We start from the raw sequence: 1,153,433 nt of genomic DNA, 5'->3' as shown, positions 1-1,153,433 counted from the left end.
AATTACACCTTGATATTCAACTTGATCTAGTATCTCCCTGACCTGTTTTTTCCCTTTTTGTTTTATTGGGTACTGTCTCTATTGAGTCAGAGAAGTTTTTAACTGGGATTGTATGGTGCGGTGACTCAGCATCCCACCCAACATGGTTGCGATATAATGCCGGATCAAGTGCTACCGCCCACTCCTAGGCATATGTGTGTGTTTTAAGTATATTGGAACGAGGTCGGAAAAACCCTGCAAATTTACTGTGTCTCCCTGAGGGCAATGCATAACAATTTCAGGATGCCAAGCTTTTTCATCTAAAAGGATGTCATAGCCATAAGTCAGGTTCTACCAAATGAGATCTTTAATTTTTCTGGGTTTGTCCCCCTCCATTTGGAGTGTTATTTCATGTAACCTATGTGGGACACTTACCCTTGTATCAAGTGTTTCAACCGTGATATGCTAATTCAACTCCACTGTCACCAGAAATTCCATCAGGTTCTGGCGAGCTATAGTTACTTCTGCTGTGCTGTCTAGCATTGTCAGAGCTCATTCCCCATTCAGAAATTGAGTCCTAAGAATTCTGGGCATGTCTAACTTTAAGACCTGCTACTTTCTTCTTTTTTAATTGAGGTTTTGATTTTGTTTTTTTTTCTTTTTTGGAAAGGTAGTCTGAAGCGCGTTGCGTGTCTCTGGACTTTGTACACTTTTCTTGTTTGTGTTCTGACCGTCCTTCCCTCTCTGAGTTTTTTGAAGAACCCCGAAAGGAACAAGAGGGATGTGTATCAGTATCCTGATACCTGTCAGGTTTTTTAATGTTATCACGATTCCTAAGGTTGTACCTCCTTTCAGAGGGCTCCTGTTGAGGAGACCCACCCTCCCTTGGATTGTGATCTTTTCTGTCTATTCTTTTGTTTTTTAGAGTTATTATCCCAATTCTTCTTGGAAGAATCGGGTGTTTGCTTGGTGTTATCCTTTTCAGGACCACCCATGAGTTGAGATTTTGTTGCTCTAGCTCCCAAGCTATCTCTACCTAATTCAGCATAGGTGTCTTCAATCATTTTAGGGAATTCACGTTCCTGTTGTAAAGGAGGGAAATCCCTCAGCCTTTGGTGTAATGCTACTGTTGCTGCCTCCCCTTTTATGTTTGCTAATATAATAGCTGATACCTGGGCAAAATTACCTAGTAATTTCATCCCTGAATTCAGAGAATGTTCTGCTCCATATTCATTCTGTATTTGTCTTAATAGATCTGGTATTACTGCTAATGAAGGGATTACCATGAGTTCTGGTATGTATGGCAGTGAGCACTGTACCCCATGTGGTACAATCCTCTACCTGGGGAGCTATACCCATTGGCAAGCAGATTGTTAGCATTCTGTGTTTTTCTTGAGGACTAGTGTGATAAAAAAAAATATTGCCTCTAGCTGTGTTATTTTCTGAGCTATCCAGAATGGCATTTACTCATGTCTAGTGGGCATTTTTCACATAACTGCGTGTGGCGTTTGTGGTGTTTTTTTAATTGTAGATCCATGAATTTGTCCTGCTTGTGTTGCCCTTGCTAGCTGAAGTGTGAGTGTCCTCATCACGAACTGTGTCAGGTTTCTGTAAAGTTTTATTATTTCTTTATGAAGTGGACTTAAGTCTACTACTAGCATTGTGTCAATGTCTGTATGTGGTGTGTAGGCCGCTAGGACCGGCCAAGTTGCTCCATCTCTTCCAAGTGGACCAAGTCTCACTTTTTCTTTTGTATGTGGTAGGGTGCCTTTAACCCAGTTTATGTGCTCCTGGTAAGTGAGCGAAACCTCAACCTCATAAAGACGATATTCATTTGGTGTTTCATCTTCACTGTAAGAATGAAATGTATTTGATTGTGCATCTGCTTGTAGGAATTTAACCCATGAATAGAATAACTCTGTTCTGTATGATTTGTGTGCCTCAATCACGAATGTTACTGTCCCACCCCTAGCTGTGAATCCATAGTCTGCTAGTTTTAAAGTAAGAGAAGTTCTGACATTTTCTGAAATGTTTATTTCCCCTTCCTGTTCTTCCGCCCTAGCAGCCATTATTTTAAAGAAGCAAAAGGTTTCTAGGAAACTGAGAAGGTTTTATGCACAATAGGAACAGTTTGCCCTTCAAGCTTGATGAAACTACAGCTAATACATAGGAAATGCCTACTCATCTGTGGCAGATAGTTCCCTACCCACTCCAGACGTCTCTGGGGGAATGTGAGTAGGGGTCTCTGAGAATAGCACGACTGAACTACTCATATTTGCCCGTTAAATAAGTACCAAACCAACGTTGGCAGCACCATGTCCTGTAGTTCCTATAAACCTATATAGGATCTGCACGTTTAAACAATATAGACTCTGGGATTGGTGTCCAGACTGATTCCAGACACCCCCACCGAGTGTGTTTGCCTGTATACCAGCTAGCTCACAGTGCCACTAGAAACCCCTCTTACCTAGGAGAGAATAGTTCTTGTCAGCTATCGAACATGACAACTCTGTCATCAGGGATCGTGGAAACAGTGCAATACTTTTCGCTCAGTCACTCGTGCTCACTTTGTCTCAGAGAGATACACAGAGATAAACGGTGGGGACGTTTTCCAATAAGCATTTATTGAACCAGTGTCATTCTAGTGTAAAATAGGTGTGTTGAAACAACCATTAGAAAGAAACAGATATAAATGATTATAAGCACCAACAGAGTAACAGGATAGTAGATTTCTGCCATAGTGCTAAAACGATGAATACAGGCAGGTATAAAAATACATGACAGTAAAATGCGTACTCCTATGACGTGACCCTAAATACATGTACCTAAGTGTACCCAGCATGTATGTAGGTGTAAAGACGAAAATCCCTCTAGGAGAATGTCTACCCCATTACCTGAAGGGAGAGACTGTGGGTCCTCATATTGGTCTCAATATGGAAACACTGCGAGGGATGTCAGAACACTGTGATCGGGAGTGTCTGCGTGCAGGAACCTCAGCGTCTCGTGTCAGTGTGTCAGCATGGAAGTCCTTTTCCTCCTCTGCCTACTCCAGCAAGATATAGTGTTTATAAACCCAAAGTGATACCCTCAGGGGTTTTACCTTGCTGTGTCATGCCAGGCTTAGGATGATGAAAGGAATGACTGTTAGAAATGGGGGTCTCTAGTTGGCAGAAGTAGGTACCTTTTTCCAAATAGGGACCCTTGTTTCTAGTCAGGGTAAGGGGGATACACTCCTAAAATAACCCCTGCTCACCACCTTGGTAGCTTGGCACAAGCAGACAGGCTTATCTCAGAGGCAGTGCATAAAGCATTTGTGAACACATACAGTAATACAGTGAAAACACTACAAATGGACACCACACTAGTTTAGAAAAGTAAGTAATTTTTATCTGAACCGAGAAAAGACAAAATAACAAAAATCCACAATACAGTAATACAAATATGACTTTCAGATGGTAGAAATAGTTCAGTTCAATGTAAGTTGCAGATGCAACACTTTTCACACAAAGTACCTGGGATGCGCCATGCAAACAAACAAAACAGGCTGCAGGGAAGGTGATGCCTCGGTCCCTTACACCTAGGGAAGGTGATGCGTCGGTTCCTTACTCCGGGGGAGGTGATTCGTCGGTTCCTCACTGCTGCGCAGGGGAGGTGATGAGTTGGTTCCTTACCGGAGAGGAGGTGATGCGTCGGTTTCTTATGCGTGGGGAGGTAATGCGTCGGTTTCTTACTGCGTCCCCCATCGATGCGACAAACTTGGCACCTCAATGCAATGCAATGATCCAGGACGATGCGTGGATTGTTCCAGCTCCCAGCGGAAAATAGTTTCTAGAGGTCCAAACCAACGGCAGGTGCCTCTATGCAGGTCAGAACTCCCAGCAAGGAAGTTCTGGGGAGCTGGTGGTGAAGTCTTTGTGTCCCTGATACTTCAGAACAGGAGGCAAGTTCAGTTTCAAGCCCTTGGAGATCTTCCTCAAGCAGGGGACACAGCAAACAGCAAAGTCCTTTTCTCCTTTCCTTGGCAGCAAGAAGCCAATGCAGGCCAACCCCAGACAGCAAACCGCACAGGGGCAGTATTCCTCCTGAACTTTTGCAGCTTTTCTCCTTGGCAAAGGTTCCTCTAGATTTCCCAGAAGTGATCTAAAAGTCTGGGCCCCTCTCTTTATACACCAAAATCCTTTGTTCTCTGAAGGCAGAGAGTGTCTGTGCCCAGCCAAAACCAGCCTGTGGGGCACTTTGCAAGTGCACAACAACCTCCTTTGTCAGTGTGAGCCCTGGCTCCCAACACACCACAGGGGGCGGAGCCGTCATTGTGTAAGGAAGGCACAGCCCTATTCAGTGAAGGTGCTACTCCTCCTACCACTCCAAATGCAGACCAGGCCTATTCAGCCCAGCCCGGACTCATCAAACTTCTGGAGCTGCTGCCCTTCTCCAGCCCTTGTCATCCAAAAGCCAGACATGCAATACACAAACCTAGCAGAGGCACACTGGACGGTTAGGCAAGAAAACTCCTACTTTCTAAAAGTGGTATTTTCAAACACAGAATGTAAAAATCACCCTCACTAAAAGTTGCACCTTAACATTCTGAGTGCAGGCATACTAAACTTTATTTTTCTACCTTGTTCCCAGTGCCAGTTATGTTTATAAGATGTGATAAACAAATTCCCCATTCTGTCCTATGGGAACAGGTCGCCTTGCAAATAGTGAAAAACAAAATTGGCAGTAATTCACTATCATGACATGCCACACACACCAGGGCATGTCCTACCTTTCACATACACCGCACCCTGCCCACAGGGGTACCTTGGGCCTACCTTAGGGGTGACTAATATGTAGAAAAGGGAAGATTTAGGGACTGGCAAGTGTGTGCACTTGCCAAGTCTACATGGCTGTCCCAGACTGCACACAGGCTCTGCAATGGCAGGCCTGAGTCACATTTTACAAGCTGCTTCTGTGGCTGGCACAATCAGTGCTGCAAGCCCACCAGCAGCATTTGTTGTTGTTGTTGTTGTTGTAATTACTTTATTCGATATATAGAAAATATCATAAAAGTATAATACAATTCATATAAAAACAGTTTAAAACCCACTACAGCAAATGGTTTCAGTCCTTGTACAATTAAAAAGGATAAAATGAGCAATACATATATATACATTAACAATTTCACAGACATTCCCTTGGGTAATGCAGAAAACAGTAATGTTTATTAAACCATCAGCATTTGATTTACAGGCCCTGGGAACATATAGTGCACTGTACTAGGGTCTGAAAAGCAAATCAAATAGCCATTCATGGAAAACTAATGCATAATACAATTTACAAAAGAGAGCATATGCACTTTAGCACTGATCAGCAGTGGTAAAGTGGCCAGAATCATAAAACCCAACAACAGGTCAGGAAAAATACAGGAGGAAGACAACAAGTTCTGGGATGATCCTGCAAAAAGGGCCAAGTCCATCAATGACCCTTATACATCGTTATGATGCAGGAGATGGTAGTCCTGCTGAGTTTCCAAGTTTCCAAGAATCCTCATGCATAATGGATGAGGCCAGTTTTCCGGGAAAACCCTACGCCCTGTAAGCAGTACCATAACTAGGTAAAAGGTCTGTCCCAAGAACCGTTATGTAGGTCAATGGTAGGGTAGAATATAGGTGAAAGGTTAGGTGACAACCTAAGCCTATATTGGGGTACCTATATGAAAACCCACATTTGTTGTCAGATAATGTGCAGGTGTATCCTCAGGAGATGCCGCTTCACCTTTCTGTACTGGAATAGTTGCATCGCCTTTCACAAAGTTCTTAATACACTAAGCATTTCATGATCTCAAATTATTGAGTAATGATCAATTATGAAAATTCAGTGCCCAAATGTTTTTGATTCTTTTCCGCAAATGTCAGAATTCTTTTTCTCCCCTCTTTTAGTAACTGGAGACCTACTAACCAATCTCAATGTGTAAACCACACAACAATCGACCTATCCGAGCATGGCACTCTGAGCCGTCATTAACCAATCACAGCACAGCAGCACACGAGCTATCCAACATCAGGGAATCACAATATGACGTAGGATCTCACTCCTTGTAGCAGTTCACCCTCATTTACAATTTCTCATCTACATAATCCACGACAATTCAAATTAAGCAAATAACGCAAATATTCAACAACCTTTGTCTGTTTCTAAAAAACAGAAATACAATTCCCCAATCAGAGTGTTAAAGATTGAACACCCTCCAACTTTTTCATACATAGGTTTATTTCCACGTTCACAATAAAATCTGAACCAGAGGGAAACCACCCTAATTAATAGAACTTCACCTCTGCAGTCTGGTGCCACTACATTCACAAATATTAGTACAATCACAACAATGTTACAAACCCTATTTCAATTGTGTAGTCGATGGTACCTTACGCCATACATCACAAATCTCTAGCAGACAAAACCTAAAGTGTTTTCTACACTTCTCAATATCTATTTCTCTATCCTGGGATCTTAGGCTGTGACAAGCCATTTAGCCTTTTTTAATATTTTCACAATAAACGTGTTAACATCAATACATTTATCTTTCAACACACATCTCAATCAACACCAAGCTAATCAATATTCATGACACATAACCCTATTAATACTCACACATCAAATACAGCAACCGCCTTCAGAAATCACACTTTGTCAGCCTTCAGCTTCTGGAGTTTGGGCAATGGGACATGGGCATTTCTAACTACGAGTTTTTATTTATATTTTATTCTTCTCAATGTAAACCATATCTCTGCTACTCGTATATCTCAGCCGAAGCTGTTGTGTATGTCGGCGATCTTGCGGTGAAAGAACGATGCCAGTGAGTTGCAGAGGTCTTGTGAGGGAGTGATGTCGTTGTTTTCGGCGCTGGGGTTGGAGAGCTCTTTGACGATGTTGAAGAGTTCCTTGCTGTTGCGTGCGTTGTTGTCTAGTCGTTCCTTGAATGCTGTCCTCTTGGTGGTGTGGATCAGCTGGTGGTGTTTGCGGGAGGCGTGCTTGAGGGTGTTCATGTTGTCCGTAGTCGGGTTTTTTTGCCAGGCTTTCTCGAGGGTGCGGCAGTTCTTCTTGGAGTTCTTGAGGTCATCGTTGAACCAGGGGGCTGTCTTGCTTTTGGTCCTGTTGGGATGGTTTTTCAGGGGTGCGAGGTCGTTGGCGCAGTTGGTGATCCACTGTGAGAGGTTGTTGGCTACTTGGTTGGGGTCCGTTGAGCTGGCGGGAGGGTTCTGGCTCGTGCTGTGGAGAGCTGGTCGGAGGTGATCTTGTTCCAGCTCCTGCGGGGAGCCTGTTGCTGGTGGTGGTGAGTCGTGGTTCTTCTGAAGCTGAAGTGGACGCAGCTGTGGTCTGTCCAGTGGAGTCCGGTGGAGTGGCTGAAGGAGATGTGCTTGCTGGAGGAGAAGACTGGGTCAAGCGTGTGTCCGGCGTAATGTGTGGGGGTGTTCACCAGTTGCTTGAGTCCGAGGTTGGCGAGGTTGTCCAGCAGGGTGGTGGTGTTGTTGTCGCTGTTGTTCTCCAGGTGGAAGTTGAGGTCCCCTAGGAGGATGTAGTCAGCGGAGGGGAGGGCGTGTGGGCTGATGAAGTCAGCGATGTCTTCACTGAATTGTGTGCGGGGTCCTGGGGGTCTGTAGATGAGGGTGCCTCTGAGTGTGGTCTTGGGGTCAGTGTGGATCTGGAAGTAAAGATGTTCGGCGGCTGTGAGGGTGTCGTCGGAGTTGGTCGTGATGCGGATGGTGTTCTTGTGGACGATGGCGATGCCTCCTCCAGTCTGGTTGATGCGGTCCCTCCGGGTGATCTTGTATCCGTCCGGGATGGCGATGGCGATGTCGGGCGCTGAGGCGTTCATCCATGTTTCCGTGAGGAAGGCGACGTCTGGAGATGTGGCGTTGAGCAGGTGCCAGAGTTCCACGGCGTGTCTGTGGACGGAGCGGGTGTTGAGCAGGATGCACTTCAGGTGGTTGCTGCTGGTACTTGGCTTGGCGGGTGTAGTGCGGGTCCGGATGCTGGAGAATTTGCAGGACTGGCAGGTGAAGGGTCCGTGGGTGTGTCTTGGGGCGGCGCGGCAGCAGCCGGGGATTCGGCCGGTGTTGAGTGCGATGAGAGTGGCGGCGTTGTAGGTCTGGCGGGTGGGCTGGCATCTGCGGGGGCCAGGGGGTCTGGCGCTGGGCGCGGTCCAGGCGCGGACGGGTGCAGACGGGCATGCCTTAGGCGCGCCTTCGGTGCGCCAGCGGCGCGCCCGCTGCGCGCGCCCGCTGCGCGCGCCCGCTGCGTGGCCTCCATATGAGTGGGAGAGGGAGGGAGGAGCAGCTGGGAGGTGGGAGCGGGCCGGCCAATGGGGTGAGAGTGGGCGGAGCTACGGGACGCGGTGGCGGGAAGCGGGCAGCGAGGGACGGGAACAGAAGAGAAAGGGAGCACCACTGGGCAACAAAATACAAAATACAGAATACACAGGTACAACGAGGGCACAAGGAGGCAAAAGGGAGTCACAAATGAAGGCAGGCACTCACACGGGTACAAAAGAGAAGGGGGGCACTGGCACTCGGCAGGCAGTCAGGTCTTTAAGCAGCGGCAAGCGTCACACAGGGGGCTGCGTGGCAGTGAGGGGAGCGATCTGCCTGGTGAACAGGGTCAAATGTCGCTCTCTCTACCTCTGCGCGGCCTCCATATGAGTGGGAGAGGGAGGGAGGAGCAGCTGGGCGGTGGGAGCGGGGCGGCCAATGGGGTGAGAGTGGGCGGAGCTATGGGACGCGGTGGCGGGAAGCGGGCAGCGAGGGACGGGAACAGAAGAGAAAGGGGGCACCACTGGGCAACGAAATACAAAATACAGAATACACAGGTACAACGAGGGCACAAGGAGGCAAAAGGGAGTCACAAATGAAGGCAGGCACTCACACGGGTACAAAAGAGAAGGGGGGCACTGGCACTCGGCAGGCAGTCAGGTCTTTAAGCAGCAGCAAGCGTCACACAGGGGGCTGCGTGGCGGTGAGGGGAGCGACCTGCCTGGTGAACAGGGTCAAAGGTCGCTCTCTCTACTGCTGCGCGGCCTCCATATGAGTGGGAGAGGGAGGGAGGAGCAGCTGGGAGGTGGGAGCGGGGCGGCCAATGGGGTGAGAGTGGGCGGAGCTACGGGACGCGGTGGCGGGAAGCGGGCAGCGAGGGACGGGAACAGAAGAGAAAGGGAGCACCACTGGGAACAAAATACAGAATACACAGGTACAACGAGGGCACAAGGAGGCAAAAGGGAGTCACAAATGAAGGCAGGCACTCACACGGGTACAAAAGAGAAGGGGGGCACTGGCACTCGGCAGGCAGTCAGGTCTTTAAGCAGCGGCAAGCGTCACACAGGGGGCTGCGTGGCGGTGAGGGGAGCGACCTGCCTGGTGAACAGGGTCAAAGGTCGCTCTCTCTACCGCTGCGCAGCCTCCATATGAGTGGGAGAGGGAGGGAGGAGCAGCTGGGAGGTGGGAGCGGGGCGGGCAATGGGGTGAGAGTGGGCAGAGCTACGGGACGCGGTGGCGGGAAGCAGGCAGCGAGGGACGGGAACAGAAGAGAAAGGGAGCACCACTGGGCAACGAAATACAAAATACAGAATACACAGGTACAACGAGGGCACAAGGAGGCAAAAGGGAGTCACAAATGAAGGCAGGCACTCACACGGGTACAAAAGAGAAGAGGGGCACTGGCACTCGGCAGGCAGTCAGGTCTTTAAGCAGCGGCAAGCGTCACACAGGGGGCTGCGTGGCGGTGAGGGGAGCGACCTGCCTGGTGAACAGGGTCACATGGTGAAAAGTACACATTTTTATTATAGCTTCATCGTACATAAGTTCATTTTTCAAAAAATATTTGTTTCTTTAACAGGGCCTAGTATGTGTAAGTGTGAAAGCTATGTAAATGATAATTTTTAAGCATTTTCTTCTGTTTGTGCTCACATTAATTTCTACACGTTTATTTAAATCTATATTAAAGCATTTTATTCAAACACCCGATAAGCACCAAACAGGTAGCTGGTCGTGCTGGACTGGGTCAAACCCACACTTTCAGGCCGACCTTCATGGAGCGCAGATTGGGTACAGTTGCCAGGTTAGGCTCGCTGAAGTCTATCTTCTCAAAATGTGGGCCAAGAGTCCCATTTGTGGTGGAGGGGGCCGCAAGGAGTAGGGAGAGCGACGTGGGAGGCTGTTGGCATAGACCAAAGGGAAAGCTAGATGTTGTAAACAGGTGTTGTTGGAGATAAGCGTTGGTGGTCCCGGCAAGCAGTTGATGCAGTAGTGTACAGGGTCAAGCTTTGAACTGATTCGCAGAACGAGCGGTGAGATCTCATTGCGAATGGGCCCTGACGTGCTCGCCAAGAGCCCAAAGGCTTGATCTCAGCTCCCTGAACCAAACCAAGGGTCCAGGACTGAGGAGAATCACTTTTTGCATGATATTGGAGAGCCTTTTATGTCTCTGTGGCTCCTATCAGGAGGCCAGCAGACTAGCCCTTGGAGTCACTTTGGTGTCCTGAGTTTAAGGGGGAAGTTGCAGATTCAGTTATCCATTCCCATGTAACAGGGCAGCAGGCAGCAGGTCAGCACAGCAGGGCAGCAGTTCCTTCAGAATACCAATCCGTCAGAGTGCAAGTCCTATTACCAGCACAGTAATTCTTTTTCCTGGCAGAGTATCCACAGGTTCAGGAGTGTACTGAAGTGTTGGTGTTTGAGGTCTTTCTTTAATACACATTTGTGCCTTTAAAGTCGGAAGACGTTTCTCAAGGCAAGCCTTTGAAGTGCATAGGTGCCCTGCTTTCCTGGTTCTGGCTCTAGTGGAGAGATGTGGTGCAGCGCCCAGGGCAGCTGACTTCGGAGCACAGGGTTTATGGTTTGATCCCTGGCTCCGGCAGCAGCTCAGCACCATGTGACTCTGGGCAATAGCTCACTTAATTTCCACGGTGGCCCCCAGCACCTTGAGACCTGTAAGGGTAAGTAGTTTGCGCTTTATAAATACGGATTTTTTTTATATATAGGCTAACTGCAAGGGGTATGCAGCCCTTTGTGTGGAGACAGGACACAGCTTATTCATGTGTCAGTGGGGTTGGGTCCAGCACATCCCTACCATCCTGCCAGTGATAGCTCATCCAGTCACACATAAGCTCCCCATTGTGTGTGCCTGTCTAGGGGAATATAAAAAGCCCAAATGCCAACTACATCCTGTCATATGACCCAGAGATAGGCTGCAGGTACCATATGGCTAAGGCAAGAAAATGACAATTTTCGAAAAGTGGCATGTTGAAAATTCTAACTTAAAATCCAACCTCACCACAAGTAAGGATTTTTCTTTACAATTCCAGAGACACCAAACATGAAGGGGTTGCCTGTTCTCCTTTGGAATTTACACTTATAAAATGTAATAAGGTAATTTCAAAATCATCCGATGGGAAAAGCAGGCCTTGTAGTAGTGAAAAACGAGTTTAAGAGTTTTTCACTACCAGGACATGTAAAACATAAAAGTAAATGTCCAACATATTTAATACATTTTGCTGTCCAGGGCCTACCCTAGGGGTGCCAAACATGCAATAAAAAGGAAGGTTTGGGCCCGGCAAAAGGTTTATTTTGCGAGATAGAAATTGCAATTTAAAACTGCCCACACAATCTTTTCAATGGGAGGCCCGAGACATGTCTAAAGTGCTACTTATGTGCGTGGCACAATCAGTACCGCAGATCCAGCAGTATAATTGAATTTACAGGCCCCGAACACAGGTAGTGCTACTAGACTAGGGACTTACAAGTAAATTAAATATGGCAATTAAGTATTAGTCAATCCAGGGCCGGTTCTAGGGCAGTGCGATCGGTGCCACTGCACCAGGCACAGACTTTGGGTAGGAGCGCCATGTTAACAAGTATATTATCATTTTAAAAGCACCTGCTGCCGGGATCCCTAACCTCCAGAAATATTTAGGCATTAATAAATATGTAAAGATAGCTCTGGTGATTAATGTTCTTCCTGGAGAGAAATCAGAGTTTTATCTAGTGGAAGTTTTGATAAATCTTAAGGTAGCTCGGAGGGTTATTGTGCCTGCTCCAAAGAACGATTACCATGCAGTTTATAAGTTTATAAGTTATAATCCTAAAATGGAACAATGTGCTATTAACTGTCAACAAAGAGCTGCATGCAAACTGCAAGGTATATATTAGTGCTAAATGTCTTTTTGCCCAGTCTTTCATTACCCTAATCTTGCATAAAGAGTTCATTTGGGTAGAAATCAATTCTTATTATTAACCCCTTCGATGCGTGTGAAGGAGCGGTTCCGTCATGCGCGTCGGTCGCGCTGTGCGCATGACGGAACCGCTCCGTCACGGCCCCGCCCGCGCAACGAACCTTCAGCACGGCGCGGTAATCCGCGCCACGCTGAAGGGGTTATAGAGAACCCACAACCATGGTTTTAGGTTTTAAATTCTGAATTTGTTCTTCTCCAGACCAAGGACTCATAAACTATCCTGCCTACCAGTATGAATGACTTGACTCCTACACCTTGTGGTCCTCTGCCGTATGTAACATTTCCTATAGAATGATTTACACACGTATGATTGTCTCAGTGCAATGTGTGTGTGACTTAAAGTACTCTGACACCTTATTCTATATGAGTGGTGCTATAAAACTAAATGAATCTCAGAGAGGGTGATTATGGAGACTTAAGGGGCACTGTTAAAGGTTAGTAGTGAGGCAATCTGGGGCAGGGGTGGTCATTGGGGGGCGTCAACAAACATTGTCGCATAGGGCACCACCCACGCTAAAGCCGGCCCTGAGTCAATCTATCATGTTTTAAGGAGGGAACACAAGCACTATAGAACTGGTTAGCAGTGGTAAAGTGAACAGAGTCCTATGGCAGCAAAAATGAAGTCAACAAGAACAGGAGGTCTGAAGGGGGCAAACCATGCTAAGAATGCCAGGTCTAACATGTCTCTATTTGCAAGCAGCTGGTCACTTTCAAGATATTTGAATTGAATAAACAGCCCTGAGTAGGTGGAGACCAACTCAATTAATGATATGCCTTTATTTTGCAAGAGCGTTTATTGTCATTTTGACCCAGTGTTCTTTATAGGAGTGGGTCAGGCAGTGGGCTGCTTCCTTTGGTGGTCACAAAGGCTGTGGGGAGTGTGCAGCACGGGTAGACTGTGAGGCTGCCTCATTAATCATGGAAATCTCCACCTCCCTTCATAACTACCTGTGCAGGCAGGTAGAGGGAGAAAGAGTCCAGAAAGCCCAGAAAGAACAGAGGTAGAGCAGGGCCTGTGTCAGGAGTTTATAGGTGCATCAACTCCTTATTAGTAATCTGCACTATGTTGACTCATTTCTGCCTTCGTTACAACAGATTCCTTGCTTTCTCCCGGGACCATCAGAAAGGGATCTTGCTGTGGACCCTGGAGGAGGCGTTTCTTTGGACCTCAGTTGGACTCCTTCTGTAGGACCTTAAGGAATCAGGTTGTTGTTCGCAATCACACTACCAGAGGCATTATGCCTGGATAGCTGGGGTTTCAAGGCAAGGAGAGTGGTCTGCCTTAGGGGCCCTGTAGGATGCAGCTAAGATAAATACTAGGCAACAAAATCACCGGGACTGGGCAGAAAGGCAATCCCAGAGTCCAAACAGCTTAGCTGCTGCATTGTGGAGGAGACAACAGCGGCATTAGAGGCTGTAAGCAGGCTAAAACAAACTTTTCAAGAAATAGAAGACAAGGAAGGCTCCTGGCTGATGTTGCAGATGGATAGAGCCACCCCCAAGAGCTGAATGCCATCAACCCTGATAGAAATGGTACAACAGGGACTGAGATATCTTTAGTCATCCTTACTGCTTATGTGTAGCTTTTCAAAACATGCAGCAGGTGCCCTGTAGCTCCCAGCTCCTGAAGCTGATGATGTGATTATGCACGGTTTCTTGCCTTTAAGGTAGGAGGTGACTGACAAATTCCTAGTGACCCAAAAGAGCCAGTCAGAATTGACCCTCAACTGGAGGAGCCCTGGGTATCCCCAAAATGTACTTGCCAGTGGGGGGCAGGGGCACCAAAAGCACCACCTGCTTAGGTGTTCCCTATGCTACAGAGAGAAGAAGCATAGTAAGCTTGGGAACAGATGGCATCCTCACAAAGCTCCAAGAAGAAAGTGCCAGATCACATAACATAAATTACAAACATTTTATTGTAAAGTAATGAATATATACTGCTCACAGTAGCAGAAACAATGTCAGAAATAAAGGCAGACGTCATTTCTCAGAAGGGCCCAACATTACTATTGCACATGGGATAGACATACAGCCAAGAGAGCACAAGCACTGAATATACACTGGAAATCTACTAAATACTATGGTAATGCTTGCAAAGGGAGGGCTACAACTAGACATGATGTCATAATTAATTCCAGGGAGCACAATCACCCCCCCAAATATAACAGAAATAGAAGTAAGAAATGTTTTGCAAGTCTAGCTCCTAGCAACTCACAGAAAAATCTTAGAAAATAAACTCTTAAAATGCGCACCAGAAATCCCCAGTTTAAAGAGATTATTAGCACAAACTAAAAAATCAACAAGAAAAATCCCAGCTGCCCCCCCCCGAAGATATGAGCATATAGACAATCCTGTCTAACCACTGTACACATAAGAACCCTTCCTTCTTTACAACAATAAAAATAATGATTGAAGAAAAATGTATATCCCACAGAAAATAACCTTCTCAAACCCAAATGTGGATGATGGATGAGACTTTAAAAGCTCACCCTTTACCATTCACACAGATATACACCATACGCGGTGAATATGAGACCAGCAATATTCTCCTAATTTATGCTCTGCTTCACAACAAGTAAAGCTGTTTCTACTGCGAACTACTAAGCCAAATTAAAATAAGGACTAACAATTACTATTCACAAAAATCATAATAGACTTCGAGCAAGCAATGCTACAAAAAAAAGTACAAATCTACCACTACATAGCCATACTTCTACTTAGTTGGTGCCAGCAGCGTTTGCTTCTTTCCCACACACCCAAGTTGTACACAACCAAACAAATTTCACCCAGTAACCAATGTCTAAGGAGTTGATCCTAGTACAAAGGCAGATAAAAGAATATTAATAGTTTTAGAAAAAGATCCCAACTATCACGTTATAATCATAGGATTTCATATAGAGTTCTGTTAATGCTGAAAAAACACAATGCATTCTTGAGCTGCAGATACTTAGATAGAACCATGCTAATAATAATTCTGCAGAGTTGATCTTTAGCATGCCATTTTTTTACTGACTGGATGACATACTGAAAGTGAGAACAGTACAATAAATTGTGGCACTGTGGAAAAGGATACTGTATATGTTGCTAGCCGCCTTTGAAAAGTAACTATTATTATCAGTTTTGTCTTATTTAAGACAGTACTGAAACAGCCTGTTTACAGTTAAAAGCCATCGCTGGTCTGTCAAAAGATATGATTTCAGTCAAGATAGCAAGGAGACTGTACTATAGGGGAGGTTTATCCATCGCAGGCTGAAACGCATCTGGATTGAGCAATGTATATAGCCTAGGAGCTAGTGCGTGCTACTGTCGGGTCTTGCAAAACATTTCTTACTTCTACTTCTGTTATATTTGGGGGTTGGGGTGATGGAGCTCCCTGGCATTAATTATGACATCATGTCTAGTTGTAGCCCTCCCTGTGCAAGCATTACATAGCATTTAGTAGATTTCTAATGTATAGTTTCAGAGCTTGTGATCTCCTACCTGTATGTCTATCCCATATACAATAGTAATTTATTACCTTTCTGGGAGATGATATATGCGTTTATTTCTGACATTGTATCTGGCAACGCGAGCTGTGTATATTCATTACTTTACAATGAAAATGATTGTAATTTATAGTTAGCAGTTTTAAATACATTTAACTGTTTAGATGTTATAATTACATGTCTGCAGCCTTGATGACTTTCTGCTGTTTTGGCTACGGTTCGTCAAGATGTGGCTCAGGTAATGTTTTTTACAGTTGAATTCAGAAGATCTGTTTTAGTTTAATGTTTAAAACAATAGGTGCTTGATTTTTAGGGGTGTTTGGGTGTTAGTTTGTTTTTAACGTTTAGGGGTTTTGAGGTATGAAACTTTAAATTAATGGGTTTGTAGGAAATTGGGTTATTAGTTGTGCCGGATGTGAGGTCTGCACAAGTAATTGGTCCACAATTTCATAATACCAAGCAACCCATGTTGATATGTCACTGGACTTTATAGGCCATAGGGAAGAGAAACTGCACTATAAGGCAGTTTTCCCCCTATGTGTATAATGATGTGTCAGTGCAAACAAAACAGTAAACCACACTGACTTTGCCCATGAGTGTACACTTACATTATAAGGCATACCCCAGGACAATATCTAATCCTGCAGATTCCCCTCTGCACCACGCTACTTGTGCACAGTTACTGGGCAGCGCACAACAGAAGTCTCACACGCGCAGCCCTCACACATGTGCACACACACTTGTTCAGGTGTAACCAGCAGAGTGCCCTTTACCCTTGCTGTGTCACAGCGGCCTTATCTTAAAAGGCAGACACTGGTGGTTAACATCCAAATATAGGTGGCCTGATAGGCAAACACTTGGGTTTTCAAAATTGAGAATGTGGCTTACTCACATTTAATATCAAAACCTGCAGCATGAATTTACCACACAAACCCCACTTCACCTCATCCTCAATAGCCCTGCAACATTAATGAGACAATCCTCTTCTGGCTAGATATTGTACCCAGGCATCCTCACTTTACAGCATTTGTATGTGTTTTCCTTACACATAACTGGCTCAGTGTTTCTAAACTGCTAAATTCTGAAATTGCTGTACATCACTTCAGTACTCATTGGTCTGATTCATTGTATACTAAGGATTTAATGAAATAAAATATATGAAATCAATATAATATTCACAGCTCCTGGTTCACTGGGAAGTGTAAGTTTGGATAATGACACAGAAGCAATACCTTAAATACCAGGATTTCTGATTTGATAGTAATGGGCACGATAATCTCTGATGTACCCGCCCAGTTCTTGCCATAGGAATCCAATGAGAAAGTATGGCCTACTTATTTTTAGCATCTTTAAAGAAAAAGAAACATGAGGCTTTAAATAACTTCCTGTGTGGTTGCATACCATTTGCATTTCTCAGTTTACTCAAATGTGAATAAACTATGGAAAATTACATAGTGTAAGAGATATGTAGGGCTTAGCAGAGATTCAGAAAAGAAAACAAAACGTTAAACTTTCATTATAGACACCAACTATCAAGCATTTGTGTTTAGTGCAGACAATCCCTTTGTAAAGGTATATCAAAGCAGGCTCAAAATCTCCAAGGGCCTCATTTATGAGACCATATCGGCACTTTTACGCCCCAGGAACTTTACGTGGCTTTTCATAGCCTTATAAATATGTCCCCTTTTCAACCAGAAAACTGCGTGAAAGGGGCGTTGCTGTGGGTGTTCCCACGCAACATCCATGGAACCTGACACATTCCCAGATTTACAAGGCATCGTATAGCTGGGAATGCGCCAAAACCGTGGCACTAGGGAGACGCAACGAAGAGAAATTAAAACATTTCTCCCCGTGCATTCATTTTTCATTCTGCAGGACACATAGAAAAAGCAAAGCACCTGAATGGATTGATTTTGTACAAAATCATTCATCCCGCTACTCAGGCACCCATGCACCATGGTGCAAAGGTGCCTGCGTTGGCGCACGACAGCGCATTGTGCGCCAGCGCAGGGTGCTCCGGGAAAAGGACAAGAATGCGCCGTATCATTTAGATTCAGTGCACTCCTGCCCTTTCCTTTTGCCATAGGGCAGAGCAGCAGGGAAGCCTGCGGCGCTGCCTTGCGGCCAAAGTCCATAAACAAGGCCCCAAATCTCTTTCATTAGTGGGGAAGGTGTTTCGTCAGCTAAAGAAAATGTATTTAATGAGTCTCAGCAGAGACTTTAAAACCTTTTTCCAATGTCTGAAAATGCAAACAAATAGCATTTCTACAGTACAAGCAAAAATGTTCTTTATTTTACAGTACTCAGTAACTGGCCATCAGTTGTACAAGGCAGATACACGAGATCACAAGTGCTTCAACACAAGGAAGTAGTCATACAAATAAAATGACCCCCATTTGAATATACCTCTATAGCGAGCACACGAAGTGAGGATTCACTTTACCTTTACCCTTACATTCTCCTTCCATCCATGTATTCATCAGTCCTTTCATCCTTCTATCAATCATCCATTCATCTATCAATCCCTTCTCCTTTCCATCCATCGAACGATCCCTCCATTCACACTTTCACACTTACCATCTGTCCATTCATCATCCTTCCATTCATTCACCCTTTCACTCATCCGTTTCCCATCTATGGCTTTTTTTTCACCTTTTCACTCAATCCTTTAATTCCATACTCTCACCCATTCATTCTTTCATCCTCCCGTTCTACTTTTCACCTTTTCTTTATTTCCTTCACTGTTCTTCCTTTCACCCATTCTTTTTCCTTCTGTACTTTCTATCCTTATTTTGTCTTATTCTTTTTATTTCTTATCTTTGTCTCTCGTGCACACTTTTTCTATTTCTGCCTCTTTCGGTTTGTACCCTTTGTGTTCACCATTCTATGATTTTCCTTTCTCGCTCTCCTTTGCCTATGCCCAGACCCCTCTGTCATGGTATTCCCTCACTGTTCTTGATTAGTATTTCGTCTGCAGGCGGAAGTGGTCACAAATGACTCATCAACGTTTCATTGGGACCAAATTCACCTGTGGCAGCCGTCGCTTGAGCTGCTTAAATGGAGGCTTCACAAAGCCCCTGCACTAATATAACCTGGATTTATATTCATGGTAATAGGATGACTACAAATGGGTCAGTGAACAATTGGGAGGATAAAATCTCAATACAGTTACTGATCTAAAAAAGACGTAAAACTAGTTTTATTTAGTCGAAAACATATGTATCGGATTGGCCTATTGTTATCTCAGTTTATTGTAACAAGAAAAACAAACTAAACACTAACCTTAGTTGTGTAAAGCCTTAAATGAGTGACATTCGTCCGGTGTCTGGACAAATGATCACCTTTTTAACATTGTGGCACTAGAATATCGTTGCATCGTTGCAAGAATATTGTTATGTAGAGAATATCATTGCCAGAAAATCGCAGGTATTCATATAGTTTTTAGGGTTCTTTTAAATAAAATTATTATCGACATCGTGGTTAAAAATATCGTTTTATGTAGTATTGTTTTTTTATTTGTTTAATGCTACAAGATTGTTTGTTTTTCTGTTAAAAAGTTTAGTATTTTGTGTTAATAGTTATTTTTACATAGACTTTTATTTGAGAATATTTTGAAAATGTCTTTAAAACAAAAATAATTATGGTAATGTTAATTTAATTTACTTATTTGTGGTAAATAAAATTAACCGATTTGGAGTGTTTGTAGGGGAAAAGGGGGGGCAGATTTTTTAAACTATAGGATATTAAAAATATATATTTACGAAAAAGAAATGTATTTATATCTATATTTAAAAATTGCTTTTCATTTTACAAATCTTAATTAGGAGTGGGTGGAACTCATGGAATTTCACTCCACGGAATTCCACGGAGCTACTGAAAACGGAGAGATTCCATGGAGTAGAAATCGTCACGTCACGCTGCTTGCGCTGATTCCTAGCACTGGGATTTTGTTTCATGCCGCAAAATCCAAGCGACCGGCATAACACGGCACAACAGATGGTTTTGGTTCTTTGCTGCTGTTCAAGTAGGATTTCAACTTAAGTGCCAGCTTTCTCACCACAAAAGGGTGCGACTGCCTGCAACTGCCAATGTTGAGAAAATCACTTCGGGTTCCCTCATAGCACCCAAAAAAAAACCCTTAGGGGATGCCAATTCTCGTTCATGCTTGTCAATTTACCGCTGGTGAGCCGCATGTGAGAAAAAATTCTGCCATTGTTAGTATGTTTATTAATTTGTGAAGATACAGTAAATAATGTTAGTCTTGGGAATAAATTAGTATATATAATTATTATCATTTTAATTTGTATGCTTTAATTTTGTAAAATATTTTAATATCTTGTTACATTTTAAGATGTGTTTTATGTTAATTTTATACATATTTAATTAACAATTAAAGTTATAAATATTCATTTTTATATTTTATAATTTAAGTATATTTAAAAAAGTTATTCACAGTAGGCGCAAATGTTTTTCTAGTACATTTAAATCAGAAAACTACTATTTTTGCACATTGTGCATTTTCTATTGTGTTTATTCTTATATATATTTTATAAGTCGTTAGTTTTTTTTACAATATAATACAAAGCTCAATGCACTGTTGTTTTGTGTTCTTGTAGTATTTGTCACATTTTAATTGTCAAAAAATATATTAAACATTATTTAGTTGGGGGTGCAATGTGATCCCCTTTTTTGCCCAACACCTTCCCCAAACTGGCTTATATTGTAGTGAGCATAGTAAATCAGACCCCTTTAATGTTCAACATCTTCCTCAAAATGGCTTAGGGTGGAGTGGAAATAGTAAATCAGACCCCCTTTAATGCCCAACATTGTCCCCAAAATACCTTACATTGGAGTAGAATAATAATAACACCCCTTTAATGCCCAATACCGTCCCCAAAATGGCTTAGGTTGGAGTGGGATTAGTAAATGTGATCCAATAATGTCCAACACCTTCTCCAAAAAGGCTTACATTGGAGTGAGAATAGTAAATCATACCCCTTTAATGTCCAACACCTTCAACATAATGGCTTAAATTATAGTGAGTATAGTAAACCAGACCCCTACAATATCCAACATTTTCACTGAATTGGCTTAGATACGAGTGGGAATACAAAACAGACCCCTTCTCCAAAACGGCATAAATTGGCGTGGGTATAGTAAATCAGACCCCTTTACTCTCAACACCTTCCCCAAAATGGCTTACATCGGAGTGGGATTGGTAAATGTGACCCCATTAATGTCCAACTCTTCCCCCCATTAGCTTAGATTAGGGTCAGAATAGTACATCAGAACCCTTTAATGTCTAATACTTTCCCCAATATTTCTTAGATTGGAGTGGGAATAGGCTACATGAACCTTTTAATCTCCAACACCTACTCCAAAATGGCAACGATCGATGTGGGAATAGTAAACCAGACCCCTTTAATCTCCAACACCTTCCCCATATTGGCTTAGATGGAAGTAGGTATAGTAAATCAGTCCACTTTATTCTCCAACACCATCCTCAAAATTTCTTAGGTCATATGAGAATAGTAAATAAGACTTCTTTATGTCCAACACCTTCCTCAAAATGGCATAGATCGGAGTGGGAATAGTAAATTAAAAACCCCTTTAATGCCCAACGCCTTCTCCCACATTGCTTAAATTGGAGTGTGAATAGTAAATCAGACCCCTCTTATGTCCCACACCTTTCCCAAATGGGTTAGATTGGAGTGGTGGATAATCTATCAGATCCCTTTAATGGGGAGAGGAGTTGGCCTAATGGCTAGGGTGGTCAACCTCGAATCTGGGGAACTGGGTTTGAGTCTCTGCAATGATGCTGAACATCCTGTGATTCTGGGCAAATCACTTAATCTCCCTGTGCCTTACAAAAAAATGAATGTGTATCCTCATGTAATGTAACTGGTGCTATGTAAAGCTCTCTGATACCCGATTCGGGTCAAGTTCGCGCTATATAAAACTCTGCAACAACTCTGAAACAATGTTCAAGACCTTCCTCAAAATGGCTTACATTGGACTGATTTTTCTTGTGTAGACATATTACTGTAATAGTTTACATTATTTTTTATTTGTTTAATTGGTTTAAATTGTAGTATATTTGTTTTAGTTGTGTTGTGAGTACATATGCTTTTATTAATAATTTTAAATATTTTCAATTTGTTTATATTTTAAGAAACATTATTTTTAACTATTTGTGATTTGTAAATTTGTGGGCTTTTAATGGGAATTATAAACGATTAATTATTACATTTTTAAAATTCATTTAAAATGATATTTTTATAGTTGATATTCTTGTTTTAAATATTTTTGTTATTTTTTATAAAAAAATGGACTGATGATATGTTGTAATTCAATAATTTTGTGCTCGATATTGTTGTAGTGTAGATAGTTTTACAATATTTTGGTTATCAGTGATTGTGTATTACTTACTAAGTAAAACATGACAATATTTTGGTGAACGACATTTGGTTAATGATATTATGGTGATTGAATATTGTGGTAGTCGATATTGTCATATAACTTAGTCCACCACTCTGTAAATTTTGTGTATGAGCTTCTGACATGAATCTAGGGTAAGGAGGGAGAGGGAGAGAGAGAGAAAGAGATTTGATATTTCGTGTTATTGTATCTTGCCTGGTATTAAGTGCAGTTCAATTTACATCAATTATATTATTGGCATAAAGGCCTGAAGGTGGGTCGCCTCCTTTCTGCAGGGGCACTCTTTTCAGGTGTCCCAAAAACCTTTTCTGTCAAAGGTCCTCCCTTTGCATAAGGAGTGCCGCAGGGCTCTTCCTTGAGCCCAACCCTCTTTAGTATTTATGTGAGCCCCTGGCTGAGGTCATCGAAAGCTGTGGTATTTCCATCATCTCATATATGGATGACACTCAGCTCATCATCAGTCTCCTGCAGAAGTCCTCCCATATGGCCTCCTCTCTATACCTATGCCTGGCAGAGGTCACCATGTGGATGGGCTTGAATTGTCTGAAGTTAAATGCTGGGAAGACTGAGGTATTGATCTTAAGCAAACTAATTAACATCTGGTCTACTGCTTGATGGCCTGACAACCTGGATCCACTACATACACTTTCCTGGTCCTGAGGTCAAGAATGTAGATGTTAGAAATGGGGGTCTCTAGTTGGCAGAGGTAGGTACATTTGTCCAAATAGGGACCCTTGTTTCTAGTCAGGGTAAGGGGATACACAGTTTAGATAACCCCTGCTCACCCCCTGGGTAGCTTGGCACGAGCAGACAGACTTATCCCAAAGGCAATGTGTAAAATATTTGAAAGAATGAATGAAACATTTATAGAGCGCACAGCTACTCAAAAAGAGTGTCCCGGTACTAAAATGACACTATCAAACCAGCTGCTACCCCTAGAAGCGGGAGACAAGGTTTTAAACTGCAGCTAGAAAAAAGGAGAGCTAGATTAGTTGTGGAAATGCCAGGTTTTAAGCATTTTCCTAAAAACGGCTGAGTCGGTCACAGTTCTGAGAGTCAGCGGAAGAAGGTTTGGGCTCCATCGAACCTAAAAGAAGGAATGCCTGATCAGCCGTGGCGTATCCTCGGGACAGATCCCAGGCTCAAAGTGGAAGACCTCAAGGTTCTAGGTGGCACATAATGCGTAACTCTCCTTCTTAAATACTCCACACCGCTTCCATGTAGGGCCTTGAAGAATAGCACCAGAGCTTTAAAACTGACCCTCTTTTTTACAGGGAGCCAGTGTAATGCCTTGAGGTGTGGGGAAATATGAGCCCTGGGCTTAAGCAAGAGAACCGCTCTGGTTGCTGCGTTCTGGCCCACCTGTAAGCAGTTGAGCAAATACTCAGGGAGGCCCAGGTACAGGACATTGACATTAACCAGTCTGAAGGTAACCGATGCCTGGACTACGATCTTCCTGTGCTCAAGTGGCTAAAGGGGGAGAAATTTCCTCAGCATCCGCAGAAGCCCAAAACAGGTGCCTGCTACCGACTGGACTTGAGATCTCATTGAGAGAGTACCGTCCATCATGATGCCCAAATTTTAAACAGAGTTTTGCTCAGAGAGAGGTGACATATTAGTGGGCCACCAGTGTTTCCACTCATCAGCGGGCGGGAAACCAAAAAAGATGACTTCAGATTTCTCTGGGTTACATTTTAATTGGTTCCTACTCAACCACGAAAACACCTTCAAGCGGCAGGTACTGATCTTCTCACCCTCAAAGTAAGCTCCCTTGTCGCAGGTGGAAAGGAGCTGTGTGTCGTCCACGTAAGAAATATTTTTGCACTACAAGCCTCTGGCAGTGGTGCCAAGGGGGACATATATAAGTTGAAGAGAGTAGGGCCCATTATAGAGCCCTGAGGAACCCACATTTTCAGACTGGGGATGGGGCCACAAAGGGAGGAGCCCAGACTTCCTGGCTTCTGTCCTCTCGGAAGGAGTAAAAACCATTTCAGAATGGTGCCGCCCATTCCAAAGTCATGTAGCCTGTCCAAGAGTCTAGCATGAAGAACGGTATCAAAGGCTGCAGACAGGTCTAATAAAATCAGAATGGCTTTACCCCTCTGATCCAGCTTCTCCTCATTATGCCTCAAGACCTTTAGCATAGTGGTCTCTGTACTATAGTTGGCTCTGAAACCCAACTGGATAAAGTGCAGGAGATTATTTTTTTCAGCGTAGTCTGAGATCACAGAATTGACATATTTCTTTAGAGCCTTGGAGAAAAACTGCAATAGTGAGATGGGTCTTTAGTTTGCTGACGCTGAGGGGTCAGCAGGGGGCTTCTTAAGCAGCAGGAGAATTTGAGGACGTTTCCAAATAACAGGCACATGGCCAGCAGTTAGGGAAGAATTAAGTACCTTATTTGCCACAGGATTTAATGCTGTGGCCACAGCGGCCAAACGTTTTTCTGGGCAGGGTCAACTGGGGACCCTGACTTCAGACTCTTGATGATATCAAGGAATAGTTCAGGTTGTAGCAGAGAAAACTGCATAAAAGCCGGACTTCCACTTGAGGATGGTTCTGCCTCCGGGGCTAAACGGCCAGCAGGCTCATGGTCCTCAGGAGACACCTTAAAGAAGGAGTCCTGAATAGTCAAGATTTTATCATGAAAGAAAGTTGCTAGTTGATTAGTCCATTCGGGAGAAAAAGGTAAAACCCTAGCAACAGATGACGAGGCGGAAAAGGCTTTCACGATTTTAAGGATCTCAAAACACACAGTAATACAGTGATAACAAAACAAATGGACATCCAACCAGTTTAGAAAAATAAAGTATCTTTATCTAAACTCAACAAGACCAAAATGACAAAAATCCAACATACAAGTATTATTAAAATGAATTAAAAAAGGTTTTAAGCAACTATGTCCATAGAAACCTATGGATGTGTGATTTCTCTAAAAGTACCTGTTGTTGCAACAAAATTCACAAAGCCAAACCGCAGCAGCGGTGGGAGGCATTGAAAAACAAAGAGATGTGCCGTTTCCTGAGACCTTGAGGATGTGATGCGACAGTTTTGCTGCAGGGAGAGCGGTGCGTCGGTTCCAGTCTGTAGGGGGAAAGTGATGCGGCGATTCTGAGGCGACTCTGATACGCAGGTGATGCATTGGGAAAACTTGGCGCACAGGTACGATGCATGGAAATCCGGGATGCGTTGGCAATCGATGCGGCGGTGGCATGCGGCGCTGCGTCAGTTTCATAAGCCGTAATCCCTCGATACATCGGTTCTTGCGACAGGCACTGCATCGATTTCAGCAGCGGCATGGCGATGCATGGAGATTCTTCTCGCATTGTGGTGCTGCGTCTGGAAAACTGCTGCAAGAATAGCGATGACGTTGATTTTCTTGTAGTAGCGTTGCTTTTCCTGCTCTCAACAGCAGGATCAACCTCCAGAGGCCCAAGAGAGTCACAGGCACCTCCTGGCAGGTCAGAACCCCCAGCAAGGAAGTTCAGGGGAGCTGGGAATGAAGTCTCTGTGTCCATGAGACTTCAAAACGAGAGGCAAGCTCGACTCAAGCCCTTGGAGATCTTCTTCAAGAAAGGGACACAGCATATAGCAGTGTCCTTTCCTTTCCCTGGTAGGCACAGCTACTGAAGGCAAAGCCCAGACACGCAGCAAAGGGGCAGTACTTCTCAGTTTCTCCAGTTCTTCTCCTTGGCAAAGGTTCCTCTTCATTCCAGAAGCAGTCTAAACTGCAGGGGTTTTAGGTTTAATACTTATACGCCAAAATATCTTTGTTCTCTTTGTGCAATGATCTCTAACCCTAGTCCAAACCAGTTCTGTCCTCTCTTGTGCAGCTGCCCGGCAGGAAGTGGAGACAGCATTGTGTAAGTCAAAGAGGCCCTATTCAGGTGCAAGGGAAATCTCCTCCCACCACTCTAAATGCCGATCGGGCCTATTCAGCTGCTAGTGAGAACACCTCCCCCTACTCTGAATGCAGCCTAGGTCTATTCAGCCCAGCACTGACTCATTAAGGAAAGGCATGATACACATGTACCCCCCCCCCCACCTCGATGGCTGTCTGAAAGAATGCACCTGTCACTCCAAAATCAGACAGTCAATACACAAACAGGTAAAGGCACACAGAATGGTTAAACAATAAAATGCCTGTTTTCTAAAAGTGAAGTTTTCAAACACACAATTTAAAAAACATCTATACTAAAATATTTGTTATTAAATTCTGAGGTCAGAGAGCCTAAACTTTATTTCTCTAGCTTGTTCCAATGGGAAGTTATATTTATAAGGTGTTATAAATAAACTCACATTCTATCCTATGGGACAAGATAGCCTTTAAATAGTCAAAAACGAAATTGGCAGTATTTCTCTATCAGGACATGTCACACACCTGTACATGTCCTACCTTTCACATATACCGCACACTGGCCAGGGGGGTACATTTGGCCTACCATAGGAGTGCCTTACATGTACGAAAAGGGAAGGTTAGGGCCTGGCAAGTGGGTGCACTTGCCAAGTTGACATGGCAGTTAACAACTCCACACAGACACTGCATTGGCAGGTCTGAGTTACCTTTTCAGAGCTCCTCATGTTTGTGGCAGAATCTGTGCTGCAGGCCCACTAGTAATAGACACACAATTGATGGACCGAATGCAGAACAAATAAAAAAATCCACCCCCAGTCAAGAGATCTGGGTTAAATCCATCTTTCTTTTGTTCACCATGCCACCCCAGTTTGGACCTGGCTATATGCAAATCAGTCTCGACCCTGTGCCTCATGGGAACAGTCCAGCCCGAACTGCGATGCCAGGTCCTCCCTGGACCGGAAACAAGCATCAACGGACCGGTTTCAGGGTTTCACCCCTTATCAGCCAGGATAGCTTGAATCCAGTGGCACAGTGAGCCCGGGACCCATGCCTAGCATACCCGGCGCACTTAAGGCTAGAAAGTAAAAGACACACAATTGATGGACGGAATGCAAAACAAATCAAAACATTCACCCCCAGTCAAGAGATCTGGGTTAAATCCATCATTCTTTTGCTCACCATGCCACCCCATAGTAGCATTTGATGTACAGGCCCTGGCACACGTCGGTGCACTTTACCAGGGGCTTACCAGTAAATCAAATAAGCCAATCAGGAAGAACTAATTGTAACAACAATTTACACAGGGAGATTTTGCACTTTAACACTGATCAGCAGTGGCAAAGTGCCCAAAACATCTAAGCTAGGAAAAACAAAATCCAGTACAGCATCAAAAATACAGGAGCTAGAGGCAAAATGGCAGGGGATGCCACACCAAAGATGCCAAGTCTAACAGAAAACATTTGGTTTGATGAGAAGCTTTCTTTCAATAACCAAATCAAGACACTTGCAGGAAAATGTTTCAGGATGCTAAAGACTGTAAACAATGTCTTCTGCTTCTTGACGGAGTTGGCAAAAAGAACAGTAGTCCAAGCCCTGATTACGTTGATGCTGGACTATTGTAATGTTCTGTACCTCCGGGTATCACGGTACTGTGCAAACAGAGTCCAGGGAGTGCAGAATGCTGCGGCACACCTTCTGTTGAATCCCTCAAAGTGTGCCTTTATCAAAGATCTCCTTTTAAAGCCCGATGCCGGCTCTGGTGGCTTAGTGGAGTAATGTGTCCACTGTATAGGTCTATGTTTGATCTCATGGTCATAGGTTCAAATCCTGGTGGGTTCCCTCAGTCTTTCATCCTCTGAGATCAATATAATGAGTACCATTGAGTTGCGTAACAATATACTTCTGATATTCAGCGCTAATATACCCTTAGGTGAACGTTTGCTTTACAGATACACATGATATGTATGCTACTGCTATAAGTGCCACCACAGGCCCACGTTATATACAATTCTTTATCAAACCCTACATACCATCTAGGAACCTAAAATCTGTAGGCGCCTAGCTGGCTAGCATTCCCAAAGTGAAGAGAGCTTGGTTTGGTGGCTGCACCTTCAGTTATTTAGCACCCAAAATGTGAAACTTTCTTCCCCTTTTAGTCCATCAGGCCCTGTAGGGATTAGTTTTAAAAAATAAAAATAAAACATGGACATTTAGATCTGGCTGACCCTGACCCTGAGATAATTGCAGCATTCTTGGTTTGCTGTAGTTCGGACCTTAGAGTTGGGACACGTCAATTGAAGTAGCAAGGTACTTTACAAGCTCTGTTATTTTTATTATTATTATTACCACTAAACTACTAGGAATAGCAGTGCTTTCCTACTGCTGTATGCATTCAGGAAAACAAGTCTACTGTTACCATGGGAGGGTTCCCATCCAGGAAGAGGCAAACCTGTAACAAATACCTATGTTTTCTGAGTGCTATTTATCACTGAGTACAGATAAAACAATCTGCCAGATTCTTAAGTTATTGCTCTTAGTATCTCTTTCATGTTTAGTCTCTCTTTTGAGGATGGTCACGGCCTTGCAATGACTCATGCAAAAGTTCAGGGTGTTTGTGACCTTGCAATACCTCTTAAAAAAACCTTGATCTGAACTTCATGTTCTTATCACCAGAATAAACAGTGGAGGATGCTCCTTCTCATACTTGGTGTCCAAAGCTTGGAACAACCTGCCCCTGCACGTCATCGATCCAGCATTTCAGGAAAGAACTCAAGTCCCGGCTGTTCAAATGAACCAATGACCACGAAGCATTAAACAACCACCTTGAGCACCTCACGGGTTCTTTGCTACGCTTTATACATTTTTGATTGATTGATTGAATGAATGTAGGCATCCATGATGTATTCATGCATACACCTTATCTCACGTTTGAAAATTGTCTTGAGTATTCACTAACATAACTATGGGCCTGATTTAGAGTTTAATGGTGAGGAGCCCTTGAGTAGAGTGGCACCCTGAGAGCATCACCAACTTGCGTGCCGGGTGCGCAGAAGGGAGCATGAGAAACGGTAGAGCTTCTGACAATTGGGATATAGCATTAACTTGGGGTCATGATAGTGAAGATCATGACAGATTAGTTTGATTGCAACAATTTATACTACAACTATAACTTGTTTAGCCTAAGTGTTCAGCAGAACAAAGAGTGGCAAGTAAACCTAATTAAGTAGATTGTTTGATTCAACTGCAGTACTTGATCACCAATAAAAAGAAGATGAGAAAGGAGGAGGCTGCAAGATTTTAAGCCCTTTAGTTTTTTGCCTGACCAATGTGCATCACCTTCACAAAATTTGAGTATATCGAAAAAAAACTAACCTATGGGGGAATTAGGATTCAACGAAAGTTCGTTGTAATCACCTTACTTTTCTAGAGACCCCTCACCCACCAGGGTTTCCCCTAGGTGGCATGCTTAATCATTGGGGTTCCTCTCAATCCTCTACGGATTGAGGCGTGCTGCAACTTGCGAACTACGTAGGAGCACTTAGTTATGGACTATGTGAGGTGTAGTGATGTGGAGTGGAAGCAAGATAATGGCGATAAAGACGAGTCTGGCTGCGGTGTTCTGTATGGACTGTAGTTTGCAGAACAGAGACTTGTTGATCCCGGCGTAGAGGGCTTTTCCATCGTCCAGTCTGCTGATTTTGAGTGCATGGGTGAGGGTCTTCCTTGATTCGGGGGGGATCCATCTGAAGGTCTTCCGGAGGATGCAGAGGGTGCTGATGCAGGTGGAGGTGACTGCGTTGACCTGTCGGGTAATGGAGAGGGCGGAGTAGAGTACGATGCAGAGGTTCCATGCATGGTCTGTCAGGGTGGAGGGGCTGCCAAGGGCAGTGGGCCACCAGGTGTTCTCCCATGCAGAGTGGAAGGGTCCGAGGATGAGGACCTCTGTCTTCTCCGAATTGAGCTTCAGACAGCTGCTGCTCATCCAGATGCGACATCCTTCATTCCTTCCTGGAAGTTGAGTCTGGTGGTGATGGGGTCCTTGGTGAGGGAGAGGATGAGCTGGGTGTTGTTGGTGTAGGATACTAAGCTGAGTCCATGCTGTCTGATGATGGCAGCAAGGGGGGCCATGTAGATGTTGAAGAGCGTAGGGATGAACGATGATCCCTGGGGTTCTCCGCAGTTGATCTCTGTGGGTTCGGAGAGGAATGGTGGAAGTCTGATTCTTTGGGTTCTGCAGGTGAGGATGGAGCAGAGCCAGTCAAGGCGGTTCCCTGTTTGCCGGCTTTGTGGAATCTGGAGGTGAGTGTGTGGTGGGAGACAGTGTTGAAGGCTGCAGAGAGGTCGAGTAGGAGTAGTGTCCTTGGTCGACGTGGGTGCGAATGTCGTCTGTAGCGGCGAGTTGAGCGGTCTCAGTGCTGAGGTTACTGTGGATTCCGGATTGAGGATGGAGTGTTCTTTGATGAATTTTGTTAGTTGGGGGTTGCCGGTCTTCTCAGTGACTTTGGGGAGAGAAGGGAGATGGGTCAGTAGTTCTTGAGGTCCATTGGATCTGCTGAGGGCTTCTTGAGTAGGGGGCCTGACTTCTGTGCCTTTCCAGTCATCGGGGAAAGTGCCGGTTTCTAAGGTAGAGTTAATGGTGCGTTTTTTTCCGGTGCGATGGCGGCAGCAGCTTTGTGAAAGATGTGCGGGGGCAGGGGTCCATGGTGGCCCCTGAGTGGATGCCTTTCATGGTCACTGCAGTGTCTTCGGCCGTGAATGGGTCCCAGTAGGAGATGGTGGGCTAGCTGGCGTTGCTGGGTGGGGGAGTGGTTTTGGAGTTAGGTGTCTGACTGTTGAAGTTGTCGTACAGGCCCTTGATTTTCTGATGGAATAGGATATAATACTGATATAATACATGATATAAATTCACCCATTATACAGACTCAGATCTATTTTGATGAGCTGGAATTTTATCGTGGACTGGGGCTTTCCCCCTACTATGGGAAGTGGTGGATGTATTTTCCTGATATCTGAGGGCTAACTCATGCGTGGTACTTTTCTGGATATAAAATCCCTTGATGGCTTGAAAGTTGCATTAAAGTGACCACGTTCATGGTCTCCTATACCTTGACTAAGCTTCTGGAGCTCAAGGAACCTCATGTCTGTGATACCCATAGGGCCTCATTACGATGTGAAACCGGCCAGTCATTCCGGCTGTACTTTGATGGGCTCAAGGAGGCCTCATTGTAATCCCTATGGACGGCGTTTCTGCCGTCTGGATTACAATGTTGGTTTCCGACAGGCTTTCAATGTTGAGCTTTCTGACATAGAAAGCCTGATGGAAAGCAACTTTGAGGGCTCCTAGCAGGCCCCCTTCACTCTGCCACCTCCAGTTGGGGGCTGAGAGGGCACCTATGGTGTTCCCCTGTTAATCTCTGCACCTTTACCATAGAGAAATGGAAGTATGCGACCGCACCATGTGTTGTCGCATTGTAATAGCGGTGTCGGGACCGCCGACCATAAGTCGGTCGGTCCCGTGACCGCAACGGTTGACATCATAATAAGGTCCTTAAAGTGTGATTCAGTAACTGACTGTTTAGTGTTCTTATTGTACACATCAAAAATCATTAATTTGCCAGTCTTAAAGGTTAAGATATAAACCTAGTTTCTTAATCCCCCTTGAGTTCTCCCTTTGGGGACCATGCTCACTGGTAAAATAAAAGTCCTACTAGGCATTTATTTGCCCACAAAATGTGAAACATACAAAATAAATGATGATCATCATCTTTGCTCCAATCCAAAGCACCCAGTTTTGAAAAGATGCCTGAAACAACTTTAGTAGTTTTAAATTAGCTGGGGAGGAAAGGTCACCTTCTGTGGACATCTCTGAGCCCATCATGGCCTGGTCCCATCCCTTGCTGGTATACTAGAGTATAGAGAAACTACTCAAGCTTCGATGTATTTTTCACCCACACTTTGAACTGTACTGTGGAGAACTTCATTGCTAGAAACAGTTTCACTTCCAAGTGAGCCTTGGTGGATTCAACATTGTAAGGTTATTCTGGGCCCGATTCACAGAACTAACTTAAGACAAAATCCTAAACTTACTACCATTTTGGCATTCACAGAAGGCACTTACTCATTTTTGTATTCACAGAAGGCACTTGCTCATTTCGGTATTCACAGAAGTTAGGAGTCCTAAGTTTAGGACTCCTAAATGTCTTCTGTGAATACCCAAAGTCTTAAAATTAGGATTTTTCGCAGTTTAGTAGTAATATAGTTAGGACTCCTAACTTTAGGACTCCTAAATGCCTTCTGTGAAAAAGGAAAGTCTTAAAATTAGGATTTTTCTCAATTTAGTAGTAGTAAAGTTAGGACTCCTAACTTTAGGACTTCTAAATGCCTTCTGTGAATACCGAAAGCCTTAAAATTAGGATTTTTCTCAGTTTAGTAGTAGTATAGTTAGGACTCCTAACTTTAGGACTCCTAAATGCCTTCTCTGAATACCGAAAGTCTTAAAATTAGGATTTTTCTCAATTTAGTAGTAGTAAACTTAGGACTCTTAACTTTAGGACTCCTAAATGCCTTCTGTGAATACCGAAAGCCTTAAAATTAGGATTATTCTGAGTTTAGTAGTAGTAAAGTTAGGAGTCCTAACTTTAGGACTCCTAAACTGAGACAAATCCTAATTTTAAGACTTTCGGTATTCACAGAAGGCATTTAGGAGTCCTAAAGTTAGGACTCCTAACTTCTGTGAATACCGAAGTGAGTAAGTGTCTTCTGTGAATACCAAAATGAGTAAGTGCCTTCTGTGAATACGAAAATGGTAGTAAGTTTAGGATTTTGTCTTAAGTTAGTTCTGTGAATCGGGCCCTCTGTGTTTAGTGAGCAGATTTGCCCAATGGTGCAAATTCTGAATATCAACTTCAGAATGTCATCAGTGCTTCATATCAAGTTCAAAATATCACAACTTAAAAAAATATTGAAGTAGGGTCTAATAAGGTTTTGCATAGCAATTTGTCATACAATAGTATTGAAGTTCAAAATATTAATTACAGGTATTTTATATTGTCTTTGAAATAGCATTTAATTAGTTTTTTCAGTTATATTGTTATAAATAGTATAAAATATACTTTATTTTTTGCACATTGTTGGGTAACATTGGGGCATTGGAAGTGTAATGTTCTAGCAAAATCTCTTATTTTATATGTTTGTGCTAGTTTTATTACCTTTGTTAATTAAAATGCATACTCATTATATACTTTTTATATTTAATTATTAAATAATCATTGTAACTTTTTATTTACAGGGTCATGGGTTTTATTGGGCTATTGGCTGGGTAGTGTTTATAATGCAAAATAAAATAATAGTAAGATTTATGCAGATGTTGGTTCCATTGGTAGTGTTTCAAATAAGTAATAAAGTAATAGTAAAATCTAAATTTTATATTTTTATAAGAACATATTTTGAATATATATGATTATATTGAACTGAAAATAATTTAACATATTCAATTATTTTTTATGTATATTTCCAAACATACCGAATTAATAAGTACTACTTAAATAAATTAATAAATATTTCCCATGTTTAGTAATTGTTGTATAATGAAGTTATATGTTATATAAAATTAGTTTCGTTTAAAGTAAGATAGTACATTTTAAACTGCTTAGAAATTATCATTATGTGCAGGATTAGATTTTTTATTTTTAAAGTAACTTTTTAAAGATATAGTGTAAAATAAATAGCATTTTGGATATGTTTTTTATTATTAATTGTATCATCCCCAATTATCTTATTGTTCTTAGACTAGAGTTAGAACAGTAAATGTGCTACCCACCACCAATCATATGCTCTTACCATAATTTTTGTGGAATACCTAAAGTTTTGGTGGTCTGGAGTTAGAACAGTACGTGAGTTAGAATAGTAAATATGCCTCTCCCAGATTATGTGCACATGCCCCAATGTTTGTTGAATTAGAGTAAGGCTAGGTGGCAAACTCCACTCCGCCACCGGAGTTTGCAGAGTTTTTGCCAGTCCGGGCTCCGTTTGGAGCATGGAGTTCATAAAAAAACCTCTGCCAACCGCCAGCGGAGCGGAGTTTTCAGCAGCACGCTCAATGATCGCACACTCACCCCCTTTCAGCACAAGCCATTCACCTGTGCAGCGATCTTTGACAACTGAATAGGCAGGCAGTCCAATCAACACACTACTCTGTTTGCACTTGCGCACTATGGACAAGCGAAATGGTTATGCAATGGGAACTACTCAATGCACATGTTACTTGTGACTGGTGGCACATTGCTTGTGTTACTCCCTTTCCGTTTCTTTTTAGCCCTGTGCAAGGAGGAGCCGTTGTTAAGTTCTGTGTCTAACACAGCTATGCTGACTGTCAGCAGGAAGTGGGACTTCCTGTTTGATAAACTCAGCCAGACACGGTGAGTGCAAGGGGGGATGCCTTTTGTGACACTTTGTCGGTGGCAGCAAGACAGGGCTTCTAGCACAACTGCGCAGGTGGAGTCGTATCATATGAGTGATCCACCATTCCTCACTCACTCCGACACGTGAAGACTCCCGTCCTTCTCAACAGTGTTTTGGGGTGTAATAAAATAGAGTGCTCCCGCCAGCTTCACATAGGGTGTCCTTGTATGTGCGGGCACTGTGTTTTTAGGGGTAGGATGAACCCTCATCTCTTCAAAGTGCAGTCTATGTTTGCTGGGTAGAGAGTGACATAGGCACCGATTGTCAAGCGGCACTCGTATCACTGGGACTACTGAGAATGCTTTCCCAGTCACTTATGTGTAGAATTGTAGATGAGGAGAATTGGTGTACGGTGTTACTGTTTTCTCCTCAGCTTCTGTGCTCACAATCCCCGGAGAGCACACACCTGGTGACAGCAGCATATTCTTCGATAGTGGTCCAGCCTGGGATCCTGCGTAGCCTCCCCACCCTCTTTCTGTTGTTTTGCGGCATGCTGGGGCCTCCTTTTAGGATACCTGCTCGGTGCATGGAGTGCCTGTTTCCAACTAAGTGGTTTACCTTTTGTTGGTTGGGGTGCATAGCAAATTAGAGCTTCACTGGATCTAGCCTAGATGCCTTTAGTTGCGGCACGCGCTGGGTGACATTTCTAAGTGGGCTATGGACTTGCTGCTAGAGGTGCCTGATTCTTATCTTGGCTGAGTGATCAGTGCACAATTTAGTTCTGCATGGTTCCCTTCTGCTGCAGTGTTATCCTGAGGAGTAAAATTTTAGTTAAAACACCAGGTTGTTATTGTTTGCTATGCTTTGAGTACCGTAGCAGATTTATAGTTGCCTACTCCGCCCGCTCGCGGAACTCCACAGAATGTTTCGGAGTTTTCCCGTAACTCCGCAGAATTCCGCAGAGTGAAACTCTGCGAGCTCCGCCCGCGCCTAGTTTAGAGTTAGAGTAGTAAATATGCCCCCCACTATATGCACCTAACATAATGTTTACAGGGCTGGAGCTAGAAAAGTAAATATGCCTCTCCTAGTTATATGTACATACCACAAAGGTAATTAGAACATGTACGCACTTTCTCAATGTTAGCTGGACTTGATTTACAATATTAAATCTGACACTGCAAATATATGCACTTTCCCCAAATTTAGTTAGACTAGACTTCGAATAGTAAATCTTACCCCTAAATATATGTAGTTTCCCCAACGTTAGTTAGAATGGAGTTTGAATAGTAAATCTGACCCCATTATATATTTGCCCTTTCTCCAATATTAGCTGGACTAAAGTTAGAATAGTAAATCTGCCCCCCAAAATATATGCATTTTCTCTTGTACTTGTTGGATTGAAGTTACAAACGTAAGTCTAACCCCCTTCAATAGAGGCATGTTCCCCAATTTCAGTTGGACTGGAGTTAGAATAGTAAATCTGATTACCGTATATATATATGCTATTTCTCTAATATTTGTCATACTGGACTTAGAATAGTACATATAATTTCCACAATTAAAGTTTATTTTTTATGTGTTTCTATACTTTTAGTGACTGATTATGTATAACATAATATTTTATGTTTAATTTAGATCTCTTTGTTGTTCTTTGAGTTTTACATTTAGTTTATTTTGTTTTTATAATCATATATATTAATAAATAAATATTTTATATAATAGCTATTTAACTTTAGTTAATTTAGGGTACGCGTTTATGTTCACGTTAACTTAATAAAACATGAAAAGTAGTAGAAAACGTTTTTTGAATTTTTGTCAACAAAATTTATATATAAAATATTCAAATGTTAAACATATTTGTGCAGATATTTAATTTACATTTTTATTTTTAGATAGCTTTTTGATGTTTGTTTACTTGAGCTATGGTTATTATTTGTACTTTTTTTTAAATGTACATTATTTAAATGTTTTGTAGTTTATATTTTATATTATATCATTTTTACAATTTCTATATTGCATAGTTTACTAATTTTAAATTATATTACACTATATTTATGTTATCAACATTTTTGTACAGTTTGGATATTAATTTTAAACTTCAATCAGTGAAAAAGTGTGGAGATCCTTGAATCACTACTCGGAATCTTGCTGGACCTGCAAAACCAAATTGGTAGTTCAAATTTTGTAGTCTTGGATGGAGTGCTAGGAATCCTTTTCTAGTGTCTACTGTTTCCTTGCTGTAATCCAGAGAGATAAAAATGTTGTTGTTCTTCCATTAGATATGGTTGTTTTTGTGCATAAAGGCCAGGATATTTTCTACATGCTGGTAGCGGAGAGGTTTGCAAACAATTGGCCTTGGTATTTTCTGATTTGACGCAATTCTAGCTGGGACCCGATGGGCCCTGTTGAATTCCAGAGGCTTGCTAAAGGACAAATTAGATGCCTGCATGAACCAGTTTTCCAAGAATGTGACACATGAACCAGAGGGATCCTCCTGTCCTTCTGGTATTCCGAAAATTCTTAGATTCCCTCTTCTATTCATATCTTCGAGCCCTGTCAGGCGTTTCGTTAGAGAGTCCGTTGTGGTCGTCAGGTTTTTGAGGGATTTACATATTTCATCTTCTGTGTACACTAGTTGGCTGATTATGCTCTCCGTCTCAGATAATCTGACGTTAGTGTCTCTAATGTCCTGCCTAATTGCGGAGATTTCTTCCTTCGTTGACTTTGCGAGATCGTGAACCTCTGCCAGTTTGTTCAATATGGTGTCCATTGTTGCGTTAATGTCGCGTTTACCTTTTGTAGGCGAATCGGGTTTTTGAGGTTCAGCTTTGAGTCTCCTGAGGTTTTTGGTTCCTTTGTCGCCCATTTTGGGGTTGATAGTTGTGGCTATGGAGCGCGGCTGGCGCCTGGTTCGTAGTACAAGATTGGCTACGCCGTTTATGTTGATTGTACTGGATGCCCTGATTGCTTAGGCTGGTTTGCGGTCTTGTTTGTAGCTTGTTGCTTATGGCTTGTAGCTTGTGTGATAAAGTCTGTTGGCATGTAGACTGTAGTTTGATGCCTGTAGTCTGTGGACTGGTTCTCCTAACTACTTAGGTCTGTCTGCTTGAAGACTGCTTGCAGATTGTAGCCTGTAGATTGTAGCCTGAAGCCTGTGTCCTTGTAGCTTGTTTTTTGTAGTTTGTAGATTTGTAGATTGTAGAGCGTAGGCTATAGGCTGTTTTATTTTGGCTATAGGCTGTTTTAGTTTCAGTTTTAGTTTGTTTGGGTTTCAGGCCTGTGTCGGCTTTTGGCTGTTGGCTGTTGGGTGAAGGCTGTTGGGTGTAGGCTGTTGGGTGAGCCTAACTACTGTTGCCACTGTTTACTACTGTTGCGTGTAACCGGGGCAACTCAGCAGCAAGCAGTTCAGCAGCAAGGACCATCAAGGTCCAGCAGTACAGGCTTGAAGCAGAACTGGTCTAGAAATGTTAAGAACTGTTCATAGTAGTGGCCATCTTAAAGTCAGGCAAGCTTGATGCTAGGGTTATGCTTCCCTATGGTAGCAGCCATTTTGAAGTCAGTGAACAAGATGCATCACGTGGTTTTCCTAAACTCAATTATTTTACATTTGACAAAAACATTTTGCAGAACATTTGGCTGCGTATTGACTATTAGCTCCTGTTGTATGCAGGTTATTTTTGTTTTTCCTTTAATGCGCCGGTCGCCCCTCGCACTGTACAATTTTATAACAATTTTATAACAATTGTGCCGATTTTGCCATTTCTGCCAATTTTGCCACCCTTTCGTGTGGGCACATAGTGAGCTGGGCAGGCGTTGGGGGGATAGCACTCAGGTGCTCAAACGCTACACTTATTGCCTGTCGTTGTTGAAATTTATAACAATTGTGCCGATTTTGCCACCATTTTGTATGGACACATAGAGATCTGCGTAGGCGCTGTGGGAGATAGTGCTCAGGTGCTCAGATGCGCCCCTTGTCGCTTATCGCTTGTCGCTTATCGTACAGATTTGCTGCTTGTGCCGCATTACCCTTTTTTTAAATCAATTTTTGTTGTTTTATATGATTCATAATATTTTGGAACTCATTGTTTTGACCTCAAAAATGCAAGGGTATAGGTGCTTGTATATTCAAGACTACAACCATATGATTGTACTAACCATGCCCCTTCCAGCTCAATATTTTGCATTTTGTAAAACGCATGGCTCATGAATTTCACCCATAAGTGTCTTTTGAGTTTGGGTCCTCAGCCATGATATTGGTCTCAAAGTATTTTGTAAATGGTAACCTCTACATTCTCTGCACCCCATTGCTGAGTAGGGTTCAGGCCCAAATGGACAAACCTGCTCCAAGGGCCTAAAGATAAAGGGCTGTTTTTCTATGAGCACTTAAAGGATATCTATTCTTAGCCTAGTGTTTTTCTATACATCTCGATTACCCATTGAACCCTGGTTGTTAAATGCCCTCCTCTATTTCAGATAGAAACTTGACAAAAACAATAGCACTTAAATTAGTCTCTCTAAATGTTTGAGGAGCCTTAGTAACGTGCCCCTGGATGTAATAAGACATGCTGTCATTCACAGACCTCTGTAAATATGTGTCCTTAGCCTGGCCTGGTTGAAGGACCTTCAAAATCCTTAAGGGTTGTTCCGGGGTCCTAAATTGTAGAGGAAATCCAATGATTTTTAAATTAGTCCATCAGGGTGAGCCTTCCTAGAAACTTGTCATGGGCGGTGGTGGTGTTTCAAATAGGGACCCTAATATAGGCCCGGGTAACATAATACCCCTTAACCTACATTACCTCCCCTACACTACACTGTAACGAGCCTTTTAGGATTGAACCTTTACCTAGTTCTAGTCCTGGGTGCAGAAAGAGGGTTTCTCCTAAACAATAGAGTACTATAACTCCATCAATAGACTCACACAGTATGAATGAATATTCATAAGGGTTCTTAGAAACCAGGCTGGGGCTACACCACCTTCCTCCCCATATCTACGTGCACGGTTCATCCCATACGTCATCTTCAAATCCAACAATGGCTAATACAAGCAACAAGGGACAAAGGAGCCCTAGATACTTTCTGTATAAATATAGCACCTCTTCCTAGTGTTAGCTAGAGGGATCTGAGACTTCCAGGCCGACACACTGACCAGAGACGTTGAGGCTCCTGCATGCAGGTGCTCCAGCTGACAGTGGTCTGAACATCCCTTACGGGGTGTCCAACTCGAGACCAGGACGGACTCCTACATTTTCACACTTCAGGTAATGGGGTTCGACTAAATCCTAGAGGGATTCTTGGCTTCACACCTACTCATATGTTAGGTACATTTAGATAAGCATCGTAGGAGTTATCCTGCATTTTATATTCCTGTATTTATTCATGCTTATGGCAAGATGGTAGAACTGTACTATCCTTTTATATTCATAGTACTTCTAATCATATATCTCCACTACTGTCTAATGGTTGTTGCAGGTCATATATTCTACACGAGAATAACTGTTCAATAAATCCTTCTTGAAACACCCAGACTGTTTATTCTGTGGATCTCTGAGATAAACTAAGTGAGCATGAGTGACTGAGCGAAAAGTAGCATATTGTTTCTACGATCTTGAGGGATCAGGGTTGTCATGTTCTGAGGTTGCCAGTAACTATTCTTTCCCCGATAAGAGGAGACACTAGTGGCACTGTGAGCTAGCAAAATGCAAACTAGCTAACATTTCTCGGTGGGGGTGCACGGAACCAGTCTGCCACCAATCCCACAGTTTATGCTATCCAAACGTGCGGGTCACGCAGGGGTACTATAGGAATTACACGACAGTGAGGCCTGACGACTGGGAAGATGATTAACTCTCCGTAAGCTCCATCATCAGTCCTCTGTAACCCATATTTTAATCCCTGCAATAGGTCTACAATTTATACTGCAAGGGTGCGAGGGACCAGGTCCTTGAGGATTGGTTCTTGATTTCCTTGGTGGAGGTGATCCTGCTGGAGACACAAATCTACTGTTGCCCCACTGAATTGGGCTGAGGACTTCACAGGCCCCACCATGGCGGCTTTCGTAATAATCTATGCTACCTGAACCCAGAGGCGTCCTAACGGGCTTCCACATTGACCACGTAATTTTGCTGCTCAGATCAGCCTACCCATGGCCCAAAGTCTGCCTTCTGGGACACTACTTCATGTGGCCCAACAACTTCAACAATGAACCTGCCAATGACGTTTGACAAGTGACGCCCACCACTGTAGCATATTGCATTACTCACTGATAGGAGAAGAGAATGGCCGTAGGGGAAAGTTGACCACTGCAATTGGTCCTTCTCATTTCTTTGACAGCAATGCCTGCTATTTTGGATCAGGAAGGTTCCTGATACCTGACGTCACTGGTTCTTCTGGAGGCAGACATCTTCAGTTCTTCAAAGTTCAGCACTCTGCCTCACCTCTACAGTGGAACTTGGATGTCATATAGTGGTAGGAGATTCTAATTAGTACAATCATCATAGCATTGCCTATCAGACACAGTATATTTTCTCCTGCATTTCTAACTCACTGAATGTATGCTGCACCGTAGCCCACACTAAATGTCCAAGCTCAAGACAGTACACAACTATCTTTTTTATAAGCCCTGAAAGAAGACATCAACTGTTAAGCATCTCATCCCCCCTTCCCAGACATGCCTTCAATCAGGTCGGTTTCACTGTTGATTAAACTAAAAAGCATCAAGACATCCGCGGTCATGGCTGAACAATCTACCACAGACATGAGTACAGAATTAAAATAGGTACAGAAGGAAATAGCGACATTCAAAACACAAGTTCACCAGAGACTACTTAATGACCAATAACACTTTGATAATGAAAATCCTTTGATACACAATTGAAACGGGGTTCTTTCAGACCATGCCCCTATCTTCCTATTGCTAGATTTTAAGTTTGTCAGAAAAAATATGGGGACTAAATAACTCCAACTACAAAATCCAGAGAATAAAGAAGAAACTTGCAGAACAAGTTCAAGAATATCTATGATTTAATGAGAACTTGGTGGAATCCTGCAACTACTATGTGCAGCAGGTAAATCTTAAATATGTAGCTTAATGAAAAGAGACACTACAACCAGACACAAAACAAACAGAGAAGAGATTGATACCTTGGAGAAAGAAATTGCCTTAATATACCAATCTTATCAGACGCACCTCTCAGATGCACAATTGAGATTACTGACCCTCAAGAAATTTGAACTAAACACACTCTATTTGCTAGTGGCATAAAAAGCCCTATCTCGCATATAAAACCATTACTTTGAACACAGAAAAAAAGCTGGCATGATGCTAGCAATGCAGCTCAAGCAAAGAGATGCCCAATCTACTATAACAGCTGTATACACAAAAGGTGGCACCCAACTAACCAGCCCCTACGAGATAAATGAGGAATTTGCATCCTTCTACACAACTCTCTATACCATCACAGATGCTTAAACAATAGAGGCAGAATTTCAATGGGACCTGCTATTCCACTGGATTTCCTATGAATTAAGAAACATCTTGGTAGGGGAGATACTACCCGCCGGGAAAGCTCTGAGAGGCAACAACTTACCCATTGAATTATTTAAAATCACTGACCCCCTCCCCCAAGCAATTCTTCTGTTTCAAAAGGTTTATAAGTAAATGTTGAAATCAACACAGCCAGAATTCAGCAAGGCCTTACTAACACTTATACCTAAAACTAGAAAAGACCCAATAGTTTGCTCCAATGATTGACCTATTTTGCTTCTGAATTGTTATATTAAGGATCTAGCAAAGATTCTACCATAAAGATTTCAGAAAGTTAGCCCACATTTGATCCATAAAAATCTTTATGCCCTAAAACCATCTCAGAAGTGAACATTGCTAACCCTACTCTGGCTATTGAAGTTCCGTTTGGGTGAGAAAGTGGCACTCTCCTTCGATGCTGAAAAGGTCTTTGATATATTAGATTGGGTGCATTTCTTCTGCCTGATGGAGCAGGTGGACATTGGCCTAACGTTTCTTACTATGGTAAACTGTCTTGGCTGTAATTCCACTCACCATTCAGAGAGTACAGAGACAAGTCTGACACCTTTCTCCTCTACTCCTCTTCTTACCGCTTGAGCCACTAGCGATTGCAATCAGACAAGCCTCAGCCATAAATGAAATCCCCACCACTGCAGAAGAACTAAAAATTGTGTTATACACCAATAATATTTTATATGCTGTTACAACATGGTAAGCCTCCGATTTAAGAGCATACATCTATTTGACGCCTCCCACCAGGTGTCACAAATTGAGTATTACTTTTCCAAGGATCTTCAGATACCTGACTGATTACCAAAAGAATCAAATATACTAAATGTTACAGCTAGAATACATATCCTTTATAGGTTAACAAGGCAACTAACGGCTATCCTACACAGCGTGATTAATATCTGGCAATGCATCCATAGAAAACAGTGCTTACCTGGCTCTCTCCACTCACTGGCTCTTTTAAGAAACAACTTGGTGCATAACCACAGGTTCCATATAAAATGGTTATCTGCTTAAATGGAGAAGATACAGGAAGCTAATAACAGGTCTCAATGAAATCCTCATATGGGAACTTTCTCTAAAACAACAATGGCAACACTTAAATCTAATTAGGAAAACGTTCTGCAAAACAAATGCAATGATGAAGATTGGGGTTATCTAATGCAAACTCAAGACAAAAGAAATAAATAAGCCAGGAGGAAATTTAGATGGTTTAAAATCCTACACAACAGGCATTTTTCACGCTTAAACCTCACAAAACAAACTTTAGTCTCTCCCAAACTGCTGGAGACGTGGTCAACACGAAGGAGGCATTGTAGGAAGTAGGCTCTAGATATACTATACCAAGATGAGGTATAGTGGAGGACATGGTACGGTATAGACCACTTGCATTTTGGCGGTGGCTGTGGACGACACCGGAACTGTCTATGTATGCCGAGGCCCTCTTGGAAGTAAAAGGGCTACGGGGTTCGTCGGGGATTCCTTGGTTATCAGCAGTAAAAGCTTCCCTGATTGATATGGGGTTAGGGTCCTTATGGGTTGATCCTGTTACTGCTGTTCTCCCCTCAAAGAAGCTTTTTTAAAGAAATCTATTGGTGTAAGATTAAGGAAAAGAGATTAGCAGCTGCTCCCGGTGGCACCATGACAGTATTATTCCTTGTCATCAAGGATGTCCCCACTTATGATGAATATTGGGACATCATAACAAAGTCATCTGATCGCAAATTGTATCATCAGTTAAGAGTTGGCTCCCTCCCTCTTCGTGGGGTAACGAGTTCATGGAATCTATGTGGCAGTGATAAATGTCCCTTTTGTGTGGAGGAGGTAGAAACTGCTGATCACTTCATTTTTTTTCCAATGTACACTCAACCTAGATGTGTATGGCTAAAGCCTGTTTGCCGTTCACTTGGAACAAGATCAGCACAGGTTGCCAGTCGAATCCTAAAATCTGACACCACTAAGTATATTGTCATAGGGGTATCTAAATTTGTTAGTTGGGCTTGGTCAATTCGGACCCGGAATTTGAGTCTATAATTCAGTAGTACAAATAATGTTGCAGGTGGTTTAGCATATTGTTCATTATTATTGTTCATTATATTATGAAATTTGTTCTTATTTTTTATTTTTTTATTTTTTTAGCGGCTATTGATTGTATCAGTTGTGAGTCCTTGTATTGTATTTAATAACTTTTTATTTTGTTTTTAGTATGTATTTATTTATGGATTTTATGGACTATACTAGGACAATTTATTATGGATTGTGTTTTATATGTATAGCATGTCTTTTATGATGTAAATAAAGACCTTTTGACTGACTGACTGGTATAGTGTGCACAGAGTCCAGTGGAACCCCAAAGGTAGGCAGAGGTAAAAGTAGATAGCACATTACTCTATATTTGTGGAAGTGTGGGCGAGCAGTAAGGGTAGTGTTAAGCATTTGTTGTACACACTTAAAGACTGAACTCAGACCAATTTGTTTATATCAAAAGTATTATTAAGTTATTTTATTTTTAGAACCAAGCCAAGCCTGGTTCAGGTACATGAAATAACACGTTGCTAAATCTTATGCAATGTTGTACAGTTGAATGCCGGTCCAAATGCAGTTGATTGAATTACAGGAATTCATTGTTTTGAAATTACTTTTCAGTTACTTTTACAGATTACTCTGTATGTTACTTTCTAGATTACTTATTAAGTTACTTTTTCTACTCAGTGTGATAGCCTAGACATCACTCTGAAACATCTCCTAGAGAAAGAGCAAGTAAATTTGTTTTTGTACATTTGCAGTTTTTCAATGTTTCATACAAACCAACTCCACAATCCTATGGGAGGAAACAGAGTTATCGGTTTACAGGTAAGTAGTTATTTATGGAAGTTGGTATTCTGGGGTTAGAACCAGGGTTCCCCCAGGGTCAAGGATGCACTCTTGAAACACAGTCAGTGGCAGTAGGGTGGCCGGGTTCCAGAGTGCTGAGGCCCAATGTAATCCAAAGGGGGATAGAGGGCCTCCGGTTGGTGGCTGCTTACGAGCAGGCCACAGGGTTGTGGGAGCAAAGCTCCGGGTGTTAGGCTTATGGCAAAGGGGGATCCGAGTTAGCACCCAAAGTACACCCGCAGCAGCGCAGGGGCAGCTGGGCGCAGGGTGCTGTTTTGGCATTGGGTGTCCTGTTGTTTTCAATGGGGATTCTCCGGTTGCAACAAAGACTGCAGTTTCGGGGAAGAAGATCTTCTGGAGGTGACCCCTGGTTGGAGAGGTAAGTTGGGATGCCTGTGAATGCTGGGACACCATTGGTTGAGCCACCAAAAACCTTGAGACGTCAGGTGCAGGGGTGCCTTTCAGCATCTGGTATATTTACCAGCTCCGGTCGCGGTAAGGAGGATCCTCTTAAAAGAGACTGCAGGCGTCATTTGGAGATTTGAGGCAAGTAAGAGATCACCAGATCTCAGGTGAGGATCGCCGGGGAGACTTCCTTGTGGTGTTGGGCCACTCAAACTCGGGCCGTGGCCGTCGGATGCAGAGTGGTGCAGACTCGCGGTTTTGGCCAGAGTCTGTGGGTGAGCAAATCCGGTGCTCACGGGAGTCAAAGTCTTGGGTTTGGAAGGCAGAGCAGGTCCTTTGGGTTCTTGAGGCTGCTGGCTGCAGGACACACCAGGATTTTGCTGGAGCATGTTCAAGGTGCAGACAGGCTGGTAGGGATGGGGCCAAGTCAGTGGGCGTCCTACTCTTCTTAGTTTCAGTACTGCTTCTTCAGTCCTTCTTCTTCTCTTCTACTGACCAGTTCTTGTCTGAAGAGGCATGGTTCAGGGTTGCCCTTAAATATTAGATTTAGGGGCGTTACAGGTAAGTAAAGGTTGGGACCAATGGGTCCCTTCTGTCGGCTTAGTATACCCCCTATTATGCCACCCTCCAGTGGGAGGGGGGCATATGCCTCACTCTGGTTGGCTGGGTCCCCCTATCTGCAAGATGGCAGGGAATGAGAGTTGTGATTTTCACCCGCCTCCCCCACCTGAGGCATGGGGTGGCAAAGGTGGGCATACCTCTCTTCCTCACTCGTTTTCCTGCTGATTCTCATACCCAAAGTGGGGGTCAGAACCGGTGAGGGCCAGTAGCTGGAAGCAGCAAAGGCCGGGGTAGCTCACAAAGGCGGTAAGTCTTTGAAGCTTCCCCTTTGTGGACCCTGCCCATCCTGGGAAAGGAGGCTTGGCACCTTGACCACGGGTGGGCTCTCGACCCAGGGATCCAGAAACATGTCTGAAGGTTGGCAGCTAGCGAGCAGCCACACAGCCTGGACACTAGTGTTAGGTTGATTTTCAGGGGGCATCTCTCAGATGCCCTCTGAGTGTATTTTGCATTAAATCCCACATTGGCATCAGTGTGGCTTTAATGTGCTGAGAAGTTTTATTCCAGACTTCCCAGTTTTCAGTAAAGCCATCATGGTGCTTTGGAGTTTGTAATGACAAACTCCCAGACCCATATACTCTTAATGACACTTAGAATGTCTAAGAATTTGTTTAGACACTGTAGGGGTACAGGGCTCATGCGCCTGTACCCTCACCACTGGTATAGTGCTCCCAGCTAGAGGAGTGGCTGACCAATGCAAGGGCAGTGGATTGTAGGCGTGGCACACAGGGATGTGTGCGATGTCGACCCTTCACTTTGTTCTGCATCAAAACACGCAACCTGCAATGGCAGTGTATGTGTGTAAAGGTACAGGGCCTCTAAGGGTAGCACAATAAGTGCTGCAGCCCTTAGAGGCCTTCCCTGGCCACAGTGCCCTTGGTACCTATGGTACCAGTTACAAGGTGCTGACATGTGGCCAAAGAGTACCAATTGGGTTTTATTTTAATGCAGTTTTAGGGAAAAGACATAGGCCCTGGGTACCTGATTGGCAGGAACCCAGGGCACACTCAGTCAAAGTACATCAACAGTTTGGCAAAATAAATGTGGGCAACCATGCAAAAAGAAGGCTCTTTCTTACAAGCTGGCCACTTATTCCATGGTCCGGCCCATTTATACGTTCTCTGTTTGGGGCATTCTGGCTTAAAATAGTGCTGTATTGATACTTTTGTTGATGGCCTTAGCTTTACTCCACGACTAATAGGACATTGAGATCTTTAATGACCATACGAAACATTGACTTGACACCTCATTAGAGACTGTCAAGTTATGCATTCTACATAAAAGGAAAATGTCACTAGCCCCACAATTGCAGAATGGTATGAGGCAGGGCAACTACTGAGGCTCATGAAACTCTCACATATAAACTAAATGACCCACTGCAGAAATTCAAATACATGTGGGAGCCCTCTCTGCACATGGAGTAATATCTACTGTGATCTTGATCTCAACATGTATGCTGTTGGAAGAAGGCCCTCATGGGATAATTGTCTGGCTCTATGTGTGGCTACCCCATGATACAGTATCAGGTAGGCCATTTCTTTTACCTCTGCGACATACCACTTTTGGTGCTATCACATTACACCTTGATGAATGTTGGTGATGTCTGCAGTGGGGATACAGGATGAGGACTTTCTATGACCAAAAACACAGATACTATTCTCATCAATGAGTTCTATAGTTAGGCGGTTCCTTCTTCAAGGTATTGGACTCTCGAGAACAAAGAGTGAACAGAATGCATCTAGGAGGCCTTTGGCGCATCATCATTCTTCCCTGCATTCTCCTCTTTCTCACCTAGTTCACAGTCTCTTCCTACCCCCACTACTAACTACTCTATTATCTGACCCCTCCAGTTGCATTTTGTTGTTTTCTCTCCGCTTGATATTGTTCCTGTAGCTCTAGCTTTGTGACTTCCCTTATTTTAGGCATTACTTGGAAAAACATCCTTGCGTTCCTCTCTTTTCACTTTGTTAAAACCAATATAAATATTGAACCAAAAATCTTGTTGCATGGATTTGTTCAGAGACCATAGTGAATGTGATAGATGGCATGGTAGAATATATGGATGAAGTTACTTTTTATTTTTTTCTCCTTGAGGGACTAACTTTGGGAGAGATATAATTTGGGGTCATTTCAGAATTAGCAAGGGCAGCATTTTGGGCCTTTGACAGCAAGGCTTCCACTATAGCAATGTTTTTTTGTTTTTTTTAAACATACTTTATTGAAAACTTTATCCGCATAAAAGGATGACCATTTTGATTCATAAAGTATTTTGTTTTTTGTTGTTTCCGACTTATACATAATACATATTTGGCCATGGTATAACTTCTGGTTACAGATGTAGTTCGTCTGACGTCCGCATTTGCGGTAGGAGAGGTATGTTCATATAAGCAGAAAATAATATAACCTTGAAATCAGTAATACCAAGCATGTTTATGTTTAAACTAACTTTAACTTTCTAACTCGTCCCTACCTACCTCCCGCTTCCTCCCTCCCTCCTGGTCTGCAGTTTCCGAGTCATATGGTCGCCTGATAGGGTTATTAACATGGTGAGGTTCCACTATAGCAATAACAGTAATAACAGTACGTATTAGTTTAACAGCTACCCATGATCACGTATGCACAGTGGCAACAAAATATATGCTTTGCAGATCATCAAACATATGTGTTTGGAGAGTGGTGGAATGTGTGCAAAATGTCTAATAAGGACACAGAGACAGAAAAGTGCGGGAATGATATGAAGTCTGGATTGCCAAGGCATTCAAAAATTGGGTATAGTTGGAAGTTAGAAAATGGTAGTCAGAATCAATTCAGTCTAGCACAGTTTAACGTAAAGCAACAGCGATAATGAGGTATCGATTGGCACAGAGACTACATAATCCTGATTTAATATATTGTTAATTGGCGGGAGGCCTAACACCCCAAGTGGCGGATGACTTAATGGGGGGCTGGAGGTATGTCCTTGCAACCCATTGGAGAGTCTACCACTAGCATTGCAGAAACTGTTGAAATGTTATACATGCTTGATGCAGAACGCATAGCTACTTTGAAAATCAAGCTAAGGATGGTATACTATAGTTGCATTGTTTATCTTTGTTGTTGGTGGGGGAGGGATTGGGGTGGCAAAAACATTACTTCACCTTATCTCTTTCACGACTGGGGGGGTATACTACTGCCCAAGGGGATTGGGAAGCTTATTATGGTTGCGGTTTGGTTGGGGTCTATTGTCCCGGCTGTTCAGGGAGTCAATGAGTGCGACTGGGCATGGAGATATCCTGCATGGGATGCACAACGTGGTACTGTATGGCTGCAAAAAAGGGGTGGAGTAGGTATATACCAAACATGGCGGCCCCATGAAAAATTAATAACATGGAATGTCCGTGGAATAGCCGCCTTAGATAAGCGCAAAAGAGTCTTTGAATATTTAAAGCACTACAAAGTGGCTATAGATTGCTTGCAGTAAACACATATATGGGGGGACTCGCTACCTTGTTTGAAAATACATTGAAGGGGGCAAGTATGTGCTACCTAATATTCCGGGTTCACCAGTGGGGTCATCATATGGGTGGCTCCCAGGACCCTGTTCCCGGATGGGAGGTACGTTATTTTATGTGGCAAGCTAGTTGGTAAAGAAGTATGTGTTATTAATGCGTATGCACCAATGAGGATAGTCCATCCTTTTTTCCCTGACCTGATGAGGGCAGCTGCCCCCGACCTGGGAGTGTCTGTACTGTTGGCAGGAGTCGATAACTGTGTCCCGGATGGGAACATGGACTGCTAGCCCCCAAAACTCTGAACTAAGCCAAGGAGGACACAAACGCTATGGGACATTATGGACGGTATGCAGCTGGTGGACATGTGGCACCGAAGGAATCAAACAGCTCGACAATTCTCATGTTATTCACCTTTGGTATTCCCAGACGTGGGACCCGGGCTCACTACGCCACTGGAGTCAAGCTATCCTGGCTGATGACGGCTGATAGCCAGAAACCGGTCCTAGGATGCTTGATTCCGGTCCAGGGAAGACATGGCTTGGCAGTTCGGGCTGGACTGTTCCCATGAGGCACAGGGTCAAGACTGATTTGCATATGGCCATGTCTGAAATGGGGTGGCGTAGTGGGCAAAAAAACGATGGATTTAACCCAGATCTCTTGACTGGGGGAGAATGTCTGCATTGTCAGCATTCCGTCCATCATTTGTTTCTTGTAACGCCATGTTAATGCATGGCACACAGTGAACGTATGACAGTGCAGGCATAGGTGATCATAACGTGCCCCAAGCCACAATGGCCAACATACAAAATTGCATGGGGGCCCTGTTTGGGGCAGCTTTCCATGACTTTCTGCTGAACTTTTTTTTGATGGGGTTCCTGCCATAGAGAAGGACGGCGGAAATGCGGGTCATAAACAGCACAGCAGTGATGGTATCTGCACCGTTGACATAGAGTCCCGCTTTCCCCACTGCCATGGGATCTAAGATCCTGGCGGTTGCAGCTGTGTTATAGCTGTCCAATCGCCCTGCTCATAATTGGGTAGTCAGACTGACCAGGAGGCACCTAATATTATTCAAGCACATTCTATGCCAGGGCTAATACTAAAAATGAAATAGTTGAAAGAGACAGGGAACATAACTATCCCCCAAATATTAACGAAAGAGAGGTTAGCAATATTTTAAAGGACATGAAAGATGCCAGAGCAAGCTCACAAGAGCCAACATGATACTAAAATATGGTATACCAAACATTCCTGAAAAAGGAATAGGTCAACTCCCTGATATATCACACCTAAAAAGATTATTAGCCAATACATTTCTAACAAACCAGAGAAGTACCAGAAGGACCTAAAAGAATATGAAGATGTATAAATACACCAACACTTTCTAATCACACCTAAAAACACTTTTTACTATGTAAAAACCGCAAAAACCATTAAAAAAAATCATTTATGGTACCAAAAACAATTTACTAACCTTAACTCAATTTAGCACATGTATGAGGGATGGCACTTTTAAGCTGCGCTATCCACCATTTAGTCAAATCTACAGAATACATGGTCAATAGCAAAAAATATCCCATAAATGTGTGCACATTTACCTAACAAACAAAGTGAAACTTACAATGAAATGCTAACACATATAAAACGATACCAAAGGGGATGATGGACATATAAAACAACAAACTAACTAACAACTATAACCAACTATAACCCACATGAAAATCATTATAGATTGTATACAGGCAATGATTTTGACTAAGTCTGGGTGGTGAACTCCGTTCCGCTCACGGAGTTTGTGGAGATTTCCACTCTCCGCGTAATGCGGAGCTCGCAGAGTTCCGAAATCTCACCAGGAAGTTGATTTTCCTCGCTCACCTTCGTCAACGTCAAGTTGGCAATCGCAAGCGAGAAATATCCACCTTCGGTGAGATTTTTCCTCGTTCGCGATCGTCAACATCAAGTTGGCAAGCGTGATCGTGGAAAATCAACCTCCCGGCGAGATTTCTCAACGCAGGCGGTCAGATTTCTCATTGCGAGTGGTCGCGTATGCTTGCGACCGATTGCATTGAGAAACTGTCCATTCGCGTTGAAAAAGCTGCTGCTCGAGTAAAAATCTACTCAAGCGGCAGAAAGGAAGCTGCGCCCGCTTGTGCTGTGCATGGTGCCGTTTGCGATGATTGCAAAGTGCAGACAAGCACCTGATATTGAAAATCACCGCGAACAGCATTTATCTAAAGCACTCCGCCACTTGCGGAGCTCCGCGTAGCACGGCAGAGTTTTTTTTGCCCAGGCTTAATTTTGACCATTCTACACAAACACTACAATTCTGAGGCACTACTATAACTTTAACCAGAGCATATGGAGGTATCACCACAAATCACCTGCAAGAAAGTGAATTATTATCATTTATTGTTACATTTTAATTTGGTGTGGAAGGTAGTTTACCACAGGTAATAAAATCATTAACCAGTGAGGTCCAGTCAAAGGTTTCAGTAATTTAAACCTGAGCTCAACCCCTGGTCACTATGTCACAAAGCTGACAGAATATTCTTAAAGCATTTCAAATTACCAAAACAGTTAAAAAGTCAAAATACAACACAATAACAATCTTACTCCAATTTATTAAAATAAATGAAGAAAAATGTAATAGCAAAATGACATAAAATGAACAAAAATACAATAGGGGAACCAGATTTTTGAAGATTTGAGTGGGAGCAATGCCAAGAGGAAAGAAAGCACCTAATGTATGTCAATAGTCGTTGTAGACCGGGAACAAGGTGCAATTTCAGTCTGACTGGATGGGATCCCAGGTTGAGCTATTCAAGTGGATTGTCCTAATGACAGTCTGGAGTAAGAAAAATAATTGGACTTTATCACTTTTCTAGATGAAAATTTCTTCTCACTTTTCAAACACCTCGGTTCCTCTGATCTTGCTTGATGAAATAGAGTGTCCACCTCCAGGCACCACTAAATCTGTATACCATAATGGTGCAGACTACTGGAGTGGCCAGGCAATGGAAATGGTGAGTGGGAAAGGAACAGCAGGAAGGGAGATCTGTAAGAGAAACAGCAAGGATTTGTGACTGATTCCTAAAACTCTCTTGCACTCCCAACCCCTTTGTGACACAATAAATGTGAAACCCAAAATCACCTGTATCAATTGCCAGGGAATCCCGAGCTGCTAAAAAGGTGACAACGTGTAAATATATTTGGCACAGTCTAACCATCACATCATATTGCAGTGTTGCATTGTTATAGTGACCACCATACAATATACCATAACACAGCTCTGTAAATGCTGACCAGTTATCCTTTTATTATGAGGGTCTGCGAAAACAGTTGAGTGGCACCTGTTATATCCATAGTAGCGCATGTACAATTGTTACAGATGATAAATTACCAAACTCATTTCCAAACTCATTTTGGGGCAATTGTATACCCTGTTGTGTAAATCTCTCAGAGCTGGATACACAGTACCCAGCCCTTCCAGTGATGAACGTTATATTGCGTGATGCAGCGTAAAAGCTGACCATGCTTTACACAACTCATAGACCAATTTTGACAAAGAAAACACAAAAGTGCATTTTTCACACGTCTAGAAAAATGACACTGAAACTGAGAAAAGTTGAAGTATCATCACCGTAAAAGTGTGCTTGACTATGTAGAAACAGTAGGATTAATCAAATACTAAATTTGAAATGTTTAGTAGCTGATTATTCTATATTCTTAACATAAATGTCATAAAATTAATGATGACACTTAGCATTTGTATTGACTTCATTGTAGAGTGCCATAACATACTCAACAATGGTGCAATTCATGTATGCAATGTGCTATATGATTGGAACTTTCATCATACAAATGATTTAATCTTATTAATTTTTTTAAATCATTTGCATGTTGTTACTTTTTTAAATGTTGGTAGTAGGCCAGAATGAATGTAGAACATTTCTATGTAACAATCACTGACAAGTTTAAAAAATGCTCTTACATGAAATATTTGATTTATTTTGTTATGCTTGAAATCAATTAGGAGTTTATCTTACTAAATAAGAAATGCTAACTTTAAAAAACATTTGAATTGGTTTTCTCCTTAGGCTGCAATATTTCATATCCTGATGTAATGGATTGTGATACGTTTCCTTAAATGTTGCTTTATTTCTACTTGTCCAAGTGACATTCCTTAAACGACAAGACTTTCTTACAGTATTTCTTTGTATAAAAATGGTAGGAACCTGACATTTGGACTATATCAAATAGGGGGAAAAACTAAATAAGCTCTTTGTCAACTAACCTGTGAGGATGGAATAGAGAGTCAATTAAATATGCTGGAGTATCAACTTGTACCTGGAGAATGGAAGAATGTCACATGATGATCAGACCACTGTAGGGTGACTATTGATGTCACCATGGACAATTGTGAACTATACAAAATTGACATTCCTAGGAGGAGGGTGGCTATCCTTTCACTTTCCTTGCCTCCTGCCTCCAGCCCGCCTGCCGGACTTTCTCTTTCATGCCCCTTGCCTTTTTGCCCTTAATGATGAACTTGCCTGTTGGATGATGTGGAGCAGTTTGGTGAGAGACCAGACTTTAACTTTTCTGGTTTATGCTCCATTCCCCATGGACTTTTCCTGAGTGGACTTTAACTTGATCCCCTTACCCATGCAATAGAACCCTTGTGAAACCATCCTCCTGCCTTTGCTGGTGCTAGTAATCTCTAACGATTGGAACCATCCTCTTATGGATGCCTGTATTAAGTAATAGATTTACTTTGGCTGGATGTATGATTTTATATTTCGAGCTGTAAGACTTGTGGCTGAACTTCTTAAAATGTTACTTATATACAGTGATTTTGGATCTTTAATACAATAACCAAACTACTTACATTTGTCTGAGTCTTTTATTATGTCTTAATTTCCTTTCTACAGAAACTGTACTGCAATCATATGATTTCTAAGTGCACAATAGGGAAGGTCATAGATTATTTTCAGAACATCAGGTTCTTTTACTCTTATTCTGTGTAGCCACAGCAGAGCTATTGGTTTGTATGATTCTTGTCACATTAAACTTCTTTAGGAGGTTAGGACTTCCAATTGCAATACTCTATTTCTATAGTATGGTTCTGAGAGTAATATATTTGAACCTGATCTTCAATTTGCGAGTTGGCTACCAATTCATTGTCCTCATTGGGTGGCTACCAGTGGGACATCCTGCTTACTCACCCCTCACTGCAACAAAGAAAATGCCATCAGAAGGCCATCGCCTCTGACATAAAGTATAAAGTCCGAGAAAAAGTTATACGCATATGGTCTCAGTATGACAGAACCCAGAGATAGAAAAAAAATACTTTTGCTGCAAAAATTGCTAGACCCACCTCACATGTCACATCAATAATATAGTGAAACACAATATCTTAAGTAGCACTAGTGTGCTTCGTTCCTTTTCAATCATTTTTCCCAAAAACTGAACAATTGCACATGCCTCTGTGATGAAGTCAGAGTCTAGCGTGGTAACTGTCTAGTGCAACTGTGCTCTTAACGATAGAGTTTCAACCAATCTTTTATTGTGACTATGGCTCATCTACTGGAATCCATGGCTCAGCATCCCCAAGCATCTCTACCCCTGAAGTTTCTATGAACCAACTTAATTGGAAACCATGCCCCAGGACTCAGCGGCGATCACATCCAGTTGATGTAGAATAGCGAGCATGTGGCCATTGGCGGGCCTCTATTAATATGAGAACTCCTCCCAAGGTGGCCACTGCTCACAGGATGATAGGACATGTAGTCCCAACGATCAGAACACTGATGGGAGTAAAGAAAGGCACACAATAAAAGGCTTCATTGTACTGAACATGCAGTAAACCTACAATACAGGCAGCAACAGTCACACTGGACGAGCTTTTCAGACCATAGTACCCTATTTGTACATTAGGGCAGGACTGCTGGTGGCAATGGAGCCAGAACTTACATCTGATAAAGATACCATGCATCTTGCCACACAGGACCAAATCAGTGGAACGTGGCACAAATGGATCCAGGCCCCTACAACTGACGGCTGCGACCATAGCATCATGTGGTTTGCTGCTGAAACTGCAGTTGTCACTGTACAACCGAAGGCCAGACACCTGAAGCAAGGTGGCCCCACTGGCTCTCTGGAGCCTTAGAGATTTCTTGCTTAACATTTTGTAAGCCCCAAGGCAGGTGTAGTCCTTCTTTTGTTCTTCCGCAGGTCCAAAAAATGTTTTAAGGAGGGTGTGTTTTGTTGTGCCCTTTATGCTTGACACCAGTTGGTTGGTGGGGGTGATTTTGGGCTGTTCTCTAACCAATGTGCTGCAAGTTCCCATGAGAAATATTATCCACTTTTGCGGCAGTCCCTGTTTGCTCTTCTGCAGAGAACAAAAAAGTACACCAATCACACTTAAAAACAATTTAAATTACAAAGATATATAACACACAACTATATTTTTAACAATGATAATACCTTTTTAAAAAACAATTTCCTGCAATATTCTGAGCCACGATATTTTTGACATCACAATATTTAAAACATGATATTTATGCCTCTCAATATTTTTCTGATAATATTTTATTGGACCACCTTAAGAAAGACAAGTCCCGTGTTTGGGCCTAAGTTGTTAATTATTGGTGGAAAAGGAAAAGTTAAGGGAAGAAGTGATTACCAGTAGCTTTTAATACAACTCATGTTACCTTAACTTGCTGCACTTGCTAGAGGCAAAATAGAGTCAGATTAGGAGAAATGCAGGAGGTTTACTGTACATCACTAGCCCTATTTACTAATTTGGGCACCACATGGCTTGAGCCCTCTATTGTTTAACCCCTTGCATACCCGCCCCTTTCCCCGCCCAGTGCCGTGCCTTGCATTAGCGGGCGGAGTTCATGACGAGCTGGACTCGTCATGGGCACAGCGCCACCGCAGCCCATGACGAGTCCAGCTCGTCATGGGCACTGAAGGGGTTAAGGGGGTTGTTGGAAGGGGAAAAGAGAAGAGGAACATTGACCTATTAACTAGGTTCAGTAGGTTATACATACGCAACAAGAAAAAGGCAACATCCAAAAGTAAAAATACGATTAACACAATCCCATATTATATTCACAACATAAGGATGATTCAAGTTTTTTTTTCTTGTTGTTCTTTTATTCAAATTCTTCCTAAAAAGTCAAAGACAATTCAGCACAGCCAACGTGTTTTGAGCAACATTTAGGCTTTATCAGGGCATAATTGACTTAAATTCATTATTGACACAACAGATATTGGGTAAGCATGTTGTTAGAAATGGGATTTCTGGTTGGCTAGGGTTTGCGCCTAAGCCAGGAGGAAACCACGACTCTAGTCAGGGCAAGGGAGTTACACGCTGAAGATAACCCCTGCTCACCCCCTTGGTAGCTTGGCACGAGCAATCAGACTTATCCTAGAGGCAATTTGTAAAGCATTTGCGCAACACACACACACACAGCACCAACATACTAGGCACACTACAACAGAAACTCCACACAAGGTTATATAAGCAAATAGCCTTTGCATTATCATAAACACATTAGATCATAACCACACATATACACTGTGCCAACTGGCACCAAGTAGTAATTTACAGGGGATTATATACATGATAGGGCCAATCGGGCAGCTGTCAGAACCAACAGCGCTGGGATGCCTGGCTTCACCTTGGGGGTGCCCAGGAGTGGACATTTCACAGGGAAAAGCCAGGAAGGGTTCCACAGCGGTATGAGTACAGCGCCAGGACACCCTTGGGTAACAGTGCGCTATACAAGTAAAACACATTTACATTAGAATGCACAAGTAGTAGATATAAAACAACCAGCAACTACTGGTGAAATACTGTACTCAGCATCAGGTCAAGCATAATGTTTGCATCACATTAGGCATACACATCATAGCATGACATTTGCATTAGGCATCACATTAGGCATACGACCTAATACCCAGCAGTGCACCCCAGTAACAATAGGAAGGTGCACACATCATCTGGGGGCCTTACGCCACACCAGGACACCAAATGACCCCAGGCCAACTGGCCTTCCTTGGGGTCTGTCTGGGCTTTCCCTAAAGTCCCAAAAGTCAGGGCTCTCAATTTTAGGGCCTTCCACTGGCCCTCTGGCTGTCAATGCAACCACCACAAATGTGCGCACTGCACTGGGGCACGGGGATGCATCTCACTCCTTCCTCCTTATGACTAGACATGCACCACTGTGCCTCTGAATCCCCACTCCGGGACTTATAAAGCAATGTTCCCTTGTTGCAGCTGCCTGCGCTCCCGCTGTGCAGCTGTGCACAAAAATCAGCCCCACAGTGCCTCCTCAGCCCCCTTACTGGGACTCCTCTTGGGAAAAAGGAAATGAGCACACGGCGGGCACCAACCAGTTGCAGTTTCAGCCCCACTCACCGGGGCTTCTCAGGACTCCTCCGGTCTTCCTCGAGGTTGCGCAGCACGTCCGGAGCCTTCCACGGCCTCTTGGATGGACCTGCATACCTCAGGCTGGCCCCTTTCCCGCATAGATTCCAAATGGCCACCGAAGGACTCCGGCCAGACTCCGCCAACGTCCGGGACCACACGCGGGGCTCACCTGGAGCACACGGGAGCCCCGCTGTCAAACAGGCTGAGGCTGCCTGGCTTCCGGGTCGTCTTCTCCCTCTCTGAGACAGGGGAAGACAGAAATGGAGCCCGCAAGGCTCCGGCTCCGCTGACTCAGCAGGCCCCGCACACAGTCAGGCACGGGCACCTGACTTCCGATTTCACTGATCTCGGCGGCTTCACTCCTGCAAGCACCGAAATGCAGAGTGGGCTCCCGCTTCTCCTGGGAACACCACACAATATGGGGTAGGCTCCTGTTTCTCCTGGGAACACCACACTACGGGGTAGGCTCCCGTTTCTCCTGGGAAAACCACACTGCGGGGTAGGCTCCTGCTTTACCTCCCAGCAGCACGGGGGTCCCCACGCCGGGATTCCCCCTGAATACTTTGCAGCACAGCGCTGCAGGGCACCAGCCCTCCTCTCGTCCTGGAGCCAACAAGGGGTAAGTCCAGAGCCAAAGAAGCAAAGCTGGGCCCAGGCAGGCCAGCTCACAGGGCCCTCCAGCAGAGGGGCAGTCTCTCATGGCGCTTCCTCCTGGGGCCCAGCAGCTCCAAACATCACCCAGGAACAGCACCCCATACATGGGGTCACAGGCAGCCCCAATATTTATACAGGGTTTCTCTTTGTTCTGCTCTGGCACAGGGTTTGAGGAACCAGTATCAACAGGTTCTGGGGCTACTGGAGCACTTTGTTTACCGTGCTTCTACTCCCCTTTGTAAGGTGGGGCCTGGTCATCAGACACACCACAGGGGGATGGAGCCATCATTTACCCAGGCAGGCACAGACCTTTTCAGGGTTCGGGGACTACTCCTCCCAGTACTCCAAATGCAGATCTCCTACTCAGATTAGCGCTGACTCACCTTGCCCTCCCTGGAGCCACACACCTCACCAGCCCCTGTCACTCCAGAGCCAGACATGCGATACACATCAGGCAGAAAGAGACACATAGCACACAGAAATGCCAACTTCTAAATGTGGCATTTCTAAAATAGTGATAATAAATCTGCACACACCATTACGCAGCATTTATAACCACTATTCCAAACATACCAAACTTGACCTGCTTCTCCTTTCATATGAGGAAGTACCACTGAAACATTTATCAGGGGATCCCCCAATGCATTCCTATGAGAGGGCAGCATAACAGCAGTGAGAAACTAAAATGGCTGTTTCTCACTACAAGGACATGTCGCACACTTAAGGTACATGATCTACCTTTTACCTAAAATAAACCCTGGCCATAGGGCTAGCTAGGGTCTACCTTAGGGGTGACTGACATGCAGTAAAAGGGGGGTCACAGACGTGGCACACACTTTAGGTGTCACTTCACAACAGCAGTAACACTGCTCGCACAGGCCCTGCAACGGCAGAGGCCTGAGACAGGTTTGAAAGGCTACTTTGGTGGGTGGCGCAAGCAGCGCTGCAAGCCCATCAGTAGCATTTAATTTACTGGCCCCCAGGTATATGAGATACCACTTTACTGGGGACTGATAGGTAAATTAAATACGCCAAACAGGTGTAGACCAATCTTACCATGTTTACCACAGAGAGCACACACACTTTACACTGGACAGCAGTGCTAAAGTGCCCAGAGTCCTAAAGTCACCAACACCAGGTCAGAAAAAAGACTAGGAGGAAGGCAAAAAGTTCAGGGATGACCCTGCAAAAAAGGCCAAGTCCAACACATGTCTTCTATTTTCTGTAGTGCACGGCTTAAATTAGTAACCATCATCCGGATCTACATCCGTTCTTATGCTAATATAGTGCGATTTCTTTTAGGTTTGCAAACAGATGCATCTCTGTTTAATTTACATGTCTGGGCCAGTGTCTGGCCATAACGCAATGTGTAGAGTCGGCGTTCTCCATAAATGTGAAGAAGCCTAAATGTTGGGCGAAACACGTTAGCTGTGCTGAACTGTCTTTGACTTTTTTGCAAGCATTTGAATGAAAATTACATCAAACAAAAAAAAGATCACTCGAATCATCCTTATGTTTTGAATATAATATGGGACAGTGTTAATCGTGCTTTTTCTTCTGGATGTTGCCTCTCTATTGTTGTGTATATATTAATTATGGACGGCTAATATTTGTGGCTAGCCTTTAGAGGTGGGCAATTTCTGGAAGATCTATAGTAAACAACACATGTAGTGGTGCGGCAACTAGTACCCTTTGCTACCAATACTTGTTCAGTTTTCTATTTTCAGTAGGTTGAAGCCAGGGGTGAATTGTGAGCCTCTGGATATGCAGACTACTTCTGACCCCGCGATGTGGGTGAATAAGTGTTTTTTGCAGATCTCCCATGGCACAAACCTATATTTTCACATTTCTCGCCATAGATTACTCCCTTTCAAACACAGACACTCTCTTAATTTTTTGCCATGGCAGTCTACATGCTGACAGATGAACAGCCTGGTACTTAGCTCTTCTACCACTCCACAGCTTGGTTACTTGAAGACCGATGGTTGGGCCATGGATCAGGCAGTGTGCTGTCAAAATTGTCAATGTAGTTGAGACTAAGGTGCAGTCACCTTGTAGCCAAAGCCTGAAACAACCTCCCCATCCACCCCCGAATGTCTACCTCCCTCGCCGACTTCAGGAGTAGATTAAAAAACTGGCTATTCAATTAGCTCCACCTCAGGCAAAGTGCCTCGATAACCTTTGGGGTGAATAGCGCTCTCTACAAATCTCTGATTGACTAATTGATTAAGTCACTCATTTTGGCATTTGTGCTTGACATCAGGAGGCCAGGTTGGGGGCTTGAATAGTACAGGACAGCTGGGCAGAGATGAGGTAACAATTGTGATTCTGGTGAAAACGAGTATTCTACAGCACATAAGATAATTGTCTCTGTGCATCTTTCACCAGGAAGTACGTCATGAAGCATGCATGAGGCGAAAAGACATGAAGAGGCAAAATATGAGATAAATACATGTGCAAAATCAATAACATATTATATGCCTCATTCTGCATCCATTAATTTGAAATTCTGTGGAGATATTACCCCCAGAAAATAACATTCTGTGTTTTATCAATATTTTTTCGGTGGAGAAATGTGCAGCCTTGAAGTGAGGGAGACATTATGTTATAGTCACCCATGTGTGTGTGCCCCAGTAGTTAAACTATTACACATTACACAGAATAAGTCAACTTCCTTGGTAATAGTGTTTATGCAAAGAAGTTAGTAAAGGTTCTTACTATGTACTCACTCTTCCATCACCGCTTTGTACAACCTGACAGTCCCCAATATTTTACATTGATGATTGTTTGTAGTCTAAATCTCAATTTGTGATTTCCTGATCTGTGGGCAGTTCAAGGCTGGCCTATCTACGTGCAATGGGCATTTAATGAGCACAAACATGTATAAATAAAGTATCAATTTCCCATAAAACCAAAATTGTTGATACACTGGTATGCTCCATTGCTTTGGTGTTAAGTACATCCTAAACTTTTTTCTATGTGCTGAGTGATGTTAGGGGTAAACCTGTGCAGTCTGTAAACGCTTGGGAATAAAAAAAAACACGCCGGAGGTATAAATTCAGCGGAACAGTTGGACATTTTTTTGCCACTTCTGGTTCTAGAGCAAGCGGCCTTCAGATAAGAGGGAGAGAGAATTTGTAGGGTGGTTCAGTGGCAGAATTCAAGGCACATGACATGGAGACAGATAGTGTGGAAGCAAAGCCTGCACTGAAAATGAAGTACAGTGAGTTAGATGCAGTAGCCCTCTGCATTCTAATTGTTGTAAATATTATATAGAGCTCTTTATGACAAGTTGGAGAGTATAATCCCATATAAAAACCTGAACATTATTTTCTCATCAGAAACATGATCTGACATCCGAACGTGTTTGTAGTAGGAATAATGCATCTTTAGTCCAATTATTACTTGCAAGTAGTCGCTTATCACTTGTATTGGGGTGCCTAAGTTTGAGTAGAGCTGTGAGAGGCCAGCCATCGGCCACCTGTGCTTGAGGACCCAGTCACACCTGGTGTTCACATCTTGACGCTTACCTGAAATCTGGTCAGGGTCTCCCGCTTTCTGATGTATGGGTGAGTGTTTCTGGACGCCATGATGTCACTATACACAGGAATATGTAGTAGGCAAGTGCCCTCAAGTCAGAGCCACCTTCTGAGGAAGAAAAAATATAATGATGTTAAAAAGCTCTTTGCTGAAATAAGACTTCAGAGGAGTCAAGAAATCCATGAATCAGGATAGTGGAATTATTCAGGAAAGAGGAGTAGGGATCAGCAAGTAGAAGGCGCAAGTAAACAATTAAAGGAACACAGCTTTGTTGCAACACACTCTCCAATAGGAGTGAGACTTTTAAATAGTAAAAATACAGAAAAAGGAAAAGACACCAAACAACACAAGAGAGGAAACATAATGGATTGGGAAAGTCAGGAAGAAACCAACGGAAGAACAGCCATGATGGAAAGGTAACTAAATAGAATGAAAACCTGAAGTGGACTAGCAACGGGGTCACCTTAAAAGGCAGCTGTAAAACCTCAGGAGGAGACTGCCCTTTTTGAAATTGAAGAGATAAGGAGCAGCAGTCAAGGGCCCGAAACCCAAAAGTAACCAGGTCGAGTGAGAACCTCTCCAGCCTGAAGCTGTGGACTTTGTACGGGAACTTTGGGTCTTCTGAGAACAAGGAACTGCTGGCCCTGTAAGGTACTGCAGTTCTTGGGAACCAAGGCAGCTGAGAAGCCATGAATGCAACATCTGAATTGGAAGATGATAAAGCTTGAGCAGCAGTGTTTGAGATTTTGAAAATGTGTGGATGACAGATCTCATGTAACACCTTACCCTTTAACAGTGACAGTACCCTGAGAGGCCAGACCACTCCGCATTCACCTTCCAATTCCAAAATCTCCTTGTGACACAAATCATTGCTCTTTGCCCACTGCTCTTCTCTTGCTCTTCTCATGGCAGATCTTGCCTTGAATTGACCACAGCACAGGCTCTCATTGGCCCATTCAAAAGGCTCTGATGAACCTATTTGTGGCACCTTTATAGTCCCTACACGCTTCGTCCCTCTCAGGTGGACTTCTTGGTGCCCTTTTGCATCTTCTCCCTGGAGGGGGGAGCATGTGCCAGCAACATGATGTACACAAGATCCATTCGCTCGACACATTTATGTAACGGTTAACCCTCGAGCCTCCAATGCCCTGTACTTGAGCTACAGCTCCACCTTAGTAGCTGCCTGGAGGCATTCAGAGAAGGGGCCAGAGACTGCCCAGACCTCTTACATTTTCCAGGTCTGTACCAAATAGAAAGCTAATCCAGTTTCTTTTTTTCTTTGCATGTTGATACTTAGGGTATGTTTATGAGAGCTTTGTGTCATGCTTGCACCAGTCAACATGGTACATACAAGATGCAAACCTCTGAGTGAGATTTATGAAGCAAAGCAAAGCCACTTTGCTTGGCTTGGATTGGCTTCCAAAATCTGTAGTAAGGCGACGCAGAGCAATTTATTCCTCTTTCGTATGTGTTCTGCCATCTGCAGCACACATAGAAAGAGGAAAAAGCCTATCAGGATTGTTTTTGTGCAGGAAGGAGCTCTTTCCTGCGCAAAAACAATCATGCCCCCAACACAGGCACCCTTGCACAATAGTGCAAGGGTGCCCGCGTTGGCGCTAGTCTGCCAAAAGGGCGCTAGCGCAGGGGAAAAGGACAGGAATGTGCTGTATTGGTTAAATACAGCACATTTCTGCCCTTTCCCTGTGACACAGGGCAGCGCAGCAACAGCGCAGCAATGTGAATTGCTGCGCTGTCCTGCGCCACAAATTTCATATATCAGGCCCTTGGAGTGCTGACTATGGGGCTATGAAATCAGGGCTCCAGATTACATATTCCAAAATAAAATCCTGTGCAGCATTCACCATTCACCGATGGGCTTGTGAAACCTGAAAACATTGCATTTGCACCTTTCACATGGAAATAAAACACCCTCACAAGTATCTGGGACACATCATCGTTTGTGCCCTTATTCGTTGTATCACCCAAAAACTTCAGTTCAAAGTGTCTGTCAAAAGGATATTGCAAAAACGTTTTTTTTCGGTGACCATATAATGGCCCTGAGGCTTTGTGCAGCTTTATGGTCAGGGCACAAACTCAGTGACTTGCAATAACTTTCTTATGTTTGGTTTGGGGGTACTTTATCCCATTTATAGCACAGCCGCGTTTTACTCATTTCAAAAGAAACAGCTGGAAATGACTTCTGTGTTAGCTTGTAGGATACATTTTGTTCTATCCACGGGGATTATCGAATGATATAAGCATGAACTTGAAATGGCCGCCGCACTCACGCTGCTTTCAATTACTTCCATCACTCTAAGACAATCAGTCTGAAACGAGCGCTGGTGGAATCCCTCTGAGGATCTGCCTTTCCAGTCGCGCGCCGTTGTTATTTCGGGATTATGGCTCTGCTGTCAGTTTCACCTTACGGTGATATATTCATGAACTTAGAATGCCTCGATTACGTCCCTGCAGGATAGATACATCAATAATCAGAAGAAAATATTAGGAATTAGCAGAATGGCAGGGCAGCCGGTGCCTGGACCGCGGATGCAGCGGTGCGCGGGCTGCCTTGCCTTTTAACAAGACGGTTTTACAGGAGGCGATGATATTTTAAATTGAGCTTTCTCCAAACGAGTCACGCCCCAATTAAATGCAAAGCAACGTACAGAACGCATGGCACTTTAAACCGAATGCTTGAAAGGATTTTTGCAAAAGCTAAATGTAATTTTTTTTGCGATGTTCATGCATCTAATTTATCTTTAAAATATAATCTGTCACCGGAAATAATCAGCGAAAAGGGGTAATAAGAATTACCTTTTCTGTAGTTGGTCACTTGCAAGCGCTAAATAATATTACCAGTGTAATTGTGAGAACAGCCAAATACTTTGACATATGGTATGGCAGAGATTGTCAAACTTTTTTCCTCTGAAACCCCAAAAGTAAAATGTTTTGAAGTCAGGGCCTCCCTGTATAACTTTATGGCAAGGATTGAGGGAGTTGGAAAGGATGGGCTCGACGCAGAAATTTGAGATAGTTTCAGGAAGCCGTTTTTATGTCTTTTATAATCAACAATTGATTTGACTTATAAAAGAACAAATTCACCAAGTAAAAATAGAAGCTGAGCAAAAAACACAGCTCTCCTTAATAGGTGAAGTGAGCCCCTGGCACGCCTGGCTCCAATGTAGCTGCACTTGTTGCAGTAATGAAAGCAGACACCCTGAGTAGCAGGCTATCTGCTTTGCCCCTTTTACCCCCACCCCACCACGCCTGATCATCACACCAGTCTTGAAACGCTCTCCCTCTTTTTTTAAATTTTATTTTGTTTAGTGTAAACTCAGCCCAAGGGCATTGGAGTGCTTTACAAGAGCACTAGTTACATTACACGAGGTCAGATTATTATTTACTTTAGCCACTCAGAGATTAAGTGATTTGCCACGAATCACATAATGTTGAACCAATGCTGGGACTTGCCCTTAGTTCCCCCGTTCTCAATTTGGCAGCTCTCAATGTTAGGCCACATCTCACATGAGCTCCAGTTTGTTGCGTCCTTTTTACCAAAAGCTCCATTGTTATTAAGGAAATTTGACCCATACCATTTTTGTAAAGAAAGCCAGCCATAATGGTGACACAGTGGGCCCTTCAGACCCATGGGCCCCAGGGCCGCTGCTCCTGCTTCACTCATGAGAGCTACTGCCTACGAAGTGGGCTGTCTCCTCTGCCCCATGTTTAAAATATGGGCCCGCATCTTGCTCACCACTCCTTCTTGCCAGCTCTTTGATGCTCAAACTAAGGTGTCTCTTCTGCATCAATTGTCCCCTCCCCTGGGCCATTGCTCCGAGGCTCAAAGCAAAACTGCCACAGCAAGTGTGCACTGGGCCCTACAGGAAGGATGCCTTGTAAAACAGCTATAATTGGGGTTTAGTTGGCCTCCTCATACCACTTTGCCCTGGTGCCTCTGAACATGCAGTGCCTATGTATACCCTGAGCTTTGCTAAGCAGGTTGTCTGCTTGGCTCACCCCACTGGACCATCACCCCTAGGCCTGAGACATTAAGCATGCTTTCCGCCCCTTTTTGTAAGAAAAGAAGAAGTCAAAAAGCCCCACATCTCGTTACCCCCACCTGATAGCTGATTCTTCTGCCCTGTTCCGTACATAGCAGGCAATATCTGGCATTATTAATAGCAAATTGCCTCGACTCCTCTTTTCCTTCGTATGACAGCCATAACTGAGGTGCAGTGGCCACTCACACTCCTGGCCCCAATGCCACAGTACCTGTTGCACTAATGGCAGTGACGGCCATTTAAGAAAAAGACACCTGTCTATCACCCCCTTCCCTATGGACATAACTCAGAGGAAGCTTCTCTCAGTCCATTTGTAAACAAAAAATGAGCCCCCACCTTTTGGACACTATCCATTGGTCTGACTCCATTCCTCTTTCTCAGCTCAGGGCTCTGCTTCTGAATGCAAGCATGCTGGCCTCCACCCTATTACCCGCTGGACTCACCCTTTTACAAAAACAAAAACAACTATGCCTGAAAGATTAGGGCTGACCTTGAGAGGCCTCTGTCTGAAAGTAAAGGGGGTTGGTTTCTGTGCTGTGAAGCCAAGGGAGGGACAGAAAATTAAACAAGAAACAAGCCTTCTCACCAGGTTGCCAGCTCCATATAAAAATATAAATGTGAGCAAATTGTTATTCACCAAATATAAAGGCTGCTTGGGTAGCCAGTACAGGCTTTAACTGATGTGGGCACTTAGAGTCCAAGGGTGACAAAGATGTATTCTTTTTGAACGATGATGTGAGTGTGTTTCTAGCAGATTTCTGGAGTAAGTCTTTTAATGGACACTTATAAGAATGTTTTTTGGTGTAGTATGCCTTTCTGTCACGGGCTGGGACCTGTCGCACTATAAATACACAAGGCACTATTTCCCACTGCACCAACTGGGATTAAATTCTGTGACTCTCTGGTCACACACAGCCATCTGTGGTGATCGCATTAGCCAATTGAGTTTTCACAATGTAAAAGACTGCACTTCCCACCATCAGTTAAACTTGCATTTATTTTTCATTTAACATGTGTGTGGTATTTTATATGCTGTTCCCCTAAAGTGAAAAAAATAGCAAAATATTTACAGAATATTTTGCTTCTTTTAGTCACATCTTTAGCCGCGCTACCCCACACACTGACCCTGACCCCGACCCCATGGCACCCCACGACACCCAGCACCACTTTTCTAGGCAATTCAACAGCTTCATATTAATGAAGACAGCCTGGAAACGCGCCAAACAAACAAGGTCATAGTTCCAGGCCATCTTGATTTACCAGTGCTTGCAGAGGCATTTCTTCCCCCCTGGAAATACGTCCAAGGACCCCAGGAGGAAGTACCCCACAGTTTGAAGACATCTGTGCTCTGGCTAAGTCCCGTCTATGTCCCAAAAGGGGAACCTCAATGGAAGCAAACCAAAGCTCTCTTTAATGTTTTCTTGTCATTTCCTAAGGCAGCATGGGTCATGTTCAGACTTACTATGAGGAAGTGCTGTGAGTATAAGGATCTATACTTCTAAAAAAAATGCAGTGAAGCATGTATGCGGAAGGAGAAAGCAAAGTTCAAGAAAAGAAAACATGTATTTCTTAGCTACTACAAAATGATTGTGAAAAAGATGAATTTAGCTTTAACCATTTGTAATCAATGTCAACTAGAATACCTATTTAAATACAGGTATATGAAGATTAATACCATTCTTTAAGAAATGATGAAAATTCAGAAAAGATGTCTTCATCCTTATGGTTGTTTTTAAGAGAAGGGCAAAGGATTTAAGTGTTCAGATAGGCCTTGTGGAGTTTTTACGGTTAATGAAATAACCTTTCCATGTGACTGTTTCAATTAAGCCTTTTGCTCTCAGGAGCATTTACCAAGACTGTAGAGGATTTGTGCTTGGGGCTGGACAGTTTCTCATAGTTCCTGGTCAATAAGGTTATACCACCAACGTTTTCAGGTAATCTTCAAATACAGAAATGGCACTCACAGAAGTCACAAGGTCAAGTAATTGTGAACTTTTAATTTGGCAAATAAAGTGGGACTCTGCATGATAGTCACCTCATTGATCTAGCCCGGCTCACTGATTTGCTGATATGCTCCCAAATCTCTTTGGTTCTTTCTACGTAGGCTTTGACCATGGAGGAGCTGTTGTGTGTGGCTCTTATGGCTCCTTCTGTTCTTTGGGACGTCACATCTCCATGAGTTAACATCACTTAAGGTTGCTTGGAATCTAGGGCTCAAATGGCAAACAGCAACAACACCACAGGGAACAGCACATGCTGTCATCTTTGCTGGCATTAGGATAGGACAAGATAGGATATATGTTTTTAAAGCGCTCGAATGCCGTGGCGTCTTGGCACTGGTGAAGCATTAGGAAGCTTGCTTCCCTATCTCTGCTAGGTAGACTCAGTTAAGGGAAGACTAATGGAAGTGGCAAGGACTTCTACATAGTCAGGAACTTACTTTAAAATCTAGTTCTACAAGCCACTGCTTTGCATATTTATTAGGGAACAACATTATTGTGGTATGGCTATTGTTTCCATGGTTTCTGAATGCTCTTATGTCACACACTTGTCACTTGTAGAATGTTTACTATGTCATAGGGAATGTTAGTCATGAACGGGATTATTCAGTTGGACTTCGTGTTAGCAGGACGTGTTTGCTGTCACCAGTGGGCCCATTACTGGCACTTCAAAGAAAAGAAGACTTTCTTACTTTGCCAGACTCTGCCGCTTTATTTCAATGGCGACGAGTTGAAGTGCCGGGCCACTGTGATCTTCATATCTTTTTGTTGCTTTGTTTACTTTGCACCTGTTCCGGAGTAGGACCTTATTCGTGGGGACACATCTGATGCGCTTTGACTGATTATATTAGTAAGTGCCCTTTTGGGCTTAACTCTTCATCGGAGTGCTGTAAATGCTTTTGGGGCCAGCGGTGCCTGTTGGAAATTCCTCGCGCCTCTACCTTGTACCGGTGTGCTCGGCGGTGGCAGTTGGAAGTATCTTGCGCCTCTGTGACAGTTGGATAGTCCTCATGCCTGTGGGCTCATGCTTACCGTCTGCCTGTTGGAGTCTCACACAGCACTTCGTTCTCGAGCTCTTCCTGCATCTTCATTGTTGCATGTAGTTAAATGCTTCCTTGACATTGTTTCTTCAAGGCTGCCTGCTCATGCTCCAATTCCTTTGGAAACCGACGTTCAGCATGTTTTTTTGGCGGCCATCTTGAGTGGGATTTTCTTTGTCTAGTATGCAGTCACCGTCTTAGCTCCGTCTAATACCTACGTTCATCACGTCTTGAGTCTTCCTTTTCAAATCCATTTTCTTTTTTATTGTCGAGTTTGCCTTTACTCTCTTTGTTTGGGCCATGGATGAATGCTCTTAGTTTTCTGTGCGTGTTTTAATTTCAGTGACACACACACTTTTTATGGTTTTGCCTGATGTGTTAAGCGGAAACATTTAGGGCCTCATGTAGGTAAAAAATTTTTACCGGTTCTTAAATACCGAGCCGTACCGAATCGGTAAATTAGAATCGGTAAGTTATATGTAGGTAAAAATTCGGTAACAGTTACCGATTCGGTAACATTCGGTAAATACGAATCGGAATTCACCGATTCGGTAAATACCGAGGTGATAATTACCGATTCGGAAAATACCGAGGTGGAATCTACCAATTCGGACAATACCGAGGTGGTATCTACCGAATCGGAAAATACCGAATCGGTACGTACGGATTCGGTAAATAACATCACATGACTTGACGAAACAGCTAATCCTGTGCAACGACAGCCCACCCAACCAGGAACTGCCCACACCCAGGCAGGTGTACACAATTAGCCGAAGTGGCCACACCCAGGCAGGTGTACATAATTAGCCGACCCTGGAGAGGCTCGGAGTGCAGAGGAGAGGCAGGGAGCAGTTGCATGTGCGAGCGGGAAACGAACAGCATGTCCAGCCAGAGAACACAGAAAGACGGAGGGGAAAGGAGGAGGAAGCTCAAATTCAGCCCCAAGGAACTCCAGGTGCTGGTGGAGGAGGTGGTGAAGCAGCACCAGAAGCTGTTTGGGAGGCAATCCCTGCAAGTGCCTGAGGCCGAAAAGCGCAACATATGGCTGGCCATCCAGGCGCAGGTCAATGCTGTGGGAGTGACCCACAGGGACATTGAGGTCCTCAAAAAGCGCTGGTATGACCTGAGGATTGTGACCAAGAGGAAGATGGGCGACATCCAGAAGGAGGCCAGCCAGACCGGAGGTGGAACCAACAGGGCACCTGCCCTCACCGAACTGGAGGAGCTGGTGGCGGCCACACTCGAGCAAGAGAGCGTCGTGGGTCTTGGGGACGCCGACAGCTCTGCCAGAGCCGCAACACAGCAAGGTAAGACGAAAGCACAGCAATGTGGCCGCCCCTACCCCTATCCCACATCCCCCATTGTGAAACGAGAATCACACTGCAGTCCACACGTGTCAGTGCAGACAGGCAATGCATTCCGGGAGATGTAGTCAGGGCAACACTAACCATGACGTAAATGTCACAGGGCAACAAGGCATGTCACGCACTCGAGGCACAAGGAGACAGAGGACAGATTGGAATGTGAAATGATTTATTGTGACGCTTGCAATGCAGCCCTTCGGGGACACTGAGCCAATGTTGTTTTTCTGTCCACAGATGTGACATCATGCAGTACAGGGCATGCTGCAGGGGAGACGGCACACCGGCCACAAAAATCACCTCTAGCCAGCACGAGTTCAGACCAGGGAGCAGGCCCACTTGCAGCCGCACCACCTACGCAGCCAGCCTCGCCGCACACAGAGCCAGCATCACCTCACCGAGAGCCAGCATCACCACCACCAGAGCCAGCATCGCCACTCATGTTCGATTCACCGGCCACATCTCCGCTTGCAGGTGTGAGAATGAGGAGGCGTCCAGCAGCCAGGCTACGAGCCTTAGACACCTCGTCAGACGACAGCATGGGCCCAGAAGACCGCACCGGGCCCCAGGAAGGGAGCCATCCCACTGTGCCCCACACCTCACAGGCAGCACAGACGGGAGCAAGAGGGCGCCGCAGGTCGCGTGTCCAGAGTCCACCAGCACCCACTGACGGCCATGGTGTCTTCTTGGGGCTCGAGGGCCAAATGTTGAAGCAACAGCGCCTGCAATCAAAGGCAGTAATGTCAGTCCAGAGGCACATGCGGGTGATGAGGACAAGCTTAGTCAACATGGACACAAACATTGGCGGCATGGCTGCGGGCATTCGGGACATGTCCCAGTCAATCCAGCAGTTGTGCAGCAAATTAGATGCTGACATCGAAGCACGGCGCCGGGAACGCCAGAGAAGGGACACTACCAGCAGGGCACTCAACCGTCTGGCAACTGCGACTTCCCTACTTTGCCGGCGCTCTGTGACGATGCAGGAGGGCCTAACACAGTGCTGCAGCGACCTGTCTCGGGGGATGGTGCAGGTGACAAGTGCACTAGGGGTGCTATTGACTAGTCAGGCGTCGACAACTGCTGCAGGGGATGCTGCGGAGAGCATCGACACCAGCAGCAGCATCACACCCCCCGTCCCCGAAGCACGCAGGAGCAGCAGGCGGCTTGGGGTTGGCTCTAGTGAGGATGCACAGGCCGTGCAATCCACCACTGCAGCGCGTATGCGCAAACATTGATGTGGCCCTGCTTATCCACTTGCCATTGGGTGACGTAACCCTGGACATACTCATTGTATAGATGGCATATTGCCAGATTGGCCTGTTCATGTGTTCATGGCGTGGTGCCACATTAAACTACGTCATGACTTCTCACAACTCGCTGTGTCCCCTCACTTACTCAGAAATAGTTGCATGTGATCTCTGCCCGTCTCTCTCTCCCATCGATTGCAGTTGGCACTCTAGCTGCGCTGCCCTCTGGCTGGCCTGACTCATCCTCGTTGTCCTCAAAATATGTTAGTTCCACATCTGTACCTTTTTTCGTGGCAAGGTTGTGCAGCATTGCACAAGTGGCAATTATCTTGCAGCAGGTGATGGGTTTGTACTGGCGTGCGCCTCCGCTCTTGTGGAGGCAGCGGAACCTGCTCTTCAGCAGTCCAAACGTGCGCTCCACCACATTGCGTGTAGATTTGTGGGCCACGTTGTATCGTCTCTCACTCTGGGTTGCTGGGTGTAGGTAGGGAGTGAGGATGAATGAACGGCATGCATATGCACTGTCGCCTGGATGAGTAAAAGGGAACCATCAGTTACATGCCTCTATACACTCTGATTTGCAGGTTTCAAGGGGCGTCACTGTTACTTACCCAGCAGGTATCCCTCTCCGAATTCTCCGGCTCTCAGTCGTGTGTAGATCCCACTATTCTGGAAGATGTAAGAGTCGTGGGTGCTCCCAGGAAACTTTGCAACAATATCTGTGATGATGTTCCCTGCATCACAGATCACCTGCACATTGATGGAGTGGGTGGACTTCCTGTTCCTGTAGATGTGCTCTGTGTCAGCTGGTGGACAGATTGGGATGTGTGTACCATCAATACAGCCGATGACATGGGGGAACTGTGCCATGTGATAAAAGTCTGTTTTTGTTTTCTGCAGTGCAGCCTGTGTGTTTGGGAAGCTTATGTAGTGGTGCATTCTCTGCATCATGGCATCCAGGAACTTCCTGAAGAAACGTGACAGGCAACTCTGGGATACCCCACCCACCGCAGCTATCACCACCTGATAACTGCCGGATGCCAACAGATGTAGGCTGCAGAGCACCTGCACATGTGGGGGTATGGCGTGCGCCCTTCTTATTGGCTGGTCCAGGAGTGGGTGAAGGTCCCTGATTAAGTCCATGATGGTTTCGGGGTGTAGCCTGTACCTCTCATGTATCTCTGCATCAGTCAGCTGTAATAGTGTGATGCGCTGTCTGTAGATTTGTTCCTCCCGTCGCCACACCCTCAGTCCTGCTGCCTGTAGACGTAGGCGCCTTGCAATGACGTACATGGCGGCCATGTTGTCCACGCTGTTGCATTTTGGGATTGCTTATGTGCATTGTTGATGGTTACCACCTGCTTTCCATCCGTGTTAATTACCGACTCTTATTTACCGATTTTCCTGGATTTCTTAATTACCGACTGCTCCTACATGTCATTTTAAATTTTTACCACTTCATATTTACCACTTCATATTTACCGATTCGCTAATAATGTATTCGGTAAATATGAATCGGTATTTTAGAATTCGGTAACTATGAATCGGTATTTACCGCCTCATATTTACCGAAAAGTGGTTTTTGGACTCCTACATCTCACTTGTCTGACTACCGGTCGGTAACGGCATATTTACCGAAAATCGGCCGTTACCGACCGGTATTTGGCTACCTACATGAGGCCCCTACTGAGGTATTTTCTTCAAATATTTTGGCACAGTGTTGGTGATTTTGTTTTGCTTCACAGTGATATGCACACTTATAAGCCTGCATGTCTACAAAGCAGTGCACACAAAAATTCAGCTTGTTTTAAGTCTACTTTGACCTGCACACTAATATTCTACGTTTCAGTATTTATTTATTTATTTATTGTTTTTCTCTTTCTTTCCCTGTTATTATTCTGTGTGGCAGTTCCATATTTTGAAGGGTGTTGTATTTCTAATATTTTACATTATGGCTAATTCACAAGTAGTTAATCCACCTGCTATTTTCTTACAGGTATCTGGTAAGTCACCACTGTTATAAAAAAAAATGTGGTTCAAGACTTTTGAAAATGATTTACACGCTATTGATGGCAGTGATTTTTCAGCGGGTAGAAAGAAGGCCATTTTATTCAGTTTTTTGGGAACAGCAGCTATTGACATTTTTGAAAATCTTCCCCCGATTGTTGCACCCAGTGGTGAAGGTGATGGGTGGGATGTTTTTAATGAAGCTGTTTCCAGACTTGAAAAGCAGTTCGTTGATGAACCAAATGTTATGATTGAAAGACATCGTTTTCATAAGAGGAAGCAATTGTCAGAGAAATCTGTTGAGGAGTATGTAGCAGCTTTAAGAGTGTTAGCTGCCAACTGTGAATTTGGTGCAAATGTTGATAATTGTATAAGAGACCAATTTGTTTTTAATTGTGACTCAAAGAAAATTCAAGAAAGACTTTTAGCATGTCACAATCCTACTGCAGCTGAAGTTTTAGATTTAGCTAAGGGGATTGAGAGATCCATTCAGTCTGCTAAAGTATAAATGGCAGAAGGATCTAGTTCCTCTTCCTCTCCTGTGTGTGATGTTCAGTGTACAAAGAAGGTTGTAAAAATGGAGAGTTTTAAAAATAGTAAATTTAGTTGTTTTAGATGTGGTTCCAAAACACATTTAGCAAATTATGCAGAATGTCCTGCTTTAAAGAGGAAGTGTAACAAATGCAATACGTATGGCCATTTTTAGATTGTTTATAGGGATCTAAGTTTGTTTCTAAACCATCTATTAACCCCTTCCCCGCTCATGACGGAACCGCTCCGTCATGAGCCACGGTTGCCGTGTGCTCATGACGGAGCGGTTCCGTCATGCCACGACCGTTGGCGGCCGCTCCGCCCACGCGGCGCTGTTTCCCCGCCTGTGCGGGGGGACAACGCAACTGGGCGGAGTCATGACGGAACCGCTCCGTCATGAGCACAGCTCAACCGTGGCTCATGACGGAGCGGCTCCGTCATGAGCACAGCGCCACCGCGCTGCCCCCCCGCACCCCCCAGCGCTGCGGCGGAATTCCCGCCGCAGCGAAGGGGTTAATGTAGTGAATGAAGTTTGTGATAATGTGGAGAATTTACTTCTCACTGTGTATGATCCTTAAGTTAACTTTGGGGTCAACAATATTGGTTCTGGATTCAAGGCACCTCTTGGGGAAGTTCACATTGGAAATGTAAGTTTGGAAGTGATGGCAGACTCTGGTTCTCCCAATACCATCATCTCTGATGAGTTCTTTTATTGCAATTGGTCAAATGTCAAATTGGAGGAAACGGACATCAATCCCAAGGCTTTTGGTGATTTTGAAATTGATATGGTGGAATATTTTAACGAAAAGTTGGAGTTCCAAGGACGTGATATTTTGACCAAAATTTATGTGGCCAAGAAGGGTAAGAACATTGTGGGGTGGTATGATTTGGATAAGTTAGGAATCATTCTTTGTCCTGGCACTGACTGTCCCATCAGGTTGAGAGATTTGTCTGTTAGTTCTGTGTGTTTACAGAATTTGGAAGTTGAGAGTATTATTGCCAAACATAATGCAGCTTTTCAAGACAAGGTGGGGGAAGTAAAAGGTTTCACTCATATCATCAAACTTAAAAAGAATGCTGTTCCTGTGCAACATAAAGTTTGCATGGTACCTTTGTGTGTTCACCAAATGTTAAAATCCCATTTAGACACGTTGTGTGCTGATGTCATCATTGAATCCACTGATAGCTCTGAGTGGGCTTCAGCCATTGTTATTACTCTTTAAAAAAATAAAGATTTGAGGTTGTGCATTGATCTTAGGTCCTTAAATAAAAATATTATTTTTATTGATACACAGCCCTTACCAAGAATACATGAATTGCTGGCTGCTGTCAATGGCGCAAAGCTCTTTTCAGTGATTGATCTCAAATCTGCTTATCATGAGGTGGTGTTGGACGAGGAATCCAGAGATCTCACTGCTTTTGTGGCACCTTTTGGTCTTTACAGATTTTTAATAATGCAGTTTGGCTCCGCATCAGTGGCCAGCGTCTTTTAAAAGATGGTTGAAACTTTATTTCAGGGGTTAAAAGGGGTTCAGGTCTTTCAGGACGACATCCTTATTTTTGTTAAAACCAGTGATGAACACAACAATTTATTGGATTCTGTTTTAGGCATTTTGGAAAACAGAGTCATGACAGTTAGTAAGGCAAAGGGTAAGTTTTTGGTGGATGAAATTGACTATTTGGGCCAAAGAATCACCAGTGAAGGTATTTTTCCCAAGGCTGATCTTGTCAGTACGTTCAACAATTCTAGCAAACCGTACAATAAGGATTCTCTTCGGTCTTTTTTAGGTTTAGGAGAAAACTATGCTAGGTTTGTGAGAGGGTATGCCTTAGTTTCTTTTTGTTTGGACGGCAGAGCATGATGAAGCATTTGATCAGGTGAAGAGGTTAGTTATGCAAGCTCCTGGTCTTAACACCTTTGATCCTGAAGGTAATTGTTTTGTAACGGTTGATGCGAGTGCTATTGGCTTGGGTGCTGTTTTCACTCAGTTTGTAGGTGGCAAGGAAAGGGTTATTTCATTTATTTCCAGAGTCTTTAGAGGTGCTGAGGTACACTATAGCACTATAGAGAAAGAAACATTGGCTTGTGTCTGGGTGGTTGAAAAGTTTAAGAATTTTTTGTGGGGCCGACCTTTTGTTTTTGTCACTGACCACAAATCTTTAGTCTACACGATGGAAGGTGTTTGTTCAGGGAATGCTTTTTCTAGACTTATCAGGCTCATAGCCGGGATCCAAGAATTTAATTTTCAGATTAGACACATTTCCTGGTGGCAAAAATCTTACGGCTGATTGCTTATCTCGATTGCCTCCTAAAGAGAATGGCTATGTTTCTCTAACCGATCAGCATGAATGTGTGGTTGCTATGGTCGATGTTCTTAGTTCGTGCAATGCTGTTATCTCAGAGAGTGAGTGGTTAAGCCTGGTGGCTAAAGATGAAGGTCTGCTCAACGTTAAGCAATATGTTGTGAATGGTTGGCCACTTAGCAGAAATATTGATCCGGACTTGCGTAGTTCTGAGCAAGTTTCCAGTGAATTGTCTATTGAGAATGACATTCTGATGAGACAGGATTTATTTGTTCCTCCCATCGGTATCAGAGGTTAGCTTGTTGAGTTTGCACATTCTGGGCATCCTTGTGTGTCCAATCCCAAAAACATTATTAGGCAACATTACTGGTGTGTTATTTCTGATAAGCATTGGAAAGTTTCTGTTGAACCTTTAAGATTGCATGAAGCTCCAGAGGCACCTTGGGAGAAGATTTCTATTTATTTTTTCGGGTCTGTTTGATTGTTTGGGCAGGCTTAACAACTTTTTAATTGTTGTTGTGGACAATTTCTCTAAATGGATTTACTACACTTTTGTGGAGAATCCCAACACGGAAGAAGTTATCAAATTTTTGGATATTTTTTCTGTGGAGGGCCTCCTAGAATTCTGATGTCTGACAATAGTGTGCAATTTGTTTCTTACAAAATGTTGTTATTTTTTAAGATATTTGGTATTGTTTCAGAGAGAGCACCTTTGTATTGCACTAAGGCCAATGGCCAAGTTGAGAGGGCTAACAGATTCTTTAAGGAGGGCATCCAAACTGCACTGGAAAGTAATTTGGACATTTTTAATTTTTTAAGGAAAAGTTGTGGAGTTCCCACATTACTCCACCTTCAATCACAGGAATTCCTTCTTATTTTCTTATGAGGGGAAGACTTGGTTTAACAGCTGTAACACCTGAATTTTGTAATTTCAAAAGTAATGTTTCTCTAGATGTGGCAATTGCTAAAGCTAAAGAGAATAATGTTGAGGCACAAATCGAGGGAAAGTTGTATCATGATTCTTGTCATAGAGTCAAAGCTAAGGTTATCAAAGAGGGAGACTGGGTTTGCATTGTCAAACCAGTTTTACAGTGCAAAGGTTCTTCCAAATTCTCTGATCCTGTTCTTGTGGACAAAGTTTCTAATTCTGCTGTTTTGTTGATGGACAGAGGGTGGTCGAATATAGGCTCAGTTGTGGTTCTCAAATTTGGGCAGGAGGAAATGTTTGAACCAAAAGAGATGGGTTCCGATGTGTGGTTTGGTGATAACAACACAAATTCACTTTCTTTGAAAGCAGGTTCACAAGGCAAAGTCTCTGGTGGTAAGGATATGGAATTTTAAGTTAATTCTTCTCATGAGACGAATGGAGGTTTGAGACCCCTAACAGAAGCTACCACCGAAAAAGATTTCAATTCTTCTCACAAGAGAAATGTGAAGTTACCTAGGAAAACTGAAGATTATGTTTTGGATTAGTTTCTTTCTGTTTTGCTTCTATCTTTACTTCTTTATTGTTTACATATAAAAGGGTCATGTGGTATGGCTATTGTTTCCATGGTTTCTGAATGCTCTTATGTCATACAGTTGTCACTTGTAGAATGTTTACTATGTCATAGGGAATGTTAGTCATGAGGGGGATTATTCAGTTGCACTTCGTGTTAGCAGGATGTGTTTGCTGTCACCAGTGGGCCCGTTACTGGCACTTCAAATAAAATAAGTCTTTCCTACTTTGTAAGACTCTGCCGCTTTATTTAAATGAACCTACATTTCAAGCCTTCAAAAAACTGGTCCTACCCTAAGCTCTCTCTAAACAAGCTTACACCCCCTTGCAAAGTGCAAGATGATTGGACTCATGAGGAATTTGGTTTTGAAACTATCATTCATGCACCACACGTCCTCCCATACCCACTGAGACTTGATTCCGCCACTAACCATTAAGGGATTAGAGTCCTCGGTCCGCTACATAAGAGGCAGAATTAGCTGGGGAATTAGTCTTCTGAAAAGAGCCTCTCTGCTATCAGGACTAATTTGAGCCAGAATGAGTCTTCATCTGCAGGGCACTCCAGCTAAGAGGGCCTGAGGCAGGACAGTATGTTGTGGATGGCCCCGTTCAAGCAAATCAACTATGTATTTAGTGGCAGCTGCAGTAGAGTAAGATTTCTAATCTTTTTAAAAAATTCACTCTTGGATTAAAATCTCGCCAAACTAAATTAAGGCAGTGTGTTTTATATAGAAACGTTTATCATTTCCAAAAATGAATTATATTGATTATTATTAGGGATATAATGCATGGGAGCCTGCAATCCCGGTAAACAATGCTATCTATAATTACCTTATCAGAGGTGACCTGCAACGTTTTTCTGGTTGCCTTTAATAAAGAAATGGCATAGCTGTTCAGTTGTAATAAGGCATTACACTGGAGTTCTGATGTCACAAGGTCTTCTGCCACAGCAACAAGCAGAAGGGAGAGGCAGGACACAGAATAATTAAAGCTGCAGTATAAAACATGAAAATGAAACCTGGCTTTTTTTTCCTTCTTCTGCTCTCTTTTTCTATGTAAAAAGTGATAAGCAAAAGGAAGCTAATTATAGCAAAATGTTTACTTTTTCCAGCTTTGGGTAACTATAGGGAAGGTAGAATGTCTCTCATGTTGGCTTACAGCATTTTTTTTAAAATATGACTTGCTTTAAAAATGTTATATATTTTCGAAATAAATATCTAACTGCTATGTTGTGTGTTTAATTGCGCTCTAGAGCTTCTAATTTTATTATTCATATTTACACTAAAAGTTGGTGTTGAAGTCCGCTCCGCTGGCAGAGTTCACAGAGTTCTGAAAAGAATTTCTATTCACTGCTTGTGGAGCAGAATTCACCAGTGCTGGGTGCCAAATTAATAGTTTTTGATCTGGCTGTTAAACTCGTTTGTGGACACGGCTTGTTTGTATCTCTTTCATATCATTGTCAGCAAGAATCTGTCCGTAGAATACCAGAAGGGGGTGGAACAAACCCTGCCGAGACTTAGAGCAGCCCAGGGATCCGGCAGGAAGCTTGAGCTGCATCTCTTGCAGTCTGTAGCCCATCGGATGGCATTGGGCCACTAGAACAGCGGAATAAGGCAGCAACAGAGGGATGAGAAAGGCGGGAGCCGGGATCGGCCCCGCCGCAGATATGGCGGGGCACCGACCCCCTCCCCCCCTCGCCTGTTCACCCGGCCTGACGCGTTTCACCGCGTCACCATGACGTGGTGGGCGCGCCGCGGCCGGGATTGGCTCGCGACGGCGAACCCTTGGCCCGGAAGCAATTAAGGCGCTTCCGGGTCAAGGGGGGGCAGGGGACAGGCCAGTTAGAACTGGCCTGCCCCCAGTGCAAAGATAAAAGGCCGGGGAGCGCGGGACTCGGTCTCTTTGTCCCGCGCTCTCCCGCATCCGGACGCAGCCTCTGGGAGGCTGCTAACTTTTTGTTTATTTGTTTCTCTGCAGGTTGTTAAGCGGCGGATTTGTCACTAGAGGGCCAGCGGTTGCAGCAGTGACGAGAGACGAGAGACACTCCTTGATTCCCCCCCCCCTTCAACGGCGGTGAGCGAGTGCGGCGAGGACTCCTTGCGGCGTGAGGTGATACGGATCGGAGGTGGAGGAATCCCTGCAGCTGGCGGCATCGGCGGGTGGTAGCGTGAGTCGAGTGTCAGGCTGAGAGGCTCGGGTGGTCTCATTTACGGTGTGCCCACTCGCCGATCAGGTATTAGAGCGGGGAAGGGCCCGGGGAGGCTGGTGCAGCATGGTGAATGCCCTACAGAGCGACGGGGGCCCAATGAATGTTAACAGAGAGTCTGTTGATTAAAGGATACCATTCTCACTGCCTCTGTTCCGGCTACATTAGAGGATTATTCAATAAGTATTTTGGGAGTCGGTGGGGGTATTATTGAGGCACGAAGTTGGTGGTTTTTGAGAGACGGTAATTCATCAGGCTTTTGCTCAGGCACTTATAAGGGCTGCATTACGTGATACAACGATAGCGCGCCTCACCTTGATGGTGTGTTTATATCACCTGTAGGGAAATGTAATATGGTGTTGCAGTTAATGTGCTAAATGAAAGTACACTTCTTTTTTACAGGCCTTTTACACTTGTTATCAAAGGCTAGGATTGGAATTTTTCAATTTTGCGGTGATTCAGTGTAGGTTGACTTTTTATTCACAGGCTTCCAGGTTGTCACCATTTGATTCAGTCTAAAAGGCAAGATTTAAAGTTGTGGGGGTAACACTGAGGTTAATATTACAGCAAGGCCTATGCTAACTTGTTTTTCATCGTAGGAAGACTGCAAGAGGTGCATCACGCTAGACGAAGGGGGTGTGACTGACGGTGTCGCAGCAAGGGTGCACAGGCAGGCCTGCACTTCACTGCTTCTGTGGGCCGCGGGGCTGAGAGTTCGCTCGCCTTACCGCCAGGTTAGCTGGTGTGGTGTGGTCCCAGTTGCGTGGTGCTTGTGGCCAGCTTGTGTACTCCCAACGTCAGGTAAGGGCCCGTTGGGTCTCAGAAAAGGAGCAAGTAGCAGTGGAATTGCAGGATATTTAGTGGTCAGAGTGTTGGGTATCTGATAATTTGGCATGTCTGGTAAACGGGGAGCCAAGCGTTCCCGTATGGAGAATATGCTGGAAGCCATGATGCGTAGGATGGCGACAATGGATAGGAGATGGGGTAAGGTAGAACAAATGGGGCACAGCTTAGCGGAGCTCAGGCAGAAAGTTGAGGACCAGGGCGGGCCGTCTGGCAGGCCCAAGCGGACAATAGTGCCCCCAAAGCCTAGGGGGAATTGGAAGCTATCCCCAAGCGGGTTAGAAACAAGAAAGGGAAGAATCAGCACCCAAAAATAGCGCAATCTTTAGAGACACTGGAGGGGGGAGGTCCTTCTAGGCTTCCTGTAGCGCCAGAGACCCCACAAGGAACTCCTGATGTAGCGCTCAGTGTTCCAGGGATACTCGTTCCAGTATCTGCACCAGTTCCGGTGCCTCCAGCGGCCGTACCGGTAGTAACAAGTGTCATACCTGTTTTGACCCTACCATGCCCAAATGTCCCGGTCTTCAACCCTGTTGCCCCGGTCCCTGTACTACCATCAGCGGGGGGTGGGCAGGTGCCGCTGGAATTAGCTTCTCAAATAGCGGCAGTTCTTCCTTGGTTAGGAAAGTGGGGGATGTTACCATTGTCTGTGGGTGCCAAAGAGGTAGGGGAGGACCCACTGGCGGAGGCACAATGAATGGTGGCAAGGATTATGGCGGCCCGAGCGGGGAGCCGAGCCTGGGCGTGGATAAGGCCAGGCAATCACAACCAGTGCTCCAGGAGAGCGACAGCAGAAAAGGCAAGACAGCGGAGCCAGCGGGAGTTGGGGCAACGGGTAAGGAGCTGGCTTTGCCATTGTTGGGCGCGGGGGTGTTACCTTCCAGGAAGGAATATTTAGCACGGCATGTAGCGCGCGACGTGAAGGAATTGATTTGGTCTGGTGCCTATGTAAACATGTTTTCTTTACTGGTTGACAACAGGGAAATGGAGTATGCTAAGAGGCAGAAAGATTGGATGCTTCCCAGTGAGTGGCGGGTAGAAATGTCAAGATTCAGGGTAGAGGAGACAATGACAAATTGTATAAGCGCGTTTTCAGTATTTATGGCCATAGTAGCTGAACGTTCACCTAATATGCAAGCAGGAATGGCATGTTACCAGAGCAGGGTAGCGATGACCCATGATAAATATGGTGGCGTGGGTTGGAAGGAATATGACATGAATTTCAGGAAGGCCAAAGAGTTTGACCCTTCACTCACATGGGACCGGGTGGATTCTATCTCATGGTTTGACCAGTTTGGCCCAGGGCAGCCAGGCAATGCAGGCCAAAATTGGGGCAAGGGACACACTTCTCAGCCACATCAGCCCTTTCGGCCAGCGCAAACCGGGGGCTCGGCTCCGGGTACTGGGAAGGGGGGAAGGCGAAAAGGAGTATGCTGGGATTTTAACAGAAAGTCATGTACCAGAGCCCGAGGCACCTGTAAATTCAGGCACGCATGCTCCATATGTAACCATCCCTCTCACCCAGAGTCAAAATGTCTTAAAAAAGGGAATGCCTTTTCAGGGAACAGAGGGGGGAAGAAGCAAGAGTAAAGGAAAAGGAGAAAAGGTAACGCATTCACCCATAGACGTATTTGCTATGACTCCCCGGTTAAATAGGTATCCAGATCATGCCACAGCTAGGATGTTGCAACAAGGGTTTTTGTATGGGTTCAGGATACCAGTTGGGAATTATACAGGGACATCTGAGTGCAAAAATCAGTTGTCAGTGAGATCAAACCCAGGGGTGGCAGCGCACAAGATTAATAAGGAATTGGGCCAAACTTTGTCTGCTCCCCCCTGGGGGTGGTCCCAAAAAATGAAGAAGGCGAGTTCAGGTTGATTTATAATCTATCAGCCCCTAGAGGCAAGTCATTGAATGACGCCATCAATGAGGAACTTTGCAGTGTGAAATATGCTTCCTTTGATCAGGCGGTAGAGATGTTGAGGGTTTTGGGACCAGGGGCCTTGCTGGCTAAATCTGATATTGAATCTGCATTTCGACTGCTGCCGGTCCATCCTTTAGATCATCACCTGCTAGGTTTTTCATTTCAAGGGAAATTCTACATGGATAGGTGCATGCCCATGGGTTGTTCGGTTTCCTGTGCTTACTTTGAAAATTTAGTTCATTTTTGGAATGGGTTTTCAGACAGGTGACAGGACACCAATTTTACATGCATTATCTTGATGATTTTCTCTTTCTAGGATCGGCGGGCTCCCAGGAATGTTCTGGGGCAATGGAGGAATTCTGTGTGCTCATGCGTACATTTGGGGTCCCCCTGGCTCCGGGGAAGACAGTAGGGCCAACAACCACAATTGAGTTTTTAGGCATTGAAGTGGATTCAGTACAAGGGTTTTTTAGGTTACCTGAGCAGAAAATTATGAAGTTTCGTGCAGCTTTGCAAAAGTGTTTGTCAAAAGACAAAGTAACCTTACACCAGTTGCAGCAGGCTGTAGGACAGTTGAACTTTGCGCTACGGCTAATACCTATGGCTCGACCATTCTCCCATTCCATCTCACAGGCCATGACAGGCCTGCACGAGAAACACCATCACACACGACTGTCATCTGAGGTTCGCCAGGACATGCGGATTTGGATCGCATTTCTGGAGGGTTTCAATGGCAGAGTAGTGTGGCCCGGTCCCCCCACTACTTCTGCTGAGTTGGGTTTATGGACTGACGCAGCGGGAAGTGTGGGATTTGGTGCCATACTCGGGAAGGAGTGGGTGGCCCAGCGGTGGCTGGCTTGGTGGTTCAAGAGTGGTTTAACAGCCAACATAGGTTTCTTGGAACTATTCCCCATTTGGGTGGCATTGACAGTGTGGCCACATTATCTGCAGAATCAGTCTGTAATCTTTTGGTCAGATAACATGACAGTGGTGGAATCCATCAATCAACAGACGGCAAGGTGTAAGATGATTCTCCGCCTGTTGAAAGAGATAGTGCTGCTATGTATGAAGCTGAACGTACAGTTTAAAGCTAAACATGTCCCGGGGGTGCGGAATAATGCTGCTGACGCACTCTCTCGCTTCAAGATGCAGGTTTTCAGGGAACATCTAACATCAGCACACTTCCCCGAAGTACTTTGGCGGATTGGTGCCCCCAACTACAGAACCTCGTGGCTGCTAGCCTAGCTCCCAGGACCAGGAAAGCTTATGAAGGGGCATTTTGGTCATACTGTACTTTTTTGGGCCAGGACTGGGAGGATAGATGGGATATGTCGAGTGCATTCCTCTTGTTTTTAGACAACCTGCATAGGGAGGGGCGCTCTGTGGCGGAGGCCAGGCGACATGTAGCGGCAGTTTCCTTCTTTGTGCAGATCAGAGCCACAAAAGATCCCACGAACAGTGAGAAAGGCATTGAAGGGGTGGCGACGCGTCCAGGGAGCGGCTCCTGACACCAGGCAGCCGATAGGTTTGGAGCGGCTGAGTGCTTTGCTGACGGCATTAGGCGTTATCTGCAGTTCAATGGGGGAGACATTATTAATCAGAGCTGCCTTTGCATTGGCCTTTTATGGGGCATTCAGGGTAGGTGAATTGGTGGCATGCAACAAGTTGGATAGCCAGGGTGGGCTTCTATTGGAGCACGTTAAGATACAAGGTGACATTCTGCTGTTAACCATCAAAAAATCGAAAACCGATCAAGAAGCTCGGGGAGAGGGGGTGGTACTTCATAGGGCACAAAATAGCCCGTATTGCCCGGTAATGCATTTTGAAACCTACCTCAGACAGAGGGGCAGCGCATCAGGTGGGGCATTGTTTTTACACGCAGACGGTGCCCCACTTACCATATTCCAGTTTAAAAAGGTATTGGCAATGGCAATCAGCAAAGCAGGTCTGAATCCAAAGGTTTTTGGGACGCATTCTTTCAGGATAGGGGCTGCCACATAGGCAACGGCTAGGAGGTTGCATTGTAGTAGTGTACAGAGGATTGGACGATGGGCTTCCAATAGTTATAAGCGTTATGTGCGGCTGCACATGTTGTGAATACACGATACAATTGTGGACTGATGCCTGCCTTGTTTGTCGGTTTTCTTCACAGTTTCTCAAACCTGTCACGCAGGGGGGGAACTGCCATCGCCACAACAGCAAGACTCTCCTCAACGACGGTCGAAACTACAGGGCACAGGAACACGTAATGTGTGGGTTGTGGGTCATTCATATGTACGGCGTATGAAATCTGTTTTCCTTTCAGGTAACTACAGGCAAAGAGCAGAGCAGGGTGGTTTCACAGTATCTTTCCATGGAAAAGGGGGGCTTTGCCTTAGTCAGTTTAGGGGTTTTATGAGTGATCTTTTGAAGAGACACAGTCCCCCTCCCACAATCGTTATTTTGCATCTGGGGCGCAACGACTCGGTGACGTTAGGCAGGAGGGTCTTGTTTGAGGACATAATCTCTGAGATTGGCTGGTTAGCCAAGGCGTGCCAGGGCTGCCACATAGTTTGGTCGCACATGATACTCAGATTGAAATGGAGGGGGGGGAACTCTGTGAGAGCGTTGAATCACTCGGTAAAGAGGGTCAACAATAAAATAGGGAAACTGTTCAGATCTTCTAAATTACAGAGCATTGCACATGGGTGTGTCAGGGGAGAACCGTGCTTCTTAAAAGACAGGGTCCACTTGACTAGGTTAGGTAATGAAATAATGTTAGAGAATGTCATAGCCTGGCTAGACGGTTTAAAAGAGGGGGCATGAGAGGGGGCATGACATTTCTGAGGGACAGGTTGAGGGGGGGCCAGATAGTCGGGCAACTATGCTGGCCTGTGGCGGTAAAATCATGACTAGTGAGCAGTAAATTTAAGGTCCTTAGGGGGTAGCGTCATTCTCGGATGGGGTCGCCCAGGGGGAGGGACAAGGGGTCTCTCCTATAACTCCAGGGGCGGTACATCCGGTTGGCTGGATGGGTGCGGGGAAAGGAGGGAGTCACGCTATCTTTTAGGCTGGTTGGCCACCCCGCACTGGCATGGACGTCACTAAATGGCGCAGAGTGCAAGACCCCCCAAATTTGAATGGAGTTCAGGGAATGTATGGGGGTAACTGGGGGGGAGTACCCTCTCGGTAAGAGGGCCCTCTGCGCATGCGCAACTCCTACGGGAGGGCGTGGTAAATTGATAAGGATCTGACACCAGTTAGTGACCTTGCCGTAGGCCCAAATAGGATACGCAGAAAGTAATTGATGTATGATTATGATCATTATGTTAGTTTCGGATAGGAGAACTACGTATTAGAGATATGTTAAGGTTAGCCATCTGAAATCTGTGCATATGAATTGTAATCAAATGTTGTGTTATGTTTCTGCGTATAATTGTGTAAATATTGTTTATTTCAAAATTTTAATTTTGTTTTCATATTTTAATAAATACGGCCGGGGGTTGAATGACCCCCGCCTCCAAAAGTAATTCCCTTCTCATGTCCCTCATTAGAAATGTGTTTATGCGCAGGGGGAAATTCGGTAGTCCCAGACCATAGAGAAAGGCGGGGGCCGGGATCGATCCCGCCGCAGATATGGTGGGGCACCGACCCCCTACCCCCCCTCGCCTGTTCACCCGGCCCGGCGCGTTTCACCGCGTCACCATGACGCGGTGGGAACGCCGCGGCCGGGATTGTCTCGCGACGGCGAACCCTTGGCCCGGAAGCGATTAAGGCGCTTCCGGGTCAAGGGGGGCAGGGGACAGGCCAGTCAGAACTGGCCTGCCCCCAGTACAAAGATAAAAGGCCGGGGAGCGTGGGACTCGGTCTCTTTGTCCCACGCTCTCCTGCATCCGGACGCAGCCTATGGGAGGCTGCTAACTTTCTGTTACCCACCCTCCATCCCCTGTTGCAATATGGTTATTGGTGATTGAAGTTGACGGTGTGGTTTTCTTCCTTAGACGTTTTTTCCCGTTTACAGGTCATCAATCGTCGTATTTATTGCTATTCCTTGGTCAGGTGGTAAGGTCATGACTAGTGAGCAGTAAATTTAAGGTCCTTAGGGGGTAGCGTCATTCTCGGATGGGGTCGCCCAGGGGGAGGGACAAGGGGTCTCTCCTATAACTCCAGGGGCGGTACATCCGGTTGGCTGGATGGGTGCGGGGAAAGGAGGGAGTCACGCTATCTTTTAGGCTGGTTGGCCACCCCGCACTGGCATGGACGTCACTAAATGGCGCAGAGTGCAAGACCCCGCAAATTTGAATGGAGTTCAGGGAACGTATGGGGGTAACCGGGGGGGGGAAGTACCCTCTTGGTAAGCGGGCCCTCTGCGCATGCGCAACTCCTACGGGAGGGCGTGGTACATTGATAAGGATCTGACACCAGTTAGTGACCTTGCCGTAGGCCCAAATAGGATACGCAGAAAGTAATTAATGTATGATTATGATCATTATGTTAGTTTTGGATAGGAGAACTATGTATTAGAGATATGTTAAGGTTAGCCATCTGAAATCTGTGCATATGAATTGGAATCAAATGTCGTGTTATGTTTCTGTGTATAATTGTGTAAATATTGTTTATTTCAAAATTTTAATTTTGTTTTCATATTTTAATAAATACAGCCAGGGGTTGAACGACCCCCGCCTCCAAAAGTAATTCCCTTCTCATGTCCCTCATTAGAAATATGTTTATGCGCAGGGGTGAGGGGGAAATTCGGTAGTCCCAGACCATACCCATTCCTCCCCCAGACACAGCAGTGAGAGAGGGCGTTACCTGATGCCCTGAGATGCAGTGCGGCTGCCATATCTTCGTGCATCAAAGCGTCTTCTCCGAACAATGCATCGATGTGTGCCCTGGACCGGCTGGTAGTTTTAAGTTGCTCTGCCGCTGTAAATAATCGTTTTCGTGACTGGCGTGATGCGGTAAAAACAGGCAGGCACGGGCTAATGTTAATTGCACAAGCAAAATCCAAGACTGGTAAATGTTGGACTTGCGCAGAAGAAAAGGAAACAATGACGCCGTCAAATGTTATAAAGGTGTGTGGGTGAGTGATGGTGATGATTACTGACCAACATGCCATGCTTTAAACCTTGTCTCCAATCTCTCCTAAATGCAGGTATGCCTATTTGTGAGTGACTTTGTGGTATTTTCCGGCCACCTAGTGGCTAATATAGTTATTACAACTCATGAAGAAAATTATTTTCTATGTCTCTGCAAAGCGGAACGTACTCCACGGAATTGTGTGGAGTTTTTTGGTAACTCTGCGGAATTCTGCAGATAAAACTCCGCAAGCTCCACCCAGCCCTAATTAACATACACCCTCTTGAGTGTACAGTTGTATTCCAACTGTCACCGTCATCAGCAAAACAGAGTGACCAATTTAGAGTTTGGGGGACAGGTTACTCTGTTGCTTTTGCTCTCCAAACCTTTGATTTACCAACTTTATTTAAAGACAGGTGCAACTTAACTTTTCCATTGATCGAGCCCTTATTGGCTACATCAAAGGAAATCTTCCCCTAGCAGCCCGGCAGAGTAGGGGCCATCAAAGGAGGAACATTGTACCACCCTTCCTATTTTGGGAGGATGGCTTACTGTCCTTTTTTTTAACCAGGTGGTGAGGAACAGAAAAAAATACGAATGCCCCCCCCACCCTGTGAGAGTGTAGGTGTCATTGTTTTTTTTGTTTTTCAAAAATAAACCCCTGTTTTGGGAGTTTGCTTCTTAATTAATCAATCAAGTTTATTGTTTCAGCTTTACAAAAAAGCCATACAATAAAATCATACTGTATGAAAACGAATTAAAAAAACAAATTTGTTAAATCGTTCTAATTCATTCCCCCGATGATACAAGAGACTATAAACAAACAACACTCCCAGGCACAGGACATGTGTATAGTAAGGCAGAAATACGGATATCACACGAGGCGACACAAACATAAAAGATCTTAAACTACTACAAAATCAATACCATTGTGTGCATTCATAAGCCAGATAGATAGTATAAAATCCAAATATCAAACTAATGAAATTAATTAAAAATCATTATAACTACATCAAATCAGTATAAAAGAGTAGAGGGCTGTCTTGGGAGACTAAGTGCACAAAACACAATTGAAAGCAACCATATATAAACGACACTTAAAAAAGAAACACAGGATTACAACAATTTATGAAATAAAGTGCTAAGTGCAATTGCCAAAAGACAACTAATGATTATTAGACTGATGAAATTGAGAATACGGGACCCACAAGGTGCGACTAAGCAGGAATAGAAATATTTAAGGACTTATGAGACCTTATGACAGGCAGGAATAAGTTATGTGTGCAATGGAAATGTTGTCTGGATAAAATAGACTGCTAATGAATACTTCATCAATGGATATGAAAACTGAATACCATGCTAAAAAAAGAATATTACTGTGAATTGTGCAAAAAAAGTGCAACAGTGCAAAATACAAAAGTAGTTGATGAAACTTACGTATCTGGACAACAAATTAAATAAAATAGTACATGTGATTACCGAAAGACATTTCCCATCCAGCAAAATGCTAATTGAATTTGAATCAATAGCAGCAATTCATAGGAATTACAATTAATCCCAGTGTCCAACTTGTACTCCAATCGGAAACAGCATAAGGCTATAAAAACTAATGAAAATGTCAGTGTTTCTTGCTCAGGATTTTAAGAGGTAGCGCTCTCTAGTGCCTGTGTTATAGCTGTAAAACTCCCCAAAATTTAAAAAGTTTGGTGAATGATCATAGAAACCGGCAGCAGTTGCCGACCAAACTTCTGATACATTGAAAGGAACTGCTGTGACGGCGGTTCCTTATAATGTACACATATGATTCCTCATCTGTAAATCTGAAAGACAGCAGTCCATCAGGATGGCAGAGGTAATGTCCTCTGCACCCTGATGGATGAAGTACCATCTGTCAAACTCACAATCAGGCCTATGCGATGGGTACCTGTGGACATGCACAATCTTAGCCACTGGAATGTTGTGACAATTGCTTCCTGTTGGACTTGGCACTTTTTGGCTAAAGTTCCCTAAACTTTTTGCTTTCCCCCTAGACCTTTTTTCTGACATGGTGTTAACAACTTAGATGCTTTGGGCACTTTCCCACTTTTGATCAATGTCAAAGTGCAAGTGCTCCCTGTATAAAGTGTAATGGTAATTGGTTGTCCATGATTGGTATGTTTGTCTTACGAGTAAAGTCCCTAGTGGGCCTGCAGCACTAATTGTGCCACCCACACAAGTTGCCTTAAAGAGGGAACTCAAGCCTGCCATTGCAGTGCCTGCGTGCAGTTTGTTAAACTGCCATGTTGTTCTGACAAGTGCACCCACTTGCCAGACTTTACCCTTCCCTTTCTATGCACATATGACACCCCTATGGTAGGCCCAAGGTACCCCTGGGCAGGGTGCAGTGCATGTGAAAGGTAGGACATGCACTAAGGTGTGTACCATGTCCTGACAGTGAATTAATCTCCATTTCCTTTTTCACTGTTGAAAGGCCGTAGGACAGACTGGGGAGGCTGTGTAATATGTTTCCAGCCTATCTTCCCAAAGGCTTTAGATGGAGAGGTAAAGTCTAGTATGCCTGAACTCACAATGAAATAACAAATCTTTTTATGAAGGTGGTTTTTGTATTGTGTGTTTAGAAGCCACTCTTTTAGAAGTGGCCTGGTTTTTGTGCTCTAACATTTCTGTGTGTCTCTGCCTGGTTGTGGATTGACTGTCTGGATTTGAAAGTGATAGGATCTGGGGAATGTCTTGACCCAGGGGAGGAAGTGAGACAGCAACAGGCTGACCTGCATCTGGAGTGTAGGGGGAGGAGTAGCCCCTAGAGATGAAGAGGCCTGGGTTGCTGACATAAAACAATGGTCCCATCTCCTGCTGAGTGATTGAGAATCCAGACCCCTACTAATCAAAGGAAGAAGGTGTCAATGGCAAGAAGGCACCCAGAACTGGTTAGAACAGAGGTCATTGCCCCCCTGAACACAAATACTTCAAAGACATGTAGGGGTATAACTATGAGAGCTGAAGCCCCTGAACTTCGGAGAAATGGATTGATCAAGTTTGAACAAGACTGAAGCTACTTCGTGGTCAAGAGGAACCTTTGCCAAGGAAGAAACAACTGAAGAGACCGAAGGAAAGGACTGACCTTTGCTGTGTGTGCTGGGGCTGGCCTGCAGTTTGCTTTTTTAACCACGGAGAGGCTAAAGGGACTTTGCTGTGTGCTGTGTCCCCCTGCTTGGAATGAGTTTGGTGTGTGCTGTGTCCAGAAGTAACTTATCCCCAATGACCCGGCTCCCTGTTGCGGAAGCTCAGCAACACAAAAGTTTCCAGGAGAGTCTCAGCGACGCTGTGTGCATGTGCTTTTTGCAGCCTGAGACTCTTGTAAGAAGTGCTCTATGATCGTGTGCACCGGAGTCCAAGTGAGTCTAAGTGACGCTGTGTGCGTGTGTTTTGTGCAGCCTGAGACCTTCGGAAGGATTGCCTTGTTAACGTGCACACCTGTAGTCCAAGCGAGTCTCAGCGATGCTGTGTGTGTGTGCTTTGTGCAGCCTGTGACCTTTGTGAGGATTCCCTTGTTAACGTGTACAACCGGAGTCCAAGTGAGTCTCAGCGACGCTGTGTGCGTGTGCTCTGGGCAGCCTGAGACCTTCGTGATGATTGCCTTGTTGTCGTGCACCCGGAGTTCAAGTGAGTCTCAGCGACGCTGTGTGCGTGTGCTTCGTGCAGCCTGAGACCTTCGTGAGAAGTACCTTGTGATCGTGCACCTGAAGCTCAAGTGAGTCTCAGCGGCGCTGTGTGCCTGTGCCCTGTTGCAGCCTGAGATCTTCATAGCATAAGCGGCCCAGACCAGCAACCCCGGAGGAGTTGAGTCGCCGGCTTGAGCCCTCTGTTGCCAGAGCAGGACCTCGAGTCAACCTCGTCGAGGGAGGGCCCGAGTCCCACTGTCCGGAATTCACAAAGATTGCATCAGAAGCCCAAGTCGCTGGAAAAAGAGAGGAGAGCGAGGTCGCAACCCCCAAGGTAACGTGTGTCGACGCCTGGGGCGGGGTGTGGGCTCGGATGGAGACGTTCTCAGCGTCTCCCATTCCTGCAGCGCGAGCCTCTGCTTCGGCTCGTATCGCGGCCGGTACTTGCCAAGGGAGTGGCAGTACCGGGGCTGGAGTGCGGAGCTTCACTTTTTGTTTACACCATACCTGTGTGGGGGCAACTGTTGACAGAGGCTGACTGCGAGTCAGAACGAGTGGTGGAGAGACCGTCTAAGGCACCGTGATCAGTGCTGGAGTGTATTACGCATTGCAATATTTCTGCATAACGAACTATCTGATTGTCACATTACACATTGCATTACTTCTGCATAACGAACTTCCTGATTGTCGTATTACGCATTGCATTATTGCTGCATAGCGAACTATCTGATTGTCGTATTACGCATTGCATTGTTTCTGCATAACGAACTACCTGATTAGTGTATTACGCATTGCATTATTCCTGCATAACGAATAATCTGCATAACGTAGTACCTGATTGTTGCGTTACGCATTGCATTATTTTTACATTGCAAAGTGCCTGATTCTAGCATTACGAACTACATTATTTTTACATTGTAAAGTGCCTGATTCTAGCATTACGAACTGCATAGCATTGCAGTAGGACTGCAGTGGAACGTTTAGAAGTGCTCAATAATATCGCCAGAACTTACAAGGGCTGGCCGGTCTAACAACCGTCCAGAAGGAATATTACAAATACGCATATGTTGGATTTATATTGTGTGGTCTTATTGTATATCTTCTTATATAAATTTATACTCGTTTTTATGAAACTTGTGTGGAGTCCATTTGTGGTGTCATCATTGGGTTGCTGTGAGTGTGTTTGCAAATACTTTACACATTTGCCTTGAAGATAAGCCTGGCTGCTCGTGCTAAGCTACCAAGGAGGTGAGCGTGGGCTATCTGAGAAGGTGTCCGTCCTTTCCCTGACTTGGAATCAAGGGTCCTTATTTGGCCTAAGGTACCTACATCAGCCAACCAGGGATCCTGGGTCTAACCCTCTGTTTCTTTTCCTCTGTGGTCTATTGTGACAATTTGCTTCTTATAAATTTAGAAATGAAATGGTAAGGGTCTTGTCTTTCAGGTTGAGCATTTGCAATTGTTATTGAGTTACATGTAGCAATCATTGACAATCATTATCCTCTATTGATATTTTATCTATAAATCACTTTTACTGTCTGCCTGACATCTATCCAGACAGCAGATAATGTCTCTTTTTTAGAAGAAATCCGCTGAATACATATAGGGAATAAAGAAACCAATATCAAGACTCAAGAGGCAAACCAGGAGGGGGAAATGGGGTGGGGGTATACTATCCAAAAGAGAAAAGAGGAATGCAGACCATATCTTGGACCAACAACAACTACCTACACACTTAAATAATACTACATGTACTGCAGATGACTCAATACGGGCACATGTTGCATATGATTATTAATTAATTTGTCAGATAAAACACTTACAGGATATCTATGACACCGTGACATTTCTCTCAATTACAGACCATGATAATGACTCTAGTCCTCTCAACTCACTCATATTGGACCTTGAGATTATAGGGGATCAGGGCACGGATAGTGAGCTACAACCAAAATCCATATTTACTCCATAAATGACGAGGGGAGGAAGTCATGATTAATATTTTCAAAGCTGTATTGATTGGATTTGAAAAAAGGTCAAGGCGTCGAAAACAAATATATTGTCCGCCAATAGAGAAACAATCTTACTAAATCAGAAAGGATAGCTTTACAACTACTGAAACAAGACACTAATATTAGTATAAGACAGTTAACGAGGTAACGTTGTGATGAGCAAGACTGATTATGACAATGAAATTCTATCCCACCACAATGAACAGGCATGATACATTTGCTTAACAACGACTATATGTATGGAATTTTCAGAGACATTATAACAAAGCTACTGGTTATACAAATATATCTTAAAGGATGAGGAATTTTTGTACTGAAAGGTTGACAAGCCCCGGTTCCTTTACTTGTATACACTTCATAAGATAAATAAGCAAGGACCCTTTACACCAGGGAGGCCTATTTTCTCAGGCATTAATACAGTTATCAAAAACCTTCTGAATATGTTGAAATATTCCACAGGTCTTTTGTTCCTAATTTACCATCATAAATTCTAGATACACCTTTGCACGACCTGACCTGGGAGGAAAGAATGACACTAGTAACACTAGATGTAGTGTCACTCAATATAACATTAGATATAAATGGGGAATGCACACATTGGTATGTCTTCTGAACAAGAGGTCAGCAGACTTCACTGAACACACCAATATGTTATTTGAAATTACCAGAATCATTTTGTACAAAAACACATTTATTTCAACTGGCACTGGTTTCCCCAACTACATTGGATTGTAATGTTTTCTAGATTTGTTCCAGAGTGGTTGCAGGAGTGGAGTTAGAGCCTGCCAGCCTACAAAAGGATTAAGTACATCATTCCCTGCTGGGACTAAACCCTGAAGTTCGTGATTGGGGTGTTGCAATGGCTTTGGGTGATTTTATTCACTATTTCGTGTCCTGTACTACCCCATTTGTGCCCCACCAGGCTTTCTGGGAACTCGTGACACAATTGATTCGCATTCACAAATAGTCAATAGCTTCTAGACTAGAAGACACTGACATAATTGGCAAAGGGCGTATCTATTATGGAGACAAAGGTCATTCTTACGATATAGGCACTGATGAGAACCCCTTCATGTCTAAATACCTCCCAATTCTGTCACTTATTGTGAAATGCCTTACACACTACATTAAATACTAGAACGTACTATCATATTTAGTGTCAAAATATATGTATGTCGCTCTAGTACAGAAATTACAGATATCTCCAAATGAATCTGAAAAGTTGAAAACGGACTGGGTGAGCAAGGTGAGTTTTGTATGTAATACATTGGACACTGACATTTTACTTGCTTATGTGTAAAGCTGGCATCTTTTCTTGAACGTTGACATTTGACACACATTTACTTGTGTGCTTGTATGGATAATGTTCTAGAAAATAGTTTTGCTTACATTAACACATCTTTGTAGACATATTATCAGAGCCTTGAACATTCTGTATGAAAGCTAAAGTTCACTGCACAGAATGTTAATTGTTATTGTTCGCTCTTCGACAGCTTTCTAAGGATAGAATCAATAATTACAGCCTGGCTGGGATTTCGGCATGGCAATGTGGGTGAAGTTTATTATATAAACAACATCACTCCTTTGATTAGTAAAAGAAGCATTTTGCTGAGACTGTTGAGGTCGCCACATGCCGGATTTCAGCACAGCTGAATCCTGTTCCTCCTGAGAAGGATGGTGCCTAAATCTGCACCAAGACAGACTCCCAGATGAAACATGCCCACAGGAAACTGGGGAGTTAGATCACACTACAGGGATTATGGCAGATTCAACCATCCTGGGCACACTAGGATAGGAAGCTCTACATAGGAGCATAACTATCACTGTACTTATATGCAAGCATATGTTATATGTAACAGCGCAATTATGGAATGTTTATTTTTTTACCACTCTCATGAAGCTGATTACTCGTATTTGTTTCCTTCTATTGATTATTGCAACAAACTTATTTTACACAAGATTCTTATTGCTTCAATAAATAGTGAAGTGCCAAGTGGGGCATTATATCTTTGCAAAAGTCCGAATTCAGGGGACAACAGTGATGTCTGATTCTGTATAATCCCTGAAAGATTGCTGGCTGAACTTAGTAAAAGGAAATTGTTTGTGGGTGGGGCTTGAAATAAAAAATAAAGCCAGTGCTGGGCAGACCTGGTAGGTCAGACTTATGACATACCAGTAATAGAGGCACCCTCAAAGTCCTGCACAGTGACCATAAGTTGGTGAAAGCATGGCAACTCCTCCATCTTTTGGATGGCAAATACACTTTTATCATCAGGGCTATTTAAACGTTTCTTCCTAATGATTCTCCATGGAGATAGGGTGAGGTGAAGTAGCACCTGCACACCCTTTCGTATCTGGACATGAAAAAAGCTTCTGTTAGTGATGCGCTCGAAAAACAAGCAACTGTAACCAATTCTGTGTGAGACTGAAATGGCCTTGTAGTGCTAATCATTACACACAGGTAGATTCACAATGGTAACTTTACACATGAGTAAATCTACATGTGTAAACTTACTCCTACACTTTGCAGTAACTGTACTCTATTTCCAAATGTAAAGTTACTGCTAAGTTGAGAATTGCGTTTCTCCACCTCTGAAACATCATCATATACAAGCATTGAGTTACGATTAGTAGTGACATTATGACCATATTTTATGCTCCACACATGGGGTGGAGACCTCGGCAATCAGAGTGGAGATCTCTATATGGTAAAGTATGTTGACATTTATAAGAGTTTATTAAAGTTTACCAAAAATGGTAAAAATATTTTTACAGTAAACATTAATGTAAATTAGTTTATACCTGTATTTTTTACATGTAAAATACATTAAAAAACGCCACAGTAATAAAACTTTCATTTTGAATTCAATAATTAATTAACCTAAGTATATTACATTAAATTGGAAATATGTATTACCAAGAAAAACACCCAAAGTAAAATGTTTCTATTTACTTACTATGTGTTCAAAATTAGTAAAAGTTAAGTATAGTATTATTTTTTTTTTAAGTTACACGTATTTCATTTTATATTACATTAAAAAAGTTAGTAGAAAATTTTATAGTAACTTATTATTTATTTCTAATTTATATGTTATGATTGTAACAGTAAAATACATTTATATGTAAGTGTAAATAAATTAACCTATTTTTCTGTTTTTTGTTACTATAGTAACTATAGAAGTGCAGTTTGTAAATAGCAAGCGATGGGGGTTGCCCCATCACCACTTTTATTTTGGCTTGCAATTAAACCTCTAGCTGCAGCTAAAGGACTGTCTACGGCGTAGAGGACATAATGATCACAGATATGACAATCTAGGACCATATTCACAAGGAGACAACTCCAATTTGTCTCCACCTTAATGCAACAAAAGTGGAGATAGATTTAACACCCCATTCACAAGCAGGTGCAAACTGCAGACAACGCCTGTATTCCCGCGAAAACTGCCCCAAAATGTAACACCACAGCAGACACCACCAACTAACTCTAATGAGATGCAGAGTGGGCGTTCCCGTGCAAAAACACAAGAAAAAACAACAACACCACTTTCACAACGAACTGACAGAACTGTGAAGCGAACCAAAAACAGGCGATAAGCCGCGGTGGCCACAGGTATTTAACACCTGCCTCAAGCAGGTGTAAAGATGAACGACTCCCTGCAGTAGGCAACAGAGCCTCGCACACAGCCACACCCGAAAAACAAACGACGCCATGGAGCTACTCATCATGCAGCTCGGAGCTCCAACAGGAGCACAACACCCACCACCACCACCCCCAGGACCCGGACCCACCCCACCCCGGACCACCACAGAGGCAGCGTAGAGTAAGACAGCAGACCTACCGAAAACGCACTACTCTCGCAGACCTAACGCCAGCGGAAGTCATTGCCCACTACAGGCTCAAAAGGACAACCATTCTCCGCATCATGACCCACATCGCCCACAGGCTGACGATCCCAAAACAGTGGAGAACCACCATCCCACCACAGACAAAGCTGCTGGCTGTGCTGCACCTGTTGGCCTCTGGGACATTCCAACCAACAACTGCCAGAGTCAGAGGAGTCTCACAGCCAGCCCTATCAAAGTTCATCACACCTGTCCTGGATGCCATCCTCAGCTTCATACCTCAGTACCTTCACTTCCCCAACACTGCGCAGGAACAGCTGAAGACAAAGCAGGGCTTCTACGCCCTAGCCGGATTCCCGGCTGTGTTGGGGGCAATTGACTGCACACATGTTCCACTTGTGCCCTCTGCGGATACTGCAAACCACAACCACAACAGAAAGCACATGCATTCCATCAATGTGCAGGCAATAGTGGACCACCGGGGACTCTTCACCAATGTCGTCACCAACTACCCTGGCAGTGTACACGATTCCTTCATCTTCCGACAGTCCATCATCAACCAGCGCTTCCAGGATGGCACATATGGAACGGGACTGCTCGTTGGTAAGTACCAAATCAACACACCACACATACCACAGCGACCAACGCACAAAACACATCTGTGGGGATGGACACGTGCCCAAGCCACATTCGACAAGTCAGACTACACGACCACCTACCAGACATGACTACACCACTCCATAGTCATTCTGGGCTACCCCTGCAACCAATACAGACATTTCATGGCACCACAGCCACACAACGGCTGGACGTGTGGAGATGCGGAATGCAGCCATGACACATGTGAGGCACTCCTCTGCCCCCATGACCCTGCCCCATTCTCCCGCAGGTCAGCGTCCCATGGCGGTGGGCCTGTATCGGCCACTGTGCATCTGGGGCCACTGGCCCTGTGTGACTCGAGTCATCCCCCCTTGTGGTTCTGACATTCCATGTCTGAGTGCCTAATGACTGCTGGTGTTGTTGCCAGCACCAGCTACACCCTGAGGGCTGGCTTACACTCACCCCACACACAGCCAGCACAGGCATCACTGTATCGTTGGGCCTGCCATCACATCATGTCAAAACAAGTATTGACTCTTTTCTCCCTGCACTGTCACAGGTGATGAAGGATATGCACTCTGCCCTTGGATGATGACACCCCTCCGGGACCCGAACACACCCACCCAGAGGCAGTACAATGCGGCCCACATATGCACCAGGGACATCGCTGAACGCATATTTGGCCTGTTGAAGTCGCGTTTCAGGTGCCTGGACAGCACAGGTGAAAAGCTCCTGTACAGCCCGGACATCGTGTGCAAGATGATCGTTGCATGTTATGTGCTGCACAACATCTGTGTTCGCACCAAGGCCCCATGGATCGCAGTTCCAGAGGTACCAGACGATGCTGATGGGACTGATAGCCCTCATCCCACTGCAGCTGCGGCAGGAATGGCCCTTAGGAACTACATCATTGACACTTACTTCTAATGAGCACGTCACATTGCTTCCGTCCGTGGCAATCATGGGACAGTAGTAGATGTCCAATTGCACTGCATGTGTGAATAAAACATATTTGCAGGTTACAGGTTGGAATTATGCATTGTCATGTTACATATCCCTGGGGTTACAGATGTGATTTGCCTGGTTGTGCACATTTGCCGATCCAGTTGTGTCCTGTGTTCAGATGTGGAGGGCTTGCCAATGTTGAGGTGCACTTCTGCTTCTGTGCGTATGCTGCACGGTGGGTGTGTCGCTCCTGCGGCTTTGATTTGTCTGCCACTGGTCTCTTTCATGCGGTGTGCCTGTCGGTTCTGTCCTTCCACGGTGCTTGGATTTTGTGGTGTGCATGTTGTCCTCTGCAGTTGGCCAGGGTGCATCCGTGGTACTCCGCTGTTGCTGTATTTTGTTCAGTGGCATTTTCTGTATGCTGTTCTTGTGCTTGTTCACACATTGTGCATGGGTATTGCTGCCCTCATACTGCTTATCCCTACTTTCCTCATCGCGGAAGGGCTCATCGCAGGTTTTCTGGTGTTGTGGTTTGTGCTTTTATCTCTGTCGGGGTGGTTGTATTGTGGAGATTGTCTGCGTTTTTGGCAGACTGTCGCATGGTATCGCCGTGTTGTGAATTCCACGTTGACACGGAGTTCTTTTCCCGGGATAGGCTGCTATATTGAAAGTTGCATTACGCTACTCCTCCCGTAGTTATCACACGTTCTTGTGAATATATCCCCTAGTGTAATCTGTGATTATTGGATTATAGAGGAAGCTAAACACTGCCCCCAGTACTTTTAGCTTTGGCATTAGCCAGTTTAAAAAAATTAAATAAAAGCATTGACAATCAAAAAAATGAAAGCAAATGCAAAGAAACATAACAGAGGTGGGCAGGCCAAACAAGACTCGGGCTAAATGCCTGGCTTTGCATGACCATTTACCCATAGGAAATGGTGAGCAAAAACAGAGCTAAGTCAAGTATAAAATAAACCATTTTTCCTCTCTATTAGATTCAAAAGACAGTCATTTGTACACAGGATAGCTGAATGCCTGAAATGTAAAATAGTGCTTTACTGACAAGTGTGTTTGCAGCCACGCTGAGCAGCAATTCACATGTGTCTTGCTAAAGACCTGTGGGGAGTTTAAGTCATATATCCCGCTTTGCTGTTTACGCCACGAGAAACTATTTATATTATCATAAAAATAGTCTTCTGCCTCCCATTATGCTTATTGTTTAGAAGGACATTTTTACATTTATTGAGTCTGATTGAATTAATGTGATAATTGTATTTATTTAACTTAAAGTGTTTATGTGACTAACGAAATAATTGAACACACAGAACAGAACAGAGAAGTAGATGTTCATCCTTTGGTTTAATACCACAATGTGTAAACAAAAACAGTAGGTTTAAATCCCAGCTTCCCTTCTTGACCAAGCTGTGTAGTTCTATGCAAATCACTTTACTTCACTAGTCCTTATTTTATTTGAGCACCATATCTGAGACTACCTTGAAGAAAGTCAGTTCAGCAAGTGTGCTGTACAAAAACTTGCCAATATTTCATTTCATTTTGCTTCACTTACAACAGATGTTTTGGGCCATAGACACAAGACAAACTGATATCTCGTGGTTCACTCATGGCACTGTTGTCAGGGCATTGGAGATGAGGAAAGTTCATGTTTAAAAGCTATTGTTTTCAACAGATGTCACTGCTGGTATGTAGTCTAGGGTCAGATGTATAAAGCTTTTCTGAGGTCGCAAACAGCCCGATACACAGACTTTTCATTTGCAACTGAAAAAAGGCATTTTTCAGTGTACAAAAGTGGAATTGTGACCCAATACTGATTCGGAATTTGGAAGGGGCAATGTTTTGGGAGTCCCTTCCAAATTTTGAATCACAGTGGTATGTATTAATGTTTTGTATTCCGGACGCAAAACAGTAATACTTTACCACCACTTCAAAATTGGTGGTGACTCATTCACAAATGGGAGAAGCTCCCAGGCGACCCCTTTCCCTTGGAGAATGTTAAACAAAATGTTTTCTAAGAGCAGGTAGTGTTCCCACGGAATAATAAAACAAACATTTCATTATCTTTTTTGAAACACATCCCGTTTTTCTTTTTTAGGAAAGGGGGCAGCATTTTAAAAAAAAAGTTAGCTTTATTAAAAAGCAATCACAGACATGGTGGTCTGCTGACTCCAGCAGGCCGCCATTGCTGTTACATTGCTGTTATTACTGTGATTCCTAGTAGGTCGCAAATTGTGATTCTACTTCATTAATATTCATGCGGTCGCTTGGTTTGCGATCCACTAGGAACTGTGTTTTATTCTGTAGTCAATGTTAAGTAAGCCTGAGTTATTCTCTTGCTCTTTGTTATGTGTGTGTGATGTCAGCTCATGATGTCACTGTTAGAATGTTATAATTCAATTGGGAGAGTCTGACAGATGCTGAAGTTGGTTGGCAGTTCAAGAGCTGTGTAGTTCTGTTACTTCAATAAATTCACTTTATTTCAACTGGATTCTGAGTGAATTACTACAGAAATTTGGCGACGAGTTGACTACACAGCAGAACCCACGAGAATCTACTATCAAATCTAAAATTTTATCGAATATATCGTTTTTTTCAAGATCTTCCAGTTTTCAAATCTGAAAAATTCAGCTTTACCTGCACGGTGGATTTATATACTTCATCTAATACTGCTGTGACACTGCAGTAATTGTCTCGATTTCCTGCGATCTTGGATTTTCATTCCTGATTTACGATCCGTTATCTCAAGTGAGGGCAAGCTTCTGCTGTCTGCTGTGTCCTCATTTCACTGTGTCCTCATTTCACCATCTCTAAAGGACAAGGACCTGTGAGTATCTATTGAATATTTCATTTGAAGGTGTGCGTGACTCTTTGTTTTATCTCCATACTGGCGCTTGGTTAGAGAGAAGCTGTTTCTGTTCTCTCGCAGCCTCGCGTTGCCAAGTTGGGAGTGTTTTCACCCTTTGAACATGCTCAGTATTTGAAGACATTTTGGGAGCTCTAACGTTTTTTTTTCTGCGTGTGAACTATCTGTGCGTGTCCGGACCGAGCAAGTTGTGTTGGTTTAAATCTGCAGCAGCGTTTGCTTCTCGTGTCGTCCATTCTTCACAACAGCTGTTACGCGCGCATGTGCACGAGGGATTTCTTGAGCTGTTTACACGCGCACCATGTTGTGGCTTTTAACGGAGCATGCGCATAAGGTATCAACGTCATAAAGCACCCTGGAAACATCGTGGTTGTGTTTCCCGGACAACCGTGTCCGTCAATATCCAGCTGACAGCGAACGTCACAGAGCACGTCTTCAAGTATCAACGACATAAAGCACCCTGGAAACATCGTGGTTGTTGTGTTTCCCGGACAACAGTGTCCGTCAATATCCAGCTGACAGTGAACGTCACAGAGCACGTCTTCAAGCCATGGAGCCTTTGTTAGTTCTTTGACTACTGTTTCCTGAATGCATTTGTTTCAACCACGCTCATTTGCCGACCACGCGAACGTCACAGAGCACGTCTTGGAGCCATGGACGCTTGTTTGTTTCCTTGACTACTGCTTTCTGAATGCATTTGTTCCAACCACGCTAACTTGCCAACGACGTGTGAAGTTTGTTTTGTCAATCACACGCGCGAAGGTTTATTTTGCCAATCATTTGACTGAAGCGTACACATGCAAAGTTTTCTAACATGTTTGTATATTTTCTGTTTATGTTGACTGTGAAATAACTTATTTTCCTTCTTTAAACAGGTTTCAAACATAAGAAATTTACTGTTAGTTGTTACATTTAAAATATATTATTTTTTTCGTATATACATATACATGTTTGGTGGTACTCTGCCAATTGTATCTTATCCAGTGTTTTTTTTAAAAGTATTTTCAAGTTTTAATTTTGTATCAAATATTTAACATGTCAAGTATGCAGTCAATCAATGCTCCTCCCGCTTTTTTAGAAACTCCTGGTGAACCTCCTGTCAAATGGGGCGTCTGGTTCGATGCTTTCGAGACTTATTTGGGAGCAATAGGGGCACTACGTTATCGTCCTGAAAGGAAAAAGTATCTACTATTACACTCCTTAGGATTTGAGGGTAGATCAATATTTAAACATCTACCCGAGTTACCTGACAATGGGGAGGAGCTAGACGAATATCTTATTACTGTAGCTAAACTAAAGACTCGCTTTGACAAACAACCCAGTTTGATTTTGTTAAGGCATAAGTTTTACAAGCGTAAGCAGGCTGAAAATGAGGATGTCGATGGGTACATTTCTATTCTTAGGAAATTGGCCTCAGTATGTGTTTTTGAAAATTTCTCAGAACAACTTATTCGCGATCAATTTGTATGTCATGGGAAAGACAAACACATTAGGCAGAAACTACTTTCCATGGACAATCCTACACTTGATGAAACAATCAAGATTGCTAAAAGTATCGAGACTTCCCAGGTCTCACTAAAAGAGCTTGATGATAAACCAGTTGAAAAAGTCAGTTTTGTTGGTGGTGTAAAGAAGGATAAGGGTAAAGCTGGGAAAAATGCTTCTAAGAATATTGCTAATAGCAAATCAGATTCTGTTATACCTAACAATGTTTGTTTACGATGTGGTAATGCATCACACATCAAGGGTGGGAAATGTCCAGCGTTGAATTCAATGTGTAATTATTGTAAAAAAATGGGTCATTTTGCATCTTTTTGCCTCAAGAAGAAATTTCAGAAAAAATCGATAGCATGTGTGGTGGAATCTGCTGATGAGTCAGATGAAGATATTATCTCTGTTGTTCATGATGCATGTTCTGTCGATGAAACACATATACCTTTAACGGGTGATCCTTCATGTTGTGTTGACCCAATAGTTGAAATAGTGGTGGGTGATAAGAAACTTAATCTTCTTGTAGATTCGGGTGCTAGAATCACAATGATTACTCAGAAGCTATTTCATGAAACTTGGGGAGACAGAGATTTGTTCCCTCCTGACAGATCACCAGTCTCGTATGAAGGACGGAAAATTGATTTGCTAGGTTTTATTGAAGATTTCTTAAGTTTTGAGGGAAGGAAGATAAGGGGGAAAATCTATGTGGCAGTTAAGGGTTTGAATATTTTAGGGTGGTTTCACCAAGGTCTTTTTGGCATGATTTTAAGACCAGGAGCTAAGGAGCAGGTGTTGCTTGTCACTTCTGATGGAGTGTGTACTAAGTGGAAAAATGAATTTCCTTCTGTCTTTAGCGACAAACTGGGTAAAATTTCTGGTTTCAAGCATAAAATCATTGTCAAAGATGGGGCTATCCCAGTAAAGCACAAACTTAGAGGGGTTCCTTTTAGTGTTCGAGAGGATCTTAACAAAGAACTTCAGACACTCTGTGAGAAAGGTATTATCGAACCCACGGAGTCCTCTCTTTGGTTGTCTCCTTTGGTTGTGGCTCGTAAAAGGGACGGACAATTGCGTGTGTGTGTGGACCTTAGGTCACTCAACAAAGAGATTTGGGTTGACTCCCACCCTTTGCCAAGAATATCCGATCTTTTCACTTCCATTAAAGGCGCTAGTGTGTTCTCAAAGTTGGACCTGGCTAGTGCCTATCATCAGATAGAGTTGCATCCTGATTCCTGTGCATTAACGGCTTTTGTTTCTCCTATTGATACATTTCGGTACCGGAGAATGCCGTTTGGATTAGCCTCCGCGGCATCTGTTTTTCAGAGGGTCATGCAAAACATGTTAAAAGGTGTGGAGGGTGTCATTGTCTTTCAAGATGATGTCCTCATTTACGCTAAGGATAATGATTCACATGATTCTATTGTCAGACAAGTTCTTGAAATCTTCAAGAAGAGTGGAGTAGTACTCAAAACTGAGAAATGTAAATTTTCTTGTAGCGAGGTTGAATACCTTGGGCATTTATTGACTCACGAGGGTATCAAGCCTAGGCAGGGACTGATTGATGCAATTGTGGAGGCCCCAGTACCGGAAGATAAAAAAGGTGTAAAGTCTCTTTTGGGTCTCCTAGAATACTATTCTAAGTTTATTCAAAACTACGCATCAATAGTCAGGCCCATTAGTGACTTGTTAAAGTTTTCAAGGAAGTTTGAGTGGTGTGTGGAGTGTGACCAGGCATTTAGCAAAGTAAAAGAAATTTTAAAAAATAGTGATGCTCTCACCCCATTTGATCCGGATCTATTGTGTTGTGTAACGGTTGATGCCAGTCAGAAGGGTCTGGGTGCGATACTTACACAACAGAATGGAAATGTTGAGAATACTATTGCATTTGCTTCAAGGGTGCTTAGGAATGCAGAAACGCAGTATTCTGTGATCGAGAGGGAACTGCTTGCTTGCTTATGGGCTATAGAAAAATATAGACCTTACATTTGGGGTAGACGTTTTAAGTTGTTAACGGATCACAAACCGTTGGTTGCCATATTGTCTGCGGGACCCAGTAAGTGTTGCACTCCAAGAATCACAAGAATGCTTAGCAAACTTCTTCAATATCAATTTGATATTCGTCATGGTTCTGGAGGAAAGAATGTCAGGGCGGATTTTTTTGTCTCGTTTTCCTCAGAGCAGTGGACACAGTGAGGGGACCAGTTTTCAAGATCTAAATGATGAGGATAATGAGGATTGTTTGGTAGCTTCAATAGACATTCCGGTTCTTGCTGTTGGCTCAGAGTCTGATTGGAGGACAGCATTGTTGGATGATTGTCTTCTTCAAGAAGTGTGCCAGTTTGTCAAGGATGGGTGGCCGAGCGAGAAATCGTTGTCTGCATTGTTACAGCCGTACTGGAAGGTTGAGTCAGAGATTTCAGTAGAAGACAGTTTGTTGATGAGATGTGACAAGCTCATTCCACCTCATTCCTTGAGGGTCAAAATTATTAAAGAGGCCCATGAGGGACACCTGGGCATCACTCTTACTAAACGTAGAGTCCGTCAGGATTTTTGGTGGCCCAGGATGGATGTTGAGATTTCCACTATAGTTGAAAACTGTCCGGTTTGTCAGACTTCTGAGAAAAGTTTGAAGGTCACAACTCCACCTCTACACCCTATTGAATGTCCTTCGGGACCTTGGGTCAAAGTGGGTATTGATATCATGGGGCCGTATGATATTCTTCCTCTGGGTATGAAATACATTTTTGTGGTAATGGACTATGCGTCCAAGTGGCCTGAGATTAAGGTTGTCAGGGAGGCCAATTCTTCATCTCTTGTCAAATTTCTCAAGGACATATTTTTGAGGGAAGGTTTCCCACAATTCCTGGTTTCTGACAATGGGACACAGTTTTTGAGTGAAGAGTTTGAATCTTTTCTAATGCTCAGTGGCATTAAACATCTCAAAAGCTCACTGTATCACCCACAAACCAATGGCCTCGTTGAGAGAATGAACAGGGTGGTGGGTGAATGTGTCAAGTGGGCAGTTAATGGAAGGCATGATGTGTACAAAGCGCTTGAGAGCATGTTGTGGTTCTATAGAACTACACCTCATTCGTCTACGAAGGTTTCTCCATTTGAGTTATTAAGAGGTAGGAAGGCCAATACGAGTTTCCGTCCAGGCTGGATGGGAAAGTGGGTGGACTCGCTGTGTGATGTTGAGGTACTCATGGGTAAAGTAAAAACAAATTCTGATAATACTCAAGAAAAAGAGAAAACAAGGTTTGACAAAAAAAAAAGTGTAAAGATGGTTTCTCTTTCTGTGGGTGATTTTGTACGTATTAAGAGTCCTGTACACATCAAGAAGGGATGTTCAAAGTTTGGACATCCGGTCAAGGTCATTCGTATTTATAACAATGCTGCCCAGGTTGAGGGTGGTCATTGGTGGAATTTGTCTAGACTTATTAAATCTAGATCTTATTTGTCTCCTAAGAAGTCAGGTGTGTCGAGCAAAGTATTTACCTGTTCTAAGGATACTAGTCTGTCAAGCAAAGCTTATGGATCACAGAATATACTTTCAGGTCAACGTAGGAGAAGTTCCAGAATTCGTGTTATTCCTCATAGACTTTGTGACTAATGTTTTGTTTATTTTTTTTATTGTATAATATGTTTAGGGTTTAGTTTAGTTTGCCAGAAGGAAGGGAGGTATGTTATATTTTGTAGTCAATGTTAAGTAAGCCTGAGTTATTCTCTTGCTCTTTGTTATGTGTGTGTGATGTCAGCTCATGATGTCACTGTTAGAATGTTATAATTCAATTGGGAGAGTCTGACAGATGCTGAAGTTGGTTGGCAGTTCAAGAGCTGTGTAGTTCTGTTACTTCAATAAATTCACTTTATTTCAACTGGATTCTGAGTGAATTACTACAAACTGCTATTTAAAAAATAAAACTGCCCTACATTAGGAATAGTGATTTCAAATGTGAATCACAATTTGGAAATCGCAATTCCAAATGTTGATACACATGTCCCTTAATGTCCTAAAGTGAGACACAAGCTTTCAAGACATGACCGATTTTCAATCTTAAAGAATCATACCATGTGTTTTACAAGTCATTTGCAGTCCCAGTCAAATATCAAATTTATTTATAACTTTGCTCGTGCTTTTGGGGGCTGTTTACGATGGTGGTGAACCTGCCACTGACAGGCTGTCGGTGGCAGGCTGACCACCATTGTGAGGCCATTTCCCGCCCGCTATATTATAATGGCGGGAAGGGTCCATGGTGGTTGGAAAATCCAACCGCCACGCATTCAACAGTCTCCTTGAGCCCTCCGGTGCGGCGGAGGCCTTCCCATCCCCAAAACGGTGGCAATACCTACCAGGCACCGCCATAGAGATTAGGATGTGCCTCCCTGCCAGCCTTTTAATTGCTGTTCACCTGCCATCAAAAGGCTGGTGGGGATGTACACTGGGGGCCGATAGAGGGCCTCCCTTTGCCCCGGGCCCTTATTTTTGGGTGTGGAGGGCACCAACTTTTCCCTACACCATGTGTGCCTGCCACGTAGTGCAGGGATATGTAAACAGTGCCGTTTTTACAATTGCGACGGGTGCTGCAGCCAACAGCACCTGCCGCAATGCAAAGTATGGCAAATGCGACCACCACGGTGGCGGTTGTATCCTAATACCCCCCTGTGGGACTGCCGTCTAGTAGGTGCGCAGTACCACTTTGCATGACGATGGAGGGCAAACTGGAGTCCGTCCGTCATCGTAATCAGACCCTTGGTTCTTAGAGTCAAGCAGAAACCCTGGCTAGGCTATCCCTATGAATTTCCGTGCTTTACCACATCTAAGACAGAGTCAGTTAAACAGTAATAGTACAAATAATGCCAAACGAGAGTACTTCTCTGTAGGCTCAATGGAATCGTTGTGAAAAGAAGGGTTTCATAAACTATAACACTTTCAGTTCTTAGTGAGTTATCTTTCTCTGTCTCTTAGTAGCAAATTCCTCATCTTTGTAGAGAAGGTTGCTAAAATGTGAAAGCCTACATTTACTCCCCAAGGACAAAATGTGTCTTGTCATCATGTCTGTGATATCTTTAGTCGTATTCGGATGTCAAATCCTTTTTTGTCATCGGAAATGTATTTATTTATTTATTTTTTTATTTGAAAAGTTTTATATAGCGCTGGCTAGACCCGGAGGTATCAGAGCGCTTTACATGAGGACGAGCATTGTTTCAGAGCAAAGTTACAAGTTACGTAGTTACAAGTTACACAGTTTCAGGGCATAGTTACAAGTTGCTGGAGCATAGTTACATGTGTTAAAAACATACGTAAGGGAAAAAGCAGGTAAGGTGAGAGATTCAGGGAAGAGGGGATAGGAGCAGGGGAGGTAGACAAAGAATGAAATAGGGAAAGAGATGGGGGAGGGTGAAAGAAACACAACCGGGAGACAAGGAAAAACAGTGTCCAACGTCCGGTGTGCTGTGATCCCAGTGGAAATGGTGTAATTCCCTTACCTCCATTTTGTGTGGCTCCCTTTACACTGTGGAATATCTCAGAGGGGTCTCTGAGACTCCAGAGTATAAATGCTGGATCCCTCCCCAACAAGGGGAGAAAGAGTGCTTTGGAAAAGGGCACATGGTTACAGAAGTTAGAGTTGTAAAAGTCAAATAAGAAAGAAACAAGTCCCCAGGAGAGGAAAGAGGGAAGGGGGGGTAGGGGGCTGGGAAAAACCAGTTGCGTTACATAAGCACTTTGGATTACATGAGTTACATACGAGATACAAACAGAGAAAAAATTGCAAATGTACAAGTTGTAAAGTCACTCAAGGAGGAGATATAAACAAGAAACAATTGCAAATGTACAAGTTGAAAAGTCACTCAAGGAAGAGATACAAACGGAAAACTCTAAAATCACATAGGAATGGTAGTAAGTACAAAGGTCTACTACATATACTAGTGGTTAGAGTTCTATATATACAAATAGTAAGTTCACTCAGGATTACATTTTAACAGCGATTAGGCTTGGACAATTATATATTACATATTTATATATAAATATATATTTATGAATTATAGAAGCCTGGCTCAGGCATAGGGAAAAAAAACAGGCAAGGGGAGAGAAATTCAGGGAAGAGAGGAAAGGAATAAGGGAGGTAGAAAGAGCGAGGGAGGGAGGAGGTAGGAGAGGGGGTGATGATTGATGGGATCTGTTTTGTCCATCCCCTCCCTGACCCACCGCAGTGCAGGGCCCGCTCCTTGAAGCCAACCCGGGCCAGGCCCATAGAGCCACCATCTTGAGTGTGAAAGCCACCATCTTGAGTGTGACCAGCTGCGGGGAAGATCGTTCCAGGGAGCACGCAGTCTAATGTCTCAAAATAGAAGACATTACACAAATGATAAGAGAGAAGCGGTAAAGCACACCTCAGTAGTCTGTTCTGAAAATGCAACACCTTTGGAAAAATAACGACATCTTCCTTCATAAAGTGGTCTTAGTTCAAGATGTTTTGAAGCGAAAACTCCGTCAACAATGGCACAACAAAAATGAAGTGAAAAGTGAAGAAATGAAGTGAAAAGTGTCCGCGTGTTATTGGGACATTCTTCAAATAAATAATAGTCTATTAGAAAAGCACAACATTTCACGAAAGAGCCAAAGGCTGAGATACTAAATTTGGGCATACTTGTTAGAGCCGGCACACTTTTCTTATACTGAGTTGCTGATTTTGTAGAGAAAAGAAAAAATTCAAGATTCCTGGAAAGTGTTCATACCACACAAATGTTTCAATTAGAAGGGTGACAGGGAGCAACTGTATAGTAAAACGAGGGCGTGGGAGCTCGTGCTGGGAAGTGTCGCGAGCATAAATAGGATCTGTTCTGTAGTCCTTGCCCTGACCTCTACATGTGTCTTAGCCATCAAGTGTCTTGTCATCGAGGAATGCCTTCAACTCTTCGTTCAAATGCATCTCCAAGGTCAAGCAGCAGCCACCGAGGCACCAGTCGGGGTTATTTCAGGCACAGCACATAACCCTGAAAAGGGTGCATGCCCCACCATCTGTTCGTTGTGATGGAGTCCTTATACATCTCACAATCATACTCAAAGACTCTCACCTTTATCCCCTACAAGCTTCTTGTGGTTGAAAAGGAAGGCTGGAGGTGACATCTTAAAAGGAGGTTCTTAGCAACTTTGGAGAATTATCACAACTGAAGGAAGTAATACTAACATAGGAAACACATGGGGGAGGTAAAGCTAATTCTATGTAGATCACGTTTGCTGGCTCCAATAGTGTTTCACAGATCCTTCAAACCAGCCTCCTTGTCAAACAACTAGCCATAGCAACCAAACCTGACTCTGTCCTGGGCAGTATGAAGGGCGGGCCTATTCCCCAAGTATGGAAGGGCGAGTCCCTTCCTTCACAATGGTAATTTTGGCCCAGATTGAGTTCGAGAGGAATAATGCACATCACAGTTCTTGAAAACATTTAAAAGCCACTGGACTAGAGGCAGCTCGGAATCTGAACTGATGGTTTTTGCTAACACTGCATGGTCAGCCACAGTCAGCCACAGTAACATGGCACCTGATTTCGCCACACGATTATCCTTACGGATGATTTAACGCCTGATAAAAACACTGGATGAAGAGCAAGCAAGTTTATTTGTGCCAAAAGAGAAGCGCCCATGCCTGAAGACATAATACCAGTTAAAAAATCAAACTACTGTGCGGGACATAAGACCTTTTATTGTTCTCATGCCAGTTTTTCAAATATGCCCGAATATTGCCAAATATATTTAAGGAGTGTGCTTAAATATAACTGTGCTATTACGGTAGTATATTTAATGTGTCAACCTGCTAATGAATTTCCTATTTTGTGGACAGGAGAAAGTGCCCGGAACAAGAAAATAAATGGGAAATTATGTAAGCAATAATATCCAATTGGAAAGATGAAGGTTTGTAATACGATGGTAGGCGTGGCAATTATTGGACCTCACTGTATCAGTACTCCAGGAGTTAGTGGTAGTATTGCCACGTCATTTTTAAATAGGGCTCATAATAAACCCCCTGAGCCTTTGTTCAAGTGTGCCACAGTCCTGCAAAAAGTACGAACCAGTGCTGTTGTTTGATGCTGAAATAAACAAGGACTGCTCCTTGTGCCTGTTGGAGAGGGCCATCTTCTGCGTGGGATCCCCCTGGTTTTGCCTTTCTATGCTCAACCTATTTGCTGGCCCTAGAATTCTTTGCACTTTATCCCTGCCCACCAGGGCTCTCCCTTTTAAACATGTTAAAATTGGCATATACCTATTTGGCAGATTTCATTTAATCATAGGTCCCTAGTAGATGGTACTACATGTACACAGGACCTGTAAATCAAGTCCTACTAGTGGGATGCAGCAGCTGTTGCGCCTCTCACCACTGAATTATTAGTATTACTGAAAAACATATCTCAGGCCTCCCATTGCATTCTGTGTAAAACTGCCAATGGAAACTGACAAAAGAAAACCTTTTGTCAGACATTTTAAATACTCAGAGGATAGGTTACCTGGTATGTTAAATGTAGGACATCTATAATTAACATTTTACTTGTACTGGCCCTCCAGAGTATTTTTCACTGTAGCAAGGCTGACTCTCCGATTGAAAAGCACTGGGTTATGTTATAAAACCGTAAAATGAGAGCCTGGCATCATAGCACCACTCAGCTCCCACCTCATCAACAGAAGGTACAACTCCCAGTGGGCCGAACCAGGTCACATACCTGGCCAGCACTAAATTATGGTTTGCCTGACCATTTGACTTTTTCCCAGTCCAATGTGACCAGGCACCTAAAATTGGCACTTTGCGCCTTTTGGTGCTATTTTTACCTTAAGATCTAAAAACTCATAACTCCAGTTCAACTAATTTAATTGTTGTTTTGGTGTAATTTTATTTCATAAAATATCTTGTGTTTTTCTACATTGGTTGGAAATTGTTCTTGTGTTGTATTACCATGTTATTACTGTTTGAGTACTGCATACATTATTTACATATTTCCTCCAAGTTAACTCTGATTGCTAGTGTGTCAGGCTACCAGAGGGTTCATCACAGCTTTAGTGGCTTTTGTGTTTCACTCTGACATGGCTTCTGATTCCTATTAGAGGTGGCTTCCCCTCCCCTTAAATAATACCCCAATCTCTTTCAGTGGCATAGTTCTGCTCACTGTTCAGGTTTGGAATGCATACTACTGAGCGTGTCGGGGCTGTTGCCCAGGGTGTCATGTCAGGTAAAGGATACTTACTATCATCAGGTTACAGATTTGCAGCTAAATGCCTTAGACACCACACGTGTCCGTCAGTTGACAGATATTGCTATGATGTCCAAGCATGCAAAGCACAAAATGGCATGCCAGTATTAACATTTGCCTCTCCAGAATGCAAAGTACCCATTGCTATGGACAAGTATGTTTCCCATAGCAAATAAAGCACATTACCATGCCAGTTTCAATTCCACATTGCTCAGTATGTAAAGCACACATCACCACCTTTCCATATAGCCCCAGTGTGCAAATCCCAATTTCCTCACCCGAATCAACTTATAAGGTACCACTGTCCTACAACTGTCCACATGTCTCAGAAACGCAAAGCTCTGTACGAATGCCCTAGTATAAAAGTTGCTCTGCCTTACAAATGTATACACTGGAGCTTCAGTTCATAAAGCTCTACAGCGAGGCAGCCATCTCTTTGTGAAGAACCATTGCTGTAACAGTGTTCACATTATGGCTTTAGTATGTAAATCTCCAATGATAAGCCTACACTGCTAAGCACCACTAACACACCATTTTCTTTGCAGGCTTGGTACTTAGAGCTTCATTGCATGCATGGCCTTCTTTTTGTACTCTTCTCTATACTCCTTTCCTTGTTGTATTCTCCGCACCACCTTTGAGCTGCCTGTTACTTTAACTGTGCTGCTGTATGACTAATGGATATTGGAAGTGGAATTGACCTCCAGCTCCAGCACAACTGCAAAACAAACTGCTTATTACTAAATTAAATGCTGATTACTGTAATGCAAAAAAAGGTTTGCTTTAACACAGCCCTCTCTCTTGCTGTCCTAGCAGTCATGGTAATTAAACTTTTATGGTTTTATGTAAGGGACTCAGGTGATGTGCCCTCCACCCTGTACATTTCTATGTATATTTCTTTTCTGTTCTCTCTTTTGGTAGATTAGTCCCTAATTTAAGACCTAAAGTTAACACATGTATATGTTTTAATTATTTGTAGAAAGGTAATTGATGGCAGTGGTTTGCACTAGCCAGCACCTCTGTATTTGTCTGCCTCAAAGTAATATAGTAACCTGGATATTCTCCAGCGTGCTCAATGTCTAGTATTGTGCCATCCACGGTGCTACTCTATATGCAGGATGCCCTCCATATATCACAATAAAACATTAGTTGACAGAGCACAACCCATGGGTTGTGCTCTGTCAACTAATGTTTTATGATGTAATTATTTGTTCACCATGACTGTCTTGCAAAGTCTTCTTTTTTAATTCACATACATGTTCTTCGCATTATCTCTGTTAAGCCTGAAAGAATCCTCCTGGATAGTGGCTGAGAAAGGGAAGAGGATAGAAAATCGATCTATCCCGTGTTTTTCCTGATAGCCTTTGCTTTTGGACTGAGCAGTGGGGATTTGCTGGTACACAGTACCCCACATATGCCCTTAGTTAAAATGCTTTTTTTTGTTCAAAAGCTAATATTGCTAGCTACCTAGGCAAACCATTAAACGTAAGGAAAATATAAATCATAACACAATGGGTATTTATTTACTATGCACCAGACAGGAGAGCACAGCCCATAGCCACAGATGAAGAACAACAGATGCCCCCGAGCAACTGAACATGCAGCACGGACACCCAAGAGGGCCACAACACCACCAACACCACACCCAGGCCCGCAACACCCCCCCCCCCCCGGGCCCACCCCCAACCACGGACAAAGAAACAGCACACCAACACCACAAATCCCAAAACAATTATGTAGACGGATGTTGCACAAGCAGGAAAATCAACATACATGTGTGGCCAGAAAATGGAGATTCAGTCATACAGCAATGCAATCACCAACACAAACACCATTCAATCAAAAACAAAAAAAAACATTTGGATGAGTCCTAGCGGGTCCTCAGTGGACAATCTGTAGGACACAGCCTGGAAGACAAAATCCAAGAGAAGAAGATGTGCCATGTGACCAACAAAGGAAAGAGAGAGGGAGAGAGGGAGAGAGGGAGGGAGAGAGCAAGGAAGAGAGGCGGAGTGAGCAGCGCAAGACCTCGCGGGCACCTGGCTCCACATGCCAACATGTGCGTGTGTATCGCCATCCATACACCATGAGCCCAAGGCCATGTCCCAATCTCAGCGCCAAAACCACATCACATTCCGAAAACGCAAGTAGTAGTCAGACAAACATCAGGGATGAAAGCTCCTTTGTTCAAATGCAGAAGGCGGGAGGACACCTGCACCTCTGACCTTGGTCCAGAACGTGGCTGGAACACCATGAGAGAGATGCCATGGCAGATGGGGACGGCTCCCACACCACATATTGCGCAAATGAACTATCCGACTTATCCACACCCACACATAAAAGCCCCTGCCTGAGGTACCCCCGCATGGAATGCCTTTGACACTCACAGAAACAGCAACCCATTCCCACCAACGTTGCACACACATTCAAATTATTGCTCAGAGCTGCAGCATATCCTACGCACAACTGCCGCAGAACAGAAGAGTGCCGGTTCCACGAGACGCACCAACGCAATGGCAGGCCATCCCGGGCACATGCACAACCCCCGTCATGTGGAACAGTACCATGCACGTATGCTGCATTTACTGGACGCACTGCCACTGCCACTGGCAGTGCTGCAGAACAGTTACCGGCTGAGCTTCCGCCTTGCCTACGTCACCTGCGTCCAGCCCTGGTTCCACTGCCGAACATGCACATTCAAGTGTCCCATGGATGTCTGCCTAGCCAACACAACCGTAGATGAATTGGACTATGACTTGTGTCTGCGCCCCCTGTTGGATGACAAACAGGAGTGTAACTGAGACAGCCGTGCATGGGATGCCTTGACATACTGCGTATGTATTGGCTGTTGTGCATGAGAGATTGCACAATTCCTCGTGTGTAGTGACCACATCGAGGCGCTGCTCTATTGGGCTGTGTCGCGGATTGGTGAAACAGTGTGGGCTGAGCACACCTGCCCGGACCAGTTAATGGATTGGCTCATCCTGGTGTTCCTTGAACACAACAACAACGTACTATTGGAACACATTGCACATGTAGCTGCATGGGCATTCATGGACGAGTAACTACGTACCTGAAGCCACATTGGATTGTCACCCACAGCACAGGTCCCAACACCTTGTTGCATCGTGGGGAATACTCACATATCCCACCTCAACAGAGGACATGTCTGCCTTTGTCAGGACTCTGGATGCATGTGCGTAGAACTACACGTGTGTACACACACCTGAGCAAGGTGATGCAGGTCCATGGTCGGAGCAACACACTGTCATTTGGCAACGTTACCAATTCAGACACACTGCTGGGGGTAGGATACACACATGGCAATGTAGCACGACATGTGAACCTGTTGGAGCCTTTTACCTGATCACTGTCAGCAGAGCAGACTGTCGGCGCACTCCGGTGGCAGAGCACTATGCAGATCCCATGTGCAGTGAGTTGTGCCCCCTCACATGGGGCAATGGGCAGACGCCAAGCAACACATGACTCGTCCAGCACGGCAAGGTGGGCTGAGACCGTTGCCATCCGTGATGAATGTTGTCCATTTTAGCCTCACCATTTTCTGCACCTGGACATGTTCCCATGCTGCGTGTAAGTTTCTTAAGAATGTCCATGCCTGTTGTGGTTGTTGCCTCGTCCGTACTGACATGCACATGCCAATAAAGTCTATGCAACTTCACTGGTGTCTAACTGTGATGAGTGTTGATTAGATTGTCCACTCGTGTGCCACAATGAGCATTGTCTCTACACAGGGAGAAACTGACTGACGCATGTACAATGGGGGTGGCTCACTTTTGCAAGCTCCACCTCTGTGAGCCAGACAATGTTTTGAGATAGGTGCTGGCCGACTTGTGCACTTACGTGACTTCAGCAATGTGAGTATGGTGTCCAACCTTTAACCATGTGGAGCAATGTCATATATCATAACAGAATGTGTCCACACAGTTGTGTGTGAGTAGGTAGGCGATGTGAAGTTCTGTTGTCTCATGTGATATAGGACACCACTCCTGGCCTGCTACCGATTTGGTCATTACTACATACAATCGTATTCAATACATGGACGTGTGCCTACGTTGGGGGGTTGTGAGACTGTTGTTGATGTGCAATGGGGACACAGCTAGTACTCACCTTCACAGTCATCCAATTGGCCATGTGTCTCAGGGATACACATGCGCATAAATGCCAGTTACCAGGGTGTACCTTCATCTGCAATCATTGTCCCTACATCCAGCCATACTTCCATATGTGCGTGAACATAGTCATGACACATCTGTGTGATTTAGAATGTTTTATTCACATTCAGGTGATTGACGGAGCTGGAGCTGTACACGGCCATCCAAGCCCACATTACATGGAAGCCCAGTGGTAGGCCAACCAGAGTCCTTTGGTGATTGAAAAGTGATTAGAAAGAGGGGGAGTGCAGTCCGCAGCAGGATTGTTGTGTAATTGTCCAGCAGTAAAGACATGGCAGTCCGTGTCAGGGTCTGGGTGAATGTCGCAGAGTGTTCCGGGAGTCAGTGGGAGGTATTGTCCCAGGGCATGATGCATGGGTCAGAACCAGGCAGGGACAGGCCATATGGAAGTGATGGATGCTACTGCCTCCTTCCTCACACAGTAATTACCATCCCCATCTTACTCCCCTGATACGGGTTCTGTGTCCGGTGTGTCTGGTGTGTGTGGCGGGGTAATGGCTGCATCACTGTGTGCCACACTGACACATCAGACTGCGAAGGTGATGGGGCAGCATCACTGTGTGCCACTGACACATCAAGGGTCGGAGCTGTGTGTGTCGATGTTCCCGCTGCAGTCATCTGGGACAGGCTCAGTGGCAGCAATGGCAAGATGATGAACTGCAGGGCATTGAAGTTCCCAGCTACCACTCGCTGGTGTCCAGCCGTGGCAGCCATACTTCCAGCCTGCATCTGCTCCATGGTCTCCATTGACCTCCGCATCTGTGCCAACTCTGTGCTTTCATCGCTGGTGCCTCTCTGACTAGACAGATTAATGGCCCCAGCGAGGTCAGCCAAGGTCAGTGGTGGAGCATGGTGCATACAGGGGGTATCTGATTGGGACTGTGTGTGGTCCCTGATGGGACTCAGACACCCATGTTTGGCATCGAGTTTGGCTGCCACGAGCTCAAAACCCACCCGCAGCTGTTCAGCCAACTCCACCTGGCAACCCCACACACGCTGTTGGAACTCCATGTATTGGTCGGGGTAGTTCTGGGAGACAGCCGTGGTGATGTGTATTTCCTGCTGTGTGGTCTGTGCAAGTGGTGGGGTCACCTCGGGGCAGCTGGCCTGCCCTGCTCCTGGGGAGGGGGTGTGGAGGCTGTCCATTATCTGGAGAGTGTCTTAACTTACGTGCAAGTTGTCCTCTTTATCATCAATGATGGGAAGTGTGGTGTGCTCTGCAGGAGGTGTTGTTTTTCCCTCTGCAATGTAAAGGGGAGATGCAGTTAACAGAGTTACACATGTATGTTGAAGATTTGCAGATGTTTACATTCAGACTGCATGCCAATGTACATTGTGACTGTTTTGGTGGAGCTGGCTATTTGATGGCAGTCAGACTACATGACGGATGTGAGGTAGTACCCGTACATTATCATCACACAGTCTCAGGCAATGCCAGATGTGAGTGGACAGTTACAATGCAGGTGCGGAACCTGTTGTGAGCCATGTCCTGTGGTGTTGGTGTTGCACTTTGTACCACATTGCCGTCATTGCTGATGTTCTGTGATTGCTATGTGTGTGTGCTGCATTGTGGGGGAGTTGCCCCTGCAGCTCTGATTTCATATAGCCTTCTCCCTTTGAGGTGGGGTGAGATGAATTGCGTGCTTTTCAGGGGCTGAATTGTTTTTGACCTGGGTCATATGTGCTCTCGGACAGGTTTTGTGGCCTGGTGCATTGTTCGTCTACTTCGTGTATTGTACGACATGGGTTGTGGGTGCACGTGGATATTTCAGAGTGTGACCTGCTCCTTCACGGATGTGATCCGCACTGGGCCACCTCCATGTCGATTCGTGGGCCATGTCATGTTTATTGGCTGCTGACATGCTATTGGGCATGCAGTGTCACTTGCATAGTCAGTGTGGCTCACAGAGCTGCTGTTTTGCTGGATTCAGCACATGTGCATGGGTCGGTTGTGATATTGGTGATAGGGAGGGGGGCCCCTTTGTGCACATTGTGGACGGGGGCCTACTTGGTGTTTCTATGTGTGCTGCAGTGTGCCAAGGCTATCAGGGACATGTTCCACGATCATTGTGGGTGTGCAGTGGCTACACATTATTGTGCATGTGTGCTATTGTGCCCATCTCCCCCCGTCCCCCCAGGCCATGGTCCATGGTCATTACTCACTCTATTGCTGTTGGGTCAGGTCGTATCGAGCTGTGCCCAGGCCCCCAAATCCTGCCACTGTCTCCAATCTGCTGACTGTGGCCACCATTTCCTCCAGCTCATCCAGCTCCTCCTGTGTCGCTGGACTCCCACCTCCAGTCGCTGTTGTTGCCTTCCTGTTGGCGGCGAGTTTCTGTTTGGTTTGGCTGTGCACTTCATGCCAGCGCCTCTTGACCTCCTCCAGTGACCTCCTCGCCACTCCGACTGCATTGACGTTAGTGACGATGGCCAGCCATATTTCCGTTTGGGTTCCCAGTGCCGCAGTGGAGATGCTGAACAGTTGTTGATGGTGTTCTTTCACCTCTGTGACGATGATCCGGCCTTCCTGCAGACTGAACCCCATCTTCCTCTTCCTCTTCTCCTTGCTCTTCCCCGAACACGGGGTTCCTGGTTGGTCCTCCGTGGGGCTTGTGGCGTTCGTCTTGTCCTCTGCACACGGTCCATGTGCATCCATGGTGCTACGCAGTTTGAATTGGTTTTGGTGTTTTTTTTTCTTTCTTTTATAGTGCATTTTCCTGCCAGACACGTGGGATTTGCAGGCCTGTGGCTGGTTTTCGCTGATTTTTGTACCGCGATTGGACTCATCGCATGATTTTCTGCATTCACGTTTCTCAATTTTGCTGTGTGGCGTTGATTTTACACTTACATTTGACGCGTTATCTGGTGACTATCGCATGCTACTGCCGCATTGTGAATACTTGGTTGGGACAGCAACATTTTCCTGCAATAGCCTGCGATGTTGAGAGTTGCGTTAAGCTACTCCTGCGGTAGTTATCACACGTTCTTGTGAATATACCCCTTAGTTGCGTAATCCAAAGAGGAAGATACATGTGACCCTGCCAATTATACACAGAGATATCATAATGCTCACTGTTGATTGCTTCTCGGAATAGGTATTAAAGGGATACACCATATAATTCTGCCTCCTTGCCTTTAATAAAATCTAGAGTTTCTTGTCACAAGCTAGGACAATCCCAATTCTTGCCAGCTAGAGCACTCTCCTTATTTCCGCCTATTTGTAGCCTTGAGGCTAATGCATTACCTTCCGCTGGCCTTTACTCTCTGAACTTAATTTTCTAGTCTTTTATTTAATTCCCCCTGAAAGCAAACTCAGAGTCCTCACTTCGTAAATGAAATACAATTTTTTTTAATGTACTCATATTTTGCTGATTTGATCTAGACTCTGCAAAATAAAGCCCCACATTAATAAATAAATAGCGGGAGACATTGTACAATCATATCAAAATAATTTTTGGCCCTCGGATCACCAATGCTCTTCTGATTTGCCTGGAGCAATTTACTTTAATAGCTCTATTTTGATGTCAGGGTCACTACTCATCCTACCTCCTCAACAACCCCATATTTGTAGACTCTCCCCAAGCCAAATGGAGATGCTTCAGATGAGAAGCATAGCTGCTGCTCCCCTCATGTTTTCTAATGTGTACCATTGGTTATTAGATGTGAACTGACTAGAAGCAGATCCTCAGCAAAACCAAAATAGGATTGCCTTATATGCTACAAGTGAGAGAAGTGACTTGAGTGCGCAACAGCATCAGTGTATGTTCTGGAAAGGCTACACATTAAACTAGAAACTTGGTAAGTAAAGTTTTTTTGTTAATCTCACTCCAGTTCTTTCTACAGCCCGATCCATTTACCCCCCTAGATTTTTTGATTTTGAGCCATCTGATTTTCTGAATTGAGTTTCACTAACTGAGTCTAACTCACAGTAATTGTGGTAAAATAGACTTGAATTCTAATCACCAGTAACCATATTTTAAAATAGGAACTGCTGCCGCGCAGTTGCAGTAAGATTCTCTGGGCTGGTTACATGTAATCATGTGTGCACACTTGTGTGAGCTCATGTGCAGGCTGAGCGAGTGGGGCTAATGTCTAGCTCAGTCAGATATCTGCGCACAGGTAGCTCTTGAAGAGGGGACCGTATATACATTTGTTTATGGCCTGTGCAGGCCTTATGTTCCTATTTATTTCTGAGCATAATGTGAATCGGTAGTGCTTCTCTGAAAGTCTGTAATGCTTTACTGCATTCACACTGTAGGCAAAAGATGTACCAACATAACAACTTTGTGTTAGTTGAACCTAGAGAAAATAATAACACATGCTTTCTGAGGTAAACAATGAACCAGAGTTCAAGTGGAACATTATTTTGGCCATATGTACACTCCTTCATGTAATTTGAGTCAGATCAGGTCAGCCCTTAATTAGATTCAGGTTTTTAACTATCATGTTTGACCAATTCAATTACTCTGCTGGCAAGCAGGTAGATCAAACCCTTGAACAGATTTGGACCATTGAGGTCATTCACTTGGGAGCCACCCATGAGTGTGCATTCCTCCACTGAATGTAGGAGTTCCACAGGGTTCTGTTTAAAGCCCTACCCTGTTTAATATATACATGGCCCCTCTTGCTCCATTAGGTGAACAACATGGGGCAAAAATGATATCGTACGCCGATGACACTCAGTTGTTGTTTACCTGTGAGAAGGATGAGGCGCTCAACGGTAATGATGTCAATGCTTGCCTAACCAAGGTGTTTGCCTGGTTTAGGCAAAATCAATTACTTTGCAAATCCGACAAGTCTAAAATCATTCTCTTTGGACATACTCCAGGTGATGAATGGCGTCAATGGTGGCCACAAAATGTATCCCCTCCCCAGTAAGCCCAGTTTCCACCGTAAAAAACTTAGGGGTGAAACTTGACTCTGACATGTCCATGAAGTCCCAGGTCCAATAGGTAGCTGGCACCTGTTTTGGGCTACTAAAAATGATGAGGAATTTCCTCCCCCTGCTTCCTATCACACATAGGAAAACTGTGCTCCAAGCACTGATCATGTCAAGGCTGTACTACGTAAATGTGTTGTATCTGGGCCTTCCGGACTACTTATTGAACCGTCTCCAAGTAGTTCAAAATGCGTCGGCAAGGGCCGTGCTTATGGTCGGAACCAGGTCACACATGTCTCTTCACCTTAAAACCCTGCAATGGCTTTCAGTAAAAAAAAGGGTCAGTTTCAAAGCCCTGGTGCTGACTTTTAAGGCCCTAAATAACATCGGTTCCCGCACATCAGGAATAAAATTCAGCCCTATAAACCGTCCAGAACCCTGCGGTTATCGACCCAGCAACTGACAATTTTGCCAAAGTTTTGCCGTTCACATTAAGGAGGACGCTCCTTTCAGGTTAGCAGCCACGAAATTATGGAACAGTCTGCCACTATCCCTTAGACAAGAACGTGATCTCCCCAGCTTTAGGCAAATCTTAAAAACCTGGCTCTTCCAACAGTAAATGAGCTGTCTCATTGCTAGGTCTCTCATATGCTCTGTCTTGGGGTCAAGACAGCGCCGGGACACTCCCTGGAGTAGCCGCGCGCTCTACAAATACCCCATAACATAACATGAGAGATGGTGGCAGGCATTCTAACAGCATAGAGGAATGGAAACTTTGTAACCTAAGGACATGGGAAAAATTAGTCAACGCACAACTAACCACCTTCATTGAAGAGAACACCATACTCGACTCCTCCCAATCTGGATTCCCACAGCAACCACAGCACCGAGACCACCCTCCACGCTGCCACCGACGATATCCGCATGCTACTCGACCAGGGACACACGTGGCCCTCATCCTGCTAGACTTCTCCGCTGCTTTCAACACCGTCTCCCACCGCACTCTTGCAACCAGACTCCATGATGTTGGCATACAAGGACTCACCCTCGACTGGATCCACTCCTTCCACACCGGCAGAACCCAATGGATCAGACTCCCACCCTTCCTCTCCGAACCCACAGAGATCAACTGCAGAGTACCCCAAGGATCATCACTCAGCCCCACGCTCTTCAACATCTACATGGAGCCCTCGCCGCCTTTGCCAGACAGCATGGGCCTAGCATAGTATCCTATGCCGACGACACCCAGCTGATCCTCTCCCTCAGGAAGAACCCCGAAGATACCAGATTTACCTTCCAAGAAGGAATGAAAGACGTTGCAGCCTGGATGAGCGACAGCTGCCTAACTCGGAACTCGGAGAAGACAGAAGTCTTCGTCTTTGGAACCTCCCCCTCCATGTGGGACAGCTCCTGGTGGCCCTCGGCCCTCGGAAATCCACCCACCCCGACAAATCATGCACAAAACCTCTGCATCATTCTAGACTCCTCCCTTACCATGACTCGCCAGGTCAACGCAGTCGCCTCCACCTGTTTCAAATTCCTCCGCATCCTCTGCAAGACCTTCAAGTGGATCCCACCCGAAGCCAGAAATACCGTCAACCACGCACTCATCACCAGCAGATTAGACTAAGGAAACACCCTCTACGTGGGAATCAACAAATCCCTGCTACAGAAGCTCGAGACCATCCAAAACACCGCTACCAGAATCGTCCCCGGCACCCCACGACATGAGCACATGACCCAACACCTGCAAGACCTCCACTGACTCTCCGTTGAGAAGAGGGTAACCTTCAATCTACTCACCCATGCCTACAATTCCCTTCACAATATCTGACCCAAATACCTCAACAAAAGAATCTCTTTCCACGCACCCAATAGAAACCTCCGCTCCGCCGACCTTGCCTTAGCAACAACCCCACACATCTGCAGAACCAGAGCCGCCAAAGCCTGGAACAAACTTCCAGTCAACATCAGATGTTTCCCCAACCTGCACACCTTCAGGAAGAGCCACAAGACCTGGCTTTTAGGCTGACCTTGAGCTGCACCTCCCTCCCCCAGTGCCTCGAGACCCTCATGGCTGAGTACCGTGTTTATAAACCCCGGATTGATTGATTGTAGGATTATGACAGGATTGAGACCTGAGATTAGCATGAAGATTCAGCAGCAATTGATTTGCTGGCAGAAATCGGTTGATGAGATCTTGAAATACACTAAGTATTTCAATGATAAGATTGACATGAGGCAGAAGAAATTAATGGAGATGCTCATGATAGCCCAGATGAAAGAAGCTCAGAGGGGAAATCATGGTCCTCCCTTTGTTGGGAATGCACCCCATGTGCAGGGAGTGTTCCAGCAGGGAACTCCTGCAATGCAAGGGGAAGGTGGGTTTAAGTCCCAGGTAGAGGTAGGGATATCCCTATTGATCCAAGTACTGGAACTGATGTAGCCACATTGAAAAGGTCTAACCCATGCCAGTATTTATTAGGTTGGGGCACTGGAAGCAGGAATGTCATCTTAATCCTGTAATCAAGGTCAGAATCCAGGGTTTGCACAGTCACAGAACAATAATCCTATGCAGCCGCAGAATGTAAATAGACTAAGGTCTCAATATTGTAATGTGCCCTAAGCCCCAATGATGCAAGTTCCACAAAACTGATGCCACAGCAAGCTGCCACTGGTCCCAGTTTCATTTTGAATCAAGTTCTGAGTGTGAATCAGAATTCTTACTAGGAAACATTCCTTACCAGCAATATTCCATGTTTGAGACCATTAAGAATTTTGGTTGCGATCAGTTTGCCTGGCAGTGCCTGAGGGGGTTGGAAGAATGCATGCTTTGCACTGTTTTGGAGGTAGACCAGAGCGGCCCATATGTAGATGGTGAGGTAAATGGCCACTCTGTATCATTCTTAGTACTCTCAGGACAAAGTATCCAAGTCATTATAGTTGTTCATCAACAAATGAGGAATCCCATGACTGAGGCTGTCCCTGTAAAAATAGGACATTTTGAGAATAATCACCAATTCGTGGTTTGTGACTCAAGCCCAGTGAGTTTGCTAGAACGCGACTTGTTGTGCAAGCTAAATTGCACAATTTACTGAACACCGAGAGGCGTGGAGTTTCAGATCCACGAGGAGGATGTTGCCTTTAAAATGGTTAATCAAAACCTGGCTGTTGCACTGTACCCTATGATGACAAGTGAAGAATTACCTCTGGATCTTAGATACATTGTGAGGTCTGAGGTTTGAGACTTTTCAGGAAAGGACATTGGACTCCTTAAAGGAGTTGAGACCGAAGCCTAAAACTGTGAAGGCATTGTCATAGGTCATCCTTTAACGTGTACATGCCTCACTCTGTGGAAATACTGTTGACAAGCACTCGCACACAGCATCTGACAAACAGCCTGCTGACCCTGTCTGAACATATCATACAGGTGGCTGAAAACGTAACTCTAAAGAGGTGTTCTGTTTTGAATCCTGCCACTCTACTGCCTCTTTCTGAGACTCATAATGATAAAAATGAAGTGGAGCATGGCTCTCTCTATGTTACTGAACTGTGCAGCAAGCCAAGACCAGATATTCAAGATGAGCCACTGCCTTAATTGTTTGTGGATAGCTTTTGCTTGCGAGACCATGAAGGAAATTTCCAAGCTGCTTATGCAACCAACTACAACCTTTTGTTAACTACAGCTGATACTTGGCAGAAAGTCAAGCGGTAGCAGGAAGACGTGTCAGAGGCTTGCAGCAGAGCTGGGTCAAAGCAGGATGTGTCAAGAGTGATGAGGACGCGATTTGGGCTTCATCAGGGAAGAGACAAGTGTTGCCCAACAGTCTTTTACCCCCAATGGCTAGACATTATCATGATCCTACTCATGTGGGAAGGAAAACTATGGTCAACTTGTTTAGGCACAATTGGTTCAATTCAAAGTTTCGGTTGATGGCTGAGGAATTGTGCCATAGATGTGTCTCAACACTGAGTCATATAGGAAGGTCAGGAGGTCCTTTTAACAGGATGCAGTTGGATTTTATTGAGATGCCTGTGTGCAACGGATTGAGGTACGTGTTGGTTGTTGTGTGTATTTTTTCATGATGGGGTGAGGCATATTCCACACGAAGGAATGATAGTCTCACAGTAGCGAAGCTTTGGTTGAGGAAGTTTATTCCCAGATTTGACTTCCCAACTTCTTTGGATTCTGAACGAGGCACATACATTAATATCAAAATCCTGAGGATGTTGTACGCTGCTTACAAGTTGAACAAAGAGTACACTGCAGCCACAGACCTGTGGGTTAGTGTCTGGTGGAGCAGGTCAATAGGATTTTGAAATCCAGGCTTGCAAATGTGTGTGCTTCTACATTTTTGAAATGGCCTGATGCTTTGCCGCTTATGTTGATGAGTATCTGCAGCATACATGATTGACCCCACTGCCCCATGAGATCATCAAAGGCAGGGCAATGAGGTTGCCAGTTGTGCCTGCAAATGCGCTTGTGAACACTACTGATTATCTGATACTTGATTACTGCAAAGGATTGGCTTATGTTGTGAGTTCTGTGTATCTTCACGTTCAAGCCGCTACTGTCAGGTTTGCAGAACTCCTCAGGATCCGGGCGATGGTAATTAGGTCTACCTCCTGATATCCCCGGACTCCAACCAAAGGTTACAGAGCCCAGAGGCGATCAGGCGAGGGAAAGGATGGGGAAAAGGGTCAGCAGGGACAGGGTTCTGAAAAGACAAAAACAAACGTATAACATACAACAGATAAACACAGTCTACTCTTATTTGGTCTCACTAGTACAAGGGGTTACCATTCCACACTCAGTCGTATCCTAACAAAACAAGATTAGCCATCTAAGCTCGTCGAGCCCCTACTTGCACTAAATCACTATTTCCTTTGGTGCTAGTCCCTCCCCTTTGGACAAGCTGGAGTCTTACGTCAGACCTTCGCTCTTCGAGGGGCTAGCCCCATCCTCATAGTTCGGGCGATGGAATGGCAACAAAAGAAGGCTTCCACGGTGAGTACACCGCCGCCTAAGATCCCTACGATGTAGCACTCCTTCACCCAGTGAATATCAACATGCTAGGTTCCTTTTACGGTCCCCCCTAGCCTCGCTCCACTTAGTAAGTCCCAATGTCTCGCTCCTCTAAGTGCCACTCGAAAATGTCTTGCTCCTACGAGCCTTATCGCGCTCTTCCAGCGCTGCCTGATGAAATTAGCTCCTCCGAGCTAGGATTAGTTGACGCGCTCCTTCAGCGCGGTTCTAAAACGACTCGTCCGATTCGCTGCCTGCTTCTGTGAGAACGACGGGTGTGGGTAGCCGCAGCGGCAGGGAAGGCGAAGGAAATTAAGCTCAGCCGAGCTCTACCAGAATCGCTCACCTGCTCCCTCCGTCACTCCGCTTTGACTCCTCCTTCAATTCCCGCCTGGACGCCAAGCTCCGAAAGACGGGGAATTGGATTCCTCAGATTCAAAATAACGCACGCCTTCTGCCGTGCGCGATGTCCTCATATAGACGCCCACTTCCTGGTTCTAGGGCTGCTGGTACTTGTAGTTCTTTAGACGTTAGGTAGGCGCCTAGGACTTGAATCCTCACAGCTACAGCCCCATCTCACCAGGACCAGTGCCATGACCTCACTCCCAGTGACTGGGTCCTGGTGAAAAAACACTTTTCAAAGAGCTGTTTGGAGCCTCGTTGGCATGGGCCATACCAGGTGATCCTTCTCACCACAACTGCTGTGAAGTGCGGACGTCTCCCCAACTGGGTCCATGCAGATCACACTTGCTGAGTTCCGTGTCCCCTGGATAATATAACAGCACCTCTGCCAGAAGCACCAGTGGTGGTCAAGAGGCCACGGGAGCAGGTTAGTCAAGCTGTTGGAGTCCAGCAAGTATCTGAAACAGCACTTGGAGAGTTGGTTCTTAAATTTAAAAAGGAAGGGGCTAGTACTGTGGTTGTTACTAAGCCAGACTCGGACCCCGACAAAGGGCCTAGTGTTGTGGAACCATGAATGGCTGCAGGAGAATGTTGGCTGAGAAATCAGTAGAGAAGGAATCTGGTCCAGCGGGAGAAGGTGACCTCCCAGTCATTCTGTAGGATACTGATGATTCCGATCTGAGTGACGGAGAAGGAAATGGGTATACAATCAGAAGGGAAAAGTGAGCAAGAGTGCCGTGCCAAAGGTACTCTTTCCTGACTTACTTCCTTGCAAATGACAGAGAGAAAGAGTTCCTGGGAATTCTGGAATCATTGTGAAAATTCAACTGAAACTTCGGGAACTTGATCTTCAGTTTGATCTTAATTTTGAATAGGCCTGGGCGGCAAATTCCGTTCCGCTCGTGGAATTTGCGGAATTTGCGTAATTTCGCGTTCCGCGGAGAACGCGAAATTGCTCAAAAATCTGCTTTCCACGATTTCGCGAAATTTTTGCTTGTTCGCGTTCTCACAATGCATGTTCGCGAGATAATTCTCCTCGAGCACGCAAACAGCAATTGCGAACAGGAAAAAAGCATCGCGAACAAGCAATTCCGCGTGTTCGCGGAATTTCTGCGTGTTCGCGGAGATTTTTTACCGTTTCGCGGAGATTTGCGTAACGCGATTACGCAAATTCCGCCCACCCCTAATTTTGAACTTCTTTTGTAGTGAAATTAAGTGCCTTGAGGCATCTTATTCTGGATGTGTCTGAGTTTCCTTTCTTGTATCCCAATGAGTTCCCTGTGCTAGTTGATAAACAGAAACATCTGATTCTGGAACTGATTGTGAGTAAACTTGAACCACTTACGATTAGAGACACTTAATAGACTTTGTAGTGAAAAAAGAAGAGTCATGAAGACTTTGTACTTAATTCATTTGCACATCACATGAACTTTGGTTTTGCTGCTTGCCCAGGTGCAAACTGACAGCAAGAACTCCGCAGCTGCTATGTTCCACCCCATGGTTTTGATTCTAATGAAGAAATGGAAGCCAATTCTTATACTAATAGGCATAGATACAATATAGCAGGCACACTAATAGTTGCAGTTGTTGTATTAATCATAGTGCGTTTAGGGTTATATCCAGCTATGCATAAGTCAGTAGAAGTTAAGCCTACTGCTCATAGTACACCACATTCTGCTGATAATAGCCTACAGTTGAGGGGATTAAAAAACTGCACACAGGTCCATCATGGGGAGATTATGCTTCAAATGCTTATTTTAGATCGCTTTTGGAATATATTGATGCTATAAATGCAAGAGATTGTCACGTGTGCACTCAGCTGCCTGCGTCTGTTGCAGAGGGACTTTCAGAAGTCCCTATGTTCAAACATTTGAATAAGAATCCTTATTTCAAAGGTGCAGAGATTGCAGGCAAATATTTTACATCTCTTAAATAACTGGACACTGCATACACACATAGACATAATTAGACTTCTTCCATGTCAGATGTGGACAAGAAATTCTTGAATTTGGTGGACAGAAGGAGAGAGTTAGAGTCCAACCTGAAACTGATAAGATCTTTAAAAACACCATAGGTGGAATAGTGAAGAAATTGAACATAAGGCAGAGGGAAATGTACCTGCCTTGACCTTAGAATCTAGATTAGCAAAATAAGGGGAAGCTGTGTATACATGTTGATCAAAGTTCTGTAAACTCGTTATTTTTAGGACAGAGTGATTGTACACATATTTTTGAGGCAAGAGGGAAGAAGGACCTTTTCTTGGAGGGACAAGAGCATGTGATTCCTGGATTGTACTTTCTTTGTGGACAGTATGCCTATTTTAAATTACTTTATAGATGGCATGGTACATGTTATCTTGGTATTGTTTTCTCAAAGATTTATCATGTGGAAACCTTTGATGATACTGTTTGAGAGATGAAATCCAGAGCTAGATGAGGTGTTGGTGCAGCAAAGGTAGTAGGAGAAGATATTTTTAGTGCTATAATCCCATCTGTGGGTGTAATTCTGAAGGATCTGAAAATTAGAAAGCTGTCTACAATAGAGGATAAACTAGCTACTAGTACTGCAAATTCTTTATTGCTTGTAAATACTGAGATGGTTGAGATAAGGTCTCTTGTTTTACAATAGCCACTTGCGTTAGACCTTTTACTCGCAAAGGAGGGGGGAGTCTGCATGATGCTCAAAGTTTAGCAATGCTGTACTTATATCCCAGATGAAAGTCAGGATCTGGAGAAATATATTCAGAATATATCAGGGTTGACAAACGATTTGAAAGAGTTAGAAGCTACAGAAGCTTGGGAAGCCAAAGGGAATGGATTTTCTGTTGTAGGTTAATGGCTTAGAAGGCTAGGAAGAGGAATCTTTGATGCCATCTTCTGACAATTGTTCTTTGTGTAATATTCCTATTTATGATCTTTAAGTGATACAAGTATGTACAAATTATATGGGGAGTGAAGAGTAAGAGAGCAGATGTAGAGTTAATATAATGAGGACGTGAAACATCTGGAGGATTCTAGATGAAATTTTTTAGATGGTCCATCTAATAACATAAGATTGCAATGTGTGATGGCTTGATTTTCCATTAGAAGTGGGACTGGAGCAGCATCATTTTGGCTCCACCCTTTCATGTTTAATTAGGCCACATATATGTGTACGTATGTGGTGTAACATTGTTAACGTAATGTAGTGCACTTAAACAGTTATAGAAAGTGCATCTTCTGTGTAAGCTTGACATTTATATGGGTGTGTATATTAATGTTTTCCTTACAATAACAACAAGTTGCAGTTCTCACATTTATCTCAATTTGTGTGGCTTGAATAATATTGTAATTCTTATATATTCACATAATCAGTTAAATAAGGATCTTCATATATTTTATAACTGAAAATGTATCCATTTGAATAGTGCATTATATCTATATAGTAACCATATATGTATCTGTAATCTGCATTTAAATGTGTATTGAGACGCTTGATGGACTAAGTTGACCAAAGGCGTTAAGCTTTTGGATTTTGCAATGTTTAACTTTTAACGTGAATCCTTGCTTTGGATGCAATCTTTTTCTCTCCTCTACAAGGGCAGTTGCATTAGCTCATGGTTAAAGAAAGGCACAATGTGTGAAAGATATAGTGACACATGAAAGCAGTATCTCTTGGCAAGGATAACAAGATTTATTGAAGGAAGGGAGGACTACTGTTTGTGCGGAATAGGGAGATGGGAGGATGCCAAGGACATTCTAATGTGTGGACCAAAGCAAAGAAATCTGGAGTATAGTTGCCAAGTTCTAGTGTTTGAAGATGGAAAAATAATTGAACATATGACATGGGATTCTTAAAGGTTCTTTCTGTGGGTGTAATTGGACATCATATTTTAGGTTAGTCAGATTTTCTTTAGACTCTGACAGGTACATATATCTTTGAGGCATCTGTGTTGTATGGCTTCATGCTTAATAGAGTTTTCCTGATTTCTAGCGTAGATTAGGGTTTATCAGGTTTTCATAGACAACATCATGTATAGGCAGGAGGATCAAAACTTTCAATCTACTCACCAGACTTTCTCATTCTTTGCATTGCAGCTACAGAATTCCTCATTTGCTTTTTGTTATTGAGGATCACTTGTGTGCGTTGTTTCGGATATCCTTCAGTGATTCTGTATTTTTATACTAAGTTTCTGTGACTGATTTATATCAGCTTGGGTTTGAATTTGTTATAAATCCATACTTAATTCCATCAATCAACTCTGAGCTTTACTGTGTGGCCAAATGGGTTACACCGTAATTGGTAAATTGTAGTTGACCCTAACTCTTTGTATTCCTCAGGCACCTAGAACCTTCCATGACAGGGGGCCAGGAAGAAGGAGTCCAAATTATATGCATTCTCATTGGTTAAAGCTTGTAAAGAGATTTCCTGCATGGTAGTGAGAGGAGGCAGGTAACTACCTCATAGTTTGGCTTGATTAGATCAACCAAAACATATCTCTTGTGTTTGCTTCCAGCAAGAGGTGGTAAAAGTACAATTCTGGTACCTTCAACAGAAAGGACAGGCACAGGCATCTGTAAGATGGCCTGAACTTATTTTTGTCTGTAATTCTCTCCCCCGCTAGATCACCGATTTTTGGAATTCAGCCAAGAGCTTCTGGTGCTGCATTCACTTCATCTGTGGCAGGATGTTTCTGTAGCTCATTGCTTTGCTCATCTTGGAAATATTTTAGTTCCTGTAAGACAGCCAAACAGTCACTGGTATCAAGGGGCATTTCCACTGCCACTGCACTGCGACTGTCAAGGTCTGAAACTCACATCTTAATCCCAAACAGGACCTCGTAAGGAGTCCGACCTCACAAGGATCTTCTTGACAGATTGTTTAAAGCTATCTGTACCTTATACAGGCGATGAACCCAACTGCGACCTGAATCTAATACTATAGCTGTTAAAGACTGCTTTATGTCATGGTTTTTCCTCTCCACAACCACATTTCCCTCAGGATGGTAAGGGGAGGAGTAGAGCACAGTCACACCCAATGTTCCCATGGTATCCTAGTGAGCTTTAGATCCAAACGCTGGGCCCTGGTCTGAATGGAATGACGATACTGCATATGTGCCGATAAAGACTTGCAAGTCCTTTATAACAGTCTGAGTGTCAGCCGATGGCTGTGGCCAAACCCATAGGAATTGAGAGCAGGAATCCACTGCTAACATGATGTATTTATAAGACCCATCAGAATGTAAGGTCCGCAGTGGTCAAAGTATATGCAAGCTAGAGGCTTGCTTGAGATCAATAGAAGTGTCTGGTGGGCAAGCTGCGGTGGGCGGAGTACAACTACGCGGAATTCCACAAAATTGACCGTGCAATTGGACTCTCAATTATTAAAACAGAAACCTCATATACTTTTGGTAAAATAACAAGCATCTCTGTCTTTACATGCTTAAATGCATATAGTCATGTCACAAAATTGAAAATGAAAATTTAGCAAGCAGTGAGAGAGGTGATGATTTTGGGATCCTCTCTAACCTAGGGAGAGAACCAAGCAGATGCCATGAAAACAAAGAGCACATCTTGCTGAACGGTTAGGTGGTGGTCCCATCCTCTTAAGGACCACCCCAAGCACAGTTATGGGCAAAAATAAAATCCCAACCAAAGGCCCTTCAAAGCATTATGGGACGAGATTAGCAGTGGGCAGTGAATAATATAGTATCCAATATCAAAATAATTCGACAAAGAGCTACAGTTCAACTAGTCATTACTAGGTGTCCCTCACGAGTCAAATGCAAAAGCACTGAAACCTTTTCATGCACTTCCTAAATAGTGAATCCTATGAAATTACTATTTAGGGAATGCAAAATGGAATGTACATAAGTAGAGATTTTCTAATGGCGATTCCACCTGAGGAGGAAATCGCTATTTAGGAAATGCTAAACCATTCATTCCAGTGGGCCTAAAGGTCCATAGGTACGAATGGTTTCACATTTCCAAATTAGGAAATGTACAACCAAGGGTGCCTATAGGCCTAAGATCCCCCTTGATGCACTTTCCCAAAAATTGATGCACACAGCAAAAGAAATGCATTTTAGTTGTTTTTTTTTTTTAAATTGCACATGGTAAGCATCGACTTGGATTCGATGGTAATAGCATTTCTTAAATGCCCATTTCACATTTCAACTAGGGGTTGGTGGCAAACTCCACACCGCCAGTGGAGTTTGCAGAGTTTTGCAAACTCTACACTTTGCTTGGAGCATGGAGTTGTGCAAACATTCTGCCAACACTGGTGGAGCGGAGTTTACTGGCACCCACCCCTCTGGACTGGGTAAAGATGTTACTTACGAATACCATATAGCCATTTTGTGGGTTTGCCACTGCTGGTTCATACATAGCCTGCTCTTTTTCATCCAGATCATGTAGTGTAGTTCTCATAATAATTATACAGGATCTGCGTGTTTAGACAACATACACTGTAGGATTGGTGCCAGATTGATTCTGAACACCCCCACCGGGTATGTCGGCCTTTTGTACCAACTAGCTCACAGTGCCACTAGAATCTCCTCTTACCAAGGCGAGAATAGTTCTTGGCAACCATCGAACATGACAACCCTGATCCATCCGGACCGTGGAAACAATATGCTACTTTTCGCTTAGTCTCTCGTGCTTACTTAGTCTGTCCCAGAGATATACACAGAATAAACAGGCTGGGAGGTTTCAATAAGTATTTATTGAACAGTGGTTATTCTGGTGTAAAACAGATGAGCTGCAACAACCGTTAGACAGTATAAGATATAAATGGTTAGCAGTACTAAAAAGGTAAAGGGATGGTATAGCTCTACCATCATACAATGATCATGAATACATACGAGTGTATAAAACACATGATAAAAAGATGCATACTCCTACGATGCTTCCCTAACTAGATGTACCTAAATGTACCTAGCATGTGTAAAGGTGTTAGGCCAAGAATCCCTCTAGGATTTAGTCAACCCCATTACCTGAAGTTAGACACTATGAGACCCCGTCCTGGTCCCGAGCTGGACAACCCGTGAGGGATGTCACACCACTGTTAGCTGGAGTGTCTGCATGCAGGAACCTCAGCATCTCTGCTCAGTATGTCAGCCGGGAAGTATTGGTCTCCTCTGCCCTATCTTAGCAAGATGTGATGTATATATACCCATAAGTCCTCCCAGGAGTCCTACCTCGCTGTATTACTGTGTCGGCCTAAGGATGACGTCGGCCATGAACTTTATACATAGATAGTATACAGCTTCCAAGAATCCTCATGTATAATGTATTAGGTCTAGAACTAGGGAAAACCTGTGTGCTGTACGCAGTGTCGTATCTAGGTAAAAGGTCAGTCCCTGTAAACTGTGACAAGTGTAATGTAGGGAAGAATATAGGTGAAGGATAATGAAGTTACCGGGGCCTATATTATTGTACCTATATGGAATATAACAATCACATAGTAGTGGTGCTTTCTTTAATTCCGAGCTGTACTGCTGCTCAATTGTTTTTATGACCAACTACACCATGCTTTTGGGCATGCTCTATAACGGGGAGTTTACCAGTCCAAGATAAGTATTTCATTTCTGCGCATGCTTATGAATGTGCTGTCTTTGTGAACGCACCGATTAGTAGTGGCTTACAGTTGTGCTTGCTCTGTGGGTCCAGATATTCTGAGCATGCTTTGGTAGTTTGGGGCTCTGAGTCTTGTTTTGAATCCATAGTAACTATCAACTCTTAACTCTGTAATGGGTTTGGTTTTAGGCCCTCAAGATGCTGGTGTGACCGGTGCATTTCAGTAACATGCAAGTTTCAGTGCTGCCAGGTCAATGTCCAGAATTTGCACCATTGTTGCAAGACTGCAAATAAGTAACATGCCCCAACAGAAAATAGTGAAGGTAAAGTCCTGCCCCGAAGATTGCTGATTTGAAGGGCCAATCAAAGCTCATTGTTTGATTTATCATAAAATGTGCCCTTAAATTAATACCAGTGCTGTATGCAACATCTGAGTGCTGCGTTCACACAGTGGATTGTCGTCTGGCAGCCCTGGCTCCTATGGTGGCTCTGTTTAGTTGTTGTATCATGCTATTTTCCTAGTGAATGTGACGGACGGTTCTGCCTTGACCTGGATCTGTCATATAAGCGGTTTAGGCATGCATGGGGCACATGAGGTTGTGATTGGCAGTTCTTGTGTTGCACCTGATATAATCAGCACACTCTTCAATCTTATGTCCCACATTGTGTTAATCCTCAATCGCGTTTCTTGATATGTCATGAGCTGCAGGTAAAGGCTGGAGTTGGTACTGGGAACAGTAAAATCAAGACTTGCGATATATGACGTGTGGTTTTCGGTTTTGCTGCCGTGTCCGGGGGTCTACAGTGTATTTTTTTCACCACCTGAAACTGCAATGCCTGTTTATATTAACATAATTATAATTGTTTGGTGTTTGTGATTTTTATTTGTATCCGTGCATTACACTTTGTATGTTTTCACTTTGTATCTTGTTGTCTGCATCTCTCTGATAGATCTTACTGTGAGGTGCACCAGAGATGGGAGCAGGCTGAGCTGATTTGCCTAATTTATTCATTGACCCATTAACCCATACTGCACTGCTTGAGCTAAGCCCCCCAGGCTGTGTTTCTTTAGCGGTGCCACAGCGCACGCTGCTGGCGATGGCTGGGTTGAGTACATCATCTTTTATCAAGCGATTATACACGGACACCTCCTGAGTAGAAATCGCATTTTGCAACCGGGTCTAGGTCTTTGTACATGTTGACAGGCAGTATTGCATTTCTTAATGGACTGAAATTGTGATTAAGTCTATTGCATTACTTAATGAACTGAAATTGTGATTAAGTCTGTTAAGAAATGCAATTTTCTTTCGTCCATTTGGCCCATAGACTTTTGCCTGTTTTGGTAAGTGGGTGCCATAGCGTGAAGCCACGACAGTCTTCATAATGTCTCCATCTATTTTCATGTGGAACGAGTCACTGCTGCTACAGCAGCGGCCTGTACCATTGCCTTTGCGGCTTTATCAGCCAGTGAATTCCTACAACGTCTTTTCCTAAATGTTGGTGGATTAGTGTGTGAATTACATGAGCTCGCGGCAAACTCACTTTGAGTTTTGTCACTTGTTCCCATAGCATTTTATGCTTAATTGTGTACCCCCATGAAGCTCTGAACCCATTATTGTGTCCATTGTAAGACTGGACACAATAATACGAATCACCTAATGACTTGAAACATAAATACCAAAAAGTGTCCTCACCCTGCACACCAAGTCTGGCAGACAAGAGGGAAGCTTTCGGTGCTGTGTTAAGCCTAACTGTGGAAGTCCTTGGCGGTAAGCAGTTTCGGGCGGTATTTATGTATTAAGAGGCACACCTCATCCTCCATGCTATTTGGGAAGTGGTGTATGGTTACTTTGTATCAAGATATCAAATGTGTTTGAGGGCATCTAGTGACAAGGGGTGCCCTGGTGGTCCAATCGCATGACCACTAGACTTTAGGGTGGCAGCACACCCAGGCTACCGGAGTGCCTTTAAGGATGTATTATATGCATCACAGTTAAAAGGGACAGACATATTTTCTTTGCTTGACATTGAACTGATTACCTCATGTTCTAAAGAACCCACAGTACCAAACAGCCTAGAAAAAGTCTTGTAGACGAAACACATGTCGGCTGCTCTTTAGAGATGTGTTGTATGTGATACGAAGATCTGGAAAAGACTAACGTCAAGGATACTTATAAAAAGGAACTTTGCATACCATTATTATTGTCTTATTGTCTAAAGTTAACTTTTGGGACTGTTTTGTGTGCTTTGCTACCATTTTCTCCTTATCCATCAAGTATATGTCATCAGCATACAGCAGTGCTTGTTCATCAAATTGTTGTAACAGTTCTGTTACACGGGCTGAGAACAGCCCGGGGCTATTTTTGTGGCAATCGACAAAATTGTTTTTGAGAGCCAAGAGTGCAGAATGAAGTCAGATACCTGCTTTCAAGTGCTATATTTTGGCAGGAAACCCCATTTGAGATGTCTAACATGATTTTATATTTTTTGGGCACTATATTCAGTAGTGCAGTGCCATGCGTGTTTTGTACTGCAAATCTGCGTATAGCACTGTTCAATTATCTGCTGTCTAAGATTAAGAGATATGAATGATCTGATTTCATTACTGGAAACATAGGATCATTTATTGGTGATGTGAAACTTTCTATTACACCCTGATATTCAAGTTTTGGGAGTATTTCTCTAACTTGTTGTTTTGCATTTTATTTAATAGGATATTGTGGCTGTGCTAGTGGGCTGGACCTTCTGGGTATAAAGTGGTAAGGGGTTCCTTCATCCCAACCCATGTGGTTGCAATATAGCGCTGGGGCTTTTGATAAGGCCCACTCCTTGGCATATGTGCGTTTTACTGATTCTGGAACGAGGTCAGAAAAAGCTGGTAATATTACTGGTCCTCCAAGTAGGACAATCCTAAGAAACTCAGGTGGCCAATCTTATTCAGCAAAGAGAATATCTCAGCCGAATGACAAGTTCTCTTATAAGAGAACATTAATAGTAAGTGGTATATCCCCCTCTATCTGGCATTGCAATTCATATAACTGACTTGGGGCACTTATTTTCTGGTCCTATGTCTCCACCTGGACATAGTCACGTGTTGCTACTGTAGCCATACACTCAATAAGATTCTGGTAAACTATTGTGACTTCAGCAGCGCTGTCTAGCAGAGTCAGAGCCAACTCCCCATTTAGAAGCAGAGTCCTCAATATTTGTGGAATATTGTACTTTTATTCCAGCCATCTTCTTCTTTTTAAATTGAGGATTTTGCTCTAGAGGTTTTTCGTACTTTTTACCATGCAGTCACAAGAGCGTGAGTCCTTCGGTTGCACGTACTCCTCTGATTTGTGCTTTGATCGCCATCCTCTCTCAGAGTGATTTTTGGATGATTTTAGAAAGGAACGAGAAAAAAAAGTATCAGTATCCTCATAGCGTTCAGGCTGTTTTATTGTATCACGGTTATGCAAGTTATAGCACTTCTCTGTGGACTCCTCTTCAGAAGATTCACCCCGTGGTTTAGTCTTTTCTTTATTTTTCTTATTATCCCAGTGCTTTTCTTTAGAAGACGCTTGTGCCTGTTTCAAATTATCGTTTTCAGAAATACCCTTAAGTTGTGGTTTGATAGGTCTTGCTCCCATATTGTCGTGACCTATTGAGGAATACGTTTCTGAAATATTTCTAGGTAGTTTGCGCTCTTGTTCTACCTTATGGTTCTTGTGGAAAATACGTGTACTGCAATGATGAATAGAAGGACACAGAACAGAATAACCAGCATTATGAGAATGGTAAAGCAGATAAACAATTCAACCATTGTGATGTTACATTGATTATACCCATACATATATAATCATATCTATACTCCTACCTAGCGCTTCCTAACCTAGTGGGCTTTAGGAGTTGCGAATCAGCCAGAATATCATAGGGTGATCTAACTCCCCAGTTACCTGTGGGTATGTTTCATCTAGGAACCTGTTCTTTTGCAGAGCAAGCCATCGTCCTTCCGAGAAGGTAAACAGGATTCAGCTGGGCTGGAATTCTGGCATGGGCGACCTCGACTGTGACAGCAAAATGCTCCTCTGTCTAAGCAAAGATTGGTGTTGTTTATATTTAAACTTCTCCCATGTTGCCAAGTCAAAGTGCTAGTCAGGCCATCATTATTAATTCTACCCTTGCAGGGCTCTCGCTGAGCAGACAACAACAAACATCAACATTTTGCGCTGTGAACTTAAGCCTGGAACACAATGTTTAAGGCCCTGATAATAAGACTATGAAGAAGTGTAAATGTAAGCAAATCCATTTCAGACAATATTATCCTATATGTGCACACATTCAAATGTGTATCAAGAGTCAATGTTTAAGAAAGATGTCAACCTTAAATGTGAACATGTAGAATGGTGGTGTTCCCTGTCCGAGGCCTCTGTAACCACATGAAACTGCGATACATGAGCAGTAATTCCTCTAGATACCAGGGTTATAATTTTGAAAGTGGGTGGGGCAACTGCTCCATAAAATAAATATTTATGTTTTCCCTTCCCTGTGAGGAGACTGATCAGCCCGCAAGGGCGGAGTGATTGGCCTCCCCCAGGGAAGGGAAAATTGGTGGCCATTTAAATGTTTTGTTTTGTGCTGCCCAGGGCATTTCTAGCTTTCCCAGGCAGCACAAAATGTGTAAAGTTGTTGCTATTAAGGGTTGCTAGTAAGGGGAGAGTTTCCCCTTTCCATTGACGCCTTGTTGAAACAGACCGTTGCTTGTGGATTGCGAATGGACTGTGATCCACAAACAGGGATTCTACTAGACTCCGCAAACGTCTTACTTTGTGTAATTCGTCAAACCCCTGGGCATGGTCAAAACTCACCCTATATATTTCTGTTTTCCATTCCCTGGGGGGCCCTGAGGTAAGGGCTGAACGGTCCCCTACAGAGAAAGGAAAACTTGGCAGCTATTTTTTTTAAATGTGCCCAGGGCTTTTCTGGTGCTCCCCAGGCAACGAAAATTGTATGCATGGATCGAACCCCACAGGGGTCAATAAATTATACTTGGTTGTTTTTCCTTCTATAAGGGACTGATTGGGCCCCCAAGGGTGGTGTGATCGACCAGCCAAGGAAGTGAAAATATGCGTGCTTTTTATATTTATATCTTCCCGGAGTTTTTGGCAGCCATTTCTTTTATACTATTGCCTTAGGGGTTTTCAGGTGCTCCTTCTCCGGGCAGCAGTTTAGCCACTGATTCGTCTGACATTCACGTTGTATTTCCACCCAGCAGAGCTTAGGTCATGGGGCAGTGAAGATCCAAAGTCAGTCACTGATCAGCTATTCAGACATTCATTTTGGTATGGCCACAGTATTTAGAAGTCCATTGTGGGTGGGCTGACGAATGCTGCAGTGTGCAGAAGCAAAATGCGTATGGCTATATAAATGAGCAGCGGCTAAAGTGGATTCAGCCAGACCTTGTAGACTTACCATGTGAATGGCACAGTAACTGATAAATAGCTGAAGTGTGCTCTCACATTTCTGCAATGATGGGTAAAACTAAAATGTAAATGACAAAAGAACTGATCAGTGCCTGATGTGGGCTGTGGTAGAAGGCAGCAAAAGGGCACATAGTGCAAATGGTTAATTTAGTTGTGTACTACCCACACTCTGCTCTTTCAGTAGGAGCACGCCTTACAAAGAATTTTCTCCTGGCATCGGGGACAAATGCAGCATAACGTGCATTTGTCTTATTGTTTATGATTCTGGAGAAGTTTGGTAGCTTTGGATCTTTGGAGGAGATTTTGGCAGCGTTCGATCTTTAGAGATGTTCTTTGTGGCAGATAATTGTGAGTTTGATGCTGCTGTAGTACACTTTACTACATTCTCACAGAATTAGATTCTTTCACTTCATAGCACACTCCTTCGTCATCCACACTCAGGCACACAGCAACATTATCTACATGTATCTCTGCTTACAATCTAGGCCAGAAAGTTTTACTTAGAAAACAGAGATGGCATCTCGTTGGATATCTGCTTCTGAGGCTGTAATTGAAATAAAAGAGGACAGTTCTGAAGCAGGCTTTGACATTGAGACAGCATCCTAAGGAGCGGGATATGGAGCACGATCTGGGTGTGATTTTACAGGCAAAGTTCCTTCCAATTATTAATCAGCTTCCAGTGAATCAGTTGAACATGGCAGCTGTGATGTCTATTTGTAAGCACTAATTGTGCAGCATAAAACTAGTGAGAATAAAGGCTAATGAAGAGTGCATGTAGATACGGCATGGAGCACAGACACAGTATTCACTTGGCAGACTCCTAATTTTGTGCAATTTCCCCATTCACTGTAGATGCTGGATGTAAGGTTAATACAGCAAATATTTTGCCTATTGACTATTTCCATCTTTTTCACAATGTAGACTTCCTTGAGGAGATTGTGTAGAAAATAAAGTTGTATTTGTTTGCATTTATTTTTGAGGGTGCATGAAGGCATCTCACTCTAGGGAAACCCTATGGACTCCCCCTTCACTTGGGGAGCTGAAGAATTTCTGGGCCTAACGCTGAAGATGGGAATAGTCCCCAAACCAACTGTACAGTCCTATAGGTATATTTGTGAGGGTTGGGAAACCCCCTGTTTTGCATTAGTCATGAGCTGGGAAAGGGTTTTGATTTTGAAGCGCATGCTGCATTTCAATGACAATTCTGCTGCATTACCCCTGGACCACCTGAGCATGGCAGGGTTTTCAAAACGTGGATTGTCAATGATCATTTGTCTGACATGTAATCAGAGATTTATACTCCAGGAAAGAATGTAGCAGTTGATGAGTCCTTGATAATGTACAAAGGGCGATTGCTGTTCAGACAGTAGATACCTAGTAAAAGAGCTCTTTATGGCATCAAGATGTCCAAGAACTCTACTGGTTATGTATACAACCTGAGAGTATACAAGGGAAGAACTCTGCAATAAATCCTTCAGGTTGTCCTTCCACATTAGGAGTTTGTGAGGAGCTTGCCCAATCTCTCCTTCATAATTGTCATGACCTTTATGTATATAACTTGTATACAGGAGTCCGCATTTTTTGTGAATTTAACAGCCCACTGGAGATGTCCAAGATGCATTTGGAGCAATTTCCTGTCATGGGCAGTAGCCCTACCAACACAAGTGAAATACCCTTTTTATCGGAAAGCATGTGGAAACAGAGAATAGTAGAACATTTGGAATTGCCAAATGCATTTCACTGCATTTGTGCCTTCAAAATGTAAGCCAGTGTGTGAGAAAGAAAACATTTTGAAAAATGTCTTTCTAATCACATGCTTGTATGGGTACCCACAAATTCAGAGATGTAAATATAAGCACGACTCCTAAACTCCATGTCAGGTGTTAATTTCAGAAATACATACGTTTTCTTGATACACATTTTTCACTCTACATATTTCACCATATGAATTGGTCTATACCCGGTACACAATGAAAAACCATTGTAAGGTGCAGCTCGGTTGTTGGCTCTGGGCATCTCAGGTTATTGGACAACCTCAAAACCCTATGTATCTCTGTAGCCAGAAGCGTATAGTGAACGTAATGGTATACTGCTTTTGTAAATGAGACATTGTGACAAAAAGTTATAGATAAAAACTTTGCAGAAATTTCTACCCATTTTCAATATTTCTTTATTTCAGCAGGTAGTTTATTTAAGAAAACCTTCAGGGATCTACACACATAATCTATTGCTGAATTCAAAATGTTGTCTACTTTTCAGACATATATAGCTGTCCATGATCACCTATGGTTCCCCAACCCGTTTTCCACCACAAACTGCAAGTATGTTACCACTTTGAAAAATGCCTGAACTGTGGAGAAAATAGGTTTTTGGATTCAGCTCTTTATGTTCCTGAAAGAAGCAAATATGGTGACTTTACCACAGCAAACCTTTTGTTGATGATAAGCATTTTTTTCTATTTTTCACCCAAAAAATCCCAATGTAGTTATATTTTGCATATATTCTCTGTCTCTTTCAAGGGAATCCACAAACCTAGGGCAGCTGTAGAATCCCCATGATGTTGAAAAAAAAGGTGCACATTTAGGGGTCGAATCCGATCCGGGTCGGACAGCTCTCCGAGAGCTGTTCGTAGCCTTACCTTGCGACCGACACGTTCCGGTAGCCGGTGCGTCCGGGCAAAGAAGTACGATGTGCATAACTGACACAAATCCGACCGACACGTAGGCTGCGATTCAAGCTTCATTTTCTGTACGAGCCGTACCTCCGATCGCCGAACCGAGTCGCCCAGAAGCAGTACTCACAGCAGTTTCCGGCCGGACAAGTACGATGCGCAAATCATATGCGACGGACGGGTCGCCACGTACAGCACGTCACAGCATCCGGGAAAGCAGCATATCAGGTACGATTTGCGCCAGAACACAATCCAAGGCTACGAGATGTACCAGCTAGCAACGGGTACGAGACGGAGCAACAAGCAGCGTGTATGAGACGAACACATCATGAATCCCATCGCGCAGGTCATACCAGTACTGTACATCTATGACCGGATCAGGAACAGACGCGGACGGCGCAGATTGTAAGTCAGACACCCACCACCCAAACAAATGTCACACACCCCCAGAGGATCCTTATCCTGTCCACTAGCAACAGGCCACCAATAGGGGTTGCATGGCCATCACCACTACCAGCCGCACTCATAGGGGACCTGTTGCCCATCACTACTGCCACCCCCCACTCATAGAGGACCTGTTGCCCATCACTCCTGCCACCCCCACCCATAGGGACTATGTTGCCCATCACTCCTGCCACCCCCACCCATAGGGACTATATTGCCCATCACTCCTGCCACCCCGACACATAGGGGTGATGTTGCCCATCACTACTGCCACCCCCACTCATAGGGGTTATGTTGCCCAGCACTCCTGCCACCCCCACACATAGAGGTTATGTTGCCCAACACTCCTGCCACACATCCATCATACACCAACATTAGGTATGTCAGCAAAAATACATCCCCCTAACATCATGACAACAGTGTTTAGTCTGTGACATGCCCACAACAGTGAATATGACTTCGAACATACAATGTAACTACCATCACGAGTGTGGCCTACACAAGGCAAGCATCTCAATAACACTGTGTCAATGTGCACTAACACCCCCTCATTGTGTAGAACAAAATTTAAGTGTGGGGTTCCAAACTGCAGCAAATATTGAGCATTGTGGTGATGGGGTCTAAAACCCCCCTCATCACAGTGACCAAAAGGTAAGTGTCATCATGGTCAAAGCTGCAAATGCCAAACAGCATGTCTGATTCCTGGTCCCAACACATGAAACACTTTTGTGGCAAAGTAGTGGTTGTGTCCCATACCCACAGAAATGTGGTGAGGCTAACAGTGCTGTGAAAATCTAACAGACTCTCGGCCATGTGCAGAGAAGCACCACCCATGGGGACTGACATTGCATACAGTGTACAATGACACAAAAGCAGAAGTGACCATCACAAAGCATACACACATCTCGAAAATAGACAAACAAATCCAAACATCCTGTGTAGACTGTAGGTGTCAGGTCACAAACTCCCATTCCATGGCAGCAATGGGACCTAACAACCAGGATGAATGTGCAGAATGATGTGATATGACTCACAGGGACAGCAGGGAAAATGACAAAAATAACATCCAGACAATGGCCCCCAACAGCAATACCAATGCACTGGTGCAGATGCACAAACACAAACAGGCAACATCACACTGCACATCTGACACAACATGTGTGTGTGTGTCTCAGTATCCCCAGACAACTACACAACACATGAGGGGGGCTGAACCACAGTGACACAGATGTGGACACAGTGCCATACAAAAGTAACCCATCATTGGGCCCCCCTTAGTGGGCAATCAGGCATTGTGAGATGAGAGGGAACACAACAGACATGTGACACAAGCTGGAATGAACAGCAACTAAAACAGCAAGAAACTGACACACAACAGCACTACCCCCAGGGACCATACATTGGGGTGACACAAGCATGCATGATACGTCCACTGTGATGACAAAGGTAGATGTCGCACAAACTGTGAAACCCAGACATGTGTCCTGTGTCACAAACGTACATCACGACTACACAAACACAAATCACTCAGCATGGCCTGTCATCCATGGACAAACGGGAGGTAGGGGCCGATCCATGCAAACATTCACATCTGTCCACCCTCAACACCACACCCCCTGAACTGCACCAATGTGAATCTGTGAAGCCCACATGGACAGGTGACATTGCACATGCACCCATGACAAACAAAGTAATGTTGGGAGGAACTAAGGTGCACAGACTCATCACACAAGGACAGTCTACAACCCTGGTGAATCACAGACATACTGCACAGTATGCGGTACATGGCCATGACGTCAAAGCTCCTGTAACCTTCGGAATCCCTGCCACAGTCCCAGGACAATGCAGAAGCCAAGGAGAACCACAAGGCTCACATGCTGACACCTGCCAACATTGCAGCCCTGAACCTGACAAGTGGGAGCAGTCACACACACATGCACATGTCTCAATCACCGAAAGGTACCACCTAGGGACAACTACATGATATTGCGAAGAAGTGCCTTGGGGAGCCCTGACTGTGTCCCATCTGCATCTGACCACATCATCACCACTCTGAACTGACAAATCCCAATGATGAAACACCAATTAACAGTAGTGTGTCATGCACCCACACATCTGGTAGCCCAGGACAAAGATGTGGGATGAACACAGTACAACTCAGCAAGCATCAACAACAGGAACATATCAAGGGAACACTGCCTGAGTATAAAAAGGATGTGGGCACACACACACATGCTCACACAACACACACCATGGGCCCAGGCAATGTCTCGGAACAACACACTTACTTGAGGGGACTCAACTCCTGTGGAAGCTCAGCTGTGCCAAACATAGTCCCAGCAGGTCTCAGTCATGTCAGCAGAACACTTGGTCAGTCAGCCATCAGTTACCACCCAATGAAGGCTCTGGTCACGACAGCCTGGGTACAGGAGTGTCCCTTAAGTCATCTGCACATACTCAATACATATGTCCAGCAAGTTGCACAGAGGACCCAGTTGCTCCTACACCAATGATGCCCACACCTGCAGGTCCAGAGGAGATGCGCCCACAGTCAGGGAAATAGACAAATTGGACAATGGGAAGCACCTCATATGTGCATGTGTACAAGCCACAGATGTGACCATGCAAATGAAATGTTTACAGAGATGTTCACAAATTGTTAATCATGACACACCCAGGTAGCTGCAAAGGATGACATGGATACCAACCATAATAGGATACATATCTCATGGACCACATGGAGTACATCACATCAACACCTCAGTATTCAACATTGGAATCCAGCATTATAACTGCAAGGTCATGGTAAACATCATCAACATAATGTACAGCTAAATCAGATTCACAAGCATAAATACAAATGCTTTATTCTGAAAAATTAAAATGCAATGCAAAGTCCTTTCAAAACAAAGGCCAATGGCCAGTCCATATCCAAATGTCAAAAATGCGATTTGAGTGACAACTGTCACACGTTGCTTGCCTGCACTGGTAAGGACAGGGGACATCCACTGAGACGGGCAAACACGGGGGCAGGCCAGGCACCGCAGGGACAGGATCAGGGCTCAGCAGAAGGAGGCAGTGAAGGGTTGGTGGATGCAGGAGAGTCACTGGCAACTGCAATGGAGGTGTCTGACATAGTGGGTGTAGTCACAACTGTGGGGCACAAGTCAGATGGGGTGGGAGTAGGCACAGCTGCAGTGAGCAGGTCAGATGGAGTGGACTGGGTCCCCACTGCAGTGACCAAGTCAGACAGGGTGGTCGTGGACTCCACTGCAGTGCCCAACTCCATGGGAGGGGAATGGGGTTCAGGTGAGGTCGGCAGGACAGAGAGGGAGGCAACGGTTCCCACACCAGTGGCGCAAAAAGTCTGACCAGGGGGTGGGGGTGGAAGAGCAAGTGGTAGGGGGGGAGGGCCGGAGCATTTTGGGGATGGTGTATCTGTGGGTGGGGGAACATGGGGCAGGGTGTGGCGGGGGAACCGCTGGAGTGGTGGCCTGGGGAATGGAGAACAGAGACTTTGTCGTGGAGCTGCGGGGCAGGGGTTGGACCTTGCTCTTCCGGCTCCGGGGGGACTTGAGGGTGGGGGCCTCAGTCTGACTGCACCTGGGGGAGGGTGTCCGGGTGTGAGGGGCACTCCCCTCTGTGTGTGGGGACTTCCTCTTCCCCTTGTAAACTGGATCTGCTGGATCGGTGGGAAAGAAGCTAAGGTCACAGAGTGTGTGTTTGCAAACCATCCCCTGTGAGTGTGGTATCAGTTGCCTGAGGTTGCTTGTGTGCACGTCTAGACCTTGGTTTGGGTGTTTGGGTGCTGCCCGTGTCTGTGGGTTTGGGTGAATGTGCTGGTGTGTGTATGCTTGGGACAGGTAGGGTGCTAGGAATCGTGGATGGGGCAGGGGTAGGAGGGGTGAGGGACTGTTGGAGGAGGGACACTGCTGCCGTCAGGGAGGAGGCCAGGGACTGATTGGTCCTCTGTAGGGCAGACATGCCTGATGAAATGCCCTCCATGAATGACACCAGTTGTGTCAACAGGCTGGTGTGTGCATGGAGGACACTCAGCATTGATGTCTGCCCTACATGGATCTGTTGAAACAAGGCAGCAGGGGACACAGGGGCAGGGGCTGCGGTGCCTGGCACAAAGGAGACATGCTCACAAACACGGGAGCCTCCATGGACCTCTGGGATGGGAGCCGATGGGAGGGTGGTGATGGTGGTGGTGGTGGTGGCAGTGGCGGGGACAGCCTCACTAGCTGGGGTTTGGTGGCTGCTGACACCCGCCTCCACCAGGGAGTCATCCTCTGAGCCGCTGTGGCCCTCAGCTGGGGTGGATGGTGCTGAGGACTCCTCGGTGTGGCTCCACTCGCCCTCCGTGCCACTGGGTCCCTTCAACTCCCCGGTTTCTGTCCCAGTCTGGCTCTGTGGCTCCTCCTGGTCCATGGAGCTGTCCCCTCCTGTGGCCGTGGATAGAATTAGAAAAAAAAGAACAACATCAGTCACCTGCACTGACCGCACACACCACAGTGAGTACAGCACATCACAGGGCAAGCCCTGGCATCATCAGCTGAACACTGCTCAAAGTGCTCACACTGTTTTGAATAAGCCAATTGTCAGTCTCACCATCAACCATGGCACTCATATCCCTCCTGGACTTGAACCGATATGTCTGTTGCATGTTGGATGCTAATACCCCAATGTGCAGACATGTACCACCTACACATTTGTTGGACATGCAAGTGAACATGTAGGAGTATGTTACTATACACACATCACATCTCTTGCCACTGACTCAGTACAGGTGTCAGGAAGAAGGGATGGCCAGAGTCTCATTTCACATGCTTGTGATGCATACCAGCAACACACACTATGATGTTCTCATGTCCTGATAGTCAATGCCACAATGGTGTGCATGAAGCACATTTGACCCCAATGCAGGATCACTCATAGCAAGTTAAATGCCATGGCACAGGCATGCCTGGAAAGTCAGTCATCACTATCTCCTGTCACAGGGGCAGGGCATCCAGACAACAACAGTATGCACTGTGTCACAATCATAGGTCATGTGTAAAGAAAACTCTGCAGCTGACAAGTGCACTTGTCCATCCCCTGCAAACAACATATCCCGGACCCAGATGACCCCACATCATACAAAACAGACATATGAGGCTCTGCGACCACAACTTCCTGTACATGAGCACATCACAGTCTGATGTGCATGAAACACAGCTGCCTGAAGTTCACAGTTGCATACACCATTGTGCACTGTCAAGTGATCACACACCTATATGTCACACAGGTCTTGTCTCTTATAGTCACATCTCAGATGTCCTGCTGACCCTCAAACCCATGAACACCCCAGTTGTCCTGAAAAGGAAGCCACACCACAATGACACAGAGGCAGACACCTGAAGGCACATGTCACTAAGCACAACCTGTAAGTTGATACACAGGAGTGGGATTACAGAGTGTTTTTAAATGCCCTTGAGTAGGCACGACTGCCCAGGTCTACGTGAAACAGTGTATAGCCCTGGACAGTAGTCAGGTGGCTGCCCAAGTGTGACAATCTTGATATACATACTTCTGAGGCCCAAAATTTGGAGTCCCCTGCTGCATGGGTGTGTTTGAAATACCCCAGGCACATGTGGCGAGTCAGACCAGCAATTGGAGCACATATCAAGGGCACACACAGATCACATGTCAGATCTCAGGCATTGTGTAAACAATTGACCCACCCATGAAACACACAACAGAGTCACAGTAACATATGCTGTCCAGAACCTGAAGCATAGCTAACTGCAGGGACACAGTGCCCTAGTGACACAAGCCACAGACTGTAGGGTCCACACCTGTGGATCAGATGAGGAGGGTGCATCACACAATTGAGGGACATGAGTCCTGGACTACAAGACCTACGTAATGTGGAAGTGTGACCAGGTCAAAAGACTGCAAAGAGCATGTCAGACATAGTATACAGATTAGGCATGGGCTTACCCCCTCCTTGCTGATGTCTGGCCTTCAGCTGCCCATCCAGGTCCGGGAAGACCACCACTAGAATCCTGAGCATGTGGGGGGTCAGGGTCCGGTGTCCACCCCTCCTGCGAGGAGGCGACAGCTTCAGCTGGACACATGCGATCCTCCTGGTCCAGTCCCGAAGGTCCTGCCACCTCTTCTGGCAGTTGCGGATCCGGCGCTTGTAGACCTCCACTGATTGAACTGTACGGGCGATGGTCAGCCAGATCTCTTGCTTCTGGTGGGCATCAACCTGTGAGAATGACAAAGTTAAAAGTCCTTTAACACACATGCCCCATATTTGTGCTGCACAAAGTTGGATAGACATGTCGTCATCACAAAGGAAAATGAGTTACACAGGTAGTGCACCCATGGAAATGGACAAATGGCCTGCATGTCTGACATGTTAACATTGCCTGGGAAGTTGAAGCTTGCACAAATGCACTTTTGCTGCAGAACACCTGTTCCTTACATGTACCTACACACTTTGGGGGTAGAAAGTACTCAGTGAGTACGCTTGCCACTGGTGTACACACTGCTAGTACTGCTAGTCAGACAACATGCACAATTAGGAAGGCAGTGGACTGCACACTCACCTGCTCCCCTGGTTTCCCATACAGCTTGCAGTGCTATGGAAGGAGCCCGTCCAGCAGGACCTGGTTCTCCTCCTCAGTGAAGGCTGGTGCCCTCTCCAGAGTACGTGCCATAGCAGTAGCCAGAGGATGCAGAGACAGCAGCAGTGGTAGCAGAGATGTGGTCCAGTAGCATGTAGTGCAGGCAAGTGAGCTCCCTGGGGGCCAGCCAGCCTTATATCTGTGCTGCAGAGGCAGAATCAGTGCAATGTGTCCTAAGTGATAGGTCCAACACGGTTGCATTCTATGAATCTGGCCAATCTATGGAATTGAACGACTCGTACACGTCTTCCGCATCGTTCAATTTCCAGCGCACAACTTGTAAAAGTTTTGAATCCGCATCCATCTCCATGATAGTCCAGAGGCAATGGGTGCGCACAGCTCGGTCAACTGTACAATGCGTAGTTTGAAAATCCACACGCACCCGTCTCCATATGATTCAATAGCCAAGGCTTGCGCAGGGCTCGGTCCATGCCTGCACGACGCGTATGCATGATAGTCACCCGCATCGGTTCTCATTGCAGTCAATGGCTAAGCGTACCCACGGCTCGGTCCAGAACTGTGCAATGCATACGCATGATAGTCACCCGCATCGGTTCACAGTGCAGTAATGGCTAAGCGTACGCACGGCTCGGTCCAGAACTGTGCAATGCGTACGCATGATAGTCACCCGCATCGGTTCACAGTGCAGTAATGGCTAAGCATACGCACGGCTCGGTCCATGCTTGCACGATGCATATGCATGATAGTTACCCGCAGCGGTTCTCATTGCAGTCAATGGCTAAGCGTACGCACGGCTCGGTCCTGAACTGTGCAATGCGTCTCTGTAGAAGTCACCCACGTCGGTTGACATTGGTGTGACTTTTTGATGGCTTCCACACACAATTACTTGCCAGGGACTCAGGTGAACACCTACCACACTACAGCATGTGCCACACTGTGTCTCGTGGCATGTAAGGCTGCATTACCTGTGTGTGTAGGGGGGTAAACATTTGGTTTGTTGTGTGGCACTTTGGTGCAGCCACTCCCAGGCTGTGCACGTGTTCATGGGGACAGAATCCTTTGTGTGTTGTGCACATTACCGCTGTGATGTGCAACTGTACAGTTATGGGCATGAGTCATGGACACAGTTGCAGGTTGGATATGTTTAGGACATGTCACAGACACCCCGTGTCCTGAGTGGGATGGTATGTACATCACAGTGAGACCCATAGCCACAATTCTGATGTACACCCAAAGTCTGTGTGCATGTTGTGTCTCAGATGTGTCTGATCAAATGTGCCCAATGGGAGACAGTCTCCACATCCATGTGGTTTGTGCATCAACATTGATGTTGTGTGTGTGTCTACGAGACGTCCATGTAGGGCCTGCAGAGACAACAGTGGCCACTACCTGTGGGACTCATGGTTGTTTTGTGGCGTGCACATGATACGCCATGTCATCCCAGTTTCCATGTGGCAATACAGGGACCCTGGGTATCTGCCTATCAAAGAGCTGTGATGCCTGGGAGACATCAGTCCTCACTTGTCACTGTGGTGTGTGTTTGGAATGTGACAGCAGTACATAGGTGCTGTGACACAGCCCAATGATTGGCCATTGCACCACATGGAACTTATGTAGACATGTGGACTTGAGATGTGAGGTGATGGGCATGTAGGTGACATATGTGTCCATACCCAACAGCACACACCTCAGTACATTGTGTATTGTCATGATGTATCATGTGATATTTTGCTTGGTCATAGCCACATGGGTGGATGAATCGACAATCTTCCTTTGTTCATCTCTGTACTGCAAGGCACCAGCTGTCCATAGACCGTTCCCAGACATTGAAACCATGCAGGAACTCAACTGCATCCGACGGTACCGCTTCACCAGGCCACTGATTGAGGAGTTGGCGGAGCAGTTGGCGCCACATCTGCTACCTGGCTGGACATACCCTACAGCACTGAACCCAGAGGTGAAGGTGATGGCAGCCCTGCACTTCTTTGCTACTGGTACCTCCCAGTACACTGTGGCTACTGCTGGTGGTATGTCGCAAACTATGTTCAGTTGTGTGCTACGCAATGTCTTGGAGAGGCTGCTGCATTTTCTTGTCCTGTACATCAAGTTTCCTAGCCCAGGTCGACTCACTGACATAAAGGATGCTTTTTATACACTGGGGAGGATGCCGAACATCATCGGATCTATTGATGGTACACATGTGGCCCTGGTACCACCACGGGCACATGAGCAGGCATACCGGAACAGGAAACATTTCCACTCCATCAATGCTCTGGTGGTATGTTTTGCAGACATGTGTATCACACATGTTTGTGCACGTTTCCCCAGTTCTGCGCACAATGCCTACATCATGAGGAGTAGTCACATTGCAACGCTGATGTCACAGATGCCAAACCAGCGTGCCTGTCTTGTTGGTGTGTACTGACTGTTTACCATTGTGTGTTTGGCAATGTTGTTTTCCACCCTCTTTCAAAACTCAGCTAATTGTTCAATTGTTTGTATGTAGGTGACTCCGGATACCCCAACATGCCGTGGTTGCTGACACCCCTCAGGAACCCTGTGACACCAGCTGAGATGCGCTACAATGAGGCACATGGTCGGAGCAGGAGGGTGATTGAGCGGACCTTTGGTCTCCTGAAAAGCCGCTTCTGCTGCCTGGACAAGACCGGAGGGGCCCTCCCATATGACCCAGCAAAGGCGTGCAAAATTATCCCTGTATGCTGCATGCTACACAACATGGCAGTGTGGAAGAAGTTGCCTCTCATCCAGGATGATGATGACCTACATCCGCCACCTGTGGAGGATCCAGGCCTGGGCCACGATGCCGGTGATGATGATGATGAGGGTGACGTCTGCACACTGCTCATCAACAACTTCTTCACCTGAATGTGAGTTTACAGGGTTGTTATGTCAATGTATTGAGTTAGCCTGAAATGTGTTGGGGCTGCTCTGTTGCTGTTTGAGTGTGTCTGTGTGCTACTTGACTGGATGCGTGCAGGGATGTGTCCTTTCAGGTGGTCTGTACTCCACAATAGTGTCGAACTTTTAACTTCTTTTGACATGTTTTGTGCATTTCTCTCCTGTTCTGCTGTGCTTTTGACTTTGTCTAATGTCTGTCCTTCCCAGGGTACTTTGCCTGTTGTTTGGTCAACACTGACCCCCAACACCCAGAATCCAAACCCAGGGTGGAAGTTGTCGATTCCCATCAAGTGATGTACCACACACCCCTGGACTTCGAATCTTCGACACCTTGTGACCGTGTGTCCATTGTCATGTAGAATTACCTTGCAACTGTTGTGCAATAAACATGTTGCTGATGTGTAATGAACCTGTGCTACGCTTTGTTATGTACGTTGTCTGTCTTCCCACATCTGACTGACATTTGCTTACCTCACCTGTGGGCTTGTGGATAGGTGTGGTGTCTGTGCAGTCCACTGTATTTCAGGTCAACATCATTGTATGGGATGAGTTACATGGCCATGGTGAGTATGTGTTGTCGTGCCATAGTGGTATGTCTCCCTCACATGTGTCACATCACCATGACTCACATAACGTTGATCACATTGCTGTAGTATTTGGCATGCACTGTGTTCTTTAGCAGATCAACATCTCCATGACACATAACAACTTGGAATCACAACAGAGGCAAGTATAGTGTACTGGTGAGTTTATTTACACACATGTGTGAGGATAGTGCACAGCATGGTGGGTGCTGTACATTGGGTTTTGAATCCAAAGTTCACAGTAGAGTTGGAAGTGTTGGTAGCTGAAATGTTTGGCATGCACTGTGTTCTTCAGCAGATCAACATCTCCATGACACATAACAACTTGGGATCACAACAGAGGCAAGTATAATGTACTGGTGAGTTTATTTACAAACATGTGTGAGGATAGTGCACAGCATGGTGGGTGCTGTACATTGGGTTTTGAATCCAAAGTTCACAGTAGAGTTGGAAGTGTTGGTACCTGAAATATCCAGAGTAAAGCCCACAGTCATCTGCTACATTGGACCAACAAGAACCCTCCAGGTCATGTAGGCGAGTTGTGTTAGATACGACAAGGTGACCGGTTTGCGCACAAAGAACATTTTCCAGAACAGGTTTTGAGGCCCTGGGGGATGTGTATGGCCATCTGCGGCTCACTTGTCCTTCTTCGGATGACCCTTCTTCTTCTTCCGTGGGGGGATCCTCAGGTGCAGGCGTCTGCAGTGCAGAGGACTCTCCGACACAGTCATCCTCCCTCCCTGTGACACTGGCAGATCTTGTGGCAACAAATTTTGTGGCCAGACAGGGAGGTGTGGTTGTTGGTGCTTATCTGTTGGAGGCATCTGAGTATGTTCCTATGCACCGCAGTAAGTGCATCCCACTTTGCCTCCATGCGAGCATGATGGGCAGCCTGCTCCTGTTGAATGTCCTTGAGCATCCCCACTACCTGGCCGAATTCTCCGGTGCTATCCTGGTACGCATCTATGATGCATGCCAGTTGGGGGTCATCATGCAGTCCAGACCACTCTGCAAGCCGCGACCTCTGCCTATCACCCCTCCCACCACCCCTAGCCACATGGGCAGGACCTGCGGCGGCACGTTCAGGTGACACTGGGCCCCCTTGGGTGTTGTTACTGGTGGTGTTGTCCACAGCTTCCTGGGTGGCCTGTGTCCCTGTGCTGTCGGAATTCTGTGTCCTTGGTCTGTCCGTGTTGGCGGGGGTGCTTTGTCTGTTGCCAGATGTTAGTGGCGTGGGTGCAGGGGGTGCAGATGTTTGTACTGCTGGTGCTGCATGATGACTCACACCGGATGTGCCAGGTTGTTCTTTGTCATCAGAAGAGGACAGAGACTGATCCACACCAGAGCTGAGGGACCACCGGAGTCTGGGACAGGGACTCCTCTTCATTTTCTGCTGTGTCCCCAGCACCACCTGTGTTTGGAAGAGACACACATTGTAAGCTATGTTTCTACAGACATCAATGGTTCACATACATGGCATTTGCTACTGTACCCAAGACCGATCGCACAGCTGAAATGCGCCACTTCGGCTGACATTTTAATTTATACCAAGTTTCCTCCGTATTTAATCACGTATTCCAATTTTTTATGCCTCTGTTTTTCATCCACATTATTCTTTAATCCACACTTGGGTAATTGTGCCATTTTCCAATTTTCTATTGTTAAAGCTGTGCCCATCCGGACCTCTTGCTGAAACATGACAAATGCAAGAGTTCGTTTGAAGCAGCGTTTATTTAAAAAGGACCCAATGCATTTCGGGCTACAGGCGCCCTTCGTCAGGGGACGCTAAAAAATGAACAATGAAACACATAATCAGTACCATATTAACCATTTCTACATATCTTGCATCTTAAGTATACAATATTACTGGTTTATCAAAATGACTAATCTAATTGCACCCCGTCCTCATTTCATGTAGTGAGCCCCTTTGTGAACAATAAAAACTACCCTTTAATTTCAATAATAATAATAATAAACCCCTACCCCTTTGGACACATTTTTTTCGTTACACCCCATAGTGCCACTATTCTTCAAACCAACCAACTTCATCCCTGTCTTCATTTGTGAACCCTTTCATTATCTGCCTCCTGCTTTTAAACCCTGTATCAAACAATCTTTGTCTGACTCATGACCCCGTGAACTTTCATCTCTCGCCAACTTTCATCACGCTCACTCCCACACATTAAATTTATCACCCAACCCGGTCAACTCCTTGCATCCCTTCGCTTTCACTCCCGAAACTATTTTAAATGTGCATCTACTAAATCATTCCCGCTTCATATATGCATGCACTCTGCCGCAAAACTCACTTACAAACTGCTATCAATCTCCATGCATCCCTTATGCAAAGCGCTACAATTTGTACACATACCTGCTTCAAACATGCAGTCTAATCCTTCATCATCTTCATACCAGAGAGTGTGTATACACCCCCTGGGTTCCACCCTTATTTAACACGGTGTTCCCTCAATAATCCAACCTAATTGGCCCACTTCTTCACATTTTCCCGCCATGAAAGTCAGTTACGAGATTGCAATTAAAAGAGAGCGAACTACCCTGCCCACAATGCAATACACTTATGTGCTCAAAACATGATAAACTTGGTCCAGGTGTTCCCTTCGTCATTTGCAAACAATTTATGCCATGATATAAGTCATTCACCAGAACTGATTTAAAAAAATAAAATCAGTTGTTTCCAGTTCATTTAAATAATATTCAAAACTGCTTCTATACCGAACCCAGTTCTTTCTCCGTTTGTTAGAATACTTGCGATAATGTTAATTTCTGAATTTTCTCCATTTTCAGTTGACGGGTGCAACCCCAATGCAGGCATCGTTATGAATAAACAATTATAGTAGTGGGATGCACACCAAAGTTTCAATGTACTCCATGCTTGTCCATGCTATTTATCAAGAGTGCGTGCATACCGGTTTAGTGCCATGGTATAAATTAAAATGTCAGCCGAAGTGGCGCATTTCAGCTGTGCGATCGGTCTTGGGGCAAAATGAAATGCCCCAGTTAATTATGTTGCTGTTAATTCTGGTGCCTTTGGGCGTGGCACTAAACCGGTATGCACGCACTCTTGATAAATAGCATGGACAAGCATGGAGTACATTGAAACTTTGGTGTGCATCCCACTCCTATAATTGTTTATTTGCTACTGTACGTCAGGATGCGTGCCTGTACACTGCTTTGTCCAAAGTTGTCACGGACAGAGATTGATATTGTTGTGGCACATTGCCCAGCCAACATGAAGCATTTCAATGTGCATGTCGAAGTGTGTGCATGACCAGCTCATGTATAGATTTGGCTGTACATGGCCATTACTACTCAAGGGCCATCACGTTGCTGACACAGGTGTGTCATCCCTGTACCCATTTGACCTTTAACAAGGACATACATGCAATTCCACTGAGGATATGTTGTAAGATTGGGGCATGTGTGGTAGCAGATTTTGCTAGTCTTTGTGTGTCACATTGGTGTATTGGTACGACATGGTCACAGTCCGGTATGCCTGTGATCTCTTGGGAGACATTTTTGTTTTAGTGTTCCTAGTTCCCATCTCATTTCATACAAGTGATTTTGTCACCATCGTTAATGAGTTTGGTGCTGAGTTTTGTACGTGCATATGTTATTTGACTTGTCAATACTCTCCATGGTGACATGGATTGGGCAAGGAAGCACTCAATGCTCATGACAGTGAGAGCCGGTGTTGTGTGTGTTGCGGTTTGGCTGCTGTGAGTAGCATGTCTCCTCCAATGCAGTCCAAGTTAGACCTTGTGTCTACAGTGTCTATGTCAGTGAGTGGTTGCATATGTTTCAGCACGATGTAGGAGTGGAATGCAGCTCACAACAGCACCGAGTGTGAATGAGACCATGCTATGGTGTCGGCTATATTGGTGTGTCCATTCCATTCACTGTCAGATGTCCCCTGTCAATGATGTATATGTGAGTTCCTGTGTCTTTTGTGCAATGTACTATATATGGATCTCCACACTTGTCATCTGCAAGACACACCTCCACAGCCAGGCCAGGGGGCACCCCTGGACACTGCATCCCCAGTGAGTTTGAACATATGGTTGCAATGGCTGTGTGTGCAAACGTGTTTGGGTTGGCCAGTGCATATGTGTGATTTTCAGCCACATCATTTATCAGGCCCATGTGTCAGACATCTTGACGGGCATTATCTTTGTGAGTGACTGGTACCACGTGTGCAATTTGTTTTAGCATAGAAGGTGTGTATATCGCCAGCATCTGTGTTGTTTTTTATCAAGTCAGGACCACTTTCTCCCCCAGGCCAGTTATCCCATCATGAAGCGTGCCACCATTGCAGTGGGTGCAGGTTAACTTTCAGGATGTCAGTCAGTGCAGTCCTGGTGTTTGTTGGTGCCCAGTTCCCAGCAGAGCCTTGTGCTCCCCACAACAGAGCCCAGTATCAGACATCTTGTAAGTCCATTTCCACTCCCTGTGAGGTGAGCATGGTTCAGTGTGAGCTTGCTGGGCCACGTGGGTGGGTGGGGAATGTCTGTGACTGCAACACTCATCATGCTTTTGGCTAAACACCCCTTCCCAGCATGCCCATACTTCCTTCCTTTTGACTCTGCTTCCCTGTGAGGGAGTGTGACAGCAATGGCAAGATGGCTGACTTTGAAGTCCTGGTGTTTGTTTGGCTACAAGTACAAAGAGAGCCCCTGTGCTTCACACGGCAGAACCCAGTGCGGTGTATCTTTGGGTGATATTTCACTACAATGTGAGTCAATGCATTATACCCGGTGAGTTGTGTGGTGTTTGTGTTGAGGGGTGTGTGTGTCTACACATGCTGGTAAGTATGGTCAGAGCTGTCAGTCTTCTTTCCCACCCGGCCAGATATCCCACCTTGAAACGTGCTTCCATTGGAGGGCGTGCAAGTTGGCTTTCAGAATGTCAGGCAGTGGTGTCCTGCTTCTGATTTGCGCACAACCTCTACCAGGGCCTTGTGCTCCCCACAGCAGGGCCCAGTGTCAGCCATCTTGTCAGTCATTTTCCACTCCCTGTGATGTGGGCATGGTTCAGAAAGGTCTTTAAGGGCCAATTGGGAGGGGGAGCATTATCTGTGACTACAAACCCCATCATGCTTTTGGATACACTGTCTTCACCTGCATACCCACTATTCCTTCCTGTCAGTCAGCTGCACTGTGAGGTAGTGTGTTTGTGGTGGCAAACGGTCTGACAGTGCTTATTTAGCTTTGTGCCACTGCCTTGCTCTATTTGTTGGTAGATTTGTACATGTCATGACACAGTTACAAGTCACTATGAGATGGCAGGTATTGTGTTTGTCTGACTAGCATACACATCTTGGAATGATTATCTATTGGTTACTGTGGCTTTGCTAACGGTGCACGGTTTCACTGTCCCCTTGCCACATAATATTGAGTATATTGGTTGTGTACTCACAAGGCTCTGGTATGTCTGATAGACCATGGATGCTCTCTGGTGGTAGGATGTCCCGCACCTTCTCCTCCCAGGACCTGAAGTATACTGGTTTGGCAGGAGGGCCACCACCAGTGCGCTGACTCAAGACGTGATCCTTCTCAATGAGTTTCTTGACCCTCCTGCGCACGTCATACCACCTGTTCTGGATATCATCCTTTGTGCGCAACATTGGTGCTTGTGCGTTCACCTTGTCCATGATCCTCACCCACATCTTTGTTTTCTGTGACATGGGGGGTCCTTTGGACCAATGTACCAAACAAATGTGGCTCTACTCTGATGATCTCATCTACCAGCACTTCTAACTCACTATCTGTGAACTTTGGATTCTTCTTTGGGGGCATGGTGATGGGTGGTGGTGGTGAGTGATGTGTGTGTGAGGGTGTAAGTGAGGGTGGGTGAGTGTCAGTTTTGCTAGGTGTATGTGCGAGTGCTTTTGGTGAGGTGCTAATGGTATGAAAGTTGTGTGATGGGTGAGTTGTGAGTGTGCCTGGGGTTGCTGTCTGATGGTGTTCTCTGCTGGCTGTTCTCTTAAATTTGCAAAGGATCATGGTAGTATATAGGTGGAGTTGTGGGTGTGTCTTTGTTCCAAGTTTTTTTTAAATATTTATTGACTTTGTCATTGCTTGTTTGGTCCTTTTTTTTTGTATTTTTTCCCTTGGGTTTTCTAGGCATGAAGGAGACGTTCTTCTGACCGAGACGGATGCTGATGTTGGCTCGTGCGGGCTTCTCTGGGTCTTTCACGCTGATTTTCTTCTGTGTTTCATATGCGTCGGTCGCGGAGATCTCTATTGCTTCAGGTCCCTGTTTTCTGTGTGTCTCGGTGATGCGGCTTGGGCTCCGTGCGAGTCGGTCTGGTTTTACACGCATTGCATCGTACTGCACGGATAGGACATCACGGGTACGTGTCGGTGGGTTAATTCCTGGTGCATGTCGGTCGTTGCGAATCGCGTCCGGTTTCCGTGCGAATCACTAGTTTCCCTACAGCTCAGTCGTACGGCTTGTATTCCGTACGTGTCAGTTGTAATTCACACGCGTTGCATCGTACTGCATGGATCGCACGGCGCCGTGTCGGTCGGTCTCTGTTCCCGGTCCGTGTCAGTCGGTACGTTTTGCGGCCGGAATCGGAATCGGCGCCTTTGTGTGGATAGCTTATGTGGATAAAAAATTATGGAGGCTTAAGTGTACACTACTCGAAAATTGATGAACATCAGCTCAGCACTGGGTGTGGAAAAGTCTCAGCAGATAATGGGTTAAACAGAGATTATGTACTCTATTTAATTTAGAAAAATATTTAATCATTACCTTGAAAATAATGTAAATAAGTTTAATTGAAAATATTATGTAATCAATTAAATGTATTTTAACAACAAAATTATTATATATGTTTCTGAGTGTATTGCTTGTGTCCACTGATTTCTATAGGAGCATGTTGTAGTAGTAGTGATTGGCCATATGTGGTGCTTGAATTACTCATAAGTTTGTCTAGGGAACATTTAAGCCTGTTTTGTCTGTAGCACTACTGTAGTTTATTTAAATGTGCATTTTGCGAATTTCAATTGTCTTAGTCCTATGTGAGTGTATGTTCTGTATTAACACATTCCTTTCTAGGCCCCTCATTCAATTTATATTAACGTCACCTGTAAAAACAAATCAAACTCAAATTCATCTTATTCAGCTTTCCAAGAAAAAACATAAAGGTAATCACATACAAAATGAAACACAATAAAAACAATCTTCACAAATAAAAACAGATTTTTCTTTCTTATAATTTCAATTGTTGACAGTCAAGGAGCAGGATACTTTGGTGACCATATAACAATCCTAGATACATGTGCGGGCATTTTATTACTCTAAAAAGAACAGCATCAGAAACAAAGACAGAATGATAAATCAGAAAAATTGCATATAATAAAGCCTCACCTACAACAACCTACTAATAAATAAAACAAATACAGGTATGCAGTAAAGTTCAAAGCATGACTTTTATGAAACACAGCGACACGGGGACAGCCTCCAAAGGAAGCTAACCCAACACACAATAATTCACGAGAGTTTTTATACCTTTTTATACATCTCGTCTACTTAACACAGTCAATGAGACATCACCTGATTTTGAGACATTCTAAACATTCATCCAATCATAAGTCAACAACACATATTTAGCTATATTTGGATTTTGACTTAGGAAATGTTCTGCAACAGAAGTAAAGAAGGCAGTACACTTATAGTCTCATGATTTCCTTTATTTCTAAAGACGCCAAGGTCACTTCAAGTTCAGCACAGGTCATCAGGCTTTGAGACATTATGGAAACTCCTATAAAGTGTCACAAAATGGAACCTGAAATAAAATGAATTCCACACACATAGACCCTTATTTATGACAGGCTTGCGCCTCGGAGCATCACTTTTTCTGATGCTCCGACGGCACAAACCTCTCAACCATATTTATGAGGCCACACAAAGCCACTTTGTGCGGCTTTGAATGGCCGCATAGATATGGAGTAAGACAAAGCAGGGCAATTTGCTGCGTTGTCTTACTATGTGCCATGGAGGCATTCCATGGGCTTGCAGTGGAATTTCCCACGCAACACCCAGTGGCGGCTCCTCCTCAATGGTGGAGGAGCATCGCCCCACTGCCTGGCTCAGAGCCAGAAAATGTCAAATAAAACGATGCTCTTGCAATTTTTTTTATTTCACATTTGCCAGCTCTGCCAGCGTTGTTGGGAGGGGCGGGGCTTAGGAATGGGAGGGGGAGGGCTACGTACACTCCAATCCCAAAGTGCCCATATGTGTTTTGGTAGGTTGTTTCAGGCCAACCAAAACACACATGCGCTCTTAGGTTTTCTCCAGCCCATCTGCATTGAGCAGCCGGGCTGGCGAAACCCCACAGACTCCCTGGTCTGAGCAGGGCGTCTTCCCTGTGCACCACAGGGATTGGATGGGAGTCTGGGTCCCACGGGCTGCTGGGACCCAGGAAAAGAGGAGGTGGTGAACGCAACGCTGGAGGCGGCCGACTGAGGTGGCAAAAGGTACGTTTTATATACATTTTTTCTTGTATTAACCCGACAGCCCCCCACGTGATGCCTCCTGCTCGACACCACCCCCCACCACCCTTTGTTTATGGTGGCTTCCGCTGGCCACACCAATGGATTTTGACGCTACCCCATATGTACTTAATCATGTAAACCTAGGGATGCGCCAAACAAAGAGAAATATTTGTATTTCTCCTTGTTTTTTCCTCTTTCCATGTGTGCTACATTCTTAAGCACACAACACATCGAAAGTGGTAAATGCCTCTGGGCGATTGTTTTTGTGCAGGAAGGTGCCCCTCCCTGCACAAAAACAGTCCTGCATCGAACACAGACACCCTTGCACCATGGTGCATGGGTGTCTGCTTTGGCACTAGGCAACCAATTGTTTGCCAGTGCAGGGGAAAAGGACAGGAATGCACCATGGTGCATTCCTTCTCTTTGAAGTAGGTGTAGGGCAGGGCAGCAAGAAAACTTGTGGTGCTGCCCTATGCCAATTCCCCATAAATGAGCCCTACATTTTGTAGTAATTATTTCCCATTTTTCAACCGGTCACCCTTATCCCTCCCATAATCTAGTAATCTTATGTTTTGAGTGCTCCGCCACAAGGATGCAGATATTGAAAAAATAGAGGCGGTAGAGGCAGCTGCAGAAGTGGAGCTTACCAGTAGGAGGTGTGTGAATTGCAGTTTGAAGTAAATAATGTAGTACTATTTTACATACTCCAAAATAGCTTTTGTGAATAGACCCCTAAATGTTTGACACCTCTTGTTCTATATGGTTCACGTCATGGCGGCCATCTCTCATGTGCCGGTTACACAGGCCTGCTATCTCGAGATTGGAGTTGACTAGAATTTGTCCACTAAACCTCAGCTTTGTGCATTTTCCACCTCCTTCTTAGCTATTAGAACAGCTAGGAAATTCTTGTGTTGCTCCCTCTGACATCTAAGCAGACCTTTATTCAGACCCCTGTATTATGGAGATTAGATTACAGTAATGCAGTTTTAGGCTTTCCCAAATACATAATCCACAAGATGCTAGATATTCAGAAAATGGCTGATCGCTTTGTTCCTAGACTCTATGGTAGGGAATCTATTTCTAACCATGTTAGGGGCTTATACTGAATCTCGCTTCACAAATGCATTGTACTCAAGTTATGTGCATCCGTCACACATCTTTCACTAGTACTATATCTTGCTTTTCAAGCTCGCACTTTCGTCGCTGCTCCCTAGACAAGCCTCTTCTATCAGTTTCTGACAACCTCTTGGCTAATCCTTGGATTTAACAACCCATACAGGCAGGTCATTCTTTTTCTTACCTGATGGCTGATCGTTGCACTTCGGAACTCTTAGAGACCACTCTGGATTAGTAATAAATGTCGATACATTAACCACATCATAGCGTAAGGAGATCTCTGTGAGGTCACAGCTATGTTGTATAAAAATAGTTTCATGAATACATTTTTGGACCAGGCATGTTACCAATATTGTATTGTATATAATATCTGTAAAGCGCTGCTATCCCTCCAAGGAGCATCATGGCGCTATGCGGAATCGTAAATATTGCTCAGAAGGTGCTCCACCCTAGTGGGGAATGATCAGATAAGTGAAAGGCTCAGGGAGTCTGGGGCACCAAAGATCCAGGTTTTCAAGGATTTCCTGAAGCAGAGTTCTGAATGCATGAGTGCATATATCTGTAACCTTTGCCATTAGTTTAAGAAGATGAAACCTCACGTTAAAAAAATAAAGCACAAGTGGCAGTGCTGACTCTGAATTTCATACTTCTCACTTTGTCAATATTAGTACCACTGAGTACTCAAGGTAGAGACAATTCAGTTTAAAGTGGGTGCTATCAAATCTTTTATTATTCATTAGTTAAATATTAGTCGAATACCGGAAACTCCTCAGTTCTTGTCCTATCATTTGAAGTCGCCGTTCACATGAAGATATCGCAAAAGAAAAGGGTGCCTTCCTGCAGACCTTTACATCTATTGTGTGTTCTTTTATTGTGGAGATCAGTCACTGAGTATATTTGCCTATATTGTTCCCTAGACAAAGTCGTGATCAGCAACAAAATCAGTATGAAATGTTGATACATCCGGCCTTTCAATGGCGGAGAGAGCGCAAACACCTACTATCTAACCTTCCCAGACTACAAGGTACAATTCACTACCTTAAGAGAATCGATTCCCAGTCTTGCAAAGCACCCTACTATGCCTAATGTTTTATTAACAAGTACAGAATGAAGGGAAATAAAACCACAGGATAACATGTCAGCGGTCTCCTCTGAAGTAGACAGATCAGTGAAATGTTATCTCGGGTTTTAATTTTCTTTCACTCTGTTCGTGTTAATAAAACATCGAGCTGGGAGATTGAAAAATGAATTAATGCGTTAGCTATGCAAGCAAACAACTTTAAAGATAAACACTGAAGAGCTTAGAAATATATTTCCAGTAATACCTTTTGACTTTAGCCTTTGTGAGATGCTCAGACAGGGTGTCAAAATTCCCCCAACCACCCTCGGGCAAGCAAGAGATAGCCTTGTATTATAAATCATGGATACTTGAAATGTGTCCAGTAATATTCAGATATGGCCATGGAGCAAAATATGACAATAATATTTTCAGACTTCACAATTTGTTGTTTTCATTTGATAACAAAATAATTACTGCACCTTTTAAAGCACATTTTACCAAAATTCAAAGCTGCTTTGCACCACCAACTATTGTACTGCCCATATGGATGTTTTTGCAAAACAGACTGAGACACTCTGGTACTCAGTTAGAGCAGGAAAGGTGCAATGCGTCATTTCAGCCCTTTGCCGGATACAGTTACTTCTTCCTAAAGTCCCAGGCCTGGAGCACCCTCGTCTGTGAGTGGCCAGGCAACCCTCCCTATGTTTATGCGCTTTACGTTAAGTTGGGCGAGCAGACCAGGACTGGAACAATAATTCGAGATGATAAAGTTCACTGGAAATGGGCACCTAATAGAACAGTGACTTCAAAGTCTGTGCTATGTCTAGTGTTCAGAATGGATGTAACAAATATACGGAGCTGTTGAACAATGGCCTCAATTATACAAGGAGGCACACGAAAAAAAGAGCAGCACAAAAAACAAATGAGAATTGCAAAATACCTCTGGTGAGTGTACATTTTGAGAATTTATATCTGTACAATTGTGGTGCAGGCTTACTGCACATTTTAAACATATTCAGATTTTCTAACACTTGCAGAAATACTGCTTCAATACGCAATGTCTTCAAGCCACGTTTGCAGCACCCATAACAAACCAAAAAGAAGTATTTAATGTTAATCGAGTACTAACAGTCCCGCAAGGAGGCTTGCCTTTTTACACCTGTATGAAGATATGTCAGAATTTGTTACAACAATAATCAAGATGATCAAGCTCTGTCCCACTTTCGGTAGTCCTGTAGGTACCCCCGCCCACCACCTATTCATCAGTAATTTATATATATATATATATGTATATACCGGGAGAATACCGCTGCACACCAATCTCCGTTGTTAATCCCACTTTGGGGCATATGTACAAGAACCTACAAAAAATATCACTAACGTTAGTTAGCGGCAACATTTTTATCGCCACGCACCGCAGCAAACTATCGCCACGTTAGCGACGTATGTACAAGCCGACGCTACTTGGCGATAGTTTCTCATCTAAGCGGAAAATGTCAATGTTAAAAACAGCATCACAGGGCTAAAACTCTTGCCGCTTACGTGAAAAAAGAGGCGGCAGGCCAGTTAGTGGCCAGAAACTGCACGTAAATTAGCGTGATGCCACTTTTTTTCACGTTAGGCCGGAAAAGCGACTACAAAACGCCTGCAAAGTATCACAAACTGAGAGAAAAAAACATATGGATGAAGCTGGACCCAGTACTGCAGGAGAAAACAACCCCCCAAACAGCCAGGAGGACCAGCCAGAAAGCCAGGAGAAGGGCAAGAAGAAGAGGAAGAGGAAAACCAGGTTAAGCCAGCAGGAAAACCGGGTCCTGATTGCGGAGGTGACAGAAAAACAACATCAGCTGTTTGTGAGCTCCACTGTGTCATTGGGGACAAAGAATGCAATATGGCAGTCCATTGCAGCCAAGGTGAATGCTGTCGGAGAGGTGAGGAGGACAGTGAACGACTGCAAGAAGCACTGTCATGATGCTAAGTGCAAGACCAAGGAGAAACTGGCGGCCAATCGCAGTGCAGCACTACAGACCGGAGGTGGGAGTCCAGTGCCACAGGAGGAGCTGGATGCCTTGGAGGAACAAGTGTCCACAGTCATCTGCGAGGAGTCTGTGGTTGGAGTCCAGGGACAGGACACTGCTGAACATGACCAGTAACATCAGCAACACAGTGAGTAACAACCAGGGACTAGGGGGACGGGGTGGATGGGCACAATGTCACTCATGCACAATTAAATATCTACCAGTGCACATCCACAATGACTGCAGATCTTGTCACAGATACTCTTGTCCCTGGGTGTAGAGACACATATCACCCTAGTCAACAAATATAATGCAAGACACATATTGGTGGGGTCATACACTTGAAAATATGCACAGAAAAGCAATTCTAAACATAGCCAAAGATCCATATCAGACATCAATATAAGGGCAACAGGAAAGGGCTAAGTGGTACATAGCCTGGAGATGCAGCAGGTTGGCAAACTGTCCCCCTTGCCTCAACACCACGCAAATACAATTGTCTGCACAGGGTTGCATCTCTTTGACGACAAAATGAGGATGCACTGTGAATGCGAAAGATGATGTGCACAAGTGAGCATGCCCCCACCGATGTCAGCACACATGCACCATTGTGAAAGGGTGTCTGAGTTGATTTTCAGATTGTCTATGTGTATGAAGGGGGACCTTACTGCACATACACATTCTTGCACACAACTGAGACAGACGTGCACAGTTTCTGCTGATATCGGTGGGGCATGCTCACTTGTGCACATCATCTGTCGCATTCACAGTGCATCCACATTTTGTCGTCAAAGAGATGCAGCCCTGTGCAGACAATTGTATGTGCGTGGTGTTGAGCCAAGGGGGACATTTTGCCAGCCTGCCGCATCTCCAGGCAATGTGCCCCTTTCCATGTTCATTAGATGCAGCCCTGTGTACACCAAGTGAGAAAGCTTGGAGTGAGTCTGCATACCATGAACACATGCATTGTCACAACATAGTGATCATGCAGCCTACTGTTTAAAAGGTGCATATCCCACAATGCACACATTCAACACAGTTGTCAAAATGTCATGTCATACCATAAGCAGGGGGGTATGCCTTCAACAGTACAGTGCATGGACTACGCATATCAGGAATGTGCCACCATAATGTTTTACTACGTGTCTTGTCTGTGTACCATACTCACAGAAGTAAAAGATTCCCTGTAAAGAAGTATGATGGGTCAAGTTTGACACCAAGCAAGAATAGCAATTTAGCAACCAAAATTCTCTAATAGATAAATGGCACCACCACCCTTAGCTCAAAAAGCACTCCTTTACTCACAAGTGCACACATGTGCCATAACTAAAACTGTACCATACATTGGTCCTGGTGTGACTTGCCCATCACACATTGATAAACAAGTATTTTGGGAAAGTCAAGATTGTCAGTGAACAAATATGCAGTCAGTACTGTTATCATCTGCACACAAACACTGGCAGCAAACATTCTGAAATAGTACAGCCTGTATCATCCATGTCAGCATCTGCGTGCAATATTCACAAACACAAATCACCCTGCCAATCGAACATGATGTGATGTGGGGGCGGGGTGATAGGGCCTGAGCAGTACAAATGAGTATTTCTGAATACACAGCCCTGAAATCCAGGCCCACTTACACACTACATGTGGTGCCAATGCTGTGGGTAATAGGTTTTGTAACTGTATGTTCAGCTGGCAACAACAATAGAAATCACGCTGCAACAGTCTCACAACGGTGAGGCCAACAGGAGGGCAGCAAGCAATGCATGCATGGAAAAACATGCATGATGCCATGCACACATGAGAAATCACAAGACCCAAAGCTATTTGTATGCACATGTGCATTGCATTGAGAAGCATACATGGAAAAAAGCAAAATTGATGCAACATGATGCATTTCTCCTTGGTTTGCCATCCTAAGAACAGTTTATACCTGGTATTCATTTTTACACGGCCTCCTATGTATGCCACCTTTGTACATAGGGGGCAGTGTAAAAATAAATTAGTGTTGCGGTGGAGCGGCCACCGCAACACCCACTTCTGACCCCTTTCATGCTAAGCATAACGTGAAAGGGGGCCTTATCTACAAGGCAAAGTTAAGACACATTAAGTGGCTTAACTCTGCCTTGTACATAAGGCACAGCCCCAATTGCCACCACAACGTCAACATAGGTGACGTTGTTGTGGCAATAGGGCCTTGTACATATGCCCCTATGAATGTACATTGTCATGCTATCCGATTGTACACCAAAACAATGCATACTTACAAACGGCAGTGGTGGAACAATTGGTAGCACATCTATTCCCCTTGTGCATACAATGTCAGCATTTGAGTCTTGGTGCCCCTCGAGGTTATAAGGACTGCACCCCACTGCCTAAGGTGCTAAGACACAGAAGCCCAATTGGACCCGGTGAGAGCATAAAACAGTGTTTCATTTCATAGAAACTTTTTCAAGGCTTCAATCGATATTTAACACGAATGACCACACAGTAGTGTATGTCCGTCCAAGTCTTGTCGTGGGAAGTCGTTTGTCCCTATTGAATTTGTCGAGATAAACTAGGTATGTATTTTTCTCTCTGTAATGCAGTAGACCGCGTCACGTATTCATATGTGTAAAAACGCTTCTTATTTTTTGTACTTATTTGCTTGTTATTCTTTATTTTGTGTAGTCACAGAGTCATGGGCTATGATATGCCCCTTATGTCCTTAAGGCTCCCTCGCGGCGCAGTCGTTCCCGAAATAGATCTACAGCCTGATTGAAGCTTTGAAAATGTTTCAATGAAACTAAACACGTGTCGGCTGCCGGTTCAACGCTTGGAAGGAGGATTGACACACCAAGCTGATCATCCTGATTATATTGCAAATGTTTTTTCAATCTTGTAATTTTGTCACATATTCATATTAAACTGATACGGCAAGAATGACTTTGATGTCCTGCTGGTACTTTGAATTGATAGACTTAAATAACTCTATGAATTGATATATACTTAAATAGGAGTGCCGAGGTTTATTTGTGTTGAATACAATGCATGATCATACTACAAACACACATACAAATGCATCTCCCTTTTACATTGCAGAGGGAGAAACATCACCTCCTGTAGAGTAGCCTGTCCCACTCTTCAATGATGAAGAGGAAGATCTAGCAACCATTGACCAGAACACACTCCAACATCTGCTCGACTCAATTAGCACCCCATCTCCGGAAGCAGGGCCATCCAGCAGTGTTGTAGAAACTACAGCCCCTGCACAAACAACCCAGCAGCAAGCATCGAACACCACAGCCGTCTCCCAGGACCTTGAGGACCCACTTCTGGCATTTCAACGTCATGCAGCAGAGGTCCAGCAGGAGATGGCTGGTCAGGTGCGGGTGAGGTTTGGCAGCCTAGCTGCCAAATTAAATAGGTTACATGGGTGTCTCAGTCCCATTCGGGACCACCTACAGATCAGCACAGACACCCACAGTCCGCTACTTGCTCTCCAGCATTCCATGGCTGACATTGCTGGAGTACTGACTCAGAGACAAGAACAACTGTCCAGTCTGAGTGGCTCCAGCGATGTCAGCGAGAAGTTGCGTCACATGCAAATGAGCATGGAGAACATGGAGCGGATGCAAGCCTCGCTAATGGCAGCCACGGTTGAACACCACAGACACATTACTGGAATCTTTCATGCCCTGTAGCTGCTCGTCACAGCAGTGCTGCATCAAGGTTTGGCACAGATGAATGCTGCTGCTGCTTCAACATCTACATCTCCGCCCCTGATGTGTAAGTGCTTCACAGTGCCACTGACAATCTATCACCACACACATCGGAGGCACATGACATATCAGAGGACGAAGATGTTGATGATTCTGCAATATTGCTAAGAAGAAAGCGGTAGAATTCATCAATGCCAAATGGTCAGTTTTGCCATGGATCTGTGCTTAGCATCATGCCACGGAACATCATCTTCCAATGTCCTCTGCTACACACTGTGACACTCACCTTGGACCTCAATATGGATTACCATAATATGTGTTGTACCCAAAGACACTGCAATCAGCCTGCTGACTGAACTCTGCCGCTTCCTCTGGACATGTTCCACACAAAGGACTCTGTCAGGCCCTCCACTGGGCATCAATGAAATGTGGGGGTTGTTTGACCAAGTACTGTGGCAGTCTTCACCAAAGCCAATGCACATGCTAATTAAAGCCTAAAAGTTACACAGATATGTGTTTATCATGAACATTCAAGTACAGAAGTCTCCAATAATGTTTGAGCAGTGAATCCATCCAAATGTATACCGAGTGACACATGATAAATGTTCATGTTAAACTGTGTCACAGATAGATAGTGAGATGATTGGGCATGTGAGATATAGTCGTGCCCTCATTGATCGATATTGACCTACCAGCAATATCCCAACATTGCCCTCAATACATGATGGCAATAGGCATGTGTGGAAATAGGTCCAAGTCTGTTGCATGCCACAAGTAGTGTCTCCATTTAGCGTTGATAACAAGTCTCATTTGGCAGATCTACTCACACTCTATGGGGTGGACAAAGTTTGTTGTGATGGGGGTTATTACATGTCAAATTCCAAGATAGAGCACACCACATGCACATAGATGACGATTCGTTATGGCACATATCGCCCACCTGCTATTGGAATCACAATGTCTGTTAAGTGAAGCTGTGTTGGCAATAGGGACTTAGCTTTAAGTGCAAGTCCACTGTCAGACGCTTACCGTAGCTTGACAATGCCTTGGAAACAAGGAAACCTCTAATGCTGTGCTCACTGTGAAATGAGACTGCAATCTGTCCAGAGATGTGTAGTGCACTGCACTTAGCACATAATCAGATGCTGTATCACCATTTCATGTGTGGCATCACTATGAGGCAATGACAAAAGTAGCAGCGTGGAAAAGTGGGTATGACACTGGCACTAGCTGTGCTGATGCCCCTGAGCACCGGGGACCACCACCTCCCCGGGGCTACAATAAACATTAAAGAGGGGGTCTATATAGACCTCTGGGGAACACCACCTCCCAGCAGCCAAATGCTTTTAAAAAATGAGTGAGGGGACGCAAGGCCTCCTCCCAGGCCATCTACGGCCCCCAGGGACCATCACAAGAAAGGAGTGAGCCATAGAGCCCCCTTCTTGGAGTCAATTATGGCCCTGGTGATCACCATCCTCCAGTACTAGCACCTGCTATGTAGCAGGACACCCACCCCCGGGACATTGCTCTTTGCTTTTGCTTGGGGCATGCTGACAGCTCCTGCCAAACAAAAGCAAACACTCAACTTCTAGCAAGCGGGAGTGGTCAACCGCTCTCGCTTGCTGGTAGCGGAGTTTCAATCTCTTTCCCTGCCCGCACACATATGGGTAGGAAAAGAGATGAAAGTAATGCTCTTGCACTCAGTGAGCTGCATTTCCAGCAGCTTCCTGCATGCAAGAGTAGTGCCTGCTCCCACAGGAGACCGCGGGGTCTTTAGGCTCCCCCTGTGGTCCAACATGCAGAATGGTGCCCAGATGGGACCGGGGCACCCAGAGAGACGTAGCCGGGCCCAGGGGAATGTTATCAGTGATGCCATCAGTGATGTCACTGACGATGTTATGAGTGATGTAATATGTGAGCTCATAAGCAGTGCATTGTGGGGGCCTAAGTTATAGTTAGCTCAGGTGACTAGAACTGCTGAATTTCACTGGTCTTGTATGAGACAAATTTGAGCCCTCTAACCTTTGTTTTTTTCTGTGAAAATATATATATGTTTGCATATATATATGTATGTGTGTGTGTATATATATATATATACATAAAAATGATCACCCATTCAAAGCAATCCAAGGACACAGCGGGGTACTTGTCGGGAAGCCTTTATTCACAGGTAACAGCTAGGCATAATGCATTTCGGCATATCGCCTTCCTCAGATGCCGCTTGTTTACCTAGGTTCCACCTTCTCCCACTTTTGAATTTGCTGTGGCACTCCCATTGGAGGGAGATCAGCTGACCCTGTTGCTCAGGGCCACTGCAGTCCATGCCACGACTACAGTTCCCAGAATGCATGTTGGTGGTAAGTACAGCAGCAAGATCTCTTTCGCTACAGTGAGCGCTGAATAATGTGGGGCAGTGTAGCAGATGGTATTCCCTTTAAAATACAGTGTTAAGGCGTCCCTTGAGCCCCAACGCCTCAACCTCAATACACGAAACAAGCCGGGCCGTGAAGAGAGTGTTATCCCTCTTCCCCGTGCAGTCACGGGCTGCATTGACAGCGGCCACTTGCCAGGCCCGTTCTTGAGGTGGTCCTGGGGGAATTCAATACCTTGAAACACACAGTCACTTTGCCAGCGAAACCCCAGGACACTTGCAAGGCGGGTCCTTGTATCGTGCTCCTGGCAGGCGCGAAAACATATCTAAAAATGATCACCCATTCAAAGCAATCGAAGGACACAGAGGGTACTTGTCGGGAAGCCTTAATTCACAGGTAACAGCTAGGCATAATGCATTTCGGCATATCGCCTTCCTCAGATGCCGCTCGTTTACCTAGGTTCCACCTTCTCCCACTTTTGAATTTGCTGTGGCACTCCCATTGGAGGGAGATCAGCTGACCCTGTTGCTCAGGGCCACTGCAGTCCATGCCACGACTACAGTTCCCAGAAAGCAGGGCCCAGGGCAATGTTATCAGTGATGCCATCAGTGATGTCACTGACGATGTTATGAGTGATGTAATATGTGAGCTCATAAGCAGTGCATTGTGGGGGCGTAAGTTATAGTTAGCTCAGGTGACTATAACTGCTGAATTTCACTGGTTTTGTTTGAGACAAATTTGAGCCCTCTAACCTTTGTTTTTTTGTGTGAAAATATATATATGTAGGCATATATATATGTATGTGTGTGTGTATATATATATATATACATAAAAATGATCACCCATTCAAAGCAATCCAAGGACACAGCGGGGTACTTGTCGGGAAGCCTTTATTCACAGGTAACAGCTAGGCATAATGCATTTCGGCATATCGCCTTCCTCAGATGCCGCTTGTTTACCTAGGTTCCACCTTCTCCCACTTTTGAATTTGCTGTGGCACTCCCATTGGAGGGAGATCAGCTGACCCTGTTGCTCAGGGCCACTGCAGTCCATGCCACGACTACAGTTCCCAGAAAGCAGGGCCCAGGGCAATGTTATCAGTGATGCCATCAGTGATGTCACTGACGATGTTATGAGTGATGTAATATGTGAGCTCATAAGCAGTGCATTGTGGGGGCGTAAGTTATAGTTAGCTCAGGTGACTATAACTGCTGAATTTCACTGGTTTTGTTTGAGACAAATCTGAGCCCTCTAACCATTGCTTTTTTGTGTGAAAATATATATATGTAGGCATATATATATTCACTGAAAAAACAATAGGTTTCAAGCACGTTATAGTTAGGAATTAGCATTTAAAAAACCTTAAAAATTCACTTAAAAAACCATAGGTTTCAGGGGCGTTATAGTTAGTTAGAACCCCAAATATATTTATAGAATCACCTAGGACATGCTGGACAAACCGTATGTACCTATCACCATGACGATTTGCGTGATATTCATCAAAAGGCGACTATGCATACAATGAATCCACGTGGAATGTATTTACACCGCTAGTGAAGCTCTGACGTGTCTGACGCCCTACCGTGCCTAATCCCGGCGCCCCCGCCGGTGGGTACTCTCCAAGTAGACACCCTTCCTTGTTGTTTATTTATACAAACATGGGTAGCTATTGACGGGCACATTTAATACACACACACACCAAGCCATTCAAAGGGGATTCAACAAAAATTCGACCAAACTATGCAAGAAACCCCCCTCACGGTTAGTAAAACACACATCCACTGCCGAATGTGTAATACTTTTTATGTTACTCTCTGGAAAGGAGACGAACCTCACTTGAGAGTCACAGTGTGCTCCTGGCTGAGCCCAATGCTGTGTTACACCCACCAGTGCCCGCCGAGTGCCACACACCTCTGTGTTGTATTCCACCAGCTAGTGCGTATGCTATGACACTCTCAAGCCCATGTGCACTGTAACACCACCCCGTGAATATGTCATGCCACACTTGCCTTCGCACGGGTTATATTGCCCCATCTAACGTGCCTTCCTCGATGCCTATGTTATAACGCACAGAGCTATGCCATACATATTACAATCTGGAATCCATATCTTTGTCACAGTGCATAAGCAACGTTACACTCCCCAGCACATATTTTATATTACAACTTTAGAGACTAGTTAGGTTACACAACACTGCCCTGTGCATATTACACTCCAAGGGGCATATCGCATAGCACGCGCTAGTGTCTGTGCTATCGCGCACTATCCAATGAATCCGTCATTGCGCACAATGTATTGCATATTACATTTCACGCCCTGGTTCATCTTAAATCACACTTTTTGGTGCATAGTTTATACCATATACTATATCTAGTTTTCCTTTTCAATCGTGCTCTCAGGACTATGTTCTATATAACACTGCAACCACCTACCCTTTTCACGGGCATTACATTTTGCGATGGGGGGTGGAGGGTCAGGGGGTGTTTCTGCCAAGTGAGCCCGGAGTCACAGTCACAAACGTCCTCTTCTTCCTGAATAAAAGTGAGATTATGCTGCATACTTGTTCATATTTTAAGTAGTTCGCACAGACACATTTTAAAAACAATAAAGTTCCTAATACCCACCTTCTCTGAACAGTTAGCTTGCTGCCCCATCCACCTCCTCCCTATCCTCTGTTGTCTGATTCCATGGACTAGCCTCCTCCCTCCTGCCATGCATGGTCTGATGTGCTGCCACTGCCCTCCATTTAGCATGATGTACCAGTCCACTCCTCTTGCCCTACATTGCCCAATTCTATGGCCCATCATTGACCTCCTGCTTAGCTTCTGTGCTTAGCTTGCTGCCCCTATTCTCCTCCCCCCTGCTCTTCGATGTATTTGTGCATGCTCCTGAACCATCCTTTTTGCCCACCATGTTCCATGGACCTGCTACTCCTATCTACTCTTGTAGTGAGGGTACCGATTTGGATGCATGCATTGCTATGTTAGCATGAGCGCGTTAGCTTTTAGAAAGCCATCTTGCCACTTTTGCTGCTTTTGCACACAACACTGCTGAGACATGTTATTGTTTGGGAACTGCGTGCTTGCCTTTTCTGCACATGAGTACTGTCTGTTGTTCACATCCCTTGACGTGCACTGCGACCTTGGTCTGAACATTGTGTGCAAAGCACTCTGAGCAGCCAGACAATGTATGTTTTTGAGTCCAGTTTGATCGGCCCACTCTCTAGTCATAATATGCACACAGCTGCAAATACCTGAATGTCGAGAGCCTTTAATATTACAGTTTGCATGCGTTAGAAACACATTCTGGAGAAGAACGTTTCCAGGCGCAGAGCAAAGCTGATCCTGTGATGTGATTCACCTAAAGCTGATCTTTACGGTATGGGGTTCCCCATTCAAGCCTAGAGAGCTTCTATTAGCCTAATAATATAAGTTTACTAGCGAAAGGAAGGTGGCTGCATTCCACTGTCATTTATACTATGATTACTCCTTTCATTTTCTATGGTCTTGTAACAATGCTGATGGTTTTAATTATAATCATTTGTCTGCTTATGTTAGCCAAAGTACTGCATCTTAGGACACGTAGTTTATAAAATAAACCTTTTAAACTTTACCGTGTCTCTGATTACTCTTGTTGTGGACTGATATGAGAATAATTACGAACAGGTTTTTCTGATTCCCACCATTCCTGAGAATACTCTAAGTCGCTTGTTCTGGGTTGTCTATACATTGGGACCTCCGAGATAATACGGATAACGAATGGGACACTGATGCTGGTCGGATAGGGGTTCTGGGTACTGAGGTGAGTTTTTTGGTACACCACAATTCACTGAGGTCCTGGTTTCCTGCGCATAGTTCTGTGCATGAGTAGAATCCCTGCAACATGGCGCACCTAACGTTTGGTCTTTTGATTTGAAACGCCTTAGTAGTGCTTATATTAGTCCACAACACCCTCACTCTTGTTTCCGGATAGCGGGAGTGACGGATTTCACCTACCTGTTAGTAACCTAATAGGTTCATACAAGCTTATAAATTAAAAAGGTGTTTTATATTTCTGAACCCTTGTGCTACTGTAAAATCCATTTTTGTTCTTCTCTGTGTCCTTATGGTGGTCGAAATTGCAGCACATAGTCGTACGCCTTTGCGGCGTCATTTGACGCAGTATGGGGTACCGGATGATGGGATGGCCGTGATTTTTGTGGTGAGTGCGGGTGCGTCCCACCCTTATGAGTTGTTTTACTCTTGGGTAACGCTGTGGAAGTGAATGCGAATGATAAGACGTTTCACTCGTACACTCACACACGGGTCCCAGCAAATTAATTCATACACCATACAGGACGCTGGAGAATCCCCTTTCAGCCTGGCAGCATAGCATTTGGTTTAATGGTGCCCTTCCCCATGCGGTTGCACCAGCTAGACTAGGCCCTTTGTCGATTCCAGGGGCCACGTGGCCGGTGCTGGCCGGATTTACGCCTCACCCCCGCTATTTGACTATTGCGGTGGATGAATTGCATACACTCCATACTGCCCTAATTACAGTATATAGGGATTTGGTGCAATACATTTCGCGCAATGTGCAGGTGGGGGCACCTGCTGTTGCGGGTCTACCAGCTGGTCACCCTGCAGTTGTTATTAGCCCAGTCATAGTTAATTCGGTGATGGGCAAGCGCCCCCAGTATAAGGACGATTTGCCTTATTGGCTTGCCGAGAAATTTGACCAACTGGAAGCAGTGTTTCCACACTCTACAACAGTGGAGAAACACAGAATCCTCACCATTAGTTTGCCGAAAGACTTAGTCCTAGAAGTGTCCGATTGTGACAACTGGTGTAAGGTTTTTGCCGCGGTCTACTCGAAGTGCTTTGGCACTCTGTCTATGGCTGTGCTTCCCTCCGTCATTAAACGTGTTCAAGATAACCACAGTCCGGAGGCGGATGTAGAGTTGGGAATGCAGCTTGTCAGAGTATTCAACGTAGTTGCCTCTCTCATCATTGGTAATCTCAAGGGCGATGCGGTACAATTCCAAGTGGCTAATGGCTTAGCCCGCGTCGATGAGCTCGATAAGCCCAAAGAGTTGCCTAAAATTATTGCGGAAGCGTATAGAACAATTGGCCGCAATAGTTTAGGAGTTAAACCAACTATAGTCATTCCTGACTTGATACAACAAACTAAGGTGAGCTCGTCTGTTAAAGACGATCGTCCAACTTTTCCAAATCAAAATTGGAGACATAAGAAACAGGAAAAGCAGCAACAGAAACAGGGGTCTCGTCCTGCGTCTCCCGTACAGCCGACTAGTGAACGCACATACGATTTGTGCAATCGCACTAGTATTAAGTCACCTGATAGATTTCAGGTTACTGAACGTTCTCCTCGTTCTTCACAGGAAACATCGGCCTCGCAGTCCGGTGGCGGAGAACGTGGCAAAGGTCGGGGTGGCCAACAAGGACGTTAGCAACCCCGTCAGGCTGACGGTAAAGGAAAGCAAGACGAGTTTGCACGTCAACGTCCCCCGTTTCAGAAGAAGAAGGTTGCTGCACTAACAGCGAGGTATGCCACAGATAGTGCGGATGCAGCTTCGGAACCTGACATGGGCGCTAACGCTGCTTGACAGCGCAGCGGAGGTTACAGTAGTGCGGCAAGCACTACTGATGAATATCGGCCCCAGCTAGGCCAGCAGGACACAGCGGTTCGCTCTCCTGCAAATGGAATCTACAAGGAAGTTGGCACGGAAACTGCAAAGTATAAAAGCAAAGTTTATTAACCCTTAAGGGTGGTCCTACAACCCATACAACACTCTTCAGTATTGCATAGGGTAGCACAAAGAACTTGCGTACACGGTCCCCTTTTATACACAACAGAGGGGCTCATAAGTGGGTGGATACAACATAGAGCAAAATTCATTACCATTTATGGACATTTTCGATACAGGATCAATATGTGGGCGGAGTTAACAATTTCCTGAGCCCGCGAAAACATGGTCAAACAAGGACTAACTGATAACAGATGTGGTCAAGTCTGGGCATGCGCCAGACGGACAAAGGGACTATTTATAGACTGTTACTAGGCAGATTACAAGAGCAACTAACACGAAGATAGGACTCTTCTCGTGCCACGCACGTGGAGGCATGACAATACAAAATGGAGTCCAGACTTTGGTCAACATAACGGGAGAAACTCGGTCATATAAGGGGAATTCATGTCTTTAGTGAATGCTTACTCACATCGTTATTTCAATTTTCAACAGACGACCCTTTCAGCATTTACTGAAGACATCCGGTTAGTTAGGATAATCATCGTATATATCAATCTTCATCATTTCTTCTATTTCTTTAGTCAGATGTTTCTGGTAAGTGACATTGGCAACAGCTTTCTTATCAGGAATGCAGAGCGACACACATAGGGAACAGAGTAAAGGACCACATTGAATACAAATGCAACAAGAAAACAAAACTGCCACAATGATACAGAGACCAGTTAGGACCTTCCACCCCCATGTGGTGATCAACGCCCAAAACCATCCAGAAAAGGTCCAAGTACCATTTTCTGTATGGATTTCAGCTGCAATTTTATGCAGTTTATTGATAGCATTATAAACTGATGGCGTGTGGTCAGGAATAAACACGCAACAACTACTTCCGATAATTTTACAAGCTCCACCTCGGTCAGCTAACATAACATCTAACACCATGCGATTCTGCAATGCAACAATTCTAGTAATTTGTAATTCTTCCGTAAGATTCCCAAGAGCAGCAGCGGTTTGATTTGTCACAGCCTCTACCACTCTTGTTAACCTTCGAACTTTCCTACTATTTAGGGCAGCTCCAACAAAGAAAAACAATCCTAAATTAAAATCAATATACTGCTGCAGACTGGTGTCAGTCTGGTCCACGTCATCAATCGATAGAGTACGTTTATACCTATTTACAGTCACATTATTCAACAACTTCAAATCTTTATGATAAGATGCAGGCGCCAAGAATACAGGGGGTAATAGGAATGCTACATAACATACTCCAGACCAACCGGCTGGCAAACGGTAATAACCTTTATTTCCACATACGAAGTATGTATTATGAGATGCTAAGAAGGTACTGTTATTCAATCCGTCGATATTTAAAATAGTGATGCAATCACTAACACCAACAGGAATATAACCCACACTCTGGACACACAGGTCCGCTTGAGCTTGTGCCACTTGAATCACAAATCGGTCTTTCCCCACAGTGTCTCTGGTGTTTGTGAAAATATAGGGAATCGATTCATTGTCTGGTCGATACTCTTCCCATTCCCAAATTGTCCCATTCGCTTGCGGGTATCCATCTTTATCCTGATGACATTCCCTATTAAGTCTGAAGAGTAATCGTCCCACTGTAGGTTTCCGGGTGGCAAAAAGCAAGGTGTACCATGCTCTACAGGAGCCGTTATGAGAGAAAGGAAGGGGAATGAACGGAGTTCCTCCTTTCTTCTGGTGAGCTGGCATCATACCACATATCCAACAGTTCGTAGCATTGGTGCCAACATGGGTGTGATGCAACATCTGGATGAAAGTGTTATTCAAATAAGACTGACGATGCTTCAACTCTTGATACGGTAGTGTATAGAAGTAGTGCTCCTCAGGCACTGGAGTAGTCAAGACAAGTAACTTTCGAGCAGGAGTCACATCCTCCACAAACCATGTGGTTATCCCAACAATAGCTACTGTAAACATAAAACCTGTTGCACAAAGGATTTTTTTTTTCTCCATGTCAGAATAAAAAAAAAATCATTATCTTCCTGAAACTAAAAGGTTGTCAGAACTCTTCCCCTTAGGCAGCGGTTGATTTCTTCACCAACGGGCCAAGACGGGTGTCGCTACACTAATGCAGGGCTGATCCCCCCCCCTCGCCTCATTGGCTCTCCGTTTCACTAACCCAAGGGCCGTTCTGACAACGTGTCCTGAAACTGAAGAATTCACTTCCTCGGTCTGACATGATATCGCCTTCCTCCAGGAATCACATGGTCCGGAAAGAGCTCCTTAGTGTCGTTCGGTTCCACAGCACGGCCTTTCTCTGCAGTCAGAATTTCTCGATGGTCGGTCAATACAGCAGGCTCCACCAATCCGGGCGGCACTTTGCGACAGTGCAGGGAATGAATCCAATTCTTTCGGTTGGAAACCCGCACAGCCGTCCTCGTTGCAAGTAGGACTTGCTCAGGACCAACCCATCTCGGCTCCAAGCTGTTTGTCCTTTCAAAAATCTTCACCATGACATAGTCTCCAGGTCGGAGACTGTGACCTTCGCCGGTGGACCGATCAGGGAGCGCCTCCCGGACCTGTTGATGAATAGAAACCAAGTTATCCGTTAACTGTGCCAGATAATCATTCATCATTACACAAGGTACATCATACACAGCCTTAGGTCGTGGTGGACCCCAAATATTCATTGGGCGTCCAAAAACAATCTCGTACGGTGTAAGACCAGTTCGAGAGTGTGGTATCGATCTAATTGACAATAATGCCAGCGGTAAAGCATCTGGCCAGGTCAAGGAAGTCGAAGCTTGGATTTAAGCGATCTTGAGCTTCAGTGTACCATTATACTTCTCGACCAGTCCTGCAGACTGAGGGTGAAACACTGCGTGGAACTTCTGAGTGATGCCCAGACCCTTCAGAACATACTTTATAACATCCGCTATAAAGTGGGGTCCGTTATCACTCCACAGCAGTCTACAAACACCATATCGGGGGAAGAACTCCTTCAATAGCATCTTGGCGGTAGTCATTGCAGTATTATCTTTCGTAGGGTATGCCTCGACCCATTTACTAAAGGCACATACCACTACTAGAACATACTTCAAATTGTTACAGCGCTCAAGCTGGATATAATCCATCTGCAAATTCTCAAAGGGTGCAGTAGGTGTCGCAAATCCTCCTGCTGGAGTTCGAGTACCCTTTCCTGGGTTGTACCTCAGGCAAATCATACAGGTCTGCACCACCCTCTTTGCCGTGCTAGCAATCTCTGGATGCTCCCAGACTTGGGTAAGCAATTTTACAATTGCGGAAGCTCCAACATGTGCTAGCCCATGTGCCATCTGAACCATAGGTTGTACAAAAGCTGTGGGTAGCTTCCATCTATCCATCTGCTTATTTCTCCAACAACCCTCATCATCCAATTCTCCATCATTGGACCATTGCTCCCGTTCTTTGTCAGAAGCGATCCTCTGTATTTCCAGCACCTCTCTTTTCGCATCGTACCATCTTTCTACCTGTGACTTTACTACATACATGGCAGTAGCACCGGGCTGCATCGCAGTCTCCCGTGCCACCCGGTCTGCCAAAGCATTTCCTTCTCCGACTTTATCAACCACTTTCTTATGGGCACTACATTTAATGATAGCAATTTTCCTCGGATATGTCAATGCAGTCAAAAGGTTGTGAACTAACTCTCCATGCATTATTTGTACTCCATGCGACGTTAGAAACCCTCTCTCCTTCGAGTAGGCCGAAATCGTGCGCTACTCCGAAAGCATAGCGGCTATCTGTATAAACATTCACACACAATCCTGTACTGAGCTCACATGCTCGTGTTAATGCTATCAGTTCCGCTGCTTGAGCTGATTTCTGTGGTATGCGTGCTGTCTCCACTATTGTTTGCAATGTGGTAATTGCATACGCTGCTGAAGTCGTACCATCTGGTAGCTTCAGGCATGATCCGTCCACCCACAGTTCTCCATCTACATCTAGAAAGGGCGTATCCTGGAGATCAATACGACCCTTTGTTTGTTCCTCAGTCACAAGAATACAATCATGTGCTTTCCGTGCCTCAGACTGAGCTTCCGGGAACGGCAACAATGTAGCCGGGTTTAACGTTGCACACCTCTTTAACGTAATATGAGGAGCCAAAAGCGTCAGCTCATATCCCGTTAAACGGGCACTGGTCAAATGCTGCGTCTTTGTCTGATTAAGCAAGGCATCAACAGCATGGGGGACTAATACCAACAGCTTATGAGATAACACAATTCCCTCGCTTTGGCGTATTGACACAGCTGTCGCCGCCACCGGGCGAAAACAACCAGGCAATGCTCGGGCAACAGGATCAAGTACAGCTGAAAAATACGCACAAGGGCGCTGCTTGTCGCCATGCATCTGCACTAAAACTGATAATGCACATCCATCTTTCTCATGCACATACAGCGAAAAGGGTTTTGTATAATCAGGAGTCCCTAACACTGGTGCTGAACAAAGGGCCTGTCGCAATTTCTGGAAGGCAGTGTCACACTCATTTGACCAAGGAAGCGGAATAGGTGTGTCTTTTGTCAAAAGGGCTAACAATGGCTTGGCTATGTGTGAAAAACCTAGTATCCATTGCCTACAAAAAGAAACAAGACCCAAAACTGCACGCACGTCCTTCTGTGTGGAAGGCACTGGCGTATCCAAAATTACTTGAATACGATCTGGTGTGAGTGCACGCCCCTCCTTAGACAAAAGGTGACCCAGATAAGTCACCTTTGGTCTACAGAACTGCAATTTTTTCCTCGACACTTTGTGATTGTGAGATGCCAGAAAGGAGAGCAAGGATAACGTGCTTTTCTCACACAGCTCCGGAGTGTCAGCTGCCAACAAGATGTCATCGACATATTGAATGAGGGCGACACCCTCCGGCAGAACAAAGGAGTCCAATTGTCTTTTCAAAGCTTGACTGTAAATGCTAGGGCTTTCTGTGTAGCCCTGAGGAACTCTACAAAATCGATAAGACTTATTATTCAGAGTGAAACCAAAAAGGTATCGACTATCGGGATGAATAGGAATCGAAAAGAAAGCATTTTTCAAATCAATGACTGAAAACGTCGTCGCCGTAGGCGGGACCAAAGTAAGCAACGTCGTGATATCAGAAACCACTGGATACTGAGGTATCACGATCTTGTTTACTTCCCTCAAATCAATTATAAACCGATAAACTTTGGCATCCGTATCCTTCTTCAAAATGGGTAGAATCGGACTATTACAGACGTTGTAGGGAACTTCCTCCACTACTCCCACCTTAATCAAATCCTGCACAATCTGTATAAGGGCCTCCTCCCCCTCCTGGGAAATACGATACTGCGGGAGGCGTGGTAACACCGCCCCCTCCTTGACACTAATATGGACAGGCGGAATCACCATCTGTCCTACATCGGTATCCGAAATGGCCCACAAAGTACAGGGGAGAGTTGCTAACACGGTATCCTCGGCAACCACACACATCCGTTCAGACAGAGGGTGATTATCATTTAATATCACACGCACACCAGCGGGGGAACAGCGGATCGTAGCTCTGAAGTGCTTGAGCATATCAAGACCCATAATGTTGTCCGTCGTGTTCGGGGCAAGCAAAAACGGACAGGGTGCAGAAAAAGAATCAACCTGAAATGTGAGGGGTCGAGAAAGAGGGCTTCGGGAGAGCGTACCGTCAAACCCTACCGATGTAACCATTAAGCCAGATGGGAGAGCCCTCGGAACCAATTGTTTAGACAGCGCACTACGAGTCGCTCCTGTATCTACTAGGAACTGATCAGTAGAACCCAAAACCTCCGCTGATACATAAGGACCCTTCTGATCAACCGGCACCTCAACTGATTCTAACCCCCATCCAACGCATTCCTATGCATGCTGCGAATCATGGTACCCAGAACGGTCGGTCCCTGACACTTGGTACTGGTTCTGTCGATCAAAGACATTAGGGCTATTTCGTTGCTGCCCGACAGGTTCAAAGCGAGCGTGATCATTAGAATTCCCTCTAAAATTCGAAAAACCCCCTCTACCTCTCGGTCCACCCTGATTATGCCCCTGACGCGATGCATACAACGACGGGCAATCTCTGGCCCAATGTCCCGATTGTTTACAATACGCACATTGATTCCTATTCAAATCAGATCGACCCAAAGGAGGACCATAAGATCCTCCCCTACCTCTATTGATACCCCGACGAGGCGGACCATACACTTGCGCTAACATCACCTTAGTTTTTAAATCTTTCGACTTCTTCTCCTCCTGCCCCTTCGCTTCCTGCTCCCGACGCTCATAATACTGAGCTATAGTCAGGAGGGCTGTCGGAGACGCGGTGGACCAAGAACTTTCACTCGCTTTTAGGCGGGCTGCTATTGCCGGTAGTAAATTCGCCACATATTTATCAGCAAAGAGGTGTCGACCCGTATCATCCGTAAGTGACTGACCACTAAAATCATGAAATGTCTCCTCAAAGCGTGTAAAGAAATCTGCAACTGATTCATCAACTTTCTGTTTACACGAAGCTAACATATTCCAGTCAATCTTTTTAGGGGGAATGATTGTTTTTAACTTGGTCAAAATAGCAGCGGGGAGATCTAGGATAATCTGAGGTGGTTTCTGCGCGGGCTTCCTCTCCCTATCCTCATCCTCAAGTTCAGACCACCGAGCCTTAAAAGCGGCAACATCGTCCACCTTCCGTACGGATCGCCACATATCCGGTGGTAAAATAAGCCCAAAGAACAGATCTATATCTGCTAAGGTCATAGTACAAGAATTCAAGGCCCCCTCGACTTCTTCGTAAAAGGCCGCTGGATTCTTGCGGGGATCAGGCAACGCATTCTTTAATGCCATAACGTCAGCCCTATGCCAGGGAGTATAAACCCAATTGTGCACAAAATATCCTTTAGCGTCAGCGGAGGTAATATCCGCACTAGTTCCCGCTCCTTTAGGAGGAGCATACAAAGGTGCCGCCTCTCGCATTGGTTTAGCATGCACTAGGTCGCTCTTATCTGAGTGGGAGGTAGATGATTGGTCATCACCGACACGTGAATCCGACTGCTTTTCCTCCTCTGCTTTTAGGCGCGCTCTCTCTTTAAGGTCACTCGCTGCGTCCCGCAATGCAAACCGCCGTCGAGCCACATCAGGCGCCTTAGAGGGAGAAAAAACACCGTTACGCAATGCTTTAGCATCTAATATTACATCATCAGGCTCAAAAACTGCCGAATATTTCCGAAAGACAGTAATCACTTCATCAGAAAAGTGGCCCAAAAAATACAACTTCTCTCTATCCTGCCACGTTTCCCAAGAGTCCAACAATTCAGCGAGGGATAACTTGCCCTTAAGTGCACGATAGGAAACTTGCCGAAGCTCACCCATTCGGTCAACCGATAACATGGACCGCGTGTCTACCTTACCCGACGCCGATCCAGAATCCTGTGGCCTCGGAGCAGACGCGCCAACATAAGGGGGCGGAGAGCGATCTAGTAAATAAAAATCATCGTCAAGATTAGTAAGGACAGGATAAAGTGGCTGGCGGACAGCATATTGACCCGAGACTTGCAGCCTACGCTCTTTCTCTTGTCTCTCCGTCTGTTCTCTTTCCTCCCGACGCTTCGCTTCCTGTGCTCGCACATGATCATTCTTCCGTTGCTCTTTATCAAACAGCACTTTCTCACGTTTCTCTCGCTCACGCACTTCCTTCACCCATAATCGCACACATTCAAACATGTCTTGCCGAGCACGCCGTTTACACATACACTGTTCCACATACTCAATCTTACGCATATCAAATGATCCATACAAAGGCCATCGTAACTCAGGATCCTTCTTGGTGTATTTCCTCCATACTGTGCTGTACATTATAGAGGAAAGACCATGCTTCACATACATATCCCTATTAGGAGTCCCCTCTGGGGGAGCTGGAGCAGATTCCTCGAGGTTTAACCGGTTTCCAAAGCAGCAGCACCACTTACGGAGTGCGCTAAAAGCAGGCATGCTCAAGAATAATGCAAAATGTGCCGTATTATCAAAAAAATGGCACTTAAACGTTGTGCCGTTCAAATTTACACAACTTCGGAGAAATATCTCCACATTACCTGCCTATATGTGTTGCAACGCATATATTCTCACAATAATCAATACAAGATATGACCGGTCATCACAAATCAAACTCAAATAGCCAAACCCGGCTTCAAAAACTCGGAGCAAGTACCGTACAGCGGTTCTTACCAATCAAGAGTGTCCAGGTTCCAACTGCCAAGCTCCAAAATTCGCCAAAACGGCTGTCACGGCAGGACCGACAGAAGAGGTCTCAGTCGAGGACCGGCGCTACCCAGATGGTCAGCTCGGAAGGGGAGGAAGAAAACCTCGGGATGCCAGGACTAAAGTGCCTCTGGCAGTGATCACATCCCCGGCCAAATTCCTCACCTTCGTCACGACCAGTCCTTCGAGCATCCGAGTCGCCGATGAGCCCCACGTGACGGGCGCCAATTGATGAATATCGGCCCCAGCTAGGCCAGCAGGACACAGGGGTTCGCTCTCCTGCAAATGGAATCTACAAGGAAGTTGGTACGGAAACTGCAAAGTATAAAAGCAAAGTTTATTAACCCTTAAGGGTGGTCCTACAACCCATACAACACTCTTCAGTATTGCATAGGGTAGCACAAAGAACTTGCGTACACGGTCCCCTTTTATACACAACAGAGGGGCTCATAAGTGGGTGGATACAACATAGAGCAAAATTCATTACCATTTATGGACATTTTCGATACAGGATCAATATGTGGGCGGAGTTAACAATTTCCTGAGCCCGCGAAAACATGGTCAAACAAGGACTAACTGATAACAGATGTGGTCAAGTCTGGGCATGCGCCAGACGGACAAAGGGACTATTTATAGACTGTTACTAGGCAGATTACAAGAGCAACTAACACGAAGATAGGACTCTTCTCGTGCCACGCACGTGGAGGCATGACAATACAAAATGGAGTCCAGACTTTGGTCAACATAACGGGAGAAACTCGGTCATATAAGGGGAATTCATGTCTTTAGTGAATGCTTACTCACATCGTTATTTCAATTTTCAACACTACGTCCATTTCTGGAGGCGACAGCAACTGACACGTTCATTACTGTAGAAACTGCGGACACTAGAGTGGCTCCCCCTGACAGACTATATGACATAGTACTCTTAATTGAAGGTGACATACAATGCACAATACAAGGGTTTTTTTGGGATAATCTGACCTCTTCCCATGACATTCTCTTGGCAGAGGCAGACTGGCCCCCGACTTTCATTTTAGATGCTCCCAGAGGGGAGGAGGTAATCCTCCCGTCCTTTGCGCATACAGTGCCAAAGGAGCATGCTTAAAGGTTTGCCGAAGAGTGGGCTCAGGTGCTTGCACCGGCTTTGTATCGTACTCAGTTGGGCTGGGATAAATTGTCCCCCAGCCATGAGATTCCCTTACGGTCTATGCCTCAACCACAGCCCCAATATCCCATGTGCCGCGAAGCTAGATCTCACTTCGCGGAAATCCTTGAGCAATTGGAATATCAGGGTGTTATTGAAACATGTGTGTCACCAATGAATAATCCTTTATTCACTGTAACGAAGCCTGATGGGTCGTACCGCCTAGTTTTGGATTACCGTTACCTAAACTCTCATTGCCAGACGTGCGCGGTACAGAATACCCACAGTTCTGCCCTAGTTGATAGTCTGGTGCGTAAAAGGTTTAAAACCACACTTGACATATCCAATGGCTTTTATAGCCATAACCTGTCCTCTATTAGTAGTCAGTGAACAGCGTTTACTTCTGCGGCAAACAAAAACAATTTAAAAGATTGGCCATGGGCTATAAAAACAGCCCTGGCGTCTTTGCCGCACGTGTAGTCTCTCTGTTAGAGAACATTGGCCCAGATGCGTACTCGTATGTTGATGATATCTATCTCACGGACGACGAGTTGTGGCCGCATCTGTGTCGCGTTGATCGCATTATTGTTATGTTTGCAGACTTCGGTTAAAAATTCAAGTTTGCGAAATCTCACATTGCAGAGTATACAGTGTTGTTTTTGGGCTACGAGCTCAACAACGAGGGTCGAGGGTTAGCTCCTCACTTTCTGGAGAAGTGCGCATGTTTGAGTGCTCCAACAACACTGAAAAAATTACAATCTTTACTGGGCTTTCTGAATTTCGATCGTACGTACATTCCCGACTATGCCCAGCGTATCAAGCCGCTTTATGCCTTGGTACAACCAACTTTTTCCAAATCGAGCTGGCTGCCAGAACATTCAGCTATTTTGCAGTCATTGCAGGCTGATCTTCTTGCTTCAAAATACTTACTGACACGTGATAACCACACAAACCTGGTAATAAGAATTGTGCCAGGCGCAGTGGGTTTCACGTACTTAACGTTCAAAGAGGGCGACACCATCCCCATTGCATACAAATCACACCTGTACACTTCGGCTGAACTCCGATTCCTAAAGAACGAGCGCTGTCGCAAGGAAAACGCATGTTGGTTGTCACACCGTATCCTGCCCTAGAGGCAGTGACAAAAGCCAGTGTACCCAATTAAAAAGCTTTGCGTCCACGTTGGATACAATGAGCCACTTCTCTGACATCGCCAGATGTCACTTATATCTTTGATACCTCATTGCAGACGCAGGAGTACTTGCAATATGAATTCGTTCATCCGGCTCCTCTGTCTTTGCGCCAGCTCGAAGATTACCATTGTGTCATTTATACTGACGGTTCGGCGCAACCGGCGACGGGATCGAAGCACGGCTATTCAGCAGCTTGCGCAATTGTGGCAGGTACGTTCGTAAATGGTGAGTTCCAATCTGATGTCGTGCATACGCAGTCATTGGGTGATTGTACCGCACAGTTGGCGGAGCTACGTGCTCTGGTGCTTGCACTGGAGTTTGCTGATCCTTGAGTCACTACTCTTATAGTAAGTGACTCGTTTTACTGTGTTCAGTCCTTCAACGACAATCTATTCTTTTGGTCTCAAAGTGAATATCATGATTCCAAAGGTAGCACAATTAAGCATAAAATGCTTTGGGTTCGAGTGGCAGAACTTAAAGAACATCTGCCCCTCGTGAATGTAATTCACACTCTTGGGCACCAGCGAGTTGGTGTCCACGCTGTCGGTAATAGCTTGGCTGATGAAGCAGCGAAAACAGCAGTAGCGACATATTTAGTAGCAGCAGTTACAAGATCCAAAAGTAAGATCGATGATGACATCTTGGCAGCTATTGCTGCTACAGAGAAGGGAAGTAATTACCCAAGGGGTTTCCCTTCTCGTTACCATTATCACTTAATTCCTGATAAAGTCCCAGTAGTGAGAATTAACGATGTTGGTGACAGATTGATTCCCAACGCGGACTGCAGACCATCGCTGATATCAGCGGCTCACAAGGGTATGGCGTCTGCCCATGCCGGCGTTGCAGCAACTGTTTCCCTGTTACAACAACGTTACTGGTGGCGCGGGTTATATAAATAAGCTCGCATGTATGTTCTTGATTGTGACATTTGCCAGCAGATTAAACCTTCAACTGCTGCTCGTCCACCACAAACTCAGTTGTACATATCCAATAAACTACTTGGTGTGTTTATCTGGATCACTACGGTCCATTCTCTTCTGATACTGCGTACAAGTATATCTTAGTTGCAGTAGATTCGTGCACACGTTTTCTGTGGGTATGGCCACAAAGGAGTGCTGATGCCCGTACTGTCATCAGGAATTTGCGTGTCTTTGTGGGAAGTTTTGCGTGTGGTACCTTTCATTCTGATCAAGGCCCTGCGTTTGCCTCTAAGGCGTACAAAGAAGCCATGAAAAATTTGGGGGTCCAAGTCAAATTTTCGTCTTCATACAGACCTGAGGGTAATAGTGTAGTATAGTGGATGAACCGTGACTTAAAGCAATCCTTGAAAGCTAGGGTTTTAGGCACTGGCCGGAACTGGTTAGCCCATTTGTATAACGCGCACTTAATAATCTCCCTAGAAGGTCTCTGGGTGGGCGGACCCCATACATGATGCTCTTTGGCATAAAAATGTTTGTCCTGGACCTTGATGGTCTAGACATGGCGGCGTCTGCCGCACCCTTTGACTTAGATGATCACTGTGCTGTGTTACAGAGTCTACAAGAGGCTAGAGATAGTCTCGCGAAGGAACACTTGCCCTCCACATCTGATGCTGAACTTCAGATTCCGGTAGTCGGCTGGCTACCTTGAGTTGGTGACCTGGTCCGTGAGAAGGTGGAGAACAAGAAGGAGTTTGGCCCCTCTTATCGTGCCCCGGTTCCAGTGCTTGGCGTGCAGGGTACGAGAACAGTTATTTTACCTCCACTTCCTGGTCGCAAGGATAACAGGTATATCTCCATTGACAATGTCAAACTACAGCGAGTGGCCAATTCTTCTTAGTATGACTCCAGCGGTCTCTTGCCCTGCGATGCTGAGAAATCCTGTTTTGGCTCTGGCTCCTACCACCATGCCTGATGTTGCCATCGAGATGCATACAGTTACTGATCCTTTGTTACTACCACCGGCTGGTGGTCTACCTGAAGATACTGAGTATGCTTATCCTGCAGATGTGACATTACCTCTTTTACAATCAACCGCAGTTACCCAGTCACATTTCTCCTTTGATACTAACTCTACGACTTCCAGGGCGCCATCAAAAGTTTCTATTTTTGCTGTTTGGTTCAAAAGACACTTTTTGATTCCCCCTTGGACTTACATTTGGATTTGTGGTGGTATTTTTTCGTCTTATGAACGGACACTACCTAAAAGAAAGATCTACGATTAGTCTAATTAATGGAACTCTGGCCCCTCACTCCTCATCACACATCATGAAAAGAGACCAGACTTTTGTGAATATTACTGCCTGGCCTGTGTTAGATGGGATTGCGTGGGATGCTGTTAAATTTCAGATTCATGGTCCAACTGAGGTTATCAATGTACCAAATGTATTTCGTGTTTCAATGGGTAATGTGGTTAAACAAAACATCCGCTCTGATGATTGGGACGTTCAGGCCATAGAAGCACTATTTTCTGATTTAAAATATTATGCTGCTTTTGATGCTGAAGATTTATATTTAGACACTGCTAATTATGGAGAGTTGTTTTGCTATCAACATTATGGCAATCATTTCCTACATAAAGCCAATGCGTTTCGTAATTTTGTAAATTATACACAATGGTAACATTGTCCAACGACAATGTTAGGCAGCTCAAGCACATTGCTGAACAAATTTGCCAATTTTACTGATTTTAATGTTTCTAAACCTGCCGCCTTTTATTTTAAAATGGCAGCGGAGTCTGCCTCGAAGGTTAGGCTGACACACACTAAATTATTATATTCCAAATCCTTTATGGATGAATTAGCGGTTAGGGGTTATGATCTGTGGAAAGATACTATTGATCTTAATCTGTCTGGGGTTCCAAGGTACAAGGAACAGAAGCTTTGCATTGTGCCTGCCTCATCCCGAACCACATGCTATTTTTGAATTCGACTATTTTGCAGACCACCGCTTTTGGATTGGCTACTTCTAAAACACTGAATTCCCCCTCTATTCCTGATCTGGGTGCTTATCCAAATTGGGATAATCATACAGATCTGTCCACTGATGCTTTGCAGTCGTACATTACTAATACATCCTTCAATATTTCCAAGTTCCACCCTGAAGGATGGTTGACTTGGCAGACGAGTTCAGATTCCTGTCAACATTGTTTTTTGGGTCTGAAGCCTGGGTATACGCAGGATCATGTAGACCCCCGCTTTGAATCTTCTCATTCTGTTACTACCTTCTCCGTTGGGAAGCTATGCCAGTCTTGGCTGCAACACTCCACCTTGGCATCTGTTAAAGTTCATTTATCTAAATTACACGACAAAATAGATTTGAATGATTTTGTAAAAGGTCCTGTAGGTGGCAGGTCCAAAAGATGGGTGTATGCAATTTATAACGAGGTTTGGAAGTTATCACAAATTGAAGCTGCTTCCAGATTGAGAGCTATTGATCAAGCCAATAGGGAAAAAGTGCTAGCTGTTATAGACAATAGCATTAACACCCTTTCTTCCAGAATTTACACATTAGATAATATTGTTTCATCTGTTGTTGATATTGTGCAGGATGATGTGTCTGTTTTGTATCATAGTCAGACTCAATTGCGTTCTATAATGCAGTTACGGTGGCGCTTAATCAAACCACGATCACGAAGGAGGAGGTTCACGCGCTGTGAAACTTTACATCAGGTACGCTAAGGGGGACGGTAAAGGTGTTTAAACCAGATATGGGGAAGGAATGAAGAGGAAGGGAAGTTTGGTTAATCGGGCACAGAAGGTTCTTAGTTGATGAGGGATTGTTTTTGACGGGCAGTTGATTAAGGGGGTGTGGGTTAAAAAGCACTTGGTTTTCAAGGTTATAATTATGGAGAGAATCTGGGGATACACTCAGTAGGTCACACGCAATGGACTGAAGGTTTTGCTAAAACCGAAGTGCATTGAGTAAAGGAAATGTACCGAATCTGGTGGATATTTGGAAATTCGATATATATTCATGTATAGGCCTGGATGGGCAATACACTGAGTTTAAAAACCAAAAACGCCACGAATGTCATCTTTTGACGTGATGTTTCTACAAAATGGATAAAACATGTTTAAAAGGAAGGAAATAAATATGATAAGAATTGGACTACTATGGTGGAAGAGTATTAATTTGAAAATACCAATGTGCATACGCTGTGCAACCCGCGCGTGACCTGCTAACACAGCGGGCCACTACTTCTTAGAACAATGTTTTGTATCATGGTCAGAATCAATTGCGTTCTATAATGCAGTTTGCATGGACATTGCAGTGTTAAAAGCTGGGAAAGTCCCCTGGGACTACATGAATACTTCATCGTTATTCCTTCCTTTTAATCTAACTGCGAAACAACAATTCATGTCCATGAAAGATGCAACATATTCATACTGCATATTGAAAAGTTAGAACCTTTGCCTTTCTCAGTGGCCGAATTGAATTCAGCTGTGTGGCTTATCCACGGGTTAATCACATGGCCGTTTCCTTTATTTAAATTCAGTTTGTGCCTGAAACATTATGCCCTAGGCAGATACGAACCATTGGGTACTGCTTTCCTGCATGAAGTATGGTCACTCTCATTTACATACAGGTGCATGAGAGAAGGTAAAGAAGTTTATTTGAAGGGTGAGGAATGCTCTTCCACACCTGATCATTCTGTAGTCTGTAGGCACATCCAATTGCATGGCGCGTGCAATGTGCAAGCGCCTAATTTAGCATGCGTCCTGAAAGGGATTCCAGTGCCAGCTTACACCTTCTTTCACGTTGTTAGCTAACGGTAGTTATTTGCTTTTAAATAATGAGGCTTGCTGTGGGATGCAAGTGGGAATTCCTTATATTGTGACTGTATCACAGAGAGTAGTCTGCTGTAAAAATGCCCTTTTCCCACCCCTGCATGGGCAGCTGGATGTATCCATCTGGCCTTCCATTCCAACCTTGAAAGCAGAGTTCAACAAGATGAGCAGAATAAGGGCTCTATTGTCTCAAAAAGAAGTCGCTCTGACTTCGTCCCGTGAAACATTTGTCCTTCACGTAGCTAACACCCGTACCGAGTTGCAGGCACTTTTAAATACTGATCTCCCACTTCATTTTGGTGCCCTGATTCAAACTATATTTAACGCCTCGTCAACATCTGGCTTGGTGCATTTTTTAAAAATTGTAGGCTCCGGCCTCGTGACTTCCTTCCAAACTATTTTTGGAGTGATACCGGCCTTTTTTCATTCTATTTTTTCCAGCTGATCTTTACGGTATGGGGTTCCCCATTCAAGCCTAGAGACCTTCTATTAGCCTAATAATATTAGTTTACTAGCGAAAGGAAGGTGTCTGCATTCCACTGTCATTTATACTATGATTACCCCTTTAATTTTCTATGGTCTTGAAACAATGCTGATGGTTTTAATTATAATCATTTGTCTGCTTATGTTAGCCAAAGTACTGTATCTTAGGACACGTAGTTTATAAAATAAACCTTTTAAACTTTACCGTGTCTCTGATTACTCTTGTTGTGGACTGATATGAGAATAATTACGAACAGGTTTTTCTGATTCCCACCATTCCTGAGAATACTCTAAGTCGCTTGTTCTGGGTTGTCTATACATTGGGACCTCCAAGATAATACGGATAACGAATGGGACACTGATGCTGGTCGGATAGGGGTTCTGGGTACTGAGGTGAGTTTTTTGGTACACCACAATTCACTGAGGTCCCGGTTTCCTGCGCATAGTTCTGAGCATGAGCAGAATCCCTGCAACACTCTGAGTGTTCTGTTGAGCTGCCACTCCCCTCCCACCTGCCTAGCATTGTCAGATGACTGTAACCTGTCCCTGCCACCTCCACCCTGCCTGTCCACATGCCATGCCCCTATCCCCTTCCTCCTGTCCTCCATGGTCCATTTTACTGCCACACCCTTCGGCCCTCGCTGGTCTGTTGTGCTGCAACTGCTCCTCCTGCCTGCCCCGTGCGGTCTGTTGTGAGGCCCCTTTCCCTGAACTCTCTTGTCTGTGCCCAGGTCCTGACCCTCCCTTCTATCCTCCATGGTCCTTTGTGCATGCCCCTGCACCCTCCTTCTTGCCCATCATAGCCATTGTGCTGCCACTAACCCTCCCGCATGCCATGCATGGTCCTCTGTGCTGCCATGGCCCCTCCCACCTTCCCTGTGTGGTCCGCTAGCTGCCCCTGACCCCCTCCCACCTTCCCTCCATGGTCTGTGTGTATGCCATCATAGTCTCACTGTTGCTCTCCATGGTGTGTCTTGTTTCTAGTGCCCATCCTGCCTGACCTCCATGGTCATCTTGCTGCTCCTGCCCTGCCCCCTTGCCCCCAGCCCTCTGTTTCGATGTGCAGACCCCTATTCCCTCCCTCCTGGCGTGTCTGTTGCATTGTAATGCCCCTGATCCGTCCATCCTGCCCTTTATGGTCTGTTATGCTGCAGCTGACCTCTCCTGTCTTTCCATTATGGTCAGCTAGCTACCATTGCCTCTTTCCCCTCTGTTCTCTGTTGTCCATGTGCATGGTCCTGTCCCCTCCCTATTGCTTTCTCTGGATTGTTGTGCTGCACTCCCGTCCCGCATGCCCTGTGTGGTGTATTGTGCTGCTGCAAACCCTGGTGTCTGCCCTGTAGGGTCAGTTTGGTGCACCTCTCCATGTCCCTCCTGTCCTCTGTTATCCAAGTCCATGTCCCTGCCCCAATTCCTCCTGCCTACCATGATCTAATGTACCATACTTGCGAACATTTTGAACTTGGTAAGAGGGAGATTTTGAAAAAAAACTGGGGTATTGATTTTCCCCTTTGAGTTACATTGAAAAAGAGGAGATTGTAGAAAGGAGACAGATCAAATAAAGCCCATTTGAGCTTAAAAACATTGGACGTTTCCTGGCTGAAACGGGTCTGTTGGCATGTATGGTTGTACTAACACTGCCTCTTCCTTCTGCCCACAATGGTCTATTATATTGCCACAGCCTCTCTTGCCAGTCCTGTATTGTTGGTTTGTTGTCCCTGCCCCCTTTCCACTGCCCTCCATAGTCTGTTGTGCTGCCACTGCCCTTCCTACCTGCCCAGTGTGGTCAAATGTTGCCTCTGCACTCTCCTACCTGCCTTCTATTTTCAGAGTCCGTGCCCCTGGTCTCTGCCTCTCAACAGTACCCCAATGAACAACTAGATTGCTAACATTCTATATTTTTCACAAAAGTGTGGAACGCCTGACGTCATCTTGATGTAATCAAAACTGTAATACCTAGAGCATTTCCTTTAGAAATGACATATATGAGAGGGTCTTATTTGCATCAAAATTATGGTTAGTGCTCTAAAAAACTAAAATGAGGCCATATTTTCTGAGTTTTTAAAGAGCAACAAAGAACTTTTAAATTATTTGTAATCTTGAAGTTTTTTTTATCCAGTTGACCACTTGATTAAAAGTTGCACTTAGGGGAGAGGATGTGGTGTTACTTCCAGAGCTGCAGACTTTGCAGCTGGGGAACCAGGTTGGAGTTTCTGCTTCAGCTCAACATTCTGTGATTCTGGTCAAATCACTTAATCTCCCCATGTCTACAACCAAAATGAATTTGATCTAGTGTGATGTAACCAATGCTCATGTAAAGCACTCCAATACCTGACAAGTCTGCACTATATAAAACTGCAAATACACAAAAAATAAGTGTTTTGCACACTTCTGTCATTGGGCTACATGTGGGCTACATCTGGGTGATATTTGTGCTGCATTTGGGCTCTTTTGTCTCTGGTGGCCATCTTGGGAGATTTATTTGTTATGAAGTTTCCTAATTTCCTCATTTACTGCAGTCTCCTCAGTAGGAAATGCTTTCAGTTTTTTACTTTGATTCCATCTAGAAGGTATTCAGATATGTCACACATTTGCCATAAATTCTGAATGTTAGCACTCTAGTTGCTCATTAGATCACTGTAGTAAAGCTACTGCTCACCACGGAAGTCTGCTGCTGGTATTAAAAGTGCATGTTTCAGTCTGCAAATCAGAATTTTTTAATGAAATAGAAGAGGATTTGAGAAGTCACTCAAAATGTGCCCTAATTTTTCTTTCTTCAGCACTAATCATAATTTCTATGGCAAAATGAACCCCCTCATTGTGTTCCTTTTTAAATTAAATGTTTTAAGTGTGAACAGTTTATTCCAATCAAGATGGTTTCAGGTGTGCCATACTTTTGTCATAAGTAAGACAGTAAGCGCTCTAGTTGTTCTTAAGAACACTCTGGGACATTCTGTCATTGGGCTATACTTGGGCTACATCTGGGTGATATTTGGGCTACATTTGGGCTCTTTTGTCTCTGGTGGCCATCTTGGGAGATTTATTTGTTATGAAGTTTCCTAATTTCCTCATTTACTGCAGTCTCCTCAGTAGGAAATACTTTCAGTTCTTTAATTTGGTTCCATCAAGAAGGCATTCAGATGTGTCACACATTTGCCATACATTCTGAATGTTTGCACTCTAGTTGCTCATTAGATCACTGTAGTAAAGCTACTGCTCACCAGGGAAGTCTGCTGCTGGTATTCAAAGTGCATGTTTCAGTCTGCATGTCAGTATTGTTTTATGAAATACAAGAGGATTTGAGAAGTCACAATGTGCCCTAATATTTCTTTCTGCAGCACTAATCATAATTTCTATGGCAAAATGAACCCCCTTATTTTGTTCCTTTGTAAATTAAATGTTTTAAGTGTTACCACTTTATTCCAAACAAGATGGCTTCAGGTGTGCCATACTTTTGTCATAAGTAAGACTGTTAGCGCTCTAGTTGTTTGTTAGAACACTCTGGGACATTCTGCCATTGGGCTATACTTTGGGCTACATCTGGGTGATATTTGTGCTATATTTGGGCTCTTTTGTCTCTGGTGGCCATTTTGGGAGACTTATTTGTTATGAAGTTTCCTAATTTCCTCATTTACTACAGGCTCCTCATTAGGAAATACTTCCAGTTTTTTACTTTGATTCCATCAAGAAGGCATTCAGAAGTGTCACACATTTGCCATAAATTCAGAATATTAGCACTCTAGTTGCTTATTAGCTCACTGTAGCAAAGCTACTGCTCACCAGGGAAGTCTGCTGCTGGTATTGAAAGTGCATGTTTCAGTCTGCATGCCAGAATTTTTTAATGAAATAGAAGAGGATTTGAGAAGTGACTCAAAATGTGCCCTCATTTTTCTTTCTGCAGCACTAATCATACTTTCTATGGAAAAATTAACCCACTCATTTTGTTCCTTTTTAAATTAAATGCTTTAAGAGTTACCACTTTATTCCAATCAAGATGGCTTCAGGTGTGCAATAGCGCTGTAGTTGTTCTTTAGAACACTCTGGGAAGCTGCAGTAGAACACAAAGGAATCAACTGACAGTCTCTGCCCTTGTTGGATGTACATGTTTTACTGAGAATGTCAGATTTCATTCTCACATGACTGAGAAAGATAATGTGAATTTACAGAAAATATGCTCTCAGTTTAGCTTATAGATCACCTTCCAAACCTCTGTGGGAAAAGCATGAAAAAATAGTTTTCTCTCAAACATGATTCATGATATCACAGCAGAAGGCTTTTTCACATGGTAATATCACCTTAGAACACACCACAATTCCTAAAATGAGTATGGTACCATCAACAAATGATTTATAATGTAACTAAAGTCTTAAAACCTTCTATTAACTGCAATGCTTTTTAATGAGGTGCTATCATGTATATTGGTCCCAAGATGGCTGCCAACACTTCTTGGATGAAGTACTGACAGCCAATCAGATCTCACAATGAGATGTGGGGTTAGGCTCCGCCCAGATATATCTATCTTTTTAATTCTAATTTTCTCAGGAACTACTGACCGGATTTACACCATTTAAGCAAAAGGCATGAGTCTGAACTGAGGACTACCTCTTTGCCAAATTTGGTGTAATTCCGTTCAGCCGTTCGGGCTGTAGCTGCGTCAACAGGTCCCATGGGAAAATGCATGGGGAAAACGCGTTTTGGGTCCCCACTTTTTTCTCTGCCCCCGCTTGACGAATCACGTTGAAATTTTCAGGATAGGAGTGGACCGGAGCTGGCCAAAAGTTTGGAAAATTTAGCGAAGATTCGTCAATCGGCGCCAACGTTATTCCAAATAGAATGTTGCGGATTTCCAACGGAAAATAGGTCCTAACTATATCTACCTACTGGCGACTGCCAGTGGGTAATGTATGTGTGTGTATATATATATATATATATATATATATATATATATATATATATATATATATATATATATATATTATCTACTGGCGGTCGCCAGTAGATAGTTATAGTTAGGACCCTGTTTCCATAGGAAATCCGCAACATTCTATTTGGAATAACTTTGGCGCTGGTAGACGAATGCTCGCGAAATTTTCAAAACTAATGGGGCGCTATGCTCCGCTCCTACCCTGAAAGTCTCGGGGGGATTCGTCAAGCGGGGGCTGAGAAAAAAGGGGGGTCCCAAAACGCGTTTTCCCCATGCATTTTTCCATAGGACCTTTAGACACAGCTACAGCCCGAACGGCTGAACGGAATTACTTTAAATTTGGCAGAGAGGTAGTCCTCAGGTCAAGGAAGTGCCTTTTGTAGGTATGGTGTAAATCTGTTCAGTAGTTCCTGAGAAAATAGCATTTAAATCAATATATATATCTGTGGGCGCGCTCCGTGCGCTTACCGTAAGCTTACCGTACGCGCACGGTGCTGTGCGCGAGCGCGATTCTGATTGGTTGTTAGATCTTAGTAAACATTCGAATCGGTCGAAATCAGGAAGTGTCGGCCGCCATTTTGTCTCTCGCAGTCTGAGGGGGTGTAAAACAAAGGTGAATAATGTGAAAAGGGGGCAGGCTGGACAGTTCCTGACCCCCTAGCCTTTGTCAGGGGGTCTTAGAAGGACCCCCAAGGGGAAAAAATTAATTTAATTTTTTTTTTTTTAAATCGCCGAATGCGCGCAGCGTACGCGCACGGCGTAAACGGAGAAATTCCGCGAAATTCGCGTAATTACGCGCACGGTAAAAACATTTTTTCAAAAAGGAAAATTTAAAAAAAAAAATAAAATTGTGAGGTAAGGTTGGCTCTTAAAAGAGCCGTTGGTTTCATAGAGGGATGGAGGAAAGAAAGAATGGGAATATTATGAGCGTCTACAAACGTGCTGGTCTATCTTATTGTTAATAAGGGGAACACTGGTCTCCCCAAAAACAATAAGACCAGAACACGTTATACACCTCATTACAACCCTCCCAAATCGAGGGTTAACGTCCAGAGGAGCAGAAGAAGGTGATGCTCCCACCTCAGAGGAAGGGCTCAGCTGAGCTGCCGATGATGTACTCGGCTGAGCTTCTGAGGCTGGGCTCTGGTGACTTACTGAAGAGTTTTCTCCAGTATGTCGATCAAAGGTCCTGGGATGTTTATCCCTAAGGTGTCTCATCATAGAGTGATTTCCAAAGGAATACTTTTTCCTAGGATTTCCTCTTGATAAAACACGGTCACAAAGTGTGCAAGTGACCAGTGGAGCATTGACCTTTTTCTCCCCCTCTGGAAAAGTAAAATACTCCCATACAAAAGAAGTCTTCTGTTTCCTCCTTCTCTGGATGATGGTGGTGCTGCTAGCCTCACTCTCAGAAGAGGTCTGCTGTTCTGCCATTGTATACCAAAGACAATTCAGCTCCTGCTCCTAGAGAATCACAAGCAGTAATGAGGGGAATGGGTGTGGTGTGGGAAGTTTCTGGAACTGAAAGTAGTTTCAACCAATGAAAAGTGTTCTTTCAAGCAGTAACGAGGGGAATGGGTGTGGTGTGGGAAGTTTCTGGAACTGAAAGTAATTTCAACCAATGAAAAGTGTTCTTTGTTGATCACATGACCTACCGTGCGCACTCCGTAAGCTTATGGTACACGCTCATAAACAAGTACGCATGCGCGAACGTGACGCTTACGGAGCGCTTACGGAGTGCGTACGTAAGATGCACTCGCGCATGCGCATTACACGCCCCTGCGTAACCGCGACGTTGCTTCCGGGCGTACGCGTACGTTACGCACGTAACGCGTAAGCGCGCTGTACTTATGACGTGCGGAGCGCGTAGTGTCAGCTTACCATACGCGTATCCTATTACGTACGCGCACCGTACTTATGACGTACGGAGCGCGTACCGTCAGCTTACCGTACGCGCGCGGAAAAAAATGCATAAAAAACAAAAAAACCTTTCCATAATGCAGGATATAGTACATATATTATTTTATACATAGGTTTACAAAAAATCTCAAAAAAAAATTTGCATTTAAAAAACCGTACAAATTCACTGAAAAAACCATGGGTTTCACACACGTTATAGTTAGGAATTAGCATTTAAAAAACCTTGCAAATTCAGTGAAAAAACCATAGGTTTCACACATGTTATAGTTAGCTGTACATTTCACTCGTAAAAAACCAATGAAATTCCCGCGTTATAGTTAGTGCAGGCAACTATAACTTGCGCGACCGCAATCCACAATGTGTCATTTCAGATGTCATCATTGATGTCATGAGCGATGTCACTGACCATGTCATGAGTGATGTAATATGTGACGTCATCAGCAGTTTATTGTGGGCGCGCAAGTTATAGTTACCTGATCTAACTATAACGTGGAATTTCATTGGTTTTTTACGAGTGAAATGTACAGCTAACTATAACTTGTGTGAAACCTATGGTTTTTTCAGTGAATATATATATATATATATATATTACCTACTGGCGGTCGCCAGTAGGTAGTTATAGTTAGGACCACGTTTCCATAGGAAATCCGCAACATTCTATTTTGAATAACTTTTGCGCCGGTCGACGAATCCTTGCGAATTTTTCAAAATAGGTGGGGCGCTACGCTCCGCTCCTACCCTGAAAGTCTCGGGGGGATTCGTCAAGCGGGGGCTGAGATAAAAGGGGGGTCCCAAAACGCATTTTTCCCATGCATTTTTCCATAGGACCTTTAGACACAGCTACAGCCCGAACGGCTGAACAGAATTACTTGAAATTTGGCAGAGAGGTAGTCCTCAGGTCAAGGAAGTGCCTTTTGTAGGTTTGGTGTAAATCTGTTCAGTAAATTCTGAGAAAATAGCCTTTAAATCAATATATATATCTGAGCCAGCTTACGGTGCGCTTACGGTGCGCTTACCGTACGATTCTGATTGGCCCTTAGATCTTAGTAAACATTCGAATTGGTCGAAACCAGGAAGCGGCGGCCGCCATTTTCTCTCTCGCACTCTGAGGGGGGAGCTGATAAACAAATGCCAAAAACATATAAAGTGGCTGTTTAGACAGCGCCCATGCACATAACCATGTTAGTTGAGTCTTCAAAGATCCCCCAAGGCAAAAAACGGTAATTTTTTATTTTTCGAAAATTTCGCCGATTACGCTTACCGTACGCTTACCGTACGCGTACGGTAAAAATATTTTTTTTTAAAAAAATCCACACTCTCTCCACCCCGTGTGCAAATGGTGGCCGAAGGCCACCATTTGTGCATGGCATATAAGAGCACAGCATTTCCCAAAAAAATTTCAACAGATTACCTATCACAAGGAAGCGCATAATATGTCCTCCATGTGCGCACGGTGCGCGAAGCGCATCGTGCGTACATGGCCCATCTAGCGTAACGTGGGCACACGGTGCGCGTAACTGCGAACTGCGTTAAGTGGGCGCGCACGCCACGAATGGCGTAAAGTAACTTAGCATTTAAAAAACCGTACAAATTCACTGAAAAAACCATAGGTTTCACACACGTTATAGTTAGGAATTAGCATTTAAAAAACCTTGCAAATTCACTGAAAAAACCATAGGTTTCACACATGTTATAGTTAGCGGAAATTTTACTGATAAAAAACCAATGAAATTCCCCCGTTATAGTTAGTGCAGGAAACTATAACTCACGCGACCGCAATCTTCTGCTGATGACATATGTGTCTTTATGAAAAAAAAATATTTGTAATATATGTATAGCTAAAAATTTATGGAAGAAGACATGGGCAAATAAGTGTCTAAATACAGTATTAGCATCAGCAGAGGATTGCGGTCGCGTGAGTTATAGTTTCCTGCACTAACTATAACGGGGGAATTTCATTGGTTTTTTATCAGTAAAATTTCCGCTAACTATAACATGTGTGAAACCTATGGTTTTTTCAGTGAATATATATATATATATATATATATATATATATATATATATATATATATCGAAAGTCACAAATTACTCCTTCTGGGATGCTGGGACCCGAGGAGGGTGGTGTACATACCGGCGGAGCGTGCCGGTTAATTGTATCCAGAACCAAATGTCAATAAAGTACGCTCTCGGGAAGAATAAGCAGAGCACAGTGTAGATGTTCGTGAGTTTTAATCCACACACTGTGGGATTAAAACTTCGGAACATCTACACTGTGCTCTGCCTATTCTTCCTGAGAGCGTACTTTATTGACATTTGGTTCTGGATATATATATATTCAATGAAAAAACCAAAGGTTTCACACATGTTATAGTTAGCTGGACATTTCACTCGTAAAAAACCAATGAAATTCCCCCGTTATAGTTAGTTCAGCTAACTATAACTCGCACGCCCGCAATGCACTACTGATGACGTCACATATTACATCACTCATGACATGGTCAGTGACATCACTCATGACATCACTGATGACATCTCAAATGACATCACTGATGACATTATCCTTGTGACAGAGTGGTAGACCTCCTCTCACCCTAATATAACCTTTGATACAAACATTCAAAAATAGAGACTAAAATTTTCAAAACAATGGACATACCAATAACAGTTACAACAACCTATTCAGTAATTCTAAGATCCACATACACATCCACTCATCCACCAACAATCCTATACAGTCACACATACATGTACTCACACATCATATGTACTCATACACCTAAACATCCTGTAACACAATCCCACTCATCCATAGAGTTACTCACACACATAGTCACTCATGCTAATAAAGAATCAAACATCCATTTACTTGCATATACAGTTATACACACACCAGCACACTTACTTTTACAGAAACTTACACATACTTAGTCTTTTTAACAATCACTTATAGAAACACATACTTATTCATACAGGAACTCTTCCAATCTTTCACTCTCACATATACTCACTTATAAACACCAATAGTCACATATACTAGTTAAAAACATATGTAGTTACTTATGAAGACACTATTGAGACAGTCTTCACTCACTAACACACCCATGCACACACTCATCCACCCATACAGTCCTGCACACATGCTGTCTTCAACACATACAAACAGTGAGTCACTCATTCATGCATCTATGCACTACGTAATACCCCCCACCGCACCATGAAGACACTCAGACACTCATACTGATACTCAAAAAACCAACTATTAACCTATATAGACACTCATGTAGCTACTCACCAACCCATGCAGCCACTTATATACAAAGTGAGAGACTGATACAGGTATTTACACATTTAAACATTACTCACTAAGCCATGTATTCAAAAAGATACACTTAATCAGTCAGTTGTACAATCAATTTTTCAGAAACAAATCATCAATTTAGACACTTATATACTCATTTATTCTTCCATCGACCTTGAGATATACATATATAAAACATATTTAATTTTCAGAAAAACACACATTCACTGGATGATGTCATCAGTGATGTCATTTGAGATGTCATCAGTGATGTCATGAGTGATGTCACTGACCATGTCATGAGTGATGTAATATGTGACGTCATCAGTAGTGCATTGCGGGCGCGCGAGTTATAGTTAGCTGAACTAACTATAACGGGGGAATTTCATTGGTTTTTTACGAGTGAAATGTCCAGCTAACTATAACATGTGTGAAACCTTTGGTTTTTTCATTGAATTTCTAAGGTTTTTTAAATGCTAATTCCTAACTATAACGTGTGTGAAACCCATGGTTTTTTCAGTGAATTTCAAAGGTTTTTTAAATGTTAATTCCTAACTATAACGTGTGTGAAACCCATGGTTTTTTCAGTGAATTTGCAAGGTTTTTTAAATGCTAATTTTTTTTTTTTCTTCTTTTTTTTTTTACATATTTTTATTTTAATTTTCTATCCTTTTTTAAAGACTATGGTTAAATTTTTAAAATTCTACAATATGTTTTTTTAACATATTTTATACAATAAACAGGTAAAATTTATTAGCAATACATTTTTTCCTTTTTTTTTATTTATTTTTTTAGTACGCGTACCGTAAGCTTACGGTAAGCGTACGGTTTACGCAATATCCGTAATTTATCTACGCTGTTTGCGTATAGTTACGCAATTTGCGTAGCCGCGCGTACTCCGCGTGGGGCGCGTACGCGTGTACGCTACACGCGCACGTTACGCGGAAGTGTCGGGGAGTGACTGTTATGCGCATGCGCGCAAGCGCGTGTCTTTTTTACGCGCATGCGTACTTTTGCCGTAAGCGTACCGTAAGCGTACGGTAGGTCATGTGATCATGAAACACAACTTTTGATTGGTTGAAACTACTTTCAGTTCTAGAACTCTCCTACACCACACCCATTCCCCTCATTTCTGCTTGTGATCCCTTAGGAGAAGGAGCTGGGTTGTCTTTGTGATACGATGGCAGAACAGCAGAGCTCTTCTGAGAGTGAGGCTAGCAGCACTACCTTGAGGCAGAGAGCGAGGAAACAAAAGACCTCTTACGTATGGGAGTATTTTACTTTTCCAGAAGGCCAGCAAAAGGTAAATGCACCCTTAGTGACTTGCAAGCTGTGTAAGCGTGTACTTTCAAGAGGTAATCCTGACAGGAAGTATTCCTTTGGGAATCACACCATGATGAGACACCTTAAGGATGTACACAGAAGGACACATGCTCGACTTACTGAAGGTAACCCTTCAGTAAATCAACCAAGCACATCCACAGCAGCTCAGCCTGGACCATCATCTGCAGAGCCGAGTCCTTCTTCTGCAGGTCAGGTGAGCCCTTCATCTGTGGGGGGAGCATCTCTTTTTCTGGTCCTCTGGAAATTAACCCTCGGTTTGCGAGGGTTGAAGTACGGTGCGCCAATTGTCACGATCTAATTACTTATAGGCAGACCAGTATGTCCCTAGTGAACAATAAAATAGATCAGCACACTTGTCGTACCGTCTAATATTCCCATTCTTTCTTTCCTCTGTCCCTGCATGAACACAACGGCTCTTTTAAGAGCCAACCTTACCTTTCATCTATTTTTTATATATGTTTTTAAAAACTTTTTTTTGTTTTTTTTTTACCGTACGCGTACGCGTAATTTTTTTTTTTTTTTTTTAAAAACACTAAAAATCAATTATCACATTACAAGGTCCTTGAGAGACTACAATTAAAAACTGCAAATGTGATTGTAGAGAAGTGGAAAAAAGGGACCATGACATTATTGACTTACCATACCCACTCAAAAAAAGATTTATTCATTTCATTTATTTTTAATTGCTTTTAAAATGGTTCTAGTTTTCGAAAATTTTCTATCTCAATCTGAAAAAAAAGAAAAAAGTATTAATATTTAATAATACAGTACACATATTTACATATTTTTCAAAAAATATTTTTGCCTTTTTTTTGCTGTTTTCAGAAAATATTGCATTTCACTATAAATTGTGAAAGCAATTGCATTCATCATTTAACAGCAGGCAAAAAAAATTAACAATCTCAAAGATTGTTTTTAAAAAAGCCCACGATCTCTTTTTGCATAAACATAACTTTATAGAAATGCATAATATTCTTAAAAAATATCATCTAATATCAATACTTATTTCTTTAAAATACCGTCTGATATTTTTGTTTCAGAAGTATAATCACAATAATATATGTCAAATAACTCCACAATACATCTGGTTCCATTTCCTTTAGGCCAAATAGTAATTTTAAAATTCTTTTTTTGTTTAATTTCCAATGGTAATCCAATAAAAAACAAAAGTTTAAATTGTACAGATGTCACCGATTCTCTGTAACATTTTGGTTTCCGAAAGAATAATTAATAATTAAATAAGTCCACAAAAGAATTGTTTACTTTTCCGCATGGCCAAATAGTAATTTTAAACATCTTTTTTGAAAACATTTCCAATGGCAATCCAATAACATTCCAAAATTTAAATTGTGCAGATGTTACCGATTTTTTCTAAATTTTTGGTTTTACAAAGTTTCCTTAAAAAATGGAAAAATTCCACATTACAATTGGTTACCTTTCCATTAGGCCAAATGATAATTTGTTAAATCTTTTTATTTGTAAATTCCAAATGGTAATCCAATAAAATGGTAAAATTGTTTTCTCCAGATGTTGTCAAATCTCTCTAAAATTTAGGTTTCAGGAAGATTAGATAGGAATTTGCTAAATCAAAAGGCAAACGTTGCTTAAAAATCAATTGGGAATCATTACACAGTGTCCAGGCTTTTTCACATTTAAGATAAACTGTGTAATGACCAGAAGTTACAGTAGGTCCATCATGAAAAATTATTGCAACTGTTACAAAAGTTTTTCCTGAAATTGATAATTGCTGTCCTGTAAACTTCTTTATTAAAGTATCCAATTTTGAACCATCAGCTCTACATCGTTGCATCATTAAAATTACATACTGTCTGTATTCCTTTAAAATTAATGTTGAAAACATGTCAGATTTACACTCACCGCATTGCATGCTATGATTAGCATCTTTAACTAATTTAGCAAAAGTGACTGTTTTACTCTCTGGCAATGTTAAATAAATAAACCTTTCAGAATCAACATTAGAGCCATATATATTATAACAGTTTTCACAACTATGTTCCCGTTTATAAGAGAGACCAAATACATTTTCAATGTTAACCCCTTCTTCTTCCAGTACCTGAAGAAAATAAATCAAGAATTCCTGTGCGTCTTGCTGTACATTTTGAGAAAACTGTGTTCGTCCTGAACATACATCTAAAACTTTTCTAATTTCAGTAGCACTTTCTATTTGAGTTTTATCATTACTCAGCTTTTCAAAAAGGAGACTCAGCACAGTACAGAATCTTTTTCCCTGATTTACTATTATCTGCTCTTGCAAACTTTCCAGATAAAATGCAACATTCAGCACTACATTAGCGTAGCAGTTGACACCAGAGCTATTTTCAAAATAACATCCTACAACCTGTTCTTCATTTTCCTTATTCTTTTTGCTTGCAATTACATCACTCCTCTTTTTTTTCCTCCTCTCTACATCTTCATTACAGATATTCTCATTTCTCCTTTTACGAGAAACTACACGTTTCTCCAACACAGGATACTGACCTAAATGAGGAGCATAGCTTCTTCTTAATCTATTATACTCCTTTACACAATTTGTATCAGCACTAACTTTTGAATCATCAAAGTCTATCATGAATAAACCTGATAATGTTTTCACTCGTGACAAAGCAACATATGCCATACCTTCTTTGAACACAGTTGAACCAATGTTCACAAATGCACAATCTACAGTCAATCCTTGAGACTTGTGAATAGTTACAGCATATGCTAGAGAAAACGGAAACTGCTTCCTACGTACATATAAGTCTTTCACAAGCATGAAACGAACTGTACAACGACAAATATCTTTAACTTCTTCTATCTGATCAAATTTTATTTTTAAACATTCAATTCCATCTTTTTTCTGATAATTAATAAAACCCACAACTCTTCCCATAGCTCCATTAACTAAACCTTTTTCAACATCCAAATTTCTCCTTAAAAATACTCTACAGTTCATGCAAACATATAGATTTTTTTCTAATCCAGCTGTTTTGGAAATCTTCTTCTCTAGTGAATCCAATTTATTTTTCAGTGTGCCTGTTAATGTGACAGTAATTCTTCCATCCTCAATTTTGTCCACTGCTTCCAATTTCCTGATATCTTCCTTTTCCAATTTCAAAAGCTCCTCATTGAATATTGAGCATTCACGTAGAGTTGGCATTAAGCAGATTACACTTTTGTTTTCTGCAATGTTCTTGTATATCTTCTCTGCAACTATTTCTTCCTTTGGAAATAAATTATGTAGCAGCCGAGTCTGTAATGCTTTTTTGCCAGCTTCTGTGAGTAGTCCAATCCTGATATCTTTCAGAATACTTCCATATTCTTCATCGTTTGCTTGCCTCATATTAGTTGTAAGTTCCTTGTACTCAAAGAAGGACCAAATATTTGTATTACCGATGCTTCCCAATGACTTCTTCGTGTCTTCATGTGTCACAGTATTAAACACTGGTTGTCCTTTAACTGGAGTAAGTTGCAAAAGATCTCCAAAAACTATGACGTGTTTTCCTCCAAATAACACGTCATAGTCTGACTTCAGAATTTGCTGCATTCTTAAATGCACAAAGGCAAGCATTAAGTTCGATACCATGCTCACCTCATCAATAATGAGAACTTGCATCTTCTTCAATACTCTTGAAACTTCCAAGCATGCTTCTCCAGTTAGCTTGTTGTATTGTATTTTTTTCTCATGCTCCACTGGTAACATTAGCAAACGATGTAAAGTGATTCCTTTTATGTTATATGCTGCTAACCCAGTTGGAGCAGTAACCACACAAGACAAAGTAGAATCCGTTTTTTGCTGTAGGTAGCTTCTGATGACTTTTATTAGGAAACTTTTTCCAGTTCCAGCTTGTCCGCTTACATACATCCTGATTGGATGAAATGATGTGCATGAGCAATCTTTTTTTTCATGTAGAAATCCGTGATCAATTTTGTTTCTGATCTCTTCATAAATTTGTTGCTGCTCTTCGTTCAGTTGTCTTTCCAAATTTTGTAAGTCTATAAATTCTCCTTGAGCTTGATTCATAGCCGTTTCCACTTCATTCATGGCTATTGATGCTTCATTTTCAACGATTGGTTGTCCTAGGGGATCTTGACTGAGTGTTCCTGAACTTTGGCTGTCCTGAGAACTGTCTCTAGCTATTTCTGCTGCAATTGTAGTTTCCTGTTCAATTTCTTCATTTAACATTTGCAGATAAGTTGTGAATGTACTGCATTGTATGCTGTCTTTGCAAGCATTAAAAGAATCTTCATAGCTTTGAAATTCTCCCAGTAGTTCATCCTCTGTACGCCATGGTTTAAACAGCTGTAAAAGAGCCAAGTAGTAAAATTCCTTTTTGTCAGTAGTGTCGCAACTCAGCTTCCGGTGATTTATCAAACTTCCTTTTGTTTGCTTCACCAAACATCCTTCCTCACCAATGACTTTATATTTTCCATTGTTGATGTCTTCTGCGGCTTTCTGTGAATAAATGTAGTTCTGCAGCACTTCATAGAGACACATGTTCTCCAGATGATGACTTCTCTTTGGGTAATATGTATCCAACATGTTTGATTTCAAAATATCTGTACTTTCTGGGTCATTCTCGGCCAAATATTCAATTTCTCCAACAGATTTCAGTACCCGATTTCTCATTGCTGCAAGGCCTAAACTTGCCCAAATTATTCTTCTTGATTTCGAGTAGAGACTTGCAGAAGATAACCTATCTGAACATTCGTAGGATCCAATTTCTCGATGCGATAACATCTTCAAACTGAAACTGTACAGCTTCTTACTGACAGTTTTCTCGTGAGAAATCTCTTCCCACATTTCCTTCAATTCTGTTTTTTCTGATTTCGTAATGTAAGACGTTACATATCGAGCAACAGCAATGGAATTGTCAGCTACATACTGTATATCCATGTTAGCGTTCCACATGGATAAAATCACTGGGTTGTAGTCATTTATATTTTTTGATTCTTCTTTTCTTTTAAGGTTGTAGGTATTCTTAGGTGATTTTCTTGTGATAGTATGTCTCACAGATGACATAAAACTGTTAACTCTTCCATTTGAAAGAACAGGTCTAGGAAATCCAAATCGACATTTAGTGTAGTATTTATCTTTGCTCTTGTATTTCCGTCGACAGTATTTTCCACACCGATGACTATGGAAACGTAAAACTTGCTCCTTTAACTTTTTCTCTTCTGTGCTTTTTGGTATAGCACATGTTGCATATTCTTCAATGTAAGATAACACTGCTTCATCAGTATCTGTTCCAAACTTTGGGGCATCCTTGATCCACAACAGCATATGAATATGAGGAGCACCTCTTGCCTGGTACTCTTTTCTCCAAAAGAAATCCACTACTTCTCCTAGAGGTGGATTTTTTTTATTGCAGATGAAGGACATCATAGCCTCAAATCTATGATTGAAATATCTGCAAACATTAACCGGATCCAATGAGCACAGTTCTCCTGCTGTCTTGTATTCGATGTTTTTAATGTTTGAATTTGCCTCTCGTAGAAAATCCAGTAAATCATCCCAAGCGTACTCGGCACAGCTTAGGGTAAGGAACCATGTTGGAGTTCCTAAATTCCGTAACATGCATTTTAATTCACCATGGCGTTGGTACCAAAATTCATTTGTCCCACGCTGACAAGCCATCAGATTGATCAGTTGTGTTTCCAAATGATCATCTTGGTGCTGCACTTTCTCCATAAAATCCTTAGCAGACACATTTTGTAAATGTACTCCACTTTTTAAAATGTGATTTACTGCATAAGACAGTGCAGACAAGTCGCTTTCAAATAAAAGATGGAACAAATAAGGAATACTTTGTCGAAATCTGGGATCTTCAGCATATAGTCTTGTAGTCCGATACTCAGAAGCTGGAATCTGTTCCGGACGTTCATCGTATCGTCCTCCTTTTCCTTTAGGAAACAGCTGGGGAAAACATCGAGCTTCCAAGCTCTCCTCCCATACACTCACGGGAGTTCCTTTTGCTTTCTTCATCTGAAATAGATCAATATTGTCTCCCATAACTTCTTTTGAATGAAGAGGATGTATGCTAAAATGTTCATAAATTTCTTCTTCCTTTGACTTGTCCACTTTTTCAATTTGTCCAGTTGGTGTTTCTGTGTCTTCTTGTAAATCTTCTTCTTCTTCTTCTTCTATATAAATTGATTCATACCATTTGTTATTCCTTTTCAAATACAAATTTGCTCTTTGTACTTTCCGTACATCTACCAGCTCCTGCCAAATCTTCTTATTCTTTGTAGGTACACCATTAACCAGAATAATTAATAGTTCAGTTTCCAAAGTATCCGCATCAATAGTTTCCATATTTTTTTCAAATCCAAGGGCAAATACACCACTCTACCTTTTAAACCTCTCAGTAAATCTGAAGGAGGTAATTTACCAGTTTTGGGCTCCATACGTACTATGGTCTGGAACGGATGAACACATTGAATGAGTATAGACTCATATGTATTTAATTCAGAAAGTTCAGCAGGAATAGCATCCAATTCTAAATTATTATGTACAGCTCTGGTCGGCATTCTATTTTCCTCTAACTTGTTGTAACAGTATTTACAAATACGCTGAACTTCACCCAATTCAAAACAATTTTCAAGAAATATATAGGTGGCAAAATCCTTCCACTTATAATTATCTTCATTTTCACTCTTTCTGTAGAGATCAACATACCTGGTTTGTTTTCTATAATGAGTTCTGCGGCAACAAATACAAGTAATATTTGGTCTTTCATTAGAGATTATTGCAAATTTTGTTATGTGATCATTAAATGTCTTACTTACAGAGGGTTCTACATTTTCTTCCACTTCTTCCTCATTTACTGTGTCCTTCTCTGCACTGTTTTGTTCAGGACCAAAGTAACAAAACTGAATTTCATCAACAACCTTCTCTACATCTGATACCATTCCACGAAACAGAGCCCTATTCAATTCATCTAACTTTATTGCTGGACTTTTAGCAAAATACAACCGTCTCACAAACTTTCTCATTTCAGTATGATGAACAGCCAGCATCCTAAAATGATGGAAAACACTATTACACACTTTTCTAGATAGACAAGCCAGAGAATGACCCTGCAAACCAGTATTCTCTCTCACTCTGCATGGATCTAGACTTTGAAGCACCTTAATCTTCTGTTTCACACTTTTTTTGCTATATTCTCTTAGAAACTCACGAAATGTATCAATAGATTCCTGACGCACAGTGCAAATACTACTACAATTCCAAGTGTACACTGGGGCTTTAGGACGTCTCCCCATAGCCTCATCCGCCATCACTTGTACCTCATCTCTTGGAACCATTATCTCCTTCTCCATTATGCAACCATTTTTCACTTCATAAGCACGACCTCTGGTGTCAACTGCATGCAGCAAACTATTACTTTGAAAATAACTCTCTTCATTAAAAAAAGGTTCACTACTTGAACTATGCATCCATTTTCCTAAAAACACTTTACAAAAGTTTGTTCTGTTCACTACTCTTTTCCTTTTGCTATGTGATTTCAGTACATTAACCATTTTGTCTAATGTACGCATCCTATTCAAAATTAAAATGAATAGTTTCCTTTTTAATTCTAATGCCTTTGCTGCAATGGCTTCAATTTCTTTTTTTCTCTTATAAAACTTTGCCTTTTGCTTATATTTCTTCACATCCTTTATCAAATTGGACATAACTCTCCTCTGAAACATTTTTCTACGTATCTCTTTAAACGCTGTTTTTCTGTTTAAGTTTATCTTTTTAGTTGCAGAAGGTATATTTGCATTAACTAAATTCTCAATTTTTTCCTGTCCTTTTTGATTGAAATCATTCTTTCCAGTACAGACATTTTGTACATTTTTCCTTTTTTTGAATATGTTCCTTAGAAAATCTTTTGTTTGCTTACCAGAAGATTTTTTCTTCTTCCCAACATGAGCATCTTCAACTAACTTAGGTCCTCCAGTTGTCTTCAAATATAGGTTTTTTTTGTGCTCTTTTTTTACTCTGGATTTTGTAGGCATCTTAAATTTTGTTCACTGCTCTTCAGCAATACCTGAAAAAAACTAAAAAAAAATTCCTTTATTTTATTTAAATATATTACTACATTTGTTTTCACATTAGTCACAAAACGAAATTTCTTTGCCAATTTGAAAGCACACTTACTGCTCTTTTTTTTGGCAAGTGATAAACACTTTTACAGACTGACACATTATGAATCCACTTTTCAGATTTTTTAAAAAGCACATGTCCAAACTGCTTTTTCAGACCATCACCATTTGTAACCTGGGTGACTGCCTACACTCCAGCAAGGGCAACCAGCCTTAGTGATGCTGAATGTATTTGCATTACTGACTGAAACCTCAAACCCCACTCGCTTGTGAATACTGTGCATGATTCCACATGGTAAGTAGCTGGGTGTGTGCTAAGAGTCTGCTTCTGCACCAAAAAATGGCTCCCCCTTTCCATCTAATCCAACTGTGAAATCACCAGAGCAATACGCAATAAATCTATGCCTGTAATTCCTATTTACACACAGAGTCATGTTTTCACATTAGTCACAAAACGAAATTTCTTTGCCAATTTGAAAGCACACTTACTGCTCTTTTTTTTGGCAAGTGATAAACACTTTTACAGACTGACACATTATGAATCCACTTTTCAGATTTTTTAAAAAGCACATGTCCAAACTGCTTTTTCAGACCAGCACCATTTGTAACCTGGGTGTCTGCCTACACTCCAGCAAGGGCAACCAGCCTTAGTGATGCTGAATGTGTTTGCATTACTGACTGAAACCTCAAACCCCACTCGCTTGTGAATACTGTGCATGATTCCACATGGTAAGTAGCTGGGTGTGTGCTAAGAGTCTGCTTCTGCACCAAAAAATGGCTCCCCCTTTCCATCTAATCCAACTGTGAAATCACCAGAGCAATACGCAATAAATCTATGCCTGTAATTCCTATTTACACACAGAGTCATGTTTTCACATTAGTCACAAAACGAAATTTCTTTGCCAATTTGAAAGCACACTTACTACTCTTTTTTTTGGCAAGTGATCAATACTTTTACAGACTGACACATTATGAATCCACTTTTCAGATTCTGAAAACAGCACATGTCCAAACAGCTTTTTGAGACCAGCAACATGTGTAACCTGGGTGACTGACTACACTCCAGCAAGGGCAACCAGCCTTAGTGATGCTGAATGTATTTGCATTACTGACTGAAACCTCAAACCCCACTCGCTTGTGAATACTGTGCATGATTCCACATGGTAAGTAGCTGGCTGTGTGCTAAGAGTCTGCTTCTGCACCAAAAAAAGGCTCCCACTTTCCTTCTAATGCAACTGTGAAATCACCAGAGCAATACACAATAAATCTCTGCCTGTAATTCCTATTTGCACACAGAGTCATGTTTTCACATTAGTCACAAAACGAAATTTCTTTGCCAATTTGAAAGCACACTTACTGCTCTTTTTTTTGGCAAGTGATAAACACTTTTACAGACTGACACATTATGAATCCACTTTTCAGATTTTTTAAAAAGCACATGTCCAAACTGCTTTTTCAGACCAGCACCATTTGTAACCTGGGTGTCTGCCTACACTCCAGCAAGGGCAACCAGCCTTAGTGATGCTGAATGTGTTTGCATTACTGACTGAAACCTCAAACCCCACTCGCTTGTGAATACTGTGCATGATTCCACATGGTAAGTAGCTGGCTGTGTGCTAAGAGTCTGCTTTTGCACCAAAAAATGGCTCTTCCTTTCCATCTAATGCAACTGTGAAATCACCAGAGCAATACGCAATAAATCTCTGCCTGTAATTCCTATTTGGACACAGAGTCATGTTTTCACATTAGTCACAAAACGAAATTTCTTTGCCAATTTGAAAGCACACTTACTGCTCTTTTTTTTGGCAAGTGATAAACACTTTTACAGACTGACAGATTATGAATCCACTTTTCAGATTTTTTAAAAAGCACATGTCCAAACTGCTTTTACAGACCAGCACCATTTGTAACCTGGGTGTCTGCCTACACTCCAGCAAGGGCAACCAGCCTTAGTGATGCTGAATGTATTTGCATTACTGACTGAAACCTCAAACCCCACTCGCTTGTGAATACTGTGCATGATTCCACAGGGTAAGCAGCTGGGTGTGTGCTAAGAGTCAGCTTCTGCACCAAAAAATGGCTCCCCCTTTCCATCTAATGCAACTGTGAAATCACCAGAGCAATACGCAATAAATCTCTGCCTGTAATTCCTATTTGCACACAGAGTCATGTTTTCACATTAGTCACAAAACGAAATTTCTTTGCCAATTTGAAAGCACACTTACTGCTCTTTTTTTTGGCAAGTGATAAACACTTTTACAGACTGACACATTATGAAACCACTTTTCAGATTTTTTAAAAAGCACATGTCCAAACTGCTTTTACAGACCAGCACCATTTGTAACCTGGGTGTCTGCCTACACTCCAGCAAGGGCAACCAGCCTTAGTGATGCTGAATGTATTTGCATTACTGACTGAAACCTCAAACCCCACTCGCTTGTGAATACTGTGCATGATTCCACATGGTAAGTAGCTGGCTGTGTGCTAAGAGTCTGCTTCTGCACCAAAACATGGCTCCCCCTTTCCATCTAATGCAACTGTGAAATCACCAGAGCAATACGCAATAAATCTCTGCCTGTAATTCCTATTTGCACACAGAGTCATGTTTTCACATTAGTCACAAAATGAAATTTCTTTGCCAATTTGAAAGCACACTTACTGCTCTTTTTTTGGCAAGTGATAAACACTTTTACAGACTGACACATTATGAATCCACTTTTCAGATTTTTTAAAAAGCACATGTCCAAACTGCTTTTACAGACCAGCACCATTTGTAACCTGGGTGTCTGCCTACACTCCAGCAAGGGCAACCAGCCTTAGTGATGCTGAATGTATTTGCATTACTGACTGAAACCTCAAACCCCACTCGCTTGTGAATACTGTGCATGATTCCACATGGTAAGTAGCTGGCTGTGTGCTAAGAGTCAGCTTCTGCACCAAAAAAAGGCTCCCCCTTTCCTTCTAATGCAACTGTGAAATCACCAGAGCAATACGCAATAAATCTCTGCCTGTAATTCCTATTTGCACACAGAGTCATGTTTTCACATTAGTCACAAAACGAAATTTCTTTGCCAATTTGAAAGCACACTTACTGCTCTTTTTTTTGGCAAGTAATAAACACTTTTACAGACTGACACATTATGAATCCACTTTTCAGATTTTTTAAAAAGCACATGTCCAAACTGCTTTTTCAGACCAGCATCATTTGTAACCTGGGTGTCTGCCTACACTCCAGCAAGGGCAACCAGCCTTAGTGATGCTGAATGTATTTGCATTACTGACTGAAACCTCAAACCCCACTCGCTTGTGAATACTGTGCATGATTCCACATGGTAAGCAGCTACCTGTGTGCTAAGAGTCTGCTTCTGCACCAAAAAATGGCTCCCCCTTTCCATCTAATGCAACTGTGAAATCACCAGAGCAATACGCAATAAATCTCTGCCTGTAATTCCTATTTGCACACAGAGTCATGTTTTCACATTAGTCACAAAACGAAATTTCTTTGCCAATTTGAAAGCACACTTACTGCTCTTTTTTTTGGCAAGTAATAAACACTTTTACAGACTGACACATTATGAATCCACTTTTCAGATTTTTTAAAAAGCACATGTCCAAACTGCTTTTTCAGACCAGCATCATTTGTAACCTGGGTGTATGCCTACACTCCAGCAAGGGCAACCAGCCTTAGTGATGCTGAATGTATTTGCATTACTGAGTCCAACCTCAAACCCTTAAACTATTCTTTTATTATACCAGTACACCTTAATTTATTGTGAAAACATAGTCCATATTATTTTACATGTTCCTCACATTTAAATTTCTCCCAAAACAGAAAATAATAAACACAACTTCAACAAAAAGAATTGCATTTCTATTATTCATTTCTTAATTTACCATATACATCCCCTCTCAAACTCTAAACTCACCTTTAAAATTAGTTAGTTGTGAAAGAAATGTGGCACTCAAACAGCAGATTATCAGAGCCAGGATCTCTGTTCTCTACACCTCTCTCCTCTCAGCAGAACCAGATAATGGCAAACTTTCCCTCTCTTTTTCCACACATATACATGTTAGTTTCAAATCTCAGTGCTTGCCCCTTTTTTTCAAATGTAATCACACATTTCTATTGGTTGAAAACCAACCCTTTTCCAAAAGTACCCTTCCCCCAACTTGACTTCTGTCTAGTACCCTTCCCCCAACTTGACTTCTGCCTGCTACCATAGCAACAGCTCATGGAACACTGCTGCGTGGAGTCAGGTCAGAAGTTCGCCAAACAATGTTTCAATTCCACAGAGCAAGAGTGCTTGACTTTTCAAACCTAACAGCAAATCCATAGTACTGTTCTTTGGTAACACATTTTTCTGTACCAATACAAAACATGCTTCTATTAATTTACACATACAGCCTAGTTTTTATTCTAGAATGGTATGAAACAGCCAAGCAGTTCTTTTTTTTAAAAAAAAAATAAGTATGCCTCCATTTCCAAACTGTCTTTCTTTTCATATTGCCATTCTACTGAAAGACACCTCCTGAGTGCATCCAGTTCTCCTTTGAAGATGTTCACAGTGTGGATTGTAGGGCACAGCTATGTCTTCTGGAGTGAAAAGTATGCAGAGAAAACAGATATGGTGAGAGACCTTGCTTTGCCAAATGTAGACATTAAATGGATTGGTCAGAGAGGGTTAAAGTGGCACCAATTGATGCCATTGGTGAAATCCTTCATGCACATCCAACACCCTGACCTCATAATAGTGCACTGTGGTGGCAATGACCTAGGCACTTTGACTGGGGTAGGTCTGGAAATGCTTATGAAGGAGACCTTTGCACAACTGTTTTCACTTTTCCCTAAAACTGCCTTTGTGTTTTCTAACATATGCCAAAGGCAAAAATGGAACTGGTCCAATCATTTCTGTCCGCAGATTGACAAAGCAAGAAAGCACGTCAACAAATCTGTTTCTGCTTTCCTCCGTGACTATGGTATGGGTTCCATTTACCACAACAACTTGCGTTATGACATGCAAGACATTTATAGAGGAGATGGTGTACACTTCAATGATGAAGGGAACAGAGTCTTCCTCTTGAACCTTAGACTCTGCATCGGTACTTACTTGTAGGTACCACAAAAAAATCACTTCATAAACACAACGGCTCTTTTTAGAGCCCCCTAATATCTAAACACTTAAATCTGATTTTCATTTCTTTTTTTATTTTTTTTTACCGTACGCTTACCGTACGCGTACCCCGTGATTTTTTTTAAAATCAATAAATGTTTTCTTTGTACTTTTCTGTCCTTCTTTGACCCCCTTACAAATGTTAGGGGGTCTGTAACTCTCCTCCTTGCCCCCTTTTCAAGATATCACTCTTTTTTTTCTGAGTGAAACACACGAAATGGCGGCCGCCGCTTCCTGGTTTCGACCGATTCAAATGTTTACTAAGATCTAAGAGCCAATCAGAATCGCGCTCGCGCACGCCACCGTACGCGTACGGTAAGCGTACCGTAAGCGCACCGTAAGCTGGCTCAGATATATATATTGATTTAAAGGCTATTTTCTCAGAATCTACTGAACAGATTTACACCAAACCTACAAAAGGCACTTCCTTGACCTGAGGACTACCTCTCTGCCAAATTTCTAGTAATTCTGTTCAGCCGTTCGGGCTGTAGCCCTGTCTAAAGGTCCTATGGAAAAATGCATGGGAAAAACGCGTTTTAGGACCCCCTTTTATCTCAGCCCCCGCTTGACGAATCCCCCCGAGACTTTCAGGGAAGGAGCGGAGCGTAGCGCCCCACCTATTTTGAAAAATTCGCGAGGATTCGTCGACCGGCGCCAAAGTTATTCAAAATAGAATGTTGCGGATTTCCTATGGAAACGTGGTCCTAACTATAACTACCTACTGGCGACCGCCAGTAGGTAATATATATATATATATATATATATTCACTGGAGAATGTATGCCAAGAGGGGTAAAAAGTAAAATGCGGCGCTTTCCGGATGGCCAAGCCCCGCCCTATGATTAAGGTGCATCTGCACCGAAACGCGTCAGGGATTGTTAATTTTTCGGTGACGCCTGTCCTGTTTTGCCAAATAAAAGCTCAGTGAGAATTAATCCTCTGTTGGGAGTGCATCTCTGAAGCTCGGGGGCTTTTTGTTGGAGATGTTAAACACGGCGGCCTCGGCCGTGATAGAGACTGCACCGCCTGGAAGGAAGCAGGTCTGCTGCTGGAAACCGGATTACAGCTCACACGCAGCCCGGGGGATATGGAATCATTAACAGGACAGCTGATCTGAGGCCCACCAGAGGGCTGTAATAACGAAGGACATTGGGAGTTTTAATATGCCTGGCAAAAATCACGGACCCCACTGATGGGGAAGAATCGGCACTGCATTTCCCGGCATACCATTCACTGGAGAATGTATGCCAAGAGGGGTAAAAAGTAAAATGCGGCGCTTTCCGGATGGCCAAGCCCCGCCCTATGATTAAGGTGCATCTGCACCGAAACGCGTCAGGGATTGTTAATTTTTCGGTGACGCCTGTCCTGTTTTGCCAAATAAAAGCTCAGTGAGAATTAATCCTCTGTTGGGAGTGCATCTCTGAAGCTCGGGGGCTTTTTGTTGGAGATGTTAAACACGGCGGCCTCGGCCGTGATAGAGACTGCACCGCCTGGAAGGAAGCAGGTCTGCTGCTGGAAACCGGATTACAGCTCACACGCAGCCCGGGGGATATGGAATCATTAACAGGACAGCTGATCTGAGGCCCACCAGAGGGCTGTAATAACGAAGGACATTGGGAGTTTTAATATGCCTGGCAAAAATCACGGACCCCACTGATGGGGAAGAATCGGCACTGCATTTCCCGGCATACCATTCACTGGAGAATGTATGCCAAGAGGGGTAAAAAGTAAAATGCGGCGCTTTCCGGATGGCCAAGCCCCGCCCTATGATTAAGGTGCATCTGCACCGAAACGCGTCAGGGATTGTTAATTTTTCGGTGACGCCTGTCCTGTTTTGCCAAATAAAAGCTCAGTGAGAATTAATCCTCTGTTGGGAGTGCATCTCTGAAGCTCGGGGGCTTTTTGTTGGAGATGTTAAACACGGCGGCCTCGGCCGTGATAGAGACTGCACCGCCTGGAAGGAAGCAGGTCTGCTGCTGGAAACCGGATTACAGCTCACACGCAGCCCGGGGGATATGGAATCATTAACAGGACAGCTGATCTGAGGCCCACCAGAGGGCTGTAATAACGAAGGACATTGGGAGTTTTAATATGCCTGGCAAAAATCACGGACCCCACTGATGGGGAAGAATCGGCACTGCATTTCCCGGCATACCATTCACTGGAGAATGTATGCCAAGAGGGGTAAAAAGTAAAATGCGGCGCTTTCCGGATGGCCAAGCCCCGCCCTATGATTAAGGTGCATCTGCACCGAAACGCGTCAGGGATTGTTAATTTTTCGGTGACGCCTGTCCTGTTTTGCCAAATAAAAGCTCAGTGAGAATTAATCCTCTGTTGGGAGTGCATCTCTGAAGCTCGGGGGCTTTTTGTTGGAGATGTTAAACACGGCGGCCTCGGCCGTGATAGAGACTGCACCGCCTGGAAGGAAGCAGGTCTGCTGCTGGAAACCGGATTACAGCTCACACGCAGCCCGGGGGATATGGAATCATTAACAGGACAGCTGATCTGAGGCCCACCAGAGGGCTGTAATAACGAAGGACATTGGGAGTTTTAATATGCCTGGCAAAAATCACGGACCCCACTGATGGGGAAGAATCGGCACTGCATTTCCCGGCATACCATTCACTGGAGAATGTATGCCAAGAGGGGTAAAAAGTAAAATGCGGCGCTTTCCGGATGGCCAAGCCCCGCCCTATGATTAAGGTGCATCTGCACCGAAACGCGTCAGGGATTGTTAATTTTTCGGTGACGCCTGTCCTGTTTTGCCAAATAAAAGCTCAGTGAGAATTAATCCTCTGTTGGGAGTGCATCTCTGAAGCTCGGGGGCTTTTTGTTGGATATATATATATATATATATATATATATATATATATATATATATATATATATATATATATATATATATATATATATTCACTTAAAAAACCATAGGTTTCACACACGTTATAGTTCGGAATTAGCATTTAAAAAACCTTTGAAATTCACTGAAAAAACCATAGGTTTCACACACGTTATAGTTAGCAATTAGCATTTAAAAAACCTTGCAAATTCACTGAAAAAACCATAGGTTTCACACATGTTATAGTTAGCTGGACATTTCACTCGTAAAAACCCAATGAAATTCCCCCGTTATAGTTCAGCTAACTATAACTCGCGCGCCCGCAATCCACTGCTGATGACGTAACATATTACATCACTCCTGACATGGTCAGTGACATCACTCATGACATCACTGATGACATCTCAAATGACATCACTGATGACATCACTGATGACATCATCCATTGAGTATGTGTTTCTTAACAATTTTAATATGTTTAATATATATAGGGAAAGGCCTGTTGAAGAATGAGTGGGTGTACAAGTGTGTAAATGGATGATTTTCTGTGGTGCATAACTAACTCTATAATTGATTCATTAAATATATCTTACTGCAGACTAGTGACTAAACTGTGTAAATGTCTGTATGTTTCTGTATGTTGGTGTATAAGTGGCTGCATGATTTTGTGAATACCTATTGAGTGTCTATATGAGTTATTGATTGCTTGTCTCAGTATCTGTATGGGTTCCTGAGTGTTTGTGTGGGTAGAGGGTGTGTGACTCTATGCATAGATGTGTGAGTGGGTGATTCTATGGGTGCATGGTTTTAAGAGTGCATCTGTGATGGACTGTATGGTTGAGTGAGTGTATGTATGGGTGTGTTAGGGATTGAATGTATATCTCAGTGGTACATTTGTGACTAACTACATATGTGAAAGTCAGTATATATGCGTGTAAGAGTATATAAGTGGGTAGATGTGATAGTGTGTGATTGTGAGAGTGACTGTATGGATGAGTGTGTGCTTGTATCAATGATTCTATAAGAGCGTAATAATGTGGTACTATTTTTATGATTAAGTGAACTTGAGTGTGTATAACCGCATAGGTGAGTAAATGGGAATGTAATTATTTGCATGACTGACAAGGTGTGAGAGTACCTCTATGGATGATTGGTGGTGTGTGAGTGTCTATATAGGTGTATAAATGCATATGATAGTCTTGTATGGAGTGATTGTAAGTATGAGTGACTGTACAGGTGAATGAGTGGAGGTGTATGTAGACCTAACAGTTAATAAGTGGGTATGTAGTTATTGGTATTGGAGTATGTATGGTTTTGAGAATGGAACTCTGAAATTTTGAGTCGGTGTATCAAAGGTTATATTAGGGTGTGAGAATATGTGGTAATTTATCACATGGATGACGTCATCAGTGATGTCATCAGTGATGTCATTTGAGATGTCATCAGTGATGTCATGAGTGATGTCACTGACCATGTCATGAGTGATGTAATATGTGACATCATCAGCAGTGGATTGCGGGCGCGCGAGTTATAGTTAGCTGAACTAACTATAACGGGGGAATTTCATTGGTTTTTTACGAGTGAAATGTCCAGCTAACTATAACATGTGTGAAACCTATGGTTTTTTCAGTGAATTTGCAAGGTTTTTTAAATGCTAATTCCTAACTATAACGTGTGTGAAACCTATGGTTTTTTCAGTGAATTTCAAAGGTTTTTTAAATGCTAATTCCTAACTATAACGTGTGTGAAACCTATGGTTTTTTAAGTGAATTTGTAAGGTTTTTTAAATGCTAATTTATGTATGTATTATTATATTTTTTATATATTTATTTTATAATAAACTACCTATGTATATAGTTATAGATTGACTGTATCCTGTAATATTGAATGGCTCAGCACTTTTTTTTTTAATTTGGATAAAGTTGAACAGCATAGTTAATATCTTCTATAAGCTTATAAACACTTTAAATGTATTTAATTTTTTTATTGTTAAGGGTTTTTGACCGTGCGCGCACCGTGCATGCATGGTGTGTGCTCCATGTGCGCATGCATACGTCGTGCGTGCTCCGTGCGTGTGTGCTCCGTACACGCATGCGCGCGTGCACCGTGCGCGTACGGTGCGCGCACCTGCGTGCTCCGAGTGCACATGCGTACGTGGTACGTGCTCTGTGCACGTGTGCTCCGTACGCGCACCTAGTCCCTACGCGCGTGCTCCGTTCACGCATGCGCGCATAGTCTCTACGCGCGTGCTCCGTACGCGTATACGTGCCTGCACCGTGCGCGTACTGTGCGCGTACCGGCGTGCTCCGAGTGCGCATGCGTGCATGCTCTGTGCGTGCTCCGAGTAAGCATGCGTGCCTGCTCCGTGCGTGCTCCGTGCACGCTCAGTACGCGTACGGTGCACACACCGTGCGCGCACGGCAAGTCATGTGATTACCAAACAACACTTTTCATTGGTTCATATTAGTTTCAGTTTCAGAATCTTCAAACACCACACCCACTCCCCTCACTTTTTCTACTAATTTCCTGGGAGAAGGAGCAAACCAACCTTTTGAAGCAAAAACTTCAATTGAAAATGGCAGAGCACCACTCCACTTTAGAAAGTGAGGAAGAGACCTTTTTTGAACCAGCAACAAAAAAGAAACAGAAACCCTCCTTCATTTGGACATTTTTTACATTTCCTGATGGACAAAAAAAGGTAAACGCACCAAAAGTTACTTGCACTGTATGTGGGACAGTCTTATCACGTGGTGACACAACCAAAAAATACTCTTTAAATATTTTTTCAATGATTCGACACTTTAAAAAAATGCACCCTAAAGCATATGCTAAGGAGTCAACACGGGCCATGAGGGAGAATCCTGAATCTGCTAAACCGAGCACTTCATCTGCGGCTGCAGAATCACCATGCTCCAGATCTCTGGACATCCATCCTCTCTTCAAAAACGTCCACATTCATTGCAACATGTGCAATGTCACACTCTGTTACGGAGAGACCAGCATCAATCTTATAGAACAGAAGATCCAGCAGCACACTTGCTCCCCCCGTTAATTTGTTTTTTTTAATATAATTTTTGTTCCTGTTGAACAGGTTTTTTTTGTTGCTGTAAAAAAATCCACAAAAAAAATATAAAATTGTTTAAAAAAAAATAAAATACAAAACAAAAAAAAAAAGTTCTTTTCAGAACTCACTTCACTTCTCCAAGAAGAGCTATATTCTTAATATATATACTGTGTTGTAAATTAATTGAATGAACGTGTAGTGTATACATGAATGATTGAAATGAATGAAATGACTTAGTGAAGAGGAGGAAAGGACTGACAGAATGAGAGTGACAAGGAAAGTATGATCAGTCATGAAAGGGAAGTGAGAGACTGACTGCAACAAAAGGGCAAAGGGTAGAGGATACAGGTGAGAAGAGTGAATGAGTAAGGGAATGGCAGTGAGTTATGGAGAGTGAGGGAGGGGGAGTGAGAAAAGGGGAGTAAGGGACGGAGATAGGAAAAGGGAGTAACAGACTAAGCGGATGAAGTACAGCAGGGTAAAGGGATTGAAAGTAAGAGAAGTGGAGTGATGGTGAGATAAGGGGTATGAGGATTAGAAAAGATGGTAAGGGAAAGGGAGAGATGGGGAGCGAGGGGATAGAGAGATTTAGGAAACTGGAGTGAGAGAAAGGGAGTCAGGATTTCAATGACCAAAGCAGAGTGAGGGAGAGTGAAGGAAAGAATGCGACAAGGTGAAGAGGTGTGAGATACAAACAGAAGGAAATGAAGTAGGAGAATAGGAGTGACAATGAGTAAGGGATAGTGACAGTTAGGGAAGGTGTGGGAAGGAGAATGACGGAGAAGGTTAAAAAATTTACATAAATGGAAAATGAGTGATGGAGAGAGGAGTGGTAGAAACAGAGGGGCAGATTTATAACAAACTAATACAGCATGGTGCAGCAAGTAATTTTGCTGCGCCGTGCTGCGTTAGTTTTGAAGCATGAAAAGTGACGTAGTGGTGGCGCAGGGGGCTTCTAAATCTGCCCCAGAGATGTTATGGAAGTTAAGGGTAAGACAGACAAAGAGAGAGAGACAGAAACAGAGAGAAGAGAGCAAGGAACTGAGAAGGAATAAAGCAGTTAGAATGACTGAGACATATGGAAACAGGGAGAGTAACATGGTTGAAAAAATAGTGATGGAGGCAGTAAACCTAGGGGAGTAGTAGAGAAGGAGTGAGGGAGTTACGAAAGAGCAGTAGAGGAAGAAGAGAGAGGGAAGGGGAATGAAAAAAGCAGAGTGAGGAGAAGTGAAGAAAAGGGAGCATGAAAGTGAAGAGGTGAGAAATACAGATATTTTAAACTTACCTGACCAACAAAATAACTTAATTAGAAATAAATGGTTTTTTTTAATTGCTAGAAAAAAGGATTACATTTCCTAAATGTTCTTTCTCGATCTGAAAAAAAAGAAAAAAAGTATTAATATTTAACAATACATTTTAGAATACAGTACACATATTTTCATATTTAACAAAGTAATTTTTTGCCCTTTGTTTGCTGTTTTCAGAATATATTGAATTTCACTGAAAATAGTGATATCAATTGCATTCATCACTTAACAGCGGGTAAAAAAATTAACAATCTGAAAGATTGTTTAAAAAAAGCCCTGAGTCTATCCTCAGTAAAACATACCTTGATAGAAATGTAACATATATATTAAAAATATCTTCTAAGAACAATAACTATTTGCAATAAATATCATCTGTAAATCTTGTTGCTTAAGCACATACACCAAAATAATATCTGTCAAAGAAGTCCACAATAGAAACAGTTACCTTTCCATGAGGCCAAATGGTAATTTTTTTTAATTCTTTTTTGGTGAAATATCCAATGGTAATCCAATAAAATCGAAATAATGGTTTCTTCAGATGCTGCAATTTGTATCTAACATTTTGGTTTTAGAAAAATTAAGTAGGAATTTGGTAATTCTGCAGGCAAACGTTGCTTGAAAATCAATTGTGAAACATTACACAGTGTCCAGCCTTTTTCACATTTTAGATAAACTGTGTAATGACCAGAAGTTATACAAGGTCCATCATGGGAAATTATTGCAACTGCAACAAAAGTCTTTCCTGATATTGATAATTGATTTCCTGTAAACTTCTTTATTAAAGTGTCCAATTTTGTTCCATCAGCTCTACAATGTTGCATCATTAAAATTACATATGTCCATATTTCTTTAAAAATAACGTTGATAACATTTCTGATTTACATTGAGAACATTCCATGTTGTGATTTGCATCTTTAACTAATTTACTAAAAGTCACTGATTTACTCTCTGGTAATGTTAAATATATGAACCTTTCAGAATCAACATTAGAGCTGCATGTGTTCAAACAGTTTTCACAACAATTTTTCCATTTATAAGAGAGACCAAACATATTTTCTATTTCTACTCCTTCATCTTCCAGTACCATAAGCATATACATTAAGAATTCCTGTGCATCTTGCTGGACATTTTGAGTAAACTGTGTACATCCAGAACATACATCTAAAAGATTTCTAACATCAGAAGCACTTTCTATTTTAGTTTTATCATTACTCAGCTTCTCATAAAGGAAACTCAGCAGAGAACAGAATCTTTTTTCATGATTTAGTATTATCTGCTCTTTCAAACTTTCAAGATAAAATACAACATTCAGCACTACATTAGCGTAGCAGTTGACAACAGAGCTATTTTCAAAATCACAACCAACAACCTCTTCAACATTGTCCTTTTTCTTTTTGCTTGCAATCACATCAGTCTCTATTTGTTTACTCTTCTGTACATCCTCATTACAGATATTCTCAATTCTCCTTTTCCGACAAACAACACGTTTTTCAAACACAGGATACTGACCTAAATGAGGAGCATAGCTTCTTCTTAATTTATTATACTCCTTTACACAATTTGCATCAGCACTAACTTTTGACTCATCAAAGTCTATTATGAATAAACCAGATATTTTTTTCACGCGTGACAAAGCATCCTATCCCATACCTTCTTTAAACACACTAGATCCAATGTTTACAAAAGCACTATCTACAGTTAATCCTTTAGATTTGTGAATAGTTACAGCATATGCTAGAGAAAATGGAAACTGCTTCCTACGTACATATAAGTCTTTCACAAGCAAGAAACGAACTGAACAACGACTAATGTCTTTAACCTCTTCAATCTGATCAAATTTTATTTTTAAAAATTCAATTCCATCTTTTTTCTGGTGATTAACAAAACCCACAACTTTACCCATAGCTCCATTCACTAAACCTTTTTCTACATCCAAATTACGTCTTAAAATTACTCGACAGTTCATACATACATAAAGATTCTTTTCTAAACCAGCTGTTTTCGATATGTTTTTCTCTAGAGAATCCAATTTAGTTGTCAATTTGCTTGTCAATATAATAGTTATTCCTTCATGCTGTATTTTATCCACAGCTTCCAGTTTTATAATCTCTTCATTTTCCAATTTCAAAAGTTCTTGATTGAATATAGAGCATTCATGTAGTGTTGGCATTAGGCAGATTACAGTAGTTTTTCCTGCAATTTTCTTGTATATTTTCTCTGGAACTATTTGTTCTGTTGGAAACAAATTACATAGCAATCGACTCTGTAAAGCTTTTCTGCCATGTTCTGTGAGTAGTACAATTCTGATATCTTTGAGAATACTTGCATAATCATCATCATTTGCTTGCCGCATATTGGTAATGAGTTCTTTGTTCTCAAAGTATGTCCAAATATTCACATTACCTATACTTCCTAACGACTTTTTCGTGTCTTCATGTGTAAGAGTATGACATACTGGTTGTCCTTTAACTGGAGTGAGCTGCAGTAGATCCCCCAAAACTATAACATGTTTTCCTCCAAATAGCACGTCATAGTCTGTCTTTAGAATTTGCTGCATTCTTAAATGCACAAAGGCAAGCATTAAGTTTGATACCATGCTTACCTCATCAATAATGAGAACTTTCATTTTTTTCAATACTCTTGAAACTTCAAAACATGCTTCTCCTGTTAGCTTGTGGTATTGTATTTTGTTCTCATGCTCTAAAGGTAACATTAGCAAACGATGGAGGGTAATTCCTTTTATGTTATATGCTGCTAACCCAGTTGGAGCAGTAACAACACAAGACAAAGTTGAATCCGTTTTTTTCTGTAGGTAGCTTCTAATTACTTTAATTAAGAAACTGTTTCCAGTTCCAGCTTGTCCACTCACATACATTCTGATTGGTTCAAATGATGTGCATGAGCACTCTTTATTTTCATGTAGTAATCCATTATCAATTTGTTTTGTGACTTCCTCATAAATTTGTTGTTGTTCATCATTCAGTTGTTGTTCCAAATTTGGTAAGTTTATTAAATCTATCTGAGCTTGATTCATAGCTGTTTCCACTTCAGTCATGGCTATTGCAGCTTCATTTTCTACGATTGGTTGTCCTAGAGGATCTTGACTGAGCGTCCCAGAACTTTGACTGTCTTGAGAACTGTCTCTAACTACTTCAGCTGCAATTGTTGCTTCTTGTTCAATTTCTTCATTTAACATTTGTACATAAGTTGAGAAAGTACTGCATTCTATGGTATCTTTGCATGCATTAAAGGAATCTTCATAGCTTTGAAAATGTCCAAGTAATTCATCCTCTGAACGCCATGGTTTAAACAACTGTAAAAGTGCTAAGTAGTAAAATTCCTTCTTGTCAGTAGTGTCGCAACTCAGCTTTCTGTGATTAATCAAACTTCCTTTTGTTTGTTTTACCAAACATCCTTCCTCACCAATGACTTTATATTTTCCATTGTTGATGTCTTCTGTGGTATTCCGTTTAAAAATGTAGTTCTGCAGCACTTCATAGAGACACATGTTCTCAAGATGATGACTTCTCTTTGGGTAATATGTGTCCAACATGTTTGTTCTTAAAATGTCTGTACTTTCTGGCTCGTACTCTGCTAAATATTCAATTTCTCGAATAGATTTCAATACCCGATTTCGCATTCCTGCCACGCCTAAACTTATTCTTGTGGATTTGGAGTACAGACTTGCAGATGATAACCTATCTGAGCATTCGTATGACCCAATTTCTCGATGCGATATCATCTTTAAACTGAAACTGTATAGCTTTTTACTGACAGTCTTCTCGTGAGAAATCTCTTCCCACATTTCTTTCAATTCCGTTTTCTCAGATTTAGTGGTGTAAGATGTGACATACCGAGCAACAGCAATAGAATTGTCAGCTACATACTGAATATCCATGTTAGCATTCCACATGGATAAAATGACTGGGTTGTAGTCATTTATATATTTTGACTCTTCCTTTCTTCTTAGGTTGTAGGTATTTTTAGGCGATTTTCTTGTAATAGTATGTCGCACAGCTGACATAAAACTGTTTATTCTTCCTTTTGAAAGAACAGGTTGTGGAAATCCAAATCGACATTTTGTGTAGAATTTATCTTTACTCTTGTACTTTCGTCGACAGTATTTTCCACACCGATGACTTTGAAAACGTAAAACTTGCTCTTTTAAGTTTTTTTCTTCTGTGCTTTTAGGTATAGCACATGTTGCATATCCTTCGATGAAAGATAAAACTGCATCATCAGAATCTGTTCCAAATTTTGGGGCATCCTTGATCCACAACAGCATATGAATATGAGGAGCACCTCTTGCTTGGTACTCTTTTCTCCAAAAGAAATCCACAACTTCTCTAAGAGGTGGATTTTTTTTATTGCAGATGAAGGACATCATAGCCTCAAATCTATGATTGAAATATCTGCAAACATTAACTGGATCCAATGAGCACAACTCTCCTGCTGTCTTGTATTGAATGTTTCAATATTTGAATTTGCCTCTCGAAGAAAATCCAGTAAATCATCCCAAGCGTACTCAGCACAGCTTAGGGTAAGGAACCATGTAGGAGTTCCTAAATTCCGTAACATACATTTCAATTCTCCATGGCATTGGTACCAATATTCATTAGTCCCACGCTAACAAGCCATCAGATTAATCAATTGAGATTCCAAATGATCATCTCGCTGTTGCACTTTGTTCAGAAAATCCTTTGCAGACACATTATGCAGATGTACTCCAGTTTTTAAAATTTGATTTACTGCATAAGATAGTGCAGACAAGTCACTTTCAAATAAAAGATGGAACAAATAAGGAATACTTTGACAAAATCTTGGATCTTCTGCATATAATCTTGTAGTCTGATACTCAGAAGCAGGAATCTGTACTGGACGTTCATCATATCATCCACCTTTTCCTGTAGGAAACAGCTGGGGAAAACAACGAGCTTCCAAGCTCTCCTCCCATACACTCACGGGAGTTCCTTGTGCTTGTTTCATCTGAAACAGATCAATAGTGTTTGCCATAACTTCTTTTGAATGAAGAGGATGTATGCTGAAATGTTTATAAATTTCTTCTTCTTTTGACTTATCCACTTTTTCAATTTGCCCAGCTGGTATTCCTGAGTCTGGTAGTAAAACTTCTTCATCTTCATACATATAAATTGTTTCATACCATTTATTATTTCTTTTCAAATATAAATTTGCTCTTTGTACTTTTCGTACATCTACCAGCTCCTGCCAAATTTTCTTATTCTTTGTTGGTACTCCATTAACCAAAATAACTAATGGTTCAGTTTCCAATCTATCTGCATCAATAGTTTCCATATTTTTTTTCAAATCCAATGGCAAATAGACAACTCTTCCTTTTAAACCTCTTTGTATATCCGAAGGAGGTAATTTACCTGTTTTTGGCTCCATACGCACTATGGTCTGAAACGGATAGACACATTGAATGAGTATAGACTCATACGTATTTAAATCAGAAAGTTCTGCAGGAATATCAACCAATTCTAAATTATTATGTACAGCTCTGGCTGGCATTCTATTTTCTTATAACAGTATTTACAAATACGCTGATCTTCACCCAAATCAAAACAATTTTCCAGAAATAAATATGTAGCAAAATCCTTCCACTTAAAATGATTTTCTTTTTCACTTTTTGTATAGAGATCAACATACCTTGTTTGAGTTTTATAATGGCTTCTCCGGCAACAAATACAAGTAATATTTGGTCTTTCATTAGAGATGATAGTAAATTTTGTCATTTGATCTTCAAAATTTTTACTAATAGTGAGTTCTACATTCCTGCACTTTCTTGCTCTGGACCAAAGTAACAAAACTCAATATCCTCACAAACCTTCTTCACATCTGATACAGATCCACGGAACAGAGCACTATTCAACTCATTTAACTTTAGTGCTGGACTTTTAGCAAAATACAATCTTCTCACAAATTTTCTCATTTCAGTATGATGAACTGCCAGCATCCTAAAATGTTGAAAAACACTTTGACAAACTTTCCTAGAAAGACAAGCCAGAGAATGCCCTTGCAAACCAGTATTCTCTTTCACTCTGCATGGATCTAGTCTTTGAAGCACCTTAATCTTCTGTTTAACACTTTTTTTTACTATATTCTCTTAGAAAGTCACGTAATTTATCAATAGATTCCTGTCGTACAGTACAAATACTACTACAATTCCAAGTGTACACTGGGGCTTTAGGACGTCTCCCCATAACCTCATCAGCTAACACTTCTTCCTCATTTCTTGGAACCATTTTCTCCTTTTCTATTACACAACCATCTTTAAATTCATATGCTCGACCACTGGTGTCAACTGCATGCAGCAAACTATTACTTTGAAGATAACTCTCTTCATTAAAAAATGGTTCAGTACTTGAACTATGCTTCCATTCTCCTAAGAACACTTTACAAAAGTTTTTTTTCACTTCTTTTTTTCTTTTGCTTTTTGACTTCATTACATTCACTAATTTATCTAATGTACGGATCCTGTTCAAAATTAAAATGAATAGTTTTCTTTTTAATTCCAAAGCCTTTGCAACAATTGATTCAATATGTTTCTTTTTCTTATAAAGTTTGGCTTTCTTCCTATATTTTTTCACACCCTTTAGCAAATTGAACATCACTCTTCTCTGAAATATTTTTCTACGAATGTTTTTAAAATCTATTTTTCTTTTTAAGTCATTCTTTCTTACTTCTGATTGTACATTAGCATTTAGTATATTCTGTCGATTGTCTTGTTGTTTTCTACTTGAAACACTATTTGCAGTGGATATATTTTTTACATTTTTTCTTTGCTTGAGGATATTTTTTATAAAATCCTTAGTCTGCTTACCAGAAGACTTTTTCTTTTTTCCAACATGAGGTTCTTCAACTAATTTTTGTTGTCCAGTTGTCTTCAAATATAGATGTTGTTGCTGTTCTTTTCTCTTTCTTGATTTTATAGGCATCTTTAATTTATTTCAGTGTTGTTCAGCAATACCTGAAAGAAACTAAAAAAAAATACCTTTATGTAATTTAAATATATTACTATATTTTTATGAGCTTTTCAAATCCTATCATATCAGCTGTCCCTTTCCTACGACTGCAAGTCTTACACAATAAAAGCTAAACAAATTAAATCTCTGACAACAATTCCTGTGTGCACACAGACTCATGGTGTGATTCTAGGCAGAAAACAATATTTCATTGGCAATTTCAAAGCACATTTACTACTGTGGTAGAGCAAATGATAATTACTGTAACAGCCTGACACATTTTCCTTATAGTTTAGAGAGGCAGAAAAGAGCACATGTCCTAACAGCTACTTGAGACCATGAGCATGTGGAACCTGGGTGAGTGATTAGACTAGAGCAAAGGAAAGGAGCCTTGGTGACGTTGAATGTGTTAGCATTACACACTGCTATCTGATATACCACACAGTGCTGAATACTTAGCATGGGACTGCAGGAGAAACTACTGCCTTTGTGCTAAAAGTATGTTTTTGGAGACTGTGTATTGTCAGGTGCAACAGAGATCTGCATGGACACTTCCACAACTGCATGAAGACTGCAGAGATGTATGTAAGATCACCTGTGGTAAGGGTTAATTGGAGTTTTGAACATGTACGAACTACCTCACCCATTGCAGGAGTGGAAGGAAAATCTACCATGTTGATTTCAAATCTGTTTGCATTTGCCTTTCATTTGTGAGATAGTGATCTGTGCTGAATGCTAACCATCACAGTTCAAGAAAACAAGCTGCCCCTTTCCTACGAATGCAAGTCTTACAGAACCAGACCAACACAAATTAAATCTCTGACAACAATTCCTTTGTGCACACAGACTCATGGTGTGATTCTAGGCAGAAAACGATATTTGATTGGCAATTTCAAAGCACATTTACTACTGTGGTAGAGCAAATGATAATTACTGTAACAGCCTGACACATTTTCCTTATAGTTTAGAGAAGCAGAAAAGAGCACATGTCCTACCAGCTACTTGAGACTATGAGCATGTGTAACCTGGGTGAGTGATTAGACTACAGCAAAGGAAATGAGCCTTAGTGATATTGATTGTGTTAGCGTTACTCACTGCTATCTGAAATACCACACAGTGCTGAATAGTAAGCATGAGAGTGCAGGAGAAGCAGCTGGCTGTGTGCTAAGAGCGTACTTCTGGAGACTGTGTATTGTCAGGTGCAAGAGAGATCTGCATGGACGCTTGCACAACTGCATGAAGACTGCACAGATGTATGTAAGAGTACATGTATGGTAAGGGTTAAGTGGAGTTTTGAACATGTAGGATCTACCTCACCCATGGCAGGAGTGGAAGGAAAATCTACCATGTTGATTTCAAATGTGTTAGCATTTGCCTCTCATTTGTGAGATATTGATTTGTGCTGAATGCTAGCCATCACAGTTCAAGAAAACAAGCTGCCCCTTTCCTATGAATGCAAGTCTTACAGAACCAGACCACCACGAATTAAATCTCTGACAACAATTCCTTTGTGCACACAGACTCATGGTGTGATTCTAGGCAGAAAACGATATTTGATTGGCAATTTCAAAGCACATTTACTACTGTGGTTTTGCAATTGATAATTACTGTAACAGTCTGACACATTTTCCTTATAGTTTAGAGAGGCAGAAAAGAGCACATGTCCTAACACCTACTTAAGACCATTAGCATGTGGAACCTGGGTGAGTGATTAGACTAGAGCAAAGGAAATGAGCCTTGGTGATGTTGAATGTGGTAGCGTTACACACTACTATCTAAAATATCACACAGTGCTGAATACTTAGCATGGGAGTGCAGGAGAAGCAGCTGCCTGTGTGCTAAGAGCGTGCTTCTGGAGACTGTGTATTGTCAGGTGCAAGAGAGATCTGCATGGACGCTTGCACAACTGCATGAAGGCTGCAGAGATGTATGTAAGAGTACATGTGGGGTAAGGGTTAATTGGAGTTTTGAACATGTAGGATCTACCTCCCCCATTGCAGGAGTGTAAGGAAAATCTACCCTGTTGTTTTCAAATGTGTTAGCATTTGCCTCTCATTTGTGAGATATTGATTTGTGCTGAATGCTAGCCATCACAGTTCAAGAAAACAAGCTGCACCTTTCATACAAATGCAAGTCTAACAGAACCAGACCAACACAAATTAAATCTCTGACAACAATTCCTTTGTGCACACAGACTCATGGTGTGATTCTAGGCAGAAAACGATATTTAATTGGCAATTTCAAAGCACATTTACTACTGTGGTTTTGCAAGTGATAATTACTGTAAAAGCCTGACACATTTTCCTTATAGTTTAGAGAAGCAGAAAAGAGCACATGTCCTACCAGCTACTTGAGACCATGAGCATGTGGAACCTGGGTGAGTGATTAGACTAGAGCAAAGGAAATGAGCCTTGGTGATGTTGAATGTGTTAGCGTTACACACTGCTATCTGAAATACCACACAGTGCTGAATACTTAGCATGGGAGTGCAGGAGAAGCAGCTGCCTGTGTGCTAAGAGCGTGCTTCTGGAGACTGTGTATTGTCAGGTGCAAGAGAGATCTGCATGGACACTTGCACAACTGCATGAAGACTGCAGAGATATATGTAAGAGTACATGTGTGGTAAGGGTTAATTGGAGTTTTGAACATGTAGGATCTACCTCACCTATTGCAGGAGTGTAAGGAAAATCTACCATGTTGATTTCAAATGTGTTAGCATTTGCCTCTCATTTGTGAGATATTGATTTGTGCTGAATGCTAGCCATCACAGTTCAAGAAAACAAGCTGCCCCTTTCCTACGAATGCAAGTCTTACAGAACCAGACCAACACGAATTAAATATCTGACAACAATTCCTTTGTGCACACAGACTCATGATGTGATTCTAGGCAGAAAACGATATTTGATTGGCAATTTCAAAGCACATTTACTACTGTGGTTTTGCAAGTGATAATTACTGTAACAGCCTGACACATTTTCCTTATAGTTTAGAGAAGCAGAAAAGAGCACATGTCCTACCAGCTACTTGAGACTATGAGCATGCGTAACCTGGGTGAGTGATTAGACTACAGCAAAGGAAATGAGCCTTGGTGATGTTGATTGTGTTAGCGTTACTCACTGCTATCTGAAATACCACACAGTGCTGAATAGTAAGCGTGAGAGTGCAGGAGAAGCAGCTGGCTGTGTGCTAAGAGCGTACTTCTGGAGACTGTGTATTGTCAGGTGTAAGAGAGATCTGCATGGACACTTGCACAACTGCATGAAGACTGCACAGATGTATGTAAGAGTACATGTGTGGTAAGTTTTAATTGGAGTTTGTAACATGTAGGAACTACTTCACCCATTGCAGGAGTGGAAGGAAAATCTACCATGTTGATTTCAAATGTGTTAGCATTTGCCTCTCATATGTGAGATATTGATTTGTGCTGAATGCTAGCCATCACATTTCAAGAAAACAAGCTGTCCCTTTCCTACGAATGCAAGTCTTCCAGAACCAGACCAAGACAAATTAAATCTCTGACAACAATTCCTTTGTGCACACAGACTCATGGTGTGATTCTAGGCAGAAAACAGTATTCCTGGGTGATACCAGTACACCTTAACTTATGGTGAAGACATACTCCATAATATCTTACAAGTTCAAGGCAGTTAAATATCTTCCAAAACATAATGTAAAACACAATTTTAAAACAAGAATCACATTTCTGTTATTTATATCAAAATGCACCACATACATCCCCTCTCAAGTTCATAACTCACCTTTAAAAGTAGTTAGTTGAGAAAGAAATGTGGCACTCACACAGCAGATTATCAGAGCCAGAATCTCTGAGCTGTACACCTCTCACCAGAACCAGTAAATGGCAATCTTTCCCTCTCTTTTTTCACACATTTACATGTTAACTTCAAATCACAGTGCTTCCCACATTTTTTTAAATGGAAACACACATTTCTATTGGTTGCACATTTCAACCCTTTCCAAATGATCCCTACCCCCAACATGACTTCTGCCTGCTACCATAGCAACAGGTCATGGAACACTGGTGTGAGCAGAGAGGTCAGAAGTTCAGCACGCAATGTTTCTAATCCAAAGAGCAAGAGTGCTTGACTTTTCAAACCTAACAGCAAATCCAAAGTAATGTTCTGTGGGAACACATTTTTCTGAACCAATACAAAACATGCTTTTAAAAATTTAAACATGCAGCCTAGTTTTTAGTGTTGAATGGTCTGAAACAGCCAATGAGTTCTTTTTATAAAAAAAAAAGTATGTAAGCCTCCATTTTACAACTATCTTTCTTTTCATATTGCCATTCTACTGAAAGACACCTTCTGAGTGCATCCAGATCTCCTTGAAAGATGTTCACAGTGTGGATTGTAGGTCATAGCTATGTCTTCTGGAGTGAAAAGTATGCAGAAAAAAGAGGTATTGTGAAAGACCTTGCTTTGTTAAATGTAGACATTAAATGGATTGGTCAGAGAGGGTTAAAGTGGCACCAATTAATGCCTTTGGTGAAATCCTTTCTACATCTCCCACAGCCTGACCTTATAATTGTACACTGTGGTGGAAATGACCTAGGCACTTTAACTGGGGTAGGTCTGGAAATGCTTGTTAAGGACACCTTTGTGCAATTGATGTCACTTTTTCCACAAACTACCTTTGTATATTCTAATATATGCCAAAGGCAAAAGTGGAACTGGTCCAACCAATATTGTCCGCAGATTGACAAAGCAAGAAAGCACGTCAATAAGTCTGTTTCTGCTTCCTCAGAGACTATGGTATGGGTTCTATATACCACAACAACTTGCGTTACAACATGCAAGGCATTTATAGAGGAGACGGTGTACATTTCACAGATGAAGGCAACAGAGTCTTCCTCTTGAACTTTAGACTCTGCATCGGTACTTACTTGTAGGTACAAAAAAACACTCAATGAACACAACAGCTCTTTTTAGAGCCAACCAACATCTAAACACTTAAACTTGATTTTTAATTCTATTTTTTTATGTTTTTTTTGCCGCCGTGCGCGCACCGTGCGCGCACCCCGCAATATTTTTTAAATTTTTTTTTTTGGGGGAACCTAAGGGGTCTTTCATGGTCCCCCTGAGAAGGCCTAGGGGGTCTGGAACTCTCTACCCTGCCCCCTTTTAACGTTCTCCACTTGTGTTTTTAACTCTCTTCTGCCTCTAAAACTCAAAATGGCGCCTCGTGTCACACATTTGCCATAAATTCTGAATGTTAGCACTCTAGTTGCTCATTAGATCACTGTAGTAAAGCTACTGCTCACCAGGGAAGTCTGCTGCTGGTATTCAAAGTGTATGTTTCAGTCTGCATGTCAGAATTGTTTTATGACATAGAAGAGGATTTGAGAAGTGAAAATGTGCCCTAATGTTTCTTTCTGCAGCACTAATCATAGTTTCCATGGCAAAATGAATCCCCTCATTGTGTTCCTTTGTAAATTAAATGTTTTAAGTGTTACCACTTTATTCAATTCAAGATGGCTTCAGGTGTGCCATACTTTTGTCATAAGTAAGACTGTTAGCGCTCTAGTTGTTCGTTAGAACACTCTGGGACATTCTGTAATTGGGCTATATTTGGGCTACATCTGGGTGATATTTGGGCTACATTTGTCCTCTTTTTTCTCTGGTGGCCATTTTGGGAGACTTATTTGCTATTATGATTCCTAATTTCCTCATTTACTACAGTCTCCTCAGTAGGAAATACTTTCAGTTTTTTACTTTGATTCCATCAAGAAGGCATTCAGATGTGTCACAAATTTGCCATAAATTCAGAATGTTAGCACTCTAGTTGCTTATTAGATCACTGTAGTAAAGCTACTGCTCACCAGGAAAGTCTGCTGCTGGTATTGAAAGTGCATGTTTCAGTCTGCATGTCAGAATTTTTTAATGAAATAGAAGAGGATTTGAGAAATCACTCAAAATGTGCCCTAATTTTTCTTTCTGCAGCACTAATCATACTTTCTATGGCAAAATGAACCCCCTCATTTTGTTCATTTTTAAATTAAATGTTTTAAGAATTACCACTTTATTCCAACCAAGATGGCTTCAGGTGTGCCATACGTTTGTCATAAGTAGTACTGTTAGCGCTCTAGTTGTTCTTTAGAACACTCTGGGAAGCTGCAGTAGAACACAAAGGAATCAACTGACAGTCTCTGCCCTTGTTGGATGTACATGTTTTACTGAGAATGTCAGACTTCATTCTCACATGACTGAGAAAGATAATGTGAATTTACAGAAAATATGCTCTCAGTTAGCTTATAGATCACCTTCCAAACCTCTGTGGGAAAAGCATGAGAAAATAGTTTTCTCTCAAACATGATTCATGATATCACAGCAGAAGGCTTTTTCACATGGTAAAATCACCTTAGAACACACCACCATTCCTAAAATGAATATGGTACCATCAACAAATGATTTATAATGTAACTAAAGTCTTAAAACCTTCTATTAACAGCAATGCTTTTTAATGAGGTGCTATCATGTATATTGGTCCCAAGATGGCTGCCAACACTTCTTGGATGAAGTGCTGACAGCCAATCAGATCTCACGATGAGATGTGTGGTTAGGCTCTGCCCAGATATATATGTGATTTTACTTTTGATTTTCTCAGGAACTACTGAACGGATTTACACCACTTAAGCAAAAGGCACATGCTTTTATATATATATTATCTACTGGCGGTCGCCAGTAGATAGTTATAGCTAGGACCGAGTTTCCATAGGAAACCTCAAAATTCTATTTTGAATAACTTTGGCGCCGGTTGACGAATCCTCGCGAAATTTTCAAAACTAATGGGGCGCTCTGCTCAGCTCCTACCCTGAAAGTCTCGGGGTGATTCGTCAAGCAGGGGCTGAGAAAAAAGAGGGGTCCCAAAACGCGTTTTCCCCATGCATTTTCACATAGGACCTTTAGTCGAAGGTACAGCCCGAACGGCTGAACAGAATTACTTGAAATTTGGCAAAGAGGTAGTCCTCAGGTCAGGGGTGTGCCTTTTGCATATATGGTGTCAATCTGTTCAGTAGTTCCTGAGAAAATTGCAGTTAAAAGCACATAAATATCTATAGGCGCGCACTGTGCGCTCACCGTGCGTGCACCGTGCGCGCACGGTGCCGTGCGAGAGCGTAATTCTGATTGGTGGGTACATGTCAGTCAACATTCGAATCGGTCGAAATCAGGAAGTGTCGGCCGCCATTTTGTGTGTTGTGTGTGTGACAGGGAAAAAGAAAGGTAGAGAACGTGAAAAGGGGGCAGGGTAGAGAGTTCCTGACCCCCTAGCCTTTGTCAGGGGGTCCTTAGGCACAATGTAGTTTTTGTTGTACACTCAATGCTTCACAAATCAATCGCATGATTTCATTGTAAAAGTGTCCTCCTCTGTCTGATTCAATGGTCACTGGGAACCCGAACCTTGGGATGAATTCTCTTAACAATAGCTTGGACACTGTTATTCCATCATTTCTTCTTGTTGGGAATGCCTCCACCCACCTGGAGAACAGACAGACAATCACCAGAACATACCTCAACCTGTTACAAGGGGGCATTTCAATGGTGAAAGGTCCTCCCTCTCGGCCTATTGTGCCTAGGATCACCACTGTTTTCCTTCCAGGATTGTACTGCTGACATATCAGGCATCTTTGACAGAGACTCTCTGCTATCAACCTGAATTTTGCATTGTACCAGGTCTGCTTAAAGGCCCTTATCATGGCATCTCTCCCTAGATGTCCTTGGCCATGATACATCCATGCCATGGTTGACATCATGCTATCAGGCATTACTGGTCTTCCATCCCGATAGACTCACACATGATCTTTCTCCCTTGGTGCACAACCTGCTTTTACCCACTGTTTCATTTCTTCATCTCCTGCTTCATCCTGTAACTGCCTCACTTCTTCCCATGTTCCCACAATGTTAGTAAACATTAAGGAGCAAGAAAACATTTCCTTTTCCTTGGCCCGATTAATTGAATACTGGTTTTGGGCACAATACTGAGCCATGTCATTTGCATATCGGTTACCGGTAGTGATGTAATCACTACCTTGACTATGAGCAGCACATTTTACAACCGCCAGTTCTTTGGGCAACTGTATTGCTTCAAGCAATTTTCCAACCACTTCTGCATTCTTTATAGGAGTTCCACTTGAGGTCAGGAAACCTCTCTGCAGCCAAAGTTGACCAAAGTCATGGACAACTCCAAAGCCATACTGGCTGTCAGTTATCACAGTCACTCTCACATTCTTCCCAATTTTGCATGCCTTTGTCAATGCCACTATGACTGCTGCAACTGTGCATATTGCATATGCTGCACTCAACAATCCTTCATCCGTTCTCATACAAGATCCATCCACAAACATCACATAATCACTTTCTGGCAATGGTAAATCTTTTATGTCTGGTCTGGGTTTCGTGCAAAAATCAAGCACATCCAAGCAATCGTGATCAACATCATCTCTTACCTCCACTCTCTCTGCATCTGGCAATAGTGTGGCTGGATTCACATTCACACATATTTCCAGACTCGCATTAGTTGCACCTAGAATGACCTTCTCATACTTAGTCAGCCGACTATGTGACATGAACTGTGTTCGGCTCCTTGTTAAAAGGATTGCCACATCATGAGGTACAAACACTCTTACTGGATATCCCATCACAATTCTTTCACTTTGCTCTAGGCTTCGGCATGTTGCAGCTACTGCTTTCAGACATCCTGGCAAACCTACAGCCACTGGATCTAGCATTGATGAGAAATATGCAACTGGTCTCCTCAATCTTCCATGTTTCTGTATTAACACTGAGAGTGCACATCCGTTTCTCTCACTGCGGTACAACTCAAACTCTTTCTCATAGTCTGGCATACCCAGAGCTGGGGCTTCACAAAGGCTGTCCTTTAATTGTCTAAATGCTGCCAATTCTTCTTTGTTCAATTCAAGGGGATCTTTAACCTCACTTTTTGTCAATTTTACCAATGGTTTGGCAATCAGGGAAAAGTTACTTATCCACTGACGACAGTAGCCAACCATCCCTAGGAACATTCTCACTTCGCTTTGTGTCATTGGGGCTCTCATTCCTCTGATAATTCTGATTCTGTCTATTGTTACTTTTCTCAGCCCTTTTTCAATGTTATGTCCTAGGTATTATACTTCCTTTTTGCAGAATTGCAATTTTGTCGGAGATACTTTTAATCCTCCATCTGCCAAATGATTCAGCAAATCTATCGTGTCTGTCTCACAAGCTTCACGCGTTTTCGATGCCACCAGTAGGTCATCGATGTACTGGACGAAAACTGAATTTTCAGGTATTGTTAGACTTTCCAGAGATTTCTTCAGCAACTGATTGAATATTGACGGGCTCTCTGTGTACCCCTGTGGGATTCGGCACCAGGCCAAAATACGCTCTCCAAACCGAAATGCAAAAATCGGCTGGCTGTCATGATGCAACGGAATGGAAAAGAAAGCATGACACAAATCAATTACTGTGTACCATTCTGCATCATGGGGAATCTGATACAAAATCACTGATGGATTTGGAACAATGGGACAACATGACACAACAATTTTGTTAATCTTTCTCAAATCCTGCACATTTCTGAACTTTACATTAGGCTTCTTCAGTCCCATTATAGGTGAGTTACATGGACTGCTCATTATTTCCCTCAAAACTCCTTGTTGAATCATTTTCTCAATTAAAGGTGTCACTCCTTCAATTATTTCAGGTGTCAGTCTGTATTGTGGAATGTTTGGATAGACTACTCCTTCTTTTAATGTAATTTTTACTGGATCTATATTTCTCATAAGGCCTACATCTTCTCCAGTAAAATCCCAGACTCCTGCTTTCACAGACAGTTTCAATTCTTTGGGTAATTCATCAGGGTTGAATACTGCATAAGTTCCTGTAATTCCATTCTCTTGATTAGCTATTGTCATTTTATACAGTACATCCTCGTCTGGTGTCTCAAATGCTATTCCATCTGGGGTACAGAATATAGTGCAATTCATCTTGCACAAAAGATCCCTTCCTAACAAAATCACAGGACTGGTGTCGCACACCACAAATCGGTGCATGTCTGTGAATTTCCCTTTTTTAACCTTTACTGGTTCTGTAAGGTATGTCCTAATCTGGGTGTTTGACACACCAACTACTTGGATTGTTTCATCCGAAAGAGGAAGATTCTTTACGTCTGCTGACCTGACAGTTGATCGCGTAGCTCCAGTGTCTACTAGAAAAGTAATGTTTTCATCATTAACTTTCCCATCCACAAATGGTCCTGTCTGATCTATTTCTAGAGTTGCGCCAAGCACGCACTCTTCTTCCTCCCTTCGGCACCGTCAGTAATTCTCCTCTGAATCACTCTCGTCATTTTGCAGCCAATATTGTGAAACAGCGCTTGCGCGTTGCCGTTTGTTTACCTGTTCTTCATTGTAGAATCCCACTTCTTTGCTATATTTCTGGGTATTTCTGCTTTGCGGTAATGGCGGTTTTGGCACCTGATTCTGTGGATTAACAGCCTTCTGCTGTTGCTGCAGTTGGCCACTCACCTCACCCTGCACCTGTGGATTCAATGATGGATTTTCATTATTAGTACTTGGTGGATATTTACACTCGGATTTCCAATGCCCTAACCTACCGCAATTGTGGCATGGAAACTTATTTTTAGCTTCTTCTATATTACCTTTCCCCTTTCCTGGGCCAAATCCCGGTTTGATTCCTGGGTTATTGGCTTGTTCGAATAACTGAGCTTCCTGTCTTTCTGCAACTTTCACTTGTGCCCACATTGCCTTTTCCTTTAGTTTTCGCTGCTTTGCCTCAATCTCATCACTAAAGTATTTGGCATGTCTCAGGATTTCATTAATTTTCTTGCTTTGCCAACGAACTGTGTGCTGCTTTATCATTTCACTAATTTCTGGACGTAAACCATACACAAATCTGTACACAAAATGACTCAGATCCTTTTCACCAAGATTCTCATCTCCACTAAACTGCTTGAAGGCTAGTATTAGTCTTTCATAGTAAGCATGAACTGATTCTTTCACTTCCTGATGTGTTCGATCTATTTTTACCCAATCTGTTTCTTTAGGAGGCACTTTGTTTTTCAAAAATACCATAACTTGTTCATATTTCCTCATTACCTCGGGGTCTGGTGCTCCTGTTTTGGGATCTCTCGGGTATTCTTTAGCTGGCCAATCTATGACTATTTTGCATTCTGCCCATAAGTCTGCTGGCACTATTATATCAAATAGGCTATTTAGATCAATCCACAGTACCTTTGACAGCTGAACAAATCTGTCCACCTGTCTGTACCACTCGACGGTCTTTTCTTGCAATCGAGGGAAGTCATTTGTAAATGACAAAATGTCCTGTCTTGTCCATGGGACATGCACATATCCCCCTCCTGGGATCTCTCTCATGGGAAACTCTGTCACTACCTTCTCCTTTTCTCTCACAGGGAATGCTGGGAAAGTTCTGTCGGAGGTATCATCTCGCTTTCTATACCACCTACTTTTCCATTTATCCACATCTCCCCATTTTCTTAACAATGTGATTATGTCCTTAATCTGCCCTATTCGTCCTGTAGTGTTCAGGTTTTCAATATCTTTTTCCGTGAAATCCACTCGGTAAGGTTTTTGTAAAGCTTACACCTTGTCCATGTCAATTCCCATTTCACTTGCTATTTCTTCTAACCTGTCATGTAAATTCTTTGCTCTCCAAGTGACACTCTTGCATAAGAACAACAGCTCCTCATCCTGGTAATTTTTCAGCTTTTCTGTGGGGATTGTCCCTACTATTAATTCTTCTAACACCATGCGTAATTTCGCCACATCAATTGTTTGGGATTCTTTTTCTTTTCCTTGCAAGCCCTTCAGCCATTCGCTCAATTCGTCTGTAGTGATACCTACTGATTTTTCTACATTCCCTTGTTCTGTCACTCTTTGTGGTTCTAATATTGGTCCTCCTATTATTCTGTTTCTTTCTACAGAATCTGGACTATAAAACGGGTTATTTGACACATTTAGTTCACCTTCACTCATTGTGTGTTTCCAAGGATTCTCCCTTGGTCTCATTAGGGGTTGTTCCACTTGACTATTGCTTACATATGGAACTGTTAGACCATGCTCACTTTCTCTCTTCTTTTCAAAAATGGGCATAACTGGACCTATGGTTACAGGGACTGTAACTGCTTCTAGATTTTTGGTCAATTCTCTTATTTTCTCTGTTAGTTCTAACGTGGTTTTTGCTAATTCCCTGGAATTTTCACTTCCAGCCTTATTCTCCATCTCTCTTTCCCTAAGAGAATTTCTTCTCTTCACCTCTGGAGTCATAACCTCTGTTTTGATGATTCGCAGAGTTTCCTTCACTGGAGTACCTGAGGTTAATATCTCTGATTCCTGTCTGTACGGCGGTGGGTTTTTGTAAAACATATCATCTAGGACATCATCCTCTGATTCATTTGCTCCATGCCTTCTAGGTTCTACATTATGTCTTTTCTCTATACATTTCCTTCCTTCATTTTCTCCTGCAGCTCTTACGGGAAACAGTCCTTCAGTCATACTTGCGTCTCGCCACCTTCTCATTCGATCACAATGAGTTTCACGATCATTTGGCCGTCCAAACATATATCTATATCTACTGCCATTTCTCTGTTTTTCTCGCTCATGCATCTCATCTTCTCACTCAGTCAAGGCCTCAAACTGTGTCGGTCTAGGCCGTGGACCTAAGCTCATCATTCTTTCCCTCAAGTTCCTTAAAATTGCTAAATCAAACGAACCATTTTCTAGGAAAGCTAAAACTCCGTCTTCCCTTGTGTACTTTGCCCAATTGTCTAACCAAATGCATGTATGGTATCCATATTTCGCAACCGTGAAGGAAGCGGGTGTTTTTGTCGGAGGAAGTAACTGTCCTTCCCTAGTCACAATCTCTTTGTCTTTCACAAACCCTCCTTTTATTTTACTAAACAAGGATTTTTTCTTCTTCTCGGCTGAATGATAATACATTTTCCTTTCTCCCGTGAATCCCTAGTCTTTTCTTCAACTGTATGATCTTTAGTCCAATAGCAGCGCAACTCTCACTAACGCACCAATCCTGGCGCGTCTACGTCACTGTCACAATCCTCAAATCCCAGCGCGACTCACACTAACGCACCAATCCTGGAGCGTCTACGTCACCCTGTACTTCTCCAATCCTAGCGCGGCTTTACACTAACGTACCAATCCAGGGCGTTTTACACTTCTGATTAGCTGTCCAATCCCAGCGCAGTCTTTCTGACGTCAGCAGTCGCTGCGGCAGCTCCTGCTCCTGACTCCTTTCTCCAGTCTACCCCTCCTTTACAAGACTACTCGGTAGACTTTGTTTCAATTTTACAATACCGTTAGTTACAACATAAATACATCTCCATTGTCTGCTTCGCTAACCACAGAATAGCAATAGACCTTTCTCACGAGAATCCTGTTTTTCCCGAGAGCAGTGCTTACCTCTGCCCTACTACAGAATCGTTACTTCCGTTGATAAAGTAGCACATCCCTCTACTTCACCCTTCTATCAAGCATCAATTAACTGTTTCTCCAGAATTAAGACACATAGTTGGAAACGCAATGCTCCTGAGAAATAAACCCAGAGTTTCACAATTAACCTGAATGCTATTTCATTCACGCACTTTCACACAAGAAAATGTAGTACATTCACACAGAATCCTGTCTTTTCCAAGAACAGCGAGCAGTCTGTCCTACTACAGAATTATGACATACGTTAACAAAGCAGCGCTTACCTCTACTTTGTCCTTCTAACAAGCTCAGAGAACACCTGCTACCTTTTCAGTGATAAGCGTTATCGGTATGCCAATTGGTTTCCTGGTACTTAAAGACCAAAATTTCACAGGTACCCTTCAATCAATCAATCATTTGCATTTATAAAGCAAGCTACTCACCCGTGAGGGTCTCAAGGCGCTGGGGGGGGGGGTCAGTGCTCGAAGAGCCAGGTCTTGAGCTGCCTTCTGAAGAAGAGGTGGTCCTGTGTGGCGCGAAGGTGGCTGGGAAGAGAGTTCCAGGTCTTCGCTGCTAGGTAGGAGAAGGACTTGCCTCCGGCGGTGGTTTTGCGGATGCGAGGTACGACAGCCAGGGCTTGTCCGGTTGAGCGTAGGGTGTGAGGAGGAGTGTAGAAGGAGACTCGGTTGTTGATGAGTTTTGGTCCGAGATTGTGCAGGGCTTTGTGTGCGTGGGTGAGGAGTCTGAAGGTGATCCTCTTGTTGACTGGAAGCCAGTGGAGTTTCATCAGGTGTCCGGAGATGTGGTGGTGGTGAGGTATGTTCAGGATGAGTCGTGCGGCCGCGTTCTGGATTCGTTAAATTTTTCTCTGCAGTTTGGTGGTGATGCCGGCGTACAGAGTGTTTCCGTAGTCCAAGCGGCTGGTGACGAGGGCGTGGGTGACGGTCTTCCTGGTGTCGGTGGGGATCCAGCGGAAGATCTTGCGGAGCATGCGGAGGGTGTTGAAGCATGCAGAGGTCACCGAGTTGACCTGTCTGGTCATGGAGAGGGATGAGTCCAGGATGAAGCCGAGGTTGCGTGCGTGGTCGGTGGGTTGGGGAGTGCTGCCAAGGGCGGGGGGCCACCAGGAGTCGTCCCAGGCGGTGGGTGTAGGGCCGAGGATGAGGACCTCCGTCTTCTCTGAGTTTAGTTTGAGCCGGCTGTCTGTCATCCAGTTCGCCACTTCCTTCATGCCTTCGTGTAGTCTGGTTCTTGCTGCGGTGGGATTGTTGGTGAGGGATAGGATGAGCTGGGTGTCGTCGGCGTAGGATATGAGGTTGAGTCCGTGTTTTCGTGCGATGTTCGCCAGGGGGGTCATGTAGATGTTGAAGAGGGTGGGGCTGAGGGAGGATCCTTGGGGGATGCCGCAGATGATCTCCGTAGCTGTGGATCTGAAGGGGGGAGGCGGACTCTCTGAGTTCTTCCGGAGAGGAAGGAGATGATCCAATCCAAGGCCTTGCCTCTGATGCCGGTGTTGCTGAGGCGACGTATCAGGGTACGGTGACAGACCGTGTCGAAGGCTGCGGAGAGGTCCAGGAGTATGAGGGCCACGGTCTCTCCTTTGTCGGTCAGAGATCTGATGTCGTCCATGGCTGCGATGAGGGCAGTCTCGGTGCTGTGGTTAGCTCTGAAGCCGAACTGTGAGGGGTCGAGTGAGTCGTTGGCTTCCAGGGCGGTGGTGAGTTGAGCGTTGACGATTTTCTCAATCACTTTGGGTAGGAGCGAGATGGGCCGGAAGTTTTTGAGTTCGGTGGGGTCTGTTGTTGGTTTCTTAGGAGGGCATTGAGTTTGGCGTGTTTCCAGTTCTCCGGGAATGTGGCGGTGGTGAAAGATGTGTTGATGACGTCTCGGAGGTGGGGTGCGATGATGTTGTCGGCTTTGTTGAAAATGTGGTGCGGGCAGGGGTCGGATGGTGATCCTGAGTGGATGGAGTTCATGATGCGGGTGGTTTCCTCGGTGGTGGTTGGGTTCCAGGTGTCGATGGTGGTGTTGTCGTTGGTGGGTTCTGGTGGTGGGTTCGTGTTGGTTGTGGTGAAGTTGTTGTAGATGTCGGTGATCTTGTGGTGGAAGAAAGCTGCGAGGGAGTCGCAGAGGTCCTGTGAGGGGGGGATGGAGTTGTTTTCGGCGTCGGGGTTGGAGAGCTCTTTGACGATGCCAAATAGTTCCTTGCTGTTGTGGGCGTTGTTGTCTAGTCTGTTCTGGAAGGCAGATTTTCGTGCGGCGCGGAGGAGTTGGTGGTGTTTGCGGGTGGCGTTCTTGAGAGCAGACATGTTCTCGTCGGTCTGGTTGAGGCGCCAGGTCTTCTCGAGGGTGCGGCATTCTTTTTTGGAGTCCTTGAGGGTAGGGGTGAACCAGGAGTTTTTCTTGTGGCTGTGTTTGTTTGTTTGGGTCTTCAGGGGGGCCAGGAGGTTGGCGCAGTCTGAGATCCAGCTCGTGAGGTTGTTGGCGGCTTCGTTGGGGTCTGTAGTGCTGGTGGGTGGGTTTTGAGAGAGGGTTGCTGTGAGTTGTTCGGTGGTGATTCGATTCCATTGTCTTCTTGGTGGTTGCTGGGCGTGGTGGTGTACGTTGGTTTTCTTGAAGCTGAAGTGGACACAGCTGTGGTCTGTCCAGGAGAGTTTGGTGGTGTGGTTGAAGGAGATGTGTTTGCTGGAGGAGAAGATGGGGTCGAGCGTGTGTCCGGCGAGGTGGGTAGGTGTGTTGACCAGTTGTTTGAGTCCGAGGTTGGCTAGGTGGTCCAGTAGGGTGGTGGTGTTGTTGTCGGTGTGGTTCTCCAGGTGAAAGTTGAGGTCCCCTAGGAGGATGTAGTCTGTGGACTGGAGTGCGTGTGGGCTGACGAAATCTGCGATGTCTTCGCTGAACTTTGTGCATGGTCCTGGTGGTCTGTATATGAGGGAGCCTCTGAGGGTGGTCTTGGGATCGCTGTGGATTGAGAAGTGGAGGTGTTCGGCGTCGGGGAGTGAGTCGTCGCAGTAGGTCGAGATGCGGATGGAGCTCTTGTGGGCGATGGCGATGCCTCCTCCGGTGCGGTTGGTGCGGTCTTTCCTGATGATTTTGTAGCCGTCGGGGATGGCTATGGCAATGTTGGGTGCCGAGGAGGGTTCATCCAGGTCTCGGTGAGGAAGGCGATGTCCGGGTTTGTTGAGTCGATGAGGTTCCATAGCTCGATGGCGTGCCTGTGGACGGATCGGGTGTTGATCAGGATGCAGTCGAGGTTGTTTTCGGGGGAGTCGTTCTTGTTGGGTGCGATGTGTGTTTGTAGGCAGGTGAAACGGCAGTTGCGGCAGGTGAAGGGTCCGTGTTTCCGCTTCGGGGTGGCGCGGCAGCAGCCCGGCGTGCGGCCGGGGTTGAGGGCGGTGAGGGTGGCGGTGTCGTAGGTCAGGTGGCGGGGTGGAGGTCGTGGGGGCCAGGGGTTGTGGCGCTGTGCGCGGTCCAGGCGCGGACGGGCACAGACGGGCTTGCCTTAGGCGCGTCCGCTGCGCGGCCTCGCAGCGGCCGCCATATATGGGTAGCCGGGGAGGAGGGATCAGCTGGGAGGCGGGTGGCGGGAGGGTAGGCGGGGCTAGGGAGAAGTGGCGGGAAAAACAGGCGGCAAGGCCAGAAAACGACGAGGCCCAGAAAGGACGAAAAAACAGGCAAAAAAGCGGAAAAACAAGGCAAAAGAAGAGGCGCTCTGGGGGCACTCACACAGGGTACACGGAGGAAGAGGGGTCACCAGGCAGCAATAACAATGACAGTAACGGCGCTTTGGGCACTGACACAGGGGACACGGAGGAAGAGGGGTCACCAGGCAGCAATAACAATAACAGTAACGGCGCTTTGGGCACTCACACGGGATACACGGAGGAAGAGGGGTCAGCAGGCAGACAAGGAGCAACAATGGCAATACGGAGAGAGCAGCGGACAAGGTAGCAAGGCAGCAGGCAAAGGCAGGTGAGCACTGGTGGCGCTGCAGAGGAGGGGGAGCGACCTACCCTGAGGTCAAGGGTCGCTTCATACACACTCTTTTCACACAGTAATGTCTCTAACGGCAACATACGACGATGTCACCAAATCGAACCCAAACAATGTGACGCGCAACTTCAATTGTTACACGCTTTTCCCTGTGTACCTACAGGGCCAACAATTCCGTCTTTCCCGAGAGCAGCGTTTTCTTTTCTCTGCCGTACAAACTACATAAAACTCAATACGACTTCAACATATAGTGTTAGTACATATATCAATACCAATCAATAATCGATAAGCTATATACAGGCCAAAAAATCATTAAACCAAAACAATAAAAACCATCTCTAGCTACCAGAAAAACTGGTGCAGTTCGGGTTCTTTAATTTCCCCCTATTACCACGGACAGAGTGATTTCGCAGTCACACACACATATACACCTCATACGCTGGTGGGGCCCATAACACCAACATTCATTCTATCAATCTATCTGCACCTACTTAGAAGGGAAAACATTGGTTCCGAACCACACTGCTTCCTTGATGGGAACTTTATCACTTTCCCTCTGTATCAAACCCTCGCTTCTCTTCCCATCAAGAAATAGGTCAATGAATCATTTAGTTGGGATTAGCTTAATGACTCCTTAATTCTCTAAAATTATTCAATAATACATTTCAATAAAATAACAACCCGACACATGAATTCAATTAATATTTCTTTATCTAAATCAATTGCAGGTTAAATCCTAGTAAATAAATTTCATCTTTTGTCATATTTACCTATTCTGGCTATTTGTCGTTTTCTAAGTCAGAATCTGGTCCTCAGTCAAATTGTCAAAGTTCTTGTTCTATCATGCAATGTCACCGTCCTCTCCGTCAGCATAACATCAGGATACTGGAAATGATGAAGTCACGACGAACCGACAACCTCTCTAGTCTACTATTATTTATACTAAAAATTACATTCCAAATGTTGCAAAGGACATTTTCAGAGATTCTCATTGGTCAATTGAAATACATTCTAATGCATCAGGAAACATTCAATGTCGTTCCCACATATTAAAAGTTCCAAAACGAATGTATGGGAATATTAGCAATCCATAGGTCAGGTTGCAACAATTTCTGTTGAAGGGTTGGCCTTTCGCCTAGAGCAGCCTTGATGGGCACAGCGATGACAGTTCACCGGCAGGTCGCAGCTGCTGAAGTTTGCGCAGGCGCATTTCTCCTTTCCCTTCATTGATATTACTTTGTAAATGTCTGATTCAGTCGGCGGCCATTTTATAGCAGGCCCAAATGGTCAACTTAAGCAAAGAAACACAAAACCGTAATTATTACATTAAAATGGTTAAACAGTGTTATTTCCCTTGCTAATACACATATGTGTGTGCATTTATCTAGCCATATGCAATGTGCAAAGCCATTAATACTCGTTTATTTAGGCATAATTCACGATAACATCACATAAGCAACATTTATCCTATTAATATGCATACAAACTTAGTTCACATATTATTTTAGCCATGCAAAGCAATCCCACGTGTATTCTCTCGGTTAATAAGGTTGATTAGTTTCCATACAACAAACTGTTAATTACTATGATTAATTATTAATCATTTTAATTCACACATACATAAATGGATTGGGTACATAAAAGGAAAACATATTTCCCGCTCCATCACTATCACCTAACAACAACTGTTTGAGTTTTTTCCGAGGTTTGATGGTTCCAGGTGAGCAGATCACCATATAGGTCCAGCTTTTTATGACGTACAATTTCACTGCATTCTTGAGATACTTGGACTGATAATGGATTTTCAGCAGCTCTGTATGAAAATGAGGCTTGCATTGCTATTCTCTTTGCTGGGGGTGTGTGTGTGTGTGTGTGTGTGTGTGTGTGTGTGTGTGTGTGTGTGTGTGTGTGTGCGTGTGTGTGTGTGTATAAGTAAAGGTTTTACTGCCGCTGTCTATTTTGCTTTACTGTATGGGACTAGGAATGAAGCTTACTCCGCCTCTGCTACTTTTGGTGCTCTTCTGTTTGTGAAGCTTGGGCTGCCTATTCTGTGTGTCTTTTGTATGCATATGTTGCTAGCACTGCCATCCCAGAAGGCCTTTTTGCCCTTTGGGCAGGTCAGTGCCTGGTGCAGAGTGTCAGGCCCAGAATCAGGCCCAGATCAGTACAGGAGAAGCCTCTGCCTGCCGGCAAGAATAGCTACAAGAGCCGGGTCATGGTGGCAGAAAGATAAGAGGGGTTTTCATTTACACAGCTCGAGGTCCTGTGTTCCTCGCTCAGTGACACGTAGACAATGCAGTATAAATGAGAGTATGGGAGTAGTGTGTGGTGCAATAACAACCACTAAAGTACAGAATCCACATTGAGTAAACTATTAGTGATTGAAAGCGTTCTCATCAGTCATGCCCTCCGTAGAACACGATTCTCTACACGGGTCTCTCACTGCAAAACATTAGACAAGCTGCACTGTAAACCATTCTTTCCAAAGATGTAGATAGAACAGGCCTCTGTGTGCTCATGTGCGACATGTTTTGCCACAAATGCAGCTTACGGGAAAGAGCTCAGTCAGCCTCTCACACAAACCAGCTGAGCTACTTCAATTGTTGTAGCTTTCAAGTGGCTTTCATCTTTTCATACTTTTTTATAGCCAGTAGTATCAATAGTCCCAAAATGCAACGTCATCTTGGTTAATAAGTTAAAACTATAACAAGGTGTTACACAGGATAAAGAGCAATGTAGGAAGTAAACATTAAATAAGAGTTTTTCAGACTAAAAGAGTCAGTAGCTCTAAATATGAACAGGAGTCAGACATCAAGACTTGGCAGGGTGGAGGAGGGAGATAGACCAGGGTAAAAGTGGTGCAACCGGAGGAAGTATGGAGAAAAGGGTGAAATGAGTGGAGAGAAAGGAGTAATACAAGAGACAGAGGGTGATGGGAGAGTGATGGGTGGAGAGAGACTGTTTCCCTCGTCTTCATTGCTTGATTTCACATGTGATAAAGTGTTACTCAGAGTCGTTGAAATATCACTCATAATTCCAATGAAATTATGGAAATGTCACATAGCAATCTGAAACCTTGGCAGCTATGATTAGATAAAATGCAGCACTAAATCTAGATCATGATTGTAGGACAGTATCGACGCGCAGCAGAACAGAAAGTATAGAACTGGTCTCTCGATTGTTCTGGCACAATAGAAAACTGATCGGAAAGGGGAAATTAAATACTTGAAAAAAGTTGCTCGGAGCACGAAGCAAGTAAATGTGATAAGGATCCGCAAACAAGTCTGAGGCAAGCGGAACCTTATTGAAAAGGAAAATCGCAGTGTCTAGGATGGGAGGTGATAGGAAAAGGGAGTTCAACCACCTCGGCACCTGTGATTATTCAGTGATCACACGTCAAGGGTGCACTCCTTGACTTACCAATCAGGCAGGATAATTACAGTTGAGTTCGCCACGCGCTGCCACCCACAACCGCACCCACAGTCTGCCTCCTGAAACTGTTATCATGAAAAATTAATACCTGGGAACGGTGGGCAAGATGACAAGAGGCCTTCTTCTGTAGTGTCCACAGGAGCAAGCACAGATGACTGTTGCTGATGGGCGCAGTTTACTCTGCGCACATGACCCACACTGCCCCACCCTGTAAAGCAATGCATGATGGCACGCGGGGGGCGCACTACATGTGAACGTGCGCGCGGCCACGTGATCCCAGCCTCTGCTCCGTCTCTGAGGCAGAGGGACTGTTTTAATAATGGCCTGCTGCCCGTGCACAGAGCCAGCCTTTGCAGTGCATGAGCGGCAGGCCATTATCATTACTGAAATGCCCCTCTGCCTCGGAGACTCTTCCCAGGCGAATCGTGCAGCCAGTCTTCTATGTGCTAAGGGGGCCCATAGCTGCCAACGTTTCAGATTGCTGTGTGTGACATTTGCATAATTTCAGTGTAATTATTAGTGACATTTGAAAGACTGACACTTTATTGCAAGCAAAATCAAGCAATGAAGACAAGATAAAACATAACTATCAGAAATTACACCCATCTGAGCAACGAGAAACTCTACGACGTTAACTGCTGCAAAGTAACAGAAATGGAAAGGCATTAACCTAGTACCCTTGTAATCTGAAGTGGCCTTTGCGCTCCGTGGAACTGACTGGTGATTGCTTGCCTATGATGCAATTAGAGGAAGACTCCAAACAGCAGAAAGCCGTCATGTAGAGATGGTAGGTAATGGGAAATCCACCGAAAACTGATGGCTACAAAATCTGTCTTACCTCTCAGCACCCCCCAGTCCCGCCCCTCTTCATTCAGAGGTTGGAAACCTCTGTGTGTTCGATCATGATGCTGAATTGTACAGTAGCTCCATCGTCACTGAAGCCTTGCAGGAGTGGTGTGGAGCATCAGCTGCTACAATTTGGTATGGCATTACATAAGAAGGCAAACCAAATCTGTTGTTGTTTTTTTCTGCATTCTCGATGCACAACATGGTGGTGCTGGCCGTGGAAAAATTATCAATGGCTGCTGACTTTGGCACTGGGTGCCAGGTTCGAGTCTCAATGAACCAGCTCAAAATCTTGTGATTCTGGGAATATCAGTTAATTTCCACGTGCCAAACAACAAATGAATGTGACCTTGTAATGAAACTGTGGCGCGAGTATAACCCTTCAATACATCGGGTCACCTTTGCGCCTTAAGAAAATATGCAAAAGAAAGGACGCCCTTGGACAAGGTTCCAGTGTGTTTGGAACACTGGCTGAATAGCGGACTAAATAAGGAGGTGCCTGAAACCTCCTTCGCAGTAGGTGCCCCTGTGAAAAAGCCAACTGAATCTCCACCGCGAGTCACAGTAGGTTGGGGAAAACTGAAAAATGTCAATTAAGTACTCACGTAGTTTGAGAGGTGAAGTCCAAGTTGGGCACGTAGCTGCAGGGTCAGCGGTAACAACAGGTCCTCGACGCTCCAGTAGCTTAAGTCTGAATGAGGCTGTAATTAGTTTATTATTTAGAAATAGTGAAGGCGGCTGCAATAATTTCGGCGGGGAGTAAATGAACAGCTGAGCAACAGGCAAGGCAACAGCCCGGGTCAGTGCGAGTTGCCTGCAGCAGCGTTGTGAACGGCACCATGATTCAATTTTGCGGCGCCTCCCGCAAAACGGCCAGCACGAAGTGGCACCTACCTCAGATCTCCGCGCTCCAGCAGCAGGATGTGACATCCCCCACGGTGCTGCAAAGTACTAGCACAACCTGACTGGGCCCGGCATTCTAGTCGTTGAATCATGATGTCTGGCATCAGAGCCGTGCCGCCGGGGAATGAACCCAATAATTAATGGTGATACATTTGAAGCCCTAGTGAAGTTGAGTGAGTTATGAGGCTGCCAGTAGTCCTGACCGCACAGCGCATGCACTGCGCAACACTAGGGGAGCGGCGCACTGTAGCTGCCACACTTTGTGCTTTCAGAGTCACAGTAGATATGCGTGACAATGCATTTTTGTGCGGTAATGCGGATTACCACACTGAAATGCATTTGTGTCGTGTCTGATGCATGATACTTTTATTTTTTTTTTTTTTTTATTTTTATTGAGTTCTTGACAATCCATTAGGACAAATAATACAATTTATCATACATAAATAATGTGCTGGATCCAAACATGGTACGTCAACAACAAAAGAAAAAAATCAAGGAAAAAGAGACCCCCACAAACATACATAGAAAGAATTAAACGATTTAAATTATAACAACAAATACAATAATGATCTACCACAATCCGGATGTAAATTTAGTCAAAATAAGATTCCCAGATTTTGGTGAATTTACGCAGTGCCTCAGTCCTTTGAGCAAAAATTAATTCAGATTTCCTAACTTTCTTAATTTTTTAATAACATTCATCAACAGTTGGAACTATTTCTGTCTTCCAGTATTGGAGAATCAGTGATCTAGCCACTGCGGTTAAAATATACAGAAGTTGCGCCATAGAATCGGCCAATTTTAACTCTGAATCCAATCCAAATATAATTAGGTTTTCATATCTAGTGATCGAGAAATGTAAATGAAGAGAAAACAAAGAAAACATTCCTTTCCAAAATATCTTAATTTTAGGGCATAAAGCCATTATATGAGACCAGTTAGCCAAGTCTGATTGGGTACATCTGAAACAAGTAGGCGGCGTAGTGCTATACATTTTAGCCAAAGTTGCAGGAGTGTAATATAAAAGCCATTTACTAAAGAAAAGCATTCGTCGCCAATTGGCACCTCTCAAAACCGTAAAATTAAATTTATTTAAAGTATTCCAAATATTTTCTGTTATTTTAATGCCTTCCTGCTTCTGCCACTTTTTTATTGCTTTGGCGCTCACATCCTCCTCCCTACTTTGTGCTAAGCTTTTCCTCCATTTTCCGGGATTTTTGAAAAGTGGGGACCAGAAAAGGTCATTTGTTAAATGTGATAGTTGACTATTTTGTGCTAAATTGAATTGAACCAAGGATTTATACAATAAACCATATGAACCCATAAGAAGAAAGTTCCCACAAATTAAGGTGGACATCTCATCAATAGTCAACCATGCTCCATCTTTCACAAAGTTTGATAAAGTTGTAAACCCAAATCTGGCCCAGTTATATATAACTTCTGGCCTGATATTAATTCCGAATCCCAGGACAGCGTCACTCAGGGGAGTTATTAAGCTCAAAAAGGGAAGCGAGTACCTTTTCAGCATGACGTCACGTTTTTTAAAAAAACAGATCAGAACCTTATATCTGACTAATTTGGGTGATTTAAATATCGAAAGAGGAGAGGGAATTTTGGTCTCTTTACAAATTAAGTCGAAAAAAAGTTTATAAACAAAGCAACTCTAGGTATTGAATGTTTAAATCTCGAGAGATACTGTGAAAAGTATGCATAATAGTAGTCCTTCAGATTTGGCAGACCAAGACCACCTTGTTCCTTATCTACATATAAAGTACTAATAGCTATTCGAGGTTATTTTTTAGCCCAGACAAAAGCTGAAAATAAAGATTCAACTTTTGAAAAAACAGAAACCTGGGAGTGAACAGGAAATAGTAGAAAACATGAAATTAAATAAAGGGAGTACTGACATTTTAATTAAAGCCACCCGACCCAAAATGGATAAGGGCAGTGGATTCCATCGTAGAAGCATATTACGAACTTTTTTAATCAAAGGCTCGAAATTCAATGTGTACAAATCACGTACTAAAGGTGAGAAAAGAACGCCCAAATACTTGTTGGGTCTATTGTTAACACAGCTCTGAATATCTAAATGCAATTCAGGATTATTCTTACCACAAATCAAAATTTCAGTTTTCTTCTTATTAATTCGATACCTCCCCAATGCTTTGAATTCTGTAAAAACCAAAAAAGCCTGTATTTGCGTATGTATCTCAGGTTTCAGCAGCAACATAATATTGTCTGCGTATAATTTAATTTTGTCCATACAAGGAATTGGCGGAAAATTATCCTTACTTTTTCGAATTGCTGCTGCTAAAGGCTCGATAAAAAAAGCAAAAAGAACGGGGGATAATGGACATCCTTGCCTCGTCCCTCTTTGCACTGAAATCGAGCCTACAATTAATGAGTTAACCAGAATATGAGCTTTTGCCCCCTGATATAAATTCCTAATTAGGGTAATGATTTGAGAGGGAATACCAAAATGCGGTAAAATAGAAAAAAGTGTATCCCAAACCACCAAATCAAAAGCCTTTTCTGCATCTAAAAGGAGAACCAAAGCCGGAACCCTACGTGTTTCAAAATAGTCTAATGCCTCAATCAGATAATGTGTGTTAGTAATTAGCTGGCGGCCTGCAATAAAGCCGTTCGGATCTGCATGAATCAATTGCGAAGCAGCATGGTTAAAACGAATAGAAAGCAATTTTGTAATAATTTTATAATCTGAATTGAGTAGTGTTATGGGCCTATATGAGTTGGGGTCTTGGGCTAGTTTCCCTTTTTTCAAGAAACTAACCACCGTTCCATCCTAGAAAGACGCAGGAATTGGGCCGCCATCGAGCATAGAATTTACTAATAAAAGAAGGAGCGGAGAAAAAGAACTGAAAAACGTAACAAAGAATTCCGCTGGAAGTCCATCTGGACCACAGGCCTTACCGTGAGGAAGGCTTTTAACAACAGACTCCAATTCATCAAACGAGAATGATGACACCATTACTTCTTGGTCCAGTTGAGGGAGAGTAGGAAGCCGATATTTACCTAAGAAATCGTTCAATCTCTCCTGATCCATAATGTCACATGAGGTATAAATATTCTCATAATGGGACAGCATAATTGAACCAATCTCTCCCTGATCTAAAGTATCCATGCCACTAACTGGAGATTTAAGAGATCGAATTACATTAGCTGCAGCACGTTCTCTGACCTGCCATGTCAAAAATGTACCCGTAAAATTACTATGCTCGTAAATTTTTTGGGCTTGTCTACAAAAAATGTCCTCACTTCTAGCGAAGTAATGTGCATTCAACTCCCGTTTTGCGGCATTCAATTGATTCTGTATCTTAGGAGATGGATTATGATACATTTGATTTACTAAAACCTGTATATTTTGTTGCAATTGATTCTTTGTATCCCTATAAATGACTGATTCCTTTGCGTCCCTTCCTATAACTGCCCCCGTATAAATGCCTTCAATGAGTCCCATACGACATGAATGGGGGCTGTCCCCATGTTTCGCTCAATATACTCCGTAATCTCCTTTTTAAGAGAAATAACCCATATTTCATCCGAAAGATAAGATTTATTGATGCATGATACTTGACAGGACTGGGGGCCCCCTAGACTTGGGGGCCCCCGCACCTCGGGGGCTGCGGGGCCCTGTGTTATGCCCCTGACATTGCCTCTAAGTTAAGCCTGATTGTTCTGTGCCCAGCTGCCTAAGGGTTGACCAGAGGTTAATTTGGGGTTTGCTTGTGCCCTTCCCTGACAAGGACTGTGGCTGCTCCTTGATCAGGACTCGCACCCCAGTCAACCAACAGCCCAATTTCTCACAAGACAGAAGTCTTCCGTTGTCACGTCTGGGAGCTTTCCTCACGTTAAATATCAGGCAACTGCTGGTGCTGGCAAAAAGGTTTCAACCTGGACCCCTTTCTCCAGTAGAACCACAATTATCTGTGGAATGGGCTTTATGTCTACCAGTAGTTTTGATCTCCCAAGTGGTGCAGCACAGAAAGTAACAGTCAGCCAGAAAACACAAAGGAATATATACAGGTTAAAAATACCTTCTGAATTACAGGCACCGAAAAATAGACACAAACCAATGACTCTGATCCCTTTTCCATGCTCAAATCGAAATTTAAAGTTTAAACAAATTAACGTACTCTACAAATTATACACGCAGGCAATTGTGCAGTTTCCAACTGAATTATAAATTAGGATAGGCCCCAACTGCTCTAGTGTTACACATCTGCAGATGCAAGTCAAATAACAGCCTTCCTCGCTCAGCATGTGCACGCGTGTCACGCGTAACCTGTGCTCAGAGCCTCTTACTCTTGCCATGCACAGCAGCTGACCTTGTTTTAAAATGAGGGCACTGGAGGTGAGAAACTGAAATCCACTTTAAACAGAGAATTGCAGCGTGTTAGACTTTATGGGGTCCTATGCCACAGACGAGGTCCAAAGATCAGAGGCCTATAAGTAAAAACACAAGGCTGTCACAGCTAAAACTCAGATCCCCTATGGCAAGTGAATCTTTTTTGCAGCCATTAAGTTTAAATAAATAAAGGCTGGTATGCTCAGTTTTTAGATACTATTCACTTTCCTAAACCTCAGGGTTATGTCTTTTTTAATGCTGGTGTGCATTGAATTTTTCCTATAATTTGCAGCTCGTCCAAAGAATGTACCTTGTAGGTGTTTAATCTTTTGGTAAGTGTAGTGAATGTTGCTTTGCTTATGCGCTAGCTACATAAGCCAGAAGCTCTGAATGAATCAAATCTTCCAGTGAGTCATCTTTAGCTCTGGATTCTATGGGGCATATCAACAACAACTGGCGATAATTATCTCTAAGCGCACTTAGCGCTAGGATAATTATCGCCGGCTAGCGTGAATTTTTATCGCCGAGATAGCGTGCTATTAGCAACGCTTATCTCAATAGCGATAAAAATCCTCACTCTAACAGGCTAACGTGAGATTATCGCTGGAAACCCAGCGATAATCTCACGTTACCTTGTTGATAGGGACAGGCAAACTTAGCCATGATATCCTCCTTCCATAGGATATCATGGCTAAGTCAGAAAAATACCAGATGTAAAAAAGCAGCGTTAACCGCGGTTAGCGCTGCTTTTTTTGTCTCTAACAGGGTTAGCGACATTCTTGATAATAGGAGAAATGTCGCTTAGCGACATTTCTCCTATTATTTTACTCTGGAACACCCCCTTTGCATCTCATTAGAGATGCAAGGGGAAGCGTAGAGTAAAAGGGTGCTAACATGCAAATTTGCATGTTAGCACCCTGTTGTTGATAGGGCGCTAGTTTTATCTCTCCTTTTTTGGCTTTTAAAGCCAAAAAAGCAGAGATAAAGCCCTTGTTCATATGCCCCTAAGTATGTAATATAATATATGTCGTAAAAGCAGATTACAGTGATATACAGAGTTATAGTCTAATACAACATTTGTGGTGATCTCCAACCATTAGTACCCTGGGATCTCCTACCCCTCAAAACCTAGTCTACAGCCCCCTTTGCATCCTGCCTCCACAAAATCTTGCACCCAGCAATCTTCACCAATTTATTCTCTACAGTGTCTCACCCCATTTCACCCTCCACCTTCCACCACATTGTGCCCTTCACTTTCCCTTTCCACTGTATGCTTCCATGTAGATTCCAAGAATCCCAACTACATAAGGGGAAACTGACTTGCTCTTTACACTCAACCTTGCAATTCGTGTCTGCCACATTGCACGCCTTATTCCCAATCGCAAGAGCCCCTATCCACCTCTTAGACCTGTACTCTTCCGCGTATTCATGTGCCCTCCACCCCACTGTTTCCAGCACCTTTCACCTCTTTTCACCCTGCAATGATGAGAGCATCATTATTGCTATCAATTTGTTTTGATTTGATTGAGCCACTTATAAGAGTGTGAACTGTATTTTTTAAGTCACCACTGCAAAGGGGGGCCACCGTGTCATCTGCATGTGCCATACGTTCCCGACTAGTAACGTGTTGATCTTGCTTTCTTTATTTAATCATGCTTTTAGATACATGAACTGTACTTAAGCGATGCGGCCACTGAAAATGTATGTTATTGAACTCATTTGTTCGGTGAGATTTTTGAAAATGATGATATTTATAGTATTGTTTATACCTATGGTATATAAGGTGATTGATTAAGTATTTGCACCATTTTTAGGATATAGATGCTGGGCATTACTATTATTGCAGATCGCTTCTCTTATATAAATCATTTAAATTTGTTAGGTAAGAATACTTTACAATAGTGGTGGTTTTGGGGTCTTTATTTGTATTCACACATGGTCCTTACCTATTTCGGTATGTTAGCTGTTAGCGTACAGTTTTCAAATTGAGATGTAAGGTAGGTTATGGTCACTTTGCTGCCTGAGCATGAACCTCCAAACGTTACTTTATTTTCCTTTCTTTTTGCGTGCACCCTCTTGCCTTAAATAGAATGTTTTAGCTTCCCGAATACACTATTCCCAACTACTTGACACCGCGGGTGGATGATGGGAGATATTAGAGTACTAAGGGGCATATTTACTAGGAAGTGGTGGAGCGGGATGTTAGCCTCCTTGGCTTAATACAGTGCTCCGTCACTTACAAAATGTAGGGTGCATCGTATTTACAAGGACGGTGCAGCCAATCACCAACACAGACACCCTTGCATCATAGTGCAAGTGTGCCTGCGTTGTAGGGGCAGATTGTTTATGTGCAGGAAGGTGTCCCTTCCTGCACATAATCAAAAAGATATTAAAGTACTAAGGGCCATATTTACTAGGAAGTGGTGGAGCGGGATGTTAGCCTCCTTGGCTTAATACAGTGCTCCGTCACTAACCAGAGGGCACTGGTCTTATTTTTACTTTGGCACCCTAAGGACAAACGGGTCACTGGCTCAGCGGCTCATAGCACAGAAGGGCTCCCAGAGCAGGGAGCATTCGCCTGAAGTAAGGCCTCCAGGTCTGCCGTGAGGGCAACGGCATCAGAACAAACTACAAATCCCAGGTTCCCTTGACCAGGCGCAAGCGGGTGACCTCAGTGGCAGGCGTCACCTGCCTACATTAACGCTCCACGCCTCCCGCAGCGTGGGACGCGCTACCAGAGGGCTCTGGTCTTACTTTTACTTTGGCACCCTAAGGACAAACGGTGCGGTGCAGGACGTGTGCGGGCAGCGCCCGGGCCAAGGGCGGGCCTGTCCTCGCCCGTCACAGCCCGGAATAGGCTGGGCTGGGCCACGTTATTTGGACTTTTTCATTTTACAAGGGTCATTGGACTGGATACAGGAGAGTCAAGGTACTGTCACCAAGTTTTTGAAATCCCTGGTCTATCCTCTTTGAACGCTAGTGTGTTTGTGTAGGTCGGAGGATCTGCCTATTTTAATTAATTACACACAATAGTAAATAATGAATAAGGCCAAGGCTAAACTGGGGAATAGGGTGGCGGGCACATTGGATGCTTTTATTACCAGGGCTAATACAGTACTGACTCAGGAAATAATAGAAACCGAACATAGACTTTCCTTGGATTATCAAAGTTCAATGAATAGGTTATCCCTAACTCCTGAATTTCTCTCCTTACCACAACCCAGTGTTGCAGAAGGCTCCCCCGCTATCACACCGACATCCCAGCCCCCCATGGAGATGATTACTTCACTTGTAGAGGTAACTACGGTAGTGGAAAAAGGGATGACGACTAGGGGGAAACAGGGTAAAATTAAAACAGCTAAGGTCAATAACCCCAAAACGAAGGGACAACGGGAAAATAAGCAAGTGGGTGTTCAGGATAGCGAGATTGGGACAACACACAATGTCCAGAGTCCAGAGATAATTGAACTTGAAAATATCCCTAGGGGAAAACAAGCACCTAAGTGTGCTCCGTCTGTGGATCAGGTGTACGAGTGCAATCTAGCAAACATCGAAACTATGTTAATAAAGCTATTGGATCCAATCCTAACAAAGCTTAATAACATAGAAAACAGATTAGCACTACTAGAGGGGAATTGTGGCTGCAAAACTGATATTAGACCTGTCAATCAATCCAATATTATAGCAGAAATGATGTTAAGTGGCACTTCCAGGGTTCCTAAGAAAGACCAGAATGGGGTACATAATGGTGATATAAGCAAGACAAGAGAGGCTTCTGCTAACACTGTTTCTCATCCCATTTCATCAATTGAAATTACATCCACCCTGGGGCCACCGGAACCTAGAAACCTCAATAGTATTACTGATAGATCAAGGAGAAATCAGGAGAGGGACTTGCCTGATCAACACCTACAGGGAACCCAGACAATTGGCCCACCAATGGAGTCTACACCCTACACAGTAATCCTGGGTAATGTCCCCCAATTGAAGGATGGGGCTACAGAGGATTTTGGCCAACTTAAAAATAAACTGAACCAATGGTTTACTAACAATTTATATAGGGGACAGGATGTTAACAGATTTATAATAATGGCTCGTAGAACCAACTGGATTGGTAAAAGGTCTAAATCATATCATGGTGACTGTATTGTTGTAAACTTTGATAACCCGTATACTGCTGAGAAAATCTTACAGGAGTCTCAAAAGTGTTACCTGAGTTCTAGTTCCAATATAGTCATTCTGCCCCTGGGCTACTTCTACACCCAAGAGCCCTGGTTGTACAAAATTGATACCAGTTGTAAAGATCCCCCACACATAAGGGATACCATGAGATAGAACGTTCGATATCGACCTTCTATTCGTTTTCAATCCTCTAGGAACATGGTTAATGCTCATTTCCCCCCAGGACTAGAAATAACAAATAGATACCTGCCGCTATCAGATATAGAAGAGTGTGACTGACTAACCCCCCAGGTATCAAGTGGAACAAGCTTACATACTCTCACACAGGATCCTAGTAAAGAAGGAGTAAAGGATAGACCGTCGACTCCTAGAAATAATATTCTATCATGGAACATCGCAGGGTTGGCCAGGAAAAGTAATGATCCACGCTTGATTGCGTTTGTCAAACAGTACAATATTATTAGTCTTCAGGAAACGTGGGATACGGACTGTAACCATTATCTGGATGGTTATAAGGTCTTTTTTGTCCCGGCCTCCCCCTCGGCCAGTGGCAGGCCTAAGGGAGGCTTGGCAACTTATGTTTCACTTGACATCAAATGTGAGGTGCGTATGATCTCACACCCACACCCAGGAATTCTGGCAATGACACTAAGGAAGGGGCATTCTTAATGGGGGTTAATTAACTTTTATAATTCCCCATCTACCCTTGCTGATGGAGGTAATATCAAGTTTTTGGCTAATTTTATTAAAAAACATATGGCCAACAAACTTCATAGCTTGATTATAATTGGGGATTTTAACATTCATCCGTGTGGTAACCCCACTACCAGCTGTTTAGCTAATTTAGGATGTCCACGATTAACAGGCCTACACTTTGAACACACATTACAGGGAGAGGAACTTAATGACCTCTTGAGTGAATATGACATGGGGGTAGCTATGTCCTATATGTGCCCGGCCACAATGTTTCCGATCCCAACTTTTATAGGTAAGGGGAATGGTACATTTATCGATTATAATCTTATTTCGTCATCTTTAGCTCCCCTTCTAGGGGATTTTTCTATCACAATTAATGAATATAGCGACCATAACCCGCTGACTGTTTATCTTGGTGGTATCCTGTCCGATCTTACCTGTAATACCCCAGTAACAGGAGTGCTAAGCACTAGAGATGGTAAGAGGAGGCTAAGGTGGACTCAAATATCACCTATTGTCTTTAATGACAACGTAAACACCTACTGTTCGGGAGAAATAGCTATCTGTATGTCAGATGGTGCAATCGCAAGTAGTGTCCTGGATGCTTTCTCTAATATGACTGGGAAAATAAGTGAACTATTGACAGGAAAGTCAGAATATACTGTCAACCTGGGTCCCAAATGGTTTGACGCCAACTGTTCCAAAGCAGCCAAACGGTTAAGAGAAGCACTGGTAAAAAAACCTAGAAATTTGATTCTAGTGCGCTCCCTGAGAAGGGAGTATAGAGATGCCCTAGCAACCCGAAAGGCTTCATTAAAAGAAGAAGCTTGGGATGAACTATTAGATAGCAGTACCTTAAAAGACAGTGCTAGGTTCTGGAAAGTTGTTAATGGCCCTTTATTTCAACAGGAGGGGGGGGATGGTTTGGTGGCTCACATAGGTGAAGTTGACTGGGTCCATCATTTTAAATCAATGTTTGATAGCCCGGCTGATCCCGGTATTGCGACATCGAGCCATGGGGACATTCCAGCTATAACAGTTACTGAATCTGAGATTCTAGATGGAATCACGGGTTTGACAAGTAATAAAGCCCCTGGCCCTGATGGGATTCCGCCAGATTTATTTAAATCAGACCCCAAATTTTGGGCAACTATCCTTTGTCCGGTTTTTAATGCGGCCGCCACAGAAGGGTGTCCGAATAGTTGGGCATTGTCAACTATAGTGCCCGTTTTCAAGAAGGGCAACAGAAGTGACACTAGCTTCTATAGACCGATATCACTTATTGATTCGGTCGTGAAGGTAATGGGGCGGGCTATTTTAAACAGGCTGAAGGACTGGGCAGACAACACCAAGACGTTAACAGACTGTCAATATGGTTTTCATGCAGGGCATTCAACCATCACACAGTGCCTCAATCTGTATTTGTTGCTTAATAAATACACTGTGGTGTATCCCGGTTCAATTCACCTCGCCTTCATGGACCTCTCATCAGCGTTTGACTGTGTTAACAGATCTATGCTCTGGCAGGCCATGGAGGCGAGAGGGGTAGACGCGGGGTTGATAAAACTTCTTACGGGATTTACACTCTTCAACCCGAGCAAATGTTAGGTACGGTAAGGATCTAAAAGTTACGAATGACTTTCCAACCAAGAAAGGTGTAAGGCAGGGATGTATCATGGCTCCGTTCTTATTTAACTTTTATATAAATGATCTTGAGAGGACCTTGATAGAGACAGGTGCAGATTTTCCGCGTATAGCTGGACGGGGTATCCCCGTTTTGCTATACGCGGATGATGCTGTACTAATTGCTAGAACAGAAATTGGGCTTCAAACTCTGTTAAATTCTTTTTATGAATTTATAAATAATCTAGATTTAAAAATTAACAGCACCAAGTCCTATACCATGAGACTGGGCAAACGTTCAAGTAAGGTATTCCAATTTAAAACAGGGGGAGACATAATTCCTAGCACTAAGGTGTTCTCCTATCTAGGAGTTTTATTTGATGACAAGTTAAAGTGGGAGCCCGTGATACAAAAAAAAAGAGGGGAATTGGCCCGAGCAAATGCCGCAATTTTTAACTTTGCTTCAAAAATAGGGAAAAAACCGACGGGGGCCATGCTTCAGGTTTATAGAGCCAAGAGTGTTGCCATAGCATGCTATGGTAGTGTTTTGTGGGACGGGGTGTGATTAAACCTTTACAGGTCGAGGAAAACAAGTTTTTAAAAAGACTACTATGTGTTTCGCAAAGTACTGAAGAATTGGGCGTACCTTACATAGCCGACCACATAACACTGCGCCCTATGATCTTTTGGCTACAGTGTTGGCTCAACCCGGATATCCCCCTAACTCAAGCTATACTAAGGGACTGCTTGGCTTTAGAGAACATGGCACAAATCCCGTGGTTCAATTACATTAAAAAAGGATTCGAATCATTGGGAAGGGGTTCACTATTTACCAAGCCTGAAGAAATCCTTAAAAAGGACATCCCATTAATTAAAACCTCTTTCTTGAATCATAGGAGGCAAGAAAGGGAAGGGATCGAGTTGATGAAACCCAGTGTCCGGTCATATCTCACTCTAATTACGACCCCCACTGCCGAGCCTTACCTGCTGTCCACCCTTACCTCTCACGAAAAATTTCTGTTAACTAGGTTCCGATGTAACACATATCATCTTTTACTGGCCAGACCAAAAGGGGGAAATAGAGGGCAGATGTTACCAGTATGTGGTTGTGATGGCCAATCGCCGCAAAATTTACAACACTTTATGTTTTTCTGCAGTTTTTATTCAGTTCCAAGAAAATCTTTTCTGATTCCAATTTTAAAGAAAATGAATTTCACTCACGTTAAACCTGCTTTATTGTTTTTACAATTACTGCATAAGGATTGTATATATTTTATTGTCCGTTTTTTAAAATCTATTCTGAAATCCGGAGTGGATATGGATTGTTAAATATGTCAATGGAACTTGATTTTCTTATTTCTGGGCTGTGTATTTAAAATGTGTTTGTCTGTGACTTTTTATGAATTTATATTCTAAATTTGAAATAAAGTATCTTTTGAATTTGAATTTGATTGATTAAGTATTTGCACCATTTTTAGGATATAGTTTCTGGGCATTACTATTATTGCGGATCGCTTCTCTTATATAAATCATTTAAATTTGTTAGGTAAGAATACTTTACAATAGTGGTGGTTTTGGGGTCTTTATTTGTATTCACACATGGTCCTTACCTATTTCGGTATGTTAGCTGTTAGCATACAGTTTTCAAATTGAGATGTAAGGTAGGTTATGGTCACTTTGCTGCCTGAGCATGAACCTCCAAACATTACTTTATTTTCCTTTCTTTTTGCGTGCACCCTCTTGCCTTAAATAGAATGTTTTAGCTTCCAGAATACACTACTCCCAACTACTTGACACCGCGGGTGGATGATGGGAGATATTAGAGTACTAAGGGGCATATTTACTAGGAAGTGGTGGAGCGGGATGTTAGCCTCCTTGGCTTAATACAGTGCTCCGTCACTTACAAAATGTAGGGTGCATCGTATTTACAAGGACGGTGCAGCCAATCACCAACACAGACACCCTTGCATCATAGTGCAAGAGTGCCTGCGTTGTAGGGACAGATTGTTTATGTGCAGGAAGGTGTCCCTTCCTGCACATAATCAATCTTTAAATGGTTTTTGGTAACTTCTATGTGTGCTGCTTAATGCAGCATAAATAGGAGTTGCAAAACATACTTTTTTTTAAATTGATTGTTTATGTGCAGAAAGGGACACCTTCCTGCACATAAACAATCAATGGCCTTTTGCTGTTTCTTTGTGTGCTACAAAATGCAGCACACATAGAAACAGCAAAAACGAGGAGAAGTGAAACATTTCCCCACGTTGCACCTGTTTAAGACCAGGTTTTCCCTGGTCTTAATTTTGGCGCTGTTCCATGTTTAATCTGCCCTTGTAAATATGGGGCAGCGTAAAAAACAATGGGTGTTGCGGTGGAGCACCCACAACAACACCCATTGACCGCCCCTTTCTCGCTAAGTATAGCGTGAAAGGGGGCTTTATTTACAAGGCAGAGTTAAGTCACGGTAAGTAGCTTAACGCTGGTTTGTAAATAAGGCAAGCCCCATATCGTCACAGGATCGTCACTAAAAGTAACATTCCTGTGGCGATAAGAGCTCATAAATATGCCCCTAATTTTGACCTATTGTATCCCTGAGGAAGTCATTGGTTGAAGTACTTTTATAAGGAAAGACTTTTTGGCTATAGAACTGAGAAAAAATTGCTGGATGCATGAGGAGGCGAAAATAAAGAAAATATAAACCTTTTGATTCGCACTGCCAATGGTTATTAACAAAGTAAGATGTTTACTGGTATTTTTAGAGAACATATGTCACAATGTATGGTCAGCATCTTGGTGCCACCATAATACAAATATATATATTTATTTTATTCAATTCACATGTAGATTGTTTAATCTTCTTATTGGATTTTCAGAGCAGTTAGAAAAATATACTAAATGACTTTGTTTCCATTTTTGACAAAGCCTTTGCACAGGTTGCTACATGGCTGTTTTCAAGACCTTGATGCAATTTCTGTACTAAATGTTAGTGGGGACAGCATTCCCTCTAATCTGACAGTTGCAGTTTCACTTTCAGACATTTTGTGCCATTTGTAAACTCATTTCAGTTGACTTACACAAAGGAGGGTCAAGGTAATTCAAATATGTTAGAAATGGGGGTCTCTAGTTGCCAGAGGTAGGGACCTTTGTCCAAATAGAGACCCTTGCTTCTAGTCAGGGTGAGGAATATACACACCTTAGATAACCCCTGCTCGCCCCCTGGGTAGCTTGGCAAAAGCAGCTAGACTTATCCCAAAGGCAATGTGTAAAGTATTTGTACTCAAAACACATAGTGATAGCAAAACAAATGGACACCACACCTGTTTAAGAAATGTAAAGTATCTTTGTCTAAACTAAACAAGACCAAAACAACACAAATCCAACATACATGTAATAAGAATATGACTTTTCAAAGGTTTCCAGCAACTGGGTCCATAGTAAACTATGGATGAGTGATTCTACACAAAGTACCTGCAGATAGATCAAAATGCACAAGGCCAAACAGCCACAGAGGTGGGAAGCGTCAAGACACAAAGAGATGCGTCAGTTCCTTAGACCTTGGAGAGGTGATGCAATACTGTGCTGCATACAGGAGAAGTGATGCTTCGAATCCGGTCTGTAGGGGGAAGTGATGCGTAGACTCCAAGACGGTTCTGGTCCACGGGTGATGCGTTGGGAAAACTTGCCGCACAGGTGCAATGCATAGAAATCTGGGATGCGTCGGCGATAGATACGGCAGCGAGAAGCACCACTGCATCGGTTTCTTCAGCCGCAATCCATGATACGTCGGTTCTTGAAGATGCGTCAGGCATTGCATCGGCTCGGCAGTGGCGCAGCGATGCATGGAGATTCTTCTTGCACGGCAGTGCTTCGTCATGAACAACAGCTGCAAGAACAGCGATGCGTCAATATTCTCAGATCTTCAGGTTTCTTCCAGCTCCCAACTGCACGAAAAACCTCCAGAGGCCCAGAACTGGAATAGGCACCTCCTATCAGGTCAGAACTCTCAGCAGCAGAGTTTGGGGGAGCTGGGAGTGAAGTCGTTGTGTCCCTGAGACTTCAGAACAGAAGGCCAGCACACACTTGCCCTTGGAGATTCTTCTTCAAGCAGGTTCACAGCAAAGTTCCAGTCTTTGTCCTTTCCTTGGCAGAAACAACAACTGCAGGCTCACCCCACACAGCACACAGCAAAGGGGCAATACCCCAAAGTGTCTTTGTTCTCTTTGTACAAGGGTCTCTGAGCCCAGTCCAAACCAGTTATCGATTCAATGATGCAGTATGACCACAGGGGGTGGAGACAGCATTGTGCAAGGGAGACAGGTCCTATTCAGGTGGAAGGAAATCTCCTCCCACTCTAAAAGCAACCAAGCCCTATGCAACTCAGATCTGAGTCATCCAGGAAGTGCCAGGCACACCTCACCCTGCCCAGTGTCTGTCTACAGTAAATGCACATCCCCAGCCCTTGTCACTCCAAAACAAGACAGTCAATCCACAAACTGGCACAGGCACACTGAATAGTTAAACAAGAAAATGCTTTACTTTCTAAAAGTGGTATTTTTAAACATAATTTAAAAAACATTTTTATTAAAATATGTGTTAATAAATTCTGAGTTCAGAGAGCCTAAACTTTATTTCTTGCCTTGTCAAATTTAGAAGTTATACTTGTAAGATGTTACAAAGTATTTCCCATTCTATCCTACGGGACAGTTAGTCTTTCAATAGTGTAATACAAAATTGGCAGTATTTCACTATCAGTTAGGGGTGGGCGGAATTTGCGAAATTAACTTTCGCAAATGATCGCGAAAATGTTTAAAATTATCGCAAACAAGCGGAAATATCGCGAAGATGCGGAAGTTTTTTTCCGGCATGTTCGCGAGATTTTCTGCATGGTTGCGGGTCGCCAACTTACCCATGTGGTTGCTTGCGGGCGTGGCCATCTTGTTTTGAGTTGTCTCGCGGTGCATGATCGCGAGAAGAAAGACGTGATCGCGCGACGCATGACGTCACTGCGGGCGTGAACTGTCGTGAGACAGCGCAAATAGCTAAAAACAATACAATATCTCATGGAGAACGCGACCGGATCAAGAAAACTTGTCGGCGAACGCAGGGATTCAGGTAAGGTGATCGCGCGCGCGCGAGAATGTATTATTTTACAGCGCGAGCAAGAAACAATTTATCGCCAAGCTGCGGAAACCGGAATTTTTGACATTTTCGCGCTCTCCGCGGAACGCGAAAATGTCAAATAATCGCAATTTCCGCGAACAGAACGAAATTTTCGCCCAGGCCTACTATCAGTACATGTCCTACCTTTCACATACACTGCACCCTGCCCTTGGGAGTACCTTGGGCCTACCATAGGGGTGCCTTACATGTAAGAAAAGGGAAGGTTAGGGCCTAGCAAGTGAATGCACTTGTGAAGTACTCCAATTTTTGAGACCCCAGAGGTGCTAGGGGTAGCACCCCATGACTTCGAGTACTTCCTGATGTGGTATTATAAAATTCTGCATATCTTGATAATATAACAAAGAACTTGGCAACAGAAGCTGAAATATGAAAAGACATCTTTATTAAACTCAAATGAGTGAGACTACGTCGCACAGAAGCCTTAGCAACTGAATGAGGCAGTCTGCAGAACAGAAACCAGTCTTCTCTTTTATGGAGAATATTACGCTCTGGGCAACACCGCCCTTCTCTTGCAGTTGGTCATTCACATATTTTACTTCAAAGAACAAGCAGAGTCATGATTACAATCCCACATTTCAGTTCAGCCAGCCCGCAATTATTTACCCAGCAAGGCTCAGATCCCTCATCAGATATCAGCAGGCCCCAATAAACACGGGCACCTCCTGTTTGTAAAACAAGCCATAAAGCAGGAAGAGTCAGGTGTGAAAGAGATTAGTCAGGGTTCGTGTGGGAAGAAGGAATTTATGATGCCTCGGGCCCTGATGCTAATCCCATTTGGCCGCAGTAAAAGGAACCGGCCGGACAGGGCTGACCTCGGGCAGTGGAGCCAGTTTGCACAGGTCACAGAGAAGTCAAAGTAAAGTGTAGCCTATGTGAGGGCAACTATAAGATGGCCACCGCTCCAAGATGGAACCCACGGAGTCAATGTATAATAACGTATACATAGTGCATTCATAGCTAAAACGTTACACAAAGCACTTGTACATACCGCATTGACCATTCGCGGTTCGCTAATACCGGGATAGACAGGGGTAGGGCCCTGCCTCCTACGCGGTCCCAAATTTTAAAGTACGACACTTGCTAGGTCGACATGTCAGTTTAAAACTGCGCGCAGACACTGCAGTGGCAGTTCTGAAATACCTTTTCAGGGCTACTCGTGTGGGTGGCACAATCAGTGCTCCAGACCCACTACTAGCATTTGATGTACAGGCCCTGGCACACTTCATTGCACTTTACTAGGGATTTACCAGTAAATCAAAAATGCCAATCAGGGAGAACCAATTGTAATAAAATTTTACACAGGGAGCACTTGCACTTTGACACTGATCAGCAGTGGCAAAGTGCCCAAAGCATCTGAGTCAGCAAAAACGAAATCCAGCACAGCATCAAAAATACAGGGGGTAGAGGCAAATATTCTGGTGAAACCAGGCCAAAGATGTCAAGTCTAAGAAAATATGAAAACAATTTCCACGTTTATGGAAGGGCAACCCCCAATTGCCTAGAGTTCAACATATCAGCTCCCACACCGCCAAAAACAAGCTACCAAAACAAAAAGATTGATTGCCTAAAACACACCAATTTCCCCAAATGAAGTCAAATGTGGACTACCACACCTTATGGGAATTGTTATTGCCTATGACCTGAGCAAGCCATCTACACTTGTACATAACCTCTACCCCAACGCAGTACTCTAAGGTTGTTCCATGGTAACAGGCCTCTTCTTAGAAACAGTATTGTTTGGGCTATCCAATCTTCATTGACTCCAACAAAGCTTTTCCTGTTCCAGGCTTGGGAACATCTGTCTGCACTATGTACTCTTCGCTGCAGGGAGGTGACCTTAGCACTGCTTCGGGGAACAGCGCTGCTTTCGGGGCATCAAAGACTTCCTGGCACTCGGCTGTTTAGTCTTGATGTAAGCTGTTACCGGGTACCCTCAGTGTTAAAAAAAAATCTGCCTCCTAATAAGCAAACGTATTTGGGCTTGCTGCTGCTTTTCAGTGCTTAATATATTGCGTGGCAAAGATGTTTAACAGTGCAAATAGCATTGTTCACGTGATCGCCTCGATAGGTGCATCGTGGATTTCGGCGAGAGACATAGCTTTCCTGAGTGCGCTTAATACATTTTCTTGTTTTTTCCAACAATTCAACAGATTTTATCAAGAAAAATATAAACGGATGTGCTAAAATGTATAGATTCGAACTTGTAGTTTTCAGTTCACCTTGTGGTCAGTTGATGCTCGAAGTTACTTTACTTACTCCAGAGGTACGGCACCGCCATCTAGCGGCAGAATGCACATAGAAATAAACGCTTTGCAACAGTTTCGGTCAGGGAATTCCCAAATCAACAAGCTTCACGCTCTCTGTCTCTCTGCATTCTGCGTTGTGAAAATTCTTCTTTTTCAAGATCCTTAAAACCTTATTTTGTCGTTGCTTTTGGAGACTGACCTCTGTCTGCGTTTATTAGTTAATATAAAATATGCAAACATATAACATGAAACTATATTTGTTACTCAAGAAAAAAAACTTTAAACATTTCTTATATTTAAAAAGGATTATTTTTTAAATAAATTTAATTCAATAAGTATATCAGTTTTTAACACAAGTGTATTTCGTAAATTATTTTCTGCAATACATATACAATCATACAATTATTAAAAAATGCCAGCATTGAATTGTATTAAATTACATAATATCGCAACAATATATTTAATTATTAAGATATTTGATGTCAAAATAATATATATGTGTGTGTGTGTGCCCATGTATGCATAAACACACACACACACATACATACAATAAAACACATATTCATAATTTATTTAACCATTGTAAATAATTAAAATACTATTTTATTTGGTAAACTTTTTCAAACGTCTCTGTTAAACAGCATACACATCTCTATGGTAAGTATAATAACCAGGCAACTACAATAAAAACACCAAAACACAGGTACATAAAATGCTAAATCAAACGTTAAGTACAATCCTGCAACCCAAAAGCAATTCATAATTTGAAAGGAGAAAGGGTTAAGATTTACTATTCTAAGTCCTATCTGATCAACATTGGGAAACTTCACTCATTTTAAATGGACAAAGCTTACTATTCCAACTCAATTCCCACAATCATTGTGGAAAATGAAATTTGGCGGAGACAATCAATAGTACAGCAAATCTCACAAACATTGAAGTTTATACATTGAAGGGATGAGATTATTTTTCTAACTCCAGTACAACTATAACTGGGAAAGTATATAATTGAAGGGGGTGAGATTTATCCTTCCATCTCCAGTCCTGCAAACACTGGTGCAAGTGCATAAATTGAGTGGATGGCATTTTATATTCTATCCATAATCCATCGAAAATGAGAGAATGTGGGTATATAAAATCGCCGAGATTACCTATTCTAACTCCAATCCAACAATAATTGGAAAAAGGGAAAAATTAAAAGTGGTGGGGTGATTTACTATTCTAACACTAGTCTCACAAACACTGCAGAAAGAGAATAAAGCCACGGAGTGAGGTTTACTATTGTAACTTCTATTCAAAGAAAATTGAGAAACACACATTAACAAAAGTGGTGATATTTACTATTCTAACTACAAATCAACAATATTTGGAGAAAGCAAATTGATTTAAAAAGGTGAGATTAACTATTCTAACTCTAGTCTCTCAAGCATTATCGAAAATGCATTACTTCGACAGGTGAGATTTACCGCACTAACTCCAGTCCAACATAAATAGGTTGAAAAGCATTATTAAATGGGTTTACACTTACTACTCTAGTTCCAGTCAAGTGCATAAAAAGGTGGTGGAGGAATATTTACTATTCCAACTGAGATGTAAGTAAAGTTGGGGAAAGTGCAGAAATGAAAGGGATGACAATTGCTATTCTTGCTCTGGTACAAAATAGGTTGGGGGCCCCGAATATTACAAAGAGGGTGAAATACTATTCTAACTCTAATCTCACATTGGGGAAAGTGCATACATTTTGGGGAAGGGAGATTCATTTTCTTTAACATTTATCGTTCACACATGATACTTTAAATTCATACCAAAAATCCAAACTATTAGTTCAGTAATATAATAATACATTTTTATTTAAAATCCTTTGAATTGAAACACACCAAATATTTAAAAAGCAAGCCAATATTTAAATCAAACACAAAATTATTTAAATATACATAACATTAAAATGCTACCCACTCAAGTTCTCAGTGTTAAACCTGATAGCCTCGGGGTGGTCTTCACACAAAACCTTTTTGTTTTTGCCTGACTCATCCATTGTTGCTGGCCTTAGTAAAATGTGCACTTTACCACTGCTAAACAGTGCTAAAGTGTGTTTGCTCTCTCCTCTAAACATGGTAAAATTGGCTTTAACCCAGTTGGCCCCTTTCATTTGCTTGTAACTCCCTAGTGAAGTGGTACTACATGTATCCAGGGCCTATAAAGTAAATGCTGCTGATGCACCTGCAGCATTTATTGTGCCACCAACTTAAGTAGTCTCTTAAACATGTGAGAGGCCTCCCATTGCCAAATTGCAATTTCAACCTGGCAAAATAAACCTTTTGATAGGCCTAAAGCTCATTTTATGATACATGCAAGTCACCACTAGGGTAGGCCTCAAGCATCCTTTAGGGCAGGGTTCAGTGTATTTAAAAAAGTTGGATATGTACTTTTAACTGTGGCAGTGTAATTCACTTAAATTGTTTTTTCATTACAACAAAGCCTTCCTCTCCCGTAAAATAACATTTGGTTACCTTATTGCATTTAATAAGTGAAAACAATTGGGAGCAGGTAGGAAAGTCAAGTTTGGTTTCTAACGAATTGTAACTTAAAGCCCTCTTTAATGGTAAAGTCGGATTTTAAGTCTCAATTCTGAAAATGGCACTTTTAGAAAGTTACCATTTTATTGTCCCTACTATTTGGTGTCTGGTGTATCCTGGGCCACATGGCTAGGTGTAGCTGGCAGTGGGTCTTTGTGCATTGCTCCCAAACAGAGGGTTTGACAAATGTCGATATTTACCCTATACACACTAGGGCCAGGGCAGGAAGGAAGGAAGGAAATTCTAAACACCTCCGGATCTCCTAGATCGTCAGACCCAACTCTTCAGTACACCTCTGGATCTGTGGAAGACTCAGAAAGACTGCTGTGCTGCTCTGCAAGAAGAACTGCTACTCTTTTGCCCTGCTGCCCTGCTGTGTAAGTGAAGGGACTGGACCTGCACCATGATGCTAGGACCACCAGAGTGACTCTAAGGGGAAGTTGTCTGGCCTCCTGATCAGATCCTCAGGGACAGAAAAGGCTCCAACCATATTGAACCCAGCACCTTGGCACTGTCTACTGTGAACCTTGCCCCACAAGTGGTTTCACCTCAGTCCTGGACCCTTGAAAGTGGGCCTGAAGGTGCTCTGCCAGTCAGCAGTGGTCCTCTGAGCAGAACCGACGCATCGTGATGCATCTCCTCATACCCCTGCTTTGGATCTACTGCAGTGCCACGCATCCCCAATTCTGGACTTTGCATCACAGCTCGCAGTCTCCTCATAACCTCTGCTGTGCAACACATCCTTGATGGAGACCTTCACATTGAAAGCCCCCTGTCAACGGCATTCGTGATGGCAATGCAGGATTTCCCATCACAGCCCCACAGTTACTTCAGGACCACCAGTGCATAGCACATCTTCGGCGCGGGACTTCACATCGCAGGTCCCTCATTTACGGCTTCCTCGACAATGGCATAGGACCCTCCATCACAGCCTCTCAGCTCCTCGAAACCACCGCTGTGTGATGTACCTTGTCGCAGGGTCTCGCAATGCTCGGCAACTAGAATTTTTGGTACTTTGCCCAGTAGGCCTAACCTGGTCCCTGGATTCAGCCCACCCTTCATTGCGGTCAGCCTGAATTTGTGACAACAGTTATTGTGTTGAGCCTCTAGGAACTATTTTCAGTTAAAACTTAAAAATTGCATATCTCTAGTTCTACTGTTTGGATTTCTGTCATTTTGATCGCAGATAAATTATTAAATGTTTCTCGATTTGGGTCTTACTTGGGGTAGTATTTTCTTGTGTTGTGAGAATATGAGGCCTGCGCAAGTAATAGGTCCACAAGATTCTCTCAGGGTACCTAAGCAGAGCAGTACAAGGTCTACTCAGGGGAGTTGGTGGGGACTGGTAATCACCATTCGCTGGCACACAATATTTAACTCTCAATAAATGATTGTCCATTCAGTGCTTGTTCATTTATTACACACAATACAAAACACTATGCACTAATTTACAAATATATACATAAGGCAGACTGAAAATACCTTAAATGACAGGATGAAATCGCATTTGATTCCCTAAAATCACAGTACTCCCCCACCTATACCAAAATATGACATCACAATATGGGGGGGGGTCATTTTAAATAAAACAGAACTATTGGGTTTATCAAGAGGTCACCATATTACAAGAACAAGAAACCACATGTTAAAAACACCACAATTTTGTGTGTAAATGTGATCATCAACAATCACCATGTGTGAATGCATTTAATAATGAAATAAAGCATATCAACCTTGATCAGTAATCACTGTCAACACTATATCAAAAAGCTTTAAAATGAATATAATATGTGCCGGGGTGCTTTTTGTATATTTTCAAGCCAAATACAATGCAATCATAAACATAACCCCTAGAGAGCACAATCTTTTTATCACATCAAATGCAACCATAGAACTAGCCTCTAAAGAGTGCTTCATTCCATGAATCTTTCTTATATATCTTATATATCTTCAGGCTATGTTACATGTCAATCAATCAAAAATTCAATCAGGGGTTTATAAAGGGCGCTACTCACCCGTGAGGGTCTCAAGGCGCTGGAAGGGTGGGGAGACGACGGCTCTGGATCAGTCGAAGAGCCAGGTCTTGAGGTCCTTCCTGAATGTGTGCAGGATCAGGGAGCGTCTGATGTTCAACAGGAGCTTGTTCCAGGTTTTAGCTGCGATGTAGGAAAAAGCTCTTCTTCCGGTTTTGTCTCTGCGGATGTAGTGGACCTCTGCTAGGGCGAGGTCGGCGGAGCGGAGGTTCCTCTTGGGTACGTGGAAGGATACTCTCTCGTTGAGGTATTTGGGGCCAATGTTGTTGAGGGATTTGTAGGCATGGGTGAGGAGTTTAAAGGTGACCCTCTTCTCGACTGGGAGCCAGTGGAGGTCTCGTAGGTGCTTTGTCATATGCTCATGGCGCGGTGTCCCGAGGACAAGTCTGGCTGCGACGTTCTGGATGGTCTGGAGTCTGTGCAGAAGAGTTTTGTTGGTTCCGGCGTAGAGGGCGTTGCCGTAGTCCAGTCTGCTGGTAATGAGTGTGTGGGTGACGGTCCTTATGTAACTATAGAACCAGCTCCTAAAGGACACCGCACTCCCAGATATAAAGCAAATGCTCCAGCCATAAGAGTGCCCTTAAAAAATCGCCAAAAATCCCAGAGGGACATAGATTTGTTGACCCAGCAAAGGTAGTGTCAGTTTTCAAGTATTACTCCTGGGGGGCTGCTGTAACTCATGCAGGCCCCCACAACACTTTCTAACTCCATTGGTGGTGCCCCTGTCGTGTAGGGGCAACCACATGTCAAGAGAAAAATGCAAATTAGCAAGCCCTGCTGGTTCCTAGCATGACTGGCTTCATTCTAGCTGGCAGTCTCCCTTTCCCTTCCCACTCCGTGTGGGCATGGTGCAGAGTCCTGCGGTGGCCGACCTGCTCCCACAGGCACAGACACTGGGAGCTGAGGTGAGGCCATCGCCAGTGGGGGGTGGGTACAATGGTGCTCCCCATCCTCTTTGGCTTTGGGGGCTGGAGATGTGGGTCTCAGGGCCAATAGAGAGTCTGGTGAGAGGGCCCTTTGCATGCCCCCTCCCTGAATAAATCAATCTTGCATTGACCCTAAGACCTTGACCCCGCTGGCAGTAGTTGAAGGAGATGTGGCTGAGCCCAACATACGCTGGACTTTGATAAAGGTCAAAGTTTCCAACCTTGAAATGGCTATAACTTGGGCCCTGTTGGACCGATTTGGATGATCTTGGGCTAATTTTACTCCTGGTAGCAAGTTCTAGTTACCAGGAGCAGTTCTAGCAGACCTTCCAAACAGGGAGCTGGTTTTGCTGACTCACTTTGCCAGCTTCATTCTGGTCTTTGTCCCTGGGCGCAGAAGTACAAATCTTTCCTCCAACTGGTCCTCAGGGGATTTAAGGGGGCCACCCTTACTGGTCCTTGGAGAGACCCATTTGTCTTGAGGCCAAATGGGTCAGAGTTCTCGGTCCTTTTTGGGAATCAGGGGGTTCTCCTCCCAGTTATCCATGGCTGTCGCTGTCCCAGGGACAACCATGGAAAGGACAAATAACATGAACCAAGAGAACACTCACCCCCTTGCTCAAGAGTTTTTAAAGGGGGTAGAAGGTTCATGAATTCAGGCAGCCCTAGCAAATCCTGGGAGGCCACATCACCTCTCTACCCCTGTCCCATGTCAGGAGTGAAAGAGTCAGATGGGCATCTAGGCAAGAAAGACGCCAAAACAAACCTCAGTACACTCATCTCCTTTATGGGAGGCTGCGCCGAGTCTTTCCCCTGACTCTGGTTTCCCTATTGTTGCGAATTCCTTTAGGGACACAGTCACGGAATTCCAAGATGGCCACGCTCGACCAATGTGGGGGTTATCGGTCTAGTCTTTTACTCGTGAGCGACCGCAGCTGTGATAGCGCCCGCTCGCGAGTACCGTTGCGCACTTCAACTGTATTCCTGTGAGAAGAGGCAGCGTTTAGTGAGAGCGCAGCCTTTCTGAGAAGACTCGAAGATTTTAGGGCTCTGGCAGTGAGAAGATGGACAGCTAAGTCACACTAGAGTGTTATGCGTGTTGTAGTGCAATAATTCTTTGATAAAATTGAATATACTATTCTGCATAACTTTTGGGAGAATTAGTTATGAAGGCAACAGAATTCTCTTATTATAGGGATACAATTTCTGCATAGGATTGGATATTAGAGACACTGACTAACTATTAGTCAAGAAGGCAATTAGCAAATTGCATACGGATATTGCCTATCAACTTTGAAACAAAAAGAATAAATAGAACGAAGGACAAGACTGTACAATAGAAAACTAAGTAGATATAATTATATATATATAATTGTACTTACCTCCACACTCCCTCGACTTCTTTGCTGAAATACAAGAAGAAAAGAAGGTTATCAGAACTGTTCTACTACAGCAGGCAGTTAGGACAATAAAGAACAAGTACAGAAGGAAATATCAAAGACATGGTTCAGGTGTAAGAAAGGTAACCAAGGAATAAAGGGAGGTTGGGATTATTAGCTGACAGAAATTACATGCAGTTTGTTTTACAGAACTCGACAAGGCAGCACAAACACCTAACCAGAGTAGAATAGAGCTAGATCAGAAGTATCGATCAGCATTATCAAGAGAGCGGCAAATCACTGTGGGATGACAGGTAGGGGTGGGCGGAATTTGCGAAATTCACTTTCTCAAATTATCGCGAAAATGTTAAAAATCTCCGCAAACACGCGGAAATATCGCGAAGATGCGGAAGTTTTTTTCCCGCCCGTTCGCGGTATTTTCTGCGTGGTCGCGGCTCGCCAACTTACCCATGCGGTTGCTCGCGGGCGCAGCCATCTTGTTTTCACTTGTCTTGTGGTGCATTATCGCGAGAAGAAAGACGTGATCGCGTGACGCATGACGTTACTGCGGGCGCGAACTGTCGCGAGACAGCGCAAATGGCTACCAACAATCCAACATCTCGTGGAGAACGTGACCGGATCGGGAAAACTTGTCGGCGAACGCGGAGATTCAGGTAAGGCGATCGCGCACACGCGAGAATGTATTATTTTACAGTGCGAGCAAGAAACAAATTATCGCTAAGCTGCGGAATGCGGAAATTTTGACATTTTCGAGCTTTCCGCGGAACGCGAAAATGCAAAATTATCGCAATTTCCGCGAACGGAACGGAATTTTGGCCCAGGCCTAATGACAGGTAACATAAGAGTGTATGGGAAGAAATAGTAGGGAGAAAGAAAACTACTGTGGTTATACGACATTGTTTGTTACAGGGTTCAACACCAAGAAGATTTGAATCCAGTCAGAAGAAGACGAAGCAGTGCAGTCTCTTTTTCTCATTCCAACTCCCCTTTCCCCCTCTCTCCTAGTTGTGAGCATCGAAACTCACAGCTAGGGAAGTCGGGAATAGAGGAATACGCATCGGCTCCTGTGGAAGCTACAGTTTGGTATAGGTACTTGACAGATTGAAGTGTCCTCCCAAACTTCCACCCGAGCAAGATGGCGGAGGGGATTGATGTTAAGGCTCTGGCTTCAGTTTTGGATGGCATACAGAAGCAATTGGGTGATACCATGGAAGAAAGTAAATCTCTTAGAGAAGAAGTAAAGAAGTCTCGTCAGGAGGCTTTGTTCTTGCGTCAGCAGTTTGAAGAGTTCTCCCTAAGTACCCCTTCCGTGTCTAAGGAGAGTAAAACTCCGTCCTTCTCTCCAGCTCCATCAGCTACTGAGTTGACTACTCAGGTCATTCATGCTATCTCCCCCACAATTCCTTTGGCAGCCCCGGAACGGTTTAGCGGGGATCCTCTTAAGGCCCACATTTTTTTTACTCAGTGTTCGTTACACTTCCTGTGTAGACCCATCATATTTAAGGAAGACCAATCTAGGGTGGCCTTCATATTGTCTTACCTGAGAGGAGATGCTGCGGCTTGGTTGATGCCTTTGGTGAATAACAACGACCCCATTTTGTATGACTTTAATGCCTTCAAGAAAGAATTTCTACGTATTTTTGATAGACGATCCATATCACAAACCACAGATAACGAACTTTTAGATTTAAAGAAGGGTAACCGGGATTTGGTAGCTTACCTGGCTCAATTTAACAAACTGATTGTTGAGACCAATTGGCCTGAAGCCAAGAGAGCCACCATCTTTTATAGAGGTCTGAAGGATGAGTTGAAGGATGGGCTGGCGCAAATTCCCAAGCGTCCTACGGAAGTTTCAGAACTAATTGATCTGGTTTTGCAGATTGACCAGCGTCAATGTGAAAGAAAAAATGAGAGGCGCAAAGATGTGAAATATATTCCTCCACGTTTCGACAGAATGAGATCTGAATGTTCCAAGCCCAGAGAAGGTTCAAATGAAGAAGAACCAATGCAGATTGGGTCAGTGCGGGGACCTTTGTCAAAGGAGGAAATAGAGAAGAGAAGAGTGGGCAAGCTATGTATGTATTGTGGAAATTCGGGACATTTTGTCAGAGAGTGTCCAAAGAAGCCTAAAAATAACACTTGGGTAAAAGACAGGCTCCACCAGTAGGAGGAGTTGCTCTGGTGGAAGCGGTTGATAAGTCAACTCCGAACTCTCAATTCATTGCTAATACGTTGCAGTCGTCTGCTCCCCACTTAATAATTTCAGTTCAAATCAGATTTGGGAATTCCGAAGTTAATAAGATATCTGTCATGATTGATTCTGGAGCAACTGGAAACTTTTGTGATATTAGATTTGCTCAATCTTTAAAGATTCAATTTTTGAAGAAGGATAAACCAGAAGCCGTTCGGGCTGTGGATGGTACTAATCTGTCCTCTGGCCCTATAGTATTTGACACTGAAGAAATTTCTCTGAGGGGACGGGCAATCATCTCAGCATTTTACAATTTAGTCTCATCAACGCCCCCCAGTTTCAACCTATATTGGGGCTACCTTGGCTGACGGAACACAACCCAAGGATAGATTGGGCCAAAAGAAATGGGTTCTGATTATTGCCAGCAATATTGTTTTGGAAAGGAAGGTGTGAATCAAGAGACAACACCATCAATGAGTTTGGCCAGTCGTACTCAGACCATCTGTGCGTTGGAGACTCCCAAGATTCCGCAAGAATATCAGGACTTAGTCTCAGTTTTTGATGAACAAGAAGCCAAGAAGTTACCGCCACATCGAGAGTATGATTGTCAGATTGAGTTGGAGCCAGGAGCATTGTTGCCGTGTAGTAGAATATATGCGCTTTCAGAAGTGGAAAATCAACACCTAAAGGAGTATGTGGAGCAATATTTGGCTAACGGTTTTATCCATCTATCCCAATCCCCAGTTTCATCTCCCCTCTTCTTTATTCCGAAGAAGGATGGCAAGTTGAGAACGTGTATCGACTATCGGGCCTTAAATTCAGTCACTAAGAAAAATCGATACCCTCTACCGTTGATTTCTGAACTGATTGATCAAGTTAAGGAGGCGAAGGTGTACACCAAGTTGGATTTGCGTGGAGCCTATCATTTGGTGCGCATAGCTGAGGGAGATGAATAGAAGACAGCATTCCGGACTCGGCTGGGTTTGTTTGAATATCAAGTTATGCCATTTGGTTTGTGCAACGCCCCAGCGGCTTTCCAACATTTTGTAAATGATGTGTTAAGGGAATTTTTGGATCGTTTCGCCGTTGTCTACATCGACGACATTCTTATTTTCTCAGCAAGTTTGGAGGAACATGTTCAACATGTACGTGCAATCTTGAGCAGATTATTGGAAAACCAACTGTTTGTCAAGTTGGAGAAATGCGTGTTCCATGCAAATCAAGTGGAGTTTTTGGGGTTTGTCCTGTCGTCCGACGGAGTTTCTATGGATGAGGCCAAAGTAAAGGCCAGGTCAAATAAATTAATACCACAGTGGGGTTTCAATAAATAGGATCAGGTCATAAATAAACACGGAATAAATATAGGTGCAATAAATACAGATGGCAAATAAATACAGTCAGGCAATAAATACAGTGCAGGAATAAATTAGTGGAAGACAATAAATAAAGCACCCTCAATAACTTAAATAACACCCTCAATGACAATTACAGTTCACAACCCTTTCACGAGGTAGTTTGGTTTTACTTCGCCCAAGTACAGCTTGTGGTCATTTGGATGACATGGGGGGTGTCCCACCTAGGTTGGTCAAGGCTGGGCCTGAACTGAGGTAGAATAGGGGTAACCTAAGGATCTGGCTCTCCCAAAATACACAACCCATCACAGAGGTCACTGCACCAGTCTCAGTTCACCCCTGGCACTCCCAGGCTGGTTCTAACACCCCTCTAGCCCCTAGAATGGTCTTTTAGGGCTCCACGGGGCCTCAGATGCCCCCTCTACCACTTACTGCCCTTTTCACGATGATCGGCTCTGCTCGGCGCCGGGTCGACATCGCTGGGCGGCTCCGGTTCGATGTCGCTGGGCGGCCTCGGTTCGGTGTCGCTGGGCGGCCTCGGCCCGATGTCGCTGGGCTGCTCCGGCTCGATGTCGCTGGGCGGCTCCGGTTCGGTGTCGCTGGGCGGCTTCGGATCGATGTCGCTGGGCTGCTCCAGCTCGATGTCGCTGGGCGGCTCCGGTTCGGTGTCGCTGGGCGGCTTCGGATCGATGTCGCTGGGCGGCCTCGGCTCGATGTCGCTGGGCTGCTCCGGCTCGATGTCGCTGGGCGGCTCCGGTTCAGTGTCGCTGGGCGGCTTCGGATCGATGTCGCTGGGCGGCCTCGGCTCGATGTCGCTGGGCTGCTCCGGCTCGATGTTGCCTTCCGGCGTCGCAGGGTCACGGTCTCCCCGCTTCCGGGTGTCTCCAGAGTGCGACCTCCACTCCCGACCTCCGGCGCGCTTCACCTCAGATTCCGGCGTCTCCGGAGTGCGATCTCCACTCCCGACCTCCGGCGCGCTTCACCTCGATCTCCGGCGACTCCGGAGTGCGATCTCCACTCCCGACCTCCGGCGCGCTTCACCTCGACCTCAGGTGACTCCTTACTCGACCTCCGGTTCCTCTCCACGACCTCCGTCGGCGCCCTCTATCGACCTCTGACGGCTCCGGGTACGACGTCTGCTTTCTGTCAGCGCCGCTTCTCCACCTCAGGCCTCAGGTCTCCAGGCTTCTCGACGTCAGGGCTCCAGGAGGACACCGCTAAACAGGTCAGGAGCTTGCTGGTCTTCTTCTTTAAGGCCTCTTCACAATATTTAGGTCCTTAAGATGTTTTTTCTGGTCTTGGTCCCACACAGGGCTCTAGGCTGGGCTTGGTCAGTAGGGACTAGCATCAAGGGTGGGTTTCTGGACCCCACTCCAAGCACTGGTTTCCACCCCTGCTGCCTTACTCCGACCTCCTTCTGAACTGGTCCTCTCTCCTCTCTAGTCAGATGCCAACTGCCACTCTGAGATGGCCTCCCAACATTCTAAACTGCCTCTCACTGTCACAGGGTTCCAGAATGTTACGGAAGGTTCTAGAAATCTCCAGTGGGTTCTGATGATGTCACAGGTGACAATGGGTGGCCACCATTTTGTGTCTCAGGCCCTCAGACAGAAGTTCCAGGGGTAGGGAAAATGGCTCCCTGATCCTGCATCAACACTAAAAAGTCTGGTGGTTCCCAAAAAGGAAAAATTATAATAGGGTTTGAGGCAAAAGTGGGACAAAATAAATAATGATGAGGAGGGACCACCCAAAGGGCTGACAGGTCTAACACGCGTCCCCCCCAGCTGAAAGTGGGAAGAGCTACCCAACCCCTTGGGAGTTCTCATCACTAAGGCGGAAATACCTTGAGAGACCGTCTGCATTGGCGTGGTCCACTCCAGGCCGATGTTCCACCTGAAAGTCCATTCCCTGTAGGGAGATAGACCACCTTAGCAACTTGGGATTCTCCCCCTTCATCTGCATCAGCCACCGAAGGGGTCTGTGGTCGGTCTGAACTAGGAAGTGCGAGCCAAACAGGTATGGCCGCAACTTCTTCAGAGCCCATACCACTGCAAAGGCTTCACGCTCTATTGCACTCCACTTCTGTTCCCTGGGAAGTAGTCTCCGGGATAGGAAGACCACGGGTTGATCCAGACCCTATTCATTGAGTTGCGATAACAGTGCCCCAATGCCATGTTCCGATGCATCCGTCTGGACAATGAACTCCTTGGAAAAGTCTGGGGCCCTTAAGACCGGGGCCTCGCACATGGCTTGCTTCAGTTTCACAAAGGCCTGCTGACAAGCCTCCGTCCAGACTACCCGTCGAGGATGTTTCTTGGACGTAAGCTCCGTGAGGGGGGCCACAATGGTCCCATACCCCTTCACGAAGCGGCGGTAATATCCGGTGAGGCCCAGAAAAGCTCGGACCTCAGTCTGAGTCTTGGGGGGTTCCCAGGCCATGATTGCCTCGATTTTTGCCTGGAGGGGTTGCACCGCTCCCCTACCCACCAAGTGTCCAAGGTACACTACCGACCCCTGCCCGATCTGGCATTTACTGGCCTTGATCGTTAAACCAGCATGTTTCAGGGCCTGGAGAACAGCTTGCAGGTGACGCAAGTGATCCTCCCAGCTGTTACTGAAGACGGCAATGTCGTCCAGATAAGCAGCAGAGAAACTCTCCATTCCGGCGAGGATCTGGTTCACCAGACGCTGAAACGTGGCAGGTGCGTTCTTGAGCCCAAAGGGCATCACGCAGAACTGGTAGTGGCCCTTGGGCGTGGAGAAGGCTGACCTTTCCTTAGCTCCATCAGTTAGAGAGATCTGCCAGTACCCGGAAGTAAGGTCAAAGGTACTCAAATATTGGGCAGCTCCCAGCCGGTCAATCAATTCATCCGCCCTTGGGATCGGATGAGCATCAGTCTTGGTTACTGAGTTCAGTCCCCGGTAGTCCACACAGAACCTCCGTTCCGGTTGGGCACCCGGTGGTACAGCTTTTGGTACTAGTACCACCGGACTGGACCAGGGGCTGCTGGAAGGTTCAATCACTCCTAGCTCCAGCATCTTAGTGACTTCACTGTGAATGCTGGCCTTCACCTTGTCTGTCATCCGGTAGATCTTTGACTTCACAGGTGGGCTGTCTCCTGTGTCCACGTCATGGATGCACAGGTGAGTTCTACCCGGAACAAGGGAGAACAACGAAGAGTACTGCCCCAGGACCTGGCGGCAGTCCTCCTGCTGTTCAGGAGTTAGGGATGGGGAGAGAATCACTCCCTCCACCGACCCATCCTTTTCTTGAGACGCAAATAAGTCGGGGAGAGGCTCGCTTTCCACGTCCTCTGCTCCGTCAGTCACCATTAACAATATGGCTTCGGGCCTCTTATGGTGGGGTTTGAGGCGGTTGGCATGCAGCACCCGTAGGGGCTGACGAGGGGTCTTCAGATCCACCAAGTAGGTAGCCTTACCCTTCTTCTCCAACACCTCAAAGGGTCCTGACCAGCGATCCTGGAGGGCGCTAAGCTCTCCTGGTTCGATCACCCACACCTTCTGGCCAGGCTCCAACTCCACCGGGTGAGCATTGTGGTCATACCACGCCTTCATCACTGCTTGGCTGGCTTCCAAGTTGTCAGAAGCTTGCTTCCACAACTTAGCCATTTGGCTCCGGAAGGCCAGCATGTAGCTCACCACGTCCTGGGGAAGCTTTCTGGGAGTTCTTTCCCATCCGTCTCTCACCAGGCTGAGAGGTCCACGCACAGGGTGCCCATACAAAAGCTCGAAGGGGCTGAAGCCCACTCCCTTCTGTGGCACTTCCCTGTAAGAAAACAATAGACAGGGTAGGAGGACGTCCCATTTCCTCCGCAGGCTTTCAGGCAGACTTCTGATCATGCCTTTCAAGGTTTTATTGAACCTCTCCACCAGACCATTGGTCTGGGGGTGGTAAGGAGTGGTGAACCGGTAGGTCACTCCACACTCCTTCCACATCGCCCGCATATATGCTGACATGAAGTTGGTCCCCCTGTCGGACACAACTTCCTTGGGAAAACCCACTCGGGTAAAGATTCCCATCAGGGCCCTAGCCACAACAGGTGCCGTAATGGTCCTCAGAGGTATAGCCTGTGGGTACCGTGTGGCATGATCCACCAGAACCAGGATAAACCTGTGACCAGCTGTAGTAGGCGGATCTAATGGACCCACAATGTCGATGCCCACCCTTTCAAAGGGGGTGCTAACGACAGGAAGTGGTTCCAGGGGAGCTTTCAGCTTCACCCCTGTTTTCCCACTGGCTTGACAAGACACGCACGTCCGGCAGTAGGTGTCGGACGACACTTTCATCTGAGGCCAATAAAAGTGTGGGACAAGCCGGGCAAAGGTCTTGTCTTGCCCCAGGTGTCCTGCCAAGGGGATCTCATGAGCCAATTCCAGAAGGAAGGCTCGGTAACGTTGAGGGACAACCAAGGCCCGTGACGATCCGTGCATGGGTGCCTTGGGTTCACTGTAGAGGAGGCCATCCTCCCAGTAAATATTATAGTTCCCCTCAACGTTCCCTGCTGCCTGGGCTTCGGCCTGTCGCCTCAGTCCCTCAAGGGTAGGACACTCCTTCTGGCCCTTGCAGAATTCCTCCCTGGTCGGCCCTCCCTCCACATGCCACTCGGCCGGGATGGGTAGGTCCTCCAGTTCAGTAACATCCCCCTTCGCGGACTCCTGGTCCACCACCTCTGGTGGCCTATCCGTCACAAGCGGCGCGGATGCCGAGGCAGGCTCCCCCTGCCCTTGGTTCTTCCCTTGGTCGGCAGCCGGCGGTGCCTTTGTTCCAGGCTCCCGCCTAAACGAACTCCCCCTCCGGGTAGTCGCAGACCTGGTGCTGACACAGGCCCAGTCAGGTGTACCCAGCATCTCAGCATGAGTCCGGTATTCCACCTCCTTCCAAGCATTATGCTCCATGTCATTCCCCAGCAGACAATCGACTGGCACGGCAGGGCTTACGGCAACTCGACGTGACCCTGCAACCCCTTCCCATTCAAATGGAACCTCGGCCACCGGATAGTGGCCCATTCTGCCGTCAGCCATCGCGGCAGGGTGGAGTACATGGGGAATCACCTGCTCTGGAGACACCAGTTGGCTACGTACCATAGTCATACTGGCTCCTGTGTCTCTCAGAGCCTCCCCTCTTTGGCCATTGATGGTGACCCATTGCCCATACTTTGTGGTATTTGCGGGCACCTGGATCTTAGGAACCATCTCCCGTTCTCCCAGGGACACTAAAGTGACACCCGCCCACTCCCTTCCCTTATCTAAAGGCATCTCCTCCCCAAGCACTACACTAGCTACTCCGGGGGCCTTTCCTCCAATGGGAGGGGGTGGTCTTTTCGGGCACTTCACATCTCCCTTATAGTGTCCGACACCACCGCACTCGTAGCAATGGACAACCCTTGGCTGCTGACTCTGGCCAGGATTAGGGTTTCGGGGTGGGTTAGCCCTAGGGGTGAATCCTGTTCCCTTCCCTTGGAAACTATTTTGGGGGCCTTTAGAGAACTCCGTTTTCTTTTCCCCTCCCTCTTTCTTCTAGGGGGCGCCCTGTCCGGTCTTTTGAGAGTCCCATCCAGTCCCCCTTGTGGACACCCAGGTACTAGCCCAAATGTCCGCCTCCTCAGCAAGCTTCCGGGGATTGGTCAGCTTGCTATCCACCAGGTGTTGACACAGTTCAGGGAAACATTTTTCGAGCAGGTGTTCCTTCAATATCAAATCAAACAACCCCTCGTAGTCCCTCACCTCACTGCCTTGTATCCATCCCTCTAATGCCTTCTTTGCATAGTCCAGGAAATCCACCCAATTCTGTGTGCCCAGTTTGTGGCTACCCCGGAACTTCTGTCTGTACTTCTCGGGTGTTAGTCCAAACTTTCTTACGAGCGCCACTTTCATGGTGGGGTAGTGGGTCTGCTCATCCTGCTCCAGGGCCAATAATGTATCCCTGCCAGCTGGAGACATGTATTTATACAACCCCCCTCCCCAATATTTCTCTGGAACCCCATGGGCTCTTAAAGAGACCTCATAGGCCGCTAGCCACTTGGCGATATCATCCCCTGCACTATAGCTAGCTACTATGTCTTTTGGCAGATAGGGTTTGGGTTCCCTGGTGATTTCTTTGTCTTTGCTGCCACCATTAGGAACAGTTTGTGCCCCGACTCGTAGGATCTGGAGATCTATCTCCTTGAGCCTCAACTCGTGAGCCATCCTCCGTTCCTCCTTCTCTTTCTCCAGCTCCGCCAACTTCCATGTGAGCTGTCTTTTCTCCCTCCGGTCAGTTAATTCTACTTCTGATAAGCCGCCACTAGAGACACTGCTGCCCTTCCTTGAAAGTGTTCTGGGCCCCTCTACTAGGTTCCCCACCTCAGGTTGGTACAAACCAGCCCCCTCGCGGTCAGTCTCTCCATCCCTGTCCTCCTTTTCAGCCTTACTTTCTCGTCGTGCCTCCCCCCAAGCCCTCAAGCTGGTTTGGAGCTCACCCTTCTTTGCACCTTCGGGACAAAAAACCCCCTCTCGCTCACAGAACTCTCTGAGTTGGGCCACAGTGTAGGTTTCCACATCCTCCAACACAAACTCCATTTTGCCCACTACGGGTAGAAGACAGTTGCTTACAGAAGCTATGCAGGGGGGTACCTTTTGTAATACCTCCTCCCACCACCAGAAGTAAATTTGGAAAAACAAAACTCAAAATTAGGAAGTCCGCTTGGAGAAAACTCCCGGTGTAGGCCTATGGACTACCCACAGTTATTGTCGAGTGGACGCAAGCACAGCTCAATCCCACCACTGAACACCAATTTTATGTTGGAAACCGGGCAACCGGGTTAGCAGTCACCAGGTTCCCAGCACCGTGGTAGCTTGGCTCGAGCGGTCGGGGGTCAGGCACCGTGTTAAGCGTACGTCACACCCTCACAATAACCATGCGTTCATCCGTTCCAAAAACGACACTACACCGTAAAAATTATGAAAGAAAGTAGTTTGTCTTTATCTTATTTTCTCTTAGTTGCAGGTTTCAGAACATACATACAATACCATAAGACTTTTCTTGAAAATAGCAGGTCAAATAAATAATACCACAGTGGGGTTTCAATAAATAGGATCAGGTCATAAATAAACACGGAATAAATATAGGTGCAATAAATACAGATGGCAAATAAATACAGTCAGGCAATAAATACAGTGCAGGAATAAATTAGTAGAAGACAATAAATAAAACACCCTCAATAACTTAAATAACACCCTCAATGACAATTACAGTTCACAACCCTTTCACAAGGTAGTTTGGTTTTACTTCGCCCAAGTACAGCTTGTGGTCATTTGGATGACATGGGGGGTGTCCCACCTAGGTTGGTCAAGGCTGGGCCTGAACTGAGGTAGAATAGGGGTAACCTAAGGATCTGGCTCACCCAAAATACACAACCCCTCACAGAGGTCACTGCACCAGTCTCAGTTCACCCCTGGCACTCCCAGGCTGGTTCTAACACCCCTCTAGCCCCTAGAATGGTCTTTTAGGGCTCCACGGGGCCTCAGACGCCCCCTCTATCACTTACTGCCCTTTTCACGATGATCGGCTCCGCTCGGCGCCGGGTCGACGTCGCTGGGCGGCTCCGGTTCGATGTCGCTGGGCGGCCTTGGTTCGGTGTCGCTGGGCAGCCTCGGCCCGATGTCGCTGGGCTGCTCCGGCTCGATGTCGCTGGGCGGCTCCGGTTCGGTGTCGCTGGGCGGCTTCGGATCGATGTCGCTGGGCGGCCTCGGCTCGATGTCGCTGGGCTGCTCCGGCTCGATGTTGCCTTCCGGCGTCGCAGGGTCACGGTCTCCCCGCTTCCGGGTGTCTCCAGAGTGCGACCTCCACTCCCGACCTCCGGCGCGCTTCACCTCAGATTCCGGCGTCTCCGGAGTGCGATCTCCACTCCCGACCTCCGGCGCGCTTCACCTCGATCTCCGGCGACTCCGGAGTGCGATCTCCACTCCCGACCTCCGGCGCGCTTCACTTCGACCTCAGGTGACTCCTTACTCGACCTCCGGTGCCTCTCCACGACCTCCATCGGCGCCCTCTATCGACCTCTGACGGCTCCGGGTACGACGTCTGCTTTCTGTCAGCGCCGCTTCTCCACCTCAGGCCTCAGGTCTCCAGGCTTCTCGACGTCAGGGCTCCAGGAGGACACCGCTAAACAGGTCAGGAGCTTGCTGGTCTTCTTCTTTAAGGCCTCTTCACAATATTTAGGTCCTTAAGATGGTTTTTCTGGTCTTGGTCCCACACAGGGCTCTAGGCTGGGCTTGGTCAGTAGGGACTAGCATCAAGGGTGGGTTTCTGGACCCCACTCCAAGCACTGGTTTCCACCCTTGCTGCCTTACTCCGACCTCCTTCTGAACTGGTCCTCTCTCCTCTCTAGTCAGATGCCAACTGCCACTCTGAGATGGCCTCCCAACATTCTAAACTGCCTCTCACTGTCACAGGGTTCCAGAATGTTACGGAAGGTTCTAGAAATCTCCAATGGGTTCTGATGATGTCACAGGTGACAATGGGTGGCCACCATTTTGTGTCTCAGGCCCTCAGACAGAAGTTCCAGGGGTAGGGAAAATGTCTCCCTGATCCTGCATCAACACTAAAAAGTCTGGTGGTTCCCAAAAAGGAAAAATTATAATAGGGTTTGAGGCAAAAGTGGGACAAAATAAATAATGATGAGGAGGGACCACCCAAAGGGCTGACAGGTCTAACAGCAAGTAATTAACAAATGCAGATTTGTATCCACACACTTTCCTTCTTAGGAGCTGAGGGGAGCACTGGTAATTACTTTCTTTATGTGGGGTGGCCTGTGTTCCTACTGCTGGAGAGAAATGTAATTAACTTGGCACAGCAGGGTGACAAAAGGACTGGGCTCTGATCCTGAGCTGAGCCAGAGAAATAAGACAATCCTGGATGACCAATATGTTGTACAGATATCCTCTTAGAGCTCTCAGATTTTGTTTCTTTGCAAATGTTCCACCCCATTTTGAAACGTCACTGGACTTTGTAGGCCAAAGGGAAGCAAAACTGCACTCTACGGCAGTTTTCCTCCTATGTGTGCAATAAAGAGTCACCACAGACAAGGCAGTAAACCCCCCTGACTTTTTATTATGAGTATACACAAACACTATAAGGCCTACCCCAGTTCAATATTTAATCCTTCATAGTCCCCTCTGTGCCAGGCTACTTGTGCGCAGTTACCGGACTGCGCATGACAGTAGTCTCACATGCACAGCCCGCACATGCGTGTGCACATGTGTTGACGTGTAACAGCCAAGTGCCCCTCACACTATCTGTTTGGCAGTGGCCTTAGCTTAACAGGCAGACACTGGCAGTAAACGCATGCAGTCTATTTGCTGTGTGATTACTGTGGGTGAGACGCCTGTAATTAGACACACCCACAGTAAAAAGTCCAACACTGGGTTATCCTAAAACCAAAAGAATCCAGGAGCACTGAATGGGCAGAACCCAATTCAACAATTACTATTTGAAGTGCTGTGTTAATACATTAAACATAGCTTTTAAGTTAAACCTGACTGATTTGTACCAAGCTACCAGAGGGTGAAGCACAGGTTAATTTGGTGTGTGTTTATATCTCACCCTGGCAAGAATTGTGGTTGCTGCTTCAGTAGGGGTTCACCCCCCTTCACCCAAGAACCTTATTTCCAACATCCAGTAAACCAAATTTAAACAGCCCAAAATACATAAACCCCAAGATTGAAAAATATATATATTCAAATGTATACATTAAAAAATGCTATTAATTTTATTTAAGCTGCTGGGCCTATCTAAACAAAAAAAACCTTTGCTAGAAGCGAAAATATATTTTAGTCTCAAAAAGTACACATTGACATAAGAGTCCTTAGTACTTAAACAAACTACTTTGTGTGTGGATGTGCACCTTGTGAAAGCACAGAATGTAATTACTCACAATGAAGTTAGCAAATGGCTGAAGTGGACTGATTCTTTGCCCCACGATAAATGCATCATTGTTCCAATGACATTAAAGCATGAGTGATGAAGAAGCTCAGATGAAAGAGATTTTCAAATTTGTAAGCACCTCTTGAAAATAATTTTTTGAAATGTCTGTTTTTCCTTTAGGTCTACAATTCCAAAATAAATCATCCTAAAATGACAGTGCAAGATAGCCTCCAGAGAGAGTAAAACTGTTACCAAAATACATAGAGCAGTTTAGTCATATAAATTTGCCTTATTAATACACATGGGCCCAAATTACAAAGAATGCAGAAAATAAACACTTGCAGATTTACACCTACATGTCAGTGAAGACTTACTGCTTTCTGGTATTCACAAAACCTCCCAGCAATTCACATAGTAAGCTTTGCCAATTCACAAGATTTCATGTGGATTCACTGGAAGGTCATTTGAAATTCCAATCGTGGTCCTATATCTCTAGTGGAGAACTCAGCCCAGGAGCTATAAGATCCCCTGTGCAAACGCACACTTCTTTTTCTCCGCCAGGAAAATATTTTTGCCAATTGGGAAAGCTTTTCTCCAACACCCCAACCAAATTTGGGAGTGATTCAACCCCCTCAAAACCTGGGAAGGGATTTAAGCTAGCACTTTCAAGGCTAGCCATGCCATGGAACACCTTGGTTTGCCCATTATCCCACCCCTTCAGTGGGATTTATGGGTGCAAAGAACTCTGCACTCATGACAGGGAGTTGCACACATGAAAACAGGCTACGGATCCTTGGCACGCATACAGAACAGGTAAATAGGGTTGTAAACACAAGTTTACAACCAAATGTATCTTTTTTTTCAAAAGTCTGAGATCAACTGCATAGCAGATTGTTGAGCCACATCTGGTTGTGCTACCTAGGCAACATTGTAATTATACTGACATAATTTGCACAATTTGGGGGATTTCTTGTTATGCTTGTTATTTGAAATTCTCATGAGTTCTGTCGGTCACGTGACAGCACACCTTCAGGTACCATGTGACAGTGTGGACACACATACATACACAACCTACTTTTTTTACCGGTGTGTCCCTTCCCATCACATCACCAGGAGGAGATGGATGCCAACAAAGGTGGGAAAGCAGGGTGTAAACTTTGAAGAAGTGAACAATGGAGTATTTCTTATCATGGGCTTTCCCCTTTTTTTGTAAAATGCATGATCCTTAGTGTCTTTTAAATGTTTTTAATATTACAGTGCTTGACTACAAGGCCACCCTCGTCAATGTCCTCCATGAGGCCCTACCTTAGTCTAGCTTAGGGTATGCTAAGAAGCTTTTGATGAGATATTATGAGCATGTCTGTGTGCTATCACCATCCACACAAACTGTGCACCAATGTGCAGTGTGCCATGGAGTGTTTCCTGGTGTCCTTTCACAGATGTTTTTTTCACACATTTGCATTGAACAACACAAAAAATCCATGTGTGTAACAAGATCCTTTACCCTCAACTGGAATACAGCCGACTTGTGAGAGCACTGCCTCCTTATGATACTTCGTTGGTTTGTCTTTGTTTGTTGATTAAAAGTTGACTCTTTATTATATGTTACCACAGGGCCTGCCAAAGACATGCTGACAAAGTGCTCCTTCAATTTATAAGGATAAAATGAAACATTTACCAGGTGGTTTTGTGTGGATGCATGTCTTCTGTGTGTGTGAATTAGTTATATTAGAAACCTAGGGAAAGAGGGATCCGTGGTCCTGACGGAAGCCATGGACCCCTTATGGGGCCAATGGCTGAAACATATTAGGCTGGAAAAAATCAAACATATATGAGAAGGTATTGTGTGAATGCATGCCCGCTGTGTGTGTGAATTAGTGTATACTAGCAACCTAGGAAAATAAGGATCCCTGGTCCTGACAAAAGCCACAGACCCCTCATTAGGCCAACGGCTGAAACATGTTGACCCACGGATGCAGGAGTACTCATGACTCCTAGATATAGCTGTAGCTTTTAACCATCTTGTTTCTTCCAGAACAGAATAAAGGTAGTTCCTCACTGTAGGTCATCAAGATTTTGAGCTCTTGCAGTCCTGGATCACAACCCCCATCTATCATCCACAAGCGCTCTCTATAGTCCCATAGGTGAGTAGGCCCACTACTAGAAAAATTCCCTGGCAAGCAAGGATGGCCGATGATGAAACATGACACTCATTGGGTGTGTGAGATCATACCCATCAATATTTTTAATTTATTCCAAGAGAAGAATAGAGAAAGCAATATGTTTAAGGTGCTATCTTGACAAACAGAACTATTGTTTGGTTTTCATAAAGAGGGCCAATTCCTGTTGTTGACCTCTCATTTGCCTTGCAGTGTTTGTGAATTCCTGAATGTTAGAAACTGAGGTTTCTGGTTGGCAGAGTATAAACCATGTCCAAACAGAAGCCACAATCCTAGTCAGAGTAAGTCAAATGCACAACCTGAATTAACCTGTGCTCACCCTCTGGTAGCTTGGCACACAGCAGTCAGTCTTAATTTAAGAGGCAATATGTAAAGTATTTGTGCACACTTTAATGAAAACACCTCAAAAATACTTCACACCAGTTTAGAAAAATAGAAAATATTAATCTAAGTAAAACAACAAACATCCAATAAGTATGTTTATGTTTATGATTATGGATTTGTAAAGCACATGGCTGACGAAGCCTTTACAGCGCTGAGGAGAAAGTGCAGTCAGGGTGCAGAAGTTATCATGGAAAGAGCCAAGTTTTGATTTTTTTCCTAAATGCCAGTTCATCTGTTAGCAGTCACAATTGTTTAGGTAGGGAGTTTCAAAGACTAGGAGCTAGATGTGAGAAAGATCTACCTCACCACCTAGATCTCTTTATTCTTGTCTTTTTCATTAGCAAATCTGCTGAGGATCTTAGGGATCTACCCAGAACATAGGGAGCAACAAGCTGTCTTATTAAGGCTGGGCCTTTGTCATTCATGGCTCTGGGGACAATACAGAGAGACTTACATTTGATCCTGGCGTGGTTCGGTAGCCAATGCAGTATTTTCAACTGGGCTTTCTCTGACTGTTGTCTGAGCAAACATTCTGGAAACATTTACCAGGTGGTTTTGTGTGGATGCATGTCTTCTGTGTGTGTGAATGAGTTTATATTAGAAACCTAGGGAAAGAGGGATCCGTGGTCCTGACGAAAGCCATAGACCCCTTATGGGGCCAATGGCTGAAACATATTTAGCTGGAAAAAATCAAACATATACCAGAAGGTATTGTGTGAATGCATGCCCGCTGTGTGTGTGTGTGTGTGTGAATTAGTTTATGCTAGCAACCTAGGAAAAGAAGGATCCCTGGTCCTGACAAAAGCCATGGACCCCTCATTGGTCAAATGGCTGAAACATGTTGACCCACGGATGCAGCAGTAATCATGACTCCTAGGTATCGCTGTAGCTTTTAACCATCTTGTTTCCTCCAGAACAGAAAGAAGGTAGTTCCTCACTGTAGGTTAGCAGTATCCTGACTGCAGCATTCTGGACAAGCTATAATCTGTTCAATGCGTATTTGGGGGAGGCAAGGTAAAGAGAGTTACCGTAGTCCAGCTGTGATATCACCATCGCCTGAACCACAGTTCTTCGTGTTTGTTCAGGGATAAGAGGCAGGATCTTCCGGTTCATGCAAAGTATTCCAAAACATGTAGCTGACAATTTCTTGGCTTGTGTTTCCATGAAAAGACTGTGGTCTAACCATTTTCCCTGATTTTTTACTGCATTTTTTGTGGCCGGGGGTTCTCCCTGTTTCGGAGGCCAGCAGATGATGTTTCTAGGGACCGCCTTATTTCTAAGGGACATAAGCACAGTTTTTCCTCCATTCAGCTTTAGGCTACATTTGTTCATCCAATCAGCTACTTTTACTATGCAGGGGGATAATTTTGTGTGCTTGGATTGTGGACCCTCTGTCACTGATAGTATCAACTGGGTATCATCTGCGTATGACACAACAGATAGCCCAAATTCTTGCACTATCTTTGCTAGAGGTTGCATTTAGGTTTAAATCTTTTTATTAAGGTTTTCAACAGGGGAGAGCACGACAACAAACAATTACACTGTCCCTGACTACAGCAGAGCGGGATAAGCTTGGCTCGTGTCCACCGCAAACTAGAGGTTGCATTTAAAGATAAATTGTGTGGCCTCAGTGCGGATCCCTGTGGGACTCTGCACGATATTTGTAGGGTGTCTGAAAGATACTCGCCTTCCATTATCTGGAAGGATCTGTCTTCTAGGAATGAGGACAGCAGTGTCTGTAATACCCGCTTCCTTCAGCCTGAGGATCATAGTGTTGTGATCCACCATGTCAAAGGCTGCTCCAAGATCAAGAAGCAGGATAGTAGCAACCCATCCCTAGTCTAGGATTCCCTTAAGTTCCTCCGTGACCATCAACAGGGCTGACTATGTTGTGATCTGAAACCCATTTGTGTTGTGTAGCAACCCATTCTCTTAAAAAAAAATTGGGACACGGTCTGATTGACATGTTTTTCAGCTATTTTGCCTAACAATGGAAGAAGTGAGATTGGTCGATGATTACCCGGCTCTGACGGGTCTAGATGAGGCTTCTTCAACATTGGTCATACTATGGCGTGTTTCCAGGTTTTGGGGATAATCCCTTGTGTGGGAAAGAGCGAAAGAAGTGCAGCTGTTGTAGTCATTGTCGCTTTACCTCCCTGCAGTAGGAAATGGGGCGAGACCGGGTCTTGTGGGGAGCTGGATTTAATATTCTGCAGAATCGAGGTCATAGCTTCCTCACTTAGACCTGTAAAATGATGTAGACTTGGCCCTGTTTCCATTCCCAAGTCCACCCCGGTACTTGGTTGAACAGCAGTGTTGTTTGGGTCGGTGTTCCTGAAGCTTGAGCCGGGAGCAAGCGAAGCGAAGCGCTAATCCGGTATTGGTGATCACCTGTCTATTCATTTTGCGTTCTTTGCACATTTTGGCACATGCTTTTAATCAGCTAGGGATAACCCCTGTTTTTACTGTGTCATTGGTTTTTAAACATTGGTTTTAAAACATAATACAGGGACCTTAGCAATCCCCTCCGTGTTTATTTTACCTGTGATCTGCTTGTGGGTCCTTGGTGGTGGGAGAGACCGGGCTTCTGTGCTGACTTCCCCGAGACGGCCTGAATAGTTCTGCCATCTTGGATAGGGGGGAAGTCGGCGGTACAGTTGACTGGCCGGACCCTCCCATTCGCCCATAAATGAACCCACAACCACGCAGCGGACGCGCGCAGCGGGCGCACTGCTGGCATGCCAAAGGCGCGCCAAAGGCAAGCCCGTCTGCGCCCGTCAACGCCAGGATGGCACTGGGCGCTGGCACTATGGATGGCGGTAGGTCTGACCCTATCATGTATTCACGAGAAGATCTCTTGGCCCTGGCGTGCACCCCCTGCCCATCCTCCCCATGGTCCCCCCTCGAGCTACCCTCTCACTGCAAGTCCTGCCCGTTCGAGCTATCCCCAGCACAACCGATCCTTGCTCTCCTGAGTTTAAGCTATTTAAAATTCTTAGCCTCAACTGCCGCTCGCTGATAAAACATCACGCTGAGATTCTGGATCTTCTAACTGATGAATCTCCTGACGTTCTCTTTCTCACGGAAACCTGGCTTCACCAAGACGCCACCGCAATACCATGGCTGGCTCTTCCGCCTGGATACACATTGAAATCTGTCAACAGGGAATCGGGAAGAGGTGGTGGGGTGGCAATGATAGCTAAAGAATCATATAAAACCAACTTAGTAAGTGAACCCATAGTAGGTTGTGAATGCGCATCATTCAAAATCGGGCTATCCCATAATATCTCTTTAGCCGGTCTTCTGATTTACAGGCCCCCTGGGTCAGCGACCAGTTTCAAAAAAGACCTTCTCGATAAGGTGGGGCATTTGGCTAGCAAGACTGCCAATTTCACCATTTTGGGTGATCTCAACCTCCACCTTGAAAGCACTGAACAGGTGGGGATTGGCAGTTTTCTGGCTGATCTAGAAGCCTTTCAATTAAAACAGTGCGTGCTTGAAGCTACCCATGTAGCTGGCCATGTTTTGGACCCAGTCATTTCTAACCTCCCCCAAGTCATTATGCGTTCCCCAGTCCCTCAGGTCTGGACAGACCATTTTCTGGTCACCTACTCCCTACAATTTCCAATTAAAACTGACCCTAGTCGCCCCATGAAGATTCTAAAACGTGCCTGGCATAAACTCAACCCTGAGACTCTTTCCGCCTGGCTTTCTAGCCACAAACCTTAACTACCCGCATGCGCGGATGAAACAAACCAGTGTTATCAGGACTGGCTGACGGCGGGCTTGGACACCCATATCCCTGCAAAATGGGGTAAGATCGGGCGTGGGCCATCTAACCCATGGTTCAACGAGGCCCTTTCTGTGACCAAAAAGAGCTGTAAAAAGTTGGAGCGCGCTTGGAGGCGCTCCTACGATATGACTGCCAAAATCAAATATCAGCAGCCCTTAAGTCCTACCACAAAGAGATCCGCAGAGCGCGGGCCGACTTTGTGGCCAATAAAATTATGGTGAGCTCCAACCCTACTTTTCCTTATTGGGCAATATGAAGAAATCTGGTGGTGATGAGGGCTCCCCAATAACTTCTGATAACCAGTGTAGTGTGTTAGCTACATATTTCATTAATAAGGTGGAACTAATCTACCAGGGACTCCCGCAAACCTTTCCCCTGTCTGAAGAGCCGGCCCCCTCTGGGGTTGAGATTTTGAATGATCACAGCTTGGGGGTATTTCCTCCTAATACGGCTCTGGAGTTTGTGTCTCTCAGCTCCAAAATCAAGTGACTCCCACCTGTTTCCGTCTTTTGTATTCCTCCATCTCCGAACTAAACCTTGAAGTGGTCAATCGGTCACTACTCACGGCATCAGTCCCTCGAGCTTGGAAGCATGCCAAAGATATCCCCCTTTTGAAAAAACCCTCCTTTGTCGCATCCGACCCTAGTAATTATCGTCCCATCTCGCAACTGCCTTTCTTGGCCAAAGTGACGGAGGCACACGTGAACTCTATCCTGGCAGGCTTTGTCGAGCAACATGCTTTATTCGACCCCACTCAACATGGCTTCCGCCCTCGACATAGCACTGAATCTGCGCTCCTGGTGGTATCGGACACTATCAAAAATCATCTAGATGCAGGTGACTCTGCGGCTTTGGTCCTATTGGATCTGAGCGCCGCATTTGACACTGTATCGCACAAAATTCTTCTGAGACGCCTGCAGGACATTGGGGTTAGGGACTCGGCCTTGGCCTGGATTACATCCTTTCTGTCAGAAAGATCTTTTCAGGTCCTAGCTCCCCCCTTTTCCTCTCAAAAGTGTGCATTGCACCAGGGCGTTCCACATGGTTCTATACTAAGTCCACTTCTATTTAACCTGTACGTTAGCCCTTTGGCGGCACTGGCCAAGAGAAGGGGGCTCTCATATGCCGATGATACTCAATTATTGATCAGCTTCTCTAAAAAAAGTTCCGCCAACCTAAACAATTTCGGGGCTGATCTATTGGCTATTTCCGACTGGATGGCAGCAAACTGCCTTCAACTGAACTCCGGGAAATCCGAAATACTGCTTTTTGGTAAGGATAGGGAGTTATGGACTGGCCTTCTTTGGCCAGAACGTCTGAGGCCTGCCCCAGTTCCCAAGGACTCTGTAAAGAACATTGGTTTTTGGTTTGACCGGGGCCTAACCTTCGAAAAGCAAACTAAGTTTGTTGCGGGGGTTTGTTTCGGTCTCCTGTGGAGCCTCAGACCACTGCTTGGGTTCTTTCCCCCATCGGTGCGGCAGTCCATCATCCAATCATCTGTTCTTGCCAGATTGGACTATGGGAACTGCCTTTACTTGGGAGCAACAAGGGCTAGCATTAACCGCCTTCAGAGGATCCAGAATGCTGCAGCCAGGGTTCTGGTGTCTTTACCCAAGCACTGTTCGGTTGCCCATGTGCTTCCGAAACTTCACTGGTTGCCAATGTGCAAACGCATTCAATTTAAAGCACTATGTATTTCACACAAAATTCTTGCAAAACAGGCCCCATCAGGCCTCCTGGATCTATTGGAACCTTACGTCCTCACGCGCCCCTTGTGCTCCGCCGACCATGCTCTGGTCTGCGTCCCTCGGTGCGGAGGGCCAGGACAGGGGGGCGCTCTTTCTGACACCTAGCAGCAAAATTGTGGAATTCTCTCCCGAAAGCAGTTAGAACTATTCCTAGCCATCTGACCTTTCGCAAGGCCCTGAAGACATGGGTCTTCCCCCTTTCTATCATCTAACCCATGGTGATCTGCTCCGGTTTCCCGCTCCCGGGCTCTCGCTGCTGCGCTGGGACGCCTCGTTGCTAGGGCAGCCATGCGCAATATAAAACTAATAATAATGATAATATAATAATAAAGGGAATTCTATATCTTTTCCACTTTTTTTTTTTGAAGAAGCTCGCAAACTCGTTGCATCTCTCTTTGGAGGAAGAGTAATTGGTTGTCTACTGATCAGTAGAGGTTAGAGAGTTCACCATTCTAAATAATTCCCTTGAGGAGTTGTGGGCTGAATTGATTTTGTCCTCAAAATATTCAGCTTGGGCATGTATCATCTCATTATGGTACTGTCTAATGGCCTGTTTATATGGACTCTTGATGGTGGGGTCGTAGTTTTTCCTACATTGTCTTTCTATTATTTTACAAGTTTTTTTTCATCAAGATTAGGTTTGCGTTAAACCAAGCTGCCTTTTTCCTGGCTGGGTGAATTCTTGGCCTGACTTTCTAAGAGCACTATTCTTCTACTCTTTTTATCCAGTCAGCCCATATCTTATCTGCCTCCTCTGGGTTGTCTGTCAGACTCGGGGCCTGAGCTTCCAGGGCGCTGACCATGCCAGCTGGTATAATTCTTGGACATTTACTACCAGCCTTGGGTACTTGAACTTGAGATATGAAATTTTAAAGATTAAATACAAAAACAGTGCTCAGAAGTAGCTAGCAGTCAAAAGGTTATTTGAGGTCGCAAGATACCGGAGCAAATCCAAAGTTCAGGCCAACTGCAATGGAGGGCAGTCAGGCTATAGAATCTACACTGGGCCTCTTGAAAAAGTACCTTGTATGGAGCAAAGTATCGATGTCGATAGTGCGATGCGCCAGTCTTTTCTACACAGCTGGGTCAATGTGTCAGAGTCGAGTCTCACAGACGGTGTGGAAGGATTGGCTCTGCGACATCGTCAAACCTCACAGACTGTGTTGAAGTATCGGTGCTGCGTCTTTGTCAAACCTCGCAGTCGGGACCTACTTCATCATCAAATCGGAACTGTGTCAACATTGCAAGGAACTGTATTGGTTCTGATTCGCACAAAGGGGCCACTGCATTGATTTTTGAAGAAAACAGCTGCAGAACCCACTCTTGAGGTTCAGGACTGGAATGGTCACCTCAGGAAAGGGATTGACTAACAGATTGCAGAGTCCAGCAGCACCAGCAAAGTTGCAATAAGTATTTTGTGTCCCTGAGACTTCAAAAACAGGAGTCATGCCAACAAGCCCTTGGAGAAACCTGGGTTCAAGGATGTAGAGAGCAAGTCCAGTCCCTCTCACTCCCAGGCAAGAAACAGCAGGCAAACACTACAATGCAGTTAGCAAAGTAGCAGTCCCTCCTACAGTAGCTCTTCTTCCAGGCAGAAAGTTCTTGGTTCCCATAGAGTTCTGATTTGGCGGTGTCAGGAGTCCAGTACTAATACCCAAATGTGCATTTGAAATGTTGGAGGCATCAAAGAGGCCTTTGAAGATCACAAGATCCCTGCCTTCTCTGCCCTTTCACCAAACTCACTACATGGGAGTATGCAGCTCTGGACCTGGATGCCGTTCTCATTCAATTGCCATTTTTGCTTGACGCATATCAATGCATATGCATACTGCTCCTTCACTGTACCTTTTGTCTGCACTACCACTATGGGAGAAACCCACAGTGCTAAATTTGAACTGGTGGTTTCTGGTGCTCGGCACCAGCAGTTAATTGGTTTCCGGTGCTCGGCACCATCACTTAATTAGCAACACCGCACTTATGACAGTCTACCACATGGTGCCACTGCTCATTTAATGGGTTGTTTAGGAATATAATTTATGTTTAAAAATACAAATACCTGTCTCACCCAGTCATTCCTTTAGCTTTAGGTACCTGGAATAATTTGAACTGTCACGCTTGCAGGCGAGAGAGATGGATAGTATTTGTTTTGGCTGCAATGACAGGGATGATGGGTAGTGCAAGATGCAGTGATCTCATGGTCAGAGCCCTGGAACTTATTATTTTACAAATTAAGCACTGGAAACCCATGGTGTCAGACGAGTTGAACGCTCAATAATGTCATGCTTAAGCAACAATTCAAGTTATTTTTCAACAGCTCCTTTTAAATGAAAAGCGACTCATCTATGTCTCTGAGCAACAGGACGAACATCTTCATTAATATGTAACTTTACTTTCATAGTCTGAAGCTTTCCAAAACCACGAAATAACGAAAGCAATTGACTTACTATTTCATGGTGAACAATCATGTTGTAATTCACAGAAATCAGTCCCATGTCAGCAGCAGTACTGAAACTAAGCAGACAGACACTTGCCGCTGTCCCATGAAGCACATAGATGGGTGCTTGTACCTTCGTTTTAATTTCAGTGTCACTACAAATGAACCAGAACTTTTGATGGGCATCAATGTAACCCAGGTGTACACCTTGGTTTTCAATGGCGTAAGTCGGCACAATGGAGATAATTCATTGTGTTTCTCTTCAGGCATTATGTTTAGCGATGCACCACTGTCGATGATGAAAGGTACTGAGCAGCGGGGCGTGGCTTTGGAGCCAAGCATGGCGGACGTGCCTCTATAGAGCTCCGCTAGCCTGAGCCCGCTTAGAGCCAAAATCCTCCAGTTATCCTGGCCTCGAACACGGCAGCCGCTTCGCATTCCCTGCGTAACTCGCCGGGACCCCTGTGGCGGAGTTTCGAGGTGGTGGCGAGTGGGGGTGGTCCGGACCCGAAGAAGACGCATGTGAGGGAGTGAGTAGGAGGCTTGCGCGAGGGACGCACTATGTCGGCCAGGCAGCCGAGGCTGACGATGGCAGGATGGCAGTGAGAGCATCCCCGCAGCGGCCGTCTCTGCTCCATGGGGCCGTGAATTGGTGTCGGCGAGCATCTGGGTCAAGGGAGCCTGCCGGCATGAAGATTCGGCCTGTGGCCTGGACCTTCTCTGGGGCGCCGTCGTTGCGGGCCCCTCCCCCTTTCTTCCCATAAGTTGTGGTGGGGCGCGGAGGCTCCATGAGCCCCCGGCTCACCTACAGGCAGTGCCTGGATCTGTTGCCTGCTGTGGACTGCCCCCTCTGAAGCCGTAGATATCGGCGGGGCCCTGGACTCGGAGGCTGCCTGCATATCCTCGGGCCTCCCATATATGCTGGGGAGGTGGGGCTGGCCTGCCCCAAGGAGAATGGTGATTGTGGAGACCCGGGCTCCAACAGACACGGGCGCCCGCGCATCTGGGCGGGGAAACACACTGCTGCTGCCACTGTTGCCCGGTGGCCTGCTCTCGCTGGGTTGCCTCGAACCCCCTAGGAGCCTTTCCTGCATGATTGCTGTTGGTCCGCGGCCCCCTGAAGGTCTCTGGAGCTGGAGGGCAGTGGTGCCCTGGGAGATGTGCTGTGGCAATCTGGCGCCACATCCGGCTGAAGCCTTGTCATAGCTGGGACTTTTGAAGAGTGGAGCAATAACTGTGGGGCCTGATCTGGTACTGCGTGGCTCCCCGCCAGTCACTGGTGAACGTCGCCATTATGTACTGCACTCGAGGCCCAGATCGGGGCGGCTGCTTCCGAGGTTCAGTTTCTCCACCAGGCCCTTCGGAAGGCTGTAGATCAGATCATGGAGGCTGAAACCAGCGTCTCTATGGTGGAGGACACGGTGGCCACCCTCCAGAAAAAGGTGGACAAACTCACCATGGTCTCGCAGGAACTGGCATCATGAGTCGAAGACGCAGAAGGTAGGGGGAGGTGCAACAACATCCACCTGGTAGGCTTTCCAGAGGGTTGGGAGGGCACATCCATGGACAATTTCCTCTCTTTATGGCTCAGGGCACTGGTGCCGCCTGAGGCCATGTCCCCATGCTTTGTGATTGAGATGGCCCACCATGCCTTGACAAAGAGGCCACCTCCCGGGGAGCGCCCAAGGCCTCTGATCAACTGGCTCCTTAATTACGCAGACCGTGATGCGATCCTCCGCTATGCCCGGCTTCATCGGGATGAAATTATTTTTGACTCTCACCCTATCATGGTCTTCCCTGACTACACCAGGCTGGTGCAGCAGCAGTGTCAATCCTTTGTTGCGGCCAAACGAAGGCTCTGTGAGCTGAACGTATCCTATTCGCTGTTGTCCCCCCCCATGATGAAAGTGGTTTACAATGCCAAGACTCTCTTCTTTGACTCTCCAGAGGAGGTCTTTGCCTGGTCTGATGAGACACGTAACCTTAAGCCGCACACGCCGCCGCAGCTTGAATCTGACTCTTCGCAGGGGTCGTGTAGGAGTGGCCGTCAAGTAACAGAGACGCTACAACAAGACGCCACAGATACCGCTCCAATTGGCGATCCCAAAGTCAATCAGAAACATCTGAATAAAGTAGCTCTGACCAGGGGGCTTGGTCCTTCCTTCTTTCACTGCATGGCACTGTCTTGAGGCCATAGCTCCCTAGTGAACTGTGTTGGATCCTGGCGTGCTGGGGTCACTTGCACCTGCTCAGACCGGTGTCAGACGATGTACGCCCTGGACATCTTGGGTAATGTTGGGATGGGGGGATCCATTGGGTGAACTGCTTGGGTCATCACGTTTGGGACCTGAGATACGATTCCACCGTGACAGGTACTCCTTGTTATTGAAAGTATGGGGGTGGAGGAGGGGGAGGGGGAGGGGGAGGGTTATGTTGGGTTTGCGGTTGTTGGTTTCTATGTTCTATGCACCAGACACACAGTCACACACTTTGCCACAGCTTCACCTTCGGTCGTCGCACACTTTGAGGTTTGGGGATGACTCACACCAAAAATAAATCTCCACTGGGAGAACCTAATATTCTTGCTTGGAATGTGTGAAGACTGCTGAAGTGCTTTGCTTAGCGAAGCGTTATTCAGTTGACATCCTACTTATTGCAGGTGACTCACTGTTAGACCTGGCATCCTTGGCGTGGTTTCCCCTGACATTTTGCTTCTGCCTCCTATATTTTTGACACTGTGCTGGAATTCGTTTTTGCTGGTTTAGATGCTTTGGGCACTTTGCCACTGCTGATCAGTGCCAAAGTGCAAGTGCTCCCTGGTTAAATTATTATTGTGAATGGTTATCCATGATTGGCTTATTTGTTTTACCAATAGGTCCCTAGTAAAGTGCACTGAGTGTTCCAGGGCTGGTGATTAAAATGCTACTAGTGGGGCTACAGCACTGATTGTGCCACCCACATGAGTAGCCCTAAAATGGTGTCTCAGGACTGCCACTGCAGTGCCTGTGAACAGTTTGTTAACTGCCATGTTGTCCTGGCCAGTGTACACACTGGCCAGGCCTGACCCTTCCCTTTTCTTACACATTGGACACCCCTATGGTAGGCCCAAGGTAACCCCTGGGCAGGGTGCAGTGTATGTGAAAGGTAGGACATGTTCTAGTGTGGGTAACATGTCCTGATAGTGAAATACTGGCAATTTTATTTTTTCACCATTGAAAGGCTATCTTTCCATAGGATAACATGGGGAATGCTGGGTAACATGGTTACCTGCATATGTTCCCATAGCGGCAATATAGACATATGGAATCTGGTATCCCTGAACTCAGAATTTAATTGCACATCTTTTAGGGAAGATGGTTTTTAAATTCTAAGTTTGGAAATAGCAGTTTTAGAAAGTGGCTATTTTCTTGTTCATCCTTTCTGTGTGCCTCTGCCTGCTTGTGGATTGACTGTCTGGTTTGTGAGTGACAGGGACTGGGGTGGTTCCAGGAGACTGGGTGAGTCAGCACTAGGCTGAATAGACCTATCTGCATGTAGAGTGGTGGGAGGAGTAGCACCTGGGTCTGAATAAGGTTGTGCCTGCCTTCCACAATGCTGGCTCCACCTCCTGCAGTGCATCTGATGGCCCTGGCCCACACTCACAAAGGAGGAAGATGTGCCCTGGCAGAGTTCACCCAGAACTGGTTTGGACTGGGTCCAGGACCCCTCACACAAGAAGAACAAAGACTTTTGGGGTATAAACGTAGAGCTGAGACCCCTGTAAAATTAGATTAGGAAAGACTTTGTGATCAAGAAGAAATCCCTGCCAAAGAAGAACAGCCAGGAAGACTGAGTAAAAGTGCTGCCATTGCTGAGTGTCTGGGAGCTGACCTGCAGTTGCTGTGATTGCTGAGGAAGAGGACCAAGGGACCGTCTGCTGTGTGCTGTGTCCCCCTTGCTTGAAGAGGAGCTGTGCTGTGTGCTTTGCCCCCCTCTGAAGCCTACCTATCTCCAAGGGCCTGAGAAGAGCTGGCCTCCTGTTGGGAACTCAGGGATACAAATGTTTTCAGAGAAACATCCTTCAAGCTGCTGTGTGTGTGTCTCCGTGCACAACCTGTGTCCTTCGTGAAGACTGCCTGGCCGATCAGTGGCTGGCCTCTCGGATTGCCTCTGAGACTCGGTGTGCATATCGGCACACAGCTGGGGCCTGTCGTGAGGTCTGCTTCGTCTCAAGAGTGATCTGCCCCGGAATCGTGCCTTCAAAGTGGCGTGCAACCGGGAGCACAGCTGAAGTCCTGCAGGAAGCCTGCTTTGCCCCAGGGTGCTGCGTGTTTATTTCACCGCTGCCACCCCAGAAGAGTGAGCGCGCTTTGTGTGCTGCCCAGGAGGCGTGTGTTGATTTCACCGAGTGGCCCGAGTCAGAAGGCAGAGTCGCGCTCGTAGAAGAGAACCTCAGGAGCGTTGCCCTGGTAACAAGGCAGCTCGTTCCCGCAGAGCCGCATCAAGAAGAACCGCGTCGCCATAAGAGTGAAGCCGGAGGGTTGCCTAGTGACGAGGATGCCTGCGTCGACGTCATCACTACGAGGAGCAGGAAGGCCGCCAGAAGGAAGTCCCGTCCCGACCAGCACGTCACCGCCGTACGAGAAGGGAACCCACTGATGATCTACTGAAGAGCACCGTCACCGTGAGAGCAGCCCCCGGTAACACGCTCCCAGCCACGCTGTTGTCTGTGCGAGGCCAGGAGCGGGTGGGGGAACCGGCGGGGCTGCCTGAGACTGTGCAGGTGTAACGCGGGAGCAGAGTGCATCCGTCTCTGGGCTGCGAGTGCAGTGGGGGCATTATCATCACGCCACTTTTGCAGGATTACGTGCTGGACCAGGAGTTTAGCACTTTGCTACGGAGGGCAGCGAGGACATCTTGTGACGCAAATCCATTAAGTACAGCCTCCTGTACTATGAAGGGCTGCGGGCGTATTTTTGTCTGTGAAGGACAGTGTTCTTTCTCAACCAGTGCAACCTATTTAAGCCCAAGTACACGTTGTTACAGTGTTTTCCCCGCATTGAAACCGAGTCTACAGCCCTACGGACTCCCCAAGCCACATTGCAATTAGATGGACATTTATTTCCACAAGGATTACAAAGAATACTACAAGAGAACCTTTTTCTTTTAAGACAAAGTGTTATGGTGTGTTTTGGTGTTATGTCGTTTTGATCTGCCTAATCTATATAAAGATAATAACTTTATTTTTATAAGTAACCTGAGTGGTGTCCATTTGTGGTGTTTCACTATATTACTGTGAGTGTTGGTACAAATACCTTTACACATTGCCTTGGGGATAAGCCTGTCTGCTCGTGCCAAGCTACCAAGGGGGTGAGCAGGGGTTATAGACAGTGTGTTTCCCACTTACCTTGACTAGAAGTAAGGGTCCCTATTTGGACAAAGGTGCTTACCTCTGCCAACTAGAGACCCCCAGATCTAACACTCACCTTCAGGGCACTAAAGCCCCCTCCCTATCCAGATTTAGGTTTGCCACTGTGTACCACTCCGGCTTTGCGAGGGGCGCGCGAGGCACAGTGATTCTTATTCACCGTCGAGTACCGTTTCACATTACACAACACTGGTTAAATCCCGGTGGGCGCTTCACTGTCATCTCAGGTACTGTGGCTGGCGAACAGATTACGATTGGGAGTGTTAATGCACCTCCACCGCTATGCCAGACATTTATAGATGAAATCACGCAGCTTTGGGGGAAACTCCCAGTGGTCTGACGATACTGGGTGGAGATTGGAATGACAGCATGGCCCCGCAATACAGATGGCGTGCAACGCCGCTTGATAAACCTCCCCCCGGCTCCAAATTGAATATGCTTGCACATACACTGGGACGGATTCTTGACGGGTATCTCATCCTACTGAGGCGGGATTCACATACGCATTATGCATCGGTGGTCCACCCTACACTCTCACGTCCTGATTACATTTTTCTCCCACATATTCATATTCACAGAGTGGCGCACACATCCATTATGCCCACAGGCCTCTCGGATCATTCGCCTGTTCAACTCAAGCTGCGCCTGCAGATCCAACAGGCCCATTATCGGTGACGCATGTCCCCATGGCTCTTCCGGGATGCCAAGTATCAGGAGATGCTACATCTTGCAATCGCAGACTACCTCAGTTTCAATGTGGGCACCTCCCCATCTCACATCATTCTCTGGGAGGCTCTTAAGCCCACAATTAGGGGGGCAGACATTAGTTTTTGCACTGGGGAAAAGAGACGACGCTTGGCGCAGGTGAGGCAACTTGGGGACCGTCAGGTCCAACTGCAGGCCCAACTGATGGAGGACTCTGATCCTAGTTCCCGAAGGAATCTCCTACACGTTCAGCAGCAGCTCCAGCAGATGCATACGGACAGCGCTTAAGAGGCGTGTCTGGTAACTCAGCACAGAATTTATCAATGGGGCTACAAGTCCAGTCAGATGCTCTATAGCACCGCCATGTACGAGGAGCGAGAGGTGATAGCTGAGCCTCTTGTAGACGAATTCCTTTCTGATATCCCCCCTCACCGACTGTCCGATGAAGTGCATAACAGACTGGATAACCCTATCACGTTGGACGAACTGCAGGTGGTGCTGACCAATATACACCCGGGCCGAGCACCAGGTTCAAACGGGCTCCCCTGTGACTTTTTGCACCCACACACGGCGACCCCGGGGTTCCACTTTCTTGGGGCACTACACGAAGCCCTGGAGCAGAGTATTTTGCCCACAGACTGGCGACACGCCTAAATCGTTGTTTTTCCTAAACCCGGTCATCCCTCGGAAGACCCAGGCTCATACCGCCCCATCTCTTTGCTGAATTTTGAACCTAAACTTTTGGGGAAAGTTTTGGCTGACCGTCTTCGCACCGGCATTCAAGATCTGGTACACCCAGATCAGTCAGGCTTTATGCCACAGCGCACCACCAAGCACAATATCAGGCGAGCCCACAACGCTGTTGCGGAGGCACCCCGCGGCGGTCCTGCTGGCGGATATCAGCAAGGCGTTTGACTCGCTGAGTTGGACTTACCTTTTTAAACTCCTAGAGGCCGTCAACCTGGGTCCCCGGTTCATAGCGTATGTGAAACTACTGCATACGGATCGCACCACCTCGGTTCGTGCGGCCAGATGCTGCTCGGCCCCTTTCCTATTCGTAGGGGTACACGACAGAGGTGCCCACTATCCCCACTCCTATTCGCCGTAGCGATTGAGCCCTTAGCCACGTGGGTGTGCCAGGACCTCCTCATCAGGGGACAGGATTGGTCCCCGAAACACTCGGACAGGATTGCGCTTTATGCTGACGACGCCCCGTTCTTCATGTCAGACCAGTGGGCCTCCGGGCCTCACGTCCTCCCAATTCTCCGTATCTTTGGGGAGACCTCTGGTCTCTGTGCCAACCCATCCAAATCTATACTGTTTCCCATTCACGGCGAGCAGAGAAGTCAAGCCTGGGCACCAAAGTTGATCATTGCAGATATGGATCTTAAGTACCTAGGGGTCTTTATCCCAGCGATGCTTGGATGCATAACATTGCCCCGCTGCTCCCTGCCATTCGGGATGTAATGACAATTTGGTCCCAGCTACCCCTATAGTTGTATGACAGATTTTAAAATGGTGACCCTGCCATACCTAGTCTACAGGCTCCAGAACTACCCATACCCTATCCCCCCGTCATGGTTTACCCAACTCAATGCTCTCTTGAATAGATTCCTCTGGCAAGGGGGCACGATTTGTGTGTCGCTTGCAATGTAGTGTATACAGTCCACCTATTGTGGGGGTATCGTGGCGGCAGATGTCCGCGCGTCCTACTGGGCCTCGCACCTCCTGGTGATCAATGAGTGGTGGTATAGTTCCCAGACAGACCAGGCCTACGCCGTGGAGTGGATAGCCATGGCTGGTATCCCCTTGCTCCATTTCCTCTATAGTAGCTCTTCCCTGGAGACACTTCCCCCCGCTTGCCGGATTGCCATTATGTTATGGTATGTTATATGTTATATTCCACTTGTAACGCGCTCGGCTACTCACGAGTATCCCGGTGCGACACCTGAGGGCAGACAAAGAGAATCAAACAAAGAGAAATGTTTTAAGCTTCCTTTTAAAGACTGCGAGCTCCTGAGTAAGACGAAGATCAAGGGGGAGGGCATTCCAGGCCCTGCTGGCTCTGACCACCAGAGAGCAGCCTCCCATCCTCTGAAGTCTAAATCTCGGAATCAAGGCCAAGCCTAGAGATGCCAAGCGCAAGGCCCGCGCGGGGACGTAAAAAGAAAAGCGCCTCTGAAGATAGAGAGGACCCTGACCATGGAGAGCACGATGGGCCAGAACCAGTGATTTATATTTGATTCTGGCCACAACTGGTAGCCAATGGAGGGAGAACAGATGAGAGGTGATACTCAGCCTAGAAGAGAGGCCCAGTAGTAGTCTGGCCGCTGTGTTCTGGACTACCTGCAATTTCTTAATCAGGTATCCAGGGGACCCAATATAAAGAGAATTTGCATAGTCCAGCCGAGAGAAGATCAAAGAGCAGGTGACTGTGACTCTGGCTGCCTGCGGAAGGAGAGGAAAAAACTTCCTCAGAGTTTTATTAAGACCAAAGCAGCAGCCAGCAGTTTTCTTGATGTGGGTGGAAAACAGCTGATTCTCCTCAAACCAAACGCCCAAGTTCTTGGTGGGTTGTCCCTCGGAAGAGGGGAGAGGAAGCTCCTGTGGCCGCAGCAGCTGACGGAAATCAGACGGAAAAGTGCCAAAAAGCAGGATCTCAGATTTTTGCTCATTGCACTTGAGCTGAGCGCCAGCCAGCCAAGAGAAGATGGAGTGAAGGCACTGTTGGGCCACAAGGACCGAGCTGGAGGCCTTATCCCAGGTGAAGAGCAGCTGAGTGTTGTCTGCATAGGCCAGCACCTTAGCACCGAGGGCTTCAGCCAGATGGATCAAAGGCGTAACATAAATGTTAAAGAGCAAAGGGCTAAGGGAAGAACCCTGCGGGACACCCGTGGTGACCACGCGCGGGGAGGAGTGGAATGGAGGGAGCCAAATCTGCTCAACCCTTCCCTCCAAAAAGGACCTAAGCCAGCCCCATATGGCCCGACACACCAATCTCAGCAAGACAGGTCAGCAAAAGATCGTGAGGGACCATATCAAAGGCCGCCGAGAGGTCCAACAGAATCAAAGCGGCCCTACCTCCAGCATCCAGACACGTCCGGATGGCCTCCACAACCTCGACAAGAACCGTCTCAGTACAGTGGCCAGACCGAAACCCTGATTCCGATGGGTGAAGTAGAGCCTCTGACTCCACAAAATCAGACAGTTGTTTGTGCACCACCTTCTCGCAGACCTTTGCAATAGCTGGCAGGAGAGAGATGGGACGATAGTTGGCTGGATTAAGTGGGTCCAAGGATGGTTTTTTAAGCAATGGCAAAATCTTAGCCTCCTTCCAGACCCGAGGTACCGCCTTGGATTGTAAGGAGAGATTAATGATCTGGTTGACTTCCAGATAAATGCTTTCTGCTACAGCTGCCAGCAGTCTAGCCGGGCAGGCATCTGCTGGGGACCCTGATTTAAGTCCTCTGAGGATTGTAAGACTTTCCAGAGGGTAAACAGGGATAAAGGTGGACAGCAGAGTAGACGGAACCGCCTGGACATACTGCAACCCTGGCTGAACACGCGAATCATGAGAGCAGGAGGCCTGAATGGCTGCAATTTTATCGCTGAAGGACCCAGACAAGATATTGCACCAGTCAAACGAGGAAGGAGTCACACTTGTTTGGGCCAGCGGAGAGGTAAAACTCTGTACTATAGAAAAGATTTCCTTAGAGTTGTTCCTAGCAGCCTCAATACGGGTGGCATAAAAGCGCCCTTTAGCCACCGAGATAGCGGCATAATAAGATCTTTGGGTTGCTCTAAGCTGGATTTTAGCCACAGGACAGTAGTTGCACCTCTGCCAATCCCGCTCCAGGATTTTACACTCCTGTTTGAGCACCTTGAGAGCGGGAGTACACCAGGGTTTGGAGGGGGTAATTCTAGCCGGTCTGATAGGTCAAGAAGAGGTGATAGACTTCACTGCTCCAGCCACCCAGCCAGTAAACCCAGATAGACATTCCTCCAAATCCCCCGATAGCAGGGGTCTGGCTATGTCCAGAGCGTGAGCAAGTTCCAGAGGATCCACTTTCCCCAGAACTGGTTTCAAGAAGTCAGGCGCCAGAGCCTCAACCCTAGAAACGGTCCAAGAGAAGTGAGATATAAAGTGATCAGACCACGACACTGGGAGCGGATCTTTTACCAGAATGGGAAAATTGGAACAGATAGGATCCAGTATATGGCCAGCCAGATGTGTGGGGAGGCCGACGTGCTGGGCAAGTTGGGCAGTATGCAGATTGTCCAGCAAGACAGAAACCTCCCTGACCTCCGGCGTATCCATATGAAAGTTCAAATCACCCAACACCAAATAGTGAGAGAACCTAGCTGCCCTAGAAGTAACAGCATCTCCCAATGCCAGAAGAAAGGGGCCAGAGGGGCCCGGGGGCCGATAGATCAGGGAAACGCCAAGTGTAAAATGGGCTGACAAACGAGCACTAAAATCAAGTGCCTCGCAGCCGGCCCAGTCCCCTGAGTCACCCAAGTGAAGATCCCAACGATCTTTATAAATAACTGCAACACCTTCTCCCCTGGAACCCTGGCGATCAACTCTCCGGGTCTTATAGCACACCGGGAGAGTCAGAGCAACTATGGGAGCGGAGGATGGATCCAACCAAGTCTCCGTAAGGAACAGCATGTCTAAGGTGCCATCCTCTAACAGCTCATGAACGTCCGCATGATGTTTATTCAAAGAACGCACATTAATTAGTGCAGCCAAAAAAGGCACGGAATTGGTCCGCTCAGTGGGACGGGAGATTGTATTAGAGGGCCGTCTGCAACTCACCCCTAGCTGAAATCCAGAGAGACTGCAAGTTCCCAACGGCCTCTCTGCCACATCCAAAGATTGAGGATGGCGACACGCAGTCAAATCCAATGCCCTAAGAGCAGCACCGGAATATGAGCCCTAAGAGCAGCACCGGAATATGAGACCAGAAAAAACACATACCCCCCTAATGCGCACCATACATGCTTAGGGACATTGCATGTAACAACCAAGGAAATTCTCAGCCACGTCTTTTTAACATCAGTACATTAGACAGGTAAATTATTCACTACCAATTGTTCAATAGGATCTCCCATTCAGACATGGTGATGGGTGGTTCAGTCCAGGGGCTGGTGGGGTAAGTTGACGGGTGCCACTCCCCTCTGGCAGGGAACTTATCTTCGGCCTGTCTCGCGCTCATGGGATTCCGTAGGTGGGACGTTATTGGTATATCTACGCTCAGGGACATTATGCAGGGGACCACTCGTAAGTCCTTTCAGAGGCTGCAGGCTGATTTTGACCTTCACAAATCACAGTTCCGTCATGCCCTGACCCCCCTGATTCGGCTGCTAGAGTCTCTACCGGAGTTCCACCCGCTGGAGGGCCGCCTACTGATGGGGATCTAGGGGCTCACAAAATCCGGCAAATCTACCAAACACTCACTACACATTCCAAGATCACTATTCACAGGGCCCGGGAGGCATGGGGGGTGGATCTACCAGCCCTCACGGATGACGACTGGGCCGAAGAGCAGGTCAGCCCTCGATAGGCCGCCGTCTCTACAGATATAGACTAATCCAATTTAAATACCGCCATCGGGTATATTACACTCGTCTCTGACTCTGGAAAATGGGGGCAATCCAGTCCCCAGTCTGTATCCGCTGTGGTACAGAAGATGGGTCGTTCCAACATACGGTGTGGAATTGTGGGGCACTGTAGCTCTTCTGGTCCAGCGTGTTGTCCTGCTTGGGGCGTGTCCGGGCGTGGGATATCCTGTCGGACCCTAGACTCTTACACAGCACAGAAGACATTGGTGGGAATCAGTATAAAAGATACCTCTTATTTCTGGGTCTAACAGTAGCTAAGCAGGACATAGCACAGCATTGGAAGGACGCATCCACACCCTGTTTAGCTAACTGGAAAAAGGCTCTGAACAGGTGCATGTCTGCGGAGATTGCGTTATTTCAGGCGAGGGGGTGTCTGAAGAAGTATGGGAAGATTTGGTCTTGGTGGGCCACGTACTGGGGTATAGATCTGCCTCCAATGTCGCAGTCCGCCGCCCGAGATCCTATTGAACAATTGGTAGTGAATCATTTTCCTGTCTAATGTACTGATGTTAAAAAGACGTGGCTGAGAATTTCCTTGGTTGTTACATGCAATGTTCCCTAAGTATGTATGGTGCGCATTAGGGGGGGTATGTGTTTTTTCTGGTCTGATGTTCTGCAGACTATAGGGGAGGGTTTTATACAGTACCCAGAGACATTCTTTTATGCATTTCCTTTGTATTTTGCTTGGTGGGCTCCGCCCCTCTGCTACGATGGAAATTAAAGAAAATTTGTTGTTAAAAAAAAGGTACTGAGCAGTCTTTTATTTACAGTGTAATTTTTGGACAATTTTTCCATGACTGGTGCTTTGGCATGTTGACTTCCCTTTGACTGACATTTTTCCTCACATGCATCCAGTTTGACATGCGCACGTTTCTCCGAGGTAAACATTGACACGGCACAGCCATCTTCCTCCCTTTCACTTGATATTGAGGCAGATGAACTGTTTGATAATGATTTAGATGACGATCAACCTAATTCAGGGCCAATTCACCTCAGTGGATATCGCCGTTGGCCTTGTGGGTGTGCGTCAAACATTGCCTCTGGATTGTTCTGGGGGCCATTTTGTCTTCGCGATGTAAAACACTTACAAACTGTCACTAAATGGTTCTCTTTCCCATATTCTTTACATATCTGTGCAACGGCAGACATTTACCTTTGTGTGGAAATCAAAATCCACATCTAAAGTATAACTTCTTTTTATGTGTAGACATTACTTTGTTTCCTCCAGTCTTTTGCTTTTGCTATACTTTCATACTCATGACTGATTCACTCTGAACACCTCAAGCCTCCATGTCAGTAGCTTGTCTTTCAGCAAGCTCCTCAGATCTGCCAGCCATCAAAACTTGATCCAGCCATTGTGCTCATCTCTTCCCGTCCCCCCAGACCCTGGTTGTTACTCACCCTGTTGCTGTTGTGTCCAGTCATGTTGAGCAGTGTCCCCATTGATGACTGTGGACACCATTTCCTCCATCTCGTCCAGCTCCTCCTGTGGCGCTGGACTCCCACCTCCAGTCTGCATTGCTGCCTTCCGGTTGTTTGCGAGTTTCTGCTTAGTTTTGTGCTTCACATCATTCCAGCACCTCTTGACCTCTTCCATTGTCCACTTCAGCACTCCGACTGCATTCACCTTGTCCACGATGGTCTGCCATATTCCATTTTTAGCTGCAAGTGACACAGTGGAGGTGACGAACAGTAGTTGATGGTGTTCCACCACCTCCGTTATCAGGATCCTGTTTTTCTGCGGACTGAACCGCTTCTTCTTGTCCTTGCCCTTCCCTGACCCCGAGGTCCCAGGCTGGTCCTCCGGGGGGCTTGTGGGTTTCTGGTTGTCTTCTGTACTTGCTCCAGCTACCTCCATTGTGCTTCGCTGTTGTTTGGCTTTTTTTTTTTGGTCTACTTTTATAGTGCATTTTTCCGCATGACGCGTGGGAATTGCAGGCCTGTGGCTGGTTTTTGCTGATTTTTGTATCGCCATTGGCTTCATCGCTACTATTTTCGCGTTTGTGTTTCACGTTTTTGCAGCGTTGAGTTGATTGTAACGCGTTTATGTTGGGAATACCACGTTAACACGGCGTTATTTTCCCGTGATAGACTGCGATGTGAAGAGTTGCGTTAAGCTAATTTTGCAGTAGTTTATCACACTTTCTTGAGAATATGCCCCTTTGTGTATTGACTTTTGCTGATAAGAAATGGCTACAATATATAAGGGGCATTGCAAGATTTGCTACCAATGTAAATTTCACTTTCATCTAGTTCAGACATAAGTCAATGACCCATGCACATTTTTCACATGTCAGGTTTAGATTGTAGGAGCAGGCTGTCACTGTTACACAGTTGCCTTCTTGATAAGCGTTGCTGCAGCTGGTGTGTTATTCACTGAAGATATTGTATAGCGCAGTTGAACAGTAGACTATGGTGAAAGAAAAAAATTAAAGCTGTTGCCAGTTTTCCGAGAAATATGTCTAGAATTTCTGCTGGCAATCTGGAGAAAAATGAAAAGAGTAGCATGTTTTGCAAACATGTTTCAAAAGCCTGCCAATTATCGCATTAAAAACAGCAGTGCTGAAGAATATTTACTTTTATGTTAAACTCCCGAAGTCAGCTTTGAGAGGTAAAAAATAGAAAGTCAAACATCAACAGAGAACGTTGTTTTTTCATGTTTTCCATTTGCTGCCTATAATTCCAATGTGAATAGATAAAGTTGGGCATTTTCAGTTTCTTATGAACATTATGGGGACCATTCACAAAGGCACGTAAGAGAATGTAAAAGAGTACTCCTGTAGTACTACCTCCAGCAGTGGCTCCTCCTTTATGGCGGAGAAGCTTGGCCACACTGCCTTAGCCAGCAGATAATACATATGACATAAAATGTTAATAAAGTAATTCATAAAACTGCTATATTATCATTTTGCTTTACAATATGGAACCGGAGCAGAGTCTTGAGGGTGGGGCTTGACAGCAGCAGAATGAGTGGTGGGCACAGGGCACTTCAACTGCGCATGACAGTTTATCTTAGGACGGCCAAACTGACATGCACACTTAGCTATCTCCATGCTGGTGCACGGAGAGCAGGAGGCCCAGACTCACAGTCCGTGCTGCAGCATAAAACCAGTCCACTCTGCCCAATCCCTGTGTTCGTCTCATGCTGGGTAATACCAGCATGAGTGCACCGTCTGGATTAGCGCAGGGGAGTGTGGGAGCCTGTGCATTGGGAGCTGAAGAGCACTGAGGTGACGAGGCGGCAGGTAAGGTTTCTTTTTATCTTTTATTATTGACCTTGTGCTGCCCCACTACTTTGCCCTGCTATGTACTGCCACTGACTACTTCCCATACTCATGAATGCTTTTGTGAATTGGCCCAACGAGATAAGCAGCAGGGCTTAGAAAGAATTGTCTTGAAACTCGAGACCATACATAGGAGGACAGGGACCATTAGGTGTGGAGGGAGCATGAGAAAGCTCGGCTCCTTCTCAAACGCCTTGACTTGCATAGGGCGGAATATAGTTTGCTGCTCCTTAAGCATAAATTTTACTTGTTGTGGGCGCTTGTTGACACAAGGCCTTTAACCCCAACTTTTGAGAAATGGATTATCCTTAAATCTGACGACAAACGCCTTATTACTGAACATTTTTGTCTTGCTGGGAAGGGAACTGTCCCAGACTAAATCCAAAGGGCAATTGTGTTGGGAGGGGGAAGTCTCTCTGTTAATGAATGGGGGGATATTTTTTATAGAACACCACACACTGTGCATAACATGGCCCGTAACATGGCCCGTACAGAAATTGCATATAAAATTCTCTCTTACTGGTATCTTATCCTAGTGAAACTTCAAAAATGGAATGCAGGGTGCTCGAAGGAGTGCTGGCAGGTGTTTGGGGGCACACAAACGCTGCTCCACCTTTTATGGCATTGCCTGAAACTTATGCAATACTGGGAACAAGTTCAGAAGGATAGCAAGTCTGCCTTCAGTAATTCCATCCTGAGATTAGTGGCCTACACCATCCTGGGACTACCGCACCCCTTAATTTACCGGTTACGCCATAATAGACGGAGGCATATGACATTGTCCCTGGGGGCAGCCCACCAGGTCATACTCTCTTTGTAGGGCACCGATAGGATTCAAGACCATACCTCCTGGCTGCGCAAGCTGTGGTTTACCCTGGGGATGGAGAAGCTGTCATTGTCCACAGACCTGGTTTTTCCACCTATCCTGACATGTGGGCACCCTTTACCCAAATACTTTCCTCTGAGTTCTGAGAACTGACATTCCCTTTCCTATTTGAGGCTACCGTGTTTGATTCCTAACACGAGTCCTAGGCAACATTTGTAGCTCTCACATCTTCAATATCTGCTTTATGACCTATCATGCAGCCAACATTAGTGACTGTTAAGCTATTGTACTAAAGGAGATTTTGGGGGAGGGAGTTTGTGTTTGAATAATCTGCCTAATTTACGCTGCCGGCCCCGGTGTTGTATGCAGAATGCTGTGCTCATTAACTTATTTGGGGGCATATTTACAAGGAGACGATAATAAATTATCACCGCTTTAGCTGTCGTTTTTGGCCAAAAAGCGGCGATAATTTTATCGCCTAATTAGCAAGGTCACGCTAACGCGTGAAACCTTGCATTAGCGTCGGGATTCCTAACGCCCAGCTTTGCATCTCTAATGAGATGCAAAGTGGGCATTCCTGACCTGAAATGACAGGAGAAATGTCGCTAAGCGACATTTCTCCTATCATCAAGCCCCAAGCTATGAAGCATAGTGTCAGGAAAAGTAGCGATAACCCCTGTAATCGCTACTTTCCTTACGCCTGCTTCAGGACTGACTTAGCCATGATATCCTATGTAAGGTGGATATCATGGCTAAGTTTGTGAATCCCTATCAGCAAGCTAACGCCACACTTTGTGAGATTATCGCTGGGTTTCCAGCGATAATCACACGTTAGGCAGTTAGCGCTAGGATTTTTATCGCTTTTGAGATAAGCGTTGCTTTTAGCACACTATCTCAGCGATAAAAATCCCCTCTAGCCGGCGATAATTATCCTAGCGCTAAGTGCGCTTAGCGATAATTATCGCCGGATGTTGCTGATATGCCCCTTGATTTTCTGACTGCAGCTGGCCCTCTGGGTTGTAGGCGACTTGCTGTGTACTTTCTGCATTTGGCCATCATAGACAGAATTGCTCCATAAATGAGAACCAGATTACAGTACACATTTTTTGTTGGTTTTCAGCAAAGGAAAGATTAAGCGATTTGACAAGAACCACAGGTTGTGGAGCCCAGGCAGGGACTCAAACCTGCTACCCGTGTTCCAAAATTGACCGCTCTGGCTGTTAGGCCACATCCCCTCCAAGATGGTGCTTTAAAAAATATTTTCTTAAGACTACTGGAGCTGAATTTCTGAACTTGACTGGTTTTCACACAATTCAAAAGTTGGATACTGTGCCACTAAAACCTATGAACAGAACATGTATTCAAAATTAGTGGGGAAAAAAAATGGAATATATCAATGTAAGATACAGGGCCATATTATCAAGGAACGGCGATAACATTATCGCCGCTTTAGCAGCAGGTAACGGCCGCTAAAGCGGCGATAAGGGGCTTGATAATATGCCCTTGTGAATTCCCATAGAAGTCCAGGTTCACACCAGAACATGGGGTTCTATGGGAATTCTCTGCGGCATATTATCAAGCCCATTATCGCCGCTTTAGCGGCAGTTTCCTGCTGCTAAAGTGGCGATAATGTTATCGCTGTATCTTGATAATATGGCCCACAGTTCAAAAAGACTTCAATTGAATCTTTGAAAATATTTAAACTCAGCTGGGAAACTGATTTGTCTTCCACCAGCAGAGTTTTCACAGCGGTTGCGTGTCAAAGAAAAAAATCCTCCTTTTTGTGAAACAGGAGCTAAATCATATCACTGTGGTGGAAGAACATTCACTGCCAGATGAGTTTCTGGATTTTCTATTGCCACAAATTGAAGAATTTTCAGTTTCCACTAAACTCTAATTCAGTCCCCAAGTGTCTTTTAGAGTCACTGAAATGTTCTGAGAAGGTACGAGCCCAGGTTCAGTCTGGATGGCGGTAGATGCGTTCCCCCTGCTTCTATCTCATCACCATCTTTATGTTCATAAATAGTCATTGCGAAAGGGAAATTTCAAGTAAACTTGAAATGTTATTGAACAAACCTTTCTACATGTTGGACAGACTTTCTCTCATTGTTAATCACAGATGCATGCATGAATAGCTGCATGCTCACTTAAGTGCATATGTAGGGAATGCCCCAGTAGACACGTCGGGGCATATTAACAAGGAACAGGGAAAATTAACGCTAAGGGCGCTTAGCATACATTTTTTTAACGCCTGCTATCGCTGGATAATATCACCTGGTTATCGCGTCATTAACAACGCTAACCGCCTAGGCGCTAAAAAATCCAGCGATAGCGGCATTTTGGGAGGTTATCGCTGCGATAAAACTACAAGGATAGGGATATCCTTGTTGATAGCCCATGGTGGACTTAGCCATGTAATCCACCTCCCATTGGATTACATGGCTAAATCGGAAAATTAGCAGACGTAAAAAAGCAACGTTAACTGTGGTTAGCGCTGCTTTTTTTGTCTCTAACAGGGTTAGCGAGAAGCTTGATAATAGGAGAAATGTTGCTTAGCGACATTTCTCCTATTATTTTGCTCTGGAACGCCCACTTTGCATCTCATTAGAGATGCAAAGGGAAGCGTAGTGAAAAAGGGTGCTAGCATGCGATTTTGCATGTTAGCACCCTGTTGTTGATAGGGCGATATTTTTATCTCCGCTTCTTTGGCTTTTAAAGCCAAAAAAGCGGAGATAAAGCCCTTGTTAATATGCCCCGTCTTATCTTCAACCCTCTGCCTTGCAAATATTGACATAGCTGGAAAAACAATACTGAAAAATGGACACAGAGTGTAGGAACACAGGCTTTCACGATTGTTTGCCGCCAACATTCATTTGTACTTCTTAAGTGTTTATCTTTAAATCAGGTGAATCATCCAAATGAGTCATATATTCCACATGGATATTTTTGATAAAAAGGGCCAGATTTACAAAGCCATCTACCCATCTAAGTTGAAATTAGTTAAATAAATAGCCACATTTTCCTTCCTGAAACTATGACTTTACACACAGTAGATGCATTTTTTTCAAATTTATATACACCCATGTTCTCAAGCTTTTGCCACTCTCTTATTGTGTCACAACCACATTAGAACTCTTGAAAGACACCAGAGGAATGTTGGGAATTGGCTTTCAATGCCTTGGGAGTTGCTAATATATATTCTCCAGCTTTTTGCCTCAGCTTTATCTTTGAGGCTTAGCAACAGCATGGTAAACGTTGCAGCCATGTAGCCACAGAATCACATACATCCACTGGCTCTCAATGTTATTCAGTGTTTTACCAACAATGTATTCATGAAAGGTCAACAAAACCGAAACATTCTATATTAAATAAGTTTGCATTAGCAAATATAAAAGTTATTACGACAAGAGAAGAATGCAATAACAGGAGCAACTCAATAACCCCAGAAACCAAGCGGCAATCAATATGATAACTGTTCGACCTTTTGGCCTTAGGGTAGTCTTCCCCCAAAAGTTTTGCTTTTATTCTCCATTTTCACTGATCTCATTTTTGCTGGCATTAGTACTATATGCACTTTACCGCTATTAAGCAGTGCTAAAGTGCATATGCTCTCTCATTAAAACATGGCAACATTGGCTTATCCCCAAATGGTATATTTAATTTACTTATATGTCCCTAGTAAAGTGGGACTATATGTATCCAAGGCCTAAACATTAAAGGCTACAAGTGGGCCTGCAGCATTTATTCTGCTACCGACTTAAGTAGTGTTCAAATATGTCTTAGGCCTGCAAATGCAGGCTGTGTGTGAAGTTTTTAAACTGACATTTTGATCTTGTAAAATAAGACTTTGTCAGGCCCAAACCTTCCTGTTTACTGTATATACTTCACCCCTGGGGTCGGCCCTGGCCAGCCCATATGGCAGGGTGCAGTGTATTTAAAAAGCTGGACGTACTTTTAAGTTTTACATGTCCCGGTAGTGAAAAACTCTAACATCGGTTTTTCACTACTGCAAGGCTTACCTTTTTCCATTGGATAACATTGGTGTTATTGTATTATATTTAATACACTATAATCTCCAAATGAGAGCAGGTGTCCAGTTCATGTTTGGTGTTGTTGCAGGGATTCTACTTATATACAGAACTATGCGTAGAACCCCAGGACCTCAGTGAATTGTGGTGTACCAGAAACTCACCTCAGAACCCAGAACCCAGTATCCGGCTAGCATAAGTGTCTCATTCGTTATCCGAGATTTGGCTCGGCGATCCCAATGAAAAGACAACCCAGAACAAGCGACTCAGTGTACTCTCAGGAATGGTGGGAATCGGAAATACCTGTTCGTATATTATTCTCACATCAGTCCACAACAAGAATAAAACAGAGACACAGTGAAAATAAAAAGAGTTTTTATAGACCACGTGTCCTCAGATGCAGTACTTTGGCTAATACAAGCAGACAAATGATTATAATTAAAACCATCAGCATCGTTACAATACCATAGAATATAAAAGGAGTGATCATGTTATAAATGACAGTGGATACTACCACCTTCCCTTTACTAAGAAGCTAATATTATTATTATGCTAATAAAAGGTCTCTTAGGCTTGAATAGGGGACCCCATACCTCAAAGATCAGCTTAGTGAATTCACATCACGGGAGCATCAGGAGTCTTCTCGCAGGAAGGCTCGTCTTCGGTCTGAATATTAAACATGATGTCTGCAATATTAAAAGCACCAACTTTCAGGTATTCGCAGCTGCCTGTGTGTTATGGCTAAATAGTGGGTCGATCAACCTGGAGTGGAAAACATGCATTGTCTAACGACCCAGACTGTTTGTTACACCATGTACAGACCAAGGTCGCCGCGCAGAGCACGGGATGGTAACAACAGATTGCTCTCGTGTGAGGCAAAGCGCGAGTCAGCAGTTTGTTTAAACAATAACATGTAGATGCAGTGTCGTGCGCAAAAGCAGCAAGATGGCTTTCTAACATCTAACGTGGTTATGCTAACTTAACAATGTATGTACGTATTAAGGGATTCCTTACTACATGCCCCCTTGATCGAAGCACTAACCAGTAGGGAAGAAATGAGAGAACGCAGAGTTCAAATTCGACAGAGCAGAACAAGGCGTATTCAAATGAAACCAACTATCAGTTCAGACAAAGTTCGAAGCAAGAAAAAGAAAAGGGAAAAAACAAAAAAAAAAAACCTCAAAAAGGGAAAGGAAAAAAATCGAAAAATGCTGCTTTAGGCAGCAATCCAAAGTCACAGGTAATGTTCAGGACACGGTAGAAAAAACATAACGGATGACAGTTCACTCAATCCATGAATGTGTATGCAGCATACGTAGCAACAGCTTCCAACAGAAAATCGTTGGCACGGCCACTAAAAGTTTCAGCCATCCAGTTAATCAAAGAAAAGGAACATACATGTTCTTCAATAAGCGGAGCCTCTAGCACCATCAGAGGGCAACCGACGTGTTCTTCCAAATAACTCATATCCAGGAAGTCATAGGCAGCCCTTGCGATGTCCCAATTACCCAGGATACCATGCACCGCACCACAGGCCATAATCCGAACACCAGAACAGGCAAACTCGTGAGACACTAAGGGTCTCATCAGTCGATCATAATCCGGCACCGGAGACACCGTGTTGGTTAAGCACAAATCCAGAGGCCATTCAAAGGGACAATCTAGGCAGTGAAAGACAGGTTGTACGCAGGTAAAGTAGGAATACCGGAAGGATAATCCATACGCCAGGCTCAAAGTCGCCAATGGCAGCGTACCATAATATTCAAGCATCCTGTCACGAAGAACATGCAGACGGGGCAGGTTGCCGTGAGGCACAGAAAGCGCAGCCATTCCGTAGTATGAAAAGCAAAAGGAGCACACCCACCACCAGCGCCAGAATCAGCGGGACACCGCCAAAGATGCTCGAAAAAATAGAATGAAAAAATGCCGGAATCACCCCAAAAACAGTTTGGAAGGAGGTCACGAGGCCTGAGCCCACAAGTTTAAAAAAATGAGCCAGGCCAGTTGTTGACGAGGCATTGAAGATTGTTTGGACCAAAGCTCCAAAATGCAGGGGGAGGTCAGTATTCAAAAGCGCCTGCACCGCAGTGCGCGTATTTGCCACGTGAAGGACAAATGTTTCTCGGGAGGAAGTCAATGGCACCTCTTTCTGGGACAATAGAGCTCTTATTCTGCTCATCTTGTTGAACTCTGCTTTCAAGGTCGGAATCGAAGGCCAGATGGAAACATCCAGCCGCCCATGCGGGGGTGGAAAGAGAACATTATTGCAGCAGACTACTCTCTGCGATACGGTTACTATATACGGGATTCCCACTAACATCCCGCAGCAAGCTTCATTATTTCAAATTAAATAACTACCGTTTGCAAGCAGCGTGAAAGACGGTGTAATCACTGGCACAGGGACACCTTTTAGGACGCAGGCCAAATTTGGGGAGTGTACATTGCATGCACCGTGTAACTGAATGTGCCTACATACTACAGAATGATCAGGTGTCGAGGTACATTCCTCACCTTTCAGGTAAACCTCTGTACCGTCTCTTGTACATCTATACGTAAAAGGGAGAGACCAAACCTCATGCAGGAACGCGGTACCCAACTGTTCATATCTACCCAGGGCATAGTGTTTCATGCATGACGTAAACTTAAAAAGCGCGAAAGGGAGCGTGATCAACCCATGTACTAACCACACGGCTGAATTCAATTCCGCCACAGAGAAAGGTAACGGCTCCAACTTCTCAATGTGTAACAATGAATATGTAGCATCTTTCATGGACATGAACTGTTGCTTTACAGTAAGGTTAAAGGGAAGGAATTAGGATGTCGTACTCAGATAGTCCCAGGGGACCTTTCCTGTCTTTAACGTTTGTAATGTCCATGCAAACTGCATATCAGAACGCAACTGGTTTTGACCATGGTACAATACAGACATATCATCATGTACAATATCAACAATTGAAGAAACAATATTGTCTAATGTATAAATTCTGGAAGAAAGAGTGTTAATGCTGTTATCTATAACGGCCAAGACTTTTTCCATATTTGCCTGATCAATGGCCCTCAATCGTGAAGCAGCTTCAATTTGCGACAATTTCCATACTTCGTTGTAAATAGCATACGCCCGACTCTTGGATCTGCCACCCACAGGACCTTTAACAAAATCATTCAAATCTATTTTGTCATGTAATTTCGATAAATGAACTTTGACAGATGCCAAGGTGGAATGTCGCAGCCAGGATTGACATAATTTCCCTACAGAGTAGGTAGTTACTGTATGAGAGGACTCAAACCGAGGGTCAACGCGCTGCTGTGTATACCCCGGTTTCAAACCCAGAAAACGACGTTGACAGGTATCGGAACTGCTTTGCCAAACCAACCATCCTTCACTACTAAATTTCGAAATATTGAAAGATGTATTAGAAACTAATGACTGCAAAGCAGTAAGGGATAGATCTGTTTGGTTATCCCAATTTGGGTAAGCGCCCAGATCCGGAACAGAGGGGAAATTCAGTTTTTTAGTAGTGGCCAATCCGAAACAGGTGGTCTGGAAGATGGTTGAATTTAAAAACAACATATGATTTGGAACAAGACAGGCACGATGTAAAGCTTCAGTTCCCTGAACCTGCCACGGTTTGGAACCCCAAACCGATTTAAGATCAACAGTAGCCTTCCACAGGTCATAACCTTTGATTGACAACTCATCCATAAAGGACTTAAAATATAGCAATTTTGTGTGTGTCAGTCTAACCTTTGAGGCAGACTCAGGCATCACTTTAAAATAAAAGGATGCTGGGCTTGAAACACCGAAATCAGTAAAATAAGTATATTTATCAACCAATGTAGGTGAACTGCCTAAAGATGGTGTAGGGCAGTGTTCCCATTGGGTAAAATTAACAAAATTCCGAAAAGTATTAGCTTTATGCAGGAAGTGATTGCCATAATGTTGAAAACAGTACTGTTCTGCATAGTTAGCCGCATTCTCATATAAATCTTCTGCATCAAAAGCGGCATAATATTTCAAATCAGAAAACAGTGCTTCAATGGCATGAACATCCCAATCATCAGAACGAATGTTCTGCTTAACCACATCACCCATAGAAACACGAAATACATTAGGTACATTGATGACCTCGGTAGGACCATGAATTTGGAATTTAACAGCATCCCACGCAATTCCATCCAAAACGGGCCAGGCAGTAATATTCACAAAAGTCTGGTCCCTTTTCATGATGTGGGAGGAGGAGTGGGGGGCCAAAGTTCCATTGATAAGTCTAATTGTAGATCTCTTTTCGAGATAGTGGCCATTCACAAAAACGGAAAAATACTATTACAAATCCAATGGACATAAACAAAAAAATAATTATCAGCACTAGCCAGATGTATGTCCAAGGGGGAATCAAAAAATGTCTTTTGAACCAACTAGCAAAAATAGCAATGTTCGAAGGGGAAGTAGAAGGCAATGAGGTAGTGTCAAAGGAGAAACGTGACTGGTTAACTGCCGTAGATTGTAAAACAGGCGAGTGACCATTCGTAGGATAAGCATACTCAGTCTCTTCGGGCAGACCACCGGCCGGCGGTATTAACAAGGGATCAGTAACTGACTGCATCTCGATGGCAACATCAGACAAGGTGGTAGAAGCAGGAACCAACACTGAATTTCTTTGCATTGTCTGGCATGAAACTGCCAGAGTCATACTAAGAAGTATCGGCCACTCACTGAAGTTTGACATTGTCAATAGAGATGTACCTGTTTTCTTTGCGGCCAGGAAGTGGAGGTAAAATGACTGTTCTTGTACCCTGCACTCCAAGCACTCGAACTGGTGCTCGATAAGAGGGGCCGAACTCCTTCTTGTTCTCCACCTTCTCACGGACCAGGTCTCCAACTCGGGGTAGCCAGCCGACTACCGGAATCTGAAGCTCAGCATCAGACGTGGAGGGCAAGTGTTCCTTCGATAGAGTGTCTCTGGCTTCTTGTAGGGTCTGCAAAACAGCACAGTGATCATCTACGTCAAAGGGTGCGGTCGACGCCGCCATGTCTAGACCATCAAGGTCTGCGACAAACATTCTGATTCCGAAGAGCATCATGTATGGGGTCCGCCCACCCAGAGACCTTCTAGGGAGATTATTAAGTGCACGTTGGACGTTATACAAGTGGGCTAGCCAATTCCGGCCTGTGCTTAAAACTCGTGCTGTCAAAGATTGCTTTAACTCACGGTTCATTCGCTCCACTACACTATTACCCTCAGGTCGGTAGGGGGACGAAAATTTGACTTGGACCCCCAAATTTCTCATAGCCTCCTTGTAAGCCTTAGAGGCGAACGCCGGGCCCTGATCAGAATGGTACACCACAATTCACTGAGGTCCTGGGGTTCTACGCATAGTTCTGTGTATAAGCAGAATCCCTGCAACATGGCCCCACGTTGGGCGCCATGTTGCAGGGATTCTGCTTATACACAGAACTATGCGTAGAACCCCAGGACCTCAGTGAATTGTGGTGTACCAGAAACTCACCTCAGAACCCAGAACCCAGTATCCGGCTAGCATAAGTGTCCCATTCGTTATCCGAGATTTGGCTCGGCAATCCCAATGAAAAGACAACCCAGAACAAGCGACTCAGTGTACTCTCAGGAATGGTGGGAATCGGAAATACCTGTTCGTATATTATTCTCACATCAGTCCACAACAAGAATAAAACAGAGACACGGTGAAAATAAAAAGAGTTTATTTTTATAGACCACGTGTCCTCAGATGCAGTACTTTGGCTAATACAAGCAGACAAATGATTATAATTAAAACCATCAGCATTGTTACAATACCATAGAATATAAAAGGAGTGATCATGTTATAAATGACAGTGGATACTACCACCTTCCCTTTACTAAGAAGCTAATATTATTATTATGCTAATAAAAGGTCTCTTAGGCTTGAATAGGGGACCCCATACCTCAAAGATCAGCTTAGTGAATTCACATCACAGGAGCATCAGGAGTCTTCTCGCAGGAAGGCTCGTCTTCGGTCTGAATATTAAACATGATGTCTGCAATATTAAAAGCACCAACTTTCAGGTATTCGCAGCTGCCTGTGTGTTATGGCTAAATAGTGGGTCGATCAACCTGGAGTGGAAAACATGCATTGTCTAACGACCCAGACTGTTTGTTACACCATGTACAGACCAAGGTCGCCGCGCAGAGCACGGGTTGGTAACAACAGATTGCTCTCGTGTGAGGCAAAGCGCGAGTCAGCAGTTTGTTTAAACAATAACATGTAGATGCAGTGTCGTGCGCAAAAGCAGCAAGATGGCTTTCTAACATCTAACGTGGTTATGCTAACTTAACAATGTATGTACGTATTAAGGGATTCCTTACTACAGTGTCTTTGGAATTGCCGCAAAAAATCCTACCTTATGGTGAAGTCTGATTTTAAATTACAATTTTGAAAATGCCACTCTTAGAAAGTGCTGCAGCAACAAATGATGAACGGAATGCTGAATGAATCAAATATTCACCCCCAGGCAAGAGATCTGGGTGAAATCCATCGCTCTTTTTCTCACTACGCTACCCCAGTTAGGACCAAGCCATATGCAAATCAGTCATGGGAACAGTCAAGCCCTTAATGCCAAGCCGGGCCCTCCCTGGACCAGAAACAAAAGAATCTTGGGACCAGTTTCAGGGTTGCATCCCTCATCAGCCAGGCTAGCTTGAATCCAGTGTTACAGCGAGAAAGAGGCTCTGTCCTGCCTCCACATAAAGGGCTGCATACCCTCTGTAGTTAGTCTGGATCCAGGACAAGGAAGGCAGGGTGCCTGGGGATTTCAAAGAGTAACCTCTGTAAGCTTCTCCCCCACTTCAAAGGCTCAACTGGGTATAAATACTGGACCTCAAACACCAACTACTCAGTAAACGTCTGGACCTGTGAATAATATGCCAGGAAGAAGGAGGAGTGCTGTACTGCTGAAACACCTACCACTCTGCTGGACTGCTGCTCTGAAGGAATACTGCCCTGCTGGCTGGCCTGATGCTCTCTTGCCTGAATGAGAAGGAATGGTCTTGCATCTCTTGAACCTAGAACTCCAGAGTGACTCCAAGGGCTAGTTGGTCAGCATCCTGCTCCAAAGCCTCAGGGACACAACAGCCTTCCAAGAACCCTGCACCTGCACCTGGACTCTGTCATTTGTGAGTTTACCCAGCCAAGTAATGTTGCCCCACTCCTGGGCCCTTGGAAGTGGGACAAAGGTGCTTGCCAGCTTCAGTAGATCCAGCCAAACCGACACATCTCCTCTGCTACACGGTGCAACCCCTGAGCAGAACCGATGCATTGCCACTGCTTTGTGGATCGAAACCATTGCCAATCCTCGCATCACAGTGCAGTCTGTAGCCTCATCAGAGCAGCAGCTGTGCAACACATCCTCAGCACAGGCCCATGTATCTTTCATTGACGGCAGCTTCTATGATGACCTTGCAGCTCCTAGGAAATTATGCATCTCCTCAAATGTGGGACGCATCGTCTATACCGGACTTTGCATCGCAAGCACTCGTCGACGGGATCTTCAATGACTCAGGATCCCACACCACAGCCTTGAGGCATCGCATTGTCTGGATGGCACATCTTTGACACAGATCCTCGCAATGCTCTGGAAACCAGGATTTAAGGTACTCTGTCCAGCTAGCCTAACTGGGTCCCTGTAGCCCGACAACACTCCATCGTGACCTCAGACAATTGACGCCAGTGTGTGCAGTTTTAAACTGCCATTTTGGCAAGGCAAAGTAAACCTTTTGCCTGGCCAAAACCTTCCTTTTTGTCACATGTAAGTCACCCCAAGGGTAGGCCCTGGACAGCTCAGAAGACACTGTGCAGTGAATTTAAAAAAATGAACATGTGCTTTTAACTTTTACATGTCCTGGTAGTGAAAAACTCTTACATTTGTTTTCTCTACCGCAAGGCCCACCTCTCTCATAGAATAACATTGGGTTAATTTATCGCATTAAATAAGTGATAGCTTTCAATTGGGAGCAGATAGGAAAGTTGAGTGTGGTGTCTAAAGAATTGAGTTTTAAAGCTCTTTTTAACAGTAAAGTCAAATTTTAAGTAACAATTAAAAAAATGCCACTTTTAGAAAATCTGTATCCTGGGTCACATGAGTGGTTGTAGCTGGCAGTTGGTCTTTGTGTATTGCTCCCCGACACTGTCAATCAGCCACAAAGTTAGCTTATTTAGACTGTGGTCTATGAATACATCCTAAAATAATACTTAAGATAAAAGTGGCTAAAACAAACATATCTGACAATGATGCATAAATCAGTGTAAGAGAAAATAATCTGATGGCGGGTCTCATATAAATTCCCCCGAATCTATTACAAACTACTTGACAAGCCTTTCAAAATCTCCTGTGTTGCGTTTAACAATCACCCAATTGTACATGCGACATTAAAAAATCTCATATTTACTCACAGGCAAAGGGCTCGATCCTGATTTGTGATGCCATAGTTGATAAAAATAGGTTTTGACCATGCTTTCCGCTCATCTAAAGAAAAACAATCCAATAAAACATGTACCCCTTTACATTTTGCCTTCAACCCACAAGTACACACACCCTGCTCATCTCACATTTCTACTTTTGTCTTCATATCTACGTGACATGGGTTTATTCTGAACCGGAATTTTAGCACAGCATTCCTGAGCTTGGGATTTAGTAGGCCCTCAATGAATGCAAATCTGTTGCCAATGTTTCAACCCTTAACCAGAAATTGAATAGATGGCTTACCCCTCAAATATAGCTGATCCTCATCACTAGCACATTTGTTTGAAATAGTGCATAGCTCCTGCTTTGGAATCTTCAGCCCTTTCTTCCACTGACCCAGCTTTATTGACAACTTGGCACAGAGCTCACTTGTCTTGCTTGAGTAGCCCAATTCAAGTTGTTCTCTATCTCCACTTTGCAGAGATGCAATATTTTCAGAGTTTCATCTCTATTTAATCTCTGCCAGAATTTTAATGTGGCTAAAACACCCAAATGGTACCAAGATAAGTTGACATTCTATCCGTATGCCTCGGATCATAGTTGTAGGTGGCAATACAAGGAGCCTTTTCACACATTTACCCTCATAAGGGTTCAAATCCAATTTTCCACTTAGGGTTAGCACTTCCACCCCATAATAAAATTGAGGGCGAACCATCGCATTAAAGGCAGACAATATGGCATGAAGGGAGGGCCCTCCATACTTCCTGCAAAACTGTATTAGGTACAATACCGTGGACAATGGAGTTGTTTTTAGTGATTCAACATGATCTCTCCAGTTTAACTTGGTATCAAAGCACATACCCAAGTATTTATATTTGCCAACCACTTCAACTTTATTCCCACTCAAATGCCAATTAAACCCCTCCCCCTTTCCTTTCCCCAACACCATTAACTTGGTCTTATCTAAATTAACCGTAAGTCTTTTAATTAAACAATAGTCATGGCAGACATCCAGGCCAAGATGTACAACGAGAATTAGCATGTGCAAAGTGGTTTGCGACCCGTTTGCGCATGCTTATTCTGATAGGGCCATGTACAAACACTATTTTGCAAGTCACAAATAATTTGCAGCTCGCAAAATAGTGTTTTGCGACTCACAGTTAGGAAGGGACGTTTCCTTCCTAATAGCGAGTCACAAGCCATGTACCAATGAAAACCTTTGCTTAAAAAGCCTTCTCTGGACCCCGGGGTGTTAAAAAACTTTCGCCCCATTTCACTGCTCCCGGCTCCCGCAAAGATGCTCGAAGCCCATCTAAATAAACATCTGGCTGCATTTGTGGAGAGCTCGGGCTGTTTGGATCTCTCCCAGCATGGTTTCAGGAGGGAACACAGCACTGAGTCTGCCCTCACCATAGTGCTGGATACCATCCGCACTAGAGTTGATGAGGGTCAGACCTCCCTCCTGATCCTTTTAGACCTCACAGCGGCCTTCGATACCCTGTCTCCTGTGGTGTTAACATCTCGCCTGAGGGAGATTGGGGTCCGCGGGCCTGCTCTGGGACTCCTTTCCTCTTTTCTCGACCATAGAGAACAAAGGATAATGCTGGGATCGTTTCTATCTCCATCCCTGTCTGTGCAATGTGGGGTCCCTCAAGGGTCAGCGCTCAGTCCTACCCTTTTTAATATCTATGTGAACCCCCTTGCCAGACTCATTAGATCTTTTGGGATGGAGGTAGTTTCCTACGCGGACGACACCCAGATCTTAGTCTCTCTCTCCCAGCCAGCTACATCAACTGCCGCCAATTTTAGATCTTGCATGGAGGCAGTTGGCCAGTGGATGATCCACAATTCACTAAAACTGAATGGGGAGAAGACGGAGGTGATGGTCTTTGGAGGAAAGGAACCGATCTGGTCGGCGGAGTGGTGGCCGAACTCGCTGGGCGTATGTCCCGAGCCCACCTTGTCAGCAAAAAACCTGGGAGTTATGATCGACCCCAACCTTAGTATGTGCCAACAGGTCAACAGGACTGTTTCGACCTGCTGGGGGATTATCCACATTCTGAGGAAAATCAGGCACTTTTTGTCACCCCAGGCAAGAAAGCAACTTGCTGTCGCTCTTTTGGGTTCGCGACTGGATTACTGCAATGCGCTGTATGCAGGGCTGAACAAGAGTCTTCTACAGCGCCTGCAGGTGGTCCAGAACGCGGCAGCGAGATTGGCTCTTGACCTACCAAAACGTGCCTCTGCCACCGAAGCCCGAAAACAACTGCACTGGCTCCCCGTTGAATACCGGATCCTTTTCAAATCCATGTGCCTGGTGTATAAAGCCTTAGCTAAACCCAGCCCTACAAGCATGGGATCCATTCTTTCTCGGCATAACCCCAGTAGAAATCTTCGCTCCAGTCACAAACTTCTCCTCTCTGTACCCCGTGTCAGAAAAGCAAGATGGGGAGGCAAGGCCTTTTCCTTCCTGGCACCTAAGTGGTGGAATGCCCTCCCTTTGGAAGTAAGATCCAGTCCCTCTCTGCAAACTTTTAGATCCGCGCTTAAGACTCACCTTTTTACACGTGCATTCCCGTAGTGGTGCTTTGTATATTCTGTTTATTGTTTATTGATTTCGATAGGCGCCTTGATACCTTCGGGTTTAGTCTGCGCGTTATAAGTTGCATAATAAATAAATAAATAAATAAATAAATAATAATGAAAACACCCTCAAATTACCACCCTCTTCAAGAGGGTAGTAATGCAGTCGCAAATGGGAAGGGGTCTCCAGTGGACCCCTTACCCTTTATGACTGGCTCAGAAATATTTTTTAAGGGCAGGCAGTGGTCCAAGGACCACTGCCTGCCCTCAAAAAATAAAACAAAAACGTTTCATTTTTTCGTTTTTAAATGCATCCCGTTTTCCTTAAAGGAAAACGGGCTGCATTTAAAAAAAAAAAGCTGCTTTATTGACAAGCAGTCCCAGACATGGGGATCTGCTGAGCCCAGCAGGCCACCATCCCTGGGAGGGCCAGACATTCCCAATGGGGTCGCAAATTGCGAGTGGCTCATTAATATTCTTGAGCCTCGCATTTTGCGACCCCATTGGGAATCGCAATCAGTGTCTCTCACACCATTGTACATTCCAAATTGCGACTCGCAATTTGCGACTCGCAATTAAGCGCAAATTGCAAGTCGCAATTTGGAATGGTTGTACATCTGGCCCCCCGTTTCTTCTGTATTTCCACTTATTTCATATCTACTATCACCAAATCATCAGCATATAGTAGGCATTGGTCCCATCCATTTTGGGGCAACGGTCACTTACTTTATTTAATGTATTAGGTACATCAGCCAAAAATAAAGTGACTAACACTGGAGCCAGGAAATAACCCTGATGGAAGCCATTTTTCATCGGTAATCTCTTCAATACGGTCCCTCTGGTGTCTAAGATCACTCGAGCCCAATTCTGACTATGTAGTTCCTAGATAAGCGAGAGCAGCTCCTTGTTGATGATGAGCCATCGCAACAAATTCCACAACAACTTACGGCCGGCCAGATCGAAGGCACGCAGAAATCAACAAAACAACAAAATAATCATCCCTTTAACTCAAATGAATATTTTGCCATTGCCCATAGACTAAGGCCATGCTTGATTGTTAAGTGGCCTTCCTTGAAGCCACCTTGTTCCACCCAAATGTTTTTTAAGCCTAGCAATACTTTGGAGAATTCATTCTCCCACACATCCAGTGGGCCAATTTGGTGGAAAGACTTAGGCAGCGTGGCATCATCCTTCTTATATATCGACGGCCTGATATTCATTCCTTTTCCACTCTCTGGAAAACACCCAGACGCAAAGACCTTTTGAAAGATGACATGAAAGGAACTTGCCCACCAGTCCACATTATTTTTTATTAATTATGCTGGGAGGTTGTCTGGGCCTTAGTTAAATTGAGGGCCTGAATGGTTTCTTTTATCCTCTGAAATGAAAAGGACGACCAGATATCCTCCTCCACCTCAACATTGTTCTTTGGGCCCTCATCCTCATCATTACTACCATATAAATTACTCAAGTGATTGAACCAGTCATATTCACCTACTAGACATCCATGGACGTCATTTGGGAGTAGTCAGGTGTCACAGCTGTGACTTGTAGCTTGGTCCCTGCTACTCCAGGCACTTCCTTTGCGACCCCTGGCCTCATGGAGGCAAAGGTTTTGCCCACTGTGAGGCCAGAGATCGTGAAGGGAGTGCCAGGACTAGCAGGGAGCACGCTAGAGGTCACAGCTGTGACTCCTGACTACTCCCAAATGATGTCTATGTAGACACCAAATTTTCCCTTGCTCTCTCCCATCAGGTACCAGTTGCCCAAACGTCCTGATGTTATTTGTACCTATCACCTCGAACATAGTTTTTAACTTTTATTTATAAACTCCATTTTCCTTTCCCTCAACAAAAAAGGAAAAACGAGGAGAAATAAAGATATTTCTCCCCATTGCGCCTCCCTTACGCCTCCACTGGGGAGGCGGAAGCTTTTGGCGCTGCCTCAGAATTTCGATTTCTCGTAAATCTGGGGCAGTGTCAAAAGGCCATGGATGTTGCTGGGAACGCCCCCAGCAACAACCATTGCACGCCCCTTTAACGCAGAACACTACGTTAAAGGGACTGATATCTATGAGGCAGCATTAAGCCAAAAAAAGGGTCTCAGTGCTGCCTGATAAATATCACGCAGGCTTCTGCGCCACGGAACGTCACAAAGAGTGACGTTCCGATGGCGCAACAGGCCTCATAAATCTGCCCCATGATTCCATACTTTCCCACCATTTCTTTAAACCTATTTTGGGCTAGATGTTTCCCATAACCCCATAAGTTTCATTACAAGGCTGCCAGGCAAGTCTCCGATCACTAATCCAGGTCGCTCATTCCTGCCTTCTACTATCCTCATGACTTAATACTGAGTCAGATAGACACTCAAATCGATTTCTTAGCTTTGGTCCTTTGTCTACACATGCTATGGTCACTTGAAGGCTGCTTTCACTTGAACTAGTAAATGTTCTAGTATGTTGGGCCCCTTGTATACAACTATTTAATTGAGCTGTGCTTAAGCCTGTGTGGCAAGTCAGGTCCCTATGGTCCCTCCCCACCTCCATCCCAAACTCACCCATATGTATCAGCCTTCCATAGTTCTTAATCCTTGTGAAAAGTTGGCCTGATATATGTTGTCCACTAGTTATAGTGGGCACCTTGTATCAGTCCAAACAACCCCTTATGGTGATAGGTTAAAGACAACCTTTATTGAAAGCTATCCTAGTGGTAGCTATGGAGAGCAGCCTTCAGGCTAAGTCTTGAAGGAATGTAAAGCAGCTTGTTTTACCAGTCTATAATCTCTTAAATGACCAAATAAAAGGACAACCTCACCAGGTATATATTTAAAATATATGTATTTAAGATAAAACACACCCCTCTAGTCTCTTTATGAGACTGGAGTTTGAAGTACTTAAGTTACAAGTCAGTATTCAGCAGTAATAGCACAAATACACGTTTGGGCCCTAGGTTGCGTACCAAACTGTAGGACCTGGGGTCTCCAGGCCCTATGAGGCGGTAACGTGACACGAGCGGTCGGGCCACCAAAGGTCTGTGTGTAAAGCAACCATACAACACGCACCTCACATGCGACGAGGAACACACACAATAAGTGACGCCACACTGTAGGAATTATGTAAATACTCAAGTTTATCCAAGTAGGTCACGTTAAATGCAGTTCATGAGGTAGCAGTACATTTCATATGCGAGTAATACAATAGCTAGCGATGTACATATCGGTCATGAGCTATACAGGCTGTTTCTACCACATATGCAAGTTATGAAATGACAGTACTGCCTGGGGCACAACTACCACTCACGTAGCTGCACACGCGCGTGGGGCGCGTTAACCGGTGACGACCTCAGAACGGGGCACCTAGCATGGAGAGCTACTCGTGATCTCTGGCACATAGCACTGTAATAGGGAATATAAATAACAGAGCGCTACTCGTAATCAATAGCGTTTAACACATCACTATGGCACATGAATAACAGCGCGCTACTCGGACTTGATAGCACGTAACACTTTAAGGCAGGGCATGTAAACACAAAGCGCCACTCGTAATTGATGACTCTCAGTACCTTGGAGCGGAGCGTGTACCATAAAGCGCCACTCGTAATCAATGACACTCAGTACTTTGAAACGGAGCATATAGCATAAAGCGCCACTCGTCATCAATGACACTCAGTACTTTGAAACGGAGCATATAGCATAAAGCGCCACTCGTACTCAATGACACTCAGTACTTTGAAACGGAGCACATAGCATCAAGCGCCACTCGTAATCAATGACACTCAGTACTTTGAAACGGAGCTTCCAGCGGGGAGCTCCGGTGCAGTTCGTTGGGCACCACGCTTCAGTATCGCTCGAGGGGGCACACGGAAAGGATCCCTCGGCGGGGTCTCTTCCGTCGTGAAGACAGGGGAGGGGAATCCCACGGAGAGGAATCCCGGCTAAGGGTGCGGTGTGGCTCCCAACCCGCGTCTTATTGGCGCAGATGTATCTGGCGCCCTTAAGGGGTTCTGTTACAGGGGGTTAGGAATGGAGAGGGCGACTAGATCCTTCCTAGTCAGGCTGGCAGAGAGTCTCTGGGTCCTCCTACTGCTGGGCAAGATCAGTGGGTTTCACAGGGTCCCTCACTCACTTAAGAGGCAGCACCTAAATCCTGTCACTCTCAGAGGCATAAGTCCCTGGCTAGGCCCTACCGCCTACACTCCTGGTGGATTCTTCCAGCTCTGCTTCACCCCAATGGCCAACTCACCACAAAAGTTTCCCTCCCTCTCTTAAGTAGCCCTAGGTCAGGTGACCTCTAGCCAAGGCGGCAAAAGAAAAACCACACCTCCCTTCTAGAAGGATCCAGCACATTCCAGGAGCTTCCCCACTCTACCTATGGGACAAAAAGGCGGGCTGGAGTCGCAACATTGTTGTGGGGTTCCAGCCAGCTCCTGGCAGCTAGGGTGCTACTATGAAAGACCACTCTGCAGTAGCAGGGGTCTGTGGCAGCCATCTTGGGAGAAGGGAACACCTGCACCTTAACACTGATTGGCAATGAAAAGGCGCCCGAAGACCTAGTCCAACATAAAAATGAGGGTGGAAAAAATGAGGCACGATACAAAAATAGAAGGGGAGACCACCCTAGGGCTGACATGTCCAACATGCGTCCCCCCCAGCCGAAAGAGGGGAGAGCTACCCAACCTCTAGGGAGTTCTCATCACTAAGGCGTAAAAACCTGGAGAGACCGTCAGCATTGGCGTGGTCAACTCCGGGCCGGTGTTCCACCCGAAAGTCCATCCCCTGTAGGGAAATGGACCACCTCAACAACTTGGGGCTTTCGCCTCTCATCTGCATGAGCCAGCGAAGGGGCCGGTGGTCGGTCTGAATAAGGAAGTGAGTGCCAAAGAGGTATGGCCTCAACTTCTTCAGTGCCCAGACCACCGCGAAGGCTTCTCTCGCAATGGTGCTCCATCGCCGTTCCCGAGGGAGGAGTCTTCTGGATATGAAGGCCACAGGTTGATCTTGGCCCTCGGTATTGAGTTGTGAGAGCACCGCACCTATGCCGTGCTCTGAGGCATCTGTCTGTACAATAAATTCCTTGCTGAAATCTGGTGTTGCTAGTACTGGAGCGGTACACATCGCATGTTTCAGCGTGTCAAAGGCTTCTTGGCATGCAGCTGTCCATATGACCTTGCGAGGTTGCTTCTTTGAGGTCAATTCCGTCAAGGGGGCTACGATGGTACCATATCCCTTGACGAACCGGCGGTAATACCCAGTGAGGCCGAGGAAAGCTCGGACCTCTGTTTGGGTCTTGGGGGGCTCCCAAGCCAAGATGGTCTCTATTTTGGCCTGGAGGGGTTGCACCTTACCTCCGCCCACCAGGTGTCCCAGGTACACGACAGATCCCTGTCCAATCTGGCACTTGCTGGCTTTAATGGTTAAGCCAGCGCGTTGCAGCGCCTGCAATACCTCCTGGAGGTGTTGCAGATGGTTCTCCCAGGTGCCACTGAAGACAGCTATGTCATCCAGGTAGGCCGCTGAGAAGGACTCCAGGCCAGATAGTACCTGATTCACTAACCGCTGGAATGTGGCCGGAGCATTCTTGAGCCCAAAGGGCATCACTTGAAACTGGTAGTGGCCCTCGGGGTGGAGAACGCTGTCTTCTCCCTTGCTCCATCGGCCATGGCAATCTGCCAATATCCGGATGTCAGGTCAAGTCAATGGTGCTGAGGTACCAGGCTGCTCCCAGCCGGTCCACCAGCTCATCTGCACGTGGGATGGGGTGAGCATCTGTCTTCGTGACAGAGTTCAACCCCGGTAGTCCACACAGAACCGAAGCTCCGGTGTCGTACCCGGTGGGGCCGCTTTCGGCACCAACACCACTGGACTAGCCCACGGGCTGCTTGAAGGTTCTATCACCCCCAGCTCCAGCATCTTTGCTACCTCACGCTGGATGCTATCCTTCACTCGGTCAGAGAGCTGGTAAGACTTGTTCTTCACCGGGAGGCTGTCCCCTGTGTCCACATCATGGGTACACAAATGAGTGATTCCAGGCGTGAGGGAGAACAACGAGGCGAACTGTCGCAGGACATGGCGACAGTCCCTCTGTTGCTCTGGGGTCAAGGATGGGGAGAGGACTACACCTTCCACCGAACCATCCTTCTCTTGCACCGCGAGAAGGTCAGGAAGAGCTTCACTCTCTTCCTCTTCGCTCCCATCCGTCACCATAAGGAGAGCAAGCTCTGATCGCTCAGGGTGCGGCTTCAGGCAGTTGACGTGGAGCACCCTGAGGGGCTGACCGGGGGTTTTCATATCCACAACGTACGTGGTCTGGCCTCGCCGCTCCACAATGTCAAATGGGCCAGTCCACCGGTCCTGGAGGGCACAAAGCTCCCCAGGTTCCATAACCTACACCTTCTGTCCAACGTCTAACTCGACCGTCCGAGCGTTGTGGTCATACCACTCCTTCATCAAGGTCTGGCTAGCCTCCAGGTTCTCTGTGGCTGCCTTCCACAGCTTGGCCATCTGGCTGCGGAACGCCAGCATGTAGCTGACAATGTCACGGGGAAGCTTCTGTGAAGACTTCTCCCACCCCTCTTTCACTAAACTGAGCGGACCCCTAACGGGATGGCCATAGAGCAATTCAAACGGGCTGAACCCGACTCCCTTCTGTGGTACCTCCCGATAGGAGAATAACAAGCAGGGGAGGAGGACGTCCCATTTACGCCTCAAGTCCTCTGGTAGGCTTCGGATCATCCCCTTCAATGTCTTATTGAAGCGCTCTAGAAGTCCGTTAGTCTGGGTATGGTAAGGAGTGGAGAACCGGTAGGTCACCCCACACTCCTTCCACATGGCCTGCATGTAGGCCGACATGAAATTGGTGCCCCTGTCCGACACCACGACCTTGGGGAATCCCACTCGGGTAAAAATCCCCAACAGTGCCCGCGCCACCACCGGTGCAGTGATGGTCCTCAGAGGAATAGCCTCTGGGTACCTTGTGGCGTGGTCCACCAAAACCAAGATGAACCGGTGTCCCGCTGCGGTCGGAGGGTCCAATGGCCCAACAATATCGATACCGACCCTCTCAAAAGGGGTCCCGACCACAGGGAGCGGTTCCAACGGGACCTTCAACTTAGTCCCTGTCTTGCCACTAGCCTGACAAGACTTGCAGGTCTTGCAAAAGGTGTCTGATGCAATCCTCATCCTGGGCCAATAAAAATGGGGGACCAACCGTGCAAAGGTTTTGTCCTTGCCCAGATGTCCGGCTAAGGGTACCTCGTGCGCTAACTCCAGAAGAAAGGCCCGGTAACATTGGGGTACCACTATGGCCCTCGAAGATCCATGTACCGGCACCCTGGGCTCACTGTATAGGAGACCATCCTCCCAATACACGTGATAACCTCCCAGTTCCTGACTGGCCACTTGGGCTTCGGCCTGCCGCCGCATGCCTTCAAGAGTGGGGCACGCCCTTTGTGCCTGACAAAATTCTTCCCGGGTAGGCCCTCCTTCCACATGCCAGTCAGCAAGGGTCGGCAAGTCCTCCACAGGAACGACATCTTATACCAATAAAGTGGTATAAGAACCATGACTGAACTAGACACAAGGCCTAGAGCCTGTAGAATCGCAGGGGCCCCAAGTAACCACCCAAGGTAGTGACACAGGGGACCCACGGGGGCCCTGTGCAGTGTGAGAACACAGTCGCGGGTTCCCGTTAGCTTCTATGGGCAATGTCCCAGTTGGAAATGTAAAGATTAGGAACACTTAGAAACGAGTCAGGATCAAACTCTTTTGGACTTAGGAAGTTCTAAGGCTAGCACCCACAGGAGCACCGGAGTACTCGTGTTACCTCACACAGGGAAGCCGGGTGCTTAGGTGTCTTTTCGTGTCTGGTCACGTTGTCGATTTCAATGGGAGCTGGCGAAGAAGTGCTGCTACCGTGAAGAGGAGAAGTGTCCGAAGTGATCCAAGCCTGTATCTACCATGGCGGGCTGTTTACTCTACAACGAGGAACTCGCCGTCGTACTGATTACTCTGTCCTGGCTATTGCCGGTGAGTTTACACGTGCAGGAATATTATCATGCCTGTGGGAACGGACTACAGCTTGCACTCGTAGCTGTTGGTTATTGTTTGTCCTGCCTTTAGAGTTTCGGTTTCGAAGCGATTGCCTCCATGGTGCCGATTCTGGAGCTCATACTTGGAATATGTATTCATGCATATATTTGCAGTGTTATTTTTTGTGGCAATGGGCTGTCTGTGTACAACACGGCGAAATTTGATTCAGACATAGTATTAATGATGATTATCAATGAGGGCGCCTCACATGTTTCTCGAGTGTGCAACTGGTTGTTTGGGGCGAGCCCTGTTTACTCTTGCGCCTACCGGATTGAATTGTTCTCAGCGCTGTTGTGCGCACTTCATACATTTTTTCGTTTTTAACCGGTTCATATGCTTTGTAATTACTGTTTGGCATACTTTTACGTTGTTATACGGACACCATATAGTGAATGCACTTAGAGAGATTTTATGTAGACAATTTAGAGGGATTATATGTAGATAAATTATAGTTACATTAGCAATTTCACTCTGTTATGGACTACCAGTTATCAAAAATTGGGTCATTATGCTTCTTTACAGAAACTTGAAGTACTTGACTTCGTGGAAATTATAAGACTTGTCCTTTCACAGGAAAATACATACTGATTTAAGGTATGCTCACCTCTTTGGATTGGACTGCTCTTCTTCTTTTTTCAAACATTCACGATACTTTGTATTTATCTTTTATCTTTTTTCTTTCATTTCTCTTTTTTCTTTCTATATTTTAAAAAAATGTATATTTTATATTTTTTCTCATTATTCATAAATATTTTCTGACTTCTTTTTGATGTTCATAAAACCTGATGAGGTTCATTTATTGGGTGTTTAGGAAAACCTAACAGGCTGACAATTCTCTAATAGCCTAAAAAACCCCATTAATTCTCGTTCCCCAAAAAACTTTGTTTGTATAAATGTTTGTATCGTGATGTAAATGTGTCCAATGTCGATTTGTGCAATTCCATGGGCACTTTTTAATGTTGTTGAAAATTTGTCTTGTCTGTATGATTTTCATACTATATGGTCATTTGTTCATGTTGTAAGTCCTGTGTTTTATGATTCATTGGTAATATTTATGTTGTTTTATCATGTTACAGCCCTGATGAAGTTCCCCTTGAGGGAATGAAACGCGTTGGCTGACCAATCTTTTTACCTACAAAATTGAAATGAAAATTAAAGTGGACACTTAGTTTAAAGAACTTTTCGGACTTTCTCATTCGTGCACCCCCATTTCTCATTTTCTATTGACGTTTGATCTGGAGCACAGTAGCGCCACTCAGCGGCTGGCGTTTGGGGTAGATTGCACGACAACCATTACATTTATCTCAAGAACTGGTGTGAGGTGCGGCAAGAAGGGCCTGCCGTTGTTTCAGTTGGAATCTAGGATGGAAGGAACCTGAAAACAGAGAGGACAGAGTCTGGGTCACTTACCAGTGACCAAGGGCATGATAGACCAATGCTCAGAGATGTCGAGTGCTTCAGGTGAGTGAATGGGTGCCTTGACTCTTCAGCCACCATGTCCAGGAGGCGCTGATGACAACCCGGAGCTGGATTCGAGCTGTCCCACAAAGTCTGTTGAGTGCTGGGGTGTCGGCGACCAGATTGGACCCAACAAACCTTGGCAACGGCAAGTCACTTGGAAACAGAGAAAGGACGTCGGTTCAGACCAGCAAGGTCTGGGGGACTCACCCAGCAAGGGTAAGTCGAGGCACATCTGGAGCAACCAGGAAAGCCCAATCAGAAGAGGAGTTGCCTTCGTGGGGACCCACTAGCCAATGGACTAGCGATCGCGAAGGAGCCTCAAGTTGTCGCACTTGAAACTGGCCCACGGGTCACTCATGGAGTGGAGGCCAGAAATCTTCGGTGCAGGAGGTGCTCAAGGCTGGGGTTACTCGGAGCCCAAAGCACAACTTCAAGGAAGACCAGGAAGATGATGGAGTTGCAAAAATTCACGGTGTCTACGGGTCACGGTTCCACATCACCCACAATAGCCACGGGCCTCAGCTTTGCTGTGGACTCAGGGTAGGCTCGGGGAAGTCTGGAAATTTACCTGTGGGGATGCAGAGACTTCGGTGTCCGGCAGGAGCTTCAGAATTGCAGTCCGGACAGTTGCTTCTTTGGTGCCTGCCAAGCAGGGGAGTCACTCCTTGACCCCAAGCGAGATTTCTTCAGTCTTCTAGTTAAAGTAGAACATTGAAGGTCCAGGATATATGTTGCAGAGTTTTGTCCAGGGTAATCTAAAGTCTCAAGGACTGGGTTCCCATACTAATACAAAGTTTGGGGGTTGGACATACTCTAGGGACCCACCTATGGGAGGGTTTGGAAAGAGGGGTGGTTATACCCATTTCCTTTGTCCAGTTTCGTGCCAGAGCAGGGGCAGGTAGCCCCTGCAACCGGTTTGAACTGGACTATGCACAGGGACACCAAGTGTGCCCCCAGTGCAGGACTTCAAAGCACCAGAGAGTGCTCCCGCCCAGCTCCAATACACATCTGCCTGTCTGGGGAGGTGGTTACACCTCCCTGGGACAGGAAACCTATTGTCCAGGCCTCCCCTGCTGGAGTTTCGGTCAGCAACAGGAGGCCAGACCCGTGTCTTTGGCAGTGGCATCCATTTTGTGATGCCAGGGCTGTAGAAAGTCTTTACTGGGTTAGGCCAGTGTGAACATGTCTCTCCCTCCAGAAGGGTGGAATGCTACCCCCGCCGCCTGAACTGCTGGGGGGTAGTATTCCAAAGCGTTTGCCACCAAACACGACATGTTTCCATGCAGCCAGACCAAAGTTAGCATTTACCGTGAGGTTATAATGCACTTAAGAGTATATGGTCAGGCTGCACCACAAACAGCATCAGAGGAGGTACTCTGAATGCTGCAGAGGGGCTCTGCTCATGCAGGGGCACCCTCTCACATAAAAACCAAGCACTCTGCTTTCAGGATTGTTAAGGCCTGCCATAAGAGTGACTTAAAGGTTTTATATGTGTGTGCAATGGTAGTGATATAGGAATCCTATACCACAGTAAGGGGTGCAAGCACCACCTTACCAGGCTGCAGTAGCAGACCTGTGGTGTCATTCTGGAGTGCTTCCCAGGGGTGGCATAATACATGCTTCAGCCCCTGGTAGGCCTCTGAGGTACCTATGCCCTAGGTACATAGTGTACCATATACTAGGGGCTTATAAGGCACTCCAGAATCCAATTCGAAATGTACCTAATGCATGGAAACCATATTAGAGAGGAAGCAGCTAGGCTGGGGTCCTGATTAGCAGGGCCACAGCCAGACTAAGGTCGAAAGACCGTGCAACACCAGCAAAAAGTGGGGGTACCCATGTGAAGCAGATCCTACTCTCCTACACACACCCCCCCAAACACAGGGACATTAAACTAACCTTGACCAGTTGAGTCTTCATGTTCTAAGTGGAAATACCTAGAGAGTCCATCTGCATTGGCATGGTTACTCCCAGGTCTATGTTCCACTGTAAAGTCCATCCCCTGTAGGGAAATGGACCACCTAAGCAGTTTGGGGCTTTCACCCTTCATTTGTTTGAGCCATAAGAGGTGCTTATGTTCTGTCTGAACAAGGAAGTGAGTACCAAACAAGTATGGCCTCAACTTCTTCAGAGTCTAAACCACAGCAAAGGCCTCCCTCTCAATGGCCGACCAACGTTTCTCTCTAGGAGACAGCCTTCTGTTTATGAAAGCTACTGGTGGATCCTGACCTTCATCATTCAATTGTGACAGTGCAGCCCCTACCCCCAATTCAGATGCATCTGTTTGGACAATGAACTTCTTGGAGTAGAAGCACATGGTCTGCTTCAGGTCATCAAATGCCTTTTGACAGCTAGCTGTCCACTGAACCTTTTTGGGCATTTTCTTAGAAGTTAAGTCATTCAGGGGTGTCACTATTGATCCATATCCCTTGACAAATATCCTATAGTACTCAGTCAGGCCTAAGAAGGCTCTCACCTGAGTCTGGGTGGTTGGAGCAACCCAGTCCATGATGGACTGGATTTTGCTCCGCAGTGGTTGAGCCTGGCCTCCCTGCACCCACAAGGTGGCCCAGGTAAAGAACCTGACTATGCTCTATCTGGTACTTGGTGGCCTTGATAGTGAGGCCTGCCTTTTGCAGGGCCCCCAAAACATTCCTTAGGTGGACCAGGTGATCCTCCCAGGTAGAGCTAACAACAGCAATATCATCTAGATAAGCTGCACTGTAGGCTTCCAGACCTGTGAGAACTGTTCACCAACCTTTGGAAAGTGGCAGGTGCATTCTTCAAACCAAAGGACATCACCACAAATTGGTACTGCCCACTTGGGATCGAAAATGCAGTTTTTGGCTTTGCATCATCAGCTAGTCTGATCTGCCAGTAGCCAGCTGTCAAGTCAAATGTGCTAATGTACTTGGCTGAGGCCAAAGTATCTATAAGCTCATCTGCCCTTGGAAGTGGATGGGCATCAGTCCTAGTGACTGCATTGAGACCCCTGTAGTCCACACAACACCTCATCTCTCTTTTCCCACCACTGGTGTGAGGTTTTGGCACAAGGACCACTGGACTAGCCCAAGGGCTATCTGAGGGTTCAATAACTCCCAAATCCAACATTTTCTGGACTTCTGTCCTGATACAGTCCCTGACATGGTCAGGTTGCCTATAAATCTTGTTTTTAATAGGCAGACTGTCCTCAGTGTCCACTTCATGAGTGCACCAGGTAGTCTGACTTGGAGTCAGAGAAAACATGTTTCTGAACTGATTGAGCACCTGTCTGCAATTAGTTTGCTGCTGGGCAGTGAGGCTGCCTGCTAAGGCCACACCATCAACTGACCCATCATCAGGGTTCTGTGAGAGGAGGTCAGGGAATGGGTCACTCTCTTCCTCCTGTCCCTCATCAGTAGCCATGAGCAAGCCATTGTCAGCCCTGTCTACATATGGCTTTAGCCTGTTGACATGGAGAACCCTGTGGGGACTCCTGGGAGTTCCTAGGTCTACTAAGTAGGTAACCTCTCCCTTCTGTTCAACAATATTGTGGGGTCCACTCCATTTGTCTTGGAGAGCTGCTGGGGCCACAAGCTCCAACACCCACACTTTCCGTCCTGGCTAGTAAACAGTAAGTACAGCCTTTTGGTCATGCCAGGCTTTTTGCAGTTCCTGGCTAGCCTCATGGTTTTTAGTTGCCTTTTTCATGTACTCAGCCATCCTGGAGCGGAGACCAAGTACATAGTCCACTATGTCTTGCATTGGAGGCTTGAGAGGTAACTCCCATCCTTCCTTCACCAAACACAATGGACCCCTGACAGGGTGACCAAACAAAAGTTCAAAGGGGCTGTAGCCAAACCCCCTTTTGTGACACCTCCCTATATGCAAAAAAAAGGGAGGGCAAGAGACTGTCCCATCTTCGCCTAAGCTTTTCTGGGAGCCCTTTAATCATGCCCTTTAAGGTTTTGTTGAACCTTTCAACTAAATCATTGCATTGTGGGTGATAGGGTGTGGTGAACTTGTAAGTCACTCCACACTCCTTCCACATTGCCCTTAAGTATCCAGACCGTAAGTTGGTACCTCTGTCTGATACCACCTCCTTAGGAAAACCCTCTGTTGAGAAAACTCCCAACAGGGCTCTTGCCACCACAGGTGCTGTAGTGGTCCTAAGGGGTATAGATCCTGGGTACCTGGTAGCATGATCCACTACTACCAGGATAAACCTGTGCCCAGAGGCTGTTTGGGGATCCATTGGACCAACAATGTCAATCTCTACCCTTTCAAAGGGCACCCCACCACAGGTAGTGGTATCAGGGGGGCCTTTGTAGTGCCACTTCCTTTGCCACTGGCTTGGCAGGTTACACAGGAGGGACACAACTCCTTTGTGTCTTCAGACATGTGGGGCCAGTGAAAGTGAGGGACAAATCTGTCCCAAGTGTTTTTCTGGCCCAGGTGACCTGCTAAAGGGATATCATTGGCTAGGGTCAATAGGAAGCCCATGAACGTCAGAGGTATAACCAACCTCCTGGTGGCACCAGGCTTGGGGTCTCTACACTCTGAGTACAGGAGTCCATCATCCCAGTACACCTTGTGGGTACCACTAGCACTCCCAGCAGCCTCAGCAGCAGCTTGCTGTCTTGAGGGGCTCTGCTGTTCCTGGCTCAGATCTGCCCTGGAAAGGTCCAGTCCTTTCACTCAGGGAGCAGGGTAGCAGGCAGCAGGAAGCATGGCAACAGGATAGCAGTACTTCTTGCAGAGCTGCACAGCAGTCCTTCTGAGTCTTCCGCAGGTCCAGAAGTGTACTGAAGAGTTGGGTCTGATGGCATAATATTTATACCTGGTGCTAGCTTTGAAGAAGGATAAGGTTCCAGAGTTTTCCAACCCCAGAGGTGTTTGGAATTTCCTGCCTCACTGTCCTGGCCCCAACTTGTCTGGGGTCATAAAAGCCTGTTGACATGGAGAACCCTGTGGGGACTCCTGGGAGTTCCTAGGTCTACTAAGTAGGTAACCTCTCCCTTCTGTTCAACCATATTGTGGGGTCCACTCCATTTGTCTTGGAGAGCTGCTGGGGCCACAAGCTCCAACACCCACACTTTCCGTCCTGGCTGGTAAACAGTACGTACAGCCTTTTGGTCATGCCAGGCTTTTTGCAGTTCCTGGCTAGCCTCATGGTTTTTAGTTGCCTTTTTCATGTACTCAGCCATCCTGGAGCGGAGACCAAGTACATAGTCCACTATGTCTTGCATTGGAGGCTTGAGAGGTAACTCCCATCCTTCATTCACCAAATACAATGGACCCCTGACAGGGTGACCAAACAAAAGTTCAAAGGGGCTGTAGCCAACCCCCTTTTGTGACACCTCCCTGTATGCAAAAAAAAGGGAGGGCAAGAGACTGTCCCATCTTCGCCTAAGCTTTTCTGGGAGCCCTTTAATCATGCCCTTTAAGGTTTTGTTGAACCTTTCAACTAAATCATTGCATTGTGGGTGATAGGGTGTGGTGAACTTGTAAGTCACTCCACACTCCTTCCACATTGCCCTTAAGTATCCAGACCGTAAGTTGGTACCTCTGTCTGATACCACCTCCTTAGGAAAACCCTCTGTTGAGAAAACTCCCAACAGGGCTCTTGCCACCACAGGTGCTGTAGTGGTCCTAAGGGGTATAGATCCTGGGTACCTGGTAGCATGATCCACTACTACCAGGATAAACCTGTGCCCAGAGGCTGTTTGGGGATCCATTGGACCAACAATGTCAATCTCTACCCTTTCAAAGGGCACCCCACCACATGTAGTGGTATCAGGGGACCTTTGTAGTGCCACTTCCTTTGCCACTGGCTTGGCAGGTTACACAGGAGGGACAAAACTCCTTTGTGACTTCAGACATGTGGGGCCAGTGAAAGTGAGGGACAAGTCTGTCCCAAGTGTTTTTCTGGCCCGGGTGACCTGCTAAAGGGATATCATGGGCTATGGTCAATAGGAAGCCCATGAACGTCAGAGGTATAACCAACCTCCTGGTGGCACCAGGCTTGGGGTCTCTACACTCTGAGTACAGGAGTCCATCATCCCAGTACACCTTGTGGGTACCACTAGCACTCCCAGCAGCCTCAGCAACAGCTTGCTGTCTTGAGGGGCTCTGCTGTTCCTGGCTCAGATCTGCCCTGGAAAGGTCCAGTCCTTTCACTCAGGGAGCAGGGAAGCAGGCAGCAGAAAGCATGGCAACAGGATAGCAGTACTTCTTGCAGAGCTGCACAGCAGTCCTTATGAGTCTTCCACAGGTCCAGAAGTGTACTGAAGAGTTGGGTCTGATGGCATAATATTTATACCTGGTGCTAGCTTTGAAGAAGGATAAGGTTCCAGAGTTTTCCAACCCCAGAGGTGTTTGGAATTTCCTGCCTCACTGTCCTGGCCCCAACTTGTCTGGGGTCACAAAAGCCTGTTGACATGGAGAACCCTGTGGGGACTCCTGGGAGTTCCTAGGTCTACTAAGTAGGTAACCTCTCCCTTCTGTTCAACAATATTGTGGGGTCCACTCCATTTGTCTTGGAGAGCTGCTGGGGCCACAAGCTCCAACACCCACACTTTCCGTCCTGGCTGGTAAACAGTAAGTACAGCCTTTTGGTCATGCCAGGCTTTTTGCAGTTCCTGGCTAGCCTCATGGTTTTTAGTTGCCTTTTTCATGTACTCAGCCATCCTGGAGCGGAGACCAAGTACGTAGTCCACTATGTCTTGCATTGGAGGCTTGAGAGGTAACTCCCATCCTTCCTTCACCAAACACAATGGACCCCTGACAGGGTGACCAAACAAAAGTTCAAAGGGGCTGTAGCCAACCCCCTTTTGTGACACCTCCCTGTATGCAAAAAAAAAGGGAGGGCAAGAGACTGTCCCATCTTCGCCTAAGCTTTTCTGGGAGCCCTTTAATCATGCCCTTTAAGGTTTTGTTGAACCTTTCAACTAAATCATTGCATTGTGGGTGATAGGGTGTGGTGAACTTGTAAATCACTCCACACTCCTTCCACATTGCCCTTAAGTATCCAGACCGTAAGTTGGTACCTCTGTCTGATACCACCTCCTTAGGAGAACCCTCTGTTGAGAAAACTCCCAACAGGGCTCTTGCCACCACAGGTGCTGTAGTGGTCCTAAGGGGTATAGATCCTGGGTACCTGGTAGCATGATCCACTACTACCTGGATAAACCTGTGCCCAGAGGCTGTTTGGGGATCCATTGGACCAACAATGTCAATCTCTACCCTTTCAAAGGGCACCCCACCACAGGTAGTGGTATCAGGGGACCTTTGTAGTGCCACTTCCTTTGCCACTGGCTTGGCAGGTTACACAGGAGGGACAAAACTCCTTTGTGACTTCAGACATGTGGGGCCAGTGAAAGTGAGGGACAAGTCTGTCCCAAGTGTTTTTCTGGCCCGGGTGACCTGCTAAAGGGATATCATGGGCTATGGTCAATAGGAAGCCCATGAACGTCAGAGGTATAACCAACCTCCTGGTGGCACCAGGCTTGGGGTCTCTACACTCTGAGTACAGGAGTCCATCATCCCAGTACACCTTGTGGGTACCACTAGCACTCCCAGCAGCCTCAGCAACAGCTTGCTGTCTTGAGGGGCTCTGCTGTTCCTGGCTCAGATCTGCCCTGGAAAGGTCCAGTCCTTTCACTCAGGGAGCAGGGAAGCAGGCAGCAGAAAGCATGGCAACAGGATAGCAGTACTTCTTGCAGAGCTGCACAGCAGTCCTTATGAGTCTTCCACAGGTCCAGAAGTGTACTGAAGAGTTGGGTCTGATGGCATAATATTTATACCTGGTGCTAGCTTTGAAGAAGGATAAGGTTCCAGAGTTTTCCAACCCCAGAGGTGTTTGGAATTTCCTGCCTCACTGTCCTGGCCCCAACTTGTCTGGGGTCACAAAAGCCTGTTGACATGGAGAACCCTGTGGGGACTCCTGGGAGTTCCTAGGTCTACTAAGTAGGTAACCTCTCCCTTCTGTTCAACAATATTGTGGGGTCCACTCCATTTGTCTTGGAGAGCTGCTGGGGCCACAAGCTCCAACACCCACACTTTCCGTCCTGGCTGGTAAACAGTAAGTACAGCCTTTTGGTCATGCCAGGCTTTTTGCAGTTCCTGGCTAGCCTCATGGTTTCTAGTTGCCTTTTTCATGTACTCAGCCATCCTGGAGCGGAGACCAAGTACGTAGTCCACTATGTCTTGCATTGGAGGCTTGAGAGGTAACTCCCATCCTTCCTTCACCAAACACAATGGACCCCTGACAGGGTGACCAAACAAAAGTTCAAAGGGGCTGTAGCCAACCCCCTTTTGTGACACCTCCCTGTATGCAAAAAAAAGGGAGGGCAAGAGACTGTCCCATCTTCGCCTAAGCTTTTCTGGGAGCCCTTTAATCATGCCCTTTAAGGTTTTGTTGAACCTTTCAACTAAATCATTGCATTGTGGGTGATAGGGTGTGGTGAACTTGTAAGTCACTCCACACTCCTTCCACATTGCCCTTAAGTATCCAGACCGTAAGTTGGTACCTCTGTCTGATACCACCTCCTTAGGAGAACCCTCTGTTGAGAAAACTCCCAACAGGGCTCTTGCCACCACAGGTGCTGTAGTGGTCCTAAGGGGTATAGATCCTGGGTACCTGGTAGCATGATCCACTACTACCTGGATAAACCTGTGCCCAGAGGCTGTTTGGGGATCCATTGGACCAACAATGTCAATCTCTACCCTTTCAAAGGGCACCCCACCACAGGTAGTGGTATCAGGGGACCTTTGTAGTGCCACTTCCTTTGCCACTGGCTTGGCAGGTTACACAGGAGGGACAAAACTCCTTTGTGACTTCAGACATGTGGGGCCAGTGAAAGTGAGGGACAAGTCTGTCCCAAGTGTTTTTCTGGCCCGGGTGACCTGCTAAAGGGATATCATGGGCTATGGTCAATAGGAAGCCCATGAACGTCAGAGGTATAACCAACCTCCTGGTGGCACCAGGCTTGGGGTCTCTACACTCTGAGTACAGGAGTCCATCATCCCAGTACACCTTGTGGGTACCACTAGCACTCCCAGCAGCCTCAGCAGCAGCTTGCTGTCTTGAGGGGCTCTGCTGTTCCTGGCTCAGATCTGCCCTGGAAGGTCCCCCTGTCCCCAAGAACTCAACCTGATCAGGCTCAAGCTACTCTGGGACAGTTCCTTCTTTAGGACTGTGATCATCTCCCTCAAGAGACTGGTCCTCCTTCTGAGTCAGGGGGGAAGGCTCTGCCTTAACCCTTCTGCTCCTCCTCTTGGATGGCACTTGGTCCATTATTCCAGAATCCAAGGCCTGTTCAGTTTCAGACATTTTGGCCTGTGACCTGGTCACAGTAAACACATCTGCATGGATGCCCAGCATTTAGCCCAAGCTGAAGTCTCTAGATCATTGCCAAGAAAGCATTCGACTGGTAGGTCTGCACTCACCACAGCCTTCTTAAGGCCGGTTACCCCTCCCCAGGAGAAGTTAACACCTGCCAGAGAATGGTCTGTTCTGACATTGCTAGCATTGGTCACTTGGTACATTTCACCAAGTATAATCTGCCCAGGATCCACAAGATCTTTTGTCACCATAGTGACACTTGCTCCTGTGTCCCTGAATGCCAAAGCCTGTAATCCATTGATTAAAGGCTGTTGCCTGTACTTGCCCAAGTTACTGGGACTCACAGAGGAGGTCATATCCATGCCCCCATCACAGACAAGAACAGCCTGAGTGGTTTCTCTGACTAGGCCAGAGCCCAACTCAGTACCCAGGGTAAACCCTACTAAACCCTTTGGCTGTGTATTCCCACCACCAATTGTAACTGCACTAGGGGGAGCAGGTGCCTTAGGGGCAATGATGGGGGCTGGAGTATTCTCTCTGGACTTGGTGGAATCACTGGTCCAGTGTGTCTTTTGCTTACAGACTTTGCACCATGGTTTCCTTTGGCCTTTCCCTTTGTTAGCCTGTGAATCCCCACCTGAAGAATATTTTTGGGGCCCTTGAGAAGACTTCTGGTCTTTACCCTTATCCCCACCCTTGTCAGAGTTCTTAGAATCTTGCTTCTTTGGGTCACCACCTTGGTTCTGTACCTTCTGCCTCACCCTGGTTCTGACCCATTTGTCTGCCTTCTTTCCCAATTCTTGGGGAGAGGTCAGATCAGAGTCCACCAGGTACTGATGCAACAGCTGATTTTGACAGTTATTAAGAATCTGCTCCCTCATTATCAGATTGTACAATCCTATGAAGTCACACACTTTGCTGCCCAATAACCAACCTTCCAGAGCCTTAGCAGCACAATCAACAAAGTCAACCCAGTCTTGATTTTGTGCTTTTGGGGTATCCCTGAACTTTAAGGTGTATTGTTCAGTGGTTAGGCCAAACCCATCTATCTACCCAGATTGGCTGTAAGTTTCACATTTCCTTTTAAAATACTTTCCTTCAAATTCCCTTATGGAATGTCACAGGGGCGTCACACCTGCTCCTACCACAGGGCGCACCGGGTTACTTGTGAGATATTACTCCCCTAGTATGCTGAGGGTCATATTTCCTTCTAGGAGATGGGTGGTAATGCTTCCCACAAAGTCACTATGTCGGGCACCTTGGGTAGGTGCCATTTTATTGAAGTGCCTCCCCGCCCTCTTATGGCCACAGCCACAGCCATCTCCTGCTTTTGCTTTGCTTGGTGGCATTTTCCCTTTACAGCATCCTTAAAACAATCACATCAGCTGCTAGTTTAAGCTAGACAGTATAGGCTAACATGTGGGCTTACCTTTGCCTCAGCTCTGCTGCTGCCTCCACTTGCCTTAATATATCACAGTTAGATACAAACTTTATTTTCAGTGATTTGGTTTTTAGCTCTCATCCTCTTCATCTGGGACAACTGCCAAACAATTGTCACAACCTTCCATGCCTCAGCCGGCCCCCAGCACTGAACAGCCCACTCCGTTGCACACCCTGACCCCTTTAGCTTCCCAGGGGAGCTGAACAAGGTAGTGGTGGCCTTCAAGGGTAAACTGGGTGAGGCAGTAAGGCAATAGGGTGATCGCGGCTTCCTACATGAGAGGAGCACCACACCAACACCAAGGTTCAAGTGGAAGTGCGTCAATACTGTTTCCAATGATGCGTCCAAAGGCTGCTTCAAACTAGAAAACACAAATGCCCTACCTTGGCGGGATACCTCACATCAAACGTTATCTCTGACAGCAAGCCTCATCGGCTGGAATCATTGTAGTCATGTTTTGGCATCCTCAGTGAGCCACGGACAGCAGGAAAAAGGGTGGCCACAGGAGAACTACAGTGGCAGGCACGAATACGGCAGAGAAAGAGGCGGCTCAACTTTAGTGGTCATGGGAGGGAAAAGAGGAGTTTCACAATTGTCATTTCAGGTGATTTTTCCTGATAGTGAGACAAGGAGCAATAGCAGGCTGGGCCGGATCACTGACGAAATATCGAGAAGAAGAATATCGAATTGCCAAAATATCGAAGGAAAAATATAGAATGCCAAAATATCGAAGCCCTATCTCCAAACAGGTAAGTACAAAAATATAGAATCCTAAATATCGTTGTAAAAAATATAGTTAGTCACAATATCGAATTATTGTAAATGTCTTAAAATTAATGAAAAAAAACATATAATTAACTGAAACATACTTAAAAATACTTAAATTACTTTAAAATTAATAAATAATTAATGTAAGTAAAAAAATATTAATAATACATATATATTAACATAATATTTAAAAAATGCAATATTTTTTTGTGTAGGATAGAGGGCGGGTAAAATTTACTATTACCACTCCAGTAAGTGCAATAGTAGGGAAAACTTTGGATAGCGGGAGGGTTAAAATTACTATTCCCACTCCAGAGAGTGCAACAGTAGGGAAAGCGTTGGATAGAGGGAGGGTAAAAATTAGTATTCCTACTCCAGACAGTGTAATATTAAGGAAAGCATTGGATAGCGTAGGGGTAAAAATTTATATTCACACTCCAGAGAGTGCAACAGTAGGGAAAGCGTTGGATAGCGGGAGGGTAAAAAATACTATTCCCACTCCAAAGAGTGCAACAGTAGGGAAAGCGTTGGATAGAGTAGGGGTAAAAATTACTATTCCCACTTCAGAGAGTGCAACAGTAGGAAAAGCATTGGATAGCGGGAGGGCAAAATGTACTATTCCCACTCCAAAGAGTGCAACAGTAGGGAAAGCGTTGGATAGCGTAGGGGTAAAAATTACTATTCCCACTCCAGAGAGTGCAACAGTAGGGAAAGCGTTGGATAGCGTAGGGGTAAAAATTACTATTCCCACTCCAAAGAGTGCAACAGTAGGGAAAGCGTTGGATAGCGTAGGGGTAAAAAGTACTATTCCCACTCCAGTGAGTGCAACTGTAGGGTAAGCGTTGGATAGCGTAGGGGTAAAAATTACTATTCCCACTCCAGAGAGTGCAACAGTAGGGAAAGCATTGGATAGCGGGAGGGTAAAAATTACTATTCCCACTCCAAAGAGTGCAACAGTAGGGAAAGCGTTGGATAGCGTAGGGGTAAAAATTACTATTCCCACTCCAGAGAGTGCAACAGTAGGGAAAGCATTGGCTAGCGGGAGGGTAAAATTTACTATTCCCACTCCAGTGAGTGCAACTCTAGGGTAAGCGTTGGATACCGTAGGGGTAAAAATTATTATTCCCACTCCAGTGAGTGCAATAGTAGAGAAAGCGTTGGATAGCGTAGGGGCAAAAATTACTATTCCCACTCCAGTGAGTGCAATAGTAGGGAAAATAATAATTTAATATTTTATTAAAAATTAATAAATTATTAATACCAAATAAAAATATTAAAATTAATTAGCAATCACAACATATTAATAATTAATTTATTATAAATACCACATTTTTTTTATTAATAATTAATTAACAACCAATTAATTCCCAATACCAAAAATTAATAAATAAAATGAATACCAGTTAATAATTAATTAAGAATAAATTAATTAGCAATATACAAACATTATTTCAATAATTCATTGTTTACAATTAAATTAATTCCCACCATATTCCCCTATAAACCCACAACCCGCTACAAACAGTAAATTAATAAAATTAACATAATTATCAATTAAACAATTAATACTAATTAATTACCAATTAATACAAATTATTTACCAATTAATAATTAATCAACAACCAATTAATTTTCAATACCAATTAATAATTACCTAATAACAATTAAATTACTTCCCACCCTATTCCCCTATAAACCCACAACCTGCTACAGAAGTAAAACACAAAATTAAATTAAAAATAATTAATAATTCCTAAAAATTAATATTTAATGTACTATAATTAAATTACTTCCCACCCTAATCCCCTATAAACCCACAACCCGCTACAGAATTAAATTACACAAAAAATAAATAACATAAAATTCATTACTTTAAAAATATTCAAACGTACATTCCAAAATTTATACATACTTTTAACACATTTACTAACACTTAAAACACTATGAAAAAATTCGATATTTTTAACAACTATATTATGACTGTCGATATTACTTACTTCTATATTATTTAAATCGATATTTTATTTCTTACCTGATTTTCGATATTCTTCACCACTATATTTTGGCAATTCGATATTCTGTCCATTCTATATTAAAAACTCGATATTCTGTCCTGTCGATATTTTGAATTCGATATTATGTCTGTTTACCGGCTGGGCCATCTCTGACTTGATGAGGGGGTGGAGCGGTCACCTACCACACTTACACATGCCAAATGCTCTGCCTGGGCACACTCACAAAAGGTTTGACACCAGTCGTTTGTGACCCCAGACAAGTTGGGGCCAGGACAGTGAGGCAGGAAATTCCAAACACCTCTGGGGTTGGAAAACTCTGGAACCTTATCCTTCTTCAAAGCTAGCACCAGGTATAAATATTATGCCATCAGACCCAACTCTTCAGTACACTTCTGGACCTGTGGAAGACTCAGAAGGACTGCTGTGCAGCTCTGCAAGAAGTACTGCTATCCTGTTGCCATGCTTCCTGCTGCCTACTACCCTGCTCCCTGAGTGAAAGGACTGGACCTGCATTTTGGACCCAGGACCGCCAGATTGACACCAATTTCTAGTCAGTTGGCCTCCTGATCAGAGCCTTGGGTACAGAAAAGGCTCCAGCCCTCTTGAACCCAGCACCTGGACTCTACTTGCTGGGAGTTTTGAATCCCCAAGTTGTGTCAACCTAGTCCTGGACCCATGGACTTGGGTCTGAAGGTGCTTTGCCCGCCCAGCTGTGCCCCTGTATTCAGAATTGATGCAGTGCGATGCATATCCTTAGAGCCACATCGGAACTGCCGCAGACTGACGCATGCCTGACACCAGATCTTGCATCACAGCCTGCAGTCTCCTTGGAACCTCTGCTTTACGACGCATTCTCAACACAGGCCTTCACATTGCATGCCCCCTCAGCGACAATGCAGGACTCTGCATCACAGCCTCGTAGCTCATTGGAATAACTGCTGTGTGATGCATTCTCAACTCTGCAAACCAGGATTTAAGGGACTTTGGTTGATGGTCCTACCTTGGTCTCTGTATCCAGCATGCGGTCCATTGTGGTCGGCCCAAACTTGTGACTTTGTCTTGGGCCGACACAAACAGACAACTGCAGTGAGGCTTTGTGCCTATAGTAACTATTTCAACTTCAATCTTTAAATTTACATATCTCCAATTTTACTGATTGAATATTTGTCATTTTGATGTCAAATAATATATTACCTTTTACTCTATTTCTGCTAAATTGGTATGGGATTTTTCTTTTGTTGTTTTTCGCTTTATTACTATCTGAAGTGTAATAAATACTGTACGTATTGCCTCTCAGTTAGGCCTGACTGCTTTATGCCAAGCTACCAAAGGGTTAACTACAGGTTAATTTGGGGTTTGTTTATGAATTCACCATGACAGAAATTGTAGTTGGTCCTTGAGTAGAGTTTCACCTCCCTCAACCAGTAACACAATTTCCAACAGATGTTTTTACAGTGACTAGCACATAAAAGCTATCTTCTCTGTAGCACGGCTGGCAGTTTCATAGAAAAACACTGGGATGCAGAGATACATTTACTAACACTATCTTCAGCTATGAAACATCTAGATGTTTCATTCTTGAACTCTCTGTAATATTTATTAAAAGAGAAATTTACTGGTGAGGTCACATTTGTAATTACTATTAGGGAAAAGGTATTTATAGAGTCATTTTTCAGTGCCTAATGCCTCTCGAGGCTAATTTACATTAGTCTCCATCTGCAGCATTCTGATTGCTGAAGCCCTGAATGAAGTGTAAAAACTATTCCCAGTTGAGACACAAAGGTCTTGGTTTGGGGAGGCAATATCTGTTCCATAGGAAGGATGATCTTTTGGGCAGTGTGCATGAACTTGATTAACTTCAAAGAGGCCTCCATCTTACAAGCAGCTGTTAGCTGGCACCTGGGAAGGTCCCTTTCTTTGCTTTCAAACTCAGACAGACTCCAATCCCAGTGAGGAGGGAACTGCCCCCAGAACTGGTTTGAGGTGACCACAGAGGAGGGGTTCCTCATTTTCCCGGCTGAATGTTGCACAAGGAGTTTTGCCATTTTGGATTTGGTCAGAAAGGGCACTGTAATATTGTTTGCATCTCTGCTACTCGCCACACGTCTCTCGTTTATCGGGTCCTCCTTTCTGTGCCTCCAGGTTGCTTCACGTCACACCAGTCCTCCCGTCTCCGCTCTATGCAACGCTCGGACGTCAGCATTCCGAGTCTCTTAGACACCGCGCTGCTGGTTTTCATAAACCACTGCCGTGCAGGCACATTATGGTCTGAATGGAGACCCCCGCTACAGCCAGATGAAGCCGCCTACGTTTTATTGTAAAGTGCGTGTTTTGTTTGAGCCTGCAACCGATTTCCTTGCGCAACATAAACTGACACGTCTTAGTTGATCGCAGTATAGTTTCTAAGCATCTGCATATTAACCCTCCATCCTGAATCGAGTATGAGAATTATTTTTGTCACTGCTCTCCTGTAAATGTAAGTTTTATTTTTTCTCACTTCATTTTTTTTTCTCTGTTTTGGACAAAATGTGTCAAAGCTCATATTTTCAATTCACAAAGTCTGAAATGCCGAATATGCCATACATCATTTTGGTGCAACCGGTATGAACTTTTGTCATAAGGAGAAACAAGCGCTTTTGTCACCTCATATATTTTTGAAAATGGTCTATTTTCATTTCTGTGGGTCTGTTTTGTTAATACCATTTACACTTACATATTCATTTGCACCGAATACATGGAGCATGGACAGCCATCGGGACTCGTGAAAAATGAAAATGTGTCTGCCTTATATAAATACTTTTCATAAATGCAACCATTGGTTTGGTGATAAGCAGCCAGCGCTTCTGTTTTTAGCTCACAGAAAATGTGTTTTCTAAGCACATGCATGAAACAGCTGTTCTCATTAAACAAGAAGACAGTTGAGGTAGACCATGAACTGTATCGGGGCCTTGCCGTACACCACAAATCCAGCCTCTAAAATGTTGAGGAAGATACGCCGATAAGAAATACGTCTATTTACACCCCACTGGCAACTGTGTGAAGGAAACGTGATGTAGGGCCATGGCAATGTGAATGCCTTGGTTCTAGAGAGTTGTACAGATCCTTCCCTCAAACTGAATTCAATAACACCTCAAAAAGGTTATAAGCACGGCTACTAAAATTACGTTACAGTGAAGAACAAATGATGAACCAACTTGTGCAGTATTATTCAATTAGAGGCAAGAAAATGTAGCATAACACGGCATGTGTACTTCACGTTGACCTATCGGGGATTGTTGGCGTTCAACAATCCATGTTGATTGTTATCCAGCATACTGATACTCATTTTATCAATCTCAGACAAATGAAAGGCTCAGCGGACCTACTAAGATTAGTACTGTGAACTAGAGTTGGAGCTATTGGCATTGTAAATGACAATGCCTTTTATTCATTTGTTTTGAAAACCTGCAAGCGGTGCATAAACACGCACTTTGTACGTATAGTCTAAGCTTACGTGAAGCAAGGCTGTCAGTAAAAGAGACTGCCAGCTTTGCGTCTCATAAGCAAAAGCTATAAGTACAAAGTACTTGTTTACGCACAGCTTGCAGGTTTTCAAACGCATAAATAAAAGGCATTGTCATTTACAATGCCAATAGCTCAAACTCTCGCAAACGCGAGACCTATTTCATTGCAAATGCTTGTTATATCTGCCAAAAGCTTAGTTGAATTCGAGACCGCAGACTTATAAACTGCATGTACGTGATGTAATAGTGTTGTGAAAGATGGAACTAAAGTTGTGGGCATAGTCAATGGTTATAAACTACGATGAAAACCACAGGTACAATAAAAAGGGGGGACATCCAGAGCACTATCAAGAAAAATAACAATGGGCCAATTCTGCTAAGGTCCCCAGGATGAGCAATCTTCCAGATGTCCCATGTTAAAACATCTCAAATACTGTTTGAGAGGTCGATTAATCCTTTTAGTTGGTCCATCTGTTTGTTGATGATGATTCATAGAATTGTAATTAACAGAATGCTTTAGGATAACATTCCAAAACATAGGAAGGTGAACCTCTGTTGTGGTACTGTAAATTTCGGAACCATCTTTGGTAGCATGGTCCTACCATGCCGATTTTGGTATCAGCGAACCGTAAATGACTAATGCGGTATGTATGACTGTTTTCGTCATGTTTCCCCGATGAATTCACCGTGTATACGATACTACATATTAAACCCTCGGGTTCCATTTTAGAACGGTAACCATTTTGTGGTTGCCCTCACATAGGCTGCGCACTAAGGCCATGCCTAGGCCTAAAGGACACGCCATCTTTCTGTGACTTCTTTGTGACCTGTGCAAACTGACTCCGCTGCCCGAGGTCAGTCCTGTCCGGCCGGTTCCTTTTACTGCGGCCAAATGGGATTAGCATCAGGGCCCGACACATCATAAAGTCGTGCTTCCCACACGAACCCTGACTAATCTCTTTCACACCTGACTCTGTTTACTACTTTATGGCTTGTTTTACGAGAAGGGGGTGCCCGTTTTATTGGGGTCTGCTGATATCTGATGAGGGTTCTGAGCCTCGCTGGGTAAATAATTATGGGCTGACCGAGCTGAAATGTGGGATTATAATCATGATTTTGCTCTTTCGTTGAAGCGAAAATATGTGAATGACCATTTGTAAAATAGGGGCGGTGTTGCCCAGAGCGTAATATTCTGTATATAAGAAAAGACTGGTTTTTGGTTTAGGGGCAGTCTCCTGAGAACATACACCGTGCTGTACTTCTCGGATACCTGTGATTGGTCTGCAGCCAATAAATACGATCTTTGACTTCACCTAGAAGACTCTGTGTTTCTGTAGTCTGAAACAGAAAGAACTCGAAGTCTTCGGGTGCGTCCCCTGGCACCGCTGGGTTGGTTCTGAAAAACCCAGTACTTCAGTTGGCGCCCAACGTTGGGCGATTTCAGCGGTACCGGTCCAAGCCAGAGGTTCGTGAGGAGCTTCGTTTGAAAATTCTGGAGGAAGGCCGCCACTTCATCGACCCCTGCATGTCGATGTGGTCCGAAAGTCTTTACTGCGAGGTTCTCCGCGTCCCGACGGCTATGAAGGACTGCTGCCCTGACTATTGCCCTGTTTTGGACCCTTGATGATTTGGTAGAGCGAAACGATTTAACGAGTCTTCTGGTGACGTCATCGATACCTCAGTTAAGTATAAGTAGAGCGTCTCCCAGTCCTTAGTTTGGTTCTTAGTTTGGTATCCCTTTGAGATCGCTTTGATTTGGAACTTGCAAGTGCCAAAGCCGAAGGACTCGTGTATTCACGAGACTATCGCATTCGATAATCCTATGAAGTTTGAAACTAGACTAGTGAGCGAAGATGCCTGGTTCTAGTATATTTGGAAATTTGTTTTGTCTGGGTTGTAATAAGGACTCCCGATTAGAGGATTCGTGTCCGGTTCCTCCAATTGGAACTCCAACTTATGAGCTTTATGTGAAACATGGCGTGGGCCCCATTACGTACAATGGAGTATGGATCCGATACACCAGGAAAGATGGTGATTTAAAATGGCCCCAATATGGTAGTTTCGACACAGAGATTCTGGATAATCTAGAAGTTAAATTATTTAAAAAGAAAGCCCGGCCGGCGATGTTTGATTCTTTCCGCCTATGGCGAAAAGAAGCTAAACAGAAAGAAATCAAATTAGCGAAGAAAAATAAAAGGGAGAAATGTATGTTGATAATGCAAGCAGCTTTGCAGTTTAAAGATAATGAAGAAGAACAAATGAATGAGCAGTTGCGAAGGCAACGTAAACTAGTGATTTATAAATGTTACCCAGTTTTGCCGCCCCTTCAGCAAGATGCGTCAAAAGAAAAGGAGAAAGATCCCCTAATGTCACATTTGCTGAGTTCGCCACCCCCGTATGCGCAGAGTGCTACAGCGCCTCCGCAACCTTTAAATGTACAGCCTCCAGTTCATTTGCCGCAAGCCTTCCCGCAGCCGCCAGCTCCTCCTCAGCCGGCTCCTATCCCTACAGCGCAGCCCTCTCACGGGCCACCAATTTCGTTACCTATCTCTTCTGCGCTTCCGGCGACTTTACCTAGTACCTCAGCTGCCTCTCTCGGCGTTCTTCCTGATGCGACCCCTGTACTTGTATCTGCACCTGTTTTTCTTCCCTCTGTCTTCCCGCCTGTTCTTGCCTCAACTTCACCTTCTACACGACAACGAATAGCTAGTGCGGTCACTAGTTTTATATCGCCTCATCTAGTACGACCCCTGGTTCACAACGTAAGCAGTTGCGTAGTCAGCTGCCTGGTTCTGAAGAGAAAGAAGTATTAGACCGCATGGCACATACATGGATTGTTTATCCTTCAAGATATGATGTAAGGTCTGTTGTTCATGTTTTTCATCAATGGGAAGCACCAAAACAGAGATACGTTTTCGAGAAAATGTGTGAATTCCTCTGTGAGGAATTGGAAGATAATGGTTTAGATTCAAGCCCGCAGGAGTTGTGCCGTGTACGATTTGAATTCGAAAAGGGCACGATTGTGGGTCCCGATGTTGAAAAAGCGGTTGCGACATTGTTGTCTCTTAGGATTGAGGGCCCTTCTAAGTCATTGTTCGAACATGACCCATTTGATAAAAAGGTAAGACAATACCCTATGAGAGAAGTCCCTCCGGTATGGAAGGACGCGGTTGCGGCTGATGCCGCTAACGGTATTGCTGCTATGCCAGCTCATTTTCAGCGTGTTTGGGTACATGTGCCTTGGAAGCGATCTGAAGTTTTAGCCCTTAAGCAGACCTTGCCTGACCCCAGTAAAAACCCTGCAGGATATTATAAGGAGTTATCACAGACCGCAGAATCATGTGTCATGAATCTAGCTGACATAGATATGTTGTTCGGGAATCTTGTTCCGCAGCCTTTATGGGGATCGATTCGTAATACAGATCATGCTGCAGAACTAGGTGACACATGGGCTAATATCATTGCTACAGACACTAGACAAGTTGGTGGTGCGAAACCTGAGCCGTTAGTAGCACAACTCCCGGCTAGAATTATTACCTACATGAAAACTTTAATGCCCGCGATGCGTGTGAATTGGGATAAATTATCCGCATGCAAGCAGAAGAAAGATGAGTCAGTGTCTGATTTCTTCACTAGGTTTGAAGAAACATTTATCGACCACAGTGGTCAAGACATGAGTACGGAAGGTGGTCAACGGATATATGTTGATAAATTTGTGCCTAATTTGCTTCCCGAGTTGTGCAAGAAATTAAAAGATTCAGAGAGTTCTTGGGCTGTTTCCTCTTCAGCGCAAATACTGGCTACTGCACAGTATTACGAAAATAGGGATAAAGACGAGAAGGATAGAGCAGACAAGAAAACGAAAGAATTAAAGACGAAGGTTCTGTTACAGCAGGCCTACCCACCACGCGGTAGTCAGAGTAACTATCAGCAACCTCAACAGTTTCAAAGAAACATGCAAAGGTTCGAATATTCCCAACCGCGTGTTCCTGTAGGTCCCAATCAATGTTCGTATTGTAAAGAAGAAGGTCATTTTAAGTATAGTTGTCCTATATTGTTGCAGCGTACAAATAATGCTTATGGCACAAGAGGTAGAGGTGGTCAGCAAGCTCCTAGAGGTAGAGGGCGTGGAAATGTACCCCAGAACGCGCGGCCTCTTCCGCCTCAAAATACGATGAATACTTTTGATAAGCAAGCCAATGCAACTGGTAGGACGACTCAGTACTATAATAACGACTATTATGCAGAAGATGAAAATGCAGAAGGTAATGATTACTAGGACAGCCATAGACAAAGAGAGGGAGTTGTTTCAGTGCCAGTGGATCAGAGTGGACCGTATGTCAAGGTGACTACAGCGGGTGTGTCAGAGCCTTTTCTATTGGATACTGGTGCTGCAAAGATTTCTATTATGCACTCAAAACTCCCTGGCGCGCCTTTGTCTGGCGAAATGAATGTTTCAGTAAGTTTTTCTGGCGCCCCGGTTAGGAACCCGATCTCTAGTCCTATGCCCCTTTCCGTTGGACCTTGTGAGCTGAAAGCACCCCTTATCCTAACGACAGGTTGTGGTGAAAACCTGTTAGGATTGGATTTGTTAAAGAGGTTACGTGCGACATTATATTGTTCTCCCTCAGGAGTACAACTTACACTGGGTAGGGAAGTGATTTCTCCAATGTATTTGTCGAAGAATAAACTGCCAGCTGAATTGTCGTCTCTTCCAGATGTCCTTTGGGCTGCTGGTCCTAATGATGTGGGCCTCTTGGAAATACCGCCATATGTGGTCCCTTTGAAAGCCAATGTTAAATTGCCACGCATTCCCCAGTATAAGATCTCTAATGAAGGTGAGAAAGCGTTGTTAGCGATTATCTATGATTTGATTGAAAAGGATGTAATTGAAGAGACAAGTGGCAACGTTTGCAACAGTCCTGTTTTGCCTGTTTTAAAACGTACTGACCCTTCTCAGCCACCTGTTTACAGGTTTGTGATCGATCTTAGAGAGGTCAATAAGATAGTTGTGCCACAGTTTCCAGTTGTCCCTGATATAACTGCCTTGTTAACTATGATTCCAGCCTCCGCTGCCTGGTTCTCAGTGATTGATTTAAAGAATGCTTTCTTTAGCATCCCGATTGCAGAGGAGAGCAGGGATATTTTTGGTTTTAGTCTAGGAGGTAGAAGCTTCCGTTTTAAAAGCGCTCCACAGGGCTACTGTGAAAGTCCATCAATATACAGTCAGGCTTTAAAAGCGCAACTTGATGCACTTGTGTTACCTAGTGGTGCTACCCTTATTCAGTATGTTGACGATTTACTAATCGCCGCGGATACTGAGGAAATTTGTAAAGAAGCTACATTGTCATTGTTGCGTCATTTGTCTACCTTTCATCACAAAGTGTCTCTCTCAAAACTGCAATATTGTCGACAAGAAGTGACCTACTTAGGTCATCTCTTATCGAAAGAGGGAAGAAAACTGACCCCAGAAAGAATTCAGGCCATTGCACAATTGAGCGTGCCAAGAACACAGAGAGAAGTGCGTGCTTTCTTGGGTATTACTTCATACTGTAGGCAGTGGATCCCGAGTTTTTCTTTGCTGGCAAAACCTTTGATAGCATTAACATGTAAAGATACACCAAATCCGTCCCGTGGTCTGAAGAGTGTCAGAAATTTTTTTCAGAATTGCGTAATGCATTATGTTCAGCTCCTGTGTTGGGTACCCCCGACTACAGTAAACCCTTTACATTGTATGTTTATGAGAAGGAAGGTTGCGCATTGTCAGTGTTAACACAGTCTTTTGGAGACAAACAGCGTCCATGTGCGTATTTTTCGTCGACTTTGGGTCCGGTAGCTAAGGCATTGCCGAGTTGCTTGAGAGCCACAGCGGCAGCAGCTGTGTCTATTCGACAGTCTGCTGGGTTAGTGATGAATAACACGTTGATTGTAATGGTTCCGCATGCAGTGGACACATTGTTAAACAGGACCAAGACACAGCACTTAACTAGTGCTTGATTGACAGGTTATGAGTTAACACTGTTAGTGAGTCATGTGCACATAAAGAGGTGCAACACGTTGAATCCAGCTACATTATTGCCGATTTCAGCAGACACAGATGAGATTGAACAGCATGATTGTCAGTTCAGAACAGAAGAAGAAACAAAAGGGAGAGTGGATCTTAAAGATACTCCCCTGGTTAAGAGTGATGGTACCTTATGGGTGGATGGTTCGTGCTTCAAGCTTCCGAATGGTGATACGACTGCTGCATATGCTATCACGACTTTGCACACGATTGTTGAAACTGCACGTATACCACATAATTCGGCTCAAGCAGCAGAATTAATTGCACTTACAAGAGCATGCGTGTTGTCGAAAGGTATGAAAGTGAACATATATACTGACAGTCAGTATGCCTTTGGCGTGGCCCATAGTTTTGGGCGCTTGTGGAAAGAACGTGGGTTCCTGACTTCGCATGGAACTAAGATTCAGAATGGTCAGTTGGTGAATGATCTCCTTGAGTCATTGACCTTGCCGTTACAAGTTGCAATTGTGAAATGCAGTGCACACAAGAAGGTTACCGATGATGTTGGTCGTGGTAATGCTTTTGCTGATAAAATAGCGAAAGAAACAGCAAAAGATGTTACAACTCGAATGTATGTTGCAGGCCCTGCAAGATGGGTTGGTGATGTTGGAATGTGTGAAGACACGATAGAGAGTGTGAAGTCCCTTCAAGCTGAAGCCACAGAGAAAGAATTGAGTATGTGGAAAGAAAGTAAGGGTAAATTGGATGAAAATGGTTGTTGGGTTGATTTGTCAGAACACCGGCGATAGTTGTTACCTGATGCATATGTGCTTCCAGTGGTCACGATGGCACATGGAATGGCGCATATCAGTGTGAAAGGGATTTGTAAGTTGCTGGCTCCAGTATGGCAGAATGCTGGAATTCCCAAGTGTGCAGAGAATGTGGTCAAAAATTGCATGGTATGTTTGAAATACAATCCTGGTAGGGGAACCCCAACCCAAGCTGGTCATTTTGCGCCTCCAACGTATCCGTTTGAGGTTTTGCAGCTAGATTTCATCCACATGGAAAGGTGCAACAATCTGAAATATGTACTTGTTGTTGTTTGCGCTTTTTCAAGGTGGATAGAAGCATATCCCCTAAAAGACAATACTGCCTTATCCACAGCTAAAGCCCTTGTCAAAGAATTTTTCCCTAGGTTTGGAATGCCAAGAATGGTATGGAGTGATAATGGGAGTGAATTTGTAGGTCGAGTAATGAAGAATGTATGTGAGGGACTAGGTATTAAGCAGAAATTCCACGCTGCAAATCACCCCCAATCAGCTGGACTAGTAGAGTGCTACAATGGCACTTTGAAACTTAAGTTGGCTAAGATTCAGGCGAGTTCTGGTCTCAAATGGCCTGACGCTCTGCCCTTAGCACTCCTATCAACAAGAATGACTGTGCATTCACGAGTGGGACTTAGTCCGTACGAGATTGTGTTTGGCCGTCCGGCCAATATATGGGGTGTGCCAAGACCGACAAAATTCAGCGAAATTGAACATCCAGTACTGCTTGATTACCTGTATGAATTGATGGCTAAATTGCGTGTTTTACACCAACAGGTGCATGATACTCTGCCTCAGGTCTCTGAAGCTCCAGGACATCCTATCAATCCTGGATCATGGGTGCTGGTCAAAAACTTTCAGCGGACGAAAAATGATGAGCCCCGTTGGACCGGCCCCCATCTCGTCCTTCTCTCGACGAGATCAGCTGTTCGAGTGAAAGGGAAAAAGAACTGGATCCACGGCGTTCATTGCAAGAAGGTCCCTTTGCCTTTGCCTTACGACCAGTGGGTCCAGGAAGGGATCGCTGACTCAGAGACTGAGACTGTGCCTCGTTTTCTGCCGTTTAGCGATGCACGAGTAAAAGGAACGCTTTCTGAGAAGGAAAGCGATGACATTTTGCAAGAAGCTGTGCCACCGTCAATTCGATTGGACACTACAGAACCCGAACTTTTGTTTCAAGACCAAACAGTACCGGGGAAAAGTCATTACAATTTGAGGTCAAAGACTATGGACAAATAAAAATTCCCTTCCCTTGCTATTTTTTAATATTACACCTCTCCCATCTGAAGGACTTTTTGAGTTTTGTTTTTTGAACCACCATCCGGGTTCAGCTGTAGGGTCGCGGTGCCAAGACTTTGGGGTACAAGCCGGAGACGTTAGGTCAATGGTCTGGTTGGTCTAGGGCGTTCCCTGGACTGACAGGTGTACTCCTTAGCAGAAGAACCTCACCCGCCGCGAACAGCACGAGTAGAGGATGGAGTTTTTTTAGATGGAGAGACCCGCTGAGGAAATAAATTTTAAGAGCAGAATATGTAAAGTAATGAATAGCAAATGTTTTGTAATATTATGTCTGTTTGTACTATTTAGCATGATGATGTTTTCTATAGGTTATGTATTATTGTCTTTTCAAGTGCCGTTTGCACCCACTATACAGCCCATACCTCCTCCTACTGTTCCCTCACACTCTTTCCACCCTCTGCCTGAACACGAACAAGCTAGACGTTCTGAGTTCGTAAACAATTTGTTTATTCAACTCCTGCACCAGCACCAACTAGTTATGAACACAACAAATTGCTGGGTGTGTGGTTTGATGCCGCATACCATTGATAAGGGTATCCCATATCTAGTGCTGCCATTTAGCTATAATGGGTCATCATGGGCATTCCAAACTATGTTTCTTTTTGCACTTGAGACCTATTCCCCACGACCACCGCGTTCCAATAGACCTAGCACGAACAATAAAGCCTTGATGAAAGGAGTTGCTGATATGAGTAGAGATACCGATGCATATTCATCTATTCCCAAGGATGAGTTGCGAGCTTATGAGAGGTTGGAACGCGACGGGGTATAGCATTAGTCTGGGCGAGAAACAGCGTAAAAGTTCATCTCCGATTTGGGTCGTACCCCACATAGGTCGGTTCTGTTTACAAGGCAATGGTCAGAATCCAAGAGCTCAATTAGGGAAGAGTGACTGTGCTGAAACTAGGCCTGGGCGAAAGTTTCGTTCCGTTCACGGAAATTGCGATAATTTGACATTTTCGCGTTCCGCGGAGAGCGCGAAAATGTCAAAAATTCCGGTTTCCGCAGCTTGGCGATAATTTGTTTCTTGCTCGCGCTATAAAATAATACATTCTCGCGTGCGCGCGATCGTCTTACCTGAATCCCTGCGTTCGCCGACAAGTTTTCTTCATCCGGTCGCGTTCTCCATGAGATGTTGTATTGTTTTTAGCCATTTGCGCTGTCTCGCGACAGTTCGCGCCCGCAGTGACATCATGCGTCGCGCGATCACGTCTTTCTTCTCTCGATCATGCACCGCCAGAAAACTCAAAACAAGATGGCCGCGCCCGCAAGCAACCACATGGGTAAGTTGGCGACCCGCAACCATGCAGAAAATCTCGTGAACATGCCGGAAAAAAACTTCCGCATCTTCGCGATATTTCCGCTTGTTTGCGATAATTTTAAACATTTTCGCGATAATTTGCGAAAGTTAATTTCGCAAATTCCGCCCACCCCTAGCTGAAACATACATTTTTCCATCACAGTTCTCCCCTGCGTTTTTGGCTGCCAAGGGTACATACTTTGTGTGTAATGACCGAGCATATACATGGTTGCCCCCTGATTTCTTGGTTACGTGTTATGTTGCAAATTTGCTACCGCCGACATTTACTGCCGCCTCTGATTATCACAAGACCAGAGTTGTGAGAGGCGTTGCTAGTAAGGAGGATACTGCCGGTCAGGAAGCAGGAGACTTCTTCCTGGGTTTCCTGCCGTTTTGGGGACCAATGGTCAATAGCAGGAACCTGAGACAACTGACTCGTGTAGTTGAATCCACTGTTAATGTAACGGCTGGTGCCCTTGGTAACTTGACAGCTGAGCTCCAAGCGGATCTCCTCATGACGTTGCAGAACCGTATGGTTCTAGATGTCATACTTGCAGACCGTGGTGGGGTATGTAAGGTTATCCAATCAAGCTGCTGTATTTTCATACCAGATAACGCTCCGACAGTCTATCAGGCCATTTCCAAACTGCATAAGATCTCCGAATCCATTCATGTGGATAAAGGAGACTGGTGGATAATGGGGTGGTTCTGGGGACTGATATCAGCTTGGGGATGGAAGATTCTAATAGTCACTGGGACGATCTTAACCATTCTTTTCCTGTTCTGTCTATGTATACAGTGTGCTCCTGTAATGTGTAGCCTCTGTGTTACATCATGTGTAAGGAAACCTGTATCAAGGAACGAGCTAAGCAATTGGATGATGCTACAGCAACATCTTCATGACTTTATGAATATAGACCTGGACTCAGATTAGTATGAGTATAGTTATTGCCTATGTAAGGGCAAAAGGAGGGTCTGTGGTACTGTAAATTTCGGAACCATGTTGGTAGCATGGTCCTACCAAGCCGATTTTGGAATCAGCGAACCGCAAATGACTAATGCGGTATGTATGAGTGTTTTCGTCATGTTTCCCCGATGAATTCACCGTGTATACGATACTACATATTAAACCCTCGGGTTCCATTTTAGAACGGTAACCATTTTGTGGTTGCCCTCCCATAGGCTGCGCACTAAAGCCATGCCTAGGCCTAAAGGACACGCAATCTTTCTGTGACTTCTTTGTGACCTGTGCAAACTGACTCCGCTGCCCGAGGTCAGTCCTGTCCGGCCGGTTCCTTTTACTGCGGCCAAATGGGATTAGCATCAGGGCCCGACACATCATAAAGTCGTGCTTCCCACACGAACCCTGACTAATCTCCTTCACACCTGACTCTGTTTCCTACTTTATGGCTTGTTTTACGAGAAGGGGGTGCCCATTTTATTGGGGTCTGCTGATATCTGATGAGGGTTCTGAGCCTCGCTGGGTAAATAATTATGGGCTGACCGAGCTGAAATGTGGGATTATCATCATGACTTTGCTCTTTCTTTGAAGCGAAAATATGTGAATGACCACTTGTAAAATAGGGGCGGTGTTGCCCACAGCGTAATATTCTGTATATAAGAAAAGACTGGTTTTTGGTTTAGGGGCAGTCTCCTGTGAATAACACCGTGCTGTACTTCTCGGATACCTGTGATTGGTCTGCAGCCAATAAATACGATCTTTGAATTCACCTAGAAGACTCTGTGTTTCTGTAGTCTGAAACAGGAAGAACTCGAAGTCTTCGGGTGCGTCCCCTGGCACCGCTGGGTTGGTTCTGAAAAACCCAGTACTTCACTGTTGTTTATGATTACATCGGGTAGCCTAAGCAACTTCATTATATCATCCAAAAAATATGATGTCAACGCTTGTGCAGTGGACAATCTTTTTAAAAGTACAAAATACCCTGTCAGAATGCACTAACCTGAATTCCAGATCCAACTGGAGCAATACATTGTTGCACTCTTCTCAGTATCCACAGTTAACCATACACAAAATAGATATGGGTGTTATTGACAGTGGTGGCTCGCACAGGTTAACGCTGCCGGGCGTTGAGGCAGTGCAGGGGTGGGATGGGGTCGGGGGTAGTGGGATTAGACATAGGATGGGAATGTGAAAAGTAAATAAATAAATAAAACCACTTACCTTGAGCTTCCGCATTGCACAAGGTAAGTGATTTTATTTATTTATTTACTTTCCATATTCCCGTCGTATGTCGACATCAACTACCACCCACCCCCGTCCGACCCCCGCTCCACCTCACCACCCCACAGCGTCCACCTGTGTGAGCCGCCACTGGTTATTGATAGATCTGGGGAAGGGGGAATGGCATAAGAGAGAAATTGAGGCACTGGATATCGCCACTCTGCCGGTGCTGACGTCTACTCTGTGGCTATGGGAATCTGCTGGTTCGCAGTGGAGAGTCGTACTTTTAATACATTTCTGGCTGCATTGAGTCATGTACCCTGAATGTAGCAAATGACACACACCTCCAGAATATATCTATGCCTCAGAAACTCTTGTTATAGAAAGAACTCAAATGTTCTTGGGCTTTTTTATGGTAGTACACACATTCGGATCTATGTACACTGAAGGCTGCTCCTTAAACTGCAATGTAAATGAAGATTCAACATAATTATATAGTTCACATTGAATCAATGACTAGACTTGGCCTAAACATTTATTGCTACCAAAATATATTCAAGGTGAGAATTGCAACAGCTTTAAAACTGGTATGAATGTTTCCTGATCCTCAAGAGCATATTAGCCAAACTGCAACACAAAATATTGCTTATACTCCACAAAGGTTTATCTCTAAAACAGTAATGTACATATTCAAGTTTGTTATCCATGATGCAAATAAAGCCTTGACAACTATTATCTGTAATCAGCTTCAGTTTCAAAAACATGCCTCCAAAGAACATAAGCAGCCTGTGAGGATTTCACCAGGTCTAGGAATAAGGTCCTAGCTGCAGCACAAAATGTATATATCTTGATTGCTGAGCAAGGACGCGCTGAACCATAAAGAAACTACAGTTGAATACCTTTCAAAAAGGCCACCACCGATTGCAAACGTTGTGAGAGTTCAAATGACTCGTGGGAATTAATGTTTTTTGTTCAGGCACTGCTGTGCAGTGTGTCCTCCAAAGATGTGAGGCCCTTTGCCAAGTGGCACAACGCTCTGTGAGAGCTAATAGCAAAGTAGCTCGTCACCCATGAGTGCGGAGTATTGAACTTGTCCAAGCGCAAGAAAGTGAGGCAATGCTGCAGGTAGAGACAGTAGCAACCCTGCTCTCTATAGATGATTTCTTTTGGCTTCTGCACAGATAAAGCATGCACAGACAGATTGAATTACATATTTGCATAAAGTGAGTGTTAACACGTGGGTTAAAATTATAAAGCAAAAAACAGAAGGGAAATGTATTTTAGTTTTTATTATAAAGTGTCAGTCTTCCAAAATGCCCTTCATAGCAGTTCATTGATCTTATTGCTTCCCAAGTGGTTTCACATTGTATTCTAACTTTGAGGGTCCAATGGTAAGTACCGTTAAAAATAATGTTTTAAATCAAAACTTTATTAGGGCAAGGACTCATACACCCGCAAGAAGAAAATACAACTGATATTAGGGAAATAGATTTTCCCCAAACAAGAAACGATTTAAGAGACTTTCTCAGTCATATTGGTTATCAGCCATCAGTGAATTAAGATAGGCCATTCCTTATTTGTAAACACCAAAAGGAGGATGATATCAGCAAGACTTTTAACGTTTTCTTATATCTCTTCACCTTCCATTCCAGTTCTGTAGTGTAGTTCCTATATCCCTGATAGGCTCTGCGCATTGGAATAATATACACTATAGATTTGACATAGGACTAAGGTCAGTGGGGCAGATTTATAATAACTGGCGCATCCCTGCATATCAGCAGGGATGTGCCAGTTATTGTGCGCCACAGCTCCGCCACCATGGATGCGCCGCATTTACAATGCGGCGCACCATGGGGCAAAAACGGCACAGATGCGTGACGCATCTGTGCCGTAAAAGTGGCGCATTGCTGGAGTTGCGTCGCAAGCGCGACGCAGCTCCAGCAATGCTTTGGGGGGACCTATCTTCACAATGCTGCGTCAATCCTTACACCTGCTTCAAGCAGGCGCAGGGTTTTGACGCAGCATGGGCTCAAAAGTGACTGAGTGAAATCTTGTAGATTTCACTCAGCCACTTTTAGGAGGCGTTCCTGCGACGGAACGCCCCCCCCCTGCACAGGTACGCCTACTGCTGTTGCAGGGCTTTACAACGTGACGCATCTCCCAGATGCGTCACGTTGTAAATACCCCGCAGCATGGCGCAGGATTTGCGCCGCCGCTGCGTCACAAAAGTGATGCAACGGCGGCGCAAACGAGGCGCAAGGGCCTCATAAATCTGCCCCAGTATGTCTCTATCGAGTATATTAAACTTAATTACTTGTGTGTGCCAGCTAACTCAGAGGTCACTAGAAACTTCTTGAATATACAAGAAGGGATTAGTCTCTGACAACCGCATAAAAATGACAACTTTGTTTCCCTTTAGAATCGGAACAGTCTCAGAATCGTGGAAACAATAGATACCAGTTTCACTCAGTCAATCGTTCATGCTTCGTTTCTACAGAGTTGCACAGAAATAGAGAGACGGGTGTTTCAATAAAAGGGTTTATTGAATAGTCTTATTTCTCATGCAAGAGATATGAATTGCTACAATCGTAAGACAGACTGCGATGTACAATATGTACGAGGTTAGCAGTAAGATAAAATAATACTGCAATAGCATGGTTTGTAGCTATGACATATATTAATCAAAATACATACATAAATAACATAATGCTAAAATGTGATACTCATCTGATGCTTCTAAATAGTTCTACCCCAGTGTACCTAACCTAAGTGCAGTACGAGGTTTGAAGTAGGTGCCATTTCTAAAGTATAGCTAGCTATATTTTAGTTTAGCCAAGAGTTGCCAAAAGTTTCTCTAAGTTTTAGTCAGCTCCATACCTGAGAATGAAAGAGGTTGGAATCACTTTTCTGGACTCAGTAGTCTAACCCCCCGCAAGGGAAGTCAGAGAGCACTGGAGCTGGATTCTCTGCAAGGAGGATGGCAGCGTCAGGTCAGTGCATCAGGCTGGAACTCGATCTCCTTCCGAACTTGCCGTGGCAAACCGCGTCGTCTGGGTTGGATCGAATCCTCAGGGAACCGCAATTTGCCAAGGCAATGCTGGTATATTTATACCTTGAAGGTGTCTAGGAATGCCAGTATTGACATGTTCATGCATACTTAACGAGTTCTTGGAGAAATCAATATTCAAGCTGAGGGAAATTCCTAAAGGCTTATGGGTCTGGTTTTCCAAGAATTCGTTGTGACAGTGGATGGTCGGATGTAGGTGGCCATGCCTGTATTTGGTTTGTACGCACAATGTCTAAATAAGGGCCGGATTTCTATGTCCAAATAAGGGCAATGTGAATTGTACCTATATAAGGGCATAAATCGGGAAACCTATATACGGAATCTAAATCTGCACACAACAGTTCCTTTTTTGCCCCTCCCAGCCAGGCCCAACGCATCACTTGCCTGGGATGTCTTTCCTTGGAGTCATGATGAGTTAGTGAGTTTTTAGCTGGTGAGAGAGCTGAATCTTTGTTACACTTTCCACTTTTTTATTCGTATGTTCTAAGTTCTCTGTCTCTATATTCTTTTCTATCATCTATGTTTCAGCCCTTTCTACTATTAATACTCATGACTTTTCTCTGTAGTTTCCTTGTTGAACAGCCAGAAAGAGACAATCAGGTAAACCTGCTCCATCACAGGAGGGCACTAGAAATTTCGACAAATCAACTCAGATGGTTTACTTACTCCAAAATGACCTGCTGCAGAGAATTCATGACACTATCCACAATGAATTTATGTAACTTCCTTTCTGGGATCTTGAACTAATCTTGAAAGATTTTTCTTTGTGCCAGGTCTTCCTGCACCCATTGTTTCATGGGAATTTTCTACTGTGATTCTTGCACTTGTCACAAAATATGTTTCGCATTCTCTGGTGGTCTTTGAGTAGCTAGGATGCATGAGGGGGATCTAACTGAAGTACTAGTTGCCATCATGTGTTGAAACATAGTGTTAGGAAATAATGAAATTATGAAAAGAAAAGCATCCACCGAGCATGTCTTCGATAACTGCATCTCATAGCTGTTAATAATCCCAAATTCGTGTGGTAAGCCTACACCATAATTTTAGGATGAGCCCCATCAAGATAGTGGCGAATTACAAAGGCAAATAGCATGACCTAATATTCAAAGTGGGCATTCCGAATGTTAAAAGTTGTTACTCACTTGTCACCTTTTCTAAAGAGTTCCACATTACACGCTACATTTAAGTATAATTTGGAAAACGATCGGGTGGTCTATAGTTCACCCAATAAGCTTAAAACCAGGTGTTATGGATGCCTATTGCATATTATGTTGCTATTTAGCTTAAAACAGTTCTGACAAGGATAAAAGGTACTATCTGATTTAGGCATTAAGAATATTAGAGCCCCCAGCTGTCAATGCAGAATGTCTGATTAAGCCTTCCTTTACGTTTTCATGGAGGTACTCCCTTAATAATTGACCTTCATTAACAGCCAAGGGATATATTCTACCATTCGTGATATTCTTCTTTGTTCCTAGATGTTGGAAATTGGGTTACTGGTTGGGGCTGATACCCTACTCAAGCAGCAGTCACATTTTTTGTCAAAAGCTGTCAAGCTTAACTCAGAGGCTATGTGTAAGGTATTTATGCAGCAATTCAAACAGTAATAAAGAGAAAGACACAAGAAAAATCCCTCTCCACTTTAGAAAAATAGAGTAAAATTGAATAAATTATTTGACACTAAAATGACAAAATCAAATCCGGAGAACTAGAGAAATGCAATTTTAAAGATTTCATTTAAGTAAAGCACCGAAAAGCACAAAAGCACCACTCGTGGCTATATGCTTGTGTGAGACAGGGTAAAAGTCACAAGTTAAGGCCACGAAGGAGCGCTGGCCAGATACAGGGACCAGGTTACCTTCAAATTCCAACATGAAGAGTTCCGTTTATGGTGGAAGGGGCTGTGAAGAGCAGGTAGTGCATCACGGATTGTCGTGGATTTAGAGCGAAGAGCAAGCAAGGTGTTGCGGACTGTCATAGCTGTGGTGTGAAAATCTTGTCGGCATCATGACCGGTTATTGCTGGAGCTTCACATTGGTGGTGACTGTGAGCAGTCGATGCTGTAACACGAAGTGCAAATCTCATGCTGCCAGGCATGATTAGCAGTCACTATGGCATGAAGAGATAGGTTAACCAGAACTTCGTATTGGTGGCAGCGCAGGAGGCAAGATATTGATGTGAATCTGCCCATTCGTGAAGGGCCCAGATCTTCAGGATTTCTACTTTTCTTGAGTAGAGGACTCAACTGAGGCTACTGTGGCTACACCAAGAGTCCAGGACCTGAGGGGCACCTCTTGGGGGCCAGAAACTTGCTCCAGAAGAGGCCAGCAGGGCTCAGGCTGGTCCATTTACAGGTCCAGGCAGCAGGTCAGCTCGGCAGTTGAAGGGAGCCTGTGGAACTTGTCATGTCCCTGTAGCTCAAAACAGGGGGTCAGCAGGCTGACCCTTGGAGTCCCTTCAGCCTTGGATGAAGGGTGCAGTTCCAGTCCTTCATCTCAACAAGCAGGACTGTGGGCAGCAGAGCAGCAGAGTAGCAGGGCAGCATAGTGGCAGTCCTTGTGACAACAAAGTAGCACATCAGTCCTTATTCTGCAGTATCCACAAGTTCAGGAGTGTACTGAAAGGTTGGCTCTGAGGATCCATTATGTATGCCTGGTGTTCACTTTCAAGTAAGAAAAGTTTCTAGAGAATTCCCTTTGAAGTCCCTGAAGTTTCCTGCCTCCACTGCCCTGGCTCCAAGCTTGCTGCATGAACAATGAGGTGGTGACAAGTCCTTTGTGTGAAAGCAGGGCACATCCTATTCAGTTGTAAGTGGGGCTGTGCCCAGCGCCTCACCCCATCCTGCCATTTGATGGCTCATCCAGGCACACCTAATCACTCTAGCGGCCTGCAGGCATCAAATGGTTAGGGCAGGAAAATGCCAACTTTTTAAAATTGGATTTTATTTTCAAAATTGTAACTTAAAATCCGGCCGTTACCTGTAAAGAGGAATTTTAATAAGAAATTCTCAGATACCAAACATGAAAGGTTTACCTCATCCCAATCAAACTTTAGCACTCATTAGATGTAATAATGCAACCCAATGTTATCTTACAGATGAGGTAGGCCTTGCAGTAGTGAAAAACGAATTTAAGAGTTTTTCACTACCAGGAAAGGTAAAAGCTAAAAGTACATGTCTAACTTTATAAATACACTGCGCTCTGCCCTTTGGGTTTTTGAGGGCCTACCCTAGCTGTGACTTATATCTATTAGAAAGGAAGATTTGGGCTGGGAAATATTTTGCCAGGTTGAAAAGGTAGTTTAAACTGCACACACAGGCTGCAATGGCAGGCCTGTTGCACGAATAAAAGGCTACTTAAGTGGGTGGCACAATCAGTGCTTCAGACCCCCTAGTAGCATTTAATTTACATGCCCTGAGTACTTGTAGTACCATCATACTAGGGACTTACAAGTACATTAAGTATTCCAATTGGGTGTAAGCTAGTGTTACCATGTTTAAAAGAGAAAGCACAAGCACTTAGCACTAGTTAGCAGTGGTAAAGTGTGCAGAGTCCTAAAGCTAGCAAAAAAGAAGTCAGCAAAAACAGGAGGCTAGAAGGCAAAAATATTGGGTAAAACCATGCCAAGGATGTCAGGTCCATCAATAGATATATTCAACAGTCATATATTTGACATAGTAGAAGTATCCACGCCTGTCTTACTTTAGACATCTTCAGACGAATAGCACTCATTACAACGCATGTGTTTTTTACGCATGTCATCACAACGCAAGTTGTTACAACAACTTGCTCTATGGAGGGCACTGGATTTGGAATAGTATAATTTAAATTGAAAATCCAACAAATTCAATACCTTCTGCCCCTACAGCAAGTCGTTGTAACGACTTGTGTTTTAATGGCATATGATGTAACAACGTGTCGTTGTAACAACTGGTGTTGTAATGGCATGCAAAGTATCGCATGCTTTGTAAACAATGTTTCCCCTTCAGTCTAGATGGCCAAACAACCATCTCAACGCATGCGTTACAACGCATGCGTTTACGTCGCGTGCCATCACAGCGCACACAATGTTACGACGCGTGCGTTCACTACGCACGCCATTACATCGCATGCGACGTTACAACGCATGCTTTTACACCGACGGGTCATGCGCCGGGACGGGCTCCGGGAAGGTCCTGCGCCGGGACGGGGAGACAACGCTGGAACTACGACGAGAGACAGGTAAGGACGACGCTGGACTCGTAGTGTTTTAGGGTTTATGGTAGTTGATGGGGAGTGTAGTGGAGGGTAGTATTTTAGGCTTTAAGGATTAGGGTTTAGGGTAGAGGAAGTAGTATATTGTAGTGTTTTAGGCTTTAGGCATTAGGGCTTAGGGCTTAGGGTTGAGGAAGTAGTATATGGTAGTGTTTTAGCCGGCTTTAGGGCTTAGGGCTTAGGGTTAAGAGTGGTGTAGGGTACTGTTTTTGGCTTTATGGGTTAGGGCTTAGGGTTAAGAGTACTGTAGGGTACTGTTTTTGGCTTTAGGGATTAGGGCTTAGGGCATATGGTTAATAGCAGTGTAGGGTACTGTTTTTGGCTTTATGGGTTAGGGCTTAGGGCTTAGGGTTTAGGTCGTAGTGTAGGGTCGTTTTATAGGCTTTAGTGTTTAGGGCTTAAGGCTTAGGGTTGAGGGTAGTGTCAAGGGGTCGTACTGTGTTTGGTAGGTTCCTATATTAGTGTTTGGGGGGCCGTTAGGGGTAATTTTGCGATGTAATTGAATGCGTGGTATTTGTGTGCGTTGAAAAGGTATTTTGCATGCATGTGAAGGGGAATGCGATGTCATGGTTTGCGTGGTAAATGCATGCGATGTAACGGTGCATGCGATGTAAAAAATGCGATGTAATGGCATTTGTAGTTTTTGTTTGCATTCTATTGGCATACATCCATCTAGATGCTGTCATTACGACATCTGTCTTTCTCCTATTTGGAAAGAGTTGGCATTAATTACCTATTTGCCTTAAGCTCTTTCCCTTTTGACCCATATGATAATTTCATAGGGACTAATGCTGGAAAGTGGGGGCCAGCCATCTTCATTCAGTCCTGAGATTCCACTGTTTCAAATTGTCAATTTGGTAGGTTAAACCATTTAAAACCTCTGTAGTTGTAAGTCTATTAACTATTGAAGACAGGACATCCATTAATATTATTTCAATCACGGAGAAACCCCAGCAGCATCAGCATTATCCGCCCACCCTGCCTCTGCTTTTAGTTGATAAAAGTGAATTGCATATTGAATATATCTCTGGAAATGTCTCTAAGCAACCGAGTGTAAGCAAATTAGGTGGTCTGTCCTTTTCTGAATATGCCAGTGAATTTCTTTATGAAATTGTTGTATTATCTAAATACCAGACTGTTAGAATCTGGGTTCTCTGGTTGGCACAGGTAGGTACTTGTGTCAAGCAGGGAACCTTTCCTCCTGTCAGGGTAGGGGGTGTACACTCCAACAATAACCCCTCCTCACCCTCTAGGTAGCTTGGCGCGAGCAGACAAGGCCTATCTCAGAGCGTTCAGGTTAAGCATCTGTGAACACACACAAAGTAACTTAGTGACAACCCCACAAATGGACGCCACACTGGGATATAGAAAAATAATACTTTATATATATAGTTTAGGCTTAGCACAAGACCAGATAACGTGTAAACGGCCCACAATACTTATTACACAAAGAGTTCTTGGTTTTAGTGTATTTTTAAAGTTCTGTGCGCTTCGTTCCTGTCCGTATGCTTCGTACGTGGTAAAAAACGCTTGGGAACAGGTCTCACACGCACTGTAGGCGCTTCGGGATGAAGCGTACACCCTACAGTGCGAACAGGCACAGTACCTTTGCTTGGGAGTTCATCACGGATGCTGCGCTGACATCAAGCGCGATGTACGGTGCGTTGTCCTCCTGGTGCGATGCGTACTATGGTACGTTAGACCTTGGGCGTGTAGGGCTTCAGGGGACGGTGCGTAGGTACGGTGCGTTCAAAGTTCGCCGCGGCGTTCGTGCCGTACCATGAGATCGGCAATCTTGATTCGAAGCACTGGATACAAGTGAACAGTGCGCTCCGCACAGGGGAGACGTACGCAACTACCGTACACGCCGCAGCCTTTCCAAAGCAGGGAAAAGGAGCGTACGCCGGCAGTACGGTTCGTAGGGGATAGTAGCAAGTACGGTTCGCAGTCCTTCCGTTACTGTGCGAGCTACGGCTCGTAGGGGCCTGTTAGTCACGTTGCTCAGGCCGGATGATACCTTCCTTTGCGGTGCGAGCTACGGCTCGTAGAGGGGCCTTAGTCACGTTGTTCGGGCCGGACAGCATGATACCAGCTTTCAGGGGGTACGCTGCGATCAGCGAGATGTACGCAGCAGTTCGAGTCGAAGATGCGGGGAAAACGGTCCGTTTTCCAAGGCGATCTCACGACGGTGAAGTCCACTGGTCCTGGGACTTCGTTCAGGGGGCAAGCTCACTCACAAGCCCTTGGAGATCTTCAGCACAAGTCAAATAAAAGTTCCTTGAGTCTTTTCTTCCTCTTCTTCAGCAGCAAGGCAACCACTGCAGGCCAATCCCCCAGGTCAGGGACAGTACTCCTCCATGCAGCTTTTCCAGTTCCTTCGGGTCGGACAGAGGTTTCTTCTTGGCAGGACAGGATCTAGTTTCTTAGGAGCAGGGCTCCTACATTTATTCCACAAATCCTTTGTTCTCTCAGGCCAGGGGGGCCCTTGCCTAGTTCAGTCCAGTTCTGGAGCACTTTGTTGATGCGATGCAGGCTTCTTCTTTCAGGGTGCAGGGCAGAGCTATCAGACGCTCCACAGGAGGCGGAGCCAGCATTGTCGTGGCAGAGCACAGCCCTATTCAGAGTCCAGGTGTACTCCTCCCACCCATCTATATGTCAATCTTCCTATTCACCACCAGGCTACCTAGCCCTGCTCATCTGGGTTTCCCCAGCCCTGTCACTCCCTCAAGCCAGACAGCAGATACACATCACGCAGAGGCGGGCTGAAATGGTTAGGCAAGCAAAGGCCAACTTTCTAAAAGTGGCATTTGCAAGCGCAGAATATTAAAATAAACCATACTAAAAGATGTACCTTATTATTCTGAGTTCAGGCATGCTAAACTCGATTTTCTACCATGTTCCCTGGGTTTGTTAGGATCATAGGATGTAACAATCTTAATAGCCCATTCTGGCCTATGAGAACAGGGTAGCCTTACAATAGTGAAAAACAAAAATGGCTGTAATTCACTATTAGGACATGCCACACACATCAGGGCTTGTCCTACCTTATGCTACAATGCACCCTGCTCTTGGGCCTACCATTGGTGTGACTAACATGAAGTTAAGGGAAGGTTTAGGGACTGGCAAGTGGGTGCACTTGCCAGTCAGCATGTCAGTACCAGACTGCACGCAGGTTCTGCAATGGCAGACCTAGAAACATTTTACCAGGCCGCTTCTGTGGGTGGCACAATCAGTGCTGCGAGCCCACCAGCGGAATTTGTATTTACACGCCCTGGCACTCCTGGTGCACTTTACTGGGGTCTGATAGTAAACCAAATAAGCCAATCATGGAATCCATCCAACATATACATTTACATAGGGAGCATTTGCACTGTGGCACTGGTTGGCAGTGGCACAGTGCTCTGAGCGGCCAACACCATAAAAACACATGAGGCACAGCGGCAAAAAGTGGAAGGGAGACTCACGCCAAGGTGCCAGGTCTAACACAGACAGTCACCATTAATCAAGGAGGTGAACAAGGATAAGCTTCCATCCTAAAATAACATAACATAAAGTATTATTGTCTTGAACTTTTGCAAATACTTGCGGTAGAGTCATAAAGTGTAACTTACATTAGGCCAAAAATAGTGGAAATATTTAGGTATTCCCTGAAAACATTTCTGTGGGTGCCAACTGGGAGGTATTCCTTGCGGCTTCTACCAGTACAGAACCAATTAACATAATGGGTGTGGGACTAGGCTGAGTAGTGGTGAAAAGCTAATTATTGTTTTTTAAGTTTATTTTTTAACAATAGATGTCACTGTTGGTGTGCAACTTTTTAATCGTCTTGAATTTTTCAAACAGCTTGAACAGTTTGCTGTATCATTATATCATCAGATCATATGACTGATTGCTCGCATAGAGTCTCAGGACTGTAGAAACTTGGGGATAATAGAATTGCTTGATTTTAATTAAAATCCCTCAATCTCCCCAAAGGGCGACCTCAGAATCGTATTTTCAATTCTGTGAGAATATATGCCTCAGGGCGAAATGGTGGTAAGAATAGGAACAGAAGATAAAAACAGGAGACTGCTGCCCAACTATCAGATGTAATAAGTGAGTGACATGTTTCATCTACTTGCTAATTAAAATTGTGTCAAATATCCAATTATCAGGAAGATCAATTCATGGAAAAGAGGTAAATAATGGAAGGTAATACTTTGAGCTTGGCAACTACTGCCTCCTTTAATGATTAGGTGGTTGTTGGAAGGTGGTTTATTAGTAGGTGCAGGTAGTTACCTACCACTAGTAATAACACACAATCACAAATAAGGCCCAGTCAAGTTCTCAATAAATTAATCCTTGTGCAACCCTTGGTAGCTTGGCTGCAAAAAGTCAGGCTTAACCTATGAGACAGGTGTTTAAAGCATTACAAAACACCAATACATTAAATAAATAAGAAAGCACACATAATAAAAATCCAACACCAATTTGTAGAAATAGGAAATATTTTTATGATGAAAATGATATCAAAATGACAAAAACCCAATGTACGGAAACATTGATATGAATGTTTAAAGAATAAATACTTTCTAGAGCCTAAAAGCCCAATGCGCCATCTTGGGACATCTGGTCATGGTTGGCCGTGACAAAGTCAAAGTTTGAGGCTGACCGCGATGGAGACCAGGTCGGATACAATGAGCAGTAGGGACTGGTCACATTTTTACCTTCTGACTTAGTCACTTTTATGGAGCTTTTTCTCCCGATGTTGAGCAAGGCTCCTTGTCAAGCCAGCATGCATGTCGATGAGAGCGACTTGCTTCAGGCCAGAGGCGTAGTGGTATGCTGGAGGTCTTGGAGCTCCGGCACCTTTAGTGGAACGTATCTGAATTTCAGGCCCGGTTGCGGTTTGACGTTAGCAGCTTGACTCTCGATGACGGGTCAGATTCTGGAGCTTTTTCCCTAAAATTCTGCAAATGATTCCAAAAATCTGGTTTCTTCATCAAGAAGGTCCTTTTGGGCTCTTGAAGGGTCCACAGCACCAATCCAAGGGGTCCATTAAGATGTCGAGCGGACTAAATTCAGCCCACCACCCTAGCAGTGCTTAGACCAGCCGTCAGTGGTGCGGTGGTCCTGCACCGCCAATTAGGATGCGACCGCCACCGTGGCGGTTGCATCCCACATATACAACATTGTGGCGGGCGGTGCTGTGAGCAGCACCCCCCACAATGTAGTAAATTCATGTTGTGCATTGACATGCACAACATGACAGGCACCGCGCGGTGCCTGCCACCTTGTGTATGCCAATGTAGGGGGGTACCGTGGGTAGCCCCCAAATGCAGACCCCCAACCCTCCCCCCCCAGGGCCCCACAATGGGCCCCCAAAGCGATTACCACATGCCTTTCCATGGTGTAGTCTCTGCCATGGAAAGGCATTAAACCGCCAACATGATAATATGGATGGCGGTGCCTGCAAGGCACTGCCACCATATTGCAGGCCTTTTCCGCCCGGTAGGCAATCGTAATGATTGCCTACCAGCAGAAAAGCGGCAGACGGTATTTCCGTCCGCCGCGGTACCCCCTGCCATGCTAATGTGGTGGGGTAAAAGGCCGTCCTGCGGGGTGTTTTGGCGGGCGGATCGCCACCGCTGGTCAGGCTGTGGCGATCCGCCCACCATGCTAATAGGCCCCCAAGTTTCCAGGATCTCTGAGTTGTTCCTAGAGAAGTTGGGACTACAGGACCCATAATGCGCCAGGCCAAATCCTTAAAAGTCCACTGAACACTGTGCAGCTGTGTTCTTCTTGTTGGAGTTGATGCAGGTGGAGCTCTTTGCTTTCATGGAGTCCACTCCACAAACCCTTAGAATCAGGCAATTTTATTTTTTTGCTGAAGCCCGAAGTGTGCAGCAGGCGCAGTCCTTCCAAGTACAGTCCTCTTGGTGCAGGTGAGGGGTTCAGCTGGGCAGTACTTCTTCTTCTTGTTTCTTCCAGGCAGGGATCTGAGTTGCTGGACAGCTCTCCCATATTTCTCCAGGATTCTGGCTGGAAAGCAGAGAGCATCCCTGACCTATGGGGTTTAGGATGCCACCCTCAATGATGACCACTACCCCTGAAGTGTGGCATAGTCTTGTCCCAGAAAGCACTGGTCTTTAAAAGCCAAAATGGAGAAAGTCTCTCCTGGAGCTTCAGTTCTGGCTATCCCAACCTGCAGGTGTGGCTAACTTTTACTAACACTACCCTTCTATCCCCTCTGCCAATTCAATTACAGTGGATCCCATCTGGCTAGAAGTGCTGGAATTTGGGGTGGGCCTGGGTGCTGTCCTAAGTGTCTTTCCCTATTTAAAGGAAAGTTTGTCTACCCAGCCCCTTCTTGCCTTTTGATCTGCAGCTTGCAGATCTCCTCCTGTCATATGTCTCTTTGTTTCCTTTTGGGTCACTTCACACCTCATCAGAGCAGTTTGGCTTAGCCCGTCAAAGGCTGGCCAACCAGAAGAGGCTGCTCATGAGAAAAGCAAGTTCTATAACTTCTTTTCTGTCATAGTTATAATACATCTAACATTGGCAAGTTGCTGGATTTATTCTGGCTATTATTTAGACACTTTGAATTATTATATCAGCTCACTCCTTTCAATAGTTAAACTTTATTAAAGTTTAGTAAAGCCTTCCCATGTCAGCCTATGGAACTAATGCACTACAATGGGGAAAAATTAAATGACAGTTTTTCCCTCACCAGGACTTATAAAGAAATCTTTTATAATGTCTTTGCTTATTTTGGCATAGCACCCTAACCATAGGGCACCTAGGGTATACGTCAGGGGTGACTTGTATGTAAAATAAGGTAGTTTAAAACTTTGGAAGTACCTTTAATTGCAAAGTTGAATCATGGACATTGTTTTATTTTAAAAGTAGCTTGCAAAGCAGGGCTGGCTTTTAAAATGACAGCAGGCAACACAGCTGTGCCCAGTTGAGTGCATCAAATGTGCTGCACCTCTAAAACCTACATGTCCTACTATATACTAGGGGCTTACAGGTAGGTTGTCTGAACAATTGTAATTACACATAATTACCATATATCTTTTAAACAGAGCACTGGCCCTGGGCCTGGTTAGCAGGGCCCAGGGCAAAATAAGAGTCCGTAACTACCAGAATCACAAAATGGGGGTGATCAGGGCAAAAAGGATGACTTTCTTACATTGGTGAAGAGACACTGTGGGCATTATAACACGTCCCGATTCCAAAAAGGAACTGGTTCAAGAAGCACAGCTGTGCAGGTGTAAACACAGCAACTCAATCTTCACAGTCACTAAGAAGGAAAAATCAGCAATAAAAAAACCTGAAACTGATTATAGAAGAGAATAACAAACGTAGAGGTTGTCAACATGTGATGAACTGCACATTAGCAGGAGCCATACAACAAACGTAAGCAGCCAGATGTCTACTCACTGGTTTTATCTCTTCCTAATGAGATCAGTCAGCAGTGCATGTATATATCTGCTCAGCGTGCCCCATTCTGGAAGTGCTTGAACCTTTATCACCTTGTTTGTGTGCCCAAGCTACTAAGAGCAAGTTCTCTATAGTATGCATGCAGAATGGCGAACCCGATGGCAGACATGGCCCTATCATAAGTTGCTATGTATAGTCTTGCCTTATTGTTTCCTCTTCGTACCTAATTCTGACAGGCATTAGATTACAGGATAGCTATTTTTTGTTATGAAGTAGTGAAAAGAAAACAGTGACAGTCAGAATTACCTTGCAAAGTTAGAAAGGCAAAGGAAAGTGAAAAACCTTTAAGGCAAATCATAGAAAATCAAAGAAAGTCTAGGAAAGTCATAGGAAATTTGGCACAAAACGTCTCTTTTTTTAGAGTTTTACAAAGGAAAGCCATGCACATTTAGGGGCCGATCCCGATTCCGTCAGCAAAAAGAACCGACCGACACGGACCGGGACCGAATACCGACCGACACGGACCAGCGCCGTACGACCCGTGCAGTACGATGCAACGCGAGTGAATTACAACCAACACGAACGGAATACAAGCCGTACGACCGAGCCGGAGGGAAAACAGTGATCCGGACGGAAAACCGACGTGATTTTTACCGACCGACACGAACCCGGAATGAACCCGACCGACCCGTACCCGCGATGTACGATTTGCGCAGTACGATGCAATGCGTGTAAAACCAGACCGCCTCCACGGAGACCAAGCCGCATGATCGATACGCACAGACAACCCGGCACACAAGCAATAGAGACCGCCGCGAACGACGCGTACCAAACACAGAAGACAGGCAGCGTGAACGAGGCAGAGAAGCCTGCACGAGACAACAGCAGTGTCCGTTTCCGTCACATGAACGTCTCCTTCATGCCTACAAAACACAAAGGAAAAAACACAAAAAAAGGACCAAACAAGCAATGACTAAGCCAATAAATACCCCCCAAAAAACCATGGGACAAAGACACACCCACAACTCCAAATATATAAAGGACTACAATCACTACCATCATCCCTTGCAAACAGGAGACACAGCCAGCAACAAACACCAGTACACAGCAACTAGAGACACACCCACACAACTCACCCATAACACAAGTCACACACCATCAGCACCTCATACAAAAGCACACACACATACACACAGCAAAACCAACACCAAACCAACATCACTTGCACCCTCGCACACACATCCCCCACCACCACCATGACTCCAAAGAAGAATCCAAAGTTCACAGATAGTGAGTTAGAAGTGCTGGTAGACGAGATCATCAGAGTAGAGCCACATTAGTTTGGTACATTGGTTCAAAGGACCCCCATATCACAGAAAACCAAGATGTGGGCGAGGATTGTGGACAAGGTGAATGCACAAGCACCAACGTTGCGCACAAAGGACGATATCCAGAACCAGTGTTATGACGTGCGCAGGAGGGTCAAGAAACTCATCGAGAAAGATCACGCCCTGAGTCAGCGCACGGGCGGTGGTCCTCCTGCCAAACCAGTCTACTTCAGGACCTGGGAGGAGAAGGTGCGGGACATCCTACCACCAGAGAGCGTCCATGGCCTAACAGACATCCCAGAGCCTGGTGAGTACACAAACAACATAACCAAGATTGTGCGGCAAGGGGACAGTGAAACCATGCACCGCAAGCAAAGCTACACTAACCAACAGATAATCAACCCAAGATGTGTATGCCAGTCACACAAACACAATACCTGCCATCTCATAGTGACTGGGGACTGTGTCATGACATGCACCAACCTACAAACAAATAGAGCAAGCCAGTGGCACTAAGCCAAATACACCCAGCCAGACAGTTTGCCACCACAAACACACCACCTCACAGTGCAGCTGACTATCAGGAAGGAATAGTGGGGATGCAGGTGAAGTGAGTGTAGACAAAAGCATGATGGGGCCTGTAGTCACAGATAATGCCCCCCCTCCTGATTGGCCCATCAAGACCCCTCTGAAACATGCCCACGTCACAGGGAGTGGAAAATGACTGACAAGATGGCTGACACTGGCTCCTGCTGTGGGGAGCACAAGGCCCTGCTAGGGCTTGTGTGCAAATCAGAAGCAGGACACCACTGACTGACATCCTGAAAGACAACTTGCACGCTCTACAATGGAAGCACGTTTCATGATGGGAAGGATGACTGACAGCCCTGACCATACTACTCAGCATGGGGAGACACCCCCCCAACACAAACTCCACAAAACTCACCGGATACGATGCATTCACACGCACCTCATTGAAATATCAGCAAAAGATATCCCATACTGGGTGCTGCTGTGTGAAGCACATGGGCTCACTTGGGACTTGTAGTCAAACAAACACCAGGATTTCACAGTCAGCCATCTTGCCATTGATGTCACACCCCCTCACAGGGAAGCAGAGTCAAGAGGGAGAAAGCATGGGCATGCTGGGAAGGGGGGTGTAGCCAAGATTATGATGGGACTCGCAGTCACAGACAACCTACACCCACCCACATGGCCCTGCAAGATCAACCTGAACCATACTCGCCCCACAGGGAGTGGGAAGGGACTGACAAGATGTCTGACACTGGGCTCTGTTGTGGGGAGCACAAGGCCATGCTGGGACTGGTAGCAAAAACAAACACCAGGATTTCACAGTCAGCCATTTTGCCATTGATGTCACACCCCCTCACAGGGAAGCAGAGTCAAGAGGGAGGAAGCATGGGCATGCTGGGAAGGGGGGTGTAGCCAAGAGTATGATGGGACTCGCCGTCACAGACAACCTACACCCACCCACATGGCCCTGCAAGATCAACCTGAACCATACTCGCCCCACAGGGAGTGGGAAAGGACTGACAAGATGTCTGACACTGGGCTCTGTTGTGGGGAGCACAAGGCCATGCTGGGACTGGTAGCCCAACAAACACCAGGATTTCATAGTCAGCCATCTTGCCATTGATGTCACACCCCCTCAGAGGGAAGCTGAGTCACGAGGGAGGAAGCATGGGCATGCTGGGAAGGGGGGTGTAGCCAAGAGTATGATGGGACTCGCAGTCACAGACAACCTACACCCACCCACATGGCCCTGCAAGATCAACCTGAACCATACTCGCCCCACAGGGAGTGGGAAGGGACTGACAAGATACCTGACACTGGGCTCTGTTGTGCGGAGCACAAGGCCATGCTGGGACTGGTAGCCAAACAAACACCAGGATTTCACAGTCAGCCATCTTGCCATTGATGTCACACCCCCTCACAGGAAAGCAGAGTCAAGAGGGAGAAATCATGGGCATGCTGGGAAGGGGGGTGTAGCCAAGAGTATGATGGGACTCGCAGTCACAGACAACCTACACCCACCCACATGGCCCTGCAAGATCAACCTGAACCATACTCGCCCCACAGGGAGTGGGAAGGGACTGACAAGATGTCTGACACTGGGCTCTGTTGTGGAGAGCACAAGGCCATGCTGGGACTGGTAGCCAAACAAACACCAGGATTTCACAGTCAGCCATCTTGCCATTGATGTCACACCCCCTCACAGGGAAGCAGAGTCAAGAGGGAGGAAGCATGGGCATGCTGGGAAGGGAGGTGTAGCCAAGAGTATGATGGGACTCGCAGTCACAGACAGCCTACACCCACCCACATGGCCCTGCAAGATCAACCTGAACCATACTCGCCCCACAGGGAGTGGGAAGGGACTGACAAAATACCTGACACTGGGCTCTGTTGTGCGGAGCACAAGGCCATGCTGGGACTGGTAGCCAAACAAACACCAGGATTTCACAGTCAGCCATCTTGTCATTGATGTCACACCCCCTCACAGGGAAGCAGAGTCAAGAGGGAGAAAGCATGGGCATGCTGGGAAGGGGGGTGTAGCCAAGAGTATGATGGGACTCGCAGTCACAGACAACCTACACCCACCCACATGGCCCTGCAAGATCAACCTGAACCATACTCGCCCCACAGGGAGTAGGAAGGGACTGACAAGATGTCTGACACTGGGCTCTGTTGTGGGGAGCACAAGGCCATGCTGGCAAATGGCCAACAACAAGATCAAACTCTGTCTGTGACGAGCTGGGAAAAAGCAGTGTACAGGCAGGCATCTGTTTGAAAAGTAGAACATTTCATGTTTGTGAACCAATGATGCATGTAGAAACATAAATCACATTGTGTGTCTCTTCCAAACACAGGTTGTGCTGGGCCCCCAGCGCCAAATGACGAGGATACCCAGTCCCAGACTCTGGTGGACACTGAGCTCTCTGGTCTGACTCTCTCACTTTCCTCTTCGAATGACAACGACCAACCTGGCCCCTCCGGTGTGAGCCATCATGCAGCACCAGCAGCAGCAACATCTGCCCCCTGTACCCATGCCTCCAGCATCTGGACACCGACAGGGCACCCCCGCCAACACGGACAGACCAAGGACAATCAACACCCACAGCACAGGGACACAGGACCTCCCGGAAGCTACAGCCAACACCACCAGCAACACCACCCAAGGGGTCCCAGTGTCACCTGTGCGTACCACCGCTGGTCCTGCCCGTGTGGAAAGGGGTGCTAGGAGGGGTGGGAGGCACAGGGCACGCCTTGCAGAGGGGTCTGGACTGCATGATGACCCCCAACAGGCACGCATCTTAGATGCGTACCAGGATAGCACCGGAGGATTTGGCCAGGTAGTGGGGATCCTCAAGGACATGCATCACAAGCAGGTCACCCACCATGCCCGCATGGATGCAAAGTGGGATGCCCTTACTGCGGTGCATCGGAACATACTACAATGCCTCCGCCGGATCAACACCAACCTGTCCACACCCCCCTGTGTGCCCACAACATCTGTCGCAACACCATCTGCCAGCGCCACTGGGAGGGAGGAGGACTCTGGCAGAGAGTCCCCTGCACCGCAGAGGCCTGCACATGAGGATCCCCTCCCCGGAAGAAGAGGGGTCGTCCGAAGAAGGACATGTGAGAGGCAGCTGTCCCAGCACATCCCCTAGGGCCTCCAAACCTGTTCAGGACAATGTTCTTTGTGTGCAACCCGTTCACCTTGTCCAATCACACACAACTCGCCCACATTACATGTTGGGCCAATGTAGCAGACGACTGTGGACATTACTCTGGACATTTCATCTACCAGCACTTCCTACTCCAATGTGAACTTTGGATTCCCAATCTACTGTACAGCACCCACCATCCTGTGCACTTCACTCACACATGTTTGTAAATAAACTCACCAGTACACCATACTTGCCTCTGTTGTGATTCCAACTTGTCATGTTCAGGGCGAAGTTGATCTTCTACACAACACAGTGCATGCCAAATACTGCAACAATGTGACCAACGTAAGGTGAGTCATGGGGATGTGACACATGTGAGGAAGACACACCACTATGGCAACACAAAACATACTCACCATGGCCATGTTACTCATCCCACACAATGATGTTGACCTGAAACACATTGGCATGCACAGACACAACACTAAGCACAGTCAGTGGCAACAAGTCCACAGGTGAGGTAAGCAGCTGTTACTCAGATGTGGGAAGACAGACAACGCACATAACAAAGCATAGCACAGGTTCATTACACATCAGCAACACGTTTATTCCACACTAGTTACATGGTAATTCTACGTAACAGTGGACACACGCTCACAATGTGTTGGAGAATGGAAGTCCAGGGATGTGTGGTACAGCAGTTGATGGGAATTGTCAACTTCCACACTGGTGTTGGCTTCTGGGTGTTGGGGGTCAGTGTTGACCACACAACAGGCAAAGGACCCAGTGAAGGACAGACAATACAGTCAAAAGCACAGACGAACAGGAGAGAAATGCAATACACATGCACAAAACATGTTGCAAAACACCTACACAAACAGTAGTTAGCAGTACTACCCTATTGGGGAGTACACACCACCTAAATGGACACATCACAGCACACATCCAGTCAAGTGGCACACAGACACACTCAGACAGCAACAGAGCTAGCTCAACACGTTCCAGGCTACCTCCATACATTGACATAACAACCCTGGAAACTCACATTCAGGTGAAGAAGTTGTTGATGAGCTGGGAGCGGACGTCACCATCATCTTCATCATCACTGGCATCTTGGCCCCGGTGGGGATCCTCCATAGGTGCCGGACATTGGTCATCGTCATTGTCATCCTGGATGAGAGGCACCTCCTTCCGCACCGCCATGTTGTGTAGCATGCAGCAGACCAGTATTATTTTGCACACCTTTGCAGGCTCATATTGGAGGGCCCCTCCGGTCTTGTCCAGGCAGCGTAAGCGGCCTTTCAGGAGGCCGAATGTCCGCTCAATCACCCTCCTGCTCCGACCATGTGCCTCATTGTAGCGCAGCTCGGCTGGTGTCACAGGGTTCCTGAGGGGCGTCAGCAACCACGGCATGTTGGGGTATCCAGAGTCACCTACACACACAAAAATGAACAAGAAGCTGAGTTTTGTAGGAGTGCGGAATACAACACTGACAAACACACACAATGAGAAACAGTCAGTACACACCGACAAGCCAGGCACGCTGAGCTGGCATCTGTGACATCAGCGTTGCAATGTGACTACTCATCATAATGTAGGCATCGTGCGCCGAACCAGTGAACCGTGCACACACATGTGTGATCAACATGTCAGCAAGACAGACCACCAGAGCATTGATCGAATGGTAGTGCTTCCTGTTCAGGTATGCTGCTCATGTGCCTGTGGTGGTATCAGGGCAACATGTGTCCCGTCAATGGATCCAATGACGTTTGGCATCCTCCCCAGTGGATAAAAGGCATCCTTAATTTCAGGGAGTTCATCTTGTCTCGGGAACTTGATATACAGGTCGAGGAATTGCAACATCCCCTCCAAGACATCACGTAGCACCCGACTAAACATCGTTTGCGACATACCACCAGCAGTAGCCACAGTGTACTGGAAGGTACCGGTAGCAAAGAAGTGCAGGGCTGCCATCACCTTCACCTCTGGGGTCAGTGCTGTAGGGTATGTCCGGCCAGGTAGCAGATGTGGCGCCAACTGCTCTGCCAACTCCTCAATAAGTGACCTGGTGAAGCGGTACCATCTGATGCTGTCGCGTTCCTGCATGGTTGCAAGGTCTGGGAACGGCCGATGGACAGCTGGTGCCCTGCAGTACAGAGATGCACAAAGGAAGATTGTCAGTACATCTACCCATGTGGCCATGACCGCGATCACTATCTGTCAAAGCCCAGCTCACCTGAGTTTCTGTTCAGTTCTGATGGAGGTTGAAGACAGTCCGAACCCACCCTGAAACCGCTTGTTCCAGCACACTAGTGTAAACAGTGCACTAAGAACCAGAAGCTCAAGGGAAGGGGGGAAGTGGATAAAATAAAAAAAGAGAGAGACGACACCGTTCTTGCGTTTCCACTGTTGAAGTGCCGTTACAAGCTGCGGCCCTCTCTGTTGAAACGGGTGCCTATTGGAATATAAACAAAGAACAGATAAGTGCAACCTATCCCTACATGTGTTCCTGACTAACCCTTAATCAATTAGAAATTCCCTTCTACAAGTACCGCTTAGATCCTGGTCTTTAGCTTCCAGGTTTGGTATGTGTTACTGTTCTGGGATGTGTTTTCTATTACTGTAAAATTCCTATAATCCTATAAAAATCAAACAATATCATTATCAGAGTTATCAACATCTAACATTCACCTTAATATAACTAAAGCCGAAGTTCTTAATTGTAAACTCACTTTTCACACATTTCCAGACTTTTATAAAACAAACACTGTACTTTTACATCAAGATAACGCAGGTAATTAGTTCAAGTCCTTGCTTTACTGTTGGCCTTGCTGCCAATGATTTCCTCTGTTCGATTTTCAAAAGTTCCAAGTAAAACAATGTTTATTTCACTAAGTTCCACAAAGTATTCTTCCACAAGTTCGTGGGAGCTATCTTTTTTTTTTTTTTTTGTTTTTTTTTTTTTTTCGTGGGAGCTATCTTGTTCCAAATTGTCTATACATGAATCCAGAAATCGCCGTCAAAGTTCTTTCAGGTAATAAAAGGTTTTGCACTTACTTGTTGCTGGAAAGGGATACTGATCAGTCTAACCTTGTCCTCTTTCTCTTTTGCAGGTTGATTGCAGTGGGCAGAAGAGGGACTGAGGCAGGAAGGAGCCGGAAACCGGAAGAAGGAAGAGCCAGCAGTCACGCCCGTTGAAGCCAATGAAGGTCAGGAGAGAGCAGGAATGCCAGCGCCGAAGGATACGTCCTCAGGTAAGCAGGAGGTAGACGAGCACAAGCACTGGATGAGGCTCAGGGGCTGTCTTTTATAGACAGGACTGGGTGTGGTTCGAAGAGCTGGGTGTGGTTCAAAGAACTGGTTGTGGTTCTCACATGCTGGTGTGCAGAGCTTCTGTTATTATGCTAATGAGTAGAATTAACACCTGCTGCCCATGTTCTAGAAAGGGGTGCAGAGCTTCAGTTATTAAGCAAATGAGTTGAAGTAACACATGGCCTAGGGAGGGGTTTTCTAAATAAGCCTTGGTAAATGCAAGGTCCAATGTGCAATCAAACAGAAAAATCGAAACTTGTGAATACATTAAGCAACATACCCAGAAGCCTAGGGTGGGGGCTGATATAACAAGAAAGGCTTTCAATAGTATGTTTAAAAGAGAGCTATTACTAAGACCACTAGTGCAATGAGAGGGGACATGCTCTTTGCTGTGCACAAACCCTAACACCCTCCTCAAAGGCCCTCCTACTGGACTGGGTTTCCCTGGATTTTTGAGATAAAACTGTCTATTCAACCGTGGTGCATGTACATAGGATGCTGGTTCCCACGAATTCTCAGTTTCGTCATAACCTTTCCATTCTACTAAATAAAACAGACGTCCCCGAATTCTTTTTGCGTCTTTTATGCTTTTCACTTCATATTCTAGATTTCCCTTATTTGGTATGGGTGGAGGTGGTGGTTCAGGTCGGGTTTTTGGGTTGTACGGCTTAAGCAAGGACACATGGAAAGTAGCACGTACTGGGTATTCTTTTGGTAAATCCAATTTTACTGTTACCGGGTTTACTATGGCAGTTACACTAAAGGGTCCAATGAAACGTGGTTGCAGCTTTCGGGATCCCTCTATATTTAGGTTCTTTGTAGAGAGCCATACTTTGTCACCGATTTTATACATTGGGGCCTCAGATCTGTGTTTGTCTGCTTGTTTTTTCATGTTTTCTTTGTACTTTAATAAATGTTTCCTGGCCTTGTCTTGTATGTCACCTAATCTCGTTAGTCTATCTGTGACTGTAGGCAACAGGGAATCTTCTAACAAAATGGGTATAGCTCTTGGATGATACCCCTGCATGAAATAGAATGGTGAACAAAGTAGAGCTGCATGTTCAGTATTATTATAAACAAACTCCGCTACTGGGAGAGCTTCCAACCATTCACTAGAATAATCAGCCAATAAACAACGTGGCGTTTGAAGTAAGGTTTGGTTCAGTCATTCAGATTGTCCATCTGTTTCCGGATGGAAAGCAGTGGATAAAGCCACATCTATTTTCAGTTTTTTGCATATGGTTTTCCAAAATCTAGAGTTGAACTGGCTACCTCGGTCTGACACCACTTTACTTGGCAAACCATGTAAACGCACAATTTCTCCTATAAAAATATCGGCAAATTCTGCCGCAGTTGGCAATTTCCGTAATGGTACAAAATGTGCCATTTTAGACAAAAAATCCACAATCACTAACACTGTTGTGAAGGATTTTACTAGTGGTAAACCTACAATAAAGTCTACACTCACAGTGTGCCAAGGTTGTTTGGGTGATGGCATTGGTATTAACAAACCGTCAAGGGCCTTATGAGACGATTTATGCCTTGCACAAACTGAACAGGTAGTGACAAATTGCTTAATGTCCTTATTCATATTATCCCACCAAAAGTGTTTTCGCACATTTTCCAGAGTTTTTACCCAGCCAGGATTACCTGCCAACAGTGAGGTGTGATGCCAAATTATCACCTGTGTTTGTAATTCTGTGGTGGGCACTAACAGCATGTTGTCATGATACAATAAACCTCGTTGTATTGTGTTATGGGAATCCTTTAACCAATCTTGAGGTGCTATTTGCATGTGTGCATTATATAGATATGTGATGAAATCCTTCTGTTGTACTGGTGCCAAAAGCTTTTGGGGAGGAATAATGGGTTCTCCTATTTTGTCTTGTTTCATGTCTGAGGTATGTCCGTATCTAGATAGCACATCAGATTGAATTTGTTGTGCACCTGGTCTATGGGTTATAAAGAAGTCAAAAGTACTAAAAAAATTTAACCAGCGCATCTGCCGTGGAGTTAGTGCTTTTAGTGATCCGAAAAACTGTAGGTTCTTAAGGTCAGAAAAGATGGTAACAGGGTACTTAGCTCCCATTAAATGGTGCCTCCACTCCGAAGAGGCTACTTTGATAGCTAATAGTTCTCTTTCAGCCACAGTGTAATTTTGTTCAGCTGGTAATAACTTTTTGGAATAGAATGCTATAGGATGTAATTGGCCATCTAAAGCATTCCGTTGAGAGAGAACTCCTCCTAAAGCTACTTGTGAAGCATCCGCTTCAACAAAAAATTGCAAGTCAGGATCAGGATGTGTCAAAATTGGGGCTGAAGTGAACTTTTGTTTCAGGAGTTGAAAGGCGTGTGCTGCCTCATCAGACCAAAGAAATCGTTGCCCTTTCCGCAACAAGATGGTTATTGGGGCCGCAATGTCTGCAAAATGAGAAATAAATCTCCTATAAAAATTGGCGAAACCCAGAAATTTCTGAACATCTTTCACAGATGATGGTTCTGGCCAATCAGTGATAGCACTAATTTTCTTTACATCCATAGTTATTCCTTGAGGTGACAGGCAGTTTCCTAAAAAGTCCACTTTGCTGACATTAAAAGTACATTTTTCTAATTTTGCAAAGAGATGATTTTCTTTTAACTTTGATAATATTGCACGAACATGTTGGGTATGTTCTTCCGGGTTCTTAGAGTAAATGAGGATGTCGTCTATGTATACTATGACACAAACGTCCAAGAATTCGTGTAGGACCTCATTTATAAAGAATTGAAAAGCAGCAGGGGGATTACACAACCCAAAGGGCATTACTGTGTACTCAAATAGACCAAACTTTGTTTTAAAAGCTGTCTTCCACTCATCCCCCTCTTTTATTCGGACCAGGTGGTAAGCTCCCCGCAGATCAAGTTTAGTGTATACAGTAGAATGTCTTAATTGATCCAACAACACAGGTATTAGCGGAAGAGGATATTTATTTTTTATTGTAGCCTTATTTAATCTTCTATAGTCGATACACGCGCGCAAAGATTTATCCGGCTTCGGGATAAAAAAAAGTGGAGATGACACTGGAGATGTGGAATGTCTGATGAACCCAGACAACAGTAGGTCATCTAGATAGGTTCTTAAATATTTGGTCTCTTCGTCAGTCAAAGCATATACTCTGTTATTAGGTAAAGGGGCCCCTGGGATAAGATCTATACGGCAGTCGTATGACCGATGTGGGGGCAATATACTAGCCTTCACTGGGTCAAAAACGTCTTTAAAGTCAGAATATTCAAGAGGGAGACTTGGTTCATCTTGTGAAACACTAGCACAGTGTATTACCGTGCTTTGTTCTGTACCTGCTTCTTGATAGCAATTGGTTCTACAGAATGAGAAATCCAAAGTAACTGTTCGGTTCACCCAGTCAATTCTTGGCTTATGAGTTGTTAACCAGGGTACCCCGAGAATCAAGCCAAAATTAGGGGTATCTATTAGATCAAAGTTAATCATTTCTGTATGTCCGTTTTGACAGACCATGACAAGTGGACTTGTTTGTTTGGTGATTAATCCTGAGGTCAATTCTGACCCATCCACTGCTTCGGGACAAGGCTTTAAACAAATAGGAAGACCTAACGTTTTAGCTAACTTATTGTCCACAAAATTTCCTGTTGCTCCTGAGTCCAGTAGGACAGGGAGAGAATGTTTAACTTGGGTAGTTACAATTAAAAAGATCTGAATTATGAAATGTCTAGGTATGTGTGGTACCATGAAGGCTGCAGAATTAGAGGTTTGAGTAGGATGCTTACTCGACCAAGTAACCTCCCCCCTTGTCGAGCTTAATCGTTTCCCGACTCAGTTGAGGAGATAGAGGAAGCAGTACCCCTTCGTGAAGTTTTAGGTATTACTGGACATTCTCTGGAAAAATGTCCTGCCTTGCCACAATATAAACATAATTGAAGTTTTCTCCTTCTTTCTTTTTCCTCTGACATGAGTGGTCCTCTGAGTGTTCCTATTTGCATAGGCTCAGGTTCAGGGAGTTTATTATCTGTGTCTTTCTTCTCATGTCTAATAAAAGTTAACCGTGATTCTAGTTTAGATTTATCTCCCTTTCTTTCTCCTAGTCTGTGTTCCAATTTCACGACTAAATCTACAAAGTTAGAATAGTCTTCTGGCAAATCAACGATATGAGCCAATGCGTCTTTTAACTCGTCTCTCAAACCTTTATAAAAAAGGGAGACACGCTTTTCTTCTGGCCACTGTGTCTCGGTGAGTAAACGATTAAAACTAGTGAGATAGGTCAATCAATCCTTGTTACCTTGCTTAAGATTTAAAAGCTCATTATCACTTGCCTGCATAAAAGTGTGTCTTGCAAAAAGGCCGGTCATAGTACGTTTAAATTGATTCCAATTATGGAGGATGGGATCATCTCTATCCACAAAAGGAATTGACCAATTGGCTGCTGTACCACCCAAATAAGACAAGACGAAAGCCACTTTCGTAGCGTCTGTGGGGAACTGTTGTGGTTTACAAACAAAGTGTAATTGACATTGATTGATAAAAACATGGAATTTGTTACTATCTCCATGAAAACGCTCAGGTGCTGCTAAAGGCACAGCATTAGGGACATTAACAGTAACCTCAACTGGGGGAGGGAAAGTTGTATGTCTAGATTGCGCCCCTGTTTCTGAAGGGGGTTTAAACAACGGCGTAAAAGCTGTGTTCCACTGAGATTCCCTAGGTTTATACCTGCATAAATCCTGTTTTAAAGAGGTGTTCTCCAACTTTAATTTCTCTATTTCCTCTTGCATATGTTGTAAGATGCCAGACACAGATTCATTATGGGTCAAGTCCTCCTTTAGGGCCTGCGCCATATCTGTGGCGTCAATGCCCTCTATTCCTTCCCCGGCGTTCATCGTCCAACAGAACTGAATATTTTAAAGGCTTGTGCTTCTGTCAAAGCCCAGCTCACCTGAGTTTCTGTTCAGTTCTGATGGAGGTTGAAGACAGTCCGACCCCACCCTGAAACCGCTTGTTCCAGCACCTAGTGTAAACAGTGCACTAAGAACCAGAAGCTCAAGAGAAGGGGGGAAGTGGATAAAATAAAAAAAGAGAGAGACAATACCGTTCTTGCGTTTCCACTGTTGAAGTGCCATTACAAGCTGCGGCCCTCTCTGATTTCTGTAGAAACGGGTGCCTATTGGAATATAAACAAAGAACAGATAAGTGCAACCTATCCCTACATGTGTTCCTGACTAACCCTTAATCTATTAGAAATTCCCTTCTACAAGTACCTCTTGGATCCTGGTCTTTAGCTTCCAGGTTTGGTATGTGTTACTGTTCTGGGATGTGTTTTCTATTACTGTAATATTCCAATATTCCTATAAAAATCAAACGAATATCATTATCAGAGTTATCAACATCTAACATTCACCTTAATATAACTAAAGCCGAAGTTCTTAATTGTAAACTCACTTTTCACACATTTCCAGACTTTAATAAAACAAATACTGTACTTTTACATCAAGATAACGCAGGTAATTAGTTCAAGTCCTTGCTTTACTGTTGGCCTTGCTGCCAATGATTTCCTCTGTTCGATTTTCAAAAGTTCCAAGTAAAACAATGTTTATTTCACTAAGTTCCACAAAGTATTCTTCCACAAGTTCGTGGGAGCTATCTTGTTCCAAATTGTCTATACATGAATCCAGAAATCGCCGTCAAAGTTCTTTCAGGTAATAAAAGGTTTTGCACTTACTTGTTGCTGGAAAGGGATACTGATCAGTCTAACCTTGTCCTCTTTCTCTTTTGCAGGTTGATTGCAGTGGGCAGAAGAGGGACTGAGGCAGGAAGGAGCCGGAAACCCGAAGAAGGAAGAGCCAGCAGTCACGCCCGTTGAAGCCAATGAAGGTCAGGAGAGAGCAGGAATGCCAGCGCCGAAGGATACGTCCTCAGGTAAGCAGGAGGTAGACGAGCACAAGCACTGGATGAGGCTCAGGGGCTGTCTTTTATAGACAGGACTGGGTGTGGTTCGAAGAGCTGGGTGTGGTTCAAAGAACTGCGTGTGGTTCTCACATGTCGGTGTGCAGAGCTTCTGTTATTATGCTAATGAGTAGAATTAACACCTGCTGCCCATGTTCTAGAAAGGGGTGCAGAGCTTCAGTTATTAAGCAAATGACTTGAAGTAACACATGGCCTAGGGAGGGGTTTTCTAAATAAGCCTTGGTAAATGCAAGGTCCAATGTGCAATCAAACAGAAAAATCCAAACTTGTGAATACATTAAGCAACATACACAGAAGCCTAGGGTGGGGGCTGATATAACAAGAAAGGCTTTCAATAGTATGTTTAAAAGAGAGCTATTACTAAGACCACTAGTGCAATGAGAGGGGACATGCTCTTTGCTGTGCACAAACCCTAACACCCTCCTCAAAGGCCCTCCTACTGGACTGGGTTTCCCTGGATTTTTGAGATAAAACTGTCTATTCAACCGTGGTGCATGTACATAGGATGCTGGTTCCCACGAATTCTCAGTTTCGTCATAACCTTTCCATTCTACTAAATAAAACAGACGTCCCCGAATTCTTTTTGCGTCTTTTATGCTTTTCACTTCATATTCTAGATTTCCCTTATTTGGTATGGGTGGAGGTGGTGGTTCAGGTCGGGTTTTTGGGTTGTACGGCTTAAGCAAGGACACATGGAAAGTAGCACGTACTGGGTATTCTTTTGGTAAATCCAATTTTACTGTTACCGGGTTTACTATGGCAGTTACACTAAAGGGTCCAATGAAACGTGGTTGCAGCTTTCGGGATCCCTCTATATTTAGGTTCTTTGTAGAGAGCCATACTTTGTCACCGATTTTATACATTGGGGCCTCAGATCTGTGTTTGTCTGCTTGTTTTTTCATGTTTTCTTTGTACTTTAATAAATGTTTCCTGGCCTTGTCTTGTATGTCACCTAATCTCGTTAGTCTATCTGTGACTGTAGGCAACAGGGAATCTTCTAACAAAATGGGTATAGCTCTTGGATGATACCCCTGCATGAAATAGAATGGTGAATAAAGTAGAGCTGCATGTTCAGTATTCTTATAAACAAACTCCGCTACTGGGAGAGCTTCCAACCATTCACTAGAATAATCAGCCAATAAACAACGTAGCGTTTGAAGTAAGGTTTGGTTCAGTCGTTCAGTTTGTCCATCTGTTTCCGGATGGAAAGCAGTGGATAAAGCCACATCTATTTTCAGTTTTTTGCATATGGTTTTCCAAAATCTAGAGTTGAACTGGCTACCTCGGTCTGACACCACTTTACTTGGCAAACCATGTAAACGCACAATTTCTCTTATTAAAATATCGGCAAATTCTACCGCAGTTGGCAATTTCCGTAATGGTACAAAATGTGCCATTTTAGACAAAAAATCCGCTATCACTAACACTGTTGTGAAGGATTTTACTAGTGGTAAACCTACAATAAAGTCTACACTCACAGTGTGCCAAGGTTGTTTGGGTGATGGCATTGGTATTAACAAACCGTCAAGGGCCTTATGAGACGATTTATGCCTTGCACAAACTGAACAGATAGTGACAAATTGCTTAATGTCCTTACTCATATTATCCCCCAAAAGTGTTTTGCACATTTTCCAGAGTTTTTACCCAGCCAGGATGACCTGCCAACGGTGAGGCGTGATGCCAAATTATCACCTGTGTTTGTAATTCTGTGGTGGGCACTAACAGCATGCTGTTGTGATACAATAAACCTCATTGTATTGTGTTATGGGAATCCTTTAACCAATCTTGAGGTGCTATTTGCATGTGTGCATTATATAGATCTGTGATGAAATCCTTCTGTTGTACTGGTGCCAAAAGCTTTTGGGGAGGAATAATGGGTTCTTCTATTTTGTCTTGTTTCATGTCTGAGGTATGTCCGTATCTAGATAGCACATCAGATTGAATTTGTTGTGCACCTGGTCTATAGGTTATAACGAAGTCAAAAGTACTAAAAAAATTTAACCAGCACATCTGCCGTGGAGTTAGTGCTTTTAGTGATCCGAAAAACTGTAGGTTCTTATGGTCAGAAAAGATGGTAACAGGGTACTTAGCTCCCATTAAATGGTGCCTCCACTCCGAAAAGGCTACTTTGATAGCTAATAGTTCTCTTTCAGCCACAGTGTAATTTTGTTCAGCTGGTAATAACTTTTTGGAATAGAATGCTATAGGATGTAATTGGCCATCTAAAGCATTCCGTTGAGAGAGAACTCCTCCTAAAGCTACTTGTGAAGCATCCGCTTCAACAAAAAATGGCAAGTCAGGATCAGGATGTGTCAGAATTGGGGCTGTAGTGAACTTTTGTTTTAGGAGTTGAAAGGCGTGTGCTGCCTCATCAGACCAAAGAAATCGTTGCCCTTTCCGCAACAAGGTGCTTATTGGGGCCGCAATGTCTGCAAAATGAGAAATAAATCTCCTATAAAAATTGGCGAAACCCAAAAATTTCTGAACATCTTTCACAGATGATGGTTCTGGCCAATCAGTGATAGCACTAATTTTCTTTACATCCATAGTTATTCCTTGAGGTGACAGGCAGTTTCCTAAAAAGTCCACTTTGCTGACATTAAAAGTACATTTTTCTAATTTTGCAAAGAGATGATTTTCTTTTAACTTTGATAATATTGCACGAACATGTTGGGTATGTTCTTCCGGGTTCTTAGAGTAAATGAGGATGTCGTCTATGTATACTATGACACAAACGTCCAAGAATTCGTGTAGGACCTCATTTATAAAGAATTGAAAAGCCGCAGGGGGATTACACAACCCAAAGGGCATTACTGTGTACTCAAATAGACCAAACTTTGTTTTAAAAGCTGTCTTCCACTCATCCCCCTCTTTTATTCGGACCAGGTGGTAAGCTCCCCGCAGATCAAGTTTAGTGTATACAGTAGAATGTCTTAATTGATCCAACAACACAGGTATTAGCGGAAGAGGATATTTATTTTTTATTGTAGCCTTATTTAATCTACTATAGTCTACACACGCGTGCAAAGATTTATCCGGCTTCGGGATAAAAAAAAGTGGAGATGACACTGGAGATGTGGAATGTCGGACAGCAGTAGGTCGTCTAGATAGGTTCTTAAATATTTGGTCTCTTCATCAGTCAAAGCATATACTCTGTTATTAGGTAAAGGGGCCCCTGGGATAAGATCTATACGGCAGTCGTATGACCGATGTGGGGGCAATATACTAGCCTTCACTGGGTCAAAAACGTCTTTAAAGTCAGAATATTCAAGAGGGAGACTTGGTTCATCTTGTGAAACACTAGCACAGTGTATTACCGTGCTTTGTTCTGTACCTGCTTCTTGATAGCAATTGGTTCTACAGAATGAGGAATCCAAAGTAACTGTTCGGTTCACCCAGTCAATTCTTGGCTTATGAGTTGTTAACCAAGGTACCCCGAGTATCAAGCCAAAATTAGGGGTATCTATTAGATCAAAGTTAATCATTTCTGTATGTCCGTTTTGACAGACCATGACACGTGGACTTGTTTGTTTTGTGATTAATCCTGAGGTCAATTCTGACCCATCCACTGCTTCGGGACAAGGCTTTAAACAAATAGGAAGACCTAACGTTTTAGCTAACTTATTGTCCACAAAATTTCCTGTTGCTCCTGAGTCCAGTAGGACAGGGAGAGAATGTCTAACTTGGGTAGTTACAATTAAAAAGATCTGAATTATGAAATGTCTAGGTATGTGTGGTACCATGAAGGCTGCAGAATTAGAGGTTTGAGTAGGATGCTTACTCGACCAAGTCACCTCCCCCCTTGTCGAGCTTAATCGTTTCCCGACTCAGTTGAGGAGATAGAGGAAGCAGTACCCCTTCGTGAAGTTTTAGGTATTACTGGACATTCTCTGGCAAAATGTCCTGCCTTGCCACAATATAAACATAATTGAAGTTTTCTCCTTCTTTCTTTTTCCTCTGACGTGAGTGGTCCTCTGAGTGTTCCTATTTGCATAGGCTCAGGTTCAGGGAGTTTATTATCTGTGTCTTTCTTCTCATGCCTAATAAAAGTTAACCGTGATTCTAGTTTAGACTTATCTCCCTTTCTTTCTCCTAGTCTGTGTTCCAATTTCACGAATAAATATACAAAGTTAGAATAGTCTTCTGGCAAATCAACGATATGAGCCAACGCGTCTTTTAACTCGTCTCTCAAACCTTTATAAAAAAGGGAGACACGCTTTTCTTCTGGCCACTGTGTCTCGGTGAGTAAACGATTAAAACTAGTGAGATAGGTCAATCAATCCTCGTTACCTTGCTTAAGATTTAAAAGCTCATTATCACTTGCCTGCATAAAAGTGTGTCTTGCAAAAAGGCCGGTCATAGTACGTTTAAATTGATTCCAATTATGTAGGATGGGATCATCTCTATCCACAAAAGGAATTGACCAATTGGCTGCTGTACCACCCAAATAAGACAAGACAAAAGCCACTTTCGTAGCGTCTGTGGGGAACTGTTGTGGTTTACAAATAAAGTGTAATTGAAATTGATTGATAAAAACATGGAATTTGTTACTATCTCCATGAAAACGCTCAGGTGCTGCTAAAGGCACCGCATTAGAGACATTAACAGTAACCTCAACTGGGGGAGGGAAAGTTGTATGTCTAGATTGCGCCCTATTCCTTCCCCGGCGTTCATCGTCCAACAGAACTGAATATTTTAAAGGCTTGTGCTTCTGTCAAAGCCCAGCTCACCTGAGTTTCTGTTCAGTTCTGATGGAGGTTGAAGACAGTCCGACCCCACCCTGAAACCGCTTGTTCCAGCACCTAGTATAAACAGTGCACTAAGAACCAGAAGCTCAAGAGAAGGGGGAAAGTGGATAAAATAAAAAAGAGAGAGACAATACCGTTCTTGCGTTTCCACTGTTGAAGTGCCGTTACAAGCTGCGGCCCTCTCTGATTTCTGTAGAAACGGGTGCCTATTGGAATATAAACAAAGAACAGGTAAGTGCAACCTATCCCTACATGTGTTCCTGACTAACCCTTAATCTATTAGAAATTTCCTTCTACAAGTACCTCTTGGATCCTGGTCTTTAGCTTCCAGGTTTGGTATGTGTTACTGTTCTGGGATGTGTTTTCTATTACTGTAAAATTCCAATATTCCTATAAAAATCAAACGAATATCATTATCAGAGTTATCAACATCTAACATTCACCTTAATATAACTAAAGCCGAAGTTCTTAATTGTAAACTCACTTTTCACACATTTCCAGACTGTTATAAAACAAATACTGTAATTTTACATCAAGATAACGCAGGTAATTAGTTCAAGTCCTTGCTTTACTGTTGGCCTTGCTGCCAATGATTTCCTCTGTTCGATTTTCAAAAGTTCCAAGTAAAACAATGTTTATTTCACTAAGTTCCCCAAAGTATTCTTCCACAAGTTCGTGGGAGCTATCTTGTTCCAAATTGTCTATACATGAATCCAGAAATCGCCGTCAAAGTTCTTTCAGGTAATAAAAGGTTTTGCACTTACTTGTTGCTGGAAAGGGATACTGATCAGTCTAACCTTGTCCTCTTTCTCTTTTGCAGGTTGATTGCAGTGGGCAGAAGAGGGACTGAGGCAGGAAGGAGCCGGAAACCGGAAGAAGGAAGAGCCAGCAGTCACGCCCGTTGAAGCCAATGAAGGTCAGCAGAGAGCAGGAATGCCAGCGCCGAAGGATACGTCCTCAGGTAAGCAGGATGTAGACGAGCACAAGCACTGGATGAGGCTCAGGGGCTGTCTTTTATAGACAGGACTGGGTGTGGTTCGTAGAGCTGGGTGGGGTTCAAAGAACTGGGTGTGGTTCTCACATGCCGGTGTGCAGAGCTTCTGTTATTATGCTAATGAGTAGAATTAACACCTGCTGCCCATGTTCTAGAAAGGTGTGCAGAGCTTCAGTTATTAAGCAAATGAGTTGAAGTAACACATGGCCTAGGGAGGGGTTTTCTAAATAAGCCTTGGTAAATGCAAGGTCCAATGTGCAATAAAACAGAAAAATCCAAACTTGTGACTACATTAAGCAACATACACAGAAGCCAAGTGAGGGGGCTGAGATAACAAGAAAGGCTTTCAATAGTATGTTTAAAAGAGAGCTATTACTAAGACCACTAGTGCAATGAGAGGGGACATGCTCTTTGCTGTGCACAAACCCTAACACTATCACATGCTAGTTCATGACATTACACAATGTACTGAGGTGTGTGCTGTTGGTTCATGGACACATATTTCACCTACAAGACCACCACCTCACATCTCAATTCCACATGTCCACATCAGTGCCATGTAGTGCAATGGGCTAATCATCTGGCTGTGTCAACCAACCTATGTGCTGCTGCAACGTTCAAAATACCCACCCCAGTGACAAATGAGGACTCATGTCTCCCAGGCATCACAGATCTTTGCCATGCAGAAACCCAGGCTCCCTGTATTGCCACATCAACACAGCAATGGACATGGCGTAGCATGTACACACCTCAAGGCAAGCGTAAGTCCCACAAGTAGTGGCCACTGTTGTTCCTGCCGGCCCTACATGTACGTCTCTTAGACACACACCCCATCAAGGTTGATGCATATACCACATGGATGTGGAGACTGTCACCCATTGGTAACATGTGATCAGACACAACTGAGACACAACATGCACACAGACTGTGGGTGCACATCAGTATTGGGGCTAAAGGTCTCACTGTGACGTACATGCCATCACCCCCAGGACTCAGGGTGTATGCGACATGTCTTAAACATATCCAACCTGATACTGTGGCCTTCACTCATGCCCATTACTGTCCAATTGCACATCACAGTGCTAATGTGCACAACACACAAAGGACTCTGCCCCCATGTACACGTGCACAGCCTGGAAGTGGCTGCACAAAGTGCCAGACAAAAAAACAGCTCTGGCCCCCTCAAACACCCAGGGAATACAGCCTCACATGCCATGGGACACTGTGTGGCCAATGCTATAGTGTGGTAGGTGTGTGCAGGTCTCCATGGCCAGTATATGTGTGTTGCATCCGCCTAATAGTCACACTAATGAGGTCCGACGCGGGTGACAATGCATTGCACAGGTCATGACCAAGCCGTGCGTACGCATTGTCATTGTATACAATGAGGTCCGACGCGGGTGACAATGCGTACGCATTGCACGGGTCATGACCGAGCCGTGCGTACGCCTTGTCATTGAATACAATGAGGTCCGACGCGGGTGACAATGCGTACGCATTGCACGGGTCATAACCGAGCCGTGAGTACGCATTGTCATTGCATACAATGAGGTCCGACGCGGGTAACAATGCGTACGCATTGCACGGGTCATGACCGAGCCGTGCGTACGCCTTGTCATTGAATCCAATGAGGTCCGACGCGGGTGACAATGCATATGTATAGCACGGGTCATGACCGAGCCGTGCGTACGCATAGTCATTGCATACAATGAGGTCCGACGCGGGCGACAATGTGTACGCATTGCACGGGTCATGACCGAGCCGTGCGTACTCATTGTCATTGTCATTGAATCCAATGAGGTCCGACGCGGGTGACAATGCGTACGCATTGCACGGGTAATGACCGAGCCGTGCGTACGCATTGTCATTGCATACAATGAGGACTATCATGCATACGCGTCGGACAGGCATGGTCCGAGACAGGCGTACGCCTTGGCCATTGAATCGTATGTAGACGGGTGCATGTGTATATTCAAAATACTCGTTGTACAGTCAGTTGAACGAGCCAGACGCACCCATTGGCTCAGGACTGTCATGGAGACGGATGCGGATTCAAAACTTGTACGAGTTATGCACTGGAAATTCAGTTGGATGCCTACAACAATGTTGCAATTTTAAGTGTTGCATGAAGGTGAAGATTTGAACGATGCGGAAGGAGTGTACGAGTCGTACTTTTGAATGGATTGGCCAGATTCATAGGATGCAACCGTGTTGGACCTATCACTTGGGACACATGGCACAGAGTCTGCCTCTGCAGCTCAGATATAAGGCTGGCTGGTCCCCAGGGATCTCACTTGCCTGCACTACTTGCTACTGGGCCATATCCCTGCTACCACTGCTGCTGTCTATGCATCCTCTGGCTCCTGCTATGGCACGTACACTGGAGAGGGCCCCAGCCTTCACTGAGGAGGAGAACCAGGCCCTGCTGGACAGGCTCCTTCCAGAGTACAGAAAGCTCTATGGGACACCAGGGGAGCAGGTGAGTGTGCTGTCCACTGCCTTCCTAATTATGCATGTTGTCTGACTAGCAGTACTAGCAGTGTGTACACCAGTGGCTAGCATTCTCACTGACTACTTTCATCCACCAAAGTGTGTAGGTACATGTAATGAATAGTTTTCATGCTGCTAAAGTGCATTATTGCAAGCTTAAACTATCCAGGCATTGTTAACATGTCAGACATGCATGTGAGTTTTCATTCCCCATGGTTGCACTACCTGTGTAATTAATTTCCCTTTGTGATGATGACATGTATATCCAATAGTGTTCTGCACAAATCTGGGGCATGTGTGTTAATGTACTTTTTGCTTTGTCATCCTCACAGGTTGTGCCCACCAGAAGCAGGAGATCTGGCTGACCATCACCCGGGCTGTTCGTTCTGTGGGGGTCTACAAGCGCCGGATCCGCAACTGCCAGAAGAGGTGGCAGGACCTTCGTGGCTGGACCCGGAGGATAGCTAGAGTCCAGCTGAAGCTGTCACCTCCACGCAGGAGGGGCGGACACTGGACCCTGACTCCCCACATGCTCCGGATACTGGCAGTGGTCTTCCCGGACCTGGATAGACAGCTGAAGGCCAGACAACAGCAGGAAGGGGGTAAGTCCATGCCTGGTCTGTGTACCATGTCTGACACGCAAATAGCAGTCTTTTGTCCTGGTCACACTTCCACATTACGTAGGTCTTGTAGTCCCAAAATCAGGTCCCTCATTTGTGTGATGCACCCTCCTCATCTGTTCCACAGGTGTGGCCCCTACAGTCTGTTGCTTGTGTCACTAGGGCACTGTGTCCCTGCAGTCAGCTATGTTTCAGGTACCAGTCAGCATCAGATCCCGTGACTCTGTTGTGTGTTTCATGGGTGGGTCAATTGTTTACACAATGCCTGATATCTGACATGTGAACTGTGTGTGCCCTTGAGATGTGTATCAATTGCTGGCCTGAATCGCAACATGTTTCTGGGGTATTCAAAACAAAACCATGCAGCAGGGGACTCCAATATTTGGACATCAGGAGTATGTATATCAAGTATGTCACAATTGCTTAGCCACCTGACTACTGTCCGTGGCAATACACTGTTTCACTTAGTCCTGCCCAGTCATGCCCCCTCAAGGGCATTCAGAAACACTCTGTAATCTCACTCCTGTTTATGACATTGCAGGTTTTGCTTAGTGACACATGCCCTCAGGTGTGTGCCTCTGTGTCATTAGGGTGTGGATTGTTGCTACGTACAACTGGGGTGTCCATGATTCAGAGGGTCAGCATGACATCTGCAATGTGACTGTGTGAGACAAGACCTGTGTGACATATAGGTGTGTGATCATCTGACAGTGCACAATGGTGTATGCAACTATGTCCCTCATGCAGCTGGGTTATATGCATGGCAGACTGTGATGTGTTAATGTACATGGATTTGTGTTTGCTGAGACTCATATGAATGATTTGCATGATGTGGGGTCTTCTGGATGCTGGATATGTTGTTTGCATGGGATGGGCAAGTGTGCTAGTCTTCTACAGAGTCAGATTTACCCCTGAGCTAGGATTGTGAGTCAGTGCATATTGTTGTTGTCTGGATGCCCTGCCCCTGTGACAGGAGACAGTGTTGACTGACTTTCAGAGCATCACAGTGCCATGGCATTGAACTTGCTATGAGTGAGCCTGTGTTGTGTTCAAGTGTGCACCATGTACCCCATTGTGGCCTTGCCCATCAGGACATGAGTACATCATATTGTGTGTTGCTGGCATGCATCACAAGCATGTGAAATGAGTCTCTGCCCATTCCTTCATCCGGACACCTGTACTGAGTCAGTCGCAAGAGATGTGCTGTGTGTCTAGTGACATACTCCTACATGTTCACTTGCATGTACAACTAATGTGTAGGTGGTGCATGTTGGCACATTGGTCTGTCAGCATCCAACATGCAACGGACATATGTGTGAAAGTCAAGGAGGGATATGTGTGCCATGGTTGATGTTGAGAATGACATTTGTCTCATCCTAAACAGTGTTGGCACTTTGAGCTGTGTTCAGCTGATGATGCCAGGGCTTGCCCTGTGATGTGATGTACTCACTCTGGTGTGTGCAGTTGGTGCAGGTAACTGATGTTGTTCTGTTACTTCCCATTCCTATCCAGATACATCCACGGCCACAGGAGGGGACAGCTCCACGGACTAGGAGGAGCCACAGAGCCTTACAGGGACAGAAGGAGAGGAGTCAGGTGGACCCAGTGGCACTTAGGGTGAGTTGAGCCTCACAGAGGAGTCGTCAGCACCATTCCCCCCAGCTAAAGGCCACAGCAGCTCTGAGGATGACTCCCCTGTGGAGTCGGGTGTCAGCAGCCACCAAACTCCAGCTAGTGAGGCTGTCTCCGCCACCGCCACCACCACCACCCTCCCATCGGCTCCCATCCCAGAGGTCCCTGTGGGCTCCCGTGTTCGTGAACATGTCTCCTTTGTGCCAGGCACCGCACCCCCGCCCCTGTGTCCCCTGCTGCCCTGAGTGAGGAGTCTGTGGACTTACTTTGACAGATCCATGTAGGGCAGATGTCGATGCTGAAGGTCCTCCATGCACACACAGGTCTGTTGACACAACTGGTGTCATTCATGGAGGGCATTTTCTCGGGCATGTCTGCCCTACAGAGGACCAACCAGTCCGTGGCCTCCTCCCTGATGGCAGCAGTGTCCCTCCTCCAACAGTCCCACACCCCTCCTACCCCTGCACCACCCACGATTCCTAGCAGCCTACCTGTCCCAAGCACAGAAAGCCCCAAACCAAGGGCTAGACGTGCACACAAGCAAGCACAGGGGACTGATTCCACACTCACAGGGGCTGGTTTGCTGACACACACACAGTCATCCACAACCACTCCACGGTCCTCCGAGACCTCTCCCTCCCAGCCCCCTTCCCTTGCCTCACCTGCAACCCCATCCCCCCAGAAGCTCTTCCTCTGTGACCTTGGCCTCTTCCCCACTGACCCAGCAGATCCTGATTACAAGGGGAAGAGGAAGTCCCCACACACAGAAGGGAGTGCCCCTCACACCCGGACACCCTCCCCCAGGTGCAGTCAGACCGAGACACCCACCCGCAAGTCCCCCTGGCGCAAGAAGAGCAAGGCCCCCCCACCACCACGCAGCTCCAAGGCAAAGTCTCCATCCTCCATCCCCCAGGCCACCACTCAAGAGGTTCCCCCGCCACTCCCTGCCCCGGGTTCCCCAACACACAGATACACCATCACCAAAATGCTAAGGCCATCCCCCCCTAGCACTTGCTCCTCCACACCTGGTCAGACAGTTGGTGCCACTGATGTGGGGACCGTGTCTCCCCCCCCTGCCCTGCCAACGTCACCTGCACCCCATTCCTCTCCCATGGATGTAGGCACTGCTTTGGAGTCCACGACCACCCCATCTGACTTGGGCACTGCAGTGGTGAGCCAATCCACTCCATCTGACCTGCCCACTGGAGTTGTGCCGGCACCCACCCCATCTGACTTGTGCCTCACAGTTGTGACAGCACCCACCACTTCAGTCAGCTCCACTGCAGTTGCAAGTGTCTTGCCTGCATCCCCTACCTCTTCACTGCCTTCTTCTGCTGCGCCCTGATCCTGTCCCTGCGGTGCCTGGCCTCCACCCATGTATGCCCCTCCCTGGGGATGACCCCGGTCCTTAGCAGTGCAGGCAAGCAAGGTGTGGCAGTTGTCACTCTAGTTCACTCCTTGGCATTTTGACATGGACTGGCCATTGGCCTTTTTTTGGAACAGACGTTTCGCTTTTCATATGCAGAATAAAGCTTTTTTCTTTGTCCCTGTGAACTTGATTTAGCTGTACATCATGTTGATGCTGTTTTACATGCCCTTGCACCTGTAATGCTTGGTTTACAATGTTGCATACTGATGTGTTGATGTGAGGTACTCCCGTGGTCCATGAGATATGTATCCTATTCTGGTGGGTATCCATGTCATCCTTTGCAGCTACCTGGGTGTGTCTGGATCAACTATTTGTGTACATCTCTCTGTGAGCATTTCATTGGCATGGTCACATCTGTGGCTTGCACCCCTGCAAATGTGATGTGCTTCCCATTGTCCAAATTGTCACTTCCAAATACTTCGTGCTCATCACTACTGGCCCTACAGGTGTGTGCATCATTGTAATAGGAGCAACTGGGTCCTCTGTGCAACTTGCTAGACATATGTTTTGGGTATGTGCAGCTGACTTAGGGGAGACTCCCGTACCCAGGCTGTTGTGATCAGAGCCTTCATTGTGTGGTAACTGATGGCTGACTGTCCAAGTGTTCTGCAGACATGGGTGGGACTTGAGGTGACTATGTTTGGCACAGCTGGGCTCTCACAGGAGTTGTGTCCCCTCAAGTTAGTGTGTTGTCCAGTGACATGGCCTTGGCCCATGGTGTGTGTTGTATGTGCATGTGTGTGTGTCCACATCCCTGTTCATACACAGACAGGCTTCCCTTGATATGTTCCTGTTGTTGATGCTTTCTGAGTGGTACTGGGTTCATCCCACTACTTTTCCAATGGGCTACCGGATGTGTGGGTGCATGACACACTACTGTTAATTGGTGTATCATCATTGGGATTTGTCAATTCTGAGTGGTGATGATGGTGTCAGACACAGATGGGACACAGTCAGGGTTCCTCAAGGCACTTCATGTAGTTGTCCCTAGGTGGTTGTTTTCAGTGATTGAGACATTTGTATGTGTCTGCTCCCACTTGTCGGGTTCACGGCAGCGATGCTGGCAGGTGTCAGCATGGGTGCCTTGTTTTCCTCCTTGGCATCTGCATTGCCCTGGGACTGTGGCAGGGATTCTGAAGGTTACATGAGCTTTGAGGTCATGGCCATGTACCGCATACTGTGCAGTGTGTCTGTCATTCCCCTGGGTTGTAAACAGTCATTGTGTGATGTGTGTGTGCACCTTAGTTCCTGGCAACATTCCTGTGTTTGTCATGGGTGCATGTGCAATGTCACCTGTCCATGTGGACTTCACAGATACCCATTGTTGCAGTTCAGGTGTGTGGTGTTGATGGTGGACTGATGTGAATGTTTGCATGGATGGTCCCCATGGTCATGTTTGTCCATGGATGAGGGGCCATGCTGAGTGATTTGTGTTTGTGTATGTGTGATGTAAATTTGTGGCACAGGACACATGTCTGGGTTTCCCAGCTTGTACGACATCTGCCTTTGTCATCACAGTGGAGGTGTCATGCATGCTTGTGTCACCCCACTGTCTGGTCCCTGGGGGTAGTGGTGTTATCTGTCAGTCTCTTGCTGTGTTAGTTGGTGTTAATTCCAGCTTGTGTCACATGTGTCTGTTGTGCTCCCTCTCATCTCCCAATGCCTGATTGCCCACTGAGGGTGTCCCAATGATGGTTTACTTTTGTATGGCACTGAGTCCACATCTGTGTCACTGTGGTTCAGCCCCCCTCATGTGTTGTGTAGTTGCCTGGGGATACTGTGCCACACACACACACACACAAACACGCACACATGTTGTGTCTGATGTGCAGTGTGAGTTTGCCTGTTTGTGCATCTGCACCAGTGCATTGGTATTGCTGTCAGCCCCCATGTGTGGTGCTTGTCTGCACATGGCAGAGAGTGTTATGTTTTCACAGCACTGTTAGCCTCACCATATCTCTGTGTGTGTGGGACACAACCACTAGTTTGCCTCAGAAGTGTTTGATGTGTTGGGAGCAGAGATCATACATGCTGTTTGTTATTTGCAGCTTTGACCATGATGACACTTACCTTTTGGTCACTGTGATGAGGGGGTTTGGTCCCCATCACCACAATGCTCCACATCTGCTGCATTTTGTGAGCCCCCACTTAACTTCTGCTCTACACAGTGAGGGGGTGTTCTTTTTACATTGCCACAGTGCTATGGTGATGCTTGCCATGTGTATGTCACACTCATGTGTTGGTCACACATGTGCTGTTACTTACATTGTATGCTCGTAGCCATAATCACTGTTGTGGGCATTTGTCACAGACTACACACTGTTGTCATGATGTCATGGGGGATGTATTTTGCAGACATACCTGATGTTTGCGTATGCTGCATTATGTTGCGCATCACCCATCCTATGGCTGGGGGTGGCAGGGGTGATGGGCAACAGGTCCCCTGTGAGTGGGGATGGCAGGGGTGATGGACAACAGGTCCCCTATGGGTGTGGGTGCAGGGGTGATGGGCAACAGGTCCCCTATGGGTGTGGGTGGCAGTGGTGATGGGCAACATAAGCCCTATGGCTGGTGGCGGCAGGGGTGATGAGCAACAGGTCCCCTGTGAGTGGGGTGTCAGGGGTGATGGGCAACATAAGCCCTGTGAGTGGGGGTGGCAGAGGTGATGGGCAACATAAGCACTATGGGTGTGGGTGGCAGGGGTGATGGGCAACATAGTCCCTATGGGTGTGGGTGAGAGTAGTGATGGGCAACAGGTCCCCTGTGAGTGGGGGTGGCAGGGGTGATGGGCAACATAAGCCCTATGGCTGGGGGTGGCAGTAGTGATGGGCAACAGGTCCCCTGTGAGTGGGGGTGGCAGGGGTGATGGGCAACAGGTCCCCTGTAAGTGGGGGTGTCAGGGGTGATGGGCAACATAAGCCCTGTGAGTGGGGGGGGTAGGGGTGATGGGCAACATAAGCACTATGGGTGTGGGTGGCAGGGGTGATGGGCAACATAGTCCCTATGGGTGGGGGTGAGAGTAGTGATGGGCAACAGGTCCCCTGTGAGTGGGGGTGGCAGGGGTGATGGGCAACATAAGCCCTATGGCTGGTGGTGGCAGGTGTGATGGGCAACAGGTCCCCTGTGAGTGGGGGTGTCAGGGGTGATGGGCAACATAAGCCCTGTGAGTGGGGGTGGCAGGTGTGATGGGCAACATAAGCACTATGGGTGTGGGTGGCAGGGGTGATGGGCAACATAGTCCCTAAGGGTGGGGGTGAGAGTAGTGATGGGCAACAGGTCCCGTGTGAGTGGGGGTGGCAGGGGTGATGGGCAACACAAGCCCTATGGCTGGGGGTGGCAGCAGTGATGGGCAACAGGTCCCCTGTGAGTGGGGGTGGCAGGGGTGATGGGCAACAGGTCCCCTTTGAGTGGGGGTGTCAGGGGTGATGGGCAACATAAGCCCTGTGAGTGGGGGTGACAGGGGTGATGGGCAACATAAGCACTATGGGTGTGGGTGGCAGGGGTGATGGGTAACATAGTCCCTATGGGTGGGGGTGAGAGTAGTGGTGGGCAACAGGTCTCCTGTGAGTGGGGGTGACAGGGGTGATGGGCAACATAAGCCCTATGGCTGGGGGTGGCAATAGTGATGGGCAACAGGTCCCCTGTGAGTGGGGGTGGCAGGGGTGATGGGCAACAGGTCCCCTGTGAGTGGGGGTGTCAGGGGTGATGGGCAACATAAGCACTATGGGTGTGGGCGGCAGGGGTGATGGGCAACATAAGCACTATGGGTGTGGGTGGCAGGGGTGATGGGCAACATAGTCCCTATGGGTGGGGGTGAGAGTAGTGATGGGCAACAGGTCCCCTGTGAGTGGGGGTGGCAGGGGTGATGGGCAACATAAGCCCTATGGCCAGGGGTGGCAGGGGTGATGGGCAACAGGTCCCCTGTGAGTGGGGGTGTCAGGGGTGATAGGCAACATAAGCCCTGTAAATGGGGGTGGCAGGTGTGATGGGCAACATAAGCACTATGGGTGTGGGTGGCAGGGGTGATGGGCAACATAGTCCCTATGGGTGGGCATCGTGCGCTGAACCAGGGAACCGTGCACACGCATGTGTGATCAACATGTCAGCAAGACAGACCACCAGAGCATTGATCGAATGGTAGTGCTTCCTGTTCAGATATGCTGCTCATGTGCCTGTGGTGGTATCAGGGCAACATGTGTCCCGTCAATGGATCCAATGACGTTTGGCATCCTCCCCAGTGTTTAAAAGGCATCCTTAATTTCAGGGAGTTCATCTTGGCTCGGGAACTTGATATACAGGTCGAGGAATTGCAACATCCCCTCCAAGACATCACGTAGCACCCGACTAAACATCGTTTGCGACATACCACCAGCAGTAGCCACAGTGTACTGGAAGGTAACGGTAGCAAAGAAGTGCAGGGCTGCCATCACCTTCACCTCTGGGGTCAGTGCTGTAGGGTGTGTCCGGCCAGGTAGCAGATGTGGCGCCAAATGCTCTGCCAACTCCTCAATAAGTGGCCTGGTGAAGCGGTACCGTCTGATGCTGTCATGTTCCTGCATGGTTGCAAGGTCTGGGAACGGCCGATGGACAGCTGGTGCCCTGCAGTACAGAGATGCACGAAGGAAGATTGTCAGTACATCCACCCTTGTAGCCATGACCACGATCACTATCACATGCTAGTTCATGACATTACACAATGTACTGAGGTGTGTGCTGTTGGTCATTGACGCATATGTCACCTACAAGACCACCACCTCACATCTCAATTCCACATGTCCACATGAGTGCCATGTAGTGCAATGGGCTAATCATCTGGCTGTGTCAACCAACCTATGTGCTGCTGCAAAGTTCAAAATACCCACCCCAGTGTCAAATGAGGACTCATGTCTCCCAGGCATCACAGACCTTTGCCATGCAGAAACCCAGGCTCCCTGTATTGCCACATCAACACAGCAATGGACATTGCGTAGCACGTACACACCTCAAGGCAAGAGTGAGTCCCACAGGTAGTGGCCACTGTTGTTCCTGTCGGCACTACATGTATGTCTCTTAAACACACACCCCATCAAAGTTGATGCATATACCACATGGATGTGGAGACTGTCACCCATTGGTAATATGTGATCAGACACAACTGAGACACAACATGAACACAGACTGTGGGTGCACATCAGTTTTGGGGCTACAGGTCTTACTGTGACATACATGCCATCACCCCCAGGACTCAGGGTGTATGCGACATGTCTTAAACATATCCAACCTGACACTGTGGCCTTCACTCATGCCCATTACTGTCCAATTGCACATCACAGCACTAATGTGCACAACACACAAAGGACTCTTCCCCCATGTACACGTGCACAGCCTGGGAGTGGTTGCACAAAGTGCCAGACAAAAAAACAGCTCTGGCCCCCTCAAACACCCAGGGAATACAGCCTCACATGCCATGGGACACTGTGTGGCCAATGCTATATTGTGGTAGGTGTGTGCAGGTGTCCATGGCCAGTATATGTGTATTGCATCCGCCTAATAGTCACACTAATGAGGTCCGACGCGGGTGACAATGCATTGCACAGGTCATGACCGAGCCGATCGTACGCATTGTCATTGCATACAATGAGGTCCGATGCTGGTGACAATGCGTACGCATTGCATGGGTCATGACCGAGCCGTGCGTACGCCTTTTCATTGAATCCAATGAGGTCCGACGCGGGTGACAATACGTATGCATTGCACGGGTCATGACCGAGCCGTGCGTACACATTGTCATTGCATGCAATGAGGTCCGACGCGGGTGATAATGCGTACGCATTGCACGGGTCATAACCGAGCCGTGTGTACTCATTGTCATTGAATCCAATGAGGTGCGACGCGGGTGACAATGCGTACGCATTGCACGGGTCATGACCGAGCCGTGCGTACGCATTGTCATTGCATACAATGAGGTCCCACGCGGGTGACTATCATGCATACGCGTCGGACAGGCATGGTCCGAGACAGGCGTACGCCTTGGCCATTGAATCGTATGGAGACGGGTGCATGTGTATATTCAAAATACGCGTTGTACAGTCAGTTGAACGAGCTGGACGCACCCATTGGCTTAGGACTGTCATGGAGACAGATGCAGATTCAAAACTTGTACGAGTTGTGCACTGGAAATTCAGTTGGATGCCTACAACAATGTTGCAATTTTAAGTGTTCCATGAAGGTGAAGATTTGAACGATGCGGAAGGCATGTATGAGTCGTACTTTTGAATGGATGGCCAGATTCATAGGATGCAACCGTGTTGGACCTATCACTTGGGACACATGGCACAGAGTCTGCCTCTGCAGCACAGATATATGGCTGGCTGGCCCCCAGGGAGCTCACTTGCCTGCACTACATGCTCCTGGACCACATCCCTGCTACCACAGCTGCTGTCTATGCATCCTCTGGCTCCTGCTATGGCACGTACACTGGAGAGGGCCCCAGCCTTCGCTGAGGAGGAGAACCAGGCCCTGGTGGACGGGCTCCTTCCAGAGTACAGAAAGCTCTATGGGACACCAGGGGAGCAGGTGAGTGTGCTGTCCACTGCCTTCCTAATTATGCATGTTGTCTGACTAGCAGTACTAGCAGTGTGTACACCAGTGGCAAGCATTCTCACTGACTACTTTCATCCACCAAAGTGTGAAGGTACATGTAATGAATAGTTTTCATGCTGCTAAAGCTAACTGTTCTCTCCTGAGCTGTAGCTTTGCCTGCTCAAACTGGAGCAATCTGCATTTCCTCTTTTGGGAGGATCCTCTCCTCTGAGGAGAGGCAGAGGTCCTTTTGGATCTCCTAGAATGGTTGGACCCCAATGAGGGGGATCTGTTCCTTCTACTTGGATCCACCACTCTCCCTTTAGGGATGGAGAGAGTGCCTTTTGGGCCATCACCTCCATGTTGTGAGTGGTCTGGTTCTTCCAGGTCAGGATCTTCATCCTCTTCCTGGTCCTCATCAGAGTCCTCTCTAGGAGGGTCCTCTTCTGATGGATGCCCACCCAACCTGTCTACCCCATCAGACCCTAAAGTCTGCTTAAAGTCTGCTATGAGCAGGATTTCCCTAAGACGTTGGGTATTGGCACCTTTGTTTGTCTTAAGTTTCCTAGAGGTGCACATCTCCCTAAGATCAGCAAAAGAGAGATGATCATATTTGTCGACTGGGACCCTTTGGAGTCCTTCCAGAGCCTTATGGGCACCTGAACCTAAAGACATTTCTAGTGTAGTGATTAGGCCTGGGCTAAATTTCAGTTCCGCTCGCGGAAATTGCGATAATTTGACATTTTCGCGTTCCGCGGAGAGCGTGAAAATGTCAAAATTTCCGCATTCCGCAGCTTAGCGATAATTTGGTTCTTGCTCGCGCTGTAAAATAATACATTCTCGCGCGCGCGATCGCCTTACCTGAATCCCTACGTTCGCCGACAAGTTTTCCCGATCCGGTCGCGTTCTCCACAAGATGTTGGATTGTTGGTAGCCATTTGCGCTGTCTCGCGAAAGTTCGCGCCCGCAGTAATGTCATTGGTCGCGCAATCACGTCTTTCTTCTCGCGATCATGCACCGCGAGAAGAGTGAAAACAAGACGGCCGCGCCCGCAAGCAACCGCATGGGTAAGTTGGCGAGCTGCGACCATGCAGAAAATACCGCGAACAGGTGGGAAAAAAACTTCCGCATCTTCGCGATATTTCCGCGTGTTTGCGGAGATTTGTAACATTTTCGTGAACATTTGCGAAAGTCACTTTCGCAAATTCCGCCCACCCCTAGTAGTGATAGTGGTGTATCTACCTACACTAGGTGTGGCCTACTGAACCCATTCTTGAGTTGTAGTCAAGGTGTGCTAAACCCTCTACACACAACTCCTAAGTTCAGTAGAACTTATTGTATTCTAAGCTTGAATTTATATGTACCTTTGGTACCAAGTGGCTTTCACTTTAGAAATTCAATTTGTTATCTGGTAAAACAATGGCAAGCTTGAATCCAACCACTGCACACCAATGTGAGAAGTTGGCCTGGCATATGCTGTCTCCTAGTTATAGGGACACCTTGCACCAGTCCAATTCGACTCTTATTGATGATAGGTTTAAGACCTTTAAAGAAAGCTATCCGAGTGGTAGCTGTGGAGAGCAGCCTTCAGGCTAAGTCTTGAAGGAGTGTTAAGCTTATTGTTTTACCATAGATAACCTCTTGAATAACCAAATGAAAGAGTAGCCCACACAGGTATATATATAAAATATATGTATTTATTCTAGACAGAATCCCACAGTCTCTTTATGAAGCTGTGGCAAAGTTACAATTCAAACAAGCATTTATAAACACAATAAATAGCACAGGAATCGCAGGGCCCCAGGGGGGGACCAAACCATATATCAAAAAAGTGGTATAAGAAGCACGACAATTCTACCTTCAATGCCTAGGGCATTTAGGATCGCTGGCCCCTTAAGAATCCACCCCAGGTTATGAGGAAGGGTACCCACGGGAGGCGCGTGCAGTGGAAATAGCTGCTATCGGGATCTCTATTATAGCCTATGGAGAATGTCGCGGTTGAAATTACACAGAATAAAGTCACTTCTAGCAGGAGTTGTTAGACCTGTCAGCCCTAGGGTGGTCTCCCCCTGTATTTTTGACCGTGCCTCATTTTTTCCACCCTCATTTTTATGTTGGACTTAGATGTTGGACTTAGATCTCCGGGCGCCTTTTTATTGCCAATCAGTGTTAAGGTGCAGGTGCTCCCTTCTCCCAAGATGGCTGCCACAGGCCCCTGCTACTGCAGAGTGGTCTTTCTAGTAGCACCCTAGCTGCCAGGAGCTGGCTGGAACCCCACAACAATGTTGCGACACCAGCCCGCCTTTTTTGTCCCATAGGTAGAATGGGGAAGCTCCTGGAATGTGCTGGAACCTTCTATATTTACCGCTCCCCCAGGTTCGCCAGGTTTTGCCAATGGAACTATGATGAAGTGCTCTTGAATCTGACGCTAAGGTATACAGGTATTGCCTATTGCATCGTATTGAAGTGCTGGTGAATCTGACGCTAATGTATTCAGGTACTGCCTATGGCACCATAATGAAATGCTGGTGAATCTAACGCTAATGTATTCAAGTGATGCCCATTGCAATCTCAGGAACTCTACTTGCATATAATTTGATTAGATAAAACTGATTGATTTGCATTGAACCTACTGTGTGGCGTCCATGATTGTGTGCGTTTCCTGCTTCAGGGAATGTGTGTGTTGTATGGTCGCTTTACACTTAAGCCTTCTGGTGCCCAACCGCTCGAGTCACGTTACCCCCTTAGGGCCTGGTGACCCCAGGTCTTACATTGGTGGCAGCGGTGGGATTAGGACCTGTGACCATACAGCACCCTCCCGTGAAGCGGAGTGCGCCACAATTAGACGCCTTGTGTATTTAAGCTCTGCAACTGTTTATTACTGCATTGATTGCATTCCACTGTCCAGACTGAGGGTGTAAAATCCTGGTTACCTTGCAACTGTCACCCGTATCCTAGAATTTTTCTTCCTTGGTATCTAGGTCCCCACCTGTCACGATGGAGTCCGGTTAGCCGACCTTGAAGGGTACACTGTAAGGCAGCTGAGAGAATTCGGGCAGGGGATGGGGGTGCCTGGGGTGCGGAGGGCCAAAGGACCAGAACTCCGTACCGCCTTAAGGGCATGGGTAGAGGCCCACCCAGAGGGGAGAGAGGATGAGGGACAGGAGGCGCCGGATGCACCTCAGGAGGAGAGCGCCCAGGAAGAACTAGACCTACTCAACGTAGATGTGTCTGAAAATGTGCCCCCAGGGAGACGTTCTGGGGCCAGCAGAAGGACAGGGTCTAGGAGGAGCGCGGCTCCAGAGGAGTATGAGGACAGGAGGGAGGAGAGGCAGTTAAAGTGGCAGCTGGCCAAGTTGGAACAAGAGAGAGAAAGGGAATTGGGCAAATTGGAACAAGATAGAGAAAACAAGAGATGGGCAATGGAAGAAAAGAAGCTGGCGCACGAGCTTCAGCGGAAGGAGTTGGAGCTGCGCGCCCTCCAGTTAAATGTGTCCAATAAGGACAATGGTGGCAGCGTACCAAGAGATCCCCAAGAGTCCAAAATTTTATTTGCCCAAAGAAGTAATTGCCAGTTACACAGTGAGGGATGATATTGCCAAGTGGTTGGAGGCATACGAGGTGGCCTTGACCGCCCATGGGGTACCCGAGAGCAACTGGGGAGGTGGCCTGTACCGCTATAAACCTCCCAATGTCAGGGACACCCTGTTGTACCTAGCCAAGGCGGATCAGGTCAGGTATGCCCCCATGAAGGAGGCCTTACTAAAGAAATTTGGTCTTAACCCCGAGAGGTATAGGCAGAAGTTTCGTGGCAGCATAAGCTGTCCACACAGAATTGGGTGGATTTGTTTTACTATGCCCGTAAGGCACTAGATGGTTGGGTGCGTGGCAGCGAGGCGCAGGACTACCAAGGGTTGTACAATCTTTTTTTACGGGAGCCCCTCTTGGATAAGTGCTTTCCGGAGCTGCGCCAACATCTGGTGGACCGCAAGTTAACGGATCCCCGTGAGCTTGCGGAGGAGGCGGATATTTGGGTGAGCACCCGGTTGTCTCACAAGGGCCCCGGGGGAGATGGCTCGAAAGGCAGACAGGGTTTCCCCCAGAAGAAAGAGGGGGGAGATTAAAAGGTGGAGTTCTCGAAAGGTCCCCAAAATAAGTTTGGGAAGGGAGTAGGAACCCCACCCCCGTCCAATTCCACAAAGCCCACTTACCCTGACCGGAGTCAGCAGCCAAGGATTGTGAGGTGCTACGAATGTGGGGAGATTGGGCACTACAAAGGAGATCCCAAGTGTTGCAAGAGACCCCTGGCCCCAACGGGTGGGAAAAGCCCCGGGGTAAGTAGTGTAGCGCTTGGGTTGGAGCTGCCCTTAGATAGGGAAGGGGAGTGGACAGGCCTGACCTTGGTTTCACTCGGGGATAGAGAGATGGTCCCCGTAGTGTCCCTGCCCCCGAACACTGCTAAATACCAGCAGAGGGTGAGAGTTAACGGGGAGGAGGTGGAGGGTCTGAGGGACACAGGTGCCAGCATGACCACCGTAGTGAGGCGGCTGGTGTCCCCAGACCAAGTAGTCCCGAGGAGTTCCATCCGGCCGTATTGGCTGATGGCAGTGTGAGTCACAATCCAGTGGCTCGAGATCCATTTGAGTGGGGAGGAGTCAAAGGCCTACTGAGAGTTGCGGTGAGCCCTGCCTTGCCTGTGGGGTGTTTGCTAGGGAACGGAGCACACCAAGTGGAAAGATGTCGAATTTCGAGCTCATACCGAGATGCTGGGATTACCAGGGTGGACTTGCATAGTCACGCGGTCCATGGCTGCCCGGCATGGAACTCAACCCGGGTTGGAGCCTGGGATAATGGCCCAACCCAACGCTGAGTGTGGAGAGGAGAAGGTGGTAGAGGACACGCCCCGTGAGATGGATGGGGAGGCTGCAGAGGTGCCCCCGGAGTCCGTGGAGGTGGATGTCGTTCCTGTGGGGGACTTGCCGACCCTTGCTGACTGGCATGTGGAAGGAGGGCCTACCCGGGAGGAATTTTGTCTGGCGCAAAGGGCGCGCCCCACGCTTGAAGGCATGCGGCGACAGGCCAAAGCCCAAGTGGCCAGTCAGGAGACGGGCGGGTATCATGTGTATTGGGAGGATGACCTCCTGTACAGTGAGCCTAAGGTGCCGGTGCATGGATCTTTGAGGGCCATAGTGGTCCCCCAATGCTACCGGGCCTTCATGCTGGAGTTAGCGCACAAGATACCCATAGCCGGACATCTGGGTCAGGACTAGGCCTGGGCGAAAATTTCGTTCCGTTTGCGGAAATTGCGATAATTTGACATTTTCGTGTTCCGCGGAGAGCACGAAAATGTCAAAATTTCCGGTTCCGCAGCTTGGCGATAATTTGTTTCTTGCTCGTGCTGTAAAATAATTCATTCTCGCGCGCGCGCGATCGCCTTACCTGAATCCCTGCGTTCGCCAACAAGTTTTCTTGATCCGGTCGCGTTCTCCATGAGATGTTGTATTGTTTTTAGCCATTTGCGCTGTCTCGCGACAGTTCGCGCCCGCAGTGACGTCATGCGTCGCGCGATCACGTCTTTCTTCTCGCGATCATGCACCGCGAGACAACTCAAAACAAGATGGCCGCGCCCGCAAGGAACCACATGGGTAATTTGGCGACCCGCAACCATGCAGAAAATCTCGCGAACATGCGGGAAAAAAACTTCCGCATTTTCGCGATATTTCCGCTTGTTTGCGATAATTTTAAACATTTTCGCGATAATTTGCGAAAGTTAATTTCGCAAATTCCGCCCACCCCTAGTCAGGACAAAACCTTTGCGCGGTTGGTCCCACATTTTTAATGGCCCAGGATGAGAGTTGCCTCAGACACCTTTTGTAAGACCTGTAAGTCTTGCCAGGCAAGTGGCAAGACTGGGACTAAATTGAAGGTCCCGTTGGAACCGCTCCCGGTGGTCGGGACCCCTTTTGGTTGGGCCGCTGACCCCTCCGACCTCTGCGGGACACCGGTTTATTCTGGTATTAGTGGACCACGCCACTCGGTACCCAGAGGCTATTCCTCTGAGGACCATCACTGCACCGGTGGTGGCGCGGGCACTGTTGGGGATTTTTCCCCGAGTGGGATTCCCCAAGGTCGTGGTGTCGGACAGGGGCACGAATTTCATGTCGGCCTATATGCAGGCCATGTGGAAGGAGTGTGGAGTGACCTACCGGTTCTCCACTCCTTACCACCCCCAGACTAACGGGCTCGTAGAGCGCTTCACCAAAACCTTGAAGGGAATGATCCGGAGCCTGCCAGAGGGCTTGAGGCGTAAATGGGACGTCCTCTTCCCCTGCTTGTTGTTCTCCTACCGGGAGGTACCGCAGAAGGGAGTCGGGTTCAGCCCGTTTGAATTGCTCTATGGCCATCCCGTTAGGGGGCCCCTCAGCTTAGTGAAGGAGGGGTGGGAGAAGACTTCGCAGAAGCTTCCCCGTGACATTGTCAGCTACATGCTGGCATTCCGCAGCCAGATGGCCAAGCTGTGGAAGGCGGCCTCAGAGAACCTAGAGGCTAGCCAGACCGTTATGAAGGAGTGGTACGACCGCAACGCTCGGACGGTAGAGTTGGATGTTGGACAGAAGGTGTGGGTCATGGAACCTGGGGAGCTTTGTGCCCTCCAGGACCGGTGGACTGGTCCGTACGAGATTGTGGAGCGACGAGGCCAGACCACATATGTTGTTGATCTGAAGACCCCCGACAGCCCCACAGGGTGCTCCACGTCAACCGCCTGAAGCCGCACCATGAGCGATCGGCGCTTGCTCTCATTATGGTGACGGATGGGAGCGAAGAGGAAGAGAGTGAAGCTCTTCCTGACCTTCTAGCGGCCCAGGAGAAGGATGGTTCAGTGGAAGGGGTAGTCCTTTCCCCATCCTTGACCCCAGAGCAACAGAGGGACTGCTGCCATGTCCTGGGACAGTACGCCTCGTTGTTCTCCCTCACGCCTGGAATCACTCATCTATGTACCCATGATGTGGACACAGGGGACAGCCCACCGGTGAAGAACAAGTCTTACCGGCTCTCTGACCGAGTGAAGGACAGCATCCAGAGTGAGGTAGCTAAAATGCTGGAGCTGGGGGTGATAGAACCTTCCAGCAGCCCGTGGGCTAGTCCGGTGGTGTTGGTGCCGAAAGCGGCCCCACCGGGCACCACACCCGAACTTCAGTTCTGTGTGGACTATCGGGGGTTGAACTCTGTCACGAAGACAGATGCTCACAACATCCCACGAGCAGACGAGCTGGTGGACCGGCTGGGAGCAGCCCGGTACCTCAGCACCATTGATCTGACATCTGGATATTAGCAAATTGCTATGGCCGATGGAGCAAGGGAGAAGACAGCATTCTCCACCCCCGAGGGCCACTTCCAGTTCCGAGTGATGCCCTTTGGGCTCAAGAATGCTCCGGCCACATTCCAGCGGTTAGTGAATCAGGTACTATCTGGCCTGGAGTCCTTCTCAGCGGCCTACCTGGATGACATAGCTGTCTTCAGCAGCACCTGGGAGGACCATCTGCAGCACCTCCAGGAGGTATTGCAGGCGCTGCAACGCGCTGGCCTAACCATTAAAGCCAGCAAGTGCCAGATTGGACAGGGATCTGTCGTGTACCTGGGACACCTGGTGGGCGGAGGTAAGGTGCAACCCCTCCAGGCCAAAATAGAGACCATCTTGGCTTGGGAGCCCCCCAAGACCCAAACAGAGGTCCGAGCTTTCCTCGGCCTCACTGGGTATTACCGCCGGATTGTCAAGGGATATGGTACCATCGTAACCCCCTTGACAGAATTGACATCTAAGAAGCAACCTCGCAAGGTCATATGGACAGCTGCTTGCCAGGAGGCATTTGAAACGCTGAAACATGCGATGTGTACCGTTCCAGTACCCGCAACTCCAGATTTCAGTAAGGAATTCATTGTACAGACGGACGCCTCAGAGCACGGCATAGGTGCGGTGTTCTCGCAACTCAACACCGAGGGCCAAGATCAACCTGTGGCCTTCATCTCCAGAAGACTCCTCCCTCGGAAACAGCGATGGAGCACCATCGAGCGAGAAGCCTTCGCGGTGGTCTGGTCTCTTCAGAAGTTGAGGCCATACCTCTTTGGATCTCACTTCCTAATTCAGACCGACCACCGCCCCCTTCGCTGGCTCATGTAGATGAGAGGCGAAAACCCCAAGTTGTTGAGGTGGTCCATTTCCCTACAGGGGATGGACTTTCGGGTGGAACATCGGCTCGGAGTTGACCACGCCAATGCTGACGGTCTCTCCAGATTTTTCCGCCTTAGTGATGAGAACTCCCTAGAGGTTGGGTAGCTCTCACCTCTTTCGGCTGGGGGGGACGCGTGTTAGACCTGTCAGCCCTAGGGTGGTATCCCCTGTATTTTTGACCGTGCCTCATTTTTTCAACCTTAATTTTTATGTTGGACTTAGGTCTCCGGGCGCCTTTTCATTGCCAATCAGTGTTAAGGTGCAGGTGCTCCCTTCTCCCAAGATGGCTGCCACAGGCCCCTGCTACTGCAGAGTGGTCTTTCTAGTAGCACCCTAGCTGCCAGGAGCTGGCTGGAACCCCACAACAATGTTGCGGCACCAGCCCGCCTTTTTTGTCCCATAGGTAGAATGGGGAAGCTCCTGGAATGTGCTGGAACCTTCTAGAAGGGAGGTGGGGTTTTTACTTTTGCCGCCTTGGATAGTGGTCACCTGACCTAGGGCTACTTAACAGAGGGAGGGAACATTTTGTAGGCAGTTGGGGTAAAGCAGACCTGGGGAACCCACGCAGGAGTTTTAGGCGGTAGGGCCTAGTCAGGGACTTATGCCTCTGGAAGTGACAGGGCTTAGGTGCTGCCTTTCAAGTGAGTGAGGGATCCTGTAACTAGCCCACTGATCTTGCTCAGCGGTAGGGCAACCCAGGGGCCGTCTGCCAAGCTTGACTAGGATAGAACTAGTCACCAACTCAACCCCCCCCCCCCAAGGAACAGAACCCCTAAGGGCGCCAGAGACATCTGCACCATTAAGACTGCTGAATGCTAAAACTGAATGCTGAAACTACATGCTGAAACTTCATGCTGAAACTGAATGTTAAAGCTGAATGCTGAAACTCACTACTGAAACCCAAGCTGAAAGTGACCGCTGGACTGCTGGGGGATCAACCAGGTACTAGAACTGTGACCCCTGCGCTCCCCGACCTTGCCTGGGATCCCCCGAGCCAGTCCTCTGCTGAGCGCTGAGCTCACCGTTGACCCCTTAATTTGTACCACCCCCCGGCGTGGGGTCCAGAGGCGCACTCACCGCAGCGGCCCAGGGCCCAGAGGCCTGCCCTTCATCGAGTCGGGGCACGTGGAGAAGCCCGGGGCCCCGCCGCTGCCGTCGCAGCTACTGCCGGAGTCGTGGAAGGCCTGGGAAGGCTGTGAAGCCGTCTTCTGCCCCAACGTGACGAGGGCAGACTGCGCATCGCCGCCCCCGCCGCTGAGCGCTCCGATCGCTGGGCCGCGCCCCCGCAGGCCGCACTGCCATTGGCGGCTGCGGGCGTGGGCCCCTGAGGATCCCCGGAGCGTCTGCCCGCAACAGAGGACGTCAAGATCAAGGTAACCCCCGGTGTTGGGAGGTAGCGTGGCCGTGCTGAGGCCTGGGACTCACCCCCCTGTCCCCCGGGAGGCTTGCGGAGGACCCGGTGCACCCCCTGACGATTGGGAGCAGCACCGCACCGACTGGCGGACGCTTCCCGGTGCCCAGCCGAGACTCTGGTTCCCCTCCGTGGGATTGCCCCCCTTGCTTCTTGACTGCTGCGTACTTCTCACCTCCAGGGAAGAGACCTGTCCTGAAAAAAGGGGACCGTTTGCTTAAGGGTTTACTACGAGTAGCGCTGCATTCTCAAGTTCTGCTCTGAAGTGCTTAGTGCCTGTTTATTATGAGTAGCGCTGTGTTCTCAAGTCCTGCTCTGAAGTGCTTAATGTCTGTTTATTACGAGTAGCGCTGTGTTCTCAAGTCCTGCTCTGAAGTGCCTAATGCCTGGTTATTACGAGTAGCGCTGGGTCCTCAAGTTCTGCACTGAAGCGCTAGTCATGTCCTGAGTAGCGATATGTTTGCAAGTCCTGCCCTGAAGCGCTAATAGTTTTCCAGGTGTGGCGCTACCTTTTCCAGTCCTATTTCAAAGCGCTGATAATTGCTAGATACCGCACGAGGTGCCCACGGCAGATTGAAACGCTAGTGGTGGGAGGGGCGTAGCGCTCTGGTTAACCGCTATGTTTACCGCTCCCCCAGGTTCGCCAGGTTTTGCCAATGGAACTATGATGAAGTGCTCTTGAATCTGACGCTAAGGTATACAGGTATTGCCTATTGCATCGTATTGAAGTGCTGGTGAATCTGACGCTAATGTATTCAAGTGATGCCCATTGCAATCTCAGGAACTGTACTTGCATATAATTTGATTAGATAAAACTGATTGATTTGCATTGAACCTACTGTGTGGCGTCCATGATTGTGTGCGTTTCCTGCTTCAGGGGATGTGTGTGTTGTATGGTCGCTTTACACTTAAGCCTTCGGGTGCCCAACTGCTCGAGTCACGTTACCCCCTTAGGGCCTGGTGACCCCAGGTCTTACAGGAGTACAAAGTTAAAACTTTAGACTTAAGCTTTTGAGGAGCCCACTACCACGAGAGTACCGAGGTACCACTGTTACCTGCCCCAGGGAAGCCGGGTGCATAGGTCGTTTTCGATGTCGGGTCGCGGGCTGATTTTCTATAGGAAAATGTTAAAAAGTGCTGCCAGCCAAAACCGTCAATGATGCCGTGAAGATCAAAGATGTGAAGATTGTAGAGAAGAACCTGAAAGCAGAGGGGACAGAGTCTGGGTCACGGCAAAGTGACCAGGAGGCTCAAAGCAAAGAGCCCTTCGATATCGGGTGCTTCAGGTGGAAAGTGGTGTAGCTTGGATCTGCAGCCATGGGCTCCAGGAGGCTTCAAGGAAGGCCAGCTTCTGGAGGGCGACTGACCCACGTTGGATGAGGGTCGCTGCGGTATTAGTGTCCGGATTGGATCCACTAAGCCTTGGAAACTGCAACCCACGCAAGATGAACAAATCTGCTGCAGTACAGACCCACGAGGTCTGGGAGAGGTCTCCTTTGGGGAGACTGTCGAGCAGGCCTGGAGCAACCAGGGGAACTCTTGATTGTTGAAATAGACCTCCGCTGGGTCCCACAAGTCGAGAGACAAGGGACCGCGGGAGGCGGCAGTTTGGAGTGCGTAAAAGGGCACCCACGGGCCACCGGAAGGGGCTAGGGCACTGGTCTTTGGCACAATTGCTGTACAGTGGTTGGCTCGTAAACGGGCTAAAGCACAACTTCCCCACTGGTCAGGGTCGTGTGCTACGCAAGAGGTGGCCGGTGTCCTGGGGTATTGGGGATATCGGCACCCACGTGGTCCACGGTGCCCAAACTCGTTGAGCACACTCACTGGCCTCTGGGACGCGCTGAAAACCCACCTCAAGGGTGCTGGAAGTCGTCGAAGTCCGTAGGAGCAGTGAGGTTCCAACCGGATCACTTGCAGTGTTTCAGGTGCCTGCCAAGCAGGGGGATAACTCCTTTATCCCAAGGGAGATTTCTTCCGTCAGCTGGGCAGCAGCAAATCGAAGGTCAAGACTGTAAAGTTCAAGATTAATCTGAGGCTCTGGGGCCACGTTATTCACCTTTATCCCCAAGATTAGGGGAGTGTCCAGAGTAGTGCCCACCAATGAGAGGTGAGGCGGGAAATGGTGGCTACACCCTCTCCCCTTTGTGTGTTTCCCGCCTGGGCGAGGGGCAGGATGCCCCTGAACCGGTTCCAAGCGGTGTATGCAGAATGAGGGCTCTGCAGCTGCCTACGTGCAACTCTGAAAGGACATTTGGTGCACCCACCCTGTTCCAATCCACATTATCCTGTCTGGGGAGATGCTAGCACCTCCCTGCCACAGGAGCCCTATTGTCCAGCTGGCAAGTCTGGGGTTTTCCCCAGAAACAGCCAGCCAGGGTCGTGTAGGTGGCGGGCAGTAGCCATTTTGTGTTACTTGTGCACCTTTAAATTGGTGTCCAAATTCTACCGCTTTTCCCATATCGCCCCTCTAGCAGGGGGGAATCGTACCCTCATGCCCATGGCTGGACTGGGGGTATGATTCCTACATGTTTGACACCAAACACGATATGGTTCTGTGTAGCCATTCTCAAGTTATCGCGTTATCGTGATAGACTTATAATGCGGTTAAGAGTATATGGTATGGCTACACTACAAACAACCCAGCAATGATTTTACAAAGGTTGCAGAGAGGCCCTACTCATGTATGGGGCCCCCCTCACACATACCTCAGCACCCTGCCTTGTAGGATTAGCAAGGCCTGCTATAGGGGTGACCTATGAGAGTATATGTGTTGTAATGGGGTGGGATATAGGGTACATATATCCCTGTAAGGGGTGCTAGCACCACCTTACCCAGACTACAGTAGTGGTCTGGTGGTGTCAGTTTGTATGGCTGTCCCAGGGCGGCATAATAAGTGCTGCAGCCCTGGTAGGCCTACTGAGGGACCCATGCCCTGGGTACCTAGGGTACCATCTACAAGGGACTGTCAGAGCATCCTCAGCATCCAATTGGTTTGTACCTAGGGTACTTCACATCAGTTTTAGGGAGAAAGCAGATAGGCTGGGGTCCTGGATAGCAGGATCCCAGCCAGACTAGTCAAAAACCACTCAAAAACCAGGCAAAAAGTTGGGGGCAACCATTAGTCAGATTCCACCTTCCTACACCTGCTCTCTTTTGGATCAATTTCGTATTGGTACAAATATAGCATCTCCACTTCTAACAGGACCAGTGACATGTAGACAGAGCCTGGGGTGTCACAGTGGGGAAGGTTAGCGTAGCAGGGGGTCTGAGCGCAATATACATAACACAAGAATAACATTATTATACCACTTACCACTACAGAGAACAAGGTACCAAAACACGTGCATGCATCCACTCCGACATGATGAATAGGCTGTAAATGATGGATGGCTGCTCTCACCCAGGGACGGAGACTCCAGTGCCCAAAATCATGATGATTAAAGCGTCACTGGTCTATAGTGGATAGTGCCATAAACTACAATGGCAATGCAGGGCTTTAGAACAGTAAGTCCTGAATCACAGTTCATAAAGTTGGTTTACTGCATGGCTTCCGTTTCCTGCTTCGGAGTCAGGCGGGGCAGGCAGCCAGGAACAGACAGCCCAGACTTAAATACATGGATTTGTTTGGAGATACTTCTCTAAACAAATCAATCTATTTAATATTTAGCCAGGAATGTGTAGGAATTTCAGGGGGCCGCAGACCAAGAGCCCTAATGAAGAAACCATCCCTGCTCCTCCTATCCTTAAACTGCAAGAAGTAGGACTTAGAAAGTTTTTTTCAACTTTCTGCCTGAAGGATTACTATCGAAGCTGCAGCTGTTGATTTTGATTCTCCGGTTACCTTCAACTTGCCAATTTGTCATCCTAATCCCAGAAAAATGTCTACGTCTGAACGTAGAGGGTTTCACCAGGACTGACGCCAAACAGCATCCAATTGATTTTGAGGCCTTTTTGGGCATGGACTTTACCCACTCAGTGCCTTCCCACCTTCATCGATGAATGCAGTAGGAGGACCCCCTCTTCAGCAACCTGCTGTCGTCAAGCCCCGCTTCAGGTACCAGCTTGTAAGTAGCACTTGTGGGCGACCACTTTTGGTCCATAAAGGTTTCTAAGTTAGAAGGCAAACTTTCCACTGGGACAACCACACTCCCTGTATCAGACTCCAAATCTTTCACAGCCATCCTTAACTTTTGAATTTGTCTTGCTTTTTGCCTTTATTTTTAATTCAAACGTTAAAAATGTATATCTCCTGTGCTACATGTTGGATTTTTGTCATTTAGGATTCATTTGACTTATTACAAAAATCTCTATTTTTCAAAATTGGTTGGAGATTCTATGTGTAGTGTTTTCTCTTCATTATTATTTTTGAGTACTACATTAATGTTTTATACATTGCCTGCAATTTAGGACTGAATGCTTTGTGCCAGGCTACCTGAGGGTTAATCACAGGTTAATTTAGTGACTTTAGAAGTTCACCCTGACAAGAACTGGGATTATTATTGGAGGTTGGTTCTCACTCCCTTCAACTAATGTTTCCATTTCCTAAAGTAAAGATTGTGACCCTTGACCCTGATCCAGGCAGGTCACTCCCCACGCCGCACAGATCCCCCTGTCTGTGCCCATGTCCCAGCTCCCTGATCTCGCTGTTGCCGCGAGTTCGAGGCCCTCCTCCACCTGCAGGCTTCCGCCTGCACCTCATCCCTGGTGGTCCAGTGGTGAGCTGTAAATATCTGTCTGCTCGCTCTGTTCCTTTTTTTTGCCTGTTTTATTTGTCTGCTGTTGTATTCCATTTTGTGGTATTCTGTTTTCTGCTATTGTAATTATTTTTTTGTATTCTGTTTTTTTACCGTTGTATTCCTTTTTTTGTAGTCTGTTCTTTTTCCTGCCCGTTTTTCTCTCTGTAGCCCTCCAGCGTTCCAGCCTTCCTTTCCCCTTCCCACCGCTGCGTCCCCTGCAGCCCCGCCCCCCTCGCTTGCCCATTCGTCCCGCTCCTGCCTCCCATCTTCCCTTCTTCTGGTGGCCGATGTACGGACGCTCTGCGGCCGCGCTCTACAGTCACGCCGCTGGCGCGCCGAAGGTGGGCCAAAGGCATGCCCGTCTGCACCCGTCAGTGCTTGGACCGCGCCCAGCGCCAGACCCCTTGGCCACCGCGAACGCCACGACGCCCGCCACTGCTACGATGCCAGCACCCTCCACGAACTCAGCGCCGGCCGGCCATCCACCTGCTTCCAGGCCATCCCGAAGCGCACCCACGGACCCTTCTTCTGCCAGAGCTGCAGCTTCACCAGCCTCCAAGCCACCACCTTGCCCACTGGGGTAGGACGCAACCACCTCAGATGCATACTACTCAACACCAGCTCTGCCCACAAGCATGCCATCGAACTCTGGGACCTACTCGACTCATCCTGTATGAACCCCTCCTCGGCACCCGACATCGCCATAGCCATCCCGGACAGCTACAAGATCACCCGCAGGGACCGCACCAACGGAGCAGGGGGAAGAATCGCCATCGTCCACAGGAACACCCAAAGAATCTTGACCAGCACCAATGACACCCTCAGCGCCGCCAAACACCTGCACTTCTAGATCCACACCGATCCCAACACCACCCTCAGAGGAACCCTCATCTACAGACCCCCTGGACCCTGGCCACAGTTCAGCGACTCCATCGCCGACTTCTTCAGCACGCACGCCCTTGCATCCATGGACTACATCCTCCTCGGAGACCTGAACTTCTACCTCGAGAACACCAACGACAGCAACTCCACCACCCTGCTCGACAACCTAGCCAACCTCGGACTCAAACAGCTCGTCATGATTCCCACCCACTCCTCCGGACACAGGCTCAACCCCATCTTCTACGGCAGCAACCACGTCACCTTCAGCCACACCACCAAACTCCACTGGACCAACCACCGCTGCATCCACTTCACATGCTCTCAGCAGTAATCTCAACCTGGCTAACTCGGTAAAATCACTAGGAATCACTCTCGACCAAAAACTAAGCATGACCAAACACATTAAGATCTCTGCGAAGAGTGCCTTCCTCAATCTGAAGCTCTTCAACACAATTAAACCCTTCATCCCACCCATGGACCTCAAACAAGCCACCCAATCACTGGTGTTATCTAGACTTGACTATGAGAACGCAGTCCTCTCGGGTACAGCTCTCTACCACTTAGAGCCACTCAAAAAACTCTCAATGCTGCTGCCAGAATGGTCACCGGAGTCAAAAAATATGACCACTTTTCTCCCGCTCTCAGAGAACTAAAATGGCTCCCAGTGGAAATGCGTGCAAGCTTTAGAACTGCCTGCCTCCCGCACAAAGCCCTACACACAGGGAAACCGGAATAACTGGCCTCCAAACTCAAGAAAGCCGGCCAGTCAAGAAACCTCAGGAGCTCCAACACCCTCTTACTCATCCCTTTGAAAACACACAAACAAAAAACCTCGTCTCGATCCTTCGCAGGAAACGCACCCAAAATCTGGAACTCCATCCCTGCCGATATCAGAATTATCCCTTCCTTTATAAAATTCAAAAGACTCTTAAAAGACCTCTACCTCAACCGCGCCTTCCCGAACTGAAAACATAAACGCACAATCCTGCACTCTGCAGCCACCACTCCCTACCTCATCCCCGTTCCCTAACCCTCTCCTCGTTCATCACCTCTCGGAAGAAGATTTAGCCCAAGACTTTGTGTACGCATCGAGTCTAGCTCTGACCTCTCTACCTCAATGACGCACCTCGGATGCACAGCACACTGGGACTTTTGAACACTTATGCTTACCTTTGTCTCTTTTATGTGATTTCTCACCTATCTGCTGTAAAGTGATGCGATACCTTCAGGTCTGGCCAGCGCTATATAAAATCTCTTAAATAAAAAAATAAAAAAATAAATCTTCAAGAAACCCACCACCACCCACAACGGACCCCCCACTGCGGCTAGAACAAGGTCACTGAAGACCAGCTAATCGCCACCCTTGCCCGAAACCCACCAACCGACACCGCCGACACTGACGCCCGCAACCTCAGGCAATGGATCGACGACTGCGCCAAGACTCTCACCCCAATCAAGAAACCCTCAAACAGATGCACCCACAGAAAAGCCATCTGGTTGACTGCCGACCTCCAGGCATCCAAGCAGACCTGCCGAAAACTCGAGAAGAAGTGACATCACGAACAGACACCGGACAGCAATTCAGCCCACAAGAACGCCATATGCAGACAAGGCCAACTCATCCGAACAGCCAAAAGGACCTCCTTCAAGGAACGCATTGACAACAACGCACACAACAGCAAAGAGCTCTTCAACATCATGAAGGAACTCTCCAACCCCAGCTCCAACTCTAATGACATCCTGCCGTTGCAAGACCTCTGCGACTCCCTAGCCACCTTCTTTTACCGCAAGATCGCAGACATCCACGACAGCTTCAACAACCAGGCCCCCCCGACAGCCACCGAAAACTCAGACTCACTGCCCCCCAGCCACACTGACCTCCTGCTCTCCTGGACCCACGTCAACGACGACAACACCATCAAAATCATGAACACCATCCACTCCAGCTCACCATCCGACCCCTGACCGCACCACATCTTCAACAAAGCAAGCCCCACCATCGCACCCCATTTCCGGAAGATCGTCAACAACTCCTTTGAGACCGCCACCTTCCTGGAGAACTGGAAGCACACTGAGATCAACACCTTACTCAAGAAACCCAAGGCGGACACTAAGGACCTCAACAACTTCCGGCCCATCTCCCTACTCTCATTCCCGGCGAAAGTCATCGAGAAGATTGTCAACAGGCAACTGACCCGCTTCCTCGAAGAGAACAACACCCTGGACCCGTCCCAATCAGGATTGCGCAGCAGCCACAGCACCAAAACTGCCCTCATCACTGCCACCGACGACTTCAGGACCCTGCTGAACAACAGAGAAACCGCTGCCCTCATCCACCTAGACCTTTCGGCCGCTTTCTACACAGTCTGCCACCACACCCTACGCACACGCCTCTACAACGCAGGGATCAGTGACAAAGCTCTGGACTGGACAACATCCTTCCTCACCGGCAGAACCCAGAGTGTCTGCCTCCCTCCATTCCGATCTGAAGCAACCAAGGTAATCTGCGGCTTACCCCAAGGATCATCCCTCAGCCCAACACTTTTTAACATCTACATGGCACCGCTCACCAACATAGCCCATTCGCACGACCTCAACATCATCTCATATGCCGATGACACCCAGCTGATCCTCTCCCTCACCAAGGCCCCCACCACCACCAAAAGAAACATCCATGAATGAAGGAAAACTGTCGCCGAATGGATGAAGTACAGCCGCCTGAAACTGAACTCGGACAAGACGGAGGTCCTTATCCTCGGCTCTAAAGCCTCCGCCTAGGTCGACTCCTGGTGGCCGGCCACACTGAGAGCTGCACCAAAACCCACCGACCACACACGCAACCTGGGGTTCATCCTAGACTCATCGCTATCATTGACCCAGCAAGTCAACGCCATCTCCTCCTCCTGCTTCAGCACCCTCCGCATGCTCCGCAAGATCTACAGATGGATCCCCACCGGAACCAGAAGGACGGTCACCCAGGCCCTCGTCAGCAGCAGACTGGACTACGGCAATGCCCTCTATGCGGGAACCACGGCCAAACTCCAGAAACGACTACAAAGCATACGGAACGCCTCCCTACGCCTCATCCTCAACATCCCCAGCCACAGCCACATCACAGCCCACCTGAGAGACCTGCACTGGCTCACCGTCAACAAGAGGATCACCTTCAAGCTCCACACCCACGCTCACAAGGCACTCCACAACACCAGACCAGCATACCTCAACGAATGATGCAGAACGACCGCTGGCGGCAGATCATTCTTCCACCTCGCCGCCAAGACATGGACCACCCTCCCCATCCACCTGCGGCAGACCGAGGACCTGCTGACAATCAGGAGACTTTTCAAGACCTGGCTGTTTGAGCAGTTGCAGCACCCTCCCCCCCCCCCCCCCCCCCCCCCCCAGCACCTTGAGACCCTCACGGGTGAGTAGTACGCTCTACAAATGTTTCATTGATTGATTGATTGAAGTTTAAATTTAACTCACTTTTGCCTCATATTTTATTGATGAGGCTTGATATTAACAGTATCACGTATGCTTTCAAAAGATTCTTATTGTTTTCAGTGCAGGAAACGACCAGTGATCCTGCTAGTAAGCTAGAACACGTTTATATTTTTTCGAGATACCCTATATGCATTCTTTGTCATCGTGGTCTTCTTGTTCAGTCAATGGAGAAAAAGAAACGTTAAGTGTGTGCATGGTTTCTTTTACTGATACACAACACGCACAGTAGATTCTACAGAGCAGAACTAACTCATTTCGAGGTTTATGGTAAGGAATACCCCACCTTAATCGAAAAGTTGGCAGAGAACTTTACCTCCTGATACTAAATACCTAAATATTTCATTAAGCTTGATAATCGCAAAAAACATGTGAGCAATTATTAATAAAAGTACATTAAAGCCTTGTGTAATATGGCTGGCCAAAAACTTACATGAAGATTTACAAAGCTTAGCTATAAATTATTGAATAGCTTCATGGATGTAATTTAAATAATTAGGAAAAACCACAACACTAGCTCATGTATTTGGCTTGTTAGTTCTAATGTCCTCCACTAGAGGGCGGTGATGTCCCATACATTTTTCCAAACAATGTTTTACACTAGAGAGATATAACATTTTGATATGTGAGTGATCGTTTCACAAACATATCTACTGCATATTGAACATATTCAATTGTTACCTAAACAATTCGATGAAGTGAGGAACTGAGGATTTAAATGCATGCGAGAAATATAATTCAAAAACAGTTGTTAAACACTAACGTGCCAACTCCGTGTATTTTCAATATACCCAGATTTGTGAAACTCGTTGTTTGCTGTTTCATGGCAGCCTAGTTCAAATAACAAGGTAAATATAATTGTAATGTAAAACCATTACTATATTTTTCTATTTTTTCCCCAGAGCAACTGGTAAAGAGAAGTGAGGAGAGAGAATTCCAGCTGCAGATGGCTAAATTATAAATGGGGGAATAACTTACTTTGGAAAGGTTGGCTCATAAAAGGACCCTGAAAGACCTGGAACTGAGGGCAAGTCAATCAGATTCTAGCAATGGTGGCAGCATACATGCAGTACCTGAAGGCAAGAAAAGGGTTTGCGTATCCAAGGATTTGGGGCCCACATATGTGGTGGGAGGTGACATAGACAAATAGTGTTCTGCCTATCAAGTTGCACTGAGAGTTCGCAAGGTTACTGGAGAGCACTGCGGGGGTGGTCTGTGGAAACACATGCCTACTGTGGGGAGGAAAACACTTCTGACATTAGAGGCTGGGGGCCAAACCAAGTATACTCCCATGAACGCCATTTTACTTGCCAAATGTGGGCTGACCCCTAAGAAGTATCTCCAAAGATTCGGGGACAACCAGAAGCTACCCAACTAATCCAGGATAGATTTTGTGGACTACTCTAGCAAGGCACTGAATGGGTAGGTGCGGGCAGCAAAGTAAATTATTATGTTGGGGTGTACAATCTGATTAGGAGAGAGCACATGCTCAGTGTTGGCTTTACCGAGTTGCTCCAGCACCTAGTTGATAGTAAGCTTACTGACCCAAGTAAGCTTGCTGAGAAAGCAGTTCTCTGGGCTAGCACCAGAGTTTCCAAAAAGGTACTGGGGGGGGGGGGGGCTCACGCAAAGATGCTTAGGGTTCCAACCAGTGGAAAGACGGGGAAAAAACCTAAAAGTAAGGAGTTCTCTAAAGGCCCCAAAATAATTCTCAAGGGAGGAGTGGCAATCAGTCCCTGTCTGATCCTAAAAAGAGGGTTTCTTCAATCACAAGACGGGAGGTTTGCACCCCAATGTACTGAATGCTACAACCATGGGCACACTAAAGGCGACTACAAATGTCCAAGAGATCCCAGATCACCACCGGTGGGCTGATACCTGGGTTGACCAGTGTAGTGCTCGGGAGGGAGATAGTCCCTGTTAGCTATGGAGAACAGATAGAGGTAATCCTAGTGTCCCTGGGAAGAGACGGTGCCAAAAGTCAACATGCCAGCTAATACCTCCAAATATAGACAGTGGGTCACCATTAGTGGGCAATGGGTGGAGGCTCTGCGAGACACAGGATCCAGCATGACTACTGTCTAAAGTCAGCTGGTGTTAGCAGAGCCGGTCCTACCAAACAAATTCCACCAAGTCATAGTCTCCAGCAATCGTGACAGCCATCTACTGGTGGCTCTGGTGCCCTTTGAGTGGGGGGTTCTCAGGTTCTCTGAAAGTAGCTGTGAGCCCTGCCCTGGCATGCCTGTTAATTTACAACTTAGATCACACTATGTGAAGGTAGGTAGAGCTCAGGTCACACTTGGAGATGATGGGATTGCCTGAGTCGGTCTGTGTGGCCACAATGCCCCTGGCTGCCCAAGGAAAGAGTCAAGGTCCAGACAGCTGCCAAGGAGAGGTGCAACGGATGTGGGAAACCAGCCCCTGATGTTTCCACAGTGGAGGTTGATGGGGTCTGTGAGGAGGAGGTCCCGAGACAACCGGGGAGGACATTGACACCCTAGGTGACCTACCTGAGCTTTCTGACTAGCAAGTTTAGGGTAGACTGACTCATCAAGGAGGAATTCTGAAAAGTGCAGAAGGAGTGTACCACTCTTGAGGGGTCCGGCCTCAGTCCATGCAACAGGTGAAGCATTTAGACATCACCTAATTGACTGGGAGGATGATCTACTCTATAGCAAGCCTAACGCTCCTGTTGCTAAGGGGTTAAAGGACATTCCTACTGGGTTTGGATCGTGCTAGCCACCTATCAGAACATTTAGGGCCTGACAAGACCTTCACTAGTCTTGTCTTCCACTTTTATTGGCCTAAAATGAAGACAGCCTCAGATGTATTCTGCAGTTCCTGTCCCACCTGCTAGGCCAGTGAGAAACCAGGAAAAAAAAGCAAAAAACTCCCCTGAACCCATCACCAGTGGGAGTATCGACATCATTGGACCCTTGGACCACAAGACAGCCTTAGGCAACAGGTTTGTCCTCGTCTTGGTGGACCATACCACAGTTACCCGGAAGCCATCCCTTTGAGGTCAGTGACTGCACCCGTGGTGGCTAGGATTTTTACCCATGTTGGGTACACCAACAGGGTACACCACACCCTATCAACTTCAAAGCGATGGTCTTGTGGAGAGATTCAATAAGACCTTGAAAGGCATGATTATGGGCCTGTGTGAGCCCTTGAGTTGCAAGTGGTAAATCCTCTTGCCATGCCTTCTCTTTGCCTACAGGGAGGTGCCACAGAAAGGAGTATGGTTCCGCCCCTTAGAGATCCTCAATGGCCACCCTGTTAGGGGTCATCTGAGCATATCAGAGTGGGGTGGGAGTAAGCTCCCAAGAACCCCCCCAGGATCTGGTCAGCTACATGCTGGCCCTCCGCAACCAGAGGCATTACTTCTAAAAACAATCTGGAGGTTATACAAGAAGTCATGAAGTGTTGGTGTGACCAGAAGGCCACTCTAGTGGAGTTCCCACCTGGCAAGAAAGTATGGGTCATGTAGCCAATATAACCCAGGTCTCTCCATGACCGATGGACCAGCCTATATGAAATAAAGGAGTGGAAGGGGCAGTCACCTACCTGATGGATCTTTAGACCCCTAGGAACTCCCAGGTGTGCTCCATGTCAACAGACTCAAGCTTCACTTCGAGAGTTCCAAAGTGTGCATGCCTCTCGTGACAGATGAGGGAGTGGAAGAGGAAAGTAAACGTCTCCCTGACCTCCTCTCTGCACAGGAACACAATGGGTCAGTGGAGGGTGTCACCCAATCTTCCACCCTGACCCCAGAACAGCAGAGTGACTGATACTAGTTGCTGGGAAAGTTTGCTTCCCTATTCTTACCCACCCCTGGACTCACACTTCTGTGTCCACAATAGTGACACTGGAGACATCTTGCCACAAAGAACAACATTTGCAGGTTGTCAGACTGGGTGACGGCCAGCATCAAGGGGAAGGCGTGACACACAACAAGGGAAAAGTGTTCATAAAGGGAACATCAAATAAAAACTCTATGAGGCAACATCAACAAGCAGTCAAAGTATGAACAGCACAAATGCCAAACACAAGCACTTAGGACGAGAGGAAGTCTTTGAATTTTTTAATCCTTTATTTCAAATGTTTAAGAGAAAAGCCAATACAGCCAATGCATTTCACCCGTGGCGGGCTTCTTCAGGGCATCCAGAATGGAGGTATTCTCCTCTGGAAATAAAGTTCTATTTTCGTACAAGTAGCAGGGGAAGACGGACAACTCACTGTGTGTGCCTGGGGAAGTCCTTAGTATGAGCCGATCCAGACCAGAAAAATATTATTGGTGGATGTATTTCCAATAAAGAACCTCAAGAAAATGTTGCAGTAATACAAATTTTCACGCAGAGAGACTGTTCTGGCTGAAGTATGGCCCAGGCAACATTAAAGGTGTAGAACCGTCCTCCACATCTTAGAGCACACCCAACAGGTTTTCGGGCATCACGACGCGGCAGAGTCAATTCAAAAGTGTCAAAACAACTTTGGTGTGTGTGGAATTCATTTTAAACATCATTTAGGGCATGGATGGCATTGGATTGAATGACAAAATGTGTTTTTTGGGGGTATTTCACTTTTTTGGTGTGTGTTAAATAAATCAAAAGACACACAATTGATGGGCGGAATGCAGAACAAATCAAAACATTCACCCCCAGTCAAGAGATCTTGGCTAAATCCATCATTCTTTTGCTCACCATGCCACCCCAGTTTAGACTTGGCCATATGCATATCAGTCTTGACCCTGTGCCTCATGGGAACAGTCCAGCCTGAACTGCCAAGCCAGGTCCTCCCTGGACCGGAAACAAGCATACTAGGACCGGTTTCGGGGTTTCACCCCTCTTCAGCCAGGATAGCTTGATTCCAGTGGCACAGTGAGCCCAGGACCCATGTCTGGGCATACCTGGCGCACTTAGAGCGAGAAAGCAAAAGACACACAATTGATGGACGGAATGCAGAATAAATCAAAACATTCACCCCCAGTCAAGAGATCTGGGTTAAATCCATCATTCTTTTGATCACCATGCCACCCCAGTTTAGACTTGGCCAAATGCATATCAGTCTTGACCCTGTGCCTCATGGGAACAGTCCAGCCCAAACTGCCAAGCCAGGTCCTCCCTGGACCGGAAACAAGCATACTAGGACCGGTTTCGGGGTTTCACCCCTCTTCAGCCAGGATAGCTTGATTCCAGTGGCACAGTGAGCCCAGGACCCACGTCTGGGCATACCTGGCGCACTTAGAGCGAGCAAGCAAAAGACACACAATTGATGAACGGAATACAGAACAAATCAAAACATTCACCCCCAGTCAAGAGATCTGGGTTAAATCCATCATTCTTATGCTCACCATGCCACCCCAGTTTAGACTCGGCCATATGCATATCTGTCTTGACCCTGTGCCTCATGGGAATATTCCAGCCCGAACTGCCAAGCCAGGTCCTCCCTGGACCGGAAACAAGCATACTAGGACCGGTTTCGGGGTTTCACCCCTCTTCAGCCAGGATAGCCTGATTCCAGTGGCACAGTGAGCCCAGGACCCACGCCTGGGCATACCTGGCGCACTTAGAGCGAGCAAGCAAAAGACACACAATTGATGAACGGAATACAGAACAAATCAAAACATTCACCCCCAGTCAAGAGATCTGGGTTAAATCCATCATTCTTATGCTCACCATGCCACCCCAGTTTAGACTTGGCCATATGCATATCTGTCTTGACCCTGTGCCTCATGGGAACATTCCAGCCCGAACTGCCAAGCCAGGTCCTCCCTGGACCGGAAACAAGCATACTAGGACCGGTTTCGGGGTTTCACCCCTCTTCAGCCAGGATAGCTTGATTCCAGTAGCACAGTGAGCCCAGGACCCACGTCTGGGCATACCTGGCGCACTTAGAGCGAGCAAGCAAAAGACACACAATTGATGAACGGAATACAGAACAAATCAAAACATTCACCCCCAGTCAAGAGATCTGGGTTAAATCCATCATTCTTATGCTCACCATGCCACCCCAGTTTAGACTTGGCCATATGCATATCAGTCTTGACCCTGTGCCTCATGGGAACAGTCCAGCCCGAACTGCCAAGCCTGGTCCTCCCTGGTTGCCCAGACGTGGGTCCCGTTCTCTCCATGCCACTGGAATCAGGCTATCCTGGCTGAAGAGGGGTGAAACCCCGAAACCGGTCCTAGGATGCTGGTTTCCAACTGCAGGGAGGACCTGGCTTGGCAGTTCCGGCCTGGACTGTTCCCATGAGGCACAGGGTCAAGACTGATTTGCAAATGGCTGGGTTCAAACTGGAATGGCATGCTGAGCAAAAACACGATGGATTTAGGCCCAGATCTCTGTACTCTGACATTGTTCTGCATTCAATCCATCAACTGTTGTTTTTGCGTGTGTTAAATAAATGCCTTTGTTGTGTGGGTGTGTATGTGTGTGTGGTGTGTTTGTTGTATAACTTCTGCACACCTTGTTTAGCCCTGTGGATTTTCGTTTTTTCATTTTATTGCATTAAAGCTGTGTTGTTTAGCACACCTCCTTTGCCTGGCTATTATAGGCCTGGTTCAGTGAATTGTTTTCCAGGCCTCCTGCTTGTTGCTTGTGACTGTGAGTGTCCATGGGGCTGGTGGCCATTTTGTGGTGGTAGCTTTGTAGTGTGCTGCTTTTGCCATATATTCCTGCATGTCTTTCCTATGTTCCTCTTGGCTTACTGCTTCCACCCATCCCCTTTGCCAGCTGCAGCTCCCTGAATGACGTGATGAGCAAATAATTTAATGGCAAACAGGCTCCACTTCCATTACATTTATATTTTTGTTTTTCTTCTTCTTCTTTCCTATCATTCCTGAGTGTACACAGTATACCATGAAAGCCCTTGTTGTCAACACCTCACAAATGGCTACACTGTTATGTGTTTTTAATAACTTAAACTGAGTTAATAAAATTTAATAATATAACAGTAACAAGTGTGACCACCACACACTAAGTTATATGGTATATTTGTTTGTTTGTACTAGTAGTAATTGAAGAACAACAACAAATGCAACATTTCACTGATGTTCTTCTCCTGGCTTCTTTGCTTTTAGATGCACAAAAAGACAGAGGAGAAGGTGTCATCATCACCCGTTGTCCTGCCAGACAGAAGTCCTGCTGCGCACCACATCACGTCCACGTGTGACCACAGACATCTCTGCAACTTTTGCACCTGCGTCCTGCTGACATCGGAAGGAAGAAGAAGATGGCCCCAAAGAAAGGTTACAGGTCCTCCAGTACCAAGAAGTTGCCAGTGAGAAGAAGGAACAGAAGAAGGAAGTGGGACTGCCACTTACCAAGACTGGTGTGCCGGCCAATATGTTTTTGGGGAAACAAAAAATTACGCCTGCATCAGTGGTGTCCGGGGACCAAGCTGGGAGCAGCACCTCCGCATCAGCAGGCCCACCCCACCAACCTAGGCCCAAGCCAATGAGTGTCACATAGGTAGCCAGTCTACTAACGAGCAGTGATGTTGAAATGTCATTATTGCAAAGTAGTACCCAATCAACGCAGGTGGAAACCCAGCAGATAAGGGGGCAACAACAGCCGCAACAACAGCCCACAATAGACATTGTGTCCTAATGTAACGCAACTGGTGCTATGTAAGGCGCTCTGATACCCTATTCCGATCAAGTTCGCGCTTCGTAAAATTCTATTAAAAAAAAAAAATAGTGGTTGTTCCTCATGAAGTAGGAGCAGTTCAGGAAATCGAGCTTCCTGCAGATGAAGAGGAGCAAGCCACTCTTTCAGAAGATCCATTTTCTTCCAGATCCCCAAGAAGGAAAAGGAGGGTTAGTCCATCAACTTCTTCTTCAAGCCCCGCTTCTGATCATCTAGATGCCACTTGGAAGCCACCAGCTCAGTCTAAGAGTGATGCACGCCAGAAGACAAGGCTATTGAAAAGGAAGGTTCCAGAAAGCCTTAGAGGTATGGAGGTAGATGTAGAAGAGGGGGATGATGATGATGAGCCAGTCATCATGAACATCACTCAGCTTAGCCAGATGAGATGTAGACCAACATTATTACCCTATTCAAAATCGCTGCGAGGGATGTAGCACGGACACCACCAAGACAGGTAACACCACCTCCAGCTTCCATATATGCATTTGCTAAGGCCTGGCAGGGACCTACATTCAGCTCAACCACCACCTCAGTAGGTAGTGGCACTGTAAGTGCACAGAGTAAAATTCCACGCCCACCCTCCAGTTCATTTGGCATTGAAAGTGGCACCTCCAGCAGCACCAGAAAGCACACCTCCCCAGTTTGGGACTTCTTTTCGGTTAGCAGTAAGGAGGAGAACATTGCTATATGCTCAATTTGTCGACATGCTGTTAGGCGGGGTAAGCTTGGTACAAACTATGGTACCAGAAGCCAAACAAGTCATCTCAAAAAAACACCACATGATCCAGTGGGAGTCTCACCTACTTCACTTACAACAAAGTAAAACTGAACCCATTGCTGTTGGTGGGGATGAAGAAGTAGAAGAAGATATGATCGCGGTGGAAGGTGAACAAGAGGGAGACATTTCTAGCCCTGTCCCCAGCAGTGTAGTGGTACCGCCCACATCCTCAGCAACATCTCAGTGGCACTGTAGTAAGAAGAGTCAGACTCAGAGTCAGACTGAGACACCAAGGCAACCGAGTACTGCAATGAAAAAAAGTGCGTTGTTGAGCATAACTGGGTTCAAGAAGACAGCTGCACCAAAAAGGAAAATAATCCAGCCTACCATTGACAGGATGCTTAGGTCGGAGGGGCGTGTATGAACGCAACCACCCAACGGCACGTTTGTACAACGCGAAGCTGGCTAAAATGTTAGCGCTGGACCGTCTTCCTTTTTCTTTTGTGGAAGGGGTGGGTTTCCTTGAATTTGTGTCAGCCATCTGCCCTAAATGGAAGGTTCCCAGACTGTCCTATTTTGCCAGAGTTGCTGTTCCAGCACTAAATCACGATGTGCTGAAATTGCTTGGACACGCTTTGCAGCAGAGTGCTGTTCACAATATCCACCTGACCACAGACATGTGTACCAGTTGCCAAGCTACTGATTACATGTGCATCACTGCACACTGGATCTCTTTTGTGGGGGTTAGAGAAAAGGTATCTGAAGCAGGTGCTATTGACAATGCAGACATTTTTAATGCTACTCGGAAACATGCAAACGTAGCCATATGCGCCATGGAGAAATCTCATACTGCAGCAAACATTTTGGAAGAGTTTAACAGCAAGGTCTTTGAATGGCTGCGCCCAATAGGGCTTAACATTGGTTTTATTGCCACAGATAATGGCAGTAATGTACTTGAGCCCATGGAGGATGGTGCCTATTTCAGGGTCCCGTGTTTTGTGCACTGCATTAACATTATTGTTCAAGACTTTCTGAAGCCATAGTCAGCAACTTACTGACCACCTGCCGAAGAATATGCGCACATTTCAGCCATTCTTTTAAAGCCCGGAAGCAGCTGAGGATCATTCAACATGACTATAGAATGCCAGTCAAAGCACTCGTCCAGGAGGTGGCAACACCTTCCAACTCAACTTATTACATGCTTGACCATCTGTTTGAGCAGTACAGACCAATCAATGAATATGTCATGCAAAGAGGGGATGCTACTGTGAAAGGCATGACCCTTCAGATGGACCAATGGTGCCTAGTTAAATACCTGACAGAGATGCTTCTTTCTTTTGAGGTCTTCACACGTGAAGTCAGCAAGGTGGATTGTACTATGGGCCAAGCTATCCCATTGTTGCACATGCTAGAGCAACAGCTGAAGGAAGTGTCTGAAGCGTACATAGGTGTAGAGGAAAAAAATTAAGCATATGAGTTGGTGTACAGCTTTTATGTCGCTTAGCTGAAATTACAAGGGTGCAAACTTAGATTGTGTCAGAAAAACATTACATTTGTGCCACAATTCTGGATCCATGGTAAAAATCAGCACTGAACAATAACACATTAATTCCTTTTTAAGAACTGGATGTTGCCCAGTACAAAATGTGGATAACTAAGGTAGCCAGTGACTTGGAAAATGAACGGCTGCTAATTAAAGGCCCTCTACTCAAACCCACAACAAGTACTGCAGCAGGGCATCCGGCATCAAGTTTCACTTCAGAGCCTGAGGGCAGTGCATTTGGCTCAGAGCGGTCACCAACACTATCGACAACAGCAAGAACCGTATCATCAGCCCCAGTAAAATCGGCACAGAATTGGTATTTACAGCAAGGGCTTGCTAGGTCCAGTACTCATGCAAAGACAAAAGAGGCCAAACAAAGTGTAGCAATTGAGCAGGTGGTCCAGACCTATCTGGATGACCCAACAGAGGTCTACATTGATCAAAACCCATTGCGGTATTGGTACGGGAAAAGGGGCCAATGGCCAGTGCTCAGCAGGCTGGCGATAAACTATCTGGCTTGCCCTGTCACAAGCGCCTCTTCTGAATGTGTTTTCAGTGCTGCTGGTGCCATTGTAACAGTGAAAAGGATCAGTCTCTCACCCAAAAACGTGGAGAGGTTAACCATAATCAAAATGAATCAGCACTTTATACCACTGAATTACGCAATACATGAATCAACGAAGGAAGATGAGGACAGCAACTTAGGTGACAGAAGTACTGTGTTAGATGATTACCTACTTCTGGTTGAACCCCCAGATTTTGAAGAAGAGCTATACATCCCTGACAACTAGGCTTGAACGTCTTACTTTCTTCCTTCCTTATTTACTTTTATTTGTGTGTGTCTGTCTTTCTGGTTTGAAACTTCGAATCACAACAAATCCATCACCACCGACTTCTAGTCTTTTTATTTCCATATTGGAGTTGCAGCTATCTGCATTTCACTGAAGCCCACTCCTCCGAGTCCTGCTCCTCCATCCTCCTGACTCTCCCCAAATCCATTTCCCTCAAGCCAGATGATGATTGGATGTAGAATAATAGAAGAAAAAAGAAAATGTTGCCTCGTTGAGTCCCTCCAAAAGAAGTGGAACATGATGACTACGAGCCGAGAGAGACTGCCCCTTAACTTAAGATGAGAAGGAACAGGTAATGAATGATGGCATGTATTGGATGCTGACTTAGTGATTTGTGTTGTTGTTGTTTGTTGGGCATGAAGTGAATTAATTGTGTACTATTATTCAATCTACACACTAAAAGTAACTCAAGTCAATGATTCCCTTTTTGTTTTTTAATAGCAAAATTGTACTTCTATTGCAGGCCGATCCATTGATTTTGAATATTGAATGTGGACTCACTCTATACACTGCACACTGAGTTGGACAACACCATGATGATTTATGACCACAGTGACATAATATCTTCGCAGTCAATCAGTAGGATCGGAGATGATTGATGGAATAAGTCAGGGTGTTTCATGAGTGGCATAAAAGGTTAACAAGTCAACAACAACCACAGCAGACCTACATGTCTGTGTAGTGGTGGAGTCAAGTGTAGTGGTATGACTGACAACGGTGCATTGATTTAGTCACTTCATTTGTAAAATGCTATGTTGCTGTATATGTGCTTTGTCAAAAAATGTAAGCTATATGGAGGATGGGTCACGGGTGCCATGGGCCTGCTCTGTTCTGTTGTTGTTGTAGATTAATGCTGGAAACAGAGTAGACATGATGTATCCATGACGCCTCTGAAACTGTTCTTGTTGCACTCTACCATAATTAATGCATTTTATCTCTTCTTAATTTTTCAATATCCCTTTTGTTTTTCCATCTACAATTGCAGGCCTGCCCTTACCCTGTGCGATACTGGGAAAAACAACTCACACTTACCTTACCAATCCGCATCCGCCAGGCAAACAGTGGCGTCACCAAAGATTGATGGATGGAGCGTCCATGGAAGGGAGGACCAAGAGGAATGCCGAGATGCAACTGCCCAATTTGACCAGGATAACATACAGTAACAGTATCAACATTCATCATCTTTTAAATCATTTATTCATTTTTTATCTTCAATCATTATGACTGTGCGTTGTTGTTATTATGTTTGCTCTCTGCTTATAATTCATCCCTACAGCTATTTTTTTATTTTCTTTGCTATCTTTAAAAGTAAGCCTGTTACAACAGAACAGAAACTGTATGTAATTTGGGTTTCTCTGAGGGCAGATAGGCAAGGCAAATTGCATAATATACTGCTGCCCTGTACTGTCTAATGGTCTAGTAGTAGTTAGTAGGTACTACTTATCATTAACCATCAAGTTATCATCATCACGCATGCATTTCCTTTTTCTCCCTTAACAGATTTATGGATATGGTCGTCTGCCAAGATTGTGTTTTGTTGTTTGTCCATGCGTAGTGTTTTTCATTGTCAAACCTTTCCCCAAACCCCCTTCCCAACTATTCATCAAACCCTAAACCTCTTTCCCCGGGCTGTGTGATTTATTGAGGTGAGACTAAATTAAATGTACACCAATAATTGATCACACGCTTGCTGGGGCGGATGTGGCAAAAACAACACTAATTCAATTTCATGGCAGGTTGAGGATCTTCTTCTGCTTGCCCACCCATGATCAGTATATTTGCAAGGTAATTTTTTTTCCTAAAGGAACCTAATCCATCATCATTAATTGCCAGCATCAATTGGATTTGTCATCCTTCTACACAGCACTAAAGGTTACGCTTGTATCGAGTGTAGGCCTAGTCGAGTGACTCGACACAACTACAGTTTGTAACTTGTTTTTCTGGGCAATCCCCGCCACCATTAAGTTTTATTTTACTTTAGCATTGCTAATTAGCATTATTATTATTGTTTGGCAGTCTTCTTGTGTGCTGTACTGTACTTCATTCTACTACTCTTCCCACAGTCTCTCTCAGGCGACTGACTGTCTCATTTTCTTTTTTTGCAAATGCTACTGCCAGTGTCTACTACTACCACCACAACCATGGCATGTTGGGAAACCAAACCATCATCACCATGCAGCCATCGCTGTGCTTAAGTTAAATATCAAGCACAGGTAAGAGAAGAAGTTTGGGGAGGCATAATTAATAATGGCAATTCATTTATTAATAAACACACCCCTTGAGTCCAATTTCAGACTGCATAGACTAGGAGGAGAGACTGACAGTACTAGTAGGACAAGTCACTCAGTAAGGGGTACCGCATGTATCTGTTTGTGTCTTACAAAGTCAGACGGTTATTTAAATCAAAGACTGGCTGTGGCCTTGAAGAAACAAGGAAACAGTGTGACGTAGCACAGTAACCCCCGCCACAAAACATTAACAACATCGTATGTATTAGGCTTCCCTGTTTTCAGTTTCTATTTTTGGTAAATTCTGGTGGGGTTTCTTCAGTGTTTTCCAGTGATGTCAATACCTTAAAAAAACAGTGGTTATCAGTGGTTACACATTTTGTAGCTAGCTCCACCCGGGGGTATCAGAGCGCTTTACATTTGCATAAAAATTAGTTAGGGAAAGAAACAGAACAATTGATATAAAATGAAGCAATTAAACATGGTGGTCTAAAAGAGTCAATTGAGCAATACAGACAATAACAGTATAAAAGTGCATAAGGGTAGGTACAGTGGTCATAATAATGCAGGAGGGATTAAGTTTGTGAGGAGAGAGGGGAAAAGTTAAGATGGGAAAAGAGGGAAGCAGGGTGGAGGGGGGTCAGGATGGGGAAGTGTGAGGAGCGAGGGGGAATGCAGAAGTGTTTAAGGGATATGGGGTGGGTAGAGCAAGTATGGTAGGAGAGGGATTAAATACTTCAATATTTGTTGAGCAGGTGTATTTTAAGGCGTTTTTTGAAACTGATATAGGAAAGGGTACATCGGAAATCTTTGGGGAGGGCATTCCAAATGCTGGGGGCCTTTCCAGAGAAGGAGCGTGACTGAGAGGCTTTCTTTTTAAATAGCGGGGGACGAGAAGAAGAGAGTTTGTGCTTTTCAACGTCCGGGTGCAGCCTGCTTTAGTGAGTTTGTTGGAGATGTAAATTGGTGTCTTTTGATAAAGGGCTTTGTGTGTAATGCAGGCAATTTTATAGGAGGATCTGCCTTCAATGGGAAGCCATTTGAGGTCCTTGAGGGCAGGTTAGATGTGTTCAGAACGCTTACAGTCAGTTATTAGCCTGGCCGCTAAGTGGAGGACAGATTTGAGGGGGGCTAGGTGAAGTTTGGGTGTTTCAGAGAGTAAAGCGTTTCCGTAGTCAATCTTTGAAAGGACTAGAGATTGGATAACCGATTTTAAATCTTCCGCTGGAATGAACGGTTTGATTTTTTTGAGATGCCGGAGTGTGACAAGTGATCCTTTTGCCGAGTTTTTTATATGGGTATTGAGCTCAAGCTTAATGTTGGTGGTGATGCCAAGAGATTTAACTGATTCAGCGAGGGAGAGAGAGCAGTTAAGGGCATAAGGGTTGTTTTTAGGAGAGAAGAGAATGATTTTGTTTGGATTAAGGTCGAGATGGTTGGTGAAAAACCAGGATTGAGGTGAACAATAGCAGAGTGGGATTTGATTTTATAGTACAGTTGAGTGTCGTCAGCATACAGGTGGTAGTTAATTTTGCCTTGTTTAAGTATGAGGGTGAGGGGTTCCATAAAGAGGTTGAAGAGGGCAGGAGAGAGGATAGATCCTTGGGGTACACCGAGGAAGACAGATGTGGGGCTTGAGAGGCAGTTTTGAATTTTGATTTGTTGGGTTCTATGTTGGAAGTAGGAGGTGAACAAGTTCAGGACAGTGCCATTAAGGCAGAAACGATCTTTGAGTGCATTGAGTAAGGTTGAATGGTTAACTGTGTCAAATGCAGTAGTGAGGTCGAGAAGGATGAGTATGCAAGTCTCACCCTTATCCAGGGCGAGGTGGATGTCATCGACAATGTTAAGCAGTGCAGTTTCAGTGCTGCAACCTTTGCGGAAGCCAAATTGTAGGGGATCAAGCCGGTTGTACATGTCAATGTGCTTATCCAATTGAAGTAGGGCGCATTTTTCAAGGGCTTGGGAGTGTAGGGGGAGGTTGGAGATAGGGCGGAGGTTGTTAGGGTCATTAGGAAGGGCCTTGGGGTTTTTAGGGATGGACGTGATTTGTCCGAGTTGGAGGGATATAGGGACACATCCCATAGAAAGGGAGGCATTAATGATATTGATTGGGTGAGAGCGGATGGGAGTGGGTCTTTTGTGTGAGAGAACGGTTTTAGTTTGGATAGGAGCCATTATTTTTAAGCATTGGGTTGGTGTGGTATGGTTCAGGAGGGGTAGATGAGGGAGGGTGTATGGAGGAGATAGGGGTGGAATCAGGGGGAAGTATGGTGTTAAGGTGGTATTCAGAGGACATTGGGGGGTGGAAGGGAGCTGGGTTACAAGGAATGATTGATCAATCTTGGCAATTTTTTCAGAGAAAAAGTTAGCAATTTCTTCCTATTTGCTTGTGGAGGCCATCAGGTTGGGGGGTGCAGGGGAGGATTGGTTTCTCACGATATTGAAAAGTTCTCTGGGTCTGTTCTTGGCACGGGAAAGTTGCAAGCGAAAGAAAGATGCCTTTTCTGAGAAAATGTGTTTTTGTCGGTGGATCTAGCAGTTCTAAGGAGGGGCAGTTGGGAGGGGAAAGGGTGTTGTCTCCATGCTTTTTCAGGAAGTCTAAGTGAGCGTCTTTCCTTGTTGAGGTCAGAGGTAAACCATGATTTGGAGGGGACTTTTTTGTGTTTTAAGTTTAAGCGGGGCAAGTTGATCTAAGACCTCAACGACAGTTTTGTTAAAGTGCTCATTAAGTTCATTTGCATTGAGAGAGGGTGGGATGAGAAGAAGTTGGGTTTGAAGTTTGGAGTCTAGTGTGCCAGGAGGGATTTGCTTAAGATTTCTGGTCACAGTCGTGGCTTTGCGGGCGGGGTAGGGTGGGAGATCGTGAACAATATGAGGTGATGGTCGGACCAGTCGATAGGGATGATGTTGGATAGGGGTGCCAAATCATGTTAGAGATGATGGCGTCAATGGTGGCTCCTTTGGAGTGGGTAGGGGAGTGGCAAAGTTGTTTGAGGTCGATAATATCAAGAAGATTAGTGAGAAGGCTGATTGTGGGGTCCTCGGGTTCATTCCAGTGAAGGTTGAGATCTCCTAGGAAGAGGTTTTTGGAGTTAGAGAGTGACGAGTGTGTGAGATGGTCCGATAGTTCTTTAGCAAAGGGAAGATGCTCACCGGGTGGGTGGTAGATATTATGTAGTCATATTGGGGGGGAGCTTTTCATCTTAAGTTCGGCTCCAAGGTATTCAAAGATAGTAAAGCCTGTGTTCTTTACTAGGGAGAGTTGTAGTTTGCTTTTAAAGATAATTGCTAGACCACCCCCTATTCTTTCAGATCTGTCTTTTCTGAGAATGGAGTAACCAGGGGGGGTGAGTAGGTCAAGGATAGGTGTTGATTGATCTTTGAGCCAGGTGTCTGTGAGAAAGGCGATGTCAATATCATTGTTAAGGATGGTTGCATGTCGAACAGCCGAGCGGCAGTTCACGAGCATGCAGGACAGGGGTTTGGGGATAGTATTGAGGGGAGGGCATAAGTGAATGGCGGTAAGTTGAGGAGGGAGTCTGGGGGAGCTGGGAGAAGAGTGGTTTCTGCAAGTCCCCATGATGATAGGGATGTTGGAGTGAGGGAGGGATGGATCATTAGGTGGGGACTTGTCAAGGAAGGAGTTGCAGAGGTCTGAGATGTCTGAAGCGAAGTAGTCCCTTAAGGTGCGAAGAGGTCTGTGTGTACGGCTGTGTAGAGGCAAGGTTGACCAACGCTTAGGATATGGGCATTTTGGCGGTCCAGAGCATGGAGAGAAGGCCCAAGAGGGGCGGATTCTGGAGTTGAAAGATTTGAATTGATTGAAATCCGTTCTGATTCGGGCAAGTTCTGTAACCAAGGTAGAGATATTGCAGTCAATGTTACGAAGTGTCTGGGTTGGGGCAAAAGTAGGGGAGGAGGAAGGGTCAGTGTTGGCCGTGGGAGGTTTGTTGTTTGGAGAGGGTGGGTGGCCAGGGTGGGGAGACAAGGGTAGCACTGGGAATGTGTGAGTGGGGGAGGTCAGGGGAAGGGCGGGAGATATGATCCGGAGTTGGGATAGAAGGAGGGGCGCGGCACAGGATGGTGTAGTTATGGAGGTAGGATATAGGGAGTGAGGAGAGGAGAGGGCGTACGGGGTGTGGGGAGAAGTAGTATCAGAGTTGGGGGTAGGCATGTAATTTGGGGAGGGGGAGGAAGGGCGGGAAGGGATATTGTATCCGGGAGTTGGTCTAGAGGGGAAGGAGGGGGGTTTAAGAAGGGATTTGGGGTAGGAGGGGTACAGTCATTAGGGGCAGGGTAGTTTGGGGGATGATATGTGAATTAGATGAGTTGTAGGGGGTAGATTCAAGAGATGGAGTTAGAATAGAGGACAAAGAAAGGGGAGTATCATAAGGGACTGGAATGTCAAGAAGGAGAGGGGTTAGCGTCAGTTGGGGGAGTCTTGGGGGTGAGCAGGTGGGGGGAGAGGAGTAGGAAATGACTCAAGGGGGTTCAGGAGAAGGTAATAGAATAGAGGTCGGAGAAAGGGGAGTGACATTGGGGTTAGGTATGACCGGAGGGAGAGAGGTTAGGATCCGGGAGTCAGGGGAGAGCCATGGGGGACTTGGGGATGCATAGGTGTGAGGAGAGGAGTAGGTGTAGATTGCATTGTTGCCTCTCGTTTCTTCGACCACACCCTTCCGAATCAAATCATGAATGATTTCTAAAAGCGCTTTTTCAACCTCTGCAGAGATTCGATATTGTGGGATACGTGGTAATTCAACATTGGGCTTGAGAGTAACAACATAAGGCGGTATCTCGGAATGTATGGCTCAGGTTTCTGATACAATCTCTGAAACTGCGGTGGCTGTTGAGTTTGAGGCTGAACATAATGTGGCGGATAAGCTTGTTGCAAGAGAACCTTCATTTTTAAATCTTTCGTCTTCTTCTCTTGCTTTTCTTTTTCTTCTTTGTCCCTATTCTCGTAATATTTTGCAGTAGCCAATATCTGGGCAGAAGAAGAAACTGCCCAAGAACTTTCTGAATCCTTTAATTTGTGTGACAGCTCGGGAAGCAAATTGAATACAAATTTGTCCACGAATAGTCGCTGTCCACCCTCGGTAGCCATGTCCTGACCACTATGATCAATAAATGTCTGCTCGAAACGAGTAAAGAAATCAGAGACACTTTCATCTTTCTTTTGTTTACATGCTGCTAGCTTATCCCAATTCACTCTCAATGCAGACATCATAGTTTTCATTAACGTAATGCTTCTACCAGGAAGCTCCGAGATCAAGGCGTCAGGCTTTGCACCACCCACTTGGTCTCTATCTGTATCAGCTATGGCATTCCAAGTAGCACCCAGTTCCTGTGCATGATCCTCTCTACGAATCTTTGCCCATATTGTCTGTGGGACTACATTACCCATTAACATATCAATATCTGCCAGATTCATAATACAAGCATCGATTGTCTGCGATAATTCTTTATAATAACCTGCAGGGTTCTTACGAGGATCTGGTGGGATAAGGTGTTGAAATGGTGCTTGAAAATGGAGAGGTGGCGTTCGGAGACTTGAATCAGGATGTTGCCAGTTTTGAAAATGGAAATGTCAATTTCACTAGGGAAAAGTGAGGAAGGAGTGGTGGATAGTTTATAACCGTAAGGGATTTTGCTTGATTTAGATACTGGGATATGGCGCAGAAATGTGCTTTTCTATTTGCAGGGTCGTTTGGTGTAGAAAATGTAGTTGGTTTTAATTTGGGACGTGAGGCTGTGATAGTTGTCAACAATCAGAGTTTCGGGATGTCTGATTAGTAGATTATGTTTAAACTTTTTCTTGGCATTTTTAGAAAGATTGGGAGGGTAAGGGATGGTCCAAGAATTGGGGCCATGTTTGGTGAGGGAGGGGTGTTTGGAGGTTAGGGAGGGATTGGGGAGGGACGGAAGAATGGGATTGAGGAGGGACATAATGGTACAGTTGATAGGGGGAGGCGGAGGGGAAAAAAGGGAGACAAAGAGAATTTGGCGACAATGAGGGGGGAGGGGAGGACTTAGTAGGGAGAGGTGAGTGCTCAGAACAGGAGATAGGGAGAGGTTTAATGCTGGGGTGTGTGAGGGCGGGTGAGACATAGACAGTGATAGAAAAATAGATTCAGGAGAGGGGGATGGACAGTTTGAGATGATTAAATGAGAGAGTATTGGGCAGAAAATAGTGCATACGGTTAGTACATGCAGTTTTCAAATGCAAATATATCCTATTTAGTAGAAATGAGGGAACAAAAAGAGCCACAAGAGAAAAATTAGGTTATCAATAGCACATCAAGGGCATAGTGACCAAGTTAGTGTATATGTAGATGGCACGTGCGGCGTAGCGATGGTCATCAAACAAGGAGGTCCACACGAGAACTAGGTCAGAAAAGGTTTAGAATGTAGGCCAAAAACAGACACAAAAAAAATAGTCCTGAAATGGAGGGCCAATGTGAACAAGTCTTCTGGAAGCCGTTTTAGGTAGTGTGCAGAGTGCAGGCCAAAGCAGGCAGGAGTAGCCACGAAATGGAGGGCCCAATGTAAACTAGTCTCATGGAGGCCATTTTAGGTAGTGGGCAGCAAGCAGGCATAAACGGACAAAAATAGTCAAGAAATGGTGGGCAGAAAGTGAGCTGCGGTAAAATAGGCAAGTTAAAGCCATTTTCAAGTTTCAAAGCAATAGCCACTACAATCTTTGTCTGCAGGGACACAACTCGTTGAGAGCTGCCAATGGCTGCGGTGGGGGGCTAAGTAAACAGAAACTTACCCGAGTCCGGTCTAATGTCCGGGCGGGGGGAGTCACTCTTCCTAACCCTGATGATAGGCAACTAGTGAGGTGATATGAAAGGTGGGGGGGGGGCGCTCCTCTACAGCCGGGGTGGAGGCAACAAGAGCGCGTCTTCGTGTGCACCGTATACAGTGCAAGACATCAGCCACTGTAATTCAGTTGCAGCTCCAACGGTGCTAGCGTATAAATACAATTACATATAAATACAATTACAATATATATATATATATATACAATTACTAGATATATATATGTATATAATACATATAAATACAATTACACTATATATATATTAGTCATGTCTGCCCTTCTCCCGTCTGTGCTGCTGACAGAGAACAACAAACAACGTAAATTATCTCTGTATTTAATGTAAAAGGCAGTGTGGCAGGAGTAATGCATGGGCTGATTCGCTAGTGTAATGGGACTTCTCTCAAGGATTGGAGGGGGTTGGAGGTACAAGCTGTCTGGTTCGAGTTTGAAATATAAGTGTAGTTGGGGCGGCATGGGTTACAGTATGTACTCCGTGCAGCGATCCAGCTCTTTTTACTATTGATTTCCCTGAAAGTGCCACTCGCATTGAATGCAGCAAGCACGCACACATGCGGCCTACCTGGCAAAACACTGGGGAATCCAGGTGCCCAGTCATATGGAGGGGATGTTTGCAAGGAAAATACAATTGAGCGCAGTATGCAACCCTGCCCAGGCAGTATCCATACACCTTGCAAGGAAGCCTGCCCTCTGTAGACCCACAGGGGAAATGGGCACCAAAGAAGGTTTGCAATATGGCACTGGAGGTGAGAGTTGGAGTCAGGGGTACATTGAGTAATATAACTGTTCCTCATGTAATTCGCTCCCATACCTTCAAGTCGAATTCGTGCCATATAAAACATTGGTCGGATGGTGGTGAGATATTAACCGCACCCGGTAAATACTGACACCCTATTGTGAGGTATTTACTAGACTTGGTTAAATTTTTCTTAGTTCAAGTTCTCAATTAGAAATGGGGGCAAACTTGGGAATTCAGCCCTTACTGCACCAAATTCTGTATGTAGCAGTATTTAACAGGTCATTTCACAAGTATATTATCACAGACCATTAGATAATAATAAAACTAAATGTGCAGCATAATTTGTATTTTCTTGCCACATAAATAATTTATTCCATCCTGCCGGATCAGTCATGTCTTGGCGCAAAATTACAATGGTCCTGAGCATAATAATTTGATAACATTACTTAGTATTACTCTTGGTTAAACAATACTCCTAAGCAGCAATACCTTATAAAAGAGAAAGGAGATAGGAAGAGTCTTCCTTTGCGTTGCAAAACTCAAATGTGTGACCTTCCTAGTACTGTCAAGTTTAATACTGGGTTGATAATAAGGATGCCGGAGACATAGCAAAGGACACAAGTAGAGATAGTTAAATATATCAGGAGTGCTTCTTGACAAAATATGACTTTTTAGCAAATTTTCATAGAAATCATGTTTTCAAATATATGGTTTGCCACATTTTTTAATTTTTCACAGCAAACCCCTGTGCAAATCTGACTCACTCACTTGCTGGAATTCCAGGCAACCTTTACACCGCACAACTTTCTACTATCACAAGCAGCAACTGGTGAGCAGGTGAGGAAGGGCAGAGAGGGCAGTGTGCGAGCAGAAAGGGCAATGCGTGCAGAGGGAACACTAATTCTATAGATCTCAGAATGGTGAAAAGCAGAGTAGACACTGTCCGTCACCGATATACTGGCCTCCTGGCCTTTTGTATACTAATGGCATCTAGGCAATTTTCATGCACCTGTGTTAGAAATGGGGCACTGTTGTCTGACAGTAACTGAAGTGACTGACTCAGTCACAACTCTGATGGGCTGTAGAGGCAGTGGCCTGCATCACAACCACAACATTGGCCAGTCCTCCTCTGCTAGCTGATTCACTGTGTCCGCACCCAGATCTATGCAGAAGGCTCATCCACTCGCCGAGATATCTAATTGGCCAAATATGTAGGCACAGCGGAAGAACTTTACTCTGGTTGATTGGAATTACCAATGTGTAGCTTAGATGCCCATACGTTTCCATAATGATCGGAACATGAAAATGGTGCCAAAAAACCCAGAGTCTTTTGGAACAAGGCAGTCTCCCTAAACCTGACTTGCCCTCCGTGCGGACACCCTAAATCCTAAATAGCCGCACAATGGCTCCAGATCTCAATGAACTAATGACCACCAAACGCCACAAAATAGCCGTAACTCTAGAGTAATACAAAAGCACGCTTGGTTAATTATGTAAATGACAATGACCTTACCTTGTATTAGTGTTCCAAATTATTATTCTAATCTATGGCCTGCAGTGAGTCAGGTGCCCAGCGTGACATTAGCATTGGCTTTTCGGAGGGCATTATTCGAGAGATAATCGCCCTTCACCCAAAATATGCATATCAAACCAAAGAGAGTGCATGACGTTAGTTGAGGTCAATGCATGCACCACCACCACTGAACCGCCAACTTTACCCATAAAACAGCTCCCTTGCAGAACTTATCTGCTGGATCTTGGAGCACTGGCGGTCGCCGTCTGTAGTGTGAGTTGTGGGGCCTGACATAGTCGCATAGTAATTAAAATAGGACCTGAACCCCGCCCACCAACCTTGCCAAATTTAGTCATTATTCCCTGCCGTTTGCTTCCAGGACAGTTCTGTTTTGTACTGCTTTGGCTCCCTCAAGTGGCCAAGTTGTGCAAATGTGAAAACTCAGTGATACTCGGTTTAAACCAGGCCAGTTTATTTTTGTCCGGTAAGGTATTGTTGGGCGCAATCAGGTTAAACCGATTTCCGGAAAGTCTAAATATAATTTAATCCCCTAACAAAAATAAACTATGTAAAAATCCCACAACAACACCTGGCCCACCCCTCTCCCTAACCCCAACCAATGTCTGAAATGAAAAAGTCTAACCAATTGTCCATGTCCATAAACCCCAAAGCCCAATTCCCACCCACCAAAAGAAGCAATAAAAAAGGGTCAATCCAACAGGGTCTCAACTCTCATCGGCAGGCTCGCTTCTCCAGGACATTAATACGCTCCTCTAGGCGGGCCACGCGGCGCTTCAATGCCCGACAACTGCATCCACGGGGGGGGCAGCAGTGCTGTATAAAGAAGTGTGGCCGTGGGCGGCTGCCAGACGGCGTGGCCGTAACACTGGAGGGGCCTGGCTGGGGCCCGGATCATTGGAGGAGGCTGCAGCTTCTGCCACCTCCTCCTCCGCCAGAACCACCAGCCGCCGGTATTCAGTTTGTATGGCCTCCAGTTTCCGGCGCCGGGCCATGGCTGCCAACTCCTTCCTGTCTGGTTTCCCTTTGGAAGGAGTAGCTATATCAAGAAGAAAAAACTAGACTATTGTAACAATATACTCTTAGCAAAACAGTAGGACAAATTAATTCTACGCATAGTGGCACAGTAGCACTAGAAAGCACAGTACATAAAATTTGTGGTATGTATCTATCCTCCCACTTCCTCGGCCTCTAACATTTGTGGGAGTTTCAGGCATCCAACCACCCATGCATCTGATTCCTATCAGCCACCTATGCATGAATCCCACGTATCCTTCTCTGCCAGTCATAAATATTACATCTCGCCCCTCCTTCCTCCTTCCACCCTTCTTTCCCTTTTCGTTGAACTCATTCATCAAGGTAATCTGATCTGACTTTTAGTCTTCTCCATAAAACTTTCACAGTTGAGTTAAGGTCAGATAGAAGAGGCCATTGGTTACTCAACACTCCCGCCACTAATGCTATTGCTAATGCTAAGTAAAATGTGTCTTCTCCAACCATTCACAACAACTTCTTACTTACTAAGTCTCAACAGTACATTGCACACCCTTGCAGCGAGTGTAATGTCCATAAGTAAGGAATATAACTTACCACCACCCGCCACTACTGCTGGCTCACCCCCTTTAGCTCCTGCAACTGCTGCATCTCCTGCTACCTCAGTGGCTGCATTGCCATCACCGCTGGCCCCAGCACTGGTGGTCGGCAGTACACCTAGAAAAAACATTACACATTTTTTAGATGCCATATATACCTCCCCCTATTTATTCTTTTTCACTAGCAAGATTGAAAAAATGTTAATACATACATAAACAACATACATCACTAGTACAAATCGGGTACTAGAGTAGAGTAGACACTAGTAGTGTTATATGGTCCCTAGGGCCATTCTAGTTTTTGCTAAGTTAGCCTGAGCCATGCAACCATTTTAGCTTTGTGTCTTTTATTTTTGCGCACGTTACATCGCAGCTTGTTGTGTAAGACACCTTTGAGCCCACATGATCTCATACTCCTACTGTCTGCGTGCAGCGTACAAGGTCGAAAAACAAGGTACTTTGTTATGGAGTTTTGGTGGTCAGTCCATATTGCTTAGCCATAACATGCTACACTTTTTGGCACAACTGAGAAATGCTTGCACCATTTTTCTCATAACAGACAGAAGATTCCCTTCTACGAACCAGAGCTTTGCAGAGCTTATGCTGTAACCAGTACTTCAAGGTTCTTCTAAGGTGAGGGGTCCCCCAGAATTCGCTCAGAGATCTTCATTTATAATTTTATATAAACTATATTCCTACCAAGGGGAGAGTGGGTCTTCCACCACTCTCCAGTTATCATGATTTCCCCTTTTGTCTTCTATGCACTTTTAGTTGTAACAATGTTTATTGTTTTAATCTTATGCATTTTTCTGTTGGTGCTGGCTTGTATACTGCATTATAGAACAACATACAGAGCTTGTTAGTTGAAAATAAACCTTTTGAACTTACATAGACTCTGTGGTATTTGGTGAGGACTTCTTCCACAACTCTGTGAGGTCGGGAGTGTTATGTTCTGGTTGTTTAATCATTGGGTATCTTTGGGGGGTTCGGGGAGCTAATGAGACACTTCTAGCTAGTCGGTCAGGGATTGTGGGTGAGGTGTGAGGTAGGTCCAACCTCCTATCACCAACATCCTATTTTCTTGTGCATAGTTCTGTATGTACAGAATCCTTACAACAGTAGTAGTATGTCCTATCCTATCAAAAATAGTAAAATATCTGGTTGGGCATTATGTTGGTGGGAATTGTCAAAAAGTCTCAAGATTAAGAAGACTAGAAGAGGACAACCGAAAGGATTGGACTCAGTGGCTAGAGCGATTGGTGGATCTGAGTTTTATTTAAAACCTTTTAAATAAAGAGTGGGCAACTGGGCAAGCTTAGCTACAGACATCCTAATAGTAGTAGTACAGAGAGTCATATCAGAGGCAGTTAGAGGCAGGGATAACAAGAATTTAGAATCTGATAGTCTAGATCGAAGAAGATTTTGTAAAAAATATAATTAGGAAATCAAAATAAGAGTTCGGAAAAAATAAGGTGCAGTAAAAGTTAGGGAAGTATAATTATTAATATTAATAACAGGAGGACTTACCTGGGTCAGCAGCAGAGCCCTCGGTAGAGGAGCGGTCCTGGCCATCAGCTGCTCCCGTCAACCTTGACGACCCCGTCTTCTTGCCCCTGGGTGCTGATCATAAAAGATGTAAGAAAGAAAGAGACAAGCATGGATGATTGGTGTGAAACAAATACAATATTTTTTAAAACGCTCAAAAAAACATTTATGGAAACAACAATTGAAATAAAATTGAACTATCTAATCTGGTCGACTAGTATTGCAAGATTCGCGGACCGTCTAGTTATTATTTATGAACACTAATCCAGTGTTCCATTCTGATTCCAGAATACTAACTAAGCCTTAGTACCACCTGACCTAGCCCACCTATTCCAGATGGGCCAATTGTTCACTAAGCCTATATTTCCATTTATTTTAGTCCTCAAAAATTCATAGATGGAGGACACATGCATACATTTTTGCATACACCAAATTGTTGGTTGGTTGCTGCTGATGTTCTGCTAGTGATAAGCCTATTACCATTCACTAAACAAACTACAAAAGGTTCTACTAAGGACTGGTTTAAGCAGCACTCAGCAGCACGTGACGTGACAGAGGATGTGTCACGCAGACCACTAAAAAATTAACTAAACCTATCAATCCACCACTATCTCTTCTTAGTGGCAGGAGGACAAAGGAAGGACTAGAGTCTCTCTAGCATTACCTAACAAGTTCTCTAAAGTAAACTCTTACATAATCATGCTAAGCGAGCGCAAAGTTGCAAACAAGTAAGATTAGTAGCGCCGAGCACCTGTGTCATAACAATCACAGAAGATTTGTAAACGTAATTTACCTGCAATGTAAGCAGCAGCATTCTTGCTGTTCCGAAAAAATATATATTCGTAATATATAAAACAGAGCAGAAGAACACAAAGTAGTAATATTAAATAGCTACTCACCAAGCCCTGGGACCTCCACTCCTAGCAGGTCCAGCAGGTCCTGCTCCCGGTCCAGGATATCGGACCACCGGTGCATCAACTGGGTATCGGTGCGCTGGACACCAGAGCAGCGAAACACTGCCCGGCGCACCTTTCTCCACCGCTGGCGACGCTCCCTGAGCCCGTACCCGGACCCAGGCCTGCCGCCTGCTGCCCTTGGTCTTGCCCTCTCCCTTGGCCCTGGTTCTGGGACTCGGGGGGGGGGGGCAGAAAAGGAAAGGGAGGAATTAGAAAAGTAAGTAAAAGAAATTAAAAGCGCAAGTTATAGAAAAAGAGTGAAAAAGTAGTAGAAAAAGTCACAAAAAGTAGAAAAAACCTCAAAATATAGAATCAGGAAAATAGACAGATAGATAATAAATAAAAAGTTTTTTTTTAAAGTGTACAGAAACAAAGTATTGCAAAGATAGAGGGAGGATAGAAAAGCAGGTCCAGAACCATAGCAATAGAGTGAAAAACAAGATGGCCGCGCCCATTGCGACCGCATGGGCAAGTTGGCATGATATTTCCCCCCGAGCACGCAAGCATTGCGAACACGTAATACGTGTTCCTGAACAGGAAATACTCATCGCGAACGGGTGAGAGAATGCAATACGCGACCCGGAACAGGAAATAAGCATTGCGAATGGGCGGGACAAGTGAAAAACAAGATGGCCGCGCCCATTAGCGACTGCATGGGCAAGTTCGCAAGATATTTCCCTGCGAGCGTGCAAAAACACATCGCGAACGGGCGGGACAAGCAATTCCACGTGTTTGAGGAATTTCCGCTTGCTCGCGGAGATAATTTTTACTGTTTCACGGAACTTTGAGTAACGCGACTACGCAAATTCTGCCCACCCCTAGGAAGAGGAGTATGAATTAGCCAAGAGGCCAAGGGTTTGACCAACTGTGGCGAACTGGACAGCTTTTGTTTTATGCACGTGTGAGAAATATCTGGAATCCTGCGTGGCTCTTTTCAAATATATGGATGTTATTCGGAATCTCAGAACACAGGGATTAGCTATGCGCGGGCACATATGATGAGGAATAAAAGGCGCGCATGGCCTGTGTTTTCGAAGTGGGGTGAGTTGGATACAGATTTATGGCAGCACACTATGGGGGCGTCCAAGGCGGGTAAGACAATTTTCACTGCCAGTGGGCTTCCGATAGGGTACCGGCCCTTTGAGGGGAAGCCTACCCGGGGAGGGGTGGGAGGAACTGGTAGAGGACAGACAGGGCTGGGAGGGTCCTGCTGGGACTTTAACAAAGGTATGTGCACTCTGGAATTTTGTAAATTTAGACACGAGTGCTCGAAGTGCAGAGGTAGGCACGCATTGGTTAAATGCTTTGGGGAAAGGTCGAGCCACCAGCATGGAAGTCAGCAGTGGCAGGAGGGTGGAGGTAATGCAGGCAGGCAGCAGCAACAGCATTTCATGAGAGCAAGGGCGGCTAGGGGTGCTGGGCCAAAAGGGTCATACAGCGGTTAGAGCAGACAAGTTGGAGCAGCCTTACAGGGTTACAACAATCAGAAGGCTGCAGAGGTGTTGAGAGAGGGGTTCAGATGGGATTCTAGATTAGGCTATGGGGGACCAAGATGCAAAAGATGAGCTGAAAATTTGCAGTCAGCAAAAGAACATCCTAAAATAGTGCAGGAGAAATTAGATAAAGAGGTCCGCCAAGGGAGAATGGCGGGCCCCTTTATGGACTGGCCTTTAGAGAATCTGATTGTTTCACCCATTGGAGTAGTACCAACGAAGAAACAAGGGTAGTTTCCGCTTATTCAACATTTGTCATGGCCAGAAGGGGGCTCAGTGAATGATTTTATTGACTGTTTCATATTCTTCAGTTGACGTGACCATGTCACTGGTTGTGATGTCAAGCGCAACCGTAGAAATGGCAAAATGCGACAAAAAATCAGCTTTCCGTTTGCTCCCAGTCCATCCAGATGATTGGGATCTTCTGTGTATCCATTTCAATGGGGGAACAGCCATTACAACGCGGTTTTTACCACGCAGTGCAGTTACATCGCATGTGTTACAACGCATGCGATGTTACAACGCTATGCAAGTCTTTACATCGACTTGCGCTCGATGGCGTGCTAACATTACAAATAGTGTAGTTTACTATCCCAACACCTTCCCTACTGTTAAGTGGACTGGAGTTGGAATAGTAAATTACACTTTTTTAATGTTAGCACGCCATCTAGCGCAAGTCGATGTAAAGACTTGCGTTGTAATGGCATAGTGTTGTAACATTGCATGCGTTGTAACGCATGCAATGTAACTGCACGCGTTGTAAAAACCCGCGTTGTAATGTCATACATCCATTTCAATGGGAAATGGTACGTGGACAAAGCATTAACGATGGGCTACTTTATGTAATGCGTATTATTTGAGTGTTTTAGCACGTTTCTGCAGTGGCTGTTTTCTAACCGCAAGGGTCACCAGTTGGTGATGCATTATCTGGGTGATTTCTTTTTTGTGGGCACCTCAGGCTCCGCGGAGTGCCAGGTGACTCTGGAAAACTTCAAAGAGCTGATGAGGGAACTAGGTGTGCTTTTGGCGCCTGAGTAGACAATGTGGCCCAGCACGACTTCATCTTTTTTGGGTATAGAAATCCATTCCAGGAGGATGCAGGCACGCTTGTTAGAGGATAAAAAACAAAGGATGTTGGAGCTGCTCAATGAAATGCTAGCTCGGGATAAGGTGACGGTCAAAGAGATTCAAGTGCTGCTAGGACATCTCAATTTTGCATGCAAGGTGGTGAGAGTAGGGTGGACCTTTTGCAGAAGGTTGGGTAGGGCACTTACAGGCCTAAGACCACTTCACCACCATGTGCGTCTTTCGACGGGTGTGAAAGAAGACCTGAGAATGTTGAGGGTCTTTTTGACGGATTTCAACGGTATTCCACTGGCGAGGGAGGGGGACATGATCTGGGATGTTCAGATTTTCAGACGCAGCAGGAAGTAAGGGTTTTGGACTTTTCTGGCAAGGGAAATGGTGTGCTGAACAGTGGCCTGCAGAATGGAGGGAGTAGGGTAGTAGTATTGCATTTTTGGAGTTTATTCCCACTGGTAGTGGTGGTGACATTGTGGGGAGCACAGCTGGTAAACAAGAAAGTGACCTTCAGCGTTGACAATATGGCAGTAGTAGAGATAGTAAACCGGCAGTCAGCCAGGGACTAACAGGTCTTAAAGCAGTTGAGAGTGTTTGTTTTGGGCTGTTTGCACCATGACATAGAATTCAGAGCTTTGCACATGCCGGGAGTGGACAATGACATAGCGGATGGTTTGTCTTGTTCACAGTGGGGGAGATTCTGTGGGCTAGCCAAGGATGCCAACAGCACCCCGATGCCCATGCCGTAGCAGTTGTGGTACGCAGGCAACACAGGATGCTACAACTGGTGGTAGGGTCACTGGCAAAATCCACGAGGATAGCTTACAGTTTAGCAAGGAAAAGGTTTTTGATCTCAGGCGTCCAGCGGCGTTCCACAACAGAGAATGGAAGCGAGGATGTTGTTCAATTTATACTAGATATGATCGAAAAATATTTATCTTGAGTTAAAATCACGGGGAAGTTAGCTGGGATCGCCTTTGTGGCCAAGCTATTATTGTGCTACGCACAGTCCGCAGGGAAACTAGGTTCTCGGATGCTGGAAGGTTGGGCCAGGGAGCAGGGTCAGTCAAGATGGGCCAGGAAGCCTTTGTCTTGGCACTTGTTGGGTAGAGTGATACAGTCTTTGCCTCATATTTGCACGGACGAAATGGAGATGTGTTTATTTTCCACAGTGATGGTGTGGATGTTTTTCGGTGCATTTTGGGTATCTGAATTGTTGGGGGACAAAAGGGGTGGGGGGATTATGTGGGAGGATGTGGTTTTGCTTAATGACAGGGTTTGCATCTGGTTGCGGAAATCAAAAACAGATCAGATGGGTTTGGGAAAATGGGTGTCTCTGCAGGCATCCTTCCCTCAGATAACTTGTCCTTGTAGGTGGGAGGCAAAATGGAGGGCGTCATCCAAAGGAGAGCGGGCACAGTATTTTTGTATGCAAATGGGAGCATGGGCACAGCATTTCAGCTATTGGCAGTACTGAGGAGGGCGCTGAAAGAACTGGGAATTGATGGGGCAGGTTTTTGGACACATTCATTCAGAATTGGAGCAGCATCTGAGGCGAATAACAGAGGGTGGGGGCGGGGGGACATCATGCGGCTCGGAAGATGGTCATCTGATTGTTACAAGCATTAACTGCATGGTGTGGTTGGGGGAGCTAGCGCAGTGGGTTTTAATGCTTAAGTTCACGCAGTTTTTCTCATTACAGGTTCACTGGCTGGCCCCCTCTCCATGGAGATGACCATTCGGATAGTGGGGCATTCCTTAGTCAAGTGGGCCCAGATCCAAGCACACAAGAGTTATTTTTGAGAGAATTTAGGATTCACAAAAAAGATTTTTAAAGTGTCATGGAGGGGAAAAGGGGTAATGCTATGGAAGGAACTTATGCATTACCTGATTGGTTAACTGGTCGCAATTAGGTGTCCAGATATTTTGGTCCTTCATTTAGGTGAAAATTATCTGGTTAATGAGAAAGGGATAGTACAAATAAGGAGCATGAAAAGGGATCTATCCCTGATCAAAAAACAGTGGTACGGGTGTTCAGTTATTTGGACAGAGTTTGTCCGTCGTAGGGTTTGGCGGGAAGACATTAATCCTGGGGCAGTAGACAGAGCTCGGAGGAAGTTAAACACAGAGATGGTTTATTTTTGCAGAGAGCTGGATTTTGGTAGGATTGCGCACAGGGAAATTCGTTTTGACACGGGTGAGTTTTTCAGGTGGGATGGGGTTCACCTTTCGCGAATGTTCATGGACCTGTATATTTTGGAAATCAGGGAAATTTTAGCCAGGACTCTGAATGTTTAAAGCCACTGAGAAAGGGAAGGGCAGAAAAATAGGGGAGCCGGCGAAGCCGGCCTTCCCCCCTTTTTCCTGGGTAGCAGGGATTTTGAAAGATGGCCAGGGTTGGCAGAAGTTTTTGGTAATGTGTTTGATGTTTGTGAGCAGGGACAGGGAAAGGGTAGGCAGGTAGGCTAAGTTTCAGAGTAGACGTTTGTTAGTTACAGTTGCAGAAAGGCAGGTAGGGGATTTTTTTTTTGGGGGGGCATGAGTTTTAAATGCAATACTGTGTAATGTTTTTGTTATGTTAACGGCAGGGTGGGGGAACGGCTGCGGGGATCGATTCGTAAGGGTGGGGGCAGCAGGGGGTCAGTTTATTGGATGTAGAGTGAAGTTTTAGTTTTGTAAGGCAGTTGCCAGTGTTTTTAATGTGATATGCACTGTTTCAATAAAGCGGCCTTTTACACACACAAATTTGGTCTCAGTTTGGCTTGCCCCCCTCCCTACCAAGTGGGGTTTGGGAGGCAGCCGAACACAGAGAGGTCTGATGCCTGGTCTGATTGGGAGGGGTTAGGGCTGACCGAGTAGTGGCCATTTTGTGTATTTGGGCCGGTTTAAAGGTAGCCCAAGGATAGCCCAACCATATAAGTTTGTGCGTGGGGCTCTCCCAGCCACCATTTTAGGTTTGGTGACCTGGTGGCTGGGAGCAGAGTAGGGTAGCTGTTCATCTTTTTGGCCCACCCTCCCATCCCTCTTTTTAAGCATTTGGCCATGAGGTGGTTCTTAGGGGTATTTATTTATCTATTTAGGCTAGGTTTGTTGAAGATAGGTGCATAAGGGATGTTTTGTACAATTGTCGCTTGGAACAGGTGCTGGCGGGGTTTTTAAATGTTGGCCAGGGTTGGCAGATGTTTTTGGTTAAGTGTTGGAAGTTTGTGAGCAGGGGCAGGGAAAGGGTAGGCAGGTAAGCTATGTTTCAGAGTAGATGTTTGTTAGTTACAGTTGCAGAAAGGCAGGTAGGGGATTTGGGTTTTATTGGAGGGCATGAGTTTTAAGTGCAATACTGTGTATTGTTGTTATTATGTTAACGGCAGGGTGGGGGAACCGCGGAGGGGATCGTAGGGACGAGGGTGAGCAGGGGGTCAGTTTATTTGATGTTTAGTAAGGTTTTAGTTTTGTAAGGCAGTTGCCAGTTTTTAATGTGATATGCACCTGTTTCAATAAAGCAGCCTTTTACACACGCAACTTTGGTCTCGGTTTGGCTTGCTCCCCTTCCTCCCAAACGTGTTTTCTAAGCTTCCATACCCACACACTGAATTTAATTCACTAGCATCAAGTACCCAGCTTCGCTGATGAATCTAATCCAGTACTATTAGAGTCTGACAGCCTATTTCCTGTTTCTGGGGCTATTACTGTAGGACTGTGAGATGAACTGTAGATCTCAAAGCAAATATAGTTTTACCTGCTGGCCTAGAACAAAAAGGCTATTTCTAGGATTTTTTCAGTCGCTTAGCACCACTGCTGTGTGCCACTTTCAGGCTGCATTATTACCTCCTCTTATGGACCCAACTGTCCTTCTAGACTGAAGATTGCTTTGCATTCTAGTTGTCCTATCTGCAATCTTCTGCCATAGGGTCACTCATCTTTCTGCTTCTGGGACACTGTCACATCAAGTTCTTCACCTCCTGCGTGGTTTCTACTCGTTGGCTTCTCCTCCCCGTTCTCGTCACCCTCATTGTGTTTGCCCTGCACCGGCTCCATTTTCAAAGGGATCCTGCATAAAAAGCAACATGAAATGTAAAAAACCTTTAAAGGATCAAAAGGCTACCAAGAACAATGGTGGTAACGTACTCTGCGCTAATGCAATAATTGCTGCATATATTTATCTGACATGTTCTTCTTGATTGAAAAGATTCCACTTTTGACACAGTGATACTTATTCTGAAAAATTCAAGATAAATGAAAGTAAACGTCATTGCAATGTTTCTGCCATGCTAAGAAACATGTACTATAATTTTAAAAAGGCTGTACACATTTTTGGTGTTAGTTTTGTTTTTGACTATGTTACTAGCGTTGAAAATACAAGAGGACATTGGATAAGTATATTTTCTCCAGACTTTGGATAGGCTATGTTTGCGACAGTTCTAGTTTGCAATTGGGCCATTTATTGCTTGTCACAGAAAGCTTTTAGGTATGCATATAACCACACGCATGTACATAGGAGCAATGGTTTTATAGATAATCTGTCTCTCTCTCAAACCTATAATTTCTCTTTCTTTTCATAGATTGTATACCACTCCCGTGTATGCTGTCTCTTACCTAATTTACAGAAGAAGGGATTTTTACAGGTATTTCTATATATGTGTGAATTCATGTTAGAACTGTTGTATGATATATAAAGGGATTACACAAATGCTGATTCCCCTGTTCTCTTCTTTATATACAGGAGACATAAAGAGAATTCTGGGGACCGTATATTATTCTGCTCTGCCTCCGTGTGACCTGTGTTTTTCTCTTCCCATCCCCTCTTCCCCCATTCCACCTCGAATAGCATTGACTTAGTTGAGTGGTCTTGGTAGTGGGTGAAAGTTGAGACCTTGCTTCACTCGCGTCCTATCGCTCCTGAGGAAACACAGATGAGATTTGACAACGACAGCCAGTCACTTTCATTGCCTATTGCTGAACTGATCCCTTAGGCCACAGCTGTGTATTTCGTTGAGTACAGAACTTGGAACTCATTACACCATTCAAGGCATTCTACTCACATAAAAAACACATTTGTGTTCCATCAAATAACTCATATTATAACAAATCACTGTCAGAGCTGAGTCTCTAGCATCCAGAATCTCGAATTATGCTGAGTCTTTCTTCATCAGCATTCGCATTCTTGTGACTGTGGGCACGATTCACAGAATTAACTTAAGACAAAATACTAAATTTACTACCATTTTGGTATTCACAGAAGGCACTTACTCATTTTGGTATTCACAGAAGGCACTTACTCATTTCAGTATTCACAGAAGTTAGGAGTCCTAACTTTAGGACTCCTAAATTGCTTCTGTGAATACTGAAAGTCTTAAAGTTAGGATTTTTCTCAGTTTAGGAGTAGTAAAGTTAGGACTCCAAACTTTAGGACTTCTAAATGCCTTCTGTGAATACCGAAAGTCGTAAAGTTAGGATTTTTCTCAGTTTAGGAGTAGTAAAGTTCTAACTTCTGTGAATACCGAAATGAGTAAGTGCCTTCTGTGAATACCAAAATGAGTAAGTGCCTTCTGTGAATACCAAAATGGTAGTAAGTTTAGGATTTTGTCTTAAGTTAGTTCTGTGAATTGGGCCCATTGCCTTTATTTTGTAAAACACTTCTAAGAGAAGAGAGGTTCTAATGACCCATTCTTTCACCTCCCTGAAGAAATAATATACACACTGTATGGGCGCTAGATGGCACTAATAAAGATGGCTGCTCAGTAACGAAGCTCCCAAGGCTGGAGTCAATACCCATTCAATTCATCCATTTCAGTGCTGCATAGCAACTAGGAAATATAATGTCCTGACCTGCTCCACACTGTGGAAGCCTGTGTAATGACTGGTGGCATGGTGAAGGTGTCTGCACCCTGAAATGGAGCCAGAGGAAACACTGTGGCCAGCAGCCACTGGGAGACATAATGCCACCCTGGAGTTGCTGCCTGGACCTTGTTATGTGCGGGCCGGTCAAGTAGTTGGATGCTAAGCATGATAAGGTGCTGATGGAGCCCCACCACCCTCCGTCCGCAGCAACTAGAGGATGCAGGGCCCGGCCCTTCAGCTCTACAGTGCTGTAGCAGCTGCATAGGTGAGGCCTACCCATTTGGGCATTGCTAGATGCCCTTTGGTTTGAGCCTTGCGGGAGTTGAGGACTGCCAGATAGGGACTCATCCAAATACAGCGAACCTCTGCACAAAAAAACTGACTTGCTGGGTGGTGTGCAGCTCCTGGTGTTGAAGTATGTTCCGCAATGAGCAAAGACAGCGTAATTACTACTGACTGTCTGTATTATTCTATGCTGCGCTCCATTGGATCCTTTGCATGAATCCAGCTGCGAGGGACAAGTTGTATTGCTTGCCTATGGGCCCCCGGTGACAGCCGTTCCCCTAGGTCTACTTGTGATTGCAGGATTCTGAACTTGGACAGATGTCCAGCATTGTGCCCATGCACCACCAGTAAAGAACAGACTGATACAAATTGCCATTGCTTCCTCGATTAATGATTGCTTTTGTAGCAATTTAATACACTCATTTTCCGGTGTGGGGAATGATCGCTGCAACAATTAAGATGTATGCAACAACTAAGGGCCCAATTACGAGTTTCACGGTGTGGTGGTGGGACCTCCCCATCGCCGCACCAACCAACCCGATTAAGAACCGCCTGCCGTCGTTTTACTTTTTTAGTAATTGGCAGGAGGTTCTTTTTCCATTCCCATGGCGGTGCCTATAAAATAGGCACTACAATGGGAAAGTCAAAGGAAGTTCCAGCACGGCATAGACTGTGAAGTCCATGCCATGCTGGAACTGGCGGTGCAAGCACACAGGGGGGCACATGTTGTGCCACCCCGTGTGCATCCATATGGAGTGAGGTACAAGAGGGCTCTGTAGGGCCCCCTTTCTTTCCTCACCGCCATTGTTTTCATGGAGGAAAGACCTCCATGAAATTAGTGGCGGTGAGGAAAGTTGTAATATGCTTGCGGTCCTGCCAAGCATATTACTACCTCAAGACCGCCGCGCCAAAGGGTGGTTCACTGGCGGAGTCGGTGGTCCCAGGGCGGCATGACTGCCAATGTCATAATGTGACGGTCAGGAGACCGTCACCGCCACACCCCTACTAGTCTGGCTATCCAATCACTGCCAGACTCATAATTAGGCCCTGAGTGTTTGGCAGTTTCACAACAGACTGCTTGGCCTACTCACATGAACTGTGAGACACTTGTGGCTGTATTGGGAGGTACGAGCTAGATGGGCACAGCCTTTTAGTAGTAGTAAGGTTTTGGTACTGCCTTTGGCTTTCTGTGCACTGGATTGAGTTAACTGGGAGCTGTGGGTGTCCCAGTGTGCAAAGCTATGTAAGTTGTTTTTTGTGCCTTATGAGAGTGCCCGTCATCATGAAGAATCACCACCTTTGGTTCTGGGTCTGAGACCACTGCATGATGTTCCTTCTACCAACCGGCCCTTTCTTTGCTGTGATTCACCACATTCAAGATGGTAAAACCAGACGCTTAACAGGTGAAGCTTGCCTTGGAGGGTGCAAAAAAAAAGACCCCAGCAAAAGGAAATGGGCTAGGAACAGGGAGTAAACCCAGAACTGACATGAAAGAATCACCAGGCATAAAAAGTATCCTGTTAGAAATGAGAGATAGCCTGGTGGCTATTGATTTCTTAAATTAATTCACTGACTAAGAGACTGATATGAAAGATTGGACAAACAACATGTAAGATTCAATATAGCTGGAAGACACATTTCTGATATTAAAGACAGCACATTGTCGCAATTCAAGGAACAAAATTAAATCAAGACTATATTAGAAAAGGTCATGGTCAAGAACAAAGATATTGAAGCCAGACCCAGAAGAAGCAATCTACTCATATAGGGGTTCTTGAAACTACCAATATGGGTTGAGTTGAAGACTATATAGAAAAATTGTTGATAGATATATTTGGCAGTGACAGCCTTTCTCCGGTCTTTATAGTTGAGCGTTCACATAGGTCACTCATCCAAAGATCAGCTCCGGGTGCACCACTCTGCCCAATTATAGCAAAACATAATTATAAAGATTGCAATAAAATCCTACAAATGGCAAGAGACAGGAATGGTATCCAGCATGAAGGCAAATCGATAACGTTCGATCTGGATTTGACACAGTCAGTACAAGACGCTAGACGGCAATTCATCATAAGTAAGCAGAAATCGCGAGATACAAATATACAATGCCATGCTGTACCCAGCCAGATTATATTTTTTGAAACAAGAGTAAAGTTGATGTTTTGCAGCTCCAGAGCAGGTGAATGATTTTAGAAACAAACTGTCCATGTCTGGAAGGAAAACTGTGAAACTTTCGTCTAGCTCCCCTTCAGCCCACCTAAGTGACATGGAGTGACTTGACACCCCCTTCCATTAATGACTTCTTGAATAATAATCCCTGGGATTCTTGCCATGGCTCTGATGTAGAGGTTACATATAAATTATTACTGGATCTAACAGAATTTGTTGTTAATGATGCTACTTGTTGATAATGTTAAGTTACCATCTGATTTACCCACCGCATACTATTTAGAACTACATATTCTTAGTGCCCTCTTTCTAGTATATAAGGAATCTTACATTTTGGAGACAATAGTATTTACTAACCAACCTCCACAGAAATATGCCTCATACCTCCCACTGTCACTTGTAAATGTTGACAACAAAATGTTGGCTACAATACTTGCCAATAAACTTCTCCCATGGCCTCTGTGGTGGGTACGTCCAGACAAATCCAAAAGTATCCTGGGTCTCTTTGCTGCAAATAAATTATGCATACTGTTTGCTGTCACTCACCTGATTGACCCTAAAATAGAAGCAATGCCACCTTTCTCTATGCCACTAAGGCATTTTATCTATTATATGCTGATTGCATTTGTAATAGACATGTGCTAAATTCACATAATATCCTTATGATTGTAATTAAAAGAAATGATATGGGCAGAGATACGATTCCATGGATCTCAGTTTTGCACCGAGCCTAGCCAAGGACCACAGGCTTGTCCCCACTGATTCCTATTAGCATGGACACCAGGTAGAGATGCCCGCTATCACTCATAGTGTTCCTCTGATGGTTGAACCATTAGTTAGCATTCTAAGAGAACACCACCATCAGAGGGGTACTAATTTTGGATCGCGTAAATTATTCTCTCTGTATGTTGATGACATTCTCCAACTGGTGAAGGAGGCTAAAAGCAATCTCAGTCCTATTATTGAAGAAATAACACTGCTTGGCAGAAAGTCTTGTTTGAAAATAAACTGGGCAAAGGGCATTATTACAAGTTCGGCGGTCCAATGAACTGCTGAGCCCACGGTGGCTCACCGTATTAGGACTGTGGCGGTTGGACCATGAAGGGACTACTGCTGCTGTCAGGAATCCAGAATCCCTGGTGGTGGCGTAGCAGTCTGAGGCTCCTAATATGCTGGCACTGCCAACCATATTAGGAGTTTCCTCACTCTCGCACTTTTCATGGCGGTGCGACCACCATTAAAAGTGTGGCGGGGAGGAAACACAGGAGCCCCTACAAGGCCTCCTCCTTGTACCTCAGCAACATGGGGTGCAGGCAGGGGGGAAACATGGTGTGCTACCCTGTCTGCATGCACCCTAATGTTTCTGCAGGGAAGAATGCACAACATTGTGCATTTTGGTCTGTGCAGGAACATGCTTTGATGCTCCCATTGGGGTGCCTGTTTCAAAGGCACAGCTGTGGGAATGCCCAGAAACTTCCCGCCAGAGATTTAAAAAGTCGTAATCTAGCGGGTGGTCTGTTTTGATGGTGTGAGAGCTGGGCAGCAGTGTGGCAGCCCCGCTCCCACACCGCCAAAGTCATACTAAGGCCCAAAGTCAGTACTGCTCCCATTGACCAGACGTATTACAAACCCTGCTTCACAGATCCCACTAAAATGGAACTTAATACATGAGTATTCAATGCCATTGGAGCTTGACTGGCATAATTAGAGAAAAGTATGGGTGTTGCATGACCAATATTTCTCAATTGGTGTAGCAATGGATTAAATTACCACTTTTGTTGCAGACAGAATCTTACTAAGGAAAATGGCTCTACTTCTAAAGTTTTTATATCTATTTCAAAATATCCCGATCCCAATGAGTTGAGCTTTCTTCCAACAATTAAGATTGTTGATGGTGCATCCGGAGTGGGTCGGACACCAGTCCAGAACAGCCTGGCATAAACTGATATTGCCTTATTATAAAGGTGGTTTTGCAGCCCCCAACTTTGAGGTCTTCTACCTGGTGACCCAGGCCCAGTTTGCACACTGGTCGCTCTTCGATAAACCAACGAAAACACTGAGGGCCATATTCTCAGGGAGCTATCGCCGAGTTAACGGCACTTTATCGCAGCCAAAGTCACTATAAATCTATCACACCATTCACAAGCTGGTGCTAACAGCCCATAGCACCAGTTTACCTGTGATAGCAGCCGCAAAAAATATCGCCACAGTTGACCCTGGCAACTATCGCTAATGAGATGCAGAGTAGGCATTCCCGAGCAAAATGCCGCGACAACACCACTTCGCAACATTCCCAATGACCAGTCACATCAGCCATACAACCACAAAACATGCGATAAGGTGCGTTAGCAGCAGGAAATTAACACCTGCTCTGACCTGGTGTAAAGTTGGACGGCAGCCGGCCCCAGAAAAGGGAGCCTAGCCCGCAGCCACACCTGAAGAACAACAGCTGCCATGGAGCTACTCATCATGCAGCTTGGAGCCCCAACAGGCCCACAACACCCACAGCTACCATCCCCAGGCCCACCATCACCACCTGGACCCCCCGCACCACCCTCCCGGACCACGAAAGAGGCAGAGCAGACACAGACCGCGGACCTTCAAAAATGCACCAGCCTCACAGACATGACACCAGAGTATGTCATTGCCCACTACAGCCTCAAAAGGACAACCATACTCCGCATCCTGAACATCATTGCCCACAGGCTGATGGTACCAACACAGCGGATAACCAACATCCCACCTCAGACAAAGCTGCTGGCTGTGCTGCACCTGTTGGCCTCTGGTACCTTCCAACCAACAACCGACAGAGTTGGCGGAGTCTCACTGCCAGCCCAATCAAAGTTCCTCAAACCTGTCCTGGATTCCATCATCAGCTTGGTACCCCAGTATCTATACTTCCCCCACATCGCACAGGAACAGCTGGAGAGCAAGCAAGGCTTCTATGACATAGCTGCATTCCCACACGTCTTGGGGGCAATTGCCTGCACACATGTCCTACCTGTGCCCCCTGCCTACACTGCACACAACTACCACAACAGAAAGCACACGCATTCCATCAATGTGCAGGCAATAGTGGATCACCGGGGACTCTTCACCAATGTCGTCGCCAACTACCCAGGCAGTGTGCATGATTCCTACATCTTGCAACAGTCCATCCTCAACTGGCGCTTCCAGGATGGCACCTACAGAAATGATCTGCTCGTTGGTAAGTACCAAATGAACACACCACACACCTCAACTCCACAATCATGCAACTCACAACTCTGGGAATGCACACGTTACAAACTCACATACAACATGCCAAACAACATGCCCACCTACCAGTCACGACAGCACAACTTACTGTGGTAACCTGGGCTAGCCATGTACACAAGCCATCAACGGCATGGCACCTCAGCCACACAATAGCAGATTGTGGGGAGAGGTGGGAACCAGGTATGTGCGAAGGAGGTAAGTGACCCATTAATAAGCATGTACACAATGTCAAGTGTGGCGTGGATGTGGTGGCCAGACTACAGTATGCAGACCAAACACATATCCATGTCGACACACACCGCTGGTGTATGGAGTGTAGTGGACAGTAGATGCAACCATGTCACCCCAGCCAGTGGGGAGGATCGCGGCGATGTGGCTTGTTATGTCCCCCCTGTAATCATGAGCAGAGTGGGCTGGCCCCACGTACGCCAGTATAGGAGTGTGAATGAAAAGCACGTAGCTCTGGGCATGGTTCTCTTCCGGAATGCCCAACGTCTCTCTGCCAGGGCGGCACCTCTCGCCCCGCCATGAGCCCGACGCCGTCACTGTGAGCAGTGTTGCCTGCAATCCTGTGGGCCTGATGCACCCCAGGCAGCTGGTTCCTGAACCAGTCTTGCCCGCCCCTGCGCACCCAGCCCTCAATGCCCAGTGCCGACACTGGCATGTGTCGAAGAGGGCCCACCATGTGCCGATGCAAGCTCCAAGCCCGCGACCTTGGCAGTCTCCTCAGATCATCACGGCCTTCGGGACACAGGCCCGCAGCACTCCTTTCTCATTGACGTACTCCACCGGCAGACACAGCAGACTAGTAGGTCACACATTTGGAACTGAGTCATGCCCTCTACATGGCAGAGTCCATGTCATTGTACAGGCCTCATCGCATACTGTATCTCCTTCCAGCTCTGTTGCCCGTGACTGTGTGCCCTGAAATTCATGGTCAATATCTGTTTGTACGTCTGTGGCGTCTGGGCCCATGGGCTGGAGGTTGTCTTCCTCTACATGTAGCTGATACTGACAAGGTGGAAAAGTGGAGTCTGTAGCATTCAACTCCGCAATCTGCCTGTTCCTGCTTGCTTCTGCCCTCTGCATCATGCCCTGGAGGGACACCTTCCGCTGTGCCCTGCGACATTCCCCTTGGACATCGACGAGTACACACTCAGCTCGTGTGGCCCTACCTCAGTGCACCAAAAGTCACCATCCCGTGGCGGTGTGCCTGTGCCGCCCGCTGTGCATCCGGGGCCACAAACTCTGTGCTGATCAAGTCAGGGACCCATGATGTCCGTACCTTGTACTGCTGATTGTTTGCTCACTGTTGTGGTTTTTTCCAGCACCAACCAACCCCTGAGTGGTGGTTTACACTACCCAACACCCATCCAGCACAGGCGTCACTGGAGATGTGACCTTGGTAATAAAAGGGGCCGGGCACACGTGCCCCTAGCCGGTCCCAGAAACTCGCTCAGTGTGTCCGTGTGGTCATTATATATGCATGTGGGACTGGTGCCATTCCAAAGTACATTGTGCTCTGTACAGCATGCGCAACCATGTCACTGCAGGCAGTGGTGCAGACCTGGGACATGTAACCGTGTCGTATCTTCATGTGAGCGTAAGCGCGGTGGACAGGCGTACGACAGTACTGTGTAGGGGTGTGGCTCCTCCACATGTGGATCTGGGTGTGGTTCATTGTGGCCCTTGCCAAGGATGTGGCTGATGCATGTGTCTCTGTTGTAGTGTCTGCACCACCCATCACACAATCGACAATCTTGCTATGTGGCATGTCCCCGGTGTGCATGGTCGGCCGAAGGGGTACATGGGGGAGGGCATGCCCGCTCAGGGTCAGGGATCACACATGCCAACTGTTGTGTGTGTCGCTATTAGAGCAGCATGAGCCAAAGATGTACCCTCAACGGCATGTCGAGTTCAGCCAGGCAGGTGCTCTACATCTGTGTCAGCACTGTCCTTGCAATGGACCTACACAAACGTGGCCGGTCACATTCTGCACAGCATCTTCACTGTGTCATACTCTGGCTTGTAGCTATGCGCAGACAGGCATGTCAATGGTGTGCCGTAGGGGTGCATGTGATGTAATTGCGCTGCGCACACTACTGAATGTGCTTGGGGGAGGTGCAGCAGTGAGGCTACATAGTACACAGTGATGCAGCTCATTTGCAACACGCAGTACATGTCATACAGGAATCACTAAGTCACACATATCACACACCAATGAACCAGTGAGCCTGCCAACACATCATGCAGAACCAACTATTGACTCATGTCTCTCTGCACTGTCACAGGTGACCAAGGACATGTACTCTGCGCTTGGATGATGACACCCCTCCGAGCCCCGAACCCATAGTCCCAGAGGCAGTACAGTTTGGCCCACAAATGCACCAGGGGCATCGTGGAACGCACATTTGGCGTGTTGAAGTCACGTTTCAGGTGCCTGGATGTCACAGGTGGTAAGCTCCTGTACAGTCCAGACCTCGTGTGCAAGATGATCGTTGCATGTTTTGTGTTTCACAACATATGTATACGCAGCAAAGCCCCATGGATATGAGTGCCAGATGCACTGGACGATGATGATGAAGATGAGGCAGGTGGACCACACCCCACTGCAGCCGCAGCAGGAATAGCCCGTAGGGACTACATCATTGACAATTTCTTCTCTGGTTGACATCACATTGTGTGGGTCCTTCGCAGTAATGGCACAGTACGTTGACTGCCACAGGCACTGCATGTGCTAATAAAAGCATTCCAAAACACATTCCCTGCGTGCATGCCACTCATCTGTACAGGCACTTCACTCAGACAAGTGTGGGTGCGACATGTTGTGCTGTCAATTGAGGGATTTGGTGATGGATGGTGGGTGTGTCACCTCTATGCAGTGAGGCTGGTTATGGTGTCACTTATTCTAACTGCCAGTTCTGAGTGTCATAGTTGTTAGGGTATCGCACTCTTCAGCATTTCACATGTGTCCAAAATCATTCCATTTTGGCTGTCATTTGTGGCCTTCAGGTGACAACAGGGATTCTTTTGTGCTCTGACATGTGCAGCCATGATGCAGGGATGCACCCCTGTGACTCAAGTCCCACGACATGGGCAACATGTGCGTAAGGGGAAGTCACTGCCCCTACATTAGTCTGTGCTTTCATTCTTGTTTGGTCACGGACATGGCACATCGGTGTGCAGGGGGTGTTGTTTGTTCCTCTGCAATGTGAGGGGGAGATGCGGTTTCACAGTGTGTACCATGTTTGTTTCCACATTGGTGCAGGTTACATACTGAATGCATGTCTATGTGCATTGTGGCTGTTTGTGGGGAAATGCCTATCTGATTTGGACAATGGTCATTTGCTCTGCGTCACAGTTGTGGGGTTGTGCTCGCAGGTTGTCATCTCACTGTTTGTTTACTTTGTTTTTATGTTGCATTTTCCCGCCAGACGCGTGGGATTTGCAAGCCGGTCGCTGTTTTTCGGTGCTTTTTGTACCGCGATTGGCCTCATTGCAGGATTTATTGTGTTTGCGTTACGCATTTTTTGCGGCGTGGTGTTGATTTTATCAAGGCCATTTGATGCGTTGTCTGGTGACTATCGAATGGTACCGCCGTGTTGTGAATACTTGGTTAACACAGCGTAAGTTTCCTGCGATGGACTGCGATGTTGTAGGTTGCGTTAAGTAACTTTTGCGATGGTTATCACACGTTCTAGAGAATATCCCCCTGACACTGTTGTAGATGTGATGTAGTTGTAAAATGCATTAATGACATTATAATTATCATATATACGCTGTTGTGGCCTAGGTTGCTGCATTGAATAAGTTTTGTTTTGATGTGTTGTATCTCAAAGATTTTTTCGAATGCTGATTGCATTTTTAAATAGAACGTAATTTCCTCTGCGGAAATTACACAAATTTAAAACCCAAAATTAATTAAATTACGCAAGACGTCAATTGAGATTGTGTTTTAGTATAAAATGCATCCTTGCTTTTATTTTTGAAAGCGAGGCCATATTTTTTGCTAAAAAAAATAAAAAGTTGCTTTGAAGTGGTCAGCAGCCATTTGTGTTCTGTCCATTCATATTGTTTCATTCACCCCCGATAAGATTTCTACCCAAATGGAATCGAAATTACTTGCCATAGCTTGGTGGAATAATTTCGGGTGCTTCCCTCTTGAAAAGCGTAATCCAAAACATGAGATTAGGCGGCGTAAACGAAATTTCACCTCGGCCTATTTTGGAACCTTTAGAGCACACACCCTCACTGAATATTGCTGCATGGACGCTCGATTTACAGCGAATTCGAAGTCTGAAATTACTCTTTGCCATGGTGCATAGATAATCTCCCTAGAATCAAAGCCGTCATGCGGTCATGGCTTCAATTTCTGGAATAAATGGTGTCCGGGCATTGAGATCATATCCCTGACACTCCCACTGCAGTGGGAGGGAATGTTGTGTGTTGTGGCACGCATGGCATACTCTTGACCTGGGTTTCGTACATCGGCCAGGCTGTACCTTGGAGTGGAAGGGAAAGGAATTTTTAGCGTTATTTACACCTCAGCATTACCTACGGACTCTTGAATTTAATAATTCGCTATGCTGTCCGTTTCGTGAACTGAAATTTGTTTTAAAATGTAATAACTATATTAACACATTGCAATTATTTTGTGCACAGATGCAACCCCACTACCCGTATGTGGACTTGCATTAATACAAAGCTATCAGATATGCAGCAGCAGGTGTCCTTTTAGTGAAGAGTTCCGTCTGCAGAATAATGTCTATTAGAGGTACACCTCTTTTTGCTTGTGAATTGAAGAAACATTACCAAGACCAATGCTTCCTGTTCTTACAAATACAAGTGCTGCGGCCCTCGCAGCCTTCATTTCGGAGCTCGGGTCATGGTTCACGCAGGCGGCATTCCGCTCTCACATTCCAGGAAGAGAGCGGGGCCTTCAAGGCATGGCTTGTCTGCAGGGTCTGCGAGCATGGGGTGTCAGCATTCAGTGCCCCGGAGGTGCCCTGAGCTTTTAATAGTCTCTTTTTTGTCCTCTACACATTTATCGTGTACATTAACTTTCAGTTTGTGACACGACCTTGACATAAAGTGCCATCATTCAGAAACGTCAAGTTCTTCGGCAAGATTTATGATGTTGCCATTTGCTCACTGGTATAGACAATCGGTCTCCACTATTATTAAGTTTGAAAATAACCAGCAATGAATACTAATTTCCTATCAGGCAGGTGTTAGAAATGGGATCTCTGGTTGGCTAAGGCTTGTGCCAAAGCCAGGCAGAGACCACCACTCTAAGTCAGGGCTGGGGAGTTACACGCCAAATATAACCCCTGCTCACCCCCTTGGTAGCTTGGCACGAGCAGTCAGGCTTATCCCGGAGGCAATGTGTAAAGCGTTTGCGCACGCACACAGCAACAACACCCTAGGCCCACCACAAAAGAAACTCCACACAAGGTTATATATAAAAAATAGCCTTTGTATTATAATAAACACATTAGATGATAATCACATAATTTACACTGTGCCAACTGGCACTGGGCCGAATTTTACAGGGGGCTATTTACACAAGACGGGGCCACATGGACCACTGTCAGAATTAGCACAAATCACCAAATGTAAATGTAGAACATATACCAACTGTAACACTAATTTTAACTGTAGAGCACAACCAGTAACTACTGGCGCAATAATGATCTCAGCATTATCACAATAGAATCAGGTATAAAACCTATCCTGTATACATCACAGGGGCATAAATACATTATGCAATCTCTCACAAGTCTAACGCATTAGACCCTACCTCCTAAGTATAATTACACTAGGGGCGTACATCACACAGGGAAGTATAATCTCCCTAACATAAACCTAAACAGGTAAAACAACCTCCTATGCAGAAATCATATCTAGAGGTATAAAACACAGGGTGCGCAAAACCTACTACACACGATACATTTCCTAACACCCAACACATTAAACAACCTCCTATGCAGAAATCATATCTAGAGGTACAAAACACAGGGTGCGCAAAACATACTACACACGGTACATTTCCTAACACCCAACGCATTAGTATATAAATCACAATAGCACATAAATCACATTAGGGTCCAGGTTGCATCAGAACCTAAACGTAGCAGCTGCCCACTACTTACTGGGCAGCTGGGGACAAGAACAGGGCCTAAACGCTTCAGCTGGCACTAAGTGCTGCGCAGCTGTAAATATCCATATGTGGGCAGGGGCTCTTACTGGCCCTGGAAATAGGTTCCGAAGGCTGCAGAGGTGTTCTTCTCATGCAGGGGCACCCTCTCACACAAAATCCAGCACCCTGCCTTCAGGATTGATAAGGCCTGCCATAGGGATTGGTCATAGATTTATATGTGCAGTGATTTAGAATAGATATAGGTAATCTATATCTAAGTAAGGGGTGCATGCACCACCTTACACAGGCTGCAGTAGCAGACATGTGGTGACATTTTGGGTGGCACAATACATGCTTTAGCCCCTGGGAGGCTTCTGGGGTACCTATGCCCTGGGTACATGCTGTACCATATACTAGGGACTGATAAGGGTACCAATCTTGAGTGTACCTAGAGTACATGCAATCAATTTAGAGGAGGAAGCAGATAGACTGGGGTCCTGAATAGCAGGATCCCAGTCAGTCTAAGTCAAAAACAGTGATACATCAGCAAAAAGTGGGGGTAACTATAAGGAGCAGATCCTACTCTGCTATATCCACCTCTGCAGGTACACCAGAATTGAGCGATGGAGGGGGACCAATTTGCACTAGACCATGTGGAAAGATTGGGGGTAATATGAAGACCCATATACTTGATGGAGTCAAATGACCATCGGAACAGAGTGGAGTCCTGTAATGCCGTAGCCTCCGTGGTCGGAAGGGTAAGGCTGAAAACAAATGACTTAGTCATGTTGACCTCGAAGCTAGAGATAGCTTAAAGGACTGTAAGTTTTCTATGACGTTGCGGAGTAAGGCTGTGGGTTGAGCAAGGGTGAGAAAGAGGTTGTCAGTGAACAGAGTGATCTTTTGCTCCTGCCCCCCAAAGAAGATTCCCTTGATCCCTTCTGAACACCAAACGCGGATAGCCAATGGTTCTACTGCCAAGGCAAAGAGCAGGGGTGAAAGTGGGCACCCCTGCCGCCTGCTATGACCTAGGGGGATCAGGCTCGGAGTCCTCCCATTCACTCGTACATGATTGGTTGAAGCTACATTAGACAACATGATTTTGGAGATAAAGGTCTGTCCCAATCCAATCTTGTGGAGCACCGCACAGAGATATGTCCAGTCCACCCTGTCAAATGCCTTCTCCACATCAAGCGAGGGAAGACAGCCAGTTATGTCAAGTCCGCGACCTTTCACTGTTAAGTGGGCAATGCGCCTTACGTTATCGGCCCCCTGTCGATGGTGGATAAACTCCACTTGCTCAGGGTTGATGAGGCTTGGTAGATACCGGTCGAGGCGTGTTTCAAAGATTTTAGTAAAAAGTTTGGCATCTGTGTTAAGGAGGGCTACTGGGCGATATGAGGAGCATTTTGCAGGGTCATTCCCTGCCTTGGGGATGAGTGAGATCTCTGCCATTCCCATTGTGGGGATGAGTCCAGTGTCTTGCGAAAAGGAGTTGAATAGGGTCAGGAGGTGGTTCTGTCGCTGGGAAGGAACAGGCGGTAAAAGAGTACCGGAAGCCCGTAGGGCCTGGGGACCTTGCCCAGGGGAAGGGCTTGGGCTGCATCATGCTGCTAGTCTGCTTGTCGGTTCCCAGTCACATTCAGTAAGGTATGTGTGAAGCCGCGTAAGGGAGGGGTCCTCACGGCAATACAGATGCTGGTAATAGGCTTGTAAGGCCTCCAACTTATCTCTCTCTGCTGTTACCCAACCCACATCGCCCACCCGCAGTTTAGCAATATGAGAAGTACCAAGCTGGTGACATAGTTTACGCACCAAAAGCTTCCCCGTTTTATCGCCCCCCTCGTAGTATCTTTGGCGTAGGGACAAAAGGGTGCACTAAACTCTGCCTATACGATGGGCACGTAATTGGCCGCGTAATAGTGCCTGCTGTCTCTTGAAATGACGGGTGGGGGCTACCTTATCCATCGCTTCAGCTGCTTAATCTCCGCCGCAAGTTTAGTTTCTACCAACCATGCCTCCCGTCCTCACGCTATGGCTATGGCCGTGATTGTGCCCCTGACAGTAGCTTTAAAACAATCCCAAAGTGTATGGAGGGCGATTTCAGGCAGAAAGTTAAGACAAAAGTATTCTACTATACCCTTGCGTATCTCTGCTACATCCATGGGGTTGCGCAATAGGTGTGGGTGCAGGCGCCAGCGTGGGGTGTGGTCATGATGCGTTCCCGGCATCCCAGATGTGGGCTAAGTGAGCGTGGTCAGATACAGAGATTTTCCAAGAGCTCTACTGTGTGAAGGTGGCGGAGAATGGAAGATGTGACAAAAGCATAATCAGTGCGGGAATAGGAGGTGTGGACGTGTGAGTAGAAGGAGTAATCCCTCACCCCAGGGTGCCTATTTCGCCACGCATCTATCAGTCCGTAGCCTTTGATATCCCTTTTAAGATTTGCAGACATCGCGCCTGCGTTATGGAATGTCGTGGCACTTCTATCCAGAGAGGGGTCCCAGACCAGGTTAAAATCCCCGCAAACTATGATGTCTCCTTCTACCTCCCCCAATTGTTCTTGTAAGATAAGTCTAATAAACGGGTGCTGCCGGATTATTTCAACAGTCACCAAGGGGGTGTGCAGCGACTGCCTGCGGGCCTGGTCGCTGTTAGTGGCTATTCAGCAGATTTGAGCTCCTGCGGACTTTCACCGTACTTGGTGGAGCGGCTTGTGGATTGCGGCTGCGACTTGGTGCGAGGCGCGTGGGGGAGCCAGCATCGAAGCTCACCCCACCTTGCCCGCCTGAGCCTGCGAGCTGTCCGCGATTGTGGCAGACGGTTTGTTGGTCGTGGCAGCTGCAGCTGAGAGCCGCGAGACGCTTTGCGGGACCCTTTGCCTCGAGATCCTCTGTACGGTTGGGGGCAGGGGGCTGGGTGCCTCAGTGCTGCAGGGGACACATTGATTTCGGAGAAGTGGTGCTGTTGAAGCGATAGTGGCAGGACACAGGAGACAGGAGGCACGAGGACGCACTTCTAAACCACTGTTAAAACGCGGTTGAGAGTGGAAATCCTTTTAAGAAGGAAGGGGGCCGTAATTTACTTATCTAATGTGACAGTGGGAGCTGGGAACTACGTAAAAATACATTGCTGAAAACTGTTGGAGAATTGTTTGGACTGCCCACGAGACCCCTTCAACATATGGCGGTCATTAATTAATTATTTTCTAGATGATGTGAAAATTACTCCAACACGGAAAAATCATCTGTGGCAAGTATAACAAGTGGGAGCAAGTAACAACCTATGCCGACTTGCCATTTGCCACTTAATTAGTTCCCATCTTTTTTCTTTTTTTTTTCAAGCCACTGAGGGAGTTAAAGCATTGGACTATACTGCCCTCACAGAAGCGGCTTGGTTGTCCTCCATTTGAGTTTGAAATGGAATACAACTTGTAGTGCGGCTCGTGGTGTGGCCCAGGGGTGTGGGGTAAATTGAGTGCCAGACACGCCACATTGACTCGTACTGCCGTGAGGTGAACGGCCAACACTTACCTGAATCTTTCCTCTGCATCGTTTCCTGCTGGGAAGACCGGTGGCATGGGCACTAGCGGCACCGCCATATCACCATGAGGGGAATGGCCAGGCGGAAACTACATCCCCCAGAAGTCCCAGAAGTGCCAGAAGTCCCTGTGCGGCACCGGTAATCAGCGTCAGCGTCATCGGAGGGCGCCCAGGGCCCTCATAGCCGCAGCTACTACACAAGGTACTGAGCTGGGGCTGGGGCGTATCGTTTATTATCTACTAGCACCCATTGGCCATACATACAATGAGCAAACACAAGGCTACAGGCCCATCAGTGGGAGGGGGGTTGCTCGGACTTTGGATGCTTTCCTGACAAGAGCAGAGTCACTACTGACCCACCAGATTCAGATGACAGAGAAAAGACTCTCGCTTGACACCCTCTCAGCACATAAAAGGTCCTCAATGGAAGGCATTGCCGCGGCTAAATCCCCCATGGGTACCCTGGAGACTGTGGAGAACCCATGTATCGCCACCTTGTACCATGGCACTAATGGAAGTGCGTTACAACAAACAATTGATGGACGGAATGCTGACAATGCAGACATTCTCCCCCAGTCAAGAGATCTGGGTTAAATCCATCGTTCTTTTGCCCACTACACCACCCCAGTTTAGACATGGCCATATGCAAATCAGTCTTCACCCTGTGCCTCATGGGAACAGTCCAGCCCGAACTGCCAAGACATGTCTTCCCTGGACTGGAATCAAGCATCCTAGGACCGGTTTCTGGCTATCAGCCGTCATCAGCCAGGATAGCTTGACTCCAGTGGCGTAGTGAGCATGGGTCCCACGTCTGGGAATACCCATCCCACTTAGGGCAAAAAGCGTTACAACAAACAATTGATGGACGGAATGCTGACAATGCAGACATTCTCCCCCAGTCAAGAGATCTGGGTTAAATCCATCGTTCTTTTGCCCACTACACCACCCCAGTTTAGACATGGCCATATGCAAATCAGTCTTGACCCTGTGCCTCATGGGAACAGTCCAGCCCGAACTGCCAAGCCATGTCTTCCCTGGACTGGAATCAAGCATCCTAGGACCGGTTTCTGGCTATCAGCCGTCATCAGCCAGGATAGCTTGACTCCAGTGGCGTAGTGAGCACGGGTCCCAAGTCTGGGAATAACCATCCCACTTAGGGCAAAAAGCGTTACAACAAACAATTGATGGACGGAATGCTGACAATGCAGACATTCTCCCCCAGTCAAGAGATCTGGGTTAAATCCATCGTTCTTTTGCCCACTACACCACCCCAGTTTAGACATGGCCATATGCAAATCAGTCTTGACCCTGTGCCTCATGGGAACAGTCCAGCCCGAACTGCCAAGCCATGTCTTCACTGGACTGGAATCAAGCATCCTAGGACCGGTTTCTGGCTATCAGCCGTCATCAGCCAGGATAGCTTGACTCCAGTGGCGTAGTGAGCACGGGTCCCACGTCTGGGAATACCCATCCCACTTAGGGCAAAAAGCGTTACAACAAACAATTGATGGACGGAATGCTGACAATGCAGACATTCGTCCCCAGTCAAGAGATCTGGGTTAAATCCATCGTTCTTTTGCCCACTACACCACCCCAGTTTAGACATGGCCATATGCAAATCAGTCTTCACCCTGTGCCTCATGGGAACAGTCCAGCCCGAACTGCCAAGCCATGTCTTCCCTGGACTGGAATCAAGCATCCTAGGACCGGTTTCTGGCTATCAGCCGTCATCAGCCAGGATAGCTTGACTCCAGTGGCGTAGTGAGCACGGGTCCCACGTCTGGGAATACCCATCCCACTTAGGGCAAAAAGCGTTACAACAAACAATTGATGGACGGAATGCTGACAATGCAGACATTCTCCCCCAGTCAAGAGATCTGGGTTAAATCCATCGTTCTTTTGCCCACTACACCACCCCAGTTTAGACATGGCCATATGCAAATCAGTCTTGACCCTGTGCCTCATGGGAACAGTCCAGCCCGAACTGCCAAGCCATGTCTTCCCTGGACTGGAATCAAGCATCCTAGGACCGGTTTCTGGCTATCAGCCGTCATCAGCCAGGATAGCTTGACTCCAGTGGTGTAGTGAGCACGGGTCCCACGTCTGGGAATACCCATCCCACTTAGGGCAAAAAGCGTTACAACAAACAATTGATGGACGGAATGCTGACAATGCAGACATTCTCCCCCAGTCAAGAGATCTGGGTTAAATCCATCGTTCTTTTGCCAACTACACCACCCCAGTTTAGACATGGCCATATGCAAATCATTCTTGACCATGTGCCTCATGGGAACAGTCCAGCCCGAACTGCCAAGCCATGTCTTCCCTGGACTGGACTCAAGCATCCTAGGACCGGTTTCTGGCTATCAGCCGTCATCAGCCAGGATAGCTTGACTCCAGTGGCGTAGTGAGCACGGGTCCCACATCTGGGAAACCCATCCACTGGGGTGGTGTAGTGGGCAAAAGAACGATGGATTTAACCCAGATCTCTTGACTGGGGGAGAATGTCTGCATTGTCAGCATTCCGTCCATCATTTGTTTGTTATAACGCTTTTCGCCCTAAGTGGGATGGGTATTCCCAGACGTGGGACCCGTGCTCACTACGCCACTGGAGTCAAGCTATCCTGGCTGATGACGGCTGATAGCCAGAAACCGGTCCTAGGATGCTTGATTCCGGTCCAGGGAAGACATGGCTTGGCAGTTCGGGCTGGACTGTTCCCATGAGGCACAGGGTCAAGACTGATTTGCATATGGCCATGTCTAAACTGGGGTGGTGTAGTGGGCAAAAGAACGATGGATTTAACCCAGATTTCTTGACTGGGGGAGAATGTCTGCATTGTCAGCATTCCGTCCATCATTTGTTTGTTGTAACGCTTTTCGCCCTAAGTGGGATGGGTATTCCCAGACGTGGGACCCGTGCTCACTACGCCACTGGAGTCAAGCTATCCTGGCTGATGACGGCTGATAGCCAGAAACCGGTCCTAGGATGCTTGATTCCGGTCCAGGGAAGACATGGCTTGGCAGTTCGGGCTGGACTGTTCCCATGAGGCACAGGGTCAAGACTGATTTGCATATGGCCATGTCTAAACTGGGGTGGTGTAGTGAGCAAAAGAACGATGGATTTAACCCAGATCTCTTGACTGGGGGAGAATGTCTGCATTGTCAGCATTCCGTCCATCATTTGTTTGTTGTAATGCTTTTCGCCCTAAGTGGGATGGGTATTCCCAGACGTGGGACCACTGCTCACTACGCCACTGGAGTCAAGCTATCCTGGCTGATGACGGCTGATAGCCAGAAACCGGTCCTAGGATGCTTGATTCCGGTCCAGGGAAGACATGGCTTGGCAGTTCGGGATGGACTGTTCCCATGAGGCACAGGGTCAAGACTGATTTGCATATGGCCATGTCTAAACTGGGATGGTGTAGTGGGCAAAAGAACGATGGATTTAACCCAGATCTCTTGACTGGGGGAGAATGTCTGCATTGTCAGCATTCCGTCCATCATTCGTTTGTTGTAACACTTTTCGCCCTAAGTGGGATGGGTATTCCCAGACGTGGGACCCGTGCTCACTACGCCACTGGACTCAAGCTATCCTGGCTGATGACGGCTGATAGCCAGAAACCGGTCCTAGGATGCTTGATTCCGGTCCAGGGAAGACATGGCTTGGCAGTTCGGGCTGGACTGTTCCCATGAGGCACAGGGTCAAGACTGATTTGCATATGGCCATGTCTAAACTGGGGTGGTGTAGTGGGCAAAAGAACGATGGATTTAACCCAGATCTCTTGACTGGGGGAGAATGTCTGCATTGTCAGCATTCCGTCCATCATTTGTTTGTTGTAACGCTTTTCGCCCTAAGTGGGATGGGTATTCCCAGACGTGGGACCCGTGCTCACTACGCCACTGGAGTCAAGCTATCCTGGCTGATGACGGCTGATAGCCAGAAACCGGTCCTAGGATGCTTGATTCCGGTCCAGGGAAGACATGGCTTGGCAGTTCGGGCTGGACTGTTCCCATGAGGCACAGGGTCAAGACTGATTTGCATATTGCCATGTCTAAACTGGGGTGGTGTAGTGGGCAAAAGAACGATGGATTTAACCCAGATCTCTTGAATGGGGGAGAATGTCTGCATTGTCAGCATTCCGTCCATCATTTGTTTGTTGTAACGCTTTTCGCCCTAAGTGGGATGGGTATTCCCAGACGTGGGACCCATGCTCACTACGCCACTGGAGTCAAGCTATCCTGGCTGATGACGGCTGATAGCCAGAAACCGGTCCTAGGATGCTTGATTCTGGTCCAGGGAAGACATGGCTTGGCAGTTCGGGCTGGACTGTTCCCATGAGGCACAGGGTCAAGACTGATTTGCATATGGCCATGTCTAAACTGGGGTGGTGTATTGGGCAAAAGAACGATGGATTTAACCCAGATCTCTTGACTGGGGGAGAATGTCTGCATTGTCAGCATTCCGTCCATCATTTGTTTGTTGTAACGCTTTTCGCCCTAAGTGGGATGGGTATTCCCAGACGTGGGACCCGTGCTCACTACGCCACTGGAGTCAAGCTATCCTGGCTGATGACGGCTGATAGCCAGAAACCAGTCCTAGGATGCTTGATTCCGGTCCAGGGAAGACATGGCTTGGCAGTTCGGGCTGGACTGTTCCCATGAGGCACAGGGTCAAGACTGATTTGCATATGGCCATGTCTAAACTGGGGTGGTGTAGTGGGCAAAAGAACGATGGATTTAACCCAGATCTCTTGACTGGGGGAGAATGTCTGCATTGTCAGCATTCCGTCCATCATTTGTTTGTTGTAACACTAATGGAAGTGCGGCACCTTTATTAGTAGGATCAAGTTTGGCCACGGTTGCACAGATTCATAATGCCAGCTCTGCCCAGAAGCCCCCTGGGGACTGTAACTCGGATTATCCTTCTTTATTGAGTGATGAAAGAGTAGACCTGTCTACGGTGGATACTGAACCTATATATGCTAGCAACGAGGCTTTTACCCGATCAAAAAGAATCAGCAGGGGTGATGTGACAAGCCTATCGAAACCTCTGATAGTAAGCTTTGATGAGCAACCTGCAAAGCGCACGAGGGGGGGAGTTGCACAAAAACAGAAGACTAAACCTAAACCTAGATCTAAATATCAAGGCAATAGGTCTTCGGATAAGCTGACACCAAAGCCTAACACTGGACTGGCCGGGATCTATGTACCAGACGGAGAAAACAGTACAGAAGTGGAGGACAGGTTTGAGCCTGAGTTTTGGACAAGGTTGGAGACTATGATGGCTACTTTTTTGGGACCCCTCTTAAGCAAATTAGAGGCAATAGAAACAAGGCTGTCACTTTTTCAGAACTCTGACAATGTATTAACCACTGTAGGGGCTTGCAGATGTTTTTGTGTTGCTGGGGGTGGAGCAGAAATTATTAACGCGAAAGTCCCACCTCTTATCAATGAAACGGCGCAGAGGGCAAAGGGGGCCAACGATAAGGGTTCAGTGGATCATGGGGGGGTCGATAGCAACCAACTTGAGTGTCCTGACATAATGAGACCAAACCCAATTCCTGCGAATAGGGGGCCAAGGGAGCCTAGGCCAGTGAATTTAGGCAATCCCCCAAGACAGTTAGTGGACACATCTGCACAAGGAAGGGGAGATAATGTGACGCAACAAGAAAAAGAGATGGTTTCTCACCTGGCGAAGAGTACCCCTGGTTTATCTGTTTTAGATCTTCCTCCTGCTTCAAGCCCGCTTACAGTTGTTTTAACAGGCATCCCAGCTTATACTAACCAAAGGGAGGAACCCATGACACAATTGATTAATAAGGTGGCGCACTGGATGTGCAGAAATGTGGGGTTCAACATCAAAGACCACAGACATATTTTAATGGCAAGGAGAGTATCTTGGGTCGGTGGTACAAGAAAAGTTTTTTCAGGGGACTGTGTGATTGTGACACTTAGGCTCCCCGAACTCGTGCGTAAGACCCTTGCCCAGAGTAGAAGGCCTTAGTTACACAACGCAGACTAAAGCATTAAAATACTTCTGCTGGGTTTTTTTTATAGACAATCGGTTAATCCGAATGTGCCCTATGGATATGTGGGCCAACAGGTGGGTGAGCCTCGGCAGGCTAATATGGTGCCGATAAGTAACATCTTTTCACTGCTCAAAGGTCTGGATGATATTGACTGACTAATTGGGGCGGAAGAAGCAGATAGCGCTTTTAACAATGGGGTGCTTAGTATAGATCATAGATGGAGAGGTGGGGAGCCTAGCCTGGGGACAGATGAAGTTCAAGACAATTGCAATACCCAGGTGGCAAATGACCCTTAGATTATGGGTATAAGTAAACCAATTGACAGGCCACATAATTCTCAAGTGACCATTAACAGAGAGAGGCTAAATGAGAAAGATATAAAAATAGTCTCCTGGAATATAGCAGGCCTGTCCTCTAAATTCAAGGACCATCAATGGCTGCTCTATATTAGGGAGTTTCAGATAATTTGCCTACAAGAAACCTGGGAATCAGTTAATAACAACCTCTTTTTAGAGGGATATAAAACCTTCTTTTGTCCAGCACAAAAGGCCTCCTCAGGTAGGGCTAGGGGCGGGTTGGTTATCTATGTAGATCTTACACTACAGGGAAGATGGCTGGACCTAGCATGGGGATCGGAAGTTGCGCAGGGTTTAAAAAAATTTTAATAACTGTTACAGGGTACTTTTTATTAATTTTTATAATGCTAACCAAAATGGACAGGGCTCCGTAAACCTGCATGAATTATACACAAGAATTAACCAAACACAGTCGCAAGGGCAGTTGTCTCGCCGGCTGATTTTAGCAGGTGACTTTAACTGTCACCTGTGTCCAGATTTGGGAGCCTCATCTGGGGATTGGACAACATGCATGTTACAGGATGGCCCACACCTGGAACATACAAAGGAGGGAAAGGAACTTAACGACCTTCTTGATACATATGCATTGGCACACACAATGGATTTGGGTCCCACTAAGCATGATAATACAGTCCACCCACATTTAAAGGCAGAGGCTGTGCCTCCTTTATTGATTATATTTTTGTCTCCACATCACTCAAAAACTCTGTGACCCGGTTCAGCAGTGTTTGCAGTGCATTCAGTGACCATAATCCCCTCGCCTTATCACTTGTTAATGGAGGCCAGGCACAGATTCCACCTGGAATGGGGGTGGGGTGACCAGGGCCACTGATCAAGGAAGGAGATTGCGTTGGACACAGGTTGATGGAGAGGCTTTTTATGAAGTATTTTTAAGGGAGGGCTTTCTTGCTGTACTGAGGTGCTTAGATCCGGAAATGGAAGGGGTAGAATTAGTGAATGCTTTTAAAGACGTTGCCCAATTAGTCGACAGTCTGTTGAAAGTCCAAGTCCGCAAGGCTAACTTGGATACCCCAAGATGGTTCGACCATCAATGTTCATGTGCTCTAAGAGACTTAAAAATGTTCCCCAGGGATAGGGAGAGGGTGACTTTATGCCAGAAAAACTATAAGCTGGTGGGTAAGGGGCGTAAAAGTCAATTACAGATACAAGCCTGGAAAGATTTATCAGAGGCGGTGGTACTAAGGGGTTCCACCGCCTTCTGGAGAATTATAAATAATCCATCCTTCCAAGAGGCTGATAAGCCAGGATTGAGCTGCAACATTTTACCAGAGCAATAGTGTGAGCACTTTCAGAGACTTTATAACCATACCTCGTGCACCAATCAGCTGTTGGAGGACCACTGGGAACAGGCCACACCCTCTTTAAGATTCTCATTGGGAGAGATAAAAACTGGAATTGGAGGCCTAACTAGGAATAAGGCCCCGAGCCCAGATGGGATTCCACCAGACCTTTTTATTAGCAAAGTAGATCTTTGGGCGTCAGTTTTGACTAGGGTCATAAAAGCAGCGGTGGACACGGTTATGCCAGTGTCATGGACCACCGCTACAATTGTCCCCATTTTTAAAAAAGGCAATAGGAACAGCCCGCAGTGTTATCGCCCGATTTCCCTCATTGATGAGTCAGCGAAGGTGTTAGGACGGGTGGTTTTAAATCGATTGATCGATTGGGCAGACGAACCACGGGTTATAAGTGACCTACAATTTGGTTTTAGACCTGGAAAATCTACCATCGATCAATGTCTCAATCTGTATCTGATCTCAGCCAAATACACACTAGTTAAGCAAGGAACAATGTATTTGGCATTTATGGACCTGACCACGGCATTCAATAGAGTTAATCGAGGGAAATTGTGGGCGATCATGGGCGGGCTGGATGTGGATCCAGGGATTATTAACATTTTAAAATCATTACATTCACACGCCACGCAGGCGGGGAACACAACAGAACCCTTCCCGTGTTCCAGTGGGGTCAGACAGGGTTGCATATTAGCTCCCTTTTTGTTCACACTCTATATAAACGGTCTGGACCGCGAATTAAGCATGCTACAGGTGGATACCCCTAGGATAGGTACCCGGGGAATCCCGGTTCTGCTTTATGCAGATGACGCGGTACTCTTAGCTCGTACCCCTAAAGGTTTTAATTGATGGGTTTGTGTCATTTTTGGAGAATTTGGACTTATCGCCCAACCTGGCAAAGTCATATGTAATGGAGGTGGGGAAAAAAACAAGCAACTCTTATAAGTATACAATTGGATCGCATCAGCTAGGAACGGTACAGTCCTTTTCATATCTGGGGATTTTATTTGATCATCAATTACATTTTAAACATCTAATTGAGGATAAGCGTCGGGTAATGACCAGCTGTACTGGATCCATAATGAGCTTTGCGCACAGGTTAGGTTGCTGTCCCCATAGCAGATATTAAGATTTTATAGTGCTATGTGTTGTGCGAAAGCTCTGTATGGAAGCGAGGTATGGGGCTTTACCCAGGCTACACAGATGCAAATCGAAGAAAACACATATCTTAGGCGTCTGTTAAAAGTACTTCAAAGCACACCAGCCCACATTGTGCATGAAGAACTGGGTGTCCGATACATCAGCGACAGTATGGCAGTTAAACCTTTAGTCTGTTGGATAAACATCTGGGCAAACGAGGAGGCTGGTTATAGAAGATTGCCTTTCCCTGGACCACGGGCTAAAAATTCCCTGGCTTAAATATGTGAAGGAGACTCTGGAAAAAAATGGTTCTGCAGACCTATTTGCCAACCCTTCTAAAGTGGGTATGAAAGACAAGGCTATGGTTAAGGACCAGTTTTTTAAACATGCACTAATGCTCCGAGAAAACACAGAGCTGGCCAAGCAGTCGGTCAGGGAACACCTAGTAGTTAGGTCTGTCAGATGCATTGAACCATACCTGTCTTGTATAAACAGTGCACACAACAGATTTTTAATGACTCGTTTCAGGTTCAATCTCTTGCATCATGTATTGGCGGAACCGGCAGGGTTTACACCTTCCATAGAAATGAAGGGGCCCTGTGGCTGCGATCATAGATCTCCTCAGGACACCCTTCATTTCATTTTATTATGCCCTTTTTTCTCTTACCCTAAGAGATTCTTCTTGAAGGGAATTCTAAAGAAAGCCAGATTTAAACAGGCATGGGTGGCACTGTTATTTTTAAAACTGGCCCAAGACACTTTTAAACTGTTTTGTATTGTAGACTTTTTAAGGGCTGCATTTAGACTAAGGAACACAAGGGGTAGTGGTAACCTGTAGTTTCTCTGTTATAATTACTTATTGTTTTACGAATGATCCCCATAACTAGAGATGAATTAGTCGGATACGTGACAAGGGTTTTTTTTTATGTTCAGATGGAAATTGTATTATATGGTTTTTAAAAAGAGGGAAATTGTTAACTTTTAACTTGTACCTGTAACCGGCTTTGATAAATTTGGTTGCTTTTATGGTATTTTTATATATCGAATAAAGTTCTATGAATGAAAAAAAAGTCTAATAAATGCATTTTGGGAAGTGTTGGGAGTGTATATGTTGAGCAGCGTGAGTTACTGTTGTCCCCGGAGCAACTGAAGAAATATCCTGTGTCTCCTTAACCACAGTGGTGTAGAAGGTGACTTTGCATAAGATGCGTACTCCTAGGGTTTTGGAGGTGGCATAAGCCCAGTGCCGCCTGGTGTACTTTGGATGTATCATGCGATGTAGATCCACCATTAGCAAATGGGTCTCTTGGAGCATTAAGACATCTGGGTCTTGCTGCAGCACATAGTTCCAAACTTGCTTACGTTTGATCGGCGAGTTCAGGCTTCAAACATTTAAAGAAAGCTGTTTAAGGTCACTCAGAGTTGACGGGGGGGTTAAGAAGAGGCATTGGACTGCACCGGGGCACAACTGGAAAAAAAGAGACCATTCATGTTTCCTGCACCCCATGACCCAATCAGATTTAGCCCCTGTGCCAATAACCCACTCGTTTGGAACCCCACATCTGCTGCCTCCCCGAACCCTGCGCCGCCATCTATGTTCCAGGGCCCCGCCCCTGCCACATGCAGCCACAAATATCTCTTCGTCATGGGCCTGTGATACCTAATGTCTGACCTGCAGGGAAAAACAAAGACAAACAGGTGACAACAAGAGACCAACCGGGTCTAACTATGACTTCTTCTATATGCGGAGACCGGCTTCGAGGCGCTCCAATCCCGCTAGAGGAGTCGCCCTCTGGAAGAATAAGTCCAGGGGGGTGGCCTTCAGCAACTCAAAAGGAACAATAAGTTCTTTTCAACAGAGCTCCCCGGCTCCCCGGGGCCCACCTCCAGTGGCGATAGTGCAGTGTGGGAAAGATGTGGCTAAGAGGCAAGTTTGAGTCTGTCTTTGGACTACCATGCGTTCATACGGAGCCTGCAGTCGAATTAGTAGGAGAGACCTCTCTGTCAAGTGCTCTGAGGTGATTAATTGTGGCCTGCTTGGCATCCTGAGATGAGTGACCAGTGTGCTGTTTATTGGTGCAACGATGGGGAACTGTAACCCATTTGGTTTTGAGATTGTGTCGCAGTGAACGAGGTCAGGGCAGACCATCGCTGGACGAAGATTCCTCTGGCAGCCCCAGTAGTACCATGGCCTCAGTCAACGAATGTAACGAGCGGTGTCTGCCATCCCACTGGAACAGGAGAGTGAAAGGGTGGCCCCACCGGTAGGGTATTCCCTGGGCATGTAGCTTGTCCGTAACAGGCTTGAAGTCACTGCGCTTTCGGAGAGTGACCGGGGAGAGGTTTTAGTAGAGTTGGATCGTGTGGCCTTGGAAAGTTAGCTCTGTCTTGGTTCTAGCCGCTTGCATGATCGCCTCATTTTTGGTGAAAAAATGCACCCTGGTTAAGATGTTAGGTCTGCTGTCAGCTCTCCCCATTCTTGGAGAGACTGGATGGGCCCGATCTAGGGAAGGAGGGGATGCGTCTTCATCTCACCGGACAGTCTGCAGGAGCTCATCTGTAAAAGCTATAATGTCAGTGCCCTCCACATCCGGTGGGACACCCCGGATGCGGATGTTGTTGCGGCGGCTCCTATTTTCTAAGTCCTGCTGCTTGGTTTGTAGCTCAATATGCTGGTCCTCCAGTGCATTGATACACCGGCACCACAGCATCTCCTGATCCTCAGCTCGTGCGTCGACCGTCCACTCCAGGGCATCCACCCTGTCACCGATTTCTGACACCTCTTTTTGGATGTCCCGGAGACCAGCATTGAAGTAATCTTTGAGCGAAGAGATGTCAGCACGTATCTCCTATAGAAAGCAGTCCATATATCCTTGGGTGATTTGGGATGAAGGCTCTCCTCCCGCAGGCACACCCGGAGGCATTGGGGGGTGTGATGACGCCTCCTACTGTGAGGTTTTGCCCCAGAGGGACATTACTGAGGTGTCTTTAGTCGCCTTGGAGTGGAGCATGGCAAGTGGGGGTTTTACCAGGTGAACTGCGGGATGCCAACCCTCCACTCAGTTCACTAGTATGCAGGTTCACACCAGCTGGTTCCTCCTGGATCACGACAAGGTCGCTGGAGAAGGAGGGGGGCTCAGTCGGTTGTGTGCAGCTCCAAATCACTATACTAATGAGCAAGCCAAAGTTGGAGGGCAGGGGCCCCCAAGAGCCCCCGGGCCAGCGCCAGGCAAGCACCACCGGGGAGACAACCACAATCCACACTCCTGCTGCCTATTCCCAGCCAGGGGCGATGCGCCCGGGGAGGTGTCCCGATCGCAGGCCCGCCCGACCAGATCTGTACGTTCCACAGGCCCAGTGGGGGATTGCTTCATGGGACGTCGCGCACCAGGTGGAGGGGTCTGGGGGCCATGGCGCACCAGGTGGAGGGGTCTGCCGCTCTACCTGCCCCCCAGGTGACTACTGACAGTAAAGAGTCCCCCATGCTGCCCCCGTGTATCTGCCACGCACTGGAGTTGCGGCCCCCTCAGGTGGTGTCCCGGTCTCTAGTTAGCACCTCTTGCTTACCAGTGTGGACGCGGTCTTGGAGGAAGCAGGTCCGACTCCGCTCCGCAGGAGGCAGCCTCTCTGCCAGGCCACCATGCAGGCCTCTGTAGTACCAAGTCACTTCTCCCAGGCCCAGAGTCCCCGTGCGGTTTGCGTTGTGGGGCGCTCACCGCTCCCCCTGCCCCGGTCCACTTTGTCAGTCAGCGAGAGGGTGGAGGGAATCCCAGGCTATACCCAGCAGGAGGCGACGGTATCTGGGCCCAACCCTGGGACCACCAACACAGCAGCACAGTTGCCGCCTCTCTCTGCCACAGACAGGATTCAGGAGCCACACTAGTCATCCTCCTTAGCAGTGGGGGGCCCCGAGAGATAACGGGCATGTTCCAGGTGCACCAGTTGGGTGCAGAGGAGTTTCCCCGTATCGTGGGGTGCGTGGTGGCCTTCGGAGTCAAGATGGGTGCCGCCAACCACCACCACCAGTCCCAGCGTTTATGGTGGCACTGATTTCTGTAGATCAGGCCGATGGGAGCGCGAACACTCGGCCACCAAGCTCCGATAGCCATCAGGAACAAGCAGGAGCTCTCCTGATCCGCCGAAAGCACTCCTGTGCAAGAAGTAGCAGTACGGTGGGTCCCAGGAGGTCGGAGCGCGAGGGAGTCACGTCCTACTCTATTGCCTCCTTGGCCACGACCACTCTAGAACAATTTTTTTAATTCTAAAAACTTCTGACAGTATCGCTATTGCCAGTGAATTTTAAGAAACTATGGTTGGCAACTTCAGAAATACAAAATGTATGTTGTTTCACTTTCTCTCTACTTCCCATCTGCATTTGTTCACTAACACTAAAAAATGCACTAATTGTGGTCTCCGGCTCTAGCTGTTAGAAGTGTCGTCAGTCCCATCACTTTATTTAGGATTCCTGGATCGGACTTTTTTCTTCCCTTTTGTGCAAGTTTGCTTCTGAAAAGGTGGGCATATTCCAGGCCTGTACAGTTATTATGAGATGCAGTGTGAGTGGCAACATTTGGTGTCTGCCTCTTGGGACCGGGACTGCCATTGTGCAAGGTCTGGAATGGCAAGTATCTCCAGCAAATAAGATCTTAACATGTCTCTGAATTCTCTTTAACAAACGATTATTGTTTCATTCTGTAATTCCTTGTATTACCAAGTGCATGGCAAGATATGATGCAGGGCTGCTTACTGTGCTTTTTATGCTTGAGAGAACTTATGCAGGATCCAGTAAGACTGGCTTGTTTTTAAAATAGATTTGCTTGTTACTTAAATCATCGTTTCAAGGACCAGGCACGTTTTCATTTTATGCGGCCTGACTTAATGTCTCAAAGTACATTTGTGAAATGGTTTGTTCATCAATGCAAACGTGGTGTCAAAGTACTTAAATTGTTTGACAACAAACATCTTGGAATTTAAAGTCTTGAGTAGGCTGCCTGATCACCCTTTTATTTTGCACCGCAGTACCTGCCAAGGGGCTAGTAATGTTTATGGAAATTTGATGGAAACCATTAAAGAAAGATCTAGATCTTTTTCTGATGCAAATTAGGTGGCTTTGTTCATAATTCGCAAGCAAAGAACATAAATCAAATAGGGAATTGAGAGAGAAGTAGCGAGGTTTTGAACTGTAATAAAACACCAGTTGAATTCTAATTCCCTGACCTGGTTATAGGGCCTCATTTATGAGAAGTGTTGCATCGCTGTGTGAAAGCACCGATGCAACACTTCCTAGTGCGCCCTCCTTGCAACATGATGGATGCTTCATATTTACTGTATGACGCATTGTGTCGCAAGGAATGACAGATACGTCAGTATTACTGATGTATCTGTCGGTGCAAAAGTGGCACTTTGCTAGGGTGTGTCTGAAAATAGACGTAACGCCAACAATGTGTCCTTTCACATGGGCAAGCCCTATGTTAAAGGGCCTGCATCAGGCGTAAGGTTTTGACGCATTTGACGTCATATAAATGACCCTTTCTTGCTGGGGAATGCCCACCCTGCATACATTATACCTGACGCAGGTATAATGTAGCGCCGGGGTAACTTCGTAAATATGGCACAACATGGAGCATTAATTACGCTGCCGCTGCGTCACAAAAAGTGATGCAACGGCATCGGAAAAGTGATGTAGGGGCTCAGAAATAAGGCCCATAATTTGTAGACATTTTTCGCAAGAGCTGAGGTCCTGGACCTGAACTTAACTTCTGTCCTTGATTTGTGCATATGTGCCGGGCTGGATCCCCAGATGCCTGGTTGGAAAAGACCTACTGTGGTCTTAGCAAGAACTTACAATAGGCTTTTGGCCCACCTATTGCTTATGCCTATTTACCAAAGACAGGAAACGTGTAGTAAATTAGCTGGGTCATGCACATAGATTAAAGACTCGAAGGCAGGGTTGTGAAAAGAAATAGAGCGCTGACTTTATAACAATACCACTGACAAACGCTATGCGATGCTCAGTGGTGACATAATCGCCAACACCAGCTATGGGGTGTTCTTCGGCTAAAAACCCGTATGTCAATAAAACCAGCCCCAGCACCGTACACAAATGCATTTACATTGCCAACACCTATAGCTCTTGGATTGCCGAGACCTATTGGCTTTGCCAATTCCCGTTCTGTCTTTCTTGCATTGTGTTTTGAGACCCACTTCAGGGCGTAGTGTATGTTGCCTATTAGGCAGAATGGAGCATCTTTTCCGCACAGTAGGCGCTCCCAGTATGATAAGTTCTCTGATACCCAGACTCCCTGAGAAACAACGTAACACTTTCTACATTGTTGTTAAAGACAGTTTTAAATGCATTAAAGTTCAAGTGTTAATAGGAAAAGTTGCAGCTGTTCGCCTGATAAAATGCTCAATAAAGGGGTATGAGCTGATAGTACAAATTCTCGGATAGAGAGCAGGTGAATATCTGTAAAAGAGTTGTAGCTAGGGGCAGAGTGTTACACAACATCCTCGGAATCAGTAAGCCTCAGTCACCACTCACTCACCCCAAGCTACTCTTGAAGTCACAGAGGGAAATATCCAGACACTTCAATCCAGATCACACTCGAAATCCTCAGCCCATGCGCCCACTGAAAAGGTCCAAATTCTACTGCATGTGAACCAACACCACATTTACATTCTCCATATTGTTTGTGGGAGATGGCTTTTATTTAAGAAAGTATTCACACCCCATCCACTAATCATAGAAAGAGCTGGTGAAAATGGAAATCATCCATTTCGTGCCCTCTTGTTCGTGAGACTGCAACTCCCATCACAGCTAAAGCTGCAGTAACCTTTCTTTTAGTCAATGGTTTGTCACAAGAAGAGTTACTTTCTCTCTCTTATATTTGCAAACTGGATTCAGAAGCAGTCACGGCTGGTGTCGGGGAATAGTGGTGGGTGCGGTGGGACAAAACAAAAACAAAAAATGTACCTGAATCCTGCAGCATTGCTGCTTTTCTGGCTCAACTGCAGGCACAGGCTCGCAGACTGCCCTGATGCCAATCCTGATGCTGCTCTAACAGCATGAGAGTAGCATCAGGATTGGCCTGAGCACTCTCAATTTGCACTCCCATAGAGACTGGGAGCCTGTGCCTGATGTCTCCAACCCAGCATGCAGCTCGGGTTGGAGACAGCTTCTGGGTCGAAAGGTCGTCAAATTTAGACAAGTCTGAATTAGGTTCTGATTATCCCAATGATGGATGTGTTTCAATTCATTGGCCACTTGTCTCTATATGTTATGTATGTTTTTTTCCAGATCACTCGTTTTTATACATAACTGATATTGGGACTTTATTTTAAATTTCCTGAAGAAGGTGTTGGCAAGGAATCAGTGCCCACCGAAACGCGTCGATGCTCTCAAAGAGGAAACCACATAAAATCTTTGATTACAGTTTTTTGTGACATGTATAACTGAAAGCAATATTAATTGGGGTCGCAATTGATGAATCGTTGATTTGGTGATTTCCCTCTGTAAATAGGACCTTATTGTCCTTTTTAGATTGTTCCCAATCGTATGTTTTATGGTGTTCTTGAATTGTTACTGTAGATACTTTCGTCAATATTATTCTGATACTTAGGTATTATATTGTAATTGCTTCATAATTAGCCTTATAACAATATATAGTATTGTATTTACAGAATTTTTGATGAAATTGTGTACAGAATTTTTAATGAAATCGTGAATAAATTTCCATGCCATATTTTTTCTCTCAATTGTTTTGACTATATCTGTGCTGTTCATTCTTATCCCGTCAGTGTGAAAGGTGTGTTGATTGTTGCGTATTCATGACAAGGAGGCTTTGTCTGGTTGACTAAGGTCATATTTGGTACCCCTCTCCTGTGTCTTTGGGGTCCCTCTCACTTTTCTAATAACTCTATATGGAAATACCATGAATATTTGAGAGATTTTTCTTTGACAGGCATATTGCAGTTGAATGTTCCTTGCTGCTGTGGTTAATGGCTTTCTGTAATTTCTCGATACATTTTTCTTTCTTTCTCTACTCTCCGCACTTGCGCACTCTTATGAGCACTTTTCTTATGTAACCTATGGAGCAACCAGAAAGTAATTATTGATTGTATAATTTTTCTTGAAAAACAAAATATGAATATGTCTCTTTACAACGAATGCGTTGTCCATGCATTCCAATACAACGCGGTCGTTACAACGACCGCATTGTTTGTATGCGAACCATTATATCGCAAGTCATTTCAACGACTTGCTGTAGGGGGCGCGCTGGACTTAGGAATAGTATTATTTAATATTCCTACTCCAGTTTGTGCAACAGCAAGAAAGGTGTTGGATTCTAAATCCAACACCAGCACGCCCCCTACAGCAAGTCGTTGAAGCGACTTGTGATGTAATGGTACGCATGGTAGTAACGCAGACGCTGTAACGACACCGTTGTAAAGGAAGCGTGTTGTGGCGACAGTTTTGAAAATAATGTTTCCCACAAAATATATATATTAAAAAAATTGAATTTATTTAATTTCCATTGTATTTATTGTTTTTCTCTTTCTCTTTTCTACGTATCAATTAATTTTGATGTGAACACAGTATTGGACACTGTGTCTGTTGTTTATGATCTCACACATGACATCACTCATGACATGCTTTATGACATCATTTATGGCATCGCTGATGACATGTCAAATGACATAATTGATGAAGTCACTGATGACATTATTAATGATATCATCCAATGAGTCTACTATTTTATTTTACAATTTACATAGTGGCAGGTAACTACTATAATACTTTTCTACCTAATTTTGTTTAGCTTGGGTCCAGCTTATGGATATAAGTGTTTATAAAATACATGTGCTCCTAAGGCGCCATCGTTGTGTTCCTCACACCTTTTTATTCTGCAGAAAACATTTCCAACAGGAGAAAGATTCTATGTAGTATGCTAGCTTTTGTAAGCAGGCTTGAGTCATTGGAGAGAATCGTGTAACCATGATAATCTATACTTAACAAAGAAGAGTGTATGCACCAGGTACCAACCTATGTACGTGTGCTTGTTTTGCTTCAGAAGATGAGCTCGCTGTAATGCTTTATCCATAGTAAAAAGGATGCAAGTAGTATGATCATTAGTACCTTCAGACCTTGGTTATTTTTTGTAAATAGTATCTTTTTTGACAACTTTTGCATAGAATATACACTGTTTTGAGTAGATTCCTTTCAATACTCTGTGGTGTATTTATCATGGAAGTGCTCAGTTCTCTACAGATATCAACTCAATTCCTTTATGTAGTTTCGGTGAGTGTCAGCGGTTTGATTCAGATAAAAGCTGTCTGTGGTAGGGCATTTGTTTTACAATTGGCATTCAGTATTTTCGCTTTCTCTGAACAGTTTGATACAGATTGAATACCGAACTCAATGAAGGCTTCCTTTTATATCTGTGGCTGATAGTTAATGCGAACTATGCTAGTTTTAAAGTGTATGGTATAGGGTTAATGTTGCACAAAATGCATCCTTTCTACACCTAAGTTAGCTGTATCTGTGATGATAGCCAATGTTCTCTCGAGCTATTTTGTACTCACTGTCAGGCCTCTAGGACCATATAAGTATATAGACCAATAGGTGGGAAAGCGAAAGTTAGGATGATGTCATCAATGATCTTATCAATGTTGTCATTTGAGATGTCATTAGTCATAAATTATGCCATAGAACATGTCATGAGTGATCTCATGTGAGGTTTAAGCAATGCTGCTATCTATAACTGGTGACTTTCTGTGTTCTTTTTTGGTTCAAAATGTTAATGTTGTCATTGAAAAATTTGCCTAACTATAATGTTACTTTAACCTATGTGTTTTTCAGTGAATATATAATATATATTGTTAGAAATGGCATTCCTGGTTGGCTGATGTATGCACCCAGGCCAGGTAGGAACCACCACTCCAGTCAGGGTATGCTAGATTTACTAAATACACTAAAACATAACCTATGCTAACCCTTTGGGAGCTTGACACAAAGTAGTCAAGCTTTTCTAAAGAATCAATGTGTATTTGTGCAACACACACACTGTAACACACCACAAAAAGACTCCACACAGGTTTAGAAAAATAGAGAATATTAATCTGAGCAAAATAAGTTTTAAAAAAATAGTAGATATTGAGAGGTGAATTTTTAATGATTAAATGCACAAACAATGCTTAGAAGTCACCTACAGTAAAAAGGTCACTTGGGGTCATGAGGGACCAGTGCAAATCCAAAATTCAGCTCGACTGCAATGAAGGGCAGGCTGGTTACAGGACCTACACAGGGTCCGCTGAGAAAGTATCTTGAATGGAGCAGTGTCAACGCTGAGGGCATGATTTGTCAATCTTTTCCACACAGTCGGGTCGAGCTTCACTGAGGTGAAGGCAATGCATAGTTGTCAAGCCTCATAGAGAGTCGTCGTAGGACCATGCAGGTTGTAGAACTGCATGGGTCGATAAGCCTCTGCGTTGGCATTGAAGGGCGATGCACTAATTTCGATCGGGGCAAAGGTGACGATGTGTCGGTTTTGTAGTAAACAGCTGCAGAATCCACTTCTGGGGCCTAGAGTTTGGAAAGAGCACCTCTGGCATGGGTAGGACTCACAGAAAGCAGAATTCAGCAGCACCAGCAGAATTGCAGCAGGATTTATTTTGTGACCCTGAGACTTCAGAAAACAGGAGGCAAGCCAGGAAGCCCTTGGTGATCATTTGGAGGGAGTCCAGCTTGCCTTCAGCAGAATCAGGGATCAGCAGGCAGCAAGGCAACAAACAGAAAAACAGTTCTTCCTGAAAAGCAGTCCAGGTGACTCCTTTAAGTAGCACAGCAGTCCTTCTGACAGAGGTTCAGTTCAAGTTCCAGAAGGGTTTGATTTTATGTGGTTAGAGACCCAGCACTTTTACACATAAATGCCTATGATGTAGGGGGTGACTTCAAAGCAGCTTCCGAACTGTACATGTATCCCTTTCAAATAGGCCTGGGCGTAGTTCGCGAAGTAGCACTTCGCGAAGCTACGCAAAGTGAAGTTCGCACTACGCGAGCTACGCGTAGCACTTCGCGAACTGCGTAGTACCTTGTTCGCACTGTGCCAGATGTCGTTTTCAATGATTGCACAGTGCGGACAAGCAAACGGCACTGTGCAATCATTGAAAATGGCATCTTGCACAGTGCGAGCTGTAGTTTTCTGCTGCTCGAGTAGATTTTTACTTGAGCTTCAGCTTTCTCAACGCGAACTGGTAGTTTCTCATCGCGAGCGGTCCCGAGCATACGCGACCACTCGCAATGAGAAACCTGACCTCCTCGCGTTGGGAATCTCGCCGGGAGGTTTATTTTCCATGCTCGCGATCGCCAACTTGAAGTTGCTGATCGCGAACAAGGAAAAAGTCTCGCCGGGATATCATTTTGCTTGCTCGCGGCCGCCAACTTGACGTTGAGGACCGCGAGCAAGCAAAAAATGACCGCAGCACTATGCAACACTACGCTACGCGTGTTCGCACTGTGCTACGTGCAGTTCGCGTAGTGTGAAGTAGCACGAACTTCGCAAACTACGCGAGCGTAGCGTAGTGCTTCGCCCAGGCTTACTTTCAAACCCAGTCTTGTCTGCCAGGATATCTGTGGGGGGCAAATCAGTGCTTTGTGTCTGGACAGGATACTACTTATTGAAGTGTGTCAGTCCCATCCATTCCTTCCACCCAGGAAGACCCACCATAATGCAGATGAGTGCTCAGAATACAGATGAGCCACATCTTCCTGTGCTTGTTGCTGTCTAGAGGGAATGCCCAAAGTGTAGCTGTCAGCCGCTACAGATATGTATTGGAGACAAGCCGTCAGGCACATAGAGCAGTAAGGACTTTCTAAAAGGGGCATATCTAAAAGAGTAATGTTGAATCCAACTTCACCAGTAAGGAGAATTTATCATTACCTTCCAAAGATATGAAACATGAAAAAGCTACACCTCGCTGATCAGAAATTACAGTTTAAAAGTGTATTAAGGAATTCCCAATGCAGGCTTATGAGAGGGGTAGGCCTCACAGTAGTGAAAAGTGAAATAGGCTGTTTATCACTACCAGTACATGCCAAACATAAAAGTACATGTACTACCTTTTACATACATGGCACCCTGACCTTAGGGTTACTTAGGGCCTGCATTAGGGGTACCTTGTATGTAATTAAAGGGGAGTTTAAGGCCTGGCAAATATTTTTTAATGCCAAGTCGAAGTGGCAGTAAACTGCTAACACACGCATGCAGTGGCAGGCCTGAGACGGGTTTGAAAGGCTACTTCTGTAGGTGGCTCAATTAGTGCTGGAGCCCACTATTACCATTTGACGTACAGGCCCTGGGTGCATGCCATACCACTTTACAAGTGATTTTTCAATACAACAAATATGCCAATCAGAGATACACCAATGTTATCATGTTTTAGGGGAGAAGCACATGCACTTTTGCACTGGTTAGCAGTGGTAATGTGCTCAGAGTCCTAAGGCCAACAAAAAGAATCAGCAAAAATGGGAGACAAAAGGCAACATTTCAGGGGAAAAACAACTCTAAGGATAACAGGTCTAACAAAATATCCCCCCCCTACTGAAAGTGGGGGGATCTACCCAACCAGTAAGGAGTTCTCATCACTAAGGAGGAAAAACCTAGATAGACCATCAGCATTGGCATGGTCTATCCCAGGTCTGTGTTCCACCCTGAAGTCCATACTCTGTAGGGAAATGGACCACCTCAACAGTTTTTGATTCTCACTCCTCATTTGTATGAGCCACCTGAGGGGCCTGTGGTCAGTCTGAATCAGGAAGTGAGTCCCAAATAGGTATGGCCTCAAGTTCTTCAGTTCCCAGACCACAGTAAAGGTTTCTCTCTCAATGGCACTCCACCCCCTGGAGATGAAGGCAACAGGTTAGTCTAGGCCCTCCTCATTAGGTAAGGATAGTACTGCCCCGATGCCATGCTCTGAGGCATCTGTCTGAAAGATAAACTCATGGGAGAAATCAGGGGCCTTGAGCCCAGGAGCTGTGCACATGGCTTGACTCAGGGACTCAAATTCAGTTTGGCATGGCTTTGTCCAAATAACATTGCTGGGCTGATTCTTGGAAGTTAGTTTAGCCAAGGGGGCAACAGTGGTGCTGTATCCCTTGACAAACCTCCTGTAGTACCCAGTGAGGCCCAAGAATAATTTAACCTTCCTGCTGCTACTAAAGACAGCTATAAAGGCCTCTATACCCACAAGGACCAAGTCTACCAGCCTCTGGAAGGTGGCAGGGGCATTCTTTAATCCAATGGGCATCACACTAAACTGGTGGTGGCCCTCTGGCGTGAAGAAGGCTGACCTCTCCTTTGTTCCTTCTGTTAGGTTGATCTGCCAGTACCCTGATATAAGATCAGCGGTACTGAGATCAATGTCAACCGATCAATCAGCTCATCAGCCCAGGGGTGCATCAGTCTTAGTCACAGAATGTATCCCCCTGTAATACACACAGAACCTCCATTCAAATGTGTTGCCTGATGAGGCAGCGTTTGGTACCAGAACCACAGGACTGTACCAGGGGCAACTGGAGAGTTCTATCACCCCCAACTCTATCATTTTGGACACTTCAGCATTAATGCTTGACCTCACCTTATCTGCCAACCTGTTAGATGTATTCTTAATAGGGAAGTTGTTCCCTGAGTCCACATCATGGGGGGTACACAGGTGGGTAGTCCGAGTGATAAGGGAGAACAGAGAAGAGTATTCCCCCAACGCTTGGTGGCAGGAGTTCTAGTGGGGGAAAGGATTACTCCTTCCACAGACCCATTCTTCTCCTTGGAGTCCAAGAGAACAGGGAGAGGCTCACTTTCCTCTTCATCTTCTCCATCAGTCACCAACAACATGATGATCTCAGACCTCTCAGATTGTGGTTTGAGGCAATTTACATGCAGCGCCCTGTGGGGGTGCCTAGGGGTCTTGAAGTCCACCAGGTATGTGGCCTCACCATTTCTTTCAATCACCTCATATGTCCCATTCCAGTGATCTTGGAGGGCCCTGGGCTCTACCGGCTGCATCATCCACACTTTCTGACCAAAATGAAATACATTGTGGTAGAATGTTTGTCACACCACTCCTTCATGACATCCTGGCTGGCTTCAAGGTCACTAGAAGCTTGCTTCCATAACTTAGCCATCTGGCTTTTGAAGAACAGCATGTAGCTCACTACATCATGGGGTACCTTCCTGGGAGCTTGCTCCCACCCTTCTTTCACCAGACTCAGAGGTCGTCCGACGGGGTGCCCATACAACAGTTAAAAGGGGCCGAAACCCACTGCCTTCTGTGGCACCTCTCTGTAAGCAAACAACAGGCATAGTAAGAGGCTATCCCATTTTTTCCTTAGGGCCGCAGGCAGGCCTCTGGTCATGCCTTTCAGGATCTTGTTGAACATCTCAACAAGCCCAAGGGGTGGAGAGCTTGTACGTTACTCCTTCCACATTGACTGCACATAAGCCGGCATAAAGTTGGTGCCCTGTCAGACACAACTTCCTTGGGGAAACCCAGTAGGGTAGAAATCCCCACCAGTACCTTTGCCACTGTGGGTACAGTAGTAGTCCTCAGAGGCATTTCCTCTGGGTACCTAGTGGTATGGCCCACCAGAACCAGGATGGACCTGTTGCCTGATGCAGACTGGGGATCCATAGGCCCTGCAAAGTCGCTGCCCATCCTCTCGATGTTGGTGCTAATGATAGTCAAAGGATTGTGGGGGGCTTTAAGCCTCTGCCCTGTCTTCCCCCTGTCCTGGCAGGTCACACACATCCTACATAACGCATCTGAGGAATTCTTCATCCTAGACAATAGAAATGGGGTACAAGCCCTGAAAAGGTCTTGTCTTGGCCTAGATGTCCTGCCAGGGGAATTTTGTGAGCATCTCCAGTAGGAAGGTCTTGTAGTATTTGGGGACCACCAGGACCTTTGATGTCCCATGCCCAGTAATTAATATTTCGTAAGCTTGAGTCCTCCAAAACTCAGTAAATTAAAGTAACTAATGGTGTGGCTAGGCTCCTGTGTGTGGCGCCCCAACACCATATTTATGAAATTGGCAATAACGCAGAGACACAATTATACTGGCTCGCAAGTTGTCTAGTGTTGGATAGAGGCACTGCTTTTTCTGACATGCCCTGTACTATTGGTAACCCATCTCATAAGGGTTAATGACTGTCCGTTTCGCATTTGGGTCTAATCGGCCCACAGACTGGAATTATATCTTTTCACTGGTCCAACACTGTTGGAGCTCATGTACTGCTCAATGATTCCCTCCACCAGAAATACTTCAGGTGGAGGGCATTGAAACTAATAGGTGAGAGCAAAAAGCCCGCCTTGGAGACCCCCCTCTGCAGAGGTTCATGGCTGGCGCACTATGCAAGACTACCTGGCTCCAAGGCACGGGTTCTCATTGGAACCTCCACACTACGAAATTGCAAGGAACTATATAAGAATATGAAGGAAGAATACATGCTTCACAAATCCTAGTTCTACCCATGACTGGAACTATGCCATGTCTAAAAGCAATATCTGCCTGACCTGCAGAACCTCCCAGATTACAGAGAGCCGGAAACCAAGGGAAATCTAGAACCCTAGGGCAGGGGGGACACTTCTAGAACTTACAGATCCTTAGTAATGAACTCACCAGACTTCGCTCATGCCGGGAACAAGACCTAGTGCCTCCTCTCAGAAGGATGAATGGAGGAATGCATGTTCCCTTGGTTGTCGGCAATCTCCGCACGACTGAGACTTGTGCAACGTAAATACTTCTACAGAACAAACTGCACACTCTGGAAAGTGTAGAGGTGGCTGACCCTGGCCTGTCCTAGGTAATGGAAGACTATGAGATACCTCCTTTATGTGGTCTAGAGATGTCTTATAATCCAGTAATTTTGGGAGAAGATACAACATACCCTATTGGAGATTCTGGGTCAGTCCCGGGTCCTCAACCCTAAGTTGGTGCTTCTGAGAATCATAAAAGAACTAGGTGGCTCTCTGGGCTCTCACCCTACTGCTGCTGGGAGCCCGGGTAACAAAGCTTACATTGTACCTGACAGAGCAGGTACTAGAAATGGATCAATGTTTCCAGCAGAAAGAGATGGTTACCGGGTGAGGGGTTGGACTGAGGAATATAAAAAGTATGGGAACGTTGGTGGCTACACTTTTTGCAGAACATTATCACATGGCTTTCAACTATTCACCCATCCTGCATTTCACTGTGGTGCGTGGTTCAAATGGCTTGATTCCACGTAATATCAACTGAATATACTGCTTAAATGTATTCAAAGGCTGGTGTGCACCAGCATTTTCTATTTGTTAAAAAAAAAAAAAAGAAGTGTGTCTGAAGTGTTTCCATGCCTTTAAAGTATAGCATGTGTATCACAGAATGAAGATTTTAAGATGTACTGTAACGTGAACAAAGATTGGTGACTGGGTATTGTCAGCGCACACAAACCCAAGTATCTCAAATATTTCTCACAACAATCTTTTATCCAATCAATACAATCACTTGAAAAGAAATGTATATGATAAGCGGATGCTTCAGCGAGAGGAAATGCCACCCAGAGTTCCCCAAAGAGGACAATGGGATAGAATATGAGACAATCCCGAGCACTCCACGGAGATTATTTCCAAGGTGAGAAGTCTTCTTAGTATTACAATCACAAATCATTGGACATCTCGAGCTTGATATTCTTGTTGACATTTATTTCTTCACATAAATTAAACATTGAGTCCTTGATGTGCAGGTTCTTTCAAATCTCTACCAACACATGATTCATCACTGGACACATCTTGTCCTACTGACTTCCTAAGGTCTGTTCGAAATAGAGAAATTCAAGTTGCTAATATCAGAAAAAACATTATGTCCATTTCCTTTTATGCAAATTAGAACATATTAAAGGACATCGTCATACATTTTGTATAAATTGTATTTAAACGGGAGAGTGTGTTGCGTTATTATATATCGAATCTCCATGTACGGCATTGTGATTAATAACCCTCACGGGATACCTGCTTAAAATATGTCTTTCTATATACTTATGCAATTATATCAGTAGCTACTGTACCTCGTGTGCCTGGGCCCCTTCCACTGTGCAAAATGCTGCCACTCACAGTGCAGAGCGCTCTTAAGACTTAGGTCCTGTTTACCATCTTGGCGGATGGGATACTCCTCACAAACCTGACTGGACATCCCGTCTGCCGTATTACAAGATCCACAGGACATCATGGAGTTGCAATTAGGCGAACAGGATCTCTGCCACCTTGGTGATAGAGTAACCCTGTTTTGTTTTGGTGATTAGAGGTTATGCAGTCATTAACAGAGCTAAGGGTGTGTCATCCGCATATTAATGATAAAAAATCCCTGCTTTTAATAACGAGGACCCCAAGTGGCTCTCTGTATAGATTGAATATGGTCAGGGCGCAGAGAGACCCCTTTTGAACCCTTTGTTTGCCAGTCCTGTCCAGGTCACTGCAACTGTGAGGAAGTTGTTGTGGGTCTGGGGTAGCAGCTGTCACGGGGGAGGGATTTGCGCCTTCTGTTGATAGCCCAGCCAGCAGAGCTCCTCGGATTGTTCCTAGAAGTTGGCAATCTTTCTGCTGCTTAATGTGAATGACATTTCAGTAGAACAATAGCTGAAAGATCCCAACCTAAAACCCTTTTTATGTATTACTGTACATTGAGTTTAAAACACCTTGAAATACAGCTAAAGTGTGTTTTTTGCCAGATCTAAAATTAACAGAATTGCTCAAGAGTCAATATCAATATGTGGGTTAATGCCTATTCAGTTTTCAAGGAAGGAAGTAGACTTTTTATTTTCTTTAAAGTACAGCATTAAAAGGACTTTCCCCTGACTGATCACACAGAAATGAACCTTCGTCTCATAGAGCATCTTGGATATCAGACGTTCATGACAGCCAGGCTTACGTTGTTGGCATTCAATATATTCTCAGTGATTTATAAACATTTGTAGAACCAATGAATATAATATCTTATAAAGTTGTTAAACTGGAAGGGAGACAATACAGTCATTATTGTCTGAAATCACTTTAAATAACTGTAAAAATTAATTTTGCAAAATGTTACCTCTAATGATATGCTTTTATTAATTGTAGGAAAGCTTGCAAACAGACCACATTGCACAAGTGAGTTTGAGATTTTATTCATAATCGTTCACTAAATATAATTTGTCCCATTCTATGATTTCATGCACTAGTCCTACAGGAAATGTTGAATGATGTTATATACTATTTATTTTTGCATTTCACCAGGGATTTTATTATACGGTTGTAGCTGTTTGCCAACTGGCCAGGAGGTGGCACTGGGCTTGGTGTTGTGACCCAGTTGAAAATTACAGACTTCATTATTGGTTGGTGCAGAGTGAAGAATTACTGTGAAGATGTGGGGACAAAAATGAAGGGAGAAGACTAGATCGGATTGCCTCTGATAAAATGTGCTCGCGTAGGTGTCAAATGTGATTGCAAGCATGATTGTACTACTTTGAAGGGGGAGCCAAACACAAAGAGGAGTTTAAAGAAATAAGGGGCATATTATCAAGGAGGCGCTATGAAATTATCGCTGCTTTTGCGTCCGTTTTCGGGCGAAAAGCGGCGATAATGTCATCGCCTTATCAGCAAAGACACGCTATCGCGTGTTTTGCTGACTTAGCGCCCGTTTCCAGCACGCCTACCTTTGCATCGCTAATGAGATGCAAAGTTGGCGTGGCTGTGAAACCAACCTGGGAAAATATCGCAAAGGCAGCTTCGCGATATTAACAAGGAAGGGTAGCGATTTTTTAAATTGCGTTCAGTATGCCTTAACGCAGGAATTTAACATATGTTAAATTCCTGTCTAAGGCATACTTAACATGGGGGGTGGATTCTGTGGCTAAAACCACAGGCCCTATCATCTAGGATATTGCCGTTTTTCACCATGGAAAACAGCGATATCCACGCTATCTCTGGAATTTTTATTGCTTCGGTGATGCGCGTTGTTGATAACGACCTAACCGAGCGATAAATTCAAGAGATAGCCGGCGATAAATATGCAAGCGCTAAGTGCGCTTTGCGATATTTATCGCCGGCCCTTGATAATATGCCCCTAAGAACGGAAGGGATTTCCTTTGCCATTCAAAGCAACCGAGTTTTTGAAGCTGCCAGACGTCTTGTGAGGTCGCTGCGCACTCCTCCTCTTACAATTACAAATTAACTTTGACTTATAAAATAAGTAAGCAAGTACAGTCCACCGCTGTCCCCTGCAAGCATTATTTTTGCACCTGTCGTTTTGTAAGGGGATGGTCAGTGACCACATGCGTTTGGAGATAATGCATACTCTGAGTTCAAAGACATATTAGGATGCCTTCTATTTCCTGTCAAATTTAAACGTGTTCCACAAGAAAGAGAAAACAGACTAATGTAGTAAAGCCGTATTGAGCAAACTTGAGGAATCAAATGAATCAATTAAGCGAAATATGCAGATAAATCTGTCAGCTTGTGCAGGCGGTTAACATCATGGGTCGCAACTGTACGTTCTTGATATAATTAAGCCTGAGGAACATTGCAATTGACATGGCTCTAGAGAAACCGATCACAGATAGAAAACCGAGTACAGCACGAGACTCTTCTGTGCCTCCCTACATTACTGTCTTGGAAGTTCTGAATGATGTAGGGAAGATGTGGTTCATTAGAAAGTCTCTCCATTACTTCTTCTGCAACAGCTCCTTATCACTTCCTCGTGGGAGATAAGGGATAATATCTGGTATACAAATTCAAACAGTATGACTAATACAAACGCAAGAAAAGGGATTATGTGTTCAGCACATTCAAAGAATAAAGCCATACGCCAGCCTAGCAAGTGAGACTGATACATGAAACACAGGGCTGGGTATCAAGTTGTTCAGGTAACGAAAACAGTCATCCTTATTTGCATACTTCTTTTACAACGTGTATCGGGTTCACCTGTTTACAGATTAGAATGCTTTGTTGCGCCATGCATACACTATACAATAGTATGCCACACTTAAACACTTAGCTAAAAGGATTAAGTAGCTGCAATTTAGGTTAATTTCCTGTAAATTTCTTTAAGTGTATATGGATTAGGGACGTATGAATCTTTAATGCGCCTATGGATTACGGATTAGAGTGAGCAGTATGCATGGAAGGATTGATGAGATGGGAAATGTAACACCACAAATGGAGTTGAAATATGGCCCCACCGATGCTATCAGTTCATGCCCTTTACTTGGAATATGTTTATTACCAGGTCAAGATCGACTTTGGTTCACTAGCCAGGTTTCATCAATTGTCGCGTTTCATGAGACCATAATATACCTTCATCCGAGATCTGAAGCTCGTCCTCACTTTGGACTTCATGCATACAAACTATTCAGGCTCAGATGTCTGTTAGATGTTATTGAACCACCCTATTTCTAAGTGTGCCTGGCGATGCTTTGAGCATGCTGGCAATGCCAGGTGAGTCAATGGCCGTGGACCAAGAGGTTTCATTGATGCTCTTTAGCGGGATGTCCATAATATGCTGCATGTCGGAGAAGGGAGCTAGAAATCGAGCAGGATGCAAGGGTTTTATCAATTTTCAGATTTTAATTTATAAAAATTCATAGAAAGGACACAGGGAATTCCGCAAGGAATGCTTTTCTAAAGAGTTGCTGTATGGAACTGGATTGATACCCTATGATAGAGAGAGGCAGCAGTTTTCATGTGTGCCATGACTGAGCTCAACAAGCAAAACAATCAAACTCCCTTTAATTAACCCCTTGGCTGCTAAGTCTTTTGCAGAGCAGATTTTGAATTCTTCGAGGCTCGGCTGCCACCCAGAGAAACCTACTATATCAGACACGTTCAAACACCCAGCAAAGTCCAGGAGACTGGCTTGCATTGATCTCACTAAGTTTTCTTATCCATAACGCCCTCAAACCTCAAACTTTGCTTAAAATCACACATTTTCCTCACATTTCTGTGATGGAAAATTCCAGAATTTGTGGGGATTCAAAAAATTCCCTATCACCCAGCATTCCCACACTTTTCCTAGTAAAACCTCTACCAAGCTGTAGTGTGGCAGGAAAAACCCCAAAACGTAACATTAAGACAAAAGACTTTTAACATAGAAAAGACTCTTTTTTGGAGATGTGGATTGCTGCAGAATCTGCACCCAGGCTCAGCCGCTATCCAGAGCAAAATATAAAAGCCAGATATTACTGAATACTAGACACCCAGTGAGTCCAATGTAGTGCGACATTTGTGGATCCCACTACGTTTTCTTACCAGAATGCATTGGAAATGTCCAACTTTGCCTAAAATCATGCATTTTCCTTACATTTCTATGAGCGAAAGTTCCAGAATCTGCAGGGATCCACATGCTTCCCACCATCCAGTGTTTATACACTTCTGATAAAAACGGCATCCCACTTGTGTGGGTCAAACATACCTAGAAAATCCAATTTACCACCAAATTTGCTTTATACCATGCCGGGGAAAACACTGCCTTCAATCTCAACTCCAGAGCTCACAATGTGTGCCTCATCACGAACACCTGGAGGCAACTCAGTTCACAGTATCCACTTCACAATTGTCATATGTGGCATGAAAAAGCACTGAAAGATATCATCAGGAAAAAGTAAATTTTTTTAGGGCAAACGAGATGAGGGAAAAGAGTGATAGTTTGTGTCCTAACATACTATCTAACTGCCAGAGTAGGTGAATCTTAATCTGGGGAAGAGAATTAGGAAGACCTTATACTTTAGGGCTTCCCCATAACTGTATGGGTGGGTTGACTCACTCACCTATCCATTCAAATGTTCGAACGGAGTGAGTCATGCAGTAGCACTATGAAGGACAGTTTTAAGCCAAGCTAAAGCCCTTTGTCCTTTACCCTCAATACCAAGATGTTTTTTTGAATATCTGCATAAGTTATAAGGCAAAGATGGTGTCTATAACCACGTTCCATCTTGGGCAAAGTGTGCCCTTTGACGAAGACAGGTGAGTGAGCCCACCCACCCATACAATTTACGGGAAGCCCTAAAGTATAAGGCTTTCCCACTTCTAGTACTGATGAAGACCAAAGCCCTTTATGGGCTGTTTCAGGTCGAAACATGTCATCTCAACCACTTGTTGTTGTGGACCAGTGACTTATCTACATAACACCTCCTTATTTTTTGTCTGGCTCCTATCCTAATTCTCTTCCCCGAATAAAGATTCACCTACAGGATAGAGGTAATTTTAATTCACTCACTTCTGTCAACATCCAGACAGTCTCCCTCCTGGTGGAGGTTTAGATGTTACTTGGATAACGGGACACTCGAGGGACAGGTCCAAGGATGACACTATCCACCAAACCACACTAAGCGTAGATAATATATACTGCAGACTGTGGGCGTGTGGTTGAGGATCTTTAAAACAACATTCCTGAGATTCTGGCGTTGAGACTGTTGTGGTTCATTTTCCCCTCCCTTTTGATAAAAGATAAGTACTGTCTGGAAGCTGAATGAACTTCTGCTTCTTCCTCCCTCCATTTTTGATTTGAACTATCATGAACACCCACCACAACCTGATCACTGGGGGCAACAAAGTTCACAGTTTATACTTTGCAAGAGTCAAATGTGGTAAGAAACCATACAGAAGCACTCCATCCAGAAAAAGCAAAGACTTATGCAGAATGAAGCAGTATGTGAAATATTGTCCCAAGTTATGAACTACCACCCACGACCTGACCACTAGTATCACCTCTGCACACAGTATTCACTTCTCAATAGCTCTATAGGGCATGAAACAGTACTAACATAGACTATTTGGAAACCGCACACAATTTTAGGGAAGGTAAAATGATGTAAAGTGTGACATTTTCTACCCCATCATGAACACCCACCCACAACCTGAACAGTGAAGGCAAAGTATTCATAATATCCACCATACAAGGGTCAATTGTGGCAAGAAACAGTTTGGAAACTCGCCATCCAGAAAAAGCAGACAATAATGTAGGATGAAGAAAAGTGTGCAATCTTGTGGACTATTATCAAGACCCACCCTTGACCTGACCACTGGAGACACCTTAGTTCACAGTATTCACTACACAAGAGTCATATGTAGCATGAAACCATACTCCAAGACACAAGCCAGAAAAAAACACCTTTAGAGTATGTAGGGTGATTTAGAGTTTGAAATGGTGTGTCCCATCATGAACACCCACCCTGAAACCGAGCACTGTAGGAAATGCAGTTAACATTATTATAGAAGGATCAAATGTGGAATGAAACAGTCTATCTGGATAAAAGCAAATACTTTTATGGAAATTACATTTATAAGATATAGTAAAACAATAACAGGGACTGCTTCACTTTTTATTATTTTAATGGGGTCCATCAGCATGTAGGGTATACATCTGGAAAGAACAAAGAGAGTAATTAACTTAAAAAAACAATTATGGGGGTGGGGATATAGATTCCCCATTCACTTGTATTCAAGTGGGGACAATGTCAGGCAGGAAAAAGCTAAAATAAAGCCATTTTTGGCTGAAGAAATTGGGAGTCTCCCACTTGAATAAGGTCTGTTAGTCCAGTAAAAAAACACCCACCTTTCTTTTAGACATACGAGGAATACATCAATGCATTCCTTTATGTGTTCAATAATACCTTTGCCAGGAGGAAACCAAATTGTTCCATGTAAACCATGTTACTCAAGAGTGGAGTAAGATGGTTTGACAGTATTCTACCTAAACGTTTATCACCTATGTTCAAGAAGTAGTCTAGGGGTGTGACCAGCAGGTGCATGGAATAGCCACCCATCACCAGAAATTGCAGTCCGGGGCAGTGTCATGGCATGGGAAAGTTTGTGGCACACCAAAAAAGGTTGACCTCGCTTGGGGAGGGGATTTGCAGCAGCGATGGCCTGAGGGGGAAGACATGTACCTCCAGGGATGCCCATAAGTAGCCCACAGAATTAGCATTACAGCACCAACCATGGCAGCCTTCTTGTGCTGGGCTGGAAGGAGATAGCAAATCAGCTGAGAACTGGACATCAATGATACACTGAGACTCCTGGATGCGACCATGAGACAGCTGTTGCTACTTGTGGTCAAAGCAAAAACCCAGCTGTTGTGGTGGGGAAACCACAAGAAGTGGGCGGCAAAACAAGCCCAGCTACTGCTGAAAAAGCTCCAGCCTTAGGTGTGCTTGATAATTCAATGGGAAAGACAGGAGGTTGTTATCTCTTCGTAGACCTTGTAAGGTTAGGGTCATCTTTAAAAAAATAACTTTGGGTTACTTGAAGAGAGCTTCTGCACTCCTGCAGCTCCAACACCCTCTCTTTTCCTTGCTGATGGGGCCCCTGCCATCCCCAGCCACCGCAAAACAGTCAGTAACTTGGTCAGTTTCAAGCCCCACAGGGCATTATGGAGTGCTCCCTCTGCAGCCATGAACACTTTATAAGCAGCCCTCCTGCTGTTTCAGGGAGAGCGCTGTTCCTCACCTTGCTTGCTGCCAAAGCAGCCTTCTCCTTGCTGTCACGGGAGCTGGCAGCTGCTCTCCTCTGATCTGTCCTGCGGGCAGGGTGTGGTTTGTTTTGGTGGCCGCCCTGCTCCCCCAGACATGTGGAGTGGGGACGGGCTTACCACAGCTGGGAAAGTGCGATTGCGCTACCCCCATGGATCCGTGGGCCTAGTGATCCTCTTCTTGGGGGAGCATGATGATGCTCCCCCATCCTCTTGCATAAACCCCTAGGGAGATTGGGGCCCAAGGACTCAAGGAGAAATAGGGAGAGGGCCCAATGCTCACACTCTCCCTTCAATGAAGGGAGAATCTTCTTGCACTGACTCCCAGGCTCTGGCTCAACCCAGGAGTATTTTAAGGAAATGCGGCAGACCCCCATATGCTCCATTTCTCTAAAAAAGGTCTAAAGTTCACCAACATTACAAAGGCCCTCTATTAGGGCACAGTTGAGCCATTTGTCATGATCCTGGGCTTGATTACTCCTGTTGGCAAGTTCTAATCTCCAGAGCAGTACCAGCTGGCCTCCTGGCCTAAAAAGCAGTGTATCTGGCATGGAACTGTGTCGTCAGCTTTCCTCCTGGTCTTTCTTCCGGGTGCAGAGGTCCAGAACTTTTCCCCCAAATAGTCCTCAGGGGCAATAAGGGAGCCATCATTACTGGCCCTTGGAGAGACCCACTGGTCCTGGGGTTAATTGGGGGGCAGAGCCCTTAGTCCTTTTGAACATCAGAGGGCTTGTCCTTCCAGTTGCCCATGGCTGTCACAGTCCCAGGGTCAAGCAGCAAAAAGCACAAAAGCACCAACAGTCCTTTCTCTCTCTTGTGCAAGAGTTTTTAAAAGGGGGTAGAAAGTCCAAACCTAGTGTGCCACATCACTTCTCCAGTTGGGTTGCAACCCTCCTGCACAGCATCCTGGGACAGTTCAAGCCATCCAGGAATCATTGGTCACTTCTGCTCTTGGTGCCTCAGCTCTGTCTCACACCGGGATTACTTGCAGGGCTTTTCCCAGCAAAACTTCAAAGATAATCCTACTCTTGTGTTTGATTCAGTTGTCTGGCCTCCTCACTCTGTTCAGTGGGGCTGGGCTGTTGTCCATGGCTGTCACAGTCCCAGGGTCCATAAGCAAAAAGCACCAACAGCCCTTTCTCTCACTTGTGCAAGAGCTTTTAAAAGGGGGTTGGAAGGTTCTAGAAGCCAGGCACACGTGGCCAATCCTAGGGTGCCACATTACCTCTCCACCCCAGTTCGAACCCTCCTGCAGAGCATGCTGAGACAGTTCAAGCCATCTAGGCATCACTGGTCCCATCTGCTCTCGTTGCCAAAACTTCAATCACTCAATCAATCAATCAAAACATTTGTAAAGCGCACTACTTACCCGTGAGGGTCTCAAGGCGCTGGGGAGGTGGGAATGCTGCTACTGCTTGAAAAGCCAGGTCTTGAGGAGTCTTCTGAAGGTCAGCAGGTCTTGGGTCTGCCATAGGGGGATGGGGAGGGTGTTCCAGGTCTTGGCGGTGAGGTGGGAGAAAGATCTGCTGCCGGAGGTCGCTCTTCAGATGTGGGAGACTGTGACGATGGCGAGGTCGGCGGAGCGTAGAAGCTGAGTCATCTGTTGAGGTACGCTGGTCCAGTGTTGTGGAGTGCCTTGTGCGCGTGGGTGAGGAGCTTGAAGGTTATCCTCTTGTTGATGGGGAGCCAGTGCAGGTCTCTCGAATGGGGTGTCATGTGGCTGCGGCAAGGGATGTCGAGGATCAGGCGTGCAGAGATGTTCTGAATGTGTTGAAGTCATTTCAGGAGTTTGGCTGAGGCTCCTGCATAGATGGCATTTCCGTAGTCCAGGCTTCTGCTGACGAGGGCTTGGGTGAGTGTTCTTGTCTCGGTGGGGATCCACTTGTAGATCTTGCGGAGCATGCTGAGGGTTAAGAAGCAGGAGGATGAGACGGCGTTGACCTGCTTTGTCATGGAGAGGGTGTAGTCGAGGATGAACCCTAGGTTGCGTGCGTGGTCGGTGGGTGTTGGAGCTGTTCCCAGTGCGGTCAGCCACCAGGAGTCGTCCTAGGCCAAGGGGGTGGATCCGAGGATGAGGACTTCCGTCTTGTCCGAGTTTAGCTTCAGTTGGCAGTTCATCATCCACTCGGCGATGGCTTTCATTCCTTTGTGGAAGTTGGTTTTGGCGGTGTGGGGGTCCTTGGTGAGGGAGAGGATCAGCTTGGTGTCGTTGGCCTAGGAGATGATGTTGAGGTTATGCAGTTGGCCGATGTGGGCGAGCGGTGCCATGTAGATGTTAAACAGGGTTGGGCTGAGGGATGAGCCCTGGGGTACGTCGCAGATGATCTCAGTGGCTTCGGAGCAGAAAGGGGGGAGGCGGCCGCTCTGGGTTCTGCCGGAGAGGAAGGAGGTGGTCCAGTCTAGTACCTTCTCTTGGATCCCAGTGTCGTGGAGGCGTGTGTGTAGGGTGCAGTGGCAGACCGTGTCGAAGGCAGCTGACAGGTCCAGGAGGATGAGGGCCGTGGTTTCTCTGTTGTCTAGCAGGGCCCTGATGTCATTGGTGGTGGTGATGAGGGCAGTTTCAGTGCTGTGGTTGCTGCGGAACCTGGACTGGGACGGATCCAAGATTCTGTTCTCCTCGAGGTAGCGGGTAAGTTGTTTGTTGATGGTTTTCTCGATGAACTTCGCCAGGAATGGGAGCAGGGAGATGGGCTGGAAGTTCTTGAGGTCCCTGGGGTCCGCCTCTGGTTTTTTGAGTAAGGCGTTGATCTCGGCGTGCTTCCAGGGAGGTGTGAGGAAGGGGCAGCTGGGAGGCGGGAGCGGGGCGGCGAATGGGTGTGCAAGGGGGCGGGGCCGCAGGGACGCAGCGGCGGGAAAGAAAAAAAGGGTGGGGAATGGCAGAATGGAACAGAGGGCAAATAGGGCACTGAATCAAAGGAGGGAGAAGAAAATAGAGCAAATACAGGGCACAAAAACCAAATACAGGGTACAGAAATCACAGGAGGAAGAAAGGAGATGGGGAAAATACAGGTGGCAAAGCAATACAAAAAACAGTACAAAACCAAGTGCAGCAAGCGAGCCTCGAACTCGCGTCGGGCAGCAGTTGCAAACTGGGGGGGCGCTCACAACAGGTGGAGCTGTTGCGGTGGCGAGGGAGCGACCTGCCTGAGAGCAGGTTCAAAGGTCGCTCCTTTCACCGTGCAGCGGCCGCCATATATGGGGAGGTGAGAGGGTGGGGCAGCTGGGAGGCGGGAGCGGGGTGGCGAATGGGTGAGCAGGGGGGCAGGGCCACAAGGATGCAGCGGCGGGAAAGAAAAAATGGGTGGGGAACGGCGGAAAGGAACAGAGGGCAAACAGGACACAGAATCAGAGGGGGGAGAAGAAAATAGAGCAAATACAGGGCACAAAAACCAAATACAGGGTACAGAAATCACAGGGGGGATAAAGGAGATGGGGAAAATACAGGTGGCAAAGCAATACAAAAAACAGTACAAAACTAAGTGCGGCGAGCGAGCCTCGAACTCGCGTCCGGCAGCAGTAGCAAGCAGGGGGGGGCGCTCACAACAGGTGGAGCTGTTGCGGCGGCGAGGGGAGCGACCTGCCTGAGAGCAGGGTTAAAGGTCACTCCTTTCACTGCGCAGCAGCCGCCATATATGGGAAGGTGGGAGGGAGGTGCAGCTGGGAGGCGGAAGCAGGACGGCGAATGGGCGAGCAGGGGGGCGAGCCGCAGGGACACATCGGCTGGAAAAAAAAACAGGTGGGGAACGGCGGAAAGGAACAGAGGGCAAACAGGGCACAGAATCACGGGGGGAGAAGAAAATAGAGCAAATACAGGGCACAAAAACCAAATACAGGGTACAGAAATCACAGGGGGAAGAAAGGAGATGGGGAAAATACAGGTGGCAAAGCATCACTGCCAGGGCCTTGCACACCAAAACTTCGAAGAGATGCTCACTCTTGTGTTTGATCCAGTTGTCTGAGCTCCCCCCTTTGTTCAGTAGGCCTGGGCCGAGCCCTGGTATAGTGTGACAGGTAATTAACAGTTGCAGATTTTCATCCCCACCCCTTCCTCCTTTGGAACAGAGGGAAGCAATGTTAATTACTACCTTTGTGTGGGGCTGCCTTTGTTTTCTCTGCTGGGAAGAAATTTAATTAACTTGGCCCAGCAGGGAGACAAAAGGACTGGGCTCTGATCCTGAGCTGAGCCTAACATATAGGACAACTCTGAATGACCCATAAAATGTCTCCGCTGCCTACATGCCCCTCTATTGCTCAAATAGAACAAATAAACTCCCTAAAGAGTAAGACATTTCAAAATTAAAATCTACATACAAAAAATAATACTATAATTCGTTTTATTTCTTTCTTTCTTTACATTACTCTGTTCGGCAGTGTCCCGGAGTTTACTGCCCCCCACCCGTCCCCTGCCACCACCACGCCCACCGCAGCACTCCTTCGAGGAGCCGCCACTGCTGAGGTCTCTAAACCTACATGCTCAGGAATGCAGATGGGTTTTCTCTGCGAATTAGAAGCATACTAATTACCATATATCTTTAGAGGACAAAGCACTGGCCCTGGACCTGGTTAGCAGAGTTCAGGAACTTTTCAAAGTCAGTAACCACCAGGATCAGTCAAAAAATGGGGATGATCAGATTAAAAAGGATGAGTCTCCTACACACTTTTAATGTGTGAAATGCATCCATGCATTGAAGAAGCATTTCAGCAAAAATGAAGCGTAAAGTGACAGGTTTGTATTTTGAATAATTATGTGCAATATATTTTTATGGGTAATTACACAAAAACAAACTATATGAATCTCACATACCCCTCATTTAAACTCAATGAACCTACAAGCACATAAACACAGGCCACACCTTAGGATCTCTCTTCTTTCCTTTGGACTATTTTAACCTATGGATTCCAGGAACTAGAGCCGGCCTCCAGCACGCAGACCACCACATTCAAGAGGAAGAGGAACTTCACTGAGAAGGAGACAGACCGTGTAGGTACCTTTACTGTTGATCATCACAGGAGACTACATGGTAGACGTCTTAAAACAATCAGAGTAGCAAGAAGGAGTCCATGTGGCAGAGTCTGGCAAACTGTGTCAATACATTGCAGTGGACGTACACACCAGGGGGGACACAAAGAAACATTGACAGAACAAGAGGAAGTGGGAGCCAACGCTTGCTTTTAAAAAAAACAAATTGCCATTAAGTAATGAATATCGTGATTTTGCACCAATATGTTTTTTTACTGTTTTTATGCTGTGGCAGGGTCCCAGGGGGACCCCAATACCATGGCTTGGGGGTCAGGGTATTCCTACCCTGACCCTTTTCTTTATTGTCAATTTTTTTTTAGACGTTGTGTAGTGAGTCCCAAGATGGCTGCCAGCTCTTCCCAGTTGAAGGGCTGGCAGCCAATCAGAGCAGTGCATTTCCCTGCACTAGCTCGTCTTTTTTCCCGAAGGCTTCGCGACCAGAGATATATGAATCTTTCTCTTCTTAAATTTCTGAAACGCTACCAAACAAATTTAGAACAAATAACAAAAAGCACAATCTGCGTAACAACATCTACCTTTCTACCAAATTTGGTGCAATTCCGTCCACCAGTTCGGGCTGTGGGTTCGACAACGTGTTCCTATAGAAATTAATATTACAAACGCACCCTTATTTTGCACCGATATTTCTCGGTCCTCACTGCAAGGATCACCCCCAAACTTTCCATGACACACAGAACCTACTTTTAAACTTTTTGGGAAAATTTCATGAAGATTGGTCAAATGACACCAAAGTTATAGGCAAGTCAAAAAATGCTTTTCTTATGGAAACTAGGTCTAGGTGATCGCCAGTAGATAATATATACAGATGTAAGTGAATCAAAGCACGCCCAATAATTGATTTAAAGAGAGTCTTCATTGCGCCATATGTGAAAGAAGCCAAACCTTTGAGGAAGAGGCGCCATACCTTGAAACGCATCAGGCTATTGAATTCCTACTGGAAGGTTGAGGTGATCTGATTGGGAACACCGGATGGTGGGCAAGCTTTTGAGTGCCTCCTTGGAGATCACGGGCATTTGTTTGAAAAAATATGGACACGGCGGGCCTGCCGTGGAGGAGTGCACCATCTCTAAATCAAGAGAGGCTGCGGTTGGAACTGTATCCGAGCTGTTATGCAGCACAGTGAGCTGTAAATGAAGATTGTGTTGCCCTGACAGTCTGGTTCCTACTAAGGACATTTAAATTGCTTTTAATATAATTATTCAAGAAAAAATAGGGGAACCCTACTCTCTAAGGAACCAGGGTAATAGTTATATAGGAAAAACAATGGTTCCTGTGGAATGATATACTATGAGGTTATGATGCATAAGCACAATCGCGATATAGAGGGTTAGATAATGGCAGAGCGCGAAGGAACCACTAACACACTGATTACAGTGTAGAATGTATTATGGATTTTTTAAACAATAAAGTAAACATACAGAAGAAGCGAACCATTTCCCCAGCACATATCACTTTCTATTAGACTTTGAGGAAGAGGTGTCATGCCTCGAAATGCGTCAGGCTATCGAATTTTTACCGGAAGGTCAAGGCGATCTGATTGGGAACACTGGATGGTGGGCAAGCTGCTGAGTGCCTCCTCAGAGCTCACAGGTATTTGTTTGAAAAAAAAAAACATAGGTTTCAGGGACATTATAGTTAGTTGGACATTTCTCTCGTACTAAACCATAGAAATTCCCCCGTTATAGTTAGTTCAGCTAACTATAACTCGCGCCCCCGCAATGCACTGCACATGACGTCACATATTACATCATTCATGACATGGTCAGTGACATCACTGATGACATCTCAAATGACATCACTGATGACATCACTGATGACGTCATCCATGTGAAATTCTGATGCACCTCCTCACATTCTAATATAACCATTGATACACCCACTATAAAAAACCCACTGCCATTTTTGAAACCATGGACACAACAATACCAGTTACTACATACACACTCACTGATTCCTAGGTCTACATACTCATCCACTCATTCCCCCATACAATCACTCATACATGCAGTCACTCATCAAGACAACACTATCATAAGCACTCATACACCTATACAGACACTCACACACCACCACTCATCCAGATTTTCACATGGATGATGTCATCAGTGATGTCATTTGAGATGTCATCAGTGATGTCACTGCCCTTGTCATCATGAATGATGTAATATGTGACATCATCAGCAGTGCATTGCGTGTGCGTGAGTTATAGTTAGCTGAACTAACTATAACAGGGGAATTTCTATGGATTTGTACGAGAGAAATGAAAAACTAACTATAATGTCCATGAAACCTATGGTTTTTTCAGTGAATTTCTAAGGTTTTTTAAATGATAATTTCTAACTATAACGAGCCTGAAACCTATGGCTTTTTCACTGAATTTCAATGTTTTTTTTAAATGCCAATTTCTAACTATAACGTCCCTGAAAGCTATGGTTTTTCAGTGAATTTCAAAGGTTTTTTAAGTGCTTATTAATAACTATAACATAGCAGTCACGTTTGCAGAGTGGTGGAGAAAGGTGAGCGTGGCCTTCAAACACCTCTTGGCAATCACACTGTGTGGGATTTACTGGAGGGAACAGGAGGAGTAGTTAGCCCCCAGTGTCAACCTTGGGGGCCAACTTCCTCTTTTATTACCACCAGAACGTTCCACACAGCAGGATTGCTAACTTCTTATATCAGGCCCCACCCCATCCCTGCACTACTGTGCAAACACTCCCCCTAGCACGTTGTAGGTTGGGGGATTAAGTCCCCTTGAATCCTGAGGGTCCCTGTGGGCCAACTAGCCCACCAGGTACCTCCAGTAAGTGCCACAGAGCTGCTTTGCAGAGAGGTGGTCCAAGACCACACCCCTTTTTACACCTCTCTGCAACACAGCTCTGTGGAGCTTACTGGAGGTACCTGGTGGGCTAGTTGGACCTCAGGGACCCTCCGGATTCAAGGGGAGTTAAACCCCCAATTTAAAACATGCCAGAGGGCCCGTTTGCACAGTGGTGAAGGGGGGATGGGACCTGATGTGACAATTGTGCAAACTCGCCCGGTGGCGCGTTTTAAGTTGGGAGATTAAGTCCCCTTGAATCATGAGGGTCCCTGGGGGCCAACTAGTCCACAAGGTACATCCAGTAAGCTTATCACATCACATATTACATCACTCATGTCATGGTCAGTGACATCATTGATGACATCTCAAATGACATCACTGATGACATCATCCAGTGACTGAGAGTGTTTCCCAAACGTTTATGAGTGTTAAACATATATACCAAGGTACAACCTCTGGCTGTGTCAGTGGCCGTGTGTGTGAATGAGTGGCTCTGTGAGTGTCTCTGTGATAAGTAAGTAAATGAGCGTATGAGAGCTTGTCACCATAGGTCACTGGGTGTATGAGAGGTTGTGTGAGGGTGTGAGTGGGTGTGTGAGTGTTCTGTGGAGGATGCCATCAGTGATGTCATCAGGGATGCCGCTCCCCATGTAATGAGTGATGTAATATGTGAGGTCATAAGCAGTGCATTGCCAGGGCATAAGTTATAGTCACTCAGGTAACTACTATTGCAGAATTTCACTGGTTTTGTACAAGTGAAATGTGAGCCTAACTATAATGTCCCTGTAACCTTTGTATTTTTCAGTGAATTTCTAAGGTATTTTTTTATTTATTTCCTAACTATAATAGCCTGTAAACGTTCTTTTTTCCACAGTAAATTTCTTTTTTTTTTTAAATATATTTTTTATTTTTGATAAAAAGCACAGCAATTAATCATATATTTCATTTTACACTGGGTACATGAGAAGAAAAAGAAACCAAAAGGGAAAAAAATAAAATAATAAAAGACTGAAACATAATACAGCATAGATTTAGAGGTACATTACAAAAAAGAGTAAAGCTAAATGCGTTCCTTTTTCTTTAGACTATAAATCACAAAACTAATTAGCTCGTACAGTACTACCTTGTAGCTCTTTCTTCCAATTCTGTACAGGACCCCAAATACGTACCCCTAATATCCTCCCCTTCTTCCCTTTCCGATCATAAATTCCTCTTTCGAGGTTGACGATTGAAAGAAGCCTGGAAATCCATTGCTGAAAGGTTGGTGGGTTAGGATCTAACCACGCCGTGCAGATACAGATTCGTAAGACCGCCATAGATAGAAATATAAAATATTCTGAGGTCCTTAATGCTGCATCTTCTTCCCCAATTCCCAACAGGATTATTGCTGAGTTAAGATGTAGCTTAATTTTTAGAGAATGGATAAAAAATTTCTCAATTTCTCCTTTTAAATTCATCAGATTAGGACAGGTTGACATCATATGGATCAAATCTGTCTCATTACACTCGCATCTAGGGCACGTAATTCCCTCCTGTCCGCCCCATTGGGCGATTTTTGCAGGAGTATAATATAATGAAAAAATAGTTTTATAGTGTTGGGCCTGTAATCCTGCTAAACAAAGAACAGTTTGTCCCAGTTCAAAAACCACCTGTTTTATACCAAGTTTATCTCCCCATTTTTTACCATGTTTTTCAATACAGTAAATTTCTAAGGTTTTTTAATGTTATTTTCTAACTATAACATGTCTGAAACCTTTGCTTTCTTTAGTGAATTTCATCGTTTTTTTACATTATTTTTTTCTAACTTTAATTTCCCTGTGACCTTTGGTTTTTTAAGTGAATTTCTAAGGTCTTTTTAATGTTATTTCCTAACTGTAACCTGTAACCTTTCAGAGTGAGTGTGTGAGTGAGTGCATAAGTGTCGCAGCAGGTGTGTGTGTGGCTCTATGGGTATATGAGTGGGTGTGTTAGTGTCTGGGTGGGTCTGGGATTGGCTGTATAAGTGTGTAGCTGGGTGTGTGAGTGGGTGTGTGAGTGTCTGAGTGGGTCTGTGATTGGGTGCATGAGGGTCTGAGTGGGTTTGTGAGTGGGTCCATGAGTGTGTGAGTCAGTCTGTAAGTAAGTGCATGAGTGTCTGAGTGGGTCTGTGAGTTGGTGCATGAGTTTCTGAGTGGTCTGTGAGTGGGTGTGTGTCTCGAGTGGGTCTGTGAGTCAGTATGTGAGTCTCTGAGTGGGTCTATGAGTGCGTGCATGACTGAGTGGGTCTGTGAAGGAGTTTTAGTGTCTTTGAGTAGGTCTGTGAGTGGGTATGTGGGTCTCTGAGTGAGACTGTGAGTGGGTGCATGAGTCTCTCTGTTGATCTGAGAGGGGGTGTATGAGTTTCTGAGTGGGTCGCTGTCAAAGTGGGACTTTGAATGAGTGCAACAGTGTCTGAATGGGACTGTTAGTGGGTGGGTGAGTATCTCAGTAGGTCTCTCACTGAGTATATAAGTGTCTAAGTGGGCCCGTGAGTGGGTAAGTGAGTGTCTCAGTGAGTCTGTGAGTGGGCGTGTGAAAATATATATATTATTTCTTCAGTGATATTCACGAATTGTCGTGACATATTTTCACAAATTCTTTGTAACGTTACTTAGGGGGCCGCACTGATGGTCGCAAAGAGTTAGCGAATATAGCATGTGGATAAAAATAGTTTGTCAACATATTATACACATCAGGGGTCCCTCAAACACCCCTATATTCCAGCAATGAGGTCAGGTCACATCCAACCTGACCCCTTTTGCCACTTTCTGTAATTTTGTTTGAGACCCTGGGACTGTTCTGATGATTTAAAATGGAGGCCGTAACTCTCTGCTCAGTTTGCGGCTAGTCAATCATGTCATTCATGTTGGAGCATGCATTTGCGATTCATCGTGAAATCGTTAAGAATTAGCAGCGAGCATAGAAATACAAATTTGAATTTCCTTAAATTTCTCACCAACTATTGAACAGATTTACGCCAAATAACTGAAAGCATGATCTGCGAACCATGAACTACCCTTCTGCCAATTATGGTGTAATTCTGTCCCCTGTTTTTCTCGGCCTCTTCTTGACGGATAATAGGTTACAGGGACATTATAGTTAGGAAATGGAATTTAAAATGCGTTAAAAATTCACTGAAATAACAAAAGGTTGTAGGGACGTTAAAGTTAGGCTCAGGTTTCACTGGTACAAAATCAGTGAAATTCAGCAATTATAGTTAGGTGAGCTAACTATAACTTTTTCCCCCACAAAGCAATGCAATGCACTGCCAGGAGGTGTGTTTGCAGAGTGGTAGAGAAAGGGAGCCAACAAGCCCTGCTGTTACCTTCAATAAGGCCCACACAGCGGGATTGCTGAGAGGTCTTCAGAGGCCATGCCCCCTTTCTCCACCACTCTGCAAATGTGCCTCCTGGCACACTGCTGGCTGGGGGATAAAGTCCCCTTGGCTCCAGATGGTCCATGGTGGCCAACTACCCCTCATTTTACCACCAATAAGTCCCACACATTGGGATTGCTGAGAGTTCTTCAGAGACCATGCCCCCTTTCTCCACCATTCTGCAAGCCCTATAATTTAATGAAAATGCCCCGGGGAGTTGGCGGTCCCCGGGGCTTTAAGGCTCCAAAGAGGGGGGACCCATGCACCCCTTCTTATATATGTTACACATTCCCCCGGGACCTAAGCCACCCGGGGGCTGATTACAAACAAAGTGCAGCAGCACATGTTTCATTTAAAAAAGAATTATCAGGAGCCATGCATCCAGCGTGACTCCCGCCGAAAAGTTTTAAAAAATCCTTTTTTGGCCTGCAGTGTCTCTATGGGACCCCCCAACCCCCAAGAGGCCTAGGGGATCAGGATGTTTCTTCCTTGCCCCCTTTTCTTTATTTTTACATTTTAATCCTGTGACTTAGTTCAACAGAGTCACAAGATGGCTACCAACACTTCCGGTTTGTAGTGTTGGCAGCCACCAATCAAATCTCAGCACAAGATCTCGGGAGGGGTCACGGATCCCCTGAATGCCAGATTGTACATCTGAAAATTCTTTAAATGACTCTGAAACTACTGAACAGATTTACACCAAATCACATAAAGGAACTTCCCTGAACGAGCATCTACCTTCCTGCCAAATTTGGTATAATTCCGTTCAGCATTTCAAACTGTAGCCTTGTCTAAAGTTTCTATATAAAATTTGACATGGGGAAAATGTGTTTTAGAATTCCCCACTTTTTCTCGGGCCCCACTTGACAGATCACCCCGAAATCTTCAAAACAGCAACTCAATTGAGAGATAAAACTAGTTTTGAAAATTTGCGAGGATTCGTCAAACGACGCCAAAGTTATTGGAAAAACGAAAAACACTCTTCATAAGGAAACTACATCCTAACTATAACTACCTACTAGCGACCACCAGTAGGCAATATCTCTCTCTCTCTCTCTCTCTATATATATATATATATATATATATATATTCACAGAAAAAACCATAGGTTTCAGGCACGTTATAGTTAGGAATTTAGCATTTAAAAAACCTCAGAAATTCACTGAAAAACCATAGGTTTCAGGGGTGTTATAGTTAGCTGGACTTTTTACAAAACCATTGAAATTCCCCCGTTATAGTTAGTTCAGCTAACTATAACTCGCGCGCCCGCAATGCACTGCTGATGATGTCACATATTACATCACTCATAACATGGTCAGTGACATCACTCATGACATCACTGATGACATCTCAAATGCCATCACTGATGACATCATCCAGTGAATGTGTGTTTTTCTGAAAATTAAATATGTTTTATATATGTATATCTCAAGGTCGATGGAAGAATAAATGGGTATATAAGTGTCTACTCTAAATGGATGATTTGTTTTTGAAAAATTGATTGTGTAACTGACTGATTAAGTGTATCATAGTGAATACATGGCTTAGTGAGTAATGTTTAAATATGTAAATATCTGTATCAGTCTCTCACTTTGTGTATAAGTGGCTGCATGGGTTGGTGAGTAGCTACATGGGTGTCTATATAGGTTATTAGTTGGTTTTTTGAGTATCAGTCTGAGTGTCTACATGGTTCGGTGGGGGGTATTACGTAGTGCATAGGTGCATTAATGAGTGACTCACTCTTTGTATGTGTTGAAGACAGCATGTGTGCAGGACTGTATGGGTGGATGAGTGTGTGTATGGGTGTGTTAGTGAGTGAATGACTGTCTCAATAGTGTCTTTATGAGTAACTACATATGTTTTAAACTAGTATATGTGATTATTGGTGTATATAAGTGAGTATATGTGAGAGTGAGAGATTGAAAGAGTTCCTGTATGAATAAGTATGTGTTTCGATAAGTGATTGTTTAAAAGACTAAGTATGTGTAAGTTTCCGTAGAAGTAAGTGTGGTGGTGTGTGTATAACTGTATATGCAAATAAATGTATGTTTGATTCTTTATTAGCATGAGTAACTATGTGTGTGAGTAACTCTATGGATGAGTGGCATTGTGTAACAGGATGTATAGGTGTATGAGTACATATGATGAGTGAATACATGTATGAGTGACTGTATAGGACTGTTGGTGAATGAGTGGATGTGTATGTTGATCTTAGAATTACTGAAGAGGTTGTTGTAACTGGTATTGGTATGTCCATTGTGTTGAAACGTTTAGTCTCTATTTTTGAATGTGTGTATCAAAGGTTATATTAGGGTGAGAGGAGGTCTGCCACTCTATCACAAGGATGATGTCATCAGTGATGTCATCAGTGATGTCATTTGAGATGTCATCAGTGATGTCATGAGTGATGTCACTGACCATGTCATGAGTGATGTAATATGTGACGTCATCAGCAGTGCATTGCGGGCGCGTGAGTTATAGTTAGCTGAACTAACTATAACGGGGGAATTTCAATGGTTTTGTAGAAGTGAAAAGTCCAGCTAACTATAACACCCCTGAAACCTATGGTTTTTTCAGTGAATTTCTGAGGTTTTTTAAATGCTAATTCCTAACTATAACGTGCCTGAAACCTATGGTTTTTTCTGTGAATTTCAAAGGTTTTTTAAATGCTAGTTTCTAACTATGCCTACAGAGATAGGACATGTGAAGAAAGAAGAAAAAATGCACAGAAAGAAAAAAAAGAAGTGCAGAAAGAAGCAACAGAAGTCCTCAAAGATGAAGAAAAGTGCAGGAAGAAGGATAACGTGCAGAGAGAACAAAAAGAAGAGCAGAAAGAAGCCTTGTTGCAAAATCATCCTGTACCCTCAACTTTTTCAGACGGATACTGGTGGTAACTGAGTCTGACTAACCAGTCCTAGAGCCAGTGCTATGTTAAAAGACACTTAGAATACAGTGAAAACACCTAGATACACTAGGGACCATTATGCGTTGGGGTCCCCCTGTGATTAGCATGACCTCCTCTGTAAGCCCCTAGTATATAATAGGGCAGGGGGATTAAAACTACCTCTTAAAACAGGCCACAGGGCGTTTTTGCACACGTTAACTCAGGCCCCGTCCCCTCCCTTCACCACTGTGTAAACACACCCTGTGTCCGTTTTTAGTTGGGAGATTAAGTTCATTTGAATCCTGAGGGTCCCTAGGGTCCAACTAGCCCACTAGGTACCTCCAGTAAGTGCCACAGAGCTGCGTTGCAGAGAGGTGTAAAAAGTGGCACGGCCTGGACCACCTCTCTGCAATGCAGCTCAGTGGTGCTTACTGGAAGCACTTGGTGGGCTAGTTAGCCCCCAGGGGCCCTCAGTATTGAAGGAAAATTATATCCCCAATTTAAAACGTGCCATAGTGTGTGTTTGCACACGTCACCTCAGGCCCCGTCCCCTCCCTTCACCACTGTGTAAACGCGCCCTGTGGCTGTTCTAAGTTGAGAGATTAAGTCCCCTTGAATCCTAAGGGTCCCTAGGGTCAAACTAGACCACTAGGTACCTCCAGTAAGCGCCACAGAGCTGCATTGCAGAGAGGTGTAAAAAGGGGCTTGGCCTCAGAACACCTGTCTGCAGCGCAGCTCCCTGGTGCATGCTGGAAATGCCTGTTGGGCTAGTTGGCCCTTAGGGACCCTCAGTATTGAAGAGGAATTAATTCCCCAGCTTACAACTCGCCAGGGGGCACATTTGCAGAGTGCTGCAAGGAGGGGGCATGGCCTCTGGCACGATGCCAGTCTTTTATTTATTTTAATTTTTTAAGAAGGGGGGCTGTGTGGTTCCCCTTCTTATTCTAATTTATTGGCCCTGATGACCCCATCCCCCAGGGCCTGTCTCCTAATTATATTTTTTTGACCCCAATCCCCAGGGCCGGCCACTGTTTTTTATTATTTTAAAAAAATATATATTTATAGACACACCTAGGACATGCTGGACAAACCGTAGCTACCTATCACCATGACGATTTGCGTGATATTCATTAAAAGGCGACTATGCATACAATGAATCCACGTGGAATGTATTTACACCACTAGTGAAGCTCTGACATGTCTGATGCCCTACCGTGCCTAATCCCGGTAGACACCCTTGTCGTTTATTTATACAAACATGGGTAGCTATTGACGGGCACATTTAATACACATGCACACCAAGCCATTCAAAGGGGATTCGACAAAAATTTGACCAAAACTATGCAAGAAACCCCCCTCACGGTTAATAAATCACACATCCACTGCCGGATGTGTAATACTTTTTATTTTACTCTCTGGAAAGGGGACGAACATCACTTGAGAGTCACAGCGCGCTCCTGGCAGAGCCCAATGCTGTGTTACACCCACCATTGCCTGCTGAGTGCCACACACCTCTGTGTTGTATTCCACTAGCTAGTGCATATGCTATGACACTCTCTAGCCCATGTGCACTGTAACACCACCCCGTGAATATGTCATGCCACACTTGTCTTCGCACGGGTTATATTGCCCCATCTAACATGCCTTCCTCGATGCCTATGTTATAACGCACAGTGCTATGCCATACATATTACAATCTGGGATCCATATCTTTGTCACAGTGCATATGCAACATTACACTCCCCAGCACATATTTTATATTACAACTTTAGAGACTAGTTAGGTTACACAACACTGCCTTGTGCATATTACACTGCAAGGCGCATATCGCATAGCACGCGCTAGTGCCTGTGCTATCTCGCGCTCTCCAATGAATCTGTCATTGCGCACAATGTATTGCATATTATATTTCACGCCCGGTTCATCTTATATCACACTTTTTGGTGCATAGTTTATACCATACACTATATCTAGTTTTCATTTTCAATCGTGCTCTCAGGACTATGTTCTATATAACACTGTGTTCACCTACCCTTTTCACGGGCATTACATTTTGCGATAGGGGGTGGAGGGTCAGGGGGTGTTTCTGCCAAGTGAGCCCCGAGTCACAGTCACAAACGTCCTCTTCTTCCTGAATAAAAGTGAGATTATGCTGCATACTTGTTCATATTTTAAGTAGTTCGCACAGACACACGTTTTAAAAACAATAAAGTTCCTAATACTCGCCTTCTCTGAACAGTTAGCTTGCTGCCCCATCTCCCTCCTCCCTATCCTCTGTTGTGTGAATCCATGGACTAGCCTCCTCCCTCCTGCCATGCATGGTCTGATGTGCTGCCACTGCCCTCAATTTAGTATGATGTACCAGTCCACTCCTCCTGCCCTCCATTGCCCAATTATATGCCCCATCATTGACCTCCTGCTTAAACTCTGTGCTTAGCTTGCTGCCCCTATTCTCCTTCCCCCTGCCCTCCGATGTCTTTGTGCATGCCCCTGCTCCATCCTTTTTGCCCACCATGTTCCATGGACCTGCCACTCCTATCTACTCTTCTGTTCTGTTGAGCTGCCACTCCCCTCCCACCTGCCTAGCATTGTCAGATGACTGTAACCTGTCCCTGCCACCTCCACCCTGCCTGTCCACATGCCATGCCCCTATCCTCTTCCTCTTGTCCTACAAGGTCCATTGTACTGCCACACCCTTCTGCCCTCCCTGGTCTGTTGTGCTGCAACTGCTCCTCCTGCCTTCCCCATGCGGTCTGTTGTGAGGCCCCTTCCCCTGAACTTTCTTGTCTGTGCACAGGTCCTGAACCTCCCTTCTATCCTCCATCATCCTTTGTGCATGCCCCTGCACCCTCCTTCTTGCCCATCATAGCCATTGTGCTACCACTAACCCTCCCACTTGCCATGCATGGTCTTCTGTGCTGCCATGGCCCCTCCCACCTTCCCTGTGTGGTCTGTTAGCTGCCCCTGAACCCCTCCCACCTTCCCTCCATGGTCTGTGTGTATGCCATCACAGTCTCACTGTTGCTCTTCATTGTGTGTCTTGCTTCTAGTGCCCATCCTGCCTGACCTCCATGGCTATCTTGCTGCTCCTGCCCTGCCCCCTTGCCCCCAGCCCTCTGTTTACATGTGCAGACCCCTACTCCCTCCCTCCTGGCTTGTCTGTTTCATTGTAATGCCCCTGATCCATCCCTCCTGCCCTTTATGGTCTGTTATGCTGCAGCTTTCTCTCCTGTCTGTCCATTATGGTCCTGCCTCTTGCCCCTCTGTTCTCTGTTGTCCATGTGCATGGTCCTGTCCCCTCCCTCTTGCTTTCTATGGATTGTTGTGCTGCACTCCCGTCCCGCATGCCCTGTGTGGTGTATTGTGCTGCTGCAAACCCTGATGCCTGCCCTGCAGGGTCAGTTTGGTGCACCTCTCCATGTCCCTCCTGTCCTCTGTTATCCAAGTCCATGTCCCTACCCCATTTCCTTCCATGATCCAATGTACCATACTTGCGAACATTTTGAACTTGGTAAGAGGGAGATTTTGAAAAAAACTGGGGTATTGATTTTCCCCTTTGAGTTACATTGAAAAAGAGGAGATTGTAGACAGGAGACAGATAAAATAAAGCCCATTTGAGCTTAAAAACATTGGACGTTTCCTGGCTGAATCGGGTCTGTTGGCATGTATGGTTGTAATACCATTGCCTCTTCCTTCTGCCCACAATGGTCTATTACATTGCCACAGCCTCTCTTGCAAGTCCTGTATTGTTGGTTTGTTGCCCCTGCCCCCCTTTCCACTGCCCTCCATAGTCTGTTGTGCTGCCACGGCCCTTCCTGCATGCTCAGTGTGGTTAAATTGTTGCCTTTGCACCCTCCTACCTGCCTTCAATTTTCAGAGTCCGTGCCCCTGGCCTCTGCCTCTCAAAAGTATCCTAATGAACAACTAGATTGCTAACATTCTATATTTATTACAAAAGTGTGGAACGCCTGACATCATCTTGATGTAATCAAAACTGTAATACCTAGAGCATTTCCTTTAGAAATTACATATATGAGAGGGTCTTATTGGCATCAAAATTATGGTTAGTGCTTTAAAAGACTAAAAGAAGGACATATTTTCTGAGTTTTCAAATAGCGACAAAGCACTTTAAAATTATTTGTTATCTTTATGTTTTTTTATCCAGTTGACCACTTGATTAAATGTTGCACTTAGGGGAGAGGATGTGGTGTTACTTCCAGAACTGCAGACTTTGCAACTGGGGAACCAGGTTGAAGTTTCTGCTTCAGCTCGACATTCTGTGATTCTGGTCAAATCACTTAGTCTCCCCATGTCTACAACCAAAATGAATTTGTTCTTGTGTGATGTAACCAAGGCTCATGTAAAGCACTCCAATACCTGACAAGTTTGCACTATATAACACTGCAAAAACACAAAATAATAAGTGTTTTGCACACTTCTGTCATTGGGCTATATTTGGGCTACATCTGGGTGATTTTGGGCTACATTTGGGCTCTTTTGTCTCCGGTGGCCATCTTGGGAGATTTATTTGTTATGAAGTTTCCTAATTTCCTCATGTACTGCAGTCTCCTCAGTAGGAAATGCTTTCAGTTTTTTACTTTGATTCCATCATGAAGGTATTCAGATATGTCACACATTTGCCATAAATTCGGAATGTTAGCACTCTAGTTGCTCATTAGATCACTGTAGTAAAAATACTGTTCACCATGGAAGTCTGCTCCTGGTATTAAAAGTGCATATTTCAGTCTGCATGTCAGAATTTTTTAATGAAATAGAAGAGGATTTGAGAAGTCACTCAAAATGTGCCCTCATTTTCTTTCTTCAGCATTAATCATAATTTCTATGGCAAAATGAACCCGCTCATTGTGTTCCTTTTTAAATTAAATGTTTTAAGTGTTACCAGTTTATTCCAATCAAGATGGCTTCAGGTGTGCCATACTTTTGTCATAATGAAGACAGTAAGCACTCTAGTTGTTTTTAAGAACACTCTGGGACATTCTGTCATTGGGCTATACTTGGGCTACATCTGGGTGATATTTGGGCTACATTTGGGCTCTTTTGTCTCTGGTGGCCATCTTGGCAGACTTATTTGTTATGAAGTTTCCTAATTTCCTCATTTACTGCAGTCTCCTCAGTAGGAAGTACTTTCAGTTTTTTACTTTGATTGCAAAGGCATTCAGATGTGTCACACATTTGCCATAAATTCAGAATGTTAGCACTCTTTTTGCTCATTAGATCACTGTAGTAAAGCTACTGCTCACCAGGGAAAACTGCTGCTGGTATTGAAAGTGCATGTTTCAGTCTGCATGTCAGAATTTTTTAATGAAATAGAAGAGGATTTGAGAAGTCACTCAAAATGTGCCCTAATTTTTCTTTCTGCAGCACTAATCATACTTTTTATGGAAAAATGAACCCCCTCATTTTGTTCCTTTTTAAATTAAATGTTTTAAGAGTTACCACTTTAATCCAAGCAAGATGGCTTCAGGTGTGTCATACGTTTATCATAAGTAGGACTGTTAGCGCTCTAGTTGTTCTTTGGAACACTCTGGGAAGCTGCAGTAGAACACAAAGGAATCAACTGGCAGTCTCTGCCCTTGTTGGATGTACATGTTTTACTGAGAATGTCAGACTTCATTCTCACATGTCTGAGAAAGATAATGTGAATTTACAGAAAATAGGCTCTCAGTTTAGCTTATAGATCACCTTCCAAACCTCTGTGGGAAAAGCATGAGAAAATATTTTTCTCTCAATCATGATATCCCAGCAGAAGGCTTTTTCACATGGTGAAATCACCTTAGAACATACCACAATTCCTAGAATGAGTATGGTACCATCAACAAATGATGTATAATGTAACTAAAGTCTTAAAACCTTCTATTAACTGCAATGCTTATTAATGAGGTGCTATCATGTATATTGGTCCCAAGATGGCTGCCAACACTTCTTGGATGAAGTGCTGACAGCCAATCAGATCTCAGGATGAGATGTGTGGTTAGGCTCCGCCCACATATATATATGATTTTACTTTTGATTTTCTCAGGAACTACTGAACAGATTGACACCAGACCTGCAAAAGGCACATCCCTGACCTGAGGACAACCTCTCTGGCAAATTTCAAGTAATTCTATTCAGCCGTTCGGGCTGTACCTTGGACTAAAGGTCCCTATGGAAAATTGCATGGGGAAACGCTTTTTGGGACCCCCCTTTTTTCTCAGCCCCCGCTTCACGAATCCCCCCGAGACTTTCAGGGTAGGAGCGGAGCGGAGCGCCCCACCTATTTTGAAAATTTCGCGAGGATTCGTCAACCGGCGCCAAAGTTATTCCAAATAGAATGTTGCGGATTTCCTATGGAAACACGGTCCTAACTATAACTATCTACTGAGAAAAAGGGGGGTCCCAAAACGCGTTTTCCCTATGCATTTTTCCATAGGACCTTTAGTGCAAGCTACAGCCCGAACGGCTGAACAGAATTACTTGAAATTTGGCAGAGACGTAGTCCTCAGGTCAGGGATGTGCCTTTTGCAGGTCTGGTGTAAATCTGTTCAGTATTTCCTGAGAAAATAGCATTTAAAAGCATTATATATCTATAAGCGCGCTCTGTGCGCGTACGGTAAAACTTACCGTACGCGCACGCTGCCGTGCGCGAGCGCGATTCTGATCGGTTGTTAGATCTTAGTAAACATTCGAATCGGTCGAAACCAGGAAGTGTTGGCCGCCATTTTGTCTCTCGCAGTCTGAGGGGGTGAAAAACAAAGGTGGAGAACGTGAAAAGGGGGCAGGGTGGACAGTTCCTGACCCCCTAGCCTTTGTCAGGGGGTCCCAGAAGGACCCCCAATGGCCAAAATTTCCTTTATTTTTTTGGCGAAAAATCGCGGAGTACGCGTAGCGTGCGCGTACGGTAGAAACGGAAAAATTCTGCGAACAACGTAACGTGGGTGCGCGGTGCGCGAAGTGCACCGCGCGCCCACAGTGCGCGCACGGTGCGCGAAGCGCACCGTGCGCGTACGGTACACGCACGGTGAAAAACGTTAAAAAAAAATGCAAATAAATACATAACTTAGCATTTAAAAAACCGTACAAATTCACTGAAAAAACTATAGGTTTCACACACGTTATAGTTAGGAATTAGCATTTAAAAAACCTTGCAAATTCACTTAAAAAACCATAGGTTTCACACATGTTATAGTTAGCTGGACATTTCACTTGTGAAAAACCATTGAAATTCCCCCGTTATAGTTAGTGCAGGCAACTATAACTCACGCGACCGCAATCCTCTTCTGATGACGTCAGATATTACATCACTGATGACATATGTGTCTTTCTGAAAAAAAAATATTTGTAATATATGTATAGCTAAAAATTAATGGAAGAAGACATGGGTAAATAAGTGTCTAAATACAGTGATGTAATATCTGACGTCATCAGAAGAGGATTGCGGTCGCGTGAGTTATAGTTGCCTGCACTAACTATAACGGGGGAATTTCAATGGTTTTTCACGAGTGAAATGTCCAGCTAACTATAACATGTGTGAAACCTATGGTTTTTTAAGTGAATATATATATATATATATATATACATATACATGTATGTATATATATATATATCACTGATGACATCATCCTTGTGATAGAGTGGCAGTCGGGCGAGTTATAGTTATCTGAACTAACGCACGCATTTCGGTCTCCACATACATACATACATTGCATATCCTTTGGAATAAAATGTAAACATTCATGTCAAGTCATATTAATTTATGAAGGTCCCGCATTGTCTGCCCATCAGCCAACTGATGTAAATATATTTTGTTTCAATTATTTGAAATGTATCTTGTCATCTAGGGATGTTGGTGATCTCGTCAAGTTTCAAATTGTTCCACCGAGAACTGTTAGTTACATGACCTATGAACTGCTCTGAGTTTCCTCCAATTTACACTTGAACTGATTTAGACAGACTTTTTTGTCTTACTTACCCGCCCACTGTACCTGTACACTTGAAAACCTCACTGACTCAATTTAAAAGATGTCTGTCATAACTTAATGCTCAAAGAATATCAACAATCCTTCTCTGTCATGTAGTTCCTATATATCCTATACAGGATCTGCGCGTTCAGATAACATAAACTGTGGGTTTGGTGGCAGACTGGTTCCGAGCACCCCCACCAGATATGTTAACCTGTTTGCATTAGCCAGCTCACACTGCCACTAGAAACTCCTCTTATCGGGGAGAGAATATTTTCTGGCAACCTCAGAACATGACAACCCTGATCCCTCAGGATCGTGGAAACAATATACTAACTTTTGCTCAGTCACTCGTGCTTACTTAGTTTGTCTCAGAGATACACAGAATAAACAGTCTTGAGGTTTCAATAAGGATTTATTGAACAGTTGTTATTCTCGTTTAAAATAGATGTGCTGTAACAACCATCGGACAGTAGCATAGATGTATGGTTAGCAGTACTAGGAAAGTAAAGGGATGGTACAATTCTATCATTTTGCAGTAATCATGAATATATACAAGTACATAAAATACATGAGAAGAAAGTGCATACTCCTACGATGCCTCCCTAACTAGATGTACCTAAATGTACCTAGCATCTGTGTAAGTGGTTTGCCAAGAATCCCTCTAAGGTCTAGTCAACCCCATTAGCTGAGGAAGGAGAGAATATGGGACCTCGTCCTAGTCTCGAGTATGGACACCCTGCGAGGGATGTTAGACCACTGCGAGCAGGAGTGTCTGCATGGAGGATCCTCAGCACCTCTGGTCAGTGTGTCAGCCGGGAAGTCATGTCTCCTCTGTCTGTCTAAGCAAGACAGGATGTATATATACCCAGGGGTCCTACCTTGCTGTGTTACTGTGTTGGCCTAAATGATGACATTGGGCCTGAAATTAACATAGATATTATACAGGAGATGTTAATCCTGCTGTGAGTCCTGCAGTGCTTCCAAGAAGCCTCAAAGCGAAACCAAAGGGGATGATGGACGGAGTGTTGAACATTGCAAGCACTAACCCCCAGTCAACTGATCTGGGTTTAATCCATCATCATTCTTTAGCTCACTCTGCCACCCCAGTTCAGACATGGCCATATGCAAATCAGTCTGACCCTGTGCCTCATGGGAACGGTCCAGCCCGAACTGCCAAGCCATGTCTTCCCTGGACCAGAAACAAGCATCCTGGGACCGGTTTCTGGCTAATCAGCCGTCATCAGCCAGGCTAGCTTGAATCCAGTGGCAAAGTGAGCAAGGGACCCACGTCTGGGCATACCCTGCCAACTTAGGGCGAACAAAGCAAAACCAAAGGGGATGATGGCCCAGATCTTTGTGCTGGGGTGAATGTATGACATTGTTCTGCATTCTGTCCATCAACTGTTATTTTTGCTTTTGTTGTTGCATTTCCAAGAAGCCTCATGCATAATGTATTAGTATCGAACCAGGAAAAACCCGCGTTCTGAATGCAATGTCGTATCTAGGTAAAGGGTCAGTGCCTAAGCACCGTTATGTATGTAATGTAGGGACGTATATAGGTGAAAGTTTGTGATGTATACCTATGCCTATATAAGGTACCTATATGGAATATATATATTTTCCTATCTCAAACCAGGATGTAGCAACTTTCCCTAATCTGAATACCAAAATAGATTGGTGTTATTTCCTTTAAAAACTAGATTTCAGTTGGGCTTGGCGCCATCATCATACTAAAACATATCAAGTCTCATATGTGAATGGAAGGGCCCCACCCCGTCCAACCATGGTTGATGAGGAAGTGGGAGCAATGAAAAGGCGCTGCAAAGACTTTTAGAGATGTTGGTGGTCTACTTCCTCTGCACAAGACAGAGATATTTGTAGGAAGGAGACCCATGCGTATAAAAACCTAATGCTAATCCCAATGTATTTGCCAATTATAGGGCAATCTCACTGCTGCCTTTCCTGACAAAATCACAGAAATTAGGAGCTCTCTTCACATATAGAAGCCAATAACTTTCTTGACCCCCATCAATTCCACGTTTTGAGGCAGAGATTGTGCTGGTTTCAGTTGCCAATAATGTATGTTTACAGTTGGATGCTGAAGGCGAAGTAGTTTTTATACTAATAAACTTCTTAGTGGCCTACAACACCATCTCCCGTTCTATCTTGCAAGACCAGCATGCCCAGATCACTGTGAAAATATTTCCTCATGTTAGCTTTCCTCCTTTCTCAAAGACCACTTCCAAGCTTTGACTCTAGCTCATTATTGCTCTTATTTCAGAGGGTTCCAATGCAGTGTTCCACAGGGTTTGCAGTTTGTCTGGCCCATTTTAACATTGGTGAGTTCACTCTACCTTTCCTATTTGATCTTTCAATCTGTGTTTTCATGCTTACATAGATGATTCACAACTGATCCATTAGCTTTATAGTGATTAATCATCCTTTCAATTCCAATTCAAGGACTGCACATGAGCTGTTGCAGAGTGGATGAATTCCAGTTGAGTTGCCTCGATCCCGATAGAACTGACGTGCTTATCCTTGGAAATGTATCAGCCTTGTTCACCGCTTGGCGGCCTGAAAATATTGGTCTTCCATTCCTGTTTCATTTACCTGTAATATTTGCATAATTTCTGATGTAGAGCTATCTTTCACCACCCGCATCGAAACACATACCTCTACCTGTTTCTTTACAATGAAGGAGATTAAAATGATCATCACCATTCCCCCATGAATATTTGCAGAAAGCAATGGTTCAAGTGCTCATTCTCTCTTGTTTGGATTATTGCAATGTGCTTTATATCTGCCTTCCTGATTATGCTCTTGTCAGACTGCAATGCATTCACAACAAGGCGTAATGTTTTATTTTGGGACAGAGCAGATGTTTTCGAGTGAATCTCTAACCACCTGACGTTATTGCACTATTCCAGTTACCTCCTGGATGCCCACAGGTTTAGTTGAGCACTCACAGGAGTTGGGGCCATCTATGCAGCTAAGACCTACAGCTTTTATCCCTCTCATCTACACTCAGCCACCTGCTTTACAGAATTTTGAACACCTGTAAATATATTTATGTTAGTTCTAATAAAGATTGATCACTGCTTTTCTCTTTACTGTTAGTTCATTTATTTCATGCATTCGTCCAATCAACTTTCCCCCACTCTTGCATGCCGTTTGTCCCTTGATTCTTCATGGCAGTACCCTGCAGTGAGGGAGGGAATGGTGGACGAAGGTCTCACCTGCAGGAGTTACACCACCATATAGGTTAGTGCATGTCACCCCTGACACATCGTCAATCACCAGCTTAGTTGAATGGAGGTTTTTCAGACTGATTTTGTTTATACATTCACCATAGTTCTGCCCTGCATCTATTAAACACATTTGGAGTCCTGTAGCAATGCTGTTTTTAAAGTCGGCAGTGCAGCCTGTATTTGAAAGCAAGGCAGAGATCCCCCTGAAGACGGGTGCAGTGAATGGCTCACTCACCTACAGAGGGATATCTATGAGGACCCTTTGACCCCATTTTATGAAGCGTACTAGAGGAGTGCACTGACTGTGCTACTTTAATGTGATGCACAGTCAGTGTGCCCCCTGACAGATCCTTTGCCTTGGTGCCCACTTCTGTATTATGACAAGGGCACGGAGGTAAAATGTTTCCTCCTTTCCATGGAGTCACACCCCCATGCAAACAAAGGAATGCCCCCTGAGATCACTCTGTCACACATGTAGCAACAGCACAATGTGTGCAAATGTCTGCAGCTCGTTATGTAATACCAACGTCCCTCGTGGGCTCAGGAGCAGACATACATGGCCATTGTTCCCCCAAGAACAATTCTGCAATAAGGCCCCTAAAATCCCAAATTTGTTACCCAATACTTTTTTAAGCATATCTGCTCCAAGTGGCAAGAAACCGATGACTACACTGACTGATTGACTTATACCTCTAGATGAAAGATTTGTCTCTTGAAGATGGATTCTACTTTAAGGGTGAAGCTAGAAAGTAACATTAATGACTGGAAAGTAATATTCACCTTATTATGATGTTGCCTGCGGATGCAAGACTCTTGTACTGGAAATATGTAGCTGATATTTTGCCTCCTCCACATTATCATTTCTTCCCCTCTTTGCTTTGTCCATCTGCCTTAGCCCATGCTTCCTCTCCAGGAAGGTGAGAGCTGAAACATTGTGTACACACCCACGGTTTGCAAACCCTCCAAGACAACCAAAACAGACTAAAAACCTGTGCATACTCAGCCCTTTAGAACACTTAATTCACTGTAAACTGTGAAGACAGTGAAGATCTATCCTTTAAACATTCAAATTAGGACCTAAGAGCTGGAAAGTAAGAGGAGCGGAATCATAGCCAGTTTTACCATAGCAGCAGCATTGCAATCAGACAGATTGATGAGATATAAGATACATCTTAATAAACATCGTCCTTGCTTACACTCCCACCCTTCTTGTTTTGAGGTTTCGTTCAAGAAAACTCTGAGTGACCCCTAAAAGAGATGTCAATCGAGATGCTCGATAGAATATTTGATGATCGGGGAGGCTAGTAATACCCTATCAGATGTTTTGCTGATACAAGAATTTACCAATTCCTCTGCCTCCTCCACAAAACTGAGAAAGTGACTGTGCCTGCTGGCTACCACATTTAACCCTCTGGAAATATTGCTGTTCTAGAGCTTTAAAAGGGTTTATGAACTTCCATAGTAGGCACCGCTATTTAAATGATTTCCTGTCTATGTTGAATAATGAAAATATGTTGCACTTATCATACGGACAGGTACCTTGGCCAATTGAAATTTATAACATGGCCTGGTTCCTGATGATACAAGAAGGAGCTCCTTGAATTTCCATACTGAAGTCATATGTATCGATTTCAGGAAAAAGACCAGGCAATACTTGGGATGTGAAACTCACAACATCTGTGCCTTCCTCCCCTTCTTGAATGCATCACCACGATATCCCTCTATATGATGGCATTTCTGCCTGTGACCTGCACTGAGAAAGATTGTAGTATGTTTCTAGTGTCATTCATAATGGAGAATTCACTAGAATTTATTTGTGAGTTAGAGCTGGTCATGTTGCAGTGGGATCTGAGGTTTGTCCATGGTCTCCTTGAGCTATGATGATTAATGTGGCTTACCTGTCACTTATATTTGAGTTTTTAATTCTTGGCTAGAGAAACCCCTGCAAAGAAGTCTGGGGTCTCACCTTCGTCGAGGACGTATTAATTTAACTTCTCTTTTCCATGTTTGTGTCATGATTGTGCTGATGGGACTGAGCATAGAATCATGAAGAGAGCATTGGAAGCTGATTGATCCTGAGCTTGACATTATTTATTGACAGTCAAATCTATGAGTATAATTTTTTTACAGATGGCCTTGCTGCCAGATTGCACTGCCACTAGAGCCACTAATACTCCTTGGAATCTGTGCATGAAAAGTAGTCACTGGGGATAACAATATTACCTAGTCTACATTTGCAGATAAACGCAAATTGTATCCCGCAGCTACAGTAGAAGGCCTCTGTTACTGATACATCCTCAATTGCCTTGTAAAGAGAGGTGGGGCCCCCACCTATATGTTTGAAAAAACACAATAATTTACTAGAGGAAACAGTGGCGAATAGACCGGGGCAGAGTTTGCGGAGTTCCGCTATGCAGAACTCCGTAAAGTGACCAAAAAACTCTGCCGCGCTATGTGGAGTTCCGCAAGCGACAGAGTGCGATACATAGCGCCATTTGCCCTGATGTTTAGCTCTGGGTGTTTCGCCCGCGCTGTAAAATCAGTGCAAATGGTACCATGTGCAGCAAATGAGTGCACTGCTTCTTTCTGCTGCTCGAGTAGATATTCTACTTGAGCAGCAGCTTCCTCAAAGTCAACGGAAGGTTTCTCAATGTTAGCAGTAATGACAATCCGCAACTGCCCGCGCTGAGAAATCTCGCTGGGAGGTGGTCAGGAGTAAGATTTTCCTCACTTGCGCTCACCAACTTAATGTTGGCGAGTGCGAGCGAGGAAAAAAACTCTGCTACGCTGAGCTTTTCTGAACTGTGTGCACTACTCGGAGCGAAGAGTGGGAAACACTCTCAAACTCCACAAACGGCTAAGAACTTCATGCCCCAGCCTAGTGGAGAACTTTGTGTAGTAAATTAGGCAGAATTTTGGTTGTAGTACATGCCACTTAATTGTCTTTGTACCACCCTATCTCAGAACCTGCCTTGAACTCCTCTTGTGGAAAAAATATATCCTTTTTGGATGTGTGCTCAGAAAGTTATATGGGCAGAAATGCACTTTCCTGAGTCAGGGAAGAGCCTCCCAGGGTATACTCTGATCACCAAGCCATTCATCATTCTGCTGTTCATCACTGTTGCTTTTTCTGACTTTTCTTGAGGTCCAGAAGCAACCTCAAGGGAATAGCAATCAAAGGCAGAATGGGAAAAACACTCCTCTATATCTACAATAGATGTGGCTACTGGCTCTAAAGCAGCCTGGTTAAGGGATGAAGAGTGATTTTAAGTCTCCATGGCCCTTAAATTGTTCTGCTTTTTCAGCTCATTCAGCAGATTCATCTCACTGCTGCCTTGACTCTGCTTTGGATGAATGGGGAAGTTCAAGCACTTTCAGGTCTCAGGCCCAGAAAGTGCACTGATTGTCATATGGGAGCCAGGACCAGGGTCAATCTTTCATAATGCCGATCACTAATCTTTGGTTGCTAAGCATGCCAAGCTCATGCAAAGCTCACATATGAATACGTATCAGAGCAGTTGGTTTCTTGTAACCCTTGACAGTGGAGTAGCATAATTTTGGCTCCATCTTTTTACATTTGTTTAGGCCATATATATATATTTAACTTTAAGGTACTCATGTGAAGCAATAACACTGATGAGAGATGGTGCACCAAAGGTATAGAAGGTGCATTTTTGTGTGTTGGAGACATATACATGTGTGTGCATATTAAAGTTTTTTTCTTTTTAGAGATTTCTGGTTTGCTGATATTATTTTCTATAGGTTTAGATGGTGCGCTAAAATGCATTTAATTCAGTGCATTCACCAGGGATTAGTGAGAATGAATCAAAAGTGTGTTCAATACTTTCTTTATAAATTGTGACTGGTTGTAATTTTTGGTTAATAATACATGTATTAGTTTACTGTGCCACATAAAAGAGTACAGTGGGCCAGATGTACGACCATTGAATTTTGTGACTTGTAAATTGCGACAAATTGCGAGTCGCAATTTGCGAGTCGCAAAATTCAATGTACAACAGTGCCTCTAACACTGTTTGTGATTGCCAATGTAGTTGCAAATTGCATGCCTCATGAATATTAATGAGGCTGTCGCAATCTGTGACCCCCATTGGGAATGGCGGCCTGGTGGGGTCAGCAGACCACCATGTCTGGGACTGCTTCGTCAATAAAGCATTTGTTTTTAAAAATGCATCCCGTTTTCCTCAAAGGTAAATGGGATGCATTTAAAAAAGAAAAATTAAACTTTTCAGTTTCATTTTTTAAGGGCCGGCAGTGGTTCCTGGGACCACTGCCGGCTCTTAAAAAATATTTGCACATCCATTCACAAAGGGGAAGGGGTCCCCTGGAGGATCCCTTCCCATTTACAAGTGCTTTACCACCCTTCTGAGAAGGGTGGTAAACTGCGAGTTTTTGAGACCGCAATTGTGGTCACCAAACAATCATACATTGGGTAAGGACTCGCTATTAGAAAGGGAAGCCCTCTGCATGCCCCTTCCTAATAGCGAGTTGCTAATAGGTTAGCGACTCACAAAATAGGGTTAGTACATTGGGCTGACCTATTTTGCGGTCGCAAAGGGGCCAAAATCTCCTTTGCGACCACAACTAATGGTCATACACCTGACCCAGTATCATTTATTGGATTATATGTAGGTTTGCAGAATTAATATGCATTTAAACAAAACTGTTAAGTTAGTGTGGTTGCGAGCCTTAAGCTTACAGTCGAGACATTTAATACTAACATGAAACCTTTTTTTCTGCATGTTTTCTCCTCTGCAGGTGCAGTCCAAAGGCATTCCTTAGTTAGAAAAAGCCACATTGTATTTCAGAGATAGTGAGGAGGGAAGAACTAGCAAGGTCAAATAACTATCAGACAAAGGAAGGAATCCAAGGACACCTGGGAGGCAGAGTCTGGAATATGGATGTAGTGTTCAAGGTGCAAATTTCTTTCTTGGGAACTGGAAAAGTACTATGATGAGAATGAGGTCATATTTCTCAAAAGTTCTTTGTGCATTTTAATTAGTGAACCCACATTGGGTTTAGTCAGATTACCATTATATTGGAGAGTTACAGACCTCTCTTGTCATCTCTGATTGTGTGGCTTCAAGCTATACATGACTCCTTACCTATAGAACTTCTACAGAGGTTCTGATGCTGACATCTTTCTTGCTTCCTTGATTCAATAGTTTCCCCTATCTTTAGGACTAGTAGATGTTGTAAATCTTTTCCAATATGGGGAGAAGGATCAAAACCATTCATCTAGTCATCAAATCCCTTTCCTTATATTCTGCATTGCTGCCACAGATATTCTTAAATGTTCCTTGCTGTTGAGGACCAATATTGTACGCAGTTTTCGTCTTCCTTTGATCATTTTGTATTTTTATAGTATGTTATTGAGAGTGATTTATATTAGTCTGGATTTGAGTTTGTAACAAACCTTCTAAATTCAAGTTACTGATTCAGGCTTTTATTGTGTGGTCCTGATGGTCACACTGTACCTCAAGATTTAAATCGTTTTTAACCTCTTTTCCTCCCAGGCTACTAAAAGTTTCTCTGGACCAGAGTTGAATTGGAAGGAATGGCCCAGAGTGTACTCAGATGGTAGCAGAGGACAGATAGTATCTGAAGTGGGGGGTTAGAAAACTGTTACTTTAAATTAGTTCAGATCCAATTTCAGTCTCTAGTGTCATTGTTTCAACTTGGAGAATTGGTGTCGGTAATGCTCCAATGGGTTGAGAGCGAGTTGTAACAGCGGAGAAGTATCAATAGGGTTGTATATAAGCGGCTTACACTTAGCTTGCGGTGTTTGTGGCAATTGTGTGGTGTCTCGCGGAGATTGTGTGATATGGTGTATTAAATGTTTTAGATGACCATGTGAGCGCTTATTGTGGAGAAGTTGTTATCATTTCCGAAGTGTACCCTAAGATACGGGATAATATTAAAAAGTGTAGAAGAAACTGTATTGTAATTGTATGCTGGGGTTTTGTGGGGTTGTTTGTGGGAGTTCCTCAACAGCTCAATCGAAATAGGAACTTTATATTTTGTGTGAAAGCGAGGTATGATGATTAGTGTGGCAGATCTTTTGCGCAGAGGAAAACTGCACTGATCAGAGTGATTCCTGCAAAACAAGGTTTCGTTGTGTGTTACTTTTGTATGATTGATTTCTGTTGATTCTTTAGTAAAGCAGGCGATTGTTACTATGTGCTATTTCATTGTATTTAGTTGTAAGTCTGTTGCTGAAAAGAGTGTGCTCGTGAAAATTTTTAAGGAGGGTGATCTACTGTGAGGAGTAAGATTGTTGTCACAGCGTGCCATGCTGGAATAGGTTGGTTGATGTAAACTCACTCTATTATTGGATGTCTACATCAGAAGGTGCTGTGGTGTCAGTGGTTGATTAGTTAAAATGAGATTTTTAAGTAAAATACTGAAAATGAAATGTTTTAAAGTTGTAATAGATTTGTTTTGAGGAAATATTCAGATACCTCTTAGAGGGGTGAGAAAGCCCGTCCGAAAACATGGTAGATGATTATATGGTAAGAAAACATAGGGATTCACACATGTATTTGGCTAAAACAATGGCTAAAGATCACTGAGAAAGAAGGTGCACTTGCGTTTCCACATTTTGGCACATTTAATGGGAGGCTTATTGAAAATATGAGGAGAATTCTATATGAGATGAAACCACAACATAGACCCACACAATTTGAAGTGCTTAAAGCTTGGGAGCATGCGGGTTACGTGAGAGAAAAAGAGAGATATCAGGGACGAGTGAAAAAGGCAGAGCGGACATATGCAGATGCAAGGTGGGATGCAGAGCAGTAAAGATAGAGAACCGACATAATAGAAGGAAAGAAATTATACCAATTATTGCAAAGTGGATAAGGGGTAAAGGGACCCAAAAGAGAAAGGAGGATAAAGTTAGACAATCCAGAGAGAAAGATGAAAATGGCAATAGTGATACTAGTGACAATCTTTTAGATGTGTTAATGTCTGAGAGACCACCTCCTTATAATGAGATTTAAATGGGGGTAGCTGGGAACGAGGTTGCAGGAGTGCCTACTGCACCAGTAAGTACGAGCCCTGGTATGATAGGGATTTCTCTTGTGCAGAAGGACCAGAGCGTGAAAGGGACTATTAGAGTGAATCAAAATATGAAAGAAGGAAATCCAGGGACTTGTGTTCCTGGGACCTCACTGGCTGTACAGTCCCAGATGCACCTATAGTTCCTGTTACCATCGGACCAGTGGTTTCTATATATAAACCTGGTTCTGAGGGAAATGGGATTCAAAACTCAGCTGTCCCTGCTGAATAAGAGGCATCAGAAATTACACCCATGAGTCGGAAGGTAGGAGAAATAGTTTCTTTAAGTTCGATTAATGCAAGTATGCAAGTTCTCCTTGCAGTGCAAGTGCAGACCCATCTGTGCATCAGACTGGATTTGGACCTTTGAGGTCGTTCCCGGGATTACCAGATCTGGGTTCACTTACTTATGAACCAATTTCAAATATGCAGAGTAGCATACCTAAAGTAAAGGTAGTATCTAAAGTCCCTGAGGTACATCCTGGTATTAACTTAACTTTTTGTAAATTTTTGAATGCTACATCAAATGAGAGTGGGAGTACAGAAAAGAGTCAGGGGACTCTTCAGTTCACTTTCAAAGTAAATTTGGTGGATGTGGGCAATTTAAAGTTGGAATTGAATGAGATGATAAGTGGTTGTCTTGCATTGGATCGAAAATGTATCAGCAGAGTGAACTTTTGTTTATGAGTATGGATGTTACTAGGAGAGCAAGACAAGCCCATGATAAATTAACTGAATTAACTGAGAAATATAAGGTAGATTTGGAGCAGACAAAGGCTTTACAGAAAAGCCATTGCCTCACTTTTAGTGATCAGGACATAAAACATGTGAGAATACCAGGGATGAAAATGCAAATTCAGGGATTAATTCACAATATTCACATTTGAAGTGAATTAGAGTAGTGGAAAGTTAAATGCTCAAAAAGAAGAACTTCTAAGATAATGGCGAGAGAGTCACCTCCTCCTGGGGAGGTTGTAGGGGGGGATGAGAGCTACAAAGTTACCTTTATTGTAGGTATCTAGTGGAGGTTACCTATATACCTTGAAGTAGGAGTGATCTTGCTTCATTTACAAATGAATTCCCTAAATTGAGAGAGAAACTGTGGAGTGCCACAAACAAGTTGAGCGGTTTGGGAAATTTTTGAAGGTTTTGTGGACTGATTTGAATACCTTGTTTGATATTGTGGTCCCAAGTGATTTGTGGACGGCATGCAAAGGAGCCATAGTGGTCTAAGAGAGATCCTGTGACTTATCCTCCTCCAGCTATAGTGTTGAGGAAGTATGATCAGTTAATGACATGGTTGCAGTCTAATGTGCCACCCCAAGATATTGGATGCGCAAAGATTGATCGAACGACCCAGTAAACAAAAGAGATTATTCAAGCATACTATGAGGGATTGTTACAGGCATTCAAACAGTATGGCAGAATGGAAACATTGGAGCCTAAAGGTATGGGACATTTTGTGTCCAGGTTTGTGACAGGATTGAGGCCTAAGATCAGCATGATGATTCAACAGCATTTGATTTATTGGCAGAATAAGTCAAGTGCTGAGATTTTCCGATATGCTAAATATTGCAACAATGAGATTGATGAGGCAGGAAAAGGTAAAGTAGAAATTGATGGTTGTACAAACGAAAGCTACTCAGAGAGAAACTCTACCATTTGCAAGGAATGCCCCTCCAATGCTGGGATTGTACCAACAGGGAGCTCCGATGATGCAGGGTGGAAGTGGATTTCAGTCAAAAGGGAGAGGTTGGTGTGTCCCTCTTGATCAGAGTACTGGAATTGGTGTGGCTACATTGAAGAGGTCTAATTCATTCCACTACTGCAATAGGCTGGGGAAGTAGAAGCAAGACTGTCATCTTAATGCCACATACCAGTGCCAAAATCCAGGATTTGTACCACATCAGAACAGTGATTCCATGCAGCAACAGAATATACCCAGGCCTAGATCTCGGAATTTCAATGTGCCACAAGCCCCAGTGATGCAGGTTCCCCAACCTCCGATGCCACATCAAGCTGCTAACGTTCACAGATTTTCTTCAAACTAAGTGCTAAATTTGAATCAGATGTCTTTCTTCAAAGATAGGATGTTTCATCAATTTGTGGTTTGTGATTTGAGTCCTTTGAGTTTGTTAAGACGTAATTTGTTGTGCAAACTGGACTCTACTATATACCTTACCCTGAAAGGAATAGAACTACAAACTCATGATGACGACATTGCCTTTAAGTTGTCAAACCGGTATCTAATTATTGGAATGTATCCAATGGTGATGACTTGCCTTCAGATCTTAGAGATTCAGTGAGACTAGAAGTTTGGGATTTTGCAGGAAAGGAAATTGGTCTCATAAAAGGAGTTGAGCCTGTCCATATTCAGATAAAGCTGAATGTGGAATATCCCAGACACTGCAGTATAATTTGACCCCTGAAATGGTTGCTGGAATAATCCCAGTGATCAAGACAATGATTCAACAAGGTATACTAATGGAGATCATGGGGAGTCCATGTAATTCACCCATTATGGGCCTGCAGAAGCCATGCGGTAAGTACTGCTTAGTGCAGGTCCTTTGCAAAATCAATAACATTTTGATTCCCTGTTGCCCTGTGGTACTGAATCCTGCTGTAATATTGTTTCAAATTCCATGTGAGACTGAGTGGTTAACTGTTATTGATTTGTGCAAGGTGTTCTTCTCCATAACTTTGCGTGAGCACAGTCAGTTCCTCTTTTTCTTCAGGCTCAGGAACCATGTTTTGGCATGGTGCAGGGTCCCACAAGGTTATACAGAGAGCCCTTCCATTTTTAACCAGGTCCTTAATAAGAATTTGGAGTCTCTCATTATGCCCTGTAACTCTGTCTTGGTCCAGTATTTTGATGACCTGCTGGTTGCGTCAAAACCTCGTGAAGCATGCAAAACTAACACTATTGCCTTGTCAAACCACTTGGCTGAGAATGGACATAAGGTGTCCCTAATAAAGTTGCAGCATTGTTTGAGAGAAGTCCTATATATTGGTCATCATATCAAGAAAGGTGCAAGAAGGGTGTCCCAGGAGAAAAATTTGGCGATCATGCAAATTAATCTGCTAACACCACAGAAGTCAGGATGATTTTGGGACTGGTGACCTACTGTCGTCAATAAATACCCAACTTTTTACTAGTGACCAAGCCTTTAGAACGGCTGACACACAAGGATGTGCCTTGGTAAAATGAATGTCTGTTTGACTTACTAGAGTTGAAAGAAAGCCTCTGCCGTGCCCCAGCACTAGGAATACGTGGTTACAACAAAGCGTTTTCGCTTTTCTGCAGTGAAAGAGATGGCTGCACTCTTTCAGTGTTAACACAAAATCATGAAGGAGCTCGAAGACCAGTTGCTTACTTCTCAGAAACGTTAGATCCAGTGTTTGCAGTGCTGCCAAGCTGCCTTCAAGTGGTGGCAGCAACAGGTGTCAGCATCAAAAGGTGCGAAAGTTTAGTAATGGGTCATCCCTTGGCTGTATATGTTCCTCATTCTGTCAAAATTGTGTCACCTAAAGAGCCGCCTGAGCCGGTATGAACAAATCATACTAGTGTCCGAGAAAGTATCCCTAGGGAAGTTTTCTGGTTTGAATCCTGCCACTTTGTTTTCCCTTCCTGAGAATAACAATGATGATGGTGAGGTGGATCATGACTGTCTCGATGTCACTGAACTATGCACCAAGTAGAGAGCAGATATACAAGATGAACCACTACCTAGATTTGATTGTTTGTGGATGGCTTGTGTTTACAGGATCATGAAGGAAAATTGAGAGCTGCTTCTGAAGTCTGTACTGTTTCAGGAGTAGTGGAAACTGCTTGGCTTCAACAAGTAGTCTCCACACAAATGGCTGAATTGATTGCTCTTACTCGAGCATGCACCTTTCAGATCGATTACAGGTGACTATATATACAGATAATCAGTATGGTTTTGGTGTGGTGCATGACTTTGGACAGTTATGGTCCCAGAGGGGATTTATGACATCATCAGGATCCCCTATACCTAATGGTGAGCAGGTGAGGCAACTGTTAGACGACTATGTGACAGTCGGCAACAGATATGTTGACGAAGTCGTAAGGTACTTGTTGTACCTGCTGCTCAGCCTGTGTGTCTGTGGAGTGGAATGTTGGTGTGAGAGCTGGTTATGGAATGTTGGATGAGAGAGTGTGTCAGTTGGAGTAAGGGCTGAGCAGCAGGGAGGCTGCTCCTGGTGGGGCTCTTCTGTATAACATCTTACTTGGAATAAATCTTCATAAAGAAACTACCTGGACTGGACTACTTCATTACAACATATTTTGGCGATGATTTAGAAGGAAAAGAACCTGCGTGCGCAACTTCTGCGGACTGAAACCATGAACTTTGAAAATCCTTACGGTAAAATAACTTAAAAGTATGTATTTAAAGAAAGCTGGCATCCCTGAGCCTCACCAGTGACCTCAACACCGGTTACCCACAACCCAAAGGTGCCAGTTTCTACTGAAGTTTCTTTCATCCAGCCTGCTGTAACCTGAATGGCATAGTATCATCTGTGACCACTAATACACTAGACCTCTGCCAGTGCTAGAGTGTACTATTTATTTTCGTGTCATCATTTCAGCTGGTTTGTTGACCACTGCTTCCACCGTGAGGAGTTTCATCATTCTTGTGTTTTTTTTCTACTGCCAAGTGCCCCAGAGAGCTACTTTGTCCTGCTGCCATCACAATGGAGAAGACCCGCTATTCAACGGAGTGTCAACAAGTAACACAAACTTTTGTTTGATGGTGTCATCATCATCGGCAGTTTGTGTGTTCGTGCCTTCAGGGACCGTAGTCCCCGTTAACACTGTACGTTGTACTTCTTCCTGCACAAGCTATGTGCTTATAACAGTGCTGGCAGCTACTTCTGAGTTACAGAAAGTCACACTGTTTTTTTGGGGGGGAGTTCTGATTTTGGCATCACTGGAGCCATTGTTACGAGAATTTCACCCCTATACTGGCTTTGGACACTTTTGGTGAGCGTGATTGTAATTGAATGTATAGTTTCTTTTTGTCTATTTTCCTCGCTGTTGTGGGCAGTTTAACTGTCATGTTGACATTTGAATATTTGTGTGCGAGACATGTAACACGCAAGAAGCTTACCTGCTTCGATGGTCGCGTGGGAATCTGCATGCTCTTTCTGATGCGATGGAACTTTCACCACACCAACGCCGCTCACAGATGATTTCCAGTGCGAGAGCCACCCGGCTCCCTGTTGTGCTGTGTGCTGCCATCTTGTGTTTGGCGCGCTTCATGCACTCATCTGCAGCTCCCAGCATGGCCAACCACATTTGTTTCTTGGGGGACAATAAAGTTTATTTCAATGTCGTCGTCTTGCAGCACGTTCCTACATCAGGCTATGCTGTTTTACTCTTGGCCTGCCAGTTTCTTATTTTGTTTCCGATTTCTTTCATACGTGATGAAAAGAAAGACTGTAAGTTCTGCCTTGGATGGAGTGCTGCCTTTGATGTATGATCTTGGATGAAGGTACTGTGTTTTTCCCGGTTCTTCCCATTTCTCTGCCAGTGCTCTGTTTTCACTCCTTGCAATACATTGCTTCATTTCGGAAGTCCAAGGGAGTTTAGTTCTCGTTTTTTATATCTTTTATCCCAGCCAGTGAGTAATGAGTTTTTTTCTCGGAGTTATTTCATTTCCTCCTACTTCTTTGGACGTGTTCTTGGGACATTCTGCAATTTCACCGATTTCTACTTTGGCACATTTTTTACCATGGAACATTCTTCTCTGACATTCTTTTAGTTTGAAGTTAATTCACACTTGGGTGAGAGTTTGCTCACCTGTGGTTCATACATGCCAGTTTTCCACATTTCTTGTTTTTTAATGCCTTAATGTCTTCTTGTTGTTCTTGCTTTTCTACAGTTTAATGCTTTTCTTGCAGTGTGCTTCACATCAGCTGATTCTTTGGTGTGCTTGCTGGTTGCAGTAACGAGATGTTTCTTCATAAAAACTGCCTTCTTGATTTCCCGTTACACTTACTGGGGATGATTGAAACTGTCCGGTTGTTTGCAGTGATTTTTTCAACTTTTACGTGGTTATGGGTTAGTGTTGCTTGCCTGAGATATGTGTGCTTAGTATTCATGTCTGCATGAGTCTGATGTTACATTTCAGTTTTGCATTTACTTACCTTATATGCAATTTTGTTCCCCATATGCTTTTACGTTAGTCCTGTGTGAAGTCCCTTTCACACATCACAACTCAACTGTATGTTTGGCTGGAGGCTATGTTGGTGATCGGAGTGATCTCATTTACTTGATGTGCTTTTACTTACATGGTTTACAGGTTACTGCTTGCTTGCATATGCATTACTCCCTTGTACTTCAAGGTTTTCTTGCTTGTGTGGGTTTTGTAGTGAGTGCATTGTACACGTGTTCTGTGTGGACCGTAATTTCCACACCTCACAACCCAATCTTCAGTTTGGGTGAAGTTTCTGATTGCATTTCTTCAGGTTCAGTGTGGTGTCCCCTTTCCACACCTCACAACCCAATTTTTATTTGGGTGGAGTGTATGCTTGCTTTACAATTGCAACTTAATTTTCTGTTATCTAGGTGATGTTTCCTTTCGCGCCTTTCAGTTTGGACCCTTCTTACCTCTTGTTGGCCTGGCCAGCCTGCTTGTTTGGTTTTTGGGGCTTTGTTGGAGTCGTGGTGGCGTGGTAGCGTTTGTGTTGCTTTAGCTTGGTTTTAAAGGAGCGTAGAATTTGTTTTTTTGTATGAGAAAGGGAGAAGTGGTGAGTGTTATAATTTCTGGATTGCGTAATCATTTACTTCTTCCAATTATTTATCTTTTTACTATTTTGTATACATGTATTTCGCCATCTACATGTATTGCATGTTGCCCCTTCCCCGCATGTAATTATTATTGGCATCTTGTATATGCATCTATTTTATTGTTATTCTTTTGCTGTTGTTTTGTATTGATATTAAGAAAGAGAGATGTGTTGTACCTGCTGCTCAGCCTGTGTGTCTGTGGAGTGGAATGTTGGTGTGACAGCTGGTCATGGAATGTTGGATGAGAGAGAGTGTCAGTTGGAGTAAGGGCTGAGCAGCAGGGAGGCTGCTCCTGGTGGGGCTCTTCTGTATAACATCTTACTTGGAATAAATCTTCATAAAGAAACTACCTGGACTGGACTACTTCATTGCAACAGTACTGTGCTTACAATGCTTATATGTTTACTGGAGAGTGTGTAAATGAAGGAGCAGACAAGACCAATTACAGACTTTTGCTCACAGCAGCTGGTACTTGGGAGGAAGTTAAGAGGTTAAAGAAAGCGGTGCAGAAGAAGAACAACAGAGGTTGTGTTAAAAGAGATGAAGATGAAATATGGGTTTCAGGAGATGGCAGACCTATGTTGCCAAATAGTTTGTTGCAGCCAATGGCTCAACATTACCATGGTCGGCTCATATAGGAAGGGATGCTATAGTCAGATTGTTTCGCCAAACATGGTTTAATCCAAGGAAGTGTGATGTCACAGATGGGTTGTGTGCCTACAGAACAATGTAGGGAAAATAATTGCAGTAACAATGAGACACATAGGGAGGTCAGGTGGTCCCTTCAACACAATGCAAATGGACTTTATTGAGATACCTGGGTGCAATGAGCTAAGATATGTGTTGATTTTTGTGTGCATCTTTTTGTAATGGGTAGAGGCATATCTCACAAGAATAAATTATAGTCTCACAGTAGCAAAGTTGTTCTTGAGAGAGTTTATAACAAAGTTTGGCTTCCCGACTTCTTTGGAATTGGACCGTGGCACACACTTTTGTGGTTTCAACCTATATAAGACTCCTTACCTACAGAACTTCTGCAGAGGTTCTGAAGCTTACACCTTTCTAGCTTCCTTGATTCAATAGGTTTTCCCCTATCTTTAGTTTATGGTAGGGCTAATAGATGTTGTGAATCTTTTCCCTGTATGGAGAGAAGAATCAAAACCATTAGTCTAGTCACAGATCCTTTGCCTTATATCCTGCATTTCTGCCACAGAAATTCGTATAAGCTCCTTGCTCTTGAGGACCATTACTGTACGCCACTTTAGATCTCCTTTGATCATTTTGTATTTTTATAGTATGTTCTTTCGATTGTTTTAAATTAGTTTGGCTGCGAGTTTGTAATAAACCTTCTAACTTTAAGTTACTGACTCAGACTGTTATTGTGTGGTCCTAACGGTCACACTGTACCTTAAGATTGAAAATGTTCCTAACCCCTTAGTTGGACCTGGCCCTTTTTGCAGGGTTATCCCAAAACATTTTGCTTTCTTCCTCCTGTATTTTTCTGACTTCGTTTTTGCTGGTTTTAGGACTCTGGGCACTTTACCACACCTAACCAGTGCTAAAGTGCAAGTGCTCCCTGTCTGTGTAAATTGTGATTGGGATTGGTTATACATGACTGGCATATTTGATTTACTGGTAGGTCCCTAGTAAAGTGCACTGTATGTGTCCAGGGCCTGTAAATCAAATGTTACTAGTAAGCCTGAAAATGCCACTTTTAAAAAGTGGGCATTTATTGCTTTACCATTTTATGCCTCTTCCTGCCCATGGAATCCACATCTGGTTTAGACTGATAGATGGGCAGTTTGTGCATTTACTATAGACAGTCACACAAAGGGAGCTGAGGTGTGCTCTGCATATCCTGATAGCCCATCGCCAGGCTAATGCATCTTCCTGAGCTAGAATGGTGGGCGGAGTTGTCGCTGACACCTGAATGGGACTGTGACTGTCCTCACTCAAAGCTGTCTCCACCTCCTTATAGTGTATCTGGAACCAAGTCTGGGAAAGGTAGGGTCTTGTGCACTACAAAGACTTTCCTCTGAAGTTTGCCTACTTCAAAGGCGGGAACTGGCATAAGTACTGGAGCTGTGACACCATAGCTCCAGAACACTTTTGGACTAAGAGGAAATTCTGCCAAGAAGGAGAACTAGGGAAGCTGTAGGAGGGAAACTGCCACTCTGCTTGTTTCTGTGTTGTGCTTGCCTTCTGCTTGCTGTTTCTGTCTTTGACAGTAAAAGGACTGGACTTTTGCTTTCTGAATCCTGCTTTCCAAAATTCTCCTAGGACTTGTGTGTGTTTTCCTCCTGTTAAAATGTTTCAGGGCCATCAAAGACTTCAACTGCAGCCCCTGAACTCCTCTGCTGGGAGTTCTGACCTGCCAAATGGTGCCAAATTAAGTGTTGGGTCCTTGGGCCCTTGAAGGTGGTTTTGCTGCAAGTGTTCTGAAGAAAATGCACACATTGACCTCCTGAGCCTATTTATCCTGACGCAGCACTGATGTGCAGCTGAAAAATCAACCCCTAGACGCAGTCCGAGTAAAGAAGTGATGCAGCGCGTGCAGGGCCGCTGAAAGATCACTGCAGCCTGAGTCCTAAGCACTGTGTCTCTTATGTCTGAGCCACCTGCTCAGGCCCTGCTGTGCAGCTGATGAAATTGGCGCATTACCTGCTCCCCAGCTGGAAAATCGAGGCAGCACCTGTTTCGCCACTGCAGAGTTCGGATTTTTGACGCATCACACCTGTGCGCCAAGTTCTGCATCAAAGTTGGCCAGCAGTAAGGAACAGAAGCCGCGTGTCCAGAGACCGACGCATCACCTCCCCTGACAATAAGGGACCAACACATCACCTCACCTGCACTGCAGTAACAACTGACACATCAACTCCCTGGCATTAAGGACCTGACGCATCACCTCCCCTTGGAGTAAGGAACCTACACATGGATTTGCTTTTCTGGTGTCTCACCTCCCTTGCCTGTTTTCATCTTAGATTTTGATGCATTCCAGTTACTTTGTGATAAAAGTGATGCATATTTAGTTTCCTATGGACTGAATTATTTTAAACCTTTTAAAGTGACATCTTTGCTTGTGTATGTTGGATTTTTGTTGTTTTGGTCTTGTTTTATTTGGATAAATATTGGTTATTTTCTCTAAACTAGAGTGGTGTCCTTTTGCAGTATTTTCACTGTGTTACTGTGTGTTTATGTACAACCGCTTTACACATTGCCTCTCAGATAAGCCTGACTGTTCCCACCAAGCTGCCAAGGGGGTGAGCAGAGGGTTATCTTGGGTGTGTAAATCCCTTTCCCTGACTAGAAAAGGGCCCCCACTTAGACAGAGTGCAAACCACTGCCATCTAGAGACCCTCCATTTCTAACCCTTTTCCTCTCAGGCTACTAAAAAGTTCTATTGACCAGAGTCGAATTGGAAGGAACAGCCCAGAGCATTCTCAATAGCAATCTTCTGGAGGAATAATCCTTTAGTAATGCTAGTCTTGTAAGTGTTCAGCTGAACTTGGTGCTGGCATAGTGCCAATTGTGTCATTCCTGATGTTTGAGATGCAACCGTAACAAATACCGTATTCATCATGTTTTCAGTAAGGTTACTTTGGTCTTTAGTTGCCTTTCACTGTAAAGCTGCTGCTCAGATCTAATCTGCACACGGATCTGAAGCCAAACCATGCAGAGAAATATAAGTGGCAAAGAACATCAGTAATTTGACGTAAAGTCAGTGTGTCATCGGCATGATGATAAGAGTTTTTCAAAGGGTAAAAGAGCTCGTGTTTTGACAGATTGGGATCAGACTTACCATGCCACAGCTACTGTCAGCCAAAAACAGTAAGCATCTTAACAAGCCAACTTCCATTTATTATTAGCTTACAAATTTGCTTTTAACTAGCCAGCTACCAAAAAATCACTTTCCATTGCCTATGCATCACAATATGGGAATTGTCATGGGGTTCAGAAATCTACTGATCCCCAATATGCAACATCATGCCAACATTTATTGCAAATAGAAAGGTGATAGTTGTAGACTCCCTAAGGCAAAAGGCAGTAATTAAACTGCTATGTTTCAATACATTCAGATCAAAATCGGATGCAAAGAAGATAACAGCGTGAACTTCATTTATATACAGAGTACTGTTTAAGAAGAACAATCAAGGTGAGATTGTGTCTAGGACAATTTCACGCTGTAAAAATAGGGCCTTGGAAATTACAGATGAAATGATCCCTCCATCTTAAAATGCCGGGAGCGTAAAAATAAGATATGCATCAAGTTACTTGCGGTATTACATTAATAAGTCCACATTCTGTTAGATCGAATGGAGAACAACATCAAGGACAGTTGAGTCATCTGTGCAAAAAGAAAAAGACATAGATGATAGCAAGTAGGTTGAGCGAGTGCAGTAAACAAACTATTTTGCAATCACACAATTAATGTGAAATCCTAAGTGCTTAGAACATATTTGGAGGTGAAAGACATACTCAGGAAGGCTTTAGTCAATGGATTATTTAGAAAATATTCTTGGAAGCAGAGGAGGTTGTGATTTCATATGATATGATAAAAAAGTACTACCTAAAGCAAAACCTGGACAGCATGCAGGTGTGAAAATGAAAAATCAATTGAAATGTAAACACCATTCTTCTTTTATTTCTTCTTAAAATAAACACTGTAGCAAAGTATGACAAGTGGTGGTACTTACTGATCTATGCTTAAATATGTATATTCACCCTTGTTACTGGCCTGACAAAATAAAAGTGACTGAATAACACGTCATATTTTGATTCATATATTGTCACGGTGAAACATGAGAGAGATTATCGCACATTTTCATGCAACGCAGCAAGCCACCTTGCTGAACTGTGCTGTGTGAAAGGGAGAGGGCAAGAATGAGCCATATTTAAAACTATGGGGTGCATTTCTACTCTCTACCTGTGCTGGCGCACAATGTGCTTTCCAATGACAACGCAGGCACCTTGCACCATGGTGCAAGTGTGCCTGCATTGTGGGCAGGATTTCTTCTCATTACGCCTCCCCTAGGTAGTCTTACCATTTTGACGCATTTCCAGGTCTATCACTAATGGTAAATCTAGGAATGCGCAAAAATACATGGGTGGATGCATAGGAACACCCACGCTCCAACCATGTTATGTCTCAATGGGGCAGATAAAGTTGCCTTGCGTTGCCTCACATTTACCAATCCACGCAGGGCCAAGCACAAGAGTGAATCAAATACATGATAAATATGGGCCTGGTTTTGTCTACTCTAAACTATTAGTGACCCTATGAACCACTACATTCGGGATGCATTTTGGTACCACTGGTCTCCTTTTTATTTTTCGTTAGGTTGTCTTACTCCCAGTAGACTAGAACCCAAAGGTGACCCCCAGACACACTTAGCCAGCTGCTGTAACATTCAAGGACCAAATTGAGAAAACCAGTTATAAATAATTCCATGCATAATTTAATTCTGCTTGTGGTCAAAGTGATTGCTTGTAGTATTCACATATACACACATGCATATCATTTTACATTGCTTATGGTCCTTTTCATAAATTCTGTAATTTTTTTCACAAAATTTACTCAAACTCCCCAAAAGTAACTCAAAATTACATGTATAATTTGTCCAACATAAACTTCTGATAATACTGGTAACAAAAAAGGATGGAAGGATGAACACCACATAAATAGGTCTTGCGAGACTGGTGCGTTATGCAATGTGCATGAGCCAGAAGCGATGGTACCGTACGACCTCTTGTATACTTTAGTATACATATATCTCTGTGGGCCAAATGTCATTCCTTGCTTCTCTTTTGTTTGTTTCAATGTCCTTTAAAGATCCTTGCTTACTAGTGGCCAGTACTGCCTTTTTGTCCCTCCTTTTTCCTCCAAGGGGCAGGGACTAAGTACAATATCATTATGCTTTGTTCTGTTGATCTGCTGTTGGGGGGGCTATTTTATTATTAACCTCGTGTTACACTGTGGCTGCTCAGACCCATCGCTGCTTACATTTTATTGCGTCATTCACCCTCCCAGTTCCTTCCATGTGGTTGGCACTCGTTTGTATTCTTCAAGAAGACAGTACCCGGGCTGGCATGGAAAGTCTTCCTCCTTTAATTTCCACCAGAAACAGGCACATAACACTGCAACAGCATGCCTTTTAGCCACTGCAACTCTAAATCATGTAAAAAGTTAAACCACTACTTAAAAACAGCGCATTGTTTCAGTTCCATTAAATCAACACTTCAAATGATACTTTATTATGCATGCTGCTTGTGTTCTTTCCTCTCCTCCAGGACCTGTGCTTGGCTGCTGGCTGAGGTGTTCGAATTCTCTCCTGGTCGGTTTAGCGCAGAGGCCAAAATGTTTTCTTCTGGAAAAATGTCCCCTGTAAATGTGCATTTGAATGTAGTACATTAAATAAATGCAGAAGAAGAACACAGGGTGGCACAGGGGCGGTGCCATCGCACTGGATAATGACTTCAGAGGGGCAATGTTTCCAAGTTTATTTTGCTTTTAAAAGCACATTCCTGGCATGCAGCAATTTCCAGACAATAAAAATGTCAAGATAACTCTGGTGATTAATGTGCTTGCTGGAGAGAACCGGAGTTGTCTAGTGGAAGAAGTTTTGACTCATTGCAAGGTAGCGCAGAGGGTTAAAATGATGGCTGCAAAGGAAGTGTACCATGCAGAACACAAAGTGTATAAACTCAAAATAGGTCACTGGGTTACTGCTTTTCTAAGAGACGTCCTTTTTTTAATTGCAGAGTTATAAGTTAAAATCCTAACGTAGAACAGTGAATTTATAACTGTCATCAAAGAACTGCATGCACTGCAAAGTATAGAGTAGAGCAGATAATAATGTTGCACAAGGGTTCATCTGGGTAGAAATCGATTCTTTTTATTTAAGAGAACCCCCAACTATGGTGTTCTGTTTTCAATGCTGAGTTTGTGCTTCTTCAGTCCATGTACTATTTAGAAATGCTGCCTACCAATATGCATGACTTGTGACTCCTACACCCTGTAGTCCTCTGTCTAATGTAACATTTCCATATTGCTAATTTATAGAGCATGATTGTCTGTGTAATTTGTGTGTGATGCAAAGCGCGCTGACACCCTACACTGGTATGGGTGGCGCTTTATAACTAATTAAATGCATCTTAACTTTACTGGTTATGGAGCCTCAAGGGACACTGTTAAAGGGTGGGTGATGAAGGAATCTGCATCACTCAGCCTCACCTCAACATCACCTAAGCACCACCACAACACCACCTCCTCATCAGTGCACCACTACCAGTGCAGCACCAACTCAGCATCAGCGCAGCACCACCTCAACATCAGCACTGCACCATCCTAGCTTCGGCACAGCACTATCTCAGCATCACTGCACCACCACCAATGCAGCCACACCCCAGTAGCAACTCAGCATAATTGCAGGACCACTTCAGCATCAGCTCACCATCACCTCAGCACCACACAAACTCAACATCACCCAGCACCACCTGAGCACCACCTTAGAACCAGTGCAGCACCACCACCTCAGCATCACTCAGCATCACCACAGCATCACCAGCACTACCTCAGATACAGCACAGCACCACCTCTTCATCAGTGAGACACCACCAGTGGAGCACCGACTCAGCATCAGTGCAGCACCACCTCAGCATCAGTGCAGCATCAGCGGAGCACCATCTCCGAATTAGCACAGTACCATCTGAATACCACCTCTTCAGCATCAGCAGAGCCCCATCTCTGCATCAGCACAGCACTATCACCTCATCAGTGCAGCACCACCTCAGCACTAGTGCAGCACCAGTGCTGAACCACCTCTGCATCAGCGCAGCACCACATCAAGATCAGCACAGCATCATGTCAACATTAGTACAGTTTAGTCTCTGCAGCAGTGCAGCACCAACAGCACAACCCCACCTCAGCAGCAACTCAGGACCCATGAAGCACCACTTCAGCATTAGCGAGGCACCACCACCTCAGCATAACTCAACACCACTCAACATTACTCAGCACCAACATAGCATCACTCAGCACCATCTCAGCATCACTCAACACCACCTCAGTATCCCTCAGCACCACCTCAGCATCAACACAGCACCACCTCCTGATCAGTGCACCACCAACTCGGCATTAGCACAGCACCACATCAGCACCAGCACAGCACCACCTCCGCATTAGCAAAGCACCATATTCACATCAATGCACCACCTCCTCAGCACAACACCACATCAGCATCCGCACACCTTAGCACCAACTGAAAACCGGCTCAGCAGCACCACCTCAGCATGATTCAGAGCCCCCACAGCATGACTCAGTACCACCTCAGCACCAGCACAGCAGCACCTCACCATTAACACAGCACCATTTCCACATCAGTGCACCACCACCAGCTCATCACCACCGCAGCAATTCAGCACCAATACTGAATTGATCTTAAACTTGAATTAGCTATTTTTGTTTGTCACTGAGCCAAAATGCCTATGTAAAACAAAAGTTTATTTTTATTTGTACCTGTGTGCACACTAAATATAATACAAATGAAGAATTGTTATCTAAAGCAGACATTACATTGTTAGTGCAACACAAATAGATAATTTTGATGCTGAGTGGGTTCCTCCCAAGGATCAGTCATCATAATGCCAGCGGAGTCCACCTCCTCTTCTTCCTCTGTAGTATCTTCTGAAGCCTTATAGGTTTTGGATTGACATGCTTGTTTATTCTTATCATTGTGAGTTTCTCCATATTTTGACCAGAGAAACCAGGCAGAGAGTGGAACTTTTTTTTACAAGTGGCCCTTGTTGTGACATGCTGCTTGAGTCATCTCAGTTCTTAGAGTGGTCCTATAAATAGAGGCATTGAGTTACAATGCAGGAAGGAAAGTACACAGCCCATGTTTGTATGGCAGATCCAAAAAAGTGGTGTGAACTTAATCAACCAAAGGCATTATCTTTTGTTGCAGCTTGTTGTTTTGTTGCCCGGTGAAAGAATACACTGTTGACCAAACTAGCATTGTTGAATGTTTATTCCACTTTACTCAAATAGGTATGGAACAAGTAAAACAACGAGCTGGCTTGGCTCATGGCACAATGTTTGTTGCTGAATTCCCATGCCAAAACCTCAAAGGGTGCAAGTACTTTGATCAGGCACTTTATTAGTTTTGATTTGTCAAGGACGAATGGCTTAGATTTGGCTGTTGCATCCTCTCTACTGTGTTCAACATAATCATTCATAGACTTGTAGTGCTCAAATAGGCATCACAGTATATACATATATAGTGGAGTTCCAGTGGGTCAGAACCTCCTCAAAGAAAGCTTTTATAGAGACTGTATCAGTTCACTGACAGCCCCTTGAACAGTTCTAGGCTTTAAAGGGATGGTTAAAACATATGCAAACACAAGGAGATGATGGACGGAGCGCTGAAACTTTTCAGACCCTCACCCCCAGTCACAGATCTGGGTTGAATTCATCATCATTCTTTAGCTCACTTCACCATCCCAGTTCAGACACAGTTATATGCAAATCAATCTTGACCCTGTGCCTCATGGGAACAGTCCAGTCCAAACTACCAAGCCATGTCCTCCATGGACCGGAAGCAAGCCTCCTGGGACCGATTTCAGGCTAACAGTCCTCGTCAGCCAGCCTAGCATTTTTTCCCTGGACTGGAAACAAGCATCCTTGGACCGGTTTCAGGCTAACAGCCCTTATCAGCCAGGCTAGCTTGAATCCAGTGGCAAAGTAAGCAAGCAACCCATGTCTTGGCATACCCTGCCAACTTAGGGTGAACAAACCAAACACAAGGAGATGATGGACGGAGCGCTGAAACTTTTCGGACACTAACCTCCAGTCACAGATCTGGGTTGAATCCATTATCATTCTTTAGCTCACTTTGCCACCCCAGTTCAGACACAGTTATATGCAAATCAGTCTTGACCCCATTTCACTATTATGATGCCAATGGATAATCCTTTCAGTTCCTCTGTGGCATCACATTAGTGAAACCGCAATAACAAATTAAGTATCAGATGTAGATGGCTTTGGTCTTAAAAATACAACAAATGAAGATGGAAACAATATATTGATAGAAGATTTCAAAGGAAAGGAATCCGTTCTGTAATAGAGATAAGGCACTGATAAAAAAACATGTTAAGATTCCTTAGACTCTTTTATTTGCTGGCGTGCAGCCTCGTATTTGTAATTTACAAACACTGGACTACTTGTGTTGTGCCAAAGGGATGTTTACTTAGATATTAAATAAGATTTTTTTTTACTAATGTCAAATATGTTTAAATAAATATATACACAAGCAAAAAAGTGTCAGGTGTAATTAATAACTTACATTTTTAAAACAAAATCCTGAGTAGTGTAATGTGATACTCTCAGTGACTGTAGTGTAAATACATTGTTTATATTTATCCCTAAATGAGAGAAGTGGTATCTACTATATGGCTTTTCCATTTTGTCATTGGGTTATGCAATTTCCCTATGGTCGTTAGCAACAGATGCTAGCACTTTAATAGGCAGTGTTGGCACATGGGCATTTGAGAAATAAATCTAGATTGGGAACTTCCATTTTGGGCACATTCTGGAAGACCCTTTTCTTTCACCAAGGAAAATGGCAGGAGGCTAAGTGCCATCGCCACTCTTCTACTGCATAAATGCAATATATTATGGTTTCTGTGGTACAGTGCTTCTTTGAAGGTAGACTTGAAATCGCTTACTTTTTGACTGTCCCACTTGAGGTGATTTCTATGGAGGTAAGATTTTGGGACGCTTTGGGGTGATAGTGCTGTGTCTGTTTCACTTTTGCCAAACAGAGGTTGCAGCTGCTGCTCTAAGGGATTGATTCAGAAATGTAAGTTTACTGCTGTTCAGGATTTACAAACTTTGGGCCTGATTCAAAAGGTAAACATGGACCCGAAGTCCTAAGTTTAGACCTGAAGTCTAAGTTTGGACCTGAAGTCTAACTTTAGACCTAAAGTCTAACTTTAGACTATAGGTCTAAAGTTAGGATTCAGGTTTATGGTTTAAATCTGTTATTATTTTGTAAAGACAAGTGTAACAATAGCCGCGACCTACATCCAGTGGCCGGTGGGGATCAGTCGCATTCACTGGAATAAAGAATATAGAGAAAGAGAAATAGAAATAGAAGAGAAGAGGGGAGGGAGATAGGCCTACCATCTTCGGGTTGTGTACTGTGAGTTGAGCGGGCACCATGTAGGCATCCGGGGGGGGGGTCGAGGTCAGCTACCTTCATTCTTCCTTGAGGGGAGGAGACTTAGTAAGCTGGAGCACTCAGAGATATCTCGGGCATGTGAGTTCTGTGAATTCGGTGGACAAGAATTCTATGGTGGTGCCCGATGTTTTATCGAACTTAGGGAGAGAACGTGTAGGATTCAGGTTTAAAGATAGACTTTGGATGTAAACGTAGGCTTCAGGCTTAAAGATAGACTTTAGATCTAAACTCTAAACTTAGACTTTAGGTCTAAACTTAGACTTCAGGTCTAATGTTAGACCTTAGGTCTAAACCTAGACTTAAGGTCTAAGTTTGCCTTTGTGAATTAGGGTCCTGAGATTGTAAGTTGCTATTGAAAACAGTAGAGTCCAGCACTGCATATGGCCAAACACTGGTAGAGACTTAATACAACCCCCCCACCCCCAAGAAAAAATGTTACATTTACCTGAATTATTTAAAATTGCTAAAAATATATACACACATATATATTAATGATAAAAATATACAAAAAGCAAGAACATATAAAAGTTGATTATAAAATATTTCTATAACTTATTTTGAATGTAAAAAATAATGTAATAATACATGTTACTTAAAAGAGATTAGATTAATTTTAACTCTCCACACATTTTGATAACTGATGCAGCACGGTAAAATGTTCATCCCTTGTGAAACTAAATGTTGCACCACTTTATAGGAAACATTAGCAAAAATACCTGGGGCCCCCTTATGCCCCAAGGAACACATATAAGAATGGCTTATGTTTATTAAATTGATTACAAATATTAACCAAGGATCACCAGCACTACTCACAGTAGCAGAACATTTAACAAATGAAAGTGGGCAGTAATATCTGGTGCACATTCACGTTCAATGTGACAGATTTAAGAGCATTATGTAGGCCGGCAACATCAAATAATGCATCAAAAATATTCAACATGACCCATCAGGCAAAATCACAATAGCAGAAAAGAATGTGTGAACATGCAAATATGAAAAATGATATCTGGTTTTTGTAGGAAAGTCATCCTTTTTGTCCTGATTGCCCCCATTTTTTGACTGATGCTGGTGGTTACTGACTTTGAAACTGCCCTAGACTCTGCTAACCAGGCCCAGAGCCACTGTTCTGTCCACTAAAGGTATATAGTAATTGATATAATTATAATTGGCCAAGACAGCCTACCTTTAAGACCCTAGTATATGGTCAGGCATGTAGGTTTAGAGACCCCGGTGGACTTAATGCACTTAAGTATTGTAGGACGCTGGCTCTCTATATAGTGAACTAAAATGATGTACCTTGTGCAGAGAGTCCAATGGATCCCCAATAGGTGTGCAGCAGAAAAAGCAGATAATTCTAATAATCTTTTTGTGGTAATGTGGGTGAGCAGTTAGGCTTATTAGAGGGTAGTGCTAAGCATTTGTTGTCACACAGAGAGGCAATAAATTAGACACACCCTCAAGAATATATCCATGACCAATTAGGAAAAATAAAGTTGTATCTTTATCTATTTTTTGGAAACCAAGAACTTTGTTCAACAGTTACTAAACGTAGAACCAGTGAAACCATCATGGAGCTAGGAAACTTGTTCTGACAAGTATCCAGCCCATGTACTTCTTATGGCATCCCTCTTCACTCAGAACATCACAGAATGGACTGGAGATTGTAGGGGCATATCTGCTCATGCTGATATGCCTACCCATAAGATATAGTGTACCCTGCCTTAGGTCTAAGGGCCTGCAGTTGGGATAACTTACCTATATCTTATGCAGTGCTGTGGGCCATGTCGACTCTTTGGATTTTTCTGCACCAAGACATGCAGCCTGTAATGGCAGAGTGCATATCCTTGGTGAGGGTACCAACCAGTGCTGCAGCCCCAGAGGACACTCTTCAGTACCCATGCCCTATGTACCAGGAATACCATTTACTAGGGGCTTTTAGGGGTGGCTGCCCTAGCACCAATTGTGGTACAGTTTTAGAGAAAGAACACTGGTACTGGGAACCTTGTTAGCAGGAACCCAGTATACCTCAGTCAAAGTTGCATCAAAAGTTAGGCAAAAAGTAGGGGGGTACTGCAACCACACCCTGTTTCTCACAAGTTTGCACTGCTGTGGTGTCTGATGTCATTTTCAAAGCCAGGTCTGCCTTGCAGACTGGTTTGGAAGTAAAATGATGTCCAAATCTGACTTTGAAATTAAAAGTATTTCCAAAGCCAAAAACGACTTTTGTATGACTTATTATAAATCACCCCAAAGGTCGGCCCTAGGTGCCCAGGGGTAGGGTGTTTTTTTATAAAACCAGTGACAATAGAAAATGTTTTATATGCCCCGGTAGGGAAAACCAGCCATAGTCGTTTTTCTCTATTGTAGTGCTGCTAACCCAATAGGCTAACAAGGGAAGGCTTAATTATACTTTAACAAGTCTACTTTTTGCTGGGTGCTAGCTAACAATATCATTCAAAGTCTCAGAATAGTGGTTACAATAAATCCAACAACTTGCTATGGTCAGATTTATTATAACTATTACAGTCAAAGTAGTTTTAGAACTTACTATCCTGAAGTTACCTAAAATACCCTAAAGCAGCGTCTTCTAATTTGACAGCATTTGACAGCCTGAGCCAAGCTGTTCCCTGAGTAGGTGTGAATAGGACTGGGGCTGAAACAATACAGGCATTTGGTAGGAGAAGATATGCTTTCTGGAGAAGCCAGGGACAGTAAGGAGGCTGAGGAGAGAAACTGGACTTTAAAAGCAGGAGAACAGATGTCACAGAACCCAGATTTGCCCCCATTTTCTTGATCCTCAGCCCCCCTAATTAGATTAGGAGAAGGGTCAAAAGAGGAGTGTAGTGAGTTGTTAGCCACACCTTTGGTTTGGGTTACATAGACACACACCATGGAGAAATGATTTCCTTTTTGATTTTTGGAACAGCAGGTCATTCTGGGTCACAAATATGCCACACTTCACAGGAAGGGTTCATAGCAGATGGAGGTAACTTTACCACTATTGGTTGGGGTGTCCCCTCTCTTGCCAGCCCAGAATAGAGGATACATATGGGACAGCTGCAAGAGATCCTGAGGTCACTGCCTTAAAAATCAGAAGGAGGACTGCCCTGCTGGACCCTTGAACTGCACCACAGAAGGCTTGCACTGAAAAAGAGCTGAACCAACTGCACTCTCAAGGATCCACAAAGTAAGGACTGCGCTGGACTCTAAAGAAAAGGAGTGGATTCCTTGATCAGCAACAGGTACAACAGAACTGAAAGAAGTTACCTGTAAGCCCAAAGATCACCCCAGTTGACAGTTGCAACTGGATTTCTGTGCAGGTGTATTGTGGGAGATTGAGTCCAAGCCCCCAAGAGGCAAGCCGGACACTCTGAACACTTCGCTGATGCTACTGGACACATCTCTGCCCAGAGGAGCAAACAAGGAACAAGATCTGAAAGTTTGGAAATTGTCTACAAAGTTTTGTTGAAAAGCTCCAAGAGGAGACCGGCTCGATGTTGAGAGTCAAGCCGCCATCATTGACTTGCAAATTGGCCTGACTGTTCTGGCTTGTCCTACTGAAGCTCCCGAGCTCATTGCCGTCGATGTCAAGGACAAGAACTTCCAGAGCCCCACTGAGGCTTCTGGCTGCAGCGGGCCACTGTCGTTGAATCAAACTCAGGATTTGAGGAACAAAGGGATTTGACGTTGAGAGAAAAGCTCCAAAAAAAGACTAAGGGCCTGCAGATCTAGGCCGATGGATTACTCTGTCGCAGCGGTGATGGATATCCTATCCACCAAAATATACATCTAATAGGATATAATGTGATTCAATATTTCGACAGATGGATATTCGTCACAATTGTGATGGTGTAACCTGTCCGCCAAGATCTAAATCAGATCCAAAACTTTTGACAGAGAACTGGCCTATTCGACCCACGCTCCATCACAGTCAGCATAAAACTTTGACTTTTTCCTGGTCCAGTGCGACCAGATGCTTTAAGCTTTTTGGTGCTAGAATGAACAATTTTTGATTTATTCTTCAAATTCGAATCTCTTGTTCCCTACATTGGCATTTTGTTGTTTTGGTGTCAATTTAAAGATAAAAAATATTCCCTACTTTTATACATTGGTGTTGGATTTTTTTTGGGTTGTATCTTTTACTTATTTACTATTTTGGTGATATTAAATGCTTTACACATACTTGTCTCCTAAGTTAAGGCTGACTGCTCGTTTGCCGAGCTAACCAGGATTAAGCAAGGATTCATTTATTGACACTTGACTGGACCTATTAGTGATTGCGGTATTCTTGTGAGCAGAAGGGGAATACCCTCAACTACTAATAATGCACTTTCCTACAGTGTTTAACCAAGGTGCCAAGGGGATCAATTTTTGAGAATTAGTTAGACTGGCAAAAAAATATTGCATTCATTAAAATAATAACCATGACGCGAACCACAATAGCAGAAAATCTAGACACAAAACAGAATCTGTGAGCCCTAATATAAACCTAATGCCTGCAAAAGAATTTTATTTGAAGGGACATAAAAAGATCAATAATTTCAGTCTGCCGAAGAGTCCCTTCATCCCCCAACACCAACAGACACATGCAGCATTGCAGTTCAAGGAAGGAAAAGTATAACCAATGTTTGCCCCACCCAGCCGCCTTACTTCAGAGTGACAGTGTGAATGTGACAAATTAATAATGAGAATGGGAAAATATCATGGTGCAGCATCAGGGCCTTACATATTTCCCTAAGACAGCACAGGAAAACATGGAAAAATGCCCCTAACACGAAAAGCGCAAGCCAATACCTCCAGCCAAACACTTTTCGAAGCTGCAGAAAATATTTTTACCATCTCACACACGTTTGGACAAAAAGTGGTCAAGCACATGGCAAGGGATAAGAAAGCTGAGAACGAAGGAAAATAATGGACTGCCGGGTCCTAGAGCCCCCCTCTGTTACCAACAAGCACATGCAAAAAGCAACATTTGTCACATTTATAATACATTTAAGGTCCATAACGTACCTCTATCACAGCAGCAGTGAAAAATGTAAAAACAGTTAAAATTGAGATTAACATCTATGACCTACAGTTGACTAGTACACAAGACCCCAAACAGTAAAATGCAACAATAACAAAAAAGTTGGGAAAATATAAGGGAAAGAAGTAAATATATCTGAAGTGACAGGACAGTATTCAGTCCTCATACTTAACAGGTTTGTTTATAACAGGACATCTGTAGTGTTCTCTGGATACCAGTTCATTAGCAACTGCCTTCGAAAGGAAGCCAAAAAGTACAAACATCCCATTCACTAAGATTCCAACAACTTGAAAAGCTTTAAAACATCCCTTTCACTCAGATTTGAAAATTAACTGACGAGAATTCATGACAATAAAAACGTATACACATTATAAAATAATAATTTATATGCAAACAATGTGATCACTGTACATCATCAGATTACAGTTCATAGTCTCTTAATCATGCAGGACGTCTCCTAGATCTCTGAAACTCGCAGTTCACATATTTTCTTTGGGTTACTCCTGTACAAGAATTCTCCATCCTTCCAGTCAAACAAACTTCTCCAGAATCAGCTCCCCCTCTCATTATACAATTTCCTAATTACATCAGGCAAACACTCTCCCTTCATTTCTCCACTTGTTATCACCATCCAACCATTGCACCTATAATCGTCTTCCTCCTCCTCGTTTACATCTAGTTTGCATGTACCTTTCTTTTTATACGATGCTACTTGACTTAACGTCTATCTCTGTCCATTCTCTCGGTCCACCCATTCTCCATTGGCAAATGGTATGATGTGGTCTTTTAAATTTTGACAATGTACCGGATGCCTTGCCCTATTTAACCTTGACCCAATCACCCTTCTCAATCATTTGGCAACTGATTTGCTTCCTCTTACTCCTTGATCTTTATCATTATTACTTCCTTCCCCCAATTAATTCAGCCAAGAAGGTACAATTTTCAAACCACCTTTCCTACCCCTCCTATTGAAGAAGGGGGTTACTGCAGTTCAGTCATTTACAGGGGTGCGAAACACCACACCATATCCCTGAGAGCCTTCTCAACATCCAATTCACACTCAACTGCCATTTCCATTATGTCCTTTAACAACCTATTCACCCTCTCCTCTTGACCACTTTGGATTGGGGTTGTAAAGTGAGGGTCTAGTCTGCTTAATACCATATATTCCTAAAATTCTCCTTCATCTGGGTTGAGACCAATTATGGCTTTAGGACTATGGGCCCTTTAACACCGCTATTCAGTGCTAACGTGCATGTGCTCTTTCCTTTAAACTTGGTATGATTGGCTTACACCTGTTTGGCATATATTTAATTTACCTGTAAGTCTCTTGTACAGTGGTATCCAATATACCCAAGGCCTGTAAATTAAATGCTACTAATGAGCCTATAGCGCTGCTTGTGCCACCCATAGTTGTAGCCTTTCAAACTTGTCTCAGGCCTCTGCCACTGCAGGCCCTGCGTGTGCAGTTTAATGTCATGGTGACTTGGCATTTAAAGTTATTTGCCAAGCCTAAAACTTCCCTTTTACTACATATATGTCCCCCTTAAAGTAGGCCCTAAGTAAGCCCTATGGGCAGGGTGCGGTGTAGGTAAACGGGAGTACATGTCCCTTCACTGTGTGGCATGTCCTGGCAGTGACAAACAGCCTATTTGGATTCTCACTGCTGTGAGGCCTGCTACTCTCACAGGTTTGTATTGGTAATTCTAGATATGTTTTTCGGTGGTAATTTCTGATCTGAAAGGAGTAGCGTTGCCATGTTTGGTATGTTTGGAATAGCGGTGATGAATCCTGCTTATTGGTCAAGGTGGATTTTTAGTAAGTGGGCATTTCTATGTGCTTATGACTCTTTGAGCTTTGTAGCCTGATTCCAATCCACATCTTGGGTAAAGTGACAGCTGGTTTTGTGCCTACTTTCAAGACCGCCACAACACAGGAAGGGTGGGACAGGAGAAGTGTCTATGTCCATCTGCATATTGATAGTCTTACTGGGCTGGAAGAGGGGGAGGTGGGGCCCACTTACATTTGTATAGGCTGGGCCCTGCCCTCACACAAAGAGCTCGCTTACCTCCTACTGCCTGATGTCTGGAGCCAGTGCTGGGATTGAAAGGAGGATGTTGTTCGGTTCTTTGAAGTCACCTCCACCGAAAATACATTTTGAGTATGAGTACAGGGTCTTTGACCCTACATTTTTAGAGCACTTTTGGATCTGGGACTAAACCTGTGTCTGAAGGAATGCTGAACTGCTTCAAGGACCAATCTGGACTGCTCTTCTGTTGTTGCCCTGCTGCCTGCTACTTGTTGGGTGGCCTAAATGACTCACTGGATTGCTTTTCTGATTGTTGCCCTGCTGTCAGCTGCCCACTGACTCTGATCTAACCAGACTCTCCAGGCTGCACAATCACCAGTAGACTCCTGAGTTAAGAGGAGGGACCTCCATTTGCATCACATATTCTCATGAGCTGGCCTGTATGTCTGCCTCTTCCTGTTCTGTATCCAGTGTTCCCAGAGGGCTTGCTGGTTGCACCACCTGTTGATCGGGGAATCTCGGGGGCTACAAAAGATTCCTCCAGAGAGCTGAGTATTGCTCTTCATGGATGTCCTGGCCAGCGCGGTGCTTATTTTGAACCCCCATGCTGCCCTGCCACAGTGAGCTGCATGGAGCTCTGTGACATGAGTCTTAGTCCTGAGACCCGCCGCCTTTGACTGCTGTTAAAAATCTATGAGGGACCGTAGACCTGCATGAGGGTTCTGAAGGCTCACAAGCAACTCAAGATTCAGCGCGGTGAGCTCTAGATGGCCCTCGAACCCCGCCTCTGTCCTGAGATGTGAGCGCACCAGAGTTACCAACATCAGCGGGGGTGCACAAGCCCCAGGAGTCTTCCCGAGACATCTGAGCAGCTCCCCTGCCTATCTGAGAGGCTCAAGCATTCCACAATGCGGACCCCAGGACTGAGATCCATCAACTGTCTCTCGTCAGTTGTTTTCTCAGCTTTCCAGACGCTGGCAGGCCCCAGCTGTAAAGCTGCTTAATTTATCCAACTCGACAGGCTGTGAGGGTTAGGAAGTGTGCGCACTGGTGTATAATACTGGGTAATCATTTAGTTAGTTCATCCGCACTCACCTCTCAATGGTCCCACCGCCACTGGGCCATTAATCATCTAAATTAATAACCTATGCAGAAAGTAGTGCCTTAGTTCACAATATTCACAAATTAATTGTTCAAGTCATAGCTTCATTCAAGGAAAGTCCATGGGCAGTCTATAGCGGGATCCATCGAACCAGACGGACGAGATGGCGCGTTGGATTTGAACGCGCTGCTACACAGAAAAGTCCCTTATTAATGGGATGGACGAAGGTTACCTTACTGGGAATTATGAAGCTGATTATCAGTACATAACTTGGAGCCCTGATGATAAACTTGGAGCCCAGTGTGGACGAAATGCGTTGGCTGATTGTTTTGTTGTAATATCGTCTGGATCTAATAATTTGAAGGGTTTGAAATTAACCTCTAAATTTGATATTCATCAAAGACTGCCTACGGATTTTCCTTGAATTAAGCTACGACTTGAACAATACATTTGTGAATATTTTGAATTAAGGCACTCCTTTCTGCATAGGTTATGTAAAGCTTTTTGCCCTCTCGCCCTGTGGCTGGGTTGCCAATCACAGGGTGTGTGTTCCCCGCGTCCGGACCCGAGTGGTGCCCTGGTGTTTCCCACACTCCACGCACCATTTCAGTCTCCCCTCCCTTCAAGTCGTGGAGGGACGCTTGAGTCCCATGTCTTTTCACATTGCTGAAAGGCTCCAAAAGGAGCCAGAAGAATGAGGTATGGAGGAGATTATTTTGTAGGTCTGTGAGTGATATTTAAGAAGCCTGGAAGTGCATACCTGGCTTACAAAGGTTGGAGCGTACCGTGTTTAGTGGTGGCAGGATGGGGGACTTGCTGTACTTGAAAACACTTAAAAATTTCAGCAACACATGTAATAGGCATTGAGATGCTCCTGCGTCCCCCTCTATTAATAAAAGCACACATTTTGACTGGGATCACCAGGATGACCGCATTCTTGCGAATTGGAAGGTGGGCATTCCTGGGCCCCTGGTCCCTTGGTGTAACTGATGTGCTTAGGGTGGTATAATTCTGATTAATGTACTGCAAGTAATGTTTGGGAATTGTTCATGTTTGATTTCTGACCTATCTGCTGAATTGCATGCCCTGATACTATGACACATATCAGTTTGATCCTTGTTTATTCAGGATAACGAGTACCATTTCAGGATCTGCAGCATGCACAATACTTATGATACATGGTGATTCATATGCTTTCTGCCATAACCTAACTGTTGTGTTTCATGTCCTGATGTATGGCATTTTGATTCTTGCATAGCCAAGATAGTGAGTACTGATTTAGGATTTGTATAGCGCGCACAGTATTTACAAATAAGGTCATTTTGGTCCATGTGTTAGGTACAATATGTACAATATGTTTATATAATCCTGTGTGGAGTCTCCTTCGTGGTGTATGTATTGTGTCACTGGTATGAGTGTGTTGCGCAAACGCTTTACACATTGCCTCTGTAGACAAGCTTGACTGCTCTGTGCGAAGCTGCCAGGGGGTGAGCACTAGTTATGTTTGGTGTGTAACTGATTTGCCCTGACTAGCGTGGTGGGCTCTGCCTGGCTTAAGTGTATCCCCTAGCCAACCAGAAACCCAATTTCTATCATCCACCGATAAACTTTTCTCACTCTATTTACATTCAGTGCAATCAACTACCCTTCTAGATACTTCTGCTCCCATGCCTCCCCACCAACGCCTATCTATTTTTTTTTTACATAGTGTGCCCTAAATGACATTGTTGTGCTAGTGTAATTAATTATTGCCTTACACCCTTCATAAACAGTTGGTTACTACATTCTTCCGTCAACTTATCCACAATTTTGCAGTATGGTCCAACACTCAGTGATACTGAACTTTCTCTATGTGCTCCTCTTTGAATCATCTTTATTACTTGGTTTAATTATTTCATCCTTTTCCATTTCATGCATCACATTAATCTTCGCCAGCATCACGGACACAAGCGGCAACTTCTTCTGTTCTTTAGTCTTTAACAGGTTTACCCTCATAAGGTAAGATGATAAACAGTCTGGTAAACCGTATTGTCATTCAGGAATATAGCGCACCCTGTATGTTAAGTTCTGTAGTCTACTGACAAATTGTGCCAATCTAGCTGAATTTATGTCAGTTTACCCTGGTCTTAAAAAGTTTCAAAAGCAGTTTATGATCAGTTGTCAATATCATTTTGTTTCCCTAGACATACATTCTAAGGTATTCTGTGCAATACTGCTCATAATCCTTTTCTGTCCTTGTCTGAGTATTGTTTCCAGAAACATTTAATACCAAAGAGGCAAAATCAACTGTCATTTCTTTACCATTATGTTCTGGGAATTAATTCATGAAGCAATGGCATCCACAGTTATTGTAAGTTGTCTATTTATGTCAAAAAGTGTGGGAATACACTTCTGATACCTTGAAATCCTCTTTTTGAAGTTCTTGGCATGAAAATCCCACTCCTCTATTTAACAACAACCCGAGACCATCAGATTTCTCAGCAGAATTCACCATAAATTTTGAGTAACATTCTACTAGACCCAGAATTTATCTCAACTGATCTCTTCCCACATATAACCTCAATGCTGATTCCCTGTTATCCCTTGGGGTGAATGTCTTTAGAAAGTAGTTTCACTCCACGCCATGTTCCTCTAAATCGTTTCTTCTGAACTATAGAGTATAAGGTGTCTGAGTCCACTACAATAGTATTCTTCTTTTCTTTAACAATAAACAATGTTTTGGGTCTGTTTATGTGGAGGTAACCTTCCAGGTTCCTCTCATGCTTGAGTTTGTATGTGGTATCTTTCGATTTGTCCTCACCATCATCTTCACCTTCTTCATCCAAAACTCGAGTGACACTGTTCTCAGATTCTAGTTCCACTGTCACAATCCTACCCCTTCCTTCCTATCGCGAGCAAAATAGCCATTTTTGCTACATCTTTGACATTCTGAGCCAACAGTAAAGCAGCTCTTAGATTCCAGACCATTGTATAAACTTCCACATCAATGGGAATTCTTTTAACCTGAAAATCCCGGTGTACTCGGTTGTGATTTCCATTGTACTCGGTTGTGATTTCCATCCTTTGTAATGTGGAGCAGAATTTTTGAACCCTGGATTACTTTGTTTCCTTTTAAAAACATTTACTCCTGTACTAAATTCTTGTTGGGCTTTCTCTGCTACAGCTACTTTTTGGATCTTTATTGTTCCTAAGTGCTGCATCTCTTTCATGCATGTTTGTGATTCTGTTACAAACTTTGTCATAGTTATTGCTTCTTTAAGTGTAGGATTACTTGCAACCCAAAGATGTCCCTGTACTTTATATTAGCGCGTTGGACAATTAACTGATCCCTAATAAGTTTGTCTGTCATTGATTCAAATTGACATTTTGTGGCAATATTTTTTAGCCTTGTCACAAAGTTGTGATTGTTTCATCACATCTTTATGGAGAAGTATATATAGAATGTTTGCAAAATCCATCAACATTGCCATGAAAAGGCAAAAATTATATACTTCTCCACAAAGATGTGATAAGTCGATTGACTCATTTCCAGTCTCTGTTTTGCTTCTTTGTATACAACCTCAGTTGAAGTGCCTTTCATATCTATGATAAGCATTTAAAGATTTATTGGCCTTCTTTAGCCAATCATCTGATTATTAACACTTCCTTCCTGATGGTAGGAATGCTTAAGCCATCCATAGCTTTCATGCAATTTTCAGAGTTACATAACTACTCTTTCTATTCAAGATTAGAAGGGCCAGGATGATTTAAAAATGCAGGTGGAGGACTTATGGGCCATTTTATCAAGGAACGGCGATAACATTATCGCTGCTTTAGCGGCAGGAAACTGCCGCTAAAGCGGTGATAATGGGCTTGATAATATGCCCTTGTGAATTCCCATAGAACCCCAGGTTCACACAATGTTATCGCCGTTCCTTGATAATATGGCCCTATATTCTGTGTTGTACTCATATGTCAAATGCCCAAGGTCTGTAGCAATGAGAGTCTGCACTATCTGTTCAACTGTGTTGAGATATTCATGAACGATTAGCCCCTATATTCACATGTGCTTGAGCGACTTTGTTGGCGAGTTTCACTCACACTTGAGTGACTGAACTTAAAGGGAGAGTTCCTCTGCTCATTCGCACCCTAGAGTGAAGCCTTGTTTTTATTAAACACGGTCAAAAATGCGGCCTAAATTTATGGATTCCGCTCCCCCTCTGGCAGTGTTTCTGAAATTACACATTTTCTTTGTTTCAGAATAAAATAATGCTGTTATCAGTAAGTGGAACTGGTCCTTACTGAAATGACTGTCATGTCTCTGTCAAGAGGTTGCCTGTTAATCCAATACGTATGTTTCTTATCTGTACACCACCAGGGCCCTGCATTTACAGAACAGGCCTCTGTAACTTGTTGCCCAAATATGTACTAGCAGCGTCGGATTTAGTCTTAATTTTTAACAGGCTTATTTATAATGGGACCTCTGTAGCATTCCAATGAGACCAGCTCCGATGGAAGTGCCTTCAAAAGGAAAGCCATATGAGGCCACACATACAAACATTCCATTTACTAAGATTGCAGCAACTCTTAAAGCTACAGCACAGTGCCCTTGAGTGCCCACAAATGTCCATTGTCCTTAGGCTCTTGTCGCTTACTCCCAACCTGGGCCTCTACTGCACACCTAGTCCAGGCATTTCAGCTGCAAACTTAATTAACTCCCTTTCCCATCTTCCCTTCTCTTTCCTGCCATGCATTCTCTCGTTCCTTCTGCAGGGTCCTGGTGACCCACATGAAACAGCTACTACTGTTACATCTCCCCTTTGCTTACATAGCTCAGTCTCGTTTAATACCATACCATCTATAGGGGCATTTCATCAAGGCGGCGCAATGAAAATACCCACGCTTTTGCGGCCGTTTTCGGCCGAAAAGCGGCGATAATTTCATCGCCTTATCAGCAAAGACACGCCCCCGTTTCCAGCACGGCTAACTTTGCATCGCTAATGAGTTGCAAAGTAGGCGTGGCTGTGAAACCAACCAGGGGAAATATCGCAAAGGTAACTTCGTAATATTATCAAGGAAGGTGAGCGATTTTTTAAATCGCGTTAAGTATGCCTTAACGCAGGAATTTAACATCTGTTAAATTCCTGACTATGGCATACTTAACATGGGGGGTGGATTGTGTGGCTAAGACCACAGGCCCCTATCATCTAGGATATTGCTGTTTTCCACCATGGAAAACAACGGCGATATCCCAACTATCTCTGGAATTTTCATTGCCTCGGCGATGCACGTTTTTGATAACGCGCTAACCGGGTGATAAATTCCAGAGATAGCCGGCGATTAATATGCAAGCGTTAAGCGCACTTTGCGATATTTATCGCCGTACCTTGATAATATGCCACATAGTTCGTCAATGAAATGTGCAGGTCTTCTGCGCACACGCTGTGGTCTGCTAGCTAAGTCCTAATCAGATCGGTCCCCTTATGGTCGTGGCGGAGGGACATGCAGGTGCGCTGGGTGGCCCTTGGTTGTCCTATCAGCTTCGCTTTCTGTTGCAGCTGGTGGTTCTCCGTTTGTTGGTGTCCACTTACGAAAGTGGGTGACATTCCTGGTTATCCTCTTTTCGTCAGAGGTACCCGTGATCATTGCACCTTTTTGATTTATTACTTGAAGTGGATATGCGTGATATCAGCTATCAGTCTTTTTCCTGTGTTCTTGCCTGACAAGTACCCAATCACCTTCTTGGATGGCCGAAGGCTTGGCTCTCTGATGTCGGTCTGCATATTCCTTCATCTTTGCCTTTCTGGATTTGTCTACCTCTACTAGTTGTTGATGATGGGTCGATTGACAAGCACAACTAGCTGAGTTTTCCCAAACAGATTTTCTTGTGCTAACAGTACGGCCCAGCATCAAAGTAGATGGGCATTTGTCCGTTGTGCTATGTGGCGTCGTTCTGTATGCTCGTAGTACTTCATTCAAAGCTGTTTGCACATCTTGCAGTGACATTTTGGCTTGCTGTATGGTCTTCTTCATCACAGCTATAAACCTCTCCAACATCTTGTGGCCACATGGGAGTGATTTTCAGTTGTTTGAAGTTTAGGTGCTTAACAAACCCTGCAAAATCATGCCCCTTGAATGGAGACCCGTTTGTCTGTTTTAACCACTTTAGGTATTCCCTATGCTGCAAAGACTTAATTTAGTACTGGTATGGTGGAGGATGCTTTGGTAGATGAGATCAGATGTGCAATTGGGAAATCGAGAATATTCATCCAGTATGACAAGAATGTATATGCTTGATTGTAATGAACCAAAGAAGTCTACTGCAACATTTTGCCAGACGCCCTCCGGTAGTTCTGACAGTTGTAGAGGTGATGGTGGCTCTTCTTGACTAACCAATAAACATAGTGGACCGTCTTTCAGTGTGACTTCAACCATCTGGTCAAGGGAGGGAAAGCAGACCTGTTTGTGCGATGTCCATTTTGTAACCACGATTCCCGAGTGTCATTCGTGTGCCAAATTGACCCCTCAACGCAGTTGTTTCGGAATGACAATCCTCTTGTGCCTTATTAGAAGTCATTCTTTAGTGATAGACAAGTTGTCTTTTACGTGATAAAAAGAGGTCAGTTCTTGAATGTCAGCGAGCTAATGGTGACTAGACTCATCCAAATGTCTCCATTTATTTGTTTGAACGCTATGTATTACATCCTACAGGGTGGTGTCTGTTGTGGTGGAGTCAAGAATGGTTTCAAGAGTAACGGCTGGTGGTTTTGCTTGATCAACGATAAAGTGAATGTATTCCTCTGCTAGTGACTGTTTTGTGCTTGAGGATGTCTTAGGGTGTCTCGACATGTAGTCAGCCGGATTTGCCGCTTTGCCAGGCTTGTGGATTCTGGTGTACGTGTATTCTTGAAGGCGAATACCCCAGCACTCTATCGTGAGCAGCATTTTCACCCCGGGATTTCCAAATATGGTTATTAGAGCTTGGTGGTCTGTGATGAGTGTAAAGGGATTTCCATAGATGAAGATATGGAAGTGCTCACAGGCCCAGACTACAGCCAGACTTTCCTTCTCTGGCTGTGAGTATGCCTTCTTGGTGTCAGTCAGGCTGCGGCTGGAGTAGGGTTCTATGTGTCGTTGATCACCTTCCTTGTCATATTGCACTAGTATGGCGCCAAGTTCCACAGGACTAGCATCCAGAGTGATTTCAGTCTTTTGTCAAAGTTTAAAATAGGCCAGATTGCTGGCTGATTCCCCAAAAGCCTTGATTGATTGAAATGCTTGAGGACATCTAGTGGTCCATCTGAATACGTAACCTTTTCTTTGTGAGTTCCCCAAGGGGATATCTGATGGTGGCATAGTCATTGATATAGCGTGCACAATAGCTGGCCATCCTCAGAAATAACCACACGTTGACTGCACTCGAGAAGATGTGTCTATAAAATTTAAATGTGGATTTGTGAAATTTGCATTTTTCTTTGCAGAGGGTTAGATTTGCTTCTAGGAGAGCATGATACACCCTGGCTAGTGCTTTGTTGTGTTCCTGTGCAGTAGCGCCAAACACCAAAATGTCATCACTGTTAATTGAGGGTGTTGGGGATATGATGAATGACTCTTCTGATGGCTAAATGGAAAATCTAAGCCTCTGAGGAAACTCCAAAGCTGAGGCGTTTGTATCTAAATAGACCTTGATGGGTAGAGAAAGTGTATCGGGAACATAGAGTTCGAGCTCTTTATAACCTTTGTTAAGGTCCAGTTGGAGATGAAATTGTACCTTTCTGTGGTGCTGTGGTATAGGTGGTAATTGTTCACTGATGTGCAATTGAACTTTAAAATAAGCCACCTTGCCAAGTCCAGTGAATACCTTTGGGAATTTGTGGATGATGTCAAGTTTATCATCCACTCGGTATAGTACTTACACCAATTTGAGTTGTTCAGCTGTGGGTAAGCTAAGATGACAGTCTGCATCTGGCCCTTCAATGACATGAATGCAAGCTGGACTGTTTCTGTCCTTGTATGTGAGAGACGTTTGAAATTGTCCTAGACAGGGAAGTGGTTTCTGAGATATCCAAGTGTGGATTCGCACAGCAGCTTTGTGCAGTTGAGGTAGTGGGTTCATTCTCTTGTATTCTGCAACTGAGATGTAATTGAGAGACGCTCCACTGTCTAACACAAATTTGGCCTGGCGTTCACCCATCTGGAGATATAGTCACTGGAATTTTTTTAGTCTACCAGGATCTGCCACCAATTAGACGTAATTTTCACTGCCTTCAGTATCTTGAGATATGGGAGTGAGGGATCTTGACTCTCATGTTTCCGAGCGGCGAGATCTGTAGGTGGCATTTGAGTGAAAACTTGAGCGTGATGAGCTGGCAGAATGATCTCAGCGGTCCCGTACAGCCTTGGCATGATGTCGAGAATTGACTTCTCTCAACCTTCTATGACTATCAGCTTGTGGTGCTCGCCATACCTCTCAAAGTGATTTTCTTTGCCACACCATCATCATTTTTGACCTATGTCAGGCCAAGACTTAGTGTGTGGGACGTCTTGTCTGCACCGGTAACATTCAGCTGATGCTTCTGTCTCTTGTCACCTGGTTTAGGACTCCGGTGTCGACTTGCTCGTGGAGGATACTCCTTTGTTTTGGATGTTTGGCGACTTTCAGAGTGGTGACAGTCTTTGTGATGAGCTTAAAGCTGAAAGGCTTGTTCACATTTGTCTGCCTTGCCAGCCTCCATCTTCTGTGCATGTTCTTCTGCTTGATTATTGGCTCTAGTTATTTCTTCTAATATGTCCAGAGAGTAGCTCTTCTTTAGAGGATGTCTGCGTAGGGACTCCGATTGACATCCTTTGATAATTCATAGACGAAGGGCATCTTCTGTTGTGAAGTTGTCAAAAGCACAGTAGCGTGCTAGCCATCTGATTCGTGAAATGAATTCTCCCATGGATTCACCTTTCTCCTACGAGGCCAAATTGAAGGTGTAGCGTTCATAATCAATGTTCCGTTTGTGAAGAAAGTTTCTGTTCAGTGCCTCACGGACTTCTTGAAAGGTGGACGCTACTTCTACCGGAAGTTCCTTGATGATCTGGCCGACTTCATTCCCAATTAAATTGTGCAGTGCAATGAGCTGTTGATCGGGGTTAGAGACTTGTGAACCTTTCATGAAGTCTTCAAAATCTTCCAGCTAATCCTGCCAGCGAAGACCCATGCCCCCACCAGAGACAAGGGCCAGAGGTTTTGCAGGGCTCAGAAAAGGGACTCCCAGACTGGCAGATCCTTGCCCCACAGCATGGCTCTGCCTGCATCACAATCCTGGCATTGCATCAAAGATGGGGACACTGACATGGCTGGTGAACGTGAACTGGTTCACCAGTAATTAGCAGTCAGGAGGAGAATCAGATATGGATGCGGCTGGCTGGGTGTAGCTGATGCAGGTGAAGGGGACAGCATAAACACCACGGTACTGTGGAGTGAAGACAGGCAGCGCAAAGAGACATGAATTTCCAGTAGTGCACTGGCAGCCAGTTGTCAGAATGAAAAATGCACCATGCATACAGCAATGAGAACTTTTTTTTTATGCCTGACTTTAAAATGCCCGCCAGGTATTGTCCAATGATCAGTGGAGGGATCTGCCTGACCTTAAGATGGCTGTCGGGAGCGACAGCAGTTTGGAGAGTTCAGGGGAAGGTAGAGGAATCAGGGGGCATATTAGCAAGGGCCGGCGATATAATTATCGCCGCTTTAGCGTCCGTTTTCGGGCGATAAGCAGCGATAATTATGTCGCAATATCATCAAGGACACACTAATGCTTGTTTCTTTGATGTAGAGCCTGTTTTTTCACAGCCTCACCTCGCATCGCTAATGAGATGCCAAGGAGGCATGGCTATGAAAACAACACATGAAAATATCGTGAAGGCAGCTTTGCGATATTAACAAGGAGGTGCAGCGATTAAAAAAATCGCGCTACCTCGGCCTTAACGCCGGAATTTAACTTCTATTAAATTCCAGACTAAGGCATACTAATAATGGTAAGTGGATTATGCTGATATGACCACAGGATTGTATCAGCAATGTTATCACTGTTTTCCATGGAACATCGCTGAAAAACCAGCGATGTTCCATGGTAAACACCACTATCGCTGAAATATTATCGCCATAGCGCTATGTATTGTTAATATAACGTTATCATGGCGATCATTTTCAGCGATAGCCGGCGATAATATTTCCCCCGCTATGTGGGGCCAGCAATAATTATCGCTGGCCCTTGTTAATATGCCCCCAGGTGCTTGCACAGGACAGCAGCAGCACACAGAGCTCCACTCACCGGCAGGAGCAGGCATAGATAGGTGGCGCCAGGGCAAGAGCCTACCGGGAAGAGGTCCCAGGGTTGCGCAATGAGAGGCTGCAGCGGGATGAAGGTGTGCGTGCCCGGGTTGGAATCCCAAAGACATGCCACTGAAGGAAATAGGCAATGCTGGTCAGCAGGCATATGTGGCCAGGGTGGGCTCCCGGAGTCGCATTGAAAGATGGTTCCTGCATCTGATGGGCCTGCGACCTGGGTAGGCACCCGACGGCGCAGCTTAGTTTCCTCACTTTTTTACTCCCTATACCCTGTCTAACAGGTTCGAAGTATAGCCACAAATCCTGACTTACTTTATTCTCTAAATCTTGTGGTCCCCCCTTTGAGTCCTCCTCCTATCTTTCTAGGTGTTGTGTTTCCTTCCCTTTCTCCATATGACCTATATATCTTCTTGTTGCTCCTTGCACTCTCTTTGCCATCCCTTTTTCCTCACCACCCTCTTCTTTTTTCGCAGAGATTTTTCTCAGACTCCTTTCTCTAGTCCTAGGTTCTCCTGCACCTTTTTGCCTCCTCTCCTATTCTCGAGTTGCTTCTAGCTATTCCTTTTTCAAGGATATTTTTTCCCTGAGCTGCCATTATATTCCTTACTAAACTCTTACACCCTTTATACATAACTAGGTCCTTTTTCCCCTGCAAGATTATGAGTTGATCCTTTCTTGGGTTTTTCCTCATATCCTCGGTCATGGTATATGCTGCTTATAGCTCCTCCTCTCCCTCTGTTTCTTCATAATCATTGGGCATCGTGAGATAAATACACTATGCTCCTCCTTTTGTGTTGGGGTATCCCTCAACGCACCTCCCTGTCGGGTCTCTATCCCCTCTGGTTGGTCCCCATCAACTGGCCTAACTATGGAGGGCATAAGATCTTTAATTTGTTTCAGTTCCCCCACTATAGTTTTTAACTGTTCTCTCTGGGTTTTAAATATGTCATTATTCATTACCTCAACCTCTAGCAGGCCTTGCAATGTTTTTTGCAGGATTAACATTACGTCCAGTATTGAGGCACTTGAAGTTCCTGTGACCTCAAGGTTCACCGTTGATGGCCCGAAGTGTCATTTACTCTATCCTGAGATATATTCACTCCTTCCTTCACTTCACGGTGTTCCTTTATCTGGTAATTATGGACATTACTATTGAAGTCACCTTCTAAGTCTGACCCTTCACCATCTCCCTCGGATTCATGATCGTCAGTTGGGGGAAATAGTCTGGGTTATGAGGACAGCCTTCGGTCCAGGAATAGTTGTGAAATATTAAGATGGGTTTGATTCGGGCACTCTGACTCCAGGGATACCACGTTGACCAAATTTGGCTGTATATCAACATCAAGCTGCTCTTCCTCTATCACTTTATACCTTTTGAAGTGTTTCCCCACAAAGTCTTTAATTGATTTTGTAACTCAAGATTCTCCCTTTACCCCGCTCAGATCACTTTGCAGAGGGGTTTCATTCAAGGGTTTTTTCTTCTTTTGAATGGTTTTCTTGCGTACAGCTACTTCTCCTTGTGAGCTGTTGGCTTTTCCCTTCTCTTTCTGGTTTGTACCCATCCCCTCTTGCCCTATTTCTTTATTGTCAGTCTTTTTAGAGTTTTTTAAGCCCTTATGTGGCTTTACTTTCCCACGTTCCATATCTTTTTGTATCCTTTTTCTCTTTCCTTTAAATTAGATATACACCCTGCACTTTCCTTGTAACTTGCATTTACTTTTCAAGCAGGGCTCTTCTAGGGCACTTTTCTGCCCAATATTCCCTCTTTCGACCTGGACTTTTCCTTTTATTTATCAATCAATCCCTCACTCTGTCCACCGCCAGCCGTCTTCCTTGTACTTTCCTCTGTACCCTGGCACAGAAGACTCAGGGGCATATTCACAAGAAACTATCGCCGAGTCAAAAGGCACTTTATCGCAGCCAAAGTTGCGATAAAAATACCTCCCCATTCACAAGCTGGTGTAAACAGCCCACAACACCAGTTTACCCGCAATAGCGGCCGCAAAAAACATCGCCTTAGAGGACTCACGCAACTATCGGTAATGAGATGCAGAGTGGGCGTTCCCGTGCCAAAACCCGCGACAACATCACACCACAACATTCTCAACGACCAGACAGAACTGTGATAAAAACACAAAACAGGCGATAAGGCGCATTAGCACCAGGAAATCCACACCTGCTCTGACCTGGTGTAAACTCGGACAGGAGCCTGCATCACAATAGGGAGACCAGCCCAGGGCCACATTGGAAGGGCAACAGATGCCATGGAGGCACCCATCATGCGGCCCGGACACCCAAGAGGGCCACAACACTCACCGACACCACCCCAGGACCACAACCCACACCCGGAACACCCCCCCGGACCACCACAGTGGCATCGCAGACAAAGACAGCGGACCCCCAGGCACACAGACCCAACCTCTGACAAAGCAAAGGCACCGTCCACCACAGGCTGAAAGGGATATCCACCACACGCATCTTGACCATCATTGCCCGCCAGGCCTACAGCACCAACACAGCAGACAACCAACATCCCGCCCCACACCAAGCTGCTGGCTTGGCTGCACCTGTTGGCCCCTGGCACCCCCCAAGCAACATCCAACAGAGTCGGAGGAGTATCACTGCCAGCCACATCCAAGTCCCTCACACCTGTCCTGGACATCACGACCACTCTGGTACCCCAGTCCCCATATGTCCAACACAATGCGCAGGTCACGCTGGAGACCAAGCAAGGATCATACGCCATAGCAGGATGCACGCATGTGTTGGGGGCAATCCACAGCACACAAGTCCCAACTGTGTCCCCTGGTGACACAAAACACAATCCCCGCTACAGAAAGCACACGTCCCACCCCAATGTGCAGGCAACAACATAACACCGTGGAACCTCCAACAATGTCGCCTTCAAATACACAGCCAGTGTGCATGATTCCTCCATCCTCCGACAGCGTTCCCAGGATGGCACCAAGGGAAATGCACAGCCCCTTGGCAAGTTCCAAATAAACACCCCACTCACCTCAACTCCACAACTCCACAACCATGCAAATCACAACTCTGGCAATGCACACGACACAGAATCACAACCAACATGCACAACAACATGCCCACCCACCAGACACGACAGAACAACTCACAATGGTTACCTGGCCAAGCCGTGAACATGAGGCGTCAACGGCATGGCACCTCAGCCACACAACAGCCAAATGTGGGGAGAGGTGGCAAACAGGCATGTGTGAAGGATGCAGTAGTACCATGATTGGGAAAGTACACAATGCCAAGAGTGGCGGAGATGTGCTGGACAGACCACAGTATGCAGCACACACCCATATCCATGGCGACATACACCTCTGGTGTATGGAGTGTAGTGGACGGTGGATGCAACCATGTCACTAGAGCAAGGGGGGACCTCACGGAAATCTTGCCTGTTACGCACCTCCCTAAGCGTGACCGGAGTGGGATTGCCCGGCATACGCCACGCCAGCGTAGGGGTGTGAATAAGTAGCACGTAGCCCTGGGCATGGTCCTCTTCCGGAAAGCCCAACATCTCTGCCAGGGCGGCGCAACTCACCCGCCACAAGGCCGACGCTGTCCTCTAGAGCGGAGTTTGGCCACAATGGACGGCAGGGTCCTATTGTATGACACAGACTTTCTTTCTTAGTTATAGGGCCTTATCATGGTTCCTTAAACTAGCGGATACATTGCTTTCTGATGACAACGATGAGTGTTATCGTACACTTTTAAATGACTACTAGGTAGAATCCGGGAACATATGACCCGACTTCCATCTAATCGTGTTTCAAGACTGCGTGAAAGAAAACACAAAATGCAAAAAGAGTGTAGTATACTGAAATTTGCTCGAATATTGGAAGTGTAACCAGGGAATCTACATTTATCCAGAATATCTGAGTCAATAGGGGAGTGGAAACACTGAAGCCCTCCTTGTGTGAGCTCCATCAAAGAGCCTTGAGGAAGTCACGGTGGTGACGAAACATGCGTTGGCTGTTTTCTGATGCTTCATTTGTCAAGAATTGGATTCCTAAGAACTCCATAGGAAATAATCAATTTTATGAACATTTTGGATATTTGGATGTAATGATTTGATTTATGCTTATGATTATTTAATTCATGAATAAATTAGATTTTTTGAATGATATATGCTTCCCTGGATGTTCTCTAGGTCAGGGGTTATTTCATCACATCATCTCATTTTCTGTTCTGAGAGATCTACATCTTAAACTGTTTATATAGACAATCAGAGTGCCGGGGTTTCGTTTTTTCTCTAGAGCGGAGTTGCCTGCGACACTGTGTGCCTGCCGGACCACGAACATGTCAGGCCCACCCCTGCGCAGGCAGGCCTCTGTTGTATCCAAGTTTTCGTCTCAAGGGCCACACTTACCGGTGGCCCGCAATGTAAGTCAAATAACGAGCAGTTGGCAACGTAGAAGGTTCAAGCGTTTATTGGCCAAACAGGAAACTCTACATAGAGGAGCCTCGTCGATCCTCACCCAAGGGGTGCGCCGAGGAAGACTGCTGGCTCCTTGTCAAAACCACACTTTTATACATTACAGTGCAACATACAAAGCCTTATAAGTGGAAAAGTACCAGCCAGTCTAGGCGCTCCTAATGAGCTCATCCTATATCTAGTTTCAATGATACAAAAAGGCTACTATCTTTAAGAATAGAAGGTCGACCGGGTGACTCCCTTCTCGTCCCAGGTTCAGAAGGAATGTGCCTGGTACTCCCTTTTAGCAGATGTGACCTTGCTTCTCGGTCGTAAATACAATTCAGCCTGTCTTCTAAAACTAGTGTCTGCTGAATAAGGGAAAATATGGGTTCAGGGAATCACGTGACTGTAGCTCCTTTGAACGACAAAGAGCCGAGGGCCAAGATGGCCGCGGTTCTGTTTTCGGCCCTTTCCGCCGTACTAACCAATGGATGCACATAAAAGCCTTCTTACAGGGCCGAGTCAAACTAGTTAGTTTTAGCTACCCTGTGCTAATCATATTCTGAAATTCGGATCCTACAGAACGGCCCTTTTAGCATAGTGTAGCTAAAATAAGATACAAACAAGTATGACTAATCCTCAAAGATACCCTCATCTATCTGCATCAGGTCATGAATTTCCTTCTGGGTCATTTGGGCATGAGCTGGGGTAGGTGGGGGTTTAGGTAGTGCAGAGCGAAATTGGGTGGCACAATAGGAACAACAGGCAGGGCCGCACTGGATACAAATGCAGCAGGTAAAGAGGAAACCCACAATACCCAATAGAACCATGAATAGTTTCCACCCCCAGGTGGTCAGAAGGTCCCAGAACCAAGTTGACAGGGACCAGGTACCAGTCTCGGTATGGATTTCTGATGCCAGTCGGTGGAGCTTCTGAATGGCTAAATGAACTGAAGGGGCGGAGTCAGGTATATATACACAACAGGAGCTCCCGATCACCCGGCATGCTCCTCCGCGGTCAGCCAGTATGACGTCCAAAACAAGGCGATTTTGAAGGGTCACAAGCCGGGTCGCCTGAAGCTCAACAGTGATATTAGTCAATATTCCGGCCGTGGTATTGACTACTCCCTCCACCACCCTGGACAGCCTTCTGATTTCCTTACTAGTGAGGATAGGGCCCCATATAGGTAGGACCCCTTTCATAATAGCTACAAAATGTTGGACCGGGGTATCTGTTTGATCAGTGACATCATTATCCATGGATAGGGATAGCAGACTTCTTTTATTTAACGAATGAGATTTATGGTAATCTGAGGGAGCAATATAAACAGGAGGATAGAGGAAGGACAGATAACACCTGCCTGACCATCCCCTGGGAAGCCAGGTGTAAGCATTCTCCCCACATACAAAATATATGTTCGGGGGAGTTAGAATGGGAGGACTACTAAAAGTTCGCAATCGATAAGTGTAATTACATCTGCTAGATCCTACGAACAAGTGGCCGGAACCCTGGACACAGAAAGAGGATGACGTATTTAATACCGGGACAGGTATAATCTTGTCTTCGGAGACATTGCGTTCCTGAAAATATCTAAAATACTCAGTGAAGTTGAAGGATACAAAATCTAATACCTCATCCCTTAACCAAGTATCATTCTCATGGTCCATGTACACATTCATGCAGGCTGTTGGATCTAACGTGCCATCAGTGCCTTCTGCATTGGGAGTGAATCCCTGATGCCTCTCTATGTAGGCCAAGATTAATTCATAATCTTTCTCCGAGAATCTTCGTGCATCTACAGTATAATGCTCATATATCATGGACAGCAATCTAAACCAAGCCTCACAGCTCCCTAGATGTGACAACGGCATTGATATAAACAAATCATGTTTATGCATTACTGAAGGGAGGAGCCCACATACCCAGCAATCGGTGACATTCGTGGAACTGTGAGTCTGATGCAACATTTTGATGAAGGCATTATGTACATAAGTCTGACGATGCCTTTCTTTGTGGGGGGCCAAAGTCCGAAAATGGTGTTCTTGAGGAGTGGGGGTAGGTAACACCAAGGTATGGACGGGGTGACGGAATTCTAAATTAATGAACAACCCTAAACATAATAGAAATGACACAGCTATTATAGAAATAAACACAATTTTAGCACGCAAACTCCATGTGGAAAACATTGGTAAATGTGCATATCTAGGGCGGGGAACTATGGGACGTTCCTCTTCAAGGGCGAAGCGAGCAAAGGGATACATTCTCACTAAAAGTCCGATTCTAAACTCGGGAAACAATGACAACAAGAAGAGAAACTATACGCAGTCCATTCTGCCGGAGGGTGCTTCTTTCCTGTGTCCAAGTTAGAGCCTCACAGGCAGGCTCTTAGCATTCCAAAACAGTAGAGGTATCAAAAAAGGAAAAAGAATAAAAATCAAGGGTGCAAAAAACTTCTCGCGTGGGAGCTGCACTTGACGCAACTCTGGTCGAAGAGGAGGATAACCTGGGCCCCTCTTGCTATCAATGTCTCTAACTTCTTTCTGAACAGGGCTATCACTTATAGTTCCTCGCCCTCAACGAGTTCAGTCCAGTGTTCATGTGATCCCCTAGGTCCCTTAACTCGGACTTCACCTTTTATGGTAGGCCGGACCGGGGAATCTCATTCCGTTTGCGGGGCCGCAGGTGGTATCGAGTGTGACCAGGGGTTTCAGGATTTATGAACAAAACGGGCACAGTGGGATCAGAGAGAGAACAAGATGTGTGGCCCTCCTGGTCACGAGTTTGATCCCCAGGCAGGGCCTTATTTGACACAGCTGACCCTGGACTTGTGGCCCTCTCCCCCTGCCCTTCTGTTTCTTCATGGGCTTCGGGGGAGGACGGCTCTCCGGCGTCGTGCTCACCTCTGTGCCGTTCGTTCTCCTCTTGGACCTGGCAATCCTCGGGCAAAGGAAGCGGGACACGCTTCAGATGGGAAACATGAATCCAATGCTGCCTCCCTTCGACCTTTACCGCCGTCCTCGTGGCCAGAAGCACTTGATGTGGCTGGGTCCAGCGGGGTTCCAAGCTCGACTTTCGCTGGAAATTCCGAATTAGGACCCACTGACCTGGTTCGATGCTGTGTCCGGGACCCTCCGGCAGAGGCTGCAGTACTGCGGAGATCTGTTGGTGGATAGAACGGAGATCTTTAGTTAAAGCATAAAGATAATCGGCCAGCATAGGATACTCAATATCCCTAAACGACTTAGGCCGGGGCACCCCCATACATTGGCTGGCCTCCCAAAAACCACCTCGTACGGGGAAATCCCACTCCGAGAATGAGGGGTGGTTCTTACAGACAATAGAGCCAAGGGCAGAAGATCGGGCCATTTCAAGCCAGTCGTGTCCTGTAGTTTAGCTAATTTTAACTTCAGGATTCCATTATATTTCTCAACTAGGCCTGCTGATTGTGGGTGCCTTGCAGCATGGAACTTCTGTCGAATTGCCAAACCTTTACATACATGCTGAACTAGGTTGGCATTAAAATGTGTCCCATTATCACTCCAGATTACTCGTGGTAACCCGTATCGGGGAAAGAACTCCTTTATTAGGGCTCTAGCAGTTGCTATAGCTGTGTTTTCTCTAGTGGGGTATGCTTCCACCCATTTACTGAAGGTACAGATTACCACCAGAACATATTTAAGGTTGTTAACCCGTTCCAGTTGTATATAGTCCATTTGGAGTACCTCGAAAGGCAAGGTAGGTGGGGCAAAGCTCCCTGTCAACACAGGGGTACTACCCCCCGGGTTATGCTGGAGGCAAATCATACAATGCTGGACCAGATTTCTAGCTGTTTTCTGAATATTAACATTGTACCATACAGGGTCCAACATTGCACACATACCTCGAACCCTGACGTGAGCGGGACCATGTGCCATGGCCACTACCGCATTCACGAATGCATTCGGTAGCAGCCATCTGCATTTTACTGATAAATCCGTCCAACACCCATTCTCGTCTAACCGCCCCACCTGCTCCTGCCAATACTGTAGCTCCTCTGGGGTGGCTTCTTTTTGCAACTCTCTCACACTCTCTACAGTGTTTCGAAAAATGTCTGCTTCTACCATCCTTCTGCATTGACTAACTACAAACATGGAGGGGGTATCTGACTGGGCAGTTTCCTTAGCAATCTTGTCTGCAAAAGCGTTACCCCTCCCAACATCATTAGTTACAGCCTTATGGGCACTACATTTCACAATGGCGAGGGCTTCTGGCAAAGGTAATGCGGCCAGCAATCGTTCGACGAATTGTCCATTCTTTATCTTTTCACCATGGGACGTAAGAAACCCTCGTTCTGCCCATAATCTCCCAAAACTATGGGCTACACCGAAAGCGTATTGGCTATCGGTGTATACGTTCAACCTCAGTCCCTTTCCCAACTCACATGCTCTAAGTAGTGCGATTAATTCAGCTGCTTGGGCGGAAAGATATGGTACCTTGGCCGCCTCTACCACGGTCCGCAAGGTGGTAATTGCATAGGCCGCAACAGTATTACCATTGGGCAATTTAAAACATGAGCCATCAACATACAATTCTCCTTGGGGTTCCGATAAGGGGGTGTCTGTTAGATCTATCCGGCCCTTTGTCTCTTCTTCAGTCCGGAATATGCAATCATGTACATCCTGGCCACTTTCTCCTTTGGGGAGGGGTAGCAACGTGGCAGGATTCAGACTCATGCATCTTTTAATGGTTATGTGAGGTGCAAACAGGGTCAATTTGTACCCCGTAAGACGCGCACTAGTTAAGTGCTGCGTCTGAGTTCTGTTTAACAATACGTCCACAGCGTGTGGTACCATTACTGTGAGATCCGTATTTAGGACTAGCCCTTCCGATTGCCTGATCGCCAACGCTACTGCGGCCGTGGCTCTCAGGCAGCTGGGAAGTGCTCTGGCGACATTGTCCAAAACCGCTGAGAAATATGCACAGGGTCTTTGCTTACCTCCAAAGTCCTGTGTTAACATTGAAAGCGAACAACTGTCCACCTCATGCACATAGAGCACAAAAGGCTTCCGGTAGTCCGGGGTGCCAAGCACAGGAGCAGAACATAAAGCAGCCTTCAGAGAAAGAAAAGCTATTTGACACTCATCAGTCCAAAGTAGGGGTTCATGCACGTCTTTGGTGATCAAATACAAGAAAGGTTTAGTGATGAGAGAGTAGTTAGGAATCCATTGGCGACAGTAAGAGGTTATGCCAAGCAAAGCACGGACATCACGTTGCGTGCGAGGAACAGACATGTTAGTAATGGATGCAATACGTTCCGGGGTCAATCGCCTTCCCTCCTTCGACAGGAGATGACCGAGATAGGTCACCTCCGGTCGACAATATTGGAATTTCGACAATGATACTTTATTACCATGTTTTGCCAAATGTTGCAGCAATTCCACTGTTGCCGTTCGGCAGCCCTCCTCAGTATCAGAGGCCACCAGGAGATCATCGACATACTGGAGTAATACATTACCTGGCGGCAAACTCAAGGTGTCCAGTATCCTCCTCAATGCCTAACTATAGATACTGGGACTTTCTGTAAACCCCTGGGGGGCGCGACAGAATCTGAAGCTACGGCCCCCCCAGTGTGAAGCCGAAGAGATAGCGGCTGTCTGGATGTATAGGGATGCTAAAGAAAGCATTTTTCAAGTCAATAACGGAGAAAAATTGTGCCGTTGGAGGAATCATTGTCAGGACAGAGTTAATATCAGGTACCACAGGGTACTGGGGTACCACGATCTTATTGATTTCTCGAAGGTCAATCACGAATCGATAGGTATCAGCATAATCAGGAGTCGGTTGTGTCGGGGCTCGTTTAAGAATCGGAAGAATAGGGCTATTACATGTATTAGAGGCCGTTTCTTCCACTACTCCAGTCTTTATCAAATCATGAATGATAGCCATTAGAGCCCGTTCCCCAGCAGGGGCAATTTTATACTGGGGAATTTTTGGTAACTGGGCGTCCTGTTTTAAGGTAATCGATACTGGGGTTATTCGTAAATGGCCCACATCAGTGTCTCCGGTCGCCCAGAGGGTCTCCGGAATGTTCGCCAGTTCTGGTGGTAAAGGTTCTGTCTTAGAGAAGCATTGTGCAGAGAGGGGAGAAGGGTCTTTTATGGTCAGGTAGACCCCTCCTGGGGAACAATAGATGTGGGCATGTAATCTTTTTAACAGATCCATTCCTAAAAGGTTCTCTCCACACTGGGAGGTCAAAAGAAAAGGTGAGTCTATCGATACCGGCCCCAGGGTAAGGGGAAGCGGTTCTGAGATGGGGCTTACCACCGGAGTTCCAGAAAACCCCACAGACACATTATTTTGGCCAGACAGAGCAGCCCCCGGGACTAGGGCACGTGAAACGGAACTGTTCATGGCCCCAGTGTCAACTAGAAACTTACCTGATGCATTCAGTAGTCGTGCATGAACGTAAGGTCCAGCTTGATCAATTGGAATCGACACCTGACCCTGACTCTGTCTTTGGCTGTCCTATGCTTGAGAATAACCTGATCCTTCGCCTGCCACATAATCGTCATTATAATACTGTCTTCCCTGACCGTGGTCGAAACAGTTCTGACCTATCTCACCTGTCGCCGAATGCTCTGCTCTCGTAGATCCCCCTCGCTGTCCAGAGAAACGTCCCCTTCCCCGTCCTCTCGGAGCACTGTTCTGTTCATATAGTAACGGACACTGGGCTCGCCAATGTCCCTCCTGTTTACAGAAGGTGCATTGATTTATGCCCAAATCTGTCCGTCCCATCGTCTGCGGCGGACCCGCCCCTCTTGAAGCAAAATTTTGTGACCCTCTACCTCTTCCCCGTCCTCTCTCTACTTGCTGTAACAATACCAGAGTCTTCAAGTCCTTCGACTTCTTCTCTGTCTTGTCCCTACTTTCATTCTCCCGATGTTCATAATATTGAGCCATACTCAAGATTGTCGACGGGGTGGTGGTCGTCCAGGTGCTTTCAGCAGCCTGTAATCGAGCCGACACCTCTGGCAACAGATTGGTCACGAATCGATTCACGAACAACCGTACCCCCCCTTCAGTGGCTAGGTCCTGTCCACTGAAATCAATGAAAACCCCCTCAAATCTCGTAAAGAAATCGGATACACTCTCATCCTTCTTCTGCTTGCAGGCCGTTAACTTATCCCAGTCCACTTTTCGGGGAGGGATCAGCGAATGCATATAATTTATTATCCTATCAGGAAGGGCCAATATTTCCGCCCGGGGCTTATTCCCTGGTTTACGGTCTCTATCCCATCCCCGTAGCTGTTCCCAGGTCCCCCCAAACTCGGTTACATGGTCTTGATCATGCACCTGGCGCCAAATGTCCACCGGTACTAGTAGAGCGAAGAATAGCTCAATGTCTGCCAGCGTCATTACTGCGGAGGAAGCTGCCTCAGTAAGCTCTTTGTAATACGCGGTGGGATTCTTCCTAGGATCGGGTAGCTGACTTTTCAGAGACAACACCTCACTACGTTTCCAGGGGGTGTACACCCATTGCTCCTGGAAATGCGCCTCCACTCTGGGACAAGTAACTACCCCTTGGGCATCCACTACTTCCGTGATCTCGGGATGGTAGATGGGGTGTACTTCCCGCATAGGGTACTGGGATAGCCCCGTAGGATTGGTGGACTGCAGGCGGGTTCTATACGCCACCAGTGTCTGCACATTCCCATACACGTCCTCTGGGGTAAGGCGGGATTTATGGGCTTGTGTGACAATATCGTATAATATGGCCTTGGCCCTTCCATCCGTGTGTGCTTGCTCCCACAAGGATATAAGGCGGTTTGCCATATGTTCTAATGCATGCTGCTGCATTACCGGCTTGTAATCCCTCATGGTGTTCCAAATATCTGATAATAAATAAATGGGTTGCCGCATCCATTGGGATGCCTGCACAGCAATAGCGTCCTTTTCTTCGGTCCCCAAGGCCGAACGAGTAAACAACCTTTTACCCTCAGCGAAAGGAACCGGACGTGTCGGAGTAGTGACAGCTGCTACCGGCGTAGTACTCGCGGAGGAAGAGGGCAAGGCAGAAGGGGAAGTCATTGACCCGGGTGGCAGCTGTGTTTTCCCAGCTGCTGCAGCAGTTAACAGTGCTGGTAACATGGTAATCACCTCTGACATAGATGTAGACAGTCGGGAGAGCTCTGTTGAAGGAGGGGGGCTGGAGGGAGCCGGAGGGGCTGAGGCTCCCGATGTTCCTAAGGGTGTGGCCGTGGTTGGAGCCGAGACTCCTGCCACCTCCGGATACTGCCGTTGCGGCACATAAGGAGGCGGTGGCCGTATATCCAACAAGTCCTCTATCTCATCTTCAGCATTTGACCGAGTCACATAGCTCTTATCTACCTTCAATCGAAATTCACGGTTCATACAGTCTACTCCCTTCTCCGCTCGAGACCTATCATATGCTATGGCCTTCTGAGTCACATTCTGTCCTGCTTAGCCCTAGATTGCTTCTCCTCTCTTATCCGGCGCTGCTTGGATTCTTTCAGCCACGAACCCAGGGCATCGAACATAGCCTGGCGGCTGCGCCTGGAGAACAGTTGTTCCTGCAAGAAAGCAATCTTTTTCTCGTCAAACGAGCAAGTCCTTGGCCATTGCAATTCTTTACTTTTAGTATATTTATGCCACAGAGTACAAAACAACAAAGGGGTAATTCCATGCTTCACATACATATAGTGGCTAGGACTGCCTTCCGGCGGGGCGGGCTGACTCTCAGCTAACCGAGAGTCACCCATCCGACAGCAACAGCTGAAACAATTCAACTTACTGAAACAGGGCATGGTAACTTAGTCCAACATACAAACAAATGACATAAACCACAACCAAGAGGTTACAACGTTTTCCACCTAGTCAGTGAGCCAGTCCTACACTAATCAGTAGCATCTCCAACACTAGACATCTCTGACTACACCATGGATCCTCTCACTGCCTTTCCGGTTCACCACTGAGGCTTGTCCCGGGGAGGTCTGGGCCTCACCGAGGATATGTCTCGCGGCTACCCAGCTTGGGTCGTGAGTCTCTTCAGGTGCAATCAGGCTATATTCCGCGCGCGGTTCATTAAGTCAGACAAAGGGGCCCTTCAAATCCTACCATGTGTACATGTACTTTCAAATCAATGCCCAGCCGTACCAATCGGGCTTCAAACCAACAGTGGCACCGCTTCTCAGTGCCTATTTCAAAATCAATGCACCGCCCTAGAGCCTGTGCTTCAAACACCACTACACGCTCCACCTCGCGTGTTTCAAAACCAAAAAACAGGCACTGCGTATAGCCAGTGCTTCAAATCAAAATTCTACTCACCGGGTGCACCCTGGTACGAATGTCCGTTCTTCGCTGCCAACTCCTCTCGACCAACCCGGTCCGTTTCCTGAGTTGAGCCCGTAGGACCCCGGTGAAGGGTGACTAGCAGCAGAGGGCTTCCCGCCCGAGCGCGCGGAGCAGAACCCTTGAGCTCGTTCTCCGCTCACCCGACCGAAACGCCCTCGGACCTACCGCCCGATTACGGGGAAGGCCGGACCCTATCACGGGGTCCCTTCGTGGTCGCCAACTGTTGTATCCAAGTTTTCGTCTCAAGGGCCACACTTACCGGTGGCCCGCAATGTAAGTCAAATAACGAGCAGTTGGCAACGTAGAAGGTTCAAGCGTTTATTGGCCAAACAGGAAACTCTACATAGAGGAGTCTCGTCGATCCTCACACAAGGGGTGCGCCGAGGAAGACTGCTGGCTCCTTGTCAAAACCACACTTTTATACATTACAGTGCAACATACAAAGCCTTATAAGTGGAAAAGTACCAGCCAGTCTAGGCGCTCCTAATGAGCTCATCCTATATCTAGTTTCAATGATACAAAAAGGCTACTATCTTTAAGAATAGAAGGTCGACCGGGTGACTCCCTTCTCGTCCCAGGTTCAGAAGGAATTTGCCTGTCTTCTAAAACTAGTGTCTGCTGAAGAAGGGAAAATATGGGTTCAGGGAATCACGTGACTGTAGCTCCTTTGAACGACAAAGAGCCGAGGGCCAAGATGGCCGCGGTTCTGTTTTCGGCCCTTTCCGCCGTACTAACCAATGGATGCACATAAAAGCCTTCTTACAGGGCCGAGTCAAACTAGTTAGTTTTAGCTACACTGTACTAATCATATTCTGAAATTCGGATCCTACACCTCACTGATCACCTGCAGACACCGGCGTGTGTCAAGGAGGGCCCACCACGTTCCGGCTCAAGCTCCAGGCCTGAATCCCGTGACCTTGGCAGCCTCCACAGACCATCACGGCCTCCACGACACAGGCCTGCTTTAGTCCTTTTTCGTTGACGTACTCTACTGCTGCCTCAGGCGTACTCCATCGGCCCAGTAGGTCCCATGTGTGAAACTGTGTCCTGAGTCATGAATGGCAGTGACCCCAAATCCGGGCCACTGCAACAGCAACAGACTCCCTTCAATCAGTGAGGGATAGTTCCATATGGGCTTCTTGCGACACGTGGTGCCACTAGCCCTGTTCAATGCCAGCCGGCGACACGTATTGCTACTAACCCTGTTTAATGCCAGCCTGCGATACATGGATGAGGGACCAGAACTACCCTGCGGACCAGTAGGTCCCACATCCAGCACCTAGGCGCAATTCACGAATGGCAGAGCCCACACCAGTGGTCGCATGGAGAGGAGTAAGAGGAAGATACGTCTCAGTCCGGACGGATCCTGGGTCACATACACGAAGGTGTCCCAACACGTGGTGCCAATGAACCTGAACTTTGCAGGTCGGGGGGGCCCTCCAACCTATGCCGGCGACACTCAGTGAATGGGCCGTGCTGACCGCTGCCTCAGGCTTACACCACGGTCAGGTAGGTTACACATTTGGAACTGAGTCTTGATTACACCATGCAGTGAACACCATTTAAGGCATAGGACAAGTCACTATACTCACTTCGATGTTGTGCCAACAAGTCTGTGCATGGCATCACAACCACACGTGTCTGTGGCCCTATGCGGACTACTGCCCTCGGCCTATGCTGCGCACGAGTGGGTCACAGATTTGGAACTGAACATCGGTATTCAAAAGGCAGAATACATGTCATCGCACGCACAGAGAGGTGTAAGAGGATGACGTATTGCAGTCCGGAGGGAACAAGATCATCGTAACGGACACTACCGACAACTGCCCTTGTGTCACTAACTTTGTGCCTTGCCAGCCAACGACACATGGCTGTGGGCCACTGCGGACCGCTGCCTCAGGCCTACACTGCAGTCCAGTAGGTCACAGACTCTTCATTTTACAATGGCTGAGTTCATATCAGCGTACCGGGAACATCGCAAACCGCATCCCCTCTTAGCCCCGGTGCCACTAAGTATGTTTCCCGACAATCATGGACACTCTCTGGTCGAACTTTGGTGGCATCTGAGTCTATGGTCTAGGGGGCAGTTTTCATCCTCATGTAGCTGATACCTAATTGGTGGTGGCAACGAGGCTGTCGCATCCCACTCCTCCATTTGCTGCTTCCGGATAAAATCAAACCTTTCTGCGTCATGCCCTGAGGACACCTTCCACTGTCCCACGATACCCTCTGCAACATACACATCGGACATTGATGGTGACCCACTCAGGTCTCATGGCCCATCTGAATGCACCACAAGTCATCGTCCTGTGGCTGGGTGCCTGGGCCTGCCACTGTGCATCCCGGGCCACTAACTCTGTGCTGGTCAGGTCCGGGACCCCTTCTTCTGAGATACTGCATGGCCCCTGAAGCATTGGCCTTGGGGTCATCAAAGCCATTTCTCTGTGGCTCTGCGCTGTACACAGCCTCTGGGCCCAACAGCATTCAACCAGGGCTCACACACCAAATCAAGTCCTGACCGGCCCAGATGCGGCATCACTGCAGGAGGCACACGCCACCACTGCAAGGACCACCTCCAACAGCCATCTGCCACAGTGGTCCAGCAGATTTACAGAGTTGCTCAGACCTGTCGTGGATGCCATCATCGGCCTGATAACCTGCTCAGCACTCCAGGTGCCAGTGATGCAGTGCACCACAGGCCATTGTCCGTTACTGATTGAGTTTTGAGCTGTGGAGAGGTTACGCAGCTATGCCACCTCAAACAGTGTGGGGGCCCCGAGACATTGATGGGGAAGATGATGCAGGTGTGACACACCCCATTGCATCTGCATCAGGTGTCTGTCGGAGGGAAACAATCCAAGACTTTTTCTTCACATGGGCACGCTCATCTCTAGTGTCCCATCCCCAGCGCACTGCAACTCATGGACACTTCTGTTTGCATGTTGGCTGTCCTCTGGACTTTCTCTGGCTCCCTCCATGTTGCTCAGCAGTTGACTCTTTTACGCATGTGTTTTCTGTTTCCGTTGCACTGGTGTCTAATGTTCAAGTGGTTGCCAGCACCGGACATTCCATGCGGAATGGCTTACACTCACCCCACACACATCCAGCACAGGCGTCACTGAACATGTGGCCATGCCAATAAAGGGGTCGGGCGCATGTGCCCATAGCCAGTTCAACATGATATCTGCGTGTGTCTTTGTGGTCTTTTTGTATGCATGAGGGCCCTGGGCCCGACGCCATTACATTTTGCTGTGTACATCGGATGCAGACATGTCACTGCAGGCAGCGGGTTGGAGCTTGGACATGTAGCTTTGTCGTCACCCACTCAATTTGTAGGGGGAGTGGCCAGGGCCGTAGTACGCAGAGCCAACATAGGTGTGTGACTGCAATTTGAACGCCCCTGGGCGTGGTTGTGTACTGTGAATGTGCAACTGCATGTGTCTCTATGGTAGTGTGGGTCTCCTTAGTGGGGTGTTGATGGCCCCTGGAGGGTGATGGACACCTACGTATGTGTCCTCGTTCGCATTCAATGGGTTCAGCCCCCACCCACACCTGTTGGGCCACCTCCTTTTGGCATGCAGGACCATGGCATTTGGGTGCGATGTGTGGGTGGGTGAAGTCTCGTGAGCCACCTGTGCTTGCGGCTGCTTCCTACTGTGTGGTCTATCTCAGGCTGGGTGCTCTCCTTTGAGTAGCTTGGCTGTCCAGGTCCTGGTGGGGGGTTGCGTGGGATATCCATGTGCTGTAGTAGGGCATCGGTGTTGACGGTGTGGTGGTCCTCTCCGGCATCACTGATGTGTTGTATTCTGTGCTCTGCTGAAGGTGTTGTGTGCCACTCTGCAATGTGAAGGGTAGGTGCGGATTGACATTGCGTTGACATATATGCTGGTGCATTGTGCAGGTCTGCATGCAGACTGTATGGCAATGTACATTGTGACTGTTTGGGGGTGCTGGATTCTTCTGCAGGACAGTGTACATTTGGTGTACATGACGGATGTGATGTCGTACGTGTACATTTCCATTTCACAGTTTCCGGCTCCGTCAGATGTAGTAGGCATGTTTCTGTGCATGTGCGGAGCCAGTTGTGTCCTCTGTTCTGCAGTGTCAGCTATGCGCGTTGTTCCTCGTTGTCGTCAATGTGGGTGTGCTGTTCGTACTATGTGTGTGTGCTGCAGTGTGCCAAGGGGATCGGGTCCATGGACCTGGGTGAATGTGAGTGTGCAGTGTGCTACACCTCATTGTGCATGTATGCCATTGTGCCCATTCCTCCCGTCCCCCCAGTTCCTGTTTGTTGCACTCCCTGTTAATGTTGTGTCAGGTCCTCTCGAGCTGTGTTCGTACTCCCTACTCCTTGCACCGTCTCCACACTGATGACTGTAGCCTGGGTTTCCTTCAGCTCCTCCGGTGGTGCTGGACTGCCATCTCCTGTCGCCGTTGCTGCCTTCCTGTTGGCAGCGGGTTTGTACCTGGATTAGGTAGTCACCTCATGCCGGCACCTATTAGCCTCCTGGGCACTCCGACTGCAATCCAGGTGGTCTGCTAGTGGATCAGTTGCTGGTAGTGATCTGTCACCTCCGTGACGCTGGTCTTGTTTTCCTGCGGACTGCACCCTGTCTTCCTCTCCCTCTTCTCCTTGGCCTTCCCCGACCCCGTTGTTCCTTGCTGGTAGTCTCTGGGGGTTGTGGGGTTCGAGTTGGCCCCTGCGCTGTGTCAGGGTGCATCCATGTTGCTATGCGCTTTGGATTGTTTTTGGTGTATTTTTTCTATGGTTTTTATGGTGCATTGTTTTAGCTACTTTTTGTACCGCGGTTGGCCTCATCGCATGTTTTTTTGCATTCGCGTATCGCATTTATGCGGCATGACATTGAATTTCACGTGGAGATTTGGCAGGTTATCTGGTGACTATCGCATGCTACCGCCTTGTTGTGAATCCCACTTTGGCACGGGGTTATTTTCCCACGATAGGCTGCGATATTGAAAGTTGCGTTACGCTACTCTTGCGGTAGTTATCACACATTCTTGTGAATATACCCCTCAGACTGTAGAAGGTAAGTAATAGAATTAACTTTTATTTATAACAGCAGAAACCCCCTGCTCTGTTCCTGCTTTCTCTCATACCACTGTCCTTTCCGATCCTCCCTTCTCTTTCCTGCCATGCATTCTCTCGTTCCTTCTGCAGGGTCCTGGTGACCCACATGAAACAGCTACCACTATATTACATCCAGTATCCAAATATTAAATTACCAAGGGGTAAAAAATGAACAACAAAGAGTCTGGTATAGGTAGTCGAAGCATCTTCAGTAGCGCACTCTCTGTGACATATACCCTGTAAAAAGAAGTTGGGTTTCTTGGGAAAAGGTTCCCAGAACATTAATTCTGTGCACAAAAATCTACTTGAAAGGATGAATAATCGATTGCCAGTGACATGCAAACAGCACATGCATCCATCCAGTCGAACTGGGTGCCCTTGTCAAACCATATCTGCAAACATTGCTATTACTGATCATCGGTGACTTTTTCTTCGCACATGTATAACAAGAAAAGGCCTCATATTACCATCAGGTTAAATACATTTTATTCATGCATTTTGCTGACTTATGACCGTGTTCCTAACCCAGTGTTTCAGTACTGCTGCAGAGAGTATGCCTGCATAGAGATATGAAAAGTTTGAAAATGTAGAACAAATATTTTATTGTGCCTTGTTACTTCACAGTGAATATTTCCCCATTAAAAAAAAAACACATTTCTCTATTCAACCCTTTATTTTCCCTCTTTGTGGTTTACATTGAACCACTTTCTGCACAACCTACACCTGGGCCATCCAGATGGAAGTTAAGTGTGTAGCTAAATGTATTGATACATGCTCATGAATTAGAACCAAGTCCACTGACACCCTTGCGTATAGTCAGCTCTATTTACAACTGCTCAATAAACTTATAGCAACCTCGTGACCATAATATTTCCTTAATCAGTCATTTGACTCTTTACTTGCAACGCTCACTGTTCTAAACAAAACTTAAAAGCTGGATGTGAAGCGTTTGCACCACAGGAATGTCAAGGTATATGTGCATCAATTTAAGTGCATGCATTTGCATGTGTTTCATAATTTATGGATCAGATATAAATTATGAATGCTTGAGTAATAACTGTTCTCTGGTGCATTTCGGATACGTGCCCACCTCAACCTTAGTGAACAGACCCTGGTAGTGTCGGCCCACTCTGCAATCGAACATACAGCCCCTCAAATTCAGACTCCCCGAACACTACCCAGTTTTTAGACCGGTTACATTTTCCAACCTGCCTCAAGTGAGAACCAATCCAAGAGGTGGTTCAATGTGAATATGCTGGATGTCGGAATTTACTCAGCAATGTACCCATGCACCCCACTCCTATTGCCAACCATTTTGGCATCATGTTTCTTGTATGTCATTGTGCACATTAACTATGAATTATTATCTGTTTGACTTTGAGTATATCCTCATTTTTTTAAATAATATATTGTAATTCGAAACTAGCTCTAGTCCGATTCTCTTGAAGTCCATCTTGCCTCCCTTTTGGTTTAGCCCCATTGACGAGCACCTGCGTTCACATGTTTGTGAATACCTCACATCTTTGATTTGAACACATATTGCACCAGATGATAAGATGACCCTAGAGGGCCAGAGTAAATTGAGAGCTAGAAGAGAAAATGTACTAAAAAATGTGTGTTTCTGTTTCCAGGTGCTGCATGAATATAATTTCCCTACACTATTACCATCGTATGCATAGCAGCATGGCCACGGAGAAAACATGCGTGACTTGCATCAGCACACGCCTGAGACCGAACATAAGGCATGCAAAAGAGGCTTCGACGAGAGCATGACGCTTCCCTGGGGCTATACAGCATTTTAGGCATTTGTTTAGAGTGGTGTTCACAACCATTTGTACAATTAACAGAATCATGGAATAATATGACTTTGTTAAAAGAAACTGGTCGTGAAAACATCAAGGGCTACACAGCACTGCTGTGTTCCCTCTGTGTGCTTTAACTGACATCTAATAGCTTACCAAGGCACTGACGGGGCGCGCGCGGCACTCGTGCTTTCCATTGGCTGAAAGACCATCCACGCTTGCCTTCTGTACCTTTTGCATATTACCTCAATGTTCTACCCTCAACAGCCGGATTTGAAACTCTTTTAAAGATGCACTTGTTTCAGATGACGTATTCGTCAAATGTTCCTTCGACAACACGCCTGGTGCCAGTTTAAGACATGCAGCATGCCTTTTCTCAGTACGGCTTCTTCCCTGCTGTTTGTCAAGGCGGGAAGTTGGCAAGCTGTGAGGGACTGGGGTAATGGAATCGGGCCAGTACTGAACTACAAATTAGCCATGAATATAAGCAGCTTGTGAGGAGGCTGCCTGGCGCATGGCTGGGTAGGGGAGGTTCCACATTTCCTGGTGCATTTGTTAGCCGTGTGTTTGTTTATTCAGTCTGCGTGGTGAGGAAGAGTAACTCTGAGAGACTCTTGCCTCAACAATTTTAGAGCATATTACAATCTGTGCTAGGGTTCACCGGCCATGACGGCATTTCCTATCAGTAATTATTTGAACACTAATGTGCAAACCATAACGTTAGGCGGAAAGAGTTTGTGTTTGTGTGTGTGCGTGAGTGTCAGTGTGTGTTTTTTTTTCAAGCTGGGGGAGAAATAATACAATTTCTCTGTAGACACATCTCTTGTTAAAGTAAAAAAATTGAGGCATGATATGACTCTGTGCAGATATTTCTGATTACTCATTGCAGAAAACATTAACATACCAAAGAATAAGGGTCATAAACTCACTAAAGCTGTAACAGTATCTCGTGCATCATAGCCTTTGTATACCCAGAGGAATTAAAATTGCCTACCCTTCACAACCCAAATTTCATCTAAGAGTAAGAGAAACACTAATATATATATCTATATATATCTCTATCTCTCTCTCTCTCTGTATATATATATATATATATATATATATATTTACCTACTGGCAGTCGCCAGTAGGTAGTTATAGTTAGGACCTATTTTCCATAGGAAATCCGCAAAATTCTATTTGGAATAACGTTGGCGCCGATTGACGAATCTTCGCGAAATTTTCCAAACTTTTGGCCAGCTCCGGTCCGCTCCTATCTTGAAAATTTCATGGTGATTCGTCAAGCGGGGGCCGAGAAAAAAGGGGGTCCCAAAACACGTTTTTCCCATGCATTTTCCCATAGGACCTGTTGAAGCAGCTACAGCCCGAACTGCTGAACGGAATTACACCAAATTTGGCAAAGAGGTAGTCCTCAGTTCAGACTCGTGCCTCTAACATTCAGAATTTATGGCAAATGTGTGACATATCTGAATACCTTCTTGATGGAATCAAAGTAAAAAACTGAAAGCATTTCCTACTGAGGAGACTGCAGTAAATGAGGAAATTAGGAAACTTCATAACAAATAAATCTCCCAAGATGGCCACCAAAGACAAATTGAGCCCAAATGCAGCACACATATCACCCAGATGTAGCCCACATGTATCCCAATGACAGAAGTGTGCAAAACACTTATTTTGTGTGTATTTGCAGTTTTATATAGTGCAGACTTGACAGGTATTGGAGTGCTTTACATGAGCATTGGTTACATCACACAAGATCAAATTCATTTTGGTTGTAGACATGGGGAGATTAAGTGATTTGGCCAGAATCACAGAATGTTGAGCTGAAGCAGAAACTCCAACCTGGTTCCCCAGTTGCAAAGTCTGCAGCTCTGGAAGTAACACCACATCCTCTCCCCTAGGTGCAACATTTAATCAAGTGGTCAACTGGATAAAAAACATAAAGATTACAAATAATTTAAAAGTTCTTTGTCGCTATTTGAAAACTCCGAAAATATGTCCTCATTTTAGTTTTTTAGAACACTAACCATAATTTTGATGCAAATAAGACCCTCTCATATATGTAATTTCTAAAGGAAATGCTCTAGGTATTACAGTTTTGATTACATCAAGATGACGTCAGGCGTTCCAAACTTTTGTAATAAATATAAAATGTTAGCAATCTAGTTGTTCATTGGGATACTGTTGAGAGGCAGAGGCCAGGGGCACATACTCTGAAAATTGAAGGCAGGTAGGAGAGTGCAGAGGCAACAATTTGACCACACTGGGCAGGCAGGAAGGGCAGTGGCAGCACAACAGACTGGAGGGCAGTGGAAAGGGGGGCAGGGGCAACAAACCAACAATACAGGACTGGCAAGAGAGACTGTGGCACTATAATAGACCATTGTGGGCAGAAGGAAGAGGCAGTGGTAGTACAACCATACATGCCAACAGACCCATTTCAGCCAGGAAACGTCCAATGTTTTTAAGCTCAAATGGCCTTTATTTGATCTGTCTCCTGTCTACAATCTCCTCTTTTTCAATGTAACTCAAAGGGGAAAATCAATACCCCAGTTTTTTTTCAAAATCTCCCTCTTACCAAGTTCGAAATGTTTGCAAGTATGGTCCATTGGATCATGGTAGACAGGAGGAATTGGGGTAGGGACATGGACTTGGATAACAGAGGACATGAGGGACATGGAGAGGTGCACCAAACTGACCCTACAGGGCAGGCATCAGGGTTTGCAGCAGCACAATACACCACACAGGGCATGCGGGACGGGAGTGCAGCACAACAATCCATAGAAAGTAATCAGGAGGGGACAGGACCGTGCACATGGACAACAGAGAACAGAGGGAAAAGAGGCAATGGTAGCTAGCTGACCATAATGGACAGACATGAGAGAAAGCTGCAGCATAACAGACCATAAAGGGCAGGAGGGACGGATCAGGGGCATTACAATGTAAGAGACAAGCCAGGAGGGAGGGAATAGGGATCTGCACATGGAAACAGAGAGCTGGGGGCAAGTGGGCAGGGCAGGAGCAGTATGCCCCTGTATGACCATGGACATCAGGCAGGATGGGCACTAGAAACAAGACACACCATGGAGAACAACAGTGAGACTATGATGGCATACACACAGACCATGGAGGGAAGGTGGGAGGGGGTCAGGGGCAGCTAGCTGACCACACAGGGAAGGTGGGTGGGGCCATGGCAGCACAGAAGACCATGCATGGCAAGCGGGAGGGTTAGTGGCAGCACAATGGCTATGATGGGCAAGAAGGACGGTGCAGGGGCATGCACAAAGGACCATGGAGGATAGAAGGGAGGGTCAGGAGCTGGGCACAGACCAGAGAGTTTAGGGGAAGGGGCCTCACAACAGACCGCGCGGGGCAGGCAGGAGGAGCAGTTGCAGCACAACAGACCAGGGAGGGCAGAAGGGTGTGGCAGTAAAATGGGCCATGGAGGACAGGAGGAAAGGGATAAGGGCATGGCATGTGGACAGGCAGGGTGGAGGTGGCAGGGACAGGTTACAGTCATCTGACAATGCTAGGCAGGTGGGAGGGGAGTGGCAGCTCAACAGAACACTCAGAGTAGAGAGGAGTTGCAGGTCCATGGAACATGGTGAGCAAAAAGGATGGAGCAGGGGCATGCACAAAGACATCGGAGGGCAGGGGGAAGGAGAATAGGGGCAGCAAGCTAAGCACAGAGGCTAAGCAGGAGGTCAATGATGGGCCATAGAATTGGGCAATGGAGGGCAGGAGGAGTGGACTGGTACATCATGCTAAATGGATGGCAGTGGCAGCACATCAGACCATGCATGGCAGGAGGGAGGAGGCTAGTCCATGGATTCAGACAACAGAGGATAGGGAGGAGGTGGATGGGGCAGCAAGCTAACTGTTCAGAGAAGGTGGGTATTAGGAACTTTATTGTTTTTAAAATGTGTGTCTGTGCGAACTACTTAAAATATGAACAAGTATGCAGCATAATCTCACTTTTATTCAGGAAGAAGAGGACGTTTGTGACTGTGACTCCGGGGTCACTTGGCAGAAACACCCCTGACCCTCCACCCCCATCGCAAAATGTAATGCCCATGAAAAGGGTAGGTGGACGCAGTGTTATATAGAACATAGTCCTGAGAGCACGATTGAAAATGAAAACTAGATATAGTATATGATATAAACTATGCACCAAAAAAGTGTGATATAAGATGAACCGGGCGTGAAATATAACATGCAATACATTGTGTGCAATGACAGATTCATTGGAGAGCGCGAGAGAGCACAGGCACTAGCGCGTGCTATGCGATATGCGCCTTGGAGTGTAATATGCACAGGGCAGTGTTGTGTAACCTAACTAGTCTCTAAAGTTGTAATATAAAATATGTGCCGGGGAGTGAAATGTTGCATATGCACTGTGACAAAGATATGGAGCCCAGATTGTAATATGTATGGCATAGCGCTGTGCGTTATAACATAGGCATCGAGGAAGGCACGTTAGATGGGGCAATATAACCCGTGCAAAGGCAAGTGTGGCATGACATATTCAGGGGGTGGTGTTACAGTGCACATGGTCTAGAGAGTGTCATAGCATACGCACTAGCTGGTGGAATACAACACAGAGGTGTGTGGCACTCGGCGGGCACTGGTGGGTGTAAGACAGCATTGGGCTAAGCCAGGAGCACGCTGTGACTCTCAAATGAGGTTCGTCTCCTTTCCAGAGAGTAAAATAAAAAGTATTATACATCCAGCAGTGGATGTGTGTTTTATTAACCATGAGGGGGGTTTCTTGCATACTTTGGTCGAATTTTTGTCGAATCCCCTTTGAATGGCTTGGTGTGCGTGTGTATTAAATGTGCCCGTCATTAGCTACCCATGTACTTGGAGAGTACCCACCGGCGGGGCTGCCGGGATTAGGCATGGTAGGGCGTCAGAAACGTCAGAGCTTCACTAGCGGTGTAAATACATTCCACATGGATTCATTGTATGCATAGTCGCCTTTTAATGAATATCACGCAAATCGTCATGGTGATAGGTACATACGGTTTGTCCAGTAATAAAACACAAAGGCCGGCCCCGGGGGATGTGGTCCCCGGGGCCATAAGTGGCCTGAGGAGGGGGGCAACGCAGCCCCCCTACTAAAGAATTTAAAAGAAAAAAAGGCCATGACCCGGGGGTTGGGGTCCCCGGGGCCGATTAAGGCCTTGGGAGGGCCACATTTATTTTTTCAACACAAAAAATTAGGGTGCAGGTCCTGGGGGATGGAGTCCCCAGGGCCAAAAAATTAGAAAAAGAAGGGGGGACACACAGCCCTCCTTCTTAAAAATATAAAATATATAAAAGACCGGCATCGTGCTGGAGGCCACGCCCCCTCCTTGCAGCACTCTGCAAATGCGCCCCCTGGCCAGTTGTAAGTTGTGGAATTGATTCCCCTTCAATACTGAGGGTCCCTGAGGGCCAACTAGCCCAACAGGTATCTCCACTATGCGCCAGGAAGCTGCGTTGCAGACAGGTGTTCTGAGGCCACGCCCCTTTTAACACCTCTATGCAACGCAGCTCTGTGGTGCTTACTGGAGGTACCTAGAGGGCTAGTTTGACCCTAGGGACCATTAGGATTCAAGGGGACTTAATCTCTCAACTTAGAATGGCCACAGGGCGCGTTTACACAGTGGTGAATGGAGGGGACGGGGCCTGAGGTGACGTGTGCTAACACGCCCTGTGGCGCATTTTAAGTTGGGGAAATAATTCCCTTTCTATCCTAAGGGACCCTGGGGGCCAACTAGCCCACCAGGTGCTTCCAGTAAGCGCCACTGCTCTGCATTGCAGAGAGGTGGTGCAGGCCGTGCCCCTTTTTACACCTCTCTGCAATGGCGCTTACTGGACGTACCTAGTGGGCTATTTTGCCCCTAGGATTCCTCAAGATTCAAGGGGACTTAATCTCCTAACTTAAAAAACGGTCACAGGGCATGTTTACACAGTGGGGAAGGGAGAGGACGGGGCCGGAGGTGAAGTGTGTAAACACGCCCTGCGGCGCATTTTAAGAGTTCGTTTTAATCCCCTGCCCTATTATATACTAGGGGCTTACAGAGAAGGTCATGCTAATCACAGGGGGACCCCAACGCACAGTGTTCCCTAGTGTATGTAGGTGTTTTCACTGTATACTGAGTGTATTTTAACATAGCACTAGCTCTAGGACTGGTTAGTCAGACTCAGTTACCACCAGTATCCGTCTGAAAAAGTTGAGGGTACAGTATGATTTTGCAACAAGGCTTCTTTCTCCTCTTCTGTTTGTTCTTTCTGCACGTTATCCTTCTTCCTGCACTTTTCTTCGTCTTTGAGGACTTCTGTTGCTTCTTTCTGCATTTCTTTTTTTTCTTTCTGTGTGTTTTTTCTTCTTTCTTCACATGTCCTATCTCTGTAGGCATAGTTAGAAATTTGCATTTAAAAAACCTTTGAAATTCACTGAAAAAACCATAGGTTTCAGGCACGTTATAGTTAGGATGACATCACTGATGACGTCATCCAGTGACTGTGTGTTTCTGTAAAGTTTAAATATATTTTATATATTTATAGTGAAAGGCCGGTGGAAGAATGAGTGGGTGCACAAGTGTGTGAATGGATGATTTTCTAGGTGTGTAACCTACTCCATAAGTGAGTCATTACATGTATCTTACTGCGGACTAGTGACTAAACTGTGTGAATGTCTGTATGTGTCTGTGTGTAGGTGTATAAGTGGCTGCATGGTTTTGTGAATAGCTATTTGAGTGTCTATATGGGTTATTGATTGGTTGTCTGAGTATCTGTATGGGTGCCTGAGTGTTTGTGTGGGTAGGGTGTGTGTGACTCTATGCATAGATGTGTGAGTGGGTGATTCTATGGGTGCATGGTTTTAAGAGTGCATCTGTGATCAACTGTATGGTTGGTTGAGTGTTTGTATGGGTGTGTTAGGGATTGAGTGTATATCTCAGTGGTACATGTGTGACTAACTACATATGTGAAAGGCAGTATATATGCGTGTAAGAGTATATAAGTGGGTATATGTGAGAGTGTGTAATTGTGAGAGTGGCTGTATGGATGAGTGTGTGCTTGTATCAATGATTGTATAAGAGCGTAAGAATGTGGTACTATCTTTATAAGTAAGTGAACTTGAGTGTGTTTAACTGTATAGGTGAGTAAATTAGACTGTGTTTAATTACTTGCATGACTGACTAGGTGTGTCAGTACCTCAATGGATGATTGGCGGTCTGTGAGTGTCTATATAGGTGTATAAATGCATATGATAGTCTTGTACGGAGTGACTGTAAGTATGAGTGACTGTGCAGGTGAGTAAGTGGAGGTGTATGTAGACCTAAGAGTTAATGAGTGGGCATGTAGCTATTGGTATTGGAGTATCTATGGTTTTGAGAATGGACGTCTGAAATTTTGAGTTGGTGTATCAAAGGTTAAATTAGGGTGTGAGAAAATGCAGTAATTTATCACATGGATGATGTCATCAGTAATGTCATCGGTGATGTAATTTGAGATGTCATCAGTGATGTCATGAGTGATGTCACTGACCATGTCATGAGTGATGTAATATGTGACGTCATCAGCAGTGCATTGCAGGGGCGCGAGTTATAGTTAGCTGAACTAACTATAACAGGGGAATTTCTAGGGTTTTGTACGAGGGAAATGTCCAGCTAACTATAACACCCCTGAAACCTATGTTTTTTTCAGTGAATTTCTAAGGTTTTTTAAATGCCAATTCCTAACTATAACGCCCCTGAAACCTTTGGTTTTTTCAGTGAATTTCAAAGGTTTTTTAAATGCTAATTCCTATCTATAACTTATCTCTGAAGATATCATTTTTAATGATTTTCATTGGATTTATATATTTTTCAAATTCAGTGTGTCAATGTCATTAATTACGTTTTTTTTCAAATACTTTTTTATCACCATTTTTTTAACTTATATTTTGAATTAATTCTTTTAAAAATTAAAAAATATTATTTTAACTTAATGGGTTTTTCAAACATATTTTTTTAACTATATGTACAAAACTTTATTTTCTATATATTTTTTCAATGTTTTTGGATCCGCGCACCCTAAGCGCACCATTCTCGATCCCTATGCGATAGAATCCGCGCATGGTAAGCGTTGGGTACGTGTTTAGTGCGCGATTGCAATGCGACTGGTACGCGACTCCCAGCCTATACGCGACACGTTCGATGTATGTAACATGACGTTTACGCGCTTCCGCGATGCGTCATCTGCGTATATGACGCGGTAGGTGCGCGGATCCCACGAAATATTTAACATTAAAAAAACATATTTATATATGTATTTCATGTGAATATTAATTGAAGACAAACTCTAAACTAGTCTTAAAACTAATATATTTTCACATCTAATCCTATAATTTTTTTTAATTCAATTTCGCGGATGCGCTCTTGGTGCGTGCTGCGCAAGCGAAGGGTGCGTGGATCCCATGTGACCTGCAAAAAAAGAGATTTGATTGTTCATTACACTTCCTCTTCTAACTATTGAAAGACCCCACCCATTTCAATCATTCTTCTTTGACCTCCTTTAGAGCACCATCTCTTTGGAGAGAAGAAGATTTTTTAGACTAAGTTTACACTTAGCTCTAACTTTTTTCAACCAAAAATGGCTTCAGGGCAGCAGGCATCACCTGCATCACCTCAGACTTCTGAGGATGAATTTTTGGCGGAGGCACCACCCAAAGAACGTTTTTCTTCAGTGGTGTGGAAATTTTTTACTTTTCCCGAGGGGCAGAATAAGACCAATGCCACCTTGGTCACGTGCAAGATTTGCAAAAGAGTCCTGTCGCAAGGGGATCCTAACAAGAAATACTCGTGCGGCACGGCAAGTATGATGAAGCACATGAGGACCCTTCATCCAAACAATCTTGCATGAGAAGAGTGCCGACGGATGAGAAACACTCCTACTCCTGCGCCATCCACCTCATCGCAGCCGAGCACCTCAAGAATGCATCCATCAGCCCAAACCTTGGACACCCGTCCTCAATTTCAATTTTTAAAAGTGCTCTGCACTAAGTGCAATGCGACTTTGTGCTATGGTTTTATAACAGTTATCTGTCAGCAAATACAAAATATTACCACATACTTCTCTCAGCACATGCCCTAAAGCCTACCTCACTAAAAGACTACATGCTAACTGACTAAATGATTACAGTACTATAAGGAGACACACTGGGCGAGTGACAGATTATTTGCTAGAAGTGTATGAATACTAACTAGGGAATTGAAGGTGTGAAAGACAACTGTGTAGGTGATAAGAGGACTGCATCCATACTGCATAGGCATTTAAAGCAGTCCATGTGCTAAGGCCTGGCTCACTGCATGACTACTTGGGTACTGACTGAATGATTAGAGTACAGCAATGAGAATGCCTAGGTTAATTTATAAGTGGTAGGCTTTTCGAACAGTGAATGCATTAGTACTTGGTACTGAATGGGTCACTAGAGGAGTGCAAAGGGAGTGACAGGATGTTTGCTGGACTGTATGGATACTGACTAGTGAATTGAAAGTGTGAAAGACAGGGGTCTAGGTGGTTAGAAGACTGCATACATAGTGGATAGGGGTATGAAGCAGTCCATGTGCTAAGGCCTGGCTCAGTGCATGAATACTTAGGCACTGACTGAATGATTAGAGTACTCCAAATATTGTATCTTGGTGAATTTAGAAGTGTTTGGGTTTTGGCACAGTGAATGGATTAGTACATAATGCTCAATGGGTCACTAGAGGACTGTAAAGGGAGTTACAGGGTGTTTCCTGGAAGTGTATGGATACTGACTAGCGAATTGAAAATGTGAAAGACAAGTGTATAGTATGTTAGAAGACTGCATGCATACTACATAGACATTTCAAACAATCTATGTGGTAATGTATGGTTCACAACATGAGTACTTGGAAACTGACTAAATCATCAGACTACTGCTAGCTTAGTGGCTGGGTAAAACGTTTACATTTTCAGTTCTGGCACAGTGAAGAGAATGGCACATGGTACTGCACTTTAGTGTCAAACCCTGACTCATGTTATCAATGCATAAGCAAAGAATAGCTTCTAAACCTACTAAAACTTGACAACATGACCGATTTTAAAACAGTTATCTGTCATCAAATACACTATGTTACCAAATGCTTCTCTCACAATCCTTACGTAAATGTACACAGACTCACAGTGTGATTTTAGACAAGCAACAATATCCTAGCAGTTTACCAAAACTCATTCACTAGTCTAGAAGAGGTAATGGTACTGCACACAATCTACATATTTAAGTACAGCACATTAGTGTCAAGGCATGACTCATTTAATCAACGCATAAGCAAAGAATGGCTTCTAATGCTACTAAAACTTGACAACATGACAGGTTTTAAAAAGAGATATTTGCTAAAAAATACACGATGTTACCAAATGCTTCTCTCACAGTGGTTCCCAAATGCACACAGACTCACAGTGTGATTCTAGACAACTACCACTATACCTAGCACTTTACCAAAAATCATCCACTACTGTGGAACTGATAAGGGAACTGCACACAATCTACATATTTCAGGACTGCACCTTTCTGTCAAAGCCTGACTCATTTAATGAAAGCATAATCAAAAACTGGCTTCTAATTCTACTAAAACTTGACAACATGACAGGTTTAAAAAAAGTTATCTGTCAGAAAATACAAAATGTTACCAAATGCTTCTCTCACAGTGGTTCCCAAATACACACTAACTCACAGTGTGATTCTAGACAAGCACCACTACCTAGCACATTACCAAAAATCATTCACTACTGTGAAACTGATAAGGGAACTGCACACAATCTACATATTTCAGGACTGCACTTTTGTGTCAAAGCCTGACTCATTTAATCAAAGCATAAGCAAAAACTACCTTCTAATGCTACTAAAACTTGACAACAAGACAGGTTTTAAAACAGTTATCTGTCAGCAAATACACAATATTACCACATACTTCTCTCATTCACTACAGTGCAAATGGTAAGGGAACTGCACACAATCTACATATTTCAGGACTGCACTTTTGTGTCAAAGCCTGACTCATTTAATCAAAGCATAAGCAAAAACTGCCTTCTAATGCTACTAAAACTTGACAACAAGTCAGGTTTTATAACAGTTCTCTGTCAGCAAATACACAATATTACCACATACTTCTCTCACAGTGGTTCCCAAATGCACACAGACTCACAGTGTGATTCTAGACAAGCAACACTATCCCTAGGAGTTTACCAAAAATCATTCACTACTGTGGAATTGGTAAGGGAACTGCACACAATCTACATATTTCAGGATTGCACTTTTGTGTCAAAGCCTAACTCATTTAATCAACGCATATGCAATGACTGGCTTCTAATGCTACTGACACTTGACAACATGACAGGTTTTAAAACAGTTATCTGTCAGCAAATACACAATGTTACCAAATGCTTCTCTCACAGTGGTTCCCGAATGCACACATACTCACTGTGTGATTCTAGACAAACAACACTATCCCTTGCACTATACCAAAACACATTTCTTCATCTAGAAGAAGTACTACATTTTAGTATAGATACATAATTTAACTCATTTAACAAATTCATAAACAATGACTGGTTTCAAATTCTACCAAAATATAAAAACAGCACAGTTATCTGTCTACAAACACATGAAAAACACAAATGCTTATCACAGAATGGTTTCTACATGCACACACACTGTCAATAAAATTGTAGAGAAAAAAAGTACTCCCTGCACTTTAGCAGGAGAAATACATTAGTCTGATTAAAATGAAAATAGTCTACATACATCCCCTCACAATTAAATAACTCACCTTTCAAGTTGTTTTGTAGATTAAGAAGTATATCAATCACTCACCATATTTTCTTTTACAGAATCTCTGCACTGTTCACCTCTCAGCAAAAACAAAGAATGGAAAAGTTTCCCTTTCATTTTCCACTCATATACATGTAAACATCAAATCACAATCCTTCACACATAAACTCAAAAGCAAACACACATTTCTATTGGTTAAACATTTCAACCCTTTCCAACTGAAATACATTTCAACCCTTCCCCCAATCTGCCTTTTGCCTGTTACCATAGAAACAGGTCATGGAACACTGCACTGAGCTCACAGGTCACAAGTTCAGCAAACAATATTACTAAACAAGACAGGAAGTGTGCTTGACTTTTCAACATATCAGCTTATCATATATAATGTTCCTTACAATCTGTTTTTGTTAACCAATAAGAATCATACCTTTAAAAAACAGAAATATCCACCCTACCTTTCAGTGTAGAAAGTAGTCATACAACCAATGATTTCTTGTCTTTTAAAAAAAAAACAATTCCGTGGATCCGCGCACCCAACGCAAGAGAATCCGTGCACCCAACGCGATAGGATGCGCGCACCTTGCGGGCATTCCGCCGTTTTTATTTTAAAACATGGGACCCCAGGGGGTCCTTCTAGGACCCCCTAAGCACCTCTAGAGGGTCAGAGTATTTCCACTCTGCCCCCTTTATATGTTTTACTTACTTCTTCCCCTTGCTTCTTCAGCCTCGCTTCTACCGAGGCAGAAAATGGCCGCCAACAGTTCCTGGTTTCGAATGCAGACAGATACTCGACAGCCAATTAGCATTCAGCGTGCGATCGGGAGGGTGCGCGCTCGGTTCGGGGAGGTTGCACTTACGGTGCGGGTAGGGTCCGCGGATCCTCCCCGGCCATAGATATTTATGTACTTTTAATTCTAATTTTCTCAGGAACTACTGAACGGATTCACACCATTTATGCAAAAGGCACGAGTCTGAACTGAGGACTACCTCTTTGCCAAATTTGGTGTCATTCCGTTCAGCGGCTCGGGCTGTAGCTGCGACAACAGATCCTATGGGAAATTGCATGGGGAAAACGTGTTTTGGGACCCCCCTTTTTTCTCGGCCCTTGCTTGACGAATCACTATGAAACTTTGCTGGCCAAAAGTTTCGAAAATTTCGCGAAGATTCGTCAATTGGCGCCAGACTTATTGGGAATAGAATGTTGCGGATTTCCTATGGAAAATAGGCCCTAACTATAACTATCTACTGGCGACCGCTGGTAGATAATCTATATATATTTTTAACCCCTTCTGTGCCACGCCCTTTCCCCCTCCTGTGCTGGGCGTTACATTAGTGGGTGGGGTTCATGACGAGATAGTCTCGTCATGGGCACAGCGCGACCGTGCTCCACGACGAGACTATCTCATCATGGGCACTGAAGAGGTTAAAAAACAAAAAAATATTGTGAGTATATATATACATATATATATATATATCAAAAAATCCACTGCGTCTCACTTTCCCAGTCACAGGATGAAAGATCAAACACTGGAGCCGTGGCCTCAATCAAAATGTGTGTTTATTTAAACACTAGGTAGATATATATTATCTACTGGCAGTCGCCAGTAGATAGTTATAGTTAGGACCTATTTTCCATAGGAAATCCGCAACATTCTATTCCCAATAAGTGTGGCGCTGATTGACGAATCTTCGCTAAATTTTCCAAACTTTTGGCCAGCTCTGCACTGCTCCTACCCTGAAAGTTTCATGGTGATTCGTCAAGCGGGGGCCGAGAAAAAAGGGGGGTCCCATAACGCGTTTTCCCCATGCAATTTCCCAAAGGATCTGTTGTCGCAGCTACAGCCCGAACCAAGCAGATCATCGCGGGACAAACAGGATATAATACAACACATTCGATCTTTGGAAGGGAGCTCGTCGCCGGCGGGATCGCAGGAGTCAGCCCCCAAATGATCCTTCATGTTCACGGCACTGTTCTTACCGCGGGCCCCCGGGACGGGAGGGCCTGCTGCCTGCCTGCCCAGTCTCTGCCTTGATCCCCACTTCAACGCCACGACCACCCCCTGTGGGGTGTGATGGACGCCTGCCTTTTTCGACACTGTGGCTTCATGTATGGGGTGGTGGCCCGGAGCTACCCCTGGTTTCCTTGGTGTACAGTGATGGTGATGACGGACCCCCGCTCCTATTCTTGGGAGAGTGACATCTCCGGGATAGCCTGTGCCTCTGTGCCTGGCTACTCCCTTGACTGGAATAGGCCTTGTTGGCCCTGTTGGCCGTTTTGTTGTTTTAGTTCTTCCCCCTGACCCTACCCTTCTCCTTCACCCCCTCTTCTATTCCTACCCCTCTGGCGGGGGGGCCCGTGGGTGACTGGGGGACCTTGGCGGGGATACCCACACCAGCTGACCAATCATCATGACTACTGTACCTTCCTGGAAGGTTGTCTCTCTGAATGTGAAGGGGCTTAACTCGCCTAGTAAACGGCACCAGATCTGGAGATATTTGTTACTGCAGGGCCCTGACATAATTTTCTTGCAGGAGACGCACCTCCTTAAAGCCGATGTGGCTCGAATGGCCCACCCACGTTTCCCTCATTGGTTTTGGTCTTCAGCAGCCACCAAGTCAGCGGGGGTAGCCATTTTCTGTCGGGCGGGTTTCCTGCAGGGGGACGTGAAGGTGCTTAGGGACACTGAGGGCCAGTTCTTGAGGGTAGAGCTAATGAGAGGCCACCGCACGCTTACACTTTGCAATCTTTATGCCCCCAACCAGGGTCAAGATGCCTTTTTGTGAGGGATTATTCGGGAGTACCTTGAGCCGGTGGGTTCGGACCTCATTGTTGGAGGTGATTTCAACTTGGTGTGGGACGCGGAGCTGGATCGCTGTGGAGGAGCCTTTCATGGGGTGGGAGCTATGTCCGCAACAGTGAAAAAATCCCTTACTGCTCTAAACTTGGTAGATATCTGGCGCTACCATTCGCCGGGGCTAAAGGATTACACATATTACTCACACGCGCATCTCACCTACTCACGCATCCACATGCTTTTTGTCTCCCATCTGTTGCTGAAGGACACCATATCGGCATCCCATTCGAATATCTCGGTCTCTGACCATGCCCATGTGGAACTGTTGCTCCACGAGCACCTTACTCGCTCACCCCGATTGCGCCGTTGGCGGTTCCCAGACCACATTCTGCGAGACCCGGTTGATAGGGAGGAAATCCAGGAGGCCATCCAGACATACTTTGAAAATAATGACATACCGGGGACCCCTCTCCCCCTGGTATGGGATGCCTTCAAGGCTACGATACGGGGCACCCTCACAGCTATAGCCGTCGCTCGGGCACGAGAGGCCCAACTATACGAAACAAGGCTTGCACGCGAAATTAAGACGCTGGAAAAGATGGATCAGGACCGACCCTTAGCGGCCCATAGGCGGCGGTTGGCGGTCCTCCGGGGTCAGCTCCGCGCGCATAGGACGAACAAGGCGGAACGGGCGCTACTCACGCATCGGCAGCGTTTTTATGACGGCGGTGACAAAGTGGGTGCTGTTCTCGTGCGGCGTTTGCGCACGCGGGCGGCTAAGGCTCATATCTCAAAGCTGAAGGGGGCAGGGGGAACCTGGGTGACCACTGAACCTGCAAAGCTTCAAGCGTTTCACGACTATTACTCCTCTCTGTATGCGGGAGATCCCCCGGAGCCCGCACTGATATCGGCGGCCTTGGGCGAGTGCGACTGGGAGCCACTGAGTAAACATCACTCTGAGCTTTTGGAGGAGTCTATCACTCTGGAGGAAATAGCGGGCGCGCTGAGAGACCTCCCATTGGGCAAAACGCCTGGGCCTGACGGGCTCCCGTTGTCGTTTTTTCGTACCTTTCTGCCGCAGCTACAGCCGTACCTCCTACGTCTCTTTAACTCATTTGCGGAATCTGGGGGGCCGTCTCCAGATATGGCGATGGCAGAGATAGCCCTCATCCCGAAGCCGGGGAAGGACCACACCCTCTGCTTCTCTAACCGGCCCATAGCCCTGCTAAATACCGATCTCAAACTGTATACCAAAATTCTGGCCAAACGGCTCTGCGTTCACTTGCCCACCCTTATCGAGCCGGACCAGGTGGGGTTTATCCATCAACGCCAGGGTGCAGACAATGTACGTCGCATAGCCCACATTGTAGGGAAGGCCAGGCATTGGGGAATCCCGGCCTGTCTTCTGTCGCTCGACGGTGAAAAAGCGTTCGACCAGGTGGACTGGGCGTTCCTCCGCGCAGTTTTATGGAAGATAGGGCTTGGACCTAAAATGGAGGCGCGCATCATGGCCCCCTATATCTCCCCTGCGGCTAGAGTGCGAGTGAACGGTCAGCTCACGCAGCCCTTTCCCATCTGCAGGGGCACCCGGCAAGGGTTCCCCCTGTCACCCCTGCTATTTGCCCTAGTGGTGGAGCCGCTTGCTATCCTAATTCGTCAGTCCCCGGCTATTAAGGGCATCCCCCTATGGGGCCGAGACCACAAGATAGCCCTCTTTGCGGACGACCTTCTCCTCACGTTGTCTGACCCCTTAAGCTCGCTTCCGGCGGCAAATTTGCTGCTTCAAACCTATGAGCATGCCTCCGGGCTTAAAATTAATCATTCAAAGTCCTGGGCGCTTAACCTCACGATCCCAGAGGAGGAGATTGCGGCATTACAGACTTGCGCTCCATATCAATGGGCTAGCGGATCGGTGAGCTATCTTGGCCTTAACTTGACCCCAGACCTAGCCACCTGGACGCAGGCCAATTGGCAGGAGTGCAAGCGCTCGGTCTTGGAAGACTTGCGCACCTGGAAAGCTCTGCCGCTTTCCTGGCTTGGCCGCCTCAATGCAATCAAGATGTCCATATTGCCAAAGATCCTCTATCTCTTTCAAACCTTGCCGACGCCCATCCCGGAGCACCACATTCAGGGGCTGCAACGTGAACTGGTCTCATTCATATGGGGAGGTAAGAAGCCGCGCTTTTCGAATAAAATTCTGAAGCTCCCCCGGGACAGGGGTGGTCTTGCCTGCCCCAACCTCCTGGATTACTATTGGGAGTCGCACCTCCGCTTCATTCTAGAATGGGGAGCGTGGGTAAGCGAAAAAGTTTGGTTCCACATGGACAGGGCAGTTACATGCCGCCTGATTTGGGATCATGCTTGGCTGCCTTGAGCGGCACGCCACCGCAGTGCGTACATGGCGGTTCCCACTAAGACGGTCCTGAAGATATGGGACAGGGTGGCGGTCCGTAGGGGCCTTACCACCTTCCCCTCTCCCCACACCCCTATTGCCCGCAACCCGCAGTTTCCGCCGGCATGTCGCCCGCCTTACTTTGAGAACTGGACCGAATCCGGCTGTAGGACGATTCAAGACCTATTTGTGGGGGGGGGGGGAGTTCAAAACCTTTACCAATGCCAACGGGAATTCAGACTAGCGGAAAAGGACAAATTCCAATATATACAACTTCGACACTGGGTGCAGGGCTTTGCCCTGGCGCAGGCGGCCACACGGCCATACACTCTGTTCGAGCAATTGGCGCGTACATTTGGCACCTATAAGGGTCTAATCTCCCGTATATACAAAGTGCTCCAGCATACACAGTGTCTTGGCCCCCACCCATACCAGTTGCGGTGGCAGAACCTCTCCGGCTCCGGTGTCACTCCTGCTCAGTGGGCACGGCTTTGGAGAGATATCCCCAGAACGTTCCGTAGCATTCCCCAACAAGAATCGGCCTACAAGGTGATGACCCAGTGGTACTATACCCCTGCACGACTCCAGAAGATGTTCCCCAGGGTGTCCCCGCTCTGCTGGCGTTGTACTCAAGCGCTGGGTGATTTCATCCATATTTGGTGGGCTTGTCCACTTTTGACTACCTATTGGAAGGAAGTCCTCAGCCACATTAAGGGTGTACTGGGCTACCCCCTGCCGGAAGACCCGCTCACGATCATGTTGGGTCTCCGACCAACGTCTAGGCGAGCCATGACGGGACGTGATTGGCACTTGAGCCTCCACATGCTGGGCGCAGCAAAGCAAACAGTAGCGTTATATTGGAAAAAGGCAGAGACGCCTTCCATCAATGTGTGGTTCACCCGCTTGTGGCAGGTGGTGGCGATGGAGCTGCTCACGGCACGCCTTCAACTCAGAGACACTAAGTTTCGGACCCTTTGGCAGCCCCTGGTGGACTACCTGGGGAGGATAGAGCATGTTCGGTTACAACCGCCACGACTAAGGGCCCTAAAATTGTTTGATGAGGAGATATGCCCGACTAACCCGGGGGTACTCTTGAGGTCCACGGGGCAATTGCCCTTCTCATCGGAGGGTCACTAACCCCAGGTGTGCGCAACATGGTCATACTCCCCCACTACACCTTTACACATCACTACATATGTACTATGGGCCCCCTGGGGACAACACATCTAGATTAGGAGAAGGAAATTGAATACGGGTAGTACAGCCCTGCATTCCGTGCCCTCCCGCCAGGTCCATTCTCCCTTCCCCCGGCGCCCCACCCACTCTTCCCACTTCCCACCCCTATTCACGGGTTTGCTTTTCTTTCAGGACTTAGGGAGGTTGAACGAGGTAACATTGTCATGGTAGCCCTGAGCGGAAGCACCTTTCCATTCGCCCCAGATTTCCTGAGGGATGCGGGTTGGATGGGGTGCCCCACACTGCCCTGTAAGAAGGGTAAGTGTCATGGCGAACGACGCTGGTATAGGCCTGGCCCAGTGTGCATTGCTTACTTGACCTGCGCATGGTAACGATAGGTACAGGACTGATGAAACTGCCCTTTCTACATGGCCTAGCTGGGATCCGGTTGCCGGCTAGGCTGCAATACCTGCTGCACCTGTTTTATTCGATCTTCAGGCTTGTGTGAACGCGGCTGCAGACATGCTGTGGGACGACAAGCGAGCTATGTGTGGTAAACTGAGTCGTGTTGCGGCTGACAGGGCAACGTTGCAAGTATTTTACAGAGTGTACACGTTAGGGAGACGATAGGACGCAATGTCTGGTGGGCCGGGGAATGATCCTGTGAATAGCGTATATTGTTGGACCTATGATATGCGGTGCATGAGACCTGCTCTGTCCTGTTGCATTTGTCCTATAAAGCTATGATTTTTGCTGCCGGCCACAGTGGTTGTAGGCGTACAGCTGTGTATTTTGACTGATCGCACCTCCCAATCAATCAATAAAAAGTTGGTTATAAAAAAAAAAAAGTTAGTGATATCTATGGCCGCGGAGGATCCGCGGACCCTACCCGCACCGTAAGCGCACCCTCCCCGAACCAAGCGCGCACCCTCCCGATCGCGCGCTGAATGCTAATTGGCTGTCGAGTGTCTCTCTACATTCGAAACCAGGAACTGTTGGCGGCCATTTTCTGCCTCGGTAGAAGCGAGGCTGAAGAAGCAAGGGGAATAAGTGTGTAAAACATATAAAGGGGGCAGAGTGGAAATACTCTGACCCTCTAGAGGTGCTTAGGGGGTCCCAGAAGGACCCCCTGGGGCCACCTTTTAAAAAAAAAAAAACGGCGAAATACGCGCACGGTGCGCGCATCCTAACGCGTTGGGTGCACGGATTCTCACGCCAATGTTTTTTGAAAAAAGACAAGAAATCATTGGTTGTATGACTACTTTCTACACTGAAAGGTAGGGTGTATATTTCTGTTTTTTAAAGGTATGATTCTTATTGGTTAACAAAAACAGATTGTAAGGAACATTATATATGATAAGCTGATATGTTGAAAAGTCAAGCACACTTCCTGTCTTGTTTAGTACTATTGTTTGCTGAACTTGTGACCTGTGAGCTCAGTGCAGTGTTCCATGACCTGTTTCTATGGTAACAGGCAGAAGGCAGATTGGGGGAAGGGTTGAAATGTATTTCAGTTGGAAAGGGTTGAAATGTTTAACCAATAGAAATGTGTGTTTGCTTTTGAGTTTACGTGTGAAGGATTGTGATTTGATGTTTACATGTATATGTGTGGAAAATGAAAGGGAAACTTTTCCATTCTTTGTTTTTGCTGAGAGGTGAACAGTGCAGAGATTCTGTAAAAGAAAATATGGTGAGTGATTGATATACTTCTTAATCTACAAAAGAACTTGAAAGATGAGTTATTTAATTGTGAGGGGATGTATGTAGACTATTTTGATTTTAATCAGACTAATGTATTTCTCCTGCTAAAGTGTAGGGATTACTTTTTTTCTCTACAATGTGTGTGCATGTAGAAACCATTCTGTGATAAGCATTTGTGTTTTTCATGTGTTTGTAGACAGATAACTGTGCTGTTTTTATATTTTGGTAGAATTAGAAACCAGTCATTGTTTATGAATTTGTGAAATGAGTTATGTTATGTTTCTATACTAAAATGTAGTACTACTACTAGATGAAGAAATGTGTTTTGGTATAGTGCAAGGGATAGTGTTGTTTGTCTAGAATCACACAGTGAGTCTGTGTGCATTTGGGAACCACTGTGAGAGAAGCATTTGGTAACATCGTGTATTTGCTGACAGATAACTGTTTTAACTTGTCATGTTGTGAAGTTTTAGTAGCATTAGAAAACAGTTATGGCTTATGATTTGATTAAATGAGTCAGGCTTTGACAGAAAAGTGCAGTCCTGAAATATGTAGATTGTGTACAGTTCCCTGCACACTTACACTGTAGTGAATGAGTTTTGGTAAACTCCTAGGGATAGTGGTGCTTGTCTAAAATCACACTGTGAGTCTGTGTGCATTTGGGAATCACTGTGAGAGAAGCGTTTGGTAACATTCTGTATTTTGCTGACAGATAACTTTTTTAAAACCTGTCATGTTGTGAAGTTTTAGTAGCATTAGAATCCAGTCTTTGCTTGCTTATGCGTTGAATAAATGAGTCATGCTTTGACACTGATGTGCTGTACTTAAATATGTAGATTGTGTTCAGTACCATTAACTCTTCTAGATTAGTGAATGAGTTTTGGTAAACTCCTAGGATAGTGTTGATTGTCTAAAATTACACTGTGAGTCTGTGTGCATTTGGGTAAGGATTGTACCATGCACTACTATGTACTATTCTGTTCACTGTGGCAGAACTGAAAATTTAAACGTTTTACCTAAGCACTGTCCTAGAAGTAGTCTGATTATTTAGTCATTTTCTAAGTACCAAATAGATTGCTTCAAATGTCTATGTAGTATGCATGTAGTGTTCTAACATACATACACTTGTCTTTTACACCTTCAATTCCCTAGTCAGTATCCATACACTTCCAGGAAACATCCTGTCACTAGCTTTGCAGTCCTCTAGAGACCCATTCAACAGCATGTACTGATCCATCCACTGTGCCAAAACCCAAACACTTATAAATTCACCAAGACACTCTCTTTCCAGTACTCTAATGATTCAGTCACTGCCTAAGTATTCATGCACTGAGCCAGGTCTTAGCACATGGACTTCTTCAAACCCCTATCCACTATGCATGCAGTCCTCTAACCACCTACACACTTGTCTTTCACACCTTCAATTCCCCAGTCAGTATCCGTTCACTTCCAGCAAACACCCTGTCACTGCTGTTGCACTCCTCTAGTGACCCATTCATCATCATGTACTAATCCATTCACTGCGCCAAACCCTAATAAATTCACCCAGGCACTCTCCTTGTAGTACTCTAATCATTCAGTCAGTACCCAAGTACTCATCCAGTGACCCATGCCTTAGTATATGGACTGCTTCAAACCCTTATCCACTATGCATGCAGTCCTCTAACCACGTACACAATTGTCTTTCACACCTTCAATTCCCTAGTCAGTATCCATACACTTCCAGGAAATACCCTGGCACTCCCTTTGCAGTCCTCTAGTGACCCATTCAGCACCATGTACTAATCCATTCACTGTGATAAAACCCAAACACTTATACATTCACCAAGATACTATCTTTGCAGTACTCTAATCATTCAGTCAGTGCCTAAGTATTCATACACTGAGCCAGTTCTTAGCACATGGACTGCTTCAAACCCCTTTGCACTACGCATGCTGTCTTCTAACCACCTAGACACTTGTCTTTCACACTTTCAATTTCCTAGTCAGTATCCATACAGTCCAACACTTGTCACTGCCTTTCGCACTCCTCTAGTGGCCCATTCAGTACCAAGTACTAATCCATTCCCTGTGCGAAAAGCCTAGCACTTATAAATTCACCTAGGCACTCTCCTTGCTGTACTCTAATCATTCAGTCAGTACCCAAGTAGTCATGCAGTGAGCCAGGCCTTAGCACATGGACTGCTTTAAATGCCTATGCAGTATGGATGCAGTCCTCTAATCACCTACACAGTTGTGTTTCACACCTTCTATTCCCTAGTTAGTATTCATACTCTTCTAGCAAACACCCTGTCACTCACCCAGTGTGTCTCCTTATAGTACTGTAATCATTTAGTCAGTTAGCATGTAGTCTTTTAGTGAGGTAGGCTTTAGGGCATGAACTGCTTCAAACTAGTATGCACTATGCATGTACTGTTTTAACGATCGTCACACTTGTGGTTCAGGGTTATAGTTTCTTAGTCAGTTTTTAAATAAAATGTGTTTGTACAGTGATGGAATAGTATAAATTTGAAAGTTATTAATATACATTTATTTGTGATTCTTTTTTACAGATACAGAACAGGAGTGTTTCTCATCTGTTTACACTCTTCTCATGCAAGATTGTTTGGATGAAGGGTCCTTAGGTGTTTCATCATACTTGCTGTGCCGCACGAGTACTTTTTGTTAGGATCCCCTCGTAACAGAACTCTTTGGCAAATCTTGCGAGTGACGAAGGTGGCATTGGTCTTTGTTTGCCACTTGGGAAAAGTGAAAAATGTCCTCACCACTGAAGAAAAACGTAGTGGGCATGGTGCCTTCTGCAAAAAAAAATCCTCAGATTCGGTAAATATTTTTAAGCGGCAACATTTACAGTTTTTGTAAGTTAAACTTATAAAATTTTGTTAGCTCTATGCATTTTATATATCTGTGATTTGTTTCTTGTGGTATTTTGTTGAGAATACCATGTTGTTTTTTTTTAACAATCTTTCTGATTTTCCAGGTCTGTTGTCGACATCCATGGTCCCCACAGGAGTGTTCCGCCTTGTTGTTTTGTATTATTGTTGTTACATTTTGTTTATTAGTTTATTGTTCATATATATGTTAATAAAAAAATAAAGTTTGAAAATAGTTTATCGTTTATATATTTATTATTATAAAAAATAAAGCTTGAAAAAAAAATTAATAACGTTTTTGGTTGTTCTCTTAACTGCTGTGTGACTCTTTCTTGTTCTTATTACTGTAATTTGATGGAGTCCACCATGGTGTTACATTTTGGGGCACTTATCGCTGGAATACTGGTGATACTTGCAGTTTACACCAACTTCTGAATAGTGCGTTAGATTTATCTCAACTTTACTTCCGTTAAAGTGCTGATAATGAAATGGAGAGTAGCCGTTCCCGTGCAAAAAGACACGAAGTACACCTTTCCGATTTATTCTAAATACTAAAATCCTGTATTGAATTGCACTGAGGTATTGGCTGCACTTACAGTGTACACACAAAATCTATTAAGAAATCTCATTGTATTTAAATTGATTGGGAATTGTGAGTCAGGTGCTGGATCTTGACGAGATACACTGCTCAGTTTGTATATTGTTCTGCGCACAAAAAAAATCACATCACAACTTTCACACCAATTGCAATGCAAAACAAATTCCGGCGATAAGATACGTTAGCACTAGGGATTTTACACCTGCTTTCTGCTGGTGTTAAGCAGGACAACTACCTGCACCATAAAAGAGAACACAGCCAAGAGCCACACCAGAACACCCAAAGGTGCCATAAAGTCAATTAGGATGATACAGGGATACCCATGAGGGCCAGAAGACTCATCTCAACAACTCCAAGACTGCCAATGCCCCCCAAACCCACATCTTACTAAGTGTGTCCCTGTGGTCATTGTCTTAGCATGATAGGCACGAGCCCTGCAACATCACAGTGTGCTGTCACCTCAGCGTTGGCAGTGAGCCTGCATGTGTAGCTACGTACGCATCCTCCTGCATGCACAACTGGCGTGTGCTGGTCTGGGGTTCACAGGTCTGTGCAGGGGTGTGCCTATCCGACAAGGGGAACAGGGTGTCTCGGACATGTCCGTGTAAAGGAAGTTCGGTAAGTGTGTCTCTGTGTTCTGGTGTGGCCTGCTACAAGAGCCGCAGCAGTCGATGTTGTAAAGTGGCATTCACCACCTCCAAACGGCACTGTGATGTTGTAGTTGGAATGTAGCAGGACATGCACAAATAGGCATTACAATGGTGTGCCGTACGAGTGCACGAGATACAACAGCGCACTGTACAAAAGTGTGGGGGCTCGTGGAAGGGAGGAGCAAATGTTTGGCAACATAACACACAGTGAACTCGACCATGTGCCACATGCTGGGCATCTCATCCATGATGACCACGGTCACAGACATCCCACAACACCAACGACTGGCCTTTGTACACATCCTGTATGAATGGAGCGTGGTTTTCACTTCTATGCTCGTTCAGTGGTGTGATGTTGGCGGGTTGTGTGACTTGTGCTCCTTGTTGGTGTGTTTCATTTTGGCCATTGTTAGTCTATATGTGTGTTGTACTTAATTGTGCATGTTTGCCATTCTGCCCATCTCCCCCCTCCCCCCACTCCCTGCTTCTTCCTCTTCCTAGTGCTGTTGTGTCTATAATTTTGTTGCTGCACACATAAATACATGTAAAGAATAAATTAGAATAGTTCCTTGATTCTTTTAGGTTTCAAAACTTCTCTATTGGTTTCTTTTTAATTTTTCATATGAACCATTTTTTTAATATTCAACAACACATAGAAGTCAGAAGTGCAACGTATTCTATCAACACACTTTCTAGAACATTCTACAACACGTGCAGTTTAAAAGTTCATCAATTTTTTAAAACTTAACGATATTTTTTGTAACATTTTCTTGAACATTTAACGACACCTGCAGGTTAAAAGTTCACGATTGTTTTAAGTTCGAACAGTGCCTTCAAATGCAAGTAGCAGGTGTGGTTGAGCTGAGCAAATTTTATCCTATGATATGTACTCCACGTTGAAACTGCTCTTTCTTACCAATCACAAAGATGCTTTTCCACAAAAATAATTTGCACCCTACTTTTAAAAAAGAATGCTTTTCATGATATCTTTAGAGATAAGTTATAGATAGGAATTAGCATTTAAAAAACCTTTGAAATTCACTGAAAAAACCATAGGTTTCATGCACATTATAGTTAGGAATTTGCATTTAAAAAACCTTTGAAATTCACTGAAAAAACCATAGGTTTCAGGCACGTTATAGTTAGGAATTAGCATTTAAAAAACCTTAGAAATTCACTGAAAAAACCATAGGTTTCAGGGGCGTTATAGTTAGCTGGACATTTCCCTCGTACAAAACCCTAGAAATTCCCCTGTTATAGTTAGTTCAGCTAACTATAACTCGCGCCCCCGCAATGCACTGCTGATGACGTCACATATTACATCACTCATGACATGGTCAGTGACATCACTGATGACATCACTGATGACATCTCAAATGACATCACTGATGACATCACTGAATATATATATTACCTACTGGCGGTTGCCAGTAGGTAGATATAGTTAGAACCTATTTTCCATAGGAAATCCGCAACATTCTATTTGGAATAACGTTGGCGCCGATTGACGAATCTTCGCAAAATTTTCCAAACTTTTGGCCAGCTCCGGTCCGCTCCTATCCTGAAAATTTCACGGTGATTCGTCAAGCAGGGGCCGAGAAGAAAGGGGGGTCCCAAAACGCGTTTTCCCCATGCATTTTCCCATAGGACCTGTTGACGCAGCTACAGCCCGAACTGCTGTACGGAATTACACCAAATTTGGCAAAGAGGTAGTCCTCAGTTCAGACTCGTGCCTTTTGTTTAAATGGTGTAAATCCGTTAAGTAGTTCCTGAGAAAATTAGAGTTAAAAAGATAGACATATCTATGCCTCGGAGGATCCGACTACCCAGCGCGCACCCTACCGTGCACGAGCTGTATTCTAATTGCCTGTCAACACTCCAGATCAGGAATTGTTGGAAACCTATAAAACAAACATGAAAAACGCTACAAGGGGGCAGGGTAGAAACACTCTGACCCCCTAGGCCTGCTCAGGGCCAAAAAAAGCATTTAAAAAAAAAATCGGCGAGATTCACACACCCAGCGCGAATTTCGACTGAAAATAAAAATAAAAGAAGGGCGGGGCTCCCGCGCTTCTTTGGTAATTGGCCCCCGGGGAGGCCAAATCCTGGGGGCAGAATTAAAAAAAGTGTGGGGGAGTCCCAATGCCCCCCACACTGCCCCCGGGGCTCAAAGATACTATATGCGGGGGGCTCACGGCCCCCTCACAGCCCCGGGGACCGCCACCCCCGGGGCTTATTGAAAATGGGTGGGGGGGCTCGCAGCCCCCCGCAGCCCCGGGGACCGCCACCTCCTGGGGCTTAAAATGATTTGGGATGGGAGGGCTCTCAGGCCCCCACAGCCCCGGGGACCGCCACCCCCCAGAGCAACTTGTCAGTGTAGGAGGAAGGCCACGCGGCCCCCCTCCTGGAGCCTTGTATAGGCCCTGGGGACTGCCAACCCCTATGGCCGGCTCCTGCAGTGTCCTGGGGTTCCCACCCCCGGGACACTGTAGTTTGCAATGACAGGGCGGGAGCCTCATGGCTCCAGCCCTGTCATTGCAAACTGCTTTGCTTCATTGAAGCCAGAGCAGGGAAACCTGCTCACACTGCAATGAAGCAAAGCTGATTGCTTTTCCACATGGGGAGCAGCATGTTAGCTGCTTCCCATGTGGAAAAGCAATGCCGGCTCCCGCAGGACGCGGGGAGCCGGCTGGGAGCGTGGGGTGATTGGGAACCCCCCCTCGGCCCCCAAGAGAGGCCAGGCCCCGGGGGATGGGGTCCCCGGGGCCATAAGGGGCCTGGGAGGGGGGCCACGTGGCCCCCCTCCCCAATTAAAAAATTTCAAAAACAATGGCCAGCCCCGGGGATGGGGTCCCCGGGGCCTTAAAGTGGCCAGAGGAGGGGGGCTACGCAGCCCCCCTCCATAAAAAAAGGGCCATGCCACGGGGCGCGTTTGCACAGTGGTGAAGGTAGGGGGCGGGGCCTGAGGTGATACTGTGCAAACACACCCTGTGGCACGTTTTAAGTTGGTTAATTCATTCCTCTTCAATCGAGAGGTCCCCTAGGGGCCAACTAGCCCACCAGGTACCTCCAGTAAGCGCCACGTTGCAGAGTGTTGTAAAAAGGGGCGTGGCCTCTGAACACCTTTCTGCAACGCAGCCCCCTGGCATATACTGGAGGTTCCTGGTGGGCTAGTTGGCTCCCAGGGACCCCAGTATTTAAGGGGAATGGAAAAAGTAATTCCGGCTCGAAACTTATTGCCCACTACTACTCCTGTCCCCACGGAACATTATTGCCTCACTCTTCCCTATCATGAAAAGAAACATCGAATTTCATACCTCAATAACACTTTCATATAAATGTTTCATCATACTCATAATGCTACAAATACTACCAACTGCTGGGTATGTGGAATGTTACCAGCCCATCAGAAGAAGGGAGGAATGCCTCTCATTCCCCTGCCATTTTCACATAATGGCTCTTGTGGAGCCTGGTTTGCACTTTTGTGGGCCTCTGAAATTAGTAATATTACTCTAGCTGATGTAGGAAGACTCAATGCCCAGCTAAATAAGGTTTGTTACCCCGATGATGAAGGCCTCCCACAGGACAAAGGAACTGTATGAGAAATGGAGGAGTATCGCAGAGGAAATTCCACCACAAGATGACTTTTTCCTAACACTCGAACAGCCAAAGGTAATGGACCTCCTTTTATCGCTGTAACCAGAGCCAAGCAGATCTTTGTGTGAGCAGTATTGGCAGTATTCCTGTGGGAAAAAGTGACTGTACTACAGTATTGAATATCACTGGAATGAACGATAGTAGATTTTTATCCTCCCAAAACACTTACTTAATTTGTGGAAACAAAGGTTATTATCATCTACCAATCGGATGGTCCGGAATATGCTATGTGTTCTTTTTGCTTCCCCCTGTGTTCTTAGCACCTGCATCTTATCACAGAGACCAAAAAGTATTTAATGACATTTTCTTGAATAGATTTAAAAGAACTATAAATAATGATGAAGTAGATCAAACTGATACAGCATTAGAGCAATATTTTGATTTTAACTTGGGATTCTTTTTCTTTGTTGGTGCAGCCCTAAATAATTAGAAGATTAAACGTCTGACCCGAGTGGAAGAAGCAGTAACTAATCAGACAGCAATGGTTCTTGGAAATATCACGAAATAGCTCCAAATTACGAGAATTGTAACATTACAAAATAGGATGATATTAGGCATAATACTAGCTGATCGTGGTGGAGCATGTCACAGTATCGGTACTAGCTGTTGTGTATTTATCCCTGACCACGCCCCATCTGTTTATGACACCATTTCCAAATTGCATAAAATAGCTGCGGAAATACACCAAGACCAAGGAACATAGACTTGGTCTGAGTGGTTAGGGGGAATCATTTCTACTTGGGGCTGGAAATTGTTAATGGGAATAGCAACCATAGGAATCATCTTTCTCACCTGCTGTTGCTGCATTCAATGTGCCTATACAGCTTGTATAGCCGCTTGTAATAATATTAAACCTCCCCCGATTAATGTTCATGAATTGAATCAAGAAATGATGATGCAAACTCAAATTTACGAACTTATGAACATTGATATACAAGATTAATATATGTACTTATAAAATGGATACAGCATAGGCTGAAAAGGAAGGACTGTCAAAATGTAAAATCTGACTCTCTCGTTTTTTGATTAAGCTATGCCTCATCCATTTTTCACCCCAGCCCTACTTCCAGCCTGGCTCTATCCTTGACACCGCATCTGTATAAACATGAGTAAAGAATCTAGATTGGGGCATTGAAGGCTGTGTATACATGCAGAGTCAGTGCAAAAGAACAGCTGGCATCTGCTCGGGGTTTTTCAGACAATGGTAAAGCCTCAAGTAAAGTTTACTCAGATAGCATATCTTGTTGAGCAGCCTTAGGACGCAACAATTGCACAAGACACCAAGGCTGTTGATTCTTACCGATACCTCATTTGTGTGTTCTTCCCAAAGCTCTATTTACCTCTGGGCGTCCCTTGTTTGTGATCTTTTGCTATAAAAACCCATGTAACCATCGTTCAGGGTGCTTCCTCCTAGAGTATCCCTATGGTGCTTGTCGGATGAGCCCCCATTCATGAATGCAAATAAATGATCCTTTGTTTGTACTTAACTCCAGTGTCGATTCCTCCTGTCTTGTTAAGAACCCATAGACTAAGGGTGACCCTGCACCAGTGAGTTTTCAATAATCCACTTTCCCAACCCGAGTGCATGGGAACACACCCACCCACCTCAGGACACTGCCAGCAACCTCACTGGTTCTTCTGTGTCTAAGTGAGGAAAAGGAAGCTGCCCGAGTTTACACGGTGCAGCTGTACAACAGCCTCCATTTCCTCCATAACCAGTCCTAGGGTAATGTACTTCTGCGGCGGCCTCTGTGAGGGAGCAGGCACACCAGGCTGGGCTTCCCTTGCTTCATCAAGGCAGCTTCAGTGGGCCGAAAATCAGCCCACAGTATCCCTGAACCAGCATGTGAATTGACGGTCAGGGACTTTCTTCTTTGCTTGGCTTGTGGTGAGGGCGTGGCCCTGGTAGGTCAACTTGGGTCACAGTGGTGATGCACAGCTGAGGGGAGCGCCTCTTAGCTCGGAGCCTAAGCTACTAGAACGGGTGCCTACTTGTGCCCTAGGGTCACTGGACAGGGCGTGCTTTGGGCCGCAAATCGGTTCTCCCAAAGGTAATGTTGTGAGTGACCAGGACACCAGGGAAAAGCACTCACCATGTGCCTACTTTGTAAAAGGGGGGAGAACAGTCCAGTCCTTCTCCTGCTCCAGACAGGAGCAGCCACTGCAGGCTGACCCACCCAACACACATCAGGGGCAGCGCTCCTCACACAGCTTTCCAAGCTCTCCTTCCAGGCAGGTTCCTTTTTGATCCAGCAAGTCCTTGAGACTTCCAACAGGTGGCAAGCACTCACATGCCCTTGGAGATCTTCTCATGCAGGATACCACATCAGGGTAAAAAGAGGCAGTCCTTTTCATCTGCACACAGACAGAAGCAGCCACTGCAGGCCAACCCACCCCTCACACCAAAGACGGGATAGCACGCTTCACACAGCTCTTCAGCTCTTTTTCTTGGCAGAGTCCTCTTATTGCCAGAAGTGGTCTAAAGTCTTGGGGTTTTAGGTCTATTACTTATACTCCATTACCTCTTTGTTCTCTTTGTGGCAAGGGTCTCTGAGCTCAGTCCAAACCAGTTCTGGCCTCCCTCGTCCAGCTTGACCACAGGAGGTAGAGACAGCATTGTGCAAATGAGACACAGCCTATTCAGGTGCTAGAGAAACTCCTCCTACAACTCTAAATGCAGACAAGGTCTAGTCAGACTGGCTATGATTTACCCAGGGAAGGCAGGACACACCTCAATCCCTGTGTGACTGTCTAGAGTGAATGCACATCCCCAGCTCATGTCAATCGTAACCCAGACAGTGAATACACAAACAGGCAGAGGCACACAGCTGAGTAAGGCAAGAAAAGGTTAACTTTCTGAAAGTGGGATTTTCAAACACAATTCAAAAACCACTTTCACTAAAAGATGCGTTATAAATTCTGAGTTCAGAGAGCCTAAACTCCATTTCTCTAATTTGTCCCAAAGGAAAGTTACACTCGTAATATGTTACAAGGAAACTCCATGTTAACCTATGAGACAGACAGCCTTTCAATAGTGAAAAATGAAATGCACAGTATTTCCCTATCAGGACATGCAATACACATCAGTACATGTCCTACCTTTCACATACACTGCACCCTATCCATGGGGGTACCTTGATTTTCCCTTAGAGGTGTTGTATATGTAATAAAAGGGAAGGTTAGGGCCTGGCAAGTGAGTGCACTTGCCAGGTCAAAATGGAGGTTCACAACTGTGAACGCAGCCACTGCAGTAGCAGGTCCGAGACACATTTACAGGGCTACTCATGTGGGTGGCACAACCAGTTCTGCAAGCCCACTAGTAGCATTTGATTTGAGGGCCCTGTCACACTCTGTGCACTTTACTAGGGACTTACCAGTAAATCAAATATGTCGATCATAGAGAACCAACCATAATCACAATTTTCACAGAGAGCACATGCACTTTAGCACTGATCAGCAGTAATAAAGTGCCCAGAGTCCTATAGCCAAAAAAAACAGGCCAGAAAAATTGGAGGCCAAAGGCAAAAAGTTTGGGGATAAACCTGCAAAAAGGCCCAGGTCTCAGAAATACTCTATAGCACAGAGATGTCCACAAAGTGATAAGGGAGTCGCCTTTTCTTTTTTTTCTCTTTCAGAAAACAGTTTTCCCTGTACTACCACACTTATCATGGGTATGATCAGTTCCCGTTCCCAGCCTGGAAGTGTAGTTAATCTAACCCTTGCTTGAATAAATAGCTGACTATTTTGATCTTGTGCAGAGATAGGGAGAACAGTATAGGAATGCTAAATTGGGTTTAGAAGTTCAGAGAAATCCTCACTCATTCATTTATTTACACCTGCCAGTAATACTTTGTACATTCTTGACAGCATAAAAAAGGTACATTTGTTGGTAAAAATACATTTACAACAGAATGTACTTTTGTGAGTTGAGCCCTTAGATTTTGTCGAGGTGCGTTCAAGGCTAGTTAAGTGCTGACAAGCAATTAAATCATGGTTTACATTTTGAACACCATTCCCACAGGGAGACCTGATACATTGGGGATATCCTCCTTCTTCCATTAGATAACGCATTTATATTACGTATGTTACTTGCACCTGACTTAATTGGACTACTCTTACATACATCATTAAGGGTATCAGTTATAATTTTAACGCCGTGCTTGATAATATGCACCAAAGTACCTTAACTCTTGGTTTGCTGAGAATTGTAAGGTCCTGTGTCGAAGATGTGTTGTGCAGGAGTGGTTCCAAAGGAGCAGCGCGGCAGCAACACAGATTCCTGAATTGTCATTGAGGATGGAGTCAACAAAGAAATTGTGATGTGAAGGCCTGGAAGGTGGATGTTTTCTGAAGTGGCGGCACTGTGGGGACTCTGGCCGAGATGCAAGGTTCAGAGTCGGGGATGTGTTGTAATCGATGGTTCCGAAGCAGGGTTAAAAGGCGATGCGTCACACTGCATCCCACTGCATCCCACTGCATTGGTTCCAACCAACTAGGGGACCACAGGTGGGCTGGTAGACCACCTTCAGACCAAATTCTAAGGGTCTAGGACTGGGGTGGCAGCACTTGGAAAGTACACCTCACAACAGAGTACAAATGCTAGGCTCAAGGTGGTTTGATCCCTTTCTATCCCTGAGGCTCCAATGAAGAGGCCAGATAACTAGCCCTTGGAGTCACTCTGGTGACTCCAAGATGCAGGTCCAGTCCTTTCACTCAGCAGCCATACAGCAGGGCACCAGAGTAGCAGTCTTTCTTGCAGAGCAACAGTCTTGCATAGGTACAGAGGTGTACTGTAGAAGTGGGTCTAAAGGTGCATTATGTATTCCTGGTGTACACTTTGAAGTACAAGAAGGTTCAGGAGGTTTCTACACCCAGAGGTAATTGGAATTTCTTGCATTCCTGCCCTAGACCCAGCTTGACTGCGGTCACAAAAAAACTAGTGTCAAAAACCTTTGTGAGTGTGTTGGGCAAAGCCTTTGTGATGTGCAAGTGTAGTAGGTGACAGCTCCTCCTTCTCATCAGGTCAGAAATGGTCCATCCTGGCAGCTATTACTCCCTTTGTCTCACTGTCTGGGAGCAATACACAAAGATCAACTGTCAGCTACACCTAGTCATGTGACCGAGTAGACAGGCTGCAGGCACCAAATGGACAGGCTGCAGGCACCAAATGGTTTGGACAAGAAAATGCCAACTTTCTAGATGTGATATTTTCAGAACTGAGACTTAAATTCTGACTTCAACATTTAAGAGTGTTTTAAGTATAATTCTTTAGACACCAAACTCAACAGTTCTGCCTACTCCCAATTGAAAGTTATCACCTATTAAATGTAATAAGCCTACCCAATGTTATCCTAGTAAGAGAGAGAGAGACACACACACTCAGACTCCTACACAAAACCCAGAATGAATTTCGGAGAAACAATGTCTCATGTCAAAACAATGAACGCCAATGTCTCTGGCTACAAATGAATGAAGGAAGCTAGACACAATAAGTTAGGAATTATACTTAAAGGTAAGCATCTTACCTGGTGCAGGCAGAGGAGACAATGTAACTAGCCTTCAGTATACCTCCAAGTCCACTCAGAAGCTGCAAAGGAAATACCCACATTCAACTGGAAGAGACGAGGCCTTGGCAAGGAAGCAAACTAAGAGGAGGATAGCAAGGCAGGTGACCACAAGCAGGAGTTAAGGAACTAAAGTACTAAAGGGAACCATGCATTGGAGAAAATAAACAAGGTGTAGGGACAAAACAACCTGAGAGTGAACTGTACTGAACAGCAAAGCATCACAGCAGCTGATGCTGTCATACAAGGGAACTCTATTTAGGTGGGGCTGAAATACATAGTTTGCCCATATTGACCAGGAAGTGTGCCTGATTGTGCTGGTCGTCAAATGGCTGGGCCAGTGCATGAGAGTCAGAGGAATGTAGTCTTCTAAGGTATGAGTGTGTAATTTCTACTCTGATGTGTACCATCTCTTCCAAGTTCCTAGTTTCCTATGTTCAAACATATCTTGAGAGATAACATATATTTAGATCTGCCATTTACTACCAAAATTCAGAAAATCCCAGAAAAAGTTTTTTTACCTCTTCAAACAACTTATATTCCACTCTTAAATGGTGCAATGAGTTAGATGGTCCTGCACACAAAACTTGTCATGTCCTTTAGGCTAGTCCTGTCATGTATGCTCCCTTTTTGTCAAACATATTTTTATTAGATTTGTACAAAGCACAGCATACGTCAATGCTATCAAGTCACCCCTCGCAGGGGGAACGCTGAGTTCAACAAGACTGTGAGAAGCGAAGAACACATAACATTCCTTATTGACCCAACCCCAATAGCGCTGGTTTGCTGAAAAAGGGTTACAGTTTCTTACATGTACGGACGGTGGGTGAACTCTTTAACAATAGTCAATGATAGCTAACATATCGTCGTGTGTCCCATCTTTCTTTTGTGATGGAAAGCATACTAAGGCCCTCATTCGGAGGAAGCCACTTGGATAGCCTACACGCATGCAAGAATAATCCCCAACCGGGGGGTAACGAAAATAAAAAATGAGGAGAACCCCTCCCCCCTTCCCTCCCCCTCCCCAACAATGGTGACAGCAGTGATCAAACAGCGATTCTGACTAAGGGCACGTAAGTCATTTTATAATTGAAAAAGATGAAGAGCTCTAATGGATGAGGGGCATACAGCAGACGGTAGACCCCGTGAGAGAAAGGAGACTAGGGGGCCTCATTTGAATTCAAAATTCTTAAAATCGTCCCGAAAGACGTCTGACATTCTTTCCTTTCTTTTCCAGGTGGCTGCCAGGGTTACCTTTGCCGCTCCTATACACAGCCACATAATTTTCTTGTCTGCTCGGGTCTGGTGCTCTAGTGCAGGGTCTCGAAGTCCCAGAAGGACCCCTGCCATGGTGGTCGGGACAGGGTATCCTAGCATATCTTTAATGTGCGCAAGTATTTCTTCCCAGAAGGGGCCGATAGTCGGGCAGTCCCACCATATGTGTTGGAAATCTCCTAGCAATCCGCACCCTCTCCAGCATCTCTCAGAGGTAGCGGGAAAGATTTGCTTAATCCTAGAGGGATGGAGATACCAGTCCATCATAGTCTTAAGTTGGGCCTCCCGTAGTTCAGAGGAATGATTGAATCATGTAATGTCTGTCCATAGGTGTTCCCATTCAACGTCAGAGATACCCCATTGTAGAATTTCCTCCCACATAGTCATATATCGTGGTCTTGGGGAAAGTGTAGTTGTGAGAAGAAAGTTGTATATAAATGAAATTTTCCCCCTCATACTTGTGGTCTTAGTGAGGAAGGATTCAAACTTCGTGAGAGGGTGGGTAGCCGCTTCACGTACTTGCGGCATAAGGGCCCAGTGCATCAATTGGGTGTAATGGTATTGCTCCGTATCTCCTACGCCATAATCTCGCTGGCAGGTATCGAAGGTGAGGGGGTCAAAGTTGTGAAAAAGGTGAGTCAAAGCAAGGCATCCTCCCTCCCTCCAAGCATCAAAAGGTCCCTCCTGAATGCCCGGTGGGAATTCTGGGTTAAAATGGAGTGGCATGAATGGGGAAGGGAAAGAAGTCCATCTGTCGTCTCCCGCCACCGTGTCCCATACTTTCAGTGTGGTGCGTGTGGGTGTTGCAATGTAAGCATTCTTGCATCTATCACTTTTAGGGCGCCAGGCCAGATCCCAGATAGTCCTCCCAGTCACGCTACGGTCCATATGTAGCCAATGTTTGTCGGATTCCCTTTTTGACCATTCAACCAAAACTCTTAACTGTGCTGCTTTATAGTAGAGCTGAATGTCTGGGAGGCCTACTCCACCCTCCGTGCGGGAGCGCCGCAGCAGTGAGAAGGAGAAACGAGCACGTCCCCCTTGCCAAATGAAATGCAGGATCATAGTTTTAACTCGGCGGAAGAAGTCTCTCTCCAGTTCTATGGGCAGGGACTGGAATAGATAAAGGAGCTTAGGGAGAACTGTCATTTTCACTGCATGTATCCGTCCGAGCCATGATAAGAAGAGGGGTTTCCACTTTGTGAGTTTCGTCTGGATTCGAGTGAGAATGGGAGGAAAATTAGCCGCATACCTTCGGTGTCAATTGGACTCCCAGATATTGTATGGAGGAGGAGTCCCATGGGAGGGGGCTAAGAGGTTGGAGACTGCGTACCTCTGCCTGCGGTAATGTGAGGTTGAGAATATAGGATTTACTAAAAATGTATCTTAAAGCCTGCGACTGATTCGTAATGTTCAAGTTCCGTCTGCAAAGCTGGGAGAGATGCGGTGGTTCAGATAGAGACTGGAGAACATCGTCTGCGAATAGGGACATTTTATGGGGTTCCCCAGCAAATGGTATTCCCTGTATAATAGGATTAGCTCTAATTGCCATTGCCAGGGGCTCAATGCTAAGGGCAAAGAGCAGGGGCGAGAGGGGACACCCCTGCTGGACACATCTGCCTAGTGCCTCTAGAGTGGAAGAAGGAGGATGAGCGTTGACCACCACTCTAGAGCGAGGTTGCAGGTAATTAGCTCAAATCATAGTTAGAAATTTAGAGGAGAAGCCGAATGCCTTAAGGGAGTGAAACAGGAACGCCCAGTCGACCCGATCAAAGTCTTTCTCCGCATCCAGGCCCACCAAAACAGCGGGTATCTGACGTCTGTTGGCCTTCTCAATGAAGTGGATAATCCTACGGGTGTTGTCGTGAGTTTGGCGGCCTTTAATGAACCCGGATTGATTAGGATGTATAAGGTCAAGCATGAGGTCGTTCAGTCGTTTGGCTATAATGGAGGAATATAATTTAGCATCTAAATTTAGGAACGCAATAGGGCGTTATGAGGCGCAGTGTTGAGGATCTTTCCCGGGTTTCGGTATCACCGAGATCATGGCCTCGGTCATGGATGCAGTGGACTCGCCATCCTCGGCCATCTAATTGTAGAGCCGCATGAGATAAGGGCAGATGTCAGGGGCAAAGGTTTTGTAGAAAAGAGCAGAATACCCATCTGGGCCTGGGGCTTTGTGGGGTTTAAGGGCTTTAATAGCAAGAGTGACGTCTTCATGAGTAATGGGCGCGGAAAGTAACTCGTTCCATTCATTGGAGTCCTAAGGTAGGGGCAATGACCGGCGATATTCCTGTTGGGCGTCCAAATCCAAGTCGTCTCTAGAGTAACGAGCTTCATAAAATGAGCCAAATATTTCGGCTTTGTCTTCATCCTTGTATGTAACCTCCCCGGATGAACCCTGAATTCCGCCTATGTGTTCCCTCTCCCGTTTATCTCTTAGTTGCCTAGCTAAGTGTTTACCGATTTTGTTACTCTGAGAGTAAAATAAGTGGCGGAGTTTAAGGAGTGTGAACTCCGCTCTGTTGTTGTAAATAGCACGAAGATTGCCACGGAGAGCTGTCAAATTGCGAAGAGTTTGCAGAGTGGGATTCAGTTTGCGGGCATTTTCGATGGAGGTCCGTTCCTGCTCTAATTGCTCCCTTTCTCTAGCGCGCTGCGCATTCAGTGCTGAGTTAAGAGCAATACATTTCCCCCGAAAGACTGCTTTCAATGCGTCCCAGGTGGTAAACTCCGAAGTATCTTCTGGCTTGCTAACTTTGAAGAATTCCGTAATTCCAAGCCCTCAGTTTAGGTCATCCAAAACGTGCAGGTCCTAGGGATGCCTAGGAACTACACGACAAACTGACATAACATTCACTCTGTCCAATTAATGAACATAGGATATTTTTCACTCAACTATTGCAATCAACAAATCCACTTTGGGTTTGATGCTAGCTAAAGAAATACAATTTCAAATATAACCACATGTCTTGCTGTGTTTGTATTTGTCATTTTCGATAGTCAACCCACTGTTAAAATCATCATATAGTTTCTCTTGTAGGTATCCCTAATCATGAATATGATATGCTATTTATTTAGGTTTTTGAAATATACACACACGTATTAATGCTTGTATTCATTGCAACATGAAATTAAATCCACTTGACTATATTCATGTTTTTCTCTGTAACGTGCATTTTCTTTTTCCGGTATTGTTTTTAAATTAATGAACGAGGCTTCGTAGAAATTTATATTTTCACTTCTCACTTATTGGTCTTACACAATATGCAAGGTTCCTCAGAATGTAAGTGAAAGATTGCAAAGGGTGTATTAATAATTGTTTATTATGAAAATGTTCAATAATGTTCTGCCACAATATATAAACTAGAACAGAGTGTAATAAGAAAAAGTGGAACTTTGTACCAGGGATTTGAGACAGAGGGTCATACAGAGCTGTAACCACCTTCCCTTGCTGAAGGCAATGGGGTAGGCACATCTAGAATTCACTCAGTGGGCTTATCTGTCAGATTGCAAATGCATATAAGAATAGCAGATGCTATTTATCTGGTGAACATTAGTTATATTGTTCAGAAAATGTATGTGAGTGTGAACCATCTCTGAAACTCGAAGTAGGACTCTTTTGGTGCTATGTTTAGCTTAATTAACCAAGACAAATGTGAGGTTGGGGATATTGAAATCAAGAAACCTTATCATATCTTCATAATCTCACATATGTTTTTCATTATTCACCCTCCTGCCTTGTTTATTGCCACAACTTTGTTTTCTTCCATAGATTAGTTACTATTCATATTGTGCAAACCAGGATAGGATTTTAATTTTAAATACATCTTTAAAACATACTCCTGCTTCCCTAGTGTTCTTGAGTGTGGCTTTCAATAATGAGGAGTTTGGTCTCTACTACGTATCCCAGGGAAATCTTCTAAGATCGATCGCTACCTAGAATGCACTCCAGTCCAATTTTGTTCATGGGTTGAGAGGGGTTTCAATTCACTGGGCTTTCTATATCAGTTTGGCGAATAAATGATGTTCCAACGCGTGGTGTTACCACGCGGTAGGTAACAACGTGGTCGCTACATCGTTTGCGTTGTTACCACACATGGCATTACATCGCAAGTCATTTCAATGACTTGCGCTAGATGGCGCGCTGGATTTAGGAATAGTATAAATTACTATTCCTACTTCAGTTAGCGCAACAGCAGGGAAGGTGTTGGATTTACAATTTTTCATTTTTGTTGCGTTTTTGTGAATGTATACAGATTTCTTAATAATTTTTCTGTGTTTTGTTTCACTGTTTAGCACCTCATCTGCCTAGCAGCATTTTTATGTACTTTTAACATTTTCACTGCTGCTGTGGCTTTAGCCATTTTGTTAAAAAAAAATGATGGGCGTCTAGATAGCCTTGTATTCATGCAAAATGTAGGTTTTTTTGTCTGCATGCACATGTTGGTTGCTAGGGTCAAATTGTCTTCCCAGAGTTAAAGCCAATGTCACCAGACATTTTCCTTTGTACTTAGCTACCTTCTTACCCATGTGCTTACCCACTATTTTCTTGTGAGTTTGTGTTTGGTGGTATGGTTGTTTAATGTCTTTTTTCTACACCTTTCAAAAGTTTATTTGGGATGTTTGTGGCTGGGGTATTTTAAAATGTATTTAAATGTATTTTATTTTCTGACATTGCTGATTTACTAGTGGTGGGTAACAGGCAGTTCCATGGGTTGGCAAAGACACATTTCAGGATATATTAGGCATTTAGATTTGTGTATTACTCTCCTTCCAAAGCAAGAAGATTTTTTAATGTGGTGCAGGCATAGAGGTCAGCCATGCTTATTGTTCTGTATGTCTCCTTTGCTAGCTATGTGACCAACAACCATTTTGTGAGGCGTTTTGCAGGCCATGTGGCATTTCTTTTGTTCTCCCTGCCTTCCTCCTTGCTGACCCAGGCTACGAGGTGAATGGTCACCATTTTGCCGAGTCAGTGGGTGTTTCTGACTATTATCATTTTATTCCCTTTCTTAGTTGTTTTGATAAAAGAAGAGGCCCATGTCATTTTTGATCATTTTTGTTTTTTTCTCATATATTTTTCTTCATGTATTTATTTGTGATTGTGGCTGATTGTAGTAGCCTGTAATGTAGTTGATTTTGATTATTTTATTCGATTTTTTCCCGTCACCCCTGCCCCACATAGACCGCTCAGGTTGCAGCAATACACTTCACAGTGGTAAGCCAGGAAGACATTAAGGGAGTGAAAAAGCAACACAAAGTCATGTGAGAGGTGCAGCTTAAAAGGACAGCTGCTCATGACATTGAAGAAGAAGTTGAACTGATAGAAGGCGGTGATGGTGAGGAAAAAGAAAATTTTGGCATCATAGGAAGCAGCCTGTAACTGTTGCTCATTCTGTGAGGTCATCCCTTCAGCAACCTCAGAATGGCACAAGGTACAGAGAGTTACAGTTACCCCAAATACACAATACAATGGGAAGCTAGCCAGAAATTTAGAGCTTGACCTCCTCTCTTTTGTGGAACGAGAGGGGTTTCTGGAATTTGTAGAATCCCGCTGTCCAAAATGGAGGGTTCCCAGCACAACCTTTTTCTCTATGATTGTTGTGCCAGCGCTGCACCATAAAGTGCAGCAATTGAATTTTGAAGCTATAAAGGACAGCATTGTTCAGTCCACCCACTTCACGTCAGATATATGGACCAGAAATCAAACAGCAGATTACATGTACATCACCACACACTGGATCTCCTTCAAGAGGGTTTTACAAAAGCTAGCTGCTGATTTCACCACTGGTGCTCACCAACACCCCCTTGCTGCTTGGCAGTGCCTCCTTCCTCTGTGTGTCTCCATCCTCTGTACTGCTGCTAGGGCTGCTTCTGCCCTCTGCTGGTTAGTCCTTGTCAGCCAGTTCTATTTTTAGTTTTCATTTTCCTTGCCATTATTTTTCATACTTGTCAATGTTCTCGCTTCCAGCCACACACTTCCCGCCACCCGCTTCCTGCAGCACTCCTCCCAAGCACCCCTCCCAGGACCTACTTAATGGAGGCCACAGCCCGACTCTATTGTGCAAAAGCTCCTCCTCGCTGCTTGGCAGTGCCTCCTTCCTCCGTGTTCCTCCTCCTCCGTACTGCTGCTAGGGCTGCTCCTTCCCTCCGCTGGTTAGTCCTTGTCAGCCAGCCTTGTCAGCCAGTTTGAGTTTTATTTTAAATGTATTTTGCCATTTTTTTGCCTGCTCTGCACCATCCCCGCTTCCCGCCACCCGCTTCCTGCCGCCCACCTCCCCAGGACCTACTTGATGAAGGCTGCACATGAAAGGCAAGCCCATCTGTAGCTGTCTGTTCCTGGACTGTGCTCAGCGCCAGGAACCCTGGCTCTCCCACCATCCACTGTTACTCCAAGACTGAGCTTACAGCCCGGAACTCAAGACCCCACAACAAGAACTGCTGCTGCACCTCTCCAAGCTCTTCACCTTCCACCTCTGCCAGTTCTGCTATAGCACTGACACACACATTCCCCACCACTTTGCCCGATTCAAATACACTGAAAGCACTCCATTGCCTTTGCTCAATGCCCGATCAATCTGAAAATATGCAACCGAGATATGAAACACCAGGATCATGGAATTCCACAACTTCCAGTTCAGAATATATGGCAAAACCACCATCAGAGGCACCCACACCCACAGACGAACGGGACCCCGCCCTAGCTCTGCGAGACCATCCCTGAATTCATCACCCCGTGCCATTGACACCAAACACAAAATTTTCCTCGGAGACCTCAATACCATCAACCGCCTGGACAGCATGAACAACATCACTCAGATAGTCATCAACCCCATGCACATCGCCAGAAACACGTTAGATCACATCCTCACCTCCAGAAATAGAGTCAAATACAACTATACCACCGATCTCACCTGGACAGACCACACAATCATACACTTCACTTACACAGCAGCCCCCAGCCAAGCACTAGACCAGTCAGCACCTCTCACTGCAGTTGGAACAGAGTATCCTAGAGCCAATGGACCGACGCATCCAACTCCTCCCCCTGACACCTCCATAAAAGTTAAACAAGCTGTAAAAAACTTCACCACTTGGATCGCCATCTGCACCAACAGAGTCACCCCCAGCAAACCTTCCAAACCCAACAGACCTTCCAAACAAACCAGCTGGTACACCCAGGAACTAAGAACCTCAAAATGCAACTGCAAACAACTGGAAAGCAGAAAGTGCATAACCAAGGAGCCTATGAATGGACCACCTTCAAGACATCACTCAGCCTTTACCACAAACTCCTGACAATCACAAGAAAGAATGCCCTAGCCAACCGCATCAAATATAACTCCAACCTCAGCAAAAATGTAAATGTAAATGTAAATTTGATACTTGTATAGCGCACTACTCACCCGCAAGGGTCTCAAGGCGCTTGTACGAATACCGCTGTGGAACCCATCCTGGCTTTCCCTGTGAGGCGTCCACTCCTGGGCACCCCCAAGGTGGAGGCCAGGCATCCTTAGCGTTGTGGGGGCCGTTGTGGAGATTAAGCAAGCTATTGCCCAGAGTTGCAGAGTGGGACTCCATGATTGGAATGGCACCGAGGCGAGAATTATCAGGTCCGTGGAATTTTTGAGCCCAAGACCCGCCGAGGCGGGGAATTGAACCCTGGTCCCGGGCTAGATCTCTGCATCAGGGTCTGCCGCTCTAACCATTGAGCCACACTTCTCAAAGCAAAGCAAAGAACTCTTCAGCATTGTCAAAGAGTTTCCAGCCCCTCAGCAACTGAAAACAGCATCACCTCCTCACAAGAACTCAGCGATTTCCTAGCTGACTTCTTCAAAAACAAAATATCCACCATCTACAGGAACTTCAAAACCCAACCCGCTGCTGCTGATAACCTCGGCCTCCTAGATCCTCCCAGATACACCCGCCGACAACAGGATCACCATCTGGAACCAGCTCACCATGCAGAACATCACTGACATCATGCACTCTGGCCACTCTGGATCTCCCACTGTCCCCTGCCTACATCAAATGTTCTACCTCTGTATCAACACCATGAACAGCAGCAAGCTTACAGACATCCTCAACACATCCATCACCTCAGCCACCTACCCATAGTATTGGAAACATGCCGGGATTAAACGTCTCCTCAAGAAACCTTCCACTGACCCCAATGAGCTCAAAAACTACCAACCGATCTCCCTCCCCCCGTTTCCTGCAAAGGTCCTCGAAAAGACCATCAACTAATAACACACGGAATACCTAGAGAACAACGATCTTCTGGACACATCCCAATCTAGTTGTTACTCCAACCACAGCACTGAAACTGTCCTGATTGCTGCCACGGATGACATCAGAATCGTCCTTGACAGGGAAGACTCGGCTGCCCTGATCCTCCTGGACCTCTTGGCGGGATTTGACACGGTCTCCCAGCACACCCTGATCAAGAGGATTCATCAGATCGGCATCCGAGATTACACCCTTAAATGGATTGCATCCTTTCTCTCTGAAAGAACTCAGAGGGTCCTCCTCCCTCCCTTCACCTCAGAGCCCAAGAACATCATCTGTGGTGTCCCTCAAGGCTCAACCCTCAGCCGTACCTTTTTCAACACCTACATGACTACCCTGGCCAACATCGTCAGACACCATGGGCAGATGACACCCAGCTCATCCTCTCATTACCCATCTACCACCAAGGCCAACTTCCACCTCTGTATGACCATCATCGCCAACTGAATGCAAGTCAACTGATTTAGACTCGTCCACATAAAACAGAAGTCCTGATCTGCGGGAACTCCGCATCACCGTGGGATGACTACTGGTGTCCCAGTGACTTGGGACCCCAGCCCACCCCCACGGACCAAGCCAGAAACCTCGGCATCATCATAGACAGCAAACTCACCATGAAGAGCCAGATCAATGCAGTCTCCTCTACCTACTTCCTCACCCTCTGCATGCTTGTGTTTCTAGGTTTCAAATTCCTTAAAAAACGGAAGACAAGAAAGTTTGGCAAAACAGGGACAACTTTGTTTAATTAAACAGTTCAGTCGGGAGAACAGTTACAGGAACGAGTCTATCTGAATTTACATTTGGGTCGAGTTAGTCTTTCCTACACTTTTACATCAAGCCATACACATATCCGGTGTACCGTATATGGTGAGGAATGTTGGTTGCTATCTTAGATTCATAAATTAACGATCAAATGTTTACTACAGGTGTGTCTTGACCTTGCACTGACATGGTGTGGCTAGTGGTGAATGCATTCAGATGTCCAGCATGGACTATGTGTGCTAGGCCCTGATTGGCTCTGTGTTCCTAACTCATTTGGCATCTTACTTTATGGTGTTTCCTGAAGCGCAGAGACCCCCTCGGGCCATGTGTATTTATTGGGGGAAATCTTCCCTAATCATTGTGATATCGCTGTGCCTATCTGTGAGATCATTCAAGAATTTCCTGCTTGTGTGTTTGCCTGCCAGTCATGCACCCTCCGACCTGTTACCCATCAATCAAGGATCTTGGGTCTAGGTTGCAGCGCCTGGCTGACTACATACTTGCATGAGAGGTAGATGTGGAGTTTGGGATGGGTGATTTTATCAAAAGGGATGACCGTTAATTTTTATCGAGAAACCCATTGAGATCCATTGTAACATTTTGAAAGATCTTTAAATGGCTTCCAGTCTCCACCATACGACACATCACTCAAGCTCTAAACACCAGCCATCTGGACTATGGCAGCACACTTTACACTGGAATCAAATCACACTTCCTAAAAAGACTTTAGACCATTCAGAACTCGGCAGCCAGACTCATCTTTGACCTCCCCAGATGGACCCACATCACCCCCACCTGAAAAAACTCCACTGGCTACCCATTCACAAGAGATGCCAATTCAATATTCTGATGCACGCCTACAAAGCCCTCCACAACCAAGGACCAGCGTACATCAACCACTGCCTGAGCATCCACTTACCCTCCAGACCCCTATGCTCTGCCCTGTTCTCCATCACCCAGACTCCCCACATCTGCTGCAGCAACAGTGGAGGTCGTTCCATCTACCTCACCATGAAGTCTTGGAACAGCCTCTCCATCCACCTTCAGACCTCAACTTCCCTTCAGGAGTTCAGAAGGGGCCTCAAGACTGGCTTTTCAACTGAAGCCCCCGAGCCTTGACCTAGGGCCTGGATAGCCTCACGGGTGATTAGTGCGCTCTACAAATCCTGTTTGATTGATTGATAATTGAGGCGTTTGACAGTATGCAGCTGCTGCAATATTCACCATGGAGAAATGGCAGTTTTATAGTCAAAGCCATGACGGACGAAGGATACCTTAGATTCCTTGTTTTAGAGCATTGCATAAACCTGATGGTGCAGGGCTTCCTCTAATAAAAAGAAGTGGTCAACAACATACTGGTCACCTGTCTCAAAATCTGCACTAAGTTTATTAATTTGTTTAAAGCCAAGAAGCTGTTAAAGATCAAACAGTGTGCTTATAGAGCCCCTGTAAAAGTCCTTATTTAGGAGGTGCCAACATGTTAGAATGACATTTACTAAATGATGCAATGCCTGTTTGAGCAAAAAGGTTCTATCAATGATTACGGACTACAAAGCAGAGGGGATACAACTGCCAAATCCATGATGATAGAGGTGGACAAATGGGGGCTAGTGGCCTGATGCAAATGATACTTCCCTTTGAGATTATTACACAGTAAGTGAGCAAGGAGGACTGTACCATGTGCCAAGTGATTCCATTGGTGCACCTGCTGTAGGAACATTGGCAAAAGGTGAACAAAATTAACCAATGTCAATAAAGAAGTTAATGAGCAGTTTATTCCTTTACTTGAGAACTCATTAAAGGCGCAAACAGACATTCCATCATCCAAGAGTACACATGTTCCACAATATTGGATTTGTATTTTTTTATTTATAGAGCGCACTGTGACCAAAATGGTATCCTGGAGCTAGCTAGACCCATTAGTAGAGGTGTAGAAAAAGGGGTGTATTCTAGTCGGAAAAAACTGAAGTTTAACCTAATAATGAATGGGGGAAGAGCCAGGTTTTAAGGGATTTCCTAAACTTAAACAAGTCACTTTGAGATCTTACTGAGACTAGCTGTTTATTCCCTAACTGAGCCCCATTCACTGTGAAGGCGTGTCCTCCTTATTGGACGTTACTGAATCTCTGTTCTGGGACATAGTTGAGCATAGCCAATTGAAGGGACCTGCCTGGAGTATATTTTCTTAGTCTGGCTTGCAAAGGTTTTGGTTATTTATTATGCAATGCCTCAAAGACAATGCAGAGTGGTTAAAAAGTAATCCTCTTTTTAATAGGCAGCCATTGGAGACTTTGAGAGCACCGGAGGCCGAGGAGTTCTGAGGTCTGTTTAGCGTTAGTTTCACAGTGACTATCTGAATGCGTTTCAGTTTCTTTAATAAGTAGCTAAGAGCTCCTAAAAGGAGGGTGTTACAATCATCCAGCCTACTTAGTATGACGCCTCTGGAAATCAGGGGTCTAGCTGGGAAGTTTAACCCCTTCGCTGCGGGGGTAATTCCCCCACGGTGCGGGGAAGAGGTGGGGCCGCGGTGCTCGTGATGAGCCCTGCTCATCTTGAGTCACAGTGGAGCTGTGCTCATGACGAGCTGGTCTCGTCATGAGCATGGAAGAGGTTAACATTGGGTACAGTTTCCTGAGATCGTGAATCATAGGAAGAAGGTCTGAGAACTCCAGTCACATGCTTTTCCATAGAAAGGTCTTTGTCTCGTATGACTCCCAGGTTCCGGACCACAGTTGAGCAACCAAGTTGGGTTTCTGTGAGTAGAGGCCAAAGATTGGGGGATATGGATAGTGGGATTTTACAAAAGGGGCAGGAGAGGAGCTCTGTTTTGCTTCCGTTCATCTTAAGGGAGTTTGCATTCATACAACTAAATATGTCTAAAATGCAGGCCTGGAAATTCCAAGACGAGTTAGTCTGATTTTTATAAGATAAATTGGGTGTTGTCTATATAATTAATAAGATTAACCTTGTGGGACTTAATAAGGGAGATTAGTGGTTTGATGTAGACATTGAACAGAAGTGTGCTAAGGGAAGAGCCCTGAGGAATACCACTTTGAATTTATCTAGGTTTAGAGAGAAATGGGGCATGGATACAGCCTGACAATGGTCATCCAGGTAAGACTTTAACCAGTTTAACATCTGGCTTCCAACACCCACTGACGATAGTCTAGTCAGTAGAGTGCAGTGGTTGACCATGTAACACGTGGCTGATAATTCAAGGAGGACCAGTACTACTGGTTGTCCACTGTCTGTCATCCTGCGCATTTCATCAGTGGTGGAGATCAACGTGGTCTCTGTTCCATAACCAGGTCAGAAGCCAATTTGCTCTTCTTCTAGCCTTGAGTGGTCTTCCAGATATTGAGACAAAGTTTTACTAACATGTTGTTCTAATATTTTTACTGGGAAAGGTAGAAGGGAAATTGGTCTGTAGTTGGCCAAGACTCTAGGGTCGACCAAAGCTTTCTTCAACAGTGTGCTATCTATAGCCCTTTTCCAGCATTTTGGCACCACCTCAGTTTCAAGGGATTGGGTAAAAAGTTGTAAGAGGGTTCCTGACAATTCATCGTCCCATCTTATCCATTGTTTTGGGGGAAGGTGGTCGAGAGGTGATCCTGACTTAATAGATCTGTACAATTATTTAAATGCTTCTGTAGAGATAGGATCCAGCCTGGTCAAGGCCACAGTGGGGGGGTGCCATAAATGTGATGTGGCAAGTCTTGGTGTACTGTTAGTGTTCGCAATAGAGATGTATAATTCATTAGATTTATCAATGTCTTGAATTTTCCAAGAACTCTGACAAGTCGTCACATAATTGTTGTAATGACTGTAAAAATGGCACCGAGTATTTGTGTTATGTATGGTTTGTAATGCTTAAGAAACATTTGACTGACCAATCTTTTTCAAATTTAACTAAATACTACTTGATATTTGTATTTTGTTGTCATGGTAGAAAATAGAAAATTGTACCTACTTCATTTAGAAATATACAATCATTTGTCAGTCATGGTGAATTAAAACATTAATGAAGAGCCACAATTGTTTGAAGCACAATGTCCAAAATACAACTGCCATCAGTAAGGTAAGTGTGCCTAAAAATGAGTCCACAAAGTGAATGGTAGTCACACACTGGAGGAAATTAGGTTCTGTGTCTCTTGCTGGTGATGGTGGTCTTGCCAACCTCTCTTAGCGGTCCAGATAAACGTGTGCTCCTGCGGGGGACTGGTGGATCCACAGTTGTAGGGACTGAGGTGGGTTTAGGTGTTGCCTCTTGTGGCAGGGCCTCGTTTTCTGTGGATGAGGCAGATGTAGTCAACTCAGATGTTAAAAAAGAGAAAGATGGTGCTGGAAAAGCTCTGTGCATCTGGGTGTAAATGTCCCAGAGCACCATAGTCAGGGAACCCACATTGGAGTTAAGATTCTCTATCTGTGCATTGTGCTCCCTTTGCAACTACTTCATCTCCTGGCCCATCATGTCTTGACACCGATGGAGGGATCCCAAGACTTGGTTGATTGTGGCCTGGGTGACAGTAAACCCAGTGGCCTCACTTTTCCTCCCACAAGCCCTTCCCCCACTACCCTGTGCCCATAGCCCAGTATGCCCTATCCACTGGGTCCTGGATGAACTGGAGGTGGTGGTGTCTCAACAGCAACCAGGACTGGTGGTGACAAGATCAGGACGTGGAAGGCACAAGAAGTGGAGGTATCCACTAGATGGGGTGTTGTAATGAGTGGGGTGGAAGGTGTAGGTGTGGGCTGAGTGAGAATCACTGGAACCGTCGGCCCAGGCAGATCAGATGGACCAGGACTCTCCTCTTACTCCATTCGTTTCCTGAGGTTTACATAGTGACAGATGTTAAACCACGTGCTCTGGCTGTTGGACCTATTTGAATGGAAAAAAATGAGCACATTGTAAAAGTGTGGATTGCACACCCAATGAATTCTAAGCAAAAACATGTAGCAACCTAAAAGGAAAAAGGAATTCAATATTGGGATTTAACCTTATAGTGGGATTGTACTTAGTTAAACAAACATTTTACAAATCTACTTCAAAGAAATAGGAAATCAAATCAAGTACATCAAATGTACTAAACATTCAACACAACACAGTAGAGGGGAGAAATGTGAAATTAGGCATGCCAAGGCTTATCAGGCTAAACAACATACACTTACACAACATACAATAATGTTTAGTATTAGTCATCATATAAACAGTGCAGAGTAAATTTTTCACATATACCACTTATATTTAGCACACAAATTACATACCTTAAAAAGTTTCAAACTTTGATTTGTTAAACTAACGACATCATTTAAATTGCATAATAAGAAAAGGACAACATACAACTTTCTCCACAAACAATTTTCAAAATCGAGCATTAAATAGGGATTGGTCAATAAATGACACTTTATCATATATGAAAATGTGATAGAAAAGGGACAATGAACACATTTACATTGCAATATTTATTTCACAAAATAGAAAATATGCATCATGGTAGTTGTAGTTCTTTCATTTAAACATTTACAACACTTGCAAAATTGTAACTTCAAAATACCAAGTGAAAATAAGCAGTACAAAGGGAACAGACATTTTGTATATGAAACACATATATGTAATTTGTTATTTGGTGTACAAACACCATTACATCATGTAAAATGTAATGGAGATTGAAACCTGTTATCTTAAATACAACACAATACATTCGAACAAACAAGCCAAAGAAGAATTTACTGATATATTTAGATTTCTATGTAAAAAGCAAATGTGCTGTACACAGCACCAGCTAACTTCAAAGCAAAAAGGATATTTAGGCTTAGTGACACATAGCAAAGTATTACTTACCAGTCTCCACTCCACCAGGTGTTCCTATCAAGCCTCCAGGATGTAGTTTCAGCAAAACCGTATCCTCCTAGGGAAAGAGTTGTAATGGGGGCTGGGAGGCTGGGACCTCCAGGTGATGCTGGGAGGCCAGGGAACGCACTCTCCCCCACAAGTCGTTCCACCTCTTCCGAATTTCCTCTTGTTTTTGCTGGTTGTTTGCTACAGCATTCACTCTTTTAACTATTCTGGCCCACATTAGCCTTTTCTGAGATATAGTTGTATTTTGGACTTGGGATACAAACAATTGTGGCTCTACTCTAATGATGTCATCTACCATGACTGACAATTCACCCTCTGTAACACGGGAATTTCTCCTCATTGCCTCTATCCAAATAAATATGATGAAATCAAATTAAATAACAACAAGGGAATAAATGACGGCAGAAAAAAGGACAAGAAACAGGGAAAACCAACAAAATAAACTGACCTCAGTGAGCAAATGTCTTCTTTCAACTTTTGTGGTGCAGTGGTGTGGCAAAGGATCATGGTCTGAAATGGAGAGTTTTATATAGAGTGGTATACAGGTGAAAACACTTAGGCAAAACACATCAAGTGTGTAATGCTATCATCCATCCTACAGCCAAAGGAAAAGTCCAGTGCTGTCCGAACCCGTGACAGAACACCACCAGCACAAATGTGAAATCTAAATAAGTTCTGCACAACCCTGCTGCACTGGCGGTGATGGAGTACTATTCGCTAGCAGGGAAGTCTGCCATGTCGGCAGCGTTGAGATGCATACGCGATTGCAAACACTCTGTTGACCTGGATGGAGATTCAGCCTGCATAGCTCTAAATACTTCCCCTCAGAGTGACATCAATAGTCCACCAAGATCTAAATCAGGCCCTAAGCTTGAATGTAAAACCTTCACCCCGACTTTTTTTCAGCAGCTACCTGACAATGACGCCTTCTCCTCGGACGCCGCCTGCAGCCTTGACCTGGTGAATTTCTGCCTTCTCGGACACTTTTTCCTCAAATTTCTCTGAAGGTACGCGGTGACTGGGCCCAATTCACTTTTTGCATCCAAATCACGCTCCATCGCTGTCGGCCATCATTTTTCAAACTTTAACAATTCATAACTCTAGTTGTACTGATTGGAACATTGTCATTTTGGTGTCAAAAACATTCATTAACGTTTACTCTATGTTTCTAAATTGGTGTGGGATTTTTTTGTGTTGTATGTTCACTTTATTGATGTGTGTGTGCTACATGAATGCTTCACACATTGCCTCTAAGTTAGGTCTGACTGTTTTTTGCCAAGATAGCACAGGGTTAAGCACAGGTTAATGTACTGACGTTTGTGGTTCACCTTGACAAAGATTGTGGTTGTTGATTTCGCAGAGTTAACACCACACTCAACCAAAAACCCAATATCTCACAGGCACAAACAGTCTCTTAATGAAAGCCATATGGGACCCACAACCTGTCCTTAAAGATTCTCAGACAACCTACACTTTCTTTTACAGTCATGCAGCCAGTGCTCACATCATTCTGTTGAAACATAAAACCTCTCATCTATCCTTTAGCATCATTTAGCCAACACTTGAAACAACAGTGGCCTCATTGAACCTCTCAATCAGCCTTTTGTTACCCAGACTTAGACCTCAGAGACAATTACCTAGCTCTATGGGAGCTAAATTGCGTGCCATTGACTCATAAAATCACCTTCCTGATACACTGAGGTCCTCAGAGACCCTCATCTGACTCACTGCCAGTGTGCTGATCCGCAGAGCACCCATACAAACAATTAGAGATATTATTCTAATTCTCAGACCTTCATTGCTGGCTATGGAGCAACTAACCTGGACCACAGAGTCCTTAGTCTGAATCAAATGTAACCTGCTTGCAGCCCCACTGCTGACATTAAAAACCTGTCCTTTGGCCATATGTCACCCTCAAGTGTCCCTCAAGAGTCCCTCACTGTGTCTGGTTTGCCACCAGAGACCCTTAGCCTATGCTCAAATATTATCAGTGGATCGTAGTGCCGTCATTAGACCTTGGGAACCCTGAGCCAGATTATAGATAAAGTTTTTAAGCAATTGAATGAACAAGGCACCTACTAAAAGAAATGTGATTCACGTTTAAATAAATGTGATGTGTTGAAATGGTGATGACATGCCTTTGAATATCATGGCAGTTGGCAAAATTCAGCAAGAAATAATATATCAATATGTATCCAAATCACCTGACACATAAGTGTGCTGACAAAATGCCTACTTTTTATGAATGCAAAAGTCTATGCCTACAGTCCACTGGTGATCAGTGACTCATAGGACACCAAGGGGACACCAAGGATTTAAAAATATGGTTCTGTCCTCAACTTACACACTCACAAGCAATATCAAGGAGAAAGCACACAAGAACCCTTTCTTCATGTTGAGTGCAAGCCAAATCCATGTCTAGCTACTCCTACAGAGGCAGATCAGACAGAAGCCACCCAAAGCCAGCAGGCATTATCAGTCTCTCAGATGCAGAAGGGGACCCAGCCTCATCTAGACATGACTTAAGCCTCTGAAAATGTTCACAGCTTATTTCCTGCCAGCATAATGCCTAGACCTATGGAAGATACATCACTTGCTGACTCCCATTGGGGATGCAATGGAACTAAATATAGTCCTTCTGACTGTTACCTACCCCTCATGGGATTTCTTTTAGTGCTGCAATTCCAGACACAAGTGGAAAGGGCATTGTACAGACTATATTTTTGAAGTCCTGATGTAGGGCTTACTAGCCCTCCTCAGATTAGTGTCACAGTATATTGTGTTTACCAAGACCCCAAGATAGAAAATATTATCTAGATTATCTGCTAGGCAATTGGGGGATGCCAGTATATCATTGTGCTGTTATAAAAAACCAACCAACTTAAGCTTTATTCAACCGTGAATGTCACAAAAGCATTTCACATAAAACCATATATCTCAAGTTTTAAGATAGATCGATACAATAAAAAAAAGAGAGTATTAAAAACATTAAAAAGCATATACACAATGTTGTTAATAGAAATTGATGCTGATAGATAGTAAACAGCGGGACTAGACATAACACATTGGTATTAATGACAAGAGCCTTCAATCGTCAATTTGCTGTAAGTAACTTAGATCTGATTATACACATCCATCTTAAAACTTTTGCCATTGATACCTCATACAATACAGATGGATCAGTACATAATATTCTCATTGTTACACTCAACTGGTGAGTGCCCATTGTGCTGTTATACTCTTCCCAATGGCGCACTGCAAATCCAAGGGCCACTTAGCATGTTTAACACAATGGGTTAATTTAACCCAATGTTAACCTGAAGATCATGTGTAATGTAGACTTATTGCCTTTCCCATTTCACTGGATCCATTTGGGACTCAATGATCCTCTGGAAAAGCATTTACAGTGGATACAGACCATCCCTGCAGAACATAGATACTATGTGAGACCATTACAAATCCAGGCTTGAAATGATTTCCCCTAGATGTAAAATATTATCTTGAAATGAGTGAACATATAGTCGAACATTTATCCAACCCTATAAGCAAAATAATTGCACTTTGTTGCTGACAGCCCTATTCTACCTCCTACATAAACCCCAACTACCCCTGTCTAAAGACAGCTTGCTAACTTATTCATAACTGCTGCCCTAACTACAAGCAACTCTCTAACAGCCCAATGAAGAATGAGAATTACTTTCTGTACTTCTTGGTCAACGTCTGCCTAGCGCCAGAAGGCTGGGATTGTGAGATCTGCGGGGTAAAACATGCTAGGAGGTATGTGAAAGTGAGGAGGAGGAGATGGGAGGCAGTGTTGCTACTCCAGTTCAGTTTGCAGCTGGATTGGCCCCCACATTATGCAGTAAGGCACACCAGTAGGGCAGCCAAGCTCCCTGTAGCACATTTTAATTCCCTTTCCATGCTGCGAATAGAAAGGAACAACTCATAGAGAGGCATGAGCCTTTCCACATGTTCTTCTTAAGGAAAGGTATGGCATGCATCTCTTTCGACAAAGTCACCAATCCAAAATCACCATTTATATCAGCCAAACCTTGAATCAGTGCTATTTAATGTGCCAGGGAAATATCTTATTACCTCCTTTTTGTAAGAAATTGCATTACCAATTGGGGTGGGTAGCAGTCCACCACAAGTAATAAAGCACTGAGTTGTTACATCCAGTCAAAGGTGTCAGCAATGTAAACTTGAGCTCAACTTCTGGTAGCTATGGCATAGAGCAGTCAGTCTCAACTTAGGAACCGAAGGAAAATTTGCAAAGCATAAGGAAGTAGCAAAACAATTAAACAGTCAAAAAGACAACACAATAAAAATCTCACTCCAATTTATAAAAATGAAGGAAAATTTGAAGAACACATTGATATCAAAACAACAAAAATTCAATAAGGATATCAGGTGATGTGATTTTTTTAGGTTTTAGGTTTAAGCAAAACTAGTACCAAAAAGCAAAATGTGAAAATGGTAGTCAATGGTCATTGCAGACCAGGACCACAGAGCAATTTGACATTGATTGCAACCAAGTAGATTGGCCCTGCTAGAGCCTGGAAGTAGAGAAGTTTAAAAACATTTCTAAGTCCCAATCAAAAAAGGGCGTTGCTGTCTTGGGCCAAACCTGAAATTCAGACTGACACCATGAAACTCCTGATTGAATACTGTTCATGCAGGCTCCTTGAAGCTCTGTTGCTCTGGAGCAAACGTTTTCAAAATGTTACCAAACTTCTTTTGGTGCCCAACTACAGGAGTACACGCATAATCCCTCAGGACCTCAAGGATAGAAATTAGAGACTCAAGCAGAGGACAACAGCAAAGTTCAATGCGAGTCTAGTTGGCAGTGACCCATTTAAACTTTTTTATGCTCCTGGAGCCACCTAGGAAGCCAGCCTTATGATTCTTAAAGATCTTTCTGTTCTTGGATTTCAATTTGAGGGAGGTCCAACCTACAGAGGTCCTTCTCAGAGGTCACAGATGCCAAGTTCAGCAGTTTCAGTCAGCGTGGTATCATCTCAAAAGTCGAGAAGGTGCCTTGAGGTGCCACATTTATACTTTACACTAGCCAGTGAGTGAGAATAACTCCTTGGCAATTTCCAAGCAATGGTGTAAAAGTTCTACAGGGCAGTCATACCCACCTTTTGAGTCGTTACTGTATGCCTTATTGAAAACAGGCCCAAAATGTCAAGCAGGATTTGAGATTGTACTGTCAAATGCCCAAGGCCCCCACGCTGCCTTTTTTGTGGAGTTCAGAGGAGTCATCTCTGCATATTCAGATCAGCCTATTTTATGCTTCTGAGAGGCATTTCACACCTCTTTAACACCTATGCCCGGGCTTGAGTGTAGGATGGGAGCTGGAAGAGGTTTCTACTAATAGTTACTTCATGCAGGTAAAGGGTAACTTTCTATAAATTACTTTTCCTTAATATCTATTGGATTCTCAATAACTTTTAAAAATAGTGGTTTAAATATTTTTCTAACTTGACCCATGGGTGCGCTGACACCATCGCACCCATGCTCTGCCACACCATCAACCGCTCCCTGCCAACCACCTCATTCCCTGACGACTGGAAACACACCGATATCAACCCCCTCCTAAAGAAACCCTCGGCTGACCCCCCCCCCGACTTAAAAAACTACAGACCCATTTCCCTACTCCCGTTCCCAGCGAAAGTCATCGAGAAAGCTGTCAACAGCCAACTCGCCACATTCATCGAAGAGCACAACATCCTCGACACCTCCTAATTCGGCTTCAGAAAAAAAACACAGCTTGGAAAACGCCCTCCTCGCCGCAACAGATAACATACGCACCCTACTGGACAAAGGAGAAACAGTAGCCCTCATCCTCCTCGACCTCTCAGCGGCATTCAACACAGTCTCCCACCGCACCCTAATACGCAGACTCCATGATGCAGGGATCCAGGACAAAGCCCTCGACTGCATCCGCTGCTTCCTCTCCAGGAGATTGCAGTGGGTCAGACTCCCCCCTTTCCTCTTGGGCTTTACACCAACCACCTGTGGAGTCCCTCAGGGGTCCTCCCTCAGCCCCACGCTCTTCAACATCTACATAGCTCCGCTCGCCCCCATCGTCACAACCTTCGGACTCAACATTGTGTCTTACGCAGATGACACCCAACTTATCTTCTCCCTATCCAATGAACCCAACATCGCCAGACACAATGTTGTAATGTACTAATTACTCAATGCAATCTCCCTACAGAAGTTCTCTGCCTTGCTGCTCAGCCTATGATGAGGTCAAATAGAATGTTGAGTGTGTTTGTATTGGAAGAGAGAATCAATTGGTGTGGAAGGGCTGAGCAGCGAGGAGGCTGCTCCTGGTGGGGCACTTTAAAGGATCTGTCTAACATCTAGTAACCTGTAACCAAGAAATGATCTTATGAATAAAGCTGTGATCCTGTTCTACATCACTTGGCCTACGTATCCTTCTTCTTTACAACACTGGCGACAATCTGGAAGAACCTTACGCGTGGAGTAAGCGAGACATTAAGGACTCTAAGGTAAAAGAATTTCTCTCAAGAGTGAAACTTGTGTATTTCAAGCTAACTGGCACCAGGGCCCCACCAGTGACCCTGCCGTCGGTCACCCTCTAGTGTGCCAGTTTCTGTTTGCCTGCCGGCTGAACTTGGGTGAGTGTTAAGTAACTAGACTAACAGAAGTTCCTGACATTCCTCTCTACCTATGCGCGATCAGCCTTGTCCTGGGCTTGCCAGTTTCTGTTGAACCCAAATTGCCGTGGGACAGCATCTCAGTCTGGTGTGTGAACTGAATCCTGCCTTTTTATAATAGGAGACTCTCTTGCATGCTTTGTGAGGACCGTCTGCTGGGAGGATCTTTAGCACAAATGAGGAGTGTCATGGTATTGTGTGCCACCTGTCTTGGATTCTGTCGAGGTTAATTTTGGAAGTGAGCTGTCCCAAGGATATTTCAAAGAGTGAACTGTTTGCTCTTGTGCACAATCCTGTTTGCACTCGCTGACTTTTGTCATTTGGACTTCACCGCTAGTATGTTAATAAAGGAGCTGTTGGGGACATCTATTTTTTATTTTATTTGGTTTTTGAGTGCCCTGCAAGCTTTCGTTGCTTTCTGGCAGTTTGGCCCACAGAATATTTAAATGGAAAGCGCGAGCTTGTTTACCTTCTACACGGCGTTCTCATGCTGTTCCCTTGGTGACATTCTTCTTCATGATCTCGCAATCCTCAGCAGTGACGTTCCTGCTCTCTATTATCTCCTCGGACGTCTTGGTGCATGGACGCACCATGAGCCACTTTGCTGTGAGGTCGTCAGCGTGCCGCCATCTTGTCGTTGGCGACCACTATTTCCTTTTTCCTTGCTGGGCCTGTTCTTACGCTTCCGATTTGCCAACCACGTTAATTTTTTTAAATTGAAGATTCCATCGCTAACATTGTCTTGATGTTCTCTTGCTGCAACAACTTTCTGCTTTCCACATTTTGCAAGGTCTTCTTGGATTACGGATTCCTGCCAACTCCACACGAGCACCACACAATGGACTTTGGTTATGGATGATGTCAAAGGAAACCGAGTGTGGTTAAGGGTAATCTTCAACCAAAGTGCTGTTTTTCCATGTTGCTGTTCACACGTTTCCAAGATTCAGTATGACCACGGTGACTACTTAATTTTTTTTAATTTATTGTTTTCATGTGACAGTACATATTTTGTCTTGTATGGGGTGTTTCGTTTTTCAGTATTTCTTTATATGATGCTTTATGGTGTTGTGTATCTCATCTTGCAAAATGTATAGTATGAGGTTGGCTTTGGAGGGTTGCCTTTTGAGTATGCACTTAGACTGTGCGTTACAGGTACGCACGTGAGAAGACTTCTTATTACCAAGCTTCTCTGTTTTACTTGTTTTAATTATACTCTGTTTATGGTTGTTACCTCATGTAAGGTGCTTCGACTATGCATTACGGGTGCGCACGTGAGAAGTCTACCTCTCGTGTGGCTTCTTTGACTTATTGGTCAGGTTTGGTTTGTGTCACTTAGGGTTTGGTATTTGTAGACGTGCCCTTTCACCAGCTTCTTGTCCGTCACCGCAGGCCGCGGGTGCTGGGAAGGTCCAGCGCAACTGACAGCGCCAGGAGTTTGAGGGGCAGTGTGAAGACCTGTGGCCCCACCCCTGCTACCGGGGAACCTTCACTTGCGGCTCGCGGCTCGCGGCTCCCACTTCGCGGGAGACGCTTCGTCTTGAACACAGGTCCAGCGCAGCTGCCAGCGCCAGCAATCCTTGCCCCAGGAGTTTGAGGGGCAGTGTGAACACCTGTGGCCCCGCCCCCTGCTACCGGGGAACCTTCAATTGCGGCTCGCGCCTCCTGCTTTGCGGGAGACGCTTCGTCTTGAACACAGGTCCAGCGCAGCTGACAGCGCCAGGAGTTTGAGGGGCAGTGTGAACACCTGTGGCCCCGCCCCCTGCTACCGGGGAACCTTCAATTGCGGCTCGCGCCTCCCGCAATGCTTCCGTGCTGGGGACTTTGGATAATTACTTGGTGAAAAGAGTAAACCGTATAAATAACGACCGCAAGGCCTCCTTGGGACTGGGGAGCACATTAGTGGCACAGGAAGATATTCCCCAGCTAGTGGCTGACATAGATGGGGGCACTAACCTGGACATTAGTGATAGGGCTGAGATATCGGTTGTTGCCCAGGTGCATGCAGAATCACAGGAAGACCCGATGGATACCTCGATTGAGGTAACAGTGAAGGTGCCATCAGCCCCAAGGCCGGTGCGATCCTGTAGGAAAGCACAAATAAAACGGGTTGGGAAGCATAATAAAAAAAGACTACACCCAATTCAGCCAGTTTGCAATGGCTCAAGATCTTCTACACTCAGTAGAAATAGTGAGAGTGATGTTAATTTAAATCTAGAGTAATTTACTCTATTGATTAACACTTTGGAAGTGAAGATAGAGGCTAAACTAGAAGAGATGTTAAGACCCTCGACAACTAAGCTTGACACTTTGGCATTGGAAGTAGATAGACTAGGTGGTCTGTTAACTACACACTTGGCATCAGCTACTGCGACTGGAGCTAAGGTTGTGGAAAAGGGGCAGGAAATTACGATAGGGAATGTACAGCAGATTCCTCAGCAAGTCGCTGTAGCAGTACCTGTTCCTCCTGTGACACCAGCCATACCTCCCCTGTCTACATATCCCACAATAGCCCTGGAGGGTAGACTTGATCCCAGGCATATGAGGAAAGGCCGCCATCTTAATATCCCACCTGATTGCGCACCATATGTGGCGGTGCTGACAATTGTTCCATCTTGTGATGACCACTTAGCTTTACCATATGGGGAATCCCACGTCTCATGAAAAAATAAAACAGTCGCATGGTTAGCAAAAATTGTGGTTTTCCTGTTGCATATTCGGACCAAATAATAGCAGTAAGAAGGGTGAATCGGGTTGGTCCGTCTAGAAAAACAAGCAGTGGGGATTGTATTGTTGTTAATTTTAAGCATCCCCAACATGTGGCAACAGTTTTACTAAGAGCATCCTCATTAATGTGTAATATGAATAGTATATGTGTCCGTCCACTGGGCTATTTTTACGCACACTTGAATAAAGATCCACGTCCTCAAAAGAGAATTAGGCCAGCAAATCCAACTCAGATCCCTGCCTTGGATGCACCATATGTGTATAATGTTAATCAAGGTGGGTGTGGAAACACAGAATAGATTTAACTTTGTTGGCCATTGTAGTAACGGGCTTAACGTGGATATACAGAATAGATTTGATGTTCTGTCTGGCTTGGAGGCGTGCGACTGACGTGAGGCGCCTGTGTGTCTGGGTAATGTAATACCAGCTGAGATATCACCCATTAAGATCATACAGGATAAAGCCAGTTGTAATAATGTTATTTCCAGGAACATTGCAGGCCTGGCATCAAAGATGGCTGATGACAATTGGATTATGTACATTAAGCAATTTATGATCATCTGCTTGCAGGAGACTTGGTCAGTGGAATGTGACTTTTTCCTCGAAGGGTATAAGGCCTACTATGTTCCTGCAATAGCATCAAGTAGAGGCAGGTCTAAGGGGGGACTGGCGACTTTTATTTCTGTTACACTCTCTTCTAAAATTCGTAGAATTTTAACAGGAAACTCTGGATTTATGGGCTTAGTATTGAATGGAGAAAATTGTCTGGCTGGTTTGGTTAACTTTTATAATGCTGTCAATGTCAACACAAGTTCTAACCAAATATCTGCTCTAAATGAATTTATTAATTCTTCACTGAGGGAATGCCTCCATAACCTTATAATTATGGGAGATTTTAATGTTCATCCTTGCGGTGACCCCCTGTCGAACTGTTTAATGGATCTGCAGTGTGACCGCCTTGGCGGTTTGCATTTGGAACATACGATGGATGGGGAACTTTTTAATGATTTACTGAGCAGTTTAGATCTTTCTTTGGCTATGGCACTGAGGGATCCCACAAAGTGTTTTGATACCCCAACTTTATTAAAGAAGATCGGAAATGCATTAATGGCAGGTTGAGCACAATCGACGGGAGACGGCGCCTTAGATGGTCAATGATTACTCCTGACCTATTATACAAAAATATTAGGGAGAATTGCACGCAGGATATTAAGAACTGCATTCAAGAAGGGGCAGACCCAAATCAGGTTCTTAGTGCTTTTCAAAGCCTGACGGAGAAGGTGTCAGAGCTGATGATGGTCCCAGTAAAGAATACAGAGAATAAGAGACCGAGATGGTTCAATCATGTCTGCTCCATGGCAGCACGTAATCTAAGGATAGCCTTGGCAGCCAACCCTAGAATAAAAGCGAATGTAAAGTTGTGTCGCAAAGAATATAAGTCTGCCATCGCTTCACGCAAGGAGTTTTTAAGAGAGGAGGCCTGGGATGAGATTCTTGACCCCTCTACTTTAAAATGTAGCTCTAGATTTTGGGCGGTAGTAAAAAAAACATTTTTAGTCCAGGACCCGGGTGATGGCCTGGAATGCTGCATAAAAAAGGAAGAATGGGAATCACACTTTAAACAATTGTATAGTTGTGTGGTGACTGAAAATGTCAACTTGCTCCCTGGTAATAGTGGTGGAATTATTACGTTTGATAGAGGCGAGGTAGTGGAGGGCATAGAGGGACTCACAGCCAGGAAAGCTCCTGGCCCTGATGGGATCCCACCAGACTTATATAAGTCTGAACCTAGCTTTTGGGCACCCATTTTAGAGTCTGTTTTTAACGCTGCTGCTGAAATTGGCTGTCCCCCTTCATGGGGAGTTTCAACGATTGTCCCTGTCTTTAAGAAGGGGGATAGGGGCAGTCCTTTTTGTTACAGGCCAATTTCATTAATAGACTCTATGGTCAAAGTTGTGGGGGAAATTCTGCTGCAGAGATTGTCAAACTGGGCGTTAGAAAATAACATCATGTCCCTTTCCCAGTATGGCTTCTGCAGTGGTCGTTCTACTATAACCCAGTGCCTTAATCTTTTTTTAATACTAAGTAAATACACTGTTGTTCAGAAGGGCACTATCCATCTCGCCTTCATGGATCTGTCATCAGCCTTCGACTGTGTCAACAGGGGAAGGCTGTGGCAGTCCGTGAGGGAGAAGGGTGTGGATAGTGGGATTGTTAATTTTCTGGTAGACCTACACAGTAACACTAGTGCTAATATTAGGTATTCGTCGGATCTGTGCACCATTGGCAACTTCGATATTAAGAAGGGTGTGTGCCAAGGCTGTATTCTCGCCCCCTTCCTTTTTAATTTTTATATTAATGAGTTAGATACCGTTTTGCAGAAGGTACAGGCCGACTGTCCTAGAGTTGGTAGGCGGGGTATTCCTGTTCTTTTATATGCAGATGATGCGGTTTTAATCTCTCGAACCGAGAAGGGTCTCCAAGCCTTATTAAATGCTTTTAAATCGTTCATGACAGAAAGAGACCTAACGGTCAACAATTCCAAATCATTTATTATGCAAGTTGGCCTACAGCCAAAAAGGAACTTTGTATTTAAATTAGACGATGCATCCATCCCCATTTCGAAATCGTTCTCGTATCTCGGGGTCCTATTTGATACCAAATTAAGTTGGGGCCCCCATTTGGTCAAAAAGAAAGGGGAACTGGCAAGGGTTAACGCTACTATTTTTAACTTTGCATCGAAATTGGGGAAGAAGCCCAATAATGCCATGATGAAACTCTACAATACAAAATCAGTGGCAACTGCTGTTTATGGCAGCGAATTATGGGGCTATGTGGCTGGAGGGGGTGATGTATAATTATTTTGTTGTTAATGCATCCTCTTTTTCTGAGATGTGTGTTTTATCACCTTCACACATTTTGAATGTTTTCGATCACTATAAGGGGGGAGATGTGTTGTAATGTACTAATTACTCACTGCACTCTCCCTACAGAAGTTCTCTGTCTTGCTGCTCAGCCTATGATGAGGTCATATAGAGTGTTGAGTGTGTTTGTATTGGAAGAGAGAATCAGTTGGTGTTGAAGGGCTGAGCAGCGAGGAGGCTGCTGCTGGTGGGGCACTTTAAAGGATCTGTCTAACATCTAGTAACCTGTAACCAAGAAGTGATCTTATGAATAAAGCTGTGATCCTGTTCTACATCACTTGGCCTATGTATCCTTCTTCTTTACAACACACAACTTTTGAGAAGACATGAAAACCTGCGCCAAGTGGATGAAAAACAGCTGCTTACAACTAAACACCAACAAGACAGACGTACTCATCATGGGCACAAACCCCAATGCCTGGAACGACACCTTGTGGCTCCCCGCCCTAGGAAACCCGCCCACCCCGACGGACCACGCACGCAACCTGGGAATTATCCTGGACTCAAAATGGACCGCCAGATCTTGTCCTCCTGCTTCCACACCCTCCGCCTCCTATGTAAGACCTTCAAATGGATCCCCTTCGACACAGAAGGACTGTCACTCATGCCCTGATCACCAGCAGACTCGACTACGGCAATGCACTCTACGCCGGAATCAACGAAAACCTCCCCGCAAGCTACAGAAAATCCAGAACGCCGCTGCAAGATGATCCTCAACCTGCCAAGACACTGCCACATCTCCCAGCACCTGCGCACCCTACACTGGCGACCAATCGAGGCAAGAGTCACCTTCAAGATGCTCACCCATGCACACAAGGCCCTCCACAACACCGGACCAGCATACCTGAACAGCTGAATCAATTTCCACGCACCCCAAAGGACCCTATGATCAACCCAGCTCTCCTACGCACCAGGATAACCAGATCAAGAGGCCACTCCTTCTCCTTCCTCGCGGCCAAAGACTAGAAAGCGTGGAACGCCCTTCCGCTCCACCTTAGACGGACAACTTTTCTTTTCATCTTCTCAAGACACCTCAAGACCTGGCTCTTCGACAAACCCCCCCCTGGAACTTACACCCCCCGTGCCTTGAGACCCTCATGGGTGAGTAGAGCGCTTTATAAATGCCTGATTGATTGATTTGATTCTTGCAATAGCAGTATTAGTATTTTAAGCTGTACACTGAATATTCTACATGTCCCACTTTTAAATACCATGTGACCATGCATCCTACCTGTGGGCTATGAGCTTATTTAGGGTTGACTTACCAATATCTAAAAGGGAGTTTTTTACCTGTTTGAAGGGTTATTTTAACAAGCTGCACTGCATCTTTTACACTGTCAGGCTACAATAGTAGGCCTGAAGCCATGTGTTCCTTTATTACATTAGTGGATGCACAATAAGTAGGGGTGGGCGGAATTTGCGAAATTAACTTTCGCAAATTATCGCGAAAATGTTTAAAATTATCGCAAACAAGCGGAAATATCGCGAAAATGCGGAAGTTTTTTTCCCGCATGTTCGCGAGATTTTCTGCATGGTTGCGGGTCGCCAACTTACCCATGTGGTTGCTTGCGGGCGCGACCATCTTGTTTTGAGTTGTCTTGCGGTGCATGATCGTGAGAAGAAAGACGTGATCGCGCGACGCATGACGTCACTGCGGGCGCGAACTGTCGCGAGACAGCGCAAATGGCTAAAAACAATACAACATCTCATGGAGAACACGACCGGATCAAGAAAACTTGTCGGCGAACGCAGGGATTCAGGTAAGGCGATCGCGTGCGCGCAAGACTGTATTATTTTACAGCGCGAGCAAGAAACAAATTATCGCCAAGCTGTGGAAACCGGAAATTTTGTCATTTTCGCGCTCTCCGCGGAATGCGAAAATGTCAAATTATCGCAATTTCCGCGAACGGAACGAAATTTTCGCCCAGGCCTAACAATAAGTGCTGCAATCCACAGGTGAAATTTTATTTTTTCATGCCATGAGTGTATTTCGGCACCCTCTAGTATGGCTTCACATTAGAAAGGGTAAATAACCCAATCAGCGATTAGCTCATTTCTGCATGTTTTAGGACTCTGAATAAATAAAATGGGCAGTAGATAGTTGTGCCTCAGTGTGCAGATACCAGCAATAAACAACAGCAAAAATGTGGGTGACCACACAGAAAGGGGCATTTTCTCCACCCAGCCATCAAACAAAACCAATAATTGCTGGGTGCAGTAAATTCTAGTAAAGCACCCCCATACTCAGAGATGCAAACTAGAGCATCAGTTTGAGTGACTGCCAGCAGTAACTGGCAAGTTTGACGTCAATTTATCTGCATGAGAAAAGCTGCAACAAAAGACTACAGCTCTCACTCAAGAGTTGCTGTTATAATAAAGGAATAATACAAAATATACAGTTATTTAATTATCAGACATTTCTATCCATCTGCTATTTTTAAACATTGAGACATGATATTTAAGGGTCACGCTCTGGCAAATAAAAGCTGATGTGAATATACTGAATGCACTGGTTGTAGCCAAGTCATGAATCTCTAGTCATACTGACATTTGAGTGACTATGCTTGCAATATATAGGTAATGACATATGCTGATGGTGTGACCTCTACTAGGAATTAATTCAAGTGTTTGATAGGAGTATCTAAAGTAGGGTTTTATATTTACATTTTTGTTTCATGAGCTCTACACACTTACACTTAGGGGCTGATTACGATGAGTGTAGGAAAGCCTCCGGTCTCAGATTGGAGGCTTTCTGGCGCTCATCATCGGTTTCAATTCCGACTGGCTGATTATGTTACAGCCGATCAGAATTGAAACTGAACGGTCATTCCGGCTGGCTTCTGATGGGCTCCAGGAGGCTGTCTGCCAGTTGGAGACTGGCCCGAAATCCAAATGGAAGGCGTTTCCACCTTCTGGATTATGATGAACAGTTTTCATCAGGGTTTCCATGCCGGCCTTTCCGAACATGTAAACCCTGTCGGAAAGCATGTTTGGGGTACCCTGGCAGGGTCCCCTTTTGTATTCAGCCTCCGGTTGGGGGCTGTGGGTGCGCCATAGGTTTCCTCTTGTTGATCCCTGCACATTGTGGTAGACACCTTGCGGTGCCTGCCACGGGGTGCAGGGATGAACACAGACTCCTATTCCTCTTTGGGAGATGGTGTTAAGGATGGTTTATGGCTCCCAAAGAGGAATGGGAGTATGCGGCAGCAATATGTGCAGTCGCATCGTGATTAGGCGGTCTGGACCGTCAACCAGAGGACAGTCGCTCCCATTTCCCTGACAGTGTGGACATCAAAATAAGCCCCTTGGGGTCCTGTAGAGAGAAGGTGTGTGATGTTTCATAAACAAACAATCGGGGTGTGCAAAAACTGTTTAATATGCTTTTGAGTAATTGCTTGAAATTTAGACCAAATTAAGTGAAATTACAGGAAATTATGTGAAATGCAAATCTTTCATTTTTTAGCTATATTTTAGTTCGAAATGTATACTCACATCAATTTATGGCACAAGGAGACTCTTAGGAAATGCATCAATGCAGACATTCTGTTCTTCCTGTATGTTAATTTTTGCCATGAAGGTCATAAGCTGAAGTGGTGTAATGGTGTAATTTTGGGAATTTTGCATATCAAGCATAATATAGCACTCCGAAAATTATGCAAAAATTATGCGAATTACGCTGACTTAATTGAAATTTTGCCCAGGACAGTCAGCCCAGTTTCTTTACTATTTTTAAAGTTTCACCATACAATCTTCCCTCTATATAGAACAAGTGGGTCTGGTCATCTAAGAACATTTATGTGTCTTGTTAAATTTTGGAAGCTATTGTTTTTTATTGCCTGGTTTTAGCAAATGTCACGTTCTTCTTGGCCTACAAAAGCACCTAACATAGTTTACACCAAATGTAGGATTACTGTTTCCAGAAAGAAAATTACAAAAACAATATGAAGAAAGGAACAAATTAACTTTGCAGCACACATAGTAAGTGGAAGGATTTCCAATCTTAGGATAGACTAAAATCATGTGTATCAAAAAGAACATTTTTCAACTGCCCAAACATAAGATGTATGAAAGTCTGTAAGGCACATGACCTCTGCCAAAGCTACTTTAGAGTTAACGTCACACAATTGAAAAGGGAAAATTGGATGAAGTTCAAATCAATATGTGTTTATGTGAGGCAAATTGAAATCATTGATTGATTTTTAAAAGCTCATACAATTCCTTTTGCTTCTTCACATCATTTTCAATGACATCCTTTCCCTTTATGGATCACTAATGCATAGTAATGCAAGTGCTCTGTTTTGTTTGTGGTCGTTCAAAGAAGGGAAATTCCTTTGAAATTGCCTGTCCTGATGCCTGGAAGTTCTAAGACATTGAAATGAATTCAGCATGAATTGGTTTCTTGTGTGCACAGTACAATTCAAATGGAATAGGTGAAGTCACCAACCTGCTTTGCTAACAGCAGCTATGCATTCACCCTCTCTACTTGGATGATACAAATAAATGTAATAGCTTCTCTTTTGAATCGACTCCCTACTGCAAAAAGGCATTAGGTTAATAGTGTATTCAGTAAGTAACAACAAGGGGTTTAACAAAGTAACAACTTGCACCAACACATGGTTTAAAAATTACCATATTGTACCTCAGACTAACACTCAATATCAATGCCAATAGATCTGTCTGTTTAGTAGAAATGCTGGCACACACAACATGCACAGAGATGCCTATTAACATGCATTAAAAGCATAGGCTGGAACTCATGCAAAGGTTTAAAATATGCATAAAAACCAAATATTCACATCTGCCTAAAGGTTCTGGACATCTTAGATACAAAACTAAAATCTTGCTCAATATCTCTTTGTTCATGAAAAATATCAGAGCTGTCATATCCTTCTCAGGCAATACCCTAAGGGTATTTAAAGCTTTACCTGTGCTTGTCAAAAATGCTCCATTCTTTCCTACATTAAAAACCTCAAAAATCTTAATCATCAAAAGCACATACATCTTTATAAACAGTGACTCCACCTACATGATGACTTAGTTTCACATGAAGTCTTACTACCACAGCAGCTTTAGATTACCCCTACTCTTCTCTTTTCACTCATGTACTCTTTACAGCTTCCTTCATCCTTCATCACTCATTCTTATTGTGTATAAACCCCAATGCGCTTACCTGTCTATTACAAACTAGGGCCTCATTTAGAGTTTTGAAGACAGGGCACGGGCCACCAAACTCTCGGTGGAACCCCTCATTTAGTGATGGACTGATCATGAGTTTTCTGTTAACATAGTGCCCATTGATTTTGTCGAAGGAAGCTTACTCTGACAGCCCGACAGAGTATGGGCCATCTGGGAAAGGGTATTACACCACCGACCGTTTTAATAGTGGATTGTGTGAGGCAAGATGGCGGCCGCGCGTTCCGCTGAGTGAGCTCTCGCTGCAGATAGCTCTCCCCACCGGTTATCGTAACACGATGGCATGAAACGATAAAAATATGCCAAAACTTGCTTAACCAATAAGAACTGATATGGTATGCTGTGGGACTTACTTACATCCCGCTGGATTAGGACTCGTGATCTCAGGATCGCATTTTCCTCTGCTCGACTGACCTGGTGCCCCCACAGTGGACCTCTTCGTATTTTGGCCAGGGGCTGACTGGGGGCGGCTGGAGCGAGGAAGCCCCAGAGGAATGATTGAGCAGTGAGACTGCGTGCTGCGGGGGAAGGCACTGTCTCTCTTAAACTCCCGGAAAATGCCTCAAACCCAAAACGGCAGGGAGAGGTTGTGAATACTGCAGTTGGCAGTAGCCGCATATCGATTACTGAGAGGAAAGCTTGCTCAAAAAAATGGAAAGACTGTTACTCAACATGAGGGTCGGATGGATGAAGCTATGCAGATGGCATGGACAGTCGAGGTGAGCCCTGGGCAGCTGGGGGATTCAGGCTGCCAGGATGTTACTGAGGATGTGATTGAGGCTGACATTACTCAGGGTACGCAGGAAGGCTCCCGATCTGAGTCGGCAATATGCGCACGTAGGGGGCAGGGTTCCCAAGTACAGATAATATCAGGGGGTGCCATGTAAAAGAATATCCCAGTGCTCATGATCGCTGATGAGAAAACGGACCCCCTAAAATGGATGGGGGACAGCTCCACGTAATGGATGCTGTCTGAACATTCATCAGGCGATAATTCACTGCAACTATCAGATGTCCCCTCAGGCTCATCGAACAGCCAATGAAGTGAGGCTAGTAGCACACACCAGGAAGATGACACCCAGGGTGCGGATTTTGCTGCATGTCCTTGGCACTGTACATAAGAAGCTACCCATGTCTTATCAACGGATTCAATCATTGCTCCTGCCCAGGAACAATTGTCTTCTATGTCTTCAGATATTGTCATACACTCAGTGGGTCTATGAGACAAGACCAGCCTAATGTATCCAAACATCAGGAAGATATCTCCTTAGCTGTCATCTATGAGACTATCATGTCCCTTAGGGACGAAACACGGACTGAGAGTCAGAAAACACAGGGTGCTTGCCGCAAACTTCAAAATTTGCTTGGTCGAGTGGCTAAATCCTGCTCGGAGTTTGCAAAAAAGATTTCTGAAGCAGAGAATAGGATCTCAACCCTTGAAGATGAAATGACGAACCAGAAGGCAGCTCCAGATGCTCTGACTGCACAGAAGAGCAACATTTCCTGGAAATTAGAAGACATGGAAAATCGCCTAACGCGCAATAACTAAAGAATTTTGGGGATACCACAAGGTGCCAAAGGCTCCGACCCACGGAAGTTTGTTGTGGGACTCTTCACTGAAGCTTTTCCTGAATAGACACAATGGTCATGGGACATAGAGGTGCAACGAGCTCACCAATTCCCTTTTCGATTAAATGATCGTACAGCATCTAATTGCTCTGATGTACAACCCAGAGTTATATTAATATGTCTTTCTAATTTGTTATCCAGACAGGCCTTGTATGATTTAGCCAGACAGGATAGGAAAAGAAAGGGGGCTGGGTTTGAGTTTTTTGTGCTCCCCAATTACTGTCATACAACAGTGGAAAAAAGATGGCAGATGCGGCAATTGATAAGTCCATTTCAAGCTAAAGGAGCTCAGGCATTCCTTCTGAACCCAGCGAAACTTAAAATAATATATAAGGATAAGACACAGTTTTTCACGTCTGAAGTTAAAGCTAAGGTGTATTTACATGAGATTACACCTTAGGAAAGTGGGCAGAAGGAGATACGAATTTGGTTAGAGCTTTGCCTGTGGTAATAAGTGGCAAATTTATATACCTCATGAGAGTTTGCTGGCCATCAAAATGTGTTGTGTTTGAAAAAAAAATCTTACTGTATGTGGGGACTGGGAGGAGGGGGACAGCTACCTGCGGGGGTTTGGCGAAGCTCTCCATCACTTTAGACCTTGGGTCTTGTGGCCTCGTGGTTGTGGGAGGTAGGGGAAGTCTCTGAGGCCAGAGGAGGCGTTGGGGTGGATGAGGGAGGAAGTCCTGGGAGAGGGGGGACTGCCGTAGGGGCACGGGGGGTGAAAAGTGAAAATAAGGCAACAAAAGTATTTAAATATGTAAGAGGAATGGATGTGACTTTTGGGCAGAGGGACCTGGAAGGTTAGCATTAAAATAGATTAACAATGAATGTTAATGATAGAGCTAAGCGGCAGAGAGTTGCGCAGGAAATCAGGACTATGTCCCCAGATGTGATCTGTCTACAAGAGAAGCATATTCCCGGGACCAAACAGAAGGGGTTGAGGGAGCTAGGGTATAAGCTTTTAGTGTGCACTACACAAGAGACTAGTATAAGAGAGGTGGCTATTCTTGCTAGGAATAATCTCTTAATTGTTGGTAGAAGTCTCGGAGACAAATATGGTCGCTGGGCAATGGTGAAATGCTTGGTGGCTAACAAAAAGCTCACATTATGTTCGGTATATGGCTCTAACCATGATGAAGCACAGATTCTAGAATACTTGAATACTGAGTTGGCGTCATGGGCCTCTCCTTTGGTACTTTGTGGGGAATTTAACATTCAGTTGGACTAAGGGTATGACTGGAGGCAAGTATTCAGGTAGGAAACCTAGAGTCTAAAAGGCTTCACAGCAGTTTATGTTTGAGCACAGCCTCAATGGTGCTTGGTCTAGGTTAAAATACCCAGATCCAGGGTACACACATTTTTCTTTCCCACACCAAAAGATGGCCAGATTAGATTATTTCTTTGTCACCAATACATGTTTACCAGAAGCACATATACAGATTTTCCCTAGAATCACTTTGGACCACAATCCATTGGTGCTTAAACTTGCAATGTACAGTGCGACACGTCCCCGTACCTCTTTTTCTTTCGATAGCTTTTACTTAATGAGTCTTTTATAGTTCATATACAGCAGTGGTTAAATCAATTTCTGGCCATCAATCGTAACTCTACGAAATGTGGTATAGTATGAGATGCCTTAAAGGCAGGGCTCAGGGGAGAAATCCTGAGCTTCGGACTGTAGGCCAAAAAGCAACAAAAACAGTTCATGCAAGGGTATTATGTTGATCTTCAACAAGCTGAATATGCGTTGATATGTGCTGTACAGACGAGAGCAGATGTTACCCAGCTGCAGACTGAAGTGGCTTGCTGCAAGGCCAGGATAAACGGAGACTGGGCTAAAGATATTGCTAAGAAGTACCATCTTTTTAGGAGGGAGTGCTATGAGTACGGGGAGGCAACAGGTAGATGCTTGGCCAAGAAGATTAGATGTAAGGAAGTACAAGATGTAATTACAGCCATTGAGGATCCATGTGGGAAGCTTGTAGAAAAACCGGCAGAGATTATGAAGGTTTTCAGGACCTATTACGAGGTGCTGTACTCAGAGGATTATAATAGTAAGGATAAATCTGATAGATTCTATAAGGATCCAAATAGGGGGATGTTTGATGATCGAAGGTATTTGGAGGAGCCTGTTACTCTGGAAGAACTTGTGGAGGCATTAGTTTCCCTAACGGCAGGGAAGGCGGCTGGACCGGATAAGATCCCACTTGAATTTTATACAGTCTTTTTAGCTGAGATTCAAACAGACATGCTAGCAGTATTTCAGGCAGCACAGAAAGGGCACCCTCCTTCATCATGGGATACTGCTAGCATATTTATCTTTAAAAAAAAAGATAATTCCTCTACTCTACCTGGGTCATACAGACCCATCTCACTTTTGAACTGTGACGGGAAGGTATACGCAAAGATCTTGGCCACACGACTCTCCCGAGTAATAGCTTCCCTGGTCTCCCCGTCAGCATGGATTTATCCCCGTAATTGGCAAGGTCAACCACATCCGCAGGGTAGTCACTCTGCTGGACTTGGCTAGTCTTCAAAAAGCTCCATATGGAGTAGTATTACTTGATAAAGAGAAGGCATTTGACCGTGTCTCTTGGGGGTTTCTATGGGCAACTATGCAGTGGCAGGGTATTGGACCTGGTTTCATCCAAGCAGTCAGAGCAATGTACAGATCACCCGTGGCGTGAATATGCTTGCTAGGGATGGAATCAGATCTTGTGTCAATATCAAGGGGTACCCGACAGGGATGCCCTTGCTACCCCCTACTCTTCGCGCTCTATATCAACCCTTTTTTGAATTTGTTGGAGAGTAGATTAAACTAATTTCCGGCGAGGCTGGGACAGGGCCAGGCTAACATACTAGCGTAGGCGGATGATATTGCAATGGTTTTGCCCGACCCAGCTAAGGTCTTGGAGGAGACTGAGCAATTAGCATCCCTATTTGGGAAAAATTCTGGGTATAAGCTAAATATAGCCAAAACAAAAGTAGTCTGTACAGATCAAGCATGCTTTAGCGACCCTCGAGTAGCGGAGGAGGCAACATACTTAGGGGTACACATCAATGCATGTCTTGATAAAATGGTACGCTCTAATTTGGAACCGATGGTCTATAAAATTAATAGGAATTTAGACAGAATGGAGAGCCTACATATGTCAATCGTTGGCAGATGTAATGTCATAAATATGAATATCTTACCTAAAGTCCTGTATTATTTTAGATCCGTCCCCCTGGAACTCACGAGGAAACAGTTTCAGAAGTTACAATCTATCTGTGGTTGTTTTTTATGGGCTCAAGAAAAACTGCGCCACGATGGCCAGTGTCTAATTTTCTATTGTATTACTGGGCCTGCCTACTTCACCATATGGGTATCTTGGTGGTTGGAGAAAGAGAGTCAAAGGTAGAGGAGTCCCCACATATCTTTCATTTGCTGTTAGGCCCTAATGCAGAGAGGAGTTTTTTCAAAAGCATGAGCCCATCTACTACAGAAAAAAACATTTTAAAGTGGTCCAGGCTGCTTATAAGGCGTGGATTCAAATCCGGTGATATTGGCGAATCTGCAAGCTTAACTTCTACACGTCCACTACATCCTTAGCACTTCCTGTGTCTGACTTTTTTGATACCACGATAAATAGATGGAGATGTAAGGGTATCATAATCTTGGGAGATTTAGTGGATGATACTGGGGTTAAGGCTTATTCTTCATTGGTGTCTGAATATGATCTCCCTAAAACCGATTTCTTTAAATTGCTGCAGTCAGGGATTACCTGACCAGAAAAACCGATGTAATATATTTGGCCCAAAAAAGCAGTTTGCTAGAGATAGTTAAGAAGAGGGGAAGGATTGGAGCTCTATATCAAAGTCTCAGCGAAGCACAAAAGGATGATCTGGAGGTGCAAAATTCAAAATGGAATATTGAGTTATCCCAGGAAGGGTGTTTGTTACAAAAATCTATTCTGCTGGCTGATAAGCTTCTGATTTCGGCTAGCCTTCAAGCACAACATTACAAAACTATATTTAATTTATATTACACTCCCGCTAAAATTGCATGATGCAGAGGGATTAATGAGGGTAAATGTTCAAGATGTGGGTGGGTCCGGCCAATAGTCTACACATGTTTTATGCAAGTTCAGAGTTGAGACAGGTGATAAATAGGATAGAGGTCTTCTTGACAGAAGTCACAGCGTACGGGTTGAGATTACTCCTATAATTATGCTTTTGGGAGTATCAGAGAATGCAATGGCAGCTCAAGAGATGTCGGCATTCAGATATTTAATTTTCATTGCGGTGGCCGTGGCTAGACTCTGTATAGCGTCACTTTGGCGGCAAAAGGAACCCTCAACCTTTGAAATGTGGAGAGGAAGGCTCTACGCTATGTGCCTTTTGGAACATAGCTTATATGCCCTTAAAGGACATCAGGAGCGGAGACTGGGTGTCCCAATATGGTGGGCACTGACTGATCACCTGGGCCCCACAATACCTTAAGTTTGGCACTCTCTGTATCAAAATCTGTCTTTGATATAAATGAAGTATGTATATATGTAAATATGGTACTAATAATTATGTTGACGTCAGTGACCACAAGATCTCTATTCTTATGTAGAGGTATTTTCTAAATTTATTTCTTGCTTTCTTTCTCGCTTTTCTATCCGCTAAAACTCAAAGGTGATTTTAATTTTATGGCCTCTGTCATTATGTATACTCTTGTGTCTGTCTTTGTAATTATATTTGATTGTTTGCTGGCTGAACAAAAATAAAAAAATAAAAAAAGATTAATGGTGGATGGCGTAATGTCCTTTTTTTCTGTCCTAAAATAATCACTGTACTTTCTCAAGTGCAGTCTCCGGGCGCACAAGCTAGTGTTGTTTTAAATGGGCACTTTATACCCAATCAACAAGCTTGTATCCAATGTGATCTGTCATTGATTTACGCTTATTTCATATCATTCTTCAATAAGTTGATTTTAAATTGTTTGCAAAGCATTAAAATTACTCTTTTTGGGCATGCATTCACAATGTGTTTATCCTTGCTGCTAATTCACACTCACTTTTTATGTAAATATGTCCATGAATAATGAACCCCACAGCATTTCAGACATGTGTGGTCCTTCATGTGGGAGACATACAACCATACTGTACACAGAAAAGGAAAACCAACAATCATTTATCATCCAATATTATTTTTTTTAAACATGATCCGAAAAACACATCTTGTTATTGCCTCAATGTAAAACTAAGTTTTAAAACACATCATCTTGATACGTTCTTAACATGTAACTTTCAATTTATCTTGGTTTTTAAGTTGATGTTAATATAAATTTCAGGAATCTGAACTGGGTCAAAAACATACCACTGGAAAACATCTGAAATTAAACACCCTGTTAGGGTGGAGATTCCTGTGTTTATACTTTTACACCCATGCGCTCTGCATATCTGCATCTCACTTTCTAAAAATAATAGAATATCTACTGTAATAAAATAAAACTTGCCTCTATTAGCAGATCATGAGCAAATATTCCTCTAGTGGCAAGTGCGTATGCCGAGACGCGTTGTTTTAGCGTATGCAACATGCGTCACACTGCTGCATGGTAGATACTAACTAATGTGATGAGCGGTACTGCAATACAGTGTTGCCATCTTTAAAAGGTGTTGTGTACTATATTAAAGATAACTTGATGCATTGTGTTAACAGTTGAATTCCTTATATTTTGGACAATGCATATAAACCTAAAGCCAACATTAATTTAGCAACACAAGCTTGTGGCATATATTTGAAAATAACTGTTTGTGTCCTTCTACACGATTTGCCATGCTTGTTCGATATGTGGACATCTACCCGTAACTACAGTGAAGGCTTTATCAATGTTGACGTTATGGTAAGTGAATACATTAATATTTTTTCAAAGATACTGCTCTAAATATAAAAATTAACATAGTAACTCAAACTACATTACTTCTGACCCGAATGAATAAATTGCTATAGCACTGAATTACAAGCAAAGGTTTTATATAAGAGACTTTCCAGAAAATATAATAGTTTGAAGTTTATTGATTTGCATGCGTGGTTAATTACCATGTTAAAAGAAATATATTCATATATAAAAACATTCAAATGCTAGAAGAAGCTGAGTATTCAAGGTAAAAATGGCTTAACTATACAATACACTATATATAAAACATTAAAATTCTGATTAGTAGAGTATCAGTGCTAAAATTGCACCGCATAGAGCACTACGCCTAGGACCACCTAGGACCAAATGTGTGATTCACTTGGGGACCCCTTCCCATTTGAGAATGGTAATTTGAAAATGGTGGTAATCTGCAAATGTTTTCCAACCACATTCTGGGTCACATATCATTCATACATACTAGTGTGACTCGCTATTAGGCTTGGGTGCCCCTTACACAACCCTTCCTAATACCAATACGCAAACCCTATTTTGCGAATTGGTAATAGGTTATGGACTTTCAAGATAGAGTTGGTACATAGGAAAATGCATTTTACTGGTAATAAACGGTCGTATGAGCCGTTAGAGAATGGTAGAATGCATTGTACATTTGGCTCCTAGTTTCTTCTCTGGCATGCTGGTCGGCTGTAGGAAGCCTGCCCCCTTGACCATTGAAAAAGTCAATCAGTTTAAAGTGCATAATAGACCAGTACTTACTGAAACTAAAGTTTGCATCAACGTGGCTGCAGTCAAAGCCTTGAGCAAAACTGGGGCCCAGGATTCCCGATCCAGTCCAATTTCGTTGTCGCCTGTTAGATGGTAGACTCTCCACATGAGTCTTATTGACAAGAAAGTGGTGTCGTATGGTGCATACTATCTGTTGGAAACGGCCCTTTTTGCAGGGTTATCCCAAACTTTTTGCTTCTTCCTCCTATTTTTTCGTGACCTGTTGTTTGATGGCTTTAGGACTCTGGTAAATTTAGCACTGCAAATCAGTGCTAAAGTGCATATGCTCTCTGTTTAAATTGTAATTATGATTGGTTATCTATGACTGGCATATTTGATTTACTGATAAGCCCATAGGAAAAGTGCACTGAGTGTGCCAGTGGCTATAAATCAAATGCTACTAGTGAGCCTGCAGCACTGATTGTGTCACCCATGTGAGTAGCTCTGAAAAAGTAACTTAGGCCTGCCAACGGAGTGCCTGTGCGCAGTTTGTAAACTGCCATGCCAACCTGGCAAGTGCAACTACTTGCCTGGCCCTAACCATCCCTTTTCGTACATGTTAGTCACCCCTAAGATAGGCCCACGGTGCCCCTGTGGGCATGGTGCAGTGCCCTGATGTATGTGGCATGTCCTGATAGTGAAATACTGTCAATTTTGTTTTCCACTATTGCAAGGCTATCTGTTCTCGTATGATAGAATGGGGAGTCTGCTTATAACATCTTATAAACATAACTACCCCTGGGAACAAGGTAGGAAAATAAAGTTTAGTATGCCTGAACTCAGAATCTAAAGATGCATCTTTTAGGAAAGGTAATTTGTACATTCTGTGTTTGAAAATACCACTTTTAGAAAGTAGGTATGTTCTTGCTTAGCCATCCTGTGTGCCTCTGCTGGGTTGTGTATTGACTGTCTGACTTTGGAGTGACAGGGGCTGGGGAGGTGCAGTGGCTCCAGAGAGTCTGGGTGAGTCAGCACTAGGCTGAATAGGCCTTGTCTGCATTTGAAATGGTGGGAGGAGTAGCACCTGCACCTGAATAGGGCTTTGCCTACCTCCCACAATGATGGCTCCGCCCCCTGTGGTGTGTCTGGGGCCAGGGCTTACACTTACAATGGGAAGTGTTGCGCACTGTAAGGAGATTTTTAAGTGCCCCCCCCAGAACTGGTTTGGACTGGGCTCAGAGCCCTAGGCCAGGAGAGAACAAAGAGATTTACTGTATAAAAAGAGGGGCCCACACTTTTAAATCATCCCTGGAATTCGAGACAACCCTTTGCCAAGGAGTAGAGCTGGAGAGACTGAGGAGAAGTACTGCCCCTTTGCTGTGTGCTGGGTGGGGTTGGCCAGCAGTTGCTGTTTATGCCAAGGAAAGGAGAAGGACTTCGCTGTGAGCTGTATTCCCTGCTTGAAGGAGATATCCAAGGGCCTGTGATTGCTGGCCTCCTGTTTTGAAGTCTCAGGGACAGAAAGTCTTTACCCCAGCTCCCCTGAACTCTGCTGCTGTGAGAGTTCTGACCGGCCAGGAGGTGCCTGTGCCAGTATTGGATCTCTGGAGGTTGTGGCTACTGTTTGGGAACTGGAAGACAGAAGATTATTAAAGAACTACAAAAACGTTGCATTGCTCTTTTTGTGGCTTTTTTTCTGATGCATTTCCATGGCATAAGAAGAATTTCCACGCATCGCTGTGCCACTACGAAAACCAAAGCAGCACCTGTCGCCGCTGCAAGAATCAACTCATCAAGGGGTCATGGCTGAAGAAAACCGGCATAGCGCCGCTCGCCGCATCGATTACGAATGCATCTTGGATTTCTGTACATTGCACCTGTGCGACAAGTTTTCATGACGCATCATCTGAGGACCGGTACTGTCACGAAGAATCAATGCATCACTTCCCCCTACAGACCAGATTATACGCATCACTTCTTCTGCGTGCAGCAGAACTGTTGCATCGTCACCCCAAGGTCTCAGGAACTGACACATCTCTTTGTGGTGGAGCTTTCTTCCCTCTGTGGCTGTTTGGCCTTGTGAATTTTGATGCAACAAGAGGTACTTTCTGTAAAAGTCACGCATCCATATTTTTCTACGGTACAAGTTCTTAAAACCTTTTGAAAGTCATACTTGTAACTGTGTATGTTGGAGTTTTGTCATTTTGGTCTTGTTAAGTTTAGATGAAGATATTTTATTTTTCTAAACTGGTGTGGTGTCCCTTTGTGGTGTTTTCACTTTGTTACTGTGAGTGTTGGTACAAATACTTTACACATAGTCGTTGGGATAAGCATGTCTGATCATGCAAAGCTACCAAGGAGGTGAGCAGGGGTTATCTAGAGTGTGTATCCCCCTTACCCTGAGTAGAAGCAAGGGTCCCTATTCGGTCAAAGTTCCCTACCTCTGCCAAATAGAGACCACCATTTCTAACACTATCTCAGTAAAGGTGTGTGTTTGGACAACATGAATGTCAAAAGTGTGCGTACACCATCATGATATGTTAACCTTAGTCCTGACTATCGCACAGTGCACCATCCGGACATTGAAAACTTACAAGTTACCAGATGGTATGTGCAACCTAAGAAGATGACAACCTTCACTCCCCAAGGAAATTGTGGAAACAGATCTAACCCTTTTGTGAGTAACTCAAGCATGCCCAAAGGAAAACACAAGAAATGCTCAAATTGGCATTTCAACCATCTAACTCCCCGTTTACCTGAGGGTATGTGCCATCTGGAAGCCCGTCTTTGGTGTAAAGCAGGCCACTGTCCTTCTCAGGATGGTAAAGGGATTCAGCTGAGCTAGAATTTCAGCATGGGGTGACCTCAACAGTGCCAGCAAAATGTTCCTCTCCAAAGACAAAGGACCAGAAGAGTTGTTATAATAAACTTCACCCTTTCTCTCTATACCGGAGTTCTAGTCCGGCTTTTATTGTTTATTTTACCCTTGCAGAGCTGTCACCAAACATGGCTAATAACAGACCTTCCTCTCCGAACCCACCGATATCAACTGCGGAATACCCCAAGGACCATCGCTCAGCCCCACGCTCTTCAACATCTACATGGCCCCCCTCACCGCCATCGTCAGACAGCATGGACTCAGCATTGTATCCTACGCCAGACACCCAGCTCATCCTCTCACTCATGAAGAATCCTGAAGACACCAGACTCTGCTTCCAGGAAGGTATGAAGAACGTGGCAGCCTGGATGAAAGACAGCTGCCTTAAACTCAACTCAGAGAAGACCGAGGTCCTCATCCTCGGACCCTGCAACTCTGCATGGGACAACACCTGGTGGCCCTCTTCCTTCGGAAACACACCCACCCCTACAGACCACACACAACACCTTGGCATCATCCTCGACTCCACCCTCTCCATGAACCGCCAGATCAATGCCGTTGCCTCCACTAGTTTCACCGGCTGCTCATCCTCCGTAAGACCTTCAAATGGACCCCCCCTGACTGCAGAAGGACCGTCACCCACGCGCTCATAACCAGCAGACTGGACTACGGCAGAGCCCTCTACACCGGAATCAACAGAACTCTTCTACACAAACTCCAAACCATCCAGAACGCCGCAGCCAGACTCGTCCTCGGGACACCGCATCACAAACACATGACCCAACACCTATGAGGCCTCCAATGGCTCCCTGTTGAGAAGAGGGTCACTTTCAAACTCCTCACCCACGCCTACAAATCCCTCAACAACATCGGACCCAAATACCTCAACGAGAGAGTATCCTTCAATATACACAAGAGAAACCTCAGCTCTGCCGACCACGCCCTGATAGAGGTCCCCCGCATCCGCAGAAACAGAACTGGTAGGAGAGCCTTCTCCTACATCGCAGCCAAGACCTGAACGAGCTCCCAGTGAACATCAGACGCTCCCCACCCTGCACTCATTCAGGAAGGACCTCAAGACCTGGCTCTTCGACTGATCTGGAACCGCTCCCCCCTCCCCCCTCCTCCCAGCACCTTGAGACCTTCACGGGTGGGTATCGAGCTATATAAACCCCCTGATTGATTGATTGATTGACAATGAAGTGTAAGTGTAAGCAAATCTATTTCTGAGAACATTATCCCATATGTGTGTGCAAGCAAATGTGTGTTAAAAGTCATTATTTAGAAAAGATGTCAACTTTAAACTTGCAAATGTAAAATCCTGGTGTTCCTTGCAGGGGGCCTATGTAACAACACGAAAGTGGCAGTGCAGGAAAAGGCTTTGTGTGGGAGAGAGGGGATTATGACATGGAGCACCAGGCCTAGTATCCTTTTAGCGTGCTAATAGGCTGTGGAAAAGCTGCCCAGTCAACCACTCAAGAACAAGCGGGAAGTACGTAATGTGCCTGTGCTTAGCTGTGCTAGGTTGCAATAAAGTGGCAGTGCAGTCTAGGTCTTGTTCAAAGGGAGTCCAATTTTTCATAGTAAAGTGGGCTTGCTTACAGAGATTTGTGTAAAAAAGTGAGTTTAACATACCTGATTCAGCCTAGATGTTGTGCATTTTGTTAAATGATTTATTTTCTGTTCTAAGTTGAGCTGGATGTCTGAGGAACTGAAGCCGGCGATAACGGCCTGCCTACACTGGCACAGCCCACTTGTGTTAAATGCTTGCCTTAATATAGCTTTCCAGTCCTCCAGGTTTGAATTACATTTGCAGATTCGGTGAACTATAGATTCAGGGGATTGGCCACAGAGTCAACAGGCCTCTGAGCTGGCAGTGCATTTCCATGGTGGCAGACGGTAAGTAGCCCAGATGGTATTTCAGAAAAGATCTTTTGGTCTGGACTTTATAATAATAATCTGTTGAAAAAGTAGCTACTATGAATCGAGCACAACTATTGGAAAAACAATTGGTCAGAATAACCGAAGTTTTACTTTTGTTTCTAAATTTTCTACGAGCAGTTATACAATGAAAAGAATCATCAACAAAAGACAGGATATGTTAGAAAAAGAAAGTGATTTTGGTAAACTTTACAAGAATCCTCCACTGTACAAATTCCAAAGATCACGTAACATCAGGGAGCTATTAGCCAATACACCTATAAAAGAGAATCATAAAAGTGATCATAAAGGATCAAAAAGATGTTTGAATTGTGTTCACTGCAACAGCATGGTACAAGGAAATGTTCTGGTACATCCACATAAAGGTTATCGAATATGTCTGCAGCAAAATGCAACCTGTGACACTAAGAACCTGCATTTCCTCACTAAAATGTCTATGTGAACTACCTAATGTGGGAAAACTGAAAGGAAAGCACATATAAGGCTATCAGAACATAAGAGTTAACTCAGGAACCTAAATGATTCTAAAAGCAGTGTGGCAGCACATTTCAGGATACATTAACAAAATGTAACACAGCTACAGTTTAACATACTGGAAGTTGTGGAAGACTCAAGAGATAATGACATGACAAGGATATTTCTACAAAGAGAGAGTAACTGGATTAGGCATATGGATAGTCTTCAACCTAAAGGAATGAATGACTGCTTGGAAATAATGTGTTTTTTGTAAAATTGGTATTATTAATAATTGGCCAAGGACAAATCGAGCAATTCAGAGAAGCTATGTAAACCAATTATTTTCAATGAGTTGTGAATCCCTTATGTACTTTGAGTTACTATGGCAGCTTTTATATTTAGAACAGTATATTTGAAAGTTAATGTATTCAGTTACCATAACTCTAACATTAATATGGCTTTCACTGTAGTTTCGGGGGATGTCAACATATTGAACAACCGTGGCAAATCATGTAGAAGGACACAAACGGCTAGTTTCAAATGTATGCCACAGACTTGCATTGTACTAAATATAAGGAATTATGCTGTTAACACAGGGCATTTCGTTATCTTCAATATGGTGCACATACCTTTCAAAGATGGTAACACAGGTATTGCGGTAACACTCATCACATTAGTTAGTATCCATCATGCATCATTGTGATGTTCATTGCATACGCTAAAACAGCGCTTTTAGAGAATACAATAAAAACATAGAACTTTTGGGCAACAAGGAAGTTACGATTGTGACATAAAACCACTGTGGGATGCAGCTTGTCCCACAGGCTTGCACCTGGAGAAATATCCATTCAGAGTCTGTTTTTCTTTTATTACATTAGATATTCTATTATTAGTAGATAGGGAAATGCAGATATGCTGACAGCTTGGGGGTGCAAGCATAAACACATGAATCTAAACCCCAACAGGGTGTTTAATTACACATGTTGTCAAGTGGTATGTTTTTGCATACAGGTAAATCAATCAGGATTTGTAAAGCGCAACTGCTTCACCCATAAGGGTCTCGAGGCGCTGTGGTATCATGCTGCTGCATCAACCTGCCTGTACCTATTGGTTGAACATCCGATTCCAGAAAGTTTCAACTGAAGAACCAAGATAAATTGGAAGTTACACAATAAAAATGTATCACTTGTGAAACACACATAGTAGAAAAAAAAAATGTTTTACTGTTTGTTTACCATTCAGTTGATAACAATGCTTGTGTTTTTATGATCATGTTTCGAATTTTTTGAAAATATTTGATAATGACTGATTGTTGGTTTTCCTTTTCCATGTAGAGGATGGTAGTAAGTTCCCCAGTTGAAGGACCACACGGGTCCAAAATGCATTGGTGTTTATGACTCATATTTATGACTCTTGGACACATAATAACTGAGTGTGAGTAAACACTGAGGAGAAACAAATTGTGAATGTAGGACCAAAAAAGCAATTTTAATGTTTTACAATCAATTTAAAATTAACTGATGGAAGAATGGCATTAAATAAACATAAATCAATGACAGATCACATTGGATACAAACTTGTTCCTTTGGTTTAAAGTGCCCATTCTAAGCAACACTTGCTTGTGCACCTGGAGACTGCACTTGAGAAAGTACATTGATTATTCTAGTATAACTTGTGTTTGCAATTTATATAGTGTCACAGTTTGCCGTATGCTTCAGAAATATACAATAATTTTTCTGTGGATGTGCCAGAAGATTTCCCTGTCTCATATTGTTGCAATGAACACATCGTTTTGACTCCTTATATTCACTTTTATGATTCTCTTGTTTTAGATGTATGGGCTAATATCTCCCTGATATTATGTTATCTTTGGAATGTGTACGGTGGTTGGAGGACACATCCAGGAAGCACAGCCAAATTCAGAATAAACTATTTACAATGAATCCTTAAGAGTGCAGGCTTTTGCTTCAAACATATTTTCTGTTCAACAGATAAAACAGAATAATTTCCCACAAACCCAGGGGAAAAGCTCCCTGGGTGTGGGGATCATTAGTTATTTGTTTTAAAGAAACAAATTGCCACTAAGGTAGTAAATTTTTGAATACAAAAATTTTGCTGGACAGCTGTCAAAACCAACAGAGGTCATCCACCAAACTTATTATACTTTCACAGGAACATAACAGTGGTTCTTTTGACGGTACAGAGATCATTGCTAGGCTAACAGCGATCTTTAAATATGGTGGGCGGAAATCTTTACAGGGTGGTTCAAGTAACCATCTGCCAAACACTAAATTGAGCCCTAAAACTCCCTTCTAAACAATTTCTCCATGTAAATACTCTGTTGTTTTTATTTATTTATGTTCACTTTCAATATAAATATATAAATATCAACTTTTGGAATCTCAAATGTGGGAGGGTTAAAGCTTAGCTGAGCCATTAAAAAAGCGGATTACCACGAAACACATATTGGGTGATGGTTGCAACATTAGTTTTTGCTTATTCTGTAATCAAAAAGATCTAATAGTATTATTAAAAAAGGAACAGATGTAAACAAGACCTCTTTGGAATAATTCCATTGGGGTGGACATAAGAAACCATAAGAAGTAACTAGAAGAATACGATGCTGGACTGCAATGGTTGTGACTTGTAATATTTTGAAGTTGTGTACAGGGTGGCTCCCAAACTGTGTGTGTGTGTACATATATATGTGTGTGTGTGTGTGTGTGTGTACATAGGTGTGTGTGTGTGTGTGTGTGTGTGTGTACAAGTATAGCTGATGCTGAAAAAGGTATATAATATGTAGATCTTGTGGTTGCTCTTACACTTCATCATATAAAGCACAGTTGCACTTTATGATGATGGAGGCAATTGGTATTTTGAATGATCTTAAAGATGAATTTAAGGATGTAAAAAGTCTTAGCCAGCAATTATAAGACCTTTTAATTTGGAATGTGAATTCAATTATCAGCATGTTGTTGCTACTCATCACATTTTGCAAGATACTTTTGATAATTTAAGATGTTAAGGATCTACCAAAAGTCCATTGATCCGTCTGCCTTGGTCCATAATCTTCTGTGAATATTAATTACATTTGAAATTTTGCATAATGATTAATTTCAACGTCAAGTGTTTATAACGAACCGGTTGAAATTAAAAGAATGGGAACTAACTGTGAACCTTACTGTAATTTGGTATTTTAATTTTCAAAAAATCTAGGAGTTGAATATGTGAAGGATCTCTTGACTACTATTATTTTTTTTTTAAATGCCCTGAAATGAAATATGATTTCTTTTTTTTTTTACATGTCTACTGATGCATTAAAATGGAGAATGGGTCAGGCCCATGATTTCAGTAAAGGGAAAACATTCTAGTTGTTTTCAGGAACTGTAGTAGGTCTATCACACACTATCACTTTAAATGAAATGTTTGGTAGGAGTGACTCTTTTGTCCAGTTTAAGGCAAATCGTCGAAACGCATCAGCCATGACCTGCATATTTTTGCATAAATGGTGGTTGTAATTTTATAAATAAAAGTTACATGAATTCTCTGAATCCATGTCCTGTTGTTGTGCTGCCTGTTCTTTGATTTGAGGAATTTCATGGAGTAAAAAGGAGTGGAGAAGCATATAGCAACAATAAAAACAATTTAGTAAGAAGTGTTGTAAATCACAACAGCAACACGCTAAGTAAGTTATAGATTTCGATATGAACATTTATAAGAGTGTTTAAACTAAACATGAGACTATGAACAAATACTAATACCTTTAAAAATGATAGGTTTAGTGAGAACTTGAGGACAGTGTGCGGTTTGTATTTAGGATTCTCCTATCAGGAGGGGATTCTTGAGATTCTCAGCCGCCTGGACTACTGCAACGCTTTACTTGTCTCTGCCAAGTAATCCTCCCTTAGCAAACTGCATGTAGTCCAAAACATCACGGCCCAATTTCTTTAAATCTTTATTTCGGCAATATTTCAGCCATAAAAGAGTACACAGCATATTATACACATTAAAATTACAATATTAAAAAAGAGCACCTAAAATGACATAGACAATGCAAATCAGAAATGTAAATCAATGTTATGTTATGTTATGTTAGAACTATATTTCTTGAGCGCACGGCTACCCAGAACGGGTGTCCCGGCGCTTTGGCAGAGAGTCCTAAACACAACCAAGAAAAACCCAGCGGCAGAAACACTGTAGGCCCACTGGTTAGGCGGAGAAGAGGAGCGTCTTGAGCTCCTTTCTAAAGGCCAGAAGATTGTTAGCCTTGCGGAGTGACAGAGGGAGCTCATTCCACAAACTGGCCGCCATAAACTGGAAAGACCGGCCTCCCATCCGCACGCGTTTGATCACTGGTACCTCCACTTTAGCCAGGTCAGCAGATCTCAAACTCCTCCGGGGAACGTAGAGAGCAATCCGCTTCCTGAGGTAAGCTGGGCCAATGCAGTGGAGGGCTTTAAACGCCAACGTGAGGACCTTGAAACTAATTCTGCTAGGGATAGACAGCCAATGCAGCCTACCGCGCAGTAGAGAGGCACTGGCTCTCCGTGGAAGGCCAAAGATGGCTCTGGCCGCCGAGTTTTGGACAACTTGCAATCTGGATACCAGATATTTAGGCAGACCAGAGAAAAGTGCGTTAGCGTAGTCTAAACGCGAGCCCACAAGTGCTTGCACGATGTTCTTGCGATATTGAAGGGAAAGCAGTGGGAGAAATTTCCTCACCATCTTCAAGATACCGAAGCATTTCCCCGCCAGGCCCGTGATGTGGGGACGAAAAGAAAGACTGTCGTCAAATACCACACCCAGATTTTTTACTTGGGCAGATGGTTTCTCAGGGGGGAACATGTCGGAAGGCCACCACGATTTCCAGCCAGGGTCCTCAGCGCAGCCAAAAAAGAGCAACTCGGACTTATCCGAGTTACATTTCAGGTTCTGGTGCTGAAACCATGCAAAAACAGCACTCAGGCAGTCTCTGATTCTGTCGCCATTAAAAACCTCTCCCTTCCTGCAGGTAAACAGGAGCTGGGTGTCATCAGCGTATGAGATGACCCGGGCTCCAAATGCCTCCGCGACCTTCGCCAAAGGGGCCACATAAATGTTAAATATGGTGGGGCTCAGGATGGATCCTTGAGGCACCCCCACCTCTAGCGAAGGCATTTCCGCGGAGAACGGAGGAGCCCAGATCACCTGCCGACGGTCGGTTAAGAAGGATTGAAACCAGTCCAACACCGTCCCCCGCAGACCTACCTCCCTGAGTCTTAGGAGGAGGCCGGCGTGTGGGACGGTGTCGAATGCCGCCGACAGGTCCAGCAAGACCAACATAGCCTTTCCCCCAAGATCAAGCGTTTCCCTGATGGCGTTGGTCACCTCCAACGCCACAGTCTTCCAATACAACATTACTAGGCGGAAGATCTGATCCATGGTAGATGTTTTGCTTCTGAAGCCAGCCTGATAGGGAGAAAGGATATCATTCTCATTGATCCAGTCCTGCAAGCGATCTAAAATAAGTCGGTCACCTCCACAAGAGCTGTCTCCGTACTGTAATTGGCACGGAAACCAGATTGGGAGTCATGCAGCAGTTTGTTATTCTCTATAAAGGTGGTAAGAGTATGCTGAACATGTTTCTCCGCCACCTTCGCCAGAGCAGGGAGGAGGGAGATTGGTCTATAGTTGGCCCACTGTAAAGGGTCGAGCAGAGGTTTCTTAATAAGCGGGAGAATAAGAGCATGCTTCCATTCTTTAGGGACCATTCCAGAACTCAGAGACATGTTGAGCAAGGGGTTCAGCAAGTTGTTAATAGCTGGTGCCACCGAGCTCAGGCATTTAGCCGGACACGCATCCAAGTGGGATCCAGATTTCAACCGGGAAAGCAGCTCCAGAGAGGACTCGCAGGATAGCGGGGGGAACGTCGAAAGAGTGGGCGCCAGCTCGGCTGCAGCGGATGGAAGGACCTTCAGATCACTTTCCACAGCTGCAGCCACTTCCAAGGACCCCATCCGATCGAAAGAGTCCTGAATCCTACGGATCTTGTCCACAAAGAAGTCAGCAAGCTGCTTGATCCACTCCTCAGTATGGGAGTGAACCCTAGCGGCCGCCACCGGCTCTACGAATTCCTTCACAATTCGGAATAGTTCCCGGCTCGTGTTATCAGCCTGGTCTATTCTATGCTCGAAGTAGATCTTTTTAGCTTCGGCGATCCATGGTAGATGTTTTGCTTCTGAAGCCAGCCTGATAGGGAGAAAGGATATCATTCTCATTGATCCAGTCCTGCAAGCGATCTAAAATAAGTCTTGCCATTATTTTTTGGGGGACGTCAATGAGGCTGATAGGCCTATAATTAACGGGGAGCAAGGGAGAACCCTTCTTATATATCGGTACAATTTCCGCTCCCAGCCACGAATCAGGGACCTCTGTGCCTTGCAAAATTGAGTTAAAAAGTGCACAAAGGTACGGTGCCCATATCTTAGGCTGATCTTTGAGCAAATCCCCGGGTATCTTATCTATGCCCGGTGCTTTACCCAGTGCCAGTTTCCCTATGGCAATCGAAACATCATCTACAGTGAATTCCAAAGCTTCGGCATCCCCCGCAGACCGAAGCCGAAAAGGCAAGAGATCTAAATCAGAGGTGGCAGCGTACAAGGTTTTAAAATGGGATTCCCACACCCCCGGGTCAAGATTAGCTTCGATTGCATTGCGGGGTTCCGCGCACCCAGAATTCACAATGGCCCAGAATCTGTTCAATTCCTTATTAGCAAGGGCTGATGATAAACTTTCCCATCTCTCCCAATCCCAATCTATCCTTGCCTGTTTTAAGACTTGTTTGTGGGCAACCCTAAGTGAGCAGATTGTTAGCTTATCACTGCCAGTTTTAATAGCATTAATCAAGGCAGTTTTAGCACTCCTGCATGCGGCATTATACCAGGAGGGCTGGGTAGTCCTTGGTTTCCTGTCGGGAACTATGGGGTTTAAAAAGCCTGCAAGGGTATCAACTAATTCCCGGTGCACAGTGAGGAAGCGTGCAGAGTTATCCTCAGACTGCCCTTTGTCCCAGATGTCACTTGCCATCTTGAGCAGGGGGAGAATAGATAAGTATAAGCTTGGCAGTGCACCTCGCCTTTCACATAGGGTTTCCCACTTAACCCTCCTCCTATTGTTGGTAAGGACCAATCCTAGATCGGCGGTTGGTTCCGTATGGGCTATAGCAGAGTTTGGCATTTCCATTCTCATCAGTAGGGCGTTATGATCGCTGTCTGATCTATTCATGACCTCCAAATCTATAATTTTGGACCATAACCTAGTCTGGACCATAAAATAGTCCAGATGGGATTCATGGTCTTTTTTATTATAGGTGCATTTGGATGGAATGTCCGAAGGCATTCGGCCATTAACCGCCCTAACTGAAAACTGCAAGGTTAGTGTCATAACCTGGATAGCCAGTGGGGTCCATGCCTTTGCATAGGTGGACCTACACTGTGGGATACCCCAAAACTCATCTTCTTCCTGCAATGCCCCCTCACCCAGCCCTGGGAGGGGCTCAAAGTGGCAATTAAAATCTCCTGCGATCACACAGTTAACATCATGGTCCAAAGATTCCAGGAAAGATGATAGTTCCCCTACGGTGTTAGATTCTTTAGCCATAGCAGTAGGGCGTGAATATACATTCACAACTGCCAGCTTATATGAGTTGGGCCAGGACAGTTGGACACAAAGGATGTCATCCGAATTGGTCTGGATCAAATCCACACTACAACCCAGGTGTACACCTATCCATGTTGTCAGACCACCAGAGGGGCGGCCCTTGCCTCCCCACCGAGCTGCGATGTTAAAGGAAGCAAACCCGGCTCTATGAACCACCTCCCTGGCCCAGGTCTCCTGCAATAGAACCACATCAGCAGCATCCACAAAAGAGCCCCATTCAGGACATGCCATCTTATTTGCTAAGCCTGCCACATTCCATGACAGTAAGTTCATATGTTGGTGGCGAGGTGTGTGCTGGGATGGGGAATCTAGTACAGAGGAAATGCTACTCTTCTGGGGAGGATCAGTTCCCCCTATAAGGGTGAGAATAGCACTATGGGAGGTGGCTGGCATTGGAAGGGAAGCAGAAAACTGCAGGGAGTACGCTTGGGGATTGCCATTAATACTGCTGAGACTGGTCTCCCCTGTACTAGTGGTGCACCCCATGGTGTCAAGAGTCAAATTCCCTTCGTCATGCAGCCCAAGGGGCTCTAAACCTAGAATACTATCCCCCATAGAATCCTGGGCTACCTGGGTTGGCTTGGCCAGTCAATCGACCTGGTCGAGGCAGCTAAACCTGTTTGAACAGACAGGATAAGCCCAGTCTGCATCAGAGGGCAGATGCCTTGATTTCCCAGCACCTCCCCTTTGTAAATGCGGAATATATGTCCAACCGCTCTCTTCTATTCTCATACGATCATTTGGGTAGAAGTAGGAGAGGGGGCGAACCGCAATAGTGGTCTCTAAGCGTGGTTTTTTCCAGTTGCAGATATAGTCTGCTATCCTGGCATCCCGGAAGTTAACTATGACACAATCGCCAGTTAAGTTTTTAGGAGTGTGCCCTACCCACCCCACCCTTCTAACCATAATGACCTCACAACTAACCTGCGGTGGCAGGGGCCTGTGGTTTGAGAGCCAGTGGATTGCCTTGTTTTTTAGGTTCGAGAACTCCTCAATACTATTATCATTTATTTCAGGAACCCCTGTTAGGACAACCATATAAGGGCTAGCTTCCGGGGGCAAGTCTATTCTAGAAGTCATCCTATTAGCCTTATCCTGGGTTCGCTTTCTCACTGTCCTCATATTATCACTAATATTACCCAAAGTGGCCTCTCCCAAGGTGTTACTGTCTGCGTGGTGGTCAGTGAGAGACCTAACTTCATGATGTTCTAATGAGGGAGCGTTAAGTGTGGCTGGAGTTGCCAGTGATGTAGCTTTCGGGACAGATGGTAGCCGTGGAGCTGCACAGTGGGCCGCCGGGGCTGGTAGAGCCCCGGCGGGACAGTGGCAATTGCAAAAGCATGCGGGGAATACTTTGTTATTGTTAGCACCCTCAGTGTGTTCCTTAATTCCTTGTTCAAGCTTGGTAATAAGGGACGCTATTCCCTCCAACCTGGATTCCAGGGGTGCCAGTAGCGCGCGCAGCATTAGATCTAGTTGTTGCGGTACTACTACATCCTCTTGTGACTGTGTCACCAATGCAGGAGGAGCTGATGCCTGAGCTGAATGATCCCCAGGAGACTTAAACGAGGAACACGAAGCTGGAGGGAGGGAGCAGCTGCCCTGACCATCTCTAGCCATCCAGTCGACCACCAAAACTGCACCATGATGTGCAGATTTAGCTCCCCCTGGCTTGGAGCGAACTTGCCTGATGGATTTTGGCTTGGAGTTTGTGGACAGCCCTACCTTAGTGGCCCTTTTTTCCCGTAGGATCGGTCCCGACCTAGTCACTGGGGGGGAAGTAATTCTAGAGTTGACCCCGGGTTCATTGTCACTAGAAGTTTCACTGCTTGAAGTCTCATCAATGAATTGAGTAAGAGGAAGGGCATTGCTACCAGTGCCATTTGGGGTACGTGCAGATGCAAAGAGGCCCAAAGAAGATCTTCTTGCTAGGGCCAGATCCTGCGACACTCTGCGCTCCATAAGGACAATGCCCTGATCAATCACCGAGTTGGCTCTAACTATGAATTGATCTAATGTACCAGTGAGATTGCTTTTGGTCGCATGGTTCTTACCCTCTTTAGCTGCCATGCTTAGTTAGGATGCAACACAGTGCGCAATTGCTCTGATTTGGCAGCGATATGTCCTCCACAAAACAATAAAAACGATACAACCACATGCAATAAAAATGACATGTAATAAGCCCATACGCGCTGGAGCCGTAGGTGACAGAGGGGTAGCCCGGTCCGGTCTCTCTCGGTCTCGAACGGGCTACAAGGGGCCCGCCCTTGGCCCGGGCTTTGCCCGCGCTGCGATCCGCGCTGCGGATTCACGTGGACATGGTTAAATAATAAAAAAGAGGGGCGGGTCGTTAGGAAGAGGAGCAGGTGAGCCTGATTAGCGGAGCGCAATGCTCCCCGGTCCTCGCAGTCCCGATGTGTTCAGGCGAGTCTGGAGCCCCACAGCAGCGTAGCGTCCTTGCACAGGGAGCAGAAGGGAAACCGAGCTTTTTTTATTTTTTATTTCCCATGTCTTCCTTGAGCGTCTTCCCTTCTTGTAAAATGTCCTAGTGTGCCCTATGTTGCAGTCGACAAAATTAGAAGATGGTAGCATCACGGCCCAATTGGTAAAACAACGCCCCTCCCAGAACCTCAGCTGCTTCGTTACTTCGAGAATTTCACTGGCTTCCAGTGAAACAAAGAGTAAAATTCAAAATATGCTGCATGGTTCACAAATCCCTGAACAACATGGGATCCAGGTACCTGACCAAAAAACTGGTCAGATATTTGCCACCCAGAACCTTGCGATCAAGTAACCAAGGACTCCTCCATGTCCCACACTTCAAACTAGTCCGCATGGGCGGTAAAGCATTCTCCCACTTTGCCCCGCGGTATTGGAATCAGCTCCCCGCCCAGTTGCGTCAATGCCCCAACTTCCTAATTTTTAGAAAACTGCTGAAAACGACACTGTTCTAACTCTCCTTTGGTTGGCCACTAGCAGTCACAGCGCTGAGATACCCTGATGGGGTGATGCGGGCGCTATAGAAATCATAAATCAAATCAAATGTCTAATGGTATAAAAGATATAGAGGGTGATCATGAGTATTAAAATAGCTCAGCTTGACGAGGAAAAGGGAAAATATAATTGACTTGACTGTGGGTAAAGAAATGTACGTGCAGATTATTTCGAATATAAATTCATTGAAAGCCGGTTACTGCAGCTCTGTTTGTTATTAATGTTTCCATGTTCTTGGAGATGTTGAAGTGAGTCCAAATTTTTATAGTTGTGGGTTTTCAAGGTAGGATGTCATACGCAAAGTCAATAGGGTAGGGCAGAGAGAAAGTGGGTAAAATTCTGGAAAATACCATTTTTTCCATATCAAAATGCCTTCTATGGAAAGGAAGGCATGTCATTTAATTTCTCTATTACTGATATGTTTTCCTTTATTTGTTTCAGTTTCAGAGGCAGGACTTTATTACAAACCTGTTATTCTGCACTAAATCTGATTGGCCTTAAATTAGACATGAATTTCTTCAGTCATTGATTTACATGATTGGTTATTCCCTTGTCTTGGGGTCATTTAATGAGCCTTTTTATTTAATAGAGGAAAGAATCTGTTTAAAGGTTTGCTATTTTCTTTGACATAACATGAATATGAGCACCGTGAAATTAATATACCAGCATAGATTTTTATCAAATAAAAAAAGTGGCTGTATGTTGAATCACGACCTATAAAAATATTGTGCGATTAAGATATTGTACCTAAAATACTGATAACAAAAATATGACTCTTCAATCCTTAAAAGATAAATGTAAAAAAATATTGACAAGCAAAATGTTGTTAGAAATATGGACAGTTGGCCAACATGCAAATAAAAATAGGTATGCTTGCCTTTAAAACTATGAACCGCAATATTTCTGTAGTCATTTTTAGACATGTCAGCTTTAGGGTGGTTTTACACCAAACCTTTCACCTTAATACTCTTATTTTTGTTGAATCCCCTTTGTTTGGTTCTAGGGCTCATGTTATGTTACGTGAATTTGTAGAGTGCGGCTAATAACCCATCACGGTATCCAGGTACTGAGTAGGTCAGGCCTGAGGGGGGAAGAGAAGATCATGCCTATTTCATCTGGAAGATCCATGTCTTAAGGTTCCTTCATATGTCCATGAGGGAGGGGGAGGTTCTGAGGTATTTCTGGAATTCTTTGAGGTGGGGATAGATGGTGCTATTTTACTATATGTTCAGGGTGAGTCTGGCAGCTATTCTGGGTTTTTTAAAGTCGGCGTAGGACTTGGGGTGGGATTCAGAAGCAGAGGACAATTCCGTAATCAAGTCTACTTGTGATAAAAGTCTGGGTGACTGTTCATCTGGTGTTCAGTAGAATCCACTTGAAAATCTTGTGTAGCATTCGCAGGATGTGGAGGCATGATGAGGAGTCAGGGTTTATTTGTCTGCTCATGGAGAGGTTGGTGTCCAGGATGATCCTGAGGTTCTTGGCATAGTCCACAGGGGTGGATGAGGGGGCCAAGTTCAGAGATCCACTAAGAGGAGTCTAGGGAGAATGGTTGTTGTTGAAGATAAGGACTTCGGTTTTGGCTGTGTTGAGCTAGAGGCAGTTGTTTTTCATTCAAGCAGCGATGTTGCTCAAGCAGTTGGTGAGTTCACTGTTAACACGCCAACTTTAATAAAATAGATATAGAAAAAAAGACAGTTTCTTCTAACTAATAGTACTTTTTAGGTGTAACGCCTGACTGTGAATTCTAAAATAATGTTTGACAATAATATTGTAGATAACATATTATGTCTGAGAGAAATTGGGTTGTTGGTTGTATATGGTATTAACCCTGCTCAAGCAACATCCACAATCCCTGTCAGAGTGAACCAAAAAAGTCACTAAATTACCCTTTGCTAGTTTGCGAGAAAGCAGTCAGGCTTAACTCAGAGGTAAAAATTACCTCTAAATTAAGCCTAACTATTAATTAAAAGAAACAGTCTTTTTTTCTATATCTGTTTTATAAAAAGTTGCCATGTTATATCATTGCATAACATTGAAACGTTTAAAGAAAACAAGCTCCTCCTTCAAATGGCTACATTTATCTGGCTTTCCTGTTCAAAAGCAATATGTCTACTTGGTGTAGAGAACTTTTCCCAGAATCCCATCCCATCAACCTTCACATCCCTTGTAATCGTGGCTGTCCCACAACAGACCCTACCCTTTGGCCCTCCTCTCTCTTCACTTTCCCCCTTGTCCTGCGCTGTATTATCAGGGAATGTCATCCACCAGGCTCCTCCATGAGCCCCACATTTTGGTGAATTAACTTGAGCATGCAGGGGCTATATACAACTGTTCCTCTGCCCACATGCACCAATTCATGTTAGCTTTCCACCTATCTATTGCTGGGGTAACTGGAGTGCCCCACTTCTGAATAGCTCCCCTTCTGGCTACAATTAAGGCTACGTTGGTGAAGAGCAGTTCGTGTTTGCTAAATGCTTATTTCCTTCGGATTCCAAGCATAAATATTCTTGCATTGAGCTCCAGCTGTCCCTCTAGTACCTGTGACAGCTGGCGCTGGACTCCTTCCCCAGAGTAGGGATCTCTTCAGGCATTATCATTATGAAGGTATAAGTGTGCCCCTCTGTGTGCAGCACCTAAGACATTGATCTCTGGCAGCCCTCCCCATAGTGAACAATCTTGTTCTGGTGTAATACACCCTACGTAAAATCTGAATCTTGCTCTGATCGCCACCTCCTGGGGGTATCGGCAAGCCTTCTCTCAGTCGTCATCTTCTAACCTTCTCAGGTCCATTTCCCACTTTTCCAGCAGCTGTCTCAGGGATGCCAACAGCATATTACATACTGCCCCCATAACATGGCAGTGTAGAGGGACCCCAGCACTCTATGTTACAGCAGGCTTTTCTCTGGTTTATCCCTGTCTAGGTTTATGCAGTTCTGCAGGAGATGTCTGATCTGCATATAGTGCAAGTATTGGCTCCCTGTTAACTCATATTGTGCCTGGAGATCAGTGAATGTCATCATGCCCTTGTCCATCAAGAGAACTCCCAACTTTGATATGCCAAATAGGTCCTACTTATCATGTCCTTCTACTCCCCCACTGGGGTGCCAGGTCTGCCACCTTTCATAATGGGTATTCCAGAATCACTACATTCAGTCATCCAATTTTCTGGGTGTCTCCTCTACATACCATGATTACCATTGATATGTAGGCCAGCATTTCGGGCAGTTTCCACCTTCCACAGATTTGACAAGCGTGTCCTCAAGGTTCCAGAACTCATCTGTCTGTCAGTAGCAGGATTCCATATGTTTTGCGACAAAACGTTCATTAAGTGTCACCAATTGGCTCAGCCAGTAATAGAGTTGTACATTTGGCAGGGCTAATCCTCCCTCGAAAGTCTTTCTGGTCAGTGTTGTCAGCGCTATTTGCGGTGCACCCGCATCCCACAGCAGCTGCCTGGTCTCAGCATCGACTGATGCAAAGAAACATTCAGGGTCTTCAAAGATGGAGTTTTAGGGGGTGTAGATAAACTTTGATTTGTATATCATTTTATTGAGAGCATCTCAACCCATTAGGACAGAGGTAGCCACCTCCAGTGGTTTACATGTCCCTTGTAATTCCTCTAGCAATTGGTCCAGATTACTTTCATAAAAGAGCTGTTTTACTCTGGTAACATAGATTCCAGGGTATCTGAATCCCCGATTCCCGATTCTATATCTGTGTGGCTAGTATCTCATTTGGGTGTTCTACATATTGGGCATTATTATGATGGCGGTCAGACCGCACACTGACAAGCCGTCAGTGGCAGTCAGACTGCTGACAGCCTTTTGGCCCGACCTCCAGATTACAATGCCGACAGTCAGACCCAAACCAGTCTGGCGAAAGACCGCCACCTCCGCCAGGATCAGTAATCCTGATGGGGCTGCGGTTGGAATCATATTCCCGAATAGGGGCAGTGCCGAGGCAGGCACCCTATCTGGATTACGACATCCCTTTCTGACAGCCTTTTCATGTCTAAAAGAGCACCATGAAAAGGCTGTCGAAAATGGAATTTGGGGGCCCAAAACAGGGCCCCCGTCCAACGTGGGCCACTGTAAAGTGACCCTGGGGGCACATAAACTGCCCCATTCAACCTCCTTGCGCTGTGTGCCATGCAAGACATGGTGCATGACACACGGCGGATTGATGTGCAGGACGTGCTCCATACCATGGCGGCTTGTGATGTGGCCTTTTCCTTGGCAACAGCATAAGCAGCCATGGCATGGAGCACTTTCCGACTGCCAGCACAACAGTCAAATCATAATGCTGCAGTCAGACCACCACATGCATGTCAGGCGGTCTCCTGACCGCCTGATAGCGGCCAGCATTCCAACCAACCGCCATCATAATAAGCCATTGGGCCTCCAAGGCCAGAAGTTTTATTTCCAGCTCCCTGCACTGCCTATCTCTCTTTCTTCTTCCCTACCATGTTCGCTATCAACGGGTACCTCACCACCATCCTGTTAGGCCTCCCATAAACTCAACCCCAATGCTGCCAAGCCCTTGTTCTCCTTGAAGTGCATTTCTGTGACTTCCTATGTGAATTTCGTAGTTGTCCTGCCAGTCTGTTCAAGCTGATTGGGTCCAGTGTCCAAATGAGGTCACTGGGGGGCATGGCTTCATCCAGCACCTTCCTGATGATGGCACTCTCTCCTTGGACAACGCATGCAGCCTTGCCCAGCTCAACTTTACCTTCTGAGAACATTTTCTTCAAAAGTTCTTCTAAGACCAAAGGTAAGTGCAGACAGGGCCCAATTCACTTCTTGAATTTGACCCGATCTCCTTCGCAGTTGGCCAATCTGTTACTTGACCTGGTGTCATGCGACTAGATGTCCACAGTTGGTGCTTTGATCTTTTATGGTGCTGATTTCTACCTTAAACTTTACAAATTCATAACTCTGGTTCTAGTAATTCAAATGTTGTTGTATTGGCATCAAATCATTTATGAAAATGTGTTATATTTTGTTTAATTGTTGTGGGATTTTTCTTGTGTTGTATTTTGCATTATTACTGTTTGTGTGCTGCATAAATACTTTTTACATTGCCTCTAAGTTAAGCCTCATGGCTTTTGTGTCAAGCTACCAGAGGGTGGAGCACAGGTTAATTTAGTGAATTTTGATGGTTCCACCTAACAGGGATTGTGGCAGTTGCTTGAGCAGGGTTAACACCCCACTCAACCAACAACCCAATTTCTCACAATCTGGAAGCTACCAATGCACTGCTGAAGCTGCAGGAAGGACGTCCCACAGTTGGGTTTAGGGAATTTCTAGATAACATGTTGTCACCAGCTGTTGGCATTATTCAACACAGTATCCCATTACATCATTTTGCAATGGTTGACAAGGGCAGTGTAGGTTTATTGGTCTTGAACTGGATCAAGTCCTTCATGCTTGACAGAGATCAGGCAGTGTGACTCGCACCATATGCCTTAGCTAGTAAGCAACTCCACTTAGGGATGCAATAGGGCTCCTCTTTCAGCCCAGCATTGTTTAACAACTATATGGTCCCCTTAGTCTTGCTGGTCAATCCTGTGGCTATAATGTTGTCTCTCATGGAGATGAAACACAGTTAATCCTTACCATATATTCAGCACTGGCCACTACACTGGAGTTGGTTCAAATCTGCAGCTTTATAACACCTGTAATTGGGAAGCATTAATATTGGAGATAAGACACACTTGTTCTATATATCTTCTAGAAATTATGTACTTGAAAAGTGAAACATATACTTTGAAGTACAGGAATTGAGACATTACATTTTAATTTACCGTCATTATCACACCTACTGGCCTAGAAGTGTGTTTTACACCATCTCTGATAAGGTCGTATTATTCTGCGGGACTGCATATTCTGTTTCATTTTAGAAAAAATTATGTATCCAAGATTGCAACATACAGTGCTCCGTAATTTTGATTTCCAAGGGGCCTGGGAGGGTTTTTGTTCTGCTAAGCATACTAACAAAACATAGACCTTTGGAGTGAGGACTTGAAAATGTTTTGAGGGTTTATTAGACTCACCTACCAACTGCATACAAATTCCTTATTGAAACAAATCACGTTTGACCTACTGGCCCTTCTGGACTAGCATGGATTCACATCAAGCAATGCTGATCACGAATAATCAACATCAAAATGACTGGGTTTTGAAAACCAGTCCTTTAAAACCAAATGTGAACAGGGTTAGGACAAACTGTCATGTAGCCTTTTTAATCGTAAAACATACAATAGCTTTCAAATTGAATTTTTGATTCAGTTGAAACAACATCCATTGGCGAACCTGTGATCCCCATAAGCCCTGGACACCTTTTAGTCTTTGAGTCAGGTGTTTTAGGTGGTTAAGCCAGCAGTATCAACCTAGTACTAGCTCAACCAACATCTCAATCTCGCCTCAAATGATGCCCAGTAGCGGTTTGATTTGATGAAACAGCAGCCGCTTTGATGCCTTGACATTGAGACATACGTTTGACATTTCCAAGCATGTGGAACTCAGCAGGTCTAATCCCCACATCCAGAGACAGTGGATCATAATTCAGCCTTGAAGGTCATCAGCTTCAGATTCTTACTCTGATCTTTCTATGTGTTATTCACTCTCACAGATTTAAAATCGGCTCAACAGACACAGACTACTAGCATGCCCCATTGCCACTATTTTGAACTGCAAACAGATCCAAGTCAGTTATGCAGGAAGATGAACATTTCCAACAACTCTACAATAATTTCCAGGACATTATAAGATCACATGCAAAATTGCAAAGTCCCAAACCACGCATTGCCTTCCCATGTCTGCAATGACCCTGCCAGGTAGGGTCATGTCATCAGCTTTTCCTGTTTTAAGTGTTGCTTCACTCTACTCCTGTCCATCGTTGAGTCTTCTGGCAATAGTGAGACGAGATCAGTTCGCTGCCACCTTGAACCTATTGTCTTGTAACTAATCAAGGGGCATATCAACAACAACCGGCGATAATTATCTCTAAGCGCACTTAGCGCTAGGATAATTATCGCAGGCTAGCGTTGATTTTTATCGCTGAGATAGCGTGCTATTAGCAATGCTTATCTCAATAGCGATAAAAATCCTCACACTAAGTGGCTAACGTGAGATTATCGCTGGAAACCCAGAGATAATCTCACGTTAGCTTGTTGATAGGGACAGACAAACTTAGCCATGATATCCTCCTTCCATAGGATATCATGGCTAAGTCAGAAAAATACCAGACGTAAAAAAGCAGCGTTAACCGCGGTTAGCGCTGATTTTTTTGTCTCTAACAGGGTTAGCGATATTCTTGATAATAGGAGAAATTTCGCTTAGAGACATTTCTCCTATTATTTTACTCTGGAACGCCCCCTTTGCATCTCATTAGAGATGCAAGGGGAAGCGTAGAGTAAAAGGGTGCTAACATGCAAATTTGCATGTTAGCACCCTGTTGTTGATAGGGTGCTAGTTTTATCTCTGCTTTTTTGGCTTTTAAAGCCAAAAAAGCAGAGATAAAGCCCTTGTTGATATGCCCCCAAGTATTCAAAACAGCTGGGTGATAATTCATTAATATTTATTGATGAACACCATTTGAATGAGTTGTAGTATATCTAGTGATTGGTGCTTGAGTTTGATGTTGAAGAGTTGAATCTTCGCTGAGAAAATAGACAAACAATTGATTTCAGGTATCGGGTGAAATCATTTGCAGAAGTCATCAAGCTTTGTCAAATTGGTTTAAAGTGTAAAAATGCATGGGAAGGAGAATAAGGATGAGTATGTCAAATCCACTTCTGGACTACTCAAGTCATAACGAATGATGTTTTGACGGCAGATGGTTTAGACTCACCGTCAAGTTTGGGGCCTTCAACGTGCTGAAGATGGTAAAATGTACACTGTTTTAAAAGTTTTTTCCGATACAAATTCTTCGGATTCAGACTTTGAGGGTCCAAATGTAGGTGAAACACCGCAATGCAATCCAAGAAATATGAGAGGTCCCCAGCCACTATCAAACAGCACCTTCTCCTTTTTTTTACCGAGGGGCAGAGGCAGAGGCAGAGTAAAATTTCCAAGTCAAGAACGGTCGCTAGCAGTCATTGTGGAAATAAATCATTACAATGCTGATCTTCAAAATCAGCTGTCCTACATAATTGAAAGAGCAAGCTTATAATTGTGGACTTGACTAATGAACTTCCCTTCTCTCTATAAGAATGCATGTCTTCAGTCTGCATTCATTTCTTCTACCCTCCATCATTTCAATCTACCCATCCTCCTTGCCTAATCAAAATATATATATTTGTCGTTTGATTGCACTGCATTTAATTATTTTACTAACTTTAATCAACAAACTAAATACAAATATAGTTATGCATGCATAAATATATTAAATGTAATTCATTATATATGAAATGTGTGTTCTGCAGTCAATGCTTCTGTATACCTTTGATAATGTTGGGAAAAATAGTTACTAAATAGTTACAATTATTCATGTTGTAAAAATGTATTCTTCCCCTTTTGCATTACACATATGTTATGAAATGTCTACAGCGCAAGTGATAAATGGGTGTTACAGGTGCATTTTCTCTTATGCTTCGGTAATAATTTGCTGCTTGTGTAGATATGGTTATGTTGCTTATTCAATTGTGTTAACTATAGTGAATTTGTTAAAGATCAGAAATCTTTAGAAAGGTCAGGTAATCGTTTAAACTCATAATATTCTTGGGTCGCTCCTGATGGAATGAATAAATAATGTTCAAAAGTAGCAACATAAAATTGATCATCACAACCAAGATATTTAAGTCTCACTCGAGTGATAATGTGCGATCCCTCTCTGTCACCACCATAATAACTGTAAAATGAGTGGCAATGCCTAATTGAAATGGGTCAGTTCCACAACTCAGCAGTCAAAATAATACACCTGGTAATTTGAAAATAGGAAATTGGCAAATACAAAAAGTTTCTGAGCTCTTTGAAAATTATAAATTCAGCACCAAGCATTAATATTCAAATGGGAATGCCTAAATGTACTCTGATATGCATTTTAATTAGCATTTTAGCAAGAAACGTGCAATCGCAGCATGGGCTGGAACACAGGGGACATTTACAAGCTAAGACGTGCGTTGTTGAAATGCAAACTGAATTAGGTTAAATAAATAAAGATTATTTTTTAGCCTATGCTAAAACAAGAAATGTTCAAATCAAGTACAGGTTTCCTTAACGTTCAAACACTGTGCTTTCCTCAGAGCCCAATTTAATGCAAAAATCTAAAACCATTAATCTTATGAAACATACACTGTAAGGTGCCATAATGTTAATTCAATGATCAAATAAATAATTAAAGCATATCGTTTTTTACTGGAAGAACATTTCCTAAGAATATATAGAAGAGCCAGTTATCCACACCGAGTGAAAATAGATTTAAGTCGTACACGAGGGCATGAAATGTAATGCAAAGTAATAGGGACATTTTTAGGACACACCCCATTGTAGGTAACGTGCTTTCCCATCCTCTCTGTTAAACCTGTCATTCATGGTGTGGGTTTTCCCCAAACCTTTTGCCTTCGCCCCTCCTGTTTCCTGAATTTTGTTTTTGTTGGCATTAGGACTCTGTCCACTTTACCACTGCTAACCTGTGCTCAAGTGATTGTGCTCTCTCACTAAACCATGGTACAATTGGCTTACACCTGATTGGCCCATTTAATTTACTTGTAAGACCTTAGAAATTGGTACAACATATACCCAGGGCCTATAAATTAAATGCTGCTAGTGGCCCTGTAGCACTCATTGTGGCATCCACTTAAGCAGCACTTTAAACACGTCTGAGGCCTGCCATTGCAGCCAGTAGTACAGTTTTACATCTGCCAACTTAACCTGGCAAAATAAACCTTTCGCCAAGCCTAAACCTTCAATTTAAATACATAATATTGACCCCTAAGGTAGACTCTAAACAGACATGGGGCAGGGTGCACTGTATTTAAAAAGTAGGGCATGTTTTCAGTTTTGCATGTTCTGGTAGTAAAAAATTAGTTATTCAGTACCGTAATGCCCATCTCTCCCATTGGACAACCTTAGCACATTTAATAGGTGCTAACCTTTTATTGAGAACAGATAGGGATGTCAAGTTTGGACTCAATCGATTTTAATTTAAGATTCTCTTTAATGGTAAAGTTGGATTTGAAGTCACAATTCGGAAAATTCCACTTTTTAGAAAGTTTACATTTGTTTGTCCTCACCATTTAGTGAGAGCTGCCTGTGTCCTGAATCACATGCCTGTGAATAGCTTAGCTTTTGGCCTTTGTGTATTCCTCCCAAACAGTTAGAAAAAGGGGGACTTGGTGTTGACAGGATAAGCCATGATGCCTGGATGGTTGGGGCAGAGCTGTTCCCTTCCCTGTATATGTGGACTGAATCTCTATACTTTGAAGTTCGTATTCGTAGGAACCGTATAACAGCGCTATTAGGCACTATACCTACCTGAAACTTTAAAACTGCATATCTCCAGTTCTGCAGCTTGAATGTTTGTCATTCTGGTATCATTTCAGTTATTACAAATTGCTCTATTTTTTTTAAATGGTGTGGGATTTTTCTCGTGTTGTGTTTTTACTTTATTACTGCTTGTCTGCTGCATAAATACTTCACACAGTGCCTCTAAGTTAAGCCCCACTGCTTTTAAAAGTAGAGTACATTTTAATAAATAAAATAATTCCAGAGCAACAAAAATCCAACTAGTTGAATCAGGGATATTAAGCTTTAAAGTTTTTAGGGGCAATAGCACCGAAAAGCAAAGCTTGTAACTCGCAGTCATCAGCTAGCCTTAGACCGAGGAAAAGTCACAAGTTTAGGTGGACCATGATGGAGCTTGGGTCACAGGGAACAGGTTAGTCCTGCAGAAAAGTTACCTTGTAAATCAGGTGAAAAGAGTTCCATTTGCATTGGAGTAGGCAGTTAGGAGGAGGCAGCTGAGCGATGCAGACAGTCGCCGGTCCAGACGTGAGTGGCAAATAGAATAGTCTCAACTTCTTCAGTGCCCAGACCACTGCAAAGACTTCCCTTGAAATTGTACTCCACCTCTGTTCCCTTGGAAGTAACCGTCTACTGACTAACGCTACAGGTTGGTCTAGGCCCTCTGCATTCAGCTGTGAGAGCACAGTCCCTATGCTATGTTTTAAGGTGTCCTTTTTGAAGAATTAAGGTGTCTTGGGTACTGGTGCTGTGCAAATGACCTCCTTCAAGGAGGCACACCTCCATCCTGACTACCTGCTGGGCTGCTTGTTGGAAGTTAGCTCGGTCAAAGTGGGGCTAGATTGGTGCTATGCCCCTTGGCAAATCTCCTGTGATAACGGGTGAGGCCTAAGAAGGCTGTAACTTCAGTATGGGTCTTGGAGGGTTCCCAAGCCAGAATGGTCTGAATTTTGGCCTGGAGGGGCTGAACATGGCCCTCCATTAACCAGTGCCTAACCCTCTGGTAGCTTGGTACAAAGCCATCAGGCTTAACTTAGAGGCAATGTGTAAAGTATTTATGGAGCTCACAAGCAGTTTTAAAGTTAAAACACAACCCAAGAAAAACTCCAAGCCATTTTCCCAACAGAGAGTACATTTTAAATATAAAATCATGCCATAATTACAAAAATCTAATCTGTAGAACCAGAAACATGCAATTTCAAAGTGTTAAGTTTATATAGAACCTAAAAGCACAAAGCACCACTCCTGGTCATCTGGACGTGCTAGCTTGGGGGAAATCCACAAGTCCAGGGACAGGGACTAAAATATTTCCATCACAGGAGGGTTTAACAAGTCCTGAATGTGCAACCCACTAGCATTAACTGCTAATTTCCCATAGGAACACAAATGCTTGAGTTGCATTGTTCTACAACTCAATATCTGCCTTACGGAGCAGCCTAAACTGTTGCTAATACATAGTAATTTATTTTTAATTGGGGTGTCCTCTTATATACCTTATCTAAGCAAAAGCCCTGCCTGGACCATGGTTCATAATGGTGTATTAACTGTTAAAGAATGTTTGAGTTTCTACCCCAGACCATGACTGCACCTTGCACTGCTCGACTCTACTGTCTTAGAGTCAAATACTAAAAAGAAGTGTTTGGTGTTCACTTTTGGTCTCAATAAAAGGCCACCAGTGGTAAAAAGCTACAATTGTTACAGTTTCAGCCCAGTAACCCCTGTCTGCGTTGAGACTCTGGAAAAAGTCCCTACCAGTAGCATTCACAGTTATTGACTCATTCTACTTTACTAAATTGCTTTGCTTTGCTTATCAAAACACAAGGCAACACAAGCTGTAGAGGCTTCCCCCTCATCTAGCATTGGCTCTCACTATAATTCTGGGAATTGCAGGAAGTAGAAGCCCCTTTTCATACCCGCTTCCACATCATCTTCATCTCTCATCCTCAGCGCCTATTCAACTCTACATATCCCAAAGAAACACAAGTGAGTTTTAGAGTTAAAGGACGAGTATTAGAACATTGCAATGATGATGACAGCGGCTTATACCTCTGTTTCTATACTGCTGCCACTTCATTGTTTTCAATTGAGCTCTCAACATTCCAATGTTGTATCCTGATTTCAGATCTGACATTGTTTACGTTCACTTAATTGGTTTATTTTAGTGTGTGAAATGCTACCATTAATTTCAAATCGTTCATCAAGGCACCCTTTTCTAAAACTGGAAAAATGGTTGTGTCTTATTTGAAACTACAGAAAAAGAGTTGGAATGTCAAAATTTACACATCTACGCCAATGTTGAATACAAAACAGAATTTAATTAAATGAGATGATAAAGAAGGAGGCTTCTACTTTCACGCTCTACATTTCATTCATGAAATGGACCTATATTGTGAGCTGATTGGTTAATGAGAAAAATATGTCAACACCAAACCCATTAATGCCATTCAAATATTCATCATGTGATTCCATAATGATCAGCACTGCTGCTTATCTTGCAGAGAAGATTGCCTTCTCTTGTGGTTTCTGTCATAGGTGCAGTGGGGAGACCATCAGACTGTAGACTAAAAAGTGTAAAAAAGAAAAGGTAGTAGGCTTTGTACATCTCAGCACCCAGCCTAAGAAATGTCAGGACCACACCAGCCACTACTCCGATTAAGAAAAGAGTTGAAGATGCATCTCTTTAAAGAACACACGATCACACTGCATAAACAGTTCACAAATCAGTTACCTCTTCTATCAATGATCGACGTTATGCTTGTCTTTAACGCTATACAGCACTCCTCTTGTTAACATTATGAGTGACTTTGACACTGTTCAGTGCTCCACTGTTAACTTTATGGTTGATTTTGAGTGCTCACTGATGTTTTGGCAAAATGAGTGCTATAGAAATATTACACACATACATACATGCAAAGGGACAACTGCTACAGGAGCTCTGTTCCACCGAAGATCTTATCTTTGCCCACACCTCCTTCAAACTCGATCAGTCAAATATTCCAACTTACTTATGTGTTAATGAAAACTGATGACTGGAGCACCTTCTAACATTTCAGAATTAATAATCGCATAGCATGTGACCATAATCCACTATTGATTGAGAGGCCATTTAATTGTGAAACATAAGTGCTACTTCTCCAGGGAATGTACTACATTTGGGAAATCTCAGTTGATGTCAAGGAGAAATGGGGCCGGACGTGCAAAGCCAGTTATGGGACTGTCGCAAACACATTGAGACCCTAGAATTAATGAAGGTACACAGTGTTGAAGATTACTTCAGAAATACTGAAGTTCACAAGAGTTTTACAACACTCGTCCGGGCATAATAGCAAGTTGTTTTAAGGAGTGCATGAGTGGTTGAATTTCACATAGAGCTATACCTCTGGGTAAAATGACACCACCTGCAATTCCAAATGCCTTCTGTCCCAGAATTATAGGGTCTGCAAACTCAGGCCCTGATAATTCTGAGCCCAGAGACACCAGACCTATCCCTACTGCTACAGCAGCAGGGGCTGTGGACAACATTACAGCCTGGTCCCCGCCAGACACCTACAGCAGTTTGGGGAACCAAACAATGCTCACCCTGGACAGACACAAACCTGCCCTGACTTCCCACATACCATGCAGAAACAATGTGCAAGGAGGGTGTCAAGCTCACTGCTGGGGGAGATGGCCACCAGGTAGAATGCTCCAAGGCTGCCCGAAAGAGATCCGCCTACATCCGAGCATAATCCAACCGAAACTGCGCGAAATCATGATACCAGCAGAGCTTTGATCCTCAGTGGCCCCAAAGAGCAATTAATATCCCACTGTGGCATGTTGTTGGGAGAAAGATCCCTGCACCACGTGACCGAAGAGGGTGGCAGATGGGGCCCGTAAGGCCTGTTGATGCAGTGCAGGGGAGTCAGACAACATGGGAAGTGGATCTGGGGGTCCCCTTCTTACCCCTTCTTCCCCCCCCCTTGCTGCACTGCTGTGGAGGTTATTGGGCCCCTGAAAAACGATGGGGATGGGCCTCCAGCCTTCCTGACTCCTGGGGTCATGGAGACAGTGGACACAGTCATGGCTATTACCCTGGAGCTGGAGAGAGGAGAGGAATGAACTTGCAACAACCGGTTTTGCCATAGGAAGATTGGCACCGCAGCAGAGAGTATGAGCACCAACGTGGCAAGCCCAGTTGCTGTGGGACAGTGGAATTCACTGAAGCATCAGATCTGCCTGCCTTGCTGGAGGGGGACTCACCTGGCCACTGGCGGTAAGGCCGTGCCCCACCTGCTCTCTTTGGAAATGTGAGTGAGGGGGAGGCCTTGCCTTCGGTTGGGAGGCAGAAGTCCCCCATGACAGCGGGACCGGCCCTCCTGATCACTGGAGAACTAGTGGGGGAGCAGACTATGAAACGCCCTAGCCATAGGTGAGTTGACCCAAGGGAAGGCCCATAGTACGATTGGCTGGGAGAGCGCCAAGCAAGTCTTGTGGCTGAGGTGGAGGGGGTCCCTGGATCGGAGATGGAGGTTGAGATTGACTTAGGCTGTCCCTTATCCCCTGCCCTCTTTTATTCACGCCAGGCCCAACTGGGGAGCTTCTCTACAAGTGGAGGCTCTGCTGGAGGCAGCAAGGGTGATCACTATGCTCGGAGTGCCCTGGTGTTGCCCCTGGAGTTTGCCCTCACCTCCTGGCAATAACAGCTACCCAAGCAGAGGTGCTCATCTGGACTCCTGGTGGCCCTTTGGGTGCACATGTAGTCGATCACCACAGAGAATGAGAGCATTGCACCAGGCCCCTGGAGGCCTCATAGGGACAAGGCTAGAACTGAAGGGCAATAGAGGAAGTGCACTGCTGCCAATGAATAGGGGACAAATGACTTTTAAGAACAGAATCAGGGAATCCTCTGGTACCTAAGTGTTGTCGGCTTGAGGGGTGATCATCTGGGCTGAAAGGGTGCAGACTAAGCCTAAGACATCAGTAGAGGGGAACCCTGCTTGGATCCCAGAAAGTACTGGGACCAGGCAGAGAGGGCGAGGGCCCAGGACATGGTGATGGGCTGCCACTAGAGGTCCATGCAGCAAAGCAGCCTGGACAAGTACTTGATGAAGATGTCCTCCACAGGTGCGCAGATATGAGAGACAGATGGCGGAGGTGCAGCTGATGAATGTGCCAAGTGGGGATCCCACCCTGTGCCTTTTCATTGCCGCAATCTAGGACCTGCAGAGCTCAAAAGCGCCTACTGAGCCTAAACTCGAACCAGTTGCCATAGAGGTCAATCTGCTTCGGGCAGATTTTCAAAACATATCTGAAAAAGCTGCGACAGTGGAGATGCACATCAAGGGTCTACTTTCAACAACAAAACTTCTGGAAGAGCAAGCAAAGCATCGCCATGTCAGCAAAGCTGGGAGACCAGGAGGGACAAACTAGGAGAAACATTTTTCCTGGAGGAACTTATAGTCAACAAACTCAAACCCAAAAGGCTATCCAACTTCTTTTCAGTGGAGAGAGCTCATCATGCATTGGGGCCTCCTCTTCCATGAAGCCTGGAGACTGCTGTGCATAATAGTGCAGATCATAAACTATAGGGACCGACATGCAATACTCCAGACAGCTCGTTCGTATGGTGACTTCCACACGAACAATGCAGTGATCTGTTTTCCCCGGACTTTACCCTGCAAGTCCAGTGTCAACGCAAAAACTTCGAAGTTAAGAAGGCATTGTGTGCCAAAGTAATCAAGTACATGATGCTTTTCCCTGCCAAACTGAAAGTAACTTCCGATGGTAAGACTTGGCATTCTACTACACCAAGGAGGCATGAGACTGGTTTGAGGGCTGGAGAGTAGCTGGCAGAGGAGCGAATGGTGATGGTAGATTTAACTGGCCCAGAGTGAGTGGGGGGCAGGCGGGCTGCCCCCCCGGCGGGACAGCTGAGATTGCAGACCTCCTCGCAGGACACATAAGCAATACTAGGGAGGAACCCTCCGAGGAGTCATGAGTAACAGTGAGTTGTTAGATTTGGGGGTCTCTAGTTGGCAAGAGGTACGTACCTTTGACAAATAGGGACCCTTGCGTCTAGTCAGGGTAAGGAGGTACATTCCTAAAATAACCCCTGCTCACCATCTATTCTTGATGCGACATGATGTGGACCGCGGCAGGCGGGATGCTCCGGCAACGGTGCGAGCTGTGACAGGCCCTGCGACACGATTCCTGGTGATGCGGCGGCGTCTGATGCGATGTCGATCCTCTTCTCCGGTGATGCGAGTTGCTTCGACAATGATGCGAGCCACGACAGGCCCTGCGACACGCTTCCTGGTGATATGGCGGCGTCTGCTACGACATCGATCCCCTTCTCCGGCGATGCGAGGCGCTTCGGGGACCCTGCGATGACTCAACGGTTCATCTGGGCGGCGATGCAAGGCATTTTCTCATTGTGAAGCGACAGCCGCAGTGCGGAGACACACTTCTTGCTTGTGAGTCGTGCCTCCAGCTCCTTGCTACACGCAGTCCCTCAGAAAGTCTCGCAAAACAGCAGGTATGTTATCCCTGAGACTACAGAAGAAGGCAAGCTCTTTTCTCAAGCCCTTGGAGATCCTTCACAAGTTGAATAAAGTACACAAAGTTCCTTCTCTCCTCTCTTTGGCAGTCAGGCAACCACTGCAGGCCAATCCCTCAAGCTTAGGGATAGTCTCTCCTCAGTCTCTCTGGTTCCGCTCCTCAGCAAAGGTTTCTTCTTGTTTCCCAAAGTGATCTAAAGTTGTTGGGTTTGGGTCCCAATATTTATACACAGTTTTCCTTTTTTCTCTGAAGGCAGAGAGGCCTTTGCCTGGTCCAAACCAGTTCTGCTCAGTCCTGGAGCACTTTGTTGACAAGACTCCTTCTTTCCTTTCAGAGTGCAGGGCAGAGACATCAGACGCACCACAGTAGGTGGAGCCAGCATTGTGGAGGGAAGGGACAGCCCTATTCAGGTCCCAGGTGCAACTCCTCCCACCCATCTAGATGCAGATCTTTCTATTCAACGCTGTGCTGACTCACCCTGTCTCCGGGAATCCCCCAGCCCCTGTCACTCAAACTCCAGACAAGAAATACACAGCCTAGCAGAGGCAGGTTTGGATGGTTAGACAAGAAAATACCTACTTTTTAAAAGTGGTATTTTCAAACAAAGAATGTTAAAACCAACTTCACTAAAAGATGTATTTTATCATTCTGAGTTCAGGCATACTAAACTCGAATTTCTACCATGTTCCCTGAGTCAGTTAGGATTATAAGATGTAATAATCAAATTGCCCATTCTGGCCTATGGGGAACATGTAACCTTGCAGTAGTGAAAAACGAAAATGGCTGTAATTCACTATTAGGACATGCAACACACACCAGGGCATGTCCTGCCTTATACTTACAATGCATCCTGCCCTTGGGCCTACCATAGGGGTGTCTGATATGAAGAAAAAGGAAGGTTTAGGGACTGGCAAGTGAGTGCACTTACCCAGTCAGCATGGCATAACCAGACTGCACACAGGCTCTGCAATGGCAAGCCTTAGACACACTTTAACAGGCTGCTTCTGTGGGTGGCACAACCAGTGCTGCAAGCCCACTAGCAGCATTTGGATTACCTGCCCTGGGCACTCCTGGTACACTCTGCTAGGATCTGATGGGTAAACCAAACCAGCCAATCATGGAATCACTAATCCATACATCAATTTACAACATGGAGCACTTGCACTGTGGTACTGGATAGCAGCAGCTCAGTGCCCAAAGCATCTAACACCAACAAAAACACATGAGGCAATAGCGAAAATTGGAAAGGAGACCCACGCCAAGGTGCCAGGTCTAACAGGTGTGAACACTATAATGTACCTGCTTTGAGGTGCGGGGGCAGTGGTTATGGCGGGGAGGCTGGCGGATAGAAACCCAGTGAACTTGTAATGGATCGCCATGGTACTGGCACAGTTTTTGGAATCTTTTGTCACCTTAGGGATGTTATAACAAAATCATTATGTCTATCCTAACTGTCATTGACTTGGCTGCTATGGCTTACCCCAGTTACCAGATGTTTATCGAGGGGCGACAGGTGCTCTGGAGTGGGTTATCCAGAACTCACAATGCAGGGTTGCAAGGAGGAGAAGGTTTTGGGGATTCACATATGGGTAACTGTTTACAGTAGTTTTAGCTTCATATGACACACACTCTTGTGAAGATAGAGAGAAGAGACAGAGGTTTCATGATATATTGGCACATAGAGAGGGCGTGGGATGCCAGCCAAGGTGACAGGGTATTCAACTCCCAGATATTCACTATGACAGGGACACGCGCTGATGCACGTAACTTGATTGGTCCTGGAGCGTAAATGGTCTGGCTAGCAAGATAAAGTGCACAATGGTCATGCAACACATAAAACAACATAGGCCAGACATAGTGATGATACACAAGATGCATTTAAAAGGTAGTCAGTATAGGGCCTTAGACAGGTTTGGGTATATATTGAGAGCTCATGCCAGTTACACAACTGACTCTAGAGGAGTGGAAATCTGCTCGGTGTATGTCCCACCAAGGCTGCACGGGAAGACCTTCCCAGACCTAGGAGAGTTGCTACTGGCATTGCCACCTGGGATCCTGGTCATGGGAGGAGATGTAAAAGCAGTCATTGATGCAGAGACTGACAGGGCGGATGGAGCACCTAGAGGGGTATGGGGTGGGCCCCAGCTGCAATTTGTAAATGCTCTGGGCCAGGAGGATCTGTGGACGGAGTCTCATCCTCAGCAACGACACTACATGTTCTTTTCTCCCTCGCACGGCTACTTTTCCGAGATAGACTACATTTTCATGCTCCAGGCTCAGGTTACTAGGTTTCGGTTGGCTCTGCCCCACAATAGAGTAATTTCATACCATTCCCCTGTGGAAGTCCAGCTGCTGGACTTGATAAGAGAATCTCTATTGCACCCTAGAATAGAGGCTTGGTACCTGCAAGATGGGAAAAATGTGTGACAAATTACGTGAATGCGCCGACCTATACTTCTAAGAGAACCAGGGTTCGGTACCATCAGCACTTAGCCTTTGAGAGTTGTTCAAAACAGTGGTCAGAGGGGAGGCTCAGGTGCTCATAGGGAGGAAGAAGAAAGAAACAAGATTACAGTGCTCGGCCATAGAAAATAAATAGTGGCATTAGAGGAGGTGACCGATCCTATGGGTGATGCCTAGCATTGCCATAGACTGTGGCTGCGCCAACAGGACCTGCAAGCCTTGGTGGAGAATATGGCATGTAAACATGCTCTGGCAACACAGCATTGCCTTGATAACGTGGGTGAAAAGGCCAGTAGGCTTCTGGCATATTTAAGATGGAGTCATCATCAGGATGCAGACAAATATAGGGGCACCAACTGATTGGGGTAATTAGTCCACCAATCAAGAGAATCTTTGAACATCAATCTTCAAAAAGTTTTCAAAAAAAGTATTCATACATGCTGTTGTGGCTAGAAGATATATAGGCACTGTAAAATCTTGTGTACATCACTGGGTCAGTGTGAAACGGACCTCAAGGAGGTTGCTCAAGTCGACTAATTCCCAGCAGAAAAGTGCATTATTGTATTGTATGTGACCGGAGGAGCTGAAATTCGGAAAGGAGACCTTTCATCATTAAAATTAAATATGTTTTTCGAGTGCGCTTTACTCTTACACTGCAATTACTGTTTCTTGACTCTCCAAACTCAGACATCTCTCCTAGGCCATCAGCAAGACTAATGTTTAAAGATGTTTAAAGATTCTCTTGATTGGTGGGCTAATTGCCCCAATCAGTTGGTGTCTCCCATATATTTCTACGTCCTGATGATGATATAATTTTAAATAATTTAAGTCCAGGGGTCAAAACAAAAACATTATATGTCATAGTTAGCTAAGCTAACTATAACTTGAACCCCCACAATGCACTGCCTATAACCTCACATATTACATCACTCATTACATGGTCAATGACATCACTCATGACAACACTGATAATATCTCAAATAGCATCACTGAAGACATCATCCACAAAACCACAAAATTACTAACACACCCACTCACACCCCATAGAACCTTTCATATAACCACTCCCACCAGTAGTTAAACACCCACTCACTGATTCATAGATTTATACACACATCCACTCACTCTCCTATATATACACTCAGACACACACTAACTCACTAATATAGCCACTAACATTTTGACTCAGACACCCATACAGCCACTCACACACTGAGTCAGTCACCCATAGAGCTACTCATACAACCAATCACTCACCCATACAGTCAATCATACAGCCACTTTCTCGTACAGTAATACACACACCCACTTACTCATACATATACAAGTACTAACTCACTTATGCAGTCACTAATACAATCAAACACTGATCCATACAGTCACTCTCAAATTCACTCACTCACCCATACAATCACTCATATACCCCGTAACTCACCTATACTACCTTTCACATACCCAGTTACTTACCCATATAACACTGACACATACGCTCACCTACCCACACAGCCATACACATTCTCACCCATACAGCCTCTCATACACACACTCACTAACCCATACAGTTAATGACTCACCCACTCACTCTTCTATACCTGCAGTTACCCACTCCTCACCCAAGTGATGCCACTTACAATGTCATGAGTGATGTAATATGTGAGGTCATAAGCAGTGCTTTCGTGGGCGTGAGTTATAGTTAGCTCAGCTAACTATTTCTACTGAATCTCAATGGTTTTGTATGAGTGAAACCTGAACTTAACTATAACATCCCTGTAATATTAGTTTTTTCAGTGAATTTCTATGTTTTTTTATTCCAGTGAATATATATATGTATATATTATCTACTGGCGGTCGCCAGTAGATAGTTATAGTTAGGATCGTGTTTCCATAGGAAATCCGCAACATTCTATTTGGAATAACTTTGGCGCCGATTGACGAATCCTCGCGAAATTTTCAAAATAGGTGGGGCGCTCCGCTCCGCTCCTTCCCTGAAAGTCTCGGGGGGATTCGTCAAGCGGGGGCTGAGAAAAAGGGGGGGTCCCAAAACGCGTTTTCCCCATGCATTTTTCCATAGGACCTTTAGTCCAAGCTACAGCCCGAACGGCTGAACAGAATTACTTGAAATTTGGCAGAGAGGTAGTCCTCAGGTCAGGGATGTGCCTTTTGCAGGTCTGGTGTAAATCTGTTCAGTATTTCCTGAGAAAATAGCATTTAATATCTGACGTCATCAGCAAAGGATTGCAGTCGCGTGAGTTATAGTTGCCTGCACTAACTATAACGGGGGAATTTCAATGGTTTTTCACGAGTGAAATGTCCAGCTAACTATAACATGTGTGAAACCTATGGTTTTTTAAGTGAATATATATATGGATATGCATTTCCCTTTGACGTTCTTCCTCTCGAACACCTAATCCAGCGGCACCTGCTCAACCAACTCCGACTCCACTGTTTCAAGGTAAGTTTTTTTAAGAGTTCATGTTTATTTGGCTTTCAAATAGCAAAAAATGCACAGTCCCTATCTCCACAATCTTGGACCGAAGCATTTTGGCAAGTTGTCTTCTACTGGGTAACCGTGAGTTCAACATCCTGTTCCTTATATTTTGTGTCCCTTTTCCATGTCATTGACCCTTGGGTGACAACTAGAGCGATACATTTAGTTACTTTTTTTTACCAAAGTATATATGGATATAAATATATATATTCACTGTAAAAACCATAGGTTTTACAGACGTTATAGTTAGGAATTAGCATTTAAAAAAACCTTTGAAATTCACTGAAAAACCATAGGTTTCAGGGACGTTATAGTTAGTTGGACATTTGACTCATATAAAACCAGAGAAATTTGCCTGTTATAGTTAGTTGAGCTAACTATACTTTGCGCGCCCACAATGCACTGGTGATGACATCACATCACTCATGACATGGTGAGTGACATCACTGATGACATCACTGATGACATCTCAAATCCCATCACTGATGACATCATCCAGTGAATGTGTGTTTCTGTAAAGTTTAAATATTTTTCATATATATCTATGCCAAGGTGTATTGAAGAATGAGTGGGTTTACAAGTGCCAGAATGGATTATTTAGTAGGTGCATGACTGACTGTATAAGTGAGCGATTGAACATGTCTTACTGAATGCATGGGTTCGTGACTGAACTGTGTGAAAGTCTGTATTAGTCTCTCAGTTGGTGTGTAAGTGGCTGCATGGGTTGGTGAGTAGCTATATGAGTATTGACTTGTTGTCTGAGTATCTGTATGGGTGTCTGAGTATCTATGTGGGTGGGTGGGGGTTTGTGTGGTGGGGGTGACTTTGTGCATAGATGTCTGAGTTGGTGATTCACTGGTTGTATGGATTCAAAAGTGCATCTGGGAAGGGATGTATGGGTGAGTTAGTGTGTGTATGGGTGTGTTGGTAAGTGAATACATGTCTCAGTGGTATATGTGTGAGTAACTATATATGTTTTAAGGCAGTATATGTGAGTGTTGGAGTATATAAATGACTATACGTGAGAGTAAGTTATTTGAAGAGTGGGTGTATAAATGAGTGTCTGCTTGTATCAGTGATTATATAAAACAGTAAGTATGTGTTAGTATCTGCATAAATAAGTGATGTGGTGTGTGTATAATTAAACGGAGTTGGTGTGTATAACTGTATATATGAGTAAATGGGTATGTGATTGATTCTTTGCATGACTGACTACGTGTTTGAGTAACTCTATGGATGAGTGGCGGAGTGTGACTGTATGTATAGGTGTATGAGTGCATATTATTGTACTGTGTTGATGAGTAACTGCATGTATCAATGACTGGATGTGTGTGTAGACCTAGGAAATAGTAGGTAGTATGTAGTATCTGGCATTGTTGTGTGTGTGGTTTCAAAAATAGTAGTCGGTATTTTAGAGTGCGTGTATCAAAGTTTATATTAGGGCATCAGTATGTGCATCAGATTATCACGTGGATGATGTCATCAGTGATGTCATCAGTGATGTCATTTGAGATGTCATCAGTGCTGTCATCAGTGATGTCACTGACCATGTCATGAGTGATGTAATATGTGACATCATCACCAGTTCATTGGAGGCGCGCGAGTTATAGTTAGCTCAACTAACTATAACGGGTGAATTTCTCTGGTTTTATATGAGTCAAATGTCCAACTAACTATAACGTTCCTGAAACCTATGGTTTTTTAGTGAATTTCAAAGGTTTTTTAAATGCTAATTCCTAACTATAACATCTGTAAAACCTATGGTTTTTTCAGTGAATTTTGTAGGTTTTTTAAATGTTAATTTCATATTTTAACATGTATAAAACCTGTATTTTTTCTTTTTTTTGTTGTAATATTTTGGAACTCTATTATCCTTTTTTTTAATTTTAAAAATTATGTAATGTTTTATATCTTCAAAAAAAAGTATGCATATATATTTTTTTGGGGAAGAAAATTGGAGTCCCGTACCGGTAGTGTACCAAGCTTCATTAGCACGCGAATCCTATCTATCGTATCTGCCATATTGCTAAACTCGTTAAGGATGCGCATTTCGTATCTGACGGGTTCGTGGCACCGCGTCCCGCTTAACATCATATACGTATGAGGTCGCGTCAGCTGCTAGTTTGATATGCGAGGGGTGCACGGTACCAAGCCTCGCGTTACGTCATATACGTATGGGGTCGCGCCAGCTGCACGTTCCGTATGCGACGAGTGCACGCTGCCAGGCCCTGTGTTACGTCATAGACGTATGGTGTTGCGCCGTGTATGCCATACCCTAATTTTTAGGTTTCGCATAGGCAGCGCATGCGCTGTCTCGGCGAGAGATGCTGTATATAGTATTGTGGGGGAAGCTCCGCCCACTTTCTGCCCATGCTTTTGATTGACTCAAATCTGAAATGCCCAATTCTCATTGGGTGCTGATGTATTAGTCCCACCTCCTTACTGGCATGACATTATTTTTATCCTTCCATGGCTATCAGCCCATTTACTTCAGCAACTCTTCTGTTCCACTGCCTACCCCTGTTCCCTCCCAAAGTCCGTGACTTCTCTGACCACCACCACCCCTGACCCACTCACGTTCCTGCCTTCTTCGGCGCCCGCTTTTTTGTTTACAATGCAATAGGACTCGCGTAAATACAAGTCCTATTGCATTTGTAAATGCTTTTTTTTATATGATTGGCTGCCTGTATTCGCACTTTCTTTTGCCTGACCTGTCGACCCTCGCATGCATGCGATGCTTTACATCATGCGTATGCACGCCAAAAGCGTTACTCTGTAGTGCAGAGGCTGCCTCTGGCTTGGCACGCAGTGACTCGAACCAAGCTCGGCTGGCTGGCTGCAGGATGCAGGCGTGTTTGCCTCACTTCTCTTCAAAGCGGGTGCCGAGGCCCTGTGAACGAGCCCCTGTATAACCAGCCGTTCTTTGACACCAGACACTCGGCCGACTGTGCAAACAGAGGTTTAATGTCTCTCGCATGGGCGGAGGCCGCTGGCGATGGATAAGAGATCTGAAAAGGTGGCTGGAGGGGTTAGTTTGGGGACAGCGGGGCCTGGCTCTTGTGATAAGAGAGGTAAATAGGTCCAGTGAAAGGGGTCGCCTCTTCAAACAAGTGTTAGCTGCCATCTCTTATTGGGTCTTCAGTTAAAGGACAGAGCCCCACCTCTGTACAGAATAAAAAAGTTAACAGCCCCCTTATATTTATTTATATAATATCTTATGTAGCATCGACTCCACCCAGCGGGGCTTCATAGCGCAGTACGACGCACTCTTAAACACAGCCGGTCAACCATTTATTGATTGCTGTAAACACGCTCCTAATGCAGTTAAAATCAGTTTTGCCTTTCTTTTAAGAAATACGTCCTAAACGCTGACAGTGTGCTAGTTTCTTTATGTCTCAAAACTACATCTAAATAACTTTAAAGTGTATATGAGAGCAAGCGATAATCTAAAATATTTTAAACATTTATATATTTCTAATTGTAATAAACTTATATTATGGTAGATATATTTTCTCAAAATTGCGTCGGGTGCGGTCTCCTTCCCATTGTAGCAGTTGGAGAACGCCACCCATTTTAGTTATTCTCTCTACAGCATTTGATTAGACACAACTCTTCTGCTTAGAGAGCTTTTTTGAAAACTTGTTGCTATGTATACATATCTTACACTACACACAACATGCCACCATTATCTTCATCAATATTCATGGTCTGTAAAGTAGCCTTCCACCTGTGATAGCCATGCACCTAAAAGTTACATAACCACATTTTTCCCCACTGCAAGAGGTAACATGGTTGCAGACGCTGTCCACAGCACAATGTAATGTGGTACGGCCCAGGGGTAGTATCATGCATAGATAATGAACACACGGACACAGATAGATAGTGGAAGCGGGTACGGGCACGTGTGCTCGACTCCTTTTTATTACCAATGTCACATATCCAGTGACGTCTGTGCTGGATACGTGTGGGGTGAGTGTAAACCAGCCCTCATGGAATGCTTGCTGCTAGCATCAACTACAACAGTAATCATTGGATCACACACAGAGATTCAATAATAAAAAGGTCAATAGTTTGTGCTGCAGTAAGGTAGAGACAGTAGATGTGAAATAATACACAAAATATTCTATCGTAAAAGAGCCATAACTTGTGGTATACTGAGATACAGGCAGTAGATATGAAATAATACACATAAAGATTGTATCATAAAGGGTCCATCAGTTTTAGTGCACTCAGATAGCCACATCAAGAGCATTCAGCATGTGCACAGCCAGCGATGATGCGTGCTGCGGGCGGGCCGTACTAGGAGCAATGGCTGTTGCCTACAGGACTGCATCATCTGCAATAGCGAATCGATCTGAATTGTGAACACTGCTGTCTACAGTGTAGGCCAGAGAGAGCGGTCAGCAAGGGCCCACAGCCATGTGGCATTGACTTGAGTTGCCCAGTTAGTAATATACGAAGCAACAAAAAGCGTATGCGGAGCCTGCGATGATGCGTATGCGTGGTGCGGACAGAGCGCACTGGAGCAATGTATTTTGCCTACAGGACTGCGTCATCTACAATAGCGACTCGATCTGAATTGTGAACACTGCTGTCTGCAGTGTAAATTGAAGACAGTAGTCACAGACATCCATAAATACTTTTTCTCACTTCCTCTTCCCAAAATACAACAACATAACTTACAAAAAACTCTGCAATAAATAAATCAAAACAATTCGAATTGCGATCTCTGCTGTCCACAGTGTAGACTGTTATTCAGTGTTCTTTTCCACTACCAAGAAGAATTTGGTCATTGTACTAAACCTATAACTCATCTAAAAAAAGTTCTTCAAGCAAGTATGCTAAAAGGATATTGAGTATATTTCAATAGACGTTGTAGTTAGTTGCCTACTGGATTCTGTAATTTACCAATCACCACTCGATCTGAATTGTGAGCCCTGCTGACTGCAGTGTAGGCCACAGGCAGTGGTCATTAACGCCTCACAGCCACGTGCCATTGGATTCGGAAGCACGGAGTTGGTTGCACCTGATCGGAAGGGGTACACAGAAATCATCACAGACTTTAACTTCTGACATCCTCAATCACAGAATCAAGACCCCGTTTCATTGTTCGGACCTACTGTACCGTGGTGTAGTCCAGTGACTATAGTCAAGCAAGCGCAACAATCATGTGCAGCAGTTAGCTACAGAAGCACAGAGTGTGATGCACCTCAACTGAGGGAGTTGTGTGAAAACCAAGCAGCAGGTAATATCGGACATCGCCCATTGTGGGATCAAGACACCGTTCCACTGTTGGGACCTAGAGTTGGTTGCACCTGGTCGAAGGGAGTACCTTCATCTCCACTCACAGATGCAGTTCTAACATCGTCCATTGTGGGATCAAGACACCGTTCCACTGTTGGGACCTAGAGTTGGTTGCACCAGGTCAAAGGGAGAACCTTCATCCCCACTCTCAGATGCAGTTCTAACATCGTCCATTGTGGGATCAAGACACCGTTCCACTGTTGGTACCTGTTGGACTACTGTGCTAGTAGTATACAGAGCACTCCATGGTGCTGGGCCTCAGGCTTGGTGCTGTGTGCCTGTGTCGCGGTAGCCAGCGGTGATCTCAGGAGCCTTCCCAGCTCGCAGACCTCGGCCCAGGAGCTTCCGCCGGCACATGGTGGGCCCAATTTCACATACGGCGGTGTCAAAAGGTGAACTGTGGGGCATATGTGCGTCGCAGCGGCCATGACGGTTTCTGGCTACCAGCAGGCTGAGAGCATCATTTAAGAAGCAGCCACCTACACTCATGGCGTCAGCCTCGTGGCGGTGTAAGCTGCGCAGAACTGGCAGACACGTTCGCCATTCCGGAAGAGAACCACACCCAGAGAAACGTGCCTTTTATTCATACCCCTATGCTAGCCTTGCATACGCCGAGTCAGCCCACTATGCGAAAGTTTTTTTGGGGGGGCACGAAAGCGCTATGTTTTCGTAATCGTCCCTACTGACTGTACTATCATGGGTGCGTCCTCTGTCCACTTTACTCAATAGACCATCAGTGTATGTTGACATGTACATGTCTGTGCTCTTCATACTCAAGTCTCTCAGGCACATCCCCTCAACACTTTGCATTGTTTACTTTTATAATCGAGAAACACTTGCCACCTTCGCACATACTTTGCTCCCATCTCTCCCCGCAATCTGCATTGTGTGGCAGAGGTGACATGCCATGTTTGGTTTGTGTACATGGCTAGCCACGGTTCCCACAGTACGTAGTGTCGTTGTGTCTGCTAGGTGTACATGTTGTTTGTCATGTTGTATGTGATTATATAAGGTAGCGCATTTATTCACGAGCAGTGGTTTCTCCCATTTACATATAGCTGTCTTAAAGAGGATATAGAAGTTTTTCTCACAGGTGAAAAGTGCGACCACAATGGCAGTCATTCATTACTATGCCAGAATGTCCAACTGCACGACACTTCTAAGATTACAGCCCCCAATCTTGCGTGATTTCTTAAAAGCACGCCAGCTCCCACAATCAGACCAACATTCACACAGCTTTCTAACGGCAGTTATCTGCTTCTTAATAACATGGACTGCTAAGGAATGTGAGCTGGCATACCGTATGCCCTTACTGTTTCCAACCGAGTAACTTCCTGTGGCAATGTCTATTCCCACCCACACAAAGTAACTCCCAAAGTTCAACTTGGCTTTCAATACCTACTTTGAAAACAGATTTCATTAAACTGAGCAAACTGAAAGTGCTTTTGTTTCAAACAGAAGTGTCCCTCACTTCTGCAAAAGAAATTTATCGACTGCAGATAGCACGAACTTCAAGTAAAATATGAACCTCCCATTACACTTTGTGAATTGTTACACAATTTTCAACACATATGACACTCAAGGTCTGGCACACTTTTTTAACACTGTCTCCTCCGGCCTTGTCACAGGCTTTCAAACAGTTTTTGGTATAATACCACACTTCATTCATTCAATCATCTCTGGAATAACAGGAACAGTGCCCATTATTCTCGCTCTGTTTGTGGCCATCCTACTACTATTTTTGCTTGTAAAAAATAGGTGCGCTCTCTGTGGTAACAAGCATGTCCGACAGAATACGCCTCTACGCTAAGCTACATCAAAACCGTGAAAAAATAAATGGAACAACTTTTCGGCTGCCTCCCTCTATCTATTATCGGAGCCAGCTACAACATATCATTTATTTACACATATGCAATCTGCGTGCAACCATCTTTTTATTTCAAAACTTGCCCATTCGACTGGCGAATGGATCTATGCCTTGCCAACATCTCAACAATCGCTCCCGATATCCAGCAGGTAATGGAGTATCTTGAAAACCATGAATTTGATTGTTCGGGCAGTGGAGCAATGGTGGATGCAACGCGAAAAGGTATCCTGGCGGAATGGGATTTCTGTGCAGCCGCGAAAGATCTCCTGCAACGTGCGACCTTTGACAACATCCCAGATTGCCTGCCAATTGAAATTGCCGCTCCAACATTCGAGGAACATTACTGTCCCTTCGAAGATATGAATTGGATCGCTTTGCTTTTCTCACACGATGGCAACAATCGCCTCTTGGAACATTACGCATCTCAAGCCGCTGAATAACTTCCGCACTGCAATCTCCAAGACTTTTTCCTATAAATGTTTTTAATACACTTCAATTGAACTATTTTCATATAATAACTTTCTAAGTATGCTCAGGCATTTGAACTCTGTTTTTATTATTGCCCCTTACGTCTCCAGCCTTACCAGGGATGGGTGATGTATGGCCTATGCAAATACGCTATTTACTTGCTAAATTAGCCTAAACCCGACATCCATTTTGAAACCATATCTATTCTTTGTGCAGATGTCTCTCTGCCTGCCTGTTATCCACGAAGCCCTTTCACAAAAATTAGCTCATCCTCAGCCTCTGCTCACGAGCTGGCGATAAAGATAAAAAACACGATATTGTTTAGGAACTGGTTTTCACAGTGTGGTAATCGTATCCTACCTTTATTTTCATTATAGAATTTATTTAGTCATTCATGTCTAATAGCTATTGTTTATGTCAAATGGAACTGTAACATGTAATGTGCAATTCACTGATGCAGGAGCTTAGGTTTGAATACAGCAGAAGCGGTTGGAGTTTGCCTCAGCTCGATGCCTTAGCTCTTGCACAAGAATATTTTTTTTGAAAGGGTTGAAGACAATAATGTATGGTTTGACGAGAAGGGTACCGAATGTGCTTTTGAGAAGCGCAATGTTTGTGTTCCTCCTCAAAGTTCCGATGTGAGTAGAACTATTACCAATCATTTGTCTTCTGTGGCATTGCAACAGTCTGCATTATATTCTTCACGATTATTTCATTGTTCCTGACTGCTAAAACACTGCATTTGAGTCTTCAGACCGGTAGGGGTGAGTATTTCGCTTCCCACTCCCTGTATAGTGTAAACGCATACTAACACTACTTACACAGGTATGCTACAGCGGCCAGTATTCACCAGCGCCCAGAGCACTTCAGTTTACAGCAATCAGCTCACGGTGGGCAAAACAGCACTTTCACACTGGTAGGGGTGAATACTTCGCTTCACACTCCCTGTATAGCACACCCTAACCACCCCACAGAGCTCACAGCGCTCCTACCCTCCTCTTTTGTACTTTTTTGCCCTTTTTTCCCCTTAGTCGCTTCAACAGAATCACAAAATGGCTGCCAACTCTTCCTAGTTTCAACCGTTCGCATCCAGTAACCAGCAAGCTTGTGCTCGTAACGCCTCAGCCATCAGCAGAGGATTGCGGTCGCGTGAGTTATAGTTGCCTGCACTAACTATAACGGGGGAATTTCATTGGTTTTTTACGAGGGAAATGTCCAGCTAACTATAACATGTGTGAAACCTATGGTTTTTTAAGTGAATTTGCAAGGTTTTTTAAATGCTAATTTCTAACTATAACGTGTGTGAAACCTATGGTTTTTTAAGTGAATATATATATATATATACATATATATATATATATATATATTTTTATTTATTTTTTCACTGAAAAAAACATAGGTTTCAAGCCTGATATAGTTAGGAATTAGCATTTTAAAAACCTTTGAAATTCACTGAAAAAACCATAGGTTTCAGGCCTGATATAATTAGGAATTAGCATTTAAAAAACCTTTGAAATTCACGGAAAAAAACATAGGTTTCAGGCCTGATATAGTTAGGAATTAGCATTTAAAAAACCTTAGAAATCCACTGAAAAACAATAGGTTTTAAGGGTGTTATAGTTAGCTGGACATTTCACTCGAACAAAACCATTGAAATTCCTCCGATATAGTTTGTTGTACTAACTACATCTCGCGCGCCCGCAATACACTGCTGATGATGTCACATATTACATCATTCATGACATGGTCAGTGACATCACTGATGACATCTCAAATGACATCACTGATGACATCACTGATGACATCATCCAGTGAATGTGGTTTGGTGTGTTATTTAAATATGTATTATATATATATATATAGCAATTTGCATTGAAGAATGAGTGGATATATAAATATAAATATCTGGATGGAGGATATATTAGCAGTGTGATTGACTGTTTACTTGACTAATTTATAGTGTCTCACTAAATATATTGGAAAGTGACAAAACTGTGTGAATATCTGTATCACTTTGTCAGTTGTTGTGTAAACTGCTGCACCAGTTTGTTACTAGCTATGTGAAAATCTATATTAGTTATAGATTAGTTAACTGAATATTTGTATGGGAGAGTGAATGTGTGTGTGGTTCGGTGGGGGAGGGTGTGACAGCCCAAAGATGTGTGAATAGTTGATTCAGTAGGTATATGAAGTTAACACTACATGTTATAACAGTGGTTTGGGTGAGTGAATATCTTTATGGGTGTGGTGATGAGCCAATATATGTCTCAATGGTACTTGTCCAACAAACTAGAAAAATAAAAGCCAGTGTATGTGTCAGTTGTTGTATATAAATAAGTATACATAAGGCTCAGTGATTGTATGAGTGACTGTATGGATAACTGTATACTTGTAATAGTGTTTTTATAACACCACTAAGTATGAGTTATTATCTATATGAATAGATGAAGTGGTGTTTTTATAAGTGTATAGCTAAGTAAAAGTAAGTATTATCCATTGTTTGCATAAGTGAGTAGGATGACTTCATAAGTGATTAGGATGTGTGCTGGTGTGTAATGTCGAAATAGGTGTATAAGTATATTTGATAGTGTTCTATTGATCATTGACAGCATGTATGAGTGAATCTATAGGTAAGTGATTAGATGTGTGTATAGATCTACGAATCACTGAGTGGGTGTTTAAAAACTTGTATTGGTGTGCCAATGGTTTTAAATGTGGCACTCTGTATTTTACAGTGAGTGATGAAAGGTTATACTAGTGTATGATGAGGTGTATCTGATTGTCACGTGGATGATGTCATCAGTGATGTCATTTGAGATGACCATGTCATGAATGATGTAATATGTGACATCATCAGCAGTGGATTGCGGGCGCGCGAGATGTAGTTAGTACAACTAACTATATCGGAGGAATTTCAATGGTTTTGTTCGAGTAAAATGTTCAGCTAACTATAACACCCCTAAAACCTATTGTTTTTCAGTGAATTTCTAAGGTTTTGTAAATGCTAATTCCTAACTATATCAGGCCTGAAACCTATGGTTTTTTCTGTGAATTTCAAAGGTTTTTTAAATGCTAATTCCTCACTATATCAGGCCTGAAACCTATGGTTTTTTCAGTGACTTTCAAACGTTTTTTAAATGCTAATTCCTAACTATATCAGGCCTGAAACCTATGGTTTGTTCAGTGAATTTCATAGGTTTTTTAAATGGTAATTCCTAACTATATCAGGCCTGAAACCTATGGTTTTTCCAGTGAATTTCAAAGGTTTTGTAAATGACAATTTTTAATGTATTAATTGTTATACTGATTTTTTTGATACTGATTTACTAAATTTTTTAAACTATTTATTTGTAGATCTTTTTTTTTATTACATTATAATTACATTATACATTATATTACAAAATATACTTTCTCAGAATGAATAACTTTAGTTTAAATACTTTGCAAATAGGCAATAGACTTTTAAGTACAGTAGTTACAGTTGTTGCAATGGGCAACACAATTTCAAACACAATGCAACATTGAGCTCAATGTGAATTTCTAGTCAAATTCAATTAGTTACTTTATGGATTACTTTTCTAACCACAGGACTGGATCCTAGATTCAGTCCTTGGACATCTCCTGTAAACAGTTGATTAAAAGCGTTTTGGTTACAGTAGTGATTTCTAAGGAATATTATTGTATTTTAAAAGGTGACACTTAGACATTTTTTCACATAGAATCACCAATGTTATCCTATGGCAGAAAATTCACTTAGTATTGTTATCGTTACTTTTTCTTACTCAGTGGTGGATCCTGGATCCAGCACTGGTGAATCTCATGTAAACAGTTTCAAGAATGTGTTTAAGTCATACAGACGATTTTTTAGGAATATTTTTAGTTTGTGAAAATAGACACAGAAACTTTTCTGGTGAAAACCACACAATGGATTCCTTTGGAAGGAAATACAAGTTACTGGTAAGTACGCTTAGAATTACTTTCCAGGGTCAGTGCTGGGCTCAAAGATGCAGCACTGGGTTCTCTCCTGATAACAGGTAAGTAAATCGGAATTTGTAGTTCGCCTGATTTAAGAGGAATATTTGTACGTTTCAAAAATGAACACTTAGAAACTTTTCTGGTGAAAATATATATATATATATTACCTACTGGCAGTCGCCAGTGGGTACTTATAGTTAGGACCAAGTTTCCATAGGAAGAACATTTTTTGTTTTGCTTATAACTTTGGGGTCGTTTGATGAATCTTCATGAAATTTTCCAAAATAATTCTTTGTTTATATCAGCTCCTATATGGGAAGTTTTGGGGTGATTCGTCAAGGGGGGGGCCAAGAAAAAAGGGGGGTCCCAAAATGTTTAGACAAGGCTACAGGTCGAACGGGTGAACGGAATTGTCCCAAATTTGGTAGGGAGAAGGGTCTTGGTCTAGAAAGCACACTTTTGTTTATTTGGTGTAAATCCGTTCAGTAGTTTTGCAGAAATATCGAAATGTACAGATATTGATACTTGGGAATTCTGCCATCTGATTGGCAGAGGCATTACGAGCACGAGCTTACTGCTTATTGGCTGTAAGCGGTGTGAGCGGTTGCAACTAGGAAGTGTTGGCCACCTTTTTGTGATTCTGTCGAAATGAGTAAGGGGGAAAAGGACAAAAAAGTAGGAAAGGGGAGGGTACGAGCACTGTAACTTCTGTGGGGTATTTAGGGTGCATTATACAGCGAGTGTGAAGCAAAGTATTTAGTCCTACCAGTGTGAAAGTGCTGTTTTGCTGAGAGTGAGAGGGTGCTGAGGTGGGGTGCCAGTACACTCGGGGATGGAAGCGTGCGCCTAAACCATGAGCAGAGTGCTGTAAACTGATGTGCTGAAGTATTTATCCCTACCGGTGTGAAAGTGCTGTTTTGTGCAGAGTGAGATGGTGCTGAGGTGAGGTGCCAGCACACTCGGGGATGAAAGCGTGCACCTAAACCGTGAGCTGAGTGGTGTAAACTGATATGGTCTGGGTGCTGTAGCATACTGGCTGCTGTAGGATAGCTGTGCAGGTGGTGTTGGTATGCATTTAGAGTATAGCGGGAGTGGGAAGCAAACTACTCACTGGTACTGGTCTGAAGACTCAGGGATGTAACCGTGAGCATCAGCTGTGAGCTGATTGCTGTAAAGTGATGTGTGTGGGCGTTTTAGGATACTGGCCGATTTAGCATATCTGTGTAAGTAGTGTTTGTATGCGTTTATACGATACAGGGAGTGGGAAGCAAACTACTCACCTCTACTTTCTGAAGACTCGAATGCAGTGTTTTAGGAAGCAGGAATAAAGAAATAATCGTGAAGAATATAATGCAGAATGTTGCAATTCCACAGAAGAGCAATAGTGAAATCAAGTGTGTCTAAGAAAGTGGGTGTGTGTAATAGGAAGGAGGAATCAATAAATAATCGTGAAGAATATAATGCAGAATGTTGCACTGCCACAGAAGAGAAATGGTGAAATCAGGTGTGTCTAAGAAAGTGGCAGTGTGTAAAGCGATGGAGTGTGAAAGTTATATAAAGAGTGTCTTTATTTAAATGCCATAAATAGATCCACTGGTGCAAGAGGTAAGGCATTCAGTTCAGGCAAATTCCAAACGCTTCTGCTGTATTCAAAGGTAAGCTCCTGCATCAGTGAATTCCACATTACATGTTACAGTTCCATGTGACATAAACAACACCTATTACACTTGAATGACTCAAAATTCTATAAAGTAAATAAAGGTAGGATACGATTAGCACATGTATCCTTTAAGAAATGAAACAAAAAAAATATTTGCAAAGTGTAATCATCATACTTCTTCGGCACGCTGGTACTCCTTTGTTGTAACACAAAATTATCAACAGTAGAACAGTCAGCAATCTCTTGTACGGTAGATTCAATATGGTGCGTGTCAGGATTGGTAATAGTTCTAGTCACATCAGAACTTTGAGGAGGAACACAAAATTGTGATTCTGAGAAGCACATTAGGTACCCTTCTCGTCAAACCATACATTATTGTCTTCAGCTCTTTCAAAAACAAAATTCTTGTGCAAAGAGCTAAGGCACCGAGCTGAGGCAAACTCCAACCGATTCTGTTATATTCAAATCTGAAGCTGCTGCATTAGTGAATTCCACAGTACATGTAACAGTTCCATGTGACATAAACAATAGCTATTAGACATGAATGACTCAATTCTATAATGAAAGTAAAGGTAGGATACGATTAGCACACTGTGCCAACCAGTTCCTAAACAATGTTGTGTTTTTTGATGTTGATCGCCAGCTCGTGAGTTGAGGCTGAGGATGAGTAAATTTATGAGAAAGGGCTTCGTGGATAACAGGCAGGCAGAGAGACGTGTGCACAAAGAATAAAGATGGTTTCAAAATGGATGTCGGGTTTAGGCTAATTTAGGAAGTAAAAAGCGTATTTGGATAGGCCATACATCACCCATCCCTGGTTAGACTGGAGACTTAAGGGGCAATAATGAAAACAGAGTTCAAATGCCTGAGCATACTTAGAAAGTTATTATAGGAAAATAGTTCAATTGAAGTGTATTAAAAAAAATTGAAAGGAAAAACTCAGGAAAAAAAAGTAAAAATCAATCCAAGAAGAACATGAATTTCTTACAAGTCTTGGAGATTGCAGTCCGGAAGTTCTTCAGTGGCTTGAAATGCGTAATGTTCCAAGAGGTCATTGTTGCCATCGTGTGAGAAAAGGGAGGCGATCTTATTCATATCTTCGAAGGGACAGTAATGTTCCTTGAATGTTGGAGCGGCAATTTGAATTGGCAAGCAATCTGCGATGTTGTAAAAGGTCGTACGTTGCAGTAGAAATCCCATTCCGCCACGATACCTTTTTGCGTTGCATCCGCCATTGCTCTACTGCCTGAACAATCGAGTTCATGGATTTCAAGATACTCCATTACCTGCTGGATATCGGGAGCGATTGTTGGGATGTTGGCAAGGCATACATCCATTTGCCAGTCGAATGGGCAAGTTTTGAAATAGAAAGATGGTTGCACGCAGATTCTATATGTGTAAATAAATGTGATGTTGTAGCTGGGTCCGATAATAGATAGAGGCAGGCAGCCGAAAAGTTGTTCCATTTTTTCACGGTATTAGCTTCGCGTAGAGGCATATTCTGTCGGAGATTTTTGTTACCACAGGGAGCGCAGTCATTTTTTACAAGCAAAAATAGTAGTAAGATGGCCGCAAAGAGAGCAAGAATTTTGGGCACTGTTCCTGTTATTCCAGAGATGATCGAATGAATGAAGTGTGGTATTATACCAAAAACAGTTTGAAAGGCTGTGAGAAGGCCAGAGGAGACCGTATTAAAAAAAGTGTGCCAGACCTTGAGTGTGAGATGTGTTGAAAATTAGGTAACAATTCACAAAGTGTAATGGGAGGTTCGAATTTAAAAGGGACTGTATTTTACTGGAAGTTTGTGCTATCTGCAGGCGATAAATTTATTTTGCAGAAGTGAGGGACACTTCTGTTCTGAAGAAAAGCGCTTTAGTTTGGTTAGTTTATTGAAATCTGTTTGCAAAGTAGGGATTCAATGTCAAGTTGAAGTTTGGGAGTTAGGTTGTGTGGATGGGAATAGACATTGCTACAGGACGTTACTCGGTTTGAAACAGTAAGGACATACAGTATGCCACCTCACATTCCGTAGGAGTGCATGTTATTGAGAAGCAGATAACTGCTGTTAGAACGCTGTGTGAATGTTGGTGTGATTGTGGGAGTTGGCGTGCTTTCAAGAAAGCAGGCAAGATTGGGGGCTGTAAGCTTAGAAGTGTCGTGCTGTTGGAAATTCTTGCATAGTGATGAAGGACTGCCATTGTGGTCACAGTTTGCACCTGTGAGAAAAACTTCTGTATGCTCTCTAAAACAGCGATATGTAAATGGGAGAAACCACTGCTCGTGAAGAAACGCGCTACCATATATAATCGCGTACAACATGACAAACACATGTACACCTAGCAGACACAACGACACTACGTACTGTGGGAACTGGGGCTAGCCATGTACACAAAGCAAACATGGCATAGCACCTCTGTTACACAATGCAGAATGCGGGGAGAGATGGGAGCAAAGTATGTGCAAAGGTGGCAAGTGATTCTCGATTATAAAAGTATACAATGCAAAGTTTTGAGGGGATGTGCCGGACAGACTTGAGTATTTAATAACAACAACGGTCCCATACAAGGATTTCCTTACCACAGGCAAGTGACTTGAAAAGGTGACTTTACAGTGTAGGCAAGAGATGACAATATATAAAGTTACAGTAGGTTACAAGTCTCATACTCAATTTACAGGATACAGAGTATAAATATTAGAGTTTAATATTTATACTTATGTCACCTCTTGCCTACACTGTAAAGTCACCTTTTTAAGTCACTTGCCTGTGGTAAGGAAATCGGCTGATTTCCTTTTTACCTACTCACGGTTTGCTCACTTACCTTCGTGTATATTAATTTCTTGCCTTTTCTCCTTATTATTATTATTAAAACTGGATTTATCTCTTTACCTTAGTTTCTAGATAATTCCAGTTTTTGACTGTAAAAATTGCGATACCATATCTATTTCTCTTGTATGGGACCGTTGTTGTTGTAAAATATCTCTACCCTTGGTCCCGTCTGACCTCTAGGGTTTCCTTGTCCTTCTCAACACAGGACAGACTTGAGTATGCAGAGCACACACATGTACATGTGAACCTACGCTGATGGTCTATTGAGTGAAGTTGATAGTGGACGGAACCATAATAGTACAGTCAGTAGGGAAGATTTCGAAAACATAGCGCGTACGTGCCCTCCCCCCCCCACAAATCTTTAGCGTAGTGGGCTGGCTCGGCATACGCAAGGCTAGCGTAGGGGTATGAATAAATGGTACATTTCTCTGGGTGTGGTTCTCTTCCGGAATGGCGAACGTGTCTGCCAGGTCTGCGCACCTTACACCGCCACGAGGTTGACCTCGTAAGTGAAAGTGGCTGCGTGAATGATGCTCTCAGCCTGCTTGTACTCAGAAACTGGCGTGGCCGCTGCGATGCACATATGCCCCACAGTTCACCTTTCACTACCGCATTATGTGAAAGAGGGCCCATCACGTGCAGGCGGAAGCTCCTGGGGCGAGGTCTGCGAGGTCGGAAGGTTCCTCAGATCAACGCTAGCTACCGCGACACAGGCACACAGCGTTCAGTTTGAGGCCCAGCAGCACAGAGTGCTCTGTATACTACTAACACAGTAGTCAAACAGGTACCAACAGTGGAAAGGGGTCTTGATCCCACAATGGACGATGTTAGAACTGCATCTGAGAGTGGAGATGAAGGTACTCTCTTGGAGCAGGTGCAACCAACTCTAGGTTACAATAGTGGAACGGTGTATTGATTCCAGAATGGACGATGTCTGATATTACTTGCTAGTGGGTTTTCACAGAACTCCTTCTGTTCACGTGCATCAGACTCTGTGCTTCCGTAGGTAATTGCTGCACATGATTATTGGGCTTGGCAGACTGCAGTGGCTGGAGTACACTGTGCTTTAGCAGGTCCGAACAGTGAAAAAGTGTCTTGATCCCACAATGAACGATGTTAGAACTGCCTCTGAGAGTGGAGATAAAGGTACTCCCCTCAAGCAAGTGCTACCAACTCTAGGTCCTAACAGTGGAACGGTGTCTTGATACCACAATGGACAATGTCAAAACTGCATCTCAGAGTGGAGATGAAGGTCCTCCCTTTGACCAGGTGTAACCAACTCTAGGTCCCAACAGTGGAACGGAGTCTTGATCCCACAATGGACGATGTTAGAACTGGATCTGAGAGTGGAGATGAAGGTACTCCCTTCGACGAGGTGCAAGCAACTCTAGGTCAAGCAAGAGAGTTGAAGAAATAGGGAAGAGCGGTGCAGAAAGAGGCAAGTGAGGCGCGGAAAGAGGCAACAGAGGTGTAGAAAGACATAAGAGAATTGCAGGAACAAGCAAGAGAACTGCAGGAAGAGGCAAGATAATTGCTGAAAGGAGCAACAGAGGTTTAGAAAGAAGCAAGAGAAGTGCAGAAAGAGGCAAGTGAGGTGCAGAAAGAAGCAAGAGCAGTGCAGAAAGAACCAACAGAGGTACAAAAAGAGGTGAATTAAAAGGTAGGAGAGGTGCACAAAGAGGCAAGACAAGTACACAAAGGGACAGTAGGGGTGCAGAAAGAAGGGAGAGAAGTGCAGAAAGAGGCTACAGAGGTGCTGAAAGAGGTGCGAAGGGTGCAGAAAGAGCAAGAAAAATGGAGAAAGAAGCAAAACAGGTACAGAAAGAGGCAAGAGAGGTGCAGAAACAGGCAGGAAATGTGCAGAAAGAGAGAACAGGGGTGCAGAAAGATGCTAGAGAAGTGCAGAAAGAAAAAAGAGGAGTTCAACAAAAGGCAAGAGGGGAGCCAAAAGAAGCAAGTGGGGTGCAGAAAGAGGCAACAGAGGTGCAGAAAGGCGTAAGAGAGGTGCAGAAAGAAGCAAGATACATGCAGAAAGAGGCAAGCAAATTGCTGAAAGAAGTAACAGAGGTGCGGAAAGAAGCAAGAGAAGTGCAGAAAGAAGCAAGTGAGGTGCAGAAAGAGGCTAGAGAGGTGCAGAAAATGGCAAGAGAACAGCAGAAAGAGGCAAGGGGGATGCACAAAATAGAAGAAGGGTGCAGAAAGAAGCAAAAGAGGTACTGAAAGAAGCAAGAGAGGTGAAGAAAGAGCAAAGACAAGTGCAGCAATAGACAACGGAGTGCAGAAAGAGACAACAGGGGTGCAGAAAGAAGGAAGAGAAGTGCAGAAAGAGGTAATAGAAGTGCAGAAAGAGGCAAGTGAGGTGCAGAAGCAGTCAAGAGAACTGCATAAAGAGGCAATAGAGTTGCAGAAACAGGCAAAAGGGGTGCAGAAAGTGGGAAAATGGGAAATGTGTGCAGACAGTTGACATAGAGGTGCAGAAAGATAGAAGAGGGGTACAGAAAGAGGCAAGAAGGATACAGTCATTTGTAAAAAGAGGTGCAGAAAGAAGCAAGAGCAGTACAGAGAAAACCAACAGAGGTGCAGAAATAGGCAAGAGGGGTGCAGAAAGAGGTAGGAGATGTGCACAAAGAGGCACGAGGGGTACAGAAAGAGGCAAGAGGGGTGCAGAAAGAAGCAACAGAGGTATAGAACGAGGTAAGAGAATTGCAGAAACAAGCAAGAGAAGTGGAAAAAGAGGTAAGAGAATTGCTGAAAGAAGCAACAAAGGTGTAGAAAGAAGCAAGAGAAGTGCAGAAAGAGGCAAGTGAGGTGCAGAAAGAAGCAAGAACAGTGCAGAAAGAACCATCAGAGGTGCAAAAAGAGACAAGAGGGGTGCAGAAAGAGGTAGGAGAGGTGTACAAAGAGACAAGACAAGCACAGAAAGAGGAAGGAGGGGTGCAGAAAGAAGGAAGAGAAGTACAGAAAGAAGCAACAGAGGTGCTGAAAGAGGCGCAAAGTGTGCAGAAAGAGCTAGGGAAGTGCAGAAAGAAGCAACAGAGATACAGAAAGAGGCAAGAGGGGTACAGAAAGAAGGAAGAGAAGCGCAGAAAGAGGCAAGAGAATTGATGAAAGAAGCAACAGAGGTATAGAAAGAAGCAAGAGAAGTGCAAAAAGAGGCAAGTAAGGTGTAGAAAGAAGCAAGAGCAGTGCAGAAAGAACCAACAGAGGTACAAGAAGAGGCAAGAGGGGTGCAGAAAATGGTAAGAGAGGCACACAAAGAGGCAAGACAAGTACAGAAAGAGGAAGGAGGGGTGCAGAAAGAAGGAAGAGAAGTGCAGAAAGAACCAACAGAGGTACAAGAAGAGGCAAGAGGGGTGCAGAAAATGGTAAGAGAGGCACACAAAGAGGCAAGACAAGTACAGAAAGAGGAAGGAGGGGTGCAGAAAGAAGGAAGAGAAGTGCAGAAAGAAGCAACAGAGGTGCTGAAAGAGGCGCAAAGTGTGCAGAAAGAGCTAGGGAAGTACAGAAAGAAGCAACAGAGATACAGAAAGAGGCAAGAGGGGTACAGAAAGCAACCAGTGGGGTGCAGAAAGAGGCAACAGAGGTGCAGAAAGACACAAGAGAGGTGCAGAAACAAGCAAGAGATGTGCAGAAAGATGCAAACAAATTGCTGAAAGTTGCAACAGAGGTGTGGAAAGAAGCAAGAGAAGTGCAGAAAGAAGCAACAGAGGTACAGAAAGAGGCAAGAGAGGTGCAGAAACAGGCAGGAATTGTGCAGAAAGAGGGAACAGGGGTGCAGAAAGACGCAAGAGAAGTGCAGAAAGAGGGGTTAAACAAAAGGCAAGAGGGGAGCCGAAAGAAGCAAGTGGGGTGCAGAAAGAGGCAACAGAGGTACAGAAAGGCATAAGAGGGGTGCAGAAAGAAGCAAGACAACGAATTGCTGAAAGAAGTAACAGAGGTGCGGAAAGAAGCAAGAGAAGTGCAGAAAGAAGCAAGTGAGGTGCAGAAAGAGGCTAGAGAGGTACAGAAAATGGCAAGAGAACAGCAGAAAGAGGCAAGGGGGATGCAAAAAATATAAGAAGGGTGCAGAAAGAAGCAAAAGAGGTACAGAAAGAAGCAAGAGAAGTACAGAAAGAAGCAAGAGAGGTGCAGCAAGAGCAAAGACAAGTGCAGCAAGAGACAACGGGGTGCACAAAGAGACAACAGGGGTACAGAAAGAAGGAAGAGAAGTGCAGAAAAAGGTAATATAAGTGCAGAAAGAGGCAAGTGAGGTGCAGACGCAGTCAAGAGAACTGTATAAAGAGGCAGGAGAGTTGCAGAAACAGGCAAAAGGGGTGCAGGAAGTGGGAAAATGGGAAATGTGTGCAGAGGACATAGAGGTGCAGAAAGATAGAAGAGGGGTACAGAAAGAGGCAAGAAGGATACAGTCATTTGTAAAAGAGGTGCAGAAAGAAGCAAGAGCAGTACAGAGAAAACCAACAGAGGTGCAGAAATAGGCAAGAGGGGTGCAGAAAGAGGTGGGAGATGTGCACAAAGAGGCACGAGGGGTACAGAAAGAGGCAAGAGGGGTGCAGAAAGAAGGAAGAGAAGTGCAGAAAGAAGTAACAGAGGTGCTGAAAGAGACAAGAAGGGTACAGAAAGAGGCAAGAGAAGTGCAGAAAGAAGCAACAGAGGTACAGAACGCCGCAAGAGAATTTAAAAAACAAGCAAGAGAAGTGGAGAAAGAGGTAAGAGAATTGCTGAAAGAAGCAACAAAGGTGTAGAAAGAAGCAAGAGAAGTGTAGAAAGAGGCAAGTGAGGTGCAGAAAGAAGCAAGAACAGTGCAGAAAGAACCAACAGAGGTGCAAAAAGAGACAAGAGGGGTGCAGAAAGAGGTAGGAGAGGTGCACAAAGAGACAAGAAAGGTATAGGAAGAGGCAGGAGGGGTACAGAAAGAAGGAAGAGAAGTGCAGAAAGAGGCAAGAGAATTGCTGAAAGAAGCAACAGAGGTATAGAAAGAAGCAAGAGAAGTGCAAAAAGAAGCAAGTAAGGTGTAGAAAGAAGCAAGAGCAGTGCAGAAAGAACCAACAGAGGTACAAGAAGAGGCAAGAGGGGTGCAGAAAATGGTAAGAGAGGCACACAAAGAGGCAAGATAAGTACAGAAAGAGGAAGGAGGGGTGCAGAAAGAAAGAAGAGAAGTGCAGAAAGAAGCAAAAGAGGTGCTGAAAGAGGCGCAAAGTGTGCAGAAAGAGCTAGGGAAGTGCAGAAAGAAGCAACAGAGATACAGAAAGAGGCAAGAGAAGTACAGAAAGAAACTAGTGGGGTGCAGAAAGAGGCAACAGAGGTGCAGAAAGACACAAGAGAGGTGCAGAAACAAGCAAGAGATGTGCAGAAAGATGCAAGCAAATTGCTGAAAGTTTCAACAGAGGTGTTGAAAGAAGCAAGAGAAGTGCAGAAACAGGCAAGTGAGGTGCAGAAAAGAGGCAAGAGGGGTGCAAAAAAGGAAGAAGGGTGCAGAAAGAAACAAGAGAGGTGTAGAAAGATGCTAGAGAAGTACAGAAGGAAGCGAGAGAGGTGCAGAAAGAGGGAAGACAAGTGCAGAAAGAGACAACAGGGGTGCAGAAAGGGACAACAGGGGTGCAGAAAGAAACAAGAGAGGTGCAGAAAGAGGCAATAGAAGTGCAGAAAGAGGCAAGTGAGGTGCAAAAGAAGGCAAGAGAACTGCAGAAAGAGGCAAGAGAGTTGCAGAAACAGGCAAAAGGGGTGCAGAAAGAGGGAACATGTGTGCAGACAGAGGTAAGAGAGGTATAGAAAGAGGGAAGAGGGGTACAGAAAGAGGCAAGAGGGATGCAGAAATTTGCAAAAGAGGTACAGAAAGAAGCAAGAGCAGTGCAGAAAGAACCAGCGGAGGTGCATAAAGAGGAAAGAGGGGTACAGAAAGAGAAAAGAGGGTGCAGAAAGAAGGAAGAGAAGTGCAGAAAGAAGCAACAGAGGTGCTGAAAGAGACACGAAGGGTGCAGAAAGAGGCAAGAGAAGTGCAGAAAGAACCAACAGAGTAGCAGGAAGAAGCAAGAGAGATGCAGAAAGAAGCAAGTGAGGTGCAGAAAGAGGCAAGAGAGGTGCAGAAAGTAGAGAGTGATATTCAGAAAGAGGCAAAAGAAGAGCAGAAAGTGGCAAGTGAGGTGAAGAAAGAGGCACTTGAGGTATAGAAAGAGGCAAGATACGTGTTGTAAGAGGCAAGAGAAGTGCAGAAAGAGGCACTTGAGGTGCAGAAAGAGGCAAGAGAGGTACAGAAAGAGGCTCGAGAAGTGCAGAAAGAACAAGAGTAGTGTAGAAAGAGGCAAGAGAGGTGCAGAAGCAAAAGAGTGAGGTGCAGAAAGAGGGAAGTAAGAAGCCGAAAGAGGCAAGAGAGGCATGGAAAGAGGCAAGGGAAGTACAGAAACAGGCAAGAAAAATGCACAGAGGCAAGAGAGGAGCAGAAAGAGGCAAGAGAGGTGTAGAAAGAAGCAAGAGAAATGCAGAAAGAGGCAAGTGAGGTGCAGAAAGAGGCAAGAGAGGTGCAGAAAGAGGCAAGACAGGTACAGAAAGAGGCAATAGATCTGCAGAAAAAAGCAACAGAGGTTCTGAAAGATGCACGTGAGGTGCAGAAAAGGGCAAGAGAAGTGCAGAAAAAGGCAAGTGAAGTGCAGAAAGAAGACAGTGAGGTGCAGAAAGAGGAAGAACGGTGCAGAACGATGCAAGATAAATACAGAAAGAGGCAAGAGAGGCACAGAACGAAGAGAGGTTAGTACAAATTTAACACCCACATTTAGCAATAAGTAACACATGACCATTCCAGCTTTGCAAAGGGCTTTCCAGCATGCTGTAACATGTGAAACTGCTTTTTTGGGGACATTTGAGCCATTTCAGCTGGAATCAAGGCTTTTTTTGTTCAAATCTGCAGATTAGGCAGCAGATGATGGAATATTTGGCAAATGCGGACATTTTTTAATTATGTGAAAATTGATGCAGCCAAACAGTCACATAATTCCAGTGGCCCTGATCATACCTCTGACTAGGTCCAGAAGTGCTCCTCAGTGGTTCCTTCTTTTTTTGTGTCACATTGAGTTTATAGTTTAGCTTCTATGGAAACAAGGAAGACTAAACCTAAGGTTACCACTCCACAACACAGACTACAATACCACATAATTACTCTCAAAAACACATAATCCCACTCCACGTAATTCCTATACACTAAATACCACATACTTTCTATTCACATAATTTCATTTCACAACCTACCACATAATTCCACTACACACAACATACATCCACTCTACACCAAAAAACATTAATAAAAAACTTTTATATTTACAACACCAATAGCTTTAACTGTTGCAAATGTGAAACCTATTACATTGCAAATGCTTCTTTAACTAGTAGTCAAGTTTGCAGAGTGGTTGAGAAAGGGTGCTGGGCATCCGACCAGCATTCAGGAATTCTGCTGCTAGGACTTAGGAGGGCTTCTTGGCCACCAGAGTCCCTCAGGAGTAAAGTGGACTTCATCCCCATCCTGTAGTCTGCCAAGAGACGCGATTACAGAGTGGTGGAGAAAGGGGGCACGGCCTCCAATGACGTCTTAGCAATCCCACTGTGTGGGACTTACTGGAGGTAACAAGAGGGTTAGCTGGCCCCATGGACATCCTTGGGGGCCAACTACCCCTCCTATTACCTCCAGTATGTTCCACACAGCAGAATTGCTAAATTCTCATAGCAGGCCTTCCTCCTTTTCCCACCACTCTGCAAACGTGCTCTCTGGCGTACTCTTGGATGGGGATTGAAGACCCCTTCGCTGCTGAGGTTCCTTTGGGGCCAACTAGCCTACCTCTTACCTCCAGTAAGCCCCACACAGTGGCATTGCTGAGAGGTGGACACAGGCCATGCCCCTTTTTCCACTGCTCGACAAACAAGCCTCCTGGCGTGCTCTTGGTTGGGGGATGAAGTCCCCTTTTCTCCTGAGGGTCCCTGGGGGACAACTAGCCCTCCTGTTACTTGCAGTAAGCCCCATACAGCTGGTTAGCTGAGAGTGCTCAAAGGCCACACACCCTTTTTACACCACTCTGCAAACGTGGCTCCTGGCACACGGCTGCTCGTGGGATGAAGTCCACTTGTGTCCTGAGGTCCTCAGGACACAAGAGGACCTCATTGCCCCACCAGCAGTGCGACAAGAGGCGTGTTTGCAGAGTGGTGTAAAAAGGGGCGTGGTCTCAGATCACCCCTCAGCAATCCCACTGTGTTTGGCTTACTGGAGGTGCCTGGTGGGCTAGTTGGCCCCCAGGGACCCTCAGGAATGAAGGGGACTTAATCCACCAACTTACAACGTGCCAGGAGGCGCCTTTACAGAGTGGTGCAGGGTGGGGGAGGGGCCTCCGGCGAGATGTTGGCTTTTCTTTTAAAAAATATATTTTTAGAAGAAGGGCTGTGTGTCCCCCCTTCTTTTACTATTTTTTGGGTCCTGGGGACCCCATCCCCCAGGGCCTAAGCATTTTTTATGTTAAAAAAAACAGGAAGGGAGCCGTGTGGCCTTCCTTCCCTGAGCCACTATTGGCCCCAGGTACCCCTGGCCAGCATTTTAAAAATAGAATTTGGAGGGAGGCCGCATGGCCCTCCTGCAGAGCCCAATAATGGCCCCGGGGACCCCATCCCTCTGAGCATTGCCGCTGTTTTTCTAATAATGAGTATGGGTGGGGGGCAGCGTGGCCCCCCTTCCCTTGGCCAATTATGGCCCCAGGAACCCCATCCCCAAGGGATTGGCCTTCCTTTTTAAAAAAACAAGTAATCATATTTTTTTCCCGGGAGGAGGGCCGCGTGGCCCCCCTTGGGCCACTTCTGTCCCCGGTGACCCCATCCCCGGGCCGGCCCTCAAGTTGGGGACCATGGGTGGAGGCCCAATGCCCCCACGGTCCCTGCCATCTCCCTGCCTCCTGCGGGAGCCAGGACTGCTTTTGAGCAAGGGGAGCTGCTAACATGCCTACCTTTGCCTCAAATAAAGAAATTGCTGAGTACGTTTGGAGTGGCCTGTTTTCATGCTGCAAGGGCAGTGTTTTTTCTTATGGAATATGGGTGGTGTCTGACACGCGGAGACAGGTCCCGACTCGTGAGGTTGAGGCGCTCCTGATTGTCAGACTCTTGTTTGGATTTCTATGGAAGGAGCGCCCACCGGCTGTGACACTGGACATAAACAAAGTTTTGATGGAAGGGCCACAATGAGAGGCCCGCCTCTACTTGGAGAGTGAACTCTGGAACAGTCAGAGTATGCAAAAGGGATTTCCCAATGCACTGCATGCTCGAGGTTACCAGCTAAAAGGCAAGTGATGAACTGTAAAATAACTTGGTGGTTTCTGAACTTTCTTTTGAGTGACTGTGCTCGTTTATGGAACTTTCCTTGTAAAGCAATGCTTGCAAGCAGTGCACAGTGAAACAAGGGTGGTTTTGCCAAAATCCAACATTGAATGCCATTAAGGAAGTAAAGCGGCAGTTACATAGCATTATGTGATTTGTGGTTTTTTACCACATAGAAAATGACAAACTAATGCTGCAACAAAGGGAAACATAGATTTAATGAACACTGTTGTTCTAAGGATTAAACCTGATGAAAAACGAAATGTTGTACTCACCTTTGCTGCATAAAAACGAACTGGTAGATAAATAACTCACTGCCTCTTTAACCCCTTCGATGCTCATGACGGAGCGGTTCCCCCCCTGGGACCAGAAACGGTAAAAACAAAAGACCGATCTGCCTCCAAGGGGGGCAGAAAAGTCTTAATTGAAATTTGGGCCCCTAGGAAGCGACCCTTGCCCAAGGGGTCGCTTCCTTTGCGCAAAACAAACATCCCTGGTGTCTAGTGGGCTTTTCTGCCCCCCCTGGGACCAAAAACGGCTAAACAAAAGACCGATCTGCCCCCGGGGGGGGGGCAGAAAAGTCTTAATTGAAATTCGGGCCCCCAGGAAGCAACCCTTGCCCAAGGGGTCGCTTCCTTTACGCTAAAAAAACATCCCTGGTGTCTAGTGGGGCATCCCTGCTCCACGATCGTGACACTGTGCGCGATCGTGAAGCAGGAATGCCCAGCATTGAGACATCAGGGGAGAGGAAATACTCTTTCCTCTCCCCCGATGCCTCAAGGCATCCTAATTTGCCCCCCCACCCCACCGGAGGCAAAACACGTACCTCCTTCGTTGGACGCGCTGGAAGAAATTAGCGCGTCCAACGCTTCCTGATGACGTTGGCGCGCGCTGTGCGCGCTGACGTCATGGGGAAGCGTGGGGGGGGCTTGGGGGTGGCAGCAGAAACTCTTCGGCTGCCATCCCCCTCTGTGGGGGCAAGATCGATGCCCCAAGGGGGGAGCGCCAGCGCTTCCCCCAGGGGCTGTACTCATGACGGAGCGGTTCCGTCATAAGCACAGCCCAACCGATGCTAAACATTTTTTTGATAGGCAATGTTGATTTCACCTCACAACGTTTTGAGCCCTTGCCTGTCGCGGGTAATTGGGCCTCCCACACAAGTGAGGCACCATTTTTACCGGGAGACCTGGGGGAACGCTGTGTGGTGGTAAATTTGTGTGAGCCCGGTGATGCCACAACTTTCCCACACCAAAATGTGTGAAAAAAGTCATTTTTCAGCTAAAAGTGAGGTTTGCAGGGGATTCTGGGTAAGGAAACGTTGGGGGATCCACGCAAGCCATACCTCCCTGTAAGCCGCCGGGTGTCTAGTTTTCAGAAATCTATGGGTTTGGTAGGTTTCCCTAGATGGCCACCGAGCACCGGGCCAAAAACCCAAGTGACCCCCCTTGCAAAACCAGGTGGTTTTGCTATAGGCCATTTTGATGTCGCCTCACTTCGTTTTGGGCCCTTGCCTGCCGCAGGTACTTGGGCCTCCCACACAAGTGAGGCACCATTTTTACCGGGAGACCTGGGGGAACGCTGGGTGGTGGTAAATTTGTGTGAGCCCAGTGATGCCACAACTTTCCCACACCAAAATGTGTGAAAAAAGTGATTTTTTCAGCTAAAATTGAGGGTTGCAGGGGATTCTGGGTAAGGAAACGTTGGGGGATCCATGCAAGCCATACCTCCCTGGAAGCCCCCGGGTGTCTAGTTTTCAGAAATGTATGGGTTTGGTAGGTTTCCCTATGTGCCGGCAGAAGTAGGGTTCAAAAACTACAGCTAGTCACTTTGCCAAAAAAGGGTCATTTTTCACTGCAAAATTGAGGTGTGACCATGTTGTGTTTTGCGCCGTTTCCTGTCGCGGGCACTAGGCCGACCCGCACAAGTGAGGTACCATTTTTCTCGTAGGTCTTTGGGGAACGCGGGGTGGGTGGAAATTTGTGGATCCACGCAGATTCCAGAACTTTCCATCACAGAAATGTGGGGAAAATGTGTTTTTTTTGTCAATTTTTTAGGTTTGCAAAGGATTCTGGGTAACAGACCCTGGTGGGAGGCACTCAAGTCACCCCATCCTGGATTCCCCTGGGTGTCTAGTTTTCAAAAATATATAGGTTTGCTAGGTTTCCCTAGGTGCCGGCAAAGCTAGGGTTAAAAAACTACAGCTAGTCACTGTGCCAAAAAAGGGTCATTTTTCACTGCAAAATTGAGGTGTGACCATGTTGCGTTTTGCGCCGTTTCCTGTCGCGGGCACTAGGCCGACCCGCACAAGTGAGGTACCATTTTTCTCGTAGGTCTTTGGGGAACGCGGGGTGGGTGGAAATTTGTGGATCCACGCAGATTCCAGAACTTTCCATCACAGAAATGTGGGGAAAAATTAGATTTTTTTGTCAATTTTTTAGGTTTGCAAGGGATTCTGGGTAACAGACCCTGGTGGGAGGCACTCAAGTCACCCTATCCTGGATTCCCCTGGGTGTCTAGTTTTCAAAAATATATAGGTTTGCTAGGTTTCCCTAGGTGCCGGCAAAGCTAGGGTTCAAAAACTACAGCTAGTCACTGTGCCAAAAAAGGGTCATTTTTCACTGCAAAATTGAGGTGTGACCACGTTGCGTTTTGCGCCATTTCCTTTCGCGGGCACTAGGTTGACCCGCACAAGTAAGGTACCATTTTTCTCATAGGATTTTGGGGAACGAGGGGTGGGTGGAAATTTGTGGATCCACGCAGATTGCAGAACTTTCCATCACAGAAATGTGGGGAAAATGTGGTTTTTTTTGGAAACTTTTTAGGTTTGCAAGGGATTCTGGGTAACAGACCCTGGTGGTAGGCCCTCAAGTCACCCCATCCTGGATTCCCCTGGGTGTCTAGTTTTCAAAGATATATAGGTTTGCTAGGTTTCCTTAGGTGCCGGCAGAGCTAGGGTTCAAAAACTACAGCTAGTCACTTTGCCAAAAAAGGGTCATTTTTCACTGCAAAATTGAGGTGTGACCACGTTGCGTTTTGCGCCGATTCCTGTCTCTGGCACTAGGCCGACCCGCACAAGTGAGGTACCATTTTTCTCGTAGGACTTTGGGGAACGCGGTTTGGGTGGAAATTTGTGGATCCACGCAGATACCAGAACTTTCCATCACAGAAATGTGGGGAGAATGTATTTTTTTTGTCAATTTTTTAGGTTTGCAAGGGATTCTGCGTAACAGACCCTGGTGGGAGGCACTCAAGTCACCCCATCCTGGATTCCCCTGGGTGTCTAGTTTAAAAAAATATATAGGTTTACTAGGTTTCCCTAGGTGCCGGCAGAGCTAGGGCTCAAAAACTACAGCTAGTCACTTTGCCAAAAAAGGGTCATTTTTCACTGCAAAATTGAGGTGTGACCACGTTGCGTTTTGCGCCGTTTCCTGTCGCGGGCACTAGGCCGACCTGCACAAGTGAGGTACCATTTTTCTCGTAGGACTTTGGGGAACGCGGGGTGGGTGGAAATTTGTGGATCCACGCAGATTCCAGAACTTTCCATCACAGAAATGTGGGGAAAATATGTTTTTTTTGTCAATTGTTTAGGTTTGCAAGGGATTCTGGGTAAAAGACCCTGGTGGGAGGCACTCAAGTCACACCATCCTGGATTCCCCTGGGTGTCTAGTTTTCAAAAATATATAGGTTTGCTGGGTTTTCCTAGGTGCCGGCAGAGCTAAGGTTAAAAAACTACAGCTAGTCACTTTGCCAAAAAAGGGTCATTTTTCACTGCAAAATTGAGGTGTGACCACGTTGCGTTTTGCGCCGTTTCTTGTCGCGGGGACTAGGCCGACCCGCATAAGTGAAGTACCATTTTTCTCGTAGGACTTTGGGGAATGCGGGGTGGGTGGAAATTTGTGGATCCACGCAGATTCCAGAACTTTCCATCACAGAAATGTGGGGAAAATGTGGTTTTTTTGTCAATTTTTTAGGTTTGCAAGGGATTCTGGGTAACAGACCCTGGTGGGAGGCACTCAAGTCACCCCATCCTGGATTCCCCTGAGTGTCTAGTTTTCAAAAATATATAGGTTTGCTAGGTTCCCTAGGTGCCGGCAGAGCTAGGGTTAAAAAACTACAGCTAGGCACTTTGCCAAAAAAGGGTCATTTTTCACTGCAAAATTGAGGTGTGACCACGTTGCCCTTTGCGCTGTTTCCTGTCGTGAGCACTAGGCCGACCCGCACAAGTGAGGTACCATTTTTCTCGTAGGACTTTGGGGAATGCGGGGTGGGTGGAAATTTGTGGATCCACGCAGATTCCAGAACTTTCCACCACAGAAATATGGGGAAAATGTGTTTTTTTTGTCAATTGTTTAGGTTTGCAAGGGATTCTGGGTAACAGATCATGGTGGGAGGCAGTCCAGTCACCCCATCCTGGATTCCCCTGGGTCCCTAGTTTTCAAAAATGTATAGGGTTGCTAGGTTTCACAAGGTGCCGGCAGAGCTAGGGCTAAAAAACTACAGCTAGGCACTTTGCCAAAAAAGGGTCATTTTTCACTACGAAATTGAGGTGTGACCACATTGCATTTTGTGCAATTTCCTGTCGTGGGCAGTAGGCCAACCTGCTCAAGTGAGGTACCATTTTTCTCGTAAGACTTTGGGGAACACGGGGTGGGTGGAAATGTTTGGATCCACGCAGATTCCAGAACTTTCCACCATAGAAATGTGGGGAAAATGTGTATTTTTGTCAATTTTTTAGGTTTGAAAGGGATTCTGGGTAACAGATCATGGTGGGAGGCAGTCAAGTCACCCCATCCTGGATTCCCCTGGCTGTCTAGTTTTAAAAAATGTATAGGTTTACTAGGTTTCCCTAGGTGCCGGCAGAGCTAGGGTTCAAAAACTACAGCTAGACTCTTCGCAAAAAATTTGTAAATTTTCATTGTGAAAATGTGGTGTGTTCACGTTAGGTTTTGAGCCACTTCCTGTCGTGGGCACTATGCCTACCCACACAAGTAAGGTACCATTTTTATAGGGAGACTTAGGGTAGTTCCGTTTTGTAAAGCAACTGTTATTACCTATTGATTTTTGATGCATTTCTCCCTTCCAAATGAAAGACATTGTGTAAAAAAAAAGTCATTTTGAAAATGACCAATAATTCTCATGCTAGTATGAGTATTCCCGATTTCGAAAATGTGCAAATATGCACTGTTTCTAAACTCTGTAAATTGTTCCCATTTCAGAAATACATAGGTGTCTTTCATACCGATTTTTCCATGTATACATTTTCCCACAATAATTGCTATATACCCGGAACATAATAAAAAACCATTACAAAATGCTGCTCAGTTTTTTACTCTGGGTTCGTTGGGCTCTTGGTGAACCTACAAGTCCTATATATCCCCACAACAAGGAAGATCCAGCGGATGTAACGGTACATTGCTTTTAAAGAGATGTCATAATTAGATGAAGTTACAGGTGAAAACGTTGACACAAAAGGCTTCTTTTTTCAACTAATTTTTAATTTGTCCTATATTTAACAGGTAGTTTCTATAAAGAAACCTTGATGGATCTACACAAATGACCCCTTGCTGAATTCAGAATTCTGTCTCCTTTTCAAAAATGTATAGCTTTCCAGGATCCATTATTGCTATTGTACCCATTTCTACCATTAACTGGAAGGAGGCTGAAAGCACAAAAAATAGCAAAAATAGGGTATGTCCCAGAAAAATGCCAAAACTGTGTAAAAAATTTTTTTTTCTGACAAAATTCTGTCATTACCTAAAAGTTGGAGAAATGGTGATTTCAGCCCCACAAACCCTTTTTTGATACCATTTGCAGAGAAAAACCCAGACGCTTTCATTTGCAGCCCGTTTTCCCCATTTTTCACAAAAAAAAACAAAATTTTGCTGTATTTTGACTAATTTCTGGGAACCCTCTAGGAGAATCCACATTCCCTGGGTACCTTTAGAATCCCCATGATGTTGGAAGAAAAGGACGCAAATTTGGCGTGAATACCTAATGTGGTCAAAAAGTTACAGGGGCCTAAGTGCGCACTACCCCAAATAGCCCAAAAAAGGCTTAGCACAGGAGGGGAAAAGGCCTAGCAGCGAAGGGGTTAAAAATTGGAAAGAAATGGACATTGTCTTTTTTCAATATTGTTAGTTACGTTTTTAAAAATACAAACGAACCCACCAGGACACAGTGGCATATGATGAAGACTCAGCTGAGTCGAAACGCGTAATGCCTGCATGCCTACCTTTGCCTCAAATAAAGAAATTGCTGAGTACGTTTGGAGTGGCCTGTTTTCATGCTGCAAGGGCAGTGTGTTTTCTTATGGAATATGGGCGGTGTCTGACACACCTGAGACAGGCCCGACTCGTGAGGTTGAGGTGCTCTGTCCTGATTGTCAGACTCTTGTTTGGATATATATATATATATGTATATATATTCACTGAAAAACCATAGGTTTCACACACGTTATAGTTAGGAATTAGCATTTAAAAAACCTTGCAAATTCACTGATATAACCATAGGTTTCAAACATGTTATAGTTAGCTGCACATTTCACTCGTACAAAACCATTGAAATTCCCCCGTTATAGTTAGTTCAGCTAACTATAACTCACGCAACCGCAATCCACTGCTGATGACGTCACATATTACATCACTCATGACATGGTCAGTGACATCACTCATGACATCACTGATGACATCTCAAATGACATCACTGATGACATCACTGATGACTTCATCCAGTGAATATGTGTCTTTCTGAAAAATAAATATTTTTTATATATGTATATCTAAAGGTTAATGGAAGAATAAATGGGTAAATAAGTGTCTATATGGATGGGTTTTTTTTTGCAAGGTTTTTTAAATGCTAATTCCTAACTATAACCTGTGTGAAACCCATGGTTTTTTCAGTGAATATATATATATATATATATATTCACTGAAAAAACCATGGGTTTCACACAGGTTATAGTTAGGTGGATATTTCACTCGTACAAAACCATTGAAATTCCCCCGTTATAGTTAGTTCAGATAACTATAACTCGCACGCCCACAATCCACTGCTCATGACGTCACATATTACATCACTCATGACATTGTCAGTGGCATCACTCATGACATCACTGATGACATCATCCTTGTGATAGAGTGGCGGTCGCGCGAGTTATAGTTATCTGAACAAACTATAACGGGGGAATTTCATTGGTTTTTTACGAGTGAAATATCCACCTAACTATAACCTGTGTGAAACCTATGGTTTTTTAAATGAATTCCCAAGGCTTTTTAAATGCTAATTTCTAACTATAACGTGTGTAAAACCTATGGTTTTTTTTAGTGAATTTGTAAGGTTTTTTAAATGCTAATTTATCTATGTATTATTATATTTTTTATATATTTATTTTACAATAAACTACCTATGTATATAGTTATAGATTGACTGTATCCTGTAATAAGGAATGGCTCAGCTCTTTTTTTTTAATTTGGATAAAGTTGAACAGCATAGTTAATATCTTCTATAAGCTTATAAACAGTTTAAAATGTTTTTTTTTTTTAAGGGTTTTTCACGGTGCGCTCACCATGTGCGCACCGTGCGGCTGATTTGTTTTTTTTATCAAACGAAATGGTTTTGTTTTATTTACGAGGTCCTTTAGCGACCCCCTGAGAAGGTCTAGGGGGTCAGGGAGTGTCTTCCCTGCCTCCTTTTTATGTTTTAGAAATCGGGTTCAAAGTTATTCATTTCCGATCCGTGCGAGCACCATGCGCGCACGGCCGATTTTTTTTTATCAAACTAAATGTTTTTTTTTAATTTACGAGGTCCTTTAGGGACCCCCTGAGAAGTTCTAGGGGGTCAGGGAGTGTCTTCCCTGCCTCCTTTTTATGTTTTGGAAATCGGGTTCAAAGTAATTCATTTCCGATCCGTGCGTGCACCGTGCGCACATGCGTGCGTGCACCGTGCGCGTATGCGTGCGTGCGTGCACCGTGCACGTATGCGTGCGTGCGTGCACCGTGCACGTATGCGTGCGTGCACCGTGCGCGTATGCGTGCGTGCATGCACCGTGCGCATATGCGTGCGTGCGTGCACCGTGCGTGCATGCGTGCGTGCTTGCACCGTGCACGTATGTGTGCGTGCGCGCACCGTGCGTGCACGGCAAGTCATGTGATTACGAAACAACACTTTTCATTGGTTCATAGTTGTTTCTGTTCCAGAATCTTCAAAAACGACACCCACTCCCACTCCCCTCACTATTTCTACTTATTTCCTGAGAGAAGGTTGCTTAAGAGCTACTCCAGTGAAATGGCAGAACACTAGTCATCTTCAGATGGTGAGGAGACCTTTCAAGAACCACCAAGAAAGAGCAAACAGAAGCTCTCTTTTATTTGGAATCACTTTACTTTTCCAGAGGGGCCAAAAAAAGTGAATGCGCCAAAGGTCACTTGTACAATTTACGGAAGTGTCCTGTCTAGAGGGGATCCGGCCAAACAATACTCCTTCAGTATTTATTGCATGCTCAGGCACTTTAAATCAATGCATCCAATTCGGTATGCCCGTGAAACCACAAGAGCCCTAAGGGAGAACCCTCCACCTGGACCTTCTCAGCCGAGCACATCATCTGCGGCCGCAGATTCACCATGCACCAGGCCTCTTTACATCCGGCCCCTGTTCCAAAAAGTGCACATTGATTGCAATGTGTGCAATGAGGTAATTTGCTACGGAGAGAGTAGCATAAATTTAATTGAAAACTGTATACAGCAGCACACATGCTCCAGGTCATAATTTTTTTTTGTTTTTTTTGTTCCTGTTGAGCAGTTTTTGATTCCCAGTTTTGTTTTGGTGCTGTAAAAAAAACCCCCCAAAAAAACAAATTGTTAAAAATATAAAAAAAAATATAAAACAAAAAAAAGACAAAAAAAACAGTTATTTTAAGAACTCACTTAACTTCTCCAAAAAGAGTTATATTCCTAATATACTGTTTTTTATTTTGATTGAATGAATGTGTCCCGTATACATGAATGATTGAAATGACTGAGTGAAGAGGAGGAAATGACAGACAGAATGAGTGAGAAAAGGAAATTATGATCAGTCATGAAAGGGAAGTGAAAGACTGCAACAAAAGGACTAAGGGTAGAGGATACAGGTAAGAAGAGTAAATGAGTAAGGGAATGGCAGTGAGTAATGGAGAGAGAGGGAGGTGGGAGTGAGAAAAGGAGAGTAAGGGACGGAGATAGGAAAAGGGAGTAACAAACTAAGCGGATGAAGTACAGCAGGGTAAAGGGATTGAAAGTAAGAGAAGTGGAGTGATGGTGAAATAACAGGTATGAGGATTAAAAAAGGGGGTAAGAGAAAGTGAGAGATGGGGAGTGAGGGGATGGAGGGATTTAGGAAACTGGAGTGAGAGAAAGGGAGTCAGGATTTCAATGAGCAAAGCAGAGTGAGGGAGAGTGAAGGAAAGAATGTGAAAAGGTGAAGGGGTGTGAGATACAGATAGGAGGAAGTGATGTAGGAGAATAGGAGTGACTATGAGTAGGGAAGGTAAGGGAAGGAGAATGATGGAGAAAGTTAAAAAATTAACATAGATGGAAAATGAGTGATGGAGAGAGGAGGAGTGGTAGAAACAGAGGGGCAGATTTATAACAAACTAACGCAGCACGGTGCAGCAAGTAATTTTGCTGCACCATGCTGCGTTAGTTTCAAAGCACAGAGATGCAACATATTTACAAGAATATATCGCATCTCTATGCTTCCCCTGTGCTGGCGCAGAAACTGCAGCCATGCGCCGGCGCAGGCTCCCTTGTACCATGCTGCAAGCATGCCTGCGTGGTGGGGAGATTGTTCTTCTGCAGGAAGGGACACTTTCCTGCACAAAAACAATCACAAGAGGCTTTTTCCTCTTTCAATGCGTGCTGTAGCATGCAGCACGCACTGAAAGAGGAAAAAACGAGGAGAAATTAAAACCTTTCTCCTCGTTGTGCCTCGCTACGCCACCTCTAGGGTGGCGTAGCATTCACATGCATCTCCAGAGTTACGATTTCTCGTAAATCTGGAGATGTGTCTAGTTCTATGGGTGTTGCGTGGGAACACCCACAACAACACCCATTGAATGCCCCTTCAAGGCACAGTGCTGCGCGTGAAGTGGCTGTATTTACGAGGAGAGGAAAAGTCACGCAGGGTGGCTTTTCCTCTCCTTGTAAATATGGTTGAGGCCCCTGCGCCACCAGTACGTCATGAAAAGTGACGTAGTGGGGGCGCAGGGGGCTTGTAAATCTGCCCCAGAGATGTTAAGGAAATTAAGGGTAAGACAGACAAAGGGTGAGAGACAGAAACAGAGACAGAGAGCAAGGAGAAGGAGTAAGGCAGTTAGAATAACTGAGACATATGGAGACAGGGAGAGAAACATGGTTGAAAAAATAGTGATGGAGGCAGTAAACCTTGGGGAGTAGTAGAGAAGGAGTGAGGGAGTTACGAAAGAGCAGTAAAGGAAGAAGAGAGAGGGAAGGGGAATAAGAAATGCAGAGTGAGGAGAAGTGAAGAAAAGGGAGCATGAAAGTGAAGGGGTGACAAATACAGATATTTTAAACTTACCTGACCAACAAAATAACTTAATTAGAAATAAATGGGTTTTTTTAATTACAAGAAAAATTGATTCAATTTCCAAAATTTTCTATCTCGATCTGAAAAAAAAGAAAAAAAGTAGTAATATTTATCAATACATTTTAGAATACAGTACACATATTTTGATATTTAACAAAGTAATTTTTTGCCCATTTTTTGCTGTTTTCAGAATATATTGAATTTCCCTGAAAATAGTGATATCAACTGCATTCATCACTTAACAGCGGGCAAAAAAATAAACAATCAGAAAGATTGTTTAAAAAAGCCCTGAATCTATCCTCAGTAAAAAATACCTTGATAGAAATGTAATATATATATTAAAAATATCTTCTAAGAACAATAACTATTTACAATAAATAACGTCTGTAAATCTTGTTGCTTAAGCACATACACCAAAATAATATCTGTCAAAGAAGTCCACAATAGAAACAGTTACCTTTCCATGAGGCCAAATGGTAATTTTTAAATTCTTTTTTGGTGAAATGTCCAATGGTAATCCAATAAAATCGAAATAATGGTTTCTTCAGATGCTGCAATTTGTATCTAAAATTTTGGTTTTAGAAAAATTAAGTAGGAATTTGGTAATTCTGCAGGCAAACGTTGCTTGAAAATCAATTGAGAATCATTACACAGTGTCCAGCCTTTTTCACATTTTAGATAAACTGTGTAATGACCAGAAGTTATAGAAGGTCCATCATGGAAAATTATTGCAACTGTAACAAAAGTCTTTTCTGATATTGAAAATTGATTTACTACAAACTTCTTTATTAATGTGTCCAATTTTGTTCCATCAGCTCTACAACGTTGCATCATTAAAATTATATACTGTCCATATTTCTTTAAAAATAACGTTGATAACATTTCTGATTTACATTGAGAACATTCCATGTTGTGATTTGCATCTTTAACTAATTTACTAAAAGTCACTGATTTACTCTCTGGTAATGTTAAATATATTAACCTTTCAGAATCAACATTAGAGCTGCATGTGTTCAAACAGTTTTCACAACAATGTTCCCATTTATAAGAGAGACCAAACATATTTTTTATTTCTACCCCTTCATCTTCCAGTACCATAAGCATATACATTAAGAATTCCTGTGCATCTTGCTGGACATTTTGTGTAAACTGTGTACATCCAGAACATACATCTAAAAGATTTCTAACATCAGAAGCACTTTCTATTTTAGTTTTATCATTACTCAACTTCTCATAAAGGAAACTCAGCAGAGAACAAAATCTTTTTTCATGATTTAGTATTATCTGCTCTTGCAAACTTTCAAGATAAAATACAACATTCAGCACTATATTAGCGTAGCAGTTGACACCAGAGCTATTTTCAAAATGACAACCAACAACCTCTTCAACATTGTCCTTTTTCTTTTTGCTTGCAATCACATCACTCTCCTTTTGTTTTCTCTTCTGTACATCCTCATTACAGATAATCTCAATTCTCCTTTTCTGACAAACAACACGTTTTTCAAACACAGGATACTGACCTAAATGAGGAGCATAGCTTCTTAATCTATTATACTCCTTTACACAATTTGCATCATCACTAACTTGTGGTATTCTATTTTGTTCTCATGCTCTACTGGTAACATTAGCAAACGATGTAAGGTAATTCCGTTTATGTTATATGCTGCTAACCCAGTTAGCAACAATTCTACGAATGAATTTGATATAGAAACACCATAAGATATTTCTAATCAGTAAGTCCAGTAAATTATTAATTGACTAAACATCTTGATAATGACATGCAATTGATTTTTTCCTCAAGCAGGTGTAGTGGAAAATAGCTACATCGAGTAGACTATTCTATGGCGACAGATGACGAAAGCTTCTTGTCAAACCATTTGGCCTTGTTTTTTAAATGATAGTCAAAAGACATCACTATAGGATCAATGGGGCGAAACTAATACTCTTTTTGTTCCATATCTATTACCCAGTCCCAGTCTGTCGGTGTACCATAATCCATGAACAGCTTCGTTTTTGAATGGAGCGTTCTTCTTGTGTTACAGCTGAACAGCATTTTTACAAGGTACTCGACCTGCAGTTTAAAAAATACAGGCACACCTCTTCCTGCTCATTTCTTACTCTGTGAAGCATTAAGACTAAGCAATTATACAGGGGTTTCAAACTTTCGACGGAAAAAGTTTCCAGACTACTTATCAATAATCCAATTACTCCGATTCTCCCTTCGTATTCCAGGCCCTACTTTTTTTTTTTAATGAGCATGTATATTCAATATGTTACAACATAGGAGTAGTTTATGTCATATATTGGAATAACTATACATTAAACATGTTTTTAAATCGAGAAAGTTCTAGTGCTTTGTGCTTACACAATACAAATAGTTAACACTGGGACATCAAAATTGTGGCTAAAGTAATACAAGATTCTGCTGGTGCATATGTTTCCGAAAGCTTAGGTCCAGCTTCGGCCGCTGCAGGTAAAAGTAGTGGGGCGTTGGGGCCAGGTGCGGGGAGATTTTGGGAGACGACTATGAGGGAAAATTAATTATTTATTTAATTTTCCCTCATACTCGTCTCTCGAAATCCCCCCTCACCTGACCCCACCGCCCCACCGCTCTTACCTGCAGTGGCTGCTTAGGTCCAGAAATTTGTGCAACTGTGACCATTGGTCGATGCTGCCCTCTTGATAAAGAAAATGACGCATTTAATTGTGCTCTAATTCATTGAAAATAAAGAGAGAAGAATATAGGTGCTGATGTATTCATAAATAATATGGTCATTGTACCCTTTGACTCTTTACTCACAACCCAATAAACCTGAAAGATTTTACACCACAGCCAAGTGCAAACGGTTCCAAAATTCTGCTAGATAGCTGTATACCGCCTAACACTCCCTGGTCTCTTCTCATATCTTCTTCAAACTGTTTAGTCTTTAACATTTTATTCCACCACCTTCCAGTGTCCGCTTACCATGGGAGTGCTGTGGGGTGGCGGGGCAGGTCGGGGGAGGGTCAGGGTGAGGGGGTTGTGGAGTCAAACATATGACGCACAGGAGTAAGGTAAGTAATTAAATAAATAAAACAATTTACCTTGCACGCGCTGCATCGCTGAGTTGGTAATGCAGCACGTGCAAGGTAAATTGTTACCTTACTTCTGTTGTTTTGTATGTCAGACTCCACTAACTCCCACTCTGACCCTCCCCCGCCCCCGCCACTGCCACCTTAGGAGTGTTGGAACCAATAGTGTTCACCAATTTTGCAATAATAAAGAGCAAGTAACGAAAGCACTGATTCAGGACTGAGGGAAACATTTCATGAAGTGCTTGGGGCATATAATGTGCCATCCAGTTTGCTGCTCTGAAGGATTTATGCTCCAGTTCAGCGGTTAACTGACAATCTTCTTTCATCCGCAAATATTTTCATTTTGGGCATGCCTACAATGGGTGGATAAATGTACTCTGTACTGCGAATCTTTACTGTCAGTGGATCGATAAAAACAGCAAATAAAATAGCAGGGAGGGGGCAGCACTGGTGAGTTCCTCTTTTAATTGCGTAAGCGAGCCCCTAACTTTAGAATTAATAACTATTTTGGCCTCTAACTCATTATATTGTTTCCGAATCATTGTTGTAAACTGCAATGGGAACCCAAATTGACCCAAACTGTATAGCAGGGCATCCCAATTAACTTAATCAAATACCCTCTCAGCATCCAGCACTATTATTGCTGCTGCATTTTGATTGCACAAGAAATAATCAAATGCCTGAATTAAAAAGTTAGTATTTGACACCATTAATCTATTGGCAACAAATCCGCTCTGGTCCCTGCATATTACTAGTTGAGCAGCAGGGGTAATCCGAGCTGCCCAGACCTTAGTCAACAATTTTTTATTTGAATTAAGCAAACTTTGCCAAATTGAGCTCACTTTCGTCTGCCATTTATCCTTCTTTAAAAAACGAACTATTGTGGACTCTTTGAAAGTAGAGAGAATCTCTTCTCCTGCCAATATCCCATCAAATAACTCCACTAAGAAGAGTACTAGTTCCTTTGTAAAAGTCTTATAAAATTCCGAAGGGGTACCACCATTCAGGCCTTTCTATTTGGCATTTCTTCAGAGATTCTTCTTCCTCAGAGATCGTTATCTTTGCCTCAATTGTATCGTGATGGGTTCTTGACAATCGCAGTAGGTGAATAGAGCCGTAATGTTGGTCAATATCAGAAGCTGCAAATGGATAATTTTTCTTGTATATTCTACTGTAGTGCTGGAAGAAAACCTGTAACACAGCCTCTTCCCGAGAGACTAAAGAATTGGTTTCGGGGTTCTCAATTTGCCTAATTACTTGTTTGTCTTGCTAAATTCGAGTGGCCCAGGCAAGATGTTTTCCATTTTGTTGATTCTCTTCATGCATTTGTTGTTAAAATGCCCTTTAAGCTGCTTATTTTCTCCACTACAAAAAAGTCCATAGGATTGTGCTTGGTCTTTTCCAACTCTGTTTTAGCGAGATCGAGACTCCCTACCTTAATACAGGCCTATGTGGCTATATTTACCAGGGGCGGCTGGTACACAGGGGCGAGATGGGCGTCGCCCCCCACTCTGGGGGATTCAAAAAAATGTGAGTTGGAACACTGAGCAGCTAGCAATATAGTTTGCTGGCTGCTCAGTGAATAAACATGTGCAAATCGTTTATTTATTTTTAGGGGGTGGAGGAGGATGGCCCTTGGCTCTGCTGCGCATGCTTTATTGGCTAGGCGAAGATTTCTTTGACCTGGAGCCAGAAAGCAGAGCAGTGACCACACACAGGTGGGCAGGATCTGAGTCTCACTGCCTGGATAGCATTTGATTTTGGGCGTTCTTTGTATAGCCCAGGGAGGAGTCAGAAGCTCTCCATTAAATCCAATGACAGGGGGCAGGGCAGTCCGGCTTGAGAATGTAGAAGTGGGGTGTGGCAGTGCCTCCACTTCTTCCACGACGAGACCGAGCAACAGTTGCTTAATATATATTGATTGGTGTGCTGGGGTCTGTGGGAGGAGTGTAAATCCAGCATTTTCTAGTCCTGCAGTCATGAGGAGCCCGGCTCGAGATGATCGTTCCAGTGTAGGTGACAAATGTTAGGTAAGCGCGCTGGGGCACTTTTGTATTGTATTTATCTAAGTTAAATAAATATGTTCAAGGAGCGTCCCAGGGGATTCAGGAAGCATCTTTATTTAGGAAGGAAGTCTGTTCCTGTTAAATTAACAGGAACAGACTTCCGTTAAGGAGTCAATAATTCTGACTTTCGAAACTGTAGCTAAGCTGTCACATGAGCAATGAGCATGAGCGTCAGGGGCTCTGAAAAGAAAGACTGGGCCCCTTAGATTAGTGATTTAAATGCTATTTTTTCACTATGTAATTTCCAAAATGGTTCAAGGCTAAATCGGTTAAATTACTCTCAGTGGAATGGAAAGTTAATGCCATTGTACGGATCGTAGTATTTTTGTTCTGCTGTTCCAGACATTTCCCTCGTGCACTGCTAGAGCATTAGAGCGCAGCGCACTCTGAGAATTGCAAGGGCACTTTATTGCCCTAAGATCATCTAATTTTAATTCTATAAATGACTAATTTATAGAATTAAAAAATACGACTGTCATTTATGCCCCTGACATTATTAATAGGCATCTCATTCTTTAAGATAATCAGTTTCTTACAGTCCCTTGGGAACAGGAATAAGCATTTAAAAAATCCCTGACGTTTTTGTTCCACTGAATATTGGTTTAACTGAGTTGAACCAAATCATTTTATAGGTAAATCACGCGCCTTGAATCATGTTTAACAGGTTCCCGCCAATATGCCATTATGCGCGAACTCTGTATATATTTTACACTCTATTACTTTGAGACCCGATAAAAGCCAGGAATATTGAAAGCAAGCAGAAACTGGAAGATATAATTGTGTCTAATTAGTGGAAGGGAAAGGGCACTTTGTATTTCTGAGGGGCCAGTGACCTCCCATGTCTCCACCGTATTGACTTGTCCGGCAGAAAACCCCGAAGGCTCTACTTCAAATTATATCATAACCTCTCCTAGCCACTCAGGCTAATAATGTTATCTTAATAAACAGACAGAAGAGAGCCCCCATCCCCCCAAAAGTGTCAATTACCATCCTCCATGATTAGCGGCCCCACCATCCAACAATCCGCTGTTAAATACAGTATTTTTCATGTCTACTCGATACAAAGCGTGTATTAGAAACTTTTTTTGCTATTCTCTCAAGTAATGGTAATAAAAACAAGCATTTACAATGCAATGGTCTCGGCATTGGTAAAGTTAGAGCTATTGGCATTGCTCATGACATTTTTGTTTATGTTTTTGATTTTAAAACATTTAAAGAAACGGCATTGTTATTTACAATGTCAATAGCTTAATCACTCTCAAATGCGAGACCTATTGCATTTGCACCCACACACAGAGCCACCTACACACACACTGACTGAGCTATTGACATTGTAAACAACAATGCCGTTTCTCTACATGTTTTAAAAACAAAAACAAACAAAAATAATGTCATGAGCAATGCCAATACCTCTAACTTTAACAATGCCGAGACCGTTGCATTGTAAATGCTTGTCTTTAATTCTGGGCATGTGAGCTTACAATGTGGGTGTAGGCGGAAGCCCCACGAAAGATCTGCTCATTTTGGGCTTGAGGGTTCAAGAGAACCCCGTGCTGAGCCAGAGCCAGGAAGCTGGCATGAATCAGCTTGGTGCGAGCATTGTCACTCGTCCACCTCTATGCAGAAGTAAGCTTAGTTACTGAAGATATCTGTGAGTGAGTGCTGCGTCAGTCACTAGCTCAGAGCGCGCAGCATAGTTATTTATACTTGAAGTCTTAATGGGAGTCTGACTAGACAGAAGATGTGGGTGAGGGAGTGACAGCGTCGAGTGAAGAGGGCAGAATGATGCTAATGAACTGGCAGCAGGCAGTGGCACTCAGTGCCCCCGTATGAGAAGCGGCCTCTGGAGGGAGGTGGGTTCCAGGATGGGAACTTTCAGGGGACGCGGGGTCATACCATGTGGAGCACGGTAAGTAGAAACCAGAAAGTTATTTAGATCTTCGGGGTATGGTTACCATACTCAGCGAGAGAGGCAGTTGGTTGTATTCACTCCCCTCTCAATGAAGGCCTCGTGGTGCGTTGTGACTTCAGCATCAGAGGTTGGCCCCCTCCCTGTGTCTCACTTTCTGCCGCTGCCCCCACTGCAAGGGCCTAGGGGTGCGGTGAAAGTCCTTATCGTGAGAGGCTGCGGGTGCACCATTCGCTGCCCACTCAGGAGAGACCCCCCACCCTCCTCTTCCCGCCAACCAAGAAACCCGCATATTCTCCTGTCGCACCGATGCTATGAAGGGAACCGGTGACCAATCAGCAAAATATGCATTCTGACGTATGACTGTAAAAGCGCATATGATTAAACAGCAACACCTGTTATTAATATTTTTTCCTTCACATATAGCGCACTGTTCTCGTTCCGTAAAAAGAGCGCTAATACCACAGGTGCAGCTATGCTGTAGAAATCTGTTTAAAAAATGTATGTATTGGAAGCCAAAGTATTTTGGAAATGCACAGTATATCGACAATTGGGGTTTTCAAGAACATTGTCGGATTTCATTTTCGCAGTTTTATATAGCGCGAACTCGGCCCGAGGGAACTGAAGCGCTTTACGTGAGAACCGTTTCAGATTCATACGGATTTAGAGGTACACACCGAAATGACGATGATGTGTGGTTGGTGTTAGAGACAGAATAATAGCTAGATGAAAGGACAGACTTTTTACAATATATTTAAAGCGCCTCGTGCAGCAGGGGGCTCAGGCTGCCTCCCAGCGCTACGGGTGGTTCAGAAGTGCACGTGCAGGAATAGCTCATGAGTTGGCCGCAGGTTCTTGCTCTTCAGCCATGAAAGTCACCAGTGCTCAAAGCAGCAGCCGTTTGGGTAATGGAAATGAATAGCGCACTCTTGAAAGTCAATAGTTTTTGGTGCCCGAAGGGGCGTCAAAATCGTGTTTTCGAACTATCGTTACGGTGCTAAGGAGTCGCTTTACTTTTAATGCCATAAATTAATTCCTTTTTAGGAGAGCAAAATATTGGGGAACCATTTTGGACAAGGCAACGGCGGTTTAAACAACAATAAAAGTAACGTTGTTACAGCGCTCCATTCCACTCTTCCCGTTTCAGAGCACTTTAAATACCGCATATCACAATGAACCGATCAAATAGTTCTCAGTTTGTCGACCAAGGAAGGATGAAAGGGCAAGTTGACCTTCCCCACGTCAAGCTCCTGGACTTCATAGCACCATTGAGAGCGAACTCCACTTAGACATATTGAGAAATAAATCCGATATAAATGACCTCGAGTTTAAGCACGATATTCTGGGATTGGGCTCTGGGGTTACGCCGGCAGGCTGGTAAATATATATCATACACAATAAATGACGAACAGCCATGTTTTAAAATGACTTGGTGTTAAGGGTTTGCTGTTTCTAAGCGCTGTAAACTGCCATTTTTACTGTCCCCTCATTTCATTGCATCAACGCGTCTGCACCCTCTATCAGTCCGCACGTTTACACGAGAGCTCAAGCGGAACGTTCTCTTTTTAAGACAGAACCTTCACCAGCAACAGACAGTTTAACTCGATTTTCAAGTTTTTTTAGTCATAGGAGTCGAATCACAAAATAAAGAAACATGAAACAAACACTACCACAGGAACCAAATAGGACAAACGGGCAGGATGAGATCTGAGCGCTCTCGACCAGTTATAAGTGGCCTGCAGCAAAGTCGGCATCTGTGAAACTACTAGGGGCAAACCTTTCCACCCCAGTGACGTCTTGCAGCGCGGTATTCGTCTCTAGAGGTGTATGCTGCTCTCAGTCTCATATTTGCTTCATGACATGATTAAAGTAGAGTTCGAAACAGGCTGCAGGGAGCTACAACAGAAACACTGGTCTCGAGCACACCAAACGCAGCGTCCTTTTCGGATTCGGGGGCGTGTTTTGCTGTTGTCTCCTCCTTGAGACTTCTCGCAAAAAACACGCCCCCCGATCCGAAAAGGACGGGGCCTAATCAGAGTGACTGACCTCTTCTCCAGTGGCTGGCCAGCATTTACGAGGCCAGCCAATGGAGAACAGGGGAGAAGAGGGGCTGTTCAAGCCCCTCTTCTCCAAGTCATTAAATCTCCGACTTCCGGTTCTGCCTTTCGGCAGACCGGTAGTCCTCGACCTAAAAAGCACCCGAGGTAAAGATGGGTAATCAAAGACAGTCTTAAGGCAGTGGAAACCATACAAATGTCATCACACAATCTGGGCTGTGTCATTTAACATGTCCAGAGGCACCTATAAGTTGAAATACTTGTGTCTCAGCCATTACAATCAAAAAAACAAAACCAGAATGATTGCAATTAAAGTGAAAAATGGCAGATGTTGTATCGGCGACATAACACACAGTAACAATAATCAGGCATTAAAAATAAAACAAGTTACAGCACAGCAAGAAAATTAGTAATCAAAATACACACTGACTAAATATAAAAAATAATAATATTCCATTTATAAAAAAAAAAGGCAATACAATCCAGTAAAACGTCACCATACCTTAAACCACATTGACTTGAGTTATATCCTGTATATATCTGTCAACTGGACGCATGAGGGTGACTTTCAGTTTCTCTTTATTTCAGCCAAGACAGAGCTCTCAAGTATAATAAAGCCGTAAATGAGCAGCTCATCCATGCTATTGGTTTGGTTTGCATTCTGGGACTTGTAGTTCTGATTTTATAGGGGGCTAAACAAGAACTACAAGTTCAAGAATGCAAAACAAAAAACCGGGAGTGGATGAGCTCCTCACGCATGGGCCTGGCAAACTTGAAGCACAGACAATCGCACTTAGAACGCAACTCTTTCTAGTTATATTTTCCCCAAATGCAAGCATGGGCTTCAAGGCTGCTGTGGCTGTTGTAACTGTCAACTACTGCAGACATCCGTGGCATAATTTTTGTTTACTCTCACTAAGATGAGAATTAGGTCACAGCGTGGCATTATACAATGCTCAGATAATGTTAGTCAAACGCTTGCACCTGCCGCCAGAAAGCCGTCTGCTCAAAACAAATTCCATCGCCCGCAGTGCATCAAATTACATTACAGGTAGGTTCTTAAGGCACCTGATTGAGTGTGCATTGTGCAGATAAAAAAGGCAACATTTGAAAATGATCGTTGAAAAGTTCTGAAGGGTTTTACAATCAAGCTTAGTAAAAGACAGGCAGAGTGCATTGAAACCGGTGCTGCGTGCATGAAACAGTGGTAAATAGCAGAGGAGAATTTTGCGTTCTATTTATTGTAGTTATTGTTTTAGTTGAGGATTGTTTTTTAAAAATAAAGTGTTCCATAAGCTTCTTTTCTGGACAAAATATGGTTGTTGTGGCGTGTGTGTGTAACAATGTGTAAGCACGTGTGTATACACATTTCAGGGAACTTGTGTGTTTTGGGCTTGTAGAGGGTGAGGTAGCTCATCCGGCACGGACTCTCTGCGCAGAGGGGCCTAGCAATGCTCAGCACACAAAGACACACCACACACAGCACTAGATTTAGACCTCGTAAAAGTGATCCCAGCAGCTCATCTTACTCGTTGAATAAAGACAGTGGGCCTGTGAGGTGTATTTTAGAGCCAGACCCTTCCTGGTTATCTGTTTAAAGTCCTAGTTTGCAGAAGGGTTCTGAGTCACGCTAGCTCTCTAGTGACATTGCTGATCTCCGCTGCAGCCCTTTCTCGCTGTTTGCAAATCTGAATTCAACCGTACCTTTCTTTAGAGCTTGCCACATTATGCCAGTGACAGAGGCACGTGCACAAGGTTGCCGACGGATGTTGTGTATTGTTTGATTCATGGCCAAGTGGCTGTTATGAGCATTGTGAGTGTATGTTGTGATGAGTGAAATTTGCTCTAGATTCAGTGTACTTTGTGCATGAATCTAGCATGACTGTGTGGATGGGAACTATGCTGTGTACGGGTGGACGACGTGGACTGTCCTAATTCTCTTTATGAATCCTAGTCTGGGATCCGTGTCAGTCAGTATGCTGGATGGTGAAAGGGCTGGGTTGCCCAAGTCAGTAACTTTTGAACTACTACACTATGATATGGCCATTATTATGCCTTCATATGCCAAGGCCCCCAACAATCATGCTACACCCGCAGCTGTGGGATCACACAGACACCCTCACATGCACAAATACAAGCATGCTTTCTCACAGACATATTCTCACATGCACACAAGACCGGTCATCCCCTCAACTTAACTGGAAAGTGGCTGAGCTGATACAGGATTTGCAGCGTTTCCACGTAGATCATGAAAATACCCCAGGCAGGGTGTCATGAGCTCCCAGGGTACAGGGAGTAAGTGTGGGAGCCACTAGAGAGGAGCTGCAATCCCACCAAGGCAAAGCAACATTGCGCAAGGCCATCAGGGGTCTGGTATTGGAGAAATGCAATCAGCAGCTCTTTGCAGCCGCAGCCCCTGGCAGGAGAGTTCTGGGGAGGTGTGGGGTTAGAAGAAGGGGTCAAAGAGCTTTAACGGGGGCGGGGAGAGAGGGAGAGGGCTGAGACAGCTTTACACAGAGGGGCAAGAGAGGTTAGGGCAGTAGATATTGGAGCTGCACCTGCCGAGGCTGGTGCGGTGACTGGCGGCAAAAAGGGATAAAGTTTTTATTCCACGAATGTCATGTCATTTCCTTTTGCAGAAGTTCTAGTACCCAGGGACTCCAATCAAGCACAACTACTGTCCTCCACTTCCCCCCAGGACCCAGCCTCCAGATCCCATGCGAGTTGACAGCAGCCTTCTCCTGAACCTAAACCTGCCCCTGAACATCCCATGATGACAGAAATAATTATTTACTGTGGACTGAGGAAAAATGTGTTGGAACTGGGAGGCTTCCTGTGCATGTTTTCACCATTAGCAAATGTTCACTTGGCCAGAAGCTCTGTCTGTGCTATCAGTGTGCACCAGCAAGGCCTCAAGGCATCTCGGACCAACACCGCCACAGCAGGGCCTCATAGCCACCCCAACTAACACCGTCACAGCAGGGTCTCAAAGTCACCCCAAACTAACACACCGCCACAGTGTTTTCATATGACAGGTGGGACTGGGCTTTGCCATTCATGTGCATTTTAATGTGTCCTATGTTGGGCTTGAGCATGTCATCCGTTTCTTAGGTGTTCTTTGCCTTATATCACGTGGTTTGTAGTGCACTATGTAGAACAACACTACAAGTTCCAGAATGCACTTTTTAAAACCGGGCCTGGATGCACAGCTCCCACTTTAAATGGGACAGCGTGAGAGCCCTGCTTTTTTGGGAGAAATAAAAGGGACTAGTTACAGTAGCCACAGTAATGTCCCCTTCCTTTTCCCCCAGGTATCAGGTACATCCAGTATATCCATAGACCCAGTTGGAAGTTCCCCCTTCATGAAGCTCTGGGGTCCTCCTGTGTTGTGATAGACTGAGTGGCCTCCCGTGCATTTTATGTTTCTTTCCATGTGCGTTTCATGTTGCTTTTTTATATTTACTTGTGCTTTGAATTGTTATATTTGGATCCTTCTTTGCAACAATTTGCAGTAAATATGTGGTTTAAAGGCCACGATGTGAATCCATTTTAGCAAAAAAAAATTGCTGGGGGAGAACCCCCCCACACCCTCTATTTGCAGTTCAATTTCGCTCATTACACTACGATACAATTTTTCGCCCACCACTTTCAAAATCCACCAGCCGCCCCTGATATTCACTGCCAGTTGTAATTTCTTTATTCATAACTCCCGATGCTTATTCCTACTAGCCTAAAAATGAGATAAAATGCCCTTGTGCCGGGGCTATAACAGCCTCCCATACTACAAAGTGTGATGTCGTATTTCAATTCACCCCAAAAAACTCCTTTATAAAACCTTTCATATCAGAAACCCATCCTGATTGGTAAACAGGGACCTCTCAAACTGCTATCTGGGCCTCTCCTTAATACCAGAATCCAGCTCAATAGTAATCAAGATTGCTGAGTGCTCTGAAAAAGCATTTGCCCAGATACCAGAGCCCCACCTCTTAAGCACCAGAGACAACATAAAAACGTCTAATCGTGATGCAGTTTTAAAGCAAGTGTATTGAGCTAACCCAGGATGGTCCTCCCGCCACGGATCTATTAATTCGAAGTCCGACTCTATAAGAGTAAAGATTTTCTTTGTTTCGTTTTAGGTTGTTTTTTCGCAATCCAAAGAGAGGTCCTGAATATAGTTAGGGCCAGATGTATCAAAGGGTTTTACCCATTCTGTGTCTATGCCAAAATCTGTTCCTACATATGGCCCTTAATGTCTCCCCCTGCAGTACAGGCCCTACGTCACCCATAGCAATATTATGTAGCTGTGCTAATGGATCAATCTCGTCGCTAATGGGTCTATACTAGTTTACTAATGTTTACTGGGACCAGTTGAGCCAAAGCTCTCACCCAAAGCCCTGTACCTTTGGGATCTCGTATAACAGCTTTTATGTCCCAGTCAACTCTGTTATTCAAATAGATTGCGACCCCTCCTCTCCCCCTTTTGCCAGCCCTGAGGATGCAAAGAATGTTTGAGAGTACTGCTTCGGGATATAAACTTTCGGGTTGTTGCTTTTCAGGTGAATCTCGAAGAAAAATCTGTTCAGGGCTGAATGAAATCAGCCATCTTAGCAGCAGCGTATATTTACGACAATTTCCAATTCTATTAGCATTACAAGATATCACCCACAACTAATACATAGTTTAAATATGCATTGCTATATTAACACTCTCTCTCCTTATCCCTCTCAAACTGGTTCGGCTCTGACATAACCAAGCTTCGAGAGCTGAACTAGGAGCATAGCACTTCACTATAAACCTGCTCATTTTTGCTGTTGGTGCTCCCCTCGAATCCCCCTCCCCACAACCCCAGGTGATCCCCCTCCTGTCCAGCCAGCTCCATCTGAGGAAGAGGAAAGATCTTGTCCCTCAGCCCACCCAATAATTGTAGTGACCTGACGTGCCACCTGCAAACCGAACAATTGATGGACAGAATGTTGAACAATGTCAAACATTCTCCCCAGTACAGAAATCTAGGCCTAAATCCATCATTTTTTTGCACCCCTTGCCATATCAGTTTAAACCTGGCTACATGAAATCAGTCTTGACCCTGTTTCCCATGGGAAAAGTCCAGCCCGAACTGCCAGGCCAGGTTTTCCGGGGTGATGCCCTGAAACCAGTCCAGGATGCTTGTTTCCGGTCCAAGGGGGACCTGTCTTGACAGTTCGAGCTGGACTGCACCCATGAGGCACAGGGTCAAGACTGATTTGCAAATGGCTGGGTCTAAACTGGAGTGGCATAGTGAGCAAATGAACAATGGATTTAACCCACATCTCTTGACTGGGGGTGAATGTTTGATTTGCTCTGCACTCCGTCCATCGCCTATGTGTCTTTTGCTTTCTGGCCCTAAGTGCGCTAAATATGCTCAGACATGGATGCTGGGCTCACTGTGCCTTTGACTTTAAGCTAGCCTGGCTGATGAGGGGATGATGCCTCGAAACCGGTCCCAGGATGCTTGTTTACAGTCCAGGGAGGACCTGGCTTGGCAGTTCGGGCTGGATTGTCCCCATGAGGCACAAGGTCAAGACTGATTTGCATATGGTTGGGTCTAAACTGGTGAGGCATGGTGAGCACAGGAATGATGGATTTAACCCAGATCTCTTGACTGAGGGGGAATGTTTGATTTGCTCAGCATTTTGTCCATCATCTGTGCATCATTTGCTTTCTCTCCCTAAGTGCGCCAAGTATGCCCAGAAGCGGGACCCAGGCTCACTTTGCCACTGGATTCAAGCTAGTCTGGCTGATGAGGGGCGATGTCTGAAACCGTTCCCAGGATGCTTGTTTCTGGTCCCAGGGAGGACCTGGCTTGCAGTCCAGCCTGACTATTTCCATGAGGCAAAGGGTCAAGACTGATTAGCATATGGATGGGTCTAAACTGGGGTGGCATAGTGAGCAAAAGAACGATGGATTTAACCCAGATCTCTTGACTGGGGGTGAATGTTTGATTTGCTCTGCATTCCGTCCATCTTCTGTGTGTCTTTTGCTGACATGGCACTTGGTCAGGCACTCTTGCCTCCACCCCTTGCACTTTTCCATATTGCTACAAAATATAATTCCACAAAGTGCTACATGCTAAGTGAAAAGTGAAAAGTGTAAGTGCAAGTGCCACTCCCACCTAATAATGTAGGAGTTGAGGTACACCATACTATATACAGTAGTATACAATTGGAAACGTGACCATTCCCTGCAACCATCAATCATTGTCACTAAATCTACAACAGCAGAGGGAAAAGGTACCTAATGCAAGATGGCCTACTAGCAATACAAGATATCAGCCGTTTAAAGCATCCTGTTAGGATCTTACAGCGTAACCGTCTAGGCCCTGATACTGATGTGAGGAAGTCTGCTTACTTTGTGCTGGGATATGTGCCTGCTCTGCTCGCCTTTTAGATTTTTGGTAAAGTGGTGTAGTAATTGTAACAGGAGAGCATGCTCCCCTCAGGTGCATCTGCTTCACGCTCCTCTACCTGAGGGTTTTGATAATCTCCTTTATTGGAGCAGTAACTGGACTCTAGTGGCTCCTCTAGGGCAGCAGGAATGCTGTATTGAAAAGAGGAAGGGAGGGGGCAGAGAGCTTGAACAGGGAACCTTTACTGGCCTACTGTGTTGACTCATCGATACAGAGTCTCCCTTACCTCAGTAAGGCACCTATCGGCTTCCCACCTCATCTCTCATGCGGAATTTACCATATGTCAACACCGTCTGAAGCTCCATGCAAGCGCTGGGCTGTAAATGTAGATGCTGCTGCTTCACCGCATCCTTACTTCGGCAGCGTTGGTAAATTTCATTTGAGCTGAGTACACTCCATGCAGTAAATACAGCTGCATATCGACGAAAGGCAAACATGTGAGTATCCTCGCTCTTTTACCCCACTCCGCTACAGCAACCCTCAGCTGCGCCTCCCTTGCATTTGCTTCAGCGTTCTAACCCAGAAGCTGCATTGGCTGCGACCTCTCGTGAGGGGGTGGAGCCTGAGAGTGTTTAGCAGTGAATCATGCCGTCTTCTCCCTCACTGCTTCTCCTTCCAGGCCTTACTTGTTGGGAGACTCCACCCACTTGATATCCTGTTCACAGTGCATTTTTTTCTTTTTGTAAATAACATACCTTTCTTCTTTGGGTAGGCTACCTGAAAGGGTAAACGGTGTGCAATACACTCTGGGCATCACTGCAGCCAAAAGCTGGGAAGGGAAGGTCAGGAGAGTATAAAAACCAAGATCTGTAAATAAAGGGAAAATGGAAGTAACCAGACCCACACCTGAAACAAAAGGCACTGGCACCAATTAGAACACTGCATCCCTGTCATACTTTCACGAAACCATGTCAGCACATTGTTAGAAATGGGATTTCTGGTTGGCTAGGGCTTGCGCTTAAGCCAGGCAGAAACCACCACTCTAGTCAGGGAAAGGGAGTTACACGCTGAAGTTAACCCCTGCTCACCCCCTTGGTAGCTTGACAAGAGTAGTCAGGCTTATCCCAGAGGCAATGTGTAAAGAGTTTGCGCAACACACTCTCACAGCAGCAACACACTAGGCACACCACAAAAGAAACTCTAAACAAGGTTATATAGAAAATAGCCTTTGTATTATCCAAAACACATTAGAATCATAATCACACAATATACACTGTGCCAACGGGCACTAGGCAATATTCACAGGGGATTATATACATAGGACAGGGCCAATCGGGCCACTGTCAGAACTTTAGAAAGCACAAGTAGCACATATAAAACACAACCAGTAACTACTGGTAAAATAATGACCTCAGCATCATATATAGCAACATAAGACACATTCTGCATAAACATCAGAAGCATAAACACATTACGCACAAGCACTATAGCATAACATTAGGCATCACATTAGGGCCTTGCGCCCTACCAACATAAAACTGACCCCAGGCCAACTGGCCTTCCTCTGGGGCTCAAATGCCTTCCCTGGGCCCTGTGCATAGCGAACTGGGGCGGGGGGGGTGCAACTCACTCCTTCCTCATCACAAGGGGAAAATAAATGGCCCCACATTGCAGCTGCCCGCTCTCTCGCGGTGCAGCTGGGACATCCAACAAGTACTGGCACCACCATGCCTCTCAGGACCCCCTCCGGGACTTAGAGAGTCCAAAATTGCCCCAATAAGGAATCAGCACAGGCACTCTCTGTGCCTGGGGATCCCCACTCTGGGACTACTGAATAAAATTGCCCCCAACGATGTAGCCGCCCGCTCTCCTGCAGGGCAGCTGAAGGAATTAGCCTTGGCACCAACCGTGCCTCGTGAGCCCCCGTTACTGAGGCTCTTCCTCTCTGCACCACACTGTGTAATTTCGGTCCAACTCACCAGGCTGAGATTGCACAGGTTTATGGCACCAGCAATGTGGCTGCCAAGCTCCATCTTTGTTGGGGAAGCTCTGCCCCGGATCAGGCCGACTTGCCTGACTTCGGGACCGTGCCTAGGCCGACCGGCACCTGGAGCGAAGTCTCCTGTTCCTGGGCTCCTTCTCTGGGCTTTGTCCTCCAACGTGGGGTAGACTCCCGCCTACCACTTGACCTGACCCCGACCTGGAGAGCACACGGAGCGAGGACTCCATCGACCCGGCTTCCAAGGTACGCCTCTTCCAGCCCCGCCCGCAACTAGGCAAGATGCCTGTCTTCCAGGCCCTTGATCTCGGTGGCGGCTTTACTTCTGGGTGCCCAAGTGCAGGGTAGGCTCACGCCGTTAAATACACCAACGCGGGGTGGGATCCCGCTTCCAATGGAGCAAAAACGCAGGTAGGGATCCCGCTTCCCTCACAATGCGGTGTGAGCTCCCGCTTCACCATTTACTCCGGGAGACACCCCAACGTGGGGTAGGCTCCTGCATTGGTTTTGAGGTGCACAAAATGCGGGGTGGGCACCTGCTCCACAAATAACGGCACCAGCATGCGGGGTGGGCTCCCGCTAAAACTGAGGCATCCGCAGTGGGGTAGGCTCCCACTTTCCAAAGCACAAAACAGCGGGGTGGGCTCCAGCTTCCCAGGCCGCAATGCTGGGGAATCCCCACATTGGGATTCCCACTAAACAGGGCACAGCTCAGCGCTGCGAAGCTCCAGCACTCTTGCCATCCTGGGAGAGAAAGGTCACATCGCTAATGAGGCGCTATACACCAGAAATGTAGAGGGGAACAGCTGGGCCCAGGCAGGCCAGCTTACAGGGCCCTACAGCAGGGAGGCAGTCCTTGTGGCGGTTCCTCCTGGAGCCCAGCAGCAGCAAGTCCCCAAGTCACCAAAAAGCACAACATTTACATGGGGTCACAGCCCCAATATTTATAGAACATTTTCTTTGTCTGCCCTGGAACAGGGATTGGGAGAATCCAGCCTCAACTGGTTCTGGGGGGTGTGGAGCACTTTGATTACAGGGCTCCCACCATCCTTTGTCAGTTTGGGGCTCTGTCATCAGACACACCACAAGGGGCAGAGCCAGCATTCACCAAGGCAGGCACAGACCTATTCAGGGTCAGGGGACTACGCCTCCCAGTACTCCAAATGCAGATCTCCTAATCAGCCTAGATCTGACTCACCCTGCCCTCCCTGGAGCCACACACACCTCACCAGCCCCAGTCACTCCAAAGCCAGACATGCAATCCACATCAGGCAGGCAGACACATAGCACACAAAAATGCCAGCTTCTAAAAGTGGCACTTCTAAAATAGGTATAATAAATCTGTGCACACCACTGCGCAGCATTTATCATTACCATTCCAAACATACCAAACTTGACCACGCTGCTCCTCTCATATCAGGAATTACCACTGAAACACTTATCAGGGAATCCCCAATGCATTCTTATGAGAGGGCAGCCTCACAGCAGTGAGAAACGAAAATGGTGGTTTGTCAATACGAGGACATGTCGCACACTTAAGGTACATGTCCTACCTTTTACCTAAAATGCACCCTGCCCATGGGGCTAGCTAGGGCCTACCTTAGGGCTGACTGACATACAGGACAAGGGGGGTCACAGACGTGGCACACACTTTAGGTGTCATGTCAAAGCGGAAGTAACACTGCGCGCACAGGCCCTGCAATGGCAGAGGCCTGAGACAGGTTTGAAAGGCTACTTTGGTAGGTGGCGCAATCAGCGCAGAAAGCCCACCAGTAGCATTTAATTTACAGGCCCCGGGGATCTGCGGTACCACTACACAAGGGACTGACAGGTAAATTAAATATGCCAAACAGGTGTAGACCAATCTTTACCATGTTTACCACAGAGAGCACACGCACTTTACACTGGAAAGCAGTGCTAAAGTGCCCAGAGTACTAGAACCACCAACAAAGGGCCAAGTCCAACTCACAGCAAATGCCCAAAGCATGCTTAAACAGATGCCAGAAAATAATTGGCAAAGTACAAATATTCCAAATACTGTGCATCCCGTCTGTAGGGGGACACAAAGATTTAAGAAGAAGCTTGTGGAACCACCCGGCAAATATCCACAATGGAAATATTCTGAACAAAGTAGCTATTCCTCGGTTAGGCCTACAGTCTATCTGGTATGACAGAGTCCTGTCAGAAACATCATGAAGAAAGTGCCTTCTTTGCCCAGCGATCCAGAATGGTAGAATAAAATGAAGTCTCTACTGATACACCTGTACATCACTAAATGACTTTCGCAATGCCTACAATTTGCATTAACATGTAGATAAATCCCAACAGCCCATCATACATTGAGAATGCAAAGCATACTCCACAGGGGAGACAGGAGCAGAATGGAACACAGGCAGCACAATATCTGAATCCAGATGGAACCTAAAAGCACCCATAGAAGGATCCTAGACAAAATCTAAGAACCATATGATCAGAAATCATCTTGAACTATGAAACTGTTAGCAATTGGCTTACTGTTTGACTGGGATATGAGCCCTGGTCAAGCAGCAACCACAATCATAGTGAGGGTAGGAGGGAGGAAACACCCTAAATTTACCTGTGCTCACCCTCTGGTAGCTTGGCACACAGCAGTCAGGCGAAACTTAGAGAAAATGTTGGGTGCCACGTCATGTCGTTCCTACTAATACACAGGATCTGCGCAATGTTTGGACAACATTAAACCATGGGCTTTGTGCCAAGACTGATTCCTGACACACCAGCAGGACACGTTGGCCTTTTGACCAGTTAGTTCACAGTGCCACTGTGATCCCCCCACCTTATCAGGGATGGAATGGTTTCTGGCAACTACAGAACATGACAGCCCAGACCCCTCAGTGATCGTGAAAACAGTACAGAACCTTTTGCTCAGTCTCTCGTGCTCACTTATTCTCAGAGAAATATACAGAGAATACACAGTGGAACGCTTTCAATAATATTTATTGAACCAACCTTATTCTTGCATAAAATATGTGTGCTGCAATGATTAGTAGGCAGAAGAAGATAAACATGATTACAAGGTCCAAAAGCGTAAATAGCAGATATAGTTCTACCATGGTGCTAAAACAATATATATATGCAAGCATATAAAACAAGGCAGTAAACAAGCGTACTCCTACATTGCAGACCCTACTCTGAGTGTACCTAGAGTGTGTTTAGGTGCAAAGCCAAGAATCCCCCAAGGGACGATCCCACCACATTACCTGACGAGATAGAATGAAGGACCCCATGTTGGTCACAAACTGAACATCCCTCATGAGATATCAGACCGATGTGTGGTGATTTCTCAGCATGCAAGGACCACGGTATCTGCGGGAGCCTCGGTATCTGTGGAAGTGCCTCCTCTACTAAACTATCGGGATGCTCATGTTTTATATTAGAAAGCAACCTTGTGATGTGCATAGAGATTAGTGATGTTATGGATATGTGGATGAAGATAGTCATGACATTTGTACATAGTGCAAAACGAGTCCTTGTACATGATGTTCACGGCGTTATGATAATATTCTAAGAAGCTAGATGTGTAAACAAGTTTAATTTCAGGGAAACTAATCCAACATTGTTGTGCATGCAAATATGTGCAAAAGGCCATAGCTGAAAATGTTATTTGTGAGGAGATTTTAAGAAATAAACTGCTTCGCTACATAAGCCTACCTTGGGCATATGGCACACTCAAACAGTAAAAACAATGCAAATACCACACAAAAAGATCTCACACCAGGTTTAAAAACAGAGTATATTTTAATAAATAAAACAAGACCAAAATAACAAAAATCCAACCAGGGAAACTGGAGATATTGAGGGGCAGATTTACAAGGCCCTTGCACCACTTTTGCTTCACCTTTAACATGGGAAAAGTGATGCAAAGGTGGAGCAAAGGGCTTGTAAATCTGCCCCTGAATTTCAAACTGTGAAGGTAAAATAGCGCCACAAAACACAAAGCACCAACAAGAGATATCTGGTCTCACCCAACTGGGACAAAGCCACACGTTCAGGCTGACCATGATAGAGCACAGGTCTGCTACAGGGACCCAGTTAGGCCTGCTGAACAAAGTACCTTGAATCCTGATTGTGGAGCACGGGTGGATCCGAGGCAAAGAAGTGTTGTACAGTCGAAGTGATACATCATTTCCAAGATGCGGCAAGGCTGCGGTACGAGGTGCTGTACATCGTCATTGAGGATCATGTCGACGGAGCTTGCATTGCAATGTCTGGGTGCTGATGATAAGGCATACAGCTGAGGCAATGCATCAGTTCCAAGGACCTGCCAGGCTGTGAAGCCCAGGCCTGCTGCTGTCGACAATGGGTGTGAGAACCAGGGTTGTTGATGTGCCACTCCATTGGTAATTAATCAATTCCAAAGATGCTAGGATGATGCACACCTTCTGCGCCAGACACAATCCACAGAGCAATGGTGATGTGTCAGTTCTGCCAGAGGATGCGCATCTTAGCCGAGGAGATGTGTCAGTTTGGCAAGAGGATGCAGCGCTCAGCAGGAACGATGCGTCGATTCTGCTGGTAGGCCCACTTCCAAGGGTCCAGAACTGAGGTGGCACCACTTGTCAGGGTAGACTCACAGATGGCAGAGTCCGGGTGCAGAGAAAAGGTTGTTGGAAGCCTATTATGTCCCAGAGGCTTCAGATAAAGGAGGCCAGCCAACTAGCCCTTGGAGTCACTCTGGGTTCTGAGATCATGAGATGCAGTTCCAGTCTTTCTCACCCAGGAAAGGAGGGCAGGAGGCAGCAGGTGAGCACAGCAGGGCAGAAGTTCTTCCAGAGCAGCAGTTGCGCAGAGTGGCAGTCATTCAGCAGTACAGCAGTCCTTCTTCCTGGCAGAGTATCCAGAGGTCCAGAAGTGAACTGACGTGGTGGTGTCTGAGGTCCATCACTTATACCTAGTAGTTCCTTTGAAGTGGGGGAGACTTTCCTAGACAAGCCTTTGAAGTGCACAGATGTCCTGCTCTGTCAGCCCTGGCTCCAGACTAACTACAGGGGGGTAGGCGGCCCTTTGTGTGGGGACCAGACACATCTGGTTCTGGTGTAAGTGAAGCTCCTCATGTCAGGACAGCCTACTGAGTCACACCTAGGCTCCCATTGTTTGTGGCTCTCTATGTGGAATACAAAAAGGCCAGCTGCCAACTACACATAGTCATGTGATCAGAGACAGGCTAAAGGCACCAAATGGCTAAAACAAGAAAATGCAAACTTTCTACAGGAGACAAGAAATGGACAACCCAATATACCCTTGGAGGCTTGGGTGATATATGCGATCAGGTAATAGTGCCTTCAAGGGATTGCTTTTGATATCTGAGTCTTTTGAAAATATCAAAAATGAATTATTTAATTAACCCCTTCGCTGCCAGGCCTTTTCCCCCTCCTGTGCCATGCCTTTCTTTGGCTATTTGGGGTAGTGCGCGCTGAGGCCCCTGTAACTTTTTGACCACATAAGGTATCCACGCCAAATTTGCGTCCTTTTCTTCCAACATCATGGGGATTCTGAAGGTACTCAGGGTTTGTGGATTCCCCTGGAGGGGTCACAGAAATGAGCCACAATACAGCAAAATTTAGTTTTTTGGGGGGAAAATGGGAAAAACGGGCTGCAAATTAAAGCATCTGGGTTTTCCCTGCAAATGTTATCAAAAAAGGGTTTGTGGGGCTGAAATCACTATTTTCCCAGCTTTTAGGGGATACCAGACTTTTGTCAGAAACCCAACACTTTTTACTCAGTTTTGGCATTTTTCTGGGACATAGCCTATTTTTGCTATTTTTTGTGCTTTCAACCTCCCTCCAGTTAATGGTAGAAATGGGTACAAAAGCAATAATGGCTCCTGGAAAGCTATATATTTTAGAGAAGTAGACAAAATTCTGAATTCAGCAAGGGGTCATTTGTGTAGATCCATCAAGGTTTCTTTATAGAAACTAACAGTTAAATATAGGATAAATTGAAAATTTGTTGAGAAAAAAAACCTTTTGTGTCAACGTTTTCACCTGTAACTTCTACTAATTATGACAGCTCTTTAAAAGCAATATACTGTTACATCCACTGGACATTACTGGTTGTGGGGATATATAGGACTTGTAGGTCCACCAGTAACCCGACGAACCCAAAGCCAAAAACTGAGCAGCACCTTGCAATGGTTTTTTATTATGTACCGGGTATATAGTAATTATTCTGTAAAAATGTTTACATGGAAAAATTGGTCTGAAAGACACCTATGTATTTCTGAAATGGGAACAAAATATAGAGTTTAGAAACAGTAGATATTTGCACATTTCCGAAATTGGGAATACTCATACTAGCATGAGAATTATCAGTCATTTTTTAGAATGACTTCTTTTTTACACAATGTCTTTAATTTGGAAGGCAGAAATGCATCGAAAGTCAATAGGTAATAACAGTTCCTTTAGAAATCTGAATTACCCTAAGTCTCCCGATAAAAATGGTACCTCACTTGTAGGGGTAGGCATAGTGCCCACGACAGGGAATGGCTCAAAACCCAACGTGAACACACCACATTTTCACAATGCAAAATTACCCTTTTTTTAGCAAAGTGCCTAGCTGTAGTTTTTTAACCCTAGCTCTGCCGGCACCTAGGGAAACATAGCAAACCTATACATTTTTGAAAACTAGAGACCCAGGGAAATTCAGGATGGGGTGACTTGACTGCCTCCCACCAGGTTCTGTTACCCAGAATCCCTTGCAAACCTAAAAAATTGACAAAACAAACACTTTTTCCCCACATTTCTCTGGTGTAAAGTTCTGGAATCTGTATGGATCCACAAATTTCCACCCACCCCGCGTTCCCGAAAGTCTTCCAAGAAAAATGGAACCTCACTTGTGTGGGTCAGCCTAGTGCCCGCGACAAGAAACGGCGCAAAACGTAACATGGACACACCTCAATTTCGTAGCGACAAATGACCCTTTTTTGGCAAAGTGCCTAGCTGTAGTATTTTAACCATAGCTCTGCCAGCACCTAGGGAAACCTAGCAAACCTATACATTTCTGAAAACTAGATACCCAGGGGAATCCAGAATGGGGTGACTTGACTGCCTCCCACCAGGTTCTGTTACCCAGAATCCCTTGCAAACCTAAAAAATTGCCAAAAAAAACAAATTTTCCCCATATTTCTGTGGTGGAAAGTTCTGGAATATACTTGGATCCACAAATTTCTACCCACCCAGTGTTCCCCAAAGTCTTCCGAGAAAAATGGTACCTCACTTGTGTGGGTCGGCCTAGTGCCCGCGACAGGAAACGGCGCAAAACGCAACGTGGACACACCTCAATTTCGCTGTGAAAAATGACCCGTTTTTGGCAAAGTGCCTAGCTGTAGTTTTTGAACCATAGCTCTGCTGGCACCTAGGGAAACCTAGCAAACCTATACAACTAGACACCCAGGGGAATCCAGGATGGGGTGACTTGACTGCCTTCCACCAGGTTCTGTTTCCCAGAATCCCTTGCAAACCTAAAAAAGTGCCCAAAAAAACCGCATTTTCCCCACATTTCTCTGGTGGAAAGTTCTGGAATCTGCGTGGATCCACAAATTTCCACCCACCCCGCGTTTCCCAAAGTCTTCCGAGAAAAATGGTACCTCACTTGTGTGGGTCAGCCTAGTGCCCGCGACAGGAAACGGCGCAAAACGTAACGTGGACACACCTCAATTTTGTAGCGAAAAATGACCATTTTTTGGCAAAGTGCCTAGCTGTAGCTTTTTAACCATAGCTCGGCCGGCACCTAGGGAAACCTAGCAAACCTATACATTTTTGAAAACTAGACACCCAGGGGAATCCAGGATGGGGTGACTCGACTGCCTCCCACCAGGTTCTGTTACCCAGAATCCCTTGCAACCCTAAAAAATTGCCAAAAAAAACACATTTTCCCCACATTTCTCTGGTGGAAAGTTCTGGAATCTGCGTGGATCCACAAATTTCCACCCACCCCGCGTTCCCCAAAGTCTTCAGAGAAAAATGGTACCTCACTTGTGTGGGTCGGCCTAGTGCCCGCGACAGGAAATGGCGCAAAACATAACGTGGACACACCTCAATTTCACAGCAAAAAATGACCCTTTTTTGGCAAAGTGCCTAGCTGTAGTTTTTGAACCATAGCTCTGATGGCACCTAGGGAAACCTAGCAAACCTATACATTTTTGAAAAATAGACACCCAGGGGAATCCAGGATGGGATGACTTGACTGCCTCCCACCAAGTTCTGTTACCCAGAATCCCTTGTAAACCTAAAAAATTGACAAAACAAACACATTTTCTCCACATTTCTCTGGTGGAAAGTTCTGGAATCTGCGTGGATCCACAAATTTCCATCCACCCTGCGTTCCCCAATGTCTTCCGAGAAAAATGTTACCTCACTTGTGTGGGTCGGCCTAGTGCCCGCGACAAGAAACGGCGCAAAACGCAACATGGACACACCTCAATTTCGCTGTGAAAAATGACCCTTTTTGGCAAAGTGCTTAGCTGTAGTTTTTTAACCATAGCTCTGCCGGCACCTAGGGAAACCTAGCAAACCTATACATTTTTGAAAACTAGACAACCAGGGGAATCCAGGATGGGGTGGCTTGACTGCCTCCCACCAGGTTCTGCTACCCAGAATCCCTTGCAAACCTAAAAAATTGCCAAAAAAAACACATTTTCCCCACATTTCTGTGGTGGAAAGTTCTGGAATCTGTGTGGATCCACAAATTTCCAAACACCCCATGTTCCCCAAAGTCTTCCAAAAAAAATGGTACCTCACTTGTGTGGGTCGGCCTAGTGCCCGCGACAGGAAACGGCGCAAAACGCATCGTGGACACACCTCAATTTCGCAGTGAAAAATTAACCTTTTTTGGCAAACTGCCTAGCTGTAGTTTTTGAACCCTAGCTCTGCCGGCATCTAGGGAAACCTACCACACCCACACATTTCTGAAAACTAGACACCTAGGGGATTCCAGGGAGGTATGGCTTGGCTGGATCCCCCAACGTTTCCTTACCCAGAATGCCCTGCAAACCTCAAATTTAGCTGAAAAAATCCCATTTTTACACATTTTTGTGTGGGAAAGTTGTGGCATCACCGGGCTGACACAAATTTCCTACCACCCAGCGTTCCCCCGGGTCTCCCGATAAAAGCGGTGCCTCACTTGTGTGGGAGACCCAAGTACCTGCGACAGGCAAGGGCCCACAACGTAGTGAGGTGACATGTAACATGCCTACCTCAAAACGACCTGGTTTTGCAAGGGGAGTCACCTGGGTTTTTGGCCCGGTGCTCGGCGGCCACCTAGGGGAACCTACCAAACCCACACATTTCTGAAAACTAGACACCCGGGGGATTTCAGGGAGGTATGGCTTGCGTGGATCCCCCAACGTTTCCTTACCCAGAATTCCCTGCAAACCTCAAATTTAGCTGAAAAAAATCACCTTTTTCACACATGTTTGTGTGGGAAAGTTGTGGCATCACCGGGCTGACACAAATTTCCTACCACCCAGCGTTCCCCCGGGTCTCCCGATAAAAACGGTGCCTCACTCGTGTGGGTGGCCCAAGTACCCGCGACAGGCAAGGGCCCAAAACGTATTGAGGCGACATGAAAATTGCCTACCTCAAAACGACCTGGTTTTGCAAGGGGGGTCATTTGGGTTTTTGGCCCGGTGCTCGGCGGCCACCTAGGGAAACCTACCAAACCCATACATTTATGAAAACTAGACACCCGGGGGATTCCAGGGAGGTATGGCTTGCGTGGATCCCCCAACGTTTCCTTACCCAGAATGCCCTGCAAACCTCAAATTTAGCTGAAAAAAATCACCCTTTTCACACATTTTTGAGTGGGAAAGTTGTGACATCACCGGGCCGACACAAATTTCCTACCACCCAGTGTTCCCCCGGGTCTCCCGATTAAAAACGGTGCCTCACTTGTGTGGGAGGCCCAAGTACCCGCGACAGGCAAGGGCCCACAACGTATTGAGGCGACATGAAAATTGCCTACCTCAAAACGACCTGGTTTTGCAAGGGGGGTCACCTGGGTTTTTGGCCCGGAGCTCAGCGGCCACCTAGGGGAACCTACCAAACCCACACATTTCTGAAAACTAGACACCCGGGGGATTCCAGGGAGGTATGTCTTGCGTGGATCTCCCAACGTTTCCTTACCCAGAATGCCCTGCAAACCTCAAATTTAGCTTAAAAAATCACCTTTTTCACACATTTTTTTGTGGAAAAGTTGTGGCATCACCGGGCTGACACAAATTTCCTACCACCCAGCGTTCCCCCGGGTCTCCCGATAAAAACAGTGCCTCACTCGTGTGGGAGGCCCAAGTACCCGTGACAGGCAAGGGTCCAAAACGTAGTGCGCCTCAACAGGCAAGGGTCCTAAACGTACTGCGCCTCACTACGTTGTGGGCCCTTGCCTGTCGCGGGAACCCCCATCCTAAAAAAAAAAAAAGAAAAAAAAAAATCCCTGGTGTTTAGTGGGCTTTTTTTTCAGAAAGACTAATAATTGGGGGGTGGGGTGGGGGCATGGGCCTGCCCGATTTGGGCAGCCCCCACCTCTATTTTTTTTTTTTTAATTCCCTGGTGTCCAGTGGTCTTTCCCCCCCCCCCGGGGGGGCAGATTGGGGACCAATGCCCCATCTGCCCTCCAGGGGGGGGGGCAGAAGGCTGTAATGGTGGTGTGTGGATGGGGGCATTGGCGTGCCTGTTTCGGGCAGCCCTCACCCTAAAAAAAACTGAAAACAAATCCCTGGTGTATAGTGGGCTTTCTGCCCCCCGAAGGGGCAGATTAGGGGCCAATGCCCCATCTGACCCCGGGGTGGGGCAGAAAGACTGTGATAATTGGGGGGTGCGCTGGGGGCATGGGCCTGTCCGTTTTGGGCAGCCCCCACCCCTATATTTTTTTTTTTTATTCCCTGGTGTCTAGTGGTCTTTTTGTCCCCCCAGGGGGGCAGATTGGGGGCCAATGCCCCATCTGCCTCCCAGGGGGGGCAGAAAGGCTGTAATGGTGGTGGGTGGGTGGAGGCATTGGCATGCCCGTTTCGGGCAGCCCCCACCCTAAAAAAAAACTGAAAACAAATCCCTGGTGTATAGTGGGCTTTCTGCCCCCCCGAAGGGGCAGATTAGGAGCCAATGCCCCATCTGCCCCTTGGGGGGGGGCAGAAAAACTGTGATAATTGGGAGGTGGGGTGGGGTCATGGGACTGCCCGTTTTGGGCAACCCCCACCCATATTTTTATTCTTTTTCAAGTTCCCTGGTGTCTAGTGGGCTTTTTGCCCCCCGGGGGGCAGATTGGGGGCTACTGCCCCCATCTGCCCCCCAGGGGGGCAAAAAGACTCCATGGTGCCAAAATAATTAGGGGGGAGCAAAGGCCCTTGCCCAAGGGGCCGCTCCCCCCTCCCTGGTGTCTAGTGGGTGGATCCCTGCTTGGGGATCGCCCTCCTGTGGTGATCCCCAAGCAGGGATCCACTGGGGAGGGGTACCATTGGAAAGGGGAGATTCTCCCCTTTCCAACGATACCTCTCCCATCTTTCTACGTGCTCAGGGGGCTGAGATAGCCCCCTGATCACGTAGAAAGTGAAACTGAAATGAGCCTCTTGGCTCATTTCAGTTTCAGTTTCAGTGTATTGACGTCGGCGCGACGTGCGCGCTGATTGTCATTACACTGAAAGCAGGGGGGGGCCTCGGGAGCTGGGGAAGCTCTTCCCCAGCTCCCGAGGCTATTTTTTGTGAAAGGGAATCCCTCTGGTGCCCTCACCAGAGGGATTCCCCAGGGAATACCTCATGACGAGCTGGACTCGTCATGGGCACAGCGCGACTGTGCTCCATGACGAGTCCAGCTCGTCATGGGCACAGAAGGGGTTAAGCAACTAATCAAACGCAAAACTATGCAACATTCAGCAGGAAAGGAAAACAGTTCTACATGGGTGTATACTTCATAAAGTCAAAATATATATAAAAAATGGTGTTATATAAAAGGGTACAAAATACAATTCACATAAAAGCAAAAGTGACTGAGATGAACATGTGTTCATATAGATCTTTGCATCTTGAATACTTTTGCCGTAACCCATTTCACATATTAAATAACAGGAGCAACATCATTGGCTATACAATGAACATTTCCTGAAACAAACAAAGAAAATGTGTCAGATTGTCGACATTTTGGACTTTATTGTGAAGGCATCTATAAGACCATCTTCAGGAGATAAGTTCTTATGTGTACTGATGACCCTGAAAAATTGGGAACATAGTCATACGTTCCCGATTCATACTAGACAGCAACCAAAGTTTATGGATGCCAAAAAAAAAAAATTAGATTGGTAATGGCTGAAATGGGACAAACGCTCACCACGAAGTTTTAATTTCATTAGGTAGAGATAACCGTAGTTGCAGAAGTATCAGCTGTCATATTGGTCGGGAGTTGACTGTGTCTTCCTCATCGTCATGACTTTTCCGATCTAGCCGAGGAATTTTCAGAATTGTCTTTCAAAATCCGACTTCACGTTAGTTAGGAGTATAAATTAGGATTCCAGAAACACAAAACATGAATCAGCTTTATATCTTACCATGTGGAAATTACGTTCATAAAATGTAATAAGGTAATCTCAATGTCAATAGCGAAAAATTAATTTGGGAGTTCTTCACTAGCAAGACATGTAAAACTTGAAGGTACATGTCAAGCTTTTTAAATACATTGCGCCATGTCCTCTGGGCTGTCCAGGAGTTACCCTAGGGGTGATCTGTATGTATTAAAAAGGAAGGTTTGGGCCAAGCATGAAGTTTAAGTTCCCTTCTTGAAAGATACTGCCCCTGCTCAACAATACCAGCTTCCCTTAGATTCAGAGCCAGCCTGTCTTGTAAACATTCTGGAAGGCCTGGGGAATCCCATATTGGGGTGTGCCTACTATAGTAGGGCAAGCTTGTTACTCTGTAAATCTGGGCCCACAATCGGGCCGCTGCCTGCAACACTTTTAGTCTTACTTTTTTGCAGTATCTCTGGTATCCGAATTTACACATAAATGAGGACTCACCATCTTCCACTTCATTTAACAAGGCCTCCCATAGTTGGTCATTCCCTGACTGCCCCTTCTCTTTTAACAAAAACTTGAAGTTTTTATATTTGTAATGATCATGCATATAATTAGAAATCTGGCAGTGCAATGTCCCCTTTATTATACTTCCTCTGGAACGTTTGTCTTGCAATTCTTGGTGTAAATGAGTCTATTCTACCATCTAGTTTTTGCAGCTGTGTGCTCTTAAAATGAAGGGGTATCATATTAAAAAGAAAGGTACATTTCGGAAGTATTGACATTTTTATTAAATTCATCCTTCCAAGTATTGCTAATGGAAGATGCATGTGACCAACTAGGTAACAACCTGTTCGTTTCTGTCATTGTTTTGTGAAAATGTAGTTCTGCCAATTTTTGTAAGGAATGACAAATCTTCATGTCCAAGTAGTTTTGTTCCCTCTTTATCAGCCTACGGCTCTCCTCTATTTTCAACACTATAAGTTCCATCTTGGAAGAGTTGGCCTAAAACCCAGCCACTATCCCAAAGTTTGTTATCAAGTGGTCTAGGCTTTCCAAAGTAGGAGTTAAATCTTGTGTACATACCATTATGTCATCCGCATATAGGCATACTTTCTTCGACCAAATACCCCACACAAAGGGTGTAATCCTCTATTCCAGCCTGATGTTTTAGGCGAAGGGCTCAATATATAAATTAAAAAGCAAGGGGGAAAGAGGGCAGTCCTGCCTGGTCAGTCTTGTTATCTTAAAGCTTGATATAAGGCTGCCATTCAGCGAACGCGAAGGGCTCAATATATGAATTAAAAAGCCAGCGGGAAAGAGGGTAGTCCTGCCTGGTCACTCTTGTTATCTTAAAGCTTCATGTAAGGCTGCCATTCAGTAAACGTTTTGCTGAAGGTGCCCTATAAATGTCCCATATGGCCCTGCAGAACTTATTACCTATATTATAATTGAGCAGAAGGGTGTACAGATACTACCAATTCATCCTTTTCAAATGCTTTGGTGGCATTGAGTTTAATAGTAGTCAATTGTACTTTGTTTGCATTTGCCAAATAGATAGTCCCTATTAGCTTGTGGGTTAGGAAATCTCCCTTTCACAAAGCCTTTCTGGTCATCTGCTATCAGCACTTTGTTAAAATTACTCAACCTTTTGGCTAAGATACTTGTGAAAAGCTTATAATCACTATTCAGAAGTGAGATTGGTCTATATGATTCGAAGGACATAGGGTCTTTTCCTGGTATCAAAATTAAGGTAACCACTGCTCCCACCCAAATTCGGACCTTACTGGGGCAATGGCATCACCTTCTATTCCTCCTCTCTTGTCTGCATTCCCTGTCGAGTTCTCTTCTGCTAAACACTGATATCGATTTGGACCAGCCGTAATCAGAACCACTTTCCCTGCCTTCATACTGTGATCTTGGCACTGCTCTTCCAATATGTCTTTGGGCCCTTTATGCAGTACAACAGTTACAGCCTCAGAACTTAAGTATAAGACCTCTGCAGGTAGCGAACTTGTGGAGTGTCATAGAAAAGGGAGACCCTCCCAGGTTTGGGACCTCTCTCATATAGTTTGAAATAGGACATAAAAGAGGGGGTAATCTTTAAAGTCTTAGGTATAGAGGGCGGATTGCCTCACCCAACCTCCGCAATTGAGGTTGCCCAAGTACCCCTTGCTGTTTTACCCAATCACTTCTTGCAACACAATCACTTTTATAAGACCCACCTCTGACTTTCTTCCTTGCGGGGGGTTCTCTTTGGAAGTATTAGGATCAACTATGATTAAACCCAGATCTTTGTGACTGAAATTGAATGTTTGGATTGTTCATCATTCCGTCCATCATTTGTTCCTTGTGCTTATGCCAGTCAAAAGAGCTCCAGGCAGCATCTGAGACATGTATAGCAGTTTTACAGAGACTGCCACTGCTGCAGCAATAACTCCCTCTCCACGTGACCCTGGAAGTGAGCCTGCAGGCTTTACTCACTTCCTGGACCATCCTCGTCCAGCATTCTTCCTCCACAGGGTCAAGTACAGGAGAGTTAGTGGCCGCTTACGCAGTCACAACAGACACTGAAGTCATTGAAACAAATTGTATTAACACTTTGTCAGCTCAAGCAGCAGAGCTCATCGCTCTGACACAAGCCTGTACTCAAGCCAAAGATAAGAAAGTCAACATATACACAGATTCACGTTATGCATTCGGAGTCGTCCATGACTTCGGCGTACTGTGGCGAGAGAGAGGTTATTTAACTTCTCACGGTGCCCACATCCAACACTGACCCCTCATTCAAGCTCTATTAGACGCGATTCATCTACCTACTGCAATATCGATTATGAAATGCAAAGCCCATACAAAAGTTACCGATATCATTTCTCAGGGTAATGACCTAGCTGACAGAACAGCTAAACAGACTGCTCAGAACCAGACTCATACAACTGACGCGACAAAGACAATAGTTCCGACACCAACACATTGCATGACAGTTAAGGATCCCGCCCTTGATGTAATTGACATACAGACACATGCTACACCAGAAGAAATAAAGAAATGGACTGAATTAGGAGGGATCCAAACGGATCAAGGATGGATGACGAAGGAAAAATCTATATGGTTTCTTCCCGACTCCATGGTTCAAGTCATCATTAACACAATACATAGTCCAGCGCACCTAGGAGAAAAAGCTATGCTAGACAGCGTTCAACACATTTGGTTCAACAAACATCTGCGAGCAGCAGCCAAACAGAAAGTACGTACCTGTATGATATGTTGTCAGTTTAATCCAGGTAAAAGCATCCCCGTAGAGCAGGGTGGATTTCAACCTCCCGCTCATGCTTTTGAAGTCCTCCAGATGGATTATATCCAGATGGAACGATGTCGAGGATTCAAATATGTTCTCGTAGTTGTCTGTGCTCTTTCCCGTTGGACAGAAGCTTACCCGGTTTCAGATTACACTGCCCCGACTACTGCCAAACAGTTAGTTCGAGAATTCTTCCCACGATTCGGTTTACCACGTGTTGTCTACTCAGATAACGGCCAGCCATTCTCATCCGAACTAATGAAACACGTTTCACTTTTGTAAGGTTACCAATGGAAATTCCACTGTGTCCGACATCCCGAGGCAGCAGGTCTCGTGGAGCGCCATAATCAGACTCTGAAAATTAGATTGTCCAAAATATGTAGAGAAAAAGGTGTCGATTGGATAGTAGCCTTACCAGTTGCGCTCTTTTACATGAGAATGGTAGCACATTCTCGAACAGGGCTATCCCCGTACGAGGTGATGTTCGGTAGACCACCAAATATGTGGGGGATGCCTATACCTCGCAAAATCACTGATGTTGACTGTAATATGCTGACAGATTACCTGGCTTCCTTGATGTCTGCACTACAATCTTGTCGTTCACAGGTAGCTGCAGCCTTTCCCGATAACACAGAGGTAAAGCCCCATGACGTGGTTCCAGGTGACCTGGTTCTGGTGCGGAATTTCGACCGGAAGACCCAACTGGAGCCTAGGTGGAAATCGCCTAAACTCGTTCTACTAACAACAAGGACAGCCGTGAAGATCGAGGGACGTAAAGGGTGGTTGCACTCGAGTCATATCAAGAAATTTTATGGACTACCGTCCGATGTGAACACTCAGCCCTGCATTCCCTCACAGACTGATTCAAAGCTCCCCTTGGTTGAACCAACGGAAACTGAACTTTATAAACTGAAATTAAGGTCTAGCAAGTCAGACAATTTGATTGTTTAAGTCCTCTCCAAGGTGAATCGGTTGAATTTGTCTCTGACATGTATCCTCTAGACCGGAATAGAGAAAGAAATCGACAGATGCAGCTTAAAAAGCATGCGTATTGTAAATCACTTCGTAGTCATTGCACAGTAACATTATTAATTTTGTTTCTTCTAAGTCTTCTGATCATCATAACTAGTGTATTGCTTCATATGTATTACCCTATTTCTAAGCGTGCTTACAATGTTACTGCAGAACATTCTTTTAGCGAATTACCTCCGCATGAGTTGTCTTATAGATTTGCGCTGCGCAACAACACATTCATTAGTATGTTACATCATTCCCATCAGACCAGCAATGCTACAAATTGTTGGATATGTGGCCGACTCCCTCCCTATCAGAACTATAAGGGAGTTTTGCCCCTCTTTCCGTATCCGTTCACACACAATGGCTCCTGTGGAGCATGGTTTAGTTTGATTAATTCCCTAGATTCAAATTCAGTAGCTTATCAGGACAACTGGGTATGGGGAAACCTGAACCTAGTTTTGCTTAAAGTCTGCTACCCTAACAAGGAGGGACTTCCCAAAAGAACAGGAACTGATCTAGAAAATGAAGTATATGGATTAGGTAATTTTACACTTAACCTCATGATTCTGAATGTTGAATCTGAAGCTACGCCAATCTTGCCCGCTATGTCAGTATTCCCAGTTAAAGGGGAATTATGTGTAAGAAAGAATGGTTCCATACACATGGGCCATAGTAAATGCACCACTGTGATAAAATTCAGTGATCAAGGCAAGTCTACGTTTAGAGCTTCTCGTCATTCCTACTTCATATGTGGCCAGACCGCATATATACGTCTACCTCTAGATTGGGATGGTACCTGTTACATAGCATTCCTTCTGCCACCTGTTTTCCTAGCTCCTCCTGACTATCACAGAAATACCCATTTAGTACACAATAGACAGCAGAGAGATCTCCCGATTGTCGATTATACTGAAACGGCATGGGAGCAATACACAGATTTCAATAAAGGTTTCTTTCCCTATATAGGTACAGTCACTAATAGTAAGCTGATACGTAGATTAACTAGAACCCTTGAAGCAGTAGTGAACGAGACTACTTCCGCCTTAGGCAATTTAACAGAAGAGCAGTCTGCTATGCGGATTGTTGTGCTTCAAAATCGTCTTGTCCTTGACGTCATCCTGGCTGATAGGGGCGGAGCTTGTAGGGTCATCGGATCAAGTTGCTGTGTTTTCATACCAGAAAATTCGCCGTCAGTATATAAAGCCATAACTCGCCTTCATAAGATTGTGAGCCAGATACACCAGAGTTCAGGCACCTGGACTTGGTCCGGTTGGTTCTGGAGCGTGTTGTCAGCCTGGGGATGGAGGATCCTATCCTTCCTAGGTATTGGCTTTCTCATACTATTCAGTTGCTGCTTATGTCTACAATGTGGGCCAGCGATTTGTGGTCTGTGTGCCACATCGTGTATCCCGCATCCAAGTTTTCGTTCAAGATCCCGGAAGAAGAAAGAAGAACAAATGATGCTATATGAACAGATCGATGGATTGATGAAGATCGATATCTCCTGAGGGTCCGTAGGGGACAAGGAGGGAATGAGGAAATATGAATTTTGTGATCAGTTATGTCCCCTATCGTAGACCCCAACGGCTCCATGTGCATGCTATAAGTACATGTATGTTCCCTCCAGTTCCAGTTATGAAGATGCAAATACATGTGCGTCCACCGTCAACATGTCCTCTTTCAGATCCGCCATGAATGGGTCAGATATTCCATTCCTAAGTATGAAAGGCCACCGACTTTATGTGGTTCACTTTCCACATTTTACAGATTCAGGCGAGTAGGCCCTGAATTCTGCCATCAAGCCTTTTCCTGCCTTCTGCCTCTGAAAGCTCCAGTCCGAGCCCGCATCTGTATCCATGAACTTTGTCCTACTCCCTACGCGGCTAACGGTGCCTGATCCAGCCTGTTGCCTGCCAAAAACTGTATTTCACCTTCAAGATTATCTGCTCCGCTCCTCATCCGATGCATTCCTGTCTAGTAGTTTAGGTAAACATTCTTCCAGCTACCGAGCAAAGGGCCAGGCCTCACTGTCCTCATGCAAGTAATTCATAGCCCCTGTTACCATGGAAGATTCCTGCCCCCTCGCATCTCATGTAGACACTTAGACGCTTGTACACGCACCAACAGTCAGTATAGAATAGATTCTGTCCGAGAGACCTTTCCTTTTGGATAATACAGTTCTTTAAACATAAGATATTAGATATGATTTGGGATTAGGTTGACATGACCCCCCAGACTTCTGTCTCCACATGTAGAGCTAAATGTCAAGTCCCCTTCACCCTCTAGCTGCACGTCAATCACACGTCATGCGGCTGCGCGCGCATCTCTGCCAAATATTTCTGCTGACATTGCAGGATTCTCTTATGGATCCACCCACTTGTGACATCATGTTTAATGACGTATTTAGTTACGCCTATGTTTACGCCTTTTTTCATTACGTATGTGTATCATATCTGTATTATCAGCTGTTACGCCTCTTGCATCTGTCTTAATGTAATACTTTTCATATAAATATCATTACTTGTCAATAATGTATTGCCTTCCCTTCCTGAACCTTCGTGGTGATGGAATTTGAAGCCTGCAGTTCGAACTGTAATTCCTTTGTAGAGGAATAAAGCCTTTTAGAACCTCTAATACCACGGATTCTGCCTCTTATATTTACTGAGTTATTCTTACTAGACTTTACCGCATAAAAAATAGTACCGGTAATGAAATATTTAGCACATAAATTGGCGCCCGAACAGGGACACTTTCTCATCTCACGCGCCGGAGGTGCGTTGCAGGCCCGGTCTCCTGCCACAGCTGAACGGACAAAAACGCGTACCTGCAGGATTTCCTGTATCTCCCTCCGGCCAAGCGGGGGTGACTGAGGCTGCGATCAACACCCAGACGAGGCGGTGAGAAGTGCGAAGTATCCCGACCAGAGCCTAGCTGAGAGAGCAAGATCCGAGGTATACAGAGGCCCACCAGGTTCCGAAGTTCCGAGTCCAGTCGAGTCGAGTCCAGTCCGGTCCAGTTTCAGTTCAGTTCCGAGGCCTTCCGTTCCGCGCTACCCGGTGAGTACCATTGCCGGGGAGGCATTTAAATGTGCACATAGTCTGTGCTGGTCAAGACGGGTTTGGGTACACAAATCCGGTCTGCACTGTTTCAGCAGTGTATCTGTACTGTTTAGCAGTACATCTAGTATGTCTTGCATATAATTTAGTATCATCTAGTGTTAAGTATTATGTCAGTAACTAGTTTCTTATTAGTTATCATCGTTCGTTAAAACTGTTAAATGTTAAATGTTTTAAAACGTTCTACATATTGTGGGATGAATGATTGTTCATTATTGTGTTTTGTATTAAGTGTGTTCAAGTAATAAGGTCTAAAAATGCCGCTCTTTTCGAAATTAAGACAGATCAAAACTAGAAAAGGGGTACTCGAAGAAGCTGTTCCCATTCCACCTAGGGACACTCCAGGATACTTTATGTATCATAAACATGGCCTAGATGCCGTATTATTTCTTGATCTATGGGTGGACTACACCAAGAATTTACCAGAGAGTCAGAGGTGGCCCGCAGCGGGGACCTGGGATGCAGATTGCATCATGAGAGTAGAAGAAGAATTATGGAAAAAGAAAGCCAGACAGTCACAGAAAGATGCCATTGAATTATGGCGTAAAGAATCATATAGACGTGCAGAAAAAGCGCTCAGACAGGAAGAGAAAGGTAGGGAGAATTCGAATAAAACCCGAGAAAATTTATTAATTGAGGAAGGTACCCGAGTAAAAACAGAACAAATAGACAGACAACGAAACACTCTTATGAATGGTATGTATCCTCTTCTGGCCGAAGGGTTACCTAAGGCTACCCCGGAAATACCGAAAGACTTGACACCTCCATTGCTCCCGATAAAAGCACCTCCCAAAGCACATCCCAAAACAGCAAAAGATGTTTTCCTTTCCTCTTATTTAGATGACGTAGCTCCCGAGTATGCTAATGCCACACCACACACACCGCTTGCCGATGGTGTTCAACGTCAAGATCATCCGTCTGTATCCCCGCAACAACAAACTCCTACACAAGTTCCAACAGGTCCGACCGTTTCTACCGTTTTCCCCGCATCTACAATTTCTATCTTACGTCCAACGAATCCTTTCTTGCCCAGCACCTCAGATGGTGCTACAGGAGGTACGACAGACATGTTTGCCACACCGCCGCGAAATAAACAGACCCTTAGAGATTTAGCACTCCAACGTACACCCCAACTAGCGACATCCGACATGTTTAAAGAACATCTTGTGGATTGTAGATACGATCCAGTGCCAGGTAAACAGGACAGATTGCTACTATCATCACTACGTATACGACGAGCTACATTGTATTTAATGACGATACCAGGAATGGTTGAGCACCTAGACAATATATATCACTTTGTCCAAACAGGGCGAGGCCCAGAAAGTATTAACGAAGCTATGGAATACCAGAAAGTGGATGTACAAAGACAACTACTACGTTTTTTCATAAACTGCGTGATCAGGAACCAAGACAGGCCTGGGGCAGATCATGATACCATGCAAAAACTTGCCAAATGGGGTCAGAACATATCAGACGAGAAACATGATAGACAGGGGTGTATAATCGCCATGTATCGAAAGATCCGCAAGGAAGTAGAACGAATACATAAAGAAAGACGAGAAGCAGACAGAATTGAATCAGAGGGAGAGGAGGAGCAAGAATCAGAACAATTAGAAACGATAGCTTACGTAGGTAGAGGAAGACCCCATAATAATACTAGAGGCTTTAATGATCCGATACGTCCGATACGTCCAGAATGTAACAGACATTTTCAAACCCCTATGTTAAATACAAGGTCCCCTGAACACCTATTCCAAGCCGCTGATAAATTACTCCGAGATCGAAGGGGGTACCATATGCTCGATTCTATGGACGAACAAGAATTAGCCAGGTCAGCAGTACAATGGGCTGACAGTCCCAGTAAATACAGTGATGATGCACTAGCACACACGTTTCTGAATCTTGCCCCAGACGAACAGCGTTTAGCTAGTATATACATGATTCAACACCTCCTTATATTATATAAAAGCCAACACTCCGATCCCGGACCCTTACATGACATATTGACAGAACTACTCACGAATAAATGGAGAGGATCAGGTACTGATTTAATTAAAGAAATTCTAGAATTTCGAAACCAGTATATAGTTTTCGTATGCCCAGAACACGTTCCAGTTCCCACTATGGGAAGAAAAATGTATCACATAGATAGACAGAATCCGTTACGCGAAGTACACCCAATAAGAGGTGAAGATAATAACTTTACACGCGTGTTTGTGTACACGCCTATAACTAAAATTGAATTATTAGAAATGAAGAAAGTAGTACCCAGCCATGACAAGGATCCAGCAGGTTTCCACCGTGAGATAAAAGACATGTTACTCATGGGAGAGTATACCTACCCCGACATTATGAAAATATTGAAAGTGTTAATGCCTGCCGGTGTTTACGAGAAACTCAAAGAAAAGGAATGGGAGGTGGGAGACCAAAAGATAGATTGGACAGCATTAGAAAACGAAGAAAAGGCCCGAGCTGCAGGATCAGGGCTTGGGGAAAAGACTACAGCACTACCAGGATTACTAGTGCAGGTACTGCCACGTTTATTAACTACGAAAAAGGAGGACTGGGGTGCAATCTCAGCCTGTAAACAAAAGCAAGATGAAGACACTAGTGATTTCTATTCCCGATTTGAAAAATGTTTTGGTATAAATAGTGGCATAAAAGCAAGTAGCGAGTCATATCCACATCTGTTTGTGACAAAATTAGTTGAAAATTCCCTACCAGAAGTTAAGAATAGAGTATTGAAATTTGAGAGTACCTGGCAAGGTAACACCCCGTCACAGATGTTACAGATGTTACAATATCACCACAATAGAATTAGAGAAGAACAAGAACATGAACAAAGACGTATGAAAGATACGAAAATGAAAATGCTTGTTGCCCAGTCAGTTCCAGCTGATGGTCATAAGAAGGGTGATGCCACAGGTCCGGCGAAAGGGACATGCAACTATTGTAAACAACAAGGTCATTATATACACGATTGTCCAGTTCTGAAACATAATATCGCCACGGGTAGAACACAGGAAAGACCACGTCCACCTAGACAGGATCAGAATCAACAACAAATCCCTCAGCATGCACAACCTAGGTCAGCTCCGCAACAACTAGCTCCGCAACAGGCAGCTCCACAACAGACCGTAGCACCACCACAAGCGCAGCCTATTGCTGCAACACAAGCAACGACACAACAGATGTATCAGTATGCACAAGCTGATTATCCCGATTATCAGCGATACACATGAAATAGCCTAGAGAGGGAAGTTGGCTTACCCCTTATCGAGGTTCCTGTAGATCAAGAGGGACCTTATGTACATAGTGAACTATTAGGGGAAGACAGAAAGTTTTTACTTGATACAGGGGCAAGCAGAACAACTATACGACGCAGTGAAGTTCCAGGGGCACCCCTCTCAGGCTCGCAGAATATTTCCCTTGGATTCTCAGGAAAGCCTATCATTAATGAAGTAACGCAACCTCTTCCACTTACGGTTGGTCCATTGACACGTACTACAGATTTATTGCTTACTAAATCATGTCCAGAAAACTTGTTAGGTATAAAAACATTGAAAGCTCTAGGAGCTATAATATGTTGTTCTCCGGAAGGAGTACGATTATTTTTACGTGACTTTAAAGGTCACTACGTGTCCAGAGACATGGATCACCGGCTGCAGAATTTACCTACACATTTATGGGCACAAGGCCCCACTGATGTTGGTTGCATGAACATTACACCATATCGAGTCACACTAAAAACAGGAGTAGTACTACCACGAATGCGACAATACAAGTTACCACCAGATGCTGTTGTGGCTTTACTGCAAATCATTGACGAGCTCATTTCACAAGGAGTGGTTGTGGAAACCGACTCCAATGTATGTAATTCCCCGATAATTCCGATTCTTAAAAGAACGGATCCAAAAGCACCACCAGTATATCGATTAGTTATTGATCTGCGCGAATTAAATAAATGTATTGTACCACAATACCCTGTGGTCCCAGATATCTCTGCATTACTAACAGCTATTGACTCAGAAGCAACGTTCTTCACTGTAATTGATCTCAAGAATGCTTTCTTTAGCGTCCCAATAGATCCGGAAAGTCAATATTTGTTCGGATTCAGTTTAAATGGACGAAGTTTTAAATTCACACGCGCACCTCAAGGATTTACAGAAAGCCCCAGCATCTATAGCCAAGTACTGAAACGAGAACTTGACAGTATCCACATGCCAGTTAACACTGCCTTGCTTCAATATGTCGATGATCTGCTGATCACCGCCCGAAGCGAACCTGAATGTGAAAAAGCGTCACTGACGGTTTTAAGATTTCTGGCCGACAAGGGGCACAAGGTGTCCCCTTCTAAGCTGCAATTCTGTGTCCAGCGAGTTGTTTACCTTGGGCACTCGCTGTCCAAGGAGGGAAGACAGCTTACACCTGATCGCATCCAGTTAATCGCTAACATGCCACCACCCAAGACACAAAAGGAGGTGCGGGCTTTTATAGGTCTCACTTCATACTGTAGGCAGTGGATCCCTCAATATGCATTTCTAGCAAAACCACTCATCCAGTTGACAACACAGGAGGCAGCCACATCGACTGTTCTCCCTTGGACTCAAGAACATACACATGCCTTTGAAAGCTTAAAGAAAGCTTTATGCCAAGCACCTGTTTTAGCAACACCATGTTACAGTAAACAGTTTACACTCTTTGATACAGAACGCGAAGGTACTGCCTTGTCAGTACTCACTCAGGAACAAGCAGGATCACACAAACCATGTGCTTATTTCTCTAGTACATTAGATCCAGTAGCTCAGGCTCTTCCTGCGTGCCTGAAATCGGTGGCAGCAACAGCTTTAGCAATCAGACAAAGCGATGCCATAGTGTTAGGACATCAATTGACAGTACAAGTACCACACGCAGTAGAGGTTCTCTTGAACCGCACACAAACACAACACTTGACTATAGCGAGACTCACCGGTTATGAATTGACATTGTTTCAGCCACACATAGAAATCAGACGTTGTAATACGTTAAATCCTGCCACACTGTTGCCAGTAAACGGAACAGATCCATTAGCACATGATTGTATTGAAGTCATTACTATCACGACGAAACCCAGACAAGACTTGACAGACATCCCTTTATCAGATTCAGACCTGACATTGTATGTAGATGGTTCATGTATGAGAACAAGTACAGGAGAGTTAGTGGCCGCTTACGCAGTCACAACAGACACTGAAGTCATTGAAACAAATTGTATTAACACTTTGTCAGCTCAAGCAGCAGAGCTCATCGCTCTGACACAAGCCTGTACTCAAGCCAAAGATAAGAAAGTCAACATATACACAGATTCACGTTATGCATTCGGAGTCGTCCATGACTTCGGCGTACTGTGGCGAGAGAGAGGTTATTTAACTTCTCACGGTGCCCACATCCAACACGGACCCCTCATTCAAGCTCTATTAGACGCGATTCATCTACCTACTGCAATATCGATTATGAAATGCAAAGCCCATACAAAAGTTACCGATATCATTTCTCAGGGTAATGACCTAGCTGACAGAACAGCTAAACAATCTGCTCAGAACCAGACTCATACAACTGACGCGACAAAGACAATAGTTCCGACACCAACACATTGCATGACAGTTAAGGATCCCGCCCTTGATGTAATTGACATACAGACACATGCTACACCAGAAGAAATAAAGAAATGGACTGAATTAGGAGGGATCCAAACGGATCAAGGATGGATGACGAAGGAAAAATCTATATGGTTTCTTCCCGACTCCATGGTTCAAGTCATCATTAACACAATACATAGTCCAGCGCACCTAGGAGAAAAAGCTATGCTAGACAGCGTTCAACACATTTGGTTCAACAAACATCTGCGAGCAGCAGCCAAACAGAAAGTACGTACCTGTATGATATGTTGTCAGTTTAATCCAGGTAAAAGCATCCCCGTAGAGCAGGGTGGATTTCAACCTCCCGATCATGCTTTTGAAGTCCTCCAGATGGATTATATCCAGATGGAACGATGTCGAGGATTCAAATATGTTCTCGTAGTTGTCTGTGCTCTTTCCCGTTGGACAGAAGCTTACCCGGTTTCAGATTACACTGCCCCGATTACTGCCAAACAGTTAGTTCGAGAATTCTTCCCACGATTCGGTTTACCACGTGTTGTCTACTCAGATAACGGCCAGCCATTCTCATCCGAACTAATGAAACACGTTTCACTTTTGTTAGGTTACCAATGGAAATTCCACTGTGTCCGACATCCCGAGGCAGCAGGTCTCGTGGAGCGCCATAATCAGACTCTGAAAATTAGATTGTCCAAAATATGTAGAGAAAAAGGTGTCGATTGGATAGTAGCCTTACCAGTTGCGCTCTTTTACATGAGAATGGTAGCACATTCTCGAACAGGGCTATCCCCGTACGAGGTGATCTTCGGTAGACCACCAAATATGTGGGGGACGCCTATACCTCGCAAAATCACTGATGTTGACTGTAATATGCTGACAGATTACCTGGCTTCCTTGATGTCTGCACTACAATCTTGTTGTTCACAGGTAGCTGCAGCCTTTCCCGATAACACAGAGGTAAAGCCCCATGACGTGGTTCCAGGTGACCTGGTTCTGGTGCGGAATTTCGACCGGAAGACCCAACTGGAGCCTAGGTGGAAATCGCCTAAACTCGTTCTACTAACAACAAGGACAGCCGTGAAGATCGAGGGACGTAAAGGGTGGTTGCACTCGAGTCATATCAAGAAATTTTATGGACTACCGTCCGATGTGAACACTCAGCCCTGCATTCCCTCACAGACTGATTCAAAGCTCCCCTTGGTTGAACCAACGGAAACTGAACTTTATAAACTGAAATTAAGGTCTAGCAAGTCAGACAATTTGATTGTTTAAGTCCTCTCCAAGGTGAATCGGTTGAATTTGTCTCTGACATGTATCCTCTAGACCGGAATAGAGAAAGAAATCGACAGATGCAGCTTAAAAAGCATGCGTATTGTAAATCACTTCGTAGTCATTGCACAGTAACATTATTAATTTTGTTTCTTCTAAGTCTTCTGATCATCATAACTAGTGTATTGCTTCATATGTATTACCCTATTTCTAAGCGTGCTTACAATGTTACTGCAGAACATTCTTTTAGCGAATTACCTCCGCATGAGTTGTCTTATAGATTTGCGCTGCGCAACAACACATTCATTAGTATGTTATATCATTCCCATCAGACCAGCAATGCTACAAATTGTTGGATATGTGGCCGACTCCCTCCCTATCAGAACTATAAGGGAGTTTTGCCCCTCTTTCCGTATCCGTTCACACACAATGGCTCCTGTGGAGCATGGTTTAGTTTGATTAATTCCCTAGATTCAAATTCAGTAGCTTATCAGGACAACTGGGTATGGGGAAACCTGAACCTAAGTTTGCTTAAAGTCTGCTACCCTAACAAGGAGGGACTTCCCAAAAGAACAGGAACTGATCTAGAAAATGAAGTATATGGATTAGGTAATTTTACACTTAACCTCATGATTCTGAATGTTGAATCTGAAGCTACGCCAATCTTTCCCGCTATGTCAGTATTCCCAGTTAAAGGGGAATTATGTGTAAGAAAGAATGGTTCCATACACATGGGCCATAGTAAATGCACCACTGTAATAAAATTCAGTGATCAAGGCAAGTCTACGTTTAGAGCTTCTCGTCATTCCTACTTCATATGTGGCCAGACCGCATATATACGTCTACCTCTAGATTGGGATGGTACCTGTTACATAGCATTCCTTCTGCCACCTGTTTTCCTAGCTCCTCCTGACTATCACAGAAATACCCATTTAGTACACAATAGACAGCAGAGAGATCTCCCGATTGTCGATTACACTGAAACGGCATGGGAGCAATACACAGATTTCAATAAAGGTTTCTTTCCCTATATAGGTACAGTCACTAATAGTAAGCTGATACGTAGATTAACTAGAACCTTTGAAGCAGTAGTGAACGAGACTACTTCCGCCTTAGGCAATTTAACAGAAGAGCAGTCTGCTATGCGGATTGTTGTGCTTCAAAATCGTCTTCTCCTTGACGTCATCCTGGCTGATAGGGGCGGAGCTTGTAGGGTCATCGGATCAAGTTGCTGTGTTTTCATACCAGAAAATTCGCCGTCAGTATATAAAGCCATAACTCGCCTTCATAAGATTGTGAGCCAGATACACCAGAGTTCAGGCACCTGGACTTGGTCCGGTTGGTTCTGGAGCGTGTTGTCAGCCTGGGGATGGAGGATCTTATCCTTCCTAGGTATTGGCTTTCTCATACTATTCAGTTGCTGCTTATGTCTACAATGTGGGCCAGCGATTTGTGGTCTGTGTGCCACATCGTGTATCCCGCATCCAAGTTTTCGTTCAAGATCCCGGAAGAAGAAAGAAGAACAAATGATGCTATATGAACAGATCGATGGATTGATGAAGATCGATATCTCCTGAGGGTCCGTAGGGGACAAGGAGGGAATGAGGAAATATGAATTTTGTGATCAGTTATGTCCCCTATCGTAGACCCCAACGGCTCCATGTGCATGCTATAAGTACATGTATGTTCCCTCCAGTTCCAGTTATGAAGACGCAAATACATGTGCGTCCACCGTCAACATGTCCTCTTTCAGATCCGCCATGAATGGGTCAGATATTCCATTCCTAAGTATGAAAGGCCACCGACTTTATGTGGTTCACTTTCCACATTTTACAGATTCAGGCGAGTAGGCCCTGAATTCTGCCATCAAGCCTTTTCCTGCCTTCTGCCTCTGAAAGCTCCAGTCCGAGCCCGCATCTGTATCCATGAACTTTGTCCTACTCCCTACGCGGCTAACGGTGCCTGATCCAGCCTGTTGCCTGCCAAAAACTGTATTTCACCTGCAAGATTATCTGCTCCGCTCCTCATCCGATGCATTCCTGTCTAGTAGTTTAGGTAAACATTCTTCCAGCTACCGAGCAAAGGGCCAGGCCTCACTGTCCTCATGCAAGTAATTCATAGCCCCTGTTACCATGGAAGATTCCTGCCCCCTCGCATCTCATGTAGACACTTAGACGCTTGTACACGCACCAACAGTCAGTATAGAATAGATTCTGTCCGAGAGACCTTCCCTTTTGGATAATACAGTTCTTTAAACATAAGATATTAGATATGATTTGGGATTAGGTTGACATGACCCCCCAGACTTCTGTCTCCACATGTAGAGCTAAATGTCAAGTCCCCTTCACCCTCTAGCTGCACGTCAATCACACGTCATGCGGCTGCGCGCGCATCTCTGCCAAATATTTCTGCTGACATTGCAGGATTCTCTTATGGATCCACCCACTTGTGACATCATGTTTAATGACGTATTTAGTTACGCCTATGTTTACGCCTTTTTTCATTACGTATGTGTATCATATCTGTATTATGAGCTGTTATGCCAATTGCATGTGTCTTAATGTAATACTTTTCATATAAATATCATTACTTGTCAGTAATGTATTGCCTTCCCTTCCTGAACCTTCGTGGTGATGGAATTTGAAGCCTGCAGTTCGAACTGTAATTCCTTTGTAGAGGAATAAAGCCTTTTAGAACCTCTAATACCACGGATTCTGCCTCTTATATTTACTGAGTTATTCTTACTAGACTTTACCGCATAAAAAATAGTACCGGTAATGAAATATTTACCACAGTCGGGCAGGTAAAATTGAGTAATAATGCAAATATTTATAATTCCATTTAAGAAGAAGATTACCAGCAAGCACATAATCGGAAGTGCTGCCCAGCGTTGTCGAGGTCCACTATTTTCAATTAATGTAGCTGTCAAAAGGTCTCTTCACTCGATCGCAAAGAAAAGGTGATTAAGGGTTAGATCTGTTGCAGGGATTCTGCACATACACAGAAATATGCGCAGGAATTTGGGACCTCAGTGTATAGGGGCTAAGCCTTCCCACCACCTTAATGCCCACAAACTCAGGACCAACTAGCTATAGTGTCTCACTCACTCTCCTGCTCACAACTGGAGAAACCAATGACTGGACACCCCAGAACACAACACTCCTGGATCTCTCAGGAATCGAGGTATTAAGATACACCTTTTTGCTCACATTCTCGTACTCGTCCACAGTAAGATCTGACAGAGACATGACAATAGTTTAAAATATTTATTTTAACTAACGTGCTCTAAAATGCAGTATACGAGCCACCACATGCAGCAAAATGCATATTATAAATACAGTTAGCATTGCAGCAAGGCCATATATTATAAAGGGAGATGTCATTTTATAAAGACAGTGGATAAAGGACTATAAGGTCTAACCACCCTCCCCTTGGTAAGCAGAAATATTATTATATAATAGAAGATCTCTGGGCTTTGTCAGCAGACCTCATAGTTAAGGCAATAGATCATATTTCTACATCATAGGTGCAGGTTGCTCTGCTTCCTGGAAAGGTCACTCTCCAAGTGTGTGTTACCTAAATGTGCATCCCCATATCAAAGTACAAGCTTCCAGCAAAAACACCTGCCTTGGTATGTTTTGTCTATGTGCCAGGGCCTGACCAGAACAGAATAACAAGAGTTAGTGTTTATCCTACCCTATAGGAGAGACAGTCCTTGCAATAGTGAAAAATGAAACTGGTAGTAGTTCACTATCAGGACATTTAAATCACATCAGCAAACGTCCTATCTTACACATATACTGCACCCTGCCCAGGGGACTACCTAAGGCCTTACATGTAGAAAAAGGAATGTTTTGGCCCTGGCAAAAAAGTACGCTTGCCAGATTGACATGGCAGATTAAAAACTGCACTTACAGAGACTGCAGGGGCAGGTCAGAGACATGGTTGATTGGATGCAAGTGGCACAATCAGCGCTGCAGGCCTACTGGTAGCATTTGACTGACAGGCCCCAGGGACACAATGAGCATTTACAAGAGACTTACCAGTAAATCAAATATGTCAATCACTGATAACCAATCATAATAACAATTTACACAGTGAGTACTTGCACTTTAGCACTGATCAGCAGTGGTAAAGTGCCGAGAGCTTTAAAACCAGCAAAAACAAAATGAAGCACATAGTCAAAAACAGGAGGTCAAAAGCAAAAAGACGGGAAATCAATGATGCCTTCACCCAGTACGCCTTGCACTCCGCAGTTCTTACTGGTTTCCTGTTAATTAAATCTGGAGCGGCAGAGCAGCGCAGCGGAAGACAAGTGGAGCCGCAGGAGTAAGTGCTACTCTGCTCCGCTGTGATTGAGGATTTTTGGACTTTGCTGGCGGAGCGGAGGTATCTGCCCATCCTTACAAATTATCCTGCACTTTAATAAGCATTTCCATATTACAAATAGGTAGTCTATATATCTGGACCAGAGTGCTATGTGATTCAACCATTGTTCCATATTCCGACCATCGATCACCTGACCCTCCCACAAGGTTGTGTACAAATTCACCTAGCTGGGGTTGAAGCAGGTGCCCATTGCTGTTCCCCACTTTTGTCAGAAAAAATTGTTGTTAAAATGAAAGATATTCTGTGTAAGACATAGCTTCCTCATTCTTATGAGCATTTGTGCGTGAAGGTAGAATTTCCCTAGTCTGGATTTCAAATAATGTCTGGCAGCCTTTAGACCATATTCGTGTATGATACTCATATACAGAAAGGACACAACAAGTGTAATTAATAGAAGGCCCTTATTCTAGGTTATGTCAAGTACCCTTTTATGGAAATCAGATGGATCCTGTGTACAGCAACGCAGGCAGTTTACATATGGTCTCTAAAAACTGTCTATGTATTTCAAGGTATGTTTGAACAGACTTCCTTGTTACTTGAGCCGATATGCTAGGTCTCCGTGGGAGGTTGGTTGCATTCTTGTGTATTTTGGGGTTCAATAAAAATACCAGAGTTCTAGGGTGCTCCATCTTAAGAAACACATACTCCTCATGGATGTGGGGGCCTCATTCCATCCAAGAAGCCTCTTAATCATAGCACCCTTTTTAAGCTTTTAGATACTCAGCCCTGGCATTTTTTTCATGACAGCTGACATCATTAAGTTCAATATATGCTTCCTTAAGATACATTTCCCTATGCCATAACACAATGCTGCCCCCTTTATCTGAGGACTTAAAATGCAATCTATTTTCTCTGAAATATCAGATACTGCCACATAATATTTCTTTTGCACAGTGGACTGCCAGACTTTCTCCCTTGAGAATCCTCTGTTTAATTTTATTCAAACCAATAATCACATATTCTAAGAACACATCAACTGAGTAATGTTTTAAATGCAGGACAAACTTACATTATGGCTTAAATTACCTTCCTGATTCGTGGGCATCACTTAAATGATTAAAGTCCATATTTGTTTCTCTTCTAGGATCTCAGTTACCTCCCCTTACTCTCTTTCAAGTACTACAAAGGTTTCCAATACTTCTACATCACTTATCAGGAGGTTATCATGTGGGGCCCTGACTTTAGGACAATTCTAATGTGATTAGGCTGCTGTTAGGTTCATTACCCTTTTGTCATCCATCATTACATCTTACTGAAAAATGTTTTACTTCCTAAGTTATCCTCTGCTTTTTTTCCTGTTTTTTCCACCCATTCAGGTGCTCCTCTTCCTCCTCCTTGCCTTTTCTTTTGCCCCTTCTCTTGATTGTAACTCCTGACCAAGCATAAACATTTTATTCATCCAGGACTGTGGTTGGTCCAGATGTCACAGGTAATGCACTTTGTCACTGTCATGCTCTGCTTCCCAACTCACATGTGTACTCAAAGTTTTTATAATGTCTCTTTTTCTCCTTTTGGGTTCTGTCAGACACTGTCTCCTTAGTTTAGAATTTCTGGGAAAAAGTGTAGATTTGTTATTTTTCATAATCCTGTTTGTCCCTTTGAGATTTTGGGGATATTTTTAGTTTGATTGCTTCCTCCAACTAGCTCAGTCTCTCTTTCATGTCACATCTAAACTTTGCCACAAGTTCTTTATTGCTATGTTTGTCCATATCCTCATTCAGTTGTTTAATGTCTTTCACTAAATAATCCTAATTGATGTTTGCGTATTTCACAAATTTCTCCAGGATGTGGGTTGATGACTTGCATTGTTTTCCACCCATTCTTTCAGTATCTGTGGATAGGGATTCTTATAACTTGGTGTTCCCATAATGCGCAGTTCCCTTGGCACCCCCCTCCAATTATGTTTTCAACAAAACATTTTCCCGCCATTTTGTAGGTTCACTATGTGATATTTTCTCCAATGTATTTAACAATCTCTGAAGAGACTTGGAACTGTCCTCTAGGTTAGTATTAGAAACATTATTACTCGTTTGACTACCCATTGTTTCAGTAAACAGTAATTGTGTTGCTTCCTCCCTTGATTGTACTGACCCCACTGCCAGTGTTTGTTTGCATAATTTTGAAAACATGTAGCAAAAAGGCCTGATATTTTTTCTAACTGTTTCAATTTCAGCTTTAGCATCTGTTTGTTAAAATGCTTCCTCCCACTCCATATTGCTTGTACTCACCAGGGGAGCTTACCGTGATTCTGATTGCCCTCTGGCTTCCAGTCCACAACCTCCAGCAGCGGTCTTCCAATATCCACATGTGAGGAGCTTGCTAATGTAAAACAATTCCAGTTACAAAGGGGATTGGCAGCATGCACCTAATAGGAAGCTGTGCCTGGATTCGTCGAGGTCTGCTTCCCATGATGAATCACCTTTCAAAATGCCTCTTCACTTGAACATGGAAAGCAGGTTCTGGTATGCTCCCAGGGTTAGTTTAAAGTGAAAAATGCAATTTATTCCAAATACAAAGTAGGGTCTTGACACGTTTCTGCTTCATTCCCTCTGCAGCCTTGATCTCAAAAACAGAGACCATCTTGAATTTACAATTTACACCAAAACACTTTGTGTTATGTGCTCAGCCTTAAATGCATACTTTTCATTGGTATACCAGTTGGAGATAGAGTAGAGAATACAGAGCAATATCCGTAAAAATTCTTTTTTTGTTTTGAATTTCTTTTCTTAATAAATTCACGCATTATAAAATGCATTATCTCTTGTCAGTAATAATAATGCTAAGAAAACATAGCTATTCTAAACCACAAAAACAAAGATATTTTTTTGGTGGAGACAAAAGTGGATGAGGTTCGAAATGCCAGATATAAATAGCAATGTTTCAGAGGGGGTGGGTTAGAAGGGGAAGGAATAAGGGGATGGTAACAGAGAAGTCCATGTCAACATTACCAAGACTGGTTACAAGCTCCCATCTTTGGTATAGTTCTACAGTGATCTGCTCAAGTAAACCAACATAAAAGACATTCTGTTGTGAGGTATGTCTTCAATGTTTTAGGTAAGGATTCTAGATATTTTTTAAGACATGGGCCTGATCATTTAGTTTATAAATCACTCTTTCAAAGGTGTCAGTCAATGTCATTGATTCAGTCCATTCCTGAAAGGTTTGCGTAATTTTGGACTTCCAGTGTTTCAATATACACACTTTTCCCTCTACTATGGCTGTGTCCTACCATCTCTCCATGCGGTTGTTCATGCCGTCCCCAACCTCAGTGTCCTGAAGCATTGCAGGTTTGAGTGGGGGTATAGAGTTAGGTCACTTGTTGATTGCAAATGTGTCCAGATCCCTCCCTCATTGGTGCGCACAATAAAACAAAACCATAGGATGTGTGGGGTACCCATTACTTGGTGTTCACATCTCCAGCTTCGAGGATCGGGGGAATACCAGTGCTATGTAGTCTCAGAGGTCATGCAGGATTTTAAAATAATTAAACTTAAAAAGTGCCTCTGGCAATCCTTTATCATGGTCTTGGAGGGATTCCATCCATGTTTCCTCTATAGGCTGTTTGTAGCTTAGGATGCCATCTAGAGTGCAACAATTTCCTGGTGGGCTAGTAGAGTGAAGCTTCTCTATAGGTTTCATGGAGGCCTGATATCAGTTTCTTGCAGTTGCCCCAACATGCCAAATATGCATGCCAGAAAGACTTTGGAAGAGTGGTAACATATTGTCACTGCTGTACAGGCAGTGTTTGAGTTGAATGTATCTCCAATGTTCCTCAAATTATTCCATCTGTAGTTCTTCAAATTATTCACATTCGGGAATAGATGCCCAATAACAGTGATGCCCTTGATCTGCCAAATAAGTCATTTAACCATTCTGCAGTCAATGCAGAGGGTATCAATAAATCATAAAGGTGCTTGCATGTGTAGTAGGTGTTTCTGTTTCAATACTTAATGACTATATGACCATATTGTGATGGAGTTCAATTGGATAGTTAGAATGCTCATCAGGTTTTGAAGCTAAGCGTGTATAGGTCACTAATTACATGGCAGCCCATAGGTGATGGGCTAATTGAAAGAGATGCTGGGCATCCTGATAATGTCCAAGTTTGGACAGTCTAAGCTCACCGAGATGGTATAGCAGCATGGAGCTTTGAAACGGCTAATTTACAGGTGTCTATTTGTCAGATGTAATTCTTGAACTGGGCTTCAATATTGCGGATTTGGGCATGGAGTAATATATCAGGACGATCATCATTTTCACCATTTGTATTCTTCCTGAGGGACAATTGCAATTTAGACCACTTCTATGTCACTGGACAGTTGATCCTCGAATGGTTTGAGATTATCTGCAATTATCCCATTTCTTTTTCCACTGATGAGAATGCCCAAGTACTTACTTCATCCCTGTTGGGATTCATTTAAAAGGGATCTCTCCCTGGGAGAGTTTGTTGTGTTCTTAGACATGGCCATAGCTATGCTTTTTGACTTTTGACCAGTTTATTTTGTACCTCAAGAATTTAGCAATTTTCAAAACTACTTGTAGTAAATGGGGGCTAGAATGATGATTGGTTATGTTTGTTTGATTATAAGCATATAATCATAAAAGAACAAACATAATGTAAAATTCATTAAAATGTCAAAAATTACTTAAAAACATCATTGACTCATAACCATGCTAGGAGATCGTTCACTTTATAATTTAACCAGCTTCCGCATAGGCAAATTAGTGACAAATAAAGGGCTCCAGTGCAACACTTATAAGATAAATATACAAAAGGCAACAAAAAAGAAAAAAACATACAAATATCTTTTTACTTTTTGTATGTTTTTTTCTTTTTGGGAAACACCTCCAACAGAATTAAAACGCATTTGAACCTAACAAGAAGTTAAGATCAATCAACTTGTGGCAAAGTAAGGCATTTTTTAAAAAGCTCCCACAGAGTGACACACAGAATAATTAGGCAACATACAGAGAAATAAAGTGCTGGCTTATCTTGGTAAAAACCACAGGTTTCAAGAATTGGTACTAGATGTTTACATCTAAACAGTTGATAACATTTACGAAAAAAATATAACTGAGCCAAGTTACGGGGAAAGATTCATCGCATGGACACAGAAGGATGGACTTGGAATCAAAATGGCCTGTAGGAAAACAGAGATGACATCTGATTGTCCTAATGCGAAATTTAGCCAGCATAACCCTTTTCAAAACATTGTTTACGTAAGAATATGATATGGCTCAGCTCCTATAACAGTTTGAATAGTGACCAGCTCCCTCAGGTTTGGCTTCATATTCTTCCTGTCCTCTCTAGTAGCATCTGCCCACCTCAGATAGAGCTCCTTAACCTTGACAGCCTCCACTCTTAAGATAGCACTAGGTGAGGTAAATAGATCTGGTCTTCCTAGAGCTTTCACTGTTTTCTTTATATAGATCAGACACTGAATGCTGAGCCCAAATGCACATTGGAGGGGCTAGAGATATTGATAATTGAAAGAGTCAGGTGGAAGTCATCTGTGTATAACTTTAGTTTCAGGCTACCTGCTGCCGTTTCCATCCCTTCTATCCCCTTAGTGCCCTGGATGGCCATGGTGAGCAGCTTAAGAACAATCAGGAAGAGCAACAGGAACAGGGGTGAACCTTTCCTCATTGAAAAGGAATCTATTGGAATTAAATATTGATCTTGATCATTAGTATAAACATTACATCAACGTATTAAACTTCGATCCAGGGCCCATTCTGTGCATTAGGCGGAACTCTACTCCACGCTATCAAATGACTTCTCTACATTGAGGGAGAAAGCTACCTGTTTGTCAAAATCGATTCTAGTTTTTCAGAGTAAGTGTAAGAAGGTTCGTAGATAATTGCTGGATGTTCTGCCGTGTGCAAAACTCATCTGGTTTTGGTGAATCAAAAGTGGTATGATTTTTCCAAGTCTGTGAGCTGAACCTTCATCAAGATTTTCTAATCACCCTTTATCAGTGAGCTAGGGTGGCAATTGCTACAATATTGAAAGCCTATTTTGGGTTTGGCAATCAGAAAAATGTGTGCCTCATTGAATGATGAGGACAATCCATTTGTCAAGTGAGCTTCCCTAAACACTACACAACAGTGTTACCAGGAGAGGGGCTGTCCGTTTATAATATTCCAAGGGAAATCCATCTTCTGCTCGGGCTTTGACCTGCAGATATCTGTTTAATTTCTGATGCGATCTCTTCATTCTTGAAATGTTCATTCAGTTGTTTCCTTGTTTCCCCAGTTAGGCATGGGATTTTCAGCTGGACAAGAAAGGTTTGTTCCTGAAAGATGTCTAATAAACTGGAATATAGCATTAACAAACTTTTTGCAAATCCTGTGCTGATATACCTAGGGTCCGTAAGCAAATTGTTACAGGTGTTGTACCACTCCTATGCTGATGACACCCGGTTGATTCTTTCCCTCACCAATGAACCCACAGTCACCAAGAACAACTTTCATGATGGGATGAAGGATGTCACTGCTATGATAAAGAACAGCTGCCTCAAGCACAACTCAGAGAAGACTAAGTCCTCATCATGGGCTCCACCCCCTCTGCCTGGGATGACTCCTGGTGGCCCGCAGCATTTGGAACTTCCCCCACACCCACAGACCACGCGTGGAACTTCTGCATCATCTTGGACTCCTCGTTCACTATGAGCCACCAGGTCAATGCCGTCTCATCATCCTGCTTCCACACACTACTTCTTCTCCTATAGATCTTAAAATGGATCCCCAACAGGTCCAGAAAGATGGTCACCCATGCACTCATCAGCAGCAGAATCAACTATGGTAATGACTTTATGCTGGCATCACTGAGAAACTGCAGAACATCCAGAATGCCTCCACCAGACTCATCCTAAACATCCCCCACCACCAGCCACCTAGGAGACGTCCACTGGCTCCCATTTAACAAAAGAATCACCTTGAAGCTCCTCACACATACCTACAAACCCCTACAAGACACAGGACCTGCATTCCTCAACCACCGCCACGCATTCCACGTACCCACCAGAGACCTCCGCACTGCCCAACTGGCCCTGGCTACCATCCCACGTATCAGCAAGACCACAGCCCAAGGAAGATCCTTCTCCTACCTCGCAGCAAAGACCTGGAACACCCTACCACTCCACCTCAGGAAATCACTGTCACTGCCTCAATTCAGGAAGGACCTCAAGACCTGGCTCTTCGACTGAACTGCAGCACCTTTGACAGACCACCAATATCTCTCCCCCCACCCTGCGTCTTGATACCCTTACAGGTGAGTAGTCGTGCTTTACAAGTCATTGATTGATTGATGAATGGGAATCACCGATCAAGCTGGTTGTTGCTTCAAATGTAGGGTGAGAGGCCTTCCCACTTCTTACCCCATTAAAAGTGTGTGGTTTGTATTTAGAAAAGGGCCTTCCCAGACTTTACAGTAAGAATAGTATTGCACTTAAATTGTTTCCAATCAGGGCATTTGACGGAGAGGTCTTAGGAGATTTTTTGTAGTCTGTCGGCAAATTGAGGATGTCTGCCTCCAGGGTTTTCTGTTTTTCAACGGCATGTTGCCTTGCTATTGTAGATTCCTTCAATAGATGCCCTGAATGTAGTCTTTACCTGTGGCCCATAGACTCTGAGCTGAGGTTTCTCTGAAGTTTGTAGTGAAGGCAGTCCTTAAGATAGGTAATACATTTTTGCATTTCTTCAGGCATCCAAAGTCTCACCATGCCCATTCTCCACGTTCGGGTATTTAGAGTTAAGAGTTGGGGGTCAAGAGTCAGTAGAATCAGAGAATGGTAGCTGAAGGCAATCGAGCATGATGTGACTAATCGAAACATTTTGGCATGTGTCAGAAAATACTCTAATGTCATTTAGGTGTCATGGGGACAAGATAGAAAAGTGTTTTCGCACTCCGTATGATGAAGCAGTTGCCAAGGTTCCAAGGGAAAGTGATCATCCAGCTGGTCACAGAGGAATCCTCGTTCACTACTGTTCCTAATCATGGAGCGACTGGACTAGTACAGGACAGGGTCTATTGTCAAATTCCAGTCCCTTCCTATTAACATGACCAAATTCGGTCAGCAGTCTACTGAGGGTGTAGAAGGAGTCCATTTGAGGGTCATTAAGGACATAAATTGACTGCAGGGTAATGTTGCAGGTCTCAGTTTGACAAACACGTACCTGCTGTCCAGATCCTTCAAGGATTTGACTGGGAGGCTTCTGTGGATGAGGAGGGCCACTCTGCTTTTCTGAAAAGGTAATTAATGTTGACTGGAAGTGTTGCTGTCCTGAGTTGATCGAATGACACCCAGTCCCTTTTCATTTTTTCAGACTCAGCATGCGATATATGGATTTCTTAAAGCATTATTATATCCGCCTTTTTATGGGCCAGATAGCTAAGCACTTTTTCCATGTGACAAAATCTTTAAGTCTATTTATATTAAGCAGTTAAAGTGGGAGATCCCATAGTTGAGATTTCACAAAAGTCCCTGGGACACACACAGAGGTGTCTTCAGTTTAGAAGCTTTTTGTGTGTTTGGTCCCGGTAGGAGTGGTCACCGGCTCTCCTGGACCCATCCCTTCCATTTTTCACCAAAGCAGCTCAAGCTGCAATGGCTTTAAGGCCTGCCTCCATCTATAGGCCATGCCCCTTCCAATGTCCTCCAACATACACCAGGATGTGATGGCCTGAAAGTCCAGACCCATACCCAGGTCCTACCCCGACTGGGGCCACAACTCCACCCGTACACAGTGAGAAGTCCTCTCAAGTTGACATGGCTGGTGCTCTTCCAGTGCAAGTCAAGCTCCAGTTCAAGTTCTGTTTGGATGGAAGCTCTCTGATGCTCACATAGATGCCCATACATCATTTGAAATCTAGAATCATGGATTGGAGTTGAGAGGAGCACTGTGATCACTGCAGCCCGCCCCCTCCACCCCCGGGGCAAAGTGACAGTAGGCACTATGGAGGGATCTGGGGCAGAGGATCGAAGACAGGAGACTCTAGAGAGACTTGCTGGTGGGGGTGGTAATTGATGTTTTGGGATTTCATTTCAGATGCCCAGCAGGGCAGTTCTAGAGACAGTCTAATTTTTAAACTGAGAGGTGACCACAAGCCGGCTCTCTCCGCCTGCTATGGTCTTTGGTGCCACCAACTATCTAATATTTCCAGGCAAATAAAGAGTGAGGGACGGACGAAAAAAAAAACTGCTTCAGGACCAACATTGACCTCTTCTAGCATCAAAAGAAGGAAGGAGTGGGAGAGGAGTGGCCGGAGACGGAAGGAGAGCATGTGGCGACCCAGGACTAACAAGTGCTGAAGGGAAGTAGAGAGCCAAAAGAAAGACGGAGAAAAAAGTCAGGGCAGAGTGGGAGCCATTAAGCAAAAGCAACACATGGGGCAAAGAAAGGTGGGCAGGAGATAGTAAAAACAAACAGACACAAAAGGAGTGAGATATGCCCTCACATGACCTTCTATCAAATGTGACAATGCAAACAAAGGAACATGCAAAAGGAAAAATACTTCCATGATGTCAGCTGTAGAAGGATACTACTAGGCAAACAGAACATCGTGAGACTGAAATACTCCCTGCAGGGACAGACACGATCAATGAACATTTAATGTATTGGAAACAATAGGTTTGTATATAAACGGCTAACGTTGTCTGTAGTTGAGAAATAAAGATCGATTAATGTTGATCAGCCAAGTTTATAATTGTAATTTAACACACTGAGCAAGGTATTTTGCATATTTAAAATCTTAAGATATTGGTAACAGATGTCTTCAGTGTGTGCCCTGCTATTGATCAGTGGTACTCAGTTAGGTATCCAGCAATGTAGCAGCGCACTGCATCGGAGGCCAGCAAATTGGTAAAGTAAACATTATTTTAGATTTGCTAAAATTTCTTTTGATGCTATGTGAGTTCACATTTTTTTCAGTTTCAAAAAGTTGGGGTCCTTCAGGAAACACATTGAGGAAATTAGTCCCGGCAAAGAGACCTGATTAAAATATATGACCTCCCCATCTCATGGGGAAATTATTTCATGTCACTGAAGTAGAACAAAGAAGCCGTGGCAGATCATGCGGTTTTCAGTTACAAAAATAAAAATCCTACCTTACTCCAAAACATGAAATTGTTTTAATGCTCACCAAATATTTCAAGACCAGTAGCAAAAGTAAAATCTTTAAAAGCATTTAAAGCTTTCTAGAACTGAAAAGATTGACTTGAATTTTCTGATCAGGAACCTAAATCAGCAAACTACTTTTAGAACACATTTCAATTTAAAATAAATGCATTGCTTTATGTGCACTTACAAAAGCATCCAAGGAAACCTTCTACCCCCCTGGGATATGTTCGCATTATTTGCCGGCAGGAGCATTGAACGATTGTTTCACAGTGAATGCAGTACTATCTATTGATCATATATGAACAGTGCTCTCTCCCCTATCATACCGCTAACAGGCCAGCGCTCTTTCTGTTCTGCTGTGTTTGCACACAGTGGGCCTGATCTAGAGATTTACAGACAGGTTCACTGTCACCAGAGTGACAATATCCCGCCCTGCATATAGCAAGTGCCATAGGATATAACGCGCTTGCAGGTACCCTAGGATACAAGGCACTTGAATGTAATAAGGCAGACAGGATATCCGTCACGTAAACTCCAAATCAGGCCCAGAGTTCCCATATATTCTAATAATGAACTTCACCTCGAAGCAGTAGTAAATAGTGACTACATTTAAAGATTTGTGTTATTAAATGCTGCTGGATTCCTTTATACTCATAGGGGTATATTCACAAGAACATGTGATAACTACTGCAAGAGTAGCGTAACGCAACTTTCAATATCGCAGCCCATCACGGGAAAATAACCCTGTGTCAACGTGGAATTCACAACACGGTGGTACCATGCGATAGTCTGACAAAAACGCGGACAATGTCAGCGATACAACCACCCCGACGGAGATAAAAACACAAACCACAACACCAGAAAACCTGTGATGAGCCCTTCCGCGATGAGGAAAGCAGGGATAAGCAGCGTGAGGGCAGCAAACTCACGCGCAATGCGGGAACAAGCACAAGAACAGCATACGGAAAATGCCACTGAACAAAATACAGCTACAGCGGAGTACCACGGATGCACACTGGCCAACTGCAGAGGACAACATGCACACCACAACATCCAAGCACCGTGGAAGGACAGAACCGACAGGCACACCACATGATAGAGACCAGTGGCAGACAAATCAGAGCCGCAGGAGCAACACACCCACCGTGCAGCATACGCTCATAAGCAGAACTGCACCATGACATTGGCAGCATCCCGGTACAAACAGCAACCCCTCCACAACTGAAAACAGGACACAACTGGATCAACAAATGTACCCAATCAGGCAAATCACATCTGTAACCCCAGGGATATGTAACATGACAATGCACAATTCCAACCTGTAACCTGCAAATATGTTTTATTCACACATGCAGTGCAATTGGACATCTACTACTGTCCCATGATTGCCACAGACGGACACAATGTGACGTGCTCATGAGAAGTAGGTGTCAATGATGTAGTTCCTACGGGCCATTCCTGTCGCAGCTGCAGTGGGATGTGGGTCACCTGCCCCATCACCTTCATCATTGTCCGGTACCTCTGGAACTGAGATCCATAGGGCCCTGGTGCAAACACAGATGTTGTGCAACACACAACATGCAATGATCATCTTGCACACGACGTCCGGGCTGTACAGGAGCTTCCCACCTGTGCAGTCCAGGCACCTGAAACGTGACTTCAACACGCAAAATGTGCGTTCAACGATGCCCCTGGTGCGTATGTGGGCCGCATTGTACTGCCTCTGGGCGGGTGTATTCGGGTCCCGGAGGGGTGTCATCATCCAAGGGCAGAGTGCATATCCTTGATCACCTGTGACAGTTCAGTGAGAAAAGAGTCAATACTTGGTTCGGCAGGATGTGATGGCAGGCCCACCAATTCAGTGACGCCTGTGCTGGCTGTGTGTGGGGTGAGAGTAAGCCAGCCCTCAGGGAGTAGCTGGTGCTGGCAACAACTCTAACAGTCATCAGGCACTCAGACATGCAATGTCAGAACCACAAGGGGGGATGACTCGAGTAGCACAGGGCCAGTGGCCCCGGATGCACAGCGGCTGACATGGGCCCACTGCCTCAGGACGCTGACCTGCGGGAGAATGGGCCAGGGTCATGAGGGCAGAGCAGTGCCTCACATGTGTTATGGCTGCATTCCGCATCTCCACATGTCAAGCCGTTGTGTGGCTGTGGTGCCATGAAATGTCTATTGGGTGCAGGGGTAGCCCAGGATTACCATGGAGTGGTGTAGTCGTGTGTGGTGGGTGGTCGTGTGTCTGACATGTCGAATGTGGCTTGGTCACATGTGCATCCCCACAGATGTGCCTTGTGCGTTGGTGGCTGTGGGATGTGTGGTGTGTTGATTTGGTACTTACCAACGCGCAGTCCCGTTCCAGTTGTGCCATCCTGCAACCGCTGGTTGATGATGGACTGTGGGAAGATGAAGGAATCGTGCACACTGCCTGGGTAGTTTGCGACAACATTGGTGAAGAGTCCCCGGTGGTCCACTATTGCCTGCACATTTTTGGAATGCGTGTGCTTTCTGTTGCGGCAATGGTGTGCAGTATCCGCAGGGGGCACAAGAGGAACATGTGTGCAGTCAATTGCCCCCAACACAAGCTTTAGCTCCAGCTGTTCCTGCGCAGTGTTGGTGAAGTGAAAGTACTGAGGTATGAAGCTGAGGATGGCATCCAGGACAGGTGGGATGAACTTTGATAGGGCTGGCTGTGAGACTCCTCCGACTCAGGCAGTTGGGGATTTGAATGTACCAGAGTCCAACAGGTACAGGACAACCAGCAACTTTGTCTGAGGGGGGATGTTGGTTCTCCGCTGTGTTGGGACCGTCAGCCTGTGGGCGATGTGGGTAATGATGCGGAGAATGGTTGTCCTTTTGAGCCTGTAGTGGGCAATGATTTCAGCGGGTGTTAGGTCTGTGAGGGTGGTGCGTTTTCGGTAGGTCCGCTGTCTTACTCCACGCTGCCTCTGTGGTGGTCTGGGGGGTTGCGGGTCTGGGTCCAGCGGGAAGCGGCGGTCCTGAGGGTGGTGGCGGTGGGTGTTGTGGCCCTGTTGGAGCTCCGAGCTGCATGATGAGTAGCTCCATGGCGTCGTTTGTTCTTTGGGTATGTCTGGGTGCGGGGCTTCGTTGCCTACTGCAGGTAAGCGTCCGTCTTTACACCTGCTTGAGGCAGTGAATGAGGCCATACATAGGCAGGTAACTGAGTTGCATTACGTTAGGAGTCACGAGATGCGTGTGTTTTACGGTGAACGTGAAATATAATGACAGTGCAAACTGATTAACTGTAATTTTGCTGCAGAGCATGACATGCACAATCACGACAATGCCCCAAATCATGGATAGATTTCTGATGCCGAAACGATAGAGGTTCTGAGGACAGTGAAAGAAGTAAAGAAATGAGAGTGGCGGCGCAGTGGGGGAATAAAAATGTGAAGGAGACGCATGAACTAGCCTATGTTCGCATTAAAGTCTGACGAGCGTGGGAGCTAAAAGCCATAAAGACAGTGAGATGTGAGTGCGATCTCAATGAAAGATTGGGCTTATGGCCTAATCACAGCGCAGTGCTGGTTAAGGGAATCCCATAAGTAAAGCACAGCGGCTTGCATGGACAGGCTGACGCGTAATGTAACCCCACAAACTCGTCCCAACTGTATGTAGTCTAAACGGAAACCCCAACAGTAGACGGGGCAACTAGTGTGAAAACAGCTAAGCAGGGGTGGAGAAAGTTAATACAACTGGACGCTAATTGTAACAAATTAAAGAATTAAATAATTAAATAAAAAACGGCCACTGTGCAACAAGTTACCGTATAGTGAAAAAGATCTAAGAGTGCTTAATGGTGCAACGTTATATACAGTGATTATATGCCAAATGTGATGAAAAGAAACACACAACAAGCACCAGAAAATGTCTACTGTCTGAGGTGGCATTGACTTAGTCGGAAGTGAATTGCTCCTTGAAGAATTCACATCAGATGCTTCCGAAGTTAAAAATAACAAGCTAACGAGGAGGGAAGAGGAGAAGGGAGGGGGAAAAAGTGAGGGGGTAGTGAGAGCAGACAGCAAGGGGGTGGAGGAGGCTTAATGAGCCATGACAGAAAGGCAGATGGCGGCTGCAGGCGTGCACTCTGACGTGCACTCAAGCTTTAGGCCACCAAAAGCCTCTGGTGGCACTTTTAAAAGCCACTTACTAAATGTCTCGAAGAGACAGCATGCGCTGTCTCAGGCGAGACCTAAAAACTGACACCAAAATAACATTTTGGAAAAAAAAGCAGGTTTGAATGCAGAGGTGATTTGAGGGGTGTAGTGGATCTATACAATGGTGTCAGTTAATTTGTCTACTGTGTTCTTTTTGATAAAGGCAAATTAAAAGTAGATTTTCAAAAGTTCCATGTAATAAATACTGTTGGGTGGAAGGTAGTTTTGTAGTAGCTTATTATTGCATACTGAAAGTGGTTGCATATGTGATATGAGGCCATTCTATTGTACTCTACTTGCTCGGTGAGTCTGGTTTTCGGCTCTGAGGCTAGAAATGCTTAGTAAAAGAGCCTCAGGCATTTGGCTTCATCTAAACGTTTCTTTCCATTCTGTTTTGTGCACAAGTCCCGGGTTCAGAACATGACTGCTGAGTCCACAGCAGGGGACCTGGATAGTGCAGGGCTTTCTCAACACTTATGGAAAGCAGTAGAGGTGGTGTGCAATACTGCGCTCTGCAGTGCTTCAATATCTCTGTAGAATTACAGCCACTGTGTAGTCTTTGTGTCATTGTGCTATGCTGTGGTCAATGTGCACTGCTGCATGCTCTCAGTAGTTCAACTGCCATTTTGCAGTGTTCCAATAGAGTTGTGTGGCATAGAGAAGAGTGCCACAGAGTTTATAGAGTGGCGCAGAGGGAGTTGCACAGAGCGTCATAGAGTGGAGTAGTGTTGTAGACTGGAGTGGCATAGAGTGAAGGGGAGTTTAATGGAGTAGAACTTCATAGAGTGGAGTATTGTAAAATGTAGAGTTGATTGTCTTAGAGTGGAGTAAAGTGCCCTAGAGTGAAATGGTGGTAAGTACAGTGGTGTAGAGTAGATTGGCGTAGAGTGCAATATAGAGTGCATTGGTTTTGAATAAAGTGATTTAGAGTACATTGGAGTAGAGTGCGGTGACAGAGGAGAGTGGTGTAGTGTGAAGTGGCATAGAGTGTATTGGTACAGAGTAGAGTGGAGTGGCTCAGCGTAGATTGCAGTGGCATAGAGTGCAATAGAGTAGATTGGAGTGGCACAGAGTAGAGTGATGTATAGTGAAGTGGCGTAGAGTAGATTGTTTCAGAGTAGAGTAAAGTGACGTTGAGTGGAGTGGAGTGGTGCAGGGTAGAGTGCAGTGGTGTAGAGTAGAGGGGCATAGAGTGCAGTGGCATAAAGTGGCATGGAGTGGAGTGGCATATAGTGGAGTAGTGTGTCATAGATTAGAGTGGAGTAAAGTAGCATCAAGTGGCATAGAAGGAATTGAATAGGGTGTTGCAGAGTGGAGAAGTATCGTAAAGCGGCATGGAGTGGAGTAGAGTGGAGTGGCATAGAGTGGAATAAAGTGTTAGAGGGGAGTCGACTTTAATTGAGTAGAGCATTACAGAGTGGATTATCGTGGAGTGTTGTAGAGTGGAGTATCTTACTGTGGAGTAGAGTGGCCTAGAGTGAAGGGGCATAAAGTACAGAGGTGCAGAGTAGATTGACATAGAGTGCATTGGTTTTGAGTAAAGTGATATGTGGTATTGAGTGCATTGGCGAGAGTGGTGTGGTACAGAGTAGAGTGGAGTGGCACAATGTAGATTACAGTGGTTTAGAGTGAAGTGGTGTAGTGGTACGGGTAGAGTGGAGTGGTGCAGGGTAGAGTGCAGAGGTGTAGAGTAGTGTATAGTTGAGTGGCATAGAGTGCAGTGGTGCGGAGTGCTGTGTGTGGAGTAGATTAGATTCACATAGAGTAGAGTGATGTAGGATGGAGTGACGTAGAGTGGAGTGATGCAGAGTTGAGTGGCAGAGAGGGCATTAGCATAGAGTGTAATTCAGTGGCATACGGTTGAGTAGTGCAGAGTAGAGTGCAGTGGCATGGGGTGCAGTGTGCAGAGTAGAGTGGCTGAGGGCTGTCTTGCAGAGTAGAGTGCATTGGTGTAGAGTGCAGTGGTATAGAGTGCAGTGGTTAAGAGTGCAGTGTTGCAGAGTAGAGTGGAGTGGCTGAGACTGGAGTGGTGTAGAGTGCAGTGGTGTAGAGTGGGGTAGACTGGATTGGCATACAGTAAAGTGGTGTAGAGTAGAGAAGCACAAAGTGAAGTGGAGGAGAGTGCAGTGGTGCACAGTAAGTTACAGTAGCATAGAGTGTAGTGGTGTAGAGTGCATTGGCTTAGGGTGCAGTAGAATGGTATGGAGTGGTGCACAGTAGAGTGCAGTGGCATATAGTACAGTGGCGTAAAGTGGCATTGAGTTCAGTGGCAGAGTGCAGTGTTGCCAAGTAGTGTCGCAGAGTGCAGTGGTGTAGAGTAGTGTGGCATAGAGAGCAGTGGCATTTAGTAGAATGTTGAGGAGTAGAACAGAGTGGCATAGATGTCAGTGACATAGAGTGCAATGGTGTAGAGTGCAGTGGTGTAGAGTGCTGCAGAGTAGACTAAACTGGTATGCAGTGCAATGGTACAGAGGTGAATGGTATAGAGTGCAGTGGCGCAGACTGTATTGATTTTGGGGAAAGTGCTGTAGAGTGCCTTGGCTTAGAGTTCAGTGGCATAGAGTGCAGTTGCATGGAAAACAGTGGCATAGAGTGCAGTGGCATAGAGTAGAGTGATGCAAAGTGGAGTGGTGCACGGTAGATTGCAGTGGCGTAGAGTGCAATGGGTCAGAGTGGAATAGAGTGGTGTAGACTGCAGTGGCATAGAGTAGAGTGTCATGGGGTGCAGTAGTGCATGGTAGATTAGAGTGGCTTGGAGTGGACTGGCGTAGAGTACAGTAGCACAGAGTGAAACGTAGCTAAGTAGAGTGGCATAGAATGTGTGGCATACAGTGCATTGATGTAGAATGCAGTAGAGTGGTGTAAAGTAGAGTGGTGCAGAGGAGAGCGCAGTGGCATAGATTGCAGTGGTGCAGAGTAGAGTGTAGTGGTGCAGGGTAAAGTGCAGTTGCATACAGTAGAGAGTCAGTGTGCAGTGGTGCAGAGTAGATCAGAGTGACTTATAGTGCAGTGGCATAGAGTGGAGCGAAGTAGAGTAGAGTGGTGAAGAGTGTAGTGGCATACAGTGCATCCGGGTATAGAGCAGTAAAGTGGTGTAAAGTAGAGTGGTACAGAGGAGAGCACAGTGGCATAAATTGCACTGGTGCAGAATAGAGTGATGCAGAGTAGAGTGGAGTGGTGTAAAGTAGAGTATGCATGGTGTGGTTGTGCACTTCCATTACAGACAACACATCGTCATCCGCCCTGTCCGCTGCACCACACCTCTTTCCCTGCACCACACCTGTTTCATGATTGTTACATAAATCCTCTCACTTTGAAGTCAGAGAAAGAGAAGTAAACACCAACCTCCCTGGAACACCTAGCCTGACACTGGACTTCTGTTTTTGAGTGCACAGCAAACGGGAAAAGCTAAGAACAAGATTTAAAGGCTTGTTTGCACAAATCGATCACTGGTGAAAGGATACAGCAGATACAGCAAATAGGGTATGGGCCATGCACAGCTTAAAACAATTAAAGACAGCAAATAGAAAGCAAGTTAATTTGAATTACAAACCACAGCACCAATAGTAAACACTGGGTGAAATCTATTTATTTTCAGGAAGCTGTCTTAATGTCCCCAGGATGCCGTTAGTTGCAGCTGTCTGGTAAGCTTCAACTTAAAAATAACTGTCACATGTTCATGCGCTGTGACTGGCTGTATTGTAACACTTCTGGTGTTTATAGCAAAACAAGAAGAAAAGAAAACAAGCATTGGCAATACAAATAGGTGTGGCTTATGAATGCATTGTCAAACCAGACGGAAAAATACATGTACATTAACGACTACCTCCTTCCATCGGTGCTGCTGCCAAAGAAAACCATATAAATAATCTACATAAGGCACTTTAAGATCCTGCTGAATAGGCACGCAAGGAGGTGAATGGGACGGAGGTCAGTAAAACCGTGGGTTCTGTTGTGCAGGAGTCGGAATTCGAATACACAGGGACACTAATGCAATTAGAAGCATGCTCAGCGCCCTTCGACCCGCGCACACAACACTGCTTGAAAATTCTTCGCATTTACAAGCAGCAGCCATGGACAGAATACTTCCTCAGTAACAGCTGCTTTAGACCTAGAAGAAGGACAATTGTGGTATGTGCATTAAGGAAAAGTGAAAATGCACCATCCATCATAGGAAGAAAGCAATGATTGGGAATATAAAATAAACAAGCTCGCAACAGAAACACACGTAGGTAGAAACCCAAGAGTCCGGAAAGTTACCAACAGCCCCCAAAGTACTTTGTTAGGTGCATGGGTGTCTGTTTTTCAGCAGATCAGCTGTTATTTTTTATCACTGGACGCGAAGGCGTTTCCCCGGCACCATATTTCTTCAGAGTGCATGCCTCATGCCTGACTGACGATGTTAATTCGGAGATAGATCCAGATGAAGGGAGGGGGAAGGAGGAGAAGTGGAGAAGCAGAACGGGTCAGTGACTGCCATTGTACATCAGAAACAAAGAACAACAAACTGTTAAGCGGATGCAAACAGTACTTTGGTGACGGGAAACTGATAAGAGAAGCACACAAGAGCAACACAGAACCAAGCATTGTTAAATGCAGGAAACTCTACTACCGCCAATAGAAATATAGTAAAAGTAAGTGGCAAGCCGAGGAACCAATGAAAAGCAAGGAAAGAAAGGGGGTGGGATGTAAAACCCTTTTAAGATATATTTAATACAAGAGATTTCACAAACATAGCACAAACGCTGTTCAGGCGAAATCTAAAAAGTGACAATGATAGTCAAAGGTAGCTGCAGAATAGGACCCAGGACGCAGGTGCAGATAGGACCACCCATTGGGAATTCACAAAACCACTGCACATTGTTGTGATTTCTATACAGAAGTTCATGACAGGTGCATGCTGTTGAAATGTTCAGTAAATTACGGTTCTCGCTGCTTTATGAAAACAAACTAGCGTAAATGTCCACTGTAGAGATCTACAGATGCACAGTTGTTTCTATAGCTACCATCTTTGGATTGGCTTTGTAATAATTATCATCATCCAGTTGCTTTTTTTAATACTCGGCTTAATTCATCTGTACCGCATCACAGTAAGTTACATATTAGTTTGTCTTTTGGATGAATAAATCCAGTATGAACCCCATCTTTTATAATATTACACATATACATGGGTCTAAACTTAGTGAACATGGGTAACAGGCTGCAACATCAATATTTGACAGACGTTATGACATTTTCAGACTACATGCTTTAAAGGACCATCTTTCGTTAACTTTAGAATAATGAAATCCTACAGTACTGCTATCAAATGCAAAGTCCAGCAGGGCTAGTTCTGGGGATGCTCAGGGACTTTGTAAAGGAATTCTATTTAGATCCATTGTGTATAAAGTTATCATATGTCGTTTCCTGAAAATCTGCAGCAGATCTGGTCCTCCTGTAACTACCTTGGAGGCTCATGGGCTACGTCATCTCTTTGTATTTTGAGACCTGCGACCAGCAGATCACACACAGATCACTGCAGAAACAGCTTGGATTTCTTGAGCATCCGTGACAGAAATTACGTCTGCAGCCCGGCACACTCTGCGTATGTCTGTGCAGGCATCCCTGTGAGGAGCCTGTATCAGTTTACATGAAGACTGGGAGGGAGAAGCTTCATCATGGAAGGTGTGCTGAGCAGTGCAGCTTTAGAAAAACTTTCCCCTTTAAGGATGCAGATAAGGATGAATGTGCACTCCTGCAGTCAAGTCGCCATAAACCAGCAAGGGACTGGCCATAAAGCCTTTAATGCAGCCTCATAGCTCTCATTACCCAGACTGAGTTAATGGCCATTCTTCCCTGGTTCTCTGCCTCAGTCTCATTTTCCTATCAATATACCTTAATGCTGAGTTTAATTTGCTGTTTTACCTGGAATATGTAAAGAGATTCTTGACTTCCTCTTGCTAATGCTCCTGTACTGCCTCACTTCCACCATCCTTTTTCCACATCTTTACTCTTTCTGCAGTTTTTCCTCTATTTGAAGCTATCTTCTGAACATTCTAAGGTCTGATTTGTGACTGCACGATTGTCAATGAAAAAATTATTTTCTAATATATTTTGAGATGGAGTTGGGTCGTTGACTTATTTAATCCGTCTCCTGCAGTCATTGGCTTAACAGTTTATCAGTCACATCTTGGATCAGTGCAGAGGAGTATTTCCGTTTCACATAGTGCTATTGCTATTGGGTGGATCCCTTCTCATAAAAAGGAGAACTAGTATTGGAGTGCATAAGGGATAGCAAGGGAGCTTATGATTTGAAAGTTAATAATGAACATTCCCTTGCATTCTCATCTTTATTTACTTAAGAACGAAAGACTCTTTATATTGAGGGTTTCCCCATCTTGATTAGTGTCCTGTTTTATTTTCTATGTGAAGAATGTCAGGGGCAAGGACGAGTGAAATGTTAACTGATATTTGTCATGGTCGGACCTTAAGCGGCCCTTGTTGGTCACAAACCTGGGCCTTGTCCCACTGGAAGATTCTGACTTCCATTTCAGATACTAAATCCACTGAAAAAACTTTTATCGGGAAGAACAGCCTGGTGTATCCAACCTCTGCTCTTTCGCCATTGGCCTAGGTCCAAGTCAGCTCCATTGTTGGATTTGACTTTACCACAATCTGCAAGTTCCAGGGGCCAGCTTGAAAGGACCAGTGTGAGGGCCATTTTGTTTTTAGTCCTATGGCCCGTGATGGGACAAACAAATATAGCTCACACTATCCAAGTTGACTTTAGATAATGTTTATGAATGTGCCTAGAAGCGTGTCTACTACATGTAACTTTGGAACATCCAATGATGAAATGTTAAGAAACCAACTCATGGTCAACACTATAAGTAGAAGCCTATAGATACAAGGCAACCCTACACTGGAGGAGGTCATAAAGACTGCGAAGACTTATGAGTAGACCTGGGTGAAATTTCAATCACGCTGGTGTAATTCATGTTTCAGCAATTTCATGTTACATTGCACAGAATTACAAAGTGTACAGCCAGATATATGCACACCTTTACAGTTTTGATCTCATGGTGAAACCATTTTTTATATCTCTGTGCTACCTGGGTATGTTGTCCAACCTTAAAATGACACTGAACAGTATCTACATGCTGTACAGTGAAATCACAATTGTTCTATTATTACTATGGTATGTTTTTTTAATTATGTCCATCAATTCATTTGCATCCAATTTGTATATTGGTCTGTCATTTAGTCCCTGTACAATTATATCACCAATGCGTTTCGAACCACCCTGGCTTTCAGGGGGACATCAACATTAATCTAAAAAGTAACAAGATTAAATAAAAATCAAATCAAACCTTCACATATCAGTCCACCAAACAATATATAATGTTGATTCACCTGTTTCTCCCATGCGTGTTATTGAACCAATCTGTACTTAGATGAATAAAAATGTTGATGATACCCTTTTTTTGGCTTTTAGGACTCTGTACACTTTACCACCGCTAACTAGTGCTAATGTGCTAGTGTGCTCGCCTTTAACATGGTAGAACTGGCTTACTCCCAATTGGGATATTTAATTTACCTGCAAGTCCCTAGTATAATGGCATTACATGTGCCCAGAGCCTGTAATAAAAATGCCACTGGTGGAACTGCAGCACTTATTATGCCACCCATTTATATAGACCTTTAAACTTATCTCAGGCCTGCCATTGCAGCCTGTGTGTGTAGTTTTAAACTGTAATTGTGATCTGGCAAAAGAAACCTTTGCCAGCCCAAACCTTCCATTTAAATACATATACGTCACCCTTAGGGTAGGCCCTGAAGAGCCTAGAGGGCAGGGTGCAGTGTCTTTAAAAAGTTGGATATGACCTGGCAACGAAACACTCAAATTAGTTTTTCACTACTGCCAGGCCTGCCTATCACATAGGATAGCATTGTACTTATCTTAATACCTTTAATAAGCTATAACTTGCAATTAGGAGAAGGTAGATAAGTCGGTCTGATGTCTAAAGAATTGTAATTAAAAGACTTCTTTAATTAAAAAATATAGGTTTTTAATGTTTTTAATGGCAATCCTGAAAATGCCACTTTTAGAAAGTTGAACAACAGTATGAAAAAAGCAGCTGCGATGCACTCAAAGAATCTAGTTTCAACACAATATGTAAAACTTTCAATTATGAACAGGCTTATAGCAATAATGTGTGCACCAGGTTAGGGGCTCTGCAGGCCACTGAATTCAAAAAGTGAAAATTAAATACCCAGATGAGTGTCTGGGGATGCCCAGTGCACTACAACAATACACTATCCAGTGTGAATTATAACATATATGGATGTACAGTTTTACTCCACTTCTAATGAAAACACATTTGAACAATGGTCATCCAACAAGTGTTCAATGAATCAAAAAAAGTCCAGTCGGTGTCGTTTGATAGTTCCAAACGATTCTTCTTTATTGCTGAAGAATATCGATGTGTAGAGTGATTGTGAAAATCAACAACTTGTGCAATTTATAATTGGAACAACCGTCTTAATTTCAAATCTCCCAATGCATTTCGGGCTGTGTGACAAAAGCCCTTCGTCAGGGGAATCTGTGGAAAATAAACAATAACGGTCTGTATGCACTCATAATCATAACATAGACGTTCTGGCTCATAAGAGGACAACAAAAACTGAATGATCAGAGTTCTCAACCTTATTGAAAAAGAAAACAGAAAATGAAAGAATCTACAAACCCCGAATGTGGTGCTGGACAGTAAAAGGACAACCGTACCGAAATTCATGAACATCAAAAGACATAGTGCCGTGAAAGGAGTGAAATAAACACAAATCTCTGTCATACCTTAAGCGGTTAAAATACAGGTATCGAGGCAGAAATAACATAAAACCAACGTCAACCGGGTTGCGTATCCTGAGAAAATTAACAAGAAGCACTAGTAAACCAAGTATGTAGTGATTTACTCGAAAGAATTAGTAACCGAACAGACCAATCGAATCTTACCGCGATATTGTTTGCAAAACGCAAAAGTAGCCAAAATAGAAAGGTGTCAAGAGACTTCTGTAAAACAGGAAAAATGCAAGCCAACACGAGTGAAAATAAATCCTGGATACTGAGCATTATTCGCAACAGATTACTAACAGTTACGCTTGCCGCTTACCCGTGGGACTCAAGCAGTCGCTGTTCAAACAAACGCTGGCTCACGCATGCGTGAAGGGTGAGCCGGTGTGTTTATAGGCATGCCAGTGTGGAACGGAATCAGAAATAAAAAGAGGACTGTGTGAAAGAAAAAGGCAAAAGTGACAGCCATGGTGGAATAGAGTGCACCCTAGTAAAAACTGCGAAAGAACTAAACCCCACTAATTGAAACATGTAAAAAAGTACAAAATGAATAATGATTGAGAAAAGCTAATAAAAACTTGGCGGTCCAAATACAATGCAGTAGATACAGTGATGGGGAATATTGCTGAATAGAGCACCAAACAGAGAGATTCATGATAAACATAAATAACAGCAAAACAGAGATAACAGTCATAATATCTATAAAAAACAAGATAATTCAAATTTATCATTCAACCCCGTGGGGGACAGAGATTGCATAAACCAAATCCAGTGGGACTCACGTTGTGATAAGATTTTTGACATATTTCTTCCTGGGATAACCTCAATAATTTCAAGAACCCCAAATTTAAGCTGAGCAATGGTGTCTTTAGCAGCTAGCCAATGCTGGGCAAGCGGGGAACTGATAGTTTTAGTACGAATCCGACTTTTGTGTTCAGTAATCCGAGTTCGAAGAATACGTTCAGTTTTTCCAACATATCATGAATCACAAGGGCATTTGATAACATAAATAACATGATGACTATTACAATTCGCATTGAAATTCAAGTTGATCTTTTTCCCAGTTCGGGGGTGTGGCAAACTATTGCCTACCATCACATTATTGCAGTGAGAACAATTCAGACATTTAGACATGCCCTTGTAAACCATGTGAGGTTTGTTACAGGATTTGTTCAACATTTCTTTTAAGTTCAACGACCTTTTGTAAGCAAAAAGTGGAACATCAGAAAACAATCCTTTAGAATCAGACTCACCTTTAAGCAAATCCCATCTCTGTAATATACTCTTTTTTAACAGGTGAGAATCAGTAGAGAATGTGGAAACAAACACCTCTCTCGTTTTGTCAGTCGATTGTGTTTTCTTTTTCAGTAAATCTTCACGGTTAAGGGATATGGCCCTTCTAGCTGCCTGATCTACAATGTGTGCAGGATAACCTCTGTTTAAAAACTTGTTTTTAGAGGCTTCAATCGTCTGAAGGCCTACCACTGCATCAGAAGTGATGCGCCTGATCCTAAGAAACTGTGAATAGGGAAGGTGGCGTTTCAGAGGCCAAGGATGAAAACTTTGGAACAAAAGTGAATTGTTGCGATCAGTAGATTTGGTGAAAACAGTTGTCTGGATGAGAGAACCAGAAAGAGTCAGTAATACATCCAAGAATGCAATGCGTTGAAGATTCAATCTGATGTGTGAATTGGATTCGAGGATTAATGTCATTAAGTGACAGAATCTGAGTTTCCAGATCGCGACGTGACCCATGCCAGATGATTAGTATATCATCAATGTAGCGACGATATAGTGTGAGATTTGAAGTCCACGCACTGTCAGCAAAGATATTTTCTGTTTCAAATTTTAACATAAAAATGTTCGCATAGCTGGGGGCTCCAGAAAAGCCCATCGAAGTTCCATTGGCTTGGAGAAAAAACTGACCCTTCCATTGAAAGTAGCTATTCAAAATTTCAACAAGAAAAACTTTATTAGCTCTGACATCATTTTGTCGTAGTAGAGCCCATTCAATGGCTTCAATGCCGTCCATGTGGGGGATAGACGTGTAAAGAGAAACAACGTCTATCGTGCATAACCACAGTTGTTCAGTATCAGGAATGTGTGTGTTTTGAAGTATAGTTAATAAATGAGTCGTGTCTTGAACATATGACAAACTATTTTGAACAATCGGTTGAAAAAAAGTGTCAAGATAACGACCAAGAGGGTCATGAATAGAACCACATCCGGAGACAATGGATCTCAACGGAGGGTCATTCAAATTCTTATGAATTTTAGGAAGCATATATTAACCCGGTCTCCGGGGAAACCGAGTGAATAGGTACTCCCTAGTTTTCGTAGTTATCCATTGCATTTCAATGGCATGTGACAAAATAGGATCCAAAGTCATTGAAAATTCATCGGTGGGGTCTTTGTCTAGTGGCAAGTAAGTGGAACAATCTTGTAGCATCTGGTCAATCTTTTGCTCATATTTAATGCGATCCATGACCACCAATGCACCACCTTTGTCCGCTTTTGTGAAATGTAAAGTGTCATTCAGTTGCAAAGATTTCAAAGCAAATCTTTCACTTTTGGATAAATTGGGGATGCCTGAAGAAACAGATGGAAATTTGGTCTTGTTTGACCAGAGTTTCAAATAGATCAATGGCCTTATGTGTAATGGGGGATAAGAAGGTGCTGTGTGGTTTGAACTCAAGGTATTCAACATCAGTACTTGATTGAGACTCGGTATCAATAGTTGAGAAAAAATATCTCAGACGTAGTTTTCTGGTGAACTTATATAAAGCAACAAAAGAGTCTAAACCTCTCGACTGATGAGTAGGTACAAATGAACACCCTTTGTTGAGAACCGCAACCTGTTTGTTCGTCAATGTCTTAGAAGAAATGTTGACAACTAATGTTTCTTTGCCCGACGACCTGTCCCTGTTGTTGCTGAATCGGTGGCCTCTGCGGGTTTGGCTAATTCTGTTGTTGACTGCATGGGTGGTTGATTTGCAGCCGGGCTGGTGGCCAAAAAAGAAACCTTGGAAGTGCTAGGGGCTATCACAGTACTTTCACTCACAGATGGCTGAACAATCGAAGATACAGGTGGACGAGATAGCTGTGTGTCGCTAGCTGAAGCTACACTTTCTTCGGAAGAAGTTGTAGCTGGCTTATGCCAGTTTCGTCTCTGGGCATAAACTTCAGCCCACGAATAAACTTCATCCAGCTTATAATCTATTGTGTCACGGCGGAATTTTCTCACTTTGCGCTCGTGAATTTCTTTGGCATATGAATCTAGTTTTAAATTGATGTCAATGAGAGTACTGGACCATGCTTCAGTTTCCATTTGTGACATAAGACTTGCCTGCAAATCTTTGATCTCGGACTCTAAACCTGTAAGTACTTGTGACAGTTCTTCAACTATAAGTAAGATCAAGTCCAAGGAACATTTATTTAAAATTGCGTACCACTTATCCATGAACTTTTTGTTCATCTTAAATAACATAGGCTTGATGGCAAGACGTAATCCCCTGGGTATGCGGCTTGCTTTATGATATTGGATGAGTGTGGTGGCGTGCAGACGTTGATTAATCTCTCTGCGCATGAGGTACTCAAGCTGACGAATTTGTTGCTGAATGGGACCTGATGTAATATCAAAAGTCCTGACCTCTTTAATGAGTCCATAAATGTCTGCCGCTTCAGCGGCGGAATATACCTTTGTCTGTGCTCTATTTTCAGTAAGATGTAAAATGTCATCAAAAGACATGACTGCAAAAGGTAAAACAAATCAATGGGATGGTGCAACTAACGCTGCGAAGCAGAAAAATTGAACAACAGTATGAAAAAAGCAGCTGCGATGCACTCAGAGAATCTAGTTTCAACACAATATGTAAAACTTTCAATTATGAACAGGCTTATAACAATAATGTGTGCACCAGGTTAGGGGCTCTGCAGGCCACTGAATTCAAAAAGTGAAAATTAAATACCCAGATGAGTGTCTGGGGATGCCCAGTGCACTACAACAATACACTATCCAGTGTGAATTATAACATATATGGATGTACAGTTTTACTCCACTTCTAATGAAAACAAATTTGAACAATGGTCATCCAACAAGTGTTCAATGAATCAAAAAAAGTCCAGTCGGTGTCGTTTGATAGTTCCAAACGATTCTTCTTTATTGCTGAAGAATATCGATGTGTAGAGTGATTGTGAAAATCAACAACTTGTGCAATTTATAATTAGAACAACCGTCCTAATTTCAAATCTCCCAATGCATTCATTGATTTTCTGTTTTCTTTTTCAATAAGGTTGAGAAATCTGATCAATCAGTTTTCCTTGTCCTCTTATGAGCCAGAACGTCTATGTTATGATTATGAGTGCATACAGACCGTTATTGATTATTTTCCAAAGGATCCCCTGACGAAGGGCTTTTGTCACACAGCCCGAAATGCATTGGGAGATTTGAAATTAAGACGGTTGTTCTAATTATAAATTGCACAAGTTGTTGATTTTCACAATCACTCTACACATCGATATTCTTCAGCAATAAAGAAGAATCGTTTGGAACTATCAAACGACACCGACTGGACTTTTTTTGATTCATTGAACACTTGTTGGATGACCATTGTTCAAATGTGTTTTCATTAGAATTGGAGTAAAACTGTACATCCATATATGTTATAATTCACACTGGATGGTGTATTGTTGTAGTGCACTGGGCATCCCCAGACACTCATCTGGGTATTTAATCTTCACTTTTAGAAAGTTGCCATTTTCTTGTCCTAACCATTTGGTGTCGGCAGCCAAGTCCTGAGTTACCTGACTAGGTGTAGCTGGCAGTTGGTCTGTGTGTATTGCTCCTAGACAGTGAGACAAAGGAAGATAGGTGTTGGCTGGATGAAGCACTCTGAGTTAACAAGCTGGGGAGCTGTTGTTTACCACACTTGCACATAACAAAAGCTCTGCCTGAGCACTCTCACAAAGAGTTTTTTACTGTTTTATTGTGACCCTAGACAATCTGAGGCCCTAAGCAAGGGGATACCTGACACCTCCGGGGGTAGAAACCTTTAGAAGCATCCTCCACTTCAAAGTGGGCACCTTGTATAAATAGTGGATCTCCAAATCTTCAGTATGCTCCTGGACCTGTGGACTCTGCCATGAAGAAGGACTGCTGTGCAGTTGAAAGGACTGCCACAATGCTGTATAGCTGCTCTGAAGGACTGGACCTGCATCTCTGAACCCAGGACCACGGAGTTACTCTAAGGGCTAGTTGTCTGGTCTCCTCATCAGAAGCCTCAGGGACAATTTGGCTTCCAGAAATCTTGAATCTAACATCTGAACTCTGCCATCCATGAGCCTTGCTCTCCCAAGTGGTGCCATCCCAGTTCTGAACCCTTGGATGTGGGCTTGGAGATGTTCTGCCAGCCCATCTGTGGATCCAGTAGAACTGATGCATCTCCTCCATGGCACATCTCCTGCAGAATTGCCACACTGCCTTTGCTGCTCGACGCATGGCCATGTGAACCCACCCATCACCTCTGCTGCACGGACTTCACCGGTACATTGCTCCTGCTGGGCGGACTTCTCCAATGCAAGGGCATCGCATCAACCATTGCAGACCATCGGAGCTGATGCATCTCCATGCAAGGACATCACCTCACCCAACGCAGCCCACTGGAACCAAAACTGCATGACACTTCTCTACCCAAGGACATCACCTCGCCCATTCGCAGCTCTTCTGAACTCTTGCTGCAAGATGCATCTCTTTGCCCAGACTTTGCATTACCTCTACTATGTGACACATCCTCGAGTAACCAGTATTTAAGGTACTTGTGTTCTCTCTGTCCACGCTGTTGAATGCCTTCTCATAGTCAATGAAGTTGACATGGAGTGGGGAGTTCCATTCTATCAAATGCTCATTGATCATGCATGGTATTGTAATCTGGTTTCTGCAGAATCTATCTTGCTTGTTTCACAACTGAGCATTGAGTTGTTGCTTCATTCTGTTCAGGATTATCTCTCAGTAGTTTGCACAGCTACTTAGGTCACTTTTCTTGGGGATCTTGATGAGGTATCTCTCCTTCCAGTCTGATGTCACCTTTTCCTCTTCCCAAATCCTTCCAAACATGGGATAGGGCATGTCTACTTATGTTTCAATTTCTGCCTTCAGTGCCTCCATGCAATGTTGTCAGGTCCTGCTGCCTTCCCATTTCATGGATGTTTGATGGCCTGCTGTATTTCTTCCTGGGTTGGTCTGCCGCAGTCAATTGGCAAGTCCTTGTTGGCTGGCTTGCTGTAAGTCTGGTGGAGATTAAGGCATGAGTTGGTTCAGCAGCACTTTAAAGTGTTCCACCCATCTTCATTGTTGACCTTCTTTACCCATGATTATCTTCCCAGCTTCGTCTTTAACAGGTCTTTCTGGCTTGCTATGCCAGAGAGTTTCCTCGTTATGTCGTAGAGTTTTTTCAAGCTTCCATGGTTTGCTGCTTTCTGGGCTTTTGTGGCAAGACCACTGACGAATCTTTGCTTGTCTGCTCTTAAGTTTCTCTTTGCTTCCTTGCTGGTTTTGTTGTTTCTCTTTGCTTCCTTGCTGGTTTTGTTGTACTCGTCCTGATCTTTCATTTTTTCTTCTCTTGTTAGGTTGATGTGACTGCAGCTTTCTTTCCCTTTCTCTCTTTGATTTTGCTGAGAGTAGGCCTGAGTGTAAAACTCCACTCCACTCACGGAGTTTGCAGTGTTTTGCCCACTATACAGAGTGCAGAGTTCTAAAAAAGTCTGCAAAGCGACACAGAGCAGAGTTTTTCCTATGGTGCGGCTAGCCAACGTTAAGTTGGCGAGAGTGAGATGGGAAATTCATTTGCTAGACCTCCTCCTGGCGAGAATTCTCAACACGGGGGGTCAAGGCAGAACGCTACTGCTCACGTTGAGAACATCTACTCGAGCATTAGAAAGAAGCAGCACCCTCTTGCATTGAGTGTGGTGTCGTTCGTGTTGATTTTACAGCTTGTGACAAACTCCCGGTGCTAAAAATCAGCACTGCGTCACTTGTGGAACTCTGAGGAGCGCAGTGGAGTTTTTTCAGCACTTTGTGGAGTTCCGCGTAGCATAACTCAGTGAACTCCGCCCTGGCCTAGCGGGGAGTCTCGGTGTAGATCCATTCTTTATGCTGGTGTTACTTCAGACCCAGTGCCTCCTGGCATGTTAATGTCACTGTTTGTTTGATCTTATTCCACTGACTTTCCACTGGCTCTTAATCATTCTCGATTTCTTGCAGGACTTGAACCTTTGTTGCTGAGAGTGACTGGGTATTCCCTCTGTTTCTGTGCATCTTTTATGTCGTGTTAAATCGATGGCGTCGGTTTGCCGATTCCATCCATGTTTTCTTTCTTCAGCTTTAGCCTGGCCATGACAAAGTGATAATTTGATGCCAACTGCACTCCTCTCATCACTCACACATCCTGCAAGGACATTCGTAACTTCTTGACAATCCAGACATGGTCAGTCTGATTCTCTGTTGAACAGTCTGGTGACACCCACTTTTCCTTGAGGACTGTAAGCCTGGGCAAAGCACTACGCTACACTTGTGTAGTTTGTGAAGTTTGCGCTACTTCGCAGTACGCGAATTGCACATAGCACAGTGCAAACATGCGTAGCGTAGTGCAGCGGTCATTTTTTGCTTGCTCGCGGTCCTCAACATCAAGTTGGCGACCGCAAGCAAGCAAAATGACATCCCCGCAATACTTTTTCCTCGTTCGCGATCAGCAACATCAAGTTGCCGATCGTGAGCGTGGAAAATAAACCTCCCGGCGAGATTCTCAACGTGGGGAGGTCAGGTTTCTCATTGCGAGTAGTCGCGTATGCTCACAACCGCTCGCGATGAGAAACTACCAGTCCGCATTAAGAAAGCTGCTGCTCGAGTAAAAATCTACTCGAGCAGCAGAAAATGACAGCTCGCACTGTGCGAGATGCCGTTTTCAATGATTGCACAGTGCGGACAAGCATCCTGCACTGTGCAATCATCCCCGAACAGGCTACTATGCAGTTCGCGTAGTGCTACGCGTAGCTCGCGTAGAGCGAAGTGCACTTCGCGTTACTACGGGTAGCGCTATTTCGCGAGCTACGCCCAGGGTTAGAGTATTGTTTTGTGTTGGAATACACTGCTGCCTATCTCCAGACCATTCAGGGCACAGAGATCTACGAGCCTTTCTCCATCCTCGTTCATCTCTCCAGGGCCACAGTTGCCCATGACTTCTTCGTACCCGGTTTTGTTGCTTGCAATTTTAGCATTGAGGTGTCCCATTAGTACAGTGATGTCTCTTTTAGGGCATTCTCCAGAATAGACTGGAATCTGTTGTAAAACTGTTCTTTTTCCTCTTCTTTGCTGTAATTTGTAGGAGCATAGCACTGTATAACATTCATGTTAATCCTCTATCTTTTGTGTGCTGAAGGTAACTGTGATAATTCTATGACCATGGGCTTCTCATCAAATCAGAGCTCTGTTGGCTGCTAGTGATAGCATCAGTGATACTCTCTGAGTATGTTGAGCGTTCTCTTTCTTATGTGCAGAATATATCAGGATTCATTCAGTAGTCAGTCTTTTGTGTGCGGACAGTGTTTGTCTGGTCTCACTGATGCCAAGCAGGGCAAGATAGATTTTAATCTACGCTGCCACTGGGGCTACCTTGCCTGTCTCGTGCATGGTCCTCACATTCCATGCCCCGATGGTGATGGTCTCGGTCAAAAGCATGTAGAACTGCTTTGCGGCTTCCTGGGATCTCTAGCTTTGACTACAAGGCATCACAGATCTCTGTGAAGGAAATTTCTCTTTCCCCAAGGGCAGGATATCCTTTGGTTGCCATTTCTCTAGCTAGAGCTAGTATTTTTTACATTGTGGGGTAGCTAGGCCCATGCATAACCATCCTCTTTTTGAGGCTGGGCTTGGCACAAGCCATGATGGAGTCACTCCCACTGGCACTCAGGCAAAAGAGATGTACTCCACCAGCCATTTGGCTGATATTCTGTTCTGCAACATGACCACATGAGTTGCTTCTTGAGGAGCCCAATTGACCAGTTGCAACTGGACCTGCCCTGTATTTTGGTGGTGGCTTCTGCTGGTATGAGCCCTAATCCCCAAGTGCTGTTCCTGTGGTAATGGTCCCTTGGCTGTGGTAAAATGTATTCCACCTAACATACTCTTCAAGGACCTGCGGAGGACCGGCAAAACTTGCCTGACCAAGGTGCGTTGCCACTGGGCTGAAATTTCAAGTCTCAGAGCTTTTTCACAACAGCAAATCTGTTTGAGTGGGACTTTGCTGAGAAGGAATCCGACCATGTGGAGTCCTCTTTGGCTACAGCCTGCAGCTTTGCCCCTCTGTAGTAATCCAAGCTTCACAAACATTTATCAAGTCTGAAAGTAGATGACTGGACCAGGTGAGGGTGCCAAAAGTATCTGTCAGGCAAGTCCACTTCCCTTGGCACAAATTTTGAATTTTCCTGCTTGGAGTTTGTGAGAACTGTGTTTTCTGTATAAGGCAGAACCATCACTCTAGGCAGGGTAAACTAGATACACACTAAAAGATAACCTGTGCTCACCCTCTGGTAGTTTGGCACAAGCAGTCTGCTTATCTAAAGACTCAATGTGTAAAGTATTTGCACAACACACACAGTAACAATGAAACACCACAAAAATACTCCGCACAGGGTTAGAAAAATAGGTTCTATTTTTATGAGTAAAGCAAAACAAAAATGACAAAAATCTAATAAGTAGAATCAGAGTTTTTAATTTTTAAGGATTAAATCAAAATCTAGTGCTAAGAGTCAAATAGCGCTAAGGGTTTACTTGAGGTTGTACTGGACCGTGGTAAATCTAAAATTCAGGCCAACCGCAGAGGAGGACAGGCCGGCTACAGAACTCATGCAGGTCCAACTAAAAAAGTGCCTTGGATGGATCAAGCATCAACACCGAAGACTCAATGCATCAGTGCCGATCCACGCAGGTAATGAAGGCTTCATCAACTAACCCCTTTACAATGCAGGTACTGTGTCACTGTTAAGTCGCACTGCCCATTGTCATCAAGCCGCGCAGTCTGGGAAAACGATGTCATAGATCAGTTTCTGCGTCAAAATGCTTCGGTTCTGATCAGTACAAAGTCGTCACTGCATGGATACTGATGGTTCTGGACAGCAGAAATCACCTTTCAAGGGCCCGGGACTGGTTAGGCACCACTTGCAGGGCAGGACTCACAGATGGAAGAGTCCAGGTGCTGTTGCAGAGTTAAAGGAAGTCTTTGAAGGCCCTGAGACTTCAGAAAGAGGGTAAGCCAGCAAGCGCTTGTAGTCACTTTTGGTTCAAATGAGATGGATCCAGTCCATGTCCTCAGCAGGGCAGAGATCAGCAAATAGCAGGGCAGCACAGTAAAGCAGAAAATCAGTTCTTCGAAAGCATCCATGTAGCAGAGTAGAAATCCTTAGAGCACAGCATTCTTTACTCGTAGCAGAGTTCTTGACAGGTACAGTAGTGTACTGTCTTGGTAGGGTCAGAGGTCCAGTACTAACACCAAGTTGGATCTTTGAAGTGGGGGTGACTTCAAAGCAGGCTCTTGAAGTGTACAGGTCCACCTTTTATCCCAGGGCTGGCTCCAAACTATCAGTATGGGATAATTGGCCCATTGTGTGGGAAACAGGGCACTGCTTATTCAGATGAGTCAGCTACCCCTCTCTCTTCCTGTCAGGAACAGCTATCAGAATGTAGATGAATACAGATTAGTTCTCTGTCACACCTACTTTCCTGTGCTGGTGGCTGTCTAGAGGGAATGCACAAAGTGAAGCTTTGGAGATACGTTGCAAGGCACACAGAGCAGTAAGAACCGAGAAATGCACACTTTCTAAAAGTGGTATTTGTACAATTGTAATTTTAAATACAACTTTACCATTAAAGAGGGTTTATCATTACCATCCCAAAGATATGAAACATGATGAAGCTTCTCTTTTCTAATCAGGAATTACAGCTTAGAAGTGTGTTAAGGAAATCCGAATACTAGCCTATGGGAGGAGTAGGCCTCACAGTAGAGAAAAACAAATGTAGCTGTTTTTCATAACCAAGACATGTAAAACTTAAAAGTATATGTCCTACCTTTTGGTAGGGGTGAGCGGAATTTGCGGAAGTGCCTTTCGCAAACATCTGCGAAACGGCACGAAATCTCAGCGAACACGCGGAATTTCACGTGCTCGCGGAGATTTTGCTGCGCCCATTGTTGTAATCTAGACAGGCTAATCTACTGGCTAATAAGTAAGTGCTACCTCGTTGGGTAGATGTATAGTGCTTTTTTCCCTACACTACAGCTGCATACAGGGCCAGAAGAGTTGTCTCCAGTGACCATGTGTGTCTGTAACTTTGCCACCGCGCCGAAAGGCGCCGGGGTCCCTTGAGTGAGCTGTCCATCATAGTGGGAAAAGGGCTGGAAGAAGTTGCATACAGCTAATAGTGTTTGTGGGGCGGGGCCAAACTGGCGGGGCTTCTATGCGAGTTCACATGTCTCTTGTTTATAAAAGGCCAGACACCAATCAGAGCAGCAGATGAGGAGAAAGAACCTCCTGGTCACAGGAACTACACGGGGATTGCGCGCAAGAATTAATCCTGCCCTGCATATATGTATCCCATGAAGATGCAGCCATTTGCGCAATACCTCTACTCAACTGGAGTACTTTCTACTAGCTAATCAGTAAGTGCTACCTCGTTGGGTAAATGTATAGTGCTTTTCCTACACCACAGCTGCGTACAAGGCCAGAAGAGTTGTCTCCAGTGACCATGTGTGTCTGTAACGTTGCCACCACGCCGAAAGGTGCCGGGGTCCCTTGAGTGAGCTGTCCATCATAGTGGGAAAAGGGGGGAAGAAGTAGCATACCGCTAGTAGTGTGTGTGGGGTGGGGCCAAACGGGCGAAGCTTCTATGCGAGTTCACATGCCGGCCAGACACCGATCAGAGCAGCAGATGAGGAGAAAAAACCTCCTGGTCACATGAACTACACGGGGATTGCAGGGGATTGCGCTTGAGAAAGTCATGGATGCAAAGACCTCCATCGAGGATCACAGCTAATTTTTGGCAGGTAGATATGGGGAGAAAGCACACCTGCCCAGCCACGCCGTGCTCATGACTTTTTTGGGCTGATTAATGCGTTACCGTATTTGAGCTTCAACTCGGGCACCTGCTTTATTTATATCTGTAAGTGCTTCCTGTTGAGGTTTAATTTTTGTGACAGGAGCATCGTGCCAGAATGAATCCTGCCCTGCATATGTTTACCAAGAAGATGCTGCCGTTTTGCGCAATACCTCTACTCAACTGGAGTACTTTCTACTGGCTAACCAGTAAGTGCTACCTCGTTGGGTAAATGTATAGTGCTTTTCCTACACTACAGCTGAGTACAGGGCGAGAAGAGTTGTCTCCAGTGACCATGTGTGTCTGTACCTTTGCCACTACACCAAAAGACGGCCAGGGTCCCTTGAGTGAGCTGTCCATCATAGTGGGAAAAGGGCAGGAAGAAGCAGCATACCGCTAGTAGTGTGTGTGTGGCGGAGCCAAACGTGCGTGGCTTCTATGCAACGAGTTCACATGCCTCTTGTTTTTAAAAGGCCAGAGACCGATCAGAGCAGCAGATGAGGAGAAAGAACCTCTTGGTCACAGAAACTACATGGGGATTGCACTCGAGAAAGTCATGGATGCAAAGACTTCCATCAAGGATCACAGCTAATTTTCGCCGGGAGATATGGAGAGAAAGCACACCTGCCCAGCCTCCATCGTGCTCAGGATTTTTCAGGGCTGATTAATGCGTTACCAAATTTGAGCTTCAACTCGGGCACCTGCTTTATTTATACCTGTAAGTGCTTCCTAATGAGGTTTAATTAATACCTCATGCCTCCGAATTCCGTTCCGCCGCAGATCGCGGCAGTTTCGGCATTTCCGCGTTCCGCGGGGAACGCGAAAATGCAGAATTTTCGCAAATTACGCGAGTGGAACGGAATTTTGCGCCCACCGCTACCTTTTGGTTACACAGCACACCACCTTTAGGGCTACCTAGGCCCTACATAAGGGGTGATTATGTACAATAAAAGGGTAGTTTAAAGCTTGGCAAGTGGTTTTAAATGTCAAGTTGAAGTGGCAGTGAACTGCCCACACAGCCCTTGCAATGGCAGGCCTGAGACAGGTTTGAAAGGCTACTTGGGTGGGTGGGCGGCACAACCAGTGCTGCAGGCCCACTAATAGCATTTGGCTCACAGGCCCTGGGTATATGATATACCACTTTACAAGGGGCTGACTAGTAAACTAAATATGACAGTTGTGTATACAACAATGTTACCATGTTAGGGGAGAAGCACATGCACGTTAGCACTGGCCAGCAGTGATAAAGTGCTCAGAGTCCTATGGCCAACAACATGATACAGCAAAAAGAGGATGTAAGCTGGCAAAAAGTCTGGAGGAAGACCACCCTAAGGATGACAGATCAAACACAGCTTTTCCACCAAAACCACTGGCTTCACGGGGACCTCATCCAACTCCTATCCAATGTCATTAAGCCCACTTCAGATACAGCCTGCTGCCTTGCCCCACAGAATGATTTTGACTTCCAGAAAAAAAATAAGTCCCAAAGTAAAGATTCCTACCTCTGTTGAACATGGTTAGTTTATCCGACATACACTCCATTGTGGTCAATCTGAAATCATGCCCAGGTCTCTGTCGACCATAAACATGGTCTACCATTCGCAAGTTACACTTTCTGGTGCTATTTTTACTTAAAACTTTAAAAATGTATATCTCATGTCAGACCTCCCAGGATTTCCAGTTTGAAAAAAAAACGCAAAAGCGTCACTTTTGTAAAAATCCCACATAACTGCTGTCTGTCGTCTGCCTTTGAAATGCTAATCGGACCCTCCTGTGCGATTAGCCTGCAGACCGCCACACACACTTGTGCCCCCTGCGGACTCTGCAGGCTCCTGCTGCCTTTCTCATAGAGGTTGTCTGATGCCAAAAAGAGTAGGTTTCATATTAATCTACTCTCTTTGGCATCAGACAGCCTCCAGTTCCAGGTGCTGTGCTGCTGGAGACTCTGCAATGTTGCAGACTGTGATTTAGCACAGTCTCCAGCAGTGACTGAGCACATGCCTTCAGTATTCTTGTGGCGTGCACATTTTTTAGCCCACTGCAAACATACCGCAAATTTTGAAATTTTGGGCTGCAAAGTTTGCTTTTTTTGCCAGAGAATTTGCAACCCAAAGCCGCAAACTCCTGGGGTTCTTTCCAACTGGCAAACTGGCAGATCCTGAAGACCGGTGCCTTTGATCCAGGCCCTCTTCCCCTCTTTGCGTTCAAACGTACACAAAATTTCAAAGACATTTTGGTACACACCCGTCCCAAAAACGTGTCCAAACCACAACAGACATTGTGGACATTACCCCCAGTAACTGGGCATTTCCCTTGTGGTTCATGCTCAGTCTGCCCACAAACAAAACCATCCAAGGAGCTAGACTTAGGACTCATGACACCATGGCAACAGAGACGCCATACCAACTGTAATTCCAAGAACTGTATATACTTGATTACCTGTCCATGCGGATTAAAATACATAGGAATGACAACAAGACCAGTGAAAATTCGCATTGGAGAACACAAGAGCACGATTCGTTGCAAAAAAACGACAACTCGCTTGCAAACCCACTTCTTGGAGCACAACCATCTTGCAGACAGCCTCAATTGGACTGTCATCGAACAAAACTCTTTATGAGCATCTCCTACTCTGTTCAAAACTGAACAACGTTGGGTATTCAGACTTAAAAGCAACCTCATTGGTTTAAACGACGATATACCCTGGAATGATCTTCCATCTTAATACTCAGAATGTCCATTAATTCATAGACCCCCTCAACTCTGATGTTGGGATATCGTGACTATCAAGCTCTCAGTACCCTGGTACCCACTGATGTGTGTTTTTCAACTACTGCTAAGCACATTACCACTCAACACGGTCAGTCACCACACACACTGAGGCCACATGGTATACCGAGTTCTACAACTCTCGGGGGTATCCCCTCCATGATCGATAAGAAGAAAGAGAGAAGTAGATCCAAAAGAACGAATACAATGTCTCCCTGTGTGTCTTTTGACCAATAATGAATGAAAAAATCATTATATCTCAGCCCCCCCTTTTTTTTTCTTTTTTCTTCCCCCCCCCCCTTCTCTTTATAAAGAAATAACACCAGACCCCCTTTTTTGTAGAACACTAGGACCCACAATCGGTCCCGCATTTGACCTTCCTCCATCTATTATTTCTGATTCTCATCTTTATTATTTATTTTTGACGTCAGTCTCGATCTGGTAATACAGGTCTATTAGCAATGATACGTTCTCTGATAATCCTGCCACGTTAATGAGCTGTCACAAAGTTACGTGACAACTAACATACCCGATAACAGCATTCCATCCTTGCCGTGTATTTTCCCGTTCCAAGATGGCCGCCACGGAACTAAGGAGGGTGCAGTCTCGTTCCCAGTGACCCCAGCCCTTTCACTTCCCACGGGATGAGGATCTTCCGGGTTCGGCATTGTAAATATGACTCTCCCCCGCTACATTCCTCACCGGTGACCCTGGAGGAACAGTAGGTCTCCAGCAAGACACACAAGGGGGACACGTAAGTTTAGGAATCCGGCAGCTGCCAACAAAAGGTAATCTGCGCTTACTGCGCCCTTCTTGCTTTGGTATATATACTTAATCAGCCTCTGCACTCTGTTTTCCCTCCCTGTTTTCTCCCCGTATTTCTGATCTGTCCCTTATTGCTGGTTACATGCGTTTTAAACACAGTAGTTCAGACGGTCGACGCCGGTACAGCCGATCCCCATACAGAGAGGGTAGGAATATTTCTAGAGTCACTTGTCTGCTAATTACTTTGTGCCTCGATCACCGCCATCACTACGACTGGCGCATGATTACTTCTAGCTAGCATAGTCCTTTTGTTAAGAGTCTTACCCACCCAGTCTTGACCTTTTCAACTACCGCGACTGTGTTTTTGCATTGCTCACCACTGGTTCACATTCCCAGTACTCACCAGCTCTTTTTGTGTACCCGTTTTTGGGTACTGCCACTGCCAACACGGCTTTTCTAAGCATATGCTATGTCTATCAATGTATATCCATGGGGACCAACAGCATCAACTATGATTGTCTACCACACTATTGCATTCTATTTTATTTAATAACCCCACTTCGGCAGTGTGAATTTCATATAATGCTCAGTTCTCTTAGGTCATACGATGACTTTGCGCGCACACCGAGCACGACTCTGTATGGTCATACTCTCACACCTCTGCATCAGCACTGATCCCCCTCAAGGTTACTGACTCCAGTACCCTTTCCCTTCCCCCTCCTCTAGTTCCCCAGCTCTTCACACCATGACCACGTGGTGATACTAGCACGATACCACCAGTTCGTGCACCAGTCACATTTACATGTAGATGTCGCCAGCATGTTTTAGACTGACATTTGTTTCATTAATGATGTTACACCTATGCCAAGTGACTTACCTCATTCCTCTTACCATTTGTCCTTTTTCTCTTTTGTCTCCTGTTTCAACCAGGTTGCGAGTTTGGGACACGAATAAGACGTGCCCAATTACTTTTACTTATGACATCTGTCATCTAACCACTAGGGATTATAGGGTTTCCTCCCTGAGCCCCTGTTTTTAATTAGCGAAGGTCCTGATGAAGCGCTAAGGGATCCACTAGGGACCACGAGAAGCGTGAAACATGTCGACCACCCACTATTCACTCACTATTTTTCTTTAGTGACTCACACGGGTTGAGAGCAGCGGGAGAAAAATTAGCATCTCCCCACTGACATGAGCGCATGTTGCGCCCTTGTTTCCCCGTTTTATTTTAAACTGACCCTTAGGACCCAGGAATAAAACTACCAGGATACCTACGGGCCATTTTATCCTCACCACTCACCAACGAACCCACACACCCACATGCACAACTGCGGCGACTCCTTAAAAAGATCTCCGATAGAGCGCCCTTATGAGGGCCTGTGAGGGACCGCAGCGCCATCCCCACGAGAAGCATTGCCCTATGATGATGCTTTGCACCCGAAAGGGTGTGTGAGGGCACAACTAGCACCCGCACAAGGAGTACCACTACCCATCCTCACGCACACTCCTTTGCCTGGTTCTGGGGATACCTTCTCCCGGAAGCATATCCGACCTGGACTGTAATATTGGGGACCCCCTCTATCCCCGCTCCTGCTCCTTTTCCTTTAGGAACTGATACCATTCTTTTTGTTGACGTTCTGTCCAGTTCACCTTATTGAAATGTCAATCTTTTGGTGTCATTTTGTTCATCAATCTATTCTCTATGTTTATATATGGGAGTGAGATTTTTTTAATAGTGTTGTGTTTTTACCTTTTAAATCTTTCGTACTTCTAAATGCTTTACATATTTTCTTAACTCTGTGCTATTTCTACCTGGGGTTAAGCTCAGATTTAAATTACTGAAACCTTTACTAGACCTGACAAGATAGTGACAATAATACTTGTAGTGGACTCCTATCCACCTCAAACAATAGCCCATTTTCTCACAGTGTGTCTAAGCATTAATTAGATGATCCAGAGGCAGTGTAGCAAAGCCCACACATGTGCCCTGGGGAAATAAACAAGAAGAGGTTAAAATATTAGTCCTGAATCAAGGAGAAATTAGAGTTCATAAAGGGGAATATGGAGGCAGGTTTGAGGAGAAAAGCTAGAGTTGAGAAGTGCATGGAATCTGCCCTTCCAGGTCCCAGCAGGGATGATGGCATAGGAAGAGTCATTTATCCTCTCTACAGGTTACCAGGAAGCCTTGAGTAGACAAGATAGAAAGAGGGATTAAATATGTCTGAGGAGAAGGAATCCCAGTCACAGTGATTGCTCTGCCCAGTCACATGACTAAGCATGGAAAGGCCATAGCCAGCAGAGATCCATACACAAACTCAAAAGTGGCCAAACTCAAATCTACCATCTAGGCAAAGTTGAGTGTCAAAGGAAGGAACACCAGTCATGCTGCTGTCATAATATCACAAAAATCCCACTCTGTCTGAATATCAAATAATTAGTAGTACAGGTGCCAAGGGTAAATAACTGCCGGGGACACAAAAAAGTCAGTACATGATTAGGTTGTTGCTTCTCATGAATGAAACTTGATGAGGTACGTTGCACAGTAAGACTCACTTCCATTGATGCCCATCAGAGGGGTGATGGCCTGCAAGGGTCAGCAGTTCACCATGCCTGTGACTGTTTTACATAAACTTAGTTTTTAAAATGCATCCTCTTTTTCTTAAAGGAAATGATGCAGCATTTAAAAAAAATAGATTTTTTTTTAAGGTTTGTTGAGAGTTGGCAGTGGCCTTCTGGCCACTGACTGCTGTCCAGCAAACTTTTTTTAAGATTCGCAAAGGAGAAAGGGTCCCAATGGGCTCTATCCTTTTGCTAACAGCTTACTACTCCAACTTGGCAGCTGGTAATTTTCCAATGCCTTGTAAGGGGATTGTATTTGCAAAATAATGATACATTTCATACCAATTCGGTACTTGGAAGGGACGCCCATAACATGCCCCTTCAAAATACTGTATTTATATGTAGTTGCAATCTCAGTTTAGGAGTCAGTAAAACTTTGCCAACTCCTAAAATGAAATTTGTTTTGTTATAGAAAGCATTTTTGAGATAGAAAACTCTGGATTGGAGTGTTTGCAGCCTTAATATACATTGTACATCTGGCCCACATTCTTGTGTTGAGACTTTTTTTAACTAAGATTTAATTTCCTGTATAACGAAGCTGAACATTAGCCCATGTGGAAGAATGTAAGCATTTTAAGAGGCATATTAATAAGTCTAAGAATTCTATCTCTTTGAGCTTCTCCCACAGACAATGCAAGTCAGACTATCAAAAGGCAGGGCATAGATTGCCCACCTGCTTTTTCCTCCTTTCAGCAGTCCAAAGAACAAGTATTTGATGCAGCATGCTAAGCCTTATCCCAAAGCCAGCCTGTTACAAAGGAATCAACCATAGTTCCTCCACCACTTCTTCGAGACACATTACAATACATTTGGAAAAACATTAGCAGGAAATCAATCAACGTGATGGTTGCCTTTTAAATTGCTCACTGTGAAAGTTTGCCACAATTACTGAATAAACTCAGTTCCTGCTATATAAAGGCAAGAAGATAGAGGCCCATTATGAGCAAGAATATATTTTTAAGAGTTAATTTAGATAACAGAGGCACAACTGGTTTCAAAGCTCCCTTCCACTTGATCTTCCTGGCCTGGACCTTCATAAAATAATAATAATCCTCTTGCTATTTCTCAGAAATTTCATCATTATCCCATTAAGTGGCCAATTCATGAAGAAGGAGATTATTCTTCAGGTTCATTTGGATCATAAACCACGATGCTAACAAAGACTGAATAATGGGGTTATGCATAGATGAAGAGGGAGATTTCAAGCAGTACAGCAAATCCAAGACTTCCAGTTTAATTGGGATTTCCAATCAATAGTGGATCAAAGGGAAGCGTGTTCTGATTGAGGGTTCATACACATCAAGCTTAACAATATGATTCAATGTCAGGTAACCTAAAGCTGCTGGATGTGGCATCAGCATGAACTTTAAGGACCTGAGGCAGGGCCGTTTGTTAGTCCAAACAACGGATTTCATTTTACAATCAATAAACAAGAGTAATTCATGTGGTACAGTAAGTGGTGAACATCCACAGAAGTAGTTCTACGGTGGGCTATCTAGGATTTTTATTATCTAGACATTACCCTGTAGGGAGAATTAGAGAGGGCACCAGACCACATGAATGAATTATGATTTTGTGATCAGAAGGTAAAGGTTGTCCTTACCCATGTGTTCAAGCCCCCTATTAATGAGGACACCTAGGTATGTGAGATTACTCAGCACCCCTTTCTAACCATACCCCCGTAGTGCATCTGTTCATTGCCAGAGCCTCAAGTGTTTCCCAATTCAGTAACTCTGTAACACTAAAGATGTCTTATTTGAGGGTATTAGGCAAGCAATTGAGACTTCTGGGTCAGAAAGTGTAATCCAGATATTGCTGGCATATGAAAATGTCTTGGGGTCAGCCAGACATGGGAGCATTCCCCTCATATCTGTGAAATGGTGGATAGCCACTAGCTTGGGTTCTATGGCATGTGGAAAGAGAAGGGGGGGGGGCAGTCAGTAGCCTTATCTAGTGACACTGGATAGAAAAGGAATCTGATAAAAGTGGCCAAAGATTTTGTAATTTTGAGAATGTAAACAGAAAAATTCTGACCAATTAAAAAAATGTACTGTGAAATCGGTCTCTCTCTCTCTGTTTCAGTTGTTCTACATATAGTTAACCTGCTTTCTCCCCGAACTCATAGTTGTGCTATTTGTGCTTCAAGAAGCAGCAGCGTTGTAGGAGAATAGTGGGTTAGTTATATGATTGCGGTTTTCGATATGGACTGCTTGCCATTGCTTTCTATCTACCCAAAGCTAAGGCTATCACCATCAAGTCTCTCAAGCATGGCTTTCCTGTGGTCCACAAGGTTTGTACTGAGGCTAATGAGCCCTTGTTTAGGTCAATAAATATTTTGCTGTGGGATCTGAGGGAGAATTTCTCATCTAGGAGCTTGCATTTGGCAAAGCTCTTCCTCCACTTTTTTTGTCATGATAGATTGCCCAAATTTAATCTCAGTATGACTGGAAGGTGATCTGATATGCCTATTCCAGTGTGGAACAGAGCAAATTTCGAGAGAGAGAGAGAGAGAGAGAGAGAGAGAGAGAGAGAGAGAGAGAGAGAGAGAGAGAGAGAGAACAGACCATGTATTGACTATAGATACCAATCATCATTCACAACCAATATCTTCTCCCCCTTGTTTCAGCTCTTTTCAATCAGGTCCAAAAGCAAAGACATTCACAAACCTTTGTCAACAAGGGGCTTACAACTCAGTGAGAATGTGCAAGGGGCATGAGTAAAAAAGGTCTTTCAATACTCAATATGGACATTCTGAACAGGCCTGGGTGATATTTGAATTACACCAGTTTAATTTTGGTAATTTCAAGTAAGGAAAGTTACACATATTTAAGCGATTACGCTATTATACCACATAGCAAGAACCTTGCTGGGGGATTGTTGAAAAGTAGGCTATTGGCAGTGGTAAATATGCATCTACCACTGGCAATAAGGCCACTAACACAATATATGGCTCAGAATAGGTCTTAGTAATATATTCCCGTGCTCATCCTTTGGTAGCTTGGCTGCGAGCAGGCATGCTTAACTTTAAAGACAGGAATGTAAAGCATTTAAAAACACCAATTCAGTAAATAATTAAGACACCACACATAATAAAAATCCAACACTAATATATAAAAATAGGAAATATTTGTATCTTTAAAAATGACACCAACATTTAAAAAAATCCAATGTAGGGAACCGGAGATAGGAATTGTTTTAAAGATTTAGCACTATTTAGCACTTAGAGACCTATAGCACCTATTGGAACATGTGGTCACACTAGACCAGGACAAAGTCAACATTTCAGCCTGACCACGATGGAGTCCTGCGCGGCTACCCCTCACGGTCGGTCTTGGTCAAAGTTTTTACCTTCTGACTTAGAAACTTTTTTGGAGCTTTTCTTCCAGGGGTCCCTCGAAGCTCTCAGCCAGTCCGTATTCGTTGAGAATTTGCTGGCTTGCCTTGCGATGAGCTCCATGTCAAATTGTGGAAGTCTGACCTCTGGAGCTTTCCAGCGGGACAAACCAGAGATCCAGGCCAGCACGTAGTTGAAGGTGGGCGGCTTGCCTCATGCGTTTGGCCCCGGTTACCTTTTCTACGTTTGAACTTAGAAACTTTTACAGAGCTTTTCCTTGCGGCATCCCTCAATGCTCTTCACCAGGCCAGATTCGGTGAGGGTTCGCCAGCTTGGCTTTCCACCAACTCCCAGTCAAACCCTGGAAGTTGGATCTCCGGAGCTTTTCAGCAGGACAAACCTGAACAGAAGGCCAACTCGCGGTTGAGGGTCGACGGCTTGGCTGGCCAGGTTGAGTTGGTCCACTTATGGAACCTTTTTCCATAGTTGCTCCAAACTTCTTTAAACTTCTGGAACTTCTTCGTGAAGTTCCTCTGAGGGTCCCAAAGTGTCAAAAACTTACTCCAAGGGTCTGGAAGCTCCAAGATGGTCATTGAAAGTTTGGGACTTCAATTTCTACAATTGACTTGGAAAAAACCCTTACAAATCCACTGGTAGTATTCCAAGCTTGGAATTCTTTGTGGTGATGGTCCGGTTGAGCTCTGTTAACCAGTAGCTTGCAGTGAGTCCATTCTTTAGTCCTTTTGAAGCTGGTTTGATCCACAGAGTTGTAGTTCCAAATTGTGCAGCAGACACAGTAAGTCAGAGTGCAGGGACTGGCTAGTGCAAATCAAACTTCCAGCATGGACCCTTCTTCTTCTGTGCTTTCAAGCAGCAGATTTGAGAGGCACTGCCCTTCTCAGATATTTATTCAGTGTTCTCTGGGGTCACACAGGAGGGCACCCCTGTCTAATGATGTGCAGAACAACACCCCAGAGAAGCATGACTATTTCCTCCAAAGTGTGGTGCATGATCTCCCAGAAAGCACCATTTCTCCAAATTTCAATATGGCTGAAGTCCCGGTAGAGAGACAAGAGCTGTCTAAACCAACCTCCAGGATGGCTAATCTCCATATTCTCCTTCCCCCCCTGGCCTTGGCACAATCCTTCCTTAAGCCTGCCATCTGGCTGGGCTCAAAGAGTACGGGTGTAAAATGAGACTAGTATCTCCTGCCTGTCTCCTCCTTCTATTGAAGATTATGATTTACGGCCACTCCCCCTGGCTCTGGCATTCCTATGGAGCAGAAATCTCACCTACTAGAATGGCTCTTTAACCCCAGGGGCTACTTATCCCCTCTTCAAAGCAGCCTTGCTAATCCATTTAACTTTGACCAATCTGGACAGATCCCTGGAAGGCTTAATCTTTTCTGTAGATTTTAGGATAAATTCAACAATATCATTTTGTTGGATTTATCAATACCATTCTAGGAAGTCCTTGAATTATATTTTTTGGATTCTCCTGGTGGGAATTACTAAAGAATAACTTCTTGCCATGTAAACCTATGTGGCTGGGGATTTCCAATGGGGAAAATTACTTGGGTAATTTTTCCAACATCAGGGCTAATAAAACATCTTTTATAAGGGCCCTGCCTATATCTACAGGACCCAACACCCCAGGGATACCCAGGGCAGACTTTAGGGGTTCTGAACAAGTACAATTATTGCAGATGCTTACTCCACAGTGCTCCTAGCACAAAAGTCGATTTTGGGAAGCACTTTACTACCATGTGGGGAGTGAAATGTGCAATGTCACTAAACCCAAGGCATGAAAACCTTATTTCATAAGGGTCCTGCTTATAAGTACCTGACTCCCCCCTCCCCGCCCCCCACCACTGAACAGCTAGGGGAGAGCCTGGGGGTATCTGATTTGCCCAAACATTGTAGTTTATTACTTTTTAAGTGCCCCAGACACCAAAGTCGATTTGGGGCACAATTTGCATTTTAAAAGCAGTCCTGCAACACAGGGCTGCTCTTTTAAACTTACCTAAGGCCTGAGCAGTGCACAAATGCAAGTGCAGAAAGTGCTGCTGGCCTCTAAACTGCCACGCCCTATTACATACTAGGGACTTAAAGATAGTTTTGATTCCCCTGCCATATTATGTACTAGGACCTGATAGGGGAGGTCATCACAATCGTAGGGATACCCTACCCTTAGTGTACCCTAGTATATGTAGGTGTTTTAACTGTATTCTAAGTTTCTTTTCAGCATAGCACTGGCTCTGGGCCTGGTTACGCAGAGCCCAGGGTCAGTCAGAGTCACTTACCACCAGTACCTCTCAGCCAGCAAACAAATGGGGGGTGGGCACAAGAATGACATTGCAACAGGGATACATCATAATGCAAGATTAACAGTGTTAGAAATGGGGTTTCTGGTTGGCTAGAGTATGTACCTAAGCCAGGCCGAGCCCACCACACTAGTCAGGGCTAGTAAGGTACACATCAAAGATAATCTGTGCTCACCCCCTGGTAGCTTGGCACAGAACAGTCAGGGATATCACCTGAGGCAATGTGTAAAGTGTTTGCGCAACACTCTAATATGATATATATTGTGCATAGAACATAAACCAAAATGGCATGAATCATAAATTCTGTGCTTACTATGCTGATCCTGGAATAGTACTCATCTGGTAAGTACAAGAATCAAACTGGCATACATTGTAGGATCAGTGCGTGAAATAAAGCAGTAAACACCCATGAATGAAAATGCAGGGAACATCATATTGAAACATTGCTCACTATGTAAGCATCAAGGACAATTTGCAATATGATATCAGGGCACGAAATGCAGCAGTAACACTCAAGTAAGCACATGGATTGTTATGAAACCATAGCGGACTTGTTCTCATTTTAATCCTCATACAGTCATTCCTGTGCATCCCCCACCAAGCATTGTGTGTAGGGCGCAGAAACAGCTGTGCACCTACTGTAGCAAATATGGCAATTATTGTTTCCCTAAATGAATGAAGCGGGGCCCTCCATCAAGGTCTCACACCATATGGCGATCAATCAATCAGGATTTATAAGCGTGGCTAATCACCCGATAGGGTATCCAGGCACTTGCAGCCCCGGAGGCTTATTCAAACAGCCAGGTCTTGAGAGCTATTCGGAATTCTGGATGTGAGTTGATGGTCTGGAGGGGCATGGGGAGGCTGTTCCAGGTCTTTGTTGCGATGTGGGAGAAAGAGCGTCCTCCACTTCTGTTTCGGTAGATGCTGGGAGCATGGGCAAATGAAAGGGAGGCAGGGCAGAGGCTTCTCAATGGTTGGTGGGAGTGTAGGTGATGGTTAATGTAGGTGAGTCCTTGGTTGTATAGAGCCTTATGTGAGTGGGTCAGCAGCTTGAATTGTCCTCTCTATGTACAGGGAGCAAGTGACATTTTCTGAGGTGGAGTGTAATGTGGGTTCATCGAGGAAGGCTGAGGATGAGTCTGGCTGCCGCCTTCTGTATGGTCTGAAGTCTCTGTAGAAGGTGTATGGAGATTCCTACCTAGAGGGCATTGCTGTCGTCCAGTCGGCTGCTGATGAGGGCTTGTGTCACAGTGCGTCTCGTGTTTCGGGGTAAGCCCTTGGAAGTCTTACATAGCATGCAGAGCGTGAGGAAGCAGGTGGAGGGCATGGCATTGTTCTGTGATTTCATGGTGAGCTTGTTGTCAATGATAATTCCGAGGTCTCTGGCATGGTTGGAGGGAGTGGGTGAGGGTCCTAGTTCTGATGGCCACCAGGAGTCGTTCCACATGTTGCTGCTGTTGCCTAAGATCAGTACTTCCTTCTTGTCTATGTGCAGCTGCAGGCAGTTGTTCTTCATCCAGTCAGAAACATAATGCATCCGTTGAAGTTGGTTCTGGTGATAATAGGGTCACCGGTAAGTGAAAGGATGAGTTGGGTGTCATCTGCGTAGGAAATGATGTTAAGGCCATGGGATCTGACGATATTGGCCAGCGGGGTCATAAATGGGTTGAAGAGTGTGTGGCTGTGGGATGAGCCCTGGGGGACACCTCAGGTGATATCCTTAGGTTCAGAGGTGATAGGTGGGAGGTGGATCCTCTGGGTTCTCCTGGTGAGGGAGGAGGTGATCCATCTGAGTGTTTCTTCTTGGATGCTGGTGTGATGGAGTCTTTCGATCAATGTGTGGTGGGATTCGTTGTTGAAGGCTGCCGAGAAGTCAAGGAGGATCAAAACTGCTGTTTCTACTTAGCCGAAGAGGGTTCAGATGTCGTCGGTGACTGCGATCAGGGCGGTTTTGGGGCTGTGATTGCTGTGGAAGCCAGATCGAGTGGCATTGAGTAGCTGGTTATGTTCTAGGTGTGTCATGAGTTGATGATCTTCCAGTACCTTCACTGGGAATGAGAGAAGGGAGATTGGGCGGTAGTTTTTGAGTTTGATGGGGCCACCAGAGGGTTTTTTGAGTAGTGTTGACTTTCGTGTGTTTCCTGGTGTCTGGAAATGTTGCTTTGGTGATAGAGGTGGTGTGTAGGGTAGTGAGTTCCTGGCCAATCCTTTGGTTTCCAAGGTTGAAGATGTGATGCGGGCATGAGTCTATGGGAGCTCCCAAGTGGATGGATTCAATGATGGAGGTTGTGTCCTGGGTGGAGAGGATGTTCCAAGTAGTCAGTGTGTGGTTCGTGTTGGATACAGTGGTGGTGTTTCTGTCAAGGAAGTCTGTATTTGTGGGATGCAGTTTGAATTTTCTGTATATGGTTGCAATCTTGTCAAGGAAGAAGTGGACCAAGTTGTTGCACAGCTCATATGAGGGTGTGATGTTGTTCATGCTGGCAGCCAGGTTTGGGAATTCCTTAATGATGTTGAAAAGATACTAGGTGCTGTTGGCGATGCTTTCATTGTGTGCGGCAAGAGCTATCTGCTTTGTTTCCTTCAGCAGATGGTGGTAGTGATTGAGGGAGGTCTTGAAGGCTGCCCTGTAGGAGGTGTCCTTGCTTGTGTGCCATCTCCCCTCCAACTGTTTGCAGTCTTGTTTCATTGTTCTGAGTTTTTGGGTTTACCAGCTGGTATTTTGGTGGATTTTCTCTGGTTGTGGATCTTGATGGGGGAATGCTGTCTGCGCAACTGATGATCCAGGCGTTGTTGTTTTTTACTCCCTATTCGAGTTTGATGGCTGTAGCAGGGCTGGAGGTGTTGAGGGCATTCGCCCAGCTGGGCTCTGAGATTTTGTTCCACCTCCAGTTGCAGCCATTGGTCACCTTGGGTGTGGTGGTGCGGGGGCTGGAGATGCTGAAGTGGAGGAAGAAGTGATTGGTCAATGTGAGTTCTGTGACATGGCTGTATTTGATGTGGTGGCTGGGCTGTGTGTAGGGTTGTGGACAATTTGGCTCAAAACAAGGCTGCTCATACTGTCAAGGAGGTGTGCAGTGTTTTAATCATTGAGGTCATCGATGTGGAAATTTAGGTCACTGAGAAAGATGTAGTCCTTGGAGTCTAAGGCTAGGGGTTCAATGAAGTCTGCGATTGCTTTACAGAAGCTGGAGCACAGGCTTGGGGGTCGTTATGTGAGGGTGCCTCTGATCATTGTCTTGTTATCTGTGTGGAGCTTGAAGTTGAGATGTTCCATGAGGATGGTGGTATTTTCGGTTGTGGTGGTACATTAAATGGTCTCTTTGTCGATGATGACTATTTCTCCTCCTGGCCTGTTGGTGCAGTCCTGGTGAGTGATCCGTCGGGAATTGCTGTGGCAATGACTGAGGTGGATGTGGGTTTGAGCCAGATCTCAGTGAGGAAGACGATGTTGGCTGAGAGGGTGACGATGAGGTCCCATAATTCAGTGGAATGCTTACACAGTGAGCGTGTGTTGAGAAGGGCACAACCGAGTTGGGTTATTTGTTCAGGTGGTGAATGTGTTGTGTTCTTGGCGGGCTGGTTGGTGGGCTAATGTGTGTGCAGTGGCAGGTGAAGTGGCAGTGGGTGCAGGTGAAAGGTCTGACCGTGGAGCATGGGTCAGCGCAGAGGCAGTTTTTGTTACAGCATCTGGGGTTGAGGGTGTAGAGCTCAGCAATGGTGAATCTTTGAAGGGTAGGAGGGCCAGGGTTTGTGGTGCTGGGCGTGGTCTAGGCATGGATGGGCGCAGACGAGCTTGCCTTTGGTTCCGCTCACATTCAGGGTGAAAGCTGCTCCAACATGGCATCTGCGGGACCTCAAGGTATGGGCTAACACAGGAAGAGGAGGCACAAAACAAAAACACAGCTGTCTGTGAACGTGCGGTGCAACCACTGGGGTCAGCAGTACCTGAATCCCAAGGCACCGGGTCAGCAAATGAAAAGCACTGACGCGGCCTTCACCTTCAAGGTGAAGGCGGGGCTCAGCATTGTATAGCAATTCAGCCCAGACCGGGAGCGGCCAGCAGGCACTTGGTCTCACGTAGTGCTGCCCTACAATGTGATGTTCCCTCTGACGGTGATTTTGCGGTGAGTCACAGTGCTGAGATCTTCCCTAAGTGGGGTAACTACCCCATTGATGGGGGGTTTTACGCGGCCAGCAGTATCCTCAAGGTAGAGGGGGTGCCACTGAAGGAGACTTTTCGACTCAGCCACGGTACTACGCATTCTGCCTGAGTGAGGAGCTGTACTGAAAAAAGTCAAATGTCCTTCACAGTTGTAGATCAGAGGGGGCTGCTTCTATCTGAGCAAAAGGCACTCAACCTGGCGCCGGTTTCTGGCCAAAGGAACAATAAACAACTGAAGCACACACCATGCAATATGATTACAGGTGCCAAGGGCATAAACCCTTGCTCATCACGTGCTAGGCCCCTGGGAGAACACTTGGAGGGGGGTAGGCAAATAGCAACATGCAAGTAGATCAGCACAGCAAAATAAGCAATTCCACTGGCGATCCCTCCTAGTAGCCCCACAGTGTCTTGGCCACCCAGAGTCAAGGTACAGCTGGCAGCAGGGCAACAAGCAGAAAAGCAATCCAGTGAGTACTTTATACCACCCGGCAGATAGCAGGCAGCAGGGCAACAGCAGAAGAGCTGGCAGATGAGTCCTTTGAGCAGCGCAATAGTCCTTCTGACAGAGATCCAGTCCCAGTTCGAAACGTGCTCTCAAATCATGAGGTCAGAGCCCCTGTACTTATACTCCAAATATCGTTGATGTAGAGGTGACCTTAGTAGGGCACAGCCCCTTTAAGTCATCCCTGGCTCCAGACATAAATTCAGCCCATTGTGTGAGTGCAGGACACAGCCTATACAAACGGAAGTGTACCCCTGCCTACCTCTCTTCCAGCCCAGGACGACTATCAGTATGCAGATGGATGTGGATGCCTCTCTTGTCACACCCAGTGTCACACTGCTGCTGTGCTACTTTCGTTAATCATTTTAGAGGCTTGTGAACTGCCTTCTATTAAATGCAAAATGTAGGTTATTTTTTGCCTCCATTTGCCTGTTGGTGGCTGGAGTCATGGTTGCCTCTGGAGTTCAGGCCCATGTAGCTAGACACATTCCTATGTTCTCAGCTTCCTACCCATGTGCTTGCCAATCATTTTTGTGTGTTTGTGTGGCATGGTTGATATGGTGCTTCTTCTGCAATATTTGAGAGTATATTGGGGGTAATTGATGTTGCCTTAGGCTGATTGAGAATTTTTTTAAGTCTGATTTACCGGTGGAGGGTAAAGGGCAGTCTAATTTATGGAGCCTGACACATTTGGGTAAATTCTACATATCTGTACAATCTTTTCGGTGATAAATTGAGTTGTTGGATGAAGGGGGGTGACCCCTGTTCAAGCAACAGTCACAATCCCTGACAGGGTGAACCACAAAATTCACTAAATTACCCTGTGCGGGGCGTGGCCAAGATGGCGGGGTGAGCGGACGCTTCCTCCCGTAGCTCCTCTGGCCCGGCCGAGCTTGAGCCCTTTTCTTACGCTTTTCTCCCCCCGCTGAGGCTCAGCGTGTGAGAGGAGTGCGGCGGAGCACCTGGCGCGCACGTTGTTGTCGCTTTGGTTCGGATCGCCTCGGGGGAAGTCCCCCAAAAGTCCGATCGAGTTCGAGGAGCGACGGAGGGCCTGGGAGGCGGAGCGCATCGGAGTGCTGTCCGGGCGCCTCGGCTGGGCCTGGTGCTGAAAGCTGCGATCTGGAGGAAGTCTGGCCCGTCGCTCGACGGAGGGTGAAGGAGCTCTGCGGGCTGGGAACCGGCGGTGCGGAAGACTTAGGACGGGTGCTTTGGCACTCAGACTTGTGTCGGCGACACTTCGCACTGTGTGGGCCCCTGTCCCTTGGCCGAAGTACGGCGGACTCTCTGTTGGGGTCGGACCGTCTGGGCCCTTGCGTGTGACAGACTGAAACCGGCGGTGGAACCTATCTGATTGCTGTGCGTTTAGGGGGCCCCGGTGGTGTCGCCGGGCCTGGTCGTTCTGCCCTGCCCCGCCCTGCCGCCATTTTGTCCCCGAGGGATCAGTGGTGTTGGCCTTCACCGGAGCCCTTGCTGGTGGGTGTATGTGACCGTCGCTGCTGCCGGGCTGACTCTCTGAGGGACGTGCTGATGAGGAGCCCCCCACTGTAGCTTCCATTGCTGTCTCGGATGGGCACCCGCGGCTGGCGGTGACCGGACTGGACCGCCATCTTGTCGCCTGTGACGCAGCGATTCAGCTTGCGAGGGGACCCCACGTCGAGCGCTTGCCAGCGGCTGGGCATCCCTGGGGCGGCTGGACCTGTGCCCACCCGTCGACCGCAGTGTTTGCGATGACTGGAAGAGGCGGCTCGAAGAAGGGGGACCGCACCCTGCCGGACATGCTTGGCAGGGCCCAGCAACTGCGGGACAGAACACAGCCTTCGCCGGGGTCCTCCCGGGCCTCGGCGGATGTGACTGGGGGGGAGCCACCGGTCACGAGGGCCTTTATGGAAGAACTGTTTATCTCCCTCAAAGAGGACTTCCAGACATTGAAGCGGGAAGTGGCCAGCGAGGTCCGGGAAGTACGCAGGGAAGTGGAGGGCCTTGGCGAGCGCATTGAAACGGTGGAGACGGAGGCCCAACGCCGGGATGAGGAGATAGTCCATCTTCAACAGGACGTTCTCTGCCTCCGGGAGCAGTGTGTTGAGCTCCAGGCCCACTCTGAGGACCTTGAGAACAGGTCACGGAGGAACAACATTCGAGTGCGTGGTGTGCCGTCCGCAGACGAGGGGTCCGATCTGGGGGGCTACCTGCGGGACCTGTTCCGAGAGATCCTGGGGGAAGCTGCGGACTTCCCTATTCGCATTGATAGGGCACATAGGGTTGGCCGGCAGCGCCAGCCATCGGCACCTCCACCGGATATTTTGGCTTTCCTGCCCGACTTCCCGCTGAAGGAACGCATCATGACTGAGGCCCGCAGGAAACAGCCCCTGACTTTCCGGGAACGGCCAGTGGCGCTTTATCAGGACCTCTCCGCCATCACGCTGCAGAAACGCAGGTCCTTCAGGATTGCCACTGACTTTTTGCGCGAACACGAGACGCCGTACTCTTGGGGACATCCCTTCCGCCTGATCTTCCGGTGGAATGGGGTGCTACATCAGCTACGCTCCTTGCAGGACATTTGTGGGGTCCTGGGGCTTACGGCGGCGGAGGAGGAAGGGGCTACACCGTTGTGGAGGCCCTCGGAGAGACGGAGCCGGCGGAGGTCGACGAGGCGACGATCGGCGGCCAGCGCAGGGCGTCCTGATTCCCCTACCATCAGGGCGGACATGGCCGACGCTTTGAGGGCGGCGGCCAGGGACTCGGTCCGGCTCCACCGGCGTGGCCTTGACGGCCTAACACTCACTCCGGGGGGAGATGCCTCTAGCTTCTTTAAATGCTGGGTATGGGGCGGGGGGGTCGGGGGGGAGCGGATGGAGGTGAGTGGCTGGACGTCCACTTCGTTTTTTTCTACGGACTTGCCCGTTTTGGGGCTTGACTGGGACAATGGGGTGTTTGAGTTTGCGTTTGGCAAGTTGCCAGGGTTGTGTTTTGGGTGGGTGTAGGGGTTGTTCTGGGGTTGGGGAGGTCCCGTCCGATGTCGTCCATGCCCACGCTTGGTCTGTTTTGGCTTGTCCCGCGCAGCTGCCCCGCGCGCCCCACCCGCTGATCTCCTGCCCATTGCACGGCGTTCCTGATCCCTGAGAGGAATGTCGGCCCTAAAGGTAGTGACCCTTAATGTTCAGGGTCTGAATAACCCTGTGAAGCGCAGAGCGATCTTATCGTTGCTGGAGGGGGCGCAGGCGGACATTTGCCTCTTGCAGGAGACCCACTTATTGTCCCGGGATTGCCATAGGCTGCGCTCTGCTAAGTTCCCTACCCAGTTCTTCTCTTCGGCAGCGAACAAGACGGCGGGGGTAGCCATCCTTCTACCGAGCTCCTTTAGGGGGGAGGTTTTGTATAAGTGTGCTGAACAGAAGGGGAGGCTTCTGGCGTATCGCATGCGCTTAGGAGGCATAGCGTTTACAGTCGGCTCCGTTTATAGCCCAAATGACCACCAAGAGCGTTTCCTGGACTCTGTGTTGGGGGATGTCACTGCTTCTCCCGACCGCCACGTCATTTTGGGGGGAGACCTTAATATTGTCTTCGATTCTGTGATGGACAGATCGGCGCAGCGCTCCCCGCAGACGGGGGCACTGTCCCAGGCTGTGAAGGCCCGGATTGCGGAAATGGACTTACACGACCTCTGGCGCTCCATGCACCCCACTGATAGGGACTACTCTTACTTTTCACACGCACACCGAACCTACTCACGGCTGGACTATCTTCTGGTGAGTGGACCGATGCGCGCCGCCGCCACGGCGGCGGACATTGGGGTCCTGACCCTGTCTGACCATTCACCAGTCGCTGGCGTATTCAAGTGGCCGGCGGCCTCCCCCTCTAGGGGGGTGTGGCGCCTTCGGGATACCCTTTTACACAAAAAGTCTGTAGTGAAGCGCATTGGGGAGGTCATACAGGACTACCTAACTCACAATAGCAACACCGACACCTCACAGGCGACACAGTGGGCGGCATTGAAGGCAGTCCTCCAGGGGGAATTTATTTCCATCTCCTCAGCCGAAAATAGGGAGCGGCAACGGAAGAGGGACGAGCTGACCGTTCAGGTCCGGGAGCTTGAGCAGGTCCACCGCCGCACGGGGGCGCCAAGGGTGTGGAGGCAGTTGAAGGCTGCGAGGAAGCTCCTGTCGGCACTGGATCTTGATAGGGCGGAGTATGCCGCCTTGCGCTTGAAACATGCCTTCTACACTGGGGGGGACAAATGTGGCAAGCTCCTAGCACACCGGCTCCGGGTCACGCAGCAGCGTAGCGTCGTGAGGGAACTGGTGGGTACGGATGGGGTGGTCGTCTCCGGGGACGCAGAGGTAGCGGAATCTTTCCGCGGCTTCTACGAGGCGCTGTATGCTGAGGAGCCCTCCTCGCCGCGGGATGCCGAAGGTTATTTGGAGTCAGTGACCCTTCCGGTGCTGGATCCTGCTCAGGCGGACCACCTGGAGCGGGATATCCATGTTGAGGAAGTGATTTCCGCTATCGCGCGGCTGAAGCATGGTAAGGCCCCGGGCCCGGACGGGTACACGTCTCTGTTTTACAAGACTTTTTGCACGGCTGTGGCCCCTGTCCTTACTCGGCTATTTAATTCCTTCTCCGAACCGGGAGCCATCCCACCGGATCTCCTGAGGGCGACGGTCTCGGTAATCCCGAAGCCTGGGAAGGACCGGGCCTTCTGCGGTTTGTATCGACCCATCTCGCTTTTAAATGTCGACCTCAAGTTGTACACGGGGATTCTAGCGTCCAGGCTGGGTCCACACCTCCCCGGATTGGTGGAGGCGGACCAGGCTGGCTTTGTACCCGGCAGACAGATGGTTGACAATACCAAGCGGGTGACGCATGTTCTGGAGAAGGCCTCGCGGGCTGGATACGACAAATGCAGGCTGACATCTCCCGCTTTGTCTGGCAGGGCCGCAAGCCACGAATGAAGAGGGTCCTCTCCACGCTTGCTCCGGAGGCGGGGGGTCTCGGTATTCCGGACCTCCGTAAGTACATTCAGGCGGCACAGCTGCGATATCTGGTGGAGTGGAGCAGGTGGGAGTCCGACAAACACTGGCTCTTTCAAGACCAGGCAGTGGCGGGCCGCACCTTACAAGAGGTTCCATTCTTGCGCCGCGCGCATCGCCCCCCTAACCTTTACGCCTCCTTTGTTACGCGGGTCCCCCTGAGGGTGTGGGATGCAGTCTGTGAGGCTCGGGGCCTCACCACCTTCCCTTCGCCGTTCACACCCATAGTGGGCAACCCGGACTTCTCCCCAGGGATGGAGCCGGGAGTTTTTTCCCATTGGGTGCAGGCGGGCTGCAGGGTGCTCTTCCAGATCTATGGACCGGAGGGCGTGATTCCTTTTCAGCAACTCCGGCAGGAATTCGGCCTGACGGAGCTGGACAGATTGCGCTACATGCAGGTTCGGCATTGGGCCCTCCAGCCCCAGGTGCGTGGCACCGCTGCTCGTCAAATTACACCGTATGAGAGGTGGCTGGCTACCCGGACCTCCGACGCTAAGCTAATTACCGATCTGTACAAGTACCTACAACCCCCGCCGTTTCACTATTATAACCCGGGGAGGGAGCGTTGGCACAGAGAATTGGGTAGGACACTCAGCCACAATGAATGGGACAAAATTGCGTAACGGGCGCGGCACTCTGCATATCATACGGGCCCTACGGAGACCTTTACTAAGGTGTCCACTTATTGGTACTACACCCCGGAGAGACTGTATGAAATGCATAGACACACTGACAAGGGGTGCTGGCGGGGCTGCGGGCAGGAGGGTACCCTCTCACACATTCTTTGGGATTGCCCCGTGCTGACCGCTTACTGAAAGGAAGTTTTGGACGAGGTGGATAAGCACTTTGAGATAGAGCTGCCGCTCTTTCCGGCGTATGTCTTGCTGGGCCTCCCCAATGACCTAATGTACCCACTGAAGTCCCTCAGGGGTAGGCAGATCGCGATTGCGCTGGGGTCTGCGGTCCAGAACATCCTTATCCACTGGCGCACCACCACTGTCCCCTCCATCACCGGTTGGTTGCATAGGCTTTGGCATGTGCTGGGAATGGAGAAGTTGTCGCTTACGGTGGCGGGGGAGATAGACCAATTTGAAGAGCTGTGGCAACCCTTTCTAGCGCTGCTGTCCACCGAATTCCGGGAGCTCACCTGTCCGAGGTATCTTAGGCTTCTCAGGCTGACGCTGCCGGTGATCCCGGCGGACTAGATCACATGTGAGACGGGGTCCTTGGGGGGGGGGGTGCGGGGCTTTTAGGGGCGGATAAATCTGGCGCGGGACCATAGGACGGGGGGGTTGGGGTATTGTTTTTTTTCCTTCTTTTCTTTACTGGGGGGATGGGGGATGGGGCGGGTGGATTGTGCTTTGTTGAGTTGATGCTGGCTCTCATTGCTCAGATTTGGGGTGTTGGATATGCACGCAGGGATCCCACAGAGTGCATTTCTTGCCTTTCATTTACTGTGCTTTTCCTCTGGACCACCGAGCTATCCTTCGCCAACCCTCTTGAGTTGCACCTTTTTCTTTTACTGTATTATATGTACCCTAACCTCCTATCCCCCTCCCCCATGGTTTGTTTTGTTTCAATAAAAACGTTTTAAACATAAATTACCCTGTGCTTAACCCTCTGGTAGCTTGGCACAAAAGGAGACAGGCTTAACTTAGAGTCAATGTGTAAATTAGTTATGCAGCACACAAACAATAATAAAGTGGAAACATAGAACAAGAAAAATCCTGTATCAGTTTAGAAAAATAGGGCAAAGTTTAATCAATTCTTTGACACTAAAACAGCAAAAATCAGCTCATTAGAAGTGGTGTTATGAATTGTTAAAATATAAGATAAGGCCTAAAAGATTAAAGCACCAGCAGCAGGCATCTAGTCACATTAGGCCTGTGAGAAGGTGGCCTGATATATGCTGTCCCCTAGTTCTAGTGGGCACCTTGTATCAGTCCAAACAACCCCTTATGGTAATAGGTTAAAGACAACCTTTATTGAAAGCTAACCTGGTGGTAGCTATGGAGAGCAGCCTTCAGGCTAAGTCTTGAAGGAATGTGAAGCAGCTTGTTTTACCAGTCTATAATCTCTTGAATGATCAAATGAAAAGACACTCACACCAGGTATATATTCAAAATATATGTATTTAAGGTTAAACACACCCCTCTAGTTTCTTTATGAGACTGGAGTTCGAAGTACTAAAGTTACAAGGGATAAAGCATCAGTAAAAGCATAAATACGCGTTTGGGCCCTAGGGGTGCACCAAACCATATACAAAAAAAGTGGTATAAGAACCACGGCTGAGATAGGCACTAGGCCTATTGCCTCTAGAATCGCTGGGACCCCAAGGAACCACCCAAGGTAGTGACACAGGGGACCCAAGGGAGCTGTATGCAGTGTGGGAACACAACCGCGGGTTCCTATTATCTTCTATGGGCAATGTCGCTGTTGGAATTTTAACGATTAGGGACACTTCTAATCGAGTCTGGACCAAACCCTTTTGGACTTAAGAAGTTCTAGAGCTAGCACCCACGAGAGCACCAGAGTACTCGAGTTACCTCACCCACGGAAGCCGGGTGCATAGGTGTCTTTTGGTGTCAGGTCGCGTCGTCGATTTCAATGGGAGCCTGCAAAGAAATGCTGCTGCCTTGAAGAGGAGAAGTGTCCGGAGAGATCCAAGCCTGGATCTAGGATGTAAGGAACCTCAAAGCAGAGGGGACAGAGTCTGGGTCACTTGCCAGTGACCTAGGGCAGGATGGACCAATGCCCACAGATGTCGGGTGCTTCAGGTGAGTTGATTGATGTCTTTACTCTGGAGCCATGAGGTCCAGGAGGCGTCAACGAAGTCCATGAGCCGGATTCGAGCTGTCCCACGAAGTCTGTCGAGTGCTGCGGTGTCGGCGACCAGAAAGGACCCAACAAACCTTGGCAATGGCAAGTCACAGGAATGCAGAGAAAAGACCAGCAAGGTCTGAAGGACTCACCCAGTAAGGGTAAGTCAGGGCACGTCTGGAGCAACCAGGTAAGCTCAATCAGAAAAGGAGTCGCCTTCGTGGGGACCTGCTAGCCAACGGGCTAGTGATCGTGAAGGAGCCTCAAGCGTTTGCACTTGAAGCTGGCCCACGGGTTACTCGTGGATGGAGGCCAACAATCTTCGGTGCAGGAGGTGCTCAAGGCTGGGGCTACTCGGAGCCCAAAGCACAACTTCGAGGATGACCAGGAAAGTAGTGCTGCTGCAAAATTTCAAGGATTTCCAGGGGTCACGGTTCCACATCACCAACAATAGCCACGGGCCTCAGCTTTGCTGTGGACTCAGGGTAGCCTCGGGGAAGTCTAGAAATCCACCTCTGGGGATGCAGAGACTTCAGCGTCCGGCGGGAGCTTCTGAATTGCAGACTGGTCAGTTGCTTCTTTGGTGCCTGCCAAGCAGGGAAATCACTCCTTGACCCCAAGGGAGATTTCTTCCATCTTCTAGTCGTGATAGAAAGTCGAAGGTCAAGGATATATGTTGCAGAGGTTCATCCAGGGTAATCTAAAGTCCTAGGCACTGGATTCCTATACTTATACTAAGTTTAGGGGATGGACTAACTCTAAAGCCCCACCTATGGGTGGGCCAGGAAAGAGGGGTGGCTACATCCATTTCTTTTGTCCAGTTTCGCGCCAGAGCTGGGGCAGGTTGCCCCTGCAACCGGTTTGAACTGGAGTGTGCACAGTGACACCAAATGTGCCCCCAGTGCAGGACTTCAAGCACCAGAGAGTGCTCCCACCCAGCCCCAATACACATCAGCCTGTATGTGGAGGTGGGGATACCTCCCCTCTGCAGGAAACCTAATGTCCAGGCCTCCCCTGCCAGAGTTTTGGTCAGCAGCAGGTGGCCAGACCTGTGTTTGTGGCAGAGGCATCCATTTTGTGATGCCAGGGCTCAGGAAAGTCCTACCGTTAGCCAGTGTGAACATGTCTCTCCCTCTAGAAGGGTGGAATGCTACCCCCGCCGCCAGGACTGTCAAAGCGTTTCACACCGACATGTTTTGATGCACCCATCTCAAAGTTAGCATTCACCGCGAGGTTATAATGCACTTAAGAGTATGTGGCATGGCTGTATTACAGAACAGCCATAAGGAAGTATTTCCGAATGCTGCAGAGGGGCTCAGCTCATGCTTGGGCACCCTCTCACATAAAACCAAGCACTCTGCCTTCAGGATTGTCAAGGCCTGCCATAGGAGTGGCTTATAGGTTTATATGTGTCTGTATAAGGTAGTGATGTAGGTAGCCTATACCACAGTAAGGGGTGCAAGCACAACCTTACCCAGGCTGCAGTAGCAGACCTGTGGTGTCATTTTGGAGTGCTTCCCAGGGGTGGCATAATACATTTTGCAGCCCCTGGTAGGCCTCTGAGGTACCTATGCCCTAGGTACATAGTATACCATATACTAGGGGCTCATAAGGCACTCCAGAATCCAATTTAATATGTACCTAATGTACATGGAAACCATTTTAGAGAGGAAGCAGCTAGGATGTGGTCCTGATTAGCAGGGCCACAGCTAGACTAAGGTCGAAAAACAGTGAAACACCACCAAAGTGGGGGTACCCATGTGAAGCAGATCCTACTCTCCTACAAGGCCAGGTCAAGGTCGAAAAATAAAGCTGACTACAATAGATTGAGGTTTAGAAAAAGTGGATTGTGCCAAGTGGATTATGCCCAGTCAGTGCTTACCTTCGGACTTAGAAGAAATTTAGAAGAAAAGTGTTCTGAGACTGTGTTAGGGCAAGGCTGTATGTGGTGTCCGAGGAGGAAGCATCATCGTTGGGGAGCCGCTGGACAAAGTTGCGATGATGATTTTTATGTTCAAACTTAGTCACAGTGGAAACAGTTAATGTAATACAAATTTCACATTCACAACCAAAAACATGAAAGCCAGATAAATCACACATTCTAATAGAGATTTGCTACTGCTTAATTACATAAATCTTTCTGGATCAGACTGGTTACACAAATAGTACATGTTTAGGTCTCAGAAAGCAATAGTGATATTATATAAAGCTTTATCAATATAGATGACGACGTGTCCACATGAGTCATGATATAACATTCATAGAAGCAAGTGCTCTCTGGTACCTAGCTACCAAAATTAGCAATATACCTGTATGTATTGTCCCTCAAATAACAGCTTTAAATATATTTTAAAATATGTAATTTAGCTATAATTGTATTTATGTCATAAAGTATTTGACCTATTCATCCTACCCCTCATCTTTGCTCCCTTTCTCTGCTTCATCATCCACAGTACAAGGAGTTATAGCAGTCACAAGCATATCAGAAGAAAAAGCTCTTACCACACACATGGCTTGTAATGCTAAAGAAAGTCCCTATCTACAGAGGGGGACAACATTTGAGAAGTGGGTGTAGGCTTCATGATTGACTCAGTCAGGGCAAGTGCCTATCCCTTTTTAAATAAGTTGATGGCTCAGTTTACAGCAGTATGTGAGGTTAAACAGAACAAAATACAAAATAATTCTAAATAAAGATGAACCCTGAAATAATGATTAAGAAATAAGGTAACATAATAGCTGTAGCAAATACGCTTCTCTGATCCTTTAATCCGCTCCAAAAAAAAACACTGCCATTTTGACTAGCATTTTACCAGCACACTTCCTTATTCTGTCAATGTCCTTCATAGTGTGACTCAACAACTAACAAGATCTCATCCTGACCAATCACCTCCCTCCAAAAACATGCATTAAACAAATATGTCAGTCTTAAATTCCAGAGGGCTATGTCATCACTGGCGAAAAGAGATTATTGAACCACGACGGTAGTATTACTATTATCCACAGGGACCTTTAAGATTGTAAAGCCTTAGCTTTGATAACATTTCCATACCTTTAATCTCTAAAAATCTCATTATCCCGCTAACCTCATAAGGCTACCTACTTATACATAATACAACATCCTTTTAATTAAAAACTAACAAGTTCCCATCCTGATCAATCATCTCCCTCCAAAACCATGTATTAAAAAAATCTGTGTTAAGTCCCAGAGGGCTACGTCATCCCTGGCGAAAGAGGATAAATGAGCCACAACAGTAGTATTGCTGTTATCTACAGGGACCTTTAAGATTGTAAAGCTTTAGCTTTGATAACATTTCCAAACCTTTAATCTCAAAAAATCGCATTATCCCTCTAACCTCATAAGGCTACCTACTTATACATCATACAACATCCTTTTAATTAAAAGCTAACTTTCTTGTTCAAGTTGCTCACTAGCTACCAGACTCATCTATTAAAGTGCCCTCACTTTGGCTGGTGGAACCCATAGTCAGTGCCGTTTCTACCACTAGGCAGAACTAGGCGGCCGCCTAGGGCGGCAAAAGGTGGAGGGCGACCGGCGGCAAAAAATTCAACCTCAACAGGAAGCACTTACAGATAGAAATAAAGTAGGTGGCCGAGTTCAAGCTCAAATTCAGTAACGCATTAATCAGCCCAAAAAATGTGTGAGCTTGGTCGAGGCTGGGCATGTGTGCTTTCTCTCGCCATATCTACCATCAAAAATTAGCTGCGATCCTTGATGGAGGTCCTTGCATCCATGACTTTCTCGAGCGCAATCCCCGTGTACTTCCCGTGAGGCCAAGTAGCGTAGCGCCTTCAATTCGACCGTCGACGTGACGTCACGTTCGGGGCCACGAGCGGAGGCGTTGCGCGTGCGGCCGGTAAGAGGCAGAGAGAGTTCCCGCTGCAGCCTGCAGGCCTATCAGGTACCGGGGGAGGCCGGGGTGGGATCCGGGTCGGCTGCGGTAGGCAGGTAGATGTAAAAAAAAAAATATAGGGGGCTAAAGGCCTGGTCAGTTAGTTATACCCTGGCTGGCTAAGTATGAGTAAAGTAAGCAAGCGGTACGTTGAGCGCCGACAGTCGTGTCTGGAGCCAAGGGGGGTTTGAAGTGCGTGCAGGGCTGGCTCATTCCAGGCACTAAAAGTAAAACATACACTTGAACTGAATTTTCCTAACAGAACGGAGAACCAAATCATTATAAACCACTGCATGGACCACATGAAACTCACTCTTTACAAGGAATTTCGAGGAAGGTGAAGGTCACGTCTCTCGCTGACTTCCCATGCCTCGTTGGCAAGCGGTCTCAAGGGATAGGCATTTTAATCACTGGTAGTATGTTTAACTCAGAGGGAGAAAATCCTATTAAAGAAAATCAACCTGCTTAAAAGGGCTACTACTGCTCAACACATGCATCTCACTCAATGGAAGGTCTTCTTCTTTAATAGAAGCCTATTTTAATAATATGTGGTCCATCTCACTCACTTGAAGGTTGTCAGTTGTTTCTTTCAAAGGGAGGCCATATAAATCAATAGAAGGCCATCTCACTCACCAAAAGGCTTTCTCACTCACTTGAAGACCATCTCTTTCAATGGGATCACGTGAACTAATAGAAGGACACTAATTCATTGCACGTCTATATCCATCATTTGAATGTGTGTCACTCATTGTAAAGGGTACAGGGAGGGGCGTGCATGCTTCGCGTTAGTGGCCTGTGGTTTGGAGTGGTGGCCCGGATGAAGAGAGTTGGTTTTCGGGGTAGTTTTTGACCCTCACGTCTGTTGAACCTAGGGCACCAAGTTGGAATGAAAAGGTTGGGGTATTTCATGTGCCCCTGGGATGGGACCCAAAGCAGGATGCTATTTGTCAGAGGCCCTTCAGGAGTTGGTGCAGGAACTTACGTAAAGGGTTTTGGTGAAGCGGTGGCCGTGGGGTCTGCTGGTTGTGCTGGTTCTGCATTTGAGCTAGTGGATTGGTTGAGGAGCTGATGGAGGGCTCAGTATCGAATCAAGTCACGAGACCATCAATTATACCAGGTTTCTGTGGAAAGTCAAATTATGTTCATGAGTCATAGGATAACGATTTTCAGGTAGAATACACATCTCGATACCTGTGGGTAAGGTTCTGTGTATAATATATTTAGACCGTAGTTTAATAGAAAGGGTCAGGTGTGGCTAGTGGCTTCCTTAGTGTCCTATGACCTGGAGGTAGATGGCATCCTCCATATTACTTGTTGTGAGGGCGGGGGTCGTTTTTTGCAATGTGTCATGGCAGATGCTGTGGGTGAAATATGAGGATCGGATGGATGAATGGAGCCCAGGTTTTACACATGGAATTGGATGGGATTATAAAGTGGTACCACCGGCGTCATGAGAGGCGAAGTTTGGAATGCCTGATGTTCGACAGTACCTATAAGTTATTACCCATTATTGCAGATGTGCATCAACGGCCGTTGTTGTATACTGCTGCCTGCTTAAAGGTTCTAGGGAAGAGTTTCGACTTGGGTCATCCCAGTGGCTTGGACCCAAGTTAAAAGTGGGGAGGGGAGAATGCCCATTGGGGTGGGGGGGAAGTGGTCTCTGAGTGACTTCATGTTTGAGTGGGGATGGATGATGGGGGGAAGTCTTTCACATTGAGGAAAGGAAAGCGCGACCGTTATGTGGCAAAGAGTATGTGCAAGTCAGGCCACTAATTGGTCTCATCCTCTTGCAAAGGCGCTGCCGCCGCCTCCCTTTTAGGGGATTAGCAGCACACGTTTTTACCCGGCTCGGTGGTTGAGGGATGCTTTAGGTTCTGTTTTCTACAGCCATATGCCTGAAGGGTTGTGTCTACAAGTTTGTGTTACTACAGTCATTATAATATATGTATTTCACAAATTGAAACGACTTACTCATTATATAACACCTTGTTAAAAAAAATCCTTCATCCATGACAGCTGACACTTAGATAACAGAATTAAACACGTTAATCAATTGCATTGCTCACAGATGTTTGGATCCTATGCTGCCCCCTACTTAAATGTATATAAACTTTAGTGTTTATGTAATGGCAGGAAGACCTTAAGCTGTTTAGACCTGCCTTTGTGCCTAATTACATCCGAGGAGCCCTGATGGAATTGAAAAAGGTAATTTGCAGTCTGCGCATCTTTCATTGGGTGTTCAGTATTGTTGTTTCAGAAATGACCCAATATTTTATGAGGTTGCTCTGGTGTTTGCTCTTCAAAAAAACACGTGCAGATTTTGACAGTCAGTGGCTCTTGTGTAGGTCTTCTGTAATAGTTCTCCCATTTAGGCCATAATTTTGATTGCCCAGTGCATTCATGCGGGTCTAGTGATGGTAGTTACTGGGCCTATTGAAACTGAGGCCCAGTTTTTTAGGAGGGCATCCTAAAACCTAGTGTGAAATACTGGCGATAAGGGCAAAAGGTGGAAATTGGAGTGACAACTGATTTTCAGGAATTAGGGATTCGAAAGCGTATTCTCTGTTGGCTGTTGCATAATAGTTTGGGAATAGGCCAGGAAAGCATTGAGTTGGAAGTCCTTCTTGATTTTGGCATCAAGCTATCTTGCCATATATTTTGCTTTATCTATGAATTGTTATGCTAGGGACTACCATATTTCTTTACAGTGGATGGTTTTAAGGTTGAACTCTCTGGGTTTAGGAATGCTCACAATTACCCAAAGGGTGTCCTAGTGCTGCAGAGAAAAACTGAAAAACAGACCACTCAAATAAGTAAAAAATAGACTCATGAAACTTCACTCCTTCTGTAAATCCTTTTTCAAGGATTTACAGAAGGAGTGAAGATTGGTGCTGCGCCTAAGGGAAGGTGGGAGAGTATTCCAGTGTTTTTGGCTACCAGGTAGCAGTGGAAGAGAGTGCGCCTATCTGGGTTTTCTGAATAGCAGGGAGCCAAAGTAGATGATGAGAAGCATAACCGAGGACATGAGATGGAACATATAGCTGAAATAGCCTCTAAAAGTAGAGGGGCAGTTTTACCAGAACTTAAGATTTGAAATGGAAGTGAGGAGACCAGATTATAGTTACTGGGAATCTAAGGAGTCAAATAGGGTTTCTTGCGGAGTGGGACTACCAGAGCCTGTTTCTTGGCCATCGGAAAATGGGCCTTGGCAAGTGAGTGGTAGTAGTGGATTGTGAGCACTGAACAAATCTGTGTTTCACCTCTGGCTAAATTAGACCTGGGAAAACATCAGGGGTACCAAGCGCTATATAAATACAAACCTTTTTTCCTCTTCTATCTTTCCGGATCCAAATAACTGACTAACCTATCCACCACTTAAATTACTTTCAAATTTCACTATACTAATTCAACAGTAATCGTTTGTGGGTCTCAGAGTATTGTGCTACTCACCAAAAAAACGCTTTGACGCCTCGTCAGGGGTAGTAAGCGCTATATAAATGCAATTACAATACAATACTATACAAATATGCGACTTCCGATTTCGCTCTCGACCCAATCGGAGTTGGACCTCTCAGAAGTCACCTCTGTGACGACATCATACAACGCTCGCTGAATCGCCACCTTCTTTCCACCGTGCTCCGCGTAAAAATCCGTTGCCCCACTGCTCCGCGCTCCTGCTCCGAGCTCCGCTCTATTTGATATAATATATTTTTTAATTAGTTGAACTCATTAAATTGATCTTAAAATAGATTTACGAAAATCGTTTCCATTAATGTTGCTGGCTTCTTAAATTTTTCGATGATAATGTTGTTACAATTTTGTAATGCAATATACAGAATTATTATATACAATATTCAGAATTGTTATTGCCCTATATTTTTTCAGGTAGAATAGACAGGATCAAAAAAGGCAGACAGGAAAAAACTCTCAGGTGCTCAGTACAGAAAAAGAAAAGTTGTTATTGAAATAGAACTAACCAAATTGAACAGGTCTATTGAAAAATGTCTACGTCCTCCAAAGAGTTCTCTTGAAGTTGCTTTGGCATCAGCTTTGACCTCAGAAAAAGATGACGATATAGGCCTACCAGACAAGGACATAGAAGTTAACAGTCGAGAGCAAGAAGAACACGTTGTAGTGGATACTGCAAAGGATAACCTTGAAAATGAAGATGGTGATCAAAGTAAACACCCGAAAATAACTGAAGAAAGCGTTAAAATAGATTATTCAGATCCTGCTTCCTGGGAAGACTTACCAATAAGTAGAGACAAATTAAGAACTCTTTTGGTTGAAAATGGGCCAAAACAAGTGAGCAAAACAATTCCTTTAGATGAGAAAAAAAGGAAGTTTTCAGCTGTACGTTATAAAAGAAAACTTCCAAATGGAGAAGAAGTTTACCGTGAATACCTCCACTATTCTGTATCAACCGATAAGGTTTTCTGTTTTTGCTGCAACGTATTTGGCGGAAATTCAAGTTCAAGTACAAGTCTCACTCAGAATGGATGCAACGATTGGCATAACATATCAGCAGTTCTGACTTCACACGAAAAGGGTGTTGAACATATTACCAACTTCCATAACTGGAAGGGCCTGTATACAAGTCTAAAACAAGACACAACTATAGATAGCGTTAATACAAAAAAGCTTAAAGAAGAAGAAAAGAACTGGCATCAGATCTTAGAGCGCGTAATATCTCTTGTAAGAGTTCTAGGTGCACGAAATTTAGCCTTCCATGGCAGCAGTGATAAACTTCATGCTCATGACAATGGCAATTTTCTTAAAATTGTGGAATTGCTCGCCAGGTTTGATCCTATTATGAATGAACATCTCAGGAGAATACAAAATAAGGGTAGAAGACATGCTCACTATTTAGGCAACATTCTTCGAAATGAACTGATCCAAGTGCTATCAAACGGTATCAAAGAGAAAATCATTTCATTGATTAAAAAGGCAAAGTATTTTTCAGTCATTCTTGATTGCGCCCCAGATATCAGCCGCACGGAACAAATGACCATGATCATAAGATTTGTGGACATCGTGCAATCTTCAGGAACAGAGACATTTCAGTCTTCTGATGAAGAATTCCAAGAAAGCAGCCTCGTGCAAATAAAAGAACACTTTTTGGGATCTGTACCACTAACCGAAACCACAGGTGAATCGATGAGTCATGTTCTGAGAAATCAGCTCAAAAGCTTGTCATTGTCAATTGAAGACCTACGAGGTCAGGGTTATGATAACGGGAGCCATATGAAGGGCAAGGAAATAGGTCTGCAGAGGAAAATTCTGGATATTAACCCGTGTGCCCTCTATGTCCCTGCAGTTCCCACACCCTGAACCTTGTGGTAAATTATGCTGCTTCGTGTTGCACTGAAGAAACAGACTTTTTGGATATTGTACAACGATTGTATGTATTCTTTGCTACGTCTCCACGTCAATGGGATATACTGAAACGTCATATACCATCTTTGACTATAAAACCTCTGAGTGATACTCGGTGGTCAAGCAGGATCAATGCCTTAACTCCCATCAGGTACCAGTTACCGCATGTGTATGATGCATTGTTTGAAGTTACTGAAGATTCAACTCTCAAAGGCTCTTCTGGTACCATGACTAAGGTTGAAGCTGAAGGTCTTCTGAACAGCATTTCTTCATTTATGTTTGTTGTGGCAGTTGTAAAATGGGACAGTATATTATTTCAAATCAATTTGACCCCTAAACTGCTGCAAGAGAAGCACTTTACTATTGAAAAAACAGTAAACGAGCTTAAAAATACAGAGGAGTATTTAAAAAACATGAGGAGAGACATGGAATTTGAGAGAGTTTTGGTTGATGCTTGAGAGCTAGCTGAATAAATCAACATTGAGCCAATTTTTCAGCCAGAGATAAGAAGGCGGAAAAGGAAATTGTTCGCTTACAAATCAGAAGATGAACCCATCGCTCACCCCAAAGAGAAGTTCAGAGTAAATTACTATTTTGCAATATTGGACACGGCAATAAGTTCTGTAAAAGAACGATTCACACAGTTGAATGAAATTGCAAGATAATTTTTTTTTTATACAATATAGGTGACCTCAAGATGAAAACTTCCAAAGAACTCATGGATTTGTGTATCAAATTGAAAACAGCTCTAATCCAGCGTAGACCTGGAGAAACCCTACCTTTTGTAAAGGACATTGACGTGGCAGCTCTCTGCTCTGAACTTTCAGGAATAAGTCATCGAATACAAAATTGCAAAACCCGAATATGTGCTGAACTATCTGTGCCAAAACAAGTTAGAAAATGGTTTTCCTAATTTGTTCGTAGCTCTTCATATCCTTTTGAGTTTACCGATATCAGTGGCAAGTGCGGAGAGGAGTTTCTCAAAACTCAAATTAATAAAAACCTATTTGCGCAGTTCAATGAGCCAAGAGAGACTCATGGGACTAGCCACAATTTCAGTAGAAAAAGACATGGCTTACCAGCTTGACATTAGAGATCTTGTTAAAGACTTTGCTAAAATAAAGGCAAGGAAGGTATCATTGGATTAAGAGAAGGAACCCAAAACACCATTGAAGTTAGAATAGAGAAAGTTAAAAACGAAATAAAATATCATGATCAGTGCTTATTTAGTTATTTAATGTTTGATGTGTTTTTTGTTTAATGTTGAATACAAGTTCTTTTATTTCTAATGCATTAATTCTTCTAGCCTGGATTACAGGGGGAGAGAGTAATGGTAGTAAAAGGGAGGAGGCGGCATTTTTCAATTCTCGGCCAGGGCGGCAAAACACCTAGAAATGGCCCTGCCCATAGTGATTAACTTACTTCAAATCCACACCCTACAGCAACAGCCTATTAAACCGACTGTTGGAAATGATTATCTTTTGTCTGGATCCCGTAAAAACAAAATGTCGCTTCACTACCCTAGTTTTACTGAATTTGTTTTTGTTGGCTTTAGGACTCATTTTACTCCTGCTAACCAGTGGCATAGTGATTGTTCTCTACCTTCCAAACATTATAAAAGTTACCTGCACCTGATTGGCACATATCATTTTCTCATACATTCCTAGAATATGGCGCTGTGTGTGTCTAGGGCCTGTAAAATGAATGCTACAAGTGGGTTGCAGCACTCATTGTGCCACACACTAGAGTAGCACTGCAAAACATGTATACAGGCCTGCCCTTGCAGCTTGTGTGTGCAGTTTTAAACTGCCATTTCGACCTGGCAAAATATACCTTTTTCCAGGCCTAAAACTTCCTTTCTATTACTTATAAATCCCCCTAAGGGAGGCTGTAAATGCTCGTAGGGCAAGGTGCATGGAATGTAATATTATTGGGAAAATGCCACTTTAGGAAAGTTGGCATCTTCTTGTACAAGTCAAATGTGCCTTCCTGCCATTATCAGGGTCACTTGACTATTAATGGCTCTCCTGTGGCGTGAGGTGCATTCTTCACAGATGGTGGACAAAAGGCCCTCGGTAGTGGGGAATGGTGTTCTTCTTCTAAACAGGATGGCCTGGGGGGTTTAACAAGCCCCTTCCTGAGCTTCAAAGGATGAACTATGGGCTGTACACAGCCCTTCCTGATTTCACAAGAAACCTATCCTGTCACGTGCAAATGCAGCTTGCACCTGGGCTGGTCTATCCTTAGTTTCACTAGACAACTTGGAGCCAAACACAAGTTAAAGAGAAGAACTGGCAAGAACCAGTCTTAAGGTTTGACAAAGAAGTGTCTCTCAACCACAAGCTTTCACTGGGCATAAACGTGGCATCACCAGATCATGGAATCAGAGAATATTCAGAAGGACTGTACTGCTGTCTGAAGAAGGAAGATAGGACCAGCTTGCCTTGAAACCAGGTCCGCAGAAGTGATGCCAAGGGTTAATTGTCTGACCTCCAGTTTGAGCTACAAGGGCACAACAATCTACCAGAGGCCTTTTATACTTTCCAGCTGACCCGATCCAATTGGACCTCGCTTGGTCTCCTCTGCTGGCCACTTTGGGAGTGAGTCCTAATCCTCAAGTGCTATCCTCAAGGTCATGGAACCATGGTGAGAGTTAGAGTGTGCTAATCCCGGCTTAACTGAAGGCTTCACCAGACTTGACACATTGCCTTACATCGCAGGACTGTACAGCTTCTGATCGGTGTTATCACAAGTCCTAATGCAGAGTGACACAGCCTCACATTACAGCACTGCGCAGCTTCTAATCTCCAGCTGCAGCGGACCCAACTCAAACCGACACACAGCCTTGTATCGCAGCACCACGGAGCCCCAACAACCAAGGATAGAAGGTACCAGTCCCAGTGAGATGAACCTTGTCTTGTACCCAGGCCACGCTCCATCGCATTCAGCCTGAACTTGTGACTTTGTTCTGGTCCGACGAAACCAGATACCCACAATTGGTGCTCCGCACATTTTGGAGTTATTTTTACCTAAACTTTTACAAATGCATATCTCGATTGGATTTTTGTCATTCTGGTGTCATTTTGTTTGTTAAAATATCCTTTATTCTTCTTGTGTTGTGGTGTCACTTTATTACTGTTTGAGTTCTCAATAAATAGTTTATACATTGCCTCTAAGGTATATGCCTGATTGCTTTTGTGCCACGCTACCAGAGGGTTTGGCACAAGTTCATTTAGTGACTTTTATGGTTCACCCTGATAAGGACTGTGGTTATTATTTGAAGTAAGTTCTCACATTCCCTTCAATCAATAATCCAATTTCTTAAACTGACCTAGTGCAAAGGTCTAATTTTTTATATCTTTTATTTCCAATACATAATGAATACCTTAGCTCAGTATCTTGCAGCCGACTGGTTAAATCACTTCCCTATTCCCTTTTAAATTAAATTGGACTCTCTGGCTTCCTCTAAACTGTCAACTAGCCTAGACAAAGATCAGGATATGGCTCACAAGAAAACTCAAAAACATACAACCTATTCCAACTTGAACCTTCTAAAGTTAGGGGCTTATTGAGACTTTGCTGGGCATCTCGCCACCCAGCCAGCGGAGGCACTGTTGACGGTAACCCAGGGAAGACCTCTGGACCAGGACTACTGGTTTGTGGTGTTACTACTACTCTCCCAAACCCTAAATGATGCCCATTTATTTAAATGTCTCTGCCTATCACAAAATAACAGGGATGTAACTGATGACATAACACTACTGAAACTCATGTATCATCTTTCCGAACTTACCCAACCCTGGTTCTCTGCTGCTTTGATCACTCACAAAACAATGATTTAAAGCACAGAATAATTATGACCATGCCCTAAATTCTCTATCCTGCTGACCAGAATAAAGACAATTAACAGGAAATTCATTTTAAATGCCAAAGCCTATTAAATACATCAGTGTAAACCCTCACACCACACTCAAGCCTTCTATGTTATCTTCTACATCCGGCTATACTGAGCTTATTGCTTTCTTCACCAACAAAATAAAAGGCCTACAGAACAATAGATCACATACCACTAACTAGTAAGTTAGTACTGATCCCCACGGGTATGGGACGGGTATGCTCAGAGGTGAGTCCCGTGCTCTCCATGCCACTGGAATCAAGCTATCCTGGCTGAAGAGGGGTGAAACCCCGAAACCGGTCCTAGGATGCTTGTTTCCAGTCCAGGGAGGACCTGGCTTGGCAGTTCGGGCTGGACTGTTCCCATGAGGCACAGGGTCAAGACTGATTTGCATATGGCTGGGTTCAAACTGGAATGGCATGGTGAGCAAAAAAACGATGGATTTAGGCCCAGATCTCTGTACTGGGGTGAATGTATGACATTGTTCTGCATTCTGTCCATCAATTGTTGTTTTTGCATTTGTCACCCCGAGTGGGACGGGTATGCTCAGACGTGAGTCCCGTGCTCTCCATGCCACTGGAATCAAGCTATCCTGGCTGAAGAGGGGTGAAACCCCGAAACCGGTCCTAGGATGCTTGTTTCCAGTCCAGGGAGGACCTGGCTTGGCAGTTCGGGCTGGACTGTTCCCATGAGGCACAGGGTCAAGACTGATTTGCATATGGCTGGGTTCAAACTGGAATGGCATGGTGAGCAAAGAAATGATGGATTTAGGCCCAGATCTCTGTACTGGGGTGAATGTATGACATTGTTCTGCATTCTGTCCATCAATTGTTGTTTTTGCATTTGTCACCCCGAGTGGGACGGGTATGCTCAGACGTGAGTCCCGTGCTCTCCATGCCACTGGAATCAAGCTATCCTGGCTGAAGAGGGGTGAAACCCCGAAACCGGTATTAGGATGCTTGTTTCCAGTCCAGGGAGGACCTGGCTTGGCAGTTCGGGCTGGACTGTTCCCATGAGGCACAGGGTCAAGACTGATTTGCATATGGCTGGGTTCAAACTGGAATGGCATGGTGAGCAAAACAACGATGGATTTAGGCCCAGATCTCTGTACTGGGGTGAATGTATGACATTGTTCTGCATTCTGTCCATCAATTGTTGTTTTTGCATTTGTCACCCCGAGTGGGACGGGTATGCTCAGACGTGAGTCCCGTGCTCTCCATGCCACTGGAATCAAGCTATCCTGGCTGAAGAGGGGTGAAACCCCGAAACCGGTCCTAGGATGCTTGTTTCCAGTCCAGGGAGGACCTGGCTTGGCAGTTCGGGCTGGACTGTTCCCATGAGGCACAGGGTCAAGACTGATTTGCATATGGCTGGGCTCAAACTGGAATGGCATGGTGAGCAAAAAAACGATGGATTTAGGCCCAGATCTCTGTACTGGGGTGAATGTATGACATTGTTCTGCATTCTGTCCATCAATTGTTGTTTTTGCATTTGTCACCCCGAGTGGGACGGGTATGCTCAGACGTGAGTCCCGTGCTCTCCATGCCACTGGAATCAAGCTATCCTGGCTGAAGAGGGGTGAAACCCCGAAACCGGTCCTTGGATGCTTGTTTCCAGTCCAGGGAGGACCTGGCTTGGCAGTTCGGGCTGGACTGTTCCCATGAGGCACAGGGTCAAGACTGATTTGCATATGGCTGGGTTCAAACTGGAATGGCATGGTGAGCAAAAAAACGATGGATTTAGGCCCAGATCTCTGTACTGGGGTGGATGTATGACATTGTTCTGCATTCTGTCCATCAATTGTTGTTTTTGCATTTTCACCCCGAGTGGGACGGGTATGCTCAGACGTGAGTCCCGTGCTCTCCATGCCACTGGAATCAAGCTATCCTGGCTGAAGAGGGGTGAAACCCCGAAACCGGTCCTAGGATGCTTGTTTCCAGTCCAGGGAGGACCTGGCTTGGCAGTTCGGGCTGGACTGTTCCCATGAGGCACAGGGTCAAGACTGATTTGCATATGGCTGGATTCAAACTGGAATGGCATGGTGAGCAAAAAAACGATGGATTTAGGCCCAGATCTCTGTACTGGGGTGAATGTATGACATTGTTCTGCATTCTGTCCATCAATTGTTGTTTTTGCATTTGTCACCCCGAGTGGGACGGGTATGCTCAGACGTGAGTCCCGTGCTCTCCATGCCACTGGAATCAAGCTATCCTGGCTGAAGAGGGGTGAAACCCCGAAACCGGTCCTAGGATGCTTGTTTCCAGTCCAGGGAGGACCTGGCTTGGCAGTTCGGGCTGGACTGTTCCCATGAGGCACAGGGTCAAGACTGATTTGCATATGGCTGGGTTCAAACTGGAATGGCATGGTGAGCAAAAAAACGATGGATTTAGGCCCAGATCTCTGTACTGGGGTGAATGTATGACATTGTTCTGCATTCTGTCCATCAATTTTTGTTTTTGCATTTGTTACCCCGAGTGGGACGGGTATGCTCAGACGGGAGTCCCGTGCTCTCCATGCCACTGGAATCAAGCTATCCCGGCTGAAGAGGGGTGAAACCCCGAAACCGGTCCTAAGATGCTTGTTTCCAGTCCAGGGAGGACCTGGTTTGGCAGTTCGGGCTGGACTGTTCCCATGAGGCACAGGGTCAAGACTGATTTGCATATGGCTGGGTTCAAACTGGAATGGCATGGTGAGCAAAAAAACGATGGATTTAGGCCCAGATCTCTGTACTGGGGTGAATGTATGACATTGTTCTGCATTCTGTCCATCAATTGTTGTTTTTGCATTTGTCACCCCGAGTGGGACGGGTATGCTCAGACGTGAGTCCCGTGCTCTCCATGCCACTGGAATCAAGCTATCCTGGCTGAAGAGGGGTGAAACCCCGAAACTGGTCCTAGGATGCTTGTTTCCTGTCCAGGGAGGACCTGGCTTGGCAGTTCGGGCTGGACTGTTCCCATGAGGCACAGGGTCAAGACTGATTTGCATATGGCTGGGTTCAAACTGGAGTGACATGGCAAGCAAAAAAACGATGGATTTAGGCCCAGATCTCTGTACTGGGGTGAATGTATGACATTGTTCTGCATTCTGTCCATCAATTGTTGTTTTTGCATTTGTCACCCCAAATTACAGCAGCCTGTGACACCATATCAACCATATTTTATATGAGCTCTATAATACAGTCTAACTCCTGAAACCCATCAACTATGTCCATGCCATCAACCCAGCACAAATTATAATGTACAATTTTTAACTTTTTTAGAACGTGTTGTATACAATTGTGATCAACACATCTCTCTCACAGGTTATTTTCCCCGACTCACTAGAAACTGCACAGATGACAGGTCCCAAATCTGGCACCCTTGGCATGGTTCCCCCCTAACTTTTTACCTTCTGACCTCATCTTTCTGCTGATGTCATTTTAGCTGGTCTTAGGACTGCACACAATTTACCACTGCTAACCAGTCCTAAAATGCTTGTGCTCTCTGCTTAAAACATGGTAACATTGGCTTATCCCCAATTGGCATATTTAAATTACTTATAAGTTCCTAGAAAAGTGGTACCATAGGCACCCAGGGCCTGTAAATTAAATGTTCCTAGTGGGCCTGCGGCACTGATTGTGCCACCCAGTTAAGTAACCCTTCAAACATGTCTTGGGCCTGCCTTTGCAGAGCCTGTGTGTGCAGTTTACACTTCCACTTCGAACTGGAAAAACAAACCTATTTCCAGGCCCAAAACTTCCTTTTTAGTACATATAAGTCACACCTAGGGTAGGCCCTGGACAGCCCAGAGGGCAGGGTTCAATGTATTTAAAAAGGCAGGCCATCTACATTTAGGTTTTACATGTCCTGGTAGTGAAAAAACTTTACAATTCATTTTACACTACTGCAAGGCCTATCTCTCCCATGGGATAACATTGTAGTTAATCCAAAGAGGGGATTACTGTTCCGTTCGGTGGGGGTGTAAAAAAGTCACCCACTCACCAATGAGAGAGGAAGGAAAGAGGAATGGGCAAGAGGGTAAGCCTAGGTCTAGAACCCACTTTGCAGGGGCGAGAACAAGTCTTGTCTCATGTTGCCCTCACACACCCCGAAGGATGTCATGTTTCATCACCGGGCGTTTGCTCCTCGTCGGACCGGCGCTGCAATGCCCTACAGGTCCCTCGAAGGGTCGCTTTAGTGGAGATCTTTTAGAGAACAGCCGTTAGATGAAGGATAAAGGACCTTTTTAGTTACCAGGGGCACATCATTGCCCATAGGTGTAACCCACACCCTTCGGGTTTTTTAGTCTGACAAGGGTACTGCCACAATAAAGATACCTTTTTTCTGGTATCCCTTAGTCATTTTTATCCTTCACATACACTTTCACTGTGCACATAGGACCCACCCCACACACCTGCACTCATCTAACGGCTTGGCAGTTCGGGCGACTGATTTGCATATGGCCAGGACTAAACTGGGGTGTCATGGTGAGCAAAGGAATGATGGATTTAACCCAGATCTCTTGACTGCGAGTGAATGTTTTGATTAGTTCTGCATTCCGTCCATCATTTGTGTGTCTTAAGTATACCAAGTGAGCACAGCTCCCCATGGGTGAGCAGTAACTGGTGCTGTCTAGTATAGAGCTTGGGGAAAAGATTGACCCAGACAGTGTAGAGGTTACCCTAGTGTCCCTGCATGACAGAGAGATGGTGCAGAGACCTGGTTCCCTGTGAGTGGGGTGGTCTCAGGTTCCTTGAGGGCACTGTAAGTCCGTCCATGCCTGTGGATTGTCTGCTCAGCACTGACCTGGAGCACTCCATCTGGACGGAAGTAGAGTTCAGGACCCACTTTACTCATGTGGGGTTCCTCAAAGAGGTAGTGTCAGTCTGTGATACCAACTTAATGTCAAGGTACATGAAGACAATGTGGAAGGAGTGTGAGGTAACCTATTAGTTTTCCACTTCTTACCATCCTCAAACTAATGGGCTTGTTGAGAGGTTCAACAGGACCCTAAAAGGCATGATAATGGGCCTGTCAGAGCCCATCTGGTGGAAGTGATACGTTATTCTGCCATGCCTTCTTTGCCTACAGGGAGGTACTGCAGAAGGGGGTTGGCTTCAGCCCCTTTGACCTTCTGCATGGACACCCTGTGAGAGGAACTCCAAGTCCGGTGAAAGAGAACTGGAAGCAAGTTCCCAAGAAGACCCTGCAGGGTGTGATCAGCTACATGCTGGTCCACTGTAACCAGCTGAAGCGCTTCTGTAAGAAAGTGCAGAAAGATCTATAAGCCAGTCAGGAGGGCATGAAACAGTGGTATGACCAGAACACAACTCTGTTCGGGTTTCAGCCTGGCCAAAAAGTGTGAGTTATGGAGCCTGTGCAACCCAGGGCCCTGCAAGACTGCTGGTATGGGCCCTATAAGTTGAAAGATCGCTAGAGTGAGGTCAACTACCTAGTGGACATCAAGAGTATCAGGAACCCTTTACAGGTCTTGCATATCTATCACCTTAAGCCCCACTTCGAGAGGTTAACCATGCTCCTGGTCACAATGGGGTGGAAGAGGAGAGTGAACCTCTCCTGACCTCCTTTCTTCCAAGGAGCAAGATGGGCCAGTGGAAGTGTCAGCCTCTCTTCTCTACTGGCCCTAAAAAAGCAGAGAGTCTGCTGCCAGTTGCTGGGGTAGTTTGCTTCTATATTCTCCCTTATCCCAGGACTTACTACATGGTATACCAATGATATTGACACTGGGGACAGCACACCTGTGAAGAGCAAAATGTGATGACCTGAGAGCCAACATTAAGTAGGCGGTCTCCAAGATGCTGGCGTTAGAGTTTATTGAGCCCTCAAATAGCCCTAGGTTCAGCCAGTGGTGTTGATCCCCGTAGGAGCACTTCCAGGTGTTACTCCAGAACTTAGGTGTTTTGTGAGTTACCTTGGGCTCAATGCAGTCACCAAGACTGACGCACACCCCATCAACAGAGCTGATGAGCTCTTAGATCGGCTAACAGCCACCAAGTTCTTCAGCATGTTTGATTTAACGGATCGATACTGCAGATTGCCTTGACTGAGGGGGGCAAATAGAGGTCTACGTTCTCTACCCTAGAAGTGCACTTCCAGTTCTGAGTAATGCCCTTCAGGCTGAAGGAAACTCCTGCTACCTTCCAGAGTCAGGTCAACCAGGTCCCGGTTGGGTTGGAGAACCTCAGTCCTGCTTATCTGGGCAACGCTGCAGTCTTCAGTTCTAGCTGAGAGGACCACCTGTGCCACCTCAGAGAAGTGTTTCAGGCTCTACATATGGCAGGCCTGACAATTGAGGCCAGCAAGTGACATATCGGGCAGGGATAAGTGGTCTACTTCAGTCATCAAGTGGGAGAAGGCAAGGTGCAGCCCCTTCGTGCCAAGATTGAAACCATTCTGGCTTGCCCTCTTGGGACTCAATGGCTAATACAAGAAATGTGTCAAGAGGTATGGAACCATTGTTGCACAGAGCTGACTTTCAAGTAGCAGCCATGTCAGGTGATCTGAACAGAGGAATGCCAGAACACTATTGACACCCTGAAGGAAGCCAGGTACACAGCACCAATGCTCAAAGTCCCTGACTTCTCCCAAGAATTAATTGTGCAGGCAGATGCTTCAGAGCATGGCATAGGAGCAGTGCTCTCACAGCTAAAGGAAGACAGCCTGGATCAACCTGTAGTCTTCATCAGAAGAGGTCGAGTGCAATAGAGAAGGAAGCCTTTGCGGTGGTCTGGGCACTGAAGAAACTGAGTAACTACTTGTTTGGTGCTCACTTCTGGGTTCAACCCCCTGAGATGGGTAATGCAGATGAGGGATGAGTATCTCAAACTGTTGAGGTCGTCCATCTCCCTAAAGGGAATGGACTTAAAGGTGAAACACGGTCCTAGAACAGACAACGCCAGTGCTGATGGTCTCTCCAGGTTCTTCCACCTTAGTAAAGAGAATTCCCAAAGGGTTGGGTAGTTCTCCCCACTTTCAGCTTGGGGGCACATTAGACCTGGCTCCATTGGCATGGTTTCCACCCTAACATTTTGCTCTTTGACATCCTGCTTTTGATTACTTTGTTTTTGCTGGCTCTAGGACTCTGCCCACTTTACCACTGCTAAGCAGTGGTAAAGTGTTTGTGCTCTCTGCTTAAAACAGGGTAACATTGGCTTATCCTCAATTTGCAGATTTCATTCATTTTAATTTAAGTCCCTAGTAAAGTGGTGCTAGAAGTACCCCGGGCCTGTAAATTAAGTGCTCCTAGTGGGCCTTCAACAATGATTGTGACACCCACTTAAGTAGCCCTTCAAACATGTCTCAGGCCTGTCACTGAGAGCCTGTGGGGTGTAGTTTAAAATGCCATTCGACCTGGAAAAATAAACATTTTTCCAGGCCCAAACCTTCCTTTTTAATACATATGTCAGCCCTGGGCTAGGCCCAGGACAGCCCAGAGGACAAGGTGAAATGTATTTAAAAAGTAGAACATGTACTTTTAAGTTTTACATGTCCTGGCAGTGAAAACCTCTTAAATTCATTTTACACTAATGCAAGGCATATCTCTCCCACAGGGACACATTAGAGTTGCCCTATTACATTTTATAAGTGTAATTTCCAAATAATAACAGATAGCCAGTTCATCTTTTGTGTCTCTGGAGTTCAAATTTAAAATTCTAACTTATAGTGAAGTCGGATTTTAAATTACAATTCTGAAAATGCCCCTTTTACTTTTATAAAGTTGGCATTTTCTTGCCTTAGCTATTTGGTGCTTGCTGCCTGTCTCTGGGTCACATGACTTGGTGTGGATGATATTTAGGCTTTATGTATTCCTCTGAGACACTGTATGTCTCACCCCTGGCAGGATGAGACGGAAATGCTGATAACAGCCCCACTTACGCATATAGGCAATGTTCTGCCTCCACACAAAAGGCTGCATAACTCTTGTATTTACTCTAGACCAGAGCCAGGATGCAGGGCATCTGTGCACATCAAAGACAAGCCTCTAGAAGCTTCTTCACACTTTAAAGGCACACCTGGGTATAAAAGAAGCACCCCAGGCATTAACTCTTCAGTACACTTCTGGAACTGTGGATACTCTGCCAGGAATGGATCATCACTAGCGCAGACTCCATCGCACCCGTCAAAACCCTCTGCAACAGAAGAACCAACAAACACGCCAACTGGTTCACCCCCAAACTCAAAGCAGAAAAATGCAAATACAAACCTCTGGAGAGAAACTGGTGCACCAGCAAAGACTCGGGAGACCGCACAGCCTTCAAAACAGCCCTCAAATGCTACCACCATGCCATCAGAGAAGCAAAGAAAGCCACACTCTCCACCCTTCTCCAGTCCACCAACTGCACCAAAGAACTATTCCACATCATCAGAGATTTCTCCTCCCCAGATGCCTTCGAAAACACCATCCAGCCCTCCTAGTCCCTCTGCAACTCACTCGCTGACTTCTTCCACACCAAGATTGCCACATCTACAAAGACTTTGAGCCCCAACCGCCACAACTGGACCTCCCTGCTCCTCCCACCCCATTTCCTGACCAACTGGACACCTCTTGGCACCAAAACCACAACATCTATCATATCCTCCATTTATTCCTGAGCCCCAACCGAACCCTACCCCACCAAGCTTTCAAACTCAGCACACTGATCCGTCACATTCCTAGAAGCCTGGAAGCATGTCAAAGTAAAACCACTTCTGAAGAAACCCACAGCGGACCCCTCCGACCTCAAGAACTACTGCCCCATCTCGCTCCTCCCATTCCCGGGCAACTCACAGACTACCTGCAATCCAACCTCCTACTCGAAACCTCCCAATCTGACTTCTGCTCGAACCACAACACAGATACGGCCATCAAAACTGCCATGGATGACGTCAGAGCCATATTTGACCGCTGCGAGTCAGCAGCCCTGATCCTGCTGGACCTGTCAGCAACCTTTGACACAGTCTCCCACCACCTCCTCATCCCAAGATTCCACCACATCGGCATCCATCAAGCTATTATCCTCATTTCTCACCAAACGCACAAAGAATCTGTCTCCCGCCGTACATCTCGGACCTCAAGAGCATCATCTGAGTCATACCCCGGGCTCCGCACTCAGCTCCACACTGTTCAACATCTGCATGACTCCCCTGGCACCCTTCGCTAACAGCCATGGTCTCAACATCCTGTCCTACCCCGACGACACCCAACTCATTCTCTCCCTCACCAAAGACACGGATACCACTAGAGCAAACTTCCAGAATGCCATGATTGAAGTCACTAACTGGATGAGAGCAAACTGCCTCAAACTCAACACCAACAAAACTGAAGTTCTCCTCTTTGGTCACTTCCACCTTGTTCAGCACCCTCAGAATGCTCCCCAAAGTCTTCAGTTGGATCCCAAACGGCACCAGAAGGACAGTCCCTCAAACCCTCATCACAAGTTGACTGGACTATGAGAATACCCTCTACCCCGGTACCACCACCCTTCTCCTCAAGTGCCTCCAAACAATCCAGAAAACAGCAGCAAGAATCATCCTGGACCTGCCCAGACAAATCCACATCATATCCCACTCCGTAGCTTTCACTGGCTCCCCGTCAAGATGAGATGCCACTTCAAACTCCTTACGCAGCCTACAAAGCCCTCCACAACACGGGACCAGAATACCTGAACAACCGCCTGACCATCCACCAGCCCAGCAGACACTTGCGATCCACCTCGCTGGCCCTCAACACCGTACCCCGCATCCATCATACTCGAGCCAGAGGACGCTTCTTCTCCCACCGCAATGCCAAAGCCTGGAACAACCACTCCATTCATCTCCGAACCCCTACCTCCCTTGTCGAATTCAGGAGTGGCCTCACAACCTGCTGTTCGAGTAGCCCCACCCCATGCAGTGCCTGGATACCCCTTGGGCCTCTACAAATGCTTATTGATTGATTGATTAAAGGGCTGCTGTGCTGCTAAAAGGACTGCCACCCTGCTGGACTGCTGCTCTGAAGGACTACTGCTCTGGAGGACCGCTGTCCTGCTGTGATGGCCCACAGCCTGCTGCTCCCTTGCCTGGGTAAGACGGACTGGACCTGCATCTCTTGAACCCAAAACCCAAAGTGACTCCAAGGGCTAGTTTGCTGGCCTCAGTCAGGCAACGCATGATCTCGCAAAGCAATGCCGCTCAGGCCGCATACCAGGATTTAAAGTACTGGATTCAGGGGGCTTAGGTGGGTTCCTGTAGCCTGCCTGTTCTCTATCGTAGTCATTCTGAACTTGTGACTATTGTCCCAGCCCAGCACGACCAGGTGACCACAGTTTACGCTTTGTGCTATTATGCACTATTTTCTCTGACATCTTTAAAATTGTAAATCTCCAGTTCTACCGATTGGATTTTTGTTGTTTTGGTCTTGTTTTATTCATTACGTTTTACTCTATTTTTCTATCGTGGTGTGGGGTCCATTGAGCGTGGCATTTTCACTGTGTTACTTTTTGAATTGTTGCACAAATACTTTACGCATTGCCTCTAAGTTAAGCCTGACTGCTCTGTGCCAAGCTACAGGGGGATGAGCATAGGCTAATTTGGGATTTGCTTGTGCTTTACCCTGACTGGGATTGTGGTTGCTGCTTGACCAGGGCTCACACCCCAGTCAACCAGTAACCCAATTTCTAACAACAGGCATCCCCCAAAACAGAAAATCTGGACTAAAGCAACCTAATCTATTGAAGACAGATCACAATCCTACCATGACTCAGCAAAGTCAATAAACACTGTGCCTCCATACAATTAATCAAGTTTGGCAATGACAACTAGCTCTTCACATCTTAAAAGTCAATTTTCTCATCAGAATCCAGCTGAGCTGACTTTGATGAATGTTCCATATAATATCTACCACATTATTGATGATAGTGACTCCTGAATCATATTGCTGGATTTCTCTGCAACATTTGACACCATCAATCATCTTAGGCTGATAAAATCACTTGAACCCGGAATTAGCTTCTGTGACAATGTACTAAGCTGTCTCTCTTAAAAAATCCTCAACCATGTCTCACTGGTAAAAATTGTTCCATCACTTCCTCAATGCCCAGCATTAGCTGTGATGTACACAAGAGTTAATTCTGGCTCCAGCGCTATTTAACTTCTTTCTCAAACTCTGGCCAAAACATTAAAAGAGTCTGATGTCTGCATACTCCAGTATGCAGGCAGGACTCAGCCATACTTGAAAAACAACATGTCTGAAGGATATCATCTCACTGAAAAACTGTCTCTTGAAAACACAATATTGTATGTAAAGCAACTGATGACTACCTAACCCTCAAGAGATCTTTGGATAAATTTAAAGCACATTTTACAAAGGAACCACGAACATTGATGGAAAGGTCTAACTTGTAAACACGTCATCAACTTGTTAACAAACCTGTAGATTTGTATATAGCTACCCTCAGAATGCTGGCTCCAAACTATGGCTGCAAAAAATGTGATCTATACATTACACAGCAAACAATCATACCATTAGGTGTTATAAAAAGAGAATTCAAGAACAGTTGCTAAGAAATTGCAATTCTTCTCTGTTATAAACCACTGATATTGCCAAGAGTGTTTGTTGGGATGGGAATGGATGCTGCATGTTGAACAGGTGTGTACCTCTGCCTTGAGTGCTTGACTGCATGTGAAACTGGTATGCTATCACTTGTTTGGGCCCTGGCGTCACACTAATCTAGCATGTGTGCAAGGTCTATACCTATCCTTGGAATTGGTAAGTCAAGAACTTATTCTACGACCTGGAGGGGTACATCAAGTACGCCCTCATAGTGGGCATAAGGCTACTGTCTATGCCTGAGGTGAGTCACATAAATCAGTTGTGGAACATATTGTATGTGTGAACCATTAGTTTATCAAGAAGAGTGTGGTTTTCTGACCATGTACAGTTGCTGTGTGTAACATGCTTGGCAGTTGGACTCTGTGTGTGGTGAGAGTCTGAAAACTGGGACCAGTGGGATTCATTTTGCATGGTTCTTGGTTTAGCATGGCACAATATTGAGGGCTGATATAGCTTCCCCATACATTGCAAGTGTATTGATTGCATTCCTGTGGCCGATGCCCAGACACTGAACTGGAGTACGATGGAGGCAGAGCTTCTCTTAGAAATTCAATGATGTCCTTGGTAGCAATGGGCTGCTGGTCAATTCTTCCTGAGCACTGTAATTTGGTAGCTGGTAGGACTGAATGGTGGGACAGCAGTTTCTGTTGCTCCAGGTGAGGAAGCTTATAGGTAGGACCTGTCCTATTATCCCTTCCCTGATTACTGCTTCAGGAAGGCTGATGACAGCCGGCTGCAGAAATCTAATACTTCATCGTGCCCTTGTTTTGAATACTCCTGACTGGAGCCAGCCGAAACATTATCTGCTGTGAAAGCCATCATCTTGCACAAAGTGTCTGAGAAGCAGTCAGAAAATTACATTTGAAACAGAACCAATCCAAACCTCTTCTGAAATCTTAGATAGCGGATCCACATCCAATGTCAGGAAAATGTGTTTAAAAGAGAGATACAAACCACACCACTTTGTTCTAGTTTTAAGTTCTTTGTGACCAAAGAAGGGAGTCTGCCACAGAGTTGTTGAAGGACAGTTGTGTAATCAGAGCAGGGGTCTGCTTACAACCAGTCTCTAAGAGGTGAGGGGACATCATATGAAATCTGCAATTTATACTGGAGGATCTGAGGGACAGCCGAGAGCTGAGAAGGCTTCCTGCCTGCTGAGAGAGGGAAAGAGTGCCCAGGGCCACACAGGAGAAGAAACCCAATGTGTTCTCGTGGTAAGTTAGAAGCAACTAATGTGTGGAAGGGATTCCCTGGTCTCCCTCAATAGTTCTAGGAGTGAAACACCTCAAGACGTCTGCAAGTAACAAGCATTGTGTGTCATTCACCTTTACTGAGAGTAAGGTGCTGACACTGCTGACATCGGAATTGGCACAGAACTGCCCAAGACATAAACAAGATCAAGATCAGTCCAATGGCTGAACTTTCTATCTCAGCGTCCTGTCTGCATCTGGCCTGGGAAGACAGCTACTAAAGAAGCAGAGAGCTACTGAGTACTCCACCACGCTGAATTTTTCCAGTGGTTAAGTTCCCATTGAGGCCACGTCTGTAGTCCTTGAACTCAAAAACTGCAGCCTCAAGATCACTGCACTTGTCCATCGACATCACTCCATTAAGCAACAACCGAATACAGGTAACAGCGGGCTGAAAAACTGTGAGTGTAAAGAGAGACAAGGGCCAGATTTATCATTGGATTGCATTGCCCTTGCAAAGTGCTGCAAGGGCAACACAATCTTTGTCAGATTTACCAACCAACACAAGACCACCTTGCATGGCCCTGCGTTGCTTGGTGAATCTGGAGTAACTAAATGAGTGCTAATCGTTGCCTTGCGTTACTCTATCCTGGGAAGGTGTCCTATGGGTGGAGTATGGGTGGAGTATGGGTGTTCCTCCGCTCCCTCTCATGAATTTTGACGCATTCCCAGATTTACCATTACAGGAAAACCTGGGAATGCATCAAAATGCTTTGAAGTCCCAAGAGAGGCACAACAAAGAGAAATAATAAGGAGAAATATATTTATTTCTCCTTGTTGTTTCCTCTTTCTAAGTGTGCAGCAATTTGCAGCACACTTAGAAAAAGGAAAATGCTTCTGGTTGTTTTTGTGCAGGAAGGAAGTCCCTTCCTGCACAAGAACAATCTTGCCTGCAACACAAGCACCCTTGTACCATAATGTAAGGGTGCCTATATTGACGCTAGACTGCATTGTCAGTTCCAGAGCAAGATGAGAGCTGGAATGTGTCATGTTTGAGAAATATGACGTATTTCTGCCCTCTCCTTTTGATGCAGAGCAGCAAGTTGTCTTCTTGCGTTGTACTGTATCAAAGTTTGATCAATCTGGCCACCAGTATGAGACCTATGTTTGGGGAATAAGCTCAAAAATCCAGACTTTTACTACGTAAAGAGGTGAAAACCAACTGAACTGTTGGGCCAGATTCGAGTTGCGGGTGGACTGAGTTAACTGCACCTTCCCCCAATGAGTGCCTTGTCCCATGATATATGGCAGGGAGTTTAAACCATGGAGAATTTCAAACTGTGTAGTGCCTTAAATAAAATAATACCTGGATAACAACTGATTACCCTAATTGTGCTGTGTTGGGTTTTGCTCTACTGTATAATTAAAGCACTTTATTTTCATTCAAAAGAGAGCACTGGGCTGAACAATATGTTCTAGTGTCTATTGGTTAACTCTTGTGGTTTTCACTGGTGGGTGGTCTTCAATAGGGTAGTTGCACCCTAAAGGGAAGTTCACAATATAATTTGAAAACAATCACCAATAACATGCAGTGCCAAAGGCTAGAGAGCACCACCCCTCTCTCCAAGACGTGGCCTAGGCCAACTAAAAAATATTATCACATTCCTCAGCACACGCTTATGACAATCAATTTAAGAATGATTCCAGCATTTAGATGATATCTACTTCTTTATTGTTCTTCGCAAATTCTTCTGTTCTTAGCTAACACATGCTGCGACTTCTTCAGGGCTAAGAAATTCAATATAACTAAGGATCACTACAACATCAATAATAACCACCAGTTAGATCTAATCATCCCTGGTGATATCAGTGGAGTTCTCATTATGCTCAAAAAATGCTAGACCATATCAAATGTGTAATTATGTTGTGGAAACTCATGCATAATACCTTTACTAGTCGCAATTCTTAGTCATTGCATGATAATTACCGGTAAAGATGGATTTCAGCAGATATATTCCCAACAGATATATGCATTAACAGTGATGTATACACCCAAATCTATTCTCCACTCTCTATGACATCCCAAATCGTGTTCCACTAATTTTATATTTTCAAACAGAAAATAGGTTGCCACCACTTCTACATGCTGTACATATCCTGTATTTTGATATGAGTTGCCATGCACACCTTATCCCCGGGTTATGGCATGCAAAAAAGTGTAAGACCCTAGGTGTGAGTAAAAGTAAAAATAAAAAATAAAATACAAAAAATGAAAAATATAAAAGGGGAACGCGTACCTCTTAGCTCTGTGACCAAAAAGCCTAAGGAAATAGATGTAAACTTATGAGTATGAAGTCCAACATCCAAGGTATTATTCCTTGTCATCAATACAAACTAATAATGGCACCTGCTGTCAGTCTAGTAATAATTCCTAACTAGATACAAATATTCGCATAGAGTGTCCGTAATTGAATACGTGTGGTTCCCAAAATAGTATCTGATAATGAATGCAAAAATGCCTGTTAGCAATGATGACGTTATTAAGTACCAAAAACCTCTTCACACCATGGTGTGAACATAGCACATGAATCTAATTTTATGCCGTGAAAATCCCTTGCTTCCGCCGCTGATGGTCTCAAATAAGTTTACATCTATTTCCTTAGAATTTGAAATAAAAAATTAGTGGATTACGATTTGGGATGTCATAGAGATTGGAGAATGTAATTGGGTGTATACATCACTGTTGAAGCATATATCTGTTAGGAATACATCTGCTGAAATCCATCTTTTACAGTAATTGCCATGAAATGACTAAGAATTGCGACTTGTGGAGGTATTACACATGTGTTTCCACAACATGATTACACATTTGATTTGCTCGAGTATTTTCGGCGCATGATGAGAACTTCACTGATATCACCAGGGATAATTTTATCTAACTGGTGGTTATTATTGATGTTGTAGTGATCCTTATTTATATGTCATTTCTTAGCCCTGAAAAAGTCGTGTTAATTGCGTCGAAACATGTGTTGGCTGAGAACAGAAGAATTTGCGAAGAAGAACAATAAAGAAGTGGATATGAACTAAATGCTGGAATCGTTCTTAAATTGATTGTCATAAGTGTGTGCTGGGGAATTTAATAATAACTCTTGTGTTCTGAACTTTTGCCCACACACTATCTCCCTCATAAGCCTCTGACTACTCACCCTCTCTACCCCAGAGACAAGTGAGAAAAGAATGTATTTGGCCCCGTTTGAGGAGCCACAGGAGGTCACATCCCAGGCCATCACAGGCAACCGACGAACACCAAGGTTGAGGCCAAGTGTCCCCATCTGCCCTGTGGCTCCAATGAACGAGATCTGACAGCATGGCATGTTTGCTGCTTCTCTGAAGACATTAAATGACAATTCAGCACTCAGTGAAGTGGCTCCCATCTTCAGCAGGAGCATGCCAGACAAGAAGAAAATGGACAGAGATAGAGGGTAAAATCAGAAGTCTTATGTTCCAATCTTAAAAAGTATTGTACTTTTTGTGGTTCTAAAAATTATGAAGCTTCTTACAACTCTTGTCCCACACTTGGAAAAGAGTGCTTTAAGTTTGGAAAAATGGCCCATTTTACCAATGTGTGTGTGAAACCTAGGGCATAAGAAGAGTTTCACTGGCACAAAATGCAAAAGTGCAAAATATTTTTCGGTTGTTTTGGAGACAAGAGAATTAAGGCTCATGTATGGTCAGTAGAAGTCTTTAAAGTACCGGAGTGTTGTACCTGTCAGGTGTTGATAGTAGATAGTGCACGAAAAATAGAGTGGGGAGACAAACAACGCATCTTAGAAAGATTATATGGTCACAGTGCATGCATACCAAGATTTCTACAGACAAAAAAAGCAAATTTGATCTTTGTAACGTTTAACCCATAATCTTGCAAATGATGCAAACTGTCCTCTTTGAAACGGGCAATAGTATTATAACTGCCTTGACATACTCTTTACTTTGAAGACAGTTGTGGCTGCATAGCCACGCACAGGATGCCAATATGGATGGCCTACCATCACACTTCTTCACTGTGCCTGAAATGGCATGTTCAGGGCACTATCCATAAAAATGGCCATCTTTCAATTTAAAACACAGCAGGTAGATGAACTACTAAGTTTTTCCAATCATTTTAACTCATCTAGTTTTCCTGTGGTTTAATATTGGCAACAGAAAGCAAAAAAGTATAAATAAACACATCATGGAAATTATAGGTATTAAAAAAGTATTTTGGACGTTGACATTTTTTATTCTTCCTGAGGGTTTTTTGTGCCATTCAAGACAGTTGAACGGTCTCAGTGGTTGTGATGCCTTCGGAGATGTCGCCTTCTGGACCTCTTCTCTTTGTCTTTGTCAGACAGGTTAGGCATCCTATCGCCCCCAGAAAGAACAACTCCATAAACACGCACGAGGAAGAAACAGACATGAAGCCAACGCTTTTGTTACTATCCAATCATTGTCTTTTCAGATACGTGATCTAATTTAAGAATTGTATTTCAACAATTATTGAAAATATTTCAACAGTGCTACATGAGATGGTAGCGGAGAGTGATTATGGAGAGTAGGAGCCCAAAAACGTTTGGGAAAGAGGAGGTTCAGCCGCAACATGAGAGACTGGGAATGGGGAAAGGGTGCGGCTAGCACCATCTGGGAAGGGAACTAGGGATGCAGATAGAGAAAGGATATAAGAAAGGGCCAGGCACTCCCATTGCGTGTTTAAAGTCCAAAGCTAATGAAAGCATGCAGTAGCTAAAATAGTTCCTGACCTAAGCAATGGAAGGAACCCAAAATTGTTGAAAATATACATCTTTATATAGAATCTCCATAATATAAATCATTAATTGATGAATCAGAACTGATGCATGCACACCATCTTATAAGAAATTGTGATATACCCACCAACAATTTTCAAATGATGCGCAACCTCTATGATAAAGAAGGAGAGCTTGTATGGCAGATGGATCTGTGTCCTTTTTTAGGCAAATTATTAACTGTCCTGATGATGATCCCATATTGATACAGGGTCGAAACACCATCAACACACACACACACACTGACCCTCTGGACTATGTATAAACTGCCTTTTTGGGTGCAGAAGTGAAGTGTTTTCCAAATACGTGACCCTAATTTTGTACATGATTGTTGGTCACACCTTGCTTATTGCCTGTACGTTGTCTATTTTGTCTGTTGTTAACACCTGGTTTGAATTTACCCGGAGGGTGGAGGGGGAGGGGGTGAGTTACATACCCTAATATGTTTTTTGTTTTTTATTCTAAACATAAATCACATTTCTTAATAGTCATTGGAACACTTCATGGGAATTATTATTTTTCCACTAGTATTGTTTTCACATGTAATGCTTAGGGACCACTGTTCCTTTAACTACTTTTTTTATAAATAGCAAAGAGAAACAGAGTACAGTTATGCACTGATATGTACCTTTCTCCTTAGAAACATAGGGAGTAAGTACGTCTAGATGAGGAGTGGGATACCGTGTTACATTTACTGATGTACAAGGAGGGTGAATTGGCAGTCCTTATTCACACCTCTTGCTCTTCTCCATGTTTTGAAAACCCCTTTATTACACTCCAATCCACAAAACAATATTAAATAGATTAGTCAAGGAAAACTACAGAGAAAACAGCATGCTTTAAATAGCTCAATAGGTTACTAGCCTCGTGACAAAAGATGGTGCCACCATCAGAAACACCCAAATAATTCAGTGTGAATTCTGCCTCTAAAAATATTGTGCCAGAGTTCACAGACGTGTTCAATGGCTTACACCTATCTCTTTTTGTCCTAGGTACATCATGATTATTCAGTGCAGTGTAATGAGAACGTCACTGATCTGATTTAGCATAAACCTCAAATCATTGTTGCATGTACTGATTCAATATCCCAATGGTCAGCTGTCTTCCGAAAGCAACAGCATCTCGAGAAGGCAATGCATCACACAAATCGCACTCATCCCTCTCGTGTAGGATCACTATATTAGCCCCTGTAGGGAAAAAGATCTTGGCAAGCTTCTAAAAGTGCATCCTAGAGCTTTCTTTCATCAGCATCACACCAACCATTTTTAACCCCAGGCTATTTTTCCTGATCTGTTTGTCTAATTGCGATTTAACCTTAATGATAAGACTTTCAAAATCAGAGCTCATGTTTGGCCACTGTGTGCCCTCTTGGAGGCACGATATAATTTCCTGCTATCCTAAACCCACAATGGTATCACATTACACATTTGTGTTCACCGTTTTAGTATTCTTGGCTTGTGCTAGTTGTTGCCTCGGATATTGGCTAAATCCGTTATACCAGTAAATTATGACTGATTACTACCCACACAACACTCCACCTAACTCACTCTTATTCCTCCTAGGTAACTATAAGGTCATATATTCATGTACAGCAAATGGACTTTTCCATTAAGTGTCATTAGACCAAACACAGTGAGAATCTACACTTTTGTATAATGCATTCTTGCAACTGGGCATCATTCTCCCCAAATCAAGTCATCCTAGACACCTACCTAAATCGATAACACAGCAGTTTATCTTTAAAGCTGCCCATTGACCACAGCTAATGAACTTGGGCTCAAAATTTGCAAACACTTTGGGTCGGATTGGTGTACGCTTTTTAAACACAGACGGCACAAAGTGGTGGGTTATTACTTACAGTAATGACAGTGCAATGAGCTGCCATGTGTTAGTTTGTGTCAAGGAGGTGTTCCATGGGTGTTCCCGTGCATTCATACTTACAGACAGGGAAATGTGGCAGAATGTGGCCGAATCCTGCACCTCTTTAATGCTGTCATAAGAAGGAGAAATATTTTTATTTCTCCTCATTTTTTCCTCATTCTGCAGCACAGACAAAGAGGAAATTCCCTTTCGCAGGGATGGATTGGGACAAAAAATAGGCCTAGGTAGCAAGATAAATGTAGACCCCATTAACATGACGGATAGCTAAAAAAAAACAAGCATTGGCATAGCCAATAGGTCTCGCCTTTGGGACCTTATAAGTGTTTAGCTATGCAACAGTTGCATAACTAAATACTTATAAGGTCCCAAAAGCGAGACCTATTGGCTATGCAAAGCGGCCGTGCGGCCGTGAAAGTGATCGCTATCACGATCAAACATCAAAGCGGCCGTGAAAATGAAAGTAAACGCGGTAAAGCGCGGCGCACGCACCCGCGCACATGCACTGTAGCTCTATGCTGGCCTGGTAACACTTTTTGGAGCCCTCTCAATAAGTCTCGCCAGACCAGCGCATGCGCTGGGTCAGTCGAGACCTAAAAAGTGGCCTACATTTGCAAATCAGGTCAATTTGTAACTTGTAAAGACACACTGCATAGGTATTTTGAAAGGGATAGAAGATTGCATACATTTGTGTTTGCTGCAGGGAATGCTTATGGCAACATAAGGGAAATCAACAGCAAAAATTGCCCAAAACACCATAAAACTGGCCCAAAAACAGTCAAAAAACTAGCCCACATAATGATCTGTCACACCAAACCATTGGGCATTGCATGTCTGCCCAAAAGGCTACCGCATGCATCGTTTTTGTGCAGCAAGGGACCACTTCCTGCACAAAAGTTTTGCTTAACACAACGTAGGCGCCTTAGCAGCATCCAGCACACCCGTGCAGGGAGACAGCAGAATAGTGCCACATCTTTGTACCTATAGCACTATTCTGCTCTCTTTTGTTCATGCAACACAACACACTAAATTCATTGCTGCCCAGCTTTGTGCATTTTATTTGTAAATCTATGACCTGGTGCCTTAGTAAGATTATGTTTTTTTTCTGGACAGAGCAAAAGGTTGTGTTGAAATGAGGCAGTGGTGTTCCACGGCATAATACTGTAAGTATTTTTCAGAATAAAAACTCCCAGAACTTCAGTAGACAGGATTAAATGCTAATGAGTAGCTCGAAGAAAAATCAAAATGCACAATATCATAATGCGGCATCATAGAACCAAACTCAGTGTATTACTAGAAGTGCAGCCCCTTGTAGACTTAAACGCAGGTTCATGATACAGTAGGTCTTAATGATAAAAGTCTCAATACACCAGGCCTGTTAAGAGTATAGCAACATTATACTGAATGAAAATGAGGCAACAATCTTGCTCTCCACTTTTCTTTTCCAGCTCCAAAACAGTTTAACAAAAGACCCTGATTAGAGTGGGCACAAAATGTAGGTAAAATGATTAGAAGATATTCATACATGTGTACTGCTGAGCAGTAACCACACAATCTAATGATAAGATACTCCAGCAATATTCCTCACCTTGAGAATGGTGATGAAGTATCTTAAAATTAGAATACTGTGGCTTCTGGTCAGTACTACAAATGTATTATTTGTCCAGTGATGAAAGGTGCATATGCAGAATACCTTTCCTCAAACTCCTTTTGAATACAGAAAATAATTAGAAGACAACAGCACTGGGTGGATGTACACATCCTTTAGGTCAGCAGTTCTTAACCCGCGATCCAGGAATCCCTAGGGGTCTGCAACACCTACTCAGAGGGTTTGCAGCTGCTTAGAGAATTAAATGATATCAACAGATTAATAAAGTGTATGTAAATAAAGAAGCAAAATTGAAATTCGAAAATTGTAACAAGGTCTGTGAATGCGAAATTGGAGGGCTAAAATTTAAGTTGGCGTCTCAAATTGATTCACAGGAGCAGTGCAAATGCACCATTCCAAATATATTCTGGATGATGGGTGTCCATAGTTGAATTTAGCCCCAACCTTCCCATCAAACCTTCCCACTTGATTTTTTTTATATTTGTGTGTGTAATAAACAAAATATTAAATCATTTGTGTACATTTGTTATGAATGCTTGTTTCTTCTATTTTTTTATTTTCAAATGACGGGAAATGCTAAAGCTGGGATCCCCAGCTTCCAATAATGACTCAGTGGGGGTCCCCATATTTCAATAATGTTTAAGTGAGGGTCCAAAGAGGTCAAAAGGTTAAACACCACTGCTTTTTAAGAGAAGACATGTTGTGTCAAAAATGTCCTTATTTTAGGAGACCGCATGAACTGCTGGCCGTATTAAGGTTTTACATTTCGGTTTTAACCTTAGGTCCAGAATCACGAATATAAGACGTATTGGCAAAACAATAGGTCTCTCTAAAGTATGAGTGAAAGTGCTTCTCCATTAAACGGTGAGTGAAGGTGAGAATAAGTCAACAGTTCTCTAGATGGAAAAGCAAATGAATCAGTGAATTTGATAATTGATGGGTGAGTGAGTGTGTGGATGAATGAATGGGTGCCCATGGATAAATGGCTGAGTGTGTGCAAAAATGAATGGCTGGATCACTCTGTGATAATCTGCTGATCTTATTATTTGCATCGGGAAAAAAATCCTGAACATGTATCCAGGCCATTAATGTAATAACGATGTTTTAACATTCTTGTGAAAGGCGACACACATTGTACATTATTTCATAATAGTTGCATTAAAGGTGATGACCAAAACTCAGATACAGCTCCAAAATGGCTGACATATGAAAGACAACAAACAAGGCGTTGGCAGTTACTATAACACCAAACAGAGCCTCAGCAAGCTTAGCCAGGCCCAGCGCTGTGCCTGGCTCCTATTCTGCCTATGGGACAGGTGGGGATGTGGAAGGCCCAACTCCAGATGGTATGTCACACAGGGACAGAGAGCCACGCACCTGAGACCATGGAGGGGCGGCAATAGAAATATTGCAACCATAGCAGACGCAGCCTCCAACTCTAACAGTCAGTGCTTCTTTGCCTTCAGCTGCTCTACCCTCACTACCTACCCTCAAACAATTGCTCCTTATAAGAGACCCTCTGTGCATTCCTCTCAATTAGCTGCAGCTCTTCAATGACTCGTCCTCTAGTTACGCCCTCATAATGCTTTTCCCCACCTCACAAGTTCTTGGTGTGCCTCATCACACACATCTCGCCATCTGCTTTCAAACTCCCTCTACAGTCCTCAGATGCGTGGCTCTGCCTCTGACCCAGTGCTCTGATGTCACGCAGCTCGGTTCTATTCACAATACCAATATCTATGTTCCCCATTGACTGGCCTCTTGCTCTGCCCTCGACATCTCCTTCCCTTACCCCCCAGAGATGCTTTGTGCCTTGCCTCAGTCTCTAGCCTCCACCCTCACACAGCCTCCCTCACCTGTCTTCACAGCACTTCTGCGGCTCTGCCTCGGCCCTCGCTCTTTCGCCCTCAGAATGAAACTGGCAATTTTATGACTAAATTTGGGGTGAAATGAGGTTCAGACACTTTAAATTAGGGTTATTTGAGAGCTCCATGAAGGAAGGGACAGTTTGTGGGTGCACTGAAAGAGAAGGCCTGGAGGGCACTGTTACAGAGCACAAAAAACCCAAATGAAGTGGCTGATGAACGTGGTCTTGCAGTAAGCAAGCATCCCATGCCTGCTTTAGCTGAAAACAACCAATCAGTCAGTTTTGTTCTGTTGTATTTGTTAATGTATGCTTCCTAATCCTAACAAATCTGTGCGTAGCATATATGAATCTATTTTTCATTTGTGCAATAATACACGCAACCTCACCGTCCCCCTTTACCTACATTTCAAATCTATTTATTTTGAATCTTCAAACATTAGTCAACAAGTTATTTAACGATATAACTCCTCTAAGAAGTGACGATTTGGGAGCTCAACAAAAGGCGCTAAGACATTTCTGTAGACTCTCCCTTGGGCCCAGTTCATGTGACTCCGAAGTCCTGCACCTTAGTGCTCCCGTCACTCGTGAGAACATCCTGCAGCAGGTTGTGGTGGCGGCTGTGATGCCAATGGCAGATGAGCAGACATGTGTGTGCACAGGTACACTGCAACTGCACACGTGGATCCCGACCAGGCCACGACTACTTAGAAAGATTTTTTTCCTTAGAACTTGCGTTAGCCAGGAATTTTGGGTTTTGAATAAAAATACATAGGCTATACATACTTGCAGGCCTTTCAGCTAGCCCTTTTAATCCACTACTCTACTGCATTCTCATTCACATTTTGCTTCAGACTACCACAGTATAATGCATAGGACACATGCGCAGTCCACTTCAGCTATTCGCTTACCTACTGTGGGTAACTGAATTCTGCACATGCACATCCTAACAATAAGTAGTCTATTGCTCTGGACTACTGGTGCAATGTGTGTGTTTACGTAAAAAACATGCCTTTAGAGTGCTTGTTATCATATAATTCGTGCATTCACAAACAAAATAGGCATTGGCAAAGCCTAAGACAGCGGCCAACGCCAGACCCACTGGCTTTGCAAAGCTTGTTTTATTTACACAATGCTGATGCCGCAGTCACCGGACGGTCATGGAGTACCAGTTCCAAAGTAGAGCCACACTGCACGCGACAGCAGAGAGGAGCATGCGTTCTGAAGGGCCTTTAGGTCATGGTAGTAGTGGTGGTGAGGGCAAGCATATGTATGGCCGGAGTTGTGCTTAACTGTGGCTTAGTGACACACATTTAAGAGTGGCCATGGGTGCTGGCCATGCAACAGTCCCCGGAAGGCTGAAAGTAAAAGGCAGTCCTGCAAAAAACAACCACACGGCTTCTGCCTCCTGTGGATTTTTGTCCCGGTCTGGAAGCAATGGGCTGTGATTCCTTGTGTTTCCACGGTATGGAAGGGAAACTCTAAAAGTCATTAGTGACAGCTTCCACTCCCAATGGCAGTCTTGTGGGCTGGTCCAACATGTGAATGAAACGCCTACAGACCTTCTATCTTTGTATTATCATTTTGTGATTTCATAACACCTGTAAACCAGCGAGATCTGACTCTACCAGACATACAAAGCCTCCGATTTTACACCAGGAGTGTGGTATGTCAGTAGATCATGCTGCGTGACAGTCAGGGTCATGCTCAGTGCCGGCTCTGCTTCCTCAACCTCAAGTCAAGAGCAACATTTGCAACAGACCAGCAAGAGGTGGGCCTAGATGTCACTTTCTTCACTGGCTACTAATATGTGTAAGGGCTTTGCTGCTGTTCAAGCCCTCAGAGCACCTGCTGGTGATGCACGCCATCTTTTGTTAACGTTGATAATCATGAGGGCAATAAATGCATCCCCACGCTCTACCCTCTCCTGGGCATCAGTTTCAAGCCATGGCACGCCGCGGTCTAGGGAGAGAACTGAGAGTGACCATGCTAAATAGCCTTGCATGTTTTATGAGCATCAAAACAAAAGAATTACACGAAGAAACAGGATCCAAGGATGATATCAAATATGCATGCCATTGTGCTTAATCGCATGCTTATTCCTGCCACGGGCTGTCAGACTCCAGCGTCCACCTTTCCCTTCCACGGCTGATAAATGTGCGTGGCCGTGCAAGTGCCGCCCGGCTGTGGTCGCAGGCAGGCGCGCGCTTCCCACACGTGGATGGATACCAGTAATAGCAGACGCTAATTACTTCAGCTTTCCCTGACAGGGACATAATGCACTCTGCTCAGAGGGATTTCTGCGAGGAAAGCAGATGCAATCAGCATTCTTGGTAAGAAGAGGAGCCCGTCATTACACTGAGTGCACTACTGCACAGGCCGGCTGTGTCTGGGAGGCACCGGGCAGGGGGAGGCTAACCCCCCCCCCGACCCCGCACCATCACCTTCACCTTGACGGACTTTCAGCATGTGTTAGCCGTATTATTTCACCATACAGCCACACCCACTTCGGCAAGAAAGACTACCACATTTTCATTACCAATCAAATGCTGTTAACTAGAGATGTCAGAATTAAAAAGTCATGAACTCAAGAGAGGAACCTGTCAGGAAATATCCAATTAGGACGTTGGCAATGGATGCCACATTTAGCATCAAGTAGAAATCTCTATTACAGGTATATGAGATGTCAAACGAAAATTCAAAGTATAAAATTACCGCGAGTAATGTGGCCTTGGGCCTTTTCATCGTTTACTGCTAATTTTCCGAAACACCATGAAATTACTGTTGGCCTACAGTACACTTCTAGGGAGTTTTATTTGGCCCTGTATTTTGAGGTTTCAGTTACAAAATAAACTGAAAAACCGGGAGTGACTTGCGGATCTCCATAACTTTATACTACAAACTGTAATGGGAAAGAAAATCACTCTGCCGCGTTCTGATAACGAATGTGTAAATGCCGATTGCTACCTACAACAATTCTATTATTAAAGTTAGACTGCTATAAAATGATGCCACACGATGCGCCAGATGTACAAAATGACTTAGGCAAACCTTGAATCACTGGGTTTGCGACCATTACATCCCTTTTTCTAACGTAATAACTGTATTTTACATTTCAGAATACTTTTTTTCTAAATTACAAAATAGTTTTAGAAACCCATTCTGAATTACAATTTGGAAGGTGTGCTTTAAGATTGTTCCTTCGAAATTGCGAATCAGTAAGGTATGTACCAATGGTTTGTGCCTGTAATTCTAGTTGCAAAACATTGATCACTTACCACCTTCCAAGCCAGGGTGGTAACTGATTCGCAAAGTGGGTGAAGTCTTCTATTTACCCCTTCCTCTTTGGAAATTGCTATAGTAGCTACAGGGGCAGTAAGCAGTTATCCAGAGGACCATTGCCTGCTCTCACTGAACTTTTCCCACAAAACTTTTTTTTCTTTTTAAAGCAGCCAGAGTTAGTTTAAGGAACTCGGCTTATTTTATTTAAAAAAGTTTTCTTTTTAAGAAAACAACCACAGGGATGGTGGTCTCCTATCCCTTGCAGGACACCATTCCTGTGATTACAGATAATCACAGGGGATTGCAAATCGAGACCTGCCTAATGAATATTAGGAAGGTCATTATGCGAACCCCTGCGATTTGGTATTTTGTGAACTGACCTATTTGTACATAGATCGATTCGCAAAATCAGATTGCATTCAGAAAAAGGTGGTGCACAAATTGGAAATGTACGCATATGTTAACTAAAAAGACATGTAATACAGCACAGCAATCAAAGTTGCGGCACTGCGTTGTGTGAAAAGGACAGAGGAGGAAAGCACCATATAAACTAAAATATGTCACGGATCTGCTCTTTTCTTAGGGCTGGTGCAAAATTAAGCTGTCTGCGACACACATGCCTTTGCACCATAGTGCAAGGGTTTGTGATGTCTAGCATCGGTTTTGTACGGCTACAGTAGCACAAAATACTACACCTAAACAAACTCTAAAACTTTTCCCACTTTGAATGTGTGCTGCATAGTGCAATACACATGCAAAGTCCAAAGAGTTTGGAGAAACAAAAACATTTGTCCACGCTAATGCCAGTCTCAAAAAGGCATTTTTCGATGCAAAATTCTGTCTACTATTGTTAGTATGTAAGGCTTTGTATCAAAATGCATAGGTGGTTGCATGGGAACACCCATGTACCACCCTCCACCCCCATGCAAAGTAATACAAAACAACGTTTTGCACTTTTTTTTTGTTACTTTGAGGCAACTTTCAAATGCAAAACTGAATTCAAAATAAACATTTTGTGCTAGTTTGCAGCACTGCTGTGGTGCAAACTCGGGGCAACATGTTAGTAAATCAGCACCGTGATTTTTGTACATTAGGCCCTGTATGCCGAGACTTTGCATGGAACTAGCCAACGACTACAAACATTAAAACAGCTAGTGGGATCACACACTTAGGAAAGAAGCAAATAATTAAGCAGATCACACCATCTCAATACCAACTTTTTAAAAAGTGGGTCTCTTCTGGTAAGAGGTAATCTACTTTGTGTGGTTCCTAGGGCATAGAAACCGCTCTCCTGTGCAACACGGAATACCCTTTACAGAGTATTCACCATAAGCAGTTCATTATATTGAATCAATTGAGCACCATCAATACAGTTGTTTATGCTATCATACTAAATAAAGTTTCCAGTGGTATGGAAGGGCCTATTTGACTCTGTGATGGTTAACATCTTTCATTACCAGAAGATCACAAGAAGTATGAAGAAGACTGCAAATATGGTAAAGAAGTGTTATTTTGATACTCCTGCAAACGGCTTGTGTTTAACAGGTCTCTGCCCCTACTGAGTAGGATGTTTCATCATAATATCCTGCGTTACCAAATTTGTGCTGGTGAAATGCCACTAGCTGGTCTACTCAATAGAGGGAATCGCGATTTAACTTTTTCTTCTCAAAATAGCTACTGCAAGGTGACAAAAAGGCATCATGAATAGAAAAGATCCACTCACTAGCACTGAAAGATCTTGGGCTTTATTTAGATCTCGGCGGATGGAATACTCCGTGACAAACGTGACAGATATCCCGTCCACCATATTACAATCTCTATAGGATATAATGGAATCGTAATGTGGCCGACAGGATCGGCATCCCGTTTGTGACGGAGGATTCCCATCAGCCAAGTTTTAAATTAGGCCCTTAGTCACAAACCCTGGGTATGAAGGATCAAGGCCCTATGTAGAAAAAGGTACCACCTGGAAATACATTGTAGGTCAAGGAGCAAGGGGGAAAAGACAAAGAAAACAAGAAAGGCTACCACACGACCTGTATTACTTCTCTATAGGCTTGCTAGAGCTTACCATCACTAAATCAGTATGTCTAGGTTTATGGCTCAATATGTTTAGTGATGGTCAGCCCATAGAACTCTAGCATGCCAACCGAGAAGTAATACAGGTCACGTTGGAGCTTTTCTTGTTTTCTATGAAGGATCAAGGTCCATGACCACTGCCAACCATGTCGGCCAAAACTGGGATACACTATAAATCCAGTATTTAACGTACACACTTTGGGGCTTCTATTTGACCTGGGACTGTAATTCGAATACCAGATGAATCAAGTCACCAATAAATGCAATCTCTATTTGAAAATATTAGCCTTATTCAACAATACAAAAATGCATAAAGAATATATTTTTCAGACAGGACTATACCAATAAAGCTTTTTTGGAGCACCGGAAGTTGCATGCAGGCTTCAAATCATTTCAATTACACATGTAAAACATGTCTTGACTGCCAAGGTCAAAGTGTTAAACTAGTTCTAGGTAACAACACGAGTCAATATTTACGGAAATGATTCTCGTGCGCCTCTTTACCATCGAGTATGGACAGGCAGGGACTCTGTAATCAGGCATTCAGCCCCAGTTTCTGATGCAATGTTTCAGGGACAAAAAGCAAGAGGATAAACATTTGCAATTCACGGATTTAAGGATAGAGCCACGGAATCTTTTTCAACAGGCCATCAACACCAGCACACTCCTCCTCGATTCGTCCCACCGAAAAGTATGCATAGTGATCTGCCCTTTGATGGAGTAAGTGAAATACAAAATATTAAAAGCAAAAAGGTTGGTCCTTTGCACTAGCGCGCTACACTCAGATATTCTATACTTGTCAGGTGTGGATGTCTATAGCCTCTACCCCAACTTATTTGTATCTGAAATACAAAATACGTTCTATATGAAGCATTAAAGTACATCCAGCCATGTATTATCAGCATAGTAGGTCATTAAGAGGATCAAATCCCCTTTGCAGGACCCAGTGTGCAAAGCGAGCACCTTTGCAAGTTCAGAGGACTCAGGCCCCAGCTCCCTCTGCTGGCCTATGCCTATGCCTATGCAGAAGTGTGCATGGTACAGACCGGGCCGGGGTCTCTGTTCAAGAGCAGATTGCTCGATCTCCAGCGCTCATGGTGACTCGCTGATGCTGGATATTAGAACAGATGCTGCCGACACAGCAGTGATGACATACTCAAGCTACTCTCTTTCTCCCTGCACTGTTTTTTAAGCAGTATCTGTGCTGTCGTGTTGCTTTACAGAGTTACTGCAGGCTCTGTGGAGACCGCAGTGTGTTAACAAGCAGCGCACTTGGTTCTTCAATAATGTGCCCTGACCTATATGATAAAGATATTACAACAGGTGGCTCAACATACAATAAGCATCGTAGAATTAGGTTGAGGGACTTCTATTAACTACAATATTTCAAGCTTTATTGGTGGACAAATGCAGGGGAGACATTAGTCACTGGGTCAGTCTGGTATTAATAATGCAAACAATGACTTAATTCACTTGTAAAATGAAAAGACACCTCATCACTTTTCAAACCATTGGCATTAGTTGTCTCAATGAATTTAATTGACAAAGGGACTTTTTTTTATAATACTGTGCCATTTTTGTAAAGTAGAAAATAAATATATTCAGTTTTTTAGTGTTGTATGTATCATTATGACTCCATTGTAAGGCCTTACTTAGACTGGCGGACAGGATAGTCTGATAAAACTTAGCGGATATCCTGTCCGCTGTATTATTAGTGGCACTGAAAGATCTTGGGCTTTATTTAGATCTCGGCGGATGGAATACTCCGTGACAAACGTGACAGATATCCCGTCCACCATATTACAATCTCTATAGGATATAATGGAATCGTAATGTGGCCGACAGGATCGGCATCCCGTTTGTGACGGAGGATTCCCATCAGCCAAGTTTTAAATTAGGCCCTTAGTCACAAACCCTGGGTATGAAGGATCAAGGCCCTATGTAGAAAAAGGTACCACCTGGAAATACATTGTAGGTCAAGGAGCAAGGGGGAAAAGACAAAGAAAACAAGAAAGGCTACCACACGACCTGTATTACTTCTCTATAGGCTTGCTAGAGCTTACCATCACTAAATCAGTATGTCTAGGTTTATGGCTCAATATGTTTAGTGATGGTCAGCCCATAGAACTCTAGCATGCCAACCGAGAAGTAATACAGGTCACGTTGGAGCTTTTCTTGTTTTCTATGAAGGATCAAGGTCCATGACCACTGCCAACCATGTCGGCCAAAACTGGGATACACTATAAATCCAGTATTTAACGTACACACTTTGGGGCTTCTATTTGACCTGGGACTGTAATTCGAATACCAGATGAATCAAGTCACCAATAAATGCAATCTCTATTTGAAAATATTAGCCTTATTCAACAATACAAAAATGCATAAAGAATATATTTTTCAGACAGGACTATACCAATAAAGCTTTTTTGGAGCACCGGAAGTTGCATGCAGGCTTCAAATCATTTCAATTACACATGTAAAACATGTCTTGACTGCCAAGGTCAAAGTGTTAAACTAGTTCTAGGTAACAACACGAGTCAATATTTACGGAAATGATTCTCGTGCGCCTCTTTACCATCGAGTATGGACAGGCAGGGACTCTGTAATCAGGCATTCAGCCCCAGTTTCTGATGCAATGTTTCAGGGACAAAAAGCAAGAGGATAAACATTTGCAATTCACGGATTTAAGGATAGAGCCACGGAATCTTTTTCAACAGGCCATCAACACCAGCACACTCCTCCTCGATTCGTCCCACCGAAAAGTATGCATAGTGATCTGCCCTTTGATGGAGTAAGTGAAATACAAAATATTAAAAGCAAAAAGGTTGGTCCTTTGCACTAGCGCGCTACACTCAGATATTCTATACTTGTCAGGTGTGGATGTCTATAGCCTCTACCCCAACTTATTTGTATCTGAAATACAAAATACGTTCTATATGAAGCATTAAAGTACATCCAGCCATGTATTATCAGCATAGTAGGTCATTAAGAGGATCAAATCCCCTTTGCAGGACCCAGTGTGCAAAGCGAGCACCTTTGCAAGTTCAGAGGACTCAGGCCCCAGCTCCCTCTGCTGGCCTATGCCTATGCCTATGCAGAAGTGTGCATGGTACAGACCGGGCCGGGGTCTCTGTTCAAGAGCAGATTGCTCGATCTCCAGCGCTCATGGTGACTCGCTGATGCTGGATATTAGAACAGATGCTGCCGACACAGCAGTGATGACATACTCAAGCTACTCTCTTTCTCCCTGCACTGTTTTTTAAGCAGTATCTGTGCTGTCGTGTTGCTTTACAGAGTTACTGCAGGCTCTGTGGAGACCGCAGTGTGTTAACAAGCAGCGCACTTGGTTCTTCAATAATGTGCCCTGACCTATATGATAAAGATATTACAACAGGTGGCTCAACATACAATAAGCATCGTAGAATTAGGTTGAGGGACTTCTATTAACTACAATATTTCAAGCTTTATTGGTGGACAAATGCAGGGGAGACATTAGTCACTGGGTCAGTCTGGTATTAATAATGCAAACAATGACTTAATTCACTTGTAAAATGAAAAGACACCTCATCACTTTTCAAACCATTGGCATTAGTTGTCTCAATGAATTTAATTGACAAAGGGACTTTTTTTTATAATACTGTGCCATTTTTGTAAAGTAGAAAATAAATATATTCAGTTTTTTAGTGTTGTATGTATCATTATGACTCCATTGTAAGGCCTTACTTAGACTGGCGGACAGGATAGTCTGATAAAACTTAGCGGATATCCTGTCCGCTGTATTATTAGTGGCATTGGCTATAATGCACTAGCACTACAGGCGGGCGGGACATCCATCATGTTTGTGACAGAGTATGGCCTTGAGTTTCATGCTCTTTGAGTTTGTTTTCATCACATCCTGAGTGAGGGACTATGTCTCACACATAGTCCTGTACCTTCCAAATTAACTCACTGTGACAAATGTAAAAGTACTAAAGAAAACAGTGGGTGACAGCTCCAGCATGTAACATATGCCTGGCGGATTTTGAATTTTAACCCTCCTTTCTATCTTTTTAAAGTTCTCAAATCATGCTGTCATGACCAGGATATGCTGTACATTGCCGAAATTGACCCAATGTAAATACAAGACCCAAGATTAGGAGTCAATTCCCCGAATTACACAATTGTTTAAAACTGCCGGATTCCTCATGCATCCACGTGTTGCAGTCCCTTCATGAATATTATAAAATACATGTCAAGCACTTTAGGATATCTGATCATTCACACTCTTCCCCATCCCAAGTATTCTATTGACATGTGTGTGTAAACTCCCAACACGTCATGAACATGAAAAAGTTAAAACATATGATCCCCGTCAATGCAAGCTAGTTGGCGGGCAATCTTGTATGAGCCCCAGTTCCAAGCAGAGGAAAGTCTGCAGTGTAATAAATCAGCTGCTGCCTCACATGCACATGCAGGCGAGGAAAAGGAGAAGGCTACCCTGAAAAGCAGCAGTGATATCAAACAAAACTCGGAAGCTTTGCAATGGTTTTCAAACATTACACATAAGAGGTTTATAGCCAACTTGCAAGCCAGAAACTATCCTCCCGCTGCTGGTACCCTGTGCTGCAAGTGCGGAGATGCAAAGTAGCAAACATCCACTGAAGACTGAACACACAGAATGCAAGAACAGAATGTCCAGGCAAAGTCCCTGCCCTGTGTGATGGCTGTGGCTACTACTTAACGCAGGGTTTATCAGAAAGAGGAGCTACTCTGTGGCAGTCATACAATAGTCCACTGTGATCGGGCTCAAGGGTGGCCTTTGAGAGTTAAAGCTCAGCTCTGATCTTTACGAACAGCTGGGAGGAAGGTAAGGCACACCAACAGCACTTGCATCACTGCATAATGTACAGCATAATACCAGGCTTGATAGTTTAGCGCTCATAGACTTTGTGCATTGTACGCAGCCTCTCAAGCTCATTACGAGAACACGGGCCTGTTCATGTATCATCCTGCCATCACGATCACAAAGCACTTACCCAGCTGCCCTTGCCTCTCCCGGGAGCCGAGCGCTAAAGTGCTTCCTGCTGCGGCCCTCTGATTGAGCGCCGTGAAGCCACGCTGTCTTGGCCGCAGGGATGCATCAATTAAACCATCATGGCATCCAGGTGGAAGGGAGACACGGGGGAGGGGCGGGAAGGGGGCAGCAACGCAGCGCCAACAGCCAATCCGTGCACGCTGAATCCCTGTGGGCGGGCCTCCAGCTCAACGTTCCAGTGGCATTGAACATAACCTGAGTGCGCGCTCCTTGTTGCAATGACGTGCCTGGGGTCAGCCGATGAAGGAAAGCCCCGTGCAACACACAAGGGTCACAGTCACGAATCCCACACATCACTACTGACCTTCAACAGTCTGGCGTTAAACGAATTGCAATATGCTGTTCTAATTATTGTAGCATCCATGTTCTGTTCAATAATTACAAAAATGACAATCTAGAGCCGCATGCATGCGGTATTTGTGAAGCACCAACGTCGCCAAAAGGCCGACGGGGGCTGCACTTTTACATTCTTGTACAATGAGGGAATACATATATTATTCCCCAGGAATGCAACCATGACCATTCAAATGCATCAAAGAAATTTTAAACAAAACTTACAAATAAGTACACACAACCTATGTTATTTCCATTTCCACATGAATGTGGAATTATATTCAGCCAGCCAGGGCTCGATCTTTTCATATTGTGGGGAAGGGGCGCTGAATGACCTTCAAACAATGACTGCACACTGAATGAAAAGCAGGCCATTTTAGAGAAATGCCTCTTGTGTCTTTACGAAGGAATTAATTAGCGGTTGTGATTACAAGAGTTAAACAGCTGCAAAATAATGAGTTTGCAAATCGGCTCCATTTATGGATATAACATTTCGTATTCTAGGAAGTAATGGTGGAGATTACCGAGCATCATATGTGCACTGTACCTTCTCGGGCTGCTGGTGTGTCTCTTTCAAGAACCTGATCCTAAATGGTTCGGCCGTTCAGGACAGGCCATGAGATGTGGAGCAGAGGAGAGGAGGTGCTGGTGAGGATCTATCCCAAACATAAACAAGGGACACTTCATTTGGATGAAGTCCTACGTCAGCAGCAGGTTAGGTAACTGCCAGGCCATAATGCATTTGGCAAGGGTGTATCACAAGCCCCTACAGACCTCAACCCCTCCAAGGAGCCCCTACTCACGCAAAGGTCAATGGATATTAATGAGATAAGGGAGACTCGGGGGCCACCCCTTACTTCCTTAATGAGGTACAATCATTTTACGCTACGCCTCAGGCACTTGCATTTTGTCACAAAAAAAACCCAGAAACGTTCCCATTCTGAGATGGGATATCCCAACATAGCACATAATCTCGTGAAAGTTAAGACTCCGGCGCAGGCATAAGCTATTCAACACCCACTCCTCTTCCCGCTCCCCACAGTGCGGTGGGTATCTTCTGCACAGCCATCTAGCAGTCAGCAGCCAAGTGTGGCCCCATCTCTATTAGCACAAGACTACAATTTAGGAATGTCCCCAAATAAGGTGAACAGCAAACGCAGGGTAAATAAAAAAAATGACATTTATTTGTAAGAACAGGCAGTTGTTAAGTGCACCTTCAGGTCTACAAAGATATTTTAGCACGTACAGTGCAAGGGGTCAGAACATTATTTCTTTTCATACTTGCCAGAAATGCATGCCTATGCTACATGAGTTCTTCCCTGTACTCAAGACTTTAGTATGTTCTGATACTTTAATGAGCGATGAATGGGTAACTAATGATTCATACTCCCCACACTGTCCCCACCGGACGAGACCACCACCCCGCTCCCTGGCTGAAGGAACCCCCGCATGCAGCACTTCTCCTTTTTTATTACATGCAGAAGTCAGCCCAGTAGTCAAACTAAGGTGCAGTTCCCCAGCTCCCAGAAACTAAGGGGGTGAGCCTCGCCCAGCCCATGCTGCTCTTGCGTAGCTCATCAGCCTCACAGCACAGCATGGAGTGTTGCTGTGTTACTGGAGAGCAGTATTCGGCCCGCCGGGCTTGGGGAACGTGTCTCATAACTCCGGGGCAGGTGAGATGGAGGAACCAGGACATACGTGATTATGGTTTTGTTTTGGTAAGAGAGAGAAACATCAAATGGTATTTTTCTTTTAAAGTGTTGATTTAATGCCCTGCAATTCTGGAGATGAGGTGAATGCCCCTGATTCTTGATCTCCTAGTATCACAGAAAGTTCCACACGGAATTAAACATCCCTTCTAGTAAATCTGTCATTTCTTCTCAAGATTGTGCGTAAAATGAAGAGAATCCCCCTTTTTGTCCTAAGTGCCTTTCTATACAGTCAACGGGTGTGTACAATCGAAGAGGTCAACAGTAGCTTGCCACATGCTAAGTGCGAGGCGGGGGATTCCAGCGTGTCCATGTCCGCCGTGAGAGATTTATAGTGCCTAATTGTGGTTGAAAGTCATTGTAGCTCAGACATTCGTGTGACGGCCTTCGCCTTCAAGAGCTGCTAGCGGGTCAAAGGTCCATTATGCGTCAGTGCGTCAGCAGCCGGATGACAGGATTAGACTACAGGAAGGGGGTGTATCTCGCCCCTTCTCTCGCGCGCTTTCTTTCTCTCCCCCTTTCCTCTTCCCCTTATTTCTCCATGATACCACAACTTTAGTGTCCCTTTCAGAAAAAAAGCTCTGCACTCATTTTTTTTTGTTGCCAGAGAGAAGGCCGTGAAAAAAGAAGTAGGCAGGAAGGGTCTTCATGTCTTTCAAGAAACAAAGTTTTGTCATTTAGGTGCCGCCTAATAAAAATAGGCCATAATTAAGCAGGGAAAGAGGCAAGGGAGCTCTTTTTTTGTTGTTCTTTGAGTTCAAATGCTCCCGATTTCCAATAAATTGGTGCACTTGTATGCATTTATTTGATAGAAACAAAACTCTAGGCCGAGTAGCTTCATGAGAGATTTAAAAAAACAAAATCCATACTAAAAAGCAAAAATAAATTAATGTTCAGTGCAAAGCATTTTCCTGGGTAATGCCAGATAGACGGTGACGTCTCAGTACACAAAAAATGAACATCATCAGAGAGCTGTCTTCCACAGCAACGACATATAGGAACAAACACACGGTTTCTCAGCTTTCAAGCAACCAAGGGGATACATCCACAGGGCTCCCACATATCCATGGCTGGTGTTTGAAGGAGCTCTTCAAGTGAGAACGCCTCCCTTCTAGGCCTGCAGGAGAGGTTGGGGGGATAAGACCGTACATTCCTTTAGCCTGTTTTTGGGAAGAAGTCTACCTCTCCCCGATGCCAATAGTGGTCCTGGTGCTTCTCAGCTTGGAACCCAGAGGCACTTTCAGAGATTCAACGGATAAAGGATAAAGGCACTAGCAACTATCTGAGTCAATCAGTTACGTCTCTGCATTGAGTCGCCAGGGAGTACATAATTCAATAGACCTCAAACCATGACTGCAACGAAAATGGGTGGTAATTTGGATGCATACATTACATAAAGTGAAGTTACATTCTGAGATTGCGTCAAAAAGACATGCAGTTGCACCTTGATTTTCAGTTAAAATGTAGAGCATTTCTTAGGTGTTACTACTTACAACCTGATTTCATAATTTTTCATATATTGCCCCCTTCTGGGGTGGGATAATTTACGTTCCCTACATTACCTGGACAGACAGAAGTTAACACACTTTCTCTGATCAAAGCACTAATATCTGTCAGTTCTCCCCCATTTCTGCTGGTCCATTAATCCAACAAGCACTTGTTTTAATATTGAAGTCATGCATTAATTATTTCGGGTTACACCTTAGTCAAATGAGCCATAATGCTGAGTATTTTTTATCATGCTGTGATCTCCGAAAGTTATTGTTCCCATTTGACTAACATACACACTTAAATACAGTACTTTAAATGACTAATAAAATATTTAATAAATTAAGGAGTGCACTTTTGGTGAATGCAAATGAAAAATAAGTAACCTCTCTCATAAGATTCAGTTCAAACGAAAGCTTATCCCCTATGATTTGAGGTAACATCTCCCATGCGATTACAAAATAAATATTCTCAAAGTCAAAACATGCGCTATATGACACTCTGTTGTGCTGTCTTGCAACAAAGGGGCAAATATGTTGCATCCAGTACTCTGGACCCCTAAAAAAAGTTGAAATCATCTGCACTTGAAATCTAGCAGCATTGCAGATAGTTTTGTCTTGTCTGATGTGCATTTATTTTTTGGAATTTTATATTTTAGATTAATTCTGATAAAGGTTGAATAACAAAAACTGGTCAACTAGGTTGTTCTTAAGGTGCTATGTGGAACTGTAGGCCATAGATCACTGCATAATCTTTGAAAAAGGGAGAGGACTAGGGAAGATAGCAAACGTGTGCACATTTTAGCTGAAATTTTAGTTTGATGCCCTTCATTGGATGCAGTCTGCAGATAGAAAGTGCTAGATATTCATGCTTGTACATTATTCTGTTATCACTAGTGATTGTTTTTTTAATTTTAGGGTCAACGAGCAAAAGTGAAATGGACATTCCTGCTTAGGAGCATCAGGTTTTCTATCTAACTGTACTTGCTGGAATAGTTTGTTTTTCATTCAAGTACCAGTAGAAAAAAACAAGTTTAAAAAATAAATTGCAATATTATCTTTCATGGGTTCTGAAAGCTTGTTGATCGCTGAGCATAAATTCGCAATGCAAAAATTCATTGACGAGGTAAATAAAGCATTCAAATAAGTGTTTTTAAAGCATCTACAAATTGTCACTTTAGAGTCACAAAGCTGCAGGGATTTCCTACACATCTGTCAGCAGCTTGTTTTTGTTAACACAATTTTGGTTGGCCACGGTGCAGTTGCCAGTTCTGAGATTTGACTCTCTATAATTATCTATACTATTATTCATGTCTTCTTGAATTTCCATGTAATCGGACTTGCTGACTGTAGAAGAGCTACGTCGGCTCAGGTCACTGTTGGAGGCCAAATTAGGGGAGCTCACGTGGAGCAACTGGGCCTGTTCTTCCCCTTCAGTTTCTCGGTGGTAGAAGTAGTTGAAGTTGGACACGATGACAGGTACAGGCAGGGCAATTGTTAGCACGCCAGCTATGGCACACAGGGAGCCCACAATCTTGCCTCCAATTGTCACTGGGTACATGTCACCATAGCCCACAGTGGTCATGGACACCACTGCCCACCAGAAAGCATCAGGGATACTCGTGAAATGAGACATATCTTCTTCAGCTTCAGCAAAATACACTGCACTGGAGAACAAGATTACCCCAATGAATAAAAAGAAGATGAGTAGACCTAGCTCTCTCATGCTAGCCTTGAGAGTCTGTCCCAAAATCTGGAGGCCCTTAGAGTGTCTGGAGAGTTTGAAGATTCGGAAGACTCTTACCAGTCTGATGACCCTCAGGATGGCTAGAGATGTTGCCTGTTCCCCCTTCACGGGCCCATCTTGCTCAGCCATCTCAGTCCCCAAAGTAATAAAGTAGGGGATAATGGCCACGATATCAATTACATTCATGATGTTCTTGAAGAATTCTGGTTTACTCGGGCAAGCAAAAAATCTAACCAGCAGCTCAAATGAAAACCAGATGATGCAGAGGGTCTCTACCACAAAGAATGGATCGGTGAAGATGTTGGTCTTGTAAAATACAGTGCTGTTGTCGCTCCTCCGCTGAGAAAATATCCGGTCAGCTTTGAGCTCTGGAAGTGTCTCTAAGCAAAATATGACAATAGAAATGAGGATCACCATGACAGAGACAATGGCGATGATTCTGGCTGGGCCTGAGCTTTCTGGGTATTCAAACAAAAGCCAAATTTGCCTTTGGTACTCTTTTTCTGGTAAGGGGCGCTCTTCTTCTTTAATAAAGCCTTCATCCTCTCTAAACTTCTCCATGGCCTCCTCTCCTAGTTCATAAAATTTTATTTCCTCTGAGAACATATCCAGGGGCACATTGACAGGCCTTCTCAATCGGCCCCCAGACTGGTAGTAATACAATATGGCATCAAAACTGGGGCGGTTCCTATCGAAGAAGTACTCATTCCTCAGAGGGTCAAAGTAGCGCATCCGCTTTTTAGGGTTTCCCAGTAAGGTGTTGGGGAACTGGGCCAGTGTCTTGAGCTGGGTCTCGAACCTGAGACCAGCCACATTGATAACCACCCGCTCACAGCACTCGTGGTCTTCGTGGTCAGGCTGATAGCTGTCCTGGGGATGTCCAGGCAAGGCTGAGGCCTCGTCCATGTTGTCTCCTGCGATCACAGTCATTTTCCTCCTGGCAGGTGGGGCTCAGGGGATGGAAACAGGAGGTGTTCACCTTGACTCCAGGGTGCTTCCCTTCTCTGGTCTTGATCTTTCTTTTGCCTGAGCAAAAATGTGTGTGAGTGTAGGGGTGTGTGTGTGTGTGCGTGTGTCTCCTTTGGCCTCTCAGCAACACACGCACACACACACACTCGGGCTCCAGTTGGGTCCCCAGTGCTGGACGAACAGGCCAGTTGCCCCTTGTCTTTTTTCTTGCTTTTAGTGCAATCCTGCTTTTATCGCTGACTCAACCATTGCCGTTCTGCTGCTGTCACCCAGCTTTTCCAACCAAAAAAACACAGAAAAGGATGGATGCGATGGTTTGCCAACTCAGCAGATTTCAACTGCCTCCCTCTCGCACGCTCTCTGCCTCCCTTACAGATGGAAGGTATTCTCACGCCAGTGCGGTAGATGGAGACTGCAAGAAAATAAACACAACAAAAAAACACAACAAAATGCATTCAGTTTGGGGTACAAAACCACATAGCGTGACAATGAATCATCAACAATTTGCCCTACAATCACTCTTTCCGTTTTAAACAATAATCCAAGTGTCCTGTTACTAGTACTAGCACTGCACAAAATCTCAACACACTGTACACACACCGATTATGGCTTTTGAAATTAAAACTGATAAACAATGCACTGACAAGGCATTCCAAAAAATAACAATACACAGGCATGCAGACACGTTTACGAAAAAAAAACCAAATAAGTAATCAGGTGTCTTACCTTGCGTTCTCGGCGGCAGGAATGGCAGAGGTATAAAAAAATAATCAAGCACTGTTGGAATGCGTCAAGCCTTGCAGCATCCAAGAGGCGCATGCAGCTAGCCCGTCTGCGCCCTTTTTTTTTATTATGGATATCGTTTTACAGCGCTGGGAGTATAAGATCTGCTGAAATATTCATAGACTATGTTAGGCTGCATGGAGAGCAATCATATTTAATTAGTTACTGATGAGGAACCGCATAAAGCGAGCTTTCTGTCCAGCAATAGAGTGAAACGTGATTGAAATGGGGTGCGTCCCCCCCTTTCTTTCCCATTTCACGTTCCTGCGAATGGTGAAAGGCTGGGAGCCGGTGGTGGGAACTGGGAAGGGTTGCAAGCAGTGTGCAGCCAGGCTGCATACTCGGCAGCAGAGCCCGCTCTATAGCAGCAGTAATGAGTGTGGGACGGGGGCGGCTGAATACATTAAACGCAATAAGCAAACTCCAGCCATTTCTTGACGTTGCAGTCTCAGCAGAAACATGAGAGCTCTTTGGTGCAGATAGGCTCGGACATACATAGATAGGTTCGCGGCTGCATCGCCCCCAGAATCCAACCCAGGCAGCTACAAACAAGCGCATTTTGACGGTTCAAGGGTGCGGGGTGGGAAAGCGATCCCCTCTGGATGGTTTCACATGGCAAATATAAAAGACAGTACAGACGCAATGCAGGCAGCGTGCAAGGCACCCACATCCCTCAGTCGTTGCGCGCGCTCGAGCGCACGGGAGCAGCAAGCAGGCCAGTCATGTCATGTATGAACCGGGACAGCCCCGCGATGTATGGGGGGAGGGCAATGCAGAGACCGGCGTGGGGCTGCGGGGCTCTATGCAGCCCCAACGGGCACATGCACAGAATGACCGATACATGAGGAGCAGGCAAACGAGTCGTGCAGCGAGCAAGCCATACACTCTCTCACACCGGCACACACACTGGCCATCCGAGACAGCAGCGCGGCGTCTTCCTGGGGAGGCACACGTATCCCTGACTCTAAACACCTCTGCACACACGGCCCACATACTAGAAAATAAACAGGAGACCATGCCACAGCCATTGTCGTGATGGCCTTGAAAACGCACCTGCATTGTCAAGGCCGACATGTTTATTGGCAGATCCAGCATCATCATCATCACATTTAGAAATGAACAACAATCGTAACGTGTATATAACACAGAGGCGGCAGGAGGGGCGCACTGCTTGGCAGGGGAGGTTGCTAGGTTAGTAGAGCAAGATGCACATACCCTGATCCTGCCCGGGACATACAAGAGGGCGGTAGCGGGGCTCGAGCGCGGCGTGTCTATGTGGTGCACGGAGCGGAGACAGTCAGACGGCTTTTGGGGAAGAGGCGATGAGAGCTGAATGCGGTGAAGCCGGAGGACTCTCCCCGGCTGCCGGCCCGCCTCATTGCTGCCGAGTCTCCTCCATGGCCCCCATCGGCTGCCAGCAGCGACATATTTGAGAAATCATCCGTTTAGACGCAACTGGCCGTCCACCGGGATACTGACGTCTCCTCCTCTCTGTCAGAAGCAATGCTGAAGGCTGCAGGAGAAGCAATACAATCCCAGGCTATTGAATCGGGTGGCTCCCGGCATGGACTGCTGGCCGCAGTGTGGTTCGGGCGGACGCTGCTGCCGTACTACGCAGCGCGGGCTCTGCAGCGTCCCCTGGTAGGCCTGGCCTAGCACAGCAGCATCACAGGGTAAGGCGGGGTCAGTAAAGGCGATGCAGTTTTCTCCTTTGCACTGTTTTTCTCCGACTGGGCAGGGATGTTCAGTACACATCTGCCAGTCTGAGTGTGCCTACACCCCCTGTAGCATACTGGCAAGGTGACGAACTTGCTCCATAGGCAGTGCCTTTAGCAGATCCCCAGTGCAGACTAAGCACGTATGCCACATATTGCCAGCAGCACAGGCCACGCCCTGATGTAAACATCAAGGCATGACTATGAAAATGAATGACATTTGGGGTCTATCTGAAGGATGTGCCCAGACCCCACTGAAGTGACAAACGTACACGCTGAGGTTGTTGGAAGTGTTTATTAGCTATTCAGGAGCGTCCTGCCTCCATTGACAGGGGCCAGGGATCAACGGCTATGTCTGGAATGCCATGATGTCAAATGGCATTCTATGACATAACTACATTCGGTAGAATGCGTCACCACACTTCTCCCGTTTTTCCAACAAGATACAATTTATACACAAAGAAACTACTGTGTTTACAATCTAAGTACATTCTAACAACTGTTTTTCCACAAGGGTTCCAACACACAAAGGTTACACAATGCTTAATTCCACAAAACTCACGCAACACACCACCTGTCCCTGTTAAAGAAAAATAAATGGGAAAGAAAGAGAAAAAAAAAGAACGAAAAACAACTACATACAGATCGAAAATGGCACAAAGGGAGGATAATATAATTCAAAAGTAGTGTGAAAGCATGGCTTAGATTACAAACAAAGTCTTGTAGTTTCTTAGGTGCATACCTATAATGTAAGCTTCTTCTTACGTTGTCATCCATTCTCCCTGTGGTAATTTTACCACAAATATTTTTACTAACATCCACGCCATCCCAATGAAAGCTGGAATCTGAGGCTATATGAGGAGTACCCAAAACATCAAGAGAAGGGAGGAAGAAGCAGTGATTCATTCTGCTTCCATGCTTAATAGTTTATAATCAAAAGAGAATGAACCACGTATCTTGAAAAAGCCAGGGTCTATAAGTGTTGTAGAAAGGCCTTCGTACACTAACCTATGGGCAGCGGTATATCTTGGTTCTCCGCTTGAGAAGGTTAGGTGATTGGTTTTATCAATGGGTCCTTTTCCACCTGAGTTTCCCGTTCTCCAGGCAGTCAACCTTCCTTCACCTGGAGGGAGACCATCTGGTTCTTTGACGTTCGTGATTTCGATAGTGTTAGCGGAAAAAAAGTGATAAATTAAAAATACCTCTTAGCTTGTACTCTTGTTTTATTCGTCAGGATGGGGTAAGATTGAAAACAGTGTGTTTTGCTTTGGTGGATGTGTGAATGTTCCACCACACCTATATAATGATAATTTCAGTGGTCGACATGTTTCAGTCCATGGGTGTCTCTAAAGATCGGAGGACTTTCATAAGGACCTTAGTCATAGCAATAACGTGATAGATCGCTTTGACACATTGGGTAAGTTAATGTCACTTACACATCTTCATCATTATTTAATGTAATCGGCGGGTTTATAGGTTATGCTTCTACCTGTAACTTGGGAAAGAAAAACGGGAAAAGGTAAAACATGCATATTGTTATTTCATATAGATTTCATATAGTGTTGCCCAATTAGGTACTTGGATGTGTAATGCTACTTGCATATGTGACACAATTTGTGTCCTGTACGCATGTAATTTCTCAATACATATGAGAGTGAAGCATTACTAATCAATCAGGGATTGATATCAAGAGGGCATGCAGTTATATTTGTTGGTATCAAAGGCTTACAAAATGACGTAATAATTCAGTGATTTGTGCTCGGTTGGTAAGAAAAAAGTCTATGGCTGTTAAGTCATCATTAAATTAGTGTAAAGCAAATCAATATTTTTACTCCTATTCTTACCACAAAAGCCTGCGTTGAGGATGTAATCAAACGTGTGCTCAAAGGCATGTCTAATAAAGTTGTATAGAAAGATTCTCACCATGTTGAGATGACTTTCTCAATTTTACTTACACCGCAGATGAGAATACACTGGATTTCCTAGACATTATCATCTACACAGAAAACACAAAATTATCCACCAAGACCTACTAAAACCAACTGCGAAAAACAATCTCCTCTCATTGAATAGCTTCCATCCAAGATCACTGAGAGAAAACCTACTGTACAGTCACTTCCTGAGGATAAGGAGGAACAGTAGCAACATTCAGGCATATAAACAACAGGCAGGTGAGTTAAGCATAAAACCCAAGGATAGACAATATCCCAAGACCATCATTAACAAATTCCAGGAAAGAGTGAGAAACCAAAACCGCGAGAACCTTCTTGAGGTGACGCCCAAAACACAGAATAAAGATATCCTCAACTGTGTAACTACGTACAACATAGCTTCAAACCAGGTAAAGAAGTTAATTAACAAACACTGGAAAATCCTCACATCAGGAAACCTACAATGGCCCAAACCCAGATTTGCCAATAGGAGAACAAAGAACATTTGGGATATCCTAGTCCACACAAGACCATGGCTAAATCAGAGGGAGTCTAACCTGATACTGTGGATGTCTCAAGCTATAAAAGGACACCACCCTTTTGGCCACTGTTTCGTGTGCCACTTGACCCAAAAACCCAACACTTAACTTTTTGAATTTTTTTCTTTTAGTCTTCATTTGTCAAATTTAGCAGCCTCGACTTAGAAAGGGGAGAGTCCCGGTCACTCCTCAAAGGTGGAGATGGGTGACATCCCGGGTTCCCGTCGCGATATCACCAAATTCTTACTCCAATTATACAGGTACTTGTGGATTGAACCACAGGCCAAGATCCTAATCATAATTTAGCAATCCCCTTTAAATGCAAATGCCAGTTTTTCCGATTGATAATCATTGGACCCGGTGTGAGACATAACATAACAAAAAACAAAGTGGAAAGAAAGAGGAAAAAGGATTTAAACGTGAAAGGTAAAAAGGTAGGAGAACAGAAGAGAAAAAAGGAGGGAATATCCCAAATCAAGGGTATGCTATTTTATACCAGTTATCCCCAAAACTCCAAAAGTTTGTTCCCTTAGTATTCAGTGTAGCTCGATCTAAATGTTCTATTCTTTGTACTGAGCTTACCCATTCTGCTTCGAGAGGGGGGTTTGGGAGAATCCATCTAATACACATTCTCTAAATGCCAAAAGAATTAAAATAAAAGTGAGTGCTTTATGTATTTTAGAAAAAGATCTATTACCCTCTTCAACCGGTATTACCCCAACAATAACCAGTGCAATGCTCGACTTAATTTCTTGACCCAAAATTCCCGAAAGCATCATACACACTTTCTGCCAGAAAGTCTGGATCGAGGGACACTGCCAAAACATATGTGCTTTGTCTGCGTTGAGCTCACCACAATTTGGGCAGTCCTTCACAGCCTGGGTCCCCATTTTGGCACCAGTCTCCGGGGCGTCCAATAAGCCTTATGGGTGGTAAAAAGGTGATTTTTCCTTAATGGTGCATATTTCACAAACGAAGATGGGAAAGATAGAGATACTTGCCATAATTAATCAAGGTCACATGCCGGCAGTTCCCTCCTCCAGGTCGCTATCCACAAGGCTTCTGAAACCTCTCTCCACAAAGGGGGAACGTGAAAAAATCTTTGATTCCCAAAACAAATTACCCGTTCCACCTTTTCTTGGCATTTTAGCCCAACTCAATAGTTGATAGTATTTGAACTTTGAGACCGATCCCTCAGAAATCACCTGCATGCTTTGCCAAGAGATTAATTCTGTACCTTCTAAGAGTTGACCCCATCTAAGAATTCTGCTTTCCTTCAGTGGTATAGCAAGTGAGTCTTGCAGGCAAGCTGGGATACCTGGTGAGTTCAAAATGGGTGCGTGATGACCAAAATATGGTATCTGTAGCTGAGTTCTTATTTGGTACCAGATTTTACATGCACCCTGGATAATCTTGAGTCTCACTTCTTAGGTACTTGGGGTTCAAAATTTAAAGAGAAAGAAACTGGATGTATCTGGTGGGCCAAATGTGAGAGCACGGATGAGTGGTGATAAATCTCAGTTTTCTGTTGATTTACAGCATAACCGGATATTTTACCAAAGCTCTCTAAAGTTTCCCAAATTGCTGGCAAAGATAACTGTAAATGGCCTGTGAAATTCATCAAATCGTCAGCATGAAGCCCATCCTTTTTCTCCCAACCATTACACATAAAAGGGAAAATATTCCTACATGCTCTTAATTTTAAGGCCAACGGTTCGATGTAGAGGTATAAAAGAAGGGGCGGTAAAGAGCATCCCTGTCTGGTTCTCCTACCGATATTTAATGGTTTAGACAGATTCCCATTGACCAACACTCTGGCTAACAGATTTTTATAGAGAGCTTTGACAGCCAATAGAAAAGTTTCTCCTAATTTAAAACATTGGATCACCTCGTAAAGAAAGGGCCAGCTAACCCTGTCAAAGGCTTTTGCGGCCTCGCATGTCATAACCGACAAGGGGTTACCATACTCTGTGGCAAGGTCGATAGCACCAAGTAACTCAAGCGTCAGGTCTTGTAACTACCTCCCCTTTATGAAGCCCTTTTGATTGGTATGTATCAGAGACCCTACAATCTGATCTACACACATAGTGAGAATCTGAGTATAAACCTTATAATCACTATTAAGAAGTGAAATAGGTCTATACGATTCGCACACCCTCGAATTTTTATTAGGTTTAAAAAGTATTGTTATAGTGGCGAAATCCCAGGAAGTTCGAAGTTCTTTATTTGAAATGAAAGCTAAATAAAAAAGTTTAAGAAAAATTGGGGCTAAATCTTCTTTTAATAAAATATAAATTTAATTTGGGAAGGCATCTGGGCCTGCAGCCATCTCTTTTTTTAAACAACGTATTACATTATGGACTTCCTCAATAGTTATAGGGCCATTCAGTTTGCCTTTTAGAGCTTCGTTAAGGGATGGAAGATCTAAATCCTGAAAGAGATCCCCTAGCTGTTCCTTATTAATTGCTATATCCTCTGTGTACAAGTCTTGGAAGAACTGGACAAATGCGTTTTCAATCTCGCCATCCTCAAAGATTATATTACCTGTGACTTGACATTTTAAATCTTTAATGAGGTTTCTAGCTTGATTTGATTTGGTCTTCCATGCCAGAAGTTTCCCGCATCCTTCCCCATATTCATGATTAGAAAATCTGCTGGCTTCCCATTTTCGCCTTACCCTAGCCTCCAAATAGTCAGCTAATTTAGATTTTGCCCTTATCAGATCACTTTCTATTCGTGTTTTGGTTGTAGGATTGGGGCATGAGCTAGAGCACCCTGTAGAGTCTTAAGAGAAGCTTCAAAGGTTTTAATTTCCTCCCTGACCTTTTTATTTTGTGCTGAGTTTAGGCCAGAGAGAATACCTCTAAGATAAGACTTGTATGCATCCCATACCTTATTCAAAGGAGCTGAGTCAAGGTTAAAGGTAAAAAACTCAGTTGTTGTTTTTTTTAGATCATCCACTACAGAAAGATCTAAAAGCAAGGTACGATTTTAAGTCCAACCGCTGAGTGGTCCGATAAGTGCTCGGGGATATGGATAACTTTCCTGGTGTTGTTACTAATGGCTAAGTCTACCAGAAAAAGTCAATCCTGGAGCGATATTCGTGCTTTTTATTATGGAAGGTGAAGTTACCCCCCTCAACCTCCTCCCTAGAATTCATGAATTTCCAGATATCGCAGATGCCTGTATGGTGCATCAGTTCTTTCAAAGCCCTTCCCATTTTGGGTGCAGCGGCGACTGCCCTCTTAGAGGTTGTTCCTTGCTCTGGGTCCAAAAAGACATTAAAGTCCCATCCCAAAATAATTGGTTCATTAATGTCCACTAATTGCAAAAATAAAGAACGTAAAGGCATAGGGTCATCCAAATTGGGGCCGTAATATCAGACAAATGCCAGCCAGACACCATAAATTTTGGCTTTGGCAATTACCCATCTACCTGAGGGGTTCACCACACACTCCCCTAATAAAGCTTGAGAGGACTTTTTAAAAAGAAGGGCAACACCTTTAACTGTGCAGGACTGGGAAGTGCATACATAATGTTCAATCCACTGTTGACCTTTTAAAATCTCCCGCCATTCTTCCTTACGAAGATGAGATTCCTGAATAAAAATAACATTGGTGTCACGAAGCTTAAGATACTCTGATATCTTTCTCCATCTTAGGGATAACCTGAGTCCATTAACATTCCAGGATAATATCGTTAGAAGTCTAGGCTTATCCGGGCCAACCATACAATGTAAAAGAACTTAAAGAAGAAAAAGGATACCAGGAGAGACCTAAGTAATTTAGCCAATCTCGAAAAAGGAACATTTGGAAAAAGGAATTTTCGTTTATAATTGACAAGAGAGGACATTTTTTTATGATTTTCTCCCACATGCTCCCCACCCGGTGTGTTTCTATTGTTTTGATTTTTTGTGAATTTGCATTTTTACACGTGACAATGCCCCCACTCACCCTGGAGAACCCTCCCTACTAACTAGAGGTATACTGTTGATTACCTCATATGAGCTCTCCTACAGCGTGGCAACCAGCTTTATAAAAGAATTATACCGATTGTGCCTTGATCTGCTCTATGAAGTCCTTCACATCACTTGGGTCTCTGAAATTGTGCATTTTATTATTTCTCATGACCCTCAGAGATGACGCAAATCTTATACTTGCAGTAGCGCCCAGCTCTCTCAACACCTGAATAAATTTGCCCTGTTACCACTGCCTATCTTGTGTAGGGCGTGAGATATCAGACCTAATGCAAAAAGACCATTCATTTTTTTTTGTATGTTCCTGCCTTTAAGGCCCCAGAGAGGATTTTTTTTCTTCAAAGAGAATTATTTAAAATTCACAAGAATCCTTCTTGCAGTTTTTCTCCCTGGGCAGCTCACAAAAGGAGCTTGGTGAACTCTCTGAATGTCTTCTTCTAGGCTGCGTTGGTCAACATCCATGTTAAATTCTTTCAGAGGATGAATCACAAAAGTCTTTATGTCCCCCACTTCAAGGCCCTCAGGAACATTTAGGATTCAGATATTCTTCCTTTTTGCACTATTTTCAAGAGATTCTAGTTTGTCCCTGAAATCTCTTTCGCTATTCTTTAGCTTCTATATCTCTTCCTGACTGATGTCTACCTTCTTAGAAAGATCCTCCAATGAAGCTTCCATAGCCCCAACTCTTTATACCAGGCTGTTAATTTTCTCCTCCATGGCCTCGCAAGTACCCTGAATTTTTTGTTGGTTGAGTTCTGAAGGTGCGAATTTCTCCCTGACTTCTATTAACAGGGTAGTTTTTCTAGTTCAGGGGTATTTATTTGGTCTGCACCTGCAGGGGAGGTATCTTTTTTGGCCTGAGACTGGTTTTCTGATGGCATCGAACTAGGTACTGAGCTAGGACTGAGACTAGGCCCGAAACTAGTTGGACTCAATTCTGGGTTGTTTTCTGCTAAGAGATCAAACCTATTTTCTAATTGTAGAGGATCAGTCTTTGTTTTCTTGACACCTACAGCTTCCATACCTTCTTTCCCTTGTTCATGTGGCATACTCTCAAGGGTTTGAGAAGTAGTTTGTGCCTGGACTTTAAAATAAGATCGGAGTGAGGATGTTACTTTTGTACTTCCTGTCTTTTTTCTCGTGTGCTTAATACTTGTTTTCTGACCCGCTTTATCCACGGGTGGTTTTTTAGCTTTAGAGTCATGGTGAATGCGTGCAGTCTGGGGGGCAATGCTACCTTGTTCTGTTTGTGAGGGTGGTGACACCACAGGGGTTTTGGGGGAATATCCCTGGAAATAAGCGAGCTCAGAACCAAATCTCCATTCCCCCAAACACCTCTAATTCTTAGGGTGTATCTATTCACGCTTCCCTCACTGTAACCTGACCTCCCTCTATTCTCAAGTTTGGCTGGGGCAGCTGATTTCTGTTTGAAAACACCAATACTGGTGCTAGTAGTAATACTGTCTTCTGGTGGAGCCAGTTCCCTCCTCCTTACCGGGGTCATCAGGAGTCCTTTGGTGTCATCTCCTGGCTGCTGACTTTCACAAAATATATTATTTTGGAGCTTTCCAAGGCCGGCATCCCCGAGAACGGGCACAAACTGATCCCGCTCCCCAGGAAGCCGATTCTCGCAGCAGCGCAGCGGCTCCAGCTGAGCCGTGCTGCATCCTCTGCCCACACTCCTCCTAGCATTCCTGGGCCCGTCGTTGCTGCCCTGCCATGTTAGACCGGCATGGTGCCACCGGAACGACTTCCAGCAGACTTGCTCCACCGGACTCACCGGCTATTCACCGCACTCAACCACCGTTAAGACCTCACCCTGCATTCAGCATGCTTAAAGGGTACAGGTATGTGAAAAGACTTGCCGCTACCGTCCGCCAAGGTGAGCTTGCGACCGGAGCTAACTAACCGCTGCCATGTTCCCCCCGTATTCCACAATAAAAAAAAAAAAACAACACTTTACAGTTGACTGATGATATTGTTTGGTCACTCAGATGACACACAAATTGCAATATGACGCATGTGATATACATGAGCACATGCCCTTGCTAATTAATATATATAGGCCTGACGTGTCGTAAAGTGAATAAAAGAATTTGTGAGCACCACAGTAACATAAAGTGTAAAAAATCAACCACACGCATGAGCTTCCATTTTCTGAACATGAACAACTCCATGAAGGACATGGAATGGGTCATCACTTAAACTCTAGATAACAAAGGAGACCCAAACGCAGAAAGAATTCTCTTAGAGAAGGAACAACTTTGGGTATACCGTTTATGGACATATGAAAATGGATTAAATGACAATATTCCTTGTATTTTTTTTTTTTTTTCTTTTTCACAAACAGAGAGTGAGAGAATAAACAACGCGGTTGCGTTCTCCCAAAACAACTTTTTATCACAAAAAGCAACCACTGTTGAACTGGCAGAATAACCAGATTCAGGGAAGTGTTCGAATGTTATTCAACTATCTACTTCTCAGGTGGAATATCAAAGATATTGAAGTAAAAGCCTCACTCACATAATAGTGACATGCTTCATCATAGGCAGTTACTCCACACCCAGAGAAGATGGTACTCTCTGGGCGGACTCAACCAAAGATATACAGTATATCTTTGGTTGAGTCCGCCCAGAGAGTACCATCTTCTCTGGGTGTGGAGTAACTGCCTATGATGAAGCATGTCACTATTATGTGAGTGAGGCTTTTACTTCAATATCTTTGATATTCCACCTGAGAAGTAGATAGTTGAATAACATTCGAACACTTCCCTGAATCTGGTTATTCTGCCAGTTCAACAGTGGTTGCTTTTTGTGATAAAAAATATTCCTTGGTTGTCATTAAAACACGGAACAACTAATGCTAAAACAGCAGAGTGGCCCATGTGTACACAAAACAAAATATCACCAGTAAACACGTTTCTTAACCTTTACATTATGGGTGAATAGACAACACAGAAACAATGACAACTTTATTATAACCTTGTATATAAATATACACCCTGTCACTTACGATTAGGTTCCATTTTTCACTTTGGGACACAGTGCACAAATATCTGTTCTATTGTAAATTTAAACAATGTATATAATAAGTCTGTTGTGTTTATAAAACAAGTCATAATTGTACAAATGTGTTGGTGGTTCCTTGCCCTCTGATATTATTCTACCTTCTTTTTATTGCGATTGGGCAAATTATATTGCTTGAATAATTTTTTATGACTCCTCAGGAACCGTTGTTTCCCCTTCTATAACTTTATTATAATGGGCACTCAAGATGATGCCCTTGCATTTACATAATACTGCACATTGCCGTGGTAAACTTGTCTTATCTCTTCTTAGAGGTTTGCATTGACCACATGAAGGTCAACATCAAGACTTGCCTTTTGTCCTTAACACCGCCCTCTTAACAGTAATCTTATAATAGCACTTAATATAGGGGGCACCTGAAACCACATAGGAACAATTACACCTTCACGCCCCCTAGAGAATTTTCAAGTCTGTCTTCATCTCGAAATTAGCATTAGAATAGTCTTTTTGCAGTTTCCATACTGCATTATCACTATTAAGGTGCACTTCCTCCCGGACTGCAGGTGATAACTTCCAGGTCATGGTAAGAAGCTACAACAAGCACATGAAAGTAGCATTCTAGAGGTAACTGAGAAAGAAATGACACCAACAACCCAAAATAATGTGAGCAAAGAAATGATCACCGTCATGCAGCACCCGATGGAGTTTAATTAAACTCTCATACAGGTACCATTAAGTTTATTAACATTTGCATGTTTTCCTTTTGAATTACAAAGCCCCAAATATAAAACGATACGAACGTTAAGGCTAAAGTAATACTTTTTGTACAGCAAGCTTTTTTTTTCCTTCTCTCCCCGTAAAAATATCTAGGAGGGTGAGAATTTCTCAAAAAACATTTCAACACAGTGATAATCTTTCTAGACACGTTTATTGGACCTGTTCTTGAGCACATGTTGGATTACATCCTCAACGCAGGCTCTTGTGGTGTAGAGTAGGAGTAAAATTATTGATATGCTTTACACCAACTTAATGATGACTTAACAGCCATAGACTTTTTTCTTAAGAAACCGAGCACAAATGACTAAATTATTACATCCTTTTGTAAGCCTTTGATGCCAACAAATGTAACTGCATGCCTTCTTGATATCGATCCCGGATTGATTATTAACGCCTCACTGTCATATGTAACAAGAAATTACACGAGTCACATATGCAAGTAGCATTACACATCCAAGCACCTAATTGGGCAAAACTATATGAAATCTATATAACGGAACAATATGCATGTTTTTCCCTTTCCCCTTTTCCTTTTTCTTTCCCAAGTTATAGGTAGAATCATAACCTATAAATCCATCGAAGACATGAAATAATGACGAAGATGGGTAAGTGACATTAACTTACCCAATGTGTCAGCGCGATCTATCATGTTATTGCTATGACTAAGGTACTGATGCAAGTCCATCGATCTTTAGAGAGACCCATGGACTGAAACATGACGACCACTGAAATCATCATTATATTGGTGCGGTGGACCATTCACACATCCACCAGAGCAACACACACTGTTTTCAATCTTAACCCGTCCTGATGATTAAAACAAGAGTACAGGATAGTAGGTATTTTTAATTTATCATTTTTTTCCGCGAACACTATCGAAATCACGACCGTCAAAGAACTAGATGATCTCCCTCCAGATGGAGGAAGGTTGACTGCCTGAAGAACGGGAAACACAGGCAGAAAAGGACCCAATGATAAAACCAATCACCTAACCGTCTCAAGCGGAGAACCAAGATATACCACTGCCCACTGGTTAGAGTGTATGAGGGCCTTTGTACAACACGTATAGACTCTGGCTTTTTCATGATATGTGGTTCAGTCTCTTTTGAAAACTGTATGAGAAGTACTCCACCAATTTCCATCCATTAATTTAACTGAGTTTTTATGGAACTCACATATTTGTGCTGGCTCTTTAAATTTTGAACAGCCTTTCCCACTAAGTTAGGATTTTTAATCCGCTCCCAGTCACCCACTTTCAGTTTGCGTACTTTTTTTCCCCAAAATTCACTTTCTCAAGATTTGTTAGATTGGATTTATGCTGAGCTGACTTCCACCACTCACAAACATCAGCATTTGAGGAAAATAGTTGAACCATCCAAAAAGGATACATTTCTGTTGCAGCCTTTCTCCCACGCACTAATTCAAAAGAGGTTTTTTCAGTAACCCCATGGGGTGTCGTACAATATAACCATATTAGCTCTTTGCTAGCCTTATCCACATCCATATTGCACTTACATGTGGATTGTACACATTCAAACAAAACCCCATTAAACACTTAACTTTTCCATTGCTTTGAGGGTGAAACAGCAGTGTTCTAACATACTTAATTGCACATTTGTCTAGAAATGACATCATCTCCAGAGAAGTAAATTGAACTCCATTATCAGTTAAGATTTCACCAGGAATTCCTTTTCTTGTAAATACTTCTTGAAAGATCTCAATCACACTTTTAATTGTCGGTAGATGATATATCATGACAATGACATTTCTCAAGTGGTTGGGTAAGATATGGTAAGGTCCCAAAAAATCCACTCCAACACGTTTCCATGGTCTACTGGGTCACAAAGTAACCAAGTCAGTCAAGCCATCAATCTTCAAAACTTTGTCACTTGTGACACATTTAGATTCTTTTTTTAAATTCCTCAACCTCAGCGTCCATCCTTGGCTACCAAAAATCCCCCCTTACCTTCTTCTTGGTCACAGTTGACCCCAAATGACTTGAATGTGCCAGTTCAATAATTGTTTTACAAAAACACAAAGGTGGAATCAATTTATCTCCCATACCAATTTACCACTTTCCACTGACAATTCATCCAAAACTTTCCAAAACGTGTGTAGACCATCAGACAAACTCTTCTCCTTTGGCCAACCTGACTCAACCAATTTATTTATTTTATTTTTATTTGTTAAGCACACAAATCATCCTGAGGGGATCTCTCAGCGCCGAAGTTGTCAGATACAGGTCACAATTCTAAACAATGATTAAAGATCAAACAGCCATGTGTTCAGAATTTTCTTGAAGAGGATTAGGGCTGAGAAAGAGCATGTGAGCAAGGGTAGCTGATTCCAGTGTTTGGGGGCCAAGAAAGAAAAGGACCGGCCACCATATCTGGCTGTTCCGATACGTTTGGGGCATAGCAGAAATAGCTTACTGGCTGTGAGTCAGCTTATCGGGACATAAGGCTGCAGTTTGTTGTTAAGATAACATGGTCCCCTCCCGTGCAGTGATTTAAAGACCAAACACATGTTTGAAGAGCACATGCTTTTTGATAGGAAGCCAATCAAGGGAGCATAATAAAGGTTCAGATGGGGATTGCTGAGGAAGATTACAGACAAGGAGCGCTGCCGTGTTCGGTACCACCTGAAATCTGGAGGAAAGGCCTTCATTCATTCCAACCATCAGGGAATTCCCATAGTCCAGGTGGCTCACTATCAATGCCTGCACTAGGGTCTTCCTAGCAAGCAGAGTGGCCCAATGATAAGCCTTCCTAAGCATGCAAATGAGGCCAAAACAGGTTCCAGAGATGGTTTTAACATATTCATTCATAGAGATATTATCGTCCAAAAGAACACCCAGATTTGTAACCATTTTTTTTTGTGTCGGGGACGATCCAAGTTCGGATGGTCACCAACCAGCGGAACAGATTGAATGAGCCTTCCCAAAAAGTAGGACCTCCGTCTTACTGCTGTTGAGCTGAAGGGAGTTAGCAGTCATCCATGATGCAATTTTTAACATACAGTGTCTGAATTTGACTTTGGTGAATTCCAGATTAGAATCCACGGTGATGACAAGTTGCGTGTCATTTGCATATGAGATTGTATTGAAACCACACTGCCTGATCAGCCTAGCCAGGCAAGCCACATATATGTTAAAAAAGAGTCGGGCTCTAGATCAACCCTTGTGGCACCCCTTTGCCGAGGATCATGGATTTAGAATGGTAAGGATGCATATGTATGATATGAGTTTGTTCAGATAAAAAAAAATCCACCCATTTCAGAGCTTTGCCAGTGACACAAATCTCCTCCAAACTTGAATTAGAATTGGATGGGAGATGGTTTCAAATGCAGCTTGGTAGATCAAGGAGAATCAGCATAGCTGAACTTCCCTGATCTAGAGCTAGTCTGATTGTATCGGTGACCTTCATTAATGCTGACTCCGTGCTATAAGAACGCATGGCAGCCTGAATGGGAGGGATCCAACAAGCAGTTGGATTCCAAAAAAGACACCAATTGGTGGTTTGTCAATGACTCTGAAATTTTGGCGATAAAAGGGAGCAGTGATATAGGCTTATAGTTTTGCATATCAATAGGATCTGCCATAGATTTTTTGAGAATGGGTCTAATCTGTGCGGTTTTCCATTTAAATGGGAGAGTTGCTAGTTTTAGCAAAAGATTGCATAGATCTGTGATGGGGGCAAGAAGGATCAGAGCCAGAGTGGTAATGATGTGAGGGGGGGGGGGGGGGCTGGATTCAGCGGGGATTCAGATTTAATCCTATTTAGTCGATCCAAGACTTGATCAGGGGTGGCAAAATTAAAAAGCTCCAGGCTGGGGGCTGGGTGTTTACACAAACTTCAGAAGAGGCTCATTTTCAGGTGCCGCGTTATTTGAAAAACATTGGTAGATATTGTTGATCTTTTGTTCGAAATGCACTGCAAGATCATCACAGAACGTCTGGGATGCAGGGATGGTAGAGCTACAAGTGGTCGGATTGGTAATTTCTTTTAACATTTTAAAGAGCTCTTTTGAGGACTTCTTTGCAGAGTTAATTCTGTCAATAATGTGGGCCCTTCTTGCAGTATTGCAGTTTTTAGATATTTTCTTAATGCAACTTTATAGATGAGTTTTTCCTCATCTGATTTAGACTTTCTCCATTTATGCTCATCTTTCCTACATATAGACTATTCCTTTTATAGGGATTAAGTATACCAAGGAGCAGGAAGATTTTTTGTTTTGATTTTACTCAATTTCAAGGGGGCAATGGTGTCCAAGGCCTGTGTCAATGAGTGCTCAAAAACCTTTAATGTGAGATCCATATCTTCATAGCCCCTCAAAAAAGGAGAAGTAAAAGCAGGTGAGAAAGAAGCAGGAGCTACCTTCCTCTAAGGTCTAGTAGGATTCAAGACATTGGAGTGGACAATACTGGATTTCTGAAAGGCTAAATGAAAATTTAGAGAGAAGTGGTCAGTTCACACCAGGACAGCCAGAGGATCAACCACTAAGTCAGGGGCATTGGTGAATACTACATCCAGGGTATGACCAGCAAGGTGGGTGAGACCAACTACATTGTGATAGAGACCAAGGGATTCTAAATCTGTGAGAAGAAGGATAGAATCAGGGTCAGATTGAATATCCATATGGTAGTTTGAATCCCCTAAGAACAGAAAATTGTCTGCTGCTAAGATATGCAGGGCTAGCCAATCCATAAGCTTAGAGCTGAAATCTTTCTTTTACCTAGGTGGCCGATAGACCGAAGCCCCCTTCTAGGCAGGATTTGAGGTAGTTTCTAATTGAAGTATAATGCTTTACAGCCAGGCAGTGGAGCAGGAGTACAAGCATTTAACCTTTTTCACTTCGTGCAGCAATGGCAACTCCACCCCCCATTTTCAATTGCCTATCAAGTCTAGTGAAATTATAATCATCAGGGAATACTACTGCAATAAATGGGGAGGCGGTTGAGTGCAGCCAAGTTTCAGTGATAAAGCAGAAATCTGGTTTGGTATTGTCTAAGACAACCCAGAACTCCGAAGCATGCTTCGGAATAAAGGGTGCATTAAGATATAAGCCATGTAGCGTAGGGTAAGTACGACTGGAAGTATCAGGAGAAATGCTATTTTTACAATTGAAAGGCTATATCCTGTGGTACCGAGAAACTCAGACTTGGTCTGGGAGGGGGAGCGGGCACAGGAGAAGTTGCACATATTGCAGTGCCATGGACCTTCCTCATCAAAAGGAGGTAATACCCCTATACAAGAGGCACTAGAATTTAGATTCCTTATCTTTGTAAGCTCAGAACTGGTATAAGATAGGTAGCACATAGTTTACCCAGTAAGAGATGCAGCATTTCTCGTGGCTGGCGGCGTTCAAGTATGGTCGGGCACAGACGGGTTTGCACTTGGCACGCCCGCTGCCCGAGTCCGCTGACCGTCTGCATCGGTGCTCCTCTTAAATAAGCAAGTGAAAGCCCGGGAAAAGAAGTATGTTAAAAACTAGACCATCAACTGCCCAAGATGGCCGTAGCCAACGATCCAGAAATACACAGTCTGGTGCTTCCTCTCTCCGTTCAAACAGCACAAGCCGTGGTGGAACAGAGAGCAGCACTGTCAAGACAATGAGGTAAGTAAGTTATATTTGAAAATCATTTTAATCATTATAAAGCTGATGATAATATCAGTGCCAAATGAAGTGAGAAAAAGATGCAATCACTCTTAGAGCTATTTTCAAATAAAATGGTGTACAATTATAACCTGCATCTGCTGCACTGCGCGTCCATGTCGGGGCTCCGCTTAAATAACCAAGCGAAAGCCTGGGATAAGAAGTATATTATTTTGCATAACTTCTCTCAACACCACATCCTCATCAACAGCCTTTACCCAATCTTCATCTTTCTTGCAAATACTGACATCTCTATTATGCACTATGAAACATTCATCAATGTCAGACTCCCACTCATACTCACCAGAATCCTAAACAGGAAGCCTTGAAAGACAGTCAGCCCTGCTGTTTTGACCCCTAGGTATATACTCCACCAAAAAGTGACCCCAAAAAACTAGCAGACAACCTGGCAATTCTAGCAGTCATTCGCTTCAACTTCCTTCTTGATACAACATCCACCAAGGGACGAGGATCTGTTTTCAACACAAATGACCTCTCCCACAGGTATGCTCTGAACTTTTTCACACTTCATGCACACACTCTAGCAATACCTTTTTTATAACAGAATATTTATGCTGTGGTTGGTGCAATGTCCTGGAGTTGAAACCTATCATGCTTTCATGATTACAATTCTATTGTGTCAACAACGCTACTAAGCCATAATCACATGCATCCACTATGACAATCATTTTTCTACCTTCTACAAAGGATTGCAAAGCGGGTGCTAAAATTATTTCCTGCTTGATTCTTTCAAATGTGCTCTTACACAGTTCAGACCTAACAAATTCCACTCCCTTTTTCAGCAATACTTTGAAACATCCTGTAACATTTGCTAAATTAAGCATGAACTTAGCATAGAATTAACAAAGTCCTACGAAGGATAACAGCTGATCTCTGTTTTCTGGTGCTGGAGCATCTAGAATGCTCTTAACCAAGCTATGTTTGGGTTCCACTCTGCATTCTGAGAAGACATGACCCAGGTACTCTATCTCACTTGTTTTCAAAATACATTTCTCTTTTCGTAGAGTCGCACCTCTCCTTTCTAACACACTTAGGGCCATATGTAGGTAGCTAAATACCGTCCGGTAATGGCCGAAAATCAGTAATTTTCCCGTTACTGACCGGTATTTAGCCCTTTCTAATGTAGGAGGTAGGTTTTAAGGATTCGGTAATTTACCGATTCCTTATTTTAAGGAATCGGTAAAGTACCGAATCCTTAAAAGTTATATGGGAGGCACCCAAGTGAGTGCATTTTTGTATTCAGGATTCGTTATTTACCACCAACTACAAGTAGGTGGTAAATATTGAATACCTTTAAGAAAGCAATAATTTGCTTTTCTCAAGGTGACATGTGGCAGACATGCATGCCCTTAGGGCATGTATGTGTGCCTCATGTGCACACATGCACGATTCAGGGGTGCAACAGGGTGTCAATATGACACCCTGCTACCCTTGAATATGCTCCCCCTATTACCGATTCGGTATTTCCCGAATCGGTAATAGTGAATGGCTTCCCATTCATTCCTATGGGCCTCCAGGTGCACAGGAATGAATGGGAAGGTGATTCCTTATTACCGAATCGGTATTACCGATTCGGTAATAACGAATATTACCGATTTGGTATTTGTTACCGAATTATTAGCTACATATGAAATACCGATTCCTAAATACCGAATCGGTAAAATTTGGTATTTAGGAATCGGTATTTCATATCTACCTATTTGGGCCCTTAAAACTTAATTTAAAACACAGTCACATTCCCTTTCAGGTATGAGAATACTAAAATGTCATCTTGAAAAATTGCAATATGTGCCATACCCCCAAACACATCAGACTTTGAAAAACTGCAGCAGCAGAGGCTAAGCGAAATGGCGTTCTTCAGAACTGAAAAACCTAATCAGGAGTTATGAATGCAGTAAGATGACGAGAGGATTTGACGAGTTCAACCTGGTGGTAAGCCGACCATAAGTCTAATTTCCTGAACCTGCTGACATGGCCAATTTTTGTGATCAGATCTTCTAATCTTGGTAAGGGATAATTGTCCACCCATATTGTCCCATTGGCACTCCTTAAATCCACACACATGTGAAGTTCACCTTACTTTTTCGCCAACACAATGGGGGATAACCACAATGTAACTTTGGTCTTCTCAATGATACCTTGTGCACACATATCTTTCAACATTGCAGAGATCCTCTCTTACACTAAGAGGAATATTGTGTAAATTGTGTTTAACTTGAGATGCACCCTGCTTGACTTTAATAGTGTAAGAATCGGATATCTTGTCCAATTTCTCTTGGAATACTTTGCAAACATTTTCTCCCAAAATGTCTTTAGATCCACAAACAGATTCTAAAATACTCTTATCAATTGTGACTGGTTTATCTGATCGTGGTCTTATATGAATTCCAAATTCAGCTTGATAAACCCGTCCAAGAACAATTACACCCTTCCTAGCCACATATACTTTCCCTTTGATTGACTCACCCAAAACACTAATGACAGCCCAGAAAAAGACAATAAGTCCACTCTACTTCCTTCAAATGCCACTGTCAAAATATCTGTTGGAAACAAAATTTATCATGAGCAAGACCTTTCGAATTTCTCTTGAGAAATAATAGTGATGCGGGCACTAGTGTCAACCAAAGGTTTGATACCAAGTCCTTCAATTATTACATCTATATCTGGGGTCACAATATGTTTACCATCTTCATTATGAACATTCCTCACTCCTAACACTAGTTCCTTGCACACTTCGTAACTACCCTCTACATTAACATCAACTTGTTCATTGATAACACAACAAACACTGCCGCTCTTTTACACGCCAATAAACGGTCTGGTATCTTTTTTGAACAACATCTTGCAGCTAACTGGTCTCTGATTAACTCTGCTGTGAAAGTATCAAACTCGCATTTGGCAGCTAAGATTTTCAGTGCTGTATTGTACATGTCAATACTCTCATTGGGCCGTAAAAAACATATACCTGTGAACCACCATGTTTTTCGTTTTTGAAAAATACTTAATCAGTTGAGCTACCGCTATTTTGAATTCACTGTGAAAACCACTGTGAAAGAAACAGTAAATATTTTAGACTCCTAGAGTACCCTTACACAGAAATTGAGGAGTCCTATTTCTTTTTCTAAAGGACTTTTGAAGGGAGATGTCCTACTTTTGTATCCATGCAGGAAGTTCACTGTACTGGCTCGTTGAGGCTCGTTAGCACAGGAGGATCAGGACTGCTTACATAGGACTGAGTATGAGACTTTACTACATTTCACAGCGCAATAATTTAAGTCATTTATTAAGTAGATTATGCCTTCCTTTCACCTCATTTCTTCGAAGGGATCTTTCTACGCATTTCTGCTCTCAACAGCTACCACTAAACATGTCAGCATGCTCACATCCGCGCACAGGGGCTTCGCGGAGAACCCGCTTGCTGTTGGCTCCCAGGCTAAATAGTTGGCGTAGACGAGAAAGAGCAGAAGCCGGTAGGCAAAAGTATGCATTGAGCTTCTCACCTACGAGTCACAGAGAAGAGTGACTCTCTTATTTGGTCCTGAAACCTCTGAGGGAAACACTTCATGGCCCCTGTCTCTTTGAGTAATCTTCTTTGCTTCAAGCATTAATGGTCGGACCGTTGCCAAAATTTTGAAGTGACGAACATACATGGGGAGGTTGTTGGAAGTGTTATTAGCTATTCAGAAGTTGTGCCTCCATTAACAGGGGCCAGGGATCAACTGCTATGTCTGGAATGCCATGATGTCAAATGGCATTCTATGACATACCTTCATTCTGAGAACGCGTCACCACACCCACATTAAAATACATTTGTAGAGTCACATATATGTATAGAAAATTAAATATACCACAATTTACTAGGCTGTCAAATGATTTACAGCTACATACTAAGTTCAAAAGCCTATATAATGACAGACCTGAATACTTACTGTTCTCTGCAAAATAGTGAACAAATCACACTTTAATTGCATCTCATCCCTTCTAATTGTGTCCCTCATGGGCATCAAAAGTTCTTGGGGTGAATTCACAGAAGCCCCCTCTTTCAGCTCCTTGCTTAAGATGGCCCACAAGAAGGGCTGCCTGGAGAGATTCTTTCTCTGTCTCTGTTGTGGCAAGCAACCTCCCCCGTGCCATTGACATGATTGCGTTGCATACTTTAAAGCTGTTACACAACTTGAGCAGATGATGTGAATGGGTCACATCATCGATTGAGTGGTAGGAGGGGAGAAGGAAGTACTGCGCGAATGCTACAAGCTGAGTTTTAGTAATAAATGGGCAGCTGTACGGTTTTTGCTTGGTGCTGTCAAAAGAGGAGACAAAGGTGATCTTGATAATCCCTTGCTCACTATAGGTGTCTCAGTTTGAGTGGAGCAACTAGATCCAAATTTGGGCAGCAAGCTAACTCTTCAAACGTGGTGGCAGATCAGTCTTTAAAACCCGATTCAAAATTACTTGTTGGGGTTTAATTATTTGCACGAACCTGACCCTTATGTGTATCAGAGCACTTTACAAATGTTCTGGATATAGCTAGAATAAACAAAAGCATCATCAAGGACAGAACAGGAACAGAATCCCCAAAGAAATCCCCTAATTGTCCACACTACAAAAACTAAGAATACAAACCTAATATGCGGGAAATAAACATGAGTAAGTAATATGGGCTATATCATGTACTGGAGTAGAGTTTACAGAAGAGTGGACGTTTGTGAGATCTACAACAGAAATGTGTTCATCGGTATCTTTTGACTTCTTTCTTGAAAGAAGCAGTTGAGGGATTCAGTCTGATTACAGGGGGTAGGGAATTTCAGATTCTTGGGGCAGTTCTTGTGAAGGCTTGGTTATATATTTTCTTTTGAGTGAATTTCAGGGGTCTCAGCAGTAAGTGTGCTGGCGCCTATGGTTTCTCTGCAGCCAACCAATAGCTCCAATTCTTGTGCAAGGTTTCTAGGTGTGTTGATGTGTAGGGCTTCATAGGTCATGAAAGCACTTTTTAAATGAATCCTTGCCTCATATGGGAGCCAGTTTAGAAATTTCAGATACAGAGTGATGTGACTGTTTCTTTTAAACCCTGTAATGAGCCTAGCTGCCGAGTTAAGAGATGCCCTTAGTGGCTCCAGCTTAGATCTGGTTAGACCATAGAGGGTTACACTTCCATAGTCCAACATGGGAATTATTAGAGCTTGAACAGTTGACTTAGTCATCAGGTGGTAGGAAGAATCTTTTTTTCTTAGGACGTTCTTGTGGAAGTTTGCTTCTTTGGTGGCAGAGCTGTTGTGCTCCTGCATGTTCAAGTTTTTGCCAAGCGTTATTCCGAGTGATCTCATTGAATCTATACTGTGTGGTACACAGTATGTTTCAGCCATTCTGCAAGGTCCAGTGAGTTTTTGGGTGGGGGCAATTAAGAGGAATTCTGTTTTGAGAGCTTTTAGGTTGAGGTGGTTAAAAGTTAGCCAGTTTTGGGTTTCTTGTAAAGTTGTGTTGAGAGAAGAGAAGAGATTTTCAAGTACAGTTGGGTGTTGTCGGCTTACATGTGATAGTGAATGTTAGACAGATTCAGCACTTTGGTTAGAGGTTCCATGAACATGTTAAAGAGAGTGGGTGAGAGTGTGGACCCCTGAGGGACCCTAATGTGACCTGTGTGGGATTGGATGGGCACAATTTGACCTTCATTCTTTGAGTTGTATTGTGGAAAAAAGAAGCAAACCAATTAAGGACGGATAATGATATCTCCAATCTATGATCTAGTAGGTCTAGGTGGCTGTCATGTTTGACCGTGTCAAAGGCTGACGAGAGATCGAGGAGTATAAGAAGGCAGGATTTGTTCTGATCCAATATTTTTAGCACATCATCAACTATGTGTATGAGTGCCGGTTCGGTACTGTGGCCCTGATACAATTGGTCTGAGAGACTGAATTCTTTTTATTGTTATGGTACGTTGCCGTATTGTTAGGAGTAATTTGTTCTGAACAAATGGGTATTTTAAAAGACATTGGGCCAGTAGCACTGGTCTAAGCGTAACGTTCTTTACATCAGATTATGGGAGGTCCCTCAAGAATAATTAGTGGAATGATAGACAAAAACCCCACTTTAATGTACATTGGCCCAGTAGATCTAGAAGGTGTGCGAACTTCTGGGTATAGTTCTGGGGACAATCAGCAGCAAATGGTGTCTTCAATACAGCCTGGGCCACTTACATTGTTCTCAACTTAATAATAAGCCCATGTGTTATAGTAATGATAAGCAGGCCTTGAATATCTAAGTATCTGGTTCTGTAGTGACCTAACTGAGACACTACAGTACAATGAATCACAGGCTATTGTCAAAGTTAAGGATACATTAATCTCTTGGTGGAACAGATTCAAAACCCTTAAGTTGATGATCACTCGATAGTGACTTTCATGTCTTCCAAGCTCCCACTATAACTCTCAGCCTCCTTCTTTTACAAAATTGATAAAATAAATGTAAAGTTTCTTTTGAGTGATAAGTGAGCGAGGATCTCCTACAAATCAGTTAGGAAGAGTTTCTCCCACGGGAGTTGCAATGTCCCAAATTGGAGTCTTTGACAATCTGCCTTCCTGGTGGCCCAAGGGGCTATTTAGTTGGTACCAGAAGCTCCCAACTCCCCCAGATGGCTGGAGATAGAACAAAGCATATGCTCACCCTTTAGTACATGTTCTTTTATTATAATGTTGAAATTCTCAACACTTCATTCAGAACAAATATTTACGGACACCACTAATGTTTTGAAACTACAGGATAGAAGGTTGCCAGAGTCTGTTCATTTATCCAGATGGCCATTGTTATGGTATAACCCTAAAATTAGGACTGAAATTGATGGCCAGGTTGCAAAATCACGGGCCATCAGGGGCATTGGGCTGATCAGGGACCTATATGACACCAATGATGGCCTGCTTCCTTTTTTTGACCATAGTGGATAGGTACAACCTCTCCAATATAGATTTTTATAGTTTCCGTAAGATTAAGGTGAAACTGTCCAAACTTACTCTCACTAAGCATTCATTCCTACTGCTACATCTTGCAGGTTGGCAACATTCAGGGCCTATTGTCTCTAAAATCTATAAATTCGTATCGGAATCAAACGTACCACAACCATCAATACTATACACCAAATGGGACATACATTTCAATGCTGCCATTTTTACCCACGTTACTGATGATCAATGGCAGAACATTGGTAAATCTGCATTATGTAACACATTTTCCCCCTCTTTTACACAATCCAAGTTTTTTCAATGAATTTACTTCACTGGACCCCAGCTAGACATCACAAACTAAACTCACAAGAGACTGACAAATGCTGGAACTGCAACCAAAAGGCTGGTTCACTCCAACACATGTTCTGTGAATGTCCACTCCTGGAACCATATTTGCACTCGACACAGGGTAAGCTCTAGGATATCTTTGGCATTCCCATAACCCTAAACTTTGCTATGAACACTTTGAATCTTAACACCAACTGTATGGCTCTGTTAGATCTGCTTCTATCTATTCCAGTGAAAATTATCCTTTCTGAAGGGAAATCGTTTAACTATCTCGCTCATCACACCGGGTGGGCATGGGTCTCAGATCTCAGAGGGGCACACTTCATGCAGTCTAAATTGTAATCCTCTCACCCAATTCCCAGTGCTGTTTGGTGCTCTTTAGACAGGTTAATAGAAACGAACACAAACATAAGATGACTTACCCTCATTTACACCCCAGTGTCTGGCTAGTCTCATGTCTATTATCTTGAATAACTCACTCATTCCTACCCTTTCCTCACCACACTTTCCTTCCCCTACTTTAGGTTCACAGTTCTCTTCTAATTGCTCTCTTTGTAATTTAGGCGATACTTCAAGATAATATACATATCCAATAATATACAATCTACTGTGTTTGAACGATATGGGATGTGTAACCCTCTTTATATCTGCTTGCACCCACTCTTTTATGTTGTTGGATCCCATCCATGGATGCATCCTTTAAGCTCCCTGGACTCCTAGTGACCCCACAGCTATTTCTTATATTTCATTGTACCGCTACAGTTGTGGATGTAGAAAATCTCATACACTTACATTAAATTATATATCATCTATTTGAAATGATTGTATTGAAAGCATACCTTGCACTTGTATCACATCATCTGATTGTATGCTTTGTTATTCAATAAAATAATTTGAACAAAAAAATAAATAAATAATAAGCCCATGTGTAATTGTTCTTATACCAGCCTAATCCTAAAACACAACAGGCATTTCTCATTATAATTTTGATGCAAAACTCCTGATATTACGTGATTACAACATGTTGTGCAATGGGGAAGCTAAGTTGGGAAGAATAGAGCTAGGAACGAAGAGTTTGCCTGGATGGACGTACTCACATTTTCATCTCACCAGGCATCAACTATTGAACGAAATTCAATTTGATTAGATTTTGTCCCCCAAAAAGTACTATTCAAGCTATTCTTGTTTGTGCAAAATTACATTTGTTTTCAACATGGTGAGTGCCACATATAGCTGCACATACTGTAGCAATGTTCTCTGCCCATCCTGAACACTCCTTTTAATTCTTTATTGAGCCCTTGGTCGCTTTGAATTTGGCTTCGAGAGAGAAAGAATCACTCAGCTTTCGTCTGCAATCTCTGCTGCACCATTCATCCTTGGATGTTTTTCATATTATTTTCAGAATGTCAAGTTAATTCAGCTCTTTACAAATCATTACGTTTTGATGTGCTGATATTTGAGAAAGAGCAGGAACCACTAACATATTTTCCTCTTTTTACATATATTTCATGTTCTTTGTTTCTGAAAGGCATAGCCTAAGGTACGCTCAGCAGTCCTGTGTGTGGAGTAAGGGACAAGAGTGTTTGGCCAATGGCCATTTTGGGGTGATGGAGGGATATGTAGCCTTCCTTTCTTATTTTGGTCAGACCTTTTGCTATTGACCTGTTATATTTTACTATTTTTGATTGATGTACTAGCCTGCTGTAGGCCACAGATATTTTACTCAATTGTAATACATTTTTGACTTTCTAACTGCTTTTGTACTAGGGGGGCTATGGAGGTGTTGGCATTGTGTGCCTGTGCTTGTTGGTGGTTGTAGGGAGTGCACCTCAAGGTACAGGTCAGCAGCCATTTTCCTTTGCTGTCATTTTTTCTATACCACCACTCAACCCAAGGGTGTCAGCATGCCTTTCAGTGTAACAAAACAAAGGAGGTATAGTCTCGTAACTGCACAGTTCTGTTTTTACCACCAATTCAATAAAAAATTAGAGCAATGTACTTCTGCTGTCTGGGAGCATAGTCCTTACCCTCCATCTTGTTTAGGGCCAGGACAGGGGCATTCAAAATTACAGGAGTCTCCTCTCTCAAACGATGGCACACCTGGCACACTCCTTTACCGGACAAGACCACTGTTCTCTGTAAGGTGTGCACATGAGCGCGGACCTATGTCTCTCGGAGCGCGCAGTGTAATACGTGAAGCGTGCTCATGCAGCTGAGGACCATTTGCACCGCTGCTTTTAAAATGAGTGCAGCATGAAAAACGGTCACTTCCTTCTGCAGTAGGCGGAGACCAACCGAAGTTTGTCCGCAAGTGGCTCCTGCTGCATTTCTTTTGTTTAAAAAGGAGCTGCTGTGGGGGAGATTGTGTGCCTTTTTAAAAGTAATCATGTTAATTGCAGCGCCCTTCATGCACTGCAATGAACATGAATACTTTCACAAAGGCACACAATCTGCCCCGCAGCGGTGCCCTATAAACAAATGAAAGGCAGCAAGTCTACAAGCACGATGGGTGCTTTCAAAATCACCTGAAAGCACACATCCTGCTGGTAGACTTCAGAGACGTATTAAGGCATTGCCAAGTGGGCTCAGGCCCAGGGCCTCAGCCCTTCACTGGAGCCTCTTGATAGTCTTGCCGTGATGACATTGAATAATTACTAAACAGATTGTTTTGAATACTATTATCCCTTAATTTATTTTTTAAAGTGGGTGACATGTGAGAGTCTATTATAGGCATTCTGTTGAGAAATGTTTATTTTTCATGCAACATCCATAAAAGGGTTCCTTTTAGATCGCAATAGGACCAAACATATGAGACATTGGAGTGTTTCACAGATATTATTTGCAGTGATATTAGTGAATTGCTGATGTGTTGCAATATTGATAAGACACATCACTTTCCCTGAACATTAGATGTAAACACATTTAGAATTTGGACAATTGCGGCTGTGTACTGTCAGTGACCTGGTCTAAGAGGGCATGGTCAGGAATTCAAACCTGTTCTCAAGAGGGTCCCTCAAAATAGGTTTGGTCCAGAGCCCCCTAAATCCTTAAGATGTCCCTGGTAGACTTTCTGCATCATCCATAAAAAGGTTTCTTTTAGATCGCAATAGGAGCTGCATTTCTTTGGTTAATAAGGCTTGGCTGCGGGGCCAGGGCGGTGTGACAGGTGCCACTGACTTCAGGTGGAAATGCCATGTTTGCAGGTATATTATTGTTTTAAAAGCACCTGCTGCAACGTTCCTTGCCTCCAGCAATTTTTATTCAATAATAAAGATGTCAAGATAACTCTTAGAGTTTTCTCTAGTGGTAGTTTTAAGGTACCGCAGAGGGTTAATATGCCTGCTGCAAAGAACTTGCACCATGTAGATCAAAAAGTGCATAGAATGAAAATAGGTTAGTGGGTTACTACTTTTGTCAGAGAGGTCATTTTGTTACTGCAGTTTATAAGGTAAAATACTAATATAGAACAGTAAACTATTAAATATCATGAAAGAACTTCATGCATACTGCAAGGTATAGATTAGAGTGATATGCTTTTTTCCCAAGCCATTCATTATCCTAATGTTGCAAAAAGGGTTAATTTGGGTGCAAAGCAATTCTTCTTAAAGAGAACCCCCAACCATGGTGTTACATGTTAAATTCCGAGTCTGTGCTTCTCCAGACCAAGCACTCTTAAACTATACTTCCTACCAGTATGGATGACATGTCACTCCTACACTTTGCTGTCCTCTATCTTATGTAACATTTCTTTTACACTGATTTACATACCTATGATTGATTATCTCTGTTTAAAGTGTGTGAAATGTAAAGTGCTCTGACACGCGCACTAGTATGAGGTGTGCTAATAAGCAAAGTAAATCCATCTCAGAGAGAGTGGTAATGGAAACTTGAGGGGCACTGTTAAAGGGTGGTAGTGAGGGATTCCGTGTCATAGGTGGTCATTTGGGGCCCCCAACAAACATTGTCGCACAGGACACCACCAGCTCTTAGGGTGGCCCTGTGCAGGGCACATTGCGTGCCTCTGAGAAAGTATTTGTGTTATTTTCAGCGCGTGACGGGCGCTGCGATTAACATGAATACTCACACAATCTGCACCACAGCCGTGCCCTATTAGCAAAAGGTATTGAAGGTACTGGCAATCCTCCACGTGCATCATGGGTGAAAAACACAATGAGTGACAAATACAAGAAATCCACGGTTTTGGTGGATTTAGAGTTACTCAAACAAATTTGACATGGAAACGTTTTGGCTTTCAGAGTAGGGAATTTGCTCTCCGGCTATCTTCGCACTATATTAATATCCACACTTAATTCATGCCATAGTGTGTGTATCTAAATTGCAAACCTGCCTTAAGACCCATCATGTGGCGCTGTATGTGGAAATGCACTGTCTTTTCACTTTTAAGCAAAGGTTTGGAGTGATTTTTGCACCCACACGCATGGTCTGGTTCCTGGCACACATAGCCTTGGCTGCAGCGCACAGAGACCTTACACTGCCGCACACAGAGGAAAGAAATTAGAGGGAACAATGGACAAGACAAGTCCAGGACCTCTCATACTCTATACCTCTGCACCCAGCCTAGAGTAGTGCGACATCAGGGACAAAAATAAAAATTCAGAAAACCAGAGACATGCAGTGGGGCAGACATGGAATGGGAAAACACTTATTTGCAATGTAGAGACATTCCCAACAAACACCTCTCCCATATCAGAAATACCCATATCTTTTCTCGATCATTGGAGCTAGCTGGTCATTGTATTGGCAGAACCAGTGAGAAAGACCAACTGTATTCCCAAGATTAACTCTATCTTTGTGCTTCACTGTGAATTCTAGGCCTTGTAATGAGATAGATCAGATTAGCAACTTGGGGTTTTCACCCTTCATTCCAATCACCCTCTTGAGTAGTTTGTGATCTGTCTCTACCAAATCTAGTATAAGTAGTGCAGGAATCTTCTCAAAGCCCACACCATGGAAAAATATTCTTTGTCAATGGGCACCGAGCTCTGTTCTCTAGGAAGTAGGCTGTGGATGATAGAGGCCATTGGATGATCTCACCTTTGTCATCATGCTAAGCCAGCACTGCTCCAATGCCTTTATCTAAGGCACCCATTTGTACTCTGAATGGCTGAGTGTTGTTAGGGGCTTCAAGTACAGGATCAGTGCATAATGCTCTCTTCACATCTTCAGAAGTTTTCTGACATTCCCCAGTCCTCATCAACTTATTGTGCGGTTTCTTGGATGTCAGGGCGATCAGTGGGGCAACAATGGTGCCATGGTGGGCCACAAAGTTCTTATAATATGTAGTGAGTCCTGGAAAGGCTCCCACTTTGGTCAGGTGGCAGGTGTGTCCCACCCCAACATTTCTGAATCTCGGCATCCAACAGGCAGATCTTCCTTTATCCACCTGATGACCAAGGTAGGCTGCAGTGGACAGGTCCACTTGTCACTTCATTGCCTTTTTGGTCAGTTTCACTGCCTGTAATCAGATCATCACCTATCCTAGGTACTTTAGGTGATCATCTCATGAATTGTAAATACAGCAATATCATTCAGTTAGGCAACACAGAACTCTTCTAGTCCTAACAGAACATAGTTCACCAGGAATTGGAAAGTGGCAGGAGCATTATTTGCCCAAAACAACAGTACCCTAAAGTGGTATAATATCTCTGGCATAGATAATGCAGTCCTCTCCATGGCACTAGGTGTTAAAGTTATTAGCAAGTAACCACTATTCGAAACAAAAGTGCTCAGATATCCGGCAGCACCTAACCGGCCAAGTAGCTCATCAGCTCTGGGAATCAAGTGTTCATCTGTCTTAGTGGCTTCATTGTGGACCCAGAAGTCCGCACAAAAGTGTAATTCTGTGGAACCTTGTCTGGGCATCAACACCATGGGCCTGGGATCTCTCAATGGCTCCAGGTTCCAACATCTTGGCCCCCTTTGTCATGGTGCATTCCTGAAATTCGTTAGATGTCCATTAAGTCGTGCTTTTCACTGGAAGACTATCCTCTGTATTTATGTCATTAATACAGACAAGTGTCAACTCTTAAGTCAGTGAGAAGAAATGAGAAAATCATCCCAGTATCTCTCTACACTCTTTCTGATGTTCAGGCATCAATTCAGGGCTAAGCTCTGCCCCATCCACAGAATCATCCTTCACATCACAATGCAGCAGTTCAGGAAGATGTTCATTCTCTTTCTCAATCTCCTCCACCATAGCCATGATTTGCAATGACTCCAAAGGTAAGGCTTAAACCACTTTACATGGAACAACCTCCTGAGTTCCTGTGTGGCACCCGTTTTACCTAGCAGTTAACTCAGAAACCTTCTGCACTGCCTACTATGGCCTAAAACAAGTATCCTCCAAAGTTAAACATCTGGAGCAAATGGGGTTCAGCACCAACCCCTCCTGAGCATCCTGCTGCTCAGTCAGTTTCTGCTCATACCACTTCTTCATCAGCTCTTGGCTTGCCTGATGGGTATTTTTCCCTTGACCTTTGTATTGCACCCTAAGCTCCCGAGACCAATCACATAGTCCACCCCATCCTTTCAAGATGATTGTGATGTTCCTTCCCACTCTTCTCTGACTAAGGTGAGTGAGCTATGCAATGGGCAACCAAATAGAAATTCAAAATAAACTTGTTATCTGCATCAGAGCAGGTGGCAAATGGCCCATCAATGTCAATTCCCACCCTCAAATGGAACACCGACAACTGGCAATATCACAAATGGTGTCTTGGTCTTACCTCCTCACTTACCAATCAATTGTCAAGGAGGAAAGGCACTACAGAATATGCACTGTGCATCCCTAGCCAGTAGAACAGAGTCCAACCTATCCTGGATCTTTCTAATGCCCAAGTGTCCTGCTAAAGGCACCGCATTGGCCAGTAACAACTGGGTATTCCTGGGCACTAATGGAACCATTGTCCTCTTGCTGAGCTTCAGGCTCAGGATTCTTGGACTCACTATAGGGCAGGCTTCCTTCTGAAATCCCACAAGTGTAGGACACTCAAGTTTGTCTTGCAGAATTCTTCCTGGGAAGGCCTCCCCTCACCTCCAACAACCCCTGCAGATCTAACAGGCAAATTCCAACACCTGATTCACTTTGGGTGTCTCATCCTTATGTCCCTCTGGGGAAGGGCGATGTATGCCATTGCCTGTGTCTTGTCAGAGTCTGCCGTAATCCACTTACTATTTTGCTCTGCTCTAGGCAAATTTGGGATGGTTCCAGTTTTTTTTCCGAGGCCGATGTTCAAACTGTGCTCTGGTCAACACAACTGAAGTGGTACAAGCCATAGAGACTTCTGGTCTCAGCACTAAACAGGGGGCAATCAAATAATTGCCCACAAGATGTCCAGCACCTTGCTTCTCTCTCATCCCCACATCAACCATGAGCAACTTGCTATTGATATCTACCTCATCTCAGGCAATTGGGTTCTCCATGTCTTCCTCAGTGGCGGTAAAAGCTGTGCCATTAGCATCAGGGAGGATTTCTTCAGGTTTGATATTTGTTCTTAACCTCAGTCCTGCTAGTACCTGTATCCCTCTGTGCAGGAACCTTCCTCCAATTGATGCTAACTTCCAGTATGGACCCCATGGCATTTGGGTGGGTGAGCCTAATAACATCTGGATCCCTTTTCTAAATGTTCATTGCTATGTTGATGCATCTGAGCCTAGTGAGTACTACAGAGACCTGAGAAGACTTTGGGCAGCATTTTACAGCACCTCCAAAATGATGTGTTACTTTCTGCTGAAGAAAGACAACTATCCTGAAACATGTGCCTGGAGATACACAGCACCGGCTGCCCCAACAAGGGTGAAATACGTAATACTGTCACTGAAGCAATTGTTAATATGCACTGCATTTACCATAATGCATTGGTGCGAACTGAGTATGCCCACCCTCTTTTTGTTTCATTGGTCTCAGAGTGCAACAGGGCTCTTTCAGGTCCCTTCACCCACAGTCAACACACTGACTATCATGAATAGAGCTGGTATAGGGTCCTTCATCTGACAAGCTGGCCTATAATACCACTTCTTGTGGCACATCGAAAGTGATCACCATTGGGTTTGGAAGAACCTCTTTATCCTCCCTTTTTCTTGAGTTCCTGACCTTGCACCCTATTCCCTTTCTCCCTTGCACCATTGGGGATTGTGGTAGATCTTATTCTCCAGCTTGGGACTAATATGTTGAGAGTTTCACTCTCCCTTTAGCTTAGAGCAAGGGTGCTCCAGACCCTTGTTAACCCTGTTAGCCAACCATGTCAGCCAACACTGCATGTTTCCCTGGATCATTTTTGTAAGGACAACAGGTGTTGCTTAATCAGGTTGGAGCACCACTCCTTGAGTTGCCCTGTCACCATCAACTAGTTAGGGCCATGCAAATCCTTGTCCTCCATCCCTCTCACTCACTCATTCCAATTATGCAAAACACCATCCCTTGCTTTCTTTAAACCTCTGATGATACTGAGTTTGTTTCAGCCCAAAGCTGTTGATCAGAGCTTCAGTCATTCACTCATATTTAATTTCCTTAACCAGGGGCATTCTCCAAATGACTGCTGTGCATTCTATATGCAAGTGACTCATTAAGGTAGCTGGCTGCCTTAGACCCATCATATAAAACCTGTCCTCAGCAAGTGATCTTAAAGCTCACAAACCATTCAAACATCTTGGCCATCTACATATAAATGCAAAGCTGTTTGGAACCTTGGCAGTTAATCCAGTAGAACTGCTGTTTAATAATTTGTTTTCAAATGTAGCTGCCTCTGCTGCCATCCAGATGTACTCTTTCTGTAAAGCTGTTCTCTTACTCTAGAATTCTACTTTCTACTTTTCCTGCCATTCCCTTTCCCTATTGCTCCCTTTTCTTTTCCTAGTGGACCAATTCCTCATGTCTTTTCTGTCTTCTTTCCTCATGTTCTCGGGAAAATGTGTGAACTCCTCCTTTCCAAACTCCCTGGCGTCCTCCTCTTCCTCAGCTTTAGCCTTCTGTTGAGCCAACAGCAAGTTCAGGGTCTGAAATACATGTAACCCACCCAAGAGTGTAAGTCCTAAAGTATGTAATAGTGGTACCATTGAAAATTGTCAACACTACTTTTATACACTTTTCTCAATACAACTGAATGGAGGAAAGAGCACATGGTTCAGATGAATCTACAGATAAACACCAATGAGCCGGTGTAGAAAAGTGCCCCTTTTTGACATGGTCACCCCCACTTTTTGCTTGGTATTTGATGCAATGTTGACAGAAAGTGCACTGGGATCCTGCTATCCAGGTCCCCAGTGCCAGATTTCTTTCCCTAAAACTGTACAATTGTCCCCGTAATTGGCAATACCTTTGGCACCCCTGTAATTCCCTAGTAAATGGTACCCCATATATCTAGGGCATGGGCACTAAGAGGGTCCTTAAGGGCTGCAGCACACATTGTGCCACCCTAATGGACCCCTCTCCTAACTCATGCAGACTGCCATTGCAGGCTGCATGTCATGGTGCAGATAAAAGTGAAAACATGACATGACATACATCCCTGTGTGCCATGCCTACAGACACGTTAAAGCAAAGGGTAAACCCACAAATCACTGGGACCTGGGTAATAGAGCAGTATAAGGGAGAGGGTCCCAGGATATACAAACTTTTTAGAAAACAAACACAAGCTCAATCACAGAAAAATGCAAAAAGAATGCAAAGAAAAACTTACCAAAGTGTTATTTAATCACACTTTGGGAAGGTACACATTTACTAATAAATACAGTAGACTTTGATCAAATAGTGCGGGGTGCCAAGGAAGGGAAAGAGGTGGATGGTGATTTGAGTGAGGTATGGGGGGTAAGTGACATATAAATTATAAACACGTCACAATTTAATTGCAAGGCAGAACAATTTCAAGCCAAAACATCCAGATTAAATTCATTGGAATAAATAACAAAATTATTTACAACAACCATGTACAAGCAAAAGCACAGTGTGCATTACACTGTTGGCAGTGCTGGCAATGAAGTATTGTCGACGTTTCGACCCCTGGACATAGGTAGGTAAGTCAGCTCCTTACTAACGGGGTCTTCTTCAGGACAAAGACAATGTGACAAGGGGAGTGGCACCCAAGACAAGGGTGAGCAAGTGATCGGTAACTTCTTGGCGTCAGAAGGCGCAGGGGCTGGAAAGCTCCAGAAGGGGGTAGAGTGAGTGACACTTAATTGCCAGTCTCGAAAAAATCGGGGAATATGATATCTCCCGAATCAGACGCCATGGCGCATTCTCAAAGGCGACAGTGGAATTAATCACAGGAGAATCCAGTCTCTGTAAGTCCACCTGTGTAGTTTATTTTCATGTGGCTCCCCTTTGTCCTTGTGCACCAATTTCCAAGACCCTCAGAACTCTGCTCCTACCCAATCCTAAACTTCTCTTGGCCCTGGTCCAGCTATCAACGTTTGCTTGCCCGTGTGTGGGTGGGAAGACCTACCCCTCCTACATCGTATGCCGGGATGGGACAGACACTGCATGCAGTATAGTTATACCACCCCTAAAGCAGGCCTTACGGCCCTAAGGCACGTCTGATGTTCTGGGGCCAGACAAACAATGGTTCTGAAAACTGAGCCAACCACACCCATTGACAAACTTGACTGTCATACTTGTGAATCCGAGCCATCACAGGCTTCTCATGGAGATAGTACAATCAATCAACAGACTCAAGAAAGTGAGTGTCAAACCCAGAGATCATCATTGCAAGAAAGTATTTTAATCACTCTGTTGCACTCAATACTATACATCAAAAGAATCAAAACAAGGTAGTATCCCTGGGTACTACATTGGCAGGTACTGCCCTGACCCTACTCACTCTCTGCCTTCAGGTTCTCTTGCCTAGTTCTCAGATCCCCCTTCTTTCTCTAGTTTTCAACAGAAGTGGTGTGAACATAGAATAGGGGCACTTCAATCATCCCAATGCATATATGTGCTCAGTATCAAATCTCTCACTCCAGCACTGAATGAGCCAGTCCTGTCAGGCTCACTTTTAGGCTGCCCGGTGTTCGAAAGGTATGACCTCACACTTGCAAAAGCAGCGGTACACCAACAAGCTTTTGTGGAGTTGATTTAACCAGAGAGGCAGGGACGAGTTCCATGGTACAAGAAATTGGGTTACTGTTAGAGGGGGGTGAAAGCGGCAGTAACCACAATTTATATCAGGGTGAATCACAAAAAGTCACTAAATTAAACTTTGCTTAATCCTCTGGTAGCCTTCTACAAACCAGTCAGGCTTAATTTAGAGGCAATAAGTGAAGTAGTTATGCATGACACAGTCAGTAATAAAGTGAAAACACAACACAAAAAAATCTCAAACCAATTTAGAAAGATAGAGTGAATTGCAATAAATAAAATTATACTAGAACAATAAAAATACCATTGGTAGAAGAGGAGAGGTTGAACTTTGAAGTTTTAAGGGAACATTGCACCAATAAACTAAAAGCGCCAACTGAGGTTATCTGGTTGTGCCAGAAAGGGACAAAGTAATAAGATCAGGCTATGAAGCACAGGCCAGGTACAGGACCGAGTTTGGCATGCTTAAAGTTGTACATTTGTTTCCCTTGGCGCTGTGTTGATCCTGGTGAAGCCACTGATCAGGAGTTGTGAGGTGCTAGGATGCCACGTCCTGCATTTGGTTGTGTTGTGCTGCGTTAGTTCTGATGAAGCCGCCGATCAGTGTGGTGCTGCAATGCATGGTCCTGAGACTCCTTGCATCGCTCTGCATTGTTTCAGATGAAGTCACTGATCAAGAACTGTGTGTCCTGCATTGTGTTTGATTGCATTGCGCATTCTTCAATTCCAATGAAGCATCCTATCAGGAGGTCCTGCATCAGCCGGTATTGTGCTGAGGCATTTCTGATTAAACCTTCAGTTGAGCTGGGAGGAGAACATGCTGAATCCAGCAAAGGGACCAGGATATGGGGGACACCTCTTCAGGATCGGGACTCACTTCAGCAGAGGCCAGGAGCAGGACTCAGGCAGGTCCAGGCAGGTTCAGTTGCAGCAGGTCAGCTGGACAGATGCAGGAAGGCCTCTGAAGATTGTATTAGCTCACAATAGAGGTCAGCCACCTGATCATTGGAGTCACTCAGGGTAGCCTTGGTTGAAGGTTAACAGGTTTAATCTTCCTTCTCAGTCAGTAAGGCCGTCCTTCAGGTAGCAGGGCAGTCCTTTGGAAGCAGGGCAGTTCTTCTTCTGTAACTTCCACAGGTCCAGGACAGTTCTGATGAGTGGCTCTATTTAAATCTGATGCAAGCCTTTGTGTGCGGGGACTCCATGTCCTATCCCCACATCTGATTCTGGCAAGTTCTTTCCACATTTCAGCACCCTCTGTGTTACTGTCTGGGAGCAATACACAAACCTCAACAGTAGAGTCATTCACAGTCATGTGACCCAGGACATTCACAAAAGGCACAAATGTTTGGGATAAGAAAATGGCAACTTTCTAAAAGTGGTATTTTCTGAATTTTGACTTAAAATCCACCTTTACCATTAAAGAAGATCCCACATTTTAATTCATCTGAGTGTAAACAGCATATATCTATCTGCTCTCAATATAAAGTTAGCACTAATTAAATATTTTAAGATAACCCAGTGTTAGTCAATGAGGTCTTACAACAGTGAAAAACAAAGTTAGTAGTTTTTCACTGCCCGGAACTGTGAAACATAAACACACTTCCTACGTTTTAAATACAATGCACCCTTGCATATGAACCTTTAGGGCCTACCTTAAGGGTAACATAAGTATTAAAAAAAGAAGGTTTAGCCTTGGCAAAAGTGTTATTTTGCAGTGACAGGCTTGACGTATATTTTAAAAGGCTACTTTAGTGGGTGGCACAATGAGTGCTGTGCCCTGGGTGTATGCAGTACCATGTTCATATGTGACAATTGGATATAAGCCAATTTGACCATTACACAATTGTAATTACCCTTCCCTTTCCTCCTGTTTTATCACTGAGTTTTGTTGTTCATCGCCTTGCTATGTATAACTTGCTACATAACTAAAAAAGCCAACAAAAAGATATTTAAAAAATAATACGTTTCATGACATCACAAATGAAGGATTCAATCCTAGAAGGCATGCAAATCAGAGAACCCAGCACATCTTTCGCCATGTTTTCTAATAACATTAGGATAACTAACTACTCATCATGGATGTATATACTATATCTGGGCGTGAACTTCTCTGTTAAAGCGTGGAGTTCCAAAAAGCTAAGCTGAGCATAGCCAAGCGGAGTTTTTTTCTTGCTTGATCTCGTCAACGTAAATTGGCGTGCGAGCAAGGAAAATCCTACTCCATACCACCAAGTAGAATATATACTCGAGCAGCAGAAAGAAGCAGCACCCTCTTGCGCTGTGCAAGGTGCAGTTTTTGCAAATTTTACTGCGCGGAACAAACACCCAGCACTAAAAATCAGCCCAAACAATGTGATGTAAAGCACTCTGCCACATGTGGTACTCCGCATAGTGTGTGGAGTTTTTTGGGTCACTTTGTGGAGTTCCGCATAGCAGATCTCTGCGAACTCTGCTCAGGCCTAATAAACATTATATATGTACAACAAAATTCATACTATTTGTGTTTCCTTAGCTCAAAACATAATCCTGCAGTTGTGGAGGCAGATTGGTACTCTTGCTTGACTTTCTTAGGACAACATCACCTTGTGCTTCTACTCCAAAGCTTCAGGGTTACATCTCCTGTGAACAACAGATAACGTGCCTTTGTTCCATCGCTTTCCATCTTCCAATATTACTGAAGATTTACTAACCCGAACCACACTCTTCAGTAGAGAAAACCAGTTAATTATTTTTGCTCCCTCAAATGGAATTTTCACCCGCAGTAGTATACTTGATCGGAGCCTCTCTTGCCTCTAATTAACCCTAGGCAAAACCTCTGCAGAGTCCATCTTTTTCTTCTTCCACGGTTCATTCAATTGAGACCCAGGTAATCTCCCTTTTAGCAACACAAAAGAGGAAACCTTGGTATCTGCATTGGGTGTAGTATGGAGAGCCCACATCAAATCCCTTACCCTTTGCAACCACTTGCAACAGACAATTGTATGTTATCTTTAATTATTCTGTTGCAGTGCTCAACCAAACCATTGCTTCTTGGGTGATACAATGAGATAGCAATGGGTTTTACACCAAAACTGGAAAGAAAAGCTTCAGTGTTATGAGAAATGAACTGTAGGCCATTATCTTCAACGATCTCATCTGGAACCCCTTCACAGAAGGATAGTTTTCTCATCACATCCTCCACCACTAAAGAAGAAATGTTATTAACCAAAGTTACTTCCAACCATCTAGTGTAATAATCCACTATCACAATACCATACTTAACATGACCATGGCTTACACCCACAGGGCCATTTGTGCCCATGGACAGCTTTGACCACGCAATTTCTGGAACAGGGACAGCAACAATAGGAATAGAAAGAATGACTTGTTACTTGCAAAACAAGCTTTGCAATCCCTCAAATACTGCTCAACCTCTCTGTCAACACCCAGCCACCAAAACAATTCTCTGACCTTTCTTTACATCGCTCTCTTGTCCATATGACACTCGTGAGCCAGGTCCAATACCTTACTCCTTAGTGTACTGGGTACCACTAACAATTTAGATATTCTCTGTCAACCTCCCACAACTGATAATTCTGATTCAATCTTACTAAAAGTATCTATAAGATAATCCTGAAGTTTGCCTTTAGGCCATCCTTCATTGGTGTATTTCATAACTATTGTTATAGTGGTGTCTCCCCTCAAGGCATCTTACCATTCAGGTTCTGAAATGGCACTCTGGGTGATACTCATTACCTCACTAATAACCATGTCATCTTCCTCCATAACTTCATGATCCACCTCACTGGAATTCACTGGTAGCCTCAATAAACTGTCCACCCTTAAATTCTTAATACCAGGAGTATACTACATCCTGTAACGGTACTCCTGCAATCTTTATTGCCATTAGGCACTCCTAGGACTTGCCTTACCTGCACTCTTTGTAGTAAACATATTAATTAAGAGTTTATGGTCAACTCTGACAACAAAATCTGTGCCCCACAGATATTGTCGGAAATAGTTCACACCCCACCAGCAAACCAAGGCCTCATGTTCCACTACAGAGTCCAATGATTCCGCACCCTTGAGGCTGCAACTAGCAAATACAACCACTTCCTCTCTCCCATTCATTCTTTGCAGCAATATTGCTTCTAAACCATATTGACTAGCATTAGTGATGAATATGCTGGGATCCCTGGTGTCAAAAGGTTGGAGAGGAATTGAATTGCCTATTCTCTTTTCACATCAATACATTCTTGCTCACACAAATTGATATACACAAATGTTTCTTTCTTCTTTAACAATTGACACATTTCGTGTGTCCTTTGTGCACATCTTGGAATGAAACCGGAAAGAAATTCCATAAGCCTCATAAATGATCTTTTCCTTGGAGAACAGGAGCCTCAACAATTGCCTTGACTAAGCTGCCCTTGGGTTTAACACCCATGCTGATAACTTATGGCCCAAATATTTAACCTCAGATACTCCAAATTTACACATGTCAGTTCTAAGAGTGACATCTTTCGGTTCCAGAACACTCAAAACCTGGGCCAAACCTCGGTCATCATAAATTTTGTTATCCCCAAACACCAACACATCATCCTGAAAACACAGGACACCCTCTGCGTCTTTAAACAAAATTTCCATGAGCCGTTCAAAAACAGCAGACACAGAGGCAAGCCAGATGGCATACTCTTAAAATGGAAAGCCTCATCTGGTGTGATAAATGAAGTTAAGTCGAGAGAGACTTCATGCTGAACTATTTGATGGTATGCAGAACTCATGTCAAGAGTCGAAAACCACTTGGCACTCTTAATTAATGAAAACATTTCTTTTATGTTGGGAAGAGGGTGACGATCTACCCAGATTATTGCATTTAAATCCCTAAAATCGACACACATTCTCAAACTTCCATTGGGTTTCCTTGCAAGGACAATAGGCGACTACCAATCTGAGCTTTCTATGGACTCTATAATGTCCTGCTCTTGCAACTTGTACAATTGTTTTTGATTTCTGCCCTTATAGCAAGAGGAACTCTCGTCACTTTATGAACCACCGGATGAACCCCAGACTTCAGCATAATCCTGTGCTTAAATCCCTCAAATTCTCCAATGTTCTCTGGCAAAAACTTTAGGACACTTTACCATCCATTCAGAAAGTCACAAATCACACACACCTTGAAAATTCCGTTTTAGAGCACTTGATCCGGGCTGTTAGGGTCTGGAGTAATTCCAACATTCTGCTGTTCTAACCACCAAAGCAATGATGAACCATGTTTAGCGACATAAACAACAGCAGAAGTGGAACTGCCTTTAAAAGAAAGTATGGAATTAAACGCTCCTATTACTTCAATAGGTTTACCACCATACGCCACAGGTCTGATGGAAGCCGTAGTGCAGTTTTAAACTGCCATTTTGGCAAAATAAACTTCTAGCCAGGTTTAAACCTTCCTTTTTGTTACCTATAAATTCCCTATAAATAAGGATCTAAAGGCCCATAGGGCAGTGTGCATAGTATTTAAAAAGTGCGACATGCAGGTTTACGTTTTACATGTCCTAGCAGTGAAATACTCTGACTAACAATGGGTTATCCTATTACATTTAATAAGTGATAACTTTTGATTGGGGGCAAGTAGAAATATACTGTTTATATAAATTGCAATGTGAAATCCTTGTTTATGGTGAAGTCAGATTTTAAGTCACAATTCTGGAAATGTTACTTACCTAACCATTTGTGTCTTTTGCCAGTGTCCTGGATAACATGACTGTGAATTTCTCTGCTTTTGGGCTTGGGGTATTTCTTCCACACAGTGAGACAAAAGGGTACTGGGCGTTGGCAAGATGGGCCATCCAGCTAGGATGGCTGGGGCAGAGCTCTTCCCTGCCCGATTTACACTTCAAAGGGCTTGCCTCCAGCACATACAAAGGAAACTGACACTAGTGGTTTGTCATCCCAAATTTCTTGGGGCTTTTGCAGGGGAAGAAAAGAACGTTCCAGAACCAGAAATGAGGGTATTATAGGGAAACTCTCACTTCAAAGGCTGGCACCAGGAATACATATTGGACCCTCAGAACAATCTTTAGTACACTCCTGGACCTGTGGACACTGCAGAAGAAGGACTGCCTTGTTACCCAGAGGACTGCCTTGCTAACCTGATTGACTCGAAGGGTCAATTGCCTGACCTCCTGTTCTGAGCTACAGGAACCCAACAATCTCCAGAGTCCCCCCTGTAACTGTCCTGCTAAACTGCTCCAATTCGACCTGCAACTTGATCTGTCTGAGCACTGCTGGCCTCTGATTGAATAAGTTCCTGGCCCCCAAGAGGTGCCTCTCTATGTCCTGAGCCCTAGGCTGGCATCAGTTTATCTCCTCCTGTAAAGAAAGGTGAAATACTAAAGTTTTGGGCTGTTCACAACTGCAAAATGGGCTCATTTGCTCTGACAACGCGAAGCTACGGTGAGCCCGACTCTTCAAGCTACAGCGACCGCCAGAGACTACCTGCAACGCAAGATCTGCACTTTAGCAATGACAGCCTACTGTGACAACCAAAGCGAAGCTCCAGCAATGACCGTCTACGATGCTCGACTGGAACTTTGTGCTACAGCGACAACCATCCACGACCCCAGGCTTGCTCTTCATGCTTCAGAGATGACCATCCGGTGCGCTCTGCCTGTTCCTCTCGGCCTCCTCCACTGCAAACTGAACTCTTAGCACCATACATTGAGAAGGTAACTTTTTCAGCAGAACTAACCTGGTCACTGGATCCTGCATGTACACAATCATGGTCAGCCTAAATTGTGTCTCTTACCCGGTTTAGCACAACCAGATGACTGCGAGTGGAACCTTGTGCTTTTAGATGGTTAAAATGTTAAAAAATTGAATATCTTCGGTAATACTAATTCGATTTTTGTTGTTCTTGTTATTTCAATAATTAAAATGAACTCTATTTTTCTGAATTGGTTTCGGATTTTTCTTGTGATGTGTTTGCTATTTCTTGTAGTTTGTGTGCTGCTTAAATACTTTACAATTTGCCTCTAAGTTAAGCCTAACTGCTTTGTGCCAAGCTACCAAAGGGTTACACCTAGGTTAATTTAGTGGCATTGTGGTTTAATCTGACAAGTATTGTGGTTGTTTCCTGAGTGGGGTTTCAACCCCCCTCAGCCAATAACCCCTATTTCTTACATATGTCATTAAATATATCGAGACTGCTGTTTAAAAGGTCCTTACATCAGCTTTTTGTTGAAACCTAAGTTGATTCACAGTCTACTGTGGAATGTATGCATAAGTCTGTATACCAAGGAGTGGCATCATCTGCTCAGTGAGTATGATCCCACCACTTTACATACAGTGATGGCCATTGCTTAAGCAAATATCTTTGTTGCCAATGTCATGCAGCACCACAACATAGCAATACAGTGTTGGCTATTTCTTGGGTGTGTAATAAATGGCTTGCTATAATGTTTGTAATATTTCAGCACCCATGGGCCATGCAGTGGGTACAGTCCAAGCAAATAATATTACATGGATCTTAGCATGTAGATGTGCATTTTTATTTTCAGTGCTTGCATGTACCCATCTTTGAGCCCAATTCCGATTTCGGCCGGAATGGCTCCGAATGGGATTTGGTTTCCCCTACACCGATCCAGTGCCCTTGTTTATGACCAACTCGTTCCTAATTCTGAACGACCAAGTACGATGCCTGGAAATCCTTAGAGCCGGCCAAAACCGTTCCGGAAGCCATACGGAGAGATAGAGCCCTTCGAAGCTGAATTGTACAGCTCTACATAGTAGGTTTTCCAAGTGAGCAAGTACGATGAACGATTCGGACAGCCTTTATGAATCATTTTTCCTGGATCGAAAAGGCTGCCGGAATCGGTCTTTGGGGGCCCGTAGGAGGCCCCCCTTCACCCGGGGCACTCCGAATTGTGCCTGTCGGGGTACCCATGGGTCCCCTCTTTCAGACCATGCACAGTGTGGCAGGCACCAAGAGGTGCCATCCACAGGGTGCACGATGATCCTCAATCACCCCTTTTGTCAATGGGAGCCTGTGTACGCATTCGGTACACAGGCTTCCATTGAAGTCAATGGGTGTCCGACCGAATCGTATCCGGATACATTCAAATTGCATCATACTTGTTTGGTCAGACTCCTCTGACACGAGTCGTATGGAAAGCATTCCAGACACGAGTCGTTTATTTTGCCTTCTGCATGAAATAGGAATCGGACCCTATGTGTTTCCTGTAGGTGGCTCATATATTCTCAGGTGGCATTGGTTGTAACCCCTCTGTGATCACCAGCTACTGCTAAGCATGGATAAAACATATCAATCAATCAGTGTTTATAGAGTGCGCTACTCACCTGTGAGGGTCTCAAGGTGCTAGGCAGGGTGGGGGGCGGCTCCAGGTCAGTTGAAGTGCCAGGTCTTGAGGTCCTTAATGAACATGTGCAGGGTCGGGGAGCGTCTGATGTTCACAGGGAGCTCTTTCCAGGTCTTGGCTGCAAAGTAGGAGTAGGCTCTCCTGCCTTTTCTGTTTCTGTGGATGCGGGGGACCTCTGCCAGGGCGAGGTCTAGTGGAGCGGAGGTTCATCTTGGGTATGTGGAAGGATACACTCTCGTTGAGGTATTTGGGTCTGATGTTGATTAGGGATTTGTAGGCGTAGGTGAGGAGTTTGAAGGTGACCCTCTTCTTGATGGGGAGCCAGTGAAGGTCTCGTAGGGGTGGGTCATGTGTTTGTGATGCGGTGTTCAGATGACAAGTCTGGCCGCTGTGTTCTGGATGGTTTGGAGCTTGCGTAGAAGAGTTCTGTTGATTCCGGCGTATAGGGCGTTGCCGTAGTCCAGTCTGCTGGTTATGAGAGCGTGGGTGATTGTCCTTCTGCAGTCGGGGGAATCCATTTGAAGGTCTTATGGAGGATGCGCAGGCAGTGGAAACTAGTGGATGTGACGGCGTTGATCTGGCGGTTCATGGAGAGTGAGGAGTCGAGGATGATGCAGAGGTTTCATGCGTGATCTGTAGGGGTGGGCGGGCTCCTAAAGGCAGAGGGCCACCAGGTATTGTCCCAGGTGAAGTTACAGGGTCTGAGGATGAGGAACTTGGTCTTCTCTGAGTTGAGCTTCAAGCAGCTGTCTTTCATCCAGGCTGCCACGTTCTTCATTCCTTCCTGGAAGCAGAGTCGGGTGTCTTTGGGATTCTTCGTGAGGGAGAGGATGAGCTGGGTATCGTCGGCGTAGAATACAATGTTGAGCCCATGCTGTCTGACGATGGCGGCGAGGGGGGCCATGTAGATGTTGAAAAGCGTGGGGCTGAGCGATGATCCTTGGGGTACTCCGCAGTTGATATCAGTGGGTTCGGAGAGGAAGGGCGGGAGTCTGATCCTCTGGGTTCTGCCGGAGAAAAAGGATTGGATCTAGTCGAGGGTGGCTCCTTGAATCCCCGCATCGTGAAATCTAGATGCGAGCATGAGATGTGAAACGGTGTCGAAGGCTGCGGAGAGGTCTAGAAGGATGAGGGCCGCAGTGTGTCCCTGGTCGCGTAGCATGCGGATGTCATCAGTGGTGGCGGGGAGGGTGGTCTCTGTGCTGTGGTTGCTGCGGAATCTGGACTGGGAGGCGTCTAGGATGGAGTTCTCTTCGATGAAGGTGGTCAGCTGGGTGTTTACGAGTCTCTCTGTGACTTTGGCCGCGAAGAGGAGGAGAGAGATGGGTCAGTAGTTTTTCAGGTCCGTTGGGTCAGCGTTGGTTTCTTGAGGAGGGGTTTAACCTCCACCCGCTTCCAGTCGTCTGGGCAGATACCATATCTGAAGGAGGCGTTGATGGTCCGCCCTAGTTCGGGTGCGATGGCGGCGGCGGCCCTGTGGAATATGTGAAGTGGGCAGGGGTCCGTTGAGGCTGAGTGGGTTATTTTCATGGTCGCGGTGATGCTTTTGACGGTGGTGGGATCCCAGGATATGAGGGTTGTCTTATTGGCGGCAGTTGGGAGGGGGCTGGTGGTGTCCGTCATCTGTTCACTGAAGTTGTCGTAGAGGACCTTGATCCTCAGATGGAAGTAGGAGCTGAGCTTGTCGCAGAGTTCCTGGGAATGTGTGACAGCCGTGGATTCGCTGGGGGGTTTAGCGAACTGCTGTATGATGTTGAACAGTTCCTTGGCATTGGTCGCGTTGGTCTGGACTTTGTCTCTTATGAAGGTCCGTTTGGTGTCTCTTATGCGCTGGTGGTATTCCTTCAGAGCGCTCCTGTGGTTGTTTCGTGCTTCCATAGTTTTCTGGTTTCGCCAGGTTTTCTCCAGGCGTCTGCAGGAGCTTCTGGCTTCTTGTAGTTCTGTAGTGAACCAGGCAGCCTTCAGAGGGTGTTGTTTGGCAGGGTGGCGGAGGGGTACGAGGTTGTCGGCGCAGCAGGAGATCCAGAGGTGAAATTCACTGGCTGCGGAGTTGGCATTGGCCGTGGCGCTGGGGGGGTTTTGGAGGAGGGTGGTGTTGGGGAGTTCCTCAGTGACCTTGCTCCAGTTCCAGCATGGCAGGCGTGGGGTGGGTTTGGGCACGGTGGTGGTGTTGAAGGTAAAATGGACGCAGTGGTGGTCCATCCAGAGGGGCTAAGTGGTGTGGCTTAAGTGGATGTTTGTCCCTCCCGCAAAGATGGGGTCGAGGGTGTGGCCAGCTCTGTGGGTGGGCGTGCTGACCAGCTGCTTCAGTCCAAGGTTGTCGAGGAGAGTGGTGGAGTCGGGGTCGCTGCAGTTGTCGAGGTGGAAGTTTAGGTCCCCGAGTAGAATGTAGTCCATGGAGGTGAAGGCGTGGGGTGCGGCGAGCTCAGCGATGGTAGTTGCGGGCTGGGTGCGAGGTCCTGGTGGTCTGTAGATGAGGGTGCCGTGTAGCGTGGTCCTGGGGCTGGTCTGGCTCTGGAGGTGGAGATGTTCCGTGTTTGAGTGGGGGGGTCACTCGTGCCTGAGGTGGTGAGTAGGATGGGGATCTTGTGTGCGATGGCGAGTCCTCCTCCTGGGCGGTCCTTTCTCTGGAACTTGTAGCCACCAGGAATGGCAGTAGCGATGTCGGGCCGGAGCTGGTGTTGGTCCAGGTTTCCGTGAAGAAGGCGACGTTGGCTGAGAGGGTGTCGATCAGGTCCCAGATCTCTATGCGTGTCGGTGCAGGGAGTGCACGTTGAGGAGGATTCATGTCAGGGTTTCAGCGGTGCGTGCATATTGCGGGCCTTCGGAGGAAGGTGGGGGGTTTGTCGATGGTAATAGATCTGCTGCAGGGTCTGCACAAGAACTGTCCATGGGTGGTGTTCGACGAGGATCTTACGAAGTCGGTGTGTCTTCCGGTATTGAGTGCGTGGAGGGTAGTGGAGTCGTAGCGGTGGGGCCTGGAAGAACATAGCACACATCATGACATGCAACACGATCGAGCACAGATCTGAATGGTTAAAAGCCCATTTCAACAGCCTATGTTGTTGTGGGCTTCTTAATGTCACATGCCCTTGGCACTTGCTTCAAACATGTAACACTGGGTAGACCTGGCCTCTTTCCTCAAAACTACCCTGTTCTACATCTGCATCTCTACGAAGACACAGGTTTTAGCACTTTCAAGTTAGCTGGCAAACAATGGCTCAAAAATTGTCATTTTCCTTGACATGTACTGGCAGATGTCTTGCACATGCCAGATACATAAGAGGCATTTGGGGTGACTAGGATCCTCCTACTCTCCATTATGGAATACTGCCTGATGTGATCACTTAGTGGTGATAGGGAGTAAATCCACCTCTCATGAGGAGTGCTTCACATTCTCCCTAATATTAATCTACACTACAGGGGGGGTGATGGGTAGTGGTGGTGTTAGCAGCAATGGTGGTGGCAGTGATGGTAGAAGTGGTAGGGGCAACAGTGGGTCACTTCATGAAGGTGCATCAATACCGTATAGGATTCTTCATCCTTAGCAAAATCCCCTGCATCTGAATGTTGGTTGTCAATAGCAGAGTGATGCGATGATTTCCATTTGCTTCATGTACACACACACATTCCACTTATCTGAGCCCTGCAGGATTGTCCCCTATTTATAAGGTTAAGGTGCTATGCTGCGCATGCAAGCTTGTGGTCTTTGTACACCAGAATGGGATATACTTTGTGATTTAGGTCTAACTTAAAGGTCATAGCGTCACCCTTTGACTTGATCCACTGTTTTAGCTACAGGTTTAACTCTAGGTGATACTTACATGCACCTGTTTTGGTAAGACCCCCTCGTGCGGCGTAAAATGTGCACTCCTGTTGGCATCTTGAAATTGCCCACATCATCTTGTGTGCCCACAATGGGCCCACCATCATGTGGCATCAACATGGTAAAGTATTTAGACATACAGAAAGAGCACTTCCTGTTCTTTTGTTAAAGAGTTCACTCAACCCTGTGCATTTTCAGCTCCTTCGACGGCTCACAAATAGGTCCTGTGATATATATGTTTGATGGAGAACAGCCATTAGTAGGTGTCCGTGCAGGTGTGTGAACTGTTCAAGCTTAAAAATCTGGCACAACACTAACACTGCGCATTTTATTGCCTGCAGAAATGGCAATAAAGCACAAAGCAGTTTGTACGTGTAATCCCGATTTTCCATGAGGATTTTACCACGTGACGTCAGAATTTCCTGGTGCAAATTTCTGATGAGGTTTTACCTCGCAGCTAGAGATGAGGCCTTAGCCTCTGACTTGAGGAAGAGGATTACATCCTGGACCCTGTCCAAGGAGTCTGCCTTGGTATCGAGATTCCCGGCTGTGCCATAATGATCACATCATGTTGTTTTCTTCCGACATATTTTGGCAGGTCCAACCTGACGAAGATAATCTAGGAAAATGCCTGGAAAAAGCCAAAGTATCACAAATGTAAAACTCTACATACTGATTCCACAAGTTAAGCTTCATTGCCAAAGTAAAAACTAGGAACAGGAGGTATTTAGTACATTTGGTCAACCCCCTCACCCTGGGATAATGGTATATACTGGCTGCAATAAAATATCTCGCCACCATCCGGGTGACTTGTAACCCGGCCCCCTTTACAGCATGCCCGCAGAGGTGTGTTGGAGCCGATGACATCACAGTTCTGTCAGCTGCCTTGGCTAGTCAGCTTATGTTTTTTCCAGCAATCTGATCTTGGTCTATAGCAGTGTTAAAAGACAGAAGGCTTTTGGCAAGCTCACGGAGGCTGATATTTCCCGCTGTGACGCTGTCATCCTACTAGTCATACCACTAACTGATGTTCACTGCTAATTATCTTATGGGAGACAGATGAAAGGGAAATAAAGTCGACATGCAGTAGAACAGCCATGCATTATTCCTTTTTAATATGCTTCAAATATAGGGATTGAAAGCAGCGCTAGGTGACCTTGAACTATTACATATCACCCGGTCAAATGTATATATATGGTGTGGTATGTTTGTTATTAATTTGTTTTTGTGTAGGTTGGTCTTTAACCAATAGGATTTAAAAAAAAAAAAGCTTTACATAAGAAGCAACATAATGTTAATGAAGGAATTTGAAACATATATTTTTCAAATTATGATTGGAGCCATGACATAATATGGATACTTCCGAACTGTGTAACCATCCTTCGATACGTCATTTCACCCATCTATTTACACTTCCATCCATCCATACTTTCATACATCAATCCCGATACCCAGCCATTATTTCATTCACCCTTCTATCAATCTCGCTTTTCACTCTTCCATCCATTCTTTTCACATTCTGCCCTTCCTTTGGCCTTTCTTTCTTCTACCCTTTCTTTCACCATATCTTTCGGTCACCATTCAATTTTCCCACCCCTGCATTCTTCCAAAATGCCTTTCTTTCTTTCACAAATCAATACTTTCAATCTTCTTTGCTTCCATCTCTTTTCTTTCTTTGCCTCAGTCTACCTATGTTGCTTTCTCTTCTCCCCTCCTTACGTTTTCTTTCAAAGTCTTATCTCCTGCTCCCACTTTCTATTTGCCTCCACCCCTGTCATTTTTCCCTCCGTTTTTAGGGCTCGCCTACAGATAGCTTTAAGTGTCAAACAGACCTTTGGTAAGGAATGTAAAGTTAGAGTGCGCTTTGTATCCACGCCATGCATTATGGTTTTATGGCTTTCTTGTCTATTTCCAGCGTCTGAGTTCATGATTGCTCTCCCCAATCTTGAGTTTGCCATGCCCAAGGAGCATTTTAGCCTATGTTTTGACTGGATGGAATGCATCCTTCCACAAATGTTGTCACACCTTGCATTGCAATTTTTCTGTGTCTCTTTCTGGCTCTTCCTATTCCCCAAATTCGTGTCTCCCTGCTCTCTTTAGTAAAAATGAGGTGCCCCAGTGGGCGCTTGCCCCAAATGCTCTTATGCTCTGCACTGCCTGCTGATTGATTGCAGGCAGCGATCTTAAAATGGTGTTTAATTTCTTCCAGTAAGGCAATGTTTGCACATGCATATGCAGTGGCCATTGTGACATGTTTTAACTTAATGCTTTAACCTTTTAGCTGCTACCCCATTGCTGAGACATATTTTTTGATGTTTGGGGCACTTCACACTTAGGCCTTTTAAACATTTGTTCCACAAAAGGAATCCAAATTTGTGTCCCTATTTAGGTCGATCATTCAAGACCTCTTGTAAATACTTTAGTATATACTCATCTGTGTATGTACTATGTGGGCTCTGGAGATCAGCCCTAGGACTTGTCTGCTTCCTCTTAGGGACTTTTTTTTCTGTTCAACTGCCTCTATTTAACTGTCTTGATAGGAAACGACTAGTAGAGGTCAGTAAAATACCAGAATTGCTTTCTGCTGAGGGATTTTTATTTTTTAATTTTTCTGGCAACTGCCTCTATTTAACTTTCTTGATAGAAAACGACCAGCAGAGGTCAGTAACATACCAGAATCACTTTAGCATTCTCTAGATTCATGTCTATAGAAATTGTTTTCCACAAGCAGCCGTGTATATAATAGTTTTTTTTTCAAATCTTGTATTTTCATTGATACGACCACCGAAGGCCCTGATTTTATATTAAAAACAGAGCTTTGGACTATACCATTTCCAGATGAAAGGCAATATTTCTCTTCATGTGTTCTCATACCTAGCATGTCCTGCAGTTTGGTGCTTACTTTCCCTCCATGTTGAAGAACAGTAGATGTTTCAGCACCCAGGCTAATGTGCTGCATAGCTAAATACATTTAAGGTCCCAAAGGCAAGACCGATTGTATTGTAAATGCTTGTTTTAAACTCTTGGGGACATAAGCGTACCAAGAGTTTTGGACTTCCCTAGAGGGAACTACGAAAACAGCCAAAATACATCTATTTTTTTCCCTTAAAAAATGTTTTAAAAAAGTGCAAGAAAGCATGATTTTTTTCAAAAATGACATCAACGACAGAATTGCTGTGAAAGGTTCTCAATCCTCCCAGCTTTCCCCCAAGGCAGTTGTATCAAAAAATCTTTTTACCACAGTTTTTTAACCCCTTCAGCGCGGCGCGGATTACCGCGCCGTGCTGAAGGTTCGTTGCGCAGGCGGGGCCGTGACGGAGCGGTTCCGTCATACGCACAGCGCGACCGATGCGCATGATGGAACCGCTCCGTCATGCGCATCGAAAGGGTTAATTTATCTAAGACTAAGTCCATGCTTCCAAATTGTTGTGGTTTCAGCCTTCTTGCATTTTGTGGTGGAAACGTGCGAAACCTAATGGTGACCCCAGAAAGCTATATCTCTTAGAAAAGTAGACAACATTCTGAATTTATCATAGGGTCATTATGAGGACCACTCAAGTTTTCCCAAAGAAACTAATTGTTGAAATAAAAAATAATGAAAATGAGTATGAAAAAATAGCCATTGGCGACATCATTTTCATCTGTAATTTTTTGTCACGATGGTCGATTTATAAAAGCATTATATCATTACGACAAATAGACTCTTTTGAGTACAGGGATATAGGGTTTGGAAGTTCTTCAAAACCGTGCAATACCAAGAGCCAACAACTGAGATGCAGCTTATAATGATTTGTCATTGTGTTCTGCCCATAAAGCAGCTTGTTAGACCTGGCATCATTGGCATGAGTCTCTCCTCCATTTTTTTCTGTTTGCCTCCTCTGTTTACGATGTTTTTGCTGGATTATTGCTTTGGGCACTGTGCCACTGCTGATCAGTGCCACAGTGCAAGTGCTCCCTATGTTAAATTGTTACATTGATTGGTGTTACCATGATTGGCTTGGTTGACTTACTGTTCAGACCCTAGTCTAGTGCACTGCGTGTGCCAAGGGCGTGTAAGTTAACTGCTGCTGGTGGGCTTGCAGCACCGGTTGTGCCACCCACAGAAGCAGCGTGTAAAATGTGTCTCAGGCCTGCCACCGCAGCGCCTGCGTGCAGTCCCTGACTGCCATGTCGACTTGGTAAGGAAACCTACTTGCCAGTCTCTAAACCTTCACTTTGCCACATTTCAGACACCTCTATGGTAGGCCCTAGGGCAGGGTGCATTGTTGGTAAAAGGTAGGTCATGCCCTGATGTGTGTGGCATGACCTAATAGTGAATTACAGCCATTTTCGTTTTTCACTATTGAAGGGCTACCTGCCTCCCATAGGCCAGACTGGGCAGACGGATTATTAACTCCATTATAATCTATCTGACTCAGGGAGCATGGTAGCGAGTCGAGTTTAGTATCCCTGAACTCAGAATTTAATAACACACCCTTTAGGATGGATGGCTTTTAAATTCTATGTTTGAAAATAGCACTTTTAGAAAGTGGCTATTTTCTTGTCCAACTATCTACCGGTCTCTGCTGGTTTGGTGTGTGTGTCAGGGGCTGGGTGGCTCCAGAGGTCTGAATGAGTCAGTGTGGGGTGAATGGGGCATTTACACATAGAGTGAGGGAAGAGTAGCCTACCCTGCCTGACACAATACCGGCTCCACCTCCTGCTGGGCGACTGATAGCCCTGCTCCTGCCAGTGACAATACTGGCTCCGCCTCCTGCTGGGCGGCTGAGGACTCTGCCCTGCTCAGTGAATGGGCCAGGTGCCTCTGCCTGGCAACACCCACAACAAAACCTGAGATGGTGGGAATCTCCCTGTTTGGACAAAGGGAACAAAGGAGAAATGGGGTATAAGAGAAGGACCCCTGAACCAAGAACTCCGATCACTTCTGACAAGGAAACCTGTACCAAGGACAAGAAGCCTGCTGATCTAAGGACTTGCCTCCCCTTTCTGCCAGAGTGCTGTTTTGCTGTGGAGGAACCTGAAAGCTGCTTCTTTATTTTTGCCAAGGAACAAGGAGAGAGGAACTTGGTGTGTACTCTCTGAACACTTGCTAGGAAATCTCCAAGGACTGGAAGAGTGCCAGTCTCCTGTTGAAGTCACAGGGCCAAAGGACTTCAACATCTACTGAATTGCTGAATTGCTGGAAAGTGTTGTTTCCAGTACACAAGGGAAAATCTGCAGTCTCGACGCCAGCAGCAACGCCAGTGAGCAGTGGGTATCGGCCCCGGCTCCAAGTGACCCCGTCTCGACGCCGGTATCGACGCCAGTGAGGAGTGAGTATCGGCTCCACCTCCAAGCGACCCCGTCCCGACGCCGCTGCTGATCGCATCGACTCGACGCCCTTCTCGACGCCGTGAGCGCTGCTCCGGCCCGACATCCCTCGACACCGCTGCGGATTGACCCGACTCCGAGGCACGATCGACGCCGACCTCGACGCCGACATCTCGACGCCGTGGATCATCGTTTCCTTCGTTTCTCAAGGTACTGTACTTGTGGGGTCTGTTGCAACTCCAGGCTCGACGTAGCGCTCCTCGCGGTCGACGCCGAACCTTGGGAATCGTGTAGACTCGACGTCGTGTGACTCCTGTGGGGGTTACATTGTTGCCAAAGAACCGTGCTCAGAAGAATACTTTGCTAAAGAACTATTTGCCAAGAAGAAACCTTACTTGAACTATTATTTTTCCTTCCAAAGAGTATTTATTAAGACTGTGGTATATTTTTGTCGTTATTTGGTCTTGTGCTAAACCTTATATAAAGATCCTATTTTTATAATAACTTCTGTGTCGTGTCCATCTGTAGTGTATTCACTTTATTACTGTATGTGGTCATAAATGCTTAACACACTGCCTCTGAGATAAGCCTGTCTGCTCTGCCAAGCTACCAAGGGGGTAGCAGGGGTTATCTGAGTGTGTAATCCCCTTTCCCTGACTAGAGTTGGTAGGTCCCTATTTGTCAGAAGTGTATACCTCTGCCAACTAGAGACCGCCGGTTCTAACACAGCTCATATGGTAAAATATAATTAATAAATAATAGGGATGAAGGAAACACGAGTATATCTGAAATGTGTACAAGATACTGAGTTTAATACCAATTGTTATTTGTACATCTCCGAATTTGGAGTTACCCATGATATCCTGTGATTCGTAAGGCATTTTACAAAATGTCTTTCTTGCACACTGGCTTACATTTAGATGCCAAAATGCTGAGAAAATCCAGTTGGCAACACCAAATGTCCTACTATTCTATGTTCCTACATGTATCACAATAAAAACAATACCCGCTTGTGTGGCCGGGTCTAGCACCTGTGACACAAACAACCCCAAAACTTGACTTTGAGTTGTCACAGTTCACCCAGTAACATTTTTACATTTTACATAGTGGGTAGCTGCAGAAATTGGGCCCTAGCCATTTTGCCACCTGAGGAATCCAATACCAAACCCAGATATTTTCAAAAACTAAACACTCTGGGGAGTCCAGAAGTGTGTGACTTGTGTGCATTTAGTGAGGTAGTTTTTTACCAAGAAGCACTTGTAAGCCTTAAACATTGGTTTAAAAAACACATTGCAGTCACATTTCGGGGAGGGAAGTTCGGGAATATATGTGAGGGGTGCATACATTTGTTACCACCCAGTATTTCCACTCTTGTATCGATAAAACCGCAACCCCAACACATGAGGGAGAGCTCAGGGTCTGCAACAGGAAAGGTCCTAAAACTCAACATGGACAGACCACATTTTTCATCTCAAAACCGACCCTTTTTTTAAATGAGGGGAGCAGTGCATTTTGCACATGCTCTTGGCTACCACCAAGCAAAACTTACAAAACAGATATTTTTTAAATCTAGCCACCCGAGAGTCCAGAGTGGGATGATTTCCTTAAAGCTCATGAGTTTTTTTTTTACCCAGAAGCCCGAGCTAACTGCATACCTTAGCTAAATACATACATTGGCAGCAGGTGGATATTCCTTTCAACCAACAATCCCTGGTAGACTAGTGGAGTGGATCTTTGCCAGGGAATAGCATGTCCAGTGCAATTCCCAAAGGGAAAGATAGTGCTGTGAACGGCGCATTGTCCCCTTTCCAATGCTGCCTCTCCCGTGTTGATCAGTCTTCGGGGGTCAGAGGTATGCACCTTGCTACGGGATTAAAAGTAAAATTAGACCATGGCATTAGCAATCTGTGCTCGATTTTCTTTTGCTGTGACGTCAGCACACAGCATGTGCTTGCATTACAGCAAAACAAAAACAACATTGAACTCTGGAAGTGAGGGAAGCTATTTTCTTGAGCCCAGAGTTTGATTTCTAAAATAAAATGCCACTGTTGTTTTTTTTTTTTTTTACCAGAAGCAATTTCTTTTCAAGTATGAAGGTAGTGGGGAGGACTTTGACAGGTCGCTCTTCCCATTTAATCGGTTAATAAAAAATCATTAAAAAAATGTCTACCATCTCTGACTGTCATTTATGTCCTACTCTCTTTATTAAAAAATGTGGCTCCTCCAGGTGAATCCAACTCCCATATGCCCCACATGTGAGCACATCCATAGTGCTGGGCTGCCATCTTAAAATGGTTGTGTGTGCAAATGCATGGAAGCATAGCTGCATCTTCGAATAGTATTTCTTATTCTTTAATGAAAATCAATCCTTAATGGCCACTGGGATGCACACATATGTGTAGCAGTCAATTTGGAATTATTTTTATTATGCTTTAAATGTAATCATTCAAAGATTTCCATCGTGCTTGTGCATGCATGTACAACAGCACTTGGGAATTTTTAATTTTTTTGGTCTTCAAGAAAAATAATTCAAAGCTGGCCGCTAAACCTTCTTGTACACATGCGACAGCCATCTGGTAAAAAAAAAAATGGCAAATCCAAAAGTTGTCATTGGTAAGACCTATTGACCTTTCCAAATTTATATAATTTTTCCTTCACTTTATGTGGCTTATGTGGCAGCCCTAGGCCGCACCCCCCTTCTATGTCATGGTTCTTATGAGGGCTTGTCTGCAAGCCTGCACAGAAAAGAGACCCTTAAACAACTAATCAGTATTTTGGTGAGGCCCAGCCATTCAGGGAATCAGCGCCAATGGCACCCGAGGAATTAAATGCCACTTCATCAGAAGAAGGTGTTTCTTTACCTTAGCTTGTAATGATCAGAACGAGGGGTCCTTGCCTCTATGGATAAAGTGTTCGAGATCCTGGTTGCGAATCCAGAGAAAGAACAGTTTATGGTAGAAGTTTAGGTTTGAGATGCTGGTGCTCAGCAAATGCCAAATGATTCCAGATACGCTAAACGTTTTCCATATGTGGCAACATGTATTTGGTTTGAAAACCTTAAGAAGATACAGGCCGTTCTGGATGTATAGCATGCTCGGAGAAGGGCCTACTTGAGTTTAATTGATCCAGAGTAAGGTCCTTAAATGTTTTGCTAAATATATCGGGGCTTCTCAGCAACAACCGGCGATAATTATCGCTAAGCGCACTTAGCGCTAGGATAATTATTGCCGGCTAGCGTGGATTTTTATCACTGAGATAGCGTGCTATTAGTAACGCTTATCTCAAAAGCGATAAAAATCCTCACGCTAACTGCCTAACGTGAGATTATCGCTGGAAACCCAGCGATAATCTCACGCAATGTGGCGTTAGCTTGTTGATAGGGCCCCACAAACTTAGCCATGATATCCACCTTCCATAGGATATCATGGCTAAGTCAGTCCTGAAGCAGGCGTAAGGAAAGTATCGATAACAGGGGTTATCGCTACTTTTCTTGCCGCTATGCTTCATAGCGGGGGGCTTGATGATAGGAGAAATGTTGCTTAGCGACATTTCTCCTGTCATGTCAGGTCAGGAACGCCCACTTTGCATCTCATTAGAGATGCAAAGCTGGGCGTTAAGAATTCCTATGGTAACGCAAGTTTTCACACGTTAGCGTGAGCTTGCTAATTAGGCGATAAAATTATCGCCGCTTTACTCACTTTATCACACATAACTTCACTGTATTTATATGATTTATAATGTGTAGAATTAGGTAAAGCTGCTACAAGATCGATATGTTAATTTTTGCATCTGACATTATTCAGTGCAAGCCCTGCTCTTTTAGAATAATCAGAAATGTGTATTTAAGCTTGGTACATGCAAGTATCTGGCCGATAGGAATCGTCGATGTCCTGGGAGAACATCCTTGGTGAAGACCACCGGCAAACTTTTTGGAGGCAATGTGGCCTATCAGCTTGCTGGCAACACCACAGCTGAAAAGCAGAGACAGAGAGTGACCTTCCCAAAGTACACAACTTATAGACTGTTCTGCTAAGGTATGAGGATTAAAGGCCGACTCAAGAAACTCAGACAGGCACTTTTGCTGCTAATATATCTTAGCTAGTGGCTAGAAGGAAGGACTGGGAGAGTAAATAGTGATTCCTTGATTCAATGCACTGACTTCCTTAAACACCATTATAATCGTGCATCTAAAAAAATATAAATTTCACTTCTTAATTGCTTTCATTGCCACTATGTTGTTTGTTTTCATAGTTACATTAAAACACATTATCTGCTCCAGATTAGGACATTGATTTTCATAAAATCTCAAAATGTATGTATAGTGTCAGTTGTTATGCATGTCCACTCATGTTGAAAGGAGTTTTAGAGCTCATTAATAAAAAACATATTCTTGGAAGTCTCACAGTAAGGATCGTTGCCAAGAATGTACCATCCTCATGTAATGTGCGAGTGATGTGTGGGTCACAGTTTGCCATATTTCTAGTCTCTAGCTGGTAAACTGGCATTGAACCTGCATTTAGCCAGAAGGCAAAGGGGGCCTAAACCTGGGTTTTATTTTGCATAGGATTGCAAAATCATAAACATTTCGGTTCCAATGAATAACATGAGGGTTTGTTATCTGAAACTATTTCTTTCTGAGTTCAGAGGGATGTGATTCAGTGATGAGTGTAAATGTAAATTAGCTAGCCATGTCATTTTCTTGCAGGAACTGATAACTTGGCAATGTGAAACGGTCGGGATGATCAAGTATATTCCGCTGCATCAAAGGCAACACTATTGAGGACTCACTGTAAAGGAGAACTGGGGCAAACCCAGTCAGATATTGGAGGATCATCTAATTTATGGCCACTATGGAGAAAATCACTCTAATAGACCAGGATGTAGCGAAGGCAGCCTGAAGTGAGCTGCACACAAGGACACTTTACCAAGCAGTAGCATTGTGCAGTACCTGACAAACCTAGCCAATCAACATATCGGAAATGCTGGCTGCCCTAATAACATTGATATAAGAAGTGGGAGACCCATAGGTGATCAGACCAGCAAGAGAACTAGACTGAATGCTAAATCCATCATGCAGACTCTCCTGGAAACTTTGGTTATCTTTCCTGGCAAAGACTGATTTATGAGCATTGAAAACCTAACTTGTGTCCCTGGTTGTATTGTAGGCATTTAAAATGTTGAATATAGGTTTTTGAAGACCCTGATGAAGTTGCATGGAAAAAAACATTGAAGGTACTCACATATATGCTCCTTGTGAACTCATCACCTTCTTTCCCACCAGGTCATCTTTACCTATGCTCCTTCACCCTTGCTACACTGTCTCTCACTTTCCCACTTTTTCACACTCTGCCACTTTATTAACTGCACATTATTTTATCCACATCTTTCTAGATGTCCTTCCCTACTCCTTACTGTAGGAAAGCGGAGTATCATATAGTGATGCTGGATAAGCTTCACCATGCAATACTGTCACAAAGCCCAAAGATGGTCCTTGGATTCACACTAATAAATCATTAGCTCAGTCCTGGTAGTGTAGCAAAGAGCAGTCAGGCTTTACTAGAGGAACATGTGTTAAGCATTTCTGAGTAGCAACATGGACGATAAGTAATTGACACGATTCGAGAGACATCCAACACCAATTTATAAAAATAGAGAGTGTTTTTATCAAAATTTAGACACCAAAACAAACAGAATACCATACTTATAACCAGAGTTATGGATTTGTGAAGCTATATAAAATCAGTCCAAAATGATACAGTGAAACTTTATCATTGCAGTCAATAGTAAAAACCACTAGTGACAATCGGTCACTTTCAGGTCGAGTTGCATGGTACCCTTTCAGGGTAAAGATAATGTCGGTCCCAGGACCAAGCCACAACGTTAGTTCAGTTTTACCTGGCCTATGGAGCCCAGGTGCAGAGTTGTCCTCGCTGTCCCTGGTGCTGAACGGGAGCTACGGGAGAGCTGCTTTTACCACTGAAATTGTGCTGCGGGGAAAAAACATGCAAAAACACAACAGAGGAGTGCAGGTTGCTGACATTGTTCGAAAGTTGGATGGAGTCCCTCTAGGTGCAGTATCGAGTGGAGAGGTCGATTGCCAGACTGGTGACCAACAAGCCTTCGCAGCTGTAAGTTGAACATAAAGTTACTTCGACGTCTGTTGGTCCAAGGGAAGGCGGTAGTTGCCTGTAATTTCCTGGAAGGCAGGACTACAGTTGCCACAATGCACTAGACCATCTGAATTTGGGTGATTGCTCAGAGGACCCGATAGCCAGTGATTCTTTGGATTCAGAGCATTGTTTTACCTGCAGTTTGCAGTGGACCGGTGCCACTAGTCCAGGGGAGTCTAAGGGTGCTTCAGGATTCCACAGGGGTCCCTCTGTCTGGGGGAACCAAGAGATAGTCTAGGTCAAATCTCGATCAGATAGTTCAGGCGTATTGCCACAGGTGCATGGGTAGCTTTGTGCAAGTCCTCTTGTTGAAGACATGGGTCTTTTCTGTGCTCTTTCACAACTGAGATTCTGGTGTCAGGGATGTTCCTTAAATCCTAGATTTAGGGGCATTAGGGGTGTGGGAGCAAGTAGCCTATGGGCTGCTAGTCCCTACAATTAGTCCACCCCTGAGATGACCACATCCGTAGGTGATGGTCAAATTTTCCAGCCAGAACCCTCTATTCTGTCACTTTTAGTAATGGCAGAACCCTTCTTCAAATGTACAGATCGAGCTTCCCACCCTGGAGGTGCGTCTTGCCTTCTGGGGTGTACACCTCCTTGACTATCTAATTTCCCACCTGCCCAGGTGCAAATATTCCTGGGGCTGGGGGAGGGCTGTTTCGTTCTCTGGAAGTCAGGCTGTTACATGGATTCTGCAGGTTATGCAGAAATGTGTTTGCGGGCGAGAGGACATCAAAGTATAGGGACTGAGTCTATCCATGCCATAAGTGCCTGCCCTCCCAATGCTGGCTAGCTCACTGTGCCTCACCTGAACTCTTAACCTTCCCAGAGTAACTGATTTGATTTAGGCAATCTTGAACATGACCCACTGGTCCCCAAGGGATCCATGGACACAGATCCTCCCCTTTCGTTACTTACTCATCCATGCCCATAACAAACATAAGAAAGACAGGAAGGAAGTTTACAAAACATTTATTGAAACCATCGTAGTATATTATGAAGCAAATGTGCTGCGATCATCAGGCAGATGCAACTAAACAAAGTAATTAGACTTACTAACAGACTGTATAGGATGAGCATCCCAACCATTGCAAATTATGTATCTGTCTAGGTTAACTCTTACTATGTGAGTACAGGGATATATTTGTGATCTCTGTGACTGGCCTTGGACCTCATACCTGGTGTATGTAGTTAGGTGGTCTGCATCATGAGGGTAAACTTAGTTTATGCAGGGCTGCATGTCAGGTACTACTGTCGTTCCAGAACAGTCATCTCTGCCTGAATTCTCCTCTCTGGCTCCAAAGGGGACAGAATACAGTTCATGTGATAAAACTATTGTGCTAGTGATGCAGCTGTGGGAGGGAGACGGTGTGACTTCGTTCCTGCCTAGGCCTTCGTTCCTCATTCCTGGGAGTGATCACACTGCTTGACAGGATGTCGGAATTCCTTCTTGGCGGTAGCAAACGTGGAAAGTATGGGCTTGCCAGCCTGCGCACAGAAAAGCTGGTGCAACCTCTAAGGTAGCCACCGGGGTGCATGCCACATCACCCTCAACATGAGAGTCATTTCAGGGGTGAGAAGACACATTGTTTGATACCAAACACTACATATTTAGGCAGTACTGTAATGGAGCTGCCAAGTTTGGGTTTGTCAGGGTACCAGCCCATGTTTTCCTATGGACTGTCTATCGCTTATAGTGTCCTTTAATGGTAACGGGCACTAAGGGATCATATAAGCTTGCACTTTCATGTCCACACCTTTGATATAATGCACCCTTCCTCGTGGGCTTTAAGTCGCCTTTCTTAGGGGTGACTGGCATATATCAAAGATTGTGCATTGACTTTGCCACAGAAGGTGAGGGCAAAGTTGAGTTTGAGATGTTTGCAGTGCTCCTGCAGTCTGCAATGGCAGGCCTGCTGTCAGTAGTTTATTTAGGTCACTCAGGGTGGCACAAGCAGTGCTGCAAGCCCTGGGGATCCCTATACCACCCATTTTCTAGGTACCACTGGTACCATATACTAGGAACTTATAAGGGGGTAAAGTCCTTGTCTATTGGGATTGCCAATTTACACATAACAGCTTTGGTGAGAGAGCACTGGCGCCTGGGCATGAGGCTCCAATGCACTATAAGAGACATAACCATCAGCATTGGAGCAAACAGTGGGTGGGTGACCATACAAATGTGGCACTTGCCTACACTTCCTCTTCCTATTAAGTTGTATAACAACACTGGATGTCTGGGGCTCTGTGAAGCGGCAGCACAACTTTCATATTAATATCCCTATTGAGTGACCATGATCCATCATTTCACTTTGGTTCCTGGATTGTATTTGTGGACAAAGAAAGTTTTTGTAATTTTGCTTACTGTGCTTACAGGTTTCTTGTGATAGAACTGGCCATGTATTTTTCAAATTGGACTCTGGGCTTTGTTTTAATACATGGCATTAGAGAAAAAGACTATAAAAATTGAAGCTAAAAATGAGCTCACTGAGTTCAGTTTGCCCCAAGTCCTCAGGGCCCTTTTAGTCTGGATGTGATGTCATTAGTGATGTCACTGACCATGTCATGAGTGATGTAATATGTGACGTCATCAGCAGTGCATTGCGGGCGTGCGAGTTATAGTTAGCTGAACTAACTATAACGGGGGAATTTCAATGGTTTTGTAGAAGTGAAAAGTCCAGCTAACTATAACACCCCTGAAACCTATGGTTTTTTCAGTGAATTTCTGAGATTTTTTAAATGCTAATTTCTAACTATGCCTACAGAAATAGGACATGTGAAGAAAGAAGAAAAAATGCACAGAAAGAAAAAAAAGAAGTGCAGAAAGAAGCAACAGAAGTCCTCAAAGACGAAGAAAAGTGCAGGAAGAAGGATAACGTGCAGAAAGAACAAAAAGAAGAGCAGAAAGAAGCCTTGTTGCAAAATCATCCTGTACCCTCAACTTTTTCAGACGGATACTGGTGGTAGCTGAGTCTGACTAACCAGTCCTAGAGCCAGTGCTATGTTAAAAGACACTTAGAATACAGTGAAAACACCTACATACACTAGGGAACATTATGCGTTGGGGTCCCCCTGTGATTAGCATGACCTCCTCTGTAAGCCCCTAGTATATAATAGGGCAGGGGGATTAAAACTACCTCTTAAAACAGGCCACAGGGCGTTTTTGCACACGTTAACTCAGGCCCCGTCCCCTCCCTTCACCACTGTGTAAACACGCCCTGTGTCCGATTTTAGTTGGGAGATTAAGTTCATTTGAATCCTGAGGGTCCCTAGGGTCCAACTAGCCCACTAGGTACCTCCAGTAAGTGCCACAGAGCTGCGTTGCAGAGAGGTAAAAAAAGTGGCACGGCCTGGACCACCTCTCTGCAATGCAGCTCAGTGGCGCTTACTGGAAGCACTTGGAGGGCTAGTTAGCCCCCAGGGGCCCTCAGTATTGAAGGAAAATTATATCCCCAATTTAAAACATGGCATAGTGCGTGTTTGCACACGTCACCCCAGGCACCGACCCCTCCCTTCACCACTGTGTAAACGCGCCCTGTGGCTGTTCTAAGTTGAGAGATTAAGTCCCCTTGAATCCTAAGGGTCCCTAGGGTCAAACTAGACCACTAGGTACCTCCAGTAAGCGCCACAGAGCTGCGTTGCAGAGAGGTGTAAAAAGGGGCTTGGCCTCAGAACACCTGTCTGCAGCACAGCTCCCTGGTGCATACTGGAGATGCCTGTTGGGCTAGTTGGCCCTCAGGGACCCTCAGTATTAAAGAGTAATTAATTCCCCAACTTACAACTCGCCAGGGGGCGTGTTTGCAGAGTGCTGCAAGGAGGGGGCGTGGCCTCCGGCACGATGCCAGTCTTTTATTTATTTTAATTTTTTAAGAAGGGGGGCTGTGTGGTTCCCCTTCTTATTCTAATTTATTGGCCCTGATGACCCCATCCCCCAGGGCCTGTCTCCTAATTATATTTTTTTGACCCCAATCCCCAGGGCCGGCCACTGTTTTTTATTATTTTTAAAAAATATATATTTATAGACACACCTAGGACATGTTGGACAAACCGTACGTACCTATGACCATGACGATTTGCGTGATATTCATTAAAAGGCGACTATGCATACAATGAATCCACGTGGAATGTATTTACACCACTAGTGAAGCTCTGACATGTCTGATGCCCTACCGTGCCTAATCCCGGTAGACACCCTTGTCGTTTATTTATACAAACATGGGTAGCTATTGATGGGCACATTTAATACACATGCACAGCAAGCCATTCAAAGGGGATTCGACAAAAATTAGACCAAAACTATGCAAGCAACCCCCCTCACGGTTAATAAAACACACATCCACTGCCGGATGTGTAATACTTTTTATTTTACTCTCTGGAAAGGGGACGAACATCACTTGAGAGTCACAGCGCGCTCCTGGCAGAGCCCAATGCTGTGTTACACACACCATTGCCTGCTGAGTGCCACACACCTCCGCGTTGTATTCCACTAGCTAGTGCATATGCTATGACACTCTCTAGCCCATGTGCACTGTAACACCACCCCGTGAATATGTCATGCCACACTTGTCTTCGCACGGGCTATATTGCCCCATCTAACGTGCCTTCCTCGATGCCTATGTTATAACGCACAGTGCTATGCCATACATATTACAATCTGGGATCCATATCTTTGTCACAGTGCATATGCAACGTTACACTCCCCAGCACATATTTTATATTACAACTTTAGAGACTAGTTAGGTTACACAACACTGCCCTGTGCATATTACACTCCAAGGCGCATATCGCATAGCACGCGCTAGTGCCTGTGCTATCTCGCGCTCTCCAATGAATCTGTCATTGCGCACAATGTATTGCATATTATATTTCACGCCCGGTTCATCTTATATCACACTTTTTGGTGCATAGTTTATACCATACACTATATCTAGTTTTCATTTTCAATCGTGCTCTCAGGACTATGTTCTATATAACACTGTGTTCACCTACCCTTTTCACGGGCATTACATTTTGCGATAGGGGGTGGAGGGTCAGGGGGTGTTTCCGCCAAGTGAGCACCGAGTCACAGTCACAAACGTCCTATTCTTCCTGAATAAAGGTGAGATTATGCTGCATACTTGTTCATATTTTAAGTAGTTCGCACAGACACACGTTTTAAAAACAATAAAGTTCCTAATACCCGCCTTCTCTGAACAGTTAGCTTGCTGGCCCATCCCCCTCCTCCCTATCCTCTGTTGTGTGAATCCATGGACTAGCCTCCTCCCTCCTGCCAAGCATGGTCTGATGTGCTGCCACTGCCCTCAATTTAGTATGATGTACCAGTCCACTCCTCCTGCCCTCCATTGCCCAATTCTATGCCCCATCATTGACCTCCTGCTTAAACTCTGTGCTTAGCTTGCTGCCCCTATTCTCCTTCCCCCTGCCCTCCGATGTCTTTGTGCATGCCCCTGCTCCATCCTTTTTGCCCACCATGTTCCAGGGACCTGCCACTCCTATCTACTCTGAGTGTTCTGTTGAACTGCCACTCCCCTCCCACCTGCCTAGCATTGTCAGATGACTGTAACCTGTCCCTGCCACCTCCACCCTGCCTGTCCACATGCCATGCCCCTATCCTCTTCCTCCTGTCCTACATGGTCCATTGTACTGCCACACCCTTCTGCCCTCCCTGGTCTCTTGTGCTGAAACTGCTCCTCCTGCCTGCCCCGTGCGGTCTGTTGTGAGGCCCCTTCCCCTGAACTTTCTTGTCTGTGCACAGGTCCTGACCCTCCCTTCTATCCTCCATCGTCCTTTGTGCATGCCCCTGCACCCTCCTTCTTGCCCATCATAGCCATTGTGCTACCACTAACCCTCCCACTTGCCATGCATGGTCTTCTGTGCTGCCATGGCCCCTCCCACCTTCCCTGTGTGGTCAGTTAGCTGCCCCTGAACCCCTCCCACCTTCCCTCCATGGTCTGTGTGTATGCCATCACAGTCTCACTGTTGCTCTTCATGGTGTGTCTTGCTTCTAGTGCCCATCCTGCCTGACCTCCATGGCTATCTTGCTGCTCCTGCCCTGCCCCCTTGCCCCCAGCCCTCTGTTTACATGTGCAGACCCCTACTCCCTCCCTCCTGGCTTGTCTGTTCCATTGTAATGCCCCTGAACCATCTCTCCTGCCCTTTATGGTCTGTTATGCTGCAGCTTTCTCTCCTGTCTGTCCATTATGGTCCTGCCTCTTGCCCCTCTGTTCTCTGTTGTGCATGTGCATGGTCCTGACCCCTCCCTCTTGCTTTCTATGGATTGTTGTGCTGCACTCCCGTCCCGCATGCCCTGTGTGGTGTATTGTGCTGCTGCAAACCCTGATGCCTGCCCTGCAGGGTCAGTTTGGTGCACCTGTCCATGTCCCTCCTGTCCTCTGTTATCCAAGTCCATGTCCCTACCCTATTTCCTTCCATGATCCAATGTACCATACTTGCGAACATTTTGAACTTGGTAAGAGGGAGATTTTGAAAAAAAACTGGGGTATTGATTTTCCCCTTTGAGTTACATTGAAAAAGAGGAGATTGTAGACAGGAGACAGATAAAATAAAGCCCATTTGAGCTTAAAAACATTGGACGTTTCCTGGCTGAATCGGGTCTGTTGGCATGTATGGTTGTACTACCATTGCCTCTTCCTTCTGCCCACAATGGTCTATTACATTGCCACAGCCTCTCTTGCAAGTCCTGTATTGTTGGTTTGTTGCCCCTGCCCCCCTTTCCACTGCCCTCCATAGTCTGTTGTGCTGCCACGGCCCTTCCTGCCTGCTCAGTGTGGTTAAATTGTTGCCTTTGCACCCTCCTACCTGCCTTCAATTTTCAGAGTCCGTGCCCCTGGCCTCTGCCTCTCAACAGTATCCTAATGAACAACTAGATTGCTAACATTCTATATTTATTACAAAAGTGTGGAATGCCTGACGTCATCTTGATGTAATCAAAACTGTAATACCTAGAGCATTTCCTTTAGAAATTACATATATGAGAGGGTCTTATTGGCATCAAAATTATGGTTAGTGCTCTAAAAGACTAAAATAAGGACATATTTTCTGAGTTTTCAAATAGCGAGAAAGCACTTTTAAATTATTTGTTACCTTTATGTTATTTTATCCAGTTGACCACTTGATTAAATGTTGCACTTAGGGGAGAGGATGTGGTGTTACTTCCAGAACTGCAGACTTTGCAACTGGGGAACCAGGTTGGAGTTTCTGCTTCAGCTCGACATTCTGTGATTCTGGTCAAATCACTTAGTCTCCCCATGTCTACAACCAAAATGAATTTGTTCTTGTGGGATGTAACCAATGCTCATGTAAAGCACTCCAATACCTGACAAGTCTGCACTATATAACACTGCAAAAACACAAAATAATAAGTGTTTTGCACACTTCTGTCATTGGGCTATATTTGGGCTACATCTGGGTGATTTTGGGCTACATTTGGGCTCTTTTCTCTCCGGTGGCCATCTTGGGAGATTTATTTGTTATGAAGTTTCCTAATTTCCTCATGTACTGCAGTCTCCTCAGTAGTAAATGCTTTCAGTTTTTTACTTTGATTCCATCATGAAGGTATTCAGATATGTCACACATTTGCCATAAATTCTGAATGTTAGCACTCTAGTTGCTCATTAGATCACTGTAGTAAAACTACTGTTCACCATGGAAGTCTGCTCCTGGTATTAAAAGTGCATGTTTCAGTCTGCATGTCAGAACTTTTTAATGAAATAGAAGAGGATTTGAGAAGTCACTCAAAATGTGCCCTCATTTTCTTTCTTCAGCATTAATCATAATTTCTATGGCAAAATGAACCCCCTCATTGTGTTCCTTTTTAAGTTAAATGTTTTAAGTGTTACCAGTAGGGGTGGGCGGAATTTGCGTAATCGCGTTACGCAAATCTCCGCGAAACGGTAAAAAATCTCCGCCAACATGCAGAAAGTTCCGCGAACACGCGGAATTGCTTGTTCGCGATACTTTTTTCCTGTTCGCGATCGCTGTTTGCGTGCTCGGGGTGAAATATCTCGCGAACACGCATATTGAGAACGCGAACAAGCAAAAATTTCGCGAAGTTGCGGAACGTAGATTTTTTTGCAATTTCGCGTTCTCCGCGGAACGCGAAATTACCCAAATTTCGCAAATTCCGCGAACGGAACGGAATTTACCGCCCAGGCCTAGTTACCAGTTTATTCCAATCAAGATGGCTTCAGGTGTGCCATACTTTTGTCATAATGAAGACAGTAAGCGCTCTAGTTGTTTTTAAGAACACTCTGGGACATTCTGTCATTGGGCTATGCTTGGGCTACATCTGGGTGATATTTGGGCTACATTTGGGCTCTTTTGTCTCTGGTGGCCATCTTGGCAGACTTATTTGTTATGAAGTTTCCTAATTTCCTCATTTACTGCAGTCTCCTCAGTAGGAAATACTTTCAGTTTTTTACTTTGATTCCATCAAGAAGGCATTCAGATGTGTCACACATTTGCCATAAATTCAAATTGTTAGCACTCTTTTTGCTCATTAGATCACTGTAGTAAAGCTACTGCTCACCAGGGAAAACTGCTGCTGGTATTGAAAGTGCATGTTTCAGTCTGCATGTCAGAATTGTTTAATGAAATAGAAGAGGATTTGAGAAGTCACTCAAAATGCGCCCTAATTTTTCTTTCTGCAGCACTAATCATACTTTTTATGGAAAAATGAACCCCCTCATTTTGTTCCTTTTTAAATTAAATGTTTTAAGAGTTAGCACTTTCATCCAAGCAAGATGGCTTCAGGTGTGCCATATGTTTATCATAAGAAGGACTGTTAGCGCTCTAGTTGTTCTTTGGAACACTCTGGGAAGCTGCAGTAGAACAGAAAAGAATCAACTGACAGTCTCTGCCCTTGTTGGATGTACATGTTTTACTGAGAATGTCAGACTTCATTCTCACATGACTGAGAAAGATAATGTGAATTTACAGAAAATAAGCTCTGAGTTTAGCTTATAGATCACATTCCAAACCTCTGTGGGAAAAGCATGAGAAAATATTTTTCTCTCAATCATGATATCCCAGCAGAAGGCTTTTTCACATGGTGAAATCACCTTAGAACATACCACAATTCCTAAAATGAGTATGGTACCATCAACAAATGATTTATAATGTAACTAAAGCCTTAAAACCTTCTATTAACTGCAATGCTTTTTAATGAGGTGCTATCATGTATATTGGTCCCAAGATGGCTGCCAACACTTCTTGGATGAAGTGCTGACAGCCAATCAGATCTCAGGATGAGATGTGTGGTTAGGCTCCGCCCACATATATATATGATTTTACTTTTGATTTTCTCAGGAACTACTGAACAGATTGACACCAGACCTGCAAAAGGCACTTCCCTGACCTGAGGACTACCTCTCTGCCAAATTTCAAGTAATTCTGTTCAGCCGTTCGGGCTGTACCTTGGACTAAAGGTCCCTATGGAAAATTGCATGGGGAAAACGCGTTTTGGGACCCCCCTTTTTACTCAGCCCCCGCTTGACGAATCCCCCTGAGACTTTCAGGGTAGGAGCGGAGCGGAGCGCTCCACCTATTTTGAAAAGTTTGCGAGGATTCGTCAACCGGCGCCAAAGTTATTCCAAATAGAATGTTGCCGATTTCCTATGGAAACACGGTCCTAACTATAACTATCTACTGGCAACCGCCAGTAGATAATATATATATATATATATATATTCACTGAAAAAACCATGGGTTTCACACACGTTATAGTTAGGAATTAGCATTTAAAAAACCTTGCAAATTCAGTGAAAAAACCATAGGTTTCACAGACGTTATAGTTAGGTGGACATTTCACTCGTAAAAAACCATTGAAATTCCCCCGTTATAGTTAGTTCAGCTAACTATAACTCGCGCGCCCGCAATCCACTGCTGATGACGTCACATATAACATCACTCATGACATGGTCACTGACATCACTCATGACATCACTGATGACATCTCAAATGACATCACTGATGACATCACTGATGACATCATCCTTGTGAAAAAGTGGCAGACCTCCTCTTACCCTAATATAACCTTTGATACACACATTAAAAAATAGAGACTAAAAAATAAAAAAATAAAGGAAATTCCAATACTAGTTTCAACAAACTCTTCTGTAATTCTAAGAACCACATACACATCTACTCATTTCCCAACAGTCCTATACAGTCACTCATACATGTACTCACTCATATGTACTTATACACCTGTACATCCTATTACACAATGCCACTCATCCATAGAGTTATTCACACACATAGTCACTCATGCTAATAAAGAATCAAACATCCATTTACCTTCATATACAGTTAAACACACACCACCACACTTACTTCTACGGAAACTTACACATACTTGGTCTTTTAAACAATCACTTATAGAAACACATACTTATTGATACAGGAACTCTTCCAATTTCTCACTATCACATATACTCACTTATATACACCAATAGTCACATATATTAGTTTTAAACATATGTAGTTACTCATAAAGACAGTATTGAGACAGTCATTCACTCACTAACACACTCATACACACACTCATCCACCCATACAGTCCTGCACACATGCTGTCTTCAACACATACAGTGAGTCACTCATTCATGCACCTATGCACTACGTAATTTCTTCCTCCAAACCATGCAGACACTCAGACTGATACTCAAAAAACCAACTAATAACCTATATAGACACCCATGTGGCTACTCACCAACCCATGCAGCTACTTATACACAAAGTGAGAGACTGATACAGATATTTACATATTAAAATATTACTCACTAAGCCATGTATTCACTTTCATACACTTTATCAGTCAGTTACAAAATATATTTTTCAAAAAAAATCATACATTTAGACACTTATATACCCATTTATTCTTCCATCGACCTTGAGATATACATATATAAAACATATTTAATTTAAAAAAAAACACACATTCACTGGATGATGTCATCAGTGATGTCATCAGTGATGTCATTTGAGATGTCATCAGTGATGTCATGAGTGATGTCAGTGACCATGTCATGAGTGATTTTATATGTGACGTCATCAGCAGTGGATTGCGGGCGCGCGAGTTATAGTTAGCTGAGCTAACTATAACGGGGGAATTTCAATGGTTTTTTATGAGTGAAATGTCCATCTAACTATAACGTCTGTGAAACCTATGGTTTTTTCACTGAATTTGCAAGTTTTTTTTTTTTTTTTTTTTTTGAAAAACCTTTATTGACGTTTCAATCATTTACACGTATGGGCCTACAACCCCCGGGGCCGGCCGCCAAGCAATCAGAACAATAAAGGCAAATGTAAACACAGGCGGCACCTCGGAGAGCAAAGTCTACAATACAATATAGTCCGGCCAATGAGCCGCACAGGTAGGACACCAGGAGAGAAAGGGTTTTTCATTTTATAATAAAACAAAACAGTAGGATCAGGTGCCAAACAATTTCCCAACAGCGATAAGGGGCAAGGATAAGAGACGTAAGCAGTAAGCAGCAATACATTGAATCAATGGCGCAGACACGGGAAAGTACGGATAGGGAGAAATATCAAAGATAGTTGCGTCTACAGGTCCCCGTACCTAAAGCCCAGCGAACCCCCCGGAAACTGTGGCACACATTAAGAGCAAACGATTCACAATAAGAGAGGTGTACCGCGCTGATCCCAGAAAAAAACAAAAAGAAACAGAAAAGAAAAAGGAGGCCATGGAAAAAGAGATAAAGACTAAAGGGTCCCCTCCCCCATCCCCCCACCCTGCACCTCTGCGAATGAGTATGGCCCCACCCCCCAGCAGTGTGCCTGTCGCCCTGGAACTAGACCCGAAATATAGAAGAGACAGGGAAAAAAGGAGTAAGAAAGAGCCCCCCCAGACGGGGGGGCGGAGAGAATGTAATAAACTGGAGGAGGGCCTTCAAAACATACCCCCGGCTTCTCCCTCCCGCACGGTGAAGTCTCCCCACCGCAAACAATTAGCAGCACCAAGTTGATCATATCAAAAAAAAAAAAAGGGGGGGGAGTGGGGAGCATTATGCACCAACTATGCGAATAACCATGAGAGCACGCAACCATGAGTCCGCCTGTCTACTAGGTGACCACTCCCGAAGGATCAGCCTCAGCCTTGACCGCTCTTTGCGATTCTGCCCATGCCTGCCCCTCGACCCAGCACCATGTCCGATGTCCCAAGGTACAGGAGTGTCCAAAAACAGTCAAGAAGCGACGCACACAGGTGGGGTGGAAGTCTCTGAGCATCAGCACGGACCGCTTCATGGAGGGGCGTCTTTTCCAGTGCTGCCCCAGGATCTGCACTGCACACAAGGTCCAGACAGGCTGAAGCAGTCAAATGAGACACACGTTGCTGGAGTCGTCCCTGGGCCGCCGGAGACCCCGCACGGGACAAGGCCACCATCTTCCGCTCAGGTCCAATACCTCCGGAGCAGATCAAGCCCACAGTTAGCCGACCACACGGTAGCACACTGTCCGGAGTGTCCGGCTGTACACTAATCGCGGGGGGGGCCGCAACATCTTCCTCCTGTGTGCAGTGTGGAAAGCCACTGTGTACTTGTGGACCAGCATGCCGCCACTGTCCCAACGCTGATACCACACCATCTAGCTTCCTCCCCAGGACCCCGGCGCCATGAGCCAAGGAGTAATGAAGGGCACCAAGGGCCTCCAGGAGGTCGCCGTACCCCAGAGCAGCTCTCTCCGATCGCTCTGCCACACTCCCGGCCGTCACACACCCCCAGTCCCGCTGCGTCCCAGCGGACAGGATGATAGGCTGCATAGTGACAAAATGGCCGCTGGGAAGGCCCGACTCGTATTGGGGCCAGGACCCCGGGACCAACGCCTCAAGGTCCACGTCGCTGAAGACAGGGATCCTGGGGCAGGCACAGATTCAGCCGTTGCGCGGTCACGGGCAACAGTCGTCTCCGCCACGGACCAGCTCCCGCGAAAAGCCGGGAGCAGCCCGCAAGGATCAGAGCGAGCCAGGGACGGCGTCCGGGCAGCTCACCGTCAAAGGCAGGGGCAAACACCACAGAATCCAAGAATTGCACACCCGGGCATGTCCTCGGTCCGCAGCGCTCAGCAGGGGGGAGTGACCACAGCAAAATGCAGGCCGAGGGGAGCACCACTCCGGCGGACCGACTCCACCCAGTCACCACAGGCCGCTGTTGTTAAACTGCCGCCCGGCCAAGGCGTCCACTCGAGGTCCCGGCTTCGGGACCGCACGGGCCGCAAAGTTCAACCGTTGATTTCTCCGGCGGTACGGCAGTCAGAAACCTCAGAGTCACACGATCGGTTGCCACTTTCGTTCACGAACACGATCTCGTAGCGCAGAATAAGGATCTCATGCAGGATATCCGTGCGGGATGCGGAGGTTCACGGAGCCGGGAATCTACGCTGCCGTCCCGGTCGCCATCTTGGCTCCTCCAAGCTGCAAGGTTTTTTAAATGCTAATTCCTAACTATAACGTGTGTGAAACCCATGGTTTTTTCAGTGAATTTGTATGGTTTTTTAAATGCTAATTCCTAACTATAACGTGTGTGAAACCCATGGTTTTTTCAGTGAATTTGTATGGTTTTTTAAATGCTTATTCTTATATTTAACATGATTTTTTTTTTTTTTTGCAAGGTTTTTTACATCTTTTTATTTTTACTTTATATTCTCTTTAAACACTATGGTAAAATTTTAAAAATTCTGCAATATATATTTTTTTCACCTTTTTTTTTTTAACCAAACAAGTAAGATATATTAGTATAACATAGTGATTTTTTTTTTTTTTCCCCGTGCGTGTACGGTAAGCTTCCCGTAAGCGCACGTTTTGCTTTATGTACGTAATGTTTCTACGCTTTTTGCGTATAGTTACGCAATTTACGTAGACGTGCGTACTGCGTACGCGGCGCGTAAGCGCGTACGTTACGCGGAAGTGTTGGGGCGTGCCGCTTATGCGCATGCGCGCGTGCGCCTGTCTTTTATACGCGCATGCGTACTTTTACCGTAAGCGCTCCGTAAGCGTAACGTAAGCGTAACGTACGCGCACGGTGGGTCATGTGATCAAGAAACAACACTTTTGATTGGTTTAAACTACTTTCAGTTCTAGAACTCTCCTACACCACACCCATTCCCCTCATTTCTGCTTGTGATCCCTTAGGAGAAGGAGCTGAGTTGTCTTTGGGATACGATGGCAGACCAGCACTCCTCTTCTGAGAGTGAGGCTAGCAGCACCACCATCAGGCAGAGAAGGAGGAAACAAAAGAGCTCTTTTATATGGGAGTATTTTACGTTTCCAGAGGGCAAGAAAAAGGTAAATGCTCCTTTAGTGACTTGCAAGCTTTGCCAGCGTGTACTTTCTAGAGGTAATCCTAACAAGAAGTATTCCTTCGGGAATCACACTATGTTAAGACACCTTGAAGATGTACACCCTAGGACACATGCTCGACATACTGGAGCAAACCCTTCAGTAAGTCGACCGAGCACATCCACAGCAGCTCAGCCGAGTCCATCTTCGGCAGCTCAGCTGAGCCCTTCATCTGTGGGGGGAGAATCACCTTTTTCTGGTCCTCTGGAAACTAACCATCGATTTGCGAGGGTTACAATGCGGTGCTCAAATTGTCATGGTCTAATTGTTCGTGGGGAGACCAGTGTTCCCCTTATTAACAACAGAATAGACCAGCACATTTGTACTACCAGCTAATACTCCCATTCTTTCTTTCCTCTGTCCCTGTATGAACACAACGGCTCTTTTAAGAGCCAACCTTACCTTTCAACTTTTTAAAAAAAAAATTTTTTAACTTTTTTTTTTTTTTACCCTACGCGTAAGCGTATTTTTTTTATTTTTTTAAAAAAAAAACACTAAAAAACAATTACCACATTACAAAGTCCTTGAGGGTTTAATAACGAAAAAGTGAAAATCTGATTGAGGAGAAGTGGAAAAAAAGGACCATAAAATTTCTGACTTACCTGACCCACCCAAAAAATTAAATATCAATTTAAATTTAATTTAAATTGCAAGAAAAATGGTTTTATTTTTCGAAAATTTTCTTTCTCAATCTGGAAAAAAATGAAAAAAGTATTAATATTTAATAAAACATTTTATAATACAGTACACGTATTTACATATTTTCCCAAAACAATTTTTTGCCATTTTTTTGCTGTTTTCAGAATATATTGCATTTCACTATTAATCGTGAAAGCAATTGCATTCATCACTTAACAGCGGGCAAAAAAAAAATAACAATCTCAAAGATTGTTTTAAAAAAGCCCAGAATCTCTTCTCACTTAAACATAACATTATAGAAATGCAAAATATTCAAAAAAAATTTCATCTAATAACAATAACTATTTCTAAAAAATACCGTCTGACAATTTTGTTACAGAAGCATAATCACAAAAAAAAATATATCTCAAATAACTCCACAAAACATCTGGTTACCTTTCCTTTAGGCCAAATGCTAATTTTTACATTCTTTTTTGATTAAATTTCCAATGGTAATCCAATAAAATTCCAAAATTTGATTTGTACAGATGTTACCAATTCTCTCTAAAATTTTGGTTTCCGAAAGATTAATTAGGAATTAAATTAGTCCACAATACAATTGGTTACCTTTCCTTTAGGCCAAATGGTAATTTTAAAAATCTTTTTATTAGAAAATTCCAATGGTAATCCAATAAAATGGTAAAATTGATTTGTACAGATGTTGCCAATTCTCTCTAAAATGTAGGTTTCAGGAAGATTAGATAGGAATTTGCTAAATCAAAAGGCAAACGTTGCTTAAAAACCAATTGACAATCATTACACATTGTCCAGCCTTTTTTACATTTTAGATAAACTGTGTAATGACCAGAAGTTATAGTAGGTCCATCATGGAAAATTATTGCAACTGTTACAAAAGTTTTTCCTGAAATTGATAATTGCTGTCCTGTAAACTTCTTTATTAAAGTATCCAATTTTGAACCATCAGCTCTACATCATTGCATCATTAAAATTACATACTGTCCGTATTCCTTTAAAATTAACGTTGAAAACATGTCAGATTTACACTCACCGCATTCCATGCTATGATTAGCATCTTTAACTAATTTAGCAAAAGTGACTGATTTACTCTCTGGCAATGCTGTACATTTTGAGAAAACTGTGTACATCCTGAACATCTAAAAGTTTTCTAATTTCAGTAGCACTTTCTATTTTAGTTTTATCAATACTCAGCTTTTCAAAAAGGAGACTCAGCACAGAACAGAATCTTTTTCCCTGATTTACTATTATCTGCTCTTGCAAACTTTCAAGATAAAATACAACATTCAGTACTACATTAGCGTAGCAGTTGACACCAGAGCTATTTTCAAAATGACAACCAACAACCTCTTCAACATTGTCCTTTTTCTTTTTGCGTGCAATTATATCACTCTTCTTTTGTTTTCTCTTCTCTACATCCTCATTACAGATATTCTCAATTCTCCTTTTCCGTGAAACAACACGTTTTTCCAACACAGGATACTGACCTAAATGAGGAGCATAGGTTCTTCTTAATCTATTATACTCCTTTACACAATTTGCATCAGCACTAACTTTTGAGTCATCAAAGTCTATCATGAATAAACCAGATAATGTTTTCACTCGTGACAAAGCAACATAAGCCATACCTTCTTTGAACACAGTTGAACCAATGTTCACAAAAGCACAATCTACAGTTAATCCTTGAGACTTGTGAATAGTTACAGCATATGCTAAAGAAAACGGAAACTGCTTCCTACGTACATATAAGTCTTTCACAAGCAAAAAACGGACTGAACAACGACAAATGTCTTTAACCTCTTCAATCTGATCTAACTTTATTTTTAAAAATTCAATCCCATCTTTTTTCTAGTAGTTCACAAAACCCACAACTTTACCCATAGCTCCATTCACTAAGCCCTTTTCAACATCCAAATTTCTCCTTAAAAATACTCTACAGTTCATGCAAACATATAGATTTTTTTCTAATCCAGCTGTTTTCGAAATTTTCTTCTCTAGAGAATCCAATTTTTTTCTCAGTTCGCCTGTTAATGTAATTGTAATTCTTTCATGCTGAATTTTGTCCACTGCTTCCAATTTCTTAATCTCTTCCTTTTCCAATTTCAAAAGTTCCTCATTGAATACTGAGCACTCACGTAGTGTTGGCATTAAGCAGATTACAGTATTTTTTTCTGCAATGTTCTGGTATATTTTCTCTGCAACTATTTCTTCACTTGGGAATAAATTATGTAGCAACCGACTCTGTAATGCTTTCCTGCCAACTTCAGTGAGTAGTCCAATTCTGATATCTTTCAGAATACTTGCATAATCTTCATCGTTTGCTTGCCTCATATTAGTAGTAAGTTCCTTGTACTCAAAGAAGGACCAAATATTCGCATTACCAATGCTTCCCAATGACTTCTTTGTGTCTTCATGTGTCACAGTATTAAACACTGGTTGTCCTTTAACTGGAGTAAGCTGTAGAAGATCCCCAAAAACTATGACATGTTTTCCTCCAAATAACATGTCATAGTCTCTCTTTAGAATTTGCTGCATTCTTAAATGCACAAAGGCAAGCATTAAGTTTGATACCATGCTCACCTCATCAATAATGAGAACTTGCATCTTCTTCAACACTCTTGACACTTCAAAGCAAGCTTCTCCAGTTAGCTTGTGGTATTCTATTTTGTTCTCATGCTCCACTGGTAACATTAGCAAGCGATGTAAGGTAATACCTTTTATGTTATATGCTGCTAACCCAGTTGGAGCAGTTACCACACAAGACAAAGTTGAATCAGTTTTTTGCTGTAGGTAGCTTCTGATGACTTTTATTAAGAAACTTTTTCCAGTTCCAGCTTGTCCACTCACATACATCCTGATTGGTTCAAATGATGTGCATGAGCACTCCTTTTTTTCATGTAGTAATCCGTGATCAATTTTGTTTCTGATCTCTTCATAAATTTGTTGCTGTTCTTCATTCAGTTGTTCTTCCAAATTTGGTAAGTCTATTAATTCTTCTTGAGCTTGATTCATAGCCGTTTCCACTTCAGTCATGGCTATTGCAGCTTCCTTTTCTACGATGGGTTGTCCAAGGGGATCTTGACTGAGCGTTCCTGAACTTTGGCTGTCTTTAGAACTGTCTCTAGCTACTTCAGCTGCAATTGTAGCTTCCTGTTCAATTTCTTCATTTAACATTTGGACATAATTTATGAAAGTACTGCATTCAATCGTATCTTTACATGCATTAAATGAGTCCTCATAGCTCTGGAATTCTCCAAGTAGTTCATCCTCTGAACGCCATGGTTTGAACAACTGTAAAAGTGCCAAGTAGTAAAATTCCTTTTTGTCAGTAGTGTCGCAAGTCAGCTTTCTGTGATTTATCAAACTTCCTTTTGTTTGCTTCACCAAACATCCTTCCTCACCACTGACTTTATATTTTCCATTGTTGATGTCTTCTGTGGCATTCCGTTTAAAAATGAAGTTCTGCAGCACTTTATAGAGACACATGTTTTCAAGGTGATGACTTCTTTTTGGGTAATATGTGTCCAACATGTTTGTTTTTAAAATGTCTGTACTTTCTGGGTCATTCTCGGCCAAATATTTAATTTCTCCAACAGATTTTAGTACCCGATTTCTCATTGCTGCAAGGCCTAAACTTGCCCAAATTATTCTTCTTGATTTCGAGTAGAGACTTGCAGAAGATAACCTATCTGAACATTCGTAGGATCCAATTTCTCGATGTGATAGCATCTTTAAACTGAAACTGTACAGCTTCTTACTGACAGTCTTCTCGTGAGAAATCTCTTCCCACATTTCTTTCAATTCAGTCTTTTCTGATTTAGTAATGTAAGACGTTACATATCGAGCAACAGCAATGGAATTGTCAGCTACATACTGTATATCCATGTTAGCATTCCACATGGATAAAATGACTGGGTTGTAGTTATTTATATATTTTGATTCTTCTTTTCTTTTTAGGTTGTAGGTATTCTTAGGTGATTTTCTTGTAATAGTATGTCTCACAGCTGACATAAAACTGTTTACTCTTCCTTTTGAAAGAACAGGTCTAGGAAATCCAAATCGACATTTAGTGTAGAATTTATCTTTGCTCTTGTACTTCCGTCGACAGTATTTTCCACACCGATGACTTTGGAAACGTAAAACTTGGTCCTTTAACTTTTTCTCTTCTGTGCTTTTTGGTATAGCACATGTTGCATATTCTTCAATGAAAGATAACACTGCTTCATCAGCATCTGTTCCAAATTTTGGGGCATCCTTGATCCACAACAGCATATGAATATGAGGAGCACCTCTTGCTTGGTACTCTTTTCTCCAAAAAAAATCCACAACTTCTCCAAGAGGTGGATTTTTTTTATTGCAGATGAAGCACATCATAGCCTCAAATCTATGATTGAACTATCTGCAAACATTAACCGGATCCAATGAGCACAGTTCTCCAGCTGTCTTGTATTCAATGTTTTTAATGTTTGAATTTGCCTCTCGTAGAAAATCCAGTAAATCATACCAAGTGTACTCAGCACAGCTTAGGGTAAGGAACCATGTTGGAGTTCCTAAATTCCGTAACATGCATTTTAATTCACCATGGCGTCGGTACCAATATTCATTCGTCCCACGCTGACAAGCCATCAGATTGATCAGTTGTGTTTCCAAATGATCATATCGTTGCTGCACTTTCTCCATAAAATCCTTAGCAGACACATTTTGTAAATGTACTCCACTTTTTAAAATGTGATTTACTGCATAAGATAATGCAGACAAGTCGCTTTCAAATAAAAGATGGAACAAATAAGGAATACTTTGACAAAATCTTGGATCTTCTGCATATAGTCTTGTAGTCCGATACTCAGAAGCTGGAATCTGTTCTGGACGTTCATCGTATCGTCCTCCTTTTCCTGTAGGAAACAGCTGGGGAAAACATCGAGCTTCCAAGCTCTCCTCCCATACACTCACGGGAGTTCCTTTTGATTTCTTCATCTGAAACAGATCAATAGTGTCTCCCATAACTTCTTTTGAATGAAGAGGATGTATGCTAAAATGTTCATAAATTTCTTCTTCCTTTGACTTGACCACTTTTTCAATTTGACCAGTTGGTGTTTCTGTGTCTTCTTGTAAATCTTCTTCTTCTTCTATATAAATTGATTCATACCATTTATTATTTTTTTTCAAATACAAATTTGCTCTTTGTACTTTTCGTCCATCCACCAGCTCTTGCCAAATCTTCTTATTCTTTGTAGGTACACCATTAACCAGAATTACTAATGGTTCAGTTTCCAAAGTATCTGCATCAATAGTTTTCATATTTTTTTTCAAATCCAAGGGCAAATACACCACTCTTCCCTTTAAACCTCTCAGTAAATCAGAAGGAGGTAATTTACTAGTTTTGGGCTCCATACGTACTATGGTCTGGAACGGATGAACACATTGAATGAGTATAGACTCATATGTATTTAATTCAGAAAGTTCAGCAGGAATAGCATCCAATTCTAAATTATTATGTACAGCTCTGGTCGGCATTCTATTTTCTTCTAACTTGTTACAACAGTATTTACAAATACGCTGATCTTCACCCAATTCAAAACAATTTTCCAGAAATATATATGTTGCAAAATCCTTCCACTTATAATGATCTTCATTTTCACTTTTTTTATACAGATCAACATTCCTGGTTTGATTTTTATAATGAGTTCTGCGGCAACAAATACAAGTAATATTTGGTCTTTCATTAGAGATTATTGCAAATTTTGTGATTTGATCATCAAATTTCTTACTTACAGAGGGTTCTACATTCTCTTCCACATCTTCCTCGATAACTGTGTCATTACCTGCACTCTCTTGTTCTGGACCAAAGTAACTAAACTGAATTTCATCAGTAACCTTCTCTACATCTGATACTGATCCACGGAACAGAGCCCTATTCAATTCATCTAACTTTATTGCTGGACTTTTAGCAAAATACAATCGTCTCACAAACTTTCTCATTTCAGTATGATGAACTGCCAGCATCCTAAAATGATGGAAAACACTTTGACACACTTTCCTAGATAGACAAGCCAGAAAGTGTCCTTGCAAACCAGTATTCTCTCTCACTCTGCATGGATCTAGACTTTGAAGCACCTTCATCTTCTGTTTAACACTTTTTTTACTATATTCTCTTAGAAACTCACGAAATTTATCAATAGATTCCTGACGCACAGTGCAAATACTACTACAATTCCAAGTATACACTGGGGCTTTAGGACGTCTCCCCATAACCTCATCCGCCATCACTTGTTCCTCATCTCTTGGAACCATTTTCTCCTTCTCCATTATACAACCATTTTTCACTTCATAAGCACGACCTCTGGTGTCAACTGCATGCAGCAAACTATTACTTTGAAGATAACTCTCTTCATTAAAAAAAGGTTCACTACTTGAACTATGCATCCATTCTCCTAAAAACACTTTACAAAAGTTTGTTCTTTTCACTAGTCTTTTCCTTTTGCTTTGTGATTTCAGTACATTGACCATTTTATCTAATGTACGTATCCTGTTCAAAATGAAAATGAATAGTTTCCTTTTTAATTCTAAAGCCTTTGCTACAATGGCTTCAATTTCTTTTTTTCTCTTATAAAATTTCGCTTTTTTCTTATATTTCTTCACATCCTTTATCAAATTGGACATAACTCTTCTCTGAAACATTTTTCTACGAATCTCTTTAAACGCTGTTTTTCTTTTTAAGTTAATCTTTATTGTTTCTGAAGGTATATTTGCATTAACTAAATGCTCAATTTTCTCCTGTTGTTTTCTATTTAAAACATTATTTCCAGTACAGACATTTTGTAAATTTTTCCTTTTTTTGACATTTAAAAAAAAAAAATCTTTTGTCTGCTTACCAGAAGACTTTCTCTTTTTCCCAACATGTGCATCTCTAACTAATTAGGTCCTCCAGTTGTCTTCAAATATACATTTTTTTTCTGGTTTTTCCTTAGTCTGTATTTTGTAGGCATCTTAAATTTTGTTCACTGCTCTTCAGCAATACCTGAAAGAAACTAAAAAAAAATCATTTATTTTATTTAAATATATTACTATATTTTTTATGATCTTTTCAAATCTTAAAATACTATATACCCCTTTCCTACAAGTGAAAATCACAATAAAACAATCACAAATTAAATATCTAAAAACAATTCCTCTTTGCACACAGAGTCATGGTTTGATATTAGGCAGAAAACGAAATTTCTTTGCCAATTTGAAAGCACACTTACTACTCATTTTTTGGCAAGTGATAAGTACTTTTACTGTCTGACACATTTTCAATCCACTTTTCAGAATCTGAAAACAGAACATGTCCAAACAGCTTTTTGAGACCAGGAACATGTGTAACCTGGGTGAATGACTACACTCCAGCAAAGGCAACCAGCCTTAGTGTTGTTGAATGTATTTGCATTACTCACTGCAACCTCAAACACCACTTGGTTGTGAATACTATGCATGATTCTACAGGATAAGCAGCTGGGTGTCTGCTAAGAGTCTGCTTCTGCCGAAAAATAGCTGCTCCTTTCCTACTAATGCCAATCTAAAATTACCAGAGTAATACGCAATAAATCTCTGTCAACAATTCCTCTTTGCACACAGAGAAATGGTTTAATATTAGGCAGAAAACGAAATTTCTTTGCCATTTTGAAAGCACACTTACTACTCATTTTTTTGCAAGTGATAATTACTTTTACTGTCGGACACATTTTCAATCCACTTTTCAGAATCTGAAAACAGCACATGTCCAAACAGCTTTTTGAGACCAGGAACATGTGTAACCTGGGTGAATGACTACACTCCAGCAAAGGCAACCAGCCTTTGGTGCCGATCACGATCCGGTAAAAAATGTCCCCGTACGACTCGTATCGGGTCTTTTTACCGTACGAATCGTACAAGTGCCGTACGAACTGGCAATCACGATTCGCATGGTAAAAAGTCCATACGAACCGCACTGGGAATATTTCCCCACACGTCCTCGGGTCGGAAAATGTGTCCGACACGTCCTCGTACAATTCACCGTACAAACGTGAAAGGTGAACTCCGACCGGGGAATCACGATCCATCCCGGGCGTCCGAATGTACAACCGTATGGTGAAAAGACCGTCCGCACCGAACTCCCATAACAACCATGGAGACGTCCAAACAGGTGCCCGGTACGTGCCGTACCCCCCCCAGCCCCCGTAGGTACGCGCCGACCCCCCCCCCAGCCCCCGTAGGTACGCGCCGACCCCCCCCCAGCCCCCGAAGGTACGCGCCGACCCCCCCCAGCCCCCGTAGGTACGCGCCGACCCCCCCCCCAGCCCCCGTAGGTACGCGCCGACCCCCCCTGTGTGTACACCCGTGTACGGTGCGTACCCCCCCGTGTACGCTCGAGTCGCACCCCCACCCGTGTATGTACGGTGCGGCGTGTACGCTCGAGTCGTACCCCCACCCGTGTATGTACGGTGCGTACCCCCCCGTGTACGCTCGAGTCGTACCCCCACCAGTGTATGTACGGTGTGTACCCCCAGCGCGTAGCGCTGGGGGTACGCACCGTACATACACGGGTGGGGGTACGACTCGAGCGTACACGGGGGGGTTCGACTCGAGCGTACACGGGGGGGGTACGCACCGTACATACACGGGTGGGGGTACGACTCGAGCATACACGGGGGGGTTCGACTCGAGCGTACACGGGGGGGTACGCACCGTACACGGGTGTACACACAGGGGGGGTCGGCGCGTACCTACGGGGGCTGGGGGGGCGTCGGCGCGTACCTACGGGGGCTGGGGGGGGGTCGGCGCGTACCTACGGGGGCTGGGGGGGTCGGCGCGTACCTACGGGGGCTGGGGGGGGGTCGGCGCGTACCTACGGGGGCTGGGGGGGGGGGTCGGCGCGTACCGGGCCACCTACTCTGGTCGATTCGCGCCGTACTTCGCTTTTGCGGCACTTTTTGGGTGCCGTGAAAATATTGCCGTCCGGACTGCTGTCGGTTCGAATCGTAATTCCTGGTTCGTGAAACGCTGCCTGAAAGCGTCCCGACGTCACGTCGCAGCATTCCCGGATCACATTCGTATGTATATTTTCGTCGGTCGGTGTTTTTTACGATTCGTACGGAAATGGTGTTTCCGTGCGAATCGTAATTCCATGTTTGTAAAGTTTTACAACCGGGTACGAGTCGGACAGGGAATTCGCTCCGACCGACGGTTCGTACGCGGTTTTTAACGGATCGTAATCGGCACCCTAGTGTTGTTGAATGTATTTGCATTACTCACTGCAACCTCAAACACCACTCGGTTGTTTTTTGGCAAGTGATAAGTACTTTTACTGTCTGACACATTTTCAATCCACTTTTCAGAATCTGAAAACAGCACATGTCCAAACAGCTTTTTGAGACCAGGAACATGTGTAACCTGGGTGAATGACTACACTCCAGCAAAGGCAACCAGCCTTAGTGTTGTTGAATGTATTTGCATTACTCACTGCAACCTCAAACACCACTCGGTTGTGAATACTATGCATGATTCTACAGGATAAGCAGCTGGGTGTGTGCTAAGAGTCTGCTTCTGCTGAAAAATAGCTGCCCCTTTCCTACTAATGCCAATCTAAAATTACCAGAGTAATACGCAATAAATCTCTGTCAACAATTCCTCTTTGCACACAGAGTCATGGTTTAATATTAGGCAGAAAACGAAATTTCTTTGCCATTTTGAAAGCACACTTACTACTCATTTTTTTGCAAGTGATAAGTACTTTTACTGTCTGACACATTTTCAATCCACTTTTCAGAATCTGAAAACAGCACATGTCCAAACAGCTTTTTGAGACCAGGAACATGTGTAACCTGGGTGAATGACTACACTCCAGCAAAGGCAACCAGCCTTAGTGTTGTTGAATGAATTTGCATTACTCACTGCAACCTCAAACACCACTTGGTTGTGAATACTATGCATGATTCCACAGGATAAGCAGCTGGGTGTCTGCTAAGAGTCTGCTTCTGCCGAATAATAGCTGCCCCTTTCCTACTAATGCCAATCTAAAATTACCAGAGTAATACGCAATAAATCTCTTTCAACAATTCCTCTTTGCACACAGAGTCATCTTCTGATTCTATGCAGAAAACAGAATTCCTCATTCATACCAGTACACCTTAATTTATGGTGAAAACATAGTCCATAATTTTTTACATGTTCCTTACATTTAAATTTCTCCCAAAACACAAATTGAAAAACACAACTTCAACAAAAGGAATTCCAATTCTATTATTCATTTCTAAATTTACCACATACATCCCCTCTCAAACTCTTAACTCACCTTTAAAATTAGTTAGTTGTGAAAGAAATGTGGCACTCAAACAGCAGATTATCAGAACCAGGATCTCTGTTCTGTACACCTCTCTCCTCTCAGCAGAACCAGATAATGGCAATGTTTCCCTCTCTTTTTCCACACATATACATGTTAATTACAAATTTCATTGCTTCCCCCTTTTTTTCAAATGAAATCACACATTTCTATTGGTTGTAAACCAACCCTTTTCCAAAAGTACCCTTCCCCCAACTTGACTTCTGCCTGCTACCATAGCAACAGCTCATGGAACACTGCTGTGTGAAGTCAGGTCAGGAGTTCACCACACAATGTTTCATTTTCAAAGAGCAAGAGTGCTTGACTTTTCAAACCTAACAGCAAATCCATAGTAATGTTCTTTGGTAACACATTTTTCTGTACCAATACAAAACATGCTTCTATAAATTTACACATACAGCCTAGTTTTTAGTGTAGAATGATGTGAAACAGCCAATGAGTTCTTTTTATTTAAAAAAAATATGTATGCCTCCATTTCCAAACTGTCTTTCATTTTTTTTTCCCATTCTACTGAAATACACCTCCTGAGTGCATCCAGATCTCCTTTGAAGATGTTCACAGTGTGGATTGTAGGGCAAAGCTATGTCTTCTGGAGTGAAAAGTATGCAGAGAAAACAGGTATGGTGAGAGACCTTGCTTTGCCAAATGTAGACATTAAATGGATTGGTCAGAGAGGGTTAAAGTGGCACCAAGTGATGCCATTGGTGAAATCCTTCATGCAAATCCAACACCCTGACCTCATAATAGTGCACTGTGGTGGCAATGACCTAGGCACTTTGACTGGGGTAGGTCTGGAAATGCTTATGAAGGAGACCTTTGCACAACTGCTTTCACTTTTCCCTAAAACTGCCTTTGCGTATTCTAACATATGCCAAAGGCAAAAATGGAACTGGTCCAATCAATTTTGTCCACAGATTGACAAAGCAAGAAAGCACGTCAACAAATCTGTTTCTGCTTTCCTCCGAGACTATGGTATGGGTTCCATTTACCACAACAACTTGCGTTACAACATGCAAGACATTTATAGAGGAGATGGTGTACACTTCACTGATGAAGGGAACAGAGTCTTCCTCTTGAACCTTAGACTCTGCATCGGTACTTACTTGTAGGTACCACAAAAAAATCACTTCATAAACACAACGGCTCTTTTTAGAGCCCCCTAATATCTAAACACTTAAATCTGAATTTTATTTCTTTTTTAATTTTTTTTTTCTGCCGTACGCGTACGGTAAGCTTACCGTACGCGCACTCGGCGATTTTTTTTTTAAATTAATAAATGTATTTTTCGTACTTTTGTGTCCTACTTTGACCCCCTTTCAAATGTTAGGGGGTCTGTAACTCTCTTCCTTGCCCCCTTTTCATGTTATCTCCCTTTTTTTTTCTGTGTGAAACACACGAAATGGCGGCCGACACTTCCTGATTTCGTCCGATTCGAATGTTTACAGTCATGTGACAACCAATCAGATTTGAGCTCGCGCACTGCACCGTACGCGTACGGTAAGCTTACCGTAAGCGCAGGGAGCGCGCTTACAGATATATATATTGATTTAAATGCTATTTTCTCAGGAACTACTGAACAGATTTACACAAGACCTACAAAAGGCACATCCTTGACCTACGGACTACCTCTCTGCCAAATTACAAGTAATTCTGTTCAGCCGTTCGGGCTGTAGCTCGGACTAAAGGTCCTATGGAAAAATGCATGGGGAAAACGCGTTTTGGGACCCCCCTTTTTTCTCGGCCCCCGCTTGACGAATCACCCCGAGACTTTCAGGGTAGGAGCGGAGCGGAGCGGAGCGCCCCATTAGTTTTGACAATTTCGCGAGGATTCGTCAATCGGCGCCAAAGTTATTCAAAATAGAATTTTGAGATTTCCTATGGAAACACGGTCCTAACTATAACTACCTACTGGCGACCGCCAGTAGGTTATATATATATATATATATATATATATATATATGCATACACACACACACACACACACACATATAAGCTGCTGCAACTCACTGAAGTTTTATTTTTGCACTACATGGACCAGCAGGCTCAGTGTGAGTCGCCGCCCACTAGGACAGGTGGTCTGAATTAACATTACTAGTAGTGCCTTTGCATCACGCCCCTTTTTGCCAGAACTGCCTCTGAAGAAATGCATAGTAGCATGAAACGTGTCAGGCAGGCATTTGAAAGTTACAGAAGACTTCCTTTCGACATGCTGTTCCTCTGTGATTAAAAACGAAAATTGATCTTCCTGTGGTGGCTCTCCTTCATGGGCAAACTTGGTTTGATGGATATATATATATATATATATATATATATATATATATATATATATATATATATATATATATATATATATATATATATATATATATATATATATATATATAATAACTCTGGGCAATAGCTTGCTTAATCTCCACAACGGCCCCAAAGGCGCTAGGATGCCTGGCCTCACCTTGGGGGTGCTCAGGAGTGGGCACTTAACAAGGGAAGGCCAGGAAGGGTTCCACAGCGGTATGTGCACAGCGCCTGAGAGACCCTTTCGTGGGGGTGCGAAGCGCTATATAAATGCACTACATTTACATTTATATATATATATATGATAATTACAGCCATATCAACATTGATTTATTTTATTATAGGGCTTAACATTGGGGTGGACTGCTTATTAAAGTGCCCACTTGGGCGGGAATAAGCGTGCAGTCCCTAGAGACCTTTTTTCACCAATCCACATACATCGCCACTATACTTTCGATGTCTGTAGGCACACCTTGCAACTTCACGTCACCTATTATCTGTCTCTCACCCTAGACATTATTCCCTTACTGTGAGCATTTTTCTCACACATGGGATTAACCAGTGATAATAGCAAGTGTTCCACACTAACATTTGCATTTGGTGCGTCTATTCACAATTCACCGAGCCCTTGAAATTCATGACATTAGGAAGGTCATCATTTCCTCTATTTGTGTTTTTCATTGGGTACGTTTCAGATATACACACCTAACAAATAAGAACATAAACACATTTTCACTTTACATGTTGTAATTGTACTTTCTCAACTGCTAATGTGTGACTATATAACCGTAGCATAATTTTGCTTTAAACGTTATTTTTTGTTCGTATTTATTAACTGTATCTTTATCCAGCTGGGTCTGTTTTCCTGTTGCTATAACAACTGACTACAACATGACCCTTCTATGTCTATTACTTTTTTCTGTGGGTTGCTGTGACAACCCTAAGAGAGTGAAGAGATAATTTGTATATAACCATGTACTATTGACAGAGAACTGGATGCAGTGAACAATTCGGTTGTTCCGCCGAAACGCGTCTGGGTCGAAGTTGGAATAAATCCTTCTGTGCTAAATTACTCACGGAGTCGGTGCCTGTTTGATGGATGCTGTCAGGATGGTAATATATATATATATTAATTATCTACTGGCGGTCGCCAGTAGATAGTTATAGTTAGGAACTATTTTCCATAGGTAGAACCGAGGCACAAGAAAACAGAAAAAGTAATGTCCAAAACGCAAAAAGGGGGAAGGGTAGAAACACCCTGACCGCCTAGGCCTGCTCAGGGGGTCCCACAAGGACCCCCAGGGCCCAAAAAAGCATTTTTTTAAAAAATAAAGCGCTTTGTTAATATTTTGCCCCCGGGTGGGCCAAATCCCGGGGGCAATATTTGGATGGGATGGGGGCCCAAAGAGGCCCCCCAGCCCCGGGGACCGGGACCCCCGGGGCTCTACTTAATTGTTATTGTGGGGGGGCACACTGCCCCCCCGCACAGCCCCGGGGACCGTCACCCCCGGGGCTTCTTAGTTTCCTGTAAGGCCCCCCAAGCCCAGAGGACCGCCACCCCCGGGGCTCTACTTAATTGTTATTGGTTATTGCGGGGGGGCACACTGTCCCCCCGCAGCCCCGGGGACCGCCACCTCCGGGGCTTTAAAAAAAAACCTGTGTGGGGGGCTCAAGCTCCCACACATGCCCCGGGGACCGCCAGGGAGCTGCGTTGCAGACAGGTGTTCTGAGGCCACACCCCTTTTTACACCTCTCTGCAACGCAGCTCTGTGGCGCTTACTGGAGGTACCTAGTGGGCTAGTTTGACCCTAGGGAACCTTAGGATTCAAGGGGACTTAATCTCTCAACTTAGAACGGCCACAGGGCACATTTACACAGTGGTGATGGGAGGGGATGAGGCCTGAGGTGACGTGTGCAAACACGCCCTGTGGCGCATTTTAAGTTGAGGAATTAATGTACCAGGTATCTCCAGTTAGCGCCATGGAGCTGCGTTGCAGAGTGTTGTAAAAAGGTGCGTGGCGTCTGAACACCTCTCTGCAACGCAGCTCTCTGGCGCATACTGGAGGTACCTGGTGGGCTAGTTGGCCCCCATGGACCCTCAGGATTGATGAGGAATGAATTCTCCAACTTAAAACTCGCCACAGCGCATGTTTGCAGACATGTCACCTCAGGCCATGCCCCCTTCCTTCACCATTGTGCAAACGTGCCCACTGGGGAGTTGTAAGTTGGGGAATTAATTCCACTTCAATACTGAGGGTCCCTGAGGGCCAACTAGCCCAACAGGAATCTCCAGTATGCGCCAGGGATCTGCGTTGCAGACAGGTGTCCTGAGGCCAAGCCCCTTTTTACACCTCTCTGCAACGCAGCTCTGTGGCTCTTACTGGAGGTACCTAGTGATCTAGTTTGATCCTAGGGACCCTTAGGATTCAAGGGGACTTAATCTCTCAACTTAGAACGGCCACAGGGCGCGTTTGCACAGTGGTGAAGGAAGGGGACGAGGCCTGAGGTGACGTGTGCAAACACGCCCTGTGGCACGGTATAAGTTGGGAAAATAATTCTCCTTCAATCCTGAGGGACCCTGGGGGCCAACTAGCCCACCAGGTGCTTCCAGTAAGCGCCACTGCGCTGCGTTGCAGAGAGGTGGTGCAGGCCGTGCCCCTTTTGACACCTCTCTGCAATGGCGCTTGCTGGATGTACCTAGTGGGCTAATTTGCCCCTAGAAACCCTCAGGATTCAAGGGGACTTAATCTCCCAACTTAAAATGGCCACAGGGCTTGTTTACACAGTGGGGAAGGGAGGGGACGTGGCCTGAGGTGACGTGTGCAAACACGCCCTATGGCACGTTTTAAGTTGGGGAAATAATTCCCCTTCAATCCTGAGTGCCCCTGGGGGCGAACTAGCCCACCAGGTGCTTCCAGTAAGCGCCACTGCGCTGCGTTGCAGAGAGGTGGTCCAGGCCGTGCCACTTTTTACACCTCTCTGCAACACAGCTCTGTGGTGCTTACTGGAGGTACCTAGTGGGTTAGTTGGACCCTAGGGACCCTCAGGATTCAAATGAACTTGATCTCCCAACTAAAAACGGCTGCAGGGCGTGTTTACACAGTGGTGAAGGGAGGGGACTGGGCCTGAGGTGACATGTGCATACACACCCGGTGGCGCTTTTTAAGTTGGGGAAATAATTCACCTTCAATCCTGAGGGACCCTGGGGGCCAACTAGCCCAACAGGTGCTTCCAGTAAGCGCCACTGCGCTGCGTTGCAGAGAGGTGGTCTAGGCCGTGCCCCTTTTTACATCTCTCTGTAACGCAGCTCTGTGGCGCTTACTGGAGGTACCTAGTGGGCTAGTTGGACCCTAGGGACCCTCAGGATTGAAGGTGAATTATGTGCAAATTATAGAAGGGGTGAAAACTTAAAGGCTTATTTACAAGCCCCGTGCGCCACTGGTGCATCACTTTTTCCCATATTAAAAGTGACTCACTGGTGGCACAAGGGGCTTGTAGACAAGCCCCTTCGTTTTTTCCACAGTGGCTGCTCTGTACGCTATGACAAGGAGGATGAGGCTTTTTACTCTACAGCACCACAGGAGATGGCAAAGACCGGAGCACATTTGCAAAATCAGGGTGAATTTGTTTTTAGCAGACTGAGGAGGAGATATATAGCTAGTATAGGCTCATTAGCACACTATTATTTTAGATTTAATTGATGTGTTGTGTAGGGACACATACAAGAGTGTTGCTATAAGAAGCTAAATGCAGGTACTTTGCTGCTTACACCTTTTAGCCTCAGAAAACTACCAAGTGGTTGTTGCCATTAGGGGAGGGGCTTCCCAAAGCGCTCTTTTGCATTTTTTCACAATTTCTTGAATGCAGTGCTACTAAACATTCATAGATATATTTTTCCCAGCTAACAACTTGCAGCAAATCAAATTATATTTTTTTGATTTGCCACATTTCCTACAGGCTATATGCTGTGCTGATGAGACACGTGTCTTAATTTGCCCTCCTAGTGCTACAGAGTTTTTGTATAGGATTCAGAAGAGCCAGCACTCCTTAAACATTCAAAGAGTTTACAAAGCTGGCTCTTTAATCACCAAGCTCCACCCATGACTCCCATAGCCCTATACAACTGGCTTGCAAGAGGAGAATTTGGGGATGATTATATCTTAAATATTTCTACAGTTCACATGTATATGTAATAATTCAAATCTATATAGAAGTGGTTCTAATTGTATTTTTCATTTGTGTTAGATGCCAGTGCTTATGTTATATGCACATGGATTTTGCAGCCTTCATAAGAATGAGGATGCCGTTCAGTATTCAGCTCCAGTAGCATGTGAGCAACATGCAAGGATCTTCCAATGCAAACACATCCCGATATGCCAGTAGAGCAGCAGATGGAAGGGAGAGACGCATTTACATAACCAACAATTATTTGTAAGGTTAGTGTACTTCAAACAAACCATGCAATGCGTAATGAGGTGGTCACAGTCAGAATGCTGAAACGTATTTTTTTATTTCCTGGTTTTTTCATAGAAAATATGGAAAATGATAACAGGAACTTTGTAAATCTTTTGTTTTTCAATACATTTTTAAATGTACTTTATTGTAGCAAAAAATCATCTCTTTTATATTTAAAATAACATACATTAAATGCCTCTTTTTTTCTTTTCTATGAGTTGGCCTCTCTAGGTCAGCTGACAACATATCCACTTCTTAATGAGCAGCTTGACTGCGAGTATGACTAGCTCTTAATGCATCAGATAAACGTATACTATTGCGGCTAGAAGTCTCCTCACTCTCTGTAATAGAAGTTGTAATATCACTAGAATGTGCTTTGGTACTATGTAAAAATTCAAGACATGATGTATCTGCCTTAAACTTTTAGCTACATCTTTACAACTTTGTGTCATTTATTGCTAGACATGTATGTGGCATCAACTGAGTACCGCTATTGCAGTTGCCAATCTTTCCCCACTGTTTCCAAAATATTGTATCTTAAAAACAACTCATTGGTATCTTCTATTTTGTTGTTGTGTCTCCTCAACAAGTAGTTGTTCATTTAAATTGTCAATACTTTTATTCACATCAGGCATGTCTTATTGCAAGCCTGTTAACTGCATCCAGTTGTTTTGTTTCGATGTCTAACATAGATTTTTCAGCGAGAGGGCCCTGTATCAGCAGGTCCGATTTGAAACCATTGGTTTGACTGGTAAGAACCTTTGACACCTTTTGCTTTGCATAAAAGAGTTTGATCTACATCGTGTGGGTGCCCAGAGATTTCTCCTAGATCTAGGGGTGTCTAGTACTGAAAGCAAAGTTGTTTCAGACAGTATTGGTGTTGGAGTGATTTCCATTGCTTCAACCATATCATTGTTGTTAGGCTCCTGATTGGCTACATCTTTCACACTGTGAACATCATGTTCTTCTGTAATGTTATCTTCTGTCTCTGTCTATAAAATTCCATGTAACTTTATTTAATATGCATGTCATTTTGAATGGCACACAACAGTCTAAGTTGAAGTGTAATCATATGCAGTTTATTAAGCACCTATTGCTTTTATTTTACAAGTGTTTTACATTATTGTCTTTAATTATGTAATAGATAGACCTGTCAGACTTAGGGTGGTCTTTCCCCCCAACATTTTGTATTCGTTTCCCATTTTTGATGATTTTGTTTTTGCTACCCTTAGGACTCCGTGCACTTTACCATTGTTAACCAGTGATAAAGTGCATGTGCTCACGCCTTAAAACGTGGTAACATTGATGGTGATTTTGTGATTTCTGCTATGCATTCTGAGGTGGATTTAACCCAGATATCTTCACTGGGGGTGAATGTTTGATTCATTCAGCATTCCATCCATCATTTGTTGCCACAGCACTTTTTGCCCTAAGTGGAATGAGTTTGCCCAGACGTGGGTCCCTTGCTCACTGTGCCACTGGATTCAAGGTAGCCTGGCTGAGGAGGGGAGTTACCCCTAAACCGGTTCCAGGAAGCTTGTTTCAAATCCAGAGAGGACCAGGCTTGACAGTTCGGGCTGGACTGTTCCCATGAGGAACAGGTTTAAGACTGATTTGCATATGACTGGGTCTTAACTGGTGTGGCATGGTGAGCAAAAGAACCATGGATTTAACCCAGATCTCTTGACTGGGGAAGACTGTATGATTTATTCAGCATCCTGTCCATCATTTGTTTGCATAGCACTTTTCGCCCTAAGTAGGATGAGTATGCTCAAACGTGGGTCCCTTGTTCACTCTGCCACTGGATTCAAGTTAGCCTGGCTGATGAGAGGCACTACCCTGAAACTGGTGCCAGGATGCTTGTGCCCGTTCCAGGGAGGACCTGGCTGGGTAGTTTGGGCTGGACTGTTCCCATGAGGAACAGGGTCAAGACTGATTTGCATATGGCTGAGTGTAAACTGGGGTGGCATGGTGAGCAAAAGAACAATGGATTTAAGCCAGATCTCTTGACTGGGGGTGAATGTATGATTTATTCAATCATTTGTTTAAGATCCACACAAAGGACAGCATGCCCGCTGTATTTAGTCTGGATCCAGGACACGGAAGGCAGGATGACTGGGGACTTCAAATGGAGTTTTCAGAAGCTTCTCGCACCTTCCAGAGGATGCATACAATTATAAATATTGGACCTGAGACAGCAACTCTTCAGTACGCTTCTGGACCTGTGGATACTGTTTGAGGAGGAAGGACTTCTGTACTGCTGAAGGACTGCCACTCTGCTAGACTGCTGCCCTGCGGGACTACTTCCTTGCAGGACTGCTTTCTTGCTGTGCTGATCTGCTACCCTAATGCCTGTGTGAGAAGGACTGGGCATGCATCTGTTGAAACTGGGACCATAGCGTGACTCCAAGGTATAGTTGGCTGTCCTCCTGGCTAGAGCCTCAAGTACAGAAGGCTCCAGCAACCTTGAACCCCGCACCTGGACTCTGCCATCTGTGAGTCTACCATGCTGAGTGGTGCCACCCCTGTCCTGTACCCTGGGAAGTGGGCTTCAGGAGCTTCACCAGCCTCTGTGGATCCAGCAGAACTGGCACATCACTCTGCTGACTTATGCAACCTCAGGCAGAACTGATGCATTTCTGCTGCTTCGTGGATTTAACCCATCATAAATACCTGCATCTTCGGTGCAGGTCCTCATATCCCTCATCAACAGCAGCCTCATCGATGATACCGGATTAAGGTGCGCTTTGTTGGTACCCCCGATGGAAAGGAGGGGTCGCATCCAGAGGACTTCCTGACCATGTGGCTGAAATCTTGGCTGACTGCAGAGTTTTCATCCTCCTGTTTTGTCATTGGCAGGGCCCAGCGATCCCGGTTTGCAAGGAAACTTCCTGGGCCCCCGCAGCTGGCCATTGCTCACTTCCTAAACTACGCAGACAGAGACACTATACTGCGGCATACCCGGCTGCAGGTCACTGCAGCTTGACTCCACCCAAATCAACCTCTAACCTGACTATACCCCACACATGCAACAGCAGAAGAGGTCATACCAGGCTGTCATACATGCTCATGATCCCAGCCAAGTTAAAAGTCTAATGTAATGGCAAGGCCTATTTCTTTGACACGCCGTAAGTGGTGGAGACTAGCTGGACCTCTGGAACCTACAACAACAGTCACAACCTGAAGGCGAGCATCCAAGGGGCCCCGAAGAGTCAAACAGAGAAACTTAGATGAGTTTTGAGAAGGAGCAGGTCAAGGAGACCATGCCGGAGGTTATACACCCATGGTGGTAGCCTCGGAGATAGTTCTTCATGCTTCTGCAGCTTAGATGTGGGGCTGGTTATGACAAGCGCTGCCCCTTGGGGGACTCTGGCATTAAACAACCTCCCTCAGGAGAGATGGACAATGCTGCCTGCTACCTCTTACATATCCTTTTAGTTCAAGACATTGAATTAGCATAACAGTGGGGGACAACGGCGACTGACAAGCTCTAGGAGAGATTGCTTTCACTACGATCACCATGTACTTATCTAATACAACAGCTGGATCAGCTGTGCAATCTGCTCTATTAATACTTCTTTGGGCTCATGATCCCGTGGAGACCACGCCCCACTATTATTTAACTATACACTGGTTGGGAATGGGAGACAATTGCTTTATGTTTGGAAGTATGGGATGGGGGTACTTGGGGACTCATTTAGTTTAGTTACTATACGTTTTAGATCACACTCTCTTCTTGAACATGCAGATGTCCCGCACTGGCCCCGACATCACTATAATCCACCATGACAGCTGTTCGTGACTCTTTTCAAATTGTTTCAAGGAAAAGAACAATGGATTTAAGCCAGATCTCTTGACTGGGGGTGAATGTATGATTTATTCAGCATTCCGTCAATCATTTGTTTAAGATCCATACAAAGGACAGCATGCCCGCTGTATTTAGTCTGGATCCAGGACACGGAAGGCAGGATGACTGGGGACTTCAAATGGAATTTTCAGAAGCTTCTCGCACCTTCCAGAGGATGCATACAATTATAAATATTGGACCTGAGACAGCAACTCTTCAGTACGCTTCTGGACCTGTGGATACTGTTTGAGGAGGAAGGACTTCTGTACTGCTGAAGGACTGCCACTCTGCTAGACTGCTGCCCTGCGGGACTACTTCCTTACTAACTGCTTTCTTGTTGTGCTGATCTGCTACCCTAATGCCTGTGTGAGAAGGACTGGGCATGCATCTGTTGAAACCGGGACCATAGCGTGACTCCAAGGTATAGTTGGCTGTCCTCCTGGCTAGAGCCTCAGGTACAGAAGGCTCCAGCAACCTTGAACCCCGCACCTGGACTCTGCCATCTGTGAGTCTACCATGCTGAGTGGTGCCACCCCTGTCCTGTACCCTGGGAAGTGGGCTTCAGGAGCTTCACCAGCCTCTGTGGATCCAGCAGAACTGGCACATCACTCTGCTGACTTATGCAACCTCAGGCAGAACTGATGCATTTCTGCTGCTTCGTGGATTTAACCCATCGTAAATACCTGCATCTTTGGTGCAGGTCCTCATATCCCTCATCAACAGCAGCCTCATCGATGATACCGGATTAAGGTGCGCTTTGTTGGTACCCCCGATGGAAAGGAGGGGTCGCATCCAGAGGACTTCCTGACCATGTGGCTGAAATCTTGGCTGACTGCAGAGTTTTCATCCTCCTGTTTTGTCATTGGCAGGGCCCAGCGATCCCGGTTTGCAAGGAAACTTCCTGGGCCCCCGCAGCTGGCCATTGCTCACTTCCTAAACTACGCAGACAGAGACGCTATACTGCGGCATACCCGGCTGCAGGTCACTGCAGCTTGACTCCACCCAAATCAACCTCTAACCTGACTATACCCCACACATGCAACAGCAGAGGAGGTCATACCAGGCTGTCACACATGCTCATGATCCCAGCCAAGTTAAAAGTCTAATGTAATGGCAAGGCCTATTTCTTTGACACGCCGTAAGTGGTGGAGACTAGCTGGACCTCTGGAACATACAACAACAGTCACAACCTGAAGGCGAGCATTCAAGGGGCCCGAAGAGTCAAACAGAGAAACTTAGATGACTTTTGAGAAGGAGCAGGTCAAGGAGACCATGCTTCTGCAGCTTAGATGTGGGGCTGGTTATGACAAGTGCTGCCCCTTGGGGGACTCTGGCATTAAACAACCTCCCTCAGGAGAGATGGACAATGCTGCCTGCTACCTCTTACATATCCTTTTAGTTCAAGACATTGAATTAGCATAACAGTGGGGGGCAACGGCGACTGACATGCTCTAGGAGAGATTGCTTTCACTACGATCACCATGTACTTATCTAATACAACAGCTGGATCAGCTGTGCAATCTTCTCTATTAATACTTCTTTGGGCTCATGATCCCGTGGAGACCACGCCCCACTATTATTTAACTATACACTGGTTGGGAATGGGAGACAATTGCTTTATGTTTGGAAGTATGGGATGGGGGTACTTGGGGACTCATTTAGTTTAGTTACTATACGTTTTAGATCACACTCTCTTCTTGAACATGCAGATGTCCCGCACTGGCCCCGACATCACTATAATCCACCATGACAGCTGTTCGTGACTCTTTTCAAATTGTTTCAAGGAAAAGAACAATGGATTTAAGCCAGATCTCTTGACTGGGGGTGAATGTATGATTTATTCAGCATTCCGTCAATCATTTGTTTAAGATCCATACAAAGGACAGCATGCCCGCTGTATTTAGTCTGGATCCAGGACACGGAAGGCAGGATGACTGGGGACTTCAAATGGAATTTTCAGAAGCTTCTCGCACCTTCCAGAGGATGCATACAATTATAAATATTGGACCTGAGACAGCAACTCTTCAGTACGCTTCTGGACCTGTGGATACTGTTTGAGGAGGAAGGACTTCTGTACTGCTGAAGGACTGCCACTCTGCTAGACTGCTGCCCTGCGGGACTACTTCCTTACTGACTGCTTTCTTGTTGTGCTGATCTGCTACCCTAATGCCTGTGTGAGAAGGACTGGGCATGCATCTGTTGAAACCAGGACCATAGCGTGACTCCAAGGTATAGTTGGCTGTCCTCCTGGCTAGAGCCTCAGGTACAGAAGGCTCCAGCAACCTTGAACCCCGCACCTGGACTCTGCCATCTGTGAGTCTACCATGCTGAGTGGTGCCACCCCTGTCCTGTACCCTGGGAAGTGGGCTTCAGGAGCTTCACCAGCCTCTGTGGATCCAGCAGAACTGGCACATCACTCTGCTGACTTATGCAACCTCAGGCAGAACTGATGCATTTCTGCTGCTTCGTGGATTTAACCCATCATAAATACCTGCATCTTCGGTGCAGGTCCTCATATCCCTCATCAACAGCAGCCTCATCGATGATACCGGATTAAGGTGCGCTTTGTTGGTACCCCTGATGGAAAGGAGGGGTCGCATCCAGAGGACTTCCTGACCATGTGGCTGAAATCTTGGCTGACTGCAGAGTTTTCATCCTCCTGTTTTGTCATTGGCAGGGCCCAGCGATCCCGGTTTGCAAGGAAACTTCCTGGGCCCCCGCAGCTGGCCATTGCTCACTTCCTAAACTATGCAGACAGAGACGCTATACTGCGGCATACCCGGCTGCAGGTCACTGCAGCTTGACTCCACCCAAATCAACCTCTAACCTGACTATACCCCACACATGCAACAGCAGAGGAGGTCATACCAGGCTGTCATACATGCTCATGATCCCAGCCAAGTTAAAAGTCTAATGTAATGGCAAGGCCTATTTCTTTGACACGCCGTAAGTGGTGGAGACTAGCTGGACCTCTGGAACATACAACAACAGTCACAACCTGAAGGCGAGCATTCAAGGGGCCCGAAGAGTCAAACAGAGAAACTTAGATGACTTTTGAGAAGGAGCAGGTCAAGGAGACCATGCTTCTGCAGCTTAGATGTGGGGCTGGTTACGACAAGTGCTGCCCCTTGGGGGACTCTGGCATTAAACAACCTCCCTCAGGAGAGATGGACAATGCTGCCTGCTACCTCTTACATATCCTTTTAGTTCAAGACATTGAATTAGCATAACAGTGGGGGGCAACGGCGACTGACATGCTCTAGGAGAGATTGCTTTCACTACGATCACCATGTACTTATCTAATACAACAGCTGGATCAGCTGTGCAATCTTCTCTATTAATACTTCTTTGGGCTCATGATCCCGTGGAGACCACGCCCCACTATTATTTAACTATACACTGGTTGGGAATGGGAGACAATTGCTTTATGTTTGGAAGTATGGGAGGGGGGTAGTTGGGGACTCATTTAGTTTAGTTACCATACGTTTTAGATCACACTCTCTTCTTGAACATGCAGATGTCCCGCACTGGCCCCGACATCACTATAATCCACCATGACAGCTGTTCGTGACTCTTTTCAAATTGTTTCAAGGAAAAGAACAATGGATTTAAGCCAGATCTCTTGACTGGGGGTGAATGTATGATTTATTCAGCATTCCGTCAATCATTTGTTTAAGATCCATACAAAGGACAGCATGCCCGCTGTATTTAGTCTGGATCCAGGACACGGAAGGCAGGATGACTGGGGACTTCAAATGGAATTTTCAGAAGCTTCTCGCACCTTCCAGAGGATGCATACAATTATAAATATTGGACCTGAGACAGCAACTCTTCAGTACGCTTCTGGACCTGTGGATACTGTTTGAGGAGGAAGGACTTCTGTACTGCTGAAGGACTGCCACTCTGCTAGACTGCTGCCCTGCGGGACTACTTCCTTACTGACTGCTTTCTTGTTGTGCTGATCTGCTACCCTAATGCCTGTGTGAGAAGGACTGGGCATGCATCTGTTGAAACCAGGACCATAGCGTGACTCCAAGGTATAGTTGGCTGTCCTCCTGGCTAGAGCCTCAGGTACAGAAGGCTCCAGCAACCTTGAACCCCGCACCTGGACTCTGCCATCTGTGAGTCTACCATGCTGAGTGGTGCCACCCCTGTCCTGTACCCTGGGAAGTGGGCTTCAGGAGCTTCACCAGCCTCTGTGGATCCAGCAGAACTGGCACATCACTCTGCTGACTTATGCAACCTCAGGCAGAACTGATGCATTTCTGCTGCTTCGTGGATTTAACCCATCATAAATACCTGCATCTTCGGTGCAGGTCCTCATATCCCTCATCAACAGCAGCCTCATCGATGATACCGGATTAAGGTGCGCTTTGTTGGTACCCCTGATGGAAAGGAGGGGTCGCATCCAGAGGACTTCCTGACCATGTGGCTGAAATCTTGGCTGACTGCAGAGTTTTCATCCTCCTGTTTTGTCATTGGCAGGGCCCAGCGATCCCGGTTTGCAAGGAAACTTCCTGGGCCCCCGCAGCTGGCCATTGCTCACTTCCTAAACTATGCAGACAGAGACGCTATACTGCGGCATACCCGGCTGCAGGTCACTGCAGCTTGACTCCACCCAAATCAACCTCTAACCTGACTATACCCCACACATGCAACAGCAGAGGAGGTCATACCAGGCTGTCATACATGCTCATGATCCCAGCCAAGTTAAAAGTCTAATGTAATGGCAAGGCCTATTTCTTTGACACGCCGTAAGTGGTGGAGACTAGCTGGACCTCTGGAACATACAACAACAGTCACAACCTGAAGGCGAGCATTCAAGGGGCCCGAAGAGTCAAACAGAGAAACTTAGATGACTTTTGAGAAGGAGCAGGTCAAGGAGACCATGCTTCTGCAGCTTAGATGTGGGGCTGGTTATGACAAGTGCTGCCCCTTGGGGGACTCTGGCATTAAACAACCTCCCTCAGGAGAGATGGACAATGCTGCCTGCTACCTCTTACATATCCTTTTAGTTCAAGACATTGAATTAGCATAACAGTGGGGGGCAACGGCGACTGACATGCTCTAGGAGAGATTGCTTTCACTACGATCACCATGTACTTATCTAATACAACAGCTGGATCAGCTGTGCAATCTTCTCTATTAATACTTCTTTGGGCTCATGATCCCGTGGAGACCACGCCCCACTATTATTTAACTATACACTGGTTGGGAATGGGAGACAATTGCTTTATGTTTGGAAGTATGGGAGGGGGGTAGTTGGGGACTCATTTAGTTTAGTTACCATACGTTTTAGATCACACTCTCTTCCTGAACATGCAGATGTCCCGCACTGGCCCCGACATCACTATAAACCACCATGACAGCTGTTTGTGACTCTTTTCAAATTGTTTCAAGGAACAATAATGATTTTAACAACAAAATTAAGCAAGGTGCTATTTTCCAGTATCTTAAGCATTAAGGGGACCCACCTGCTAGGAAATCAATGCCTCTTTCTGGGTAGAGGAGGGTACACTAAAGTCTATCACACTAGCTACACAACCACCTCTAGAGGGACCGCCATTCTCCTTTACAAGTGTTTCCCACTGCAGGTCATGACAACATACCACGACAGCCTAGGCAGATATCCTGTGATTGAGGTGAGAATGGGGGAATAGACACTGGACCATTGCTCCCCACCCTAGTGAATGAGACACTTCAAGCCCTCACTTGTGTGAGATTTCACTCTCCCCTGGGAAAACAGTGGTGGGAGGAGACTTTAACACAGTCATGAACCCCGCAGCTGACACAAACAGTGCTGACCCTTGGAAATTGGCCATCCTGAGCGCATGGGCAAGCGCCACAGCCCTCACATATATATGGCACCTATTCCACCCTGCCACTAGAAAATATATACATTACTCTCAATCACTCGCTATTCCTTCAAAACCCATTGATTCTTCATGCGCTCAACAGATGCCACCAAATTCTGCCATGCACACTGACAGACCATGCGCCTCTACTGTTGATGGTAAAGATGCCCACATCCCAGGCACTAAGGAAATGGCGACTAAACACCTAGTGGCTACAAGACTTCATTTGGCAGCAGATTATCAACTCTTTGGAGCTTGATGAGGGCTCAGCGGGATCCCGCACTGTGTTCTGGGAGGCACTGAAGACAGTCCTGCAAGAATAGTAAATATCATATAAAGCGGCAGCCAAACAAAAACAAAGCTCAAACATGGCTGGGCTCGAGACAGCAATATGCCAAGCTGAGATAGAGGGAGAGAAACCTGTGGAAGCCAGGCACAACATCACTTAGAACTGCTGAGGTTATCACTCAGGGAAAAACTACTTGAGACAGCAGTCCTTGCTCAGCTAGCAACACACTATAGGATTTACGAGATCCGAGACAAGGCAGGGGAGCTACTGTTCTGGTTGGAAAAATCATGTGCTGGAACATGATTAAGGGGCATATGTATCCAGCCCATTCGCTCTTGCGAACAGGAAAAAGCCTTTTGGGATATATCATCCCAAAAGGCCCTCGCAAAATAAGGAATCTCAAAATTTGCGATTCCCTATTTTGCGAATGCATTTAAGGAATCCCAAATTGCGATTCCTTAAATGCAATGTAGGAAGCACCCAAGTTGTGCGATTTTGGCTTAAGGAATCGCAAATTACCACCAATATCAGGTTGGTGGTAATTTGCGATGTCTTTGAAAAATGCATTTTTTTGCATTTTTCAAAGTGCCATGTGGCGAACATACGTGTGCCACATGTGCACACATGCATATTTCAGGGGTGAAACAGGGTGTCCTTTTGACACCCTGGCACACTTGAAATTGCATTCTCAGTTTGCGATTCTCTAGTTGCGAATCGCAAATTGAGAATGTCTTCCCATTGATTCCTATGGGCTTCCTAGCCCATAGGAATGAATGGGAAGGAATTCCTTTTTTGCAAATCTCATTTTGCGATTCGCAAATAAGGAATATGTAGGATTTGCTCAAAATTTACATTGCGATTGCAATTTGCGATTTGCTCACAATCGCAATTTGAGGATCACAAAAAGCGTTTTTGATACAAATGCCCCTTAGTCCCTAGTAAAATTTCATCAGACGGTGTCTGGGTAACTGACTCTGTCCAGATCGCCATCAAATTTGCATCATTCTACGCACACCTATATGCGAAGCAAACATGGCCTCCAGCAGAGCGTGATCTTCCTATCATTAATAATCTCATAATATCTAGCCTCTCAAGCGCAGATAGTCATGCACCGGAGGAGCCAATTACAGAAGACGAGATAAGAACTGCAATCCAGTCGCTCCCAGCTGGGAAAACTCCCATCCCTAACGGATTCCTGCTCAAGTTCTTTAAGAAATACTTGCCACACTTGATGCCCCTGCTTCACGGCCCTCAACAAACTATCACACGACCTCCAGTGCACCACTATATTGGTGATCCTCAAACCTAGGAAACCACTCAACCACTGTACTGAATATAGACCTACTTCCCTAATCAACATTGAGTTAAAGATACTGGCAAAAAATACTGGTGAATAGGCTACTAACAGTAATTACAAAGGTGGTCCACCCAGACCAGAATGAGTTCATGCCACAGTGCAGCACCCGTCTATGCATGCAGCTTCTACACATAGCAATGGCCAGGTCTGCTGAGGGTTGGGACCGAAGGGCCCTGGTCTCCCTAGACTTTGAGAAGTTCTTCAACTCTGTCAGATGAGAGTTCATGTTTTCAGTGGTAGAACAAATGAACTTCGGTGCCCGCCCTGGGTGCTGCATAGCCACATTATACTGTAAGCCATGGGCAGGACTACGGATCAATAGAATGCTTTCTCTTATATTTGCCATTATATGGGGCACGTAACAAGGATGCCCTCTTTCCCCTTTCTTGTTCTCTCAGATAATACAATCGCTGTCTGGATGGAATCCAACGCGATGCTCAGCTATGCGGCTCTGGTCGAAGGACAGAATCTCGCTGTATGCCGATTACACTTTAATATAAATGAGTGCTCCTGAAACCTCCCTACCCAGTCTGATATACATGCTCCAGATTTACACAGATGCATCTGGACTCACAATTAACTGGTCTAAATCCACCTACATACCTTTAACCAGGCTGCTTGATGATATACTCCACTCTACCTCCCTTCAGTGGGTAGACGAACATTTCAAATACCTGGGAATACATATCATTCTCGCCAGCCAGGCTGCATGACACATGAATGTCGTACCCTTGATCGCCCATATGAAACTCGAGCTGGATACGTGGGAGAGTCTGCCCTTGAATGTGGTGGGTGGGTTCCCTATTCAAGATGGTCTCATTGCCCCGAATTCTCCCATACGTCACAAAATTATCAATATGCCCTTCTGTTGCAGGGATTCTGGAACAGAACTATGCTTGGAATCATAGAACATCAGTATGTAGGGACTGAGTCACCATACCACCTCAGTATCTATTAGTCTGAGTCCAACTAGCTATAGCGCCTCATTTGCCCTCCTAACCTTACCAGAGAAACAAGTGAATTGGCACCCCAGAAAACAACACTCTCGATCCTCTCCAGGGTTCATGGGAACAGGACACACCCTTTCGCTCTCTCACTCATAATTGCTCACAATAAAATAACCAGGAGAGACAAAGGAAGTTTAGAATATTTATTCAAACTATTGTGCTCTGAAATACAGCATACGCTCCAAAGTTAGAAAACAAATGCATACTAAAAATACTGTTAGCAGGGCAGATAATCCATAGACCATGAAAAGCCCTGTAATTGTATAGGACAGAGGAACCTCAACCCCCTCCCTTGCTACTAAAGCTACATGATTATATATCAAAGATCTCTAGATTACTGGTAGACCCTGTACCATAGCATTCACAGATGGACGTTCTATATCCCAGCAGACGCAGTGCTCTTGTTCAGAACTCTCTTTCCATTTGTGTCTTTTTGGCTCATGTGCCCATATATATGAAAGGACATGTGTGCGCATAAACAACAGCTGCATTCTTGTGATATATCTAGGTGCTAGTTCCTGGCTAGAAAGAATAATATGGGACATTGTTGATTGACCTGGTCTATGGTGTTCAGACTAAATCCCAGGAAAAGAGCAGAGATGAAAACATAGCAGGTTCCGCGAGAAACTACAATGTGGCACAAAAGCAAGCGTGTTTATAGTAACATGTGCAAAGGAAAATGAGGTCTACAATGTACACAGTTAGGCTTATATAGGGAAGACTACAATGGGCCACACAGGAAACAGACAACACTACCCCATACGTTCTTCCCAAGCCCACAAGCAGTAATAGCGAAATTCTTGTGGAGAGGGGGCCAACTGCCAATTGCATTTCGCAAATGCACACTGGGACCCTACTATGGTGGGCTGGGACTGGCAGATGTACAACTATACTACTGGACCAGCCAAATCCTCCTGATCAATGACTGGTTGTTCGCAGACCATGGGGAACCAGGGGTTGCTGTGGAACTACTGCACCTGGAACGGTACAATGTGTTGAGCCTTCTATATGGATCCCACTGCCACACTGACCTTCCCCCTCAGACAGAGACATCAATACCCGGCTGGCAACAGGTGTTGAAGTGGATTAACTGCATGGGGTGCTGACTGGGAAACCATCACTGCGGTCAGGCACATGGCTAAAACAAACTGCTGCCTTGAAACGATCCCGGGCCTGGGGTTTCATTGGAATCTCCAAACTCAGAAACGTTTTGGAGAGCACTCAATTTGCACCTTCCAATACCTTAAAGACACGTATGAGATGCATAGGAGACAGTTTTACAGCTGCCTGCAAGTACGACACACCCTTGAACAACACTGTGACAATCTACAGGCTGTCCCAGACTATAATCATATAGCCGCTGTTCCTCTTGGGATCGAAAGGGATCTCAAAGTTATATAGAGCACTTTCTGAACAACAACCCTACCCCATGATGGCACTGAGGGAAAGATGGAAGGAGGATGTGGTCACATTGGAGGAGAAAGACTGGTTGGAGGCCAGAATGGCCCCTCGAGTCCTGGCAGTTTCTATGAGACTGTGACTGATTCAACTCAAGTACCTCCATTGGATATACTACAGCCCGCACATTTTTCCACACTGTCAGGGAGTGTCCGGTGATACGGAGATATTGGTCCAAGACATGTAATATATGGTCCAAGGTGCTGGAACATCCAGTCAAACCAGAGCGTATAATAATGCTGTTGGGGTTGATTAACCAATGGGGGGGGAGGGGTAAGAAGATCCACTAGGCTACTGGTAGACACCGGCCTCATACTTGCCAAGAGAGATATAGCCTGTCATTGAATGACCGAGTGGGCACACCCTGTGAGGGCCTGGGCTAATGGCATGGACTATTGTACCAAGGCGGACGACTCTGTGTATAAATCAAGAGGCTGTCCTCAGAAGTATGAAAAGGTTTGAGGGGCATGGGTATCCTATTCCCCAAAAACTGATAGTGAAAATCTAATAATGGTCTCTTGTTGTGTACGTATGCTTCACAGGAGTGTGTGGTGGGCTGCACCACAAATTGCATGCTTAGAATCATGTATGTGAACGTTATCTATGTTATATAATATTAATGAAAATCACAATATTTAAAATTGGATTATTTTGAACTGCTAAAACCTCCAAGACTGTCATTAGACTACAAAACCCATAATGCACTTTAGTGAACATTAAACACATAAATGGATTGAGCAGAGACATGAGCCCAAAACAAATGTTATCTGTTTTTATATAAATTGTTATTACAGTTTAAATTAAAAAAAGTAAGCTCCAATATTTTATTCCATTCAAATAAATAGCAACCTACGTGCTTCTGAGGAGGTTCTGAGGTAAAGTATTAGTGAAGCCAGATATGTAGCCTTTGTTGTGAAGAAGGCTTTAATGGCCTCATCAATTGCTGTTGGTAGTGGCTGGGTAGAATGCACTCCCCCTGTACCAGCAGCTTCCTTCCTCCTCGTGGCCAGCTTCTCCTTAATGTGGGAGGCAGAGGTTGTACCACTGCCATTAACAGCAGGAATACTCCAAGTTGGTACACCCACAGCATCGATCCTTTCTTGCATGCGACTCCAAATCAGCTTCTATGTGGCTTCAGGTAATTAGGTTGGCTTTTTCAAAATGTTTGCCTGTGTTCACTATACACACCTGGCCCAGTATAGCCATCTCATCATCTGCGAAATTGGGCTACTGCTTTCTTGTGGAGTACTCTGCTTGCCCCTCCTGAGTTGCCATTTCCCCCCAAAAAAGCAGATGGTTGACCAAACAGGTCCTCACAGTAAGCTCCTGTGCTTCAGAATGGCAGCGCAATAATGTATTTCCTGATTGTGATGTCATCAGTGTGTGTCTGGGCACTGCTTGCAATTTGCAAACATGTACAGATCACTTATAGTGATTCTGTATTTTTAGGAAGCAAATCCTAAGAAATCGCTAATAGGATTAGGTATGCAATAGTATATTGCCTTTACTGATTCGCAAAATGCGATTCTTTAAGAATCACAATTGACAGTAACATTTGGTAAAACAGACAATAGTGCATCTGGCCCTTTGTAGCTATTAGCACGGATATTTCCCTGTGCTGTGTAAAGTCATTGGTACCGGCAGTCAGTGGGGCAGCCAACAGCATGCTCTCATGTTTTGCTGCACTGTGGTTATAAACTCAAATGTAACCATGGGTCTGGAGTATTCAATGTGTGAATGCGAGTTTGTTGAAACAGTTGCTCCAAAAAATGTGTTATTGGACCATATTTATTTTCACTGCCATAATGGTGTTTGTGCACGCACACGCATGTGAGTAAAGCTTGAAGTGCAGATGTTCAAGCAGCACATGGTTTGGGTGTAATGGAAGCTTGAACTGTTGGTTTCAACATGGGTGCTGCTTATCTGTGGTATGCAATAGACTGAGAAATACTTTTTACTGAACAACAGCTATAATGATTGACATTGTCAATGCCTGTTTGTCTTACAGCAGGAAAATGTGATCTTTATTTTACAAGGAAGTGCCACTCATCCCAATTGCTGCATGTGCTGGGAGTTGAGCAGGTTTTCTTAGCTGACAGCTTTACGGTCTTAAAATTCTTGGTATTCTCTGTGTGTGCCATTTTGTAAAGAACCAGTCTTTGCTTCCTTTCCATTTTTGTGTGTGCTCGCATTATTCATCAGCCTGGAAGTCAGCTGGCTTCTTCTCAACAAAGGCTAACCGCTACTCCTCTGGTTATAATTTCTCTGACTACAGACAGCTTTGCTGCATATGTCTGTTATTGACCTGTGGATATGTTGCTACATAATGGATAGGCAAAAGTGCATTATATTTACATCAAACACTGAAGAATGTTGCTGACATCAGCATACTGGCAGAGCAATATCTGTAAAGGCTCAAATGACCTCATTTAGAATAGATGAGCTCCTGCTTTGTCTAAATATTGATTTTTATATTATGAAGTAGAAGGAGAAACAAAAAGTCACATGCATGGAAAGACCCAACAAGACATTCAACATTGCAGTGTTATGTTTGATTGTGGTGTGCTTTCTTCCCCTGTTCATGCTTTAACTGCTGTATGGAAGCAATGAAAGGCAGTAAAAGCATGAATACATGTTATGTAGCATTGGAGCAGTTGCCCAGGCATCTCTCTTCTGCTTCAGTGCGACCTTCACACTGCCTTGTCCTTCTGACTGATGTTCGTGTCTGTCTCCTGCTGTTTTTCTTGCTAGCTGCTCGTTCTGCCCTGACTTGGTAACTGCTCTTTTTTGATTGTGCAGTCTGTTCTATCTGTCTTATCTCTGTTTAACTTCTCCTTTTTGCATCCTTTCACCTCTTAACTGCCTCTTTTCACATCTTTTGCTCCTCTTACTTTTCTGTTTTGCATCTTGGTCTGTCAGTTGTTGTCCCTCGATTGCATTTCCCGAATTGCTGCTATAATCAAGGAATTCACCACCCCGACAGCCTCAACTTAAACCATCATCCCTACACGAGAATTCTGCAACTATCTCTCCAATTTCTTCTACAGAAAGATTACCGAGATATACAGCAACTTCAAACCTCAGCCATCCCCCATCAACCCTACCAGCCTAGATTAACCAAAGACTACCAACTGACAGCATAGAACCCTCTATACATCGAGGACACTGCAGCAATAATGACAATAGTTCACTCAGGGGCTGTCTCTGGCCACTGCTACCACCATATCCACAACCTGGGAAGAGCCACGATCAGCACTGCACTTATTTCTATAATCAACACCACACACAAAACAGCCATCTTCCAACATAGCTGGAAACATACCGAAGTCTATGCCCTCTTCAAAAAAATCCACAGCTGATCCCAAAGTACTCAGCAACCACCGACCCATCTGGCTGCTCTCCATCCCAGGCAAAGTCACCAAGAAGTCCATCAACAGGCACCTCTCTGACAACCTAGAACACAACAAACTCCTGGATGACTCACAATCAGGATTCTGAAACGACCACAGCACCAAAACATCCCTCATTGTTGCTAAAGATGATATACGCATGGTGGACAGAGCCCTGCCCTCATCCTCCTTGACCTCTTCACTGCTTTCAAAACTGTCCTCCACCACACACATAATTAGACTACATACAGCATGAATACAAGGACCAGCACTGAAATTGATAGTTTCCTTCCTTTCTAGAATACAAAGAGTCACAAAATCCCACGGAAGGAACATCATCTCCTATGCCTAAAACGCCTAGCTCATTTTATGCTTCTCAGACTACACCACCAAGACAAATTTCAAACAAAGCATGACCAACGTGGCCTAGTTGATGAAAGAAAACTGCTTCAAGGTCAACACTGACAAAACTGAAGTGCTATTCTTCGGGAATAAGAGCTCACCTTAGGACTTCACCCAATAGCCAATTGATCTTGGACCCACACACACTCCATGCTAGGAACCTAGTCCTCATCCTGGATACCAACTTCACCATGAAGTCCCAAGTCAACTCTGTCACTGCCTCATGCTTCCACATCTTCCGCATGTTATGTAAAGTCACATTAGACTATGGCAATGCACTCTATGCCAGCATCCCAACCTATCTTCTTCACAGGCTTTAAACCATCCAAAACGCCAGTCAGATTCATCCTCAACCTACCACGCCAAACCAACACCACACAGCTTCTTAGAGAGCTCCACTGGCTCCCCATTCAGAAGTGCTGCCACTTCAATCTTCCAACACACCCATTCAAATCACTAGAAAACACGGGATCCGCATACCTCAATCACTGGCTTCACAACCCAACAAACAACACCCCTCTTCCACAGACGGAGAATAGGAAGTTGATTATTCTGCTACCAAGCTGCCACATCCTGGAACGACCTCCCCCAACACACCAAGGCCTCCTCCTAACTTCTTGAATTCTGCAAAAAGCTGAAGACCTGGCTATTCAATGTCTTATTGCCGGACCATTGAGACTGCTTGTATTCAGGGCCAGCCTCACCACACACCTACACTCACCTACTCAGCACACTCATGAGTGACAAGCAGCGCTCTTACAAATCCACCTTACATTACATCATATTACATTATAGAAACCATGTATGGAGATATTGTATTACTTATTTATGTCACTTCCATGCAATCTATGAAAAGGGTACAGCTTCATTAACATGTAAATAAACAACTGACCTAAATGCCATGATTTGCATTTGGCTTGATTTACTCACTACTTATTTGGTTCCACATTTAAATGGCATTACGTATTTTTGTTTGCAAGGTGTTTCAGACATAATAAACAATGGAACCTGAAAGTAAATCTTCATTTACTCGCAAATGGGGATTTCGAAACCAAGTGAGAACAATGATAAAAAACGGTAAAAACAAGGGGTGGGTGGAGATGTGAAGTGCAAGGACTTGCAAATCATCACATGTTTAAAAAACTAACTGGAAAAGTTTTTAAATAATGCTGCAATGGGCAATGGAGGAAAGTGATATGAACTGGCAGCCCCCTCCCCGCCGTCTGCTCTGAGTCCCAAGCAGATTTTCCTGGTCCGTCCCTGCTGTCCCTACCATTACTGCCTACTGACACAGATATCATGCTACCCTGCAAGCCCACCCACTCCTTACATGACCTAGCCTACCTGTCAAGATGGGTAGTTCCCCCACCTGCAGTGTCCTCTGCTGTTTCCATGGCACCTACCAGCGACAGCAGTAAAGTGCAGCCAATTAATGTATCATTTCCTGCTCCAGCAAATTCTGCCAGAGACATCCTGGAACAGGAAATGTTTATGGGAAGGCAGGGCACTACTTGTTTACTACACCTCAGGTAATTAGGTGAAATTGGAAATATTTGCCCAACTACGCAGACACACTGGAGCCTAGAAAAACAGACTTCTATGGCTGTTATGCTCATTACTGATGAACCTCATCCACCTCCCTCTATTTAGGCCTGCACATGAGGAGCCCAAGGGTTCATAGTTTGGACCAAAGCATGATGGAATTCTCTACTTCAACTGCTCAGAGACACCCCGATCCTACACTTTTTCAGAAAAATAAAAATGAAAGCTTAGCTTTCGCTTCTTCTTTCAGAATTCCCCCTTTTTCAGTCTAGCTTGAAAGCACAGCTGGCCTGGATACGATGAATTGTCTGGGCAGGGCAGTTAAGACCAATGTGGTTCTTTGATGCCACACCTGTATTTGCTCTCCGGTTTCCTCTTCTGACGTCCAACAATCCCTCATGAACATGCCCTACAACAGCTCTAGGCTGTTTGGAATGAAGGTGGACTCATCCTTAAAAATATTTAAAGAGATGAAAGCCACTGCTCGCTCTCTGCCTAGCTCCACCTGTTCAGCAGTTGCCCCAACATACTTGCCCCTTTTGAAGCTTCGTAGGGAATATCAGCGACTGATTGTCTGGGTAAGGCAGTTAAGACCAATGTGGTTCTTTGATGCCACACCTGTATTTGCTCTCCGGTGTCCTCTTCTGACGTCCAACAATCCCTCATGAAACTTTATTAAAAAGAACACTGAAATGAAATGAAGACACATGGCGTCTCCCCTCAGGACAATCCGTAGGTCACAGCCTGCAAGACAAAAATCATGATGAGAAGGTGTGTCCTGCTCACTTCAACGGACAGAGAGAGAGTGAAGGAGAGAAAGAGGAAGAGAGAGAGATAAGAAGAGAGGGGGAGAGAGAGAGAGAGAAGAAGAGAGGGGGAGAGAGAAGAAGAGAGGGGGAGAGAAAGAGAGAAGAAGAGAGGGGGAGAGAGAGAGAGAGAGAGAGAAGAAGAGAGAGAGATTGAGAGAAGAGAGGGGGAGAGAGAGGGAGAGTGCAGCCCCTGCGCACCCAGGCCACACTGCTCACCTGCTGCCACTGGTGTGTCTCCAACCACTTGACGGTATGTATTGCAGTACACCAGGTCACACATCTGAGACAGAACCATCATCTGAAAGAGTCCAGATACATAATTGGCACAGTACACACAATTGCACAAGACAACATCGCCTGCCTGCCCATGCACACCAGGGCAGAGGCACCCCAGCCCCTCCCGCCGCCCATCGGAGCATGCCCACCCATGAACTCCCAGGCCTCACTGCTCTCTTTCCGCCACCGGCGTGCGGACATGAGGTCCCACCACATGCCGCTGCAAGCCACAAGCCCAGGGCCCACGGACATGGCACCCTGCACTCCATGCAGCCCCGCTCCACAGGCAACCAGGTCTCACGTTTGGTGTTGGGTCGTGATTACTCCATGGCATAGGAGATACCAGTGCACCCGGCATCATTGCAGGCTGCACACTCGCTCAGCCCAATGGGTGCCACTAACTCTGGGATTCCGGAATCAACGCCAGGTGGTAGTAGACCTGCGCTGCCCGCTGGCTCTGGCCTACACTGCGGAACACAAAAACTGAGCTGTCCAGACCGCCAGGACAGGGCATCATCGGAGGCTGCACACCCGCTCAACAGCTTAAGGTGCCACTAACTCAGTGCACCGAAAGTCACCGTCCTGTGGTGGGGTGCCTGTTCCGCCCGCAATACTCCGGTTGCCACTAACCCTGTGCAACCCCAGTCAGCGCCACGTGGTGGTAGGCCTGTGACGGCTGCAATGACTCGAGTGCCACTGACCCTGTGCGCAACAACTCATGGGTCCTTTATGATTGAGAACCGTGGAGCGTCCATCATCCAGTCACCAATGTGACATCATCGGCCCCTCATGTTGGCGGAGTCGCATGGCCTGTGACGCCTGTGTCGGATGGGTGTGGTGGGCGTGCAAACCTGCCCTTAGGGAGTGGCTGTGACATTCTGAAACTAGACCAGTGACCTGCACACCACCAGCGAGTACACCTGCGGCAGGTAGCTATATGGCCCCCCCCCGGAGCGTAAGCAGAGTGGGCTGGCCTGGCGTATGCTGGACCAGTGCAGGGCTTGCAAAAATGGCTCCTGGGCTCCGGGCGTGGTTGAGTTCATGTCCGGACATGGACGTGACTGATGAGTGTGTCCCAGTTTTAGTTTCCACGGCACCCGGTACACAATATGCAATGTAGCACCCCCTGACTGAGCATCATTGATGCAAGGGAAATCACTGTCCCTACATTTATCCACACATTCATACATGAATTTTAGTTTATTGCACATCCAGTGCAGTTCTGCAGCTGGAGCGGTACAGGGCAATGCCGACCACACTACACAATATGGGCCCTTGGAGGGCCAGCCAGAGTCCATCCGGGGATGACAAGTACTGAGGACGAGGAAGGGTGCAGTCCGCAGTCTGGTCGCCGTGTCATTGGTCATCAAACAGGATATGGCAGTCCATGCCGCTGTCCAAGGTGAGTGCATCGGAGTGTATCGGGGGTCAGTGGGAGGTCATGGGGCCATGTGTGGCACCAAGCAGAAACAGGCCAGGTGGTGGAAATTAATGCTACTGCCTCCTGATCACAAACCCATCCACGTCCTCATCCCTGGATGTGTGCTCTGCCCCACCTGTGGGTGTTGCAGTACCAGCTGAGGCACTGTGTGCCACTGACACATCAAGTGCCGGAGTGGATACATCTGCTGCACTGTGAGGCAATGGCACACCAGGGGGCAGAGATGTGGATGGTGTGGGGCAGCAGCATTTATCTGCACCACGCCTTGTGGCATCAATGCCATGATGATAATATGCAGGGCATGGTAGATCCCAGCTGGTGTGCACCGGTGGCTGCCATCCTTTCCGCCTCCATCCGCACCATGTTCTCCATGAGTCTCCGCATGTGTGCCAGCTCACGGCTGGAATCGCTGGTGCCCCTCTGAGCGGACAGGTTTTCTTCTCTCCACATCATGACTCCAGCGATGTCAGTCAGGGCTCATTGGAGACCATGGAGCGGGCCTACACACCCATGGATGGCGTCCAGTTTGGTAGCCATTAGGTCGAACCCTACCCGCACCTGCTCAGCTGTCTCCCTATGGGCCTCCAGCACATGGCGTTGGAAGGCCGTGTGTTGTTCCTGGGCGTCTTAGGATACTGCCGGAACCGTGGGTGCCTCCTGCTGGGTGGTTTGGGTGGTGGGTGGGGTCTCCTCGATGCAGCTGGTCAGCCCTGATCCAGGAGGTGAGTCGTGGATGGTGTCAATGATGTCCAGGAGGGCTTGTGTATCAATTCTGGGGTTGTCCTCCTCATCAGTGAAGTGGCTGGGACTGCTCTGCAGGGGGTGTTGACGGTGGCCCTACAATGTGTAGGGGAGATGGTGTATTGCTATGTATCCACATGTATGTAGCCGCATGGTACATGACATTCAGACAGCATGGCACTGTACATTGTGACAGTCTATAGATCTGGGCGATGACCCAGAGTCATTGAGGGTGTGCAGTGTGCTGTGCTTGATTGTGCATGTGTGCCATCTCCACCCGTCCCCCCAGTACCTAGTGGTCAGTCACCCTGTTGCGGTTGTGTTATGTCCTGTCGAGCAGTGTCCGGTCCCCTGACTCTGGCCACGGTATCCACACTGATGACTGTCGACACCAGCTCCTCCATGTCATCCAGTACGAGCTATGGCGCTGGGTCCCCACCTCCAGTCTGCATTGCTGTTTTCTGGTTGGCTGCGAATTTCTCCATGGTCTTTCGGTTGATGTCATTCCATCGCCTCTTGACCTCGTCCATAGTCCTATTGTGCTTTCCGACCGCATTCACCTGGTCCACGATGTCCAGCCATATTCCAGTTTTGGTGCCAAATGACACGTTGGAATTGACGGACAGTTATTGATGGTGTTCCATCACCTCCGTGATTATGATCCTGTTTGCCTGCGGACTGAACTTCGTCTTCCTCTTCTTCTTGTCCTTGCCCTTCCCTGTCCCCGAGGTCCCGGGCTGGTCGTCAGGGGTGCTTATGGGGTTGCACTATTCCTCTGTGCCTGTTCCGGCTGCCTCCATGGTGCTTGGGTGTTGGTCAGTTTGTGTTTGTTTGTTTTTTCTACTTTTATGGTGATTTTTCCCACCTTGCAGGTGTGTGTTGCAGGCCTGGTGCTGCTTATCAATGATTTCCTCATCGTGCTTTGGACCATTGCAGATTTGTTTGTGTTGTGGTTTGTGTTTTTATCTCCATCGAGGTGGTTGTATCGCGGGCATTGTCCGCGGTTTCGGCAGACTATTGCTTGGTACCACCTTGTTGTGAATTCCACGTTGACACGGGTTTATTTTCCAGCGATAGACTGCGATGTGGAAAGTTGCGTTAACATTTTTTGGTGATGTTTAGCACACGTTCTTGTGAATATACCCCATACTGTTTTGTAGCAGAGATGCAATGAAGATTTAATTCGAAAAACTGTAGAGGTATGAGATCATTGAGAGCATTGAGATGAGTGAATGCTTGGAACCTCTTAATGTTGCACATCGGGATACTGGGAAGGGTAGGCTATGTATTGATTTGTGTAGCCTAAATCAAAATATTGTTATAGACAAGTTACCTCTTCCCAAAATAAGTGAGATCCTAGGAATGATGAATTGATCCAAGTGGTTTACGTTCTTAGATCTTGGATCTGCATACTCCCAAATGCCTCTTCATCCTAGATGTAAAGATTTAACTGCATTTCTCACGCCATTTGGGTGTTATCAGTACGAACGTACACTGTTTGAATTGCCCTCTGTAGCAGCAGTTTTACAACACCTAATGTACCAACCTTCTATAGATTGTGAGGGCACTGTGTTCTTTCAGAATGATATTCTTATAATGGGAAGGAATCAAGAAGAGCATGACCAAAGACTGAGAGATTTGTTGGTGGTATCGAGTGACAAGAGTTTGAGTGCAGAAATCACAAAATGATTTTTGCAGTTAATTCTATTACAAATCTGGGTCATGAGATCTCCAGTCAAAACAGTATTGATTGAAGCTATCAAAGAAGCTCCAATTCCCACTTCAAAGGATGATGTGAACTCTTTTCTGGGAGTGGCTGAATTTTACACTAAATTTGTGAAAGATTTTGCTGTCAAGACATTTGATATTTGAAAATTGATGAAAAAACTCTAGTAGATGTGAATGGTACAGCAACCTGAACACTTGTTTTGAAAGCAAAAAAATGGACCTCAGAGCTACAACTATTATTACCATGGATGTTAGGGATCAGGGTTGTGGGTGGTTCTTACACAAATTGGTGAAGGCTCCCAAGAATGTACTATTTTGTGTGCATCACAATCACTGACACCTGTAGAGGAAAACATTTCCACCATCGAACAAATTGTTGGCATGTGTGTGGGATATTGAGAAATTCCAGCACTCTGCCTGGGGTTTGGATATCTTACTTCATACTGATCATAAACCCCTTACGAAAATACTCAAAACAGGGGGGTTAAAGAAAGCCACACCAAAGTTAGCCTGATTATCCCCAAGCTTGTTAGAGTACACATATAGGGTGCAATATTTACCGGGTCTAAGAACAAAGTTACGTATTATTGAGTAGAACCCCGCTTGAAGTGTGTAGCTCAGAGGCTGAGTGGTGGGAAGGGGGAACAACCTTTACAACGCAACTTTTACAACGCACTACCTTTACAATGCATTTTTTACAACGCATCATCCATTACAACGCATGACATTACAACGCATGACACTACAACGCATTTTTAAAAACTACCTTTACAACGCATTCCATTACAACGCATACTACCATTAAAACGCATACCATTACAACGCATAATATTACACTACACTATCCAACACTTACCCTACTGTTGCACCCCCTGGAGTTAGAATAGTAATTTTTACCCCTATACTATCCAACACTTACCCTACTGTTGCACCCCCTGGAGTTAGAATAGTAATTTTTACCCCTATTCTATCCAACACTTACCCTACTGTTGCACCCCCTGGAGTTAGAAGAGTAATTTTTACCCCTATACTATCCAACACTTACCCTACTGTTGCACCCCCTGGAGTTAGAATAGTAATTTTTACCCCTATACTATCCAACACTTACCCTACTGTTGCACCCCCTGGAGTTAGAATAGTAATTTTTACCCCTATACTATCCAACACTTACCCTACTGTTGCACCCCCTGGAGTTAGAATAGTAATTTTTACCCCTATACTATCCAACACTTACCCTACTGTTGCACCCCCTGGAGTTAGAATAGTAATTTTTACCCCTATACTATCCAACACTTACCCCACTGATGCACCCCCTGGAGTTAGAATAGTAATTTTTACCCCTATACTATCCAACACTTACCCCACTGTTGCACCCCCTGGAGTTAGAATAGTAATTTTTACCCCATACTATCCAACACTTACCCTACTGTTGCACCCCCTGGAGTTAGAAAAGTAACTTTTACCCCTATACTATCTAATACTTACCTTAAATGCAATTTAATATTATGCGTTGTAATGGTATGCGTTGTAAAGGTAGTATGCGTTGTAATGGAAATGCGTTGTAAAGGTAGTTTTTAAAAATGCGTTGTAGTGTCATGCGTTGTAATGTCATGCGTTGTAATGGATTATGTGTTGTAAAAAATGCGTTGTAAGTGCATGCGTTGTAAAAGTGTGCGTTGTAACGTCATACATCCGGTGGGAAGGTGTGTGTGTGGCTGTCACCGAAACAAAATATCACAGGTATCATCACTGAAGAACAATGGTTGAGTGAACATGACATGGATACGGTTTTGTGTTGAGTAAAGGAGTATTTGATGAATAGTTGAGCTGAGAAGAAATATTTAGAAATGGACACAAGGCCCTTCAAGGAAATACATGATGAGTGGTCCTGGGGATGATGGTTTTCTTTCAAAGGGAATTACAGCGATTCCACTGTTAGCCTTAAGAAAGAAAGTGTGGGAAATGTCTCATGGAGTACATTTAGGTTTATTCAAAAGCAAAAGGAAAATCAAGCTGCATTACTAGTGGCCAGATTTAGGCAAGGAAGTTGAAAGGTGTGTGCGTGAGTACATAGAGTGTCTGAATGCAGATACATGTTTAGTAACCTTTAGACCACCTGTGTCTTTCTTGTAGTGTCCTAATAGCCATTGGGAGACTTTAAGCCTCAACATCTTAGTGCCTGTGCATGGTCAAAATGGAGCTGCCCAACATACCCTTGTATTTGTTGATTTATTTTCAAAATGGCCTGAAGTAATAGTTGCAGAGAGAGTGGATTCCACTACTGTTGTGAAATTTCTTGATGACTTGTTTCAGCATGAGGGCATACCAAAGTCTTTTCTGTGTGACAATGGGCCTCACTTTGTTTCCAAAGATTTACAGAACTTTTTGTCTAGGAAGCACACTCCATTATATAATCCTGCAGGGAATGGTGCAGTGAAACGCTTCATGAGAGCATTGATGGGCAACATACAGATGGCAATTAAGAGTTGCAAAAATTGGAAGTTATAAACAAATAAATTGATTTGGGCTTACTGCACCACACCCACTTTATCAGAATTTTCGCCTTTTAAAATGTTGAGAAGAAGAGTTTCTAGAATCAAGGGTAACCATGCATGAATGAAGGAGGAAAGACGAGAACAAGTCCCATGGAAAAAGGTCAGAGAGAAGATAAATAAATCACAGGAGATTTACAAACAACAGCATGATTGTAAACATGATGTTAACGAGGTAAAACTGCTTGTGGGTGAATTGCATAAAGGTGAAATACCACATGAAAATAGAATAAAGGTGTAGTAAATTAACGGGGCCCTTTAAAGTAGCCTCTATTTATAATAATACGGCCAAACTTAGTGATGGGAACGGTTTGCATTTTAGCAAGTTGACAATATGTGATGTAGGAGCAAGTGGTAAAGATGGGAATGTAAGTGGAAAGAGTGCCAAAAAGGGGGAAGAAACATTGGTTGACGGATGAAGATTTGGACGAAAATGTCACTTAAGGAATGAGAGTTCTACATCGACAATCTTTTAGGACTGGGTATATTCTGAAACGGTATAAGAAAAGGGAAAATTATGTGATGTGGAGCTTCGTGGAATACTGTTAATGTTGCTTATCTCAACAATTACTGTTTTGTACTATGCACTACATCATTTTTTAATATTATTATTATTGTTATTATCATAGTTTTTATCTTATTTGTTCTGCATGTTGGACTTTGCATTTGCTTTGTATGACGGTATTTTGATTTGCGGTATTGTTGTATCTAAATTGACATTTTTCCTCATATTATTAAGGTGGATATGTGTTAAGACCTATGTCATCGCATTGTGTCACGACAGAATGCGATGATGGGAAACAAGAATGTGGGGAAGAGAGCGGAGAAGAAGGTTGTATCCTCGTTCCATGTGCTGGGGTTTCTCAGGTATGAATAAAGTAGTTGTATTTGCGTATTTACACACCAACCCGTAAATGATCACCTTAGAATGCAGTGTATTTAGAAAAATTTAGTTTTCAGATTTTGTTTCCTATAATGTCAATATTGCTATCTTAAACATGGTTGGCCACAGGAAGCATGCTGTGTAGCTGGCACCTTAACAAAGTACCGGCCTAAATCTGGACAGAGAGTGTCAGGGGTTGTAATGGTTTATTTTGTTGTTGTTGAACACAAGATCCCACCAATAAAAGTGACTTGCAAATCAAAGCAACATGATATTTCCTAGCTGTTGAAAAAGGGAACAGTATATTAGCTCAAGTCAAAGGGATCTCCAGTCCTGGAAGTGGAAACAGGCAATCCTTCTCCGGCGCCACTCCCGAGCCGCGCTCTCCCAGCGGGAAACTCGAGACGCCTGTGCACTCCCCCAGGGCCATAAACCAGCCAACGCCGTTGCCCATAACAATGTCGGTCGAGAGCAATAATGAGGTAAGGACTCAGAGGTACAAATTCGGGCAAAATACGGATCAGAAAGAGGTAGGGAGGTAGTATTCACTCATCAAACATTATCGGAGATCCCCTAGAGACATCGGGAACGAGCCCGAGGACCCCTCACCAGCGGCCGCTCAACTGACGGCTGCCATGTCCCCCCTGTTTCTGGTCTGGGCCTCCGGGGGTAGAGCCAGCACTGGAGACCATGCAGTGCTTGCTCTAGGTCGCAAGTGGCCCGAAGAAGGAGAGGCAACTCCCCAGGCAGGGCGTGGGGGCACGGATTGGTTTTGGACTCTGTGGGTAAGACCGGAGAGGAAGATAAGAACTTCCGTGGTTTTCTTTATTGTGGAATGTTCGGTGGACTTCAATTCCAACAGTCTGTTGTTGCTGCCTGGGAAGCGGGAGGAGGAATGGGAGGTCCATATTATATGGAAGACGGACAGAAAGTAAAGGGTGCATCTGTAGTAAAAACGTGCAGATACACTCTCAGAGCTAGGAGAGCTCAACTCCCTGATACTGGACTACACAATCAAGATTCCTCTCCCCCAGTAATTGTAACCCTGCCAATTTCACAAAGGAGGAAAGGAGGCGAAGAAGGCGAAAAAGGCAAACGGGAGGGGATGGAGAAGAAGGAGGGAAGGACAGACCTTTTAGAGTGTATTAAAGGTGGAGGGAGAGGCAGAGGTAGAGGGAACAAACCATTAGCTCCCATAATTAAGATAACCCTGTCTCTGAAGTCATACTATAAGGTCCTTACTGGTCCTTACTGCCCCCACTGTTTGTGTTGCCAGCCGGGAGGGCCTCTGTTCCAACACCATCGGAAGGGTGCATTCGAAACAACCGCAAAATAAGTCTCCGCTGACAGCAACACAATCCTCCCCTACTCTCCTATCCTTTGATAACTTGGCGGTGGTATCACCGGAGGATCTTTGTGGTTCCCAGATACTTGTGCACCCTGCAGTGCCTATGTCAAACCGTTTTGATGCATTGGAGGCGCAAGATAGTGAGCTGAGTGAGCCGAGTCCCTGCCTAGAGCCAACGCAACAAACAATTACACCTCAACATATCCAACAGCCTTCCACTTCTAGCTCAGGGACAGTGGCTGATATCCTACTTGCCCTTAAAGACAAGATAGGAAGTAGATTTACTGTCTCTGAAAATAACCAAGCGGCAATACAAGCCTCGTGTGCCTTATTAGCTCAGAAGTTCGAAGAGGTTTCTCTAAGAACAGACTCACTCGAGCAGGAAATTCCAAGGATTAAGGAAGCTATGAACGCTTCCTCAGCAGAAATGGCTAAATTAATAAGCCAGACCAAGGAAATGAAGGATGATTTAGAGCGGCTGGAGAACCACTGCAGGAGGAATAATTTGAGACTGATCAATGTTCCCGAAGCTTTAGGAGGTACCAATCTCAAGGGGTTTGTGATTTCACTACTTAAAGAGACTGTGTTAAAAAATTCCCCTAATGTAGACCTGGAACAAGAGATACAATGGTTGCATCGCGACCCTTACAAGAGGAATCCAGCGAAACAGAAGCCTAGAAAAATCCTGGTAAATTTTCATACATACACTGTAAAGGAGGTAATTCTATCAACAGCATTGAAAGAAGGGACACTTACATCTAATGCCCTCTCTAACGCCTTTTCATTTAATATCAGGTCTGACATCTGTCATACTACGGCACAGAAACAGTGGGAGATGGGCAAACAAATGGTGGAATTAAATAAATTGGGGGCTAGAGCACAACTGAAGTTCCCTGCATCACTTCGTGCCATGTGGACTAACCACATGTATACCTTTCGCTCGGTAGATGAGGCTGATGATCTCATTAAAAAAATAAAGAAAGGAGGGGAGATGTAAGTGAGGTTGAACTTTCGAAATAAGGAGGCCCCATGACCAGGGAGATCAGGGAAGGAAAATGGATAATGATATTTTTTTGATAATTGACCCGAGGACCAGATGCCGATTAGGCTCATAGCCTAAATAGTAGTGAGGGTTCCCCAGAGGGTGGATGGGGCACAGGGGGGATGGGAGGGTGGGAAGAGGGGGGAGCATGGGTGGGGAAGCAGTGGGAGAAAACGCAAACAATTCCTCTATCTCAACTTTATTATCAGCTGGTCTGCCTTTGACCTTTAGTATTAGGTGTAGATATTATGAGATGGGCCCTTTTTACAGCTGAGACCCTGTAATGGGAAGTGGAGATCTAAAATTCCTTTAGTGCAATATCAATGGTTTACGTTGCCACTGTAGACAGAGGCTGGTGATGAAGTATCTAGAGCAAAGTCCTGCCCAAATTTGTTTAAGTCTGGAGACCCATTTGAGCTATATAGAGAGTCGCACAGCATTTGCTAGGTATCCATGGATAAAACACTATTGCGCCTCGGAACAGATTGTCCATTGTAAGGAAGTCGCCATTTTGATTAAACATGGGGGAGGTTGTACTATTATATCGGTAAAAACTGATCAAACTGGGAGATGGATAATGGCTAGATTAGACTTCGGAGGATCGGAGTTGGTATGTGTTTCCTTTTATGGACCTAACATAGATGATCCCACATATATTTGTAAGTTACAATGGACTTTGATGGAAGTAGTCTCTCCAGAAGTAATTGGTGGAGACTTTAATGTCCTTTTAGACCCTTTAAAGGATAGATCTAGCCAGAGTCATTATGCAGGGGCACCCCGGGTACGTCAGGCCCTAAATAATATGTTACATGATTTAGAACTTGTGGATCTGTGGAGGGCAAAGAAGGGTAACAAGCAGTGATATACCTTCCACAGTAAGAAATATGGGCACCTCTCTAGAATCGACTATGTTTTGATCAGCAGGTCCATTGTAGAGAGCATGACATCAATAGACATTCAACCCAGTCACATATCAGATCATGCCCCTGTAGTATTTAACTTAAAAGAGAGTCAAAGTAATGTGAGACCCAGATGGACACTTAAGATCTATGTGGTCTGACCCTGAGCTAGTAAGAGATCTCAAAAGTGCAACTCAAAATTACTTTTTAGATAACATTGGCTCAACATCTATGGATTTTGTGTAGGATGCCTTTAAGGCATATTTAAGAGTGTTTTACATAGCCCTATAAGTGCAAAGAATAAGGAGGAAGCACGAGATCTACATCTATTAGAGGATAAAATCTCCCAGTTAGAGGCAGAAAGGAGAAGTGGTGGCCTAGCCTGTATACATCGGAGCACACTCGAGGTCACCCTCTCGGAGCCTTCTACGCTATCATCATGCGAATATCTTTGTTTCAACATCTCTAGTAACAACCGCCCGGTGACAAAACTACACATATTCTATCACCCCCCTGTGGACAACCTCCTCTTCATCAAACAATTAATGGAAATCATCACTGGCAATGCTGATTCCTTTCTGTCCCACATCTACCTCTGTGATTTCAACCTTCACTGGTCTAACCCTAATGATCAAAGTATAACATGCCTCAAATCTTTCTTGAGTGATCACGAGCTGATTCAACATTGTGACCTGCCAACCCATAGTAAAGGAGAAACGCTGGACCTGATCATCACCAAAGAACACACCATCACAATGGATACCACCACCCCTTGCGATTGGTCTGACCATCACAGCATCTTCTTCCATATTAACATGGAGGTGACTCTGACGAAGGCTCAACCAAGGAAATCGGAGATTTGGAAAAGAGACCTCAGGGATATCAACACAGCCGATCTTGCATACCAATGTAAATCTGCCCTCTCTTCCCAAGTTGACATGTAAGAGGCTCACGTACTCACTGATTTCTACAACTCTACCATCTCTAGCATCATGGATTTCATTGGTCCACTCCAACAAAAAAATGCCTCATGAAAAATATCCAAACCATGGTTCAACGGCAACCTAAACTCGGAACGTCGCAACCTAAGAGTAATCGAACCATCCTGGAGATCCAATTCATCCTCGGACAAGTTAAAAATCCTTAGATCAGTAAGGAGCTCCTATAACAAACAAATCAAGAAAGCTAAGGCGGACTATTTCAGATCCCAACTTAATCAAGTAATCAAGCCGCAAATCGCCCCAAGAAACTTTTTGAACTGGTTAAACAGCAATCGGTTGAAGCACCAAACCGCTCTGACTCTGAAGTCAGCCCTCCCTCATGTGATGATCTGGCTGCCTTCTTCAGTGAGAAATCTAGGCTCATCAATATTGATTTGGGGACCAAGCGGTCTCTACTGCTATAAAATGGGACTGGGCCCCCCAGCCCTATTAGACAAGATCGAACTGATGAGAATGGGTATCAAGAACAATGCCTTCTGGGACGCCTTTACCCCCCTCAGTGAAAGAGACATTAATAAGGTTCTACAGAGTATTAACCCATCATATCACTTTAGTGACCCGCTGCCACCTTCCATCTTCAAAGAAATCAAAGATGTCATCTCTCCCATCTGGAGAAAGATTGTCAACGCGTCTCTGTCACAAGGAACGATCCTGGAGTGCCTAAAAGTAGCTCAGGTAACACCTATTCTAAAAAAAACTACCGCAGACAGCAATGAACTCAACAACTTCCACCCTATCTCTAACATCCCCACACTAGCCAAACTCCTAGAAAAATGCGTCCAATCGCAACTCTGTGCTCACATCGAAAATTTCAATCTCCTGGACCAACATCAATCTGGCTTTCGCAGTGGGCACAGCACCGAATCAGCTCTCACTCATGTTCAGGATGGCATTTTAAAAATGCTTGACCAAAATGAATCGTGCCGCCTTATCCTCCTGGACCTTTACTCTGCGTTTGATACTGTTAATGACAACAACCTCCTATTCATTCTAGAGCATAGGATGGGCCTATCTGGTACGGTGTTGCAATGGTTCTCGTCCTTCCTCCATCACAGATATGCAAGAGTGAAGGCGAACCACTCTCTCTCCCAGCCATCACCAGAATCCATGGGGGTCCCCCAAGGGTCCGCCCTATCTCCCATACTCTTCAACCTGTTCTTGGAACCATTAGCTAATGCTGTAAATTCCAAGGACCTTCTCTTCCATATGTATGCAGATGACACCCAACTTTATCTGAAAGTCTCCTCCCCCAACATCATTTCACTCAACACTACCCTATTGACTACTCAAAACTGGTTAAATGAGAACCACCTCCTGCTCAACACTTCCAAAACAGAATTCCTTCTCATTTCTCCTCCGAATCACACTCCTAAGTTAGACCTCTGGGTGAACCACCTCACCGCCTTCAACTGCTCCCCCCTCATTATTGACTCAGCTAAATCTCTCAGAATCACCCTGGACACACACTTGAACATGAAGACTCATATTAGCAATGTTTGCAAGGGAGCTAACCAACTGATGAGGACACTCAGGAATCTCAAACCTTTCATCCCACAAGCTGACTTCAAGCAAGTGGTCCAAGTGCTGGCTTTGCTGAGGCTAGACTATGGCAGCGCTACACTCTGTGGTCTCCCCAAATATACCTTGGCCCCTGTTAGACTTGGGGGTCTCTAGTTGGCACAAGTATGCACTTGTGACAAATAGGGACCCTCGCCTCTAGTCAGGGTAAAGGGGTACACTCCTAAAATAACCCCTGCTCACCCTCTTTGTAGCTTGGCACGAGCAGACAGGCTTATCTCAGAGGCAGTGTGTAGAGCATTTGTGAACACATACGGTAATCAAGTGACAACACTACAGATGGACACCACACAAGTTTTATATAAAAAATAAGTATTCTTTATATAGATTTACCACAAGACCATAAACGACAAAAATCCACAATACTGTTACTTAAAAATGGTAGTAGTTAGCTTAAGTCTATTTAGTTCTTAAATGCGACACTTTAGGTCAATGTACCTTTAGATGCGACTCGCAGGGCAACAAAAGTGTTGAAACGATGTTGATGCGATGAAAGTTTGGTGCAAAGAAATAAAGACGTGAAGATCTTCCTGATGCGGCATGCTTCTCCGATGTTGCGAGAGATCTCGGCTCGATGCATCAGCTACAGCGGCGACACCCTTGTTCAATGATGCAACGACAGTGGCTTTGGCGGCGACACTCTTCTCCAGCGATGCGAGACGCTTCCGATCGATGCGACAGTTACAGCGGCGACACCCTTGGTCAGTGATGCGACGGCAGCACCTCCGACGGTGGCACGCTTCACTGTGGATGCGAGGCGCTTTTCTTGATGCGGTGCAATGCGACAGCTACAGCGGCGTCATCCAAGATGTGACAGCAGCGGCTGCGACGGTGACACGCTTCTTCCTAGATGCAAGACTCTTCTCTTGATGCGTTGCAATGCGTCAGCTATGATGGCTGCGACGGCGACACGCTTCTTCGGTGTTGCGCGCGCTTCTCGTGATGCGGTGCAATGCGACAGCTACAGCGGCGACACCCCTGGTCAGTGATGCGACGGCAGCGGCTGTGACAGCAACACGCTTCTAATCCGTGAGTCGCGCTTCCAGCTCCTTGTGACACGCAGTCCCTAAACAGCAGGCACTTCCAAAGAACTCTGGGGAGCTGGTGGTTGAAGTCTGTTGTCCCTGAGACTTCAGCAGGAGGCAAGCTCTTTTCCAAGCCCTTGGAGATCCTTCACAAGTTGAGCAAAAGTACACACACAGTTCTTTTCTCCTCTCTTTGGCAGTAGGCAACCACCGCAGGCCAATCCCCCAGTTTCAGGGATAGTCTCTTCTAAGTTTCTTCTTGGTTCCTCTCCTCAGCAGAGGTTTCTTTTTGTTTCACAAAGTGATCAAAATTCTTGGGATCAGGGTCCCAATGCTTACACCCCAAAATCCTTTGTCCTCTGAGAGCAGAGGGGCCTTTGCCTTGTTCAAACCAGTTCTGGTCAGTCCTGGAGCACTTTGTTTACATGACTCCTTCTTTCCTTTCAGAGTGCAGGGCAGAGACATCAGATGCACCACAGGAGGTGGAGCCAGCATTGTGGAGGGAAGGCACAGCCCTATCCAGGTCCCAGGTGCAACTCCTCCCTCCCATCTAGATGCAGATCTCTCTATTCACCACTGGGCTACCTCACCCTGTCTCCTGGATTTCCCCAGCCCTGTCACTCAAACTCCAGACAAGGAATACACAGCCTAGCAGAGGCAGGTTTGAATGGTTAGACAAGAAAATACCTACTTTCTAAAAGTGGTATTTTCAAACACAGAATGTTAAAACCAACTTCACTAAAAGATGTATATTATCATTCTGAGTTCAGGCATACTAAATTCGAATTTCTACCATGTTCCCTGAATCAGATTATAAGATGCAATAACCAAACTGCCCATTCTGGCCTATGGAGAACAGGCAGCCTTGCAATAGTGAAAAACGAAAATGGCTGTAATTCACTATTAGAACAAGCCGCACACACACCAGGGCATGTTCCTACCTTACACTAACAATGCACCCTGCCCGTGGGCCTACCATAGGGATGTTTGACATGAAGAAAAGGAAAGGTTTGGGGACTGGCAAGTGGGTGCACTTGCCCAGTCAGCATGACAGTACCAGACTACACGCAGGCTCTGCAATGGCAGGCCTTAGACACACTTTTACAGGCTTCTTCTGTGGGTGGCAGAACCAGTGCTGGAAGCTCACCAGCAGCATTTGGATTTACAAGCCCTGGACACTCCTGGTGCACTGTACTAGGGTCTGACAGGTAGACTAAACCAACCAACCATGGAATCACTAATTCATACATCAATTTACAATAGTGAGAGCATATGCATTTTAGCACTGATCAGCAGTGGTAAAGTGCCCAGAGTCATAAAACAGCCAACAACAGGTCAGAACAAATATAGGAGGAAGGAAAAAAGTTCATGGATGACCCTGCGAAAAGGGCCAAGTCCAACACAACCCCCTTCCAGCCAAAACGCAGGGTAGACCAACCACTACCTTGATGGGCTTCCCTGCTTTGGGCGATAGAACCTGGACCTGGGCCACAAATGCAGGGGCATGCTCCAGTTCTACGCCAATCTGAACCTATTGGAATCCCTCTGTCCATACTCTCAGGGCCCACCAAGCTAATCCATGAGGAACCATTCTCCTCACCTGTGGACACCACCTGTGCAGCACCTAACCTTAGCTTGCTCACAGGTGTATCCCAACAGACAGATAGCAAGCCACAGTGGCCACTGACAGTAGTCAGTGATGAGACCCAGGCCTTATGCCTCTCAGGGCTCTAAAACCTCTGTGGCGTCATAGAGCGGGAGGCAGTATCCCCAGGTGCTTTGCACACTGTCCACTCTCCCTCCTGTCAGGTCAGGTATGACATCCTGACACTGACCCACCAGCCCCGGGCCTGTACCCGACGGCTGGACAAGAGACTGGGGTGGCCGTTCCCACATCTGGTCCTCCTCCTTCTTGTTGGGGCTCTGTACCCTCCCACCTGGAGTGGTACCCCCTTTCAGAACTGCCAGGGCACCTGTGGCAGGTGACCTGCGCAATTCGCCCACCAGTTCAGGGGTTCTATGCTGTAACTGGGCGTCCAGGTCAGGGGGACACCCTGAACCTGGTCCTCCAATCTAGGGTCTAAACCCTCAGGCTGCACCGGGGTCAGAGATGAGGACTCCCTCCCTCTGCACCCCCTTCCAGAGTGCTGTACCCTCCCACCTGGAGTGGTACACCTATAAGACCAACCGGTCAGGACACTGTTTACAGTTGTCCCTCCCTCCAGGTCAGACAACACCTGAACCTGGCTCTCCAACCTAGGGTCTGTACCCAGTGGTTGAACACTTGCCCGGTGCATCAGGACTTTCTTGGGAGCACGCATGCCCCCCCTGAGGGTAACACATAACTCATGTGTTGTGTGATAGTCTGCCTGGTGCAGATCTCTTGACCCCTGTCCATCTGACAGTGCACGAAGAGCCCCAGGACAGAAGTGGTATCACCATGATCATTCACTGGTGACTCAGCCCTTCTGGCTGGCCCGTGACCCACTGGTTCTTACACTGAGGACTCTTTCCCCCTCTCACCCCTCAGTCTGGACTTCTGCACCCTCCACTTAGGAGTGGCACTGACAGACACCAGAACGGATGGAGGCCTGCTTACAGACACTCCCAGTTCACTAGACACTAGGGGATCCCGCACAACAGGCAGCCCCTCAGGACAGACTAGGCTCCCCACCTGGTGTTCCCTTAAAGAACCATTCAGGCTCTGAGACTGGGTTTCAGGCACCTTGGGACACGTAGCCCCACACTCACTCCTTCTCCACTGAGACAGGACGTGAGTCCCTACACCCCTCCCACTATACTGGGACCTAGCTGGGCTACACTGAACCTCTTCCCCCACTCTGGGTTGGAAGATACCTGAACCACTCTTCTTGGGATCACTCCCCAATGTCTCTCCAGACCCTCGGGAATCCACCAAAAGGTTTGCCTCAAATGTGAGCTCCCTGCGGTCAGAGAACTCACTCTCCAACAGGTGTTGGCATAGCTCTGGAAAACAGGCACTTACAATATGCCTCCCACAATTGGATCACACAGCCCCCTACAAGGGTTAACCAAACTATCCTTCACCTCACCATCCAGTGCCTCACACATGTACTCCACACCACTCTCCTAAGATTGACAAGACAGTATCTGACTGTCTCTGTCATTCAACCCACACTCACACACCAGGACTTCAACCATGGGGGAACCCCCCTCCCAGCACCTCTCATTTATTTTATTTATTTATTTTATTTTATTTTTGCTATTTTTAAAGCGCGCAAATACCCATACAGGTGTCTCGGCGCTGGTGATCACAGAACTCCCTACAATATGACGGGGGGGTTAAGAAGAAGAGAAAAGCCATGTCTTGAGGCTTTTTCGGAATCTAAGGAGCGTAGGAGCAGTTTTGATATGGAGTGGGAGGGTGTTCCACAATTTAGCAGTGGCTGTAGTGAAGCACCTGTCTCCCCAAGTGGCCTTTTTTGTCCGAGGGACATACAGCATGAAGGCTGTGGAGGATCGAAGGATCCTGCGTTGCTCCAATGGGCGAAGAGCTTCTTTTAGGAACTTAGGCCCTGAGTTATTAAGGGTCTTATAGGCTATACAAAGAGCCTTAAATTTTATTCGGCTCCTGATTGGGAGCCAATGGAGCTCTTTGATGTGATGGAAGACAGATGTGAATTTGGAAATAGAAAGCAAGGTTCTGGCTGCCGCGTTTTGCACGGTTTGAAGTTTGTTGAGAACTCCTTCCTGAGCATTTAGAAACAGAGAGTTGCAATAATCCGTTCTTGAAAACACTAAAGTGCTTATGAGTGTTTTGCCGGCTGACTGTGGTAGGTAAGGAAGGAGTTTCTTGATTTTTTTGAGGGTGTAGAAGGCAGATGATACGACGGTATTCGCGTGATGGTGGAAAGTCAGTTTATTATCAAAGGTGACTCCCAGGTTGCGGACCTTAACCACCGGTTGGGGGGGCGATCCCAACTCCGGTGGCCACCATTGTGGGGACCATGTTGGTCTCAGGCTCCCGAATGTCATCACCTCCGTTTTATCGGAGTTAAGTTTGAGGCAGTTTGATGACATCCAGGAGCTTATCGCCTTCATTCCCTCCTGAAAGTTGGCTGCCACGCTTGCTCCGTTATTGTACACCGATAGTACTAGTTGCGTGTCATCGGCGTACGTGGTAAGGGCAATACCATAAGATTTTATCACCCTCGCTAAGTCCGAAACATAGATATTAAAAAGCGTCGGACTTAGCGAGGAGCACTGTGGAACGCCGCAGGGGAGTGAGAAGGTCTGGGAGGTGAAATTACCCATTTTGACAGTCTGTGGACGATTGGCGAGGAATGAGGCAATCAGATCTTTAGCTGTTCCTCCTATTCCCAGAGCTGCGACACGGTCGATCAGGGTGACATGATCGACCGTGTCAAATGCAGCGGAGAGATCTAGGAGTATCAAGACGGCCGTCCCTCCCTTGTCCATGGTTGTTCTGATTTCGTCTGCGGCTTTCAATAGTGCTGTCTCTGTCCCGTGTCCCTGCCTAAAACCGAACTGTGTGTCATCGAGCAGATTGTTGTCGTTGATGAATTTTGATAGCTGAATGTTCATGGACTTTTCGAAAATCTTTGCTGGAAATGGGAGACAGGCGATGGGTCTATAGCTTGCTGGGATGAGAGGGTCTAGCGTTGGTTTTTTCAGCAATGGCTTTATGATCGCCTCTTTCCAGACTGAGGGATATATACCTGTTGCGAACATAGTATTGCATATGGTAGACAACGGAGGGGAAATTGCTTCCAGGATACGGTTAAGAATGGACGGGGGACATGGGTCGAGGGGGGAACCGGATTTAGTGCTGGCCACCAGACGTTGAATGTGATCCTGGTCCACGGAGTTGAAAGATAGTAAGGTTGGCTGAGTGCCCGTAAGGAGTGGACTCGAAGATGGTAAGGGGGCAGAGTGAGAGAAAGTCTGAAAGATGGAGCTAACTTTTTCCTCGAAGAAGCTGGCCAAGGCATCTGCCAGTGATTGAGAGCCTTCTAAGGGCGGCGTAGGGGGGTTGGATAGAGTGGTAACTACCCTGAATAGTTCTCCTGCCGAGTTCTTTGCCGGATTGATTTGAGTGATAAAGTAATGGCTTTTCTCAGTGGTTATCGCTCTTTTGTAGATGGAGAGGGCTTTTTTATAGTTTGATTTGTCTGCAGGGCTGTAGTTGCGACGCCATTGTCTTTCGAGGTTCCTGCAGTATTGTTTCTGCATGCGTAGAGCCTCAGTGAACCATAGGGCTGAAGGTATTTTTCTGTTCCGGTGTGATGATTTAAGTGGGGCTAGCTTGTTACAGGCCATATCTAGGTTTGTCAGGTAGTTAGAGGATGCTTTAGTAGGGTCATGCTCATTGGGGATATGATTATCCTGCATCATCTCTGCTAATTGGGTTATGTTAATGTTTTTCCAGTCTCTGTATGTTAAACGAGCTGGTGCAGTAACACTCGGTTTAGTAGGGTTTGTTTGCACTGTGAAACAAATAGCTGAGTGGTCTGTCCAGATTAGTGGAATTATTTGGGTGACATTTACAAGAGGACTGTTAGTAAATATACCGTCTAATGTATGACCTGCCTGGTGAGTAGGGGAGTTAATAAGTTGCATTAGGCCTGCAGCTGAGAGGTCTGCAAGAAGCTGCGTAGTATCGTGGTTATTCAAAGTCTCAAGGTGAAAATTGAAGTCACCTAGTAGCGTAAAATGAGGGGCGTCGGCGACTGCTTCAATTATGCTGCCTATGTTTGCTAAAAACTTAGCTCTTGACCCTGGAGGGCGATAAATCAGCATTCCCTTGAAGGATGATTTTGCTGATAGGCCTAGGGTAAAGATGAGAGACTCATATTCTGGGCATGCATAAGGTTTAGTCGTGAGTTTAAAGAGGCTTTTATAAATTATGGCAATGCCGCCACCTCTTTTTATTGGTCTGTCTAATCTACAAACATTGTAGTTGATTGGAGTAGCTTCTGCAAAGTCGGGTCCTGAGGCGTCATCGCCCCATGTCTCGGTGACGAACAGTAGGTCCAGTTTGTGCGCGTCGATCAAATCGGCGATTTCTATTTTGTGTTTGGGGAGGGATCTGGCGTTTATTAACGCTGCTTGAATTAATGGTGGGTTATTTGTTGAAGGTTTCCCGGTACATTTGTTGCAAGTAGGACATGAGAATGGGCCTAGAATGTGATTGGAGTAGCTTAGATGCGGGGGTGTATGTGGTTGGACCGCCAGATGCCTTAGTTTTAGTAGTTCATCGGTGGAGTAGGTTAATCTCACCGTATCAGTAGAAGGTCGTGGTGCTGGAGTTGCAGGGGGGGTGGCCGTTGGCCCGTCCTCGGCGCGGACGAGCGCAGACGAGCTTGCCTTATGCGCGCCTTCGGCGCGCGTTCGTCGCGCCCGCTGCGCTCGTCCGCTGCGCTTCCTGTATAGGCACATCTTACATAGGGATAAGAGTTGGGGTGGAGAGGGGTGTGGCTACGGGTGGAGGCGTGCCGTTCTATTCCGGCCAATAGCGCGTTAGTATCAAACAAACCCCCGCCCTTGTCAGCGTTTTCTTCGCTGTGCGAGGAGCTGGATACAACAGTGGCTCTTAAAATCAGCAATATCTACAATAAAGTTTTAAAAAGAAGGAAGGTCCCTTCTCCCGGCTGTGCCTCAGGAGATCTGTATCAAAGACGCGGCGCTCGTGATCAGCGCGCGCTAAATAGGAAAAGGGGCGTGGCTACGGGTGGAGGCGTGCCGTTCTATTCCGGCCAATAGCGCGTTAGTATCAAACAAACCCCCGCCCTCGTCAGCGTTTTCTTCGCTGTGCGAGGAGCTGGATACAACAGTGGCTCTTAAAATCAGCAATATCTACAATAAAGTTTTAAAAAGAAGGAAGGTCCCTTCTCCCGGCTGTGCCTCAGGAGATCTGTATCATCTAGAGTCAGTAGAGTGTCCCTCCCGCCACTAGGACTATGAACCCCTGTGCCAGTTCCCGAACCATCCCAGGGACACTGCGCACTGCTGGAGCTCCCTCATATCCGTGTACCTCCTGGTGTATGTTAACCCTCTCCTTCATTTCAGGCGCCAAATCTCTAGGTGCGTGTACCACTCTCCCAGCACTAGATAACTCAATATTGCTGCCACCATCTGAGCTGGATTCCACCTCCAACTCAGCAAAGCTCCCTCTCTGAGCTACACACATTTCTTGTTGCTGGGCTGAGACACTCATGGCCTCAAGCCTCTCGAGCTCTAAATCAAGCTCCCTCATGCTCAACCCATGCTCCATTTCCATTTTCTTTTCTTCTAGGGCCAATTTCCTAATTTGCAATTCAATTTCCAACTGCCCATTTAATTTGAGCTTGGTCAGCTCCATTTCATGCACCCTACATCTCTCTCTGTTCTCCAATCCTCTGGAGACAGGCTTCTGGCAGAGACACTGCTACCCGCTGGGGAAGGTGCTTTCCTCACTCCTGGGCCCAATGGCCCCTGCAGCTGCCTTACATTGTAGCATCCCGGTTTCTCCTCTTCACAATCATAATCAACTGATGCTATGGATGCTGTTTTCTCCATGGTGGTTAAACTTGGCAGTTCTTTGCAATAATAGAAAGTCCCAGAAAAACAATCTACCAAAAGTATATGGTTGCGTTTTGGTCTGCACTCACTAGTAGTGTTCACCAATCACTGTACATGAGTCACAAATGCAAGTCCAGAATCCTGACTGCTGACCACCAATGTTAGATTTGGGGGTCTCTAGTTGGCACAAGTATGCACTTGTGACAAATAGGGACCCTCGCCTCTAGTCAAGGTAAAGGGGTACACTCCTAAAATAACCCCTGCTCACCCCCTTGGTAGCTTGGCACGAGCAGACAGGCTTATCTCAGAGGCAGTGTGTAAAGCATTTGTGAACACAAACAGTAATCAAGTGACAACACTACAGATGGACACCACACAAGTTTTATATAAAAAAATAAGTATTCTTTATATAGATTTACTACAAGACCATAAACGACAAAAATCCACAATACTGTTACTTAAAAATGGTAGTAGTTAGCTTAAGTCTCTTTAGTTCTCAAATGCAACACTTTAAGTCAATGTACCTTTAGATGCGACTCGCAGGGCAACAAAAGTGCTTTAACGATGTTGATGCGATGAAAGTTTGGTGCAAAGAAATAAAGACGTGAAGATCTTCCTGATGCAGCATGCTTCTCCGATGTTGCGAGAGATCTCGGCTCGATGCGTCAGCTACAGCAGCGACACCCTTGTCCAGTGACGCGACGACAGCAGCTTTGGCGGCGACACTCATCTCCGGCGATGCGAGACGCTTCCGCTCGATGCGACAGTTAAAGCGGCGACACCTTTGTTCAGTGATGCGACGGCAGCAGCTCCGACAGCGGCACGCTTCTCCATGGATGCGAGGCGCTTTTCTTGATGTGGTGCAATGCGACAGCTACAGCCGTGTCATCCAAGATGCAATGGCAGCGGCTGCGACGGCGACATGCTTCTTCCTCGATGCGAGACTCTTCTCTTGATGCGGTGCAATGCATCAGCTACGATGGCTGTGACGGCGACACGCTTCTTCGGTGTTGCGGGGCGCTTCTCGTGATGCGGTGCAATGCAACAGCTACAGTGGCGACACCCTTGGTCAGTGATGCGACGGCAGCGGCTGCGACAAGCTTCTTCTCCGTGAGTCGTGTTTCCAGCTCCTTGCGACATGCAGTCCCTCAGAAGGCCCAAAACAGCAGCAGGCACTTCCAAAGAACTCTGGGGAGCTGGTGGCTGAAGTCTGTTGTCCCTGAGACTTCAGCAGGAGGCAAGCTCTTTTCCAAGCCCTTGGAGATCCTTCACAAGTTGAGCTAAAGTACACACAAAGTTCCGTTCTCCTCTCTTTGGCAGTAGGCAACCCCTGCAGGCCAATCCCCCAGTTTCAGGGATAGTCTCTCCTCAGTTTCTTCTTGGTTCCTCCCCTCAGCTGAGGTTTCTTCTTGTTTCCCAAAGTGATCTAAATTCTTGGGATCAGGGTCCCAATACTTATACCACAAAATCCTTTGTCCTCTGAGGGCAGAGGGTCCTTTGCCTTGTTCAAACCAGTTCTGGTCAGTCCTGGAGCACTTTGTTTACATGACTCCTTCTTTCCTTTCAGAGTGCAGGGCAGAGACATCAGACGCACCAGAGGAGGTGGAGCCAGCATTGTGGAGGGAAGGCACAGCCCTATCCAGGTCCCAGGTGCAACTCCTCCCTCCCATCTAGATACAGGGTAACTAGACATAATATCGAAAAAAAAATATCGAGTAGCCAGAATATCGAGTTTTTAATATCGAATGGACAGAATATCGACTTGCAAAAATATAGTGGTGAAGAATATCGAAAAACAGGTAAGAAATATCGATTGCAATAATATAGAAGTAAGTAATATCGACAGTCATAATATAGTTGTTAAAAATATCGAATTTTTTATAGTGTTTTAAGTGTTAGTATATGTGTTAAAAGTATGTATTAATATTGGAATGTATGTTATAATATTTTTAAATTAATGAATTTTATGTTTTTTTATTTTTTTGTAATTTAATTCCGTAGCGGGTTGTGGGTTTATAGGGGAGTAGGGTGGGAAGTAATTTAATTATAGTACATTAAATAATAATTTATAGGAATTATTAATTATTTTTAATTTAGTTTTGCGTTTTACTTCTGTAGCGGGTTGTGGGTTTATAGGGGAATAGGGTGGGAAGTAATTTAATTATAGATTATTAAATAATAATTTATAGGATTTATTAATTATTTTTAATTTAATTTTGCGTTTTACTTCTGTAGTGGGTTGTGGGTTTATAGGGGAATAGGGTGGGAAGTAATTTAATTGTTATTAGTTAATTATTAATTGGTATTGAAAATTAATTGGTTGTTGATGAATTATTAATTGGTAAATAATTAGTATTAATTGGTAATTAATTTGTATTAATTGTTTAATTGATAATTATGTTAATTGTATTCATTTAATATTTGTAGCAGGCAGTGTGTTTATAGGGGAATATGGTGGCAAGTAATATAATTGTAAATAAATAATTATTTAATTTATTTGTGTATATTGTTAATTAATATATCTTTAATTTAATTTTACGTTTTACTTCTGTAGCGGGTTGTGGGTTTATAGGGGAATAGGGTGGGAAGTAATTTAATTGTTATTAGTTAATTATTAATTGGTATTGCAAATTAATTGGTTGTTGATTAATTATTAATTGGTAAATAATTAGTATTATTTGGTAATTAATTAGTATTAATAGTTTAATTGATAATTATGTTAATTGTATTCAATTAATATTTGTAGCGGGTATTGTGTTTATATGGGAATATGGTGGGAAGTAATATAATTGGAAAAAAATAATTATTTAAATAATTTGTGTATATCCTTAATTAATATCTTATAAATTAATTATTAATTGGTATTATTTGCATTTATTAATGTTTGTTATTGAAAAACAATTGTTTGTTAATTAATTATTAATAGTTAATTAATTAAACAAAAATGTATTGGTATTTATAAATAATCAATTCTTGTGTGATTGGTAATTAATTGTAATACTTGTTTTTGTATTAATAATTAATTAATTTAAAAAAAAATACATTTAATATTTTCTCTACTATTGCACTTACTTGAGTGGGAATAGTAATTTTTACCCCTATGCTATCCAATGCTTTCCCTATTATTGCACTCTCTGGAGTGTGAATATTAATTTTTACCCTCCCGCTATCCAACACTTTCCCTACTGTTGCATTCTCTGGAGTATGAATATTAATTTTTACCCTACCGCTATCCAACGCTTTCTCTAGTGTTGCACTCAATGGAGTGGGAATAGTAAATTTGACCCTCCTGCTATCCAACCCTTTCCCTACTGTTGCACTCTCTGGAGTGGGAATAGTAATTTTTACCCCTACGCTATCCAACGCTTTCCCTACTGTTGCACTCTCTGGAGTGGGAATAGTAATTTTTACCCTACCGCTATCCAACGCTTTCCCTACTGTTGCAGTCACTGGAGTGGGAATAGTAAATTTGACACTCCCGCTATCCAACGCTTTCCCTACTGTTGCACTCTCTGGAGTGGGAATAGTAATTTTTACCCCTACGCTATCCAACGCTTTCCCTACTGTTGCACTCACTGGAGTGGGAATAGTAAATGTTACCCTCCCGCTATCCAATGCTTTCCCTACTGTTGCACTCTCTGGAGTGGGAATAGTAATTTTTACCCCTATGCTATCCAACTCTTTCCCTACTGTTGCACTCACTGGAGTGGGAATAGTAAATGTTACCCTCCCGCTATCCAACGCTTTCCCTACTGTTGCACTCTCTGGAGTGGGAATAGTAATTTTTACCCTCCCGCTATCCAACGCTTTCCCTACTGTTGCACTCTCTGGAGTGGGAATAGTAATTTTTACCCCTATGCTATCCAACGCTTTCCCTACTGTTGCACTCACTGGAGTGGGAATAGTAAATGTTACCCTCCCGCTATCCAACGCTTTCCCTACTGTTGCACTCTCTGGAGTGGGAATAGTAATTTTTACCCCTACGCTATCCAACGCTTTCCCTACTGTTGCACTTACTTGAGTGGGAATAGTAATTTTTACCCCTATGCTATCCAATGCTTTCCCTATTATTGCACTCTCTGGAGTGGGAATAGTAATTATTACCCTCCCGCTATCCAACGCTTTCCCTACTGTTGCACTCTCTGGAGTGGGAATATTAATTTTTACCCTACCGCTATCCAACGCTTTCTCTAGTGTTGCACTCACTGGAGTGGGAATAGTAAATTTGACCCTCCCGCTATCCAACCCTTTCCCTACTGTTGCACTCTCTGGAGTGGGAATAGTAATTTTTACCCCTACGCTATCCAACGCTTTCCCTACTGTTGCACTCTCTGGAGTGGGAATAGTAATTTTCACCCTACCGCTATCCAACGCTTTCCCTACTGTTGCAGTCACTGGAGTGGGAATAGTAAATTTGACACTCCCGCTATCCAACGCTTTCCCTACTGTTGCACTCTCTGGAGTGGGAATAGTAATTTTTACCCCTACGCTATCCAACGCTTTCCCTACTGTTGCACTCACTGGAGTGGGAATAGTAAATGTTACCCTCCCACTATCCAACGCTTTCCCTACTGTTGCACTCTCTGGAGTGGGAATAGTAATTTTTACCCCTATGCTATCCAACGCTTTCCCTACTGTTGCACTCACTGGAGTGGGAATAGTAAATGTTACCCTCCCGCTATCCAACGCTTTCCCTACTGTTGCACTCTCTGGAGTGGGAATAGTAATTTTTACCCTCCCGCTATCCAACGCTTTCCCTACTGTTGCACTCTCTGGAGTGGGAATAGTAATTTTTACCCCTATGCTATCCAACGCTTTCCCTACTGTTGCACTCACTGGAGTGGGAATAGTAAATGTTACCCTCCCGCTATCCAACGCTTTCCCTACTGTTGCACTCTCTGGAGTGGGAATAGTAATTTTTACCCCTACGCTATCCAACGCTTTCCCTACTGTTGCACTCACTGGAGTGGTAATAGTAAATGTTACCCTCCCGCTATCCAACGCTTTCCCTACTGTTGCACTCTCTGGAGTGGGAATAGTAATTATTACCCCTACGCTATCCAATGTTTTCCCTATTATTGCACTCTCTGGAGTGGGAATAGTAATTTTTACCCTCCCGCTATCCAACGCTTTCCCTACTGTTGCACTCTCTGGAGTGGGAATAGTAATTTTTACCCATACACTATCCAACGCTTTCCCTACTGTTGCACTCACTGGAGTGGGAAAAGTAAATGTTACCCTCCCGCTATCCAACGCTTTCCCTACTGTTGCACTCTCTGGAGTGGGAATAGTAATTTTTACCCCTACGCTATCCAACGCTTTCCCTACTGTTGCACTTACTGGAGTGGGAATAGTAAATGTTACCCTCCCGCTATCCAACGCTTTCCCTACTGTTGCACTCTCTGGAGTGGGAATAGTAATTTTTACCCCTACGCTATCCAATGTTTTCCCTATTATTGCACTCTCTGGAGTGGGAATAGTAATTTTTACCCTCCTGCTATCCAACGCTTTCCCTACTATTGCACTTACTGGAGTGGTAATAGTAAATTTTACGCGCCCGCTATCCTACACAGAAAATATTGAATATTTTTAATTAATATCACGTTAAGATATATGTATTAATTTTTTTTTTTACTTACTTTAATTATTCATTAAGTTTACTGTTATTTAAGTATTTTTAAGTATGTGTCAGTTAATTATATGTATTATTTCATTAATTTAACATTACTTTTAAAACATTTAAAAAATTCGATATTTTGACTAACTATATTATTTACAACGATATTTTGGATTCGATATTTTTGTAATTTCCTGTTTGGAGATAGGACTTCGATATTTTGGTATTCTATATTTTGGCATCGATATTTTTGTAAGTCTATATTTTTGTTGTCGATATTATGTCAGTGATCCAGATACAGATCTCTCTATTCACCACTGGGCTACCTCACCCTGTCTCCTGGATTTCCCTAGCCATGTCACTCAAACTCCAGATGAGGAATACACAGCCTAGCAGAGGCAGGTTCGAATGGTTAGACAAGAAAATACCTACTTTCTAAAAGTGGTATTTTCAAACACAGAATGTTAAAACCAACTTCACTAAAAGAGGTATTTCATCATTCTAATTTCAGGCATACTAAATTAGAATTTCTACCATGTTCCCATAGTCAGTTAGGATTATAAGATGAATAACCAAACTGCCCATTCTGGCCTATGGAGAACAGGTAGCTTTGCAATAGTGAAAAACGAAAATGGCTGTAATTCACTATAGAACATGCCACACACACCAGGGTGTGTCCTACCTTATACTTACAATGCACCCTGCCCTTGGGCCTACCATAGGGGTGTCAGACATGAAGAAAAGGGAAGGTTTGGGGACTGGCAAGTGGGTGTACTTGCCCAGTCAGCAAGACAGTACCAGACTGCACGCAGGCTCTGCAATGGCAGGCCTTAGACACACTTTTACAGGCTGCTTCTGTGGGTGGCACAACCAGTGATGCAAGCCCACCAGCAGCATTTGGATTTACAAGCTCTGGGCACTCCTGGTGCACTGTACTAGGGTCTGACAGGTAGACCAAACCAATCATGGAATCACTAATTCATACATCAATTGACAATAGGGAGAGCATATGCACTTTAGCACTGATCAGCAGTGGTAAAGTGCCCAGAGTCATAAAACAGCCAACAACAGGTCAGAAAAAATATAGGCGGAAGGCAAAAAGTTCAGGGATGACCCTGCGAAAAGGGCCAAGTCCAACAGCCCCACTAAGGGCCTCATTGAATGCGGCGGCCAGATTGGTCTCGGGTACCAAAAGATATGCGCACATCACCCCAGTCTTAAAATCACTAAACTGGCTACCCTACAAAGCAAGAATACAGATAAAGATTGCCTGCCTATCACACAAAGCCCACAATTTCAAAACCCCCAGTTATCTAGCGCAAAAGCTGGAGCTATCCGAAGGGGGTAGACCCTCTAGGAGCGCTAACTCCCTCCTCCTGAAACCTCGGATCTTTCGCAAAAAGATAACGTGTCACTGAACTTTCTCCAGCTCTGCTCCAAAGATCTGGAACTCTCTCCCACCAGAAATACGGAGAATCTCCTTCAAGGTTACATTCAAAGTGGAAGTAAAAAGTTTCCTTATGAACAAGTTCCTACCTTAATAGGGTGCTGGATTGTTTGCTTTAATGCATTGGACTTACACCTTTCAGCCCTGCACTGGATGTTATTCTTGGTTTTTTGTTCTTGGTTTTTTTCCTTCTCAAATCATTTGTTCCCCTCCTAGTTCGCTATGTACCAGATGTTATCCTACTATTTGTAGGCCCCTTCATTTGTATCCGTTCTTGTGCTGTGAGTTCTATTTTGATATGTGTTCTGTTTGGTATCCCGATTTGACACATGTACTGCAACTTTTACCTTTCTCTCCCTCCAATTATAAAGCACTCTGATATCCCTTGGGATCATGTTCGCGCTATATAAAACTTTATGAATAAATAAATCAGGCTTAATCAGGGGGCTCCTGAAAGAATATCCCAAGTTCAGAGGGATCTAGATAATGCTCGCCACGAGTTTGGAGTAAGGTTCGACCAAATATGTAAGGTACAATGGCTGTCAAAATCCATGCAGAATTTTGAATACGGAGAGAAGGCAGGAGCACTTTTGGCGTGGAAAGCCATGGCGGACCCTGTAAAAAATCATATATGTGAATTAATGAAAATGGGGATACATCAAGCAGACTAGTGGATATGCAAGTACGGCTTATTTCATTATTCTCGAAGCTTTATAAGGAGGATATTACCCCTAACACGGAGGCCCTTAGGATCTGGCTGAGGGAGAAATCCCTTTCGAGTTTAACAGCTGAAAGCCGGACCTTCTATGATCCCCAATAACTGAGGGTGAGATTAGATAACAAATCGGGAAGTGTAAAAATAACAAAGCAACAGGCACAGATGCTCTCCCAAGTGAGATATATAAACGTCTGCTGGAAGAACTGATTCCGATTAGGGGAGTTTTGTTTAACTCAGTATTCCAGTCAGAGGGTAAGATACCTAGCTCCTGGAAAGAGGCAACTATTGTTCTTATCTTGAAACCCAGAAAAGAACCGCAAAGAGCAGATTCCTATACACCGATCTTCCTGTTGAAGGCTGATTATAAGATCTTTATGAGCATCTTAGCAGGGAGGTTGGTCAAAATTGCCCCACATCTGATGAACGCTGACCAGAAAGGCTTCATCCCTAAAAGATATATACAAGAGTTAACGCAACAATTAATAGGCAATATAGATCTTGCCACAGCTCGATCTGAACCCTTGGCTGTAGTGGCACTAGATGCAGCCAAGGCGTTCGATAGAGTCTGTTGGGTTTATCTTTGGGAGGTGTTAAGGTCAATGGGGTTGGGCCTATCTTTATTCAAAGTCTGGTAAACTGACATCAGGGGGCCTCTGCCAAAATATTAGTAAATGGGGTTTTAACATCTAGTTTTGATATTCTAAGAGAAACAAGACAGGGCTGCCCTCTTTCAACCCTACTTTTCAACATATATATAGAACCCCTGGCTCAAACAATCAGGGCAGACAAACTGATCACCCCCTTTAAATCTCATCAGTATAGCATTAAGGTCGCTCTATATGAGGATGATCTGCTATTATATACTGATGACCCAGTGGTGACAATACCTAGGATTGAAGCCTTGGTAGTGAATTCTGAGCTCTTTCACGATACCTAGCTAACACCTCTAAAACTGAGGTGATGCTCTGGAATATAGATAACTGGGAAGGCAGTATTAGTTAAGAGTTTAAATACCTGGGTATCACAATTATCAAAGAGATTGAGGAAATCCCGCAGATCAACCTGAATAGGACTATAAAAGAAGTTGACCGATTACTAGCCAGGTGGAAAAATCTCCCGCTAACAATTTACGGCAGGGTCAATCTGGTCAAAAGGGTCATTCTCCACAAGTTAACATATTTTTTAAATGTCATTCCCCTTACCTTTCCAAAATTGGATATCAGTAAAATCCAGAGTAAGATCACAAGTTTTTTCTGGGCCCATAAAGGGGCCAGACTGGGTTGGAAGAAACTTAGGCGTAGGCTGATTGAAAGGGGGTTGGCTCTTCCGGATATAAAGTGGTATTGTTTTGCCTTTCAATTTAAAAATATTCAGATGATGCTCCCGAAACCAGATGAGTCGCCCTGGGGCAGACTATTAGCAGAGATGATAAGGCAGGAGGGTGGAGAAGGTTTCCTATATAAATTTGGAGCACCTAGGTATTTCACAAAAGTTTGTTTGAAAGTTTTAAAGGATGCCTTTATTCTATGGTATAAGGTCAGAACCAGATGGGGGATAGGGTACTACTCTGAGTATGCCCCAATCTGGGATTCCCCTGGGTCAGCGGAGTTTCTAAAGGATTGCCTGGAAATATCAATTAAAAGAGCAGGTATTACCACCTGGTCAGATTTGGTATCTTCTGAGGGGGTACATCCATGGGAGGCTTTAAGAGCAAGGATTGGAGGGGGCCTCTCCAGATTTGAATATATACAATTAGTCTCTTTGTTTGCCAGTGAGAAGAGGAATATTCAAGGGATATAGGAGGTTGAACATTCCTTTAAAGACGTAAATCCTAAACGTAAAGAAATCTCAAAATGGTATAAGATGTTTGTAGAGGCAGAAGATAAGGAACTCCCCCCACCATATCATATATGGAACCAGGTCCCCCTGGAATGTAATATTGAAGATCTCTATGAACCCTCCTTGAAGCTGCTGTACAAGTATGTCAAGCCGGCAAATCTTAAGAAGAACCACTTCTTTGCTATTCATAGATTATATTACACCCCTGCCAGGATAGCAAAGTTTGCTCCTTTTTCAAATCCTAATTGCCAAAGATGTGGCCTTATCCAGGCTAATGATCTACACATCTTCTTTGAGTGTCCTAGACTCTTTGCCTTCTGGAGGGGAATTGAGGAAGCCTTATGTGGTATATTTGGAGAGAAAATCATCTTAAATGTGACTATAGTACTATTTGGAGATGATGGCACGCTGAGCAAGAAGCTGAGATACTCACATAGAGGTTCACTGTTGTACCTGGTTTTAATAGCTCAAAGGGAAATATGCCTGAAGTGGAGAGACCCCTTGCCCCCAAGCCCCAGGACTGGGTTAAAACTGCTTCCATAATGGCTAGATTGGACCAGGGTAGTGATAATGACAACTGTCTGAATTTCTGGCAGGCCTTTACAGTATGGGGTAGAGGCCTGGGCTTTGTGTAACTCCTCCTGGTCCTATGATTACACAAAGCCACCAACAAAGGGGCTGGTCTGGTTCTGGGTACGAGACCGAAGCGAATGCAGTGGCCGCGGGGCGCACAGGCTGGAAGGGCGGCTATCTAAAAATTGCAGACGCTTACTTGGTGAGATGAGGAAAAAAAAGAAAAAAAAAAAGGATCTCCAGTATTCCAGGGCTCCAGGTTCAGCTACCGATAACTGGGCTTAGTGGAAAAAGTTCAGAAAAATAGTGGTGACCTCGGATTGGCCCTGGTCAAAATTCAAAGCGGTACCAGGTACCCAGAATCAGATTAGTACCTCACAGTTAGCACGCAATGGTGTCACAAATGTCAGTTGTCTACATATTGATACCAATGGGTTGTGGTCAAGATTGGTGCATGAAGCACACACAGGACCAATGGGCACACACTGGTATCTTTGCCACCTACCACGGATAATGTGAAATCCTGATTTGGATTTGGGAACAATCCAAACTTTAACTACAATAGCTCAAGAATTCAAAGTCACAAGATGACGGATCTAATAATTGTGTGTTCACCAAAGACGCCTTTGGGTATCAAAGGCAAAAGGGAGCATTCTTTGGGTTCTCATGGACTCAGAAATGGGAGATATAATCTTCCACAAATGTAGGAGAAGAGTCTTCTCTTCAAAGGTCCAGGTGCTAATTATCATTTGTTTTGAGGAGTCCTGGTGTTAAGATGTCAGAGCTTAAGAAGCATATGCTTATTAGTTATTGATGTAATTTTGATGAACAGTGTATATGGAAAACCAGCCTCTGGCAGCTGGGGTGTTGGATCAAGGCAAGGTATGTGGTCCTGCACCCGGGTTGTGGGATGTCTCTTCTGTGTCAGCGTAGGCAGACAGGTATTTAGGTTCTGAACTGATGTCAATTGATGCCTGGCAACACTTTGTGTTGCATGGATTATCTTCTTTGCTGCAGTTCATTCACTGGCCTTCATGCTGTACCTTTGACATTTTGCTCCATGGCTGGCCCCTCGGGTGTATTTAGGTTAATCTTCTAGTACTTTCAGGTTAATCCACTGGTGCCATCTCTACCCATTTCCTTGCAGCTCCTACTTAACATGTATCTATTAGCCTCTGGTGTTGATGGCTTTCTGCCTCCCCTTCCCCTCTTACAGTCACTCTGATGGACCTTGGTTCCCATTGCCAGACTGTACGGGAGCCAAGGAGTACCAATGATAAAGAAGAAGATTGAGTTTATGTGTCTATTAAAATGTATACTTAACTGACATCCTTACATCCATTAATATCCTCACATATATTAACATTGAGAACAATTATATTATTACAAAGGTAGCAGTGGTGATGAATTACCCACACACTCCCCAAGTAATGTGGTCAATATTGTATAATAATCAAGTTGAAGCTGGTGCTACATCAGACTGCACTTCTGCTACCAGGAAGTGTACACGCACAATTGCAGTAGCAATGCCTAGAATATTTGCCAAGAATTGTCTGGAGCACACATGATTAGTATTTGAACATTATGCAAACAATGTTAAATCACAGTGACATTTATTGTGACACAATGATCCATTATAAAACGATACAATAAGATTATTTACTTCCAATGTACTGAAGCAAAAGAAAACTATTGCCACAGCAAGTTTAGAACAGCAAGTGTACAGCAGCATGACAATGTATTTTGTGCACACTTTCTTAGAGTTGGCCCTAATACAGGGCACATAAGCTAAGCATTATTCTTATCTTTCAGATTAGATGATACTACTTCCTGGTTGGGACACTAAAGTTCTTTTATTCTAATCAGTACTCTGATGCAAGACCTTTTGCTGTGAATCTAGTCATCTTTCCAGACTTATCAGGACATCAACTCCAGGTCCTGGTACAATAACTTCTCTCAGCTGATTCAACTGAGCTCCTTCTGAACTTGAGAAAAATTCAAAGTATCCGCTCTTGAACGCTGTTTACATACTGGGAATACTCCCAAAAAATCCGGGCTCAAGCTGGGGTGATGCCATATTCAGCATCTCTAGCCACCTTCCTCTAAGGGTAGATGTACACTTTAGGTACACCCCAAACTAGCAGAGCTTCGTTCTCCGCGGGACTGCAGACAGAAGCACATGACGCACGTCTAGTGAAGGTTAGCTTTCCATTCAGTGAAAACTATTTTACACATACAATGTGCCAACAAAGAAGGATTGAAACAGGGGAAATGATGACATTCGGAATCTCGCCACCTCCAACAGTTTCTAAGGCCGTTTTGTGAGCTAGAATTATGAAATATATGTTAAAGCAATCATATGGACATATTAATGACACATATCATTGACTTTTTTACAAATGCTTTTTTAACTTTGTTGTTTTATATCTTTGACTGAATCCCTCTCGCTCACCTTTATGTTGTTTTATCGTGATACTTTTCTTAATGATTTTTTGACATGCAAGCAATAACATTCCTAAATTCAAAATACATTACTTGTTTCTAATGTTCGCACACACACACACACAAGCATACACACATACATTTGCATAATCATAACAAATGTTTTCATTTTACATTACAACTGTCTAGATGCCTGGAAACGAAAAGGTATTTGGCACACCCAGCACATGTACAAAAGATGAAAAAAGGAACGTTTCACAAATAGTCTATTCGCTGGAAATCCACTGGGTAGCATTCTAATCCATCGTTTTGCTGCCTGCCAGGCCACCTCAGATTAGACCCAGCCATATGCAAATCAGCCTATGTCCTGCTCCAATAGGAAGACTTCAGCCCAAATGCTAAACTAGCTCCTCTCTGAACCGAAACGCAAGCAACCCGAGAACAGTTTCGGTCTTTTTGGTCTCTTTAGTTGGGTGCATGTGGGTTCCAGAGACACAGTGAGCACTTGGCAGAAGTACATGGGGGCAGATTTATAACGGACTTGCGCCACTTTTACGCCGCCGTTGCGTCACTTTTGTGACGCAGCGGCGGCGTAAACCATAGGCCATGTTGCGCCTTATTTACAACGTGACGCATCTAGGGAGATGCGTCACGTTGTAAAGCCCTGCGCTACATTAAACCTGCGTCAGGTTTAATGTATGCAGGGTGGGCGTTCCATCGGAAAAAGCCTCGGAAAAGTGACGCAGTGAAATCTGCAAGATTTCACTCAGTCACTTTTCCGACGCTGCTGCGTCAAAACCTTGCGCCTGCTTGAAGCAGGTGTAAGGCATGACGCAGCATGTTAGGTATGGGCAGCCCCTAAACATTGCTGGAGTTGCGTCGTGCTTGCGACACGACTCCAGCAATGCGCCGCCCTTACGCCATCAGATGCGTCACGCATCTGTTTATCCTTGCGCCACAATGCGCTGCATTGTAAATGCGGCGCATCTGTGGTGGCGCAAGGGTAAACTTGCGTGACGCATCTTTCCTGGCGCATCCCTGCTGATTTGCAGGGATGCGCCAGGAAACATAAATCTGCCCCTTGGTGTCTTGTATTGAATCTCATTTGGTTTGAGATGTGTACATGCAAGGGAAATGCAAGAGAACGTCCCTATGAAGTAATGCAGACATATTTTTAGACCACTAAGTTTGTCCACTATTCCCCTTATGGATGCACATCCAGAATCTGCATGCATGCGCTTTGAAAAGATGCGTCATCCGGTCATTTGACCCATTGCTTCCTCGCGCTGTGGTCTGTATCTGCTCCAGGTGTACATTACCTGCTGAGGTAAGATGTTCCTGACGTCTGCATCACATCTCGAATGCAGAAAAACTCCTCTCAAAGGCAGATTGTGGTTTCACAACTCGAATTAAAAATGAACAAACATTACATCTGGCTGTCCTTTTTTTTTTTAGAACATAACACAAATTGCCATTTTATATAAAGCAAGCATCGCTGCTAAACATTTAATATAGTGTCAGGTAAAGTTTTTTTTTTTTTAAAGGAAATTGTATAAAGATACTAACAGGTACTTCACAGTGAATTACTATCCCCGTACTCCTTCCTCTTTAAATAATTTTCTTCATTCTGCAATTTTATGTTTTGTTTAATAGGTAGTTGTTCGATGGACTTTACAGAATGCTACTTGTCACATATTTGACCTTATTACGCTCTGCATGTCCCCATGGAAATTAACGAAATGGGTTAAAAAGTATTTCTTGTTTATACTCCATTGTTCACAGGACTTATGTGCACAAGAGATTCAATTTAATGATATAAAGTACATCTATATTAGAAGTTTGGAAAATTATGTTATTTACTGTTTGTTTAATATGGCCTGGTTTTGCTCTGACCACAGATTCCTAGGAACCGTAGGTGTACCATAATCAGTCAGACAGTCACTGCTGACAGTCCGTACTGATACCAACAATTATTCCATGGATAACATTGTCAGAAAATTCAATATAACTCATCATTGGAAAATGTGATGTTCATCTGTGGAGCATGTCACATTTAATTGCACCTTGGCTAGGCAGAAACCGGGGTCTATAGTTTATCTGCAGGCCTTTGTTCTCTGTTGCTATGCATGTACCTGGGTCTAACACTAATTAGGACAAAAGTTATCATTTAATATCAAGGAGAGGGAGAATCTGCAAAAGAGTCATCTATAGCTGACCTAAGGTAAAAACTGAGGAGCATATTAACAAGGTGTGGCGATAATATTATCGCCGCTTTAGAGCCCATTTTCCGGCGAAAAGCGGCGATAATATTATCGCACTATCAACAAGGACACGCTAGAGCGTATATCCTTGCATTAGCGCCCCTTGTCAGCATGCCTCCCATCGCATTGCTAATGAGATGCAAAGGTAGCATGCCTGACCAGACTCCCTTGGGTAAATATTGCTAACCCAGCTTCCTCATATTAACAACGAGGTTTAGCGATAAATTCCTGACTAAGGCATACCTAACATGGGGGGTGGATTGTGTGGCTAAGACCACAGGCCCTACCACCAAGGATATCGCGTTTTCCATAGAACATCGCTGGAAAACCAGCGATGTTCCACGGAAAACATCGCTATCACCGGAATAATTATCGCCATTGGGCTATGCGTTGTTAATACAGCGCTAGCATGGCGATAATTATCTGCGATATAGCCGGCGATAAAATTCCTTCCACTAAGAGCGGCCAGCGATAATTATCGCTGCCGCTTGTTGATATGCCCCTAAGGCAACTTAAAACACAAATTTAAAAGCACTATTAGTGATTCATTGCCATTCATGCTAGAGAATGGCAACACCCAATCGAGTGAACAGCCCTCTGATTTAATAGACCTATTTAACATAAAAAGAATATGGATAGAGTAATGACCAAATTATCAACATCATACACAAAAACGAACAGTCGTTCACACAAAAAGTGGAGGGACGGGATACATTGGCAGACATCTGTAACATACACAGTCACAGTAGTGACATTGAGAATTCAAAGGTATCTATTTTGCAGGGAGATGTAGAAGGCATGTTGATATGAATGAGCATGTTTGTAGACTTTTCTCTGATTTGGCACAGGCCAAAGACCTAGGAAGTACCAGCAATGCAGTAGATATAACCATGTGCCACCCTCTAGAAGTGGCAGTAAGTCCCTTAAATTGGCAGTTAATGAAACTGCAAATAATAGTCACTCACGTCTTATCAATCAGCAATAAGTTTGCCAAATTATTTACTGATGTAATCAAAATAGTGGATACATTGAGGGTGTGAGGAATGACATATAGGTAGTCACCAGTTCTCAATAAAGTAGGGACCCTTCTAGGTGAATTAAAATGAGTAACAGATGAATAGAAAGAAGGTTGCTGAAAACAAGGTACCAAGCATCGAGGCTCTAGGAAAACGTAAACTCCTTCACTGTTTTTGGGGTACATGCAATTAGGCACAATAAAAGAAACACCAATCATCACTGAAAGACAGAACCATCAGTTAATACAAAATATAGCCAGCAATTAAGATACTTTATCACTTGCCAGTCAAACTGTTAATTCACAAAAAGAAAGATCTATAAAAATTGATAAAGACCAAAAACGGCAGAGTTGTTCCCAAAGAGGCCAGCTAGAGTGATACTTTACCAAGACCACCATGATGAAATATTGGTTGAACAGTCAGTCAGTCAAATATCTTTATTTGGCTGACTTGCAGCCATAAAAGAGTACATCAACATTTTTAAAAAGACGACTTTCGAAAAGATGAATAGTCCTTTTTCAGCTGGATGTTTGGGATCTTTGTAATGCACTCTGGGTTGTAAAAACAGTCTACCATCCCCACTGTCTCCAACTGCCTTTTTGTATATTTAAACCATGGTATCTTCTGCATGTAATCAAGTTTAAAACAGTCCAATATAATTGTACGATTAAGGGCCAGCTCATCTTTTGCCCAAATAGAAGACAATAATAAAATTGGTGCAATTTGTATACGAGGAGTTAAGGGAGTCAAACCAAGTTTGTTATGACAAAAGATAATGGAGAGACTACTTGGAACTGTTAATAAATGTCTCAAAAAATTGTTCTCAGCTGCCTGAAGGTGAGCCAGTTTGCAAGATCCCCAAACTCCAGCCCCATGCAAGATTACAGAACTCATGCGGGCCTTATAAATATTAATTATTGAATCAATCGGTCTTGAGCCTAGTTTCTTTCAAAACCTAAACAGCGCCGCCAGGATTTGATTAAAACTACTAACCCTTGTTTCAACTAAGTGATGCCAATTACTTTTCTGGTCAAAAGGGATTCCCAAGTACAAAAAGGTTAAGACACAGGACAACCTTTCATTGTTAATAAAACATGATTTAAAAGGTGGGGGGGGGGGCGGATTTGCCTGCCACCATGGTGTAAGACTTGGCTGTATTAGTCTTTAGACCCAGTTCCGTCATAAAATCATTAAATCTAGTGACAAGCTTTTGCAGGCCCACACTGGTTCTGGACATTAACACACAGTCATCGGCATAGAGTAATGCTGGAAGATTTTTAGTGCCTATCTTGGGCACATCAGAATGCCATTAATTAATATAAGTTTCTAAGTCATTAACATAAAGAGAAAATAAGAAGGGGGCAAGAACACACCCTTTACGAACCCCACAATTCATTTCAATGGGAGCGGTGAGTTCTCCACCCACCCCATACCTGGCCCTCCCAGTCACATCCCGGTACATCTGGACTAAAAAATAACCTAGGGATGGATCAATGCCCAGATCCAGCATTTTTCCCATAGTTACCCTCTATGCACCCAGTCAAAAGCTGATGTAAGATCCATGAACCCAAGAAAAAGGGAACCGTTTTTTGCTATTGGGTACTTGCCATTGTTCCCAAGCCTCTTTTCTTATGTCCAATTTACGTTTCTCAATAGCCCATTCGTATTAATTTTGTAGCTGTTTTACCGCTAAATTGTCCCTAGGTTTTTTATTCAGTGCCTTCATAAGGTTGTTGTGAGATTGTGAGCAGGCACTATTGAACCATTTACATAACTTCTGGGACCTCGGTCTCTTGTCACATGGTAAAGCAGCGTTAATGGTCTCCGTTATTTCAGTGAAAGCCCTTAACATAGACTGGGGATTTATTTTTTGTATTTTCAAGACACTTCAAAATTTGTGCCTTGTAGGTAGTCAAAATCTGCTGAAGAACGGAGTCTGGATCTACCATGTACCACTTACGCAAGAGACTGTTATTTTTATTATAAATTATAGGGTGTAGATTTGATTTCTCAGAGAGATGGCCAGTTTAGGTCTCTAAACGAATGGCCAAAGGAAAGTGGTCACTAAAACAGACCTTAAGAATAAAAAATGCCACAGAGTGAGGTTTAAAGTATTCTGAAAGGGCAATGAAGTCAATGAGGCTACCTTGGCCTCTGCCCAAAAAAGAGACATGGCCTGGGCTTAATGGTTGAATAAAATCTATTGTTAAAAAAGAGAACATTTCAGGAGCAGGAAATTAAAAATGTTCCCACAAGTATTATGATCAAAATGACAACCACCATCCTTATCCCCCGTCTACTAGACAACATGCAGACTGCTTTGATAAAGGACGCAGTTTACAATTCAAATCACCCCCTACAGTACAATAAAATCTGTGTTTAAATCCTGTCTGCTTAATGATTTCTCTAAATCTTCAGCAATGACAGTGTTGTTGAAAACAAAGTTACTATGATAACAATTAACAATAACCAATGTTACACTCTGGTTATATAAAATGTTGATAATTTGAAAGTGCGGTGAGTCAAGCTGTGTCTTGCTTACTCTATCTGCTAATGTGGTTGCTACTAGAGTAAGTAGGCTTCCCTTGAGATCGCCACCCAAAGCTGCGCCTGCCGGAGTATGTATGGAATCATAACCATCAATGAGAACTACCTCTTTCATCCACGTTTCTTGGAAGCATATGATGCTAAAATCTTTTACGAGGTTGAGCCAGGTCTCATTCCTCAACTTATTTAAGAAACCTGCAATGTTCCAGAACAAGCCTCCATAAACAATTGTTCTATTATGACCAGAAGGTCCCCCCAGCTACTTGCATGGCCAACTATCCGACAATCATCCTGAAGTTTCTGGGCTATATTTGGAGATATCATATATTGGTCCTTGTCTACTAATGGAGTGTTTACGGTTTCCACTGAAACTACCGTTGCCAAATCAGGCATGACTAGTTTACCTACAAGTGCCAGACTATCAGTCACTGGCATATCAGTGCTACCCTTTGCATCTATCGTGACTGATTAACAGTTAGCAACAAATGGAGTTCCCAGCACCCTTTGATGCAGTCAATCCACCTGTTCTAGGGGAGAAAAACGATTAAAAAAGCAATCACCATCATCGGTTTTAGGTTGTAAGCCCACCCAGGATACTCGCTCAACATTATTTATATTCCTAAATAAGTCTCTACTATTCGTCCAGTCCGTGGCTTGTGCTAACCAGTGTACAGTGTTATTCCTTAACTGCGGCAAGTCTTCTTCCTTGTTAGATGATAAAGGTGGAAAGTTTTTGAGGACTATAACCAACAGGGTTGCTCCCGGTGGAGGGTGAAGGACTCTATCATGATTTTTCCTTATTTCAAAGTGGCGTTTAAAGACTGATTCAAAATTTCCAGCAACATTTGACCCATTTGAGATTGTTGGATATCCTCCACCGCCCACTAAAGTGGATGCAACATGTGCTCTGGTTTGAGACGAGCAAAGTAGGATGTAATTAGTTGTGATGTTGGACTGGTGATTAGATATCAGCTGCTGGTCTGGCATAACTGGCCCTGGGGGGACAAAGAAACGCAACGCATAGGCAAAGGGTCAGCGTCCTTACATTATCAGTCCCAGTGGTTAAGCTCGACAGGCTAGAGCAAATCAAAATTTTCAGCAAGGTGTCAATGCTGTTAAGGATGCCTAGAAAAGGATCGAGAAGAGTTTTCACAGTTGTTTCCAGAGAGCTAACAAACTGTGAATCCGACAGGGAGTCTCCCTTGTCATGGAGTCCTAGTTCAACTTCTGAATTAAATTCCATTGCACTCTTCCTTGCAGTAGGGGCACGTTTTTTTCTGGCCAGCAGGTGGCAATAACTCTCTCTTGGATTTGCTACAGGCCTTTGCCTTTTTTGGAGGGGGGGTTGAGATATCAGATGAGGGACCTTGCTGTATATTATTGAAAGCCTCTGGATCACTGGATTTTATATCTTCGGTAGGGTGCTTAGAACCCACTGATCGCTGGATTTGTAATAGGCTAGATGGTTCTGCCAAAGAGCATGTGTGTAGTGCCCGCTTTGTGGCTCCCAATCTCTCCTCCACACATTCAATCTCGCTGCTAATGGCCCCCATGGCTGTAGTAAGGAAGCCAGTAATTGTGGAGGCTAGTGGGCGGTCCTTAGCAGATGGCATAGCTAATTTACGCTTCCCCATCCTCTTACCTTTTCCATCAGACAAATCTCCAGAGGATGCTCAAGGACGCAACACAAAACCTAGAGATGGAGCCCAGCCCAGCCTTGTACAGTCACAGACTGGCGCAGATGGGCCCGCTTTGGCCCAGGCTTGGCCCGGGCACGCCCGTGTGCGTCCCTCACTGCGGGAACCCTGGATGGACTTTATGTGCCTCCTGGCACTGCAGAAGTGGCTTTGGCAGCGTAAGAGCCGCTTGTCAGGCTGGTGCTTGAAGTCTGACCCCCGCGGCAGAAACAAACAAAACAAGCATTTGCAATGCAATAGGTCTCGCATTTATAAGAGTTTGAGCTATTGGCATTGCAAAATTACAATGCCTTTTATTTATGTTTTGGTTTTAAAACAAATAAAAGGCATTGTCATTTACAATGTCAGTAGCATAAACTCGCCTAAAAGCAGTGTGTGGAGTGCAGCAGTGTGTGGAGTACAGCAGTGTGCGGCGTGCAGCAGTGTGTGGCGTGCAGCAGTGTTTCGTGTAGCAGTGTGAGGCATGCAGCACTGTGTGGCGTGCAGCGGCGTGCAGCAGTGTGCGGTGTGCAGCAGTGTCGTGCAGCATGCAGCAGTGTCGTGCAGCATGCAGCAGTGTCGTGCAGCATGCAGCAGTGTTGTGCAGCGTGCAGCAGTGTCGTGCAGCGTGCAGCAGTGTCGTGCAGCGTGCAGAAGTGTCGTGCAGCGTGCAGCAGTGTTGTGCAGCAGTGTGCAGCAGTGTCGTGCAGCAGTGTGCAGCAGTGGCGTGCAGCAGTGTGTGGCGTGCAGCAGTGTTTCGTGCAGTAGTGTGCGGCGTGCAGCAGTGTGAGGCATGCAGGAGTGTGAGGCGTGCAGCAGTGTGAGGCGTGCAGCAGTGTGCGGCATGCAGCAGTGTGCGGCGTGCAGCAGTGTGAGGCGTGCAGCAGTGTGAGGCGTGCAGCAGTGTGAGGCGTGCAGCAGTGTGAGGCGTGCAGCAGTGTCATGCAACATGCAGCAGTGAGTAATGCAGCAGTGTGCAGCAGTGTGTGCCATGCAGCAGTGTGTGGCGTGCAGCAGTGTTTTTCGTGTAGCATTGTGCGGCGTGCAGCAGTGTGCGGCGTGCAGCAGTGTGTGGCATGCAGCAGTGTGAGGTGTGCAGCAGTGTTTTGTGTAGCAGTGTGAGGCATGCAGCAGTGTGCGGCGTGCAGCAGTGTGTGGCGTGCAGCAGTGTGAGGTGTGCAGCAGTGTTTTGTGTAGCAGTGTGAGGCATGCAGCAGTGTGAGGCGTGCAGCAGTGTGAGGCGTGCAACAGTATGGCGTGCAGCAGTGTGAGGCGTGCAGCAGTGTGAGGCGTGCAGCAGTGTAAGGCATGCAGCAGTGTGAGGCGTACAACAGTGTGAGGCGTGCAGCAGTGTGAGGCGTGCAGCAGTGAGGCGTGCAGCAGTGTGAGGCGTGCAGCAGTGTGTGGCGTGCAGCGGCGCGCAGCAGTGTGCGGCGTGCAGCAGTGTGCTGCGTGCAGCAGTGTGCAGCAGTGTGCGGCGTGCAGCAGTGTGCGGCGTGCAACAGTGTGTGCCGTGCAACAGTGTGTGCCGTGCAGCAGTGTTTCGTGTAGCATTGTGCGGCGTGCAGCAGTGGGAGGCGTGCAGCAGTGGGAGGCGTGCAGCAGTGGGAGGCGTGCAGCAGTGTGAGGTGTGCAGCAGTGTGAGACGTGCAGCAGTGTGAGGCGTGCAGCAGTGTGAGGCATGCAGCTGTGTAATGCAGCAGTGTGCGAAGCAGTTTGTGGCGTGCGGTAGTGTGCGGCGTGCAGCAGGAGCAGTGTGTGGCGTGCAGCAATGTTTTGTGTAGCAGTGTGAGGCATGCAGCACTGTGTGGCGTGCAGCGGTGTGCAGCAGTGTGTGGCGTGCGGCAGTGTCGTGCAGCATGCAGCAGTGTCGTGCAGCATGCAGCAGTGTCGTGCAGCATGCAGCAGTGTCGGGCAGCATGCAGCAGTGTCGTGCAGCATGCAGCAGTGTCGGGCAGCATGCAGCAGTGTCGTGCAGCATGCAGCAGTGTCGTGCAGCATGCAGCAGTGTCGTGCAGCAGTGTGCAGCAGTGTAGTGCAGCAGTGTGCAGCAGTGTGTGGCGTGCAGCAGTGTTTCGTGCAGCAGTGTGTGGCGTGCAGCATTGTTTCATGCAGTAGTGTGCGGCGTGCAGCAGTGTGCGGCGTGCAGCAGTGTGAGGCGTGCAGCAGTGTGAGGCATGCAGCAGTGTGAGGCGTGCAGCAGTGTGAGGTGTGCAGCAGTGTGAGGCATGCAGCAGTGTGAGGCATGCAGCAGTGTCGTGCAACATGCAGCAGTGAGTAATGCAGCAGTGTGCAGCAGTGTGTGCCATGCAGCAGTGTGTGGCGTGCAGCAGTGTTTTTCGTGTAGCATTGTGCGGCGTGCAACAGTGTGCGGCGTGCAGCAGTGTGTGGCGTGCAGCAGTGTGAGGCGTGCAGCAGTGTTTTGTGTAGCAGTGTGAGGCATGCAGCAGTGTGAGGCGTGCAACAGTATGGTGTGCAGCAGTGTGAGGCGTGCAGCAGTGTGAGGCATGCAGCAGTGTGAGGCGTGCAGCAGTGTGAGGCGTGCAGCAGTGTGAGGCATGCAGCTGTGTAATGCAGCAGTGTGCGAAGCAGTTTGTGGCGTGCGGTAGTTTGCGGCGTGCAGCAGGAGCAGTGTGTGGCGTGCAGCAATGTTTTGTGTAGCAGTGTGAGGCATGCAGCACTGTGTGGCGTGCAGCGGTGTGCAGCAGTGTGTGGCGTGCGGCAGTGTCGTGCAGCATGCAGCAGTGTCGTGCAGCATGCAGCAGTGTCGTGCAGCATGCAGCAGTGTCGGGCAGCATGCAGCAGTGTCGTGCAGCATGCAGCAGTGTCGGGCAGCATGCAGCAGTGTCGTGCAGCATGCAGCAGTGTCGTGCAGCATGCAGCAGTGTCGTTCAGCAGTGTGCAGCAGTGTAGTGCAGCAGTGTGCAGCAGTGCGTGGCGTGCAGCAGTGTTTCGTGCAGCAGTGTGTGGCGTGCAGCATTGTTTCATGCAGTAGTGTGCGGCGTGCAGCAGTGTGCGGCGTGCAGCAGTGTGAGGCGTGCAGCAGTGTGAGGCATGCAGCAGTGTGAGGCGTGCAGCAGTGTGAGGTGTGCAGCAGTGTGAGGCATGTAGCAGTGTGAGGCATGCAGCAGTGTGAGGCGTGCAGCAGTGTGAGGCGTGCAACAGTATGGCGTGCAGCAGTGTGAGGCGTGCAGCAGTGTGAGGCGTGCAGCAGTGTAAGGCATGCAGCAGTGTGAGGCGTACAACAGTGTGAGGCGTGCAGCAGTGTGAGGCGTGCAGCAGTGAGGCGTGCAGCAGTGTGAGGCGTGCAGCAGTGTGTGGCGTGCAGCAGCGTGCAGCAGTGTGCGGCGTGCAGCAGTGTGCTGCGTGCAGCAGTGTGCAGCAGTGTGCGGCGTGCAGCAGTGTGCAGCATGCAACAGTGTGTGCCGTGCAACAGTGTGTGCCGTGCAGCAGTGTTTCGTGTAGCATTGTGCGGCGTGCATCAGTGGGAGGCGTGCAGCAGTGGGAGGCGTGCAGCAGTGGGAGGCGTGCAGCAGTGTGAGGTGTGCAGCAGTGTGAGACGTGCAGCAGTGTGAGGCGTGCAGCAGTGTGAGGCATGCAGCTGTGTAATGCAGCAGTGTGCGAAGCAGTTTGTGGCGTGCGGTAGTGTGCGGCGTGCAGCAGGAGCAGTGTGTGGCGTGCAGCAATGTTTTGTGTAGCAGTGTGAGGCATGCAGCACTGTGTGGCGTGCAGCGGTGTGCAGCAGTGTGTGGCGTGCGGCAGTGTCGTGCAGCATGCAGCAGTGTCGTGCAGCATGCAGCAGTGTCGTGCAGCATGCAGCAGTGTCGTGCAGCATGCAGCAGTGTCGGGCAGCATGCAGCAGTGTCGTGCAGCATGCAGCAGTGTCGTGCAGCATGCAGCAGTGTCGTGCAGCATGCAGCAGTGTCGTGCAGCAGTGTGCAGCAGTGTAGTGCAGCAGTGTGCAGCAGTGTGTGGCGTGCAGCAGTGTTTCGTGCAGCAGTGTGTGGCGTGCAGCATTGTTTCATGCAGTAGTGTGCGGCGTGCAGCAGTGTGCGGCGTGCAGCAGTGTGAGGCGTGCAGCAGTGTGAGGCATGCAGCAGTGTGAGGCGTGCAGCAGTGTGAGGTGTGCAGCAGTGTGAGGCATGCAGCAGTGTGAGGCATGCAGCAGTGTCGTGCAACATGCAGCAGTGAGTAATGCAGCAGTGTGCAGCAGTGTGTGCCATGCAGCAGTGTGTGGCGTGCAGCAGTGTTTTTCGTGTAGCATTGTGCGGCGTGCAACAGTGTGCGGCGTGCAGCAGTGTGTGGCGTGCAGCAGTGTGAGGCGTGCAGCAGTGTTTTGTGTAGCAGTGTGAGGCATGCAGCAGTGTGAGGCGTGCAACAGTATGGTGTGCAGCAGTGTGAGGCGTGCAGCAGTGTGAGGCGTGCAGCAGTGTGAGGCGTGCAGCAGTGTGAGGCGTGCAGCAGTGTGAGGCATGCAGCACTGTGTGGCGTGCAGCGGCGTGCAGCAGTGTGCGGCGTGCAGCAGTGTGCGGTGTGCAGCAGTGTGCTGCGTGCAGCAGTGTGCAGCAGTGTGCGGCATGCAACAGTGTGTGCCGTGCAACAGTGTGTGCCGTGTGTTGGACAGGCCACACAGAGGGCTTGCTCCCTCCCCGCACGACAGGGCCCGAGCTCCGGCCCACCAGGCATACCCCCGCGACAAGCACCTGTACCCCGTCTCCCGACGGATCTTCTGCCCTCGGACCACTACTCATCACGGGGTCCAGCCCCACCGGCTTCCCCGGCCGGGTCAAGCCTCCATCTTGGGCCCTGCACCACGTGGCCGCGTGGCCTCACCCCGACCCCAACCCAGGGCCTGGCCGGCCCCGACATCCCGGCACCACCATCCACCCAGGAGGTGAGCGGACCACTTGGCAAGTCAATGGGAGAACGAGGTGTCAAAGGCTCTCCCCCGCCAGGTGCCGATCGCCCCAGCTCCCCCAGGCACTGGCTCCACCCCCTGCTGGGTGTCTGGACACCTTCATCCCGGACCCTCCGACCTCCAAGTGCGAGGGTCCGGACATCAAAGGGCACCAGCCCTATAACTGGGGCAGCTCCGGAGCAGGAAGGCAGTTGTATCCTGGAGTCGAGAGACACCGAGTGAACTCAGCCTTGACGGTCTACTGGCGCTGCCGTAGCCCGCTCTTGTGACCCATCGTTCTGCCTGCTGGCGCTGCCGCGGCCTTCTGCAACCTCCATCCTCACCGGGACCTGCTGGCGCTGCCGCGGACCGTACATCGACCATCTTCCTGGGACCTGCTGGTGCTGCCGCGGCCCGTTGTAACGACCATCATCACCGGGACCTGCTGGCGCTGCCGCGGCCCGTACCACCTAACCACCAAGCTCGAGGATTGTGAGCTCATCATCTCATCCGAACTACCTGACTGGTAAACAGACTGTCCCGCTACCCCCTTTCCTACCTTGCGAGACTCGAATCGAGGGGACCCCTGAGTCCAGACCTCCTTGTACCATTCAAACCGTACCTTAAGAAGTGCTTATAAAGAACACTGAACCTTATCCGTGTGTGGTATCTGTCTGTGGGGGGGAAGTTACTTGTCTGTACGATCGCTGGAGACGGTTCTCCCCGGAGACCTCTCCTCCTGACCCCGGCCGACCCTCCCGGTCCGTCTACCTTTTCTAACATTGGTGGCCAGCGGCGCGATCCGAATCAACGCGTAATCGTACAGAGAGTAGCTCACCCCACGACAAAAACACGATGTCGACCAAAGATAGCAGCCCCACCGAGAAATTCCAAATGGAGAAATTAGAAGAATACAACCACCGCGAACTGAGACCATTTTGCATAGAACTTGGCATTGCTACCACCGGCCTAAGTACCAAGGATGATCTAAAGCGCGCCCTTGAGTCATGGACAGAAACTGGGGTCGCAGGACCCTCCGACCAAAACAGCATCACACCAGAGGGGAACGCCACGGCTCCCGAGGAGCGGGGAACGGGCCTCTCACAGGAGGAGATCCGAGAAAGAGACAGAATCAGATTACACGAGTTGGAGATGGCACGACTCAAGATGGATGGGGAACTCAAGTTAGCTGAACAGAAACTCAACCTCGAGCATATGCGGCTTCGAGAGGAACGAGAAGAAAAGCAGAGACAGAGAGAGCTGGAAGAGAAAAAAATTAACGCTCGAGCACGAGCGCCGACTAGCGGAGATAGAACTGCGAAAACAGAATGTTAGAAAAGGTAGACGGACCGGGAGGGCCGGCCGGGGTCAGGGGGAGAGGTCTCCGGGGAGAGCCGTCTCCAGCGATCGTACAGACAAGTAACTTCCCCCCCACAGACAGGTATCACACACGGATAAGGTTCAGTGTTCTTTATAAGCACTTATTTAAGATACGGTGGAATGGTACAAGGAGGTCTGGACTCAGGGGTCCCCTCGATTAGAGTCTCGCAAGGTAGGGAAGGGGGTAGCGTGACAGTCTATTTACCAATCAGGTAGTTCGGATGAGATGATGACGAGCTCACAATCCTCGAGCTTGGTGGTTAGGTGGTACGGACCGCGGCAGCGCCAGCAGGTCCCGGTGCGGGTGGTCGATACAACGGGCCGCGGCAGCGCCAGCAGGTCCCCGGAAGATGTACGGTCCGCGGCAGCGCCAGCAGGTCCCGGTGCGGATGGTCGTCACAACGGGCCGCGGCAGCGCCAGCAGGTCCCAGGAAGATGAAGGTTGCAGAAGGCCGCGGCAGCGCCAGCAGGTCCCGGTGAGGATGGTCGTTACAACGGGCCGCGGCAGCGCCAGCAGGTCCCAGGAAGATGAAGGTTGCAGAAGGCCGCGGCAGCGCCAGCAGGCAGGACGATGGTTCACAAGAGCGGCTACGGCAGCGCCAGTAGACCGTCAAGGTTGAGTTCACTCGGTGTCTCTCGACTCCAGGATACAACTGCCTTCCTGCTCCGGAGCTGCCTCAGTTATAGGGCTGGTGCCCTTTGATGTCCGGACCCTCGCACTGGGAGGTCGGAGGGTCCGGGATGAAGGTGTCCAGACACCCAGCAGGGGGTGGAGCCAGTGCCTGGGGGAGCTGGGGGCGATCGGCACCTGGCGGGGGAGAGTCCTTGATACTTCGTTCTCCCATTGACCTGCCAAGTGGTCCGCTCACCTCCTGGGTGGATGGTGGTGCCGGGATGTCGGGGCCGGCCAGGCCCGGGGTTAGGGTCGAGGTGAGGCCATGCGGCCGCGTGGTGCCGGGCCCAAGAGGGCGGCTTGACTCGGCCGGGGAAGCCGGTGGGGCTGGGCCCCGTGATGAGTAGGGGTCCGAGGGCAGAGGGTCCGTCGGGAGACGGAGTACGGGTGCTTGTCGCGGGGATATGCCAGGTGGGCCGGAGTTCGGGCCCTGTCGTGCGGGGGGGGAGCAAGCCGTCTGTGAGGCCTGTCCAACATGCGTCCCCCCCAGCTGAAGTCGGGGAGAGTCACCCATCTCCTTGGGGACTCTCTTCGTCGAGGCGGAAAAAGCGGGACAGGCCATCCGCGTTGGCGTGGTCTTGGCCTGGTCGGTGCTCCACGGTGAAGTCCATTCCCTGCAGGGAAATGGACCAGCGCAAGAGTTTCGGGTTCTCCCCCCGCATCTGCATCAGCCATTGCAGGGGTCGATGGTCGGTTTGTACCCGGAAGTGGGTACCGAAGAGATAGGGTCGGAGCTTTTTGAGGGCCCACACCACTGCAAATGCCTCCCTCTCGATGGTGCTCCAACGCTGCTCTCGGGCCAGGAGACGTCGACTGATGAAGGCCACCGGCTGGTCATGACCTTCGGGGTTCAACTGAGAGAGGACGGCTCCGATGCCGTGGTCGGAGACGTCGGTCTGCACCACAAATTCCCGACTGTAATCGGGGGCCTGGAGCACAGGGGCGGTGCACAGGGCGGCCTTCAGCTCCTCGAAGGCCGCTTGACAATCAGGAGTCCAATTGACCCGCTTCGGTTGGTTCTTGGATGTGAGACCCGTGAGGGGCCCCACGATGCTGCCGTAGTCCTTCACGAACCGCCGGTAGTAGCCGGTGAGCCCCAAGAAGGCTCGGACCTCGGTCTGGGTGACGGGGGGCAGCCAGGACTGGATGGCCGCAATCTTAAGTTGTAGTGGGGCCACCAGTCCGCTTCCCACTTGGTGCCCAAGGTAGGTCACAGACCCTTGGCCAATTTGGCACTTGCCGGCCTTAATGGTGAGGCCGGCCCGCTGGAGGGCTTGTAGGACCTCTTGGAGGTGACGGAGGTGGTCGGACCAGTGGCGGCTGTATACAGCGATATCGTCCAGGTAGGCAGCGCTGAATTCTTCGAGCCCCGCCAAGACCTGGTTCACAAGGCGTTGGAACGTGGCGGGGGCATTCTTCATGCCAAAGGGCATGACCTTAAATTGATGGTGGCCATCGGGGGTGGAGAAGGCTGACCGTTCCTGAGCCCTGGGGGAGAGGCCGATCTGCCAGTAGCCCGCCGTTAGGTCGAAGATACTAAGGTAGCGGGCGGCCCCCAGCCGGTCGATCAGCTCGTCTGCTCGGGGGATGGGATGAGCGTCGGTCCGGGTGACAGCGTTCAAGCCCCGATAGTCGACGCAGAATCTCAGTTCAGGTGCGGTGCCGGGGGCAGCGGCCTTGGGAACTAATACAACCGGACTGGCCCAGGGACTGTCTGAGGGCTCGATGACCCCGATCGTGAGCATCTTGGCCACTTCCTCCTGTATGCAGGCCCGTACCCGATCTGGTACGCGGTAGGCCCGGTGCCGGATAGGGGGACTGTCCCCGGTGTCTACGTCGTGCAAACACCAAGGGGTGACCCCGGGGGTGAGGGAGAACAGGGCAGCGAACTGCAGCAGGAGGTCCCGGCAGTCCTGGCGTTGCTCCGAAGTGAGGGCGTCAGAGAGCCGGACCCCGTCCACGGAGCCGTCCTTCTCCTGAGTCTTCAGGAGATCCGGGAGGGGCTCGGAGTCTTCTTCTGTACCACTGTCTGTAGCCATCAAGAGGCTTAGTTCGGAGCGCACAAAGTGTGGTTTGAGCCGGTTGGTGTGGAGGACCCGAAGGGGGTTCCGGGAGGACCCCATGTCGATGAGGTAAGTGACGGGGCTTTTACGCTCGACCACTTTGAAGGGCCCCGTCCACTTATCTTGCAGGGCACATGGTTCGGTGGGGGACATCACCCATACTTGCTGCCCAGGCTCGAATTCAACGGAGGAGGCATTGTGGTCATACCACCTCTTCATGTCCTCCTGGCTGGCCTCGAGGTTCGCCTTGGCCATCTCCCGGAAGCGCCGGGTCTGGTTTCGTAAGGCCAGGATGTATTTGAAGACGTCTGGAGGGGTCGTTAAGGGGGCCATCTCCCAACCTTCCTTGACTAGGCTGAGGGGCCCTCGCACAGGGTGCCCGTACAGGAGTTCGAAGGGGCTAAAACCGAGGGACTTCTGGGGAACTTCCCGGTAGGCGAAGAGGAGGCACGGGAGCAGTACATCCCACTGGCGACGGAGAGGTTCTTCCAATCCCCCAATCATCCCCTTGAGAGTGCGGTTAAAACGCTCCACTAGTCCGTTCCCTTGGGGGTGATAGGGGGTCGTGAATCTGTAGGTGACCCCGCATTGTTGCCAGAGGGACTTCATGTATTTAGATATGAAATTCGTACCTCGGTCGCTGACGACTTCTCGGGGGAAGCCTACCCGGGAGAAGATCCCCATCAGGGCCCGGCCAACCACCGGAGCTGTCACTGTCCGTAGGGGCACCGCCTCGGGGTAGAGGGTGGCATGGTCCACTAGTACCAAGATGAACCTGTGTCCTTGTGCCATGCGGGGGTCCAGAGGCCCCACAATGTCTATCCCCACCCTCTCGAACGGGGTGGTGACCACCGGGAAGGGTTGCAGAGGGGCCTTCAGCTTCCGACCACTCTTCCCGCTGGCTTGGCATGTGGGGCAAGATCGGCAGTGGTTCAGGACGTCATTCCTCATTTTCGGCCAGAAAAAGTGGGTCACCAGGCGACTGTACGTTTTGTCCTGGCCCAGGTGTCCAGCCAGGGGGACATCATGGGCCAGGTGGAGCAGAAAGTCTCGGAAGCGGAGCGGTACCACCAGAACTCGACCGGCCCCCAGCTCGGCGATTCTTTGCTCGCTGTAGAGCAGGTCGTTATCCCAGTAGACCCAGTGGGTTCCGGTGGTGTCCCCGGCGTTTTGGGTACTGGCTTGTTGGCGGAGTCCCTCGAGGGAGGGACAGGTCTTTTGTTCCTGGCGGAACTGTTCTTGGGTGGGCCCCCCTTCTTGACGCCACTGGGCCAGATCCGGAAGGTCCTGGGGTTGCGCGTCTTCCTCGGTAGTCGGGTCCGGGAGGTCGGACTCGCCGTTGTCCTCTACGGGGGCAACCGGGGGCGGAGGTGCTGGCCATTCGGTTTCTTCTGATCGGGGGGCGGCCCGGGCGGCCATGGATCGGGTGGTTATGCAGGCCCAGTCCGGGAGGCCCAGCATCCCCAGGTGCTCTCTTTTCTCGACGGTGGCCCACGGGGAACTCTCGAGGTCATTCCCCAGGAGGCAGTCCACGGGGGCATCGTCCCGGACCGTCACCTTCAGTAGGCCGGAGACCCCTCCCCATTCAAACGGGACGCAGGCCATCTTACACATACTCTCAGAGTTATCTGCCGAGCGGACGGGGCAGAGAATGTTCGGCAGGATCTGCTCGGGCCTCACCAGATGACAGCGGACGGCCGTCACGCTGGCGCCGGTGTCACGCAAGGCCTCGGCTCTCTGTCCATTAATGGTCACCCACTGACCGTATTTTCTGGTGTTGGCGGGTAGGGGAGCCCGCGGAACCATGTCTCTTCCCCCTAAGCACGCCAGGACCATGGCGGCCGGTTCCCACCCTTGCTGGGCCGGCTCGTACTCTTCGGGTCCCTCCGATGATTGCTCTTCCCCTAGGGCAGCGGCAGCTACCTGGCGGGGCTTGGGTGTTTGGTTTAGCGGGCAGTTCGGGTCATTGGCGTAGTGGCCGAGTCGCTGGCATCGGTGGCACGTGACGTTGGCTCGGTAACCAGGCCGCAACGGGGGGTTGCCCCGGCCGGCCGGAGGCGGGGTGCTGGCCACGGGTGTTGCTGGTAAGGCGTCTCTCCCTCGCCCCTGGCCCCCTCCTCCTCCCCGAGGACGGTGCTGGCCTTGGTTGCTTCTGTTCTGGTCGTGTGGCCCTCTCCGGCCCACTCGGGTGCTTTCCCACCGGTCAGCTTCGGCGGCGAGCTGCCGGGGGTCAGTCAGCTTACTGTCGAGTAGGTGCTGCCTGAGCTCGACGAAACAGTTGTTTGACAGGTGCTCCCATACCATAAGGTTGAAGAGTTGTTCGTAGGTGGTGACCTGACTTCCCTTGATCCAACCCTCGAAGGCCCGGCTGAAATAGTTCACGTATTCTACCCAAGTTGTACCTGGGATCCGGGTGCAATCTCTGAACCTCTGGCGGTACATCTCGGGCGTGAGGCCGTAGCGGGTGAGGAGGGCAGCCTTCATGTGGTCGTAGGACGACATTTGGTGATCGGGGAGCTGCAGCAGGGCATCGCGACCCTCGTTGATAAATCTCCCCCAAAGTCCGGCTCCCCAATCACTCCGGTCGATCCGGTGGGAGGTCATTGCGATCTCATAGGCTTTAAACCACTGTTGTATGTCGTCTTCTCGGACATATTCGCGGACAACATCCTTGGGGATGTGAACTTTTTTCTCACTTGGCCCCGGGGTGTGTGGTCGCTCAGGCACCCCCAGTTCCTTATTCTGTTTGCGCAGTTCTATTTCCGCTAGTCGGCGCTCGTGCTCGAGCGTTATTTTCTTCTCTTCCAGCTCTCTCTGTCTCTGCTTTTCTTCTCGTTCCTCTCGAAGCCGCATATGCTCGAGGTTGAGTTTCTGTTCAGCTAACTTGAGTTCCCCATCCATCTTGAGTCGTGCCATCTCCAACTCGTGTAATCTGACTCTGTCTCTTTCTCGGATCTCCTCTTGCGAGAGGCCCGTTCCCCGCTCCTCGGGAGCCGTGGCGTTCCCTTCTGGTGTGCTGCTGTTTTGGTCTGGTGTGACGCTGCTTTGGTCGGAGGGCCCTGTGACCCCAGTTTCTGTCCATGACTCAAGAGCGCGCTTTAGATCATCCTTGGTACTCAGGCCGGTGGTAGCAATGCCAAGTTCTATGCAAAATTGTCTCAGTTCGCGGTGGTTGTATTCTTCTAATTTCTCCATTTGGAATTTCTCGGTGGAGCTGCTATCTTTGGTCGACATCGTGCTTATGTCGTGGGGTGAGCTACTCTCTGTACGATTACGCGTTGATTCGGATCGCGCCGCTGGCCACCAATGTTAGAAAAGGTAGACGGACCGGGAGGGCCGGCCGGGGTCAGGGGGAGAGGTCTCCGGGGAGAGCCGTCTCCAGCGATCGTACAGACAAGTAACTTCCCCCCCACAGACAGGTATCACACACGGATAAGGTTCAGTGTTCTTTATAAGCACTTATTTAAGATACGGTGGAATGGTACAAGGAGGTCTGGACTCAGGGGTCCCCTCGATTAGAGTCTCGCAAGGTAGGGAAGGGGGTAGCGTGACAGTCTATTTACCAATCAGGTAGTTCGGATGAGATGATGACGAGCTCACAATCCTCGAGCTTGGTGGTTAGGTGGTACGGACCGCGGCAGCGCCAGCAGGTCCCGGTGCGGGTGGTCGATACAACGGGCCGCGGCAGCGCCAGCAGGTCCCCGGAAGATGTACGGTCCGCGGCAGCGCCAGCAGGTCCCGGTGCGGATGGTCGTTACAACGGGCCGCGGCAGCGCCAGCAGGTCCCAGGAAGATGAAGGTTGCAGAAGGCCGCGGCAGCGCCAGCAGGTCCCGGTGAGGATGGTCGTTACAACGGGCCGCGGCAGCGCCAGCAGGTCCCAGGAAGATGAAGGTTGCAGAAGGCCGCGGCAGCGCCAGCAGGCAGGACGATGGTTCACAAGAGCGGCTACGGCAGCGCCAGTAGACCGTCAAGGTTGAGTTCACTCGGTGTCTCTCGACTCCAGGATACAACTGCCTTCCTGCTCCGGAGCTGCCTCAGTTATAGGGCTGGTGCCCTTTGATGTCCGGACCCTCGCACTGGGAGGTCGGAGGGTCCGGGATGAAGGTGTCCAGACACCCAGCAGGGGGTGGAGCCAGTGCCTGGGGGAGCTGGGGGCGATCGGCACCTGGCGGGGGAGAGTCCTTGATACTTCGTTCTCCCATTGACCTGCCAAGTGGTCCGCTCACCTCCTGGGTGGATGGTGGTGCCGGGATGTCGGGGCCGGCCAGGCCCGGGGTTAGGGTCGAGGTGAGGCCATGCGGCCGCGTGGTGCCGGGCCCAAGAGGGCGGCTTGACTCGGCCGGGGAAGCCGGTGGGGCTGGGCCCCGTGATGAGTAGGGGTCCGAGGGCAGAGGGTCCGTCGGGAGACGGAGTACGGGTGCTTGTCGCGGGGATATGCCAGGTGGGCCGGAGTTCGGGCCCTGTCGTGCGGGGGGGGAGCAAGCCGTCTGTGAGGCCTGTCCAACACAGAATAAGGAACTGGGGGTGCCAGAGCGACCACACACCCCGGGGCCAATTGAGAAAAAAGTCCATATCCCCAAGGATGTTGTCCGCGAGTATGTCCGAGAAGACGACATACAGCAATGGTTTAAAGCCTATGAGATCGCCATGACCTCCCACCGGATCGACCGGAGTGATTGGGGGGCCGGACTTTGGGGGAGGTTTATCAACGAGGGTCGCGAGGCCCTACTGCAGCTCCCAGATCACCAAATGTCGTCCTACGACCACATGAAGGCTGCCCTCCTCGCCCGCTACGGCCTCACACCCGAGATGTACCGCCAGAGGTTCAGAGATTGCACCCGGATCCCAGGTACAACTTGGGTAGAATACGTGAACTATTTCAGCCGTGCCTTCGAGGGTTGGATCAAGGGGAGTCAGGTCACCACCTACGAACAACTCTTCAACCTTATGGTATGGGAGCACCTGTCAAACAACTGTTTCGTCGAGCTCAGGCAGCACCTCCTCGACAGTAAGCTGACTGACCCCCGGCAGCTCGCCGCCGAAGCTGACCGATGGGAAAGCACCCGAGTGGGCCGGAAAGGGCCACACGACCATAACAGAAGCAGCCAAGGCCAGCACCGTCCTCGGGGAGGAGGAGGGGGCCAGGGTCGAGGGAGAGACGCCTTGCCAGCAACACCCGTGGCCAGCACCCCGCCTCCGGCCGGCCGGGTCAACCCCCCGTTGCGGCCCGGGTTCCGAGCCAACGTCACGTGCCACCGGTGCCAGCGACTAGGCCACTACGCCAATGACCCGAGCTGCCCGCTAAACCAAACACCCAAGCCCCGCCAGGTAGCGGCCGCCGCCCTGGGGGAAGAGCGATTATCGGAAGAACCCGAAGAGTATGAGCCGGCCCAGCAAGGGTGCGAACCGGCCGCCATGGTCCTGGCGTGCTTAGGGGGAAGAGACATGGTCCCGCGGGCTCCCCTACCCGCCAACACCAGGAAATACGGTCAGTGGGTGACCATTAATGGACAGAGGGCCGAGGCCCTGCGTGACACCGGCGCCAGTGTGACGGCCGTCCGCTGTCACCTGGTGAAGCCCGAGCAGATCCTGCCGAACATTCTCTGCCCCGTCCGCTCGGCAGATAACTCTGAGAGTATGTGTCAAATGGCCTGCGTCCCATTCGAATGGGGAGGGGTCTCCGGCCTGCTGAAAGTGACGGTCCGGGACGATGCCCCCGTGGACTGCCTCCTGGGGAATGATCTCGAGAGTTCCCCGTGGGCCACCGTCGAGAGAAGAGAGCACCTGGGGATGCTGGGCCTCCCGGACTGGGCCTGCATAACCACCCGGTCCATGGCCGCCCGTGCCGCCCCCCGATCAGAAGAACCCGAATGGCCAGCACCTCCGCCTCCGGTCGCCCCAGTAGAGGACAACGGCGAGGCCGGCCTCCCGGACCCGACGACCGAAGAGGACGCGCAACCCCAGGACCTTCCGGATCTGGCTCAGTGGCGTCAAGAAGGGGGGCCCACCCAAGAACAGTTCCGCCAGGAACAAAAGACCTGTCCCTCCCTCGAGGGACTCCGCCAACAAGCCAGCGCCCAAAACGCAGGGGACGCCACCGGAACTCACTGGGTCTACTGGGATAACGACCTGCTCTACAGCGAGCAAAGAATCGCCGAGCTGGGGGCCGGTCGAGTTCTGGTGGTACCTCTCCGCTTCAGAGACTTTCTGCTCAACTTAGCCCACGATGTCCCCCTGGCTGGACACCTGGGCCAGGACAAAACGTACAGTCGCCTAGTGACCCACTTTTTCTGGCCAAAAATGAGGAATGACGTCCTGAACCACTGCCGATCTTGCCCCACATGCCAAGCCAGCGGGAAGAGTGGTCGGAAGCTGAAAGCCCCTCTGCAACCCTTCCCTGTGGTCACCACCCCGTTCGAGAGGGTGGGGATAGACATTGTGGGGCCTCTGGACCCCCGCACGGCACAAGGACACAGGTTCATCTTAGTGCTAGTGGACCATGCCACCCGCTACCCCGAGGCGGTGCCCCTACGGACCGTGACAGCTCCGGTGGTTGGCCGGGCCCTAATGGGGATCTTCTCCCGGGTAGGCTTCCCCCGAGAAGTCGTCAGCGACCGAGGCACAAATTTCATATCCCAATACATGAAGTCCCTCTGGCAACAATGCGGGGTCACCTACAGATTCACGACCCCCTATCACCCCCAAGGGAACGGACTAGTGGAGCGTTTTAACCGCACTCTCAAGGGGATGATTGGGGGATTGGAAGAGCCCCTCCGTCGCCAGTGGGATGTACTACTCCCGTGCCTCCTCTTCGCCTACCGGGAAGTTCCCCAGAAGTCCCTCGGTTTTAGCCCTTTCGAACTCCTGTACGGGCACCCTGTGCGAGGGCCCCTCAGCCTAGTCAAGGAAGGTTGGGAGATGGCCCCCCTAACAACCCCTCCAGACGTCTTCAAATACATCCTGGCCCTACGAAACCAGACCCGGCGCTTCAGGGAGATGGCCAAGGCGAACCTCGAGGCCAGCCAGGAGGACATGAAGAGGTGGTATGATCACAATGCCTCCTCCGTTGAATTCGAGCCTGGTCAGCAGGTATGGGTGATGTCCCCCACCGAACCATGTGCCTTGCAAGATAAGTGGACGGGGCCCTTCAAAGTGGTCGAGCGCAAAAGCCCCGTCACTTACCTCATCGACATGGGGACCTCCCGGAACCCCCTTCGGGTCCTCCACACCAACCGACTCAAACCACACTTTGTGCGCTCAGAACTCAGCCTCCTGATGGCTACGGACAGTGGGGCAGAGGAAGACTCCGAACCCCTCCCGGATCTTCTGAAGACTCAGGAGAATGACGGCTCCGTGGACGGGGTCCGGCTCTCTGACGCCCTCACTTCGGAGCAACGCCAGGACTGCCGGAACCTCCTGCTGCAGTTCGCTGCCCTGTTCTCCCTCACCCCCGGGGTCACCCCTTGGTGTTTGCACGACGTAGACACCGGGGACAGTCCCCCTGTCCGACACCGGGCCTACCGCGTACCAGATCGGGTACGGGCCTGCATACAAGAGGAAGTGGCCAAGATGCTCACGATCGGGGTCATCGAGCCCTCGGACAGTCCCTGGGCCAGTCCGGTTGTATTGGTTCCCAAAGCCGCTGCCCCCGGCACCGCACCTGAACTGAGATTCTGCGTCGACTACCGGGGCTTGAACGCTGTCACCCGGACCGACGCTCATCCCATCCCCCGAGCAGACGAGCTGATCGACCGGCTGGGGGCCGCCCGCTACCTTAGTATCTTCGACCTAACAGCGGGCTACTGGCAGATCGGCCTCACACCCAGGGCTCAGGAACGGTCAGCCTTCTCTACCCCCGATGGCCACTATCAATTCAAGGTCATGCCCTTTGGCATGAAGAATGCCCCCGCCACGTTTCAACGCCTTGTGAACCAGGTCTTGGCGGGGCTCGAAGAGTTCAGCGCTGCCTACCTGGACGATATCGCTGTATACAGCCGCCACTGGTCCGACCACCTCCGTCACCTCCAAGAGGTCCTACAAGCCCTCCAGCGGGCCGGCCTCACCATTAAGGCCGGCAAGTGCCAAATTGGCCAAGGGTCTGTGACCTACCTTGGGCACCAAGTGGGGAGCGGGCTGGTGGCCCCCCTACAACTTAAGATTGCGGCCATCCAGTCCTGGCAGCCCCCCGTCACCCAGACCGAGGTCCGAGCCTTCTTGGGGCTCACCGGCTACTACCGGCGGTTCGTGAAGGACTACGGCAGCATCGTGGGGCCCCTCACGGGTCTCACGTCCAAGAACCAACCGAAGCGGATTAACTGGACTCCTGATTGTCAAGCGGCCTTCGAGAAGCTGAAGGCCGCCCTGTGCACCGCCCCTGTGCTCCAGGCCCCCGATTACAGTCGGGAATTTGTGGTGCAGACCGACGCCTCCGACCACGGCATCGGGGCCGTCCTCTCTCAGTTGAACCCCGAAGGTCATGACCAGCCGGTGGCCTTCATCAGTCGACGTCTCCTGGCCCGAGAACAGCGTTGGAGCACCATCGAGAGGGAGGCATTTGCAGTAGTGTGGGCCCTCAAAAAGCTCCGACCCTATCTCTTCGGTACCCACTTCCGGGTACAAACCGACCATCGACCCCTGCAATGGCTGATGCAGATGCGGGGGGAGAACCCAAAACTCTTGCGCTGGTCCATTTCCCTGCAGGGAATGGACTTCACCGTGGAGCACCGACCAGGCCAAGACCACGCCAACGCGGATGGCCTGTCCCGCTTTTTCCGCCTCGACGAAGAGAGTCCCCAAGGAGATGGGTGACTCTCCCCGCCTTCAGCTGGGGGGGACGCATGTTGGACAGGCCACACAGAGGGCTTGCTCCCTCCCCGCACGACAGGGCCCGAGCTCCGGCCCACCAGGCATACTCCCGCGCCAAGCACCTGTACCCCGTCTCCCGACGGATCTTCTGCCCTCGGACCACTACTCATCACGGGGTCCAGCCCCACCGGCTTCCCCGGCCGGGTCAAGCCTCCATCTTGGGCCCTGCACCACGCGGCCGCGTGGCCTCACCCCGACCCCAACCCCGGGCCTGGCCGGCCCCGACATCCCGGCACCACCATCCACCCAGGAGGTGAGCGGACCACTTGGCAGGTCAATGGGAGAACGAGGTGTCAAAGGCTCTCCCCCGCCAGGTGCCGATCGCCCCAGCTCCCCCAGGCACTGGCTCCACCCCCTGCTGGGTGTCTGGACACCTTCATCCCGGACCCTCCGACCTCCAAGTGCGAGGGTCCGGACATCAAAGGGCACCAGCCCTATAACTGGGGCAGCTCCGGAGCAGGAAGGCAGTTGTATCCTGGAGTCGAGAGATACCGAGTGAACTCAGCCTTGACGGTCTACTGGCGCTGCCGTAGCCCGCTCTTGTGACCCATCGTTCTGCCTGCTGGCGCTGCCGCGGCCTTCTGCAACCTCCATCCTCACCGGGACCTGCTGGCGCTGCCGCGGACCGTACATCGACCATCTTCCTGGGACCTGCTGGCGCTGCCGCGGCCCGTTGTAATGACCATCATCACCGGGACCTGCTGGCGCTGCCGCGGCCCGTACCACCTAACCACCAAGCTCGAGGATTGTGAGCTCATCATCTCATCCGAACTACCTGACTGGTAAACAGACTGTCCCGCTACCCCCTTTCCTACCTTGCGAGACTCGAATCGAGGGGACCCCTGAGTCCAGACCTCCTTGTACCATTCAAACCGTACCTTAAGAAGTGCTTATAAAGAACACTGAACCTTATCCGTGTGTGGTATCTGTCTGTGGGGGGGAAGTTACTTGTCTGTACGATCGCTGGAGACGGTTCTCCCCGGAGACCTCTCCTCCTGACCCCGGCCGACCCTCCCGGTCCGTCTACCTTTTCTAACACCGTGCTGCAGTGTTTCGTGTAGCATTGTGCGGTGTGCAGCAGTGGGAGGCGTGCAGCAGTGGGAGGTGTGCAGCAGTGTGCGGCGTGCAGCAGTGTGCGGCGTGCAGCAGTGTGAGGCGTGCAGCAGTGTGAGGCGTGCAGCAGTGTGAGGCGTGCAGCAGTGTGTGGCGTGCAGCTGTGTAATGCAGCAGTGTGCGAAGCAGTGTGTGGCGTGCGGTAGTGTGCGGCGTGCAGCAGTAGTAGTGTGTGGCGTGCAGCAATGTTTCGTGTAGCAGTGTGCAGCATACAGCAGTGTGCGGCGTGCAGTAGTGTGTGGCTTGCAGAAGTGTGCGGCGTGCAGCAGTGTGTGGCGTGCAGCAGTGTGTGGCGTGCAGCAGTGTGTGGCGTGCAGCATTGTGAGGTGTGCAGCAGTGTGAGGCGTGCAGCAGTGTGTGGCGTGCAGCAGTGTCGTGCAGCATGCAGCAGTGAGTAATGCAGCAGTGTGCAGCAGTGTGTGGCGTGCAGCGTGCAGCAGTGTGTGCTGTGCAGCAGTGTGTGGCGTGCAGCAGTGTTTCGTGTAGCATTGTGCAGCAGTGTGTGGCATGCAGCAGTGTGTGGCGTGCAGCAGTGTTTTGTGTAGCAGTGTTTTGTGTAGCAGTGTGCGGCGTGCAGCAGTGTGAGGCGTGCAGCAGTGTGAGGCGTGCAGCAGTGTGTGGCGTGCAGCAGTGTGAGGCATGCAGCAGTGTGAGGCATGCAGCAGTGTGAGGCATGCAGCAGTGTGAGGCATGCAGCAGTACATGAAATACAAGCATCTCACTGCTAATGGGTTAAACACTGAATATAATACCATTTACCAGCACAACATGGGTCTAGAGACACACAGAAAGGCAGAATAGAGTCCGCTATTTCAGATCACATTCTCAGCCTACAGCTTGGTGCCATTAGCTGGTGCGCTTACACCACCACTGTTAAGCGCCCGGCTATTAACTAGTGCACCACGTGCTGCCCCACGAGGCCGCCAGTAACTGCAACACTGGGGCTCGTGCCCCAGCCCTTTCACTTTATAAATCACTGTTAGCAGATCTGTTAATCCCACTGGTGCAACTCCAGTGAGGCAGGACTACGGCTCCCACAATGCATCACATTATTAAACGAAAGCTCAGGACTGGAAAAGACTCGAGACCTGACTGTTCAACTGAAACCCCCACCGCAGCAGCCTCAGCGCCTGGTTACCCTTGGGGGCGATTAGACGCACTTTACAAAACTTGTTGATGTTAAATTGATAATGAATACGTGGTTGCTGGCGAATGAGTGCATCAGATAATCTGTGCTAGAAGTAAAATGTGGACTTTATGCCACACCCGAGCGAATAAACGGAAATACTTCTTTGCTCGGATACCAACCCCACCTTGTTCTCTCTCTTACACGCACATCACGCACATGGTCACTGCTTATCATGAACTAGCATTACGGGCGCTCTATTACATAAATAAAAAGCCATGGTGAATGCTGCTGGATGCTGTTTGGCAGGTGGGAGGGGTAAATAAAAGGCCACAGTGATTAAACAAAGAAAGTGAAACCAGCCATGGCATCTTGCTGGATGATGTTTGGGAGACAGAGAACAAGAGCGCACTGAAGCTGACGAGGAGGGAGTGGGAGGGGGGAGTGGGGGCGGGCGCAGTGGTGCGGGCCGCAGTTGTAAAAGGCAGGGAGAGGGTGAGATTGAGGAAGGGAAAGATAGGGATCAAAGGAAAAAACAAGGGGGTGGCAAATGGTGCGCACTTTGATGTCCTCAGTGGCCGCGCGGCTCACTGAGGACATCAAAGCAAGTGATCAGGCAGTGCTTTTCAGGCTGCCAAATGGTGCGCGCGCCCGGGGCACATGCACTGTATTTGGAGGCCTGAAAAGCCACTGTTTGCACTTCCAAAACTCGCTTACTATAAGTCTCGCCAGAGCAGCGCTAAAGCGCTGTCTCAGGCGAGACCTAAAAAGAGCTCCCGTGCTGTGGGAGCCCTGGATGAAATGTATGCACCTCCTGGCACTCCAGAAGTGATATTGGCAGCGTTGGCGGTATAAGAGATGCTTGTCAGGCTGGGGCTTAAAAATCTGGCCCCCCGCGGAAGAAACAAACAAAAAAATGAGCTCCCGTGCTGCAGGAGGCCTGGATGAACTTTATGCACCTCCTGGGGCTGCGGAAGTGGCGTTGGCGGCGTAAGAGCCACTTGTCAGTCTGGGGCTTGAAGTCGGCTCCTTGCGGCATAAACAAACAAAAGACTAGATCCCGTGCTGCGGAAGCCCTGGATGCACTTTATGTGCATCCTGGCGCTGCGGAAGTGGCGTTGGCAGTGTTGGTGGCGTAAGAGCAGCTTGTCAGGCTGGGGCATGAAGTCCGGCCCCCCGTGGCAGAAACAAACAAAAAACGAATATTACCATATACAGTAGGAAGTACAGTGACAAGGTTTATGCCACATCCAAATTCAGTGGACTGTATTTATTCTTGTGTAGGGGGTAACATCCATAAACCTGTGCAGTATCAAGAAGAGCTCTGTCATTAATAGTTGGGAGTTATTATGTCACCAGAATTTGTTAGAGAGGAAGAAGCTTCCAATACAGAGACTTTCAAAATGACGTGGGCCTAAGAGACCATATGTGATTTAAATTGAATGAGACACAGTTTATTATAGAGGATAAGGGGTGAAAAACAGAGAAACTCCGGTCATCCTTGCCTGCTGATTTCAGCTGAGGCATTAATAGAATGCTGTTGTACTCATTAGACCCTTACTTCGCAAAAAACATTACAGTGCTAAGAAATCCACTCAACCTTAGAGAAACTCAACTGAATGAGACTATTTCTAGATTCTAGTATCGGGTAGCAATTTCAAAGAACCACAGGAAAAGAAGGAATGCTTTTGTGACCAGCAAGACTGTAATGGATAGCATCTCTAGTGAATCGGCATGGGGGTTCATTCCTAGACCCCAGAGAAATAAATGGACTTGGTCTTTATTTTCTTCCTTCATGCATGAATTGGTGCAGGCTTAGATGAGCATTAAATTTACAAAATATTAGGACGTTCTTAGAAATATTTTGACTGATCTGCTAGCAAGAAATCTGGGCTCTGGAAGACAATTCTTTGTAAGGTAAAATGTCGTTTAAATAACAAGCCTTGGAAAATCCAATAGCATGGCTTTGCCAGAGCATTTTCTTTTCTCCCATTCTCTGGGAATGCCCGTTTGTTCAAGCTAGGCATCTTTGAATGTACTTTCATATAGCCTTATAGCCTGCCGTACCGGACTATACGGCTTGTTAGAAAAGGTAGACGGACCGGGAGGGCCGGCCGGGGTCAGGGGGAGAGGTCTCCGGGGAGAGCCGTCTCCAGCGATCGTACAGACAAGTAACTTCCCCCCCACAGACAGGTATCACACACGGATAAGGTTCAGTGTTCTTTATAAGCACTTATTTAAGATACGGTGGAATGGTACAAGGAGGTCTGGACTCAGGGGTCCCCTCGATTAGAGTCTCGCAAGGTAGGGAAGGGGGTAGCGTGACAGTCTATTTACCAATCAGGTAGTTCGGATGAGATGATGACGAGCTCACAATCCTCGAGCTTGGTGGTTAGGTGGTACGGACCGCGGCAGCGCCAGCAGGTCCCGGTGCGGGTGGTCGATACAACGGGCTGCGGCAGCGCCAGCAGGTCCCCGGAAGATGTACGGTCCGCGGCAGCGCCAGCAGGTCCCGGTGCGGATGGTCGTTACAACGGGCCGCGGCAGCGCCAGCAGGTCCCAGGAAGATGAAGGTTGCAGAAGGCCGCGGCAGCGCCAGCAGGTCCCGGTGAGGATGGTCGTTACAACGGGCCGCGGCAGCGCCAGCAGGTCCCAGGAAGATGAAGGTTGCAGAAGGCCGCGGCAGCGCCAGCAGGTCCCGGTGAGGATGGTCGTTACAACGGGCCGCGGCAGCGCCAGCAGGTCCCAGGAAGATGAAGGTTGCAGAAGGCCGCGGCAGCGCCAGCAGGCAGGACGATGGTTCACAAGAGCGGCTACGGCAGCGCCAGTAGACCGTCAAGGTTGAGTTCACTCGGTGTCTCTCGACTCCAGGATACAACTGCCTTCCTGCTCCGGAGCTGCCTCAGTTATAGGGCTGGTGCCCTTTGATGTCCGGACCCTCGCACTGGGAGGTCGGAGGGTCCGGGATGAAGGTGTCCAGACACCCAGCAGGGGGTGGAGCCAGTGCCTGGGGGAGCTGGGGGCGATCGGCACCTGGCGGGGGAGAGTCCTTGATACTTCGTTCTCCCATTGACCTGCCAAGTGGTCCGCTCACCTCCTGGGTGGATGGTGGTGCCGGGATGTCGGGGCCAGCCAGGCCCGGGGTTAGGGTCGAGGTGAGGCCATGCGGCCGCGTGGTGCAGGGCCCAAGAGGGCGGCTTGACTCGGCCGGGGAAGCCGGTGGGGCTGGGCCCCGTGATGAGTAGGGGTCCGAGGGCAGAGGGTCCGTCGGGAGACGGAGTACGGGTGCTTGTCGCGGGGATATGCCAGGTGGGCCGGAGTTCGGGCCCTGTCGTGCGGGGGGGGAGCAAGCCGTCTGTGAGGCCTGTCCAACATGCGTCCCCCCCAGCTGAAGGCGGGGAGAGTCACCCATCTCCTTGGGGACTCTCTTCGTCGAGGCGGAAAAAGCGGGACAGGCCATCCACGTTGGCGTGGTCTTGGCCTGGTCGGTGCTCCACGGTGAAGTCCATTCCCTGCAGGGAAATGGACCAGCGCAAGAGTTTCGGGTTCTCCCCCCGCATCTGCATCAGCCATTGCAGGGGTCGATGGTCGGTTTGTACCCGGAAGTGGGTACCGAAGAGATAGGGTCGGAGCTTTTTGAGGGCCCACACTACTGCAAATGCCTCCCTCTCGATGGTGCTCCAACGCTGCTCTCGGGCCAGGAGACGTCGACTGATGAAGGCTAGGGGTGGGCGGAATTTGCGTAATCGCGTTACGCAAATCTCCGCGAAACGGTAAAAAATCTCCGCGAACACGCAGAAATTCCGCGAACACGCGGAATTGCTTGTTCGCGATGCTTTTTTCCTGTTCGCAATTGCTGTTTGCGTGCTCGAGGAGAATTATCTCGCGAACATGCATTGTGAGAACGCGAACAAGCAAAAATTTCGCGAAATCGTGGAAAGCAGATTTTTGAGCAATTTCGCGTTCTCCGCGGAACGCGAAATTACGCAAATTCCGCAAATTCCACGAGCGGAACGGAATTTGCCGCCCAGGCCTAATGAAGGCCACCGGCTGGTCATGACCTTCGGGGTTCAACTGAGAGAGGACGGCTCCGATGCCGTGGTCGGAGGCGTCGGTCTGCACCACAAATTCCCGACTGTAATCGGGGGCCTGGAGCACAGGGGCGGTGCACAGGGCGGCCTTCAGCTCCTCGAAGGCCGCTTGACAATCAGGAGTCCAATTGACCCGCTTCGGTTGGTTCTTGGATGTGAGACCCGTGAGGGGCCCCACGATGCTGCCGTAGTCCTTCACGAACCGCCGGTAGTAGCCGGTGAGCCCCAAGAAGGCTCGGACCTCGGTCTGGGTGACGGGGGGCAGCCAGGACTGGATGGCCGCAATCTTAAGTTGTAGTGGGGCCACCAGTCCGCTTCCCACTTGGTGCCCAAGGTAGGTCACAGACCCTTGGCCAATTTGGCACTTGCCGGCCTTAATGGTGAGGCCGGCCCGCTGGAGGGCTTGTAGGACCTCTTGGAGGTGACGGAGGTGGTCGGACCAGTGGCGGCTGTATACAGCGATATCGTCCAGGTAGGCAGCGCTGAATTCTTCGAGCCCCGCCAAGACCTGGTTCACAAGGCGTTGGAACGTGGCGGGGGCATTCTTCATGCCAAAGGGCATGACCTTAAATTGATAGTGGCCATCGGGGGTGGAGAAGGCTGACCGTTCCTGAGCCCTGGGGGTGAGGCCGATCTGCCAGTAGCCCGCCGTTAGGTCGAAGATACTAAGGTAGCGGGCGGCCCCCAGCCGGTCGATCAGCTCGTCTGCTCGGGGGATGGGATGAGCGTCGGTCCGGGTGACAGCGTTCAAGCCCCGGTAGTCGACGCAGAATCTCAGTTCAGGTGCGGTGCCGGGGGCAGTGGCCTTGGGAACTAATACAACCGGACTGGCCCAGGGACTGTCTGAGGGCTCGATGACCCCGATCGTGAGCATCTTGGCCACTTCCTCCTGTATGCAGGCCCGTACCCGATCTGGTACGCGGTAGGCCCGGTGCCGGACAGGGGGACTGTCCCCGGTGTCTACGTCGTGCAAACACCAAGGGGTGACCCCGGGGGTGAGGGAGAACAGGGCAGCGAACTGCAGCAGGAGGTCCCGGCAGTCCTGGCGTTGCTCCGAAGTGAGGGCGTCAGAGAGCCGGACCCCGTCCACGGAGCCGTCCTTCTCCTGAGTCTTCAGGAGATCCGGGAGGGGCTCGGAGTCTTCTTCTGTACCACTGTCTGTAGCCATCAAGAGGCTTAGTTCGGAGCGCACAAAGTGTGGTTTGAGCCGGTTGGTGTGGAGGACCCGAAGGGGGTTCCGGGAGGACCCCATGTCGATGAGGTAAGTGACGGGGCTTTTACGCTCGACCACTTTGAAGGGCCCCGTCCACTTATCTTGCAGGGCACATGGTTCGGTGGGGGACATCACCCATACTTGCTGCCCAGGCTCGAATTCAACGGAGGAGGCATTGTGGTCATACCACCTCTTCATGTCCTCCTGGCTGGCCTCGAGGTTCGCCTTGGCCATCTCCCGGAAGCGCCGGGTCTGGTTTCGTAAGGCCAGGATGTATTTGAAGACGTCTGGAGGGGTCGTTAAGGGGGCCATCTCCCAACCTTCCTTGACTAGGCTGAGGGGCCCTCGCACAGGGTGCCCGTACAGGAGTTCGAAGGGGCTAAAACCGAGGGACTTCTGGGGAACTTCCCGGTAGGCGAAGAGGAGGCACGGGAGCAGGACATCCCACTGGCGACGGAGAGGCTCTTCCAATCCCCCAATCATCCCCTTGAGAGTGCGGTTAAAACGCTCCACTAGTCCGTTCCCTTGGGGGTGATAGGGGGTCGTGAATCTGTAGGTGACCCCGCATTGTTGCCAGAGGGACTTCATGTATTTAGATATGAAATTCGTACCTCGGTCGCTGACGACTTCTCGGGGGAAGCCTACCCGGGAGAAGATCCCCATCAGGGCCCGGCCAACCACCGGAGCTGTCACTGTCCGTAGGGGCACCGCCTCGGGGTAGCGGGTGGCATGGTCCACTAGTACCAAGATGAACCTGTGTCCTTGTGCCGTGCGGGGGTCCAGAGGCCCCACAATGTCTATCCCCACCCTCTCGAACGGGGTGGTGACCACCGGGAAGGGTTGCAGAGGGGCCTTCAGCTTCCGACCACTCTTCCCGCTGGCTTGGCATGTGGGGCAAGATCGGCAGTGGTTCAGGACGTCATTCCTCATTTTCGGCCAGAAAAAGTGGGTCACCAGGCGACTGTACGTTTTGTCCTGGCCCAGGTGTCCAGCCAGGGGGACATCGTGGGCCAGGTGGAGCAGAAAGTCTCGGAAGCGGAGCGGTACCACCAGAACTCGACCGGCCCCCAGCTCGGCGATTCTTTGCTCGCTGTAGAGCAGGTCGTTATCCCAGTAGACCCAGTGGGTTCCGGTGGTGTCCCCGGCGTTTTGGGTACTGGCTTGTTGGCGGAGTCCCTCGAGGGAGGGACAGGTCTTTTGTTCCTGGCGGAACTGTTCTTGGGTGGGCCCCCCTTCTTGACGCCACTGGGCCAGATCCGGAAGGTCCTGGGGTTGCGCGTCTTCCTCGGTAGTCGGGTCCGGGAGGTCGGACTCGCCGTTGTCCTCTACGGGGGCAACCGGGGGCGGAGGTGCTGGCCATTCGGTTTCTTCTGATCGGGGGGCGGCCCGGGCGGCCATGGATCGGGTGGTTATGCAGGCCCAGTCCGGGAGGCCCAGCATCCCCAGGTGCTCTCTTTTCTCGACGGTGGCCCACGGGGAACTCTCGAGGTCATTCCCCAGGAGGCAGTCCACGGGGGCATCGTCCCGGACCGTCACCTTCAGTAGGCCGGAGACCCCTCCCCATTCAAACGGGACGCAGGCCATCTTACACATACTCTCAGAGTTATCTGCCGAGCGGACGGGGCAGAGAATGTTCGGCAGGATCTGCTCGGGCTTCACCAGATGACAGCGGACGGCCGTCACGCTGGCGCCGGTGTCACGCAAGGCCTCGGCTCTCTGTCCATTAATGGTCACCCACTGACCGTATTTTCTGGTGTTGGCGGGTAGGGGAGCCCGCGGAACCATGTCTCTTCCCCCTAAGCACGCCAGGACCATGGCGGCCGGTTCCCACCCTTGCTGGGCCGGCTCGTACTCTTCGGGTCCCTCCGATGATTGCTCTTCCCCTAGGGCAGCGGCAGCTACCTGGCGGGGCTTGGGTGTTTGGTTTAGCGGGCAGTTCGGGTCATTGGCGTAGTGGCCGAGTCGCTGGCATCGGTGGCACGTGACGTTGGCTCGGTAACCAGGCCGCAACGGGGGGTTGCCCCGGCCGGCCGGAGGCGGGGTGCTGGCCACGGGTGTTGCTGGTAAGGCGTCTCTCCCTCGCCCCTGGCCCCCTCCTCCTCCCCGAGGACGGTGCTGGCCTTGGTTGCTTCTGTTCTGGTCGTGTGGCCCTCTCCGGCCCACTCGGGTGCTTTCCCACCGGTCAGCTTCGGCGGCGAGCTGCCGGGGGTCAGTCAGCTTACTGTCGAGTAGGTGCTGCCTGAGCTCGACGAAACAGTTGTTTGACAGGTGCTCCCATACCATAAGGTTGAAGAGTTGTTCGTAGGTGGTGACCTGACTTCCCTTGATCCAACCCTCGAAGGCCCGGCTGAAATAGTTCACGTATTCTACCCAAGTTGTACCTGGGATCCGGGTGCAATCTCTGAACCTCTGGCGGTACATCTCGGGCGTGAGGCCGTAGCGGGTGAGGAGGGCAGCCTTCATGTGGTCGTAGGACGACATTTGGTGATCGGGGAGCTGCAGCAGGGCATCGCGACCCTCGTTGATAAATCTCCCCCAAAGTCCGGCTCCCCAATCACTCCGGTCGATCCGGTGGGAGGTCATTGCGATCTCATAGGCTTTAAACCACTGTTGTATGTCGTCTTCTCGGACATATTCGCGGACAACATCCTTGGGGATGTGAACTTTTTTCTCACTTGGCCCCGGGGTGTGTGGTCGCTCAGGCACCCCCAGTTCCTTATTCTGTTTGCGCAGTTCTATTTCCGCTAGTCGGCGCTCGTGCTCGAGCGTTATTTTCTTCTCTTCCAGCTCTCTCTGTCTCTGTTTTTCTTCTCGTTCCTCTCGAAGCCGCATATGCTCGAGGTTGAGTTTCTGTTCAGCTAACTTGAGTTCCCCATCCATCTTGAGTCGTGCCATCTCCAACTCGTGTAATCTGACTCTGTCTCTTTCTCGGATCTCCTCTTGCGAGAGGCCCGTTCCCCGCTCCTCGGGAGCCGTGGCGTTCCCTTCTGGTGTGCTGCTGTTTTGGTCTGGTGTGACGCTGCTTTGGTCGGAGGGCCCTGTGACCCCAGTTTCTGTCCATGACTCAAGAGCGCGCTTTAGATCATCCTTGGTACTCAGGCCGGTGGTAGCAATGCCAAGTTCTATGCAAAATTGTCTCAGTTCGCGGTGGTTGTATTCTTCTAATTTCTCCATTTGGAATTTCTCGGTGGAGCTGCTATCTTTGGTCGACATCGTGCTTATGTCGTGGGGTGAGCTACTCTCTGTACGATTACGCGTTGATTCGGATCGCGCCGCTGGCCACCAATATTAGAAAAGGTAGACGGACCGGGAGGGCCGGCCGGGGTCAGGGGGAGAGGTCTCCGGGGAGAGCCGTCTCCAGCGATCGTACAGACAAGTAACTTCCCCCCCACAGACAGGTATCACACACGGATAAGGTTCAGTGTTCTTTATAAGCACTTATTTAAGATACGGTGGAATGGTACAAGGAGGTCTGGACTCAGGGGTCCCCTCGATTAGAGTCTCGCAAGGTAGGGAAGGGGGTAGCGTGACAGTCTATTTACCAATCAGGTAGTTCGGATGAGATGATGACGAGCTCACAATCCTCGAGCTTGGTGGTTAGGTGGTACGGACCGCGGCAGCGCCAGCAGGTCCCGGTGCGGGTGGTCGATACAACGGGCCGCGGCAGCGCCAGCAGGTCCCCGGAAGATGTACGGTCCGCGGCAGCGCCAGCAGGTCCCGGTGCGGATGGTCGTTACAACGGGCCGCGGCAGCGCCAGCAGGTCCCAGGAAGATGAAGGTTGCAGAAGGCCGCGGCAGCGCCAGCAGGTCCCGGTGAGGATGGTCGTTACAACGGGCCGCGGCAGCGCCAGCAGGTCCCAGGAAGATGAAGGTTGCAGAAGGCCGCGGCAGCGCCAGCAGGTCCCGGTGAGGATGGTCGTTACAACGGGCCGCGGCAGCGCCAGCAGGTCCCAGGAAGATGAAGGTTGCAGAAGGCCGCGGCAGCGCCAGCAGGCAGGACGATGGTTCACAAGAGCGGCTACGGCAGCGCCAGTAGACCGTCAAGGTTGAGTTCACTCGGTGTCTCTCGACTCCAGGATACAACTGCCTTCCTGCTCCGGAGCTGCCTCAGTTATAGGGCTGGTGCCCTTTGATGTCCGGACCCTCGCACTGGGAGGTCGGAGGGTCCGGGATGAAGGTGTCCAGACACCCAGCAGGGGGTGGAGCCAGTGCCTGGGGGAGCTGGGGGCGATCGGCACCTGGCGGGGGAGAGTCCTTGATACTTCGTTCTCCCATTGACCTGCCAAGTGGTCCGCTCACCTCCTGGGTGGATGGTGGTGCCGGGATGTCGGGGCCGGCCAGGCCCGGGGTTAGGGTCGAGGTGAGGCCATGCGGCCGCGTGGTGCAGGGCCCAAGAGGGCGGCTTGACTCGGCCGGGGAAGCCGGTGGGGCTGGGCCCCGTGATGAGTAGGGGTCCGAGGGCAGAGGGTCCGTCGGGAGACGGAGTACGGGTGCTTGTCGCGGGGATATGCCAGGTGGGCCGGAGTTCGGGCCCTGTCGTGCGGGGGGGGAGCAAGCCGTCTGCCTGTCCAACACGGCTATTAAAGGCCCTCTCCAGCGTTAAAGGCCCGAGCCGAAGGCGAGGGACTTTAACAAGGGAGCGGGACTTTAATAGCCGGTATAGCTCAGCTATGAAGGGCTATAAGGCTAGAGGCAGAATGTTCTAACAAATTAAACAAGGGCTTTAGGGAGCGCGAGGGGATTGAAATACCCTCAGGCTCCCTGAAGCCTTTGTTCACAGCCACAGCTGTGAACAAAGAAGCATTGGAATGTTGGAGCCCCGGGCTTATACCAGCCAAAATAAGCCCGGAGCTACTCCATTGTTTTCAATGGAGCTCCCAACATTCCAATGTTCTAATATAGCCTTATAGCCCGCCGTTGCGGGCTATACCGGCTGTTAAAGGCCCGCTGCAGCGTTAAAGGCCCGAGCCGAAGGCGAGGGACTTTAACAAAGCAGAGGGACTTTAAAAGCCAGTATAGCCCTGCTAGGAAGGGCTATAAGGCTATTAGAACATTCTGCCACTAGAGGGCAGAATGTTCTAACAAAACAAAGCCTTCAGGGAGCGCGAGGGGATTCAAATCCCCTCAGGCTCCCTGAAGTCTTTGTTCACAGCCAGAGCTGTGAACAAAGAAGCATTGGAATGTTGGAGCCCCGGGCTTATACCAGCCAAAATAAGCCCGGAGCTACTCCATTGTTTTCAATGGAGCTCCCAACATTCCAATGTTCTAATATAGCCTTATAGCCCGCCGTAGCGGGCTATACCGGCTGTTAAAGGCCCGCTGCAGCGTTAAAGGGCCGAGCCGAAGGCGAGGGACTTTGACAAAGCAGAGGGACTTTAAAAGCCGGTATAGCCCTGCAAGGAAGGGCTATAAGGCTATTAGAACATTCTGCCACTAGAGGGCAGAATGTTCTAACAAAACAAAGCCTTCAGGGAGCGCGAGGGGATTCAAATCCCCTCAGGCTCCCTGAAGTCTTTGTTCACAGCCAGAGCTGTGAACAAAGACACATTGGAATGTTGGAGCCCCGGGCTTATACCGGCCATTATAAGCCCGGAGCACTCCATTGTTTTCAATGGAGCTCCCAACATTCCAATGTTCTAATATGCTTTAAGAAACTTCATTCAAAGATGGCTTTTGCTGATGTGCACATTCAAATGATGACCACTCATGCCTTCTTTCTCTTGGGTAATATTGGTAGTATCACTGTTCCCATTCCTTTAATTCCAAACAGTAGCAAAGGATCTCAATAATCTTTAACCTCTTGAGTGCCCATGACGAGATGGTCTCGTCATGGGCCGCGGTTGCGCTGTGCCCATGACGAGACTATCTCGTCATGAACCCCGCCCGCTAATGAAAGGGCCGGCACAAGGCGGGGCACTCAATGGGTTAAATTGCAGTCCCTCTGCCACAATCTTACCAACCTTCATTTGCCAGTAAGACACTGAATACAGCAATGGAGTTGTATTCTGGATCAGACTAACCCAGACATGAAATCCAGCAACACAGTCAGATGTGATTGATCATGTGGATATTCCCAGCCTGGATATTCCAGTATATACATTCTGACTCCAAATAGCATTTCAAAGAGCAAGCAGTGGGTTAGTACAAGTCTTGGCATATTATTTATAACTCTTTAGGCGCTGAGTAGGTTTTGTAACCAAGGCTCATCAGTGTCTAACATTTATACAGCCAAAGCTAGATTTAACATGTTCAAGTTCGGGTTACCTGATGACCAAGGCACTGCGCTGGCTACCATCTACTCAGTCAGAGACCCTACTGACTAATTCTTTAATCAAATACATAACGTGTGTGGGAAGCAAGACTTGAACCTTTGGGACAATTTTCGAAAATATATCACAAAAATCCATTTCATTCCTGAAACGCTTATTTATCATCATAAATGGTCTCCTCCATCTTATTAAAATCTTGGTGAAAGTGGGGAAAACAAAAAACATAGGAGATCCTGCGTGGTTAAGTGGAGTAGGCGAGCAAACTTGAATTACATAAAAATAGCAGTGATGAAAATACGTCACATGTCAGTAAACACAAACAATATACTCAAACATGATTATGAATAACTGTTGGAATCTTCATGAAAATGATAGCATGTACTCCTTTTGTCAACTCTAACCAGTTGTTTTAATATGCGCTCTTTTTGCAGACTTGCTCATGCTATGCCCCAGCAGCATGTTTCAAATGCTTCCATTACAAATGTGGCGTTCATTATGTTCCAGACACATGTCGCACAGCAACGGAAGTAGAAGAATTCAATTTTCTTCAATATTGCATTTATTTCATCCTTATTTCAACCATGATTTATTCCAGAAGTTGATTGCATCTTATTTCATTTTTCATATAAAGACTACGTCCATCCCATGTTTCTCTAATAACGAGGACATGCCTCTCCGGGCCTTTTCCGTAGCATCTGGGATTACGCTGTCCCAGGCAGCCTCGTTTAAAGTTACCCAATGCATTTCAGGCTACAATACAGACCTTCCTTAGGGGTAGCTGTAAAGTTAAAAACAAACAACAGTGGGAAGTGTATTTAACAATGATTGTCCACTCAACATATTCACCACTCTCATGTCAAATCAAATCCATATATAACTGTTAGGCATGTTGTATGCTATCGCTCTTATTATATCTCCCTCTATGTAAAAATATACATAATCATCTCGCAGGGCTCTCCCTATGTTCCCTTCATAGATATCTGGCCAAGTATGATATATATGTACTACCAGGTATGGGAGGCAGTGGGGCTCTCAGCTGAGTCCTGCCAAGTTCCCCGCTGGGCGTTCCGCTGGGGTCACCGGGAAAAGCCGAGACTTCCACCAGCTGACCTTTAGTCCCGACATGGAGCTGAACAGTCCTAGGAGCGTGCAGGCTCCCCTCAGGTCCTCCTCCCTCACCTCTAGGAACAGCAGCAGGTCATCAGCATAGCGTGCTATGAGGCGGTAAGTATTATGAACGTGCAACTCTCTGTAGAACTGCCCTGTTCTTGTTGCAATTGCCAGCGGCTCCGCAGCCAAGGTGAAAAGAAGAGGGGAGAGCGGGCAACCCTGTCTGGTGCCACACCCTACCGGCCACCCTTGCGATATTAGTCTCGCAGCTCTCACTTGAGCTGCGGGCCTAGTATATAGGAGCATGGTCCATTGAATAAAATCCACCCCCAGCCCCATGCATGCCATAACTTCATACAAGTAAGGCCATTCCAGGCTATCGAAGGCTTTTCATATGCCCAACGCCAAGTTCGCTGCCCTTTCTGAGGCTTCCCTGTTTGCTTCTAGGACAGCCAAGAGACGTCATATGTTCCCTGCCGTATTGTGGGAAGGAATTAATCCAGCCTGGTCTTCATGTACTAGAGTGGTCATGAAACGCAAGAGCCAGGTAGCTAGTATTCGGCTTAGAATTGTATAATCTATATTACAATTGACATCGGGCGGTATGCTGTTTTGTAATGGCCCGTTTATTTGGGTTTAGTACAGGGACTATGATGGCCTCTCTGGTTGTGTCTGGTAGGCTGCCGCTGTCACAAGCCTCTGCATAGAGCATAATCAAGTGGGGGACCAACTCCATAGAATATGTGGAGTAAAACTCCACCTGTAACCCGCCCGTGCCCGGTGTTTTATTTTGCGCCATCTGCTGAACAGTACTGAGCACCCCTGGGGAAGTTATATCTCCCCCCAGGGCATCAGTCTCCTCCTTCTTTATCCACGGGATCTGGAGGCCGGTCAGCCAAGCTCGCGCTTACTGCTTTTGGTTGGTAATGGAGCTCGCGTAGAGGGCCGAATTATATGCATGCCCCTGCAACTACATTGTTAATCTTCTCTGGGGTGTATACTCTGGAGCCCACCTCATCCTTCAATTCCAGTACAGGGGAGCCACGCTTGTCGGGGTTGGCCAGCCACGCCAGTAGGGCACCTGATTTATTCTGCTCGGCATAGGTCCTGGCAGTGTACATCCAGTAATCGAAACATCTGTGCCTCTCTACTTGTACTGCCACCTCCTCCTTTGCTGCCACCAGTTTGCGCTGCAGCTCGGGAGCTTCCGGTTGCCTGGATTCAATGTCACGCAGGCGCGTCTCAGCGTTCACTATATCTTTTAGGAGAGATTGTCAGATCCCTTTGGACTCAGCAATGCAATAGCCCCTCAGCAGAACATTAAAAGCATCCCATTCAAGTTGGGGGTTGGCCGCAGAGCCAGCATTGTCGGTGAAGTAAAGAGTAATTCTGGTCCTAATCGTCTCGCAGAAGGCCTTGTCCTCTAAGGATTCAGACTTGAGTTTCCATGTAGGGATGGAGGGTCTGGGGCGTACCCACTGCAAGCGGAGAAGTACCGGGTTATGATCTGAGATAGTGCGGGACAGGTGTTTCCATTTCAGTAATTAAACTATAGATATAGGTCGAGTGGAAAGAAATAAGTCTAGGCAAACATGCAGTGCATGGAGACTAGAGAAATAGGAATAGTCCCGATCCAACGGCTGTTGGTGTCTCCAGGAGTCCACTAGGCCCTACTGTTGCTGCCAGTAAGAGAATACTTTGGCCATGTGGGTTGTCTGGGCATCCCGCATTGGGGGTTACGAGTGATCTAACATAGTGTTGGACACACCATTAAAATCACCCGCAATAAGTGCAGTTGTTGTTAGCCATGGAGCCAAGCATCAAGACAGATGTTCTAAAAAGGAACTCTGGTCTGTGTTGGGGGCATATATGCTCATCAGTGTTACCTCATTGCCATATAACTAGCCCTTTATGACCACATACCTCCTCTTAGTATTAATCATGGTGTCTGTGATATGAAAGGGAACCCCTGCTTTTATCCATATGAGTGTTCCTCTGACATATGTCGAGTATGTGGTAAAGTACGCTTGGCCTCGCCATCACTTTTTCAGCACCTGTCCCTCTTTGGGAGTGAGGTGCGTCTCCTATAGGAGCATAAGGTGCACTCCCCTTCTATGTAGGGAGGAGAACAATTTGTACCTTTTCTCCATGGCCCTGGCGTTCCATGTCATGCATTTATATCATAGGTCATTAGTCATATGTAGTGTCTGTGTAGAGTGGAGTCTCCTTGCGCCCCATCATTGCGGTCGTGCTCATCCTTCCCATTTTGTCCCCACCTGCTACATGTGTGTTCTAGGTATGACTCGCTAATCCGCAACTGTAACGGCATCAGCCAACAACCCCAATTCCCCCTCCCCAGGGCCAGCAGCAACAGGCCACCCGCCCACACCGGGTTAATGTTTGTTAACATTCCAAGCAAAGCCTCTTTAGCGCTCCGTGGTGTGAGGGTTGCAATGCTTCTTTTCCAGGCAGCTAAGTCCCAAATCCAGTGCAGTCAGGAATCACTGTGGAGCCTTCTCTCAAAGTACATGATGGTTAACGTTGTAGGTTTTACAAGCGTGAGGACAGCAGTGACCCGGGCTGCCGGCCAGCCCATTAAACCAACATGTAGTTATGTATGTCAAATTATATCATCTGTGTTGCGCAGTGTGATCCTGGGCATCTCCAAGCTTGATGTCCTGGAAGTATGCAATTCTGGGTCTGACTCAGAGTCTTGGGGAGCAACTCTTGTTTGGACGTATCCTGTTCTTGCTGGCCCCTGCTTATTTATGCCACCACCTCCATCGCTCTCTGCTGTCCCAATCTAGCTTCAGACTGAGACGGTGGTGTTACCTGCTGTCTGCGACGTGCCTGTCTGGGAGTTCTGCACGGGCACTCTTGTTCGCAATCCGTCATGCTGGGCCATTGTTCACCTTGACATTCTAGCCATGTTTCTTGTGGGGTCTGAAAGAACCTCACCCTGTCCGAAGACACCCCTCTCAGCTTCGCTGGGAAGACCATGGAGTGCTGAAGATCCAGCTGTCGCAATTTCTTTCAGCCTCCTGGTAGGATGACCTCTGTCTTTGGACCTCTTCTGAGAAGTCGGGTAAGATTCATACCATTGCATTAGCTACCCTCAGCTACCCTTTCTTGCGGGCCATTGCCTGAATGGAGTCCTGACCCCTATAGTGCAGGAGCTGCGGAATCATGGGCCGGAACTCTGTGCGCTCTCTCAATGGTGAAGAAAGCTGTGAGACCCTCAGGGGCCACACTTATGCACAACCACTTCTCCAGGTATTGCACAGCATTGGCTCCTTCAATTTTCTCGGGCAGGCCTATGATTTGAATGTTGCAACAGGAGCGGTTTTTGGTGTCTTCTGCCCTCGTCTCAAGTGTCTGCACCTTAGCCTCTATGATCTACAGCTGCTTCTTCATTGCTGCCATAGCCAGAGAAATATCTGCCAGTGCACGTTCATTGTGGGACACCTCCTCTGCTAGCTTCCTGTGGTCATCCTGTGGTCATCCTTCAACAGGTTGAGATCCACCCGATTGTATTGATTGTATCGATTTTTAGTTCCAGGGCCTCTATGGAGGATATCCTGGAGCGTGGGTGCGGTGCCAGCCTCAGAGGTTGTCTGCGCCGCTGCTCCTGATGTCGCCAGTGCTGTTGTCTCGGACTGGTTTAAGCCTTTTCGTTTAGTGGGTTTTCTCATTGCTTCTGAGGGTTCAACACCTGGCGCGTGCTCTGATGGGGCTCAATCGCGCCTTGCTCCCAGTCCCCAGTCAATAAGTACCTCCTGGAGGCTAGTTCCGCTCTGGGCGTCCATGTGCAGGGCTTGTGCAGTTTTCAACCAGCAAAGCTGTCCGCCGTCACTGTCCGTGCCACACGCTGGGTCTTTCTCTGGAAGAGGTGTGGCGCCGCGGCCAGGGCGACTGACTCTGGAATCTGGGGATCACGGTTCGATCCCTGGTGCCGGAGGCAGATTAGCCCAGCACCATGTGACTTTGGGCAATAGCTTGCTTAATCTTCCCGACGGCCCCCAGTGCCTAGAGACCCTTACGGGTGATTGTTCCTGCTTTACAAATGTGTATTATTATTATTATTATGCTCTCAGGTCTGCCCCACAACCCTGTAGCCAATGTGGTCATCGCCCTGCCTTGTTCACTTTGCTCCCCTATTTTCTGGCACCCACGGGCTAGGGATGGCCCAGCTCTCAGAGCCCTCCCTACTGGCAGTCCGATGAGGTCCACGCTACCTAGTCAGGGAGCACTGTCCAACTGCACAGGCCCCCTTTTTTGTAGACCCTCATTCTGGTCTCACTCAGAAGGGTGTATTTCTGTTCTTTTGGGTAGCGTTGTGTCCAGTAGCAGCTCCTCCAACTCAATGTGGGAGTCTCACCACTAGCCCTACTCTCAGGACTTTAGTCAGGCCTCTGTCAGCCAGTGTGCCAGGAGGGTCCTCCCCCACCACCATGCCCTCTCTGCATGAGGCAGCCCCAGGCCCTTCACCCAGACAGGGGCCTCTCCTCCTCACATTATGTACAGCCGACCACTCAGCGAGCAGTCCCTCGCGGCCGGGTCCCTGCGCTCCCACCTGCCAGGGGGCCGGTCCCGTCTCAGCTCGATTTCAGGTGCTGGGCCAGCCCCCGATCGTCGTCTCTTCCTGGGTCTACACACCAATGGTCATCCGGGGGTAGCGTGTGTCAACAACAGGCAGTTGTTGACTGCTCCCCACCCTCCAGGCCCACACAGGCTGCCCACAGAAGCTCAGGGTTGCCCGCCTGTTGTATCCACTGGGCCCTATCTCCAGGAGGCCCAGGCTGGCCCAGGTGCTCCCACCCAGCAGCCCTCTCCAGCAGTAGCATCTTGCCGCGTGGTCGGGTTACCTCAAGACCGCAGCTCACCTTCTCATGCGTGCTGGTGTGAAAGTCAGGCCAGACAGCCTCTCTGTACTGTTGTCACTGCTTCAGCACTAGTCTGTGCCATCCGGATGGGCCAGCTCTCGGTCTAAGGGCCGGCTTTAGCACTGGTGGCGCCCGGTGCGACAATGTTTGTTGGCGCCCCCATCCATGGTGGAGGTGGTGACCACCTCCACCATGGATTCTCTCACTACCACCTTTAAACATTGCCCCTCAAGTCTCATAACCACTCTAACTCTCTTTCAGATGTGTTAGAAATGGGATTTCTGGTTGGCTAGGGCTCGCGCCAAAGCCAGGCAGAAACCACCACTCTAGTCAGGGCTGGGGAGTTACACGCCAAAGATAACCCCTGCTCACCCCCTTGGTAGCTTGGCACGAGCAGTCAGGCTTATCCAGGAGGCAATGTGTAAAGCGTTTGCGCGCGCACCCAGCCACAACACCCAAGGCCCACCACAAAGGAAACTCCACACAAGGTTATATATAAAAATAGCCTTTGTATTATACCAAAACACATTAGATAATATTCACACAATTTACACTGTGCCAACCGGCATGGGCAGAATTTTACAAGGGACTATTTACACGGGACAGGGCCACATGGACCACTGTCAGGAATCAGCACTTTTAGAACTAGCACTTAGAATATCACTTAGAACATAGAATGTAAATTACTGTAGCACACAACCAGTAACTACTGGTAAATGTTAAGTACCACCCACGCAACCCTAACCACCTTAGGAGAATATTGCGCAGGGAACCAGGACCTCACTAGCACCACCTGTACTAGGAGAAAAACAACCACCTAAGTATTACAATACCTGTAGGGGTATAAGCACATTACACATGATGCATCACAACACATTCAGAGGTGTGGGGAAGGAAAGCACCGGATGCATAACATACATTCAGCGGTGTAAAAACAAGGCACATGACGCATAAAAACACATTCAGAGGTGCAGGAAAACACAATTGCGCCAAACTCACATAAGTCACCACCTGTGACTGTCCATCGGCCAACTGGCCTTGTTGGGGCTAGGACGCCCTGTGTCCCAGTGTCAGGGGCCTAAACGGAGCAGCTGCCCACGAAGTGCTGGGCAGCTGTACAACAATGAGGGGGCCAACGCTGGAGCCTTGCAGGCTCAGGCCAACTGACTGTCCCCTGAGCCCCTCTGGGCTCTAAACAAAGGACTGGCCCCTTGGAGCCTCGCTGGGCTCAAACAACAAGAAAATGCCCCCGAATAAAGTTGGAGCCTCGTGGGCTCAGAACACCAAGGAAATGCCCCCGAAGTTGGAGCGCACTAGCGCTCTAAAATAAACACTGCCCCAACCGTTGGAGCCATCTGTGGCTCGAGACAACTGCGCCCCATGTGGGAGCCACGGGGCTCTTAAAATAACCATGTGTTGTAAAGGCTTTCTCCTTTTCTTGGTTACATGTCACTGCATCTCGGTGGGATCTCTAGTGTTCTAGAATGTTAAGTGACTGTATGATAGAGAGTAGAATGTTAGAGTCAGTGTGGTGATTAACTTGCTGACGGTTGGGTGGATGAGCTGTTAACCTACAACTTGGAATAAATCTACTTGAACTCACTTTCCAAGCATCTGCATCTTTCTTCGTGGGGAGAAGTTACTTTGCAACACTGGCGACGACTGGGATCATCATCAGCTCAACTCCAACCCTCATGTACATCTTCAAGACCAATCTGTTTCATTTACTGAGAACAGGACTAAACTTTCAAGTAAGAATGTTCCTTATTTAATACTTATCACAAAAAAAACTAGTGACAAACTATTCAACTTCAACACTGCATCGTGGCCTCACCGCGCTTTTATTTATTGACTTAAAAAAAAAAAACCTCCGTGTGTCTCTAACATTTAAATCCGCTTAATTCTACTGTTTTGCCTCTCCAACCTTTAGTGTTGGTTTTGTCAGTAAATATACAGGCCAAATTCATTCATCGTACGTTTTACTGACTATTTAAATTTGAATGTCACTTACTTCGACACTCGCGCTATCACGCGCTGTTTCGTCTTTCAGAATTCTTGTTTCTCCGTGCTCAGCTCCATTTTCATGACGGTGACGTCTTACGCCTGACGTGCCCCTCACCAAAACGCTTTGCATCTACAGCAGCGTCAGACAAAAGGAGGCTTGGAACGCTTGCATCCCGCATATGATTGGCTGATGAATACATGGTTTCTAAGCAACCAGTCAACAAGTCTGTCACTCGGACTTTGTCGTCATGCCGATACAGTGCTAAAAGATTTAGGGATCGGACACGCACAGTTCCAAGTTTGATGATCAAAGCGTGTCAAACTGTTTAAAGGCACAGCGCTGATGCGCACAGCTCACAGCTTACTATATTCTGTTGAACGTGTCAAATTACTTCGATGTCACAGCGCTGACGCGCACAGCCTCTTCCTTGCCAACTCTTCTTGCTTTGCTCAGCTGGTTGATAGTGGATCCACTGTACATCTACACTGACACACACAGTCTCAATTTACATAACTTGAGTGTGTCAAATGACTCCGGTGTTACAGCGCTGACACGCACAGCCGTATTCTTGTCAGCTCTTCTAGTGAATTCTACTTACAACTACACTGACACGCACAGTTACAAGTTTTATTAAAGCGTGTCAAAACGTTTTAAAAGCACTGCGCTGATGCGCACAGCTCACAGCCTACAATATCTGTTGTGAAAACACCTCCGTTTCTTTTATTGCTCTTTCGTGAAAGAGTACTTCTAGTGTTTTGTGTTAGTACTCATCATATATTTTTCTTTATGATATGGTGTGATAAATGTATTAGTCTCATCTTACATACCAGATACACGTGCATTGATGTTCTCATAGCTCAGGTAGTGTATATCAAACAGCGTTTTCTGTACATCCATTATTATTGATAAATAACAGACTACTGAAACACATAATATACAATCATTTTTCTAAACTTGGGTAATTTACAATTGTTCAATTTCATCAGCCCAAGTTAAGTATATTTTTTTTTTTTCTATTCGTGTTACTTCACATTTGCATTTCTCTGTTCTCGTTTTGACCTTACAAACATCTCATAATGCAGAATGTAACAGCAGCTCCATTTTTTTTGCAGTCACCAGGTGACCCACCTATCAAATGGTCCAAATGGAAAAAAGTCTTTGAGCGATATGCTCGTGTGAGTGGCACCTCTCTCAGTGTTGAAAGGAAGACGGCTTTACTCATGCACTGTCTTGGTTCGGAAGGGCAGGATGTATTCGATCATCTTCCGGACGTCCCTGACGGTGCTGCATCTGGTTTGAACGAATTTGAACAGTGTATTTATAAACTTGATGCACATTATTTACCAAAGGTCAGCACCATTTTAGAACGCTATCATTTTGGTAAGCGTATGCAAAAAGAAGGTGAAAACATAGAGAATTACGTAACTGATCTTAGGCGTCTAGCTTCCTCCTGTAAATTTGATGTTCACATGGAGGAAAGGATACGGGATCAGTTCATGCTTGGATGTGTTTCTGAAAAAGTGCGTGATGAACTCTGGATGAAGGATGAACCATCTTTAGATGAAGTTTTAGTAGTGGCAAAGAGGATAGAACACTCTCTACAATGTGTAACAGAGATCAAAAAAGATCTCAACAAAGATCTCAACAAAGAAGTTTCTGTGGTCAATACAGATGTAAACTCAAAAGCGAAAGACTCTCAAACTAATTCAAAATTCAAACAGAAAACTAGTAATAAGTCTCGAACCAGTTTTAATAAAGAGAATAAGTGTTACAGGTGTAACAGTACTTCTCACTGGGCCAATGAAAAGTCTTGTCCTGCCTTAAATGCTGTGTGCTCTTATTGCAAAAAGAAGGGTCATTTTGTCAATGCTTGTAGGATCAAAGTTTCAAAAAAGAGTGTCAGTGAAGTTTCTGATGGAAACGTGTCTGACCAGCATGATTTCGAGTGTGGGCAGATTGTAGTCCAAGTTGGTGGTGATGGACCATTGGACTTCATTTCAGTGGAAGGTCAAAAAACCAAGGTATTGTTTGACTCAGGAGCAAAGATTACCATTGTCTCGAGTAAATTCTTTGATGACAATTTGAGTGGGAAAATTAAATTATTAAGGCCTGACATTCGTCCAACTGCATATGGAGGTGATCCCATTGAACTAAAAGGGTATTTTGATGGGCTCATAGAATATGAGGGTCGTTTCACTGCAGGGAGAGTCTATGTCTCGAAGAAAGGAGATAGCATCATCAGCTGGTGGCATCAAAAAGATTTAGGGGTCATGTTAGATCCTAATAATTCTCCCCCCATCATTCTCAAAGAGCGGAAAGCTGTTGAATCTGTTGATGATGCATCCTTACAATCTCTTTTAATAAGAGAATATCCACAGGTGTTCGGGGACAAATTAGGCTGTCTTAAGGGCTATTGTCACAAAATTAAATTATCTCCAGGTTCAGTTCCAGTATCTAGTAAGGTGCGCAATGTTCCTTTTACTGTCAGGGAAGACATGCTTAAGGAATTAAACAAACTTAAGTCCCAGGGCATCATTGAGGAAGTAGAGGGGACATCATGGTTAGCTCCGGTAGTGGCCGCCAGGAAGGCTGACGGATCCCTGAGACTTTGTATTGATCTCAGACAACTCAACAAGTGTGTACTTGTGGACAGGTATCCTCTGCCAAACATATCCGAGTTGTTGAGCATGGTAGGTGACGCTAAGATTTTCAGTTCTATCGATCTTACTTCGGCATACCACCAAATTCTACTTGATGAGTCCTCAAGGGATTTAACAGCTTTCGTCACCCCCTTTGGAACATTTAGGTTCATAAGACTCCCGTTTGGTTTAGTTTCTGCTGCCTCAGTCTTCCAGCGTGTCATGGAAAAGGTCTTAGTTAACATCTCTGGGGTCTGTGTATACCAGGATGATATTTTGGTATACGGTTCAGACGTAACTGAACATGGCAAGAGGGTCAGGCAAGTGTTAGACAGACTCACTACACACAATTTGACTATTAAACGAGAGAAATGTAAATTTGGTCTTAGCAAAATTGATTATTTAGGACATACCATCAGTGCTGATGGTGTAGTTCCTAAAACTGATCTGGTGAACACCATCAAAGGTTTAATGGCTCCCTCTTCTAAAGAAGAACTCATGCGTTTTCTTGGGATGGCTGAGTACTACAACAAGTTCATTAAGAATTTTGCTGAAGCCACTTTCAACATGAGAAGTCTGCTAAAAAAGGGAGAAAAGTTTGTTTGGGATGAACTTTGCAATAAAGAGTTTAATGACATAAAGCTCAGATTACAGAATGAACCAAATCTCCGGAATTTTGATCCGAACAAAAGCTCCATTATTTCAACCGATGCAAGTTTAAAAGGGATTGGTGCAGTCCTGTATCAAGGTGGTACATTCCCCGACAACACTATCATGTTCATTTCTAGGTGTTTGAAGGGTGCGGAATGTCGATACTCAGTGATTGAACGTGAAGCTCTTGCGGTACACTGGGCAATCAAAAAATTGAAAAAGTTCCTGTGGGGTACTTCTTTTGTTGTGAGAACTGATCACAAACCTCTTTGTGAGGTGTTGACGAACAAGGGCATTGACTCCGTATCTCCTAGGATCTCGAAATGGGTTGTTGGTTTGCAGGGGTTTGACTTTATTGTCAAACATGTTCCTGGCTCTGATAATTTTGTAGCAGATACTCTGTCAAGGCTAGTTCCTACTAACCAATCTGATGTATCTGGTGAGAATGGTGATCCGTCATTTGGTCATCCTCATGATTTTGTTTGTGGGGTGGATTACAATGTAATCTCTCAAGAGCGTTGGTTGGATGCCTGCAAGAATGATACCATAATCCAACATGTTTTGAAACTTATTTGTGATGGTTGGAGTTATAGAGAACAAGGCGGAGTCTCGGTTAAAGATTTTTGGTCAGTTAAGGACCAACTCTCCTGCTGTGAAGGATTTTTGCTGAGAGGTCATAGGCTAGTTCCTCCGGTATCCCTGAGGAAGGAAATATTAGATCTAGCACATGAGGCACATTTAGGCATCTCCAAAACCAAAGAGAGAGTACGCTCCAGTTACTGGTGGCCAGGGCTTGATTCTCAAATAGAACATTTAGTTAGAGAGTGTGTCCAGTGTTCCCTTAGCGAAAAGAGTTTGAAGACTAGGACACAACCTATGGAGAAGAGATCTCGTCCTACTGGTCCCTGGAAGGACATAGCCCTTGACATTTTAGGTCCCATTCATGGCGATGGGTCCGACACTTTTATTGTTGTTGTCATCGATCTATTTTCAAGGTGGCCGGAATTTTTTTTTGTGAAGAATGTTAACACCAGCACTATTATTAATTGTCTTAAAGATCTCATTGCTAAAGAAGGTATTCCTGAAACCTTACTCACAGACAATGGGGTACAACTTGTCTCGAGTGATATGGAGTCTTTTCTCAGTAATTGTGGCATTACTCATAAAAAGTGTGCTTTGTACCACCCTGAATCCAATGGCACTGTTGAACACTTCAATAGGGTTTTAAAAGAAACTGTGTCCCTAGCCAAATTAAGTGGGCTCAATTGGAAGGATGAAGTTTCGAAAAGAGTTTGTGTGTATCGTTTTGCACCCCATACCACTACAGGCAAGTCTCCTTTTCTGTTGTTTCGGGGAAGGGATCCTGATACTTTTTTAGAACCTCCCTGGGTGAACAGGTTTCTTTCTGATAAAGGTGTAAGGTTGGATTCTACATCATGGCAAGAGAAAGAAGATTTGAAATGTTTAAAGAGTAAAGAGAACTATGACAAGCGTCACGCCGTTAAGTCCACAAAGGTTGAGGTTGGTGATTTTGTTCGGATCAAAAGACCAGGGTTTTGTGTCTCTGGTTCCAAATTCTCAAAGCCTATAAGAGTTACAAGAGTTTTTGACAATGCTATAAGAACCTCCGATCATAGGGTGTGGAATCTGGGACGTGTTGCTCCATGTAATGCAAAGGTTTTAAACTCCTCTCATGTTATCAAAAAGGGGGAAGTGACTCTGGAGGCGACTATGAGGCCCAACAGGGTTTCACGCACTCCGTCTTACTTGAATGATTATGTTATGTAATGTGTTATGTTTTGGGATGTATATGTTATCTTCATTTTGTTTTGTTCTCTTCTGTGTTGTGTAAAGGAGGGAGATATGTTGTAAAGGCTTTCTCCTTTTCTTGGTTACATGTCACTGCATCTCGGTGGGATCTCTAGTGTTCTAGAATGTTAAGTGACTGTATGATAGAGAGTAGAATGTTAGAGTCAGTGTGGTGATTAACTTGCTGACGGTTGGGTGGATGAGCTGTTAACCTACAACTTGGAATAAATCTACTTGAACTCACTTTCCAAGCATCTGCATCTTTCTTCGTGGGGAGAAGTTACTTTGCAACACCATGCGGTCCCGTTGGAGCAGCCCGCTGCCATGCGGGGCCGCTCTGACCCTGCCTCTCCCCACCCGGATTTACTAGGGCCACTCACCGGCTGGGGGGGCGGAGGCAGGACTCGGACTGGCGACGTCTTCACCCGGGCCCCATCCTGGGACCCGGGACTTTACCCCATCGGCTCGCGGAGGCGGGGTGGGCTCCCACCCTCCTTGAAGGAGGCAGCCACACCGCACCACGCTTCACCCGGTCCCCCATCTCGGGACCGGGACTTTGCAGGGGGAGCCTGCGAGGCTCCGGGACCTCTGCCGGCCGGAAAATGGCCGTACTTCCGCTTCCGTCCTGCGGCCCCGCCCACAACCAGGCGGGCCGCGGACTCAGTGGCAATTTCTGAATGCGGCTCGGACCGCGGCGGTGAAACCCGGGGTGGGCCCCCGCTACTAAATCAAAAGTAACCATGGCATCAAAGCGGGGTGGGCACCCGCCAGTTAAGTAAAGATGAAGCGGGTGGGCACCCGCGGTAGACGGTCAATAAGCGGGGTGGGCTCCCGTGATTAAGATACAACAGACGGCCATGCGGGGTGGGCACCCACAAAAGGACACGATGCAGGGGAATCCCTATGCTGGGGATTCCCTCCAAGGAGATGCAGCCCAGTGCTGCCAAGGCCCACATGTTCCTCCTTCTGGGGAGGAAAGGTTGCGCTTCCCAGGTACTAGGGGCAATAGGAAGTCCTGGAAAAAAGAAATGGAGCACCAAGCTCCCAGCAAAGGAAAAGGTCCAGTAAGTCCATCTGGTATCCAGGGGCTGGGCAGGGCCCAGGGAGGCAAGCCTTCCCCTGGGCCCCAGCAGCAGCACGCCCCTGGTAGATTCGAGTCAGAGCAAGAACATTTTCATGGGGTCACAGCCCCTCTTTTATACACCAAATCCTTTGTTCTCAAAGGTGCAGGGAAGGGGCGAACCAGATAAAACTGGTTCCTGAGCACTTTGTTTTGCTCAGAACCTCTCCCTATTCACAGAGCAGGCCAGGGTCATCAGCTGCACCACAGGGGGCGGAGCCAGCATTGTGTGGGGAAAGCCCAGCCCTATTCAGGTCCTAGGTGTACTCCTCCCACTCATCAACCTGCAGAGCTCTCCACCCACCACTGGGGCAGACCCACCCTGACTCCTGGAGCCAGGCACACCAGCCAATCACACGCCAGACAGTCACTGCACATTTATGCCAGTGTCTAGAAGTGGCGCTTCTATACTAGCTACAGTAACGCCGCACACATCATTGCGCAGCATTCACTCTCACGAGTTTGCACATATCAAACTCGACCCTGCACTCCCCACGCATCAGGAACTAGCACGGTCACTCAGATCCCCCATGCATTCCTATGGGAGGGCAGGTCAGTCTCATTCAACCACACAGAGCGCACGCGCTTTCCACTGGGACACAGTGTGAAAGCGCCTAGAGGCCTAAGACCACTAGTACAACACAGGAAAAAGGCTAGGATACTGCAAAAAGTTCTAGGGGTGAACTTGCCAGAAGGGCCAAGTCCAACAAGATGCATTTAATTATTTATATAGTGTCACTCTCACCAGTGTAGGGTGCAGAGCACTTTGCATTACACACAGAACACCAAAGTTGGACGTTCTCATTTATAATAAGAAATGAACCCTTTTTACAACATTAATCTATGGTCTAATCTATACTTTGCAGGGTCCATGTAGTTCTTTGAGGACAGTTAATAGTTCACTGTTCTGTGCTAGGATTTTAACTAATTTACAAAAGTATGTCTCTTAGAAAAGGAGTAACCCACTGACCTTTTTACATTATATTCACTTTGTGGTCTGAATGGTACACGTTCATTGCCATTGCGGGATATTAACCCTCTGTGCTATTTTATTATCAGTTAAAACCTCAATTAAACAAAATTTCGAACTCTCTTCAGGAAGAACTTTAATTGCTGCAGGCAAAGAACACAGCAGCAGGTGCTTTTAATAGCAAAATAAACTTGGAAACTCGGCGCCACCTGAAGCCAGCACCAGCTGCGGTGGCACCAGTCGCACCGCCCTAGAGCCGGCCCTGCTCGGTCTTGCTTCAGCCCCACTTTCAGTGCGACCCCAGGGGTAGTGAGGTCGACAGACCAGTCTTCCCCTGGGGAATTAGTGCAAGACCGGGACAGGGGTTTGGTTAGTTTTGGGGGGTGGGGTCTTAGGAAAGGTTATAAGGGGGTCAGGAGAGGAAGGTCTTCCTCTTCCTGTCCCCAGCGCCTCAGGGAGGGTTAAGGGAAGTTTTGTTGTCCACCCTCCCACCCTACTTTTCTAGGTGGAGGTAAAAGGTGTAATTGTATAAAGCGTGCCAGTTTAGGACGGGTTGAGGTGTTGCGTTGACGGTACTTGGGAGGGGGGAGTCCATGACGGGCATACTCACCCTTCTGGGGAGGGGGATACAGGTGCAAGGTGGGGGTGCGTCATGCAGGAGTGCGATGGCTGGAGATGATGGAGGAGGTTGGAAGAGAAGTGAGGAAGCGAATGGGATAAGTCAAGAGGTCGCTGTGTGATGTGGGAGTGAGTAATTGGAGTGTGGGAGTGAATGGAGGGATGAGAGACATGAGGTTAGGGATTGTTGGGGGTTTATTGATGTTGTGTCATATGTTGTTCAACCCTGTCCTAATAAATGGCCTTTTACGCTAACTAACAGCGTGGAGTGGTTATTGCGCGATGCTCACAGTGGGCTGACTCCCTCTGCCAGGCTCTGTTGGATCTCCTGTACTCCACCATCTTGGGACTACAAGCGGGCCAATGCCATGAGACAGATTTTGGGCCTCAGAGCGGGCCGAGCACCTTCTGATCTCTCGAACCCCTTCGGCACCGTTCAGCCCCCAATCTCAACCCCCACAGGTCTGTGGGGGAGGGTCAGGATGTTGCTCGATCAGGCTCGCCGTGAGGAGCTCCGAGATGAGCTGCTCACTCCATCAGCGTTAGGCCATGCCCGAACATAACAAACATTGGCGAAAAAATTTCAAAAATCATTGCTAACCAAACAATCTATCTGCCCCTTTCATTTAAACGTACAATGTTAAAATTTGTATACCAACAGTGTAACCGTCTCACATGTACTCTGTAGGGCTGCAAACAGGCTCGAACTCCGCCGTTCCTGTCTCCCTTAGTGACTATTCTATTTCAACCCTCCTCAATGACTTAAACGACCCATGTGACTGTGAGACCTCACAAAAACCATAAACATAGAAAAGATACACCTCCCATAACCACATGACTGTGAAATCTCACTCAGATGATAACCATGGAAAAAATACCTCTCCCATATGCCACCTTCCCACAACCAGTGTTGTATCAACCCATTCCATAACTCATTCAAATTGTTTTGTTGTGACAAGTTCCATTTCAAATAGTAACTAAACTGTAATGACAGTAAGTTACGGATGGGAAGTCCTTCAGCGCATTCCAGTAGTTCTTCGCTCAAAACATAATTCCTATATGTAAATATGGTGTTTCCAAACTGACTGGGACTTAATGTTATATTTATGCTTGCTTTTTAGTCCTCTTTTTTCTTTTCCTGGGTGCAAACAATCGGAAGAGGCAAATAATTTAAATCATCATGGAAACGATAGAATGGACTGCTTTGTCAACTCTAAACAATTGTTTTAATGTGTGCTATTTTGGAAGGTTTTAGCATGCAGATTTGCTCATGCTATGCCGCAGCAGCATGTTTCAAATGGTTCCATTACAAATGGAGCAGTCATTACAGCAACGAATGTTGAAGAATCCAATTTTCTTCAATATTCAATTTATTTCATCCTTATTTAAACCATGATTTATTCCACAAGTTCATTGCATCTTATTTCATTTTTTATATAAAGACTGCATACATCCCTGGTTATCTAATACTGAGGAAATGCTTATCCAGGCCTTTTGTAGCATGTGGGATTACGCTGCCCCAGGCAGCCTCGTTTAAAATTTCCAAATGTAGTTCAGGCCACAATACAGCCCTTCCTCAGTGGTAGTTGCAAAGTTAAAAACAAGCATCAGTGCAATGTGATTTAACAATGATCAGCCACTCAACATATTCACAACTCTTATGTCAAATCTAATCCATATATAACTGTTAGACATGTTTTATGCTATCGCTCTTATTATATCTCCCTCTGTGTAAAAATATAGATAATCATAATTACATCATCGATAAAGTGCTCCCCAGCATTCCCAAACATAAAAACGTTCTTATGAACATAACTTAACGTTGATAAAAATATTCAAATATAGTTGCTAAACAAACAATACATCCACCCCTTTCGTCTAAATGCGCAATGTTTGATGAATGACATTGTACCTGCAGTTTTCAAATTTGTAACCAACAGTGTAACTGTCTCACTTGTACTCCGTAGCGCTGTAAACTGTCTCGAACTCCGCCATTCCTGCCTCCCTTAGTGACTGTTCTATTTCAACCCTCTTCAAAGATTTAAACTACCCACATGACAGTGAGATCTCACATAAACAATATATATAGAAAATATACACCTCCCATAACCACAAGACTGTGAAACTTACTCAAATGATAACCATGGAAAAAATACATCTCCTATACTCACCCTTCCCACAACTCGTGTTGTATCAACCCATTCCATAACTCATTCAAATTGTTTTGTAGTGGCAAGTTCTATTTCAAATGGTAACTAAACTGTAATGACTGTAATGACTGTATGCTACTGATGGTAGGTCCTTAAGAGGATTCCAGTAGTTCTTCGCTCAAGACATAAGTTCCTATATGTAAATATGGGGGCAGATTTATGTTTCCTGGCGCATCCCTGCAAATCAGCACCGTACCCCAACACCTTAGCCCAGCCCCGTTCCTGTACGCACCGTACCCCAACACCGTAGCACAGCCCCGCACCTGTAAGCACCGTACCCCAATACCGTAAGACAGACCGCACCTGTACGCTCCACACCCCAGGCCCGTCTCCCAGCCCCGCACCTGTACGCCCCGTACCCCAGGACCGTACCCCAGCCCCCCACCTGTACGTGCCGCACCCCAGGCCCGTCTCCCAGCCCCGTACCTGTATGCACCATACCCCAACAACGTAGCCCAGCCCCGTACCTGTACGCACCATACCCCAACATCGTAGCCCAGCCCCGTACCTGTACGCACCGTACCCCAACACCGTAGCACAGCCCGCACCTGTACGCACCGTACCCCAACACCCTAGCACAACCCGCACCTGTACGCACCGCACCCCAACACCGTAGCACAGCCCGCACCTGTACGCGCCGCACCCCAACACCGTAGCACAGCCCCGCACCTGTACGCACCGTACCCCAACACCGTACCCCAGCACCCTCACCCAGCTTCGCGTATGTACGGACCGTACCTACACGAAAAAGACTCGTCCAGAACCAGGACACTGTAAAACAGCACAAGGAGGGTCAATTTGACTCGCACAACACCACAAAACACGTCAACATGACAAAATACATCTCTATGACTGACCTGGCACATCCAAACAGGCAAACGGAGGACCACATCGCAACCACCTCTTATAACACACCCACCACAAATTCAAACACAGCCACACCCACAAATGGACCAATAAAAAGGGCCCACACACACAACCCATGAGCCATTGCAACAGACCCACTGCTCACAGACACCACAGACAAACAACTGCACCTTACTCACACCTTAACTACACCTTAACTTACACACCTTCACACAACCTCCTTCACAAACACCCCCTCTTCACCTTCACACACACACCGTCACATTTACACCCACACACCCACAACCATCCACACCCACACCCCACACCATGCCCACAGACAAGAATCCAAAGTTCACAATGGAGGAGCTGGTGCTCCTTGTCAACGAAGTCATCAGAGTCGAGCCACAGCTGTTTGGAACATTGGTCAGACAGACCAGCATAGCCCAAAAAACCAGCCTGTGGCAGAGGATCGTCGATAAGGTGAATGCTGTTGCGCCCATCCGAAGGACCAGGCATGAATGCCAAGCCAGGTGGTACGATCTGCGCAGGGCAGTCAAGAGGAAAATGAACGAGGAATACGCCCAGAGTAACATCACTGGAGGTGGGCTGCCCCGCAGACCCGTACATTACCATCCCTGGGAGGAGAAGGTGATGGCCACGCTTCCGCCGGTGGGAGTACACAGAGTCGAAGGAGTCGCAGAGCCTGGTGAGTACACTAACAACTCACGTAACATGGGGGGAATGGCATCCACACCACAAATACACCAAATGCACGCAACTACCCCCAAGCCCTCACCGCACACAACCACACCCAAAAACCACGCTCATGCCACTAACGTCTCCATGCCCCATTCACAAATAAAGGCAATGCCATGTCTCAGGCCACACCAACCACAAACCCAAGACTGGATGTCCGGGATGCTGGGAGGGTGGGGCTCACACAACACATTGTGCAACTCAGAACCAGACACCAATGCCCACAGCCCATATGGCCTATGTACATACCCATGCACCATGCCCAATGCACAGGGACTGGCAAAGTAAGGACAAGGTAGCTGACACTTGGCCCTGCTGTAGGCAGCAAAAGGCCCTCCTGTGACCACTGTACACTCAAACAACAACTCCACTAGCTCACATACCCAGCACAGGAACTCACACACACTGTCATGCCAGCATGCACCATGAGGGGAGAGACACATCACCTGGGAGACCCAATGACAAATCACACTACACACAACAGCAGGCCTGGTCACACACCCCCCATCACACAAGCACACACCCCTGCGGCAGGCAACGTATTTACCCACTCTCACAATGGACATGTGACACAACAAGACCAATCCATAGCCAAATAAGCATCCCAGCCAAAAATCTACTGGCAAACACTCAGTAGCACATCAATCTGAAATGCGGTAGTGATGGAACTGTCAGTCGCACATCTATTCCCTAGTAGCTAGAACAGTTTACGGTGCCCATCAGGATAGAAAAACATCCCACTACCTAGGATGTGACTGGCCACAAGACCCGGGTGAGGGGCACTTGTGGTTATAACGTTATTTCTAACTGGGTACTATCCCGGCACTCTGATGTAGAAAATCACAGTATCACAAAGTATAGTGAGAGGTAAAGTGTAACACAGCAGTATTCGTACTCACAATCCTGGCTGTCCCCCAATGTTCAAAATAAACAATATTGTACCAACAAATTTTGGTCATAACACATATTATTTAATTTGCACGTAGTTCTGAATTACAATGTTTGCAATATAAATAAATAGTCCCTTTACAGTGCACCAGTTTCTACTACCGTGGAGACGTTGTAATCTTAACACATGTTATTCAATACGTACATAGTTCACAATTACAGTGTTCTGCTTGCAATATGCACCAATGCACACGTAGTTCAAAATTACAATATCCTGATTACAAAAATGCATAAATGGTCCCTATGCAATACACAAGTTTCTCGTGCAATAAAGACAAATAATAACGTATTCAAAGTTCAGTAGAATGGTGATCCAAAAACAGCCGACACGTGTTTCGTTACCGCTGTAACTTTTTCAAGGCTGTTGAAGTAAAGGTTATAGAACACTTAAAACTGATCCAAATGTACAAGTTAACTTACAAGAGTAGTTCAATAGTTCCACGATGCTCATGTGTGTTAATTCTAGTCACATATAAAGGAAGTGACCGAGCAAAGAATTTCGGTTCGAAAAGTAGTGAAGTTTCCATTCATTCATTGGTTCAGTGATGTTCACCATAAACCCAATAGCTAGGAAAGCCAGAAGGCAGGAAGATGGCCCCCAAACTCAAAGTCACAAACCAAAAATGTGAAGTAAGTAAATAGTCAAGGAAGTGAGGTAGATGGAAAAGACCCAAGAAGCCCAAATAAATCATAGAGACGTGCTAGAATACCTAATCAAGATGTGCAAAGTCTTGAAGTATTACCTTATTCAAATGATAGCTTTGTACAAAAATTGTACTATGACATTGCAGTCCCAAGGAATGTTCCTCTGCTTGGGCCAAGATACGTGCCGAAAGCCTGTAGGTAAGTTCTTTCCAATCTGTCCGTGTTCTGAAATAGACATGTATGCGTAAGCCACTTAAGAACAAAAATGTGTCTGTGCTAGGCACGTCTCTTGGGACTGGCCCATCCACAAAATAGTCCATGACACCCCATTACCTTTTGTGGGAACTCCCTATATTGAGACTGAGGAGAAAGTTCTGTGGTCCCGAACGTCCAGGGTATGAAATTCCGGGCCCTGGTAGGAATAATTAGCGGGATTCTGTAGTAATCCGAGCAAACGCCTGACAAAAAAAGGTAAGCGAAAGAAACGATTTGTATCTATTGCTAAATCATGTCTATCGAGCAGAGCTTACACTCAACGTGCTAAGGGGATAGCCATTAATACGGGCTAAGAAAAGGTCTATTGTGTTATATACGATAAAACGTACTATATTGGCTCATTTCCAGGACCCCTCCTGCTTTTGATGTTACTTGTTCCTGTACTTGGTGGCCAAGTAATCACTGGTTCTCCTTGGCTTTTGTCTTCAGGTCCCTTTTAGACACTTTCGAGTTTACTTCTGTAACGCATCCTATTACGTAGGAGGGGTCCTGGAAATGAGCCAATTATAGTAAGTTTTATCGTATATAACACAATAGACCTTTTCTTAGCCCGTATTAATGGCTATCCCCTTAGCACGTTGAGTGTAAGCTCTGCTCGATAGACATGATTTAGCAATAGATACAAATCGTTTCTTTCGCTTACCTTTTTTTGTCAGGCGTTTGCTTGGATTACTACAGAATCCCGCTAATTATTCCTACCAGGGCCCGGAATTTCATACCCTGGACGTTCGGGACCACAGAACTTTCTCCTCAGTCTCAATATAGGGAGTTCCCACAAAAGGTAATGGGGTGTCATGGACTATTTTGTGGATGGGCCAGTCCCAAGAGACGTGCCTAGCACAGACACATTTTTGTTCTTAAGTGGCTTACGCATACATGTCTATTTCAGAACACGGACAGATTGGAAAGAACTTACCTACAGGCTTTCGGCACGTATCTTGGCCCAAGCAGAGGAACATTCCTTGGGACTGCAATGTCATAGTACAATTTTTGTACAAAGCTATCATTTGAATAAGGTAATACTTCAAGACTTTGCACATCTTGATTAGGTATTCTAGCACGTCTCTATGATTTATTTGGGCTTCTTGGGTCTTTTCCATCTACCTCACTTCCTTGACTATTTACTTACTTCACATTTTTGGTTTGTGACTTTGAGTTTGGGGGCCATCTTCCTGCCTTCTGGCTTTCCTAGCTATTGGGTTTATGGTGAACATCACTGAACCAATGAATGAATGGAAACTTCACTACTTTTCGAACCGAAATTCTTTGCTGGGTCACTTCCTTTATATGTGACTGGAATTAACACACATGAGCATCATGGAACTATTGAACTACTCTTGTAAGTTAACTTGTACATTTGGATCAGTTTTAAGTGTTCTATAACCTTTACTTCAACAGCCTTGAAAAAGTTACATCGGTAACGAAACACGTGTCGGCTGTTTTTGGATCACCATTCTACTGAACTTTGAATACGTTATTATTTGTCTTTATTGCACGAGAAACTGGTGCATTGCATAGGGACCATTTATGCATTTTTGTAATCAGGATATTGTAATTTTGAACTACGTGTGCATTGGTGCATATTGCAAGCAGAACACTGTAATTGTGAACTACGTACGTATTGAATAACATGTGTTAAGATTACAACGTCTCCACGGTAGTAGAAACTGGTGCACTGTAAAGGGACTATTTATTTATATTGCAAACATTGTAATTCAGAACTACGTGCAAATTAAATAATATGTGTTATGACCAAAATTTGTTGGTACAATATTGTTTCTTTTGAACATTGGGGGACAGCCAGGATTGTGAGTACGAATACTGCTGTGTTACACTTTACCTCTCACTATACTTTGTGATACTGTGATTTTCTACATCAGAGTGCCGGGATAGTACCTAGTTAGAAATAACTCAGTAGCACATACCAATCTGTCCCCCGCAACATACCCATCCCCATGTGTACATTGAGAGGAATGCTAGGCACATCCAACCACCTGGAGGAACTGTGACTACTTGAATATGTATGAAACATGGATGTGGCATGAAACAGCATTAACATTGTCTCTCTCTCACACACAGGGCAACGTCATCGACCTCCCCCCAACAATGGGGGGGGAACAATCACAGTCCCAGGCTCAGCGTGAAGATGATCCCACCGGCAGCGGCGACTCTCACCACTCCGTGGATGACCCTGACCAACCTGGCCACTCTGGTGCCCAAGCCCATGCAGCACCTGCGTCAGGTACATCTGTGCCAACCCCCACCCCCATTCCTGCCACATCCCAGGAGACACCCAGGAGCCCTGCTCGCACTGAACAACACAGCCAGTCTGACCAGGAGGGACAAGGCTCTCCGGGCACCCTGGAGGAGGCAGATGACCACGCTAATGCCATCCCTCAGGGGTCCCGTAGACCTGATGTGCCCACAACGGCAGGCCAGGCTCGTGTGCGCAGGGGTGATGGGAGTGGAGGCAGGCGGAGGCGAGAACATGACCAGCCAGCTGAGAGAACCGGTATGGCACTGTTATGGCAGGGTTTTTGGCTTTATTTAGCAGTGATAATAGATCATTATTCTTGCTCGCATCTAGTATAGGCATTCTTAGCCTGTGTTGGCCCTTTTAAGCCCTTTTTCCAGACCTAGAAGAGGATAGCTGCTTAATATGCCTTTATTCTTGACTTTAACCTGTCTATTGCCTATTTGGCTTTGACATATTAGACATATTGGTATGGTTCATGTAGGTATTCTGACAGAGCTAAGGAGCATTTCACCCCTTTCAGGCCTAAAGCTAGAGAGACTCCATCTTGATGGAAGCAGAGAGGCTTTTTAGGGCAAAAGCAATGTTTATAGTTATAACTGTTGTTCGCCCTAAGCGGACCAGAGAGAACCGGCCAGAGCTGAATCTAATCAGGAATTGTTCCCGGGCTCAGGTCTCTAGACGAAACAAGCAGACTGGTCACTGTGGGAGCGTCTAGCGCAAGGAGCCTGGTGCATGGGATTGGTGGGAAGAAGCTGCTGGCTGGAACTTTCCATGAGGAAACAGCATTCTATATTTGTGAAGTGCAGAGGCGGAGTCAGTCAGTCAGTCAGAGGGCAGTCGAGGAGAGAGTCCAGCAGAGAGGAGAGCAGTGGAGTGGAGTTGGCAGAGAGAGAGAGAGAGAGGGTTCAATCTGGAGAAGAGCTGAGTTGAATAGTGAGCTGGAACTGAAGGAAGCAGTCAGAAGCAGTTGCTTATCAGGAGGAGGTGTGAATAGCTGGAGTCTGAAGTAATGCCTTTTAGAAGAGATAGAGGAGAGCTTGTGGATTAACCTATGGGAGCAGATGGAATTGGACATTGGCGCAGAGACAAAGCGAATAAGATAGTAGAATGAACGGTGATCAGAGCGGCAGGAACCATTAAGAGTGAAGACGCAAGGTGGAGAGACAGTTCGTGTGGGGGAGAGGAGTCCAGAGACAGAGCGATCAGCGCAGAGGTGTATCCAAGAGTGCAGGAGAGAGAGAGAGCATGAGATGAGCCAAGGCACAGACGAGAGAGGAACCCAGATGACAGCTAGAACAAGACTTCACACTAATCAGGTGATATTGTTTTCATCACATTAGCTACACTTAATCTTTTCCCTTTCAGCGGAGTGTTCCTGTTATGTGTAATCCTTCTCTTTTAAGTAGTGTGTTCTACCTATAGCCTTTGTTAGATTTGTATTAATGTTTATATTACTGTAATAAATGACCCCCAGTTTATAACAAACTGGTGTGTAGCCCCTATTCTTGTTCACTGAAGGTAAATGAAGCTCCTAGGTGAGCACTAGGCGCGTGAATGGATGAGTAATCCCAATCAGGTAAGTGGTGATCACATAAATAGGGAGTGAGTGGACCTTTGATGCCAAGAGCAGGTAATACACAATAATCTGGACCCACATTCAAAGTTATTATTGTAGTTTCATCCCGAGTAGACAGCTGAGATAATATCCCAATATATATATATATATGTATAGGTGTTCATAGGAATGTGGTCGTCGTTGATATGCGGCGTTAATGAGAGCACTGGGGGGTCGAACCAGTGTGGATACCCACAAGATTGTGGCTTGAGTAAATGAGAGCACTAGGTAGTGGAACTAGTGTGTAAGTTTCGCAGGATCGCGAACGGTTTGGAAAAGGGAGCATTGGGTTCTGCAGGCCCGTGTGTAGACGCACCAGATTGTGTGTCAGATCTGCCCTAGGGTAGAACGGTCTGGGTCAGAGTGGCCGCGAGACCAACTGATGTAAATAAGTGTGGTGTAGGGTATGGATATCCCTAGTAATCAGTGAGTATTCTTAGTATCCCTATAGATTTAGTGGTGTTCTTAATAATATGAGCTTGTATATTGCGAGTTCCCTATCCTCAGGTAGGTACCAGGTGCCTGGATATAGAGGAGTCCTGAGGACGGAAGGTGAGTACGTTTTGGCTGGGTCACAGGGGCCCCTGGGGGCTGATCCCATCTAAACAGAAAATCCAGCCATTACAGGCACACATGCGCCACATCCTGGACACATACCGGCGTGACACCAGGGGCATCAGCCAGGTTGTGTCGAGCCTCACAGACATCAAGGGGACCCTCGACGAGATGAAGAACCTGCAGGCCGAGCAACATGCCAGTCAACAACAACACCAAGGATGGATGGAGGCAAGACTGGCTTAGCTCCTGGCGGTGCAAACGGACATGAGCCGTTCACTCCGTCGGATCGCCGACAAAATGGGCAACCCTCCCTGTGCCACCAGGCGAAGACCACCACCAGCCACAGGGAGGGAGGAGGAGGAGGATTCGTCCGACGGAGCATCACAAGCATCGTCAAGGCCTGCATCTGAGGGTCCCCCCAGGAAGGTGGGTCGTCCACGGAAAAGACCGTGAGAGTCAGCGGACCATCCACGTCTCCCAGGTCACCCGGCCTGGCACCTGGCCCTCTGGCGCAACAGCACCACCTCACCCAATGACATTCTCTGCCACATGGACTTGCTGGTCACAGTCTGACCAATGATGACCAACACTGTGGTCTGGACTCTGATGACTCCAACTGACAAGGATGCCATCTCCCCCTGTGAACTTTGGATTCAATGCACCCGGTAGAGCACCTTACTTCACCCACCAAAAGACTTACCCCACCAAAAATAAATACTTTATTTTGTCATGAGATGTTGCTGTCATATGTGTGTGTAAATGTCAAATTATGCCTGAGTGTTGAACTAACTCCACACATCCATACCCTGGGATCGGAGTCTGGTACAGGACACACATGGGTCACAATGTATCATTCAATGCAGACATGGAGCACAATACTCACCTGTGGTGGCCTCAAGCTGCTGAGGGGGTGCTAGGGAAACTGTGAGGACACACCTATTTGGAATAGTAACATTAAGGCGTAGAGGTCATGCCTCATTTGGAGGTTCCCGGGGAGGGAGTCCCAGGTATGTGTTCCCAGGTGGGAGAACTATGTCCTGCATGCAGGAGTACGGTGGATCAGAAGAATGGTGGCCAGGTCAAGGTTGGATGCATGGAGATGGCATTACGGGGTCTCGGATGACAGTGGTACAAGGTTGGTTTTGGGTCAGGGTTGTGGCCTGCCTCCTGAGTGTGGGTGAGGAGTCTGAAGGTCATCCTGCAGCACACAGTGATCCATTGCAGCTATCTCTGCTGGACGGTGATGTGGCTGGGGTGCGGGATGTTGACGCTGAGGTGTGCAGATGCAGCCTGGATGTGTACAAGTGTCCCTGGATTTTGGATGTGGCTGCTCCGTAGAGGGCAGGGCAGTATTTGACACGGATGTTGTCGTGGACCTGGGGGATGGTCAGTCTTATCTATCTGGGGATCATGTGCATAATGCTGAGAGTGTTGCAGTGTGAGGTACAGATGCTGGTGATTACCATGGCAAATTAGAGCAAGCAATCCATGATGCACAACATCTTGTGTGCGGGGACAATGGGTGCCTGTGCGGGGCTTCTGTGGGTGGGACACAAGCAGTTGAGCCAGCTGTAAGGGGACAATCCTCAGATGTTGACCTCAGTCCTGTACAAGTCCAGCCTCAGGTGGCTGCTGTTCTGCCATTCATCTATGGATCCCATGCAATCTTGAATATTGGAACTGGAAATGTCTGCGTCCTTGGTGAGGGTGAGGAGCACCTGGCTGTCAATGGCATATGAGTTGATAATGAGGTCGTGTGCGCATGTGATGGTGGATAGGGGGGTCCTGGACACATTGTAGATTGACAGGCTGAAAGATGATACCTGTGCCATGTGCCTCACGACGAAAGCATACTACATACCGAAGCCTTGAGTCCCACTCCCATGGCCTTGCAGGGGTACAGATCTGGTGGGGAGTAGGAGGGACATGACCTGGTGGGTGTGACAGGTCCTGGAAGGTGTGGCAGCGCTGTGTAGGCAGTCGGAGTTGCACACTCATCATGCAAAGGTGTTGTGTGTGCGCTCAGTGCATGCCTGAGAGCAGGCGGGAGATGTGTGGATGGACCTTGCTTGGAGGGTGGCTGCAACATCACACTGTAGTGTGATGTGGGTCATGCAAGGACCTGAGGGTCGTGCAATGTGCACGTTGCATGTGCAGACGGTCCAGCCTTTGGTACCGCGTGGCCGCAACTGTGGCACAGACAAGCTGAAGACAGCCAAATGAATGTGTTGAGGGAGGAAGGGAGGAGCACCTTTGATGTGTGTGTGTTGCCAAATCTGGAAACTACGTGTGCCCTTGCTGCAGTGGCCGCAACAGCAGGCGGCATGTCCTGGGAAGTATGCCACAATATCCACACAAAGACTAGGATGTCAGAAAGTACTACTGCAACAGGTGTATGTCAATTAAGGAGTTACCGGTTTGCATGGCACAACCAGAGACAAAGGATGCACAATCACCAAAGATGACTGACACCGGATCATGAAACTGAAGGCCGAGCTGCGCACAGTAAACACACCCCAGAAGGTGTTGACGGCCCGTGGGGGGGACTAACATGCCAAAACACATACACAGCAATGGACATCATGCACAATAGAGAATTAAATACATGAAGAACAGCATGCAGGTTGCTAATCTACACATAGACTCATATGCACAATCCTTGACAACCATGCCAGAGATGCCGCATGCACAGTGGCAAGAGACCTGCATTGACAGAGATGAGGCACCTTGGAGGCTGAGGAACACCTTTATTACTCAGGCTCACACCTATGCAAAAGCATCAACATTAACAGACTCACAGGTCTATTGGATTAACATGTGGGACCTACACCGGACACCCCCTTTGCACCACAGATGCTGTAAATCCATTGTACTGGCACACAAGTGAAGGGGTTGAGCCAAACATCCCCTGCTGCACACGGAGAGGCTGCAGTTCCCCATTGAGCATCATATGGGGATGTCCCGCAATATGTCCACCCGTAGCCTCCCGTATGTTTCCGAGGGAAGTTGTACACACATTGATGCCTTCATCACAAACCACAATCCCCTAACAGATGACTGTCACGAAGTGTGACTATCAATTCATGTGAGTCATGCCACATGTCATGTGCCCCATGGTGAGGTGACATGTATGCATAGTAACAAAACCTGCACAGGAGCAGTGCCCACACATTACAAACAACTACCACACCCAAAAAGCCCTGCTGCAATCCTTACCCAAAGGAGAATTTTCACCATGTCCGTTCATGTATCGCTGATTCAGCACACGTTGCATTACTCATGAGGAATAGCAGGAGCACAACGATGCCACGAGCAGACAGCATGCGCAACTACCCGGGGATGAGAGACACACAAGAAGTCAGGAAAAACATAGTCATCCGCATGCATGGACATGTACTCTACATGAATAAGGTTGACACCATGCTAGTTGTCAATTGAGTGTGTCAGCTAAAATGTGTGGAATGACATCAACACTCGAGTGACACATCAGCACACACCTCAAAGTCACTTAGCATACAGTCAGCTGGACACACACATTGCAACACATGCCACACAAGGCTCCAAGCGTGCACACTCAGACCCAGGAACTCACCATTATGAGAAGAAGTTGCGTATGAGCTGACTCCGGATGTCCTCCTCCTTCTCCTCCTCCTCCTCCTCACTTGCCTCGTGACCAAGGCCATCATCCTCCACGGGTGGATGTTCCTGCTCATCGGGATCCAGGATGAGTGGCACAGCTTTCTCCACTGCCATGGTGTGCAGCATGCAGCACACGAGGAAGATTTTGCAGACCTTCACCGGTGCATATGGGAGGGACCCGCCGGTCTTGTGGAGGCACCGGAATCGGCTCTTCAGGAGGCCAAACGTCCTCTCAATCACTCGCCTGGTCTGCCCTTGGGCGTTGTTGTAACAGTGATCTGCAGCTGTTCTCGGGTTGCGGAGAGGCATCACCAGCCATGCATGTTGGGATAGCCAGAGTCCCCTACATGGAAACATCATGTAAAGAAGTGGGTCAGGAGATGCCGTCACATACTAAGATACCGCTGAATACTGGACAAACAGAGTCTACTCACCAACAAGACATGCTCGTTCATTGTGCAGCTGCAGCATCATTTCTGGCACCCTTCTATGCCTCATGATGTAGGCATCGTGTGCTGACCCTGGAAAACGTGCACAGACATGGGAAATCACCATGTTAGCAAGACACACCACAAGGGCATTAATGGAGTGGTAATGTTTACGGTTACGGAAGGCTACCTCCTGTGCCTGTGGTGGTACCCATTTACATGGGGCATCCCTCCCAGGGCATAGAACTCACCCTTGATACCTGTCAACTGCTCATGAGTTGGAAAATGGATGAATTCATCCAGGTGCTCCAAAATGGCTTCTAAAACATCATGCAGGACACGGCTGAACATGGTCTGAGACATGCCACCCACATCAGCTATGGTCAATTGAAATGTACCGGTGGCAAGGAAATGTTCATCTTGGGGGTCAGCGGAGTCGGATAACTGTGTCGCGGTTGGAGGTGTGGTGGCAGCCTGTTTGTCAGGTCCACAATTAACTGTTGGGGGAATCTGTAGTGGCATATGCAGTCACGTTCCCTCATGGCAGCCAAGTCTGGCATTGGTCGGGGGAGAGGCGGTGCCCTGCAGAAAATTGGAAGGAATAACAAAGATTGAGTGCATTACTACACCAATGTCAATGAACTGAGCACATGTTCAACAGCTAATACACATATGCCACATACAGAGTCTGGTCTGTGCAATACATCCTGTACATGTATGCCAGCCAGGTGATACTCCTACCAAGAGCCAGCTACAAACATGGATTGTCAAGGTCTACATGACATGCCATGAAAGTAGCTGTGGGCCAGTGTAAGCGAACAGCCAGACACAATACAGGAGTGACGTACATCCACATATGTGCATTTGAAGGATGTCATCTCATACAGACAGCTGCCGGCAAGCTAGACGCACAGGTCACATGTCATGGAAAAAGGACAGACCACACACCTTGCCATGAAGGGGTACATGTCAAATATGATCACACAGACATTGAGACTACGCAGATATGTCCTAAGCTCGCAAGTCCCTGTTAGATGCATACAGACACACGTCACGTGTTATTTCACATGTGTCCTGGTGTGCGTAATAGTGTGACATGGGCATCTACACACAGACACATGTTGGATGCAGCTACAGCAGATGCCGTTGACGGAACACCAACAGCAAGATCATGGGAACACATGACACACACATGACATAGTCACATCGTGGCACGCTGGTAGTGAGATGTCAGGTGTCATCATCTGTGTACCTGGCATCAGGGGACAGTTGCGGGTGTTGGGGACTGTGCCATGCCAGTGATGCAGTGCTTGACAAGTTTGAACTACATGCACACATGTAAAAGGTGTGAAGGGGAAGTGCGCCACATGGTCCCCATCACACTTGACATGTGTACACAGGTCATCACACAACTATTGGGTTAAAACATGAGGAGACATGTGCCAGCTCACTGCCTGACACACCTAGGCCCTACACATGATGCACTGCACTGACAATGACTTGATGTCCATCCTTGTGCGAGTCATACACCTCCATTCCTTTCCTGTGCGCCTCCTATCACCAGTGTAAGCTGTGAAACGCACTGTACACACGCTCTGTACGGTCGTATCACAATATGGGGTTTGGGTAGGAGTACGCGTGTATGCAAGGACCTTACACACGTACGTGTACACACTGGTCCTATCCCCATGGTAGTGTTGGCGTAGGCGTACGCCATAGAGATACGGCTCGTACCCGCGTATGTACGGCCCGTAGCTCTATGGCGTACGCCTACGGCAACACTACCATAATGCTACGGGCCCTACACACGCGGGTACGGCCCGTAGCACTAGGGTAGTGTTGGCGTAGGCGTACGCCATAGAGATATGGCTCATACCCGCGTATGTATGGCCCGTAGCACTATGGCGTACGCCTACGGCAACATTACCATAGTGCTACGGGACCTACACACGCGGGTATGGCCTATAGCACTAGGGTAGTGTTGGCGTAGGCGTACGCCAAAGAGATACGGCTCATACCCGCGTATGTACGGCCCGTAGCACTATGGCGTACGCCTATGCCAACACTACCCTAGTGCTACGGGCCGTACCCGCGTGTGTCGGGCCCGTAGCACTAGGGTAGTGTTGCCGTAGGCATACGCCATAGTGCTACGGGCCCAACACACGCGTGTACAGCCTGTATCACAATGGCGTACGCCTACGGCAACACTACCAAAGGGATACGGGCACTACACACGCGTGTACGGACCGTATCACTGGAGAAGTGCCCTAGGGGTACGTGTGGAACGCACCGTACCTGTGTGTGGATGGTGAAATTACATAGGGGACACATGAGGGACAAGTATCAGGGCCTAAATGCATGCTGGTTGTCATGGAGACCGAGTTACCAGTTCAAAATTTTGCATCAGGTGGCCAGCAAAAGTCGGTTGGAGACAATGTACTATGTTGCAAAGTGGTTGCTGACTTGACATCATGCTCAAATTTTGAACCATGCAAAGGCCCTCACTGGGGTAGGTTTAAAGGGATTGGAGGAAACGTAGGATGCAAATGAGATCGACCAATCACTCTGTACTCCTGTAAATGAAACAGCCCAGCAAGGGAGATATAAGGCATCCAGGACCCATGAGAGAGCACTTGCCTGCACAACCTTTAATTAATTCCACACCACTGCTGCTGCTTGTGATTCCTCTGGCACCATGTCCAGGTCTGTGGAGAGGGCCCAGCCTTTCACCCAAGAGGAGAATGAGGTGTTGCTGGACGTCATCCTCCCACAGTACCCCTGCCTGTATGGGAGACGACCAGGGAAGCAGGTGAGTGCTGACTCCACTAGCTGTGACCATGCCCCTTTTTTGTGTCTGTCACTTCTGGCATTGTGTCCAGGTGTGACAGACATGCAATGTTGTTCATGGTGGGTCCCAGGGGGGGAATGCCTTATGTCTCCCATGCAGAGCCTGATGTGGTTCATGTCTGCACTCCTCACTTGCATTGTGCTTACTGTGACAATCACTGCATGGTGCATGCCACGTTCAGCTTGGCTAATACTCTTGGGAATGTTGTTTCTATAGTCCTGATGCGATTCTGTGGTCCCCCCAGTGTGACAGGTGACTGTACCCACAGATGTGTGTGAGTTGAGTGTACCTGTGGTGATAGTGTCCAAATGATGTGTACGGCCCCTGGACATTGGTGTGTGTGTAAGTCCCCTGTCATGTGGGTGAGTGTCTATGTGGAGTGTTGCACCCCAGCTGCATGGAGGATGCATATGCCCTACCCATCTGATGTGAGCAGGAGCCGTGCTGTGTGTCTGACGTGCTGAGCTAGCCCCACACCTGTGACTCCCCCCAGTCAAGTGGCACATGTGCAGAGTGATGTTTGTACCCGCAGTTGCCAATGGCAGGTGATTGTCCTGTGCCTGTGTGTGACTGCTTTGAGGTGCTGTCCATAATCCTGGTGTTGCTTGTGATGCACAGTGTGAGCCATGATCATTGATTCTGTCGCACCCCTCATGCCACCTGTGTACTTTAAATGCCACGTAGTGCATTTGGCCTTCCCCAGAGGATAATGTCCCTATGACAAAGGTGCAAAGAGTTGGCTGCATACTATGCCGTGTTCAAACAAGCCCAATTGTTCTAATGTGTGTCTCTGTGACATGGAGCAGGTGTATTGATGTTGTCTCACTTTGTCATCCTCACAGGTAGCCTCCTACGCCAAGGGGGAGATATGGAAGCAGGCCGTCAGGGCCGTGAGGTCGGTGGAGGGTCGCAGTCGGCGCCTGGCCCAGGTGAGGAAACACTGGCAGGATATCCGGTGCTGGACCAGGAGGATCACCCGGGTCCTGTTGGGGGACTCACCTCCACGCAAACACGGTGGGCGCCGGCGCCTGATCCACCAAATGAAGCGTGTCCTGGCACTGGTCTTCCCTGACATGGATAGGCGGTTACAGGAGAAGCAGCAGCAGGGAGGGGGTAGGTACATGTGTGTTTGTTGTGTGTCACCAGCTTTTGGAAGTGCTCAGTCGCCTGGATACACTGCCAGGGTTTATATGTGCAGTGCATATCCTGTTCCCCAAAGTCAACCGGTCATGTTCTTCTTCCCTTCCCCTCCTTGACATGTGTTCCCTGGTCTGTGTGTAGTCACTCTTGCACAAGGTAATCTTGGCTGGCAGTTAATCCAATGCTTGCAGCATCATGTGTGGCGGTGGTCTGTGACATGTGTTGGGACCTTGCCTGTGCCCTGTCCAGTTCAGTCATTTGGGGGTCCATGATTGTTGGCACTGATGCAGAGTCTCAACATAGGAGTGTGAGGCTTAAAATGAACTGCCTTGCAGCATGCATGACCGATGTTGTGGCCTCAGACATGATGTGCATGAGGGGGAGATATGCATAGTGCGGGGACGGTTGCTCCTGTTACAGTCAGATCTATCCAGGACCATGGAGCAGTGTGGCCACTACAGTCCCCTGAGACACCTTTTCCTAGGAATCATGTGTGTCATCCAACACTGTGGACATTCTCTGTGTCTTCAGCATAGGTTGGCCTCTGTGGCATTGTACCCTGGCCTCATTTGTATTTACGTAAAGTGTGCTACATGTGTACACTGTACAGGGTGACCCAATGTGGCTTGTGCATCCTCACACTGGCCAGTGCCTGTGTGTCTGTGTACAACTATCTGATGATGGTTGTTTGTCAATAATATGTGTGGTCAGCCCCACGAGGGGTAGTTAGAGTGCAATTAGGATTTAATGGAGCCCATTTTTGTGATCCCTGATTGAGAGGTGTAAGTCCTTCCTCTGTCTCAATCACATTGTCTCAGGTAGGGGGGGGTTTGTGTGGGCAAGGCCTACATGTCCAAAGCTTATGTCTCTTTGCCAGGTCTGGCCTGTGTGTGATGATAGTCGGAACAGACACTCAACAAGTATTGACCCAGTCATGTTGTGCAGGGTTTAATGTTTGTGACACAGGCAGCACACCGACAGGGAAGGGCAAGAGCACACCTCCAGTCTCGCACACACAGGGGGAAGTGGGCACACCCACTGGGTCGGGGGGGCAAATGGCAGCCACACAGCCACAGTGGGAGTCCGCAGTCCTCACGACTCACTTCCTCCAAAACCACTCCCCTTAGCTCCCCTGCCCAACAGTCGGACAAAGAGTCCTTCATGGCCAGTCTGTCCCTCAGCCCCAGTGTGACACCACCCCGCAAGCGGTCGAGAAAGTCTCCAGGCAGGGGAGTTGAGTCCCCCCCCGTCCACACCCTCCCCCAGTAGCGCTACAACCCATCCCTCCGGCCCCCCCCCCTCCTTGGGGCCTGTGGCTCCTTCGGGTGCAGGGGAGACGCTGGGAGACCTTGCAACCGTGTGCAGCGCCATCCTAACCACCAACTTTGGCGCTGCCCCACCCCCCTGTGGTGGAGTCGTCCGTCCCTGCACCCACAACACCTACCCTTGCCCCTCCTGTCCCTGCGGTGCCTGGTCCTTCCCCCCCACATGATGCCCCCCCCTGTGGATGAAAAGGAACTCTGAACTGTGCAGGCAAGCTAGGGGAGACACGTCCCAATGTGTCCCCCCCCCCGGAATTCGCATATGGAGTGGCCTATGGGCCTTGTATATAGTGTACATTTCAAATCCAATCTTTTTTTATGCTGAATAAAGCATTTTTTTTTCATTTGCACACGAATGCTTTTCTGGTATTGCTGTTGGTGCTGCTGCTCCCTGAGTTGGGTTGGTGATAATGTGTTCGGTGTCTGGGAAATGTTGTAGTGTGCTGCTCATGGGGAGGACCCTGGTATCTGCGTGCCATCACAAAGTCTCTGCAAATAATCTTTGGTCATGTAAGCTCTTACTGTATGGTGACATTGTCCCAAGGAGTGTTCCTTCCTCTGTGGCACCTGACTTCTTCCCTGCAGGGTGTTTCCCAATTGTTGTGCTGACCTGTGTCTACATTTCCTTGCTGTGTGAGGGATCCCTTTAACTTTGCCCATGCCTGCTCAGCAATGTCTCCGCCTGCATCGTCTGTGCCATCCTTGGTAGTCACTGTACTTGTGTATGGAGTATGTTGCCATGGCTTAATGTGGACATGGTCCCTTTTCCGCACAATGCATGTGTGTACTCCCAGCCTAGCACACATGTGTTACTTGTTCTGCAGGGTATTTGGGCACCTGACTGACAATTGTGGACATTGTATCTGTGGGTACTCCACCCTTTTCCTTCCATGGGAGGCAACAACTTGTTGGCAGCCCCAGCACCTGTACATTCCTATCAGTCCTGGAATGTGGGTGACCGTGTGTGTTCCCTTAGGCTCTCTTAGTTGAGTGGGGTTTAACATGAGGATACAGTCTTGTTGCATGATCTCAGTGTGTGTATTGTGCTGCCACCGCCAGGGGTGGGTATGCATGCGTAATTTGTCATCACACCCACATGTGGTGTGTCATGCAGTGGGGGAAGGACATCCATCCAAATGGGAGTGGGACACTGCTGTCAGTGATGTGTTGTCATGGCACTATCAACATAGTCGCACATTGTGGATGCCTTCATGCAACCATGGAGTTTTGCTAATGGGAGGATGATGTACACACCCCCATGTCTCTGTCCACTGCTGGGAGGCCTCTGCACCCACCCCTTATTTGTCTTGGCACTGTTGGGAGTCCTCTGCACCCATCCCTCATATGTCTGGGCACTGCTGGGGGTCCTCTGCACCCACCCCTCATATGTCTGGGCACTGCTGGGAGTGATAGGCACCCACCCCTCATATGTCTGGGCACTTCTGGGGGTCCTCTGCACCCAACCCTCATTTGTCTGGGCACTGCTGGGAGTCCTCTGCACCCATCCCTCATATGTCTGGGCACTGCTGGGGGTCCTCTGCACCCACCCCTCATATGTCTGGGCACTGCTGGGGGTCCTCTGCACCCACCTCTCATATGTCTGGGCACTGCTGAGAGTGATAGGCACCCACCCCTCATATGTCTGGGCACTGCTGGGGGTCCTCTGCACCCAACCCTCATATGTCTGGGCACTGCTGAGAGTGATAGGCACCCACCCCACATATGTCTGGGCACTGCTGGGGGTCCTCTGCACCCACCCCTCATATGTCTGGGCACTGCTGGGAGTGATAGGCACCCACCCCTCATATGTCTGAGCACTGCTGGGAGTCCTCTGCACCCACCCCTCATATGTCTGGTGTTAGAAAGGGTAGATGGACCGGGAGGGTCGGCCGGGGTCAGGAGGAGAGGTCTCCGGGGAGAGCCGTCTCCAGCGATCGTACAGACAAGTAACTTCCCCCCCCACAGACAGATACCACACACGGATAAGGTTCAGTGTTCTTTATAAGCACTTCTTAAGGTACGGTTGAATGGTACAAGGAGGTCTGGACTCAGGGGTCCCCTCGATTCAAGTCTCTCAAAGCAGGGTAAGGGGTAGCGGGACAGTCTGTCTACCAGTCAGGTAGTTCGGATGAGATGATGACTAGCTCACAATCCTCGAGCTCGGTGGCTTAGTTGGTACGGGCCGCGGCAGCGCCAGCAGGTCCCGGTTGAGATGGTCGGTACACGGTCCACGGCAGCGCCAGCAGGTCCCGGAAAGATGGTCGATGTACGGTCCGCGGCAGCGCCAGCAGGTCCCGGTGAGGATGGTCGTTACAACGGGCCGCGCCAGCAGGTCCCGACGAGGATGGTCGTTACAACGGGCCGCGGCAGCGCCAGCAGGTCCCGACGAGGATGGATGTTGCAGAAGGCCGCGGCAGAACCAGCAGGCAGGACGATGGTTCACAAGAGCGGGCTATGGCAGCGCCAGTAGTCCGTCAAGGCTGAGTTCTCTCGGTGTCTCTCGACTCCAGGATACAACTGCCTTCCTGCTCCGGAGTTGCCCCAGTTATAGGGCAGGCGCCCTTTGATGTCCGGACCCTCGCACTTGGAGGTCGGAGGGCCCGGGATGAAGGTGTCCAGACACCCAGCAGGGGGTGGAGCCAGCGCCTGGGGGAGCTGGAGGCGATCGGCACCTGGCGGGGGAAGAGCTCTTGACACTTCCTTCTCCCATTGACCTGCCAAGTGGTCCGCTCACCTCCTGGGTGGACGGTGGTGCCGGGATGTCGGGGCCGGCCAGGCCCAGGGTTAGGGTCGGGGCGAGGCCACGCGGCCTCGTGGTGCAGGGCCCAAGATGGCGGCTTGAACCGGCCGGGGGAGCCGGTGGGGCTGGGCCCCGTGATGAGTAGAGGTCCGAGGGCAGAAGATCCGTCGGGAGACGGGGTACAGGTGCTTGTCGTGGGTTATGCCTGGTGGGCCGGAGCTCGGGCCCTGTCGTGCGGGGAGGGAGCAAGCCCTTCGTGTGGCCTGTCCAACATGCGTCCCCCCCAGCTGAAGGCGGGGAGAGTCACCCATCTCCTTGGGGACTCTCTTCGTCGAGGCGGAAAAAGCGGGACAGGCCATCCGCGTTGGCGTGGTCTTGGCCTGGTCGGTGCTCCACAGTGAAGTCCATTCCCTGCAGGGAAATGGACCAGCGCAAGAGTTTTGGGTTCTCCCCCCGCATCTGCATCAGCCACTGCAGGGGTCGATGGTCGGTTTGTACCCGGAAGTGGGTACCGAAGAGATAGGGCCGGAGCTTTTTGAGGGCCCACACCACTGCGAAGGCCTCCCTCTCGATGGTGCTCCAGCGCTGTTCTCGGGCCAGGAGACGTCGACTGATGAAGGCCACCGGCTGGTCATGACCTTCGGGGTTTAACTGAGAAAGGACGGCTCCGATGCCGTGGTCGGAGGCGTCGGTCTGTACCACGAATTCCCGACTGTAATCGGGGGCCTGGAGCACAGGGGCGGTGCACAGGGCGGCCTTCAGCTTCTCGAAGGCCGCTTGACAATCGGGGGTCCAGTTAATCCGCTTCGGTTGGTTCTTGGACGTGAGACCCGTGAGGGGCCCCACGATGCTGCCGTAGTCCTTCACGAACCGCCGGTAGTAGCCGGTGAGCCCCAAGAAGGCTCGGACCTCGGTCTGGGTGACGGGGGGCTGCCAGGACTGGATGGCAGCAATCTTAAGTTGTAGCGGGGCCACCAGCCCGCTTCCCACTTGGTGCCCAAGGTAGGTCACAGACCCTTGGCCAATTTGGCACTTGCCGGCCTTAATTGTGAGGCCGGCCCGCTGGAGGGCCTGTAGGACCTCTTGGAGGTGACGGAGGTGGTCGGGCCAGTGGCGGCTGTATACAGCGATATCGTCCAGGTAGGCAGCGCTGAACTCTTCGAGCCCCGCCAAGACCTGGTTCACGAGGCGTTGAAACGTGGCGGGGGCATTCTTCATGCCGAAGGGCATGACCTTGAATTGGTAGTGGCCATCGGGGGTAGAGAAGGCTGACCGTTCCTGAGCCCTGGGTGTGAGGCCGATCTGCCAGTAGCCCGCCGTTAGGTCGAAGATACTAAGGTAGCGGGCGGCCCCCAGCCGGTCGATCAGCTCGTCTGCTCGGGGGATCGGATGAGCGTCGGTCCGGGTGACAGCGTTCAAGCCCCGGTAGTCGACGCAGAATCTCAGTTCAGGTGCGGTGCCGGGGGCAGCGGCTTTGGGAACCAATACAACCGGACTGGCCCAGGGACTGTCCGAGGGCTCGATGACCCCGATTGTGAGCATCTTGGCCACTTCCTCCTGTATGTAGGCCCGTACCCGATCTGGTACGCGGTAGGCCCGGTGTCGGACAGGGGGACTGTCCCCGGTGTCCACGTCGTGCAAACACCAAGGGGTGACCCCGGGGGTGAGGGAGAACAGGGTAGCGAACTGCAGCAGGAGGTTCCGGCAGCCCTGGCGTTGCTCCGAAGTGAGGGCGTCAGAGAGCCGGACCCCGTCCACGGAGCCGTCATTCTCCTGAGTCTTCAGAAGATCCGGGAGGGGTTCGGAGTCTTCCTCGGCCCCACTGTCCGTAGCCATCAGGAGGCTGAGTTCTGAGCGCACAAAGTGTGGTTTGAGTCGGTTGGTGTGGAGGACCCGGAGGGGGTTCCGGGAGGTCCCCAGGTCGATGAGGTAAGTGACGGGGCTTTTGCGCTCGACCACTTTGAAGGGCCCCGTCCACTTATCTTGCAAGGCACATGGTTCGGTGGGGGACATCACCCATACTTGTTGTCCAGGCTCGAACTCAACGGAGGAGGCATTGTGATCATACCACCTCTTCATGTCCTCCTGGCTGGCCTCGAGGTTCGCCTTGGCCATCTGTCTGAAGCGCCGGGTCTGATTGCGTAGGGCCAGGATGTATTTGAAGACGTCTGGAGGGGTCTTTAGGGGGGCCATCTCCCAACCTTCTTTTACTAGGCTGAGGGGCCCTCGCACAGGGTGCCCGTACAGGAGTTCGAAAGGGCTAAAACCGAGGGACTTCTGGGGAACTTCTCGGTAAGCGAAGAGGAGGCACGGGAGTAGTACATCCCACTGGCGACGGAGGGGCTCTTCCAATCCCCCAATCATCCCCTTGAGAGTGCGGTTAAACCGCTCCACTAGTCCGTTCCCTTGGGGGTGATAGGGGGTCGTGAATCTGTAGGTGACCCCGCATTGTTGCCAGAGGGACCTCATGTATTTGGATATAAAGTTCGTGCCTCGGTCGCTGACGACTTCTCGGGGGAAGCCTACCCGGGAGAAGATCCCCATTAGGGCCCGGCCAACCACCGGAGCTGTCACGGTCCGTAGGGGCACCGCCTCGGGGTAGCGGGTGGCATGGTCCACCAGTACTAAGATGAACCTGTGTCCTTGTGCCGTGCGGGGGCCCAGAGGCCCCACAATGTCTATCCCCACCCTCTCGAACGGGGTGGTGACCACCGGGAAGGGTTGCAGAGGGGCTTTCAGCTTCCGACCACTCTTCCCGCTGGCTTGGCATGTGGGGCAAGATCGGCAGTGGTTCAGGACGTCGTTCCTCATTTTCGGCCAGAAAAAGTGGGTCACTAGGCGGCTGTACGTTTTGTCCTGGCCCAGGTGTCCAGCCAGGGGGACATCGTGTGCCAGGTTGAGCAGAAAGTCTCTGAAGCGGAGAGGTACCACCAGTACTCGACCGGCCCCCAGCTCGGCGATTCTTTGCTCGCTGTATAGCAGGTCGTTATCCCAGTAGACCCAGTGAGTTCCGGTGGAGTCCCCTGCGTTCTGGGCGCTGGCTTGTTGGCGGAGTCCCTCGAGGGAGGGACAGGTCTTTTGTTCCTGGCGGAACTGTTCTTGGGTGGGCCCCCCCTCTTGACGCCACTGAGCCAGGTCAGGAAGGCCCTGGGATTGCGCGTCCCCTTCGGTCGTCGGGTCTGGGAGGCTGGCCTTGTCGTTGTCTTCTACTGGGGCGACCGGGGGCGGAGGTGCCGGCCATTCCGGTTCTTCTGATCGAGGGACGGCACGGGCGGCCATGGACCGGGTGGTTATGCAGGCCCAGTCCGGGAGGCCCAGCATCCCCAGGTGCTCCCTTCTCTCAACGGTGGCCCACGGGGAACTCTCGAGGTCATTCCCCAGGAGGCAGTCCACGGGGGCATCGTCCCGGACCGTCACCTTCAACAGGCCGGAGACCCCTCCCCATTCGAATGGGACGCAGGCCATTTGACACATACTTTCAGAGTTGTCTGCCGAGCGGACGGGGCAGAGAATGTTCGGCAGGATCTGCTCGGGCTTCACCAGGTGACAGCGGACGGCCGTCACACTGGCGCCTGTGTCACGCAAGGCCTCGGCTCGCTGTCCATTAATGGTCACCCACTGACCGTATTTCCTGGTGTTAGCGGGTAGGGGAGCCCGCGGGACCATGTCTCTTCCCCCTAAGCACGCCAGGACCATGGCGGCCGGCTCCCACTCTTGCTGGGCCGGCTCATACTCTTCTGGCTCCTCCGATGATCGCTCTTCCCCCAGGGCGGCGGCAGCTACCTGGCGGGGCTTGGGTGCTTGGTTCTGCGGGCAGCTCGGGTCATTGGCGTAGTGGCCGACTCGCTGGCATCGGTGGCACGTGACGTTGGCTCGGGCCCCAGGACGCCACGGGGGGTTGCCCCGGCCGGCCGGAGGCGGGGTGCTGGCCACGGGTGTTGTTGGCAAGGCGTCTCTCCCTCGCCCCTGGCCCCCTCCTCCTCCCCGAGGACGGTGCTGGCCTGGGTTGCTTCTGTTCTGTTCGTGTGGCCCCCTCCGGCCCACTCGGGTGCTTTCCCATCGGTCAGCTTCGGCGGCGAGCTGCCGGGGGTCAGTCAGCTTACTGTCGAGGAGGTGCTGCCTGAGCTCGACGAAACAGTTGTTCGACAGGTGCTCCCATACCATAAGGTTAAAGAGTTGTTCGTAAGTGGTGACATGGCTCCCCTTTATCCAACCCTCGAAGGCACGGCTGAAATAGTTCACGTATTCTACCCAAGTTGTACCTGGGATCCGGGTGCAATCTCTGAACCTCTGGCGGTACATCTCGGGTGTGAGGCCGTAGCGGGTGAGGAGGGCAGCCTTCATGTGGTCGTAGGACGACATTTGGTGATCTGGGAGCTGCAGTAGGGCATCGCGACCCTCGTTGATAAACCTCCCCCAAAGTCCGGCTCCCCAATCACTCCGGTCGATCCGGTGGGAGGTCATGGCGATCTCGTAGGCTTTAAACCACTGTTGTATGTCGTCTTCTCGGACATACTCGCGGACAACATCCTTGGGGATGTGGACTTTTTTCTCGATTGGCCCCGGGGTGTGTGGTCGCTCAGGCACCCCCAGTTCTTTATTTTGTTTCCGAAGTTCTATCTCCGCTAGTTGGCGCTCGTGCTCGAGCGTTATTTTTTTCTCCTCCAGCTCTCTCTGTCTCTGCTTCTCTTCTCGTTCATCTCGGAGCCGCATATGCTCGAGGTTGAGTTTCTGTTCAGCTAACTTGAGTTCCCCATCCATCTTGAGTCGTGCCATTTCCAACTTGTGCAATCTGGTTCTTTCTCTTTCTCGGATCTCCTCCTGCGAGAGGCACGTTCCCCGCTCCTCGGGAGCCGTGGCGTTCCCCTCTGGTGTGATGCTGCTTTGGTCGGAGGGTCCGGCGACCCCAGTTTCTGTCCACGACTCTAGGGCGTGCTTTAGATCATCCTTGGTACTCAGGCCGGTGGTAGCAATGCCAAGTTCTATGCAGAATTGTCTCAGTTCGCGGTGGTTGTATTCTTCTAATTTATCCATTTGGAAATTCTCGGTGGAGCTGCTATCTTTGGCTGACATCGTGTTTTTGTCGTGGGGTGAGCTACTCTCTGTACGATTACGCGTTGATTCGGATCGCGCCGCTGGCCACCAATGTTAGAAAGGGTAGATGGACCGGGAGGGTCGGCCGGGGTCAGGAGGAGAGGTCTCCGGGGAGAGCCATCTCCAGCGATCGTACAGACAAGTAACTTCCCCCCCACAGACAGATACCACACACGGATAAGGTTCAGTGTTCTTTATAAGCACTTCTTAAGGTACGGTTGAATGGTACAAGGAGGTCTGGACTCAGGGGTCCCCTCGATTCAAGTCTCTCAAAGCAGGGTAAGGGGTAGCGGGACAGTCTGTCTACCAGTCAGGTAGTTCGGATGAGATGATGACTAGCTCACAATCCTCGAGCTTGGTGGCTTAGTTGGTACGGGCCGCGGCAGCGCCAGCAGGTCCCGGTTGAGATGGTCGGTACACGGT

At 45.3% G+C, this 1,153,433-nt stretch overlaps 1 protein-coding gene across 2 annotated transcripts; it reads right to left on the bottom strand.

Annotated features, from left to right (window-relative positions):
* Positions 1-918,688: 918,688 nt before the first annotated feature.
* On the bottom strand, positions 918,689-926,026 carry KCNA1 (potassium voltage-gated channel subfamily A member 1). 2 transcript variants are annotated; one of them, XM_085652603.1, is made up of 2 exons: positions 924,146-926,026; positions 918,689-923,831 (listed from the first exon to the last, which is right to left on the bottom strand). In XM_085652603.1, the coding sequence occupies exon 2, from the start codon at positions 923,378-923,380 to the stop codon at positions 921,908-921,910; it is 1,473 nt and encodes a 490-aa protein (XP_085508729.1). In that variant the 5' UTR covers positions 923,381-923,831; positions 924,146-926,026; the 3' UTR covers positions 918,689-921,907. The 2 variants fall into 2 exon arrangements, with proteins under 2 accessions (XP_085508729.1, XP_085508728.1); XM_085652602.1 differs by having other exon boundaries at positions 925,418-926,026.
* Positions 926,027-1,153,433: the final 227,407 nt, after the last annotated feature.

The sequence above is a fragment of the Triturus cristatus genome, chromosome 4_1 (assembly GCF_964204655.1).
Source record: "Triturus cristatus chromosome 4_1, aTriCri1.1, whole genome shotgun sequence".
Lineage (NCBI taxonomy): Eukaryota > Metazoa > Chordata > Amphibia > Caudata > Salamandridae > Triturus > Triturus cristatus.
The sequence above is the reverse complement of the archived record's forward strand: the minus strand, read 5'-3'. Positions and strand labels throughout refer to the sequence as shown.

What these genes read in the sequence shown, in the direction of transcription:
- KCNA1 (XM_085652603.1), bottom strand. Translation starts at nt 923,380, where the DNA reads ATGACTGTGATCGCAGGAGACAACATGGACGAGGCCTCAGCCTTGCCT.